The following is a 1,153,433-nucleotide window of genomic DNA, read 5'->3' as shown; positions in this document are numbered from 1 at the left end:
TCAACATACCGCGTTCCATTCAAAGTCTCTCCCAGGACAACTAGGAGGCCCATTCCATACCAGGAACATGCACCCCAGACCATAACAGAGACACCAGCACCCTGAACCACACCTTCGAGGCAGGCGGGATCCATCGCTTCATGTGGTCTGCGCCATACACGGTGCCTCCCATCCCATCGGCATGGTGCAGTTGAAATCGTGATTCGTCCGACCATATCACGTTACGCCATTGTTCCAGTGTCCATCCTGGTGACTGGCGGCAAATGCGCGTCGTTGTGCCCGATAACGTTGGGTTAACAGTGGCACCCGTGTGCGCAGCCGGCTCCCATACCCCATAGAACCCATGTTCCTACGGATTGTCCACTGGGAGACGTGTCTAGCACGGCCTGTGTTGAATTGAGCCGTGATTTGTTGCACGGTTGCCCGTATGTCACTATTGAAAATCCTTCACAAATGTCGCCGGTCATGGTCATCGAGGGGGGCTGGACGGCTGGTCATTCGTCTGTTGTGGACAGTGACACCCGCATTCAACCATTCACGATACACCCTGGACACGGTTGATCGTGTGAAGCCGAATTCCCGCACCACTTCCGAAATCGCACTTCCCATCCGTCGGGCACCGACCACCATACCCCGTTAGGACGGTGTCAGCTCACGACGACGTTCCATGTTACACCTGACACATGCACAGCCACTGCTCACAAGGTCTCCTATACAACTGCCGCTGGCACAGGGGCGTGTGGTGCGCAGACAACACACCTGCGCATCAGTGCTCCGCTATCCCATGACATTTTCTCAGTCAGTGTAGACTGTATTCTGCTCTCTTCGATTCGGATGGGAGCATTCCCGCGTGCCATAAAAAAGGTCAATCCATGTATCCTTCTTCTTTAATTGAAGTTCCGTGAACAGTTCTTGACAGGGAACAGTAGATGATAGTAACAAATGTAGTATTTGATGCTCGATAAGGTATGGTTCATTAGGAAGCTTATGCGTCAGAAAACAAAGCATGAGAATGGCAATTATAAGCAAAGTGATCAAGGTTGTGAAATGGTTGAGTTGCAATAACAATTTAAGAGAAGATGAGGAGATCGCCAGCCCCGTGGTGTGGGGGTGGCGTGCATGCAGGTCTGGTTCGAGGTCCACTCAGCCTACGTGATTACAATTGAGGAGCTATCTGACGGTGAGATAGCGGTCCCGGTCTAGAAAGCCAAGAATAACGGCCGAGAGGATTCGTCGTGCTGACCACATGGCACCTCGTAATCTGCAGGATTTCGGGCTGAGCAGCGGTCGCTTGGTAGGGCAAGGCCTTCAGGTCTTAGTTAGTTTTAATGAGATTAGAATAGAAGAAGGAGTTAATGAAGAGGATAATTTCCTTCCACTGAATTCATTATTTAATTTGTGAAAGAAAACATAACACATGTTACAATGGAGCTCTCTTTTAATTATAGTTGTCTCCGGTCACTGACAATCAAATTGTGTTTTGAAAAAAAAGTATCTCTGCATCGACAGACGAATATGGAACCCAAGTGGATTCTAATACCGCATTTGCAAAGATCGAATGCATTAAATTCAATTCTCGTAATGACTGAATAATTTGAAATAGATGACTGAAGTTTTTTCAGATTGTTTCAGGATTATGTACATTTTTTAAACCACGCTATCTAACAAAACTATCCGACTTTTCTAGCATTTTAAAGCTCGATATTATTTGTGCTTTTCCACTCATAACCGAAAAATTAGTTTTTTCCTATTGGTTTTACGTCACACCGACACAATGTCTTATGGCGACGATGGGGTAGAAAAGGGCTAGGAGTGGGAAAGGAGCGGTCGTGGCCTTAATTAAGGTACAGCCCCAGCATTTGCCTGGTGTGCAAATGGGAAACCACGGAAAACCATCTACAAGGCTGCCGACAGTGGGGTTCGAGCCCACTACCTCCCGGATGCAAGCTCACAGCTGCGCGACCCTAACCGCACGGCCAACTCGCCCGGTGAAAAATTAGTTACCTTACATCTTCTTCTTCTCCTTCTACCACATTTTCCTTACAGCTGTGGGATCACGAGTCCCAACTTCATAGCACATGTGGACTTGGCCCTGTTTCACGGCCGGATGCCCTTTCTGACGCCAACCACATGTGGAGGGATGTAATCACTATTGAGTGTTTCTGTAGTAGTTGGTAGTGTGGGGTGTTGTCTGAATATGAAGAGGAGCTTATTGGGACAAAACAAAAAATCCTAATCCCCGAACCAGAAGAATTAATCACTCGCGACTCGTTCGGGAATCGAAGCTGGGACTCTCTGATCGGAAGACCTCAACGCTGACCATTCAGCCGAAGAGTCGGACAGTTACATAAATCATTCGGAAGTCCACATAAGTTTACGATCAAGACATCAACATTTTTCAGGAGAAGTGTCACTTCATATTTTTCGAGGAATCACTGAATTCTTCAGAAATCTTACCGACTAGTTCACCAACATGTCCAGAAGCAATTATATACAATCTATTCTTCAGTTACCTTACTTTTCCAACCAACAAATTGGAATATGAATCCTCCAGATTCGAAAAACAACGCCTGTAATAAATGCATACTTTCCAAAAATAAATTCTGCTTTGAATTTTACCTGGTTTCAAAATTTGGTATCTTCCATTTATTCCAACCAGTTTGCCACTAAAACGGAATAATATGGTAATTTCGCTGGAGTTTCGTATTTATCGCAAAATTAGATCATTTCGCTTTAAGTTTATCTTGTCAATTTTATTAAGCAGTCTCTTATGTTTCGATAGAATATCGCAAAATCACTACGATACACGTTTATTGTTAGTGCAAAAGAAAGCGATAGTTTACAGTGAAGTGGGGAATGGGGATGGGTCGGTAGATGTAGAGTGGGTCTCGGCCCACAAGTGGCAACGACTCGTCCGTGGTCCAACAGCTCTGCATTCCGACCGACCAATAGAGCAGAGGAGGGGAGGCCATGGCTTTAAGCCTCCGCATTCGCGAGACGGGACAGGGCTGGACCTCCCGGCTGACCCCAAACGTTGGCTGTCCTGAAAATTGTCTTCCGTGGTTTTCCACTCTCCTGCACTAAGGCGAATGCCGGCACAGTTTCTAGTATAGGCCACGGCCGCCAACCCCCTCCCCTATTCCGAGCATCTCCTTCACCGTAACAAATCTTCCGGACTGCGAGACGGCATTACCGTTTAAGAGGCCCGCCTCCCGCTTCAGGGGAAAAATGAAAATAGTAGTAGTAGTAGTAGTAGTAGTCGTAGTAGTAGTAGTAGTAGTAGTAGTAGTAGTAGTAGTAGTAGTAATGAGGTTGTGTCACCGGCGGTGAAGCTGTAGCTAACAGTGATAGTCACTCTCCAGGCCGCCTCCTAGGTCAGTACCCTTACGTCATACTCGCCAGCTCATTTGGCATTCAGGAAGTCTACTGCACTGTGATGCGGGCGGTGTCACAAAGCATGTTTCCAAACTAACATCTCAGGTATACTCGAGGATCGCAGTCCTTGAATCCGGTTTGCAACTGCCTTCTAAGGTCATACACTTTGAGATTTACATATTACATAAATTATATGATGATTAGCGCCGAACTGTAGACTTTCCACCCAAAAGGCCATGATTCAAATATACAGAGTGACCCAAAAGTCCATTAACATTTGACGAGGCAATACTTGACGGAATATTCGAGGTAAAGAGGTAATAATTGACACACATCATTGGCATGACATGGGGTTTTATTTATAGAGTACACAATATGATCAGCAGATAGCGCTGGACAGCAACACGTCAGGTACAAATGGCCATATATGCTTGACATGACATGAAATTAGGTTTTATTGACACCAGCAACAAGTGCACAAACAAGCCAATAGATGGCGCTGGACAGCAACACCGTGTACGGTATAAAAGGAGCTGCCGTGAGAGAGGGCGTCAGATGCGACTGCAATCGCGACATGTTGACGTTACCAGAAAAGTCACTGTTAGTGAAGCTTTAGTACTTTATTTTGGTAGCAATAAAATCCCATTATTACCTCTCTACCTCCAATAATCCGTGAATTATTGCCTCGTCAAATGTTAACGGACTTTTGGGTCACTCTGTAGATAGACAAGAGACTGGAACTAGAGCTGGGAACGGTAGGAGCGGAGCGGAGCAGTTGTTTTCGCTCGTCCTCCGGAGACCTCCGGTAGTCCTCTGATTGAATTCACGGGCGGAAAATTCAAATGCTTTAATTTGGGCAATGTTGTAACGGTGATCTTAGGAGGAATTACAATTTAAATTTCATTACTAATTCCACAGATGCATGTGTTCCCCCATGTTTGTCATTCAAATGCTGTAGTCGTTTCAAGATAGCCGCATTATTTGTTACGCTATGAACAACAGATTTTGATCTGATGACATTCAGTTTGCAGTAGGTGCAGGTGGATAGAATACTGTAGATTGAATATTGGCACATACAATACCATTGCAAATGCATTTACAATATTATTAATAGTAAAACAGTTTAAGCAATAAGTATATTCCAGTGCATGTAAACATGTATTATATACGATGCTCTTACATTGTGTTATACGTGTAGCTCATTTATGACGGAAGAGTACGTCCGGCTCCATGACTAAATGGTTATCGTGCTGGCCTTTGGTCCCAGGGGTCCCAGGTTCGATTCCCGGCAGGATCGGGAATTTTAATTTTAATTGGTTAATTTCGCTGGTACTGAAGCTGGCTGTATGTGTCGTCTTCATAACCATTTCATCCTCATCATGACGCTAGGTCGCCCAAGGGTGTCAAATCAAAAGACCTGCATCTGGTGAGCCAAACTTGTCCTCGGACACTCCCGGCACTAAAAGCCATACGCCATTTCATTTTTTAATGAAGAGTACGAACTGATTGGTATTGGTTATATGCTGTACCGGGCTGAGTAGTTCAGACGGTAGAGCTCTGGCCTTCTGAGCTCAAGTCTGCGGTTTCAATTCCGACTTTGCTCGGCGGTACTTGAAGATGCTGACATACGAGAGTCGCATGTCGGCAGGTGTACCGGCACATGAAAGAACTCCTGTGGGACAAAATACCGGCACCTTAACGTCGCAGAAAACCACAGAAGTGGATATGGGAGTACAATAATAATAATAATAATAATAATAATAATAATAATAATAATAATAATAATAATAATAATAATAATAATCTTTCTATCAATTTACCTTCCAGGGTTGGGTGTTCCCTCGTTCGCAGAGAGGATTCCACCTATACCGCCTCAAGGACAGTGTCCTGGAGCGTGAGACTTTCGGTCGGGGATACTTTTCTGTTTTGTTTTACGTCGCACCAACACAGATAGGTCTTATGGCGACGATGGGATAGGGAAGGTCTGGGAATGGGAAGGAAGCGCCCGTGGCCTTAACTAAGGTACATCCCCAGCATATGCCTGGTGTGAAAATGGGAAAGCAGGGGAAACCAACTTCAGGGCTGCCGACAGTGGGATTCGAACCCACTACCTCCCGGTTGAAAGTGGGTTCGGACCCCACTGTCGGCAGCCCTGAAGATGGTTTTACGTCGTTTTCCATTTTCACGTCTAGAAATTGCCCTCCTTAATCGTTCCTATCACATCGTCGCCATAAGACGGCATGACGTAAAGCAAATTGTTACAAAAGTAATCGACAAATGAAACACGAACGATAAATGAGAATGTATTTCATATATTCGCCTTCGTCATACGTATAAAGCAGTATTTACCATGTCGCTACCACATCCGTTGCGCACCACGGATGGAACGGCAAGGAAGCACGCATTCAATACTGTTCCTCCGTCCTCCGCTCGCCCTCCGCTCGCCGACCGAACCAGCGATTGGTTTCCAAGCAACAGTTTACTACCAAAGAATACCGGAGGGAGCGCTGCACTCGCACTACCGATTGCAATCATAGGAGCAACTGCTCCGTTCCCAGCTCTACGTCCAATGACGAACCGATGCAATCTCAGATGAAACTGTGAAACATGACATAGCTAAGACGAAGACAGACTGCCTAGAGCTGAGAACGGTAGGAGCGGAGCGGAGCAATTGTTTTCGCTCTTCCTCTGGAGACCTCCGATAGTCCTCCGATTGAATTCACTGGCGGAAAATTCAAATACATTAATGTGAACAATGTAGTAATGGTGATCTTGGGTGGAATTACAATTTAGGCTTCAGTATCAATTCCACAGATGCATGTGTCTTTCTACGTTTGTCATTCGAATGCTGCAGTCGTTTCAAGATTGCCTCATTATTTTGTTACGCTGTGAATAACAGATTTTGATCTGTTGAAATTCAGTTTGCGTCCGCCTCTGTGGTGTAGTGGTTAGTGTGATTAGCTGCCAACCCCGGAGGCCCGGGTTCGATTCCCGGGTCTGCCACGAAATGTGAAAATTGGTACGAGGTCTGGAACGGGGTCCGCTCAGCCTCGGGAGGTCAACTGAGTAGAGGTGGGTTCGATTCCCACCTCAGCCATCCTGGACGTGGTTTCCCAGTTCGCCTCCAGGCAAATGCCGGGATGATACCTAAGTTAAGGCCACGGCCGCTTCCTTCCCTCTTCCTTGTCTATCCCTTCCGATCTTCCCATCCCCCCGTAAGGCCCCTGTTCAGCATAGCAGGTGAGGCCGCCTGGCGAGGTACTGGTCATCCTCCCCAGTTGTATCCCACGACCCAGAGTCTGAAGCTCCAGGACACTGCCCTTGAGGCGGTAGAGGTGGGATCCCTCGATGAGTCCGAGGGAAAAACCAACCCTGGAGGGCAAGCAGATTAAGAAAGAAAGAAAGATCATTTATTACTGAAGAGAATGAAGTGATTGGAATTGTTTATATGCTGTACCGGGCTGAGTAGTTCAGACGGTAGAGCGCTGGCTAGTGGCTGGGACGGAGCGGTGCAGTTGTTGTGACGTCATCATCCGGTTATACCGAGTAAACTACCGATTGAATGTACTGTAGCGGCATGACAACGTAAAGGTATTTCACCCGTATATTCAATGCCCGTCCGCCTCTGTGGTGTAGTGGTTAGCGTGATTAGCTGCCACCCCCGGAGGTCCGGGTTCGATTCCCGGCTCTGCCACGAATTTTGAAAAGTGGTACGAGGGCTGGAACGGGGTCCACTCAGCCTCGGGAGGTCAACTGAGTAGAGGTGGGTTCGATTCCCACTTCAGCCATCCTGGAAGTGGTTTTCCGTGGTTTCCCACTTCTCCTCCAGGCGAATGCCGGGATGGTACCTAACTTAAGGCCACGGCCGTTTCCTTCCCTCTTCCTTGCCTGTCCCTTCCAATCTTCCCATCCCTCCACAAGGCCCCTGTTCAGCATAGCAGGTGAGGCCGCCTGGGCGAGGTACTGGTCATTCTCCCCAGTTGTATCCCCCGACCAAGAATCTGAAGCTCCGGGACACTGCCCTTGAGCGGTAGAGGTGGGATCCCTCGCTGAGTCCGAGGGAAAAGCCGAACCTGGAGGGTAAACAGATGATGATGATGATGATGATATTCAATGCCCTTTTCTCACAACATAACTATTTCGCTTAATACAGCAATGTTGTTTTCTTCTGCTGAAGCCGACTACCACCCGTCGCGTAAATGCGGCCGCAAATTGTGCATTTTGCTGATGTTTATCATCGGTAATTTCAAAGAAATGCCATGCATCAGACGGCCTTCGTGGCATTTGTGGTACAAATTTCTGTACAAATTTATTAAATGCCTTTAAATATTCTAAAACACGAATACCATCTAAAAACGGGATTAAATATCAAACCAATACCACAATTATTTTCTAATATACTTTGCATTACCTACACAACACAACAAACAGAGGAAATATAGACGCAAATTTAATACACACAGACTGAATACAGGTACAATACACTTACAAGGGGAGACCATGACGTTCGGATCACGTTCTCGAGAAAATCGCAAGATAACCTTTCGCGTCGAATATGTACCGGTGCTTTGGGTTCACGAGCATGAAACGGCGGTGGTAGAGTGGTTAGCGTTCAAGCTCCGAAAGCGCTGGTTTACTGAATCGAGTCCCGCTTCTCGCGTTGTTTTTCAACACTGGTTATTTTCTTCAAAATGCTATTTGTTCGGGGCGTCGACCCATGCGGATCTTTTGCCCCTACAGGCACCATATTGTATGAACCTGCGTGTAATTGTAATGGCGGTAGTGTGCAATGTTGTGTGTGAGGAAATGAAGATTAAGGACGTCACAAACACCCAGTCCCCAGGACTGGGATAGTATTCATTACAATTTAAAAAATCCGGCCCGGCTGGGAATCGAACCCGGGGTCGCCGCGCGACAGGCGGGCGCGTTAGCCCCAACACCGCAGTGACGTACGAGAGCTCTTATAGTCTATCATATATATTACACTTCAAAGGTAATATAATGAAAAAGGTCTACTCTATTTGCATGGGCTTTTATCGGAAATATATATTACTAGCAAATGTACCCGTGCTTCGCTACGGTATTCTGCATTGTATACGAATATTGAAGTAAATACTGTACATGCAGTAAATAAGATTGTTTTAAAATAGCATGTCTCTTAGCGTTATCCGAGAAACAATATGCAGAGGTCCCCATACGTTGTTTCCAGTGTAAAGTGCTTGTTACGGATTTGTGATGATAACGACAGGCTCACTTCCCTACTGCGATTCACAATCGAGTTGGGAAGTTTACATTATAATTGCAGGCCCCATTGCCTACTGCGCGGTCACAATCTATTTGGGGAGTTTCCGTTACAATTGCAGGCCCCCTTTCCTACCTCCAGACATATTACAAATTGAAGAGTTTTTATTATAATGGCAGGAAACTTCCCTACAACCAGTCAAAATTGAGTTGTGCAGTTATCATTATAATGATAGGCCCCTTTTCCAACTGCCAGCCAGCTTCCTGCCAGTCACACCAAGTTGATGAGTTTCCATCAAAATAGCAGGCCAGTATGCATAATGCCAGTCACATTTTAGATGGGTACATCTGTTTATAACTGCGGGAACGCTTGCCTACAGCCAAAGACTGTATGCTGCATGCTCCCTTGCCTTCTGAAAGTCAAATCGAGAAGTGAATTATTCATTACAATGGTAGGCCTGCCTCATTAATGCCAGTTACACAGGAATTGGAGAAGGACTCCATTCCTACTGCCAGTCATAGTCGGTGTGCGGAGTACTGATTTCAATAGCAGACACACCCTTTCTCGATCGCTACAAAATCGACATCAGTGAATATATATAGTTCGACATACGAAAGTATGTGCTTGTTTACAATATTGCAGACCTTCATTTACAGATTAACTGCTTCTAAACGGTACATCATATCGAGAAAAGATTGTACCATAAGACGCCGGATTTAGCGGCCTAAATTGCTGGTCATATGATATCTCATCTATTCATGGGTCAGATTGAGTTAGAAACTTGGGTAAAATTTGTGTAAGATTATCTCACATTGCATTGCTTTTCGGATAATTAAGTGACAGCTACATACATAGCATTTGGCTCACATATGGCTACTGGGTGGACCAATTTTCGTGTAGAGTATGATGATTCTATCTTTCCTCTAAGTGATGGAAGGTATGAATTATGTATGTGAAAAGTACTACTTTACTTAAGATCGAGAAATAGAGAAAAGTCAAACGTAAAATGGATATAAATACGACAAAAAGTCGTACGACCAAGGTTGTAGATCACTCCAAATTGAACGGGGATTGTGCCATCCGTTATGTGATGATACTTCCCGAAGGTCTGCACCATCATTAAAATTACCTCCATATTTCGATATTCTTCGGGATAGAAAGGGAAAAATTTAAAGCTCTTGGAAGTTTTCCGCCCGTTACAGGCTAAGTCGTAAAATTTTGCCAAATTTCAGTTTTCTTTCTCGACTGGCAGATTATGCCGCAATCTGGGTTTTCAGTGAGAAGTGTAAAAAGTAGAACTTTCAAGATACTAAACCAAAAAATATGCAGATGATCATTATTACCCCTTAAGCGTGTAGCTGTACGAAAATTTCGACAAAATAGTCTATGTACAGGCACACAGTAGTTACGATTTTATTTACATAGATAAATAAGGAACCTGCTCCACGTACAACACCTTTTGGGCTATATCCGCTGGACTTAACCGGAAAAACGGACCGTTTATGATATCTCCCTTATTAATCCTCCTGTCGAAAAAATGCACATGAAAAAAAGTTTTAGAGATGGAATTCCATCATGTTTGGTCGATTTCCAGTCAGGTTGGTCTTGTACTGTATATATTCTGGAAGAGTAAAATCACCATTTCGGTTCCCTATAAACCGCCAGTCCATTCCGGGAACATGAAATGTTATTGACGATTAACACCTACCGTTGGACAGGTGGATGTTAATATAAAGTTTGACTCAAATATCTTCAGTAGTTTTCAAGTTGTAAAACATACGCTTTACACGCACCCGCTCTTGAGTTAAGTCCGGTGGGACTTGTACCGGAAAACGGTCCGTTAATGATATCTCCCTTATTAATCCTCGTATTGAAATGATGCACATGAGGAAAAAGGCCTAGAAATGAATTTCCATTACGGCAGCTAAATTTACATTAAGTTTGGTTGCAAAATGACGGTTTCGGTTTCGTATAATCCCCCAGTCAATTCAGGGATTCAGAAACAATACTTGCCCTAAAACCTACCAAAGGACAGATGGATTCTAAATATCAAGTTTGGTGGAAATATATCCAGTAGTTTCCAAGTTTTAGACAAACAAACAAACAGACAGACACCAAAACAGAATATATGCAGATGGTCATTATTACACCTGAAACGGATAACTGTACGGAAATTTCGCCAAAATTGTCAATGTACAGACATACTCTAGAAGTGTAGACCTTTATTTCGATAGTTACTGCTTTGCAACTGTACGACGTATCTACAAACGGACTTCACCATCAGACGCCCCTTTCAGTGCTCTACATGGTTGGTCCTATGACATCTTCTCGTATCTCCTTTATTTATGGGTTAGATTGAGTTAGAGTCATTGAATGGGGTGAAATCTTGTACAGTTTTTGAATGCTACTTTATATTTTTGATTCTCATGTGACAGCTAGAATCATAAAATTTGGCTATAACATTGCCAATGGTCATGTCAATGTGCGTGCCGAATGTCATGATTCTACCTTTCCTATAAGTGTGCCAAATGATAACATATACGTGTAAAAGTACAAAATCAACTTGTGTTTAATGAATTAGGGATAGAAATACGACGAAAAGTCACAGGACAAAAGTTGTAGATCTCTCCAAAATGAAACGCAATTTGCTTTGTGACTTTTGATACGACTTACTGATTAGCCACCAATTACCCCGAAACGAAGGTCTGCACCGCCGTTAAAATTGCATCCATATTTCGGAATTTTCCTGGGCCAGAAGTTATACATTTGCATAGCTTAGAATATTTCCTCAAAGGAAAGAGTGTACAGCATTCGGGATTAGCACTCGCATACATACGTGGTAATTAAGGAAGAAAGTAATACAGTTTAGTAAGTTGAAATTAATAGAAAATAGATTATAACAGAGGACATCCGGATGACGACAAATATATAAATACCAAGTGAATGTATTGGAAAATCAAATGCTCCTCAATAAATTATGCCGGAGTGAGTTATGGATATAAGAAAGCGGTAATCGGAGAGAAATTTAGGCGCAGGGATTCTTAGGTAATCAGATAAGAAGATGAATATTTGTGTTATTACTTATGCTATTCGAGGACGGTTATAACCTCCAATGATATTCTGCCAATATCCCGCAGAATGGCCGATTGACGACTCTCTTGCTTTCTACCCAAGGAACAACCACGAATTTAAAGGAATGATGAGGAAAATGACAATACGTTACTTCCCTGCTGGCAAGCAGTCAGAGACGTTGCCATGGTAACCCATATATTCGTTATCGCTCTGTCGGTCCCTCAATGCCGAGCATGGTATCGGCAGAAAATAGTAAATTTCTCCGTCATTTGAAGAGTAAGGTAAATTATGAACACAACGAAAGTTGTTTGTGATGAAGAGACCTTTCACATACGGTCCACAGAGTTTGCAGAAAATCAATAGTATAAGAGAAAATGGAGGAAGACCGTTGTGGTTTTCCTATAGACCCCCGTCTTTTCAAAGATTTTAAAATGATATGTATATCGAAACCTTCCCCGGGGTGAGTATACTCTAAATATGAAGTTTGGTTGAGATCTATCCAGCCCTTTCGACGTGATGGTGGAACAAACAAACATTTTTATTCTTTTTATTTTGCTAGTTGCTTTACGTCGCACCGACACAGATAGGTCTTATGGCGACGATGGGACAGGGAAGGGATAGGAGTTGGAAGGAATCGGCCGTGGCCTTAATTAAGGTACAGCCCCAGCATTTGCCTGGTGTGAAAATGGAAAACCACGGAAAACCATTTTCAGAGCTGCCGACAGTGGGGTTCGAACCTACTATCTCCCGAATACTGGATATTGGCCGCACTTAAGCCAAACAAACAAACAAACAAACAAACAAACAAACAAACAAACAAACAAACAAACAGACAAACAGAAACGAACAACTTTATTTATAAGATTATTTTTATACCACTCCCCTCGCCCCCTGCCAAAAGGGTGCTAGGGGTGTCTTACCCTCACGCGGTTTGTCTCCTGATACTAATTGATAAGTGTACCACGTTTGGTGAAATTGCTCCAGTGGTTTAGGAGGAGATGTGTCATATACACACCCACACACCCACGCACACACATACATCAATTTTTATATATAGTAAGAAGAAGAAGATAATATTTTTATATGTAGTTTTTCGATTAATTTTATATCTCACCCCCTTCGCTCCCCACTTGGATTTGCAAAAAATCCGGAGTAATACTATTCATCTCAGAGACCCTGAAATCTATGGATTCGAAACTGTTTTTAATTATTTCTATATCTCACCCCACCCCCCCACCCTTTGCTCTCAACCTAAAAGGGGGCTGGATTTTTAAAAAAATCTAGAGTATCACTTTTCAACTCAGCGACCCCGAAAACTATGAATTCGACACTATTCTCGATTATTATTGTAACTACCACCCCCCTGACCCTCTCCCTTAAGGGCGCTAGGGATGGCTTACCCCCCACAGTGATCGTCTCCCGATAGTAAGTGATTCGTGTACCAAGTTTGGTTGAAATTGCTCCAGTGGTTTAGTTGGAGATGTGTCATTTACACACACACTTCCATTTCTATATATAGTAAGATTTTTACACTCGTTCTTCACCCCCTTTCCATCCCCGCCCAAAGGAGTCCTATGAGTGCCTTACACAACAGTATATTTTTTTCCCAGATATTAAGTCTTATTTGTACCTATTTTGGTTGACAGCTATGCCCAAACGTACATGCATAATCTCACTGCTCTAGAATCCTGGAGCTGACGTTGCCATGGTTACGGCAGTTCATTTCTTTATCCGATTCCTAGAGCAGGGGTAGTGTGGTGCCAATATCTCCGTAACGGTTGGTTTTAGGGCCTTAAAACATGGTTTTCGGGCCCGTAGGGCTTACCGAGTTTTGTTCTTTGCGTCAAGAGGATTAAATTGAGCTTTGTCTCGTCCTTATACGACAAATTCGATATTTTGCCTATAATAGTATAAGAGAAAATGGAGGAAAACCGTTTTTCCTATAAAACCCCCGTCTTTTCAAAGATTTTAAAATGATATTCATATCGAAACCTTCCCCGGGGTCAGTATACTCTAAATATGAAGTTTGGTTGAGATCTATCCAGCCGTTTCGACGTGATGGTGGAACAGACAAACAGACAGACAAACAGACAAACAGAAACAATTTTATTTATATAGATTAAACGTTAACGATAAATGCGAATGTATTTATTTCATATATTAGTCTTCTTCATACTTATAAAGCAGTATTTACTACGTCGCTAATCCGCCCATGTGCAGGATGCTACAAAGTAGATTTAGAAGTAGTTAAGTAGTAAGTAGTTAGTGTCTAGCTATAAATAGTCTGTGAGTGTTTATTTTATTGGAACATTGTAACTGGGCGAAAGCCTGTTATGTTCAGTTCAATAAATTCATTCATTCATACTACGTCGCTACCACATCCGTTGCGCTCCACTACTGGAAGTGCAAGCGAGCACACATTCAGTACTGTTGCTCCGTCCTCCGCTCGCCCTCCGAAACCTCCGATTGCAATCATAGGAGCAACAGCTCCGTTCCCAGCTCTAACTGGAACTGGGCCTATTACCTGAACATTCACACTGCATCAGAAAACTAATTAGTCAAGACACAGTTACAACATTCTCTGACTTGTAACATTGGAGGAACGTTAGAGGAAACATTGATACATAATTAGCTTACAGTGGTTAAAACACGATCATCATTGTTAACTTTTCGTAATTCACAGTAGATAATCGATTATCCGAAACAATTGGAGACCGGGGGTGTTAGGATAAATGATTTTTTTCGGATTACTATCCATTTACGAAAATAAATTCTTGTTAAAAACAAAGCTGTATATAATGTGTATCATATGATTCGCAAATAATCTTACATAATGAGAATTTATTGCAGCCAAAGTGGCCATAAAATGCTCGTAATTTGTTCAAAATCTAAACTAAATATTGTCACTTATCTTCTGTAGAAATTTATCACTGATATCTTTCTATTTGTACAAGTTAAGATATGGTATATTCCGCAGATTACTCACAAAATACTGAACCCATGACCTTTGTGCCCTAAGAGTATTATGCAAAAATCGTCAATTTAATAAGAAGTTCGATTCTTGATAGCATGGATTTGACACGTGACAAGGGGGTGATTACCTTCAGTCCCACGCTCTGGGATACGTGACGTCAATCGCACGTGTCAACGGCGGAAGAATCTTAAGTCATTTTTGTGAACTATTTCAAAGCGCGTGTATATGGCGTGCCCCAAGCCAAGTCAAAAATATAGTGCCTATCAAAGGAGGTCATTTATCCCACAAATCGAACACGTTTACATTTTAAATGTCCATGAACACTACTGCAGGAAATGTAGCGAATATGTAGTCACCTTCAAAACTCTTGTAATTAAGTCAGAAAAGTTATAGAAATTTTCTTGGGGGTAAAGGGAGATGCCCGAAAAGAGGGGGTAACTGGTATAAATATGAAGGGACGCCATGACGATGTCTCCTCCTTCTGCATTTTGGGTTACGAAGCGGACGATAAAGTGTTGAGCTGCTCTGTGAAATCAAACAACAAAAGTAGACTAAGTTCCACCGCAGATTTTAGCCATTGCGGCTGGGGTCTTGACTCCATGTGGAGATAGTTTCTTGAGTGGAAATAATTGTACCAGATAGGACGGTCAAAGTACTGAATACATTCTCCTGTGATAATTAAAGTAATCCGTGTACGGAAGTAATTACAGTCCATCGTATGCGCTCAAAAAAAAAAGTGAAGGGCATTTCTTTTTTTTATGCTTTATTCCAGGAAACCTGAAGAAATATATTAATCTGTAAAGACAGAAATGTAAAAATGGCTAAATAAAAATGCCAGGGTCGCAGGTGAGCCCTATGACGAATACTGGCGTGACTACATAAGGTAGATGACTTTCCATCTTACTACCTATTATATCTCAATCAATCAATCAATCAATCAATCAATCAATCAATCAATCAATCAATACTGATCTGCATTTAGGGCAGTCGCCCAGGTGGCAGATTCCCTATCTGTTGCTTTCCTAGCCTTTTCCGAAATGATTTCAAAGAAATTGGAAATTTATTGAACATCTCCCTTGGTAAGTTATTCCAATCCCTAACTCCCCTTCCTATAAATGAATATTTGCCCCAGTTTGTCCTCTTGAATTCCAACTTTATCTTCATATTGTGATCTTTCCTACTTTTATAGACGCCATTCAAACCTATTCGTCTACTAATGTCATTCCACGCCATCTCTCCGCTGACAGCTCGGAACATACCACTTAGTCGAGCAGCTCTTCTTCTTTCTCTCAATTCTTCCCAACCCAAACATTGCAACATTTTTGTAACGCTACTCTTTTGTCGGAAATCACCCAGAACAAATCGAGCTGCTTTTCTTTGGATTTTTTCCAGTTCTTGAATCAGGTAATCCTGGTGAGGGTCCCAAACACTGGAACCATACTCTAGTTGGGGTCTTACCAGAGACTTATATGCACTCTCCTTTACATCCTTACTACAACCCCTAAACACCCTCATAACCATGTGTAGAGATCGGTACCCTTTATTTACAATCCCATTTATGTGATTACCCCAGTGAAGATCTTTCCTTATATTAACACCTAGATACTTACAATGATCCCCAAAAGGAACTTTCACCCCATCAACGCAGTAATTAAAACTGAGAGGACTTTTCCTATTTGTAAAACTCACAACCTGACTTTTAGCCCCGTTTATCAACATACCATTGCCTGCTGTCCATCTCACAATATTTTCGAGGTCACCTTGCAGTTGCTGACAATCTTGTAACTTATTTATCACTCTATGGAGAATAGCATCATCCGCCAAAAGCCTTACCTCCGATTCCACTCCTTTACTCATATCATTTATATATATAAGAAAACATAAAGGTCCAATAACACTGCCCTGAGGAACTCCCCTCTCAACTATTACAGGGTCAGACAAAGCTTCACCTACTCTAACTCTCTGAGATCTATTTTCTAGAAATATAGCAACCCATTCAGTCACTCTTTTGTCTAGTCCAATTGCACTCATTTTTGTCAGTAGTCTCCCATGATCCACCCTATCAAATGCTTTAGACATGTCAATCGCGATACAGTCCATTTGACCTCCAGAATCCAAGATATCTGCTATATCTTGCTGGAGTCCTACAAGTTGAGCTTCAGTGGAATAACCTTTCCTAAAACCGAATTGCCTTCTATCGAACCAGTTATTAATTTCACAAACATGTCTAATATAATCAGAAAGAATGCCTTCCCAAAGATTACATACAATGCATGTCAAACTTACTGGCCTGTAATTTTCAGCTTTATGTCTATCACCCTTTCCTTTATACACAGGGGCTACTATAGCAACTCTCCATTCATCTGGTATAGCTCCTTCGGCCAAACAATAATCAAATAAGTACTTCAGATATGGTACTATATCCCAACCCATTGTCTTTAGTATATCCCCAGAAATCTGATCAATTCCAGCCGCTTTTCTAGTTTTCAACTTTTGTATCCTATTGTAAATGTCATTGTTATCATACGTAAATTTTATTACTTCTTTGGCCTTAGTCTCTTCCTCTATCTCGACATTATCCTTCTAACCAACAATCTTTACATACTGCTGACTGAATACTTCTGCCTTTTGATGATCCTCACATACACACTCCCCTTGTTCATTAATTATTCCTGGAATGTCCTTGTTGGAACCTGTTTCTGCCTTAAAATACCCATGCATACCCTTCAATTTTTCACTAAAATTTGTATGACTGCCAATTATGCTTGCCATCATGTTATCCTTAGCTGCCTTCTTTGCTAGATTCAATTTTCTAGTAAGTTCCTTCAATTTCTCCTTACTTCCACAGCCATTTCTAACTCTATTTCTTTCCAGTCTGCACCTCCTTCTTAGTCTCTTTATTTCTCTATTATAATAAGGTGGGTCTTTACCATTCCTTACCACCCTTAAAGGTACAAACCTGTTTTCGCATTCCTCAACAATTTCTTTAAACCCATCCCAGAGTCTGTTTACATTTTTATTTACCGTTTTCCACCGATCATAGTTACTTTTTAGAAACTGCCTCATACCTGCTTTATCAGCCATATGGTACTGCCTAACAGTCCTACTTTTAAGACCTTCCTTTCTATCACATTTATTTTTAACTACCACAAAAACAGCTTTATGATCACTAATACCATCTATTACTTCAGTTTCCCTATAGAGCTTATCTGGTTTTATCAGCACCACATCCAAAATATTTTTCCCTCTGGTTGGTTCCATCACTTTCTGAATCAGCTGTCCTTCCCATATTAACTTATTTGCCATTTGTTGGTCATGCTTCCTGTCGTTCGCATTTCCTTCCCAATTGACATCTGGCAAATTCAGATCTCCCGCTACAATCACATTTCTTTCCATGTCGTTTCCCACATAGCTAACTATCCTATCAAATAATTCCGAATCCGCATCAGTGCTACCCTTTCCCGATCTGTACACTCCAAATATATCAGGTTGCCTATTATCTTTAGAAATGAGCCTTACACCTAGAATTTCATGTGTCTCATCTTTAACTTTTTCGTAGCTTACAAATTCTTCTTTCACCAGAATGAAAACTCCTCCTCCCACCTTTCCTATCCTATCTCTACGAAACACACTCCAGTGCCGTGAGAAAATTTCTGTATCCATTATATCATTTCTCAGCCATGATTCAACTCCTATTACAATATCTGGTAAATATATATATGTTACATCTCAATTCTATTCCTTTCTTTACAATACTTCTACAGTTCAACACTAACAATTTTATGTCATCCCTACTTGATTTCCAGTTCCCTGTTCCCTTATCACCGCTCCCTAGGCCATCCCGTTTCCCTGAATGTATCTCCCTATTACCCTTCCAAACAAATTTCGTAACTTATACGTACCACTGCGGTTTAAATGAAGGCCATCCGAGCGCAGATCCCTTTCTCCTACCCACCCATTAGGATCTAGAAATTTCACTCCCAGTTTCCCACATACCCAATCCATAGTCTCATTTAAATCCCCAATCACCCTCCAGTCAGTGTCCCTCCTACACAGTATTCCACTAATAACAATCTCCGCTTTCTTAAACTTCACCCGTGCTGCATTTACCAGATCCCACACATCTCCAACTATGTTGGTACTTATATCAGCTTGCCTTACGTTGTTGGTACCAACGTGAAACACTACCACCTTCTCCTTCCCCTCCTCCCTCTCTTCTACTTTCCTCAACATCTTCCTCAACCTAATTCCTGGATAACATTCTACCCTGGTTCCCTTTCCTCCACACACTTTCCCCACGTGTCTAACGATGGAATCCCCCATGACCAGAGCCTCAACCCTACCCACCTCATTTGATCCCCTCCCCTCCTGGTCAGCCCTATCTTTCCTGATAGCTGCAGAAGCTACTTCCTCCTCCCTTTTCTCCTTCCCATGACCCTGTTCCACCTGTCTTTTCCTATCCTCTACTCTACATTTCCCTTTCCTACCTTTTCCCTTCCTCCTACTTCCACGCATCTCAGCAACAGTTCCCTGTCCCTCATCTTCCCTCTGTTGTTCTACCTGGAGTGACTCGTACCGATTTCGCACAGACACCTGTCCTGAATTCTGATCCTGTATAGAGCCCTTGGCCTGCAATCTCCTTCCCCTTAGAACATTAGACCACCTGTCTTCTACAACTCCTCCCTTTCCTTCCCCTCCCTCTTGTACACCTACTGTAACCTGTACATTGTTTGAGGGAGTCCTATCTTCCTTCCCGTCTTCTGTGAGAATCCTAATTATCTCCCTCAAACTTTCCAACACCTCCCTCATACCCCTCAATGCCTCACCACACCCACAATAAGTACACTCGCGCTCCTTAGCCATTCTTTACGGGGGGAAAATTTTAAATTAAAAAAATAAAATAACTTATTTGCAAAAAAAAATGAACGGAGGGATATATTGTCTGGGATAGTACACAACAATAAGGTAATTAATATACGACTACACTACAATACTACTTAGTCGTGCTCTATTTTTTTTTATCCTACAACCCCTAACAGGATAAAAGCTGCTGTTAATTACTGAATATCGAAAGTAATACACAAGAACTACACAATTCCAAACTGCAATTAAGCCTATCCTAATTTCAACAATATTTTAGTAAGAGTTTCTACGGATACCTCTACCACACCAGTACTACACAAATATTTTACAATAATAAAATAAGCACACTAAATTCTAATAGGATATTACTCGTATACTACTGTACAGTACACTACAGTAATTTTTAAACTACTTTCAGACGTATCCTAATTACAATACCGGTACCGTACCGTATGTCACTACTAAGCACAACAGAAATGAAATTTGCAAGAACTACTGTACTCAAAGATTACCAACGAAGCTAAATGCTTAGACAAATTATTATTAGTATTACGGTCTAATAGATATACACGAAAGATAACACACGAATATAGCACGCAAGATACGGCACTATCTAAATGTACTGTATCTATACTACAATGTATCTACACTACACTACACTGCGTTTGTTTAAATGCTTAAGTATCAAAAGGATTGCCGTACACGAAGAAAAACACGAATATAACTGGCAAGATACTATCTAATATATTATACCTTATCTTCACTACAATTCTACTGAAATGTGGTTATGTGATTATTACAGCTGGTGGATTACTATTATTTTCCCTACTCCACGGGACGGAGAAAAAAAGTGTCCTTAATTAGGCCTACTGAAAAATACGAGGTTGTCTACAATAATTTCTCAAATATTTCTATCAAAACTACTACTACTACTACTACTACTACTACTCCAGGGACTTGAACTGCAATTACTGGGATATATGAACTTTATTATTATTAGCTAACCGCTCATAAATACTGAAAGATCGAGGGAGCGAAATATAAATTACGGATACTAACTACCTACTCAGGAGTACAAATGAATGGAATACAAGGTCAGCTGATTTTTATTTATATTTACTTGACTACACTACACCCTTTGTTCACGACTGTAGCCAACAATGCAATATTTGAATCTGAGGAGCGACAATAATCAATAACAATACGACTGTTAACTATTACCGTGTAATCTCTTTAACTTCTTTTTAAATGGAAGTTTACAGGCGTATCGTGTTTTTTAATGTAGTAAATTATTACCTTCGCGATAGTTTGAACGTATATCTATACGAAATACCGGAGAAGTTGCTGCAGAAGTTACGGTACTATTCCTTATGATAATCTGCCTTTGTAAGTACAACCAACGAATCTACAGATATTTACAAATATTTTTAAAGTTAATATTGTTACCTAAAGTATTACCTAAACCTAAATTCGAAACAAGGTGCACCTAGCTAGCCTACTTAACCTAGAAAACGTAATTTACTTAAGACCAACTGAATTACTTGTTACAAAATTTAAATAATTATTACTACTCCCAATTTCTACCAACAAGCACTAAGCACCACTATATAAACAGCACTAAATGAATCAGATATACACAAAATTAAGCTATTTCAATAGGTTTTCACTACTTTATCACTACAATAATGCAAGAGCTCTCTCAACAGCCAACCGTTTTCAAGCGCATCCAACAATGCAATGATCTCTAAATGTGTATTTGAATGGGGTATATACGACGCAGTGGTCACCCCTATATGGTTTTTGTAACTGTTAGAATATGACTAAAAGAGTCATTTGTTTTATTTTCCACTTGGATAAATTTTTGAAGTCTTGCGAGTGCCGTATGATGTTGTAAATGTTATTGAATAGGGTTTCGAAGTGATATCATGTCCAGTGCAGATCGTCATTTCCGTGTGTTTACTGCCTATATTTTGTGATGTCAAATTAAGATGTTCATAAGACGTAAAATTTTCCTGTCTGAAATTTTGACGTAAAGAATATAAGAAATCCATAGTGGAAGCGCTGTCGGGTGAGAGTCTAGTGTGATGAATTTGGTCACGGAGTGGAACGTTTTTCTAGGCCCATTTTTAACTGTGTCTGACTGATAATGAAAAGATCTAGTAGAAATTTTTCAGTCATTTTCGTGAAAATCCAGTTATTAAATACGATATCATTTTATGGGAAGTATTCATTATTAATGCATTGTGCGATGTTATACGTCGGGACTTCTAGTAAGGATTTTATTCCAGTTCTTTTGTCGGTGATAGTTGTGAAGGGGGAAACAGAGGTTAGTTTTGTCGTATGAGTCGAGATGAGATTTGTGAATCAGGGTGTAGACCTGCCAATGAAGCCGGGACTTATGGAAGCCCGAGGAAGATTTTATAATGTTGGAAATGAAGGTAGAAGTAAGGAATCCATGGCGATATTAATTTGCGACGTATATAATTATTGTGGGCATCTTGAAGTATAATCTATGTGCATTTTATTGGCCAGTAATACCGTATTTTGTAATTAGTCTTTTGCGAAGTTAAACGTTTCATTCATAGAGGTCAGTCCGGCATGATGAACAGATGTTCCATATCGAGATTGACAGAAAGGGAAGGGTCGTTTGTATCTGAGACCGCCAGCGGATCGAAAGGGAAACGGGTTGGAACGGGACATGTAGTGGTTTACGTGTAGGATTGAGATTTCATTCGTGGCGACGGAGATAAATAATTATGGAATCTAGTTGAAATGTCCATCCGGGAATAACGTGCGAGTTGTTGGATACTGTGAATTTGTTTAATTGGGGACGTAATGAACATTTGAAACCACGAACTTAGAGTATAATGAACAGTTTAGCCAAATTCAGGGTCGTCCAAAATATAGAGCGGTGGTAGTGATGATTGTTTGTCTGTGAGGGGTGCGCAAACTTTATAAATGTTATGACGAGATATGACATCGTAATTACATGGCGAGTTGCTTTTGGTTTGTACGTAGATTATTAGGATATCCAAGTGTTAATAATGGCTAGGATTAGATTAGATTTAAAGTGTGAGATCATGAGACAAGATATATAACTGGACATGAATTATGTAACAATTCTTTCCCAGCAGATAAGCATCACAGGATCGAATTTACATCACAGCTGCGTAGGAATTTGTGAAGAAACCAGAGTCCGCGAAGATAGAATTTGTTGTCCTTTAAGATTTCATTAAATCATTTAAATTTATTTAATTATTAAATTCAGTGAAACCGCGTTTTGAAATAACTTTAATCAAGCGAATAACTTGGAGATGCATTCCGGAAATCTTAGTTTGTTTTCTGGGGAATGTGTAAATGGTAACGTAACGATTAAGGGGACATATCCGAAGATAATGGATTTTACTGCCACAAAGTATTGTGAGCATTGCTATTGATGTATTATTTAACTTTGATTGATTGAGCAGTCAATGTGCTTGGGATAGTAAAGTGGAAACTTTGGTCATCAACCGATGTAACTTAATTGTGTTTAGCCTTCAGCCTAGAAACTTGGATGGTCAGGGGGTCATCAACTTCAGTGACTTAGATTAGGGCCATATGCCACTGTAACATCATTTTCCTTGCGGTCATCATCCACAATGACTTTAAAGTAACTTAGAAGTTTAGACGTCAGTCCATGACATAGACGCAGGTCACATCGATTCAATTAAGGGTCCATGCCGTAGAACCACTGTGTGGCACACACCGATTGGACTGCCTTAATTATACCCAGAGTCCAGAGTTCGTGTTACGAGGGTTGGACCATAACGAATCACTATGATGGTACATGTGGTCTCACATGGAAGCCGAATTTAAGGATTTCCAGACTTTCCTTTCTTTTAATAAAAATGAGACAATGGTTTCTAGTAAGAATGCCCATCAGGCAGTTACGTCAAAGGCTCACACCAGTGTTCTGACCCTTTATGTAAAAATGATTGTGGTGTCCAGTGGACACGATTGATTTCAATGATACCATTGACATATCAGAATGCTTCTAAATTTCCTGAATAAATAGGAATCTTTTAAACAGACCTTTCATTTAGTAGATAGATTAGAATTACTGAACCCTACCTTTACCTCAGCAAGTGACGAAGAACCCGATACGACCCAAGAGACAGATCTCATGAACTTTGCTGATAGGTAAGAAAGGTAGGTATCCCTAAATATGGACCTAAAGGGTTCAATACATGCCAGGTTGTCGTCCGGTGGAAGGATTGATTTCTGCACATCTTGCGGTGATATACATGAACCGCGAGCGACGTCACGGATTGGCGGAGCTCCTGGTTCGTGCCTGTCCAAGTCCGGTTCATCATTGCCTCCGTTGTATAAAATTTTTCCTATATATCTTTTCTTTTCTTTATTCTCGTGTCTAGTGACTTTTTCCGATTGGGAGTGTAGGGCAGATTAATGTCCAGTTTCTGGAACATGAGTTATCGGACCTATAGCGGTATCGAATGGTTAACTTGTGTTTTGGCGTTGCACGAACGTAAGATACATCTATCGGTTCGATAAATCGCCTGCTAACTTAGACGGCACTGAGCAGGAGCGTTGCCTACGAGATATACAAGGCCGGGACATAGCTACTAATTTGTCGCTGAAAAAGCGGCCCCACCGTGTTCACGGTTTGGCCGCTAGATGTCAGGTTCCGTTCTGTTCTTGGCAGACTTTAACGATGTGATATGCGGAGTAATTGTGATACTGTGTTGATTTCGTGCAATTTATTGTGAATATTGTTTCTGTCGGTGAGTGTCTGTGAAGTTGAGAAGAAGGTGCACTGTTGTGTACCTCTCTGTATTTCGGATGACACTAAAAAAGCATGAAAATTGACGCTCCATAGTTTCCCTTCCGAGTGCGGTTTAAGGGAGAAATGGAAGCAAACTATTTCTAGGCAAGGTGATATAGTAGGATCTCTTTAGGTACCTAGCAATTCTCATAAAAAAGATTTCAGTGTAAGCACATCAATCAAACTTCCTTCTGTTTTCATTGTGTATCCTGTTCACAAACAGGAAAATGTCAAACGCAGGAAGCGTCCAGCTCCCAAAAATGATGTATTGCCATCAAAATTCTTTTTTGCTAGTGGCTTTACGTCGCACCGACACAGATAGGTCTTGTGGCGACAATGGGATAGGAAAAGCCTAGGAGTGGGGAGGAAGCGGTCGTGGCCTTAATTAAGGTACAGCCCCAGCATTTGCCTGGTGTGAAAATGGGAAACCACGGAAAACCATCTTTAGGGCTGCCGACAGTGGGATTTAAACCCACTATCTCCCGGATGCAAGCTCACATCCGCGCGGCCCTAACCGCACGGCCAACTCGCCCGGTCCTTCAAAGTTCCGATTCAGATAACGATGAACATATCATATCTTCAAACGTCAGCCAAAAACGAAAAAGGAGTACAAGTCTCGTTTCTGTATCAAAGAAAGTCTACGAGTACCTCTGTTAAATCTAAAAAAAAGAAAAATACGGATGAGAAAATTAAATACCAGATTATAGAAAAGCAATCTGTAAATTGAGAAGTAGGATACGTAATGAAATCAGAAAAAAAAAAGTTTTACGGTATCTGAACTTGACCAAAAAAAAAAAGCAAACCAAATTGAAAAGCATGCTAAAATTGGTCATTTAGGAGCTTTATTCCTGTTAGAACGAATTTAACTTTATTCTTCTTTCTTCATCCGTTTACCCTCCAGCGTCGGTTTTTCCGTCGGACACAGCGAGGGATCCCACCTCTAACGCCTCAAGGGTAGGGTCCTGGAGCACCAGACTTCGGGTCGGGGGATACAGCTGGAGAGGATGACCAGTACCTCGCCCAGGCAGCCTCACCTGCTATGCTGAACAGGGGCCTTGTGGAGGGATGGGAAGATTGGAAAGGACAGGCAGGGAAGAGGGAAGGAAGCGCCCGTGGCCTTAAGTTAGGAACTATCGCGGCATTTGCCTGGAGGAGATGTGGGAAACCACGGAAAAAACACTTCCAGGATGGCTGAGCTGGGAATCAAATCCACCTCTACTCAGTTGACCTCCCGAGGCTGAGTGGACCCGTTCCAGCCCTCGTACCACTTTTCAAATTTCGTGGCAGGGCCGGGAATCAAACCCGGACCTCCGGGAGTGACAGCTAATCACACTAACCATTACACCACAGAGGCGAATACAAATTTAATTTTACGGGAAGAAAAAAAGAGAAATACGGGTAAACACCGCTAAATATAGCGTAACGGGCATAACATCGCTCATCAAACAGCGGCTTCAATACGAATGTCAAAATATCAGATGTGCGGAGGAAAGACTGGATCGCTGCTAATTGGTGAAAGGGTGATTAAACCCAAAGTTATTTATGACCGCAATCTCGATCCGCTTATTGGATACTCTGAGGCACAATTAAAGGAATCGGTAAGAAGTGACAAACTCGCTATCAGATTCCTCTGCTTCTTTCGTGAATTACTTATTTCGTTTAAGCATATTGTAAGAAATACGTTGTAGAAAATAAGTCAATCAATTGCTCTTGGTCTATCTTTGATCTCATATCTGTTTGCTGCCTTCTGAAATTACTAGTTTTAATGAATTTTTATAGTTTTTCATATTCGGACGTGTTGCAATGAGCGGGCGAGACAGAATAGTAAAGAGAACTCTAGCGGCGCTTGTCGGAAGTATCTCGAGGACAAGTTTAGTGTGCTGTATTTCCCGGCCTTGTGTATCTCGTAGGCAACGGCAGGATATATATATGTTAACTTGGCGGGCGCGTGCGCAGTACTTCAGTATCAGCAGCTAATATTGTGTTTGTTAAAATCTTCTATGGCTTTCTCATCTTCTTCCGACGAAGAAATTGTAGAAATGGTCAACATTCTAGAACGACCACGATTATATCATCGTCGGCAGTAGTATAATTGGATGGTTCTGCGGCACCTCCGCCACCGCACGCCTCCGCCCGCCTCCTCCTCCGCCGCCGCCTCCGCCTCCGCCGCCGCCGCCCGCGGGAAATTTGAATTTTGGCGGGAAATTTGAATTTTGGCGGGAAATTTGAATTTTGGCGGGAAATTTGAATTTTGGCGCGAGATTTGAATTTGTAAACAAAGCCACGTGCTTTTTGACAGCTGTCATCGACAACAACGCATCGCTAACCTCACTGCTGCCATCTTGACGGGCCTAAACCTCACTAGTGCCAACTTAACCTAACTAGCGCGAGGTAAACAAAGCCACGTGTTTTTTGACAGCCACGAGCTTTTTGACAGACAACAACGCATCGCTAACCTCAGTACTGCCATCTTGACGGACCTAAACCTCAGTAGTGCCAACTTAACCTCACTAGCGCGAGGTAAACAAAGCCACGTGCTTTTTGACAGCCACGTGCTTTTTGACAGATTTGTAAACAAAGCCACGTGCTTTTGACAGACAACAACGCATCGCTAACCTCAGTACTGCCATCTTGACGGGCCTAAACCTCAGTAGTACCAACTTAACCTAACTAGCGCGAGGTAAACAAAGCCACGTGTTTTTTGACAGCCACGTGCTTTTTTGACAGCTGTCATCCGCCATCTTTGAGCACTGTGCTGCCCTCTATATCGCAGTAGCTGCAAAATTCATCACCTGTCATCGGCAGTGCTGCCATCTTGACGGGTCTAAACCTTAGTGCTACCAACTTAACCTAACTAGCGCGAGGTAAACAAAGCCACGTGTTTTTTTGACAGCTGTCATCCACCATCTTTAATCTATAGAGCACAGTGCTACCCTCTTTGTGGTGGCGGATAATTTGAAAAATGCTTTTTGACAGCAGCCATCTTGCATCGCAAACCTCAGTGCTGCCCTCTTTAGCTAGATACCTGTGGTGGCAGACAATTCCACGTGACAGCAGCCATCTTTAATCAAGAGAGCACCATGCTGCCCTCTATGTGGTGGTGGTAAATTCCACGTGGTCTTGTTTGGAAACAAACTCACGTGCTTTTTTGACAGCCGTCATCCACCATCTTTAATCAACAGAGCACAGTGCTGCACTCTATGTGGTGGCGGCAATTTGAAAAATCTATGTGCTCTTGTTGGGAAACAAAGCCACGTGCTTTTTTGACAGCTGTCATTCGCCATCTTTGAGCACTGTGCTGCGGGCAATTTCGTCAGCTGTCATCCGCCATCTTTGAGAACAGTGCTGCACTCTATGTGGTGGTGGCAAATTCCAAGTGCTTTACAAACCTATGCGCTTTTCTGACAGCCGTCATCCGCCATCTTTGAGAACAGTGCTGCCCTCTATGTAGCGGTGGCAAATTCCAAGTGCTTTACAAACCTATGCGCTTTTCTGACAGCCGTCATCCGCCATCTTTGAGAACAGTGCTGCCCTCTATGTGGTGGTGGTAAATTCCACGTGCTTTACAAACCTATGCGCTTTTCTGACAGCTGTCATCCGCCATCTTTGACAACAGTGCTGCCCTCTATGTAGCGGTGGCAAATTCCAAGTGCTTTACAAACCTATGTGCTTTTCTGACAGCTGTCATCCGCCATCTTTGAGAACAGTGCTGCCCTCTATGTAGCGGTGGCAAATTCCAAGTGCTTTACAAACCTATGTGCTTTTCTGACAGCTGTCATCCGCCATCTTTAATCACCGTGCTGCCGGGTGACGGCAAATTCCACGTGCTCTTGTTTGGAAACAAAGCCATGTGCTTTTTTGACAGCTGTCATCCGCCATCTTTAATCACCGTGCTGCCCCGGTGACGGCAAATTCCACGTGCTCTTGTTTGGAAACAAAGCCATGTGCAGCTGTCATCCGCCATCTTTAATCACCGTGCTGCCCTCTATGTAGTGACGGCAAATTCCACGTGCTTTACAAACCCATGTGCTTTTCTGACAGCCGTCATCCGCCATCTTTAAGCTGTAAATCCCCGATTCTCGTGTTAGAAGTTGTAAAACAGATTCTTAATCCGAGTTGTCAGGAAGGGCAACCGGTCGAAAACAATAGTGTATGACGTGAGAGGCTAGATACTGCTAGTTTTGCGTCAGGAAGGGTAACCCAACAAATTCATGCGATTTAAAAATCTTAGTCAGGAAGGACATCCGGCGAGCATCTAGCTGTAAATCCTCTCCGATTCTCGACAGATTCTTAATCCGAGTTGTCAGGAAGGGCAACCGGTCGAAAACCATAGTGTATGAGGCTAGATACTGCCAGTTTTGCATCAGGAAGGGCGACTAGTCTTAAAACAAATTCTTGCGATTTAAAATCTTAGTCAGGAAGGGCATCCAGCCGTAAAACAATAGTTCGTGATTTAAAATCTAAGAAGTGCATCTAGCTGTAAATCCCCGATTCCCCGTGTTAGACGTTGTAAAACAGATTCTTAATCCGAGTTGTCAGGAAGGGCAACCGGTCGTAAAACTATGGTGTATGAGGTTAGATACTGCTAGTTTTGCATCAGGAAGGACAACTCAACACATTCATGTGATTTAAACACATTTTTATTCCCAAGAGAATCGAACCCGAGACTACCGGGTGAGAGGCATGCATACTGTAGGCTATAGATTTGTTCTACAGTCCTCGAAGTATCGGCACAGTCATTCTGAGCGAGTTGTGTGGAATGCGTGTGTTAGCTGAAATTGTACACGTATCTTCCGGCTCGACCTTGAACGAGGACACGGCATGCTTGTAACTCGCGAACGTCTTCTTAGCCGAGTAGCATGTAAGCTCTTAAAACACAGTACTAATTAAGGTTGTAAAATATTCTGAAATAGCCCTCCTCTGTAGTGCTGTAGTTAGTGTGATTAGCTGCTACCCTCGGAGGTCCGAGTTCGATTCCTGGCTCTGCCACGGAATGTGTAGCATTTAGCCTATGTAAGTTCCTAACGTAAAATATCATGATTGTACGGAGAGGTTAAAACACACACAGTGCCTACTCCTATCGAAAGAACCTGCACGGTACCGGCATGTAGGCTTCTCCTGGTGAAGGAGCTTGCACATAGTTTAACGCCTCCTATCAACAGCCCTTACTTAATGCTGGCTTTCTTGCACACCCCGCCTCACACCATAGTTTTACGACCGGCTGCCCTTCCTGACTAGGATTTTAAATCGCAGTATACGCGATAAATTTGTTGTAGCGGGTTTTATAACTAGATATCCCGGTACCGACACATAGCCTACTCCCGCTGAAGAAGCCTGCACAAAGCTTATTGCTTCCATCCGACAAATGAATCACCGTCAAGTCTTGTACTCAAAAAATCATTTTCGAAGGAGTCTGCACAAGGTTTAACGTCCCCATCAACAGCCCTTACTTATTGCTAGCTTTCTTGCACACCCGCCTCACACCATAGTTTTACGACCGGTTGCCCCTCCTGACTAGGACTTTAAATCGATATCCCGACATAGCCTACTCCTACCGAAGAAGCCAGCTTAACACCTCCATCCAACAAATGAATCACCCTCAACACTCTTCAATCATTCTCGCTACTTCGGATGATAGCGGGTTCGAACTGGAAGCCGTAAATGTTAGGCGAGGGACCTGCGCGATCGTCATTGCATGATCTAGCCGGATGCCCTTCCCGACGGTATAAGTTGCCAGGATTTGAATCGCGTACCCCGACTAGAAGAAGCCTGCACATAGCTTAACGCCTCCATCCGACGAATGAATCACCCTCAACATTCTTCAATCATTCTCGCTACTTCGATAGATAGCGGGTTCGAACTAGAATCCGTAAATGCTAGGCGAGGGGGCCCTGCGCGATCGTCATTACATGATCTAGCTTTAGCTCGATACCTACAGGTAAGGAATACCGCGGATGTACCCTCGAGAAGTCGAGGATCACACGCTAACTTTCCAAGGCTCGAACTCTTAAATTCTGACACCTCGGCATCAACAGGAGGTTCGAATACGTCAGCCTGCAGGTGGGAGCTCTTGTTGCATTCGTCGCGACTGTACCGCAGTTGTCAGCTCAGCGATTTTTTCACATCCGGTTGGTAACAAGCAGAATATTTAGCCGCTGCAGTCTGCGCGAAGTGCTCACAGTTCTCTGTATGCGTTTATTATGTACACACACACACACACATCTCCCGTCTGCAGTGAATATTATTCTTCAGCCTTTATCTTAAGGTAAGGTAGAACTGTTAGTTACTTTTTTTATTTGCAAAGCAACTTCTACGCTAGACATCTACATTCATATATGTTTGTTCTTTTTTAGGTACCGTTCGAAAGTACACAATTTTATTCATCCCAGTAACAGTCTGCTGCACGTGCATTTTTTTAAAAAGGTATGTTTTCGAACTTTGAGTTATAAAGATTACTAGGTTAGATGATGCACCCTACACTACATTCATATATGTTTCTTCTTTTTTTAGGTACGAGCAGAATATTATCATTCGAGTTTCAGGCTTGAACGCACGCATTTTATACATCCGAGTAACAGTTTGCAGCGCGAAGATTTTAAGGTATGTCTGACCTCTATTCGTTGAAACTTGGTTTCTTCTAAAACATCGTAACTTTAGTCTATTGATAAATAGTTGTTCTCTTTAATCCTCACGCGGGGTGCGTACATAGCTATGTCTGCCCTCAACAGGCTGAAACTTGGTTTCTTCTGTAACTTTAAGCTATTCATAAATAATTGTTCTCTTCAACCTACATACTATAGACGTGGTATAATTTCAAACACGCACACATAGCTATGTCCGTCCTCAACAGGCTTAAACTTGGTTTCTTCCGAACATCGTAACTTTAGTCTATTGATAAATAGTTGTTCTCTTTAATCTACATACTATAGACGTAGTATAATTTCAAACACGCACACATAGCTATGTCTGCCCTCAACAGGTTGAAAGTTGGTTTCTTCCGAACATCGTAACTTTAAGCTAATCATAAATAGTTGTTCTCTTTAATCAACATACTATAGACGTGGTATAATTTCAAACACGTACACATGGCTATGTCTGCCCTCAACGGGCTGAAACTTGGTTTCTTCTGTAACTTTAAGCTAATCATAAATAGTTGTTCTCTTTAATCTACATACTATAGACGTGGTATAATTTCAAACACGCACACATAGCTATGTCCGTCCTCAACAGGCTTAAACTTGGTTTCTTCCGAACATCGTAACTTTAGTCTATTGATAAATAGTTGTTCTCTTTAATCTACATACTATAGACGTAGTATAATTTCAAACACGCACACATAGCTATGTCTGCCCTCAACAGGTTGAAAGTTGGTTTCTTCCGAACATCGTAACTTTAAGCTAATCATAAATAGTTGTTCTCATTAATCAACATACTATAGACGTGGTATAATTTCAAACACGTACACATAGCTATGTCTGCCCTCAACAGGCTGAAACTTGGTTTCTTCTGTAACTTTAAGCTAATCATAAATAGTTGTTCTCTTTAATCTACATACTATAGACGTGGTATAATTTCAAACACGCACACATAGCTATGTCCGTCCTCAACAGGCTTAAACTTGGTTTCTTCCGAACATCGTAACTTTAGTCTATTGATAAATAGTTGTTCTCTTTAATCTACATACTATAGACGTAGTATAATTTCAAACACGCACACATAGCTATGTCTGCCCTCAACAGGTTGAAAGTTGGTTTCTTCCGAACATCGTAACTTTAAGCTAATCATAAATAGTTGTTCTCTTTAATCAACATACTATAGACGTGGTATAATTTCAAACACGTACACATAGCTATGTCCGCCCTCAACGGGCTGAAACTTGGTTTCTTCTGTAACTTTAAGCTAATCATAAATAGTTGTTCTCTTTAATCTACATACTATAGACGTGGTATAATTTCAAACACGCACACATAGCTATGTCCGTCCTCAACAGGCTTAAACTTGGTTTCTTCCGAACATCGTAACTTTAGTCGTTCTCTTCAATCCTCATGCTATAGGCCTAACTCACAGCCATGTCCAACCTCTATACGCTGAAACTTGGTTTCTTCCATAACTTTCACCTAATCTCTATCGGTCGTTCTCTTTTCAGATGTTCCCCTGCTGCGAGGAATGTAATGTAACGTTTGCAAGGCGTGATAACTTCATGCGCCATATGAAATCAAAACACCCTAGCATAACATCTGCTTTATGTAAAGTTTGTAGTGTGTATTTCGCTAACGTAGAGCGATATGAGGATCACTTAGCAGAGGAACATCAAATATCTACTCGCCCTCAGGTAGTAGTAGGGAAAAAGCGTGCAGCTACTGATGTAGCCGTAGAAAGTACTAGTAGTAAAAAACCTAGAAAAAATCATGAACAGATGTCCCCCTGCTGCGAGGAATGTAATGTAACGTTTGCAAGGCGTGATAACTTCACGCGCCATATGAAATCAAAACACCCTAGCATAACATCAGCTTTATGTAAAGTTTGTAGTGTGTATTTCGCTAACGTAGAACGATATGAGGATCACTTAGCAGAGGTACATCAAATATCTACTTGCCCTCAGGTAGTAGTAGGGGAAAAGCGTGCAGCTACTGATGTAACTGTAGAAAGTACTAGTAGTAAAAAACCTAGAAAAAATCATGAACTTCAAACTATTCACTGCGAGCACTGTAACACTGATGTACCATCTTCGCATTTTCAGGGGCACTTACGGAGTAATGCGCATAAAATAATGCGTGTAGAAGTGGTAGTAACGCAAACATCGAGGAAATTAATACAGCATTTAAAAGTAGGATTGCTAGTTACCGAATTCGCACCAGTCAAAAGTTTCAGAGCACTTCAAACTTTTTAAATTGCGTTCAACCGGATGTACAACAGCTTCTTGCTAAATCTTTGTCCAATCATAGTTTATTTAAAGTTAATTTTGAACTTTTCGCCTTGTACATTAAAAGCACGGATGAATCCGAAATAACGGACATTAAATCATTTAATACGAAGAATTTTGTCATAAGTCAGTCGACTAATTTTGGTGATGTACTTAGGGATGTCTCTAACATTATTTCAACTAAGAGCGAGGAATTTCAGGAAAAGGAATCAGGGTGGGCTTTAGTTGAGATAATGTATCTAGAAGTTAACATCAATAAGTACAATCCTATGCGTGGATCTTCGCACATTGAGCTGCCGACATGGATTCAGCAAAGAAAAGCTGTTGTAAACATCCGAAACAATGACGAAGCATGTTTTGCATGGGCGGTGATGTCGGCTTTAAATCCTGCGAAATCAGACGTAGCTAAGAGAACATCATCCTATCCACACTATTCAACGCAGCTAAATTTCGATAGTATAGAATTTCCCGTACAGTTAAAAGATACTAAGCGCTTTGAGGAACTAAATAACATTAGTATTAATGTGTATGGTGTAGAGAAAAAGTCTGTAGTAGGTCCTCTGTATTATACATGTCATAAGAAGAGTACTCACGTTAATTTACTCTATATTGAAAACAGTGAGAATAGCCACTTTTGCTGGATTAAAAATCTGAGTAGACTTGTTGGTAGTCAATTGTCAAACAGGTGTAACAAAAAGTGGCTATGTGATGGATGCTTGCAGTATTTCAGAAATGAAGATCAGTTAACGAAGCATTCCAAGAATGACTGCAATCATGTACGTACAGAGATACCTACTACAGGCAATAATGTTTTAAAATTTACAAATTTTCACAAGCAGATGTGGGTACCGTTCGTGATTTATGCAGACTTTGAAGCCATCCTCACGCCATGCAACACATGCTCACCTAATCCTGACAACTCTTTCACTAATACTACGCACATGCATGTCCCGTATAGCTTCGCGTATTACATCAAGTGTAGTTACGATAGTACGCTTAACAAGTTAGAGCTGTATCGAGGACATGATGCTGCTAAAGTATTTTTAGAAAGACTTGAAAGTGATGCAGTTCGTCTCGGTCGTATTCTGAATAGTAATATTCCTATGAAGCCACTCACCGAAATTCAGTTAAATGATCATGAACGTGCTACAAATTGTAGCATTTGTGATGGGGAATTTTCCGAAAATGACCCTAAAGTTTTTGATCATGATCATTTAACTGGTTTCTACAGATGTGCCGCTCATTATAGCTGTAATCTTAAGTATAGAGTTCCTAAATTCATCCCTGTAATTTTTCATAACTTATCTGGTTACGACTCTCATTTCATCATTTCACAATTTGGAGCTTCGGATGAAAAAGTAGATATAATCCCTCAGAATAAAGAGCGGTACATTGCGTTTGCAAAGTCTGTAAAAGTAGATGCTGAGCATTCTATAAAACTGAGATTCCTTGACTCGTTTCGCTTTATGGCGAGTAGCCTCGATAAACTTTCTAGTCATTTACAGCCTGACCAATTTACGGAAATTCGACGCGTTTTCCCCGAAGAAGCGCAGTTTAATTTACTTCGGCGTAAGGGTGTTTTTTGTTACGAATATCTCGACTGCTTAGACCGCCTCGAAGAACGTGCCTTACCATCGAAACAATCCTTTTACAGCTCGCTGAATTCAGCAGATATTAGTGATGATGACTATTTACATGCGCAACATATCTGGGAGCAGTTCCACATTCAAACGCTGGGTGAATACTCCGATTTATATTTAAAGACAGATGTACTTTTGTTAGCTGATGTTTTTGAAAATTTTCGCTGTGTTTGCATGAACACCTACAGCCTTGACCCATGTCAGTATTTTACTGCACCTGGGTTAAGTTGGGACGCGATGTTAAAATACACGCGTGTGAATTTGGAACTGCTGTCCGATATCGATATGGTGCACTTTATAAAAGCATCCATTCGAGGCGGTCTGAGTCAGTGCAGCGGCCGGTATTCGAGTGCTAATAATAAGTACATGCCGAGTTTCGATTCCAGTCAGGAATCTCGGTATATCGTTTACCTCGATGCTAATAATCAGTATGGGTGGGCGATGAGTCAGCATCTACCGGTGAGTGGTTTCCGCTGGCTGACGCAGTGCGAAATTGATGCTTTACAGCTACACGCCCTAGGTGATGAAGCTGATAAAGGTTATTTCCTCGAAGTTGACTTACAGTATCCTAAAGAGTTACACACTTCTCATAATGACCTACCGTTCTGCCCTGAAAATATGAAGTCCCCGTACATTGCATCAACGATGAAAATGCTCATTGCTAATTTATGCGATAAATCTAAGTATATCATTCATTACCGAAATTTAAAACAGTGTTTGCAGCATGGTTTGAAGTTATCCAAAATTCATCGCGTACTAGAATTTAATCAGTCACCGTGGCTAAAGCCATATATCGATCTGAACAATAATTTAAGAACGAATGCGGTTAACGAGTTTGAAAAAGATTTCTACAAGCTCATGAATAACAGTGTGTTTGGTAAGACTATGGAGAATGTTGACAAACGCGTTGATGTAAAATTGATTACAAACTGGGATAATATTAAGAAAAGGTATGGTGCTAACTATTTAATAAGTAAACCAAATTTCCACAGCTGCACCATCATACATGAGAATTTAGTTATTATACAGATGAATCGTGTCAAGGTTAAGTATGACAAACCTACCTACGTCGGCTTTGCAGTACTTGAATTGGCTAAAACACTCATGTATGAATTCCATTACGATTATATGATGAAGAAGTACGCGCATAATGCGCAATTGCTCTACACAGATACCGATTCGTTTATTTATCAAATCAAAACTGATGACTATTACAATGATATAAAGCCTGACTTGGGTAGGTTTGATACGAGTAACTATCCTGCAGATAATCAATATCATCTACCGCTAGTGAACAAAAAGGTTCTAGGTAAAATGAAAGATGAATGTGCTGGGAATATTATCGATTCATTTGTAGGTACTAAATCCAAGTCATATTGCATAAAACTCTTAAATGAATTACAAATAAAGAGATTGAAGGGGGTTAAAAAGAATGTCGTTCAGAATCAGCTAAGTTTTGAAAACTATAACAATTGCATTAAAAGTAATCCACCTGTTTTGCATAAGCAAATGTCTGTCATTAGAAGCAAGAAGCACCAGTTGTACACACATTTAATTAGTAAGGTAGCCCTTAATAGCGATGATTGTAAACGGTTTGTCATTCCAAATTCTACCAACACGCTAGCCTGGGGGCATAGTAGTATTGATAAGTACTACTTTACATAAACATTATGCTAGAGGTGTGTGTACTTACGTTACGCTGTCTTACATCACAAAGAGGTATGCTGAGAGTGTAGTACGGCAAGTTTAAACTTGTACATTCAAGAATTGCATCGAGAAGTACGCAAACATCACTGGGGTAAAATGATTCAAGATAAAACTTGTACATACAAGATGTAAATAAATAATGTAGAATTGGCATATTCTTTTATTTTAGGTTAGGTATTACCTTCCTCCCACTCCTTATTTGCAAGATAGAGTTTTTGTTTATTACTCATAGAAGAAGAAAGAAGGTGATGAGCAGTTTCGTAAGTATAGTTCGGTAAGTATCTCGAGAGCAGAATTTTTTTTTTGTCAAAAAAGCACATAGCTTTGTAAAGCACGTAGAATTTGCCGCTACCGGGGCAGCACTGTTCTCTCTGGATTAAAAGCTTTGTTTCCAAACAAGAGCACGTGGAATTTGCCGTCACCCGGCAGCACGGTGATTAAAGATGGCGGATGACAGCTGTCAGAAAAGCACATAGGTTTGTAAAGCACTTGGAATTTGCCACCGCTACATAGAGGGCAGCACTGTTCTCAAAGATGGCGGATGACAGCTGTCAGAAAAGCACATAGGTTTGTAAAGCACTTGGAATTTGCCACCGCTACATAGAGGGCAGCACTGTTGTCAAAGATGGCGGATGACAGCTGTCAGAAAAGCGCATAGGTTTGTAAAGCACGTGGAATTTACCACCACCACATAGAGGGCAGCACTGTTCTCAAAGATGGCGGATGACGGCTGTCAGAAAAGCGCATAGGTTTGTAAAGCACTTGGAATTTGCCACCGCTACATAGAGGGCAGCACTGTTCTCAAAGATGGCGGATGACGGCTGTCAGAAAAGCGCATAGGTTTGTAAAGCACTTGGAATTTGCCACCACCACATAGAGTGCAGCACTGTTCTCAAAGATGGCGGATGACAGCTGACGAAATTGCCCGCAGCACAGTGCTCAAAGATGGCGAATGACAGCTGTCAAAAAAGCACGTGGCTTTGTTTCCCAACAAGAGCACATAGATTTTTTCAAATTGCCGCCACCACATAGAGTGCAGCACTGTGCTCTGTTGATTAAAGATGGTGGATGACGGCTGTCAAAAAAGCACGTGAGTTTGTTTCCAAACAAGACCACGTGGAATTTACCACCACCACATAGAGGGCAGCATGGTGCTCTCTTGATTAAAGATGGCTGCTGTCACGTGGAATTGTCTGCCACCACAGGTATCTAGCTAAAGAGGGCAGCACTGAGGTTTGCGATGCAAGATGGCTGCTGTCAAAAAAGCATTTTTCAAATTATCCGCCACCACAAAGAGGGTAGCACTGTGCTCTATAGATTAAAGATGGTGGATGACAGCTGTCAAAAAAACACGTGGCTTTGTTTACCTCGCGCTAGTTAGGTTAAGTTGGTAGCACTAAGGTTTAGACCCGTCAAGATGGCAGCACTGCCGATGACAGGTGATGAATTTTGCAGCTACTGCGATATAGAGGGCAGCACAGTGCTCAAAGATGGCGGATGACAGCTGTCAAAAAAGCACGTGGCTGTCAAAAAACACGTGGCTTTGTTTACCTCGCGCTAGTTAGGTTAAGTTGGTACTACTGAGGTTTAGGCCCGTCAAGATGGCAGTACTGAGGTTAGCGATGCGTTGTTGTCTGTCAAAAGCACGTGGCTTTGTTTACAAATCTGTCAAAAAGCACGTGGCTGTCAAAAAGCACGTGGCTTTGTTTACCTCGCGCTAGTGAGGTTAAGTTGGCACTACTGAGGTTTAGGTCCGTCAAGATGGCAGTACTGAGGTTAGCGATGCGTTGTTGTCTGTCAAAAAGCACGTGGCTGTCAAAAAACACGTGGCTTTGTTTACCTCGCGCTAGTTAGGTTAAGTTGGCACTAGTGAGGTTTAGGCCCGTCAAGATGGCAGCAGTGAGGTTAGCGATGCGTTGTTGTCGATGACAGCTGTCAAAAAGCACGTGGCTTTGTTTACGAATTCAAATTTCCCGCCAAAATTCAAATTTCCCGCGGGCGGAGGCGGAGGCGGCGGCGGAGGAGGAGGCGGGCGGAGGCGTGCGGCGGCGGAGGTGCCGCAGAACCATCCAATTATACTACTGTCGGCCTAATGTTCTAATGAAGTAGCCTATAATGAAAGTGAATTCAAAGACAGATTCATACTGAACAAATATACTGTCATACTTTTGGTTGAGGTTATAGGAGACAATTTGCGTTCTGTAACAAATAATTTTCCATTGTTCCCTGTTGACCAAATATTAATTACAATACCCTTTAATACTACACAGTCTTATCACATTTGTATCTGTGACTGCATTCTTGGCCATAAGAGCACTGGTACCAGCAAATGAGTATAACAGATAATTACTTATTTATCATAGCAGGCCTACTTGCATTGACAGTGAGTATATACTTTTAGTGTGGGATTGTTTTTAATTAACGATGTTACATGCTGTACGTTAAAATATGTAGAACTGGTCACAAAATACCATTTGGCATACATCGCTCATTTGTAAAATTTTAGGCATAAAAATACACTGGTGTTGTTTGATTGTGCAAAGCTGCAACTTAGTATTACTTAAAATCTTGATGTGTTTAGTCTTGAGGGAAAAATTAATGTATCGCGATTTTAATAGAATCAGCCTTCAGTAAGAAAAAACAGGAACTTGAACGAATTGAAGGACGTGTAGAACTAAAAATTCCGACCACCAACCGGTTAAAAGCCAATGCTGGAAAGAGGTAGCAATCTGGAGGCATGCCAGGACAGGAATTTGTGTAGAGTTAATGCAAGTGTTACTGCAGCCTGACGTCCGACATTAGGCCCTGTAGCTGTGGCAATGTTGGGGCGACCCGGTCCGTCAATAACAGCTCAATGAGACTGCTAATTACACTAATGTTCCCGTCAGCAAAACGTGCTCCCGAATTACCATAACTTGTAACCCTACAAGCTCGTTAATGCGGGATTAAATTTAGATTTACAAACCACTTTCAAATAAATTCGCTTTAATTAGAGGCTTCCCTTTAGGGTTGTCATATCCAATGTTGCCAACTCTGCTCAATTACTCATAAAATGTAAATTCGGTTACGTCTCAAAACTCACGAGTTTCAAAACTCACGGGCTAAACTTAGTTACAAATAGTATCAAAACTCACGACTACAAACTGGTGGCTGAAGTAAACATTCTAATGAGTCTCAAAATTCACGACTCCGGACAGCAGGTGCTTGCGATGACCGCATGAGGGATAAGTTGCCCGGTGACTCACGCTTCCCTACCGACAGACAGGCGATAATGTGGATGTTATTGTGCCACCCCAACCCACACGGGAAACTTAATGGCTGGTGAATGAAAGAGACCGAGGTGTATTATTATTATTATTTATTATTATTATTAAAATATTTGCCGTTGTCTTAAAGGTAATAATATAGTGCATTTTTTTTCCCTTTCGCATAAATTTATAATAATGACACGAGGCCTCCGGGGAGGTCCGGTGCAGGTCTTTAGAGTTGACGTCGTATAGGTGACTTGCACGTCTGTGAGGATGAGGTCCTACCTAGGATGAATTCTGATGCTGAAGACGGCACGAACTCCCAGTCCCCGAGCCATAGGAATTAACTGATGAAAGTTTAAATCTCCGACTCGACCGGAAATCGAACCCGGGAACCCCTGGACCCCTTGGACCAAAGGTAAGCACGCTAACAATTTGTGCATGGAGCCGGACGACATAAAATTAAAGTAGGTATATTGCCCGCTGCTAGTTAAAAGAAACTGTCAATTGGTAGTACTGGGGCTTAATTCCATTATTCGGCAAGATACCGATACACTTAAAAAAAGAAAAAAAAATTTCATGATGCATCCGGTGAAAAAATGAAATGTCGTATGGCTTTTAGTGCCGGGATATCCCAGGACGGGTTCGGCTCGTCAGGTGCAGGTCTTTCTATTTGACCCCGTAGGTGACCTGCGCGTCTTGATGAGGATGAAATGATGATGAAGACAACACATAGGCTACACCCAGCCCCCGTGCCATTGGAATTAACCAATTAATGTTAAAATCCCCGACCCGGCCTGGAATCGAACCCGGGATCCTCTGAACCGAAGGCCAGTACGCTGACCGTTCAGCCAACGAGTCGGACACGCATCCGATTATTCTCCGCGATATAACTGAATGATATTTGAAACTCGTTCGATTATTTAAATTGTTTATTTATTCGATTATTTAATGGAAGTTATTCTACTATTAAAGGTATTCCATTATCCCATCACTAATAGGGTGGACATTTATCCATTCAAAGAAGAACTGGCACTGCTCATGGGTTTTGAGACTGGCCCAGGTAGCGAAACCTGTTCTTACTAATCCTCTTCCCCGAATTCGTGAGTTTTGAGATTCGTGAGTTTTGAGATGGCACGCGTAAATTCCCACCTAAGAGTAGCATAATTTAGTTGAATGATCTGAGTGAAGTTATAGTGCAAAATAGTCTAAAACAGGCAGCCTCCGATGTCAGGATCTGGAAGTAGTTCTCTTTCTTCTTCTTTTCTTCCCAGTCGAATCAGTCGGACGTTGGCAGTCAATATAAACATACTGTTCGATCTTGAGTAACACGATCCCGTTTTCGTGGCCTTAATTAAGGTACAGCCCCAGCATATTCCTGGTGTGAAAATGGGAAACCACGGAAAACCATCTTCAGGGGTGCCTACAGTGGGGTTCGAACCCACTACCTTCCGGATGCTAGCTCACAACTTCGCGACCTTAACCGCACGGCCAACTCGCCCGGTGCGAGGCTAGTAAAGCTAGGTTTAGCGCCAGGAAGGGTATACATAACTTCATCAGCAAATCTCAGAGATTAAATTTCCTCTCCTTGAATTGCGATTCCCTTTTCAAATTCTTGATTTCCTTCAGCGCTTGTTCTGCATAAACACTGAAAAGGAGCGGGGACAAACTGCGACCTTGTCTCACTCCTTCTTGGATTACTGCATCTGTTTTATAGCTCTCGATTCTTATCACTGCAGATTGTAGATACATCCTTTCTCAGTAGCATATCCCGATCTCCTTCAGAGTCTCAAATACACTACCTTGGTCCAATCAACATTATCGAATGCCTTTTCCAGATCTACGAATGACATGTACGTGGGCTTGTCCTTAATTCGATCAAACGTAAAGTCAGAATTGCGTCACGTGTTCCTTAATTTCTTCTGAAACCAAACTGATCTTTTCCCAATTTAGTTTAAACTTTTATTTCCATTCCTCAGTAAATAATACGTATTGACATTCTGTGGTCCGCCTCTGTGGTGTAGTGGTTAGTGTGATGAGCTGCCAACACCGGATGCCAGGGTTCGATTCTGGGCTCTGCCACCAAATTTGAGAAGTGGTACGAGGGCTGGTACGGGGTTCACGCAGCCTCGGGAGGTCAGCTGAGTCGAGGGGGTTCGATTCCTACCTCAGCCGTTCTCGGAGTGATTTTCCGTGGTTTCCCACTTCTCCTCCAGGCAAATACCGGGATGATACCTAACTTAAGGCCAAGACTGCTTCCTACCCTCTTCGTTGTCTATCTCTTCCGATCTTTCCATCCCCTACAAGCCCCTGTTCATCATAGGTAAGACCGCCTGTGCGAGGTACTGTTCCTGCAATGCAGTTGTATCCTCCGACTCAAAGTCTAATGCTCCAGGACACTGCCCTTGAGACGGTAGAGGTGGGATCCCTCGCTGAGTCCGAGGGTAAAACCAACCCTGGAGGGTAAACGGATTAAGAAAGAAAGAAAGAAAAGAAAGAGAACTTTGGCCGTGTCTTCAGAAGAAAATCTCGTCTATTTAAGAGCAAGACTTCTCTAATAATGAAGATTTGAATTCAATAATACTTCACCGTTGTTCTATAGTAAGTGGTACTCTCGTTCAACACCAGATGGCTCACCGTGCACTAGCCTTCTGAATGGGAGGTGACATCATTTTAGCTCCAAATAATATGCTCCTTGTTCCATCGTATGTGAGTGCGAAGTAAACAGCTAAGTCATCAGACGAATCAAGGACGAATGTGGTAGAAGAAATACATAAAAAGTATAGAAAAAGGAAAAAATAAAATCCTACAATAAGAAAAGGAAGTGTTTGTGCGTGTGTCAGCGATGCCACTGCCTTCGTGATGTCCAGGCCGTACTGTAACAAGCGCGGGAAAGCAATCAGCTGATCGTTAGGGGGGAAGTTTAGCATATGAGTTAGTAGAGTTAAACATAGATTTTCGCAGTTTTATTGAAATTTTTAACGATGGCCGCGTGTTCACTCAGATATATGTGAGAATGAGTCCTCATCGACTGCATTATTAAGTGGAAAGTCCTTAATTAGTGAAGAAAACTTAGTGTGAGCGTGTATTTATGTGAAGCTATAGGTTAAGAAGATCGTTCTTCAGTGTTTTAATTTTGTAGTTTATTTGTGTACAGTTATATTTATAATGTAAAATTAATTGAGTTAGTGCATTCTGTGTTTTATTATTAACAACGAATTGTATATATTTGAATTAAGATGATCAGTGAGGGAAATCTCCATGCCTAAGAGTTGCTGTGTGCCTGGCTGCAAAGCCAATTGTAAACAAGGAGAGTACACTGCGGTATTAGTGCTTCCTTCTGATGAAGAACGAGTTAAGTTATGGAAGAAGGCTATTCCCAGGGAGAATTTAATAGTTAATCACAACACAGTTGTGTGTATTAAGCACTTTCCTGAAAATCACATCCTGAGAGAAATAAGAGTGTCTCGTCCAGATGGTGAGTTAATTTTTTATGTCATAAACATGGGTAACATTAGGTAGTCCCTATATTTTTATGTAATCAGACCTACGGCTTATCTGAATTCGGTGTATTTGAAAATGCAAGTCTTATTTATGAGTATCACCGAGCACGATAGCTGCAGTCGCTAAAGTGCGGCCATATCCAGTATTCGGAGACAGTGGGTTCGAACCCCACTGTCTGCAGCCCTGAAGATGGTTTTCCGTGGTTTCTCATTTTCACGCCAGGAAAATGCTGGGGCTGTACCTTAATTAAGGCCACGGCCGCTTCCTTCCCATTCCTAGACCTTTCCTGTCCCATCGTCGCCGTAAGAACTATCTGTGTCGGTGCGACGAAAAGCAAATAGCAAAAATAAAAAAATAAAAAATGTATGAGTATGAAACAGCAGTGTGATTTATGTAAATCTTATCTTCTGACAGATTCAGATCTTATTTATGAATTACCTCCAGAAGTAAGATGTCTGGATTTCCTAAATCGAAGGGGCTTAAAGTATCCATCAGACATGTCAATAGAACTTAGAATTGAGGTGTACAAAGTATTTTGTGTGTTAGTGTCAGATACATATAAGATGGTATTTCTGAATTCAGACGATCCTAAGTGTGTCACAAAATCCTTGGCTTTGGAGTCAATGCAGTTGGCTGATTCCCTAGTCATTTGTGACTGCAGGAAGAAATTGGAAGACCTGGCCGGACAGTGTAGGCCTATATATATTTGGGTGAATATATTTTAAAATAACTTTTCCAAAATTCACACCGACTTGTGTATTCAACAAAGTGCTTCAAAGAGAGCAGACCTACTCCATACTGGTGTAACTTCCTGTAAGTGGTCCAGGAAAACTGCAGTGTTCATGGAGTGGAAACAGTGAGGTACAGAAATAATTTATATTTGTAATAAATAGTAATGGTAATTGGCTGCATGTGTCAGTGTACACGCATCACGAGAGAACGGCTGAAGAGAATTTAATGAAAATTGGAATGTAAAGTCGGGTGATGAGCCGCTACAATCTAGGCTGTAAATTCTTTTAATCACGCCGAGTGAAATGGTAGTTTAGGGGAAGGTCTGAAATTTAATTCTCAAATATTTATGTTATTAGTGGTCGTGTCTTAATGAAAATCGCTAGACAAAGATGGGAAATAATTCGCTACAATATAGGCTATACACGCTGAGAAAAATGGTACTTTAGGGGAAGGCCTAAAATTTAATTTTCAAATATTTATTTTATTAGTGGTCGTATCTTCACGTAAATTGGTATGCAAAGTCGGGGAATAGATCGCTATAATCTAGGCTATCAATAATGTTAATCGCACTGAGTGAAATGGTAGTTTAGGGGAAGGCCTGAAATGTAATCTATATATATAAAATAAGAGTTTTGTCTGTACATTGCTCAGAATTTAAAAAGAATGGTATTTCTGTATCGGTCATGTCCACAGTAACAAGAAAATGCATTTTTTACTTTTCCGTAATTTCTGTCTGTCTGTCTGTCTGTCTGTCTGTCTGTCTGTCTGTCTGTCTGTCTGTCTGTCTGTCTGTCTGTCTGTCTGTCTGTCTGTCTGTCTGTCTGTCTGTCTGTCTGTCTGTCTGTCTGTCTGTCTGTCTGTCTGTCTGTCTGTCTGTCTGTCTGTCTGTCTGTCTGTACATGCATCAATAGAAAACGGCTGAAGAGAATTTAATGAAAATCGGTATGTAATGTCGGGTGATGAACAACTGCAATCTAGGCTACAAATTATTTTATTCACGTTGAGTGAAATGGTAGTTTAGGGGAAGGCCTGAAATGTAATTCTCAAATAAGTTATTTATGTTATTAGTGGTCGTATCGATAAATACTACATAACTAACATAACTTTAGTTATGTCGTAAGTTAGTAGTAGTTATTAAATTTCCGATCACTTATGTCTTATACATTGTTACCGTACCGCATATAATCAGAGATATTCATGAATTTGGATTTTTGTTACTAAGTCCATATCAGCGCCGAGTCACGAGAAAATGGGTAAACAGAATTTAGTGAAAATCGGTATATAAAGTCTGAGAATAAGGAACTACAGTCTACGATATAAATAATTTTGTAAGACACCCTAATATCACAGAGTCGAAAGAAAACTAATGTGAAGGCCTGCAATATAGAAAGCTCATAAACTTTATCAACAATAACATTACATTGACCATTGTTTGTTGTGATGTGCTTTTTGTCTTCTGTTTCCTCTAAACCCCGATAGATAGGATTACTGCAGCGTACCGAGGTTTTTTTAAATTTGCTCGACGTCGCACCGACACAGGTAGGTCTTATGGCGACGGTGGGATAGGAAATGAATAGTGGTGTGAAGGAAGCGGCCTTGGCTTTAAGGTACAGCCTGGTGTGACTGGTGTGAAAATGGGAAACCACGGAATACCATCTTCAGGGTTGCCGGCAGTGGGGATCGAATCCACTATCTCCCGGATGCAAGCTCACAGCTGCGCGCCCCTAATCACACGGGCAACTCGCCTGGTCGTACCGACTGTAACAGCCTGCCTGTATATTGGCGGGAAGTAGCTGGGGAGTAAGATAACTTTCCTCTTTAGCATGCCATTCCTCTGGTTCATACATTTTCTGATAAATCTGGTACGTAACACACTGGTTCATCATAGTATTCGAGCTATTCAATCCCTACTATGAGGCACTGATTGGAATGAGTAGTGTGCATATTTAACGGCATAATGACAGAGGAGTGTTCACGGCAGTCTGCGACCTGGTTACTCCAGCTCTGAAACTTTGGACTCTTAGATCGGCACCATAGTACTGTTCGTTGAAAGTTAGAAAGTGTGCGGTTTTTCATTTGATCGACTATTGTATGTGATAACATTGCTTTCAATCGCTAAATTCCTACTGACGTTTTCGTAATGACCTATGTTGAATTCAGTTAGGAAAACCACCAAGTCAGTCTTTCTGAGAATTCCGTAGCGAAGCACGGGTACATCAGCTAGTTAAATATAAAAAATTGGTTTCCTTTAATGCTAGTTTTGAACTCCATGTTTATCTGCTCCACTCAAAGACACAAACACAAATTACTTGAAAATAGCCCTTATGTACCTGGTGGTAAGGCCATTAACTCTTCAAGGTCGCGTCGTACTATTATCAGTCGATCAAACCTCAGAACTGACAGCTGGGTTTTCCAGAGACATTCGGAACTAGTGGGACTCATTAGCTTATTTACTCAGGCGTGAATACGCGGTGGGAACTCATGGGACGTTTTTCCTAGCGCTGTTAACGGAGCGGTTGTTTACGGAGCGGAGGCTCCGGTCGCTTTCAATCGGTGCCTCCAGAGAACCTCCGATTGAATTACAAGCGCGTAGTTTAAACTTGGTACGGGAGAAATGAACGGGTATTTGTACAGGAATTTATGACTTGTCGCTATTAATGTGAGAAACTACGCCCTTCCGTTAATACTTTAGTTATTTGGCGATATTACAGATAGTGTTCTTACGTACAAACATAATAATTATGTAACAGAACCTCCGATTGAATTACAAGCGCGTAGTGTGAACTTGATACGGGAGAAGTGAACGAGCATTTTCTCAGGAACTTATAACTTGTCGCTACTATTGTGCGAAACTACGCCCCTCAGTTAATACCTTAATTATTTGGCGATATTACAGATAGGATTCTTACGTACAAACGTAATTATGTATCAGAACCTCCGATTGAATGTCAAGCGCGTAGTGTGAACTTTGTACGGGAGAAATGAACGAGCATTTCTGCAGGAATTTATAACTTGTCACTATTATCGTGAGAAACTAGGCCCTTCAGTTTATACCTTTATTATTGGACAATATTACAGATAGCATTCTTACGTACAAACAGTGAATGACAAGCGCGTAGTCTGAACTTCATACGGGAGGAATGAACGAGCATTTTCACAGGAATTTATAACTTGTCGCTATTATTGTGCGAAACTACGCTCCTCCTTTAACATTTTTTACTGCTATTTTTTCGGGGCGTCGACCTACGAAGCTCTTTTGCCCCTACTTGCACCATATGTGAGGAAACCTGCGTGTATAATGTAAATGGCAGAAGTGTAAAGTGTTGAATGTGAGGAAAGGAACGTTAAGGATGGCACAAATACCCAGTCCCCAGGCCAGGGATATTAATAATTTACAATAAAACTACCCCTGGCCCGGCCGGGAATCGAACCCGGGGCCGCCGGGTGACAGCCGGACGCGTTACTACCTACACTGCGGGTCCGGAGCTTACGAACCATTTGCACCATGTTTTACAACGCAGCACTTGCAGACTTGAACCGCTTGAACTCCTTCGTCAGCTCGTAAATAATCATCCCATACTTCTGCACGTCTTCCGCGTTTTTTACATATTATGTCCAGAAATTAAAAGCGAATTCAAATTTAACTTGAAACTACTGTATTCTAGCGCCAATATAATGGGAATATTTCCATAATAATAATAATAATAATAATAATAATAATAATAATAATAATAATAATAATAATAATAATAATAATAATAATAATAATGGGTTACGTGAATGATGTTGATCCACGAAATATCACTGTAATACTTGTCACAAATGGAAGATAGTAACTGTTTTTACTCAAATAAAGTCTCAAATCCCAGGTTGATTAAGAAATAATACTAAATATTTTATTTTAGAGAATACCTACTTTACTGCCTTACAACAACTATTTCTGCTACGTCGCAGCACTTCCGTAAGTGTTTTGTTTGTCCAACACTGTCGTCTGTGATGCTCACTGAAGTTCTTTGGTGTCGTTTTATTGATTTTTCTCATTCGATGTAATTTGATGGGCTGTCACTTCATGTGCATTAACTGATTCATTAAACGATTTATTGGTCCAGTAATCATGCTATTTTTCAACAAAATACCCGCACTCCCATTCGCTAGAAAGAGAGCTCTTGGGTGCCAGCCCTGGACCTCAAGAAAAAAAAAAAAAAAAAAACGACGGCGCGAGCAGCGGAATGCAACACCATGGACTCCTATTTACAGCCAGTAAATACGTATACATATTTCTTGCTAGTAACGGCGGTATTTCTTAATCGACCTGGGATTTGAGACTTTATTTGAGTAAATCAATGATTACCTTTCGTTTGTGACAAATATTACAGTGATATTTCGTGGATCAACATCGTTCACGTAACCTAATAATGAACGAAGTGTACTGTGTAAGTTCTGCACAGGTAGGGCCTGGACTTTTCTGAGAAACAACTGAACCTATTTAGATATATTGTTTACAGGGTTTATACCTACAGGTATATGGGGTATGAATTATATGTCGATATAATTACATTTTCTTGATAACGCATGAGAGGATGCATTAATTATTCTGAATGAGTATACGTTCTTTGTCTATGCATGTCTCAGTGCAAGCCAAATTAAGGTGAAACCGCGAATGGCTCATTAAATCAGTTATGGTTCCTTAGATCGTACCACTTTACTTGGATAACTGTGGTAATTCTAGAGCTAATACATCCAAACAGAGTCCCGACCAGAAGTGGAAGGGACGCTTTTATTAGATCAAAATCAATCGGTCGGCTCGTCCGGTCCGTTTGCCTTGGTGACTCTGAATAACTTTGGGCTGATCGCACGGTCCTCGTACCGGCGACGCATCTTTCAAATGTCTGCCTTATCAACTGTCGATGGTAGGTTCTGCGCCTACCATGGTTGTAACGGGTAACGGGGAATCAGGGTTCGATTCCGGAGAGGGAGCCTGAGAAACGGCTACCACATCCAAGGAAGGCAGCAGGCGCGCAAATTACCCACTCCCGGCACGGGGAGGTAGTGACGAAAAATAACGATACGGGACTCATCCAAGGCCCCGTAATCGGAATGAGTACACTTTAAATCCTTTAACGAGTATCCATTGGAGGGCAAGTCTGGTGCCAGCAGCCGCGGTAATTCCAGCTCCAATAGCGTATATTAAAGTTGTTGCGGTTAAAAAGCTCGTAGTTGGATTTGTGTCCCACGCTGTCGGTTCATCGCTCGTCGGTGTCTAACTGGCATGGTTCGTGGGACGTCCTGCCGGTGGTGGCGAGTCGAAAGCGCGCGGCCGCCGTGGTTATCCGCGTGCGGTTCCTGCCCGCCGTAGGCGGACCCCGATGAAATCCTACCGCGGTGCTCTTCATTGAGTGTCGAGGTGGGCCGGCACGTTTACTTTGAACAAATTAGAGTGCTTAAAGCAGGCCGGCTGCGCCTGAATACTGTGTGCATGGAATAATGGAATAGGACCTCGGTTCTATTTTGTTGCTTTTCGGAACCCGAGGTAATGATTAATAGGGACAGGCGGGGGCATTCGTATTGCGACGTTAGAGATGAAATTCTTGGATCGTCGCAAGACGGACCGAAGCAAAAGCATTTGCCAAGTATGTTTTCATTAATCAAGAACGAAAGTTAGAGGTTCGAAGGCGATCAGATACCGCCCTAGTTCTAACCATAAACGATGCCAGCTAGTGAGGTAATGATTAATAGGGACAGGCGGGGGCATTCGTATTGCGACGTTAGAGATGAAATTCTTGGATCGTCGCAAGACGGACCGAAGCGAAAGCATTTGCCAAGTATGTTTTCATTAATCAAGAACGAAAGTTAGAGGTTCGAAGGCGATCAGATACCGCCCTAGTTCTAACCATAAACGATGCCAGCTAGTGATCCGCCGAAGTTCCTCCGATGACTCGGCGGGCAGCTCCCGGGAAACCAAAGCTTTTGGGTTCCGGGGGAAGTATGGTTGCAAAGCTGAAACTTAAAGGAATTGACGGAAGGGCACCACCAGGAGTGGAACCTGCGGCTTAATTTGACTCAACACGGGAAACCTCACCAGGCCCGGACACCGGAAGGATTGACAGATTGAGAGCTCTTTCTTGATTCGGTGGGTGGTGGTGCATGGCCGTTCTTAGTTGGTGGAGCGATTTGTCTGGTTAATTCCGATAACGAACGACACTCTAGCCTGCTAAATAGTCGCATCCGGTATCCGTTCGTGCTACCGGCGACAACACATCTTCTTAGAGGGACAGGCGGCTTCAAGCCGCACGAGATTGAGCAATAACAGGTCTGTGATGCCCTTAGATGTTCTGGGCCGCACGCGCGCTACACTGAAGGAATCAGCGTGTCCTTCTAGTCCGAAAGGACCGGGCAACCCGTTGAACCTCCTTCGTGCTAGGGATTGGGGCTTGCAATTGTTCCCCATGAACGAGGAATTCCCAGTAAGCGCGAGTCATAAGCTCGCGTTGATTACGTCCCTGCCCTTTGCACACACCGCCCGTCGCTGCTACCGATTGAATGATTTATTGAGGTCTTCAGACCGGTGCGCGGGATCTATTTGTGATATAGATCAATTTTTGTGTAGGTAGGTAACGATTTTTATAGGGCGCCTACATTCATGGACGTAAGTTTGAAATTACAGCCCACTACGTCCTTACACTCGGAGCTACTGCTGCGAATAGGAGGCGGCCCACCGGTTAACCTCCGGAGCTCCGTTACTGCTTTGACTCCGTCGGTAGTACCGGAGATCACCGGAGGACCGCCTCCTCTTCACAGCGCTAGTGCATAAGATTACAATCAGCTGTCGCGTGCTGCTTTCTAATTTCTCTTTGCATAGTAACTGTGGTTAGTGGTGGTGTAGGTTAGGCCTGTCTGTGACAGTATGGAAGGCGTTAAATGTAGCCTGCATCGTAAGGTGTTAAACAGTCAGACTCGAGCAGCAATCTCCAACGTTATAGACTTTATGGAAAGGGAAGCAATGGAAGAAAAGTTCGTGATAGATTGTAAAAAAAGTGCAGGAAAGCAGCAGTTGTGGGAGTGTCAGAAAGTTCTGTGGCACGGATTAGGAGTGAAAAACGAAAAGCGATAGAACTAGAAAAACCCATGGATAGTCTGATTGAAACACCAAGAAAAAAAAAGGCGCACATAGAATGTTACTGGTCTGGACGACTTTGAGGTGGCTCAGGTTATGAAGCCTGCTGTTATACCAAACCATATTATACAATGTTAATTTACAGCGTCGTAAAGTTAATTTTACACGTAATTATAATTTAAAACAAAGGTTACGGAAATTGATACTTGAAAAAGATGTTGACAGCTACTAAAATAAGAGGTTAAATTATGTTCTAACTCCTTAAATCTCTCATCTGTAACACTTCTAAATAAATTCATTTCGGCTAGGTATGTTTGTAATTTACAGCTGGAAGGGAATTCAACTACCTGAAAATCTGTGGAGTGGTACATGTAAGTTATAACAAATATTTCGGGTCTACTCTACATCACCACAACACCGAGCGAGAAGGGGAAGTCAGCGTTCTCGCTCCCACGGCTCTGCTTTCTCACTCGCACACTTCCCCTCAGCAGCTGTCTTCCTAGCTGGCCGGATCACTACTACAGTATATGATTGCCGCATCAACAGCTAGATCATGTCAATAAACTGAGGCAAATATTCGTTTGCATATCGGGAGTTTGAACCCGCTTCAATCTTAAAGCCTTTTCCAAAGGTCACTTCAAGTAGAGATTGTGCAATCATAAGAATTCTGCGCAACTGCAATATCTGTGTAATACAGTAGTAATTACCACGTTAAACACGTTTCTGAATTGCTTAATGCACAACAAATTGCACACGTCACCTTCTGACAGCTGAGAATAACGGTTGTTATTTAATGTACCGTAACCTTGTCTCATAAATATAGAAATGTTCTGCTGCCTTCTTATATATATATATATATATTCATTTCCCGTAATCTTAACTTGTAGTGAATATTTATTTCCGTCATTATTTCTGTTACCTCCGAACTACATTATTTCTCATTTAGAGAACCTTTGTTATTCTATTGTAATCAAACTATCCTATGGCAATCTGCAGTGGTAGAAAGAAACGTTAATAAATAAATAAATAAATAAATAAATAAATAAATAAATAAATAAATAAATAAATAAATAAATAAATAAATAAATAAATTCCTTGAAAAGACAGCCAACATGACAGGCTTGAGAATCTCTGCCGAGAAAACAACATTTTTGACGAATATAGAAAGTGCCCTGAAGTTTTTAGTAACAGATATTGGTCAAATAGAAAAGGTAAAAAAATCAAATTGGCTGGATTGAACCTTGGAATTCGCGACTTAATGCAGTGGTTTTCTCCGCTTCTTTTAAGAGGGATGAAATTGGTTTTGATCAAAGAAAGATAGTGGTCTGAATCAATGTTTGCACTTCTCAATACTTTGACATTCAGCACTTCTTTGCTGTTGCTTCTACTGATGACTACGTGGTCCAGCTGGAATTCCCTAAGCATTGGGTTAGGGCATCTCCAAGTCATGGGTTTCCTAGGAAGGCGTTTGAAAGCTGTAGATTTGAGGACAAGTTGTAATTTCTGCACAGGTCAATCAGCCTTTCTCCATTCCTGTTTGTCCTCTTGTGGGCTGGGTAATCTCCGACTATATTATTATTATCATTGAACCCTTGGACTTACTATTCCATCGTTGGTCGGCCACAGCTGCTACAGTAGAGCAATATTGAACTCTTAAATCTTGGGTCGTTGCGGGAAGAAATTCGGTCACGATCTTAACCAAACGATGGGGTTCAGAAGAGAGCCTAACTACTTGAAATGAGGAGCAAATTTGTGCTTACTAACTTTTATTAAATTATAAATAAAATAAAATTATAAGTTATTTATTATTGAATGTTTCAACCGCAGTCACATTGCATAGCGTTGATTTATTTCTTACAATACCGAAGAGTTGCTTCGGGGAAAGTAATAAGTTAGTGGACAGCGAAACTGGAAACTGAAAGAATAAAAACCTGAAAAATCGGGCACCTGTTACTCCAAACAATAACTGAGAATTAATCCACACGATCCGTGGAAAATCTGACTTTCAACAAGTAGAACGCCTGATTTCCTCTCAATTCAGGTTATCCACCAGTCGAATACCCTTTCGGATACGGAACACCCGCCGAACGGACCCTTAATCGAACCAAATTGACTATCAGTTGCTTGGGATAGGTTGCGAAATATTATAGGAAACCATGGTGTTCACTACGAGTTAACAGCAGCATTCACAATTGAAACAAAATTCCACCATGTTCGCGGGTGAGAACTGTGTCGCACACATATGTATTTGGACCTGTTTTATAGCCGGATGCCCTTCCAGACGCCAACCCTGTATAGAGGGATGTGATTACTATTGCGTGTTTCCGTGGTGGTTTGTAGTGTAGTGTGTTGTCTGAATAAGAAGGGAAGTGTTGGGACAAACACAAACACCCAGTTCCCGAGCCAGAAGAATTGATCAGATGAATTTGAAATCCCTGACCCGGTCGGGAATCGAACCTGGAACCCTCTGATCTAAAGGCCTCAACGCTGACCATTCAACCAATGAGTCGGACACATAACATTATTATTATTATTATTATTATTATTATTGTTGTTCTTGTTCTTACGGGGATACCGTGGTGGACAGAGGTGAAAGAAGGTTCGGGTATGAATGGGTCTACCTAAGACAATCAAAAGATTAATAAAAAATGTTAAAAATAGAGTTATATTTCTTTTCTCGGTTAACTTTTGGTTTCTTTTCAAAGACAAACTTTATAGATCAGGTATAAAAATTCATAAGAAAGGGTAAAAAATTTAGAATGTCGAATAACAATTAATTAAACCATTGATTAACAACCTTGTGTTTGAAGCTCTCAAATTATACATTTTCCATGAACGCAGCGGCTCCTTTTAAAAAACAGACAAGGAGATGAACCTCCCAATTTCGTTTACAGAGTATTCAAAATATACAATATTTCAAGAGCACCTCTTGCTCCACAAAATTGTCTCGGAGACTACTTTCCAAACATTACAACATTACAGCCTTGCAAAGCCACCATTCAACATTTACACCGACACTTCTACATGTAATGAAAGAGCATCCCTGCTCTATAGAATTTACACTTAGGAGCCTATTTCCAGAAATATCTAGGCCTGTAAAAGGCTCAACCTAAATTTTATAAATTCAAAAATCAAAATGATATGAAGGCGGACATTTGCACTCCTTGAAATTTGCAATTAACAGATTAAAACCCCTATTTGGGCTTCTGGCCCGAAGTTACAGAGGCTAATCCCATGCTACTGAGGTGACTAGTTAAGTTACAAAGGTTACAAATATGAAACGGTTACAAAGTCATACTCACCTCAAAATCAATTTGAGAGGGAATACGAGAGGGTATCACACTCTCTGTTCCCTAATATCAGCTAAGTCCTTTTCGGCTTGTTTGAAACTTACATTAGAAGTAGAAATTTAAATTTTTGGAAATTTAAGGTTACACTATTAAAGATTAGAAACCTTCCCCTCTAGCTAGCTTTCAGAGGCTATCACTTCGTTATATAATGGCTGCCATTACCTTAAGCTGATGAAATATTCGATGATGGCCGAGACGTCCCTGCCACCTCTGTTAACACACACACACACACAGTAGACTGGACGATCAATAAGACAACCTGGTCGAAAAATGTGCCAGCTTTTATACCCGAGAGGAAGATTCTAGAGATCTTGGGATAAAGCCCGACATACCCCCAACTTTCATTGGGTAATTAAATAGTTTCAAGAAAGATCTTATCGATTAAAAACTAAGTATACAAACTTTTCTATTGGCCAGTAATAGTTTGGCGGAAAGAGATAGAAGTGATACAAACTTTCACAGACCCAAAACAAGGAATAAACAACTCAGTTTAGTAAACTTTAAAATAACAAATTACTTTGCAATCTTAATAGTTCCTCTTCACACCAGAGGGCATGACATAAGTTTTTTAGTAGAGACATCTGTAGAGAAAAGTCTAAACTTCTTGCACTAGCTATTGCAAACTTCGTATATCAGATGGCATTCTTCAAGGCGTTTCATTTGAATGAACGGCGTCGGGGTGGGTGTACTGCCCGGTACAATTATTATCAGTATTACCTTATTTATCATTATTATCATCCCCACCTAGCTCAATATCAGTGATAGTTGACTTAATATTAATATTATTTTTCGACTGTGTAAATTATTACTATTTTAGCCCGCCTGGTGGCCCATGATAGTTAAGGCGATGAAGCCTAAACGGTCTGACACCGATGTTAGCCAGTTCGAGTCCCCTTGGTCGAAAAACATTTCACTGCCAGAATGTTGGCCAGCAGGGTAGGGGAGGTGGTGGTATACAATTTCTAATTACTAGATTGCGGGCCAAAACCCTGCATTAAATTCCAAAACCTCTCCGCAGTGCTCATATGGAGTGAGGGCATATGGCGCTGTTGATGCTATTTCGTCCGTCGGATGGGGACGTTAAACCTTGAGCAGACCCCTTGGTGCTATTCGATAGGAGTAGGCTATGTGCCGTCACCGGATTTTCAGCCTCTCACGTCATTCATTTGATCTCATTAACTCCTCTGATGAGGATGACGTCGGGAAGGGCATCCGGTCGTAAAAACCCGCCACGACAGATTCATCTCACCTCATACCCGACCCCGTAGAGATATGGGACAAGAGTTGGACAAACACATTATTACTACTTATTAAATGTGTGTGCACGCTGGTGAAGTGGAAGACAGGAACAGTCCCAAAGTAAATCATCTATCTACGCATCAAGTTTCCAAGCCCATCAAAATTCACTCACGAGCAGACCTCTTTAATACCTAGTAGGAACATTTCCACACTATTCTTTACAGGGACTGGCTGCATAAGGAATGGCTTTACTAGCATCGCTCATGCCTCTGACGCTTCCATGTCTTCAAAGGCAAGGATGAGCCCGAGGCAGATCTATAAAAGTAACCAGAAGACATAGCGGGCATATAAATGGGAGACTGGACAGGTCGCCATCACTCTTGAGTGTCCCACGAGACCTTTCCCAGCTTGTAAGTTCCAAAGCTGAAGAATATCTCAAACATTTGGATATTATACTTTAGCCAATCTCTCTGTCATATCCCATTCTTGATCCTTTATGACATAAATTTCATGGAATGTTTTTAATTATCTATATAATTATATAAATGCAAGTCGGTTTTGAAAATATTCAGGAGGCACTTCTAGGCATCTTAAAAAGTTAAAACTCGCTACCAGAGTACCTGTTAACCTCAGGATCCCCAGAAATAAAAAAAATCCTTTTAAGTCAGCATTCCTTCACCTTTGGAGTATATTTTTCCAACACGATGACCTATATGCTTCATGGACTTAAAGGTTTCGTGAAAGCCCTCATTTTTACCTCCCTTCTCCCAAATCAAGATGGCGGCAGACGAGCTAGAAAATTGAAATTTGACAAAATTGTAGGTCTTATTCTGTAACCTACGGAAAAATTCCAAGGTTTTAAATTCTTCACTTTTTACCCCCGAAAATATCGAAATATCGAGGCAATTTTAATGACGGTGCAGACCTTTGTTTCGAGGTATTTGATGGCCACGGTAAGTCGTATCACAAAAGAGATAGTACATTCAAACTCAGCATGAAGAGATCTACAACACTGGTCCTGTGACATTTTGTCGTATCTCAAACCCTTATACGTGAGATAGAGCAGTATTTCTCGATTTTACGTAAATTTTGTACTTTGACACACTTATAGGAAACAGCGTATGAATAACGCTAATTTAAAAAAATGTATTCACTGCGTGTACTGTACAATAATTTACCTCGTAATCCTTATACAATGTAGAATACCGTAGCGAAGCACGGGTACATTTGCTAGTTTTAAATAAAGATATTGCATGGCAGGGAGAAAATAGCGTTAACAAATTTAAAAATTATATTGCACAGCTTTTTAAACGAATTTCAGTGTTTCCTACATTGTAACAGATTATTGTAAACGCTATGAATAACCCAGCATTTCATAGTACTTACCGGTACCTTGAAGCCGGATATGAGCTTGTTGGAATGAGGCCAGGCGCAATTATCACCGCAACCTTACAGAGAAAGGAAAGTAGGCGATTAGAAATTAATTGCAGTGATTGACAGTCATAAGAACAAGATAACTATTTAAAAAAAAACACATTAGGAACACTAGAATAAACTAGAAAAATTCAAAATCACAAAATGAAAAACGAACTACGTACAGTCAGTTTAAATAGCAATCAATGCCTAGCATTGTATAAGTTCCTCGCAGATACACCTTTCTTCCCCTTCCCCAAACTTGATACCAACGTCTCCCTTCTCTTTCAGAGATTCCCCGACAAGGCCCTAGATCCCGACAGCCCTGTTGCATCCCATTTCCTACAGATCACCCTAAAAGCCCCGCTATACCCCCTATCCTATCCCCACTTCACTACCGCCGCATCCTCACCCAACCCACAGATCGGCCGCCTCAACAAGAACAGACTGTACTGAAGTAAACCTTATTCCTAATCCTAACTCCCACCACCGCCCAGTAATGTACATCAGCTGATAACAGTTACGTACTCAGACAACTCACCATTAACCTCGCACCTTCTCCATACTGAATGCAGTTTTGTAATTCGTTATCGCTTCATCTATCATTATATATAACATACAGTCCTTTTCAAAGGTAGGTAGTAAGCCACAGTGTTCACGCAAGTTCAGCTCATCTATTTATTTATACCTGACATTGCTCCAGCTAATGTTTCTAATAGCGCAGAAATGTTCTCAAAATTCAGAAGTAACTCTTGTACTATGTCTCACCGTCATATATATGAAAAAGAAAGATAAATGGAAACCACCACCACCACTTGTCAGCAAACAAATAAATAAAATACAACCTGTGACAATAAAGTTCGGTGAATAGTCCTGTACTATCAACATAGATGAACAACGCACGACAGTGACCTTATTGTCCTTCGAAATAGTCCCCTCCCATAACTATGCACTGCTGATATCGGCGATACATGTCCTGGAAACTTTGCAGGAAGGCTTCCTTTGGGATGGTGTTCAAAAGCCTCGTCACGTTTCGTTGGATGTCAGGAATATCGTCAAATCTCTTTCCTTTCAAAGCGAGTTTGAATCGTTTTGATGCGTGACATTTCGGCTTTGACCTTTTTTCCGAGGAGGGGATCCCGGAGAACGCCATTTCATGCTTTGCCGCTTCGTTTCAGGCTCGTACCTGAGACACCAGGTTTCCTCCTCAGTGACAATACAGTTCAAGGAATTTGGTGCTGCATCCGCCGTTTCGACAACATCGTGTGGAGCCTCTAAACGTGGCTTCTTCTGATCGTAAAATAAATTGTATAAAAAAGCGATATTACAATAATCCCCTTCAGGGTGGGAAATGAATCATTAAAACATAAAAATGCAATTCTCAGAAACAACTGAATATAAAGGTACATTGTTTATCGACATGGGTGGAGTATTACAGTCGAAACCGTGTATTGTAATGTCGCTTTTTTATACAATTTATTTTACGTCGCACCGACACAGAAAAGGGATAGGTGTGAAAATGGGAAACCACGAAAAAGCATCTACGTTTTCCTCTTCCCTAACTTCTGGGTAACGATTTGTCGCACGGATTCACGGTGAATCTGCAGTTCATCCGCTATCATGCGCACAGTTAATCGCCGATCGTTCGTGATTAACGTCCTCACCTTCTCAATGTTTTCGTCACTGACGGCGGTCTTCCACTACGGGGGTTGTCAGAAACACTTTCCCGGCGTTCTGGAAAACGGGCGAACCACTCGTACACACACTTCAAGGACACGTAGCAGCATCGCATGCGTTTATTTCGGTGTCTTGCCAAGTTTAAAACAAAACTGTACATTGATCTTTTGGTCCTTCATGTTCCTGTTCGCAGTTTAGAACCAACGCACTAAACAGGCACTGTGTCAAACAGGTCTTACACGGCACACACAAGATGCTCAAGTGAACAACGTTGGGAGCAGGTGGTCAAAAATCGCTTACTACCACATGTGTATCGTATAAAACGGAGTACGTTTATTACATTTTCGGATAAATGTATCGACTATAACGTCCAAGACGTCCAAGGTGTTTAAATTCTTCACTTTTACCCCCGAAAATAGCGAAATATTGAGGCAATTTTAATGACGGTGCAGACCTTCGTTTCGAGGTATTTGATGGCCAGACGGTAAGTAGTATCGAAAAAGAGACTTTGTTTGTTATTCGTTTGGGGATTACTGACAACAATTAAAAGCTTATTTTCAAACTCTTGTTCTCAGTGGATTGTATAATATAATCAGTATATCTGTTGAATAGCCAAGGCACCGCTGTGATGTGACAAATTGATGAAAAATCGCAAATAATATGTGTGTATGTTGGGTACTCAGCCCAGAGGCTCGTTTGATCGTCCACAGCTCCACCAACAGCTGTCATAGATAGCCCAGGTGTCACTGAGAGGCATACTAGGGAAATAAGGACGGAGGTAGTTTCCCGTTGCTTTCCTCACCGGGCCGGGCCAGAAGTTATTACATATCAGTCTGCCACTGAAATGCATGCACCTACGAAACCTTTGAGCGATATTTTCACACCATACATGACAGGGACTGGCTGCATAAGAAATGGCATTACTAGCATCACTCATACCTCAGTGACTTTCATATTGTCAAAGCCAAGGATGAGACAGAGAGTTCAATGAAAGTGACAAATTTATTCCAGCCCATACCAGCACTGTAAACACTACAACTCGCCCGCAAATGCAAACGTCAGTGTCGTAAAGGAATTTGGAATATCACACTCAATGATTTGGAACAATCTGGAAGAACACACAGAACATCTCATTTATTAACCAACTCCGTGCGTGACAGCATTAATTAATTTACATTGTTGCTGCTTCTTTCCTCACTTATTATTCTATATTTTGCTGACATATTATTGCTTTACGAAGTGTGTAAACATCAGAAAGAAGATTCCCCTCAGTCCCACTCTGCAAATCGGCACTTATTTCACTTATGTTTTTTGAAGTTTTAACTTTATTCTGTTATCAAAACTGCCTCCGTGGCTCAGGCGGCAGCGCACCGGCCTCTCACCGCTGGATTCCGTGGTTCAAATCGCGGTCACTCCATGTGCGATTTGTGCTGGACAAAGCGGAGGCGGGATAGGTTTTTCTCCGGGAACTCCAGTTTTCCCTGTCATATTTCATTCCAGCAACACTCTCCAATATCGTTTCATTTCATCTGTCATTCATTAATCATTGCTCCAGAGGAGTGCGACAGGCTCCGGCAGCCGGCACAATTCCTATCCTCGCCGCTAGATGGGGCTTCATTCATTTTATTCCTGACCCGGTCGAATGACTGGAAACAGGCTGTGGATTTTCATTTCTGTTATTAACCATGTACATCGTGCAGCCTAAAACTTACTAATATGACATTTTTAGCAACAAAAATAAAACCGGTTTGTGGAACTATAGTCTATAACGAGCGTTAATAGGCGGTCCCATCGGAGTCGTTATAACCGGTTTGTGTGACAATCGCCTATAACGAGCATTAATAGGCGGTCCCATTGGAGTCGTTATAACCAGTTTCGACTCTATAGTATGATAATTAAAATTAAGTCCGACAAAATAAGCCTATATTTTTTTGAGTGACTATGCAAGTAAATGTCTAAGGATGATCGCAGAAAGGAAATTAAAAGTGAAGAGGGAAATGTTTATATGTTTCATTGATTGGGAAAAAGCGTTTAACAGAGTGAACTGGTTTATTCTGATGAAGATTCTGAAAGGCTGGAAAGACAGAAGACTGATAAAAGAGTTGTAGGCCTATAAGAATCATTTCATTTCATCTGTAATTCATTAATCATTGCCCCAGAGGAGTGCAACAGTGATGATGACAGTAAATATGAAACAGAAGAACTGGGTATCAGAAGAAGAGTGAGACAGGAATGTTGAATGTCACCGGCTATGTTCAACATCTACGCCGAAGAACTGTAACAGAAGGCCCTGGGAAAAGCAAGGGGCGTTGTAGTGGGTGGAGAACCAATGAAGACACAGATGAGGTAGCGGTATTAGCGGAATCAGAAAAAGATCAGCAAGTCATGTTGGAAAGTATTAGGAGAGTGGGCAAGGAGTTCGGAATGAAGATCAACATTAGTCTTCCCAATGAGAATAGGGAAGAAGGAGATCGCTATTATTATAACACTAGAGGTAAACAAATTGGAACAAATAGTCATTCAGATATTTGGGAAGTTTGTTAACATGGAATGGAAGCTGTACAGAAGAAGTAAGAAGTAGAATATCTATGGGAAAAGAAGGTTTCGGGAAGGTGAGAGGGCTTTTGACCTCTAAGGCAATCCATATTAATTTAGGAAAAAGATTCTCAAGGTGTTTTGTGTAGAGTGTGGTGTCATATAGAGCTGAAACATGGACATTAAGTAAGAAATAAACAACGCATCTGGAATGTTTTGAAATATGGTTGTGGAGAAGAATGGAAAAAGTGGACAGATAAAGTGAGAAATGATGAAGTACTAAGAAGAGTAGGAGAGAAGAGACACATGATGAAAACGGTAAGGAAGAGGAAATTATCCTAGTTAGGTCACATGCTACGTAGAAATTGTCTTCAGCAGAGGGAGATGGAAGGAAAAATACGAGAAGAAGGTTTTTAAATATTTTTATTTAGTTAAAATACACTGACTGACGGTGACAATGCAACACCAAGGAGGAGTGGTTCGAAAGGGATGAAAGTTGGGGAAAAAACAGAGACGGCACGGACGAATAATTGATGTTTATTTCAAACCGATATGCAGGTTACACAATGCGCACGGCATCGACTCAGTAGGATGTAGGACCACCGCGAGCGGCGATGCACGCAGAAACACGTCGAGGTACAGAGTCAATAAGAGTGCGGATAGTGTCCTGAGGGATCGTTCTCCATTCTCTGTCAACCATTTGCCACAGTTGGTCGTCCGTACGAGGCTGGGGCAGAGTTTGCAAACGGCGTCCAATGAGATCCCACACGTGTTCGATTGGTGAGAGATCCGGAGAGTACGCTGGCCACGGAAGCATCTGTACACCTCGTAGAGCCTGTTGGGAGATGCGAGCAACGTGTGGGCGGGCATTATCCTGCTGAAACAGAGCATTGGGCAGCCCCTGAAGGTACGGGAGTGCCACCGGCCGCAGCACATGCTGCACGTAGCGGTGGGCATTTAACGTGCCTTGAATACGCACTAGAGGTGACGTGGAATCATACGCAATAGCGCCTCAAACCATGATGCCGCGTTGTCTAGCGGTAGGGCGCTCCACAGTTACTGCCGGATTTGACCTTTCTCCACGCCGACGCCACACTCGTCTGTGGTGACTATCACTGACAGAACAGAAGCGTGACTCATCGGAGAACACGACGTTATGCCATTCCGTCATCCAAGTCGCTCTAGCCCGGCACTATGCCAGGTGTGCACGTCTATGCTGTGGAGTCAATGGTAGTCTTCTGAGCGGACGCCGGGAGTGCAGGCCTCCTTCAACCAATCGACGGGAAATTGTTCTGGTCGATATTGGAACAGCCAGGGTGTCTTGCACATGCTGAAGAATGGCGGTTGACGTGGCGTGCGGGGCTGCCACCGCTTGGCGGCGGATGCGCCGATCCTCGCGTGCTGACGTCACTCGGGCTGCGCCTGGACCCCTCGCACGTGCCACATGTCCCTGCGCCAACCATCTTCGCTACAGGCGCTGCACCGTGGACACATCCCTATGGGTATCGGCTGCGATTTGACGAAGCGACCAACCTGCCCTTCTCAGCCCGATCACCATACCCCTCGTAAAGTCGTCTGTCTGCTGGAAATGCCTCCGTTGACGGCGGCCTGGCATTCTTAGCTATACACGTGTCCTGTGGCACACGACAACATGTTCTACAATGACTGTCGGCTGAGAAATCACGGTACGAAGTGGGCCATTCGCCAACGCCATGTCCCATTTATCGTTCGCTACGTGCGCAGCACAGCGGCGCATTTCACATCATGAGCATACCTCAGTGACGTCAGTCTACCCTGCAATTGGCATAAAGTTCTGACCACTCCTTCTTGGTGTTGCATTTGCTCTGTCAGTCAGTGTATTTACAACCCGTGTTTTACCTACAGGTGAATCACGGGATATTTATAGTTATGATTACTATATATAGATATATTATTGAAGTGAATTGAAGATATTCTTCAAGAATTCTGTTACTTGGACAGTGTTCCAGTGGTATTTCACAATCGTTGGCAGGGGAGTTGATCGTAGCACAGCTGGTCGTTCTCTTGAGTACGTGGTGCATTCGGTCAACAGGTGTCGAGCAATCTGTGGAGAATTTTTTCGGGCAGCTGCAGAGTGGTGAATCCATTTTGTTCATTTTATGGAGATAGGATTTAAAGCGACTATGATTTTTTAATAAACTGGGTGGTTATGAAATTGGGCCAGATAGATGAGGACAGTCTGTGTGGTATATTAGGAATGAATAATTTTGTATGGAAGGAATCTATGGAGGTCCAAATTTTTGTATAGTATTCACTTAATACTTGTTTGGCTTGAATTAGAGGTGGTGATTTGTAGTCTATTGTAGTTCTATAGCAGGCAGCAATCTTGGCTAGACAGTCAGCTCTCTCGTTCCCCCGAAGTCCTGTGTGTTGGAATGTTAATAAATGTGAAGAAAGGTAGAAGCAAGATACTCAGGACAGACAATCATGGAGGATGTCCAGATGAGACCTGTCTCAAGACAGATTCACAGAAGAAGATGATTCATTCGTATCCCTCTTCGTAGCCATAATCGCTAAGGCGTGATTAGCCGGTTCGAGTATCTTTAGTGGAAACAGTTTTCATCATCAGGATGTTGGCCGGCATTGTAAGAGATGTCGTGGACCGAGCGAGTTGGCCGTGCAGTTAGGGTCGCGCAAGTGTAAGATTTAATTCGGAAGATGGTGAGTTTGAATCTCACGGTCGGCAATCTGCTATCTTCCTAAACCTAGCTCTTCCCTCTCCTCGCGTCGCCCAAATACCTTTCATATGTTAGTGCGATGTTCAACCACTTGAAGCTCGGCGGGAGTAGGCTATGTGCCGGCACCGGATTTCACCCTCTCCCTAGCTCACTATCATCATTTCCCCCCACATCCGGATGCGCAGGTCGCCCAGGGGTGTCAAAGAGAGACTAGTCGAACATGTCTTCGGACACTCCCACCACTAAAAGCCATACGATAAACACACAATCATAACTGCTGCGCCTTCAGTCCGCAAGCTTCTCTGAATTAACTAAACGCGTCCAGACACTGTGGTCTCGTTTATCTCAACCCGTCATTCACAATTGAGGATCAAAGATGGAAAAGGGTGAAAGTGCCAAAATATGAAAAATGTGTTTTTGTAATAAGGGTCATGTATTAGCCATGCCATATATGGTGATAACTTGCGCATGTGCCTGAGGTAATTAATTTAGTTGGTAGCAAGTTCAACAGGTAGCGCCACTGTCCAAAGTGCCTAGCTGAGTTTGGTGAGGAAGGGCGAATGTGCCAGCGTCTGTCGCTGCAATTCTTCTGTGCTGTCCATTGTGTCCGGGTACTATCACTCATGTCTTTTCTAATTACTGTGACACTTAATTAAATAAAAATACACAGAAGCTAAATATTGTTATGTAATTATATAAAATATATTAGATGTAGTATACGAGGCGTGTTTTTTAAAAGTAAGTACCGTTTTGATATAGAAAATAAAGTACCTAACGCAATGTTTTAAACAATATTTTTTTCATGTAAGCCAGTACCTTAAACTGCTTCTCAACAGTTGGCCGTGGGGTTAGGGCCGCGCAGCTGTGAGCCTGCATTCGGGAGATAGTGAGTTCGAACCCCACCGTCGACAGCTCTGAAGATGGTTTTCCGTGGTTTCCCATTTTCACACCAGGCAAATGCTGGGGCTGTACCTTAATTAAGGCCACGGCCGCTTCCTTACCACTCCTAGCCTTTTCCTATTCCATCGTCGCCATAAGACCTATCTGTGTCGGTGCGACGTAAAGCCAATTGTAAAAAAAAACACCTGTCGTATCGTGAAGCCAGCTTCTGAATTCCATCCTCAAGGAAATCTGTCTCCCGATGTGCCAGCGACTGCCGCGCGGTCGTTTTTAGGTCATCATCGTCGTCGTGGCGCTGATCTCCTAAGTGCTTTTTCAAGTGCAGGAACAAGTGACAGTCTCTAGGCGCTAAGCCAGATCTATATGGAGGGTGATGAAATTGTCCCCAACCAAATGAAGCGATGAGGTTTCGGGTTCGATTAGCCGTGTGAGGTAGCGCATTGTCATGAAGCAAAAGAACTCCCCTTGCGAGCATGACGTGCCATTTGTTTTGCATTGCGTGAGCACAACTTCCGATAATCTAAGGCGGTGGTGGTGGTGGTGATTATTGTTTTAAGAGGAAGTACAACTAGGCAACCATCCTCTATATAACACTAATCAGAGGGAAAATATGGAAGGGGTCCGACGCTTCGAAAAATGAAGATATCGGTCAAAGGAAGGCAAGGGCCACGAAGGGCATGAAAATGAAAGACTCCCTAGCCCTCGCAAACCTAATAGCGTCGGGGTCGGAAAAGAACAAGAGTTGGCCAAGAGAGGTCGGAAAGGATAGATAAAAGTGAAGAGCCTGGCACAAGTAAGTGGAAGCAATGTCAGGACTCAGCTAAGGGCCCCGTGGTCGCCAACCTACGCTTCAAAGTTCAGAGCCCCAGGGGACCCTTTGAGTCGCCTCTTACAACAGGCAGGGGATACCGTGGGTGTTATTCTACCGCCCCCATCCGCAGGGGCATCCGATAATCTAAGCGTTCTGACACAATTTCATAAAGAACACTCCTTGAAATTTCAGGAAACTCATAACTTAACGACGAAATGGTAAAGCGTTTGTTTTCTCGAACTTTTTGCACCGATGCTTCAGTAATGACAGACGGCCGCCCACTACGCTTCTCTCATTGGACATTATTATGGTCTTCTTTAAATGCTCTAACCCATTTTCTTACCATTCCTTCGCTCATAGTGTGTTCTCCATACACTTCACTAATTTGCCGATGAATTTCAACAGCTTTCACGCTTTTTTCCATTTAGAAAACAAGTTACAGCGCGCATTTCACACTCGGCGGGACCGTTAATTCTCAGAGGCATTTTCAGTACGCACATACAAACTTAAATACGGGTGAATGCTTCCATGATGACGTTTGTGGCTAGCCTACAGATGTACGTAGTGAGCGCGCATGCTCTGAACGACGAGCGAAGCGCTGCAGCGGCCATATTTAAAGACAGTACTTGCTTAAACACGGGAGCTCAGGGTTTCCCTCCAAAACGACAGAACTCTCTTCGTACGTCTCAGAATTCCACTTACTCCTTAATTTTTTCTGTCGGCCGGGTAGCTCAGCATCTCTATTCCAGCTACTTCGCAGACTTCAAAAAAGCAAATTGGCTGACGCCTTGTTGGAAGTTAGCCACTCCTATACCTATTCTTTTCTCCTCACCATGACGACCACTACTACTCCCACCACAACAACAACCACCACGACTTGCGCACTTCGCATTCCCTATCTTCCTGTCACTACGGTTACGTACTCCCATTGTTCCCCTATTCTGACTACAACCCTTCCTCTGCCGCCATACCCTGATCCGCCCAGTTACCTGTACATCCCTCCCCGCTACTTCAACCGTTCGAGCATCGCTGAAGAAACCTCTGCTACGACACCAGTCACACAGCCTTCACCTCCAGCAGACACCGTGTGCCATTCAACATCACCACCGCCAGATCTCACCACTATGCATAGTTGTGTTTTACGCGGCGTGGATCCTGACATCTCAGATCGAGAGGTTATCCAAGAACTTAATCTCGAAGGCATTCATGTCCGTCGTGCCTTCCGAATTTGGAATAACTCCGGACCAACCTATCTCGTCCGTCTCCACCTGCCTACGGAAGAAGCAGTCCAACGTCTTCTTATCAGCGGCGCACGTATCTACGGTCGTCAACATCAAGTAGAACCTTCACGCTCCCCTCCTCGAACTTCCAACAGCCCACGTCTTCGACCCCGGCCAGCCCCCTCATATCGAACTCCCCCACATGTTCGTCCACTAACTCAATTCTCCTTCTCACCACCCTTAACAGCCGACCTTCTCAGACTTCTCACCACCCCCTTGTACAATATCTGCGCAACCTTACACCTACTAACCTTTCATGGCAGCCCTAGTACTCTTCTCTGAATTTTCACTCGTTACACCCATCCCTGGTATTTAAATAACATCCGTGCACACCTCCTCAACCATTAATTCCACTTACCCTCCTCCTTACAATAATGGTCCTTCCCCAACTCTTTCAACATCTCCGGCCCGGGAGACGACACTGTCTAGGGGCCCGCCTCGCCCGCAATGCGGGGAATGAAACACGTTGCAGCAGCAGTTAAACACGGGCGATTTGATGCGTCGCTGGAGAGCAGCGAGGGATCCAGTCTGCCGTGTACTTAAACAACATGCTTCGGACTAGCATTTCAAAGGTCTTCTGGTCCCCTTTGGTAGAGAAGGATGAAAGTGCCATTGGGCTGGGGAACTCGGAAACATGTTTCTGGCACTTTCACCCTCTTCCATCTTTGGTCCTCAATTGAGTCTAATCATCGTTACCTTTGTTTCCCTCTCTTTCTCTTACCTTTCTTGGCAGATTATTGAAATGGAATGTCACATGGCTTTTAGTGCCGGGAGTGTCCGAGGACAAGTTCGGCCCACCAGGTGAAAGCCGTTATATTTGACATCCGTAGGTGACCTGCTCTTCGCGATGAGGATGAAATCATGATGAAGACGACACATACACTCAGCCCCCATGCCAGAGGAATTAACCAATTATGGTTCAAATTCCCGACACCACCGAGAAACGAACCGTGCAAGCACGCTACCCATTTAGCCATGGAGCCGGACGGCTCTTAGTTAACATATCCTCCTCCCTTCATGTCACATAATCCCGCCACCGAAACAGGTGTATAAGAGCAGCTCGATCCATCGTCTTCATTCTGATGGTGAATTATTTTTTCGTCCAACGGAACTCGAACTCGACCAAATAAGCTTGACACCTTTAAGATCACGGCCACCAGGTGGACATAGTCGTGGAAATACTGATTTATGATTTTAAAATGCACAGAAAAATAAACAGAAAGGAACTTACATAATTTCAGAGGGCACAAATGTATAATTTAATAAGGATGATTTAATAAAAGAAGAAGAACAATATTTACAGTTTGCCTTACCTGGCACAGACACAGATAGGTCTTATGGTGACGATGGTACAGGAAAGGGCTAGCAGTGGGAAGGAGACGACCGTGACCTTAATTAATGTACAGCCCCGTCATTTTCTTGGTGTAAAAATGTGAAACCACGGAAGAACATATTCAGGGTTGTCGACAGTGAGCTTCGAACCCACTATCTCGAAAGCAAGCTAATAGATCCTTGATCCAACCGCGCAGACGATTGCTCGGCAAAGAAGAACAGACAGAAAATGTGTAATAATAATAATAATAATAATAATAATAATAATATTAATAATAATAATCAGAGGATCAGTGCTGTAAATAGGTCAGATAACTCGTCTTGATATGCCTGTCATAGTCATGTTGTTTTTCCTGCACTTTTCAAAGGTTTCATGAACATTCAAAAAGAGGCGCGTTATGGTATGGCGCAGTTCGTATTCAGAATTCAACCATTCTGAAGTCATCATGCCGCCTGTTTCGTAAAAGGCTCTCCACATATTCGCTTTTTTATCCTACAGTTCTTGGTGTAAAGCTTTGTAGACCGAGCTCGATAGCTGCAGTCGCTTAAGTGCGGCCAGTATCCAGTAATCGGGAGATTGTGGGTTCGAGCCCCACTGTCGGCACCCCTGAAGATGGTTTTCCGTGGTTTCCCATTTTCACACCAGGCGAATGCCGGGGCTGTACCTTACTTAAGGCCACGGCCGCTTTCTTCCAATTCCTAGGCCTTTCCTATCCCATCGTCTATAAGACATATCTGTGTCGGTGCGACGTAAAGCAAATAGAAAGAAAAAGCTTTGTAGTGAGTCGTAGAAGGCAATGGTACTTTTTATCGCAGTTTTTTGCTATATAGAACGGTTGTCTTGTGAGCTGATAGGCCAGTCCCGAAGGAGCGGTTTTTGCCAGGCAGCGAACATGCCCTTCATTCTTTCTAGTGTAGTTGGTTATCCTTCGATAGGTGTTCCCAAGATAATGTCTAAGGCGTATGTCATGATGGGGTCTGTTTGTACGTAGACTTTTTTCTCTTAGCAGCAAGTAAGTTATTAGGAACGTTCTGTCAACTGTTGAGTATATTCAGAAGCTGGGGAAGATCGGAGAATCAAAGAGTATCTAACAGGGAATAGTATTCTTCTATGATCAGAGGAAGTGTATACTCTCTGGCTTGGCAGGTAGTAATAAAACATGGCTGCATGCAATGGCATTACTAAGGATGAAAATCACACGTATCAAGAATATTAATCACAAGTATTAGTCTGTTAGCAACCTGCTAAGCACGGAGTGTATTGCGGCCTAGGGCAAGCCTTCGCCTGCAATTATTGGAGTGATAATTTAATGATTTGATTTTAGGATTACTCAAAGTTGGCTGAACTTAGAGACCTATTAATGTCTCATGATTCACCGGCAGGTGATTCCGGAGAGAAAACAATTAAAATGAAGCAAATCTGTCCAATAGAACGAACGGGGGAATTCGCAAAAGGTGTTTTTAGTAAACTAATTTAATATATAGATAATTATATCAACAACAAGAATCCATCGGAAACAGGGAAGACTTTAAATCCAAACTTAACAAACGCCAAGTTGACCAAAGTGGAGAACCTAGCAAATCAACTGGAACATCTTGGACCAAAGATTAAATGAAGCCCAAAGAGAAGGTAAGGCGTCACGTTTCTCTTTGGAAAATCAAGTGAACATGAATACGTATATCAATAAAAGAAACTCAAATTAATAACGATTGATTCATTTGCATCTCACGAGTCGTTTCCGAGAGATATCTCTATGGAATGGGGAGTGGACAAGTGTAGGATTCAGAGCATCGACAGGCGAAAACTGACCCAGGGCCTATGAAACTGACACGAAGGAAATAATCAGTTCTCTAGAGCAGGGCCTCTCAGGGTGTATGCACCCGTGCGGTGCAAGGTGCAGGAGACGACTTCACTAGGTTGATCAGAGTGCAAACCCCCATTCCTCTTTCCCTACATCTGTCTCACACGTTCGGCCTGTCTCCGCCTTCTTCACCTTCCCCACTGATTTTCCCCTCACTGCGAAATGTTTATGTGCGGTGAGCGGAGACACTCAGTTATATGGGGCAATGTTACTTGTGTTAAAAACTAGTTTTTCAATATGGTTTGAGCAGACAATTTATCTTCTCTAGCTCTCCTTTTCATTTTCTTTGTAATTATTCCAGTAATATCTGGAACAAGGGATCGGCTGACAGCAATTCTGAGAGCGTTCTTCAAATTACGATCAGAAATACTCGCACGCAATCTACTTTTCGTACAACTCAAAACAGAAGAAAAATAAAACTGTTACATATGCATGTGGAACCAAACATAAAAATAAACTGAGCTGATTCTCGATACAGCTTAGGAAAACCTTCCTTCAACAAATGTTCGTAGAATTAGAGCAAAGCTTTTGTATTGAGAAATACATCGTTTTGAAGATCATTAATTATTGCCCCACAGATTAAGCATTGGGCTTTATCGTCACGACTGAGAAAAAATATGAAAGTTCCCAGTTCGATTGAAATAGATTTTTCGGGAGTGTTTGCTTCGTTCGAGACAGGTTGCTCCATGATTTTGTTGTTGTCTTGCACTTATCTATTTCGCTGATAAAATCAAGCCGTCTATCATCGAACGCTTCGTCGCTCTCAGCGCAAAACACCACGGAGGACCAATGCACAGTGCACGGAGCTCTTGCCCCTCTGTTTGCACGCTTGAGATTTTGGGCGCTTGAGAGGTCCTGCTCTAGAGTATGATGAGATGAGACCTCTTCGGTAACAGAGCCTTCTATATGCCTCCTAGCCATGGCCATCCATGAGCACGTCACATCACAGCCTGCACGGTTGCTAGGCAGCACCCTATCACACATTTTGTATCGCAAATTTCGCGACACAAATTTTCAGATGACTTCCAATCATAATACATATATCATGAGAATTAATTAACGTACACTAACTCCTCTAAGTACTTTGTGTAATCCTAAACGGACTTATTGAAAAATAAATTGAATAACTAAAATATGAGGGGCGATCAAAAAGTTTCCGTTCGACGGCCGCACAGTGCTCAGTCAGGATGCCAATCAGGAAAAATCGCCGTGAGCACTGAAGCACTCACCCCACCGACGCACCAGATTGAAAATCCCCGTGTGGTAAAACACGGTGTCCTGCTGCGTGAAGAAGTCCGTAACCGCCTGCTGCAAATCCTCGTCCGACAGGAAACGTCGGCCCTTCAAGGCCTTTTTGAGGGGACCGAATGCGTGATAATCGCATGGGGAAAAATCAGGACTACAGGCTTCATCCACAGCCCGATTGTTGTAATAGATGAGGCTGGCCTCCCAGATCGACCGGCGTCTTGTGCAGAAACGCGAGCCGCATGGAACTTTATACACCATTCCACAACGGTGGTTTTCGACGGATATGGTGCCCCACATACAGTCTACATTCACCGATGGATGTCCGCCGGTGTTTGCCCTTCGTCAGCCAAGAATAGTATAACAGCACGTTGGTCCTGTTTGGACGCATTTGGTAATAACGTCACCATAGTTCAAGTAGCCGCATTTAACATAGGCACCTCGGCACGATACGACTGCCACACTAATCCCTTGGCCTACATGTTCGTGCTTATATACCGGCATCGGAGTCGCGCTACTTTGCATGTCCGCTGCAGCAACGCTTTCAAGTGGAAACTTTTTGATCACGCCTCATAATAATTTGTCTGACGATCGCTAAAACTACGATATAATGACACTTGATCATAAGAATATCTCACTTGTCAATTTACACCCTGAGTGGATCAGTGGCAGAGAGGAAGGACAGAGCGAGTTGGCTACTCGGTTAGCTTCACGTAGCTTTTCCGTGGTTTCCCATTTTCACACCAACCAGCACCTTATTCAAGGCCACGGTCGCTTTTTCACACTTTTAGCCCTCTCCTAACCCACTGTCACCATAAGACCTGTCCGTGTCTGTGCGACGTGAAACAAATAGAAATAAAGAGATGAAGAAAGAAAAAGAGAGGAGAAACAACAGAAGGAATGAAGGAAGGAAGGAAGGAAAGTAGGTAGGTGGTAGTGAGAAGGAAAGGAAGGAGAAACGACGGATAAATAATAAGAGAGCAAAGATAATTGGAAAAGACAAGGGAAAGAGTTCAAGCCGTGGCCTTAATTAAGACACAGGCTCAGCATTTGCCTGGTGTGAAAATTGGAAGCCACGGAGAACCATCTTCAGGGCTACCGACAGTGGGATTCGAACCCACTATCTCCCGGAGTCGCGATCACAGCTGCGCGCCCCTAACCGCATGGCCATTTCGCCCGGTGAATGGAATGAAGCAAAGAATGATGGAAAAAGGAAAGAAAGAAATACAAAGACTAAGGCCGAACATAAAGAGAGGAGGAAGGTAGATAAGTGAGTCAATGAAGACAGAATTTAGAGACAACGTAGGAAGGAGGTAAGAAGGAAACAGAGAGAAAACGGAAGAAAACAGGATGGGTGTAAAAAATGAAAAGGTGCGTGGAGAGAAAAACGAATAACCAATTAAAGAGAGAAAAAAAGAAAAATAAGACATTACTGAAGTTGAACTTGAATACAGAATGGAAAGTGTAGGCCTACTCAACCGTAGAATGATGGAATATAAAATGAATACGACGGGCTATAGTTCAGTTGATATGATCACTTTGATTCATAGACGAGGATCATTGAAATATGATGATGATGATGATGATGATGATGCTTGTTGTTTTAAGGGGCCTAACATCAAGGTCATCGGCCCCTAATGGTACGAAATGAAATAACAAAAAATTCAAATTCATCCACTGACCAAAATTTAAAAAAATGTCATGAAGAATGAATGGATGGACATGAACCCTACCAACAAAAAAAACAACAGTGGATCAGACCCAAAAAGAAGGTAGTTAATTAGAGTATTACTGACCAAGGGACCATTTAAAAGCACAATGATGCTTGATGTCTGAAGGGGTGCTAAATTCACGTCTAAGGCCCCACAGAATGGTACATGTCGCGAGTAAAGTAGAACCTTGGTATTTGTCATTTTGGGGTACTGATCAAAAGTAGCGAAGACTCACGGTGGTCCACACAAGATGGTACTACTCACAAGTATTGCAATTCGTACAGGGAACGCAGACCTATGGTGTTTCTCACACAATGGCGCCACTCATAGCCAACGCAAACCGGTAAGGTGTACTAGTCACGGGCGCCGGTATTCCCGTGGGGCTCCTCACATAGTGGGTACCAATCACAGGCAACGCTGACCCACGGTGCCGCTCATACAGCAGTACAACTCACAGGCTACGCCCAGACCCGCGGTGTTGCTCACATGGGTACAACGCACGGGTACTGGAATCCACCAGGCCAGGCTTTTTACTGCAACTAATCACAAACCTATTTCGTACCAATTTAGTGGTGCTACTCGCAAGTACATGCAACCCATTGTGTTCCCCGCATGATGGTACGAATCAAGAGTAGTTTCATGGTTCTAATTCAATCATCCCTTGGTCGCCCCTTGTAGTCGCCTCTTACGACAGGCAGGGGATACCGCGGGTGTATTCTACATGTGCGTCCCCCAATCGCAGGGGGTAGTGTGTTTGGTCCGCGAGAGGTATTTTATTTCCCTGAAGTCCACCGGCAAGCCGGTTAGGACCCCCCTATCCGCCACCTGGGACGCGCCACGTGGGAGTATCACCTCTCCCCCTGCTACGCCAGCTAGTAGGTTCGTGGATTGACATGTATGAGCAGGAAAAACAGTAATTAGTATTCACACATTACCATATAAAATTACCACGATTCGTACATAACTTAAATTCATTTCAACATGTTATAAAATTAATTACTTTTTCAAGTGGCCATAAATATTGCAAGGAACGATTAATAAAAACTTTGTAATGGTAATTAAAAGGAAAAACGTTCAGTAACGAGAAGGCAGCGATACCAATTTCAATTATTCGGGAAATTGAAAATTAAACTACAGTGTATTAAAATTAAACTCCCACTCCTGCCGGGAACAAGTACAGACACTTCACCTACGGCAGCACTATCAATTAGACACTTCCTGCTGCACGATGTTTGCATGCTAAATTAACTAAAATTAGCCCAGCAAATATCCGTTTATCTGTCATCTGTTAGTAGTAGTAATAGTAGTAGTCGTAGTACAGTGAGTTCCTGTCATCGGTTGGCCGGCAGGTGCGCCCAGATTATCTGCCTCCCGTTGACTCATCACTTCCCGTTCCGCGACAAGGACAACACTTCGCTCACTTCATCCGTGCATGACGTGAGATAACAATTAAAGTTAAGAAAATGAGAATTAATAAAATAAGCTCGTACCTTATGACAGGAGATGTTGGAAATCTTCTTCTCCTGCATTCACTCATTTCTGGCATCGTCTTAGGAAACTCCGATTCACATGCATAAGTTCGTCTTCCGTAATTGAGGCTATTTCCCTTCGGATATGTTCTTTCCGGATATGTACAGTTTCAATTTTAATATTTCCCTATCCCGCCTTGCTGAGCTCTTCGAACCCCCAGCTTCTTGTTCAAGTCGTCTTAGGGATTTTGTAGGCGTATGTTCTAATCTTTCTGCGACTTCATTTACGTTTCCCTCAGCACGGTCTCACTGTGTAGAGGGCGTACATCTGGAAATCGTATTACAAATAGCCTGGCGAATTCCTTGCAAGACAAAAATACCCTTTCCTCTACTGTGTAGACATGTAGGGGCATTATGAGAATCATACCCCGAAGTAACACTTCATAACTCGAGAACATTTGGAGCGACAGATCAACACTTCATACACGTTGTAAGCACGGACCTGAACTGCGAAGTGCGGGCATTCCCGTGCTGTCACTGCGCTGTGTAGCGGGAAGTGATGAGTCAACGGGAGCCAGCCGATGAGAGAAACTCACTGTAGTAGGAGCAGTCACCACTGATCAATATTTAGGGCTATCACCCACGTGGTAGATTCCTTTCAAATGGTTACCTAGCCGTTTCTTAAACGACTTCGAACAGTTTGCAAAGAGTATCGAACATTTCCCTTGATAAATTATTACAATACCAAATTCCTCGGCCTATAAATGAATTTGCCAAAATTTGTCCTCCCGAATTTAAACTTCATCCTCATATCACGTAAATTCCGTCAACGTTTATGGATTGTCAGTGAGTGCAAGAGGTTCCATACTGGGAATGGTGGCTGAGTTGTGAAAGAAATTTTCCCTCAAGGAAAGCTATCAAGCTACGATTATTTATTTATTTATTTATTTATTTATTATAGATGCCTGTAAAGAAAAATAGATCCTACCCAGCTAATCAACAACAAAAATTACCAGAAAGCAACTGAAAAAATAAAAATCACAGACAAACTTGAAGACTTAGTACACAACCTTAAACAAATTGCAGAAGACCTAGCTCCAATTAAACCACGTAAAAAACACCAATGGTGGAACAGTGAATGTGATGAAACAGTGGAGAAAAGACATCAGGCATGGCTATTACATCAGTCCCAAAAGACAGAAATATCCTATCAAAAGCTAGTAAAACAGAGAAAAGAAACTACCCAAGTCTTAAGAAGAATAAAAAGACAACATCATAAGGACACCCTGCAGTTAATTGAAGAACAGTTCAGTAAAACTAAATCAAGGGACTACTACAAAACCTTCAGAAAGCAGCTCCAAAAATATGAACCCCCGACCCTACTGATGAAGGATGAAGATGGTAAGCTGGCCCATAACAATAAAGACAATGCAGAAATTCTGGCTAAACATTTCAACAAGCTTTTAAATTGTGAGGAACCTACAGAACTCCTTCATTTGGACACCAACACCCCGATAAAAACATCACCAGAAAACATCAATCCCCCCACAATAAAGGAAGTCTACCAAGCTCTGAATAAATTAAAAAACTACAAAGCGCCAGGAGAAGATCAGACCTTTGCGGAAATCTGGAAATTTGCAGGAACCTCAGCAAAAGTTGCCCTCCATCAACAACTTGTCTCTATCTGGATTAAAGAAGAACTACCAGAACACTGGACAACAGCCCTCATTCATCCTCTGCACAAAAAAGGGGACAAAACCGACCCTAATAACTACAGGGGAATCTCTCTCCTAGACATAACATACAAAATATTTTCAATAATCATCCTTAATAGGATAAGTTTACAACTTGAGAAAGAACTAGGAGAATATCAAGGAGGTTTCAGACCGTGGAGGAGCTGTCCTGATCAGGAGAAGAAACAGAGATATGGTGATAACATTTGTAGATTTCAAGAAAGCTTATGATTGCATCCATAGAGAATCTCTGTTTAAAATTTTAAGACACCTTGGACTACACCCCAAATTAATAAACATGATAAAATTGACTCTCACCAATACCAAGTCAAAAGTGAAGTTTAGGGGTGAAACATCAGAGACATTTGAAATTAAAACTGGACTACGGCAGGGAAATGGGCTCTCACCACTATTATTTAACTGTGCTCTAGAAATGGTAATGAGGGAATGGTTTAGAAAATGTCCCCCCAAAATAAAGATTGGCCGAAAAATCAAAACAAATTGCCTGGGTTTTGCTGACGATTTAGCATTACTAGCAGTGGACATAAAAGAAGCAAAAACCCAGATATCAGAACTTCAAAACATTGCAAATAAAATTGGCCTCAAAATATCATTTGAAAAAACAGAAATAATGCCCCAAAAACCAACACAGCTAAAAGAAGTCACCATAAATGGTAATAAAATCAAAATAGTAACTCAGTTTAAATATCTTGGAGAAGTAATAACACATAACTTAAATGGAAAAATCTCAATCCAAGTAAGAACAAATAGATTAGCTAAAGCACAAAAATTAACATGGGATATCTACAAAAAGAAATGTCTATCAATAAATACAAAAATAAAACACTACAACACAGTTATAAAACCGGAAGCTACATATGCAGCAGAAACACTCTTTTACCTGAATAAACAATCAAAGACTGACAGACTTCAGAAAATTGAAAGGAGGATTGGAAGAACCTGTATCAACAAAAAATATCAGAAAGATGGACAGTGGCGGTTAATACCTAACAAAGTCGTGTACAAAGAGCTAGAACCCATTACAGATACTATGTGTAAGAGGAGGCTGGGATTCTTTGGACATATCATGAGGATGCAGGACTCGAGACTTCTGAAACAACTAGTACAACACAATCTCGTCTCAAAAAATACCACAACAGGATGTAAATGGATCAGAGAAGTAAGAGAGGATCTGAAGGAAATAGGCCTTACAACAGAAGACACCAAAAATAAGATAAAATTGAATACAAAACTCAAGAATACAAACCTCCGCTTTACCCTTACACAAAACAAACCAACAACACGCACATTTTCAACTGATGAAAGGGCACGAAGATCGGAGCGTATGAAGAAGTACTGGGAAGACCGCAAAGCCCGAACAATCCCTTCAAAGAGACCTGAACGACGGACTGACTAAAGTGATCCTATGTGGTCATAAGAGAAGAAGAAGAAGAAGAAGAAGAAGAAGAAGAAGAAGAAGAAGAAGAAGAAGAAGAAGAAGATGCCTGTAACAGAGGTGTACTCCAATTACAACAAGCATTACATAGTTGATGTTGCAATAATACTATTTGGAAAAATAACACAAAAATCCACAGTTCTTCATCTTCAGGCAAGCAACTTAATGTTGAAAACATCCTAGGAATATGGGCTACGAATTTTAGGTAAATAAAATTTAATAAATAATGAGAACATATTCTTTATTTATTCCTAAAAATAACAATCCTTTCCTTAATCATCGTTATCTGATCGATTAGATTACTAGTTTGAATTTTTCTATTTGTAAATGTGTATGTTTTCGACTCGAGCATATTATAATAAATAATCATAAAGCTGACTGTATTTAATTATACATATGATTAAAATTAAAGTATTTACAGTGAAGGCACAGATTAGTTAAGTAATATTAAATGAAATCATTGATACAAAAACGTAAATTAAACAAAGTGTTCTGTTGCTGCTGCCACATGCCCCCATTGTGGCTCCTCATTGACTGTATGGATATGTTATGTTTTGATAAATTCATCTCGTGGGATTTTGTACTTGTTGGCAACAAACGTGATTTCTAACTCCCTGTTTGACATCGATTTAGGACATTTTGACTGTTTCCTTTTCTTTCGTATTATGGTGTTTTTTATCAACGTTTGTTTTTAGTCATCATATCAATTTTGACTTTTGGATTTGATGTTGATGATAATGATGATGATTGTTGTTTAACAGCTAGGTCATCGGCCCATAACAGTACGAGGTGAACGATAAAACCTTCAAAATATATCCACTGACTAGAATCTAAAACGAATGATGATGAAAAAATTATCGTGGAAAAAACATTTATTTATTTATTTATTTATTTATTTATTTATTTATTTATTTATTTATTTATTTATTGTCTTGTTTTATATGGCGGGACTCAGGCTATGAAACCTGCTATTCTGTCCGACAATACATACACCTACATGAAGAGTTAAATATACACTAAATTATCTACAGTTTAATATCAATCAGTGGATCCAATGCACAATGCTTTAATTACTGGGATGATACTCATTATCTAAATGAGTCCAAAAACCAGATCACCGGCCCCTCATAATGGTACTAATCACTAGTAAAGCAGAACACTCAGACACTAGTTGTGCCCCAAATGTCATTAATCAGCACCACCCATACCCCAGCAACTTCCATATTGTCACAGCCATGGATGAGACTGGGACTTCGGTGGAAGCTACACTTTGCTCTGGCCTGTTCCAAGAGATGGATACAAAAATACTGCATCCATCAAGAAAAGGCAACAGGCGTAATATAATATATAATAATATATTATTATTATTATTATTATTATTATTATTATTATTATTATTATTATTATGAGGAACACCATAGTTTTCTGTTGCCTGTGGGCGTTGCATAATGTGATACACTATGGGTTTGCATTGCCTATGATTAGTCCCACTATATGAGCAACACCATGAGTATACGTGGTCTGTGATTAGTACCACTCACAGGTAACGCAAACCTATGGTGTTTCACACAAAAGGGTACTAATCACAAGCCACATATAACCATGGTGTTGCTCACATAGTGGGACTAATCACAGGCCAGGTATTCTCATGGTGTCGCTCACATAGTGGTACTAATCACAGACCACGTATACTCATGGTGTTGCTCATGTGATGGAACTAATCACAGGCCACGTATACGCATGGTGTTGCTCACATAGTGGAACTAATCACAGACCACGTATACTCATGGTGTTGCTCACATAGTGGAACTAATCACAGGCCACGTATACTCATGGTGTTTCTCACATAGTGGAACTAATCACAGACCACGTATACTCATGGTGTTTCTCACGTAGTGGAACTAATCACAGACCACGTATACTCATGGTGTTGCTCACATAGTGGAACTAATCACAGGCCACGTATACTCATGGTGTTGCTCACATAGTGGAACTAATCACAGGCCACGTATACTCCTGGTGTTTCTCACATAGTGGAACTAATCACAGACCACGTATACTCATGGTGTTGCTCACATAGTGGAACTAATCACAGGCCACGTATACTCATGGTGTTTCTCACATAGTGGAACTAATCACAGACCACGTGTACTCATGGTGTTGCTCACATAGTGGAACTAATCACAGGCCACGTATACTCATGGTGTTGCTCACATTGTGGAGCTAATCACAGACCACGTATACGCATGGTGTTGCTCACATGGTGGGACTAATCACAGACCACGTATACTCATGGTGTTGCTCACATGGTGGGACTAATCACAGGCCACGTATACTCATGGTGTCGCTCACATGGTGGGACTAATCACAGGCCACGTATACTCATGGTGTTGCTCACATGGTGGGACTAATCACAGGCCACGTATACTCATGGTGTTGCTCACATAGTGGAACTAATCACAGACCACGTATACTCATGGTGTTGCTCACATGGTGGAGCTAATCACAGACCACGTATACTCATGGTCTTCCTCACATAGTGGTACTAATCACAGACCACGTATACTCATCGTGCTGCTCACATAGTGGAACTAATCACAGACCACGTATACTCATGGTGTTGCTCACATAGTGGAACTAATCACAGACCATGTATACTCATGGTGTTGCTCACATAGAGGCACTAATCATAGGCAAAGTATACTCATGGTGTTGCTCACATAGTGGAACTAATCACAGACCACGTATACTCATCGTGTTGCTCACATAGTGCAACTAATCACAGACCACGTATACTCATGGTGTTGCTCACATAGTGAAACTAATCACAGGCCACGTATACTCATGGTGTTGCTCACATAGTGGAGCTAATCACAGACCACGTGTACTCATGGTGTTGCTCACATCGTGGGACTAATCACAGGCCACGTATACTCATGGTGTTGCTCACTTAAAGGTACTAATCACAGGCAAAGTATACTCATGGTGTTGCTCACATAGAGGTGCTAATCACAGGCAATGTATACTCATGGTGTTGCTCACATAGTGGAACTAATCACAGACCACGTATACTCATCGTGTTGTTCACATAGTGGAACTAATCACAGACCAGGTATACTCATGGTGTTGCTCACATAGTGAAACTAATCACAGGCCACGTATACTCATGGTGTTGCTCACATAGTGGAGCTAATCACAGACCACGTATACTCATGGTATTCCTCACATAGTGGTACTAATCACAGACCACGTATACTCATCGTGCTGCTCACATAGTGGAACTAATCACAGACCACGTATACTCATGGTGTTGCTCACATAGTGGAACTAATCACAGACCATGTATACTCATGGTGTTGCTCACATAGAGGCACTAATCATAGGCAAAGTATACTCATGGTGTTGCTCACATAGTGGAACTAATCACAGACCACGTATACTCATCGTGTTGCTCACATAGTGGAACTAATCACAGACCACGTATACTCATGGTGTTGCTCACATAGTGGAAATAAACACATGCCACGTATACTCATGGTGTTGCTCACATAGTGGAGCTAATCACAGACCATGTATACGCATGGTCTTCCTCACATAGTGGTACTAAACACAGATCACGTATACTCATGGTGTTGCTCACATGGTGGGACTAATCACAGGCTACGTATACTCATGGTGTTGCTCACATAGTAGGACTAATCACAGGCCACGTATACTCATGGTGTTGCTCACATGGTGGTACTAATCACAGGCCACGTATACTCATGGTGTCGCTCATATAGTGGGACTAATCACAGACCACGTATACTCATGGTGTTGCTCACATTGTGGGACTAATCACAGGCCACGTATACTCATGGTGTTTCTCACATGGTGGGACTAATCACAGACCACGTATACTCATGGTGTTGCTCACATGGTGGGACTAATCACAGGCTAGGTATTCTCATGGTGTCGCTCACATAGTGGTACTAATCACAGACCACGTATACTCATGGTGTTTCTCACATGGTGGAACTAATCACAGGCCACGTATACACATGGTGTTGCTCACATAGTGGAACTAATCACAGACCACGTATACTCATGGTGTTGCTCACATGGTGGGACTAATCACAGACCACGTATACTCATGGTGTTGCTCACATGGTGGGACTAATCACAGGCCAGGTATACTCATGGTGTCGTTCACATGGTGGGACTAATCACATGCCACGTATACTCATGGTGTTGCTCACATAGTGGTACAAATCACAAGCCGGGTATACTCATGGTGTTGCTCACATATTGGTACGAATCACAGACCACGTATACTCATGGTGTTGCTCACATAGTGGGACTAATCACAGGCCACGTATACTCATGGTGTTGCTCACATAGAGGTACTAATGACAGGCAAAGTATACTCATGGTGTTGCTCAAATAGTGGAACTAATCACAGACCACGTATACTCATCGTGTTGTTCACATAGTGGAACTAATCACAGACCACGTATACTCATGGTGTTGCTCACATAGTGGAACTAATCACAGGCCACGTATACTCATGGTGTTGCCCACATATTGGTACGAATCACAGACCACGTATACTCATGGTGTTGCTCACATAGTGGAAATAATCACAGACCACGTATACTCATGGTGTTGCTCACATAGTGGAACTAATCACAGACCACGTATACTCATCGTGTTGCTCACATAGTGGAACTAATCACAGACCACGTATACTCATCGTGTTGTTCACATAGTGGAACTAATCACAGACCACGTATACTCATGGTGTTGCTCACATAGTGGAACTAATCACAGGCCACGTATACTCATGGTGTTGCCCACATATTGGTACGAATCACAGACCACGTATACTCATCGTGTTGCTCACATAGTGGAACTAATCACAGACCACGTATACTCATGGTGTTGCTCACATAGTGGAACTAATCACAGACCACGTATACTCATCGTGTTGCTCACATAGTGGAACTAATCACAGACCACGTATACTCATGGTGTTGCTCACATAGTGGAAATAAACACATGCCACGTATACTCATCGTGTTGCTCACATAGTGGAGCTAATCACAGACCACGTATACTCATGGTGTCGCTCACCTGGTGGGACTAATCACAGGCCACGTATACTCATGGTGTTGCTCACATAGTAGGACTAATCGTACGCCAGGTATACTCATGGTGTCGCTCGCATGGTGGGACTAATCACAGGCCACGTATACTCATGGTGTTGCTCACATAGTAGGACTAATCGTACGCCACGTATACTCATGGTGTTGCTCACATAGTGGAACTAATCACAGACCACGTATACTCATGGTGTCGCTCACCTGGTGGGGCTAATCACAGGCCACGTATACTCATGGTGTTGCTCACATGGTGGGACTAATCACAGGCCAGGTATACTCATGGTGTCGTTCACATGGTGGGACTAATCACATGCCACGTATACTCATGGTGTTGCTCACATAGTGGTACGAATCACATGCCACGTATACTCATGGTGTTTCTCACATAGTGGAACTAATCACAGACCACGTATACTCATGGTGTTGCTCACATAGTGGGACTAATCACAGACCACGTATACTCATGGTGTCGCTCACCTGGTGGGACTAATCACAGGCCACGTATACTCATGGTGTTGCTCACATAGTAGGACTAATCGTACGCCAGGTATACTCATGGTGTCGCTCGCATGGTGGGACTAATCACAGGCCACGTATACTCATGGTGTTGCTCACATAGTAGGACTAATCGTACGCCACGTATACTCATGGTGTCGCTCACATAGTAGGACTAGTCGCAAGCCACGTACACATGGTGTTGCTCACATAGTGGGACTAATCACAGACCACGTATACTCATGGTGTTGCTCACATAGTGGTACTAAACACAGATCACGTTTACTCATTGTGTTGCTCACATAGTGGAGCTAATCACAGACCACGTATACTCATGGTGTTGCTCACATAGTGGTACTAAACACAGATCACGTATACTCATTGTGTTGCTCACATAGTGGAGCTAATCACATATCACGTATACTCATCGTGTTGCTCACATAGTAGGACTAATCACAGGCTACGTATACTCATGGTGTTGCTCACATGGTGGGACTAATCGCAGGCCACGTATACTCATGGTGTCGCTCATATAGTGGGACTAATCACAGACCACGTATACTAATGGTGTTGCTCACATGGTGGGACTAATCACAGGCCACGTATACTCATGGTGTTACTCACATGGTGGGACTAATCACAGACCACGTATACTCATGGTGTTGCTCACATGGTGGGACTAATCGCAAGCCACGTATACTCATGCTGTCGCTCACATGGTGGGACTAATCACAGGCTACGTATACTCATTGTGTTGCTCACATAGTAGGACTAATCACAGGCTACGTATACTCATGGTGTTGCTCGCATGGTGGGACTAATCGCAGGCCACGTATACTCATGGTGTCGCTCATATAGTGGGACTAATCACAGACCACGTATACTAATGGTGTTGCTCACATGGTGGGACTAATCACAGGCCACGTATACTCATGGTGTTACTCACATGGTGGGACTAATCACAGACCACGTATACTCATGGTGTTGCTCACATAGTGGGACTAATCACAGACCACGTATACTCATCGTGTTACTCACATAGTGGTACTAATCACAGACCACGTATACTCATGGTGTCGCTCATATAGTGGGACTAATCACAGACCACGTATACTCATGGTTTTGCTCACATAGTGGGACTAATCACAGGCCACGTATACTCATGGTGTTACTCACATGGTGGGACTAATCACAGACCACGTATACTCATGGTGTTGCTCACATAGTGGAGCTAATCACAGACCACGTATACTCATGGTGTTACTCACATAGTGGTACTAATCACAGACCACGTATACTCATGGTGTTGCTCACATAGTGGGACTAATCACAGACCACGTATACTCATGGTGTTACTCACATAGTGGTACTAATCACAGACCACGTATACTCATGGTGTTGCTCACATAGTGGGACTAATCACAGACCACGTATACTCATCGTGTTACTCACATAGTGGTACTAATCGCAGACCACGTATACTCATGGTGTTGCTCACATAGTGGGACTAATCACAGACCACGTATACTCATCGTGTTACTCACATAGTGGTACTAATCACAAGCCACGTATACTCATGGTGTCGCTCACATAGTGGTACTAATCACAGACCACGTATACTCATGGTGTCGCTCACATAGTGGTACTAATCACAAGCCACGTATACTCATGGTGTCGCTCACATGGTGGGACTAATCACAGACCACGTATACTATGGTGTTGCTCACATAGTAGGACTAATCACAGGCCACGTATACTCATGGTGTTGCTCACATAGTAGGACTAATCACAAGCCACGTATACACATCGTGTTGCTCACATAGTGGAACTAATCACAAGCCACCTGTACTCATGGTGTTGCTCACATAGTAGGACTAATCACAGACCACGTATACTCATGGTGTTGCTGATATACCGGGATTAATCATAGGCAATGCAAACCCACAGTGTATCACATTATGCAACGCCCACAGGCAACAGAAAACTATGGTGTTCCTCATAATAATAATATATTATCATATATTATATTACGCCTGTTGCCATTTCTTGATGGATGCAGTAGTTTTGTATCCATCTCTTGGAACAGGCCAGAGCAAAGTGTAGCTTCCACCGAAGTCCCAGTCTCATCCATGGCTGTGACAATATGGAAGCTGCTGGGGTATGGGTGGTGCTGAGTAGTGACATTTGAAGCACAACTAGTGTGTCTGAGTGTGATGAAAGGTGTTGCTCATAGGGTTAGTTGTGCTACAATAGCATTGGCCCCGTGAGGAAAGCAATGGCAAACTACTTCACTCCTCGTCTTGCCTAGTACACTCAATTTTGGTACTGCCATTGGTTTCTGTGGTTTCTCAATAACTGCATAGCCTTTGGTGATGCTATTTGAGGATCCAACCAGCCTCTGGGCTGATGACCTAACATATTATATAATAATAATATTATATATTATATTATAATATATAATATATTATTATTATTATTATTATTCCTCACATAATGGTACTACTACTCTCTGGCAACGTAGACTCATGGTGTTTCTCATTAAATGGCACTACTCTCCGGTGGAATACACACGATGACACTTACCACAAACAACGCTCAGACCGTAGTGTTCCTCGGATAATTGTACCGCTCCTCTCTAACGTAGACCAATGGTTTTCCTCGCAAGGTGGTACTAGTCGCAAGTAATGTCGAACGATGGTGTTCCGCACGTAATGGAACTAATTACAAGTATTCTCATGGTTCTAATTTCATCATCCCTTGATCGCCCCTTTTAGTCGCCTCTGAAGACTGGCAGGGAATACCGTGGGCTTGTTCTTCGTCTGCCTCCCACCCACAGGGTTTTTTATGGTAGCATTTGGTAACAAACATCTCGAGTCTTACCGGTGACTTACACATCCTCTCATTTAATTCCTTACTACAATCCGTAAATGCCCTCATAATCATATCAAGCGATTTTTAACCCTCACTCATGATCTCGTTAATCAATGAAGATCTTTCCTTATACTGGCACCTAGGAAAGATCTTGTGGTTAAGTGTAAGAGAGGACCAACCGTCTATCTATTTGTCTATCTATATCAAGACTTGTATCTATAAGTAAGTGTTCGTATTAGTATGACATTGTAAATATGTTACTTCGATATTTTCTAGTTACGCGTAACAAAATTTTGTTACAAGTGGCTTTTACGTCACACCGATACAGATAAGTCTTATGGCAACGATGGGACAGGAAAGGGCTATTAGTAGGAAGGAAGCGGACGTGACCTTAGGGCGGATGCATATTTGCAGGCTGTATAATGGAAGATTACTTTGAAGTCCATAAAGATGAAAATACTTGGCAGATGATAGGTTTCACTGACTTTCAAATAATATAAATTCGGTGAACTTCAAACTGACACCCTCCTCCCCCCCACTCTCATATTTATTTATTTATTTATTTATTTACAAAGCACAAGACAGGCCTACAGCTACACTGTGCGCTTGTAATTTCAACAAAGTAATTAACAAATTAAAACTTTCCTAATAAAATATAACAAACGTAACCAATGGGTAACAAGATCAGGTACACAGCCTACTAATGATTGTATGATTCGAAGCAGTGTATTGATTCATTCAACCGTCCGAGTGAATCGAATCGCAGCAAGCGCGATCTCTGATCGCAACAGACAATGCTGAGTGGCGCATTTACGGATCAACGAGACACAACTGTTCATTATTGGAACACCGAATGTTGGAGGCGAGCCGAACTTCCGCTGCGGACGAGACATACAGAGAGCCATGGCACACTGAAAGAATCGGAATCTCGCTCTCAGCTCATTTGAAAATAATACTCACATGCATTCACTGTCCTCTTCTTAAGGGGAGGTTTAAATAATAGTTGGATTTTTTTTGCAGTGTTAAAAAGGTAGTCAAAACATAATTCTAAAGTGGCTAGTAAGTACAGTAGGTAGGCTATTAGGTTATTGTATATGTTAGTTTAATGAACTTAGCTGGCATTCGAAAATTAATACGACTCAGCTTTTTTATCCCTACCTTATGACTATGAGTCATGCTCATGACCACTCAAAGTTATCTGTTTTATATTGGGCAGAACCGCTCAGTATTCTCTCAGTTCCTACGTCGCATCATTGCACAAGAGTTCGAACAACGAATCATGAGACCACCGGTGTACGTGGACAGTGAGTAAGTGAGCCGACTGACGCAATCACTTAACGAAAAAAGACTCTGGGTCATAACACCGTGAATAAAGTGAAATTTTCAAGTTATTTGAAATCATTTAAGGAAAGACTAGGCAAACAGTTGATAGGTAATTTGCCACCTGGGCAATCTAATTCTATATCCTCATTTAATGGAGATGTCACTGTGTAACACGAAAACTTGAGGCGAAGACTGCAGGAGAAAGCTGGATTTGAAAGCTAGAGGACGCACAGCACCGCCGTCTCGACTCTCTTATGCGTCTGCCTGCTCTATGCCAAAATCACGGCCGACTTGATGCATCGCTCTAGCTAGCTCCTTACGGGGTTTCCAATTTTCACATCAGGCTGTACCTTAATTAAGACCATGGCCGATTCCTTCCCACTCCTAGCCTTTTCCTAGCCCACCGTTGTCATAAGATCTATCTGTGTCGGTGCGACGTAAAACAAAGAGAAAAAAGAATAATAAGAATTTTAAATAAAAATTCAGTGAGAGAAAAGTATTTTGAGTAAATACATTGTAAACTGTTCATTGCTCAGGTAACAACACTTCATACTTTGGCCTTACAGTAATGGTTCTTACTTGTCAGTGCTTTAATATTGAAGTTCAGTTTATCTTGGATAAAAATGTGTTGTGTTGCTGTCATATCGCAAATACGTCTCCGCCTAAAGGATTATTCAATGAAAGAAACTTTCGGGGTAAAAAATACCCGTTTAGCGTGATTAGCTGCTCCCTCCCCCCGGAGGCCCGGGTTCGATTCCTGGCCCTGCCCCGAAATTTCAAAAGTGGTACGAGGGCTGGAAGCGGATTCACTCAGCCTTGGGAGGTAGAGCAATATCGAACTCTTAAATCTTGGGGTCGTAGCGGGAATATTTCGGTCAAGATCTTAACCAAACGATGGGGTTTAGAAGAGAGTCTTAACTACTTGAAATGAGGAGCAAATATGTGCTTACTAACTTTTATTGAATTAATTAAATGAAAACATATATTTTTATAAAATCATTCATAAAAAATTAATTATTTAATGTTTCAAACATTCACATTGCACGCGTGAGTTTTATTAGTTACATTTATCGAAGAACTTTCTTTGGAGAAAAGTAGAAATATCACAAATTAGTGGACAGCAAAAACTAGAGAAATGAAAAGAAAACCTGAAAATCGGGCACCTAATGATCCAAACGGTAACTGAGAATTAATCCACATGATCCGTGGAAAATCTGACCTTCAACAAGTAGAATTCCAGATTTACTTTTAATTAAGGTTATCTACCAGTCAAATACCCTGTCGGATATGGGAACACCCGCCGAATGGACCTTTAATCGAACCAAACTATCAGTTACTTTGGATAAGTTGCGAAATACTACTGGAAAGCATGGTGTTCACTACAAATTAACGGCAGCAATCATAATTAAAAATAAAGTTCCACCATGTATTGTCATCTCGTGACACCCTTAAGTTATAGAATAATCCCGATGCTGCAACGTGCATCACCCAAACAGCCGTTCAGAAGGAACCAATAACAACTCGGTCCGAGAGGACCTTACGTTACGTCGTTCTGAAGAAACAAAACTGCGAAATGCAGGAAACACTTATTCATCATGCATTTAAAAGAAATGCTGAAACACTGAAGTTAAAGAAAAAGTGGTAAATCACTTGAAAAATATTCTTATGAAACCAACTTTCAGGTTATAAACAGGTACGTTAAGTTTAATAAAATTACAAGTCGACATGGTAAAATCAAATCAAAATAGCAAACACTCTAGGGAATTCTTTCCTTTACAACAGCGACTACCATTACAGATCCATCTACTTATTGTTTGTCCCAACAAACGAACTACAAAGTTATTGATCGACCACAGTCAACTATTATAAAAATGAAAGAACGAAAATTTTAAAAAAATATATTCCGGGCTGACAAATCGAATCCGCATTCGTAACTCAAGTCTCACATAAATAAGCTAAGTATCAACACACACACTAACAAAGCAATCGGACGTCTGAACGACAATTAAGTCCGTAACTAAAATAAAATACTGAAGTTAATTGAACTCAAACGCGTGTGGCAAACAGCAGTAAATTGCGTCGACACTTTGTCGGGGAGCAGAATTCCTCTCACAGTACTTACACTGTAATCTGTTTCGACAAAGAAAAAAAAATGAAATGGTGTATGGCTTTTGGTGCCGGGAGTGTCCGAGGACATGTTCGGCTCGCAAGATGCAGGTCTTTCGATGTGACTTCCGTAGACGACCTGCGCGTCGTGATGAGGATGAAATGATGATGAAGACGACACATACACCCAGCCCCTGTGCCAGCGAAATTAACCAATTAAGGTTAAAATTCCCGACCCTGCCGGGAATCGAACCCGGGACCCCTGTGACCAAAGGCCAGCAGACTAACCATTTAGCCATGGAGCCGGACATTCGACAAAGTGCAAGCTACATATTCTGGAGTTATCATCAGGAGCCAAATATATACTTTTCTGCTGCCCTGTTGAGAAATAGCAAGCCTCCATTTCTCCCGTAAACTCGGATATTTAGGAAAAAGATGAAAATGTATATTTGTGTATATTTCTTCACTGTGTCAGATGTGCAGGTAGGCACGCAACAATAAACCATCTTAACCTAGAGAATGGAAAGAGAAACTTGAAGGTAATTGGCCCCAGGGACTCTGAACTTTGGAGCGTGGGTTGGCGACTACGGGGCCCTGACCAGAATCCTGGCACTGCTTCCACTTATTCGTGCCAGATTCCTCACTTTCATCTGTCCTATCCGACCTTCCTTGGTCAACTCTAGTTCTTTTCCAACCCCGACGCTATTAGGTTTCCGAGGGCTAGGGAGTCTTTCATTTTCACGCCCTTCGTGTCCCTTGTCTTCCTTTGGCCGATACTTTCATTTTTCGAAGTGTCGGGTCCCTTCCAGTTTTCCTCTCTGATTAGTGTTATATAGAGTGTGGTTGCCTAGTTGTACTTCCTCTTAAATTAATAATCACCACCACCACCACCTTGACGGCAATTTGGAAGCACATAACTAAAAAAATGTTTAATGCATCTCAGCAAACATCCATATATTGCAAATCGTGAGACCAAATGAATTAAAAAACGACAAAACTCTTCGTATTTCATGTTAGACAAGACCTTACCTTATAAAATGAAGTTTAATATGTTGTTTCTTCTCATAAAACATGTTGCAGTAACACACATAATCATAGAATTCGTGCCAAACAACAGAACATAAACGCGAACCTAGCAGTGGAAAAAAGAAAAACTTTTACCCCGCTTTTAATGCAAGAACCTGGCTTTCTGTCCAGGCCTTCTAGTATCTAGTAGGCTTTGACTTTGTGCGTCTATGCCTGCCATCTAGCGGAGAACTTTGTCGCAGCCTATTCGCAAAAAGCCTCGCATAGAGCAGGCAGTATAGGAGGATCGAGCGAGACGGCGGTAACGCATAACACGGCCGATTTGATGCGTCGCTCTAGCTAGGAGTGCAGCGAGGGATCCAGTCGGCCGTGAGCATAAAAATGATAGAATGATTGCCAGATGGTAGCAACGAGACATCTACTATAATAGGAGCGGTGACTCTAAAGCGCCATGAATCGGACCAGTCGCAGTGTATCGATTCAGTAACGTCAACCAAGACCAACTACAATTACGTCAGACCGTAATCCATACAAAACATGGCGGACATCGGTGTGCGATATGAGAGGTTGAGGGGAAGGTTATGCATGTTTCTTCCGAGTCACCTAAAGAAAATATCACAAGTCGAACGTCATGAAATGCAACTCACTAACTCAAAATATGAATAATTAAACACCAAAAGTAGCGTTATCGCGTATTGTAAGTTTAAATGAAATTTCAGAGGGGAAAATAACGAAGGGAGAATTATTGTATCAACGTCAGGTAGAAACAGACACAGAGTATACAAATATTTCACATACGAATCTCCGGTCAGCAAATACGATATATAGACGTCAACAAAGAACATTATTAATCTTACATGAAATACTATGTAACACTACCATTAACCATAGCCCATTATGTAAAACACGCAAACATATTTCCCCAACAAAATTTCAACCCTCCAAAATCCACCTGTATTGTTGAATAGGTAAAAGTGATATTTGTATGATACACTTGACCATCTAAAGCACTTGTCACCTTCAAACTCACCAAAATTAATGGCATAATTGTATTTTATACAAAAAAGAACATAATCCTCATGTTCACTCACGGGAAATGCGGTTAGGTTTAGTTTACGCATCTTCATTGTGAAACGTTGAAAATTAATAACATCATTCTTGCTCCACCGTTTAAGATTAATTTAGTCTCTAAATCATAAATCTTGGTCATGATTTTCCGGATCTTTCTGGGACTGATTTAATTTTCTTTGTGGTTTCTGATTAGGACAAATGCTCGGATAGGCATCAATGGTTTCAACTTCGGAAGTTTGCGCGGCACTCGAATTAGATCACCACCTTCTAAGGGTACATAATGCGGTAGCGCCCTACCCTAGGCACTCCAGTATACAACACACAACTTCGCGAAGAAATATATATGAATTGTACCTTAAAATCCTTTCGGAAGAGAGATGTGTTCATTGCAAATGCCAGGGACCCACCTAACCCGCCCAAAAGAGTATGTTTATTTTTGTAACACAAGGAAAGTTCTCACGCGCTATCGACCATTAGCCGGCCAGCTACGAGCACGGCCATTGGCTGACATACGTCATTCCCATAATTCGTAACTCCCTTCGAGAGGCTCTTAACTACGGCCAAGGCGCATACTGCCCGCACGGCAAGAAAAAAAAAGTAATTTTGTGGTTGTAACCTAACATAAGATATGGTGGATTGGGATATTTCCTTAACAGTTGGCAACAGTTCGCAGATCGCTCCTATCGGCAATCCCGTGAACTAAAAATAAAAGAGCATCACCGGCCACCGAGCTTTCGTGTACAGGAAGCGGAGTGAGTGGAGTGCCTAGATTAGGGCTGTACCGGGTGGTACACCTCCACGCCGCTAATTTAAAATGTGCGCCTTTTGAAACTCCTCTGCTGGAGGAGGGCTGAACTTTATCTACGCTATTAATTCTCTACCTTCTCAGAAGATGTCACCACGTGGAAAATTTTGAGTTTTTGAACTGTGTCATTTTTGATGTGGTTTTGTTTCACTTGAAGTAAGAAGTGTGAACTTTCTCTTCTAGAGGACACTACTGAAGATCAACAATAGTGCAACCTAGTGAGGAGTCAAAGAACTATTTTTTTGGAGAAAATTTAATTTCAAGAGTTTGTTCCTTGTTAAATTTCTTTCTGTCATTGTTTAAGTTGGCAATATTTACCCCTTTCTTCCCCTTGTTATGAATGTAACCAATCCCGAATTTCTTTAATTAATTTCTGACCAATCAGGGGTATCTTCCCCCAACTTGAATCTGTTGCGGGGTCCTATCCAATAAAAACGTTGAGGGAGGGTGTTTTCATTCCCCTAACGCCTAGAACCTTCCGCGAGAGGATATAAACTGCTGATTTTAGGGTCTCCGGGCCTCTTCTGTTCGATCTTTCAGTGTATTAAGTACATAGCAGGAGGCGGGAAGCGCCTCTTTCTTCGGCAGCGGTCAACAATAAGGTAATGGCCGATTAATAAATTCATTCTTTTCTTGCTCAGCAGTTTAATTTTCGGGGCGGGTGCGAAGCGTTCCACCATGTAACCTTTTCCTAAAATGTAACTACTCTTTTCCTCTATTCTCTTGTAAAGCTACATACTGGGATAGAGAGTGCTAACCCTCTCGAGCTCCCACTCATATTGTTTTGAGGTGAACTTATTTTTCTCAACCTATTCTTCGATAACGTAAAACAAATTGTTCTTTTCTAAGTCACCTCTGTAGTATGGGATTAGCCCTTGCATCAGTGGCCTAAGAGCCAAAGTAGGTCTTAAAATCAAAGTGTATTAGGAGTGCAAGTTCGCCTCCTCTCAAATTGTTTTAGAGGTCATTTAAGTAAACCGCTTTTCATTTAATAGACCTCAGTAGATTGGGTATTTTACCCCTGTGTTTATGTCCGTTGAGGACAACTTGAAGGTGGAGTTTGGTGTGGCCTGGGAGAGGCTTAAATTAAAGAGCGAGTGGCTCTTTTGGAAACGGAGTGTTGTGTGCCTCGAGGAGGCTTTACTGTGTAATTTGGAGCAAGTGCTCCAGGGTTTGATTGGGGTCTTCTGCCCCTTTGTTAAAATTTGTATATCGGAAAGTTGGGCTAGTTGCTCAAGAATTGTCAACTCAAGGCTCGAAGCCCAAACTCTGTAACCCCTGTAATTGTACATTTCAAATTGTGTTTCGGCTACTAAGTACCTGTTCTTTGTTATTACTTAATCTTGAAAAGAAAATATAACCTTGTTAAATTTTACATTAACTTTGATTCCGTAGCTTGAGACCCATTCACGCCCGCACCTTCTTACACCTCTACCTACCACCAAAACACGGTAACAAGGGCTATGCCCATAATGTCTTCCCTAACAATACATTTGCTTTCAAAAATGATAAAATGATTAATGCACACAACATTATTAGTCCTATGATTCGGTTCGAAGTTTTCTTTACGAATGCTCTTAACCCAATTTTTCCTTAATGCTAGGTCTTTTGGAAACGGGAACACTGAAGCTCTTGCTTACATCCAGGCACACAGCACATTAAACTATAAACATATTGCATAGGTAACTAAAAATGAAGAAAATACTTTCAGGGAAGAATACGATAATCAACGTTAACCTAATCACCACCGATATTGTTGGAATAAATAAGCTCTTTGAGAACAAACAGCTTCTTACGGCACTGAAAGAGGATCTATAACCTTCTTAATGTACGATTAATAATATTAAAATTTACGTAAATATTTGGTAACAACACTGCTTACACAAATCAAAACAAACGCATGCTAGCACTTCAGCTGCCGCCATTATGGACAGTTTCGATAGGTCGGTTAAGGTCTGAGATATTGTAGTTGGTCTTGCGTCAACGGAATCAAATGCATCGATTCAGTAAAATGAATCGAACATGCTGTCATTATATACTAATAGTAACGAGCTAGTGTCTAGCTCGTTGCCTAATAGCTTGTCTTGTCTTGTCTTCGCTTGGGAGCGGTATACCCAACCACGGCCTAATAGCAACCGTCAAAATCGAAGACCTTGAGAATGTCCAGCCAAGTCGTCGTGGGTCAAGATGGCTGCATAGCCACTACACATCAACGTACTCTTAAGATATTGTTTACACCCCTCTGCAATATACTTTTACTTGATGCTATATGTAGCTCTTTCCTTTTATTAAAAGTGTTAAACAGAGTTGGGATGTGGATGAGAACAGATCTTTGAAGCATTGAGTGCTGAAGTGGGGAATGTCTTTGACTCTGGCGGAGTGGAAAGGAACGCGGAGCGTGGAGCGTGAGACAAAATGTTCCGAGAGGTAAGGCCCATTTACAATTCCTTGGAGGAATTTCACATATATGGTGAATTCTGCCATTGAAATATTCTTTGGAAAGGGCATTTATTAGGGAAACCTAATGAGGTCAGTTAGATGTGAACACGTGTGATCATTATTCCCAAACAAATTACATGGCAACATGTGCAGAACAACTGCTTGAAGTTTCAACTGATCCCTTTTTAATGACCTGGTCAGCAATGGCTCATTCTGCCTTGATGTTGTTTTTTTCAACTAGTTTACATTGCTTAAACCACACCAGCTGATTGATTGAGGAGACTGTCCTTCACATCTTTCACTTTAATAAGACCTGTTTTTCCTGAATCTTCGGGGCCAAGCCGACTTCCAAGACAACTGACACATTTACGTTTTGGTGACACCTAGTGTACAATACTTCCTGCCGTATACTGCATTGCTTACATAATTTCTTAATCTGTTTACCCTCCAGGGTTGGTTTTTCCCTCGGACTTAGCGAGGGATCCCACCTCTAGCGCCTCAAGAGCAGTGTCTTGGAGCTTCAGACTCTGGGTCGGGGATACAACTGGGGAGGATGACCAGTACCTCGCCCAGGCGGCTTCACCTGCAATGCTGAACAGGGGCCTTGGTAGGGGATGGGAAGATTGGAAGGGATAGACAAGGAAGAGGGAAGGAAGCGGCCGTAACCTTAAGTTAAGTACCATCCCAGCATTTGCCTGGAGGAGAAGTGGGAAACCATGGAAAACCACATCCAGGATGGCCGAGGGGGGAATCGAACCCACCTCTACTCAGGCTGAGTGGACCCCGTCCCAGCTCTCGTACCACATTTCAAATTTCGTAGCAGAGCCTGGAATCGGACCCGGGTCTCGCGGGGTGGCAGCTAATCACACTAACCACTACACCACAGAGGCGGACCTATCATAAATCCTTTTCTTTATAACTTGCTTTACGTCACACAGACACAGATAGGTCTTATAGCGACGATGGAATAGGAAATGGCTAGGAGTGGAAAGAAAGTGCCCGTGGCCTTAATTAAGGTCCAGCCTCAGCATTTGCCTGGTGTAAAAGTGGGAAACCACGGAAAACCATCTTCAGGGCTGCCGACAGTGTGATTCGAACCCACTATCTCACGAATACCACATACTGACCGCACTTACGCGACTGCAGCTATCGAGCTTGTACCATAAATCAAACTTGCTCTCACTAACTCTAACATTCATACAAGCTGTTCACATATTTAAGATGAAATCTCTACAAGACCGTTTAAATGAGACTATTGAAAAGCTGTTACGTATACTAACTAGGAGAATGTTCCATAGACTTGCCCCACACACCCGGGATGAGCGCGTGTATTCGGATGAGCGATTAACAGGTATCATAAGGGTAGAACTCGATCTGGCATTATATCCATGAATAGATGAGAGGAAGTTGAAATGTGAGGATAGGTATTCAGGTGTAGATTCGTTCAGAAGTCGAAAAATTAGTGTCGCAGTATGTGGATTTCTTAATTTATCGATTTTCAGCCAGGATAGCTTGTCAAAATAGGGGAAATATGTATCTTAAAGTTCAAAGAAAATATAAATCGTACGCAAGAGGTCATTGCCCTCAGAAGTTTCATTGTCATGATCATTTAAATTATGCTATGAATGGTGTCAGGAGTAAGGATGCCATTGTCACTAGCATACTGTTTGATTTACTCTGCGGCGGGCCCAGTGGCTCGGACGGTTGAGCGCTGGCCTTCTCACCCCAACTTGCCAGGTTCGATCCTGGCTCAGGACGTTGGTATTTGAAGGTGCTAAAATACGTCAGGGTCGTGTCGGTACATTTATTGGCACGTAAAATAACTCCTGCGGGACTAAATTCTGGCACCTCAGCGTCTACGAAAACTATCAAATGTAGTTAGCGAGACGCACAAAATATTATTATTATTATTATTATTATTATTATTATTATTATTATGATTGATTTATTGTATTCTGAAGTAGGTTCTATCTGGTCATTTAAACATTTCCTGTTTGCTGCTCTATATTGTAGCTCGTTGGGGTTATCTGTGCCCCCTGCAGGAGGGGGAAAAAGAGTTCAAGGTAATTTTTTGAAATGGTGAAAATATTCCTTTAGCAGACAAAGTATGGGTCCCCATACGACGAAAAACGTAAAATGAAGCAATTTCCTCAATTGTGCCGAAAGTTGAAGAGATTGAAGGTTTCAAACTGTGAGTCATGGATAGCTCTATCAAAATATAAAAACAGATTTCGAAAAACATTTCCAGTTTAAATAATGCAGTTCCGGAAAACGGCCTAAAATCATTTGTTTTTTATTTGTGTTTTTTTTTCTTGTTTCAATGAATGAAAACCTGCAACCTGTTTTCCAGTCATTGACCGGGTCAGGGATGTAATGAATGAAACTTATATAGGCTGTTATTACAGTGGGGTCGCCACTCCCAAGGTGATTTATTAATGAGTGTTAAATGCTATGAAGTGATAATGAAGAGTGTTGCCGGAATGAAAGATGACAGGGAAAACCGGAGTACCCGGAGAAAAACCTGTCCCGCCTGCGCTTTGTCCAGCTCAAATCTCACATGGAGACACCGGGATTTGAACCACGGTATCCAGCGGTGAGAGGCCGACGCGCTGCCGTCTGAGCCACGGAGGCTCCCTTCTTGTTTCAAATCCTAGCCAAATTAACTTATTCACATTATTATTTCTGTAATACGTTCCCTGCTTCAGTAACCCAGGGCACTTTTTTAATTTTTTGAAAATGTCCACACCGAATGTAGTAATAAGGGCTTAAGTGAAACTCTGCACTGACTCACATCAGCGCTCGTACGGGTAGAAAAAGGCAAACTGCTAATCTAATCGACCAAATAACGATGATTAAGAAAAGGACTGTCATATTTAGGAGTAAATAAAGAATATATTATCATACTTTATTACATTTAATACCTACAATTCGCAGCTCATATTCCTAGGATGTTTAGAACATTGAGTTGCCTGCCTGGATTTCTGGTTAACTTCGCAGTAACACATCGAAGCTATCTGGCGAGGCAAGGGTGTGGAAGGACTAGGGCTGCAAATTTAGTGGCCGTCCCTTTAATGAAGGTACCGCCCCAGTATTTGCCTGGTGTGAAAATGGAAAAAACCCTCTTCAGAGATACCGGCTCGAGGCTAACTTATCTGAGCACCTTCAAATACCACCGGAGTGAGCCAAGGTCGAACCTGCCAACTTAGGTTTAGAAGACCAGCGCAATACAATCTGAGTTACCCAGCCCGCCTCAATATTGGACATTCCTGACATACATACAGATCAGCAAACTGTAGCACTCCCGTCATATTTCTTATGAAGCAAGATACACCCATTTTTCTGGTTGATTCATAATTTTTTTAAATTTATCTAATCCGTTTACCCTCCAGGGTTGTTTTTTCCTGCTGATTCAGCGACGGATCCCACCTCTACCACCTCAAGTGAAGTGTACAACTGGGGTGAAGGACCAGTACCCCACCCAGGCGGCCTCACCTGAGATGCTGTACAGGTTTCTTGTGGGGGGATGGGAAGATCGGAAGGGAGAACAAGGTAGAGGGAAGGAATTGGCCGTGGCGTTAAGTTCATATTGGAATTTTCCTGAAGGAGAAGTGGGGAAACCACGGAAAACTACTTCGAGGATGGTTGAGATGGGAATCGAAACCCCCCTCCCCTCTACTCAGCCGACCTCCCGACGCTGAGTAAACCCTGTTCCAGTCCTTGTACCATTTTTTAAATTTCGTGGGGGAGACGGGAATCGAATCCGGTCCTTCGGGGGGTGACAGTTAATCACATTAACCACTACACCTTATAGGCGGACATGGTATACAGTCAAACTTTTATAAATCGAACGTCTATAACTCGATTTTTCGATATCTCGAAGGAATTTTAGTTCCTCGACGGAATCTTATATATTTCACCTGTTATATAAGAGTATTTCCTTTTCTATTTGCTTTACGTCGCACCGACACAGATAGGTCTTCTGGCGACGATGGGAGAGGGAAGGCTTAGGAATGGGAAGGAAAAGGCCGTGGCCGTAATTAAGCTACAGCCCCAGCATTTGCCTGGTGTGAAAATGGGAAACCGCGGAAAACCATCTTCAGGACTGCCAACAGTGGGGTTCGAACCCACTATCTCCCGGATGCAACCTCACAGCTGCGCGCAGCTAACCGCACGGCCAACTCGCCCGGTGAGTATTTTCTATAACTTGAAGTTCTATTACTTGAAATTTTCGATATCTCAAAGAATATTGCATACCCAGATATAACATATGTTTTTGTAACACGAAGTTATAAAACCAAACCGCTGCTCAGCCCGTAGGCCTGCTTATTACGAGGTGTCGTGTGATCAGCACGACGAATCCTCTCGGCCGTTGTTCTTGGCTTTCTAGACCGGGGCCGCTATCTCACCGTCAGATAGCTCTTCAATTCTAATCACGTAGGCTGAGTGGACCTCGAACCAGCACTCAGGTCCAGGTAAAAATCCCTGACCTGGCCGGGAATCGAACCCGGGGCCGGCACGCTACCCCTACACCACGGGGCCGGCTAACACGAAGTTATTACGCAACATTATTCTTATGCGTACGAATCATTCCCACATAAAACTCGTTCATACAGTAAAACGACGTCCCCTTATAGCGTTCGCATTCCCTAAATTTTAGTTAAAATGTATAGTTTCACTGGTCAAATGAAATAGCGCTTTGCAACCTTGAGTAGCCGCGAACCAGGACAGCTCATGACCTTATTTTAGTGTTCTTCGCAACCCTTAACAAGCTGTTTGCGGTACCAGTTGGAAGTTTCTGACGTGCTGGGCCGCTGAAGCACTGACCACATTTTGCAGCTTTGTTCAAGGACAGTCATCAGTAGAGCCCGGATTTTTAGGTACTGATGGGTTAAAATGCAAATTTACTTAAGCGAACAACAAGTTTATACTCACCCGTAAAGCGGTTATGCTATGAGATTTGCATAGATATTAGGGTTATGGCCTATATAACTCCTTGAATTTATGCTACTCTTGCTACATTATGGTACAACGGGTTGCATGACACTTCCTACAAACCAAATTGCTTTGCATTCTAACCTATTGCCACCTAAAATTCCGAGGTGCGAAATTGTTTGGTACTTTAAATCTTTCTTTCTTTCTTTCTTTCTTTCTTTCTTTCTTTCTTTCTTTCTTTCTTAATCCGTTTACCCTCCAATGTTGGATCTTTCGTCGGACTCGGGGAAGGCTTCCACCTCTACCACCTCAAGAACAGCGTCTTAGAGCGTGAGACTTTTTGTCGGGGGATACAACTGGAAAGGAGGAACAGAACCTCGCCTAGGTGGCGCCATCTGCTATACTGAACAGGGGCCTTGGGAGCGGGGAAGGGAATTGGAAAGGAAATACCAGGAAAAAGTGAATGAAGTGGCCGTAGCCTTAAGTTAAGTACCAGACCGGCATTTGCCCGTAGGAGAAATGGGAAACCACGGAAAAGTACTTCGAGGAAGGCTGAGGTGGGAATCAAATCTCCTATATTCAATCGACCTCCCGAGGCTGAGTGGACCCCGTTCCAGCTCTCGTACCGTTCTTATCATTGAAACTTTTAATGACTGATTTAAGAAAACCAGTCAAAACTGAAAACATACAAAAAATTCTTGTTGTACAGACCAATGCAGATCTACTTCATTGACTCGCCTAATTCTGAACATTTGTAAATGAACTTTTAAATGTAACTTTTATAAAAAGAACTTCTCATATATATACATAAAACTTGAATGCGAGTATATGGCAGTGTATCATACATAATACTGTCCGACTCGTTGGCTGAATGGTCAGCGTACTGGCCTTCGGTTTAGAGGGTCCCGGGTTCGATTCCAGTGGCCCTGGGGCTGGGTGTTTGTGCTGTCTCCAACATCCCTGCAACTCACACACCACACATAACACTGTCCTCCACCAGAATAACATGCAGTTACCTACACATGGCAGATGCCGCCCACCCTCATCGGAGGGTCTGCCTTACAAGGGCTGCACTCGGCTAGTAATAGCCACACGAAATTATTATTATTATTATTATACATAATATTAGAAAACCTCAAATACCCCCTAGTTTTAATTTGGTAAACGCAGAATAGATTTGTTAAATACCTCTAACAATTTCAAAATTCCCGGTACGGTGGTGCAATTACATTTCGTCGTTGAGCCTCAAAATATCGTTGTGACGATGTCGAGGGGAGAAATACCACTTGTCAAAGTTCGTGGCAGAATCGGAAATCGAACATGAGCCTTCACAGAGTGGGGGAGGGCGTTTGGCAGCTAATGACGCTAACCACGACACCGCAGAGGCGGATATGGTCTATTTGCAATCACAAAATTCTTCCAAACCTGTATGTTGCTACAGAAAACAATAACATTTACTACAGATTGACTATGAGTCTGTGCAGCTAAAGTTACTTTTATTTTCTGCAACTCAAATCCAATGTGTTGTATCGCAAGTTGTTTGTGCTTCCTTCTCTCGAAAGTTAATAACTTTACTAAGATATCCTCATTTCATTATAGGTAGGTAGGTAAGGGTTATTCTGCCCGAAGGCAGGTCCGAACCTCCGCAGAGGTGTTCCTGAGCCGGAGTTTACGTGCGGTGGGGTGGCCAGTTCCTTTCGGCTCCTCCATTCCCTTACCCCCCACCAACAGCGCGTGGCATCCCATCCAACTCCTGACCACGCCCAATGTTGCTTAACTTCGGAGATCTCACGGGATCCGGTGTTTCAACACGGCTACGGCCGTTGGCCATTTCATTTTTTAAAAATCTGTCCAATCCAGAAGAACTTTCTTTCCTCATAACGACTCCTAACAAGTTTCAGTATAAGGGCTGCATCGAACAAAATTCCTATTATTTTCCCAAGGATGAGGAAACGAGCAGCGAGAACTGTGTGTGGAAAACATTTTAATAGGAACTCATGTCCGGAAACTGTAGTACACCAGCACCCATATAACCGTGTTTAATATTAAGGTACAATGTGTTGCCTATTTTATTAATTATGCGTGAGGTCGAAATTGGTTCCCTTATATGATTCATATTAACACAGTGATTTTTTTTAATTTGCCGTACGCTGTCACTATTGTAACGCCTGCAGGGTTTTGAGGTTTCGTAGATTTACTTATTAGAAATAAAAAACTAAATATTATGTGGATAATAAATATTATGTAATAGAACGTGGTGCACTTGGAATGTGGGTAATAACTCGGTGTACCGAGCTGGATAGCTGCAGTCGCTTAAGTGCGGCCAGTATCCAGTATTCGGGAGATAGTAGGGTCGAACCCCACTGTCGGCAGCCCTGAAAATGGTTTTCCGTGGTTTCCTATTTTCACACCAGGCAAATGCTGGGGCTGTACCTTAATTAAAGGTCACGCCCGCTTCCTTCCCACTCCTAGCCCTTTCCTGTCCCATCGTCGCCGTAAGACCTATCTGTGTCGGTGCGACGTAAAACAACTAGCAAAAAAAGAAACTCGGTGTAGTATGGGTCTGTGATATGAGAAATATGGGACATATTTAAGAGTACGGAAGTACTATAATATTACGAGTAAAAGTAGGATCAATAAAGGAATTGCACCACGTACTGAATGATGTTTGAGAAAATCAAATGCCTTTTCATTTCTTTCGACGTCTATCGTGATGATTGGCACATCAATATCAAACGCTTCGTCAGTCATTAAACTTGATTCTGAGTATCAAGGTCATCAATCAATCAATCAATCAATCAATCAATCAATCAATCAATCAATCAATCAATCAATCAATCAATCAATCAATAATGATCTGCATTTAGGGCAGTCGCTCAGGTGGCAGATTCCCTATCTGTTGTCTTTTCTTAAATGATTGCGAGGAAACTGGGAATTTATTGAACATTCCTCTTGGTAAGTTATTCCAGTCCTTAACTCCCCTTCCTATAAACGAATATTTGCCCCAACTTCTCCTCTTGAATACCAACTTTATCTTCATACTGCGATCTTTCCTACTTTTAAAGATACCACTCAAATTTATTAGTCTACTGGTGTTCTCCCACGCCATCTCTCCACTGACAGCTCGGAACATACTACTTAGTCGAGCAGCTCGTCTTCTTTCTCCCAAGTCTTCCCAGCCCAAACTTTGCAACATTTCTGAACGCTACTCTTTTGTCGGAAATCACCCAGAACAAATCGAGCTGCTTTTCTTTGCATTTTTTCCAGTTCTTGAACAAGTAATCCTCATGAGGGTCCCATACATTGGAATCATACTCTAGTTGTGGTCTTACTTCAGGCTTATATGCCCTGTCTTTTACATCCTTACTACAACCCCTAAATATCCTCATAATCATGTGCAGAGATCTGTACCCTTTATTAACAATCATATTTATGTGATTACCCCAATAAAGATCTTTCCTTATATTCAGACCTAGGTATTTACAATGATCCCCAAAGGAAACTTTCACCCCATCACCGCAGTAATTAAAACTGAGAGGACTTTACCTATTTGTGAAATTCACAACCTGATTTTTAACCCCGTTTATCAACATACCATTGCCTACTGTTCATCTCACAACATTATCGAGGTCATTTTACAGTTGCTCACAATGTTGTAACTTATTTTTATAGGGCCCGGATTTTTATGCAGTAACTGCTTAGATTGCAAACTAATTTAGTTAGTAGGAAGTGTCGGCCACCCGCTCTTCCATAATGTAGCAACAGTAACATATATTATAGGGGTTTTGATGGGCCGTACCTCTATTGTTTATGCAAACCCTGTAGCATAGTCGTTGTGAAGGTAGACTATACTTGTTACTCGCTTCAGGAAGTTTGCATTCTAACCTATTACTGCATAAACATCCGGGCCCTACTTATTTATTACTCCGTACACCGGACGAGTTGGCCGTGCGGTCAGAGGCGCGCAGCTATGAGCTCGCATCCGGGAGATAGTGGGTAAACTGTCGACAGCCCTGAAGATGATTTTCCATGGTTTCCCATTTTCCATCCAGGCAAGTGCTTGGGCTGTACCTTAATTTAGGCCACGGCCGCTTCCTTCCTATTCCTAGGCCTTTCCTGTCCCATCGTCGCCATCAAGACCTATCTGTGTCGGTGCGACGTAAAGCAAATAGCAAAAAACGAAAGCAAAAACATTACTCTGTACAGAATAACATCGTCTGCCAAAAGCCTTGTCTCTAATTCCACTTCTTTACACATATCATTTATATATAAGAAAACATAGAGGTCCAATAATACTGCCTTGAGGAATTCCCCTCTTAATTATTTCAGGGACTGATAAAGCTTCGCCTACGCTAATTCTCTGAGTTCTATTTTCTAGAAACATAGCCACCCATTCAGACACTCTTTTGTAAAGTGCAATTGTACTATTTTTTGCCAGTAGTCTCCCATGATCTACGCTATACAATGCCTTAGATAAGTCAATTGCGATACAGTCCAATTGACCTCTTGAATCCAGGGTATCTGCTATATCTTGCTGTAATTCTACAAGTTGAGCTTCAGTAGAATAACCTTTCCTAAACCCAAACTGCCATCTATCAAACCATTTATTAATTTCGCAAACATGTCTTATATGATCAGAGGGAATGCTTTCCCAAAGCTTACATGCAATGCATGTCAAACTGACTGGCCTGTAATATTCAACTTTATGTCTATCACCCTTTCCTTTATACAAAAGGGCTACTATAGCAACTATAGTAACGCTTAGATGCTGTAAAGCAGGGCCTCTCAGGGTGCATGCGCGTGGTGCATGCACTGTGCACGGTGCAAAAGACGACTTGGCTTGGTTGACCAGAGTGCAGACCCCCCACTCCTCGATTTGGAGCAATAGCGCTTACTCTCTCTTTCCTCACACCTGTCTCGCTCGCTCTACCTGTCTCCCTCTGCCCCACTTGCGCCGTAGCGCTCCAAATCCGGGCTGACTTGAGCCGAGTATAGGCGAGTTGAGCCGAGCTTAGCCGAGTAGCCCAGAGACGAAGCGTTGATCCGAGCCATGCCGAGCGGCAGCGATGCACAGTGCACGGAGCTGTTGCGCCTCTGTCTGCACGCGTGAGATTTTGGGCGTTTGAAAGGCCCTGCTGTAAAGAGAAAGATTTTTAAATCGCCAGAACTGATGGAAGAATGAATATAAATCGATTACGTCCATTATTAAATTTGTCATTCAATACAACTGACTACGATGTATTCACAACGACAGAAAACCTCCAACTAAGGTTATCTTTAAAGCCAGGATTTTTATGCAGTGATAGGTTAGATTGCAAACTAATTTGGTTAGTAGGTAGTGTCGGCCACCCGCTCTTCCATAGCGTAGTAAGAGTAACATAAATTACAGGGGTTTTGATGGATCTTACCCGTAATGTCTAAGCAATCCCCATAGCACAACGGTTGTGAAGGTAGACTATACTTGCAACTCGCTTCAGTAAGTTTGCATTCTAACCTATTAATGCATAAAAATCCGGGCTCTAGTTATAACACAGTATTCCTGTGACGTCACGTATTTAAAACAAATTTTGCCTTACTGTGAAGCAATGTTTCATGAAAAGTACGTTACATATTTTCAATTTTGTTTTTGCAATAGGTAGCTTCCTTTTCTATTTGCCAATTGGGACATCAAAACGTAAATACCATCGGTGATATACGCTTTCTACCCAAACACTAAGCCCGCCTCCCCCCTAAACAGTGACGCCGTCTCTCAGGCCAGGGAGATTTGTTTCGGTGAACGAGATATGCGGAGAAGGTGAGAACGTTGGCGGCCGTGGCCTATACTAGGAACTGTCCCGGCATTCGCCTTAGTGCAGGGGGGGGGGGTGGAAAACCACGAAAAACCATTCTCAGGACAGCCGACGGTGGAGTCCAGCCCATCTCCGTCTCCCGAATGCAGAGGCATAGAGCCACGGTCACCGCTCCTCTGCTCGGTAGGCCGGGCGAAGTGCAGAGCTGTCTAACCACGGACCAGCCTTGCCCACTCTGCGCACATGTCTTACGTTAACATTTTTAAAGATATTCTTACGGTTCATCTCCTACTAGGATGAGAAGTTCATATAGTCACTTACTGAAAATGCTACGGTACAATCATGTCATTATGTTTATTTCAGTTCCATTACAGCCATGTGGAATGGGGGCGGCTCCATTTAGCAATCCTTTATGACTTGATCAATTATCGGCCAATTCAGTGGACAGGAATGCGCTCTATGTATTTGGCATTTGAAACAGAAGAAAGTGAACTGCATTATCACAGGCAGGTGTGGTTACTTGAGTATCAAGGTCTCCTGAGTCAGCAGGGAATACGTCACGGCCAAGGTTTTAGACTCCAGGTGGGTTTGGTCCGCACAGAGTGAAGGGGGCTTGTCTGACATAATACCACGCGTGCTGACCTTCGTAACATTGGCCCGAGAAATGCGCTTGGAACCGAAATCTGTGAGAAGGGCGGTGTAAATTCGTTCTCCGTGCTAATGCAGACCTGCCTGAGGCTATTATACTCGTGTAATGACTAGTAGAGGAACCAGGAAACTAAGGAGAATGGTTCGAAGTTTGACCATACTAACAGATATATTCAGCATAATATTTTAGTAATAATAATAACATTAATAATAATAATAACATTAATAATAATAATAATAATAATAATTTCGTGTGGCTATTTCTAGGCGGATGCAGCCCTTGTAAGGCAGACCCTCCGATGAGGGTGGGCGGCATCTGCCATGTGTAGGTAACTGCGTGTTATTGTGGTGGAGGATAGCGTTATGTGTGGTGTGTGAGTTGCAGGAATGTTGGAGATAGCACATACACCCAGTCCCCGAGCCATTGGAATTAACCAATGAAGGTTAAAATCCCCGACCCGGCCGGGAATCGAACCCGGGACCCTCTGAACCGAAGGCCAGTACGCTGGCCATTCAGCCAACGAGTCGGACTTAGTAGTAATACTACCGTAGAACTTAAATAATTTGAACGTTTTAAATTCAAACTGGCGAATAATTCGCGAATAATTCGAAGTATTCTCTAGTCTCCTTGACATTTATTTTCAACACAATGTTAAAATTTCGTGTTTAATTAAAATATTAAACTCGTGTCCTCATCCCGAGGTGGTGCAGCTCTTTTCAGGCACACCCCCATTGGAGGTGAGCTGCATGTACCATTCCAACCACATACCAGCCCTCCTGCCATTCTTAAATTCCTGGCAGTACCGGGAATCGAACCCGGGCCCCCGAGGACGGCAGCTAATAACACTAACCGTTACGCTACGGAGGCGGACATTAAAATATTAAAAATTTGTTTAATTATATTACAGTATTTCTTTGGATATTAGGTTGTTCTTTCTTTATTTCTTCATTTCTTAATTCTTTCTTTCTTAATCCTTTTACCCTCCAGGGTTGGTTTTTAGCTCGGACCCAGCGAGGGATCCCACCTCTATCGCCTGTAGAACAGTGTCCTGGAGCGTGAGACATTAGGTCGGGGGGATACAGCTGCGAAGGAAGACCAGTACCTCGCCCAGGCGGCCTCACGTGCTATGCTGAAGAGGGGCCTTGGGGGAGGATGTGATAGACAAGGAAGAGGGAAGGAAGCGGCCGTGGCCTTAAGTTCGGTACGATCCCGGCATTTTCCTGGAGAACAATTGGGAAACCACGGAAAACCACTTTGAGGATGGCTGAGGTGGGAATCGAACCCCTTCTATTCAGTTGACCTCCCGAGGCTGAGTGGACCCCGTTCCAGCCCCTGTACCACTTTTAACATTTCGTGGCAGAGCCGGGAATCGAACTCGGGCCTCCGGGGGTGGCAGCTAATCACGCCAATCACTGTACCATACAGGTGGACAGGTTGTTTTTCAATTATTGTAATGAAGAGTGAAACCAGTTAATGGCAAATTCCACTCTATATTAACTAGAGAGATCCCGTTAGAAATGTAGTTCGACCAGGCGAGTTGGCCGTGAGGTTAGGGGGTGCGCAGCTGTGAACTTGCATGTGGAAAATGTGGGTTCGAACCCCACTGTCGGCAGCCCTGAAGATGGTTTTCCGTGGTTTCCCATTTTCACACCAGGCAAATGCTGGGGCTGTACCTTAATTAAGGCCACGAACGCTTCCTTCCCACTCGTAGCCCTTTCCTGTTCCATGGTTGCAATAAGACCTATTTGTGTCGGTGCGATGTAAAACAACTTGTAGAAAAAAAGCAATGCGCTAAAAATAATAATGGCGCGTGGCCTCCTAAGAGTCCTGGTGCGGGTCTTTCGAGCTAACGCCGTATGGGCAACCTGCGTGTCTATGAGAATGGGGCCCTACCTGTGATGATTTCTAATTAAGATGACACACACACACACACACATACACACCCAGCCCCCGAGCTATCGGAATTAACTGATGAAGGTCTGAATCCCCGACCCGGCTGGGAATCGAACACGGGACCCTCTAGATCAGGGGTGCTCAGCTGGGCGCCCGTTGAGGCTGGCCCAGTGCAGCCGGGCTGGCGTGACAAATGCGGGCAGCATACGTCACAGGGAAGCGACAGAGCGAACACACTTTGCAGGGAAGGGACGGAGCCTTGACGTTCACTTCTGATTGTTGAATGCAACACCAAACGGTGCTCACGATAAAGCAGCGCATGTTCATTTTCGAGTGTCATGCGAAGTACGATTTGTGGAAAACCTGTGCGGAACTGTTTGCACAAGAGTTTAAGACTGAAGTGTTCTAACAAAACCTCCAGCAGAGTCTGCAATGTAAAACTTAGTGGCAAAGTCTCGTGAAACGGACTCTGTAGCGAATAAAATTCGTAACAATCAGAAAAGAGTTCCAACACCAGAAAACATTGCAAGAATGAAGAAAAGGCTGGAACGAAATCTCAACGCCGTTTATCTGTGCAAGTGAGAATTAAGAGAACGAGTGTAAGTCTTGTTGAGTAAACCTGGCCATAGCAAATTTGGATACTTCCAGTTTTTGTGTTTGTGTGGATAAGGTTTCGTTTTGGGTTAACATCTTCAGTTGCATCTATGTGTGTGAGCGGTAGAATACATCAACGTATCCCTTGCCAGTTTTAAAACTGCGACTAAAGGTGCTGCAGGGTCTCTTAACTAGGGAGTGTGGGTTAGCGACCACGGGGATCTTAGCTGAGTCCTGCCTTGGTCAGCTCTTGTTCTTTTCTGACCCAGACAGTATTAGGTTTGCGGATCATTTTCACGCCCTTCGTGGCCCTTGTCTTCCTTTGGTCGATACATTCATTTTTAGAACTGTTTGGACATCATCCATTGTTTCCCTCTTCTTCCTCTTTCTCTACTTTTTTCTAACGCTTTTCTCACACCTGTGGGGTCGGGGTGGAAACTGCGTCGCACATGTGGATTTGGCCTTGTTTCAGGGCGGGATACCCTTCCTGACACCAATCCTGTATGGAGGGATGTAATCAGTAGCATGTTTCTGTGGTGGTTGGCAGTGTGGTGTGTTGTCTGAATATGAATAGGAAAGTGTTGGGACATGCACGAACTCCCAGTCCCCGAGCCAGAATAATTAATCATACGCAATTAAAATCACCGTTCCGGCCGGGAATCGGATCCGGTACCCTTTGAACCAAAGGGCAGTACGCTGACCATTCAGTCAACGAATCGGACCCATTTTTCCCTCTAATGAGGATTAATAGAGGATGAGGAGAGAGATGAGTTAGAACAAGAAGCAGTATAAGCTTCTCCATGGGAAAATATGCCACAGTATTCCAGACTGGAAATGATGCAATCCTACAGTAAACATACATGAACATATGAAAAGCTGTTAAAAGCAAAAAGTTTGTTATATTTTCAGACAGACAAGCAGTACTTCTGGTTTTATTGAACTTGCAAGTGACTTCTTAACTGGCAGAATAATACCTTAATAGAGTTGAACCTTGCACAACATAATGATAACATTCTGTTGTGAAAAACAGGTCGCAGAGGCATTGAGGGAAATAAAAAAAAACCAGACGAATTTGCTAGAGTAGGATCAGCAGGATGCATAATAGGACCAGAGCCACCACTAGGGGATACCCAAGTCATTAGTAGCTGGTCCAGGACGAACACTTAAAAGGTGGAAAACAACAACCACCACCACCACCATGGGCATCAAATATGGTAGACAGTCTATTCAAAAACCGTCTAAAACCACCTGAAGCACACACAATCTTGCATCTGGTCTTCATTGCGCTCAAATTAAGACCTCGGTTTTCGATGGGATCTCCTGCAGGTTCTCCGCGCTAAACGAGCGTCGTTAGTATATCTCATGATACTGGTCGTCTTCTTATGAATATGTAATTTAGTAAACAGAACAGAGTTACTTGCTTTTAATAAAACATAAACCAGTCTTCATCGCAGACTGGTATGCCTTTCAGCGTTCAGAATACCGGTACACTAAATTTAACGAGATTACATCGTTGCGCTACAAATTACATAAAAAGAACACTTTTCAGGTCTTCAACAACTTTTGCATGATCCTCACCTTCGATTGAATCACGCGTATCAGAACGTATAGTTCTGTAGTCCAACTCTACATTTCATTCTTTACGACGATGGTATTATCACATATCTATACAGGGTGATCAGAAATGACGTGAACCAGCTATATGATCGTTAGAGGATTGGTAATACTGATAAATATGTTTTAAAAATTCGGTATCCCACGCCGTTTTCATAGTGCACAAGATTGTTTCGAGGAACATGTTGCACAAGGAATAAATGAAAGGAGTGAAGGAAACACAATAGAGGAAGAACGGACAGTCATGAAGAGTGAGATCAGCAGGGCTGTTGAAAAAAGGTTAGGAATAAAGGAAAGGTCAACTAAGAATCAATGGATAACTCAAGAGATACTAAACCTAACTGACGAACGGCGGAAGTACAAGAACGCAAAAGATATCGAGGGCAGAATTGAATATAGGCGATTAAAGAATGAAGTAGATAGAAAGTGAAGGACAGCTAAGGAAGAATGGCTGAAAGAGAAGTTCAAGGATGTTAAAGGTTGTATGGTCCTAGAAAAGGTAGGCGCTGCATACAGGAACACCAAAGAAACATTTGGAGAAAAGAAAACTAGGCGTATGAATATTAAGAGCTCAGATGGAAAAACACTTCTAGGGAAAGATGGCAGGTACTGATTTAAACAGCGGAGGACGTAGATGAAATGGTTCTGGAACAAGAAGAGGCTATTGATGCTGATGAAACGGGAGACACAATTTTGAGGTCACAATTTGACAGACCTTTGAGAGACATAAATAGAAACAAGGCATCTGGAATTGATGACATACCTTCAGAATTACCGACAGCCTTAAGATATTTTTTTCACAAGTTGCTTTACGTCGCACCGACGCAGATAGGTCTTATAGCGACGATATGATAAGAAATGGTTAGGAGTGGGAAGGAATTGGCCATGGCCTTAATTAAGGTACAGACTGGTGTGAAAATGGGAAACTACGGAAAACCATCTTCAGTGTTGCCGATAGTGGGGCTCGAATTTACTATCTCCCGGATGCAAGCTCACAGCTGCGCGCCCCTAATCGCACAGCCAACTCACTCGGTAGCCTAAGGAGAAACCGGCAAGGAGAGGTTATTTCATTTAGTATGTAAGGTGTATGATGCAGGAAAAGTCCTATCCGATTTTGGACACATTGTTGTTATACCTATTCCCAAGAAATCAAGTGCTGACAATTGCGAAAAATTCCACAACGTTACTTTAATATCTCACGCTAACAAAATTTTAACACGTGTATTTATAGAAGAGTGGAAGACAAGTTGAAGCCGAGTTGTGAGAAGATCAGTTTGGCTTTAGAAGAAATGTAGTAATACGTGAAGCAATCCTGACTTCAAGTCTCACTTTAGAGGATCGAGTTACGAAGGACCAGCCGACGAACATTGCATTCGTAAATCTAGAAAAGTCATTTGATAATGTAGTTTGACGAAGCTCTTTGTTTTCCTGGGGGTAATCGTGATCAGATACCGAAAAAGGATGTTTAGCTACAATCTGTACAAAAATCAGTGTGCCGTGATGAGAATCAAGGGATAGGAAAAAGAAACAGCCATCCAGAAAGGAGTGAGACATGGCTGTAGTTTGTTCCTTCTCCTTTTCAGTATTTGTAAAGGAAAGGGCGGTAAACGAAATCAAAGAGGAATTTGGAAAGCGAATCAAAATCTAAAGAGAGAAAATCAAAACTCTGAGATTTGCCGATGGTTATTTTAACTGAGTCTGCAGAAGATCTGTAGAAATTGATTAATGGTATGGATACAGTCTTGGAAAAGGCGTACGAGATAAAAAGAAATAAATCCGAAATAAAAGTAAGAGAATGCAGTTGAATGAAGGAAATATTAGATTAGGAAATGAAGCCTTAAAGTAAGTAGTAGTAGTAAAGCAGAAGTAACGAAGACATAAAATGAATACGACTACTTGAAGGGTATCGATATTCATGGGTACTATTCAGGAGGTACTGGTTGAAACGGGCCTCATTACTAATAGTGAATTATTCATTAAATTTGTGTTAGATTTTCATGGGTGGTACGGTCGCATTTGGCACCCAAAGTTGGGCATTTTTGGCGTGGGTGGAATGGTTGCAATAGGGGCATTAGACATATGTTTTTGAAGACGTTCATCTGGACTGTGCCATTGTACGGATGTGGAACACTGACAATAAGTAGTTCAGAAAGAATAACAGGTTTTAAAATGTGGTGTTACAGAAGAATGCTGTGGGTGAGATGGATTTGATTGAATTACGTATGAAGGCATACTGAATCGAACCGCTAAAATGAGAACAATGTGGGGAAATTTAACTATAAAATGAAACAGATTTATAGGAGATATCTGAAGACATCCTGAATTTGTTCGGTTAGCCTTTGAGGGAAGTGTAGACAGTAATAAAGGTAGAGGTGGACAAATGCATGATTATGACAAACAGATGAAGGATGCAATAGGTACGTAGAAAGGAAAATATTAGCACAGGGTAAGGTGGTATGGAGAGCTCCATCAAACCAGGATATGGACTGATGATTATTACAAAGAAAAGAAAGAAAGATATGTTTTCATCATTAACAATTCAACATCCTTGCCACTTATTGAAGTTAAAATAAATGGGCACCATACCCAATGTATTCGATTTACAGATGACATAGCAATTGTAGCAGACTCAGAGAAAGAGTTGTCCAAGATGATGAATGTATTGTCATCAGCATTGTCAGATTCTCGCTCAATAAAAGATTAATGTTAAGAATACCGAAGTATTAGTTGTGAGTAAACATCCTGAACGATTTCACACCAACATCAAGCTTACTGACAAGATAGTGAAACAAGTGGTTTCCCTTATCTAGGAAGTCTGATCACTAATGACAACAGGTGCATCAAAGAGATAAGAAGGCGAATAACGCATGAAAAAACAGGCGGTTAGTAATACGAGAAGTATTTTTAGATTTTGGAATTAGGAATAAATTTGTGATGTCTTTTGTATTGAGTGTGCTATTGTTTGGATGTGAATCTTGGGCTATCAGAGATCAGGAATGGAAACGAACTGAAGTGTTTGAGATGTGGGTCTGGAGACGATTGCTAGGGAATAAACACACGCATCCTCCAAGAAGTTTAAGGGAAGAAAGAACTGATGCTATCGGTACAGAAATGAAGAGCTAAATTCACTGCCCACATCTTGAGACATAATACCTTTCTTACAAATATCCTGTAAGGGAAAATCACGGGGAAGGAAGGTCTGGAACGAGCAAGGAAATAATTCCTTGAAGGCTTGGCACACAATTTTCATTACGGTTCTTGCAATGAAATGAAACGAAGAGTTGAGGACAAAGAACAGTGGCTGCATAGACAAGAAAATTGGTTATGTGTTACAGTATATGCTGGAGTCTGTACGCTAGGTTTCTACGGGAGGTCTACAATTAAATCCTATGAGACGTAACACCACAAATTCAAAACTTTCCCCTGAAGAGCTGGGCGGGACAGCAGTTAAAAGAAATATTACCTTCGATTTCGACATATTCGTCGACTTTGTGCTCACGAGAAACCATTAGCTCCGCTATACCTGCATACGCTACATCAGAATCCTCGGGAAGTGGAAATACAGTGGAGGAATTGGAAAAAGGCCCCGCAAGGGAACATACTGCCCATGTTCGTACAGAAGTACGTTGGATTAAATCGATATAAAATTCAACAGGCAATATATATACTTTCAATAGTGCAATAAAGGTAATGGCATCTGTGTAAGTATTTGTGACTCACATTCTTATCAATATAATAATCTTAACATCGCAGTTGAGTTGGTACTTAGCCGTAGAACTTGTGTCACCAGTACTTGTCATTCTGTCCTGTTTAGCAATTGCATTACACATTGTCGTCATTCCGCTATTATCTATGCAACTGTTCTTTGTAAATTGCCAACAGGAATGTGCACAAACGGTAATAGAAGGCTGTCGACATATGTCATACTCTTACGATAAACAAATGGCCTTGTTCCAACCATTACACAAATGCACTTAATTTCACTGTATTAATTAAAATGGTACATATGAGGCACAGCGAAGATAGTGAATCGAACTTCTTCTTCTTCTTCTTTTTCTACCGCTTTTCCCACACCTGTGGGGTCTCGGGTGCGAACTGTGTCGCACATGTGGATTTTCCCCTGTTTTACGGCCGGATGCCCTTCCTGACGCCAACCCTATATGAAGGGATGTAATCACTATTGCGTGTTTCTGTGGTGGTTATTAGTGTAGTGTGTTGTGTTGTGTGAATATGAAGAGGAAAGTGTTGGGACAAACACAAACACCCAGTCCCCGGACTAGAGAAATTAATCAGAGACGATTAAAATCCCCGACCCGGCCGGGAATCGAACCCGGGACCCTCTGAACCGAAGGCCAGTACGCTAACCGTTCATCCAACGAGTCGGACAAGATAGTGAATCGAACATGGGATTAATATTTTCTTATTTAATTTTACAGAAGGATGAAAAGATAACTTGAACCTGAGTTGGAAGAAAATTAGTGTGCCTTCAGAAGAAATGTAGGAACATGTGAAGCAATCCTGACTTTACTCATATTTAACGATCGAATTAAGAACATTCACAAGTGCATGGCATTTCTTTCTAGATCTAGGCGACGATGTTAATTGGAGCAAGCTATTTGAGACTCTGGTCGGGATCATATACCGAGAAAGAAGGCTTACCTACTCGGTACAAAAATCAGTATGCAGTGATAAGAATCGCGGGCTATGAAAAAAGAGCAGCAATTCGGAAGGGAGTGAGGCAAGAGTGCAGTTTTCCCTTTCCTTTTCAGTGTTTAAATAGAAAATGCAGTTAAGGAAATCAAAGAAGAATTCGGAAAGGGAATCACAATCCACGGAGAGGAAATCAAAACCCTGAGATTCGCCGATGATATTGTTACTTTATCTGATTCTGCGTAAGTTCTGGAGAAATTACTGAATGGTATGGACAGAGTCTTGGGAGGGAATACAAGATGCAAATAATTAAAATCCGAAACAAAAAGTGTTCCGGCCTAGCTATGGCTAGACCACCTAGTTACTCGCTACCACTTTAGGACAGATAGCAGCACCCTTCAGCACCCAGCCGGAAGTGGTGTGGACGGAAGGGGATGAGAGACGGTTATGCTTGGGTGCCTCGAGCGAGAGGACACGAGAACATGTGACTGACTATTACCGAGGGCATCAGCCCATTAGTACTCAGTATTATGTATTAATAATGTGTTATAAGTGTCGTAAGTGTAATAAATGTTGTTATTTAATCAAGTGAGTGATTTACGTTCAAAACAGGGTCCAATTACCGGGACGGATTATCTACACCACGAGGACCTCGTGAATGCAGCGTGGCGTGTAGTATGGATGACTAGTTTCAACAGTCACGTGGAAATACTTGGAAGTTCACTTTAATGACATCATCTGGCAGTCCCAGGTTCGATGTTCCAGCACCAGAGGTAAACTAAACTGAGAAGGCAGGTCATTACTATTCATTTAAGGCTCTCCTTTTCTCCTTGTTATTGTCTTACCCCCTCCATCATGGAATCTTCAACAAGGCAAAAGCTTCTTAAGCAGAGGTCGCGATTTAAAGCGCAACTTACCAGCTCGGAAACCTTCATTGAGAATTTCATCGCTAAACAACATTCGAATTCGCATGAAATTAAACTGCGATACGAAGACATGAGTGCATTAATGTCAAAGTTTGATGACGTGCAGTCAGAATTAGAATTAGGAGACGTTGAAGACGAGCAAGCTCATGATCAGGCGCGTGCCGAATTCGAAACCAAATACTACAAGGTAAAGGGCGAAATGAGTAAAATAATAGCGAAACTTGAAGAGTCATCACGCGACACGGTAGATTCAGGAAGACCTCAGGTCAGCAGTGTCGCGAGTTTAAAGTTACCGGCTATTAACATTCCACATTTCGATGGAAAATACGAAAACTGGCTCTCATTCTCAGACAGTTTTCATGTTATGATTCATAACAACAATAATCTGCCAAGTGTCCAGAAATTTCACTACTTAGCATCTGTTCTCAAGTGCCCAGCCAGCCAATTAATTCAAAATTTACCCATCACAGAGGCAAATTATGAGGTAGCGTGGAAAATGTTGAAGGACAGATTTGAGAACAAGAAACTAATAGCAGTTACTCATGTTAAGGCACTCTTAACTTTAAAATCAGTCTCCAGTGAGACAGCCACAGAACTGTTAAGGTACTCTAACACTTTTAATAGTCATTTGAATGCACTCAAGGCCCTAGAACTTAACATTATACTGCATGAAGTTATTTTGACTCAACTGTATGCTCAAGGACTTGATGCTTGTACTAGACGAAACTGGGAATTATCACAAGCAGACACTCGGGTTCCATCACTTGATGACTTGCTGTCATTTGTTGAGCACAAACGGCAAGCTCTGGAGAACTTCCCTAGCTCACAGCACACTGCACCATCGCACAGACAACAAGCTGACAGAAATAAGCCTAAACCTCAAGGGGATACTCAACCACGTTACACTTACACCACTACCAGTCTCATAAAGTGTCCCTGTTGTCATGGTAATCACCCGATATTTAAATGTGAAGGGTTTGCAGCTCTGAGTGTGGAAGATAGACAAAGAAGGGTTAAAGAAATGGACTTATGTTTTAACTGTTTGCGTACACAGCATTCTGCCAAACAGTGCAAATCACGTGGCTGTAAATTATGTAGTAGGAAGCATCACACCTCATTACATAATCCATCAGGTACAGAGGGAGGTACAGCCCATCAAACTGCATCCAACTCCCCTCACACATACTGCAATACAAGAGACCCTGTAGGGGTTCTGCTGTCCACTTCCATGGTCAAGGTACTGGATTCTAGGGGGCAAATGCAGGTCTGCCGGGCACTTCTTGACAGTGGCAGCCAGGTTAATCTTTGCACCGAAAGTCTAGCATAGCGATTAGGCCTTAAGCAAATGAAGAATCCCATACCAATCAGCGGCATAAATGATTCCATTTCTCAATCAAGGTACAGTGTTCATTTAGAATTGCAATCCACTGTAAGTAACTTCACTGTGAGTATGACTTGCTCTGTCTTTCCACGTATCACAGGTAACATGCCCAGTAGTTACATTCAGCATGAGCATTGGAACTTGCCCACTGATTTGAAGCTCGCTGACCCCAAGTTCTTCCAGCCAGGTGACAATGAATTGTTAATAGGCGCAGAACATTTCTTTACATTACTGAAACCTGGGCGCAGAACTCGATCACCAGATTATCCTATCCTTCAAGACACTGAACTAGGATGGATTATTGCTGGACACTACCATCGTAGGGAAGAGAAAAATCCTACTCTAACTACATGTTTCTTGAAGTCAGAGGTCAGGTTAGACACCCAACTACAACGGTTCTGGGAAATAGAAGAGCTTACGTCACGAGTCATGACAAGAGAAGAGAGAGCTACAGAAAAACATTTTACAGAGAATACTACTAGGGATGCTACAGGTAGATTCATAGTTCGCTTACCCCTCAAGCAGAAACCTGAGGTTCTGGGAAACTCCTTCAATCATGCCATGTCAAGACTAACTCAATTAGAACGGCGTTTCAGCAGGCAGCCCTCACTTAAGCACGAGTACTCTAACTTTCTTCACGAGTATGAGGCGATGGGGCATATGGTTAAGGTGGATACATCTACTCAGTCAGGGAATGAAAGTGGAAGCTATTATCTACCCCATCATCCAGTTTTTAAGCTTAGTAGCTCGACTACCAAAACTAGGGTAGTATTTGATGCATCTTCTAAAACTTCTAACAACATTTCATTGAATGACATATTAATGGTTGGAACGACAATACAACAGGATCTTTACTCTATCATTCTAAGATTCAGAATGCATACCTTTGCCTTCACCGCAGATATTGCTAAAATGTATCGGCAAGTCATGGTTCATGCGGATGATAGGAAACTTCAGCGGATTATCTGGAGGGAATCACCTAGAGACCCACCCTCTCACTATGAACTGACAACTGTAACATATGGTACAGCATCAGCACCCTTCCTAGCTACCAGATGCCAGCAGCAACTTGCTGAAGATGAAGAATCGAGGTTCCCCAGAGCAGCACAAGTTGTTCGCAGAGATTTTTAAGTTGATGATTTATTAAGCGGCTGTGACGATATCCAGGATGCTCTTCAGTTGCAGTCTGAAATTATTAATTTACTAGAGAGTGGAGGATTTCACCTCAGGAAATGGTGTTCAAACCACCCAGCATTACTAGAAGCAGTTTCAGAAGAGGACAGGGAAACCCAGCTGCCTTCAAGTTTTGATGAAGGCACTAGCGTGAAATCTTTAGGCCCGTTATGGCATCCAGTTACTGATCATTTTCTCATTTGTGGCAATCTGTATTCAGACAATCCCTATCATGCTGACTCTCATGTAACTAAACGAAAGGTCTTATCTGTTATTGCATCAATATTTGATCCACTTGGGTTGGTCAGCCCTTTGGTAATTTCTTACAAGGTTTTTATGCAGAAACTTTGGCTAGTCAATCTGAACTGGGATGACAGACTACCATCTCAACTAGTCAGAGAATGGGAAGAACTTCACTTTAAGCCACAGGCAGTAAGAGAATTTTATATTGAGCGGTTAGTCACATGTAAGGGACCCCCTGTTGATATACAAATTCATGGTTTTTCTGATGCTTCAGAACAAGCTTATGGAGCTTGTCTTTATGTACGGTCTGTCGACAAAGGGGGACAGACATGTGTCAGATTATTATGTTCTAAATCCAGAGTAGCACCGGTGAAGAAACTGACACTACCAAGACTTGAACTGTGTGGAGCGCTACTACTTGCCCGACTACTCCACAAGACCCTTCCAGCTTTGTCTCTGCCAGTCAGCAAGCTGTACCTATGGACGGACTCCACCATTGTATTAGCCTGGATCGCATCTCCTGCTACTCGCTGGAAAACATTTGTGGCCAACCAAGTCTCTTCAATTCAAGAATACACTCACAAGGCTGAATGGAGACATGTTCCTACCAGTTGTAATCCAGCAGATTTAATTTCCAGAGGTGTTGCTCCAGAACAACTACGAGGTATGAACCTGTGGTGGCACGGACCATCCTGGTTAACTGAGCCCACTGAATCATGGCCAGACACAAGCTCAGCCCATGCAGAAGAGGAGCTACCTGAGTCACGAAGCACACTTCCTGTAGTTATTTGATAGGTACAAACTGGGATGAACTTATGCTGAAGTACTCGTCACTGTCCCGACTGACTCGAGTTACTGCATATGTTGGCGATTTATTCACAATAGTGCCAATGCTCAAGACAAGAGGTTAGGGATATTAAGTACACAAGAGCTGCAGATGGCCTTGCACTCCTGTATCAAAATTGCACAGCAAGTGTGTTACGCTCAAGAGATAGCCAGTCTCAACTCTAAGTGTTGCATTTCAAGGAAAAGTAAAATTGCAGATTTACATCCTTTCTTAGATGATAAGGGAATGCTAAGGGTAGGAGGAAGACTAGTAAATTCAAAACTACCTTATGACAATAAGCACCAGCTTATCCTTCCTCCCCAGCATGCTCTCACAAACCTTGTTGTGATGGCAGAACACATTAGGCTTTTACATGCAGGTGCTCAATTAGTAATTGCATCATTAAGAGAAAGATTCTGGATTCCCACGGCTAGGGCAGTTGTTCGAAGAGTCATGCACAAGTGCCTGACCTGTTTTTAGATTCAAGGCGTCAACAGCTGAACAGCTGATGGGACAGCTCCCTGTTACCAGAGTGCAACAGAGTCGCCCATTTCTTAGTGTAGGAACTGATTATGCTGGTCCTTTCTTCGTCAAGAGGGGAAATGTGAGAAGCAAACAGACAACGAAGAGCTACATTGCATTGTTCATCTGTCTGGCTACCAAGGCTCTTCACCTGGAGGTGGTGAGTGACCTCTCTACTGATGCCTTTATGGCAGCCCTGAGGAGATTCATAGCTCGACGTGGGAAATGCTCCATCATCTATAGTGATAACGGGACTAACTTCATTGGTGCCAATAGAAGAATGCAAGATCTCCAAAAACTATTCCTTTCAACCAGCTTTTGTGAAGAGATAAGGAATTCATTAGCGATGGAAGGCATCACGTTGCACTTTATACCTCCCAGCTCTCCACACTTTGGCGGACTGTGGGAAGCAGCTGTCAAGTCCATGAAGTACCACTTGAGAAGAGTTGCGGGTAATGCGCTACTGACATTTGAGGAGCTATGTACCCTTACTGCACAGATAGAAGCCTGTCTTAATTCTCGTCCCCTATCTGCCTTATCTAATGACCCCAGTGACCTTAATTATTTATCACCTGCTCACTTCCTAATTGGTGCCCCCCTTACAACCATCCCTGAGCCTGACATTACTGACCTGCCCATCAACAGATTGTCTCGATGGCAGCGTATCCAGTCAATGCAGCAGCAGTTGTGGAAGAGGTGGTCTGCCGATTACCTGGAGACTGTTCACCCTGGGAAGGATGGACTTGCACGAGTGGCTACCATCAGAACAACCAGTGGTCTTTTTAAACGACCTGTTAACAAATTAATTCCATTACCTATTGAGAACTAAACAGGATCGTTGTGGCTAAAACATAATGTGTTTCATGTGAATATTTTTTCTTGTTCATTTCAGAGTGTAATTATGGTGTTGTGTGTGTGATTTGAACTGAGAACTTATAGTGTGCTTAATTCATACTGCATAATAATGGATGAGGACACAGTCAACCTACCTAGTACCTTCTGTTAACAGTGTGTAAATATTTTGTTGCTTATGTTTCTGTTTTGCCTATGTTTATATGTATATTTTGTTGAATGATCTACTAATTTTGGTTGCTGTACATGAACTCTGTATGTCAGTGCCTGTGTGATATTTGAACTGAACTCTCATGAGGGGATATCAGGCAATTTAATTCGGTTGAATCATGGTGATTCAACGGTGGGGAGCATGTTCCGGCCTAGCTATGGCTAGACCACCTAGTTACTCGCTACCACTTTAGGACAGATAGCAGCAGCCTTCAGCACCCAGCCGGAAGTGGTGTGGACGGAAGGGGATGAGAGACGGTTATGCTTTAGTGATGGGAAAAATAGTTCTTTCTTGCGATCAGTTCAATGTGAATTAGTTCACTGCCAGGAACAGTTCGAAAAACTAGTTCGTTTAGTTCACTAGTTCACCTCCATTTCCTCCAACTTCGCGCATGCGCATGTATATATAGACATGATAATTATAAGCTTTTGGGCTTTTGCCGTCTCATGTATATTCTTTGTTCGACTGTGCATCTTTATATATACAGCAGTTAAAATTTAACACGAAATCACTGATTAGGTCTAAATACATAATTGTTATTTCACAATATACATCGATGGCTTTCAATGCACATAATAAGATGAACATGTCCATCACGATTTTTCCAACAACCATGCCGGCATATTCTTATTTCTCTATTTCCTAGCTTTCTCGCCAGATAGTTGCACAACAGGGTTGCCAACTAATGTTAGACAAACTTCAGCAAATTCTAAATTAAAAGTCGGTAAGTCGAATTAACCTCCATAATCCAGTTACAGTTTATTTGTATGATATGTAATCATTTAAAAATATATATTCACATGCCTAGCAGAAAACAATCTTACTTTTACAGCTCCCTCAAATCAGGCGACGAAGGTTGCACAAGATCTGCACCGGGCCGTGTATACGCTGATATGTACCAATTTTACTACCGTAACTTACAAGAATAGACAGACAGACAGATATGACTCATAAATAAACAATACAATCAAAGTAATTTGTACATAACTTACGCAGTCTCATTAGTCGTCTTCGGGCAGTGGCTCGATTCCCTCCATATCCCTGTAAGAGTCGTCGCATTCACTTGATGATTCAGTTACATTTACCGGTCATCACAGAGTCCGTAATCCCGTCTAACTCCCATAGCTTTCCTTTCCCTTCACCACATGATTGAAATACTCCTGCGGTGCCTTTTTTCAGCTGCTACATAAGCAAGTCCCTTAACCTAAAAGTTGTGTGTGTTTTCCTACCTAACTTTAACAAGGCCCCAAACTGGTTCTATGGGATTCAACTCGCAGTGATAAGGCTGCAATCTTATGACATAATGTCTAGTCTTCTCTGCTAAGTCATCTATAACACATTTATCATCGTTTTTCAGTAATTTGGCTATTTGAAGAAGTACAACTTTGACTGCCCCAGGCGCTTTTCGTAATAAAAGAAAAATGACTATGCTCAGTTAGAGTTGGGTGCAATAATTGCCATACGAAACGATTTCTCATAACAAAATATGATAATTAAGTTTACAACAAAAATATACGTTAATATTCTTCATTGCATTTAAGTTAAAAGATGCCGGCAGTCAATCAGAATGCGACTTTACCACTTGTATTTTTCATAGTGTTAACTAACCTACTTCACTCACCAAATTTATCAAACCATAAATCATAATTCGTCAGAATTGTCTCTAATAAATGTTCCTAAAATCTCCAGAAAAGTCGTTTGTCTCTAACTTCGAAATCCTGTCGCTAAATGACTTCAAAGAGACTTGTCGCTGTTGCTGGAGTTGGCAACACTGATGTACAGGTCGACTATTCTTGCGCTTGTGCAGTTGTCAATTTTATAATAGTTCATTTCATAAACAAGTTCCTACAGTTCATTTAGTTCAACTAGTTGGTGTATTTCCGAGTTTGTGCGAGTATATGTTTCAAGTGATATTATAACTTCGAGAAGAAGCCAAGTGTGGAACCATTTCAGTGAAGTGGAAGGGGGTAAAAGAGCGAAGTGTGTGTATTGTTCAAAAATTATAAGTATTGTCTATGGTTCTTTAGGTAATTTACAGAGACACATAAAAGTAAAGCACCCGACCGTTTGTACCTCAAGATATGAACCATACCCACAACAACAAGTTAGTTCTGAAGCATCAGATGTATTTACAGACAATGCGACCTCCTGATAAGCCTTCCTCAAGCGGAAATGCTACTCGGTCAAGTATGGGTGACTATATTAGAGTAAATAAATCGGTTACTGTACATAAATCAAAAGTAATTGACGAACAATTAATGAAGCTGGTAGTTAAACGCTACCATCCTTTCAGTATGGTGGAGGAGCCCGAATTTAAAGATTTGTAAATTTACTGTGCCCAGGATATAATCTCCCAACTAGAAAAACTATTTCCTCCAGTTTATTACCACAATAGTACCGCAACACTGTTGAAAAGGTGCAGAAACTCCTAGAAGATGTACAAGCTGTTTGTCTTACAACCGATTCTTGAACATCCATAAATAATCAAAGTTTCTTGGCCGTCACAGCCCATTATATCAATGCTGATTGCCAGCTGAGTACCGTTTTATTAGGATGTGTTGAATTTCGGGACGGACACACTGCTGAAAATTTGTCAGGGCGCTTGAAAGAGACAGTGCGTGAGTGGGGGTTAGAGAATAAAGTTGTTGCTGTCGTCAGTGACAACGCCAGTAACATTGTTGCTGCAATAAGATTATGTAACTGGCGGCACTTGTCATGTTTCGCGCACTCAGTAAACCTTGTGGTGCAGACAGGACTGCGCAGCGGTGAAATAAATATTGTCATACAAAAAGTAAAGGCAATAGTAGAATATTTCAAAAGGAGCTCGCATGCCCTCGCTAAAATGCAGTCTGTTCAAAAACAAATGGGACTACCCGAACTAAAATTGAAGCAAGACGTAGTGACGAGGTGGAAGTCTACGCATGATATGTTGAAGCGGATTGTTCAAGCAAAAAATGCTGTAGTTTCCACATTAGCTATTTTACAAAACAGTGTGGAAGTGTTGACCCAACATGAGTGGAATATGCAACTGAAGTACTTCAGGTATTTGAAGAAATAACAGTTGAGGTAAGCTCGGAAAAGTCTGTATCCAGAGCTAAGGTGATACTGTTTGTTCGGGCAATGAACCGAAGACTTATTGCGTACGAACAGGATAAGAGATTTCCTGTTGAAGTAGTTTCTTTGGTAAAGACTTTAAAAGAACAATTGTTGAAGCGTTTCAAAGACGTTGAAGACAACGAATTGACTGCACATTCGACATTACTGGATCAAAAATTCAAAAAGTATGGCTTCAGCAATGTGTCTAAATTCACCGCAGCTAACGATTCGTTGAAGAAGAAAGTTAGTGCAGTAAATCTGCGGCTGGATCAAGAGCCAGCCATTACGTTATCTGTGGCAGGACCTGCATCTTCTAGCCTCACGTCGTCAACTTTGGGAAGATTTTGACCGCGAGGTAAAAGAAGTGATCGCCCCTCAAAACCCGACTTCACCAGGAATTGTTGAATTAAATAAATACTTGCAGGAACCTCTACTGGACAGAAGGGAAGATCCATTGAAGTGGTGGAAGGAAAGGAGAGCCGTCTATCCCCGCTTGTACGAGCTTGTAAAAAGAAGACTGTGCGTAGTAGCAACATCTGTCCCCTGTGAAAGGATCTTCTCCAAAATAGGGCAGATTATTACAGAGAAAAGAAATAGACTTACTACAGCAAAGGCATCCAAAATTGTATTTTTGCACCATAATTGGTAACTTTTAGAATGCAGTCAATATTCTCCAAATTAATGGTTCCGGTAATTTCAATTCTTTTTATGAGTATTTTTAAATAATTGAAGTTTCTAATCGCTTAACTTTAAATAAATGTGTATATTGTATATTTCTTTATCAATTTTTCTTAAGTTTATTCATATTTTGCAAACTTGGGCTATATGTGTTTGATTTATTTTTAAACTATAATTTTTGTTATATAAAATATAACAAAAAGTGTCTTATAATATTGTGTTCTACATACCGAAGTAAGCATGCTGTTTTGTCTTATAGAAACATACCAACGTATTAATGGTACTATACGTATGTGTTTTAATATTTCTTTGCCATGTTTATCATAAATTTAGTCATATTTTTAATACTTAGGCTTAATTTTGTAAATATTTTCTGTACGGTATGTAATTTTTTAAAACTCTTACAAAGTGAGCTTAATAAACTTTTCCAAGTATTTAAAAAAACATACTGTTTTATTTTATGGAAACCTATCCGCATGTTAATTGTACTGCATTATTTTATTTTATGAGCCAAAGTAAATAATTTAGGAAACAGGTTGGACGACCTAAACTGCAAACAAAATAGTTCTTTACGAATTCTCATTACAGTTCGTTTACTCTACAGAAGCATCCACATATATTTTTTGAAAAACCTGAACTGCAAACAAGTTCTTTACGAACTGTATCTTTACAGTTCGATTACGTCTCAACTCACGGAATAAACGACCTAAACTGCAGACAAAATAGTTCTTTACGAACTGTATCTTTACAGTTCGATTACGTCTCAACTCACGGAATGAACGACCTAAACTGAGGACAAAATAGTTCTTTACGAACTGTATCTTTACAGTTCGAGTATGTCTCAACTCACGGAATGAACGACCTAAACTGCAGACAAAATAGTTCTTTACGAACTGTTTCTTTACAGTTCGTATAGGTCTCAACTCATGGAATGTACCGACTGCAGAGCATCCACATGTATTGCAGGTCTTTAGAAAATATATGAGTTTCTGTGTATGTAGCAAACATAATTTGTGGATTCTGGCTTTATTTCCTCTTGTCAGGCTGTAGTTGTAGACGCCATATACAAAATAAGATGTAATACAGAATTGTACCATCTGTTATTCTCTTGTTTTTAGGAACGAATTATGTCACGGCCGACTTGATGCGTCGCTCTAGCTAGCTCCTTGAGCAAAGCGAGGGATCCAGTCGACCGTGATTATGTAGACCAAGTCCCGACATCAGCCGCTATTAGGCGCTGCAGTCGCAAAGTGGAATCTCGTTCGTTTATTATTTACACGGCCGACTGGATCCCTCGCTGCGCTCCTTATACCGGCCTTGACAATCGCTTGTGAAGCCCAGCATAAAGCTGTAATTGGAAAGTTTCACCGTAATGCCGCTGGAGCGCTGGCCTACTACCCACTGACAGGAAGCTGTATACCGCAAATTGCCGCATTTCCAGTTTTATTTATATGGTTTTGCTGTCGTAAATGTTGGCAATGTGTTCGCAATGAGGTGCTTGTTGGCTTGATATTAAGATCTGATAGTTATGCGCTAGTGAGTTTATTTTTTATTGTGTAGTGTGGTGATTATATTTTTAAATTGTGTTTACAAATCTTGGAATTTGTGACATTCTTGGGCACCTTTTCGTACTTAGAGCAGAAATTTTATGGAAACAAGAACAGTCAAACAACGATTTTAATTTATGCGCTAATTCGTTGTTTAATGGTGTGGTGATTTGCTCTTCTTTAACTGTGTTGGGAAATATTCGAATATATATTACTGTGTGTCTTTTTTGTCTTCCGAACAGGAAAATAAAAGAGCAAAGGGACATTATCATTTCACGAATTCTCTGTAGATCAGGACAAAACTACGGAGTGGCTAAAAGCAGGTAGCACTCTCATCTTAGTTTTCCGTTTCTATTTCGGGTATTTATCTTCTTTCTTTCTTTCTTTCTTTCTTTCTTTCTTTCTTTCTTTCTTTCTTTCTTACTCTGTTTACCCCTCCAGGGTTGGCTTTTCTCTCGAACTCAGTGAGGGATCCCACTTCTACCACCTCAAGGGTAGTGTCCTGGAGCGTGAGACTGCAGGTCGGGGGATACAACTGGGAAGGATGACCAGAACCTCGCCCAGGCGGCCGCAACTTCTGTGCTGAACAGGGGCCTTGTGTTGGGAATGGGAAGATTGGAAGGCATAGACAAGGAAGGAAGCAGCCATGGCATTAAGTTAGTTACCATTCCAGCATTTGTTTGGAGGAGAAGTGGGAAACTATGGAACATCACTTCGAGGATGTCTGGGGAGGGAATCGATACCCCCCTCTACACAGTTGACCTTCCAAGGCTGAGTGGACCGCGTTCCAGCCTTCGTAGCACTTTTAAAATTTCGTGGCAGGGCCAGGAACCTGGGCCTCCGGGAGTGGCAGCTAATCACGGTAATCAGGTATTTTTACCCATGCATTTTCTTTCATAGAATAATCCTTTAGGCGGTGTCGTATTTGCCATATAACAGCAACACAACACATTTTTATCCAAGATAATCTGAACTTTAACATTTAAACATTGACAAGTAAGAATCACTACTGCTATGATGGTAAGGCCAATATGAAGTGTTGTTACCTGAGCAATGGGGCCGATGACCTAGATGTTAGGCCCTTTAGACAACAAGCATCATCATCATCGATCAGAGATCAGTTTACAATTTATTTACTCAAAATACTTTTCTCTCACTGAATTTTTATTTAAAATTCTTCTTCTTCTTTTTTCGCTATTTGTTTTACATCGCACCGACACAGATAGGTGGAATAGGAAAGGGCTTGCAGTGGGAAGGAACCGGCCGTGGCCTTAATTAAGGTACAGCCTGATGTGAAAATGGGAAATCACGGAAAACCATATCCAGGGCTGCCGACAGTGGGGTTCGAACCCACTATATCCCGGATGCAAGCTCACAGCTGCACGCCGCGCGACCAACTTGTTCCACCCCACTGCATTTCAAGTAAAAATTATTGTCTGAATTTAGCTTGGCCAACTTGCCCGGTATTTAATATTCTAGTGAAAGGTATGAATGAAATGTGATCTGAAACTATATATATTGAAATTAAAATTTAAACATGTTTGAGTCAAAATATTTATGTTATGCATACAACGAATACGGTATGGAAAAAGTAAGACTTTTATGTTTTGTCCAGCCCCCTTTCTGAGAGCAGCGCTTGAAGAATTTTAAAACTCTAATTGAACGATGACTCTTAATCTCAATATTAACATCAGAAGACAAAAGTATTGTGGTAAGTTCTGTTATGTATCTAAATGCCATGATAATAAAAACGATTAGTATTATTCCTCACAATTAAGAAACGTCAGTTCGACTACTCCATCCTCCGCAGTTTCATTTCACGACGTTATTTTGGCACATATCAATGAAAGTAGCCTTTAGGATTAATCATTTTAACAATATTAGTCAATGTAACATACTATTTTATTCCATAAATTAAGATACATCGGCAATCAGAGTCAATATCAGAACGTCAGCTGGACCAAGTCATCTCCCCGCAGTTTCATTTCAGGACATCATTTTGGTAAATATCAACGAAAGTAACCTTTAGGGTTAATCATTTTAACAGTATTAACCTATGTAACATTCTCCATAACTCTAAATTACGATAAATTGGCAATCAAAGTCAATATATTTTCCATAAAGAAGTATGCATTTCTACCGCAAATAGGTCGGCCGCCAGCGCCACGTGTCGAGCTGTGTAACTACTCCGATTACAGTGCGTGGACCCGATTGTCAAGGCCGGTAAGGAGCTAGCTAGAGCGACGCATCAAGTCGGCCGTGATTATTTACAACGACATTAAAAATGTCGTTGATTATTTACGTTCGAGAGAACGAGCAGTCGGCAGGAACTTTAGTTCATTTCGAACTGCTGCCAAATATAATTGTGACCTAGTTCAATAGTTCACTTTAGCGACTAGTTCGATTTGAACTACTCGTTCACGAACTACCCATCTCTATTATGCTTGGGTGCCTCGAGCGAGAGGACACGAGAACATGTGACTGACTATTACCGAGGGCATCAGCCCATTAGTACTCAGTATTATGTATAAATAATGTGTTATAAGTGTCGTAAGTGTAATAAATGTTGTTATTTAATCAAGTGAGTGATTTACATTCAAAACAAAAGGATTGGAATGTAGTCCAAGTCAGGTGACGCAGGAAATGTTAGATTAGGAAATGAAGTCTTAAAGGAAGTGGATGAATATCGTTACTGACAATATCAGAAGTAAGGAGAACATAAAATGCAGTTTAGCACAAGCAAGGAAGGTCTTTCTTAAGGAAAGAAATTTGTTCACTTCGAACATTGATATAGGAATTAGAAAGAGGTTTTTGAAGACTTTCATCTGGAGCGTGGCATTGTATGGAAGTGAAACAAAGTACGATAACTAGCTCAGGAAGAAGGATAATACAATATTTTGAAATGTGGTATTACAGAGAATTGTTGAAAGTGAGATGGATAGATCGAATCACGAATGAAATACTGAATCGAATCGGTGAGAGGAGATCAATTTAGCTAAATTTGAGCAGAATAAAAGATGAAATGATAGAACACATCTTAAGACACCCAGAATTCGTTAAGTTTCTTTCTTTTTGGGGAAAGTGTAGAGAGTAAGAACGGTAGGGGTAGACCAAGGTATGAATACGACAAGCAGATTAGAAGAGATGTAGGATGTTGTAGTTGCGTAAAAATAAAAGATTAGCACAAGATAGGGTGGATTGGAGTGCTGTATCAAATCTGTCCGTGAAATGATGACCCAAATAATAATAATAATAATAATAATAATAATAATAATAATAATAATAATAATAATAATAATAATAATAATAATAATAAATCGTGGAGGTTAGTACATTTTTCTGACATGGGTCATAAGCAACTTCTTGTAGATGAATGTAGTACAGTACATCGGACATACAATTATAAGCATTAGGCCTTAACGGTTAGAGCTATAGTTTGAATTCTTCTCGATATTGCATTCCTTTCTTGCTACGATCAGTTAATCTACCGAGGCACAGGATTATAGTTTAATATAAAATAATTTTATCATAATAATTACAATAATAATAATAAGAAGAAGAAGAAGAATGAATGAAGTGGAAGAACTACAACATTATTCGGCCAAAAATGATAATAATTTTCTTCGAAAAAACAATATTCACACACTCAGATATAGTAGATGACAGGACAGAATTGTAACTAAATTTGAAGATATCCATCGCGTTTTAATATCTGGGAGAATCTCTCTCACAATGGAAATGAAAATGAGGAATTAGAAGAGAGGAAGATGAGGATGGACATGGCCTTACGACCATGCCATGACACCTACAGCTCCAAGTATCACTGAAGCTAAATTAAAACTAGTGCAAAGTGGTCATATGGAGCGCCTTTCTGGAGTGGAAACGGTGACAAGGGTGCCAGACTCAGACCACGACGAGAGGCTGTAACTGCAGCAAGTTGTTTTTTTTGTTTGTTTTACTTAGACTTACTTATTCAATTGTTTTCGCTGTTTCAATTTCTCATAGTAACGCTTATTACACTCTGTTCCTTTCATTTCTTTTATTCCTTCATCATTCACTTTTATCGTCTCAACTCTTACTTTTGCACGTTTTTGCTGAATCCTAATCAAATTTTTTCTTTTCCATTATTAAATTTGTTTTTCTGTAGAACTGACCATAATGTATTCAAAATGACAGTTAACCTCCAACTGAGCTCGCGAGTCAACACAGCGCCATCTTATAACAGAGTATGTGTGTGACGTCACATATTTAGCACAAATTTTGCCTTACTTGCTATTTCATGAAAACTACGTTTCAAATTTTCCTTTTTCTGTTTTGCTACAGGTAGCCTCCACTTTTCTCTGTCAATTGAGACATGAAACATAACCATAAGTTAGATACTCTTGTCGATATTTGCTTTCTACCCCAACACTTAAAGTGTTTTAAAATTTTCCTTCCCATGTACCCGTTGTCGAGGACCGTAAGTCTACGTTAAAAGAGAAAGATGATTCCTTCGGAAAATCTTGGATTCAAAAATGTCATGAAAGGGCCAGCGTATTTTTCAGTTGAGGTCAAACCAGGAACTAAATAAACCCACCGAAAAAATTGCGATGGCGATGAGGAGAAAGAGGTGGATACGTATAAGGTATGAAACAAGTAAGGCCGGCCAATAGAATACTACTACTTCAATAAAAGCGGTGGCTTACACAGGCATATGCAGGCTTGACTTGCTGGAACAGCCCACGAGCAACCACCAATGACCTTCGGACTGGCAATAACAACCCGTACGGTCACGGAAGACTTCCTTTTCAAGCCGTTTTATTTTTTTATTATTATTTTTTGTGTGTGTACTGTCTTAGCACTGCCATAACTGAAATAATAAGTTTATCAGTTTAATAAGGAAACAATATATTACGTACGTTTTCAATGGTGTAACTTTCCCAAATAAGGGGCAGGCGTACATACAAATTATAAGATAATATACTCAAGTCTGCCTCTGTGGTGTAGTGGTTAGTGTGTTTAGCTGCAACCCCTGGAGGCCCGGGTTCGTTTCACGGCTCTGCCACGAAATTTGAAAAGTGGTGCGAGAGCTGGAACATGTTCCTCTCAGCCTTGGGAAGTCAACCCAGTAGAGAAGGGTTCGATTCCCTCCTCGGCCATCCTCGTTGTGGTTTTCCGTGGTTTCCCATTTCTCCACCAGGCAAATGCCGAGATGGTTCCTAACTTAAGGCCAAGGCCGCTTCTTTCCCTCTTCCTTGTCCATTCCCTCCGATTTTCCTATTCCCCCCCGGTTCAGCATAGCAAGTGAGGCTGTCTGGGCGAGGTATTGGTCCTCCTCCTCAGTTGTATCCCTTAACCGAAGGTGTCACGCTTGAGGCGTAGAGGTGGGAACTATCGCTGAGTCCGAGGGAAAAACCAACCCTAGAGGGTAAACAGATTAAGAAAGAAAGAAGGAAATATAGATAATATACTCAAAACGTAAGGAAAAACTTGGCAAAATGATAAACAAGGAAAGGAAAATATCGTGGAAAATGTGGGGACCATTGAAAACGGAGGAAGACGAGTTTAGTCATAGGAGGAATAAATTCTATTTAAGGACGAAGAAACTGAAAGGTTGTCAGACAAGATCAGAAAGACGAGATTTAAATATTTTGGTCACATTTAATTTTAATTTCGTGTGGCTATTTTTAGCAAGGTGCAGCCCTTGTAATGTAGACCCTCCGATGAGGGTGGGCGGCATCGGCCAAGTGTAGGTAACTGCGTAGGTAGCTCGTGATAATTTAGGACACATAACAGTAATGTACTTATTTCCACAAAGTAAGCAGTGAACGGAAGACTTGCAGTTCTTAGCTAAGTGGTTAGGTTTTGTACACAAATAACTACAACCTTTTTTCTTTCATTTTTGATCTCCGCTCTTCTATACTCATTTTCCTAGTAAATCACCATTAAATTTCTTAATTTCAATCTTAGGAAGTTTATAAGTTCTCCTCCTATCCTAAATATGACATGAGGCCTCTTCATGTGCCTCACTTAAAGAACTATCTATTCTACGGTGCGTCAAAACATTATTCACCTGCACACGTATAACCACAAATTCGTCGCTATACTTCTCGGAAGTTTTTCTGATACAATTACAGTCATATAATCACTGCTATCTAAAAGCGCATCCATTATTTTGCTGTCTAATTCACGAAGCTCCGACATTAATGTCTCTAAACGATTGAAATTTGAAGTAAGTGCATCATTAAAATCGGGAGACGTACCTGTTGCGAGAATTCCCTTTATGTCGTTTTCTTTGTGAAGCATTTTCTCACAGGTATCTTACCTTTCGTCAGTTTCTCCATATTTATTCCTTATCGACGTGGAAGGAATATTAACTCGGAACAACGTGCTATTGTAACTTACTTCAAATTCCTTCTCTTCTAGGACAGGAATAAACTCACAGCATCTATCACGTCGGGGTCACCACCATGTTATAATAAACTCGATCTGACTCCATACATTCGACTTATTTACTGTTTAAACTCAATAACAGTACTTAATCGTGATAGAATACAGACTTGGTCAACAACTATTCACTTCATTGGTCCAAGAGTCGCCATGCTACACAACCCAAAAGAACGAGTAAAAGTACTACAACCGGGCGAGTTGGCCGTGCGCGTAGAGACGCGCGGCTGTGAGCTTGCATCCGGGAGATAGTAGGTTCGAATCCCGCTATCGCCAGCCCTGAAGATGGTTTTCCGTGGTTTCCCATTTTCACACCAGGCAAATGCTGGGGCTGTACCTTAATTAAGGCCACGGCCGCTTCCTACCAACTTCTAAGACTTTCCTATCCCATCGTCGCCATAAGACATATCTGTGTCGGTGCGACGTAAAGCCCCTAGCAAAAAAAAAAGTACTACACAATTCAAAACAATTTAAATTCTCAACACCTGCCTTTCTTCTGCGACCCTATCACTGCCCATAGCGCCATATTTTCGCCTGTTGGGAAGAGTTGGAACTAATAATTTTTGTGGCATAATTCGCGAACGCATTGCTTAGTTAGCATATCTACGAAATTTCGGACTCCTATGATCATTACAGTCCGTGCATTGTCGCGCTGAACACAGTCACTTTAATTATGGACACCCGGTATTTCTGCCTAAATTCCGGGCTCTATTTATCAGTAGAGGGGTTGTATCGAACCCGTCCGACGGTCAAAACATTCCAAAAATTATTTTCTTCCATAGCGAAAGGTCGCGGTTGAACTGGTCTGATGGGTAGTTGGCAGGTAGTGGAAGGAATTCTGGAATGGGTTACTAAGCTAACCTCCTACTCCTCAACAACTGCCTCATTTCACTAGACTCAATGTCAGTTCCCAGGCAGACTCAGTACAGAGTAGTACTAGCAGCAGATTCTAAGTCACAGGGGCTTGAAGTTGGTTGTTTTTGAGGGATTTAAATACTCAAAAGGTGACAAGACAATTAGGTCAAATGTGCCTAAACCTAACCTAACCTAACCTAACCCAACGATGTCCACTACATTAATACGTTATTAGACAAGGCCGCTATATATAGTCACTATTTTGTCCTGTGTCATTTTATTGGGACACTTGGTATAATATATGAGCGGACGATAAGGCTTCTCCGAGCCTTGGTTTTAATATTTTAGCGTCGGACCATTTCGATCCCATCCCTTGGCGTAATCGTCAGACCAGTTCGACCCACTAATTGGTTGATCTCCAAATTCCTATAGCCATCGGACCAATCCGATAACACCCGAATAGAGTCGGGATGTTTAGGCACTTGGAACGCAAAACTAATTTGGCTCGTGGGAAGAGTTGGCTACCCCGCTCTTCCGTATTGTAGTGAAAGTAGCATAACTTCCAGGGGTTCTAATACGACTGGGCCCCTAATATCCGCGCAAATATCATAGAAGATCTGTTGTACGGGCTGTATTTACGACTAATGCTAGTAATACGTCATATTGATTTGTGTTCCGTGGTGAAATTAATTTTGAAATCGAACAAGGTTATCAGCAGAAAACGAGAGTTTTATGAATAAACGAATGTCAACGCACCCGCTACTATCTGCAGCGACCTGTTTGTCAAGAGTCGGTAAAAAAAGTACTAGTCACGACATGTAAAACAGAGTCGTTATATCTCGCTGTCACAAGTTCATTGGTATTCTAAGTGTTTTACATATGCACATGACATTATACAATTCTATATACAACTAATTCCTCATATGAGCACAATAATATTGCAATCTAACTTCTTCCCAGTGTATCGCTGCAGGTGCATGGATTGACACACGACATTTATCTTGGTTAAATATAGTATCTTGATTCAACTGGATGACCTTCATATCCGTGGCTAGTATATCTTCCCAACCTGCTGAGCTGGGTGACTTACGGGATAGAATTCTGGCCTTTTGTGTGTGAGGTAAATGGTTCGATTCCAGTGCATGTGGTGATGATTACTGACTTTTAAACATTTTTACGTCGCACCGACACAGGTAGGTCTTATGGCGACGATGGGATACGAAAGGGCTAGGAGTGGGAAGGAAGCGGCCGTGGCCTTAATTAAGGTACACCCCCAGATTTGCCTGGTGTGAAAATGGGAAACCACGGTAAACCATCTTCACGGCTGCCGACAGCGGGGTTCGAACCCACTATCCCTCAGATACAAGCACACAGTTGCGCGCCCCTAACCGCACGGCCAACTCGCCCGGTATTGATATTTTAAGGGCTCGTGATTTAATGTTGCCGGAGCTTATGTCCGATGGACCCAACTTTTCTAACACAAAGTCACCTGTGTGGTTCGCTGTGCGGCAGGGATCTCGCCATCATTTCCTGTCAATGTCGGTGATCATCGGAATTCCTAAGGGATTTTAATTTCACGATTTTGCGTGTTTTGGTAACTACGCTTTGTATAGCATCAATAACCGTACGAAGACTAAGTTTATGTAATTAATGTAAACGTTTAATTAGTAATAAGTGTTTTATGAAAAGTAAACAATTTTTCCCTTTGCGAAAACATATGATCATACAGATGCCTCTCGGGCATGGTCACCCATCAACGGCTGCTAATTTCAAATGACCACCAACCATAAGACATAGCCTGCATGATTGCTTGGTAACATTGTCTAGCCATCAATCCATACCTTACATCACTGCCTGCACGGTTGCTAGGTAACTGTCTGGCCATCCGTCCATACCTTACATCACTGCCTGTACGGTTGCTAGGTAACTGTATGGCCATCCATCCGTCCCTTACATCACTGCCTGCACGGTTGCTAGGTAACTGTCTGGTCATCCGTCCATACCTTATATCGCTGCCTGCACGGTTGCTAGGTAACTGTCTGGCCATCCATCCATACCTTACGTCACAGCCTGCACGGTTGCTAGGTAACTATCTGGCCATCCATGCGTACCTTACATCACTGTCTGCACGGTTGCTAGATAACTGTCTGGCCATCTATCCGTACCTTACATCACTGCCTGTACGGTTGCTAGGTAACTGTATGGCCATCTATCCGTACCTTACATCACTGCCTGTACGGTTACTAAAGCTACACTTCCGTCACACATTAGACATATTTATGTTAACAACTTTAGTCTGCTAAGAAGGAAGCCATAGTTCCCAGTATCGACTTAGTAAAATGTAACAATAAAAATCTTTGCACTCTGTGAAACACACAAAATTTCAAACAACTTATAGTACTATAAACATAACTGAACAGCAATACACACTATCATACATATAGGCCTAATGACATATTTCGTTCTACAACAACATCCTCAGACTCTCTCAAATCACGTAAATCATGCGTATATACACTGACTGACAGATGAAATGCAACACCAAGAAGGAGTGGTCAGAACTTTATGCCAATTGCAGGGTAGACTGACGTCACTGAGGTATGCTCATGATGTGAAATGCGCCGCTGTGCTGCGCACGTAGCGAACGATAAATGGGACACGGCGTTGGCGAATGGCCCACTTCGTACCGTGATTTCTCAGCCGACAGTCATTGTAGAACGTGTTGTCGTGTGCCACAGGACACGTGTATAGCTAAGAATGCCAGGCCGCCGTCAACGGAGGCATTTCCAGCAGACAGACGACTTTACGAGGGGTATGGTGATCGGGCTGAGAAGGGCAGGTTGGTCGCTTCGTCAAATCGCAGCCGATACCCATAGGGATGTGTCCACGGTGCAGCGCCTGTGGCGAAGATGGTTGGCGCAGGGACATGTGGCACGTGCGAGGGGTCCAGGCGCAGCCCGAGTGACGTCAGCACGCGCGGATCGGCGCATCCGCCGCCAAGCGGTGGCAGCCCCGCACGCCACGTCAACCGCCATTCTTCAGCATGTGCAAGACACCCTGGCTGTTCTAATATCGACCAGAACAATTTCCCGTCGATTGGTTGAAGGAGGCCTGCACTCCCGGCGTCCGCTCAGAAGACTACCATTGACTCCACAGCATAGACGTGCACGCCTGGCATGGTGCCGGGCTAGAGCGACTTGGATGAGGGAATGGCGGAACGTCGTGTTCTCCGATGAGTCACGCTTCTGTTCTGTCAGTGATAGTCACCGCAGACGAGTGTGGCGTCGGCGTGGAGAAAGGTCAAATCCGGCAGTAACTGTGGAGCGCCCTACCGCTAGACAACGCGGCATCATGGTTTGGGGCGCGATTGCGTATGATTCCACGTCACCTCTGGTGCGTATTCAAGGCACGTTAAATGCCCACCGCTACGTGCAGCATGTGCTGCGGCCGGTGGCACTCCCGTAGCTTCAGGGGCTGCCCAATGCTCTGTTTCAGCAGGATAATGCCGCCCACACACTGCTCGCATCTCCCAACAGGCTCTACGAGGTGTACAGATGCTTCCGTGGCCAGCGTACTCTCCGGATCTCTCACCAATCGAACACGTGTGGGATCTCATTGGACGCCGTTTGCAAACTCTGCCCCAGCCTCGTACGGACGACCAACTGTGGCAAATGGTTGACAGAGAATGGAGAACCATCCCTCAGGACACCATCCGCACTCTTATTGACTCTGTACCTCGACGTGTTTCTGCGTGCATCGCCGCTCGCGGTGGTCCTACATCCTACTGAGTCGATGCCGTGCGCATTGTGTAACCTGCATATCGGTTTGAAATAAACATCAATTATTCGTCCGTGCCGTCTCTGTTTTTTCCCCAACTTTCATCCCTTTCGAACCACTCCTTCTTGGTGTTGCATTTGCTCTGTCAGTCAGTGTATTTCTCATTGTTTTGGTAACATATTCGAGTTGCAGCCGTGTGATTTCAAAGAAAGTTGCGTTTCTTATCAAGTTATTTCACTATTTCACTTCAGGTAACAATAAATTTGAACATTTTTTAAAAGAAGTGAACCCCGCTGATATTTTATCCACACATCGTTACTGATCACAATATTAACAGTCGTGTAAAATTGCAATGAATGGAATACAATACTCTAAGTGCATCAAGGGAACGATAACAAAGAAAAGACAAAACACTACACCACAGTTATCAAGCCAGAATGCCAGTTACGAATGACAGAAGATAGGTAATTAACATCATTTTGCAGCTTGATTTGGGAAAAATTCAAAACAATACAGCTCAGCTCCTATTCACAACAGACTATACAAATTTTCACCACATACATGTTTCAAACTGTTCTTAAAAATTTAAAAATTCCTAATATAATTTATTCAACTTCAATGGATTTTTCTTGAAAATATATATAATTTGGGTTTTCAGATATTCAGGTGCTCCGTTCTTAGCAACTATTTGAGGTAGAATCATGATTTTTTCCTATGTGAACTCTTGAAACCACCCTTAAAGTGGTGAACAAAATTATATTATTCAATATTGAATCCATTTCTATTATTTAAATTAATATTAGCAACATGTTATGCGAAGTAAATTCGGTAAATAGAAACAATATTTGCTAATAATAGGTTATTTAAACATATTTTTGCTTAGTAGATCACATATCTTAACAGGAAATGGAAGAACTGGAAAATATATAAATATATTTAAAGAAAGAAAGAAAGAAAGAAAGAAAGAAAGAAAGAAAGAAAATCTTAAGGAAGATCCTCGGACTGGAAAAACAACGAAAGGATAGAAGAAGAGAAGCAGTCAAGATGTATTCATACCCGTGTGTGGTCTTCTTACCGGGCAGCTCAGTCGAGGCGATGGATATTTACTAACTTCTGAATCTCGATGGGTACGAAAGTTACTTACCTGCTAACTTCGCTCGTTAATGAGACACGTCTTATTGCGATCCCGCGTATATGGTCTCAGCTGGTTCAAACATAACGTCTCGCCCATCTATACACAAACCGAACTTGTGTCAGATTCTCATAACTTCGCGAACTAAGGTTAGACATGCTTTAATACTTAGTTAATTTACAAAAAAGAGTTTGAGTTACCAAACTGCGACAAATATTGGAAGTTCCTCGCGTGTTCCATGAAATATAGGTTAAAATCACATCTGAACAACTGAAAAATAAACTAAGTCCTAAATATTAACTTTCAACTTTCGTTAGAGTTTATATAATTATACCAGCATATGTGAAAAACATCCTCTTGATTCCAAGAAAGTGTGTGTTTATTTCCCAGGATCTGTTCCTTCCTTTGCATTTTGCAAGCGAATCCGTGAGGTAGCTTGTAAACTATGAGAATTTTCAACTTCTCACAAAAAACCACTTCGCACTTCAACCAAACGGTCCCACAACTTCTCTTCGGCCATTTGATACTCGTAAAGAAAAGTTTCATGCATACTGCTAAAGAGTGTAATTGTAAGCGAAGTTTTAATAACTTATTTATGAAAAGCGCCATCAGCACTACATTCCCTCCCGATTGCTAGGTAACTTTGTCTGTTCCATCTGTACCTTACATCACTGCCTGCACGGTTGCTAGGTAACTGTCCGGCCATCCATCCGTACCTTACATCACTGCCTGCATACCCAGGTATGCAGCCCTGGCGTTGTAGGCGATAAGATAAGCGAATGTTTTATATATTTAGCTGGTGATTTACTTTAATGAATTCGTGAATTTTTGCTGTCCTAATTTTATTCAGTATCATAGCTGTTTCGTCTCAGGTTCATTCGCGAACAAATGAGCATCGACAATGTTGCCATTGGCTGTAATCCAGATAAAGTGAACATACAATTGAATCTTGATATCTCGGATCACCTCGGGAACTAAATTTTATTTCGAGTTATCAAAATATCGAGATATCGAGAATTCCGCTTTTGAGCAAATAAATTGATTCACATGTATGCACGGGCTAATACTAAATACGCTATTTTTATAGTATTTAATATTATACTAACAAACTCGTATTTTGCATTACTTTAATTATAAGGTAAAGGTAAGGGTTATTCTGCCCGAAGGCAGGTCCGAACCTCCGCAGAGCTGTTCCTGAGCCGGAGTTTACGTGCAGTAGGGTGACCAGTTCCTTTCCGCTCCTCCATTCCCTTATCCCCCACCAACAGCGCGTGGCAACCCATCCAACTCCTGACCACGCCCAATGTTGCTTAACTTCGGAGATCTCACGGGATCCGGTGTTTCAACACGGCTACGGCCGTTGGCACTTTAATTATGACTCTTATTAAAGTAACTTTTTAGAAGATAGAATACATTACATACAGAAGTGAAACAAGGAATATACCTCCGTTAACATCTTTGAAAAAAATCGTTACTCTCTTCTGTTTTTACTGTTCATTTTCAACTTTCTAACAACATTTATTGCTGTGAGAAACACTCCCATTTATATTCGACTGACTCTGTATGTAGATATGAAACCACGCAGCCAAGTTTCGGAAATGGAGCTTGTCATCCACGACTTCTGGGATTTGCTTTCGTGCGTGACCGGTAATGAATTCGCACCCAAAAAACACTGATTTTCCGATTACTAGAAGTTTGTTCCTGGGTTCCCGTCATATCAGCTCCCAACATCACTGTAACTCTTTCTTTACTTCTTAACCGTTCCTCACAAACCACAAATGCTGCACTGCACAGTCAATGTTGTACAAAATTCGAGTTACACAGTATTTTTTTTTATTCAAGGGAGGAAAAGTTTGCTTCTAGATGTCGAGAAATTCGTGTAACCGAATTTCGAGTAATAGAGAAATAAATACATGTGTAAAATAGGACAAACGGCCGGGAAATTGAAGTTACTTCGAGATACTGAAAATTCGCTGCTTGCTTGCTTAAGGCGCCTAACAACGAAGGTCATCGGCTCATGAAAATGCGAGTAATAAAGGTTGGAGATATTATTTTGTTAGTCCGAAGACAAGTAAAATTTTGCTCTCTCTCATTTACAATCCACATAGAGTTATGAAATGGGGTAATTGCTTCTTTCTAATGCTTGCACTCCATAGACAATGGGTGCAATGCAGATAGATACGATTACAGACACAATGCGCACGTTTTATGGGTACGTCACAAGAATAAGCGAGAACAGGCTAACGAAGATAATCTTCAATTACATCACGAATATAAAAGCAACCACAATATGGCTTGTTGAAACAAGAAAGGACGTGAAGGAATTTGGGTTTGATCGGAAAGTATTATGAAATACACAGTAAATATGTTTCGAAGTAAAGTTGCAGTTTCAAGGGCTTCCATGAAAAAGGCAAAAGATAAAATAATCTGGTAAGAGGAAAGGAGAAGGAATCTCAGCGAAAAAATGAAGGAATTCTGGGAAGTGAAAAAAGACTAACCAGCAAACCAGTTACTGGTTGTTTTCCTTGGTCCATAGTAGGCCAGACTTGAGGAGGAGGAGCAGCAGGGGAAGAAGAGTATGAATAATAGAAAGATTATGGTGTTCCAATTTCTTTTTCATTCTTTTCTTTGCCGCAGATATGTAGGTCGCGCCGTTAAACATTTTCCCAACCAAAGGGAATTACGTCCGTCAATCCGAAAAGCGAATCCTGCGCCTTCAGGGAAAGAACATCATCAGATTCTATCAGACCACATATAGTTTTAAATAAATGTAACTTGTCAACTGATTAATATTATTTGAATCAAGAATTTGTTGCTGCCAGTGGCCATATAACTGATAAGTGTAAATCCATTTTAATAATAGCAATCATAAGAAGGAGAAGGGAAAGAATATGGTGTAGCCTCTAGCTACTATTTCCAAGCATCTTACTTTGACGCCATCGGGCTGCTTGCTCGTCAATTTCGACCTTTCGTTTCACTTTTAGGTTGACCAGATTGCCGAGTAATCTCTCTTGGGCATCTATCGGTGAGTTTTAATGAATTTGATGGAGTAAAAACCAAATGTGTGCCTAGAGATCGTTTACATGCCGACATCGTACGACATAGAGTATCGAAAGGACTTTTTCCGCCCTTCAAAAATCCAACAACCTCTGCCGGGTTTGAACCCGATATTTTGGGATCGAGAGGCCAACACTCTACCAGTGATGTTCAGTGAGATCTACAATTTGTGTTAAGAGCTGTGTCCTCTCTTCTAATAATTGTTCAAAAATGTTATAACTTTTATTAGTGAAGTACTTCTCATGTGGTTCTCTTCACCTCACTGGACCACCTAGGTCCCGGAAGGCGCAGGATCTACTTTTATTTATTTATTTATTTATTTATTTATTAATACATCCATAAATTATAATTATAGACTGTTATGCCTTTCAGCGTTCAGTCTGCAAGCCTCTGTGAATTTACTAAACGTCGCCACAATCCTCGATTTGCAACTAGTGTTGTGGCCTTATTTAGTTCTATACCTCTTATCTTTAAATCGTTAGAAACCGAGTCTAACCATCGTCGTCTTTGTCTCCCTCTACTTCTCTTACCCTCCATAGCAGACTCCATTATTCTCCTAGGTACCTATCCTCCTCCATTCGCCTCACATGACCCCACCACCGAAGCCGGTTTATGCGTACAGCATCATCCATCGAGTTCATTCCTAAATTAGCCTTTATCTCCTCGTTCCGAGTACCCTGCTGCCATTGTTCCAACCTGTTTGTACCAGCAATCATTCTTGCTACGTTCATGTCTTACTTCTAACTTATGAATAAGATGTCCTGAGTCCACCCAGCTTTCGCTCCCGTAAAGCAAAGTTGGTCTGAAAACAGACCGATGTAAAGATAGTTTCGTCTGGGAGCTGACTTCCTTCTTACAGAATACTGCTGATCGCAACTGCGAGCTCACTGCATTAGCTTTACTACACCTTGATTCAATCTCACTTACTATTTTACCATCCTGGGAGAACATACAGTACAACCTAAATACTTGAAATTATCGACCTGTTCTAGCTTTGTATTACCAATCTGACATTCAATTCTGTTGAATTTCTTACCTACTGACATCAATTTAGTCTTCGAGAGGCTAATTTTCATACCATACTCACTGCACCTATTTTCAAGTTCCAAGATATTAAGACTGCAGGCTTTCGGCACAGTCTGCCATTAAGACCAGGTCGTCAGCATAGGCCAAACTGCTTACTACATTTCCACCTAAGTGAATCCCTCTCTGCCATTTTATACCTTTCAGCAGATGATCCATGTAAACTACGAACAGCAAAGGTGAAAGATTACAGCCTTGTCTAACCCCTGTAAGTACCCTGAACCAAGAACTCATTGTACCATCAATTCTCATTGAAGCCCAATTGTCAACATAAATGCTTTTGATTGATTTTAATTATTTTATTTATTTATTTATTTACTTTAGCAGTGGCGAAGTTAGGGCTCGTGGCCCTCTATTACACTTAACCACATAATTTACAGGTAGTACATATATAAAAGAAATATACTTTTCTATTATATAAACAAAGATAAGGTAAAAATTACAGATTTGGACAACATATAATGCAGGAAGAAAGAAAAGTTCAACAAATAAAGAAATAAAGAAAAGAAAAGAAAAGAAAAGAAAAGAAAAGAAAAGAAAAGGAAAGAAAAGAAATCCGGAGCGTGAAGATAAAAAGAAACAGACAAAGTCATAATGAAAAATTAAGATCCAAATGGAAAATATAAGCAGTGCATAAAGAGAGCACAATACGTAAGAAAGTAAATGGAAATATAAGTATGGCCATAAAAAGTGATCTGTGAACATGAGTAAGAAGCTAAATATTATGCACATTTACACAATATAATAATAATAATAATAATAATAATAATATGATCGACGTACGTAATTTTGGTTGGTTGGGAAAAGTATCTTGGTTTAATTGCGCAACCTTCATATCTGGTACTAAGAAAAGAACAAAAAGAAATTGGAACACCATAATCTTTTTTGTTATTCTTGTCCGGCTGCTGCTCATCTTCCTCAAGCCTGGCCTGCTGTGGACCACGGGAAACAACTGGTAACTGGTTTGATGGTTAGTCTTTTTTTCACTTCCAAGAATTTCTTCATTCTTTCGCTGAAATTCCCTCTCCTTTCCTCTGAGCAGATTACCTTGTCTTCTTCTTATTCCTCTTCTTTTGTTACGGCCTCTGTAGGACCACAGACAGCTTTTCATGGTTTGGGTTTCCTTCTACTCCTCCCAGAACCTCTTCATCATCTCTCTCCTTCTCTCCCGTTCTTCGGCTTCTCTTATCTCCCCTACTGGTACTTTCGTCTATCCTATTCCTGCACCTTTCTCTGTCATTGAACTCTGGCGTATTAGTTAGTGTATATTTATTTCTGTCCCTCCCTTCTTGATCCACAGCTCAGTCCAGACAACCCACTTAGTTCCCGTACCGGGCGAGTTGGCCGTGCGGTTAGGGGCGCACAGCTGTGTGCTTGCAGCCGGGAGATAGTGGGTTCGAATCCCACTGTCGGCAACCCTGAATATGGTTTTTCGTGGTTTCCCATTTTCACAGCAGACTCATGCTGGGGATGTACTTTAATTAAGGCCACGGCCGTTTCCTTCCCACTCCTAGCCCTTTTCTATCCCATCGTTGCCATAAGACCTGTCTGTGTCGGTGCGACGTAAAGCCATTAGCTTAGTTCCCGTCTTTCCTCTCATCCTACCCGTTGTATGGGAATACTCTTCATGTCATTCTCTCCATATCCATCCTCATCCCATAACATTTGAACAATTATTCGAAGAGTGGTCACAGGTTTTAATAATGGTTTTACACCTATCAATTGCCGGACTCAGTGGCTCAGACGGATGGGGTGCTGGTCTTCTAACCCTAGCTCTGCAGGTTCGATCCTGGCTCAGTCCGGTGATGTTTGAAGGTCCTCAAATATATCAGCCTGGTGTCGGTAGATTTACTGTCGCCTAAAAGAACTCCTGAGGGACAAAATTCCGGCACCTCGTAAAGGTAGTTAGTGGGACTTAAAGCAAGTAGCATTGTTAATAATACTAATCAATTCACGAGTTATACTATTTTAAGGGAACCGGAAACTGTGATAGGCTCAAAAATGTCAATTTTCGTTTTTATGCGCTTAAAAATGTCTCCAGTATTTTCTGAGGAATTTTATGTATTAATTATTGTACTGAAGTTATATATGAGACAATAAAATCAGATTTAAGCATAACTCTGAACGCTGAATATCATTAGACAACTCCTGTAGACAATAGGACAATAATTTTACTTAGTCAGGTCAAAAATGGTTTAAATATCATGCATGCAAAGTTTCTTGGGTCTGGTTTGAGTATTTTCTCAGAAAAAGGTACTTCAGTTAAGGGAATTTTTAACAGTATTCTTAAAAAATATTATTTTTGTAAAATCCTTTCTCTCACACCATATTAAAAATAGAAGCTTCATATTCTCCCCAAATAATGATGAATGTATTCTGAATATATCAAAAGAATATTCAAGGAAATACCTCTTTCAGTTTATGAGATACGTAACTAAACATAGGAAGTTACATTTTTCTATTGTTTCACACTTCCCGGTTCCCTCAAGGTGTGCGATTTGTAGAGTCCGAATTTTTAGGCAGTGATAGGTTAGAATGCAAACTTATTGAAGCAGGTAACAAGTATAGTCTACCCTGCACAATGCTTTTGTTACGAGGGTTGTATAAACTTTAGGCGTATGACCCATCAGAACCCCCAGAATTTATGTTACACTTGCTACATAACGGAAGAACGGGCTGGACGACACTTTCTAATAACCAAATTAGTTTGCATTCTAACCTATTACTCCCTTAAAATCTGGAGTCTAGTGATTCGGTAGAATCTGACGATGTCGTTTAGAGAACGAAACGTACCATTCTGTTTTAATAAATTTGTCTCTGTTTCAGATCATACGTTTCCTTTTACTGGCATTTTTTATTATTTTAAAACTCATACATTAGTTTCGGCAGAATGAAGAAAATTACCAGATGAAAGTTTAAATGAGTTGAAACTGAAAACATATTGTTTCCATTTTACAAAAGAATCTTACGCAATTGGAAGCGATATCAGACTAAGCACGACAGGCAGGGAAACTGTGGATGTTTCCAACTACCCCACCCCCTCACAGGGGGAAAATTGGACGACTTATTTCGCAACACTCGAGGAATGACAGTATCAGCAAAAAGAAATGGATGGATTATGAAGTGCCTCACACACCTAACACCACTCGGATAGGAAGAGAACATGTCTTTACTAAGTAAGGCATACTAGACTCAGCTAGTGGCTCCGAGTTCGTCAATCCACGCTCCCTGGTTGAGAGGGTAGGGGTACCGTGAAGGTATTCAACCGTGCCCACCCTCAAGCGGACCCGCCTCTCAGAGCCTGTACAGGGAAAGGCGACAAGGTTGGTGCTGAGTGATTTTAATCTTGGAATGGCGTGGCAATAATAATTGATAAACTGAAGGCTAGAAGAAATAAAAAAAAGCTTGACTATGTGCCATGTACAGTGGATAGTAGGGTTCACAAACTATAGCATATAGCGTGTATAATCCTTTATTCAGGAAATTGACCTTCAGCGGGTTTTCCGTAAGATACAGTGTTGTAAAAATGTTATGTCTTGGAATTTAAATAAATAATTCATTAAAAGCAGGGGCTGCCTGGCCGAGGCGGTAAAGGCGTGATCGGTTCGCCCGGAAGGACGTGGGTTCGAATCCCTGTCAGGAAGTCATAAAATTTAAGAAACGAGATTTCCACTTCGGGAGGTGCATATGGCCCTGAGGTTCACTCAGCCTACACCAAAAATGAGTACCAGGTTAATTCCTGGGGGCAAAGGCGGCCAGGCGTAGAGCTAACCACTCTACCCCATCACGTGCCGAGGTTAAAAATGGTGGAAGCCTTTACCTTACACTCCTCCAAGGGCCTTCATGGCCTGTACGGAGGTGACTTGACTTGGCCAATTCATTAAAAGCAGCATGGAACAAAGCACAGTCACCTCGGCAATCGTGGCTAGGTAGCTTTCCTTGAAGGCAAACCTCCTCCACAACTCGACCATCATCCCCTGTATGGTACCTCTTGCACCGTTAACGGTGACGGAGTTTACGTGGTATTTCTCCATGATGTAATTCCTTCGTATTTATTAATTATTTTTATTTTGTCTTCAATTTGCTTTACGTCGCACCAACACAGATTAATTTTATGGCGACGATGGGATAAGAAAGGACTTGGAGTGGGAAGATAGTAGCCGTGGCCTTAAGGAACAGCTCCATCATTTGCCTGGTGTGAAAATGGGAAACCACGGAAAATCATCTTAAGGGATGCCGACGGTGGGATTTGAACCCACCATCGCACGAAAGCACAGCTTCGTGATCCTAACCGCACGTCCAGCTCACTCAGCTTACTCGTATTTAATGGTATTATAATTATCAAGTGTTACACAGTTAAGTTCTTGCGCTGGTTAATGCACTATGCAGATTGTGAACGTTAGACAAGTTCTATGAAGAAATACTTGTAGAACCCAGTATTTTTTATACAGGGTGAACAAGAACGTCACCTCAGATCCATTAATAATAATAATAATAATAATAATAATAACAATAATAATAATAATAATAATAATAATAATAATAATAATAATAATAATAATAATAATAATACCGTCAAACGGAGCAACTCTGGACACTTAAAATTTAACTTACAGCAAATCTTTCAGTTTCGAAGATAAAATAAAAATATTAGCACCAAACTCTTAACAAGAGACTGTATTAAATATATGCCATGCTTCTTTCCGATAGGACTAAATTGTATATGCCTGAAAACATGAAAAATAAGCGTGTCCAAAGTTCCACCTTTGAGTTGGGTACCTCTGGAGATATTGATTAGTTTTACACTACTGACCATAGTTGTACGTGGTAAGTCAAAAAGCAAAAGCAACGGGAAACTACCTCACTCCTCATTTCCCTAGTACGCCTCTTCAGGCCATCTATGACAGCTGATGGCAGAGCTGTTGAGGATCCAATCAGCCTTAGGGCTGAAGACTGAACATACATACTACACATTCTCACATATATCTTACGACTGACATTTTGTTTACCTCCTTGTAGATGTTAATAAAACCAACAATCACCCCTTGACTTTACAAAAATCTGTCGTCAGCCATCAACTGTAAGGGATTCACAAATTCGAAATCAGGATCTGTCTTTCGTACCAACTTCATTTCGGGGGGAGAGAATACATAAAATATCTAAACCGAAATTTCAAAGGTATATTCGTTATTGTTAATAAAAGTGTCCTTTGTTACTGATATTGTGGTGGTGGTGGTTGTGGTGGTTTCAAGAAGAAGCACAACTAGGCAACCATCCTCTATATAACACTAATCAGAGAGAAAAAAATGAAGGGATACGACACGTCGAAAAATGAAGATGACTGACAAAGAAAAGCTAGGGCCACGAAGGGCATGGAAAAGAAAGACCCCCTAGCCCTCGAGGGCTCTAAGAACGTCAGGGTCGGAAATGAACAAGAGATGACCAAGGGAGGTCGGATAGGATAGATTAAATTAAGGAGTCTAGCACAAGTAAGTAGAAGCAATGACAGTACCCAGCTAAGGACCACGTGGTCGCCAAACCAAGTTGACAGTTCCTAGCGACGCTTTTAATCGCCTCTTAGGACAGACAAGGGATACCGTGGGTGATATTCTGCCGCCCCCACCCACAGTGGAAACTACTGCTATTGATTGGAGACCCGAAACCACCAGTTCTTGGGCAGAAATAATTTTGTTGACGACACACGCATATCTATACAGTATGCTCGGGGGTGTGTGAATGCTGGATTATCAAATATGCCGCAATATCAAGGTCATTTTAAAAGCCTGTTTTATACAACGGGATATAAATAAAAACTATAGTTTTAACGTAAAAAACGAATAATTGTTGTTTATTTATCACAACAGAAGATATTATAGCATTAAAGATTGAGAGGATTTAGTACTGAACTGTAACAGAAAAACTTCGGTGTCAATACTGAAATAAAAACACGAATAGCAAAGGAAGGCTTCAGAGCTAAACAGTTCCTTCTGTGTCAGAAAACAATGTCCCTCATCTTACGTAAAAGAATAATGATGATGCGGCTTGTTGTTTAAAGGGACCTAACATTGAGGTCATCGGCCCCTAATGGTATGGAACGAAATAACAAAAATTCAAGTTCATCCACTGACAAAAATAAAATAAAAAATGTCATGAAAAATGAATGGATGGACATGAACCCAACAAAAAAGAAAAAAACAGTGGATCAGACTCAAAAAAAGATCGTAAATAATAGTAGGCCTATTACTGACCAAGGGACCATTTATAAAGCACAATGATGCTTGATGTCTAAAGGGGTGCAAAATCCAAGTCTAAGGCCCCACAGAATGGTACATGTCGCAAGTAAAGTAGAACCATGGTATTTGTCATGGTGGGGTACTGATCAAAAGTAGCGAAGACTCACGGTGTTCCACACTAGATGGTACTACTCACAAGTATTACACTTGGTACAGAGAACGCAGACCTATGGTGTTCCTCACACAATGGCGCCACTCATAGCCAACGCAAACCGATAAGGTTCCTCACCTAGGTGTACTAACCACAGGGACTCGCACTATCCCGTGGTGTTCCTCACATTGTGGGTACTAATCATAGGCAACACAGACCCACGGTGCCGCTCATATAGTGGTACAACTCACAGGCTACGCTCAGACCTGCGGTGTTGCTCACACGGGTACTGGAAACCCCCAGGCCAGCCTCTTTACTCCTACTAATCACAAACGTATTTCGTACCTAATTTAGTGGTACTACTCGCAAGTACAGGCAACCCATGGTGTTCCCCGCATGATGGTACGAATCAAAAGTAGCTTCATGGTTCTAATTCAATCATCCCTTGGTCGCCCCTTTTAGTCGCCTCTCACGACAGGCAGGGGATACCGTGGGTGTATTATTCGTCTGCGTCCCCCACCCACAGGGGGTAAAGAGAGAGAGAGAAAAGAAGAAAGAAGGTATCCGTCACTTCGAAAAATGAAATAACGGACGAAGAAAGGCAAGGGCCACGAAGGGCGTGAAAATGAAAGACTCCCTAGGCCTCGAATGCTCTAATACCGTCGGGGTCGGAAAAGAACAAAAGTTGACCAAGGGAGGTCGAATAGGATAGACGAAAGTAAGGAGCCTGGCACAAGTAAGTGGAAGCAATGCCAAGACTCAGCTAAGGGCCCCGTGGTCGCCAATCCACACTCCCAAGTTGAGAGCCTCTTGGTCCCCTTTTAGCCGCCTCTTACGACAGGCAGAGGTTACCACGGGTGTATTCTACATGTGCGTCCCCCACCCGCAGGGGGTAAAGAAATCTTATGTTTGTTCTGTTGCGCTGTATTGTGTTAAGATCTGGAAGTTAACCAAGAGTGATATTACGAGGGTAGAAGCCTTTGAGATGTGGTGTTGGCTGCAACGGATGAGTTGGGTGGAGAAGAATACCAACACTGAGGTATTGAACATTGTTCAAGAGAAGAGACAGCTATTTGTTGAGTCAGATTAGAAAGAGACAACTTTCTTCGAAGGGACATGGGCTTCGACGTACGAATGTGTTGATGGAAATTTTGGAAGGTAAAATACCAGGAAAACATAATTTAATGAAAATTGGTATGTAGAGTCGGGGTATAAGAAACTACGATCTGGGCTTCATATAAGTATATTCACCCGGGATAGAAAGGTAGTTTAGAGGAAGGCGTCTAAAATTTAATTTTTAATTACCCTATGTTATTAGTCCTATCGAATAGCATTACATTACGAAAGCTATGGAGAATATCATTTCCGTTTATTTATGTTTTATTCAGTTTTGCTGTACCGAAAATAAGAGTGATATTTCAAAGTCGGAATAGAACAAAATCTGAAGGCCTACAATATCGATGGCTCATAAAATTGATCAACATAAACATTACATTGACCATTGTTATGATGCTATTTGTGTCTTATGGTGCCACTGAATCTCCGATAGATGTGATTCTGCTGTGAGGAGTGTTCTCGGCTGTCTGCGGCCTGATCATTCCAGTTCTGGAACTTTAAACTGTTAGATCAGCAGCGTAGTACTATTTGTTAAAAGTGGGGAAAATGTGTGGTTTTTATTTGATCGAGTATTTCATATGATAGCATTGATTTTAATCGCAGCATTCCCACTGTCGTCATTTTAATGGCCTATGTTGATTTCAGTTGGGAAAACCTCTGACACAGTCTTTTTGAGGATGTAAAACGGCAGGAGGAGAGTGAGTATCTGCCATTATAATGAAAACTCCCAAACTTAATTGTGACCGATGGTAGGCAAGAGGACCTACCATTACAATGAAAATTCCCTAACCTAGTCTTCACATGAGAAAAGACGTATGGTAACTTTCCCCGGCGCATTTCTGGGGTAACGTTAAGAGCTATGCAATTTAATGCAATCTTACTCCCAATGCGAACACTACCCAACCTAGAATTCTCTATACAATGAAGAGTCCCGTAGAGAAGCACAGGTACATCAGCTAGTAATAACTAAAAAAATGTAGCTTACTTTCCACATTCCATAGCATGGCCTCCTGCAAACATCGTGCATGGTTTTGCATCGTAATTCTTTGCAATGCAGCTGTGTTTCTCAACAGCCTTCAAGACTACTGTTGCCGTACGGGTCTAGAGGGAATGTTCTGATATGAAGGTAAGTGCAGTCATGAACACAAGACCGATCAGATAAAAATTTATGACCCAAAAACGAGAACAAAGCCAGGGAGTATGAAAAGTCCTCTAACAGCAACGTGAGCAATCCCTTTCCACTTCCTACCAGTAAAAATACTATAACATTGGCTTTGTTGTTGTAACTCAGTTATTATTATTATTATTATTATTATTATTATTATTATTATTATTATTATTATTATTATTATTATTATTCGTAATAGGAATGTGTTGATGGAAATTTTGGAAGGTAAAATACCAGAGAAACGCCCTCGTGGAAGATTAAGAAAGACATTCATGATTGCATTTCTTGTGAACTCAGGATGCAGGAGCTATGCAGACGATAAACGTATTGCACAGGATCAATCTGGTTGGAGAAGACTCATCGCAGGAGGGAAAAACCAGTCATTGGGCTGAATTGGACAAAATTTTAATTAAATAAAAGGTGTTAAATTCCAAGCGATCGCTGCTTAGCAAATTATGAGCGTACAGCGCAACGAATCCTCTCGGCCATTATTCTTGGCTCTCTAGACCGGGGCCGCCTTCTCGCCGTCAGATAGCTTCTCAATATTGTTAATCTATATATAAAATAAGAGTTTTGTCTGTACAGTGCTCAGATTTAACAAGGATTGTATTTCTGTTTCGGTCGTGTCCATAGTAGCAAGGAAATGCACTTTTTAATTTTCCGTAATTTCTGTCTGTCTGTATGTATGTATGTATGTATGTATGTATGTATGTATGTATGTATGTATGTATGTATGTATACACATCACGATAAAACGGCTGAAGACAATTTAATGAAAATCGGTATCTAAATTCAGGGAATAAGTCGCTACAATCTAGCCCATAAATAATCTTCTTCACGCTGAGAGAAATGGTAGTTTAGGGGAAGGGATAAAATTTAATTCTCAAATTTTTATGTTATTAGTTGTCCTATCTTAATGAAAATCGGTAAGAAAAGTCGGGAAGTAAGTCGCTACAATCTGAGCTATAAATACGTTTATTCACGCTGAGTGAAATGGTAGTTTGTGGGAAGGCCTAAAATTTAATTCTCAAATATTTGTGTTATTAATGGTCCTATCGACAAATACTACATACCTAAAGTTATATAATATTATATCTCCGATCATTTAAATCTTATGCATTTTTATCGTACCGGCTATGATATAACAGAGATATTCATGAATTTGGATTTTTGTTGCTAAGTCCATATCAGCGCCGAGTCACGAGAAAATGGGTAAACAGAGTTTAATGAAAATTGGTATGTAGAGTCGGGGAATAAGGAACTACAGTCTACGCTATAATTAATTTAGTAAGGCGCCCTAATATTACAGAGTCGAAAGAAAACTAAATGTGAAAGCCTACAGTACAGAAAGCTCATAACATTGATCAACAATAACATTACATTGTCTATTGTTTGTTGTGATGTGCTATGTGTGTCCGTTGCCAGTCATCTCCGATAGATCGGATTACTGCTGTATAGATATTTTTAAAAAATTTGCTTTACATCGCACCGACACACATGGGACCCATGGCGACGATGGGATAGGAAAAGGCTAGGAGTGAGAGGGAAACGGCTCTGGCCTAAATTACGGCACAGCGCCAGCATTTGATTGGTGTGAAAATGGGAGAACACGGAAAACCATCTTCAGGGCTGTCGACAGTGTGGTTCGAACTCACTATCTCCCGGATGCAAGCTCATAGCCGCACGCCCCTAACCGCACGGCCAATTCGTCTGGTCGTACCGAGTATAACAGCCTGCCTGAATATTGGCGGGAAGTAGCTGGAGAGTCGGATAACGTTCTTCTTTAGCATGGCGTTCCTCTGCATCATACATTTTCTGATATTACTGGTACGTAACAAACTGGTTCATCATAGCATCCGAGCTATTCAGTCCCTACTCTGAGGCACTGATTGGAATGAACAGTGTGCATATTTAACGGAATAATGGCAGAGGAGTGTTCACGGCTGTCTGTGACCTGGTTATTCCAGCTCTCGAACTTCGGACTGTTAGGTCGGCACCGTAGTACAGTTCGTTAAAAGTGAGAAAATGTGCGGTTTGTCATTTGATCGAGTATTTGATGTGATAACATTGCTTTTAATCGCTACATTCCTACTGACGTTTTTGTAATGGCCTAAGTTGACTTCAGTTATGAAAACCACAAAGTTAGTCTTTCTGAGAATCCCGTAGCGAAGCACGGATACATCACCTAGCCTTATAAATAAAGTTGTAGGTGTCCGCTGTCTCTAATGTCATTTATTTCTTCACATTTTGATATGTTTATCAGTTTTATGTAAACTCAAGATCGTATCAGTATTTTTTAGCTTTCGTGTTTGTTTATTTGTTTGTTTTTTCCACCATCACGGGTAAAAAGGCCGAATAGATTTCGACCAAAATTCATATTTTTGGTCTACTCATCCAGGATCAGATTCGATTTGCATATCATGAAAAAACCACGTAATAAACTGGTGGTTTACAGAAAGACCAGGATATATTTTTTCAAATTTCTCTTACTTTATTGATTATATCTCCACCAAACTTTATATTTAGCGTGTACCCATCTAGGATAAAGTATATACTGTATATCATGTAAAAATCATTGAATATACTCCGGGTTTATAGGAAGACCAGAAGAATGTTTTTCAGTTTTCTCTTACACTATTGATTATATGTAAAATCTGTAGACTATATGCGAAACGCCCCTTCATGTTCAATGATTTCTGTTATGTATATAATTTCGATGCCTTTGCTGGCAGGACCTAGTGTTTACAGTGCACTATGTCTTCTGGTATAGGCTAGAGCAATTTTGTTACTTTCATTGATCTGTCTCTGTCTTATCCTTGGCTTTGATAATATGAAAGTGACTGAGGTATGAGCGATGCTAGTAATGCCATTCCTTTTGCAACCAGTCCCTGCTATGAATGGTGTGAAATTGTTGCTCATAGGGTCGGTTGGTGTATGCATTTCAGTGGGCTTGGAAGACTGATATGTAATAGCAACTTCTGGCTCGGTGAGGAAAGCAACGGGAAACTACCTCACTCCTCATTTCCCTAGTACGCCTCTTCAGTGATGCCTAGGCAATCTATGACAGCTGTTGAGGATCCAACCTGCCTTAGGGCTGAAGACTGAACATACATACATACATACATACATACATACATACATACATACATACATACATACATACATATATATAATTTAGCTTACTCCTCAGATGACGGGGAAAATTACTATTTTCTACGAGCTTCATGCTTTTCAGCCAGTGACGGACACCCTCGCACACCTACAGTTGTTTGAAAGATTCATATCAGGAGAAAATCAGACGATGCATAATATTTCGTTCTGCTTGAAAATTAATCCCATCTATAGTAACTGAATACCGAGAAAACATGAGTTAGAACTTATCCTTTTGGTGTCTCCTTGTCTGTTTGCATATTCCTAAAAGTGAAAAACTGCTGGACTTATTCAACCAAACTACGTATTTGTAATCTACTCACTCAGGATTGTGTTATCAGGTGCATATGATGTCATGTATATGCTCATGGGGTTGGTATTTGTAGGAAGGTTATTAAATATTTTCGTTGATGTTAGGTCTATCAAAAGACAGTATCTAACAAACGTTTAAGAATATGTTACTTCTGTTCCTTTATGCCACGTACGTATTTATCGTACGACGGATAATGACGCAGATGGTTACGAAAAATTGATTTTTAGTCCAAGTCCCGTGGGACATACCGTACATATCACTTCAAGGTGGATAACGGTAAAACTAAAGAGCCATTGTACTCGTTTCGATAGTGCAGATTCTAAGGAAGGTATCATCAATGCCAGAGCGCCACGCCAGTGGTCAGAGATACATTATGCAACTTCGGACCAAGGGCTGCATCGTTCAATAAATTCGGAAATTGTCCTCATTCTCTCTCGACTTTGTCCAGCTTCATTATATTTCACATTTTCCTAAGAATATAACATTTTAACATGACACATTAAATGTGCGAATAGAGCCATGTCCCTTCACATAAAATTCTGAAGGGAACATGTAATCCACTGCAAATTCCCGTGCGAAGAACGGATAAAAGTGACAGTCTTAAATACAATATACTGTAGGAGTGCGTAAATACGTCATGCAGAGATACATTCCTACAGTACTACTTTTTATTTGCTATTTGTTTTACGTCGCACCGACACAGATAGGTCTTATGGCGACAATGGGACAGGAAAGGGCTAGGAATGGAAAGGAAGCGGCCGTGGACTTAATTAAGGTACAGCCCCAGCATTTGCCCGGTGTGAAAACGGGAAACCACGGGAAACCATCTTCAGGGCTGCCGACAGTGGGGTTCGAACCCACTATCCCCCGGATGCGAGCTCACAGCTACGCGCCACCAAACCGCACGGCGAACTCGCCCGGTCATTCCTACAGTACGGTAAGGTTCATTTTCCAAATAATAATAATAAGACAGTGTAATGCCTTTAGACAGCATACAGTTGCAATAGACAAAAGTCAAATACAATACATAAGTTACAGTTAAAATATACTGGGTGGTCGCTCTATGAGCGTTAGAGGTTTGATCATGCTGATGAAATAACTAATAATTTGATTCGTATGATGACTTAATGAAACGACTTGGCTATAAGTCCTTGGCAAAAAGACGAGTACTTGCAGTTCTTCTATTTGTCTACAAATTATATAACAATCTTATTGGTAGCTCTAACTTGCTCTCTCTGTTCAACTTGTCTGTTCCTAATCCATCTACACGCCCAAAACATGTTACTTTCTACTGCTCTAGATCAAGAATACAACAACATAGTAATTCACCAGTGTTAAACTCAATGAAAACATTTAATAAATATAGCAATGAGTACAGACTAGATATATTTGCAACTACATACACATCCATAGTAAAACAATGTAAACATATAATTTAATTGTTTTCTGTTCTAAGTTAAAATTCCACTTTGCTGACTCCTATTGTTAAGCTCATAACTTTAGTTATCTTTCTAGTTTCTAGTTATACCATCTACCACATCATCATTATTATCTTCGATAACATCACTACCATCATGTATAATTACAGTACTAATGCAGCTTAAAGCAGTTCGCAAATCATTTTAATTGTAATATTTTAAATACTTTGTTATACTATGTGCATATGTAACTGAATATTTGTAATATTATGTTACTGAAGAAAAGTGTATTTTCATTTCATTTATGACTACTTTACATGGACTTTCATAAGAGATATTATAATTTTAATTTAATATTTGTTTTTATCTAATGTAATAGTTTATGTGTATGTGTTTCACATCATTAGGTTTGTACCTGTCTGAAGCAAAATAAATAAATAAATAAATAAATAAATAAATAAATACATAAATAAATAAATAAATAAATAAATAAATAAATAAATAAATAAATAAATAAATAAATAAATGGAACATTTTTTGGATATATCCAGTACCGCTGTCATTTCATCAGCTGCTGAAGTCAGCCAGTCAGATCAGAGATTTTAGATGGGCTTTCGTGCGGCTTGAAAACACCAATAGAAGAAATAAACTTTCCAGGGCAGGGACTTGAACAAGGATCTCCATGCTGATAGGTTCGTATTGGCTGAAACCCACGGTGTGTAGTGTCTGATGCTATCAAGCCCAACCAGGCAACATCGCCTCGTAAAGCCTATTTGAAGCGATCTGATTGGCTGACTTCAGCAGCTGATAAAATGCAGCGGCGCGAGTTATCCACGTACCTTTGTCAAGTTACTTATCGGTTTAACAAAAGCTCTAAGCTCATAGAGCCGGTTCCTACCACCCTGTATAAATACATCTAATGCCATTAAACCGAGCACTACATATAGATTGAAAAAGACACAAGAAAATTATAGATATATTGCGATTCAATTGCTCAATACGATGCCTACCCAATTGAAAGATATTGCCTTAAGAAACTTCAAGAATTATCTCAAGAAAGGCTGTTACTAATCAGTATACCTCGGATTTTTAAGTGGCAATAGGTTAGAATGCAAAGCAATTTGCTTGTAGGAAGTGTCATGCAACCCGTTGTACCATAATGTAGCAAGAGTAACATAAATTCAAGGAGTTATATAGGCCATACCCCTAATATCTATGCAAATCTCATAGCATAACCGCTTTACGGGTGAGTATATACTTGTTTGCTTAAGTAAATTTGCATTTTAACCTATCAGTACCTAAAAATCCGGACTCTACTAATCAGTATTTATTCACTATCGGAATATGAAAGAAAAGTAACGCTATTGTTAAGCGGCGAATATGGAAAGTAAAATGAAAGGTTATCATGACACTTTCGGCTATTTGCCTATTGAACAGAAACCTTGGACCTGATCAAAACTACCAGTGTCATCTACCTATTAGGAAGGTGCTGAGTTTCATATTCGCCACTTGACAAAAGCGTTACTTTTCCTTCACATTCTTATAGTGAATAGAAACTGTTTAATAACAGCCATTTTTGAGACATGCCCTAAAGTAACTTCAAGACATATATTTCCATTGGGTTGGCAGCTTGTTGAACAATTTAATCCCATTATATCTATAATTTTATTGTGTATTTATCTAACGTGTGGTAAATCTAAATCATTCCTTCTCCGTGTATCGTATGAGTGAATATTTCTACGAGATGTCAGATTAACGAGATTTTCTTTGAAATTAAGAATGCAATGAAATGTGTGTAGTGATGGGACAGTCGTAACAGTAAGTTCTTGAAACATACGCCTGCATGAATCCCTATTCGCCTTTCCTTTTATACGCCTTATTGCCTTATTTTGCCACTTAAACGTACCTTATGCGTCTGTCGAATTTCCACATGATATGGTATCGTATGATAAATGTGAATGAAAGAAAGCATAGTATTCCTAGAACATCTGATTACTATTAACTGACCCTTTCAGTCTTCGAAGTAAAAATAACCCTCTAGACAGTCTTTTACATAACTTTCATGAGTATAGCAGCTTAACTTTTAATCCAAATGTATTCCCATTAACTTGACAGAACTATGTTCATTCTCATCTTAAGTTCATTTAATATTAAGTGAAAAGAAATTACTCCCTTCTTGTTACTATTTAAGAATATTTTATCAGCCTGCAACCGACTGAATGATTTGTGTAACATTTCTAACCTTTTATTTTCCACATTTGTTAACTCCTTACCACTTGTTATGACAGCGATATCATCTGCATAGAGGGCTGACCTGCAGGTTAAATTACTTACAATAGCATTTATATACACGAGGAAGAGGAAATGTCCTATAACTGAACCCTGAACTACGCCTGTTTTTACTTTGAGATTTGTGGTTCCTAACCTGTACAATTTAAAGGATTTCCACGAGTGCCGAGAAAAAGGAACACAACGAATATTGTTCTGATAGACTGCATAGCCATATATGGCTGGGAAGCGTGAACAGTTTTAAGAAAAATAATGAATAGGAAGTGCATTCTCAGATACGTGTTATTAGAAGTAGGCCATCGATATTCGTTCAAGGTATCAAAATTTGCACTTATATTCTGTGTCAGCAACCACGTTATTTAAACTGTAAATGTGATTTTCTCTATACGAATGAATTACAGATAAATCTGTTACGCACAAAATAAAAATACATTTTGTTAAAGTTATGAAATCAATTTTATTGTCACAATGTTGTAAAACATGTAAAAACAACATTAGATTTATTGAGAATATTACATTTCGTTGAAGTCTTCTAAGATCTGTGTGACAACTTATAGTTTCGTATAGCAGTAGATTGGCCTACGTTTTAAAATAGCAACAGATTTCCTTCAAATACAGATTGAAGTGTATCGTCAGCCATTACAATAAACACACACTGGATTGCTCGCTCTGCCTGTTCTATGTAGACATTTTCTGAAGTATCCGTGGCCTGTCAAGAGATGCATAAGGTAATAATTAACTTCACCGTGTGCTCGTGCTACCCAGTGGTATCAGCCGCTTAGTTCCTTTCCCTCGTGGATCTTCCTGCCATCGTTCCATTCGTCTGCCGTAAGCAAGCTTCTGTAATGCTTAAAGCTGATCTCCGCTGTACTGCAGCTATCCGTCGCTGGTATTCTTCATGATGATGATGATTATAATGGTTTAAAGGGGCCTAACATCTAGGTCATCATCCCCAAATAAATATATTTATTATATACCCTTCTACACTATTCGCCCTTGGAGCTCTGTACTGATTGTATAAAGCAGTACCTCAGTTATTTCATTCTGGGCTGTGTGAGTCCTGCAGAGCAGGCACCACCTTAGGCGAGAAGAACCCTGTAAAGGGCTCGAAACTGAACTCAGTACCACCCATACAACAGCCAGACACTCTAACCGATTAATGAATTCTCCCTTACCAAATATCCTGCAGTATGAAATTTGTTACATAATGACGTTCGTACATTACAACCGGTAAACCCCAGCACACACACACACACACACACACACACACACACACACACACACACACACACACACACACACACACACACACACACACACACACACACACACCTTAGCCTAATTCACAATCTTCTGATGGACAGCTGGCGACTCCAAAATCTTCTAATGTTCTGCTGGCGACTCCAAAATCTTCTGGTGACCGGCTGGCTACTCCGAAATCTTCTCATGTTCGTCTGGCGACTCCAAAACCTTCTGGTGACCGGCTGGCGACTCCAAAATCTTCTGATGATTGGCTGGCGACTCCAAAATCGTTTGATGATAAGCTGGCAACTTAAAATCTTGTGATGATCTGCTGGTGACTTCAATACCTTCTGATAAGCTGGCAACTCCAAAATCTTCTGATGGTCAGTTAGAGACTCCAAAATCTCCTTACTGAAAAACTGGCGACTACAAAATCTTCTGATGTCCAGGTGGTGACTTCAAAATCTGATGATGTCCATCGTCAGTCAACTTTACATCCGTCTTGGTAACAACTTGCGAGGATGTTGGTAACGTACGGCAGTCCTGCTACCGAAGGAGTTCGGTTATAGAAATGAAATTACCTAGCTGACATGGCTCTTCTCCTAACAGCGGTGTAACTTCCGGTATGGAGAAGGCCCGTAAGCACTTAATGTAGGTATAATACTTCGTATGTCATTATTGGCATGCTTGTTGAAAATCGTACTCCTTATAAAGCCAAGGTGCGGATTGTACAGTGAACAGAACCGCACGGCAGTAATAAGTTTATTATTTACTTTGGGCGTAAAATATTCCCAGAGAATAGTCTTTCAAGGGTTCGTTAATTTTGTGTGTCAGACATTTTTTTCATTTCTGAACAAATATATGCCACTATATAGCAAATACTATAAATAAATACAGAACACGGTGGACTTCTAATGAAACTGAATGTAAACCTATTCGGCATTTATTTGCATTTTACTGTTAAGTGTCATTTTTCTTATGTTACTATTTCTCATAGTATCATTGTCATATGTCCGACTCGTTGGCTGAACGGTCAGCGTCCTGGCCTTCGGTTCAGAGGGTCCCGGGTTCGATTCCCGGCCGGGTCGGGGATTTTAACCTTAATTGGTTAATTCCAATGGCACGGGAGCTGGGTGTATGTGTTGTCTTCATCATCATTTCATCCTCATCACGACGCGCAGGTCGCCTACGGGAGTCAAATAGAAAGACCTGCACCTGGCGAGCCGAACCCGTCCTGGGATATCCCGGCACTAAAAACCATACGACATTTCATTTCATTGTCATATATTCATACAATATTAAGTCCCACGAAGGGCTAAACAAATTTAATTAGTTCAGAATCTTCACAGTCGAAAAACAAACACGATATCAATATTACTCAAAGAATAAGAGCTGTTTCCGTGGAAACTACAGCTATTTCCTTCCCAATGCATTACGGAAACATTTTTAGTCAAATAAGCTACCTTGTATTCATACGTTTTTGTTGATACAGTGTTTGTACTTTCAAGTGGAATGTAAAGAGCAGGGGTGTGAGTCTTCAGTTCAAGAAAATCACACATAATATTGCTTCGAATTGACTGCTGGTTGCCGGCTGAGATGCCAAAGACGATGCTACCCAGTTATACGCCCCTAAAATTAGTAATTAATTGAAACTAAAATAGACCTATTGTCTGTACTTTTTAAAACTCAACCGGACGCTTGGTACTTATACCGTACTGGACAAATAATAACCTATAAGGGGTGATCAAAATGTTTCCGTTCGACCGCCGTACAGTCCTCAATTGGGATGCCAATCAGGTAAAATCGTCATGAGCATTGAGGAATTCATCCACCGACGCACCAGGTTGAAGATCCCCGTGTCCTGCTGCGTGAAGAAGTCCGTAGCCGCCTGCTGCACATTCTTGTTCGATAGTAAACTTAAACGTCGACCCTTCCAGGCCTTTTTAGGTAGAGATCAGGACTATAGGGCGTTCGAATGTCTCCCCTTGAGTTGGCGTAACGGATGAGGCTGGCCTGCCAGATCGACCAGCGTCTTGTGTCGAGACACGACCCATATGAAACTTGGTTCACCATTCCACAATGGTCATTTTCGGCAGACATGCTGCCCCATACACAGTCTTCATTCTCCGATGGATGTCCACCGGTGATTGTCCTTCGGCAGCCAAGAATAGATTAACAGCACTTTGGTCCTGTTTGGACGCATTTGGTTATAACGTCGCCATAGTTCACGTGGCCGTATTTAACGCATTCACCTCGGCACGACAGGACTGTCACATGAATCCCTTTGTCTACATGTCCATGCTTATATACCCGCATCGGAGTCGCACTACGCTGCATGTGTGCTGCAGCATCGCCCTCAAATGGAAACTTTTGGGTCAAGCCTGATATATTGGATTCATTTTAATTTTGGTATGCTAGTATTAATTAATAATAATAATAATATCATTATTCATTCATTGGTCTACTATGAACCAAGTAAGTAACTCCTCATGACTTTAGTTTGCTTTGAACCGGGCGAGTTGGCCGTGCGCGTAGAGGCCCGTGGCTGAAAGCTTGCATGCGGAAGATAGTGGGTTCGAATCCCACTGTTGGCACCCCTGAAGATGGTTTAGCGTGGTTTCCAATTTTCACACCAGGCAGATGCTGGGGCTGTACCTCAATTAAGGCCACGGGCGCTTCCTTCCAACTCGTAGGCCTATCCTATCCTATCCCATCATCGCTATAAGACTTACCTGTGTCGGTGCGACGTAAAGCCCCTAGCAAAAAAAGTTTGCTTTGGCACCGGTATTCCTTCAATCCTTCACTTACAGCTCCTTCCTTTTCAGCCGTTCATTGTCGTGTCTTCATGGTCGCTGTTTCTGGCTCAAGGGACCCATCAAATGTTTGTATGTTGTTCCTGAAAGTGGTTCTGGTGTGGATGTCTTGATCCGTGATGTCATTTCTTGCAGATCATTCTTGGTGTTAACATACGATTTGTCATACGAGTTGCCTTTCCTATTGCCACTATTGGGTTTGTTGAATTGGTTAACAAAATTCTTGTGAGCTGTCGCCGGTCATTCTTGAAATATATTCAAAGAATTTAACTCTTCGTTTGCGTACTGTATCTGAAATCCTACTGCATGTTTTATATACTACTTCGTTACTGCGTAATCGGTATGTGTCAGCACATTTTTTTTTGTCCGAGATGCTTTCCTTCTTTGCTTCTTCTGGATCTCTTCAATGTCTTTATTGGTTGTTAATTCTAGGCGTTCTGAAGCATACAGGCATTCTGGTTGGATTACTCTCTGATAGTGTCGGAGTTTAGTCCTAGTAGAAATCGCTTTCTTGCCGTATGTGATTTACGTAAGGTGGAATGCAAGCTCCATTCTTTTGGCTCTCTCGTGGTTGCCTACTTTATTGAGCCAGTTGGGCTAAAGTATCTCAGCAAAGTACTTGAATTTAACCGCTTTATTTATCTTATTCTCCTTTGTTGTCATTAAGTATCTCGCGGTTCTTTAATGTTGGTCATGAAATGGGTCTTTCAAACGATATTGAAGGCTAATTTTCACTGCTATCTCTTATAATAATAATAACAATAATAATAATAATAATAATAATAATAATAATAATAATAATACCGAGCTCGATAGCTGCAGTCGCTTAAGTGCGGCCAGTATCCAGTATTCGGGAGATCGTGGGTTCGAGCCGCACTGTCGGCAGCCCTGAAGATGGTTTTCCATGGTTTCCCATTTTCACACCAGGCAAATGCTGGGGCTGTACCTTAATTAAGGCCACGGCCGCTTCCTTCCCAGTCCTAACCCTTTCCCGACCCATCGTCGCCATAAGACCCATCTGTGTCGGTGCGACGTAATGCCAATAGAAAATAATAATAATAATAATAATAATAATAATAATAATAATAATAATAATAATAATAATAATAATAACTGTGCCCTTCCCGCGTTCAGGTACGACACAGCTATCAATTCCCGACAGTCAGATGTAATCTCAGGGTATCTCGTCAAATAAGAAAAATATTTAATTTTTCTTGTAGGTTAGGCTTTACGTGAATTCCGAGAAAGACGTAGCGACCATACGCGATAATCACCGATGAACGTCTCCATCTTACCGTATAAAACTCTAAATTCATCACCGACCACAATTTCTTAACGCAAATCACATAAAAATCACCTTACACACTAAGTCAATCTATTAACTACTACTAAAAAATTATCACTCACTGAATTGTGAAATAATGAAGAAACATATTTATTAAAGTAAGAAAAACTCAAAGAAATGAGAACTAGTATCATTATGAACTTCCACAATTGTTGTTCAAAATTAATACATCGAGAAATTCAATGTTTAAGTCAGCGCTGGCTTATTAATAAAATAACATGATATTATGAATTCAATATTTCTGAAATTAAATCAAATTATCCATAATCATCCTTGAAAAATTAAATTAGTAATTCACATGCATCAATGTGACACAATTACATTAGCATTAGGAAAATTTGGAATTCCTCCTAATAATTTATACACCTTTAATTCATGAAATCTGAATTCGTTAATGTAGAATATCATTCTGAAGAACTGTATTATGACGACTGACGTGCTAAGGTTTCCATCCCTACTGCCTCTTAAATTACGGCTCCTAATCTACTATCTTCTTATTTAAAATTCTAGCATGAATTATAAAACAACACGCAAAATATAAAATAATCTATCTCCCTATTCTATCTACATAATTCTTAATTCACTGCAATTCGGCTCGATATGCATTCATTCGTTAAGTTTTATCTCAAATATATCGCGTGTGCAAGTAATTCAACAAGTATCTGCGGTATGATATCTCGGTACTGTGTTTATACGTCAGCTCCACTATATATATCACCTTGAGTGCCACGTGAGACCAACGTTGACTCACAGAGCTTAATGCCATTCGGGCCGCGTGAGTCCGCCGTGGACTCACGCGCACTCTCAAAGTCTCAGGCCCCGTGGTGCCATACTGTCATCACATTTGACATGTAAACGTATGTTAAATGAAAGTAGGTGGCCAGTACGTCATGAATCTATTCTTGGCCTGTCCATTTGCGAGTCCGATGTGGCACCTCGTAGCCTGTACGTCACTGTAATATATCACCCACAATAAATGAATTATGACATTATTTATTGTTTTCTGATCGTGTCATGTGTACAAATAACAAAATATTGTACTGTATAGTGTACTCATTGTCTCATATCAGGGTCTATAGACAAATTGAAAACACAGGACAAAAAAAAAATTACATGAACTTTCTAGAAAAAGTATTTGTAACTTTGTCTCATTCGCAATCACATCACAAAATTGGTACACTTTTTGCATATGAATTTAAAGTATAAAGAATAAGACTTTCTAAAGAAATATGATTCAAACTGTGTTTTACAATCACAATCACACTACAAATCTGTGCACTTTGAAGAAACAGTCCAAACAGAAGAAATTTTCACAGGTTGGTCATTTGAACTTAGACTATAGAGTCTTCCTCATGGCATATGGCCTTCTTGATTCCTGATGGATCTCTTCATAACAATTACTGCATCTCTGTCTTCCCTGCCGGCCTACATCCTCCAGTCGGTGGGGTAATACCTGTTTCTTTGGTACTTGTGAGGGAATGTGAAAATTTTTGATACTGGTACCTGTTAACTGTTCAACAATGTCCTCTTTGAACTGGGTAACAGATATACTCTCATTCCCAGGTCGATTGGAAATATAGAAGGCATTTACTATACTTGTGCCGATCAATATCTCTATAGCTATTTTTTGTACTATTTTACTCGGTCTCAGGGAAGTACTATAGCTCTTTTTATGATCTGATAAATCAATGTACGGTTTGTATTTGTTATACTCTATAACACTCCGTGGTTTTTGCTCTTCACCATCCCTCCTCTGAATAGTGACCATCTCACCAGTGTGTTTAGTTGTCAAAATTAAGACGTCTCTTTTATCGTGCTATTTCTGAACCACCACATCAGTATTACTTTCCCGGGCTCTTGTTTTTCCTCTTGCTAACTTCCTTTTAGTAACATCGGTTGGATTATACTTCCGATTAGATTTCAGTGTTCGAAAGATAAGAGTTTTATTCTTTAGTAGTTCATGAGCTAATGAGACAGACGTATACCAGTGTGTCAGGAATGTGAGAACTGTGCTAGGATACGTGGTGACACATTGGTCTCACGCGGCCTATACAGCTGGAAGGTAGTGTCAGTGGCCGCGTGAGACCAATGTGTCACCACAATTTCAACAAAATGTTATGACTACAATTTTGGCCCAAGGTGACTAAAAGGTACATTTTTGTAATAAGGTGCACCATTTTATACTTTATAGTAAAAAAAGAAAGAATGGCCTGTATGGAAATTTTTTTTACTGCATACGTGGCACTTAAGGTGATATATATCATCTTGCCTACCTCACATTTCACCTATTTTGAGAATACGTCACAAAGCTCATATATCTATATATTAACAGCTGTATTTGTTACTACATCACCTCTAAAATCTCAACTATATACGAATATTCACCATCCATACCTTATTTCAAGTCACTCCCGCGGTGTATTTCTTTTCTAGTACTTGCATCGTCTAACTGATTCAATATCATTCATATTTAACGTCTATCATCCACATATATGTCTCATAATTACCACGACGCACATTATAATACTCAAATCAACTCATATAACTTCTTATTACCTTATACAACCTTCCAGTAATTCCATCTCAACTTTCTAAATATCTATTCTCAACACTCATAACCTTCTTCATATTATTTGCAACGACTGTGACATAACATTCTTCTACACGTAAATAATCCTTTACATTGATCAATTCTATTCCAAAAATTACGATTCATAACCTTAAATACCGTATTTGTGAATTTAACAATATTACTTTACAAGGAATAACTCGACTCTATCTATCACTCCTCAAGCACGATCCACCTGTGACGTAATCTTTGACTGAATGGCTTCGCGAGATTCATAGATATTGTTCATCATATGACAATCTTTGCAATCAGCTGTTATATTACTCTTCTTCCTACTTGTATTCTCAACTACCTCGTTGAATCACCTGTTCATACATAGACATACTTCACGAGATATCTAATTCTACACTGACTTAATATAGCATTAGGAGCTTCACTTCACTGTTTCACTTGCACACTTGAATATTTCACACATAGAATATTCTATTCTAACGCATATGCCTAAATAAATTAAGAATTATATTACTTATTATAAACACTTAGCTCGTCTTTAATCATATCAGCCCTCAGTTGCTCTCCTTCTGCTCGTCACATCGCTGGTTCATTGGCCATGGTTCGAGGTTCAGCTGGACTCCTCATCTCATCTTAGGTTGGTTCGGCTGGGTGAATTCCTCCTCTCATCTCGGGTAGGTTCAGCTGTTCGGATGATATCTTCCTCCAGGTTGGTCCATCTGGATGCTTAGCACATCATCTTCTTCTTGGAATAACTGCTAATAAAATCAAATATTTCCGAGAAGTAAATATTCGTTTTGGTTTCTAGTTAGAGTATATTTCTTTTAAACTGTTCTTTTAATTTTCTTTTGTGTTATAATCGACCAATTCTCTAAGTCCGCATAAGATTTTTGGTCTTGTTTTGCGAAAATCTTGTTATTTATATTATTTATTTTCTGAAATATTACTCCTCCCTCGACTTTTCTTTTAATGGAGTAGTTCTCTCCTATCCTTTCCTCTTCTTGCGGCTTCCAATTTCTGTTTTCCGTAGTATCGCTGATCTTGCGCCTCGGGTCTATCAGTATACGTATTTGAATAAATTCTCGTATATCTCGCTGTATTTTATATCCTCCACAGTGTTTTTACAGGTTGTTTTGCCGTCTTCTTCTAGATTATAGTCGTTTTTCCTCAGGATTTCTGCCACAATTTTGACAATCTCCTTATTTCTACAGAGCAACACCAATTCACTTCTTGTCCTCTCGAGTTCAGTTTTTCAAGTAAGTTTTTTCAACAATCTATTCTATTTTAATTGTTTTTTGAAACAATTCGCTTGACCTTGCTCTGTTCTGCACCGCCTTTAAAATGTAGCTGTTCCAAGTTACTCATGGCCTCCTATTGTATCTAAATATTAAGACTTCGTTGTATACTCTCTTTAGTTTGAGTGGTCTATACCTTTCCTGGGCACCATTTTGGAACACGTCCGAGAATGCAATGGTCACAACAACAACAATAATAATAATAATAATAATAATAATAATAATAATAATAATAATAATAATAATAATAATAATAATAATAACAGTGCTAGGAGAGGAATAGACAGTTGTGCTTATGCTTCGTAGATCTAGAGATGGCATATGACCGAGTAGCGAGGTGTTAGATGTACTTGGAATTTTTGGAATTAAAAACAAACCCCGTGACACTACAGCGCTGACGGACCTTGGGCTATAAAGCGACTCCTATTCAGCCGGAAGACCTGCAGCTTACGAGGTGACGCATGGTCTGTGAGACGAATCCTCTCGGCCGTTATTCTTGGTTTCCTAGATCGCTATCGCCATCTCACCGTCTAATAGTTCCTCACGTGTAATCACGTAGGCTGAACGAACCTCGAACCAGCCCTCACGTTCAGACAAAAATCCCTGACCTGTTTGGGAATCGAACTCGCGGGGCCGGCGGATGACAGAAGACTGCACAGAGTTATTATTATTATTATTTATTATTATTACTTCCTACATCGACGGCTGAGGTTAAAATGTCGAATCTGGCCTTAAAACACCGGTCAAAACCCGACATGCTGGCCGATTACCTCGATGTTTGGTCCGGTAAGGTACCAGTCGTCATCAAACCCAAACTGGGCCAAAAAGGTCCCCGTGATCCCCGAAATTATGTAATAGTAGTAGTAGTAGTAGTAGTAGTAGTAGTAGTAGTAGTAGTAGTTGTAGTATGCACCTCCGTGGTGTAGTGGTTAGTGTGATTAGCTGCCACCCTGGGATGCCGGAGTTCGATTCCCAGCTCTGCAACGGAATTTGATAAGTGGTTGAGGACTGGAACGGGGTCCATTCAGCTTCAGGATGTCAGATGGGAAGAGGGGGTCGATTTCCACCTCAGTCATCCTCGAAGTGGTTTTCCGTGGTTTCCCACTTCTCCTCCAGGCAAATGTCAGGATGGTACCTAACTTAAAGCACGGCTGCTTTATTCCCTTGCCTATCCCTTCCGATCCTCCCATCCCCGCACAAGGCCCCTGTTCAGCATAGCAGGCGAGGCCGCCCGGACGAGGTAGTGGTCCTCCTCTTCTGTTGTATCCCCTACTAAACATCTCACGTTCCAGGACACTGCACTTGAGGCGGTAAAGGTGGGATCTCTCGCTGAGTCCGAAAGAAAACCAAGACTGCAAGTTGAACGAGTAGTGAAATTAAAAATTAATTAATAATAATTCTGCTTCCCACTAACTATTTTTCGGTGTTCGGAAATGCCATAGGGAATCGAACTTCACACCTCTGTTAACTCATTTCACAGTCCTAGTGCGGAGCTGACCTAACATAGAGTCTACTACATTTGGTGCCTTCATGACTTTCGCAGACGTATGGCAACATTGTTGCTCCTTCCAATTAAGACGTTTTAATTCCGTCTAAGTCCGGCTCCATGGCTAAATGGTTAGCGTGCTGGCCTTTGGTCACAGGGGACCCGGGCTCCATTCCCGGTAGGGTCGGGTATTTTAAACATCATTGGTTAATTTCACTGGCATGGGGGCTGGGTGTATGTGTCGTCTTCATCATCATTTCATCCTCATCATGACGCGCAGGTCGCCTATGGGAGTCAAATCAAAAGACCTGCATCTGGCGAGCCAAACATCTCCTCGGACACTCCCGGCACTAAAAGCCATAAAGCCATACGCCATTTCATTTTTTCAACACCGTCCATGCCTTCAAGGTAATCCTTAGTAACTAATTTATATCTGTAGCTAGGCAATAACCTATGATTATCAACTGGTTTCTAATATCTCTGTTTATAGTTCACGGACAGCTTTATCGGATTCCTAATTACGTAATTTCTTAACTATCACATTGCCTATAAAGGTTTCTCTAGCCCCGAGGATAATTTCAATTTGCATTTTCTTCTCGTTCCACTTAATTATAAATAGAACGGCTAGAAGAACTAGATCCTGACAGTTCGGCGAATGCCTTTTTATCGGGATTGATATATCTGAGTGTCAAGTACAGGTCCTACGAAAAGTTTAAGGACACTTGCAAATTTTATGAACATGACTCCTGCCCGTAAACTTTTGGTAACAGGCGCACGGTGTTCTACAGAGAACTAGTATACAGGGTCTCTCACATAAACCCAGACCGAACGCCCGGTGTTTGTACTCTGAGTTACGGCAGATGCAGTATGGAAGACGCGCGCATAATTTTGAGATTGCACGCAGCCTACACGTGTTCGACCTCACAAGCATAAGTCGCCAGTCTGAATCTCAGCTGTTAACATTGAACCATATCATAATATGCTTCAATTTATTTATTATAACACTATGGCATAAGTTTATTTAGCGCGCCATATAGTCGCAGGGAATGAAGGAAGGAACCCTGGATGGTCGTGCCATAGGTTGTGAGAACCCCGCAGCGCTCCGACAGGAACGAATTCCCCTAGCTGGACTTAAGCCGCAAGCCGTGATTTCAATCATGTAGACCACTATATATGGGCGTATTCAATCGCAGCAAACGTGGAGGGGGTGAGATTTAAACGAGGGGATGTACCGAACAGTTCTAGCAGGTTGACGAACTTTTCTTTTCCAGGGCTGGAATCATCTGAATTTCAATCAATTAATTCGCCATTAAGCTAAATTCCACAGATCTGACATCACACATAATTAAGATTAGAATTATCCAGTAACAGGAGCCGATAATATTATTTATTGTGCTAAACTGAGATGTATGCGTATTTACGGGAGAGGCCGTTAACATCTGGCTAGCTCTTACAAAGGAAAAGGTACTGTTTGCCGGGAGTTACCCTCGAAGCTAGAGGCTATAAATCTGCGGTGAGAAAGGAAGGGCACTCATTTTCTCATTCACGCCCGCTCCTTTTGCTATGAAACCTCAAGTGCGAAGTGTCGTAATTCGAGAGCCAACAAGACATATTTCACCGGGCGAGTTGGTCGTGCGTGTAGAGGCGCGCGGCTGTGAGCTTGCATCCGGGAGATAGTAGGTTCGAATCCCACTATCGGCAGCCCTGAAAATGGTTTTCCGTGGTTTCCCATTTTCACACCAGGCAAATGCTGGGGCTGTACCTTAATTAAGGCCACGGCCGCTTCCTTCCCACTCCTAGCCCTTCCCTGTCCCATCGTCGCCATAAGACCTATCTGTGTCGGTGCGACGTAAAGCCCTTAGCAAAAAAAGACATATTTCTTTGTGAAATTTTTGTTAAACTGAAGTATAATCGCCGTGATTTACCTCACGAGAGCTAGTGACGATATAAAATTATAGGTATTATTTAACGCGTACACGAACTGAGTTATTAACGTGTGCGAGTCGTTTAAAACATAACCGCTGTCAAGGACTGATTGCAACCGAGCCAGTTCCCTTAATTTAGTGCCGCACGGATTGAACTTCTATCTGCGCGGAGGCTATAGTCAAATATTAGCCAATACTAAGGTTGCAATCGTGTGCTCGAGCACACTAAGCGGTGAAGTAAATGTTTATAAAGTAAAAAAACAGTTCCAGATACGACCGACATCAAGGAGACAGCCACCATGAAGTGTCCAGGAGTCGATAAGAGAATCTTCATCCTGTGCTGTGTACCGTCATCATGGGCTAAGCACACATGACATAGCGGTTATGTGATTCGTCGCTGATGGGGAATTTGCTGCCAAGTTATGTCTTTTTGTTCTATAATGACGTGAAGTGATATCTAATGCACTAGTTAGGGCAAACTTAAACAAGTAAATTAATCTTTAAATGTAAGCCAGAGTGGCATTTGTTCTACTCATTTTAAGTAATGTTAAATAATTTCAGGGCTGTATGCATGCCAAGTCCCTGAGCTATGTGTTGTATGTAATTTAGATGGGAGTAAGGGATAGAATAGGTTAGACATAGGTGTGTGTTATAGTTATTAGTATTTTATTCCAGTGTGTGTTCATTTTAGATAGAGTTACTTGGGCAGATTCTTCATAAAACCTAATGGGCTATAAGCCCTCGGCGTTGTAATATTAAATAGGATTAGACTAGGGACAGCACATGTTAGGATGTTTCTTTGCATGACGCATGATTTTCAGCTGTGAGGAGACACAACGGAAGATCTTACGACGTCGGAAGTACGATAGGGTCTTTGAGTATGATGGCAGGCAAATTCACGAATGTAGCGGTCATCGAACCGAGGATCATTTATACGCGAGGCTAGAGAATTGTCGATAGATATTTACGGGGCTGAGATGACAAGAGATAGGCGAGGCAAGCCACGATCATATATTTGGAGCTATGATTTATATGAGTTGGTAAGCCAGCCTCTTACGAGAATATGTGATGTTTTGAGTTATATTTTGCTGATGTGTATTGCATGCCATTCTGAAGCACTGAGAATGTTCTCACCCAAGTAGACAAGCTCCCTTGAATCAGATGTAGGCTGAGGCCAATGAGAAAAGTAAAAGTGATTTACAAATGATCCCTTTAGCTGCGTGAAGTGCCTGACCACAAACCCAGTTATTTTGATGTTCGTTGTTAACCAGCTAATCTCCTCTGTCGTGTCAAATAACGCTTATATGCTGTGTCTATGTGAGAGAGATGCAATGTTCCGTGCCCGGATATGTGGAGTTCTAGACCCGACACCTCTATCAACTTCAGTGTGTATATTCTGTGTGTGTCTTATTTTGCCGGTGTGGTTAATATATTTATCTTGTGCTTTGTATTGTTGTGTCCAATGTATTTATTTCTGTGTTGTGATATTATGTTTTGATGATTAACGGGGAGACTTAGGCCGATGGCTAATTTTGGGAAGAAAGGTGTTGATCTTATACGTGCTCATGGGTGCGGATCCATATGATTAGAATCTGTGTTTATTTTGGAAGGGTAATTTAGACGCAGTCCTGAACAAGTGTTTTATATATTTGTGTGCGAGTGATCGGAATGTATATATGCAAATTAGGCTAATTACTAGTGTATCGGATATTGCTATCGCATCTCATGGACGGTTAGATATCGAGTCTTCGAGCAAGGAACTAAGGACTTAACGAGACCGGCAGCATAACGACATATAATGTAATGCAAGCATATTCCATGTAAGCGATGTAATTCTAATGTCTCGGTTTCGTTACCCCTTTTTATTTGTAAACGTTTTGTTCATCACCATCATCATCATCACTGGCGCGACAGCCCTTGTGGGCCTTGGCCTTCTGAAGAAGTTTCCTCCATTCTTTCCTGTTAAGTGCAGGGCTCCTCCAATTCTTGATTCCAATTATCTTCACACCCTGTCTCACCCCTTCTTCCCACCGTAACTGTGGTCTGCCAACTTTCCTGATTCCTTCTGGCACTGCATTAAATATCTTCTTTATCGTTCCGTCATTAGCACGCAGCATATGTCCTGCCCACTCCAACCTTCTAATCTTTAGACAGTTAACAATGTTTGGTCCGTTATATAAAATTATACAGTTCATGATTATATCTTCTTCTCCAGACACCATTTTCTTCCACTGGCCCAAAAATTTGCCTCAAAATCCTTATTTCAAAAATGCCGAGCTGTCTTTCATCAGATTTTGAGAGTGTCCAGATCTCAGCACCATATGTTAATACGTTGTATTAATAATGTTAATTTATGTATATGTGCGTGTCACTTTTCTTTGATTAACCAGTAGTCGGTTATTCGTTCTGTTCTATATTTTTTTCTTTTCAGTAATATTATTTTAATCCAATTTTTAGTTTAATAAATCCATTTTACCCGATTACCTGCTTTATCATTCACTAGATTTGTATGTTCGTATTACCTGTCCATATACTTTGATATATTATATTAGTTAGAGATGTAAATTGCCCACATCCGGACACACCACACGCTTCTACCCTGAGCTAGGCCAAAATGTAAGACAGGGTACGGTACAACATGGTGAGACAGTTATCATTGCAACATCGTATTTTTATATGTAATAATAATAATAATAATAATAATAATAATAATAATAATAATAATAATAATAATAATAATAATAATCGTATGGCCTCAGCTACCGTTTGCAGACATTTCAATTTGACGCCATCTGGCTGTCTGCTCGTCAATTTCGACGTTCCGGTTTACTCTGTCTGCCATCTAGTGGATCTACAGTAAACCGGATCTCTCTTGGGCGTCTAAGGCTGAGATTGAATTAATTTTGTTGGGTAAATACCAAATACCAGAGATCTTTTACATGCCGACATCGTACGACATGGAGTGTCGAATGGACTTTTTTCCGCCCTTCAAAAATCCGACTACCTCTGCCGGGTTTGAACCCGCTATCTTGGGATCCGGAGGCCGACACTCTCGCTATTGGTGTGCAGAAAATCCTAATGGTGTTTATGAAGTCCTTCCTTATGACAAGAAGATTGGTGTCTGATGTGCTGCTTGCGCAATACGAGCAATTAGGCTTATTTTTTTCGAGACGACAGTAAATGAGAGAGGTAGCAAGATGACATTTTGTCGCCATTCTTCCATCAGTTGACGGAAGAAGAAGAATCGCGTGGGTGGTTTCAACAAGATTCAGCCACTGCTCATACAGCAAGTGTTTGCAGACAGAGTGATCAATGCTGGTCTATTTTCACCTCGTTCTCCAGATCTAACAGTGTCTGGTTTTAATTTTTGGGGTAAACTGAAAGAAAAAGCGTATCAGACAAATCCTCACACAATGGAGGAACTGAAAGAAAACATTATGGATGAAATCAGAAACATTACAGTGGTAGAATTCACTCGCATCAGCCAGAATGTGGTTACTAGATACAATGCCTGTATAACCCAGGAAGAACTGCCAGCATCTTTTATAATGTAAGATTTCATATAAGATTGTTTACACGCTTAAAGCAGGGCGGTCGCGCGCGACATAAGTTCGGCCCAGGCAGCTGCCGTAGCGCAGAGTACAAAGACCGTGCGTTCGATCTGAGTATATATGAAGAGGCTCTGTATATTTAGAGGAACAGTTGCTGCAATTTTAAGTAACACACAAACGATCATAGTAGCTTGAGAGGTCTTCTGTCCTGCCAGGGTCAAGGAATGTTTGTTTTATGACACCTTTCTGTGTTTCTGTTGCGGGCTATAAAAGGGGGGATTTTTTAAATGGAAATATATTATGTGCCTCATTTACAATTATAAATATTATATAGGTATCAGTGTTTCATAGTGACAAAAACTATTACTGTAATCCCCATATTGTACTATACAGATCTCCTCAATAGCAGTTTTCTTTCCAATTATTTAAACAAGAATGTAATAACTTCAAAAGAAAAAGTGATTTTTAAATGAAAACTACAGCAAATGTTTCTCTAAATATTTAATACTTCCCTGTAAAAATTAGTATGCCTGAGACCAAAAGTGCCGGCTCCGTGGTGTAGGGGTAGCGTGTCTGCCTCTTACCCGAAGGCCCCGGGTTCGATTCCCGGCCAGGTCAGGGATTTTTACCTGGACCTGAGGGCTGGTTCGAGGTGCACTCAGCCTACGTGATTAGAATTGAGGAGCTATCTGACGGTGAGATAGCGGCCCCGATCCAGAAAGCCAAGAATAACGGCCGAGAGGAATCGTCGTACTGACCACACGACACCTCGTAATCTGCAGGAGTTCGGGCTGAGCAGCGGTCGCTTGGTAGGCCAAGGCCCTTCAAGGGCTGTAGTGCCATGGGGTTTGGTTTGGTTTGGAGACCAAAAGTATCAGGGCATGAATCATATCCATGAAGTATAAAGCTCTCCTTAAACTAATGGTAGGACCTGTAGAAATAAACAATCATATTTCCGTACATTTAGGAGCTATAGGAACAGTTATTAGCTGAAAGTACGCTTTTAAAACCAGAGCAGAGAGTTAAAATTATCAATGAATTTATTTAGCCAGGACTAATATACCCACTATATTGCGCACCTTTAACTCTTAAGGATCTGGACAAAAATGTAAGAAGTTCGGGTAAAGAAATAATGATGCTACCTGATGATACACCAAACTCCATGTTATATGATCCAAAGAAATTCAGAGGTATGGGACTGCAATGCACTCGCTCATTCCCAATTAAAAACGTACAGCTGCATCATGTACGGAAATTTTTCCGATGAGCAAAACATCTCCATAAACAGACTTGCCATTTTGTAATAGCTTCTAGCTTGAAGCTGCTAAATAAACAGCCCCATAAAACACCCCGTTTTAACTGCTTCGGACGTAACAGCTTCGTCTTATTGAGCAGAAAGAAGCTTCTCCTGAATCTGCTCCGACTGCTACTACTTATCTGCTTTGCAGCTGAGAAACTTCTCACTACAATGCTCACCCACAAGTTGGTAGCCTTCGTATGGTCGTGATCTACGCGACATCTGCGCTAGTGATGGGCGAAGTGACACTGCTGACTGTTTCGAAACATTCGATATGGCACAGCGAATTGCTTCGAAGTAGTGTGCCAACGCACGGCATATTTCATTCTCGGACTGAAGACAAACAGTACCTGGAAAGTGTCTCGCGATGGCACAGTGAAGCAGTTTGTCGACACACGGTGCTCCTCCACCTCGGACTGCAAGAGAAACAGTGTTCTGTACACAGTACCTGGTCAATGTCTCGCGACGGCACAGTGAAGCAGTGTGTCGACACACGACACCCTTCCGCCTAGGACTGCAAGAGAAACAGTGTTCCTATACGGAGTACCTGGACAGTGTCTTGCGACGGCACAGTGAAGCATTGTGTCGACACACGGTACTCTTTCACCTCGGACTGCAAGAGAAGCAGTGTACCTATACACAGTACCTGGACAGTGTCTTGCGACGGCACAATGAAGCAGTGTGTCGGCACACGGCACATTTTTGTCACGGACTACAAGGAAGACAGTGTTTCGCGATGGCATGGTGAAACATGAACCACGCTTGATAGATAAGTTGAGTTCATTGAATAAACTCTTCGACGTTCTTATGACGATAAAATTTGAGGTTCATGGAAAATTTAATGGACAAATATACAAAATACAGGACGATAAATAGATGATGTACAGTATAATAGTACTAACTTAGTATACAGGGTGAAGCGTAATTCGCGCACTCGGGCGTCGCAGCGCGACTCCTCACATGCCAGCAATAAAAAAATATCCCTTACAAAATTTCGTCTTGCGAGTATATCCGGCAGAAAAACGACGTTGAAGAGTAGCAATCTGGCAACACTGTAACCACATGTAGGGTAACTACCTCTGTCAGCAGAAGTTAGTCGTACTGTACACTTGGTGCAGTGGATAGAGTTTTGGGTTAGCATGCAGGAGGTCGAGTGGTCGATCCTGGGTTGAGGCGTATGTTTTTTTATTTCGTAAATGTAGTCCAGGTGGTATGATATCTGGCATCTTAATCGTCAACAGCGATTGCAGTGGGTCCTCTAGAAACCATTTGCACTTACATACTACGATCCCAGAAATGGACGAACAATCGTTTTCATTGGTCGGCTTTGAAAGGCGCCCTTTCCACGTCGTGGGCGTGAATTTATTCGCACCACTTCATCTACTAGATGTAAAACCTGTTTGTTTCAGCTGTCTATTTCTTATTAATCTAACCAGGTATTTGTTGTTTCAGCGTTACAAAATGTTGTAAATGTAGGATACATGTGACCTCAGAAACGGTGTTTTACTGTATTACAGTAGGTAATGTCAGATGGAAATCTATATATATATATATATATTGTACCCTTTAGGTCCATATTGAGGGATACCTACCTTCCTTACCTATCAGCAAAGCTCATGAGATCTGTCTCTTGGGTCGTTTCGGGTTCTTCGTCACTTGCTGAGGTAAAGGTAGGGTTCATTAATTCTAATCTATCTACTGGAATGAAAGGTCTATTTTAAAGATTCCTATTTATTCAGGGAAATGAAGTAATTTACTGTGTCAACGATGTCATAGTCAATTGTGTCCCCTGGACACCACAATCATTTTTACATAAATGTCAGAACACTGGTGTGAGACTTTAACGTAACTGCCTGATGGGCAATCTTACTAGAAACCATTATCTCAATTATTAATCATTTAAGAAAGGAAAGTCTGGAAATCCTTAAATTCGGCTTCCATGTGAGACCACATGTACCATCATAGTGATTCGTTATGGTCCAGCCCTCGTAACACGAACTCTGGACTCTGAGTATAATTAAGGCCGTCCAATCGGTGTGTGCCACACAGTGGTTCTACGGCATGGACCCTTAATTGAATCGATGTGACCTGCGTCTATGTCATGGACCGACATCTAATCTTCTAAGTTACTTTAAAGTCATTGTGGATGATGACCGCAAGGAAATGATGCTACAATGGCATATGGCCCTAATCTAAGTCACTGAGGTTGATGACCCCCTGACCATCCAAGTTTCTAGGCTGAAGGCTAAACACAATTAAGTTACATCGGTTGATGACCAAAGTTCCACTTTACTATCCCCAGCACATTCACTGCTCAATCAATCAAAGTTCAATAATTACAACAATAGCAATGCTCACAAACTTTGTGGCAGTAAAATCCATTTCCTTCGGATATGTCCCTTTAATCTTCACTTTATTTTTTTAATATTCCCCAGACAACAAACTAAAATTTCCAGAATGCATCTCCAAGTTATTCGCTTGATTAAAGTTATTTCAAAATGCGGTTTCACTGAATTTAATAATTTAATAAATTTAAATGATTTAACGAAATATTAACAAACAACAAATTTTATCTCCGCGGACTCTGGTTTCCTCACAAATTTCTACGCAGCTGTGATGTAAAATTCAATATTGCGATGTTTACCAGGCTGGAAAAGAATTTGTTACATCATTCATGTCCAGCTATATATCTCATATCGTGATATCACACTTTAAAATCTAATCTAATCCTAACCGTTATTAACACTTGGATATCCTAATAATCTACGTACAAACCAAACAACTCGCCATATAATTACGATGTCATATCTCGTCATTACCATTATGAAATTTTGCACACCCCTCACAGACAAATCGATCATCATGACCATCGCTCTATATTTTGGACAACCCTGAAATCGGGTTACTCTGTTCCTTATACTCAAAGTTCGTGATTTCAAATGTTCATTACGTCCCCAATTACAGTACTTCACAATACTTAGATCATTACCGGCTATGAAATTTCAACTAAATCCAGCATTTTAACGTTTTCCTGGCCGAGAATACAGTACAATCTCGACTCCACTCCTATTCCCGTTATTATCCCCGCTGTCCGCTTAGGTCTCTCACCCCATGCTCGCTTGGCAGTTACATAAACCACCCGGTTCGTTCTACCTGACTGACTTCTCAAAATGCTCCCTTTAAACTCTGCCGACATGATTTAAACAAATACGATATTCTAACCATCAAAATGCACAGATATGCTTCAAGATGCCCACACTAATTATACGCGTCGCCAATTACACCGCTATGGATTTCTATGAATTTCTTTCCATTCTCAACATTATAAAATATTCCTCGGGCTATCATATCCCGGCTTCAATGACAGGACTCTAACCTGATTCGCACATCTCATCTCAACTCATATAAAACATTCCTCGGGCTTCAGTGTCCCGGCTTCAATGACAGGTCCAACCTGATTCACAAAACTAACCTCTGTTTCCCAGCTCCACAATTATCATCGACCAAGAACTGGAATAAAATCCCCACTAGAAATCCCAACATCTAATATCGCACAATGCATTACTCATGAATAACTTCGCATAAATGATATCGTATTTAATAACTTGATTTTTACGAGAAATGACTGAAACATTCTACTAGATCTTTTATTGTCAGTCAGACACAGTTTAACATGGGCATTAAAAAAAAGAACGTTTCTCTTCGTGACCAAATTCATCCCCTAGGTTCTCACCCGACAGCGCGCTTCCACTCGATTGAAAATGAGTAACCATGGATTATTATTATTAACGTCAAATTGCAGACAGAAGAATTTTACGTCGAATGAACATCTTACATTGACATCACAAAATACAGGCAGTACACTCACACGGATGACGATCTACATTGGACGTGATATCACTTCGGAATCCTATTCAATAACTTTTTACAACATTATACGGCCCTCGCAAGACTTCAAAATTTTATCCAAGTGGAAAATAAAACAAATGACTCTTTTAGTCGTACTCTCACATTTACAAAACTTAGTAGGGCGACCACTGCGTCGTATATCCCCATGCAAATACACTTTTAGAAATCACGAGATGAGATATAAGAGGTAGTAAGATGGAAAGTCACATTACCTTATGTAGTCACACCATTGTTCGTCATAGGGCTCACCTGCGACCCTGGCATTTTATTTAGCCATTTTTACATTCATGGCTGTACATATCATTGTGTTTCTTCAGGTTTCCTGGAATAAAGCATTAAAAAAAAAGAAAATACCCTTCACTTGATTGCTTGAACGCACACGATGGATTATAATTACTCCCGCACACGAATTACTTAATCACATTAGAATATTTCAGTACTTTGACCGTCCTATCTGATACACTTATTTCTCTCAAGAAAACTATCTCCCCATGGAGTCAAGACTTAGCCACACTGGCTAAAATCCGCAGTCGAACTCAGTCTACTTTCGTTGGTTTGATTTCGCAGAGCAGCTCAACAATTTTCGTCCGCTTTGTATCACAAATGCCGGAGAAGGAAGCTTCGTCATGGCGTCCCTTCATATTTATAGCAGTTACCCCCTCTCTTCGGATCTCTCCCTTTGCCGCCAAGAAAATTTCTCTAAATTTTCTGACTTACCTAAACTGTAATTTCAAGAGTTTTGAAAGTGACTACATGCTTGCTACATTTCTGACGGTAGTGTTCATGGACATTTAAAATTTTTACGGGTTCGATTTGTGAGATGATTGACCCCCTTTGATAGGCACTATATTTTTTTTGACTTGGCGTGGTCACGCCGTGTACACGCGCTTTGAAATAGTTCATAAAAATTACTTGAGATTCTTCCGCCGTCGACACGTGTGGTTGACGTCACGTACCCCAGAGCGTGGGACCGAAGGTAATCACCCCCTCGTCACGTGTCAAATCCATGCTATCAAGAATCCAACTTTTAATTTAATTGTTATATAATGCATAATGTTCTTAGGGCACAAAGGTCATGGGTTCAATATATATAAAAGTCATTGTATGTATGTGGGTGGGTGGGTTTGTACCACATCTCCTCCCAAACCATTGGAGCGATTTCAACCAAATTTGATACACTTATGACTTGGTATCAGGAAACAAACCGCGTGGGGGTAAGACATCCCAAACACCCCTAGGGGCGGGGGGGCGAGGGGGGTCATATATAAAAATAAACGAAAATAGTGTCGAATCCATACTTTTCGGGGTCGCTGAGATGAATAGCGACACTCCGATTTTTTTAAAAGTCCATGTTCATCCACCTTTGGGGTGGGGGCGAGGGGGGAGTGATATATACAAATAATCGAAAATAGTGTCAAATACATAGTTTTCGGGGTCGCCAAAGTGAATAGCGACACTCCGGATTTTTACTATCAGGAGACAAACCACGTGTGGGTAGGGCACCCCAGGAACCCATTGGGGCGGGGGGCGAAGGGGTGAGATATAAAAATAATCGAAAGTTGTGTCGAATGCATACTTTCGGGGTCGCTTAGGTGAATAGTGACACCCCGGGATTTTTTTAACTCCAAGTTCATCCCCCTTTGGGGCGGGGAGCAAGGGGGTGAGTTATAAAAGTAATCGTATTTAGTGTCAAATATATAGTTTTCGGGGTCGCCGAGGTGAATAGTAACACTCCGGAATTTTAATATCGGGAGACAAACCACGTGGGGATAGGACACCCCAGGAACCCTTAGGGAAAGGGGGCGGGGGGCTTGAGATATAAAAATCATCAAAGTTGTGTCGAATACATACTTTTCGGGGTTGCTGAGATGAATAGTGACACTCCAATTTTCTTAAAGTCCAAGTTCAGACCCTTTGGGTTGGGGGCGAGGTGGAAGTGATACATACATGTAATCGAAAATAGTGTCGAATATATAGTTTTCAGAGTCGCCAAAGTGAATAGCGACACTCCGGATTTTTAGTATCAGGAGACAAACCACGTAGGGGGGTAAGACACCCCAGGAACCATTAGGGGCGGGGGGCAAGGGGGGTCATATATAAAAATAAACGAAAATAGTGTCGAATCCATAGTTTTTGGGGTCACTGAGATGAATAGTGGCACTCTGGACTTTTAAAGTCCAAATTAAGGCCCCTTTTGTGGTGGGTAGTTAGGGAGTTAGATATAAAATAATCGAAAATAATGTCACATCCATGGTTTTAGGGGTCGCTTAAATGAGGAGTGTCACTCCGGTTGTCGTTTAAGTCCAAGTTGATCCCCAATTGCCAGGCGGGTGAGAAGGAGTCAAGAACAGAAAATATCCAAATGATCGAGATTAAGGATGTTTTTTGTACGTTCCAGTATAACTATCAGCAGAACTTTATACAAATATTACCTACTACCTTAAAAAATACTAAGGGGGAAAGACACCCCTAGAAGCCTTAGATAATGGGACGAAATATAATTAAGACTGAAAATGACCGATATTAGTGTTGAATCCATACGTTTCGGGACTACGGGAACAATTTCAAACAAACTTGGTCACTTATGACTTATTATCAGGAGACAAAGTGCGTGGAGGTATGACAACCCTAGCACACCTACGACGGGATGAGATGTAGAAATAATCGAAAATAGTGTCGAATCCATTCTTTTCGGGGTCGCTGAGATGAATAGTAACGCTCCAATTTTTTTTTAGAAGTCCAATTTCTGCCTCTTTTCGCATAGCGGTGAGAAAAAGTGAAAAACAACATTTCGAAAATGACCGAGAGAATGGACGCATGTGTGTATACTGGACCTACTGTCTGGGGTAAGAGACTCCTAGCCTCTAAAGTAGGGGCGAAATGTAAAAATTAACCGAAAATGACTGAAATGTGTGTCTAATCCATAGTTTTCGGGGTCGCTGAGATGAAGTGTAACACTCTGGATGCCGTTTAAGATAAAGCTCAGTCCTACTCGGCAGGCGGATGAGAACTGGCAAAAAATTGAAAACGTGCAAAGGGACAGAGTTTAAGGATGTATGTGTGTATGTTCTAGCATATCTCTCAATCAAACTTAACTTACTATATAGAAAACATTACTGTGGAGGTCAGATACACCTATCCCCCGCTGGTGTTGGGGAATGAGAGGGGCTGACGTGCAAAAATAAGGAAAATAACCAATATTAATGTCGAAATCCATTGTTTATGTGTCGCTGATACGAACTCTGACGCTGTGGATAGCGTTTAAGTCCACATTCAGCCTCAATCGAGGCAGGAGCTGAGAAGAGCTTAAAAGTAAGTAGTATAAAATGACCGAGATTAGTGTTTACTCGATAATTAAATAATCTAACACTTTAAGTCAGATACATCTAAATAACTCTAAAACTACATGATAAGTCGAAAAATCAACATCTCAAAAAGAATTCTATAAGCATTCACTTCACACTTATCTAACTGGTAATACAAATATTAAAGGTAAACATTCAAAAACTATCCGGGCAACGCCGGGTACTACAGCTAGTTAGCAAATAAAAAATGCGCCTCAACCCAGGATCGAACCATCGACTTCCTGCACGCCAACCAAAAACTCTATCCACTGCACCAAATGTACAGTACGAGTAACTTCTGCTGACAGAGGTAGTTACCCTACATGTGGTTACAGTGTTGCCAGATTGCTACTCTTCAACGTCCGTTTTCTACCGGATATACACGCAAGACGACAATTTGTAAGAGACATTTTTTTATTACTGGCATGTGAGGAGTCGCGCTGCGAAGCCCGGGTGCGCGAATTACGCTTCACCCTGTATAGAAATAGTATGCCTTCTTCACTAAGCGGCTAGAATTACACTAAAAGGTCAGTTTTGCAGCTAAAAGGGCAGTAAATCAGTAATAAATTTAAATAATAATAAAATGATTAATGACATTTTAGAAGATTTCAAAATGTGTATTATATGTACAATAAAAACTTAACCTAATTCAGTTACAAAAGCGTATTAAAATACCAGTCTAAGTAAATGAACTATCTTGAATAATTAAAATGAGTAATAAGATCGAAGAAGATTCGGATTTAACTTACATAACAAACAACATAAACTAGTTAGGAAAGCACAGTAAGATAGCTAATAAATTAAATGAACTAATTTGAATAATTATAACATGAGAAATTAAATCTAAGAAGAGTCCAAGATTGGTATAATATGTGAAGTAACAACTTGTCCTAATCTAGTTTAAAAATCTACTTCAAAATGAAGTTTAAAATCATAATTGTCGAAAATTTTCCATTTGACAAGCGGGGGCGCCTTTCTGTTATAGTATGACCCTGCTTTGAAAACAAGGTCCTTTTCTCTGTGTAAAACTAAGATATTACATCCCGGAATACATTGTTCTTTTAGTAATCTGAATTGCGGTTCAGAACATGAAGCGTCTATTAACGGCTCTTCTTCAGGGCAATGTCACGTGGAATGTTTCTGTTGAGGCGAGAGAAGATAGAGCACCGTCAGTGTTTCAAAGCATACACACACCAGCCAACTCTAAGCTATACCAATGTTGAAGACTCAATTTAGAAAGTGCGAAATTTGATTGTACGAATGGGACCACTTCTTTGATTTTGGGAAAGTAATTGATTGGCAACTGAACTTACAGTACCTACTTAATAGTTTCCATATTCTACACGTTTTAATACCGCAGATGGACATTACATGGATATTTTCTCCCTGTCAACATCATCAAGAATTTGGCACCGCCACTAAAATTGCTCACATACTGAGTAAACCCAAGGACAAATTGTCCCCACTTTTACATCCTGGGGTATACGAAATGCCCTGCACTTCCGGTAACATGCCGGTCGATTGGTAACCGTATCAAACTTAATATTCGTCTCAACCAGCCAGACAAATCGGCACGCTCTATCGTCAGGTCATGATGTTATGTTCCAAGATGCTCGAGCTCTTACCCATACAAGCCACTACAGGTCCAGGATTATACGGGAAGCTGTGGAAATACGTAGACATCCTAACAATTTCAACAGGACACTGGCTATCAATTAAGTAATACCTAGTTGCCAGCCATTAAGGATTTACGTAGGTAGTTCCCTTCCCTGTCCCTTCACTGTTGTTATTTCGTCTCGGTGTTTTACAAATTCGTACGTTCGTCATCGCCAGATGTTTCATTCCAGGCTTGTGTCAATGTCATACACCTGTCAATGTCATCTGTTTCGTACACAAGTTATGTGACCCTCCTAGACTGATTCTGATGGTTCGATCAGCTTCCGCTTCGAACGCTAGCGTTGTGCCACGCCCGGGGAGCCATCTGGTGACGAATAAACGTACCATTTCCACTTCTATTATAACGTCTAAATTTAAAAAAATCATTGTTTAAGAAGCCTTTCTCGTGGACAGTCGAGATTTTCTTCTGACGACGCAGAGCACAGTTCTCTGCGAAACGTAAAGAATTTCACCTTATTTTCTTGACACGACATAAGACCAAAAGCCTATACTATATCATGTCTATAAGAATTACGCATCAAATCAAATCAAAATCTCTTTATTTCCAAATGAGGTGTCTACCTCGGTGGCAAATGGTACACTAAAACACATTATTGTCAAGCACTAAATTTTAAATTAACAAGAGAAGAAGGAAATTTTTCTAGAATACAATAACATACTATTTACGCGAACAATGTTTTCTATAAAATAAACAGATCATTCTTAATAAATTATATTGTTTACAAAATTCTACTAATAATATCTCCTATACTTACAAACATAATCAACTCATATACAGTATCTGGAATTACTTCAAATAATACTATGCAACTGGTATAAGATTAATATTTACATTGCATTTATTACTTATTTATATTTTTTATACACGTTTTGGAACCTAAGTAGCTTAACGACCTGCTGCGTCTTAACCGGTTAATCTCAGTTTTTATTGATAACACTCAAGATAACACGTCTTATAATTATTATAAATGCGTTCAGCAAGTAGCCTATATATTAGTACCATCGATTAACAAGAGTGTACGTGTTAGATACAATATATGGAAATAATAAGGCGAAGGAGAAAATAACTGAAATGAAAAGCTTAATCTATCTGCAATGTTACTTATGAAATGGGGTCATTATTGTTGTTTGAGTCATCAATCCATAGACTGGTTTGATGTAGCTCTGCATGCCACACTATCCAGTGCTAATCTATTCATTTCTACATAATTGCTGCATCATACAACTGCTCTAATTTACTTGTCGTATTCATACCTTGGTCTATCCCTACTGTTATTAGCCCCTACACTTCGCACAAAAACCAACTGAACAAGTCCTGGATGTCTTAAGATGTGTCCTATCATTCTATCTCTTCTTCTCGTCACATTTAGCCACAACGATCTCCTCTCACCAATTTGATCAGTATCTCTTCATCCGTGATTCGATCTACCTACCTCACCTTCAGCATTCTTCTGTAACACCACATTTCAAAAGCTTCTATTTCCTTTCTTTCTGAGCGAGTTATCGTCCATGTTTCACTTCCATACAATGGCACGTTCCAGACAAAAGTCTTCAAGAACAGCTTTCTAATTCCTATCTCAATGTTTGAAGTGAGCAAATTTATTTTCTTAAGAAAGGCCTTCTTTGCTTGTGCTAGTCTGCATTTTATGTCCTCCTTACTTCTGCCATCGTTAGTTGTTTTACTACCAAAGTAACAATATTCATCTACTTCCTTTAAAACTTCATTTCCTCATCTAATATTTCCTGCATCACCTGACTTTGTACGACTGTACTCCATTACTTTTGTTTTGGACTTATTTATTTTCATCTTGTACTCCTTACCCAAGACTTCGTCCATACCATTCAGCAACTTCTTCAGATCTTCTGCACTTTCAGATAAAATAAGAATATTATCGGCAAATCTAACGGTTTTGATTTCTTCTCCTTGGATTGTGATTCCCTTTCCAAATTCCTCTTTTGATTTCCTTTACTGCCTGCTCTATATAAACCATGAAGAGGAGGAGGACAAACTGCAGCCTTGCACCACTCCTTTTTGGATTGCTGATTGTTTTTGATAGCCCTCGATTTCATCACTGCAGACTGATTTTTATATACATTGTAATCATTCTTCTTTCTAGGTACCTGACCCCGAACACCTTCAGAATTTCAAATAGCTTGGTCCAATCAACATTAGTTCTAGATCTACGAACGCCATGTATGTGGGCTTGCCCTTCTTAATTCGACCCTCTAAGATCAGACGTAAAGTCAAGATTGCTTCACGTGTTCCTACATTTGTTCTGAAGCCAAACTGATCTTTTCCAAACTCAGTTTCAACTTGTCTTTCCATTCTTCTGTACATAATACGTGTTAGAATTTTGCAGGCGTGAGATGATAAACTAATGTTGCAGTAGTTTTCATACTTGTCAACACCGGCTTTCTTGGGAATACGTATAACAACATTCTATTATATTTACAGTATTCTCACAGTAGGATTGGATAACATACGGTAATACATATATGGTAATTTTTTATAATCTTCCTGAGGATAAATTTAAATCAAGGGCTTATTTCTTTGCGTGGACTGATATTACTACCCCACATTTACCATGTATTGAAACATACTAATTTTATGCTACTGTGTACACCTATGGTATTTCTAAGAGGGAAAATAAATTTTGCTGTCCATAAGTTTTATTTATAGCAACAGCTTTTGCTAGTAGTATTTTAAATTTTCTTGCTTAATTTTCGTATGTAAAAGTATAAAAAAACCACTTTTACTGGTTTTTCTGTGTCACTTCTAAACTCATTTGTTTACTTCTTTGCAAATAGCACTTTTCACAAGCATTATAATGCAGTGTCAGTTCACAGAGCCGGCCCTGTGGTGTAGGGGTACCGTGCCTGCCTCTTACCCGGAGGCTCCAGGTTTGATTCCCGGCCAGGTCAGGGAATTTTACCCGGACCTGAGGGCTAGTTCGAGGTCCACTCAGCCTACGTGATTACAATTGAGGAGCTATCTGACAGTGAGATAGCGGCCCCGGTCTAGAAAGCCAAAAATAACGTCCGAGAGGATTCGTCGTGCTGACCACACGACACCTCGTAATCTGCAGGCCTTCGGGCTGAGCAGCGGTCGCTTGGTAGGCCAAGGCCCTTCAAGGGCTGTAGTGCCATGGGGTTTGGTGGTGGTGGGGGATGGTTAGTTCACAGAGATCACCCAGTTTATCTAATAATCCCATGTCATATAATACAAAGTAGGGGTCTTCATACAACGAAAAACATACAAGTAACCAATTTCCTCAATTGTGCCGAAAGTTGAAGAGCTAAAGGGCCCGGAAAATTTTCAAATTTTGAGTCTTGGACAGCTCTATCAAAATCAAAAAGCAAATTTTGAAAATCACTTCCTGCCTTAATGCAGTTCCTGAAAAACAGCCTAAAGTCGCTTGTACCTTTACACGTTTCCTTTTCGATTCAAATCCTAGCCAAATTAACTTCTTTACATGCTTCTTTCTGTAATATGTTCCTTGGTTCAACACCCTGAGAAATCGTTTTGATTTTTGAAAAATGTCTACACCGAATGTAGTTATAAGGGCTTAAGAGAAACTCTGCATTGACTCACATTAGCGCTCGTAGTGGTGCTTAAATGAAACAATGCATTGACCCACATTATCGCCTGTAGTGGTAGAAAAAAGCAAACTGATGATCTAATCGACCGGATAACGATGACTAAGAAAAGGATTGTAATTTTTAGGAATAAATAAAAAATATATTCTCATACTTTATTATATTTTATTTACCTAACATTCGTAGCTCATATCCCTAGGATGTTTTCAACATTGAGTTGCTTGCCTGAAGATTAGAACTGTGGGTTTTTTGTTTAGTATAAATCAAATCATATATCTTTTCGGATAAAATTGCATTGGGCATTTAATAAACAGGATGGTAATTAAACAACCTTAATTGCGAAGCACTCTCAATACTCTGCTTCTATCAGTTCACAAATATCAGAAAGAAGAAGCAGGTAGAACCTCAACCAAAAATTCTCAACTACTCTACCAACGAGGGAAGGAGACTGCTTCTATGAAGCTGCTATTTTGAAGCTGCTACATGAACGAAGCAAAAGCAGTTGAAACTGCTTCAAGAAAAAATCCCATCCTTAGGGCCGGTATTATAGTAAAGGTTTAAACTGTTGGTTCAGTTTAAACTTCGGTTTATCTGTCAGTCGTGTATTATAAAACTTAATCTAAAGTTTAGCTAGAGATTAATTTTACTGCCACTCATCGACCGTTTAAACTAAAGTTTAAGAATACATAACCTTACAACATGGCAGAACGAACGAATCTCGAAGATATTTTTGAGGTGTTCGAAGAAATACTAAGCGATGACGAAGAATTGGTTCAAATTATTGAACAACCACGGGCACTACGACTACGAGCAAGGGGACGTCACTTTCATATATGGAATGAAAGTTTTAAAATAGATTTAGGCTTACAAAACAAACTGTCATAACCCTATTTCAGCAAATTGGTGCTAGAATAAAACATACAACAGAAAGGTAAGAATGTAAAAATGACATTTTGAACTGTTTGAATGTAAAAAGTGTAAATTTAAGAAAATAAAATAACTTCCTTCTATTTCATAAATCATGCTGTAGAACCCTTAGTCAGCTACTAATAGCATCGTAGTTTTATGCCTCCCGTAGTATGTTTATTAAAATGCGAGGTTTCGGAGGAATTCGTAAGGCCACTGTTTCACGGACTGTATAAATATTTCTGTACTAATTGCACAAGCAATTCTATTTCCTTACAAGTAAAATTAGGACAACGTTTATTGCTTTTATCCGCCATTTTACCTACAAGAAGTAAACAAAACATTATCGACAGTCATCTTTTCTTGCAAGTCACTGCTAGCAAGATCGTATATTTCCTTCTTCACCTCAGTTTAACTTAGGCCGACCATTATAAGACTCAACATCGGTTTAAACTCAAGTTACAGTTTAACTCAATCTTCAGTTTAAACCCTCATTATAATCTGTTGCACACACGTTCACTGTCCCACTATCACACGATTTCCTCCGTCATCCCACTTCCTATCACAATTCGTCACCAGCACTGCTATCGTATTACTAACAGAACTGAATACATTATCAGGAAGTAATGAGTGTACCAGAGACTCATGAGCGTGCTGTAGATACCGGTGCTGCCAGGCTATCCTGTGCTATTTCTGCTTAACTACAGACAGCTTACAGAAATTCCAAGTACCAGTACAGACCCTCCTTTCATTTTATCATTTGGAATTCCCGGACCAAAGAATGAACCGGTGTATAAAACACGCATAGTACAAAATGTGCAGAAACTCTTTTTCAGAATTTTTTTTCATCTTATTATTCCACCCAACATCAGGATCGTGATATCCCAGAACATTTGTCTAATGGCTAGTCCACATCAAAGTTAATAAACAATGCTAACAAAACACACTTAATAAACAATGCTAACAAAACAAAGTTAATAAACAATGTTAACAAAACACAGTTAATAAACAATGCTAACAAAACACAGTTAATAAACAGTGCTAACAAAACAAAGTTAATAAACAATGTTAACAAAACACAGTTAATAAACAATGCTAACAAAACAAAGTTAATAAACAATGTTAACAAAACACAGTTAATAAACAATGCTAACAAAACAAAGTTAATAAACAATGTTAACAAAACAAAGTTAATAAACAATGCTAACAAAACACAGTTAATAAACAATGCTAACAAAACACAGTTAATAAACTTTTGTTAGCAAACTTCTTCAACACCAAAAAAGCTGTTTGTGAGGTTATGATGCATAGGGTCAGGAAGAAGAAAATACTTACATTTGCAGCTTTCATTATTTTAGTGACCACAATTAGACAAAAGCGCAGGCGCAAAGTGTGCCGAAGAAAAATATTGGTAAAGCGTTTAGAATTAAGTTTAGGGAAAACACTTATGTTAAAATTTTCTAAATTTTCTTGAGACATGACTTTCAGTTCTCCCTGACAGTAATTGTGCCTGAAATTGCAAGAAATTATACATATTATCGGAGAGCCGCTTCCAAAAATGACAGGCTATGTATAACTTCAAGATTCCTAGCAAATGGTGACTCGTGCATTTCACTTATATATTTGTCTAAGAGTATCAAAACCAGCAATTTCAGTTATTGTTCCTGAGCTGTGTGTAGCTTTATCTATTTGTAGGAATGTAGCTGACCGTTGATTCCTATATAACGCTGTTAACGGTTTATTTCATTCTCCTGAATCTGCATCCTTCTTTTCCCTGCATGTCCCAACACGAAAAAACCAGGATAAATCCACCACTTCATATTCCGTATTCCCACCTCTCCCTTGTTCAAAAAACAAATTTCCTTAACCCTTAATATTCTAACTGGAACTTGCGGACGGTTTTTCTTCGTATGTCTCCTTTAATAGTTTCTTCATTAACTCATTTCCATCATATTCCTTTCCTTTCTTCTCATTGCTGTCCCATATAATTTACATAATATATTATTTATTTTTTACAACATCAGGTCATCCATAGCACAGACGCTCCGTGAGAAAGGATTTCAGTTCCATGAGGAAGTACATGGCAGCACGAGAAGGATTGATATGATAGTAATTAAAGGGAAGAAAGGATATATATTAGACCGCACTGTAAGATTTGAAACACACTCCGACCAACCAGACGAACTGGACCAAGGAAAGAAGTCTATCTACCAGCCTACAGTGCCGTATTATAAGAACAAATACGAACTGGACGACGTAGACGTGAGGGGTCTCATGATCGGTGCGAGAGGGACAGTCCTTAAGGAGACGATAGAACTGATGGCAACCTTCAACATCAGTACCAAGGAGTTCACTGACTGGGGACTGAAAGCGCTCAGGGGTTCTCTCTTGATACTCAGACACCACTTATACTCGCCATATTGAGACATAATTTTCTTATTTTTCATTTTTGAATTGAATTGTTTGTCTATTCTCTGTCTTTGGTAGCCCCCCAAGTGGAGGAATATTTTTAAAATAAAAAAAAATACAGTCACTTGTGTGTCTTATCTGTATTTATTTACTGTGCCTAGCTCTAAGTTCTTTTCTTCGTTTTACTTTCAATCTTTAATTTTCCTCTTCCTGTTATCATTTGGAATTCCCGGACCAAAGGATGGACGGTGTACAAAACACGCACAACAAAGTTTTCAGAAACGATTTCTCCTGAGTATATTCATCTTATCATTCCACCAAACATCAGGATCGTGATATCCCAGAGCATTAATTCTAATGGCTATTTTAATGTTTTATTGTTAATTGTTGTGCCTCTACAGTCATTCTGTTAGTTTTTAATTTACTTACGCTACTTTTGTCATTAGAAAACTTTTCTTCATTGCTCTTGCATTGTGCTACTCCAATATAAATACACTAGTGTCCAAAAGTTAAGCATAAGTTACGAGTAAACAGGGCAACAGGAAATAGACCGCAAATCGCACGACATATGCACCTACCAACCTTACGTGTTCGCTCTTGTATAGGAAAGGAGTGTTCTCTGCTTTGACTAGCGGCGTAACCGCAAGCAGACGTACCCAGTCTCCCGATTTGAGCGGAAGACTCCCGATTTTTCATCGTTCCTCCCGATCTCCCGATCGCCGGGTCCGATCTCCCGATTCTCAGAGCAATATCCGTAATTTTCGTATTATTTTAAACTCCCGCGGATTTCCTCGTTCTATCGATATATGGCTGAGTATGGCTGGTCGATAGTAGTTGTAGTAATGATACCAGATGGCAGTACGGGGCACGGTGGCCAGTCATGTGCTGCTCTTTGGTCTATAACACAGTCATTCTCTTTGCAAGCGAGTCAAGCGAGTAACATTCTCTTTGGAGTAACCTAACCTCAGAAGTAGCACACCATAGTCGTTCTACCCGGGGCAAGACCTGCAGAAGTGCTCGTGTTGTGCCTTAATATTTGTTTTGGCAAAAAGTGTCAGAAAAGAAATATGATGCAGTGTTTAAAAGTGCTTATAGGGAAGAGTTTCCGTGTTTGAGTGGATCCAGAAAGGGACCAACGTTCACATTCTGTACTGTGATTTTTCAGTTGTACATGGCGGGAAATGCGATATACTCTAGCATATACAAACGAAAAACATAAGGAGAGTGTCCAATGTGTAGAAAGAAACCAAAAACTGAACTTTTCATGTAAAAACCAAGATGTAAATCCTGTGACGAATGCCGAGGCGTTATTTACATCATTTATAGTAGAACATAACCTCCCTGTAAATTGTGCCGATCACGCGGGACCTTTGTTTCGCAAAATGTTTCCTGATTCGGAAATCGCTAAACGATATGGGTGTGCTTGAACGAAAACAGCGGCTATCATTACAGAAATGTGCATGGAAGAAAGGGCGAAAATTGTATCACATTTGCAGGTGAATGCATTTTCTGTTGCTACTGATGGTAGCAATGAAAGCGACTTGAAGATATATCCCATTGTTGTAACATTTTTTTAGGTCTGAACTCAATGAAATTCAGAGTTGTCTACTCTCTGTGCCTAATTTAGAAGGGGATGCTACTGGAGCTAACATTGCCACTCTTTTGCTCTCAACTTTTCGGGAATTCTGCATTACATTAAAAAACTGCCTAGCTCTCAGTGCTGATAATGCTCCAGTAATGGTAGGATTAAAGAATGGTGTGGCAGGATGTTTGAAGCAGGAAAATAGTAACATAATCATCGTAGGCTGCTCTTGTCACGTAATTAATCTTGCTGCCGAGAAGAGTGCGGCGTGCTTGCGCGTAAATGTAGATGAAAGTATAATTGATATATTTTATTATCTGGAAAGGAGTGCAAAGAGGAAAGAAAAGTTCAGAGAATTTCAGACTTTACACAACACAGAGATCAAGAAAATTCTGAAGCATGTGCCTACTCGATGCTTATCACTAAGAAGGTGTTTAGATAGGATTTTGCTTCAGTGGGACCCTTTGGTTACATTATTCAGGAGCGAATTTGTGAGTAAGGATTCTCAGATGGGAACTTTGAAGACTTACAAAATTCCTAAGCAAAGTTTAAGTGCAGATGTGTCTTGTTTGTCTGAAAACATTAAGGATTGTCATAACATTTCACCTCACTCCTCAGTTAAAAGGAAAACCCAGTCATCAGTTTCACTAAAAAAAATGAAACTACTTATGACACTAAGAGCCATGCATTATCTCGTGAAGAACAACTTTTCATGTTCCTTTCATCAAATTTACATAAATCTTTTGCCTTTTTCTCTCAAGTTTTATGGATATCTTTGAGAATCCAAACGTAGCTCTTCAGTCAAGTATGCCGCACATCCACTTATTGAGGTCAGTTTTGGAGGAACTATTGAAGAATGCGATGGCAAGGTTTGTGAAACCAGACGTTATTAAAAGATTCTCCTCTCTCCTTGATATAGATTATCATACTCCAGCAAATCAAGAGGATGATTTTGATCTGCTGATAGGGAATTCTGCGTTTGTTTTAGTGAACACCTTGAAGTCTGAGGAAAAGTGCATATTCTTTAAGTTTGTTAGAAAGTGTTTCTCTTCATCGTGTGACTACATGGTAAACGAATTTCCATTCAAAGATGAAGTTTTAATTACTGCAGAAGTTGCAAATATTTCTGCTATAATTAGGGCATCATTTTCTAGCCTTAGATTTTTCATTAACAAGTATCCGAACATTTTGACTAGTGAAATGAAACATTTGGATAAAGAAACTGATATTCTGCACTCCCAGTTCTGTAACTTTCAGCTCGAAGAAACAGATCTGGCAAAATAAAAAATTGATGTTCAGTGGGCATTGCTAGGTCAGATCAAAACTCAGCTGATGGTGTACTTAAATATGACAGACTCTCTAAGGTGAGGCTTGCTATTTTATCAATTCCACATAGCAGTGCACAATGTGAAAGGATTTTTAGCAGAGTCACAAAGACAAAAACATAGTTCAGAACCTTGCTGTCTGAACAAACTTTGGAGAAACGTTTAACCTTGAAATCAGTTCAGCAAGGCAAGTGCTTTGAGCAAAAATTTAGTTCAGAGTTTCTGAAGAGGGCTAAGTCAGCTACTGGTGTGTTGAACAACAATTAGTCGTAATGTGATCACCATGTTGAAGGATGAGAAGTCACATGTTCCTACAGTTCAGGTATGTCCAGTATTTAGTATTCACATATACATGATGAAAAAAATATATATATGGGCAAATAGAATTGTTAATGTATTGAATTATAATGAATTTGTACATGTTCTGCCATCAGTGATGCGCCAGGAAGCAGGCCAGACACAGACCAAAGTCACCGGATCCTTGAATGTGCCGCAAAGTGTCATTTCCAGGCGTTGGAGACGATTTCGAGACACAAGAGATGTTAGTCGTAGGCCAGTACCAGGTCGACCAAGGGAAACCACCCCACAGCAGGACCGATATCTGGCCATAACCGCCCGACGAAATCGGTGTGCACCTGCAAGACATTGTCGGCGGACCTACAGCCGTCTCAGGGGTTGCCGTTTCCCGGCAAACTGTGTACCGGAGGCTCAGAACAGCAGGGCTGTTTGCCCGACGTCCAGCGGTGTGTGTCCCGCTCACTCCAGCACAGAGACGGGTCCGTTTACTGTGGAGCAGTCAACATCGAAACTGGACCATGAATGAATGGAGGCATGTGCTCTTCACAGATGAATCCCGCTTCAGTTTGCAGAACTATTCCTGTCGCACATTAACCTGGAGAGAACCGGGTAGCCGATACAACCACAGGAACATCGTGGAACCGGATCAGTATGGTGGTGGCCGTGTCATGGTGTTGGGCGGCATCATGTTGAATGGCCGTACGGACCTGCACATCTTCATGGGTGGTCCGAGGAACACAGTTAACGTTCGGAGGGATGAGGTACTGAGACCACATCTTCGACTCTTCAGAGGTGCGGCTGGTTCATACTTCCTCTTAATGGACGATAATGCCCGACCGCACCGCGCTGCTCTGGTGGATGAAATTCTGGCTGGGGAAGACATTCATCGCATGGACTGGGCAGCGAGGTCTGCGGATCTGAATCCTATATATCATGTCTGGGATGCATTGGGGAGGCGAATTGCATCCCGTCAGCCTCTACGAAGGACCCTCCAAGACCTTCATATTGCCCTTTCAGAGGAATGGGTTCGCCTGCCACAAGAGCTCTTGGACCATCTGATAGAGCGCTTGCCACGTCGCTGCGAAGCATATGTGGCCGTTAGGGTAACCATACACCCTATTAACAGCATATTTTGTTGTGGAGGACTTTGCCAAGTTTTGTTAGTTTATGTCAAATGTGTTCCTTAGCTATCAGAACTTTTCTGACACTGTTCTTTGGACAAGTTGTGTGACATATGGTGTGTGATTCAGCTTCCGTTTGTTCAGAAATCTGTCTGACATTCCTATCAGGCGGTATGGCCGCGTTCAGTGATTATGCTTAACTTTTGGACACTAGTGTATACTTTTTCATTGTAGAACTCTGTAATTATGCATATCGCTGTTTTGGTTTTCCAAGTAAATAAATAAACAAACAATCTCACGGAATTGGTAGAGGTAGGAAATAAAGAAAATTTTCATTTAACCTCGTTAGAATAATATTATTTTGATGATTTAGTGATTATGGAAGGTTAGATTATTCAGTGAGGAGCAAAGCTGGAACTGAAACTACATTAGAACATAGCTGAAAGAATATCATACAGAATTAAAAATACCACCTATTAGAACTTTCGCTTGGGATATGTTAGTCCATTTTTTTAAAGTAAGAAAGCATCGTATTCCGTCCTACGAATTTGCATGCTCCACTTGCGTTTTCGCGCATGTGCGAACCCAAATATTATCGAAAAATCGAAAAGTTAATGAAAAGTTTCATTCGCAAATGCTAAGGATACACTGGCGGAAAAAATTCCAACACCATAACATAAGGAATGTAGAATACGGAAATTTTGGCAATATATTTGTCGTGATAACATATTTAATTGATTAAAGGTGCAAGACTACAAGTTAATATGCTCGCGAGAAAAGCCATCGCAAATGTGCCATGCTGGTCTATTAATAACACTTGTGATCGCCTGACTGTTGAATGCAGGCATGCAAACGTGGATGCATTGTGTCGTACAGGTGCCGGATGTCAGCTGGTGGGATGGAGGTCCATGCCTGTTGCACTTGGTCGGTCAGTACAGGGACGGTTAATGCCGGTTGTGGATGACGCTGGATTTGTCGTCCGATGATGTTCCATACGTGCCCGATTGGGGCACAATGCCTCAAAAATTCGTTGAATTCTGCAAGATAGTTTCACCTACCAAACCCTGGATAGGTGACATTGCACTTTCTACCTTATAATCATCAATGAGTATTTGAAGAAATTATATTTGGCGATTTTTTTTAAATTCGATAGATTGTAATACATATAACTTATAACAGTTTTGTCTGTATATTGTTCAGAAGTTAAAAAGAATAGAATTTCTGTATCGGTCATGTCCACAGTAACAAGGAAATTCACTTTTTTTTAAAATTTTCCGTCTTCTTTGTCTTGTATGTATGTATGTATGTATATAGGAGCATCACGAGCAAATGGCTGAAGATAATTTAATGTATATGGTATGTATACTCTGGGAATGTAGCACTACAATCTAGGCTATAAATAATTTTTATTCATGTTGAGTGAAATGGTAGTTTTGGGGAAGGCTTACAATTAATTATCAAATATTTTTATTATTAGTAGTCCCATCGGTAAATACAACATAACTAAAGTTATACAGAATTATATTTACGATCATTTATGTCGTATACATTTTTATTTACCGTATATGATGACAGAGACACGCACTATTCACGAACTTGGATTGTTGTTGCTAAGTCCATATCAACGCCGAGCATTGCTCACATGGAAATATTGTACACAGTTCAAAAAATTTAGGGGAACATGTTTTTGAACGTATGCCATGCTCCACAAAGCAATACCTCACATCCAGGTACAATACCAACTAAACCTTTATTCTTTACCGTTTATGTATACAGAAAAGAACATCGATGGATTCGCGTTCATTTTCAGAACACAAACGGAAATGTCCAAATAGGGCGACAACAAACTGATAACAGTCCTCCAGGGTGGATTTTTTTGCGAGAGGCTTTACGTCGCACCGACACAGATAGGTCTTATGGCGACGATGGGATAGGAAAGGACAAGGAGTTGGAAGGAAGCGGCCGTGGCCTTAATTAAGGTACAGCCCCAGCATTTGCCTGGTGTGAAAATGGGAAACCACGGAAAACCATTTTCAGGGCTGCCGATAGTGGGATTCGGGGTGGATTTTTATCTAAGTTGGAGGGCTTCACTATGGTGTATGTGCTCCATGAGCGTTTATCACAGCTTGGCACCCAAGTCGACGGAAGTCTTCAATGAAAGCCCGTTCGAGGTCTTGGACAGTCTGTGGTAGAACAGGACGCCCACAAGCAGTTCTGTCGAGTCTATCCCACACATGCTCGATGGCATTAAGGTTTGGACTCACTGCTGGCCATTCCATCTCTTGAATGTCCAGTTCTCGCAAGACAGCTACATGTGCCCTGGCATTCTCGTGTATGAGTACGAATTCAGGGCCATCACCGTATGCAGCAACCAACACATGCTTTAGCAGTATCTGCTCGATGTATCCCACAGCGGTAAGATTATCAAGGACGACGACAAGATCCGTTCGGCCATCATTACCGTACTGATGCCACTCCACACTATCACAGAACCTTGTCCGAATCGGTCGCCTTCCTGGACAACATTTGGCATGTACTGCTCACCACGGCGTCTCAATACACGTTGACGCCCATCACGCTGTGTCATGGGAAATCTAGAAAGGTCTGTGAACAACACAGGTCTCCAAGGGCGAAGTTGCCTGTTGACGTGGGTACGGCCAAACAGAAGGCGAGCTGCGCGATGTAGTTGCGTTAAACGGGACACTCGAACAGGACGTCTGGGTCGTAATGACCCTTCTCTTAACCTGTTCCTTACTGTCTGGGTCAGACACCGTGACTCCAGTGACCCTCCCGAGGTCTTGCTGCAGTTCTCTAGCAGTTGCTGAACGACGCTGCAATGAACAGGTGGTCAGATATCGGTCATCCTGTGGGGTTGTCATGCGTCCACGACCTTGTCCAACCCTCCTTGTGAACTGACCCGTCTCATTGTAGCGATCCTACAAGCGGTGAATAACTGACGGAGAGACATTGAGATCCACAGCAACAAAACGAAAAGTTCACCCTTCTTGGATCAAACTGACGGCCCTGCGACTTGAACCTCGTTAAGATGTCTCCTAGGATGTGCTGGTTTACGTACCACGTACTCAAATACCCGCAGTAGTCCGTGTACCTCACAATGACACACGGACGCACCGCTATTCACTTTGTTTTGAGGGGTCACCTGACAGTACCATCCCGGCATTCGCCTGGAGAAGAAGTGGGAAACCACGAAAAACCACTTTCAGTATGGCTGAGGAGAGAATCGAACCCCCCTCTACTCAGTTGACCTCCCGAGGCTGAGTGGACCCCATTCCAGCCCTCTTACCACTTTTCAAATTTCGTGGCAGAGCCGGGAATCGAACCCGGGCCTCTGGGGGTGGCAGCTAATCACACTAACCACTACACCACAGAGGCGGACGTGTTGCTATGTAACAAATATATTCGTACGACAATACGGACACCTGTGTATTCAGGTTGTGAGTTTCACAAATAGGAAAAGTCCTCTCAGTTTTAATTACTGCATTAATGGGGTGAAAGTTCCTTCTGGGGATCTTTGTAAGTACCTAGCCAACGGCCATAGCCGTCTTGAAACACCGAATCCCGTGAGATCTCTGAAGTTAAGCGACATTGGGCGTGGTCAAATTTGGATGGGTTACCACGCGCTGTTGGTGGGGGTAAGGGAATGGAAGAGCGGAAACGAACTGGCCACCCTACTGTACGTAAACTCCGGCTCAAGCACACCTCTGCGGAGGTTCGGACCTGCCTTCGGGCAGAATACACCCTTGCCTTGCCTTGTAAGTACCTAGGTCTTAATATAATTAAATATCTTCATTGGGGTAATCACATGAATGTGATTATAAATAAAGGGTACAGATCACTGCACATCGTTATGAGGGTATTTCGGGGTTGTTGTAAGGATCTAAAGGTGAGGGCATATAAGTCTCTGGTGAGTCTCCAAATGCAGTAAGGTTGCAGTGTATGGGACCCTCACCAGGATTACTTGATTCAAGAATTGGAAAAAATCCAAAGAAATGCAGCTCGATTTGTTCTGTGTGATTTCCGAAAAATGAGTAGCGTTACAAAAATGTTGCAGATTTTGAGCTGGGAAAAGTTGGGGGAAAGGAAACGAGCTGCTCGACTAAGTGGTATGTTCCGAGCTGTCAGTGGAGAGATGGTGTGGAATGCCATCAGCAGACGAATAAGTTTGAGTGGTGTCTTTTGCTAGGGGCTTTACGTCGCACCAACACAGATAGGTCTTATGGCGACGATGGGATAGGAAAGGCCTAGGAGTTGGAAGGAAGCGTCCGTGGCCTTAATTAAGGTACAGCCCCAGCATTTGCCTGGTGTGAAAATGGGAAACCACGGAAAACCATCTTCAGGGCTGCCGATAGTGGGATTCGAACCTACTATCTCCCGGATGCAAGCTCACAGCCGCGCGCCTCTACGCGCACGGTCAACTCGCCCGGTAAGAGTGGTGTCTTTAAAAGTAGGAAAGATCACAATATGAAGATAAAGTTGGAATTCAAGAGGACAAATTGGGGTAAATATTCGTTTGTAGGAAGGGGAGTTAGGGATTAGAATAACTTATCAAGGGACATGTTCAATAAATTTCTAATTTCTTTGCAATCATTTAAGAAAAGTCTAGGAAGACAACAGATAGGGAATCTGCCACCTGGGCGACTGCCCTAAATGCAGATCAATAGTGATTGAAGTTAAAAAATTCAATGCGTGCTTTAGAATCCAGTGATTATCAAATCACTTGTTCATTTGTTCACGATAGTGTGCCCAGAAGAACAAATTTTAATTTCCACTGGTGAAGACAGGTTTATAATTATATAATCACGTAGATAAATTATGAAGTGCGGTAGACAGCGAAGGAGTTGAACAAGTTGTCTATGGATAACTATTGATTCCCGCGGCCGTAAACTGTCAGCTGGTAAACAGAGACATAACGATGTCCTGTTATACAGTGTGATTAAAAGCAACTGACTCATACTATTCCCTATACCCCTCATTAGAAGCAACGGAGAGTGGGTTATAGAACTAGTTGAGTCCGATCCTTCTCCTATAGCCCAATACTAAATTACCTGTGTATTCATTATACACGATGACCCAAAAGTCTATTAACATTTGACGATGCAATACTTTACGGAATATTGGACGGAGAGAGGTAATAAAGGACACACATAATTGGCGTAACATAGGGTTTTTTGACCCCAAAATAAAGTACACAAAATGACAAACAGGTGGCGCTTCATACGATACACAAGCAGTAATTACATAGCAATCAAGGTTTAGCAAAGAGGATGTTTTTATAACGCATGCTGAACATGGCGACCGTCATTCATCAACAATATCTGTAATCGAAGGACAATGTTGTGAACAGCACTGTACAGCACATCCGTAGGTATGGTGAAAACTTGCCTACTAACTAGCTATTAAATGTTTTCATTCCTCCCCTGAAGGGGGAGGCGGGCCTCCTAAACTGTGACGCCGTCTCTCAGGCCAGAAACTCTGTATCGGAGAAGGTGAGGGTTTGCCGGCCGTGGCTATACTAGGAACTGTCCCAGCATTCTCGTTACTGCAGAAAAATGGAAAACCACGGAAAATCATTCTCAAGACAGCCGACGATTGGGACCAGCCCCTCTCCGTCTCGCGAATACAGAGGCGGTTGGCCGGTCGCAGTGCAGCGCTGTCGGACCAGTCGTGACCACATGTGGACCAAAACCCATGCTACATCCGGGGTGCCGTCGGATGTTGTCTTTTAGCATCCCTAATGAGGTCGGACGATCGCGGCAGACTTGCGACTTTAGGTAACCCCAAAAGCAATAATCAGACGGATTGAGGTCGGGGAACCGAGGAGGCCAAGCAAAACATGGCACGATTGCAGGCGCATCTGACGCCCTCTCTCACGACAGCTCCTTTTGTACCGTACACAAGTCTCGTGCAGAATCACTGATGCAGGTTTGATGCATCCCCCCTGTGCTAACCTTTTCATCTCTGCCTAACTACTACATTCTAAATCTAATCTGTTTGTCATATACGTCCTTTGCTCTACCTCTACCGTTCTTACCGCCTACACTGGCTCCATGGCTACATGTTTAGCGTGCTGGCCTTTGGTCCAGAGGGTCCCGGGTTCGATTCCCGGCCCGGTCGGAGATTTTAATATTAAGTACGGAGATCGAGTCATAAGTCATGGCAAGTATCTTTTTTCTCGTGAAGAGAAGACAACACGGAAAATCTAAGATATGCGTTTGGAAACGTACGGTATGTACTTGCGTATGATGCCACAAATGGTGTATGTAAACAACAGTGTGGATCTAAGCATGCCCCCAAGTTCAGTGTGTGAGCGAGAGCGTCACAAAATGGAAGTCAACAAACAGGAGCAACGATCGTATATTAAAATAGCAGTTCTCCGCGGCAGAAATGCACGCCAATGCTATGCAGAGCTGCGGGAAGCATTAGGTGTGTGACTATGATCTAATCTCCGAAGTCAAGAAGCCATTACGTGTACAACGGTTTGCTAACAAAGAGGACATCGTAACAGCATTTCGGAGAGAGGTGTCACACGTTAGCGATACACATGCAGAGAATGGTATTCAGCGCCTGCCCCACCGCTGGCAACGCACAGTGGAAACCTTGGATGATTATTTCGAAGGTCTGTAACCAGTGGAGACCTGTCCTTTGTACGTAGTCTTGTGTATTTGCTGTCTATACCATAATAAAACAATGTTTACCAATGGCCTGTGTTCTGTCACTTTCCTACGAGAATCTCCTGAAATCAGAATTTGTCTTCAGGCACTGTGCATAAGTACATGCCCTATATTTCCAAATGCATATCTTAGATTTTCCGTGTTGTTCCTGTTCGTGAGAAAAAAATAGTTGCCATGGATTATGATTCGATCCTCATAGTTAATTCCCTTGGCTCGGGGACTGGGTATTTGTGCTGTCCCCAACATCCCTGCAACTCACACACCACACATAACACTATCCTCCACCACAATAACATGCAGTTACCTACACATGGCAGCTGCCGTCTACCCTCATCGGAGGGTCTGCCTTAGAAGGGCTGCACCCGGCTAGAAATAGCCACACGAAATTATTATTACCGGCCACACTTCCCTTGCTAAATAAATTTACAAATCCCGGGTATCTTGAGAAGTGTCCCATCATTCTACCCTTTCTTCTGGTCAAATTTCGCCAAATACAGGGTGGTCAGAAACAACGCGAACTGAGCATATGGGCGTTAGAGCTTTGGTCATGTTGTAAATAATTTCAAAAACTTACCTCGACACCTCCCGCCGTTTTCATTTTATCAGCAGCTGAAATTAGCCAATCAGATCGCTTCGCGGGTGATTTCAAATGGGCTTTAAAAGGCGGTGTTGCTAAATATGAAAATGGCTTTTTCATGCCTGAGGAAAATACCGAGAAATGAGCATCAAACTCTAACACACCGTGGGTTTCAGCTACTGCGACCGTAGGTGATTGCTGTGGGCCGAGCCTGTCCTTGTTCAACTCCCACCCCTGGAGAAGTTTATTTCTTCTATTAGCGCTCTCAAGTCAGTCAAGTGTATTCGAGTGGGCGACTGAAAATAAATTGTACTTAAATGTAGAAAAATGTGTATCGATGTCGTTCGTAGGAAGTAAAACTCCCGTCCACTACACTTACAAGCTAGGTGACAATGATTTAGGATCGGTTTGCGAGATCAAAGACCTCGGAGTTTTATTCGACCATGAGCTTACTTTCAATTCGCATACACTGAAAGTGCTGGCTGAGTCATATAAGATTCATTATCAGGAATATAAAACCCTTCAAACACCCAGAAACTTGCAGTAAGAGCAAAATTAGAATATGCCAGCAATGTATGGAGTGCTAGCTGTCAATCACATGTCTATCAGATTGAAGAATTGGAAAAATGTTTTTAGAATACCTACAATATAAAAAACTGGCTGCTATCTCCGTATGGTACCCTACAGTGATATCCTTTTAAATTTCGGAGTGGAGAGTTTAGAAATTCGCAGACAGAAGGATGCAGCAAAATTGCTTTGTAAAATTGTAAAGTATGCTATTGATAATCCAGTATTACTGTCTCCCTTAAATTTCAAAGTACCTTCAATTCCTGAAATAACATAAGATTTTCAAATGAAAAATCCAGGACGTGTGGCCATGATAACTCGCCGGTGAAAAGAATCTGTAGTATCTTCAACAGTGCCATTCAGAAAAATAATGGCCTTGACTTCAGTCTGCCATTGCGCGATTCTGTAACTGAACTTCATCGTGCAACCGTATGAAGTCCTAAAACTAGGAGAAATTGTAAGGCGAAGTTCTACAATATTATACTTGTACGTGTATTGCTTCATTTATTTTGTCATTTTACTTCGCCGAGTGTTGTTTCACCGTATTAATATAAGTTTCTTTAGTTTGTAGAAAATACTTTCATATTTTACATTAATATTATAGGATATTAGATAAAATTGTAGAATATAGTTTAGATATATACTGACTTAGCAAATGTCATGGGATAGTCACCTAACAGCGTGTGGGGCCCCCCTCTGGCCCTGCGAACTGCAGTGAGACGCCGTGGAAGTGAGTCGACAAGTCCCTGGTAGTCCTCTGGACGCAGCTGACATCAAATCGCTTGCAGAGCGGCCGCCAATGCTGGTCTGTTCGTGGGTGCAGGATCCATGGCACGGAGCCTGCGTTCCAGGACATCCCAGATATGCTCGATAGGGTTCATATCGGGACTCCTGGGTGGCCATGGCAGTCGTTGGACCTCCGCTGCATGTTCCTGGAACCATTCCCGGGTGACGTGGGAGCGATGTGGCGGCGCGTTATCATCTCGAAACACCGCAGAAACGTCTGGCGCTGGAAGGCCAAAATGGGTGGGGATGGTCTCCGAGCAGCTCAACATACCGCGTACCATTCAAAATCTCTTCCAGAACAACTAGGGGACCCATTCCATACCAGAAAAATGCAACCCAGACCATAACAGAGACACCGGCGCCCTGGACCACACCTTCGAGGCAGGCGGGATCCATTGCTTCATGTGGTCTGCGCCATACACGGTGCCTCCCATCGGCATGGTACAGTTGAAATCGTGATTCGTCCGACCGTATCACGTTACGCCATTGTTCCAGTGTCCATCCCTGGTGACTGGCGACAAATGCGCGTCGTTGTGCCCGATGACGTTGGGTTAACAATGGCACCCGTGGGCGGCGCCGGCTCCCATACCACATAGAACCCATGTTTCTACGGATTGTCCACTGGGAGACGTGTCTAGTACGGCCTGTGTTGAATTGAGCCGTGATTTGTTGCACGGTTGCCCGTCTGTCACTATTGACAATCCGTCTCAGATGTCGCCGGTCGCGGTCATCGAGGGTGGCTGGACGGCCGGTCGTTCGTCTGTTGTGGACGGTGACACCCGCATTCAACCATTCACGATACACCCTGGACACGGTTAATCGTGTGAAGCCGAATTCCCTCACCACTTCCGAAATCGCACTTCCCATCCGTCAGGCACCGACCGCCATACCCCGTTCGAACAGTGTCAGCTCACGTTACACCTGTCACATGTACAGCCACTGCTCACGAGGTCTCCTATACAACTGCCGCTGGTACAGGGGGCGTTTAGTGCGCAGACAACACACCTGCGCATCAGTGCTCCGCTATCCCATGACATTTGCTTAGTCAGTGTAAGTACCACCATGTTAACTGTAGCTTGTATGACGTAGTTGCCACTCTATTTGGGACACCAAATCCTGTAGTGTGAAATAAATAAATAAATAAATAAATAAATAAATAAATAAATAAATAAATAAATAAATAAATAAATAAATAAATAAATAAATAAATAAATAAATAAATAAATAAATAAATAAATAAATAAATAAATAAATAAATAAATAAATAAATAAATAAATAAATAAATAAATAAATAAATAAATAAATAAATAAATAAATAAATAAATAAATAAATAAATAAATAAATAAATAAACAAACAAATAAATAAATAAATAAATAAATAAATAAATAAATAATGCAGTGCATATTTAGCAACACCACCTCGTAAAGCCCATCTCAACTCGCCCGCGAACTTTCTGATTGGCTAACTTCATCATCTGATAAAATGACAGCGGCAGGTGATACCGACGTATTTTTTTCAAATTACGTATCAGTATGATCAACGCTCTAACACTCACATAGCCGATTCACATTGTTTCCGACAATCCTGTAGTTCTCATTATCTCTTCATTCGTGATTCGATCTACCCACCTCACCTTCAGCATCCTTCTGTAACACCACATTTCAAACGCTTCTATTCTCTTTCTTTCTGTGTTGGTTATTGTCTATGTTTCACTTCCACATAACGCCACGCTCCAGACGAAAGTCTTCAAAAACATCTTTATACTTTATAATTCCTATATCACTGTTCAAAGTGAGCAAATTACTTTTCCTTGCATCTGCTAGCCTTCATTCCATGCCTTCCTCACTTCTGAATCCTTACTTACCCTGCTGTAGCTCAGCCTTCGTGGCTCAGGCGGCAGCGCGTTGGCCTCTCACCGCTTTGTTCCGTGGTTCAAATCTCGGTGACTCCATGTGAGATATGTGCTGAACCAAGCGGAAGCGGGACAGGTTTTTTCCGGGTATTCCGGTTTTCCCTGTCATCTTTCACTCCAGCAACACTCTCCATTATCAATTCATTTCATCCGTCATTGATTAACCATTGCCCCAGACGAGTATGACACGCTTAGGCAACCGGCACAATGTCTATCCTCGCCACTAGATGGGACTTCATTCGTTCCATTCCAAGAAACAATATTCATCTACTTCCATTACTTTGTTTTTAATGTATTTATTTTGATCTTGTGCTCCTTCTCCGAGAGTGTGTCCATATCATTGAGCAATAATTTCTCAAGATATTCTGCAGACACGGATAAAATAATAATGCCATCGGCAAATCTCAAAGTTTTGATTCCTTCTCCTTGAATTTTGATTGCCTTTCCAAATTCCTTTTTGATTCTGAGCATATATTCTCTTTCTTTCTGAGATAGTTTTTGTCAATATTCCACTTCCATGCAATGTCACACTTCAGACAAAAGTCTTCAGAAACATTTTTCTCATGCATATTTCAATGTTCGAAGTAGTAAGACGTTTATTTCTCAAACCTCAATCATATGTTTATTCCATCCGTTAAATAAATACAGAAATTAGTATATATTCGTAGATCAGGGCCTGTTAAACGCCCAAAATCACATGCGTGCAAACCGAGGCGCAGAGGTTCTCTGCACCGTGCATTGGTTGTCTCAGGCCGATTCGCCTAAGCTCAACTCAACTGGGCTCGGGTGGTCTAGCGCTGCAGCGTGAGCGAGGAAGGGCGAAATACACGGAGCGCGAGAGAGGCGTAGGGAAATAAAGAAACAGAGCTATTGCTCAAAAATGAGGAGTGGGGAATCTGCACTCTGGTCAACCTAGCGAAGTCGTCTTATGCACCTTGCACCGGGCAATGCATGAGAACAAAGTATACTAAACACATTTATAGCCATATAAATGATTTCTCAGTATCGAAAATGAACCTTACAACCAGATGAACCACACTTTTCGTCAACGACTCTAGAAGGTTGAATCTTGAGCGGAATTCTTCGAAAAACTTAGGAATTGTTCCTTCCTCGTTGTTATCCAGTCCGTATTCACGTCAGTAGGAGATAGTTCACTCGTAAATGCTTTTCTTTCCCTCGTGCACTTCACTGGGTTGGTTACCGTGCGATTCAAACCGAACTGTCGGATCAGTAATATATATATCCATTGTTATAATTCTTGAAGGCTACCATATCAATCCTACGACAAACCACGGACCTCTTCGTGTACTCTGTAACCATCGCCTCGCAATAACTGAGTGAGGTAGCTTCGTATCGCATGGTGTCTAGTAAGTCGCAGGGTTTCGCCGTAGGGACATTATCCTAGGACATGAGAAAAGGCTGTCTCGTTGCAGCAATGCTGACAACGGTTGTTGTCCTGGGACCTGTCTGGCACGGCTCGAACGGCTGAAAGGCGATTAATAATTACATGGAATAAGAGCCAGAGACACGTAACATTTCTATTCACTTCAGATAAAAATATCTGACATGCCTTGGCTGGAGTTCGAACCTCGGTTACCTTGGTGAGAAGCTAGTAATAATATCACAGCCCACATCCATAGGTTAATGTCAAAAGGAGTGGCAAGCTTCTTGTTAACAACCTTCACCAGTATCAAACGTAACAAGCTTATGTTAGTGTTAAAAAACACTGCATGTGTAAAATTGAAATGGCGTATGGCTTTCAGTGCCGGGAGCGTTCGAGGACAAGTTCGGCTCGCCAGATGCAGGTCTTTTGATTTGGCTCCCGTAGGCGACCTGCGCGTCGTGATGAGGGTGAAATGATGAAGACGACACATACATCTACCCCCCAGTGGCAGCGGAATTAACCAATTATGGTTAAAATTCCAGACCCTTCTGGGAATCAAACCCAGGACTCCTGTGACCAAAGGCCAGCACGCTAATCATTTAGCCATGGAGCCGGACCTTTACGTGCAATTTGATACCTACATGGAGTTTATTTTCCATTTCAGATATGCCAGATTTAAACACTACTGCATTGTTGAGGAATTGTTGTTCGTATTACCGAACCATCACACCTTGTAGGAAGCAGAAATTAATCTTCTTATTCTTCTTCCCCTTAACGCTTATCCAGCATAATTTTTTTTTTCTATTTGTTTTACGTCGCACCGACACAGATAGGTCTTATGGCGACGATAGGAATAGGAAAGGCCTAGGAATGGGAAGGAAGCGGCCGTGGCCTTAATTAAGGTACAGCCCCAGCATTTGCCTGGTGTGAAAATGGGAAACCACGGAAAACCATCTTCAGGGCTGCCGACAGTGGGGTTCAAACCCACTATCTCCCGGATGCAAGCTCACAGCTGCGCGCTCCTAACCACACGGCCAACTCGTCCGGTTGCATAATTATAGGATCCGCTTTTCTGCGCTTCGCTTTTCATCGCTTCCGATGCTTGGAATTAATTGGAGCACATGTCCTCCCGTAGTGCATCAAGGCATCTCTTCCTCGACCGCCCCCATGGTCGACGGTCCTCGGGGTTCAAATCTAGTGACACATTCCTAACTGAGGTACTGTTGCTGCACAGTATGTAGAAACACCATTTCAGACGAGTCTTCCACATTTTGTCCGTAATTTGGAGCCACTCCAAATGCCGCTCTGACATCCTGGTTCTTCACGTGGTCCAATCTACTGAGTCCCAGACCATGAATCACATATATTATTCTGTTTAACTGAGCATTGCGTAGAAACAGATTGTATCAAAGTCTTCTATAACAGCTTCTCACCCTATGTAGACGTCTACGGAGCAATGGGGAAGTTCCCTATTGAATGAGGTGTGAAGCAAGGCGTTCCTATTTCACCCACATTATTCACGGCCCCGTTGGAAATGAATCGAGCTCGGATTTTGAGGCAGTAACAGAATAGAATGCAAACTTACTGAAGTGAATAACAAGTAAAGTCTATCCTGCATAACGGATATGCTATGAGTATTGCATAAGCATTAGGGGTTCGGCCTATCAGAAACTCCAGAATTATTTATGTTACTGTCGCTACATTACAAAAGAGTGGTCTAGGCTATTCTAACCTATTACTACCTAACAATTCGGGATGTAGAAATGATTATGACGAAAGTGAACAGGCACAAAAGGGGGAACCCGAATCAATGGAAAAAAATGTTTAACAAGCTGAGATTTGCGGATGACATCGTACTACTGGACATTCTGAACCATTCAGTAACGTTGCTATAAAAGATGTCTTCATACCGGGAGTGTCAGTGGTAGGACATTCAGACCGTATTCCCTGCTTGTCGTAAGGGGTGACTGAAAGACGAACCCAGGGTATCTCGACTTGACAGTGCAGATTCAAGAGCACGGGACCTGTAGCTTAGTCTGCTATTTCTTCCACTTACTTGTACCAGGCTCCTCACTTTCATCTTCCCAACATAATACTGAACCCATAAGTCTACGTTCAAGGGTTCAGTACTACACGCCTAAGACTGGGTACCAGAACCCATACAGTCACCGGTTTATGAAGGATTTCCTCTTACGACTACTACAGACAAATTGAGAGGTTCTCTTTCGAAACATTCGTTCCTTCCTTCCTTTAATTGCGAGCAGGAAACAATTAGTCTTAGGTCATATTTACGATTTTATGGTCACAAAGCTCTTGATATATATCATCCTGACATATCAGCATGAAGGGTCGTCTAACCACAGGCTAAAATAAGACTATATCTGAGCGAAAATCAAACTTCATTATTTAGAAATTATCCTTCAAAATTATCCGCATTACCATAAAGTTTGCATCCGGCAAGACACTAACTTTGCGGACGACTCTTCTTAGCCACGTTCGTGATCATTTCTGTGTAGTTACAGAGCTCCTGATTGTGTCGCCCCCTGTATTCACTCTATGTCTTCCATTCTTCGATCTCTGGTTTTTCAGCTAGACCTTTCCTATTAATGATCTGGCATTCGGAGGCATACCGGGCTTCCGGTCAGATGGCGACATATTAGTGTGGAATTCTATAAACAAAAGTATAAGCTCTCATCCATCTCTGTAATCGGTTTGATGTTAGGTGCTCGAGGAACCATACCTAAATGTTCTGTCAACGTCTGCGATACATTTGGGAAGAAAAGAGATTGTATCTATAACATCGCCATTACGACACTCGGGAAGTCCATCATGATCTTAAAGAACGGTGCTTGCGGACCTCAAATGTTTGATGTGCCTCACTCTTTTGCCTACACTTAACCCCATACGATCTCATTATCTACGGAATCAATATCCATTATTGTGGTTAAGGCACTCTTTGTCGTCGGGCAACCTGCAGCTGTGCAGGATGATTGTATAATAAATCATAATAATTTAATTTCAGTAGTACATTTTCCCTATCACCTACTCAACTTCACACATATACCAGTGATTCCTTGTTCTTTTATATACCAGGCGGCGAAACAGGACTACAACCACGGATACCCTTTCCACCTCGTCAACATTCACACGAACCAACCACCTTTTATTTTCCGTGGGACCTCCCCTTCTAGTTACTACAGGATTCAAGAATACGTCAGGCTCAACCTCAAAGATACTACTGAGCTACCATAACGAGATAGTATTAAGCCTAGGTACTTAAAGACTTTAACTTCGTTGATTGGAATACTATCAATATTGAACAGACAGTAAGGATACTGGGAAGTAAGATAAGGTTGAGGGTTGAAAATCAGTTTGGTTTCAGAAGTGGAAGGTCAACAACAGTATGAGACAACTACTGGAAAAGCAATTGGAGTAACTTATGGGAATGATATGGGAATGACATTCATTGACATTGAAAAAGCCATATGACAGTGTTCCCAGGACTAAAGTTTGGGATAGTCTCGTGCAAAAAGGAACTGGGCAGGGATTAATAAAAATTATCATGGCAATGTACAAGGAATGTTGTTGTTGCGTGCAAACATAAGATGGCAGGACAATTTGGTTCAAAATCTCTAATGGGCTGACACAGGCAAGTGTTCTATCGGAAATCCTGTTTACAATAGTAATGAATGCCATCATGAGAATAGCAAGAGCAGCGTATGGAGGAAGAGAAATGAACATGTTGTTATTTGCAAATGATATTCTGATTAGGGGAGAAGAGAACATGAAAGTTCAAGAAGAGTTGGATGTGCTGAATGGGAAGGTCGAAGAATATGGATTGAAAATAAGAGTAGAAAAGAGTAAAGCTCTTGTTATGACTAGAGGGGAGAAAGAAGGGAAAGGTCATATTAGACATGCAGACAAGCCCCTGGAAGTAGTGGAGACGTTCAAATACCTGGGGAGTGAATTAAAGGTGAATGCTTGACTGGATGCTGAAATTAGTAAGAGGACTCAAGCTGGAAACTGTTTTTATCATAGTATAAGAAGCATGTTATGGGACGAAGATATGCCAGTGGAAGCAAAAGAAACTACGCACAAGATGTATTACGTACCGATAACAACTTACGGAGCAGAAACTTGGACAATGAGGGTCGAATACAGGCAGCAGAAATGAAGTTCTTCAGGAGTATGATACGAAGGAGTAGAAGAGACAAAATAAAGAATGAGAAAATCTGGGAAGAAATTGGAGTATAAAAAAATGAATGATAGAATAGAGAAGAGCCGATTAAGATGGTTTGGCGAAAGGGTGATGAAGGAATGCCAAAGCAGGTGATGGAAATGCAAATGCAAGGAAGGAGAGGCCGCGGACGACCATTACTGGGAAGCACACAATCTACCGCGGTATTATAGAAAGAAAGCTGGACTGGGAAACAGTGTTGGGGGAGGAGTAGTGGAAGTACCGAAGAAAGAGAAGAGGGACCATGATGATGATGATGATGATGATGATGATGATGATGATGATGAGCAATTCAGAGTGGGTGAAATGAAGGAATTTACAATTGGGCTGCCTATTTATTTCATGTAGAGAAAGTCTTTGATAGTGTAAACTGGAATGTGCTGTTTGATTTCCTAAGAAAGGTGAAAATAGAATACAGGGATAGAAGAACACTCCACCATCTTTACAAGAAGCAGGCAGCATTGATAGGCAAACAAAGAATTGAAGCTAAAATAGGAAAATGTCTTAAGACAAGGTTGTGGATTATCACCATTATTATTTTATATCTATGTAGAAGAAGCCATTAAGGAATTTGAAGGTTGACAACCTTTCGTAGCAGACGAAGTAGGGCTCCCCATTATACGAAAAAAGTAAATTTAAGCGATCCACTCAATTGTACCGAAAGTTGAAGGGATAAAAGTCCAGAAAAGGTTTCAAATTGTGAGTTTTCTTCAGCTCTATGAAACTAAGAAAACAAATTTTGAAATTTACTTCCGAACTACAGTAAATGCATTTCCGGAAAAACAGCCTAAAATCGTTGTTTCTTTACTCTCCTTCTTTCTGATCCAAATCCTAGCCTATTTACATAATTCTTTCTGTAATGTGTTCCTTGGTTCAATAACCTTAGGCGTTTTTTTAGTTTTCTTGAGAAATGTCCACACCGTCTGTACTTATAAGGGCTTAAGTGAAACTCTGCATTGACTCACATTAGCGCTTGTAGTGATAGAAAAAGGCGAACTGCTAATCTAATCGACCGGATAACGATGATTAAGAAAAGTATTGTAATGTTTAGGACTAAATAAATAATGTATTCTTATACTGTAATTTAATTTATTTACCTAAAATTCCTAACTCGTATCCCTAGGATGTTTTCAACGCTTGCCTGGAGGGTAGAACTGTGGATTTTAGCTACCAACAAGCATGGCAAACGTGTTGATGGCAAACTGTACAGTATTGTACGATTTGTAGACGATACAGCACTGATGACGGAAATTAGAAAAGATATGGAAGCGGCATTAAATCACATGAACGAATTGCTAAAAGAGAGGTGCGGTATGAGAATAAAGAAAAAGAAGGAACGGTTACGGACTGCCAACGTGCTGATGGATAGAGAAAAATAGATCAAGTAAAGGAATTAAAATATCTAGGAAGTCTGATAACACATGCCGGAAAATGTAGGAGAGAAGTAAATGCTGGGATTTCACAAGCGAAGGGAGCCTTTTCAAAAAACGAAATCTTTACTAATATCTAAGATCATCGGCTTGGAGGTACGAAGACACTTCGTGATGAAACTCAGGGCCTTTGAGATGTGGTACTGGATTCGACTATTAAGAATACTCATACTGATTGAGAGGGGCTGCCTGGCCGAGGCGGTAAAGGCGTGCTCGGTTCGCCCGGAAGGACAGTGTCCTTGTTAGTGAGACTTTGGGTCGGAGGTTACAAGTGGGGAGAAGCACCAGTACCTCACCCAGGTGGCCTCACCTGCTATGCTGAACAAGGGCCTTGTGTGGGGAAGAAAGGAAGGGAAAGAAAAGGAAGAGGGGAGTAAGTGGCCGTGGCATTGTTAGGTACCATCCCAGCATTTGCCTGGAGAAGTAGGAAACTACGGAAAACCACTTCGAGAATGTCTGAGGTCGGAATAGAACCTCCCTTTATTCAGTTGACCTCCTGAGGCTGAGTGGACCCCTTTCCAGCCCTCGTACCACTTTTCAAATTTCGTGGCAGAACCAAGAATCGAACCCGTACCTCTGGGGGTGGCAGCTAATCACATTGAATCCTAGAGGCGACATAACATTATTATTATTATTATTATCATTATTATTATTATTATTATTATTATTATTATTATTATTATTCACGTTCGCTAATCGGCCAACTAGGAGCTGCCTGGCCGAGGCGCTAAAGACGTGCTCGGTTCGCCCGGAAGGACGTGGGTTCGAATCCCCGTCAGGAAGTTGTAAAATTTAAGAAACGAGATATCCACTTCCGGAGGTGCATATGGCCCTGAGGTTCACTCATCCTACACTAAAAATGAGTACCAGGTTAATTCCTGGAGGCAAAGGCGACCGAGCGTAGAGCTAACCACTCTACCCCATCACGCGCCGCGGTTAACAATAGTGGAAGCCTTTACCTTCCACTCCTCCATGGGCCTTCATGGCCTGTACGGAGGTGTCTGTCTTTGTCATACTGATAGAGTCGCAACAAATGAGACACGTAACTTTGTTGAAATTTTTAAAGAAAGAAGACATAGCTTAATTTGTCACTTGCTTTGTCATTCTGACTGGTGCACCAGCCTGTTTAAAGGTAAAATGACCGAGCTCGATAGCTGCAGTCGCTTAAGTGCGGCCAGTATCCAGTAATCGGGAATTAGTGGGTTCGAGCCCAACTGTCGGCAGCCCTAAAGATGGTTTTCCGTGGTTTCCCATTTTCACACCAGGCAAATGCCGGGGCTGCACGTTAATTAAGGCCACGGCCGCTTTCTTCCACTTCCTAGGCTTTACCTATCCCATCGTCGCCAGAAGACCTATCTGTGTCGGTGCGACGTAACGCAAATAACAAAAAAAAGGTAAAATGGAAGGTAGAAGAACCAAAGGAAGATCTAGAGTGCACTTTACATACAACATTAAAGGGGATCATGCAGTAGATTATAGTAAAAACGTCATTTTTAAAAATAAATCTCAGACAAAAGATTGAGGCTTTCTAAACACAGATATGAAGTTTTATGTAAAAAATTCCTCATAGTTTTAGAAATATTTGCATTTTAGTGACAGCTTGCACATTGTGATGGGCGTGGCTACGTAGCAATGGATGCAAATGTACAGCGCCAGACGGTTGTGTGGTTTCTCTTTTCGTCAATTTCTTATAGCACTGGCTGCATGGGTAGTGTATACGTAGGCCATGCCTGTATCCTTGGTTAGTGACTTATCTTTGAGAGTGGAAAGCTTTGAACTTCTGTTTCCAAGGTTTCTGTTGTGTACTCCTTGGCGGTAGTGGCAGATTGTTTTGAAACTGTCCACGTGCTGTGAATTGTGATCATAATACCAAAGAAAGGGAACGTTGCAAGACGGAAAAGAGTTGCTGTAAATCGCTTTTCTAATGAAGAGAGAGGTGATAATGGCAATGTTATTATTGACGTAACCAGTAGGCCTAGTGAATGGATCAGACAGGAAACTTAGGCAAGCGCGCCTTTTGCCACTTGAAGCTACTGGCCAAAGAACGGAAACGCTTGGAAGACATGCATGCAGTGATTTAGTTGGAACGAAATATTTACAGGAACTCACCTTAGCAGTTTACAAATGGACTCGTATTGGGTGTCAAAATCAGCGGCCTCATGTTTCCGACAAGCTGTTTCATCAGCTGAACGTCTCCCCTTTCGTAGCCATGACTTGACATATGGATGTGGGTTAAATATATGCACAGGAGGTCCAACGATGGTTATGAAAAAAAGTCCGCTTGATCTTGCATCCAGCAGCCTATTTCTCTTTTCGGTGAGGATCTCATTCATGGCACTGAAAGCTCCTTCAGCTTCTGTTGAAGAGATGGGAATGGTCTGTACAGTCTTGATCAAAGGCATCAGCTCCACTGGAATTTCCTTGGTCTCGACATACTTTCTAAAAGCATTAATGTACCTCGTCTTGTCTGACACGTGGAAAAAGTCACAAAGGTTGCCAACACTCTCATCACCATAGTAGATATCCAAAGTAGAAGTGGAGGGCAAGTTATTTTTGTATAGTACCTTTGAATCACTGATAACTTTTGTCATTCTCTCATGTCTCTGCTGACTAGAGCTGGAACCAAGATGAGGTGATGTGGACACATTTTCCATAAGAATGTTGTTTAAATTGTTCACAAGACTTCTGAAAAACTGCTTTCTGTCAATTTTTACAACTTTTTTTTTAGAATCATGTAATCCTATGTTTCTAAACATTTTGTTTTCTGCTGCTTTAAGAACTGTTCTGTAGTATTCTCCAGGAGCTGAGTTACACATAGATTCAAACACTTTTATAGTGTGCTTGATTGCATTTTGAGCCTCTGTCAGACTTGTCTCTTTTCTGCAACTCTAATGACAAATCAGCTAACTCAACAAGGGCATCATACATAATTGCTATATTTTCTAGGAATTCTACACATGTTAACATATTTTCTAGGCCTTGGAATTTTGCCCTTTCTTTGGAGTCTCTCTGGTGGTCATTTTTCGGTTCACAAAAATGTTTTACTAGTGCACTATAGTTTTCCCACAGAGCTTTTACAGTTCCCTGGTTCGATGCCACCCATCTTATTGTAAATATTTTGGATTCACTTGGATTCACACAAACATAACAAGTGGAAGAAGGTTGTGCTCACTTCCCGTTCTCCGAATCCAATAGCAGTGTAGCCAACATTAGAGAACCAGAAAACCACCCAGGAGTGTAAAATCGATCGTATCTTATGAACATAAAACCGTAAGATTCGATATTAGTCCGCTAGAGTACACCCATGACGTTTCAGTGCTATGTATAGATTATAAGATTTTCTTACTGAATGTAAAAATCTTACGTCATTGTAAAGCGGGAAAATATTTTCCGGAACGGCGTTCCGGCCCGTTCCGGTCCAACTAAACCACTGCATGCATGTTACCACCAACCTTAGTGTCGACGAGAATAAGAATTCAGAGTGAGTGCAAGTCAGATTGTCCTTGATGTTTCAATCAACATGCTCCGATACACGCACAAGAACCTCAGACTAGATAGTTCTCTACAAGGTCTCACTATTTGCATTAACATAGTCACTCCACTATCGTCCTTTTATGGCTGACCTTAGCAGGAGAGGTTACGTACTCATGTTTCAGAGCACATTAAGCTGATTACTGATACTAGAGCTCGCAATTCTTCACGATAGGAATTAGCGATTGCGAGACCGCAAGAACTGCATTTGAGACTCATGTGAGAGTAATTCTCCAACTTGTCTATCCACCACAAGGGCGACCTCAATAGAGAACAAGAGGAAGGCTCGGATTTCTGTCTTGGTCCTGTGGTTTGATTCATAAAAACAAAATATTCTCTACAGTATGTGCAAAAACTATAATATATAGGGTGACCCAAACGTTCGTTAACATTTGACGAGGCAATACTTCACGGAATAGAGGGATAATAATTGACACACATGATTGGCATGACAAGATGTTTATTGACACCAAAATAGAGTATCTACACAAAATCACCAACAGATGGCGCTGGACAGCAACACATCAGTGTTGCCGCATGAGACCCGTGTCGTGATAGAGGGCGCCAGGTGCGCTTCCAATCACGGCATGTCCATGCTTGGGCTCCCCGGTCCCCCGACCTCAGTTGGTATCATTATTGGTTGTGGGGTTACCTAAAGTCGCAAGTTTACTGCGATCGACCGACCTCATTAGCGATGCGAAAAGACAACATCTGACGGGAATATCATCATCATCATCATCATCAGCCAATTCTATCATTACATGATGTGGCCTCTTTAAGTCGTGAACTCAGGTAGGTCTTTAATAGAACTCTCCAGGTAGAACGGTCTCGAGGAGTTCTCTGCCAGGTAGCACCAGCTGTTCTTTTGATGTCTTTGTCCCATCTGTCTGGCGGTCATCCTCTAGGCCTTAGATGATCTCTTGGATTCCATTCGAACACTAGCTTCGTCCATCTGTCATCTTCCCTTCGAGCAATATGTCCAGCCCATTGCCATTTTAAGGTGGCTATTCTCTCAAGAATGTAATTAACTTTAGTGATTGATCTGATGCCATGCGCTCTCTTCTTATCTTTCCTTGTAAAACCCAGCATTGACCATTCCATGCCTCTCTGCAATGTCCTAAGTTTCCCTTTCGTAAATTCGTTCAGTGTCCAGGTCTCACAGCCGTAAGTCAGCACAGGTAGAATGCACTGATCATAAACTCTATTTTTCTTCAGATTTACTGGCAAATTTGATCTGAAGATAGTTGAGTTTCTTCCATACGCCTGCCATCCTAGCTTAATGCGTCGAAAAATTTCTGGTCTTATATTACCTTTCATATTCATCAACTGGCCCAGACATATATATTCATTGACCTTCTCTAACGGTGTGTTGTTGATGTTCACACTTCCTGTTGTGACCCACTTGTTGGACATGACTTTTGTTTCGGAAAGGTTCATCTTCGAGCCGACTGACTCACATTCCATGGAAAGATCAGTAACTAATGTCTGGAGTTCGTCATTGTCGTTTGCCAATAATGCAATGTCATCAGCAAATCTCAAGCTGTTAAGCCTTCTGCCATTGATCCTTATACCCTTTCCTTCCCAATTTAACTTCGACATTGCCATCTCCAAAACAGCTGAGTATAGCTTTGGAGAGATTGGATCACCTTGTTTAACACCTCTTCCGATAGGGAATTCTGGAGTTGCTTCACCGACATAAAGGCTGAAGAGGACTTGTAGATGTTGTTGAGAACTCTGATATAAGCCACCTCAACTCCCTGCTCATCTAAGGCTTGTAACATAGCTGAATGGCTGATTGAATCAAATGCCATTTCAAAATCAACAAAGGCTATGCACAGAGGCATCTGGTTTTTATTTGCTCTGCTAATCACTTCACGCAGAGCCAGAATGTGGTCCATTGTGCTAAAGCTGCTGTGGAATCCTACTTGTTCAACTGGCTGGGCTGAGTCAAGGGTAGAGCTGATTCTGTGTAACAAGATCTTCATAAAACGTTTGTACAAAACAGAGAGCAAGCTTATAAGGCGGTAGTTTTATTCCATGATACTGGGATTGAAGCATTATGTAAACAAGAAGTGAAGTTTTTAGCCAAGTGGTTTACTGTTTCATCACCTGTAATCTTCAGAATATCGACAGAAATATCATCATCACCGGCAACAGTTCCTTTCTTCATGTTGTCTATAGCATATCTGACTTCCGAAGGAAGTATATGTGGAACTATAGAAATTTCCTTTGTTTTACTATACAGACTGCTATAAAAGTATCTGATAAAATTCAAAATCTCCTCCTTTTCAGTAATTTGACCATTGTCTCCATTAATTGCTATGATCTTTTTTTTACCAACTGTGAGCTTACGTTCATCTGCCTTTAAACTTGTCTTGTTCTCTACACTTGTTCTTAAGGTTTCTTCATTGAACTTCTGTATATCAGCTTTCATTTCTCTTCTTAAGGTCTTACATAGCTCAGAATATTCTATTGTGTCCCGATCAGTTCTCTTCTCCTCTGTAGGTCTTTGGTTTTGTCACTGAATTTACTTGGTTGGTTGTTATTCTTACATAAGCCACCTACTTCTTGTGCACTTACAACTAACATTTGTAAGTTGAGAATGATTACGTTTCTCTTCCTTTTTAAAAGTTGTTTCTTTCATCTCTTACAATGATTTCAATTCTTGCTCTTACAAGTCGGTGATCAAGCCAGTACTGAATTTGTTTAAAACGGAGACGTCTTTCACAGTATGAGGCGTATTTGACAGAATAAAGTCTATCTCGTTTTTAGCACTGAAGTTGGGGCTCCTCCGTGTCCATTTTCGATTAGGATGCTTTTGAAGAACGTGTTCATTATTGGCATGTTGGTATATTCTGCAAATTGGACTAGTCTGTCCCCTCGGTCGCTCCTGTCATCAATCCCGTAGTTGCCCACCACTGAGTCGCCAAGTTTATAGGTGCCGACTTTTGCATTAAAATCACCAATGATCAGTTGGAAATGACAATCTCTTCCTTTTTCACAGATTTTTTCAAGGCTCTCATAAAAGGATTCAACTTCTTCCTCTGAATGGCTTGAAGTGGGAGCATAGACTTGTACAATCTGCACTTTGTACCTTTTTGACACATTCAGAACCAGTCGACCTATTCTGCTGGATACTCCTTCTAGTACCGATATCTTGTCAGCGATGTTCCTGTTTACTAGAAACCCAAACGGATTTTTGCCCTAAGAGGGAATCTTTAACGAGGCAACAATTCATTCTTTGGATCAATGCAGATTAACAGCCTTTCAGGTCTCAAGTTCGCGAGCCAAAGTTGACAGAGGTAGTTTGAGGTAAGATAATGATCCGCTCACCACAGTTAAGCCACACAGCGCGTAGTCATTACTTGGACGGATGACTGCTTGGAAACGCCACGTGCCGTTGCCTCAGTGCCTTTGTCTGCCTTTCTGATGTAGTGGTTAGTGTGATTACCTGTCACCCCAGGTTCGATTCCCGGCTCTCCCACGAATATTGAAACGTGGTACGAGGACTGGAACAGGGTCCACTCAGCCTCGGGAGGTCAACTGAGTAGAGTAGGGTTCGATTCTTACCTCAGTCATCTTCGAAGTGCTTTTACGTGGTTTGCTTCTTGTGATTATTTTCATATTGACCGTATTGAAGTTCAATTATTAAATATTAAACATTAATTTATTGAAACCACCTATTCAATACTGGTTGAGTCTTTATGACTAAAACAATGTCATTACATTAAGTATGAGTATGGTACATGTTTCGCCTGGCATTGCAGGCATCATCAGCCATTATTTCTATCTCCAAGTCAGAGCTCTGAGTGGATGCTATTTTAGGATTAATCATAGTCATTATTATTTATATAACAGTGCAAAGGAGTGATCAAGCCGTCCATATTTTAAAGTTCTAATGTGACATTCTACTCTTGTTCATATTTAATGGAAATGTATTGACTGTTAACTTTCATAATGTTGGTAATGAGAACGGCTTGATGCAATTGGGATTAAATCATCTGTACATTTTTACAACTTATTGGAGATTAACATGTGCTAGAACTATTCTTAAAAACTATTTTTACACAATTTACATAATATATTCAAACTTATGGTACATTTTGGAACTGAACTGGTCGAACTTGTCTTGAAGTTTCAATGGAATGTCTTACTCATATCCTGTTCAATGGAGAAAGTGCTGATACTGGGATGGCATTGTAGTCTATTGAAGTCATAGCATTTAAATATTCATTTTATATTTGTAGGATACTGAAACATGTTCAGCTTATATGGTTTTTTGGGGAGTTCTAAATATTCTTCTCCTCCAGCAAACGCCATGATGGTACCTAACTTAAGGCCACGGACGCTTCCTTTCCTCTTCCTTGCCTAATCAATTCCAATCTTCTCATCCCGCACAAATCCCTGTTCAGCATCGCGGGTGAGGCTCATGAAAATGAAAGACTCCCAAGGATTCGCAGGTGGTGACCGAGTGACGTCTGATAGGATATATCAAAGTTAGGACCCTTGCACAAGTAAGTGGAAGCTATGCCAGGACTCAACTAAGAGCCCCATGATCGCCAAACGCCGCTCCTAAGTTGAGAGCCCCTGGAGCAATTTTAGTTACCTCTTACGACAGGCAGGGGATACCGCCCCCACATACAGAGGATCACGTTGTGACAGATATTCGAGTTTTGATATCTCTCTCAGATGGAACTATTCTAGTTAAAACCGAGCATGTGGGAAAACTATGCTGTACTGCCTCAGAGAAGAAAAAGATGGCAGAGCAGGAATGTTCCAAAAGTGCCTGAAGCCTTGTATTCATCTGAGATACCAATTAATTTAACCAGTTGCTAATGGTGGATGTAATTGAAAAAGTTCACTATGTCTTTTGCGATAACCTTAAGTTCAACCCAGATAAGAAAAAGCAGTAAACCGGTTACTGGTCACTGAAGTGATTTATTGTTCTCGTCTGCATTTAATAAAGCTTGCAATGCATTATAAGGTAATGCGTATAATTAATGAACCTGTATCGGAACAAGAATGTGCTACTGAACAAAAAATGTAACACCTCCTATGTGGTGTAATTATATTGTATTACAGTAGAATTCCATTAGTCCGGCATGCAACAGTCCGGAACGTCCGATGGTCCAGCCCCATTCCAGGACTTTTTACGTACCTATGTGACAGTTAAAGCGCACGGCGCGGTTCGAAAGCACCCGGAAGTGTCCATTACGTGTCTGCTATTGTTAGACACAATCGGATTGTTGGCTGTCACCACACACAGGTTCAGTTCATTGGTTTGATTGCGAGCACATTTCGCTACACTATTTTTTCCTGCGATCTAGGATCCGAAAGTAGTGCAGTAGTGTAGTGAACATCTCTTTCTCTTATATGATCCTTGGTGAACATACATATCAAACTGCCCTGTGGAAGTTTTCTTGGTATTAAGCAGTGACAATGTTTTCGAAGTCGAGACCTTCTTCAAGTTCCAAATCAGGAGAGAAACGTAAACACGTAACTCTGACCATCAACCAGAAACTGGAAATCATCAAACGCCTGGAGAAAGGTGAAAATAGAAATATTGTGTTGAATGAATTTAATATTGGCTCGTCAACCATTTACGACATAAAAGAACAAAAGATGAACTAATGAAATTTGCTTTTCAATCGGTAACAACTGAAAAATTGGCTTCCAGACAAACATTCAAAAAAACAAAACTGAAACAATTAGATAGCTCATTGTACAAATGGCTCAGTGCAATACGCTCCGAAGGAAAACCGGTAACGGGGCCAATGGTTATTGAAAAGGCAAAAAAAAAAAAAAAAAAAAAAAAATAGGACAAGACTTAGGTGCTGCAGAAAGTGAATGCAATTTTTCTGATGGTTGGCTCAGAAACTTTAAGATTCGGCATGGAATTCGAAGACTTGATGCAATTGGAGAGACACTTTCAGCAAACCAAGATTTAGCAGATAAATACAAAGGCGAGTTTGAAGAAATAATCGTAGTTAGTAATGATTCAGCTGGTCAACATTTTATTGCAAAACGCCGTGTTACAGCTGTTTTCGCTGTACGCCTTAATCTATATCGTAGTACGAGGTATCGCCCGATAGTCCGGCATTTTCGGTAATCCGGCACCGGACCGGCCCCGAACGTGCCGGACTATCGGACTTCTACTGTAGATATTTTATGCAAACAACAACCAGAATTCGGAAGTGAAATTATCATAGTATAGTAAATGTTAATACGCCTATACCTTGTGCTATAAATCTTGAAAAAGAAGATGATGTTCCATGAATACTTGATCTTCCTTCTTAATGCTCCTGTAAAACTAGTTTTTGTCACGTTGCAGGTGGTCTGTAATCAACAACCATATGACACACTGGTGAGCAAACGAATAACAGGTACCTGGCTAATTGCGTGTAATACCTTTCTTCGCCATAATGAGGCGAGAGATTTACTTGGCGTTGGACACTACAAGATCCATACTGACCCCTTTAGGTCCATATAGAGGGATACCTACCTTTCTTACCTATCAGCAAAGTTCATGAGATCTGTCTCTTGGGTCGTATCGGGTTCTTCGTCACTTGCTGAGGTAAAGGTAGGGTTCAGTAATCTAATCTATCTACTGGAATGAAAGGTCTGTTTAAAAGATTCCTATTTATTCAGGAAAATTCTGAAGCAATCTGATATGTCAACGGTATCATAGAAGTCAATTGTGTCCACTGGACACCACAATCATTTTTACATAAACGTCAGAACACTGGTGTGAGACTTTAACGCAACTGCCTGACGGGCATTCATACTAGAAACCATTGTCTCAAATATTAATCATTTAAGAAAGGAAAGTCTGGAAATCCTTAAATTCGGCTTCCTTGTGAGACCACGTGTACCATCATAGTGATTCGTTATGGTCCAGCCCTCGTAACACGAACTCTGGACTCTGAGTATAATTAAGGCCGTCCAATCGGTGTGTGCCACACAGTGGTTCTACGGCATGGACCCTTAATTGAATCGATGTGACCTGCGTCTATGTCATGGACCGACATCTAATCTTCTAAGTTACTTTAAAGTCATTGTGGATGATGACCGCAAGGGAATGATGCTACAATGGCATATGGCCCTAATCCAAGTCACTGAGGTTGATGACCCCCTGACCATCCAAGTTTCTAGGCTGAAGGCTAAACACGATTAAGTTACATCGGTTGATGATCAAAGTTTCCACTTTACTATCCCCAGCACATTCACTGCTCAATCAATCAAAGTTCAATAATTACAACAATAGCAATGCTCACAAACTTTGTGGCAGTAAAATCCATTTCCTTCGGATATGTCCCCTTAATCGTTACTTTATATTTTAATATTCCCCCAGAAAAACAAACTAAAATTTCCAGAATGCATCTCCAAGTTATTCGCTTGATTAAAGTTATTTCAAAATGCGGTTTCACTGAATTTAATAATTAAATAAATTTGAATGATTTAACGAAATGTTAAAGAACAGTAAATTTTATCTCCGCGAATTCTGGTTTCTTCACAAATTCCTACGCAGCTGTGATGTGAATTCAATCTAGTGATATTTATCTGGCTGGAAAAGAATTGTTACATAATTCATGTCCACTTATATATCTTGTCTCCTGATCTCACCCTTTTAAAATCTAATCTAGTCCTAACCGTTATTAACACTTGGATATCCTAATAATCTACGTACAAACCAAACAACTCGCCATATAATTACGATGTCATATCTCGTCATACCATTTATGAATTTTGCACACCCCTCACAGACAAACCGATCATCACAACCATCGCTCTATATTTTGGACAACCCTGAATTTGGTTACACTGTTCCTTATACTCAAAGTTCGTGATTTCAAATGTTCATTACATCCCCAATTAAACAAATTTTACAGTATTTCACAATACTCAGATCATTACCGGCTATGAATTTCAACTAAATCCAGCATTTTAACGTTTTCCCCGGCCGAGAATACAGTACAATCTCAATTCCACGCCTGTCCCGTTATCACAGCTGAGGCCTCTCGTCCCCAAGTTCGCTTGGCAGTTACATGAAACACCTGGTTTATTCCAGTTGACTGGCTTCTCAAAATGCTCTCCTTTAAACTCTGCCGACATAATTAAACAAATACGATATTCTAACCAACAAAATGCACAGATTATGCTTCAAGATGCCCACACTAATTATACGCGTCGCCAATTAATACCGCTATGGATTTCTATGTATTTCTTTCCATTCCCAACATTATAAAACATTCCTCGGGCTTCCATGTCCCGGCTTCAATGACAGGTCCAACCTGGTTCACAAATCTCATATCAACAAAACTAACCCCTGTTTCCCAGCTCCACACTTATCATCGACAAAGAACTGGAATAAAATCCTCACTAGAAATCTCGACGTCTAATATCGCACAATGCATTAACTTCGCATAAAGGTTATCGTATTTAATAACTTGATTTTTACGAGAAAATGACTCAACCATTCTACTAGATCTTTTTATTGTCAGTCAGACACAGTTTAAAATGAGCTTAGAAAAACGTTTCTCTCCGTGACCAAATTCATCACCCTAGGTTCTCACTCGACAGCGCGCTTCCACTCGATTGAAAATGAGTGACCGTGGATTATTATTATTAACGTCAAATTGCAGATAGGAAAAATTTACGTCGACTGAACATCTTAATTTGGCATCACAAAATATAGGCAGTACACTCACACGGATGACGATCTACATTGGACGTGATATCACTTCGGACTCTATTCAATAACTTTTTACAGCATTATACGGCACTCGCAAGACTTCAAAATTTTATCCAAGTGGAAAATAAAACAAATGACTCTTTTAGTCGTACTCTTACATTTACAAAACTTAGTAGGGGTGACCACTGCGTCGTATATCCCCATTCAAATACACTTTTAGAGATCACGAGACAAGATATAAGAGGTAGTAAGATGGAAAGTCACCTACCTCATGTCGTCACGCCAGTGTTCGTCATAGGGCTCACCTACGACCCTGGCACTTTATTTAGCCATTTTTACATTCATGGCTTCACAGTTTATTATTATTTTCTTCAGGTTTCCTGGAATAAAGCATAAAAAAAGAAAATACCCTTCACTTGTTTGTTGAGCGCACACGATGGACTATAATGGTTTCCGCACACGAATTCATTAATCACATTAGAATTTATTCAGTACTTTGACCGTCCTATCTGGTACAATTATTTCACTCAAGAAAACTATCTCCTCATGGAGACAAGACGCAGAGCAGCTCAACAATTTTTCGTCCGCTTTGTATCACAAATGCCGGAGAAGGGGACTTCGTCATGGCGTCCGTTCATATTTATAGCAGTTACCCCCTCTCTTCGGATATCTCCCTTTGCCGCCAAGAAAATTTCTATAAATTTTCTGACTTAACTAAACTGTAATTTCAAGAGTTTTGAAAGTGACTACATGCTTGCTACATTTCTGGCGGTAGTGTTCATGGACATTTAAAATTTTTACGGGTTCGATTTGTGAGATGATTGACCCCCTTTGATAGGCACTATATTTTTTTTGACTTGGCTTGGGTCACGCCATGTACACGCGCTTTGAAATAGTTCACAAAAATGACTTGAGATTCTTCCGCCATCGACACCTGTGTCTGACGTCATGTATCCCAGAGCGTTGGACCGAAGGTAATCACCCCCTCGTCACGTGTCAAATCCATGCTATCAAGAATCCAACTTTTAAATGATTGTCGATTTATGCATAATGTTCTTAGGGCACAAAGGTCATGGGTTCAATACAAATCCCTGGTAACTGCACAGTCTCCCATAACGCACAGAGATTGGTTGTATCAGGGTTCAGGGACCGACTTCCCTATCAACAGCATCCGAAATGTGCTTAACAGGATTGAGGTCAGGTGACGTTGAAGGCCAGGAAAGTATATTTGTTTTGCTATTTTGCTTTACGTTGCACCAACACAGATAGGTCTTATGGCGACGATGGGATAGGAAAGGCCTAGGAATGGGAAGGAAGCGACCGTGGCTTTAGTTAATGAACAGCACCAGCATTTGACTAAAGTGAAAATGGAAAACCACAGTAAACCATTCTCAGGGTTGTCGACAGTGGGTTTCGAACTCCCGAACGCAAACTGACAGTCACGTGACCCGAAACGTGAAGTTACTTGCTCGGTAGTGAACTGACACTAGGAACACGACGAAGACCCAGTGCGGTGGATTTGGTCAAAACTAGCAAAAAACTGCCAGGAACTGGACCCGGGCATCCTACAGACAACAAACTTATAAGAGGCGCAAAGAAATGAAAATATACCAGTAATAAGGGCAAGAACTTAAATTTATTATAGAGAGGAAATAAAAAAAGTTGCATAGGTAAAACAAGGGGGCCAAAAATCAAATAGCTAAAATTAATAATATGTGTCCCATAATCAAAATGCACCGCACTGGGTCTTCTTCGTGTTCCTAGTGTCAGTTCAATTGGTAGCAGAGCGTGGTTTATTATAACATATTTTAGGATATATATTAGGTTTATTAAACTACAAATTTAGAACAAAAGACGACAAACGAAGTGTAAAATTATTAGGAGTAGTGCAGTAGGATACTTTGACGGTTTAAATGAGGACGGGAAGTTAACTTTTGATGACCTAACAACGTTATTCGTTTCACTTGCCACCAACAACCTTTATGGTCGGTTGCAGAAAATCCAATTAAAGTTTGACCGGAGTTTGAATGACAATCAGTATGGGTTTGATTGGCAATCATCGTATTTGAGTTTCAGAAACAGCAATCAGTGTTTGATCGACGATCAGTCTCTCATCAGATTTGACCAGCAAATTCATGCTGATCAAGCATTGATTCTCCTATCAGTGCTCGCAGTCCTTAAACTCAAGGATGTTTTTCTTTCATTCAATACATCTGATTGAACGTTTCAATGATAAATAAATTCAAGTTCATGTAGAAAGTGCGATTTTAATGACGTACGGTACTATTTTGTTTTCCGCAATCATTATTCTCACCTCAATCTTGAACATGCAACGAGTTAATTTATGTCAACCAAATCTTGAAATAAATACTTCTCTCTTGCAATTAATATCCATGCAAATCGAGAATTTTTTGAATGCATAGTCTAAGCCAGGGCTTCTCAAACGCCCAAAATCTCACGCGTGCAAATGGAGGCGCAAGAGCTCCGTGCACTGTGCATCGCTCCCGCTCGGCACGGCTCGGACCAACGCTTCGTCTCTGGGCTACTCGGCTAAGCTCGGCTCAACTCGGCTCAATTCGGCTCGGATTTGGAGCGCTAAGGAGCAAGTGAGGAAGAGGGAGACAGGGGGAGTGAGCGAGACAGGCGTGGGGAAAGAGAGAGACAGCGCTATTGCTCCAGATCGAGGAGTGGGGGCCTGCACTCTGGTCAACCAAGCGAAGTCGTCTTTTGCACCGTGCACAGTGCCTGCACCAAACGCATGCACCCTGAGAGGTCCTGGTCTAAGCCAACGTGGCAAAACTTCAACCTATCCGCAGCAAGCTTGTTTACACTTTTGTAATTTTTCGTACCGTGCCGTACTCCGGTCGTGCAGTGTATCGTGGTGGCCTGTTCGCCAGTCATTTACGTCAAAAGCAATTTCCTTCCAAGCTGTCTTTGTTTTGCTCACATAGCATCCGGATATTTTTTTTTTTCAATTATATTTGCAAGTAACCTTCAACTATACTAAGTAAGAGGGCTCTACCATTCAATGAAAAATATGTCTCACTCACTTTCTTAGTGGGGATATCACTCATATTGTTGAAAATTAATTCAATCAAACGAAAGCTTCATAATCCGCTCTTTTTCACCTTTCTCAAACACGATCAGGTTCAGCTGTTCCTTGATTCACTGCCACTTTGATGTCTTTTCTAGACACCAAAGAGGATAAAATGGACCTCATCCTTGAGGAATTGACATGGCAGTGGTCACTAATTGCGCTGTGGCCAGACTTATTTCCTTCTAAGATATTCAGTCAGTAAAGTGGAGAAAGTTTATCGGGGTTTAGGTTTCCTGCAAGGCACTCTGAAATTAAAGTTGATTGGCAATCAGCTGATCTGCCATCAAGGAATGATTTGATGGACCTTTCTGCAACCGGGAGTTAGAGTTTTAAGAGACACCGATTTTCCGGATTTACTATGGCAGGAGTTCCTTTAAGTGCTGATAAATCGTCAGACATGAACCTTGTAAATTTGAGTACCTTAAATATAACAGCGATCTGGCCGAGGATCGAATCCGTCAACATAGACTCAGAAGAAACCTCTCTACAGTCTGAGCCTCTCAGTTCAGCGATGAAGACCTGGTTCACACAAATACTGTACTAAATATACTACTGAAAAGATACGTATCAGAATGGATTCATCGACTGAAGATTAGCTCTTGAACAGAGAGTGCATATCGCATAAGATATTAGTGGATTAAGTATTTTTCACAATAGTTGTTTGTCCTGTTTAGTACCTATTCTCACAATCAGATTGTTTGATGTGATTATACCTAGTGGTATCAATAAATAAATAAATAAATAAATAAATAAATAAATAAATAAATAAATAAATAAACAAATTAAAATTAAAAAATATAAAAATATAAAAATTAAAAAATATAAAATATAAAATATAAAATATAAAATAAAATATAAAATATAAAATATAAAATATAAAATATAAAATATAAAATATGAAATATAAAAAATTAAAAATTAAAAATGAAAAGTAAAATAAAATAAAATAAAATAAATAAACGTGACCCGGAAAGGACAACTCAGAAAACTAGAACTGAAAGAGCGAAAGATCCTCAGAAGGATTATGGGTCCCATTAAAGAAGGAGATGGCTACAGAATCAGGCACAACAAGGAACTGTACAGTAAAATAGAGAGCATTACAACAGCTATGAGGAAGAGAAGACTAATCTTCTATGGTCAGGATGGACAGCCAGAGACTCACTTCAAGAATCTTCAACACTGTATCTAGAGGGAAAGCAACAAATGCCAAATGGACGAATTTAGTACGGAAAGACCTACAATACCTAAACATTGATCACATTGACATTTACAACCGAGATAAATTCAGAAAGTTAGTCAAGACATCTGACTCTCTCTCCAGTCACTAACAACTAAATCACTGCGTCCAGGAGTAGGAGTGAAATGGACTCAAGAAAGAAAAGACATCCATAGAGCTAGAATGAAAGAATACTGGGCTAAGAGGAAGAAAAGAGCTCACCAGAGTTAAGAACCACGTGGTCCATCGTAGGCCTAAACGAAGAAGAAGAAGAAGAAGAAGAAATAAGCCAACCAATGATCTGCATTTAGGGCTTTCGCCCAAATGGCAGATTGCCTATCAGTTTCTTACCTACTTTTATTTTAAATGATTTTAAAAGTTGGAAATTTTATCAAATATATCATCTCCGTTGATAAATTATTCCAATCCCTGATTCCTCTTTTTATTAACGAATAATTGCCCCAATTTGTCCTCTTGAATTCCAGCTTCATATTATGATCCTCCACTCAAGCTTACTTGTGTACTAATGTCATTCCACGCCATCTCTCCACTGACATTTTCGAACATACCGCTTAGTCGAGCAGCTCGTCTCCTTACCCCGCAAATCTTCCCAACAACATTTCCCTACTCTTCCGAAAATCGCCCAGAAAAAATCATGATGCTTTCATTTGAATATTTTTAATTTCTCGAATCAAGTAATGCTGGTGAGCATTTACTCAGCTTTAAGGAAACAAACTACTATGATAAATGCATATTAACAGTGCAATAGACCGTGTTACATGATGGTATTAACAAACAGGTGAATGAGATTCGTCGTATTACTGAAATTATAGGGGAAAAACACATTTAAGGAGATAGATTTTCAAATTATTTCTTACCGGGCGAGTTGGCAGTACATGCCAAATGCTGTGAGCTTGCATCCGGAGATAGTGGGTTCGAGTCCTGAACATGGTTTTCCGTGTTTTCCTAATTTCACTTCAGGCAAATGCTGGACTGTAACTTCATTAAGGCCACGGCCGCTTCCCTCCCATTCCTAAGCCTTTCCTATCTCATCTGTGTCGGTGCGACGTAAATCACATAGAAAAAAGTATATATAGATTTCTTTTCTACACATTTATTAGATATGTCCTTTACTTTAAATGTCAATACACGAGTTCTGTTGCTAAGCACACGTTTTCAATGCTGCTTACACCAGGTACATCAATTATTTAAATTAATACTGACATTTACAGATCAGGTTAAAAATGACCCTGAATGAATCCATATTAGTGATGTCGGACACCGTGCTGTACTTGTAGCATGCCAAGTCGCCTACTGTCAACCAGCGGGGTCACTTCAAATGAGTTCACACTTGAGAGAACTGGACATTGCTTGCAAGTAATAAACTATGTAGTTCTAGTTTTCTGAGTTGTCCTTTCCGGGTCATGTTTATTTATTTATTTATTTATTTATTTATTTATTTATTTTACTTTTAATTTTTACTTTTAATTTTTATTTTTTAATTATTTATTTATTTATTTATTTATTTATTTATTTATTTATTTATTTATTTATTTATTTATTTATTTATTTGTTTATTTGTTTATACCACTAGGTATAATCACATCAAACAATCTGATTGTGAGAATAGGTACAAGTGTACCTCGAATCTTTTTCTTCTTCAAGTGTCAGAAGGTCGGCTACCATGATTCTTGCAGCCCGAAGCAGCTCAATAGTGGAACAGTTGAACCAAGTTTTCATATTATCAATCCAAGAATTGCGCCATCTACCTGGTCTTCTTTTGCCTTGTATCTTCCCTTGAACGACCAGATGCAGTAGAGATATCATCTAGGCCCGAATTCATAGACAGCACTTAAAGAGCACACTCATTGGTACAGTAAGTAACACTGGAGATGTGGCAATGCTGTATGTTATGCCCATGTTTCCTGGATAATGTAGTTCTGGCTACCGAATAGTGGGATGATCTATTGTGTTTTGTTTATCGAAGGACATCGCGCGACCGTGCGCGAAATTTTTGAGGTTAAAAAAAGTCTATATTGTTTTTGGTTATCAGAATGGATAACAAAACAGCGAGCTGAGACACCACCTGAGAGAACTTGTGTCGACTTACATGCACATAATATAGAACAAGTAGACCGACGCAGTTTCTCATCAGAATATGAATGACGTGGGATAAACTTGTATTGGACAATGCAAACAACGAAAATGCCCACAGTCTAATTTTCTTCTTAATATAATATTTTGATAGGTATCCAGGTACTCGAACCTATACAAATATTCATCCAAATGTAGAATATTTAGCCTTACAATGCTCTTAATGATTTTACAAACATATCCGTAGCCGTAGGCCTAATTACTTCCCCAATAAAATGTAAATAGTATATTTTGACGTGAGATGCCATAATTTCAGAAACTTCTGATATATTCCGGCAAACGATTGGTTGACTAACGTGATATAATTAACACAAATCAACCTTAAAATAAATGGTAGTAGTGTAACACGTTCATTTTTCTTATTACTCAGTATAGTTCTTTAATATTCCATAAGCCTACAGTCTTGATAACTTAACTTGTTATACGTTTCCAATTAATTAAGCGAAATGCCAGTAATGATGATGGTGATGATAATAATAACAATAATAACCTGAAATTAAGAGATGGCATAAAATCTCAAAACAATATCTTCATTAATGGTGAGATATGGAGTCCTCTAGAGGTTATGTTCACTCTCTCAATCAAAGGAACAGGAATATTCATAAAAGTAGGAAAGATCACAATATGAAGATAAAGTTGGAATTCAAGAGAACAAATTGGGGCAAATATTCATTTATAGGAAGGGGAGTTAGAGATTGGAAATTTATTGAACATCTCCCTTGGTAAGTTATTCCAATTTCTTTGAAATCATTTAGGAAAAGGCTAGGAAAACAACAGATAGGGAATCTGCCACCTGGGCGACTGCCCTAAATGCAGATCAGTATTGATTGATTTGATTGAACTCTCACTTTACTACAACGAAACCACCTTTAAATTGTTGGTCAGATTACATTTCGACGAGTTTTTTCATCTCTACTGTGTGCACGGAAAGTATTCTGTGAATGAAATGCAACGTATTGAGTAAAATCATCCTTGGTGTTGTATTTGGGATACTACCATAAAAAGTGGCTTACGTACATTAAGAGTTAAACTCCAGTTACCGACACAAATACAGAAGGATTGGGGAGGGTGTGGTCTTTATGTAGAAATTGCCAAGCAGCTCTGGGGCCCTAGAGAGATATTAATATAATGTATTAAAACCATCAAATTCCCGTATATACGGGTTCCCAACACTGGACAAAATGTATAGGGAAATTAAAAAATTAAAGTTATAAAGCTGGGAACCAACATGCATAGGCTTAGTGGGGGCAGACTGAAGAACAAAAATCCACAGTTGTAGCCCTTCGGGCAAGCAACTCAGTGATGAAAACATCCTAGGGATGTAAGCTACGAATTTTATATAAAGAAGCTATATAAATAAAGTTGTACGGTGTCCGCTGTCTGTAATTTCGTTTGTTTTACCAAATTTTCAGATATTTACCCGTTTTATGTCAACTGACGACTGCATCGGTGGTTTTTATTTTTCGTGTCTGTTTGTCTGTTCCACCCTCACGGCGAAACGGCTGCATAGATCTCGACCAAGGCCTACTCATCCCGGGGAAGGTTTTGATATGCATATTGAACCCTTTAACTTACCATTCCATCGTTGGTCGTCCACAGCTGCTACAGTAGAGCAATATCTAACTCTTAAATCTTGGGGTCGCAGCGGGGATATTTCGGTCACGATCTTGACCAACGATGGGGTTCAGAAGAGAGCCTAATTTCTTGAAATGAGAAGAAAATATGTGCTTACTAACCTTTATTGAATTATGAAAATGCAAAAAAGTATGTTATAAAATCATTCATAAAAATAATTAGATCATTTAACGTTTCAACGCAGTCACATTGCATTGCGTGAGTTTTATCTGTTACATTCATCGAAGAACTTTCTTCGGAGGATATTAGAAAATATCACAAATTAGTAGACAGCGAAAACTCGAAAAATGAAAATAAAACCTGAAAATCGGGCACCTGTTGATACAAACGATAACTGAGAATTAATCCACACGATCCGTGGAAAATCTGACTTTCAACAAGTAGAATTCCAGATTTACATTTAATTAAGGTTATCCACCAGTCAAATACGCTGTCGGATACGGGAACACCCGCCGAATGGACCCTTAGTCGAACCAAACTGACTATCAGTTGCTTTGGACAGGCTGCGAAATACTACTGGAAAGCATGGTGTTCACTACAAGTTAACAGCAGCAGTCATAATAAAAAATAAAATTCCACCATCTATTGTCATCTCGTGACACCCTTAATTATGGAATGATCCCGATGCTGAAACATGCATCATCCAAACAGCTGTTCGGAAGGAACCAACAACAACTCGATCCGAGAGGATCTTACGTTACGTCGTTCTGAAGAAACAAAAGTGCGAAATGCAGGAAACACTATGCATCATGCATTTAGAAGAAATGCCAAACACTGAAGTTTAAAAAAAATGGTAAATCACTTGAAAAAATTCTTATAATACCAACTTTCAGGTTATAAATGGTTACGTTAAGTTTAATAAACTTAAAAGTCCACATGATAAAATGAAATCAAAAATACCAAAACAATCTAAGGGAGTCTTTCCATATTACAAATGATGACTACCATTTTACAAATCCATCTACTTATGTTTGTCCTAATAAACTAACTACAAGTTATTGATAGATCACAGTCAACTATTATAAAAAATGAAGGAACGAAAATTGAAAATAAAATATATTCCCAGGTGAAGAACCGAAACCGCATTCGTAACTCAAGTCTCACGTAAATAAGCTAAGTGTCAACACACACACTATCAAAGCAATCGGACGTCTGAACGACAAAACAATTAAGAAATAATTAAAATATTAAAGTTCAATGAACTCAAACGCGCGTGGCAAACAGCAGTAATAATCAATCACCGTTAGCTCAGTATCCAATGCTGGACAACCCTCACGTTCATGCCACTAGTGGTTCCATAATCTTATGTAAACACCTTCCAGCTGGTAAGCGTTGTGTCGAAACAATGGCCTCAATATTACTTCTCAATATTACACTCTTCGCATTGCATACACTACCATCGTTCAAGTCACTTCGCAAAAACACCTAAGCTAAGACTTCAATATACACAGACGACAACCTAAATCTATCGTCGAGCGTACATAGTGTCTACACGCCCTAACAATAACATCTATACACACACACACACCTTCCTAAAACTATCGTCGATCGTAAAATGGGGATGTCTACTCATCAGTATACTCCTATGATAACGCGTAACGTCCTAAATCTATTGTCGAGCGGAAACTGTGATGCCTACTCATCCTCGACAATGTCAGGCGAAATCGTAACTTCAAGCATAATTACTGTTATTTAGCTGGAAACCTTATCGAAGCTATAGCACACCATGTCACGAAATCTTGCCACAAAATGAACGCAAGTCTGGAAATGCAACTAAGTCCGTATCTCGTCAATATAACGTGGAATTGAAAATAAATAACGCGCGGCTACTCAATCAGCGGATTAAACCCGATCTCAACATACACAGTGAAATTTGGAAAAATAAAAATAAATTCAGCACACGTCTAACATTACGTGAATATCGCCAAACAATAATCATCACCACCGCAAAAATCAACACTGTAATTCTAGGGTGAGGCCCAAAACAGAAAATCGCCTACCATCTCACTATTCCAAACATTCATATCCATAAACAATCCAGTGAAGCGAAATTCAATGAATCTACACAGCCAAACTATCACTTTAATAACGTCCAATATCTCATCCCACAATGTTTCCGATTTAATGATAATTTATCGTTTCGTAATATATGAAAATTTTTGCTGAATGGAAATTTGTTATGACAGATAAATAACACCAACCGCGCATTCAGAATGCCCTTCTATTCTTGAGGTCACGCACTATAATGTTCACTATGCTGACTTTACATAAGTTGTCCTTTTGGACTTAACTGTCAAGAGCTACAATCTTCTACAGAAATTGTTTTTCACGGGGAGTTCTTGACTTTAAATCATAATATGCGTCACAAACCACTCACTTCGACTTTGACCATCATTCAACCGGTCAGCTGTTTCGGATTGCTAACGGAATCTCAATACAGCCTGCCTCAGAAATATCACATTTAATATACAGCCTATCTCAAAAAAATTTCACCATCGACAAATATAGCCTGTCTCAAAAATTCATCTTCATTACTCATGAAATACAGGCTTCCTATGCCTTCAACATCTACACAACTATTATCTCAACATATCATTCCGGCACAATCCCTTTCTTCCTGTTTAAAAACCTTTCACACCTCAATACTCCCGTGACGAGCAATTTTATAAGGATCTTCTCATTCATTTTTATTACAACTTTCAGACCTCAAGAACACAATAACACACCGCGATTTCCTATATCACCAACATGCACGGTGTTACAAAAATTACCTCCCCACGAATAAATATATCTTTATCAGACTTCACTGAATTTCGACACGAACGCAAATCTTACTCAATATTACTGTTAAATACAAATTTAACATCGAAAATTTTATCCGGCTGTAAATATTATTATTATTATTATTATTATTATTATTATTATTATTATTATTATTATTATTATTATTATTACAAAAAATTTTTAGAACACAAGGATATTCGAAATTATTGCAATCACCACGACTACGTTATCGTTATCACCTTCCTAACTTCACTCAGTTTGAACACTATCTCAAGGAATTTTAACACATTATTAAGACTTCGCATTTTACAGTTTCTCAACATGAATTTTTACTGCCCTAAAGAGTTTCACACGACGACCAGAAATACAACACTTTCGCGTGATCATTATTAAATATTAATTCGACACACGCACTGAAAATTTTATTGGGACAAACAAATTCTATCTACAACATTAATACAAATTATAGACCGACCTGTAAGTAGTCATCTTGGAAATTCCAGCTACATTTAGCCACTTATGGCTACAGGATACATCATCTTCTTATAGATAACTTAAAAATACACAGATTTTACACACGCTGTTGATTAACAACGCAAATGTCGCACTTCCTTCGCTTCTTAGCATGCGACGAACCTCCCTCTCTACTGGTGACTGCAACTGTTTCCCAGGACGCTGCTTTTGCTCACCCTAATAATAACAGGTGTTCCAAAGATAACGAAACCAGACCTTCTCTGACTAGCCTCCAAACTCCCTTTGACAATATCAAACACACACAATGTAATAAGATGAAGTCAGCTATGTATTTTAAGCAGATATCTATGCCTTCAGTTTTCGTCGGTGGAAGCTCAGGAAAATTTCTATCACCTTCATTTAAATACTCTCGCAGTCTAACCTAGTCAGCGTTCGGTGACAGAGATGCTGAGTGAGGTGCCGGTAAAGTCGGTGTGGAGTGTGACCGGTGAGTGGAAAAGTAAGACGGGAGGGAAGAGGAAGATGATTGGTGTAGATCAATATCGTGCAGCTATTGGAAGATGGCAGGGGAGATGGAAAAAGGAAATAGAAATAAAGGAGGTAAAATGGAAACAAGAATGATGGGCGAGATGATACTGGTGGCAGCGGTGATTATGGTACTGTTAGCCATAGGAGGTATGGAGGTGAACCCCGGCCCAACTTCCAGTGGCAACATGAACTGGGAAGACGTGGAGGCAATAAGAAGAGTGGTGAAAGAAGTTGTGGAAGAAATATGTCCGCTTGAGCAGATTAAAAATATGATTAAAGAACAAATGAAGGAATTTGAACATATGAGGCGTTGGATACAGGGAAAAACAGACGAGACAATGAACAAAGTGGAAAACAGCGAGAGAGAAATGATATCACTAAAGGCAAAAATAAAGGAGATGGAGGAAGAGGTGGTGAAACTGAAAGCAGAAATTGAAGACAGCAACCGAGAACGCAGGAAGAAATGCTTGTTTATATATGGAGTGCCGGAAGACAAAGGGGAAGACAAAGTGCTGACAACCTACAAAGTTGTGGAAGTTATTCAGAAAATGATGAAAATTAACTTTAGTGAAGTTGATATTGATTATGTGGAAAGGATAGGTAAAAAACGGGGTGATAGGCCGATAAAACTGAAGTTGTTTTCCACCCTGATGGCGGAAGTAGTGATAAGAGGCGCAGATAATATACGTAGCACAAAAATTTGGATGAAAAGAGACATGGGAAGAGAAGGGGTAAATAATATAATCACACTGAAAAAACATTTAGTCAGGGCTAAAATACAAAGGTTAAGAGCCTACATTAAGGGTCAACAACTAGTAGTATCCAATGGAATATGGACCAGAGTGTGGACAGCGAAGAAATTACAGGAAATGGAAGAGAATAGGAAGGACGAAGAGGTAGTGGGGACGAGAGTGGAAGAAAGGCAAGTCAGAGACAGTAAAGTGGGTGAAGACGGACCTGGAGATAAAGAAAGAACCAAAGAAAATAAGACACTGGACCCAAGTTCGCAGCAAGAAGAAATTAACTTGACAGAAGAAGACATGAATGCTATTTACAAATCGATCGAAGAAGGAGTCAGAGAGGTAACAGCTGAGATGAGGAGGGAAATAAGGAAGGAAACCAACGAGACCAGGGCATTAATTAAGGAGCTGAGGACGAAGGCCTGTGTGAGAGAAGAAAAGAAGATACAGGAAGTGACTGTGGGGGCGGAAACACAAGATGTGACAAGAGCACACAAAGGAAGTAAAAATACGGCTGGGAGGCAGGAAGAAGAAGCAAGAGGTACCCTGACGAAAGGGAGAAGTTTGAGCCTAAGGGAGATATGGGGTAAGAAGAACAAATTGGACGAAGGCATAGTGTCAAGAAGCAAAAAAGGCAATTTGCAGTAGAAAGTAAATTGGTGTATACATGAGAATAGCGGAGTTTGTGTGTTATTCGTAACTATGACAAGAGTGATTAAATAGTTAAATTCGTAGGCGGAAAGTGTGCACTGAATGAGGAAGAGCGTAATTGTAAATTGGATAGGTGTTAAGGATAAAGCTAATATGTGGAGATGATTGGTATATGAGCTGAGGGGCCAAGTTAATGATGAGTGAATATGGTTTCAGTTAAGGTGGTGATTTGTCTGGATTCTAAAGATAATAAATATAGTGAGACAATAGAGTTCAAATAGTGGTCAACTGTAACGAAACGTAAGGTGAAAAATTGCACACCGGCACGACAGTGGAGGAAATACGAAGCCAGGTTTGCAACTTAAATAGAAAACCAGAGAGGTCAGTGTCCAAGAAAGAATATGCTGAGTGCGAACCCGGCCGGAAGTGATATACTCTTTGTTTAAAGTGCAGATGCAAATCTGACACAACATCGTACTCTACATAGCAATATGTTACCAGTTTAGTTTTTCATTGCCATACTGCCATACTGTCTTATACTAGGGACAACAGACCATTCTGCCTCGTTGCCATTTGATTATTATTATTATTTATATCAATATGGCTTTTATTCCTTGCTTTGGTGTCAGATATGTATATTTTACAGGAATTATTATATGTGTATGTTAGATTAAGCTCCCTAGGTTGGGCATTATTATTTTTCTCCTTAGTAGATCAATAAGGCTTCAATGCTGTAGATCGGAGGAAAATAAATGCATTTACTTACTATTTAAATACTTTACTTAAATCATTCCCATGAATAGACAGCATAAGTTAATTTTAAGACACAAATCCCGCACTTTTACGTAGACGAGCGACGTGGGTTCCATCGTCCAGACCTTCAAATAGAATGTGTAAATGTAGGTGGAAGGGATTTCTTTTATACCCTCTAAGAGGACGCTACCCTCACTATGAAGCTCGGCGGTGCAATCTTCTAATTCCACATCCAATGGGCCAATTTTCTTGAACTTTATTCCACAAATTCAGGCAGAATTATAATTCATTATGGTGTTAATTTTATATTTTTCTCATACTCGCAACGGGCATAATAAATTTATTTCTGACATGCAGTTCACGGGCTTTCTTCATAGATGACCTCGACACGCGTCGCAAATCCGTGAGTAGGGACGCCAACTTCCCTCCAGGCTTAGTTTCATTTAAATTCATCCTGAGGATTCTGTTTTCATGTAATGTTTATTCATAATTTCGATCCTTTAATCCTGGATTAACCATGTCATCAAAATCTCTCGTTGTGAAGGATTTTCCAAAATTGCTAAATTAGTCAGTACTCGATATCAACCGAAGTGTCCCGGCATTTCACGAGAGGATGGCTCGCTCGGCACGGTGAGTTCTGTTCCCATGGGGGAGCGAGACTCTCGAAATAAAACATGCCTACTCTCAAAAAAGTTATTTGTAGCTGAAATAAATATCTGGAATTGTTTTTCATCGTAGAATTATGGTTTCAATATGACTTTAAAATCTTTGAATTGACGGGGGGGTTTATAGCAAAACCAGAACAGTTTTCTTCAATTTTCTCTTATACTATTGATTTTCTATAAAATCCGTTGACTGTGTATGTGAAACGTCTCTTCTCCTTCTTCTTCTTCTTCTTCTTCTTCTTCTTGTTTCCTAATTTGGTCACCTATGTACCACATTGAACGTAAGGCTTTCTCTTCTTCTTCTTCTTCTTCTTTTTTGTGCTATTTTGCTTTACGTCGTACTGACACAGATAGGTCTTATGGCGACGATGGGATAGAAGAGGCCTGGGAATGGGAAGGAAGCGTCCTTGGCCTTAATTAAGGTACAGCCCCAGCATTTGCCTGGTGTGAAATGGAAACCACGGAAAACCTCCTTCAGGGCTGCCGACAGTGGGATTCGAATCCACTATATCCCGGATGTAAGCTCACAGCTGCGCGCTCCTAACCGCACGACCAACTCGCCTGATCTTCTTCTTCTTTTTCTTCATCGTCTTCTTCTTCTTCTTCTCCTTTCAGAACCTCTTCATCCTTTCATTTCTAATTTTCCTTTCCTTCCCAGATATGAACAATTTGTATGTACATTTTGGTGGTCTCTCCTGGAATGTTTTGATGCTGTCCACTCGGCTTCTAAATTCTTTTCTTTTGTGAATCATATCCATTGTAAGACCAGTTTCTATTGCATCTCTTTTCACCTCCTCCACCCACTTCATCGAAACTTTCAGTCCAGTGATGTGCTTGAATATTTTCTGAGTTAGCCGTTTCTTATCCATTCTTTCTAGATGCCAAGAGAATTTTAGCCTTCGCTTTCGCATGGTGACAGTGATTTTTTCGGTGTATTTGTAGAGATTATAAGTTTTTCTATTCCTCCACACCCCATCAGCATTTTTCTGTGGTCCTAAAATTTTCCTTAAGATTCTCCTCTCCTTTTCGAGTTTCACCATTTTTTGTCCATTGTCAGGCTCGCTGAAGCGTAGAGACCGTCTAGCTTTACCACTGTACTGTAGTGTCTAAGTTTCGCCTTGTAAAATATTGCTCTTTTGTTGTATCTGTTCTGGGTCAACCTGTAAGCTAATTCTAGTTTTCTAATTTTTGCCCTATTCGCCTTTTTATCCAATCCGTTAGGTTATATCTATTCCCCAAGATATTTAAATTTCTCAGTTCATTTTACAGTCCCATGCCTCACTTCTAAGTGTCTCTCCCCCTGATGTCCATATTCCATGTATTCCGTCTTCTCATATGAGACTTTGAGACCCGTTTTCTCAGCGATCTCATGTAGAGAATTCAACATAATTTGCGCATTTTCTCGGTTGTGAGGCAAGAGGGCAAGATCATCTGCGAAAGCCAAACATTTAATTTCTAAGTTCTGTCCTTTCCCCCCTAAATGTATTCCCCTTATTCCTTTCACTTCCAAGGCTTTTTTCCCGGGTTCTAATGATTTTTCTATAGAAAAATGTTAAAGAGAATTAGTGATAGGCAGTCCCCTTGTCTGACTCTCGTTTTTCTTTCAAATGGTTCAGGAATTTCACCGAAGAATTTAACTTTAGAGAAAGTTTCTGTCAGGGTTTGTTTTATTAACATTCTTGTTTCCCTGTCAATTCCGAATTCCTCTATGACCTCTTCCTGTCAATTGAATCATACGCTGTCTTAAAATCAACAAATATTACCGCGGTATTCTGGGTTCTCAAAGCTCTTATACTGAGAATGAATTTCAGGTTAAATATTTGTTCTGTGCATGATCTTCCTTTCCGAAAACCAGCTTGGTACTCACCAATGAGATGGTCTGCTTGTTCTTCAACCCTTCTCATTAGTACTTAGAGAATAGCTTATATGATATTGGCAGTAAAGAGATGCCTCTATAGTTACTGATGTTCATCTGGAGACATTTCTCGTGAAGTAGGTGTATAAGAGCACATTTCCAATCATTGTGGATCTTTTCATCTCTCTAGCTTTCTCCCATGACGGCGTGGATTGCTTTTGCTGCAGTTTCTCCTTCGAGCATCCATATTTCTGCAAGAATTCCATCTTCACCTGGTGCTTTGTTGTTTCTAGGCTCATTTATTATTTCCTTGATCTCATCTAGACTCAGTGGCTTGGAATCTTGGTTACCCTGAGACAGATTTTTCGTATCCAATCTTTCCACTGGTTCTGCACAATTCAGCAACATTTTGAAGTAATCTGCGAGAAATTTACAATTTTCTTTGTTGTTCGTTACTACACTAACATCCTCCCGCTTGAAACACAAACTTCATGACTGGTATCCCTGTACTTCCTCTCTGAAGGTTTTGTAAAATGCTCGAGTGTTGTTCTTTCTAAAATCATCTTCTATTTTATTCAACTTACTTCTATCATAATTTATTTTCTCTGATCGTGTGATCTTAAATGTTTTCTTCCTCTGTTCTATGAAAGTTTCCCATCTATCCTCGGTTTTGATGGAATGCCACCTCGTCCATGCTTGTAGTCTTCTGTGCAAAGCTTCATCACACTTTTCATTCCACCACCTGTGTTTTCGTTTCCTTTTTGGATTCCCCAAACCTTCAGCTGATTTAAACATTGACTTATTCACCTCCTCCCAGCTGTTCATATTCTGCATCGACAATTTTTCACAATATATCTCTTTGTTTTGTTTCAGAGTATCTGTATCATTTCTAAGCTTCCTCTTGGTTCTTTGTTTGGGTTTGTTTGGTTGGAATCTTACTTTAATCTACGAGAGGTAATGGTCCAAATTTATGTTGAAGCTTTTTCTTACCTAGACGTTCATTGCTGAAGAACATCGTAGGGGAGGTTTTAACGCTCATGGCGGAGTTCCTAATTACATCGCTGAACGGACAAGATCCAAGGGCGTGAGCCAGTGTTTCCTTCTCCCTGAGGCATCGCCGACAGAGGTTACCGTCCAAAGATCGGCCCGGAACAGTCCTAAATACAGTAACGTTAGCAGTCATGTTAATAGCTTTGTGCCTTCGTGATGTTTCATCCACACCACTCCGATGCCTTTACGAGGTAATGAAGAGTAAAGTACAATTTTACGTCTCTAAGTTCTTACAGATGCTGAAAGATTTTTCAATAACTTAAGTATAATTTAATTGTGATAGGAGAAAATGAATGACAGATCAGAATGGTTAGATAAGTCACCACAGTGCGCATGCACAGATGGATCGTTACGCCTGTTCAGTTGTCGCAGCAAAGGAGTCAAGTGCTCACCCGCACGCTATGCGTCTACGTGAGCATACGGCAGTGAGACATTGATGTTTCAAGTGGAGAGTGTGCGTCAATATGGGTAGATGCAAGGATGTGACAAAGTGGCAAACAGGGGCAATCAAATTTGGCCGTGCCCATGGCCATACGGTGCGCGAAGTTGCTGAATTTGTTGGTGTTTCGCAGTGAACTGTTCAACGTGTCTACAAGCAGTGGTATATTACATGTGGCCACGAAACATGACGTCAGAATTGTGGTCGAAAGAAAATCCTGCCTGAGAGGGATGGGAGACGCGTTTCACGGCTTGTGAATCAAAATTGGCTCCAAAACCCGACAGGAATTGCTGTACTCAGTCAATGAACATCCATTCCAACCTGTTGCCGAGAGAACATTGTGACAGGAACTGCTGCAGTCAGTGAAGGAACATCCATTCCAACCTGTTACCGAGAGAACATTGTGACAGGAATTCCTGCAGTCAGTGAATGAACATCCATTCCAACCTGTTATCGAGGGAACATTGTGACAGGAACTGCTGCAGTCAGTGAATCAACATCCATTCCAACCTGTTATCGAGAGAACATTGTGACAGGAACTGCTGCAGTCAGTGAATCAACATCCATTCCAACCTGTTATCGAGAGAACATTGCGACAGGAACTGCTGCAGTCAGTGAATCAACATCCATTCCAACCTGTTATCGAGAGAACATTGTGACAGGAATTCCTGCAGTCAGTGAATGAACATCCATTCCAACCTGTTACCGAGAGAACATTGTGACAGGAACTGCTGCAGTCAGTGAATCAACATCCATTCCAACCTGTTATCGAGAGAACATTGTGACAGGAACTGCTGCAGTCAGTCAATGAACATCCATTCCAACCTGTTACCGAGAGAACATTGTGACAGGAACTGCTACAGTCAATGAATCAACATCCATTCCAACCTGTTACCGAGAGAACATTGTGACAGGAACTGCTGCAGTCAGTGAATCAACATCCATTCCAACCTGTTATCGAGAGAACATTGCGACAGGAACTGCTGCAGTCAGTGAATCAACATCCATTCCAACCTGTTATCGAGAGAACATTGTGACAGGAACTGCTGCAGTCAGTGAATCAACATCCATTCCAACCTGTTATCGAGAGAACATTGCGACAGGAACTGCTGCAGTCAGTGAATCAACATCCATTCCAACCTGTTACCGAGAGAACATTGTGACAGGAACTGCTGCAGTCAGTGAATCAACATCCATTCCAACCTGTTACCGAGAGAACATTGTGACAGGAACTGCTGCAGTCAGTGAATCAACATCCATTCCAACCTGTTATCGAGAGAACATTGCGACAGGAATTGCTGCAGTCAGTGAATCAACATCCATTCCAACCTGTTATCGAGAGAACATTGTGACAGGAACTGCTGCAGTCAGTGAATCAACATCCATTCCAACCTGTTATCGAGAGAACATTGCGACAGGAACTGCTGCAGTCAGTGAATCAACATCCATTCCAACCTGTTACCGAGAGAACATTGCGACAGGAACTGCTGCAGTCAGTGAATCAACATCCATTCCAACCTGTTACCGAGAGAACATTGTGACAGGAACTGCTGCAGTCAGTGAATCAACATCCATTCCAACCTGTTACCGAGAGAACATTGTGACAGGAACTGCTGCAGTCAGTGAATCAACATCCATTCCAACCTGTTATCGAGAGAACATTGCGACAGGAACTGCTGCAGTCAGTGAATCAACATCCATTCCAGCCTGTTATCGAGAGAACATTGCGACAGGAACTGCTGCAGTCAGTCAATGAACATCCATTCCAACCTGTTATCGAGAGAACATTGTGACAGGAACTGCTGCAGTCAGTGAATCAACATCCATTCCAACCTGTTATCGAGAGAACATTGCGACAGGAACTGCTGCAGTCAGTGAATCAACATCCATTCCAACCTGTTATCGAGGGAACATTGTGACAGGAACTGCTGCAGTCAGTGAATCAACATCCATTTCAACCTGTTATCGAGAGAACATTGCGACAGGAACTGCTGCAGTCAGTGAATCAACATCCATTCCAACCTGTTATCGAGGGAACATTGTGACAGGAACTGCTGCAGTCAGTGAATGAACATCCATTTCAACCTGTTATCGAGAGAACATTGTGACAGGAACTGCTGCAGTCAGTGAATCAACATCCATTCCAACCTGTTATCGAGAGAACATTGTGACAGGAACTGCTGCAGTCAGTGAATCAACATCCATTCCAACCTGTTATCGAGAGAACATTGCGAAAGGAGCACCTGCAGGCAGTGAAGGAACATCCATTCCAACCTGTTACCGAGAGAACATTGCGACAGGAACTGCTGCAGTCAGTGAATGAACATCCATTCCAACCTGTTATCGAGAGAACATTGCGACAGGAACTGCTGCAGTCAGTCAATGAACATCCATTCCAACCTGTTATCGAGAGAACATTGTGACAGGAACTGCTGCAGTCAGTGAATGAACATCCATTCCAAACTGTTACCGAGGGAACATTGTGACAGGAACTGCTGCAGTCAGTCAATGAACATCCATTCCAACCTGTTACCGAGGGAACATTGTGACAGGAACTGCTGCAGTCAGTCAATGAACATCCATTCCAAACTGTTACCGAGGGAACATTGTGACAGGAACTGCTGCAGTCAGTGAAGGAACATCCATTCCAACCTGTTACCGAGGGAACATTGTGACAGGAACTGCTGCAGTCAGTGAAGGAACATCCATTCCAACCTGTTACCGAGAGAACATTGTGACAGGAACTGCTGCAGTCAGTCAATGAACATCCATTCCAACCTGTTATCGAGAGAACATTGCGAAAGGAGCACCTGCAGTCAGTGAAGGAACATCCATTCCAACCTGTTACCGAGAGAACATTGTGACAGGAACTGCTGCAGTCAGTCAATGAACATCCATTCCAACCTGTTATCGAGAGAACATTGCGAAAGGAGCACCTGCAGTCAGTGAATGAACATCCATTCCAACCTGTTATCGAGAGAACATTGCGAAAGGAGCACCTGCAGTCAGTGAATGAACATCCATTCCAACCTGTTACCGAGGGAACATTGTGACAGGAACTGCTGCAGGCAGTCAATGAACATCCATTCCAACCTGTTATCGAGAGAACATTGCGACAGGAACTGCTGCAGGCAGTGAATGAACATCCATTCCAACCTGTTATCGAGAGAACATTGCGAAAGGAGCACCTGCAGTCAGTGAATGAACATCCATTCCAACCTGTTATCGAGAGAACATTGCGAAAGGAGCACCTGCAGTCAGTGAAGGAACATCCATTCCAACCTGTTATCGAGAGAACATTGCGAAAGGAGCACCTGCAGTCAGTGAAGGAACATCCATTCCAACCTGTTACCGAGAGAACATTGTGACAGGAACTGCTGCAGGCAGTCAATGAACATCCATTCCAACCTGTTATCGAGAGAACATTGCGACAGGAACTGCTGCAGTCAGTCAATGAACATCCATTCCAACCTGTTATCGAGAGAACATTGCGACAGGAACTGCTGCAGTCAGTCAATGAACATCCATTCCAACCTGTTATCGAGAGAACATTGCGAAAGGAGCACCTGCAGTCAGTGAAGGAACATCCATTCCAACCTGTTATCGAGAGAACATTGCGAAAGGAGCACCTGCAGTCAGTGAAGGAACATCCATTCCAACCTGTTACCGAGAGAACATTGTGACAGGAACTGCTGCAGGCAGTCAATGAACATCCATTCCAACCTGTTATCGAGAGAACATTGCGACAGGAACTGCTGCAGGCAGTGAATGAACATCCATTCCAAACTGTTACCGAGAGAACATTTTAACAGGAACTGTCTGGCGGAACGTAATGTGGTATGATGAATCACGTTTTTTGCCTGGATTCCAATGACATTCGTCATCGAGTGCTCCGATGTTCAAATGAAGCATTTCATCCTGGATGTTGTCGCAGGTGTACCTGTGATATTTTGAGGGTGTTTTCATATCGTGTATTGGTCCCGCTCGCTGACGTGACCACTAACATGAACCAGCGTGTTTATTTAAACGTTCTGTATGATCAGGTGTTGCCTTTCAGTCAACATCTGCATGATGAGTATGCTATTGATACGCCGATTATTTCAAGATGACAACAGCAAAATTCATCGGGCTGGACGCATATATGTGACTGGTTTTATGAACACTCCCCCACCCTTTGACATTTCGATTGTCCTGCAAACATCAACTGACTTGAACCCCATTGAAAATCTGTGCGATATATTGGAACAGAGGATAAAATGCCGACATCAGCATTTCCACAGTTTGGTGGAATTATGCGATCAAATTCTCAGCCAGTGGCTTAACCTGGGTGCGACGTACCTGCAAAACCTTGTAGACTCACTTCTTAACCGAATCTAGGCGGTTGTCAAGTCCAGAGGTGGAGTTACATGATTTTGATGATGATGATGATGATGATGATGATGATGTTTGTTGTTTAAAGGGGCCTAACATCGCGATCATCGGCTCCTAATTGTACGAAATGAGAGGAAATGTTATGAAAAATTAAAATTCCAAAATCCTCCACTGACCATAATTCAAAACGTGAGGACGAAGAATGAAAGGATGGATGGATACGAATTTAAAACGATCAGTGGAACCGACCCCTCACATGCACAGAAGCTGGCACAAAACAACAGTATTACTGACCAAGGGACTGCTTCTATAGCACAATGCTGAATCGATTATGCTTGTAGTCGAAGCGGGTCCACAATCCAGGTCATCGGCCCCTCATAATGGTACTTATCGCCAGGAAAGTAGAACCATGCTATTTGTCTTTTGGCGGTACTAATCAAAAGTAGCGTAGACTCGCGGTATTCCACACATTATGGTACTATTCACAGGTAGAGTAATGCGCACATGGAATACACACGTATGGTGTTCCACACATTGCGGCGGTATTTACAGGCAACGCAAACCTATGGCGTTCCTCACATAAGTGGACTAACTACAGGGACCCGAACTATCCCGCGGTATTCCTTTCATATTGGGAACTAATCTTAGGCAAGGCAGAACCATGGTGTCGCACATTCCATGGTGTTGCTCATATAGGGGTACGAATCACAGGTACTGTAGGACCCACCTCCTGTTTCACGCACTGTCGCTACTAATCACAAACCTATTGCGTACCTAACATAGTTGTACTACGCGCAAGTAAATGTGACCCATGGTGTTCCCTGCGTGATGGTACTAATTACAAGTAGTCTCATGGTTCTAATTTGATCATCCCTTGATCGCCCCTTTTAGTCGCCTCTTACGACAGGGAGGGGATTCCGCGGGTGTATTCTACATGTGCGTCCCCCACCCCGCAGGGGCTACATGGTACTGAATGATGCTTGTAATGATATCTCCAGCGGCGACTAATTTTTGTCTGGTAAATTTATGTCCTATGATTCCCTTCGACTGTGTCATGATTCATGAAGATAACGTGTTAATTTTGTACATTTTCTTTTTATTATGCTGATTTACTTCACCGTAAATTCATTCTCTTTTTCTATATTATGCTCTGTTTACATCACTTTCATAATTGTTTTACTATTTTAAGCTCAGTCTTTTACTTTACGTTTCTTGCGCTTTACCCACAACTTCCGCAAGGGAAGCTGAAAAGTGTGGTAGGCTCAAAAACATAAATTTTCATTCCTGAAATTAAAAAATCTTAATTTTCCTGAATAATTTGGTGCATCTATTAATGTGCTGAAGTTATATTTGAGGCAATAACTTAAAATGAAAACCTACAACCTGTTTTTCCAGTCATTGACCGGGTCAGGGATGGAATGAGTGAAGCAGATATAGGCTATTAGTACAATGGGGTCGCCACTCCCAAAGTCATTTTATTATTGACTTATAGATGCTATGAAATGAGAATGGAGAGTGTTGCAGGAATGAAAGATGACAGGGAAAACCAGAGTACCCGGAGGAAAACCTGTCCCGCCTCCGCTTTGTCCAGCACAAATCTCACATGGAGTGACCGGGATTTGAACCACGGTATCCAGCGGTGAGAGGCCGACGCGCTGCCGTCTGAGCCACGGAGGCTCTTTGAGGCAATAAAATTAGGTTTAAATATTACTATGCACGCTGAATATCATTAGATGCCCGCTACCAGTCAAATATTATTTTTAAATTTTCCAAAAGTCATATTTTTGGGAATTTTGTGTACCTTCTTCTCAGAAACTATCAAATAAATGTATTTGAAACTTGATAGTCTCTTAGACACTATACAGATCTGCTTGTGGAAGTAAATTTAATCAGATATCTTGATTAGTTCATGGTGACCAGCTTGAAGAGCACTGACAATTTTACAGAAAATTTCACTTTTCAACTAGGATATACAAAACTAATAATTTCCCAACTCCTGTAAAAAAATATGCTAATAATTTTACTTCAGCAGCTCAAAAATGTTTTAAATATTTTTCATGCAACGTTTCTTTGGTCTGGTTTGAGTATTTTCTCAGAAAAAGATACCTCACTTAAGGGAAGTTTTAACAATATTTTACAAAAAATATTTTTCTGACACAAAATAATAAACATAGAAACTTCATATTCTACCCAAATAATTATGAATATATTCTGAATATATCAAAATAACATTCCAAGAGTCCGACTCGTTGGCTGAACTGTCAGCGTACTGGCCTTCGGTTCAGAGAGTCCCGGGTTCGATTCCCGGCCGGGTCGGGGATTTTAACCTTAATTGGTTAATTTCATTGGCACGGGGGCTGGGTATATGTGTTGTCCTCATCATCATTTCATCCTCATCACGACGTGCAGGTCGCCTACAGGCGTCAAATAGAAAGACCTGCAGCTGGCGAGCCGAACTCGTCCTGGGATATCCCGGCACTAAAAGCCATACGACATTTCATTTTTCACATTCCAAGAAATACCTCTTTTAGTTCCCGAGATACATAACTAAACATCGGAAGTTATATTTTTTCTATCATTTCACACTTCCCGGTTCCGTTAAGGCGGAAATAGCACGTTTTGAACAGACATTTCTCAAATGCGAATCTAGTCTCACATTCATACAGCTTTATCAAAATTAATCATTAAAAATAGTTTTCAGAATTAATTCACATTATATGTTTTCAAAACAATACAAATGCTAAATGTACAAACCAGAATTCAAAAATTCTGATTTCAAGCCGACACAGACAGTTCTTACTGCGACGATGGAATATGAAAGGGCTAGGAGTGCGAAGGAAGCAGCCGCGCCTTTAATTAAGTTTGCCTAGTGTGAAAGTGTCTGCCTCCGTACCGTAACGGTTAGCATTATTAGCTGCCGTTGTCGAGAGCTCGGGTTCGACTCCCGATACTGGTAGAAATATAAGATTGGCAGTAGGGCTGGTATGTGGTTGAAATGGTACACACAGCTCACCTCCACTGGGGGTGTGTCTGAAAAAAGCTGCATCACCTCGGGATGAGGACACGAGTTTGCTTTGTCCGGCTCCATGGCTAAATGGTTAGCGTGCTGTCCTTTGGTCCAGAAGTTCCCGGGTTCGATTCCCGGCCGGGTCGGAGATTTTAAATGTTTAATTCCCTTAGCTCGGGGACTGGATTTTTATGCTGTCCCCAACATCCCTGCAACCCACACATCACACATAACACTATCCTCCACCACAACAACACGCATGGCAGGTGCCGGTCACCCTCATCGGAGGGTCTGCCTTATAAGGGCTGCACCCGACTTGAAATAGCCACACGAATTTTAGTGTGAAATTGGGAAACCACGGAAAACCATCTTCAGGGCTGCCGAGAGTGTGGTTCGAACCCACTGTCTCACAAATGCAGCTAAAGATAACTTGCGATACTATCATATAAGTAACATTTTCACGCTTGAAGTCACCCGTGTACATTTTTCGCACCTCTGAAAAATATCGAAACACAAAATATTTTACTCCCCACCTTAAAGGGGTGCAGCAGACTACCTGATATCGACCAACAATGCCTTAAATATGCCGCATAGTTGAAACATGTCTAAAAAAGGCCACTTTTGCGTTCCACCTGCGATCAAAAATATTAAAATATAAATTAAAAATTCGAAATTTCCATGACTTCACGTGAAATAGAACGATAACATTAATGGTGTTATTGTATTCTCTGTAGGCCTATTGATTATTTCATTAACAACCTCGATGCTATGATACACATACTGCATATTTTGGTCGACAGTTACTGATGACAACATTGATTAAAACTGGCAGGTAAGGGCTCCCCGACAGTGACAGGTAGTTTGTTCCACTGTCGTGCTGAGGAGATGACAAATGTGTTCGCGAACCTGTTTTTAACCATGAGAGGTGGTGAAGCTGACAAAACCAGTAGCTGCCTAGCCAGGAGGTACGGGGGTTGTAAGGCTGTAATAGTAGATGATGGAAACCACAACACAGACTCCACAGTCGCCTTTCATAGCAGCAGTGGCGGTCGTCGTGTGGGTATCTCATATAGACTAAGGCGGCGTTTTTACTCTTCGATACATAAGCTGCTGAAGAAATTGCTGAATGGTAAGAACGAAGTCTTGGGTAAGGAGTGCAAGATGAAAATAAATAAATCCAAAAAAAAATAAGTGCAGTCTAACAAAGGCAGGTGATGGATGTAATATCAGATAAGGAAATTAAGTCTTAAAGGAAGTAGATGAATATTGTTACTTGGATAGTAAAATAACTAACGATGGCAGAAGTAAAGAGCACATAAAAAACAGACTAGCACAAGCATGATGGAAGGCCTTTCGTAAGAAAAGAAATTTTCACACTTCGAAACTGATTACAGGAATAAGACAGATGTTTCTGAAGACTTTCGTCTGGAGCCTGACATTGTATGGAAGTGAAACATGTAAGACAACTAGCTCAGAACGAAAGAGAATAGAAGCTTTTGAAATATGGTGTTACAGAAGAATGCTGAAGGTGAGATGGATAGATCGAATCACGAATGAAGAGATACTGAGCTGAGTTGGTGAGAGGAAGTAGATTTGGCTAAATTTGACGAGAAGAAGGTCTAGAATGATAGGACACATCTTAAGACACCCAGGACTTGTTCAGTTAGTTTTTGAAGTGTACGCGGTAAGAACGGTAAAGGTAGACCAAGGTATGAATATGGATAGAACAGATGTAGGATGCAAAAGTTATGTAGAAATGGAAAGGTTAGCACAGGATAGGGTGGCTTGCAGAGCTGCTTTAAACCAGTCTATGGATTGATTATTCAAATACAAAACGTAAGCTGAAGTATGATGATGATGAAGAAGCTTGTTCTTTAAAAAGGGGCTTAACATCTAAGATCATCGGTCACTAATGGTACGAGATGGACGACATAGCATGATATTTAAATTTTTAAAACAAATGAAGGTGAAAAATGATTATTAATTTAAAATAATCAGTGGACGTAATTCGCAATGCCTTATTTTCGGTAAAATGATACATGATCGATTATGGTAGAATAAGATATTGCCTTAAAATGCAATAACATATCATGCAAATTAATATTTAAAAACACATTAAAATATACAAATACAACTAAAACAGAGTCAAATTAATAAAACATAGTGAATAATAATACAAAGGATAATACGAAACACTACGTTTATATGTGATAAAACAAACCACTATCCCTCATAAAACGGATGACGAGGTCTGCTGACTGCTCGTCACCTCGCAGGATAAGGGAGATGGTACTGGGAAGTCTTAGACTCCAGAGCATATTGACCAGTTCCACGCACTCTGTAAGGATGTGTACCACGGTAAGATGATCGCTGCAAGTACTCACCGGAGGGGTTCTGTTTTCAGTAGACAGCAGTGCGTTAGTATACCGTGGCCGATCCGAAGACGACATGATACCACTGCTTCCCTCCGAGAATCCCGAAGGAAAGTCCTTCATACCTTAGTTGTACCTTTATCGCCCTCAGTGTATTTGGAAACAAAGTAGTCTGCTACTCCGTCTCCCAATGGAACATAAACAAATGTCTCATCTGAGGACAAATATCACTTGCTGGAACCTTGTAAGGCAACGGGGGCAGTGTAACCGCCTCCTTCGCGGCCTTATCACCTAAGTCGTTTCCCTCTACACCCACGTGGCTGGGGAGCCACATAAACGTGATTCTGGTGCCGGCTTCCGAAAACCCGGCCAGCAGGTCCTGGATCCGCTGCACCAAACAGGTGCCGAGGAAAACATGTATCAATAGACTCTAGCGAGCTCAAGGTGTCGATACACAGCAGAAAGTGTCGGCACTCATCGGACAGTGCGTACCGCAGAGCTTCACAGACAGCATAGACTCTGCTATGTACACACAACAGGTTTCTGGGAGTACAAAAAGAAACCTATCATTGTCGACAACGAACACAGCCCGCTTTCGTTTCTGCCCTCGAACCACCCGTGTAAACGACGTAATTGGGCCTATATTTTTCGAGACGACAGTAAATTCAGAGAGGTACCAAGATGACGTTTTGACGCCGTTCTTCCATCAGTTAACGGACGAAGAAAGGTCACATGGGTGGTTTCAGCAAGATTCAGCCCCTACTCACACAGCAGATGATTCCCCTCTTACAATCTCCAAAGTGTTTGCAGACAGTGATCGGTGCTGGTCTGTTTTCCCCTCGTTCTCCAGTTCTAACAGTGTATGGTTTGAAAACAGATCACATGTAAAGCTTTTCAGGCGTTTGCTCTATTTTTTTTGCTAGGGGCTTTACGTCGCGCCGACACAGATAGGTCTTATGGCGACGATGGGATACGAAAGGCCTAGGAGTTGGAAGGAAGCGGCTGTGACCTTAATTAAGGTACAGCCCCAGCATTTGCCTGGTGTGAAAATGGGAAACCACGGAAAACCATTTTCAGGGCTGCTGATAGTGGGATTCGAACCTACTATCTCCCGGATACAAGGTCACAGCCGCGCGCCTCTACGCGCACGGCCAACTCGCCCGGTCGTTTGCTCCATTAACCAGCGTTTCGTCTGTAGGTCTGACACTACACTCATCAGAGTGGGATGTGTCAGACCCTACCCACTGACGCTGGGGTGTATGCAGGTGATCTTATCAGAAGCACTATATAAGAGGCACAGTCTGATAACTGCATACGGGAGATAAAACTCCACAATGGAATTATTGCCCGCCTAGCAATTCCGAATGGAAATTCTAAGTTCCCAAGGAGGGAATTAGATATTTTTCCACCAATAGAGCATGTACTTGTTGGATAAACTGAAAGAAAAAGTGTATCGAACAAATCCTCACACAATGGAGGAACTGAAAGGAAACATTACGGATGAAATCTGGAACATTACAGTGGCAGAACTCAGTCATGTCAGCCAGAATGTGGTTGCCAGATACTATGCCTGTATAACCCAGGAAGGACGACACACCTTTAGAAGGTAAGATTTCATATAAGATTGTATACACGCTTAAAGCAGGGCGGCCGCGCGATGAGGCAGCTGCCGGAGTGCGGGGTACAAACACGGCGCGTTCAATCTTAGATTATAGTCCTCTCCGTGTAAGGACGTACCCTAAGGGTGCAACCTTACCCTTTCTCCCCTGTAATATTAAGATATTGATTTATGGTTACTTTTCTTGCTGTTGGGTCTTTTTCAGTGTCGGTAACCATACAGTTTAGGGACCCTACTTGCCGATACGACGTCTTACATTTACCGTTAATCTGGCACGTTGGCAACGTTCAATCACTGCTCTAGCGTGAAGTGCGTGTTGCCACCGCATTGCCGTTAAAGTCACTAGTGATACATTTGCGAGAATATTTAAAGCATATTTTCTTTTTCTGTGGGATTGTAAATCTATTTGGCTAATACCAGGTAAGTAGGATTGTGGCATGTTCGGATAATGCATTTAATAACATAGTTTGTGTGAAATGATGAAAGTGCTCAAATACGTCAGTCTCATGTCTAGATCTACCGTACATGAAATAACTCTTGCGGGACGAAATTTTGGCAGTAGAACTTATAACATTATTATTTTCAAATCCTCAGTGAACTTGAAAGCTGACCTAAATTCCGTTCACGGAGCTTGGCACATTAGTATTCCTATATGTTTCCTGATAAGCTTGAAGATATAACCAGCCTGCAGGCTGAAAATATGCCCAACAATCTCTCTCCTTACTGGTTACCGGTATTGAAGAGAGAAGGAAATATTCGCGCAAAAGAAAGGGAAGTCATTGGATGTCTGGAACTTTCGAAAATCACACTGCAAAGACTTATTAAATAAATTGCATCGTTTAACACGCCCCTCTTTTCAAGAATATGGTTATAGTACGCCTACTGTATGTCAAAATAAAGACAGATAATTTAAGTGAGAAAGTGTGTTTATTTCCTTAATTCCTCATTGAGGAGATATTCATAATTATCTTGATTTATTTCATCTTATCTTTTATCATTTACTAGGGTAGGGAAACATTCATTATCGGTGTTTACATTGAGGTTAGTTTGTTATGGTTATGTCTGATGATTTTAATATGTAACCAGGCAGGTTGGCAGCAGTGATCAGCCATTACAAAAAAGAGAAAAGAAGAGCATCGGGCGGCGATATTTACTTTCTGGGGTATTTCCTTACGTGGCAATTACTATACATGAGAGACTCTGTATTTTACGTGTACAGATGGATGCAGATAGTGTTTGTACAGCTTATTTATCTTCCTAATATCCCAAAACTTCCAACGCTTTCTGAGAATCTGGTTGTAAACTTTAATTTGAACTTCTACGAAACACACAGTATGCCTGACTCCAAATCTACTCCTAAAAACGAACTGTTTCTCCATTCCGGCTAATAATTAAAACAGGCATAGATCGCAAACCATAAAGCTCAACAGAAGGTCAGGAGGAATTGCTAAATGGTATGGACCCAGTCTTAGAGGAGAATGTTACAAGGTGAAAATTAATCCAAAATAGAAGTAATGGAGTGCATTCGAACGAATTCAGGTGATGCAAGAAATATTAGATTAGGAGATGGACTGTTAAAGGAAATAGATGAAGTAAGGAGAAAATAAAATGCAGATTAGCACAAGCTAGTGCATAATTTGGACTTGCTCACTTCGAACATCGATACAGGAATTAGAAAGTTGGTTTTGAAGACTTTCGTCTGGAGCGTTGAATTGTATGGAAGTGAAACATGGCCGATAACTAGCTCAAAAGAAAAGAGAATAGAAGATTTTGAAATAAGGTGTTACAGAATAATACTGAAGGTGAAAAGGATAATTCGAATCACGAATGAAGTGGGATTGAATCAAACTGTTGAGAGGAGAATGATTTGGGTAAAAACAATTGACCAGAAGAAGAGATAGGGCACAGTTAGTTTCCAAGAGAAGTGTAGGTTGTAGGAACGTATGGGTAGACGAGGTATAATAAGGCAAGCAAATAAGAGTAGATATAGGATCCAGTAGTTACGTAGAAAAGAAACTTTTATCCCAGAACAGGGTGGCATCGAGCGCTGCATCAAACCAGTCTATGCACTGTTGACACAAACAACAACAATAGTTGCTATTTACATTCACTGTGCAATACATATCTCAGCATAAGAATATGTGGATACGGATGTACATTTGTTTTCGAATGTTTGTGATAGGTTTTTCCTCGCCTGCCGTCTATCTTTTTCTCTCCGCACGTCACGTACTTTAAGTACTGGAGATTTCTTATTGCTGTACGCATTTTGATGCTACTTAAAGAGCTTTCAGTCCTTCACCACCTTAGTCAACCTCTTCTTCCTCTGTTTCCTTTTCCCCGTTGTCGACAAATCCGACAATATCTTCATCAGGCACTTCAAGCTGGCCATTAAGGGCAAAATACTGAGGTCTTGAATATGCACGTCCAGGATCTTGTTTCAGCAAAAGAAACACATAACTCATGTTTTCCGCGCTCATTTCTTCACTTTTAGAATTTTTCTCTGACTGACTTAACATAATTTTCAACGATTTTAAAGTTGTGTCGGATAAAAGGGAACATCACGTAAGCGAAAGTCGGTTAAATGGGATTCTTCTGTGTCTAAGGAACGTGTATTTATGTCACGGCAGCGCTGGCTATCATGGGAGGAGGTACTTAACCCAGACAGGCGTATTTAAGACGCTGAATGGCGATTCCTATTAGGATCAACATCAAATACTAGTAGTAATTTATTGAACATTACAGGCTTTCTGCCCAGATACATGTTCACAATGCCAGATTACATGCCAGAACAATTAAAACTAACGAAACCGAACAATTATAAACAGAACTAAAAGCACACCAACTAAATCTACTAAGCTGCCACTAACATGGTTGAATGACCAGTCCACATGGTAGGGCACTCCCTACACCTAAATTGACCCTATAATCCTAAAATTAACTTGTTGGCCCCTACACGGGTAATAAACCAGTCCAAGTACAAGGCGCCACTCCTACAACTACTGTCCGTCCGTGTCATACCCCTGGTGAGAAAAAGAGCCGCCCTCCCAGGGATGACACGCCCTTTCCTACTCAAGGGAAGACCCACACATCCCCTACCAGCTGACAGTGCAAATTTCTCACCATTCCTTTTGCGGCCCGTCACATGTGGCGGAAATCCATCTCCTGATGTGCCCCGCCTCCCTCACTCCTCTTTCGACATATGTCTCTGTCATTCTTTTCCAGACTCTCTGCATACATTTGGGATAGGCCCGTCCTATCTCGTCCTCTTACGGTTATTTCTTGCCCTCCCCCTTCCCATTTCTCCCTACCATCTCTTACCATACATAAGATTCTAAATAGTTAGAAATGAGCACATGTCAAATTTTTGAAAGTGAAAGAAATGCTACGAAACCTGTACCCATTAGGTTACGTAACACAAGAAATAAATAAAATCAACATCAAGTACTTTACTGACAAGGGAAGCTTCAGCGAAATTACATCGCAACGTACCTGAAATGTCTTTGACAGAATGGATAACGGGTGAGATCATCTTGCGTTCAGAATCAGCTGTGAATTTTAACCGGAAGGTACCGAAAACGAGGCTGGAAATATCCATGAGATCACAGCTTGCCAGTAGCAATGAACATCCCTATAAGCTTGGTGACTGTAGAAGGTGCGGTGGAGACGAATGTTAGCAGTCAGCTGAGGCCTGATGTTCGCAATCCGTTGTTTCCTGGAGGGTGAAAGGGCAGAGATCAGCCGAATACTGTGATTCATCCTACTTATCTGTTGTATGCGCATGATCTATTGCACACCATCCGTCCCCAACAAGGGCCGTCCGAAACCAATTGGTACAAATGATATTCCTTTACCTGTGCTTTTGGACATATTTCAATGGAAAGTTCAATTTAAAACTAATAGCTAACTTTAAGTAGATGAACATTTCACGGTTCGTAAATTATATAATCCATATTTCAGGTAAGTTGCGATGTGATTTCACTGAAGCTTCTTCTCTTGTCAGATATCTAGACTAACATATTCGGTGCAACCTTTGAACTGATGGCGAGTAGCAAGGAGTTTCCTTAATAAAAATCCCCCGTGCGAGGAAAGGATAACTTGTTTATGTTTTCGTATCTGTATAGCAGAATGTTTTCACCAAAAAATGCTGAGTTGATTGTCGAAGAAGGTGAATCGCTCATCTACTGATCTCAAGTTAAGAGTTTCGTTCCTGCCTCAGTCCGCTGGTATGTTCAAGGTGCTCAAATACGTCAGCCTCGAGTCGGTAGGTTATAGGCACGTAAAACAAACCGTGCGGAACACAATCCCGGCTCCGGAACGTGTAAAAGTAGTTAGAGGAACAATATCCAACAACAGATAGATAGATAAATGTCTTTTATTGGCGTAGTTAAGACCATTAGGCCTTCTCTTACACTAAGCAAATTATTATTCATTAGATTCATAATTAACACGATATAATTAATACTAAATAGAGCACAGTTAGTCAGAATCAAGGCCACGGCCGCTTCCTTTCCACTCCTAGCCTTTTTCTATCACATTGTCGCCATAAGACCTATCTGTGTCGGTACAACGTAAGGAAACTTGTAAAAAAACACAATCAAAGTAGTTCTATATGCAGCCGAAACCCTGTCTCTAAATGCCAACAAAGGACTCCTTGAAGAACTGGAGAAAAGAGAACGCAAAATTGTGAGAGGAATCTTGGGATCAAGGTACAGAAATGGAATCCATCAAAAGAGATCCAACAAGGAAGTCTACAGCAAAATAGAGAAAATTACCGACACAATCAGAAAAAGACGGGCACGATTTTACGGTCATCTGAAAAGAATGGACGGAAGAAAGTTAACTAAAGAAATCTTTCACTTTTTTGATTCAAACCCCAAAACCAAAATTCCCTGGTTTAGAAATACCAAAGAAGACCTGCAAATGCTACATATCTCAGCTGAAGACGCCCTTAACAGAGATCTCTTCCGCAAGAAAATATGGACGAACGGGCTAAACCGAGACGAGCAACCGAAGAGAAGACACGGTGCCCCTTGGACAGAGGAACGTAAGCAGGCCCACTCACAAAGAATGAGGGAAATTTGTGCTCTAAAGAAGGCCAAGTTCAGTGTCAAATGCAACAAGACTTAACGTGGTCCTTGATGGCCCCACCAAATAATAATAATAATAATAATAATAATAATAATAATAATAATAATAATAATAATAATAATAATAATAATAATAGCACGATCAATGAAAGACAAGAAATGCACAGTTCACTCGTATCCTCCTGTACCTCATAACGCTCATTTAAATGACACTGTGGTTGGTAATCCTCTTAGATAATCCGGTAAACGGTTCCGTTCTCGTGCGGCAAACACAGAAAATGAGTTGTTACATGCGGCAGTACGATGGTGAGGAATCACAAGCCAGTTCCATGTTTGGGCCCTTGTATCTCTGTTATGAACATTTAAGAAGTAATGGAAACGCGATGTAAGGTAAGATGGGAAGAATGTATTAAGACCTCGGTGGAGAAGAGACAAAATATGATGATTACGACGAAGATGGATTCGCGACAACTCTATTTCTAGGAAAAATGATGACACGTGGTCAAATTTGCTTAAATCTCACACATTCATTTTGAGCGGGCTGTTGCCGTAGGGACAATTGTGGCCTCACATCATTGAAAACAACATCACAATTGTCAAAAAGTGGCATTACAAGAGCTTCGTTTAATTTCTTCATTTTTTTCCTTTAATTTACGTCGCACCGACACAGATAGGTCTTATGACGACGATCGGATAGGGAAGGCCTTGGAGTGGGAAGGAAGCGGCCGTGGCCTTAATTAAGGTACAGCCCCAGCATTTGCCTGGTGTGAAAATGGGAAGCCACGGAAAACCATCTTCAGGGCTGCCGACAGTGAGATTCGAACCCACTATCTCCCGGATGCAAGCTGACAGCTGCGCGACTCTAACCGCATGGCCAACTCGCCCGGTAATTTCTTTTTAAGCTTTATTGGTAATATATGGTTATATTTGTATAAAGAATGTAGAGCTGAGAAAACGTTCTGGCAGATAGGTAACACCTGTGCATACCAAGTCATGCGATCGTGCATGATAACGTCAAGATGCCTCACTTATTTACTTGTCATCCGATTTCATGGTCAAGAAGGAGTACTTGCGACTTTGTAGGGTTCAATTTCAGACCGTGCGCAACAGACCAGTCACTAACAGCCTGTAAGTCAATGTTTAGTGAGGCAATATTTTCCTGAAGGTCTCGGGCTGTAAAGTTTGTGTAGAGTTGAAGGTCGACAACGTACACATGGTATTTGCAATGACTTACATTCGATGACATGTCATTCACAAAGAGTGCGATTCAAGAGGTCCAAGTACAGAGCCTTGAGGCACTCATCTGTTCACATTGCACCACCAGGAAACGATTCCATTATTACCTTACACATATTAGTGACGTCCGTGAATGCAGGAATGCATCCAAGGAATCGTACTCTGAGAAAAATGTAGAGCCTTCAGTTTTACAAGTAATATGTCAATGTCTAGGCTGACGAAAGCTTGACAGTAATATAGTAGTACCAGAACAGTAAATCGCCCTCTGTCTATTGTTTGTCATCAGTCACTTTGAGTAAGGCTGTAATTGTGCAATGCCGTTGTCGGAAACCGGAGTGGAAAGGAATAGGGAGGTTATGCGTTTGAAGGTACTCAGACATTTGTGTATGGACTATATATTCTCAGAAATAAATCTGATAAACTACCGACTGGACGATAATCCCCGCTTCCGAAGGCGTTTGATATTTCGTAAGAGGTAGCGCAATCCTCTCGGATTTAAATCAAAGGCAATAATAATAATAATAATAATAATAATAATAATAATAATAATAATAATAATAATAATAATAATAATAAAGCGGTTCCAGTTACTGAATGATGGCATTTTGACTGCTTGCACGTCAGTTTCGACGTTCTGTTTTACTTTACTGAATGGCAGAGAAACTGGAACTCTAAACTCTGTTGGGCGACTTGTAGCTGGGTTGTATTTTTATGTAGAAAACATTTCTTAGGAGACAAATTAGGAGTCAGCATACCACGAAAAACGTAAAATGGAACAATTTTCTGAATTGTGCCGAAAGTTCAAGAGCTAAAGGAGCCGGAAAAGATTTCGAAACGTGAGTCATGAATAGCTCTATCAAACTTTAAAAAATCTAAAATTACTTCCGGCCTAAATGCTTTTCCGGAAAAACAACCTAAACTCGCTTGTTTCTTTGCTCGTTTTCTTTTTGATTCAAATCCTAGACAAATTAACTTATTTACATAATTCTTTCTGTAATGTGTTCCTTGGTTCAATACCCGCAGGCCGCCCCTCTTTTTTTTTTTTAAATGTCCACATTGAATGCAGTTATAAGAGCTTAAGTGAAACTTTGTATTGACTCACATTAGCGTTCGAAGTGGCAGAAAGAGAAAACAGCTAATCTAATCGACCGGATAACGATGATTAAGAAAAGTATTGTAACTTCAGGAATAAATAAAAATATATTCTCATACATTATTATATTTTATTTGCGTGCAGTTCGTAGCTCATATGCCTAGGATGTTTTCAACACTGAGCTGCTTGCCTGACGGGCGAGAATGGATATTTTTTAACATCTTTTGCTATTTCACTTTCACTTAAGCCCTTATATCTACATTCGGTGTGGACATTTTACAAAAATCAAAAACCTCCTGAGGATATTGAACCAAGAAACACATTACATAAATAATTATGCCAACGAGTAAAGTAAGTTAAGAAGGAATGACGAAGCTGCAAGCATAAACCGGCTTCAGTGGTGGGGTCATGTGAGGCGAATGGGGGAGTTACCTAGGAAAATAATGTACTCTGCTACGGAGGGAAAGAGGGGTAGAGGGAGACCAAGACGACGATGGTTAGACTCAGTTTCCAATTATTTAAAGATAAGAGATATGGAAATAAACAGGCCCATAGAACTAGTTACAAATAGGTGATTGTGGCGGCAATTAGTAAGTTCAGTGAGGCTTGCAGATGGAACGCTGAAAGGCATAACAGTCTATAATAATAATAATAATAATAATAATAATAATAATAATAATAATAATAATGATAAATTAAAAATGAAAATCCACAGCCTGTTTCCAGTCATTTGATCGGGTCAGGAATGGAATGAATGAAGGCTCCTTCTAACGGCGAGGATGGAAATTGTGCCGGCTGCCGAAGCCTTTCGCACTCCTCCGGGGCAATGATTAATTATTGACAAACGAAATGAAATGACATTGGAGAGTGTTGCTGGAATTAAATATGACAGGGAAAACCGGTGTACCCGGAGAAAAACCTGTTGCGCCTCGGCTTTGTCCAGCACAAATCTCACATGGAGTAACCGGGATTTGAACCACAGAACCCAGCGGTGAGAGGCCGGCGCGCTGCCGTCTAAGCCACGCAGGCTATATATATATATATATATATATATATATATATATATAAAATTACAAAAAGTGAAAATTGTGTCAGCTCGTTTAATTTTCAACTCCAACCGAAAATATCTATCCTATCGCAGGAATCGCCCCTCCTCACATACATAGCAGCGGAAATTGAACGTCGTAAGCAATCAACCGATCCACGTCACCCACTTTATGGCCATCAAATGCAGCCTGTTAGACTCAGGTCAAGGAAGATTTTTTAAATTTTTATTCTAAGAACAACCATATTGTTGGCACGCCATGGAAACGAAGGCGTGAACTGCAGCAAGAACAAGTATGTAATTCATCCCTGAGTTTAAAGGAAGAACTATCTGCAGGTTTGCGCCTCCCGTATCCCGTCTGGAAGAACCTCAATCGACTGCGCACAGGTGTTTCTAAATGCAAGACTAATCTAGTTAAGTGGGGATATGTACAAGGAGACATGGCCTGTGATTGTGGAGTATTAGAGGATGAAGAACACCTTCTAGTTTGTCAGCATTTACCATCACGGTGTACGAAGGAAGATGTTTTGCAGGCCAATGATAAGGTATTATTGTAGCCGAATTCCAGAAACACATTATTATCATATTATGGAATATACTTCAATTCCTAAAGTTGGCTTTAAAATTCCCTTAATATTCGAATTTCTAACACTTTGTCTGTGAAATACAGTAGGTCTGAGTGTCTCAACAGTAATCCTTTCTCAGTATTTGGGATGGCTAGGAACCTTTCTTTGGTCAGAGTTTCTAACAAGCTCAATACATGTTTCAAACGAAATCTAGGTTATTCACGCTCACCATGTATTTGCAAGGTCATTAGTGGCGAGCAAGAAGAGCCCCCTGAAGATACTTTACCCAATTAGTTTTATCTTTTCGAACTGAGTGGCTCAGCTGGTTGAAGTGCTAGCATTCTGACTCCAATTTGACAGGTTCCTTCCTGACTCATCCCGTCAAATACATTAGCCTCGTGTCGGTAGATTTAGTGACATGTAAAAGAACACCTGCGGGACAAAATTCCGGCACCTCGGCGTCTCCAAAAAACCGTCAAAGAGTAGTTAAGCGACATAAAAACAATATTATTATTAATATTATTACTTTATTATTATCATTATTATTAAAACATGCACCAGTGACATCCCGCGATGTTGAATGGTCATACTCAACCTACAAGATAATTTTATCGGATCATTGCCAAAACATCACAATGGAAAACACTGAGAAGTAAGCATACTTAGCAACACACTGCGGATCACCATGAAAAGTGACCGTAGTATTTGTGTTACTTAATAGGGGTTTAAAGACAGATTCTATATTAACTTTATTTAGTAACATTTACTTGTTTAATTTTCGGGGCAAGACGGCAACAAGAAATTAGTTACAACAATACATCGTGTAATAGCCTATACAGCACATAACTTTTTTAAAAAACATATTTGCATTACTTTGATTATGCCTTTAATTCGATTACTTAATATTTTCAAAATTAGAAACTAGTGGACTACATAAATAAAGCAACAACGATGACTGTCATAAAATACGGAGTGTTTAAAAGAATTTTATTGTCTCATAATATCATAATCATAATTCATAATAAAAGGAATATACGAACTTTCTTTTCAAATTTAGTGCAATATAATATAATGGCGTATGGCCTCCAGAGAGGCCTGGTGCGGGTCGTTTTCTCATATACGACCGGGCGAGTTGGCCATGCGGTTAGATGCGCGCGGCTGTAAGCTTGCATCCGGGAGATAGTGGGTTCAAATCCCACTTTCGGCAGCCCTGAAGATAGTTTTCCATGGTTTCCCGTTTTCACACCAGGCCAATGTTGGGTCTGAATTAAGGCCACGGCCGCTTCATTCCAACTCCTAGGCCTTTCCTATCCCATCGTCGCCATAAGACCTATCTGTGTCGGTGCGGCGTAAAGCCACTAGCAAAAAAATAATATTAGGCGACCTGCATGTCTGTGAAGATGAGGGCCTTACCTGGGATGATTTCTAATGCTGAATACGCCACACACAGCCAGCCCCCGAGCTATTATAAGTAACGAATTAAGGTTAAAATACCCGAACCGGCCAGCAATCGAACCCGGGACCCTCTGAACCCAAGGCTAGTACGCTGACCATTCAGCCAACGAGCCCGACAGTGCATTAATACTATTGAATATTTTATGGTCCGCCTCTGTGGTGTAGTTGGTAGTGTGATTAGCTGCCACCCTCGGAGGCCCGAGTTCGATTCTCGCCTCTGCCGCGAAGTTCTAAAAGTGGTACGAGGGTTAGGGAGGTCAAATGAGTAGCGGGGGTTCGATTCCAACCTCAGCCATCATTGAAGTGGTTTTCCGAGGTTTCCCACTTCTCCTCCAGGCAAACCTGCGTAGCAGCAGGATTTGACCACCTGCTCCCAACGTTGTTCAGTTACGGCCACGGCCGCTTTCTTCTCTCTTCCTTGTCTATCCCTTGGAACCTTCCCATCCTCCCCCCCCCAAAGCCCTTGTTCAGCATAGCAGGTGAGCCCGCCTGGCAAGGTAGTGCTCCTCCTCACCAGTTGCATCCCCCGACCCAAAGATACACGCTCCAGGACACTTTAATATTACATAAACATTCGAGACAGATCGGAAGGACTCATTGTAATGAACAGAGAGGCACAAAATTAATTTATGTTAAACTTAAACCTCACATGTAAAAGTAAGAGGGGTTTGCGGTGTTATATTTCACATCGAGTTTCTGTTCCAGGGTTAAATCGCTATTCACTTCAGTCTAAGTACTATTTTTTCAACCTCCTGCTCCAAGGATAGGAATATATCTACCAGTTTCAGCGGTACAATTTGAGAAGTTTTGACCTTAAACCGTGAATGTTCTGTACAGCGAGGGAGTGGATCAGAAGGACAACTCCCTCGTGTGTTCCCGGAAGTGTAACCTTGATCAAAGTAAGAGTAAGGGAAATCGAAACAAAAAAATGAAAAGACCACAGCTACTGTATCAATGTAAGAATGAGCTACATACGCAATGTAATGAATATGCATGGCTGTCGACTGTCCACACCTCTCAGCGACCTTGTGGTGTGGTAATACTATCTCAGGGCGTGGTACTGAAGTCTCTATCACTTTCTCAAGAAGGGGTTCCTCGGCCTTCGAGGGTGCTGCAATGGAACAACAGAGCTGGGAAGGTAGCTGCTTGTTTGTACAGGGTGGGCGAAAAGTCCCCGTACCCCTATAACTGCTTCTGTTCTTTGCTTTACCTCGCACCGACACAGTAAGGTCTTATGGCGACGATGGGATAATAAAGGGCTAGGAGTGGAAAGGAAGCGGCCGTGGCCTTAATAAATGTACAGCCCCAGCATTTGCCTGGTGTGAAAATTCGAAATCACGGAAAACACATCTTCAGGGTTGCCGACAGTGGGGTTTGAACCCAATATCTCCCGGATGCAAGCTCACAGCTGCGCGCCCCTAACTGCACAGTCAACTCGCCCTGTCCTATAACGTTTAGTATCAAATGTTATTTAGGTTATATTACTCACGTATTAAGTGTCCAATACATCTGTATGTTCCCCATCACGCTGTAAACACAGTTCTATACGCCTCCAGGTTCTTGATGATGATGATGATGCTTGTTGTTTAAAGCGGCCTAACATCGAGGTCATCGGCCCCTAATGGTACGAAATGAGACGAAATGGAATGACAAATTAAAAGTCCAAAATTCTCCACTGACCAGAACTCAAAGCGTGAGAACGAAGAATGAATGGATGGATACAAATTTAAAACAATCAGTGGATGCGACCCACAATGCCTTACATTCACAGAAACTGACGTAAAACAACAGTATTACTGACCAAGACACTGCTGCTAGAGCTTAACACTGAATCGATGATGCTTGCAGTCTAAAAGGGGTCCAAAATCCAAGTTATCGGCCCCTCATAACGGTACTTATCGCTAAAGTAGAACCATGTTATTTGTCATGGCGCGGTACAAATCAAAAGTAGCGTAGACTCGCGGTATTCCGCACATTATGGTACTACTCACAGGTTATAAAATGCGACATATAATACAGACCTATGTTTTTCTCACATTGCGGTGCCATTTACGGGCAACGCAAACCTATGGTGTTCATCACATAAGAGTACTAACCACAGGAACCTCCACTATCCCGTGGTGTTCTTCATATAGTGGGTACTAGACAGGGCAGAACCATGGTAGCTATCATGCCATGGTCCTGCTCATATGGTAGTGTTAATCACAAACCTAGTTTGTACCTAAAATAGTGGTACTACGCGCTAGTAAAAGCGACCCATGATGTTCTCCGCGTGGTGGTACTAATCACAAGTAGTTTCATGGTTCCAAGACAATCATTCCTTGGTCGCCCCTTTTAGTCGCCTCTTACGACAAGCATGGGATACCGTGGGTGTATTCTTCGTCTGCGTCCCCCACCCACAGGGGGTTGTGTGTTTGGTCCACGAGAGGTATTTTATTTCCCTCAAGTCCGCCGACAAGCCGGTTCGGACCCCCCCTATCCGCCACCTGGGACACGGCACGTGGGAGTATCACCTCTCCCCCTGCTACGCCAGCGTAGTAAGGATCGTGGCCTCCAGGTTCTTCTTGAGATATTTCTGAGCATGTCCGGTGTTATAGTGCGAAATGCATCCTCAACAGCATTGCTCAGTTCTTCGTCTGTAGCATAACGGCATGCAGATACATGACTTTAATGACTTGTCAGGTGTGGCGAGGTCGGAACTTCTTGGTGGCCATTTGAAGACAGCTGGTGTTGCTAGTGAACCACGACCTATCCACTATCCCAAGAAACTCGCGCACTGCAAGAGCGTAGTGACCAGGCTCTCCGTCTTGCTGTAACTTATTTGTAGGGCCCGAATTTTCTTTTAATGCATATGCGCTTTTGTAAATGCATATTTTGAAGGTTAGTGCATATTTTGAGCATTAGTGCATATATGGACATATTTTTCTCTTATGTGTGCTCGATTGTCTAAGATTTCTGAACGAAATGAAAAATGTAATGAACTTTGTATGTTGTACATACTTTGGCAACATGGGAAGCCTTCCCTGATCAAGGAAAAAGCTTTCAGTATCGCAATACAAGCAGGTAAACGGATACTGACGCTTTTCAAAATAGCTATTTCCTTCTCTCTGATATTAATATTTTCTTCTCCTTACAGTAGCCTCCCGAGATTTGCTTAAACAAGTGCGTCCATCTGTTAACTTGTTCTGCGTCTGTTGCCGTGTTTCACCTGATTAAATTGTAAAAATGCCTAAATTTTTACCAGAAGAATGTTCCGAGCATTCAGTGCCAGTGTTCAAGTATTACCCATTTACCTCCGTGGACGTACAACGATAATTTTCATTTTCAGCGTATAAATTAATTCTGGCCGACAACAGAAAGTTCTGTGGCTTGGTTCTAAAAGTCAATTTTTACCAAAATTGAGATATTAACTGATACAAACGCGTTTTATCCTGGCTTGCAACATGTTAAATGGGCCAATGTCTCAATTAAATACTAAACGAACAGTTAACGTTTAATTAAATAAGCCCTTGGCAATAATGTTAGATTACCAATAAAGATGTCCGACTCGTTGGCCGAACGGTCAGCGTACTGGCCTTCGGTTCAGAGGGTCCCGGGTTCGATTCCCGGCCGGGTCGGGGATTTTAACCTTAATTGGTTAATTCCAATGGTTCGGGGGCTGGGTGTTTGTGCTGTCCCCAACATCCCTGCAACTCACACACCACACATAACACTATCCTCCACCACAATAACACGCAGTTACCTACAAATGGCAGATGCCGCCCACCCTCATCGGAGGGTCTGCCTTACAAGGGCTGCACTCGGCTAGAAATAGCCACACGAAATTATTATTATACCAATAAAGATTAGAGACTTGGCAAATTTAAAGAATACGATAGAAAAGATTAGCGTTTAATAAGGGGACTTCCACAAAGAAAGTACAAATTTATTTAAAGTTACTTGTTGAAAAAAAATAATTGGAAAACTATAAGCAAAACTTCAAATGCTCATAGCTCAAAAACAGGTTTTTGACATTGGCCCTTTTAGAACCAAGCCACAATGTTATTGACTATTGAAAACATTGAAAAACTGTTGGAACTTACTGACATGCGTAATTTTGCAAGGAATTAAACATGTTTGTCAATTTAACACTGAGTTAAAATTAAATAATGCGTCAGGTAATTGCATTTTATTTTATTTTTCGTGCATATTTACAACATTTTTAATGCATATGAGCATGCATATTTTCGGAGTTTTTAGTGCATATGAATCCTCAAGCTGGGGTAAATAATCTTCGCCATTCACAGTCCCTTCAAAGAAATACGGCCCAAGCAGATGTTGTGATGTCATAGCTGCCCGTATCATTACGTGAGGCTGGTTCCTTTCCAACTCAACTCGGTAATGAGGATTCTCTTTGGCCCATTCGACAACATTTCTAGCATGTGATCTGCGATAAATAGCACATTCATCTGAAAACATAACCTTGGCACGGCTCATTGCACTTGGGAATGTAGTTAACATGTTACGGCAAGCTGAAACGTGCTCATTCCGGTCTCTATCCGATAACTCGTTTACGAACGTCGGTCGAAGTGGTCTGAACGTACGGCCTTTTTATAATGTTCTCGCTTTCTTGTCCTCAGTATACAGAGTTTCGAAACATGTTTACGCGTCGACTTCATAGAAGATTGTTCAATCGAAGCACAGACTCCAGCACATGTTTTTTCTCGTAATCTTCTTCCTTCCATTCCACGGTCTGTCTTTAACACTGCCCCAATCGATAAAAGACATTGCTTTTCGCGGTGGAGCCTTATTAAATCTTCATGGAATGTTCCCATAACCTATCTCATTGTCTGCCCTGTGTGTTACCGTTCGAGTACTCATACACTTGCTACTAACCACTCCTTAGTAGTGTAACCCTTACCCGTCACATCTACCATGGCTTTACACTAGCACTCGACTGTAACAATATGTATTCCAACACTCGATTCCAACAATTAATAACAAGTAATATAGCTACTAACCTGCATAAATAACATATGATACCAAACAGTTACAGGGGTACGGGAAATTCTCGTCCACCTATAAGTACAGTCCCCAGAGCCTGGCTAGGTCCTGAATAGCTCCATCATCACATGTTATAGAAAGCCAGGGGCCACGGAAGGGCCTTACTACGGCAATGAGGAGTGAGTTATTTTTCTGTTGATTTTTTTCTGCGTCAAAAGGTGCTACTACATAACAGTCTGTCAAGCCCACTGAAATGCACGTATTTATCGACAAGAGCTCTGCATGACACAGCACTGTATGAAGATATAGATGCAATTGACGCCTGGCTATATCGGCAACCCTTTAAACGTTTATGTAAAGCAGTATTGTATACTACAGCTGAGTCCCAAGTGACCCAACGAGTCCGTGTTCGGACCTTTCCCTCTGTGTTAATTGTATCCCTTGAGATAAATTCTTTGCTTGCCGTAGAATCGTACAACCACCTTCACCACCACCACGAACATAGTCATGCGGTAAGGTATTTTATTTTTCGTTTTAAAATCGTTATTTCCGTAATATACGCTAGCCATTACAATAAACCTGTCCTAAGCGGACCCTCTATTAAATGGAAACTGTTATTCAACGGAAAATTACGTCAGTCCACTGTTCGGGAGTAAACTTTATTGCAGATCAATGTGGATTAAGCGGAAACTGAATTCAAAATATGCCCTTCAATCGAAAAATTTCCAGCCCTACTAGTATATTAGTTAGCAATATTTTCCTTCATATTCTAGCACAGAGTTGCTGAGCTGGGCGCCCATTGAGGCTAGACTAGTGCGGCCGGACTCGCGTGTCTGAAATGCGGGCAGCGTACTTCACAGGCAAGCGAGAGAGCGGCACAATCGGCTCGGGACAGAAGCAGTGAAGTTCGGTTGTGACTACGAACCTCCCCTCAAAGAAATATTTGAGTACAGTATAATAATGACACTATAATCACAAGAAAAACCTATCTTTAAAAACATTCGGGTTTTATTTATACTGCGCTCGAAATTAATAGACATGGTTTAAAATTCCCTATATTTAAACATTCAAAGAAAACGGGCACGTTACAAGTTCCGTGTTATACTGCACAAATATACGGGACCAAAGCTTGGAAGCTACAATTTAAAATTTCTTGGACGGGAATGAGTTAATTTGTGTTAAGAAAAGTAAAATTCCTGTTATTTATTCAGTATAATAATAATAATAATAATAATAATAATAATAATAATAATAATAATAATAATACAACCTATGACAAAGTACGGCGAATGCAGTCAGAACGGTCGATCCGGCAACACTGGCGACACACAACGCTACACCTGCGTAGCAGCAGGTTTTGACCACCTGCTCCCAACGTTGTTCAGTTGAGCATCGTGTGTGTGTGCCGTGTAAGACCTGTTTGTCACAGTGCGTGTTTAGTGCGTCGGTTCTGAACTGCGAACAGGAACAAGAACGACCAAAAGATCAATGTACAGTGTTGTTTTCAGCTTGGCAAGACACCGAAAGAAACACATGCGATGCTGGTACGTGTTTATGAAGATCAAGCACTGCCCTTGAAGTGTGTGTACGAGTGGTTCGCCCGTTTTCGAGGAGGCCGGGAAAGTGTTTCTGACAACTCCCGTAGCGGAAGACCGGCGACCGCCTTCATTGACGAAAACATTGAGAAGTTGAGATCATTAATCACGAACGATCGGCAATTAACTGTGCGCATGATAGTGGATGAACTGCAGATTAACCATGAATCCGTGCGACAAATTGTTACCCAGAAGTTAGGGAAGACGGAAACGTGTTCTCGTCTTGTGCCACGTCACTTGACTGACGATCAGAAGTAGGTACGTTTAGAGGCTTCACAAGATTTTGTCGAAACGGCGGATGCGACACCAAATTTCTCGAACCGTATTGTCACTGAGGATGAAACATGGTGTCTCAGTTACGACCCTAAAACGAAACGGCAAAGCATGGAATGGCGTTCTGCGGGATTCCCTTGCCGGAAAAAGGTCAGAATCGAAAAGTCACGCACCAAAACGATGCTCATCACCTTTTTCGATAGCCAAGGCATTACACTAGCCAACATGATTTTGCGGTAAAATAGAAAATATATAATTCTTATGGAAATCGCTGCCCTGATTCCGAAAATGATGCTATTTTTTTCTATCACGTCTAGTTTTGACGCAATTTGGTATTTTAGTATCTGCATGAATTCGTAAGATGTAATGTTGAGAGATGTTCTCGTGCAACTTTTTTAGAATACAATTATGTGGTTTGATTTGTTGTTGTTTGCATATTATTGTAGGTTTATTGTTGTCTAAATGTTCATTTTGTAGTTGGTGGTTTCCTGGTAAATTCATAACAAACTCCCCCAGATACGCAACAGACCGCGAGGTATGTAGGATTGAAGACAGGACAGTTGAGCGTTTGTCTTTCACCTTAGACCACTTAAATAAACAGACGTGTTAAAGGCCCCAGCCCTTATGCAATGTTTACGATGGACTGATAAAGCAGTTTCCTTGCGCACTCCACAAAAATGTCTGAAACCTAAGAGACCTTAAAATTGGTGCTTGAAAAAATTAAATATCACGAGCATGGGTAGCAAATTTGCGGTGATTTGAAGATCATTGGATTGCTGCTGGGACAACAAAAAGACTATACAAAATTTCCCTGTTTCCTATGCGAATGGGATAGCGGGGCACAGAATAAACATTGAAATACAGTGAATTGGCCAGAAAGGAAACAACTACAACCAGGATCCAAACATGTTTTGAATGTAAGTCTTATTGACCGTGAAAAAATTCTACTTCCACCCTTGCACATCAAATTAGGATTGATGAAACAGTATGTCAAAGCATTAGATAAAAATAGCCTATGCTTCCAATATTTATCCAGTAAATTTCCCTCATTATCAGATGCAAAAATCAAAGAAGGCGTATTTGATGGACCACACATTCGTAAACTGATGAAGGATAAAAATTTCACAGACATGATGACCAAAATTGAGAAAGAGGCATGGAACGCAATCAAAGATGTAGTGGCTAAATTCCTTGGCAACATTAAGGACCCTCAATACAAATAAATTGTAAGAAAAATGTTGTTAAAGTTTAAGGAACTCGGTTGTAATATGAGCCTTAAACTTCATTTCTTAGCTTCGCATCCCTCCAAATTTAGGAGCTGTCAGTGAAGAACAAGGTGAAAGGTTTCACCAAGATCTCAAAGATGCAGAACGACGCTACCAGGGACGTTGGGATGCGAATATGATGGCCGATTACTGCTGGTCGATTGCACGAGACGACCCTTCTAGAGATCATTCAAGAACTTCAAAAACCCGGAAATTCCACGGAAAACGGGAAAAGACGTAGGTGTGAATCTAACCTGCACATAATGTAAGTAACAAAACTATGTATGTTTAACCACGTCATTTTTATTCAAGGTATGGTTATATTAATTTAAAAGGAACTGTACAGCCGAAACTAAATAGGCGTTTTATGCTTTAGTTTCACGAATGTCAGTATACATTAAAAATATAATGCAAACCATCTACTTGCTTACAAGGCAAAATTTATGTGTATTTAATGCATGCAAAATATGATTACGTTTTGCAAGCTGAAGTTTACATTAATATATCAAATTTAATCAATACTAAGTATCAACAATTTTACGTAAGAACAAAATAACATTTTGTAAAATTGGCATTAAACCAGACGTGATACGGCAAAATTAATTTTTTCCCCAAATTCTGTGTTAAGAAATTCATAAAACCCACCTATTTTCCTTTCTACCGCACAAAAAACGTTGTTTTTTTCAGGCTAGTGTTATCCACAAGGAATTTCTACCTGAGGGAACGACGTTGAATGCTGTACGGTACATTGAAATTTTGACCCGTTTCATGAAACGTCTACGCGAGGTACGACCGCAGTACGCACAACAAGGTTCATGTTTTTTTCATGAAAACGCTCGCCCACACCCAGCAAATATCGTCAAACAGTTCATGGCCAAAAAAAGGGGGTGGTGCAACTTGAACATCCCCATACTCGCCAGATCTCAATCCTTCAGACTTCTTCCTATTCCCACGACTCAAGCTCGCTTTGAAAGGAAAGAGATTTGACGATATTCCTGACATCCAACGAAACGTGACGAGGCTTTTAACACCATCCCAAAGGAAACCTTCTTGCAAAGTTTCCAGGACATGTATCGCCGATCTCAGCAGTGCATAGTTATGGGAGGGGACTATTTCGAAGGACAGTAAGGTCACTGTCGTGCGTTGTTCATGTATGTTGACATTACAGGACTATTCACCGAACTTTATTGTCACAAATTGTAATAATAATAATAATAATAATAATAATAATAATAATAATAATAATAATAATAATAATAATAATAATAATAATAATAATAATAATAATAATAATAATAATAATAATAATTGTTCCGGGAGGTACACCTCTATGCCGTACATTTAAATCTTGCGCCTAAAAGAACTCCTCTACTGGAGGAACAGTGAACTTGAAAACTTTACTCACAAGATGTCACCACTAAAATCTGATGGAATTTTGTTATTGTGAAGTTTCCTGTACTGTGTGAATTTCTACTTGTTTTGTTTGCCTTTCATCAAGAAGTTTGGACATTCTTCCATAGATGTCACTGCTGAAAAACTATGATCATGCACCCTGGTGCGAAGTGAATGAACTTTTGATTTAAAGAAGTTTTGCATCCATAAGTTTTTTTACTAATTGATGCTCATTTATTTTTGGGTTGGCAATATTTATCCTTTCTTTCCGCCAGTTTTGAATCTAGCCAATCCCAAATTTCTGTAGTTAATTTTCAACCTATCACAACCTTCTTCGAATTTGAGTGTAACCTTTAAATCAACCAATAAATTGAGAGGGTGTGGCTGGTTTATTCGAGAAAGGTCTCTAACTTTCCCCGAGGGTTTATAAACTGCGGATTTTCACGTCTCTTGGCCAATTGATCGTCAGCTTACTAAGTGTGTGTGTCAAAGCAGGAGGCGGGTGGCGCCTCTTTCATCAGGCAGCAGTACACCGACAAGGTAATGGCCACATAACATCTATATTTCTTGGTAGCTCCGCAGTTTAACCTGAGGGAAAGGTCCGAATCATTAACTATGTAACCTAGTTTTCCTAAAAAATGTAACTTTCTGCCGGCTAATGTAAAAACTTCATAAAATCTTTGACTGTAAATCGGGGATAGAGAGTGATGTACCCTCTCCCCTTCATATTGGTTTGAGGTGACTACGTTTTGGACTGGTTTTCTTCCTTTCCGTAATGTTCTAATTTATTCTTATACGAGTCACCTCCATAGTTGGGGAATAGCCCCCGTTTCATCGGCCTAGTGCCCCTTAGGTTTTAAGTGTTCATATCTACAAGTGCAAGCATTCGTCTCCTTTCATTTTGTGTTCGGGCCATTTATTTAACTGGTATTCCTTTTTACACGAAGGCCCTATAGGTTGGGTACGAGAAACCCCTGTTTCAACTTGGTAGTTGGGCCATGGAAGGCCAAAAGTTGTAAGAAATTTTTGGTGTTGCCTTGAGTAGGCTTGAGAAGTGGGGGCACGTTAGCTCTTTTTCAAGCGTTGTAAAAGTGCCTCTGGGAGGCCTAATATTTTAATAGCTACAGCAAGTGCTCCATGTATTAGGGGATTTCTGCCCTTGTGTAAATTTGTGCTCTTTTGAAAATTTGAGCTGAGTGCTCAAGAATTGTAAAGCGAGGGGCTTAAAGCCCAGATTTTTTAAACAGTCACTAAATTTTGGATTTTCTTGTCTTGTCTAAAATTTGTCAGTGCACCTGACGTTTCATTGTTATAAAAATTTGTTAAGGTGGAATTTAAGAAAATATAACCTTCAGTTTTAAATTCTTTTCTTGACATTGTAGTTAGACCCATTCATCCCGGCACTTCTTTCACCTCTGCGTTCCACGGGAAACCCCGTAATAATAATAATAATAATAATAATAATAATAATAATAATAATAATAATAATCATAATCATAATAAATTATTGTGGCTTTACCTACTGTATTTAATTTTAAAAGCCTCTGTTAATATAATATTGTACGTGTAGGAACCAGTATTATTAACTTAATCAAAATTAATTCCTTTAACTGAAAATCCACACCCTGTTTCCATTCATTCTTCCAAGTCAGGAATGGAATTAATGAAACCCCCATCCTGCGATGACGATAGGAACTGTGCCGGCTGCCAAAGCCTGTCGCATTCCTCTGAGGCAATTATTAATGACTGACAGATGAAATAAAATTATATTGGTGAGTTTTGCTGGAATTAAAGATGACGGAAAAAACGGAGTACCCGGAGAAAAACCTGTCCCACCTCCGCTTTGTCCAGCACAACTCTCACATGGAGTGACCGAGTTTTGAACCATTGAACCCAGCGGTGAGAGGCCTGTGCGATGCCATCTGAGCCACGGAGCCTAATTTTCCTTAACTGTGATTTGTTAATACACAGTTCAAAAATAAGGGGAACATTTTTTTGAACGTATGCCATGCTAAATAAAACAATGCCTCAAACCCAGGTATACTACCAACTAAACCCGTATTCTTTACCGTTGAAATAAACAAACGGAAATGTCCAAATAGGGGCAAAAAAGTGGTAACAGTCCTCCAGGGTGGATTTTTATAAGAGTTGGAGAGCTCCAGTATGGTGTATGTCCTTCACGAGCATTTATCACAGCTTGGCACGCTCCATATAAGTCGACGGAGATCACGTTTCGGTATCAGGTCCCATTCTACAATGAGCGCCTGTTCTACGTCTAGGAGAGTCTGCGGGGGAACAGGGCACCCACGAACACTTTTGTCAAGCCTATCCCACACATTCTCTATGGTATTAAGGTCGGGACTCACTGCTGACCATTCCATCTCTTGAATGTCCAGTTCTCGCAGGACGGCTCTGGTGCTGTGCACTACATGAGCCCTGGCATTGTCGTGCATGAGTACGAATTCAGGGCCAACACCGTATGCAGCAACCAACATATGCTGTAGCAGTATCTGCTCGATGTACCCCGCAGCGGTAAGATTACCACGGACGACGACAAGATCCCTGCGGCCATCAATACTGATGCCAACCCACACCATCACAGAAACTTGTCCGAATCGGTCGCCTTCCTGTACACCATTTGGCATGTGCTGCACACCATGGGCACTAGACAGGACGTGTGGGTCGTAGGGACACTTCTCTTAACCTGTTCCTTACTGTCTGTTCAGATATCGTGACTCCAGTGACCCTCGTGAGGTCTTCTTGCAGTTCTCTGGCAGTTCTGTACGACGTCGCAACGCACAGACAGTCAGATATCGGTCATCCTGTGGGGTTGTCATGCGTCCACGACCTTGTCCAACACTCCTTTTGAACTGGCCTGTCTCACTTAGTGATTCCGCAAGCATTGAATAACTGACGGAGAGACATTGAGATCCACAGGAATACGACGAAAAGTCCATCCTTCCTGGATCAAAGTGACGGCCCTTGTGACTTGAACCTCGTCAAGATGTCTCATGGGATGTGCTGGTTTACGTACAGCGTGCTCAAATGGCGGCAGTAGTCTGTGTATCTCACAACGACCCACGGCCGCACCGCTATTCACTGTTTTGAGGAATCACCTGACAGTTTAGTGCATGGCTACGCCTACAGATGGCGTATGACTTCAATTTAACCTACCCTGGGTAGCTAAGGTTTCAAGGTATGCTGTACGACCATTGTGACCCAATCTACCAAATTAACGTTCACATACCGAACGTTACAAAACATGTTCCTCTAATTTTTTGAACTGTGTATTTACGTGCCTGTTGATGAACTAAAGGTGATAATGCAAATATAGGCTCATAGACAGGTGTAAGGAGCATCAAATGAAAACCGAATACCAGCCACTACTTGACCATGGAATGGTTTTTCTCAAAAGTAATTACCAACAGCTTTAATATATTTATCTCACTGGGAGACGAGACGATCATTTCCAGTTTTATAGAAAGAGGTAGCTCGCTTACGGATCCACAACCACACCCATTCTTGCGCTTCCTCGTCCGAATGAAACGTCCACGAATGCCTTTCTTCAGGTCGCCAATATGTGAAAATCACTAGGTGAAAGATCCGGATTGTACATCCGAGAATGTTGAACTGTTTCCCAACCAAACCTCGAGAAGTATGCGGGCAGCAGGATGTCTGCGTTCGACAGCATTCCAGAGCATTTTGACTTTATGGCAGTTTCTGCAAAGTGTCTTCATAGCGCTACGCATTGATTGTGGTTCCACACTCGAGAGCCCATGCAGTCAAAGAAGGATGTCATCGTGACTTTGCCGGAACTTGTGTGAACGGCTGTGGATTTTTTTTTTTTTTTTTTTTTTTTTTTTTTTTTTTGCGGACGAACACACTGGATCAGTCCGCGCAACAACGCAGATAGAACCCAACAACTGCGTACACCTTTTATTTTATTGATTTATCGTATGGAAAGTATACAAAAGAAAAAGGAAATTTACACTATATACAAGGACAAGAATGTTGGTAGCATTCACATTTACAAATCAATGTCCAGTTGCTGTAGCCATTCTAAGAAGGGAGGTGTAGCACTGATGGCATCTTGGGCTGGTCCATCACACTTCCTCAGAGGGCACTCCTCAATAATGTGCTGCACTGACTGGAAAGGGGCTCCGCAATCACAGGCAGGGGATTCTCGAAGTCCCCACTTATGCAGCATGGCATTACATCTAGCGTGGCCTGTTCTTAAACGGTTGGGTTTAGACAATTGGTGTCTCATCAGGTGAAATCCTGGGAGTCCAGTTGTGGGGTCTTGGATGCCTTGGTGTTTCACACATGCAGAGCTCCAGCTTTGACGCCATTTTTCCTCGATATTGAAGCTAGTTATGTCATGCCATATTGGGTTCCTGAGAAGGAGGTAGGTCAGTAAGGACCTCATGGATTGGGAGATTCTGTGGATGACCAAGATGGTGTACCTTTTTCCACTCGCGTATAGTTGCTTCCTGTCGTCTCAGTTCCGGAGGTGGTATGATACTGATAGTATGTAGCCACGCGATTGGGGTGGATTTTAGTGTGCCTGTTATGGTTCTCATACGTTCGTTCAATTCGTTCCTAGTATGAGCGCTACGTTGCCACACCGGGGCACAATATTCAGCCACTGGATAAACCATGGTGAGGGCAGTAGTGCGAAGTGTGGATGCATCAGCTCCCCATGTCGTACCAGCTAGTTTCTTCACGATGTTGTTTCTTGACTTAAGTGCGTACACCTGTGAGTTGTCACAATGCATTTCTACCACAGCGTTGGCAGTATCGATACGTAACAACAGTGTTACCACCTTTCGTGGTGAATATGTGTTATGGCGGATGTTCGAATTTCATTTCACTGCCCCTGATTGATAGATAGATAGATAGATAGATAGATAGATAAATAGATAAATAGATAGATAGATACATTGCTGTTGAAAGTACTAAAGGAGATAGATGCACATATAAACTCACAGACAGATACATAGATTATATAATAGATAAACACATATAAAACTAGATACGTAGATATACAGCTAGCTAGATAGATAGATAAATAGATGTATAGATACCGAGCAAGTTGGCCGCGCGGTTAGGGGCGCGCAGCTGTGAGCTTGCATTCTGTCGATAGTGAGTTTGAACCCCACTGTCGGCAGCCCTGAAGGGGAGTTTCCGTGGTTTCCCATTTTCACACCACACAAATGTTGGAGTTGTTCCTTAATTAAGGCCACGGCTGCCACCTTTCCAACTCTACAGTAACTCTATCCCATCCCATCGCCGTCGCAAGATCTATCTGTGTCGGCACTACATTAAAAGTTAATATAGATATACAACATAGATAAAAAGACGGGTAGACAGACAGATAGTTGATATTAAGCATTATTTTGCCCTAGTTGATGTTGAAAAATGTGAACAAGGTTTCGCTATTCTTGTAACTAATAGTTTATTAGATATGAATCCATAGTGGGGCTTCAAATATACAGGTTAGACATCGAGATGCCCTTGAAAACGGTCATCGCCACAACCAAATAAATATTCCGCTGCCACTTGACTGCGCAAGATAGAAATACTGCTTCAGTTGTGCAAAAAAATCTAATCAACGACGGCTTTGAGTGCTCATATGAAAGAGCAGATGAGGTGGTAATCGAGTACAAATATTACCTCAGAGTAGAGTTGAGAACAAGTCGTGGGTGGAGAATGTTACACAATGCCATACATCTGTCTTGTACTTGGCGGCCACTAGTCACTACAATGTAGCATACAGGTTGCGCCAAGTGAATCATAGGCAGGTGAATATTATATCAGTGGCAAAATGCCATCAAAACTTCGCCCTATCCTTCTTCCTCTTATACAAGATTGGCGACCAAGTCAAAGCTAGAGCCATCTTCATATAGGTTGCCCGCCTTACCTCTTCAGGGTAATAAAATTTATTAGCAAGTATGCAAGCAAGGCCATGAGGCCTTTGGAAGAGTGAAAGGTAAAGTCTTGCTGTACATCAGCCGTTACAAAGGAACTGTTTCGTTTTGACGAGACAGGTTGTAATGAGACTAGGTAGGACCATTAATAATCCCCAGATTAGAGTTGGCTAGTGTGTGTATGCATCATGCGTCGTGCCGCGTGAACAAAAACAACATTTGCCCCGTACGTGTCAGCTATATCGATGCTTCAAAACAGAGACGGTGCCCCGCGTGACATTACCCTGAAGATGAACCGGCACTCGTTAATAGACGCTTCATATTCCGAACCGCAATTCAAGTTACTAAAAGAACAATGTTTGCTAATTGCTTTACGTCGCACCGACACAGATAGGTCTTATGGCGATGATGGGATAGGAAAGACCTAGGAATAGGAAGGAAGAGGCCGTGGCCTTAATTAAGGTACAGCCCCAGCATTTGCCTGATGTGAAAATGGGAAACTATGGAAAACCATCTTCAGGGCTGCCGACGGTAGGATTCCGACCCACTGTCACCCGGATGCAAACTCACAGCTGCGCGCCCCTAACCGCACGGCCAACTCGCCCGGTTAAAGAACAATGTACTCTGGAATGTAAGATCACACAAAAAAGCACACTATTGTTTTCAAAGCATGGTCATACTATAACAGAAAAACGCTCCCGTTTGTGAAGTACAATATTTTCGACTATTATGTTTTTGAACTTCAATTGAAGTAAATTTCTAAACTGGATTAGATCAAATCTGTTACATTACATACACTGACTGACAGAGCAAATGCAACACACCAAGAAGGAGTGGTTCGAAAGGGGTGAGAGTTGGGGAAAAAACAGAGACGGCACGGACGAATAATTGATGTTTATTTCAAACCGATATGCAGGTTACACAATGCGCACGGCATCGACTCATTAGGATGTAGGACCACCGCGAGCGGCGATGCACGCAGAAACACGTCGAGGTACAGAGTCAATAAGAGTGCGGATGGTGTCCTGAAGGATGGTTCTCCATTCTCTGTCAACCATTTGCCACAGTTGGTCGTCCGTACGAGGCTGGGGCAGAGTTTGCAAACGGCGTCCAATGAGATCCCACACGTGTTCGATTGGTGAGAGATCCGGAGAGTACGCTGGCCACGGAAGCATCTGTACACCTCGTAGAGCCTGTTGGGAGATGCGAGCAGTGTGTGGGCGGGCATTATCCTGCTGAAACAGAGCATTGGGCAGCCCCTGAAGGTACGGGAGTGCCACCTGCCGCAGCACATGCTGCACGTAGCGGTGGGCATTTAACGTGCCTTGAATACGCACTAGAGGTGACGTGGAATCATACGCAATAGCGCCCCAAACCATGATGCCGCGTTGTCTAGCGGTAGGGCGCTCCACAGTTACTGCCGGATTTGACCTTTCTCCACGCCGACGCCACACTCGTCTGCGGTGACTATCACTGACAGAACAGAAGCGTGACTCATCGGAGAACACGACGTTCCGCCATTCCCTCATCCAAGTCGCTCTAGCCCGGCACCATGCCAGGCGTGCACGTCTATGCTGTGGAGTCAATGGTAGTCTTCTGAGCGGACGCCGGGAGTGCAGGCCTCCTTCAACCAATCGACGGGAAATTGTTCTGGTCGATATTGGAACAGCCAGGGTGTCTTGCACATGCTGAAGAATGGCGGTTGACGTGGCGTGCGGGGCTGCCACCGCTTGGCGGCGGATGCGCCGATCCTCGCGTGCTGACGTCACTCGGGTTGCGCCTGGACCCCTCGCACGTGCCACATGTCCCTGCGCCAACCATCTTCGCCACAGGCGCTGCACCGTGGACACATCCCTATGGGTATCGGCTACGATTTGATGAAGCGACCAACCTGCCCTTCTCAGCACGATCACCATACCCCTCGTAAAGTCGTCTGTCTGTTGGAAATGCCTCCGTTGACGGCGGCCTGGCATTCTTAGCTATACACGTGTCCTGTGGCACACGACAACACGTTCTACAATGACTGTCGGCTGAGAAATCACGGTACGAAGTGGGCCATTCGCCAACGCCGTGTCCCATTTATCGTTCGCTACGTGCGCAGCACAGCGGCGCATTTCACATCATGAGCATACCTCAGTGACGTCAGTCTACCCTGCAATTGGCATAAAGTTCTGACCACTTCTTCTTGGTGTTGCATTTGCTCTGTCAGTCAGTGTATTTTCTAAGAAGCCTCGAAAGTTGTATTTTACGTAGGCTGATCAACAAAGACTGAGACTGTCTTTTCCTGTAGCTTCCGTGATAGTTTCCTATCTGAAACATAAATATTTGAAAACAGCTGGTTTTTATGTAAAATGTCCGCAGACGGCAGCACTCTCATATATCGGTAGGTTTGTTGTAATGCTCGATTTTGTAGACGCTACGTGCATTTCGCATACCAGACGATGGAGGTTCCCCCTCACACTACTCTTACTACACGTCAGTATTGGCTACACTGAGGAAGCACATTGCAAAGAAACTACCAGAGCTTTCTCGGACTGGGTGGCGGCTTCATCATGACAACGCATGGCCTCACGTCGCAAATCAAGTCGTGCAGTTTCTGGCTCGATTCAACATTACCTGTGTACCGCATCTACCTTATCGCCCTGATCTTGCACCCTGTCATTTTTTTATCCCATCCTCAAGAAGAGTGAGGTGATTCTCAAGGACCTGACAAAGAATGGTCTGCAGCATGTGTTCAAGGACTGACAAAAACGCTATAAAATGTGCATTGAAGTAGGACGGGACTTTGAAAAAGATCATGTAAACATTGAAATGGAGTAATAAGCATCTGTGAAAAAATCTGTCTCAGTCTTTGTTGATATGACCTCGTAGATTGTAAACTGAATATACCATTCGCTGTAAAACTGTTGATCTTGACCGTATTGTCCTTGTTCTGAATTTTAACGTAATATTTTATAGTGTACTGCAATCTGAATAGCAATATAATTCACTTGTACTAGTGTCCTTATAATGACCCCACACACGCACAAGTACCTTTATTGTGTTCTATAATAATTTTGTAACTATAACCTCCTCCCCCCAACATCAGCCGATCCTGGCTACGATACTGGACTCTTCTTAGATTTAATTTCTCATTTGTGAAGCTTATTTCCAAAAGATACCAACTCCAAAAAAATCGAAATTGAGATTATGATGGAAAACGTACGTTGGTAGGTAGCTCCATCGTATGAAAGAAAAAGAAATAGCCAAAACGACCTAAATCCATATCAAAAAGGGCATTAAAAATCTCGTTTGACGCCAATAAGTACCAAATCCTGTGGCCTGAATATGCCAATACGTACCGTATCCATGGAGCCAATAGAAGGCCATTTCTGGGTCACGTGAACAGCAGCAAAATGGCCGCGCTATGTTTACATGGCGGGAAGTGACAGTTTTCTTACGAAGTTGATTTTGTTACTGTGTGCTATTGGTTTTTCAAAAGTATGGAATCAGATATCTCAGATGAGTACGTGATACTCCTGAAGAAGTAAATAAAGCAAGGAAGAGGGTATTAGCTCCAGATAAATGGACGAAGACGAGTGCTAAAGTGCAAAAATACGAGAGTAAAGCGAGTGTTAAACCAAATATGCTTGTTTCCACAATGTCGGTGAGTTTTGTAGAGCCCGTGTTTTAACAGAATAAGAAATAGTAGCGTTTCATGGTGCTTTCTGGGAGAATAAAGATGCTGTTTCTAAAAAAAAATATTGTTTCGTATATTGATGTTGTATCACCAGAAAGGCACAGGCCTAATCGAAAGACACAATGTACGCGTGTTTCGAAGAAAATGACGATTAAATATAAAGCTAGAGGTGATAATGTTGTCAGTGTGTGTAGGGATACATTTTTAAGCTTCCTGAATGTCAGTTGAAGGAAAATTGAGAATGCTGCTAAGGAGAAGAAAGAGAATTCCTTTAGTTCAATATCGTACTGGTACTTTGCATTATTTTCATTGTTTTGTTCAATTTTATTTAACATTATTTAAATATCTATGCCTTCACTGTAAATACCTTAAATCTGACTATTTCATAACTAAATACAGTCAGTTTTATCAAAAATTCCGATGACTGCAGTGAAATTTATGTCTTTCAGGTAAAGATATTTAGAGTTTCAGTGCCAAAACGTACCAAATCCATCATTTTCTTTGAATATTTCCTAAACCGAAAAAGCTTCAACAGAAATAATTTGTATAACAATGCATTTATTCTATCTGAACATAATAAAAGTGCTCAAATGAATTTTCAGTTGAAATTTTACGCTCTGAGCGTTTTTCCTCTCTCCTGTAAAATATTACTTTTTGGATTTGGTACCTTTTGGAAATAAGCTTCTCATTTTATAATCATTCAAATTTGTTAATTTAGCATATTAACTCTTACTATGTTTTTGTAACTAGTTTAAGTTGTTTGTTGATGTACGTAAAATTCCGATTTCGGACTCTTCTTGGATTTCATTACTTATTTTATTTTATAATTATTCAAGTTAGTTTATTTCATTATACTAAGGTTCTAATGTGTGAAGCCGTAAGAACGAGTGTGAGGACTCAGCCATTATAGCATGGTAGTTTGTGGTCCCGCCACTGCAAGCACTACAAGCGATTATATCAACACGTGCTCCAGTAGTTCCGGAAAGCCGGGTATAGAAAAGTGCGGGAGACGTTACTGTGCGAGACATTTCAGTGAATAAGTTGAATTTTCTTTGCTTTCAGTTCCTAAACTCAATTCATTGTGTGTTGTGTACTTCAAGTATGTACATTATGTGGCTTGATTAATTTAATAGTTCAGCATGCCGTACTGTCTTGTGCCTGGCTGTAAGTCAGGCTATGGTAGAGTAGTTGATGACTGCAATTTTTTTCACCACCGAAGTATAGAAATCTATTTGAAAAATGGGGCAGAGCTATTCCACGGAAGGATACTGAGTTAACGCGTAATAGCAGAATTTGTCATATTCACTTCTCTGATGATTTGAAAATAAAATCAGATAATTTTATAGTGAATGATGTAAAAGTGAATCTCTCTTGTGTGAGATGGAAATTACGTCCAGGAGCAGTGCCTCACATTTTCCCAAATTTGCCGAAATAACTTTCAAGTGAGATTAAGTCCCGTGAAACTCCCAACAGGAAAAGGAACCTAGACACTATCAGGAAAAGAACAAAGAAGATTGAAGACGGAAGTGCAGCAGCGAATGGGGAATTCAAAGGTCAGTCTATGGCCCGCACGGCCTTACTTCTAAATTGAAGTTTCGCAAAACAAATGAGCATCGCCTTTCCTCTGTTGCCAGCGCGCTACGGCAGTAAGAACAGCTGACGCAATACGAGCGCAGTAAACAGCCCTTGTAAAATGTAATACCCTACTCAGAAAAACTAATGAATATGGATTGAAAACAAATTCACAAAAACTACACTTACTAACAACATCTGACACTAATAAGAGGATACATTATTAAGAATAAAAGAGAATGAGGAAATAAAACATCACTCACCACCAATGGCTGACACAGGAAGGAGTTTATGGCCTAAATAAGGGAACACTCCACCGATCTCAGAGTCACTAGAACCCTCCAGCAATATGAAAAACACACTAATTACTGAAGGAAAATGCAAAAGATCGCAAAGCGTACCGAATACCATACACGCTGAGCGAGATAGGTTAACCACGTGGCGAATTTAAATATTAGAGTTGGCAACTGGGTTTCGAGATCTGCCGATATAAATCGATATGAATGGCAGGTCGGGATTGGTTGGATGTCTATGCTTCAACACATAACCACCAGACAGAGCCAAAATCTGACAAAACGACAATTTAGAAGTAGAGCCGTGCGGAGTATAATGTTGATAAAAATTTGGGTCAGTCTAGTGTACTTGCTGGTACCGAAAAGACAATATTATCGCTCAAAAGGCGCCTAAAATTCGCTAATCGAAATTTAATTCGAGCTGGATCCAGTCTCAACTCAGCAAAATCGAGAATTAGTTTGTTAGAGAAGCAGGTTAGAGATAGATGGCCACTTAATTATAGAGATAACAAACATCTTAGCAAGAAGGAAAAGATGACAATCGACACCATGCTTAAGAAATGCCAGGTGAAATCTTCTAATGGAATGAGGTACAGCAATGCATTTATTTTAGGGAGTTTATTGTTCAGAATAAAATCACCGAAAGGATTCCGTCACTGTCGGCGACATAACCTCTTGCTTCTGCCTTCAGAAAGTTACTTGATAAAACTTTGTAAAGTGTATGTGACATTCTTTTCCAGGTCGAGAAAGTAATTAATGGAAAACTGAACTCAAAATCGATGTGGGGTGAAATATTTTCTTGATTGTATCGATTCCATAGAAAATATTTCAGTTGATCCTTCAGGAGCTATAATCCCCAGACTTGTTTATTATTATCTGAAGTGCTGATTTTTCTTCAGAAGGAGAGAAATCCGACGAGATATTAACAATTTGAAACATCCGCCAAATCTTTACTCAAGCTTTTGAAAGTCCAATAACTAACAAATTGAGTTGGCAAGTACAGTATTACCTTAAAATAGTTCATGGGTGTTTGTTTTAATATGCTGGGAGTTATGTGCTATTTATATGTACACTCCAGGAACCTGTGCTTTCCGCAACATGTGATGAAGGCCGTGGCTCGTATTTCCATGAGTGATTTTTTTTCCATTGTACCCTGCCGTGGTATTTTAATTGTAATCTCTCATTTCTTAAAAGACGGTGTGTATACTGATCAGTTACGGAGTATTAAGTTTCCTATGGCATCATTCCTAAGACCAGCTGATCGGTACTGTAGAACTTGCAAATTCTAGAGCTTCCTGGCGGGGCGCGCTTGAACTTGAGGAGTCCTTACACCTGTTCTTATATTCGACATGGTCATACTGGTGAAGATTGCCTAAAGGAACGGAAGTGCCGAAATTTTGTTCAAGAATACATTTTTTTTTAAATAAACGAGGTCCCTTTAAGGTTACGTGCATGCCGCACGTAATTATCAGAAAAAAAACTTGTTCCTTTATCATGTGTCTTCCGTCCTCTGACCTTGTAAGTGCTGTACCAAATATACGGACCAAATAAAAAACAGTTTGTTCGCGGTCAGCACTTAACTGGCTGACGGCCGCACCCATGAAGGTCTCGCTAAACTGACCTACGGTACTGAATGTGTGAAATATCATTTTATGTATAAAATGTTCTACAGCGCACACTACATCATCTGTTAAATGTTTCGACCATACAAGATATTTTACACCAGTTGATTGTAACACTGTCCGGCTCCATGGCTAAATGGTTAGCGTGCTGGTCTTTGGTCACAGGGGTCACGGGTTCGATTCCCGACAGGGTCGGGAAGTTTAACCTTAATTGGTTAATTTCGCTGACACGGGGGCTGGGTGTATGTGTCGTCTTCATCATCATTTCATTTTCATCACGACGCGCAGGTCGCCTACGGGAGTCAAATCAAAAGACCTGCATCTGGCGAGCCAAACTTGTCCTCGGACACTCCCGGCACTAAAAGCCATACGCCATTTCATTTTTTTTTTCATTGTAACACTACTGATGATTTTACTACAAATTATTACGACTACATTATTATGTTTCTTCTTCTTCTTCAGAATAACCCATTTGGAGGTAACTTTGGTTACTTTTCATTGTGTTCGATTTCCTTTGGTTCCAGACTTGTTTCATCCTTCGAGAGTGTCGTTCCTTCTCTTCTTGAGTCCACTTTCTTCTAGTTGTTGGTTTCTTCCACTCCTGAAACGCTGCCTCTTGAACTGCTTCTCTAAAATGTATTCTGTTTTTTTATTTCATCTGTTTTATTTCCAGCATTTTTCATGTCTTTCTCAATTTCAATGAACCATGTGGGTTTAGATTTGTAACTATTCAGAAGGTTGAAGATGCGCTTGGTTAGTCTGTTGTCATCCATTCTGTAAACGCGTCCAAAAAATTGCAGTCTTCTTTTCCTCATTAAGTCAGTTAGTTTTTCAATTTTCAAATATAGCTCTCTGTTTGGTCTTAACCTATATTCTGCAATATTATTTCGTTTGCTTGATGATGATGATGCTTGTTGTTTAAAGGGGCCTAAAGGTACGAAATGAAATGACAACAAAAAGTTTAAAAATCCACTGACCAAAATTTAAAAAAAATGTCATGAAGAACGAATGGATGGACATGAAACCCCCCCAAAAAAAACAGTGGATCCGACTCAAAAGTCATAATAACAGTATTACTGACCAAGCGACCACTTATAAAGCACAATCCTGAATCGAGGATGCTTGATGTCTAAAGGAGTCCAAAATTCAGGTCTAAGGACCCTCAGAATGGTACATGTCGCGAGTTAAGTAGAACCATGGTATTTGTCATGTTGGGGTACTAATCAAAAGTAGCGAAGACTCACGGTGTTCCACACAAGATGGTACTACTCACAAGTATTGTACTTCGTACAGGTAATTCAGATATATGGTGTTTCTCACAGAATGGCGCCACTCATAGCCAACGCAAACCGATGAGGTTCCCCACCTAGGTGTACTGTTTACGGGTGCCGGTATTCCCGTGGTGTTCCTCACATAGTGGGTTCTAATCACAGGAAACGCAGACCCACGGTGTCGCTCACACGGGTACGACTCACGGGTACTGGAAACCCACACGAGAACCTTCTCTTCTGGTAGTAATGACAAACCTATTTCGTACCTAATATAGTGGTACTACTCGCAAGTACAGACAACCCATGGTGTTCCCCACGTGATGGTACGAATCAAAAGTAGTTTCATGGTTCTAATTCAATCATCCCTTGGTCGCCCCTTTTAGTCGCCTCTCACGACAGGCAGGGGATACCGTGGGTGTATTTTCCGTCTGCGTCCCCCACCCACAGTGGGTAAAGAGAGAGAGAAAAGAAGAAGAAAGAAGGGATCCGTCACTGCGAAAGATGAAGTAACGGACGAAGGAAGGCAATGGCCACGAAGGGCGTGAAAATGAAGGACTCCCTAGGCCTCGAATGCTCTAATACCGTCGGGGTCGGAAAAGAACAAGAGTTGACCAAGGGAGGTCGGATAGGATAGACGAAAGTGAGGAACCTGGCACAAGTAAGTGGAAGCAATGCCAAGACTCAGCTAAGGGCTCCGTGGTAGCCAATCCAAGTTGAGAGCCTCTTACGACAGCCAGGGGATACCGCGGGTGTATTCTACATGTGCGTCCCCCACCCGCAGGGGGTAGTGTGTTTGGTCACCGAGAGGTATTTTATTTCGTTTCGTTTAGCTCCCAGAATTTTTCTCAAAATTCTTCTTTCAACCTTCTCTAGTTTCTCGAGATCTCTAGTTCTTGTTAGTTTAAGTGTTTCTGTTGCATATAAATTTTCAGGTCTGAATACTGTTTGGTAGTGTCTCAATTTTGTGTTCCGTGATAAGGATGTTTTGTTATATACAATTTTTGTCATGTGAAACATCCATTCCATTTTGTGAACTCTAGTTTCTATAGCTGTTTTTTTCTTCTGTGTCATTCGTTATACACTCTCCTAAGTATTTAAAGCAATGTGTTTTACACATTGTGTTGTCATGAATTGTCATACTTTGTGGGGCATCACTGATGCTTTATTGATCACTCAGCAAAATTCCATTGAAATTTATCTGCTCCAATGCAATAGTTCCCTTGTAAATGAGATAGGGTGACTATCTCTATACCCGGCCGGGTTTAACATCCAGGAATTAACCTGGTATTCATTTCTGGTGTAGGATGAGTGAACCCCGAACCCATGCATCCCTCTACAGGTGCACAAAAAGTATGCTTCGTAAATTAATCCTCAAATGATGAGGTGAAATTTTACATGCGTAAATGATGAGATTGTGTCAAAACAGGCACCAACACAAATACTCATCAAATTCTAAATGAATGTGAAAAACGAAAGAAATATTAATTCACAGCAACACTCTCAGAAGATATTATATAGCCCATGTTAAGGTGTTAACAAATTTGGTGTAATTAATGGACAGAATAATACTCTTCGTCAAACTCAAGAATTGATTGCAAGATCCTAAAAGATACTACTACCGTGCTCGATAGCTGCAGTTGCTTAAGGGAGGCTAGTATCCAATCCCGGGAGATAACGGGTTCGAACCCCACTGTCCGCAGCCCTGAAGATGGTTTTCCGTGGTTTCCCATTTTCACACCAGGGAAATGCTGGGGCTGTACCTTAATTAATACCACGGCCACTTCCTTCCTACTCCTATCCCTTTCCTGTCTCATCGTTGCCATAAGACCTGTACTTGTACAACACTGCTTTAATTCATGGAACAAAATTTATCTGAACCCTGTATAAGTAAAAAATCGCATCTCCATGTTTATTGAATTCAAGGCGGATAATCGAATATAATTCCTTCCTGGTGAACAACCAAGCCCGCCTTTACCGTGTGGCAATGAAGCCCCTCGGTTGACGACCGTGATGGAGTAATTATTTATATTACTAGCCTAACCTTTGATCTTCCCTTAGGGTTAAACTTGCACGGGGACACCATAAGCACTCTTATTTCAATTTGCCTCACGTCGCACCAACACAGATAGGTCTTATGGCGTCGATGGGATAGAAAAGGATAGGAGTGTAAAGGAAGCAACCGTGGCCTTAATTAAGGTCTGAAAGTGCCTGATGTGAATATGGGAAAGAATTGAAAACATTTTTCAGGGCTGCCGACAGTAGGCTTCGAACCCACTATCTTGAGAATGCAAGCTCACAGCGCAAAAAGCTCTTCAGTTTAATCTTTCTTTTCCGGTCTTCCTTACGTAACTCTCACGCCCAATACCGACATCAGATTTTCAAGGTCTTGCGATTAATAATAATAATAATAATAATAATAATAATAATAATAATAATAATAATTTTCTTTCTACTTTTTTAATCAGCTTATCGTCCAGGATTGCTTTTCCCCTCGGACTCAGTGAGGGATCTCAACTCTACCGCCTCAAGGGCAGTGTCGAGGAGCGTGAGACTTTGGGTCGGGGATACAACTGGAATGAGGACCAATACCTCGCCCAGGTGACCTAACATTGTATGCTGTAGAGGGTCCTTGTGAGGGGGATGGGAATATTGGGAGGGATGGGCAATAAAGAGGGAAGAACCGGCTGTGGACTTACGTTATGTAGCATCCCGGCGTTTGCCTGGAGAAGAATTGGGAAACCACTTCGAGGATGGCTGAGGTGGAATCGAACCCCCCGTCTACTCAGTTGACCTTCCGAGGGTGAGTGGCCGCCGTTACAGCCCTCGTTCCACTTTTAAAAATTCTACGCAGAGCCGGGAATCGAACCCGGGCCTCCTGGGATGGCAGCTAATAACACTAACCGCTACACCACAGCGGTAGAAATAATAATAATAATAATAATAATAATAATAATAATAATAATAATAATAATAATAATAATAATAATAATAATACTTTAACATCACCCAACAACTTCTTGCGAGAATTTCAGATAGACCCTGTAGCTCTCTCAAGGAAGTAACACAGAGAGATCCAGAATGTAAGTGTATTAAGAGATGCAAATTTGATGTCTCCAAAATTAAGCTAAGATTCCTACCTAGGATCACTGAGAAAACGAGGTCACTCAAGCTTACTAAGTTTGATTTAGAGAAACTTTCAACTTATAACCAGTTCACAGAGAAATTGGAAGCAGTCAAATATAGCAACTGGGATGGATTGAGGGACAATCTAGTGATAGTTGCCACCGAGGTCGTTCCATTGCTAAAACAGAAGAGGTATGCCTGGTGGACAAATACCTGCGAGGAAGCGGTGAGTCGGAGATAGAAAGCCTAGCTCAAGTGGAACTCACAGAAGACACAGTGCAATAGAAATAAGTTCATAGAGCAACAGAAGTTAACTACCAGAACCTCAGACAAGGCAAGAAAAAAGTCGGTTCACAAAACACCAAACCGGCACAGTTGGATGGAGACTTCAAGAACAACAATTGCAGAAAATTCTACAGAGTTTTTAAACGGAACCTCTGTCACTATAACCCATCCAGCCTCCACTTCAGAAAGACCAGATGGGAAGATATCTTACAATGATTCAGAGTACTGCCACCTTCTGGCAAAGTACTTTGAGAATCTCCTTAACTGTGAATCGCCTGATGCATTCTTCACTTATCAAGACAGCATCAAGCAACCAAACTCTTAACCACCGACTAAAGGAGACGTGGTAAAAATCATTCAGTCCTTGAAAATCAACATAGAATCTGGAGAAGACTCAATAGTAGCCTAACTGTGGAAGCACGCTGGAGATAGTACTGTAAACAATTTGACGGAGATCCTCGAAAACATTTCGGAGAGTGAAATATTACCTAGTAACTGTACTTCTGCTTTGATTCATCCCTTGCACAAGAAAGTAGACTTGGCCGACACGAATAATTATCGAGGATTACCTTTGGTTCCTGTCCCATACAAGATTTTCTTCAAGGTCTTATTCAACAGAGCAGAACCCCAACTAGATCCACAATAGGAGAATACCAAGGGGTTTTCAGAAAAGGGAGCTCTTGTACTGAACAGATATTCAACCTGAAGTCAGTGTTCAGTCAGAAAAAAATGGCCGGTTGAAAAACCATCATCGTCTTTATCGACTTTAAGAAAGCATAAGACCCAGTTGACAGACCTACTCTAAGGAAAATCCTTCAGGAATTAGAACCCTACCAGAAGAATCATAACCTTATCCAGCAGACTATAAATAACAAGAGGTCACCGGTGAAGCTCAGAGGAACAATCTCAGAATGTTTTGAAATCAAGGCAGGGGTAAGGCAAGGAGACGGCCTCTCCCCACTCCACTGCACTGGAAAAGGTAATAAGAGAGTGGCGGAAGGAGTTAACTAGACAAGGGATCCATGTGTTATCTCTCTGGGACACAAGCGCAATGGACTAAGCGTTGATTGTCCGGCATTCGCCAACGACCTGCCACTCCTATCTAATTCAATACCAATAACAGCGGAACAACTCAATGTTCTCAGACAACAAGCAGCAAAGTTCGGTCTACACATTTCACTTGAGAAAAGACAATACATCACGAACATCAGTGAATCTCCTTGTACACTGCACCTGGAGGAAGGAACGATCAAGGCAACCAATAGGTTTAAGTACCTGGAAGAATGGCTGGAACCCAAAATCTTCGAAAGTGTAGCATTATCAACTCGAGTTAATAAGCTAGAACTGGCATTCCAACTGACAAAGAACACCAACAATAAAACGTGTCTCTCCCGAAACACTAAAATGAAACACTACCAGACGTTAATCCAGCCGGAAGCCTTACATGCTTCAGAATGTATAATGTTCAAATGGATAGGACTCAAGGACAAGCTTAAAATCCAGCAGAGAAAAATAATGAGGAAGATATTCGGACCAGTCACGGAAAGGAATGTATACAAAAAGCGACCCAACCAAGAGCTCTAAAAAAGCTGTTAAAAAATCGCGGACGTAGCCAGGAAGAGACACCTAGCGTTTTATGAACACGTCTACAGGTTGCATCCTGCCAAATTGACCAACCGGCTTCTTGTTTACTGGCAAAAGATAAAGACAAAGTCGCCATGCTTGATGAAAGAAAACAAAGATCTGCAGGAACTGGGAGGAACAGAAAGAGAGTTAAAGACCGGATATCTCTCAGAAAGATGTTTAAACAAAGGAGGTCCCAGAACAAACCACCGAGAAGAAAGATTAGGTACCCTCTAGACAAAGCAGAGGAAAGAACAACACAGTCAGAGGATTCGCAAATACTGGGCAAACATCAAAACCCAATCCAAAAGCAATGGCTTAATATTGTGGTCCTTAGTCGGCCAATAATAATAATAATAATAATAATAATAATAATAATAATAATAATAATACCATGGCTAATTGAAGTATGCCAGCCCAGTGGTGTCTACTGCCACATACGGTGTCCTAGTGTTGTTCAAGCTCTCTTATCTACTGCCACATACGGTGTCCTATTGTTGTTCAGGCTCTCTTATGTACTGCCACATCCGGTGTCCTAGTGTTGTTCAAGCTCTCTTATCTACTGCCACATACGGTGTCCTATTGTTGTTCAGGCTCTCTTATCTACTGCCACATCCGGTGTCCTAGTGTTGTTCAGGCTCTCTTATCTACTGCCACATACGGTGTCCTATTGTTGTTCAGGCTCTCTTATGTACTGCCACATCCGGTGTCCTAGTGTTGTTCAGGCTCTCTTATCTACTGCCACATACGGTGTCCTATTGTTGTTCAGGCTCTCTTATCTACTGCCACATACGGTGTCCTATTGTTGTTCAGGCTCTCTTATCTACTGCCACATACGGTGTCCTAGTGTTGTTCAGGCTCTCTTATCTACTGCCACATACGGTGTCCTATTGTTGTTCAGGCTCTCTTATCTACTGCCACATCCGGTGTCCTAGTGTTGTTCAAGCTCCACATACGGTGTCCTATTGTTGTTCAGGCTCTCTTATCTACTGCCACATCCGGTGTCCTAGTGTTGTTCAAGCTCCACATACGGTGTCCTATTGTTGTTCAGGCTCTCTTATCTACTGCCACATACGGTGTCCTAGTATTGTTCAGGCTCCACATACGGTGTCCTATTGTTGTTCAGGCTCTCTTATCTACTGCCACATACGGTGTCCTATTGTTGTTCAAGCTCTCTTATCTACTGCCACATCCGGTGTCCTAGTGTTGTTCAGGCTCTCTTATCTACTGCCACATACGGTGTCCTATTGTTGTTCAGGCTCTCTTATCTACTGCCACATACGGTGTCCTATTGTTGTTCAGGCTCTGTTATCTACTGCCACATACGGTGTCCTAGTGTTGTTCAAGCTCCACATACGGTGTCCTAGTGTTGTTCAAGCTCCACATACGGTGTCCTAGTGTTGTTCAAGCTCCACATACGGTGTCCTAGTGTTGTTCAAGCTCCACATACGGTGTCCTATTGTTGTTCAGGCTCTCTTATCTACTGCCACATACGGTGTCCTATTGTTGTTCAAGCTCTCTTATCTACTGCCACATACGGTGTCCTATTGTTGTTCAGGCTCTCTTATCTACTGCCACATACGGTGTCCTATTGTTGTTCAGGCTCTCTTATCTACTGCCACATACGGTGTCCTATTGTTGTTCAGGCTCTCTTATCTACTGCCACATACGGTGTCCTATTGTTGTTCAGGCTCTCTTATCTACTGCCACATCCGGTGTCCTAGTGTTGTTCAAGCTCCACATACGGTGTCCTAGTATTGTTCAGGCTCTGTTATCTACTGCCACATACGGTGTCCTAGTGTTGTTCAGGCTCTGTTATTTACTGCCACATCCGGTGTCCTAGTGTTGTTCAGGCTCTGTTATTTACTGCCACATACGGTGTCCTAGTGTTGTTCAGGCTCTGTTATCTACTGCCACATACGTTGTCCTGATGTTGTTCAGGCTCTGTTATTTACTGCCACATACGGTGTCCTAGTGTTGTTCAGGCTCTGTTATTTACTGCCACATACGGTGTCCTAGTGTTGTTCAGGCTCTGTTATTTACTGCCACATACGGTGTCCTGATGTTGTTCAGGCTCTGTTATCTACTGCCACATACGTTGTCTTAGTGTTGTTCAGGCTCTGTTGTTTACTGCCACATACGGTGTCCTATTGTTGTTCAGGCTCTGTTATTTACTGCCACATACAGTGTCCTAGCGTTGTTCAGGCTCTGTTATTTACTGCCACATACGGTGTCCTGATGTTGTTCAGGCTCTGTTATCTACTGCCACATACGGTGTCCTAGTGTTTTCCTGGCTCTGTCATTTACTACCATATACTGTACGTTGTCCTAGCGTTGTTCAAGCCCCTTACTTACTGTTACATACGGTGTCCTAGCAGATCTCGGCCTTGGTTTCCATCACGTGCTATATGTACCTCCCTGTCTCTTCTTGTAAGCATGAATGGTAGCGTTACAGTTCTTCATACTGTTGCTAGCTGTGACCACTCACCCTTGCCGGATAGAATACGAACCCTTGTTTTGAACAGTAGCAAGCATGTATTCTGCGCGATTTGTTTCCCCGCTCGTTCCTACAATGGCGTCACGATGTGTTGGTTGTCTGAGTTATGGCTCGGTAGGAACTGTGATAAACATAACATAAGGCAAAGCCTACAAGACTATGCAAAGTCTGCTAAAATAAAAGTCATTAATAGAGACTGGATGACGATGAAGGAAAGGGAAGTGATGGTCCTGAGAAATCTGCAATATGCCTCTTTGCTTAACCAACTGTTTTGAACATTATCACGCGAAGTAATTTCGTAACTGGGATTTAAAAGAAAGCATTACCTTTACAAATAACATTTTTCTTCTTATAGACAGCATGTTATCAGTAATAAAACAATGTTAGATGTGAATATGAAAAAAATATTTGAATTAATGAAAAAACAAGAGCTCAAAACGTGACATTGTGATTATTTATTCCTCGTCAAATTTATCAGTTTTACAAAATGACAAAGAATATCCTACGATATAAATTAATAATCTAATTACAATATTGATAATATAGAGAAAACAATCCTTAGTGACTATGAAGAAGCAGATAAAATACTTTAATTGATTTAATTATGTGAGTGGAGCGTAGAGATGTTGCCTCAAGTTTGATATCCAGGTTTTCAATGTTTTATGCCCCAACTCACAATGGTCTCATTCGGTACACCAAAGCGTCGTAAGTAGGTGAGTAATAGCTTAGGAATGGTGTCCCTTGCACCCAGCATGAGTCCTATTATCTCGACATCCTCAATGCTGTACTTACTGAGGTAATAGGGAATAGTTAGTGAATATATCCTCTTTTTCCCTTCCTCGACTTCAACGGGCTATAACTATCGTATTATCGGATCAAGAATGAAACTTGAAGGTTTGAAGGCGATCATGTTAATTCGTCTTTTTTTTTTTTTTTTTTTTGCTAGTTGCTTTACGTCGCACCGACACAGATACGTCTTATGGCGACGATGGGATAGGAGTTGGAAGGAAGCGGCCCCGTGGCCTTAATTAAGGTAAAGCTCCAGCACTTGCCTGGTGTGAAAATGGGAAACCACGGAAAACCATCTTCAGGGCTGCCGACAATGGGATTCGAACCCACTATCTCCCGGATGCAAGCTCACCGCCGCGTGCCCCTGACCGCACGGCCAACTCACCCGGTGAGTCTTGTTTCATCGTCAAATGTGAGACCATGGACCTCTTCGTGTACTAGACACTATATACTGTCCCTCTTTTATATTTCATTGTCTAGAATAAAAGAAACAATTAAGTTGAATGTTGAGACAGATAATTATAGTTTCGGTTACAAAACGAGCTGGAACGGGGTCCACTCAGCCTCGGGAGGTCAACTTAGTAGAGGTGGGTTCGATTCCCACCTCAGCCATCCTCGAAGTGTTTTCCCGTGGTTTTCCACTTCACCTCCAGGCAAATGCCGGGATGGTACCTAACTTAAGGCCACGGCCGCTTCCTTCCCTCTTCCTTGTCTATCCCAGCCAATCTTCCCATCCCTCCACAAGACCCCTCTTCAGCATAGCAGGTGAGGCCGCCTGGGCGAGGTACTGGTCATTCTCCCGAGTTGTGTCCCCCGACCCAAAGTCTGAAGCTCCAGGACACTGCCCTTGAGGCGGTGGAGGTGGGATCCCTCGCTGAGTCCGAGGGAAGAAACGACCCTGGAGGGTAAATAGATTAAGAAAGAAAGAAAGAAAGAAATATACCGTCAAGTACCACTAATCCAGTAAGTAACGAGCTAGTCGCTCTGTCAAAAGAGGAGTTGATCATAACACTAGAAAGTTGTTATAATTATCGTATTTGAATTATAATATCGTGGCCTGAAATATTGTGCATGATGGCGCTAGTCATTTGCTTCACTTCGGGGAGAAACTATGACATAATTACAATGCCGAAGATTTCACATTTATATCACGGTTGTTTCGGAATTGCAGCAGATATTTTTAAGTTCCACAAATCATAAAATCAAAACAATATTGTACCTAATAATAATAATAATAATAATAATAATAATAATAATAAAACAAAAATGATATCCCAATGTCTTCCCGATCGAGCAGAACAACAATCACATCACAATGCTTTGTGATAGAATAACTCCTGCGATTGGTACACTCAGCCCATTAAAATACAAAGTTTCTCGTGGACTGTTGAAAAACATTTACCATGTTGTAATTGAAAGCCACCTGAATTACATGATCCATATATGGGCACGTTGCAATAAAAAACCATTTGAAAAGGTCAGTCTCTTGCAGAAAAAGAGCACTGAAAGTACTCTTCAACTTACCCACCTTAACAACGACCATACTGCTCTACAAGGGGCTTCCTGACCGAGGCGGTCAAGGCGTGCTCGGTTCGCCCGGAAGGACGTGGGTTCGAATCCCCATCAGGAAGTCGTAAAATTTAAGAAACGGGATTTCCACTTCCGGAGGTGCACATGGCCCTGAGGTTCACTCACCCTACACCAAAAATGAGTACCAGGTTAATTCCTGGGGGCAAAGACGGCCGGGCGTACAGTTAACCACTATACCCCATCAAGTGCCGCGGTTACGGATAGTGGAAGTCTTTACCTCCCACTCCTCCAAGGGCCTTCATGGCCTGTACGGAGGTGACTTTGCTTTACTTTTATACTGGTCTACCAGTATTGTAATGTGCTATCATTAGATGGTCTTCGTAAAAAAAAATCTTCAGGTATTATGTTGTATAAATTGAAAAAATGATAAACTCATTTCAACACGCTATGAAACTTACATTCTTATATACATTCATATAGTACAAGAGGATCTAGCAATATTCACTGCAAATCATTAAAGTTTACTAAGTATGGCACTAATTCTTTGTGGCATTACTCTGTAAAGTTTTTCACTACCCTTCCTGAGCATATTCGAGAAGCCACTACATTGCCAATGTTGATTTTCTAAAAGTAAAAAATGTCTAGCTTATACAAATTTTTAGTATACTATATTAATAATATTATATGTGGATTTGGCCCTATTTTACGACCGGATGCCCTTTCTGGCGCCAACCTTATAGGAGGGATGGAATTACTATTGAGTGTTTCTGTGGTGGTTGGTGGTGTGGTGTGTTGCCTAACTACTTCTTACGGTTTTCTGTGACGCCAAGGTACCGGAAGTTTGTCCCGCAGGAGTTCTTTTACGTGCCAATAAATCTAGCGACACGAAGATGACGTATTCCAGCACCTTCAAATACCACCGACTGAGTCAGGATCCAACCTGCCAAGTTGGGGTCAGAAGGCCAGCGCCTGAATCGTCTGGGCGACTCAGCGCGGCTAAACTATTATTGGCTAAAAATCCGGGGTTTAAATTTTAACTTGTACGTGTTAACCTTGTTCACAGGAGAACGATAGAAATGCCACCTTTGAATAGGGGTTAAAACATTTACCTCTTTCAAGATTATAGCTGTTAACTGAAAAAAAAAAAGAATCAGTCACCTATTTGCAGACTTCCATGCTCTAAACACTTTGTTTTAAGTTGAAAAGAAAGGAAACATTTAGAATAAGTTGCCTGGAGTGTGTGAGACTGATTCTCAGCGTATTCTCTGCTGGTGAAGTGTTGTGTAACGAGACCTTAGTTCAACGGAGATAAGAGCACTTCACTGACCTACTCCACAGAGATAACTAGTCTACTGTCGGGTAAATATCAACAAGGTGGTCATTTCCGTGATATTTCAAGGACTGAAGGAAACTCTACTTTGTTCGAATTGCAGGACACCTTGTTATTCCACATTTCAGCATATCGACTGGCAGTACCGCCGGACTGTGTCTTGATTGAAGGTTGTATGAACAAACAGGATCCAGTTATAACTCGCTTCAGAATGAGTAACAGGAAGTAGAATACAAAGTACTCATTTCAGGAATACGTGTGACGATGCTAAGAGTCCAGCATTATGGTTAATGTGGCGTGCGGTAGTAATGGTGGTTTGTGGTGATTATTGTTTTAAGTAGAACAGCAAATGGGCAACCATCCTCTATTATCACTAGACTCCAGATTTTTAGGCAATACATTCATCATCATCATCATCATTAGTCGTTTTGCTCATTGTGGAGTGACGAGTCCTCATATGTCTCTCATTTCTGCGCTGCAACCTTGACAGGATGCCTCAATCCAGAGCAGATTTCAGCTTTTCTTAACATGATCTGAAGAGGCAGGTCAGTGAATTTCTTCGCCTGATATCACCATCTACGTGCTGTTCTTCTCCGTGGTCTGCTGTCTTCAACTTTGCCTTGCAAAATGGTCTTTTCCAAGTTCTCTTCTGAAAATGTGACCGAGGAACTGGAGGTAACACTCACTCACACGGGAAGATAAACGTTTCTTGATGCTCAGTTCGTTCAGAATGGAAACATTGGTTCTTCTTTCCGTACAGAGTACACGCAGCATTCTCCGCCAACACCACATCTCAAAGGCATCAATTAAAAAATGATTACTAGGGATTCCAACAAGTGCAATTTCGTAGCTTTTGATGTTGTTCGGTTTTGCCAGATCTTAGTGAGTTTATCCATTGCAGCACGACCTAGAACAATACGTCGTTTGATCTCAATTTCACAGCTTTCCGGGTCATTAGTGACTGAAAGCAGTAGAGTAGGTCCGCGGTAATCCGGCATGCTCGGGGATCTGCCAATGCCGAATGATCAAATATGCCGGAATATCAAGGTTTTTTTTTTTAAAAAAAAAGCTGGTTTAAACAACGGGATATAAAATACCAAGTGTGTGCAAAAGTTTTTGTCGTAAAGAAAATACGTAATTTTCTAGGGAAATTCATTTCTTGATTATTCAAAATATTGGCCATCGGCTTCCACACACTTCACGAATACCATGCCAGAAAAACTGCTTGTCTTTTGCGGCAAATCAATTCGAGGAGCCTTTTTCCAACTTCCTCGAAATTGCTGAAGTGCTGCTGTGCGAGCGCGTGCCCCATTGATGCGAGGAGGTGATAGTCAGATGGTGCCAGATCGGGGCAGTACGGCGGGTGCGGAAGGATGTCCCATCCAAGCGATTTCAAGGTGTCTTTTACTGGTTTAACTGTGTGAGACAGTGCATTGTCGTGTAACAAAATCACTTTGCTATGTCTTCTGGCCCATTCCGATCGTTTTCTGATCAATGCGTGATTTAAATTAATAATTTGTTGGCGATAGCGTTGTGCATTAACGGTTTCGCCGGGCTTCAAGTGTTCATCATACACAATGCCGCTACCAGGGCGCGCACTGACTTTCACATTGAAATCACCATATTTAAATTGTAGAAACCATGTCTCACTCGTTCGAATCGACGGAACGTGTTCAACACATGTTTCTACCATCAAACGATGACTTTGCACGAAATTTTTCTTTCGATTAAATAAGAAAAGCAGTGTGTGCCGCAAATGTTCTTTTTCACGCACAAACGTCGACATGATCACTGAACGATACAACACAGACATTAGAACTTGTGTGTGTTGGTAAGTCAATGTCAGACGAACAAGCTGGCGTATGTGTCAAATTCATACCTTGCATAATGTTCGCTGGCGCCATCTCGTAGTGAAACCGGAAAGGACATATGCATGTCTGTCTGCTAGGTCATCACCCTAGAGGCTGGTTGGATCCTCAAATAGCACCACCGAAGTTAATGGGGTTACAAGGAAACCCCAAAAACCAATGGCAGCACCAAAATGTGGCGTACTAGGCGAGATGAGGAATGAGGTAGTTTGCCATTGCTTTCCTCACTGGGTCAGAAATTGCTATTGCAGCACGACTCACCCTATGAGCAACACCTTTCATAACTCTCATACGCACTGATCTTGCTCTGAATATCATTACTCAGCACCACCCATACCCCAGCAGCTACCATATTGTCACAGCCATGGATGAGACTGGGACTTCGGTGCTATCTACACTTTACTCTGGCCTGTGCCAAGAGATGGATGCAAAAGTACTGTATCCATCTAGAAATGACAGCAGGCATAGGCTACGCCTGGTAAATACTACAGTTGTACAAAAACGAATAATTATAATTTATTTAATACAACAGAAGACATCATAAAATCCAAACCAAACTTTATGGCGTAACAGCCCCGAACGGCCACGGCCTACAAAGCGACCGCTTCACAGCCCGAAGACCTGCAGATTATGAGGTGCCGTGTGGTCAGCACGACGAATCCTCTCGGCCGTTATTCTTGGCTTTCTACACCGCGGCCGCCATCTCACCGTCAGATAGCTCCTCAGTTGTAATCACATACGCTGAGTGGACCTCAAATCAGCCCCCAGATCCAGCTAAAAATCCCTGACCTGGCCGGGAATCAAACCCGGGTCCTTCGCATAAGAGGCAGACACGCTACCCCTATATCGCGGGGCCGGAAGAAGATATTATAGCATTAAAAAGTTAAAAGTCTTTAATACTGAACTGTATAAATAATATTGAATTAAAAATCAAATAATGTCCTGTACTGTTAAATCGTTTAATGCTCATTTTTTTAGCACAATTCAATATAAATAATTTGTGTAGGTCTATCATGAAACAAAAAACCACGGCTGTGAAAAGGCAAGAACAAGATGTTAATAAAATAAAAGGTTGTAAATGCCAAGAATGCTTTACATTTCAGTCTGAATCACACCCTAGCATAGGTGTCTGATGATGTCTAGGGCGTGCGACATGGCGGAGTGGTTTCCTGGATTGAGCTCTTTTTCGACAAAAATTATTTTGTATAATGAGGAGATTCGTAACTTGAGCAACGTCGCATTGTTGGCTCCTCTCTGCAAATTTCACAAAGGTGTTTAAGGTTTGCGAAGCGTCAGCCCATGATGTTATATGAGTGGTACGGGAAAATTACGGGGGAAATTGATCTCTGACGTGTGCCGGACTACCGAGTGCCGTCCTACAGTAATAGGTTAGAATGCAAACTTATTCAAGCCGGTAACAAGTATAGTCCACCTTACACAACGGTTATGTTATGAGTCTTACATAAACTTTAGGGGTACGGCCCATCATCACCCCTAGAGTTATGTTACTCTTGCTACATAACGGCAGTACGGGCTAGCTGACACTCCCTAATAAAATTGGTATGCATTGTAACCTACTGCTGCCTAAAAATCCGGAGTCAAATTTTCAGTCGTTAGTGATACATTTAGTATTTGCGATAACCGTGAAATTTTGTTTTATGGGTTAAAAATCAGATTTTTATAGTTGAAAGGTGTGGTGAAGCGTCGTGTTACCAAAATGTAAAATGCGGCAAAATACGAATTTCAACTCCAAGTGTGAAGTCAACAAATACATTTGATTTTGAAGCTAATTCATTATAAATGCGCTATATTATTTGACAGAGAAATGTTGATCGATTGGTATCGATTGGTATTAACTGAATTAATTCATTAATAATAGATTTATACAACGATCATACAACTTTCTTATCGATTATTACCAAGAAACGATACCTACAAGACGCGAGATGTGTCTTGTTTAATCTTAATTTATGTTTTCATACGACTTCTTTTCACAGAAATACGAGATCGGCACGAGCTGAGACGCGAGGTGTGTGTTTTCTTTTCATTCTTGACCGAGCTCGATAGCTCAGTCGCTTAAGTGCGGCCAGTATCCAGTATTCGGGAGATAGTAGGTTCGAACCCCACTGTCGGCAGCCCTGAAGATGGATTTCCGTGGTTTCCCAGTTTCACACCAGGCAAATGCTGGGGCTGTACCTTAATTAACGCCACGGCCGCTTCCTTCCCATCGTCCCGTCGTCGCCATAAGACCTATCTGTGTCGGTGCGACGTAAAGCAACTAGCAAAAAAAAAAAAAAATTAATTCCTGTCTGAACTCCAATCAGCGCAAGGTGAAAATAATATATTTGCATTAATTGTTGAGGTTTTTCCTTAGCTTTACCTTTCCTGCCAGAGATCCTTCAGCCTTTGATTTCTTATTAGCCACTTTTCTGCAGAAATCTCAAGACTTTTCTCTGGGGGAGATCCTTCCCTTTTAACTTTCGTCTTAAAACTCTCTCTGTTTCAGACATGATGTTCGCCCTTCTCAAGTGCTAGTGGACTTCTTTGGAGCTAGACATGTTGTCTTTCTACTTCTCTCGATGGATGATAATTTTGTTCGCCAACTTGCTGGTCCCCATTCTTTCGATGTCTCAGTCCTCTATTCCCCATGTTCATTGACATGAATCTATTAGTTGTAAGCAAATCCTTTCATTGTCAAAAATGGACTGGATATTCTTGTGGCTATTTTCTCCACGTGGCTGACCTAACTGTCACGAGCTTCCTTCAATGATTGAGTAATTTCCTCCAATAGTTTCTTTCTTAGATTTTGTGATACGGTCCTCCTTTTTATCTTGGTCCACACCACCTCACTGGGATTTAAAATGCAGTGTTATGCTGGTATGTGCAAGACTGTGTGTCCAGAATTGGATGCTAATTCGTCTACAACACGCGTTTTCTTTCTCCAATAGGCGTGGTCTCCGCAATAATTTCCAGAAGTACTTGAATTATAGGAACAGGACGAGGGCAGGAATATTTTTATCGATTATATATTGAAGGATTCGATCTTTTTTCCAGGGTTGGTTGGGTGTAGGGATAAATACTCGGCTGTTGTAAGAGTCATTGTCCATAACTATCACAGATGGTCCTAAGCTTTGTAGTGTCCCTTCTTCAAACCAGTTTTCAAATATTTCCAATTTCATACTTCAGTAATCCACGCGACCATCCGCCGCAGTATGTGTGACTAGAAGAGCAACACTAATGAAACCAACTGTCCACCGCAATGAACAATAACAATTCTATCACCCTCGTTGAATGGGGTTGAAACAGTACAATTGTCAGAATCGTCTGTCCAGTTCTTCATTCTACAACATTTAGGACCTACTGTCGAACCATATTTCATCAAGGTATAGGTCAGCATAACCTTGGGCCCCAATATACTGAATATCTGGAAGATATCCCTACCCTCAAGCAAATATTTCAGGTGTTTCAGCTTTTTAATACCTTTTAGGTACAGAAGACGACAAAAAAAACTCCCCATACGGAAACGTATATTCTGTCCCAGCGGTCTTCTGTTGTATTGATTCTATTAGGTCACCTATCGTTGGTGATTTACCGTACCTATAATACTCAAACTGTTCGAAATAGCAAGTTCCGAGTGAAACTGTCTATTTTATCAAATTTAAATTTCTGTTTCTGTTTCTGAATTTTCTTTTTAGTGGGGCTTTCATAGGTATTGGAATTAATAATTTTAACTATTTTTCTCGCTGTAGTAATACAGATTCTTGTCACTTCCGATGCTAAATTATTTAATTTTTACCAATTACAGGCCTACCTAACCCCGCCATTACCTAAAACACCTCGTAATAATTTGTTAGTGTTCCTCACCACCATCATGGTTTGTTTTCGTAATTTAACACCTCTGCCAATCACATTTTTATCACTTTTTGTTCGCGTTCTTGGTGAATCAGGAGAAATGGATTGAAAAGAGAACAAACAAAAAAGTTCTGCAAGAAATTCGAGGGAAGAGAGAATTGATATTAAGGATACAAAGAATAACGGCTACAATCACTGCCCACGCATGCGACATAATACCTTTTTTACCAATGTGCTGGAAGGGAAAATCACGGGGAAGGAAGGCCGAGAAAAAAATCCTTCAAGTCTTGTCACAGAGTCTCCATTACGATTCTCATCATGAAATTAAGCGAGGAGCTGACGACAGGAATTGCCTTTAGACATTAAAGATGATAATTTTTTTTATAAATCGTTATGTCCTACTCAGGAGCACGGTTGAACTTGCTTAGCTGATGTGTTGGCCTTCTTTTCCTCCCAAAATCTCTTCATCCTCTCGCTGAGCTTCTTCCTTCGTTCTTCTCTCCAATTTATAGCTCTGGTGTTGGGTTTGTCCTCAAAGTGGTGATTGTCGATTGTTCTTAATTAGCGTCGACCTCTAAGGTCTTTTGCTACCATGATTTTCCTTCATTCCCACCTAGATATACCTGCTCCTTTCACAAAGCTGCAGCTTTAGTGTAAGTATATTTCCGCTAGATAGTACCACAAATATAAATATTATTGAATGTATTTGTTTGATCCGACATTTCGTAACTATTACAAATGATCAAGGAAATACGCGATGCATATAAAACTACTATCATTATCGAGAATTATAATTCTCAGGGTTTGTCACTCATGTCGCACATCATATAATGAATCTGAGTATAAATGTTGAGAAATGTATTCAAGTCATGGGCGCACCATCTTAACACTTGTGTACAAAAGCTTATGGGTGCAATATAGGTTGTTTTCATAGTTACAATGAACGTAAAAATGGTCCAAAATATCGGCACTAATAACATCTGTGATCCTACTACTCCATGATTTGATAGAAAATAGTTTAAACTATAGGTAACAGACTTCGCAAAATGTTGAAACCTAAGCCAGTACGTAAAAACGGAGGCCCGTCGGCAACCGCTGGTCGCTGTACTACGGAGATCTCCGGGGCTATTATTTTTATACTTCACTCCCTATCCACCCCCGCCCAAAGGAATGCTATGAGCGTCTTACCCAACAGTTTACTTTTCCCAGATAGTAAGTCATATGTGTATCAATTTTGGCTGGCAGCTATGCCCAAACGTACATGCATAATCTAGCTGGTGTAGAAGCCTGGAGCTGACGTTGCCATGGTTACGGCCGTTCGTTCCTTTATCCAATTCCTAGAGCAGGGGTAGTGTGGTTCCAATATCTCCATAACGGTTGGTTTTAGGGCCTTAAAACATGGTTTTCGGGTCCGAAGTGTTTGCCGAGTTTTGTTCTTTGCGTCAAGGGGCTTAAAATGTGCTTTGTTTCGTCCTTGTATGACAAATTCGATTTCGCTTATATTAACCTATTAATATTTTTATATCTCCCCCCCCTCACTCCCCCCCTCGAATTGTTTTGAAAACACAGCCCATGTTACTCACTGGCAATGTAACTTTCTATAGGTGAAGTAATTTTTAAAATCGGTTTAGTAGTTTTTGAGTCTATCCGTTACAAACAAATATACAAATTTTTCCTCTTTATACTATTAGTATAGAAGTATAGGTTACATCCCTACACAAACGATTGCCTTCAGGAAGGGCATCCGGCAGTAAACAGGGTCAAATCCACATGTGCGACACAGTTCGCACCCGCAACACCACAGGTGTGGGTAAAGCGATAGAAGAAGAAGATACTGTTTTTAAAAATTTACTCGCTTTTTTAATTCTGTTTCTCCCCCCCCCCCCCCTCCCTTAAGTGGATTTTCCACAAAGAGTGTGTTCATTTTTAAAGGAGATTCCAAATACCAATTTTAAAGTCTGTAACGTCTTCATTTTTTGAGATATATGCATCCTCATATAAATAATTCAACTCCTTCCTCACTTCCTTTCACCCCCCTTAAGTGGATTTTCTGACAACGAATATTTGTGTTCTTTTATTTTTACATTCCAAATATCAATTTTCATATCTGTAACATTATGTTTTTGTGATTTATTGTAGATAATTTCGCTGCTGTAGAATCCTAGAGCTGACGTTGCCATGGTTACGGCAGTTCATTACTTTATCCGATTCCTAGAGCAGGGGTAGTGTGGTGCCAATATCTCCGTAAGGGTTGGTTTAGGGCCTTAAAACATGGTTTTCAGGCCCGTAGGGCTTACCGAGTTTTGTCCCCTGCCTCAAGAGGATTAAATTGAGCTTTGCCTCGTCCTTATACGACAAATTCGATATTATGCCTATATTAGCCTATTATTTTTATATCAACCCCCCGTGCCCCCCACCTCGAATTGTTTTGAAAATAAAATACAGTCCATGTTACTCACTGGCAATTTAGCTTTCAATAGGTGAAGTAATTTTTAAAATCGGTTCAATAGTTTTATGTCTATTCGTTACAAACAATTATTTCCTCTTTATACTATTATTATAGTATAGAAGAAGTATACACTAAGTGCTGGTATTTCACTCCCGTTTACTTCTACATCCTTGTAGGAAGACAATGCAGGCCTGCTGTTATAGGAGTAATACAGTTTTCATTTTTATAGGTAGATCTTCTAAAATGAAATGCGTTATTTCAGGTTTTGTGTTCCCTTTTGTTGGTTGGAATCAAACCCGTGATCATGGGTCGGACACCACCACGATCCCCTGAGGAAGCCAATAAACCTTGGAAGATGGGTACGACCACTGGCAATGCTGTAAAATTCGAAATTTTCTTTTAATAATAATAATAATAATAATAATAATAATAATAATAATAATGGTGCATGGCATTTGTAGGCCTATAGACTTGGTGGTGACCTAATGAGGATTAAATGAATGGCGAATATGTCAAACACCCAGTCCCCAAGCCAGGGAAATTAAAAGTACGGTAGGATTAATTTTGAGAATTGAACCGGGACCATCGGACCAAATGCAAGCATTCTATCCACTTAGCCACAAAGTCGGGCCTTAATTTGCTAAACCTTAGGCTACCATCTCCACTAATGAGGTGTTGAATACTGACAGTAGCAGAGTCCAGGGCAGTAGCTTATAAGTAGGGCTCGGATGTTTAGGAAAAGTCACATTTTTTCTTTGCCTCTATTTTCTTGCCTGATTGGATGTTGGTGCAAATCAGATGGTTATCGTCACAATTAAGTGATTTTTATTTGTCATATAAATGCATATTTTGGCTATTTTCGTAGGAGCGTCATATTTCGGTCATATTTTGGCGGCTTGACGACAGCTGTAGCTGTGCAAAATTATCTTCAACTTAACGAATGCGAACTAGTGTTCACAAAACTGCTTCTCGGTATCACATCTGCAGTTAATACAAGTGGAATACTCCGCCTCTTCTAACCAAGATTGGACAGGAATTGTTTTCCAACAGTTTGTTAGAAAGTCTGGCATATATACGGTATATAGTCGAACTTTGGAATTATATCGAGCGCAATTACTCGCTTAGAAATTGCTAGCTTAGAAATTCATGCAAGTATTGAAATCCAGTACAACAATCACATGGAATAGTTGGCGTGAGTGTAAAACGGAATCTTCAAAACACTCTCGCCAATTATTTTCGAGTCATATTTTGTAATTTTTAAGTCATATTTCGTCATTTTTGAGGTCATATTTGCTTGCTTATTTGGGCTATTTTTAGGTCTTAAACATCCGAGCCCTGCTTATAAGTATAATGGTAGCTCACATCTTGCTCCCAGTGACCGCCACTGCTGCCTTATACCCCGCGCTCGCCGCTAGCAGTTTTGGTTCCACAAACTCTCAGAACCGCTGGCAAGGTCTCGATATTACGATTCCGCTCGTGAGAGGTGACAACAGCGCTTGCAAATTGGAAACATGATAGGAACTTTGTATTTTCTTTATTGTGAATGTCATGCATTCGGCTGTGCACTTGCGAATAACCAGGACCAGACACTGATCGTAATGAAGATTACTTGAATGCCAACTGCAGTCTAGAACAAGTTTCCTTAATAGCTGTGCTAAGAATAAAAGTGGATGGACGAAGCTTTTTTTTTTCTCTAGATCGCTGGTAATTTCAGTTTCATGTGAAGCTGAATTGCTTCACATACAGCGTGCAAGAACACCTACCGAGCTCGATAGCTGCAGTCGCTTAAGTGCGGCCAATATCCAGTATTCGGGAGATCGTGGGTTCGAACCCCACTGTCGGCAGCCCTGAAGATGGTTTTCCGTGGTTTCCCATTTTCACACCAGGCAAATGCTGGGGCTGTACCTTAATTAAGGCCACGGCCGCTTCCTTCCCACTCCTAGCCCCTTCCTCCCTCATCGTCGACAAAAGACCTATCCGTGTCGGTGCGACTTAAAGGAAATAACAAAAAATATATATATAAAAACAATAACACCTGCCCGCTTCTTCTTTGTCTAGCACTTAACAGAGCAAATTTACTCCTTGTTAATTTGAAGTTTTACGCCTCGGCACTTCGAGTTCCACAAGGACGTAATAATATTAATAATAATAAGGTACGTATCTCAAAAATGGAGAGAGCTTATGGACTAACTAAAAAAAATCTACAACAAGAAATGCATCTCATGGAATGACAAAATAAGGCGTTACAACAGTGTACCAAAAACAGAATGCCTGTATGTCAGCGAATGCCTCTCCATGAATTACAACCCAAAACATGTTACTATCTACTGCTCTAGATCAAGAACCCAACACCATAGTAATTCACCAGCGTTAAATTCAATGAAAATATTTAAAAATATAGCAATGAGTACAAACTAGATATATTTGCAACTACATACACGTCCATAGTAAAACGATGTAAACAAATAACTTAATTGTTTTCTGTTCTAAGTTAAAATCCCACTTTGCTGACTCCTATTGTCAAGCTCATAACTTCCGTTATCTTTTTAGTTTCTAGTTATACCATCTACCTCATCATCATTATTATCTTCGATAATATCACTACCATCATGTATAATTACAGTACTAATGCAGCTTAAAGCAGTTCGCAAATCATTTTAATTGTAATATTTTAAATACCTTGTTATAATATGTGCATATGTAACTGAATATTTGTAATATTATGTTACTGATGGAAAGTGTACTTTTATTTAATTGATGACTTTATTTTACATGGAATTTCATAAGATATATTATAATTTTAATTTAATATTTGTTCTTATCTAATGTAATAGTACACTGACTGACAGTGACAATGCAACACCAAGGAGGAGTGGTTCGAAAGGGATGAAAGTTGGGGAAAAAACAGAGACGGCACGGACGAATAATTGATATTTATTTCAAACCGATATGCAGGTTACACAATGCGCACGGCATCGACTCAGTAGGATGTAGGACCACCGCGAGCGGCGATGCACGCAGAAACACGTCGAGGTACAGAGTCAATAAGAGTGCGGATGGTGTCCTGAGGGATGGTTCTCCATTCTCTGTTAACCATTTGCCACAGTTGGTCGTCCGTACGAGGCTGGGGCAGAGTTTGCAAACGGCGTCCAATGAGATCCCACACGTGTTCGATTGGTGAGAGATCCGGAGAGTACGCTGGCCACGGAAGCATCTGTACACCTCGTAGAGCCTGTTGGGAGATGCGATCAGTGTGTGGGCGGGCATTATCCTGCTGAAACAGAGCATTGGGCAGCCCCTGAAGGTACGGGAGTGCCACCGGCCGCAGCACATGCTGCACGTAGCGGTGGGCATTTAACGTGCCTTGAATACGCACTAGAGGTGACGTGGAATCATACGCAATAGCGCCCCAAACCATGATGCCGCGTTGTCTAGCGGTAGGGCGCTCCACAGTTACTGCCGGATTTGACCTTTCTCCACGCCGACGCCACACTCGTCTGCGGTGACTATCACTGACAGAACAGAAGCGTGACTCATCGGAGAACACGACGTTCCGCCATTCCCTCATCCAAGTGGCTCTAGCCCGGCACCATGCCAGGCGTGCACGTCTATGCTGTGGAGTCAATGGTAGTCTTCTGAGCGGACGCCGGGAGTGCAGGCCTCCTTCAACCAATCGACGGGAAATTGTTCTGGTCGATATTGGAACAGCCAGGGTGTCTTGCACATGCTGAAGAATGGCGGTTGACGTGGCGTGCGGGGCTGCCACCGCTTGGCGGCGGATGCGCCGATCCTCGCGTGCTGACGTCACTCGGGCTGCGCCTGGACCCCTCGCACGTGCCATATGTCCCTGCGCCAACCATCTTCGCCACAGGCGCTGCACCGTGGACACATCCCTATGGGTATCGGCTGCGATTTGACGAAGCGACCAACCTGCCCTTCTCAGCCCGATCACCATACCCCTCGTAAAGTCGTCTGTCTGCTGGAAATGCCTCCGTTGACGGCGGCCTGGCATTCTTAGCTATACACGTGTCCTGTGGCACACGACAACACGTTCTACAATGACTGTCGGCTGAGAAATCACGGTACGAAGTGGGCCATTCGCCAACGCCATGTCCCATTTATCGTTCGCTACGTGCGCAGCACAGCGGCGCATTTCATATCATGAGCATACCTCAGTGACGTCAGTCTACCCTGCAATTGGCATAAAGTTCTGACCACTCCTTCTTGGTGCTGCATTTGCTCTGTCAGTCAGTGTATATGTGTTTCACATCATTAGGTTTGTACCTGTCTGAAGCACAATAAATTAAATAAATAAATAAATAAATAAATATTAGAAACAAGAATACTGCGGAAAATCTTGGGCCCAATTTAAACTGATACCGACTGGAAACTTCGGAACAACAATGAAATCTACAAAAATGTGGAAAAAATTTCAGAGACCATGAAAAAGAGGAGGTTGTCGTTTCTCGGACTTTTGTACAGAACTGACAAAACCAGACTAACATGTGGAACAAAAAGACAATGACGGCACGGATAAGAAAATTTGTAAAGATCTAGAGAATTCCAAGATTCAGGAAGTCTAGATGTTAGACAGGAAAACATTTAGGACCATGATTCAAAATTTGGAAGTGTTTCAAGTTGAAAGAACTGCAAATACGGGAAGAGCCTGGACGGATGAAGAGAAGAAAGAGCAAGCGCCCATATGGAAGAGTATTGGAGGAAGAGGAAACTTCAGACAAAGAAAAAGTGAAATTGTAGCGTGATCCTAAGTGCTCAATTCTCAAATAAATCAATAGAATAATAATAATAATAATAATAATAATAATAATACTAATAATAATAATAATAATATTATATCAAATCCCTAATTCTGTCTGACATTCACAGTGATATTGAGAAATAGAGAAAGTTTGAACAACTGAAATTATGCATTCTTATGTCTTATTTACAAGAAAAATACAATTAACCACTCACGACAACAACGACTCGTATACGTTTCTTAAAGAAATATACCTTTCTTGTCATTAGGCATTGCCCCAGAGGAGTGCGACAGGCTTCGGTAGCCGGCACAATTCCTATCGTCTCTATTCCATCCCTGACGCGGTCACTGACTGGAAAACAGGTTGTAGGTTTTTATTTTTTTTAATCAGCGAAGTCGTCGTCGCATATTCGCCATGATGTGTGTACACAGCTATATCTACCGGCATGATGTTAAACTTGTACATCCTGGCTTCTGCTGCCTCCTAGAGATATTTGAGAGACTTAAGCTGGTACCACTTATGGGTTACAAGAACAGTGCAATGATGGCCGTCATACTTGAACTGTTCTGTAAAAAATACTTTCAGTGAAATGAATTAATGATATTCTTTTTTTCCATTCTGGGGATTATCTCTATCGATAAGCACGAGGCAGAGCATCCTAGCATCTTGTCTATATGGTCTGAGACCGTGGTTAACCGGTTCGAGTCCCGTTCGTTGAGAATTCTTTTACCATAGAATGTTGGCCGGCAGGATTGAGGAAGTGGTGTTATACAATTTATAATCAATAGAATGCGTACCAAAAGCGTGATTTCAATTCCTGACCTTTCCGCAGTGCTCATGTGGGTGAGGGCATATGGCGCTGTTGATAGTGATTCGTTCTGGACAGTTGTGTGCAGCTTTCTCAAGAGTAAGCAAAGTACAACTCGAGCTACAACTTTATGGTTTGTAAGGAAATACTACTATACCTGTTCGGATTCCATTCGAACGTCGTATAAAACCGGTAAAGTGCAACGTTTATTGATAAGATATATTATTATTAGGGGCTGCCTGGTCGAGGTGATAAAGGCGTGCTCGGTTCGCCCGGAAGGACGTGGGTTCGAATTTCCGTCAGGAAGTCGTAAACTTTAAGAAATAAGATTTCCACTTCCGGAGGTGCATATGGCCCTGAGGTTCACTCAACCAACACCAAAAATGAGTACCAGGTTAATTCCTGGGGGCAAAGGCAGCCGGGCGTAGAGCTAACCACTCAACCCCATCAAGTGCCGAGGTTACGGATAGTAGAAGCCTTTACCTTCCACCCCTCCAAGGGCCTTCATGGCCTCTACGGAGTAGACTTTCCTTTTGCTTCTATATATCATCAGTTCATTTAGAATTTCCAATTACTTTATAGATAATAATTTCGACTGTCGAAGGCAGGATTATGTACTAATTTCCATATAAATAACTCTAACATGGAGATGTTTTTGGACTTTCTGGAATTCTTTCATCAATTTTGCGACACCATTGTATCCATGACAAGCAGCGTTCCTCTATTTATACTAGGTCAGGAGCGTCATCGTCTCACTGTGCGCTTTCTCCTGTAACTAAGAGCTTCAGCAAAATCTCGTAGCAAGTGAACCCCCATTCTACTTCTCAGAGTGCAGAATTTCCTTGAAGTGGCCAGAAAACGAACCCAGGCCTTTGTAATAAGAGACCTCTACTCAACGGGGTTGGTTAATAATAATAATAATAATAATAATAATAATAATAATAATAATAATAATAACACGAACACAAACCCCAAGCTCAGAAATCAGTGTAATAAATCTGTCACCGATGAAGATCAGGCGACAGACAGCTGACCTGACTTTCTTAAATGGGCATTACTACTTGGAACATCTTGTCTCACTCTTCTCTCTTCGCGTTCCTTCCCGCTCCACCAGAGTCAAAGAGCTTCTCCACATTCCCCACACTCAGCACTCAATACTTCAACGTTCGTTTCTCATCCGCTTGATATATCATCAATAAAAAGTATATTCCAGAGGTTTGTAAATAATCTCTTACGGAAAAGTTGATGTGTAGTGGTATCTTGACCCACGGTGACTTGGCTATGAACATGGACATTCTCAAGGTTTTTTTCGATTTGGACAGTTTTTTGTTACTAGTATTCTGTGTACCCGATCTTGTTAACTTTTGTCCGGCTCCATGGCTAAATGGTTAGCGTGCTGGCCTTTGGTCACAAGGGTCCCGGGTTCGATTCCCGGCAGGGTCGGGAATTTTAACCTTAATTGGTTAATTTCGCTGGCACAGGGGCTGGGTGTACGCGTCGTCTACATCATCATTTCATCCTCATCACGACGCGCAGGTCGCATACGGGAGTCACATCGAAAGACCTGCATCTGGCGAGCCGAACTTGTCCTCGGACACTCCCGGCACTAAAAGCCATACGCCATTTCATTGTTATCTTTTGTTACATTTGTTACATACATCAGTATGAAAGTTTAAATTTGTTAATTAGTCCGTTGATAGTACAAGTGAAATTTGCTCAGTGCTTCGTGAATAAATAAATAAATAAATAAATAAATAAATAAATAAATTAATTAATTAATTAATTAATTAATTAATGTTGTATTTACGAGGTCTACAATAGAATCATAAAAGACAGAGAAAATCAACAATTCAAAAGAGGATTTCACGTAATAATTATCAGATTGTCCAGTCACAGGTCCGGAAAATGCCCTTCTTTCACACGCACTGACAATGTGAAACACTGTGGGCTTCACCTCATCACAATCGCAGCTAGAATAACATCAAGGCTGTTTGCGGATGATGTTATTCTGTACAGAGTAATAAATAAGTTACAAGATTGTGAGCGGCTGCAGGGTGACCTCGATATGCTGTGAGATGGACAGTAGGCAATGGTATGATGATAAACGGGGTTAAAAGTCAGGTTAAGTTTCACAACTGCGATGATGGGGTGAAAATTCTCTTTGGTTATCATTGGAAGTACCTAGGTGTTAATATAAGGAAAGATATTCATTGGGGCGATCACATAAATATGATTGTTAATAAAGGGTACAGATCTCTGCACATGGTTATGAGGGTATTTAGGGTTTGTACTAAGGATGTAAAGGAGAGGGCATATAAGTCTCTGGTAAGACACCAACTAGAGTATGGTTCCAGTGAATGGGACACTCCCCAGGATTACTTAATTCAAGAACTGGAAAACATCCAAAGAAAAGCAGCTCGATTTTTTCTGGGTGATTTTCGACAAAATAGTAGCGTTGCAAAAATGTTGCAAAGTTTGGGCCGGGAAGATTTGGGAGAAACGAGACGATCTAATCAACTATAGAGGTATGTTCCAAGCTGTCAGAGGAGCGGTGGCCTGGAATGACATCAGTATAAGAATACGTTTGAGTGATGTCTTTAAAAGTAGGAAAGATCAAAATATGAAGATAAAGCTGAAATTCAAGAGGTCAAATTGGGGCAAATATTCGTTTATGGGAAGGGTAGTTAGGTAATGGCATAACTTAGCAAGGGAGATGTTCAATAAATTTCCAAATTCTTTCCGATCATATAAGAAAAGGCCAGGAAAACAACAAATAGGTAATCTGCCACCTGGGCTACTGCTCTAAATACAGATCAGGATGAATTGAATTGAATTGAATTGAATTGAATTGAATTGAATTGAATTGAATTGAATTGAATTGAATTGAATTGAATTGAATTGAATTGAATTGAATTGAATTGAATTGAATTGAATTGAATTGAATTGAATTGAATTGAATTGAATTGAATTGAATTGAATTGAATTGAATTGAATTGAATTGAATTGAATTGAATTGAATTGAATTGGATTGATTGATTGATTGATTGATTGATTGATTGATTGATTGATTGATTGATTGATTGATTGATTGGTTGGGGAAGATAGCAAGTCCCCACATTGTTCATGGCCCGTAAGAACCCTGTTGATAGCAACCCAAAAACAAGACCAGGCTGTCACTCACGAGCAGATTTTTAGGCAGTAGAACGTTAGAATGCAAACTTATTGAAGCGGTTATGGCGACACTCCGGAAATAAATAGATATTTTTGCTTTGTGGAAATGTCACCTACACAAACATTTCTTTCATATACAATTAATAGTTTTTCCAAAATAAATTATTTTGGAATTTTTTAAATTCCTTTTTTCATGAAATTTAAATAACATGTTAAAGTAAATTCTTAACTAGGTAGATAAAACTTCTTTGAATAACACTACGTATCGATTTTTCTGCACATAATTTGTATAAGGATATATATCGTACTAAAGTTTGTGTAATTTTTACGTTCTAAAATTTTGGACTTAAAAATCCCTACTCGCTTGAAAATAATCTGCAATCAAAAATTCCATACGCAGGTTTCTTAATATAGCTATGATACATATACCATGCAAATTTTGTTACATTTGGCAGAATATTGTGTGAGAAAAATGGGCTTTAAATGTAAAATTACAATTGGCAAACAAAGCATTATTACAGTGATAAATTGTTTGAATTCAGCGGAATAATTTCGCGGGAAGAAAAAGAAAGAAACTCAATCGTTTCAATTTCTGTCATTAAACAAATTTCACCGAAATGAATAAAATGTTGATTTTTATCTCCTGAGTGTCGCCTTAAATATAGTCTACCCTGCACAACGGGTATGTTGTAAGTAGGGCTCAAAAGTTGAAGAAATATAAATTAACCAAAAAAGAAAAGACGTACCAAGAGATCTAAACATATCCAAGAAAAGAGACTAAAAAATGGCCAAAAAAGGACGTAAATAAGCGATCCAAATTTACGTATTTAACGAAGGAATTTAATGTTTAAAAGTGCAACATACACTGCAGTGAAAAGATATTTTTCTTTCAGCCGTTATAAATTTTTAGATTAGCATAATTAAAAAAGAATTCCGTCTTTGTTAAAAAATTACTTCCAGAATTTATAATGATATATTCTTTTTACAGCTAGAAGGCTTTAAAGAGTATCATAATAATCATCTCCAGGTTCTTAGTTGTAAAGGATCGTCAGTTTTCAGACAGCACGTTGCGTAACATCGAGAAATTTCTCTCCACATCAGCGGATGTTTAAGATGCATACCTGAAGCAAGTGAGATTTTACTCTTAAAAAACACTCCCATCAAATTTTTCTCCTTTCAGTATTTCACTTATCTTGCACATAATTTGATACCCCCTGGTTTTCTTAAGCACTGGCTTCATTTTTCATTCCATTTCATTTTCTCAATATACCGTATGTATTTACTACAGAAAGGGTTCTTGAGAGGCGATGGTTGAACTAATGTAAACATTTGGTCGAAAGAAGGTAGAGTTGCAACAAAAATCCGCCAAGACCTAAAAATGCTAAGAAAAAGGACCTATAAGCCAAGAACGCCGAAAGTGCAAAAAGGGACAAATATTTTTGTTTGCAATCTGATTTACATCACACCGGCACAGAGAGGTCTTATGGCGATGATGGGATTGTAAAGGGCTATGATTGGGAAGGTGTCGTCCGTGGCCTTAATTAAGGTACAGCCCCAGCATTTTCCTGATGTAAAAATGGGAAACCACAAAAAACCACCTTCAAGGGCTGTATCTCCCGGATGCAAGCTCACAGCTGCACGCCCCTAACCGCACGGCCAACTCGCCCGGTAACATGGGCAAATAAAACCCATTCCCTGACCTACAGTGGTCCAGAATGAACATAAATTGTATTGGGTCTCGTCTTCGAACACTCGAGAAAAAAGTATTTTTCGACAAGTTACGATCTTTACTCACGAGCCTTGCATAAACTTAACGATACGGCCCATCATAACCCCTAGAATTTATGTTACTCTTGCTGCATAACGGAAGAACGGGCTAGACGACTCTTCCTAATAAATAAATAAATAAATAAATAAATAAATAAATAAATAAATAAATAAATAAATAAATAAATGACTTTGCATTGTAACCAAGTACTGCCTCATCATCATCATCATCATCATTATCACACCGAGATGTGCAGGTCACCAGACCAGGCGATCATGTCCTCGGACACTCCAGGTACTAAAAGCCATACGCTAAAATAACCTGTGCAGTTGGACCGCTAGACCTTTCCGAGACGCAGGGGACTAACACCATTGTAAACCTCCTCCGAAGGACATACGATGGAGTAGTTTCGTGACTGAAAACCCCTAAAGAGCTTGACGAATTGCATAATATAATTATCCTTCAACATTGTATACATGTATGAGAATGCTGGGTGTCCGTTGGGTGGGACAACACATACTCAAGGTCACTATGTAGGACTGTTTTCTTCTGGCCGATCTTATCACCATTGTTCACACAATAACATTAGAAAGGAAACTGGTGAACGGTACTTCAAGGTTCGTAATAAAATATTCTCAATCAGGATGTCACTTGTGTGCAGTGTGTGGTGTAGTTAGTTATGCTGTCACCACACTCGCTATGTGCCTGCTAACACTTACACTATCGGCCTTGAGAATGATCATATCTCTAGTTAATTCGACAAGCGATATGTGTATAGCATGTAGGGTTGCCATATTAGACGTTTTAAACATATTCTTACATTCTTTCTTCTTTCTAGAAAATATGTCTTCTGTAATATTTGAGGGTTCTTTACGTCTTTTGATACACAATGTAATATTTCGTGAATTCTGTACATTCTAACACCTTAATAACTTAATCTAGTGGCTTGTCTCTGAAGATGGCAGTAGTGACTTAGTTATCATCATCATCATCATTTCCCAACTCCAGTTTCCCAGATGTGCTGTATAAGCGTTCGCCATCTTCTCTCGTCTTTATATATGTTCCAGGACATCATCCCATCTGAGACCTCTCCCTTCCACACCTCATTTGACTGCGTCTATCCAGCGTTTCTTTGACCTTCTCTTTGATTTTTGTTTAGAGACAAAATTCAAAAAGTGATCTTCAGAAATGAATATGAAAGGAAAAAGAAGCAGCTACACAACAATGAACAGCTCCGGAAACAGAGATCTGAACGAATGATACAGATTTGGGTGGACAGGAAGAAAGAACATAGCAAGAATTGAAGTATAAATTTCACATGCTATGTAAAAGTGATATTCGATTAATTAAATCTATTAAATCTATCTATCTATATAAATAAAATTGTTTCTGTTTGTCTGTTTGTCTGTCTGTTTGTCTGTTCCACCATCACGTCGAAACGGCTGGATAGATCTCAACCAAACTTCATATTTAGAGTATACTGACCCCGGGGAAGGTTTCGATATGCATATCATTTTAAAATCTTTGAAAAGACGGGGGTTTTATAGGAAAAACGGTTTTCCTCCATTTTCTCTTATACTATTATAGGCAAAATATCGAATTTGTCGTATAAGGACGAGACAAAGCTCAATTTAATCCTCTTGACGCAAAGAACAAAACTCGGTAAGCCCTACGGGCCCGAAAACCATGTTTTAAGGCCCTAAAACCAACCGTTACGGAGATATTGGCACCACACTACCCCTGCTCTAGGAATCGGATAAAGAAATGAACTGCCGTAACCATGGCAACGTCAGCTCCAGGATTCTAGAGCAGTGAGATTATGCATGTACGTTTGGGCATAGCTGTCAACCAAAATAGGTACAAATAAGACTTAATATCTGGGAAAAAAATATACTGTTGTGTAAGGCACTCATAGGACTCCTTTGGGCGGGGATGGAAAGGGGGTGAAGAACGAGTGTAAAAATCTATATAAATAAAATTGTTTCTGTTTGTCTGTCTGTTTGTCTGTTCCACCATCACGTCGAAACGGCTGGATAGATCTCAACCAAACTTCATATTTAGGGTATACTCATCCCGGAGAAGGTTTTGATATGCATATCATTTTAAAATCCTTCAATAGACAGGGGGTTTATAGGAAAACCAGAATGGTTTTTCCACCATCACGTCGAAACGGCTGGATAGATCTCAACCAAACTTCATATTTAGAGGATACTCATCGCGGGGAAGTTTTCCATATGCATATCATTTTAAAATATTTGAATATATGGGGGGTTTATAGGAAAATCAGAATGGTTTTTCCACCATCACGTCGAAACGGCTGGATGGATCTCAACCAAACATTGTATTTAGAGTATACCAATCCCGGGGAAGGTTTAGATATGCATATCATTTTAAAATCCTTGAATAGACGGGGGGTTTATAGGAAAACCAGAGTGGTTTTCCCACCATCACGTCGAAACGGCTGGATAGATCTCAGCCAAACTTCATATTTAGAGCATACTCATCCCAGGAAAGGTTCCGATATGCATATAATTTTAAAATCTTTGAATAGACGGGGTGTTTATAGGAAAACCACAGTGGTTTTCCTCTATTTTCTCTTATACTATTGATTTTCTGTAAACTTCGTTTACCGTACGTGAAACGTCTCTTCATTATAAACAACTTTCGTTATGTTCATAATTTACCTTACTCTTCACATGACGGAGAAATTTACAATTTTCTGCTGGTATCATGCTCTGCATTTAGTGACCGACAGACCGACAACGAACCTACAGGTTACCATGGCAACGTCTCTGACTGCATGCCAGTAGGGAAGTAACGTATTGCCATTTTCCTCATCATGCTTTTAAATTCGTGGTTGTTCCTTGGGTAGATGGCAAGAGAGGCATCAATCGGCTCATCTGCGGGATATTGGCGGAATATCGTTGGAGGTTATAACCGCCCTCGAATAGATTAAGTAATAACACCATTAGTCATCTTCATATTTGTTTACCTAAGAATCACTGAACCTAAATTTCTCCTCTGTTAGCGCTTTATTATATCCATAACTCACGGCATTTATTTATTTGTCGTTATCCGGCTGTCCTCAGTTATAATCCATTTTCTATTAGTTTCAACATTCTTAACTGTATTATTTTCTTCCTTAATTACGCCGTATGTACGTGAATGCTAGAAACTACTGGATGCATTTCCACCAAGATTCGTATTTAGAATACACCTGTCCTTGATAGGTTTCAGGGCAAATATTGTTTCTAAATCCCTGAACTAACTGGGGGTTTATACGAAACCGAAACAGTGATTTTGCACTTCCAAAAAATATACACAACAAAAGTTTATGGAAGTCTACCTACCTTGGTAGAAATTAATGTCTAAACCTTTTTTTCTCATGTGCATCATTTCGATACGAGGATCAATAAGGGAGATATCATTAAAGGACCGTTTTTCTGTACAAGTCCCATCGGACTTAACTCACGAGCGGGTGCGTGTAAAGCGTATTCCTTACAACTTGAAAACTACTGAAGACATTCGAAACAAAATTTATATTTAGCATCCACCTGTCCAAAGGTAGGTTTTAAACGTAAATAACATTTCATGTTCCGGAATGGACTGGCGGTTTATAAGGAACCGAAATGGTGATTTTACTCTTCCACAATATATACAGAACAAGACCAACCTGACTGGAAATCGACCAAACCTGATGGAATTCCACCTCTAAACCTTTTTTTTCATGTGCATTTTTTCGTCAGGAGGATTAATAAGGGAGATATCATGAATGGTCAGTTTTGCAGGTTAAGTCCAGCGGACATAGCCCAAAAGGTGTTTTACATGGAGCAGATTCCTTATCTATATAAATCAAATCGTAACGACTGTGTACCTCTACACTGACTATTTTGGCGAAATTTTCGTACAGCTTTCCGTTTAAGGGGTAATAATAACAATCTCCATAATTTTTGATTTCCTGAAAGTCCTAATTTTTACCCGCCTCGCCCAAAATCCACATTGTGGCATAATCTGCCAGAAGAATAAGAAGATAATTGAAATTTGACAAAATTATACGTTTTAGCCTGTAACGAATGAAAAATCCTATATCATTAAATTTTTCATTTTTTATCCCCGAAGAATATCGAAATATGCAGGCAATTTTAATGATGGTGCAGACCTTCGGAAATTCCTATCACGTAACGGATTGCACAATCTCCGTTCAATTTGGAATGATCTACAACCTTGGTCTTATGACTTTATGCCGTATCTGTATCCCTTTTACGTTTGATTTTTCTCTATTAATCGATGTTAAGTCAATTTGGAATTTTCACATGCATTATTCATACTTTCAATTACTTATATGAAATACAGAATCATCAAACTCTTCACGAAAATTGGCCCACTCAGTAGCCATATGTGAGCCAAATGCTACGTATGTAGCTGTCACATTATTATCCGAAAAGTAATGTAATGTGAAATGATCTTACAAAACCTTTACCCTGTTCCACGTTTCTAAATCTGACCCAAGAATAGATGACATATCATTGGACCAGCCATTTAGGCCACTAAATCCGGCGTGTCTTATGGTATAATCCTTTGTCGATATGACCTACGTTTAGTAGCAGTTAATCTGTAAATGAAGGTCTTCAATATTGTAAACACGCATATACTTTCGTATGTCGATCTATATATATTCACTGATGTCGATTTAGCGATCGAGAAAGGGTCGGTCTGCTATTGTAATCAGTACTCCCCACACCGACTTTGACTGGCAGTAGGAAAGGGTTCCTTCTCCAACTCCTGTGTAACTGTCATTAGTAAGGAAGGCCTACAATTGTAATGAATAGTTCCCTTCTCGATTTGACTTGCAGAAGGTAAGTGAGCATGCAGTTTTGTTTAAAACTCCCCTACCCGATTGTGTTTGGCAATAGGCAAGGGTGCCCGCCATTATAAAGAAATGTACTCATCTAAAATGTGAGTAGTATAATTGGATGGTTCTGGCGCCACCGCCACCTCCGGCTCCCAGTGGCCACCTCCACCTCAGCCAGTGGCCTCTTCCAGTACTGCCAACTTAACCTAACTAGCGCGACAGTACTGCCAACTTAACCTAACTAGCGCGAAATTTGAATTTGTAAACAAAGCCACGTGCTTTTTGACAGCTGTCATCGACAACAACGCATCGCTAACCTCAGTACTGCCATCTTGACGGGCCTAAACCTCAGTAGTGCCAACGTAACCTAACTAGCTCGAGATAAACAAAGCCACGTGCTTTTTGACAACCACGTGCTTTTTGACAGATTTGTAAACAAAGCCACGTGCTTTTTGACAGACAACAACGCATCGCTAACCTCAGTACTGCCATCTTGACGGACCTAAACCTTAGTGATACCAACTTAACCTAACTAGCGCGAGGTAAACAAAGCCACGTGCTTTTTGACAGCTGTCATCCGCCATCTTTAAACCACAAAGCACTGTGCTTCCCTCTATATCGCAGTAGCTGCAAAATTCGTCACCTGTCATCGGCAGTGCTGCCATCTTGACGGGTCTAAACCTTAGTGCTACCAACTTAACCTCACTAGCGTGAGATAAACAAAGCCACGTGCAGCTGTCATCCACCATCTTTGAGCATCGTGCTGCCCTCTTTAGCTACTTACCTTTGAAATGTGGTACGTTATCCGCCATCTTGCATCCGAAACCTCAGTGCTGCGCTCTATGTAGTGGCGGCAAATTCCATGTGCTCTTGTTTGGAAACAAAGCCACGTGCAGCTGTCATCCACCATCTTTAATCACCGTGCTGCCCTCTTTAGCTACTTACCTTTGACAGTTGTCATCCGCCATCTTGCATCGCCAACCTCAGTGCCGCACTCTATGTAGTGGCGGCAAATTCCACGTGCTCTTGTTTGGAAACAAATTCACGTGCTTTTTTGACAGCTGTCATCCGCCATCTTTGAGCACCGTGCTGCTATCATGCGGGCAATTTCGTTAGCTGTCATCCGCCATCTTTAATCCAGAGAGAACAGTGCTGCACTCTATGTGGTGGCGGTAAATTCCATGTGCTTTACAAACCTATGTGCTTTTCTGACAGCTGTCATCCACCATCTTTAATCACCGTGCTGCCATCTATGTGGTGGCGGTAAATTCCACATGCTTTACAAACCTATATGCTTTTCTGACAGCTGTCATCCGCCATCTTTAATCCAGAGAGAACAGTGCTGCCCTCTATGTGGTGGCGGCAAATTCCACGTGCTCTTGTTTGGAAACAAAGCCATGTGCAGCTGTCATCCGCCATCTTTGAGCACCGTGCTGCGAGCAATTTCGTCAGTTGTCATCCGCCATCTTTAATCTACAGAACACCGTGCTGCCCTCTTTATGGCTACTACCTTAAGCACGTAGTAGCGGGCAATTTGAAAAGTTCTGTTAGCTATCATCCGCCATCTTTAATCACCGTGCTGCCATCTTTAGCTAGATACCTTTGAAATGTGGCGGCGGATAATTTGAAAAATGCTTTTTGACAGCAGCTATCTTTGAGCACCGTGCTACCCTCTATGTGGTGGCAGCAAATTCTACATGCTTTACAAACCCACGCGCTTTTTTTTTTTTTTGACAGCCATCTTTAAGCAACAGAGTACAGTGCTGCCCTCTTTGTTGTGGCGGCAAATTCCACGTGCTCTTGTTTGGAAACAAAGCCACATGCTCTTTTTGACGGCTGTCACCCGCCATCTTTAACCAACAGAGCACTATGCTGCGGGCAATTTCGTTAGCTGTCATCCGACATCTTTAATCAACAGAGCACCGTGCTGCCCTCATGCGGGGTAATTTCGTTAGCTGCCATCCGCCATCTTTAAACACCGTGCTGCCCTCTTTATGACTACTACCTTAAGCACGTAGTAGCGGGCAATTTCGTTAGCTGTCATCCGCTATCTTTGAGCACCGTGCTGCTCTCTGTAGTAGCGGGTAATTTGAAAAGTTCTGTTAGCTGTCATCCGCCATCTTTGAGCACCGTGCTGCCATCTATGTGGTGGCGGTAAATTCCACATGCTTTACAAACTCACGCGCAGCTGTCATCCACCATCTTACATCGCAAACCTCAGTGCTACACTCTATGTGGTAGCGGATAATTTTAAAAAGAAAAATTCTACAGCAGCCATCTCTCGACGCTAATTGCACAAGATGGTAGCTATACATGACTCCTTAAAGGTGCTCATGCAAGATGATCGCTATACATAGACGCCCTTGGGATGCTTGCGCAAGATGGCGGTTATACAAGGCTCCTTATGAGGGATGCTTGCGCGAGATGGTGGTTGCTCTTATGAGGCGGCTCAAGGATCCATGGCTAGAGACGCCCTAAGGATGCTTGCGCAAGATGGCGGATGCAAGATGGCGGCTATACATAGCTCCTTATGAGACAGCCAGTACAACATGTGATCAGAACATTGATTGATGTGTTCAGAACACAAAATAAGTAGAATCGAACACTGTACTCGATACAACATGTGATTAAAACATTGTGTGGTGTGTTCAGAACACTAATCGAACGCTGTATTAGGGGATACCTTTGTTTAGATTGAAACATAACAAGACTAGAATTGAACACTGCACATTGATTGATGTGTTCAGAACACAAAATAAGTAGAATCGAACACTGTACTCGATGTCGTTAACTTCAACATGTGATTAAAACATTGGCTGGTGTGTTCAGAACACTACATAAGTAGAATCGAACGCTGTATTAGGGGATACCTTTGTTTAGAATGAAACATAACAAGACTAGAATTGAACACTGCACTCGATGTCGGAAGATCAGATTGAAAACATAACAAGACTAGAATTGAACACTGTACATTGATTGATGTGTTCAGAACACAAAATAAGTAGAATCGAACACTGTACTCGATGTCGTTAACTTCAACATGTGATTAAAACATTGTCTGGTGTGTTCAGAACACTACATAAGTAGAATCGAACGCTGTACTCGATGTCGTTACATGTGACCCGATACAACATGTTAGGGGATACCTTTATCCTAAGAACCGAACACTGTACAACATGTTAGGGGATACCTTTGTTTAGATTGAAACTAACAAGACTAGAATCGAACACTGCACTCGATGTCGTTACATGTGATCCGATACAACATGTTAGGGGATACCTTTGTTTAGATTGAAACATAGCAAGCCTAGAATCGAACATTGTTTGATGTGTTCAGTACAACTTCAATGATTAACATACACACTGTGCACATATCGCATAGCTAAAAACACACTGTGCACATATCGCATACCTAACACTTCAAATGATTTGCTTAGTACGAAAATAAAAATAAAAAATCTATACCGCGTAGCTAACTCGTTCATCACACTGCTAAGACGCTTAGTAATTGTGAATACACTCATACGAAAATCAAGAAAGCACACTGCGTAGCCAACTCGCTCGGCACGAAAAAAATCTATACCGCGTAGCTAACTCGTTCATCACACTGCTAAGACGCTTAGTAATTGTGAATACACTCATACGAAAATCAAGAAAGCACACTGCGTAGCCAACTCGCTCGGCTCACTCGCTTAGTAATTGCAACACACACGGATAAGAATGTTCCGAGATACTTACATGTTTTTTAAGGGGGGTGAAAGATCATAAATTATATGTACACACATGTTGTCTCCTCCAAGTTGTAAGATGAAATAGACGCAGTACTGCGAGTTTCCACTCTCGCTGGCGAACGGAAGTAGCATGATATCTCAGCAAAAAATAAAAATACGCGTGAGCTTGCAAGCCAGACACAATGATGGATACCGCGATTCAAATCCTGGTAACTTATGCCGTCGGGAAGGGCATCCGGCTAGATCATGTAATGATGATCGCACAGGTCCCACGCCTAGCATTTACAGCTTCCAGTTCGAACCCGCTATCATCCGAAGTAGCGAGAATGATTGAAGAGTGTTTTAGTGTGATTCATTTGTTGGATGGAGGCGTTAAGCTGCTTTCTTCGGTAGGAGTAGGCTATGTCGGGATATCGATTTAAAATCCTAGTCAGGAAGGGCAGCCGGTCGTAAAACTATGGTGTGTGGCGGGGTGTGCAAAAAAGCTAGCAATAAGTAAGGGCTGTTGATGGGGACGTTAAACCTTGTGCAGACTCCTTCGAAAATTATTTTTTGAGTACAAGTGTGTTGATGCTGATTCATTTGTCGGATGGAGGCAATAAGCCTTGTGCAGGCTTCTTCAGTGGAGTAGGCTATGTATCGGTACCGGGATATCTAGTTATAAAACCCGCTACAACAAATTTATCGCGTATACTGCGATTTAAAATCCTAGTCAGGAAGGGCAGCCGGTCGTATAAAACTATGGTGTGAGGCGGGGTGTGCAAAAAAGCCAGCATTAAGTAAGGGCTGTCGATAGGAGGCGTTAAACTATGTGCAAGCTCCTTCACCAGGAGAAGCCTACATGCCGGTACCGTGCAGGTTCTTTCGATAGGAGTAGGCACTGTGTGTGTTTTAACCTCTCCGTACAATCATGATAGTTTACGTTAGGAACTTACATAGGCTAAATGCTACACATTCCGTGGCAGAGCCGGGAATCGAACTCGGTCGAAAATTATTTTTTGAGTACAAGAGTGTTGATGCTGATTCATTTGTCGGATGGAGGCAATAAGCCTTGTGCAGGCTTCTTCAGTGGAGTAGGCTATGTATCGGTACCGGGATATCTAGTTATAAAACCCGCTACAACAAATTTATCGCGTATACTGCGATTTAAAATCCTAGTCAGGGAGGGCAGCCGGTCGTATAAAACTATGGTGTGAGGCGGGGTGTGCAAAAAAGCCAGCATTAAGTAAGGGCTGTTGATAGGAGGCGTTAAACCATGTGCAAGCTCCTTCACCAGGAGAAGCCTACATGCCGGTACCGTGCAGGTTCTTTCGATAGGAGTAGGCACTGTGTGTGTTTTAACCTCTCCGTACAATCATGATATTTTACGTTAGGAACTTACATAGGCTAAATGCTACACATTCCGTGTAAGAGGTTAGATACTACCAGTTTTGCGTCAGGAAGGGCAACTCAACAAATTCTTGCGATTTAAAATCCTAGTCAGGAAGGGTAGCCGGTCGTATAAAACTATGGTGTGAGGCGGGGTGTGCAAAAAAGCCAGCATTAAGTAAGGGCTGTTGATAGGAGGCGTTAAACTATGTGCAGGCTCCTTCACCAGGAGAAGCCTACATGCCGGTACCGTGCAGGTTCTTTCGATAGGAGTAGGCACTGTGTGTGTTTTAACCTCTCCGTACAATCATGATAGTTTACGTTAGGAACTTACATAGGCTAAATGCTACACATTCCGTGGCAGAGCCGGGAATCGAACTCGGACCTCCGGGGGTAGCAGCTAATCACACCACAGAGGAGGACAATTTCAGAATATTTTACAACCTTAATTGGTACTGTGTTTTAAGAGCTTACACTCAGCTAAGAAGACGTTCGCGAGTTACAAGTCGCTTATCAGTGTCCTCGCTCAAGGTTGAGCCGGAAGATACGTGTACAATTTCAGCTAACACACGCATTCCGCTGCTCGCTCAGAATGACTGTGCCGATACTTCAAGGACTGTAGAACAAACCCATAGCCTACAGTATGCATGCCTCTCACCCGGTAGTCTCGGGTTCGATTCTCTTGGGAATAAAATGTGTTTAAATCGCATGAATTTGTTGAGTTGTCCTTCCTAACGTAAAACTAGCAGTATCTAACCTCATACACTATAGTTTTTTAACCGGTTGCCCTTCCTGACAACTCGGATTAAGAATCTGTTTTGTTTTAAGACTAGTTGTCCTTCCTGACGCAAAACTGGTAGTATCTAAGCTCTTACATCATACGCTATTGTTGTTAACCGGCTGCCCTTCCTGACGTCAAAGAACTCGGATTAAGAATCTGTCGAGAATCGGGGGGTTTTTCAGCTAGATGCTCTTCTTAGATTTTAAATCACGAACTATTGTTTTACTGCCGGATGCCCTTCCCGACTAAGATTTTAAATCGCAAGAATTTTGTTTTAAGACTCAAGTCTTGTTATGTTTCTTTCGTAATCTGCAAGTCTAAACATGCATATCGCTGCACACTCCTGCCTTCGCGATGCGTGTTCGATAATTGTTGTTAACCGGCTGCCCTTCCAAACGTCAAAGAACTCGGATTAAGAATCTGTCGAGAATCGGGGGGTTTTTCAGCTAGATGCTCTTCTTAGATTTTAAATCACGAACTATTGTTTTACTGCCGGATGCCCTTCCCGACTAAGATTTTAAATCGCAAGAATTTGTTTTAAGACTCAAGTCTTGTTATGTTTCTTTCGTAATCTGCAAGTCTAAACATGTATATCGCTGCACACTCCTACCTTCGCGATGCGTGTTCGATAATTGTTGTTAACCGGCTGCCCTTCCTGACGTCAAAGAACTCGGATTAAGAATCTGTCGAGAATCGGGGGGTTTTTCAGCTAGATGCTCTTCTTAGATTTTAAATCACGAACTATTGTTTTACTGCCGGATGCCCTTCCCGACTAAGATTTTAAATCGCAAGAATTTTGTTTTAAGACTCAAGTCTTGTTATGTTTCTTTCGTAATCTGCAAGTCTAAACATGCATATCGCTGCACACTCCTACCTTCGCGATGCGTGTTTGATAATTGTTGTTAACCGGCTGCCCTTCCTGACGTCAAAGAACTCGGATTAAGAATCTGTCGAGAATCGGGGGGTTTTCAGCTAGATGCTCTTCTTAGATTTTAAATCACGAACTATTGTTTTACTGCCGGATGCCCTTCCCGACTAAGATTTTAAATCGCAAGAATTTTGTTTTAAGACTCAAGTCTTGTTATGTTTCTTTCGTAATCTGCAAGTCTAAACATGCATATCGCTGCTGCACACTCCTGCCTTCGCGATGCGTGTTCGATAATTGTTGTTAACCGGCTGCCCTTCCTGACGTCAAAGAACTCGGATTAAGAATCTGTCGAGAATCGGGGGGTTTTTCAGCTAGATGCTCTTCTTAGATTTTAAATCACGAACTATTGTTTTACTGCCGGATGCCCTTCCCGACTAAGATTTTAAATCGCAAGAATTTTGTTTTAAGACTCAAGTCTTGTTATGTTTCTTTCGTAATCTGCAAGTCTAAACATGCATATCGCTGCACACTCCTGCCTTCGCGATGCGTGTTCGATAATTGTTGTTAACCGGCTGCCCTTCCTGACGTCAAAGAACTCGGATTAAGAATCTGTCGAGAATCGGGGGGTTTTTCAGCTAGATGCTCTTCTTAGATTTTAAATCACGAACTATTGTTTTACTGCCGGATGCCCTTCCCGACTAAGATTTTAAATCGCAAGAATTTTGTTTTAAGACTCAAGTCTTGTTATGTTTCTTTCGTAATCTGCAAGTCTAAACATGCATATCGCTGCACACTCCTACCTTCGCGATGCGTGTTTGATAATTGTTGTTAACCGGCTGCCCTTCCTGACGTCAAAGAACTCGGATTAAGAATCTGTCGAGAATCGGGGATTTACAGCTAGATGCTCACCGGATGCCCTTCCCGACGGCATAAGTTACCAGGATTTGAATCGCGGTATCCATCATTGTGTCTGACTTGCAAGCTCACGCGTATTTTTATTTTTTGCTGAGATATCATGCTACTTCCGTTCGCCAGCTAGAGTGGAAACTCGCAGTACTGCGTCTATTTCATCTTACAACTTGGAGGAGACAACATGTGTGTACATATAATTTATGATCTTTCACCCCCCTTAAAAAACATGTAAGTATCTCGGAACATTCTTATCCGCGTGTGTTGCAATTACTAAGCGAGTGAGCCGAGCGAGTTGGCTACGCAGTGTGCTTTCTTGATTTTCGTATGAGTGTATTCACAATTACTAAGCGTCTTAGCAGTGTGATGAACGAGTTAGCTACGCGGTATAGATTTTTTATTTTTATTTTCGTACTAAGCAAATCATTTGAAGTGTTAGGTATGCGATATGTGCACAGTGTGTTTTTAGCTATGCGATATGTGCACAGTGTGTATGTTAATCATTGAAGTTGTACTGAACACATCAAACAATGTTCGATTCTAGGCTTGCTATGTTTCAATCTAAACAAAGGTATCCCCTAACATGTTGTATCGGATCACATGTAACGACATCGAGTGCAGTGTTCGATTCTAGTCTTGTTAGGTTCAATCTAAACAAAGGTATCCCCTAACATGTTGTACAGTGTTCGGTTCTTAGGATAAAGGTATCCCCTAACATGTTGTATCGGGTCACATGTAACGACATCGAGTACAGCGTTCGATTCTACTTATGTAGTGTTCTGAACACACCAGACAATGTTTTAATCACATGTTGAAGTTAACGACATCGAGTACAGTGTTCGATTCTACTTATTTTGTGTTCTGAACACATCAATCAATGTACAGTGTTCAATTCTAGTCTTGTTATGTTTTCAATCTGATCTTCCGACATCGAGTGCAGTGTTCAATTCTAGTCTTGTTATGTTTCAATCTAAACAAAGGTATCCCCTAATACAGCGTTCGATTCTACTTATGTAGTGTTCTGAACACACCAGCCAATGTTTTAATCACATGTTGAAGTTAACGACATCGAGTACAGTGTTCGATTCTACTTATTTTGTGTTCTGAACACATCAATCAATGTGCAGTGTTCAATTCTAGTCTTGTTATGTTTCAATCTAAACAAAGGTATCCCCTAATACAGCGTTCGATTAGTGTTCTGAACACACCACACAATGTTTTAATCACATGTTGTATCGAGTACAGTGTTCGATTCTACTTATTTTGTGTTCTGAACACATCAATCAATGTTCTGATCACATGTTGTACTGGCTGTCTCATAAGGAGCTATGTATAGCCGCCATCTTGCATCCGCCATCTTGCGCAAGCATCCTTAGGGCGTCTCTAGCCATGGATCCTTGAGCCGCCTCATAAGAGCAACCACCATCTCGCGCAAGCATCCCTCATAAGGAGCCTTGTATAACCGCCATCTTGCGCAAGCATCCCAAGGGCGTCTATGTATAGCGATCATCTTGCATGAGCACCTTTAAGAAGTCATGTATAGCTACCATCTTGTGCAATTAGCGTCGAGAGATGGCTGCTGTAGAATTTTTCTTTTTAAAATTATCCGCTACCACATAGAGTGTAGCACTGAGGTTTGCGATGTAAGATGGTGGATGACAGCTGCGCGTGAGTTTGTAAAGCATGTGGAATTTACCGCCACCACATAGATGGCAGCACGGTGCTCAAAGATGGCGGATGACAGCTAACAGAACTTTTCAAATTACCCGCTACTACAGAGAGCAGCACGGTGCTCAAAGATAGCGGATGACAGCTAACGAAATTGCCCGCTACTACGTGCTTAAGGTAGTAGTCATAAAGAGGGCAGCACGGTGTTTAAAGATGGCGGATGGCAGCTAACGAAATTACCCCGCATGAGGGCAGCACGGTGCTCTGTTGATTAAAGATGTCGGATGACAGCTAACGAAATTGCCCGCAGCATAGTGCTCTGTTGGTTAAAGATGGCGGGTGACAGCCGTCAAAAAGAGCATGTGGCTTTGTTTCCAAACAAGAGCACGTGGAATTTGCCGCCACAACAAAGAGGGCAGCACTGTACTCTGTTGCTTAAAGATGGCTGTCAAAAAAAAAAGCGCGTGGGTTTGTAAAGCATGTAGAATTTGCTGCCACCACATAGAGGGTAGCACGGTGCTCAAAGATAGCTGCTGTCAAAAAGCATTTTTCAAATTATCCGCCGCCACATTTCAAAGGTATCTAGCTAAAGATGGCAGCACGGTGATTAAAGATGGCGGATGATAGCTAACAGAACTTTTCAAATTGCCCGCTACTACGTGCTTAAGGTAGTAGCCATAAAGAGGGCAGCACGGTGTTCTGTAGATTAAAGATGGCGGATGACAACTGACGAAATTGCTCGCAGCACGGTGCTCAAAGATGGCGGATGACAGCTGCACATGGCTTTGTTTCCAAACAAGAGCACGTGGAATTTGCCGCCACCACATAGAGGGCAGCACTGTTCTCTCTGGATTAAAGATGGCGGATGACAGCTGTCAGAAAAGCATATAGGTTTGTAAAGCATGTGGAATTTACCGCCACCACATAGATGGCAGCACGGTGATTAAAGATGGTGGATGACAGCTGTCAGAAAAGCACATAGGTTTGTAAAGCACATGGTATTTACCGCCACCACATAGAGTGCAGCACTGTTCTCTCTGGATTAAAGATGGCGGATGACAGCTAACGAAATTGCCCGCATGATAGCAGCACGGTGCTCAAAGATGGCGGATGACAGCTGTCAAAAAAGCACGTGAATTTGTTTCCAAACAAGAGCACGTGGAATTTGCCGCCACTACATAGAGTGCGGCACTGAGGTTGGCGATGCAAGATGGCGGATGACAACTGTCAAAGGTAAGTAGCTAAAGAGGGCAGCACGGTGATTAAAGATGGTGGATGACAGCTGCACGTGGCTTTGTTTCCAAACAAGAGCACATGGAATTTGCCGCCACTACATAGAGCGCAGCACTGAGGTTTCGGATGCAAGATGGCGGATAACGTACCACATTTCAAAGGTAAGTAGCTAAAGAGGGCAGCACGATGCTCAAAGATGGTGGATGACAGCTGCACGTGGCTTTGTTTCCAAACAAGAGCACATGGAATTTGCCGCCACTACATAGAGCGCAGCACTGAGGTTTCGGATGCAAGATGGCGGATAACGTACCACATTTCAAAGGTAAGTAGCTAAAGAGGGCAGCACGATGCTCAAAGATGGTGGATGACAGCTGCACGTGGCTTTGTTTATCTCACGCTAGTGAGGTTAAGTTGGTAGCACTAAGGTTTAGACCCGTCAAGATGGCAGCACTGCCGATGACAGGTGACGAATTTTGCAGCTACTGCGATATAGAGGGCAGCACAGTGCTTTGTGGTTTAAAGATGGCGGATGACAGCTGTCAAAAAAGCACGTGGCTGTCAAAAAGCACGTGGCTTTGTTTACCTCGCGCTAGTTAGGTTAAGTTGGTATCACTAAGGTTTAGGTCCGTCAAGATGGCAGTACTGAGGTTAGCGATGCGTTGTTGTCTGTCAAAAAGCACGTGGCTTTGTTTACAAATCTGTCAAAAAGCACGTGGTTGTCAAAAGCACGTGGCTTTGTTTATCTCGAGCTAGTTAGGTTAAGTTGGCACTACTGAGGTTTAGGCCCGTCAAGATGGCAGTACTGAGGTTAGCGATGCGTTGTTGTCGATGACAGCTGTCAAAAAGCACGTGGCTTTGTTTACAAATTCAAATTTCGCGCTAGTTAGGTTAAGTTGGCAGTACTGTCGCGCTAGTTAGGTTAAGTTGGCAGTACTGGAAGAGGCCACTGGCTGAGGTGGAGGTGGCCACTGGGAGCCGGAGGTGGCGGTGGCGCCAGAACCATCCAATTATACTACTAATGTGACTGGCATTAGGCATAGTGGCCTGCTATTTTGATGGAAACTCACCAACTTGGTGTGACTGGCAGTACGCTGGCTGGCAGTAGGAAAAGGGGCCTGTCATTATAATGATAACTGCACAACTCAATTTCGAGTGATAGTAGGGTAATTGCCTGCCATTATAATAAAAACTGTAATCTGTCTGGAGGTAGGAAAGGGGGGCTGCCATTTTAACGAAAACTCCCCAAATCGATTCTGTCCGCATAGTAGGCAATGGGGCCTGCAATTATAATGTAAACTTCCCAACCTGATTGTGAATGCCAGTAGGCAAGTGAGCCTGCCGTTATATCACAAATCCGTAACAAACACTTTACATTGGAAACGTACGGGGACCTCCCCATGCTCTTTCTCGGATAACGCTAAGAGACATGCAATTTTAAAACTATCTTATTTACTACATGTACACTATTTACTTCGATATTCGAATACAATGTAGAATACCGTAGCGAAGCACGGGTACATTCGCTAGTAAATAAATAAATACATTATCATTATAGACTGTTATGCCTTTCAGCGTTCAGTCTGCAAGCCTCTATCAACATTCAACGGAAAAATGAAAGGTCCGAGAACTTGGGTTCAGAAAAAGCATAATTGGAGAGTTATTCGACCTTTTAGATGGTTCATAATCAACAGCACTCAAATACACGACAGACTATACGTGTCATCAAAGGAAGTCCAGGGGGATTAAGTCAGGACAATGTGGTGGCCAAGCAATAATGCTCCACCTCTACCTATAATAATTGCATAATTGGAGAGTTATTCGAGCTTTTATACGGCTCACAATCAACAGCATTCGAATACACGACAGACTATATGGGTCCCCAAAGGAAGTCCAGGGGATTTAAGTCAGGAGAATGTGGTGGCTAAGCAATAACTGCTCCCCCTCTATCTATCCAGGGCCCAGAAAAGTACGCATTATGGTACCTGCGTGCAAAAAAAGGACTTAAATGTGCGGGAGCACCATCATGCATGAAGCACAGCTATCGACGGGGTACTATATCTCATTCCATGTTAAGAAAACAGTATTGCTCTTATGACAACAGGGTTGCCATATCGAACGACTCTGCTCAACACCATCACGGGAAAACATAAATTTGTGAAATACACTATTTAAGTTCAAGAAAAAATCGGAAGAAACTAAGCTAAAAAATATTTTTATGAACTAAAGGGGACCCGGGTGGGGGTGGGGGGTGTTACAGCGACTGTTTTTGGTTTGTATAGAATCAGAGGTGAACTACGGCACATAAATGTCCTCAGCATTAAAGTGTAAGGCAAATTGGGGGAGAAAATAGACAAATAATTTTTATAGGCTCGAGGGGTGAGGGATGCATTTAATTGCATTTAATGAATTTTTCCAGGCAACTAAGGCTAGAAAACAGACGCAAGACATACATACTGTAGATGACTCTACAAAAGACCACCGTATTAATGTTAAAGAAAGAAATCACACACGTAGGCTTATCGCATACCTCTCACACTGCACAAGACAATTACGCACTGATTTAAAGCCAAAAAATACACACGCAACAAATAAATACTGTAGATGACTTCACTACAGAAGTGAGCTGCCGGGGGTTCACAGAGTGAGGGACTACACGAGGCTTGTACCAGACCAACACAGAAGGGAAATGAAGGCGACGAAGCGATGGCTGTTCCCGCCATTGCGCTTCCTCCCTACAAATGTATTTATGAAAAAGAAAGTGTTGCGTAGTTATTTTAATAACTCTCGGACAAAAATGCCTCATCCTTTTTATCTATCTTTCATAATACATTATAAAGTACAGTATAACATCCCTTGATCACCAGGCATTATGGGTGTCTCAGAGGGGGTGTGGTCACTCTTTTCAGGTCCATAAGAGCAATCTTGTAAATAAATAAAAAAGTCAACGTGCTGGGCTCATGCGCCAAACATGAACTGCTGGTGAATGCAAGATATCACAAAGTGAAAAGTGCTTTAACCTCATCGTTGAGGTCGTTAGTATGGGAAACCCATGAAGAAGTACAATGTGAGTCTTCCATCGGTTATTTTAAAAGAGCTGATATTATGACAATAAACCAGCGCACCGGAAAATCTGTTGTATTAGATTGAACAAACGATTCGTTTTGAAATGGATCAACATCAGGCATTCGACCAGGAGAAGAGGTCCATCTACGAAATTTGTCTACCGTAACTCTAGCACCTCTATCGTGTTCCACTGAAACATTGGTGTATTATAGGACTACTGTTTGGCGGCAGGGGTGTTGTGTCACTGTTGACCTGAAAACATAATTATGAAAAACGTCGGATTGTCTTTAACTTGGCGAAGTGACATAGCCTTAAACGTTACTGAGGATTTGTACTTTACAGGATAGGCAGTCAGTCCTCTAAAGAGAGAGAGAATCCACAAGGGATACCTGCCCTAGAACAAGGGGTACCGTACGGTAACAGCATCAAATAAATAATCATTTTCGCACTATTTATCTTAGGATAAAATGAGATATATATTTTTTTTAATTTTGAATTTCCCTTGTTGTAGCCCTACAGCTATCCCCGATCAGGAAAACTTTATTTTCTTCTTTACACATACCGTACAAATGATGATTTACCATTGCTAATGAATCTCGTAAAACATCTAAACAAATATCTTTTAGATACGAAACAGGAATACCAAAACGAAGGGAGAAGTTCATTGAAAATTTTGTGACAGATCCTCGCGCACCGAAGAGTAACCCAATAACTTCCCAGCCACTGGCGGGTAAGTGATACTTTTCTTCAAAGTACTTAAAACAGGGTTCGTAGTCTCTCTTCTTTTCAGAATCAAATGCTTTAGCCTGTGAACTGTTACTCTCAGTCCGGCTCCATGGCTAAATGGTTAGCGTGCTGGCCTTTGGTCACAGGGGTCCCGGGTTCGATTCCCGGCAGGGTCGGGAATTTTAACCTTAATTGGTTAATTTCGCTGGCACGGGGGCTGGGTGTATGTGTCGTCTTCATCATCATTTCATCCTCATCACGACGCGCAGGTCACCTACGGGTGTCAAATCAAAAGACCTGCATCTGGCGAGCCGAACATGTCCTCGGACACTCCTGGCACTAAAAGCCATACGCCATTTCATTTTTTGTTACTCTCAAACCTTATTGTTGGATCAATAACAACGCCAATGTTTCTCTTCCTGTCAATCGCGACAATGTCTGCACGTTTACTGGATCCATCGCTAGAGATACAGTGCACTTCCTCAAAGACTTCAAATCTGCCAGATTTTTTTTAGAAGTTCTGCAATACTGCTCCTGACCCTAGGGTGCCTGTTATTTCTCAATAGTTCCCAGCCGCTGGGGCATTGGAATTACCCAATGAAGGTTAAAATCCCAGACCCGGCCGGGAATCGAACCCGGGAACCTCTGAACCGAAGGCCAGTACGCTGACCATTCACTTTTAAGTGATTAATATGCCTTCCTGATGGGTACAGTGTAGTCAGATTTTTCACTACTTGTTTCAACATTTCGTTTGTAAGCAACACTTTCAGCTTTTTGTTCTTCTTTGGCCTCCTAGATTATTTTCGGAAAATATGAACTTCTGTCCATGACTCTGAATGTGAGTATGAGAACTTACGGAGCAGGAAACCTGGCTTGTCTTTTGTTACTTTTAATGTTGTTATTTCTCTACTCAGTACTTTTCTAACCTCAACACTTAGTTTGTACTTCACTACAATATTGAACAGTGCTTTTAAATCCTCACATTAAAACCACTGTTGTTTGTGCCACCACAAGACATTTTCTGGTTAGAAAATTAACTACATATCACTCTCATCCTCCGCTTCACTTGGCTGAGGCATGTGGGTTAACCCCTTCTCTTTTTAACTGTACAGCTGATTCCCGAGGTCCTCAGATTTCTGTATTTCGACAGACAAGGAACTATCCCACAACCACACTATGAAAAAACACGAGAAAACGTATTTCTAAACTTTTGTGGGTTAGCCCCTTCTCTTACTCGGACACTCAATTATATTCAACAATGCAAGAAATTTTGTTCCTTTTTCAGGACCCCCCGGTGGTCACTTAGTATTTGTAAGATGATATCTCTCCTAGGAAATAAATAAAAAATCCCCAGTTTTAACCCTTCAGGCAAGCAACTCAATGTTGAAAACATCCTAGGGATATACGTTGACGTTTCCTAGCAGGCTCCTGTTCGTTCGTAGCACTGTCTTTTCGTTGTCTATCGATTACTATTACATTTTCGTCTGATTGCCGAATGGAATACGGTTGTTTACTCCACTTTTCCAGATGCAAAGGACACACTAAAATTTTCTTATGATTTGCCGGTCGAGCAGTTTGCTCTTTTTTTTCTACCTAAACGAGCACTAATGTGAGTCAAAACAGTGTTTCACTTAAGCCCTTACATCTACATTAGGTGCAGATGTTTAAAAAATTAAAAAAGCCTGAGGGTATTGAATCAAACAACACATTACCAAAAAGAATGATGCAAATATATTAATTTAGCTCGGATTTGAATAGAAAAGAGAACGAGTAAAGAAACAAGAGATTTTAGACAGATTTAACGGAACTGCATTTAGGCCAGAAGTGATTTTCGGTATTTGTTTCTTTTGTTGTTTTTTGTTTTATAGAACTATCCAAGACTCACAACTTGAAACATTTCTGGGCCCTTTATGCTTTCAACTTTCGGCACAAATGAGGAAAATGCTTAATTTTACGTTTTACATAGTGTGAGGATCCCTACTTTGTCTGCTGAGAAATGTTTCCAACATTTAAACTGGTAGGTTTTTCGCTCTTAATTCTCATTATGTGTCCATACCACAGAAGTCTGTGTTTTATCATTACACTCGTAATAAGGAATTCATTTCCGACTGCCTTCCTATTTACTACATTCCTGATTTTGTCATTTCTAGTAGTTTGATTCATAGTTCTAATGAATTTCATTTCTGTTGCCTGAATTATGTTGTTGTCATTGCTTAGTAGCCTCCATGGCTCAGGTGGCAGCGCATAGGCTTCTCACCGCTGGATTCCGTGGTTCAAATCCCGGTCAATCCAAGTGAGATTTGTGCTGGACAAAGTGGAGGCGGAACAGGTTTGTCTCCGGGTATTCCGGTTTTCCCTGCCATTCCAGCAACACTCTCCAATATCATGTCATTGGATCTGTCATTCATTAATTATTGCCCCAGAGGATTGCGACAGGCTTCGGCAGCCGATACAATTCCTATGCTCACCGCTAGATGGGGCTTCATTAATTTCATTCCTGACTCGGTCGAATGACTGGAAACAGGCTGTGGATTTTCATTTCATTGCTTAATCTAGGACATGCCTCTAACCCATATGTGAGAACTGGTACGAAGTAAGTGTAATAGATAGTTACTATTGTCCTTTGTGATATTTCGCAGACCCAGAGTAGGTTTCTGACTTGTTTTTAAAAGCTTTATATATCTTGTTGATTTCTTTAGAGATTGTGTTCACGGGGTACTTGAAGTCAGAAACTGATTCTAATTTGGTTACTACCACATAAATAGGATTTTTTAGATTTGGCTTAACGTCGCACCGACACAGATAGGTCTCATGGAGACGATGGTATACGAATGAGAAGGAAGCGACCGTGGCCTTAATTAAAGTACAGTACTATTTTCAGGGCTGCCGACAGTGAGGTTCGAACCCACTACCTCCCGAATACAAGCTCACAGCCGCGCGCCACTAACCGCTCGGTAATAAAGAGTTTTGAGTCCGTTCCTTTCCTGTTGTTGGTAATCTATCGATTTTTCTCTTGCTCATCTTCAGCTCAAAATTATTGAGTATGGGAAGACAATTCCTATGCTCACCGCTAGATGGAGCTTCATTAATTTCATTCCTGACTCGGTCGAATGACTGGAAACAGGCTGTGGATTTTCATTTCATTGCTTAGTCTAGGACATGTCTCTAACCCATATGTGAGAACTGGTACGAAGACATGTGATGTTAATACCAGTAACGAGTTGCGCCCCCGCGATCCCTCAAAACCGGCAGCAGTAGGGTGAGGTATCTAGTCTAGAAGGTGTTGTAATCGTTCTGGAGGGATGTGGACCCACGCATCTTGCACTGCTACCCACAATGGGTCTTGTGTAGTTGGTGCGAGGTTCATGGAGCGTACACTAGCATCGACAGCATCACATAAATGCTCGACTGGACTAAGATTGGTGGATCTGGAGGGACAATCCATGGTCGTAACATCACTGGAGTGCTCCTCCAACCACCTGCATGCCACCACAGAGCGGTGACATGGCGCACTTTTTTGTTGAAACATGGCTTCTCCGTCAGCGTACTCTAGGACCAGAAAGAGATGCAGATGGTCCGCAAGAATGTCCACATAACGTGCACCATTCAGCGCTCCCTGTAGCCGGACAATGGGGCCTAACTGCGACCATGCCATGAGAACGCGCCCAGTCCAGAACAGAACCACCTCCCGCCTGGACACAACCTTGTTGGCACGCAGGATCCATAGCTTCATGTGGCATACGCCACACACTCAACTCGATACAACTGGAAGCGGGAATCATCGGACCATACCACACGCCCCCACTGGTCCATGGTTCATTGCCGATGATCGCGGGCTCATGCACGTTGTTGAGCTCTGTGTCGAGGTGTCAGCAAAGCGACACGAGTTGGTTGTCGGTTGATGAAACCTATGCGATGCAGCTGCCTCCTTACTCTCCTGGTAGAAATGGGCTCCTGACTCTCAACATTCAATTGGGCGGTGATCTGACTCACAGTAGCCCGTCGAGCGTCTAGTATGGTTCTGCAGGGGCAACGTGATGTCCGTTCTTTAAACACCTGTGGTCTTCCCATGGCGGCGGTTTTACGCGGGTGGTAACATCCTCGACACTGTTGACCTTGGAAACCCGAATCCGCGTGTCATCGCCGTGCGCCGATTATCATGCGACGTTCAAAGTCAGTTCACTCGCGACGTGTTGCCATCTTCACGACACTAGTGTCTGTGACAGACTGCTCAGCTACACCGCACCTAACCGTAACGCTCAGCGGTCATACACGGCACATTTTCTAATGGGACACCCCTTCCTGTGACCTTGGTCACTCAGTGTATTGTTTATATGTAAAAAGCAACAGAAATGTAGTGTGCGCAAACAATGTAACGTTAACGACTTACTTCGTGAGTAGAACTTTCTTGGTAAATACCACTTTACATCAGGCTATTAAATCATCGACTAAGTATGCGTGATGTCAGCAATACACACGGTCACATGCACTTCAGGTGTTGTAATGTTAAAACAATCCACAGCCTGTTTCCAGTTTCAATCGGGCCAGGAATGGAATGAATGAAGCCCCCATCCACCGGCGAGGATAAGAAATGGGCCGGCTGCCGAAGCCTGTCCCACTCCTCTGGGGCAATGATTAATGCGTGACAGATGAAATGATAATGGAGTGTATCGCAGGAATGAAGGATGACGAGGAAAACCGGAGTACCTGGAGAAAAACCTGCCTCACCTCCGACTTGTCCAGCACATATCTCACATGGAGTGACCGGGATTTGAACCACGGAACTCAGCGGTGAGAGGCCGACGCGCTTCCATCTGAGCCACGGAGGTTCTTGTTTTGTAATTTTAATTATCTATAAATATAAAATAGCATGTCCTGACTGACTGACTGACTGACTGACTGACTGACTGACTGACTGACTGACTGACTGACTGATTCATCGTCGCCGAGCTGAAACTACTGGACATAAAGAAATGATATTTTGGGGATACATTTATATTAGAGTGTAGGTACTCACTAAGGGAGGATTTTCAGACATTCCTTCGCTAAGGGGTGAAAATGGGGGATGATATTTTTAAATTTTTAAACTTAAAGGTTTACAGACGTAAAAGTTGGTATTTGGAACCTCCTTTAAAAATAAAGAAACATGTATTTTATTGTTTCCGGAAAATCCCATTAATGGGGTGAAAAAAGGTGAAAAAATATTTGAGTATCCTTTATGAGAAAAACTGAAGATGTCACAGTCATGAAAATTGGTATTTGAAATCTCCCTTAAAAATAAAGAAACATTTTTTCCGACTTGAGAGAAGACTGTTTCTCACATGTACAGTTCTATGTCGCATGGTCATCTTAGCCCCAAAATGCAATACTACAAACGTGGTTTACATAGAGTTTCTGCGGTAATTGAAACTCAATTTTTCGGCGAGTTTTATACTCCCGTAGAGATTTTGTGATAATGTCTTAATAGAGGACCGAGGAACGATTACTTTTATCAAATTACGAAATCCACGCGATCGAAGCCGTGGGTAACAGCTAGTCTGAAATATAAACAAATCTGATAACTACTACATTCCTTTCAAGTTCAAGAATGTCTTCCCTATCATTGCGAAAATGTTCCTTGCTTTGGGGAGAGAAATCTCGGAAACTACTGGCATGGTCGCTGTTTGATTCTGTCAGGCTTCTCACTTTCATTCTTACTATCTAACCTCCCATGACAACTTTGATTTTCTCCTGATCCCAATGGCTTAGAGACTTTAATTTTCTTCCAGTTCGTAGTCGATGGTGGTGGTGATTATTATTTTAAGAAGGAAAACAACTGGGCACCTGTCCTCTCCTAACAGTTATCATAGCAAAATATTGGTTTCAACTTTTCGAAGAATGTGCTTATCGCGAAAAGAAAGGGAAGGGTCACTAAGGGTATGGAGTCCACGAGTCCACTGACCGTGATGATGTGGAGCATGCAGTCTGTATTTACCATGTTTGGTCAAGGAATTAGTTACTGCTTATCTCAGAGGCGAAGATCATTATCAAGTGTACGCGTTTCTGTGTCCAGTGTGCTGATTACATGTCATGTGTTGTATACTCTGAAATAATGATTTGTAGAGTCCTGAATTTTAGGCAGTTATAGGATAGAATGCAATCGTATTGAAGCCGGTAACAAGTATAGTCCACCCCACACAACGGTTATGTTACGAGTGTTGTATAAACTATAGGGGATACGCTCCATCAGAACTCCTTGAATTGATGTTACTCTTGCTATATAACGAAAGAACGACCTCGGTCCATCAGAACCCCTTGAATTTATGTTACTCTTGCTACATAACGGAAGAACGGCCTAGGCTATAATCAAATCAGTTTGCACACTAACCTGTTACTGCCTAAACATCCGGAGTCTAATGATGACGTCGCGACAGGGTGAAACCCGGTGCGGGCACGCAGCCTAATCGTGTCCAGTAACACCCAGCGTATCTCCTCAACTTTTAACGTCTCCATTCGACGGAGCAATCACAATTAAGAGTGTCATATACCCTCACTCCATATTAAAATTGCCGAGAGGTTTAGAAGTGAATCCATTCTTGTGGCACGCAATCTAGTCTTTAATAATTGTATACCATCACCTCTCCTACCCTTCCGGTTAACATTTGGATAGAGATTCTTTCATTCGCCATCGGGACGCCAATTGGCTAACCCCAAAAGACATTGACACCTTAATGATCATGGCCACCAGGCGGGCAAAAGCAGCATTCATTCATTCATTGCTTGCCTGCTTGCTTGCTTGCTTGTTTACTTCCTTGCCACCACGATAAGTTCCATTATACATTATATTTTCGTGTGGTAGAGTAGGTTTTCATTAGCTCGCTGTTTCATCCGACCACTTTACACCAGTTGTCCATTTCACATACCGGGAAATCCCAAAAGCCAAGATGCTTGTCCTGGAAAGTTCTCGTTTGTGTGTGTCTTCTGGTCATAGGCCCATTTCTTCCAAATCTTTCTTGGCTTTAATGTACCAAATAATTATTTTTGGTTTTGAGTCTAAATTGTTGGAAGCGCGTTTTGTCCATTGAGTAGAAGTAGGCGACCGTAGAAGTAAGCCCTGGATTTGCGCACTGAGTCCGTGATTTCCTCTATCTTAAAGTAGATTTCTTCTCTGTATTTGTGGTCTGGGCGAAATATGTTGTGGAGAATAATACTCTCTTTTCGCTCTATTTCTGAGAGAGGATAAGGCACTCTGACACATAGAAAGATACCGTTTGATATCAGTGTTGTAATAATGAATTTTGGTATTTATAGAAAAGCATACAAATCCTCCGTGGCTCGGGCGGCAGTGCTCCGGCCTCTCACCGCTGGGTTCCGTGGTTCAAATCCCCGTCATTCTATGTGAGATTTGTGCTAGATAAAGTGGAGGTGCGGCAGGTTTATCTCCAGGTACTCCGGTTTTCCCTGCCATATTTCATTAGCAACACTCTCTCATATCAATTAATTCCATCTCTCTGTCCATTAATCATTCCGACAGGTTTCGACAGCCGGCACATTTCCTATCCTCGCCGCTAGATGAGAGCTTCCTTCATTCTATTCCTGGCCCGACCAAATGACTGGAAACAGGCTATGGATTTACATTTTTAGAGAAAAGCATCCTGTGTTATATATGTCCCGGATGATTTGGAAAGCTACGCCCAACGCCTTTACCGAGCAGCTGTTAGGGCAGCGCAGCTGTGAGCTTGCATTCGGGTGCGAACCCCACTGTCGGCAGCCTCAAAGATGGTTTTCCGTGGTTTCCCACCTTCACACTGGGGCTATACCTTACTTAAGATCACGACGACTTCCTTCCCCCTTATATCCCTTTCCCATCCTATCGTCACCATAATACGTATCATCTGTCTCTGTGCGACAAAGAGCAAAATTGTAAGTGTGTAATAATCCAATGTTTCTTTGCTCTGACCACTAACGCTTCCATATTATTACTAATATCATTATTCACTACGTCCTATTTTATTTTTTGGACGGGTCACCAATGCCCTAACTGTCGCATGGAACGTTGCTTGCCAGGTCTATTGAAGCAGTTCGTCTCACACGGAGGCGTTCAGTAACGAATATGCACCATTCCAAGGGTTTCCCAGCAGTTTGTGGCTAACCACGAGTTTAGAAAGTCCATGACAGTCACAAATGTATTTCAAGTGGGACCTTTACCTTGAATGTCTGTTCGGCCATGACGAAGTCTGTCAATATTAATACGGGCTATTACCTTACAAATTGTTCCAGGATCCAGGCCCTATGAAAACAATGCATCAATATGTAGCCGGGCTTCAAGTGATCGAGTCTAATCTCGTTGACCGAATTAAACAGTCTATTTTTCCAACCTTAACTTCTTACATTACTAGGCTGATGGCCACAATGTCCAAAATATACTTTTAGATGGCCCTGAACAAGAGATACCTGTTCACCACACTGTATATCGGCAGCTAATATATTGTGGTTGTGAATTGCCATCAATAATCTTCCAACGTCCGGCTTCATGGCTAAATGGTTAGCGTGCTGGCCTTTGGTCACAGGGGTCCCGGGTTTGATTCCCGGCAGTGTCGAGAATTTTAACCTTAATTAGTTAATTTCGCTGGCGCGGGGGCTGGGTGTATGTGTCGTCTTCAACATCATTTCATCCTCATCACGACGCGCAGGTCACCTACGGGCGTAAAATCTAAAGACCTGCATCTGGCGAGCCGAACTTGTCCTCGGACACTCCCGGCACTAAAAGCCTTTTCCTATCCCATCGTTGCTATAAGACCTATCTATGTCGTGGCGTGACGTAAAGCAAGTAGTAAAAAGGATGCTTGCCCGGGTTCGATTCCCGGCTCTGCCACCAAATTTGAAAAGTGGTATGAGGGCTGGAACAGGGTCCACTCAGCCACGGGAGGTAAACTGAGTAGAGGTGGGTTCGATTCCCACCTCAGCCATCCTGGAAGTGGTTTTCCGTGGTTTCCCACTTCTCCTCAAGCCAAATGCCGGGATGGTACCTAACTTAAGGCCACGGCCGCTTCCTTCCCTCTTCCTTGTCTATCCCTTCCAATTACCCCATCCCCTATCAAGGCCCCTGTTCAACATAGCAGGTGAGGCCGCCTGGGAGAGCTACAGGTCATTCTCCCTAGTTGTATCCCCCAACCCAGAGTCTGAAGCTCCAGGACACTGCCCTTGAGGCGGTAGAGGCGGGATCCCTTGCTGAGTCCGAGAGAAAACCGACCATGGAGGGTAAACAGATTACGAACGAACGAACTATCCTATTTATTAGATTTGCCCCTCTAAATTGAATAATAAAATTAACAATCCTCCGCCGCATCCATCCCAGACTACTAATGGTATGCTGGTTTTCCTACTTATTTAAACAAAGATTACGAAGATAAACTTTTCTTTCGCCGGAACGTGCATCCTCTTAATTACTATTACAGAAAAACAAAATTATATCGTGTGGTCGGAATTATTTGACAAGAAGCTTAACTTGTGTCTTACCTTTTGCGTCTACGTACTATTATTGATTTTTCTACATTTTTTTTTTTTGTATTTCGCTACATATTAAAATAATTTGAAAGTAACCTTGTAAGTGGCTGCACTGTGAGAGTCACGTAAATAAGAGCTTGCCTTCGGGAGATAGAGGGTTCAAACTCCTCTTTTTTTTCTTTTTTTTTCTTGTTTTTTTGCTTTACGTCGCACCGACACAGATGGATCTTATGGCGACGATGGGATAGGAAGGGCCTAGGAGTGGGAAGGAAGCGGCCGTGGCCTTAATTAAGGCCCTGATTCGATTCCCCGCCAGGTCTGGAGTTTTAATTGTAAATGATTAATATCCCTGGCCTGGGGACTGAGTGTTTGTGTCGTCCTTAACGTTCCTTTCCTCACATTCAACACTTTACACTTCCGCCATTTACAAAATACACGCAGATTCCTCACATATGGTGCAAGTAGGGGCAAAATATATTTCTAGGTCGTCGCCCCGAACAAATAACATTTTTTTAAATACCACTGCCAGTGCAATAAAAATGTTACTACATCTTCCACAAAACTATACCTTAGTTAACATTCGTCGGTAATACGCAAGTTAACATCTTCCAGATTGAAAACGGCAGGCTACATATCGGAATGTTTGTCTGACTGTCGCAATACAAGCCCTTAATGTTATCGATTGTTTTTATCGGTGACCATACGTGTACATAAAAGCACCGGTACCAGTAATTGAGCATAATTTATGGCAACTTACGTTGGCAATGGGCATATTCCTTTATCGTAGGATTGTTGTCAATTAACGATATTACATGTAACGACTTAACAGGTAATGTATGCTAATTGCCTGCTTCGTACCGCTATATCGCTGTCAGACACAGTTTATATCCTGGAATGACAGGAGATATACGTGGTATGTTGGTAAGTCTCGGTGCATGTTGGATCACGCGTGACAGGCGCTGTTAGTACACAAGTTACATTAGTACTCTCCACATTTTTAGGCGGTAATATGTTTGAGTGCAAACTCATTTTGTTATTGGAAAGTGTCGGCTGGCCCGCTCTTTCGTAATGTAACGAGAGTAACATAAATCCTAGGAGTTGTAATGGGGCGTACCCCTACTGCTTATGCAAAATTCATAGTATAACCGTTGCGCAGGATAGAGTATACTTGTTACTCCCTTCAGTAAGTTTGCATTCTAACCGGTTACTGTCCGAAAATCTGGGTCCTTTTCATCAGAAATTGTAGCGGGTGATCTCAATTTACCAAATGTCAATTGGGGGTGGTAATGCGAACGACAGGAAACATGACCAACAAGTGGCAAATACGTTAATATGAGAATGAGAGCTGGTTCAAAAAGTGATAAAACCAACTAGAGGGAAGAATATTCTGGACGTGGTGCTGGTAAAACCTAATGAGCTCTATGTAGAGAAACCGAAGTAATAGATGGTATTAGTGATCACGAAGCTCTTTTTGTCGTAGTTAAAAATAAATGTGACAGAATGGAAGGTCTTAAAAGTAGAACTATTACGCAGTACGGTATGGCTGATAAAATAGACATGAGGGTTTTTTTAATATAAAAATATGATCGGTGGAAAACGGTAAATAAAAATGTAAACAGACTCTGGGATGGGTTTTAAGCAATTGTTGAGGATTGTGAAAACAGTTTTGTACCTTTAAAACTGATAATAAACGGTAAAGACCCATTATATTATAACAGAAGTAAAAAGACCTAAGAAGGATGTGCATGTTGGAAAGAAATAGACTTTTTTGCAAGCTGCTTTACATCGCATCGACACCGATACGTCTTATGGCGACGATGGGATAGGAAAGGTCTAGAAGTGAGAAGCGTCAGTGGCCTTAATGAAGTTACAGCCCCAGCATTTGCCTGGTGTAAAAACCATCTTCAGGGCTGCCGACAGTGGAGTTCGAACCCACTATCTTCCGAATTCTGGATACTGGTGGCACTTAAGTGCCTGCAGCTATCGAGATTGGTAGAAACAGAGTAAGAAATGGCCGTGTAAGTAAGGAGAAATTGAAGGAACTTACTAGGAAATTCAAGCTAGCAAAGAAGTCAGCTAAGGATAACATGATGGCAAGCATAATCGGCAGTCATACAAAGTTTACTGAAAAATACTTTAAGGCAGAAACAGGTTCCAAGAAAGACATTCCAGGAAACATTAATGTACAAGGGGAGTGTGTATGCGATGATCTTCAAACGGAAGAAGTGTTCAGTTTACAGTATGTAAAGATTGTTGGTTACAAGGATAATGTCCAGACAAGGAAGGTGACTAATACTAAAGTAGTATTAAAATTTACGGATGATAATAACGACATTTACAATAAGATTCAAAAGTTGAAAACTAGAAAAGCAGCTGGAATAGGTAAGATTTCGGGGATATACTAAAGACAATGGGTTGGGATATAGTACCATAATATCTGAAGTACTTATTTGATTATTGTTTGCATGAGGGAGCTGTATCAAATGAATGGAGCGTTGCTATAGTGAAATGGCGTATGGCTTTTAGTGCTGGGAGTGTCCGAGGACAAGTTCGGCTCAGCAGATGCAGGTCTTTTGATTTGACTCCCGTAGGCGACCTGCGCGTTGTGATGAGGATGAAATGATGATGAAGACGACACATACACCCAGCCCCCGTGCCAGCAAAATTAACAAATTAAGGTTAAAATTCCCGACCCTGCCGGGAATCGAACCAGGGACCCCTGTGACCAGAGGCCAACACACTAACCATTTAGCCACGGAGCGGACGTTGCTATAGTAGCGTATGTGTATAAAGGAAAGGGAGATAGACATAAAGCTGAAAAGTACAGATCAGTCAGTTTGACACGCATTGCATATAAGCTTTGGGAAAGCATTCCTTATGATTATATTAGACATGTTTGCGAAATTAATAACTGGTTCGATAGAAGGGAGTTCGGGTGTAGGAGAGGTTATTCCACCGAAGCTCAACTTGTAGGATTCCGGCAAGATATAGCAGATATCTTGGATTCAGGAGGTCAAATGGCCTGCATTGCTATTGGCCCAAAGACTACAAAAAACGGATTACGGAACTCTGTTCTTCCTTGGTGCAAACAGAGAGTGGCACGGTCACCTTTACGTCACAATAATGCAAGGTGTACTGATCTGATAACACTCACACCTACCACAGACGTAGACAATGGTGCCATCTAGCGGCTGGTGAGCACACAACGCTATAGGACCAACCTAAAGACAATTAGAGCAAAATTGCTGTTACTTATTGACTTGTCCTCGTATATTTATTATTTTACCTTGTAAGCTACTAATGGAGATGAGATCTTCCATATTTTAAGCGGAATGTAAGTGGCGTTGTTGTATTTTCACAATGCAACGAAAGTTAGCGTAATGGTTACCTGTGGTACTGTAAACAATAGGTCAAAGAAACATGCAGCGCAAATCCTAGGTTAATAGGAAAATTAATTAATGAGAAAGAGGGCGTGAACTTTCGCGTGTTTCAACGTCTATTACTTCGTCGTGCGCACCATCCACTCTCACTTCGCGCAGCTAAGTCTGGTTTCATGCTGTTATCGTTTGATTTATTGGAATGTAATTAATTCACTTCACTTCGAAGTGCACCGGGCCACGCAATGTCGTATCTCAAACTGACAGCTAGCCAAGCAATGAAATGAAATGGCGTATATCTTTTAGTGCCGGGAGTGGCCCAGTAGAAGTTCGGCTCGGCAGATGCAGGTCTTTTGTTTTGACGGCCGTAGGCGATCTGCGCGTGTGATGATGATGATGAAATCATGATGCAGACGCCACATACACCCTTCCCCGTGCCAGCGAAACAAACAAATTTTGGTTTAAATTCCTGTCCCTGATGAGAATCGAACCCGGCACCCCTGCGGCCAAACTCCGGCACGCAAACCATTTATCCATGGAGCCGGACAGCGAAGCAATTACGAGTCCGTAAGAGATTCCAAGGCGTTGAAAGATTTATATGAATCCTCACCATAGCATAGCATGCCAACATATACATCAGTGGAAAGGTGGTGACTTACACTATCATTATTAGAGCCCGGATTTTTATGCATTAATAGGTTAGAATGCAAACTTACTGAAGCGAGTAGCAAGTATAGCCTACCTTCACAACGATTATGTTATGGGGATTGCATAAAACTTAGGGGTAGGGCCATCAGAACCCCTATAATTTATGTTATTCTTGCTACATTACGGAAGAGCGGGTGGCTGACACTTCCTACTAACCAAATTAGTTTGCAATCTAACCTGTTACTGCATAAAAATCCGGGCTTTAATCATTATCAATGGTGTCTGCTGGGATCAAGAGGTGGGCTATCACTAGAGTTAGGTTACTCCCCTTTTTGATTGTTGGTTTAATGAACGTCAAATCTTACGCGTTTTGCTGTGTTGTCAAGGCCGTTTCAGGGGCTACTGCTCTGGCCTCTGCCACTGCCAATACTCAACACCTCATCAGAGGAAATGGTAGCCTAGGGTGTAGCAAATTAAATCCCGGCTTTGTGGCTAAATGGTCCGATGGCTCCGGTTCAATTCTTGGAATCAACCGACTCCCCTGGCTTGGTGACTGGGTGCTTATGACGTCTTCGCCATTCATTACGTCCTCATTAGATCACCACCAAACCTTTCCAGAGACTAATATTGTTTTATTATTATATGAAAATACAGATTTTTACAGTATTACGAGTGATCGTACCCGTCGTTCACAGGTTTATTTGTTTTCTCGGTGGATCGGTGGTGGTACCGGACCATTGATCACGGGTTCGATTCCAAACAACAATCTTAAAGAGTGCATTTTATTTTAGCAGATCTACCTATGAAAAGAAAATTATATTACTCCTATAACAGCAGCCCTGCAGTGTTTTCCAACAAGGATGCAGAAGTAGACGGGAGTGAAGTAGGCCTACCAGCACTCTGTTATCTATATAATTAGGTCAGAAGAATGAGGTCAGAGAGTTTATACGATGAGGAACTCATGGTTGTCAATGGTGTCCGTTCGGAGGCTTCCGGAGAACTTCTAATGTTTAAGCTATCTCTCATGGCGAACTGACGGAGCGACACCTTGCACACCTATCCCATCGGTCCCCGCACCTATTTTTTAAAAGTATTTTTTATTGACAATGTCAAACTCTACTTACATACTAAACGAGATACACAAACTTCTTTTTTTTAAAAACAAAAATATTAGAACAAATTTAGGATAACTCCGCAAAACAGAACGTTGATAAGTTGCATCTAAACAAATTAAAATTTAAGACAGGAGAACATCAAGTCGTTCACAGCAGAATTTGTTTTTCCTTTTGCACACTAGGAGCAAACTAAATTATTCCTGTCATTCATTATCCAAATCCTTGAACAGTACACAGTTATACCACCACAAAACACTCTGCAGTTAAAATAAAATTGGCAGATATTACACAAGGGACATAACAGGAAGGGACCCAGAATTTAAAAAGATGTTTTCCAAAAGCTTCTTGAAGACACTTCTGTCTGAGCATCTTCCATCGTTCTTTCCTGAGATGATCCAGAAATCCAGGTAAAGTCACACTTGTATACTGAGCGTACGCCTTGATATTGTAGTGAATGGCTGCGGCTTTATCGGACATTCAGCAGCAAGCCGCGCCGAGTGTGTCGAGGGGAGACGGAAGCAGTGCTTGGGTTGCAATGTCGTTCCCCGATGCCGTGCACTCAGAAATACGAGCGACGTCTTTTCTCATTGCTTTCAAGTTTTTAAAGGGAACAACTGTCAAATGCTTACATTATAATGTGCTTTAGATTTCCATCGTTCTCATATGAGGTTTGGGCTTCACCGATAGCCTTGGTAGCCCTGAGTATACGTCACCGAATGAGCAAAGGTTTTGTAATGATTCATCCATCCGCTGGAATTTAGCAGAAAATATGCTCTCGAGCGGAAAGAGATCAGACTATTTCAAACTCTATAGAAAGAAACAAAAGAAAGTGATTTGGGTGATTAAAAATATAGAACAAAAAAGGCAGAGAACTTCAGCTACAAAAATATGCCACTTCCATCTCGACAACTTTAAAACTTTACGAACTAGAATAAAGTAAAGTTAGCCCCCGCCGCTCCCCCAGGGGTCCATGCCACGCATGGAGGCTAGCTGCATGTGAAGTAAAGGAGATCTATACGACGTCAGAACGCTAGGCAATGATAATGAAATATATTTATTGTATCTACCGTATGGCTACACATTACAATTAGACATATAAAATTGACAATACTTTCATAAATACTACACTAAGATATGCAAATTGGTGACCTATTATGGCATCATCAGTTGCCATCAGGAAGGCGGTGAAGTCGCCATTATAACACCTGGTCTTGCAGTTCTGTATAATGTGGCGAATGATCTGCCCGTCAGGTCCACAGTCACATTTTGAAGATTGTAATTTATCCTACATAAAGAGAGCATCTGCGCATCTGCCAAGGTTGGTCCGTATTCTGTTTAAGGCAGGCCAAATTCTGAGAGGCTGTTAAAATGCAGGAGGTTTATTCGTGATGCAGGGTAGAGTTTGACAGTTTGGAGGGCAGTTTTATTGCCAGTTTTGCGTCCAGGAACTAATAAGTTTGAAGATTGCCATAGTTAATTCCCTAACAGTGATCACTAATGGATGCCTAGATACTAGGCGGTGTCTTCGTAAATCCTCTATGTCATTACGTATCAGAAGCTGAAGGTGACCTAAAATGTTCATGTACTTCTGAAAAAGAGTGTTCTTCCGCCGAAGATCTGGAGAAGATACATGACTCAAGTATGGTAAGCAGAAGATGGGTGTTTTCCTTACAGTTCCACTGATAATTAAAATTCGGGTTCTGCTGTTTACCTGAATGTTAACCTTTCTTGCGTGAGCGCTGTTTAGCCGCACTGGAGAACAACATTATGGAAAATTCTAAATCCCCATGGAGGAAATTAGATATTTTTCACCAATAGAGCATGTCAAAAATGTCAAAAACTTATCAGATGTAAGGCTTTTCAAGCATTTGCTCTATTAACCAGCGTTTCGTCTTAGGTCTGACACTAGACTCATCAGAGTGGATTGTGTCAAACCCTACCCACTGACGCTGGGGTGTATGCAGGTGAACTTATCAGAAACCCTTATAAGAGGCACAGTCTGATAACTGCATACGCGAGATAAATCTCCACAATGGAATAATTGCCTGTCTAGCAATTCCGAATGGAAAATTCTAAAATGATATGATATGATATATGTTTTTGACATTTTTGACACTCTCTATTGGTGAAAAATATCTAATTCCCTCCATGGGAATTTAGAATTTTCCATTCGGAATTGCTAGGCAGGCAATTATTCCATTGTGGAGATTTATCTCGCGTATGCAGTTATCAGACTGTGCCTCTTATAAGGGCTTCTGATAAGTTCACCTGCATACACCCCAGCGTCAGTGGGTAGGGTTTGACACAACCCACTCTGATGAGTCTAGTATCAGACCTAAGACGAAACGCTGGTTAATAGAGCAAATGCCTGAAAAGCCTTACATCTGATATGTTTTGACATTTTTGAACAACATTATGCCACTGAATATATCAGTCCAAGGAGATGCGCAGTGCGTCGGCGGAGGAACCCCATGTAGTGCCACATACCTTATGCAGCTTGAGAGAATAAAATTCTGTCTGAAGTTAGGAGACGCAGCAACGCAAATCTAGCACATTATCCTCCAGATTATGGTGAGCAGTAGTCATCACGAGTGCGAGTGTTTCAGTGGCACGCGAGACTCGTGGATGGTAGAGAGTCGACTCTGGACAAGTCGTGGTCCGGACGGCAATCCACAACACTTTCAGATGACGACGTGGAGCGTATAAGAAACAGGTTACGTGTGGGGAGGGTACTGGTTAAGAGTCCGACGCTATCTCTCCTAAATTCACAAGAAGTTTACTACTCTTATGCTGCTTCATTTCACGATCTCAAGCACTATATCACCCAGACTAGACAACAGTACGAAGGTCAATCAAATATACACGGGATTTTTGTTCCTGAACATCAACAGTTGGTAGGAGTGGCCCCCGCGCTTCTTCTATGCGTAGGCGGGAACGTCAGGAGTGAGGAGAGCGTGCTGTAAGATATTTCCCGCCGTTTCGTCACTAACGCTCACGATGTCGGAGCAACAGGTGCACCCCTCCACTGCGCAACGCATAAGTATAAAACTTCTCGCTCGTGAAGGAGTTACAGCGGCGAAAATTTGCCAGAGATTGACAGCACAGTTCGGTGATCGAACCTTGTCAAGGACGCGTGTGTGTAAGGAATGGCGGAGGAAAGGGGAGGCAGCACCAGTGAAAGCCAAGACTCTACTGTCAACTGGCAAGGTTCTTGCAACTGATTTTACTGATCGACGAGACATTTTGCCGATTGACTTTTTGCATAAGCGACACACAATCAATGCTGCTGTTGAACAAGGCGAAGGTTGCATATCGCCACAAAAGGTGAGACCAACCGATTCAACAATGCGCGGCCCCATACTGCAGCTCTAACTGACTCCAAGCTACAGAAAATGCACTGAACTACACTTGATCATCCTCCTTACAGCCCGGACTTATCACCCTGCGATTTACATTTGTTCGGACTGCTTAGAGAAGTTCTAGGAGGGCAACGATTTGAAGATGATGAGAGTGTAGAAGACTTCGTGCGCAACTGGCTGGTGACACGATCCTGTTCTTTTTATGGTGAGGGTATCCAAAAGCTGCTCATACGCTGAGACAATTGCATTTCCGAAGCAGGAAACTATGTGGAAAAATAAATTGTAATTGCCTTGGTTTTTCAATAAATTAATTTAAGTAAAAAATAAAATCCCGTTCATATTTAATCGCCCTTTATATCACCGCAATGTAGACAGCACTGTTACTAAGTGCCATCCTACCACCCGGGGGAGTTGCATTGAATCAAAGCCAAAATGGTGGTGTTGATTTGTATTTTAAGAGTAAGTACAGCTGGGAAACCATCCTCAATTAACACTAATCAGAAGGGAGATGGAAGAGGTTCGACACTTCTAAGATTGACGGTATCGGCAAAAAAGGAAGGGCCACAAAGGATGTAAAAATGAAAGAATCCCTAGGCAAATCGAACAACGTCGGGGCCGGAATTCAGGCTTTTTGCCGCAATCTAGTGATTGAACATTGTATACCACCACCCTGTCAGCCGACATTCTGATGGTGAAAACTAAAGCCCGGATTTTTATGCAGTGATAGGTTAGATTGCAAACTAATTTGGTTAGTAGGAAGTGTCGGCCACCCGCTCTTCCATAGCGTAGTAAGAGTAACATAAATTAGAGGGGTTTTGATGGATCTTACCCCTAATGTCTATGCAATCCCCATAGCACAACTGTTGTGAAGGCAGACTATACTTGCAACTCGCTTCAGTAAGTTTGCATTCTAACCTATTACTGCATAAAAATCCGGGCTCTAGTGAAAACATTTAAGATTTTTTTTTTTTTTTTGCGAGTGGCTTTACGTCGCATCGACACAGATAAGTCTTACGGTGACGATGGGATAGGAAAGGCCTAGGAGTTGGAAGGAAGCGGCCGTGGCCTTCATTAAGGTACAGCCCCTGCATTTGCCTGGTGTGAAAATGGGCAACCACGGAAAACCATCTTCAGGGCTGCCGACAGTGGGATTCGAACCCACTATCTCCCGGATACAAGCTCACAGCTGCGCGCCCCTAACCGCACGGCCAACTCGCCCGGTATTTAAGAAATTGATAGGTAAAAAAAATGATACGGAATCTGCCACCGGGGCGATAGCCATAAACGTACATCATTGATGACTGATTGGTGACTCAAGAGAACAAGAGTTGACCAACGGAAGAGACGAACCTGGTACTAGTAGGTGGAAGGAATGCCAGACTCAATTAGGGGAACCCACGCTCCCAAGTTGAGAGCCTCTGGTCCTCATTTTAGTCCCCTTATGTCTTCACAGATGAATACTTGCGTATGCAATTGGTTCCAGTAGTGCATACCATGATATAAACCTTCCTCTCTCGTGAAAAATTCCTAATTTACATTCTTATTGCAGGGGTCATCAATTCGTGACAGAAGAGACCGAAAATAAATAAATAAATAAATAAATAAATAAATAATTGCTTGCTTGCTTGCTTGCTTGCTTGCTTGCTTGCTTGCTTGCTTGCTTGCTTGCTTGCTTGCTTGCTTGCTTGCTTGCTTGCTTGCTTGCTTGCTTGCTTGCTTGCTTGCTTGCTTGCTTATTTATTTATTTATTTATTTATTTATTTATTTATTTATTTAATTGCCGGTTTAAAGCAGGGTAGTAAACTACAATTTTAATTACATTGATACAAGTACCTTAGATCTTAATCATTAAAAATAAACTTCCCATCAACTAAATTATTCAGTACCTAAAGTAACTTTTGATGGCTTTCAGTGTGATGTTAATTTTTAGCATTGTGGCAGTGTAGCTGCTAAATGACCAAGTTATTGTCTATGCTAACAGCTTCATTCTTTATTATAGTCGCGAATGGTTGTGGGCTGTTGTTAGAGCTCCTTGAGTCCTAAACGTGCTGCATTCTCTTGAGTGCAAGCGAGATACGCGAAAATTCAATAGGAACAGAAAATACACATTATCTATTTTAATGTTTAATGATTTATGCAGGTACTTGACATCAATTATTTTACTCTTATTTTCAAGGCTGGTCATTCCGACACTGGTTATTAAATCTTTGTATGGTACAAGCTATGTATTTGTTGATATAAGAATCTTACAAAGCGTTTCTGCACCCTTTCGATGTATTTATCTAGCCTTGGATTCTATACAACGCCAGCATATGCGTCCTTGTACCATTCTCTGTGATAAGATGATAAGACTGAAGGCCACCATGAAGCTGGTCCACGTATAAAATGCTGGCTCAATAACATTCTCCATTAAGCAGGCGTCAGAACCAAAACACTCTGCAAATGAACACTTAAATAAATAAATAAATAAATAAATAAATAAATAAATAAATAAATACATAAATACATAAATAAATATAAAATTGCAACTCATTAACAATTTCTAACGTTTCGGGATAAAAACAGATTCGTCATGTTGGCTGTCAAAGTCAAGGATATATTGGCCATAACCAGACTCAGGACGTTTTGGTAGAAATATGGTAGAGTGCAAAGTACAGTAATTTTGTTATTAGGAAATGTCGTCTAGCCCGTTCCTTCGTAATGTAGCGAGAGTAACATAATTTCTGAGGGTTCTGACGGACCGTACCCCTAATGTTTATGCAAAACTCGTAACATAACCTTTGTGCAGACTATACTAGTAAAAATCCGAGCTGTAGTCTCACAAAACACAAGTCCATTACACGTACCTAAATCTAGGCTCCCTGTTGCCCAACTCTGGTGGTTTCACAGATGAAATCGGATCGAAATGGCAAACGTAGCTACCAAAAATAGCGGGGTGCAGGGAAAGAAAGAAATGTGAGATGGCAATCTTTGAGAATGAGCTCCCAGAGTTCCATTACTGAAATTACGGTATGGCGCATAACCCCGAATTTTTGATCCTCCTCGTTCTTCCTCATTATTATTATTATTATTATTATTATTATTATTATTATTATTATTATTATTATTATTATTATTATTCTGTGTCTTATTTCTATCTATTGAGGTCAGCTCTTAAGTCGGTTTGTCACAGTTTTACAACCGAATGCCCTTCCTGACGCCAACCGTATGTCGAAGGATCTATTCATTATTGTTTGCTTCGTGGTGATCCCCCTGTGTGTGGGGGCAGTAGAATAACACACACGGTATCCCCTGCCTGTCGTAAGAGGCGACTAAAAGGGGCCTCAGAGGCTCTGCACTTTGGAGCGTGGGTTGGCGACCACGGAGCCCTCAGCTGAGTCCTGGCATTGCTTCCACTTACTTGTGCCAGGCTCCTCACTTTCATCTATCCTATCCGACCTACCTTGGTCAACTCTTATTCTTTTCCGACCCCGACGCTATTAGGTTTGTGAGGGCTAGGGAGTCTTTCATTTTCACGCCCTTCGTGGCCCTTGTCTTCCTTTGGCCGATATCTTCATTTTTCGAAGTGTCGGATCCCTTCCATTTTTCCTTCTGATCAGTGTTATATAGAGGATGGTTGCCTAGTTGTACTTCCTCTTAAAACAATAATCACCACCACCACCACTTTGTGGTGATCGGTAAAGTGGAGTGTTGATGCTGCAAGATGTACTAAGAACATAAACACACACAGTGCCAGAGCTACATATTATTATTCTTTTTCTTCTTCTAGTCATTCTCCTTTCCGGGTGACGGCAACCACCTTGGCCGTGCTTTTTTTTTTTTCAGAATTCCTTGCAATAACTCTGCCGATGCTTTGCAAGTCCAGTGTCCGAGGCTTTTTAGCCAGGAGATTCGCTCCTGCCATCACCTGTCTTTCAGGGTACATTTCCTTGCAGAATTCTTTGCAGTAGATGGTACATGCTTCTACGTCTCATGATGTGACTGTGGTATTGAAACTTTATTTTTTTCTTTCTTTTTACAGTGGTCAGAACTTCTTTACTCTTTCTTCATAATATTCTTAACATCCTTCGATAAAGCCACATTTCAAAGGCCTCCAATTCTTTACTGAGTGACTTTGTCACAGCCCACATTTCAGCACCTTGATAAACCAAAACCCCCACCTCATGATGTTACTTCTACACTCTTCGCTTGGTATGACTTCGTCAGTTCGTCTCGAATACAGTCATCGCCTTTCCCAAGAAATAAAACTCTTTTGCAGTCATTCTATTAAACTGAAATTGTTGAAGGGGTCATAGAAGACAAAACCATTATGTCTTTTTCCAGAGAAACAATAACAGGTCTACAAACAATAAAATACTTAGAAGAACAACAAATCCACGTGAACAGAAACGTGTGATGCTGCATACACCAAAGCTACCATAGAGTACGGGAGGAAAGCTCGGCACACTAACGTCATGAAGCATTCACGGATGGTATCAACATAAAATTATAGCGAAAAGAACTGTTTCCTCGTTACTGTATGCTCCATGTTTCCATTCCAGAGTTAAAGAAAACACATAGCAACGAAGAAGTCTCATATTTTACGCGAATGTCAACACAAGATTTTTTTAAGGTTTTTCATCTTTTCAACACAGTCCTCGCTTCATACTCCAGGCTAGGGATCGAACCTTGGGCCCTGTGAACCGAAGGCCAGTAACGTTACCATTCAGCCAAGGAGAAAGAGCCAACAATAATCGTCAAAGGACGAACGGTTTGTTTTGCGATAGGCGTTCGGATGTTTTAAGACCCCTGGTATCCATGCTAATTGTTGTACAGGCCCGTTCTGCGGGTTACGTAAGCCTGAGAGATCTTTCAAGAAGTCGCGTTTAGACCGTGCATCTTTTCGTGTCTCTCTGCAAACAACACTGATGCTTCAAGTTGCGTGCATCTTGCCCTTTACATGACCTAGCGAGAGGCACATTCATTGGAAAGAAAGCTACTCTAAATAATTTCAATATGCAGGTATCGCTCTTGCTTCTATGATGGTTTTCCCCGAATTTGGCCAACTATGGGTCACATACAACTTTAGGTTAGGTTCCCTTCCTCTTATCTTTATCTTTCTCTGCTCTTTATCTTCATTCTTTCGCTTCTTATCTTCGTCTCCTCCGTTTTAGTAGTTTCTCTTCAACTGATTTTAGACTATCAACTCTTCTGAACTCTCTTCTATTGTAGATCATCTGTAGTGTAATCTCAACTTCTTCCACAACCTTTTTGACCTGTTCAACCCACTTGGAAAGTGCCCTCATTCCCATGATGCATTTGAAAATATTTTTCTTCAGACATTTGTCATCCAGTCTTCCTAAGAGAGCGTAGAATTTCACCCTTCGTTTCCGCATTATGTCCGTGTACTCGTAGAGCTCACTTCTCCTTTTCTTCCAAGTCCCATCAGTAGTCTTCTGCGGTCCCAGAATTTTCCTCAGAATCTTCCTTTCCTTCTCCTCGAGTTCTTGCAGCTCACTTTTCATCTTTAAAATAAGGCACTCTGAAGCGTACAATCCTCCCGGTTTTCCTATCATAATTATTGAAAGCAAACAAAATCCTAACCGAAAACGATGGATAAAAGACTTCTTGATATCTCGGAATAAAATACGGGGTATCCTTGACGAGATAAGAATTGAGAGCACTTACTCACTCAGAAACTTTACGAGAATGTCAGCAACGTATTTTGAGCTACTACTACAATTTATTAGAGCATACAGAAAGAAACAAGATACTAATATGAGATAAGAGAGCTGGCGTTTCGCTGTGGCTTCAAGGTTTTTATTCACTGGTGATTCCTATCATAATCCATAAAATCTTATCATTTACTCCATTTGAAGGTAAAATAAACGTCGAAGGAAATTTTATAGTTCCTTTGTATCTAAACTTCTGTCACAAATAAAGAACTTATATCTAACCTCAATCACAAATAAAGAACGTGCTACACAAAATGAGGCATGGAAGTCCCCACTCAGTGGAGCAGAGCATTAGCAACTACTTGCGCCTAACCATGCGTACAAGATTGATGGATGCGATGCTGCGTGCCCACTGACTAAACACATCTTAACAATACCATAAACATGGCCTAGTACCTGTTTCCACCAATACTCAGTCACGTAGCTTCAAATTGCAATCCGGAGATAGTGGGTTCGAACCCCACACTAGCCAGCTCTGAAGATGGTTTTCAGTTGTTTCCCATTTTCACGCCAAACTAAAATGATGGAGCTGAACCTTAGTTAATGCCACGGCCCTTGCTTTCATCCTTCCTTCCCTTTCCGATCCCATCGTCGCCATAAGGCCTATCTGTGTCGTTGCGTCCTAAAGCAAATTGAAGAAGAAAACATTTAAAGAAATATAATAAATGTAAATATTAAATTTAAAATTACTGCATGTTTCCGTCCTAAATATATGTCAGCCACAATTCTAAAGTGAAGTGCTGTCCAGTGGAGATGTGTGTATACTCTTTACATATATGGTTTAAGTATTGTTGTTAAATCTTAATATCTTTTTAAAAATCTCGTTATATTTTAATGCATGCCTTTGCTGGCGAGATGTAGTGTTTACAGTGCACTATGTCTTCTGGTATGGGCTATATCAAATTTGTTACTTTCATTGACCTGTCTCAGTCTCATCCTTGGCTTTGACAATATGAAAGTGACTGAGGTATGAGTGATGCTAGTAATACCATCCCTTATGCAGCCAGTCCCTTTTATGAATGGTGTGAAAATATCGCTCATAGGGTCGGTTGTTGCATGCATTTCAGTGGGATTGGCAGACTGATATGTAATAGCAACGGCTGGCTCGGTGAGGAAAGCAACGGGAAATTACCTCACTCCTCATTTCCCTAGTACGCCTGTTCAGTGACGCCTAGGCTATTTATGACAGCTGTTGGCGGAGCTGCAGAGGATCAAACCAGCCTTCGGGCTGAATATCCAACATATTTTAATGTTAGTGTAAGTTCACAGAAATATTCTTGGCATTCCTCACCACAGTGCTGTGGCCGCTGAAGTTGCCATCGATATTCAGCATCTTCCTATAGTAGCAGATTCTTTTGGTACTTCCTCTTGTTTTTTGGCAAGTTATTTTACGTCATACCAACACAGATAGGTCTTGTGGTAACGATGGGATAGGAAAGGCCTAGGAGTGGGAAGGAAGCGGTCGTGGCCTTAATTAAGGGTCAGCCCCAACATTTTCCTGGTGCCAAAATGAAAAACCATGGAAAAACATCCTCAGGGCTGCTGCCAGTGGGGTTCGAATTCACTATCTCCCGGAGGCAAGCTCACAGCTTCGCGCCCCTAACCGCACGGCCAACTCGCCCGGTCCCTTGTGAATTAGTGATATACTAAGTAGATACACGAAAAAATCTAAAACTTTAAACATATCATTCTGAATTCCAACGAGTCAAAAAAATTATCGAAATATTGCCTCACACCTCATCATTATCTTGGATTACGATACGATACGGTACATTTATTTCATTTCGTTTCGTTTCGTTTCGTTTCGTTTCGAAATCATGGGAAAACGGATCAACAAAAATTCATGGAATGCCATATTTAAGTCTATGATCATGATCATGCTATGATCATTGCATAACTCTAAGGGGTACGGTCCATCAGAACTCTAGAATTTGTTACTCTCGCTACATTCGAAAGAGCGGGCTAGTCTACACGTCCTAAGTCGGAGTGTGCACCAAGGCTTCATATTACTTCATTAGTGCACAATGGTGGAGAAATATTAAGGGTACCAAGACAAGTAATGTCAGATTACTCCGTCAATATTAGGGGTATATCAAAACTATACGTAAGGAATGTTGTACAAAGTACCGGTACCGCATAATTTCCGATCTTTATATTTTTCATGATTTCTTACCGCGATTATAAATTTTTTCACAAATCTTCTAATATCCAAAGTAATATCAGTTCAATGTATACAAATTTAAATATATATAGTTACATTATCTTATATATGTGTACTCTACGAGCTGTCATAATGAATATATTCATTAATTTAGATTTCTATTGAAAAATTGATGCGGAAATATTATTCAAATATTATTGTACTGGTTTGCTGCCTTCGGTTGTGACCCTGTACTTATTCAAAGTAGTAGAAGTTTATACGGACTTCCCAGTATTTTGAATTGTGTTTTATTTAAGAAATCCACTTGAATGTCTTAATAGTCTTGCTGAAATAATTTAAATATGATGACCTCTTTCAAGAATAACATATTTCTTCTCTCTTTTCAGGTACGTGCAGGAAAGAACGTAGTCCTGAATAGAAGGTATGATGACCATGACAGTGGTGGTGGTGATGGTGGTGTTTCTTACGCCGTAATAGTATAGAATGCAAATTTATTGAGTAGAATAACAAATAAATGCTAATCAGCACAACGGTTATGCTATGATCATTGCATAACTCTAAGGGGTACGGTCCATCAGAACCCTAGAATTTGTTACTCTCGCTACATTCGAAAGAGCGGGCTAGTCTACACGTCCTAATAACCAAATTAGTTTGCACTCTGGCTATTGCTGCATTCAAATCTGCGGTCCAAGAAGAACAACCACGATCTTGACATTAAAAGAGCCATGAATTAAGTTTGCGTAGTGATATTTTTACGAGTGTTCATTTTGTCAATCTGAGGCTCATTCACATCATATAATATGGTTCCAGAAAAGGGTCCGGGTTCAGCCACTGCCCATATTTCCAGTCCCACGCTGCATTTCACAATTAGGTTAACACGAAGCGCTCTCAAAGCGTACGTCGCGATGCACTGGGGCGTCGAATCTGTATGTAATATGAGGTGATGTACAGAATACACAGACCTGCCTCATCAATTCCCTCTTATTCATTTCTCTAACTTCATTGCCATCTCTTACGGCTGGGGTTCATATGAAAAGTTTCGTCAAGAAATTAGCGATACAAAATGTATTACGTGATAGCAAACGTGCAAGTTGTGATGTGAAGTACTGATGGATGGGCATGGCTAAGAGACATACAGAAGGCTCTTTTATCAAAGAGGCTTTATCATACTCTAGATAACTAGACTTGTAGTCCCTTTTTAAGATAGTTGCACACTGAAAGCTTGTTGGTTATGGAGATAGTAAAATAAATATTCAAAAAATGCCGCTTTACAGGAGAGCGATTTAAAGAAAAAAATCATAGATATCTCAGTAACAACGCCAATGAAATTTGGCTCACTGTTTTAATGTGAAGTATCCTAAGTGTCAACTATGATCGTGATAATGATGATGATAATGATGATGCTTGTTCTTTAAAGGGCCTAACATCTAGGTGATCGGCCTCTAATGATACGAAATGAGACGAAATGGTATGACAATTTAAATCCATAATCCTCCACCGACTATAATTCGAAAACGTGAGGACGAAGAATGAATGGATGGATATGAAGTTAAAACAATCAGTGTATCCAACCCGCAATGCCCCACATTCCCTGAAACTTGCCGTTAAACTATAGTATTACTGACCAAGGGACAGCTTCTAAAGCACAATACTGACTCGATGATGCTTGTATTCGAAACGGGTCCAAAATTCAGGTCTTCGGCAGCTCATAATGGTACTTATCGCTAGGAAAAGAGAACCATGTTATTTGTCATGTTGCGGTACTAATCAAAAGTGGCATAGACTCACGGTATCCCACACAGTATGGGACTACTCACAGGTAATGAAATTCGCACATGTAACACAGATCTATGATGTTTCGCACACTGCGGCGCTACTTACAAGCAACGCAAACCTATGGTGTTCCTCACATAAGTGGACTAAACACAGGGACCCGCACTATCCCGTGGTGTTCCTCACAGAGTGGGTACTAAGCACATGCATGGTGTCGCTAATCCCATGGTGTTGCTCATATAGGGGTAAGAATCACAGGTACTGTAAAAGCCGCCAACACACTCCATTGCTACTAATCACAAACCTATTGTGTACCTAACATTATGGTACTACGCGTAAGTATAAGCGACCCATGCTGTTCCCCAAGTGGTGGTACTAATGACAAGTAGTATTATGGTTCTAATTTTATCATCCCTTGGTCGCCCCTTTTAGTCGCCTCGTACGACAAGCAGGGGATACCGTTGGTGTATTCTTCGTCTGCGTCCCCCACCCACAGGGGCTTGTGTGTTTGGTCCGCGAGAGGTATTTCATTTCTCTCAAGTCCGCCGGCAAACAGGGTAGGACCCCCTATCTGCCACCTGGGACGCGCCACGTGGGAGTATCACCTCTCCCCCTGCTACGCCAGCGTAGTAGGTTCGTGGAACTATGACTGTGAATGTAGCTCTTTATTTATGAAGAATAGTCCATTAGACATTCGACAGATTTCATGAAAATGTTAATATCAATGTTTGAAATTTTCCTGCAAAAAAAAAAAAAAAAAAAGGTATTTTACCAAATATCACGATTGTAGTTTACTTCCTAACTCAGCGGTGTTCAGCTGGGCGCCCGTTTAGGCTAGCCCAGTGCGGCCGAGCTGGCGCGATGTAGCAAGCATACGTCACAGTGAAGAGAGAGAGAGCGAGCACACTTGCCAGGGAAGTGGAGCAGTGACATTCCATAGTGCCCATGAAGCTCTCCTCCACGACTCAGGAAAATGCTCATTGGGTTCAGTATTTTTAAAGGCGCTATGATCGCGAACTTTTGAAGACATTCCGGTTTGATTTATACCGCACTCGATATAAACAGTGAGTTTTTATTTTCTGATATTTATACATTCAAAGAAATCTAACACGTTACAATTTTTGTGTTACAATTTATAAAGGTACAGGGTTTAAGAGTACAAGCTAAGATTTACAATCTCATGGATGGGAATAACAGTATTTACTTTTTTTGAAAAGTGAGATTCTAGTTATTGCTTAACCAAATAGTAAAATATTTTCATAATTCAACAATTTTACTGCTTGATTGTGCACAGTGTTGTAGTGTTGTGTGACATTCCCCGTTCACTGAATTTCTGAAACTAGTATTTGAAACTTATTAGGCGTCCGATGATAACAGCTATCCTTTTAATGGCAAGGGAGTTTCATTACGAGAGAAGACGTATATATTTACTACCCAAGTTTAAAGTACAACAATGTTATTGTATCTTTTTTTTTGCTATTTGCTTTATGTCGCACCGACACAGATAGGTCTTATGGCGCGATGGGATAGGAAAGGCCTAGGAGTTGGAAGGAAGCGGCCAGGGCCTTAATTAAGGTACAGCCCCAGCATTTGCCTGGTGTGAAAATGGGAAACCACGAAAAACCATATTCAGGGCTGGCGACAGTGGGATTCGAACACACTATCTCCCGGATGCAAGCTCAAAGCCGCGCGCCCCTAACCGCACAGGCAGCTCGCCCGGTATAAATGTATCTGCCAGATACATGTACAGTATGCCATCAAATAAATAACCCCACTGATTTTATTCTCCGTAAACATCGTTGGATTGTTGGTGAGTTAATCGGATAATTTAAATCTAAGCAACCACAATCTACAGCTTATCCACTTTGCTCCGCATTATATTAGAAATGTTTCCATAGTACCTCTTAAAATTTAATTGTGAAGATTGTCATTTATTACATACGCTACAAAATATTAACGTTGTAGGTCTAAGTCTTTATTGTATCCGGTCACAATATATAAACAACAATTAACATAAATTATTTCTTATAACAGAAATTGAAAATGGCGTGGATTTCTGCCCTCTTCCTTCTATTACCTTCTGCCTCCATTTCAAACTCGGGTATTGCCGCAGTGAACGAGAATGACTGGGAGAACTTCGCCCGAACTTCACGGCCTGTGACGTAACCAGAACGTCACTGTGGTTGAATAGCATACGCCTTACAGTGCTGTGCGCCCGCGAGACGAAACGCGCAGCGTGAGCACCTCTGTTGTACGTACATGCTGTGGGCAGTAGCTGTAAAACTATCATTCATGATACATGAGTAGTTTCCGAGTTTACCCTTCCAACAGCCTGAAGCGAACGTGTAGTCTACAAAAACATCGCAAGTATTAAACTGTCATAAAAAAATTAACCATGAACTAATAAGCTAATAACTAAATCTTGGATTTCAGGCAGAAATCCCCCTGTGGGTGGGGGTGGTAGAATAACACCCACGGTATCCCCTGCCTGTCGTAAGAGGCGACTAAAAGGGGCCCCAGGGGCTCTGAACTTTGGAGCCTGGGTTGACTACCAAGGGACCCTCAGCTGAGTCCTGGCATTGCTTCCACTTACTTGTGCCAGACTCCTCACTTTCATCCATCCTATCCGACCTCCCTTGGTCAACTTTTGTTATTTTCCGCCCCGACGCCATTCGGTTTGCGAGGGCTACGGAGTCTTTCATTTTCACGCCCTTCGTGGCCCTTGTCTTCCTTTGGCCTTCAATTTTCGAAGTGTCGTACCCTTTACATTTTTCTCTCTGATTAGTGTTATATAGAGGATGCTTGCCTAGTTGTACCACCACCACCACCACCACCACCACCACCACCACATCAGGCAAAAATCTGTTTTGCTCCTGAACAGATAACTTAAAATCAAGTTGTATTTACACGTTTCATGTATTTTCAACGTTGAAAACTGCGATCCTATAGTGCCTAAAAATGCCTAAAATGGACGCTAGAACCTATATTTGACTTATTCGTACAATTCCTATTTTTATCCCTAAATCGATTAAAATTCGTTTAATTTATTTCTAGAAACTAAAATATTTGCCGACTCGTTTTCAGTATCTTGAAGAGTATACTTTTGAAACAAAATCTTAAAAAGCGATAAGCTGGCAACCATACTCTCTGGAAATCTCTTTAATTTACAGGAGTTTCCCATTTCACAAATTATATTCTCTGACGTCTGGAACAAAGAGTTGGTTGAAATATGTTTTATATTTCTCCGAAAAGATTTTTTATCAATTTGGCAAAATAACAAAAAGTATGTAAAATTGAAGTTGTCCAAAATATATATTCTAGTACGTATTTATTAAATTTGAAAGCCTATTTTGGACACCTGAAATACTTTATAGAACCTATTTATTCATATGTGAGAGCCTATTTTGCGCACCTAAAATAATATTTTAGGACCTATTCTTTCGCTATTTTTAGAACCGATTTATTCAAATATATGAGCCTATTTTAGGCATCTCAAATAAGAATATTTTAGAACCTATTCATATATGAAAGCCTATTTTAGGCACGCGAAATAATATTTTTAGAAATTATTTATTAAAATATGAGAGCCTATTTAAGGCACCTAAAATAATAGTATTAGATCCTTCCGTATATTAGAGTCTAGTTTAGATTCCAAAATAATATTTTAGAACCTATTTATCCATATATGAGAGACTATTCTAGGCACATAGAATGTGAGTGCCTATTTCAGGCACCTAAAATAATATTTAAAACCTATTTATTCATAAATGGGAGCCTATTTTAGCCAAATATGATAACATTCTTAGCACCTAAAAAACCGACGTCAACTAATAACAATCTACAATATTCATTTAATGAACATAACAAATTTGTGTCCACCTACAATAAGTATATCTGTCCACATTTTGATTGCACTTTACAGTGGTCTTCATAGATATGTGCCTTGCTTGCTTACATGATATAAACATACAATTTTTTCCTGAAATATTGCGACTTTTGACACAAAAAATCAAATTTTCGATTTTAACCTTAAAAATCCCTCAATCCCCCCCTCCTTTTTTTTCAAATCCTGTCATCACTCTTGCCCTAACGCCATTTTTAAAGTTCTAAAATCCGAATTTAAGGGGTAGTGGTATGCTTATGTACAGTAGAGCTATACGCACCTTTCTCTCGTGTTGCCTGACGATATTAGCTTCAGAGTTATTTAGGACTACCATTAAAACAATACGGCTGGAATATATTTAACTTGCAGTAGCCCTAGGATGTGCATATGAGGAGACAGAAGTCTGATCGTGTAACTTCCAGTCCAGAGCACTTTGAATGCAAGTACGCTTCTTAAAACTATCAATTACATTTTTCTGACGTAAAATATGATCTACTAACTGCCATGTGTAAAATGCTCGTTGCGACAGAGTTCTTATCAGATTCACCTGAAATTTTCCTGATAAGATTTCTGCATGTCATTTATTTTTGCTTATTTTTTATTTACATATTTTAAAATATAATTATTGTTGTTTACATATTTTTATTTTATGTATTTATTTTTGTTCCTAAAACAGCACCAAACTAGAGTTTTTCCTAATATATGAATAATAAAAAATTCAAAACTTTATACCTCCAGTAGTTTATATCTGACTTTAAAACCCAGAGTTATTATAACGTATGTTTCCTTTTTTTTTTTTTTGCTAGTGGTTTTACGTCGCAATGACACATATAGGTCTTACAGCGACGATGGGATAGGAAAGACCTAGGAGTGGGAAGGAGGCGGCCATGGCCTTAATTAAGGTACAGCCCCAGCATGTGCCTGGTGTGAAAATTGGAAACCACGGAAAACCATCTTCAGGACTGCCAACAGTGGGATGAGTATTTTCATGTTAAAAATATTTCTTAGCAGATACTACTAAGCAGTTTCCTCACTTGTACCGAAAGTTGAAGGGCTACAGAGCCCGGAAAGGTTTCAAACTAAAAGAAAACAAATTTCGAAAAACACTTCTGGCGTAAATGCAGTTCCGGATAAACAGCTTAAAATCGCTTGTTTCTTTTCTAGTTTCCGTTTTTTATTGAAATCCTAGTCAAAATATCATATTTGCATAATTTTTTCTTCAATGTGTTCCTTGGTTCAATAGTCTCAGACGTATTTTTTTTTAAATTTCCACACCGAATGTAATTGTAAGGGCTTAAGTGAAACTCTGCATAAACTCACACTAGCGCCCGTAGTGGTAGAAAAAGGCAAACTGCTAATCTTATCGACCAGATAACGAGGATTAAGAAAAGGATTATAATTTTCAGGAATAAATAAAGAATTATATTTTATTTACCTAAAATTCTTAGCTCATATTCTTAGAATGTTCTCAACATTTAGTTGCTTGCCTGAACGACTGGAACTGTGGATTGTTCACAAATCTGTCAAATTTGTCAAATTTTAACCCACAAATATTGAAAATTATGCCGGAAGGAGCATTTTCCATACAACATAAAATATACTATTACTTGTTAATAGCTTTGCATTAAATTAACTAATCAGCTTTAAATTTTGTGTGGTGCTCCATCTTATTAATATATGCTAGTGTTTCTCAAATTTGGTTTCGATAAGTCGTAAATTGAAGTTCCAAATCTCAGTCATGACTACCCAAAAGATTTATCTATACCGTATATGTAATGTCTGCCTGCTGTCATTTCTTGATGGATACAGTACTTTTTCATCCATTTCTTGGCACAGACCAGAGTAAAGTGTAGCTTCCACCGAAGTCCCAGTCTCATCCATGGCTGTGACAATATGGAAGCTGCTGGGGTATGGGTGGTGCTGAGTAATGACATTCAGAGCACAACCAGTGCATCTGAGTGTTATGAAAGGTGCTGCGCATAGGGTCAGTTGTGCTGCAATAGTACTTTCTGATCCAGTGAGGAAAGCAATGGCAAACTACCTCACTCCTCACCTTGCATAGTACGCCTCATTTTGGTGCTAACATTGCTTTTTGGGGTTTTCTTATAACCGCATAACCTTTGGTGGTGCTATCTGAGGATCCAACCAGCCTCTGGGCTGATGACCTAACAGACAAATATGTAATGTTTACTTTGTCGGACTGGCAACCCGTTCATTCGGGAAGTTGTTGGCATCATCAGTAAATTAATTTTTTTAATCGATATATTTTCACATCCGTCATGTCCTCAGTTCTGACACCTTACGGATAATCTAGCTTTCACTGTGAGCAGTCTCTCCGTTCATTATACCAGCCTCTACTCAGCTGTCATCCCACTACAAAAGCCAACCTATAACACACTCGGCTTGATCGAACACGTCCAGTCCTTCTTGTTCTTGTTGACGTGATAACAACACACAGGTGCTCTAGAAAAAGACGAGATTTATCGCAGCGCATTAGAGAAAGGAAGCGCTAACATGTTCTCCTCGTGGAGCAGAATAATGAAATAGTCGTTCACAACATGTAAATAACTGTAATAGCTCCGAGCCCCTGCGGTCCCTAGTGAATGATTTATGAGACAGAATGTTGTCTTCTACATAGGCGTCATGGGTTCGGGGTCTTTCTCTCGTTTCGTAGCACATCATGGCGGAGTTCCTGACAGCGCTTATTACATGAAGCATGATTTACGGTCAATGATTACAGGAAGTGTCACCGTTAAACAAGGAGTAGACAAGAATTGATAAACAGTGGAACCTCGATATATCGAATCACCTCGGGAGGTAAATTTTATTTCGAGTTATCGAAATTTCGAGATACAGAGAATAGCGTTTTTGAGCATTTATAGCACATAACTGAACCGTATGTATCTACGGGCTTATACTGAATACATTATTTTTAACAGTATTTAAAAATACACAGACAAACTCTACGGTATCACTTTGATTATAACCCTTATTATAATAACTTTTTAGAAGATAGGTATCAGTACATTATAACGGTTCAAATCCCGTCACAAGATTATATCTGCATTATTATTATTATTATTATTATTATTATTATTATTATTATTATTATTATTATTATTACGGGGATACCCGTGGAATGCAGAGGTGAAAGAAGGTGCGGGCTGGAATGGGTCTATCCACAAAGCTGATATATGGATTAAAATTGCATTAAAGGTTATATTTTCGGAAATAACAAAACTTAACAGTTTCCACATAGAATTTGAACATTCAACAAATAACAACAAGTCAACAAATAATCAGGTACAAGACCAGGAAAGCCAAAATTTAGAGATAAATTAAAGATCTGGGCTTCAAGCCCCACCTTTTACAATTTCTGAGCTCTCAGCTCACAACTACATATTTAACAAAGGGCAGAAAACCCCTAATAACATGGAGCACTTGCTCCCATCTAGCAATGTCAGGCCTCCTAGAGGCACATATCCAAATACTAGAAAGAGCTAACCCGCTCTCAATTTTTCAAGCCTATTAAAGGCAATACCAGAATTTTACACTAAATTGCCATCAAGGCACAGCTTACGTCAAATGAAACGGGGGTATCTCGTACCCAACCTACTGGGCCTCAGTGGAAAAAGAACAGATTAAGTAAATGGCCCAAAATACCAAGATGAATGGAGGCGTTGCTTGCACTCCTGCATAAAGCCTTTTAAAACCTAAGAGGCACTAGGCCGATGAAACAGGGGCTAATCCCAAACTATGGAGGTGGCTCGTATACAGACTAAATTTAACACATTAAGGAAGAGTAGAAGAACGGTTATGAAAACGTAGTCACCTCAAATTCAAAATGAAGGGGAGCTTGAGAAGGTAAAGCACTCTCTATCCCCGATTTACAGTTAAAGATATAGGAAGTTTTTCAAAAGTGACGGCAATTTACATCTTTGGTGTAGGTTACATAATAAAGGCTTCGGAACTTCCCCGTGGGTTAAACTGCTGAGCTAGCAAGAAATAAAGATGTTAAGTGGCCATTGCCTTGTTGAAGAGCTGCTGCCGGATGACAGAGGCGCTTCCCGCCTCCTGCTACACTTCCATACACTATGCTAGATGTAGTTCGAGTGGCCAAGAGACAAGAAAATCAGCAGTTTTATACCCTCGTGGAAGATTCGAGACCTTTCATGAATAATCAAGCCACACCCTCTTTCCTTATTGGTCCGTCTTGAAAATACACTCAAAGTTGAAGAAGAAGTACATGATTGGTCAAAAATTAATTACAGAAATTGTGGATTCGCTCGATTCAAAACTGTCGGAAAGAAAAGATTAATATTGCCAACCCACAAATGAAAAAAACGAAATTTAGTAAAGATAAAACTTATGAATACAAAATTTCTTCCAAAAGTTCCTTAACTTCGCACCAGGGTGCATGATCATAGTTTTTTTGTAGAGACATCTATCAGAGAATGTCCACACTTCTTGATCGATAGAAAACAAAACAAGTTGAACTCCACACAGTACTGACAACTTCGTAATCACAAAATTTACGGTAGTGACATCTTCTGAGAAAACTTATGAATTGATACAGTTGTTAAAGTTCAGAGTTTCTCCTGTAGAGGAGTACTTTAAGGCGGAAAATTCAAATGTGCGGCGTAGAGGTGTACCCGCCGGTACAATTATAATAATAATAATAATAATAATAATAATAATAATAATAATAATAATTATTATTATTATTATTATTATTATTATTATTATTATTATTATTATTATTATTATTATTATTATTATTATTATTATTATTGTTGTTACGGAGTTGTCCGTGCTAGGTAGAGGTGAAAGAAGGCGCGGGGTGAACAGGTCTCAAAATACGAAATTAAAGTTAAGATAAAATTTAACAAGGTTATATTTCCTTAGCAAAATCAAGAAATAACAAGAATGGCAGGTACAGAGTAGCAAGGCAACAAATGTACAATTACAGTATTCACAGGATTTGGGCTTCGAGCCCCGGACTCACAATTTTTGAGCAATTAGCCCAACTTAAGCCAAAAAACAAGATTCGACAAAGGGGCAGAAGACCCCAATCATGTTCAGGAGCACTTGCTCCCAATTACAAAATAAAGCCTCCTCGAGGCACCCAAAATCAATTTCAAAAGCGCAATCCGCTCTCAAAGTTTAAGCCTATCAAAGGCCACACCAAACTCGACTTTCAAGCTGTCCTCCAAGGACACAGACACAGGGGTAAAAAGATACCCAACCTACTGAGGCCTATTAAGTGAAGAAACAGAAATATTACATGGCCTCCACAATACCAATTTGAGAGGAGGCGAAGCTGCACTCCTAATACATTTTGTTTAAAACCTACTTGGCACTAGGCCGTTAATGCAAGGGCTAATCCCATACTAAAGAGGTGACTTATATGAGAAGACAATTTACATTACGCTAGACTGGAAGAAACGGTTGAGAAAATAAGTTCACCTCAATGCAATATGAGTGGGAGATCGAGAGGGTTAAGCACTCTCTATCCCAATTTATAGTTTAAACAGATAGAATTGATACCGAGTGTCTTTACATTTTAAGGGAAAGTTACATGGTAAAAGGCTTCGGACCTGCCCCGAGAGTTAAACTGCTGAGCTAGCAAGAAAAGAATTTATTAAACGGCCATTACCTTGTGGATGAACTGCTGCCCGAAGAAAGAGGCGCTTCCCGCCCCCTGCTACGTACTTTACACACTGAAAGATGTTACTGAAGTGGCGCGGAGACCCGAAAATTAGCAGTTTATATACTCTCGCGGAAAATTCGAGGCGTTTCAAGAATGAGAACACCCTCCCACAAGAATTTTATTGGCTAACCAAGAAAACCCCTGCACAAGATGAAGAAGAAACACATTATTGGTGGAAAATTAATTCGAGAAATTCGGGATTGGTAAATTCAAAACAAGGGGAAAGAAAGGGTTAATATTGCCAATTTAAACAATGACTGAAAGAAATTTAACAAAGAACAAACTTATGAATTCAAAATTTCTCCAAAACATAGTTCTTTCACTTCGCACTAGGGTGCACAATTGTAGTTCTTCAGTAGTGCCATCTGGAAGAGAATGTCCACACTTCTTACTACAGGCAAAACAGAAATACATCGAAAACGACCCACTTCAGAAACTTCAAAATTTCCAAGTAGTGACATCTTCTGAGAAACTTGAAAATTAACACAGTAGATAAAGTTCAGGCTTCCTCCAGTAGGGGAGTTTCAACTGGCGCAAAGTTTGAATTAGCGACGTGGAGGTGTACCACCCGGTACAATTATTATTATTATATCTGTATTATTATTATTTAATTCAATTCTGTAATCTGATTTCGCTATGTAGTAATTGATTATCGCTTGCATGATTGTAGTTAATTTGTTATGTATATATGTGTGTGTGTGTGTGTGTGTGTGTGTGTGTGTGTGTGTGTAGATTAACATTAAAGACATGTAAAGTGAGGCTTGCTACCTAATATCATATATGGATAAGCTTTGTGAAACATTTTGACATTGCAAGACATGGTGCAATACTGCTACCATAACTGTCGATTCATCGCTCTGTCATTGTGTGCATTTAGCGATAACATCATTTTTAGGAAACACCTACAGCCGCCTTAGGCATTTTCACAACAACATGCAACACTGAGTTGGGTCGGCGTGACATCATCACTATTTTTAGAGATTACGTATGGCTGTCAACTAATGGCTATATATACCAGTACCAGTGTCTTATAGAGTCAGTCATTTGGAGAGAGAGGCCACAGATGGTCAGTGAAGGAGATGAATGGAGAGACTTGCCGTGAAGTCACTTAGAAGGAGACTAACGAGGAGCAGTGGTCCGGATACATAATCATCAGTGACCAAATGGATTATATGTTCGAAGTGTGTTACGTATATGTGTTCGGTTGATTTCAATGGCAGCCGAATATTAAATCGTCGGCATTCAGGCTAACAGTTATCAGTGAATTACTTGTAAAGTTGAAAGTGTAAATATAATTTCAAGTCATACTATGTCTCGTCTGTGAAACAAAAAGGATACATCATCAAATTAGGCTTGATATACCTATATCTGATACCAACTCAAAGGAATACGTCGTAATAACACTCAAAGTGTTCGAGGTACTGTAAAGTGAACCAGTGAGGGATAAATTTCTTGTACAACTTTTAAATGTCCGGTCAAGAGGAATTCAAATTTAATGCCTATTTTCTTTTAGTTGTATTGTCATAATTTTGTATTCTCATCTGTTTCATCGCAGCAAGTCTCATTATTTTTTGACATAATTTAAAGAATATATTTTATTCAATATCAAATTAATTTATCGTTTTATTTCAATGGTAGAATTAGATAACCTCAAATTTAACGGGGAAAAACGACAATCTCCTTTTCCTAGAACCTATGTGTTATGCTGTCTAAGTAAGCTTATTACCTCACACCCTAGAGATATTCAAGACTCTCATTCTATTATTGCTGCAATGAGCTGTAGCTAGCGCCCATCAAATATTGTGTGTGTAAGTAATCAGGTAAGAACTAAGTGTGAGTATATAGTCCGACGATTGAGTATGGTGTTTCATGAATATGTTAATATTTTTTTCTATTTAAATTTAATTTCACATTTTAAAGAAGTGAATGGAAGTCGCAACATATAGTTGTCAAACGAGAAACATACCCTGGTTAACACCTTTTGAAAAAAAACCTTTAGTCTCTTCTGTTTTTTACTGTTAACCTGTCCGACTCGTTGCTAAATAGAGTCATTCTAAAATTGCAGATAGTAAAAAAAGAACGTAAATTTCTTAGGAAAATGTTCCACCCCATACAACAAAATGGAATTTGGATCAGAAGCGAACTGCAGACCTCTCTAGTCACTCATATAGTTTCATCAATACTGTTCGGAGGAGACGTTTGAAAATTTTTGGACACATTTCTTAGGATGGATAATAACAGACGCACAAAGAAATTACTCAACGTAATAAATTCCCGAAACAGAAGAATAAATTGGCTGGAGGAAACAAGATGGAACCTGAATGAATTGAACATCGGTGAAGGCATCACGAAAAATGGCGAAGTCTTCAGGACCTCAGTAAATAAACACACATTTGTGATGAAAACTAGCAGCAGGGCTGGTACAAAGTGGTCAGAGGAACGGAACAGGCAACACAGTGAGTTCATGAAGAGATTTTGGAAGAATAGGAAGGCAAAAGTCATCAATCCAATGAACAAGTTCCTACGCGCTCTATGATTGGGCATAACGAAACAAGAAATAATAATAATAATAATAATAATAATAATAATAATAATAATAATAATAATAATAATAGGACGGATCGAAATGGTCAAGAAGTTTAAGTACCTTGGTGATACCATACAGGAGAATGCACTAGGAAAAGCCGCAGTGGAAGGTCGAATCTCAAAAATGAAAAATATGGCAGTGGTGAATCATGGGTTCTTGTGATCGCGGGTAATAAAATTAAATGCACGTACGGAAGAGTTGTATCAAATTAGACTTTTTCTTTTTTGCTTGACGTAGCACCGACACAGATAGATCTTATGGCGACGATGGGACAGGGAAAGGCTGGGAGTGGGAAGGAAGCGACCGTGGCCTTAATTAAGGTACAGCCCCAGCATTTGCCTGGTGTGAAAATGGGAAACCACGGAAAACAATCTTCAGGGCTGCCGACAGTGGGGTTCGAACCTACTATCTCCCGAATACTGGATACTGGACGCACTTAAGCGACTGCATCTATCGAGCTCGGTAGTTATTAGATTTTTTTTTTTTGCTAGGGGCTTTACGTCGCACCGACACAGATAGGTCTTATGGCGACGATGGGATAGGAAAGGCCTAGGAGTTGGAAGGAAGCGGGCGTGGCCTTAATTAAGGTACAGCCCCAGCATTTGCCTGATGTGAAAATGGGAAACCACGGAAAACCATCTTCAGGGCTGCCGATAGTGGGATTCGAACCTACTATCTCCCGGATACAAGCTCACAGCCGCGCGCCTCTACGCGCACGGCCAACTCGCCCGGTATATTAGATTTTTAAGTGCAGGGTAACAACTACTAATAAAGCCACAGTTTCCCGTACGAACTTCCGTGCTTACGCTTTGAAGGAGTCATACACGCAGCTCTAGGCACACATGCATCCCACGAATTGCGAGGCCACAATGATAGCGGCCTCTGCTGAATTTGCATGCCAGCATACTGGTTATCATGGCGTATCATCTCGGGCGACCTGGGTCATGCCTGGCCACACGCCTACACCGTCAACAAGCGAAACGTGCCAACCTGCATACTACGTTAAATGACATCACATAATCATTCCCATATGATTCATTCTCGAACATCTCGCATTCTACATCTCAAAATATTACTTTATTATTAGCTATGTGGGAGGAATCCAAACCAAGGATTATGGAATTTGGCCGTGGACTTCTCATAGGAAATAAATGAGGTCTTCGGATAGTCGACAGTAAAATCTGAATGCTTCTGAAATAAAAAGTAAAGAAAACCTGGCCTTCACCCAAAACCGCCCTGACTTAACAAAAAACATCTACAATAAGAAGTACATATCCTGGAATGTTAAAATAAAACACTACAACACCGTGGTCAAAGCATAATGCCTCTACGTCGGTGAAAAATCATCTCCATGAACTACAATTTGGAGAAGCTAGAGATCTTAGAAAGAAGAATCCCCAGAGAAATAATAGGCCCTGTAAAGACTGAAGGTGGATGGATACTTCGGAGCAACAAGGATCATGAAGAGGAGGAGGGTGGCATTTCAAGGAATTTTATACAGATGAATGAAGATAGAATTAACAAGCAGATATCCACATTATTCAGTCTGCTCTTCCTTTGTCTACCTGTGTTTCCTCTTCTTTCAGGTTTACCAACGTATATCTCCTTCACAGGATTGCCATCCTCCATGCGTTCCACATGGGTCGGCCATCAGTCTACGTCTCTTAATATCTGTTACTAGGTATGGCTCTCCATACAGTTCCCGAAGCTCTGCATTGTTTCGAATCCTCCATTCTCTATGATCATTTACTGCGCCGAAGATCTTGCGCAATATCCTTCTCTCCCACACTCCTAATAGCTCATGATATCACTTCACAATGGAAGCTCAGGGAGGCAGGTGCTCCACAGGGTTCTGAAGTTAGCCCTCTTCTGTTTGCCCTCTATATTAATAACATCTCCTCTATAATAAAATATAGCAGATATGACCTTTCATCCGATGACCTCCAAATAAATAAATAAATAAATAAATAAATTAAATAAATAATTAAATTAATTAATAATTCTCATCTGTCGTGGTCAGGGTTCGAGCTTTTGTCCCATACATAATCACAGGTCGAATTAATAACCTGTAAACGTTGAGTTTCAGTTTCTTGGGGAACAGAGGTAAGGTGAGGGTTATTCTGCCCGTAGGCAGGTCCGAACCTCCGCACAGGTGTTCCTGAGCCGGAGTTTACGTACGGTAGGGTGGCCAGTTCTTTTCCGTTTCCTGGGGAACAGACATGATCGCTTTTATTTGCGCTTATAGATTTTATTTTCTGAGGTCTCCCTCATACGAAAAATCCTAAAGCCCTCCCCTGCCGAAGAAAATCTATCGCACAATCAACTTTAAACGGCTACTCTTTCCAGAATATAAATTCACGGATTAATTACACGTGGTCCCTGTTTTGTATTTAACCAAAGCTGCAAAAAGATACGGGCATTTCACCAGTTCACATTCGATTAACAGCGAAAAAATTCCTCAACCTGCTAGATCAAGTCTCCAGCGCCGTATCTATATATACAGTATATAAAAGTCATTGTATGTATGTGGGTGGGTGGGTGGGTGGGTGGGTGGGTTTGTACCACATCTCCTCCCAAACCATTGGAGCGATTTCAACCAAATTTGATACACTTATGACTTGGTATCAGGAGACAAACCGCGTAGGGGTAAGACATCCCAAACACCCCTGGGGGCGGGGGGCGGGGGGCGAAGGGGTCATATATAAAAATAAATGAAAATAGTGTCGAATCCATACTTTCCGGGGTCGCTGAGATGAATAGTGACACTCCAATTTTTTTAAAGTCCAAGTTCAGCCCCCCTTTGTGGTGGGGGCGAGGGGGGAGTGATATATACAAATAATCGAAAATAATGTCGAATACATAGTTTTCGGGGTCGCCAAAGTGAATAGCGACACTCCGGATTTTCAGTATCAGGAGACAAACCACGTGGGGGTAAGACACGCCAGGAACCCTTAGGGGCGGGGGGCGAGGGGGGTCATAAATAAAAATAAACGAAAATAGTGTCGAATCCATACTTTTCGGGGTCGCTGAGATGAATAGTGACACTCCGATATTTTTAAAAGTTCCAAGTTCAGCCCCCTTTGGGGTGGGGGCGAGGGGGGAGTGATATATACAAATAATCGAAAATAGTGTCAAATACATAGTTTTCGGGGTCGCCAAAGTGAATAGCGACACTCCGGATTTTTGGTATCAGGAGACAAACCACGTGGGGGTAAGACACCCCAGGAAACCTTAGGGGCGGGGGTGAGGGGGGTTATATATAAAAATAAATGAAAATAGTGTCGAATCCATACTTTTCTGGGTCGCTGAGATGAATAGTGACACTCCAATTTTTTTTAAAGTCCAAGTTCAGCCCCTTTGGGGTGGGGGCGAGGGGGGAGCGATATATATAAATAATCGGAAGTAGTGTCGAATACATAGTTTTCCGGGTCTCCAAAGTGAATAGCGACAATCCGGATTTTCAGTATCAGGAGACAAACCACGTGGGGGTAAGACACGCCAGGAACCCTTATGGGCGGGGGGCGAGGGGGTCATAAATAAAAATAAACGAAAATAGTGTCGAATCCACACTTTTCGGGGTCGCTGAGATGAATAGTGACACTCCGATTTTTTTAAAGTCCAAGTTCAGCCCCCTTTAAGGGTGGGGCGAGGGGGGAGTGATATATACAAATAATCGAAAATAGTGTCAAATACATAGTTTTCCTGGTCGCCAAAGTGAATAGCGACGCTCCGGATTTTTGGTATCAGGAGACAAACCACGTGGGGGTAAGACACCCCAGGAACCCTTAGGGGCGGGGGTGAGGGGGGTTATATATAAAAATACGAAAATAGTGTCGAATCCATACTTTTCGGGGTCGCTGAGATGAATAGTTCTACTCCGAATTTTTAAAAGTCCAAGTTCAGCCCCCTTTGTGGTGGGGGCGAGGGGGGGAGTGATATATACACATAATCGAAAATAGTGTCGAGTCCATACTTTTCGTGGTCACTTAGGTGAATAGTGACAACCCGGGAATTTTTAAATTCCAAGTTCAGCCCCCTTTAGGGTGGGGGACAAGGGGGGAGTGATGTATAAAAATAATCGAAAAGAATGTCAAGTACTCTTCGGGGTCGCTGAGATGAATACTGACACTCCGGATTTTTACTATCAGGAGACAAACCACGTGGGGGTAGGGCACCCCTGGAACCCATAGGGGCGGGAGGCGAAGGGGAGCGATATAAAAATCATCGAAAGTAGTGTCGAATGCATCTTTTTGGGGTCGGTTAGATGAATAGTGACACCCCGGGATTTTTTAAAGTCCAAGTTCATCCCCCTTTGGGGCGGGGAGTAAGGGGGGTGAGATATAAAAATAATAGTATTTAGTGTCAAATATACAGTTTTCGGGGTCACCGAGGTGAATAGTAACACTCCGGAATTTTAATATCGGGAGACAAACCACGTGGGAATAAGACACCCCAGGAACCATTAGGGGTGGGGGCGGGGGGCTTGAGATATGAAAATCATCAAAGTAGTGTGGAATACATACTTTTTGGGGTTGCTGAGATGAATAGTGACACTCCAATTTTTTAAAGTCCAAGTTCAGACCCTTTGGCGTTGGGGCAAGGGGGAAGTGATATATACATGTAATCGAAAATTGTGTCGAATACGTAGTTTTCGGTGTCGCCAAAGTGAATAGCGACACTCCGGATTTTTAGTATCAGCAGACAAACCACGTGGGGATAAGACACCCCAGGAACCATTAGGGGCGGGGGACAAGGGGGTCATATATAAAAATAAACGAAAATAGAGTCGAATCCATACTTTTCAGGGTCGCTTAGATGAACAGTGACATCCCGGGAAATTCTTAATTTCAAGTTCAGCCCACTTTAGGGTGGGGGGGAAGGGGGGTGATATATACAAATAATCGTAATTAGTGTCGAATCCACAGTTTTTAGGGTCGCTGAGGTGAATTGTGGCACTCTGGACTTTTAAAGTCCAAATTAAGGCCCCTTTTGTAGTGAGTGGTTAGGAAGGGAGTTAGATATAAAATAATCGAAAATAATGTCACATCCATGGTTTTAGGTGTCGATTAAATGAGGAGTGACACTCCGGTTGTCGTTTAAGTCCAAGTTGATCCCCAATTGCCAGGCGGGTGAGGAGGAGTCAAGAACAGAAAATATCCAAATGACGGAGATTAAGGATGTTTTTGTACGTTCCAGTATAACTGTCAGCAGAACTTAATGCAAATATTACCTAATACCTGAAAAAAATACTAAGGGGGAAAGACACCCCTTGAAGCCTTAGATAAGGGTACGAAATGTAATTAAGACTGAAAATGCCCGATATTAGTGTTGAATCCATAGGTTTCGGGACTACGGGAACAATTTCAAACAAACTTGGTCACTTATGACTTATTATCAGGAGACAAAGTGCGTGGAGGTATGACAACCCTAGCACACCTACGACGGGATGAGATGTAGAAATAATCGAAAATAGTGTCGAATCCATTCTTTTCGGGGTCGCTGAGATGAATAGTAATGCTCAAATTATTTTAGAAGTCAAAATTCTGCCTCCTTTCGCATAGCGGTGAGAAAAAGTGAAAAACAAAATTTCGAAAATGACCGAGAGAATGGACGCATGTGTGTATACTGGACCTACTGTCTGGAGAAATATACCCTAGGGGTAAGAGACTCCTAGCCTCTAAAGTAGGGGCGAAATGTAAATATTAACCAAAATGACCGAAATTTGTGTCTAATCCATAGTTTTCGGGGTCGCTGAGATGAACTGTAACACTCTGGATGCCGTTTAAGATAAAGCTCAGTCCTACTCGGCAGGCGGATGAGAACTGGCAAAAAATTGAAAACGTCCAAAGGGACAGAGTTTAAGGATGTGTGTATGTTTTAGCATATCTCTCAATCAAACTTGGTATACACGTGACTTACTATATAGAAAACATTACTGTGGAGGTCAGATACACCTAGCCCCCGCTGGTGTTGGGGAATGAGAGGGGCTGACGTGCAAAAATAAGGAAAATAACCAATATTAATGTCGAAATCCATTGTTTATGTGTCGCTGATACGACCTGTGACGCTGTGGATAGTGTTTAAGTCCACGTTCAGCCTCCATCGAGGCAGGAGCTGAGAAGGGCTTAAAAGTAAATAGTATAAAATGACCGAGATTAGTGTTTACTTGATAATTAAATAATCTAAAACTTGAAGTCAGATACATCTAAATAACTATAAAACTACATGATAAGTCGTAAAATCAACATCTCAAAAAGAATTCTATAAGCATTCACTTCACACTCAACTAACTGGTAATACAAATATTAAAAGTAAACATTCAAAAACTATCCGGGCAACGCCGGGTACTACAGCTAGTATTTTAATATTGGCGTTAAATCTCGCCATAGTACACGTCCGAGATGAATATCTCAAGACCTTCTACTTAATGAAGTGATGAAAATTCTGTTTTATACCGGTACCAGTTAATTTAAGTGTGGCATGCTTTTGCACTATGTAACTTATTACTTCAACGTGAAGTGATTATATATTATCCACAGTTTTTTTGCGCCTCTTACTGAATGTGGTAATGCGAGAAGCCTCCCAGCTAAACTCAACGTCGTATTGAGTCGTCTTTCAGTTCTCTTGTACATTTTGCTTAAATTACTTAAGTAAACTTTTATTTATATTTGGTTTAAATCAAGTTCACCCTGATCCGTGTAGCATACCGCTGTTCGATCGTAAATAAAAACAGCTGATCAAGGTGAATAATGCTGCCTTTTAGAGGCAAGCTATTGAGCTAAAATTTGGTGGACATAATGAACGAAGACATGACGACCAAAGTAAGATCCACAGTTCTAGCCCGTCAGGCAAGCAACTCAATGATGAAATATCCTAGGAACATGAGCTATGAATTTTAGGTAAATAAAACACCTAGTATAATAAACCATGAGAATATATTATTTATTTCTAAAAATTAGAATCATTTTCTTAATCATCGTTATCCGGTCGATTAGATTAGTAGTTTGCTTTTTCTACCACTACGAGCGCTAATGTGAGTCAATACACAGTTTCACTTAAGCCCTTATAACTGCATTCGGTGTGGACCTTTTCGAAAAGTCCTGAGGGTATTGAACCAAGGAATATATTAAAGAAATAATTACGTAATTAAGTTAATTCGGCTAGGATTTGAATAAAAAATAAAGCGGGTAAAGAAACAAGCGATTTTAGGCAGTTTTCCGAAACTGCATTTAGACCGCAAGTAATTTTCGATTTTTTTAAGTTTGATACAGCTATCCAAAGCTCACAACTTGAAACCTTTCCGGGTCCTTTATCCCTTCAATTTTAGGCACAGCGGAGAAAATTGATTAATTTTACGTCTTCCGTAGTATGGAACCCTACTTTGTCTGCTAAGACATGTTTTCAGCATTACAACATTCTTGGAGAAATGGGGCTGTAGGGCCATGGGCCCATTTTCCCCAGAACTCTTCAATACTACATTTTATGTTTATTATGTATCTAAAAGAAACTGTTAAGTTAGATATGCTGTACTTCTTACTAGGTGTAAAGGTGTACATTGTTTTAAGAGAAAGTAGAATTAGGCAACCATCCTCTATATAACACTAATCAGAGAGGAAAAAATTGAAGGGATCTGACACTTCGAAAAATGAAGGTATCGGCCAAAGAAATACAAGGGCCACGAAGGGCGTGAAAATGAAAGACTCCCGAGTGCACTAATACCGTCGAAGTCGGAAAAGAATTAGAGTTGACCAAGGGAGGTCAGATAGGATAGATGAAAGTGAGGAGCCTGGCACAAGTAAGTGGAAGCAATGCCAGGACTCAGCTAAGGGCCCCGTGATTGCCAACCCACACTCCAAAGTTCACAGCCCCTGGGGCCCCTATTAGTCGCTTCTTACCGAGCTCGATAGCTGCAGTCGCTTAAGTGCGGCCAGTATCAAGTATCCGGGAGATAGTGGGTTCGAACCGCACTGTCGGCAACCCTGATGATGGTTTTCCGTGGTTTCCCATTTACACACCAGACAAATGCTGGGGCTGTACCTTAATTAAGGCCACGGCCGCTTGCTTACAACTTCTAGCCCCTTCCTGTCCCATCGTCACCGTAAGACCTACCTATGGCGGTGCGACGTAAAGCAACTTGTATACTAAGTCGCCTCTTACGACAGGCAGGGAATACCGTGGCTGTTATTTTACCACCCCCGCTCACAGGGAGAAATACAACAAGACAATATGCCCAAGAAGCGTTAAAATCAGTTAATATTAACAGAGCATTTTATTATTATTATTATTATTATTATTATTATTATTATTATTATTATTATTATTATTATTATTATTATTATTATTATTATTATTATTATTATTATTATTACAGAGAATAAGGGCATTCTGGGCTCAAAAGGAAGTGAAGCAAACTACCAAATGTAACAAGACTTGACGTGGTCCTAGATGACTCCAACGAATAATATAATATATAAAAACTGTTATAATAATAATAATTGTACCGGGCGGTACACCTCCACGCCGCGAATTCAAATATTGCGCCAGTTGAAACCTCTCTACAGGAGAAACTCTGAACTTTAAAATCGGTATTAAATCGAAGGTTTCTCGGAAGATGTCTCTACTGTAAACTTTGAAGTGTTCTGAACGATGTCTATTTCGATTTGTATTTGTTTGCTCTGTAGCAAGAAGTCTCGACATTCTCTTCTAGATGGCATTACTTAAGAACTATAATTGTGCACCCTAGTGCAAAGTGAAGGAACTTTTTTTTTGTTTTGTTTTTAATTTTTTTTTGTTTTTTGTTTTTTGAGGAAATTTGGTATTCATAAGTTTGTTCTTTGTTGAATTTCTTTCAGTCATTTTTTGGGTTGGCAGTATAACCCTTATCTTTCCGCTTGTTTGGAATTTAGCCAATCCCGAATTTCTCTAATTTTTGACCAATAACGTATGTTTTCTCCGATATGGAGATGTTGCTTTAAGCTATCCAATAAAGTTGAGGGGGGTGTGGGTACTCATTCTTGAAAGGTCTCGAATGATCCACGAGGGTATTTAAAATGCTGATTTTCTTGTCTCGGTGCCACTTCAACGACATCTTGCTTAGTGTGTGATTATGTAGCAGGGGGCGGGAAGCGCCTCTTTCTTCGGGCAGCAGTTCATCCTGAAGGTAATGGCCGTTTAATAACTTTATTTCTTGCTAGCTCAGCAGTTTAACCCTCGGGGCAGGTTCGAAACTTTTCTCATGTAACCTATCTTTAAAATGTAATAGACATTTGGTAAAATTTCGTCTCTTTAACCATAAATTGGGATAGAGAGTGCCTAACCCTCTCGAGCTCCCACTCATATTGTTTTGAGGTGACTACGTTTTCATAACCGTTTTTCTTCTCTTCGTAATGTAATAAAGTTTTCTTATCGTGTCACCTCCTTAGTATGGGATTAGCCCTTGCGTAAGCGACCTAGTGCCAAGTAGGATTTAAAAGTGTATTAGGAGTGCAAGCTTCGCCTCCATTCTATTTTGTATTATGGGCCAGTAACTTAACCTGATGTTTTATTTTCCTCATGTAAAGGCCCTGTAGGTTGGGTATCAAATACCCCTGTTTCTTGGTGTGCCTTAAGGGCAGATAGAAAAGAAGTTTGTTGTAGCCTTTGATAGGCTTGTCAAATTGAGAGCGGGTCTGCTCTTTTTCTTAACACTGTAATTAGGAGCAAGTGCTCCTTGTACTTAGGAGTTTTATGCCCTTCAGCAATAGTAGCTGTGAGCTGAGAGCTCAGGAATTATACTTGGGGCTTGAAGCCCAGATTTTGGTAATAACCCCCGAAATCTTGTAATTTCTTTGTACCTGATTTTGGCTTGTTGCTGACTTGTTATTTGTTGAGTTTTGAAAGTCTATATGAAAATTGTTAAACCTTGTTGTCTGTTGAAAATATAACCTTTGTCAAAGTTTTAAATTAACTTTAATTCTGTAGTTGAGACCTATTCCAGCCAGCACATTCTTTCACCTCTGCTAATCCACAAAACATCGTAACAATAATCAACATACAGTGATAATTCAAACGTGATTTAATAAAATAAATAACACGAACAAACTCTCGCCTTTTAGCAGCATCAGACGTAGGGTCTGTCAGAACCAGTTGTACCGTAGTAAAGATGTGTGCGAGATGTACGGACGAACGGATAACTTACTCTGACAGGACTGCTTTCAGAATCAGCTTTTCTGCTTATGAGGTACAAAACTGTTAACATTTAAAACAAAAATTGTACTCTGTTTGTGATTAGTTGCCACCCCGGGAGGCCCGAGTTCGATTCCCGCTTCTGCCACGAAATTTGAAAAGTGGTACGAGGTGTGGAACGGGGTCCACTCAGCCTCGGGAGGTCAACTGAATAGAGGTGGGTTCGATTCCCATCTCAGCCATCCTGGAAGTGGTTTTCCGTGGTTTCCCACTTCTCATCCAGGTAAATACCGGGATGGTACCTAAATTAAGGCCACGGCTGCTTCCTTCCCCCTTCCTTGTCTAGCCCTTCAAATCTTCCCCATTCCCCACCATGGCCCCTGTTCAGCATAGCAGGTGAGGCCGCCTGGGCAAAGTACTGGTCATCCTCCCCAGTTGTATCCCCCGACCCAGAGTCTGAAGCTCCAGGACACTGCCCTTGAGGCGGTAAGAGGTGGGATCCCTTGCTGAGACCGAGGGAGAAAAAGACCCTGGAGGGTAAACAGATAAAGAAGGAGAAGAAGAAGAAGAGCAAGTACTCTGTTGATGTTGTGAAAGTACCTCCAGGGAGTGGGGTAAGGGCGCACTCTACTCTGGTCCAGTCTCCTTCCGAACGGCGCGCCAGAACTGGATTACTGTAAGTACCTTGGTATTAATAAAAGGTAAGATCTCCATTGAGGTAATCATATAAACGAGGTTATAAATAAACATTACAGACCTCTTCATATGGTTACAAGAGTATTTAAGAGTTGTGGTAAGGATGTAAGGGCTGGCCCCGTGGTGTAGGGGTAGCGTGCCTGCCTCTTACCTGGAGGCCCCGGGTTCGATTCCCGGCCAGGTCAGGGATTTTTATCTGGACCTGAGGGCTGGTTCGAGGTCCACTCAGCCTACGTGATTATAATTGGGGAGCTATGTGACGGTGAGATAGCGGCCCCGGTCTAGAAAGCCAAGAATAACGGCCGAGGTGACCACACGACACCTCGTAATCTGCAGGCCTTCGGGCTGGGCAGCGGTCGCTTGGTAGGTCAAGGCCCTTCAAGGGCTGTAGAGCCATGGGGGGGGGTAAGGATGTAAGGGCGTATAAGTCTATGACAAAACCCCAATTAGAGTATGGTCCCAATGTATGAGACCTCACCAGGAGTAATTATTCGAGGAATGGATATAATAAAGAAGGAAAGCAGTACGATTTGTTTCGGGTGATTTGCGACGGAGATCTATCCCCGCGGTGTAGGGGCAGCGTGCCTTACTCTTACCCGGAGACCCCGGGTTCGATTCCCGACCAGGTCATGGATTTTTACCTGAATGTGAGGGCTGGTTCGAGACGCGCAACAACGTTCTCTCTGCAAACCGTAAAGAGTTTCACCTTGTTTTCTCATGTCTACAAGTACGGGCCGTAAAAGTATCATTGTTTTCATTACTTTTATTGTAGGTTTATTTATTTTCATCTTGTACTCCTTCTCCAAGACTGTGTCCACACCATTCAGTTAGATTCGCTCAGCTGTGAGCTTGCATTCAGGGAATTGTGGGTTCGAATCCCACTGTTGGCAGTCCTGAAGTTGGTTTCCCGTGGTTTGCTATTTCCACACCGAGAAAATTCTGGGGCTGTACCTTAATTAAGGCCACGGCCGATATCTTTCCCATCCTTTTGTTGCCTAAAACCTTTCATTTACCGTTTTTTTTTTTACTTGCTTTACGTCGCACCGACACAGACAAGGCTTATAGCGACAATGGGATAGGAAAGTCTTAGGGGAGAGAAAGAATCGGCCGTGGCCTTACTTAAGGTGCGAAAATGGTAGCCACGGAAAACCACCTTCAGGGCTGCCGACAGTGGGGTTCAAAGTCCGACTCGTTGGCTGAACGGTCAGCGTACTGGCCTTCGGTTCAGAGGGTCCCGGGTTCGATTCCCGGCCGGGTCGGGGATTTTAACCTTCATTGGTTAATTCCAGTGGCTCAGGGGCTGGGTGTTAGTGCTGTCCCCAACATTCCTGCAACTCGCACACCACACATAACACTATCATCCACCACAATAACACGCAGTTACCTACACATGGCAGATGCCGCCCACCATCATCGGAGGGTCTGCCTTACAAGGGCTGCACCCGGCTAGAAATAGCCACAAGAAATTATTAAAGTGGGGTTCAAACCCACTATCACAAGGATGCAAGCTCACAGCTGCGTACCCTTAACCACACGGCCAACTCGCCCGGTCCGGAAACCTTAGTACAACGTTAGATCACTAGTGAAAATTAAATATTCAGATGTTCTGCAGACTCAGATAAAAGAACAATATCATCGGCGGATAGTGAGGTATTCTTTTAAAAAAAAAAAAAAAAGCACACACGTATTCTGTATCAGCTTCGGCCTGGCCCGGATCTCGTACAAATTATACTGTATGTTTCAAATTGGCTCCGTATTTTGAAACGTTGAAAATGTTTCTTAGCGGATGAAGTAGGGGTCCCCATCCTACGAAAAACGTAAAATTAAGCAATTTCCTCAATTGTCAATTGTGTCGAAAGTTGAAGGACTAAAGGGTCCGAAAAGATTTCATATTGTGAGTCTTTGATAGCTCCATCAAACTTAAAAAAAACAAATTTCTTAAAATCACTTGCGGCCTAAATGCAGTTTCGGAAAAGTGGCCTGCAATCGCTTGTTCCTTTACACGTTTTCTTTTTTATTCTAATCCTATCCAGATTAACCTATTTACAAAATTATCTCTGTAATGTGTTCCTTAGTTCAATACGCTCAGGTATTTTCTGATTTTTTGAAAAATTCCCACACCGAATGGCTCAAGTGGAACATTAGCGCTCGTAGTGGTAGAAAGGGGCAAGCTGCTAATCTAATCGACCGGATAACGATGATTAACAAATTGCAATATTTAGGAAAAAATGAAGAATTTATTCTCATACTTTATTATGGTATATTTACCTAAAATTCATCCCCAGAATGTTTCCAACATTGAGTTGCTTGCCTGATATTTTTGTGGATTGCTTTACAATTCTGCTTTACGTCGCACCGGCCCAGATACATCTTCGGGCGACGATAGGATTGTAAAGAAGCGACCATGAGCTTAATTACGGTACTTCCCCAGCATTTGCCTAGTGTGAAAATGGGAAACCACCGATAACCATTTTCACGGCTGCCGACAGTGACATTCGAAAGCACTCAAATTTTTAAAATCAGAAATCCTGAGCTTCTACACGATCCAGCGATCCCCTTCTGTACCTCGAGAGTGAGTATGTCTAATAATAGTCCGAGATCTTCCATGACCTACTCTCAACGCTCACAGGTCTGGAGTATCCCATCGTGAAGATAAGAAAAAAAGAGGACAATTGCCCTCAACTTATTTGGAGGTTGAATAAGCTACCCACTAGATCCTAGTTCAGGGAAGGTGTTAAGTGCAAGAATGTAAATTCAATTAAAACACAGCAGTACACGCGGGAGCTTTTAAGTGAAGTCACGTGCACTAAAACTGGATCACTCGTGACAGTGATTAAAAACAGGCTCATTTCCCAGAACATGAGAGGGGTAGGCCTTCAACCTCATAATGTATTCATAATATAATGCAATTTTCAGTATAAATGAAGAAGTTATTTGCAAAATTGCAGAAAAACGCCCTCATTAGGTGACAAAATGTTTTAATATTCCACCCGACAACCTGTCGCTGCGCATTGTACCAATTACGAGGCGCATTCACAAGGTTACTCCCTAACACGCTGTCATTACTATGAAACGCGTGTGAGGAAGAAAAATGTCTAGGAAAACCTGATCATAAATCTTGGAGCAAGGACGACGTACTTCATTTGCAATAAGTAAGTATACTACAAGGCAGAGTGTTCAACAATATTTTGTAAGTTTGCAGGTAATTAAATGACGCATTAAATCACCCACATTCTCAGTGCATAGGGCTTATCGCATCCGGGTCCGAGAACAAGTCCAGTGTAGTCATGCACGAAAATTCATTTCTTCTAAATTGTCTGTAACTCGGACACTATTTGAGTTAGAATCATGAAACTTTGCACACTGGTTTAAAATACATTGCTTCTGGCTATAAACATTAATCAGTTAAGATAAAATCATTTTGAAAACTTTTGTTTTCAATTTGAATTTTGGTCATATTGATGTACCTTTATCTCAGCAACGCTGAGGTCCTGGAACTTGTAATTTAATTTAATGATTTTTAAGAACTTGGTGCTTTAATGCCTGCAGGCGTTTTTAATTTGATGCCTATTTTGCTTTCTTAAATAAATGAACTTTTCAATTTGAAATCTGTACAAAATAATACGTACGTAGGTAAGTCAATTTTGCTCTTATTGTCTTTAGGTTGGCTTTATGGCGTTGTGTGCTCACCAACCGCTAGAAGGTATCGTTGTCTACATCTTTGGTAGGCTTCAGGATTATCAGATCAGTACAGCTTGCGCTGTCGCGATGTAAAGATGGCCGCGTCACTCTCTGTTTGCATGAAGGAAGAGCACCGTTTCGTAATCAGTTTTTAGTGGCCTGAGGAGCAGAAATTCATAGAAGACTTTCAGCACAATACGGGCACAATGTTTCACCACAGCGAAGTGTTTACCAGTGGATTGAATAGTTCAAAAAGGGAGCGTGAAGGATGAAGAAAAATCCGGACGACCATCTGCAGCCGTAACTGATGCAAATATTGAACAACTGCGTCACATGATCCTGAACAACAGACGAATGACTGCTGATGACGTGCCAAAACGTATGCACATTAGCCATGGTTCTGCACATTAAATCATGCATAAGAGGCTAAATTTTCACATAGTCTGTTCGAGATAGGTTTCAAAAGAACTCAATGAAGAGCAGATACTAATTGATTTGCCCTCGTATATATTCTAGCAACCTTGACTAACACCCATTCCAAGATTACATTTAGAGGCGAGGTCTCGCAAAGCTTCGTGATAAACGCAGGGGTGACACAAGGGGATGGACTTTCCCCACTTCTCTCCAAGTGTGTCTTTGAAAAGGTTGTGAGAGAATGGCGCAAAGAACTGTCCAACTTGAGTGTGCAAAGTGGGATATGCCTGGATCATAAGAAGTAAGGGCTTGTTCTGGCCTTTGCTGACAACATGACACTGATTGCTGATCCACTGGATACAGAAACATTGCAGGTTAATTGCCTCAGAAGACAGGCAGCCAAAGTGGTCTTCAACGTCGTTGGAAAAATAGAGTTTTTCACCAACATCAAAGAAGCTAGCAGAGAGATACTAAGAGAACGGGAAAATATTAAGAAGACTGAGAAATTTAGGTATCTCGGCGAATGGATTGAACCCAACTTATCAGAAAAAGCATCATTATTCATGAGAGTCAGCAAGATGGAACTGGCCTGTCGACTGTCAAAGAACACATATAACAAAAAATGCATGTCACGCAACCTGAACGAACAGAAACTCTCTATACCATGGAGTGTCTTCTATTGAACCGAAGAGGTCTGATGGAGAAACTCGAAATCACAGAGAGGAGAATTCTCAGAGAAATCTTAGCCCCGGTAAATGAAGATGAAGAATTTCGTAGACGGCACAATTCCCAGCTCTGTGAAAATATAGAGAGGCTCTCTGATTGTGCTAGGGAAAGGAAAATAGTTTTCTATGGCCATATAGTAAGACTGCCTTCCAAAAATCCGACCAATCGCCTGTTCACCTTCTGGCAGAACAAGAACTTGGCTCACAGACACTGAGTAGGACTTTGAAGAACTGAGAATATCAGATCTTAAAGATAGACGGTCTGTACGACGTACCTTGAAGGAAGTCCATGTGTTTCAGGGGAAAAAAAAAACGGAAGAAAAGTACCCCCCTGGACAGATGGAAGAGAGGAGTAACACCGCAGAAAATGCAAGAATACTGGGCAAAGATCAAAACCCAGCAGTTGAACAAGCGTGGTCCAAAGTATGTCCATTCGAACCAAGAAGAAGAAGAAACTCGTAAGTCCATAAAATGGCCTAAAGTGCGTAGAATAAATATTCATACATATACGGTTTCAAACGTTACACAAATGGGAATTAACGATAAGTGATTTAAACTAACACTACATATGCACTGCAGTTTTATGTAATTAACTGTGACGTACGGTGCGTGCATGTACTATATTCCCTAGTTTATGACAAAATATTGTTTAACGGCACAAAATAAGTTTTCATACAATTAGATTAGTAGAAATATTGTACTAATAATTGATCATGATAAGATATTTGATCAATTTATAATAATGATAACAGGAAGAAGTAAGGCAATTTCTACATCAAAAATAAGGAAAATTACAGCAATTAAAAAGAATCGTAAGGAGAAAGGGAGCCGGGCTGAACTTTTAGGGTCAAACCCGCACTCAAAGGGGGAAGCTTTTTCTCGGTCATTAATGGTTTTTTTGGAGAGAATTGAGGCCAATACTATAACAATTGATGTGTGAATGATTGTGAATGATGAGACGATAAATATAATCCAGATTATTTATTTTGAATTCATCAATCTTTTTGATTGTAAGTCAAATGTACTTATATACTAAATAAATAATGAATTATCTTCCTCATCAATAAATAGAAATATATAAAAATAATCATACTACATCAACAAAGTGTCAGTATCATGCAGCAGCTTCAAATCCAAAGTGGTGATTGATTGAGAAGTGACATATTAGATGTCGTAATAAGCAAATTAATAGGAAAGTAGTTCCAATACGTAAATGTCACCGACTGACGGTTCAAAAGTCATTCATTCATCGAGAGCCTGGAACTACGGGTGTACAGTAAAAGGACGTCAATCGTGTGAATTGAAGACAGTTGTGAAAAAAAATGTAGTATCCTTATGGCCGGGGGTACTTGGTTACCGAAACATTGCTTAAAAAACTGAACCTCTCGCATGCTACTGTCCAATGAGTTGTGAACAAATACACACGAAGGAGATGAACGGCAAATGTGCGAAGGTCTGGACGTCCTATAGTCTGAGAGTCGCGATATGTAGCACAAGAACTCAGGTGTGAGCTCCCGAATGCTTGCAGAAGACGTCGCAAGAGCAACAGGCTCGCGCATATCTCGACAAATCCATGGAATACTGAAAAAGGGTTGTAATCTCGGATGAGAGCAAGCTTAATCATGTTGGATCTGATGGGCGAATGTATGTGTGGCGTAAACCAAATCAAGAAATTGACTCTTAAGGACATTGCACCAACTGTCAAGCATGGCGGTGGTTATGAGCTACGCTGGAGCGGGAGAACTGGTTGTTGTTGAGGGTAATATGACGGCCACAACATATGTGAACATAATCCATTATAATTTGCTGGCCAGTGCTGCGAAATTAAACCTTGAGGACTCGTTTGTTTTTAACAAGACAACGCTCCCAAGTAAACGGCACGTATAACTAACTAATGGCTGCTGTATAATGTTCGTGATTAACTTCCAACGCCTCCACATTCGCCAGACTTCATTCCCATAGAAAATTTGTGGGCATTGTTGGAGTGGAGAGTAAGGAAACAGACATGATCAAAAAAGAAGATTGCATTGATCATCTGAGGAAGGAATGGTTGAAAATTGATGCCAAAACCATATCAAACCTTGTCAGCTCCATGTAACGAAGGCGTCAAACAGTTATAAATACCCAGGGAATGCATACGAAGTACTGATTGTCAAACTTTGGGTGATTGAGCACAGTGTTTCAACAAGTATGAATATTAACTTTGCGAATAGAAAATTATATTCGTTTTGTTTTGTTGTAAAGACTTCATTTGTTTTGTTCTAAAGGCAGCATAATTTCTATCCATAGGTGGTCCTTCACTCATCATTAAGAAATGTAATTCATGTGCTAGGACACGAAGTATTTGTGTTTTTATTAAAGACAAGTATCCTCATAAAAATAATTCACCCCCCTTTTTAATTCCTTTTTTACAACCCGCTTAAATGAATTTTCCGGAAACAGAAATACATGTTTTTTTATTTTTAAAGGAGATTCCAAATACGAGCTTTCACGTCTCTAATATCTTCAGTTTTGGAAATAGCACTATCCTAATAAGAAAAACAATTCAACCCCCTTTTTCAGTCATTTTTACCCAACCCCATAAGTGCTTTTTCCGAAAAAAATATACCAGTTACCGTACTTAATTTTTAAAAGAGATTAAAAATACAAATTATCACGTCTATAATATATTAAGTTTTTAAAATATACCGTAGATATGCTCATTTTAAAAATGCACCCCATTTAACACTTCTCCTTAAGTGAATTTTCGGAAAAAATTATGTGTGTTCCTTTACTTTTACAGGGGATTCCAAATACCAATTTTGACGTCTATAACATGTTACGTTTTTGAGATATATTGTAGATATTCATGTTTTTAAAATTCACCCATTTTGTCACTCCTAAGTAGATTTTCCAAAAACAAAAAATACGTGTCCCTTTATTTTTAAAGGCGATTACAAATACCAATTTCCATGACTGTAACATCTTCAGTTTTTGAGATATAAGTAGCCTCACAAAAGGTATTCAACCCGTTTTTCGCCTTTTCACCCCCCCCCCCTTAAGAAAATTTTCTAAAAACAAAAATATACATGTTTCCTTACTTTTAAAGAAGATTCAAAATACCAATTTTCACGTCTTTAAACTGTTAAGTTTTTGAGATATAGGTACACTCATTTTAATATTCACCCTCCCTTTTCCCCCGCTTAGCGACGGAATATCCAAAAATCATCCCTTAGTGAGCACCTACATTGTAACATAATTGTATCCTCAAAATTTCATTCCTTTATGTCCAGTAGTTTTGGCTCGGCGATGATGAATCGGTCAGTCAGTCAGGGCATGTTATTTTGTATATCTAGTTATGTGGCAAGCCGCACCTGCAGTGTCTGAATACTTATTTTAACCACTGGTTATTTTGTAATTCCCTTGCAGAAAAATGTGTAACAGTGTTTATCCTGCCTGTCCATCAAGTTTCAGATTGATATCTTTAGTAGTTCCAGAGATAAACGTACCCTTGTCATGGAAAAAGGAAGTCTAGGAAATGGCAATTGAATTTCACAACACGAAAGCTCGCACTCTCTCTAATTAAAACAAACCTTCCGCGGTGATCGCCATGGTTGACCAACCGGAAATGACGCTTCAGAGCCTTCTTCATACTCCCAAGTGTGATATGGTCAACTGTCTGACAAATCAGACTCAGAGAGTTCAGTGAAAATGAAAAAAGAAAGGGCATGTCTTAAGAATTTAGTGCACAGTAGCGGCGCTAAGAAGCTCGCAACCCCCCCCCCCCCCACCGCAGTAATTGAAAATAGGCCCACTCTTTGCCTGATAAGGAACATTACAAGTGTGTTTCCCAGTACACAGTTGTATATTGTTACAATGAACAGCACCAACAATAATACTGATAATAATAATAATAATAATAATAATAATAATAATAATAATAATAATAATAATAATAATAATTACACAATTTTGTTTTCAAATCCAAAGGAATAAAAATTATGCACTTATACGGTACGAACATACACAGACAGACACACACCCACACACAACAAATGCATATTCCAATTATAGTAACCAAAACACGCTGACCGTCACAATATTAGGACCAAACATTTGACAATTCAACCGTCCATCGTAAGCCTACTTAGCTACAGTAACTGCCGGGAGTTATAAACAGGCTCGAAATTTCATTATTTACAGTTTAGATAAGGAGGTTGTCTTTGTTATCGCATCTTCGCCGACTACTGGGTTCTCAGAACTGGTTAATTACTTGAAAAGCCTTGTTGATTGTTGTGAGTGGCAGCAAGGGATGGTTATTATTGGAACAGGTTGGGAAACCCACATTCTTTTAGAAATAACTACCGCCGGGCTGAGTGGCTCAGACGGTTAAGGCACTGGCCTTCTAACCCGAACTTGGCAGGTTCGATCCTGGCTCAGTCCGGTGGTATTTGAAGGTGCTCAAATACGACAGCCTCGTGTCGGTAGATTTGCGGGCACGTAAAAGAACTCCTGCGGGACTAAATTCCGGCACCTCGGCGTCTCCGAAGACCGTAAAAGTAGTTAGTGGGACGTAAAGCAAATAACATTATTAACATTAGAAATAACTACCGTACTCCTATTGACGAAAGAAGCTCTGCACTGCGACGGCCAAGTTTGGAATAACCCTGTGTGATACTGTTTATACTGTGTTGTGTGCTGTAGCTTTATCAATGTATAAAATCGCTCTTCAGCTGCTGAAGTATGAAACAGTCTGGAGGCCCTCACAAGCCATGCCCCTCCCCCCCCCCTCCACGTTCCGCGGTGTCAGCGGGGTCCTTATCGCCGCCAAATCTCAGCTAAAATTAAAGGCATAGGCAATCCGAGGCTATTTAATGTGGTACTCAGATATGTATTATGAATTAGATCTCACGAACTTATCAAAACTAATATTTAGTTCTTAATTATCAATAAGGATACAAAATTATAGAGGTTAATTAAATGAATTTTAGTTATATTTGGAATTATGATGTTTAATTAATGATTATAAGTATATTATTCACATTATTCTATAAACTGTATAACGGTGTTGTATACTGTGGTTTGGAATAATATCAGGCCTGAGGTCCGCCACATCAGAAAGGCAATAAACTAAACTGAACCAAATACAGTAGAGATAATAAGCGACACTGAGCGAGATATCGAGGGACAGCTACTGGAGCTCACTCTAGCGGATAGACCTGAACAGTACTGATTGTGTCATAAGAGCACGTGTATTTTTGTGTGAAGTTTTTGGTGTTATTTATGCGTTTTCAGTGAGTTGACATAATTAAATAGTAGCGTGTGTCATTCCTTGATATGTCCTCTCAACATGAGGGGAAAGATATGTGCTGTGTTTGGTTACAGTAATTACGAAGTAGACAAAAATGCGCGGTCGTTCTTCAGGTTCCCTCGTGACAAGAACATGTAAGTAGTATTGTGTTTGCATATATATTCTTCCAGTGACAGAGAATTTTATAGTACTTCATAATCTTCTGACCTGCTCGACCCATGTTTTTTTTTTTTTTTTTTTAGCTAAGGGCTTTACGTCGCACCGACACAGATAGGTCTTACGGCGACGATGGGCTAGGAAAGGCCTAGGAGTTGGAAGGGAGCGGCCGTGGCCTTAATTAAGGTACAGCCCCAGCATTTGCCTGGTGTGAAAATGGAAAACCACGGAAAACCATCTTCAGGGCTGCCGTTAGTGGGATTCGAACCTACTATCTCCCGGATGCAAGCTCACAGCCGCACGCCTCTACGCGCACGGCCAACTCGCCCGGTGACCCATGGCATAAAATGTAATACGCATATTTTATTGTATAGTACAGCAGTTAACCTTCAATAATGATGTGTTGTTGTAGGTGTGATCTGTGGGGTTTGAAATGACACAGAAGTGATTTGGATAAAGGTGTACAAGAAAGAAGGGACGTTACGCTTATATAAGAATTATAAGATTTGTTCAGATCACTTCCAGGCCAGCGACTTTAGAAATCCTCGACAATACAGCCAAGGGTATGTTACATTCTTGCTCTAATTGTACGTAAATATTCCTTAAAGCATCACTATCGACAACATTTTCATACTTTTCTTTCTTTATCCCTCTTCTCTTCTCAGATTAAAGCCGGGATTTTATAGATTATCTTTCTGTTAGTAGGCTTCATGTTAGGAGGAAAATTCTCCAGCTATTAAATGTTAATTCATTGCATCATATGTGTAAGGAATGTGCCGATATTTTTATTGCCAAGTGTCTTAATGTGATGATACAATGTTTTTAAATGAGAAAAAAGACAAATCCAACCGTAAGAGTTCAGGCAGAAATGCTAAAGCTAAAAAAGTAATGCATAAATGAAAGTTCAAGCCATTTCACACCAGTCCATTTCACTTCTTGTTTATATGTCTAATTTCAGTCTTTGAATAATAACCTTTTAAATAATTCTTCATTCATTTATCCAGAATTACTTTAGCAACTTCGAAGTTAATATCTCAATAACACTTTCTTTCTAGACGTAATTTATTTATCTATTTCCGTATAAGTTGTACATTTCCATTGATATTTGAATTTAGCGCGATTTGTTCGGGTCAAGTCACTAGGAGCGCCACCGTCGAATTGTCTCCCATTTTAGCAAGGCGAAATCTGTAAGTGTCGCGTATTATCTCTACTGTATTTGACTGAACTAAGTTACGTATTTACGCGACGATTCCAACCGTTTCGATTATGACACCGCACGCATATCGACTAACCACGTGTTCGAAATGTCAAAGCATAAATATTTGAAAAAGTGAAAAACGGACATGCGTAAAACAGTATCGAGAGTAGTACGAACAGTATTCAACAACTCGCCACCTGTTTTCGTGGTATTTCAGTTATTTTTAACAGAGAGCATGTTGGTGACTGTGTTTATGACGCAAACACACACAAATTGCCAACTGCTGAGTTTAAAAACATATGTAAAATGCTTGTAACTTCATGAAAGACATATTGTTTCTAATAACAAAACTCATAAATAATCCAATTTACAGCGCATGCGGGATAGAAAAAGTTCTGACAGTCTCTGGATATTAATTCCTTATCATTTTACAATTTGCTTTACGTCGCATCAACACAGATGGGTCATATGGCGACAATGGAATAGGAAAGGGCTAGGAGTGGAAAGGAAGCGGCCATGACCTTAATTAAGGTAAAACCCCAGCATTTTCCTGGTTTGAAAATAGGAAATCACGGAAAACCAGCTTCAGAGCTACTGACCGTGGGATTCTAACCCACTATCTCCCGAAAACAAACTCACAGCTGCGCGCCCCAAACCGCACGGCCAACTCGCTCGCATATTAATTCCATCTAACATTCTATGATGTCAGGTTTGACATCATGCCGTAATTGTCCTGCAAAACATGGTTGACATGAGCTCTCATCGTCAAACTGTACAGTGCATTAGACTATTCAATGTTGTATATCTTGAGCAATAATACAAGAACGCAATAGGCTATTTTCCCACCTTATCTCGCTTCTCATACCTAAGTGAATATATCTAATAGAATTTACGAGTGAACCGGGAATGGGGGTAATCTTTTATTAAGCACGGATATTTAAAAAACTTTTGAACGCTCTTTCCTTAAATATTTTGCATTTTATCAATTTTATTTGCAATTGCTAGATAGATTCTCGCTTGTCTCCTAGGGGACACGGCATAACTAAACACCAGAGATCTTTTGTATTCAGGTGCAACTGCACAATAGATCGGTAAAAACCGTAGTTTATACGGAATATTCTTTTGATGAGTCTCTGCATTTACTTTCAAAATTCTATTTCCATGTGCAATACCTGTATATAAAAATTAATTTTTCATTGATCTCTTTAACTCCGGGACTCAGCAAGTGATCCCACCTCTACCGCCTGAAGGACAGTGTCTTGGAGCGTGAGAATTGGGGACGGGATACAAGTGGGAAGGAGGACCAGTACTTCTCCCAGTCGAGCTCACCAGTCATACTGAACAGGGGCCTTGTGGGGGGATGGGCAGTTTGGAAGGGATAGGCAAGGAATAGCGAAGGAGGCGGCCGTGGCCTTAAGTTAAGTAGGAGGAGAAATGGAAAATTACGCAAAACCACTTCGAAGATGGCTAAGGTGGGAATCGAGTCCCCCTCTACTAAATTCACCTCCACAGGCTGAAATGACCAATTTCCAGTCCTCGTACCATTTTTCAAATTTCATGGGTGAGTTGGGAATCGAACCCGTGCCTCCCACGTTGGCAGCTACACATTAACCACTACCCACAGAGGCGGGCAGGTATGTGATCTACTAAAAGAAACGATTTTTAAAATGACCTGTTATTTAGCAAAATAATATTTCTATTTGTCTAATTTATATCGCAAAATCTTTTCCTAATATTAATGTAAATACTCCAAATAGATTCAATTTCAATAGCATAAAATATTATTTGGCACCTTGAGGGTGATTTTAAGAATTCACATAAGAAAAAGATCATAATTCTGTCTCAAATAGTTACTGAAAAAAATTCACCTGAATATCTGAAAAGCCAAATTTTATGTATTTTCAAAATAGTCCTTGCAGGTGAAGTAATTGTGTTACCTAGTATTTTTTTATTAGTTGTTTTACGTCGCACTGTCACAGATAGGTCTTACGGCGACGATGGGACAGGAAAGGGCTAGGAGTGGGAAGGAAGCGGCCGTGGCCTTAATTAAGGTACAGCCCCAGCATTTGCCTGGTGTGAAAATGGGAAACTACCGAGCTCGATAACTGCAGTCGCTTAAATGCGGCCAGTATCCAGTATTCGGGAGATAGTAGGTTCGAACCCCACTGGCGGCAGCCCTGAAGATGGTTTTCCGTTGTTTCCCATTTTCACACCAGGCAAATGCTGGGGCTGTACCTTAATTAAGGCCACGGCCGCTTCCTTCCCACTCCTAGCCCTTCCCTGTCCCATCGTCGCCATAAGACCTATCTGTGTCGGTGCGACGTAAAGCAACTAGCAAAAAAATGGGAAACCACGGAAAACCACAGGAATAGAACCAGCTTTTGGGTGGTTAGGCCGTGTGCATTTTGCAGAGTTTCGCCCAGACGTGCCAGTTGGGCTCATCAGCTGGATTGGCACGCCCCTCGAGGACTCTGCTTAGCAGTGGCAGACCAAGCGCATGGTCCCGCCGTGTTAGCAAATAGGGATTGCTAACCTGCTAAAGGAGAAGTGAATTCTCCGTTTCCAAAAATATTACTCCCCATGGAGTTAGAAAAATTGATATTCTTAATACAAACATTTATTAAAACCCAGCATATCCTACTACTAATTATCAGAGAAATACGCGACAGTGAACACATTTCTCCAAGTAGGTCAGGAAGGGCTCGCGGCCGTAAAACTAAGGTTAATGTATATTAGTGCCAGCAGAGATAACTGGTTAAAGTCAGAGACAAGACTTGTGTAGCCATGAAACACCTCGCTGGAGGAGCCATAGAACCGCCGAGCTGGAGGAATTAACTAAATGATGTTAAATTAGCCTACCCCCGAGAACGAACCCAGGGCCCTTGGAACTACACTGAGCATTCATCCAAGGAAACTGACTTTATTATTACTATTACTATTATTTGTATTACTATAGACGGAGAGCTTTTGTAGAAGTGAGTGATGACAGTGTACAGGATAATTCTAGTCTGTACTCAACTCTATGCACTATGCACAATTTGTGCACTGTATCTTCAAATAAAAATTATTATTATTATTATTATTATTATTATTATTATTATTATTATTATTATTATTATTATATATATAATTCGCTGGGGCCATCAAGGACCACGTTAAGTCTTGTTGCATTTGACACTGAACTTGGCCTTCTTTAGAGCCCAAATTTCCCTCATTCTTTGCGAGTGGGCCTGCTTACGCTCCACTGTCCAAGGGGCACCATGTCTTCTCTTCGGCTGCTCGTCTCGGTTTAGCCCGTTCGTCAATATTTTCTTGCGGAAGAGATTTCTGTTAAGGTCGTCTTCAGCTGAGATATGTAGCATTTGCAGGTCTTCTTTGGTATTTCTAAACCAGGGAATTGTGGTTTTGGGGTTTGAATCAAAAAATTGAAAGATTTCTTTAGTTAACTTTCTTCCGTCCATTCTTTTCAGATGACCGTAAAATCGTGCCCGTCTTTTTCTGATCGTGTCGGTAATTTTCTCTATTTTGCTGTAGACTTCCTTGTTGGATCTCTTTTGATGGATTCCATTTCTGTACTTTGATCCCAAGATTCCTCTCACAATTTTGCGTTATCTTTTCTCCAGTTCTTCAAGGAGTCCTTTGTTGGCATTTAGAGACAGGGTTTCGGCTGCATATAGAACTACTGGCTTCAGAACTGTTTCATAGTGACGTATCTTGGTGTTTTGGGAAAGGCATTTTTTGTTGTAGATTGTGCGGGATGTTTGGTAGGCTATTTCCAGTTTGCGTTCTCGCTCCTGAAGTGCTTCTTTGTCCAGTCCATTTTTCATGATGATCTCACCCAGGTATTTGAATTTGTCTACTCGGGTGATGTCCCCGTATTTTGTATGGAGTTTTGGTGGAGCCTCTTTGATGTTAGTCATTACTTCTGTTTTCTCAAACGATATCTGCAAACCAGTTTGTTCGGCAATTTCCTTTAAAATTTCAACTTGAGCTCTAGCGGTTTCTATGTCGTTTGAGAGAACAGCAATATCATCGGCAAATGCTAAGCAGTATGTTGCGATCCCCTTGGATTTGGTTCCTATTCTCAATGGACTGTAGTTGGTTTCCTGTAATCTCACCCGCCAGGTTCTGATGATCTTTTCAAGAACACAGTTGAAGAGTATCGGGGATAGCCCATCACCTTGTCGAACTCCTGTTTTGATGTCAAAGGAATGCGAGAGACATCCGTGAAACTTCACCTTGGATTTTGTATCGGTCAGGGTAGCTCTAATTAAAGCCAGCAGTTTCAAATCAACTCCAAATTCATTTAAGATGTTTAGCAGGACTTCCCGGTCAAAGGAGTCGTTATTATTATTATTATTATTATTATTATTATTATTATTATTATTATTACCTTATGCCAAATCATAGCGTGCGTAGGAACGTGTTCATTGCCTTGATGACTTTCACCTTTCTACTCTTCCAAAATCTCTTCAGGAACTCACTGTATTGCCTTTGACCACTTGGTACCAGTCCTGCTATTAGTTTTCACCATACTGTGTGATTACTAACTGAGGTCCTGATGTCTTCCCAGATCCTAAATTTCTTCAGGTCCTCTCCTGTTTACTCCAGCCAATTCTTTCTCCAATTTTGGGAATATATTACACTGAATAATCTTCTTGTGACTGTATTGCCATCCATCCTAAAAATGTGTCCAAAAAATTCAAGCGTGTCCTCCGTACAGCACCCAAGAAACTACTTATGTAACTATAGAGGTTTGCAGTTCGCCTCTTGATACAAATTCCATTGTTCAATGTTGAAAACATTTCTTAGCCGACGAACAGGGGTCCCCATACCACGAAAAAACGTAAAATTAAGCCATTTCTCCAATTTCTACAAAAGTTGAAGGGCTAAAGGGCAGGGAAAGTTTTAAAACTGTGAGTCTCGAATAACACTATCAAACTAAAATAAAATATTTCGAAAAATTACTTCCGGCCTAAATGCAGTTCCGAAAAATCTTCCTAAAATCGCTTGTTTTTTTCTCGTTTCCTTTCTGATTCAAATCCTAACGAAATTAACTTATTTACATCTTCTTCCTCTTCCTCTCCTTCTTATTTTCTTCATGGGGCCTCTAAATACAGGTAAACCCCGTTATACGCGGATTCGTTATCCGCGATTTTCGTTTCAAATCTAGTCCTGTCATCTGTTAACAGTATGTGGAAACTGTAATGCCCTAAGGTGGGTACAAACATGCGTTTCACCGGGCGAGTTGGCCGTGCGCGCAGAGGCGCGCGGCTGTGAGCTTGCATCCGGCAGATAGTAGGTTCGAATCCCACTATCGGCAGCCCTGAAAATGGTTTTCCGTGGTTTCCCATTTTCACACCAGGCAAATGCTGGGGCTGTACCTTAATTAAGGCCACGGCCGCTTCCTTCCAACTCCTAGGCCTTTCCTATCCCATCGTCGCCATAAGACCTATCTGTGTCGGTGCGACGTAAAGCCCCTAGCAAAAAAAGAAAAACTTGCGTTTCGAACTCTGTTACGTACGTGCGCCAGGTTAAACGGTGCAAGCGCATCTCTACGCGCATCTTCTGTTTGTCGAGACGTGAATCGTCAATTCCGATCAGTAGAGCTGTGAAGTTGCGCTTGACAGGTTTCGTATTTAAAATGCTGGGTAAAAAAAAAAGAAGTGTGTACGAAAGTCGTATTCGTTAGAAACAAAGTTAGAAGTTTTGGATCACCATGAGAAAGGTGAGCGTATTGTAGACATTCGGCGTGCTTTGGAACTTAGTGAATTCACTGCAAGAAGTATTCGTAACAATGCGCAATCCATTCGAAAAACTACTCAATCTTCTGCCAGCATAAATGTGACTAGAGTGACCAAATCTCGCTGGAAAGCGATGGAAAGAACGGAAAAATGCTAAGCCAATTGATTGAGCATCACAACCAACCAACAACAGATACCTCCTCTCTGGAGCTGCTATTCAAGCCATTCATGCTAAACCAAGAGTTTGAATGCAGAGTTTAGTTTATTATTGTGTGTTTGTGTTAAATTTTTAAGTGTGTCAATTTTGCATTAAAATGCGTTTCAGGAACATGATAATGCTCATTTTTTTTGTAAAATACTAAGAATCTCTGCTATTTTAAACTTGATATATGAGTAAATGGAAACCTAACCCTATATTTTACATACGAAATGACCCTCGATTTACGCCAATTCGGTATGCGCGGCAATTCCGCGGAACATAACTATCGCGTATAACGAGGTCTACGTGTATTAGTTCCTAATTCGCGTCCACCTCTATGATCTTTCGCTACCATGTTTGTCCTTCATTCCCACCTAGATATACCTACTCCCTTCACAAAGCTGCAGGTTGTTCTTATTGGGTCTTCTTGGAGTTTCTCTCTCTCTCTCTCTCTCTCTTTCTCTCTCTTCACCTGGTAGTCCTAGAGTGGAGAGTGTGATTCTACCCAGCGCCTCACACTCGAAAAGTATGTTTTTTTTTTTTTTTTTGCTAGTTGCTTTACGTCGCACCGACACAGATAGGTCTTATAGCGACGAGGGGACAGGATAGGGCTAGGAGTGTGAATTAAGCGGCCGTGGCCTTAATTAAGGTACAGCCCCAGCATTTGCCTGGTGTGAAAATGGGAAACCACGGAAAACCATTTTCAGGGCTGCCGACAGTGGGGTTCGAACCTACTATCTCCCGAATACTGGATACTGGTCGCACTTAAGCGACTGCAGCTATCGAGCTCGGTAAGTATGTATTCAGGTGATTCTTCTGCTTCATTTCATTTCCTACATATGTTGTCCCTTATTACTCCAATTCTATGTAGGTGTTTTTTTTTCAGATGGCAGTGTCCTGTCAACAGTCCTACTACCCATCTTATATTTTCTCTGCTAAGTTTCAACAGTTCTTTAGTATGCTTCTTGTTCGGTCCTTTAATCAGTTCCTTTGCAAGCCTGCATCCTGGAGTATTTTTTCCAGTTCTCCATTTGTTTCCCTTGTATCCATTTTCCTATTTAGTGTCGGGCTTATTCATAGGAAATCCCGCATACAGGTTCTGGGCCTACAAAATCTGTTTCTGGCGCTTTTCTGGCCAGTTTATCTGCCTTTTCATTTCCTTCTATACCTGCATGCCCTGGTACTCATGCTATGTTGACAATGTTGTACTTTGAGAGCTTCAAGAGAAGTGAGTGGCAAAACTTACTTATTTACACAATTCTTTCTGTAATGTGTTCCTTTTTTCAATACCCTCAGGTGCATTTGTTTATTTTTTGAGAAATGTCCACACCAAATGTAGTTATAAGGGCTTAAGTGAAACTCTACTTTAGCTCATATTAGCGCTCGTGGTGGTAGAAAAAGGCATACTGCTAATATAATCGACCGGAAAACGATGATTAAGGACACGATTTTAATTCTCATATTTTATTTACCTTAAATTCGTAGCTCGTATCCCTAGGATGTTTTCAATATGGAGTTGCTTGTCTAGGGCTAGAACTGTGCATTTTTGTTAAGGGCCGAAAATTTTCCTGATAATTTGTGTTATGTTTTAATATCTTAAATTGTCAAGAGACCTTCTAAAGTTAGGGTTTTTGATGCATATAGAGATTGCGATAGGACAACTCTTACGTAATGTTTCAATTTAGCATCAAGTGACATTACTCGTTTATGGTAATGATCTCATGTTAGTCTAAATGCCTTTCTGTATTGAACAAACTGTCTAATTCCGAAGGAAAAATTATTTCTCCAAGGTATTATTATTATTTTTTATTATTATTATTATTATTTCGTATAGGCAGACTAAGGAACACAATATTCTACTATTACGTTTGGGTTGAATTTTGATGCTTGTCGAATAATTACGCATCCTCTGGCAGTGTAATTCCTTCCTCTACTTTGCCCAGTGGGTACCTGTCTTCCTTCTTGCTGGTTTGTCCTGAAACCTGATTTATTTTTAAGCACCCTCCTGAGGGACATGAGAGATGTCCCGTCTTTAAAACGTTTTTCTGCTCTTCCCAGTTCCTGCAGATCTTTGCTTACCTCCATCAACCATGGTTACTTTGTCTTCATCTTTTCCCAGTAAACCAGAATCTGGTTGGTTAACCTGGCGTGATGCTTCCTTTAGACGTGTCTGTAATACGCTAGGTGTCTCTTCTTGGCCACGTCCGTGATTTTTCACAGTATTTGTAGAGCTCCTGGTTCGGTCGCCTTTTTCATTCGTCCCTTCCTTGACTGGTTCTAATATCTTCATCAATAGTTTTCTCTCGTGGATTTCGAGCTTGTCCGCGAGTCACTTCCTGTTCAATATTAGACATTCTGAAGCATATAAAGTTTCAGGGCGCATGACTGTCCGGTTGTGCTTCATTTTACTGTAGGTGTACTTGTTCAGTTGGAATGCCAATTCTAGCTTATTAATTCGAGCTGATAATGCTGCTCCTTAGCATAGATTGGGTTCCAGCCATTCTCCCAGGTACTTACCTCTTGATTTTCTTGATCGTTCCTTGCTCCAGATGCAGTTTACAAGGTTGTTCGTGTTGTTCTCTAGTGCTGCTTGTTGTACTCCGTGGGGGGGGGCCTCACAAAAATGTGTTAATTCGACCCTGGTTAGAATGTCTAGACGATAAATACATTAGATAAACTCAAATCTCTGTCATGATAAAGCTTGAAAGTGAAATCCAGCCTTTGCATTTCCCGACTCTTAATTACCGTGACCTGATGCGTAACTACTTCAGCATTGAGCTGCCAGAATTCCGTGAGCATCAGATATGTTGGTGGTTTATTGTTCCTACGCATGTCTCCACTTTCCATCCGGAGCGACGTGACCTCCCTGTCGTCCCAGCCTTCGGCAATTTTGAGGGTGAGAAAACCACCAATAAAAGCTGTGTTTCCCAGCCTCTTCTGTTTCAGATAACCCTAAAAATATTCATCTAAACCAGTGTAAAGTGACATCAGCTCACTCAGCTGTTCATGCTCGCTGTAAAGACGAGTTCAACTGTGTGACGTCACCACGCTCTGCACTGCATTCTCTCAGCCATAGGCGAAGAGCAAATGATTTGAGGCGTGTGGGATGCAGCGATTTAGGAGAAAGAGGAAACAAATTATTTGTTAATAACTAAAGTCAAGATTTTTGTGCACTACTAGGTTAGAATGCTAACTTACTGAAGCGGGTAACAAGTATAGCCCACCTTACATAACGGTCATGTTATGAGTCTTGCATAACATTTAGGGGTACGGCGCATCAGAACCCCTAGAATTCATGTTATTCTTCTTGCACAATAGATTTTTTATTTATATCGTGTCAGAAGCATACATAAGTTTAAAATTAAAGATAAGGAAAAACATAAAATATAATATAAATACTCCAATGGCGAAGAGCCACATTAAACTATGTGAACCTTGCAACATCAAGTGCATTTGGCTTCGCTTTAACCAGGTCTTCTGTTGTGCAGCTGAATGGGCATGAACTGCATTGCAGCAAATGGGCTGTGGTCTGCTCTTCTCCACATACACACAAGGTACTGTCCACTTCGAAACCCCAATTCTTCTGGTTTACCCTGCACCGCGTAACACCAGAGCGCAGTCTGTTCAGTGCTCTCCAATTCACCCAATCTGTGACATGGCCAGGAGGGAGTTCCTCTTTTAGGGTCATCCATTGACTGATCCTCGTATGTTGACTCCTGACGCGCCATTCTTGAATTCTTGCTTGCTGCGCTGTTCCTGCAAGTGTTTCGGTTACTCTCAAGAAGCTTTTCCTAGACTTAAGTCGCTGGCGTGGTGGCTCATATCCAAACAAAGGGTGGGCTTTCGATGTCAACACCTTTCTCTTTTCTTTCTTGGCTGCCACTTCACGGCGAATATCGGGAGGTGCTATCCCTGCAAGGCAATACACTTTTTCCAAAGGTGTAGGTCTCAAACATCCAGTAATAATGCGGCAGGTTTCGTTGAGTGCTACATCAACTGCTTTGGTATGGCAAGATTTGTACCACACCGGGCATGCGTATTCAGCTGCGGAATAGCAGAGCGAAAGGGCAGATGTCCTCACTGTGTCTGGTTGTGCTCCCCAGGATGTTCCAGTTAGCTTCCGCACAATTGCACAATAGATGAACGGGCTAGACGTTTCTTAATAACCAAATGAGTTATCATTCTAAACTATTACTCTATAAATATCCAACGCGTGACATCTTCGATATCGTAATGTCAATGCTGACTGTCTGAATGGCACAGCTGGTCACAGATTATAAACAATTACATTTCATCTTTATCTTATAATAAAGCGCTGTCTGGCTGAGCCAGTAAAGGCGTGCTCGGTTCACCGAAAGGACGTACATTCGATTCCCCGTCAGGAAGTGGAAAAATTAAGAAACGAGATTTTCACTGCCCGAGGTGCACATGACTCTGAGGTTCACTCAGCCTGCACCAAAAATGAGTACGAGGTTAATTCCTGGGGCAAAGGCGACCGGGTAGAGAGCTAACCACTCTACCCCACCATGTGACGAGGTTACGGATAGTGGAAGCCTTTACGTTCCATCCGTCCAAGGACCATCACGGCCTTGCATTTTTGCTTTCTATGTTATGAGAAAAAACAATTCTAGTTTTCGTGAACGACAACCATGTTAAAACGTAAAATGAACACAACATAACAACATTTTCTCTGCAATTTAGAGTAGATACATACATGAAAATTATGTGGGCATTTTCCTGTATTTTCTGTTTCGTGTTCTTTTTTATCAACGTTTGGACGCAATGTCTGGGTATTTTGTAATCCAAGATTGCATGTTACGTTGTGACCTGACAAGGTACTTCGGATTTGGAAAAGTGGTAGACAGAGTTCACAGTCGCTTAAGTGAGTCCAGTATTCTGGAGATAGTGGGTTCGAACACCACTGTCAGCAGCCCTGAAGATGGTTTCCCGTGGTTTCCTATTTTCACACCAGGAAAATGCTGGGGTTGTACCTTAATTAAGGCCATGGCTGATTCCTTCCAACTCCTAGCCACTTCCTGCCCCAGCATCGCCGTAAGGCCTATCTGTGCCGGTGCGTCGTAAACCAACTTGCAAAAAAAAAAAAAAAAAAAAAGCGGTACCAGAAGAATGTTTAATGTACAATTTCTTTGACCATATACAAGTGCGGCGATGTAAATGCTGTTTGATTTCATTTATATCGAGGTTAGTGAAAGAAATAGGTCGGTCACTCCTGAGTATAACGTGTAGGAGAAAATATTTTAGTAATATCAGGGATATGGGGAATCACTGCATATTAAATGGGGTTAGGAACAACCTTCAAACTCAAAGTTCTCATCCAGACTCAAGTGATGCCTCTGAGGAACAAATAAAGAAACTGCAGAAGAAAATTAACACCTGCATTCGTTTTATTTCAAGGGATTTGGACGCCATTATAGGAAAAAGTGTCATAAAAATAGATAAGATTTGAACTAGAATATCTTACTCCATTTTTGCAATATAAATTCAAAACTCTCAGAACAGGTAAACTTGTACTATTTCTTTAATGTTAGCATCCTCAAAGTTTTCAGTGTTACAAGTAAATAGTGAAAATGAAAATGAAAATGAAAACCTGCAACCTGTTTTCCAGTCATTGACCGGGTCAGGGATGGAATGAATGAAGCAGATATAGGCTATTAGTACGATGGGGTCGCCACTCCCAAAGTGAATTATTAACGACTGATAGATGCTATTAAATGAGAATGGAGAGTGTTGCTGGAATGAGAGATGACAGGGAAAACCGGAGTACCCGGAGAAAAACCTGTCCCGCTTCCGCTTTGTCCAGCACAAATCTCACATGGAACGACCGGGATTTGAACCACGGTATCCAGCTGTGAGAGGCCGACGCGCTGCCGTCTGAGCCACGGAGGCTTTAGACAAGTAAATAGTGTTATTCTATATTTTTAATTATAGTAAAATTTAATTTTTAGCATGCATCCCAAATTTCAAGTACACTTTTCTAGGTAATGTCTGTAGGCTACTTCAGCAAGTAAAATTTCATATCTTGCCTACTAGGCTTGGTGTGTGATAATAGACTTTGGTTAGAACAAAAATTATACTTTTTATTTTCCGACACTTTAAATTTCTGATCTTGAAAACATAAAAATATTTTTTTTTTCAAAAAGTAAGCCCTGTGGGACATCTATATAAATAAAGTTGTAGCGGGTCCGCTGTCTGTAATTTCGTTTATTTTCTTTCAATTTCTCAGATATTTATCCGTTTTAGGTCAACTGAAGACGGAATCGGTTGCTTCTATATTTTGTGTCTGTCTGTTTGTTTGTTTGTTCCACCATCACGGCGAAACGGCTGGATAGATCTCAACCAAACTTCATATTTAGATTATACCCATCCGGAGGAAGGTTTCGATATACATGTCGTTTAAAAATCTTTGAATAAACGGGGAGTTTACAGGAAAACCAGAACGGTTTTCCTCCATTTTCTCTTATATTATTGACTTTCTGTAAACTCCGTGGACCGTATGTGAAACGCATCTTCATTATAAACAACTTTTGTTATGTTCACAATTTACCTTACTCTTCAAATGACGGAGAAATTTATTATTTTCTGCGGGTATCATGCTGCATTGAGTGACCGACAGACCGACAACAAACATACAGGTTACCGTGGCAACGTCTCTGCATGCCAGCAGGGAAGTAACGTATTACCATTTTCGTCATAACTCCTGTAAATTCATGGTTGTTCCTTGAGTAGAGAGCAAGAGAGGGATCAATGGGACATTCTGCGGGATATTGGCGGAATGTCGTTATAACCGTCCTCGAATAGCTTAAGTAATAACACCATTTGTCATTTTCTTATCTGTTTACCTAAGAATCCCTGCGCCTAAATTTCTCCTCTATTACGGCTTTCTTATATCCATAACTCATACCTGCATAATTTATTGAGGGGCATTTGATTTTCCAACACATTCACTTGGAATTTACATATTTGTACTCATCCCGATGTCCTCAGTTATACTCCTATTTTCCATCAAATTCAACTTTCTCAACTGTGTTACTTTCTTCCTTAATTACTCTGTATGTATGTAAGTGCTAATCCCGAAACCTGGACAATCTTTTCTTTGAGGAAATACAACTTCCAGGCTATGCAAATTTATAACTTTTGGCCCCGGAAAATATCGGAATATGGATGCAATTTTAATGACGGTGCAGACCTTCCTTTCGGTTTAATTGGTAGCTAAACCGTAAGTCGTATCACAAGAGATCGCATTTCAATTTGGAGAGATCTACAACTTTGGGCCTATGACATTTTGTCGTATCTCTATCCCCTACTCGTTAAATAGTACTGCATTTCTCGAGTTCAAGATAATTTTATACTTCTTACACGTGTATGTTATTGTTTAGCACACTTATAGGAAAGATGCATCATGGCATTGGGCACGCACATTGACATGACCAGTTGCCATATGTTCGCAAAATGTTTTGATTCCAGGTCACATCATCATCATCATTATCATTATCTAAAGGCTTCGCCTTGTCGCTGCAACCATTGATCTCTTCTCTCTGCGATCCTTTTCATCTCTCCATAACCTTGGCATCCCATCATCTCAACTACCTCTTCAATGATCTTCTTCCTTGGTTTCCCTCTGCCTTTCTTTCCCATCACCTTGCCTTCGAACAAGTTCTTTATGAAGTTATTATGCCGGAGAATGTGACCGAAAACTGACGCTTTTCTCCTTTTTATCGTTGTTATTAAATGTCTCTGGGTGTTTATTTCTCTAAGCACATGAGTATAAAAAAAATAAAGTAGTATGTGAAAACTGTACCAAATTTTCACCCCCGTTCAATGACTAACTGAATCTAACCCATAAATATAGGAGATACGAGAAAATATCATAGGACCAACCATGTAGAACACTGAACGAGTCGTCTGATGGTGAAGTCCGTTTGTAGGTGCAATTTAATATAGTCTTACTCACTGCCTTTACAGTAACTTACAGAGAAATCCGTATACAGTGTAGAATACCGTAGCGAAGCACGGGTACATTTGCTAGTTAAGGAATAAATTTGTTGTTTTTTTATTGTATCTTACATATGACAGTACACATGAATAGAATATTTAACAATGTTATTTGCTTTACGTCCCACTAACTACTTTTATGGTCTTCGGAGATGCTGAGGTGCCGGAATGTAGTCCCGCAGGAGTTCATTTACGTGTCAGTAAATCTACAGAAACGAGGCTGACGTATTTGAGCACTTTTAAATACCACCGGACTGAGCCAGGATCGCAGCTGCCAAATTGGAGTCAGAAGGCCAGCGCCTCAACTGTCTGCGCCACTCATCCCGGCAATATAATATTTAATTTGAACTCTGTATATTTAATAGTTCCTCCGTAAAGTGTACCCGAAATTTAGAATGAATACAAAAAATGATATTGTACTGTATTTAAAAATATTGAATAATTGTTTCCTAGTAATATTAAAAACTATGAGGATGCTGGAATTCAAGATATAACTGGATGAAAAAATGTTTACACATTCATGTTGTTATGCTCTCTGCCCTTCGCCTATCATTTCTCTCACCTTACATTTACCTTCATTAATATCTCGAACATTTTCCTCAACACTTTCGCGGGGTTTGATGTTAAAAATTAATTTGGACTTTCACGAAACTTTTAAGCCCACAAAAAATATAGATCACCGCTTTGGAATTCAAGATATAACTGGATGAAAAAAATGTTTACACATACATGCTGTTATGAGTAGCCACCATTGACATCACCGCACCTTATACTTATGTCTCTCTCTGCACAACGAAACCGCCTACCGGGCTGCGTTCTACTCTAACAGTTAAGAAAAAGTACAGATTTGCCTCTTCTTTATATTGCAAAAGTGGAGTAAGAAATTCTAGTTCAAATTTTACCTATTTTTATGTTGTCCACCTCCCCAATTGCGATATACTCGACTGATTAAATATTAAGCAAATAAGAGTTTTACACATTGTTACACTCATTTTACAACTTCTGACTGAAGCAACAGCGACGTATCTTCCCTCAGACAGTACCTACCTATCAAACACTCATCAGCGTTACACCCGATCCACCCTGTCGCTTAATACGCCGTACCTATAAATCGTATATCAGTGTACAACCGATCATTTCTCGCATCCGGTCTTGGCTATGGAGTTCTACCCTAATGAGAGTAAGAAACTGCACCAGGTTAGCCTCTTTTAAAAGATCTTGCTGGGATTTCTAAGTGCGAAGACATTTTGTATGAATGCACGGATGAATATGAAAATGAATGATGTGGTATTTACGATCCACTGCCAACGGCCGTAGCCGCGTTAAAACACCGGATCCCGTGAGATCTCCGAAGTTAAGCAACATTGGGCGTGGTCAGGAGTTGGATGGGTTGCCACGCGCTGTTGGTGGGGGTAAGGGAATGGAGGAGCGGAAAGGAACTGGCCACCCTACCGCACGTAAACTCCGGCTCATAAACACCTCTGCGGAGGTTCGGACCTGCCTTCGGGCAGAATAACCCTTACCTTACTGCCAACGGCCGTAGCCGTGTTGAAACACCGGATCTCGTCAGATTTCCGAAGTTAAGCAACATTGGGCGTGGTCAGGAGTTGGATGGGTTGCTACGCGCTGTTGGTGGGGGGTAAGGGAATGGAGGAGCGGAAAGGAACTAGCCACCCTACCGCACGTAAACTCCGGCTCAGGAACACCTCTGCGGAGGTTCGGACCTCCCTTCGGGCAGAATAACCCTTACCTACCTTACGATCCACTAAGACAGATAGACCATCAGTCCGCTAGGAATGGTACATGTTATGTTATAAGCAGAGCTCGGAAGCTGAGGAAAAATCCTTTTTTCTCCCGAGTGTACGCTATTTTTAATTTTGCTAGTGGCTTTATGTCGCACCGATACAAATAGGTATTATGGCGACGATGGGATATGAAAGGCTAGGAGTTTGAAGAAAGTGCCCGTGGCCTTAATTAAGGTACAGCCCCAGCATTTGCCTGGTGTGAAAATGGGAAACCACGGAAAACCATCTTCAGGGCTACCGACAGTGAGATTCGAACCCACTATCTCCCGAATGCAAGCTCACAGGCGCGCACGCCTAACCGCACGGCCAACTTGCCTGGTGATGTAGCATTTCAAAAGAGGACAACGCCATAGGAAACAAGCAGAAGTATGACAATAGGGCATGGGACTGTTCGAGTGTACGAAGACGAGGAATTCATTCTGGGTCATTACAAGCCAGAAAATGGTGGGTTTTACGGGTATTTGTCCCTTTTTGCCTTTTTGGAGGGTTTTTTTGCTAGGGGATTTACGTCGCACCGACACAGATAGGTCTTATGGCGACGATGGGATAGGAAAGGCCTAGGAGTTGGAAGGAAGCGGCCGTGGCCTTAATTAAGGTACAGCCCCAGCATTTGCCTGGTGTGAAAATGGGAAACCACGGAAAACCATCTTCAGGGCTGCCGATAGTGGGATTCGAACCTACTGTCTCCCGGATGCAAGCTCACAGCCACGCGCCTCTACGCGCACGGCCAACTCGCCCGGTGGCGTTTTTTTTCTTTTTTGGCTTATTTGTCCTTTCTAGCCTTCTGGCGTTTTTTGGCTTATTTGTCCTTTCTAGCCTTTTGATCGTTTTTTGGTTTATTGGTCCTTTTTATCCTTTTGATCTTTTTGGCTTATTGGTCCTTTTTAGCCTTTTGATCGTTTTTTTTTTTTTGGCTTATTGGTCCTTTTTAGCCTTTTGATCGTTTTTTGGCTTATTGGTCCTTTTTAGTCTTTTTGCGTTTTCTTGGCTTATTGGTCCTTTTTAGCCTTTTGGCGTTTTTTGGCTTATTGGTCCCTTTTAGCCTTTTGGCGTTTTGTGGCTTATTGGTCCTTTTTAGCCATTTAAGCACTTAACGGATTTTTTGCAACTTCACCTCTTTGGGACTATATTTTTACTGCCCTTCTCAATTCGAATCATCATTAGTTCGTCCGGCTCCGTGGCTTAATGGCCCCGGGTTCGCTTCCCGCCGAGTCGGAGATTTTAACCTTAAATGGTCAATTCCCTTGGCTCGGGGAGTGGGTGTTTGCGCTGTCCCCGACAGCCCTGCGACTCACACAACACACATAACACTATCCTCCACCACAATAACACGCAGTGACCTACACATGGCAGACGCCGCCCACCTTCATCGGATGGTCTGCCATACAACGGCTACACCCGGCTAGAAATAGCCACACGAAATCATTATTATTATTATTATCAATAGTTCATCCATCATATCTTTATCATCTCTCTATTAAATACATACAGTATATTTGAACCACATCCGAAAAGAGAAAAAAGGAAAATGAAATGAAATAATAAATGAAACTAGTGCTAAAATTCAGGGGTATCAAATTATGTGCAAGGCAAATGAAATATTCAAAGGAGAACATTTTGATATGAGTGTTTTTGCTTCATGTATGAACCCTTAACATCCCTTGATGGAGAGAGAAGTTTCTCGATGTTACGCAACGTGCTGTCTGAAAACGGACGATCCTTCACACCCAAGAACCTGGAAATGACCACTGTGATATACTGAAAGACCAACTGTTAAGAGGTTTAACATAGAACTGCTGCCATGTTAATTTAACACAAGTATTAACAATTTACACTGACTGACAGAGCAAATGCAACACCAAGAAGGAGTGGTCAAAACTTTATGCCAATTGCAGGGTAGACTGACGTCACTGAGGTATGCTCATGATGTGAAATGCGCCGCTGTGCTGCGCACGTAGCGAACGATAAATGGGACACGGCGTTGGCGAATGGCCCACTTCGTACCGTGATTTCTCAGCCGACAGTCATTGTAGAACTTGTTGTCGTGTGCCACAGGACACGTGTATAGCTGAATGCCAGGCCGCCGTCAACGGAGGCATTTCCAGCAGACAGACGACTTTACGAGGGGTATGGTGATCGGGCTGAGAAGGGCAGGTTGGTCGCTTCGTCAAATCGCAGCCGATACCCATAGGGATGTGTCCACGGTGCAGCGCCTGTGGCGAAGATGGTTGGCGCAGGGACATGTGGCACGTGCGAGGGGTCCAGGCGCAGCCCGAGTGACGTCAGCACGCGAGGATCGGCGCATCCGCCGCCAAGCGGTGGCAGCCCCGCACGCCACGTCAACCGCCATTCTTCAGCATGTGCAAGACACCCTGGCTGTTCCAATATCGACCTGAACAATTTCCCGTCGATTGGTTGAAGGAGGCCTGCACTCCCGGCGTCCCCTCAGAAGACTACCATTGACTCCACAGCATAGACGTGCACGCCTGGCATGGTGCCGGGCTAGAGCGACTTGGATGAGGGAATGGCGGAACGTCGTGTTCTCCGATGAGTCACGCTTCTGTTCTGTCAGTGATAGTCACCGCAGACGAATGTGGCGTCGGCGTGGAGAAAGGTCAAATCCGGCAGTAACTGTGGAGCACCCTACCGCTAGACAACGCGGCATCATGGTTTGGGGCGCTATTGCGTATGATTCCACGTCACCTCTAGTGCGTATTCAAGGCACGTTAAATGCCCGCCGCTACGTGCAGCATGTGCTGCGGCCGGTGGCACTCCCGTACCTTCAGGGGCTGCCCAATGCTCTGTTTCAGCAGGATAATGCCCGCCCACACACTGCTCGCATCTCCCAACAGGCTCTACGAGGTGTGCAGATGCTTCCGTGGCCAGCGTACTCTCCGGATCTCTCACCAATCGAACACGTGTGGGATCTCATTGGACGCCGTTTGCAAACTCTGCCCCAGCCTCGTACGGACGACCAACTGTGGCAAATGGTTGACAGAGAATGGAGAACCATCCCTCAGGACACCATCCGCACTCTTATTGACTCTGTACCTCGACGTGTTTCTGCGTGCATCGCCGCTCGCGCTGGTCCTACATCCTACTGAGTCGATGCCGTGCGCATTGTGTAACCTGCATATCGGTTTGAAATAAACATCAATTATTCGTCCGTGCCGTCTCTGTTTTTTCCCCAACTTTCATCCCTTTCGAACCACTCCTTCTTGGTGTTGCATTTGCTCTGTCAGTCAGTGTATATTCAGAAAATATTTTTCGAGATGCTCTTTATGGAAATACTCAAGGAGTATTGGTTAATGGTTTCATCATAAACAATATCCCGTATGCCGATGACAACGTGCTACTTGCAACCAATCTCCAGGATGTACAGGAACTATTTAATGCTGTCACTGAAGCCAGCAGCGCAATGGGCTTGAGGCTTAACGTAAAGAAGACCGAGTGGATGGTTATAAGCAGGAAGGAAGATGGCATTCGAGGTAAACTTACAGAAGCAAACATTTAAATACCTGAGATGTCACATCAGTTATGACTGGGACCTTGCTCATGAGATCCGGTGTAGAATTGAGCAGGTCAGAACTTATTTTCAGAGACTTAGAAAACTTTTGACCTTTCCATTACACTACGGACACGACTACTCCGGTGCTATGCTTTCAGCATTCTGTTATACGGCGTTGAGGCATGGACACTAACTGAGACCATGTGCAATAATTTGCAAGCATTTGAAATGTGGACGTACCGAAGGATGCTGAAGACATCTTGGGCAGCTAAAATGACCAATATGGAAGTTTTGCACCGTATGAACAAAGAACTAGAAATTCTCACTGCCATCAAGAGAAGGAAGCTAGAATACTTTTGTCATACGATGCGGAACATTAAATACCACTTCTGCAAGTAATACCCCAAGGGGAAATTAATGGAAACGTGGTCCGGGGAGAAGTAGGACATCGCGGCTCGACAACTTGAGCCAGTGGTTTGGGGTGACAAAGCTTACTCTGTTCAGAACAGCTATGAACAAACAACAGATCGTGCTGCTGATCGCCAACGTGCTGCGAGGACGTGGAACATTAAGAAGATGAATAACTTGTTAGAATCCGACTCATTGGCTGAATGATCAGCGTTAAGGCCTTCGGTTCAGAGGGTCCAGGGTTCGATTCCTGACCGGGTCGGGGATTTCAATCGCCTCTGATTAATCCTTCTAGCCCGGGGACCGGGTGTTTGTGTTTGTCCCAACACTTTCCTCTTCATACTCAGACAACACACTACACTACCAACCACCACAGAAACACGCAATAGTGATTACATCTTTCCATAGGGTAAACCTACCTAACTTCGTGATATTAAGGATTGTAAGTAATATATCATGACAAATACTCGATCTAAAAATTTTATATTTTACAAGCTGAGTACCAATACATTATTCTACAAACACATGATAAAGAACGTTCAAAAAATGCAAAACATTTGGAGTTATAACATGTAAGAAGCGAAGTAGGCGTGCTACTTAATTTCGTGATAGCATACCTAATTCCGTGACACAGTATACTTAACTCCGTGATAACTTTTCTGAGCATTGTTACAGTTCAGTTCACGCACTTTTCACTCATTGTTAGTATCGGTATCGTTGTCACTGATATATTCACAAATACTACACATAAATACAATAGCATCAGATGAACCAATTTAAGAAAAGTTCACTGTTAATCCATTCACTCCGTGACAGGACTACTGAGGCGTTAGGAAGGCACCATTCGTCAATGAATCTGACATTCTCACTCGTTTAAAAATGATTAGAAGTGGACCGAATTCACCTGCAGGATTTCCAGCTTGCACAATTTTTCACTTCACTGAATGGGAACTTTGTCATTGTTTGCATATTGTTTTTTGGCCATAGCATACGCAACATCTCTTATTCGGTAAACGTTCAGACCGATCCCTGTTTCCTGCATTTTTACTATGAAATTAACGAACTTAAACTCCAGTTCACTCGTAAGGGCAAACGGTCTACCCATTTTTCCAATTGTCATATTTTCTTTTAGAGTACTCCACGGAACGGTGAAATGTTTAGCAGCCGTGTGTATAGACCACTTTTCCTCCAAAACTTTCTGAAGCGCTTCCCGAAGGTCAACTGATGAATAGGTTTGTCTTCTTAGGTCACAAGACCCGTTTTTTTTGAGCTTGTTGGTGTTTTCCTTCTTCACACATTTGCTTAACGCTGGAGCCATTATGTCTGAAATGGACACAAAACGTAAGAGTCGTAGTCATTTTCTTAAGCAATTATATCATTAATAACGCACTTAAATCCATCTCTGGCTACTGATATTATAAGTGAGTTCCTTAGAGAATATAAGTGCATAAACTTGTCTGAATAATTACTTGACCAACTAATCTTACTAACGTTTCACTACAGGGACAGACCAACAAGTAGCGTGTTTCCATCCACACAACATACAATCAACTGCCTGTCCTTCACCCAGCTGAAATTCCCGCTCAAAATAGTTTCCCCGTGTAAAAGCACTCCTGAGGACTGTTGGAACTCAGTGTAAAACGCCTACCTTATTTCAGGATCAACAATATGTCGTGTATCACGAAATAAAGTATGTCACGAAATAAGGTAGGTTTACCCTATAGCGTTGGCATCAGGAAGGGCATCCGGCCGTAAAACAGGGCCACATGTGCGCCGCCGTTGGCACCCGCAACCCCACAGATGTGGGAAAAGCCGTTTTTTTTGCTATGGGCTTTACGTCGCACCGACACAGATAGGTCTTATGGCGACGATGGGATAGGAAACGCCTAGGAGTTGGAAGGAAGCGGCCGTGGCCTTAATTAAGGTACAGCCCCAGCATTTGCCTGGTGTGAAAATGGGAAACCACGGAAAACCATTTTCAGGGCTGCCGATAGTGGGATTCGAACCTACTATCTCCCGGATGCAAGCTCACAGCCGCACGCCTCTACGCGCACGGCCAACTCGCCCGGTGGGAAAAGCCGTATAAAAAGAAGAAAAAGAAGATTAACAATTTGTTAGAATTAACAATTCTTGATGAGACGGCCATTTTGTACAATTATGTGTTAAGTCTTCTTAACAGTAGTTCTAACACTTAACATTCGTTGAAGAAACTGGGCTACAGACTCGTGCGATCATTACGGCCAGTGCTGTGCCGAGCTGAACGCCGTCGGTTAAATTGCGGACATCCGGTATAGACGTTGGGTGGTAGGCAGTTAACGTTACATTAACATAACAACCAAATAAATTTTGCATATTTTCGTCATATTTTACTCTATAACACTGTGTTAATCACTATGGTTAACAAAAATTGATTTATAAAATAAATACTTAATTACTTAGGAGTAAGAAGACTAGATACTTGACTAAGCGGTATGTTCCTAGCTGTTAGTAATGTTCACATTATATAAACATAGTATGTAGACCTGTGTTTAAATTAAAAAATTACTCTAATAAACAAATACAACGTAAAATAACAAAAAAAATCCAAATAGGGTTGAAAACAAAATGCTATGAAATATATTATCAGACATGTCAAGAATGAAATGGCGTATTGTTTTTAGAGTCCGAGAACAAGTTAGGCTCGCCAGATGCAAGTCTTTTGTTTTGACGCCTGTAAGCGACCTGGCGAGGATGAAATGAAGACGAAGGCGACGCATACACCCATCCCACATGCCAGCGGGATTAACCAATGATGGTTAAAATTTCCGACCCTGCCAAATATCGAACACGGATGCCTAGTGACCAAACGCCAGCACGCTAACCATTTAGCCATGGAGAAGGACGGACATGTCACATTTCCATATTGTTGTTAAGAAACAAAATCTCGTATCTCACGATGTTCTTCCTATCCATTATTTTCCTTAAGACTGGTCACGCCTCCCAGTCACATATCCATTTTCGTTGAAATCATTTTACTAGGCAGAAGTTTAAAGGAAAATAAGTATCACAATGTTTGCATGACATATTTGCACACTCCTAGAGTATACCGTATTTAAGGTTCAATTTGCTTTACATCTTCAGATAGGAAGATGAACAGAACGGACATTGTTCGGATGTGGCTGGCAGGCGTGACCAGTCTTATGCAAAATAGTGGATAGGAAGAAAATTGTGATATACGAGGTTTTAGTTTCTTCACTGTTTATTTGCTGGTTGCACATTTTGTTCTTATATTTTACGCATCTTTTGTTTCATATTATGTTATCAACATCTGCAATCATTCAATATTAATTCTACTCAAATCTGAATCTGTAAGTTTGTTACGGTAACATAATTCAGTCTGTTTCGGCTTTGAAAACAATTGCTCACACATTTATTTGGAATGAAATATTGGCGTGGACTTAGCGGCAACTTCATGAAGCCTCGGACAACGTGACTGAGGAAATTCTTGGTAAGCCTGCCTTACGCTACGTCTAGTATGTAAAATGGTTCACATGTGATTCTCGATCAAACGCCTCTTCACGCTGCCTACAACTACCTTCTTCATCCATAATTGACCTGCCGCTCTCAGAGTTAACAATACAAATGTGTACGTGCATTGACGGACCGTCACGTGTAAGGTAAAACTGTTTGACACTGCTGACTCAATCATTCCATTGCGTAGGATTCGTGTGGGTAAATACCCATATCCTCCACCATCACCACAGGAAATTCGGTCCAAAACCTGTGCTATCCCCGTCACAGCTCCTTCGTTCTCACATACAGGGTGGCCAAAATGTACCTGGCCTGGATAATATACATGGTGATTCACCTAAGCTCTCCGCCTAAAATATCTTCCGTCACTCACTCACTCACTCACTCACTCACTCACTCACTCACTCACTCACTCACTCACTCACTCACTCACTCACTCACTCACTCACTCACTCACTCACTCACTCACTCACTCACTCACTCACTCACTCACTCACTCACTCACTCACTCACTCACTCACTCACTCACTCACTCACTCACTCACTCACTCACTCACTCACTCACTCACTCACTCACTCACTCACTCACTCACTCACTCACTCACTCACTCACTCACTCACTCACTCACTCACTCACTCACTCACTCACTCACTCACTCACTCACTCACTCACTCACTCACTCACTCACTCACTCACTCACTCACTCACTCACTCACTCACTCACTCACTCACTCACTCACTCACTCACTCACTCACTCACTCACTCACTCACTCACTCACTCACTCACTCACTCACTCACTCACTCACTCACTCACTCACTCACTCACTCACTCACTCACTCACTCACTCACTCACTCACTCACTCACTCACTCACTCACTCACTCACTCACTCACTCACTCACTCACTCACTCACTCACTCACTCACTCACTCACTCACTCACTCACTCACTCACTCACTCACTCACTCACTCACTCACTCACTCACTCACTCACTCACTCACTCACTCACTCACTCACTCACTCACTCACTCACTCACTCACTCACTCACTCACTCACTCACTCACTCACTCACTCACTCACTCACTCACTCACTCACTCACTCACTCACTCACTCACTCACTCACTCACTCACTCACTCACTCACTCACTCACTCACTCACTCACTCACTCACTCACTCACTCACTCACTCACTCACTCACTCACTCACTCACTCACTCACTCACTCACTCACTCACTCACTCACTCACTCACTCACTCACTCACTCACTCACTCACTCACTCACTCACTCACTCACTCACTCACTCACTCACTCACTCACTCACTCACTCACTCACTCACTCACTCACTCACTCACTCACTCACTCACTCACTCACTCACTCACTCACTCACTCACTCACTCACTCACTCACTCACTCACTCACTCACTCACTCACTCACTCACTCACTCACTCACTCACTCACTCACTCACTCACTCACTCACTCACTCACTCACTCACTCACTCACTCACTCACTCACTCACTCACTCACTCACTCACTCACTCACTCACTCACTCACTCACTCACTCACTCACTCACTCACTCACTCACTCACTCACTCACTCACTCACTCACTCACTCACTCACTCACTCACTCACTCACTCACTCACTCACTCACTCACTCACTCACTCACTCACTCACTCACTCACTCACTCACTCACTCACTCACTCACTCACTCACTCACTCACTCACTCACTCACTCACTCACTCACTCACTCACTCACTCACTCACTCACTCACTCACTCACTCACTCACTCACTCACTCACTCACTCGATAATCCGTATAAAACTAAAAACACAAATACAGTACATGTTATACAATCTATTAACATAAGTTATACAGTAATACCATTTTTTCAATTGTACAAAAAAGTATAAGAACACTTTTCTTACATTTACGGTTTTATGCCCTAAAATAATATGTGAGCTTTTTCTGTTTTACATTATTTTGTACAGCGTCTGTGCGCAGCAAGATCACGAACATCAGTTTTGCCGATGTGGTTTCAAGGCCATCAGTTTGTCCAGCTGCATTGTTGCCTCTCCTGATGGAGCGCCAGTTTCATTTTCGAATTCACCATCACTCTCGTCATTACCTGCCGAGGAACAAGAGGCAATAATTAATGCATCTCTCATTATGCCGTACCCTGTATTACAGTCATTTTTCAACCCGTCATTTAAGTCGTTCACATCTACGTGCGAACATCCGGGAATGCGTGCAAATGTGTCAAGAAAATCAGAAGAGTCCACAGTTTCCCATTCTCAATTCCAGGCGAATGCCGGGATGGTATATTTGATATACCGTGGCCGAATTACTTCCATTTCCTGTCCTTAGCTATCCTTGGCGGAAAAGACATTCATGAAGAGTCGACTCCGTAAAAAAGAATACTGTACAAGTAAAATTACGTTTTTATTATTTTCAATCCGGATAAACTAGAGATCCGGATTAACGAGGGCCGGATAAACGAGGTTCTTGTGTAATTACGTATGGGATCGAAAGAAATAAGACAGTATTTTAGAAGACAAAAGCAAAGCAAAGCAAAGTCACCTCCGTACAGGCCATAAAGGCCCTTGAGGAGTGGAAGGTAAAGGCTTCCACCATCGTTAACCTCGGCACGTGATGGGGTAGAGTTGGTAGCTCTACGCCCGGCCGCCTTTGCCCCCAGGAATTAACCTGATACTCATTTTTGGTGTAGGCTGAGTGAACCTCAGGGCCATATGCCCCTCCGGAAGTGGAAATCTCGTTTCTAAAATTTTACGACTTCCTGACGGGGATTCGAACCCACGTCCTTCCGCGCGAACCGAGCACGCCTTTACCGCCTTGGCCAAGCAGCCCGTTATTTTAGGAGACCCTTAATACAATTTCAGAATTTGAAAATATAATATCTTTAACGAATCAGAAGAAATTTGAGGTGGACAACTTCGCTGAATCACCCTGTATGTAAGAGTGACGTGGAAATGACCTTTGCTAATGAACAGGAGAACTGCTCATCACAGGAAATGCTGGAAACGGTGATTTCGACGCACCAATGCGTTGCTGTCAGATATCTGCGCGTGCGCACCTCGCGAGTACGTCGCTGTGTCATTACGTGTAAGTTAGTGAAAGGAGCAGGCGTGTTTAGTGATCAGTTGAATGCAACACCACGCCCGAAGTTGTAAAATTTCTCACTTGTGCACTAGATATTCTAAAACATTTTTAAATGTTTACGAGTAGCGCATCTTAATAAATCATACAGCATTTCATTCAGCAGAGTCCAAATAATTGTATGAGACAGCGTTTGAAAAAAAGTAATTTTTTGAAAATTGCTTTCCCACTCCCGTTAAACAAGGAAACTAAACCAATCCCTTGAAACAACCTCAAAATAGGTCATTGAACAACAATCTTATCCTCTTCACCACCAAAACATACCAAAAGTCAGGATAAATCAGCGCGTGTTCATTGTCGAGTGTTACGAAGCAAGGTACATGGAAAACCTGTGCAGAACTGTTTGCGCAAGCTTTCAAGACTGGAAGTGTTTTGGGAAAACTTCCAGCAAAGTCTCCAATGGCAAAATGCCGTGAAACGGGCTCTATAGCGAATAAAAATCGACCACCAGAAAACATTGCTAGAGTGAAAGAAAACTACGAACGAAGTCCGACGAAATCTCAACGCCGTTTAACTGTGCAAATGGGAATGAAGAGATCGTCGTGTCAAAACATTGTCAAAATGGACTGCATCTTGTATCTTTACTAACATATTGTTGTGCATGCGTCAAAGTGTCCAGACAAACCTTCGCGTGTTGACTTCTCCCGGTGGTTTCTGAATGAAGTAGTGTCAGGACTTTTGTATTCTCTCTTTTTCATTTCTTCAGATGAGACCTGGTTCAGCCTTTCAGCGTATGTGAACTCACAGAATGCGCGTCATTGTACATCAGAAAATCCCCATAAATACGTCGAAAAGCCGTTGGATAATCTCAAGACTGGTGTGTGGTGCGCAAGGTCTGGTGTCCGCATCGTAACACGATTCTTTTACCAAATTGTTAATGTTAGCCGGCATATTCAGACACTGTTTAATCCATAAGTGCATCAACTTACAGAAGCTGAACGACTGTATGGGTATTTTCAGCAAGACGGAGTAACAGGTGTACTCCAGGAATACTACAGCTATTGGTACGCGTGTCTCACATTTTGATAAATCAAGCACAGGGCTGCGGCGATAATAACCCATTATAAGAAGCAGATCTCAGAACCAACCAATATAATAGCGCCCTCCACCAGTTAGCACCAGCACTTACCATGCCACAAACACTTTCGAACCCACTACCACTTACCTATCGCAAACTCATTAAGACCAAAATCTCCTAGAAGCAATCCTATTAACTTTGCTAGTCAAGTTCGGCCCCCACTACGAACCAAGTCACTACAAGTCCAATCGACCACCACCTCATCTCAAGCCAGTCGTGAAATACTTTTTTCTAGTTCACTAGCAACATTAAGGCATAAAATAACTCGCTGAAAAAAATGATCACTTTATCTTGTATACTCCATGAGATAATGGGTCAGACATGTGCAAAAAATATCAATTTTCAGAAACTGAGTTCAAAGTAAGACACAATATTCACTCACACATTTACCCATGTCAGCATCTAAAAACAGCCTGGTTCATAGTCAGCATTATCTGAGTGTTTGTTATGACAGTACCGGCAACTTCTCACGCATAATTCTGGAACAGATTAGTGAAAACCACAGCCTTCTAGATCAAACGGTTACGAAAGTAGGTAACTTCAAAGAGAAGCATGCCCGAAGTTGCAACATTTCACACTTGTGCACTAGATAATCTAAAACATTTTTTCTATGTTTACGCGTAGCGTATCACAATAAATTATACACCATTTCATTCAGCGGAGTGCAAACAATTTTATGAGACAATATTTAGAAAAGGTCTTGTTTGGAAATTACTTTTCCACTTTCCTTAAACCAACAAATCAAACCAATCCCTTCAAACAACCTCAAAATTAGTCATCAAACAACAATCTCATCCTCCTCACTACCGAAAACATACCAAACGTCAACGCTCTACGAGCCCCATGTAAAAATGGATGTTGTACATTATCCAAATCCTAACAGAAATATATAAAAAATCCCAAATTCACACGGGGTTTCGAGGAAGAGGAGAAGACTGTACAACATACATAGTCAGAGCAACGAAAATAGATCCAATCGTTGCGCATGAAGGCCTACTTGGCCAAGAGGAAGGCTAGAAAGTGTTGATTTCGCGAGGTCCTAATTGACCCATTCGCGAAGAAGAAGAAGAAGAAGAAGAAGAAGAAGAAGAAGAAAATAAGAAGAAGGAGAATAAGAAGAAGAACTACTTCCTGTCATGCAGAAGCTGCCTTGCGACAAAGTATACTTTTGTATTCAATTTTAGAAGATAAAAATATATTCTTGAGAAATGTTGATGGCAACCTAATTGTAACAATGATTTCTTAGAATTATCAAAGAACCCCTTAAGGCTATGAGACAATCTCCACTAACGTTGTAATTGGCAGAGACATCTGCTTCCAAACATTGGCGACAAAAACAGGAATTGTTCCCCTCGCTCCAATCATCAGACCCACTATGTCGATTTCCTCTAGGTGGTATTTCTCCCTGTAGTAAGGAATTGTTGGTAGGTAAATATTCCCCTCCTCGAGGTTGACATCTGAGGCTGTGACTTATGGCTTTCAAAGCGAACAGTGAAGTCGATGATGTAATCACTCTTCTTATTTTTGAAGGCAATGATGTCGATCCTTCTTTGGCTTCCGTTGCCCGCTAAGGCATGAACCTCTTCAAATACCTGGAAACCATGGTCTTTCAGCGTTGTCGCAATTAACGAGCGGATGTTATGATGACGCGTATTCCTTAAAAGTCCACCATGAGGAGAAGATCTCAGAACATGCGCAAGAGTTTCAATCTCCTCGAGGCAGTGCCTAAAAGGGAATCGTTCTGAGATCTTCCTGATACCGATCGGACTGCTGAAATATTTTCTATTATTTTAATTGCCTCACGCCATTCACTACATGACAAGTCTTGATGGTCTCGAATCCAGGAGTTGGCAGGACTACATTCATTGTATAAACATACAATTCTTCCTTTCTGCTGCAACTTACACCATTCAGTGAATGCCCTTTCTCTCAGAACTCTTCTCACTTTTCTGGCATCTGTTATTTTTAAGCGAGGATGTAGCAAATTGTCAGATCGAGGGACATTGAGGGATTGTAGTGAGAGAGTTATTTCTTCTTTCAGATTTCTTGTAGTATGGATGTGTTCGTCACCTGAGCTTAATAGTACCTTTACAGATATTAATGTGCTGAAGATGCGCTTCCGAAGTAGCGCAGAAGAGACCCAACCCTTTATATTTTTTTATCAGTGTAGACCATTCCATTAGGAATATCTGCAGGTATTTGAAGAATTTCATTAAGACCGCTTCGTATTAGTATGTCTGTATCAGCAAGGAACTTTTTCCGAATTTTCTCTGACTTGATAATTTGAAATGGGTGTATGAGAGATGGGCATAGCCTATAACGGTGAATATTACTTCAAATTTCTGATCAACATGTAGTAGTGGATAAGAAATCAATTTCTCCAATTTTTTGTAATTTTTAAGTTCCTGTGTACGTTGAAAATGATATTCGAAAAGTTAACTCCCAGATAGCGGATTGTTTCTCCACGCTCTTAAATTGTGCTGGGTCTTCGATTAACTTTCCGCGTTCGATGCAGATTCCCTTAGATTTCATTGGGTGGTTATAAAGCCCTATTTAATGAAGTCTCCTCGTAACTACTTTCGAGAGCTCAAGTGCTGCTGTTCGACAATTCTCTGTGACAACCAAGTCATCAGCGAAACCCATGATCGTTAAAGGTAGAAGGTGTGGTGGCTTATGAGAGAGTCTTCAGTTAGTTCGTCTAAAATATGATCTGTTGCTGTATTGTAGAGACAGGGAGAAAGAGGTGAGCCCTGCATAACACCGCTTTTTAGACTTAAGGTGGTTGTCTTTCCAGTTACAGTGTCTACCTTTTTAGCGTTTCCTGTCTGGAGACTATTAATTCCTTTAACTTCTAGGAATTCCTAATGTTCTAAAGGTCTCGTGTAAATGATGGTGCCCAACATTGCCAAAAGCCTTTCTGACGTCTAGAAAAATCACTGTTATATCAGTTTTGTTCAGTTTCGCAGAGTTTAAAACCGAATCGAGAGCAGAAGCATTGATATGAAGATATACATCCATCCCCGTTGTTGTGGATTAAAGGCAAAGTATTGTCTTAGGCGTTTATCAAGAGCTCGCTAGATTACTCTCCTAACAATGGAAAATTTTGTGATTGATCTCCAGTTTGCAGTGCCATAAACAGCACCTCCGTTGTGTATAAGACCAAATAGGTCGGGAATTTCAATTTCGCTACGCGAGGTACAGGCTCATCGATGTCAACAGTGGCCATTTCCAGCATATTCTGTGATGTTAATCAACACGGATCAATCTATATTGTAAACATTTTTCGGGACAGTTTTATTTTGCCCACAAGTACCTTTTTCCTTCCTATTTGCTTTTCGTCGCACCGACACAGATAGGTCTTATGGCGACGATGGGATAGGAAAGGCCTAGAAGTGGGAAGGAAGCGGCCGTAGCCTAGCATTTGCCTGATTAGAAAATGAGAAACAACGAAAAACCTTCAGGGTTTCCGACATCAGAGATCGAACCACCTATCTCGAATGCAAGCTCTTAGCTGCGCGCCTCTTTCCGCACGGCCAACTCGCTTGGTCATGGCAATTTTTTCCACAGCTCTTTGATAATGATTTCTTCGTTTTGATGCCGTATCCATACACCAGGTTTCATCACCGGTTATGACTCTCTTTATGACAATCACGATGGCTAGCTCCTTACCGGAAAGTGTTAAAATTTCTCATTTAATTGACAGTTTCTAAGTTCAGATATTTCTGATGAAAAAATCATCATTCCGTATAATATAAGGGGCAGTCAAATGGAAACCGAACACGCGACAAAACACACAATCCCCGCGAAAGATGGCAACACTGTTGTTAGTGGCATCGCTGTGATAGGAGAACTGAGAGTGACAACTCACAGGCGCACGCACTTGTTGGGTTATGTCTTTGTTGATGCGCGGACTGGTCTAGTGTGTTCGTCCAGCTGTAGACATGGAGGGTAGCAAAGACGAGCAGAGAAGTGTGGTTCGTTTTCTGGTGCCTGAGGATGCTGAAGTACGCGAAACTCATCAATGTTTATGCAGTAATAGGTTAGAATGCAAACTTCCTGAAGCGAGTAACAAGTATAGTCTACCTTCACAACGACTATGCTACAGGGTTTGCATAAACAATAGGGGTACGGCCCATCAAAACCCCTATAATTTATGTTACTGTTGCTACATTATGGAAGAGCGGGTGGCCGACACTTCCTACTAACCAAATTAGTTTGCAATCTAAGCGGTTACTGCATAAAAATCCGGGCCCTACTGAGTCATCGTCGCATGTCTATCGTGTGTGGCGAACACTGCAAGTCCGTGACGAGTGTGCATGAGTGGCGTAGGAGATTCCGAGAAGGGCGCGCATCACTGCAAAACGAAGCGCGCTTAGGACAGACCCATGGATCCATTACTTTTGATGTGAGAGGGCGGATTGATGGCCTTATCGGGGAAAGCGACGGAGGAAGAAAGACATTCGTGGACTTCTGTTTCATTCGGACGAGCAAGTGCAAGAGTGGATCGGTAAGCAACCTACTTCTTTCTACAAAACTGGAATTGATCGTCTCATCTCCCAGTCGGATAATGGTATACCGCGTTTGATGATTACTTTTGAATAAAACCATTCCATAGTCACGTTATAGCGGTTGTTGATTTTCATGTGACTGCCCCGGGTAGAGTAGTTTTGAGGCAAGGACACGTGAGACATATAAAAAGCAGGAAAGATATAATGAATTGAAATGAAGATACGAACAGAGAAGGTAGGGAAATATAAGCAAATAAGAACTGTGATGTAGCAGTTTTTTTGCTAGTGCCTTTAAGTCGCACCGAAACAGATAAGTCTTATGGCGACGATGGGATAGGACAGGCCTAGAAGCTGGAAGGAAGCGGCCGTGGCCTTAATTGAAGTACAGCCCCAGCATTTGCCTGGTATGAAAATAAGAAACCATGGAAAACCATCTTCAGGACTGCCGAAGGTGGGATTCGAACCCACTATCAATAGCGCATGGGACTGTCTTATGAATTAAATAAATAACTAGGAAAACAAGTGGACATTTGGCTGAGCGGGTTGCAGTTGTAAGGCTAGAATCGGGAGATATGGTTTTGCGTAGTTTTCCATTTTCACACCAGGAGAGGGCCAGGGCTCTATTTTATCGGTCACTACTTTTCCATTTCAGAAATTTTCCTACCACATCGTAACCGAAAACCTGTCTGAATTAGTGCGACGTTTAAATAAATAACGCCGGGCTGAGTGGCTTAGACGGTTGAGGCGCTGGCCTTCTGATCGCAACTTGACAGGTTTGATCTTGACTCAGTCGGGTGGTCAAATACGTCAGCCTCTTGTCGGTAGATTTACCGGCACGTAAAAGAACTCCTGCGGGACTAAATTCCGGCACCCCGGCGTCTCCGAAAACCGTGAAAGTAGTTAGTGGGACTTAAAGCAAATAGCATTAACATTATTAAATAAATAACAGAGAAAAACCTGATGAGAGCGTGATTACATCAGTGGCTTACCAGCAGGCCTGTCACCCGCAAGGCTGATGTTCCAATCACAGTCGATAGTGGAATGAGATTTTAATCTAGAAGATGCCGTAACGTCACGAAGTGCACCCGAGTTTAACCCCCCCCCCCCGGCTGAATGTAAAATGAATCTACGTCTCGCAACCCCAGGAAGAACAGAAATAAGCTAAAGAAAGTTCACAATAATAATAATAATAATAATAATAATAATAATAATAATAATAATAATAATAATAATAACTGACCAACTAGGGTGTTCAGGGTGGGATAAGCCTGGGTCATAAGAAGGAACGGCCGGTTGTAGATTGTCTGGCCTTGGCTGACGACATGACGCTGATTGCCGATTCGCTGTATACAGCAACAATACAAGTTAATTGCCTCAGAAGACAGGCAGCCAAAGTGAGTCTTCAAGTGTCAGTGGAGAAAACAGAGTTTTTCACCAATATCAAAGAAGCTGGCAAAAAGATACTACTAGAACGGGGAAGAAATCAAGACTGAGAAATGTAAGTATCTCGGCGAATCGATTGAACCAATCTTATCAGAAAAAGCATCATTATCCATGAGAGTCAACAAGTTGGAAGTGGCCTATCGAGTGTCAAAGAACATTTATAACGTAAAACTGAAGCACTAGACGTCCGTCATACGACCAGGAGCTCTGTATGCTATGGAGTGTATTTCACTGAACCGAAGAGGTCTGATGGAGAAACTGGATGTCACAGAGAGGAGAATTCTCAGGGAAAACTTAGGTCCGATAAAGGAAGATGAAGAATTCCGTAGGCGGCACAATTCCGAGCTCTGGGAACATATAGAGAGGCTCTCTGATTGTACTATAGAGCATCCAGAGTTAAGAAAAGACTACAGGCCCTATGGGCCTGCTGCCTTCCACTGTTGCCATACTCGCTCACTCACCGCGGCTCGGACACTGCTTGTGAAATACAGCGATGACATAAAATTATACATCGCTTGGTACAGCTGTTGCAAGACTAATAATAATATAAATGCCAGATTATCTCCAGTCATTAATGAAATTACAGTCATGAAATTTCGTTTTGCCATAACATTTCTAAGGATAATAGCCCACTGACTGTACCATTCGAAATAGAGTAAGAGTTTGAACATGCAGGGATACGGACAACATGTCCAGAAACCGAAATGATTGTCTTGTTTCTTATATCTGAGAAAGTTTCATGATCGTTGTTGCTTTACGGGAGCGCAGTGCTGAGTCTATTAGCCCCCAGAAACATTTCATTATTAAGGCATATACTGTGTGGTTACAACACAGGAAGCTGACGGCGAGATATCTCTATCTCGGTGATGTATCCTTCAGGTCATTTCAGATAAATTTACTCGTAAGTGACAACAGCTGCAAGGGCTTCATGTTTATCACCAAATACGATAACTTTAATATTCTTCCGCAACATAAAATACAGAATGCTGAATGACCTATTCGTATGATTTCTTAAAATCAGGTAGTTCGGGGTTGCTGTTTACGGAAGTGAGGATTGTGTTCAGAGTTGGCGGTTCATCTCTAAAATAGAATTCATGAACAGTGCGCCGTATTCCACTTCTGACAAAATCATCGTATTTAATGAGTCTGGAATTACTGCGAATTGACTTTTTCCTTTCCCGCTTCTTGCTGGGAATCTGGAGTGGCTCTTCGCTGGCTTCCTTCCTTATTTTGAAGACGGAAGACCTCGAAATTCCTGAAAAACTTCGCGGCTGTATCTACTACCCAGTTTACACTTCGTCCTGGATGCTTTGTTTTCAAATATGAAAATGAATTAAGCACCATTTGCCGTTCCTTTCTCCTGACAACTTCACTATTTCTCCTTTTCACATGTTCAGCTATAATTTAAATGTATTACTCGCTGATCGATTATATAAAATACTAAACAGACAAAAATAATACACGATACACACAGCCAAAAGCAATGCAATACACGAAAAATGAAACACAATATACTGTATTTATAACAAAACACTATGCGCCCCAGGAAGACGATCACTTCACTCTGCCGAATATCCCCCTTACATAAGCAATCACTGTAATGAGTGACACACACAAAAAGGGAAACATGCCGCACTGACCTCACCAATGATGATTCGCAGTGGTTAAGCTGAGTTATTACACGTGTTGACTACTGTACACACTTCCGCACTACACGCTGAAATATGGCGCGCAATGAGACAAGCATGGCCGGCTGTTTCGTGTACTGAACCGCATATACGATATTTAAAAGGATAAACTCAAAGATATCAAAATGATTTTACGTCTTCTTCAGTATTGTATGGCACAATCAATGCTTGTTTCATAAGAAAAATTATACATTTTGATAGGAATTCATTATAATTTTTATATACATATAGAACTAAAGTGGGTGACACCAATAGAAGTGAAAGCCCATAAGGCCTGTAGTCTTTTCTTAACGCTGGATGCTCTATAGGAAAAGGAGAGTAGTTTTCTATTTCCATATAGTAAGACTGCCTCGCAAAATACTGTCTGTTCATCTTCTGGCAGAACAAGAAGATTCGTACCACTTGGCTGACAGAAGCTGAGAAGGATATTAAAGAACTGGGAATATCAGGTCTCCAAGATAAACGGTCTGTATCCTACGACATAAAAACTAAACCCCATGGCACTACAGCCCTTGAAGGGTCTTGGCCTACCAAGCGACCGCTGCTCAACCCGAAGCCCTGTAGATGTCGTGTGGTCAGCACGACGAATCCTCGCGGCCGTTATAATTGGCTTTCTAGACCGGGGCAGCCATCTCACCGTCAGATAGCTCCTCTATTCTAATCACATAGGCTGAGTGGACCTCGAACCAGCCCTCATGTCCAGGTAAAAATCACTGACCTGGCCGGGAATTGAACCAGGGGCCTCCGGGTAAGAGGCAGGCACGCTACCCCTACACCACGGGGCCGGCATCCTACGCCATACCCTGAAATAAATCCGTGGATTTCAGGAAAACCCCGGAAGAAAGTTACTCCCTGGACAGATGAAAGAAAGGAGTTACACCGACAGAAAATGAGCAAAGGTCAAAGCCCAACAGTTCAACAAACGTGGTCCAAAGTAGGCCCATTCGAACCACATAATAATAATATGGCTTCAACTACCGTCTGTAGATATTTTTAACTTGACGGTAACACATCAATTTTGACGTTTCATTTTACTCTACCCGATTACAGATCTCCTAAACGATCTAGTGTATGGGTCTGAGTTTTAATTAATTTCGTCGGGTAAACGCCAAATGTGTCACCAGAGATCTTTTACTTGCCGACATCGTACGACATGGAGTGCCAAATGGACTTTCTTCTGCCCTTCAAAGTTCCGACTACCTCTGCCGGGTTTGACCCCTCTGTCTTGGGATACGGAGGTCGAAACTCTACCCCTGACCTACAGAGGTCGCCAAACAACTGACAGACAGCCACAGGAATTAACCTCGATGGCAAATGTCGCGATCGTCGGTTCAGGGAGTTCAAGGCTCTATTCTCGGTCAAGTCGAGGATTTCAACTCGCTCTGTTGGTGAACAGTGGAGTTTTAGTCTGTGAGTCCCAAGATCATGGGTTCAAGCCCGAAAGTTGTACTCCATGCAGCACAGTGGAGACATGTCTTGATCTCCGGTGACACATTTGGTGTTCACCTGAGAAGGTTAAGTAAAAATTCAGCAACATATTTCCGATTTATTTTGCCATCTGGTGAAGCAAAAATGGAACGTCACAACTATCACAGACCGGTAGTCACTCAAGAAAGTTTTCCACTTTTTGCAAAACTTACTTTTTAATGCTAAAGAAAAAGTATTGGTCTCCGTACTACGAAAAACGTAAAATTAAGCAGTTTCCTCAATTGTGCCGAAAAATGAACGGTTTCAAATTGTCCGTTTTGGATAGCTCTATCAAACTAAAAAAAATCAAATTTCGAAAATCACTTCGGGCCTAAATTCAGTTCCGGAAAAAAAGCCTCAACTACAAGTTTCTTTAGTCATTTTCTTTTTTATTCAAATACTAGCCAAATGAACTTATTTACATAATTCTTTCTGTGATGTTTCCTTTGGTTCAACACCCTCAGAGTATTTTTATTTTTTGAAAAAGTCCTCACCGAATGTAGTTATAAGGGCTTGTGTGAAACTCTGCATTGACTCACATTAGTTTTTTTTTCCTAGTAGCTTTACGTCGCATCGACACAGATAGGTTTTATGGCGACGATAGGATAGCAAAAGGCCTAGGAGTGGGAAGGAAGCGGTCGTGGCCTTAATTAAGGTACAGCCTCAGCATTTGTCTAGTGTGAAAATTAAAAACCACAGAAAACCATCTTCAGGGCTGTCGACAGTGGAATTCAAACCCACTACCTCCCGGATGCAAGCTCACAGCCGCGCGCCTCTAACCGCACGGCCAACTCGCCCGCTTCTCCCATTAGTGCTCGTAGTGGTAGAAAAAGGCTAACTGCGAATCTAATCGACCGGATAAGGATGATTAATAAAAGGATTGTAATTTTTAGGAATAAAGAATATATTCTCATATTTTATTATATTTATTTACCTCAGATTCGTAGCTCATATCCCTGGGATATTTTCAACGTTGAGTTGCTTACCTGAAGGGCCAGAACTGTGGATTATTTTGGTCTTCGGAGAACCCTGGTACAGGTCTTTCGAACTGATGACCTCCGCGTCTGTGAGAGGGGGGGCCCAACTTAGATGAATTAAAATGCTGAAGGCCAGTGCGCTAACCATTTAACCATGGAGCCGGACAAACTCGTATGCTCATCCCGAGGTAGTTCAGCTCTTTTCAGGCACATCCCCAAAAGAGGTGAGCTGCAGGGACCATTTTAAACACATACCTGCCATTCTCAAATTTCTCGCAGTACCGGGAATCGTAGGCGGACCTCCGAAGACAGCAGGCAATAGTTACACTACAGAGGTGACACAATCATAGCGATCTCCTACCTATAACACATTGTCTTGGATGTCAGGAGTTGTGGACATATAAGCAAAAAATACATCAAAACAAAATTGGGAATAGGAATGAATATAAAGCAAAATGTCTGCCCGCCCATCCGTTCCTTACAAAAATCCACACCGTTCCACCGATCTGGTGATGATGGTAATGCTTGTTATTTAAAGGCGCCTAATATCGAGGTCATCGACCCCCAATGGTGCGAAATGAGACGAAATGAAATGACAAATTAAAAGCCCCAAAACATCCACTGACCACAATTCAAAACGTGAGGACGGAGAATGAATGAATGGATGGATATGAATTTAAAACGATCACTGGAACCGACCCACAGTGCCTCACATGCACAGAAGCTGGCGTAGAACAATAGTATTACTGACCAAGGGACTGCTTGTATAACACAATACTGAATCGATGATACTTGTAGTCGAAAGGGGTCCAAAATCCGAGTCAGCAGCCCGTCACGATGGTACATATCGCTACTAAAGTAGAACCATGCTATTTGTCATGTTGCGGTACTAATCAAGAGTAGCGTAGACTCGCGGTATTCCACACATTATGGTACTACTCACAGGTAATGAAATTCGCACATATATTACAGGCCTACGCTGTTTCACACATTGCGGCGCCATTTACAGGCAATACAAACCTATGGTGTTCATCACATAAGGGTGCTAACCACCATCCCGTGGTGTTCCTCATATAGTGGGTACTAATCATAGGCAAGCTACTAATCACAAACCTATTTGGTACCCAACATAGTGGCACTACGCGCAAGTAAAAGCGACCCATGGCGTTCCCCGCGTGTTCTACCGATCTGAACCAAATTTTGTATACTTGATTTTTAGGACCCTGCGGGTGACGACCCCATTGTTTAAGAAATTTTGACAGCCCTCTGCGTTCTCTACGTTTAAGCTCTTTGACACATTAACATAGGCGAAATATCGAATTTGTCGTACAAGAACGAGACAAATCTCATTTAAGCCTCAAGACGCGAAGAACAAAACTCGGTAAGGCTCTACGGGTCCCGTAAACCATGTTTTAAGGGCCTAAAACCAACCGTTATGGAGATACTGGCATCACTAACCCACTCTAGGAATCGCATGAAGAAATGACTAGCCTTAACCATGGCAACGTCAGCTCAAGAATTCTACAGTAGAATACAGGCTTGGTGTTCGAAGTAGGCAGGTGCGTAAATGTACGCTAGGCCAAGGAGAGATTCTGCTACACATATGATTGTCCGAAAAAAAATCACTGTCGGGGTTAAGGGACTCCTAGGGTTGGAGTTGGGGAGGGGGTGGCATATAAAAATAATCTAAAATAGTGTGGGGTCGCTGAGATGAACAGTGACACTCCACATGTCATTTAAGTCCGTAAACAATCAAAGTGCCAGAGCAGCGCCAGGCAATATTGCTAGTCAAAGATAAAATAAGAAAATGACACACAATGTAAATTGAAAACACGAACCAAAGTGATGTAGAACACAGCAGGAGAAAGCCGAACCCGTACGGATTAGAATATAAGAAAATATGAAACAAAATGGGTCTGTACTCTGCAACAAGTTACAAAACAAAAAAGAAACACGAAATAAATCAACATCACAAAATGCAAAGCTACAAAAAAGAAAAGAAACAGGAGAACGGAGCAAGACAACACAACCATTCATAACAAGAAAATACCATGATGAAGCAGAATAACATAGGAAACGAAAATAACGCAGTAAGACAAAACAAGGAGAGAAGGGAACAAAACAAAGTCAGAGTACATACATAATATTCAGCCAAACAAATCAAATTAAATAGAGAGCTAGCTGTCTCCGATTATGATGATTGATCGATGTTGGTTGACATGACAGAGTCTATCTAACCTCTAAACTATCAAGAACATTGTATTGCTAATCTTGTAAATGCAAATAAGGACCCCATAACGTAATCTGCTTTGTTTTAGTCGTATCAACCTGTCTGTTATGAACGATTATACTGTCTTGCTCTGCAAATGAATAATTTATATTCTTCAACTTTTTGTGTTCGTTTTCATAGCTTTGTAATTTGTGGGCAATAAATTGCTGAGATTACAGGGGTCAGACATCTTGGTTGTTCATAGTATACATGGAATATTTACTTAAATTATCAGGGAGGATTCAGGTGGATGGATATGTAGCAATCAGCTTGGTTTGTGCCGATGAAGAATTTACTACAAAACCGCTAAATTGTACACGTAGAAAAAGGTTTTTCCTAAAATGATTATACTTTTTAGTAGCGTTGGGACTAGGAATTCGTTTTTATGAATTGACTGCATTAATATCCTGCAATTTAATATCTTACACATTATTATTATTATTATTATTACTTTTTTCCATAAATTGTAGATACAATATTCAGATATGGTGAGTGGAGAAATGACATAGCCCCACGTACACGAAGTTTCCTCCATCCCTCCTTAAAAATTACAACATTAAATAATTACAAGCACAATGTCGGCCAAATCTGAATTGAAAGTAGGCACAATAGCAGGTTGCTCGTAGTAAAGGTACAATCCTTCGGGTTTCCATGACAGTAAATTATAACACGGAGGATCGACTCACTTTCCTAACTACGGGAGTGGAAGAAGTTCACAATCTTAGTGATAAAATTAAGACAAGGAGAAAAGGACATTTTACATTTCTCCGATATCACTTCAAGCTAGCAAGTGTAGGGAGAGCTACAAGGAGACAGTAACATGGAGCTGAATAGCTTGTTCTCCGTGAAATATACCACAGAGACCAGGAAGACGTCCAACTGTGCATACGTGCTTACCTCCTTACACCTCATCTCTCGCATCGTATGCCACAGCGCTTCCACAGTCCAGGTGGCCTTGAAGTACTAGCGACCACTTTGGCCAATCAGAATGCTGGATTTTAATAAACATACGGTACGAGGTGTGTTCAAAAAAAGACCGAACTTTGTAAATTGCGCGCAAACCGCAACATTGAGCGAATTGTGACTGTGGCGGCGCCTAGCGGCAACTTCTGACAACAGACCGCTGCTTTCCGCATTCCATTGCCTGCATTATCAGTTGAGTTACAGCATCTGAAGTGATTGCGTGTGTCACATGTTCGTCGAATTCTATAATGAAACAGCTTGAGGAACAACGCGTGTGCGTGAAGTTCTGCTTCAAAGTTGGGAAAACGTTTGTGGAAACACTGGAGATGAGACGTGGGTGTACGGTTACGATGTCGAAACCAAAAGGCAATCATCACAGTGGGTGGGGAAAGGTTCTCCTCGACCGAAAAAAGCACGAATGAGTCGTTCAAACATCAAGGTGATGCTGATTGTGTTTTTTGATTGGAAAGGCATTGTCCATCACGACATTTGAGAGATGCTGTGCGCAGGAAGAGGCCTGAACTGTGGGAAAACAAATCCTGGATGTTGCACCATGACAATGCGCCAGCACATGCCTCTCTCTCGGTCCGCAGTTATCTGGCAAAATACCAAATTCCTGTTGTGCCCCATCCGCCCTATTCTCCCGACTTGGCTCCAGCAGACTTTTTCTTATTCCCCAAATTGAAAACCACCTTGAAAGGACATCGTTTCCAAGACATTGAAGAGATCAAGGAGAATGCGACGAGGCAACCTCGCGCCATCAAAGAAAGTGCATTCCAGGAAGCATTCCAAAAGTGGACGAAACGTTGGCAACACGCTGTTGATAGTGCAGGGGACTATTTTGAAGGGGACAGCCTGTGAAATGACGTAAGCTACATAATAAAGTTTTTCTAGCCACAGTTCGGTCTTTTTTTGAACACACCTCGTATATGGCAAGAATGTTTTATGCTTTTGAAAACACTCTGAAAATCTACAGGCCAAGAGCTTTCGTCAGAATGCTTTACGATGTCAATCGATTCAGCAGTTCTCTCAAACTCGTAACAAAAATCAGCCTAATGTTTTAAATATATAGACAGTTATATGGTACAGAATGTGCTTATTTGCACTTACTGTATTTACATACAAGGGGCACTAGGAAAGTTTTGCAATACGCAAAAACGGTTGGCTGGACACCACTGTTATAGTGAGGGATGAAAAGAGAGGTGAAAACCGGTCTACAAGACAGCAAGGTGCGAACTTCACACCACTTGTTACCTAGCAATGGGATTGAAAGCAAGTTAAGATGTCAGTTTAGTCTAAAGGTGAATATCGCGCAATTATCCGCTACAATTTTGCGCGTGAATTAACTGTTGACCAGTACCTGGAGGAAATGACTCCTGTGCTGGAGAAAGACTGTCCACATCGGACAACAATTTTCCGCTGGTACAAAGAGTTCCAGAGGGGAAATTTTGGGGTTGACGACGATCCTCATTCTGGGCGACCATCTGAATCACTGACTGAGGAAAACATTGAAGCTGTGAGGAAAATGTTGCAGCAAGAGAGGGAGTTAACATATCGGCAAGTAGAAGAGACCCTCCACATCCCTGCACCAAATATTCATTCAGTTCTACACGACCATCTCCATGTTAGAAAGGTTTGTTTCCTTTGGGTGCCCCATTCACTTTCAGAGGAGCAAAGGGCACATCGAGTGAAATGGTGCCGAAAAATGCTAAAACAATTTGAAAATGGAACTTCGCGTAACGTCAATAGCATCGTTACAGGTGACGAAACTTGGCTTTATTATTACGATGTCCCAACAAAATCCCAGAATAAGGTGCGGCTGTTTGAAGATGAAGGTACTACTGTGACTGTGCGAAAGTCAAGGTCAGTGAAGAAAAGAATGATTGCAGTATTCTTCACTAAACGGGGCATCCTGACTCCGGTTATGCTAGAAACAAAAAGGACAGTTACTGCGAAGTTGTACAGTGAGACTTGTCTGCCTCAGGTCATGCAGGCTCTCAAGCAGCTCCGTCCAAGTTCACGGCTCAACGCTTGGCTCTTGTATCACGACAATGCTCCAGCACATCGTGCTAATGTAACAACGGACGTTCTTGCCAGATCAGGGTTGACTGTGCTTAATCACCCTCCATACAGTCCTGATCTTGCCCCATGTGACTTCGCACTCTTCCCAGAAGTGAAGATGAAGCTGAGAGGGCGGCGTTTTGCATCCGACGAGGAGCTTCTGGCAGCATGGGATCAAGAGTGTGAAAATGTAACAGAAGAAAAGTGGCAGAGTTGGTTCAGTGACTGGTTTCGACGTATGGAGAAGTGTATTGAGTGTGGTGGAAACTATTTTGAAAAAGTCTAGAGCGTTCACTCACATTTCAAAACTTTCATAGTGCCCTTTGTAGAAGTATTATTTACATTATATTCATAGGACCTGTTCAACGTTCAGATAATTCTACTCAAACACACACACACACACTTGAATTCCCACATATACTTCAGCTTGGCCGGCTCATCCATACGAGCACACAGTCTCACTCACTTGCGATCACATATACTTTCAAACGTCCTCCAGGCATACTGAACATTCACACATTAGAAATATCCTGTAGATCAATGGTTCTCAACCTGACGGGCGCACTCCCTCCCCTGGGGAGGCGTTGGAGAATTTCAGGTGAGGCGTGGTGAGCAAAGAAAAACACACAGAATTTGCTAAATAGTAAAAAATTGTGACAAAGAAAAGAATTTACTACAAAATTTAATCTTCGTCACCGCTAAATCGTACACGTAGAAAAAGGTTTTTCATAACATTATTATATTTTATAGTAGCATTGGGAAAAGGAATTCGTGTTTATGAATTGTGTGATAAATGTATAAAAAATTAGAAAAATACGAGAATTTTTATCATGAAGTACAGTTAAAATTATTGCACTTTTATAACTTTTTACACAAACATTTTCTACGTGGATAAAGAAATGTGATAAAACAAGAAATTAAAATTAAATAATAAATCAACTGAACAATATGAATGTATTACAAATTTACAGGAAATAATTTTAACATTCTAATTTTATTAAGATATTAACTCTAACAGAAAAGTACAACATTTCTTTTTGCTATTTTGTTTTACGTCGCACCAACACAGATAGGTCTTATGGCAACGATGGGAAAGGAAAGGCTTAGGAATGGGAGGGAAGCGGCCGTGGCCTTAATTAAGGTACAGCCCTAGCATTTGCCTGGTGTGAAAATAAGAAACCACGGAAAACCATCTTCAGGGCTGCCAACAGTGGGGTTCGAACCCACTATCTCCCGGATGCGAGCTCACAGCTGCGCGCTCCTAATCGCACAGCCGACTCGCCCGGTAGTAGAACTTTTTAAATCAATAATTCATTAGGGGACGTGGATGAAAAGGGGGCGCAGGTCCACAAATGCTGAGAATCACTGCTATAGATTGTAAATAACTTATCTCTTTCATATTTGTAGATGCGCAGTGAAAGAAAATGGATATACAGGGTGGTCGAAAACAACGTGAACCATATATAAAAGCGTTAGAGGGTTGGTCATACTGATAAATAATTTGAAAACAATAATTCGATATCTCACCCCGTCGTCATTTTATCAGCTGCTGAAGTTAGCCAATCAGATCGCTTCCCGCGCGAATTCAAATGGGCTTCGCCAGTCGATGTTGCTAAATAAGGACTAGCTTACGCCCGGCTTGGGTAACATTCCGCGAAATCAGCATCAAACACACCGTAGCATACTTGCTATGTTGCCATCTTGTCAGCAATGTTGCCAGGTCTCCCGAAATTTCAGGAGAACTCCCGATTTTTTTGCAACACACCAGAAAACCCGAAAAAATAAAAAGATCTCCCGAAATTTCTTCCAGTCCAAATTTGAGAAAAATGAATAATAATTATAAATGGTACATAATATATTTGTGCTGAACAACTCTTTCTTCGTCTCACTGTGTGAAGTTTTATCGATGACATCATTCGTTAGGTACTTTACCGCAGTCATTTTAGGCTCAAATTACGTAATCTCTCCCCTCTTATTGAACTCAAAACTCACCCTTCACTGCATCATTCGAAGGGAAATTCCCGACCCGCATATAGTTAGATCAGGATGTTAAGTGAGTGAGTCCAGTCACTTGATCAGACCATTTCTAGCTGCGTGTTAAAAATCATATTCAGAAGCTTGACACTGAGTGGCCGATATTATGAAACACGGAGGTGGATGTTGACAGTACAGATCCAATAGAACTTTGGAATGCAGTATGTAAAGTCAAAAAGGGAGATGGATCACAAATGTTTCCTAAGCTATCAAACCTGATGTTGTCACTCTTGGGTTTGCCCCATTCATCTGCTAGTGTTGAAAGGATTTTTTCTGCTATCATTCGAATGAAAACAAAAACCAGAAATTGACTGAGCACTCAAACGATCTCCGGATTTCTTCATTCAAAAAGGAATACACAATTTGCACCCTGCTACTACTTCAAAATTGCCACGCTAGATGAATAACGACATCTACGGGAAGAGTGGGGAGAAAGAAGAAGAATCATAGATTGGCTAGAGGGTAAGGGTGAGTTAAATTGTACAATTTTCTCATAATAACTTCGCATTCTTGAATTTAGTTATATTATAACATTTCAGTGCTCGAGAAACTACCGAAATTTTCAGTAAAATTCCCGAAATTTTACGTACGATCTACGGAATTTTTGTAGATCTGGCAACACTGCTTGTCAGCACGGACTATTGCATTCTTGAATGTAGTTATATTATAAAATTTCAGTGCTCGAGAAACTACCAAAATTTTCATTAAAATTCCCAAAATGTTTATGTTTAATCAACAGAATTTTTATTTATAGATCTGGCAACACTGATTGTCAGCACGAAGGTTCGTGTTCAAATCTCTGGCCTGCAGAAGATTATTTCCTCGACTGGTGCTCTCACGCCCGTCTTAAGCTATGTGCAGATTTAGCAACACCGCCTCGCAAAGTGCATTTGAATTCGACCGCAAACAACACTCCACGCAAGCTATATCTTGGGATCGAGTTCATTTAGCCTGCTGTGATCTCTTATACTTCTCAAAGTAACCTCGAACTTGAAGTTTTGAGCGAGTGCTTATAATCAGAACTGCTGTGACATGCGTTAGCGCTCTTTCTTTACACGTGAGTTGTAGTCATGACCACGCGCGCGACCACTGTCGTAAGGCTCCTTTTACACTGCAACGGTTTCGACCTACGGCTCTTTGCCGCGGAGATGTTGCTTTCACACTGCAACGGTTTCGACCGTACGACTCTTTGCCGTGGAGATGTTGCTTTCACACTGCAACGGTTTCGACCGTACGGCTCTTTGCCGTGGAGATGTTGCTTTCACACTGCAACGGTTTCGACCGTACGGCTCTTTGCCGTGGAGATGTTGCTTTCACACTGCAACGGTTTCGACCGTACGACTCTTTGCCGTGGAGATGTTGCTTTCACACTGCAACGGTTTCGACCGTACGGCTCTTTGCCGCGGAGATGTTGCTTTCACACTGCAACGGTTTCGACCGTACGGCTCTTTGCCGTGGAGAAGTTGCTTTCACAGTGCAACGGTTTCGACCGTACGGCTCTTTGCCGCGGAGATGTTGCTTTCACACTGCAACGGTTTCGACCGTACGGCTCTTTGCCGCGGAGATGTTGCTTTCACACTGCAACGGTTTCGACCGTACGGCTCTTTGCCGCGGAGATGTTGCTTTCACACTGCAACGGTTTCGACCGTACGGCTCTTTGCCGCGGAGATGTTGCTTTCACACTGCAACGGTTTCGACCGTACGGCTCTTTGCCGCGGAGATGTTGCTTTCACACTGCAACGGTTTCGACCGTACGGCTCTTTGCCGCGGAGATGTCGCTTTCACACTGCAACGGTTTCGACCGTACGGCTCTTTGCCGCGGAGATGTTGCTTTCACACTGCAACGGTTTCGACCGTACGGCTCTTTGCCGTGGAGATGTTGCTTTCACACTGCAACGGTTTCGACCGTACGGCTCTTTGCCGCGGAGATGTTGCTTTCACACTGCAACGGTTTCGACCGTACGGCTCTTTGCCGCGGAGATGTTGCTTTCACACTGCAACGGTTTCGACCGTACGGCTCTTTGCCGCGCAGAAGTTGCTTTCACACTGCAACGATTGGAAGCTCAATGGTAGTTATGCAAGGGAGTCTTCGAATAGATCGTGAACAAATTATTGCGTTAGGAGAGAAGACGTGGGATTATTTTACACAATGTTTGAAGATCTCAAGAAGATGAACATAAATTTTTAACCTCTTCCGTATGACAATTGCCACAGCACAGGCCTGGTTTGGACTAGAGTACTCAAAACTTCAGAATCAACATCAGCCATTTCGCAAAATTCAACAATAAATTCAACAAAACAATGAACTGAACATTTGACTAACAAACCAGAACACTGCAATATTTGTATAATATGCCTACAAACTAAACTAAACTATACTCAAGTTATCTCTCGTGTGCGACCTCCTAGCCGGCATACGATTGAAAACCGTACAGTGTGAAAGCATCCATTTAATTATTTTCTGATAGATCCTTGGTCATGCCGTCCTTCATATCGTTAATTTGTTGAAACTGTGCTTCGAAAATTTCTTTGGTCTGGTCAGCCTGAGAAGCATCGCGGACAACTTCCTTGACTATCTCCATGTCCTCCAATGTCAATGGGCCTGCGTTCATCTCGACGCCTCCGATGACTAATAAAATAGCCACTATAGCTGCCACCATCAACAGTTCTGTCAGTCCTATTTCTTTATTAACTCCTAATTTACGCTCCGTCTTGATCCACTTAACCCGGTTGTGCCATCGCCCTATCACACTCCTATACTGCTGCACTGTTACGCCCATACTGCTTTTCCTGCACTTCCGGATCGTTACCACGCACGTCTGCTCACTAGCTCAGCTCAGCAAAGACTGCGCATTTAATTACGTGCGCCACTGAGTCAACGGCAGCCGTCTCTTCCAGTGGCAATAAACTGCTGCTACACTGAACGGCAACGGCACCGCACCGTAACCGTGTAATGCTCTTCTTCACGCCACTAAAATAATGTGGTCGTACGGCGAGAACCATGTAGTGTGAAAGGAGCCTAACATTCCCGGCATTTTCTCGCTTGAGTGGTGAAAGTCTCATTTTCTATGAAAATGTGTAGCTATGAAAGCAAGGAGGCTACAATAGGGGATCTTTTAGATTACAATATTGTGAGGAAGATTTCGATGAGTCAGATCCAGAAGAAAGTGACAATTGTGAGGAACTTATCCAAGACAGTGATACAGAGTCTGATAGTGAAAAAGATAATGACGGACAGAATAATAACGATTCAGTTCACAATGAAGGTGGAAGTCATTACTTGGATAAAGGTAAATAAACTAAGTAGAAGAAGGATCCCCCTCCAAGGAACGTTAGTGAATCTCACAATACGTAAAAAAAAAAGTATGTACTACAGATGGGCACTATCGACTGATAACTATCGAACTAGTCGATAGTTTAAACTATCGTAACAGTCGACTACTTTAAAAAACAAGTCGACTGAATTCAGTCGCATTCCCGCCACGCATCTCTCCACGTTTCACTGTCCAGTCAGCACAAAACAAGTCGACTGAATTCAGTCGCACTCAAGTCACAGCGACATGGAAGCGAATGGAACTATCGGTTTATGGTCACTTTGGATATGTAATATATAATTATGTTAACTTCATATGTACCTACGATAAATATCGATTTTCTCCTGTCGTTTATATACTCTTTATTTCGTTGCATATTTGTTTATGTTAATTACGTTAAGCCCTATTCATACATAAGGTACCGGGCGAGTTGGCCGTGCGCGTAGAGGCGCGCGGCTGTGCGCTTGCATCCGGGAGATAATAGGTTCGAATCCCACTATCGGCAGCCCTGAAGATGGTTTTCCATGGTTTCCCATTTTCACACCAGGCAAAGGAACAATTACAGGTTAAAGAAAGGAAAATCATGAGAAAAATCTTAGGGCCAAGAATTAAAAATGGAATACATTACCCCAAACCCAATTCATAAATATACAGGTACAATGTGACTGCGACGAATTCAATTTATAAGCCATTTGTAAAGAATGAATAACAACAGACTTACTTATCAAATACACTTTTTTTTGAAAATCAAACGCATGATATCAAAATGGTATAAGCAAGTAGAGAAAAACCTCACTGAATTATGATCACCAAATCTGCAGGATAGAAACGTTGAGCCAATAATTCTACATTGCAGAAGAACCGCCGCACGGCTATGTAGAGCAAGCTGTGAGAGGGGAAAAAGGGCATCCATCTTTGCAAATAGCTATCCTGATTTCCTTGCTTGTACTCACAGTAGGAGGTGACACAAAACATCGCGCAAGAACGGAACATTTCGGAAGACCTCGGGAAATTAATAATACAATTTTGGCTAATAACCCCTACTGGGGGAGATTTCGGCAATGTCATTAGCAAGGAAATAATTAAGAATTTTGGAATCATTTGATGAAGCTCACTTCACAGGGAGAAATATATTTAATTATACCCAGACAGAAGTTCGCCTGTCAATCGGCAGAGTGGGAATGACATAAGGCAAGGTCATCCAGTCAGAATATGCGGGAAAGTCACACAAGAAATCAATTAATTAGTCCGTGAAAGAAGCAGGAGAAATCAACGAATAACACCATTTTGATCGGGAAAAAAGGCGGAATCTCTAGTCTGAGTTTCAAGAAAATCGGTCTGGTGGTATAGAAGATGGGATGATTGCGCAACAAAGGGGACGCGTAGTACCGCATCCCTAGATTCCGTATAAATATCCACTCTGACCACGAGAGAAGCACTCAGCATTCATCGGTCCGAGAGGGTGAACCCGCGACAGTCGAATCCAAGAAGAGAACTTACAAAAATTTAAAGCGTTGGCTTGAGATATATCAAATTTTTAATGTATTGAGGAGGAATACAGACAACTTTGATATTAAAACATTTTATTTACGGCATTTATCCTGGTTGGTGGGAATATATTAGTGGCTATTTGTAGGATTCATGACCTTCTGCGAGGGAGGCAGGGAAGTCCCAGACAGTTCATTTAAATTATTATTAACACGGTACCTTTGACAATCTGTAAGGGAGAACAGTTGGTTTCTTATGAGAGATAGTATCACCGTCCAGCGGCTACATTTGACAAACACCTGGCGAAGGGTAGGAGCTTTCTACGATTTTCATCAGTTGACTGGTCGAGAATGGAGCGGTGTGGTCCATTTTGTGTTATGTGCATAATAAAGGTTGTTATTGTGCTAGCTCAGGCTCAAGAAAATTAATTTTTGTTGCATCAAGACAAGTGCAGAGTCAGTGTAATTGATAAGTTAGTATTTAAGTGAAGAATTCCACCTATCATTATAAGGCACTAAGTCGCAGGATGCTGGCTTGCTAAATGCATCCAAAATGAGGCACATCAATCAGCACATCTGCAGGTCTGTCTAATTCCAATGTTATGTCTTTCTAGTTAAACATGTAAATGCTTGTCCTTTTAAATTAGTAAATCATGACACAGCGAGGTATATGTGGCGTATGAAGAATTACGTGTGTTGCGATGATAAATGAGTTGGACTGCATTCCGAAAACTAAGATTCATCCTCACCAACAAGGATGTTCCAATTAACCTGAAGACCAAGGTTTATAATACGTGCGTGCTGCCAGTTACAACTTACGGTCTGGAAACGATGACTCTGACGAAGGAAAGTGCTCGCAAGCTTCAGCGAACACAACGAGCCACGGAGCGACAGATGCTAGGTATCAGCCTTAGGGATAAGATCCGTTCAGAGGACATCAGGAGAAGAACTAATGTAACAGACATCCTAGAGATAGTAGCAAGACTAAAATGGCAATGGGTAGGACACGTAGCTCGACAAGACTACAACAGGTGGACCTCTAGGATTGTTCACTGGAGACCATGGGGACACAAGAGAGGCATTGGAAGACCCCTGAAGAGATGGCTCGACGACATAAAGCTGTTGGCTGGAACACGCTGGTTCCAAGTGGCTCAAGACCGAAGACGATGGAAGCACATGGAAGAGGCCTATATCCAGCAGTGGATTGAAATAGGCTAGAAAAGAAGAAGAAGAAGAAGTCCACAGAAAGTACCAGGAAACACTGTACGTGCGAATGTCGGTCATTTCTGCAGCCGCGACGCATAAAATTGTGTTAATTTTCTAAACATATGAAATTAAATATTACAATAAAAATCAGTTAAACGTGTTCACGCCGGTAAAAGTTGTAATGATGATAAAGTAAAGATAACAATTTTAAGTGTGATAAAGACGAATAATAACAATAATATTCGCATTAGGAGTAAATGGAGATAATAATAGTGAGTTCAGTACTTGTGTGAGCGAGATTTACAGTTCCACATGGAAATCCAGTGAAGTGAGATCATTTTGGCATTTGGAAATTTAATTTTGTGACACCGTGTATTGGAGAGATAGAACCACGGCATGCTATTTTGCTCCTGAGGTCTGGGAAAATTTAGAGAAGCTACTTTGAGATCATTATGAAGCTGTCTGGTTATGGGAAAACTTGTACTTAAAATTTGATCAAGCAAGAAGAAATGGATCGAAATGAGGAAGGAAATGTTTATGAGAATAATTAAGAAGGCAGTTTATGAGTGAGAAGTTCTAAGCAGGGTGCCGAAGAGAAAAGTCCTTATAGTCTGATGGAGAGGAATTTTTGTGACAGGCTGTGTAAGAGGAGCGACATCCTGTAGCGATCTCATATTATGTTAAATAGAACTATGAATGCAAGTATGAAGAATGAGATTTCCACCTAATCAATACTTTATTACAAAATGTTTAAAGTTATCTACATTAAAACAGTACCGGTTTCGACCTGTAAAAAGGTCATCATCAGCTGTTGGTGAACCTGCTTAAGCGATAGTACGTAAAACATTACTAAAACTAATTTAACAAGAATGCGTCATTCTAATATAATATTACTTAAGATATATACATATGGTACAATATGGGGCTCAGACTTATTGGAGTTCCATTCAAAAATCTGTGCTGTTGCCAACATTATGTCAAACAATATACATATATACATATGGTGCAATAAAGGGCTTTGGCTTGCTGGAGTCCCTTGAATGCCACACACTCCAAAAATTGTATAACAGAGGTTGAAAATACAGTTCCTTTAGAATAGAGGATCACTGAGGTTTCGGTGTCAAGTTGAAACGTCTATGCAGCACGTCGGCACTGAGACCAATCGTTGTGAATACACAATCAAGGTGCTTTGTTGGGCCGCAATTTTGCGGGGAGCGTAATCGACTGAGTTTCTGTTGCTTGTTCATTCTTAGTGTATGATGTTGCTGATAAATACACTGACTGACAGAGCAAATGCAACACCAAGGAGGAGTGGTTCGAAAGGGATGAAAGTTGGGGAAAAAACAGAGTCGGCACGGAAGAATAATTGATGTTTATTTCAAACCGATATGCAGGTTACACCCATGCGCACGGCATCGACTCAGTAGGATGTAGGACCACCGCGAGCGGCGATGCACGCAGAAACACGTCGAGGTACAGAGTCAATAAGAGAGCGGATGGTGTCCTGAGGGATGGTTCTCCATTCTCTGTCAACCATTTGCCACAGTTGGTCGTCCGTACGAGGCTGGGGCAGAGTTTGCAAACGGCGTCCAATGAGATCCCACACGTGTTCGATTGGTGAGAGATCCGGATAGTACGCTGGCCACGGAAGCATCTGTACACCTCGTAGAGCCTGTTGGGAGATGCGAGCAGTGTGTGGGCGGGCATTATCCTGCTGAAACAGAGCATTGGGCAGCCCCTGAAGGTACGGGAGTGCCACCGGCCGCAGCACATGCTGCACGTAGCGGTGGGCATTTAACGTGCCTTGAATACGCACTAGAGGTGACGTGGAATCATACGCAATAGCGCCCCAAACCATGAAGCCGCGTTGTCTAGCGGTAGGGCGCTCCACAGTTACTGCCGGATTTGACCTTTCTCCACGCCGACGCCACACTCGTCTGCGGTGACTATCACTGACAGAACAGAAGGGTGACTCATCGGAGAACACGACGTTCCGCCATTCCCTCATCCAAGTCGCTCTAGCCCGGCACCATGCCAGGCGTGCACGTCTATGCTGTGGAGTCAATGGTAGTCTTCTGAGCGGACGCCGGGAGTGCAGGCCTCCTTCAACCAATCGACGGGAAATTGTTCTGGTCGATATTGGAACAGCCAGGGTGTCTTGCACATGCTGAAGAATGGCGGTTGACGTGGCGTGCGGGGCTGCCACCGCTTGGCGGCGGATGCACCGATCCTCGCGTGCTGACGTCACTCGGGCTGCGCCTGGACCCCTCGCACGTGCCACATGTCACTGCGCCAACCATCTTCGCCACAGGCGCTGCACCGTGGACACATCCCTATGGATATCGGCTGCGATTTGACGAAGCGACCAACCTGCCCTTCTCAGCCGGATCACCATACCCCTCGTAAAGTCGTCTGTCTGCTGGAAATGCCTCCGTTGACGGCGGCCTGGCATTCTTAGCTATACACGTGTCCTGTGGCACACGAAAACACGTTCTACAATGACTGTCGGCTGAGAAATCACGGTACGAAGTGGGCCATTCGCCAACGCTGTGTCCCATTTATCGTTCGCTACGTGCGCAGCACAGCGGCGCATTTCACATCATGAGCATACCTCAGTGACGTCAGTCTACCCTGCAATTGGCATATAGTTCTGACCACTCCTTCTTGGTGTTGCATTTGCTCTGTCAGTCAGTGTACTAGTTTCCAGGTTCCTTGTTGAGGCATGTCATGCTATAGATGAAATTTTGAAATTAAAGAAAGGTTGATAGGGTTCTCCCCTTCACACTTGCATTTGTGCTCAGGTAAATTCAAAAATCTGAGAAAGAAAAAGGAAGTAGGATTAGAATAACTGATAGAGAGTGCCTGCTAAATGGAAGTAGGAATTAGAATAACTGATAGAGAGTGCCTGCTAAATGGTTTGTGTGCTATAGGGTGTGTGTTACTTACGTGTGGGCTGGATATGTCTTCAAGTGTAGTCGGGAGTGTGCTGGGTGGGGAGGGGGAAGCAGCTTCTGGAGGGGGTGGGGTGGAGTGGGTTGTGTCCATTTAGCAGGCACTCTCTATCAGTTATTCTAATTCCACTTCCTTTTTCTTTCTCAGATTTTTGAATTTACCTGAGCACAAATGCAAGTGTGAAGAGGGAAACCCTATCAACCTTTCTTTAATTTCAAAATTTCATCCATAGCATGACATGCCTCAACAAGGAACCTGGAAACTAGTATTTATCAGCAACATCATACACTAAGAATGAACAAGCTACAGAACCTCAGTCGATTACGCTCCCCACAAAATTGCGGCCCAACAAAGCACCTTGATTGTGTATTCACAACGGTTGGTCTCAGTGCCGACGTGCTGCATAGACGTTTCAACTTGACACCGAAACCTCTGTGATCCTCTATTCTAAAGGAACTGTATTTTCAACCTCTGTTATACAATTTTTGGAGTGTGTGGCATTCAAGGGACTCCAGCAAGCCAAAGCCCTTTATTGCACCATATGTACACTCATGCTCATAAATTAAGGATAATTGCAGATTGTGGTGCCACACAACGTGACACTACACAAAACTGGCGCTAATAGCATAGGCAAATAGTGAACACAAATTAAACATATCTGTAAGTCCACGGTATTGGTGATAAGTTGAGAAAACCGCCCCAAAACATATGTGCTACAAAACGCCACTGTTTCCTGCGCATGTACCCCGACATCAATATGGGATATTATCACCTTGCACACCTACATAGGCCGCACAACGGGTTGGCATACTCTGGATCAGGTGGTCGAGCAGCTGCTGGGGTATAGCCTCCCATTCTTGCACCAGTGCCTGTCGGAGCTCCTGAAGTGTCCTAGGCGTTTGAAGACGTGCAGCGATACGTCGAACGAGAGCAACCCAGACGTGCTCGATGGGGTTTAGGTCTGAAGAACAGGCAGGCCACTCCATTCGCCTGATATCTTCTGTTTCACGGTACTCCTGCACGATGGCAGCTCGGTGGGGTCGTGCGTTATCATCCATCAGGAGGAAGGTGGGACCCACTGCACCCCTGAAAAGGCGGACATACTGGTGCAAAATGACGTCCCGATACACCTGACCTGTTACAGTTCCTCTGTCAAAGACATGCAGGGGTGTACGTGCACCAATCATAATCCCACCCCACACCATCAAACCACTACCTCCATACAGGTCCCTTTCAAGGACATTACGGGGTTGGTATCTGGTTCCTGGTTCACGCCAGATGAGACCCCGCGAGAATCACTGTTCAGACTATACCAGGACTCGTCCCTGAACATAACCTGGGTCCACTGTTCCAATGACCATGTGCTGTGTTCTTGACACCAGGCTTTACGGGCTCTCCTGTGAACAGGGGTCAATGGAATGCACCTTGCAGGTCTCCGGGCGAATAAACCATGTCTGTTCAGTCGTCTGTAGACTGTGTATCTGGAGACAACTGTTTCAGTGGCTGTGACAAGGTCCCGAGCAAGGCTACCTGCAGTACACCGTGACCGTCTGCGGGCACTGATGGTGAGATATCGGTCTTCTTGTGGTGTTGTACACTGCGGACGTCCCGTAATGTAGCTCCTGGACACGTTTCCTGTTTGCTGGAATTATTGCCATAATCTTGAGATCACACTTGTGGAACACTGAGGGCCCGTGCTATGACCTGCTGTGTTTGACCAGCCTCCAGTCGCCCCATTATTCTACCCTTCATAACGTCATCTATATGTGTTCGTTGAGCCATTTTCACCACACAGTAACCATTAGCACGTCTGAAAACATCTGCACACTTACTCGCCGCACCGTACTCTGACATGCACCAAAACACCTCTGCGTATTTGGACTGCTGCCAGCGCCACCGTGCGACGACCGCAGGTCAAATGCACCACATGATCATACCCCGAGGTGATTTAAAACCGAAAACCGCCCACCATAGCGTTGTTTCACCATGTATCAGCATTATCCTTAATTTCTGAGTATGAGTGTATATATGTATATTGTTTGACATAATGTTGGCAACAGCACAGATTTTTGAATGGAACTCCAACGAGTCCAAGCCCCATATTGTACCATATGTATATATCTTAATAGTAATATTATATTAGAATAAGGCATTCTTGTTAAATTAGTTTTAGTAATGTTTTATGTACAATCGCTATTAAGCAGGTTCACCAACAGCTGATGATGACCTTTTTACAGGTCGAAACCGGTACTGTTTCAATGTAGATAACTTTAAACATTTTGTAATAAAGTATTGATTAGGTGGAAATCTCATTCTTCATACTTGCATTCTTAATTCATCAATACGGATAATAATAATTTCGTGTGGCTATTTCTAGCCGAGTGCAGCCCTTGTAAGGCAGACCCTCCGATGAGGGTGGGCGGCATCTGCCATGTGTAGGTAACTGCGTGTTATTGTGGTGGAGGATAGTGTTATGTGTGGTGTGTGAGTTGCAGGGATGTTGGGGACAGCACAAACACCCAGCCCCCGGGCCATTGGAATTAACCAATGAAGGTTAAAATCCCCGACCCGGCCGGGAATCGAACCCGGGACCCTCTGAACCGAAGGCCAGTACGCTGACAATTCAGCCAACCAGTCGGACAATACGGATAATGAAGCTGATTGATTATAATAAATAGAACTATTGAAAAATGTAAGGGATGTCAAATCCAAGTGAGTGCGTTTTAACGCACATTTGAAGTACAAGTGATTATTATTTTACGTAAGACTGTGGATAATGTCAGTTAAGTGAAGTTGACGATTCTATTTGATAGCAGCCAAGTGCATTTTGTTATAATCGACCTTACGAAAAAAAAAATACATTCTTGCACACGGTCGAGGTAATACTTGGTTATTGGAAAATGAATTTTATTCTGTATATTTACAAGGCGAAAAACATCGCGAATTGATGAAAGTTTACTTTACTGGAGAGTTTACAATGACAGGTGTTTGGAGTGCTGACATTGCAGGTTATTTGGAGCCTCACACTCTAGGCTATGCCGCGAATATCGTGGTGATTGCGATTATTGTTTTCATTAATATCACATAATATCAGGCGAGATTTGAGTTTACTTTTATTTAACGAACTTCACTTCATGTGTTTGAATTTTAATGAGTGATGGATTGAACTATTCAAGCCCGTTATTTAATTTCCATTTCACACTTTATCGTAGGAAATGGACATAGTTAATATTATTCCAGATTCGAGTTCATTTCTGTAGCGGATTTCACTTCATGTGTTTGAATTTCAATGAGAAGTAGATTGAAACTGAGACATTGTTTTAAATTTTCGCTTGTGCCCGACAGTATCAGTAATGTGTAGATACCATAGTGTTGGCTCAATGATAGGTTCGGGATGCCACCTGTACATGATTATTGTTAGTAATGTGTATACACTTTAGCGCTGGCTCACCGGTAGGATCAGGACGCCGTTTGTGCATAACCAAGTCATTTTCATAACATTTTCATGAATCGATTTGAACGATGATAGTGTCTGCAGTAGGGGATGCAGGTGTGGAAGATATTAGCTGGCACAATTTAGGCCACGTTTCGTTATAACCATTACTAGCTGGAAAGTGCTCTCATAAAAGCGTTGCATCGGTATAGGCTTAAATGTAAGAGTTGTCCCACGAGGAAACCTGGCTAATGGAGACTGGTCCCTACTACTTAGTCGTTTGCGTTTAAGCTCAATGACCTTTAATTTTCTATTTTACATTGTTTTTCTTTTACTTCGAGATTTATTTTTCAGCGGTACGGTATGTTACGATAGTGCAGTGTGTTGACACTCAGTTAATATTTTTGTACTGAGGAATTTACACAACGAATGCAGTTTCGATTCGTCAGCTGTTATAATATTTTGTTTCATTTTGCGTTATTTACATTACTTAGGTGAGACGTTGGTCTACCGATCACTTGTAGTTTTGTTTAAGGGGACAAGTGGAGGTAGACAGATTTGTAATTGTAGTTTTAGTTACGTAGAATTGGAAAGATTTCATGTTGGTACTTTTTATATTGTGGACTTGTACTTTAACTAATTTAACAACGTAACTGTTTCATAACCTGAAAGTTAGTTTTCGAGTGATTTTTCACTTGTATTTAACTTCAATATTTGGCGTTTCTTCTGAATGCATAATGAGTTCATGTTTCCCTGCATTTCGCAGTTTGGTTCCTTCAGAACGATGCAACGTAAGGTCCTCTCGGATCAAGTGTTGTTGGCATATTCTGAAGATCTGTTTAGGGTGATGCATATTTCGGCATTGGATTCATCTATAACTTAAGAGTGTCACGAGATGACAACACACCGCGTTATTTTATTTCAGATTGTGATAATTGCTGTTAACTTGTAATAAACACCATGTTTTCAAATCATATTTCGCAACCTATCCGGAGCAACTGATAGTTAATTTGGTTTGATTAAGGATCCATTCGGGGATGTTCCCATATTCGAGAGGATATTCGACTGGTGAATAACCTTAATTAAATGTAAGTCTCGAATTCTATTTGTTAAAGGTCATATTTTCCACAAATCATGTGGGTTAACTCTCAGTTATCGTTTGGATCAATGTTTTCTGTTCTTTTTCTGGTTTTCCTGTCCGCAAATTTCATATTGCGTTTTTTAAACTTGGGAAGACAGTAATGTTAATAATTTCAAGATACTTTCGCCATTCATGTTATGCGATGTGACTGATTTGTGATAAATTTAATTTGCTCTTTTTGGTTATTCAGTAAATATGATTGTGGTGATTTCGTTCAATAACATTTTAGTAAGAATATGTCTGCTCGTAATTTGAAGAAGTTATGCTCTACTATGAACCCTGTCAATCGGTCATGAAGTGACAGAAAAGAATCCTACACGACCCCAAGATCTAAGAATCAATATTGTTCTACCGAAGCAACCGAGACAGACGAGCGACGATGGAATGGTAGATTCAAGGGTTATATGTAATCAGGAAAATTGTTCACACAAGGGGATTTGAGGAAGATAAGAAGAAACAAACACGGCGTACCTGGTCGGAGGAACAATAATTACAATAATCGCTGAAAATGAACAACTAGGCCAAGAAGGAAAGCTCAACAAATGTTGATTCCGCGCGGTCCTAAGTGACCCATTCGCGCAGAAGACGACTTGGCACTTTTGTGGATCTATATTTCACATTTCATGATTTTCATATGCTATTCTCTATTGTAAATTTGTATGTATGTATGTATGTATGTTTAGTCATCAGCCCGAAGGCTGGTTGGATCCTCAACAGCTCCACAATGAGCTGTCATAAATGGCCTAGGCATCACTGAAGAGGCGTACTAGGGAAATGAGGAGTGAGGTAGTTTCCCGTTGCTTTCCTCACCGAGCCAGAAGTTGCTATTACATATCAGTCTGCCAAGCCCACTGAAATGCATGCACCAACCGACCCTATGAGCAACATTTTCACACCATTCATAGCAGGGACTGGCTGCGTAAGGAATGGCATTACTAGCATCGGTCATACCTCAGTCACGTTCATATCGTCAAAGCCAAGGATAAGACAGAGACAGATCAATGAAAGTAACAAAATTGCTCTAGCCCATACCAGAAGACATAGTGCAGTGTAAACACTAGGTCCCGCCAGCAAAGGCATATTGTAAATCTATATTACACATAACAAACACTTCCTTGAGAAAATACTTCCTCTACATAGATAATGCTTAAGAAATGAGTGTTGGGGTGATATCAGAATCTCGCGCGACTACTAACGTTACAAATGAGTGAGTGACTCCGTGTGGGTTAAAACGATAATCACCATTGGCGTAGATAAGACTTCCCTTGGGGGCGTATGGATGATAATAATAATAATAATAATAATAATAATAATAATAATAATAATAATAATAATAATAATAATAATAATCTATATATTGAAGCAGTTTATGAAAAACAGCTTTTTCAAATCTGTCCGTGCATTCTACAAGACCGAATTGCTTCATTTTTGTTCTATTCTCTCCGAAATGACTTGCCGGTGGATTATGAGTCATTGACATGTCTCTAAATTCAGCCAACTTTGAGTAATCATAAAATCAAGTCATTAAATGATCAGGCCAATAACTGTAGGCAAAGGCTTACCTTAACCTGCAATGCTGTACATTCTGTACTTAGCAGGTTCCTAGGCGACTAACAATTCCATTAATATTCTGATATATGTGATTTTTAATTATTAGTAATGTCACTGAATGTAGCCATGTTTGATTACTACCTTATACACTTCCTCTGATCACGAAAGCATACTATCCCCTGCTAGATACTCTTTGATTCTCTAACCTTTCCCAGCTTCCAAATATATTCAACAGATGGCAGAGTGTTCCTAATAACTTACATGCTGTTAAAACAAACAAAAAAAAGTCTACGTACAAACAGACCCCATCGTAACATACGCCTTAGATAATATCTGGGAACACCTATCGGAGGATAACCTAACTACACTAGAAATACATGAAGGCCATATATCTTAAAAAAGTTCTGTCTAGAAAAAAACGTTCCTTCGAGAGTAACTTATGAACCCACAAGACAACCGTTCCAAATAGAAGAACTGCGATTTAGAAATACCTTTGCCTTCTACAACAACACAACACCAAACTTTACATCAAGAACGGCAGGATTAACAAGCGAATATATTGATAGATTTTTACCAAACAAACAGCATATGACGACAGAATGGATGAATTCTGACTACAAACTACGGCATACCATAACGTGCTTCCTATTAAATGTTCATAAAACCATTGAAAATGCCAATCAAAACACTATGACTATGACAGACATATCAAGACGAGTTCTCTGACCTATTTATAACGAGTGCTGCGGACTAACACGGGTCTTGTAGTAATAATAAACACATTTCAAATGGGTAGGGGTTCATTTAAATACAATGTGCGGGTGAATTAAAATGAAAATCCACAGCCTCTTTTCAATTTCAACCGAGTCAGGAATGGAATGAATGAAGCTTTGACCTAGCGATGAGGATACGAACTATGCCGGCTGCCGAAGCCTGTCCCACTCTTCTGATGCAATTATTAATGACTGAGAGATGAAATTACTGTATATTGGAGAGAGTTGCTGGAAGTAAAAATGACAGGGAAAACCGGAGTACCCGGAGAAAATCCTGCCCTGCCTCCGCTTTGTCCAGCACGAATCTCACTTGTAGTGACCGAGATTTGATCCACGGAACCCAGTAGCGAGAGGCCGGCGCACCGCCGCCTAAACCAGTGGATATGAATAGTAATCATAATACAAATAATTAATAAGTAATTTCGTGTGGCTATTTCTAGCCGAGTGCAGCCCTTGTAAGGCAGACCCTCCGATGAGGGTGGGCGGCATCTGCCATGTGTAGGTAACTGCGTGTTGTTGTGGTGGAGGATAGTGTTATGTGTGGTATGTGAGTTGCAGGGATGTTGGGGACAGCACAAACACCCAGCCCCCGGGCCATTGGAATTAACCAATGAAGGTTAAAATCCCCGACCCGGCCGGGGATCGAACCCGGGACCCTCTGAACCATTCAGCCAACGAGTCGGACATACAAATAATAAGACGCAGCTAAAAACGGATGATTTTTTTTCAAATTGATGCTTTTATTATTTTATTATCTATTGGTATCTGTTTATAAGATCACATTAGGTAAGAGAATTGGTCATTTTAATGGATACTACATTGTCCTTCAAACGATGCATTGAAGAAAATTATAAATGAAGCCTACAGATCCATAGGTTTTGTGGTTCGAAATTCGAGGAACCAAAAAATGTTGGTACATTAATTACTGTGCTCTCTATAATACATTAGTGCGTAGTAAACTTGAATAGGGGCTGCCTGGCCGAGGCGGTAAAGGCGTGCTCGGTTCGCCCGGAAGGATGTGGGTTCGAACCCCCGTCAGGAAGTCGTAAAATTTAAGAATCGAGATTTCCACTTCCAAAAATGAGTACCAGGTTAATTCCTGCGGGCAAAGGCGGCCGGGCGTAGAGCTAACGTGCCGCGGTTAACAATGGTGGAAGCCTTTACCTTCCACTCCTCCAAGGGCCTTCATGGCCTGTACGGAGGTGACTTTACTTTTTTTTAACTTGAATATGGTATGCATATATTGTTTGGATACCTCATTATCAGTCTCATATAAATAACATCGAAAATGTTCAGAAAACATTTCTTCGCATTCTGCATTACAAAACGCATCATACTTCAACACTGACAGAAAGGGTTTCAAACAATAACACTTGCTAAATGAATTTAAACTTTTCATCATTATGTAATAGAAGGGATATTCTGCAACAACAATTTTATTTTATACGAACTCGTAAATAATGTGCGTGATGACTGTGAGCTACTTGCTAGAGTAAACTTCAATATGAACATTACGAATTTACTGACAAGACAAAACATTTTACTGTGAACACTCTAAAATAGTGAGCCACAAAAATTCTCTCGTAGTTAGAATGTCCCATATTTAACCAAATTGCTGCATGTAATCAAAGAATTGATTTTACAATGACTTTTCGAGACTTCATGCGTCATGTGGAAACTGTAGTTTGACACAGATAACATCTGTAATACAGCGGTAATTGTAGCTATATATGCTGCACTTCCTTTTTGTCAAAACAAGCGATTCGATTCCGCTCTCATCATTACGGACTCTCAAAGTGTTATGAAGAAATTACAAAATCTTCAGTGGAATTTCCAAACGCATGGTTACTTGTATTGAAAGTATTGAAAGTATTGAAAGTACAAATAAAGTACAAATAATTCGCTCTCTTATACTACCTATATTTGACTACTGTGACACTGTGTTGACTGGAATAACCTGGGACAGTAACAAGAAACTGGACCGGAGCCTGAACAGCTGCATAAGATATATCTTTAATCTGCGATATGATGCTCATATATCACCTTATTATAAGGAGCTGTCGTGGCTTCGAGTGCACCAGCGCCGTGAACTTCACATGCTATCGCTTCTGCACAAAGTTCTTTCCACTAATACTCCCGACTATCTGTCTTCATCTTTTTCTTACCTCTCGTCCTATCATGACCACAATACAAGATCTGGTTCCTCTCTTGCCTTACCTATAAACCGTACTGCTGTGTACAACCACTCCTTCATAATCTCTGTGTCTAGGTCATGGAATTCGCTACCTGCGAACATTAGAGAAAATCCTTCTCATCGCAAGTTTAAAGTGGCTTGCCGGGAGCATTTGCTGGGTAGATCCCGCTGACTTGCTGGATAATTGTTGAGTGAATGAAGGAATGAATGGGATGAATGAATGGATTACTGCAGTTAAATAATTTAAGTGTACGTTATTTTGTGTATTTTAAAATTAAGGATTCTTTCATTATTATTATTATTATTATTATTATTATTATTATTATTAGTATTATTTGTTTTATTTGTATTCGAAATTATAAGTTATGTATATGTATACTCATCTAGTGGTTAAGTGTAAGAGAGGGCCTTGAGCCCTAACTTCGCCACCAATAAAGGCATTATCTATCTATCTATCATGATTTTAACGTCTACTCTTCAGGTTGCTCCGTAGCACTTCCTTGGGTCAAAGGACACAGTAGATTTCTTTGCAATGAAAAGGCTGTCGTACACTACATAGCCAAACATGGTGCATCCGAAAGTCTACTTACAACGCTGCAAATCCCATGGATGTACTTTATTCCCACTATTCGAGAACACAAGTGGTCTACGGAATGGGAAACATGTCAACTTCACAAAGGTAGAGCTTATGTCTCAGACAATGCAACATCCCTCCTAACCCATGGTACTATAAGTTTCATCGATCACGAGGTCTAACGGTTTCAGTAATCCGAATGAGCCTAAATCACGGATCATTCCCTTGACATCTACATCGCATATGATTCTGGATTCACCACGCTGTCGATGTCGGTATATGTAGAATGGCAATCGCAACCACATTGTATTTAAGTGTGGCCTTTATGATTCTTCTCGAAGAATGAACTATGTAATCTACAAATGCCTTTCCCGACCAGCGCTGAATTGGTGTTGCAAGGTGAAAACAATTCAGTCATCAATGCTGTGATGGGCTTTTTTAGAACCACGGATATAAGAATTAGACTTTGTGCTCATCGCATTGTTGCCAGTTCTTCTCCACTTCTCCTCCCAAAAAGGAGATTCAGTGTCGTTTCATGTACTTGATGAATGTGGACGATTTGGCTTCTTAGTTCTTATATGTATTTTGCGCTGACAATTCATATGTTTGTATGTGTGCCGTGAGTGTTCATCATCGCAACACACACACAACACAACACAGATTCGCAGTCCAGCGCTCGCACTGTGCAGACGCTCCCAGCACCAAGCTCCAGAGACTAGCACCCTGAAAGCTAGCCCTCTCACATTTACTGCGATAACTACGGTACCCAGTACCAACCAAGCAACGAAGGCCAGCCACCAGACAGCCCCTAGCTCGCAGAGAACAGGCCACCTGCCATACAGCCTGTTCGAACCAACAATCACCAACTGCCAGTCAAGAATAGGCAGAACCACGTCACCCAGCACAGAGCAATTTGTCAGAGCCCTCAGTGTGGTCACTGGTTCGGAACTCGTCCCGTTGCGACACGGTAAAACTACACTTGTTCCGACCGTGCCCACTGAGCGTGCACCTAACAGCGCGCCGGTCCTCTTATTGGAGTTTGACCGTTCCAGTGTTTTATCATAAACACCCCAGTCTCCCCAGCCCATACCAGCCGTCAGGACCACCTTGGTGGATTGAGTAGCCAAGACACTGACGTTCCCATCTCAAACCATGTCCAGGAAACCCCCAACCACCCCCAATTTCGATCAACGTCTAGAAATTCGCACCAATAACCGAAATACCTGGTATGATCCCTTCATCTTTCCCATACCTTATGAAGTCAACCTATCCACCGTCCGGCCCTACCACCGCGAACGCATATACACAGCCATACAGCCAGTCATACAACATGTCCAGCTCTTACAGGAGCTCTCTAACGGATGCATAATTTTATTCCCTATGGATATCGAGGGCAGCTATAGCGCCATACTTGAACATCTCAAAACTCAGGCCATCCGTTACAGAGTGTGTACTGGGTATGCGCCAGACGCCGAAGCAGCTACCCAACCTGAGCTGGATGTAACACATGCAGAAACTCAAACCAACCCTACACCACTAACATTCACCAAACACTCACAAACTCACTCAAACCACGCACACCAGACAGTACAGACAGACGACCCACCAACCATCACCGACTCACCCCTCTCTCCCCCACCAGCATCCGAACCCGGGACTGAGACCCCTTTAGTCTCACAACCGAGTACGGAAACACACTCCAGATACACTCAGACTAGGAGCAGGCGTAAAAAACCTGTCCCTAAGTCAAAGAAATCACCAACATCTAACACCTCCCCCACAGAGACTCGAACCCGCACACCCTCCCACACAACACTCATTACACAGTGTTTCAATTGCCTTCGTCTGGGCCACTCTGCAGCCTCGTGCTCAGAGGCTCAGCGGTGTAACCGGTGTGGCGGTCCCCATCGTCACACTGAGTGCACTGTACCACGCAGCCAGCCGAGGTGCGCGAACTGCCAAGGTAGTCACGCCGCCTCATTCCCTGGCTGCCCGTTCTTGAAGAGGGCAATTCGAGACCATTACAGACGCGCCAGGCACTTACAGGCTCACCACTACACACCACAGACACCACTCAGCCTTAATACACTGCATCACTCGAACCCAGGACCTTCTACCAACGCCCATACGACCCAGCCCTGCCAAGCTTCCCACGCCCTGATCAGTCTTCTTACCAAGCTAATATCAACTCCGGATCAGCCTCTACTTCCCATGCCTGCCAAGCAACTGATCCTCAATTAAATTAAATCCCGCCCTGACTACCGCCCCCGCCCAGTAAAGCAAAGACCTCACTCCTCACTTCCTTAAAGCACTGGAACTCACGGAATCCGAGGCGGGAGCACTACATAAATGCTGCTACTTAACAATGCTGTACTTTCAAACTCAACACCTATAGATGCTGTAAAATTATTATTTAACATCCGCAGATACTTGCACTTTTAGAGTAAAAGTGCAAGTTGCGAACTGTCGACACGATGAAGCGTTACAGACTTCCAAACGTAACATATGCTAGGCAAACCCTGCTCCAACAGGGTGAGCCACATCGTCCACAAAAACAGCTGTGCTAGCCATGATTACTGAATGTAAATTCTCCTTAGGTATCAACACACATAAACACTACTTGCACAAACAGTTAAGCAACATCGGGCGTGGCCACCCACTGGATGGGTAACCGCAACAAGTACACTCACACATACATTTAACAAAACACGTCACCACCTACATACATTAATAATACCAATTTACTGAAAATCAACACACAACAAATAAATTAAACATACGAGCTTTCACACAACTGCAAAATAACATTAAAGGCCGACAGAGGAGTCTCGAAGAGACACCGGTATCGGCACAACACTAACACCTATCTCTCGAGATAGGTGTACCATACTGAAACCTAGGGAAGTGTTCATCATCGCTCTTCCAAACTCGGAATACGATCTATGCCAGTTTTTACTACGGCTAGGGAACACTCCAGTCTCCACTTCGTACCCTAGCCGTGACAACAAAGCACAATCAGGCCAAGACACCAAACTGGAAGTCGGCCTCCCACTACTATGCCCAACTGCATCCTACCTGGCGTAGATCTTGCCTACACAGACGATGTTCTGTTCCGATACCTGAAAAATGAAGGAATCCCGATTATAAACCTCCGGAGAATACATCAAAACTACATGCCTACTGACCGGGTACTCCTCCAACTTTCTTCAGAACGAGCTGTCCAGACTGCAATAAGATATGGAATCTTCATCAACGCTAAGCCGCACTACGCCGAGCCCTGCCCACCCCAACTGGAAAACGAGTTCGGATCGGACCCGGGAACCAAGCCACCTTGCCGGCCACCTCCAATAAGGACACCCCCATACATCCCACCACCCCAGCCAACACCCATCCCCTCACTACCCTAGTCACTACCATCACCACCACCATGGCTACTACTCCTGCCCGCAGCTCTCCCTACACCCCTACAACCACTACCACCATGACCCACTCCTCCCCTATTATGATGTCCCCCGTTTCCCTACCCAACCCAATCCGACCAGCGACAGAAGAAGCAGCCCACAATACCACCATGGACACAGAAAGACCACCGTCACCGCCACCAGCTCCCGAGTCCGAGTCCGAGCCCAATAGAACAACCCTGCATCCACCAGCTCCAGAACTTCATACCAGCTGTGTCATTAGAGGAGTGAATCCAGCCATCCCACCGGAACTAATAAACCAAGAACTTCAACGAGCAGGACTACAACAGAAGAAAGTAAGCAGAATCTACAACGCAACAGGACCCACCTACATGATAAGAGTTCAACTCCAGCTCCCCGAAGAAACCCACCGCCTGACCGAAAACGGAATCCAGCTCTTCGGGAAGCACCATCGGGTGGAAGCATCACGTTCCCCTCCGCAAAAACCCACCCACCCCAATCGCAACCCTTCCCAGAACCATACCCGTCTAGCTCCCCCTACCAACTCACACAACAACTCCCAGCTCCTTCTACTACTCCTAACCTCCCTAGCAAACATCACCTCCTTCTACCACCAAATCATCCCACTATTCCTCCCAAACAATCGCAACCTCATTAGAATTTAAGTCTATCTATGTAACCAGCCACTGTATGTAAACCGTAAAATAATTCCAATTAATGTATGTAACCACAAAGATATCAATAAAAAGCAAAAGAACGGATACTGCACCTCAGCCAAGAGGCCAATCCCTCACTTCAACAAATCCAAAGCTCCTTCCCTTTAACTTAAAACCTCTCCAAATCCCCGAACCCCGCCAAATCTCCTGGCCAGAGAGAAGGCGTAACCTTCTAGGTGGCCCGCCCCTTCCCTTCGGGAAGGGGAATGAAAACTTCCCCCTTGGTCCTTGGAGTGTTCATTCCGGGACAGTTCGTAGTATAGGCCACGGCCGCCTACCCCCTCACCTTCTCCGCACATCTCCTTCACCGTAACAAATCTGCCGGCCTGAGAGACGGCGTCACCGTCTAGGAGGCCCGCCTCCCCCTTCAGGGGAAGAATGAAAACGTTTAGTAGTAGTAGTAGTAGTAGTAGTAGTAGAATGTTCATTGTACGTGGAGGATGACCATGGATGTTGTCACAACAAAGGTCAATTAATTACAAAAACACAGATAACATACTCTGATAAAAAATCAAATATTGTATCATTTAGTAGTTAGTGTAAATAGAAAATCGGGTATAACAGGCGTTTGTTAAAACATTACGTTAGAGAAAATGTCTTTCTGTACAACAAATATTCTGGTGCAAACAGCAGGCATACCGGATACTGAATTGATTGTATTCTCATGTTTGTATTTTTTTCTCTTTCTCTTATTTTTTCACATTTTGAATACTATTTCATGTTTGTTTGTTTTTGGTACAAATTATGTTCTTTATAATGTGCATAATGTTGTATGAAATACACATGTAAATGGAGAATGTCTCTGTTGGTTGTATTTTTTTAAATAAATAATAATGAGTATAAGTGTCTCCTGATGGGGTGATATCCCCCTTTCATGTCCCCCTCACACACCCCACTGATAATCATCACCACAACCACGTCGACGTCAGACCAAGAAATATCGGAAGGAAGGGGGGGGGGTGTGAAATGCAATCAAATTATGCCAGAATCAGCTCAGGGCTGTGTTAATGTTGTAAAGCTAATGAGCGATGAATGTGTCACCAAACAAGACACGTTTGCTCCTAATTTCAAGTTCGCACGTGGCCAGTGACTGTATTCCGTATGAGAAAGACCTGGCTCGCTTTTGAATACAATGGACTTGTTAGCCTTGCTAAGGTCCCTTAATATTGAGGAGCTACTTTTCACGACTCATTTTTAATCTAAAGTGATCTAGATCTGTTCTGCGATAGTCAAGTCAAGTCGTGCCGTTATAAAAGCAACTTGACCAGACAAATTACCTTCTTCATTTGCTTCCTTCTTTTGTTTTGTTACCTAAATGCCTCACACTCGTGTAATACTTTTAATGGGGGGACCAACACCTTGAACTACTTAAAAAGCACACTTAATAACACATGTTATTTCTCAGAAGCAGAAAGGGTGGCTAAAATGAAATTTGATGAGGAAAATATACAGTTCTTTCCCAACAGGACCATATACGTCAATGTCACATAATGCATGTCATTACAGAAAATCAGGTACTCAAAATAGTGGCTGCATAATGTACACACATCTGCCACTTTCATTATAATATTTATGAATATCAATATTTTTTCAATTATTAAAATGTTATATCTACAAGCTTTGGTAGAATAAGCGAATTATTTCAAGTATTAATATACTTCAATGTTGAAAACTACGAAAAACGTACAATTATGCAATTTCCTGAATTGTGCCGAAAGTTGAAGGGCTAAAGGGACCGAAAAGGTTTTAAATTGGGAGTCTTGGATAGCTGTATCGAACTTTAAAAAAATCGAAAATCACTTCCGTCCTAAGTGGGGCTCCGGAAAACAGCCTAAATCGCTTATTTCTTTACTTCTTTTCTTTTTTGTTCAAATCACAGCCAAATTAACTTATTTAAATTATTTTTTCTGTAATGTGTTCCTTGCTTCAATACCCCCAGGCGTTTATTAAATTTTTGATAAATGTCCTCACCGAATGTTCTTACAAGGGTTTACATGAAATACTGCATTGACTCATGTAGGCGCCCGTAGTGGTAGAAAAAAGCAAACTGCTAATCTAATCGACAGGATAACGATGATCAAGAAAAGGATTGTAATTTTTAGGAATAAATGAAGAATATATTCTCATACTTTATTATATTTTATTTTCCTAAAATTCGTAGCTCATATCCCTAGGATGTTTTCAGCATTGAGTTGCTTGCCTGCCTGCAGAGCTAGAACAGTGGATTTTTAAACTCTGCTTTTCAATGTTGTATCTACAAGCTCTAGAAGAATAAGTGAATTATTTAAAGTATTTATATATTTTTATGAAGTTGCATTTTTTTTTGCTAGGGGCTTTACGTCGCACCGACACAGATAGGTCTTATGGCGACGATGGGACAGGAAAGGCCTAGGAGTTGGAAGGAAGCGGCCGTGGCCTTAATTAAGGTACAGCCCCAGCATTTGCCTGGTGTGAAAATGGGAAACCACGGAAAATCATTTTCAGGGCTGCCGATAGTGGGATTCGAACCTACTATCTCCCGGATGCAAGCTCACAGCCGCGCGCCTCTACGCGCATGGCCAACTCGCCTGTTCAAGTTGCTTTTAAGCACAAAAATGTCGAACAGAAATGTTGTTTTTAATTTAAAATTTAAAAGACAGAACTTCATTTCTACTACGGGTTGCTCGTCTTTACACACTGAAGAATATTTTTTTTAAAAATTGATATTGAATTTCGATATTTCTACCAATCTGTTGACAAGGAGTAAAATAAGCTGTCAGTTTTGCCCTTAAATACAATTAAACAACGTAAAGTGTTCCTCTGAGACAGCTTTTTATTAATAAATTACTGTTCAAAATTTGGTGCCTTACACCCTTGTAATGTTAGATATCACAAAACGAAGGTAGTTTCTTAAGTAAAATTCTGGAACGATTTGTACCAATCAAACGGGGACACAATGCCATATCTGTCCTTGGTCGAACTCATGGCAAGGAGCATGAAAAGTAAGGTTCTATCTGAGTATTGACACAATCTAATAGTTACAAATTTACTTCACTATAAACTACTTTCATTCTTTAAAGGAAGCAATGACTAACGCGACACGTTCGCTCACCCAATAATGCAAGGCTAACCGGACCGTTATCTTCAAGAGCTTCGCCCGTACCTAGACACGTGCAGAACCACTGTACGCCTGCATGAGGTGATAATTTTCACTTCAATTCAGGTTTCCGCTACTGTGTCACTCCACAACTGATATTTTGGTTTATTTGTATGTCCACAGTATCTCCAACCTGTCCTAAAAGGTGACCTGAAGCCCTGAAGGGCACTCCAGAGACTTGCAACTTCAGAGCGTGAGGGAGGAAGGGAGGCGCGGAGAGAGGAACTTCTCTTGTATGTGCTCCTACCTATCGGAAGCGTGCCTCGTCATTTGGGTAGCTGATAGTCCAAACCTGTCCGTCAGTTGTGTGTGAAGCGTTGGCTCACATGGATCACATTGAAGATCCTGAAAGGCAAAATCGGAGATTTTAAGTTCTCAGCATTAATTTATCTAGACATTTAAGTGGTGAATTTTCCACATTATTTCAATCGTTGTTTCGCCCTAAAGATACATTCAAAGTGTGAATGAAAATCCACAGCCTGTTTCCAGTCAGGAATGGAATGAATGAAGCCCCTATCTAGCGGCGAGGATAGGAAACGTGCCGGCTGCCGAAGCCTGTCGCACTCCTCTGGGGCAATGATTAATGAATGACAGATGAAATGAAATGATATTGGAGAGTGTTGCTGGAATGAAATATGACAGGGAAAACCGGAGCACTCGGAGAAAAACCTGTCTCGCCTCCGCTTTGTCCAGCACAAATCTCACATGGAGTGACCGGGATTTGAACCACGGAACCCAGCGGTGAGAGGCCGGCGCGCTGCCGCCTGAGCCACGGAGGCTTCACATTCAAAGTGTATTTTCGAATAATTATTGTGAAATTTCAACTGCTATTTCAATGGTATTGCTATATAACGTATTATATTTCTCACATGTAAAAGTGTAATTTTTCAATGTAGTAAGTTTTTCGCATGCCATTTTTAAAAAACTCAGTTGAAATGTCTTTCAGAAACGTAAATATCCGCAGAGGAAGCTATCACCATGTACGGCATGGACTCAACGCCATTTTTAAACACCCAAATACTCTACGGACGTTACCGAAATTAAATTCTGGCTGGAGAAGCGGAAAGAATATTCTTCCGTCAGGTGTGAGCGGGCCTTTACTGTCGACTAGCATTCCAGAGATAGTCGGTTCGAACCCATTTTCCTTATAGGAATTTCTTCAGTACTTAATATTATACACAACCAACTATATGTATTAGTAAAGACTGATTACCATCTCATCATTTTTCCAATCATCTGTGACAGGAAGAAAAGAATATTCTATTCATTCTGAAAATGAAAATGAAAACCTACAACCTGTTTTCCAGTCATTGACCGGGTCAGGGATGTAATGAAAGAAACATATATAGGCTGTTATTACAATGGGGTTCCATAGCTAAATGGTTAGCGTGCTGGCGTTTGGTCACAGGGGTCCCGGGTTCGATTCCCGGCAGGGTCGGGAATTTTAACCATCATTGGTTAATTTCTCTGGCACGGGGACTGGGTGTATGTGTCGTCTTCATCATCATTTCATCCTCATCATGACGCGCAGGTCGCCTACGGGAGTCAAATCAAAAGACCTGCACCTGGCGAGCCGAACATGTCCTCGGACACTCCCGGCACCAAAAGCCATACGCCATTTCATTTCATTACAATGGGGTTGCCACTGCCAAGGTGATTGATTAATGAGTGATAAATGCTATGAAATGATAATGGAGAGTGTTGCTGGAATGAAAGATGACAGGGAAAACCGGAGTACGCGGAGAAAAACTTGTCCCATCTCCGCTTTGTCCAGCACAAATCTCGCATGGAGTGACCGGGATTTGAACCATGGTATCCAGCGGTGAGAGGCCGACGCGCTGCCGTCTGAGCCACGGAGGCTTCTATTCTTTCTATCCATTCATTTTATTTCAAATTCCCTGCTTGTCATTTCATATTTTAAATGTTATTTAAGGGGAGACGTAGGCAGATTTACAGTCACGTTTGACTGCACATATATTCCACAATTTTCATCGTATCTAAATGAAATGTGGACACTCATTTAATATGACCAAAAAGGTTCCTGAGGATGTGATAATTTTACAGTATTTAAGTTAGTGAAATATTAATTTTTCATACGCCACTGCTGTTTTTCAGTACACACTTTAAGTAAGTTATTGCATAAAATGTAAACTTTATTAACAATCTACCTAAGTACGGAGACTTTAAAGTGAAGTAAGTTTTCCTAAATATACCGTACTTCTTGATTTTCTGTAATATTTTGCACTTGATGGTAATTTTTCCACAATATCTTTTCAATATTTTAATGTAAAATATTGTTCTTATTCCTCACTAAAAACTACTCCACTTCAAGCTTTATATTTTGACATGAAAATGTCTTATGGCTGGGGGCCACGCGACACTTCCGGATTTAGCCTTGTTAAAATGGGAGACAATTCGCAAGTGGCGCTCCTAGTGGCGTGACCTGGAAATTCACGCTAAATTCAAATATCAATGGAAATGGATAAATAAATTACGTCTAGAAAGAAAGTATTATTAAGATATTAACTTCAACGTTGGACGTAAAGCAAATTGTAAGAAAATATAATAAAAATCCATTGAAGTCAACATCACCTTCATTTTGATGATGTCCCACTAACTACCTTGGTAGTTTTCAGAGACAGCAAGGTGCCGAAATTTTGTCCAGAAGGGATTCTTTTACGTGCCGGCGAATGTACCACAACGAGGCTGACGAATACGAGGGTAATTCTATTTTTTTAATAGATATATATAAATAGAGACATCTGTTCGTGTGGCTGTTGGTCACAATATTGTGAAGAGTGCTCTCCTGCGCTCGCATATAACCATGCGCACGCCGCGCTGAGGCAATCAAGTCTTGCTTGACAGCCGTTGAGAATGGAGCTCCCGTTGAATGTTACCGCCAAGTGCGAAGTGCGCGCAGTTATTCGGTTTTTGAACGCAAAAGGTACTGAACCGATTGAAATCCATCGCCAATTGACGGAAGTGTATGGTGAGTCGTGTATGGATGTCAAGAATGTTCGTAAGTGGTGTAGAGAGTTTGCAGCCGGTCGGACTTAAATTCGCGACGAACGAACAAAGGAGCGGGAGACCGTCAATTTCGGTCATGAAGGTTGGTCAAATCATGCGTGAAGATCGGCGGATCACCCTGGATGATCTCTGCAGTTTGGTTCCTGAGGTTTCCCGAAGCGCCGCTCACAACTTCCTAAATAGTATGGCGGCGAGCTTGTATGACATGGGCACACAAAAATTGCCACAGCGTCTACAAAAATGCATCGACCGAAATTGTGATTATGTAGAAAAATAGCTAAATTTTCAAGCTGTAAAATGATTTAAACCATTGTAGAAATAAACAGGTAGATAGATAGATAGATAGATAGATAGATAGATAGATAGATAGATAGATAGATAGATAGATAGATAGATAAAGCCTTTATTTTCTGTGGCGAAGTTAGGGCTCTTGGCCCTTTCTTACACTTAACCACACACATATTGTTATTATTCCGTACAATGACATTGATTAACTTAAAATACCAAGAACTACAAATAACACTAATTTTTAAGACAAAAATATGAATATAGACTATACACGCAAAGAAGAAAGAAAGAAAAAGCAACTGCCTACATAATACAGGTTTGAAAAAAAATTCAATACACAACGAAAGAAATACGAATGTAAAATACTAGTAAGCTTAATAAAAATATTAAATGAAATTTAACTAATTGTATCCTTGCAAGACTAGATCTAAGTTAAATACTGTACTTACTACTAGCTATTTTTAGGCTACTCTACTTCGTAAATACAATATGGATGTTTTTAATTTAATTTAAACCGGGCGAGTTGGCCGTGCGCGTAGAGGCGCGCGGCTGTTAGCTTGCATCCGGGAGATAGTAGGTTCGAATCCCACTATCGGCAACCCTGAAGATGGTTTTCCGTGGTTTCCCATTTTCACACCAGGCAAATGCTGGGGCTGTACCTTAATTAAGGCCACGGCCGCTTCCTTCCAACTCCTAGGCCTTTCCTATCCCATCGTCGCCATAAGACCTATCTGTGTCGGTGCGACGTAAAGCCCCTAGAAAAAGAAAATTAATTTAAATTATCATATTAAACCAATATTTAATTTATTGTGCAATAATCTCATATCATTTTCACACACAATCACTCGTTCCACTCATACAGGTACTGTACCTTGCTGGAAGCACTTAACGAGGAACTGCCGGTAGGAGGTTTTAAATATACTTTTTGATGCAGCATCCTTGATGCCTTTGGGAAGAGCATTCCACCATCCCGAAGCGGTGACAGTAAATGATCGAAGGTATGTGGTTGTTCGGTGGACAGGTATTTCTAGGTGGGACACTGAATGAGTAACATGGAGATGTAAAGAACCAAGGTGACGAAAATTGCTGGAGAGATAAGCAGGGATGTCTTCCGAAAGTACCTGGTACACAAGAGTATTTGCATGTAGTTTACGCCTGTCGTCTAGTCGTAACCAAGATAATTGTTTATAGTAGGGAGAAACTCGAGCGTCATACCGTAAATCCATAGCATATCTAAGACAAGCATTTTGAGTGCGTTGTAGTTTCAAGCTTAATTCTTTTGTTATATCCGTAAGAATTACATCACAGTAGTCAAAAATGGGAAATAATAATGACCGAACAAGTTGAATTTTTAGTGATCGAGGGAATACATTTCTGAACCGTTTTAAGGGGTGCAAGCCACAATAAACCTTTTTGCAGATATTCTATGTATTTATTAAAAAATTGGAAACCTTATATTTGGGATTACCTTTGTATGAGCACCTTCAAGTACCATAGAACATGTGAAATTCGCTCTGCACCGTCTGAGCCCCTCAGTCCGGAATGACTTTAGTTTTGAGATTACTGTTTTAGCACGAACATGTTTTGGGCTGGGGGTCTGTCTGGAAACAGTGTAAGCAATTCAGCGCGGACAAAAACTGACACCGTCCTAAGCAGGCAACGAGTGGACGTCGTATGGATGGAAGAACGACGCCATTTTGGTGGACGGAAAGACGACTGTGATGGTGGACGTATTTGATCCATCAAGAGACGGTGTAAGCGAATAATGTTAACGAGAAATCATTAATTAAATTTCTGAATACTGCGGAAAGAAGAGAAAATTATTTATTGGACATAAAATCATGCGCCCTGGACCAACAGCAGGTCATACTTTATTTTATTCTCATCTCCTTTGCAGTACTACCGTGACTTCGTGATTCCGTCCACCAAAATGGCGTCCTTCTGTCGTCCATTGTCTATCATTGTTTATGATTTCTTTTTTGTGTCTTAGTTGATAACGCCAAGACTTTAGAACAAGATACCAAAGCGCAGTGATAGAGGTAGGTAATGGTTTCCGAGCAGTACACTACAGTAGGTCATATTATACGCTATAGCAGGGCCTCTCAGGGTGCATGCGCGTGGTGCATGCACTGTGCACGGTGCAAGAGACGACTTGGCTTGGTTGACCAGAGTGCAGACCCCCCACTCCTCGATTTGGAGCAATAGCGCTTACTCTCTCTTTCCTCACGCCTGTCTCGCTCGCTCCGCCTGTCTCCCTCTTCCCCACTTGCGCCGTAGCGCTCCAAATCCAAGCTGACTCGAGCCGAGCATAGGCGAGTTGAGCCGAGCTTAGCCGAGTAGTCCAGAGACGAAGCGTTGATCCGAGCCATGCCGAGCGGCAGCGATGCACAGTGCACGGAGCTCTTGCGCCTCTATCTGCACGCGTGAGATTTTGGGCGTTTGAGAGGCCCTGCGCTATAGTATAAATATTTCTCGAAGAATAGTGCCAAGTGAAGTGGTGTACAGATAGATGGAGCCCATCACAGATACTATACGGAAGAAGAGTATATCTTTCCTTGTTCACATTGTGAGGACACTAGAAACCAGATTACGAAGAAAAATTATAGAGAAACTCTTGGATGCAAAGCAACAGGTAGGATGGATTAAGGAAATTAGAGAGGATATGAAAGAACTAGAAATAACTCTGCATGATTTGTAAAACCAAACATAACATTTAAAGAAACTGAAAAACATGAAACTAAGATTTAAACCAAAAATAGACAAACGGCATACAATGAAAAAGTTATTTACAGATGAGGAACGACAGGAAAGATCAGAGGCTACTGAGCAATTCGGAAAGAAAACTATCAAAGAAGATGACAAGAAAAGGATTGACTGAAATGGTCCAATTAGGACGTAAAAGTGGAACAATAATAATTGTTGTTGTTGTTGTTGTTGTTGTTGTTGTTGTTGTCGTTGTCGTTGTTGTTGTTGTTATTTATTGAAGAACGACACAAGAATTTATAGGAAGGCGATATTAAAGCGCAGTGTTAGAGCTAGGTAATGGTCTCATAAATAACAATATTTCATCATCTATGTATATTACGTCAATAGCATCATCTATACGTTGCTATAATAGAAGGCAAGCTCTTAGTAACGTGTTGTTTGTTTCCTTATAATGTTCCTTTCGATCTATTGGAACTACTTTCAATCACTGTTGTGGTGATGGTTTCTACATTCTGATTCCTTTCCTGAATTAAGAAATGGCCTATCCCACTAATGTTAAATTTGCTAACTTCATGACCCATTCTCTCAACAACTACTTAATGCAACTTAATAAAACTTTTGCAGTATACTTCTCTAGGTTGACATATTCTATGAGTTAGAACAGATTTTTTTCTGTTTTTTTATTTACATTTGTCCTTATTTATTTTTTTGTGCATTTTACTGAAAAATGACAGTCTATCTCTGCCATTCTAGAAGTATAATATTCCTGAAAACAACGTGCTATTTGTCTGAAAAAGATATGTTAAGACACAAGATCGATAGTACTGTACATTAGCACAACAGAAAAAGTAATCACACACGTTATATCAAGAATATCGCATGCACAATGTAAACAAGAATCACAACTGTTTTTTTGAGTCCTACCAACTTACTATAATTTCCACTAGAATTTAAGTCAAGCCAGAGCCTTGTAGACCTCATGGTTCTTGATATATTAATTTTTAACTGACCAATGATTTATGAAATCCTAAAAATGCCCTGTGCAGTTAATTAAAATTTAAAACATTGAAAATACTTCCACTTAAAAGAATGTAATAAATCGTATACCAAATTAATCAACAAATTCCAAATAATATTTATGGATTCAAGAATTAAACATTTTCAACAATAGGAACTTGGTTTGTGATACCCTTTCAGCGTCTTTTCTGTCGAATATGTTAAGACCGCTGATGCTTTTTAGCTTACGGATTATCTAGAAATTTAGTTTTCTAAATATTTATTTGTCACACTCTCCAGGAAACCATACCTAAAGCAAATACAGTAGAAACAATACGCGACACTTCCAGATTTAGCCTTGTTAAAATGGGAGACTAGTCGCAAGTGGCGCTCCTAGTGGCTTGACCTGAAAATTCGCGCTCAATTCAAATATCAATGGAAATGTATATACGGAAATGGATAAATAAATTACGTCTAGAAAGAATGTGTTACTAATATATTAACTTCAAAGTTGCTAAAGCAATTCTGGATAAATGGATGAAGAAATATTTAACAGGTTATTATTTAAAGACTGAAATTAGACATATAATCAAGATGTGAAATGGACTGCTGTGAAATGGCTTGATCTTTCATTTATGCATTACTTCTTTTGCTTTACCATTCATGCCTGAACGTTTACGGCTAGATTTGTCTTTTTCCTCATTTAAAGGCATTGTATCATCACATTAAAACACTTGTCAACAAAAAAATCGGCACATTCCTTACACATATGATTCAATGAATTTACATTTAAGAGCTGGACAATTTTCCTTTGAACTTGAAGCCTACTTGCCATAATGCCATTACATTAGGGTAAAGCAAATTTGCATCATCATATTGTTTCAACAAATTATATACATTTCTTAAATCACACTTATTTTCTTCAGTGATTGACAACGCATTACGGCCTTCCAAATGGGGTAACTTGAAACACAACGAGCCACACACGTATGCATATCTATTTTCCTGAATTAAATCAAACCCACAGATCACACCTACAACAACGCATCGGTATTGAAGGTTAACTGCTGCACTATACTATAAGCTTATTATATTTTAACCCAACTAGTGGGTCGCGCAAGTCAGAAGTTTAGGAAGTACTATAAAAATCTCTTTGTAACTGGAAGAATATATATGCAAACACAATATTTACTTACATTTTCTTGTCACGAGGGAAACGGAAGAAAGACCGCGAATCATTCTGCACTTCATAGTTACTGCAGCCAAACACAGCGCATATCATTCCACTCATATTGAGAGGGGATATAAAGGAATGACACAGGCTACTATTTACTTATGTCAACTTAACGCAAACGCATAAATAACGCCAAAAATTTCCCAAACAAATACGCGTGCTCTTATGAAAGAATCAGTAACTCTCAGGTCACTCCGCTACAAAGAGCCCTAATCACTGTCCCTCGATATCTCGCAGAGTGTCGCGAATTGTCTCCACTGTATTTGCCTAAAGTCGCGCGACAACATCTTACGCTACGAAGGAAAAAGGCGGGAAGGGCGAGAAATATCGATTTTTAGATTGAGCGCCAACTGTTAGCCTGATTCTTGAACTACGTGATGAAAGGAGTGGCAGAGATGTGACTATACGGAGAAGTATTCAAAATAATCTTGGAAGAAAGCTGTGTAGTCTAACAAAACCATACCTTAAATTGCAATGGGAATTTAACGTTGGCGACTTAAAGTATGGTTTCTTAAATGAAGTGTCGAATCCATGGATTTTGGAGTCCCTGAAATGAATTGTGACACTCTGGATGCCGTTTAAAACTCCTTCGCTGCGCTGTTTTTAAACAGAATCGGCCTACTTACAATAAAATGGCATTTTCTCATATTTTCGAAATGAACTGAAACTTTTCTTTTAAAGGTTCGTAACATTCAACACTAGTGTAGCTACTTTTAATTGACCTTTGGCAATCAAGAAGTGAAATTTGACCTTGAAACACATATTACTGTGGTACACCTCGAAACATGGAACTGGGCACATTGCAGGCTAATCTCGGCATTTCTTACAACAAAAAATACTGTCTGTTTTCTTTTGTATATCCTCTTTCCTTTCTTTGAACATTTCACTGGTAAAATGAAACAAACAAAACGATTAAGTTTCTGACTCTTGTCGTGCTGCTCCCCAAGAAAGTGACTCTCCGTCAGGCGCGCTTGAGGTATGTAATCAGATCTTCCTCGTTTCGCCGACGGACTTCGCTAGTACTCTCGTAGAAGTCTCACTTTTCACCATTACATAAAAATTAGCCCTGTCACCTAATTTCAATGTTTAAATTCTTAAGTCATCTCTAATATCCTGACAATCCGATACAAAAGTCGACTTCCGCAGCCTCCATCGGCATGGGGGTTGAGAAGAGGTGAAGAAGAATATGTCAACTCGGTACTTTCCCGTTACAGTTTCCACGTGCTTCTTTAATAAAGGGGCATTTAATAATGCAAACACCTTTAGTCATGTATTCACTCTATTCTAAGCATTGTTTGAAATAGTTGCCACCAATACTGCGCCATTGTTTATTTGTTGTCTTTCATCCGCCTGCCTGCGAACATTCCAGTCAGCTGTCTGTTCGGCAGCAGGCTTCAGTCAGCAGCCACGAGCGCTAGGAACAACATAAGTAGTAGAGCCCGGATTTTTAGGTGCTGATTGGTTAGACTGCAAACTTATTTAAGCCATTATGAAGTGTACCCTACGTGTACAACAGTTATGCTCTGAGGTTTGCATAGACATTAGGAGTACGGCCTATAGAACTCCGAGAATTTATGTTACTCTTGCTACGGTATGGAAGAGCGGGTTGTGCGACACTTCCTATTAACCAAATCAGTTTGTATTCTAACCTATTACAACCTAGAAATCCGAAGTCTAGACTAATGACAGTGAAGAAATCTTCCATCTCTTAGGTCCCTTTCACACGATCCACTGCTTTTCACGCTACTCCCCGCCACTCCACTCCGCTTCTCATACACTCTGCTTTTCTTTGCCGTCCACTTCCGGAAACTTGCTGGCAACTTCTATTTATGTTATTAGTGGTCCTATCGATAAATACTGCATAACTTAGGTTATATAGAATTAAATTTCCGATCATTTATGTCTTATACATTTTTACCGTACCGGCTATCATAAGAGAGGTATTCATGAATTTGTATTTTTGTTGCTAAGTCCATATCAACTCCGAGCCACGAGAAAATTGGTAAACAGAATTTGATGAAAATCGGTATATAGAGTCTGGGAATAAGAAACTACAGTCTAAGCTATAAACAACTGTATTCACCCCGAGTGAAATGGTAGTTTAGGGGAAGGCGCCAAAACATTTAATTTTTAAATACATATATTATTGGTCCTATAAAAAAGTACGACTAACAGAATTTATAGAGAACACAATTTCCGATCATTTATGTTTTATTCCGTTCTTCCGTACGGACTATTATGAGAGTGGTATTTCAGAGTCAGAAGAAAACTAAATGTGAAGGCCTACATTATCGAAAGCTCATAAAATTGATCAACAATTACATTACGTTGACCATTGTTTATTGGGTGATGTTCTTCGTCTCAATCAATCAATCAATCAATCAATCAGTCAATCAATCAATCAGTCACTACTGATCTGCATTTAGGGCAGTCGCCCAGGAGGCAGATTCCCTATCTGTTGTTTTCCTAGCATTTTCTGAAATGGTTGCAAAGAAATTGGAAATTTATTGAATATCTCCCTTGGTAAGTTATTCCAATCCCTGACTCCCCTTTCTATAAGTCAATATTTGCCACAATTTGTCTTCTTGAATGCCAACTTTATCTTCATATTGTGATTTTTCCTACTTTTAAAGATACCACTGGTATCTCCCCACTGACAGCTCGGAACATATCACTTAGTCGAGCAGCTCACCTCCTTTCTCCCAAGTCTTCCCAGCCCAAACTTTGCAACAGTTTTGTAACGATACTCTTGTCTCGGAAATCACCCAGAACAAATCGAGCTGTTTTCTTTGGATTTTTTCCAGTTCTTGAATCAAGTAATTCTGGTGAGGGTCCCATACAATGGAACCATACTCTGGTTGTGGTCTTACCAGAGACTTATATGCACTCTCCTTTACATCCTCACTACAACCCCTAAATACCCTCATAACCATGAGCAGAGATCTGCACCCTTTATTTACAATCATAATGCTGCAACGCATCTCCGTTAGATAGGATTTCTGCTGCGTACCGAGTATAACAGCCTGGGAATAGCAGGGGAGTTAGATAAATTTCTTCTCTAACATACCATTTCCCTGGTTCATACATTTTCTGATACTCCTGGTACGTAACACACTGCTTTATTATAGTACTTCAGCTGTTCGATTCCTGATCTGACGCGCTGATCGAATTGATCAGTGTGCACAATTAATGGAATGATAGAGGCTCACTTATGACCTGGTCTAGAATTACAGTTTTGGTCTATTCCAAATTATAACACCACAATACACTAAATAACTCGAAATTCATCTTTGAAATGAGCCGTTTCTTACGAAAAGCTTCCTCCTCTTCACTTTTATTAAATTCCATATTCATTTAATTCCGCCTGCCATAAATCCAACCCCTCGTCCACGTCGTGGGAGGTGGGCAACGGCATGAAGTAGGGGATTGCCTGTAGGGGTGATGTACAGCGGGGACTACGTGTGCCCCAGGACCGCTACGGTAGCTGTGAAGGCCTTTCAGGAACCCTGAAAAGTGATGGCTAACGGGGCTCTGGTGAAGTCCTCAATGGGAGGTGAGGTGGAGAAGGAGACCTTTGGAACGGCAAATCTGGCAGACGAGGCAACCCTTTTCCCTCGGAGTTGAAGAAAAGGGGGAAACCACTGCCCTGTGGTGAAGAGGGATCTTCAGAGGCTAAGGGAGACAACACCTACAGAAAACGGCAGGCTTGTAGGCTCAGGTGGCAGCCCCACCACCAAGCTCCGGTGCTGTGGGCTAATAACTCGCACATCTTAAATCCACTTATTAAAGAAACTGAAGTGAAATGAAACTGGATGGATACCTCGATGACAAACTTTGGCCCAAAACGGAAAATGAGAATTGGTTGTTGAAATGTTAGAACTTTGACAGAAGAAGGTAAACTAAAGCAGGTTGAGAAAGAGATGCAAAATTATGGCTTGGAAATTCTTGGTTTCAGCGAAGTGAGGTGGTGCGATTTTGGAGAGATCATGACGCAAAGTGGGAATACATTTATTTATTCTGGACAGTCTGGGGAGGATGCTGAACGGAGAAATGGAGTGGGTATGTTGCTAAATAGGACATCCAAGAACGCTTTAATTGAATGGAGACCCATTTCAGACAGAATGATGACAGCTAGATTCCAAGGTAAAATTCGAAATGTAACAACAGTAGTTTGTTATGCACCAACAGAAGTATCTGATGCCAACATGAAGGATCAATTTTATCATCAGTTGAATGAAACTATGAACAATATAAATAAAAGAGATATTGCTATTATTATGGGTGATATGAATGCGAAGATTGGATCAATTAATGAGGGACTAGAGCATGTGATAGGGAAACATGGATTAGATGAAATGAATGATAATGGAGAGAGATTTGTAAATGTGTGTGTCAGCCAGGAAATGGTGATTTCCTCACAAAAGGTGTCATAAGGTTACATGGGTATCGCCAGATCACAAAATAGGAAAACAGATCGACCCTGTAGCTATTACCAAGAAATTTAGAAGATCATTGACAGATGTGAGGAATAGAAGAGGAGCTGATGTTTGTAGTGATCATCATCTAGTAGTAGCTGAGTTTAAATTGAAAATAAAGGCTGCATCGAAGAAGTTTGCAACAAGAAAAAAGAGGTTCAGCATACAAATGTTAAACAGTGAAAAGAAGAGAAAAGAATTTAGTCTGGAGTTGAAAAATCGGTTTGATGTCCTTTCAAGTCTTGAAAAAGAGGAAGGGTGGAAATAACTTGGGAAAATGTTAAGAACACTTATATACAAACGAGTGAAAAAGTAATTGGCCATAGGAGCTATCAACAGAAGGACTGGATGTCTGAGGAAACATAATTGAAAAACGAACAGAGGCAAAAGCTATAGTAAACCAAAGCAGAACAAGACAGCAGAAGTCGAAAGCCCAAAGGAAATTGACAAAATGGTTAAAAGGAGTGTGAAAAACGACGAAAGAAGTTGGATTGACCAGCAAGCACAAATTGCAGAGGAAGCTGAGAAGAAGGGTGATATGAAACAGCTCTACAATATTACAAGGAAGTCGTCAAGAAGAGGTTATAGGAAGAGTAAACCAGTGAGGGACAAGCAAGGAAATAGGTTGTTATCACAAGAAGAACAATTGAGAAGATAGCAAGAGTATTTTTCAGAAATTTTAAATAAAGGCGATGGAAATGAGCAGGAAATGCAAGAAGAAGTAAATGAAGGCTTAGATAGTGAAGACTTCAAGAATAAAGCTAGATCCCCCAACAAGGCATGAAGTTAAGTTAGCATTGAAACAATTAAGCAATGGTAAAGCAGCAGGTATAGATAATATAGATCCAGAAATACTAAAAGTGGATGAAGAGGCCACCATTAATTTACTGCTACCATTACTGGGAAAATATGGAAAGAAGAGAAAATTTCAGCCAATTGGAAAGGGGGCTTGATCGTGAAACTCCCTAAAAAAAAGTAACACCACAGTGTGTAAGAATTCGAGAGGTTTAACACTACTGAGCATACCAAGTAAAATTCTCTCTAGAATAATTCTAAACAGAGTAAAGGACTCAATTGAGCAGCGTCTGGTTTCTGTAGACAACGCAGCTGCGTTGATCTAACAAATACGCTAAGAATAATTCTAGAGCAAAGTAATGAATGGCAGGCCACATTGTACTTGACATTCATAGACTTTGAGAGAGCATTTAATTCAGTAAATAGGACCGTAATGTGGAAAATCTTGGTAAAATATGGAGTACCGGATAAGATGTTGAATCTCATGAAGGCAATGTATGAAGGGTATAGATGTAAAGTAGTATATGAGGGAACGTCTCAGATTATGTGAATGTCACAAGTGGAGCTCACCAGGGATGCGTTCTTTCACCAACAATCCTTTTAGTGGTGCTCTTTGCCCTGGGACTCTCCGCCCAATGGGGAATGGGCGAAAGACTGGAAGATTTAGAATTTGCAGAAGATATTTGTCTTTTGTCTTCCAGAATTAGTGATATGAAACACAAGTTAGAAGGATTACGGAAGGAAGCTGAGGCTGCAGGACTCAATGTAAATGGTGTTAAGACCAAGGAAATGAGAGTAAATGCTAAAATTGATAAAAGATTGTTTGTGGCAGGAGAAGAGATTGAAGAGGTTAAAACATTTACCTACTTGTGAAGTGTAGCGACAAGAGAAGGGGGGTCGGAAGAGGATGTGAGAAACAGAATAAGGAAAGCAAATGGAGCCTTCATGCAGCAGTATACAGTAAGGAAGAATAACAACATTTCAAGGAAAACGAAAATAATTTTCAATACAAATGTTAAATCAGTCATTTTATATGCTTGTGAAACTTAGAAGGTTACACGAACTATCACTACTCTCTTGCGCATCATGAACATCAGATGGCCTGAAATTAAATCCAATGACGAGCTATGGAGAACAACAAACCAGGTTCCATTCGCAGCGGAAATCAAGAGGAGAAAATGGAAATGGATAGGTCATACTTTGAGGAAGCCAGCGGGATCTATAGAACGTACAGCATTGGAATGGAATCCGCAAGGTGCACAGAGGAGAGGTCGTCCTAGGAAGACCTGGAAGGAAGTTAAAGCATTGGCAAGTCGACGACCACAGTGGAGACGTTTCACGGATGCCCTATGTTCCAGTGGGAACGAGAGGATTTAAGTCAAGTCATTTTATTCCAAATTAGCAACTAAGAGGAAGTTTCTCCTCTGGCTTGGAGGAAAAACTTGCTTCCAAGTCAGATTTTTCCGCCGCCAGTGTAGTGAATTGAGATTTTCCAAATCATCGGGTACTCCTAGGAAACAGATGAGCAAAAGGGCATACTCTTTGCCCTGGGACTCTCCACCCACCCCCTCGCCCCGCTCCGAAACTAAAAGTGTTCACGGCTCACGGCTGTCTGCGGCCTGGTCATTCCAGCTTTGGAACTTCGGGCTGTTAGATCGGCAGCGTACTACTGTTCGTTAAAAGTGAGAAAATGTGTGATTTTTCATATGATCGAGTATTTTATATGATAGCATTGCTTTAAATCGCGACATTCCTACTGGCGTTATTGTAATGACCTATGTTAATATAAGTTGGGAAAACCACTAACGCAGTCTTTCTGAGGATTTAAAAAGGCAGGCGGAGAGTGAGAGCCTGCCATTATAATGACCTTTCCCCAACTTTATTGTGATTGATGATAGACAAGAGGGCCTACCATTGCAATGAAAATACCCTAACCCAGTCTTTACCAAAAAAAAAAGACGTTTGATGATTTCCCCGTCGCGTTTCTAGGTTAACGTTAAGAGCTATGCAATCTAATACAATCTCACTCACAACGTGTACAGTACCTAAACTAGAATTCTGTACACAGTGTAGAATTTCGTAGCGAAGCACGTGTACATCAGCTAATAAATAAATAAATAAATAAATAAATAAATAAATAAATAAATAAATAAATAAATAAATAAATAAAGGAGTACGGCAAGGTTGCGTACTTTTACCACTCCTATTCAACCTCTATGCCGAGCGCATCTTCAAAAGAGCCTTGCATATTGAGCTAAGTGTGAAAGTAAATGGAGTCGTCAGAAACAATATTAGATATGCAGACGACAGCTATATTATATGCTACACCATTGATGGTCTTCAAGAACTGCTCAGTAGAAATCATCTCAGTGGATTAAGATATGGTCTAAACATCAATACCACAAGTTCATGGTATTTATCAGAATCAACCATGAAGGTGCTTCCATTCCATTAAATAATCAAAACATTGAACGAGTAAGTCAGTGCACATACCTTGGGAGCACCATAACAGAAAATCTGGACCCTGAAAAATAGATCAGACATCGCATTATTATCATTATTATTATCATCATCATTGAATATCCAGTTACAAACCCTTTTAAAAGTAGTATATTAGGGCTATGGTGTAACGGTTCAAATCCCGTTACAAGATGATATCTGTATTTTTATTATTGTATGATTTTATCTGTATTTTATTATTATTATTATTATTATTATTATTATTATTATTATTATTATTATTATTATTATTATTATTATTATTATGTCAGTATTATTATTATGTTATCTGTGATATTGTTACTATTATTGTAATTATCAGTCTTATTTAATTCAATTTTCCAATGCCTGTTGCTTGCAAGATTGTACTTAGATGTATGCGTATATACGTATGTGTAGAATAACACTCAATACCTGTACAGTGAGAATTGTTGTATATATAAGAGATTGGATGTGACGTTGTTATATTGCGATACCAGTGGCGATTCTGCCAAGTCATCGCCGCGCCATGGCTACGGCATTGTATTTATTTAGATATGCGCTCACGGAGTTAGCCGCCTCCGGGCTATTTCACCACTGTATGTAATATCTGTCGCGTAGGTGGGAGTATGTCATTGTTATTTCTGGAGATTACGTAGCGGTGTCAACCAACGTCTATATAAGGTGGGTGCATATTGTAGCGTCAGTCATTAGTTATACGGATGCAGTACAGTGAAGAAGTCTACTAGATCAAGAGGCCTTAGTTGGTCAGTCAACCAGTGTGAACGAGAGATGGTGAAGACTCAGTGAGCCATTAATTATTGGTCATTGAGAGAGTGAGACCAAATGGTTGGTCCGTCACTTAGTGGAAGACACGGACGCAAGGGCTTACCATGAAGTCAGAGAGGGCAACCCTGGACCTACCAAGAGGTAATACCATATTGACTTACAAAGAAGTCAGATGATATGGAGAAGAAGCAGTCACAAGGATGTATCACCAAGTTAGGCGTGACACATCTACAGTAAACACCAGAGCAATGGATTACGTCGTAATTACACTCAAAGTGTTGAAGGTACAGTCAAGTGAATCAGTGAGGGAAATATTTCGTATAAATTGTTAAATGTCCGGTCAAGAAGAATTCAAATTCATGCCTAGTTTCTTTCTGTTGCAAATGTCAATTTCATATTCTCATCTGTTTTATCGCAACAAGACTCACTATTTTTTTGATATATTATTTTAAGAATATATATTGTTCTATCAAACGAATTCATAGTTTCATTTCATTGACAGTAAAATATCTTAACCTCAAAATTAATGGGGAAACCGAACGCCAATCTCCTTTTCCCAGAACTTATATGGTATGTTGTCAAAAGTAAGCTTATTACCCCACACCCTAGAGATAATCAAGAGTCTCATTGTATTATTGCTGCACTGAGTGGCAGCTGGCGCCCTTCAAATAACGTATGTGTAAGTAAGCAGGTAACAAGTAAGTGTGAGTACAAGGTCCAACAAGTGTGTATTTTATTTAATGAATGTTAATTTTCATAATTTCCATTTTAAATGCAGATATTTAATATTTTTCAAGTAAAATCCAGATTTATATATGTTTTTAAAGTTAGTCAGCAAGTTAGGAAGTTCACAATGGATAGTAAGACTAAGTTAATACACGACTATTGCATTTAAAATGGAGATGACTTATAAATGAGGTGGAGGAATTTAACAAACACTTCATAATAGCATCTTCTCTGAAATACCATAGTGAGAGGTGCTTGGTATTCAATATTACACATGTTTAAATGGATTAATAATTCATATCTAAGAGCCTCCGTGGCTCAGACGGCAGCGCGTCAGCCTCTCACCGGTTACACAGGGGATTGCTCAGAATAGCCTGGACAGATTTTGTAACCAATAATGAAGTGTTAAGGAGAGCTAGAGCTGAGCGTCAGCTGGCAAACATCATCAAAGCCAAGGAAACAGCTTATTTAGGCCATGTTCTACGAGGTAGAAAGTACAAGCTTCTACACCTCATATTCAAGGAAAAAGGAGCTGGTAGACCACCGACGTCATGGATCCAAAACATCAACCCCACCGAACAACTCATCGAGTTAGCTAAAGAAAGGGAGCTTTCTCCAGAGTGGTCGCTAACGTCTGGGGAGCCGGATGTAGCACTTGAAGAATAAGAATAAGAAGCAATATTTCAAAAGCGGATTCTGGTACGTCTATGAAATGTGGAAATCAAATTCTCCTCTATGGATAATATATATATATATATATATTATTTTTTATTTTTTATCTTTAACCGTGTTACTCAAGTCGGTATGACGCTTCTCAAAAAAGTTTTAACTCTTGTTTTAGCTTTCGTTTAAATTCTAATATTGTGGGTTTCATGATTAAGCAATAAATCCTTATCTTTATTCTTTATACATGGTGTCCTTGAAAAAGGTTCCAATATTTACAGAGGAGGCAACACACAACAAACGAAGAAATAAAAGTCCTATAAATATTGGTCGCAAACCCAATATTTTCGGAGTTACGGTCCGCTATCACCTGAAGAAAGTGACTGCGAGAACAATACGGTCTGTAGTACGCAGTTGACTCTAGCTCATTCCACGTAAAGAAAACAGTATTGCTCTTATGGACCTACAAGGAGTGAGCACAATGGCGGGAACGGCCATCACTTTGTTGCCTTTCTTCATTTTCCTTGTGTGTCGCTCTGGAACAAGTAACGCGCAATATATTGCTCTGTAAATCCTGCTGTAGAGAAGTTGTCTATTTACGTGTAGTGCAGTAGTGCCCCCTTGTCCTGTGTTGAGTTGGTGTAACGTGATTAATTAGCCTTAGTGTGGGATTTCTTTCTTTAGCAATAATACGGCGATTTATTTACTTTATGGATGAGGCTGAGGAAGAAATAACAGTAGACTGTTCTTTCTTTCTCTTTCTTTGAGTCCAACCCTTCGTAAGGGTGCAGTGGCATCACGCGACAAGCCTCTTGGTGATCTTCCTCCAGGAGTCTCTGCTTTCGGCATGGTGGCTGTAAGCTCATCCTGGTCAAGCTCTTGATCTGGTCCATGCATCGTAACAGTGCACGTCCTCTAGGTCTTCGGGCGTCGTCTTTTCCCCTCTATATAAAGTATTTCAATTGCCTCCTGTCTTCTGCCAATATGACGAAAATGTCTAAGTTGCTTTTGGTTGATAAGGATCGACAGTCTTTTCCTGATGCCGAGCTGCTGCAGGATCGATTCATTAGTACGGCGTGCTGTCCATGGTATTCGCAGTAATCTCCTATAGCACCAAATTTCTAGAGCATCAATCCTGCGTCGATCCGCCATCTTCATTGTCCAAGTTTCTGCTGCATAGGTCACGATTAGGGAAGATCAGAGTTCGAATGAGGGCGAGCTTTGTCTTAGAAGTAATGAATGTGCCCTTCCAGATGCGAGTAAGTTTTGCTGTTGAATTTCTGGCAATCGCAATGCGCTTACGGATCTCAGGTTCGCTGTGTCCGGTATTTGTGACAATAGATCCCAGATACTCGAAGCAACTGACAACCTCATAATCAGCAATTCCTGTTATGGCAGTTCTGTTGTTATTAAAACGATCTACAATCATCACTTTGGTATTTTTATTGTTGATTTCAAGACCATATTCTCTGCTTCGCTCGTTCAACCTCCGTCATTAACTACAGCCTTACTCCTTGTTTCTCCATCAACGACTTGAATGACAAATATCTTCCTTGTCCTGTCTTCATTTGCCTTGTCTTGTCTTTATTTGCAGCTCGCTTTCTTCCCCTCTTTATCTTGAACTTGAAAACAGAGTTTTGATAAATTTATGTACCACCGTTTTTCCTTTATGCCGTGAAAACCAAAATGAGCTCCCTATAAACCTTGGGTCTCCTTGAGTTCATAACAGTAATTTTCAGCTTAGTTTCTTACCTCTTCTATCTTGAACTAAACTACCGCGTTTCACACATTTACGTGCCAAAGTTTTCCCGTGATGCTGTTCGATGTGACAACCTCGTTGTCATAAGAACAATACTGTTTTCTTAACATGGAATGATCTATAGCAGGTTCACGACCAATGTATAGCCAGGAACGTATTTCCGTCTTTTGTTACACACGACCCTCCGTACATAATTGTAACATCGTGATCATTAACGATAGTGTTAGCGGAGCGTAACTCATAAGAAATTGGGTTTGTGACCAATGTTTACAGGAACTTGTCTTCTCTGTAAATATTGGAACCTTTTTCAAGGACACGCTGTATAGGTATGAACTTTTAATAACACATATATTCTATACATTACTGTGCCTCATTTATATTTATATATCTTGGTAAGTTATTACGATCCCTAATTCCCCTTCCTATAACGAATATTAGCCCCAATTTGCCCTCTTGAAGTCCAACTTTATCTTCATATTGTGATCTTTCCTACCTTTAAGCCAACGGCCGTAGCCGTGTTGAAACACCGGATCCCGTGAGATCTCCGAAGTTAAGCAACATTGGGCGTGGTCAAGATTTGGATGGGTTGCCACGCGCTGTTGGTGGGAGGTAAGGGAATGGAGGAGCGGAAAGGAACTGGCCAACCTACCGTACGTAAACTCCGGCTCAAGCACACCTCTGCGGAGGTTCGGACCTGCCTTCGGGCAGAATACACCCTTACCTCACCTACTTTTAAAGACACCACTCAAAACTTACTCGTCTACTAATGTCACTCCACGTCATCTGTCCACTGACAGCTCGGAACATAACCACCTAGTCGAGCAGCTCGTCTCCTTCCTCCCAAGTCTGCCCAGCCCAAACTTTGCAATAATTTTGTAGCGCTACTCTCTTGTCACAAATCACCCAGAATATATTTATATTTATATGTATATGTATATGTATATGTATATTTATATTTATATTTATATTTATATTTATATTTATATTTATATTTATATTTATATTTATATTTATATTTATATTTATATTTATATTTATATTTATATTTATATTTATATTAATTACATCATCTGTGGTGAACTTCAGGCTCATGGCCCTCTCTTACGCCTAACCCCATAATATATACAATAAACATCAGAAAACGTCCGACTCGTTGGCTGAATGGTCAGCGTACTGGCCTTCGGTTCAGAAAGTCCCGGGTTCGATTCCCGGCCGGGTCGGGGATTTTAACCTTCATTGGTTAATTCCAATGGCCCGGGGGCTGGGTGTTAATGCTGTCCCCAACATTCCTGCAACTCACACACAACACATAACACTATCCTCCACCACAATAACACGCAGTTACCTACACATGGCAGATGCCGCCCACCCTCATCGGAGGGTCTGCCTTACAAGAGCTGCACTCGGCTAGAAATAGCCACACGGAATTATTATGATTATAACATCAGAAAAGAGAATAATGTAATAATAAAATAAAATAAAATCCCAACCTCATTCGTTCTTCCATTCATACTGGCATTCACACCAGCTGCTTATATATTTAATAGGTAATCTCGGCAAGACCGCTTGAAATATGATACAGTATGTGCATTGTTAATACTTACAGATCCTAACCTGATGATTGCCAACGTTCGAGGAGCCGGCCACGACACTTGAAGAATAATTATAAAAGCATTTTTTTCTGGGACAAGTCCGTATACAGTAAGGGACCGTAGGGCTGTTGACTATGATAGTCCAACCTTCTTAGAGGACGCAACAACTAGAAGGACAAAGTCGTTCTAACTCAAATTGAACTACATACCTCTGCAGTAAGTTATCATGTGTTACGATCTCGTAGTTCTTGTTAAAATTCACTTACGTTCTCACGGCCTCTTACAGTAACTGCATGCCTAATGAATCTAAAAATCCTTTCACTTCGTGTTCGCGTCACGATTGAAGCGTTATTCTTCGACATGTGTCATTAATTACAGGCTTACTCCTTGTTTCTCCATCAACGACTTGAATGACAACAATCTTCCTTGCCCTGTCCGTAATCCTCATGACATACAAGTACCAAATGACCAGACATGGTCATAATAAATAACATCCTTTATTGGTTCCTATTGGAAATGATCCTCCTGACCCTACTTGAAAAATCAAATAAATAAATAAATAAATAAATAAATAAATAAATAAATAAATAAATAAATAAATAAATAAATAAATAAATAAATAAATAAATCATATGAGTGCTAGTGGTGTCTTACCCTCACAGGATTTTTTCCAGATAGTAAGTGATGTGTGTACCAGCTTTGGTTCAGAGATGTGCTGGAACATACATACATTTATTCATTTTGGATATTTTCTTTTTCACTCTTTCTAACCTCCCATTCCGACTGGGGCTGAACTTCCCCTTTCACGGCATCCAGAGTGTCACATTTCATCTTAGCGATCCCGAAAACTATAGTGTCTATGCTATTATCGGTCGTTTTCGAATTTTTGGGCATTTTATTCTAACCCCCCCCCCCTCCCGCCAATCCCACTATGCCGATAGGGACTGAAATTTGAACCAGACGGCACCTAGAGTTTCACTGTTCATCTCAGCGACCCGAAAGCTATCGATTCCACACTATTTTCGATTATTTTTATACACCCCTTTCCTACTCCCACTCCTACGAGTATTAGGCGTGGCTTACCACCACAGTGTTCGTCTCTAGATAGTAAGTCATAAATGTACCACATTTGGTTGAAATTGCTCCAGTGGTTTAGGAGGAGATGTGGAAAGGTTCTTCGTAAAACATGGCGGCATGTTTCTATCCTCCTGTGTACAGCCACGGCCATGAACTCCTAGCAAGAGAGGTACTCTTCATAAAACATGGCGGTATGTTCCCATCCGCCTATATACAGCCACGGTCACGGACCTTCTAGCAAGAAACGTACTTCATGAAACACGGTGGCATGTTTCCATCCTCCTATATACAGCCACGGCCATGAACCCCTAGCAAGAAAGGTACTCTTCATAAAACAGGGCGACGTGTTCTCGTCCTCCTATATACAGCATTTCTGAACGGGCTATCATGACACAGAGTAAGTCACTGTCACCTAGCGATAAGGCCGATCCAAATCTTAATGTGGCTTTGTAATTAAATTAATCATCATAAAAAGCTACCTATCGGATTTCGTTCAATCCATTTCCTAAACCCTCTCAGGAGTAATAATAACAAATTTTGAAATATTCAGCCTAGTCGGTCCAATACTTTTTGGGTATATTCGAGACGAAAAAACAATTTATTTATATATATATAATGCCTTATATATCTCTCGGTCATGGCCATCCATCAACGGCTAGTAATTTCAGATGACCTCCAGCCATAAGACACAGATTGCACGGTTGCTAGGTAACATTTTCTGGCCATCCATCCTTACTTTACATCACAGTCTGCACGGTTGCTAGATAACATTGTATGGCCATCCATCCATACTTTACATCACAGCCTGCACGGTTGCTAGATATTATTGTCTGGCCATCCATCCATACTTCACATCATAGCCTGCATGGTTGCTAGATAACACTGTCTGACCATCCATCCATACCTTACATCACAGCCTGCGCGGTTGCTAGGTAACATTGTCTGGCCATCCATCCATACCTTACATCACAGCCTGCACAGTTGCTAGGTAACATTGTCTGGCCATCCATCCATATCTTACAGCACAGCCCGCGCGGTTGCTACGTAACATTGTCTGGCCATCCATCCATACCTTACATCATAGCCTGCACGGTTGCTAGATATCATTGTCTGGCCATCCATACCTAAATCACCGCCCGCGCGGTTGCTAGGTAACATTGTCTGGCCATCCATCCATACTTTACATCACAGCCTGTACGGTTGCTAGGTAACATTGTCTGATACTTCACATCACAGATTGCACGCTTGCTAGATAACATTGTCTGACTATCCATCCATACATTACATCACAGCCTGCGCGGTTGCTATGTAACATTGTCTGGCCATCCATCCATACCTTACAGCACAGCCTGCACAGTTGCTAGGTAACAGGGTCTGGCCATCAATCCATACCTTACATCACAGCCTGCGCGGCTGCTAGGTGACGTTGTCTGGCCATCCATTCATACCTTACATCAGACATCATCACGTAGTTGCTCTAGGGAGCCGGTGTTACTTGCTCCGCTCGGGACAGGTGTTTGTCACGTGACAAGAGATCAGCAGTCAGGCGGGTTGCATACCGTGGCCGTACTGTACTTGCGCCACTGGCCTTCAGTACATACAGTACTACGTCGTGCACTTCCCCTACTTCTTCCCCTACTTGCTCGCTAAGCCGCTCTCGTTCCTCGAGAGCGGGGAGCAAACTGGCTCCGAAGGCATTTCGCTCTCGATTGACGATGCATGCCTTACATCACAGCCTGCACGGCTGCTATGGTTACACTCCTGCCACATATTTTGTTACATACATTATTTCCGTCAAAGACTTTAATATTACTTATCTAGACTCACAGAGTGCGCTGATGCTATGCGGAATATTGAACATTTTCGCGCATCGCCATGTTGCGGGCGCTTCAGCTTCGAATGCATGGGTGGCACGTGATAATGTTTACAGTCCCGTGCATGTTTTCGATTTTAATCATGTCTGTTAGTGGATCTGTTGTAGTATTATATGTGACGGAGTGATAATATATTGTCAAATATTTTCAAGAAATGTGGGAGCTGATACATTACGGTAGTTAAACTGATCGGCAATATTAGGCATAAAGTTAGGCCTTACTTGTGGAATAGAAAGGTATTCACGAATGTGAATTCGTGTGCAGCCTTCATTTGTACAGACTGTTATCAGAAGTGATCTGATATTTCTTTTCAAATGCGAGTAGAAATTGAACTGTCATAAAATAACTTTCAGTTACCATAATCGAGAACTAAACAGGTTATAGGGTGGATGATTCAGAGAGCAGGACGACATGAAATTTAGAATTTTTAGGCTTCTTTTTCTTGTTTGCCCTTTTCCAGTTCATCGAGGAACTAAACAGCTGTTCTGAAAAATACTACGTGATTTTCATACAGACTGTGTAGACCTACCGTTATTGCAAATTTGATAAACCTGGGCCTAGAATCCGTAAGACATGATTGATAAAGCTTGATATAACGCTTTTAATATTAGGGTAAAGTACTGCTTCAAATTATTATCAATTATCTGAAAAATGATTTATTAGTATCGTATGTCTTAGGTTCTCAAATTTTACACTTGGTTTATAACAAAAGAATACAATTTTTAATACGCTATTCCATAAAATTTGACAATGAAAATAAAAATAAAAATCCACAGCCTGTTTCCAGTCATTCGACCGGGTCAGGAATGGAATGACAATATGAAGTCTAAATAAAGCTCATTATAAACTTGTCAATCCTAGTCTGTATTAGCCACGAACCTGCTACGCTGGCGTAGCAGGGGGAGAGGTGATACTCCCACGTGGCGCAACCCAGGTGGCGGATAGGGGGGTCCTAACCAGCTTGCCGGCGGACTTGAGGGAAATAAAATACCTCTCGCGGACCGAACACACTACCCCCTCCGGGTGGAGGACGCACATGTAGAATACACCCGCGGTATCCCCTGCCTGTCGTAAGAGGCGACTACAAGGGGCGACCAAGGGATGATTGAATTAGAACCATGAACCTACTCTTGATTCGTACCATCATGCGGGGAACACCATGGGTTGCATGTACTTGCGAGTAGTATCACTAAATTGGTACGAAATAGGTTTGTGATTAGTTGCAGTAAAAAAGCCTGGCCTGGTGATTCTAGTACCCGTGCGTTGTACCCATGTGAGCAACACCGCGGGTCTGCGCTTAGCCTGTGAGTTGTACCGTGGGTCAGCGTTGCCTGTGATTGGTGCCCACTATGTGAGGAACACCACGGGAATACCGGCGCCCGTGACTAGTACACCTAGGTGAGGAACCTTACGGGTTTGCGTTGGCTATGAGTGGCGCCATTGTGTGAGAAACACCATAAGTCTGCGTTCCCTGTACGAATTGCAATACTTTTGAGTAGTACCATCTTGTGTGGACCACCGTGAGTCTTCGCTACTTTTGATCAGTACCCCAAAATGACAAATACCATGGTTCTATTTTACTCGCGACATGTACCAATCTGTGGGGCCTTAGACGTGAATTTAGCACCCCTTCAGCCATCAAGCAACATTGGGCTTTATAAATGGTCCCTTGGTCAGTAATACTCTAACTACCTTCTTTTTGAGTCTGATCCACTGTTTTTGTTTTGTTTGTTTGTTTGTTTTTTTGTACGGTTCATGTCCATCCATTCATTCTTCATGACATTTTTTATTTTATTTTGGTCAGTGGATGAATTTGAATTTTTTGTTATTTCATTTCGTACCATCAGGGGCCGATGACCTCGATGTTAGGCCCCTTTAAACAACAAGCATCATCATCATCATCAGTCTGTATTAGAAAACGCTCATCAAAATAACTGTTTAACTATGATTTTAATCTTCTTGCAGGTGTTTTACCTTCAACTTCATTTTTTTCTGGTGTAAATCATGCTGCCCATATTCGAGAAAAATTAGAATGCACTTTCAAGTTTTATTTGTGCTCAGATAATGTTAATTCAGATTGAGTTTGTAAAAGCAGTAATACGGGTATTTAAAAAGATAATATTATGAGGAGGGTTTCACATCTTAAATTGTAACTTTCTTACTTAAGCGTAAACGACTCAGAGAAACTCAGACTATAGACATTTATTTAATTTTAAGAAATACGCAATAGGGGCAGACTAGCGCCGGTGTAATGAATGTCAGGCAGCATTTACCTAAGTCTAAATCACATAGAAATGACAATTTAACTTCTACTAATCAAATTACGTTATTTCATATCCGAACCAAACAAAACCCCATGGCCTACGAAGCGATCGCTGCTCAGCCTGAAGGCCTGCACGAGGTGTCGAGTGGTCAGCACGACGAATCCTCTCGGCCGTTATCTCACCGTCAGATAGTTCCGCAATTGTAATCACGTAGGCTGAGTGGAATTCGAAGCAGCTCTCAGATCCAGGTAAACTTCTCTGACCTGACCGGGGATTGAATCCCGGGCCACAGGGTAAGAGGTAGACACGTTACCCCTATACAGCGGAGCCGGCATTTCATATTCAGAAAATGACAAAAAAATGTATCTGATCGTTTTAGAGAGATTTCTGCAGTTATGTACTTTTTAAACAATGTGTTCAGAGAATTGAGTAAAACTTGCTGTAATGACTTATAGAAGAGGAATCATAAGCTATATACCTTTCATAGAAAGATTTTATTTCACAGGTTTCCTTTTTGTTGATATTGAAGATTATTGCTATCGGTACCGGAGTTTGTAAATATATTTTTTTTTTGCTAGGGGCTTTACGTCGCACCGACACAGATAGGGATAGGAAAGGCCTAGGAGTTGGAAGGAATCGGCCGTGGCCTTAATTAAGGTACAGCCCCAGCATTTGCCTGGTGTGAAAATGGAAAACCACGGAAAACCATATTCAGGGCTGCCGATAGTGGGATTCGAACCTACTATCTCCCGGATGCAAGCTCACAGCCGCACGCCTCTACGCGCACGGCCAACTCGCCCGGTTGTAAATATTTAATGTGCCCTCCAGTCTGCTAAGCGACAGGCAATTTTTATCTCACGATATGTAATCGCACTTAAGTTGTAGACTGCTGTCATTTGAACATGTCTTCGTATTTTCAATAAATCAAAAGTGTAGAGCCTAGGTTTCAATTACATGTATCTGTTCCGAATGTCCAAACAAAACAGTTACAACATGACCCTTATATTAAAATGAGCGACATTATCATTTATGAGGTATCCGTAGGCCTGTAGACTGTTTTTTCTGTTTTCAGGGACTAAAATTCAAATATGTGTTTATTTATATATATTTATTTTTGTCGTAGTGTATTTTTCAGTCTCCTAAAGTTTTTTCTTTAATTTTTACTGTGCGCCACCTATGGGCTATCCAAAGAATTTGTATAGATTGTTCAGTTTTTTATACAGAAGTACCTTTTAATATTACCACAGTCCTGAAATTATGTATATTTATTGCGTGTGTACACGGTAGTCGGTATAGGCTGTCATTAGTTTACCAGGGCGGGTGTTTTCATATGTGCGAAATGTAAGTTCATGCATGAATTCCATACGATCTCCTCGTCAAGCTGAGGAGCGCCCGCAACATGGCGGTACACGCATGGACATGCGCAGCCAGCGGTATGGGGCCTTGATTTCCGTTACAGAAATTTTCGGATGACTCCCAGCTCTAAGACATATTTATGCTATAATCGAACATTACTGTATTTCTATTTATATGTGAGAAATCGATAATGCTTTGCCATGTTAATTTACTACTTTTTCAACGAACTCTACTAAACAATATTTTTATAAGGGGCAGTCAAATGAAAACCGAACACCCGCCATAACACACATTCAGCGCGAAAGGTGGCAACACTGTCGTTACGTATCGATACTGTCATCGCTGTGATAGAACTGCACAGTGACAACTCACAGGTGCACGCAGTTGTTGGGTTATGTCTTTCTTGGTGCGCGGACTGGTCTAGTGTTCGTCCAACTGTAGAAATGGAGGCAAGTAAAGAAGAGGAGAGAAATGTTTTCTGGTGGCTGAGGGTTCTGGAGTACACGAAACTCATTGTCGCATGTCTGGTGTGTATAGCGAAAACTGCACGTGCATTCTCCCCCCCCCCCCCCCCAAAGATCCGAAACCGTCCACACAAGTTCCGGTAAGTCATGATGTCCTCCTTTTTTGACTGCAGGGGCCCTCTGCTTGTCGACTTCCTCAAGCGTGGAACCACAATCAATGCGCAGCGCTATGAAGACACTGCGACGCGCCATAAAGTCAAAAAAAACCGGAATGCTGTCGGATGGAGTCATCCTATTACATGAATAATACTCGCTCCCATGTTTCCAATCTGGCGAAGACTACGCTTCGGCGATTTGGTTGGGAAACACTTCAACATCCTCCGTACAGCCCAGACCTTTCACCTTGTGATTTTCACATTTTTGTCGACCTGGAGAAAGACATTCGTAGACGTCAGTTTCATTCGGAGGAGGAAGTGCAAGAGTGGGTGCGGTTGTGGATCCGTCAGCGACCTACCTCTTTCTATAAAACTGGAATTGATCGTCTCGTCTCCCATTGAGATAAATGCATTAATGCTTTTGTTAGCGGGTGTTCGGATTTAATCTGATTGCCCCTTATAACGATTGACATTCTTACGGTCACATATACAAATATTACTGCTGGGGCTATGTAAGGTCCGGTTCACTAGGTTTTCGTCACAGCGCTGTCTGGCGCAGGACTGATTTAGAGATGAAATGAAGAACGGGAAGAAGACAGCTGGGGTATTCTGTGATAGGAGGGTGCCGGCCAGGCTTAAAGGAGAAGTGTACTAGACAGTGATTTATAGCATCGATATCTTGGTTTTGAATAAAGGACAATTCAACAGACAGAATTGGAGTGGCAGAAATGAAGATGTGCGGAGTAAGCAGATTGGACCGTATCCGAAACGAAGACATCAGAGAGACAATGAAATTTGCTGAAATATCGAGTAAAAATTCAAGAGCCTCCATTATAATAATAATAATAATAATAATAATAATAATAATAATAATAATAATAATAATAATAATAATAATAATAATAAAAACGACATAGAAACCGCTAGAGCTCAAGTTGAAATTTTAAAGGAAATTGCCGAACAAACTGGTTTGCAGATATCGTTTGAGAAAACACAAGTAATGACTAACATCAAAGAGGCTCCACCAAAACTCCATACAAAATACGGAGACATCACCCGAGGAGTAGACAAATTCAAATACCTGGGTGAGATCATCATGAAAATTGGACTGGACAAAGAAGCACTTCAGGAGCGAGTAAGCAAACTGGAAATAGCCTACCAAACATCCCGCACAATCTACAACAAAAAATGCCTTTCCCAAAACACCAAGATATGTCACTATGAAACAGTTCTGAAGCCAGTAGTTCTATATGCAGCCGAAACCCTGTCTCTAAATGCCAACAAAGGACTCCTTGAAGAACTGGAGAAAAGAGAACGCAAAATTGTGAGAGGAATCTTGGGATCAAAGTACAAAAATGGAATCCATCAAAAGAGATCCAACAAGGAAGTCTACAGCAAAATAGAGAAAATTACCGACACAATCAGAAAAGGACGGGCCGATTTTACGGTCATCTGAAAAGAATGGACGGAAGAAAGTTAACTAAAGAAATCTTTCACTTTTTTATTCAAACCCCAAAACCACAATTCCCTGGTTTAGAAATACCAAAGAAGACCTGCAAATGCTACATATCTCAGCTGAAGACGCCCTTAACAGAGATCTCTTCCGCAAGAAAATATTGACGAACGGGCTAAACCGAGACGAGCAATCGAAGAGAAGACACGGTGCCCCTTGGACAGAGGAGCGTAAGCAGGCCCACTCACAAAGAATGAGGGAAATTTGGGCTCTAAAGAAGGCCAAGTTCAGTGTCAAATGCAACAAGACTTAACGTGGTCCTTGATGGCCCCAGCGAATTATATATATAACAAAGTATATGAAAGAGACTAGATCATGTTTCGACAGTCAACCATTAATCACCAAATATTTATTTTATTTCTTTATGAAATGAAAAATGAAATGTCGTATGGCTTTTAATGCCGGGATATCCCAGGACGGGTTCGGCTCGCCAGGTGCAGGTCTTTCTATTTGACACCCGTAGGCGATCTACGCGCCGTGATGAGGATGAAATGATGATGAAGACAACACATAAACCCAGCCCCCGTGCCATTGGAATTAACCAATTAAGGTTAAAATCCCCGACCCGACCGGGAATCGAACCCGGGACCCTTTGAACCGAAGGCCAGTACGCTAACCGTTCAGCCAACAAGTCGGACTATTTATTTATGACATGTCTGTAACAGAGTTGCATTTCAATTACAACAGACATTACAAAATATAGTACAATGATATCTGTTTCAAAACAGAAAAAGATCACGAAAAATTGACAACAGATTTTGAAAAAGTATAATAAACAAATTTATAAGAAAAATGACAAAAACAACAATAGGTTATATACAGATCAGGATTAGATAGTGCTGCAATTACTGGCTCCTAATTACATAAGTAGGAAGAACTAGAAATTTATGTGCCTGCACATACATATGCGAACAGGTCAGGTGCATGATTAACAGTGTAAAAATAATATCTCGAAGTTTTTAGACAGTTAGGTGCTGCTTGGCCGAGGCGGTAAAGGCGTGCTCGGTTCACTCGGAAGGACGTGGGTTGGAATCCCAGTCAGGAAGTCGTAAAATTTAAGAAACGAGATTTCCACTTCCGGAGGTGCATATGGCTCTGAGGTTCACTCAGCCTACACCAAAAAGGTGGCCGGGCGTGTAGCTAACCACTCTACCCCATGACGTGCCGAGGTTAACAACGGTGGAAGCCTTTACTTCCACTCCTCCAAGGGCCTTTGCTTTGCTTTGCTTGCTTTGTAGAGAGTTGAATTCCATTTGGATTATTGACAAAGAGATAGTGTAATGAATTCTACTTTCTTTTAATGAGATGCGGTTTGTTAAGATTTTTTGAAGTCTGTTAGGGACATTGAGAGATCTATGTCGTATGCAAATATCGCTCAAGTAGACAAATGTAAGTATTCGGGTGAAATTATTGAACCAGCGGGGTTAAATCAACAAGCTAGCAAAGAATTCCAAAACTTCAAAGAGGATACAAAATTCCTTGGAACAGGTACAATAAAAGAATTATATTTAAAAAGGCAAAATTACGACGTTATAACACAATAGTTAAAGGAGAAGCACTTTATGTGTCTGAAACTATTACAATTGCTGGAAGATCTCGAAAAAATATGATCGAAATACAGGAAAGAAGAATACTGAAGAAAATCTTAGGACCAAAATGTGAAAATGGAATTTGGATGAAAAAGAAATCACATGAAATTTATCGTTATCGTTACAGTAAAAATCACAGATACAATCAAGAAACGGCGATTACAATTGTATGGTCCTTTATATAGAATGGACAATAACAAGATCACAAAGAAAATTTTAAACATAGCCTTATCAATGAAAAATCACAATAACTGGCTAAAGGAAATCAGTGAAGAACTAAATGAAATTGACATTAATGAAGAAACCGTTCAAGATAGAATAAACTTCAATTCACAAACACAAATTTTCTGTAAAGCCCACCCTACTAAATACAGTTTGGACTGAACAACGTAAAAAGGAACACAGCGAGAGGATGAACAGATATTGGGAAGAGAAGAAGAAAAGCAAAATGTTCTAATTACTTCAAACGCGCTCCTTAGTTGGACTTAACGAATTAATAATAATAATAATAATAATAATAATAATAATAATAATAATAATAATAATAATAATAAACCAAACTCCATGGCACTACAGCTCTTGAGGGGCCTTGGCCTACCAAGCGACCGCTGCTCAGCCCGAAGGCTTGCAGATTACAAGGTGTCGTGATCAACACGACGAATCCTCTCGGCCGTTATTCTTGGCTTTCTCGACCGGAGCTGCCATCTCACCGTCAGATAGCTCCTCAATTTTAATCACGTAGGCTGAGTGGACCTCGAACCAGCCCTCAGGTCCAGGTAAAATTCCCTGACCTGGCCGGGAATCGAACCCGGGACCTCCGGGTAAGAGGCAGGCACGCTACCCCTACACCGCGGGGCCGGCTAATAATAATAATAATAATAATAATAATAATAATAATAATAATAATAATAATAATAATAATAATAATATATTATAATAATTGCTTAACGTCTCACTAACTACTTTTACGGTTTTCGGAAACGCCGGGGTGCCGGAATGTAGTCCCGCAGGAGTTTTTTCACGTGCCAGTATATCTACCGACACGCGGCTGACCACCGGACTGAGCCAGGATCGAACGTGCCAAGTTGGGCTCAAGCGTCTGAGCCACTCAGCCCGGCGCACGATTGTGATGGTTTGGCCAAGTCATGAGGAGACATTAGGATGAAAATGGGGTCTGGGGGTAAACGAAAGTGAGGGTGAGAAAGAAAAGGTGAGACAGAAGAAAGTGGGGGGAAGTAATCTCTGAAAACATGAAGGAGAAGAGCCTAAGTGAGCAGTGGACACTGGACAGAGAGAAATAGAGGAAACTCATCAAAAACAGCAACCATGTATAAAGACGGGAAAAGCTGAAACAAGAAAAGGAAGAAAGAAAGTAAAAGTAATACGTTACAAAGTCTATTCAGTACAATTTTTATATGTGTCCGTTCATAGCTATGGGGAGAGACGAATGCCATCTTAATGGACAATTGTCTCTCCAATAAATAATTGCAAATACATAAATAAATAGGTAAATAAATAAATAAATAAATAAATAAATAAATTCTTCTTTTTTATCTGTTTACCCTCCAGGGTCGGTTTTTTCCTCGGACTCAGTGAAGGATCCCACCTCCACCACCACAAGGGCAGTGTCCTGGAGTTTCAGACTCTGGGTCGGGGAATACAACTGGGGAGGATAACCAATACCTCGCCCAGGTGGCCTCACCTGCTATGCTGAACAGGGGCCTTGTGGGGGGGGGGGGAGATTGGAAGGGATAGACAAGGAAGAGGGAAGGAAACGGCCGTGGCCTTAAGTTAGGTAGCATCCCGGCATTTGCCTGGAGGAGAAGTGGGAACCACGAAAAACCACTTCCAGGATGGCTGAGGTGGGAATCGAACCCACCTCTACTCAGTTGACCTCCCGAGGCTGAGAGGAGTCCGCTCTAGCCCACGTACCACTTTTCAAATTTCGTGGCAGGGAATCGAACCCGGGCCTCCGGGGGTTGCAGCTAATCACACTAACCACTACACCACAGAGGCAGAGAAAAATAAATGAATTCAATGGAATAAGTAAGTGAAACTATTGTTCACCATATAACTGCTGCCCTCCTAAGGCTACGGCAATGATAGCTTTATGTTGAACGCAAGATTTGCTATTCAATGTGTACGTATATTCACAGCACGGGATGGAATAATTCGTAAATTCAGAAGTCGAGTTCTCACATTTTCGGTCTTACATTACCCTGTCTCTAACGGCTAAAGGGTAAGCATTACGACAACACCCTGTCAGGCTCGGAAATAGCTCACTAACTGTACGCTACATGTGCAGTTGGAACTGATCTATAGACAGTCAAATATTGAAGACTTTCCCAATTAATTGTTGCAATTTTTCTAAGTTCACAATCGCTTATTCACGAACTGTACTTCTGTTGAGTATAATATTGCTTATATTTGTTAGCCTGCCTCTTTGAAAGGAGATCATAATATTTTAAATCGCTTGAGGCGTTCACTTTCTACACGATTCGATGACAGCTCAGAGCACGAAGCCGCGCGGGGAGGGGTTTCATCATCGAGCTAAATTTATTGTTGTGGTACTTAGCTGAGACCTTGGGTTACCTAGCGATATCCGAATATCTCCCTCTTGATCTTTCTTGGCATTTTCCAGGCAATATGCCGGATGCGTCAGATATCAGAATATGTTGTGATCAGTCCATAGACTGATTTGATGTATCCCCCCATGCCATCCTATCCTGTACTAATCTTTTAATGACCGAGCTCGATAGCTGCAGTCGCTTAAGTGCGGCCAGTATCCAGTATTCGGGAGATATTAGGTTCGAATCCCACTGTCGGCAGCCCTGAAAATGGTTTTCCGTGGTTTCCCATTTTTACACCAGGCAAATGCTGGGGCTGTACCTTAATTAAGGCCACGGCCGCTTCCTTCCCACTCCTAGCCCTTTTCTGTCCCATCGTCGCCATAAAACCTATCTGTGTCGGTGCGAAATAGCAAAAAAAATTGCTTCTATTATCTTTCTGAATTAATTATCGTTCATATTTCACTACCGCACAGCGCCACGCTACAGACGAAAGTCTTCAAATACATCTAATTCCTATATTATTGTTCGAAGTAATTTCTTTTCTTAAGAAAGGCTTTCTAGTTTGTGCTACGTCACGATTTTATGTCCTTCTCACTTTTGCCATCGTTGGTTATAAAAACCAAACCAAATCCCATGGCGCAAGAGCCCCGAAGGGCCTTGACCTACCAAGCGACCGCTGCTCAGCCCCAAGACCTACAGATTACGAGGTGTCATGTGGTTAGCACGACGAGTCTTCTCGGCCGTTATTCTTGGCTTTCTAGACCGGGGCCTCTATCTCACCGTCAGAGAGCTCCTCAATTGCACGAAAGGTGAGTGAACCTCGACTTAGCCCTCAGATTCAGGTAATAATCCCTGACCTGCCCGGGAATCTGACCTGCCCGGGAATCTGACCGGGGCATCCAGGTAAGAGTCCTACATCGTTAGTTATACTTTCTAGAATTCTAAATGCTGATGAAATTATCGGAATCGGCAAAGAATTGGAGGAAAAATAAACATGGAGAAATCCTATCGTAATGTACCATTGACATATTCACCCACAAAGCCCACCCCATCAGGTATGACACCAACGAAGACAGTAGTGAAGAGAATGGGGGAGGAAGTTTTGATAATATCTCCGAGGAACTGAAGGCATTCACTGGCATATTGCTTGGCCTTATCATAGTTTCTTCGGCTTGGTTTCCCACCTAGAAGTGTAATTTTGTGTACAAAATTATTATATTTCTTTGATAACATGTTGGTTTTATTAATACGAAGGTTGGAACTTAAATAGTGGCAACTACTTATTTACAAGAGATACAAAAGAGTTACATGTTAGAAACTTTTACTGTCCTTCATTGTAGTCATCAGCGATGTGTATAAACCGTTGCCAGCGATGTGGAAGTCGTAGTATACCTATAGCAGAGCCTGTTCTGTTGATGGTGCGAATAGAGTGGTCTACTGCCTGTCGAATCTCTGCTACAGTTCTGAAGCGAATCATCTTCGGAATCAAATAGAAGTCACAAGTACGTCTTAGCAGCGTCGTAACGCAACCATTTGTGCATTTCCGTCAACTCATGCGGAACCTATCGTGATGCAATTTTTCGCATGTCCAGGCGTTCCTTCAGGATGTGAAGCACAGTCGTATGCGCTAATCCGGTTTTTTTGGGCGACCTCACGAATCGTCTGGTTTCGATCACTGTCCAGTAACGCGGCAAGAGCATGCACTTCTTCACTGACGCTCATACGACAACCTGCCCGATGAATGTCCGCCACAGTTTGCTGACCATCGTTGAAGGCTTTTGCCCAACGTGCCACTGTTCTGTAAGGCAGATTCCCCGCAAGCCTCTTGAAGACCTTGATGACACTGTCGTGCTGTACGACCTCTGGCACATTCAATCTTGATCCAACTCCGTTGTTCCTGTTTGGAAAACATAGTGACAACGTTACGTTAGACCGCTAGCTCACATGTGACTGTGCGCACGCAGGTGATGTGGGAAGGGCGAGTCCATTTGGTCTGAGGTAAGGTAGGTATGTAACCAACGTGTGCTATCAGCGACAATATTAGATTCCGTTGCATAGCGTCTCCACAGCAGTGTTGCCACTATTTAAGTTCCAACCCTCGTACAACCAATAGAAAAAAGATAGACAAATTTTAATATTCTTAATTAAGCCTAAAATAATACTGGATTTGCCCATTGTTATCTTTTCACAACAGGCATTTACCCCCCAAGGAGCCCAAATCACGGAATTGTAACATTTCAGTCTCTATTAAGTCTTAATGAAGTCATTACAAAAGTTTAATTTTTCTTTGGAACCACTGATAATTCTGGGCATGTATGGGTTAAGTTGTTGGAAATGGTGCGCTGAAAAGTCAGAGACTGTCTATTGTGAAATACCTGTTTAACCATAGCTACATGACCATTGACAATATTTTCACACCAAAGATCTTCACTCAATATATTTTGTCCGAGGTACCTGTGCTGTTTAACTTGTTGAATTTATTTTTTATAATTGTAACGTGGAGTACTTTAGGGTGTTGAATATTTATGAGAATTTTCATAGTTTTCAATTTGTTTTGCTATTTTTTTTACGTCACACTAACACATTGAAGGTTTCCGGCGACGTAGGAATAGGAAGGACTAGGATTGGGGGAGGTAGTGGGCGTTGCCTCAATTAAGGTACAGTTCCAACATTTGCCTGGCGTGAAAATGGGAAACCATGGAAAACCATCTTCAGGGCTGCCAACGGTGGGATTCAAGCCCATTATCTCCCGTGTACAATCTCACAGCTGTGCGCGACCCTAACCGCACGGCCAACTCGCTCCATTCAAGTGTATTTAAAGGCTAATCGAAACCGACTTTCAACCTATTAGGTCGTGTTACGTACATTTAGTACGTGTTGAAGAGGTTAAGTATCCCGCTGGTGTCTGGTTGGCCATTTTTGTTCTGTACTTAACATCTCTTCAATACGTACTAAATGTACGTAACACGACCTAATAGGTTGAAAGTCGGTTTCGATTACATTGCGGTCGTGAAAATTCAATATTCATTGACTTGGCCCTCAACGGGCAACTTAAACGCACCCTACAGTGTGATGGTAGTAGTACCAGACCTGTAGCTCAGACCTTTCCAACAGAACAAAGATGGCCTAGGCCAGCATAGCTCAATTGGTAGAGCAACCGACGCGAAATCGGGAGGTTGTGGGTTCGGATCCCACTGGTGCCTGGTTGGCCATTTTTGTTCTGTACTTAACATCTCTTCAAAACGTACTAAATGTACGTAACACGACCTAATAGGTTGAAAGTCGGTTTCGATTACATTGCGGTCGTGAAAATTCAATATTCATTGTATTTAAAAGCTGCTGTAGACATATACAATGATTAATACTAGGCCTTCATCATTCTGTCCTTGGCTAATATAGAAATACCTAGTTTCATCTCTCTCTTTTCAGGAGTTTCATGACTAGTCACTCTGTTATTCAAAGGGATATTGTCCGCAGGATTGGCGTCAATCAGGGAAAAATATATTTGTTCATAACGCGTACAGTATTTTTGCTAGCTTCCTTCTTCGGCTAAATGCCAACCCTCACTTCGCCGGGTTTATAAATTTTAATTGATTTAACACTGGAATATTTTCTAAACTTTTCCAAAAGTTAAATTTTTTGCGGGTATATGTTCAAGGTAAAGTTTGAAATCCACAGAGTTGTATCCAAATTAATCCGCTAACCAGAAAGAGCAGAATTAAAAATGTATGATGTGGAGAAAACTGAGTGTGTGCATTATGAATTATTCCGTCCTATGAATATTTCAACAACCTCCCCAGGTACATGCGTATCACGTTTTTAACAGTTCTCAAACGGATGGGGAAACTTTCAGTGAGTCCTATTTCTGTTTCTCCGATGAGGGTGGGTGGCATCTGCCATGTGTAGGTAACTGCGTGTTATTGTGAGGGAAGATAGTGTTGTGTGGTGTGTGAGTTGCAGGGATGTTGGGGACAGCACAAACACCCAGCTCCCGGGCCATTGGAATTAACCAATGAAAGTTAAAATCCCCAGCCCGGCCGGGAATCGAACCCGGGACCCTCTGGACCGAAGATAAGGCTATTTACGGATGTTGTTATACTGTATAGAGTAGCAAATGAGCGACTGCAGGAAGACTTAAACAATGTAGTGAGATGGACAGCAAACAATGGTATCAATGTAAATGGGATGATTTTTTTTTTTTTTTTTTTTTTTTGCTAGGGGCTTTACGTCGCACCGACACAGATAGGTCTTATGGCGACGAAAATGGGATGAAAAGTCAACTTGTAAGTTTCAAGAAGAGTTTTAATTACTATGTTTATGAGGTTAACTACCTCATGGGGAACAATGTAAGAATGTAATCATATTAATGAGGTTGTTAAGAAAGGTTACAGATCTCTTCACTCGATTATGAAAGTATTTAGGGCTTATAGTAAGGCTGTAAAGAGGAGGGCGTGTAAGTCTCTGGTAAGACCGCAGTTAGAGTATGGCTCCAGTCCACACTAGGACTACTTAATACGAGAACTGGAAAATATTCAAAGGATAGCAGCACGATTTGTTCTGGGTGTAGTGGTTAGTGTGATTAGCTGCCAACCCCCGGAGGCCCGGGTTCGATTCCCGGCTCTGCCACGAAATTTGAAAAGTGGTACGAGGGCTGGAACCGGGTCCACTCAGCCTCGGGAGGTCAACTGAGTAGAGGTGAGTTCGATTCTCACCACAGCCATCCTGGAAGTGGTTTTCCGTGGTTTCCCACCTCCAGGCTAATGCCGAGATTGTACCTAATTTAAGGCTACGGCCGTTTCCTTCCCTCTTCCTTGTCTATCCCTTCCAATCTTCCCATACCCCCGCAAGGTCCCTGTTCAGCATAGCAGGTGAAATCGCCTGGGAGAGGTACTGGTCATCCTCGCCAGTTGTATCCCCCGACCCAGAGTCTGAAACTCCAGGACACTGCCCTTGAGGCGGTAGAAGTGGGATCCCTCGCTAAGTCCAAGGGAAAAACCGACCCTAGAGGGTAAACAGATAAAGAAGAGGAAGAAGAAGAAGATTTCCGACAAACGAGTAGTGTTATACGAAAACGTTGCAAACTTTGGACTGGAAAGACTTGGGAGTAAGGAGACGAGATTCTCGACTATGTGGTATGTTTACAGCTGTCAGTGGTGAGTTGGCCTGGAATGAGAATAAGCTTGAGTGGAGCTTTTAAATGCCGGCCTCGTTGTGTAGGGGTAGCGTGCCTACCTCTTACCCGGAGGCCCCGGGTTCGATTCCCAGCCAGATCAGGGATTTTTACTTGGACCTGAGGGCTGTTTCGAGGTCCACTCAGCCTACGTGATTAGAATTGAGGAGCTATCTGACAGCCAAGAGAACAGATCGGGGCAAATATTCATTTGTAGCACAAGGAGTAAGGGATTGAAATAAATTATCAAAGGAAATGTTCGATAAGTTTGCAAGTTCGTTGAAAATATTTGAGAGAAAGCCAAGTAAACAACTGATAGGGAATCTGCCACCTGGGCGACAGCCCTAAATACAGATCAGTGATGACTGATTTGATTTGACCGGGCGAGTTGGACCTGCGGTTAGGGGCGTGTAGTTGTTAGCTTGCATCCATGAGATAGTGGGTTCGAACCCCACTGTCGGGGCAGCCCTGAAGATGGTTTTCCGTGGTTTCCCATTTTCACACTAAGCAAATGCTGAGACTGTACCTTAATTAAGGCCATGGCCGCATCCTTCCCACTCCTAGACCTTTCCTATCCCACCGTCGCCATAAGACCTACCTGTGTCGATGCGACGTAAAACGAGTAGAAAAAAAATTGAATTGAATTGATTTGATTTGATTTGATTTGATTTGATTTGATTTGATTTGATTTGATTTGATTTGATTTGATTTGATTTGCTTTGCTTTGCTTTGCTTTGATTTGATTGGATTTGATTTGATTTGATATTTTGCCGTCGCCATTGTTAGTGCTAACGATTTCGATCGGCCCTAACTGGACATCACACTTTCCACCTCGTTCTCAGCTGTGTTCCATTGTTAGTGTCCAGTGAATGTGCGGTACAGAGTAGCAAAAGAACACCGGTGACTATTGCAACATCACAGCACTAACAGAAGTTCGACCTTATCTGTCAAAAAAAATGTGGATATATGAGTCAGGTGAGACATACGTTAGCGTAATCCACTCACAATGCCAGGGCTGACCAAAATTTGAACTCCTGCCATAGGAAGAGCGAGTTGATGTACAGAAGGGTATTAAATGTATTGATTTAAGTGATCATTTGAATGTATCAATAAATCGTGACCAAATAAACAGTAAAAAACATGAACGTTTGACGCCAAGAAGCAATATTTTCAAATTGAATACACTGTCCGGCAAAAAATTTGAGGCACCCAGAAGAAATGGTCGGATGTCAATGTAAGTTCGTACATGTACTCACCATCGGCAGGGATGTAAATGACTGAGTTGCAATTCTCTCTGACAGGTGGAACGACCACGATAGAGCATTAGTGTTGTTCGTGTTTAGTGTTTTTACCAGGCTTGGTAGGGTGTGTAAGGGACATGAACAGCGTTAGATGTTGAGTGATCACTGAAGGACACTGAAATGCCGCGTAGATCTCCTCCTTGTGTGAGACAGCACGTGACAGAATTTGAAAGGGGCCTGATTGAGCGTCTTCACTTGGCCGGCTGGTCAAATCGTGCATGATAAATATTTATGGGGCATTCGTATGTCACAAGGACCCCCGATGTTAGACTGCGTGGGAACGTGATGATGATGATGATGATGCTTGTTGTTTAAAGTGGCCTAACGTCTAGGTCATCGGCCCCTAATGGTACGAAATGAGACGAAATGTAATGACAATTCAAAAGGTCATCATTTAAAAATCATCCACTGACCAGAATATAAAACGTGATGATGAATGGATGGATATGAATTTAAAACAATCAGTAAATTTTTTTTTCGCTATTTGCTTTACGTCGCACCGACACAGATAGGTCTTATGGCGACGATGGGACAGGAAAGGGCTAGGAGTGGGAAGGAAGCGGCCGTGGCCTTAGTTAAGTTACAGCCCCAGCATTTGCCTGGTGTGAAAATGGGAAACCAAGGAAAACCATTTTCAGGGCTGCCGACAGTGGGATTCTAACCTACTATCTCCCGAATACTGGATACTGGCCGCACTTAAGCGACTGCAGCTGTCGAGCTTGGTAACAATCAGTAAATCCGACCCAAAACTATCATAAAAAATAGCATACCTGACAAAGGAACTGCTTCTAAAGCACAATCCTGAAACGAGGGTGCTTGTTGTCTAAAGAGATCCAAAATCCAGGGGAAAGACTAACGGTGTCCGACCTTCGGACTATTGAAAATGTACAGGCCAGATTTCTGAAACGAACACTGGGCATCTCCAAAATGTCACCATCACGACTTGCGTATGAATTATCCAAAGAAACTTTTTTACTTGAAGATTTGAAAATGAGAATGCAGCTTCCACATACGCAGCAAGAAGAGGAAGTTCTCCAAGAGAGAAAGAGGAAACAAGCAGAAATCAGCCTGGACTTTTACTCAACTGATGCTATGATTGACCGCAGCTGGACCGGTCCAAATAATGGCATGAGAAGTGCTTTGAATAGGCTGGCGGTTCATGGGTTTCACCATCGTCTATGCCGGCGATCAGGCTTCCACGAACCGTCTCTACATTGTGTGTGTATGTTGTGTGACAAACATTGCGATCGCTATCATTTCAGCAAGTGCAACAAGAGAACAAAATCTTTACTAGAATATGCGAATGATTAATGTATTTTAATGCATATTTGTGCGCTATTAAATAAATAAATAAATAAATAAATAAATAAAATCCAGTTCACCGCTCCTCATCGTTAGTAAAGTAGAACCATGGCATTTGTCATGTTGCGGTATTGATCAAACGTAGCGTAGACTCACGCTGTTCCACACATGATGGTACTACTCACACGAATTGTACTTCGCACAGGTAACGCAGACGTATCGTGTTTTCCACATAATGGTGCCACTCATAGGTAAGGCAAACCCATGGTATTCCTCACCTAGGTGTACTAATTACGGGCGCCGATATTCCCGTGGTGTTCCTCATATAGTGGGTACTAATCACAGGCAACCCAGATCCACGGTGTCGCTGATACAGTGGTACTAATCACTGACAACCGGACCCGTGGTGTTTCTGACAATGGTACTGTTCACGCGTACTGGAAAACTCACACAGACTCACCTTCTGTTGCTACTAATCATAAACCTCTTGTGTACCTAACATAGTGGTAGCCTACTACTCGCAAGTAAAGACGATCCATGGTGTTCCCCGCATCCCAAGTAGTTTCATGGTTCTAATACAATCATCCCTTGGTCGCCCCTTTTATTTGCATCTTACAATAGGCAGGGGATAACGTGGGTGTATTGTTCGTCTGCGTCCCCCACGCTTCGGAACGTGAGGGCAGGCATACTCGTAGTCAAGATTCCGCTTGACCACGTCTTATCACCAGAAGGGATGATCGCCGTCTTATGCAACCAAGCACATCGCAACCGCTCCACATCTGCACCTCCCTTCCGAGAACAAGTAATGGACTCCCTGCAACATTGTGTGTCATCCTGCACCATGGGTCGGAGACTAGCAGCAGACCGTCCCATGCGTAGGCCACCGTTAGCACCACAAAACAAACGGCTGCGTTTGGAGTGGTGCCGTGACCGGGAAGCATGGACTGCTGACGAAAGGCGTCGCACTGTGTTCCGCGGATGACCGGCTGCAAGTTTGGCGGCGATCTGGGGAGACGTCCCATTCTTTCCAATGTTTTGGAGAGGCACAGCAGTATTACTCCTGGCGTCATGGTATGGAGAGCCCTCAGGTATGACTTCAGGGCACGGCTCGTAGTGATTGAGGGAACTCTGACAGAACAATGGTACGTCACGGTCACCCTGCGTCACTTCTCATGCGACAGTATCGTGGTGCCATTTTTCAACAGGGCAATGCTAGTCCGCTCACGGCACGTATGTCTATCAACCGTCTGCGTGATGTTGAGATACTCCCGTTCCTTAAGTTCCTTAAGTTCATTCGCCACATCTTCAATAATTTAGTTTCCTAATTTTGTGTCGAGGACCAAAAATTTAAAAAAAAACTGATCAAACCTATAGACCTACTATACTCATGTACAATAGGGTTCAAACTTTCAGGACATTCAACAAATAACGATATTAACCTGACTGAATGCACGCTCGACATCTGCATTTGAATGAAGCAAAGTTAAAACCGGAAGAACAAACAAGAACAATTCTATACCTAATTCTCTACTGGAGCATCTTTAGTACCGGAAGACCTGTTTACCCACTTCTGAAATCGTATATCCCTCCTTTGATTTTCAATATTGTCAATACTCCCTTTAAATACTTCAGTTATGTTATGGGCTCTTTAACTGCTTTTTTATTTATTTTTTTCAGATTTCATTCACACCTACAGTAGTTGTGCCATTTTTAAAAAAATAATTTTGATGTTGTCAAGCAGCCGATTGTGAATTTCTTTAATATGTTTTGTTTTTGTAACACACGCTTAGCTCTTAGATTATACTTGGTTCCATGTGATCAGTTGGGATTTTTCATTCCCTTCTCAACTTATTGACCAAGATATGCTATACTGACGAGAGAAACGAAAATAAGGGAAGTCAAATCAGAATTTTCGACTGCTTTTTATGAAACGGGGATGTTGAATTATTTTATCACGATACTATTGATCCTTCTCTGCTTAGTTCTCTGCTTAGATCACTGCAGTGTGAACTATAATATAACTAGTTTAGTACTCAGGTCACTTCGTTGCTATAGTTGGACCCACGAGAGTTGAAGCGGCGATTTATTATCACCTTTCCTCTTTTCCTACAAATCGACTTCAATGAATACGAAGTATATGCATGTTTACAATACTGCGAACCATCACTTATAGATTAATTGCTGCTAAACGGTACATCGTATCGGCAAACGGATTGTACTATAAGAAGCCTCATTTAGCGGTCGAAATGGCTGGTCTTAAGATATTTTCTCCTGTCTCATCTATTTATGGATGAAATTGAGTTACAAACGTTGAATAGGGTGAAATCTGGGTAAGGTTTTTATCACAGTGCATTACTTTTGGGTACGAATATGACAGCTACAAACATAGAATTTGGCTCACGTATGGATACTACGTTCAGCACTCAAGTCACTCTGATATGAACTATAAAATAACTAGTTCAGTACTCAGGCCACCGTGATATAAGTTATTCGAACTACTAATTATACGTGTTCAAAGAGCAAAATGTAGGTATAATCGAGAAATAGAGACAAATCTAACACATATGAAATAGAGATACGACGAAACGTCATAGGACCAAAGTTGTAGATCACTCCAAATTGAACTGAGATTGTGCCATCCGTTTTGTGATACGACTTACGGTTTAGCTGCGAAATACCTCGAAATAAAGATCTGCGCCATCATTAAAATTGCCTCAATATTCCGATATTTTTCGGGGGTAAAATAAGAAATATTTAAAGATCTTGGAAGCTTTCCGTCGATTTCAATTTTCTAGCTCGTCTGGCAGATTGTGCCTCAATCGTGATTTGGAGGGGGGGGGGTTAAAAATGAGGACTATCAGGAAACTAACAAAAATATGCAGATTGTCTTTATTGCACTTGAAACAGATAGCTGTACGAAAATTTAGCCACAAAGGTCAATGTACAGACACACGGTCGTTACAAATTTATTTATATAGATAAGGAATCTGCTATACGCAAAACACATTTTGGGCTTTGTCCGCTAGACTTATGCTGCAAAAACAGACCGTTCATGATATCTCCATTATTAATCCTCCTACCGAAAAAATGCACATGAGAAAAATATTAGAAATGGATTTCCATCAAGGTTGGTTGATTTCCAGTCAGATTGGTCTTGTATATATTGTGGGAGAGTAAAATCACTGTTTCGGTTCCCCATAAACCCTAAGTCCATTCCGGGATTTTGACATGGTATGGACCTAGAAACTTACATTTCGACAGGTGGAAGCTAAATATGAAGTTTGGTTGAAATATCTCCAGTAGTTTTCAAGTTATAAGAAATACGCTTTACACGCACCCGCTCTTGAGTTAAGTTCGGTGGGGCTTCTATCGAAAATCGATCCGTTAATGATATCTCCCTTATTAATCCTCATATCGAAATGATGCACATGAGAAAAAAGGTTTAGAAATCGATTTCCATTAAGGCAGATAGATCTTCATTAAGTGTGTATGTGTATATTCTGTGCGAGTGCAAAATCACGGTTTCGGTTTCGTATAAACCCCCGTCAGTTCAGGGATTTAGAAACAATATTGGCCCTAAAACCTACCCAAGGACAGGTGGATTCTAAATATGAATTTTGGTGGAAATATGTCCAGTAGTTTTCAAGTTATAGACAAACGGACAGACAGACAGACAAAGAGGCACCAAATCTAAAAATTATGCAGATGGTCATTATTACACCTGAAACGGATAACTGTACGGCAATTTCGCCAAAATAGTCAATGTACAGACACACAATCCTTACGATTTTATTTTTATAGAAGCACGGTAACTAAGTTTGAGGTGTTAAGTGTAAGAGAGGGCCGTGAGCCCTAACTTCGCCACAAATATAGGTCAGAAATAAATAAATTAATTCATTAATTAATTAATTAATTAAAACCACAATAAAAACTTCGAAAATAAAATGACAAATTGCCAAGTCAAGAAAAGAAAGTGGCAACGCCACTAGGGGCTTTTCTTCGAAAATGCGTGGCCTTACAGTGGCCAAATTAGCAACCCTGTTCATGACCTTCAATGTATCAGTGCTCCACAGAGGAGCGTTTATCTCCCCGGTTCGTTCCGTCGAGTAGAGTGAAAGCTAGTGAAGACCTCCCTTGTCATCCTAACAGAACAATGTGATGTGATGCTGTCATGTTCGATGATATGACGGCGAGCGGTATGTCAGCATGAACTACCAGAGAGTGGTCTTATCATATGTGGGATATACGAACACAAGTTGTTGTAGATTGTGTTTTGATGAACAGATCTGATTGATCAACTGATCTTTATGATGAAATAAATTACGTTACGAGTGACGTATATAAGTTAATGTGTTCTTTAGGAGATTTGTATTCGTCTCTGTAGCGTAATGGTTAGCACTGTTAGCTGTTAGGCCAGAGTTCGTTTCCCGGTGCTTCCAGAGATGCAATATTAATTTGACTGCATTAAATGTTTCTAAACCGTTGAAATGAAATGTCGTATGGCTTTTAGTGCCGGGATATCCCAGGACGGGTTCGGATCGCCAGGTGCAGGTCTTTCTATTTGACTCCCGTAGGCAACCTGCACGTCGTAATGAGGATGAAATGATGATGAAGACAATACATACACCCAGCCCCCGTGTCATTGGAGTTAACCAATTACGGTTAAAATCCCAGACCCGGCCTGGAATCGAACCCGGGACCCTCTGAACCGAAGGCCAGTACGCTGACCGTTCAGCCAGCGAGTCGGACTCTAAACCGTTTATTTAAAAGCAAAGGAAAATATATTTATTAACACACACCGTTTTTACACGAATTACACGAAATACATTATTTTATTTGTAATTATATTGTTATTATTAATGCCTAAGATGCCGGGTTGTTGAATGGAACAACTGATATTAAAGCTGCCTCTGTGGATCAGCGGTAGAGTGTCGGCCTCCGAATCCCAAGATAGCGGGTTCAAACCCGGCAGAGGTAGTCGGATTTTTGAAGGGCGGAAAAAAGTCCATTCGACACTCCATGTCGTACGATGTCGGCATGTTAAAGATCTCCGGTGACACATTTGGTGTTTACCCGACAAAATTCATTAAATCTCAGCCATAGACGCCCAAGAGAGTTTCGGTTTACTCGGCCTGCCATCTAGTGGGGGCCTAGAGTAAAACGGAACGTCGAAATTGACGAACAGACAGTCAGATGGCGTCAAATTGAAATGTCTGCACACGGTAGCTGAGGCCATACGATTATTATTATTATTATTATTATTATTATTATTATTATTATTATTATTATTATTATTATTATTATTATTATTACTGATATTAAAACAATACAAAAGAAAATAGGGATCAGTTTATTGACTGAGAAGGACAATCTGCCACAATCATCGGCTCAAAGATGTTCCGAGATACTCTAGGTGACTTGACTCCAAGTTGTTGAAAAGCTCTGTCACCAGGCGAGTTGGCCGTGCGGTTGGGGGGCGCGCGGCTATGAGCTTGCATCCGGGAGATAGTGGGTTCGAATCCCACTGTCGGCAGCCCTGAAAATGGTTTTCCATGGTTTCCTATTTTCACACCAGGCAAATGCTGGGGCTGTACCTTAATTAAAGCCACGGCCGCTTCCTTCCAACTCCTAGGCATTTCCTATCCCATCGTCGCCATAAGACCTACCTGTGTCGGTGCGACGTAAAGCCACTAGACAAAAAAAAAGCTCTGTCTTGTAGTCGACAGCATCACCTGAATTACATGTCGTTTCGATAGGCTTATATACATTTGTAGAACACCGGGTAATTATGTAAACGTTTCTCATCGCACGCATACACACAGACAAACACTGACAGAACGAAAATAGCTTCGACATTAGGATGGGGAAAGGGCTAGGAGTTCGAAGTAAGCGGCTGTGGCCTTAATTAAGATACAGCCCCAACATTTTCCCGGTCAGAAAATGGGAAACCATCTTCTGGGCTGCCGACAGTGGGGTTCGAACCCACTATCTCCCGAATGCAAGCTCACAGCTGCACACCCATAACCTCATGGCCAACTCCCCGGTAAATAAATTATTAAAACGATTAAAATTAATATAAATAATTAATAAAAACGGGTATTTACATGTATAAATATTCATCCAACATTACAAAAAGTAATAATAAGTAATGTTATTTGATTTACGTCCCACTAACTACGTTTACGGTTTTCGGAGACGCCGAGGCGCCGGAATTTAGCCCCGCAGGATTTCCTTTACGTGCCAGTAAATCTACCGACACGAGGCTGACGTAATTGAGTACCTTCAAATACCACCGGACTGAGCCGGGATCGAACCTGCCTGGTTGGGATCAGAAGGACAGCGCCTCAACCATCTGAGCCACTCAGCCCGGCAAATTAAGCAAAGTCATCTACGTACAGGCCATGAAGGCCCCTGGAGGGGTGGAAGGTAAAGACTTCCAATATACGTAACATCAGCACTCGGTGGGGTAGAGTTGAAAGTTCTAAGCCCGACCATCTGTGCCCCCACCCCCAGGAATTAACTTCGTACTCATTTTTGGTGTAGGCTGAGTGAACCTCAAGATCATACGCACCTCCGGAAGTGGAAATCCACTTTCTTAAATTTTTCGACTTCCTGGTGGGGAATCGAACCCACGTCTTTCCGGGTGAACTGAGCACGCCTTTACCTCCGTGGGCAGGCAGACCCTCATCGAATAGTACCGGTACGCCTATGTTGAAAATTTCTGATGTCTGCGTGCCGTAATTAGACTGGGTTTTTCGGTCATAACTCTCCAAAGAAAGCGAAAATGAAAAATCCGGCTTCGAGGTGCATTCGGACCCCCTTCCATCTACCTATGTTCAAAATTTCAGATCTCTGCGTCCTGTAGATTTGTCTGGGCATCGCACACACACATACACTTCATTTTATTATTATTATTATTATTATTATTATTATTATTATTATTATTATTATTATTATTATTGTATAACACCCCTACTTCCCTCCCTATACTAACATACGGGCTCTACAAATGCAATAGAATTGTGCCCACTACTGTTCTAGAACTATCAAGGAATGTGCGCTGTAGAGAAGTTAAACAATACAGTAACTCTACGGCACGACCTCAGTCTGACAGGAACAACACCCAGAAATGTCCCCTTTCTTTGTGAAGGCTGGCTTACTGCAACTCGTGCCTAGTTCACGGTCTGCAGTTATCAGGAGTTACTCAACTCTACTAGTTGCAGCTAGTGGTACGTCGTAAATAACGTCACAGTCATGGACAAGTAGGTAACTATCTAGTCGATAGAAAACCAATACTAGACTCGACCTACACAAGCATTCTCATATTAAATAGGGCAGAACTTGGTTAATTCGAAGCTGAAGTGTCCTGAAAGAAAACTAAGAATATTATACATTACATTTAAAATTTCGAATTCAGAACGACCCCTACTTTTTTAGTGTTTTCTCGCGTTGCAAGACCCCGGACTTAGGCAGTTGGAGCAGAGCCTCCATGACTTCATGACGGCCCATGAGAACTCCTAGAATTTATGTTACTCTCGCTGCATTACGAAAGAGCGAGTAAGGGGACATTTCCTAATATCCAAAGTAGTTTGCACTCTAGCCTATCGAACATCCACAGCCTGTTTCCAGCACAAATATCTCATGAAATGACTGGGGTTTGAACTACGGAACTGAGACTCCAATTGAGCTTATTCGTCTACTAATGTCATCGCAAGCTTTCTCTCTCCACTGACATCTGGAACGTACCACTTAGTCGAGCAGCGAGTCTCGTTACTCCCAAGTCTTCCCAGCCCGAAGTTTGTAACATTTTCCCCAAAACTACTCGTTTGTCGGAAATCGTCCATAACAAATCTTGCCGTCTTCATTTGGATCTTTTTCCTTTCGGATCAATTAATTATAGTGATGGTTCCACACTGGAATCATACTCTAATTGGGGTCTTACCACTGAATTATATGCCCTCTTCGTTAGTCTTACTTTTTACCCCGTTATCAGCACATCATCGTCTGCTGGCCATCTCACAACTTCGTCGAAGTTTTTATTTTTTTGTTGTCCTTCACAATCCTCTAACATATTTATTACTTTATGCTGTATAACATCATCAACAAAAAGCTTTAACTGTGATTCCAATTATTTCCTCATATCATTTATATAAGTAATGAAATATAACCGAGCTCGATAGCTGCAGTCGCTTAACTGCGGCCAGTATCCAGTAATCGGGAGATAGTGGGTTCGAGCCCCACTGTCGGCAGCCCTGAAGATGGTTTTCCGTGGTTTCCCATTTCCACACCAGGCAAATGCCGGGTCTGTACCTTAATTAAGGCCACGGCCGCTTCCTTCCAATTCCTAGGCCTTTCCTATCCCATCGTCGCCGTAAGACATATCTGTGTCGGTGCGACGTAAAGCAAAATAGCAAATATATATATAAAGGTCCAATAACTGGCCCTTGCGGGACACCCCGCTCTTAATCATTACTGGATCAGATAATACTTCACATACTCTAATTCTCTGAGTTCTGTTTTCTAGATATGTAGTCACTCAATAACTCAGTCCTTTGTCCAGTCCAATTACCTTCATTCCCATCAGTAGTCCCCCATGATCTAACCTATCAAAAGCCTCGGATGGGGCAATAGCAATACAGTATATTTAACATACTGACCTAAAATATGTGCTACATCTTGCTGGAATCATGTGTGTTGAGCCGCACTGGATTAACCTTTCCTAAGCTCGAACTTCCTCGTAATATATTCTCAACCAGTGGAAAGGTATTTGAGAATGCAGGCCTATGATAAAATAAAGAAGGAAAGAAATAACGAAAAAAGAATAGAAACCACTTTCTCCTTTGCGAAAATCAAATGACTATAAATATGTCTCTCAGCCATGGACATCCATCGACGGCTGCTAATTTCAGTTGGCCATCACCCATAAGACATGGACTGCACGGTTGCTAGGTAACACTATCTGGCCATCCATCCATACTTCACAACACAGTCTGTACGATTGCTAGGGTTACACTTCCATCACGCGAAGTTTCGAAACGCAAATTTTCTCATGACAGCCAGCCATAAGGCGTATTTATTGCAAACCCAGAAGTTGTGTGCAAGTGGGTTGAGGTATGTCCAAATGGTTTGAAACAAAGAGAGGAGTACAGAAAGGCAGTGCTTTGTCATGCCTCCCTTTTATTACGGTGATGGATGCCATAACCAAGGCACTTAAAAGGAAAGGGGTAGCAGGACTTACAAGCTTTCGTGTTGACAGACTGCGTGGTGATCTGCGGTGAGACCGGAAATGATGTGGAGGAAAGGCTGAAGAAATGGAGTCAAGGGTTTCACCGCCATGATTTAAATATCAGCAAGGCTAAGACGGTAGTAATGAAGATACAGAGGGGAGACGATGTACTGTGCCATATCATATATGCCCCAAAACATCAATTATATAATATGTTGTAATATTTTGCAGTTCATATTCGAAGGGAGTCATGATGCGACCTAGAAGTTGCGTAATGCAGTATTCCGTCATCGGGTGACATCAGTAATAGCTTCTTATCTAAGCATAGCAACAGTGAAAATGTCGAGTACTCCGTATGAGTCACTCGGGGATGCACGAGAGTGTTTGAGAGCGGCCGATTATAAAAGAACCAATTACAGCCCTGGAAGCGATATGGCAGAATGAAGGGATTTACAAAACAAATTAAGTCAGTCTTACCAACTTCTAAATTTACAGTGCTGTACTACTCTTTATTTTATCAGGCAATTTGTTATAAAGCTAGACTCCACGGTTTAAATATAAAATAGAAGCCAGTTAAACATTAAAAGAACTACCTGTAGACAGTTGCAATACTTAATTTGAATTAATAAAGTAATCAACATATTTTTATTGAATCAGCGCTTTGCAGAGTAGTGGGTGAGCAGCAACGTCATCGCGTCAGTGGAATCCCCTAAGACATGACTAATACCGGGAGCTTGGTGTATATAGTAGCCTCTGGAAATGGAAAGTCACTCTGCTTTTGAAGTGTGAACCGCGCGGGTCGGTGTTTTTGATATTAAGCCAGTGGTATAGGAAAGTAACTTTTTTTTAAGTGACCAGTGTGAACATATGAGTAGTAGATTTGTGAAGCTGAAACGTTTTTCTTTCTGAAAATATGCATTACATGAATGCAAGTGTTAGATTGCAGTTACGAGTGTGCATAGTATATTAACAGAGCAATTACCTTTGCTATATAAAATATATCAGGTGTCACGTATGTCAAAGTGCGGTGGTGACACGGGATTATATCAATAAAACGATAGTTACTGTCGAAATTTCCGTACCCGTGTATGTGTAATTTGCATATGATTTGTGCAAATACCGTGTCCGGTACGCGTTCGGTTTCGCGAAGAACTGGTACGAACCGTCGTTATCGTATCGGTACAATTAAATGGTGTGTGCGAAGCACTATTTCTACATAATGAAGAGAGAAGAAAAGACTTGCAGAGTATTTGATAACGCCATGCAGTTTGGTGCAATAATGGCGTAATTTGCTGGACGCTGTGGCCTGAAATCATGAAGAAACTGAGACGCTACCAGTTAAGTTCATTTTTAATTATAGGCATGCTTAGATAGAAGGAATTAGGCTAATTCGATCCCAGTGTAATGTAATGTAAATGTAAATGTCAGTCTTGTTGTGACTGAGCTATGTTGTATTTTTATAGATTAGTGTCATGTTTCAGGGAAATGCATGTTTGGAACCCTGATTTTTATATTTTACTTTATTACCTTTTTATAAGATGGGAAAGAGGGAAATGATTAGGTGTAGATGAGGATATATATGTCTAAAGGTAACTGTGTATTCCATTTTGGTATAAGATGTAGACTCTTTTAGTATGAAGGCTACACAGCCTAAAGTTTGGTCTGGGAATAAAATTTAGCAAGGTATTTTTTTCCTGCATGTAGCACGTTTATAGGAATACATGGCAGTGATGACCAACGTATACGTGCACCGTCGAACTAATATCTTCTAGATCCGCAGAGAGAACTAGCTAATTGGTATTGAGTTATGTTTTTACGAGAAAAAGGCAAGATTAGCCTGTAACTGAGATTACTATATGTGAATATCGGAAAGATATAATGGTGTCAGCTGCATGGAAAAAGAGAGGTTTGATTTGCCTCAAGTGTTCATTATGATTGTGAGAATCGAACTCACGGACCCCAAAGTGTTAGGCCAGATGTGTTGAGTATCATATCTGCAAGCCGTGTTATATTGGAATATGTAGTTAAGGCCATAGGAATGTGTATGGGTCCCATTGTTTGAGTTTGAGGCCTTGTATTAATTAAATGAACAGAGAAGTGAATGGCAGCGTAATTTATGTTTTCAAACATATTAGAATTTCTCAGGCAAGATTTACCAAACCAATTAGTTAGAGTCTTTTCTGGCGAAGTAAGATGTTTCATAGCAGGCGCATAGAAGTGTTCCGTGATTTATATTACAGCGTGCTAGTTAAAGATCAACAGACGGAAGGCTGAGCCTGGAGTTCGACGTTCTTTTTATATGAAGGAGTCTAGTATCTTATTGTTTATATTTCAGATATTGAATACACAGATGATATTATTTTTTTTATTGCATGTCATTACAGGTTTCTCCGAGAGTGTTTTTTTTGTATTAATTTGTGTTACTTGGATTGTTGTTGATTATGTCATGGCCAGCGTTGAAAAAGATTTGTTCTTAAATATGAGTCCGAAACTCATTCTATTGGGAAGCAGGCTTCTAAGCCATCCAATTTATAACAGAACGGTCTGTTAAGTAAATTCAGTGTAGATGTAAGCTAAGGTCCCTGAAATATTGATTTGATGAAAAGTGATGTATATATATAGTTTTATTATGGATCGGATTTAGCATAATTTTATTCTGTCGCGGTATGTCCTGTAATTATAATTTAAATGATATCCGTCAGGATGCGTTAAAATGAATTTAACTGCGTAGGTCGAAGCGAAGTGTGAATTTCTTCCCCAGGTCGTTGCGTTGATTTTGTAAATGTTTTCATTTTGAAACGGGACATTGCCCGTCCTTTATATTTGTTGTAAATTTATGTTAATTATGTGCTCGGCACATATTAAATTTTTTTTGGCATTTATTTGAGCCATATTTTAATTATTTTTTGTTTATCTCGAATTTCAATAATGTTTAATAGTCAATAAATCCATCTTACCCCTTTATTTTGTATTTTATTTCGGAAATATGATACTGTTTCCCGTTCATATACCCATGGTATTTATTTTATCCTGAGATTTTTAATTTATTTTAGCCCGATCAACTTTTAAGAACCGAACACGCAGCTCTCCGATTGGCGCCGGTGGACTGTATTTCAGACGGGAACGGTACATATTTATCTTATGGCTTCCGCATGTGGGGCGGATTATCATGTTGATTGGGTAAGCTCCATAGCCAGGATAGCGCATTGTTGTCGCCCATTATCATTGCTATGTCCGGATATTATTATTCAGGAACGGAGTAGTATATTATTTAAATTTGTGTTGTTAACCCTGAATGTGCGATTTAATATTTAATGTAGGCAGACGTTATATATTTTTGTTAAGGCTATTATATGGATATTGAAACCATGAATAGTGAAAAACGTCGCACCTATTTGGAGCCAACAGAATGATGCTCTTCGCACACATAGCAAGTTGTTATATAGGCCTTTATAGGATTTTGGAATTCGAAATTTTGGGAATGTCCATAATGGATACCTGAGCTTTTATATTTATAAATTTAGAGAGGTAGAGATAATTTCGAATGGGCGCATGATAGATGATGAAGTCTGAGATTCTTATTCGATACCCAGACGGAGTCATGTGAACTGGCAACCTAACGTAGTAGACAGTTGAGTCTAAGGTCCTGTGTTCAATATTACTAGTTGGTATGAGAATACAAGAAGTCAAAATATATTTAGAAAAAAATTAGTAATTACTGAATATATTAAATTACGTTGGGAAAATATCGGCATTTATATTTTTTATATGGTAGATATCGTGCATAGAATATGATAGCCGATGAGAAAGGCATGTCAAATATTGAATGATTCCATTGGAATTCGTGAACAATAAAATGATTTCACGTGAGGCAGATGCTGTTATATCCTTCAGATATAATTGATCGTAGACATAGCTTGAATAATTTGTTTGTATAGCAAATTTTAAATAGCCAGTGCGTTGGTAGTTTTGTTATTTAGATTCAGTCAGGGACACGAGATAGCCTCAATCTCGGATGGAAAGGATAACTATAGTGGCATTGTTATTGAAGGTTGAAGGTGTATGGACCATTGTAACGGGAAATATCATCCTTTTGCTGGAGATAATATGCAAATATAGTTAGGCATTGTTGTCTAATGCATAGTTTTGAGCCCATATTAGGAAAAGCCTATATTTATTTAAAATATTTCGGGCTATGGATTAAATTATTTTTTTTAATACTTGAATACGCGTGGATTTTATTTTGATGACGCGTGATGAAAACATTATTGACATTCGGTAGGTAGTTTCTGCATGGCGTATTGTGAAGCCATATTGTTTGTTTTCCTTGAGTAACGTAAATCGCAGAAACTGATGAAATTAATTTATAAAACCTGGGGAACGCACTTAAAGTTTTCGGAAGTGATTCTAGGCCGCGTAGTCGTATTTGATTTGGTATTATGGCAGTAACCTTAGCTGACCTGTTGGCTAAGATGGACTTGGCGGAGAAAGAGGCGAAGGAGCGTGAGCAAGCAGCTGAACAGCGTGAACAAGAGGCGCAGAAACGCGAACAGGAGCGTATGCAACAAATTAAGGAGAAAATAGACTTTGTGAATGCGGAAGTAGATAGAAGCATGACAGGGATCATGGAGGCAATGGAGTTAGCAGCGGTTGAAGGTGAGAAACGTGAACAGGAGCGTATGCGGCAGATTACGGAGAAAATAGACTTGGTGACTGCAGAAGCAGAAAAACGTGAGCAGGAGGCGATAAATCGTGAACTGAAAAACATTAATGAACTTACTGATAAAATATCAGAGGGGAATTGTAAACTGGAGGAAAAGATTGATCATGTTCAAAAGTGCTGTCAGGAAGGGATGATACGTTTAGAGAAGCGTATGGATGATATAGAGAATAGAAATGAGGAACAGGTAGATCGGATTAGAAAAACCGTTGAGGAGTTAACTGGCAAAATAACAGATGGAGCCGTAAAGACTGAAAAGCAATTGGAGGAAATGACAAATAGCTTAGAGGAGGCGCGAACTGAGATAGGCAAGAATCGAAGCGCGATCGACCACTTAAGCGAGGCTACAGAAGAAAGATTTTCTAATATTACGGAGGAAATTAGTGCCCAGATAGCCGAAGTACAACGGAAGAATGCGGATCAGTTGGAAGCGAAGTTAGGTGAAAAACAACGGGAAACTGAGTCGAAGATGAGGACGATGGAAAAGGAATTGAGAAAAGAGGTTGTAGATCAAATTGCAGGCAAGGGTGAAGAGATCAAGAAGATGATTTTGGTAGATAGAGAGAATGCTAGAGTCAATATACAAGAAGTAGGTGCAAATATTGAGGCATGGGCTGATCTTCGCAGAAGAATGCGAATAAGTTGATATCTGTGGAAAAGGAAGTACAGTATTTGAAGGATAAAATAGAATTACTTGATCTAAGAACAAATAAGGAGATGGATAAACTGAAGTGTTCAATGCAGAATGATAGTATTGAAAGAGAAGCGAGTCAAGCTAGTGAACCAGCTCTACTTAGCGATCTGTTGAATTTACCAAGACCGGAAGAAAAATCATCTACGCCAAGAGAGACGAATGGAGGCCAAATTTATGACATATTTCGTACATCTTCAGAAGATAAACCCCGTAAATTTAGTGGACTAGATGATAGAACACCAAGGGCATTTCTTCGAGAGATAGAAGATTATATGACAGATGCGAAGGTACCAGCTGATAGAAGATTACGTACAATTAGCAAATTCTTATCTGATTCGGCTTTAGAATGGATGATGGCATTCCAATATACATTCAGTACGTATGAGGAATTTAAGGTAGCATTCTTAAAAAAATTCTGGGATGTATCTATACAGCAGTCATTACGTATGGAGCTTTATTCAAAAAAATATCCTGCTACTATTCCAACAAGGTTTGCGAATTATTTTATTTCCCAAATTATCAAATTCAGAGATTTGGACACACCACCTTCCGAATCCGAGATGATCGTAGCGATATCTAGACAATTACCGTTGGAAGTGCAGAGAACTCTAATAGCAGCAAATGTTAGAACAGCGACTGAGGCGGAATTGACTTTACGTCAGTTGGATTTAACTTCTACACAAAATCAACCAAGGATCAGACATTCGGAGGCTTTACATACGATTGATTTAACGGAAGATAGAAGTCCACCACCTAAGATGAGGAAGGGAGGTCGAGTGCAAAGTTCAGGAACGCAGACGATATCACAGCAAGCTAGACCAGTTGAAAATGAGCAATCACGGAGAGGTGAATGGAATTTCAATAATTATCCAGATGATAGAAGAGGACAAGGATATACCCACGATAGGAATGATAATAGAGGAAATAATTATTCATATGGAAGGAATGGACGAACATTTAGATATCGGCATAGAGGTTATGCAGGTCAGCGGCGACCTTACAATAGATGGGAGAATAGAAGGAATGTGGATTTTCGGAATGATTTCAGACAAAGATCTGATTATCAACAAAGGAATGCTGAGTCGCAGAGATACGTGACGGAGTTGAGAAGTAAACGACAGGACGGAGATCAATGGCAACAGGCCATACAGGGAAACACGAGTGGCCAAAACCATGGTGCAGAGAGCAATGCTTACCGCGAATTCCGGGAAGCAGAACAAATTAAAGGATTGAATCCACATGCATCAGATTTCAATACGAGGGACAATGGGGCTAAAAAAAAGCTCAATACTAGTATGCGGAGATAGTCTGAAGAAAGCAAGTAATACGGATGATGGCAGATGGGTAATAGTTTCGGTGGATAGTTGGGTGATTCAGCCTGAGGATTTGTTAGAAGAAAATGAAAAATTAAGTCAAAATTGCTTAAGGAAATTACCAGTGATTTATGTCAGAGTAGGAGGAATGAGAGTTCGAGTTTTGGTGGATACCGGCGCTACTATCAGTGTTGTTTCTCAAACGCTGATAAACGAATTAAAGACCAGGGTAAAAGTTCCTACAATACCCATTTCAAGATTAAAAGTTCGTGGAATTGTACCCGACAAAACTACTATTTGTAAAGAACAAGCCTTATTAGATCTAGAAATTGGGAATTCAACAGTATCACATCCTTGCGTTATCCTACCGCGCATGGAATATAACTTAATTTTGGGTGCTGACTTTTTAGGAACTTACAATGCTGTGATTGACATGGGGTCAAATACGTTAATTTTTCGGATGGAAGATCAAAATGAAAATTTGCAGTTAAATCAAGCAGAGGAAGAGTTTGGCGAAGAGCAGATATGGACAACAGTTGTGGACGAAGGAAAGGAAGTGGATGATTTCCCGGTAAATTGGATTTCAAATTGTGAAGAACTTAAGGAAAACTTTGAAATTATGTTAGCTAATTTAGAAGAGGATGATGAAGAAGCAAAATTTAATCAATTATTACCGACTAAAGTAGCGGAATCACCAGTAGATGATGAGCATCGGGGAAAGCTACGGGAAATACTAGTTAAACATAAGACAGTTTTTGGTTCAAAACCCGGTAGAATACCAAATTTTGAGTATAAGATTGTAGTAAATAACTGGGAACCTTTTAAACAACGCCCATATCCTGTACCGGAAAAGCTTTTTCCTCAGGTGAAAGAAATTATTGATGCAATGGAAAGGAACGGCATTATAACCAAAGCACCTAGTCCGTTTCTCAATCCAATTTTGGCAGTACCAAAGGCAAATGGGTCTATTAGGGTGTGTCTTGATGCACGAGCCATCAATAAACGCTTAGTCCCAGAGTACGTGCAGGCTCCACCGATTAAAGACTTGTTGAAGAAGTTTGGAGGAATGGAGTATTTCGGAACCGTAGATCTGACGTCATCATTTCATCATATTGTTTTAGATCCGAGTACGAGTATGCTGACTGGTTTTATGTTTGACAATCAGACATATATTTTCCAGAGATTACCCTTTGGTCTGGCTAATTCAAGTTCAGTATTGATCAGAGCTTTAGAGAATAATTTAAGTCCAGCAGTTAAAGAATTTACAGTAAAATACATAGATGATATCATATTTTGCTCCAAGACATTAGAAGAACATTTGAAGAAAATTGATTTGTTACTTGAAGATTTGAATAGAAGTAATTTTAAAGTGAATTTTGAAAAATCTCACTTTTGTCAAAGAAGTACTTTGTTTCTTGGCCATGTCATTGATGGAGAAGGGGTTAGGCCAAATCCTGTCAAAGTTTCAGCAGTACAAAATTTTCCTAAGCCAACTCGAATCAAACATATTCGTCAGTTCTTAGGCCTATGCCAATTCTTTGCAGATCATTGTATATCATATACAGATACAGTTGCTCCATTGCAAGAATTATTAAAGACCAATAATCGTTGGAAATGGACTGAGATTCATGATGAAGCTTTTCGTAAAACCAAAGAGATGCTAGCTAATGCTGTCAAATTAGGATATCCACAATACGACAGGCGGTTTATTATCCAGACAGATGCGTCAAGTGTAGGTATTGGAGCGATTTTATACCAGGAGACACCGGAAAAGGAACAGAAGACGACGTATCTTGCATTTATGAGCCGAAAACTCAGATCTCATGAGTTGAAATGGACGACCACGGAGTTAGAGATGTTATCCATTGTTGTAGCTTTAACTCAATGGCGTAAATATATGTACGGATTCCCGATTACTATCCGTACTGATCATAAGGCTCTGACGTTCATACAGAAAGCAAATGTGGGTAGCGATCGAATTTGTAGATGGTCATTATTTATTCAACAGTTTGACCTAACATTTGAGCATTGTCCTGGTAAGCTCAATGTTGTGGCGGATGCACTCAGTAGGAACCCGAACCCAGATAAAATCACAATTAATCTTACAGTTTTGGATGATGGAGATCAAGCCGTTATTAATCGTTTACGAGAAATGAGGCAAGAACAGGAGAATTATCCACCTACACGTCTTATGTTGGATTATTTTAGTAAGCAGATTGAACCCGGTACCGCGAGATTCAAGGAAGCTGAGAAGAAAGCAACATCATTTCATTTATTCAATAATCTTCTACATAAATTTATTGATGAAGATCATACAAAATTTAGAATTGTAATTCCACCAATACTTCAGGTTGATTTAATATGGTTGTCACATCATATGACTGGTCACGCAGGGATTGAGAAGGTGACGGCAGTTCTTCAGGAGACATTCATATGGCCAAGAATGAGACGAATGGTACAACAGGTCATTCGTACTTGCGATAAATGTCAGCGAGTAAAACCAAATACATTTTTACTGAAGCAGTCACCGAAGCCCATTTTGCCTAACGAACCCCGACAGCTGTTCGCAATTGATTATTTCGGTCCCCTTCCAACTAGTCGTCGTGGAGTTAAACATATATTAGTATGTCTTGATGTGTTTACAAAATTTGTAACTCTGTGTCCTGTACAGAAGGCAAACACGAGATCAGCCTTGTACCAGATTAAAAACAAAATTATAACTAAGATGGGTACTCCTCAGAAGATATTAAGTGACCATGGGCCACAGTTTACTTCGCCTGCATTCAAGCGTGAACTTGAGAAATTAGGGATTCAGCATGTACTTAGTTCAGTACGACATCCAGAATCCAATCCTAGTGAAAGAATCATGAGGGAGATTTCAAAATATTGTAGATTGTTCATATCTAAGGAGCATTGGAAATGGTTGGATGTAATACCGATTATTACTGATAGTATTAATTCGACACGTCATGAATCTACAGGCCAAATTCCTATGGTTTTGCATTTGAATGAATACCCAAATAGACCGTGGCATAATGTTATTCCGTGTCCGGTAGATCCAAAGCCATCACTTGAATTATGTGTAAGAGAGACAGCAGAAAAAATGAAAAGTCAGGCAGAGAAGAGGGCGCGCAGAACCAGAGGGAAACGTTTTCATCGTCCTTTGCGCATAGGAGAATTGGTATTGGTAAAGCGACCTGCTAGTTCTGATGCCCCGGCACGCTTTTACCATAAGTTTGCAGAGCTCTGTGTTGGACCTTTTCGTATTGTTCATGATTATGGCAATAACTCTTATCGTGTACGTAACATGGATGGAACAATGGAGAAGACATTCAACGCTTCTAATTTAAAACTTTATTACCCACCTGGTCAGATCCGTATTGATGAAGTACAAGAAGATGATGACTTAGGAGATGACGAAGATGATGATGACATTGACGAAGAAGATGACCCAGTAGAAGAAGATGTGGACCAAGAAGACGAAGAAGAAGCTACAGAGAATGTAAACATGGCAAATATAGAAGACACAGACCCATTACCAGCAGAAAATTGTCATCAATGTGACGGAAATGAACGCAAGTTTCAAGCTCTTTTGGAAATATTTTTTGAAGCTCAGAAAGAGAAGGAGAGATTGCTAGCTGAACGTGAAATATCATTATCCGGGAGAATAACTGAAATGGAGCCATAGTAGTGAATCATAAAAATAAAAAAAATACGTTTTCACATATTTTTTTACGGGGTATGGGGTGAATGTGCCATATCATATATGCCCCAAAACATCAATTATATAATATGTTGTAATATTTTGCAGTTCATATTCGAAGGGAGTCATGATGCGACCTAGAAGTTGCGTAATGCAGTATTCCGTCATCGGGTGACATCAGTAATAGCTTCTTATCTAAGCATAGCAACAGTGAAAATGTCGAGTACTCCGTATGAGTCACTCGGGGATGCACGAGAGTGTTTGAGAGCGGCCGATTATAAAAGAACCAATTACAGCCCTGGAAGCGATATGGCAGAATGAAGGGATTTACAAAACAAATTAAGTCAGTCTTACCAACTTCTAAATTTACAGTGCTGTACTACTCTTTATTTTATCAGGCAATTTGTTATAAAGCTAGACTCCACGGTTTAAATATAAAATAGAAGCCAGTTAAACATTAAAAGAACTACCTGTAGACAGTTGCAATACTTAATTTGAATTAATAAAGTAATCAACATATTTTTATTGAATCAGCGCTTTGCAGAGTAGTGGGTGAGCAGCAACGTCATCGCGTCAGTGGAATCCCCTAAGACATGACTAATACCGGGAGCTTGGTGTATATAGTAGCCTCTGGAAATGGAAAGTCACTCTGCTTTTGAAGTGTGAACCGCGCGGGTCGGTGTTTTTGATATTAAGCCAGTGGTATAGGAAAGTAACTTTTTTTTAAGTGACCAGTGTGAACATATGAGTAGTAGATTTGTGAAGCTGAAACGTTTTTCTTTCTGAAAATATGCATTACATGAATGCAAGTGTTAGATTGCAGTTACGAGTGTGCATAGTATATTAACAGAGCAATTACCTTTGCTATATAAAATATATCAGGTGTCACGTATGTCAAAGTGCGGTGGTGACACGGGATTATATCAATAAAACGATAGTTACTGTCGAAATTTCCGTACCCGTGTATGTGTAATTTGCATATGATTTGTGCAAATACCGTGTCCGGTACGCGTTCGGTTTCGCGAAGAACTGGTACGAACCGTCGTTATCGTATCGGTACAATTAAATGGTGTGTGCGAAGCACTATTTCTACATAATGAAGAGAGAAGAAAAGACTTGCAGAGTATTTGATAACGCCATGCAGTTTGGTGCAATAATGGCGTAATTTGCTGGACGCTGTGGCCTGAAATCATGAAGAAACTGAGACGCTACCAGTTAAGTTCATTTTTAATTATAGGCATGCTTAGATAGAAGGAATTAGGCTAATTCGATCCCAGTGTAATGTAATGTAAATGTAAATGTCAGTCTTGTTGTGACTGAGCTATGTTGTATTTTTATAGATTAGTGTCATGTTTCAGGGAAATGCATGTTTGGAACCCTGATTTTTATATTTTACTTTATTACCTTTTTATAAGATGGGAAAGAGGGAAATGATTAGGTGTAGATGAGGATATATATGTCTAAAGGTAACTGTGTATTCCATTTTGGTATAAGATGTAGACTCTTTTAGTATGAAGGCTACACAGCCTAAAGTTTGGTCTGGGAATAAAATTTAGCAAGGTATTTTTTTTCCTGCATGTAGCACGTTTATAGGAATACATGGCAGTGATGACCAACGTATACGTGCACCGTCGAACTAATATCTTCTAGATCCGCAGAGAGAACTAGCTAATTGGTATTGAGTTATGTTTTTACGAGAAAAAGGCAAGATTAGCCTGTAACTGAGATTACTATATGTGAATATCGGAAAGATATAATGGTGTCAGCTGCATGGAAAAAGAGAGGTTTGATTTGCCTCAAGTGTTCATTATGATTGTGAGAATCGAACTCACGGACCCCAAAGTGTTAGGCCAGATGTGTTGAGTATCATATCTGCAAGCCGTGTTATATTGGAATATGTAGTTAAGGCCATAGGAATGTGTATGGGTCCCATTGTTTGAGTTTGAGGCCTTGTATTAATTAAATGAACAGAGAAGTGAATGGCAGCGTAATTTATGTTTTCAAACATATTAGAATTTCTCAGGCAAGATTTACCAAACCAATTAGTTAGAGTCTTTTCTGGCGAAGTAAGATGTTTCATAGCAGGCGCATAGAAGTGTTCCGTGATTTATATTACAGCGTGCTAGTTAAAGATCAACAGACGGAAGGCTGAGCCTGGAGTTCGGCGTTCTTTTTATATGAAGGAGTCTAGTATCTTATTGTTTATATTTCAGATATTGAATACACAGATGATATTATTTTTTTTATTGCATGTCATTACAGGTTTCTCCGAGAGTGTTTTTTTTGTATTAATTTGTGTTACTTGGATTGTTGTTGATTATGTCATGGCCAGCGTTGAAAAAGATTTGTTCTTAAATATGAGTCCGAAACTCATTCTATTGGGAAGCAGGCTTCTAAGCCATCCAATTTATAACAGAACGGTCTGTTAAGTAAATTCAGTGTAGATGTAAGCTAAGGTCCCTGAAATATTGATTTGATGAAAAGTGATGTATATATATAGTTTTATTATGGATCGGATTTAGCATAATTTTATTCTGTCGCGGTATGTCCTGTAATTATAATTTAAATGATATCCGTCAGGATGCGTTAAAATGAATTTAACTGCGTAGGTCGAAGCGAAGTGTGAATTTCTTCCCCAGGTCGTTGCGTTGATTTTGTAAATGTTTTCATTTTGAAACGGGACATTGCCCGTCCTTTATATTTGTTGTAAATTTATGTTAATTATGTGCTCGGCACATATTAAATTTTTTTTGGCATTTATTTGAGCCATATTTTAATTATTTTTTGTTTATCTCGAATTTCAATAATGTTTAATAGTCAATAAATCCATCTTACCCCTTTATTTTGTATTTTATTTCGGAAATATGATACTGTTTCCCGTTCATATACCCATGGTATTTATTTTATCCTGAGATTTTTAATTTATTTTAGCCCGATCAACTTTTAAGAACCGAACACGCAGCTCTCCGATTGGCGCCGGTGGACTGTATTTCAGACGGGAACGGTACAGTACCACGAATTATTCTAAATGTCACCAACCTCAGCAGTGTTCCAAAGTTCAAGTAATTGGATAGTTTCGTAGTACCAAAAGACAACGAGGTGGGCAATCGAATTAGCAAGGCAAAACAATTGCACAACCAAGTAAGACGATTTGCTTTACGTCGCACTGATACAGATAGATTTTATGGCGATGATGGCATAGGAAAGGGCTAGGAGTGGGAAGGAAGCGGCCGTGACCTTAATTAAGGTGTCATGCAAAAATTTAAAATACGGAAAATCATCATCAGAGCTGCTGACAGTGCGGTTCTGATGATGATGATGATGATTTGTTGTTTAAAGGGGCCTAACATCGAGGTCATCGGCCCCTAATGGTACGAAATGAGACGAAATGAGATGACAAATTAAAAGTCCAAAATCCTTCACTGACCATAATTCAAGGCGTGAGGACGAAGAATGAATGGACGGATTGATATGAAGTTAAAACAATCAGTGGACCCGACCCACAGTACCTCACATGCACGGAAGCTGGCACAAAACTATAGTAGTACGGACCAAGGGACTGCTTCTATAGCACGATTCTGAATCGATTAGAATACGCTCGCTCTCGAAACAGGTCCAAAATCCTGGTCATCGGCCCTCATAATGGTGTTTATCGCTAGAAAAGTAGAACCATGGTATTTACCATATTGCGGTACTAATCAAGAGTAGCGTAGACTCGCGGTATTCCATACATTATGGTACGACTCACAGGTAATGAAATTCGCACATGTATTACAGACCAAATGTGTTTCGCACATTGCGGCGCCCTTGACAGGCAACGCAAAACCTATGGTGTCCATCACCTAAGTGTACTAACCACAGGGACTCGTACCATCCCGTGATGTTCCTTATACAGTGGGTACTAATCATAGGCAAGCCAGAACCATGGGTTCCTTCATCCCATGGGGTCGCTCATATAGTGCTACCAATCACAGGTACTGTAAAAGCCGCCGTGCCCACGTTAGCTACTAATCACAAAACTATTTGGTACCCAACATAGTGGTACTACTCGCAAGTAAAGGCGACCTATGGTGTTCCCCGCGTGTTGGTACTAATCACAAGTAGTTTCATGGTTCTAATTTTATCATCCCTTAGTCGCCCCTTTTAGTTGCCTCTTACGACAGACAGAGGATACCGTGGGTGTATTCTTCGTCTGCGTCTCCAACCCACAAGGGGTAGATAAAAAGAAAAGAGAAAAAAATAGTGATCCGTCACTTCGAAAAATGAAGAAACGGACAAAGAAAGGCAAGGGCCACGAAGGGCGTGAAAATGAAAGACTCCCCAGGCCTCGGATACTCTAATACCACCCGTGTCGGAAAAGAACAAGAGTTGACCAAGGGAGGTCGGACAGGATAGACGAAAGTGAAGAGCCTGGCACAAGTAAGTAGAAGCAGTATCAGGACTCAGCTAAGAGCCCCGTGGTCGCCAATTCACACTGCCAAGTTGAGAGCATCTTGGACCCCTTTTAGTCGCCTATTACGACAGGCAGGGGATACTGTGGGTGTATTCTTCATCTGGGCACCCCACCCACAGGAAGTAAGTGTGTTACAGTGACACCTGTTGAATCTCACGGTGTGCTGCTGATTTCTCGGCATGGTTCTCAAGCCTGTCTTATGCTACGTACAGATTTAGCGATCTGATTGGTAAACTTTAGTAGCTGATAAAATTATAACGGCGTGAGGTATCCATTTTTTCTAATTATTAATCAGTATGTCCAACCCTCTTACATTCATACGAAGGGCGTACTATATTGTTTTACACTTTATTTGTCCTACCCAAATGAAGTACAGTACACAACAGTAGTTACGTCCACCTTCTCAAAATAATCTCCTTGTAACTGTTTGCACTTTCGCTATCGATGTGTCAGTCTCTCCAGACCTTCCTGAAACCATTTCTTTCGGAATGCTGCGTACCTATGCCTTGACAGCTGTGTCCAGTTCTGCAAAATCCGCAAAACGGCGATCACGCAGAGGTTTCTTCATGCTCCCGAACAGGTGATAATCACTTGGTGCCAAGTCGGGAGAGTATGGTGGGTGTGGCAGCACCGTGAATCCCATTTGATCAATGGCAGCGGTGGCCTCTCGGATCATCACCATTCACAAGCCTAGCCGTGAAGTCGACTGGATCTTGATCATGGCGTTGCAAAAGTTCTCTGCACACGTCCACACGCCTCTGATTTTCGTCTGCAGTCAAGACAGGTGCGTATGCTGCTACCAAACGGGAGAACTAGTTACACGTCACCACCTTCAAAAGCGATATGTGAACCAATATAGTAGCCCCTCGTATGCCCAGTTCAAGTTGCTCTCGACATCTCTGTAGGATCTATCAATCCGAATGAAGAGGAGTCAACTCATTGTTACTACGACAAAAAATACCTCAACCGACGTGTGGCTCCACCTGTCGCCAAGGGCTGCCAGGGTTTCTTGAGGCCGCCCCGAACATGGGGAACAGACGCCTTCTGCAGCCGCTCCTAACATGGAGTACAGACGCTGCACGGTGGTTTTCAGTGGCATTTCCTCCAATTGAGGGACCACCACCCTCCCAAAGGAGCTCCTCCGCCCAAAGCCGTTGGCTCCTTCAGGGTGTTAGGTTAATTCACGCCGCCAAACACTTGGCGTAGAGACGCTGGCTGCACTTAATTACTGTGGCAGGACGAAACCTGGCCAGCCAGACACTGGGCATGCACTCCGTAGTAGTGAAACCTCAGTTGCAAAGACTGCCCTTCACATGAACGTAGAGGGTCGCCGACCTTGAGGGCGACCTCAAACACACTGACTGGATAGGGTGAGAGACGTCATGCGCTTTACCAAACTCGGCCCTCGGGACGCTATCGATCGATTGGAGTGGAGGAAACATAGCAAGAAGGCAGACCCCAATGGTAACGGAGGGCATTTTGTGCATTTAATTTCAGAAAGAGTTTCATTTGGTACGATGATACGTTCTGCCCACGTGTGTTTCCCATGATTAATGTAAAAGTTGTATAAAATGAGTTCTATTCTATATTAATAAAGCAAAACGGTTTGGAGCGATCTATATATAAAGCGCTAACGCGTATGTTTCACAAAACGCAAGCTCTTAAACCAGAGGGAGTTAAAAGGTGCGGTTTGTACCACGATCTTCCAAATCATCTCAATAGTACAGCAAAAATATTTCAGTTCTTGAAAAGTCAACGGAAATATATTTATTTTCTGTAATTCACTTAACTACAAAGCCGCACCAAGATGATTTTTTTTTTTTTTTTTTTTTTGCTAGCTGCTTTACGTCGCACCGACACAGATAGGTCTTATGGCGACGATGGAACAGGAAAGTGCTAGGAGTGGGAAGGAAGCGGCCGTGGCCTTAATAAACGCACAGCTCCAACATTTGCCTGGTGTGAAAATGGGAAACCACGGAAAACCATTTTCAGCGCTGCTGACAGTGGGGTTCGAACCTACTATCTCCCGAATACTGGATACTAGCCGCACTTAAGCGACTGCAGCTATCGAGCTCGGTGCACCAAGATTTGGTTCGACCTTGATGATAGATTGTCGCTAGGTGACAGTGACTTTCTCTATATCATGACAGTCCGGTAAGAAATGCTGTACAGAATATAGGAGGATAGGGAAGCCTCCGTGGCTCAGGCGCCAGCACGCCGGCCTCTCACCTCTGGATACCGTGGTTCAAATCTCGGTCACTCCATGTGAGACTTGTGCTGGGAAAAGCGGAGGCAGGACAGGTTTCTTCCGGGTACTCCGCTTGTCCCTGTCATCTTTCATTCCAGCAACTCTCTCCATTAATATTTCATTCCATCTGTCAGTCATTTATCCCTGCCCCAGAGAAGTAAGACAGGCTTCGTCACCCGGCACATCTCCTATCCTCGCCGCTGGAAACATGCTGTGGATTTTCATTTTCCTATAGGAGGATGGGAACACGCCGCCATATTTTATGAAGTACCTTTCTTGCTAGGAGGTTCATGTAACTAGGCAACTCACTGTCTGTTACTTGGAAATAACAATCCAACATGCCGTGCTCGACATGTACTTCCATATAACTAGAAAACTCACTGCCGAGGAATCTGTTCATTTTCGCACCAGATGGAAAATCAAAGAATGTCACATATCCACTCGCGTTGCAGTGAACGCCATTTATCTAAGCCTATAGAAATAGCTTGATCAAATTAATAGACATGAGAATCTAAAAAATATAACATATTTACAGTAATTATAAGTAAATGTAATAAGAAATATATAAATAACAATACCAAAAGTAATGAATAAACATGTTAATAAAAGTAGAATTAATTTTTAGAAAAATTATTTATTGAGGTGTAGTAGCGCACGCCGGTTATCAACTAGTATATATATATAAAGGTGTAAAAAATAGACGTGAATGAATGAGACACTTCCAGGCATCTCTGGAACTTGTAACTTGGTACCAGAGAAGCTGATGACCTCAAGATCTCTAGAAAAATCAATTCGCAAAATTCCCTGAGGGGGCACGCTGGGGTTTGAAATTTGAGGAAGAGCATAAGAACGTAGTCGGTTATAATCCAAAGTGATAGCCTGTAGGTCTCGTGGGATTAAAATTTTCAGTAAAATCTTAATTTTAACCCACCCTCTCCCCCAAATTAATATGGCGGAACAATCTGCCAGATGAGCTAGAAAATTTAAATATGGAAACATTATAGCTTTTAGTCTCTAACCAACGGAAAAATTCCAAAATGTTTAAATTTTTCACTGTTTACCCCCGAAAAATATCGAAATATGGAGGCAATTTTAATGACGATTCAGACCTTCATTTCGAGGTATTTGATGGTTAAACGGTAAGTCGTATCACAAAACGGAGGGCACAATCGAAATCAGCATGAAGAGATCTAAAACATTTGTCGTGTGACATTTTGTCGTATCTCAGTCCCTTATATGTTATACGATTTTACATAAGTTTTCTCCTTTTTACACGTATATTTTATACTTTGGCACACTTATAGGAAAGATAGAGTCATCAAATTTTGCACGCACATTGACGCAACTGATGTCCATATTCGAGCCAAATTTCATGATTCTAGCTTCTCCATCTCCTGTGCAACTGGCATTAGTAGGGAGGGTCTACCATGTTAATGAATAATTCTCTTCCCGATTTGACTAGCAGAAGGCAAAGAAGCATGCAATTTTGTTCAAAACTCTCCTACCAATTGCGTCTGGCAGTAGGCAAGGGTGCCCCACATTATAAATAAATTTTCCTATTTAAAATATGACTGGCATTAGGCAAAGTGGCCTGCTATTTTAATCGAAACTCACCAACTCGAGTGTGACTGGCAGTAATCCGACTGGCTTTAGGAAACGGGGCCTGTCATAAATATAACAGAAAAATTCAATTTTGACTGGCAGTAGGGAAGGTGCCTGCCATTATAATGAAACCTCCTCAACTGGAATGTATCTGGAAGTAGGAGAGGGTGCCAGCCACTGTAAAGAAAACCCCCCACATCGATTGCAACCGGCAGTAGGCAAGGGGTCCTGCTGTTATCATCACGAATCCACATCTCGCACCTTACACGGAAAAGAACGTATGAAGACCTCCCCATGGAGTTTCTTGGATAACGTTAAGAGACATGCAATTTAACAAAATCTCACTCACCGCGTGTACAGTAATTTATGTAGAAATCCGTAAGCAATGTAGAATACCATTGCGAAGCACGGGTACGTTTCGCTAGTATGGAAATAAAGCGTTTCCGGACCCATCTCCATATAACATTTTTTTCATCTTACTCATGTGAGGAATGTGCCCTCAAAGTTTGGCCGTACCTTAATCTTAAAGTTACTGTTACAGACAAGTATATACATGCTCTTGCCTGTTCAATCCGGGACTTAATTTCAACAGCAATGTTCCAATTGTGATCAACTACGGCTGCCGAGATACTTAAAGCGTTGGACTTGCTCCAGCGATGTGTCAGCTACTGGCAAGGTAAAACAGGTTGAATGGCATGTTTGCTTATGGCCATTACTAAACGTAGTCTTGCTGCAGCACTGTGTTCGACCACACAGTTTGTACATCTTCAGCACTTGTTGCAAGCAGAACAGTATCATATGCATATCACAGATTATTTATGATGATTCCATTAACAACGATGCCCTCCTTTTTGCCTTCCAGCGCTTCAGAAAAAACCCGTTCAGAGTAAATACAGAAGGGGAGTGGAGATAGAAGAAGTTCTCACTCTCGGTAATAACGTGAGGAAGAAGACGACAAAGACTAATGCCTATTGCTCACGGTAAAATGTTTCGTAAAATTTGTTGTACAATTAATTTTATAAAAATTTGATGAAAATAAGTTATGTTGCTCACGGTAAAATTATTTTATAAAATCCGTCGATGCATCAGGATGGCCATCTATGAATTCACTTCTGAACTAAGATGTGTATGTGCTGCCATCTATCGATAAACTTTTGAACCAAGAATCAGCTGTTCAACGTACAGTGTGTTTGAGAGTATGGCTCCAACAAACAAAGCAAAACTTGCTGCTTTAGCTGCAATTATATGTTGTACAGTGGTAAAAAGGAAGAAAAGAAATGCCAGCAAATGCTGGACTCGTTATTGGATCAAAAGAAGAGAAGAAGGTAGAGGATTGCTGTCCTTGGTCGAAAATTAGTTGAGGTTAGAAGACCAGCATTCATATAGGAATTCGGCGATTGTGTTTACTGCCTCTCTTCTTGCATTTCTGTTGTGGTAAAGTGGTGTTTTAACTTCGTAAAAAACAAGGATATTTCTTGTATTCGTCAGTAAAACACTAACAGCTTCCTTAGTCCACCCGAATCATGCCATTTAGAAAGAAGTGTTTGCTTACAATGGAGCTTCACAATCTTCTCACGACGTAGCGCCAACATCATCATGATATCAGCTTCGCTGATTGGTTCGTTTCGTAAAATTAATTTTACGGAATAGAACATGTCCTATTTTATGAAACGTTTTATCAAAGGTTTTATAAAACTTGAATTTGACCGTGAGCAACAGAAATTTTATAAAATGAAATTATTTTACAATAAATTTGACAGAAAATTTTACCGTGAGAAACAAGCATTAGTATAGCTAGATGACGAACGCTGGTTGCCTGTCAATTCTCTGTCCACGCAAAGTTGTCTGAGTTGGTTCCAGAAAGCCCCACCACCACCACCACCACAAAAACATAACCATGTTAAAATAAGCATTTGTTATTGAATGTATCTTATATAATCCCTAAAAGTTTGAGTACTGAATGTTTATACACCCTGTAGATATATCTCTTCGTCCCGGCTCTTTTATTGCAAGTGAGCGAGTTGGCCGTGCGGTTAGGGGCGCGCAGCTGTGAGCTTGCATCAGGGACATATTAATGATGATGTTTATTGTTTAAAGAGGCCTAACAGCTAGGCCATCGGCCCCTAATGTCCAACCGGTTGGCTGAATGGTCGGCGTACTGGCCTTCGGTTCAGAGGGTCCCGGGTTCGATTCGCGGCCGTGTCGGGGTTCTAACCTCCAATAATTAATTCCAATGGCCTGGGGACTGGGTGTTTGTGCTGTCCCCAACAGTCCTGCAACTCACACACCACACACAACACTATCCTCTAACACAATAACACGCAGTTACCTACACATGGCAGATGCCGCCCACCCTCAACGGAGTATCTGCCTTACAAGGGCTGCACTCGGCTTGAAAAATCTACACGAAATTTTTATTATCGGCCCCTAATGGTACGAGGTGCAACGACATTAAAAATAAAACTTCAGAATGTCTCCATTGACTAGAATTTAAAAAACGAATGGTGATGAAAAATGATCCTGAAATAAAAACAATCAGTGGATCCAATTCACAATGTCTCAGTTACTGGGATGATATGCATTATCTAAATCCAGGTCACTGCACCCTCATACTTGTACTAGTCACTGGTAAAGCAGAACCATTGTGTGGTTCCTATAGTGATACTAAGTAGATTCATGGTGTTTCTCGCATGGTGGTACTAATTACAGGAAATGTAGACCCATGGTATGTACACACAATAGCACCACTCACGGGTAACACAAACCTATGGTGTTTCGTACATAAGGGTAGTACTCACGAGCAACGCAAACCCATGGCGTTCCTTACATAGTGAGACTAATCACTGGCTACGATATTTTCGTGGTGTTCTTTACTTAATGGCACTAATCACAGGCCACGTATACTCATGGTGTTGCTTACACAGTGGTACTAATCATAGGCAATTTAGACCCAGGTGTATCACACATTATGGCAACGCCCACAGACAACACAAACCCATGGTGTTCCTCACATAATGGTACTACTATTCTCAGTCAACGCAGACCCATGGTTTTACTTCCACAGTGGTACTAATCACGGGTGCCACCCAAACCCGTGATGTTTCTCACTTATTGACACTAATTACAGGCAACGTAGTACACTCATAGGTAACGCAGACCCATTCTGAACATGTTGGACCCGACCGGTAGAATGCACACGATGACACCTATCACAAACAACGCCCAGACCTGTAGCGTTTAGTGCATAATGGTACTGCTCCAATATAACGTAGACCCATAGTTTTCTTTCGAGCTGGTACTAGTCGCAAGTAATATCGACCCCTTGTATTCCGAACGTAATAGTACTAATCACAAGTATTCTCATGGTTCTAATGGCATCATCCCTTCGGTCACACCTTTTAGTCGCCTCTTTCGACTGGCAGGGATACCTTGGGTGTATTCTTCGTCTGCGTCCCCCATTCACAGGGAGTTGGGAGAGAGTGGGTTCGAAAATTAAGATGGTTTTCCGTGGTGCTAATGACGTCTGCTCAGAATATCATGGGTTGACGGAATACGTAAGACTGAGGTACTCCAGCATGCACAACATAAAAAAATAAGAAACTTTAGTACTTTGGCCATATCATTCGAAATGATAAGTGTACCGGGCGGTACACCTCCACTCCGCTAATTTAAAATGTGCGCCAGTTGAAACTCCTCTGCTGGAGGAAGTCTGAACTTTATCTACGCTATTAATTCTTTACCTTCTCAGAAGATGTCACCACGTGGAAAATTTTGAGTTTTTGAACTGTGTCATTTTTGATGTGTTTTTGTTTCGCTTGAAGTAAGAAGTGTGAACTTTCTCTTCTAGAGGACACTACTGAAGATCAACAATAGTGCACCCTAGTGCGGAGTCAAAGAACTATTTTGTTGGAGAAATTTTTATTTCAAATGTTTGTTTCTTGCTAAATTTCTTTCTGTTATTGTTTAAGTTGGCTGTATACCCCTCTTTTCCCCCTTGTTTTAGATTTATCCGATCCCGAATTTCTTTTAGTAATTTCCGACCAATCCGATGTATCTTCCCCCATCTTGGATATGTTTCTGTACCCTAGCCAATAAAGTAATTGTGGGCGGGTGTTTTCATTCCCCTAACGCCTAGAAACTTCCGCGAGAGGATTTAAACTGCTGATTTTAGGGTCTCCGGGCCACTTCTGTTCCATCTTTCAGTGTATAAAGTACATAGCAGGAGGCGGGAAGCGCCTCTTTCCTCGGCAGCGGTCATCAATAAGGTAATGGCCGATTAATAAATTCTTTCTTTGCTAGCTCAGCAGTTTAACTCTCGGGGCGGGTGCGAAGCGTTCCACCATGTAACCTTTTCCTAAAATGTAACAATCTTTCTCCTATTCTCTTTTAAGCTACCTTCTGGGATAGAGAGTGCTAACCCTCTCGAGCTCCCACTCTTATTGTTTTGAGGTGAACTTATTTTCTCAACCTATTCTTCGTTAATGTAAAACAAATTGCTCTTTTCTAAAGTCACCTCGGTAGTATGGGATTAGCCCTTGCATTAGTGGCCTAGAGCCAGATTAGGTTTTTTTAAAAACAAGTGTATTAGGAGTGCAGATTGCCTCCTCTCAAATTGTTATTTTAGAGGTCATGTAATTGCCCCTTTTCATTTAATAGACCTCAGTAGGTTGGGTATTGTACCCCTGTGTCTATGTCCAGTGAGGACAACTTGAAGGTGGAGTTTGGTGTGGCCTTTGAGAGGCTTAAAGTTGAGAGCGAGTGGCTCTTTTGAAAATTAAGTGTTGTATGCCTCGTGGAGGCTTTTCTGTGTAATTTGGAGCAAGGGCTCCTAGGTATGAATGGGGTTTTCTGCCCCTCTGTTAAAACTCGTGTTTGGGGTAAAACTGAGCTGATTGCCCAAGCTGTGTAAAATCAGGGCGCGAAGCCCAATTCCTGTAAATATTGTAACTACCCTTTTTTGACTTGCTACTTTGTACCTGCCATGCTTGTTATTTCTTGTTTTTGAAAAGAAAATATAACCTTGTTAAATTTTAAATTAATTTTGCTTTCGTAGCTGGAGACCTATTCACACCCGCACCTTCTTTCACCTCTACCTACCACGGAAAAACTCCGTAACAATAAGTATAGATTCCTTAAGCTTAAGGTAAAATTGAATAAAGGAGAAACTCTTGGCTGCGGAATCTACGAGAATAGTATGGCTCAGGCGGCACCGCACCGGCCTCTCACCGCTGTGTTCCGTGGTTCAAATTCCGGTCACTCCATGTGAGATTTGTGCTGGACAAAGCGGAGGCGGGACAGGTTGTTCTCCGGGTATTCCGGTTTTCCCTGTCATATTTCATTCCAGCAACACTCTCCAATATTTTATTTTCCATCTGCCATTCATTTATCATTGCCCCAGAGGAGTGCGATAGGCTTCGGCAGCCGGCACACTTCCTATTCTCGCCGCTAGATGGGGCTTCATTCATTCCATTACTGACCAGGTCGAATGACAAGAAACAGGATGTGGATTATCATTTCGATTATCATTTTCATACAAATGGCGTCGTGTTTTAAGCGAGTTTCCACTGTCTTTAAATGGCGTTTCGTCTCGGTCACAGCAAAGTCCTTCACACGCGGTAACGTCACTGAAGGCGGATATCTATGGCCATAAAATTGTGTGCTAAATCAGTGACCATTTTACTCGACGTATATCTTGTGACATGGCATGGAGTGATTTGTGCTGGATCAGGTGACATATTGTTGGACATAGGTCATGATGCTACACATTTCTTTTGATTTATTGGAACTTTTTATGTCCCCTATGAGTGAAATATACTGCCCTGCATGTCTTAAGGAGCTACTACGAGGGGAAAGAAGCAAAGGATATGTACTCCCTCTCTGGTCTGCGCAGCCCAAAAAAAATTCTGCGTTTTCTGTGTAGTGGATAAATTTACAATATATATTTTAAGCAGAGGTCGGAAAATAATAGGTGCAGCTCATTTAGAGGTCGTTGAGAATGAAAGTATTGCATGTTAATTTAATTGTAATATTTTAGAAGAACCTTTCTTTTTCTTTTTTTTTTTTTTTTTTTTTTGCTAGTTGCTTTACGTCGCACCGACATAGATAGGTCTTATGGCGACGATGGGACAGGGAAGGGCTAGGAGTGGGAAGGAAGCGGCCGTGGCCTTAAGGTACAGCCCCAGCATTTGCCTGGTGTGAAAATGGGAAACCACGGAAAACCATTTTCAGGGCTGCCGACATTGTTTAGAAGAACTGTCGGACTCGTTGGCTGAATGGTCAGCGTTGAGGCCGTCGGTTCAGACGGTCCCGCATTCGATTCCTGGTCGGGTTGGGGATTTTAATCGCTTCTGATTAATTCTTCCGGCTCAGGGACTAGGTGTTTGTGTCCGTCCCAACATTCTCCTCTTCATATTCAGACAACATACAACACTAACTACCAACCACCTCAGAAACACGCAATAGTGATTATATCCCTCCATATAGGGTTGGGTCAGGAGGGGCATCCGGCCGTAAAACAGGGCCAAATCCACATGTACGATGCCGTTCGTACCCGCGACCCCACAGGTGTGGGAAAAGCGGTAGTAAAACAAGAACGTTTTACAAGAACTATTCAAAAGTGAGAATACACCCTCTGCCCGATGTGCCATTTCCTGTCGTACATGTTCAAAGACCCCAAGTCCGGCTCCAATGCTAAATGGTTAGCGTGCTGGCATTTGGTCTCCGTGCTCCCGGGTACGATTCCCGGCAGAGTCGTCTTCATTATTGTTTCGTACTCATGACTACAGGGAATTTGAGCCGTAATTGGTTAATTCCGTTGGCACGGGGCTGGGTGTATGAGCCTGAAGATGGTTTTCAGTGGTTTCTCATTTTTTACACCAGGACTGTGTCTTACTTAAGGCCACGGCCAAATCCATCCCACTCCTAACCCTTTCCTGTCCCATCGTCGCCGTAAGACCTATCTATGTCGGTGCGACTTAAAGCCAATTGTAAAAATGTCTTGTTAAATGGTCAGCGTGCGGTTCAGATTGACCCGGGTCCGAATTCCGGCTGGGTCGGGTGTGGTTCACTTCTCTTGCTCAGTGACTGGATGTTGTAATGCTCAAAACATTTCTTAACAAAGTCCCCATACTATGAAAAACGTAAAATTAAGCAACTTCCTCAATTGCACCGAAAGTTGAAGGAATAAAGAGCCCGGAGAGGTTTCAAATTTTGAATCTTGGATAGCTCTATCGAACTAACAAAAATTTCTAAAATCACTTCCGACCTAAATGCAGTTCCGAAAAAACAGCCTAAAATCACTTGTTTCTTTACATTTTTTTCCTTATTCAAATCCTAGCCAAGTAAACTTACTTACGTAATTATTTCTGTGATGTGTTCCTTGGTTCAATACCCTCAGGCACCTTTTTAAATTTTTTAGATGTCCACACCGAATGTAGTTATAAGGGCTTAAGTGAATCTCTGCATTGACTCACATTAGCGCTCGTAGTGGTAGAAAAAGGCAAACTGGTAATCTAATCGACCGGATAACGATGATTAAGAACAGGATTGTAATTTTTAGGAATAAATCTAGAATATATTATCATACTTTATTACATGTTATGTACCTAAAATTCGTTGCTCATATCACTAGGATATTTTCAACATTAATTTGATTGCCCTAAGGGCTAGAATTGTGGTTTTTTTCTTCGTTTCTTCATCTGTATACCACACACCACACTACCAACCACTAAAGAAACATGCAATAGTGGATATAAGCCTTCACATAGGACTAGCTTCAAAAAGTGCATCCGGCCGTAAAAACTAGATCAAATTCGCATCAACTCCGACCACTAGTGGTTAAAAAGTCCGGCTCAATGGCTAAATGGTTAGCGTGCTGGTCTTTGGTCACAGGAGTCCCGGGTTCGATTCTCGTCAGGGTCAGGAATTTTAACCTTAATTAGTTAATTTCGCTGGTACAGGGGCTGGGTGTATGTGTCGCTTTCATCATCATTTCAACCTCATCACGACGCGCAGGTCGTCTATGGGAGTCAAATCAAAAGACCTGCATCCGGCGAGCCGAACTTGTCCTCGGATACTCCCGGCACTAAAATCCATGCGCCATTTCATTTTTTCAGTGGTTGGAAAAAAGACTCTGAAGATGAAGAAGAAGAATTGGTGTTGTACTGGACGTATTTATAATTCAGTCCTTCTGAACATGAACTGCATGTATCACCGGTAGAATGGTGGCTTACCTACTCTGTTCATAAATAATGTGAAGGTCACTCTTCAGTAACCTGGTTAGCGAGCAGAATTGTTTTCCTGTTTCACTCACACACCCACGTGGCGTAGACGTGGGAACCTGCCCTGGCAGCTGATTTGGCAATCATTACCCCCAAGTGGAAGTACGTCAGATTTGCAGCTTCAAGGTCGCCAAGATTTATTTCGCGTAATTTGATAGGTTGTAGACCAGACATGCCCACTTCATAACGGGTTACCTGACCGCCAGGAAACTAGATATACCAACTCATTCAACAGATTAACCTTGTATCCCTCTTCAGAGATCAGGCACGCTACGTCCTGATGCAAGTGGGGAGAGCACTTTATACACACATGCAATTTAACTGCAGATGTCGCTGCCTATGGTCTGTGTTGAGCCTCGGGTGATCTATGCAATTCCACGTGAAGATTGGTAGTACAGTGGTGGAAATTAGTATAAAGGCACGTGGTTTTGTGTGGGGGAAAAAGTGTATTTATTTAGTATTGCACGAATTTTTTCCTGTACAGTTTTCAATCACATCATACAAAATACATACTCATTTTATGTTTAGCATTTATACTTAAAAGAAAAAGTCCACAGTTCTAGCCCTTCAAGTATGCAACTCGTTGTTGAAAACATCCTAGGGATATGAGCTACGAATTTTAGGTAAATAAAAAATAAGAAAGTATGAGAATATATTCTTTATTTATTCCTTAAAATGCCCGTCTCTGTGGTGCAGTGGTTAGCGTGATTAGCTGCCACCCCCAAAGGCCCGGGTTCGAATCCCTGTTCTGCCGCGAAATTTGAAAAAGTGATATGAGGGCTGGAACGGGATCCACTCAGCCTCGGGAGGTCGACTGAGGAGAGGAGGATTCTATTTCCACCTCAGCCATCCTCGAAATGGTTTTCTGTGGTTTCTCACTTCTCCTCCAGGCAAATGCCGCGATGGTACCTAACTTAAGGCCACGGCCGCTTCCTTCTCTCTCCACATCTTCCCATCCCTCAAAAGGCCCCTGTTCAGCATAGCAGGTGAGGCCACTTCAGCGAGATACTGGTCCTCCCCCAGTTGTATACCATGACCCAAGTTCCCACGCTCCAGTACACTGCCCTTAAGGAGGCAGAGATCGAATCCTTCGCTGAGTACGAGGGAAGAAACCAACCCTGTAGGGTAAATAGATTAAGTAAGAAAGAATTAATTCGGTAAAATTACAATCTGGTCGATTCGATTAGCAGTTTAACTTTTTCTACCACTACGAGCGCTAATGTGAGTCAATGTAGAGTTTCACTTAAGCTCTTATAGCTACATTCGGTGTGGAGGTTTTTCAAAAAATCTAAAAATGACTGAGGGTATTGCATGAAGAAACACATTACAGAAAGAACTATGTACATAAGTTCATTTGGCTAGGATTTGAATAAAAACGAAAAAGAGTAAAGAAATAAGCGATTTTAGGTTGTTTTTACGGAACTGCATTTAACCCGGAAGTTATTTTCGAAATTTGTTTTTGAGTTTGATAGAGCTATCCAAGACACAATTTGAAACCTTTCCGGGCCCTTTAGCCCTTTAACTTTCGGAACAATTAAAGAAACTGCTGAAGAAGTTTGAACATTTACCGTCAGATGTCTATACCGTCGACTTATGTGCGCCCTCCGGTGCGAAGATGAACAATCAATTTTCAAAGAAATTTTGTGTTTCAAGGTTTCCTAAACTGAATTGTTTGTAGATTGTTTTTGTGTTCTAATGTTTCTAGAACTTTTAACTCTTCCTGCCGGCTTTAAAAGTTAACCGATAAGGAATTTTTTAAATTTATTTCATTTACCAATAAGAATTATGGATGTGTCCAGAGCTTCGGCCCAGAGATCTATGGAACCTTCCTCTCCGCTATAAAAGCTGGGACCTTTTGGGCCATGTTGTCTTTTGATCGGTACAGTCCAGCAGTAGGGTGTGTTCGTAGAGGAGGCAGCGGGAGGGCTTGCCTCGTCCATTTTCGGAAGGTACACCAGCTCAAGGTAATGGCAGACATTTTTAATCACGTACTAGTCTCAGAAAATTAGTTTGAAGGGAAGGTTTCAAGATCTGTTCTTAATGTAATTCTGTCCATGTAAAACTTTAAACATCGTATAAAGATCTTAGTCTGACTTAGGAAATAAAGAGTGGGACCCCTCTTTTATTCCTCTTCAACTTGGTATTGAGGTGACTATGATTTCGTAAACTTTAAAATGCATTCTCTTCCTTTTTTAATTTAAAATTTCTCTCCATCTAGTCACCTCCGTAGTACAGGCTTAGCCTCTGTAACGTCGGGCCATAACCCCACATAGAGTTTCTAATTATGTTCTGGTGAATTTCAAACGAGTGCAAGTGTTCGACTGCTAACATTTTAATTTCCAGCCAATAACGTTAAACTTTTCTATCTTTTCACAAAGGCCATGTAGAATGGGTAATTATTACCTCTCGGAAAGTTAACCACTATTATTCTATTTAATATGTAAATTCGACTGTTGAGAAGATAAGACAGTCAATATGGTTTTCTTTTGTAAAAGTTAGGTTGTGCCTTGGAGAGGCTGGAAACTTGTAATTTTCTGAGAATAGTCTCTTACTTCATTACGTGATGCAAAAGCGCTCCGTGTGAATGTAGTAGATTTTGGGAGCCCAGTCTCCTTGTGGATTTACTAAAGGGAGCAATGGTGCTCTTGTAAAATTATAACTTGAGAACAACAAGCTCATTTCTTAAATCGTTGTTGTCTGATTGTTTTTGTAAAATTGTTTCTGAAGCTCATGAGCTAATCTGATCTAGTCCATTTCTATTTGTTTAAAATCTGAAAAAAAAAAGAAAAAGTGAAGAAATAAAATTCCAAAATTTAAAGTTTTAAATTAAAATTTGATCTTCTCTCTATCCATCCATCCATGCCCGCACCGTCTTACAACTCTATGCTTCACGGTATCCCTGTAAAAATTATTGTTATTATCATTATTATTATTATTATTATTATTATTATTATTATTTCACATACAAAAGTGTTACATGAACAAAAGGCATTCTGAAACGCTGTGACGTTGTAGAATTCATAGTCGTAATGTAGCAAAGTATGAGCGTATTTCTTTAATAATAATAATTGTATTTCTCACTAGCATTTCCCCAGTCTCCTGGAAACCGCGTAACGTTTTTGTGAGTTATCTAAATTGATTTATGTCCATGATATTATCTTCAGGAACTCCCATATTCGTAAAGTCTAACCTCACTTCTCGAAACCATTTCTCCTCTGTCTTCCTCTTCCTGAAGAATTCAAAATTCTCCTCGGTAGTCTGTTATTGTCCACCCTCAACAAATGTCCATAGAACTGTAACCTTCTCTTCATCATCAGTTCAAACATTCATTATTATTATGACAATGATGATAGTTGTAGGCTTTTTGCATACATGTAATAGTTACTGTAGTTACGCCTAACCTCACGGAAACAAAATCGAAAGTAGAAAAGTCCTCTTACAGATCCTTGTGGTACATCACACTCATACTGTTTCCACAAAATAGTCTTATAACGAAATATATTGTGGTATTTTGAGAAGTTATGGTACAGTGGACTTACCTCAGCCGTCAGAAATAGCTTTACTAGTTCAAAAGTGTAGATGTACCATACTTACAGGAGCATAGATATGACAAGATAAGGCATTCCAACTCCCCTGAAGAGGATGAAAGAATATAGCTGAGGAAGGCGTCACGTTGATTACGGACCATTTGGAGAGGTATAGTCGTCATAATGGCCCAAGGTCCTTATTGCACTGTCACATGGTAGTCGTGGTTTAAACAGGCCGAGGCAATTAATTATCTGGCCTATATGCATCACAGCTCTTCTTCTAAAATATGACCATCCTTACGATGAAACTTCAACAACGATTTTTAGGCGAGTTCATACTTAGATTGTCCTCTTTTCTACAACAACCCTGCCTGACACAACTTGACACATATAGTCCTATTTCAAAACACATGTAGCAGACTCGTCCGTTGATACATGTAGCAGTGTCCAAAACATCTTGTAGCAGACAGTCTATCCCCCCAAGTGAGCATAGCTTTCCCTTTTTCACCGTCTTCCTTGAGCGATTACAAGTGAATAAGGCGCGGCTGGATAATTGGCCATAGCCGATTACTGCCATTAAAGATCAGAAACCAATTTATTACGAGTAAATAGTCAATGAAGAGCATCAACACGTTCTTCTGCACCTTCTCGCATTAGTAACTGTCACTTTCTTACTCGTACTATGAAGATCTAACCTGGAAAATAATTGCATACTAGTGTTCGCAATACTTCTATGTTTTCTATGGTTTCCATTCACTAAGAAATTTTAAGGAATCACTTTGTTCTTTAGGTTCATATGATGATGAAGATAACAATAACTATGATGGTAGTTGTAGGACTTTTGCATATATTTGATAGTTAGTGTGTTTTATTACACGCCATAACCTCACGAAAACAAAATATAAATTAGAAGGGGTCCTATAACAGATCCTTGTGGTACCCCGACTAAATCATTGCAATGAAATATTGTTCAAGTGAAATGTACTGTGGTGACCTGAGAAGAATAAATTCGTCCGAGACAGCTTGCAGCTAAGGGATTCTAAATTGCTTTAACAGGTTTCAGACAGTAAGAGAACTTCACCAATCCATTAATAGAATACATATTACTTCTTCTCTTTACCAATGCCTCTGTGGATTACTAGCGGTGTGTAGGCCTCTGGATCTCAATACCGTAAGTTGAAACGCCGCAGAAGTTATAAAATAGTCGACGGACGGAAAAATTTTAATTGATAAATCATGCTGTATGATTTCGTCTTGTAAATGATCTATTGTTACTCGTTTGGTGGTAACCTGGGAAGATCGATTAATACTCGATCATAGATCACACAGAAGACATCTGTTTATTTGGATGTCTGCAACACAGTGGATGTATTCCCTACTAGGGAGTGAGTGAATTTCAGCGCACTATTCCTTCTTTTGTTCCCAGTATCTCGTAACCCGTTTGCTGAGTCTCTTTTTGCATTTTTCTGCCCATCCTTTATCTTTTAGTAAACTTGTCATTTTCAATGGTTACGAATTTGTTTCTTCTATCTTGAACGGTTCCTTCATTAATATAAATTTCTTGTAAGTGTTTGTTTACTTCAACTAGCCAATTGTTTAAGGGTTATTTTAAGGGATAATGCCAGGTTTAAAATTTTCTTTATTAGCCTATTATTATCCATTTTGGATATGGGATCGTGAAATTTTAATGATATTATTCTGATTGAATTTGTGATTTTCTCTGTGATTTGGAAGATTTTCTGCGGATTTTTCTTCCAAATTCCATTCTCGTATTTTATTCCTAGCAATTTTATGACTCTTGTTTTTCGACGTTTATTTGTGATCTGCTACGGATTATTAGAGTTTCAATTGACTAAAGCGCTTGTAGTTTGATGACTGTGTTGAAGGGTAGTACTTCTGTGCTTTGCAATAGACATCTATTCTTGTGTCGTTCCTGGTGATTTTGTACGCTTTATTGCAATTCGCTGAGGTTTTTCTTCAATTCGTGTTTGCTTTCTAGAGTTCTGACTTTTTTTTCTTGAATGCTAATACCAATTCCTGGCTGAATAATTTCGCCTAGGTACTTCAATTTCTCTACTTGGGAGATTTTCCGAATTTGATTATTAAAGGCAGGTTGTTTAGTTCCTTCCATGTGTTGTACATTTTCATAATTACTAAAGTCGTGTAACTCCTTGGCTGAATGTTCAGCGTTGAGGCTTTCGGTTCAGAGAATCCCGGGTTCGATTCACAGCCAGCTAGGATATTTTAATCGCGTCTGATTAAACCTACTGTCTCAGGGACTTGGTGGTTGTGTTTATCCCAACACTCTTCTCTTCATATTCAGACAACACAACCCCACTACCAACCACCACAAAAACGCGCAATAGTGATTGCATCCCTCTACATAGGGTTGGCGTCAGGAAGGGCACCAGGCCGCAAAACATGGTTCGGTAACTGCGCTTAAGCCGAAAGTGAATTTTCGCAATTTGTTTCTTTAGTATGATAGAGCTATCCAAGACTCAGAATTTGAAACCTATTCGAATCTTTAGCGCTTCCACTTTCGGCATAATTGACGAAATACTCAATATTACGTTTTTCCTAGTATGGGGACCACTACTATACACACACAGTTCGCACACGCGACCCCGCAGGTGTGGGAAAAGCCGTAGAAGAACTAAAGACCGCAACACAGTACAAACTGTAGAAAGTTTGATGATAAGTGTTAGGAACTGTACATGTATTTGTTATCAATTGTTTTACTTCTCCAAGAAATGAATATACATGCATGAATGGATTAAACCAAACGGACTGGATAAAGAGGCAAAATAAGGTAGGAGTCAGAAATCTGGAACTAGACTGCAGGCAAACCGGGAACAGGTACAATAAATGGACAATATCTTACAAGGCCAAAATCAAACACACTGTAACTGGGTAATAAAACCAGATTTTTTCTTTATTGCCTTTAGATGCCAGGCTGAATAGCCAGCTACAAATGCACTGGAATACAAAACATAAGCAGTAAATATACACTTAGAATTCATATACATGTATGAATCTTCCATAATATTGTACTTGGATTTCGTAGTTTTAATAGTTCTAAGTCCTTACAAAATATTCACACAAATTACAATTATTTTTTTAATCATCGTTATTTGCTTGATTAGATTAGGAGTTTTAAGTTTTTCTACCACTATGAGCGCTAATGTGATTCAATGCATTGTTTCACTTAAGCACCACTACGAGCGCTAATGTGAGTCAATACAGAGTTTCGCATAAGCCCTTATAACTACATTCGGTGTGGAGATTTTTCAAAAAAATCAGAAAATTCCTGAGGGTATTAAATCGAGGAACACATTATGTAAGTAAGTTTACTTGGCTAGGATTTGAATAATTAAAAAACGAGTAAAGAAACAAGTGATTTTAGGCTGTTCTTCCGAAACTGCATTTAGGCCGGAAGTGACATTCGAATTTTTTTTAGTTTGATAGAGCTACCCAAGACTCACAGCTTGAAACATTTTCGGATCCTGTAGCCCTTGAACTTTCGGCACATTTCTTCCGATGTTGTAGCACGTGGAACTTTATAGTCTTAAATCGGTGTCTTTTAAGAATTTGGCGATTACTTTATACACCTCTAGTTGTTGGGATGATAAAATGCACTCTCTGTTGAGTGGTAGTTGAAAGTTGATTGAAAGTAAAGTTATTCATTTTAATGGTAGCACAAGAAGAAGGTGTGGTTGAGGACAGCTATTGCTTGGCGGTCACAGATAAAATCAGACAGTCAAGTGGTGGTGGTGGTGGTGGATGGGTGCAGCCAATTCCCTCCCGAAAGTCAGGTCTGATTTCCTCCACAAAAAGCGTACAGTCATTTTACCTTCCAATTTGACGTTATTTCTCTTATTTCTCTCTGTAGCTGGCTGTTTGTTTAAATACATGCATGAATGGATTCAACCAAACGTACTGGATAAAGAGGCAAAATAAGGTAGGAGCCAGAAATCTGGAACTAGCCTACGAGCAAACCGAGAACAGGTACAATAAACAGACAATATTTTACAAGGCCAAAATCAAACACACTGTAACTCGATAATAAAACCAGATTTTTCTTGATTGCCTTTAGATACCAGATTCCCCCCGTAACAAATCTTACTTTATAGGTGAAATCTGGTGAAAATGCTCCATTTTTGGCTTTTTACTATGTTCAAACATTGTACTTTCTTTTTGCGCTGTTTTATTTTAAACATCAGCCATATAAAGCCCTCAACGACATTTAAATGACCCTGCACAAGTGGGCGTTGCCTCCCATTGTCACTATTTCCATAAATGATAAAACAAACTTGATGATCATCAGTAAGAAGAACATCCGATGCGTGAATCTGTTCCTCAATGGAGTAAGTATAGAGAGAGTTTCACAGTATCCGTACCTGGGTACCATCATTAACGAAGCATGGAAAAATTCGCAAGAGATAAAGTGTCACATTGGAAAAGCGAGAAGTGTTTTCAACTCAATGAGCTCAACCTTCAAGAAGCACGACCTTACCATGGATGCCAAAATGCGGCTCCTTAGGTGCTATGTGTTTTCAGTTCTCTTTTACGGTGTGGAAACATAGACTCTTACAAGAGCCACCACTGCTAGACTGGAAGCATTTGAACTCTGGCTATACAGAAGAATTTCGAAAATATCATGGACTCAGAAAGTTATCAACATGGAGGTTCTACGCCGAGCTAACAAGAGACCAGAGCTGATCAACACCATCAAGTGTCGTAAACTGCAATATTTTGGTCACATTATGAGGAATCAGAAAATATTTTAGCTGCTTCAACTTATCCTGCAACGAAAAATAGAAGAAAAAATATCTCCTGGTCGAAGAAGAATTTCCTGGCTCGACAACCTGAAAACCTGGTTCAACAAAACATCTGCAGAAAACCATCTTCAGGGCTGCCGACAGTGGGGTTCGAACCCACTATCCCCCGGATGCGAGCTGCGTGCTCCTAACCGCATGGCCAACTCGCCCGGTCAATCAAGAAATAATAGGAGGCTTGGGCCTTAAACTATTGCAACTATTTTTATTGGTACAGATTCAGGATCTACCAGACAAATGGAAATATACAGATGGGAGTGGGAAGCGTAAGGTACAGGGCAAGGTATGAAAAGTGCCGTGCAGGTTCACCAGATGTAGGATATAAAGCGACGAAATTGTCAGTCAGGAAATCCTTGTGCTCAGAGAGTACAGTAACCCATACGGTAAACCCTCAAAGTAGTCATCTACATTGTCCACAACACGTCGCCAGTGGGGCGGGGACGTTGGATACAAATCGCCTCGTCATGTGTGAATTTTGCATTCTCGTGTTTCGCAGCGTTGTCAATGTCCTCTCACGTCCCAGACCGTCTCCCACGTAATGGTTCCTTCACTTTGGGGATGAGATCAAAATCTCACGGAGACAAGTCCGGTGAGCATGGCGGATGTTCCAGTACTCCCCACGCTGTTCTTGCCTCGCCCTACATCCATTCTGCACGGAGCCTGACTCACTATTGCTGTCCCATCGCCCTGTGCGAGGTACCTGCCCAATTAATAATTAATTTCGTGTGGCTATTTCTAGCCGAGTGCAGCCATTGTAAGGCAGACCCTCCGATGAGAGTGGGCGGCATCTGCCATGTGTATGTAACTACGTGTTATTGTGGTGGAGGATAGTGTTATGTGTGGTGTGTGAGTTTCAGGGATGTTGGGGACAGCACAAACACCCAGCACCCGGGCCATTGGAATTAACCAATGAAGGTTAAAATACCCGACCCAGCCGGGAATCGAACCCGGGACCCTCTGAACCGAAGGTCAGTACGCTGACCATTCGGCCAACGAGTCTGACACCTGCCCAATACACCGCTATCTCGTGCTGTGTCCATGTACTATGAGTGTCGTGCTTTCCAGGACATATCACCATTGTATGGTACCACCGTGAAAATGTGAGGAAAAATTCACAGGCAAGCAATTCAATGTTGTTATGTTACAAGTTGCTTTACGTCGCACCGACACAGATATGCACGCTTACTAGACTAGACGGTAACGGTCATCAGTTGGGTGCGCAGTAGCAAGCCACGCCTCCTGACGTCACGCGTTCCCCATCTTCGCTAAACGAAGCAGAACACCATTAGTCTAGTGATGGTGTTTACCTTCTCAACAGTGTAAGAGTTTAATTTTTCTGTGCTGTGCTGTGCCATGGTGTGTTGTGCTACCGCTGGTTGCTCTAACCACGATAGACATCAGATGGACTTAGACATTAAATTGCATCATTTTCCAAAGAACAGTAAAACTTTAAAATTTGACGTGATTTACGGCCTGACATTTAAATTTGCCACTGAGTAGTAATGATTTAGCGAGTCAGTTCTGTAAAGATCGTGAAATAAGGGCACAAAAGCGAAATCATCGTAAGGAGATATGGCAAATTTTACAATCGCAGGCGCCAATTGAAGAAGAAAATGTTAATAATGCAATCTTGAGGAAGGAATTAGATAACAAAAGTAAACATCAGTCCGCCTCTGTAGTGTAGTGGTTAGTGTGATTAGCTGCCACTCCCAGAGGCCCGGGCTCGATTCCCGGCTCTGCCACGAAATTTGAAAAGTGATACGAGGGATGGAACAGGGTCCACTCAGCCTCCGTACGCCAAATGAGTAGAGGTGTGTTCTATTCCCACCTGAGTCATCCTAGAAGTGGTTTTCAGTGGTTTCCCGCTTCTCCTCCAGGCAAATGCCGGGATGGTACCTAACTTAAGGCCACGGCCAATTCCTTCCCTCTTCCTTGTCAATCCCTTGCAATCTTCCCATCCCCCCCCCCCACAAGGCCCCTGTTCTAACAGGTGAGGCCGCCTGGGCGAGGTACTGGTAATTCTCCCCAGTTGTATCCCCGACCCAATGTCTCACGTTCCAGGACACTGCCCTTGAGGTGGTAGAAGTGGGATCCCTCGCTGAGTCCGAGGGAAAAACCAATCCTGGAGGATAAACAAAATTAAGAAAATGGAAAATGAATTTAGTGTCTTCCATGGAAACTACGTTAAGAAATGTCCAGGAGATTTTATGTTTTTAAAGGAAAAGAAAGGAAAGAAAAACATCCTGATCTTGAAGATTTCGTTGTTTTATGTTTCGTTAGAACCACAAAGTTCATAAGGATGAAAAACATAAACAAACGTAGGCACACGAATTCTTGCAAGAGGTGTAACCGAACTCCTAATGAAAAAAGAAGTGTGAAAAAATTAAGAGTTGTTTGATAGACTGATTTTGAAGTAATGTAAAACAACCAAGGAAAAATCTGATGTAAATATTTTATGTGGAACCTATATAATGTAAATATGGTTTTCTCCGCACCACATTTCTATATGGCCTAAGCCTGTGGAAACCTCTTTCCCCACCAAAAAATTGTGACCCCTAATACGGTGGAAGAGGTTGACGTTTCTTCAGAGGATTTTTACCAACATTCCATCGGCCAATACACATTTATAAATAATAACTTATACATAAATATAATATTAGATGTTTTAATACTACTTAACACCAACAATCCACCAAAACAACGGTAAAAAGCATCCCGCGCGATTGGTCATATTTCTTTAATTTTTGTAACTAGTTTTAGAAATAAAACTACCAATAAAATCGTTCTAAAATCACTGGATGGATAGAAAATACGAAAACCGAACCGTAAATACTTTATTTGCGAGGCGAAAGATAATTTATTCGTGAGAAAGCTACTGGAATAGTTCGTGTTAAGCACAGTGTTATTATATTACTTGTAATGTTCTGAAAAATACTGAAATAAATTACAATATAATTACCTACACATAACAACTGGCAATTATATTTGACAAAATTGAAAAATATTTAGCAAGTGGTTAAATAAAAACAAGCAAATCATTAATAGAAACGCACAATTACAATGGGTCGTGTTCACTGCAAGCCCAGCAGTGGGGATCAGATGACGTCACCAGCCAAAGCGAGCCTGCGCGTGACCCCTACCGTCTAGTCTAGTAACCGTGCAGATATGTATCATGGCGAAGATGGGATAGGAAACAACTAGAAGTGGGAAAGAAGCAGCCGTGGCCATAATTAAGGTACATTCCTAGCATTTTCCTGGTGTGAAACGAAGGGAAACCATTTTCAGTGTTGCTGACAGTGGGGTTCGAACCTACTATCTCTCGAATACTGGATACTGGTTGCACGTAAGCGACTGCAGCTATCGAGCTCGGTCAACTCAATGCTGAATATATCCCAGGGATATGAGCTACGAATTTTAGGTAAATAAAAGATAATAAAGTATGAGAATATATTATTCTTTATTTATTCCTAAAAATTAAAATCCTTTTCTTAACCATCTTATCCGGTCGATTAGATTAGATAAGCAGTTTGCGTTTCTCTACCACTACGACCGATAATGTGAGTCAGTGCAGAGTTTCACTTAGGCCCATTTAAAAAAAAAACGCCCGAGGGTATTAAACCAAGGAACAGATTACAGAAAAAATTATGTAAATAAATTAATTTGGCTATGATTTGAATCAAAAGGAAAACGAGGAAAGAAACAGGCGAGTTTAGGCTGTTTTTCCGTAACTGCGCTTAAGCCAGAAGTGAATTTTCGCAATTTGTTTTTTTAGTATGATAGAGCTATCCGAGACTCAGAATTTGAAACCTATTCGAATCTTTAGCGCTTCCACTTTCGGCACAATTGACGAAATACTCAATATTACATTTTTCTTAGTATGGGGATCACTACTTTGCTGATAAATGTTTTTCAGCATTAAAAAACAAAAAATAACGCCTTTCAACATTGCATGGAATGAACGTGAAAGAAAGTGAGATGTCGAAACTCACTGAAACATTATGATTTGAACAAAATGACAAACGATTGGGCATTAAGCCCTAAAAAAACATTAAAATAAAGAACCCTAAATACGTATTTAGTTAATGAGACGGCTAGGTGCCACACTACCGAAGGTCAAGGACATGGCACACTTAACTTACAGTAGAAAAGATATGAAACCATTTTCCTTCAAACAATAAGCATATAATTAAGTTCCCGGTACAACGAATATTTTCTTTGAAACTGCCGAAAATGGAAATAAAATGAGCGAACCGAAAATTTACGTTACGATAGACGAATAAAACAAAAAAAGAAGGGCTGCAAGCGAGCAAGGTGGTGATACAAACTCTTAGCTCGCGTACAGCAGGACGGCCTTTTTTAACGGACATTACAAAATTATGCATCAGCAAAATTTGGCAGAAAGCCAATAAGCGTAAAGATTACAAATCAGGTCATTCTTCTTACAACTAATGACAAATTGTCATGACTGCATATTGGTGCTTTAGATATTAAAATTGTTACGCTACTCCCTGAAACCCGCACGTGGAAAGCACAGGCAATCTCGAAAGTTTGAATCCTAATACGAAACATTGCACAACGTTATTTTCACCCGTAATAATAATTATGAGCGTTAACATTTTGAAAGTATCGTGGTACCATATTTAGTCTCACTTGGTGATGATAGCCACTGAACGTCTCTAGTTGTCCGACTCTTTGGTTGAATGGTCAGCGCAGTGGCCTTTGTTTCGGACGGTCCCGGGTTCGATTCCCGGGCGGGTCGGGGATTTTAACCTTCATTGGTTAATTCCAGTGGCTAATCACCAATCACTAATTTCTGTAATTAATTTTCCTCCAATCATTGCTTTCTTCTTCGAATTTCCATCTGTAATTATTTGTCTACCAATAAAATTGGGGGGGGGGGGTGTCTACTCATTCCTGAAAGGTCTTGAATTTTCCACGAGAGTATAAAACTGCTGATTTTCTTGTCTCGGTGCCACTTCAGTAACATCTAGATTAGTGTGTGGATATGTAGCAGGAGGCGGGAAGCGCCTCGTTCTTCAGACAGCAGTTCTTCTATAAGGTAATGGCCTTTTAACATCTTTATTTCTTGCTAGCTCAGCAGTCTAACTCTCGGGCAGGGTTCGAATTCTTTAATATGTAACCCATCTTTTTAAAATGTAAATTCCTTTTCTGTCTATGTAAAATCTACAAATCTCTTTTACTGTAAAGCGGGGATAGAGAGTGCTTTACCCTCCCGAGCTCCCCTTCATTTTGAAATTGAGGTGACTACGTTTTCATAACCGTTTCTTCTCTTCCTTAATGTATTAAAGTTTTCTCATACGAGTCACCTCCCTAGCTTGGGATTAGCCCCTGTATTATCGGCCTAGCGCCACATAGGTTTTAAAAAAAACTTTAGTGTAGGAGTGCAAGTAATCGCCTCCATTCAATTTTGTATTTTGGGCCATTTATTTAACTCGTTTTGTTTTCCTTCCTGAGAAGGCCCAGTAGATTGGGTACAAGGTACCCCTGTACCATTATATGTGTGCCTTGAGGGCAGTTAGTGTGAAGTCTGCTTATGGCCTCCTGATAGGCTTGAACTTTGAGAGCGGGTCTACTCTTTCCTAAATTTGATCTCTGTGTGCCTCTAGGAGGCTTAACATTGTAATTAGGAGCAAGTGCTCCTTGGCATGATGGGGCTTCTGCCCCTTTGTTCAATTTTGTACCTTGGTAAAGTTGGGCTAATAGCTCAAGGATTGTGATTGTGGGGCTCGAAGCCCAGACCTTGTAATAATCCCCTAACACTTGTAATTTCTTTGTATCTGATTTTGCCTTGTTGTTGACTTATTAAGTTTTCAAATTCTATGTCACCATTGTTAAGTTTCGAAAATATAACCTTTGTTGAAATTTTAATTCATCTTTCGAACTTGTAGTTAGACCCATTCCAGCCCGCACCTTCTTTCACCTCTGCCTTCCACGGATAACTCCGTACCAATAACCACTGAATATCAAAAGTATATTTAATATAATTTAATGTTGACGTAAAATGTAATTTAACTGAAATTTAAATTGTCATAAATTTTCATTTTAAAATTAATAAATTAATGTAAAGTGTTTACTATGATTAAAACTAAATCTTGAAAAATTAAACTATATTGTTACTAACCTTACATTTACATAATATTTACTTAATAATCTGACCTTTGAGAATACTTCTTTAGTGTCCTTAATTTCAATGTAGATATAAATTCCAGCACTTCCCTTTCAATAACTTTAGGTTACTTATGTCTCTAATTTCAGCCGGACCGAGCTCGATAGCTGCAGTCGCTTAAGTGCAGCCAGTATTCAGTATTCGGGAGATATTCGGTTCGAACCCCACCGTCGGTAGCCCTGAAGATGGTTTTCCGTGGTTTCCCATTTTCACACCAGGCTGTACCTTAATTAAGGCCACGGCCGCTCCCTTCCTATTCTAGCCCTTTCCTGTCCCTTCGTCGCCATAAGACCTATCTGCGTCGTTGGGAAGTAAAGCAAATTGCAAAAAAAGTCAGCCGGGATAGAATTCCAGAATCGTATGTTCCCCGGTACAAATTAGTTGTAATACAACGAGTGTCCCGGCAGGCACACCCAGCTTATCCGCTTCCCGTTGACTCATCACTCCCCGCTCCGCGGCATGGCAACAAGGACTGCACATCGCTCACTTTATCCGTCCATGACATAACAATGAAAATTAAGAAAATAAGCTCGTACCTTATGACTAGGGCCCGGATGTTTATGCAGTAATAGGTTAGAATGCAAACTTACTGAAGCGAGTAATAAGTAGAATCTGCCTGCACGTCGGTAATGCTAGAAGGTTTGCATAAACATTAGGGGTTCAGCCCATTAGAACCCCTAAAGTTATGCAAACCTCATAGCAGTACCGTCGTGCAGGTAGACTCTACTTGTTACTCCCTTCAGGAAGTTTGCGCTCTAACCTATTACTGCATAAACATCCGGGCCCTAGAAGATGAGATGTTGGAAATGTTTTCCTCCTGCATCTACATATTTCTGGCATCGCCTTAGGAAACTCCGATTCCGCAATTTAACATTCAGCATTTTCGTAGCCCACTTTGCTGAGCTCTTCAAAACCCCGGCTTCTTGTACAAGTCGTATGTTTTAATCTTTCTGCCATTTCATTTACTTTTTCCTTGTTAAGTACACGTTTTTTTTAGCACTTCGCTTTTTATCGAGTAAAGAACCACTTCCTCTCAATTGTGTTAAAAATCGCCTAAAGACTTCACTGCAAGACTCTGTTTTCACATAATTATCGTACATAAATACCCTTTCTTCTGCCGTATACACATGTGGAGGCATTATAAGAATTATGCCCCGAAGTAACACTTCACAACTCGAGAACAGTTGGAGCGACAGATCAACACTTAACACACGTTCTAAGCACGGACCTGAACTGCGAAGTGCCACTGCCTTCGTAATGTCCAGGCCGTACTGTACCTCTGATGACGTCACGCTTTGAAGGCGATACGCATACGCTCCGCTTGAATAACACACTCGTTTAAATTACTTAAAGAACTGTTAACACCTAATAAAACCAAAACCTATCCTCAAATATTTGTTCATTCTGACATACAATGCATATCCTTCTCCGTAACGTTCTATTTCTCGCGTATATACGTTCGTTTGCGTGAGTACAGCCTAACACTTTGAGACATATTCTTGCGATTTTATCCATTTTCTGGTCAACTGGAATATTCACATCATACACACTGACAGAAAACATACAGCCAATTGCCATTACTATTTATTACAAATATAAATTATTTCTGTACCTCACTGATGAACACTGCAGCTTTCCTAGACCTCTTACAGGAAGTTACACCAGTATGGAGTAGGTCTGCTCTCTTTGAAGCACTTTGTTGAATACACAAGTCGGTGTGAATTTTGGAAAAGTTACTTAAAAATATATTCACCCAAATATATATAGGCCTACACTGTCCGGCCAGGTCTTCCAATTTCTTCCTGCAGTCACAAATGACTAGGGAATCAGTCAACTGCATTGACTCCAAAGCCAAGGATTTTGTGACACACTTAGGATCGTCTGAATTTAGAAATACCATCTTATATATATCTGACACCAACACACAAAATACTTTGTACACCTCAATTCCAAGTTCTATTGACATGTCTGATGGATACTTTAAGCCCCCTCGATTTAGAAAATTCAGATATCTTACTTCTGGAGGTAATTCTTAAATAAGATCTGAATCTGTCAGAAGATAAGATTTACATAAATCACACTGCTGTTTGATACTCGTATTTTTTTTTCTATTTGCTTTTCGTCGCACCGACACAGATAGGTCTTACGGTGAGGATGGGACAGGAAGGGTCTAGGAATGGGAAGGAAGCGGCCGTGGCCTTAATTAAGATAGAACCCCAGCATTTGCCGGGCGTGAAAATGGGAAACCATCTTCAGGGCTGCCGACAGTGGGGTTCGAACCCACTGTCTCCCGAATACTGGATACTGGCCGCAGTTAAGCGACTGCAGCTATCGAACTCGGTGATACTCATAAATAAGACTTGCATTTTCAAATACACGGAATTCAGATAAGCCGGAGGTCTGATTACATAAAAATATAGGGCCTACCTAATGTTACCCATGTTTATGACATAATAGAAAAAATTAACTCACCATCTGGACGGGACACTCTTATTTCTCTCAGGATGTGATTTTCAGGAAATTGCTTGATACACACAACTGTGTTGTGATTAACTATTAAATTCTCCCTGGGAATAGCCTTCTTCCATAACTTAACTCGTTCTTCATCAGAAGGAAACACTAATACCGGAGTGTACTCTTCTTGTTTATGATTGGCACACAGCAACTCTTAGGCATGGTGATTTCCCTCACTGATCATCTTAATTCAAGTACCGTATATAAAATTCGTGGTTAATAATAAAACACAGAACGCACTAACTCAATTAATTTTACACTATAAATATAACTTTACACAAATAAACAACAACATTAAAACACTGAAGAACGATCTTCTTAACCTATAGCTTCACATAAATACACGCTCACACTAAGTTTTCTTCACTAATTAACGACTTTCCACTTAATAATGCAGTCGACGACGACTCATTCTCACATATATCTGAGGGAACACGCGGCCATCGTTAAAAATCTCAATGAAACTGCGAAAATCTATGTTTAACTATACTAACTCATGTGCTAAACTTCCCCCCTAACGATCAGCTGATTGCTTTCCCGCGCTCGTTACAGTACGGCCTAGACATCACGAAGGCAGTGGAAGTGCGGGCATTGATGAACTGTCGCTGCGCTGTGTAACGGGAAGTGATGAGTCAACGGGAGGCAACCAATGAGAGAAACTCACTGTACATACTGCTGTGATGAGTGGGGATGAACAGCAGGGATCCTGTTGATGACCTTGAAGGTGTTCTACCTGAGTTTAAATGTATTCTGAGGTAATCTGGTTTAACCTGTTTGCAGTATTTTATGCAAGAGAAAAGCAGCATGGTACATACGTCTATCAACTAATCTTAACAAGGACTGCTTTTGGAGGAACGGGCTGATGTGGAAATAGAGTGGAACATTTGGAACGAACCGAGTGCGGGCATTATGCGTCCTTTGAAGTTTAGAACCAAGTGAGAAACTTATGTTATTGTAGACTACAGTATTAGTCCTTGATCGAGTAATTTCCTGGTATTGACAGGTAGGAAGTGCCTCGTTGTGTATAGTGAGTGTAAAGAACCGAATATACGTTGATAATTTTTTGACGTGGTCTGACCAACTTATATACTTATCAAAAATTACTCCAAGGTTCTTATCAGAGTCTTTCAGAGTTATAGCTGTTTCATTGATCTTGGTAACAGGTATATTGATGCTTTCTAATTTGGCATGCACTCTTTTAGATCCTGTTGTTATGGTTTGTGATTTTAATGGGTTTACTTTCAGGCACTGGCTACTAGTCCATTCGTATATGTTCGACAGGTCTTCGTTTAATTTCATGGTTACTTCTTGTATGTCATGCGGTTTGGTATGAATATGCATTTGGATGTCGTCTGCGTATAAGTGATATTTACAGTTCGTCAGTTGTCCTGATAAGTCATTCAGGTACAGAGAGAACAGAAGGGGTGATAAAAACCCAACCCTGTGCTACCCATTCTCAATAACATTTTTTTCATAAGATATAGGCCCTATTGTTATTTATAATGTTCAATGTTGTGTTAAAATGTTTATTATGTTACCAGCTACGTTTGTTATTTACATGAGTTTTTCCCTGAATTCAACCTGAATGAATTGTAATTTATTACGTTACAATCCAGTATTCTAATTCACAAGCATAAATTATCTTTATTTGTCCGCTCTTTCCAGGTTTAAGTACGGTAAATTATTTTTTTCTCATGATCAAAGTTTGAAATCTGCTAGTTCATAATACCCTATCACTGATTAAGTCGACCAGCCATTCTACTGTTCCACAATGTTTTAAAATTTTCCGAGTAAATTGCATCCAGTCCTGTTGCTTTCCCAGTCTGTTTTCTTTTAGAGGGATTGAGATTTCTCCAGCTGTGATTGGTTGTGAGAATTGTGAATTTGTTTCAGCCTGGGATAATTTAATTTTCAGTGTCTTCTGGATTTTTCCAGTTTTAGGTAGGCTATGTTAGTTCCTTCTACCATCCTAGTTAGAGCAATAATTCTTGTTTTTTTGTCAGGATTTAGCTTGAACTCTGATTAGCATAGCTTGGGTAGTTACTGCCCAGTTTCCTTAAAAGTTGCCACGCTTTCCTGCTAGCGTGTTGGGAGTTCACGTTCGTTCTATTTCTATTTCCTTGAACTGTCTAGACTTTGTAGTCGCTCTTCAGCAACATGTAAAATTCCAAGGAATAATTGAGGTTTTTGTTAATCCATCGAACGTTATCGGCGACGGAAGGGTAGGAAAAGATGATGATTGGAAAGGAAGCAGCCGTCGCCTTAATTAAAGTACACTCCCAGCATTTGACTAGTGTTAAAATAGGAAACCAGAGATAAACATATTAAGGACCACCGACGGTAGGATACGAAACCCCCATCTCCCAAATGTAAGTTCACAAGATGAGTGACCGTACCCGCACGAACAACTCGCTCGGTAATTGCTTTATTGCAGTCATTGTTTTGGAGTTAGAATGGTCTAATAATTCATATTCCCATTAGCTGATTTCAGTCTAGGTTACAATGAAAGTAACTGCTGGTGCTCCACATTGAAAACGTTGAGGTCTTGATTGTAAACAATCCTGAAAAGCGCGTGTCTCCAAAGGATGTCAACAATTTCTGAATGATCTTTTTTATCAAACTAATGTACAGTAATTCAGTTTAGTTACAAAAATGTTTCAGTTAGGATTAGACTATCGATTTTAGGCAGGAATAATTTAGAGTGCGAACTTATTTGGTTATTAGGAAGTGTCGTCTAGCCCGTTCCTCTGTTATGTAGTAGAAGTAACAAATTGCAATGGTTCTGATGGGCTGTGCCCCTGAAGTTCATGCAAGCCTCATAACACAACCGTTGTGTAGCGTAGCCTATATTTGTTGCCCACTTAAGATTGCATTCTAACCTACAGTAGTACTGACTTAAAATCCGGGCTCTGATTATGAGTGAAAAAGCGCAACACCGTTTCGGTTCCTTGTTCATCCGTTTATTCAAAGTACAATCTGATTGTCAATGACCGGATACGACAAATGAATGAGAGTTCCATTCTGACATCTGCTATGTTATCTTTCACAAAATAAAGAATGAACATAAGGGTGTTTACACGTATTTATAACGTACTGTGGTACATTTATTTTCCAATTTCTTTTACGTCGCACCGACACAGATAGGTCTTATGGCGGAGATGGGATGCGACAGTGCTAGGAGAGCGAAAGAAGTGACTACGGCTGAAAGAGGAGTCATAAATGAAAAGTTGAGATTTATTTTCAAAAAATCGAATTTTCATTTTGAATCCTAAAAATCCCCCGACCTTCCTCTTTCAAATCCCGTTTCATTTGAATGGACTGTGAGTCCCAACCGAAAAACATTCTGTAAACAAATTACCGAGGTTTCTGAAAGATTTGGTAAGTAGATAAAAATTGTTCCTAAGACATTATCTGAAAATCCCTGAAGTATAAAAACTCACCGAAAAACTGCATTTCATTTACTCCAGAACATCTTTGTAAACCACGTTTGTGGCATTGCCTTTTGGGGCTAAAATGACCAGGCTACTGGCAGAGCTAAATCTGGAACGTGCAACATGGAATTCTACTTGTAAGAAACAGTCCTCTTTTAAGTCGAAGAAAAAATGTTTCTTTATTTCTATAGGAGATTACAAATACCGATTTTCACGTCTGTAACATCTTAAGTTTTTTATATATAAGTATCCTCATAAAGAGAATTCAACTCCTTCTTCACTTATTTTCGATCTCCAACTTAAGTTGATTTTCCGAAAAGTATGTGTTTCTTTATTTTTAAAAGGGATTACAAATACCAATTTTTATGTCTATAAAATGTTAAGTTTATGTGATATACTGTAGATATCCTCATTTTAAAAATTGTCCCACTCCTTGGCTGAGTGGTAAGCGCTGAGGCCTTAGGTTCACAGGGTTCCATACCTTACATCACAGCCTGCGTGGTTGCTTGGTAACATTATCTGACCATCCATCCGTACGTTACATCACTGCCTGCACGGTTGCTAGCCAACATTGTCTGACCATCCATCTATACTTTATATCACTGCCTGCACGGCTGCTAGGCAACATTGTCTGACCATCCATCGATATTTTACATCACTGCCTGCACGGTTACTAGGTACATTGTCTGACCATCCATCTTTATTTTACATCCCTGCCTGCACGGTTGCTAGGTAAATTTGTCTGGCCATCTATCCGTTCCTTACATCACTGCCTGCACGGTTGCTAAGTAACATTGTCTGACCATCCATCTGTACTTTATATCACTGCCTGCACGGTTGCTAGGTAACATTGTCTGACCATCCATCTGTACTTTATATCACAGCCTGCGTGGTTGCTAGGTAACATTGTCTGGCCATCCACCCATACGTTACATCACTGCCTGCACGGTTGCTAGGTAACATTGTCTGACCATCCATCTGTACTTTATATCACAGCCTGCGTGGTTGCTAGGTAACATTGTCTGACCATCCATCTGTACTTTATATCACAGCCTGCGTGGTTGCTAGGTAACATTGTCTGGCCATCCACCCATACGTTACATCACTGCCTGCACGGTTGCTAGGTAACATTGTCTGACCATCCATCCATACGTTACATCACTGCCTGCATGGTTGCTAGGTAATATTGTCTGACCATCCATCTGTACTTTATGTCACTGCCTGCACGGTTGCTAGGTAATATTGTCTGACCATCCATCTGTACTTTATATCACTGCCTGCACGGTTACTAGGTAACATTGTCTGGCCATCCATCCATACGTTACATCACTGCCTACACGGTTGCTAGGTAATATTGTCTGACCATCTATCCGTACCTTATATCACTACCTGCACGTTTGCTGTGGTTACACTTTCCTCACACATCTTGTCGCGCCACGTTACACAAATTTTCGGATGACCCACAGCCATGGCAAATGATAATGTACTTAAAATCCAAGGATAGTAGGTTTTCCTCCCGCAGGTGGGGGCGGTAGATAACATTCACGGTATCCCCTGCCTGTCGTAAAAGGCGACTAAAAGGGGCCCCAAGGGATCTGAACATTGGAGCGTGGGTTGACGACCAAGGGGCCATTAGCTGAGTCCTGGCATTGCTTCCATTTACTTGTGCCAGGCTCCTCACTTTCGTCTATCCTATCCGACCTCACTTGGTCAACTCTTGTTCTTTCCGACCCCGACGCTATTAGGTTTCTGAGGGCTTGGGAGTCTTGTATTTTCACGCCCTTCGTGGCCCTTGTATTTCTTTGGCCGATAGCTTCATTTTTCGAAGTGTAGGATCTCTTCCATTAGTGTTCCATTAGTGGGTTGGAGATTTTAATCGCGTGTGATTAATTCATCTGGCTCGGGGACAGGTTGTTTGTGTTTGTCCCAACATTCTCCTCTTCAAATTCATTCAACACACATTACCAACCACAATAGGAACACGCAATAATAATTACATACCTACTCACGGGATTGGCTTCGGGAAGGGCATCCAGTCGCAAAACAGGGTCAACTCCACATGTGCGACACAGTTCGCACCAGCTACCCAACAAGTGTGGGAAAAGCGGCAGAAGGAGAAGATACTATTTTAAAAATACACCCGCTTTTTTATTATTTCACCGCCTCGAGTGGATTTTCCAAACAAAGTGTGTTCATTTATTTTTTAAAGAGATTCCAAGTACCAGTTTTAACGTCTGTATCATCTTCAGTTTCTGAGATATATGCATACTCATATAAAGAATCCAACTCCTTCCTCACTTCTTTTCACCGCCCCCCCCCCCCCCTCACCGCTTACGTGGATTTTCTGAAAACCATAATTTGTGGGTTTTTTATTTTCATGTCTGTATCATGTGACGGTTTGGTGATATATCTATACTAATATATAAAGAGGTCACGTTTGTTTGTATGTAATTGCTAATTTCAGGAACTACTGGAAACATTCTAAAAGTTATTTTCTTTCTTTCTTCTTAATCTGTTTATTGTCCAGGGTTGGCTTTTCCCTCGGACTTAGCGAGGGATCCCACCTCTACCGCCTCAAGGGCAGTGTCCTGGAGCTTCAGACATCGGATCGGGGGATACAACTGGGGAGAATGATCAGTACCTCGCCCAGGCGGCCTCACCTGCTATACTGAACAGGGGCCTTGGTGGGGGATGGGAAGATTGGAAGGGATAGACAAGGAAGAGGGAAGGAAGCGACCGTGGCCTTAAGTTAGGTACCATCCCGGCATTTGCCTGGAGGAGAAGTGGGAAACCACGGAAAACCACTTCCAGGATGGCTGACGTGGGAATCGAACCCACCTCTACTCAGTTGACCTCCCGAGGCTGAGTGGACCCCGTTCCAGCCCTCGTACCACTTTTCAAATTTCGTGGCAGAGCCGGGAATCGAACCCGGGCCTCCGGGGGTGGCAGCTAATCACACTAACCACTACACCACAGAGGCGGACAAAAGTTATTTTACTAATGTAAATACAGTATTCATTATCCCTGAGGGACATGGGCTGTATTTTATTTTCAAAACAATTCGAGGGTGGCACGGGGGGAGGTATAAAAATTCTAGGCTAATATAGGCGAAATAGCGAATTTGTCATACAAGGACGAGACAAAGCTGAAATTAATCATCATCATCATCATCATCATCATCATCATCATCATCATTTTCCGACTCGTTGGCTGAATGGTCAGCGTTCGGTTCAGAGGGTCCCGGGTTCGATTCCCGGCTGAGTCGAGGATTTTAACCTTAATTGGTTAATTCCAATGGTTCGGGGGCTGTGTGTGTGTGGCGTATTCAACATTAGAAATCATCATATGTAGGGCTCTCATCTTCACAGACATGCAGGTCGCCTAATAGGCCGTCTACTAGGAAAAGACCTGCACCAGGCCTCTCCGGAGGCCATGCGCCATTATTATTATTATTATTATTATTATCATCATCATCATCATCATCATCAATCTTTCAGAAACCTCGGTATTTATTTTCGGGTGGGACTCACAGTCCAGTCAAATGAAGCATGTTTGTATCAACTCAGTACATGAAAAATATTCATCATACATACATAACTGTTATGCCGGGCTGACTAGCTAAGGCGCTTGAGGCACTGGCCTTCTGACCCCAACTTGGCAGGTTCGATTCTGGCTCAATCCGATGGTATTTGAAGGTGCTCGTGTCGGTAGATATACTAGCACGTAAAAGAACTTCTGCGGGACTAAATTCCGGCACCTCGGCGTCTCCGAGAACCGTAAAAGTAGTTAGTGGTACGTAGCCAATACAATTATTATTATTATTATTATTATTATTATTATTATTATTATTATTATTATTATTATTATTATTATTATTGTAACTATTATATCTTTCTTGCCTCTGCCTTGCCTCATACTATCACAATTTATTGAGGGGCATTTTATTTTCCAATACATGCACTTGGTATTTACCTGTTTGTCCTATCTTACTGTCCTCAGTTGTAGTCCCATTTCCTATTAATTTCAACTTTCTTAACTGCATTACTTTTTCCGTATGTAAGCAATCGCTAATCCCAAAACCTGGACACACTGTTCTTTGAGGAAAACTTCCATGCTGTTCAAGTGTATAACTTTTGGCCCCGGAAAATATCGAAATTTGGATGCTTTTTAAGGACGGTGCAGACCTACGTTTCGGGGTATTTTTTAATAATAATAATAATAATAATAATAATAATAATAATAATAATAATGTTATTTGCTTTGCGTCCCACTAACTACTTTTACGGTCTTCGGAGACGCCGAGGTGCTGGAATTTAGTCCCGCAGGAGTTCTTTTACGTGCCAGTAAATCTACCGACACGAGGCTGTCGTATTTGAGCACCTTCAAATATCACCGGACTGAGCCAGGATCGAACCTGCCAAGTTGGGGTTAGAAGGCCAGCGCCTTAACCGTCTGAGCCACTCAGCCCGACAGTTTTGTTTTTTCTGAACGGTAAGTCGTATTACAAAACTGATAGCACAATTGCAGTTCTATATGGAGAGATCTTCAGCTATGGTCCTATGATTCATTGTCGTGTTTCAATTGTTAATACGTTAGATAGCGCTGCACTTCTGGATTATAATCAAATATCTCTAACTCGATTGTGACTGGCATTAGGAATAAGGGCCTGTCTTTATAATTAAAACTCCATCTCTACTGTGAACGGTGGTTGCGAAGTGATCCTGCCGTTACAGTACAAACTCCCGAACTCGATTGTGATGGCAGTAGGGAATGTGGCCTGCCATTATTGTCAAAACTTCCCCAATGCCTACCTTTCATCGGAAACAATGTATGGCGCCTTCCCTGTTTTGTTTTTCGGATAGCGCTAAGAGACATACAATTTAATATAATCGTAATCGCTGCCTTTACAGTAATTTATGGAGATATCCGTATACAACGTAGAATGCCGTAGCGAAGCACGGGTACATTTGCTAGTGGTAGATAATCTCGCTGCTGTAAGAACACTGGAGCTGACGTTGCCATGGTTACGGCAGTTCGTTTCTTTATCCGATTCCTAGAGCAAGGGTAGTGTGGTACCAATATCTCCATAACGGTTGGTTTTAGGGCCTTAAAACATGGTTTACTGGCCCGTAAGGCTTACCGAGTTTTGTTCTTTGCGTCAAAGGGCTTAAGGTGGCCATATACACTAGGAATGATTTTGTTAAAGAATAATCTCTAGCAATGTTAAATTTTTCTGTTCTTTTATCATGATCAAACTAAGAAATTTGAAGTTCATTTTACACAAATTTTATGTTAATTGTTTATAAAAAATAATGTGTTGCTATTTACACTGGGATACTTAAAGTCTTCTATCTCTCACATTGTTTAACCAAAATCCATGAAACTTGAACAAAAACAATCTAACTTACGTGGGGAATGTTCCCTACCACTTTTTTTTGAATTAGTCACAATTAAGGGTTTCAAAATTATATTACAATTTAAGTTTCTTGAATTTTTGTTTAACAAAATTGTTTAAAGTGTTGTTAAAATTACATTTTTATTAATAGCATCCTTTCAGTGCTAGGGAACATAGATACGTGTATTAGCTTTAATTTGACATAAAAATCAAGCAGTTACCATTTCTTTGACAAAAGTTAAAGCAATTTGAATGACTTCAAATGTCAGAAAACGAATTAATGAGTAAATCGCATTTAAAGTTTACTTAGTATGTTTTCACTCACATTCTGTTTTGGTCACATCAGAGACATACACAGGTCGTTCCTTGGAAGCTATATGGTCTTCCTTCATCTTTTTCCGGCCTCTGAGGTACCTCCTTCTTGTCTTCCCTTCTGGAGTAGACTTTCTGGCACATGTAGAAATACGAAGTTGGTCTGAACATTTCACTGAGTCTACCATGTACTTTCCAGGAATTATGTTTATTCTTTTCATTACATGAAGCTCTATTCGTCTTCCACAATTAAAATGGCATACATCATCCGTTACTGATAGTTTTAATGTGGTGAGGAAGTTTTCGGACACCGCAGCCAAATGGTGCCATTGAACGACTTATTATTATTATTATTATTATTATTATTATTATTATTATTATTATTATTATTTGCTAGTTGTTTTACGTCGCACCGACACAGATAGGTCTTACGGCGACGATGGGACAGGAAAGGGGTAGGAGTGGGAAGGAAGCGGCCGTGGCCTTAATTAAGGTACAACCCCTGCATTTGCCTGGTGTGAAAATGGGAAACCACGGAAAACCATTTTCAGGGCTGCCGACAGTGGAGTTCGAACCTACTATCTCCCGAATACTGGATACTGGCCTCACTTAAGCGACTGCAGCTATCGAGCTCGGTATTATTATTATTATTATTATTATTATTATTATTATTATTATTATTATTATTATTATTATTATTATTATTATGTGTCTTGCCATGCAAACACTTAGCAAGAATATCAGGAGCACATGCACTAATATGGAAGAATTAAAGAACGTTATGCTACTTGACGGAAACCAGTGGGAAAGCTGATACGCCGGACATGACATGACAGCTGTCTGTCAGAACGGTTGCGCCCTCTTACAGTAAATAATTTATTTCGACATGAAAGGTTAATGGTATATTTATTAACCATACATTTTCTAAAACTAGAAGAAATTTACTACAAAACTGATTTTTTTTAAGTGAAATTTCTGAAAAATAGTGTATATGGCCACCTTAAATTGAGCTTTGTCTCGTCTTTGTATGACAAATTCGATATTTAGCTTATTTTTGCCTATTATTTTTATATCTCCCCCCTGACCCCCTCGAATTCTTTTGAAAATAAAATACAACCCATGTCCCTCAGAGATAATGAATGTCTACATTAGTAAAATAATTTTTAGAATTGGTCCAGTAGTTCCTGAGATTAGCCCTTACATAACAAACGAACTTTACCTCTTTATACATTCTATATTAGTATAGATAATGCTTTTATTAGATATGCAGATCGCCCGCCTCTGTGGTGTAGTGGTTAGTGTGATTAGTTGCCACCCCTGGAGGCCCTGGTTCGATTTCAGTTCTGCCACGAAATTTGAAACGTGGTACGAGGACTGGAACGGGGTCCATTCAGCCTCGGGAGATCAACTGAGTAGACGAGGGTTCGATTCAACTCAGCCATCCTCGAAGTGGTTTGCCGTGGTTTCCCACTTCTCCTCCAGGCAAATACCTGGGTGATACCTAACTTAAGGCCACGGCCGCATAGAAGGTCAAGCCGCCTAGGCAAAGTACTGGTCCTTCTCCCAGTTGTATCCCCCCTACCCAAAGACTGAGGCTCCAGGATACTGCCCTTGAGGCGGTAGAGATGGAATCCCTCGATGAGTCCGAAGGAGAAAACAACCCTGGATGATAAATGGATTAAGAAAGAAAGGAAGATATGCAGATCACGTTGGCTGAATGGTCAGCGTACTGGCCTTCGGTTCAGAGGGTCCCGGGTTCGATTCCTAGCCGGGTAGGGAATTTTAACCTTTATTGGTTAATTCCAGTGGCTCGGGGGCTGGATGTTTGTCCTGTCCCCAACATCCCTGCAACTCACACACCACACATAACACTATCCTCCACCACAATAACACGCAGTTACCTACACCCGGCAGATGCAGCCCACCCTCATCGGAGGGTCTGCCTTACAAGGGCTGCACTCGGCTAGAAATAGATTTTTTTTTTACAAGTTGCTTTACGTTACACCGACACAAATAGGTCTTTTGGCAACGATGGGACAGGAAAGGCCTAGGAGTGAGGTGGAAGTGACCGTGGACTTAATTAAGGTACAGCCCCAGCATTTGCCTGGTATGAAAATGGGAAATCACGGAAAACCATCTTCAGGGCTGCCGACAGTGAGGTTCGAACCCACTATCTCCCGGATGCAAGCTCACAGCTGTGAGCCCCTAACCGCACGGCCAACTCGCCCGGTCGTCATTTCAGTAAGGGATAGTCTAAGGAAGAGAATCACTGGAAGAGAATCAAACACTTGGTCCTTCACTTCGAAGGCTAGCGCCTTTCAGCTTCTTAATAATGATCCGTTGTTTCCTTCGAAAACCGCGAAGGGTTCTAGGAATGAGAACAGCACAACGAGGAGATTCATCGCTTCGATCTGACCTTGAGCACTCACGAAACAGTAGTGTGGACTTTCTCTTCAACGTGGTTAATGTATTCCCGTTAATAAAACACACTGAACAGAATATCTGGTCGAATGTCACACACAGCAGTGGAGGGGGGGGGGGGGGGGGGAATAAGAAGAAATGAAACAAAACACGTTATCTGTCCTTTTATCTTTCACTCTCAATTCAGTTAACATCTACCCTTTCACACTTCCCACCTCAGCGTGCCACCTCCACTACCATTGGCCCCGTGCCTCAAAATAAACAAATCTCCGAAACGGTATTGGCTTAACTCCCACTACCGAGCCACACACGGCTGTAGCAGCCCGCCCGCCTTTATAAAACCAGCCAAGTCGTTTCGAAACAAGAGAGGAACGACACACGCGTTGGCTGTACTTTTCTTATCGTTGCTTGGTTACCCGCACTCCGCTGTATTTCCGCTACGAGAAAACAAAAAGCGAACATCTGAAGGTCGTAACAGTAAAAGCATATGCGTACAAAGTGTTTTTTGTACTTCTTGCTCTCTCCTGTGTAGTATAAAAGTGTTCGACTGCAAGTTAGTACAGAACAAGTGAACCCTTTTTAAAAGTTATTCAAGCTATCGAACTCAAGACTCCGAGATGGCGACACAGATTGAACAACACATCATGAAGACAGAAACCTTCAGCCAGCGGCAATGGAAATCTATGGTAAATACATCATTTTATTACTAATAATATTGATAAACACCTGTTAAAATGTTTACTTTTTAATGTGATGTCTCTTAAGGTAATGAATTTCTAAAATATAATAACAAAACATTTTTACTCTGATGCTTGTTGTTTTAAGGGGCCTAACATCGAAGGTCATCGGCCCAAAAAAAAATTTTATTGAGCACGATATTTTTAAGGATATCATTCAATGGTTGTTTCTTATTTAAGCAGTTTCGGGTTCCAATAACTCATATTTTCGGCGATTATGAGATAGGAACGTGGACTTTTTAAGGTACAGACGCGAGAATCGAACTCGGAGCCCTTTGAACCGAAGGTCACTAGACTAACCATGCTGCCAAGAAGTCGGACTCAAATATTAATGATTATGTGAAGTGAATTCTGCCAAATCGAGATAGCGTTCTCAATTATGCGCTAACTGGTTATGATGAAGATTGCGGGTTCGAATACTGGCTCAGGTCTTAATAATGAGAGACCCCTTACCAATAGACGCACTGCCTCGTTGTTTGAGGAAGCCCTATTCCGGCCAAATTCCAACATTCTGATGTTTAATAAAACTGGTAACAACTGAAACACATACCGTATGTATTATTATTAATTCATTATCCAAGTATCGAGAGCTTTTGAACTTATTTAGAGAAATATTTCTCCTTTTCTTCCCACCATATCTTCATTCGTTGACCGATTTCCTTTTTGCGCTCTCCTTTCGATCCTGTATATTTTCTTTAAGGTTTCGCTGCAAATTAATATTTGCTTGTTAAGTTCCTAAATGTTGTTCTATCTTGAAAGTTTACCTCGGTAATGCCAATTTCTTATAAATCTACTATCTAATATATGCAGTTTTCTCAGGGATATTGCTAGGTTTAGAAGTTTATTTGTCAGCCTGTTGTTATCCATTCTGTGTAGGTGTCCGTAGATTTTTAACGGTCTATTTCTAATTGTATCTGTGATTTATTCTGTGACATGATGAACTCCCTGTGGTTTCCTTTTCATCCTAAGTACATTATTATTCTTCTTCCGCTTTTCCCACACTTGTAGTGTCGCGGGTGCGACTGTGTCGCACATGTGGATTTGACCCTATTTTATGCACTTCCTGACGCCAACCCTCTGTGGAAGGATGTTATCACTATTGTGTGTTTCTGTGGTGGTTTGTAATGTACTGTGGAGTGTTGTCTGAATATGAAAAGGAGAGTGTTGGAACAAACACAGACACCCAGTCTCTAAGCCAGAAGAATTAATCAGACGCGAATAAAATCCCGGAGCCGGCTGGGAATCGAACCTGGGACCCTTTGAATAGAAGGCCCGAACGCTGACCATTCAGCCAAGAAGTCGGACATCCAAATATTGTTATTATTATTATTATTATTATTATTATTATTATTATTATTATTATTATTATTATTAAACAGACACAAATATAATTTCCCAAGGACTCTGAACTTGGGATCGTTGGTTGGCGACCACAAGGTCCTTTACAGGGTCTGGTATTGCTTCGATTTACTTGTAAAAAGGCAAATCAAAGTCATCTCCGCATAGGCATGTAGGCCCTTGGAGAGGTGGAAGGTAAAGGCTTCCACTATACGTAACCTCGGCACTTGGTTGGGTAGAGTGGTTAGTTCCACGCCCGGCCGCCTTTACCCCCAGAAAGTAATCTGGTACTAATTTTTTTAAAGCTGGATGAATCTCAGGGCCATTTGGAAATATGTTTTCTTAAAATTTTCGACTTCCAGACCGAGAATCGAACCCACGTCCTTCCGGGTGGACCAAGCACGATTTTTTCGCATGGGCCAGGCAGCCCCTTTCGATTTACTTGTGCACCTTCATTATTCCTACCCGAACCCCTTGGTCAACTTTTGTACAGTACTCTTCATACCCTCGTGGTGTTAGATCTGCGAGTCCTAGGGAGTCCTTCCTTTAATCGCCTTCGTAACCCTTCCCTTTCTCTTGCCGATATCTTCATTTTTAAGGAATCGAACCTGTTTCCTATTCTGAGACGATCCTTGCCCAGTTGTACATCCATCATCATAACCTGGGTGTAACCACAATTCTCTTCTTTCTGCTGTTCTATATAGTAGTTTCACCCTGTTTTGTGTGTTATTTCGTCCACCATCGTTTTTCTTTGTCCCCTATTGTTCTCTTCCCCCAAAATCTTGCCTTCAATCAGGCCTATGTGTGCGATAAATGCATTGTTTGTTAGCAGATGACCAGAAAGCGATATCTTCTTCCTTTGCGTTCTGGGACAATGTTTAGTAGACTGTCGTTACTTTCCTTTTCCGTCCGCGGAAGTTCTGGCCTTTTTTCTTCAGATCTACAACTCCATTACTTCCAGATGTTCGTTATCTTTCTGTAACAACTTCCAGCTCTCCGAGCCGTATAGAAGAACACTCCAGATGAAAGTGTTAACATCAGCTTAAAAGTATTATCATTATTATTATTATTATTATTATTGAAGCCTCCGCGGCTCAGGCGGCAAGGCAGGTCTCTCACCACTAGATTCCGTGGTTCAAATCCCGGTCACTCCATGTGAGATTTGTGCTGGACAAAGCGGAGGCGGGACAGGTTTTTCTCCGGGTAGCCTACTCAGGTTTTCCCTGTCATCTTTCATTCCAGCAACACTCTCCAATGTCATTTCATCTGTCACTCATTAATCATTGCCCCAGAAGAGTGAGAGAGTCTTCGGTAGCCGGCACAATTCCTGTCCACGCCGCTAGATGGGGCCTTCATTCATTCCTTTCCTGATCCGGTCGAATGACTGGAAACAGACTGTGGATTTTCATTTTCATTATTATTATTATTATTATTATTATTATTATTATTATTATTACTTCGTTATGCCCGGCTAAGGAACGCGATTGAACTCATTTAGCTCACGTCGTTACCTTTTTCTTCTCCCAAAATCTCTTCATCTTCTCGCTGTGGCTTTTCTTACGATCTTCTGACCAGGTTTCGTTGGTGGCACTGGTTGGATGGTCTGCAAAGCGGTGATTGTCGACCGATTTTCTGAACTTAGAACAGTCGAATACAATGTCAACTGTGATGCCTGTTTCCGGAACATCTTTTCCAACTTCAAGCAGCCAGTTGTTTTTTACTTTCATTGATAGGGCAAGGTTCAGAATTCTTTTGGTCAATCTCTGATTAATTCATTCTGAGAGCAAGTCTGTAAAATTTCAAACATATTTTCCTAAATACCGTATTTACGCGAATAATACCCGCATATTTTTTAAAAAGTTTGGGGCACAAAATTGGGGTGCGGGTTTTATTTGAGTCAATGTTGGCACTTTTTTCTCAAAAGCAGCCTTCCTAAAGTTAGGGTGCGGGCATTTTTCGGTGACGGGGATTATTCGCGTAAAAACGGTATCTGTGACATTTCCTCTAAGTGTTGGATTAAATAACGATATTTTATTATCTTCCAGATTCATCCAAGTGAGTCTGTACGCTTATGCTTATAGCCCCTGAAACGGTTCGCTAATGTATTCTCTGTTCGACATAAAGTACAAATAATTCGCTCTCTGATACTACCTATATTTGACTACTGTGACACTGTTGACTGAGATAACCTGCGACAGTAACAAGAAACTGGACCGGAGCCTGAACAGCTGCGTAAGATGTATCTTTAATCTGCGTTATAATGCTCATATAACACCTCATTATAAGGAGCCGTCGTGGCTTCGAGTGCACCAGCGCCATGAACTTCATATGCTATCACGTCTACACAAAGTACTTTCCACTAATACTCCCGACTATCTGTCTTCATATTTTTCTTACCTCTCGACCTATCATGAACACAATACAAGATCTGGCTCCTCTCTTGCCATACCTGTAAACCGCACTGCTGTGTACAACCGCTCCTTCATAATGTCTGTGTCTAGGTCATGGAATTCGCTACCTGCGAAGATTAGAGACAATCCTTCACATCGCAAGTTTAAAGTGACTTGCCGCGAGCATTTGCTGGGTAGATCCCACTGGCTTGCTGGATAATTGTTGAGTTAATGAAGGAATTGAATGAGATGAATGAATGGATTACTGTAGTTACATCATTTAAGTGTTCTTTATTTTGTGTAGCCTATTTTAAAGTTAAGGATTCTTTCATTATTATTATTATTATTATTATTATTATTATTATTATTGCTATTGATATTATTTGTTTTATTTGTATTCGAAATTATAAGTTATGTAAATGTATGCTCGTCTAGTGATTAAGTGTAAGAGAGGCCCTTGAGCCCTAACTTCGCCACCAATAAAGGCATTATCTATCTATCTATCTATCTATCTATCTATCTATCTATGCTATTTGTAATTTAGAGATCCTAGTCCTGAAGGTTGGTTGACACTTGGGATACTTTGCCATATTGGGTTTTCATTCATTGTCATTCTAGGTACCGAAGAGACCCCTCCATGTAATGGATTTTCTGGTATGAGATCTGGAGTCCTGTTATTATTATTATTATTATTATTATTATTATTATTATTATTATTGTCGGGCTAGGTAGCTCAGGGGTTAGAACTCTGGCCATCTAAGTACAAATTAGCGAGCTCCATCCTGGCTCAGTCAGGTGGTATTTGAAGGTGAAATTAAAATCCTTAGCCTGTTTCCAGTCATTTGACGGGGTCAGGAATTTAATGAATGAAGCCCCCATCTAGCGGCGAGGATAGGAATTGAGCTGGCTGCCGCAGCCTGTCGCACTCCTCTGGTGCAATTATTAATTAATGAAAGATGAAATGAATCGATATTCGAGAGTGTTGCTGGAATGAAAGATGACAGGGAAAACCGGAGTACCCGGAGTAAAACCTGTCCTGCCTCCGCTTCGTCCAGCACAAATCTCATATGGAGTGACCGGGATTTGAACCACGGAACCCAGCAGTGAGAGGCTGGCGCGCTGCCGCCTGAGCCACGAAGGCTCAATTTGTATTTGAAGGTATTGCTCAAATAAATCAACTCTGCATCCGTAGATTTACTGGCACATAGAAAGAACTCATGTGGGACAAACTTCCGGCAACTCGGTGTCCCCGAAAACCATAAAACGATAGGTAGTGGGACGTAAAACCAATAACATTATCACTTTTTTATGTTTTGTCACTTGTTTAACGTCGCACTAACACACCGAAGGTTGTCGTCGGTAGTTGGGAGAAGGCCAGGAACGAAAAATCTCTGCAAATAAAGTTATGTGCAAACGGACAGATGTTTGTGTCATTTCATACCACTTAAGTACACAGTTTGCTAAATAGCGACGTCATACCCTACTGCACGTCAGTGACTAACTTACGAGTAGATGTTTTTACAACATCCAGCAGATGTATTCATTGAAACAACACTCAACTATTTTCCCAATCAAATACAACCTGTTCGCTCCGTCACATCACCTATTCCTGATTACTGGTATACTTCATTCATGGACATAACTCAAGAACGTCGACTAGACTTTCAACATTTACAACATTAGACTTATTGTACTCTGCGTTATAAAAAAATTATACTTGTATAATACTATATGAAGGAACCTGTTTTTCTTACGTCACACCGACACAGATACGTCTTATGATGATGATTGTATAGCGCAGGTCTAGGACTGGAAAGGCAGCGACCGTAACCTTGATTAAGATACAGCTCCAGCAATTTCCTGACGTGAAAATAGGAAAACCACAAAAAACCCTGTTCAGGACTGGGTGCGTGTTTCAACCGACTATCTCTAGAATGCAGGCTCACTGCTACGTGACCCAGATCGCGTAGCCACCTTGCTTGGTTTATAAGGAACTGTTAAGACTTCACAGCAGGGCCGTCTTCAACTGCACTCGTTCAATTATTACTTCAGAGAAGTAGAATTACCTTTCTTCTTTAAATTCCTCGAATCAAATAACCACCACAGCACATGATTCGATTCCTCTCTCACTATACATTTTATTATCTACAATCTCTGCCACCAGATCATGGAATTTTCTCCCTGCGAACATTAGGAACCAGGTTTCTCTTAAGAAATTTAAGATGGTTTTCCGAAAACACTCGCTTGTTTCATCAAACTGATTTCTGAAGGATTCAGATCCTGAATGCTTCGCTATTTTTCGTGATGTCTTCTCTGATGTTCAATCCATTCAGGTACCCCCTTGTTTCCTCCAGACAATTTATTCTCCTGTTTTGGGGATTTATTACATTGAATAATATTTCTGAGAGTCTCTTATTATCCATTCTAAAAATGTGTCCAAAATTTATTTCGTTATGACCAAATAACGAGTGTGTTTGAACTTTTTAGCGTGTTCTGATGGTTTCTTCTTATTATTATTATTATTATTTGTTGTTGTTAATAATAATAATAATAATAATAATAATATAGCTTAATTTGTAGTATTATAATGAACAACTCTAATAGTGAATAAGTGTAAGAAAGAGTCCTAACTTCAAAAACAAAAACAAACCGCATGGTGCTACAGCCCTGATTAGCCTTGGCCTACCGAGCGAGCGCTGCCCAACCCGACGGCCTGCAGATTGCTAGGTGACGCATGATCGGTGTGACGAATTCTCTCTGCGCGTATTCTTGACTTTATACACTGGGGCTATTATCACACTGTAATCACGTAAGCTGAGTGGATCTCGAACCAGCCCTCAGATCCAGGTAGAAACAGTTGACTTCGCCACGAATCGAACCTGGGACCTCCGCGTGAGAGACGGGCATGCTACCCCTAGAATATGGTATTGGCATTGAGCCGTAATATAGCTAGGTATAAATAAAGACGGTATTCATTTATCTAGCTAGCTACTTAAACGCCTTCAACTAGGATGCTAGAAGTGTGATCTACCTATCAGGCGCACTCCTACACTGTTGGAATTAGAATTTTAGCCGTTGAAACTCGCGCTCGCTCATATCCCCAGACGTTACGGTGTCTTATGCATTCCGCTAGGAGAGACACACACATACTCGATTCTCTGACGTTGAAATAACTTGTTATTTTGTTAAGAAGAAAGCCATACTTTCAATAAATATAATATAATATTTAATTTGTGTTCGACAAACTGAAAAACTTTTATGTTACATTACGTTGAATGAGTTGTCCTTATAGAAATCTACTGAGCAACGACTGGATCACCATAAAACCACTTGACGAAATCCAGACTGTTTTCTGTCAGCTAATGCCATAAATCGATTATTTTAACTAAGAAACACACCTCACTACTTCAAATTGTCACTTTTCTCAGTATGGGTTCTCCTAGTACTCCGTAGCGAACTTAAACGCATATCTCTTTCAAGTCAGCATTCACTTAATCTAGCTTGAAGGATTCATTAGTTACCTCGGTATCTCATCTTAATTGAATACACTTTTAATGTATATTTCATATAAAAGCTTGATAGAAGAGTTTTATTGCAGCCGATCTCAATGCGCAGACAGTTATGTGGTTTCCGGTTTTACTATTCCCAAAATAATGAGTTCGATCCCTTTAATTTTTATCACAAGTTCATTTTCTGTTACTTGGTGTCTGCTTATTAAATCGCCCCTCATACTGTTTTTTAACGTGAAGCAAATTCGGCCCATTCTGACGCCCCATCATATGACTGGAAATAATGTTCCACGTTATGAGAACCGTAATTGCAGAAATCAACACAACACTGAATTCACAATATATATTATAAAAGAAATATTTCGTTTCTAGGGAAACAAGGAGAGCAGATAAGCAACAATTGCAGTCTTGCAGCAGCAGCAGCCTTCTCTCATTGGCGCAGGCTGTACCGCATACCGTATTTATACAAGAGCGGGCATTACGGACTTTTTTCGAGTCGTCGTCCTCCTTGTGTGGTGGTGATTATTGTTTTAAGAGGAAGTACAACTGGGCAACCATCCTCTATATAACACTAATCAGAGAGTAAAATGGAAGGGGTCCAACACTTCGAAAAATGAAGGTATCGGCCAAAGGAAGACAAGGGCCACGAAGGGCGTGAAAATGAAAGACTCCCTAGCCCTCGCAAACCTAATAGCGTCTGGGTTGGAAAAGAACAAGAGTTGACCAAGAGAGGTCGGAAAGGATAGATGAAAGTGAGGAGCCTGGCGCAAGTAAGTGGAAGCAATGCCAGGACTCAGCTAAGGTCCCCGTGGTCGCCACCCACGCTCCAAAGTTCAGAGCCCCTGGGGCCCCTTTTAGTCGCCTCTTACGACAGGCAGAGGGTACCATGGGTGTTATTCTACCGCCCCCACCCACAGGGGGATCCTCCTTGTGTTAGTTTTTTCTTTTATACAATTTTTTATTATGCTTCTTGTTTAAATGGGCTTAACATCTAAGTCATCGGCCCCTAACGGTATGAGATGAGACAAAAATATTGTAACGATTTACATTTCCAAAATTGACCCACTAATCAGAATTCAAAACATGATGATGAAGAATGAATGAATATAAATTTAAAATAATCGTCGGCTCTAACTCACAATACTGAAAGTTAAAATAATTTTTAAAAGCATCCACTCACTAGAATTTTTAAAAATATGATGAACAATTATTATGAACTTTTAAAAGAACAATCAGTGGAAGATGGTTTTCAGAGGTTTTCCATTTTCTTACCAGGTAATTACTGGGGGATGTACCTTAATAAAAGCCACGGCCGCTTCCTTCCCACTACTGGCCCTCTCCTAATCCATCGTCGCTATAAGACCTATCTGTGTCGGTGCGACGTAAAGCAAATAGAAAAACAAGTAAAGTTAAAATGCTTAGTCTGCAATAAGGAAGTTCATGATACTTATTCAAAGAACTTACGAACTTACTGTATCACGAATACCCTTTAACCCTATAAGCCACATACCATACAAATATATATGTGATATTGTGATAAAATAATAATCATAATTATGGGAGTAAAATAACAATCTTTACTAACCTACGTAGGATACTAGTACAATCATACATCCTACCATGCGACACCGGAAACTCAAGATATTCAGCGATACTCAGGAGGTAATGTCTGCGCTAATCTTCTATTTTCAGCTTGCTATGAAATAGGGGCGGACGTCTGGAACGTATTCTAAGCACAGCTAGCATTGACAGATAACGATTATGATAAAACACTGTACGAACAGCATATCGTCGCTGCCGGGACGAAACCTCCTATGTGAAATATTTTAGCTTAGAACTTTGGCCGGTAAGGTTCTGTCATCTAAGGTGCAATATTGTACGAATATTGTCAAGGCATTCTCGCTCTTCATGATGTAGGTGCTACGCGTCAATATATCTCCAAAAATATTATCACATAGGAGGTTTTGTCCGGGCAGCAACAATATTAAACTATATTGGAACAATTACTTGTAAACCCAACCCCATAATAACAGGATAGACTGGATTATATTAGAGTACATTTAATTACGTTAGGCTAGGTAATATGTCCCTGTCTGTGGTGTAGTGATTAGTGTGATTAGCTGCCACCCCCGGAGGCCCGGGTTGGATTCCTGGCTCTGCCGCGAAATTTTTGAAAAGTGGTACGAGGGCTGGAATGGAATCCACTCATCCTCGGGAGGTCAACTGAGTAGAGGTGGGTTCTATTCCCACCTCAGCCATCCTGGAAGTGGTTTTCCGTGGTTTCCTACTTCCCCTCCAGGTAAATGCCCAGATTTACGTAACTTAAGGCCACGGCCTTCCTTCCCTCTTCCTTGTCTATCCCTTCCAATCTTACAATTCCCCCTCAAGGCCCCTGTTCAGCATAGGAGGTGAGGCCACCTGGGCGAGGTACTGCTCATCCTCCCCAGTTGTATCCCCGGGCCCAGAGTCTGAAGCTCCAGCACACTACCCTTGAGGCGGTAGAGGTGGGATCCCCCTCGCTGAGACCGAGGGAAAACAAATAAAAAAGAAGATGAAGAAGGCTAGATAATATAAGTAATAATTACTTATTTTGTACCACAAATAATGCTGCTGTAATTGGAATGAAAGTACAGTAACAATTAAGCAAACAATAAATTAAATTAACCCCTCGTAATTGTCAGGCGACAATGGATCGTCTTACCCTAACACATTAGAGTTAAATATCACACTGGAAATACGTATGCGTAGGACCAACCCGTATTTTGTGCTTACTGCGAAATGTGAACAAGACTGGCCGAGTATGGATGTTGCAATGTTCCAGTTTTTAAGTTATTAACAGTACCCATTACTGTAATTGGTACAGCCAGAGACCAGTTCTGACATTTGATAGCGGAGATGCCAAGTGCAAGCACTGGTAAGGGGTAAACAAGCCTGGCAATTAAGCGGGATGTACCCACAAGGCGAACCTTCCATTGAACATCTGAATTAGATATCGAACTAGCGTTGTTTAAAGACCGGGTTTTTAGGCAATAATAGGTTAGAACATGGGTCATCAGCTCGTTGCTCTACTTGTTCCGCTCGTGACGGCTGGCTGTCGAGGGAGAACAGGCTTCATACATATAGCGGTGGTACAAAGAGATAATGCTCCCATAAAAATTAGTTTGTGATTTTTTTACATCGTTATGCCCTACTCAGGAGCACGGTTGAACTTGCTTAGCTGATGTGTTGGCCTTCTTTTCCTCCCAAAATCTCTTCATCCTCTCGCTGAGCTTCTTCCTTCGTTCTTCTGTCCAAGTTATAGTAGCTCTGGTGTTGGGTTGGTCTTCAAAGTGGTGATTGTCGATTTTGGTTCTGAATTTACATCTGTCTTGTACAATGTCTTCTGTGATGTTTATTTCCTGGAGATCTGTTTCAGTTTCACGAAGCCAGCTGTTCTTGGTTTTTAATGAAAGGGCCAGGTTGAGAATTCTTTTAGTTAGCATGTTAGTGTTCATTCTGATAATGTGTCGATAAAATTTCAATCGTCTTTTCCGTCCCTGAAAAGTTGTAACATCATGGTTACACCCTGTATAAACAAATTGCATAACTTATATTTTCTTCATACACCGAGCACAGGCTGAAAAAATTTCTCACACTTTTCAGAAAAGACGATTGAAATTTTATCGACACATTATCAGTTGATGGAGCACCGCTCATGGATAAATTCGAGATAAGGAAGCGTAGTCCGGAAACGTTCGAGTCAAAAGTTATTAGTTCCTGAACGTCCGTCCGTTCTTGGGGTTGTCAAACCTTTAAAAGCCACCAGCCTCAGTCGAGTTTGAACCCGCTAACTTGGGATTAGTAGACCAACGCCGTATTCACTACACCACTGCGGCCTGTAGTCAAACGTTAAAGCAAAAATCGGCCTGATACCTCCAACTGTACTGTACCCTACATGTGCTAATAGTACAATAGGGGAGAGAATCTCGATGAGCAGAAGAGGCTTAAATTAGTAAAATTTTGCTTAAATTTTGACCCGAACGTTTCCGGACTACGGTTCCTTATCTCAAATTGATCCATTTGCCATGCTCCATGATCCCTGAAAGTTTGTAACATCATCACTAGAGCCCGGATTTTTATGCAGTAATAGGTTAAAATGCAAACTTACCGGAGCAAGTCTACCTTCACAACCGTTGTGCTATGGGGATTGCATAGACATTAGGGATAAGATCCATCAAAACTCCTGTAATTTATGTTGCTCTTACTACGCTATGGCAGACACTTCCTACTAACCAATTTTTTCTTTTTTGCTATTTGCTTTACGTCGCACCGACACAGACAGGTCTTAGAAGAACATACATTTCAAAATAATTTTGGTATCGTGAATATGAACTCAAAGAAATAAGCAAACTAAACAAAAACATTAAAATTCATCTTTGGTGTATGTCTACTTCTTAGGATCTTCGGGCTCTTTCAGATTGCATAATATGAATCTTCGGTACTATTCTTTGCATACTGGTAAGTCGCAATGCATTATTATTTTAGCTTTAGATCGGTGAGCTTACTTCTGTCCCTAGATGTACAAATATTCATTAAGAACAGCTGTTTGCAAAAATATATGGATCCGATCATGTTTAACATATTTGCATGATGTCTATGCAATCTAGGGATTTTCAGTATAAAAATTAGCGTATTATACTTATAAAACTATCGTAGTGTCACTCAAACAGCTATAGCTTCGGCACGCAGGACTTGACGAACTTCCCCTCCGTTCCTCACTCAGCTGCTCCTACCCTCCCAAGCACTGAGCAGACTGGCTCCGAAGGCATTTATTTCGCTCTGTGTTGAAGATTCCTGGACTACAATGCCAACTCATTGAAGCGAGTAACAAGTATAGGCTAGCCTGCACAATGGCTATGCTATGAGCTTTGCATATTCATTAGGGGTACGGCCCATCAGAAACCCTGGAATGTATGTTTCTCTCGTTACATTACAGAACAACGGGCTAGACGAAACTTCCTAATAACCAAATTATTTTGCATTCTAACCTCTCACTGCCTAAAAATCCGAATTCTAGCGGTGATATACTGGACTGAGCACCGGACCAAGCTTAAAACTGCATTTCGAACTTCAGTTATTCAAAGCAAATTATTTTGAAACTTCATATTTGTTTACCTAGTAATATTTTGAAATTAAAATTTCGTTTTTTCTGAGTTCTGATGGATGTCGACTTACCAGATATTTTCCCCCTGGCCCTTCATATGTATAACCTACACTTCCTGGCATAAAAACAGCGGACTCTTATACGAAAAAGAGGGGATTTTAAAGAAGGAAGCGATACTTTCCATTGTCGGCTCAGTTAAATTTCAATTTGTCGAACACACACATATTACACTCTAACACACATGTAAAAAAGGAATACAAATACACACTATTAATAGTGTTATTTCATTAGAATAGAATATTCCTGTGGAGCCTCCGTGGCTCAGACGGCAGCGCGTCGGCCTCTCACCACTGGATACCGTGGTTCAAATCCCGGTCACTCCATGTGAGATTTGTGCTGGACAAAGCGGAGGCGGGACAGGTTTTTCTCCGGGTACTCCGGTTTTCCCTGTCATCTTTCATTCCAGCAACACTCTCCATTCTCATTTCATAGCATCTATCATTCATTAATAAATCACTTTGGGAGTAGCGACCCCATCGTACTAACAGCCTATATCTGCATCATTCATTACATCCCTGACCCGGTCAATGACTGGAAAACAGGTTGTAGGTTTTCATTTTCAGAATATACCTATTCCCTAGTTCAGGATCTCTGGAACTGGGAAGAGAGTAATTAATTATTGGAATCCAAATTATGTTGTTAAAATTAGTTTATCTATTACTACCTTACATTTTGATTACAATTCCTCCTACTCGCTATTTTCACCCGATCTCTGAGTTGTAGTAGAATATTCCATATGGATGAATGCATGACTGAATGAATGAATGATTAATGAATGAATTAACTGAATTCACCATACATGAAAAAAGATATCTCTACCAGTCACGGATAACCACCAACTGGGGTGAGAGCTCTTGTTTAATAGTGTGGATTTCTATATAGGTATGTTATAGTGTAGTTTTTATGTTGAACTTGTGTGTTGGACAGACTGTGAAGCTTTTTAATTTCATTTCATTTTTGGGGGGGGTGTCTTAGCCCAGGGATGGAAAATATTTTCCGACTACGTGTCAGTTAAGGTCATGTTTGTTACTTTTCACTGTCTAGTGTGCAATCAGTCACTTTTCTTTAAAATTACCGTGAAACCCACTCTTTTGACTTCGTTTGAGTATTAGATTGCATTACATATAAATTCATTCGACTGAACGTTTCCTCATTTAATTTTGCAAACATCACTGATAAGTATATTTTAAAAACTGGTATATTTTATGAATATACGCATATTTCTTTAATAAAGCTTAATGTTCAAATATGCTACGTTTTAAGAGTTTCTACCTAATGTTGAAAACATAAAAGTAAGTTTGTATGTTGTATGGTGTGGCACAAGTGTCGTATTCACTTGTCATAGGTTCGTCATCCCTGGCCTAGGCGTTAACATTGTTGTGTAGTCTAGGAGAACATGTATCTTATCCCCATTAATTTGTGTTAGTGCAAGGATTTATTTGTTTACATTGCACCGACACAGATAGGACTTGTGGTGTGGGAGAGGAAAGGGCTAGGAATGGAAAGGAAGCGACCGGGGCCTTAATTAAGGTACAGCCCCAGCATTTGCCTGGTGTGAAAATGGGGAACGACGGAAAACTATCTTATGGACTGGTCGCAGTGAGGTTCGAACCTACTATCCCCCCGAATACTGGATACCGGCAGCACTTATGCAACTGCAGCTATCGAGCACGGTTATTTATTTGTGTCACGAGTCTGAAGAGTGATATCCTTGGCTTACGGTAGACATTATGAATGAATGAATGAATGAATGGTCTGATTGTATTGTATGCATGCATGCATGCATGAGTGGAAGAACACTCCCTTCTCACAATCACGGATAGCCACCAACCGGGGAGAGAGAATTCATTATCGAATGAGGGATTGAATGAATTTAATGAATAAGTAATTGAATGATTGAATAAATTGGATGCTCTCAGCCTATATGTACGGAACTCTAGCAGATAAGGTGAGAACATTCCATGTTGATGAATGAATGAATTAATGAATGAATGAATTAATAAATGAATCAGTAGGCCTAATTGAATGATCGAATGAACTGAATACTCTCAGCCTACATGTATGGAACTCTAGCACATAAGGTGAGAATATTCCATATGGATGAATGCATGACTGAATGAATGAATGATTAATGAATGAATTAACTGAATTCACCATACATGAAAAAAGATCTCTCTACCAGTCACGGATAACCACCAACTGGGGTGAGAGCTCTTGTTTAATAGTGTGGATTTCTATATAGGTGTGTTATAGTGTAGTTTTATGTTGAACTTGTGTGTTGGACAGACTGTGAAGCTTTTTAATTTCATTTAAAGGAATGAGTGTCAAAATTCGCATAAAAACCACATTCAAATATCAAGAACTTAAACATCTATCCTAGAAAGTCAATGACTTTTTTTTCTGAATACTTGGATCTCTATTTCGCAGGCTTCAATTGAGTTTGATCAGGTATTCTAAGAGTTATTAATGTCTTCTCTTTTCTTTTTTATTTGATTTTTAGATATACTGCCTTCCAACGAAGGTAGCCGACTAGACTCAGTATACACTCATAATTTTGTTACAGACTAATGTAGAGTACATAAATGCACAATTTATAACAATGTTACAGTTAGACTAGAATATCAGTCCAAAATTTGGCATGACTTTTTCAGTATATACTGTATAATTTCATCTCTTTCCAGCCGATCTCAGACGGTTGAGGCGTTGGGCTTCTGACCCCAATGTGGTAGGTTTGATCCTGACTCAGTCCGGTTGTATTTGAAGGTGCCAAAATACGTCAGCCTCGTTTAGATAGAGTTACTGACAAGTAAAGGAACTACTGTGGGACAAAATTCCGACAACTCGGCGTTTCCGAAAACCGACACAGTAGTTAGCGGGAAGTAAAAAATAACAATATTATTATTAATCTCTTTCCTCAAAGAATTTTGAAGTAGTTACCCGCGCGCACACTAGGATACCCAACACTCGATTTTAGCCATATTTAACTTCTCCTTGAAGTAAGGAATGGCTGTATTATAAATCATCTTACTGTCGGAAGCCCTGAAGATGGTTTCCCGTTGGTTCCCATTTTCATACCAGGCAAATGCTGGGGCTGCAGCTTCAATAAGGCCACGGTCGCTTCCTTCTGAATCCTAGCCCATTCCTGTCCCATCGTCGCCATAAGACTTCTCTGTGTCGGTGCGACGTAAAGCATATTCTAACAAAAAGTCATCTTTTCATTGTCCGCATCAGAAGGTTCATCACCACCCACTCCAACTACTCCAGAATATCACCACTTTTAGGACAGAGTGACCCGAAAGTACGTTAACATTTGACGAGGCAATACTTCACGTAATATTGGAGGTAGATAGGTAATAATTGACACAACTGGTTGCCATGACAGGGGGTTTAATGACATCTAAATAAAGAAAATAAAGCTTCACTAACAGTGTCTTTTCTGGTAACGCCAACATGCCGCGATTGGAGGCGCCATCCGGCACCCTCTCTCATGACAGCTCCTGTTATACCGTGCACGGGTCTAATGCGGCATCACTGACGTGTTGCGGTCCAGCGCCGTCTGTTGGTCTGTTTGTGCACTCGTTGTTGGCATCAATAAAACCTCATGCCATGTTGAGCATGTGTGACTATTTGTACCTGACGTGCTGCTGTCCAGCGCCATCTGTTGGCCTGTTTGTGCACTCGTTGTTGGTGTCAATAAAACCTCATGCCATGTTGAGCATGTGTGACTATTTGTACCTGACGTGCTGCTGTCCAGCGCCATCTGTTGGCCTGTTTGTGCACTCGTTGTTGGTGTCAATAAAACCTCATGCAATGTTGAGCATGTGTGACTATTTGTACCTGACGTACTGCCGCCCAGCGCCATCCGTTGGCATGTTTGTGCACTCGTTGTTGGTGCCAATAATACCCCATGCCATGTCAAGCATGTGTGGTTATTTGTACCTGACGTGCTGCTGTCCAGCGCCGTCTGTTAGCCTGTTTGTGCACTCGTTGTTGGTGCCAATAATACCCCATGCCATGTCAAGCATGTGTGGTTATTTGTACCTGACGTGTTGCTGTCCAGCGCCGTCTGTTAGCTTGTTTGTGCACTCGTGTTGGTGTCAATGAAACCCCATGTCATGACAAGCATGTGTGGTTATTTGTACCTGACGTGCTGCTGTTTAGTGCCATCTGTTGGTTATTTCGTGTACTTTATATTGGTTTCAATAAAACCCCATGTCATGCCAATCATTTTTGTCAATTACTACCTCTCTACCCCCACTATTCCCTGAAGTATTGCCTCGTCAAATGTTAAAGGACTTTCGAGTCACCCTGTATTTTGTGCAGTAAATCATTGTATGTATTATCATCTAGATTATATTAATTTTTCGGATGAGGAATTAAATAAGGAGGTGGATATGATCCTGAGGTTCACTCAGCCTACACCGAAACTGAGTACCAGGTTAATTCCTGAGAGCAAAGGCGGCCGGACGTAAACCTAATCACCCTATCACATTACTCGATCAGGCGCCTGGGTTACGGATAGTGGAAGCCTTTACCTTCCACCCCTGCAACGGCCTTCATGGCCTGTAAGGAGATGACTTTGCTTTTGGATTTGGATAAGCCTCTCTCTGAGATAAAATGTCGTTATTTTATATACTTTAAAGCTTACCTGAAATGGGATACTTTCCCTCACCTTTATCACTTTAACCACCACGTCGATCAGCAAGCTGTCGTCATCTCTTCCGCATGGGAAATTCTTATTGTTGGCGATAATACAGTAAACTCAGTTCCATAGCTCAGTCGATTGGAATCTTGCAAGCGAAGTGGACGTGTGTCTGTGTGAAACTTGAGTGTACGCAATGGGAACAGATCTTGGATTGTACAGAATGGTCTTCTGCCGATGGAATAACCACTTAAAATACCAGGTATGTGGAATGAAAATGGTATTAATTATCTCGAATTGTTATTCCTTGCGATAGTGATCGCAGTGTTAGTGGTGATTGGAGGGGTAGAGATTAATCCTAGGCCTCTGAGTTGAGAAGATATTGAAAAAATGAAGGATGTGGTTAAGGAGATGAGTCATGCAGAAATGACTAGAGAGTTGATTATGAACCGGAATAAGGATATCCAGGACATGAAGAATAGCCTGACAGGGATTAGGGAAGGACTTGTTGTTGGAACAGCGTATAGTGTTCCTCACGAAAAAGGCTATACACTAAAAAGCGAATATCGCCGCGCCATTCTCCTTTTTAAATGGCTCATCCCTGGTGCCAACTTGACTAGTCACATAATGAAATCACGAAACATAAAAATCAACAAACTAACCTCAATTTAACTGTTAATCTTTCAGTTTGGCTCTATATAGTCATGTTGTTTTCATGATCTGCGAGATTTACGTACTGCCATTGCTGTGTTGTTACATTTCTTACCAGTGTTACATCTGCGGGTATAAGTAAAGCATGTTTTCTTTTTATACAGGATTATATATCTGTTTGGGTAATGCCAGGTAAGTAGAATTTTGGCATGTTTGAATAATGCACCAATGCGCGTCTAAACGCTAGGAAAGAAGAAGAATAGACAATCAGTAACGGATGTAAAAAAAAAAACACACAACTCTTAAAAATGTGTCTCAACATGTCTTAACAATGAAATCATGAACTGTGTTGTATTTTCCTACTTTACCATCCATCTAGCGACATAAAATTTCACCCACTCCTCATTCATAACCGAACAGGTATTAAAAAGTAAAGGAAACCACTTTTCCCTTTGCGAAAAACAAATGATCATAAATATGTCTCCCGGTTATGGCCCTCCGTCCATCCATCAATTACAGATGACCACCAGCTATAAGACATAGGTTGCACGGTTGCTAGGTAATATTTTCTGATCATCCATCCATACCTTACATCACAGCATGCACGGTTGCTAGGTAACATTATCTGGCCATCAATCCATACCTTACATCACAGCATGCACGGTTGCTAGGTAACATTATCTGGCCATCAATCCATACCTTACATCACAGCATGCGCGGTTGCTAGGTAGCATTATCTGGCTATCAATCCATACCTTACATCACAGCATGCACGGTTGCTAGGTAACATTTTCTGGCCATTAATCCATACCTTACATCACAGCCTGCACAGTTGCTAGGTAACATTATCTGGCCATCAATCCATACCTTACATCACAGCATGCACAGTTGCTAGGTAACATTATCTGGCCTTCCATCCATACCTTACATCACAGCCTGCACAGTTGCTAGGTAACATTATCTGGCCATCAATCCATACCTTCCATCACAGCATGCACGGTTGCTAGGTAACATTTTCTGGCCATTCATTCACACCTTACAAAAATGAAATGGCGTATGGCCTTTAGTGCCGGGAGTGTCCGAGGGCACGTTCGTCTCGCCAGATTTTGGTCTTTTCATTTGTCTTCCGTAGGCGACCTGCGCGTCGTGATGAGGATGAAATGATGATGAAGACGACACATATACCCAGCCCCAGTGTCAGCGGAATTAACGAATTATGGTTAAAATTCCCGACCCTGTCGGGAATCGAACCCAGGACCCCTGTGACCAAAGGCCAGCACGCCGGACCGTACCTTACATCACGGCCTGTACGGTTGCTAGGTAATATTTTCTGACCATCCATCCATACCTTACATCACGGCCTGCACGGTTGCTACTGTAGGTAATATTTTCTGACCATCCATCCATACCTTACGTCACAGCCTTCACGGTTGCTGGGTAACATCGTCTGACCATTCATCCATACCTTACATCACGGCCTGTACGGTTGCTAGGTAATATTTTCTAACCATCCATCCATACCTTACATCACAGCCTTCACGGTTGCTAGGTAACGTAACGTAATGTCAAACTCTTGAATATCAACTCATAATTGGGCATTAGCAAATAAATATTTCATTGAGAATATGGAAAGTTTATCCGTTTACTGTGTCTATGTCTCCACTATGTTATGTCAGGTAGTGAAAGCATAGAATAACTATTTTTTCTTTCCTACTCCAGACTAAGAAACTGCGCTTTCCCAGTTTTCATTAGAAAATGTGTCATATCCTCACATTAAGATTGATTTTAACTGTTATAATAATCGTTACTTTTTTGTACGTGAGACACGGGTAACGGTTAAATGAAAATAACGTCTTCGCCCATTGTTACTTCTCGAGCAACTCCTCTGTACAGGGGAATGTTTCCCGTTTTCGAAGAACATCGATTCTGAAGTCGTTCAGTTTGAGATGTTGTATGTTTGCAGGGACCATTGTACTGTAGAAGCGAATGTACGCTTCCCCTCGCTCGCGCACCCCGCCGCACGTTTTCTTGGAGCGAGTTCTAACGAGCAAACTGTTTTGTCTTCAAAGCCCCCTATGATGTGAGCAGCTCAGGTAACAGCGACGGGTTGCTATAGCAACGTAAACAGAAGCCAGTCCAGGTAGCAGTAAAGGGTTACCATAGAAACGTACTCAAGAAAACTGACAGAGAAGGTGGATATAATGCCTTGGGATTCTTTTCTCTCGATGAACATATTATAAACCCAAAAAGAAAGTGAAAACGTTCGTTATGTAGCCATGGGACCTCTTGTTTTATGTGGCTGTTGAAATCGTGATGATAGCCATGGGACCTCTAGTTTTATGTGACTGTTGATATCGTGATGATAGCCATGGGACCTCTAGTTTTATGTGACTGTTGATATCGTGATGATAGCCATGGGACCTCTAGTTTTATGTGACTGTTGATATCGTGCTGATAGCCGTGGGAACTCCAGTTTTATGTGACTGTTGATATCGTGATGATAGCCATGGGACCTCTAGTTTTATGTGACTGTTGATATCGTGATGATAGCCATGGGACGTTCAGTTTTATGTGACTGTTGATATCGTGCTGATAGCCGTGGGAACTCCAGTTTTATGTGACTGTTGATATCGTTATGTAGCCACGGGACCTCTAGTTTTATGTGACTGGTGATATCATGATGATAGCCATGGAACCTCTAGTTTTATGTGACTGCTGATATCATGATAATAGGCATGGGACCTCTAGTTTTATGTGACTGTTGATATCATGATGATAGCCATGGGACCTCTAGTTTTATGTGACTGTTGATATCATGATAATAGCTATGGGACCTCTAGTTTTATGTGATTGCTGATATCATAATGATAGCCATGGGACCTCTAGTTTTATGTGACTGTTGATATCATGATGATAGCCATGGGACCTCTAGTTTTATGTGACTGCTGATATCATGATAATAGCCTTGGGACCTCTAGTTTTATGTGACTGTTGATATCATGATGATAGGCATGAGACCTCTATTTTTTTTTTTTTTTTTGCTAGGTGCTTTACGTCGCACCGACACAGATAGGTCTTATGGCGACGATAGGACTGGAAAGGGCTAGGAGTGGGAAGGAAGCGGCCGTGGCCTTAATTAAGGTACAACCCCAGCATTTGCCTGGTGTGAAAATGGGAAACCACGGAAAACCATTTTCAGGGCTGCCGACGGTGGGGTTCGAACCCACTATCTCCCGATTACTGGATACTGGCCGCACTTAAGCGACTGCAGCTATCGAGCTCGGTACCTCTAGTTTTATGCGACTGTTGATATTGTTATGTAGCCCTTGGGACCTCTAGTTTTATGTGACTGCTGATATCCTGATGATGGCCATGGGATCTCTAGGTCGATTCGCAGCTCTGCCACGAAATTTGAAAAGTGGCCCGAGGGCTGGAACAGAGTCCATTCAGTCTCGGGAGGTGAACTGAGTAGAGGAGGGTTCGATTCCCACCTCAGCCATCTTCGAAGTGGTATTCCGTAGTTTCCCACATCTCCTCCAGGCAATTGCTGCGATGGTACCGAACTAACGGCCTCGGCCGCTTCCTTCCCTCTTCCCATCACCCCCACGAGGCCCCTGTTCAGCATAGCAGGTGAAGCCACCTGGGCGAGGTACCGTTCTTCCTCCCCAGTTGTATCCCAACCTAAATCTCATGCTCCAGGGCACTGCCCTTGAGGCGGTAGAGGTGGGATCCTTCGCTGAATACTTAAAAGCATAATATAACAGCTTACATTTGAATATCGCCAAAAATTAAGTTGAGATTAATTAAAAACTTGGGAGTTACTGTCATGCCATCGTAAACCAAGTACAACACTGTACAACGTGCGCTGTACAAAAAGAAAAACACATTGAAATTATCTGCCTACCTGATCCTTAGAACCCTTACAATAATGCGAGGCCGATCGCAGTTCCATAGCAGCTAAACTCTAACGTAAAATAATCTATAAAAGATACAAAGAACGTAAGCGCCTTGTCTGTAAGGGATAAGGGAAGTGACTGAGTAATATTAATCTACTAATAGACGATGATTTGGACAAATATTTATGAACAAACGATAAGAAAAATAGTGAGATTTACGATCGAAATTCTTGATCATTGATAACATTTTTCGTCTTTCTTTATTTAATATGAATGCAGAATTCTAATCAATATTGTGCTTACAGGCTGATAAGTCTAATGAGTCACTCTGAAGGTGTTTAAACAACTCTACACTCCAGATTGTAGAGAAAAACAGAAAAAAAAAATATTGAAACTCATTTTAGATTGAGAAACGATCTTCGTGAGTAGATGTTTTTTGGGCGTCCGAGCACCTCCCGCCTCCTCCTCTTCCTCACCAGACTGCCCTTCCCACCTGTTTGGAGTCGAAACGAAACATTGCTTTTTTTACACCTAATCAACCCGAAAAATTGTTTCATTTTTAATAGTAGTAGGGGGCGGTAATCATCATCATCATCATCATCATCATCACCTGTTTACCCTCCAGGTTCGGTTTTTCCCTCGGACTTAGCGAGGTATCCCACCTCTACCGCCTCAAGGGCAGTGTCCTGGAGCTTCAGACTCTTGGTCGGGGGATACAACTGGGGAGTATAACCAGTACCTCGCCCAGGCGGCCTCACCTGCTATGCTGAACAGGGGCCTTGTAGAGGGATGGGAAGATTGGAAGGGATAGGCAAGGAAGAGGAAGGAAGCGGCCGTGGCCTTAAGTTAGGTACCATCCCGGCATTCGCCTGGAGGAGAAGTGGGAAACCACGGAAAACCACTTCCAGGATGGCTGAGGTGGGAATCGAACCCACCTCTACTCAGTTGACCGCCCGAGGCTGAGTGAACCCCGTTCCAGCCCTCGTACCACTTTTCAAATTTCGTGGCAGAGCCGGGAATCGAACCCGGGCCTCCGGGGGTGGCAGCTAATCACGCTAACCACTACACCACAGAGGCGGACAGGGGGCGGTAAATGGAGTGCAAAATGAGCAGCAATGTGCACTTTGTAATTTTGGGGCGTATATTTGACTTTTTGGTATCGTTTTTGCTCTTTCCGATGCATTTCGAATCATTTGACATTTTAGGGTTTAGCAGGCATAAAAACAGAAAAAAATCGACGCAGGTTATAAAATGGAGGTGTAAACTGTAAAACTGGGGAAATTCGGAAAATGTTGAATATCTCGAAGGTGGCCGAGTCTGTCGTAAAAATTAGACGGATCTCGTGGGGACGTTTTGGTGGGTTTTTTTTTTTTTTTTTTTTTTTTTTGCTAGGGGCTTTACGTCGCGCCGACACAGATAGGTCTTATGGCGACGATGGGATAGGAAAGGCCTAGGAGTTGGAAGGAAGCGGCCGTGGCCTTAATTAAGGTACAGCCCCAGCATTTGCCTGGAGTGAAAATGGGAAACCACGGAAAACCATTTTCAGGGCTGCCGATAGTGGGATTCGAACCTACTATCTCCCGGATGCAAGCTCACAGCCGCGCGCCTCTACGCGCACGGCCAACTCGCCCGGTCGTTTTGGTGTTTATCCAAGTTTTAGTTCAAAAATATATTTACCGGCAACAAACTGCATTTGTTTACTTCATTAATATTATGACAAATACTTTGTCAATGTTAAATATCAGCTTGCATTCGGTAGGTAGTGAGTTCGAAACCCGGTGTAGCATTGACGAAGGTTTTCCGTGGTTTCCCATGTTCACATCAGGCAAATGCCGTCGAACGACAACGCAGATAAAGAGAGTCTTCATTTCGAGAGGCAGACTCTGATGAGAGTCGCTTTTATATCAGGTCTCCTGGCGGAAGGGAAAGAGTGTGGAGGTCTGGAGAGAGGTACAGTGCCATTCCTTTCTCCTCGAGGATTCCGTTTTGGAGGCGGCTCGCTGGTGTGTAGTGGCATCAACAATGAGGCCTGCACTGACAAGGAAAGGTCACCATATAGTTTTCTAGAAAAGTGTTCAAATTTTGAGGATTTGCCCTTCATTAAAAAGTATGTTAGCCCTATTCGAACGTTTTAGTCAATGGGCCTTATTTTGTTCAAAATTGAACGTTTCTTTCCTCAAACTTTTGTATTCTCAATCCAGGAGATATCTCCAAACTGTCTCCGTAGCGTAGTCGCTAGCGCATTGAAGTTTGGACCTGAATGTTTCGAGTTCGAGTCCGAGCGTGGCCAGTACTTTTATATTTTACTGATGCATCCGTATTTTCTTTTTTTTTAATAATTCATTTGCTGTGGCCTCTTTTGTTTTAGAGCTATTTGCAAAATTCAAAATAATTTTTCGTTCTTGTCGCTTGAACATGTCGTAAGTGTTTTACGTTAGTAAAATTCAAGCGATTCATTGTCAGACGAACAGTGAAATGTGACAAATATTGTAAATAATGTAAACAATAATGAAAAAAATAGTAATACTGTAAATGTCCGCCTCTATGGTGTAGTGGTTAGTGTGATTAGCTGCCATCCCCGGAGGCCCGGGTTCGATTCCCGGCTCTGTCACGAAATTTGAAAAGTGGTACGAGGGCTGGAACGGGGTCCACTCAGCCTCGGGACGTCAACTGTGTAGAGGTGGGGGGGGGTGATGTTGAATCCCACCTCAGCCATCATGGAAGTGGTTTTCCGTGGTTTCCCATTTCTCCTCCAGGCAAATGCCGCGATGGTACCTAACTTAAGGCCACGGCCGCTTCCTTCCCACTTCCTTGCCTACCCTATCCAATCTTCCCATCCCCCACCAACGTCCCTGTTCAGCATAGCAGGTGAGGCCGCCTGGGCGAGGTACTGGTCATTCTCCCCAATGTCTCACGCTCCAGGATACTGCCCTTGAGGCGGTAGAGGTGGGATCCCTCGCTGAGTCCGGGGGAAAAACCAACCCTGGAGGGTAAACAGATTAAGAAAGAATACTGTAAATAGAAAAAAACAAGTAATAAAATATTTCATGTAATCTAAAAATAAAATATTGTAACAGGACATAAAATTTAAAGAAAAATGAAAAATAAATGAAAATCAAGGTCGGATTCGAACTCGGGAACTTTAATTCCCAATGCCAACGCGGGAATAAGATTACTAATGTTTGAGAATATATTTTAAACGTTAAATTTTGAACAAAATAAGGCCCATTGGCAAAAAACGCTCGAACAGAGGTAAAATAATTTTTAATGAAGGGGGAATTCTCAAAATTTAAACACTTTTCTAGATAACCACATGGCGACCTCCCCTTTTGAGTGTTCATCGAGCACGGGACCTCCAATGTCCTAAGGTACATCGAAGAGATACTGATGGACTATGCACTGCCCTTTGCACCTTTCACTGGTCAGAATTTTACGCTGATGCATGATAATGCCCGCTCCCATACTGCTCGTTGTGTTGTGCAGTATCTGCAGGAAGTTGGGGTTCGAACTCTGGACTGGCCAGCACGTAGCCCTGACATAAACCCCATTGAATATCCATGGGATACTCTTGGAAGGAACGACAGACGACGTGAATACACCACCATCTTAACATAATTGAGACCATCATTGTTGGAGGAGTGGGACCAGATCCCGGCAAAGGCAACTTAACAAGTTGTGAACAATACCTGAGTGTTTATAGGACATCTTATGCGCTAGTGTGGACATTTTTAGTGACCAGTGCCCTCATGAAGTGCAGGTACCAATATTAATTTTGTTTTACCATAAATTTAATAAGAGTTGATAAAACTAACTGGAAAAAAATGTCAAGCATTGCAAAAAGTAAGGGAAATTGTGAGTTGACGCGTGTTGTAAAACATGTTTTGGTATTCTTGTAGCCAAATATCCAGCTTTTGTAAAACTTCAATAAAAATTGGAAAACCGATAGACTACATTTTAGTGGAATATATTAAGATTTTACATAAGAAATTGAAGTGTTCCACTTTTGTGCCGATCAATCTACATTACAAGCTTGAGGTTGGGCAACCAGGTGGGTAGTTGGCGGTGACATCACAGACAGTGAATGACAACCAGGATATCTATCGTAACTGTTGCAGTTTCGCAACCTCGACAGACATTTCCAGCTAATATGGAGGTTTCCCTTTGAGAGTGCACGACTGATGACCTTCGACGTCACTTCCTATCACCTCCAGTTCAATCGCCATTAATGTAAATTGATAGTAATCACATCATATCGTCACAGCAAATTAGCACATTGCAGCAGCTACCAGTCTTATGTATCCATTTATTTATTTATTTTTTATTTATTTATTTATTTATTTATTTATTTATTTATTTATTTATTCATTTATTTATTTATTAATATGTCCGGCTCCATGGCTAAATGGTTAGCGTGCTAGCCTTTGATCACAGGGGTCCCGGGTTCGATTTTAACCTTAATTGGTTAATTTCGCTGGCACGGAGGCTGGGTGTATGTGCCGTCTTCATCATCATTTCATCCTCATCACGACGCGCAGGTTGCCTACGGGAGTCAAATCAATAGACCTGCATCTGGCGAGCCGAACTTGTCCGCGGACACTCCCGGCACTAAAAGCCATACGCCATTACATAATTTCATAATCTGTTTATCCTCCAGGGTTAGATTTTCCCTCGGACTCAGCGAGGGATCCCACCTCTACCGCCTCAAGGGCAGTGTCCTGGAGCGTCAGCCATCAGGTCGGGGATACAACTGGGGAGGAGGACCTGTAGCTCGCCCAGGCTGCCTCACCTGCTATGCTGAACAGGGGCCTTGTGGGTTGGGGGAAGATTGGAAGGGATAGACAAGGAAGAGGGAAGGAAGCGGCCGTGGGAAACCACGGAAAACCACTTCGGTGATGGCTGAGGTGGGACCACTTGTCAGCTCTGTTCATTAAGATATAAGGAAATGCTACGTGTTTAGTCTTATTTTCACACTGATGAGTTGACTTCTTCGTAGTGATTTATAAACACAGGTTTTAAACTACCAGAGAGAAAATTAGCTTCCCTGCTGTGCTCCAAGCAGGATTTAAAGACCAGTTCGCTGTGAGGTACTTAACTTGTGCTTTCATCCCGGTCAGTTCGAACCGGTTATTCATGCCAGGTTCCTCATATGAATCTTAAATTATGATATAATAACATACCATTGATCGCACTTTGGCAAGCAAAGAGAGAAAATGATCTAAGGAATGTGTACAGTGTTGTGAATCCTAGCAGACTGGGTCAAGATCCGATCCCACAGGCAACCTGAAGGTCAACCTGTAACAAATTACAACTGCATTACTCAGTCACCCTGCGGATGAATTGGTTGGTATTGTATTAACAACACTCCACAGATGTACTCTGTTTAGAATCAGATACAAACATTTTGGGACTTTTTTTTTTACTATTTGCTTTACGTCGCACCGACACAGATAGGTCTTATGGCGACGATGGGACAGGAAAGGCCTAGGAGTGGGAAGGAAGTGACAGTGGCCTTCATTAAAGTACAGACCCAGAATTTGCCTGGTGTGAAAATGGGAAACCAGAGAAAACCAACTTCAGGGCTGCCGACAGTGGGGTTCGAACCCACTGTGTCCCGGATGCAAGCTCACAGCTGCGCGACCCTTACCGCGCGGCCAACTCGTCCGATCGTCTTGGGATGTGACTTTTCTGTACATTATGCAACGATCTGCTTGCCAAAATGTGCGGAATGAGAGAGGGGAGATCGGCAATTTTAACAGAGAAAAAAGTTGAACAGAACTGGACCTATCCCTGAACCCTGAAGTACGTTCTTCTCCATAGCCTTGGCCCAGATACTGTGTGTGTGTGTGTGTGTGTGTGTGTGTGTGTGTGTGTGTGTGTGTGTGTGTGTGTGTGTGTGTGTGTGTGTGTGTGTGTGTGTGTGTGTGTGTGTGTGTGTGTGTGTGTGTGTGTGTGTGTGTGTGTGTGTGTGTGTGTGTGTGTGTGTGTGTGTGTGTGTGTGTGTGTGTGTGTGTGTGTGTGTGTGTGTGTGTGTGTGTGTGTGTGTGTGTGTGTGTGTGTGTGTGTGTGTGGAAAGATATATTTGATATTCCGTATTTCTGTGGTGGTTAGGAATGTGATATGTCGCGTGTAAATGAAGATTTGTATTAAGACGAATATAGTTTAAGTTAAATTACAGTCCCTCTCGAGACACTTAACGAGTATGTTGCTGCTGATTCCTCCGCAGTACACCATATGCCAAGCAGAGGCTCATTAATCATTACATTACACACCCTACCCCTGACAGAGAGAACTTCTATTCCAGTCACGTGACGCCCCTTCAAGTCAGAAATTCGGTCCTCAGGATAACCACAAATGCGAAAGAAACTGATGACGTTGGGACTGACATTGTCAAACTCATTCTTCAGTTTTTAAATTATCAATCTTAACTCATAGAATCAATTTCTATCTTCTATACTCCATACATACATCTCTCTGGAAGAAGGCTATTGTGCTACCTGGTCCTATAACTCAAACGCTTTCAAATGGGAGAGGCTATCGTCCAATCTGTATTTTATCAGCTCTAATTAAAATCTCAGAATGTATAGTCCATACACAAATGTTTGAGTAACTTCAAACCCATAATTCCCTTAATCCTTCCCAGTCCGGTTTCCGACAAGCAGCACATAGTGCAACTACAGCCCTGCTCAATGTGACTGAGGAATTTCGACAAGCAATAGACAGGACGATTCACAGTTCTGGTACTACTAGATTACAGTAAAGCTTTTGACAGCGTAAACAAACTAGAGTCTCCACATTTCTATCATAGTACGGTTGCTTGGATGCATTCCTATCTTCACGGGCGTCACCATTGTGTGAAGGGTAATAATGAACTCGTTTCCTCGTGGCGCCACGTGAACAAAGGAGTTCCTTAAGGCTCTGTACTCGGACCTTTTCTTTTCGCATCTTCTGTGAATGACATTTCATCGAATCGAAGACACTACAAATACCATACGTAGGCTGACGACCTTCAGCTCTACAGAGACTCCACAGTACGAGACCTTCACGAAAATATAGACTTATACATAGACGTACAGGGTGTTAGTGAATGGTCTGCTGCTCACCGCCTGAAATTGGACCCTGTAAAGACGCAAGTACTACTTCTTGGTCATAAAAATCAAATAACAACTATAAGTAAATGTCAGTTCCTAAGAGTGATCATTCACGACGTTCCAGTTCCTTTTGAATCACAAGTGAAGAATCTCGGCGTTATCATCGGCAAACGCAAAACTTTGTCTGCACATGTCACACATATCTGCCAAAAGCTTTTCTCAGTTCTACATTTACATAAATATAAACATATATTTCCAATTCAAAAAGAATTAATTGAAGCTCCTGCAATGCCACATTTTGATTATTGTGATGTTGTTTTCAATGATGTTAGGCCAGAATTGTGCCTGACGCTGCAGCGCGTTCAAAATGCATGTGTGAGATATGCATGTAGTTTAAGAAAATACGACCCTGTGTCGACAGAATTAGAGTGGTCGCTACTCCGCATTTGTCGAAACCGTCATAGTTTGTCTCTCCTCTACCGAGTTCTTACTACATCTTCGCCATCATACCTTAGCGTTTCCATTACTTTTCGAAAGTTCTTAACAGAAATCGAATGGCTCAAACATCAAACCTGCTCGTCGTTCCTCACCATCGAACTGTCGCATATAATAACTCATTTTCTGTGTCTGCCGCACGAGAATTGTACCGTTTACCAGGCGTCGTCAGAGGAATACTACCCACAATGTTACTTAAAAGAGCGTTAAGAGGTACAGCAGGATGCGAGTGAACTGCAGTTCTAGTCTTTCATTGGTCGTGCCATTACAATATCATTACTACATATTATATATGTAATTCGCTGGGGCCATCAAGGACCACGTTAAGTCTTGTTGCATTTGACACTGAACTTGAGCTTCTTTAGAACCCAAATTTCCCTCATTCTTTGTGAGCGGGCCTGCTTACGCTCCTCTGTCCAAGGGGCACCGTGTCTTCTCTTCGGTTGCTCGTCTCGGTTTAGCCCGTTCGTCAATATTTTCTTGCGGAAGAGATCTCTGTTAAGGGTGTCTTCAGCTGAGATATGTAGCATTTGCAGGTCTTCATTGGTATTTCTAAACCAGGGAATTGTGGTTTTGGGGTTTGAATCAAAAAATTGAAAGATTTCTTTAGTTAACTTTCTTCCGTCCATTCTTTTCAGATGACCGAAAAATCGTGCCCGTCTTTTTCTGATTGTGTCGGTAATTTTCTCTGTTTTGCTGTAGACTTCCTCGTTGGATCTCTTTTGATGGATTCCATTTCTGTACTTTGATCCAAAGATTCCTCTCACAATTTTGCGTTCTTTTTTCTCCAGTTCTTCAAGGAGTCCTTTGTTGGCATTTAGAGACATATTATTATTATCATTATTAATTTTACAATCGTGGAAATATGTATGTCTCACTGGGGTAGAATTTTATTTCAGTTATAACATATTTTGATTGTGTAAGAGTTACTTTACTTTAAATAAATAAATAGTCTTGTTAATCCCCTAAGGGCTATGGCCTCCTGCAATGCAGGGACTTTGCTCACTTTAACTCATCAGGTGAGCAGGTCCGGAAGGGAAGTATTATATTGGTTAATTATACGGGTTATGAAAACGTATTACTGCATATTGTACATTTGTGTAGTCTCACCCCCGAGTGGATTCAATTGTTTTTTTCGGCATCAACTATTCGCGAAAACGCATTGTTACGTTATTGACACGTCTACACTTTTTCCCAGGGAGGGTTTAGGTTCTTTCTTGGTGAAAGCGTAAACTTGTACTCTTCGTTCTTCCATAGCTACTTTATCTAGTATTAATTACGATAGCATTTGTCATGATTCTAATGTACAATAATTCGTTTAGTGTAAGAGAAGACGTAATGGCCTTACATACTCCATTAAAGACATTTATCTATCTATCTATCTTCGTTCGAAATTCCTGCAATCCATGCTCCTAACTGTTTTCGATCTTTTCCATTTGGATGTTTGTTTTTGCAAACACTTCAATTGTTCTTTTTGAGAAGTGGTCTTCGGAAACTTCCGGCGTTTGCAGCTGTCACTCGCTCCGTAATTGAATTCCGTTTTGTTAGAAATTGAGATGAACCATCGCCAGCGGTAGAATTTTCGCGTCGCTTCGTCACGTGTTTTTCGCTCTTAATACCGTTCTTGTTTTCCAACGCAGTACAATTACAAAATTCGCAAAACGCTGTCAGTGAACCTGTGGAATGTTATCCTTCATTTGAATAATGCCGGACCCTCTCATGGGCATCTATATCCATGCGTTCCATAACCTCTATGATGAATGCAGATTTATTCTCTTCGCCTTGCACACTAAAACGTCCAAACAGGAAAGAAGAGAAAAGGAAATGCACATCTCGCGTCTTGTCACTTGACATCTCATTTTTCAGTACAATCGATTAAAAAACGTCGTATGAAAACAGAAATGAACGGGGGAAAAACAACATGCATCTGGCGTCTTGTAAATATAGTTTTCTCGTAATAATCGACAAAAAAGAGTCGCATGAGCGTTGTATAAATCGATTATTAATTGTTTAATTAATTTGACACCAATCGATAAAAATTGTCGATAATGGAATTTTCGACATTTTTCTGTCCAAAACACGGTTTTTCTCAAATAGAATAGCGTATTTATAATGAAATAGCTACAAAACTACCGAGCAAGTTGCTGTACGACTTGGGTCATGTATCTATCAGCTTGCATTCGGGAGATAGTGGGTTCGAACCACACTGTCGGCAGCCCTGAAGATGGTTTTCCATAGTTCCCATTTTCACACCAGCCAAATACTGTGGATGTAAATTAAGGCCACGGTCACTTCATTTCACTTCTAGAACTTTCTTATCCCATCGTCACCATAAGACATATTTGTGTCGATGCGACATAAAGCAGTGCAATCTCGATATCTCGAATCATTTCGAGAGCTAAATTTTATTTCGAGTTATCGAAATTTCAAGGTGTAGAGAATACTGTTTTTGAGCATGTATAGCCTTTTTTTTTTTTTTTTTTTTTTTTTTTTGCTAGTTGCTTTACGTCGCACCGACACAGATAGGTCTTACGGCGGCGATGGGACAGAAAAAGGCTAGGAGTTGGAAGGAAGCGGCCGTGGCCTTAAATAAGGTACAGCCCCAGCATTTGCCTGGTGTGAAAATGGGAAACCACGGAAAACCATTTTCAGGGCTGCCGACAGTGGGGTTCGAACCTACTATCTACCGAATACTGGATACTGGCCGCACTTAAGTGACTGCAGCTATCGAGGTCGGTCATGTATAGCCTAGCACATAATTGAATCATATGTATCTGCGGGATTATACTGAATACATTATTTTTAACAGTTTTTAAAAATATACAAACTCTATTTTACGGCATCACTTTAATTATGACCCTTATTAAAGTAACTTTTTAGAAGTAGTGAAACAAGAAAAATACCTCCGTGAACACATTTGGAAAAAATCCGTTAGTCTCTTCTGTTTCTTACTGTTAATCTTTCCTCCCTTCAGGTCAAAACTTCTCGTCAATACCACGCAGCCAAGAGATTGTTTTTGCCATTTGCTTTACGTCGCACCGACACAGATATGTCTTATGGCGACGATGGGAGAGGAAAGGCCTAGGAAGTGGAAGGAAGCGGCCGTGGCCTTAATCAAGGTACAGCCCCGGCATTTGCCTGGTGTGAAAATGGGAAACCACGGAAAACCATCCTCAGGGCTGCCGACAGTGGGGCTCGAACCCACTATCTTCCGATTACTGGATACTGCAGCCGAGATTCGTAACTGGAGGTTGTCATCCGCGACTTCTGGGCTTACTTTCGTACGTGACCGGTAATTCATTTACACCCGAGAAACAGCGAGGCTTCGCCGATTTTCCGTTACCTGCAAGTTTTTCTGTTCCCGTCATATTAGCTTCCAGCATCGTTGTAACCCTGTATTTACTTGTTAACTGTTCGTGACAAACCACAAATGCCGTATTGCAAGTTAATGTTGCACAAAATTCGAGTTACAGTGTCTTTTTTGTTTCAAGGGAGGAAATGAATACTTCGAGAAATCAAGAAATTCGTGTAGGCCCTAACCGAGTTTCGAGTAGTACAGAAATACAGTCGTTTAAGTCGTTTAAGTGCGGCCAGTATCCAGTATTCGGGAGATAGTAGGTTCCAACCCCACTTTCGGCAGCCCTGAAGATGGTTTTCCGTGGTTTCCCATTTTCACACCAGGCAAATGCTGCGGCTGTACTTTAATTAAGGCCACGGCCGCTTCCTTCCCAGTCCTAGCCCTTTCCTGTCCCATCGTCGCTATAAGGCCTATCTGTGTCGTTGCGACGTAAAGCCAATAGCTAAAGTACAAAAATAAATTCACGTGAAGAATTCACAAACGGCCGGGAAATTTAAGTTACTTCGAGATATTGAAAATTCGACTAATGGAATTTCGAGATATCGAGATTCGACTGTATTTGCTTAATTCTCAGTTTGTCGCATTTCAAATTTTGCTGACCTCACGTTACAACCACAAAAAAATGATTCTAACTCATAAAACAAAAATGCGCGGTTATCGCAAATGTTAAATTTTTCAGTCTCTACTCATCAGTAACTTATATACACCGCATTCACAGAGCTTATCAGATAGAGTCTGCAATACAATTTTTAAGGTATGAGACATCTACATTCTGTCTCACCATGTCTGAGAGAGTCCAAGAAAGCAATCGCTAGCACGTGTAGCCTATTCGGAAGTACTACCTGTTCCAAAACATTTCGCTTTTATTCATTAGACTGTTTCACCTGAGCGAACTGTTTTCATTTCCTATGTTGAGAACAAGAAGCCGTTTACCCTTGCCGGAGGGAGATTACAACGCACTTGATAATCCCCTAAGAAGTTCATGTTGACTAGATTATATAGTTTCTTTCTTTCTTTCTTTCTTTCTTTCTTTCTGTCTTTCTGTCTTTATTAGTCTCTTTCCCCTCCAGGGTTGGTTTTCCCCTCGGACACAGCGAGGGATCCCACCTCTACTGCCTCAAGGGCAGTGCCCTGGAGCTTGAGACTTTGGGTCGGGGGATACAGCAGGGGAGGAGAACCAGTACCTCATCAAGGCGGCCTCACCTCCTATGGTGAATAGGGGCCTTGTAGGGGAATGGGAAGATTGGATAGGACAGACAAGGAAGAGGGAAGGAAGCGGCCGTGGCTTTAAGTTAGGTACCATCCCGGCATTTGCTTGGAGAAGTGGAAAACCACGGAAAACCACTTCCAGGATGGCTGAGGTGGGAATCGAACACACACTCCCCCCCCCCTACTCAGTTGACCTCCCGAGGCTGAGTGGACGCCGTTCCAGCCCTCGTACCACTTTTCAAATTTCGTGGCAGAGCCGGAAATCGAACTCTGGCCTCCGAGGATGACAGCTAATCACGCTAACCACTACACCACACAGGCAGACGTATATAGTTTCATCTTTCCAAATTTTCGTAGTAGATATTAGATTCACCCTCTTTACAAAAATGTCTTAATCTGACGTAAATACTTCGTCGGAATTTTTCCCGAAGAATTCTTAAAATTCTAATGAATTTACTGTTATGAGACTAATATGTAAACACTTGAACCGTCAAAACGAATGACATGGTTTAATCTTGAAATAATGTCCGGCTCCATGGCTAAGTGGTTAGCGTGCTGGCCTTTGGTCACAGGGGTCCCGGGTTCGATTCCCGGCAGGATCGGGAATTTTAACCGTAATTGGTTAATTCCTCTGGCAGGGTGACTTGGTGTGTGTGTGCCGTCTTCATCATTTGATCCTGATCAGGACGCGCAGGTGGCCTATGGACGTCAAATCAAAAGACCTACACCAGACCTCTCCGGAGGCCACACGCCATTTTTATTTATTATCTTGAAATATTGAGCCCATGAGAAGAAAACCTAACGAGTTACGCTATGTACTTGAGCAGCCGCGCAATAAGTGCGTGGAGCCATTGACCACGGTACTCCAAGCCTCTGCTGACTGTATCGAAGGACAGAACCGTTTTGATGGCGTGATTAAAGCCGTGTCCGTGAAATATAACTTTTTCTTAAACAACGGGTTACTGAGGTATAATTATGACCCAGATACTTATTTGGATTGAGAGCATACGTAACTGGTTTAGTCTAGATTTTCGACAACAGCTACTGAACACAACATAAGAAATAAATCACCTTACAAGGAGCTTTTTATAATAAGCCATACCTACAGGTGCGATATGAGACGTCAAAATATTGAGATGTCTAATATCGGGCACTTTTACTATTGTCGCGGCCACCAAATTAGGCGGGTCAGAGAAATTACGCTCTTGCCAAGGTTATGTAGCAACTGGCGAAGAAATGTCTAACTGAACACATCATTTCGGAGCGCGAGGCAAGTTGTTCTCTCTCAAGCTCCTGATGTTACTTCATATAATGTTTCGAAACAAATTATACTACAAGTTTCAGAAAAGACTGCTGATTCCAGTGGTATAACTATTTTCCATATAAACTACTTTAAATAATTATGAAAAATAAAATCTTGAACGAGTAAGTTTAAATCCGTAGAATCATGTATTGAAAATTTCAGTAAGCGGCCAAGTTTTTATTTCTTCAGCCAATAAAATTTTGTCTGCGGGAAAAAATGTAAAAAAATCGCCTGACTTATATTTTTTATCTGAAACATATTTCCGTGAGTCTTTTAATTTTCCTGGAAAATGCCCCGGAAAGCGATCCTGTAAATGTCGCAAGCTGAGGCAGTTCGGGGCGCGTGCACCAGCACAGGCTGCAGGACCCCGTAAATACTTTCGGATTACATATTAATCCGTATCAGTTTTATTACATTATAACTTTAGATATTTGAATACGGTATATTGTACTGAGTAATATAGAAAAAGAACTACTTTAAAGAATAGGTTTACATTAATTTACAATGAAGTAAGAATCGGTTTCTGGCTTCAAGGTAGCCTTAGTCACTGTCATCACTCATCTCACTATCTGTCGAGTCGTCTTTTACACTGATGATAAATGGCTCCATTCTTTTGTCCCTTACGATTTCCTTGGCCCAATCGTCTGTTTGAACATTTTCCGCGCGATTGAAGCATTTTTCCCAATCTGCAGCAGTCACACGGTCGATGGCTTCTGACGTGAGTTTTTCTACGCCCTTTATTTTGAATGTCTTGTTCCTCTCTGCCACTTCTCTCTTGACTTGAGCCCAAATCAATTCACATTCACTATCCATCTTTAACTGCACTTACGATGCGAGCTCAACAGCTGCATGACAGGGATTGACTCGGGTAAGGTGGCCTGGAGCGGATGGGCTTCAGTTTGACAGCACTGCACGATCAGCGTTGCCAATCCGTGCCGGGGGGTAAGCGACTCTCGACCATCTGTCGCTTCGCCGTTCCCATATCTGACGACAGCGCAGTTTTCCTCACCCGCCTAACTTGGTGGCCGTGACAATAGTCTAAATACAGTACAACTTTCTTCCACGACTATGCGTGCACTCCAATTGGTTCCTCCCCACTCCTAAACTAGCTAGTCATTTCCTGTGCCATCGGTGCGACGTAAATCGAATTGTTTAACATCGTACTAACACAATTAGTATGTTTACATGGGGATTGAGATCGATTTCAATACACTTACCGTATTGAATACGATCCCCGTTTACATGTAGTAGGCTATTTGAGTATCGTATTCAATCCGCCAGGCAACATCGACGTATACGAACGATGCAGAATTGTAGTAAAATCGATACCACCTCTTAGAATTTAGAAAAAAAATGCAGTAGAAGCCCACGAGATAACTTTCAGTTTTGAAAGTATGTGTGGTATTCCAAAATAATGTAATTGGTGCAATAGATGGAACGCACATTCCAATTTTACCCCCAACAGAAGGTTATCGTAATTTTGTTAATCGCAAGGGCTGGCCGTCTTATAATATGATTGCAGTTGTTGATCTTTTATACAGGTAAATATATTTACTGGTTTTTAATATTTGTTATTTCGACAGAACTTTGATGATGATGATGATGATGATGATGATGATGATTTCTCAGTACGATCCGCGTTTACATGGAACTCAATTCGAACCGAGTACGATACGATCCCAGATTTTACCGTATCGACCTTGAGACTCAATCCGAACTGAGTCCCAGTTTACATGGCGTTTCCAATACGGGAAGTGTACCCAGATCGATTTGAATCCTGCTTGTCAACGTACTGAATGAAGATTTTCAGCGACGCAGGGATTGGGAAGGCCTTAAGGCACAACCTGGTGTGAAAATGGGAAACAACGGGAAACCATCCTCAGTGCTACCACTATCTCCCGAATGCAAGCTCACAGTTACGCCACTCTAACCGCACTGACAACTCGGTATAAGTGTTAATTAATTAATTAATCAATCAAATAGTACGTAAAAGACAGATGTGTTCTGTTTATGGTCATTGAACTCAGGGAATGTTTTGAACAAAACTAACAAAACAAAGAACATGATACTGTATAGGCTTTTGGGCTTATGCCGTGTCAAGAAAATAAGGTGAAAATCTTTACGTTTCGCAGAGAACTGTGCTCTGCGTCATCAGAAGAAAATCTCGACTCTCCACGAGAAAGGCTTCTTAAACAATTACTTTTTGAAATTTAGATGTTATAATAGAAGTTGAAATGGTAGGTACATTCGTCACCAGATGGCTCCCCGGACGTGGCACAGCGCTAGCGAAGCGGAAGCTGACCGAACCATCAGAATCAGTCAAAGAGTGTCATCGCCAGATGTTTTATCCCAGACTTGTGTCAATGCCATACACCTGTCAATGTTATATGTTATGTACACATGTTATCTGATGGTTCGGTGAGCTTCCACTACGAACGCTAGCGCTGTGCCACGTCCAGGGAGCCATCTGGTGACGAACGAACGTACCATTCCCACTTCTATTATAACGTCTGAATTTCAAAAAGTCATTGTTTAATAAGCCTTTGGACAGTCGAGATTTTCTTCTGATGACGCAGAGCAAAGTTCTCTGCGAAACTTAAAGATTTTCACCTTATTTTCTTGACACGGCATGAGTCCAAAAGCCTATACAGTACCATGTCTGTAAGTACGGGCCGTGAAAGCATCAATAGCAACAAAACAAAGAACACCTTGTCTCAGCACATCAATCAAGCAGAGGAACGAAGCTCACTTTGGTAACAAATACCTGCAAGTATCACAGTTCTCAGTCAACGTTCTCTTCTAATCAATATGGAGGGAAGCTTCCTCGTGTTTCCTGTATAAAGAACAGGCAGACATTGTTCCTTCCGCCACAGCAAGGTGAAGTAAAATAAACCACTTTCCCCTTTGCGAAAATTAAATGATCATAAATATGTTTCTCGGTCATGGCCATCCATGATAATTTCAGATGACCGCCAGGCATAAGACGGTTGCTAGGTAACATTGTCTGGCCATCCATCCACACCTTACATCACAGCCTCCACGGTTGCTAGGGTTACACTTCCGTCGCACTAACTTCCGTGACCCCAGCCATAAGACATATTTATATCAAAAACAAAAATGGCTTAATTTCTACAATGACCGATGAACAGGGGAAAAAACAAACTGGGTATGTTATTGTTCCGATTAATTCACACAGCACTGTACATCCATTCAATCGTAGGTCATGCTCTCGACTGAAGTAGTAGGCGGTGTGAAGACAAGAGGCTTTCAACAGCAGAACAGGTTTTTAGTGCACTCGTCTCCTTTACACCCATATAACAGCTGTAGCTGAACTTGTAATCAGTTCACGAAACCTGATCGCAGACGAAACACGCTCAAGGTGAACTGGCCGCGCTCAATGCACGTGCCGAGTGGATTATGAAACTGTGGCGAAGGACGGGATGCCGCACACTCCTCTCACCTGGAGGTGCAGCTTATGGCTGCTTTCTTCTAAACTCTCTCTAGCGCAACAGGAGTATCCAAGACCTTTCTACTCATACTCCGTAGTGAACCGCAACGATTGTTCTAATAATTATATTTCTCTTTCACACAGCGTAAGTCCAAAGTCTTATTTCTTCTAGGGCGTAGAAGTATCAGTATAGACATATGTATGTATGAGGTTAATATATTTAATCGATCTTTACTAACACAAGACTTAAGTTGTTCCATGGGTGTCCCGACAAAAGAAAAGATCTTGGTTTGTTCAGAGCCGAATGGGAAGCTGTTCTACAACAACTTGTGGCGAAACCACGTCATCCCTCCGCCACAGGAAGCTAGAGGGCAGCCGGTGAAAGCGTGTAGACTGCCGGTCTTCTTTATGATATCTATGGCAGCACGGCTGACACTTATAGTAAACAAATACATCGAGTGCCTTACTACGTGATGTTATCAATGGATGGTATTGTAGAAAACAACCATGTAAAGTTCCGTGCAGAATAAATATGCAGTTCTATTTGATTTTGTGTTTACTGTAGCTGGCAAGTCAGTAAGTGTAATGTTCCCCACAAACTCAATGGATTGAGGACTCTTAAAAATATCTGCAAATCCATACATTACTAACTCCCGCAATTTGGATGAGGAAAGTGGCGTCTGTCTACGTCAATTGAAATTAGTGGGATCTGGATTGTTTTTTTAAATACCAGAGACAATTGTATACTGTAGATGCTCGTAAAGTTAGGACTGAAGTCCGCGACAAGGAATGTGAAGCGCGGTGTAAACTACCCCCTAAGGATAAAGGATTTATTCTTTATTAAGACTACACTCCTGCTAATAAATGGATCTGGCACTACAACGGACTCCCCTGCTCCGAATGGAAGGATGCCCTCAAAATGACGTGTAATGTTGCTGTAGTCCGAGCTGTGCCGGGGAGAAGTCTGGACGGTAACCGCTGTCGGCGTTGTCACAGTGCGATCGAAACCCTTTATCACACGTCCTTGGCTTTTGCCCTCGCAGTGAAACTCTTTGCGATACCCGTCACTATACCGTTAGTTACATGCAAGCCGACTCTTTAAAAAGGAGAGGATATATCACTCTAGGAAGTCTCTGGAATCTCTACACAAGAGAGCACGAGGCGAATAGGCATCAGAGCATTTAAAGCCGACTGGAAAAACTGGCTATATACTTGATCCATCCGTGGGGTTTGAACTGAGTTCAGACCAGTCACAGAGGTAGACAATGGGAAGAAGGCTATCTACGAACCTACAGGGCCCTACTATAAAAACAAATACAACGTCGATTTTTTTTTTTTTTTTTTTTTTTGCTAGTTGCTTTACGTCGCACCGACACAGATAGGTCTTATGACGACGATGGGACAGGAAAGGGCTAGGAGTGGGAAGGAAGTGGCCGTGGCCTTAATTAAGGTACAGCCCCAGCATTTGCCTGGTGTGAAAATGGGAAACCACGGAAAACCATTTTCAGGGCTGTCGACAGTGGGGTTCGAACCTACTATCTCCCGAATACTGGATACTGGCCGCACTTAAGCGACTGCAGCTATCGAGTTCGGTCAACGTTGAATGTATTGAGGTCATTGGTTTGATGGTGGGTGTTCGTGGAACGATACCAGAGACTTTTTGTAAAGACCTACTAAATGCTAGACATCCCTAATAATACCATGAAAGATATCGCAATCTCTGTAGTTAAGGGAACAGTCGCGATTTTATGAAATCACTTATATGCCACATAACAATGTGTTATTGTCCTTAAACTCTTCCATTATTTTCTTATCTTTTATAAATAATAATTGTATAACCGTACTTTGTGCCTTTGTTATGTTTGTCCCTATGGCAGTCTTGATAATATTTTGGGAAGCTAATAAAATAAAAATATAGATAGTTAATGCCTTTATTTCTGGCGAAGTTGGATTAGTGATTCAGTGTCGTTTAGAAATATGAAAAAAAGAATAGGCCCGAGAACAGAGCCCTGAAGGTCACTAATGATTATCAGTAATGTACATCCTGCTTTATTGCTGGAAACAAATCCTTGCAGTTAATAAGTTATCCTCTGTCCTTTAACACAATCTCCATGCTCATATCCAATAGTCTCACTTAAGCAATTTCAGAAACACGCATTCAGAGTGATGTACTTTCTTGACGCATATAATCAACAGAACACATAGCACTGAAAGACATTTAACTACTTTAAAAAAATATGTGTTAAAGAAATGCCTCACGTGATAAAGTAATTTATACTGAAATGTTTATATTTTATATTTCACGAACTGAACCCTAGGGACTTCCTATTTGCGAGCACGGGTTCATAACCACGGAGCCCAAACTGAGTCTGGCATCGTTTCCATTTACTTCTGTCAGGCTTCTCGCCTTAATCTTTCCTGTCCGACCTTCCTTGATCAACTCTTGTTCTCTTCCGATCCCGACGGTATTGTAGCATTCGAGAGCTAGGAATTCTTTCATTTTCACGCCTTTCGTGCCACTTGTCTCTCTTTTGCCGATATCTTCATTTTTCGAAGTGTCGAATCCCGTCCATTTGTTTCCCCTCTGATTAGTGTTAACCACCACCACTTCAGTGAATTATCAATGAATTCAACATTTTACATTACTTTAACTTTATATTCTATATGGTTTATTTGTATTTTCCATTTCAGTTCGAAGCCCCCTTCTTTTCCATCGCATATTAGTACAGAGAGAAAAAAATAAATTCGTCCGACATGTTTTTATAATCTTCACTAACTTAACTGCTGTCGAAAAATGTAGAGTCGGTACATTTTGGTAACAAAGATATCACAGTTCCCAAAAACATCATCAGAAGAAGAAGAAGAAGAAGAAGAAGAAGAAGAAGAAGAAGAAGAAACAGGTCTGTGTGTAGGATACCTGTATTATCCCCAAGGTCTAAACTATTGCTAGGATAGCACTAAATTCAGGTACCAGGATGATGAATTTAGGTTGCTCTTATGTTGCATTTTACATGTAAATACAAAAGTCGATCAAAAAAATAAATGCCGTTGACATGCTGAGAATGTCAACTACTCTACGTATGTCTTGTGTACCTCGCCAGAAACCTTGTGGAACCCTCGCAAAACGGGTTTCACGGTGACGTAGCTCGCCATCTTGTGAAGGTCGGTGCCAGCCTTGACATAAGTAGACAATACCCCCACGAGTTTATCATTGCATCACGCTCATGGTTGTCTCACGCACAAATACTATCAGTCCATTAGTTGGGTTGAAGGACCCAGAACGCGCTTCTACAAAAATCGCGCGTCATGCATTGTAATACTTAAGCGCACCTTACAAAGATGTACGGTACAGGGCCCTTTGTCTGTTATGAAAAACATAATACATACGCATTCAGTGACATAGCACGCCATTACGTCTCTTATTTAGTGTTCAAATTTGGGCAATTATTTAACGAAGGGCGTGAAAATGAAAGACTCCCTAGCCCTCGGAAACCTAATAGCGTCAAGGTCGGAAAAGAACAAGAATTGACTAAGAGAGGTCAGATAGGATAGATGAAAGTGAGGAGTCGGGAACAAGTAAGTGGAAGCAATGCCAGGACTCAGCTAAGGGCCCCGTGGTTAACATCTCCTTATGAGGTGCTGTTAAACCCGTTGCTTTTTGCCTTTTAAAAAACATTCTTCGCCATCAATGGAACTTGTCTATGTTTCGGTATGCCAAGAATGCCTTATACAATGTTTCTTCTAAGACAATGTGTCTACACATCGTGTACAGTACTATTTTTAACACTCCCCCTTCTCTCAGACGACGGAAGTTGTGAAAGGCGGAGCCGTCGTAACCACATAACTCACGTAACATGTTCCACACGTAGTGGGGAAGATCGTGAGCTAACACCCTGTCGAACACACATACGGTACGGTACATAAAATAGTGATACCGTCAGAATTTAGTCCAAACCATACGAATAATAATAACAATTCTCACATACTCATTTGGAGTCATAAAGTTGAGTTGAAGTTAATGTGTTGCTGACAAAACACCACATGTATCATCCAAAATCAGCCTCGGAAAGACTCCCTCTGCCTCGTTCTGATGGTGGTCGTGGACTGATAAACCTTGGGAAATTACACCATGAACAAATTGTATCATTAAAGTGCTACTTCAAACATAAATCAGAAACCTCTACCCTACATAGTGCAATGGTTGTAGCAGATAACGGTTTTACACCCCTCAACTAAGCACCCCGGCTTCACTTAGTATTTCAGTCTCCACAAATGAGGAAAAGGTCGTTCTATGGAAAACGAAACCTCTTCACGGACAGTATCCAAATGAGTTAGATCAGCCATATATCGACAAACAAGAGTCGCATAAGTGGCTGACACACTCAGACATCTACCCAGGAACAGGGGGCTTTATGTTCGCCATACAAGATCAAGTCATTGCCACAAGGAACTACAGAAAGCATATACTGCATGATCCATCTGTCTATTCAGGTCAGTGCCGACGATGTAATACATCTCCAGAAACCATTCAGCACATAACCTCAGGTTGTCGATTAATGGCAAATACAGACTACAAGTACAGACATGACCAAATAGCAAAAATCATTCACCAGTAATTATCCCGACAAAATAACCTAATCCAATCTACTACAGCATATTGGAAGTAGAAACCCCAATCACTCTTGGAAAGTGAAAATTACAACATTTACTGGGATAGAAGTACCATCACTGTTAAAACTATTACCTGCAATAGACCAGAGATAACTTTTATAGATAAAAACAAGAAAATCTGCTTCATAATTGGCATAGCCTGCCCTAATCTTCATAACCTTCAACAACACGTACAGAGAAGATTTCCAAGTGCGCAGATCTGGCCACAGAAATAAAAACAATGTGGAAACTCAACAATATCGCCATCATTCCAGTAGTGATTGGATGTAATGGTATTATATAAAATACACTGCACAGAAGCACTGAAGCAATTAATCTCCAACTCACCTACAGAGAATTACAAAACGCAGCAATGCTGGCCGCTTGCCATATAGTAAGGAAGTTTATTGGCATGAACCATCCACTATATACTGTACAGAAGATTAATGAAAATCGGCCACTAAGAATTTTTATTATTTACGTACAGTAAATATCTGTCAACAATGTAAGTATATACCGGTATGTATGGAGCATATATGCGTATGTACTAAATAGTACTTCTTCCATGTACATTGTACCGAAGAAGCTCATAAACCCAATTGTAAAACTGTGAATTAAATAATAATAATAATAATAATAATAATTATTATTATTATTATTATTATTATTATTATTATTATTATTATTATTATTACTATTATTTATTATCGTTCCGGCCATCTATGGACCACGTTTTACAGTCTTTACGTTATTTTTCAACAGTCCTGACTTCACATTCTGCCAGTACTTCATCCTTGCACTGACTTCTTTCTTCGGTTCTTCTGTGTAGGTTATCTTCTTCTTCTTTCTTCTTCTTTCTTCTTCTTCTTCTTCTTCTTCTTCTTCACACGTTCTTCCCCGGTCTCCTGGAAACCCTTGAACTCCTTCACTTTTTGTCTAAATTTGTTTCTGTCCAGTACGTCCTCTTTTTCTACTCCTATCATGGCCAGGTCGGTCCTTACTTCTCGAAACCATTTTGGTTCCGTCTTCCTTAGGCTGAAGAAGCTGAAAATCCTTTTTGTCAGTCGGTTGGTGTCCATTCTCTGTAGAAGTCCATAAAATTGAAGCCTTCGCTTTTTCATCAATACGACGACTTCCTCTGTCTTCTGGTATAGTTCTTTGTTGGGTCTAAGTCTCCTCTCCCCACCTTTCAATAATAATAATCGTTTGGGTGATCAATCCATAGACGGGCTTGATTCAACTCTCCATGCCTCCGTATCCTGTGCTAACCTTTTCATTTATAAGCAACTACTACATCTTCTGTCTACGCTAATCTGTTTCTCATATTCACACCTTGGTCTACCCCCTGCTGCTCGTATATCCTATACTTCCATCAAAATCCAACTGATCAGATCCTGAGTGTCTTAAGATGTGTCATATCATTCTACCCCTTCTTCTCGTCAAATTTAGCCAAATCGATCTCCTCTCACCAATTCGATTCAGTATCTCTTCATTCGTGATTTGATCCACCCATCTCACCTTCAGCATTCTTTTGTAACACCACATTTCAAAAGCTGCTATTCTCTTTCTTTCTGAGCTAATTATCGTTCATGTTTCACTTCCATACAATGCCACGCTCCAGAATAAAGTCTTCAAAAACATATTTCTAATTCCTATATCATTGTTCGAAGTGAGCACATTTCTTTTCTTAAAAAAGGCCTTCCTTGCTTGTGTTTGTTAGTCTGCATTTTATGTCCTTCTTACCTCTGCCATCGCCGGACTGAATAGCTCAGACGGTAGAGCAGGTTCGATCCTGACTCAGTCCGGTGGTATTTGAGAAAGCTCAAATACGTCAGCCTCGTGTCAGTAGATTTTTTTGGAAGTTGCTTTACGTCGCACCGACACAGATAGCTTTTATGGCGACGATGGGAGAGGAAAGGGCTAGGAGTGGGAAGAAAGCATCCGTAGCCTTAATTAAGGTACAGCCTTTGCATGGTGTGAAAATGGGAAACCACGGAAAACCTTTTTTCTTTTTGCTATTTGATTAACGTCACACCGACACAGATAGGTATAATGGCGACGAAGGGATAGAAAAGGCCTAGGAATTGGAAGAAAGCGCCCGTGGCCTTAATTAACGTACAGCCCCAGCATTTGCCTGGTGTGAAAATGGGCAACCACGGAAAACCTTTCTTTTTCTTTTTGCTATTTGCTTAACGTCACACCGACACAGATATGTATAATGGCGACGAAGGGATAGAAAAGGCCTAGGAATGGGAAGAAAGCGGCCGTGGCCTTAATTAAGGTACAGCCCCAGCATTTGCCTGGTGTAAAAATGTGAAACTACGGAAAACCATCTTGAAGGCTGGTGACAGCGGGGTTCGAACCCACTATGTCCCAAATGCAAGCTGATAACAGCATTATTTATTATTACTTCTGCTATCATTAAGTAGTGAGGAAAGAAATGGGGAAACCACCTAACTCCTCATTTCCCTAGTACGCCTCTTCAGTGACGCCTGGCCCTCCTATGATGGCTGATGGTGGAGCTATTGAGGTCCAAACCAGCCTCCGGGCTGTACCCTCAACAACAATATCATTAGGTGCTCTGCTACCCTAGTAACAATATTCATCTACTTCCTTTAACAATTCATTTCCTAATCTAATATTTCCTGCATCATATGACTTCATTTGACTGCACTACATAACTAATATTTATTTATTTATTTATTTATTTATTTATTTATTTATTTATTTATTTATTTATTTATTTATTTATTTATTTATTTATTTATTTATTTATTTATTTATTCCCATCTTTTACTCCTTCTCCAAGGCCGTGTCCGTACCATTCAACAATTTCTCCAGATCTTCTGCAATAATAATGATGTATCTTAACATTCTTCAAATTGCTTAAGTTTTAAGCGATACAAGAGTGCCGAAGGTTATTAACGCAAGAGTCCGTTAGCGTTTCAAGAGTGAACAACAAGTATTTCAACACACCTTAATTCCATCGATCTCAACTGGAATCAGAAATAGATGTAATGAGCTATTAGCTAATATCGACATGTGTCAATAAGAACCATAACATTGTGCATAAAATCTAGTTTACTCGGCTGAGGTTAGTCAGATTTTTATGTAAACGAAATAAATAAGAGGGTCGACTCATAAGTCATGGCAACTATTTTTTTTTTCTCGCGAACAGGAGACAACACGGAAAATCTAAGATATGCATTTGGAAATATAGGGCACATACTTATGCATAGTGCCTGAAGACAAATTCTGACTTCAGGAGATTCTCGTAGGAAAGTGACAGAACACAGGCCATTGGTAAACACTGTTTTATTATGGTATAGACAACAAATACACAAGACTACGTACAAAGGACAGGTCTCCACTGGTTACAGACCTTCGAAATAATCACCCAAGGTTTCCACTGTGCGTTGCCAGCGGTGGGGCAGGCGCTGAATACCATTCGCTGCATGTGTATCGCTAACGTGTGACACCTCTCTCCGAAATGCTATCACGATGTCCTCTTTTTTTAGCAAACCGTTGTCCACGTAATGGCTTCTTTGGAGATTAGATCATAGTCACACAACTAATGCTTCCCGCAGCTCTGCATGCCATTGGCGTGCATTTCTGCCGCGGAGAGCTGCTATTTTAATACACGATCGTTGCTCCTGCTTGTTGACTTCCATTTTGTGACGCTCTCGCTCACACACTGAACTTGGGGGCATGCTTAGACCCACACTGTTGTTTACATACACCATCTAAAGGCATCATACGCAAGTACCTAACTTCGCCACAAATAAAGACATCAATAAATAAATAAATAAATAAATAAATAAATACATTTCCAAATGCATATCTTAGATTTTCCGTGTTGTCTCGTGTTCGCGAGAAAAAGAAAGTTGCCATGACGTATGACTCGACCTCCGTATTTTTTTCGACCTATCAATCAGCTGTTCTTTAAAGAAATTTATCTGAAATCAGAGCTGTAAATTCAAGCAATAAACTTCGTTTTCCATCTTATCGACATCTGCGCTTTCAGTATCATTCTGAAGAGTTTGATAAACTTCCTCATTCATGAACTCGTGCCGTGTTGAGGATAAGGAATGGTAGATAGCAGTAGTAGCAGCGATTAGGAATTAGAAGTGGGGATGCAAAAAAAAAAAATCCTGTACAGACAGCAAAAAGGAGCCGGATTTGTGGGATATAGCGGGCGGAAGGCGGGATGGGGTGTACACATCAGAACTGAAAAAAGAAAAAGAAAAAAAACTACACAATGGAAATTTTTTTGATGTTCTCTCAGCGAATTTCGACAGATAGGTAAATGTTCACATTTTACCAACTTAAGTGCGGTAAAGTCCGTCTCAATGGCTAAATGGAGCACTACATCACTTTTTTTTTTTCATCTTGTGCGCTTTCACCAAGACCGTGTCCGTACCATTCAGCAATTTCTCCAGATCTTTTGCAATAATAATAATAATAATAATAATAATAATAATAATAATAATAATAATAATGTATCGTGCTGACCTTTGGTCACAGGAGTCCCGGGTTCGATTCCCGGCAGGGTCGGGAATTTTAACTATCATTGGTTAATTCCGCTGGCACGGGGGAGAGGTGTATGAGTCGTCTTCATCATCATCATTTCATCCTCATCACGACGCACAGTTCACCTACGGGCGTCAAAACAAAAGACCTGCACCTGGCGAGCCGAAGTCCTTGGACACCTCCTGGCACTAAAAACCGTACGCCATTTCCTTTCGGTGTGGTAAAAACAGATTCTTGAGATTTTTAATTCAAAACTACACAATAAAACGTTCACCAAAGGAACAATATTACACACGTATTACAATTACATAGAAGTACGGCGTGTTTTTACAATTAAATTCATTTAGTATTTGACTACACACTAGGGCTGGGACAGATACAACGCAACCGTTTCCGAAACACAACCGTTGTCGAATGAAACCGTTGCGAGAAAATAACAGTTGCAGTTGCAGTGGCGCTCTGCTGTTGCGTTCTTCGCCGGCACCGATCAAGAGGCGTTTTAAGTTTCACAACCGGTACCAATACAAAACTGCCTTCCGCAATCGTTGCGTTTCTTGACACTGGGGTTTTCCAGTGTAACTCACAGGTCAGATAGGCCGTTCTGGAGGGCTGCCCTGCTACTGAATGAAGCGCCCGACGTCACCGACAGCCATAATAGACAGTGCTACCCCAGATTCAAAGGCCTGAGTGATGTGAGGTGCAGTTAGTCGAGTATTTTTAGAGTTAATCTTGTTAGTTATTCTAATTAGCCTCCATTCAGTCATGAAATACAGAACTAGTGGATCTTTAGATGCCGTGACATTTAACATTTAAAACTAATACGAAAACATAACATGACTTCAAATCCGACTCTGTAATAACAGGCACACTCACAAAGGCGATCGTGAGTTGAGAATCAACCTTTTACGAACAACTACAAACATAGTTATTAATCAAGGTTTAATACTGCCCCAGTTTAAAGAAGGACGAGAACTACGAGCATTATTCCACTTCTAGGTCACAGAAAGTACAGTCATTTAAGATTATTTCGTTACGGATTTGTAAATTATGTTGATATTCAGATATAAATATTTTGTAATTTCTGTGTTATGTACGGTAGTAGATTTTTAAAACTTTCCATCGGGGAGTAGGTACGATTCAAGCACACGGTAATTTTAAATTCCTTTAACCCACATTTCCAGTAGTCTGAATAGGCAACAATGTATAATAGGTTAGAAAAAAAGTTATATTACTTATGTCGACCAAACTATTATGCTCATTCGAATTGAGGTTGTTCCTGATATAACCAATAGGCCTATAAAAATCCAATTACACCATACTTTTCCTCGTTTTATTTCACGTTAGTCTCGAACGTTTAGAATTTTAAATTTGTACTTTAATATTTTTTTATGGCAAATGGAACGCAGGAAGTGCCAGTTTCTTAAACGTGTTTCAACCATACGTCAATTTTAAGAAATTATTTCTCAAAACACGTCATCAGATCAAATCCAAATTTTAACACAATATACAATGTAATGTTTTATACATTATTTATAAATTTAAGAATTTTATATTCCCAAGAAAAAAAGCTGTTATCAATTTTGTAAGACAACTTTTCCTCGGCTCAGGTTGGTTGGAAAACTGCATTCCTGGTCGCGTTGTTATCTTTATATATCCAATGGTTATGCTGTATGACTGTGAAATTCGTAAATGAATTCAATTCCTTTATATCAGTTTGTATTTATATTGGATAGAATGATATACTGTACATCACTGACTGGCCGGTACAAGGAAAACGTGAGGCGTTACCGCGCACTCCCTCATTTGTTCTGTAGGAGTATGTTATTTTGCAACCGTTTTATACAACGGTTGTCTGCGCGCAACAGTTTTGCCCAGCACTACCACACACTAAGAAACAGACACTCACCCCTGTTATACCCTTCCTCGCATCACACGCAAAGTCTCCACTACTTACTGTGATGCTATACAAATCGGTTAGTCGCGACGAACGACAATTTATGCGTATTTCCGCTAGTAATGTCGTTAATAATTAAAGATAATAAATTAAATAATTAGCTGATAAGACAACAGGGTTTGTACAAACTGCTTGTTTTAATAATTCCTAGTTGAACCGACTAAAATTGAATAAAAGAGTAATGTTTCCTCCACAGAGTTTGGGTGGGGGTGGGGGTGGGGGTGGGGGGAGGGTGCGACTGCCATCTCTCGCTCCCCTAATCGCCGTTACCGGATATCAGGGTTCAGCCTTGATCTACTCTACGAGATCAACTAATACGAGGAAAACCGTTACGTCTGCCTCATTAACTTGGAAAAGCTAATTATTTGCTGCATTCTATTAACCGTAGCTTTTGTTTCTGGAAGTAGAGCATAGTCAAAAATTCCGACTCCTTGGCTGATTGCAGCACACTGGCCTTCGGTTCAGATGGCCCGAGGTTCGATTCTCGGGCGGGCCGAGGATTTCAACTTCATTTTGTTTATTCCTTTGGCTTCGGGTATAAGTGTTTACGTTAGTCTGAATACAATTTTTTCAACCGACAAACTTTTGGAGGTTGTTCAGGGATACCTTCTCAGTATATTGATATAAAGAACCCAGGTGAACTTCTTACAGAGTAATTGCATTCCCCAGTTAGCTTTGTACCTATACTGCACTGAAAATAATAAATGCTAGTTCTTGACAAACGCCGGGGTGTCGGAATGTTGTCCCGCAGGAGTTCTTTAACGTACCGGAAAATAACGATGTCGTGAATATGATGATAGACATTTTATCAATAATACCCTAGATGGTAAATGGATTAAGAAAGGACATTTATTTATTTATTTATTTATTTATTTATTTATTTATTTATTTATTTATTTATTTATTTATTTATTTATTTATTTATTTATTTATTTAATCCGTTTGCCGTATGCTTTTTTCCCCCGGAATCAGCGAGGGATCACACCTCTACCACCTCAACAGCAGTGCCCTGGAGCGTGGGACATTTGGTCGGGGTAAAACTAGGGAGTAGGACCAGTACCTCGCCCAAGCTGCCTCACCTGCTATGGTGAACAGCGGGCTTGTGCGGGATGGCAAGATTGGAAGAGATAGGCAAGGAAGAGGGAAGGAAGTGGCTGTGGCCTTAAGTTAGGAACCATCCCTGCATTTCCCTGGAGAAGTAGTGGGAAACCATGGAAAACAACTTCGAGGATGGCTGAGATGGGAATTGAACTCCACTCTACTCATTTGACGTCCCGAGGATGAGTGGACCCTGTTCCAGTCCGCGTACCACATTTCAAATTCCGTGGCAGGGCCGAGAATCCAACTCTGGCCTCCGGGGTTGGCACCTAATCACGCTAGCGGACGATGAAATAATAATAATAATAATAATAATAATAATAATAATAATAATAATAATAATAATAATAATAATAATAATAATATCCATTTAGACAATATAAAACTCTTTCGTGATCCAACCAGACTGCCTCTATGTTGCAGAATTCGTACGATTAAAAACAAGAAAACACGTCGAAGAAATCCGGAAGAAGGAAAAATCCTTCGAAAAATCATCGGGCCCAGAAAATGCGCTGGCACCGACTACGCAGCAACAAGGAACTGTACAAAACATGTGGCAGGATATCAGACGTCATTCGAAAACGAAAGATGAAATTTTTCGAGCACATTTCGAGAGCGTAAGACGACAAGCTCACTAAAGGGAATCAACAATTTTAACAAGTCCACCAGAAGAGGCAAGGTATATGAAAAATAGTTTATTAACACGCACACGCAAAGAAAAATGAAGAACTGCAAGAATTTAACATCTTGGAGCAAACAAGATGTCCACGATAGAACCATATTCAGAAACAAGATACGTACAAACACTAGAGGGGTTCCAGCAACCAGAAACAGCGACCAAGAATAAACAACACTGGACGGATGGAAAGAAAGCACCCGCAAGCAAGAGAATGAAGCAATACTGGCGCCAATTAAAAGTGAAACCATAAGGAGATATTTACGTGGTCGATAGTTAGCCGAAATCGATTAATAATAGTAAAGATCAATCAATCAATCAATCAATCAATCAATCAATCAATCAATCATTACTGATCTGCATTTAGGGCAGTCGCCCAGGTGGCAGATTCCCTATCTGTTGTTTTCCTAGAACATAGAATGAAGATAAAGTTGGAATTCAAGAGGACAAATTGGGGCAAATATTCGTTTATAGGAAGGGGAGTTAGGAATTGGAATAATTTATCTTGGGAGATGTTTGACAAAATTTCAGCTTCTTTGAAATCCTTTAAGGACACACTAGGTAAATAATAATAATAATAATAATAATAATAATAATAATAATAATAATAATAATAATAATAATAATAATAATAATAATAATAATAAAAAGAAATCGCTGAACAAACTGGCTTGCAGATATCTTTTGAAAAATGACTAACATCAAAGATGCCCCAGCAAAACTCCAGACAAAATACAGGAAGATCAACCGAGCAGAAAATTTTAAGTATCTGGGTGAGATCATAATGAAAAATGGACTGGACAAAGAAGCACTTAAGGAACGAGTACACAAATTTTAAATAGCCTATCAAACGTCGCGCTCAATCTACAACAAAAATTACCTGGCCGAAAATACTAAACTACCGTACATCGTTATGAAACTGTTCTGAAGCCAGTAGTTATGTATGCAGCCGAAATCCTATCCCTAAATGCAAATAGAGAACCCTCGAAGAACTGGAGAAATAAGAGCGGAAAATCATCGTAAGTATCATGGGATCCAATTACAAGAATGGCACTAATTATAAAAAGTCCAAGAAAGAAGTGTACAGTAAAATAGAGAAAATTACAAAAACAAACCGATCTTTCACTTTTTTGACTCCAACCCGAAAACCACAATGCCCTGATTTATGCACACCAAAGAAGGCCTACAAATGCTGCATATAAAACCCGAAGACGCCTTCAATAGAGATATCTTTCGCAAAAAGATACTGACGAATGGGTAAACCGAGACAAGCAACCGAAAAGAAGACGAGGTACCACCTGGACAAGCTGGCCCACTCACAGAGAATTCTGGGCTCAAAAGAAAGCGAAGCAAATTGCCAAATGTAACAAGACTTAACGTAGTCCTAGATGGCCCCAACGAATAATAATAATAATAATAATAATAATAATAATAATAATAATAATAATAATAATAATAATAATAATAATCTATGATCCTTGGCTGAATGATTAAAGTTGAAGCCTTCGGTTCAGAAGGTCCCAGGCATCGATTCCCGGTCACGTCGGGGATTTCAATCGCGTCTTCCGCACACTTTCTTCAGCATATTCAGACAACACTGCCAACCTCTACAGAAAAACGTAAGCTAATACTGATTATATCCCTCCACATAGGGTTGGCATCAGGAAGAGTATCAGCCGTAAAACAGGGACTAATCCACACGTGCTACACACTTTGCATTCGCGACCCCACAGGTGTGGAAGAAAGAGGTAGAAGAAGAATACGAGGAAAAACCGTATGACCGCACTTACTGTGCGCATAAACTACAATTTGATGCCGTTCTACACTACGTTGCTTTCTACAGCTATGAGATTGCATTCGAGAGGTAGTGGGTTTGAACCCCACTGTCGCCAGCCCTGAAGGTGGTTTTCCGTGGTTTCCCATTTTCACACCAGGCACATTATGGGGCGGTACCATAATTAAGGCCACGGCCACTTCCCTGCCCCACCTAGCCCTTTCCTATCCCATCGTCGCCATAAGACCTGTCTGTGTCGATGCGACGTAAAGTGAATAGTAAAAACATTATGTTATATCTTGCCAGATGATAGAGAGACCAACAACTTCTCCGATTTTTAACTAATTTTGTTGAGTAACCACTGAATCCGTCACCTGAGGTCGTAAAGATCGTCTACATGCTGATATCAAACGCTGTATGGACTTCTTTATTTCAGAATACACTTAGTTGTAATTATAATAGTATCGTGTTGTTTGATCTGTAGAAACAGGAGCTGTTTCCTCCATCATTAGTAGGTTGTTTTCCTTATAACACGAAAGGGAAATTATACCGGAAAAGGTCCCGTAATCAAAATAGTCTAAGAAAACCCAGAGCGGTTTAATATCCGGGAAGGTTAAGTGAAAAAGTATTAAGGTTTATTTTCCTTGTCTGACAAAAATTAAGAACACATTTCCCCGCCGACGACATGTGAGTCGTCTTCTTTTTAGGCTTATGTAGGATCGCCGGACATCCATTCTCAGTCTAAGATTTGACCGGGGTGTTGAGGCCGAATGCCCTTACTGTTGTTATGGTACTGGTTTTATCGCGAGTCACACTTGAAATCTCCGGGATTCGAGTCCAGCACACTCGGACTGGGAGCTGAGAATCCATACTTATGCTAGGGGCTTTACGTCGCACCGACACAGATAGGTCTTATGGCGACGATGGGATAGGAAAGGCCTAGGAGTTGGAAGGAAGCGGCCGTGGCCTTAATTAAGGTACAGCCCCAGCATTTGCCTGGTGTGAAAATGGGAAACCACGGAAAACCATCTTCAGGGCTGCCGATAGTAGAATTCGAACCTACTATCACCCGGATGCAAACTCAGCCGTGCGCCTCTACGCGCACACCCAACTCGCCCGGTAAGAGTCCATACTACTGCACCATGATTAATGTGTCAAATTACACTTCATAACGGACAACACTGCCTGCTGTCATTTCTTGATGGATACAGTACTTTTTCATTCATGTCTTGGCGCAGGCCAGAGCAAAGTGTAGCTTCCACTGAAGTCCCAGTCTCATCCATGGCTGTGACAATATGGAAGCCGCTGGGGTATGGGTGGTGCTGAGTAATGGCATTCAGAGCACAACCAGTGCGTCTGAGTGTCATGAAAGGTGTTGCTCATAGGGTCAGTTGTGCTACAATAGCACTGTCTGGCCCAGTGAGGAAAGCAATGGCAAACGACCTCACTCCTCGTCTTGCCTAGTACGCCTCATTTTGGTGCTGTCATTGTTTTTTGTGGTTTTCCTATAACTGCATAGCCTTTGGTGGTGCTGTCTGAGGATCCAACCAGTCTCAGGGCTCATGACCAGAAACAGACAGACAACAGACATCTTCCAAAACTTTAGGCCTAGTATCTTTCACCCTTGAGCCACCGTGGCTCAGGTGGCAGCGCACCGGTCTCTCACCGCTGGGTTCCATGGTTCAAATCCTGCTCACTCCATGTGAGATTTGTGCTGGACAAAGCGGAGGAGGGACAGGTTTTTCTCCGGGTACACCGGTTTTCCCTGCCATCTTTCATTCTAACAACACTCTCCAATATCATTTCATTTCATCTGTCAGTCATTTATCATTGCCCCAGAGGAGTGCGACAGGATTCGGCACCCGGCACAATTCCTATCCTCGCCGCAAGATGGGGCTTCATTTATTCCATCCCTGACCCGGTCGAATGACTGGAAAACAGGCTGTGGATTTTCATTTCATCTCTCACCCTTGAATCCCAACAACATACAGTACTTGCGATTCTTAGAATCAACAGTTAACCTTCAGCAACTTAAGTGCTGTCCACAGGTCTGCAACAGTTTAGAAACCAAACCTTAGGGCCGGTTTCATCAGACTCTGTTAAGAATTTAACACCACGTTAAGTTGATTTAAGGGGAATGCTAACAGAACGGTTATTTCATCAACCTTCGTTAACGCTAAACGCGCCGTTAAACTCTGCGTTAATTGAACGTAGCATTCTCGTCCCGTTAAGTTGCTTAATGTCGTGTTAAATATATATATATATATATATATCGAGCGGCCAGTATCCAGTATTCGGGAGATAGTAGGTTCGAACCCCACTGTCGGCAGCCCTGAAAATGGTTTTCCTTGGTTTCCCATTTTCACACCAGGCAAATGCTGGGGCTGTACCTCAATTAAGGCCACGGCCGCTTCCTTCCCACTCCTAGCCCTTTCCTGTCCCATCGTCGCCATAAGACCTATCTCTGTCGGTGCGACGTAAAGCAACTAGCAAAAAAAATGGCTCGAAGAGAAAATTTGTTTTTCGTGCTCAGTTGATCTATTTAGACTATTTTCACAATGCCGACAGACAATAAATTTTACGCAGAATTAATGGTACGCTTGACCTCACAGAAAAGTAGTTCTTGAAGTAATAAGTTATCGAAGTAATCGTGACAAATTACTTGAAGAAATGACAGAGAGGTTAGAATACCGTACAGGAAGATATTCGTTTCTATCTCCAATGCAGCAACTGCTGATTGCACTAAGATATTATGCAATGGGGTCTTTCAGATCATTACGGGAGATATAGTACCGATGTTGTAAACTAATATTCTATTAACGTGTTAATATGTAACAAAATATAAATTCAAAGGAAAGATCAACACATTTCTTTAATTGGAAATAAATTTCAATAATATTATTAAGATCATAATCACGTGTAGACTACATGATGGTAGGCCTAATTTGTAATTTGTTTTCTTGCTGGTGGCTTTACGTCGCACCGGCATAGATGGGAAAGATGGGATAGGAAAGGCCTAGGAGTTGGAAGGAAGCGGCCGTGGCCTTAATTAAGGTACAGTCTGGTGTGAAAATGGGAAACCACGGAAAACCATCTTCAGGGCTTCCGACAGTGGGATTCGAACCCACTATCTCCCGGATGCAAGCTCACATCCGCGCGCCTCTAACCGCACGGCCAACTCACCCGGTAATTTGTAATCGTAGTCATTAACAGTCTATCCAGTTAATAAAACGTCTGAATGGCAATATGAAAGAGATAACTCACACAATAATAAGAATGCTTTAAAACCACATCATCATTTCATATAACGACATTAATATCTCGTGCTAAAGAATTATGATGGCTTGCCGTGATACTCCACATCACAGTCGTCATTAGGAAGAAGCTCAACGTGTCGCCGATTAATGCAATAACCTTCGAAGTCGTCTAATAACATGGTAGAATAAATGACCACCTCCGCTCCAACGTGTCCTTGGAATTATCGCTTTTTGCGCTTCTTTTCAGGTTGTTCATGTATTTTATTTCTTTTGCTGATCACGTGGTCACATTCAAGTGACCATTGAATTAATCTGCTGTCTCATTGCACGCCTTTTCTTTTGCTTTCTTTTAGAGATGTACCATGTGCCTCATTACATTCTTTTTCTCCAGTGAAGTAAAAATTACTGTCCCAAAGGTATTAATGTTGAAAATATTTCTTAGTAGACAAAGTATGGTCCCCATACTACGAAATAGAGGCGTGCGGCTGTGAGCTTGCATCCGGGAGATAGTAGCTTCGAATCCCACTATCGGCAGCCCTGAAGATGGTTTTCCGTGGTTTCCCATTTTCACACCAGGCAAATGCTGGGTCTGTACCTTAATTAAGGCCACGGCCGATTCCTTCCAACGCCTAGGCCTTTCCTATCCCATCGTTGCCATAAGACCTATCTGTGTCGGTGCGACGTAAAGCCCCTAGCAAAAAAAAAAACATACTGCGAAACACGTAAAATTAAGCCATTTCCTCAATTATGCCCAAATCTGAAGGGCTAAAGGCCCGGAAATGTTTCAAATTTTGAGTCTTGGGTATCTCTATCAAACTTAAAGAAAAACAAGTTTCGAAAATATCTTCCGGCCTAAATGCAGTTCCGGAAAAACAGCCTAAAATCACTTGTTTCTTTACTGGTTTCGTTTTTTATTCAAATCCTAGCCAAATTAATTTATTTACATAATTCTTTCTGTAGTGTGTTCCTTGTTCCAATACAGATCAAAAATTAGATGTATGGCTTTTCAGGCGTTTGCTCTATTAACCAGCGTTTCGTCTTATTAGAAGTCTATTTAACAGGCACAGTCTGATAACTGCATACGGGAGATAAAACTCCACAATGGAATTAATGCCCGCCTAGCAATTCCGAATGGAAATTCTAAGTTCCCATGGAGGGAATTAGATATTTTTCCACCAATAGAGCATATCAAAAATCAGATCAAAAATTAGATGTATGGCTTTTCAGGCTTTGCTCTATTTTGTTCCAATACCCTAAGGCACTTTTTGATTTTTCTGTAGTGTGTTCCTTGGTTCAATACCCTCAGGCTTTTTTTTTTTCAAAATGTCTACACCAAAAATAGAGATGTAAGGGCTTGAGTGAAACTGTTGCCTACGCTATAATACAAAGCCTTGAAATGCACTCATGGAAACGGGTAGCATCCTAGTTCACCATTCAACCGCTAGGATCGCGTTCTTGCCCCCCTTGTATTCGCATGGCCGTATATGTCAATAAGTAAATTATATCCTAAATAAAAAGAGCTGAATGTTTTTGCGAGTATTGACAGTACTTTATTTATTGAACGGTGCTGCATTGGCTTGGATATGTCATTGAAGTTTCAAAACTTTCCTTTTGAGGGGCTTCTTATCAAGTTTCAAAACTTCCCCTCTTCTACTTGAGTGGCTCGAAGCAATGTTGTCTAATAGAGGTCTCAGAAATTGTCATTGTAGAAAAACAGCTGGTTTGTCGTGTTTACACTTTCTACACTTAATTTCACTGTTGAAAATGTCTTTCGAAAAAAAAAAAGTATACTTTTTAGTAACTCTCTTCGGGGCAAGTATTGTGTAGCGGAGGTGACAAATTCCGTCGTTCACTACAGAAGTGCCACAGACGATGATTTTCGGTATCTGAGGGCTCCTCGATCTTGAAAACGAATAAGACCCAATGATGGACTTTGAATAGCTGGAGAAGAGATATGTTCTAAACAGCCTGTACAGTCTGTTTGTTCTTTCGCCTCACGAACCATAATGTCATTGTATTCCGCTTGACGGCTTAGGTAGCTGAAGAAGAGCTCGATGTCATCGCTTGTTAGGTTCCTCGTCAATGCATAATGCAAATGTATACTTATGAGGTATTTTACGCAGGCCACAGTGGATTGGTTAGTCAAGATCTATGCCTGATACATTTCTCTCATGAATCTTTTTTACTTCTCTGAATGCATTTGAATTTTCTTAATATAATGACAAACCAAAAGAACAAACCCCATGGCACTACAGCCTTTGAAGGGCCTTGGCCTACCAAGCGACCGGTGCTCAGCCCGGAGGCCTGCAGATTACGAGGTGTCGCGTGGTCAAAACGACGAATCCTCTCTGCCGTTATTCTGGGCTTTCTAGACGGGGGCCGGCATCTCACCGTCAGATAGCTCCTCAATCCATATCACGTAGGATGAGTAGACCTCGAACCAGCCCTCAGGTCCAAGTAAAAATCCCAGACCTGGCCGGGAATCGAACCCGGGTCCTCCGGGTAAGAGGCAGGCACGCTATCCCTACACCACGAGGCCGGGTCCTTAATATAAGACAGGAAATCATTAATTAACCAACTGAGGCGTTCATCTTCAGTACTAAAAGAAGTTCGTTTGTTCTCATTCCTGGAATATGTTCCATGTGAGGTGTTGCAGACGTCATGCGCATCGAACATTTTCGTAAAATGCTCCATAAAACAAATGATTTATTTTAAACTGTATTTAATGCTCTCGGGACAAACTACCTCCATACTTTTCAAATCAGATAATGTTCCGGGGGGAAATACAATACGGTATTTTTAGCTCTTGCTACATTCATTTTCTCCAAATTTGTTGGGCAAATTATTTTTCTGGTTGGTTTCCTAATTTAAAATTTCTAAGTTTGAAGAGGCCTCTCAAATGATCGCCGGTCACGGTAGCAATGTTTGCAAAGAAGTCCAGTGACAAATTTTGGGATCGCCCGATTCTTATGACGTAACTCGGATCAAAACTTAGGAATCTAATTTCATCAGGAGGAAGTCGTATCTCATGCGTAATACTTCCTCTGTATAATGTTTCGAACATTGAACATACACTGGAAACTTGTGAAACGAAATTCCACTACCTTTAATTTCTCGTGAATAAACCATGACTGGAACTGCGAATACTTAACATCAGACGAATCCATAATACATTCACAACCACGTTTAAAGGCGGGAACCTGGTAGACAGTGGGCAAGAAAGCGACCCTAGCAGCCCGGCACTGAACTTCAGTGTGACCACTTCGATAGCGTTTTACGGGCTCTATTTCTAGGCCTTGTATTATAACGTAGGCAACGAGTGAAACAATGCATTGACTCACATTAGCGCTCGTAGTGGTAGAAAAAGGCAAACTGCTAATCTAGTCGACCGGATAACGATGATTAAGAAAAGGGTTGTAATTTTTAGGATTAAATAAAGAATATAATCTCACACTTCATTATATTTTATTTAACCTAAAATTCGTAGCTCATATCCGTAGGATGTTTTCAACACTAAGTTGCTTGGCTGAAGGGCTGGAACTGTGGAGTTTTTCCCATCACCTTCCGTTGCAATCATCTTCTGTGCGTGGTCTAATTTACTATCAGGCCATATCATCAAAGTAAGTTCAATTTCAGATGAGACATCTTAATCCGCGCCAACAGAGCGCAGATGAAAGATGACAAATGAATAACATTATGCCCGGCACCGTTCAGAAGAGCGAAATAATGTTAATACTACCCACTGCTGACTTGATCGTTAACGTTAACGCCACGTCATTTATTTAACGGGCTTGTTATAGTGTTCTGTGAAACACGATCTCCATAACGCCACGTTAAACTCTTCAAAATATATTTAAGCTATAGTGAAATGATTTTTTAAAAATTGGCTTTACGTTACACCGATACAGACAGGTCTTATGGCGACGATGGGACAGGAAAGGATTAGAAGTGGGAAGGAAACGACCGTGGCCTTAATTAAGGTACAACCGAGCTCGATAGCTGCAGTCGCTTAAGTGCGGCCAGTATCCAGTAATCGGGAGATAGTGGGTTCGAGCCCCATTGTCGGCAGCCCTGAAGATGGTTTTCCGTGGTTTCCCATTTGCGCACCAGGCAAATGCCGGGGCTGTACCTTAATTAAGGCTACGGCCGCTTCCTTCCAACTCCTAAGCCTTTCCAATCCCATCGTCGCCATAAGACGTATCTGTGTCGGTGCGACGTAAAGCAAATAGCAAAAAAAAAAAAAAAAAATTAAGGTACAGCCCATGCATTCGTCTGGTGTGGAAGAGGGAAATCACGAACTGCGAAGTTTTAACCCGTTACCTCCCAATTACAAGCTTACTGCTACACGACTTTTACCGCGTAACCAAACCTGCTCAGTTTCTGTATTTTAGTCCAAATAATAGACTAATAATAATAATAATAGTAATAATAATTATAATAATAATTAATATTATAATTATGTCATCCGTTCAGTCGAATCCGACCATCGGCGATTCTATGAATTAGCGCTCTCCAAGTTGTCCTGTTCCACACTGCCTGCTTTAGTTGTTCCAAGGTGAGGGTGGTGTCTGTTTTAAATGGTGTCTAACCAACAAGTCCTCTGGTGTCCTGATCTTCTTGTTCCGCTGACCATTTCTAGCATGATTGCTTTTTTTCTTTACGTCGCACCGACACAGATAGGTCTTATGGCGACGATGGGATAGGAAAGGCTTAGGAGTTGGAAGGAAGCGGCCGTGGCCTTAATTAAGGTACAGCCCCAACATTTGCCTGGTGTGAAAATGGGAAACCACGGAAAACCATTTTCAGGGCTGCCGACAGTGGGGTTCGAACCTACTATCTCCCGAATACTGGATACGATTGCTTTTTCCAATGCACCTGGTCGCATAACGTGGCCAAAGTATGTTAGTCTCAGCATCATACCGAGCAATGACATATGGGGCTTGATGCGTTCTAAAACTGCCTTATAATCGGTAGCGGTGATAAGGCAGTGCGAGAGAGGCACTTTGTTGAGAAAACCTTCCATTTTTATTCCATTTTAACCGGTTAAAACTAGAAATGACAAGAATTATTATAAAAGCTATTTGTACAAGCCCTGCTATCTTATCAGGTAATTCTTTCGTTTAATTTATTTAACTGTTTACAAAACGATTAGCGAAAATACGCACAAAATATCGCCCGTTGCGGCTAACCGATCTCCATAACACTTCAGCAAGTAGCAGCGTATAACATGTGCTGTGAGGAAGGGTAGCAGGGGTTGCTTTTATGCAAAGATCATGGACACTGAGGTATGATTCACCCACCTGCAGCACGCATTCGTCAGTCTGGCAGTCTCTTTAGTGTCTGTTAGTTTCTTAGTGTGTAGTCTAATACTACATAAATTATTTTTAATTGTATAATACCGCACTTAAGTTGGTAAACTGCTAATCTTTACCTCTCTGTAGAAATTCGCTCAGAGAGCATCGGAAAACTTTTAATTTTGTAGCTTTTTTTAAAGTTTTGATGTATACACCCCACCCCCACCTGCAAACCCGGGTACTTTTCGTTGTCTGTAAATTGTTTGCCTCTCCCACTGCTTCTAATTTCCAATAATAATAATAATAATAATAATAATAATAATAATAATAATAATAATACATAAACACAAACTGGCAAGCTGAAAACCCTCACCAAAGCTCTTCACGAAAATCAGATATCCATAATGGCCCTACAGGAAACAAGGTACCCAGATGAAGAGATTTTTGAATCCGAAAGCTACCGATTTTTTCAAGAGCAAAGCGCAAAGGGGAATCCTCAATGGAGCTGTGATGCTTGGAACCGCGTTTGCTGTTAGTACCAAGATCCTTAAATCGGTTGCAAATTTCGAACCTGTGAATGACAGATTGTCTATACTCACAATTAAATGCGCGAACAAAACCTACGCCCTAGTTAACGCACATGCTCCTACAAACGATAAGAACAAGTCTGATCCAGACGAAGTTGATAATTTCTGGGACCTACTGGATGAAAAATTAAACAAAATCCCCAAACTCCATGTAAAGCTTCTTTTGGGTGACTTCAAATCCCAACTAGGTCGTGAACAGAAGTACAAGAAAGTTATAGGAAATTACCCTGCTCACAAAAGAACCAATCCCAACGGCAAAAGACTGGTGTCCATTTGCGAAAATCACAACCTGCAGGTCATGTCGACCCACTTTCGCCATGTACCCAGAAAGCAAATGACTTGGCGTTCTCCCGTCCAAGCTCTCGCAGAGTTCCAAATTGATCATGTTGCAATCTCCATGAGAAACAGCCCTGAGATTATGAATGTCAAGGTAAAGAAAGGCATCAATGTGGCCTCAGATCATTATATGTCTCTTATCAAATTCAAACCAATTCCCGCAAACACAAGGAAGACAACCAAACAGATCACACGCTTCGACAATGATAAACTTCGGCAAAGGGTCGAGGAGTTCCAGGAGAAGGCTAGACCAAATGACTGTGACTTTAACAACGCCAAAAGTCTGCTTGTTGAGGCCGCCAAGACGTTGCAGAAATCAAGAGAAGCAAAAAAGCATGCCTGGTGGATTAGTACCTGCGAATCAGTCCTCCAAGAAAGACTCAATGCGTGGAAACAGTACTACTCTACGAAATCAGAAAATGATTGGGAAACCTAGAAAACCCAACGTGCCCAAGCAGCTAGAGTGTTCAGAACTGAGAAACGTAAATACGAAAAATCTCTCATTGAAAAGATAGAACAAAACTTTAGGAAGAATGAAAGCAGAGAGTACTACAGAGCCTTCAAACGCAAACTCACTGGCTATAAACCACCATCTCTATGCTTTGAGCGAAAGGACGGCTCACTGGCGACGTCAAATGAAGAAAATTGCAGCATTCTGGCAGATTACGTCAAGAATTTACTTAATTGCTCTAAACCGCAAAGCGCCATTGAGACCAAGGAACCCTTACTCAGGTACCCAGATTCCAGACCACCCGACAGAGATGAAATCAAGCGCCACATTGCCCGTCTCAAAAATAACAAAGCGCCGGGGGAAGACTCAGTAGTAGCAGAACTATGGAAATATGCCCCAGAGGAATCACTTGACATCTTGCAAAAGCAAATAGAAGAAATTTGGAACAAGGAGACCCTACCCGAAGATTGGCAAATAGCTTTGATCCATCCATTACACAAAAAAGGCAGCATGAAGAACATCAACAACTACAGAGGAATATCTTTGCTACACGTGACTTACAAAATTCTATCACTTGCCATCCTGGAGCGTTTGGAAGCACAAGTCGTACATCAAATAGGTGAATACCAAGGAGGGTTTAGAAAAGGTCGCTCAACAGCTGAACAGATCCAAAATCTCAAAACGATCATCAGATATTGTATACACTAAGGTCCAAGCAGTATGTGTCTGTCTTTGTGGACTTTAAGAAAGCGTATGACTCCATTGACCGGGAAGTCCTGCTAAACATCTTAAATGAATTTGGAGTTGATTTGAAACTGCTGGCATTAATGAGAGCCACCCTGACCGATACAAAATCCAAGGTGAAGTTCCACGGATGTCTCTCGCATTCCTTTGACATCAAAACAGGAGTCCATCAAGGTGATGGGCTATCCCCGATACTCTTCAACTGTGTTCTTGAAAAGATCATCAGAACCTGGCGGGTGAGATTACAGGAAACCAACTACAGTCCATTGAGAATAGGAATCAAATCCAAGGGGATCGCAACAGACTGCTTAGCATTTGCCGATGATATTGCTGTTCTCTCAAACGACATAGAAACTGCTAGAGCTCAAGTTGAAATTTTAAAGGAAATTGCCGAACAAACTGGTTTGCAGATATCGTCTGAGAAAACAGAAGTAATGACTAACATCAAAGAGGCTCCACCAAAACTCCATACAAAATACGGGGACATCACCCGAGTAGACAAATTCAAATACCTGGGTGAGATCATCATGAAAAATGGACTGGACAAAGAAGCACTTCAGGAGCGAGTACGCAAACTGGAAATAGCTTACCAAACATCCCGCACAATCTACAACAAAAAATGCATTTCCCAAAACACCAAGATACGTCACTATGAAACAGTTCTGAAGCCAGTAGTTCTATATGCAGCCGAAACCCTGTCTCTAAATGCCAACAAAGGACTCCTTGAAGAACTGGAGAAAAGAGAACGCAAAATTGTGAGAGGAATCTTGGAATCAAAGTACAGAAATGGAATCCATCAAAAGAGATCCAACAAGGAAGTCTACAGCAAAATAGAGAAAATTACCGACACAATCAGAAAAAGACGGGCACGATTTTATGGTCATCTGAAAAGAATGGACGGAAGAAAGTTAACTAAAAAATCTCTCACTTTTATGATTCAAACCCCCAAACCACAATTCCCTGGTTTAGAAATACCAAAGAAGACCTGCAAATGCTACATATCTCAGCTGAAGACGCCCTTAACGGAGATCTCTTCCGCAAGAAAATATTGACGAACGGGCTAAACCGAGACGAGCAACCGAAGAGAAGACACGGTGCCCCTTGGACAGAGGAGCATAAGCAGGCCCACTCACAAAGAATGAGGGAAATTTGGGCTCTAAAGAAGGCCAAGTTCAGTGTCAAATGCAACAAGACTTAACGTGGTCCTTGATGGCCCCAGCGAATTATATATATATATATATATATATAATAATAATTCCACTAACTACACTATAACTATTTTTACGGTACTCTGAGAGGACGAGGCGTCGGAGATTGTCCCGCACGTTTATAATATTTATATATTTTCTAGAAAGATGTGATAGGTTCATATTTCTTATTATAAGACAGTTCTGTAAGATTCTTAAATTGTATCATATGTATTTATGCTGATATGTTGCAATAACAGCATTTGTGTTGTGTTATATATGTTAGGATAGAACAATAATACTTTTAAGATGTATTTTCTTATTGTTCAAGAAGCTAAAATGTATTTTCGGTTATTTGTATAAAGAAATAATGAAACCGTTATAATACTTTATACATCAAAATCGTGAAATGAAAATGAAATTCCACAGCCTGTTTCCAGTCATTCGACCGGGTCAGAATAGCGGCGAGGATATGAATCGTGCCAGCTGCCGAAGCCAGTCGCACTTCTCTGGGGCAATGATTAATGACTGACAGATGAAATAAAATGATACTGGAGAGTGTTGTTGGAATGAAAGATGACAGGGAAAACCAGAGAAGCCGGAGAAAGACCTGTCCCTCCTCCTCTTTGTCCAGCACAAATCTCATGTGGAGTGACCGGAATTTGAACCAAGGAACCCAGCGATGAGAGGCCGGTGCGCTGCCTTCTGAGCCACGGAGGCTCTTAACATCAAAATCTTAGTTTAGCATATTAATTTTCTCTTAATAGAATGTATCGTAATTCTATATCCGAGTTGGTAAATTATGATGTTATAACTTCAGTAAAATTTAGAACCAAGTACGATCTTTTTTTATTAGCGGGGCTGAGTGGCTCAGACTGTTGAGGCGCTGGCCTTCTGACCCCAATTTGGCAGGTTCGATTTTAGCTCAGTAGATTTACTGGCACGTAAAAGAACTCCTACGAGACTAAATCCCGGCACCTCGACGTCCCCGAATCTGTGAAAGTAGTTAGTGGGACGTAAAGCAATTAACATTATTTATTATTATAGTTTGTAAATTATGACCCGAAATAGCGCAACTACAAATTATTCCTAATTAGTATGAGATACTTTTCGGTTAAAAACCGCCTTTACCTCTTAATCAGAATGGGTTTCCTACTACTGTACTCAATGCATTCGCCACTGTGCCCATTTCAATCACAACAAAGTCTTGTAGTGGGCTGTCTGCCTGCAGTAATGCGTTAAGAGGCATGCTTTGTTTATATCAGAACACAATATTACTGTGCGCACGTGAACATCTGGGCTCCTTTGTACTATTATTAAAAGTGAAAACAGAACGTCGAAATCTTTCAACATTCAAGGTTATTTCGGGTGATATCATAGCTGAATAACCCTGTACAATATACATGTGATTTCTGTACGTTGTGTGCGTTTAAGATAGATGAAAAATTAGTGAAAGTTCCATAAGAAGCTGCTTACTTGACGCGTCACATTCATCGAAACAACACTGGAATATTGCGAAAGCAGCATCTGTAGATCTAAAGAAGATGCGTTCCTGGTCTCTGGTCTTGGAACGTACAGTAAGTAATGCTTCTTCTTCTTCTTCTTCTTGATATTTGGTTGGGTAAGTAATGCTTACTGCTGAACAAACCGCGGAGAGCTACGAGCCACGTTTTACTGGAGTGTTCGCGATGACGAGTAAGGTGTGCGCGTTTGACATTGAGTCACCTTGTTTACATACCCATAGCGCACTCTATACAACTTGACCTTGAGGAACGCGCAAGAAGGAGCGAATCACCTGGCCTTAGCGATTATCTCAGGTTCATAAACACGTGAATGTTCCGCGCGAATGCAATCCTGAAAAGTCTTGTTATTTTCTTTTTTGCTTATTATAAGAAAAGGCTTACAACATCATGATTATGAACCAGGTGTACTTCATACGTGCGTCACGTCCCAACAGCTTTCGTAGTGTTCATAGTTGGATTTATTTATTTATTTATTTATTTATTTATTTATTTATTTATTTATTTATTTATTTTTCTCCGCTGAGAGATTCTATACTACTCCAGTTACAGTTAATAATAATAATAATAATAATAATAATAATAATAATAATAATAATAATAATAATAATAAATATTTCGTCTTCTTAATCTGCTTACCCTCCAGGGTTGGTTTTTACCCTCGGACTCAGCGAGAGATCCCACCTCTACCGACTCAAGGGCAGTGTCCTGGAGCTTCAGACACTGGGTTGGGGGATACAACTGGGGAGAATGACCAGTGCCTCGTCAAGACGGCCTCACCTGCTATGTTGAACAGGGGCCTTGCGGGGGATGGGAAGGTTGGAAGGGATAGACAAGGAAGAGGGAAGGAAGCGGCCGTGGCCTTAAGTTAGGTACCATCCCGGCATTTGCCTGGAGGAGAAGTGAGAAACCACGGAAAACCATTTCCAGAATGGCTGAGGTGGGAATCGAACCCACCTCTACTCATTTGACCTCTCGAGGCTGAGTAGACCCTGTTTCAGCCCTCGTACCACTTTTCAAACTTCGTGGCAGAGCCGGGAATCGAACCCGGGCCTCCGGGGGTGCCAGCTAATCACACTAACCACTACACCACAGAGGCGGACGTTCTTCTTGCTTTCTAAATTAAAAGTGTAACACATTTTATTCTTTTAATCGTCTGCAATTGCCATTAAAATAACTACTGGTGAACACGGATCACGCGGCAACTTCCTGGTTTGTGCACCCCTGTTTGTCACTAATCCCCCAGTCGTCTCCGGCAGACTGCTGGAGAAGCCTTCCAGAGCTGACTGTAATTTCACTCCGGCTTTGAGGTCGGGTCTCCTAGGATTAAGAAACTGTCCTGCTTCCAAGGGAGCTTAAGTGGATCGCCAGATGTAACAGTATCCGCGCAAACAGACAGAAGATACATATATCAGTCACGTAGCCCCCAGACTGCTATATATAGATTGAGGGCATCTATTATTATTATTATTATTATTATTATTATTATTATTATTACAGACGCAGTCAGTATAAATAACATTATGCCATTACCCTTTCATTCCCCTCCTCCTCCTCCTCCTCCTCCTCCCGGTCTAGGAGAGGAGTATGAAATGGCGTATGGCTTTTAGTGCCGGGAGTGTCTGAGGACATGTTCGGCTCGCCAGGTGCAGGTCTTTTGATTTGATGATGATGAAGGCAACACATACACCCAGCCCCCTGGCCACAGGAATTAATCAATTATGGTTAAAATTCCCGACCCGGCCGGGAATCGAACCCGGGACCCCTGTGACCAAAACTAAGCACTAACAATTTATTCATGGAGCCGGACAGGATAAGAGTAGCGAGGCTGAGTCTTACCCAGTGGCCCACAGTTCGATTCTCGGCTAGGTCAGGAATTTTTATCCAGATTTGAGGGTTGTTTCAAGGTTCACCGAGCCTGCGTGAGAATAAATCAGGAGCTATCTGACGGTGAGATAGTGGCACCGGTCTAGAAAGCCAAAAATAACGGCTGAGAGGATTCGTCGCGCTGACCATGCTTCACTTCATAATCTGCAGACCTTCGAGTTTAGCGGCGATTGCTTGGTAGGCCAAGGCATATCAGGATTGTAGCGCAAGGAGCTTTGTTTGTTTTTATAACCCTCTCAGCCCTTAGGGTACGAATTTACCAAAAAAGACTGAGTTCATTATTTTTCAAGTTGGAAAAGAACGACAAATTACAGGTACAACTTTTCTGTTTCTTTTTACAATTTGGCCGCCTCTGTGGCGTAGTGGTTAGTGTGATCAGCTGCGACCCTCGGAGGCTCGGGTTCGATTCCCGGCTCTTCCACGAAATTTGAAAAGTGATACGAGGACGATGTCAACTTAGTAGAGGGGTTCGATTCCCTCCTCAGTCATCCTAGAAGTAGTTTTCAGTGGTTTTCCACTTCTCCAGGCAAATGTCGGGTTGGTAGCAAACTTAACGCAACGGCTGCTTCCTTTCCTTTTCATTGTCTATCTCTTCCGATCTTCCCACCCCCACGATGTAGCCTACCTGTTAAGCATAGCAGCTGAGTGAGGTACTGGTCATCCTTCCCAGTTATATCCCTCTGACCCAAAGTCTCACGCTTCAGGTCATTGCCCTTGAGGCGGTAGAGGTGGGGTCCTTCGCTGAATCCGAGGGAGAAACCAAACCTGGACGGTGAACTAACCTAATTTTTAGAGATAAAAAATACAATTTTTCTTTGCGTTCCTCCGACACATATAACTCTTCTGGCGACGATGGTACAGAAAAGAGCTAGGAGTGGGAACGAAGTGACCATGGCCTTAATTAAGGTATCGCTGCAGCATTTGGCTGGTGTGAAAATGGGAAACTTCGGAAAACCATCTTCAGGGCTGCCGACAGTGAGATTCGAACCCATTATCTCCCGAATGCAAGCTGAGAGCTACGTAACCCGAATCTCGCAGCTACTTGTTCGATAAATAAGTCAGGAAACGTTTCGAAGGTTTCGAAATATGGATCTGGAGACGAATGCTGAGGATTTGCCGGAAGGAAAAGAGGTCCAACGGAACTTCCTGAAGGAATTAAAAAGTGAGAGAGAGCTACTCACGGTTATGAGGAAAAGAACGGCCGAATTCCTCGGGCACACTTCACAATATAACAACTTTCTGAGCAACCTTATTGAGGGGAAGGTTTTGGGAAAAGAAGGGCAAAGGAAACAAAGGAACAAATGGTAGCTTCAGGATCTGATCCTAAATACTATTACTTATACAAAATGTTTTCAATCCTCCCTTAAAGGAGTAGGACTGGCCTCCTAGAAGGTGGCGCCTTTTCTCAGCCCAAAGGGACTTGGAGCGGTGAAGGTGATGTATAGAGAAGATGAGGGGGTTGGGGGCCGTGGCCTATACTACCTGTTCTGGCATTCGCGGTAGTGCAGGAGAAGGGAAATCCACGGAAAACCATTCTCAGGACAGCCGACCGTGGGGAACAGCCCCGAATTGCAGAGCTGTCGAGTCGCGGTAGAGCCGTGGCCATCGATACGGCCGAAAGCGACTCTGCATCCGCCGATCGATAATAAATACTACTACTACTACTACTAATACTACTACTACTACTACTACTAAAACGTTTTCATCCCGTCCCTGAAGGGGACGGCGGGCCTCCTAGACGGTGACGCCGTCTCTCAGGCCAGGGGATTTGTATCAGAGAAGAAGATGTGCGGAGAAGGTGAGGGGGTTAGCGGCCGTGGTCTATACTAGGAACTATCCCGGCATTCGCCTTAGTGCAGGAGAATAGAAAACCACGAACCGCAATGCCCCACATTCACAGAAAGTAACGTTAAACAATAGACTGCTTATAAAGCACAATACCGAATCAATGATGCTTGCAGTCTAAAGGGGTCCAAAATCCAAGTCATCGGCCCTTCATAATGGTACTTATCGCTAGGAAAGGTGAACCATTGTATTTGACATGTTGCGGTACTAATCAAAAGTAGAGTATAGGCCCTACTCGCGGTATTCCACACATGATGGTACAACTCACAGGTAACGTAATGCGCACATGTAACACAGACCTATGGTGTTTCTCACATTGCGGCGCCATTTTCTTTTTTTTATTTGCTTTACGTCGCACCGACACGGATAGTTCCTTTGGCGACGATGAGGGAAGAAGGGACTAGGAGTGGGAAGGAAGCGGCCGTGGCCTTAATTAAGGTACAGCCCCAGCATTTGCCTGGTGTGAAAATGGGAAACCACGAAAAAATATCTTCAGGGCTGCCGACAGTGGGGTTCGAACCCACGATCTCCCGAATACTGGATACTGGCCACACTTAAGTGACTACAGCTATCGAGCTCTGTGCGGCGCCATTTACAGGCAAGGCAAACCTATGGTGTTCATCACATAAGTGTACTAACCGCAGGGACTCTTACTATCCTGTGGTGTTCCTCACATAGTGGGTACTAATCACAGGCAAGGCAGAACCATGGTGTCTCTCATATAGTGGTACTAATCACAGGTACCGTAAAAACCGAAAGCACGCATTGTAGCTACTAATCACAAACCTATTATGTACCTAACACAGTGGTACTACGCGCAAGTAAAAGCGACCCATGGTGTTCCCCACGTGGTGGTACTAATTACAAGTAGTCTCATGGTTCTAATTCGATCATCCCTTGGTCGCCTCTTACGACAGGCAGGGGATACTGTGGGTGTATTCTTCGTCTGCGTCCCCCACCCACAGGCATAATGGTATTACTCTCAGGCAACGTAGACCCATGGTTTTCATCACAGTGGTATTTATCACAGGCACCAGTCAAACCCGTGGTTTTTCTCACAAAGTGGTGCCAACCACAGGCAACGCAGACTCATGGTGTTCCTTATAAAGTGGTACTACTCATAGGTAACGCAGACCCAGATGCGTTTCCGCCTTTATCACAAACAACGCCCTGACCCGTAGTTTTTCTCACATAGTGGTACTAGTCGCAAGTAACGTAGACCCATGCTGTTCCATACGTATTGGTACTAATCACAAGTAATCACATGGTTCTTATGAGGTGCATTATTCGTCTGCGTCCCCCACCCACAGGGGGTAATCGTAGAGACCACACTTATACAGTATATGGTTGAGATCGTCGTCTTCCGCATACTGACATCGACAGCTCAGTGAATCCAAAATACAGTGGAACCTCGGATTGCGAGTAACTTGGTTTACGAGTGTTTTGCAAGACGAGCAAATATTGTAAATAAATTGTGACTTGATAAGCTAGTGAGATTTCGCAATACGAGCGTCACCGGGCGAGTTGGCCGTGCGCGTAGAGGCGCGCGGCTGCGAGCTTGCATCCGGGAGATAGTAGGTTCGAATCCCACTATCGGCAGCCCTGAAGATGGTTTTCCGTGGTTTCCCATTTTCACACCAGGCAAATGCTGGGGCTGTACCTTAATTAAGGCCACGGCCGCTTCCTTCCAACTCCTAGGCCTTTCCTATCCCATCGTCGCCATAAGACCTATCTGTGTCGGTGCGACGTAAAGCCCCTAGCAAAAAAAAAAATACGAGCGTCACGTGTACTTACGTTTCCACCTCCCCTGTGCCTTTGTTTTCCCCTCCCCCTGCCACTCTCTTTCCTGGGAAAGTGTGTGTAATCATTTCCCGCGCTGGACTTCAGTTGGCGTGCCTCGCTCGCATAGTAAACACCGTACGAGTGTACATGTTTTGTTTCTGTTATTTGTGATATAACTGTTCTGCAACGATGGGCCCTGTGAACGAAAAGAAGGCTAAAAAGGAATTCGGTCGGACGAAGGAGATGATTACAATGGAATTTAAGAAGGAAATGATCGTAAAACACGAACGAGGTATGCGAGTGACTGATATCGCGAGATTTTATAACAAGTCTACGTCTACAACAGGAGGAGGTTATGGAGATCTCGTCCGAGGATGAGGAAGAAAAGTCAACGGAATCTCTCATTTCAACTGAGATTCCCTCACACCAACAATGATTCTATTGTAAGGTAAAGTGCAGTTTAATTTGTTTTACGTTATATTTTGTTTTAGAAATCTTATGCGAATAAATGTTTTTGTGGGCTTGTGTTGTGGACGAATCATCCGAGTTTCAATAGTTTCTTATGGGAAAATTTGCTTTGATATACGAGCGATTTGGATTACGAGCATGTTGCCGGAACGAATTATGCTCGCAATCCAAGGTTCCACTGTATCTACTTTGCGTTGAGGAGACGTGACACACCCACAGCTCGATCAATCTTCGGCCGGTTACCTAAGCGGTTACAACAAACTTGTTTACATTGATCGTTCAACTCGTAGTGAGCAGACTGCAACCTTCACGTCTTGAGCTGCTAGAACAGGTGCTCTCTCACTAAAACTGTCATCACTGTGGGTGTCCGTGCGGAACGGTTCCCGCAAGTTTCCTTTATTAACACAGTCCAATTACCACCTTGCCGGGCAAGATAGTTAACAAATTAGTGCTAACTCCCTTTTTTGACACATTCAACAATTCAAGCAGGAAGTGACGGCTCGCTAGCACTTCAAAGAAATCTAGACAACACTTTCACTCGGCATCGGGCAGACGTTAAGGCCACTTGGACGGGATTTTTCTCGTCTCTCCATGGAGTAAGCTTTCTTGAATGGAAAAATACATAATACTATCTGGTGTACCCGTGATTCATTATGAAATTCTACATCCATGCAGAATTTTAGATGGAGTCGTATTCGTCGTGAATAAGATGTTATTATCGAAATCGACTTTCAACCTATTAGGTCGTGTTACGGCTGGTGTCCAGTTGGCCATTTTTGTTCTGTACTTGACATCTCTTCAACACGTACTAAAATGTAATGAAATGTCGTATGGCTTTTAGTGCCGGGATATCCCAGGACGGGTTCGGCTCGCCAGGTGCAGGTCTTTCTATTTGACACCCTTAGGTGACCTGCGCGTCGTGATGAGGATGAAATAATGATGAAGACAACACATACACCCAGCCCCCGTGCCATTGGAATTAACCAATTAAGGTTAAGATCACCGACCCGGCTGGAAATCGAACCCGGGACCCTCTGAACCGAAGGCCAGTACGCTGACCGTTCAGCCAACGAGTCGGACACGTACTAAATGTACGTAACACGACGATTTCGATTACAATGCGGTCGTAAAAATTCAATATTCAAGATGTTATTACATTGTGTATTAACATTGATACCGTACTTACAAATTAAATTTTAGGCACCTTCCCCTGAACTACCATTTCATCCAGCGTTAATAAAGTTAGTTATAGACCTATACTGTATTTCGTTTTTCCCCGAATTTACATACCGATTTTCATTAAATTCTGTTTATCTATTTTCTCTTCGCTTGGCATTGAAATGAACATAGTAACAAAAATCGAAATTCATGAAATCTCTGTTATTATACACGGTGTGGTAAAAATGTGCAAACCGAGCTCGATAGCTGCAGTCGCTTAAGTGCGACCACTATCCAGTATTCGGGAGATAGTGAGTTCGAACCCCACTGTCGGTATCCCTGAAGGTGGTTTTCCGTGATTTCCCATTTTCATACCTGGCAAATGCTGGGGCTGTACCTTAATTAAGGCCACGGCTGCTTCCTTCCCACTCCCAGCCCTTTCCTATCCCATCGTCGCCATAAGACCTATCTGTGTCGGTGCGACGTAAAGCAAATTGTAAAATAAATGTCATATGCCTGTTGCTCACGGTAAAATTTTCTGTCAAATTTATTGTACAATAATTTAATTTTATAAAATTTCTGTTGCTCACGGTCAAATTCAAGTTTTATAAAACATTTGATAAAACTTTTCATAAAATAGGACATGTTCTATCCCGTAAAATTAATTTTACGAAACGAACCAATCAGCGAAGTTGACATCACGATGATGTTGGCGCTACGTCGTGAGAAGATTGTGAAGCTCGATTGTAAACAAACACTTCTTTCTAAAATGGCAGGATCCGGGTGGACTAAGGAAGCTGTTAGTGTTTTATTGACGAATACCAGAAATGTCCTTGTTTGTACGAAAGTTAAAACACCACTTTACCATAACAGAAATGCAAGAAGAGAGGCAGAAAAGACAATCGCCATATCCCTATATGCATGCTGGTCTTCTAACCTCAACTAATTTTCGACCAAAGACAACAATCCTCTACCTTCTTTTTTTTTTCTTTTGATTTAATCCTGAGTCCAGCATTTTCTGGCATTTTTTTCTTCATTTTTACCACTGTACAACATATAAGTGCAGCTAAAGCAGCAAGTTTTGCTTTGTTTGTTGGAGCCATACTCTCAAACACACCGTAAGTTGAATGTATCGTGTATCGATAGATGCCAGCACATACAAATCTTAGTTCAGAAGTGAGTTCATAGATGGCCATCCTGATGCTACGACGGATTTTTAAAAATAATTTTACCGTGAGCAACACAACTTGTTTTTACCAAAATTTTATAAAATTAATTGTACAACAAATTTTACGAAACATTTTATCGTGAAAATAGGCATAAGATATAAATTATAAGAAATTTAATTCTATATCACTTTAGTTATAGTAGCACTTATCGATAGGATCACTAATAAAATAGGTATTTGAGAATTAAATTTTAGGCCTTCCCCTAAACCACCATTCCACTCAGCGTGAGCAAAATTATTTATAGCCTAGAGCGTAGTGCCTCATTCCCAGACTTTAGATACCGAATTTTATTAAATTCCATTGTCCGATTCGTTGGCTGAATGGTCAGCGTACTGGCCTTCGGTTCAGAGGGTCCCGGGTTCGATTCCCGGCCGGGTCGGGGATTTTAACCTTCATTGGTTAATTCCAGTGGCTCGGAACCTGGGTGTTTGTACTGTCCCCAACATCCCTACAACTCACACACGTCACATAACACTATCCTCCACCACAATAACACGCAGTTACCTACATATGGCAGATGCCGCCCACCCTCATCGGAGGGTCTGCCTTACAAGGGCTGCACTCGGCTAGAAATAGCCACACGAAATTATTATTATTATATTGAATTCTATTCAGCCATTGTCTCTTGATGCGCATACATTAGATGATGGAAAATGAGAAAGAGAGTTCAAACGCCGTGGCGACATACAGGCAATACCGTTCTCCCGTGAAGTTGATGGTTATTGTGGCTTACAACGTCAGAGGCGCGAATATTTTGAAGCGATTTTGAGATATCTTAACGAATATGATTCTGGTTAAGAAATTAGTGAGTTTACTTTCGCGAATTACAGCGATTTAAAGCGATAATACCAGTTTAAATAGAAATTTATTTATTTTGCGATAAGTGCGAAACTACTGCGAGATTCGTGGAAAATAACTAGCTTGAAGTTGTGTTCCATAATTACGTATGTGAAGGGGGAAAAAGCAGAATAACAATTTATCAATTGGATAGAAATACCGGTTCATTTTTATATTGTAGGAAGTCCGTGAATGGTATGGCCATATGGGACCATGTACGATGAAAGGGTAATTTGTTATGTAATCTTGATTGAGGCTATATATTACCAGTAGGTGTGGAAGCGACTTGCGCCCTCGTGCACCGTGCGCTGCGCCTGATACCCGTGCCTCAGCGGGGGTAAATCACTACGACCAGATATGAGTGATTCATTAAAATGATACGGTGCTGAATCTTTGGTTTGTTAGGGACATTTTAATGCAAGAGATAAACTACAAGCTATCCCATGATCACCCACCGCATCCTGTGTTATTTACTACTTATCATATGGTGACAAATCAGGCTAGATAAAGAAGGCAAAGTATCGTGGCCACATGTACGCATGCCGTCAAGTGTGGCTAAGTCCAGTTAACGAATGCACATCCGGGGAGGAGAATAATTCAAAGCCCCCTGACGTTGATCACCAGAGAGCCAAAGCACGCGTCCGCATTGACGCAGATTTATGAATAAGACGGACTGACCAAAGCCCACTGTGAATGTTCACACTGTGACCAATATCCAGAAAAGGCAACCCATCGACAGGAGGATGACCATAGGCCTCGGAGATTGATCTCGTTCGAGGCAGTAAAGCATGACCGTAGACTATACGGCCTAGTAAACTTATCACAAAGCCTTAGCTACAATACCGGTCAAGAATAGTTAAACTACCATATAAAATGACAGAAATTATAATTATGTACATGAGATCGCAATTTCCCAGAAATGTAGACTAAATAAATACATAAATAAATACATCATATATACATCATCATTATAGACCGTTATGCCTTTCAGCGTCCGGCTCCATGGCTAAATGGTTAGCGTGCTGGCCTTTGGTCACAGGGGTCCCGCGTTCGATTCCCGGCAGGGTCGGGAATTTTAACCATAATTGGTTATTTCGCTGGCACGGGGGCTGGGTGTATGTGGCGTTTTCATCATCATTTCATCCTCATCACGACGCGCAGGTCGCCTACGGGAGTCAATTCAAAGACCTGCACCTGGCGAGCCGAAGTCCTTGGACACCTCCCGGTACTAAAAGCCATACGCCATGTCATTTCATGCCTTTCAGCGTTCAGTCTGCAAGCCTCTGTGAATTTACTAAATATCGCCACAATCCTATATTTGCAACTATACTGAAATTCAAGTCAAGAGCTTAGGAAAAGTATCCTTCCGCATGTGAGCATGTCCCCTGTTCCCCCTTCCCGTCTCGTCAACGATCTCCATCTCCCAACAACCAGCTTATCATTAACGCCGTGCGTCTATCTGACAAGTACTTCATTCTGAAATAGTGAAGCATCAAACGAAATCACATCCTTTCACATGGCTGCACTTTGATTACGTACCATACCTATTTATTCCTTTATTGACCATGTAAAACCTACAGATTACTGACGAATACCGAGGCAAGAGAAGCAAGGTTTATTTTTATTTCATAATGCAATTTGTGTGAGGCACATGGAGACTTACAACAGAAGTATACGATTCCGTTCTCGTGCAACGACTGTCAGTGGCAGTTTCTCGCAGTTAAAGCTGAAAAACCCACCCGTGAGTGGGATTGCAAAATACAATGCTTCCAGGAATGTTATAAATATTGTAGTCTCGTCATTCGGAAGGTAAAAACGAACTCATGATCCTCTCATGACAACATTTCTGCAGGTAGAGGGCGGTTAATAATATAAAGTAAGTACACATTATTATTATTATTATTATTATTATTATTATTATTATTATTATCGAATACGCCAAGGATCCTATTCCCATACCGTGTTAAGGCCCTTCCTGTTTTATTTACGGCGAGTGCTGAGCTGACACATCGATCTTTCGCTGGAGACTTGGATTTTCCGTGGAGATTAAATTCCACGCGAGCGGCGTAAACACTGTACACAGAAACGCCGATCAGCTGCGCGGACTTTTTTACGTCTTCCACAGTCCACAGTGGATTCTAATCTCGTAGGCTACTGTAAACGTTTAAAACAATTGGGTTTAGATTTTCTACTTTATTTTTCTCCACTTTTGTTAGCTTTAAAGTATTTCACAGGGGACTCAAGCGTCACGGCATCACACACGTCTTGCTCACAGCTGGCAGCCATTATGAATACTGAACACGCTGTTGCAGCCAGTATTGCCAACAGTTTTCTTGGATCCATCTTCAACGTCGCACATATTATGCGATCTTATCAGCAGTGGAATGAACTCGAACAAACTTACTAAGTATACAGTGCAATAAGATATCAATATCATATTAAATAATTATTATTTTGCTACATACACCACTGAAAACAATAACTATTCATAGCCATCTACGTATGAAATATAAGAGTTGGTAACGAACCCGAATAACATACAACCTGTGATATATTTCCCATATTTATACAGGGCAAAAATTTTAATTCATCAAGTCAGTTCACCAGAATATCTAATCAAACTGAAGAAAGCTCCTGACTTCAGGAACAAGTAACAAACCTAGGGAACTATTTGGCGCTGCGGAAGCCTTTTCACCGACCAGAAGTCTGACTAACATCAAAGGGACCGCTAAGGTCTTGAGTTGACTCTCAGTATAGTGCTGTGGCCTCATTTAGTTCTATACCTCTTATGTTTAAATCGTTAGAAACAGAGTCTAACCATCGTCGCCTTGGTCTCCCTCTACTTCTCTTACCCTCCATAACAGAGTACATTATTATCCTAGGTAACCTATCCTCCTCCATTCGCCTCACATGACCCCACCATCGAAGCTGGTTTATGCGTACAGCTTCACCCATAGAGTTAATTCCTAACTTAGCCTTAATCTCCTCATTCCGAGTACCCTCTTGCCATTGTTCCCACCTGTTTGTACCAGCAATCATTCTCGCTACCTTCATGTCTGTACTACTTCTAACTTATGAATAAGATATCCCGATTCCACTCAGCTTTCACTCCTGTAAAGCAAATTTGGTCTGAAAACAGACCTATGTAAATATAGTTTCATCCGGGAGCTGACTTCCTTCTTACAAAATACTGTTGATCGCAAGTGCGAGCTCACTGCATTAGCTTTACTACACCTTGATTCAACCTCACTTACTATATTACCATCCTGGGAGAACCTAAATACTTGAAATTATCTACCTGTTCCAGCTTTGTATCACCAATCTGACATTCAATTCTGTTGAATTTCTTACCTATTGACATCAATTTAGTCTTCGAACGGCTAATTTTCATATCATACTCATTGCACCTATTTTCAAGTTCCAAGATATTAGACTGCAGGCTTTCGGCACAATTTGCCATTAAGACCAAGTCATGAGCATAGGCCAAACTGCTTACTACATTTCCACCTAACGGAATCCCTCGCTGCCACTTTATACCTTTCAGCAGACGATCCATGTAAACTACGAACAAACAAAGATGACATATTACAGTCTTGCCTAACCCCTGTAAGTACCCTAAACCAAGAACTCATTCTAGCCCAATTGTCAACATAGGCCTAAATGCCTTTGATTGAATTTAATAATCTACCATTGATCCCATATAAATAAATAAATAAATAAATAAATAAATAAATAAATAAATAAATAAATAAATATCTGGTAATCTGTTCAAGAACGTCAATGGTTCAATCTTAGCCATTGGGAGTCCCATACGGGCCTTCTTAAGTTAAAAAAATAGTGTCTGATTTTCTTTTGGAAAAATCAAATTATAAAAAATACGTATTTTAATAAATGAAACTCAAATTGATGTATTTGCATTCTAACGAATCGCTTTCGAGAGTCATCTCTATGGAATGGGGAGTGGACAAGTGTAGGATTCAGAACATCATGGATCATGGGAGACTACTGGCAAAAATGAGTGCAATTGGACTAGACAAAAGAGTGACTGAATGGGTTGCTATATTTCTAAAAAATACATCTCAGAGAATTAGAGTAGATGGAGCTTTATCTGACCTTGTAATAATTAAGAGGGGAATTCCTCAAGGCAGTATTATCGGACCTTTATGTTTTCTTATATATATATATGATATGAGTAAAGAAGTGGAATAAGAGGTAACGCTTCTTGCGGATGATGTTATTCTCTATAGAGTAATAAATAAGTTACAAGATTGTGAGCAACTGCAACGGGACCTCGATAATGTTGTAAGATGGACAGCAGGCAATGGTATGTTGATAAACGGGGTTAAAAGTCAGGTTGTGAGTTTCACAAATAGGAAAAGTCCTCTCAGTTTTAATTACTGCGTTGATGGGGTGAATGTTCCTTTTGGGGATCATTGTAAGTATCTGGGTGTTAATATAAGGAAAGATCTTCATTGGGGTAATCATATAAATGGGATTGTAAATAAAGGGTACAGATCTCTGCACATGGTTATGAGGGTGTTTTGGGGTTGTAGTAAGGATGCAAAGGAGAGGGCATATAAGTTTCTGGTAAGACCCCAACTAGAGTATGGTTCCAGTGTATGGACCGTCAGCAGGACTACCTGATTCAAGAACTGGAAAAAATCCAAAGAAAAGCAGCTCGATTTGTTCTGAGCGATTTCCGACAAAAGAGTAGCGTTACAAAAATGTTGCAAATTTTGGGCTGGGAAGAATTGGGAGAAAGAAGAAGAGCTGCTCGACTAAGTGGTATGTTCCGAGCTGTCAGCGGAGAGATGGCGTGGAATGACGTTAGTAGACGAATAAGTTTGAGTGGCGTTTATAAAAGTAGGAAAGAACACAATATGAAGACAAAGTTGGAATTCAAGAGGACAAACTGGGGCAAATATTCATTTATAGAAAGGGGAGTTAGGGATTAGAATAACTTACCAAGGGAGATGTTCAATAAATTTCCAGTTTCTTTGAAATCATTTAGGAAAAGGCTAGAGAAACAACAGATAGGGAATTTGCTACCTGGGCGACTGCCCTAAATGCAGATCAGTATTGATTGATATTGATTGATTGAAAGGAGGGAACTGACACAGGGCCTATGAAACTTCTACTACCGAGCTCGATAGCTGCAGTCGCTTAAGTGCGGCCAGTATCCAGTATTCGGGAGATAGTAGGTTCGAATCCCACTGTCGGCAGCCCTGAAAATGGTTTTCCGTGGTTTCCCATTTTCACACCAGGCAAATGCTGGGGCTGTACCTTAATTAAGGCCACGGCCGCTTCCTTCCCACTCCTAGCCCTTTCCTGTCCCATCGTCGCCGTAAGACCTATCTGTGTCGGTGCGACGTAAAACAACTAGCAAAAAAAAAAAAACCTTCTACGAATGAAATAATCCGTTCTCTAGATTTCTAGAATATGATGAGACGAGGCCTCCTTGATGAAAGAGCTATATGTGTCTCAGTCATGGCCATCCATCAGTACTTCACATCACAGCCTGCACGTCACACATTTTGTATCGCTAATTTCGTGGAGCAAATTTTCAAATGACACCCTAGGCATGAGATACATTTATGTCAATAGCGCTGTACTTTCTTACTGTGTTCCTAATACAAGAATGGTAACAGGGATATGTTTTTGAGCTGAGGATCTATCTGGAATTAGGTTCATCGATTTAGCGTGGACAGAAAACCGATGGCATAGTAACCAGTCAACCAGTGTTCGTCATCTGCCTGTACTACGTCTCCGTCCTCACGTTGTTACCGTGTGCGAGAATTCTGCCTTCTATAGCGAGAGTAGATTCAAATGGCGCCGTGTTTAAAACGAGTTTCCACTGTCTTTGACTGGTGTTTCGTCTATAGTTGGACCCACGAGAGTTGAAGTCTGACGTTTAGCGCCACCGGCGAGAAAAAGTTGACTAACACTGCTCGAAAATGGTCTGTTGCTATGGCAACGAAAACAGAGATGCCACATTTAAGGAAGCTATTGCCACGTAGATTGGCTTGCTCTCAGTCGCTTTTGTGATATTATTCGGACTAGTACGGTGTTAGCTGTGTTAGTTCTTGCTGGTTTATGTACTAATTTAAGTGTTTGTTTCCCGAATATTATTTTTTGTTCGTTTTTTTTTGTGTGTGTGTGTGTAAGTTAATCAGTGGCTAATTGTAGAGTTCTATTTTCTATTTAACATGTGCATTTGTTGAGGTTATTGTCAGTTTAGTGAATATGAAATATCATATTTATCAGCAATGACGTGTTCTGTCTTAAATGCCGGAACTATTAGCACGAGCTTAGGAACGGGTCAATTGCATAGTTGATTAAATATCCAGCCTGTGATATGCTGCAGATTGAGGTAACTACGACAACGCAGAGTACTTCGTAGTTACTGCTTTAGCCGCTCAAATGTCAGACTTTAGGTCACAGCAAAGCCCCTTACACACGGTAATGTCACCAAGCCAGCTGAATTGTTCTCATAATACGTATCTTGCGAATATTTATGGCCATAAAATTGTGTGCTAAATCAGCGACAATTTGGTTGAACGTAGATCTTGATAGGTGGCGCTATCTTGTGACATGACATGGGAATGTTGTGTGCGGAATCAGTTGCCATATTGTTGGACGTATATTGTTGTATATTTCCTTCGATTTATCGGAACTCTTTATCTCCCCTGTGGGTGGAGTTGAAGGATCTCTACCCCTTGCATGTCGTAAGAGCCTACTAATCAAGAAATATGTACTCGCTTTCTCGTCTTCTAAGCCCAAACCATATCTGTAATTCTATGCTTTTCCGTGTAGCGGCGAAATTTGCACATTTTTTTTAAACTATTGCTTTTACGTCACACACACAGGTATTATGAGGGACCATGTGATAAGACAGAACTCGAAAGGAAGCGACCGTGGCCAGTAGCGGCGCTAAGAAGCTCCAGGCCCCCCCAGCAATAATTGAAAATGGGCCCCTCGTTTCCCGATAAGGAAAGTTACAAGGTTATATATATTTAAAATTAACAGCAATGACAATAAATAATAATAATAATAATAATAATAATAATAATAATAACTTACACAATTTAGTTTTCGAATCCGAAGGGATTAAAATAATGCACTTATATGGTAGTAACACACACACACGCACATACACACAATAAATGCATATTCCAATTATAGTAACCAAAACACGCTAACTCGCAGAATATTAAGAAAGAATCTCGTTCCTAGGACCAAACAATTTACTACTATTTACAATTCAACCGTCCATCGTAGGCCTACTTAGCTACACTGACTGCTGAGAGTTATATACAGGCTCGAAACTTTAGTATTTAGAGTTTGGATAAGGAGGATGCCTTTGTTAAAGCAGCCTCGCTGACTACTGGACTGTCAGAAGTGACTAATTACTTCAAAAGCCTTGTTGATTGTTGTGAGTGGCAGCAAGGAATGGCTATTTTTGGAACAGGTTGGGAAACCCACATTCTTTCAGAAATAACTACCGTACTTCTATTGACAAAAGAAGCTCTGCACTGCGACGGCCAAGTTTGGAATAACCCTCTGTAATACAAATAATACTGTGTTGTGTGCTGTAGCTTTATCAATATGTAAAATGACTCTTCATCTACTGAATTAAGAAACAGTCATGTGCCCCTCACAAGCCATCCCCCCCCCCCTACCCCTGCAGGGTCAGCGGGGTCCTTATCGCCGCCACTGACCGTGGCCTTAATTAAGGTATAGTCCCAACATTTGCTTGGTATAAAAACGAGAAACTACCAAAACCATTCTCAGAGCTGCCGACAGTGGAGTTCGAACTCATCATCTCCCGAATGCAGGCTAACAACTACACGGTCTGAATCGCGCAGTCAACTCTCTCAGTTCTAACATGTGACTTCTTTTTTTAACAGTTCACTGTTGTGTTATCACTCTATGAGACCACTGTATTTCTTGGTCCCGGCAAGTACAGTATTTGCCACTTGACTTTACTGTTAGTTGCTGGAATCTTTAGCCGCGCGGAAAGATAAACAGTTGGTGAAGAGTTCGGCATGCTGTGGTGACAGTGTGGTACTGTCCAAACGTAAAATATAGCTCCAGTGTTCACACGCAACGCACCGTACACCTGACCGCACTCCAACACGATGACCTGGAAGACAGGCCGGCGCGAGCAGGGAGACGGCTGCAGAACCCAGCTACTAACAATACTTTTCCAAGAGTGTCTATATTTTGGAATAACTTCGATTACACTTTACTGGCAGGAATGCATGTGTAGGAAGTAGAAAATAAATTAAACATGAAGCTAAACTATATCTTAAGTAGCAGAGATGAGGGACCCTTCCTTTATGCTTGCCAGGGTCCTACAACCCACCCTTAAAATACGTTTACTTAAATAGAAAAATCCACTGTTTCTAGTCCTTCAGGCAAGCAACTTCATGTTGAAAACATCCTAGAGATATGAGTTACGAATTTTAGGCAAAGAAAATATAATAAAGTATGAGAATATATTCTTTATTTATTCCTAAAAATTACAATATTTTTCATAATCGTCGTTATCGGGTCGATTAGATTAGCAGTTTGTCTTTTTCTACTATTACAAGCGCTAATGTGAGTCAACGCATTGTTTCACTTAAGCACCACTACGAACGCTAGTGTGAGTCAATGCAGTTTCACTTAAGCCCTTATAACTATATTCGGTGGGGACATTTTTCAAAAAAATCAAAAGGCATCTGAGAGTATTGAATCAAGGAACACATTACAGGAGAGATTATGTAAAGAAGTTAATTTGGCTAGGATTTGAATCAAAAAGAAAACAAGTAGTCCGTCTCTGTGGTGTAGTGGTTAGTGTGATTAGCTGGCACCAGGCTCGGGTTCGATTCCCGGCTCTGCCACGAAATTTGAAAAGTAGTACGAGGGCTGGAACGGGGTCCACTCAGCCTCGGGAGGTCAACTGAGTAGAGGTGGGTTCGATTCCCACCTCAGCCATCCTGGAAGTGGTTTTCCGTGGTTTCCTACTTCTCCTCCAGGCAAATGCCGGGATGGTACCTAACTTAAGGCCACGGCCGCTTACTTCCCTCTTCCTTGCCTATCCGTTCCAATCTTCCCATCCCCCACCAAGGCCCCTGTTCAGCATAGCAGGTGAGGCCGCCTGGGCAAGATACTGGTCATTCAACCCAGTTGTATCCCCAGGCCACTGTCTGACGCTCCAGGTCACTGCCCTTGAGGCGGTAGAGGTGGGATCCCTCGCTGAGTCCGAGAGAAAAACCAACCCTGGAGGGTAAACAGATTAACCCTCTTAGTGCCAGGCTCGGTTGCTCACAGTACGTCAAGAGTGCCAGACAGTTTTAGAGAATTTTGCAGGTTCTCACTCTCTGGACTAAATAGTTCACAAATGTTATAACTATGACTTGAAATTTGTATTGAATGTTAATAAGAATACACTCTTACTGCTGAACTAAATTCAAATACTAAAATGCCCTTGGGTATTTTGAAAAAAAAAATTTCCAAACAATTTTCAAACACCAAAATTAATAAAAGAAACAAAACAGAAAAAACAGAAAATTTAAGTCAACGATATATATTGATGACTTCTTTGCAATGTCCTATTTCATGTGAATAAACATGTAAAGTTTCACATTTTTATCTTGAGTATTTTAAGAGTTATGTACAGTGGTATCGTAATATACAATTGACATGGCCAACAATGGGATCGAACCTGGCACATGGGTTGTAGTCAGGGTGACCAGATGGTGATATATTATCATTGTTCACAAGATGAAAGAATCTCAAGGTCAATTGAAATCTGTTTCTTGAGAACATATTTCCAAACCATGGAATATATCGGGAGATTTTTACTCAATAAGAAAATATGCTCTGCCTTCTAGCTGTACCCATTTCCAACAAAACAGCAATGAAAGCCTTCATTTCAATCAAAGTATTAGGGCGCCACTGCTGTGCTCTGGCATGTGGTGACAAGACATGATTTCTCATATCTGTTTGTCTCTGTAGTTATGAGGTTCCATAACTGAGCCGTGAAAAATAAAATAAAAATACGCTATAGGTTTGCGTCTGACGAAGGGGCGTGTCTCGGGCCAGAAGTATCATAATAATCACGTGAGGGTTGGTATTTTACATCTTGACCTAATTGAATTTCACGGAAAACATGAATTTTTTGCTGTTGGGTATTGTTACAGCCGTCATCATCAGTACTGTCACTCAGACGGTCATTACCACTTTCTATGTTTACACTCGGACAATGAGCACGTGGTTGGGTGTTTACAGAAAACTCGCCGTTATCACTCCAAATAACACTTTCACTTTCCCGTTCCTCACTTGTTGGAGTGAATTCCTTAACTGAGTCTTCATCATCCCCTTCTTTACTAAAAATTATTAAGATATACAGTCAGTTCGTCATCGTTAACAAAAATAACTTCTCCCGCTAGTCGCCATTTTTCTCACGTGGCATGGAGATCATACGTCGTAGATGAACACGGACTTTAGAAATTCAATACATGATAACGAATGAATTTACGCACTATCTAGCGACGTAGTTAAAATCTAATGGCAATTCTCTATGGACTGGACACATAAACTGTTGCAATCTGACGGCCCAAGTTGTACAAACTCGTATAGAATTGCGCGCTATCCAAACAACGATATATCGTTGTCTGGCTCTCTACGGGTTAAGAAGATTAAGAAGAAAACAAGTAAAGAAACAAGCGATTTTAGACTGGGCTTTTTTTTAGTTTGATAGAGCTATCCAAGACTTACAATTTAACATCTTTCCGGAGCCTTTATCTTTTCAATTTTAAGCGCAATAGAGGAAATTGCGTAATTTTATATTTTTCGGAGAAAGGGGGCACCTACTTTGCAAAGAAATGTTTGCAACATTAACATTAAAACGGAGACTATGTCAATATGGGAATCTATGTTCCTGTTGGCCAGATCAGTTTGCTATTGTCTCTAATAGAGCTCGCATCATCTGTGGCCACACGGCTGCCACATTCTGTGAAAATAACGAAATCGCAAAGTTTGAAAGTCTCATGATGTGTGGTGGATGTATCCACAACGTGAATGTATTAAGTAAAGAAGGAATTAAATTCACCTATTTTCTTAGCCAGTCCGGTGGTCTTGTCACGAGTCAATGGTTTATCCAATCCATACCAATGGTCTTGTCGCTAACAAATATTGTCGCAAGACCTGTGGACCTCTTCGTGTAAAATGGAGGCTTACGCCTTCATACCGCCACCCCCCCCCCCCCCACCTTTTTGCTTGCCCCCAAACCAATGGTTTTATCACTAGCCAATGGTCTGCAGCTTCTGAAGCAGATGTTTGGTTTTTTAGGTGACAGTTCATGGTATTTCTTAAATGTTTCACCGATACTGTACGAAAAATGACGGCAAAACTGAAAACCTCCTAACATCACTTGTGGAAATTACACTATAGTTTGCACTTCTGCAAACACAATACACAATTAAGATTCTTTAATATACGCTTGCTACGCTGCACACTTCACTGCATTTGAATGGAAGGAAAAAAAAACGAGAAACCACACTTTAAATAAAGATGATTGATTATTGTACTTTGTAAAAGTACTTTCTTTCAGTCCGACTAGCTAGAGCACATTCGTTGAGGGGAGGCTGACCAAAGCCCTCTGAGATTGATCTTGTCAACGGTAATAAAGCATAGGCCTAATTGTATACGGCCCACAAAATTTTTCACAAAGCCTCAGCTACGAAAAATGATGAAATGACATCCATCAACATAACAAAGATTTTCATTTGTACAAAATGACGCTATTAACTCATTTGTCCCATTTATTTTCTAATTTTGCAACAAATATAAGTCTATTGCTACCATAAATTATAATTTTTAAGATACGCTTACCTCTGAAGATTAGCTACGATGTGCACTTCATTTACAGTTGAATGGGAGAAAAAACCTAATAACCACACTTTAAATAAAGTTGATTAATTAATTACACTCTACAAGAAGCACTATTTCTCACTTTCTTCAATATTATGTAGGAACAGCATCACATAATTATTATTATTATTATTATTATTATTCACTGCACAAATTCACTATGCTTATTTCATGCTTGTTTTTATATTATAGTGGTTATAACGTCACGGTTGTTAACTGTGTTAATATATATTCATTTTCAGAATAACGTGCCACGAACTTAAAACCAACTAATGGAGTAATAATTGCTCGCTTACGTATTTCACGGTGATATAAACACGATCACAAACCTAGCACATTTGACGCGAGGTCGCTGTGCAAGACGATACGACCCACCCTGCACTGAAACATTCAAGCGTCAAGCAACAGCTCGCCAATTATATTTTCTTTTGTTTCCCTCGTTGTCCACTTAGGGACATCTGAGGCGTTCAGAATAGAAGTGGCGTAAGTCCAGATAAATTGCTTTTGTGATATTGGGAAATAAAGATGTATGGGAAAAAAAAACTCAGCATATATTTCACAAATCTAAATGTGGTCTATTTGCAAGAAAAAAATAAGACTTCACTCGTTCCATGTGAATTTCAGCACAGAGAATAAATACTTGAAATGATAATAATTTTCAAAATAGATTTTCATTTTAAGTTTGTAGTTGACAAAAGGCATCTTAAAACTTAAATGTTTCCATTCGCAGTTCTTGCATTGATGACATTTCTTTACACATTCACACACAGAACAATGCATCATAGTCTTCAGCATCTACGTCTTTTTTAGCAAGCATAACATTCATCAGAAAAAATTAGTTGCACCTTTTTTATTCTCCCTAGCCTGAGCAGTTCTTATTAAGTGCACTTCCCTTTCCTGCTTTAGGGACATCAGTTTAGCTTCATTCTGTTCCATGTTAATGGAGATGAAATTTTGTCGCGGAAACATTGGAATAGAATTCTTCTTTACATTCCTCCATGTACATATTGTCCATTTTGCAGATAGACAGGTTTAATTTTTTCAGGATTTTTGTTTCTGGTGTAATGACTTTGATAGGCAGGAAATGATTTCATATGATTTTTTTTTTGCTACTTGATTTAAGTCGCACCGACACAGGTCTTATGGCGACGATGGGACAAGAAAGGGATAGGAGTGGAAAGGAAGTGGCCGTGGCCTTAATTAAGGTACAGCCCCAGCATTTGCCTGGTGTGAAAATGGGAAACCAGGGAAAAACATCTTCAGGGCTGCCGATAGTGGGATTCGAACCTACTATCTCCCAGATGCAAGCTCACAGCCGCGTGCCTCTAGGCGCACGGCCAACTCGCCCGGTAATAAGATGTTTTAAAGCATACCTTCATTTTCTTCCGACACTCTTCTCTGTCTATAGTGGTGGTGCAGTTCTTTTCAGGCACAACCCCAATGGAGGTGAGCTGCATGTACCATTTTAACCACACACCAGCCCTCCTACCATTCTTAAATTTCTGGCAGTACCGGCCGGGAATCGAACCCGGGCCTCCGAGGACTGCAGCTATTAAACGTTACGCTACGGAGGCGGACGGCCATTGTAATGATTAACTGGTGTTATAGAAACAAAACATCAAAACACAACATGGAGTGTGTACTTGCTTCACTTGTATTCTGAAATAATAAACACCTGATTCAGTGGTCATGTAAAGTGCTGCCGCCTGGGGACAAACAGCTTAACTATGGACTCCATTCACTAGTCCTCTAAAAAAGCCCCATACTGGAGAGTATGATACGCCTCCGTTCTAAAGGACAATACTTTTTGGACTTATACCACTTGTATTCTGAGCGCTTCATTTCACATCTTGTAAAACGTTAATGCGTTTGCTTCCGTCTAACTTCTAACCGTTTTAATAGATCTATCTGCAGAAAGGATTTATCTTCTTTCAAGGAGACTTTTTGTACACATGCCATGAACAGAAATGTAGTGATGTAAATATTTCTCGAGAAAATGAAGTGGTATATGTTTCCACTGTGTTTGTTCCCATACCAGGCGTATCGAGAACAGAGGAGGCGTGTAACTTGTGTTTGTAACAGAATATATGAGTAGCTGGTTGTCTCTCTATAAATATGGAACTTAACCAACAGACAGGTAGTAACTGGCTTTTATGTGACAATCGAGGATTTTAATGAGTCGTTTCTGGCAATTTCCTTTTAAACTGTTCTTAAGAACACGGTGAGATTTTGACGCAATGTCATGATAATAATTGGTAAATTTCCCTCTAAATCAGTGATTTCGTAATGTGTTCACTTTGAGAAATTGTTGTTGTTTAGGATGGAGAGTCTTCGGTTTTATTAGCAATAAATGGGAATTGTGCCGTAAAGATGAACGAAGAACGTACAATAGCACTCAAAAGTATTTTGTAGCAAGGTATTATCTGTTATCAGCACTGTTTAAGTGTAGCCTTCAGCCTTCAGCCTTTAGCAGAGTCACGCAGTGTATAGTGGTGTCGTCGCATGCCGAACTTCCAGGTACGTTTAATTAGAAACACTTTTTACGTTAGTTCATAAGTATTTTGTGAAATATTTTGTGAAGTATTCTCTATGTCTTAATTTCCCTAAAAGAAAGGAAACCCCAATCTAGAGTTGATAGGGAGTTTTGGGTATCCTGATATCTGGCGAATCGACGTCAACAATAAGAAGTGTACACAATAAACCCTTGTCGGATCAGCCTCGGGAAACAACCAGGTGGGAGGAGAGAACAATTCGATAGGAGTCAGCTGTTGATCCCTAAAAACATGTTAGGGAAATCATCGCTCTATAGACTAGATCTTTACTTTCCGCCAAAAAAAAAAAAAAAAAAAGCCCTTTAGCGGCTGTTGATTTGAATGGTACACGACCTGCAAGAAAACCACTGATCAGTCCAAGAAATAGAAACCAGATTGGAGTTTAACAAGTGGGATGTTATATGGAAGAGTAAAAATTGGTTAATGGGCTTACAGAGGGACGAAAGTAAGACCAACCTTATGTCGTCTGACGGTACCAGGTATATTCGTCAACCAATAAACAAAAACAATGCATAATACCAAACACCAACCATTAAACATGAAGGTGACAACATCATTGCGTAGAGTGGTATTTCTAGACATGGAGTTGGTCACCTCATACGAATAGAAGGCATAATGGATCGTTTCATGTACCGGACATCAGAGCCTCCGTGGTTCCGGCGGCAGCGCACCGGCCTCTCACTGCTAGGTTTCGTAATTCAAATCCCGGTCAAACTATGTGAGATTTGTGCTGGACAAAGCGGAGGCGGGACGGGTTTTTCTCCGGGCACTCCCGTTTTCCCTGTCGTCTTTCATTCCAGCAACACTCTCCAATACCATTGCATCTGTCAGTCATTAATCATTGCCCCAGAGGAGTGTGACAGGTTTCGGTAACTGGGACAATTCCTTACCTCGCCGCTACATGGAGGCTTCATTCATTCCATTCCTGACCCTGTCGAATGAAAGGAAACAGGCTGTGGATTTTCGTTTATGTGCCGTGACGTTCTAGTCACATGAAAGAGAACCACCTATCTCACGAATGCAAGCTCACAGCTATGCAATACTAACCGCACGGCCAACTAGCTCGGTAAAGTTAGAATTAGAGTAGAATTGGAGCACCGTCCCATCACTTTATTTTGAAACACAAGGATGTTGAATCTTATAAATCTAACTTCGTATGGCTCACTATACACCCCTAAATAGTTACTTTACTTTAATAGTCTTCTTCTTCTCCCCGGATTTTAATCCAATTTCTCGGAGTAGGTACGTGTGTGGATTTGATCCAGTTTTATGACTGCATGCCCTTCCTGACGCCAACCCTATATGGAAGGATGTAATCACTATTGCGTGTTTCTGTGGTGGTTGGTAGTGTGGTGTGTGGTGTTGTGTGAAAATGAAGAGGAAAGTGTTGGGACAAACACAAACACCCACTCTCCAGGTCAGAAGAATTAATCAAAGGCGATTAAAATCCCCGGCCCGGCCGGGAATCGAAACCGAGACCCTCTTAATTGAAGGCCTCAACGCTGATCATTCAACCAATGACTCGGACCCTGATAACCTTATATGGAAGGATATAATCACTATTGGGTGTTTCTGTGGTAGTTGGTAGTGTAGTGTGTTGTCTGAATATGAAGAGGAAAGCGTTGAATCAAACACAAACACTTAGTCCCCGAGCCAGAAGAATTAATCAAACACGATTACAATCCCCGACCAGGCCGAGAATCGAACCCGGGACCCTCTGAACCGAAGGCCTCAACGCTGACCACTCAGCCAATGAGTCGGACTTTACGTTTATACCGTATTAAAATATAATACAACTATGGCATTTTGTAAAGTAGGCTAATGGTTGACTGAATCCTTCGGTATGACGTAATTCCCATCATTTAATACAGGTACTCAAATAGATGGATGTCATTGCCAAGTATGCCACAATAAAAACTCCTAAACGAATGATGAGAGGGATTGTGCTCCCAGGGGAATACCAGAGGCTTGGACACCGCTTCGCGGCCTAATCAATCCAGACCAATGGGCTTGTCACTGTCACTTTGTAGGAGGGTCCAGGCCAACGCTGCTAGTGTTCTCATCACTAATCGAATTATTCACTTCTGAGTGTCGCGACCCCACCGGTTTTGTCTTTGCTGGTCACATCTCTGCTGTAGCGTGTCGCCATCCCGGAAGATCCTCGGTTTTTCTCAGGGCACATTCGAAAGATAAATTGGCAATAGTCTTCATTTGTCCAGTCCTTCCCCATGGTCTACTGCCCTCAAACTTCCCTTCCATGATTAACTTCTGTAGATTTTCTCCAGGTCGTCTCGCAATGTGTCCAAAGAACTGAAGTATTTTTTCATTGAGCTGGTGGCTTTACGTTGCACCGACACAGACAGGTCCTATGGTGGCGATGGGTTAGGAAAGGACTAGGAGTGAGAAGGAAGTGGCCGTGGCCTTAATTAAGGTACAGCCCCAGCATTTGCCTGGTGTGAAAATGGGAAACCACGGAAATTCTTTCATTGATACCAGAAGAAAGGTGTTTTAAAATCTTCACCTCCTGAAGATTGGATGCATTGGTTCTTCTTGCGGTCCAAGGCAGACGTAGCATTCTACACCAACACCACATTTCACAGACATCGATGCGTTTTCTCTCCAAAGCCTTCACGGTCCAGATCTCACAGCCAAATGAGAAAACAGGGAATACAAGTGTTCAACGAGACTGATCTTTGTATTATTAGTGATACCCCTGTTCTTCCAGATCTTAGTAATGTCATCATAGCTACTCGTTTGCCAACGGCCGTAGCCGTGTTGAAACACCGGATCCCGTGAGATCTCGGAAGTTAAGCAACATTGGGCGTGGTCAGGAGTTGGATGGGTTGCCACGCGCTGTTGGTGGGGGGTAAGGGAATGGAGGAGCGGAAAGGAACTGGCCACCCTACCGCACGTAAATTCCGGCTCAGGAACACCTCTGCGGAGGTTCGGACATGCCTTCGGGCAGAATAACCCTTACCTACCTAGCTACTCGTTTATCAAAATCCTTCTTCTCATCTCTTTCTCGGAACTTCCCGTATCACTGATAGTTGACCCAAGGTATTCGAAGACGTGCACTACATCCAACTCTTTCAAACGACCTGTGAACTCGACCAATGCTGCTGTATCTAGTGTTCTATGCGGGCAAAAAGTTCATTCAAGTTTTGTACACTCTCGAAAATAGAATGCGCTGCTATGCTCTATCGCTTAATCCACCGACCTTTTTTCTCTTGTTGGGGCGAAGAAATGGAGAGTCCCAGGGCGAAAACTATGCCCTTTTACTCATCTCAATTCATGCACTGGCGAGGTAAAAAGCGATCTGTCTTGGAGGCAAAAAACCTTCAAGTCAGAAAACAAACCCCTTCTTCCGTAATTAATTTATATTTTAATAATAAGTACACTGACTGACAGAGCAAATGCAACACCAAGAAGGAGTGGTTCGAAATGGATGAAAGTTGGGGACGAATAATTGATGTTTATTTCAAACCGATATGCAGGTTACACAATGCGCACGGCATCGACTCAGTAGGATGTAGGACCACCGCGAGCGGCGATGCACGCAGAAACACGTCGAGGTACAGAGTCAATAAGAGTGCGGATGGTGTCCTGAGGGATGGTTCTCCATTCTCTGTCAACCATTTGCCACAGTTGGTCGTCCGTACGAGGCTGGGGCAGAGTTTGCAAACGGCGTCCTATGAGATCCCACACGTGTTCGATTGGTGAGAGATCCGGAGAGTACGCTGGCCACGGAAGCATCTGTACACCTTGTAAAGCCTGTTGGGAGATGCGAGCAGTGTGTGGGCGGGCATTATCCTGCTGAAACAGAGCACTGGGCAGCCCCTGAAGGTACGGGAGTGCCACCGGCCGCAGCACATGCTGCACGTAGCGGTAGGCATTTAACGTGCCTTGAATACGCACTAGAGGTGACGTGGAATCATACGCAATAGCGCCCCAAACCATGATGCCGCGTTGTGTAGCGGTAGGGCGCTCCACAATTACTGCCGGATTTGACCTTTCTCCACGCCGACGCCACACTCGTCTGCGGTGACTATCACTGACAGAACAGAAGCGTGACTCATCGGAGAACACGACGTTCCGCAATTCCCTCATCCAAGTCGCTCTAGCCCGGCACCATGCCAGGCGTGCACGTCTATGCTGTGGAGTCAATGTTAGTCTTCTGAGCGGACGCCGGGAGTGCAGGCCTCCTTCAACCAATCGACGGGAAATTGTTCTGGTCGATATTGGAACAGCCAGGGTGTCTTGCACATGCTGAAGAATGGCGGTTGACGTGGCGTGCGGGGCTGCCACCGCTTGGCGGCGGATACGCCGATCCTCGCGTGCTGACGTCACTCGGGCTGCGCCTGGACCCCTCGCACGTGCCAATGTCCCTGCGCCAACCATCTTCGCCACAGGCGCTGCACCGTAGACACATCCCTACGGGTATCGGCTGCGATTTGACGAAGCGACCAACCTGCCCTTCTCAGCCCGATCACCATACGCCTCGTAAAGTCGTCTGTCTGCTGGAAATGCCTCCGTTGATGGCGGCCTGGCATTCTTAGCTATACATGTGTCCTGTGGCACACGACAACACGTTCTACAATGACTGTCGGCTGAGAAATCATGGTACGAAGTGGGCCATTCGCCAACGCCGTGTCCCATTTATCGTTCGCTACGTGCGCAGCAGAGCGGCGCATTTCACATCATGAGCATACCTCAGTGACGTCAGTCTACCCTGCAATTGGCATAAAGTTCTGACCACTCCTTCTTGGTGTTGAATTTGCTCTGTCAGTCAGTGTACATTAGTGAAGGTGGAGAGGAAGGAGTCTTCTTAACAAACGGTGCTTTTCAGGGTATAATTTAGATGTATTTAGTGGAATGTGGTGCTAGAATTTTGTTTGTTTGTTCTAAACTAGGTCATAAGTGAGCCAAGGGCCGCGTTGTTTATAACGGGTGTTAGGTGTCTTGGTCCTTATGACCTGTTTAACAATTAAGATGCCCTGATGGGTAGACTGGGCTTCGAGAATTCTAGCCTTGGTCATCTTGGCTATTTTGTTTATCTGAGTTTTAATAGTCGGAATACGGGCTTCAGAGATCTCAGAATGGGGGCTCGTGTCATCTTTCTAAGTATTTTGTTTTGGAAAACTTTTAATTTAGAAAGTGGAGTTTTGGGAATATAGCCCCTGGCATCGCAACCATAAAGCAGTATGGGCCTGATACGTGCTAAATAAAATTTTCTCTTGATGGAAATACGAGATATACTCGTATATTTATTGTACAGCAGAGATTTCTGATTTGCCACACGCGCCCGTGCTCGCTGCAGGGCCTGTTCTATATTCCCGCTCCAGGTAAGATATTTGTCCATTGTTAGGCCGAGATATAATGCACCGACCATCCAGGCTTGGAATTTACCTGAACAGGCAGTATACCATTGTCCGAGCAAATGACGTAGTTACAAAGAATAAAACACATCGTTTTCCGTGTCTAGTAGAGCGTGCTCTGGCGTGGTACTTGACGGGGCAGTGCTCTAGCTCTGCCGCTACCAGGACCGTAGACAGCCTCGTAGCGCAGAGCTACAGTGTCCGCCTCTATACGCTCCTTTCACTCTTCACGGCTTCGACAGTACGGCTCTTTTCCGTGGAGATCTTTTCACACTGCTGTTTCTTGCCGTTGAAAGCTCAGTACATGTCATGATGCTAGTCATACAAGAGAGTCTGGAATGGATCGTGACCAAATTATTGCGTTGTGGCTATTTCATCGTCATTGAAGTCCGACTCGTTGGCTGAATGGTCAGCGTACTGGCCTTCGGTTCAGAGGGTCCCGGGTTCGATTCCCGTCCGGGTCGGGGATTTTAACCTTAATTGGTTAATTCCAATGGCCCGGGGGCTGGGGGTTTGTGCTGTCCCCAACATCCCTACAACTCACACACCACACATAACACTATCCTCCACCACAATAACACGCAGTTACCTACATATGGCAGATGCCGCCCACCCTCATCGGAGGGTCTGCCTTACAAGGGCTGCACTCGGTTAGAAATAGCCACACGAAATTATAATTATTATTATCGTCATTGAAAGAGACCAAGACGAAACCCCGTCTTTGGGTGCATCCTATCAATCAGAGGAGAGAGGAAGTGGAATTATTTTACACAATGTTTGAAGATCTCAGGGAGGATGAACATAGATGTTTAACTACTTCCGTATGTCAACCAGCGTTGCCAACCGTACGATCTGGATCGTACATGAACGATAATTCGATGCTGTGTAATATCGTACGATCCGCGGGTTGCGCGATCCTATGACGTGTCGTAAATTTTGTCTTGTTTTCCCTTTAAAATGCGTAGATTATTGTTCCTTCTTTTACTCGTGCAAGTTATGTTCTATCATAGATGACAAGTTGGAAAGAGAGGGAGAGGCTTTTCGAATAATGAGATTCCCTAAGGGAATTTGCCGAAAATGGGCTCTTCTCTTTCTGAGTTACTTCACAGTCTCGCACCTCTACTGTAATCAGTGGATCATAGCATTCGCCTTCAGCAGACTGGCGATGACTGGAGGAAATCACCCTTTGTCAACGTCAACGGTGATATTAAAGCCTGCTCTGATGTACATTAATTATGGGCTAAGTTACAGGAGACAAAAACACGTTTGGTGAATGCGAGTTTCCCGCACTTCCATAATTTGCACTCTGTTTTGTCACGCCCTCAGTGGAATGCTTATTGTGAAATAATATTCAGCAAAATTAATCTCATTAAAGTAAAACACAGGAATAGGCTAATTATTTCTACTTCTATGGATGCTTACCGGCCACTCAGCGATACGAGTAAAGATTTCAAACCGTCGGAGAACATCTTCAGAAGGCTGACTAAAGCAAAGTGATATAATCAACCAGCAAGCTCAAGTACCGGTACTTCAGAACCTTCTGCTGTGAATGTATCTAGAGGTTCCATAGAAGAAGATCATGATGACGATTTCCAGCTATGATGTAAGTCACCTCGATCGCGAGCTACTAGTAGTACGCGGGGACATTTTTGGTAGATCGCGATAACACTCAGGTTGGCTAACCTGGAGTTGCTCCACTTGTTGCCTTAGAAATTTTTTTGAAAGAACGGGACTCATCCTTCCGTGAACTAGAATATCCAGTTTGGCTACAGGATGCTGCTTTTCTCGCAGACATAACCGAAAAGTTAAATATCCTTAACTTGCAGATTCAAGGTAAGGATAAAGATACTGGCGAAACAATTTCAGATGTTGCTTCATTCTCAAAAAATGCTGGAACTTTGGGGGGGGGGGGGGGAATCTCATCCAGGGGGAATACAAAGACTTCGCCTGTTTGAAACAAACCCTTGAAAAGCAAGGCTCTTCAACGCCTCCTTACAACAACAAACAATACGTTGAAATTCTTTCAGATTTGATAAGTCAGTTCAACAAACGCCTCCAAGATTTCAAAAGAATTTCAATTGTTGCATAGTTTGTCCAATCGCCTTTTATAGAGATTTTTTTTTTTTGCTTTACATCGCACCGACACAGACAGGTCTTATGGCAACGATGAGACAGGGAAGGGCTAGGAGTTGGAATGAAGCCTTAATTAAGGTACAGCCCCAGCATTTGCCTGGTGTGAAAATGGGAAACCACGCAAAACCATTTTCAAGGCTGCCGACAGTGGGGTTCGAACCTACTATCTCCCGAATACTGGATACTGGCCGCACTTAAGCGACTGCAGCTATCGAGCTCGGTTTATAGAGACTGATGCTATAGAGTTCTCTAAGTTGTGTCATGGAACATTTTTATTTTCAAAAAGACAATGCTGCAGTGGAGTTGGAACTGACTGATTTTCAAAATCATTTATCTCCAAAATCGCTTTCTTCAAGCTCTGAAAATATTTCGTCTCTTGTTCCTAAAGAAAAGTACCCAATTTTGGTCCAGGTTGCTCTCGAAGTGAAAGCAATATTCAGTTCTACATAACTGTGTGAGGCTTCTTTTTCCAGTATAAAATTTATAGAAAACAAGTACAGAAATAGATTGACTGATCAACTGTATTCGAATGGCATCCACTGCCTACTCTCCCAACATTAAAAAATCTTGTTGATGACAAAAAAAAAGCGTGCCATCCTTCTTATTAAAGTTATTAAATCTGATTTAAAAAATCTGTTCTTACATTAAATTTGTAATGAATTACTAACTACAATTTCTTTCTTATGTACAACTCATTGTAAATTTCTTTATCTTACATACAGTTTAATTAAAATTAATTTCATATTTACTAGAAATGTAAGTTTATAGGCAATAAATCAATTTGAAAAACCAAACCCCATGGCGCAACAGCCCCGAAGGGCCTTGGCGTACCACGCGACCGCTGCTCAGCCCGGAGGCCTGCAGATTATGAGGTGTCGTGTGGTCAACACGACGAATCCTCTCGGTCGTTATTCTTAGCTTTCTTGACAGTGAAACACTATCCTAATTACTTTTGGTATTCACAGTAAGATTTAAAAACACTTTTGCTGGCAAGATGTAGTGTTTACAGTGCACTATGTCTACTGGAATGGGATAGAATAAATTTGTTACTTTCACTGACCTGACTCAGTCTTATCCTGGGCTTTGACAATATGAAAGTGGCTGAGGTATGAGCGATGCTAGTAATGCCATTCCTTACGCAGCCAGCCCCTGCTATGAAAGGTGTGAAAATGTCGCTCATAGGGTCGGTTGGTGCACACATTTCAGTGGGCTTGGCAGACTGATATGCAATAGCAACTTCTTGCTCAGTGAGGAAAGCAACGGGAAACTACCTCACTCCTCACTTCCCTAGTCCGCCTCTTCAGTGACACCTAGGCCATCTATGACAGCTAATGGTGGACCTGATGAGGATTCAACCAGCCTTCGGGCTGACTGCCCAACATACAGCACACGGTAGCTCAGAAGCTTCATAAGTTTGGCGACCTCTGGACTAGAGTAATCAAAACTTCAGAATCAACATCAGCTATTTCACAAAGTCCAATATTAAATTCAACAAAACAATGAACTGAACATTTTACCAACAAAACAAAACACTGCAGTATTTATATATGCCTACAAACTAATTGGTGGTGGTGGTGATTATTGTTTTAAGGGGAAGTACAACTAGGCAACCATCCTCCATATAGCACTAATCAGAGGGAAAAAATGGAAGGGATCCGACACTTCGAAAAATGAAAGTATCGGCCTAAGAAAGACAAGGGCCACGAGGGGCGTGAAAATTAAAGACTACCTAGGCCTCGAGTGCTCTAATACCGTCCGGGTTGGAAAAAAACAAGAGTTGACCAAGGGAGGTCGGATATGTTAGATGAAAGTGGAAGCAATGCCAGGACTCAGAGCCCCATGGTCGCAAATCCGCGCTCCGAAGTCCAGAGCCCCTGGGGCCCTTTCAGTCGCCTCTTAGGACAGGCAGGGGATACCGTGGGTGTTAGTCTACCGCTCCCACCCATAGAGGGAAAACTAAACTAAACACAAGTTATATCTGGCATGCAACCTCCTCATACGATTATGAACTGTACAGTGTGAAAGCATGCATTTAATTACGTGGGCCACTGAGTCAACGGCAGCCGTCCATTCCAGTAGCAATGAACTGCTGGTACACGGTATGGCTACGGCACCGTACCGTGACCCCGTGTAATCTGAAAGGTGCAATACTCTTCTTGACGCCACTAAAAGAATGTGGCCGTATGGGTTTTTTGCCATGGGGCGAAAACCGTGTAGTGTGAACGGAGCCTTTACACCGACTCCCCAGGATCAATTTCCGGCCAGAGGCAGTAAACCCGATCAAGAAAGTCAAGCACTGAGGATCCTGGCTCGTTGACCTCGTCAAACTCCAATACCTGCTGTTCAGCAGTTGACTTGACAAGGCATTACCAACCCTAATAGGCTGTTCCGCCAAGGATTTTTTTTGCTTATTTTTATGTCCGTAAAAAATAGTGGTATATACCTTGTCAGAATGCTTATATGTGAATTTCATAAAGCGTTATCTTTCTCATCCAAAATACTTGTTTCTTGATTTAAAAAATTAGTAACGACGCATTGAATTTCGTCATTTATACTGCTTTCAAACTGGAATATAGCTGTAAATATACAGTAGGTTATCACAAAAGCATTTCACGACAAATTATATGTATTTTCATAGGCGTAATTATTTTGTCTTGTCTTAGTATCGTACGAGCCGGCCCCGCGGTGTAGGGGTAGCGTGCCTGCCTTTTACCCGGAGGCCTCTGGTTCGATTACCGGCCAGGTCAGTGATGTGTACCTGGATCTGAGGACTGGTTCGAGGTCCACTCAGCTTACGTGATTACAATTGAGAAGCCCCGGTCTAGAAAGCCAAGAAAAACAGCCGTGAGGATTCGTCGTGCTGACCACACGACACCTCGTAATGTGCTGGCCTTCGTACTGAGCAGCGGTCGCTTGGTAGGCTATGGCCCTTAGGGGCTGTTGCGCCATGGGGTTTGGGTTTTTATTATCGTATTAGAATTGGAACTTATTTCCTGTAAGTGTACCTTACACGTTGGCAGAAAACAATACTTACACTTGACGTAGGACGGAATATTTACCGGATTTTTAATGCGCTTTCGAACATATTAATGGCCATCAACTGCAGTAAATAGTGAAGTGTAGTAAGCCTACTATTTCAACCACTTCGAAGTAGAGAATATGTTTCAAGGAACTATAAAGCTAGTCGATGGGTGTGAAGGTAAAATTACGGCATGGCTCTAGATTCCCTTTCAGGACAAAATATATTTGGTACTGTACATCTAATAATGTTCCACCTCCGGAGGTGCACATGACCCTGAGGTTCACTCAGCCTACACCAAAAATAAGTACCAGGTTAATTCCTGGGGGCAAAAGCCGCTGGCCGTAGAACTAACCACTCTACACCACTCAGTGCCGAAGTTACGGGTAGTGGAAGCCTTTACTTTCTACCCTTCCAAGGGCGTACATAGATTGTACAGAGAAGAATTTGTTTTGCTTTCACATATAACAATGTAATTATCCATTAAGGACACTCTAGAGAAACTAGTCACAGGCTCCTAATGATGATATTCAACTTACGTAATATATTGAACCTGTAAATGGCTCAACATGGACCTTTAACAGTTTTGACCGGGCGAGTTGGCCGTCCGCGTAGAGGCGCGTGGCTGTGAGCTTGCATCCGGGAGATAGTAGGTTCGAATCCCACTATCGGCAGCCCTGAAGATGGTTTTCCGTGGTTTCCCATTTTCACACCAGGAAGATGCTGGGGCTGTACCATAATTAAGGCCACGGCCGCTTCCTTCCAACTCCTAGGCCTTTCCTATCCCATCGTCGCCATAAGACCTATCTGTGTCGGTGCGACGTAAAGCCCCTAGCAAGAAAAAAAAAAGAACAGTTTTGCTGCGACTGCCGCGTGTATAGCCTAATGTAGAAAGCTTATTCTTTCTTTCTTAATCCGTTTACACTCCAGGCTTCTATCGCCTCAAGGGCAGTGTGGAGCGTGAGACTTTGGGTCGGGGATACAAATGGGAAGGAGGACCAGTACCTCTTTCAGGAAGCCTCACTTGCTATACTGTGAGGGAATGGGAAGATTGGAAGGGATAGGCAAGGAAGAGGGAAGGAAGCGGCCGTGGCCTCAATACCTCCCGGCATTTGCCTGCAGGTTAACTCGAAACAACGGAAAACCACTTCGAGGATGGTTGAGGAGGGAATCGAACACTTCTCTACTCAGATAACCTCCCGAAGCTTAGTGGACTCCATTCCAGCCCTCGTATCACTTTTCAAATTTCGTGTCAGAGCCGGGAATCGAACCCGGGCCTCCGGGGATGGCAGCTAATGATACTAACCACTATACCACAGAGGCGGACAAACAGGATTTTAAAGAAATAAACGCTACAGACGATACCGTAAAGTCTTCGGAATTCTGGTTGCAAATTAACACATTCATGGAAAAAGCTGAAAAGACCACTGGAAAACAGTGGACAGAAGAACGGAAAACACACCACTGCGAATTAATGAAGAGATTTCGGGAAGGAGAAGAAGAAGAAGAATAATAAGAAGAAGACGGGGAAGTCATCAGACCAAGCTAACCAGTTTAATGGGCATAACGAAGAAAGATGATGATAATAATAATAATAATAATAATAATAATAATAATAATAATGTTGATATTCTTAATGATAACGACCAAACTGTCACATTATATCTGGATCTCCATTATATTGGTAGGGAAGTTTAGAGCTGAATTTCTATGATCCTTGTTTCTTTGTATTCTTTCCTTGTGAATCCACTTTATCCTGTTCGTTATGATAGAGTGAAAATGAAAACCTGCAACCTGTTTTCCAGTCTTTGACCGGGTCGGGGATGTAATGAATGAATCATATACTGTATAGGCTATTAGTACGATGGGGTCGCCACTCCCAAAGTGATTTATTAATGACTGATAGATGCTATGAAATGATAATGGAGAGTTTTGCTGGAATGAAAGATAACAGGGAAAACCGAAGTACCCGGAGAAAAACCTGTCCCGCCTCCGCTTTGTCCAGCACAAATCTCACATTGAGTAACCAGAATTTGAACCACGGTATCCAGCGGTGAGAGGCCGACGCGCTGCCGTCTGAGCCACGGAGGTTCTCGTAATGATAGAGTAATATACTTAAAACAATTTCGGATTTATGTCTGTTCGTCGCTTACTTCGGCTAAAAATATTGATTGGTTTCCACTTCATTTGACAAATTAATGATAACACGGCCTTTTAGATTTTGCATTTTGTTGCGACTGGATAACTGGATATATCTTAACTAAAATTTACATTTACATCTCCGACGTTTTAGTAATAGTTTGTTATTATTAGCTGACCTCATTGGCACACCCGTCGTCCTTCGCCGGGCTGACTAGCTCAGATGGTGAGCCTAAGTTGGCAGTTTTGATCCTGGCTCGGTCCGATGGTGTTTTAATGTGCTCAAATACGCTAACCTCTGTTGGTAGAATTAGCGCCACGTAAAATAATTCCTGTGGGATAACATTCCCGCACCTAGGCGTCTCTGAAATTCGTAAACATAGTGAGACATGAATCTATTATTATTATTATCCTTCTTAATTCGTTTACCATTCAAGGTTGGTTTTTCCCTCGCACTCGGCGAGGGATCCCACCTCTACCGCCTCAAGGGCAGTGTCTTGAAGCACGAGTCTTTGGTTCGGGGAAATTCAACTGGTGAGGACCAGCACCTCGCCCAGGCGGCCTCGCCTGCTATGCTGAACGGGGGACTTGTGAGGCGGATGGAAAGATCGGAAGAGATAAACAAGGAAGAGAACGTGACCGTGGCCTTAAATTGGGTACCATCACGGCATTTGCATTGGGAAACTCCACCAACTCGAGTATGGACTCGAGTCGACGAGTGGATCAGACAAGAGAGAGAGAGAGAGAGAGAGAGAGAGAGAGATCATTGCAATGTCTCGTGAAACAGATGAGTGACAAAATTCGAATGCTTTTTATATCACAGAGTTGACTCGAATCCGTGTTACGAATATGAAAGTACAGAGTAGTCGAACACAACGTGAACGGTTAAATAATTTGGAAGAAATAGAGCGGGACCTCGGCATCTCGAATCTCCTCGGGAGCTAAATTTTATTTCGAGTAATCGAAATTTCGAAATATAGAGAATACCGTTTGTGAGCATGTATAGCGTATAATTGAATCATATGTATCTACGGGCTTATAATGAATACATTATTTTTAACAGTATTTAAAAATATACAAACTCTATTTTACAGCATCACTTTAATTATAACCCTTATTATAGTAACTTAACTTTTTATATGACAGGATACAGTACATACAGTAGGTATGTATTCTTGTCAGTACCACGCAGCCGAGATTCGTACACCGAGCTCGATAGCTGCAGTCGCTTAAGTGCGGCCAGTATCCAGTAATAGGGAAATAGTGGGTTCGAGCCTCACTGTCGGCAGCCCTGAAGATGGTTTCCCGTGGTTTCCCATTTTCACACCAGGCAAATGCCGGGGCTGCACCGTAATTAAGGCCACGGCCACTTCCATCCAAATCCTAGGCTTTTCCTATCCCACCGTCGCCATAAGACCTATCTGTGTCGGTGCGACGTAAAGCAAATAGCAAAAAAACAAAAGAAGAGAGAGATTCGTACATGGAGTTTGTCATCCGTGACTTTGGGGGTTGCTTTCGTACGTGACCACTAATTAATTCACACCCGAGAAACAGCGAGGCTTCGCCGATTTTCCGATCATTAGAAGTTATAGTTTTCCGGTTCCTGTCATATTAGCTCCCAGCTTTACAGTAACCCTTTCTTTACTTGTTAACTGTTCCTCACAAACTACAAATGTCGTATTGCACAGTTAATGTTGCACAAAATACGAGTTACAGAGGAGGAAATGTTTGCTTCGAGAAATTCGTGTAACCGAATTTCGAGTTAAAGGAATAAATACACGTGAGGAATAGGACAAATGGCGGGGAAATTTAATTTAGTTCGAAATACTGAAAATTCGAGTAATCAAGGGTCGAGATATCGAAGTTCGACTGTAATTCGATATCTCGCACCGTTGTCATTTTTTCAGCTGCTGAATTTATCAATCAGATTGCTTCGCGTGTAAATTCAAATGGGCTTTACGTGGCAGTGTTGCTAAATCTGTACGTGACTTAAAAACGCTCAGCATCAAACCAGAGATTGGTAAGAGTAGTTCACCAGAAGGACTGGTGTCAGAACTGTTCAGTCCCTGAAATGAATAGTTCTTTTAATTCCTACTCTTCTCCCTCAGTAACTTCGCTCGCAAGAGTCCCAGGCGGCTGGGCTGCGGGCAGTGGCCCGTGACCAACACATGGGTATGTTAAACCTGCTCAAGCTTCACGCCACAGCAGACGAATGTACTTTAAAAATTAACTATCATGATTGTTTTAAAGGGCACAGCAATGAGGTTCGGTGACTCCACATTATTAATATTTGGATTATGACAATTGGGCTATGATTTCAAACCCTCTAAATATCGCATAACGTGCGTTTAATTACCTCTGGGTACTTTACATCACGAACACAAAAACGTAAAATAAAAAGTGTCAAAAATTACATAAATATACGCCAAGTATTATGGTTTCGCAATACAATCAATCTACACAAGTAAATTTACATTTCACTAATCACTGGCCAACCTTCTGCTCTGATTAGTCTTACTCCTACTCTTAGTTCCACCATGTCCAACTCATATCGCATGCAAGCGTCTCATTGGTCGGTTGGGACTTAAAGAACTACAACTCCGTAGTTAGTCCTTCTTTGAAGAGTTACTCATCCCGAGGAGCAGTTCTTTAGGAGCAGTTCAGTCAGGAACGACACACACTACATCAAACACGAACACAATGTTGGTTTCAGCCAGTGTCATTGTAGCTTACTTGCTTTGGCACGATGCTGTCAGCTCGGAGGTCTGTACTCATATCTCTCCCCTGGCGAAGTCTTATTCTCGACTGTGATCTCAAGCCTGTCTTAATAAAACGACAACGGTGCGAGATGGTGGTGGTGATTATTGTTTTAAGAGGAACAACTAGGCAACCATCCTCTATATAACACTAATCAGAGAGAAAAATGAAAGGGATCCGACACTTCAAAGATGAAGGTATCGGCTAAAAGAAGATAAGGGCCACAAAGGGCGTAAAAATGAAAAACTCCCTAACCCTCGGAAACCTAATAGCGTCGGGAAAGAACAATAGTTGACTAAGGAAGGTCTGATAGGATACATGAAAGTGAGGAGCCTAGCACAAGTAAGTGGAAGCTTTTCCAGGACTCAGCTAAGGGCCCCGTGGTCGCCAACACACTCCAAAGTTCAGAGCCCCTGGGGCCCTTTTAATCGCCTCTTACGATAGGCAGGGAATGCCGTGGGTGTTATTCTACCGCCCCCAAACACAGGGGGAACGGTGCGAGATATCGAATTGAATGAAAACCTACAACCTGTTTTCCAGTCAATGAACTGGTCAGGGATGGAATGAGTAAGGTTTCCTGTATATGTGGTGGTTTTGAACGTGGTGAACAAATCTTTGGTCAAACGGATACGCATAATTTTCATCGCCACGTAGAGGACATGCTCAGGCTTCACTCCGCGTCTGTATCGTCTACGAAGTTCACTCGTAGTGATCATAAACTGAGTGACATGCTCCATCTTGAATGTACGCGGTTCACTGAGGTAGACAGGCCTACTTTGTATCGAAATCTCTTCGGCATGTTCGTCGTACAACGAACTTATCAGTTTCTGTGCCATGCCCGATGCGCGATCTAATTACTATTCCTCCGTCCACATTAGAGTGAATTGCTTGTCGAGAAGCAACTCGTGTAGAAATTCGTTATTGCCTGTAATCGAACTACAAGCTTGCGTTCTTATAGCAACGTATGGATTTGAAGGTACTGACCTAGGCCCGAGTTCACCAGCCGGAGTAAAAGCTTTTATCTTGGTTAAAGTTAAGAAAACCGACATAACAGTTACATTTGTATTCACCAACAACATTATCTCGGTTTAAAATTCTACCAAAGAAAAGATGGCCGTTAACACAGGAAAGCTAAGATAATAGACTTTCAAAATGGCAGCTCGTAGACGGCTGGAATATTTAACTCAAAGAGAAAATCAGAACGACGTGAAATATAACCAGAGTTATGCAATAAAACTTCCTAGGGGGATAAAAAGAACGCGCTACATACTTTGAGGACTACGATGATACTGATTTTGAAACACACAATAGGTTATCTAAATCTTCGACACTGTCATTGTTTTCCATGATCGGACATAACCTGGAATTCCCAACACATAAGTAGCCGTAAAATGAATTCTCGATTGTAGCTTATATCTTGTAAGGTACACGACATTTTAATAACGAATTAAGGAATACTGCCTTATATTTTGAGTGAAATATACAATGTGTAGGCTATAGGATGTTAAATGCTTTCCGACATCAAATTCAATAACAATTCGCTCTTTGGAAAGTCATATTAGGCTTCTTTCTTCGTTTCTGCTCGATAGCGGACATAATTTATGACAAAATATTTGCAAACCGTCCGCCACTGTGGTGTAGTGGTTAGTGTGATTAGCTGCCACCCACGGAGGCCCGGGTTGGATTCCCGGCTCTGCCACGAAATTTGAAAAGTGGTATGAGGGCTGGAACGGGGTCCACTCAGCCTCGGGAGGTCAACTGAGTAGAGGTGTGTTCGATTCCTGCCTCAGCCATCCTGGAAGTGGTTTTCCGTGGTTTCCCACGTCTCCTCCAGGCAAATGCCGGGATGGTACCTAACTGAAGGCGACGACCGCTTCCTTTCCTTCCTTCCTATCCCTTTGCAAGGCCCCTGTTCAGCATAGCAGGTGAGGCCGCCTAAGCGAGGTACTGGTCATCCTCCCCAGTTGTATCTTCCGACCCAATGTCTCACACTCCAGGATACTGCCCGTGAAGCGGTAGACGTGGGATCCCTCGCTGAGTCCGAGGGAAAAACCAACCCTGGAGGGTAAGCAGATTAAGAAGAAGAATATTTGCAAACCACCGAATGGAGTCGAAAACTTGTTTACATTTCGATAGTGGCGGCAGCGCGTAGTTATTTGTTTTCCGTGCGTCAGTATGAACAAATTTAGGTTCAAATTCAGATTGAAACGAAAGCTTAGTTTTGATAAACGGAGGTAATAAATTATATGTGGTGTAGTGGTAGCCTGCCTGCCTTTTACCCGGAGGCCCCGGGTTCGATTCCCGACCATGTCAGAGATTTTTACCTGGACTCGAGTGCTGATTTGAGGTCCACTCAGCCTACGTGATTAGAATTAAGGAGCTCTCTGACGGTGAGATAGCGGCCCTGGTCTAGAAAGTCAAGAATAACGGCCAATAGGATTCGTCGTGCTGACCACACGAAACCTCGTAATCTGCAGGCCTTCGGACTGAGCGGCGGTAACTTGGTAGGCCAAGGCCCTTCAATGACTGTAGTGCCATGGGGTTAGTTAGTTTAATAAATGATGCGGTGAATACAAAAGTGAGCGTTATCCGAGATAATGACATTATCCGAGTTTTGGAAATCTAAGATAACAGCAAAGTGTGAATACGGGCCCTAGTATACATACACAAACACTGGTTGCGATGGTTACAATGGTGTTGGAAAATTGATGATGCTATTTGCAGATAGAGTGGTGGTGGTGATTATTGTTTTAAGAGGAGGTACAACTAGGCAACCATCCTCTATATAACACTAATCAGAGAGAAGAGATGGAAGGGACCCGACACTTCGAAAAATGAAGGTATCGGCGAAAGGAACACAAGGACCACAAAGTGCGTGAAAATGAAGGACTCCCTAGGCCTCGCGTGTCGTCGGGGTCGGAAAATAACAAGAGTTGAGCAAATGAGCTCGAATATGATAGATGAAAGCGAGGAGCCTGGCAAAAGTAAGTGCAAGCAATGCCAGGACTCAGCAAATGGCCCCGTGGTCGCCAACCCACGCTCCAAAGTTCAGAGCCCCTCGGGCTCCTTTTAGTCGCCCCTAACGACAGGCAGGGGATACCGTGGGTGTTATTCTACCTCCTCCACCCACAGGGGGATTTCCAGATAGATCCCACCCTAAAAACATATCCATGCTCCAGGTTCATTTCGGTTTTGGCTGGGGATTTACGGCCCTATGCCCTTCCTGACGCTACATGACTTTCAAGATGGGAAGCCATCAGCTAAGACTCTGAGCTAATCACTTCCAGCAAAGAAAAATGTCTCTATAATTTATTTTTAAAAAACGAGCGTTACTAACTGGTTTCTTGTTCAGGTTACGAATCAATCAAACGGCCGCACTCGGAGCTATTCGGGCCATTTCGCACCTGACCTCATGCTCGAGAGGAAAAGCGAATTCTTTACCCGAGTTTCAGCAAAACGTAACCCAATAGGACTCCAACACGTTTGACGCTAAGTTGAAATATTTGACCCGTGACATCAGTGAAATAAGGTCAAATGATCCGTGCCATAGGATTTCTTCATTGTTGGCAGAGAAATATCAGAATGGTCATCCTACTCAACTCCAGTCGGCCATGACCGATGAACACGAAATAAAGTCGTGCTGTCTCACCTTCTATCTGAGATTGAGGCAGCGCAGCGCATTCGCGTGCGTTCTTATCTGCCACGACCAATATTGTAACGCTCATTTTAAAATGGCGGCCTAGGGGGTTTTGAATGAAAGAAGGCTGATTTTTGTAAGAGGCTTTTTAAATCTTAGTTCACATGGTTTTTGGGCTTGTATATTATGTAAAAAAAAAAGCAACTTGATAAATGCTAACCAGGGCCAAGTATTATTACTATCTGACTTACAGATGAACCAAGAAGTTTGTGCAGGTTTTATCTTCTGTACACTTCAATTTTAATGCTGAAAACATTTCTTAGCAAACAAAGTAGGGGTCCCCATACTACGAAAAACGTAAAATTGCTTAAATTGTGAATCTTGGATAGCTCTATCAAACTAAAAAAACGAATTTCGAAAATCACTTCCGGCCTAAATGCAGTTTCGGAAAACAGTCTGAATCTGTCGTTTCTTTACTCGTTTTCTTTTTTATTCAAATCCTAGCCAAATTAACGTATTTACATAATTCTTGAATGTGTTCCTTGGTTCACTACCCTCAAGTATTTTTTTTTATGTTTTGAAAAATGTCTTCATCGAATGTAGTTATAAGGGCTTAAGTGAAACTCTGCATTGACTCACATTGGCGCTCGTAGTAGTGCTTAAGCGACACAATGCGTTTACTCAAATAAGCACTCGTAGTGGTAGAAAAAGGTAAACTGCTACCGGATAACGATGATTAAGAAAAGGATTGGGATTTTTACGAATAAATAATATATTCTCTGGCGGTGTAATCGAAAAACTTTCAATACTTTTGTTACATTTACAAGAAAGCAAATAAATATATATGAAAAATGAGCTCTTGAAACTTATTGCAATGGCTGAGGAAAATTATTATTTAAATTGGCATTATGCCGGACCGACACACCCTTACGGCGATGATGGTATAGGAATGGGAAGGAACCGACAGTGATCTGAATTCAGGCATAGGCCCAGCAGAAAAATAACAGAAGTCAGTAAGTTGATTGAACGATCTGCCGCGTATACGAGCAAATCTGTTTCCACAATTAAGATAATTAAAACCGGGCGAGTTGGCGGTGCGATTAGAGGCGTGCGGCTGTGAGCTTGCATCCGGGAGATAGTGGGTTCGAATCCCACTGTCGGCAGCCCTGAAGATGGTTTTCCGTGGTTTCCCATTTTCACACCAGGCAAATGCTGGGGCTGTACCTTAATTAAGGCCACGGCCGCTTCCTTCCAACTCCTAGGCCTTTCCTATCCTATCGTCGCCATAAGGCCTATCTGTGTCGGTGCAACGTAAAGCAACTAGAAAAAAAAAATTAAAACATTCCCTGCCTCTCTTCGCACCCCTAGTAAAAAAAGCTAGGCCACTCTATTTCATTATGGTTGATCTTAGTACGGATAATAAAGAAAAATGTCACAACGAGCCATGATACATACATGTGTGCGTGTGTGACGCAATTGTGGGGTTTAGATAATAAAGGTTTCGTAAACTCATACCGATCACACTATCGATTCAATTCAGATTTCAATTCCCTTCAGTTGGCAGTTCTACTGGAAGAGTTGAGTTCCCTCCTTCCCCCTTAACCCCGTAAAACGAGGTGTCACTAAATGTTTCGCGGATAGTATTGGCTATTGCATAGGTTATTTCCGACAGATAGATATCGCACACATCGTAATGTTCGTATTAACATCATTAATTCAAGACCGGAGCGCCATATTTACGGCTCTGGTAGCTTAGTGGACTGTTCGCTGCTTCATATAACATTAATATTTATGTTTTATTACAACTTAACACGATGTAGATACCTCTTATATCTTTCATAGCAAGATACGAACAACAAAATAAGAAAATGTCAATTTATGGATCAAACATGAACGATTTGTGTTGTGACAGATCAAAATTATTAATAGTCTGTTATTTTTGTTGTTATTATTATTGTCCGACTCGTTGGCTGAACGGTCAGCATACTGGCCTTAGGTTCTGAATGTCCCAGGTTCGATTCCCAGCCGGGTCGGGTTTTTTAACCTTAATTGGTTAATTCCAATGGCACGGGGGCTGGGTGTATGTGTTGTCTTCATCATAATTTCATCCTCATCACGACGCGCAGGTCGCCTGCGGGAGTCAAATAGAAAGACCTGCCATTGGCGAGCCGAACCCGTCCTGGGATATCCCGGCACTAAAAGCCATACGACATTTCATCATTATTATTATTATTATTATTATTATTATTATTATTATTATTATTATTATTATTTAGTTGGCTTTAGGTCGCACCGACACAGATAGGTCTTATGGCGACGATTGTATAGGAATGGGCTAGGAATGTGAAGGAAGCGACCATGACTTTAAAAATGGGGAAATCACGGAAAACCATCTTCAGGGCTGCCGACAGTGGGGTTCGACTCCACTATCTCCCGAATGCAAACTCACTACTGCGCTACCCTAATCGCACGGTCAACTCGCTTGCTGTGTATAGATTTAACATTTGCTAGAAACATTCATATCGTCACTAAAACTCGTAGCACTACTGTGTATATAATAAATGTTTGTTGAAATAATATAAGTCTGTCTCTGTGGTATAGGCCTAGTGGTTAGTGTGATTAGATGCCACCCCCGGTGGTGGTGGTGGTGGTGGTGGTGGTGGTGATTATTGTTTTAAGAGGAAGTACAACTAGGCAACCATCCTCTATATAACACTAATCAGAGGGAAAAATGGAAGGGATCCGACACTTCGAAAAATGAATGTATCGGCCAAAGGAAGACAAGGGCCACGAAGGGCGTGAAAATGATAGACTCCCTAGGCCTCCCTACGTAATACCGTCGGGGTCTGAAAAGAACAAGAGTTGACCAAGGGAGGTCGGATAGGATAGATGAAAGTGAGGAGCCTGGCACAAGTAAGTGGAAGCAATGCCAGGACTCAGCTAAGGGCCCCGTGGTCGCCAACCCACGCTCCAAAGTTCAGAGCCCCTGGGCCCCTTTTAGTCGCCTCTTACGACAGGCAGGGGATACCGTGGGTGTTACTCTACCGCCCCCACCCACAAGGGGAACCCCCGGAGGCCCGCGTTCGATTTCCGGCTCTGCCACTAAATTAGGAAAGTGGTACGAGGGCTAGAACGGAGTCCACTCTGCCTCGGGAGGTCAACTGAGTAGCCGGGGTTCGATTCTCACCTCAGCCATCCTCGAAGTGATTTTCCGTGGTTCCCCACTTCTCCTCCAGGCAAATGCCGGGATGGTGGTAGTGGTGGTGATTATTGTTTTAAGAGGAAGTACAACTAGGCAACCATCCTCTACATAACACTAATCAGAGAGAAAGAAAGGAAGTGGTCCGACACTTCGAAAAATGAAGGTATCGACCAAAGAAAGACAAGGGCCATGAAGGGAATGAAAATGAAAGACTCCTAGCCCTCGCAAACCTAACAGCGTCGGGGTCAGAAAAGAACAAGATTGACCAAGGGAGGTCGGATAGGATAGATGAAAGTGAGGAGCCTGGCACAAGTAAGTGGAAGCAATGCCAGGACTCAGCTAAGGGCCCCGCAGTCGCCAACCCACGCTCCAAAGTTCAGAGCCCCTGGAGCAAATGCCGGGATGGTGCCTAACTTAAGGCCAAGGTCATTTCCTTTCCTCTTCCTTGTCTGTCCCTTCCAAACTTCCCATTCCCCACAAGGCCCTTGTTCAGCACAGCAGATGAGGCCGCCTAGGCAAGGTACTGGTTCCCCTCCACCCCAGTGATATCCCCGATCCAAAAGTCTCGCACTCCACGACACCGCCTTTGAGGCGCTAGAGGTGGGATCCCTCGCTGAGTCCTAGCGGATTAAGAAAGAAGAGAAGTAATGTAAGATATGTTAAAGTAAAGAAGGAATAATGTGTGTAGAAATTAATAGAATATAAATGCACGATGAAATAAGAAGTAATAGAAATGACGAAATAAGAACAGTTTAACTTGGACGTTTTCAAACCTTTAAAGTTGACGGACTTCCACCGAACTTTTAAGTTTTTACCTGAAAAGCATCAAATTTTTTGTTTTCGCCGGACTCCCCTGACCCCCATTTGAACTACGTTTCACGTAAAAATAATAACCCGTCAACAGCGGATACATATTGCATATTACACAATACTGTTTCCTTCGACTAGCCCAAACTAGGAGAGCTATGAACGGGCACGCCTATTCTTATCGTGTCGTAGGTGGCCTTGCTTGCATTGTAACGATCAGCGTGATATTGTACAGAAAGGTATAAAACTTGCTTGCGAGATGTCTGTCATTGCTAAATAGAATTTTACGATTACCACGAAATCATAAATCAAGACAAACAACGTACCCATTAAATAAAGTGGCAGCAATATATTTTCTGACTGAGAAATATTCATAATCTGTTACAGCGAAATAGCCTACGTAATTACTCCAAGATATTGTCTGAAGTCATTTCTATTCAAGCATCATCAATGCTTTTGTAAACAAAAGCGAATATTAATGTTATAGAGGGTGTCCTTGAAAAATGTTCCAAAATATACAGAGGAGGCAACACGCACACAACGAAGGAAGGTCCTACAAACATTGAACGACCCGTTCAATTGCCTAAGGCGACTTGATGTAAATTTCGATATTGATCAGTGGAGGTGTGTAGATTTGTGTAACGAACTAACAAACTGACGTTTGCTTTTATAGATTATTATTATTATTATTATTATTATTATTATTATTATTATTATTATTATCATCATCATCATCTGTTTACCCTCCAGGTTCGGTTTTTCCCTCGGACACAGTGAGGGATCCCACCTCTACCGCCTCAAGGGCAGTGTCCTGGAGCTTCAGACTCTTGGTCGGGGGATACAACTGGGGAGTATGACCAGTACCTCGCCCAGGCTGCCTCACCCGCTATGCTGAACAGGGGCCTTGTGGAGGGATGGGAAGATTGGAAGGGATAGGCAAGGAAGAGGGAAGGAAGCGGCCGTGGCCTTAAGTTAGGTACCATCCCGGCATTCGCCTGGAGGAGAAGTGGGAAACCACGGATAACCACTTCCAGGATGGCTGAGGTGGGAATCGAACCCACCTCTACTCAGTTGACCTCCCGAGGCTGAGTGGACCCCGTTCCAGCCCTCGTACCACTTTTCAAATTTCGTGGCAGAGCCGGGAATCGAACCCGGACCTCCGGGGGTGGCAGCTAATCACGCTAACCACTACACCACAGAGGCGGCTTTTTATTATTATTATTATTATTATTATTATTATTATTATTATTATTATTATTATTATTTTATCATCTGTTTACCCTCCAGGTTCGGTTTTTCCCTCGGACTTAGCGAGGGATCCCACCTCTACCGCCTCAAGGGCAGTGTCCTGGAGCTTCAGACTCTTGGTCGGGGGATACAACTGGGGAGTATGACCAGTACCTCGCCCAGGCTGCCTCACCCGCTATGCTGAACAGGGGCCTTGTGGAGGGATGGGAAGATTGGAAGGGATAGGCAAGGAAGAGGGAAGGAAGCGGCCGTGGCCTTAAGTTAGGTACCATCCCGGCATTCGCCTGGAGGAGAAGTGGGAAACCACGGATAACCACTTCCAGGATGGCTGAGGTGGGAATCGAACCCACCTCTACTCAGTTGACCTCCCGAGGCTGAGTGGACCCCGTTCCAGCCCTCGTACCACTTTTCAAATTTCGTGGCAGAGCCGGGAATCGAACCCGGACCTCCGGGGGTGGCAGCTAATCACGCTAACCACTACACCACAGAGGCGGCTTTTTATTATTATTATTATTATTATTATTATTATTATTATTATTATTTTATCATCTGTTTACCCTCCAGGTTCGGTTTTTCCCTCGGACTTAGCGAGGGATCCCACCTCTACCGCCTCAAGGGCAGTGTCCTGGAGCTTCAGACTCTTGGTCGGGGGATACAACTGGGGAGTATGACCAGTACCTCGCCCAGGCTGCCTCACCCGCTATGCTGAACAGGGGCCTTGTGGAGGGATGGGAAGATTGGAAGGGATAGGCAAGGAAGAGGGAAGGAAGCGGCCGTGGCCTTAAGTTAGGTACCATCCCGGCATTCGCCTGGAGGAGAAGTGGGAAACCACGGATAACCACTTCCAGGATGGCTGAGGTGGGAATCGAACCCACCTCTACTCAGTTGACCTCCCGAGGCTGAGTGGACCCCGTTCCAGCCCTCGTACCACTTTTCAAATTTCGTGGCAGAGCCGGGAATCGAACCCGGGCCTCCGGGGGTGGTAGCTAATCACGCTAACCACTACACCACAGAGGCGGACATTATTATTATTATTATTAATGCATATTTCATTTTACACTTTCAGCTGTCCGAGGTATGAACGATTGTGCTAAACGGACACGCCTCCGCTTATCGTGTTCTAGATGGCCTTGGTTACGGCTGACTGCTTTGTGTTTTAGCCTCCAGCGTATTGATAATAGGGCTGCAATACTAATGGCAGACTGTCTAAAGCTACTGCCGTAGGAAATGTTGTTAATTAGTACCAGAATTAATTCCCCAGTTTCAAAGAAAAATAAAATTATAATTTATATTAAATGAACTGATCGAGCCTCCGTGGCTCAGACGGCAGCGCGTCGGCCTCTCACCGCTGGATACCGTGGTTCAAATCCCGGCGACTCCATGTGAGATTTGTGGTGGACAAAGTGGAGGCGAGACAGGTTTTTCTCCGGGTACTCCGATTTTCCCTGTCATCATTCATTCCAGCAACACTCCATTATCATTTCATAGCATTTATCACTCATTAATAAATCACCTTGGGAATGGCGACCCCATTGTAATAACAGCCTATATATGCTTCATTCATCCCATCCCTGACCCAATCAATGACTGGAAAACATGTTCTAGGTTTTCATTTTCATTTTCATTAAATGAACTGAAGTTTAAAATTATGTTTAAGTCGTGGATGGCAAAAATGAAAAACAGACGCCGTCCAAGAATTGATGTTTATACCGTCTTCTTCTACCATTTCAAAACATTTCTGCATATATTACCATATATTTGAAATTGTCTTTTAGGTCTGGCATCTTCTCCCCTTAATCCGATGTAAATGTAACTCTAAACTTCCTTGAGGATTTCTGTCATTTATAATGTAATGGGATATAAAACGTAAAACTAGTCATCCAGTTTGCTGTGGAAAGACTCACAGCAATTATTGGTACGTTCAATCAATCAATCAATCAATCAATCAATCAATCAATCAATCAATCAATCAATCAATCACCACTCGCTTCCATTTGGGGATATCGTCCAGATGGCAGATTTCCTATCAGTTGTTTACCTAATCTTTTCTTAAATGATTTCAGTGGTGGTGGTTATTGTTTTAAGAGGAAGTACAAATTGGCAACCATCCTCTATATAACACTAATCAGAGAGAAAAAATGAAGGGATCCGACATTTCGAAAAATTAAGGTATCAGCCAAAGAAAGACAAGGGCCACGAAGGGCGGGAAAGTGAAAGGCTCCCTAGGCCTCGAATGCTCTAATACCGTCGGGGTCGGAAAAGAACAAGAATTGACCAAGGGAGGTTGGATATGATAGATCAAAGTGAGGAGCCTGGCACAAGTAAGTGGAAGCAATGGAGGACTCAGCTGAGGGCCCCGTGGTCGCCAAACCACGCTCCCAAGTTAAGAACCCCTGGGGCCTTAAATGATTTCAAACAAGTCAGAAATTTATTGAGCACCTCCCTTGATAAATAATTCCAATCCTCAATTCCTCTTTCTGTAAACGAACATTTGCTCTAATTTGTCCTCTTGAATTCCAACTTTATCTTCATATTGTGATCTTTCCTACTTTTAAAAACACCACTCAAACTTATTCATCTACTAATTCCACGCAATATCTCCATTGGTAGCTTGGAACATACCACTTAGTCGAGCATTTTATTTCCCCTCAAGAACTTGAAAATTCCATCCAAATTGCAGATGGTTATTGGCTGTCTGCTGCAATATAATATTGTCAAGGAGATAATTAGACATTTCATCTAACCGTATCTCGACATAACATGATCAAAATTTCTTGTGGTGGAAAAAGAGAAAATCTAAATAAAGATTTAATAATGTTAATCATTCAAGGCACAAAACTTACGAGAACCAAGCTGAGCTCCAGAAGTTCGGCTTTGGAACCAACGCGAGAACTCGGAAATCAGTAACAGGACTCTGTAGTTTATTTTAGTTATAATCAAAACTCTGAAATTTACTGATGATATTCTTTGAGTCCGCAGAAGATACGGAGAAATTGTTGAATGGTATCGACACAGTCGTAGAGAAGGGGTATCTATCTAGTCCAGCACAGGGGCTGGTTGGATACTGAAACTGATTTACCAAAGGTGGTACAGTTAAAAAGAAACCGAAAAAATCGAGGGCGGGGCCATAATGGCGAGGAGCGAGGTGGTTTGCCATTGCTTTCTTCACGGAGGAGGAGTATAAGATGTAAATTAATAATTCCAAAACAAAAGCGGGTGGATATGGGGGGGGGGGGGCTGTGGCGAAACCATGACCGCATGCCATGCGGGTTGTTAAAAAAAACTGAATGAGCAGAATTTTGGGTTGGAAAGATTTCTTTTCCTTGCTCTGGTATCTCCTTTTACAAATGCAAACCTCGTCGGAATAGGGACGTAGCGAACAAATCCGTTGTTTTTCAGGAAAGAGAAAAATTATTTTGGAGGTTTATTTCATGCTATATACTACTTGAACGAATTGTATATTCAAGTGCGCAAATAAGTTCATGTATTAAAACAACATTTTGTTTTTACAGGAGCCTCCGTGGCTCAGACGGCAGCACGTCGGCCTATCACCGCTGGGTTCCGTGGTTCAAATCCCGGTCACTCCATGTGAGATTTGCGCTGGTCAAAGCGGAGGCGGGACAGATTTTTTCCGGGTACTCCGGTTTTCTCTGTCATCTTTCATTCCAGAAACACTCTTCACTATCATTTCATTTCATCTGTCAGTCATTAATCATTGCCCCAGAGGAGTGCGACAGGCTTCGGCAGCCGGCACAATTCCTATCCTCGCCGCAAGATGGGTGCTTCCTTCATTACATCCCTGACACGGTCATTGATTGGAAAACAGGTTGTAGGTTCTCGTTTTCATCTTATTGTTATAACTTAAGGCTTTAAAAATAATTTATGAATTGGAAGTAATACAATGGAAAATAATCTGTAAGTATGTCTTACATAATTATGTGTATAACAGAAGAGAAATCCTGTACATGCACTTGGAACACAAATGATAGAAAATAACATTAGTGTAATAGGCTAATAAAATTAACAACAATAACAATAAAAATGTCAAGAAAACATCTGAAAATATAGATGTTATTTCGTCTATGACCTTTGTTTGAATGATCTATTATACCTGGTGATGAAGCAATACAAACTCTATACACCATTTTGACTGATGTTCCATCCTTAAACCACGGAGGACACAGTTCTGTTGGCTCTAAACCAGCTTGAAGTTCAAATGTAAGACATAAGATGACACCACAGCTTAGAGGCGTGTTGATATACCCTATTTCTACTGAAATCTCACTTTTCAAAAATCTGTTGGTTACATCCTTATTCCGGACAGGTCTTCAAATGTAGTCAAATGTCACTATTTCCAATCTCCTTCTATTTGAATACGTTTTCTTGAATGTCTTGGGGCCTAGACAAGAGCATCAGGCATAGGCCTACTCTAATGCGGCTTGCGGCGCTGAGTTACTTTGACTTCCTCACCTTATTGCCCGTCCTGGATTCCGACTTGTTGTGCCGGTGCCCTTACGCCAGATTCATTCATTCTTTTCCCCTTCTGGTGTGTACAACACACACCCCATACATTTTCTATTTTCTGTAATACATTTTCCCTCCACACGGCCGAAGAGCTCCTTAGTTGAGCTGATGGCCCGCCCCTCCTCGTCTGAGGTGAGGGAATGAAATAACTTGTTTTCGCTTTGCTTCGCTTGCCCGCTCCCATAAGGTATGTCTTAGCGTCCATCTTGCCTGTGTAGTTCTGAGATGACAGGTGGTAGAATTTTCGCCTCTGTGTTGTCATAGGCTTGGTTCGAAGTAAATATGTCGGCGGCTGATTTTTCTGTTTTCTCGGCCTTTTAATTATTTATTTCTTTTCAAGGACATATCTACTAACTTTGTTAATTGACACGGAAGTCGCAAAGTCATAGCCAATTAATATAACATGATTAAACGACGCGATACAGACTTACTTTACATATTTCTTAATGGCCCAAAATCGATTTACATTCTTGGGAGAGGTGACCTACCGTACGTGTGCCTTGAATTCTGACCCGGATGAATATTAATTATATTTCAAGTTTTACCTCCACTACTTATTGCCGTCAATAAACTTCCTGACTTCGACACACACACTTCCCATTGCGCTGTTCCTTCAGACGTAGATGGAATATATTTGCCTTGCATTACGAGTGTAATATAAACAGTACTAAGCCTTGACCTTCAAGTGTAAGAACAGGAGACGACTGCGAAAGAATATTCAGTGTGAGAGATCTGTCAGTATTTGAACATGGATATGTTTTTAGGCTGCGGGTCTGTCTGGAATTTATCCCCTACCGATGGGGACGGTAGAACAATACCCACGGTATCCCCTGCCTGTCGTAAGAGGCGACTAAGAAGGGCCCCGGGGGCTCTTAACTAGGGAGCGTGGGTTAGTGAGCTCTGAGATGAGTCCTAGCATTGTTTCCACTTACTTGTACCAGACTCCCCTCTTTCATCTATTCTATCCGACTCCCTTGATCAACTCTTGTCCTTTTCCGACCCCGAGATTAAGTATCGAGGCCTAGGGAATCTTTCATTTTCACTCCCTTCGTGGCCCTTGTCTTCCTTTTGACCGATACCTTGATTTTTTGAAGCGTCGGATCCCTTCCATTTTTTCTCTCTGATTAGTGTTAATAGAGGATAGTTGCCCAGTTGTACTTCCTCTTAAAACAATAATCACCACCACCAACTGGCTGGAATTAGCGTCATCAATTTTCCGTCACCATCATAACCATGGCAACCAATGTTCGTCATCTATGTGCAGTGTAGTAGGTCAGTAGCTGTGCGCTTAATCGAGCAGCTCCTCTCCTCTCATGAACTTCCACCCAAATTACAGATGGATATTGGCTGTCTGCTGCAATTAACTGTCAAGGAGATAATAAGACATTCCATCTAACCGTATATCGACAAAACTTGATCAAATTTCTTCTGGTGATAAGAGACAAAGTCTAAATAAGGATTTCAATAATGTTCTCCGTTTAAGGCCAAAAACTTAAGGGAACCAAATTGAGCTCCGAAAGTTCGGCTTCGGAACCAGTTCAAGAGAACCCCGCTCTACTCCTCAGACCAAATTAAAATCCTTGAACTGGCCAGAAATCGAACCCAGGGTCTTGGAATTCTCACTGTGCGCTTTCTTCCTGTAACTAAGAGCTTGAGAAAATCTCGTGTCAAGCGAACCCCATTCTACTCCTTATTCCACAATTTGTTAACATTGAACCGGACGGACCGAGCTCGATAGCTGCAGTTGCTTAAGTGCGGCCAGTATCCAGTAATCGGGAGATAGTGGGTTCGAGCCCCACTGTCGGCAGCCCTGAAGATGGTTTTCCGTGGTTGCCCATTTTCACACCAGGCAAATGCCGGGGCTGTACCTTAATGAAGGCCACGGCCGCTTCCTTCAACTTCCTAGGCCTTTCCTATCGTCGCCATAAGACATACCTGTGTCGGTACGACGTAAAGCAAAATAGCAAATAAAAAAAAATTAAAAAAATGAACTGGCCGGAAAACGAATCCTTGGAATAAGAGACAAGCACGCCACCTCTACACCACAGGGCTGGCCAATAATAATAATAATAATAATAATAAGAAGAAGAAGAAGAAGAAGAAGAAGAAGAAGAAGAAGAAGATTAGTACTATATTTACGAGGTCTAGTATGTCTTTCATTTTCTCACAATTCATGACCCTCATGATTCTTTTGTGGATACATTCACTTTTATTTCGATTTATCCGTTTCGGATCTAGTATGTCTTTCATTTTCATTTCATTTAACTATTGTGAACTTAGAATTCATTTTACTTCCTACCCTACATCTCCTCTAACTGTAAGCATAAATAAGGCCTTCGATTTATGTTGAATGTCAAGCAGTAGCGACAGCTTTTATCATCATCATCATCATCATCATCATCATCATCATTAAAATCACTTCCACTCTGCCGTGTGAAGATGGACAAAGCAACCTATTGTCAACTAGGCATAGCGATTCCTACTCCCAGCTGTATCCTCTTGTCACTTCCTATATTTACGCTGTCAAACTATGGGCGTGTGCCCTGTAGCAACGTTCTGACTTCCGACAGGGAAATGACATTTAACATGGGATTCACTTGCTAAGATTGTTTGTCACTTTATCTTTTGCTGTGGTTTTGAAGTGGACCAAGTATCCTCTAGCTCCCAACATCCGTGGCTGAGTACGATAGGGCCCATCGTTCAGAGATCAGAAGTTCGAATTCTGACACTGACAGACATGTCAAGTAACATTAGACACAGCCGTGACCAGACTGTTCTACTGTAGCTTGTTTAATAGTCAGTTGTCCTATACCTCGCACAACGCAATGAACAGAGAATTTCTGCTATGAAGAGACTGGAAATCAAACCTTTGAGATTTGCCGATGATATTGTTTTTTATCTGAGACTGCAGAAGATGTGGAGAAATTGGTGAATGGTATGGACAGTCTTAGTGAAGGAGTACAAGATGAAAACAAATAAGTCCAAAACAAAAGTAATGAAATGCAGTCGAACGAAGTCAGGTGATGCAGGAAACATTAGATTAGGACATGAAGTAGAAAAGGACGTAGGTTAATATTGTTACTTGTGTAGTAAAATAACTAACGATGGCAGAAATAAGGATGACATAAAATGTAGACTAGCACCAGTCAGGAAGGCCTTTGTTAAGAAAACAAATTTTCTCACTTCGAACATTGATAAAGGAATTAGAAAAATGTTTTTTAAGACTTTCGTATGGAGCATCACATTGCATTGTAGTGAAACATGGACGATAAGTAGCTCAGGAAAAAATGAAAGAGAATAGTAGCTTTGGAAATGCTGAAGGTGAGATGGACAGATCGAATCACGAATGAAGACATGCTGAATCGGATTGGTGAGAGGAGATCGATTTGGCTAAATTTGACGAAAAGAAGAGACAGAACGATAGGACACATCTTAAAACAACCAACGACTTATTTATTTGATTTTTGAGGGAAGCCTCGACGGTAAGAACGGTGGGGGTATACCAAGGTTTGAATATGGCAAGCAGATTATAGCAGATCTTGCATGTAGTAGTTACGTAGAAATTTAAAAAAATCAGCACATGATAGGGTGACACGGAGAGCTGCATCAAACCAGTCTATGAACTGATGACTCAAACAACAAGAAGACACTGGCTGACACGGTACAAGTATACTTGGATCATGGCTCGGACCGTGTACACTTGGCCCAAGTTGATTTTCACGGCTAGTGACGTGGGCAGTCAGTAAGATGGAGAATTTGGTTTTGGAAGGTATGGAAGTGGTCGCGGATATGTTTATACAGGAGCTTAGAATTCATAAGGAAACCCCGATAAAAGAGAAGAAAGGAAATTTGGACCCGGAACTGGCTCCTTCGGCTTGAGTTCCGTGCATAGTCTACTAACCTCACATTCCACAACATCTCTTCTTCCTCGTATAGCTCCACTAATCTTACGTTTTCCTTATCCGTCCACTTTCTAGCTCATTTCGTTTCCTTTTACAGGTTCTCCTGAGCTGACGCCTTTTTAATCAAAAGAAACTTCCACTTGGTTCAAAGTTAGTTGGCCGCCGTCCTATTCAACTTGGATATAATCTCCTTATCTAAATGGGATTTGATACACGCTAATAAACATTTAAGGATGAGTCTTAGAATTTGAATTTCCTTCGTTATAAACTTATATATTCGAAGAATTGCAGAGTCCAGATAATCGAACCCAAATAAGTATAATACGATATATGCAGGGTAAGAGAAATAATCCACCTGATAGCCGAACCTATTAGAGAACTGAAGTGATCGACCTCCTAATCAGTTCATACGAGCAATATTTCTTGTATCTTGTTTATATATAAGCGAAATTCGAGTTATGACTCAAAACTAAACTTGTCAATCATCAGGCGGACTTTCTCTTTCTGATTTTGCTGGGAAAAGAAGATTCGATACATGGTATTTCAGGTCAGAGAGTACAAATAGTGTCTAAAAATCGCCGACGGATTTTCAGCTATGGTCTGAATGTCAGGATTTTCTTTTATTTTTAGGAAGTTCAGCGTCTCCTTAGGAATTGTCCCTCTTGTCTCTTGTGCCAATCATAAACCCAATGACTTCCCACTTTTTAATCCCATACTTCCTTCCGAGATCCTCAGTGCATGGTTCATATGTGTGACCTTTTCCTCCTCGCACATTATTTGTTTGAGGTTGCTGTTCATTTTCCTCGAATCTTGTTGAAGGATCAATCACCAGACCCGTACGACCGTATCTTTTACACGGTCAGCGACAACAACACGAGCTCTTCTTGTGCATCTATTTGTGAAAAGACATCCTATTTCTTTATAGGCTCTTTTTGTTGAGACCAAGTACATGAAAAGTCCCGGGGCGAAAACTACGCCCTTTATCTCATCTGTTTCCGAGAAATACCCGATGAGTCGGATTTTTTAAAAAAAACCCTTATCGCTAATAATTTATTTTGAAATTCAAATGACGTAGAATGAATTTGGTGGGCGAAGGGAGGGGGTGGGGAGCTAACTTTCGTAACAAACAGGCCTTTTTGAGATTGAATTTTGAGTTTGATTAGGGAAAAGTATGTCTTAACTTTGGCATAGGCCGAAAAATGGAGAGGTAACCAGTTTAAACAAGTCGTAAGTTAACCAAGGGCCGTGATGTTTGAAACGAGTGTTCGGCTTCTAGCAATCGACGTGCGAACTGTATGGTGTCGATTGATTTCATAATATCTCCCTTACTGCAGAACTCTTAACACAGATAAGGTTTCGAACTCATCGCAACTTCTTTTACGGGATGTACGAGTATTAAGGCTCCTTCCAGGGAGATATCGAACTGGGATGACATTACAGTTCAGTTTAATTGCTTCTATCCATTGTCCTGTCCGGCTCCATGGCTAAATGGTTAGCGTGCTGGCCTTTGGTCACAGGGGTCCCGGGTTTGATTCCCAGCAGGGTCGGGAATTTTAACCATTATTGGTTAATTTCTCTGACACGGGGGTTGGGTGTATGTGTCGTCTTCATCACCTGGCGAGCCGAACATGTCCTCGGACACTCCCGGCACTAAAAGCCATACGCCATTTCATTTTTTTTCATTGTCAGCATTGCATACCTTTCTTATTATTGATCAAGGCATTTACACTTTATTTTTATTGATTCTGTCCTGTGTCCGCATGGCATTCCTCTCTTATTACCGATCCAAGCGTTTCCTTACTTCCAGTGGGAAAATAATATTACTCCGTTACCCTTGAATGATAATGTCAACTTCTAAAGGAATCTTCACGGAGGACTTTTCGAATGAGCTTAGGAAAAGGATGTTCGAGATATTCAACTTGCTCCTTGCTAAGTGGCAAGCGTTCAAGGAAATTGGCGATTTCAGTACAGAGCTCTCTAGTCGCTTCGATGTATGGGCTTCTCACAGCATCAGTCTCTTGCGAATATTTATATGCTGAATGAAAGCCTCCCATTGAGCTTTGAAAACTGCCAGTCCTCTAAGACTGCGTGGTGCGTAGATCATTGCATCTGGGGCGTCAGCGGGTTACGCAGTAATTTCTTTAACGGAACTCATTATGTTATCATTGTTACCAAGAAATTTAATTGTAAGGTTTTTAAGAGGTGCACACTGGAATAGGTAGATCAGCTGTGGCCAAATATATTGGTTGAGTAATATTTAGCTTCTGATCCGGAATGAGAAGGGGCGAATTAACCAACTGGTTCAAATTTCTTGTGATCTGATTGATTACTGCAGAAGGATTAAATTTAATATTGTCTTTAAATGTTAACCTCAAAGTACCGTATTGTTTTATCCGGTGAAATGCACTCGATTTTATTGCCATCCGGAGCTGTGAGAGCAGATGTGATCAGCTGACCTTTAATATCAATATGACCTCACTTTTCTTAGTATTTATTTGGAGTCCGATCTCGGCTATAGATGTTACTAGATCTGTAAGCTGTTCAACTGCTGCTTTGTTGTTACAGAGAAGCACCAATTCATTGGCGAAAGAAAGCACCGTCAGATTTTCCACACCCAGGCTTAATTTGTACCCATATTCCTCAGCTATTTCTCTTTCACCTAGTTCTCTCGGAACATGATAGACTGCTAAAGTGAATAGTATAGGAGAGAGAGAGAGAGAAGCACCTTGAGATACGCCTTTCTTGGTAGGGATTTGACTTGTTCTAGTTGTTCCGTTGATTTTTATGCTGACTGAATTTTCCTTAAGGAGAATTATAATTATTAGCGTTCTAAGTTTTGATGAAACAGGAATGGAGCTGAGGGTTCGTTCTATGTGCTCATGGGATACATTATCTAACGCTTTAAAGACATCTAGGACTGCAATATAGCAATCCCCCCTTTTAAGTTTTGAGTCTTTCATGGAGCCATCTACCACATATGAATTAATGAAAGTTCTCGCCCATGATACAGAATCATTCTGATTAGGACTGAGTTCGACTTTTTTCGTGAGCATTTTTTCTATGGCCCTTTCAACAGTTCTCCATAAAATGGAGTAGACTGCTATAGGTCGCTGGTTCTGGACATTGTCCACCTTTATGTATTAATATTATTCTCCCATGCCTGAAACATGATGGGACATATCGCCAACGAACCATGTAAGTTGCAATGAAACAGATGGTTTGGTATGCATTGAGGTTTTTAATTACTTTTAACCTTACTCCATCTTTCCCAGAGACGCTGTCTATTCGAAACCCCCGACATGCATTAAAAATGGCATCTCTAGTTATGACACATTGCTCCGTTTCGAGAGTATTGGTCTCGCGCACCTCATCATATTTATCAAGCAAGTGTGCACTGCTAGAACCAATCAGACTGATATAGGAGTAATGCTCAGAAACAGTCGTAACACTCAGTTTACAATCCACTAAGGATGGGGAAGAGATAATCTTCCAAGGAGCAAGTTGGCCGGGCGGTTAGGGTCGAACAGCTATGAGCTTGTATTCGGGAGACAGTGGGTTTGAACCCCACTGTCGGCAGCCCTGAAGATGGTTCCCGCAGTTTCTTTTCACAGCAGACAAATGCTGGGGCTGTACCTTAATTAAGATCACGGCCGATTCTTTCCCACCCCTAGCCCTTTCCTATTCCATTGTCGTCATAAGACCTATCTGTGTCGATGTGACGTAAATCAAATTGTAAATAAATAAATAACTTAATCACCACCACCAACTATCTGTGTCGGTCCGACGTAAAGCGAATTGTAAAAAAAAAAAGAAAAAAAGAAAAAAGAAAGAAAAGAAAAACATAATCTTCCTTACCACATTTCTCCGGTCATAACGATATTGAAACTGCGCATGCTCAAATATCTACTTTCTTGTCGTTCAGCATTCCTTTTACTCGCCTGTCTAGGATTTTAAAATGTTTTGCAAGTTAGTCATCAGGATTATGTTTCCTGGCCTGCCTTGTTCTTACAGTACCTACTCCAACGACATGAAAGATATAGACTGCTAAACATACTCGTTACAGCGCCCCTGGTTGAAGCACAGCGAACTAACTTTTGCCTGCAACTGTCATGGCGGTTGCCACTTCTTGGTCTTGACAGTTAGCCCTTATCAGTTCAATGAATTGATGAGATTATACGTTATTGCAAATTAAAGATATATTTAAGAATAAACACGACATTTTCAAACATGCTTAATGTTGCATTGATGTTATAATGAAATAAGCGCAGTGAATATGGTGAGCATTTGCTTGGTTAAAACGAGAATTACGTATATAGAAGAATGGATAATTCGGCGTCATGCACTAACAATAAAGTCATTCACTACAGAAAGACATGTTATTCGTACAGCAGTTCATTGAGGAATTCACACGCGTAGAGAAAGATACCACTGCCTTTTCATGACTTACCTTCGGTGTCATTTTGGTATCATTTTTTAATTTTGCTTCTTTGTCTGGTCTGTTATGTTTTATGCTTTTTGCTACTTATGGCTACTTTCTAAGAACTGCTGTGCGACATACAGCACATACGTCCGTTGGTTGCGGTATAGAATATCTCTACGGCACCCTCTGCCTGTCGAAAGGGGCCACTAAATGGGGAAACCCCAGATTCAAAAGTTGAGAACACCTGACCCCTGGTTGAGTGTAGCATTCCTTCCTCATACGGTATCCTACCAGCTTTACCACTTTGATATTTCTACCGGACCTCTCTTAGTCAAACCTCGCCTGACTTCATTCGACTGAATTCATAGCCTACATTTATTTATTTATTTATTTAGTTTAACCTTGCACACCTTCTCAAAGACCGTACTCCATCACACAACAACTTCTGCAGATCCTTTCTATGGCAGATTCAGAGGAAATAAGCTATGTTTTGCCTGCAAGTGCCATGGCTGCCAGTGGTTCAAGTAGATTCAAAGATGGCCATCAGATTAGCAGTCTATATTTTTAATGTCGTTGACCTACTCTACTTTACTGACGGATGCTGTGGCCTTTTACGGCTATTCACAGCTTCCTTGAGAATCCAAAGAGAAAGCCCTTCAAACGTACTTTCCCATTCTTTACATTCATTGTGACGTCATGTGAGAGATCTAAATTATTTTTACTAGAGATGGGCACTATCGACTGAAAACCGCTATCGACTAGTCGGGCGATAGTCCCTTCGAACTATCGACTAAATAGTCGAATGTTTTCAGTCGAACAAAAGTATTCATTACTTCCTGTCGAGAAGACTGAACAGTCGAATGAAAGTATTCATATAACGCAAGTAGTCAGTCTATGAAAAACATTCGAATGTTTCCAGTCGAAAATCTCCATATCAAAAGTGTAGAGCCGTACTTTTACGCATTCGACTCATTTTAACGTAATTTAGCAATAATTAGAAATCACTTGTATAGACACCCATTAAAATCCGATTTACGCACTCGTTCGTACACGGGGCTAATAGATAGAGAGATGCCCTTAATACGAACCGACATCATACGAATGGCCTTTCTTGGTGCTAAATGGACAATGAAACGTAGAGAGATGACAATGAGGCTCTATTCCCGAACAATGCTAACAATAATAATATGTACGGTACACAATCAAGATATACTGTATATGAGAACAGCCAAACACAATACTACCGTATTTTCTAGATTATTATTATAGTAATTCAAATTATTATTATTATGCCGTATGTATGAATAGTGCTTAACGTGATTAACATAAACAAATATGCAACGAAATAAAGAGCATATAAACGACAAGAGAAAATCGCCATATATAGTAGGTACGTACATATGAAGTTAACATAATTATATTACATATCCGAAGTGATCATAAACCGATAGTTCCATTCGCTTCCATGCTGCTGTGACTTGAGTGCGACTGAATTCAGTCGACTTGTTTTGTGCTGACTGGACAGCGAAACGTGGAGAGATCCGTGGCGGGAATGCGACTGAATTCAGTCGACTTGTTTTGTGCTGACTGGACAGTGAAACGTGGAAAGATGCGTGGCGGGAATGCGACTGAATTCAGTCGACTTGTTTTTTAAAGTAGTCGACTATTACGATAGTTTAAACTATCGACTAGTTCGATAGTTATCAGTCGATAGTGCCCATCTCTAATTTTTACTATTACGCGGAGCCCATCAAATTATCAAGACAAGACAAGACAAGAATTATTTTGACATGGCTGGTTTGGATGTGGAGCTGACTGAGGTAAACTGTTCAGGTTTTTAGCTGTTACCATGCATTCCGTGATGATTTGTGTTTCGCCAGGTTAATTTTGTGTGCCGTTTATGCCTTCATTGTAACAACAACTAATGTGAATATTCATACTTCACGTGGTAAAATTCTTGTGATCGAATTTGCGTTCTACGAGTGTTCGATAATTTCCCGTTATAACTGAGATTTCGTTTCCCATTTTCAGACGTTAAATTAAGTTACAGTAGTGTTGACAACACAAAGGTAAGTCTGCTTTAATTTTAGTGTAATGAAATTAATAAGATATGTGTGATGAACGAACCGAAACAATAACTGGCTTAGGAATGTAATGCTAAAACTACTCTGAAGTGAAAATGTTTTTATAAGATGATTAAATAATATTACAGACATAACCCGGTATAAAAGCGTTGAAAATATGACAGGTAAGGAAAACGCAGACAAAAGCATGAAGATACCTAACCTAGTTCAATACCAGTACTGGAGAATTAGATATGACACATCGATGTATAGAAATGTGATCGAATTTGAGGGTTGGTTCGATTACCACCTAGGTGGAGTTGTCGTATCATATACTGTATCTCTTTGGAGATTTTGCAAATGTACAATCAAGGCTAAACAATTAAGAAATGAACAAGATGCCGCAATAAGGACGCAAATTTCACCCAAATATTACGGAAAGGATTTCCGTAATATAGATAACACTATCAGATATTCAAAAGACATCACAACGACAATCAACGATCACGCACAAAATCACAGAACAAAACAAATTATTATTAACCTATTACCTGACTCTGAATAAAAGTAAAACCCTAGACTGTTTATTTTTGTTTACTGAGCGCCATTTAGTAAGGATTATTAATGTCTTATTAAGAAAAACATGATAAATAGCAAATATTTTCTTGTGAGTGTACGGTCACTCAAATCAATCAATCAATCAATCAATCAATCAATCAATCAATCAATCAATCAATCAATCAATCAATCAATCAATCAATCAATCATTCAATCAATCAACCAATCAATCAATCACCACTGATCTGCATTTAGGGCAGTCGCCCAGGTGGCTGATTCACTATCTGTTGTTTTCCTAGCCTTTTACTAAATGATTGCAAAGAAATTGGAAAATTATTGAACATCTCCCTTGGTAAGTTATTCCAATCCCTAACTCCCCTTCCTATTAACGAATATTTACCCCCAATTTGTCCTCTTGAATTCCAACTTTATCTTCATATTGTGTGATCTTTCCTACTTTTAAAGACACCACTCAAACTTATTCATCTACTGATGTCATTCCACACCATCTCTCCACTGACAGCTCGGAACATACCACTTAGTCGAGCAGCTCGTCTCCTTTCTCCCAAGTCTCCCCAGCCCAAACTTTGCAACATCTTTTTGCTTTTCTTTGTTTTTTTTTTTTTTTCAGTTCTTGAATCACGTAATCCTGGTGAGGATCCCATACACTGGAACCATACTCTAGTTGTGGTCTTACCAGAGACTTATATGCCCTCTCCTTTACATCCTTACTACAACCCCTAACCACCCTCATAACCATGTGCAGAGATCTGTACTCTTTATTTACAATCATATTTATGTGATTACCCCAATGAATATATTTCCTTATATTAACACCTGGGTACTTACAATGATCCCCACTCTACCCCATGAAGTGCCGAGGTTTCGGATAGTGGAAGTCTTTACCTTTCACCACTCCAAGGGCCTTCATGGCCTGTACGGAGAAGACTTGACTTTACTTTTTTACTGTTTTAAGAGGAAGTACAACTGGGCAACCATCCTCTCTTAACATAAATCAGAGAGAAAATTGAAGAGATCCGTCCCTTCGCAGAATGAAATTATTGATAAAAGAAAGGAAAAGGCCACAAAGGGCGTGAAGTGGAAGACTCACAAGGCTTCGCAAATCTAACACGGTCGGGGTCGGAAGAGAACAAGAGTGGGTCATGGAAGGTCAGATAGGAAAGAAGACCGACATAAGGAGAAACAATGCCAGGCTCAACTAGACGCGCCGTGGTCGCCAACTTACGCTCCCAGATTAGAGGCCCTCCTTTTCAGTTACCATTCATGCCAGACAGGGGATACCGCCTCCACCAACAGGGGAATACGTCATTTATTAAACCTCATGCAATTGTTATGGATATTAAGAGACACAAGCGTGTTGGAATGTTTCTCCACCATGAGATCTTTAGCTTACTGGAAAGCCAAAGACACGCAATTGTAACATTTTAATACCCTCAATTACTGTACACTGATCTCATCATCATCATCATCATCATCTGTTTACCCTCCAGGTTCGGTTTTTCCCTCGGACTTAGCGAGGGATCCCACCTCTACCGCCTCAAGGGCAGTGTCCTGGAGCTTCAGACTCTTGGTCGGGGGATACAACTGGGGAGTATGACCAGTACCTCGCCCAGGCGGCCTCACCTGCTATGCTGAACAGGGGCCTTGGGCAGGGATGGGAAGACTGGATGGGATAGGCAAGGAAGAGGGAAGGAAGCGGCCGTGGCCTTAAGTTAGGTACCATCCCGGCATTCGCCTGGAGGAGAAGTGGGAAACCACGGAAAACCACTTCCAGGATGGTTGAGGTGGGAATCGAACCCACCTCTACTCAGTTGACCTCCCGAGGCTGAGTGGACCCCGTTCCAGCCCTCGTACCACTTTTCAAATTTCGTGGCAGAGCCGGGAATCGAACCCGGACCTCCGGGGGTGGCAGCTAAACACGCTAACCACTACACCACAGAGGCACACTGATCTCAACCAAAATGAAAACCATCATCTGATGTGGATCGAACTCCACGTAAAATTGGTTATCTCGTGGTTTATGATCACGCGCAACTGGCAGCCTGTTTACTAACAACATCTCAGGAGCACCGTCACTTGTCTTGACATTCTTACATTCACTGACTTGGCAGCGGTCTCTCGGCAGTGTGCTAATTTCTTTCCGAACACAAGAATGTGGATGCGAAATGAATTTTAATTGCCCTCGCAAAGGAGTTGAGAGGGTCGTAACCAGCCCAATTAGATTCATTTATGACAAAGCGCCAGGATTGTTCCGTATTCCAGACTCTGAAATTCTTAATTAACGTAAGTGTAATGGCTATATTGTTTCTCTGCTACTTGAGCTGCCCCATTAATTGGACAGTTTTACTTCCAGTACTTCGTGCAATACTACGTAATGGCCTGTCTAAAGGGGCTCACAACTGATGAGAGTAAGCGACAGGTTGTTGTTCCTGGTCGTGGTGATTACTATCCTCTCAACACTAATCAGAGGGTAAAAGTCAAACCATTCCAACCTTTTGAAAATGAGGTTATCGGCACAAGAAAGTAAAGGGACAAGTAGGGTTGGAAAATGAAAGGTACCCTTGGCCTTCCAAACCTAATATAGTTGACGTCGGAAGAAAACAACAGTTGATAAAGAGAGTTCATATAGGAAATGTGACTGCGGGAGCCTGGCGAAAGTAAGTGGAAGCAATATAGGACTTAGGAGTATCGTGATTGCCAGTCCGGCTCCATGGCTAAATGGTTAGCGTGCTGGCCTTTGGTCACAGGGATCCCAGGTTCGATTCCCGGCAGGGTCGGGAATTTTAACCATTATTGGTCAATTTCGCTGGCACGGGAGCTGGGTGTATGCGTCGTCTTCATCATCCGTTTCATCCTCATCAAGACGCGCAGGTTGCCTACGGGAGTCAAATCAAAAAGACCTGCACCTGGCGAGCCGAACATGTCCTCGGACACTCCCGGTACTAAAAGCCATACGCCATTTCATTTCATTTCATTTCATCGTGGTTGCCAACTCTCAGACAAGAAGTTGATAGCCTCTTGGATTCCTCTTTCGATTACCTAGATATACGCTTGCTTTCTACTGCTCCCATCCACTGGGGGGACAAAAGCATACTAAATGACAGTAAAATTAATTGCAATACGCTTTATTCTGAATAAAGTTTATAAAATATAAGTTAATAATATAAGGATAGATTTTCATGGGAAATAATCGCATTAACGAAGTTGTAAATAAAGATGACAGGCCTCTTAATATGATTAAGAGGGTATTTAGGGTATTTAAGGATTGTAGTAAGGATGTAAAGGAGAGGGCGTATAAGTCTTTGGTATGACACCAGTTATAGTATGATTGCAGTGTATCGGACCGTCGCCAGAATTACTTGATTCGAGAACCGGGAAAGATCCAAAGGAAAGCAGCTCGATTTGTTCTGGGTGATTTCCGACAAAGGAGTATGTTCAGTCCTCAGCCCGAAGGCTGGTTCGATCCTCAACAGCTCCGCCATCTGCTATCACAGATGGCCTAGGCATCACTGAAAAGGCGTACTAGGGAAATGAGTGAGGTAGTTTCCCGTTGCTTTCCTAACCGAGCCAGAAGTTGCTATTACATATCAGTCTGCCAAGCCCATGCACCTATGAGCAACATTTTCACACCATTCATAGCAGGGACTGGCTGCATAAGGAATGGCACTACTAGCATCGCTCATACCTGTCACATTCATTTTGTCAAAGCCAACGATAAGACAGAGAGAGATGAAATGTCGTATGGCTTTTAGTGCCGGAATATCCCAGGACGGGTTCGGCTCGCCAGGTGCAGGTCTTTCTATTTGACTCCCGTAGGTGACCTGCGCGTCGAGATGAGGATGAAATGATGATGAAGACAACACATACACCCGGCCTCCGTGCCATTGGAATTAACCAATTAAGGTTAAAATCCCCGACCCGGCCGGGAATCGAACCCGGGACCCTCTGAACCGAAGACCAGTACGCTGACCGTTCAGCCAACAAGTCGGACATAGAGAGAGATCAATGAAAGTAACAAAAGTGCTCTAGCCTATACCAGAAGACATAGTGCACTGTGAACACTAGATCCTGCCAGCAAAGGCATGACAAAGAAGTAGTGTTACAAAAATATTGAACATTTTCGGCTAAGAAGACTTGGGAGAAAGGAAGCGAGCTGCACGACTAAGCGGTATGTTTCGAGCTGTGAGTGGAGAGCTGGCGCGGAATGACATCAGTAGACGAATAAGCTTGAAGTGAATTCTTCAAAACAGAAAAAAAAAGTGGAGTTCAAGAGGGCAAATATTCCTGTTAGGGATTGGAATAATTTACCAAGGGAGATCTTCGATAAAATGGAGATTAAAATACCGCCCAACGGAGTTTGTCTGTCTGCCAACTGGTAAGTTTTAAAAGATGTGTCGAAACTGATATGCAGTCAGTCTGAATGACATCAAATCAGAGGATATACACAGTAATTGAGGCCATATTATTATTATTATTATTATTATTATTATTATTATTATTATTATTATTATTATTATTATAGCGCTTTTCCTACACTTGTGGGGTCGCGGGTGCGAACTGTGTCGCACATGTGGATTTGGACCTGTTTTACGGCCAGATGCCCTTCCTGACGCCAACCCTATATGAAGGAATGTAATCACGATTGCGTGTTTCTGCGGTGTTTGGTAGTGTAGTATGTTGTATGAAGAGGAAAGTATTGAAACAATCACAAACACCCAGTCCCCGAGCCAGAAGAATTAATTCCCGGCCGGGAATCGAACCCGGGACACTGTGAACCGAAGGCCTCAGCGCTGACCTATCAGCCAAGGAGTCGGATTATTATTGTTATTATTATTATTGTTATTATTATTATTACTATTATTATTATTATTATTATTATTATTTAGCGTTTGTCCCGCCTTGTGGCAGGGTCCGCTGTGTGGATTCGTTGTCTCCATTTAATTATTTATTATTATTATTTCCAAATGTATTGTAATCAAATAATTAAATGAGGTTCTAAACATGTTAACGGACAAATAGTTATGGAGATTTTACCTAGAAGATAATTGACTGGCAGATAGTTAAAAAATTAAAATACATGGTAACAGAGATCGTTCAAGTCTCTTTAAAAACGCACATTCACCAAAACCATTTATGTATTTATGTTTTTATCTCTCTTTTGTACTTCTGATCCACTTTTCTATCGTTTCCATTTTTATCTGTGGGAAATTATATTGTGGCCCCCTTTGCACAACTCTGCACCACGCTGTTTGAGAGCGGACGAAAGTAATTTAATGGGCCTATGTTGTTTCCTGTTGCAGTTGTCACAGAAGCCCGTGCAGTCCACCATGAGTACACAGGACTACTCCATCGTGCAGCTGACTAAGGCCGACAGCACCAAAACACTGACGTTCCTCAGAAAGTTCTTCTTCAGGGACGAGCCTCTCAACATCGCCGTCAAGTTGCTGGGAGAGGACGGCAAGGACATGTGCCCAGAACTGGACAGCTTCTGTCTGAAATCTCTTGAAGAACGTAAGTAGCTGAATGTACACTAACTGGCAAGTAGTTAAACTCATGTTAACTTAACAAGCAGTTAAAAGTGTGCTTAAATAAAATAGTTAAAAGAGACACTAAGTCCGCGTAAACTGGCATATAATTAAATCAGGTTCAAAACATATTAACGGACAAATAGATTTAACCTAGAAGATAAACTAAGTGGCGAATTATTCTTCTTCTTATTCTTCTTCTTCTTCTTCTTCTTCTTCTTCTTCTTCTTCTTCTTCTTCTTCTTCTTGGCATTTGTTCCACTTATTGCAGGGTCTGATGCTCCTTTTTCACTTGATGCGGTCTTGTGCATCTTCAGGAGAGACTTTCACCACATGAATGTCCTCCCGCAGTATCGAGCCAGCGTTTCTTTGGTCACCCTCGTGATCTGTGGCACTCAGGGCTTAAGTTTAATTACCTTCTCACAACTGGAGAACCGTTTTTGTGTAGCACGTAGCCAAACCATCGCAGACAATTCTCTCGCATTTTCTCGGGGAACCGGGCCACAACAAATATTATCCGAACATCCTTATTCCTGATATGGTCCAATCTAGTGAGTCCCAGTGGCTAGCGAATCATCTTCATCTCCATAACATGCAGTTGTTGTTCTTGTCTCCTGGTGACTAGCCAACACTCAGTTCCATACAGTGCCTCTGGTCTAATGATGGTTGTATAGATTTTGGATTTCAGATACATTGGCACTCTGCGATCAAAAATGACTCCCGTAACATGGCGCTACTTCATCCAGGAAGATAGTTAAAAAATTAAAATACACGATAACTGAGAGATAGTTCAAGTCTCGTTAAATACGCACACTAAATGATAAGTAACTAAACGGAGGTTAAATAAACGGTAACTGATAGATAAAGGAATATTATACATTTTAGTTTTTTTTTTTTTTTTTTTTTTTTTTTACAATTTGCCTTATGTCACACCGACACAGATAGGGCTTACAGCGACAATGGGTTAGAAAAGGGCTAGGAGTGGGAAGGAATCGACTGTGGTCTTGATTAAGGTTCAGCCCCAGACTATTGTGAAAATAGGAAAGCACTGTAAACCATCTTAATACGTAGACTTTCACGACCACTAAATGTCATTATGATGATTATTTGGGGATATTAGGTCGTGTAATAATAAATAAATACCAGCTGACGCGTTTCGATCCTGCGACCAGGATCGTCTTCAGAGCAACAACAAAGCAAAATTGCTACGGTCACTCTATAGTAACCAGACTCAAGATAGAGAGACCCTGTTAGAAATATAGTTCATTCCAGGGCCTCCAGAGTCACGGAGAAAGATGTTGACGAGTTAACTACGGAGGGTAGCCATGATCTACTCAGTATATAGCCGTCACCTTTGTTAAAATTATTCGGGCATTTAGCAATTTCTATCGCCTCACGAATGATTCTGGGAATAAAATGTTTCTCTTTACAAATGACAGAAGTTGCATCAAAAATTATTTGATGGTCATTATGTATGGCATGTTCTGCCACAGCAGACTTCTCTGGCTGGCAAAGACGTAAGTGCCTACGATGTTCTTTAACCCTTGTTGCTACTTTCCTACATGTTTGGCCAACATAAACCGATCCACAGGAGCAAGGAATCATATATATTCCAGCACAGTTTAAACCAATAGGATCTTTGACAGATCGCAAACAATTGCCTATGGTGATATTAGGCTTAAAAATGGTCTTGATATTGTGCTTTCTGAGAATATTGCCAATCCTATCCGTGACAGATTGTACGTATGGCAAGAAGGCCAGACTCAAAGGACGAGGATCACAGCATTTCATCAATCTGTTTCCTTGAATAGCCATTGCTCAGAAATGTTCTGGTTAGAAACTCAAGTTCACCGTTTAATTTATCCTCCTCACACACCTCCCTTACCGACAGTGGGGTTCGACCCCACTATATTCCGAATGCAAGCTGACAGACAGCGCACACTAACCGACAATTCGTTAAAGAGAGATATTTAAAGGGACGTTAAATACACACGCCAACCGAGTTTTATTGAATGGAGATTACACAAACGCTACCTGGCAGATAATTAAAGGGACTTCAGATACAAATACTAACTGGCAATTAGTCAGCTGGATCTATATACACCGGGCGAGTTGGCCGTGCGCGTAGAGGCGCGCGGCTGTGAGCTTGCATCCGGGAGATAGTAGGTTCGAATCCCACTATCGGCAGCCCTGAAAATGGTTTTCCGTGGTTTCCCATTTTCACACCAGGCAAATGCTGGGGCTGTACCTTAATTAAGGCCACGGCCGCTTCCTTCCAACTCCTAAGCCTTTCCTATCCCATCGTCGCCATAAGACCTATCTGTGTCGGTGCGACGTAAAGCCCCTAGCAAAAAAAAAAAAAAAAAAGGATCTATATACACGCTAACTCACACTCTCTCATAAGACTGACAAGGACATTTCTCGCGTTAGTTTATACAAGAGAAGACCAGTATAAGGACGATGATCTCGATATTTTCCCCCTAAAAAACAACATTCATCATCATCATCATCATCATCATCATCATCATACTAAAAGATACAATAATTTTTCAATGTTATTGTTTTTACATCCCACTAACTACTTTGACGGTTTTCGGTGACAGCGGTGTCCCAAAATTTTGTGCCGCAGGAGTTCTTTTACGGGCCAGTAAATCTACCGACAGGTATTTGAGCTCCTTCAAATACCACCAGACTGAGCCAGGATCGAACCTGCCAAGTTAGGATCAGAAGGCCAGCGTCTCAACCATCTGAGCCACTCAGCCCAGAAACAAACAGACCATTGCAGGGCATGCCACTTTTCACTGTTCTTAACAGAAATAGTAATTGTTCAAAAGGTTTCGATATCTGTAAAAAAAATAATATCATCGGCTTTACGTCCCACTAACTACAGTATTATGGTTTTCTTAGACTCCGAGGTGCCAGAATTTTGGCCCGTAAGATTTCCTTTACGTGCCGGTAAATCTACCCTTCGTGGATTAGAGTATCGCCCACAAGAAAGGAAAGGGGCATGAAGAGTGTGAAAATGAAAAACTCCCTAGGCCTCGCAAACTTAATACCGTGGGGATCGGAAAAGAACACGAGTTGACCAAGGGAGGTCGGATGGGATAGATGAAAGTAAGGAGCCTGGCACAAGTAAGTGGAAGCAATGCCAGACTCAGCAAAGGGCCCCGTAGTCGCCAACCAACACTTCCACTGAGGCCTCCTTTAGTCGCCTCTTACGACAGGCAGGAGATACCGTGTGTGTTATTCTACGGCCCTGACCCCCAGGGGGAAATTTAGCTGTTATTGAAACCGCGTGCCACAAAGCAACTAGGAACAGCTGAACAAGAACAGGATATAATTTGTTGCTTAAGAGGATTTCATTGTGTCGACACGGATATGAGCTGACTCCTCTTCCATTTTTGGTGAAGTAACGGTGTTGCTTAAATTAATAGCGAGCGAGTTGGCTGCGCGGTTCGCGCTGTGCAGCTGTAAGCTTGCATTTGGGAGATGGCGGGTTCGCACCCTACCATCGGCGGTCCTGAAGACAGTTATTCGTGGTTTCACATTTTCACACTAGGCAAATGTAAGTTAGAGACCATACATAAATACGTACATATATCTTTACAGACTGTTCATCTTTAAGCGTTCAGTTTGCAAGGTTTGACGTCCTCGCCCTATTCGCCCCAATCTGTCCTCTTGAATTCCAACTTTATCTTCTTGTTATTATCATTCCTACTTTTGAAACCTCCTTCCAAGCTTATTTGTCTGCTAATGTCATTCCACGCCATTTCTCAAGTAACAGTTCGGAACATACCACTTAGTCGAGCAGCTCGTCTTCTTATTCGCAAAATGCTTCCCAGCCTAAAGTTTGCAGCCGGACTCTGTGGCTCAGACGGTTAAGGCGCTGGCCTTCTAACCCCAACTTGGCAGATTCGATCCTGGCTCAGTCCGGTGGTATTTGAAGGTGCTCAAATGCGTCAGCCTCGTGTCGGTAGATTTACTGGCACGTAAAAGAACTCCTGCGGGACTAAATTCCGGCACCTCGGCGTCTGCGAAGACCGTAAAAGTAGCCAGTGGGACGTAAAGCAAATAACATTATTATATTATTATTAAAGTTTGCAACATTTTCGAAACAATACTCTTTCGTCGGAAATCACCCAGAACAAATCATGCTGCTTTCCTTTGGATCTTTTCCAGTTATCGTATCAAGTAGTCCTGGTGTAGATTCGGGTCTTACCAGAGACTTATATGCCCTCTCCTTTACATCCTTATAACTCCTAAATACTCTCATAATCATGCGAAGAGGTCTGTATCCTTTCTTTACAACAGAGGAAGTGGCTGTGCGGTTGCGAAGGCTTGGATTCGGGAGACAGTGGGTTCGAACCCCATTGTCGCCATTCCGTGGTTTCCCATTTTCACACCAGGAAAATGTTGGAGCTGTACCTTAATTAAGATCACGGTCGCTTTCTTCCCACTCCTAGCCCTTTCCTATCGCATCGTCGCCATAAGACCTGTGACGTAAAGCAGATTGTATAATAATACTAATAATAAGAAGAAGTAGAAGAATAATTCTTTACAACCTCGTTAATGTTATTACCTCATGTAAGATCATTACTCATATTAACACCCAGGTACCTACAATGATCCCCCTCCATGTTCATTCTTCTCCTGGGTATCCTATCCTTCTAGTGATGAGACAATCGAATACTTTCAATAATCGAATAACCATAAAAATAATCGAATAAAATAATCGAATGAGTTTCAAAAACCGTTCAGTTGTAGTGATGGCATAATCGAATACTGTTAGTAATGGAATAACCTTCATTCGAATGGAGTTTCGAATGAATAATCGAAACAATGATCGTATGGAAAAATATACACTTTTCGACTGTCTCATTAATTCGAGTGGAGTTTCGAAAGAATAATAATAAAAATTGGATGGAAAAAAAAAATTATTCACTCTTCGATTGCCTCGTTCATTCGAATGAATAATCTATAAATACTGGAATGGGAAATATAATCGAGTAATCGAATAATGAAATAATCGATGATGATGCTTGTTGTTTTAAGGGGCCTAACATCGAAGGTCATCGGCCCCGATGAAAATGAAATAATCGAATAAGCTGTTATTTTGTATTCGATTACCCCATCACTACCTCCTTCACTTATTTCACATGAATCCTCCACCAAAGCTGGTTTATCCATCGAGTTTATTCGTAACCTAGCCGGCATTTCTTCATTTCCAGTACCCACACTCCTGTCTTTGTTCCAACCGGTTTGTACTAGCAATCTTTCTCGCTACTTTCATGCGCTATGGCTATGGATTCGGGAGAGGCGTGGGGTCGAGCCCCAACATCGACTGTCATGAGAATGGTTTTCTGTGGTTTCCCATTTTCACATCCGGACAAATGCCGAGACAGATCCTACTCAGAGGCCACAGCTAAGTCCTTCCACCGGCTTACCCAATTTCAACTTCATCAGCTCCTCAAGTGTGGTTGGCATCGCGAAGGGCACCTGGCCGTAAAAACATAGCAACTAAATGAATCGGACATTTGGAAAAGGGCACATGGCCACAAAAGTAAATTTTATAGGAGAAACGTGAAACTGAATAAATTGTGAATGAGTGGAACTGTCAAAGCTGCATTTTGGCAAAGCGTATAACTAGTAAGGGGCCTTTTATTCCCATAATACGGATTTCAGATTCCATCCCCAGAGAGAGAAAAAAAAAAATCAAATTTTGTTTTCTGGATATGTACCCTTCTCCAAGTGAATTGAATTTTCTCACATGCCGGACTGAATGGCTCAGGCGGTTGAGGTGCTGGCCTTCTGACCCCAACTTGGCAGGCTCGATCCTGGCTCAGTCCGGTGGTATTTCAAGGTGCTCAAATGCGTCAGCCTCGTGTTGGTAGATTTACTGGCACGTAAAAGAACTCCTGCGGGAATACATTCCGGCACTTCGGTGTCACCGAAAACCGCAAGAGTAGTCAGTGGGACGTAAAGCCAGTACTATTGAACTTGTCTTAGAAATTAAACACACATTTTTCATCCCTGTCTTTTTAATTTTGTTTTTAATTATATTTTATCATTACAACGTCTCTTTCAGTCAACCTGTAGGATTTAGAAATCATATAATTACGAAAAGATCTCAGGAAATGAACATAAGTCGTTTTGATAAACAAAATCAGTAATACTGTTCATTACATCTTATAAGATATGACATTTTTCAACTACGTTTTATATTACTTCTTTGAGAACTAACCGTATAACCAATTTAATGAATATCTTATAGTCACTAACTGCACATTAAGAATAAAAACCGAGAACTTTTAATAGCTTCTCTGTAAGAGGATCAGAATGTTTCGTCTTGTAGCGCTTCCTGCTCAGTAGTTGGCCAGTTGTTCACAATGTCATGGTAGATTCTGATACTGTATATTCATCACCAATATACTGTATCAATTTTCTTATCTTAATATTCATCATCATCATCATCTGTTTACCCTCCAGGGTCGGCTTTTCCCTCGGACACAGCGAGGGATCCCACCTCTACCGCCTCAAGGGCAGTGTCCTGGAGCTTCAGACTCTTGGTCGGGGATACAACTGGGGAGAATGACAAGTACCTCGCCCAGGCGGCCTCACCTGCTATGCTGAACAGGGGGCTTGTGGAGGGATGGGAAGATTGGAAGGGATAGGCAAGGAAGAGGGAAGGAAGCGGCCGTGGCCTTATGTTAGGTACCATCCCGGCATTCGCCTGGAGGAGAAGTGGGAAACCACGGAAAACCACTTCCAGGATGGCTGAGGTGGGAATCGAACCCACCTCTACTCAGTTGACCTCCCGAGGCTGAGTGGACCCCGTTCCAGCCCTCATACCACTTTTCAAATTTCGTGGCAGAGCCGGGAATCGAACCCGGGCCTCCGGGGGTGGCAGCTAATCACGCTAACCACTACACCACAGAGGCGGACCCTTATCTTAATATTAATGGGAAGTTTTCCATTATAGGAGGGGCTGCCTGGCCGAGGCGGTAAAGGCGTGCTCGGTTCGCCCGGAAGGATGTGGGTTCGAATCCCCGTCAGGAAGTCGAAAAATTTAAGAAATGAGATTTCCACTTCCGGAGGTGCGTATGGCCCTGAGGTTCACTCAGCCTACACCAAAAGTGAGTACCAGGTCAATTCCTGGGAGCAAAGGCGGCCGGGCTTATAGCTAACCACTCTGCCCCATCACGTGCTGAGGTTAACAATGGTGGAAACATTTAACTTCCACTCCTCCAAAGGCCTTCATAGCCTGTACGGCTATTTTTCCATTATAGGATTGAAAGTCGAGTAGTGTCGGTGAAGCGGGACGAAGCAAATGATTCTAACATTTCTGAGAGGTTGGCAATCCACTTAGACACTGTTAGGACTCCGGGTGCTGCACGTAAAATTCATTTTACACAGAAATCTGGAAATATATTTTGTCCTTTCTAGCTATGTTTTTCTTCCAAAATAATTAGTTGATAACGCTGATTATTTCGTTTGGATCAACGCGCCTACATTTCAACTACAGGAATATGAGAAAACATGCATTTGGAGACAAGTGTACTTGTGGACTTTTCCAAAAAATGACCAATTCAAATTCATCTCATCCCCTACCCCGAATTAAGAAATGGGGCTAAGGTGTAGACATTTAACGAAAGGATCTGTTGTAGATCTTGCGGAGTTCCAGTGAACTCGACAACACTGACTACTTTAAAGAGAAGGCGTATTTCATTATGATGCCACCAGACCAGTCGTACACAGAGCATTCAATAACAGGAAGTGCCATATCCTGGTAAATGGACTGATAGGCGTAGAAGGTGGATGGAAGTGGTACTTATCTTTGAATGCTACCGGATACAGAGGGAGACCAGAAAGCGCACTGACCCGCCTATGATCTGAAGAGCATATTTCCAAAGTGTCTTCAATCCAAAATTGTTATTTTCGATTTTTATACAAGGTATTTTTTATATTCATATGGAATACTGTCGTCCCCTAGTTTTTAAATTACCATGAACTGAGGAGATATTATTAGTTTATTATAACTAATCTGAGGACATTTATGGGTTAAAAATCCTGCTTTGAGCGGCGTAGGCTAAATAGTCGTATAAGGTTAATGTACCTCATTGGGACCTTCTGAAATTAAATAAATAAATAACAAAATACGCACAGATAAAGCGGGCTCCACACCTTAAATGCCTTGGTGAAATTGTAGAAACCAGAGGGGTTAAAAAAGGAAGCACAGAAAGTTCGTAAAGTTCGAGAGTGTACTGGAGAACATACGACATTTACAACAAAAAATGCATGTACACACACACACACACACACACACACACACACACACACACACAGATCAGGCACTACAATACTCTGACCAAACATAAAGTTCAATACGCGAGTGAAACTCTGGTACTCAATAGAAAAGAGGATCTAGGGAATATTCTGAAGGAAGGACGAAAGATCATGAGGAAAATTCTTGGTCCAGAAAAAACCGAAGACGGATACAGAATGGAATCCCGTAGAGCAACAGAGAAACTGTCCAACCTGACAGCAGATGTTAGAAAACGAAGATTGAAATTTTATGGACACGTTCAAAGACTCCTAATAACAAGGCTTGCACACAGGATCATGACATACAGCAGAAAATTGAAGAGTCTACCATGGATCCAAGAAGTCAAATATTAGGCAGAAATCTGTTCTGTAAAAAAAGTAAATAGATGGGTAGTACAGCTAGGGAATGAAATTCCAAGGAGACCAGAAACCAAATGGACTGAAGAAAGAAAGAAAGAGAGCCCTCAGAGAAAAAATGAAAACCATATGAAGACCCAAAAGGTGAATCATAAAAGCACTGCGTCATCCGACAGGGTCCATTGGCAAATAATTTCTCGGGTATTTGTACAGAATAGACAAAACCAGAATAACCAAAAAGTAATTCGACTACCAGAAGGAACAAGAAGACAACGACGGCTTGGATTACGGAAGTTCGTAAAGATCTAGAGAAGTCCAACATCCAGAACGGTCAAATGTTGAACAGAAAAACATTTCGAACCATGATTCAAAATTTGGAATGGTTTCATGTCGAAAAAACTGCAAAGTCGGGAAGAGCCTCGACGGATGAACAGAAGAAACAGCATAGCGCCCATATGAATGAGGATTGGAGGAAGAGGAAACTTCAAACAAAGAAAAAGTGAATTGTAACGTGATCCTAAGTGGTCAGTTCGCAAATATATAATAATAATAATAATAATAATAATAATAATAATAATAATAATAATAATAATAATAATAATAATAATAATAATAATAGGCGCTGTCAGAATATGTACAAACTTGTATTAATTTTTTCTTATCCGTCTCCATGGCTAAATGGTTGGCATGCTGGCCTTTGGTCACAGGGGTCCCGGGTTCGATTCCCGGCAGGATCGGGAATTTTAACAAAAAATGGTTAATTCCCCTGGTACAGGGCTGGGTGTATATGTCGCCTTCATCATCATTTCATCCTCATCCCGACGCGCAGGTCACCTACGGGCGTCAAATCAAAAGACCTGCAGCTGGCGAGCCGAAGTCCTCGGTCACATCCCGGCACTAAAAGCCATACGCCATTTCATTTCATTTCGTAAGTGGCATTCGCTACATTTGAAACTGTCGTACATGTGTTCCAAACAAATAATAATAATAATAATAATAATAATAATAATAATAATAATAATAATAATAATAATAATAATAATAATAGCGTGGGGCTTGGTGCAGGTCTTTCGAGTTGACGCCGTATAGGCGACCTGCGAGTCTATGAGGATGCCTCCCTATCTATGATGACTTCTAATGATGAATACGGCATACACACCCAGCCCTCGAGCCATTGGAATTAACCAATGAAGGTTAAAATCGCCGACCAGGCCGGGAATTGAACCCGGGACCGTATGTACCAAAGGCCAGCACGCTAACCATTTAGCCATGGAGCCGGACCCAACAAACTGCTCTGCTGTGGACAATAAATACACTTGACAGCTTTTAATTAATGTTGAGGCTACCTCGATTAATGATTTCCTTCAGCCATGGTACGCAACCTATTGCATTAAAGTAGATTTAAACTGATCACGGACTCCGATTGCATCTGAAGTAGCATTTCCTCCTGTGAAGTTGAACTGTTCTGATAAATTCTACTGTCTGAAATAGTAGTTGCTGAAATTTCAATACATTAACTCTGAAGTACTGCCGAGACTTAGCTTCATCACGCATTGAACATTCAAATAAGCTTGGATACTCTCCTTTCGGCTCTCTTCATTTGTTATAAATCGTAACTACTGAATTATAAGAGGACTTCACCGTCGTGTTCACAATATCACGTTTTATTATTATCAACACACATACGTCACAGAGTAAAAAAGGCAACTATACAAATACAAAGAATACATAGATATTTCGATGTTGACGTAACCAATGTCAATCCGCGACATCCTCCCCACCCTGGTCTATCTCCAAAGGGATGACCAGCTGTACTGGCCGAGTAATATGAGCGTGTTGTCAGGCTGCCGCAGAACGACCGTTCTTGCATGTCCGTCTCTTCCTGGGCGCATCTCTTCTATCCTCGCTTTCTTCCACATGTGGCGAGGTCTGACGTCTTCTTGGAGGAGGACGATGTCTCCGATCTTGGGCAAATGTGTATTGGTCTTTTGATTTTTGACCTCATGGTGACTTCTCAGTTGAAGCAGATACTCCTTTTTCCAGCGTCGTGAAAAGTCCCCCAAGACCTTTTGTTGTAATCTGTATTCCTTTACGAGATTTTTCCTCGTGATCGGTTCTGGCCCTTCTGGGATGGACGTTAGTTTTCTTCCAACTAAAAAATGGGATGGTGTCAGGAGATCTCCCGTGTCTGTGGCCTGGGTGATTGGCCTGCTATTGAGGGTGGCTTCAACACTTGTCAATACTGTATTGAGACTTTCTTCATTCACCTGGGAATGGCCGAGTACCTTTCTTAGACATCTTTTTACAGAGCCAACCATTCTCTCCCAAAAGCCTCCCCACCAAGCCGCCCTTGGTGCGATAAACTTCCAACGAATACCATTGTGAGCACAGTGGTGGTGCACCTTGGTGTCTGTCATAATCTTATTGAGTTCTATAAGTTCGTTATGAGCAGTGAGGAAGGTCTGAGCGTTGTCAGAATATATGGTGTGCGGCACACCTCGTCTGCTGACAAACCTCTGCATGGCCATCAAGAATCTATCCGTAGACATATCCGTAGATAGCTCGAGATGGATAGCACGGGTGGTGGCACAAGTGAAAAGAATGATGTACGATTTGTTAACATTGCTGCCACATCTAACGTACAGGGGTCCAGAGAAGTCGATCCCAATCACAGAGAAGGGTTGTGTCAACTGTAGGCGGTCTGCTGGTAATGGCGCCTCAATCACCACTGGTCTGCTGTTGTGCGCTAATTTGCACGGTAGACAAGAATGCAGAATCTTCTTAGTTATTTGTCGAGCTCGCAGAATCCAGAATTCTTCACGTAGTTCAGCCAGTACTATGCGTACTCCAAGATGGTAAAGTTTGATGTGGGTCTCTTGAATGATAAACTCGGTGAACCTGTGACGGCCGTCCAGAATTGTTGGGTGTTTCTCAGTTTGAGACAAATTTGAGAATTGTAGTCTACCACCAAGTCGGATTATACCTTCATGTAGAAATGGGTTAAATCTAGCAATCTGTGAAGTGCCTGGTAATCGTTCACCATTTCCCAATGCAGCTAGTTCAACAGTGAACCGTTCCTCTTGAACCCCTTTGATCCAGTATGTGCGTGACGCACGTAGCTCTTCAGCCATTAGTGCATTGGGGTATTTTGTGTTCTTGCTCAACATACTGACGAAACGAAGTACCCAAGCTATGGCATGTAGCATTTTCCAGTACGAGCTATACCTCGAGATATCCAGTAAGGGTTCCGCTATAGTGATCGTGAGAACTTGTTGCGTCTTCCTGGCTTCTGGCAACTGCGTGCAGGTGGGTGTTGGGTCACGTGGCCATGCGCCTCTGTCTTTGATGAGCCAGCGAGGACCATGCCACCATGTTTCTAAGGAGGCTAGCTGATCTGCGTATACTCCTCGAGTGAGGTGATCTGCAGGGTTCTGATCTCCAGGACAGTGTCTCCATTAACTGGGGTTTACGTGATTATGTATTTCTGTCACGCGGTTGCAGACAAAGGTCTTCCACTTATTCGGATCGTTGCGAATCCACCCAAGTGCAACAGTAGAATCGCTCCACAGCTGAGCATTCTTGATGTCACAGCTAGTCTCTTGACAAAAGTAGTGAAGAAAGCGTGTACCAGCAAGTGCGGCTAGCAGCTCTAGTCTTGGTAGAGTTAACTTCTTCACGGGTGCTAGTCTGTTTTTGCTGCAGACGGGTTTTGTGACCGGAGTGTTTTTAAGCGTTGACTTCGTGTAAACGACAGCTCCGTATGCTCTCTCCGAAGCATCGCAGAAGGCGTGCAGCTCCGGTTCATGTCCTGGTCCCGTAATGCCCACCCACCTGGGAACGGATATGGTTGATAGGTGCTGAAGTTTAGAAGTCCACAAATACCAGTTACGTGCAAGATCTGATGGAAGAACTTCATCCCATGATAGACCTCGGAGCCACGTGTCTTGGAATATAAGTTTTGCTACGATCCCCACAGGTGCGAAAAGTCCGAGAGGGTCATAGAATCTGGCAGTGGCGCTTATAATGTTCCTCTTCGTCCCTGGTTTGTCCACCAGGTCTCTTGCTATTTCCCCCTTGTCGGTCGAAATGATGTCTTCAGATATATCCCAATCGATACCCATCACACTCGTTACGGATCTCATTTCCACCCCCTCGTTGCGCAAGACTTCCTTCAAGGTCAGTGAATTGGTAGCCCACTTACGGATTGGGAGTTTGATCTCCATCAAAAGGTCGGTGAGTTCGTGATATAACCTCATCGCGAGGATGTCGTCTGCAACACTTGTTATAAAGTCATCCATAAATGTTGATTTATCGAGATGACCCGATGCAAATTGATAATTATCTTGACGCAGTGTTGCCAGTTCCCAAAGACTAGCGGACAGAAGAAATGGGCTCGAAGCAAGTCCAAATGGCAAACGTTTTAAACGGTAGGCTATGACCTCGTCAGTGAAATTGCACGCATCATCTCCTGTATTCTCGGTGCGATACCACAGGAACCGCGTGAGGTCTCCGTCGTATTCGTCTAATGCTAACTGCAAAAATGCTTGGTGACCATCACACGCGATAGCCTTCGGGTGGCTCCTGAAACGTAGCAGGGTTCCCAATATTTCAGGGAGCAAGTTAGGACCTATTTCCAATGTGTCGTTCAGTGAAGGCAAGTCTGGTTCATGTGACGACGCGTCGAAGACAATTCTGTACTTTGTGATGTCTCCCCTTTGTTTCTTTACAATGTGGTGTGGCATATAGTATACATTATAAGGAGTGACGTCCTCGGGTGCAACTTCCACGTGCTCTTGCCTTATGTAGTCCCACATGTGATTGTAGTAGATGTGTTTCAAATCCCTGTTTCTCTGCAGTTTAGCCTCTAACAGGGAGAATCGTTTTTCAGCGGTGGTGCGATTGTCAGTTAAGGGAATGCCCACCTTCCGAGGTAATGGTACAACTCTCCGTCCATGTTCGATGCGGTAAGATTCGCGAAACTCTTGAAAAATGGTGTTTCCTTTAATGGATAGTTTTCGCTCTTGGTTATCCACAATTCCAATAGTTTCTAAGTCCCAGAACCGTCGCACGCTTTCATCAGTTATCTGATCCGTTGTGAGTGAGACATGATGGACCATTATTTGGTTGATCGTAGTGCCAGATCTACTTCCGCTGAGAACGTAACCGAAGATAGTAGGAAGAAGAACCAGTGATGTTGTTACTCGGATAGGTTCCTTCATTGTTACTATCTTCCAATATGAATCCGCACCTATGAGTACCTCGATCGGAAGATCTTTGTCGAGGTCGTCACTCGGATCAGCTAGCTTCATCTTCCTTAGCGATGCTAGCGCGGTTGTGTTTTGGGGTGCAGTTGGTTGAAAAGTGTAGGAGCTGTGACTTTCAAAGGCGGTAATCGATACTTGAGCTCTGGTTGAGTAGCCCATAATATCGAAACAAACCTTCCGTCTAATATCATACATAGTGGAGGGTGATTCAAACGTGCTTATCTCAAGAGTCTTGCGATCAGTAACATTAAGCTGCAGCGCATCAATCAGAGAATTGTGGATGAAGCTCGATTGACTCCCTGCATCCAGGATACAACGAGTTAGCTTGTTTCGGCCTGTCGGCCCCTTGATCCACACACGGGCCGTTTGCAGGTGTGTGAAATCGGACGTGATGACCCCTATCTTGCAAACGGAAGTGTGTTGACTGCTGCCCTCGGTACAAATGGATACATGGTGTGACCCTCGACATTTGTTGCAGGATGCCTTCCCCTTCTTAAAACACCGTGTCGTGTTGTGCCCACGGCGTAGGCAAAGAAAGCACCGGTTTGTGGCTTTCAGTCTCTCGACTCTCACCTGGGGATCCTTCATCTGTTGACAATCCTGACCCCAGTGACCTCGATTTTCGCAGTACACACAGAACGGGTCTGGTCGAGGTGTCTGCTTACCCTTTTGTTTGTTTGGTTTTGTGTTTACGTGAAGAGTGGCTGCTGTGGGTATTGAAGAGGTCGTTAATGGGGCGTCACCCCGTATCTTTTGAGCGTTAAGAGCTCCTTCCACTTCTTCGTTAAAAAACGCCATTAGTCGGGTCGTGTCCCCTTCTTGTATGCCTAGTCTTTTAGCGTGGACGAGCCAACGGCGACAGATGTCCTCTGGAAAGGCTCGTAATAGTTTGGGTGCTAAAATTCGACCATATGCGTCGACGTCTTCCCCTAGTGCTCTCAATGCTTGTATCCGGCGATGGCATTCAATGTAGGTCGTGTTTAATACTTCAGGGGCCTCCGAAACTGCAACTTCGAGATTTTCCAAGTAATCGAGGTGAGACTGAATAATCCTGTTCTTATCACCATATCGTGCTATCAGAATTTGTTTAGTTTGTTCGTATGTGTCTGCCATTATAGATATACCGTCTACAAGACGCCTTGGTTCTCCCTCTAAGTACCCACGGAGAAATACGTGTTTGTTTACGACGGACACCGACGAATTTTTGTCAATGGAGGACTCGAACTGCTCCCAGAATCCCGGCCATTCTTCTACGTTCTCTGAGAATGACTGCAGTTTAATGGTAGGAAGCTTTATCTCCGCTGTAGTCGTGGGTTGAACAAGGACACTCGGATACGTAGTGGTAGAGTCGGCCTCATTCCTCGCGCTTTTCTGTTGTATGAGGCCCGTGGCCTTTCTAATCGCCCGTTTGGAGTTGTCCAGATATTCTTCACAGGCTGCCACGTCGTCTTCGTACTCCGCGTCATCGAGTAAATCTTGGATACTGTCATTTAACGCATTTAAGGACGCTAACGTTTCCTGTAGACGCTCGCGGATATGCTCTATTTCATCTAAGTCCGTGGATTGATTGAACGAATGAATCTGATTAATAAAACGCGTAGTGTTCGAACGTTGAGTTACTCGTCTACGTTTCAATTTCGTGAGCTGATTCGCTATACTGCCTTCCATAATGTCTCCTACTAGTAAATTAATTATTCACTGATCTGAAAAGTATTACTCCTTGAAATATTCAGACAAAAAAAATAAACATGTGAAATGATTGCGAGGCTCAACGTTACGTCATACACTATTGTCAATGAATGGTTGCCAGAGATGTCTTATTAAAAGTTAAAGATCATAGCTTAGTTACTCCCTTTTTACAACAGACGGTGCTAGTGTTCTACTCGAGTGTTGCATGCATAGATCTCTTTGGAATGGAAGCCATTACGGATATTTTGACGTAGGTGGGGTTGTATTTCTTGTTACGAGTAATATTGAAATTCCTTCGAACTTCTATGCATTAAATGTTCAGAAAAAAATTCCCAATCTACGGTCAACACTACGTATACTGTAATTGTGTTTCGTCTTATCTGTTGGTTTGAACTTGTAGCTAGTTCTGCGTTGGGGATCCTTTCTTCTCCTCAGAGATGCGTAGATATGTCGAGATTTAAGTCGCTCAACATACGTGTCCGTGGTGTGAAAATCCTCTTCTGTTCTCTCGTGTCGCGTTGAACTCGTAATATTCCCGGAGGTTTCGGCACCAAGATTTTGTGTTATAAATCGTAACTACTGAATTATAAGAGGACTTCACCGTCGTGTTCACAATATCACGTTTTATTATTATCAACACACATACGTCACAGAGTAAAAAAGGTAACTATACAAATACAAAGAATACATAGATATTTCGATGTTGACGTAACCAATGTCAAACCGCGACATCATTATCTGCCTCCTTACGCTATCAGACCGTCCATTGGCGTGTTTTAAGTTTTCCGTAAAACCCCGTTCGATTCTATTCCTTTAGATGTGAACCAAGACCAACTACAATATCAGACCTTAATCCATATTAGCTAAAATGGCGCCGCATTCGGTTTATTCAAATGTAAATATGAGCATGTGCGAAGCATCAGTTTAGTCTTTTCTGTTGGTTTGGTTTGATTAGGAAACGTTAGTGTAGTGAAGTATTTATTGAAATTTGGTTTTAAAACATTTTGATGTATTAGGACGTATCGATCGTATTGTGTGCATGGACGTAATTCATACTGCATTCAGATCAAGTGTACTTAATGCATTGTGATGATTTCGTAGTTACAAATAATTTATTAGGGTGCATTAAACATTCGAGGATCAATTTGTGAATAGAGAGGATGTTTTCCGTGTACTTGATGAGCTATTTTTTCCGGATAAGGCCGAAACTTTGTGTTGGTGCCTATCCAGGTACATTTCTCAGTTACTATATCTTTTGATGTTTTTAAAAGCGAGGTTATAAAAAGTGATAAAGCTATTTATTTTATCTTAAATTGAAGATAATATTCACTTTTTTAAATTAGAGGGCAAGGTGTCAACTGATATACTGTCACTTACAGTACGTATTTACGTTGCCAACGATTTGGGTGTTTAAGTGTTTTATTCGAAAATGCATATGCCACCAGAGAACTAGTGAAATCGATGTAGTATAGCAGTTTGGTGAATCATTATCAGAATCATTGTTATGAGAGCATTGAAATTTGTGACAAGGCTATTCTATTTAAAAGCGTATGGTAATAGAAATGTCATTCAAATGAATGCATTTCTAAACCAAGTATTTATTTATAGGAAGAAATACGGTCTGGAATAATTTACCAAGGATGCCCCCTACTATTTATCTACACCAATTGGATAAATTTCCAACTTCTTTGAAATCATTTAAGAAAAGACTAGGTAAACAATAATTGAGACGTAATCTACCATTTGGACGATAGCCGTAAATTCATATCATTGGTGATTGATTTATTGACTGACTGAATTGAAACTGATACACTTTGAAACACATCAGATATTCCCCCAGGATTGTTATTTTAGAATTTAATCCTATTTTACCTATTTCCTGCACCATACTAATTCATACAAAATATATTTTGAATTTTCCATATATTGCTTATCTAAATATAGACTAGTTCTAGATAGTATTGGTTCTAATACCCAAAGTAAAGTATTTTGTTCTTTATTACTGACCACTTAGCAGTTCAATACGATAATCAGAAGGTTATGTTTATATATCACAGGCTTGTTTACATTCAACCGATGCGTCGGCCATGTTGATTCTGTGTAAATGTCTGATAGTACTGTAGATGTATTGTCAAGACCGACTCCAATCCTCAGACTGTAATATAAAAAAACATGGCGGCCGAAGTAGCCGGATTGCTGGTATTGGCTAACACGAAAATATCACGTACATAATATATAAACGGCGGTAATTTAACATGATAAATGTAACATCATAGGGAAAGTTACTTTTACACTTATGAAAACGCTTCGTCAACAAGTACGCATCACATATAATCAACTAGAATTACATATATTCTACTAGAAAAGAGCCCAACAAGGTGATTATTTAGAAATTTCAATGCGTCAATAAACGTTTTCTCTTAGATTTCACTTCGCTGGATAGATGAAAATACATGACAAAACTGTTAAAATGATATTTCTAACATCATTTTGAATGTTTCAAAATAAATTAAGGTGCGGAATTGCTCGATTTATTCGCTGTCATGAGAACTGTGAAACATAATTTGTTACCTTAGTTTTGAAGTGGTGGACAGTTTCTTAAATTCGGCACCCAATGAATGGGAAGTACACCCGAAATAATAATGTTATTGGCTTTACGTCCCACTAACTACATTTTTTACGGTTTTCGGAGACGTCGAAGTGCCGAGATTTAGTCCTGCAGTAGTTCTTTTACGTACCAGTAAATCTACCGACACAAGGCTGACGTATTTGAGCGCCTTCAAATACCACCGGACTGAGCCAGGATCGAATCTACCAACTTGGGATCAGAAGGCCAGCGCCTTAACCGTCTGAGTCACTCAGATCCAGTACACCCGAAATGATTATGTTAACCCAATGAACGGCCCTGGTAACGCTAACATAATGTTGACATATGACATAGCAGCACTTCACACAATGATAGTAACCTTAGTAATGAAACGTTCAGACACTAACGATATAATAGGTTTTTACCTATTAAAGAAATGAGTACCGAGCTCGATAGCTGCAGTCGCTTAAGTGCGGGCAGTATCCAGTATTCGGGAGATAGTAGGTTCGAACCCCACTGTCGGCAGCCCTGAAAATGGTTTTCCGTGGTTTCCCATTTTCACACCAGGCAAATGCTGGGGCTGTACCTTAATTAAGGCCACGGCCGCTTCCTTCCAACTCCTAGCCCTTCCCTGTCCTATCGTCGCCAAAAGACCTATCTGTGTCGGTGCGACGTAAAGCAACTAGCAAAAAAAGAAATGAGTGCAAAATCTCTATTGACTAAACATTGATATTTAACCACATGGACGAGCTTCTGTTCGGCGCAGTCTGCTTGATAACAGATAACCACAGCATGAATCTGAAGGTGTTGGTAGTGTAAAACCCTACGTTACAAACCCAGCTAATCCCTCAAGTCACTATATCTTCTGTGTAACAGTATACAGATTGCTCCATCTGTCACACTTATAAGTTTTGTTATACTCCAAGATCCAGCCAAACATTTCCGCAGGCAAAGCACAGATTATTGTAAAATACACTTGCATCTAAATCACTCGACATTTTGAAGCACATAGACACTGACGGAATAACACAATACCAGTTATATTCTATCTAAATTAATATTTTTCGAGAAACACGAATAGTTTAGAAGTAGAAAAATGGCTTCCCTAACCTTCACACAATGATAGTAACCTTAATAATGAAACGTTCAGACACTAACGATATAATAGGTTTTTACCTATTAAAGAAATGAGTACCGAGCTCGATAGCTGCAGTCGCTTAAGTGCGGGCAGTATCCAGTATTCGGGAGATAGTAGGTTCGAATCCCACTATCGGCAGCCCTGAAGATGGTTTTCCGTGGTTTCCCATTTTTACACCAGGCAAATGCTGGGGCTGTACCTTAATTAAGGCCACGACCGCTTCCTTCCAACTCCTAGGCCTTTCCTATCCCATCGTCGCCATAAGACCTATCTGTGTCGGTGCGACGTAAAGCCCCTAGCAAAATATATATAGACCCCTATATATTATTATTATTATTATTATTATTATTATTATTATTATTATTATTATTATTATTATTATTATTATTATTATTATTATTATTATACCATTTGTTTTACGTCGCACCGACACAAATAGCACAGATTGGTTTTACGGCGACGATGGGATAGGAAAGGGCTAGGAGTGGAAAGGAAGCGGCCATGCTCTTAATTAAGGTACAGCCCCAGCATTTTCCTGGTGTAAATATAGGAAACCACGGAAAACCATCTTCAGGGCTGCCTACAGCGGGGTTCAAACCCACTATCTGCCGGATGCAAGCTCACAGCTGCGCGCCCCTAAGCGCACCGCCAACCCGCCAGGTGACTAATAATAATAATAATAATTAACGACACAATTTCACACGAGTCTCCCTTCAAATATCTTGGATAAATCATACTACCATCGGGACTAAACAGTAGGGCCAACGTAGAAAGAGCCACCAAACTCCATAAGGTGTTCAGACTAACGTGGAATTACTACAACAAAAGAGCCAAAAAATTACGACACAGCAAGATAGTTATTTCGCCGCAAGCTTTATACTCCTCAGAAACCATATCCCTTGGAGGTCACTCTAAAGAAATTGAAAAGCAAGAAAGGAAATTATCCTGTAAATGTATGGTCCCACGAAAAAAAAATGGAATATGGATTAAGAGAAGAACAGCGGAACTCTACTCATTAACTGAAAGGTTCACTGATGTCGTACGCAAGAGACGCCTGAAATTCTATGGTCATATCTATAGAATGGACATCGACAGACTCGCCAAAAGATTATTTAAAGTAATCAACTCAAAGAAGGTCAAAATAAACTGGCTAGAAAAAACTAAGACGGACCTCCAAGAAATGAATATCACGGATGACGTCATAGAAGATCGTGGAGACTTTAGTACAATATTAGCCAAGCACAAATTCGAGGAGAAACCTGAAAAGAAAACTGGTAGGAAGTGGTCCACGGAATGCATGGTTCAACACAGTGCATTCATGAAAAGATTTTGGGAGGATAAGAAGGCAAAAACCATCAGGCTAACGAACAAATTCAAATGCGCTCTTTGAATGGGCATAGCGAATACACAATAATAATCTTCTTCTTTTCCTGCCGCTTTTTCCCACACCTGTGGGTCGCGGGTGCGAACTGCGTCGCACATGTGGATGCCCTTCCTGACGCCAACCCTCTATGGAGGGATGTAAGCACTATTGCGTGTTTCTGTGGTGGTTGGTAGTGTAGTATGTTGTCTGAATATGATGAGGAGAGTGTTGGGACGGACATATACACCCAGTCCCCGAGCCAGAAGAATTAATCAGAAGCGATTAAAATCCCCGACCCGGCCGGGAATCGAACCCGGGACCCTCTGAACCGAAGGCCAGTACGCTGACCATTCAGCCAACGAGTCGGACGAATACACAATAATAATAATAATAATAATAATAATAATAATAATAATAATAATAATAATAATAATAATAATAGTAGTATTATATTGACGAGGTCTACAACGTCTTTCATTTTTTCACAATTCATGAGCTTTACCATTCCTTTGTAAATGTATGCAGTTTTCCATCGATTTGCCACAACTCTTAATCTCTCATTTGGATGGAGTCATGTCGTAGGGGGTTTACTACAAGGGGAACAACCGAATAATCTGTACTCTCTCTCGTCTTCCAAGCCCAAACACATATCCATGATTCCATACTTTTCCGTGTAGCGGAGAAAAGGTTCTAGTGCGAACTTTTTCTTTCCTGTTTTAACTTTAAAGTCACTTATCAAGTCATTTCATTCTGTACAGAACAAAGAATTATTTTCGTCATCTTTCTTTCTTTGATCTTTATTCTTCAACAAACCTCTTACTTTTCCGTTCGCAAATCTTTCTTTCTTTCTTTCTTTCTTTCTTTCTTTCTTTCTTTCTTTCTTTCTTTCTTTCTTTCTTTGGTTATGAGGGTATTTAAGGGTTGTAGTAAGGATATAAAGGCGAGGGCTTATAAATTACTGGTAAGACCCCAATTAGAGTATGGTTCCAAAGTATGGGACACAGCAGGTTTACTTGATTCGAGACCTGGAAAAGATCCAAAGGAAAGCAGCACGATTTTTTTCGAGTGATATCCGGCAAAAGAGTAGTGTTACGAAAATGTGACTTTAGGCTGTGGGAATACTTGGGAATAAGGAGACGAGCTGCTCAGCTAAGTGGTATGATCTGAACTGTGAGTACTGAGATGGCGTGGAGTGACATTAGTTGACGAATAAGCTTGAGGGGAGTCTTCAAAAGTAGGAAATATTATAATATGAAGATGAAGTTGGAAACGGAGAGGAGAAATTGGGATAAATGTTCGTTTTGGTTCGAGGGAACAATTTCCAAATCTTTCATGACATGACGACAGGAATATCAACAAGATGAGATAGTCGTCTCAATAATGAAATACTCCGTCTCGAATCTTCGACATCGTTTATATGGAGTTCGTGGAGTTTATGGAGTTCATTATTAATTATAACCTACCGTATATTACTTTTTAAGATTATTCTGATGTACCATCTTTCATTTAAAAAATTACTGTGTATTATTCTATGTCATTTGGCAAACCCAATTGTTGGAAACATCCTAGAGATATGAGCTACGAATTGTAGGTAAATATAATAAAGTACCACAATATATTCTTTATTTATTCCTAAAAATGACAATCCTGTTCTTAATCCTTGTTATCCGGTCGATTAGATTAGCAGTTTTTTTTTGTTTTTTACCACTACGAGCGCTAATGTGAGTCAATGCAGAGTTTCACTTAAGCTCTTATAACTACATTTGGTGTGAAAAATTTTCAAAAAATCTAAAAATGCCTGAGGGTATTGAACCAAGGGACACATTACAGAAAAAAAACATTTAAATAAGTTAATTTGGCTAGGATTTGAATCAAACAGAAAAGAAACAAGCGATTTAGGCTCTTTTTCCGAAACTGCATTTAGGCCGGAAGTGATTTTCGATATTTTTTTTTTTAGTTTGATAGAGCTATCCAAGACTCAGAATGTATTTGAAACCTTTCCGGGCCTTTTAGTCCTTCAACTTTCGGCACAATTGCAGAAATTGCTTAGTTTCACGTTTTTCGTTGTATGAGGACCCCTACTTTGTCTGCTAAGATTTTTTTTTTTTTTTTTTTTACAATTGGCTTTATGTCTCACCGACACAGATAGATCTTACGGCGACGATGGGATAGGAAATGGCTAGGATTGGGAAGGAAGCGGCCGTGGCCTTAATTAAGGTACAGTCCCAGCATTTGCCTGGTGTGAAAATGGGAAACCACGGAAAACCATCTTCAGGACTGCCGACAGTGGGGTTCCAACCCACTATCTCTCGAATACTGGATACTGGCCGCACTTAAGCGACTGCAGCTATCGAGCTCGGTGCTAAATCAATCATTTAAAGAAAGAGTGGGTAAACAACTGATAGGTAATCTGCAACCTCAATTTAGATTAGTGTGATTGACTGATTTCTAGTGGATCTTGTATTTCCTGAGTACTTCATATTCTGTTCCCTATTTCTTACCCACTGTCTAGTTTGTACGTTCAGAAATTTTATATCTGACCCACAGCCTACTCGCTGGCAGCAGTATCGCCGTCTGGGGAGCTGATCGGGGTGTGTCTGAACGGAGTCCACGAACCGGGCCACATGGACCAGATAGAGGCTAATGCCGACGCTTGTCCGAACTCCAAGTTCCGCAAGATCCTCAAGCTCCTGGCTACCGTGGAGAAGCGCGCGGACCTCTTCAACCGGTTCCCAGACGTTGACAAGCTGATGGAGGTGCGAGTGTTATCCGTGGACGGCGCGCACAGAGGCCGGGGAATAGCGACGGCACTGCTCAACAAGACGAGGTGAGTGGTTCAGTGGTTACTAGGTGACAGTTGTTTACAGTGTTCCCAAATTAGAGTTAATAAAATTTCAGCCGGCCAACACCCAATACATTTCTTTATCAATACACGCTGATGATCAGTTTCAAACAAGTAAAAATTGCGGAGCTAGTGAAAGAGTGTTGTGCCTAAGGTGACCAACTGTTGAAGGAAAGAATGAGGGACAAGACAGTGAAAAGAAAAATGGGGGGACATTCCGCAATTTTGGCGAATAGCTAAGCTTTTTATTACTAATTTTAAAACGACAAAAATGTTAACGTCTTCAAAAGTATTGTGTTGCCACATTCTCTCTTTCTTTACCAAGAGCTGATTACTTGAAGTAATAACATAGAAAAATACATTTCACTCATTGTTATTGTACAATTTCTTTTCCGGTCTGTGGGTTAAAGACCCTTAAATGAAGACATATAAAAGTCAGGAAATTCTTAAATAAAAAATAAATATTGAATTTTTTTATAGTCTAAAATGTTATCACAAGTAACAATATTCATCTACTTCCTTTAAGACTTCATTTCCTAATCTGAAATTTCCTGCATCACCTGACTTCATTCGACTGCAAGCCATTACTTTTGTTTTTGACTTATTTGTTTTCATCTTGGACTCCTTCCCCAAGACTCTGTCCATACTATTCATCAATTTCTTCAGTTCTTCTACAGTCTCAGATAAAACAGGAATATCATCAGCAGATCTCAGGGTTTTGGTTTCCTCTTCTTGGACTGTGATTACCTTTCCAAATTCCTCCTTGATTTCCTTTACAGCCTGTTCTATCACTTTATGGTAATAAATAAAATTATGCATAAAAACTCATGCATAAACTGTTGTGCTCTAGTGTAAAAAAAAAGGGTCATATTATGTACAAGTTGCGTAAATATTTTGGAATTAAGATAAATAGTCACTTTCATCCATGCCAACAACGGCTGATATGTGAACAGACAGCCGCTTATCGCTTAGCGTATAAAATATACTCCATGTCGGGGGTCAATACGTGATGTACACGCATGCACAGAAATGGTGTCCCGACATAAACAACCAGCACTGAAAAGGAGGGGAGGGAGTGAAAGGGTAGTGTTGAAGGCCACTCCAGTGTTGCAAAGGAGGGAAAGGGAGTGAACGGGTAATACTGAAGGCACAGTGTATGTATTGCTATACATCACCACTGTGCCCATTTCAATCACAACAGTCTTCTAGTGGGCTGTCTACCTGCAGCAATGAGGTGGGGGGGGGGGGGAGCGCCATGCTTTGTGTATATCGGGACACCATTTCTGTGCATGTATGTACTTCATGCCGCCGATATGTGTAGGGGATTAACACTGTAACAAGACATAAGGCACAGAGGATATAAAATGTTCGCTGTGCCAAGAGTTAATTGTTGAAGGTTGTAGTGACGGTGATGGTGATGGTACTGGTTGTGGTTGTGGTGGCACTGGTGGTGGTGGTGGTGATTGTTAAAAAACGCTCATAGCTGTACATGGCCATTGCTATTGTTGTTATAGCCTGATGACCTCTAATTGTACGTGGTCTACAAACCACAGGAACGTAACTTTATATTCTAAATAGAAATCCGACCTGCATATACCGGGATTCGAAACCCCGCCGTCTTAGGGAGGAGTTGACAACAATATAACTCGGCTATCACTCCTGTACAAGATTAAAATAAATAGAAATGAAATGGCGTATGGCGTTTAGTGCCAGGAGTGTCTGAGGACATGTTCGGCTCGCCATGTGCAGGTCTTTCGATTTGACACCCATAGGCGACCTGCGCGTCATGATGAGGATGAAATTATGATGAAGATGACACATATACCCAACCCCCGTGCCTATGGTGGTTAAAATTCCCGACCCTACCGTGAATCGAACCCGGGACCCTGTGACTCAAGGCCAGCACGCTAAGCATTTAGCCATGGAGCCGGACTAAAATAAATAAATCCAAAACAATAATAATGTTATTGGTTTTACGTCCCACTACCCACTAACTACATTTTGACGGTTTTCGGAGACGCCGAGGTGCCGGAATTTTGTCCCGCAGGAGTTCTTCTATGTGCCAGTAAATCTACCGACACAAGGCTGACGTATTTGAGCACCTTCAAATACCACTGGACTGGGCCAGAATCAAAACTGCCAAGTTGAGGTCAGAAGACCAGCGATTCAACCGTCTGAGTCACTCAGCCTGGCAAATCCAAAACAAAAGTAATGAGGTGCAGTTGAACAAGCTCAGATGATGCAGGAAATATTAGATTAGGAAATGAAGTCTTAAAGGAAGTAGATGAATATTGTTGCTTGGATAGTAAAATAACGAAGAGAGACGTAAGGACACAAAATGCAGACTAGCACAAGCAAGGAAGGCCTTTCTTAAGAACAGAAATTTGCTCACTTCGAACACTGATATAGGAATTAGAAAGACTTTTTGAAGACTTTCGTCTGGAGCATGACACTGTATGGAAGTGAAACTCGGACGATAACTACTTCAGGAAGAAAGAGAATAGAAGCTTTTGAAATGTGGTGTTACAGAAGAATGCTGAAGGTGAGATGGGTAGATCGAATCACGAATGAAGAGGTGCTGAATCGATTTGGTGAGAGGAGATCGATTTGGCGAAATTTGACCGGGAGACAGAATGATAGGACACATTTTAAGAGAGCCAGGACTTATTCAGTTGGTTGTTTGAGAGAATTGTAAGCGGTAAAAACGACAGGGGTGCACATGGCTCTGAGGTTCACTCAGCCTACACCAAAAATGAGTACCAGGTTAATTCCTGGGGGCAAAGGCGGCCGAGCGTAGAACTAACCGCTCTACCCCCATCAAGTGCTGAGGTTATGGATAGTGGAAGCCTTTACCTTCCACCCCTCCAAGGGCCTTCATGGAATGTACGGAGTGACTTTGCTTTCTTTTTTCTTTCTTTGCTAAAAACGTCAGTGGTAGACCAAGGTATTAACATGACAAGTAGATTAGAGCAGATGTAGGATGTAGTAATGTAAAATAGAAAGGATTAGCACGGGATATGGTGGCATGGAGAGCTGCATCAATCCAGTCTATATACTGATCACCCAACAAAACATCACTCCTAATTATTGTTTTAAGGGGCAATACATCTGAAAAAAAACATCCCTTCTTAACACTATTCAGAAATTAAAAAGAAAGAGAATGAAGTTATCGGCATAAGAAAGGAAGGGCTACGAAGAGTGTGGAAATGAAATATTCCTTAGGCCTCGTAAATCTAATCTCTTTGGAGTGGGAAACGAACAACAGTTGAAAGAAGGTCGGAGAAGAAAGATGAAGGCGAAGGTGTTGGTACAAGTAAGCGGAAGCAATGCAGTCACAGCTAATGGCCCCGTGGTCACCAACCCACGTTACCAAGTCAAGAGACCCTGTTTCCCCCCTTTTAGTCACCTCCTGCGCCAGACAAGGGATAATGTGGATGAACAACAGGCAATGATATGATAAACGGGATTAAAAGTCAGGGTGTGTATTTCACTAATAGGAAAAGACCTCTTTGTTCCAATAATAATAATAATAATAATAATAATAATAATAATAATAATAATAATAATAATAATAATGTTATTTTCTTTACATTCCACTAACTACTTTTACAGTTTTCGGAGACGTCGAGGTGGCGGAATTTAGTTCCGCAGGAGTTCTTTTACGTGCCGGTAAATCTACCGACACGCACTTTCAAATACCACCGGACTGAGCCAGGATCGAACCTGCCAATTTGAGGTCAGAAGGCCAGCGCCTCAACCGTCTGAGCAACTCAGCCCGGCCCTCTTTGTTTTAATTACTACGTTGATGGGGGTGAAAGTTCCTCATAGGGATCACTGTAAACTGTAGGTGTTAATATAAGTAAAGATTTTCACATACACAGGGTTGTAATAAAAGGTACAGATCTCTGCACATGGTTGGTTAAGGGTGGAATGGAGAGAGCATATAGGTCTCTTATAAGACCCCAACTAGAGTATGGTCCCAGTGTATGGGACCCTAACCAGGATTACTTGATTCGAGAAGTGGAAAAAAAATCCAAAAGAAAGGCAGTTCTATTTCTTCTGGGTGGTTTCCGACAAAAGAGTAGCGTTACGAAAATGTTGTTAAGTTTGAACTGGGAATACTTGGGAAAAAGGATACGAGCTGTTCGACTAAGTGGTATATTCCGAGCTGTCAGTGGAGAGATGACGTGGAATCACATTAGTAGACGAATAAGTTTGAGTGGTGGTTTTTAAAAGTAGGACATATTACAGTGTTAAGATAAAGTTGGAATTCAACAGGAAAAATTGGGGCAAATGTTTGTTTATTGGAACAGGAGTTAGGGATTGGAATAATTTACCAAGGGAGATGTTCAATAAATTTCCAAATTCTTTGCAATTATTTAAGGAAAGACCTGGGCGACTGCCGTAAATGCAGATCAGTGGTGATTGATATGATATTCTATCGCCACTACCCACAAGAGGGCACCAGGGGCTCTGAACTTTTGGAGCATGGATTGACCACCACGGGGCCCTTAGCCCTGGCATTGCTTCCGTTTTACTTGTGCCAGGCTCCTCCTTTCATCTGTCCTTTCCGACCACCCTTGATCAACTCGTGTTCTTTTCTGACTCCGACGCTGTTAGGTTCCGAGGGCTAGGGAGTCTTTCATTTTCACGCCCTTCGTGGCCCTTGTCTTTCTTTAGCCGATACCTTCATCTTTCGAAGTTTAGGATCCCTTCCATATTTTCTCTTCTGATTAGTGTTATATAGAGGATAGTTGCCTAGTTGCACTTCATCTTAAAACAGTAAGCACCACCACCACTACCCATAGGAGGACGAAGATCTCTGAGAATCCTCCTTTTAGTCGCCTCTTGCACGAGGCAGGAATGCCGTGGATGTATTCTGTGTTTACACTGAATTATTATTCATTGAGAATGAAAATTCCTTTGTTTCTCTCCATGAAGCAACGACTGCCACGAACATCTATCCTTTGTGACGTGATCGCAATCAACCTTGACGCAGAACTCAAGAACGTACCAAAAAACAATCCATTCCTATAGTCTAGTCCATGACCGCCACTGCTGTAGCCAAGGCGACGGCCAACTGTGGGCCTTGACTTCAGAAGGTGTCGGATTAAAGGCAGCCACGTTGAAAAAAAAACTGAATGGAGAATTTTTTGAAAGCTCTTGCATAATGGTGCATGAAATGACTCTCATTATTCCGCGCTATTCAAGCTCGCCCTTGCGGCGCGACCTCTACTACCACATTCTGCCTCGTGGGATTGTTTACTGTGACCAACAAGGCGATCTTTTTATATAGATGAAAGAACGCTGTCGTCACGTTTAGCTGTGGAGGCTTCAATGGTTCAGAGTGCAGCGCCATTTTATGCATAAGCAGAATACCAGAGTTAATGGGCTAGAAAGCACGTGACTTGGAAGAAAATGGAAATGTATGATCAATGATGAACAGAAATTCAATTTGGATGGTCCCGACGGTTGGGACTGTCCAACGTTATAGTCAGAGTTTACTGAATCTAATCGCAACTTATACAGTGTGTTGTCAAGATGTATCTGTCTAAGTATCGTAAGTGGATATGTCTTGAAAGTAGTAATGCGGCTAAATATTAGACTATTAAAGCAGGCGGCTCGCGAGCGCCGTACTTCTACTTATAATTGTCCCCCATGCACTAGTGATGCATGGGATGCATAATCACTTGTTTTCGAAGGAGTGCTACAACGTGCTGTATTGTGGATGTTGTGAAACGAATAGCAGTCATTTTACTGAACACGTTCCATAATAGGGTGCATTCGTAAATTCCGTACGCCAAAAGTGCAGAAAAGATTCATTTATACACGTGTAGACTTTCCACTCCATAAAAGAGTTGTTTGTATGAAACAAAAACTAACACTCAAGCTCTTATGTCTTTAGGTTTTTCATTCGTGAAATTACCAGCGTTTCGCCCTAGTGCAGCAGCGGGCTCATCAGTTGAAATGCTGCACCTTTCCAAGACGCTGGCGCTAGTACGCCATTGAGATACCAATGTAAGCCTCCTATGTAGGACAATGCAGTGACGGTGCGCTAGGGGAAGCATGTGCCTCCACTTGTATAAATGCCTGCCTTTGGCCTGTATCAAAAAATAAGGTACATCGGGAAGTGCGGACGTGTGAATGAGCTGAGGTGCGCAATATGGGAATAACGATACAGCAATACAGGCTAAGAATTGGAAGATGGCATGGTGCAAGGCAGTGTTGGAAGGAAGGTGGAGTTGAGAGAGGAAGAGAAATTAGTGGTTATAAAGGACTGTTGGAGATTATGTTGTGTGCGACGGTTATTGCGACGCTGCTGGTGGTAGGAGGTATAGAAAAAAATCCGGGTCCAAACCAGGGACCGTTCGGCTGGGAGGAGCTTGAAGAGATCAAGAGAGTGGTGAAGGAAGCAAGCAAAGAAGAAGAAATTAAGGAAATGATGCAGGAACACCAGGTAACCCAAATGAAGGAGATGAAGGACTTAAAAAGTTTTATAAAAGAAGAAATTGGAGGTGTAAATGACAAGTTAGCGGAGATAGAAGATGAGGTAGGGAGCTTGAAAAAGAAGGTGGTGGTACTGGAAGAGGAATTAACAGCAATGAAGAGAGAAGTGAGGTTAGCGAGGAACGAATCAGCAAGAAAAAATGTGTTTGTGTATGGTGTACCTGAGGAAGGAACAGAATCAAAAGTGGAATTAGTATTGAAAGTGGTGGACATAGTTTCGAACAAAATGAAGATAAACTTTTCTGAAGTTGATATAGATGATATATATAGAGTGGGAAGGAACAAGGGACATAGGCCGGTGAAGTTAAGATTAATATCAACCCTGATGGCTGATATACTTCTGAGGAATGCTGGAAATTTGAAAGGATCGAACATTTATTTGAAGGCTGAGATAGAGAAAGAAGACAGGATGCGGTCGGATGTCTATAAGCGGCATATGTGTCGTGCTAGAGCGCAGGGATTGCGAGTCAAGATAGTGGGGAGGTGTCTGGTTACTTCAGGCAGAAATTGGTCGCGATCGTGGACACAGGAGGAACTGCTGAGGATGGAAAAATGTGAGGAGGAAATGAGTTGCAGAAATCGAGAGCAGGGCGACATCAGTACGGAGAAGGAAGAGAGAAGAGGGGACTGCGGTGTCAGCGGGCAGGTAGCGAAGACAGCAGAGTCCTTGGTGAGTCAGAACAGCCCAGGAAGGAGTGAATCAACAAGTAGGACACCAAAAAATAAGGTGCCTGGAAGGAAACACTGTTCGGCGAAATACGTGTGTAGAAGGCAGAGACCTTCGGCTGCATTCTCACCAGATTCTCCACAGATTAAAATGATGTCTGTGTATCTGTCGTTGCTGAACACAATAGTCATTGCCGATATGCAGACAGTAAATGTAGCACTGATGTACACTAGTACATACACCAGCCTGTACAGCTCCATGGCTAAATGGTGCTAGCTTTTGGTCACGGGAGTTCCGGGTGCGATTCCAGGCAGGGTTGGGAATTTTAACCATCATTGGTTAATTTTGCTGGCACGGGGACTGGTTGTGTGTGTCGTCTTCATCATCATTTCATCCTCAATACGACGCGCAGGTCGCCTACGGGAGTCAAATCAAAACAACTGCACCTGGCGAGCCGAACATGTCCCCGGACACTCCCGGCACTAAAAGCCATACGCCATTTCATTTACCAGCGTAGTACTGTGCGGCCGTAAACGAGGTTTACTAATCCGAGGATTTGCATTAGTCGCGTAGCGCTGAGGAACATGCTGCGAGCGACCGTAACCTGCCCGCTGGCAGTAGTACCCCTGTGAAAATCAGTTAGTAGACATCCCATTCCTCACTTATGCATGCAGGACATTTATAAGTAGAAAGTACGGCACTCGCGAGCCGCCTGGTAGAGATATTCAGCCAGAAATCCAAGGCGACGGAACGTTTATCTTATTAATATGGATAGGACAAAAAACGGAGAATTCAGTCATTTATACGAGAAGTTGCGTTTACATCCAGATACATTTCGGGAGTATTTTAGGATGTCTATTCCAACGTTCGATTATATCATACAGTTTGTCAGTCAGAGACCACATTTTAAAGAAGTGAACAAACACACTTGGTCTACGCTATACACATAGCTACACTACGAAGAAGAAAATCGCGATTCCACCGAAAATGAAAACGGCCGAGGGTTGCCGAACTTACCCGACAGCGCTGGTCACCGCTAAGTGAAACAAATAATTTTGTTTCGCTCTGTACCGCTGTTAAACACATCCTTCCTCGCATCTTTCTTCTCGTCTCCGCTATAATTCTACACATGCTGTTACATTATTTTGATTCCTCTGCTCTCGTCCTCTTTGCTCTCCTCGCTCCTTGCCTCCCCACTAGAATCCCACTCTTATGGTGACGATGGCGTGGGAAAGGGCTACGAGTGGGAAGGAAGCGACCGCGGCCTTAAACAAGGTACAGCAGCAGCATTTGCCTAGTGTGAAAATGGGTAACCACGGAAAACCATCTTCAGCAACAACCACCTCCAACACCTATTCTTTGTCACTTGATCTCAATCAAGCTTGATGCAGAACCTAAGTACTTTCCACAAAAATAATCCAGGAAAGAAGAGCAGATATTTTCTAAGAGACAGAAAGGGGAAAAGTCTCTGATGGTGTGGGATAGATTCGGTTATCGAAGAAAAACAAGTCGGTCTTTCCCCTGCGGCCGTACGAAACCTACAGACTATCGGAAACTGCTTGAAGACCATCTTTTACAAGTTGCAGAGGAGATTAGCACAGAGTCCTGTGTATTCCTGCAAGGCAGAATATCAATCCATCGTCTATATTCACCAAGAAATTATTTCAGTGCAAATATCTTAATGGAATGGCCAGCCATATCTCCAGAATTCAACCCTATTTACAATTTAACTTCAGCTGAACAGTGCACTGGATTCTTCAAAGACAGTACGGTGGTAGTATAAATACTGTAATTCTTAACTGACTCGAAATTTCAATCCATTACCGCAAGAGTGAGAATACATCTGTATGAAAACAAAACTGCAGAATCTTGCTAAATCATTGCAATGAAATGTTTTACCTTATAATTAAATTTCATGTACTTACGGTAACTTAAGTACATATTACAGTTAACAGTAGAAGCGTTCTTAAATTTAAGAGTGCAAAACTACTGTGAACATAATGTTTTGATCAAAACTGCTACATTTTTTATACTTTGAAACTTAAAAACATGCAATGTTTTTTCTTTAATTTTGATTATTTCACACAGTATGCAAACTGAACTGCACACTACTGTGTCCATGCATGTTTGCAATAATACGATTCCACTGCTAGCTCAGTCACACTCTTTCTACCTGGCTGGCTCTTACGTCATAACTTCGCTGCTGTTGAGCATGTAACCTTAATTAAAAATATATATATATTAATCCTTTTAGAAAATTATTTCAATTGTGCTGGTAGATTGCAAATCTTAACACTACTGCCTAACCTTGTACATTATAAAATGCATTTTTGTTTGTACTTTAACCCGTATCAATTCCCTTCTCTTGCTTCTGCATGCCCTGTCTTTGCAAATAACAGCATGGTGGTTTTGGGTCTTGTCTTCTGCAGGGACGTTGCCAAGAAGGAAGGCTTCCCCATGGTGAGGGTGGACTGCTCCAGCCACTTCACTGCACTCGCCGTGCTTCGACTCGGTTTCGAATGCGTCTTGAGGATGCCTTACAAGGAGTACCAGGGAGAAGATGGCAAGCCAGTGATGGTACCAGCGATGCCGCACGAAGCTGTTACAACTTACATCTACAGGCTATAACCACGCGTCATCTGTTCGTCAATAAACTGTTGAAATGGGAAATTAGAACAGGGCATCTTTCAGCGTATAGTTGAGTCCCAAGTATCCGTACAGAATAAGCGAGATATCGAATAATACTAAACCAAAATTCATTTTGTTTTAGAAATATTGAGTTGAATAAGAAGGCAGTGATGTAGCAGTTAGTTATTCCTCCATTGGATGTTGGAATTGTATTAGATAAATTTGTTCTACAGGACCCATCACTTTTCTTTTAATTGGTAATTTGCAGTTAAAATAATAATAATAATAATAATAATAATAATAATAATAATAATAATAATAATAATAATAATAATAATAATAATAATAATAATCGTATGGCCTCAGCTACCGTGTGCAGACATTTCAATCTGACGCCATCTGGCTGTCTGCTCGTCAATTTTGACGTTCCGTTTTACTCTAGGCCCACTAGATGGCAGACCGAGTAAACCGAAACTCTCTTGGGCGTCTATGGCTGAGCTTTAATTGATTTTGTCAGATTAACACCAAATGTGTCACCAGAGATCTTTTACATGCCGACATCGTACGACATGGAGGGCCAGTTAGACTTTTTCCGCCCTTCAAAAATCCGACTACCTCTGCCGGGTTTGAACCCGGAGGCCGACACTCTACCACTGATCCACAGAGGTAGTTAATTTGCAGTTAAACTGTTAACATATGTTTTTAAGAGTATGAATTTTCATCTATGGTAAAGAAATGTTTTTCTCAAAAATAATTAGAACCCAATTTTAGAAAGTTTTTAAATGGTCTTATTGTTCATCTGTGATGAAGGGATTTTCTCAACAAATCAATAATTTGAACATTTCGGTCCTTTCAGAATGTGTTATGTTGTATTTACGGAACATAAACTTATGGCAAATAAAATTAAATGAAACATAACTCTGGAATAAGTCGGTCCGATTCGTTGACTGAATGGTCAGCGTGCTGGCCTTCGGTTCAGAGGGTCCCAGGTTAGATTCCCGGCTGGGTCGGGATTTTAATCCCTTCTGATTAATTCTTCTGTCTCGGGGACTGGGTGTTTGTGTCCGTCCCAACACTCTCCTCTTCATATTCAGACAACACATCATACTACCAACCACCACAGAAACATGCAATAGTGATTACATCCCTCCATATAGGGTTGGCGTCAAGAAGGGCATCCGGCCGTGAAACAGGGCCAAATCCACAAGTGCGACGCAGTTCGCACCCGCGACCCCACAAATGTGGGGAAAAGCGGCAAGAAAAGAAGAAGAACACTGGAATAAGTCGGAGTAAATTTTAATATAAATTAGATGAATTCCTTTCTTGAAGAGAGTCGAAAGTCCAGCATGCCATAAAATAAAATGTTATCAATGAAATAAAACAATTTAAAAAAACAATGAAATAGTGTATTGTGATGTTAAACTTTCATCATATGCAGTGTTATCAACAAGCCTTATTAATCTTACTTTTCTTGCTTCTTCGCATTAAGGAAGTGAATAGCAAACTTAGTACAGCCTGAAAGCGTTTATAACGACCACGAAGTGATCGCCAATTAACGGTCATTATAACCGATAGTCGCACAAACCAGTTTTCTTCTTTTGTTTTGCTAAAAAAATGTCATATCTGTAAGTTTTAGACTGTACACTTACATTATTAATTAACAGAATTTAAACTTCAAGAAACACAACCGAAATTAGTACCGTATTTACAGAACAGTATTTGTGGAGTGGAACCAGGGTTGTCAGATACCTGAAAAATCAAAATAGTTTTGTTTAGTTTAGTTTAGTAATGTCCCCCCAAAATAAAGATTGGCCGAAAAATCAAAACAAATTGCCTGGGTTTTGCTGACGATTTAGCATTACTAGCAGTGGACATAAAAGAAGCAAAAACCCAGATATCAGAACTTCAAAACATTGCAAATAAAATTGGCCTCAAAATATCATTTGAAAAAACAGAAATTATGCCCCAAAAACCAACACAGCTAAAAGAAGTCACCATAAATGGTAATAAAATCAAAATAGTAACTCAGTTTAAATATCTTGGAGAAGTAATAACACATAACTTAAATGAAAAAATCTCAATCCAAGTAAGAACAAATAGATTAGCTAAAGCACAAAAATTAACATGGGATATCTACAAAAAGAAATGTCTATCAATAAATTCAAAAATAAAACACTACAACACAGTTATAAAACCGGAAGCTACATATGCAGCAGAAACACTCTTTTACCTGAATAAACAATCAAAGACTGACAGACTTCAGAAAATTGAAAGGAGGATTGGAAGAACCTGTATCAACAAAAAATATCAGAAAGATGGACAGTGGCGGTTAATACCTAACAAAGTCGTGTACAAAGAGCTAGAACCCATTACAGATACTATGCGTAAGAGGAGACTGGGATTCTTTGGACATATCATGAGGATGCAGGACTCAAGACTTCTGAAACAACTAGTACAACACAATCTCGTCTCAAAAAATACCACAACAGGATGTAAATGGATCAGAGAAGTAAGAGAGGATCTGAAGGAAATAGGCCTTACAACAGAAGACACCAAAAATAAGATAAAATTGAATACAAAACTCAAGAATACAAACCTCCGCTTTACCCTTACACAAAACAAACCAACAACACGCACATTTTCAACTGAGGAAAGGGCACGAAGATCGGAGCGTCTGAAGAAGTACTGGGAGGACCGCAAAGCCCGAACAATCCCTTCAAAGAGACCTGAACGACGGACTGACTAAAGTGATCCTATGTGGTCATAAAAGAAGAAGAAGAAGAAGAAGAAGAAGAAGAATGTTTTATTTTACCTGGCAAGATTAAGGGACAGATGTGCTATCGAGGAAATCAACGGGCTCGTATTCTACTAGTTATAAACTTCGTTTCACTTTGTGATGTTGACATCATAGTGCAGTTTGTTAATGCATGCCTTAACATTTATACACAGACTGAAAATGTACAGTATCGAGGAAGACGGCCAATTCGCTCAGTAATTAATTTGTCAATGACGCAGTCGTACTATATACGGTAATTACTTGTAATGCCTCAAGATATTAGTAATACCTCCGCCGATCACAATTATTATTGTAGGATCCTTTTATAGCGTTTAATGTTTAATACGCTAATAAATAATTAACCCATCGATTATCCTAATTATTGGTTTTATTTCCTTGTATCCAAAAAGCGTATGTGCGAATCGGTACTTTCAACAAATAAAAGAACTTTATCCTAATATAATTTGCCCGAAAAGATAATTATTCCATCATCACTGAAACATTAAACAACCGTCACCGCCGTAGTAAAGGTAAAATAATTAAACTGTGCTCAAATAGGGTACGGTATCGAAAACTCCTTCATTTTTCATCTCTGCCCCGGAAGATTCATTCCAATATCGACAGACATGTAAACATACTTCTCCCCGAAGTTTTCATTTTATGCTGTGATCACTATATTCTTTGAGTTCTTTATTTTAAAGAGCTTGTGTTTTCCAATCTCCATTATCAATCTTTCGGCATCGAACATACTACTGTATTTATAATGTTCTTGGTTCGTTGTCAGATATTCCTGTCACTATTCTAAAAATTCATGCAGTCAGACAGTGAAGGCAATTGCTTGAACTGCGACTGAATTGTCGCGTGTGCGCGCAGATTTATTCCTTTCTACGTGGCTCATTCTGGGACAGCGACAATCGCGTCGCCAAAAGGAAATAGGTCTGGTTGCAACTCTTTTAGTCGCTGCGATTATACGGTCGCATGTACGTGCATTATTATTTCTCTCAGCGAGTTTCTTTTTGCCGCTAAACAATCGTGTGATTATAAATCGCAAGTGCGTGTCTAGCCTTATTCATGATAAAATATATAGGCTTATATGTTCCTGTACAACAACTTATCATTGATGTCTTTTAAAATGGAGTGCTTGATAATCCATTCACGGATAATTGGAACTCACTATACTTTACAAACTAGAACTTAAGTTCAAGGGCTGAAATTGTGGGGATAAAACGTATATAAATGTTTTTGAAAAGCATTAAAATGGGGTGTATTATAAGTCTAATGATGGAAGTTCCCATCAGCTCAAGTGGTGTAATATGGTGTAAATATTCCTATATAAGTGTTCCAGGTTCTTCTTCATGGAAGGAGGTAACATTTCTTAAAATAAGAACTTCTTGTGATAAAGCATTGTTGTTATTGTAAATCTTTGTTTATCTAATGGAAATAAAGTCATTGTTATGCAGCTAGAAAGTGGACGTATTTTTAATCTACTTAATGTAGAACTTTCAAATGTGCTAACATTAGACTGTAGGGCTGCAAGATCTACGCTTGTAAGAAAAAAGAGGAAACATGGTAATTCCTTAAAGGAAATTATATGTAGGCCTACGGTACTGAAAGAAAGTGCCAATACATAATATCCTAACTCCTGTAAGACATTGTATTTAATCGTAATTCTTCATTTCCACACAAATAGTACCTATCGTTACCGGTACTAATATCTTCTACTAGAACTTATTGAATTTACTCTTTTGTTTTGGCATATCTATCATACAGAAAAAAATCAGGCAAGCAACTCAGTGTTGAAAACATCCTAAGGATATGAGCTACGAATTTTAGGTAAATGGAACATAATTATGAGGAATATAATTTTATTTATTCCTAAAAAAAGACATCCTTTTCTTGATCATCGTTATCCGGTCGATTAGATTTGCAGTTTGCCTTTTTCTACCACTACGAGCACTAATATAAGTTAACGCATTGTTTCACTTAAGCACCACTACGAGCGCTAATGTGAGTCAATGCAGAGTTTCACTTAAGCCCTTATAACTAAATTCGGTGTGGACATTTTTCAAAAAATAAAAAAAGCGCCTGAGGATATTGAACTAAGGAACACATTATAGAAAGAATTATGTAAACAAGTTACTTTGGCTAGGACTTTAACAAAAAAAAAACGACTAAGCAAATAAGCGATTTTAGGCTGTTTTTCCGGAACTCCATTTAAGTCGAAAGTGATTTTCGAACTTTTTTTTAGTTTGATAGAGATTCACAATTTGAAATCATTCCGGGCCCTTTACCCTTCAACTTTCGAATAAAAAATAATACATCTTTGAACAAGCTATGAAATATTTTTTGTAAATTTTCTTCACATTTCTTAAAATATATTTTGGAAATTGAGGAAATAGCTTAATTTTACATTTTTCGTATTATGGGGACCCGTACTTTGCTAAGAAATGTTTTCAATATTAAAAACAAAAATTACTTAGACATGATCGCAGGCCGCACTTTAATAACTGGCCAATTTTCGTAAAATTCCGCAAATAGAACAGAGGTACCAGGGCCTATAGTTCAATTGAAACGAAGGTTTGATCATTTTAATTACTTAAAATGCTATTTTACAAGTGAAGAAAAGAGTGAAATTAGAAATAAACACACATACCCTAGACAATTGAATTTTGAAGAAGAGCACGAAAAATTGTCAGTTCAGTTGAATTAATATTTGACAAATGACAAGAAAGAAAAACAATACCTAAAGACAACTGAAATTATTGAAGTAGTGAAAACAAAACTTAAAGAACAATTTAGTGGGAGTAGTGTGAAGGGAACAATGATATACCGGTACAGTTGTAAGAGCCTAAAATACTGGCAATGTACTTCCAGGAGTACTTCCCTGAAAATGTCTTCGAGTGTGCAGCCCTGTGCACCAGTCAGTACTACCAATGAGAGAAGAGTGAAGAATGAAACCGCTTCTTACACCAATGACAGTTAAAGTATTTCTTGGTACTCATTGCATGTTACGCTGCATAAAATGTCCAAGTGAGGTTGGAATAGATCCCATAGCCATTTTTAAAATGATTAAGACCTAGCGCTGGCATTTGCGAGGGCTCCTTTTCTGCCGAAGTTTGGATTTTAAATTTTTAAAATAAAAAATAATCTATTCAGATCAAGTGAATACTTAAAAAACAGAAAATAATATTAAAGAATGAATTAGTTCTGACTTGGGTCTAAAAAGGGAATAAAAAATAATACATTTTTGAACAAGCTGTGAAATATTTTTTGTAAAGCCCTTGCAGGCTGCAAAATCTGGCTTTGTGGGCTGCCATTTGGAAAACTTTGAAATATATAATTAATCTAAGATAAGAATACTTGTTGACAACTAAATGTTAAACCTAATGTGATGCTTTTTTTTTGTTTGCTAGTTGCTTTGTGGTCACACCGATACAGATAGGTCTTATGGCGGTGATGGGATAGGAGTGGGAAGGAAGCGGCCATGGCCTTAATTAAGGTACAGCCCCAGCATTTTCCTGATGTGAAAAACCACGGAAAATCATCTTCAGGGCTGCCGACAGTGCGGTTTGAACCCAATATCTCCCGGATGCAAGCTCACAGCTGTACGCCCCTAACCACATGGCCACCTCGCCCGGTTAATGTGATGTGTACACTAATATTTTATAACACTGGAATTTATATACACTGTTTTGTCTCGAGGAAAGCGGAAGAAGGATTTCAATAGCTTCACAAGTTCTAAGTTATTGCAGCTAAAAGCAGCACAAACCTTACCAGACATGGCTCAATGCTTGCCTGATTGTAACAAAATTTCAAACTATATTAGCTTATCAATATCACTTCTCCACTCAGTTTTCAAGGCCAGGCCGCTAGGTACGCTGGCATTCAACATCTTGCGGTATCGTGCAAAGTGGCACGAATTCCCTACAGTGTATTCAATTATACTTCTTAACTATCAATATTCTACTGCTCTTAACACTGTCAATTTTGTGGATGAAATGTAAGTTTGACGTTAGGTCCTTTTTTAAAAAGAGGTCAGTAGAGGATTTAGTTGAAAGAAAAAACCTGGACAAAATACTGGGACCTAAAAATAAGGACATGACTGGAAAAAAGAGTACGTTTGGCAGCAATAACATAACGAGGCTATTCACAGGAGCTTAGCGAGTAGTGAAGCCTGATAGCTTACTCAACAGACACTTCTCCTCATGAGCCCATCCAAAAGACCGAGCATATTTCTTACATCATGCTGTATCACAAACCAATTTTTTTACAGACTTTGCTTTACTGACTTGTAAGACAGAGAATGTTCTAGTAAATTCTTCCTTGAAAATCAAATGCACAATGTAAAGACGTCACTCTAACAAATTTCTGGCATCTTGTTGTGATGAATGCTGGTCGTGATATGATTGGAAGCATTGGACTTTTAGAACCTCGACAAGTTGTCTGTGGCACTCATTTTATTGCAAAATCAACGTGTAGTTTTAATTTGTTTGTTTTTTTATATGGATCTTTGTAATGACATTTCACTTTTTTAAACCATTTAGAACCATTTTGATTACAGCTAAAGATGGCCAAATATGATAGGCCAAAACATGTTCTAATGTTTTAAAGAACTTTTATTATAATCTACACAATAAATATCAAACAGGTGAACCCTTTAAGTTAATAAAATTATTTTATAAGAACTGAATCTCTGTACATTAGATTGTCAATAAGGAACCAACATGAAATTCATAAGTTGTAATAATTTAACCTTTTGAACTCCATTACCCTTAGCGTTTGCTTTCTGCTCCACTCCTAATTAATGTCTGCACTATGAACAGCTGCAGGGAGTGAACACTGCAAAACTATATAACACAAAATATAATTACATTACATGAAGTGTATTTACAGTTAGAACACAAAATACATTAATCCTTGTAGGTTTTCATTGTGTGGTACTTTTTGAAACAGTTTTCTGAGTGGAAACTGGGTTTTCTCGAACACATTTTGCAGTAGTAAACTGTTTCCTTTCTACCACCTTTCTTGTTCCTGTTTGAACAGACAGCACAGTCTGTGTTGTTTTCCAGGTAACTTAATGATAATGTGCAGTTTACCATTCAAATGTTCTTCAACATCAGAAGTACATGGTTTTCCTCGCTTCTGACTTTTGTTGCATATTTTGCCAACCAACTCATTGATCACCTGTTTCCTGAAGGTTTTGTGCGATGAAATGTCTATGCGATTCACGGTGCAGTAAGCTTTATAGAGCAAAAAGCTGTTGACTATTGCCACTTCCAATAGTCAGAATACAATTTATGGCACCATTTCAAGTTTTTCACAACAAAAGCATAGCTTGATATGTAGTGGTCCGAGCAATCAATGCCGCCCACCTTTGACGTATAGTCAATAATTACGTTTAGTTTCTCAAATAGTTCAACACAGTTTCTCTTCTTTCTGTCAATAACTGAGGTTGAATTGTTTCCAGATACTGAAAGCATCAATATTGTCCACTAACTGTTCTAAAATACCCAATTCCATGAGCAAAGATGAAGCAGAAGCCATGTTTACATTCAATCTGTATAATCAATATACTGTCATAAACATTTGAGAATAACAGAGGTTACAAAGTCATTGCAATTCCCGCAAACTACAGTAAATAGGGAACGGTGTTCTCTCAAAGAACATTAGATAGCTGTACAATACTGGAACACAGCACAGTCATCATACAGGTGCTGAAAGTAGACGCTATTGTCATGTTCAGTGGGAATCAATATCAGAGAGTAAGTCTAACATTTTAATTTCGAACCCTACTTGACATAGGAGTGCAAAAGGTTAATCATGCTGAGTTGTATTCATTTGGTTGCAATCATTAACAACAGATATTGCTTCAACTATTTCCTCTTCTTAGCAGATGCATGTCTCAGACTGATCATGTTCAGAGTTGTTACTAGAGTACGCGAAACTTTTAGTGATACTTCTTCTCCTTAGTGCTGAATCGGTAGACCTCAGTTATCTTCAAAGTTTGTATTGGCAACCTTTGATACACAAACTATGACTTAATTTTGCATCGTCGTGTGACATGTGGAGTACACTTCATGTACCAATACTGTTATTGTTTACACAGCAAAGAATTCATGCTAGGAACAAGATTTGCATCGAGAAATGTTATATAATGTGTGTGAGACACAGTTGTTGGCTAAAGATAATAGAGGTTTAGAAAATTCATACTGATCGATCATACTATTGATTCAATTCAGATTTTATTTCCATTCAGTTGGCAGTATTACTGGAACCGGGGTAGCTCCCTCCTTCCTCCTCATCCCCGTAAAACCAAGTATCACTAAAAGTTTTGTGAACTATACAAACACTAAACCATACACCATGCAATGCTGCCACCTCTTCACTTGCAGAGTTACCATCTTTGTCCATGTTTCATCTGAATAACCCTTATTCACGTTAACATTATATATGTGCATGAGATACAATACCTATAACAATATACAGACAAAGAATTCTGAAACATTTCTAATTTTGCTCTTCTATTCACAGAGAGATGGCAGAAGAAAACAGCTTGAAGATGCTGCGAGCTGATTGCACCAGCAAGTTCTCGGCACGGGCCATGATCCGTCTGGGAGCACATTGCGCCTTCGAGATGCCCTACGTCACGTACTGTGATGAGTCAGGCAAGCCTATCTTCACACCAGACTCGCCCCACATAGCTGTGGGAACTTACATTCTCAGACTGCCATGATGGCATCCACGATTTCAGAGCCAACAGTGTACATTCATAAAATATTCTAATCCAGAGGTTACTACAATATGTGACAGGACTGGAGAAAATCAATCATAAGAATTGAAACATATCAAAAGTCTAGCAATCAGTAGCAGCTGCTTGCCATTAATCTAGGGGGGTTACATGCTTCCTATCCAGGTCAAAATCCATGTGGTTATGAGGTGAAATGGCTGAAATAGGAGGAAGTAACCATACTAAAGACATAGCTGAATTATTAGAATCAATAATATTTAAAGATTTCTTCAGATTTTTTAGATTTCTGGAATATTATAATGTATTAGACCAGTAGAAAGATTCATTCCAGTTCTTCTTGGTATACAACCTAGTACAATGATACGCACTGCTATTTCTGACAAGTTATCATGAAAGCCAGTTTTCTTCAATTGCAACTAAGTTAATTTATAACTGTAAGGTTTTTCAGGCAGTCAAAACTAATTCAGTCTAATATAAATTTTGAAAAGATCTGAAAAAGATAACATTTATTAACTGATGACACCATTAATTAAATACAGAATTTAATTTGATAGATAGATGCACTTTGTTTTAAGTCGTGCCGACACAGATAGGTCTGCGACAATGGTACAGGAAAGGGCTGGGAGTGGGAACGAAGCAGCCATGACCTTAATTAAGGTACAGCCCAGCATTTGCCTGGTGTGAAAATGGGAAACCAAAGAAAACCATTTTCAGGGCAGCAGACAGTGGGGTTCGAACCCACTATCTCTCGGATGCAAGCTCACAGCTGCGCGACCCTAACAGCACAGCCACTTGCTCGGTCATAATTTAATTAATGGTATCTTTTTCAGGTATAATCAGTTAATAAAGTTTAATTTTTCAGGTATTTTTTAAATTTATCTTGTACTGAATTAGTTTTGACTGAATAAAAAACCTCACAGTTAATTTTTTAAATTCAAATACTTCATGAACATTTTTGTCCTATATCGATATTCCCAGGGATTATCAAAGCATTTTAATAAAGAATACATTTCTCTCATAGTACAATTTGTCTAAAAGTGATACATTTTGAAAATGTATTGCAAAAATACCCTTAGCCATTTTTGACCTTGTGGTATTAGCCAACCCAGTTGAAGGTATCATAATACTGGTAAACCATCGTTAAGTACAGTATCACTTCAAAGTGGGAAAAATAAGTCTCTTTATATTACATGTTTACCTATTTGTGCATTTTAAACACTAACAGAACAAATAGTAATACTCTTTTGGAATAAAATAATTATAATTATGAACACTTTGTAAATAGTTAACTCTCTTAGCGCCATGCTCTCATGCTGAGAGCCAAGAATGCCAGGCTGATTAGTAGCATTTTGCAAGTCCATATTTAAAGCAGATTACAATACCATTAAGTTTCAAAATATATTTTAAAAATGAATTTTGTGAATAATTCGAAAATAAAAAGAATCAAATTTCAAAAATATTGATAAAAATAATTTAAAATTAACATTACAGATAAAATGTGATAATCCCTCTGCAATGCTGCCATTCAAGTGAATAAACACAGAAATTTGTTAAATAACCATTCGAAAGTTCAGTAGGTATTTACTGTTACGTAACTCCCAATCGTCACATGACCAGAGAAATACATGAAATTTAGAAATCCAATCTGTATAAATAAATGAACAAATGAGCCACATAGTGATAAAATTAGAAAGTATGTTCTTTACTCCATGGAAACAAAACATAAGCCGTTCATTATTGTGCCAAATGCAGATAGTAAGACACACTGTTCGAACGACGATACATCGTTGCTGGCACTTCACGGACAAGTATCAAACAATGATATATCGTTGTCTGGCATTTTAAAGGTTAAATTATCTGTGTCGGTGTGACGTAAAGCAACTAGCAAAAAAAATAAATAAAAAAAAAATAGAGGTTAAATATTAATAAGACAATAACATCCGAGTTTAATCCCGCGATAATTCAAATAAGTGAAAGTTCCTCTAAGAAGTAGTGAGTGAAGCCAGATAATAAAATATTATAATGAAAATTTTGCATGAAACCTGTCTTAAAAAAAAGTGTTTTTCTCCACAAAATGGAGCGTCTGTTCTTGTTCCTTTGACACCAATCCATATAATGCAACTGGTCGCTAAAAGAGAAACCTTACCACTATTTTACTTTTCATAACAAGAACCCTTTAGCATTGCTGCAGATCCACTGCAGCCTACGCTTATTGCACTACTTTGACTAGAGTTAATACCAGTTAATACAACTCCTCTTTGGTTACGTTAGCTCCCAGAACTGCACTGCAAACAAAGCAGCATTAGGTAACACTGACTGTACTCATGGAAAGACCAAGTCACGACCAGACCTTTAAGGATAATGTGACCATCGAGACAGTTGAAAGACAAACTTTAAGCTAATAATTTGGCTATGTCTACAAAACACTTGTTGAAATTTCATAACAAATTACAACTTGTATATGTCGAGCAATTAATTGCCCATCCCTGGCAAGCAGCTGTTTCATTTCCACCAGTTTCACCAATAATAGTGAAGAATTAATTTGTAGAAACACGCAAATACCTCAGTCAAAGCTCTGACAAAATAAAGTCATTCTAAGAATTAAATGCTATGCAGAGAAATTTCAAACTCTCTTGTGTTCTCTGGAAATCACAGAACATAGTAGTGTTCAACAGTTGGTTTACGAGGACAAAATTGACAGGACTATAATAAAAATGTAATTCCATTCCAATGCACAAGTTTTCTAAGTTTCACTCTCTTTCCTTCTTTTACACATCTTCAGTCTGAGTCACGTAATCAACATTCCCACTGCTTTAGTTCCCTTACCTGAAAAACTCGTTCAAAATATATGAGGATATATTTTGTGGTGATCTTTTCCATAGCCAGCTTCAATTTCAGTCTGCACCGGTGGTCGAGCAGTTAACAACCTAGCTTCTTGCAATAGATTTTAAACCCACATCAATGAAGGATTTTTAAAGATGAATGAATGGCAACATTCCATCCATATACGTGTGCAATTGAACCCCAGGGTACATACTAGGTTTCCAACTGGCAAAATTCATTTCTTCGTATTGTAATCCTTCTACAAAAACTTTCCATTAGGAGCACTGAAAGGGGTGTGAACAAGTGGTGCGAGAGAGAGAACATTAAAATGGACACAGATATTTCCTAAGACAACTCAAAAGTTTTGCAATTGGCCACTGAAGCTTTGTTGTTGCTAACGTAAGAGGTCATTGTTGCTTGCATGTAAAAAATCTCTCGAGATGCAAACAGCATCACGATAAAAATAACTACTCAAACTTCTACACCTTATGGGAATTTTATTTTTGATCAAAATTGTACAAATTTCAGGTGTGTTCTACTTTCACAATACAATTAATACTTCAAAACTAGCAGGTAAGCTGCCTAAATATTTCAGGCCTAAGTAGCAGAGTTCAGATTATTATTATTATTATTATTATTATTATTATTATTATTATTATTATTATTATTAGCAGGCTTGATTCAATAGAATTCTTGATATCTTGAATAAGATTATTAATGGTAAAACATGTTGTCAAGCAGAATTATGTGCATTCTTTTATCTATTTACATACAAAACACACAGAGTAGGCTAGTTATAATGGGTTTCTTTATCTAAAACCCAGCAACTTTAACTGAGGACTCTTAAAATATGTGAAACTGGTTACCTCCCATCGCCCCTCAGCCATACATGTTACAAGATCCACTGTTATTTGTTCCTGTGATGGGTGTGTCTTTCACACCACTGCGCAGCACAAACCAATAGGAGTTAATTTCATGCAGATATTGCACTATTACATAAAATCAGTTTCAAACTATATTAGCTTATCAATATCACTTCTCCACTCAGTTTTCAAGGCCAGGCCGCTAGGTACGCTGGCATTCAACATCTTGCGGTATCGTGCAAAGTGGCACGAATTCCCTGCAGTGTATTCAATTATACTTCTTAACTATCAATATTCTACTGCTCTTAACACTGTCAATTTTGTGGTTGAAATGTAAGTTTGCGCATTCCACAACAACCAAGCATTCTGGTTCATCTGCTGTACGCTCTTGTGTTAAGAATGGGGAATAGTTTCCTTAGGTACTCTGTGAACCCCCCCCCCAGCACCTCACAGGTTTCTGGGGCCATGAGACTTGCAAGTAATACACTAAAATTGCAACACTGAATTACTCTGGTGCACACATGGGAATACAGTATTAGTACCGCCGTCTCTCTCCAAAGTCGCAGTGCTCTCTCTCATATGCGGCGGAATCAGCACTCACAACGCCAGTGGTCCAGAGCTTTGCTTGTATTTGCCGGGCAGTATGTGATAAATGTTTGCTCATTTGCAGATGGAGCAAAGAGCGTAAAGTTTACACATATATTTTATAGGCCTATGTACAATAAGATAACTAAGAAAATCCTTGACAATAATTTTGTAAAAGAACGTATTATTACAATAGCCAGGCCACTCGAGCAACAAGAGTAAGGGCCCTTTTAGTCTCAAATGAATGAGCCAAGGGTATGAAAATTCTAGAAATTAACTTTCTTTGGCTTATCCCTGCTATTTCTGCGGTCGCTGGAGCCACTTAGGCTCGTTTTGGTTTTAGTCAGAGTTTTTTAAGACCAGATGTCCTTCCTGATGCTGTGATTTCTGAGATGAAAATCTTGACTAAAAGACTGGGATTCAAACCTCAGCCTTCCGGGTGAAAAGGCAACAGCTAGGCCACTGAGTTAATTATGCCCCACGCCCCTGCCACCCAAGAAAATTCTAGAAAGAAATTCCTGTATGTAGAGTGCTTTGACTCACTGGACCTTACGTGTTCAGAGTCATAGCACGTAAATGCCTCTTCTTATATTTATTTGGCATCTCTAACTCCTATTTTCTTATCCCTATTACGAGCCGGTCTAATGTTTTGCCCCAGAGTCAAGTTGGAGAAAATGTGTCCAGCATCATGCTCTATTACCCCTGTCGCAACTACTTACTTTGACAAATATTGCTCAGCTCATGGCATGTTCTCAATTTTAGAGAGGAAATGTGGAATATTCTGTAATACCTCATCTTGTACCACCACATTGTGGAGATCCTTTAAATGGGGGAGAGTTTCCTGAAGTACTTTGTGAAATATCCCCCTCACTGGTTTCTGGGCCTATGAGACTTGCGAGTAATACACTAAAAATGCATTTGATGTGCCAGCTGGGACCAGAAATAATGTCTGGACTTTACCATAACAAGCCCTTATCTTCCTAAGTTGCTGGGTGTATCGGTAGTAGTGTGTACGACTCATTACCCAAGTTCGTGGGTCCGTTACTTACATTTTAAAATTCTCTGGTGGTACAGTGTAATCAGTGTAATCTGTCAAAATTAACTCAGCTACAGGAACCATCCAGTAGAATTTGCTTTTATTGCTAGATAGCAGTAGATAGTAGTACAAATTAAAATTGGCCAGCAGGCCACCTAGACTGCTCCACTTCCAACAGTTTGCTATTCAGAAGCATGGAATTTCAGGGCATTTTACACTGCCTCCAATTACTTTAATAATAACTTTATTGCAACCATACAAAATGCAATATTTGGAACTACATGGACTCCAATGTGTCCTTAATCTAGCATTTTGACAGCAACACATTTCTTCTCTTGCACTAGATGACTCGATATCTGTCTCTTGCCATGTCACACACAGAACACATGGTACACGAAAGCATTCGGTACAACAGATCTTATGGTGAAAACCATGCACTGCAAGCCTACATTATAGTTATGTTCCTTCCATTCTTCTCAAACTATAGCATCTGACGTGTAGAAGTTGACCTGTACTTTATTATTCTTTTCCTGATGTTCTTGTACCACTTCATCATACACTGGCATAGATTGTAGGTGATGTCACAAATGGAGGTCTTCCAGCAATATTGTTTCCCTGCTAAGCTCGTAATAAAAAGAGCTTGTTTCATGAAAGTAGCTTTTACATTTTCAATGTCTGTTCAAGTCGCTTTTGGTTAGATGTTGCCACATGAGCGAGTCCATCAGTGACGCCTCGAACAATTTTAACTTGGAACTGTTTCATTGTTGTCTAAAGGGAAATCAAGGGAAGATGCTGAATGTCATTCGAAGCCAACATCATTGTTCCTCGCGGCTGTGGAGTGATACCTAAGTATTTTAATTTGCTCACATTGGTCAGTGGTTCAAACTACTTTGTACCTTCAGAAATGTTAAAACATTTAACACTGCAACTTTCATGACGGTTCACAACACTCTATGGTGCTCTACATACCATGGTCAGATTGTCAACGCCAGTAAGACGACTTTGTTTCTTTAATAAGAAAAACCAACAAATTAATATCAACCATCCATTTATATCTGAATTTATACAGCAATTGCTAGAAAAGACAAACTATTTTGTATGGACAAGATATGTGATTAATGAATGTAGATTTTTGTAGCTCAATGTCATTTATTAAAATAAAGTAAGAACTATTATATCTGAATTAAAGCCATTTTATATTAATGAATTTTGTTAATATAAACTGGCTTTCAGATAAAATATTTATTTATAAAAGATATTTAATTATAAAGAGAGATGGTACATTGTGTATATAAGAGATAATGATTTCATTATTTAAAACAATAAATGTTCTGAATTTATATTCTGCATGTAATTATATGCTATTTTAAACTTGAAAAATATTTGTAAATAAATGTACATATGAACTCTTTTAAGCAAAGTGTATTTTTCATTTCCCTTTGTCTAATCCCTTTCCAATTTTAAGAGCAAGTAGTTTTACTGGGGAGTTAACTCATTGGAACCTGAATAATTGTTCCACCTCCAGGGACAGAAACTATATTTATTTTTGAGAATTATGCAGTAACTTGATTTATTGAGAATTAAAAAAAAAAATACAGATGGCTAAATGGTTAGTGTGTTGGCCTTTGGTCATAGGGGTCCCAGGTTCAATGCCTGGCAAGGTTGGGAAATTTAACCATCATTGGTTAATTCCGTTGGCACAGGGGCCAGATGTATGTGTCGTCTTCATCATTTCATCATCATGATGCGCAAGTCACCTACGAGCGTCAAGTCAAAAGACCTACACCTGGTGAGACGAACATGTCCTTGGACACTCCCAGCACTAAAAGTCACATGCCATTTAATTTGTTCATCACAGATCGATACTTATAAATGTTCCATAACTGTTTTTCAGTCTTCAGTAATGAATCACTGACTGATATTTTTTTAAAAAGCTCTCCAGATTAAATGGCACACCACACTTTGTACATAGCCACCTAACTTTTGATCTGAATTTACAAGCCTTGCAAACTTTGCAGAACCTGCAAGGAGGCTTTTTCCTTTCCATTGGAGGGATATGATCTGAAAAATGGCACCGTACTTGTCCCTGATGAAAAATCATCATCATTATCACTTTCCAACCACTTCATGATATCTACATCAATCCCAGCTATGATTCTTTACTACGAGCACAGGAAGATCGCATTTTGTCTTTTTATACAGCACCCTGGGAACTTAGTGGTGTGCGTTTTATTTAGAAGATTCCCTGAACTTCAAGGAGTAATCTTGAACTGCTAGTGTTTATAAGTTAGAACAGAACAGTTCCATATGATTGCTTTCAATCCAAAGTGGCGGTGTACGGAACGGTACTCTAGAATATAAGACTTGAGGATTTCCACCTTTTCAATACAATTCTAACCACACTTGGCGATTAAATTACATTATCAAAATTAGCAGTATATGTTTCGTCTCATGAAAGACATCTTCAGCTGCTTGTTAATAGTTTAGAAGTAGACATGACAGACATTAACAGAAAATACAGAATAGTCAAAAACATTTAAAATTCCTAAAACTTAACAAGCATGTACTGAGTACACTTGAAATAAAAATTGGTGCTTAGAACTAATGATCAGAGTCTTAAGAACAGAAAAACAGATCCATTCCTTCATGTTACATTTAAAATACACTTTAAAAAATCATTCCTTAAGGTAAAATTGTTCTTGCATTTGGTTAATATGAACCCATTTTTCATGATATTCTTGTTGACAACACATATACTTGTGGAAACAACAATTCAACCTATTTGAAGAGGGGGACTCCTCAAAGTTGAAGGAAAAACAACCGCATTGGATTATTACAGGTAACTTAAAGACTGCTGTGGAATGCATAAAATGCAGTATTCGAAATGGGTGTTCTCTTGCTGCTGCCCCTCAAGTGATGTGGCCGATGCACGTTCCTGCTCTTTCGAAATTGAGGATTGCCTTAAGATGTTCACAGTGGCGTTTGACACACGAGTGGTAGTGTCACGTAAGCTCAGTCTGTAAAAGGGCTCTGACAAAATAGCCGAGATCTTGAATTCTTATACTCGTCAGTGTCCATAACCCGTATCAGCTGAGAGAATGGTCAGTTCAGGGTCATTTTTATTTTCTTCAGAGCTCTCCTCTTGCCAGTAGTTAAATTTGGCATGGGTACAGCAGCAGGCCTTACAAGTCTCACACATTTCTGCCATACTTCATCAGCCTTATTCGTAGGTAGTTTTTGGATGGCTGCCGCAATCAATCAATCAATGATCTGCATTTAGGACTGTCGCCCAGGTGGCAGATTCCCTATCAGTTGTTTACCTAACCTTTTCTTAAATGTTTTCAAAGCACTTGGAAATTTATTGAATATTTCCCTTGTTAAATTATTCCAGTCCCTTATTCCCCATCCTATGAGTAAATATTTGCCACAATTTCTCCTCTTGAATTCCAATTTTATCTTTATATCTTTCCTACCTTTTAAAAGCTCATTCAAAAGCTGTTCTTGCAGGCTTCAACTATCCGGTCGACAGTGGTAGCAGCCTCTGTTTGGAGCCTGTCACGAATGTGTTAATATAATGAGAATGCAAGAATTGCTTTATTTATATTTAAATCATTTAAAACAAGAATAGACACACCTCCCGCCATTAATCTTAGGCCCGGTTTATTCTACCTCAGTTAATATTTAACTGCATGTTTAATTTACAGTGAACATAACCAACTTAGCATTTAATCAACACTGGTTAAGACTAACAATCTGTTAAACTCTCAGTTAACTTAACTGTCTGTCCAGGTTCAAGCAGTTCAATTCTCTGTTAGCTCAAAATATGGCAGGTGCATTAGATGCAGAACTTCTATATCTTGAATATTTGGAATATAATAGGCCTTCTCCAGAAAGAGTTAGAAACAGAAAAAATTATTTTTAATGGAAGTAATTTCCTCTTCTGTGGGAATTTTAGAGTGAGCGACAGCAAAATTAATTCCCTTAGCTATAACTGCTGTTTGGTTCTCATCCACGGATTTCTTGGAAAGATTAATATCAATTTTGCTAGCATCCAGATTCGTGCGAAAGCCAATCAGAGAAACTTTGATTTCTGTATGAATGACACCTGGTTGAATTTTCATGCAACCTGTATAGCAGTAATACGATCGAAAAACAACCACAATTACTGCGAGAGAGTGTTGCTTAAAAGCAGGTGTAAGTGAAACAACTCTCGGGAGACCGAGTCCAGTTCCTTAACAAGTGTGATGCGCACTCTCGATAACAAGAGCCTTGCCAGCGCGCCGATATATTCTGGGACCATAACATCATTCCCAACTGTGCGAAGCTCAAGCACACATTAAATACTCCTAAGACCAAGACCACGAGATCTGAAGTCATTAACGGTCAGGTACGAAAGCAACCAGAAGTCATGGATACCAAGCTCCATTTATGAACCTTGGCTGCATGGTATTGACAAGAAGATTCAACGTGAAAAGTGTTTCAGGGAAAAAAGAAGTAAAGAAAGGGTTATAGTGATGCAGGGTGCTGACATGACGGAAACCGAAGAACTAAAACTTCTAGTGACCGGAAAATCAGCGCAGTCACTCGTGTTCCTGAAGAATGGGCGGAGTATCAGCAGCTTGTTAACTGTGAAGCTGACTTTGAGTCTGCATAAATGTGGACTCTCTGACATTATAGCGGCTGAGCATCCAGCGAATACCATCAAAGCTGCTGCCAAGCAATAATAATAATAAGATGAATCCAAACAAGAAGAGTTGAAGATACATTCTCCTGTACCGTCAGCAGATCTGGCATTAAGTGCAGGGGCTATTCTTCGATCCTACATACAGAGTGAGGCGAATGTAAATGGCAGTGTTTTCACAGCAATAAATGTTAAAAGGTATATATGTGGAAGAAAAGAAGGTTAACAGTATTTAAAAAAAAACAGAACAGACTAATGGAATTGTTCCAGAAGTGTCGACGGAGGTATGTTTCTTGTTTCACTATGGTACATACTGTTTTGTGTCTTCTGATGCCATAAAATACGAGTTTTTAAATATTTTTAGATACTATTAGAAATACTGTATTCAGTAAAAAGCCGTAGATACATATAGGATTCAATTATGTGCTATACATGTTCAAAAATAGTGTTCTCTATATCTTGAGATTTCAATAACTAAATAAAATTTACCTCCCAAGGTGATTCGAGATATCAAGGTTCCACTGTATTTTGAAAGCCGGTGATGAATAAAATTGACATCAAGGAACTGAGGAGAGAAAGAGGAAAACCAAAGACAACTTGGAATAGATCTATTGAAAGAAGGGCTACCAAAAGATCTGATGGTAAAAAGAAAAATATACAATCTCAGCATAGACATGCCAACCCCAAATAAATTTGGAAGTGTCTAACGATATGCGTATATACAGCCAGCCAAGAAGAAAAAGGAATAAGAGGTTCCCTTAATGGTTACATAAAGCAGGCGGCAAAGGAAATTAGAAATTTGAAAAAAAGGAGAGAATATAAAAACTTTGCTGATGATAAATTTTATTTTGAGTTTGCAACAGACCTGGAGAAGTTGCTGCATGGTATGGACATGGACAGTCTAGGAGAAGGTGTATAACAAACAAATACAAACCCCGTGGTACTACAGCCCTGATGGACTTTGGCCTAATCAAGCGACTGTTGTTCAGCCCAAAGGCCTACAGTTTACGAGGCGTAGCATCTCCCTAACGCAAGCTCACAGCTGCACGCCCCTAGCCGCATGGCCAACTCACTCGGTAAGAGGGAGATTAATGGAATGCATCTCATTCTGTTGGTGTTTGAGGGAAGTCAGGGGATAAGAATAGTGATGCAAAATCTCGTACCTTTACCGGCACCGGTTCACATCGTGACAGTGCCACCTTCAACACCGTACCAATGCACTGGTGCCGTGGCACTACCAGTACCTATGACTTGGTATGTCCTATTGCATAGTTAATTTAGCACATGCTGACAAGTATGGGGCTACAATGTATGGTCATATATCCTGATTAGAGCATTATAAAGTGCATCAATATCGTTCCATTTCCTAACCTAGAGGAGATCTTTCTTATTAAATATCTCCACATGGGACTAGTTTTAAGTTTACCCACCATCATATAAAGTTAAAAGTAAATACAATACAGCTCAGTCTTTATACGAATACTCGAGAACATTCATCTCAACATTATATGAAAGAAACAGGGGGAAAACGTAGCCTCATGTACGCCCTCAACACTTGTTCACTAGCAGTACTGCCAAGATGGAACTGAATGCCTAAATGAGTAAGAGAGCACTGTTTCGTGCCAGTTACCACGCCAACCGTGATTCGCATCGCCTGCTATTCGTTCTCTGCCATGCCATGTCATCTGAGCCAATGCGAGTGGGTATTTCTGCTCATACACAGTAACAGTCTGGCTGCTCCTTCAGGACCGTTGCACACTGGCACTGTTGAGAAAAGCTCTGTTTTTTTGGTGTGTTCTTTCCTCTCACTTACGTTCCAAGTAAAGTCTGCGGTGTCTGTATCCCTCGTGAGCCTCATTAACACTATGTTCGTAGAATGGATTTTGTTATTAATAGAAAATAAGGACTGTAAATATCCAATCTGTTCATATGATTATAGTGCCACTGCTGGCACCATGTTGTTTGAAAAGTTGGCAGTGTTCCTTCCGTGCCACTGCTGGCACTGATGCCAAAGGACGGTACTAGTGCATTTTTTTTCAATCACTAGTTAAAAAAAAAAAGATGAGGGTGCAGGGAGCCAAGACATGAATATGACAAAGTAGGTGCAGGGTGGAATAATTATGTAGATATGAAGAGGTTAGTACAGGATACAGTTGCACGGAGCACTACATCAAACCAGTCTATGGACTGATGAGCCACATAAAAACACTAAGACCAAACAAGTGGAATACACAACTGGTCTTCCCCTTCACAGATTGGCAATGAAAGGTAGTAAATAAACATACTCAAGTAAATAAAAATAATTTTAATAATCTGATATACAGAATAAATGTTTTCAGTATAACACTAGAAAAAAAACCTTGTCATTTTCTTGTTTCAAAGGTATTCAACAATATTTTACTGCAAGTCCAGCTTGCAAATAGGCCAATCACAAAAAAAAAACGTATTCACAAACATGCTTTATTCCTGCTCTGACAAAATGCAGATAAATTTAAAACACTTCCATGATTTGAATCAAATATGAGAAATATGAGAAATTTTCACAGATCTTCAGAAACTTGACCATGTAATGTAAACTCAACATGCATATGTTGAGAGAACGTTTGTGTTCCCTCCATGGTTTGTTGAGAAAGAAGCCATGTTTTCCAGTGTTGGCTTAGTTAAATGTAACAAAGGCTTTTCAGTCTGTCAAACACGCAGCAAATACAATGTAAATTATAACACTATAAATGTTGTGTGTGTCCTCCGCGCTAAGCTCCGCGCCTACAAGCTCCGCAACCCGCCGCATCACCGATGTTTCCAGAGCCTACGAGAGGAGTGCACTGTTCCTGGCATGCTCGTCTGTGACGTCAGCCAGCGCTATATAAAGAGCGACGTTCCTCGCCTTACCGAGGACTACCCCAGTGTCCAACAGCCAGCCCACACCGCAAGTCAAACACGGAGGCATTCCTCTTAAAAATGTGTCTTGAACAGGTGGACAGATTGCTGGTTTTGAGGTCTCACCTCTGGACATTGCCTCATCTTCCCTGATTCCCGTAGCCACGTCGAGCCCCGAGCCAAGCATTCTGCTACACTCCCAAGTCCACACCAGTGCTCCGACGACTGCAAATTAAGATATTGATGCAAGTTCCTTGCAAGTCTAAGTCCAATACTAGCATTATACTAACGCGACTCTCTCTACAAGTTACACTTGTTATCCCAGAGCAGATAGTTTTCGACTATCCAAGGACATTTCCCAGTGAAATAGACTATCTCCCAAGATAGGTGTAAATGTGTATATAGGACTCTCTCTGTAAATATATATTTGTGCCACAGACTTTCAGTCTATCATTTAATAACAGCATTAACTGCGTGCAATCAATCAAGCTTCAAGACAAGTTTCATTATATTTCTTGTAAATACTGTATAAAACTATTGAAGCAATAAACTTTATGTTGTGTTACTGTATACCAAGTTCCTTGTATACAACAATAAACATACCTGTAAAAAGCATACTAACATACAAAGAATGACATGTTTCGTTCTACAAGAACATAACGAAACGTCATTCTTTGTATGTTAACAAGGTTTTTGCAGGTATGTTTATAGTGTTATAATTTACATTGTATTTGCTGTGTGTTTGACAGACTGAAAAGCCTTTGTTACATTTCCCTCCATGGCTAAACGGTTAGCGTGCCGGCCTTTGGTCACAGGGGTCCCGGGTTCGATTCCTGGCAGGGTCGAGAATTTTAACCATAATTGGTTAATTTCGCTGGCACGGGAGCTGGGTGTATGTGTCGTCTTCATCATCATTTCATCCTCATCGCGACGCGGTCACCTACGGGAGTCAAATCATAAGACCTGCATCTGGCGAGCCGAACTTGTTCTTGGACACTCCCGGCACTAAAAGCCATACGCCATTTCAGTATTTTTTTTAATACTTTTTGTTTAGATTGATTGTTTCACCCCCAGAACAATGGATTTAATATTCTTTTGGGACTGTGTGCTGTGGAACATAGCACAAACCCAAAAGAATATGCTATCTAGTTTTTATTTAACTTCATAAATATTTTCATAGATCAAGGTCATTTTGCTTATAGAGAGGAACTTGATCTATTAGACTCCTTTATTCATAGACATTACCTTACGCATGGCAAATGAGTATGGATACATGTATTTTAAATTTTTGGTTATTTTTCCCAAGGACTTTGTAACAGCTGTTAGAAAACGGCTGAACAGATTTCAACGAGCGACCCATCATTTTAGAAGATATAATCTGAAGTCCTTGGGAAAAATAGCAGTTTTTCCTAAAAAATTCTCCTATTTTTCTTATTTTCTTCACACAGATCCAAGGTCTTCCCCTAAGCACTGTAGTGTGAAGTTAGGTGCTGTGTGGCAGCTGGTATAATCACTACAAGTGTTACAGTAGGCAAAATGACAGTTTCAAGAATGAGCCCACCAGCGTACTGTTAATAAAGTTCCTACAAGCTCTGGCTTGAAGCTTTGCATTCATGAACTTACAGAGTTACCTTTGCAGGGTAAAATTTAATATAAAAATCAATATTTTGACTGATCTGGTAGGGGATGTCCCCATAGATATGGCCGTCTTTCTTCTGTTTGTTACCTTTATGCACTAGTTATTTTATAAGTTTCACTTCCATACACTGCACAAAAATATCTTCAAAAACCTCCGGCTTCTATGCACACCGTCGTTGTTACTCCGAAACATAATTCCAGCAACTATCAAAATCGAGGTTTTTATTTACTGAATGAAAAACATCGATCCTGAGATGCTTACAAAGACTTATAATGTAATAAGTATTGATTGTTGTGCTCCTGGCAAAAAAAAAATCTTGTTTAGTGCTTATTTCTGTTAACCCGTCAACTGGGTTTGACGCCTAAAGGCATGTTAGCCACCGCCTATAGCATCAGCCTATTCTGAATCATTTTGCCATCTACTAGTGGATTTTAAAACCAACTTACTTTATACTAGATGTGATTATTGTTGTCCTTCCATTTGTATTCTGTACCATGCCAGCCATGTAGTTCGCGCTTGAGCAGCAGCCAAACAGCTGTCTCATGTTGCTTCATGCGGTCCACGCCAATTTTTTTGTAAAGTATTTATTTGGATTCACTTTGAGATTATTACAATCTGCAAGCTGTTGTTGTTGCGATACAGTTGATCCGCAGACTGCATTATCTATATTCTGATAACTTTCTGTAAATTGGTTTGTGTATATTGATAAATTGTTGCATCGCTTCAAATCTGAGAAATTGCCGACCAGAAGTAGGTTGACTATGATGATGATGATGCTTGTTGTTTAAAGGGGCCTAACATCTAGATCATCGGCCCCTAATGGTATGAAATGAGACAAAATGTAATGACAATTTAAAAGTCCAAAATCATCCACTGACCAGAGTTCAAAACGTGATGACGAGGAATGAATGGGTGAATATAAATTTAAAACAATCAGTGGATCCGACCCGCAATGCCCCACATTCCCAGAAACTATCGTAAAACAATAGTATTACTGACCAAGGGACTGCTTCTAAAGCACAATCCTGAATCAGTGATGCTTGTTGTCTAAAGGGGTCCAAAATCCAGGTCATCAGCCCCTCATAATGGTACTTATCGCTAGTAAAGTAGAACATGGAATTTGTCATGTTGCGGTACTAATCAAAAGCAGCGTAGACTCACGGTATTCCACGCATTATGGTATTACTCACAGATAATGTAATACACGCATGTAATGCAAACCTACGGTATTTTTCACATTGCGGCGCCACTTACAGGCAAAGCAAACCTATGGTGTTCCTCACATAGGTGTACTAATCACAGGGACTCGAACTATCCCGTGGTGTTCCTCACATAGTGGGTACTAATTATAGGCAACCCGGACCCACAGTGTCGCTCATATAGTGGTACTATTCACAGGCAACACCCAGACCCGTGGTATTTATCACATAATAGTACTAATTACAGGCAACGTAAGCCTGTGGTGTTCCGCATGTAGTGATACTAATCACGGGTACTGAAAATCCCTCCCTGATTCATACTCTGTCGTTACTAATCACAAACCTATTGTGTACCTAACATAGTGGTACTAGTTGCAAGTAAGGGCGAGCCATGGTGTTCCCCACGTGATTGTACTAATTACAAGTAGTAATCAGAGTTTTAATTCAATCATCCCTTGGTCGCCCCTTTCAGTTGCCTCTTACGACAGACGGGGGATACCGTGGGTGTATTCTTCGTCTGCGTCCCCCACCCACAGGGGGTACCAGAAGTAGGAATCACTAAAGAAAACATTTTGTTAAGTGCCTGTCAAACCAAAGGCGATGGGAAACTGCCTAGCGTTGTGAGGAACGTGATGTAGCTATTTGTCTTGCCCATGCTCCCGAATTTACCGCACTATGCACAATTTCTGAATGACCTATGAACCACAAAGTATTTATAATCTATTGATGCATATCTGAAGACTAGAAAAAGTCGAAATAATGCAAGGAACACTTTTTATATTCACTTTTGTATGAACACACACTGTATATACTTATATATTAATGGTTTACAAGAACAAGAGTAAAAATATAATGCTATTGAATTCCTACTATGTCGCTTATAATTTAAATAAATCAAGTAAAATATATTTTTTGTCGAGTATTTACATCTGCTGCACTCTACTGTAAAATGTAAAAGTGCATGTTGCGCTGAATAATTACCCTGTGGCTGGCCGACATTGTGGAACAATTCCCCAGTTAAGGGGTTAATAAAAACCTTGTATCCCCAAATGATCTGACAATGCTGATGGCGGATTTGTCTACACGATAGGGACGATAAGCCTTGAGCAGACCACTTAGTGTTTTTCGAACGGAGTAGGCTGTGCCAACACCAGGTTTCACCCTCTCCCTACCTCATTATCATGTAATCAGATGTGCAAGTCACGCATGGACATCAACTGGAAAGACTTCCAACAGTTCTCTGCGATGGCAAAATCAATCAATCAATCAATCAATCAATCAATCAATCAATCAATCAATCAATCAATCTCTTGTTTGTTCCTTTCCAATGCAGGTCGCCTACGGCGTCAAATCAAAAGACCTGCACCCGGTGAGCCGAACATGCCTCGGACAATCCCAGCACTAAAAGCCATACGCCATTTCATTTTTTTTTCCAATGCAAATATTAAAAAAAAAAATTCTGGTATGCATATAACTACGTGTGATGTGAAGAAAGCTATTTTCTTAAAATAAAACCTTTCTTGCTTGCATCAGTCAACACTTTAGGCTCTAATGTTGAGACAGTTTGTCCCTTAATAGAGAATGGTTTATTTTCTCTTAAAACAATCTCCACTACTACTACTACTACTACTACTACTACCACTAATAGACTTCCCCCCATCCCCTGCCACTATACATACACACACATAAACGAGGTTCATCCTGTAACAGCAAATTCAAAATTATTGAAGCCCTATATCGAACATCAAATGAGTGATCACCCATATATGCAGCAAATTAATGACCAGTACCAAAATAAAGATATAAACATTTTGATTTTCTCTCCCTAATTTCTCAAAGCCAGCTCCCCTTGGAACAACATCACCAACACCACATCTCTAACCCCCCTTAAGTGTGACATCAGAGTGGTTGGCTCAAAGAAATTAGGAAGGAGAAATATGTGACTGGAAGGAAGTCACTACTGTTACAGACTAAATACTGTATTCAGTTTGGTACAAGACAGATATTGCTTTCAAGTGACATGATTCTTACACCCACAATAAATCTAGATTTAGTTTCTAGTCAAAGTAATTAAAATACTTAAATTTAGTAAAGAGACAAAACATGATGCTGATGATTGATGCTTGTTGAGGGGCCTAACATCTAGGTCATCGGCCTGCGAGACAAAACAAGAGATGAACTTGACACTATTCACTTTGTGTATTAATTCTTTTCATTGGTTGGTTAAAACATGGAGATTCCAATTCCTCTGTAAAATGAATCACAAATTAACCATTCAAAAAGTGTGCCTTGTAGACTTCTGCAAGCTGCCTGTTTCAAATCAAACCTACTTCCGAAACTAATGATAAAATGTGGTTCAGTTCCCAATTTCAAGCTGGTGCATTTGACGCATGGTAAAAACTAAGAATTATCTCACTGACACAGCAGCCACCTTTCAAACTAAGGAAACTAAATTGAAACAAGGATATTTAAGGAGTCTACTGCCTCTTGAATACTTGATATTTTAGAAACTGTTTGTTATAGATAGATTTATACTTTATTCACCAATAGCGTCATACTGAAAAGAAGAGGCTACAAGAACACTAAATTAGATAGCAGATAAGTTTTAAATAGTTACTATTAAAGCTTGTGTAAGTTTGAGTGAAGAGTAAGACTCTTAAAACTGTATTTTAATGTGTTTAATGTGTTTTTCATAAAAGTGTAGAACAAAAATCAAAAGTTTATGCAGTGTAGAAAATGGACATTGAAATGGTATTCCTAATTCAGAAAGACTAACACCTAAAAAGTTAGCACTGCAAATTTATAATACAGAGCTTTTATCATTTATACCATTTTTAGTGATACATAGCTTTTAAGGTTATTCATTGTAGCTGAGGATAATGTTAGTAAGAGACCGAAACTGGTACTACTGTAAAAATGAGTTAGAATAAAATTCTACATAAATTTTAAAAGTACTGATTAGGTGGAAGTGTCCTAATTTAAAATTAAAGCTACTGAAACTGGGGAATCACCACGGAAATTATGAAAATCATAAATTATGACAACCCAGGATGTGGCGCCACAGCCCAAAGTATCAAAGACAACAGTAGAAAGTAATATCTTTAGCTGTTACAACATTGGGGGTAACACAATGAGAACACAAAATCTGCGATAGCAAATTTTGAAAAGAAATTTCCTGGAGTTCAACCTCTAATGCATCAAGTAATATGAAATTTGAGCAATCACGTTGAGTCACAGATCTACCATGGAGCAGTCTACCACAAATGGTTCAAACAGGTGCAAAAAATGGTGTCCTTGAGCAAGATTTAAGTTGTTCAAAAAATGATCCCTTGAAATGAGATCAAATCCTTACATTTCAAGAACCCTGTTATATACCTGAAACAGAGACTGTATCAATCAAAACTTTTGCAAGCTAGAGCTAGAGGATGTGGACTGTTGGTGAAGGATGAATGGATATTTGGTGGGCCTCTTCTAAGCTCAATCCACAATAACACTAGCTTTTGATTTTAGTCAAAGCAAAAGATATCTTGGAGAAAGCATCTTTTACCTTGCCTTATATTCTAAAAAATAATGTTTACTCTAGTTTTAAAATACCGTATTTCTCTGAATCCATGACAATGTTTTTTCTCGGAATCTTGGGTGAAAAAACAAGGGTCGTCTTGCATTCGCGGCCTAACAGTAATGAATACCATTGGCAGTGACCACAGAATCACACTGCTTCCCTTTAATACCCCTCCCCCCACTCCCCGTGCACAAAACTTATTGACCATCAACGTTCGCATCTTTATTAAGCATCGCTAGTCGCGGCAGTCTTTTTTACAGTGCCTCTCTGTGTAACGTCATTTGTTCTAAAAAAATAGTGCAGAGAGAATGAGATTCTACTAGCGTCCACAAAAATGTTTCTCAAACCCGCCAAATGGCATCAAAACACGCAAGACTTCAAGGTCTTGGAAAGGCTATGGCTACTCAGTGGCAGAGTTATAACGCATCTACTGTACCTGACGCTTAGTAAAATTAGGCCTAACAGTTCTTTAGACAGCAGGAATATTTTCGTGATGGATCGTCATATTGTAAAGATACGTAGAACAGGCATTGCTGGCAAATTTTGAATGGATTTTCATCTATATTATGATGCCAATTTTAAGTTAATGGTTATTAAACACATGGAAATAAAGAATAATTGTGCAGCTGCAAGAAAATATGGCATAACTAAATTCAATGTTCCGTGATAGCGTGAAGACAAAGATAGCTAAAAGAATGCGTACTGTACAAAAATGAATGCTTTCAGTGGCCCACAACCAGGACGCTTTAAAGAAGTCAAAGATGAAATTGTGAGGTTAAACTGATGCTTAGTAAAGGTAACACTTTTAAAGACAGCCCAAATATTTTCCTGATGGTTCGTCGTATTGTAGACACACATGGAACAAGTATGTCAGAAAATTTTCAAGGGCTCTCTTCGATATTATGGTGACAATTTTAAGTTAATGGTTATTAAACTCATGGAAATAAAGAATAATTGGGCAGCCGTAAGAAAATACGGCATAACTAAACCTGATATTCGGACAAAGATAGTCTAGAAGTGCGTACTCTACAAGAAAGGCATTTGTATGATTTCACAAAGTAATTTTTAAGCTTGATTTAATTTTTTGAAAGGAAAAAGTGGGGGTCGTCTTGCATTCAGGGTCATCTTGGATTCGGAGAAATACAGTAAGTGTCTAAGACTGATGATTCAAATAGTTTGCCCCTTAAAATAACAATCCAAATGATCACCACTAAAAAAAACCCATACTATATTGAATGAAAACTCATCAAGATATTCGAACTTCATAGAAGGAGATCACCTGATTGTCCAAAAAAGAGATGGCTAAAGATGGCAATCACCAGATAGGTATCCTGAAGACTAGTGACAAAAAACGGTCACTTTGGAGGAATTGTACAGTCCTTTGGAACTCTTCTTGTATTATTATTGTTGATGATGCCTCAATTTGTCTTCTGTACATCCCAACATGTTCTTGGATGAATCATAATTCCTTATATAGTCTGTATTTACATTTCTGTCAGTTTGCATGTTACATCAATGTTTTAATTTACAGAATCTTGGATGTCTTCCAGTTAACTCTTCAAAACTTTCCCTCTCTCAACAAGTTAAAAAATATTAACAAGAATAAAATATATTTACTAAATAACAACTGAATAATGTGAACAGATCTTCATTATGTTTCAAGAAAAGCTGTGTACTGATGAGGTTGCTTCTGGCGCAGCAGGCAAATTCTTCACCACAGCTGTTCTGAAAAAAAAAAGAAGAAGAAACTCAAATGGATTGACATAAAAAAAACACTGTCTTCAGAGTTAAAAAATAAACAAGGAAAGAATATTTGTGATAACAAGGAAGAAGAATATACCCTAATGGTTTGGACATATAAAATGGAAGAATGCCAAAACAAAGTGTACGGCTGGTAAAGTTTGGATGTTAAGGAAAAGTCATATTTCTTTCTTGAGCTCATTTTACCTGAAAACTGAAAAATAAGTGTGAACGACAGGTCCCTGACTCTGTTTAAAGCAAGTTTATGTTGCACATAAATGCATATTTCCACCATTTTTATTGTTTTGGTCATATTTTGCTCATTTTAGTGATATAAGGTCATATTTGTTTATCTTATGAGCATTTTTATTTAAAGTGAGGCATCGTTTTTAACAAGGTTCAAGTTATCTGCATTGAGTTTCAAACATAGGATTTCAAAATACTGTAGTATATATGTATTTTTCTTTCTTTTCACGAAACAAATAAGTAGCAGGTTCAAAAGATATGCTTCCGAGAAAGAGATGGTGTACGAATGTACACTAACAAATACAAACAATCTGGCTCCACGGCTAAATGGTTAGTGTGCTGGCCTTTGGTCATGGGGGTCCTGAGTTCAATTCCCGGCGTGATCGAGAATTTTAACCATCATTGGTTAATCCACTGGCATGGGGGCTGGGTGTATGTTTCATCTTCATCATCATTTCATCCTCATCAGGACGCGCAGGTCGCCTACGAGCATCAAATCAAAAGACCTGCACTTCGGGGGCCGAACATGTCCTCGGGCACTCCCAGCATTAAAAGCCCCACGCCATTTCATTTAACAAAAATTATTCTAATACTCCACATTTTTGGTGTTTTTATTGCTTTTTAAAGAAAAACAGAGTGTAAACTGCACCTCAGGACTATGATCTATCTATATAAAATGCTAATGTGTATGTTTCACAAAACTCAAACATTTTTTTGCTTTACGTCGCACCGACATAGATAGGTCTTATGGCGACAATGGGATAGGAAAAGCCTGGGAATGGGCAGGAAGCGGCCGTGGCCTTAAGATACAGCCCCAGCATTTTCCTGGTGTGAAAATGGGAAACCACGGAAAACCATCTTCAGGGCTGCTGACAGTGGTATTCGTACCCACTATCTCCCGGATGCAAGCTCACAGATGAGCGCCCCTAACCATACGGCTAACTCGCTCGGTAAAACTTAAGCTCATAAACCAGGAGGAGTTAAATGGTGCAATTTGTACCAAAATCTTCCAAATTGTCTCAATAGTGCAGGAAAAATCTTGCATTTCTTGAAAAGTCAATGGAAATATATTTATTATATGTATTTCATTTAATTATGAAGCCGCACGATAATTTGGACTGACCTTGATGGATAGACTGTCGCTAAGCGACAGCAACTTACTCACTATCATGATAGTCCAGTAGGAAATGCTCTATATAGGATGGGAACATGCCGCCATGTTTTAAGAAGTACCTTTCTTGATAGAAGGTTCGTGAAACTACGCAACTCATTGCCTGTTATCTGGAAATAGCAATCCAACATGCCATGTTCAAGATTTACTTTCATCTAACTAGGCAACTCATTGCCGAGGAATCTGTTCATTTTCGCACCAGATGGGAAAACAAAGAATGTCATGTATCCACTTGCGTTGCAATGAACATGGTGCAACTAAATCGCAATTTATGTAAGCTTACAAAAATAGTTTGATCGAATGAATAGACATAGGAATCTAAAAAAAAGAGAACATATTTAAAGTAATTACTTGTTGAAATTATAAGTAAATGTAATAAGAAATACATAAATAACAAAACAACCAAAATAATGAAGAAAAACTGCATAAAGTAGAAGTGAGGCGTAGCAGCGCACGCCGAGTATCAATTAGTATTGAATAAATGTATAAAGGTTTGACGTACCTATTGTAGCTCTGTTTACATGATTAAATGCGTCTACTGTTTTATTGCTTATCACTTTCTTTGGCATGTTTAATGTTAGTAGTACTCTTAACACTTGCTGCCTATCCCTAAAGTGCTTAGGTCATATTTAATAGCTTTTATGACAAATCTGCTTGCATATATTGTGCTTCTTTAGGTCATAAACTTCCAAACTTTAATGATTAGTAACTAATATGAACAAACAAGTGACAACAGCCAAATAAAAATCCACAGTTCTAGCACTTCAGGCGAGTAACTCAATGTTGAAAACATCCTAGGGGTATGAGCTACGAATTTTAGGTAAATAAAATAGAATTTTGTATGGGAATATATTCTTTATTTATTCTTCAAAATTACAATCCTTTTCTTAATTATCATTATCTGGTCGATTAGATCAGCAGTTTGCCCTTTTCTACCACTACTCGCGCTAATATGAGTCAATGCATTGTTTCACTTAAGCACCACTACGAGCGTTACTATGAGTCAATGCAGAGTTTCACTTAAGTCCTTATAACTACATTCGGTGTGGACATTTAAAAAAAAAAAATCAAAAAACGCCTGAGGGTATTGAACCAAGGAACACATTCAAGAAAGAATAACGTACAGCCACACTACAGTTGGAAGACTGTTTCAAAGATTCAAAACCTTAGAGGATGTCGAAGATGCAACCTAATCAGGATGAACCAGCACATCTGCAGAAGTGGTGGAAATAGCCTTGGCAAGCCTCCCAACCCCCACCCCCCTTATAAAAAAAACCAACAAACTTAATGTACCTATTATGAAGAACAAGTTTCACCCATAAAAGATGCTGTTACCACACCACATGGTTGTGGACGAGCCAGCCAAATGTGTGAACGGTTTCTGAGAAAACCGGAGGATAAGAAATTTTTGTCCAAAATTATGTTGTCAGATGGAGCAAATTGTTATGTTAATGGAGAAGTAAACCAAAAAATATGTACTACTGGTCTGACTACAATTCTCGTTGATTTACAGATGCCAAGGAACAAGGACCTGACCACATAATGATTTGTTGTGATCTGTGGGGAGACCAAGTCATCTGAGTTGTCGGCCCCTAGATTTGGAAGAAAGTATAACCAGTCAAACAAATCTGTCTACGATGGCTAACTCATTAATTCCTCACCAGGACGTAATTGGTTTTCACCCACCATGGTTTATATAAGATGGAACGTCCCCTCTCCATTAAAACAATCAGATATATCAGTAACTCTATGCGAAATTAACTCACTGAACTGGACAAAGAGGTTTGGGGGAATAGGCTCCTTGGTCATCAAATCGAATGAATTTTGCTGAATGGGACCACCTAAAGTCAAGGGTATACAGTGTGAAGAGCAGAGACGAAAAATGTCTTTGTGAGTGAATTGCTGCAGGTCCCGAGGTCTAGCAGTAATGAGCCTGCCTCTCACCTACAAGATACGGGTTTGATTCCAGGCCAGGTGAGGGAATTTTATCTGGATCTGAGGGCTGGTTCAAAGTCCACCCAATCTATGTGAGAACAACCAAGGTGCTATCCACAGGTGAGACAGAGGTTCCAGTCTAGACAGCAAAAAATAACGGCCAAGAGGCTTCATAGCGTTGACCATGCACCACCTCGTAATCTGCAGGCTTGAAGGCTGAGCAGCTGTTACGTGGTAGGCCAAGGCCCATTAGGGCTGTTGCATCATGCGGTTGGTTAGTTTGTTTCAGCAAAATCCTGTAGAGTACTCTGGTACGACATCGACCCGAGTGTCTTGCAACCTCTAAAAGATGGATCCACGTCTACAATTATATTTTGACAGTGGTGTAAATCATATTGAACAGATATTGTAATCCAGCCTGTACTGCAGCACTTCAGGTCCACCATGTGTATGTATACAAACTAGTAATAATGAAAGAATAAAAAAATTCTGTTCAATCTTGGAATTTTTAAATAATAATAATAATAATAATAATAATAATAATAATAATAATGTTATTTGCTTTACATCCCACTAACTACTTTTTCGGTCTTCGGAGACGCCGAGGTGCCGGAATTTAGTCCAGCGGGAATTGTTTTACGTGCGAGTAAATCTACCGACACGAGGCTGACGTATCTGAGCACCTTCAAATACCACCGGACTGAGCCAGGATCGAACCTACCACGTTGGGATCAGAAGGCCAGCACCTTAATCGCCTGAGCCACTCAGCCCGGCTTTCAAATATTTATAACAGTAAACTTTTCTTGAACAATATAAATTTTAGATCAATATTAACTGAACAATGGATACTACAATACAAGCTTTATACAGGATCTCCGCCAAAGTTCTAATGTGTATGTTTCACAAAACTCAAACATTTTTTTTTTTTGCTTTACGTCGCACCGACACAGATAGGTCTTATGGCGACGATGGGATAGGAAAGGCCTAGGAGTTGGAAGGAAACAGCCGTGGCCTTAATTAAGGTACAGCCCCAGCATTTGCCTGGTGTGAAAATCGGAAACCACGGAAAACCATTTTCAGGGCTGCCGATAGTGGGATTCGAACCTACTATCTCCCGGATGCAAGCTCACAGCCGCGCGCCTCTACGCGCACGGCCAACTCGCCCGGTACCAAAGTTCTTGGTCAGTTAGAGCCATTCCCTGGAAATCAAATGAGACAGCCCATTAGTCCCAAACTTGCATCCCGATGTGTCGGTAGGACTGGCGCAGCCTTACATCTGTGGGGATGGGTAGATTCTCCCTGCTGTAACTGTGGTGCTCAAGTGCAGTCTATCAAGCACATAGTTCAAGAGTGCCCCCTACATGCATTTCCTGGCTCTGTGGAGGAATTTTTTGAAGTAACACCAGAAGTGATTACATGGATAAAAAATTTGGACATTAAAATATAAAAGTGAAGTCCTGATGCTGTCACCAACTTGTATATTTGTATATTTTGTATTATGTTTGTATATTTTGATTGTCATGTACACATCATACGCTAATAATAATAATAATAATAATAATAATAATAATAATAATAATAATAATAATAAATTTAAAATGGGAAAAGATCTGAGGAGAAAGCAGAAAAGTCTGGGAAAAAAATAAATAAAATAATAATGCATTAATTCATCCACTACACAAGAAGGGAGACAGAACAGTTGTAAACAGTAAACAACTACAGAGGAATCTCACTAGTATCTGTTGCATATAAAATTCTATCCCAATGTCTTCTTGATAGAGAACAACAACTAGAACCACAAATTTGAGAATATCAGACAGGATGCAGACCAGGCCAATCATGTCCAGAGCAAATCTTGAACCTAAAACTAATCCTAAGACATCAGAGAATTTGTAGTGCAAACTGAGTCTGCACATTTGTTGATTTCAAGAAAGCCTATGATTCATTTCATCACAATTTACTCACCCAAATATTGAAAGAACAAGGTTAGACATGAAAACACTTGCAATCATAAAAGACACTGACAGACACAAAGTCCAAGGTTAAATTCATGGGGGGAAACCTCCAATCCCTTTGAAATCAAAACAGGAGTAAGGCAAGGAGATGGACTCTCACCTTTTCTCTTCAACGGCATCCTTAAAAAAGTGATACAAGAATGGCGCAAACAGAAATAGGTCCTCAAAATTCACCAACCAATCATTTTAGGCAGAGGAAAACTAGTGATAGATTGCCTAGCATTTGAGGATGACCTAGCAATATTAACTCGCGACGTTTCAACAGCCCAAAATCAGACTGAACTCCTGAAGGAAATTGAAGTCAGCCTTCAAGTATCTTTTGAAAAGACAGAATACATGATATGCAACAAACATGCACCAAAATTCATGGAGAAAAAATATGGCAAAATTAAACAAGTAACATAATTTAAGTATCTTGGTGAAACAATTCAGGAAATTGTGCTCTAAACAATCGCCAATGAAATTAGATGCCAAAAGATGGAAACTGCATATCAACTAACCCAAAGTATCTATAACAAAAAAATGTATTTCCAAGTACACAAAATTAAGACATTACAATAGAGTCATTAAACCAGAATGTCTTTATGGATCAAAGACGCTAATGTTGAACAGGAAAGCAGACACTGAAAACACTGAAAAAATGAACGTAAAATTCATAAGGAAAATTCTAGGCCTAAAACTCACCGACGGACAATACCAACTTAGACGCGACAGGAAATCAAACAATACACAAATATTCACACTGACATTAGAAAACGCAAGTTTAGATTCTATTGACATATTAAAAGAATGCATACAGACAGACTGACCAAACTAATAGTCGAATTCTATGAAAACAGGAGTAAAGCTAAAACAGACACAATGAAATGGATTGGCGAAATCAAAACCAATTTGAAACAGTCAGGAATTACGCCAGCAGATGTCCAAAACAGGGGGATCTTCAGATCCAAAATTTACAAATGGCAAGTTGACCAAAAGGAAACACCAAGAGAAGAACTGAGTTGACAGTTCTTCTTTTGGTGTTTCCTTTCTACTAGAACCTGTTTTGAACACAGAAAGGAAGCCCACAGTAAAAGAATGAAAGAAACATGGACACAGAGGAAGGCTAATGCACGCGTCTAAGTACGTTGTGTAGTCCTAATGGTCTTATTTGCATATATATATAATAATCATTTATTGGTTTCATGTCCCATTGCCATTGGTTATGCTTATGGTTTTTGCAGATGCTAAGTTGCTGGAGTTTTGTCCTGCACAAGTTCTTTTAAGGCCAACAAATCTACTGAGATGAAGCTGCTTTAGCTGAGCACTTTTAAAATCTATACATTTCATTTCTGTTCTGTACTGAAGTGCAATTTATTTCTTATTATCTGAGCACCTTTGAATACCATTAGTCTGAGCCGCAATCGAACCATCTAGGGTTCAGAAGGTCAGCACTCCACTGTCTGAGCTGTAATGCCTGGTGCACAGAAGTTGTACAATTGGTGAGAAACATTAACCAGTAGGGTTTGATATACAGGGGTGTTACAATGCTAAAAAGAAAGATGTTCCACCTATTCAATACAACAATAATGAAAAAACCTACAACCTGTTTTCCAGTCTTTGACCGGGTCAGGGATGTAATGAATGAATCATATATAGGCTGTTATTACGATGGGGTCGCCACTCCCAAAGTGATATATTAATGAATGATAGATGCTACGAAATGAGAATGGAGAGTGTTGCTGGAATGAAAGATGACAGGGAAAACTGGAGTACCCGAAGAAAACAATACAACAATAAACTACACATAAAATAAATCCAAAATTTTTAATCCACCTTCTCAATGCGATGTTTACAAAAACATTACAATGTGCTATTACAAGGTACTAGTTTCGGTCCTATAAGAACCATCATCAGCCTAGCCAAGATACATAAGTGTATACCATAATCCTAAAACAGAGTTATGCAATGAGATGAGAGATGAAAGAATGGACTGCGGATGTGGTGGAATGATATACATATAAAATGGTGAAACTATGAACTGTTGTAGACGTAGTAAAGTTATGTTGAACAGTGACGAATAAAATCTTTTGGTATATGACTCGTAAAATTACAATATTAAACAACAATAATCTCAAAATTGAATAAAATAATCTCTAGTTGACGAAAAGTCCAAGGTTGCACATTTAAAAATTGGTTTATGTCGGATTTTAAACAATGTCCAATGTTTCTATTAAGTTCTAGAAGATATGAAGTTCAACACTGGCGCAGAGGGAATTATTTTGTCCAATAAATCCACAACAGAGGTTAAATGTTGACAAAACTGTTGGACATATCTTGTGGTAGATTGAAATCTTGCTGTGTTACAAAGGAGCAATCCCAATTCAATAGGAACCAAATGAACCTTGCACAATGTGAAACAACCTTGAATTATTACATAACTCCAACTCCTTAAATAAAACAAGTGTCTTTTTTAAATCAGGCGTATACCGTTTTAAGTGCAACAACTGTAACTCTTCTTACATAGGTCAAACTGAACGTAACTTCAAAATTAGGTACTTTGAACACGTTAATGCAATAAATTACAACAGATTTTCGGCAGTGGGACAACACATACATGACACAAAACATATTTTCACTACAATAAACCAGGATATTGAAATTCTCAGCACTCTAAATAAAGGCCCTCTCCTAGACATCACTGAAAACTGTTTTATACACCTCGACCAGTTTTTCAATCCAAATCTTAACCTGAATGATATTTCTGAAAAACCCAATGCCCTTTTCGATTTTCTCATCTCCATTTTAAATAACTTAAAGTCAGCAAGTAAACGATCAATCTTTCACAATTTACACAATACCCTCTCATGCCACTTCCCCCTTCTGCAACACCCCCATGATCCTCCTTAGATACCCCCCGCCCCATTTTCCTTTTCCTCCCACTCTCATTATTACCCACCCTTTTCTCTATTTATCATCTCCCATTCATTTATCAATCACCACGGCAAGCTGTTTCGAGTTGAGCCTCACATTGTAATTTCTTTTAAAATTTCTTCCTAATTTTTATATATTTTATTTGGTTTTATTCTTTTTAAAGATTTAAATTATTTTCTAATTTATATATGTGCTTCGAATTGTCGAAATTAAGTCCTACACTGTTTTCCTAAGACTTCAATTACGTCACCTTTTACTCTTCGGCCGGAGAAACAAATGCCTACAAGACCTACCTAGCAACAACTATACATAACTGCATATCATAAGTTCAGTTTAATAACGAGTTATCCTTCAAGTCTGCATATTAGAACAAATCCTTTAACTCGTTATCAATCTCAAATACAACATCTTCATACGTCTTCATATGTGAATGCAGCATAACAGGATTGTACTAGACATGCTTATGAACTTCAACTAGATTTGTTTCAGCACGAAATAGTGGTGTTCTTTTTACTCTTTTGACTGTGATCGTTGTGTTATGAACATCAACTCAAATTGCTTCGACATGAAATATTGGTTTTTTTTTTTTTTTGCTATTGGCTTTACGTCGCACCGACACAGATGGGTCTTATGGCGACGATGGGACAGGAAAGGGCTAGGACTGGGAAGGAAGCGGCCGTGGCCTTAATTAAGGTACATCCCCAGCATTTGCCTGGTGTGAAAATGGGAAACCACGGAAAACCATCTTCAGGGCTGCCGACAGTGGGGCTCGAACCCACGATCTCCCGAATACTGGATACTGGCCGCACTTAAGCGACTGCAGCTATCGAGCTAGGGTGAAATATTGTTTTCTTTTTTTTTTTTTTGTCTGTGATCATTGTGTTAGTTGTTTTTTGGATCTTTATGTCTTAATTTTTGCACTGCTTTGCTAATTGTTGGCTGATGATGACACTTCAAATGTGTTGAAACCGGTCCCAAATGAACAGGTTGTAACTTCTATTTGGTTCAACTTAACAATGGAGTATTGAAAGGTGGATCCTTCCTACTATATAATATTGTATATATCTATCCCATGGTGTTCCTCACATACTGGGTACTAATCACAGGCAACACAGACCCACGGTGTCGCTCATATAGAGGTACAACTCACAGGCAACGCCCAGACCCACGGTGTTGCTCACATGGGTACGACGCACGGGTACTGGAAACCCACAGGAGAACCCCCTCTTGCTGGTACTAATCACAAACCTATTTCTTACCTAATGTAGTGGTACTATTCGCAAGTACAGGCAACCCATGGTGTTCTCCGCATGATGATACGAATCAAAAGTAGTTTCATGGTCCTAATTCAATCATCCCTTGGTCGCCTCTTACGACAGGCAGGGGATACTGCGGGTGTATTCTACATGTGCGTCCCCCACCCGCAGGGGGTAGTGTGTTTGGTCCGCGAGACGTATTTTATTTCCCTCAAATCCGCTGGCAAGCCGGTGAGGACCCCCCTATCCACCACCTGGGACGCACCACATGGGAGTATCACCTCTCCCCCTGCTACGCCAGCATAGTAGGTTTGTGGTTGGCATTAAATTAAAAATGCAGTTTCATCGGCATTAGCAATATTGTTTGGTGCGTATGAATTGATTATATGAGCCACGCATTTTCACCAACTGTTTGCATTGCTAGTGTTCGCGGATTCTGTTTCTCCGCAAACTGCCTGCCACGTGATACTGTGGCATTCCTTAAAACGCCGAATGCAAAAGAATTATGATTTCACTGGATCTTAGCAAATATGAAGCACACTGTAGACACACCGAAGTGAGTGAAAGTGCAGAAAGCTACCCCTGGACGTTCAAGAAGACGCGTTCTTTCATGGCATGGATAAATTTTTAATTTAAATTACTTTGTAAAACAGTGCATTTTTCAAAATCTAAAGCCAGTTTTGAATTTAAAGTCTGAATTTCGGTAATGGAACTGACATTGTTCTTTGAATTATGAATTATCCGCATTTTGAATTAAACAATTTAAATTACATGCAGAACCATACCTCATATTTCAGGGAATGAGAGCTGCTTCAAATTAGGTGAGATTTTGAATTAACTGATTTCAAATTACCAAGGTTCTACTGTACTACCAAAGCTAAAATCTTCCCTTTGTTCTTGTTGTTGTTAGAACACTTCTTAAAATGAACTGATACACCATCAAATTATTAGACCTCTTAAGATCTATATGTGTAATTGATTATATCTGGTCAAATGGAATCGTGCCATGTTGGTATTGGGCTGGAATTTCAGCATTGTGTCAAGATTTTTGACCATCCTTTAAAAACAGGCTACCGGTACCTCAGCCAATACTGAACCTATGAATGCGGGATCATGAGTTGAACATTTTTACCACTTATCCACCAAGGCAGCTGCCGTACAGACATTAAGTTAAAAACAAAATTGGCCGACCAGACACTGATGGAAACCAAACCCACAACCACTAGATTTCAAATCAAATGCTCTCCCAACTGAGCTATAGTGGCCTCATTCTGAAAATTATTCAGTTCTATAATCGTATGTACTATTGCTAGTTGCTTTACGTCGTACCGACACAGATAGGTGTTACGGCGATGATGGGACAAGAAAGGCCTAGAAATGGGAAGGAAGCGGCCGTGGCCTTAATTAAAGTACAGCCCCAGCATTTGCCTTGTGTGAAAATGGGAAACCACAGAAAACCCTCTTCAGGACTGCAGACAGTGGGGTTCGAACCCACTACCTCCCGGATGCGAGCTCACAGCTGCGCGCTCCTAACCGCACGGCCAACTCGCCCGGTCGTATGTACTTTAGATACTGAAGTTGACCTAGAAAGCTGAAAGTCTATTTCAAAATCCCACACACTGTTCTGACAAGCAGTCAAAAGTAGAAAGATTTGTTAAACCATTAGGATAATGTACGAACAGAACTTACCATTATCATACAAAGTTGATCAAATGAAGATGAGTTCTGCTGTTCAAAGTGTCTGAAGACATTCTGGTGGAAGTTAATTCTCCTTTTTAGCAACTGCTTGCTCTCTATTCATAAACTTGTCAGCATTCAACTCCATACGCCTGAACACATTCGCATCCCCTTCTCGAAGTGCCTTTTCTCGCACCTTCGCGTAGGTGAGGGCGTTCTGTTGACTTTGCTCATCCAAGCTCTTGCGTGAGAAAGAGACTGACCGCCTGAAACAGCACAGAACAAAGGACATTAGGACAGAACTAGACCAGCTTAATCCACAATCAATCATACATACATACATACATACATACATACATACATACATACATACATACTTCATTATAGACTGTTTGCCTTTAAGTATTCAGTCTGCAAGCTACTGTGAATTTACTTAACACCTCCACAATCCTCTGTTTGTAATTAGCTCTGTGGCCTTGTTTAGTTCCATACCTCTTTATCTTTAAGTCATTGGAAACTTGTCTTCATCTCCCTCTACTTCTCTTATCCTCCATGACTGAGTCCATTAGTCTCCTGCGAAATCTATCCTCCTCCATTCGCCCCACATGATCTCACCACCGAAGCGTGTTTATGTATACAGCTTCATCCATAGAGTTCATTCCCAACGTAGCCTTTATTTCCTCATTCCAAGTACACTTATACCATTGTTCCCACCTGTTTGTACCAGTGATCATTCTTACTACTTTCATGTCTGTTAATCCTAACTTATGAATAAGATACCCTGAGTCCACCTGGCTTTCTCTCTCATACAGCAAGATAGTTTTGTCCAGGAATTGACTTCTTTCTTACAGAATACTGTTTATTACAACTGCAAGCTCACTGTATTAACTTTGGTATCCCGATTTAATCTCACTATATTGGCATCCTGGGAGGATGCACATCCTACATATTTGAAATGATCTACCTGTTCCAGTATTGCTTTCCCAACCTGACATTTATTCCTCTTAGTTTTCTCCCCTACTGACATCACGTTAGTCTTGGAAATGCTAATTGTCATATCATACTCAATGCACCTATTTTCAAGGCCCAAGATATTAGATATCAGGCTTTCAGCACAATTTGCCATAAAGACCAAGTTGTAAGCATAGGCCAGACTACTTACTATATTTTCACCTGACTGAATCCCTCCCTGCCACTTTATACCTTTAAGTAAACTATGAAAAACAAAGGTGAACATTATCTACCCCTGTCAGTACATTGAAACAACAACCTCATTCTACCATCAATTCTCACTGTAGCCCAATTGTCAACATTAATGCATTTGATTGCACAATCCCTCAGTATTGTGAACAATTCTTCTCACAGTACTTTGTCATATGTCTTTTCCAGATTTACGAATCACAAATGTAACCGTCTATTCCTCTCGCAGCATTTTTCATTTACAGTACATGGTGCATATTGAAAATCTGACCCTTGCAATCTCTCTGTGCTCTGAAACCACATTGGTTTTCATCAAACTTACTCCCAACCATTCCCTTCCAAAATGCCAGAGAACACCTTGCATGGTATACTGACTGATGAAATACCTTGACAGTTGTTCCAATCCTCCCTGTTCTCCTGCTTTAGATAGATGCAATTACTGCTCTTATCGAATCAAAAGGTATGTTCCTAACATTCCATGTTAATCTTACAACTCTGTGAGGCCATTTCATCCCTGCCTTCCACTATATTTTGCCATTTCAGCTCTAATTTCATCTATTCCTCCTCCTTTATGACAGATAAGTTTCTTTACCATCCTTTCCACTTCCTCAAGAGTAATATCACTAACATAAATGTGCTCGTCCCCATGAACTCGGTTGTTCGTGATGTCAACAGGAAGATTTTTTTTGCGCTGAGATGATTTTCAAAATGTTCCTTCTAACTGTTCAGTGATTCTGTGGGATCTACTATGAGTTCACCTGGTTTACCCAAAACACTATTCATTTCCTTTTATACCTCCCTTTTCATGACTCTTTATTACTGTCCAGAAAGGTTTCCCTGCTCCCCGACCAAGACTTCCCTGGTTCCCTATCTGCGTCAGTCCCTGTTTGGAGCCATTTCTGATATGGCTTAGTTTTATGTTTACGAGCTCTCCTAACTTCATTAAGATGTTTGCTTTTTCCCATTTTTTTCTCTCTTAGCTCCCCTCCCGCTCGACAGCGCTAGCATTAGAAATAGGAAAGGATTTCCACCTATCAATACTTATTTATTGCACTTATTATGCTACAGTACCGGTTTCGACCCCCTACAAGGGGTCATCTTCAGCTGAACAATAAGTTCACTTATATGTCATGAAGCTATGATTAAGATTACATAGTCTGGGGAATGCCATATGATAACAAATATATGGTCACGTCCAAATGGGGCATGTCGAAACGGGAACTGGCGTGTATGTCACTATGTGTGACAATGCAATTGTATGTCTATAATGATATGCTTTAGGCCTTAAAATTAGTTTATAAAACACTATCTCTACTTAAAATTAACTTATAAGTATATAAGATAAAAACAATATACAGTAGAAGTCCGTTATAGCGAGAATTTACAACAGCGGAAAATTTGCTCGCTATAGTGGATTGTCGTTATATCCGATGTTTGTATAAAAGTCGGAAAACCCCCATACACATTAAAATCGGTATGAAACGGTAATCAGTTTGTTCAAAACTTACGTTTCCGCGGATGATATCCACACTACGGCTTAGTTTGTTAATTTTCGAAATCCGATACTACGTGAACGTGTATGTTTAATTTTATTCTGAAAAAATTACAGTACCATATTTCTCCGTATCCAAGACGAAACCCACTTTTTCCTTCAAAAATATTAAATCAGGCTCAAAAAGTGCTTTGTAAAATCATATGAATGCTTTTGTTGTACATACACATTTTAGAATATTTTTAGACGCCGAACATTGGCTTTCGTTATGCCGCATTTTTTCTGGCAACTGCACAATTATTATTTATTTCCGCGGGTTTAGTGACCATTAACTTAAAATTGGCATCATAATACCGAAGAGAACCCGTTGAAAATTTGCCGGCAATACCTATTCCATGTGTCTCTACAATACAATGATTCGTTAGGAAAATATTCTTACTGTCTATAAAACTGTCACTCTACTTTTACTCAGTGTCAGATATAACCAGCTACCACTACATGCACGTCTCGCTTGCCGTGTTCGGTCAACTTCAGCGGCTAGCGATGTATAGGCCTAATCGCAGACGTTGAAGGTCAACGAACGAGTTTATTGCATTACTGTAACCCCCTTCCACCCTTGCGTTTTTCGTGCACATACCTCACAATTCCATCTTTGACTTCTTTAAAGCATCCTTGTTGCGGACCACTGAATGCATTTTTTGTACAGTAGACTACACATTTCTTTAGCTATCTTGGTCTTCACACTGATGCCAAATATTGACTTTAGTTAGGCCTATGCCATATTTTCTTGCGGCTGCACAAATATTCTACAATTCCGAGTGTTTAACAACCATTAACTTAAAATTGGCATTATAATATCGACGAGAACCCGTTGAAAATTTGCCGGCAATACCTGTTCCACATATCTTCACTACCATCCATCACAAAAATATCCTTGCTGTCTATAAAACTTAATTTTACTAAGAGTCAGGTACAGTAGACATATTATACGTAACTCTGCCACTGAGTAGCCGTGAGAGGCTCGTATGTTTTGATGCCATTCTGCAGATTTGAGGAACGTTTTTATAGACGCTAACAAAATGTCATTCTATCTTCACTATTTCTTGAAGATCCAGTGACGTTACACACAGGAACTGAACAACCGGCTGTCACGGCTAGCGATGTATAATAAATAAATAAATAAATAAATAAATAAATATTGTCAACGAATTTTGTGTGTGCGTGTGTGTGGGCGTGTGATGAAAAGAAGCAGTGTGGTTACCGCGAGAGTTGCCAGTGGTATTCTTTATTGTTAGGCCGCGAATGCAAGACGACCCTTGATTTTTCGCATGAGATTCTGAGGAAAAAAACGTCGTCTTGGGTTCGGAGAAATATGGTATCACTCCAGAGTTTTCTTCTTCAAACAGCGTCACCTAACCTAACCGTATATGTATAACAAAAACATTTTTGAAACGCATGTAGAGAAATGAGTTATTTACGCTAAAAACTGACATGTGAATAGCCTTTCCGAAATTTAACACCAACCCACCCCCCCATGGCACTACAGCCCTTGAACAGCCTTGGCCTACCAAGTGGCCGCTGCTCAGCCCAAAGGCCTGCAGATTACGAAGTGTCGTGTGGTCAGCACGACGAATCCTCTTGGCCGTTATTCTTGGCTTTCTAGACCGGGGCCGCTATCTCACCGTCAGATAGCTCCTTAATTCTAATCACATAGGCTGAGTAGACCTGAACCAACCCTCAGGTCCAGGTAAGATTCCCTGACCTGGTGGGGAATCGAACCCGGGGCCTCCGGGTAAGAGGCAGGCACGCTACCCCTACACCACGGGGCCGGCGAAATTTAACTAGACACGAGAAAATATGAACTATCCTCTGAAATCAGTGATGTACTCTGCCTTATCTTGAGTTGTATGACATTCTTACCTAATTTCGGTAGGTAACTTATATAACATTAAAATTAAGAGATCTGTTCAGTTCATCGGTTGACTTCTGTGTTCAAGTCTTATTTACAGAGTTATACACTGTCCGACTCGTTGGCTGAATGGTCAGCATACTGGCCTTCGGTTCAGAGGGTCCCGGGTTCGATTCCCGGCTGGTTTGGGTATTTTAACCTTCACTGGTTAATTCCAATGGCCCGGGGGCTGGGTGTTTGTGCTGTCCCGAACATCCCTGCAACTCACACGTCACACATAACACTATCCTCCACCACAATAACACACAGTTACATGGCAGATGCCACCCACCTTCATCGGAGGGTCTGCCTTACAAGGGCTGCACTCGACTAGAAATGGCCACACAAAATTATTATTATAGTTATACACTTCATGATATATAAGTGAATGTATTGTTCAACTGAAGATGACCCTATGTGGGGGGTTGAAACTGGTACTGTAGCATAATAAGTGCAATAAATAAGTATTGGTAGGTGGAAATCCTTTCCTATTTCTAACTGTGTAGTTCGTCAATACAGATATGAAGATCATAGATTACGAAGCGCTAGCGTTCTTTAGTGATCAACTGACCTGCTATTTAGTGTCAGCTAGGCTGGCAGGCAGTGACTGAGGCCAATGGGGAGTGAGTACATAACTGTTTTCTACCCTTGTTTCTTTTACTTCCTTTCTACCTTTTTGTAATAGCTTTTATTTCTTTTCTAGACATTTTCACACTCATATAAAAATATCACACCTTTCACTGCCAGCATTTGAATCCTACTTAACATTCCATATAAACAAGAAGCTTTTCAAGACTTTTAATAATAATTATTAATTTTATTCATTTTACGTCCCACTAACTACTTCTGATGGTTCTCGGAGACACAGAGATGCCAGAATTTTGTCCTGCAGGAGTTCTTTTAGGTGCCTGTAAATCTACAGACACAAGGCTGATGTATTCGAGCAACTTCAAATAACACCAGACTGAGCTAGGATCGAAGCTGCCGAGTTGGGATCACAAGGCCAGCCCCTCAACTGTCTGAGCCACTTCAGCCTAGCTTCAAGGCTTTTCTGCATAAGGAGATTTCAACAAATCTGTTATATATAAGATTGTTTAACATGTTCTCGGCCAATGATGACTCGTGCATCGTGACTCCACTTTCACTCAGTGCTCATGACGACACATGCGTCACATTCCGAGCCAAATATTAAAGCTTATATTTCCGCCAGTACCAATATAAACAAGTGGACCTCTCGCTTGTGCATTGTTAATCTGTTGTTAAACATATTCTACATCTGGGCATCATATTAATTGTTAGTTATTATCTCTGTAGTCGTTACAATTCGGCATAATTTTCTGCAATGTCAATAGAGAGTTGTGAGGTTGCAGGGCCCTCTGAGGGGAAGAAACACCATCTTGTAGGCTCCCAAAATCTATCACTACAATTATAGGAATACATTTTGCTGGTAAATGTGTGGCTAAGGAGAAAGGGTGTAGATTGAAGAAGCCAAGCAGACATTGCTACGAAGAGGGGTGGCGCCGGACAGCATGCTCTATTGCAGCAAGTGTCCAGGATAGTCATGCTTGTGTCTGGAGCAACATTTCACAGAATTCCTCAAAAGACAGAAGTAACTGGCTCCAAACAATGCCATATCTAACTGTTTTTGTTGCAGTGCACAATTATATATATATTTTTTATGCTATTTGCTTTACGTCGCACCGAAACAGACAGGTCTTATGGCGACGATGGGACAGGAAAGGCCTAGGAATGGGAAGGAAGCGGCCATGGCCTTAATTAAGGTACAGCCCCAGCATTTTCCTGGTGTGAAAATAGGAAACCACAGAAAACCATCTTTGGAAATGTAGAGCTTCAGTGAGTCTGTTGATAATGGATATTGATATTTGTGATGGATTATGTGCAGACTGGTTATCATATGTACCGAGTGACAGTGAATTAGATATTTCTATTGATGTAATGATGATGCTTTTGTTTAAAGGGGCCTAACATCTAAGTCATCAGCCCCTAATGGTACGGAATGTGGCGAAATTTTATCAGAATTTAAAAGTCCATAATCCTCCCATGACCAGATTCGAGAACATGAGGACGAAGAAAGGAAGGATGGATATAAATTTAAAACAATCAGCGGATCCGACCCGCAATGCGCCACATTCCCAGAAACTAGCATTAAATAATAGTATTACTGACCAAGGGACTGCTTCTAAAGCACAATACTGAATCGATGATGCTTGTGGTCAAAATGGATCCAAAATATAGGTCATTGGCCCTTCATAATGGTACTTATCGCTAGGAAAACAGAACCATGCTACTTGTCATGTTGCGGTACTAATCAAAAGTAGCGTAGACTCACGGTATTCCACACATTATAGTATTATTCACAGGTAATGAAATTCGCACATGTAACACAGACCTAGGGTGTTTCGCACACTGCGGCACTATTTACAGGCAACACAAACCTATACAGGCAACGCAAACCTATGGCATTCCTCACATAAGTGGACTAACCACAGGGACCCCGCACTATCCCGTGGTGTTCCTCACATAGTGAGTACTAAGCGCAGGGAAGGCAGAACTATGGTGTCGCTCATCCCATGGTGTTGCTCATAAAGGGGTATGAATCACAGGTACCGGTACTGTAAAATGCATCCTGAGCCACAAACTATCGCTACTAATCACAAACCTATTTTGTAGCTAACATAGTGGTACTACGCGCAAGTAAAAGTGACCCATGGTGTTCCCCGTGTGGTGGTACCAATCCTAAGTAGTTCCATGGTTCTAATAAAATCATCCCTTGGTTGCCCCTTTTAGATGCCTCTTACGACAGGCAGGGGATACCGTGGGTGTATTCTTCGTCTGCGCCCCCCACACACAGGGGGTTCTATTGATGTAAATGGTTCGGAAAGTAATCTCAGTCCTTCTATTTCAAATTGTGAGCAACAATCTCGTGTGTTGGAATACAGCAGTGACTCGGATACAGCTGATGAAGACGTAAACATACGTTATGTAGTAGACATAGTAGTGTATTACACCGTACAGAAATACTAAGCAACCTGGCGAGTACACGGCCCAAGTTTGAGGTTGAAATCTTGAATACTTTTCGAGTTATAGTAGTTTGAGTGCAGCAGTGTACTGGAACAATGAATCAATCATCAATGATCTGCATTTAGGACTGTCGCCCAGGTGGCAGATTACCTATCAATTGTTTACCTAGCGTCGTCTTAAATGTTTTCGAAGCACTTGGAAATTATTGAATATTTCCCTTGATAGATTATTCCAATTCCTTACTCCTCATCCTATTGTCACAATTTGTCCTCTTGAATTTCAATTTTATCTTCACATCTTTCCTACCTTTTAAAAGCTCATTCAAAAGCTGTTCTTGCAGGCTTCAACTATCTGGTCGACAGCGGAAGCAGCCTCTGTTCAGAGCCTGTCATGAATGTGTTAATATAATGAGAAAGCAAGAATTGCATTATTTATATTTAAATCATTTAAAACAAGAACAGAGTCCCCGCCCCGTTAATCTTAGGCCCAGTTTATTCAACCTCAGTTAACATTTAACTGCGTGTTAAAAATAGTTTAACAGTGAACTTAGCATTTAATCAACACTGGTTAGGACTAACAATCTATTAAACTCGCAGTTAACTTAACTGTCCAGGTCCAAGCAGTTCAATTCTCTGTTAGCTCAAAATATGGCAGGTGCATTAGATGCAGAACTTCTGTATCTTGAATATTTGGAATATAATAGGCCTTTTCCAGAAAGAGTTAAAAACAGAAAAAATTATTTTCATACAGTTGTTTCAGTTGCTTGATCATACATTAGCTAACATCAGTATGCACACTGAATTAATTACTAATTTTCTGCCAAGTGTCACTTTTAGCTTTGAGCATGGATCCATTCGTTTGCTTACTTTCTATAATGGGTATATACTTGAAAATAATTTCCAAAAGGAGAGAAATTTGAACCACACATTCTCTTCTCTGCTTTCTTCATATTTCATATTAGCCTATTGAGCAACAGAAAATTCACGGTCAAGACAAAAATTTGCATGGTTCTGCCACCACCTTAGATTTCTCACTGATCGTAACTCTTGATAGAGAGAGAACACCGTGTTACCTAACACTTCCCAGGAAATGTTTGGATAAACGCAAGAATCTTAACATGCTGCTAAATTTTTAACGCTATGTTAACAAACAGTATGTTGGTGTTCTTTTAACTGAGATTGAATAAATCGGGTCTTACGAGTAACAAATTAGGATTGGCAAATTCCTATGGATACAATTTACATCATCGCTTAAAAACCAGTACTACGTAAGGACAAAACTCTACATCTATGCCAGAAGGCAAGAAACATATAAAACTATAAAAATAATCCAGAAGTCTTAGAAATTAGTCACTTACAATAAAATAGCTCAACTAAGTTTTAAAAGTAAGAGAAAAATCATCCTTTGTGTGCGTATTTGTCCATGTTAGTTATGCGATATCCACCTGCTACACTTGGCTGTATTTGGTAGCTACGCAGTGTTGTTTCTTAAACGGTGGTATACTCAAGGGTAAGGTCAGTCTGCTATGAAATATTTGGTCGAGTAGCCGTCCCAATATGTTCACTGACCGATCAAAGTCAAACCGACCTCTAATCCAAATGTTATGAGAGCAGTGTGCAAATGGGAAACGGTAGGTTCAAAAGGTTTTGAACAAAGAGAGCAACAAAGAGAGGAGTTCAATGTCTGCAAAACTCATCACACTCATGGATGTCATTAACAAGGAAATTAAAGCAGAGGATGCTGGTGATTTGAACGCATTTGTTAGTGCTAATATATAAGTAATAATAATAACAACGTAAACGTTTCCACCTTTTCAATACTAAAATATATTCACAAAATTATAAATTACACGGTACTAGTTTCGACCCATCTAGGGGTCATCATCAGCCGTATTGGAGCAAAGATCACTTTTGGCGAAATCCTAAGAAACATAACATCTCATTTCACTTGTTATTCTTTGAAATAACATTTTCTTAGGATTTCGCCAAAAGTGATCTTTGCTCCAATACGGCTGATGATGACCCCTAGATGGGTCGAAACTAGTACCGTGTAATTTATAATTTTGTGAATATATTTTAGTATTGAAAAGGTGGAAATGTTTACGTTGTTATTATTATTACTTATATATTATTCTCAGTTCAATACGGACCAAAAACATGAAATTCATAACCATTTGTTACTGCTGACGATGGTGCCATCTGGGGACAGATAATACAGGTGGTACAGATGACGTTGGATTGTTGGAGTGGCAAATTTAAAGAATGTAAGTTAACTTTGAGCAAGCAAAAGACAGTGGCAATGTAAATGACCAGAACATCCACGCTTCATGTAACCTTGAATCTGAGGGAGAGAGAATTGAATGTGTGAAAAACTTTAGCTATTTTGGAAATCTTGTCTCCAGTAATGGGAGTGATAAACTAGAAGAACAAAATAGTAGGTCCAAAGGATCCAACTTCTTCTAACAAGTGGAGAATCTAGTTTGAGAGAAGGTAATTCTTTTAAGAGAAAAGTGTTCAAATCACACTGTCTACCAAGCATGACGTATAACTTGGAGAGCTGTGTATTAAATGCAAGAGATATTAATAAATGACAAGCTCAGTTATGGAAAGGTTTGGACACGTAAAGCAAATGCAAGACATGTGGATTACCAGCAAGTACTTAGAAAGGACGGTGCTTCGTAAAAGACCAGACAGATGTCCGAGGAGGAGGTGGGTGAACCAAAATACGAATCAAATAAAATAAAGGGAGAGACATTGGAAGATGTTTACAAAGATAGAATGAGATGGAAATATATCATTCACACAAATTCTACCCAGTCCAATGGAAGGATTCACAGATGATGATGATCAAGAGGTATAACTCTGCCGCTAGGAGTACCGTATTTACGTGAATAATCCCCGCACGCCAACTTTAGGAAGGCTGATTTTGAAAAAAATAAAATGCCAAAATTGACTCAAATAAAACCCGCACCCCAATTTTTTTTTAATATGCAGGTATTATTTGTGTAAATACGGTATAGCCCACACATCATAACACCAGTCCCAAGCCTGAATAAAGGAGGAGGGTAGGTGTCAAACTAGTCAGCCGAGATTACAACACACCATCATGATTACAAGATATTAGAATCATTCCGTATTGACGGTTTTCACTTTACAATGGTGAAAAATGAGAGTATCCTCCTATTCAATACATCTATATTCCGTCATTAGACGGAGCAAACAAATTCAAACATGTTTCGGCTCGCTTGAGCCATCTTCAGCGAAAAAATTAGGGGGGGTTGGAATAATTTACATAATATAAGTTGAAAAAATGCTAAAAAACATAATGAAAGAGCAAATGAAAAAACAAACAAAAGAGAGCCTAGACGGAAAACAAAATTAGCACAAATATATAATATTTACATCAATATGCAGAGCAAAAAGCGACTTATTGCGATAAAATTCAGTGAAACAGGTGTTAATTTAAAATAATAATTGAAACTAAAAACTGCGTTAACCTAAGAAACAAGGGAATGAGAAAACAAATGATGCAGATGGAAATGAATAATAGTAGCACATGGTGAGGTTGTGGACCTCATAGTTTACAAATTATTGGTTTAGTAAAAATGACAAAACAGTTTGAAATTGCTGTCAAAATCATCCTAGTAGAAACCCATCACATCAAATTGGTCAGGAGGAGAGCGGGAACAAACATCTTTGAGAAACCAAGCCTGATATAACCTGCAGGCGAAAAGCCTGTGACAAGGAGAAAAAAACACCAATGAAATTTAAGGCTTTAGAAATAGCAGCATTCTCAATATCTTTTCAATCTAGCGGCCCCTTTCTTCATTATTGTTTCATAATGTTGGCTGGTGTCTTGCCTTATTATAAAGGGGTCGGAAGGGCCGCATATAAAAATTGAGAAGCTGTGTTAGGTAGAAGACTGATGCATAGTAAACTGTAAGTAATCTAGTGGAAACCATCAATGAAGTTCTAATCTGTAATGGAAAAAAATGAAGTTGTATGAGAAACATGGGTTGATAAGTAAAAAGTGTGGAATGGTTGTGAAGAAAGCTTAAACTTACGGTGTGCAGTAGGTGGTTGTCCTCTCTAATGGCCTGGCCTTCTCAAAGTAACAGTCTCGTTCGCGTGATCGAGTCTATTGTTGGTTCGGCTGTGTTTGCTAGGATGGAAGGAGCGGAGGGGGAAGGGGAGGTGCAGGGCTGGTTTGAGGAAGGGAGGGGTGGTGAGTTGGAGGGATGGAAGTGGGGTTTGTTTGGCAAATATAAGGAATGAATGTTTCAAGAGGATGTTAGTTTACTCGCTGACTTCTAAAGCTTGAATGGCGTGGCCTTCTCAATGTGATGGTCTCGGTCGCGTGATCGAGTCTATTGTTGGTTTGGCTGTGTTTGCTAGGATGGAAGGAGCGAAGGGGGAAGGGGTGGTGCAGGGCTGGTGTGAGGAGGGGGGAGTGGTGGTGAGTCAGGGAGATGGAGGTCCGATATGAAGTCAAACACAAGCTATCTTCCATCCTTAATCAACAACAAACCATTAAACCCAACACAGTGCACGTAGCTAAAGTAAACAAACTAAAGAAGAAAGTGAAACAAAACGACTTGATTATAACAAAAGCCGACAAAGGAAATGCTACCGTAATCATGGACAAAAGTGACTATGTTAATAAAGCACACACGTTTTTTGCATACAACAACTTCATAACCTCTAAAAAAGATCCAACTAATAAAATACAAAGAGACCTATAAACCATCATCAAGAACATTTCATTTCTGTTTAATGACCTTGAAAAATCCAAAATGATTATCATGAATCCAAAACTTCCCACAGCCAAAGCGCTACCCAAGAAAAAATAAAGCAGACATCCCCATATGACCCATTAACAATTTCAGAAACAGTCCGACCTATGAAGTATCTCGATTCATTCACAAATTCCTCAAGTCACACTATCGTTTTCAAGCCAAGACATCAGTAAAGAACTCCTTAGAATTCTGCAATAAGATCAAACACTTTAATTTATCCAAACACCACACTCTTCATTCTTTTGATATTACTAACATGTATGCTAATGTTCCCGTTAACAGCACCGTACAATTGATCAAGAACAATCTCTCCAAATTCAGCAATTTAAGTATAGGCGAAATAGATGAATTTATTCGAATTCTGGAATTTACTTTGAACAACAATTTCTTCACTTTCAATAATGTCATTTACCAACAGATAGGTCTTCCCATGGGGTCACCAGCTTCAGGAATCCTTGCAGATATCTACATTGATCATTTAGAGCATTCTCACATCATTGGCAAGATCAATGGCATTCAACACTGGACACGCTTTGTAGATGACACCTTTGTTATTTTAGACTCCCACGTTACTAACAGTAACACAGTACTTGGATTTCTCAACTCCATTGACCCACATATAAAATTCACCATAGAGTCAGAAAACAATAAAGCCCTTAATTACCTGGACTTAACCATTATGCGCAACAGCAACAACACTTTATCCTTCAATATATACAGGAAACCCACCCACACCATCAATACCATCCATCAGACCTCTGTGCACCCAGACATACATAAAAAAGCAGCTTACAATAGCATGGTCCTCAGAGCATTAACTATCCCTTTATCTCGCAAGAATTACAAAAAAGAAATTAATACCATCTACAACATTGCAGAACACAATGGCTTCAAGAGAACCTTCATCAACAGAATCATCAATAGATACAAAAGCAGACCCAAGACTACCCTAGTAAAAGATTCCGCTCCTAAAGAAAAATTTTCCACATTCACTTTCAATAATAGTAGCATTTACCAAATTTCTAATATTTTCAAGAAACACAACATCAAAATAGCTTACAGAACCTCTCACACCAACTCCAAACTCATTTTCAATCCACACACTGTCAACAATAACAATAGCAACATCTATCTATTTAGGTATTCTGCCTTATGGCAGGTCTTGTCATGGGATGAACCTCTTCCACTGTTGCCTGTCCTACGCCAAGTTTTTCATGTCCGAATATTTATTTCCTTGGATATTGTCCAACATTTGATATTTTTTCCTTCCTCTTCCTCGTTTGCCTTTCACCATTCCTTCTATTCCTTCTTTCAGTTAACAGTCCCTCCTCAATGTCCGATCCAGTTCATTTTTCTCCTTCTAATGGTTTGTAACATACTTCGTTCTTCTCCAACTCTTTGTAATACCTCCTCATTCCTTACCCGGTCTTCCCATTTCACTCATTCTATTCTCCTCCATACCCACATCTCTAGTGCCTCCAATCTTCTCTCATCTTTCTTTCTCAATGTCCAAGTCTCTGCGCCATACAGCAACAAATATTTGAACTCTGGAGTTTACAAATTAAAGTGCCAATCCTGTAATTCCAGCTACATAGGTCAAACAGGCCGCAATTTTGTCACAAGATACGCTGAACATCGCAACGCTCTCAAATATAATCGTTTTTCAGCTATGAGTGATCATCATAAAGCATCCAGCCACGAATACACTTCAATAGATAGACCTGAAGATCTTGCATTATGAGCGAAAAGGCACCTTGCTCAACGTTCTCGAGAGCATCCACATCGATTTAGATCAGTTTATGAACAAACTCACAATTTAAATGAAGTCAGCGAGAAAAAGAACATTCTACTTGAAACATTCATTCCATACATTTGTCAGAATTTCCATAACACAAACAAACCCCACCTCCATCTCTCCGACTCACCACCACTCCCCCCTCCTCACACCAGCCCTGCACCACCCCTTCCCCCTTCGCTCCTTCCATCCTAGCAAACACAGCCAAACCAACAATAGACTCGATCATGCGACCGAGACCATCACTTTGAGAAGGCCACGCCATTCAAGCTTTAGAAGTCAGCGAGTAAACTAACATCCTCTTGAAACATTCATTCCTTATATTTGCCAAACAAACCCCACTTCCATCTCTCCAACTCACCACCCCTCCCTTCCTCAAACCAGCCCTGCACCTCCCCTTCCCCCTCCGCTCCTTCCATCCTAGCAAACACAGCCGAACCAACAATAGACTCGATCATGCGAACGAGACTGTTACTTTGAGAAGGCCAGGCCATTAGAGAGGACAACCACCTACTGCACACCGTAAGTTTAAGCTTTCTTCACAACCATTCCACACTTTTTACTTATCAACCCATGTTTCTCATACAACTTCATTTTTTTCCATTACAGATTAGAACTTCATTCATGGTTTCCACTAGATTACTTACAGTTTACTATGCATCTGTCTTCTACCTAACACAGCTTCTCAATTTTTATATGTGGCCCTTCCGACCCCTTTATAATAAGGCAAGACACCAGCCAACATTATGAAACAATAATGAAGAAAGGGGCTGCTAGATTGAAAAGATATTGGGAATGCTGCTATTTCTAAAGCCTTAAATTTCATTGGTGTTTTTTCTCCTGTCACAGGCTTTTCGCCTGCAGGTTATATCAGGCTTGGTTTCTCAAAAATGTTTGCTCCCGCTCTCCTCCTGACCAATTTGATGTGATGGGTTTCTACTAGGATGATTTTGACAGCAGTTTCAAACTGTTTTGTCATTTTTACTAAACCAATAATTTGTAAACTTTGAGGTCCACAACCTTACCATGTGCTACTATTATTCATTTCCATCTGCATCATTTGTTTTCTCATTCCCTTGTTTCTTAGGTTAACGCAGGTTTTAGTTTCAATTATTATTTTAAATTAACACCTGTTTCACTGAATTTTGTCGCAATAAGTCGTTTTTTGCTCTGCATATTGATGTAAATATTGTATATTTGTGCTAATTTTGTTTTCCGTCTAGGCTATCTTTTGTTTGTTTTTTCATTTGCTCTTTCATGTTTTTTTAGCATTTTTTCAACTTATATTATGTAAATTATTTCAACCCCCTAATTTTTTCACTGAAGATAGCTCAAGCGAGCCGAAACATGTTTGAATTTGTTTGCTCCGTCTAATGACGGAATATAGATGTATTGAATAGGAGGATACTCTCATTTTTTGCCATTGTAAAGTAAAAACATCATCATGATAATATGCCTTTTCAAAACTCACCTGAGACAAATGCTAAGGTGTCCTCTGTAGAGATGCACACTGATATTGCCCGAACAAAATGAGAAAAATACAAGGGCTAGCTACTCAAGGACACAGGACTTAGTCCAACGTTTAAGACTAGTGACCATCAATGTCAGCACACTCACTAGTTGCAACCGTGAACTCGTTTCACTCCTGAAAAGCCAATGTATTGGCAATACCTGCATCCAGGAGACAGGAGCTAAAGTGAAGGAGAACGGCAAAGGACACAAGATATACATCTATGGTTGCAAATCAAACCAGAACGGTGTCACAATGACAGCACGAGACGCTTTGTAATGTCACTGAAGTTAACCAAATAACTGACTGGCTGCTCTCAGCTAAGATTTAGGATGGTTCCTCAGCTGTACTTCCTCTTACAATGATAGTCACTACCACCATGTCAGTCAAAATTGAGACCAACAATACAACCATTTGTATAGTCTCTGCCTATGCACCTCAAGGAAGCTGTCTGGATGATGAGAAAGAGGAATTCTGGGAGAGCATCCATGACCATTTAAGATTGACTGGCCTGGGTGAGCATCCGTTCATTGGCGGAGACCTGAACGGCCATGTAGGATCAATGCAGGAAGGACACCCATGTCGTGGTGACCAAGGATTTGGCACTCGTAACAACAAAGGCACCAAATCCTTGACTGAACAGTTGCCCATAATTTTCTTGTGACCAACACTTCTTCAAAAGGTGAACAGCCTACCCGATTATCTATTACAGTGGCAGATTAGTGGCTACGTCGGTTCAATGACCTAAAACTGGTATTGAATAAAAGTAATTCCAACAGACAATATCATCCCCCCCCCAATACCAACTCCTCATCCTGGACCACAAGCTTGGCCTTGGACAACAGATACCCAACATCACAGGTCTGGAATGAACCAAGTGATGGAAGCTGCCACAACATACCAGTGAGTTGCTGGCTGCCAATAGAAGACATATATGGAATGACATTCTGGGGTTACCACATGTGAAATATTACAAAAAACAAAGCCTGGACAACATTTCATCAATAAAGTGCTGGACTGGAACGGTATAGCCCGTGATAAAGAAGAACAAATTGGTCTACAAGACCTGGAAGGCATCACATTTCAATGACAATCTTGAACACCTTATAAAACCACATAGTCTGCAACAAAACAAGCTGTTTCATGAACCATGGCCCAGTGCTATGAACAGCCGGACATACCTCATGAAGTAAGGAAGGTATTCCACTATGCCAAATCACACAATCGCTCCATGGAAGAGACAGGCTACGTCATTCATATCAAAGATGAAACTTGCTGGGAGTCTACTGTCATCAATCAATAGAGCAGTTAGTTCAGAAAGATCAGTTCTAACAAGTTTCCCCGTGCACCATTTAATAGTGCTGAATGCATCCATCAACCAACTCCAGCCATCCCAATGGAAGAAGTCCAGCTGGCATTCAACAGGAAGAAGAATGAGGAGGCAACCAGCCCAGACGAAATTCCACCTGAAATCTGGAAGATGCTTGGTCAGCAAAGTGCTGAACTCGAGGCATCCTTGTTCAATCAAATTGTGGAGGAATACATAGTGCTGTAGGCCTCGACCTCAAGCACAATAACTATATGGATGGGCAAGGGACACATCAGTGAATGTACTAACTACTGCCCTATTCATTTGATGAGCTACAACAACACAAAGATTTTTGACAAGGTTCTTGATAATTGACTCCATAGCATATATGTAACACCTGATCAATGTGGTTTTACAAAGAAATATGTCACATCAGGTGCCATTCATGCCCCCAGATTGCTCCTGGAGAGGCATCGAGAGAAGAACAAGCAAGTTCACAGTACCTTCTTAGACCTAATTGGGTTCCTCATGAACTCATTTGGCATGCCCTCCGGTCTCACGATGTGCGAAAGTACATGTTCGTTGGACACAACTCCTTTACTGCAACTCCACTAGTGTGGTACGATGTCTCGCTGACTCTCACTTCCTTCCCTCATCGATGTTGGTGTCCATCAGAGCTCTGCTTTCTCGCCACTGCTCTTCATCTTCTGTATAGACATGGTGACAGGAGATACTCCTGTGCTGCATTCATTGACGTTTCGGTATGCCGAAGATTCTTTCCTGGCTAAAGAAGAATGGTAGCCTTGAGAAACAGGTCCAGGATTGGCTGAAAATTAATTCAGATTAAATGTTCAGAAAACACAATATATGGAGCACAGAATACAGATGTGTGGATCCCTCAAGGTCAACGACTGAAATTTATACAGAGCCGATCAATTCAAATATCCTGACTCAATCCTCTCTGCAGATGGTGACACACTTCCTGACGCCCAAGCACACATTAATGCAGCCACTGAAATGGAGGCAAATCACTGGAGTCCTGTAGACTGTCCACCAGAAGGCCAAGATCTACAAGAATGTCATATGTCCAGATGTCCTTTACAGAAGTGAATAATGGCCAGCTTCCATGAAACCACCCTGCATGTCATGGAGATGCTACCAAAGGGCACTTGGCCTCATGCACCAGGACCACATCAGAAGAGTCATGGGAATGTCAGCCACAAAGGACAAGATGCAAGAAGCTTGTCTGCATTGGTACATTTATGTTATGCACAGTGATGATCAGTCTGTGGCTGAAATGTACTTATACCTTCAACTGAAAAGAAACTGTCCCCATGGGAGAACTAAGATACAGTGACTGGACCAGCTGAGAGAGGACATGACTTCAAACAATGTGGTACCTAACAACGCCTAGGTTTGGAAAATATGGAGAACAGCATGTAGAAAAATGACTTTGCAGAGAGGGAAAAACGCTACAGAGGAGGAGCAGGACGAATGTACAGATAGTGTTTACCGTTATCCAGTGCACTGGTAAAAATTAACCGCAGTGCTTGCCGGTTAAACCAGCAGCTGTTCTAGGGTTAACGTATTTCATTGTATTTTCATGGTTTGTTTAAATAATTATTAACCATATTTACTCATGTATATCTTGACATCACATACATCTCACATCCTAATTTTTTATATGGAGCTAAGGGGGGAGGGAATAATTCCCGCTTATATCTCGAATAGGTTTTTCTTCTTGTGTCAGTATAAATACAACAAGGAACACCCTACGGCATGCATGCCTGCTCTCAGCTCAAGGTTGAACTGTCTCCCATAATCCTTCCCTTATCTTAGTCACAGCAGCACTCCCCTTTTTTGGTAAAAGGCAGTTAGGGAATTTCAGATCCTGGGGTATTTCCTAGCCTAATGAGCTAGATGAAATGTGACACTGTTGAATTGGCTGCAATGGAAATATACCAGCATACGATGCGTGCACGACATAAGGTACAAGATAGAATCCAGCGTACACTATTACGATACCGTAATTTGCTTTCCGGCATGACTTTGCATACAGATGAATTATGGAAAAGTGTTCAAGTTTTACGGCAAATTTAAAATTTCAAATGATTCAATTTTCAGAGAAACGCGGGAATCGTGCTGCAGGCCGAGAATGTAATGTGACAGAGTTGAATGTATACTTCTGGCAAAAACAGAAAATTTGTTTTTGAAAACACTAAATCAAGAAAAGCATTCTGGAGGCCAAAAAGTGGGAAATTTCCTAAGAGGATAAACGACAAGCACGGAAGCTCCGTGAAGCTCAGCCCTGCCCTCCTCCAGCCGTTCCATGTGATCCGTGTGTTTCATGCCAAGATTGGGTTACTAAGTCATATGAAACATATTCACAAACCATTGTGAGTGTGAAAATGTAAATAGCTGAAGAATATGTTTACTTGGATAAGAGTTGCAGCCGACAATGACAATGAATCCTTTCCAGTACTTATATTATCCTGTTGGGGTCCTTTTTTCCTTTTGTGTTTGTCCTGTGTTCCTATCTTTTACCACTTGCATTTATCCAGCTTTCTTCTTATACTACACTTTCCGCATCAACATTGAAGATCTATCATGATGGCCCCTCAATGAGTGTTCATACCTGCCCCTTGTCACACTGACCTGCCATTACAGGTATACTGTCCTATCTCTGTACATATGACTTGAACCCTTTACCAGAGTGTGCAAAAACTTGATCTCGAAGTGGTGGTGATGATAATTGTTTTAAAAGGAAGTACAACTAGGCAATCTGATCTGGAAGAAGAAGTGCCAAGGAAGTGTAAAGAGGTAATGTATGAGATGTATTATTATCCCATAATGACATATGGAAACTGACGAAAAGTCAGGAGAGTAAAATCTAGGCCAGTAAGATGAGATTTTTAATAATTATGAGAGGGGCAAACAAGAAAGGAAGGGAAGAGGATGTCAGGAAGAAAATTAGAATAGAAAAGCTTTCAGACACCATGGAGAGAAATAAACTAAGTGAGATGGTTAGGACATGTTAAGAGGATGACAGGGGGAAGGATAACATAGCAGATGAGGCGGCAAAGGGTGAAGAAAGGTATGGTAGTTGGACTCGCTCAAGAACAGCATAATGTTACAAATAAAACACTGTCCATTTTATTGATGGAATTTAATGTAGCATGACCTGATTAGTACATGTACATTAGGATATCCCTTATTTTCCGACTTCAACATTTTTGAATGCTCACCCTCCAATTTTGTTTGAATGATGCTAAAACATGCCTATACAAAATTTTGTTGAGATCGGAGCATTCTATCCCATGCCGACTTCAGCGCAAAGTCACATGAAGAACAAGTCCGGACCTGCTACCCAGCGCTGAGTCAAGCCTGAGCCTATCAGTACGTGCATTGTTATCCATCGTGTCACATGGTTTTTCGGGTCGCTAATCTAACATAATGTCACATCAATTACCCAGTGCCAGGGAATGTATATTTTTAATAGGAGATATAAAACACCAAATACCTGGACACAAATTACCACCAAACAGACAAGTAATTGGAGTTTTATTTTATAACATACCAGAGGTAAAATTAACTGCCAGTGTAAGTGCTGATCTTGTGGTTTGTGAGTGCATGATATTTTGTGAGAAAGTAAGAATTCCGACAAGAGCTAATCAGCATTGTTCACTAAAACTTATTAACTTGTATTCAGAGAGGAGGAAATTGCAAAAAAACTCAAACAATTGTGAAGATATTTTTAAGCATCGAGAAGAGGAGTTTGGAAATAGTTTGGACAATCTACTTGATACTGCACATGCGAATGCTCTTCAAATGATGAAGTTGGAAAAAGACAGGACATTTTTACTTTGGCAGAGAGAGCCAGGACGTAAGAGCTACCTCACAGGAGTAGACCAAAAATCCTGTGGTAAAGAAGAAAGGCTGAGGCAAAAAAATAACAAAATTACATCTCCTAATTCAATCTTATCTTCATTTCAGTGAAAACAATAGACAACTTTGTGTCAACGAAAAGCAGAGATCTGTTCTCTTGCCTGAAGATGGACATTAGTTTTATCCAAGACTGTCTTTCGATATGGATGAGCAACACTTCATACGTAGAAGCTCAAAGGATAGTTATGGACATGAAAGCTGTGAATGACTGTGCTGAGTGGGGTGTTAAATTAATGCAAGATTTTCATGGACTACTGACTGTAAATGAGGAGCAAAAGCAATTTGTATTGTATAAGTACCCAGATTGCAAGAAAGAAACACTGAACAGAAAGTATCCACAAGCATACTAAACACCATAATACAGTCTAAATAGTGAAAATGTATTAAACTGTAATACACAATTAGATATTAAACATGTATCAAAAGCTTTTCCACAAAACCTATAATTCCTAACATTCAAATTTCGTGCTCAAGTCGGAAAAATAAGGGACACACTAATGTACATACATGAACACAATTATATCTGAGAATGAATTATAACAGTTCCTTAATTACTGGCTATTTACAAAGTCTCAGTCCTCCTCACAGCTGGTAGTCCAGCTTGCTGGTAATGCCTGAGATGGATGATAATTCTGACTGACAGGCCTCACTTTCACTTGGCTCTACGCTCTCGGTTGCTTCACACGGCAGTTGCATGCAGACTGGTTCAAACACACAATCTGTTAGCGATCACGAGGCACGACGACTGTACCTTGATTCGACTCCAGACGACTCCAAAGACCAGCACAGTCAATTCAAATAACACACAGTCACTGTGACTGCTCCACACAGTGAACTACTTAACATGTATCACTAAACGACAGTGCTGGGCTGAGTGGCTCAGACGGTTGAGACGCTGGCCTTCTGACCCCAATTTGGCAGGTTCGATCCTGGATTAACCCGGTGGTATTTGAAGGTGTATAAATACGGCAGCCGTATGTCGGTAGATTTACTGGCATGTAAAAGAACTCCTGTGACTAATTTCAGGCACCTCGGCATCTCCAAAATACGTAAAAGTAGTTGGTGGGATGTAAAGCAAATAACGTTATTTATTATTAAACGGCATGGTGCAAACCAGTACTTCTCTCCAACATTACGACACTCACTATTCAAAACCCTGCCAACAATGACCACTAAACTGCAACCGCACAACAACTCCGACGACAGCCAGCACTACTGCTGTCCCACTCTAACTCCACTACTTACAGCTAGTCTCCTTTATATCGCTAGTGATGAAGTTCCAGACCTTTCAGAGTGCAACCAGAATGGGAATATTCTGGTTTACACCCTCCAGAAGATCAAAGAGAAACAAGATGAAGACAGCAATAGATGAGAGGTCATCACTATGCCCTCTGGCTAGTCCCTTCCAGGAAATTCTGAAGGGGGCTACAGACAGATGGCTGACATATAATAATAATAATTATTAGAAGGAACCTGATTGGATCAAAGTTGTGGAGCAGCAACAGATTGGACAGGGGAAGATGGAAAGGTGCCATCCAGACCTGGAAGAGGTGGATAAGCAAAACTTAATAATAATAATATTAATAAAATGCAATCCACGAAGGAGCTGTCCGTGGTCCTACAGAGGCCGTAACGCAAGAATAATAATAATAATAATAATAATAATAATAATAATAATAATAATAATAATAATAATAATAATAATAATATTTTTTACAAGGGATTGTGGAAAATTTTCAAAAGACACTTGTGAAGGGTCCGCACTCCACAAGTGTGTGGGATTCTTACCCACTAAAAACCACACACCCTTTTGCCACGATGTGTATCATCACCCCGGAACCGCTCTCGCATTACTTCAGGGTGATATCGTGCTTTGTCTTTCAGACATCTTCTTTCTTCATTTCTCCTTTACGAACGTTCGTATGCTTCCAAATCCTTCTTCTTCTGACGAAGGACGTTCTCCACGTACACTGCCACGCGATCCCAGGATTCCTGGTTTCGCAGCATCACCGAAATAATATTATCTGTTGTCAATTCTCCTAGTTCAGTTTCCACACATCTTCTCTGAATCGTCCAATGGCCGCATACAAAAAAGGTGTGAAATACGTCGTCAATGACATCACAGTATATGCATGCTGCGTCACTCGCTCTGCCCACTTTATGCAGGAATTTCCGGAAATATCCATGCCCTGTTAGAAGCTGCGTGAGGTAGTAATTTACTTCACCACGGGCCCTTTCAACCCAGATATCCAAGCATGGTATCAGTAGCTTGGTCCATTTGCCTCGAGGGTCACTTTCCCATCTGAGTTGCCATCGCCTCATCCGTTGACTGAAGGCACGCATCTTTGCACATTTCTTTCTCAGCTCTCCTTGGGTACGCCAGATTTCATGTAGCTCCAATGCAAGTAGGTCTATTGGGGCTATTGCTGCCACCGTGAGGATTGCAGGTTTGGAAACCGTGCGGTATGCACATGCAATACGTAAAGCCACTCTCCGTTGTACAGCTGCTATCCTTCTCCAATACCAAGCAAATCTCAAGGAATCAGCCCAGATTTCAGAGCCATATAGGAGCACTGACTGAACCGTCGACATGAGAAGACGTCGTTTACTGGATTTCGGACCTTTAATATTTCCCATTAGTCTGCTAAGTGCAGTCATATATTTTACTGCCTTGTCTGTCGCTCTCTGAATATGATTCCAGAATGTGAGCTTGGAGTCAAGTGTCACTCCTAGATATTTTGTGCTCGCAGATGTTTCAATCACTAACTCTCCAACAGTCATTGGTACAAGAGTTTCGATCCTTTTCCTCGTCAGAAGAACTATCTCCATTTTGTATTCGGCTAATGTTAGACTGTGGCTCATCATCCATTCTTTTATGCGCCGCATCACCTGGTTCAGTTTGATTTGAGCCATTTCAACATTACGAGCTACTATCAAGGCAGCCACATCATCAGCGTAGCCCACAAGCTTCGTGTCCTCTGGCATCTCCAAACGTAACAAGCCATCATACATTATGTTCCAAAGATCTGGACCAAGGATTGATCCCTGCGCTGCACCAGCCGTCAAGCGTTTTGTCTTTTCTCCATCTTCCGTATCATACAACAGAGTGCGATCTTTGAAGTAATCTCTCATTATGCGCGTAAGATATTGTGGTAGCTCAAGAGCTACCAACATGTCGCTTCATCTTGCCGAATAATAATAATAATAATAATAATAATAATAATAATAATAATAATAATAATAATAATAATAATAACAACAACAACAACAACAACAACAACACCACAGCCTTAGCTACCCTGTGTGCAGACATCTTGAAGAGATGGCATTCAGAAGCCTACATGTCAATTTGAACAATCCGATTTACACTACAAGATTATGGCAGAGAAACAAACTCTCCTCAGTGACCTAATGCTGAGTTTTTAAATAACATTTTATTAGATAAACGCACTGAATATTTCCTGGGCAGGGGCCCTGTCAGGTTATAGAATTGGAAGTATCTCCTTTTCTAGCTGCCATGATCACAATCAGACGACGCCTTTATGAAACAGCCCATTAACAAGGCCATAAGAAAATACAGTCCAAACATGTCTCTCATTGGTTATGCCAATCTAGAATAATGTGAGGTAGATTCTTTTCCAATTCCTGCAAGAAATTAGGACTGTCCTCAGCTCAAATACATTACTAGAATTTTTTAAATTTTGGTAAATTGTTCACATGTTACTGCAATTACGTTCCAAACAAAATCTTCATAGAAGTCGACTGGTCTCATATTATCAAGCAAAAGAATCCATTATCCAAATTCCTATAAGGTCAGGATCAGTGCCGGATTAAGGTGTTTGGGGGCCCTGGGCTATTTAAAAATGTGGGGCCCCTTCTTCGTAACAATACATAAGACTAGCATACTGAAGTCGTTATAGAACTACTTCCACTTAAATTGATGAACAGGGAAGTGTTGAAATAGACGACAATTTTTCTCTATTTTTCATGTTGAAATTTCATAAAGCCAAAACATCTTTTACATTTGTCTCATCATCACTATCAAATCAACATACAAAACAGAACTTACGTGTTTTGGCATCTCTAGGATATTTTCTATCCATTTTACAAGAACATTACAGTTGTAACTTATGAATGGTTCAATAATCAGAGGTGAACTGGAAGTTCTCTTCCTGATGCAAAGGTATAGTATAGCATGCGCATTCCACCGTGCTTTCCCTGTCCCCTCCCGCTCACTTCCTAGACCTCTTACCCCTTCCCCCTCTGCCCGTACTCGCAAGCTGCCAGATTTAAATTTTCATCAGCCATAACCTTTACAATAATTACAGTGCGTAAGTAGCGAGGATTTGTCTCTCCGGATGGTAATTGATTCTAGCAGTGATGAAATACTAACGCGGACAGCTGATAGGAAGGAAGGAAGGAAGGAAGAGTGCATGTTCGATATTTTGCGAGCGTAAATATTCATATACATGCACGAAGGTGGAGTAGCAGGCCTTTTTGTACAATTTTAGGTTCGGCCAAGGGCCGGGGCCCCTTAGCACGCGGGGCCCGGGGCTGCAGCCCCTTTAGCCCCCTGTTAATCCGGCCCTGGTCAGGATGACAATGTGCCTTGTGCATAACCTTCAGTATGGGATGCAAATTTCTTGGCTGACTTTGTGCATTTGCAGAACAAACTTCATTACAGCATCGTAAAAACACAAAATATCATTGTATTTTTCTATGCCTTCCACCTCACTTTCTTAAACATTAACACAGGCGAGTCATAAAATATTCAGTAACTCAAATTCAGTGGATCAGTAGTAGAGTGCCCAATTCACAAAGCTGACACCAGTTGAATTAGATGATTTCTGAACAGTGGTCAAAAATCTTGGCACTCCCTTGTCATTATTGCTGGCATGTTCAAGATCTCATGGCATACCCAGTGTCACCAGACAAACTAAAAATAATTAAATCATCCACAGGAACCATCCAGTTGAATTCCATTTTCATTGCTAGACAGCAGCACAATCATAATGTAAAAATACTGGTGGGCAGTCCGCCTAGATGACACCATCCTTACAGACGGTCAGTGTGTCTGTAGGTGGGGCCATAGATGTAGATGATAATGATTATGATGATGATGATGATGATGATTATTATTATTATTTATATACTAAAAGGGTTTACTGAAAACTGCTTTGGCAAATCCATCCATCCGTTCTAATGGACCAATTTGTTTCATTTTTGTTTTATTCTCTCCAGAATTACCTGCCGGTGAATCATGAGACATTGATAGGTCTGTAAGTTCAGCCAACTTTGAGTAATCATAAAATCAAATCACTCCAATAATTGCAGGTGAGGGATTACCCTAATCTGCAATACATTCCGTACTTAGCACGTTGCTAAGAGACTATGATATATGATTTTCATCCTTAGTAATGTCACTGCATGCAGTCATGTTTGATTACTACCTGTCAAGCCAGAGAGTATACACTTCCGCTGATCACGGAGGAATACTCCTACTCTTTGATTCTCTATCCTTTCCCACTTTCCCAGCTTCCAAATACATTCAACAGCCGGCAAAGCGGTTACATGCTGCTAAGAGAAAAAAGTCTACGTACAAACAGACCTCATCATAACATATGCCTTAGTTATCATCTGGGAATACCTATCGAAGGATAACCTAGTTACACTGAAAAGAGTAAAGGCCATGTATCTTAAAATCGTTCTCTGACTGGCAAGAAATGCTCTTTCGAGACTAACCTACGAACTAACAAAACAACTGTTCTATATAGAAGAACTGTGATTAAAAATACTATTGACACAATATCAAGTTTACATCAAGAACTGAAGGATAAAAAAGCGAATATATGGATAGATTTTTACCAAACAGACGGTGTGATGATGTTAGAATGGATAAATTCTGACTATGAACTGCAGCTTCTTATGAAGTGTTCATAAAACCACTGAAATGGGCAGCCAAAAAAGAATGATGAGACAGGCATATCAAGACGAGTTATCTGATCTATTAATAACGAATGCTGCGGAGCAGCTCGGTCCTCTAGTTATTACTATTATTCATGGATACTCCAGATAACTTATATTGACAGAATCAGGGAAAAACAATCTGGTAATACACAGGACACTATACACGACAGGACCGCATACAGAAACAATATCCAGAAACGGGTGATTGCTACAGTAAACATTTAAGAAATGGAGAAGAGAAAGTTCTCTGCTGAACAAAGATAGCAGATAAACCAGCGCATGACAACTTACTGGCAAAAATAAAGTCTGGTCCTAAGTAGGCTAAGAACTTATATACACACTGACATGCCGAAAGTCATGGGAGAGGGGGGTTTAGTATAGTGTAGGCCCTCCTCTAGCTCAACCAAAACCAGTAACTCATCATAGCATTGATTCCACAAGTGGAAGAAACACCTTTGGAGAGATTCTAACCCATGCCATTTGGATAGCTACCCACAGCTTCCTGCTATTTGTATGTGCAGGGTGTACAGTATGAATGGACCTCATCACCATGTCCCATAAGGGGTCGACAAAGTTCATATCAGGCGAACAAGGTGACTACAGCAGTCGTTAAAAACTCCAGAATGTTTCTCGAACCAGTTCTGAACAATTTGGGTCCAATGACATGGTACATTATCCTGCTGGAATATCTTATCGTTCAATGTAGCAGTCACTGGTTAACGGGTTCGGTTCCTGCCAGGGTCGGGAAATTTAACCATCTTTGGTTAATTTTGCTAACATGGGGACTGGGTGTATGTGTAGTCTTCATCACCATTTCATCCTCATCATGGGGCGCAGGTCACTTACGGGAGTCAAATCAAAAGACCTGCATCTGGCGAGTAGAACATGTCCTCGGACACTCCCGGCACTAAAAGCCATACGCCGTTTCATTTTTCAGCGACTTGTTCAGGGGGAAAAGCGGCCCATGCCACGTGAACACACCTCGTACCATTATGGAGCTACCACCAGTCTGTATGATGCCTTGTTCACAACCAGGGTCCATAGCTTCATGGGGCCTGCACCATGTCCAAACCCTACCATCAGCTCAAAAGAAGTGGAGCAGGGATTCATCAAACCAAGCTATATGTTGCCAGTCCTCCAGAGTCCAATTAGCAACATCCTGTACCCAGGTCGTCAGGCCCTGTGTCGTGGTGTTAAGGACACTCTGGTAGGGCTTCTGCTCCCATATCGCACCACCATTAAAGAAAGCTGCACTGACCTGCTGGATAGGCATCTGGTACCTCTTGCATGGAAAGTGGATATGTTAACATGGCTTTCATGGCCCATACTTGTAGACATGATATGGGCTATTTGGCTTATGCCGTGTCAAGAAAACAAGGTGAAACTCTTCACGTTTCACAGAGAACTTTGCACTGCGTCTTCAGAAGAAAACTCGACTGTTCACGAGGAAGTCTTCTACAATAATGAGGGTTTGAATTTAGGAATGCTTTACCATTGAGAACTGTAGTGGTACACTCTTTTGTCACCAGATGGCTCGCTGTATGCTGGCACAGCGCTCCAATTAAGATGTTCTACCACACCATGTGTGCTTGAGAAGCATCAGAGAAGACATCAGGCAAATCAGGGACGAATGTGGTAGAAGAAGATAGAAAATAATAAAATAAAATAAATGCAACGAAAGACACCAGGATTGAATAGAACAGAGCTGAAGAATGGAAAGAAAGTATTTGGGAAAACCAGAGCAGATTTTCTTCTGAAGATGCGAAGCAAAGTTCTCTGGGAAACGTAAAGAGTTTCACCTTGTGTTCTTGACATGGCAAAAGCCCAAAAGCCCACAATGTGGATATGATTTGAGCCAGTGTGGCTTATCTGTTGCCACAGACAATTCTAGCCAGATACTGCTAACTGTGATCATTAAGCATCCATAGTCAGCCACTGTGCTGTTCACTGTAGGTGGTAATGCCTTCCATGAGGTTTTCCCAATGCACACGTGACACCGTCGATTGATGAATGTTAAACCTAGCTCCCACTATCACACCCTGTCTGAAATAATTCACACTGCCTTGCCACTTGCCACGAGCAACACAGAAGGCGTCTACATTCACTCTCCAAATGTCAGATCACAGATGATACAAGGTTGGGTACCTACAAGACACCACGGTACGGAGGTGCTATCCCATGAATTTTGGCATGGCAGTGTAATCTTCATTATTAGTATTATTCAATCACATATTTACCTAAGCTAAGATGTTAAATATGTCTTGGACAACAGTTGCATGCTGATAAACTTACTTGATCAGTAATACCTGCAGTCCAACACCGATGGCAGTGAAGATGAAACAGAGGAACACAATCCATGTGTTTGACATCTTCTGAACACCTTTGATCCCATAATAAGGCCTATCATAGTATATGTTACTCTTGTCACGATTCTCCCAAAAGGATGGATCCCTGAAAGGTCTGTGAAGAGAGAGAGAGAGATTTTATCATCTTACAGTTTGTAACACTTATTTACCACAATATTAATAAAAAGACAACAAAAGCAAGTGGGTACCATTATTGTCTATGAGTTTGTTCCACTGCAACTCAGAAACTGCTGGAAATATTTCAATGAAGTTTGGTGTAAGTTTAAGCAGGGTGATCAGATGTCCAGTTTTTGGAGGACATATCCTCATATTTAGACCTTGTTTCCCTGTCTTCCAGGCGTTTAAAAATATAATATTACTATTGAAAACTGAACTTTTCGTTACATGCTATTCCTTAACCTCTGTGGGGAAAAAAATTGTCATTATTTTATATTTAGGTTGGTATGCTTGCCCCTGGACCCTTTTTATAGCAAATGTTGGCTGCCCTGTTAAACCTAGTTTCCTACTTAGAAGCCACTGGCAGTTTCATTCTTTTTGTCTCATGCACTGGTAGTGTCTTGTATTTGGTATAAGTCATTTATGTGTACGATAAAATCAAAAGGAATAAGTAAATTCACTGATAATAATTTGACATCTATGGATTCAAGCTTTGTTAAAGGACAATTTGAGCAAAAAGTATAAGTCAATGAAAAACAGATACATACCTTGTTCTCTTTTTGTACTGAAGTTGTTTGAAAATTAAACAATACCACAATAAAATGAAGACCTCTCCAGAATAAGGACCACAAATCAGAAATTTTTCTGGAGAGAGGAAAATTATTTTTGTTGTTTATTTTATGGTATACACTACTTGAACCAACTGCATATGCAGGTATGCAAATAGGTTCATCTATTATAAACAATATTTTATTGTTATAACTTAAAAGTTGTAAAAGTTATGTATAAATTGAAAGTGATACAGTGGAAAATAATCTACATGTATGTCTTACGTTTGTGTATAACAGAAGAGAAATCCTGTACATACACTCAGAACAAAAATTATGGCAAATAATATTAGTGTAATTGTAAAAATAACAATAAAAGGTCAAGAGGAAGATATTGGGATCCCAAAGAGCAGAGGATGGATCATACAGAAAGAAAGGAAACAAGAATTATATCTCAAGATGGAAAAGATCTCGAATATTATCCGGAAGAGGAGAGCAATGTTCTTCGGACATACGAAGCGTGTTTTTTAAGTAAGGGCCGTTTTGTTGTAGGCACTAGTATTTCGCGCGCGCACACGCGTTGCAATGAGCGCATGTCGTGTGCCGGCAAGCCTCGGGAATAACTGTCCTCAGTTGCAGCTATGTTGCTAACCTGTACGGTTCTGTTCTGTACTTGTTCAAATGCTCAAGATTATCAACTCGCCCGCACCGTGCGAGGTTCGGTCAGTGATACAGTTTTATCGGCAAAGAACCTGTCTGCTGCAGACATTCACCGACAGATTTGCAAAGTGTACGGTGCTGAGAAAGTCAGCCATAACATTATCTTTCCCTTTAATGTGACGTATCTTAAAATCATACTCACTTATGGCTAAAATCTGAGTCATACGATTACTAGTTAGTTTGTAAGTATTTAAGAAACCAAGGCCTGATGGTCAGTCCATATCTCGAATTTGTTACCTAAGACATACATTCTAAACTTACTTAATGAATACATGATTACAAGAAATTCAATCTCTGTAATCGTATATCTCTTTTCTGCCATACCGAGCTCACGACTCGCAGCTGTTTATTTACAACATACATTTACACTTGGAACTATAACATTTATTGTATTGAAAAGGTGGACCCTTTTAAGTTTCCTATCTTCCATTCTTAGATATGGGTTAGTTACAGAAAATTAATACATATTTGAGTCATTGGGTGCTCCAAATTAAAATGTAAATATTATAAAATGGTTTGTTTAAATGATATATCATACTTATGGTCAGTTATATGTGGCATTTAGTAGAGTTAATGGGATGTCAAAATTAAAATTGTAACTACACCATATCAGGATCAGTTCCCCGAAGTTGAAAAATATTTCACAAAAACCATAGTTTACAATGAAATACTAAAATCAGTCAATGAGTAGGACAGTCAAATGCAAATGAATATCCGTTCCTGGTACACCCTCAGACCATAAAAAACAGCTGTTCTTCCTCGGTGCAAACAGAGAGTGGTGCGGCCATCTTTACATCACAACAATGCAAGCTGTAATGATCTGATAACGCTGAAATCTACCAGAGATTTAGACAACGGTGCCATCTAGCAACTGGTGAGAATACAGCGCCATAGAAGCAACTTAAAGACAATTAGAGCAAAATTGCAGATACACACTGACTTTACACTGAATTTACAAGCAAAACAAGGCATATTGGTTGATTATAGTAAACTCCCCCATGCCAATTAAGCATAAGATCAGTCAACTGCAGAGATGGGTGAGGTTACACTTTACTGGAGAAAATCCTGCAAAAAATAATGTAAAACGATACCTTAAGTAGCAGAGAAGGGAGATCCTTCCTTATGCTTGCCAGGGACCCACCAACCCACCCCTAAAACTATTTTGACTCATATAAAAATATTAAAATAGAGAAGCGACTCTAACCTCGACACTTACATCCAATGGTCTTGTCACAAGCCAGTCCTAAGTCGGCAGCTTTGTCTGGTGTGTTATTATATTGTGTGAGTCGCACCATGTTGAATTCCTAACTTCCCTTTTGCATCCCCGTTAGTAACGCTTGGTGATAACATTGATGAGACATCCATCATTTCAGAGTTTTAAACCAAAATATAAAATGAAAGTACCAACAGATTAAACAGAACGCAGCTTTGTCCTTACCTCCGTGCTGTACTCAACACCATCTATATAAATAAAAATGAATCGCTAAATGTGTTGCTAAGCGCAAAACTCGGGAATGGCTGGACCAATTCGGCTAATTCTTTTCTTCAAATATTCGTTGCAGTCCGAGTAAGGCTTTTATGAAGAGAAAAATTGGAAAAAATGCCAGGAAAAACGTAAAACCCCATTTCTCTTTTTCCGTTCAAACTGTTCGTCTCTCTTTCCTTGTCCCACGTTTGCGCTTAGCGCTGTTCTCCTCTAATCCAGCGTGTTTGCCAAATGTCCGTAAATTTCAATGTTATCGGTCAAAATGGGTGAAAATCGGATTATGTACAAAATTTCAAGCCGCATTTGATGCCGTTAACAAAAAAAAAAAAAAAAGGTTACAAAATAATTGAGTGTGAAAATGTTAATATAAGGGAATGTTACCTCAAATGCAAAATCTTTATTGCATAGAACTTATCACGGCATAATTCCTATTTTATGTTCACTATATTTGTAATTTTTTCACTGCTGGTAAAGGAACATTTCAGCTTGACGTACATAAGTTTGTTTTTAAATTTAAATGATAAGAACATGCACTGTTTGTGTTTCTTTTCAGTCTTGTTCAGAGACTTTTATGTGCAGGCACGTAAATATCAGTCGCTGGCCAACTTCTTTGCTATTGAATTTGCATGGCAGGTCAGGGCGAGGCAAATGGTCTTCAGATATGGAAGTTGTTTTTAAAACAAACCCCAAGTTCTTATCTCGCTTCGTTCTTAGTTTGTGACAAGAAGAATGTCTCCTTGGGTTTTGGTTTCACGCGTACGCTCTCCAGACAGTCGCATGCAGTGTCGTGTTTTGTGATAGTTGGAGACCTTTGTCTACCCTGATTGTTTTTAAATAGTCGCTTCTCAACAAACAAGTTCATCAATTTCTTTGGTTGATTGGTTTATTTTGTGTGTGCTTCCATATACATTATACTCATTTCAAGATTCATGCCGCCTATAAGACGCGGGCAGAGCAACTTATAGAATCTTGCCATTCCGTCAAATCTATCAAATACATTTGTAAATATGTAACCAAAGGAAGTGACAAAGCTGTGATTGGACTTAGTGCAAATAATTCCAATGATGAAGTTAACAAATAGGCTGCTATGTTAGCAGTAATGAAGCAATTTGGCACAATTTTCCTTTTCCCATTCATGAAAGACACCCCACTGTTTTTCATTTAGCCATACATTTAGAAAATGGTCAAAGAGTATATTTCATGGCTCAGAGCACATTACGACAAGCTGTTGAACCACCATCTACAACCTTGGCAAGTTTTTTGAAATGTGTCAGAATGATGACTTCACCCGAACACTGCTATACTCCGAAATGCCAAAATATTATACTTGGAATCAATCGTCAAAGAAATTTCAATGACAGAAACAAGGAAAACCAGTTCCAGGTTACCCAAATGTATATTCCACCGATGCAATAGGCCGAATTTATTCAGTCCATCCAAGAAACGATGAATGCTTTTATTTGTGATTGCTGTTAGTCAATGTCGAGGCCCAACATCATTTCATCATTTACGAACTGTTAATGGTGAATTGTGTGGCCCTTACAGAGAAGCCTGTCTACATTTGCAACTGTTAGAAAATGACGCTCATTGGGATCAAACTCTCAACGATGCTGTAATTTCTTCACCTCATCAAATACGAACACTGTTTTTTATAATTATATCAACATGCTGCCCATCAAAACCAATTGATTTATGGATCAAATACAAAGATGATATGTGTGATGATATCTTGCATCAAATGCGCATCACAACAGGAAATCCAAATTTACAAATCAGTGAAGAAATGTACAATGAGGCATTGATATCAATTGAGAACATGTGCTTGATGATGTCAAACAAAGTATTATCTCAATTAGGCACGGCCGCGCCCAATCGCCCGATGCACAACGCTTTTAATCAAGAGTTGCAACGCGAGAAACTGTACGATCTTGATGCTTTAAATGAATCAGTTTGAATAAATCTTCCGCTGTTGAACCAACAACAAAAGTATGTATTTGATACTCTAATGAAAGTTGTAAATGATGGAGCTGGGGGAATTTACTTCTTGGATGCTCCCGGGAATACAGGAAAAACTTTCCTAATTTCATTGATTTTAGCAACAATTCGCTCACACAATGAAATTGCACTCGCACTTGCTTCACCAAGCATTGCAGCTACATTGTTGGAAGGCTGTTGAACAGCCTATTCAGCACTAAAATTGCCGCTGAATATGCAAAGCAACGAAACTCCGATCTGCAGCATATCGAAGAACTCTGCAATGTGAAAGGTGTTGCAGCAATGTTAATTGATAGTGTGGGATGAATGCACCATGGCACATAAAAAGTCTTTGGAGGCATTAGACCGAACCATGCAAGGTCTGCGGAACAATCAAAACCGATTTGGTGGAGCGATGATTTTTTTAGCAGGAGATTTTCATCAAACATTGCCAGTGATTCCACGGACAACGCCAGTTGATGAACTTAATGCATGTTTAAAGTCATCAGTTTTGTGGAAACACGTCAAGATACTAACTTTAAGCCAGAATATGCGTGTCGAGCTGGAGAGATATTGGCTGCCAAAAACATGGATGTAAATGAATTAAATTTCAAAATTCAAAACGAAATTGCCGGTGAATTGAGAACATACAAATAAGTTGATTCCACTACTAACCAAGATGACGTTGTCAACTATCTATCCGAATTTTTGAACTCGCTGGATTTGCCAGGAATTCCGCTTCACATTCTTCAATTAAAGGTCAGATCAATGGTCATAATGTTGCGAAATATCAACCAATCGCGTCTTTGTAATGACACATGCCTAGTGGTGAAAACATTACTGAAAAACGTGATCGAAGCAACCATTCTAACGGGGAAGTATAAAGGAGAAGACGGTTTTGATACCACGCATCCCTATGATTCCGACTGACATATCATTTGAATTTAAACAACTGCAGTTTCCAGTGCGGCTCGCTTTTGCTATGACTATAAATAAATCCCAGGGGCAGTCATTCAATGTTTGCGGCATCAATCTTGAAATCCCATGTTTCTCGCATGGCCAATTGTACTGTATGTTGCCTGTTACCATGTTGGAAAATCATCAACTTTGTTTGTTTATGCTCCAGTAATCAAACAAAAAATATCGTGTACCTTAAAGCTTTACAATGAAAAATATCTTCATAGTGTTCATTGGATCAGTGATTTCTATGATAGTTATTCCCTACGGAGAAATTACTTGATTTGCAATGGGGGATAATTATGGCTTGTGAGGGATTTGAAGACCTGTTGAACAGTTCCCATCTACGTTACAGTCAATCAGGGTAATTTCTGGGTAGTGATATGCTGTGAGCTATTTGAGCATTTCCTTATTCACAATCAAGATATTAATATTGCAGGTAATGAAAACACATTTTTCCAGTAGTTTGTTAGTAACTTTTGGTAGCAGTAGAAAGTTAACTCATTTGATGTTGATGATGTACTCATTTGCACTATTCTGATTTTTGCGTGCAGTACAACTGAATTTGAGTTCGTTCCATTGTCATTTATTTTAGACAGAACGACGTCTGTCAGGTCAGCTAGTTAATACTAAAATCAAATAAATACAGAATTGGTCAAAATCTGATCCTCAGTGTTCTTCCTAGGAACTTTTTAATGGGCGCACCACCCTGCCGTTTTTACAAACAACCCAACTAACGTAACCTAGATGTGTTTTAGTTTCATAATAATAATACAAATTTGAGACATTGAGTGTTCCAAATTAAAATGAAAATACTGTAAAACTGTTTATTTAAATTATAAACCTTCAATACTGTCAGTATAATTGTATCAATTACATCCGAGTTCAAATGTTTAGCTTGACTATCACGTAATATTGTGCGCAGCGGTGTCTGGATTAGCATGGAATCGCATGTGAGCACTAATTCCACATGACATCATAAACCCATATGACACTCCACAGCAACCAAGCGGTAAGTCCTGGTGTTACATTATTATGAACGAGCAGTAGAACACTAGAAGTTCAAAATATGCTGTTATGTCTTGTTCATAATAACTCTAAAATAGTAAAATTTTGCAGTAAATGTTTACCTGTCTGATATTCTTTTTAACGCCCTGGAGGGAATAAAATGTTGTCATATTAATTTTCCATGTAGTATTTCCCACCCGGCTACTCATTCCTGTTACCTGGCTGATGAAACTTTCTGGAGAGAACACTGGATTCCGATATTGAAAACCAAAAAACGAACAATATCAGAGAATTTCATTTAGCCTCCAGCAATATTACGTAAAATGGGCACATCTGGGATTCACCACAAGCTATTCATTTTGACCAACAGAGATATTTAAGTGATCACATACATACACCAAGTCTAACACCTTAATCTGAAGACCAATAATTTGAGATTTGCCATAAATTCACTGCCATATAGGTTTGATGACAGTGGTACCTAGCATTCATTTCAGCAATGAACTGGCGTACACAGTCCAAGAATTTACCAATAAATTATTTTGTGTTAAAAAAATATTTGCATGTCACTGCAGGTTATGCAAGGTTTATCCTGTAGGCCTACATGCAGTATTAGCATTTCACAAGATAACTCTCAATGTAGATCTCATTCATTTGTAATTATTCTTGGAACAAGGCCAGATTCTGCCAGCACAGCTATGATGACATACTTACAGGATCTCCTGGTTAGCAGTTGTTTTGGGTGGGGAGAAACTAAAAGTTACTGAAGAATTTTCCCCTTTTACTTTCCATCACTTTCCTTCTCCTCCCGCCTTTATCTCTACTTTACAAAGTATTTAAGCTACCATAGATAACATGCAATAAGTTAACATATACTTTTCAGTTCAAGTAGCAGTGGTACCTCCGTTGCCTACGCTATAATAGAAGGCCTTGAAATGCACTCATGGAAATGGGTGGCATCCTAGTTCACCATTCAGTCACTAGGATCGCATTCTTGCCCTCTTGTATTTGCATGGGCGTATATGTCAATACTTAAATTATATCCTAAATAAAAGGAACAATGTTTTTGCGAGTATTGACAGTATTTTATTTATACAGCGGTGCCTTTTTGGCTTGGATATGTCATTGAAGTTTCAACTTTCCTTTTGAGGGGCTTCTTATCAATTTTCAAAACTTTCTCTACCGGGCGAGTTGGCCGTGCGCGTAGAGGCGCGCGGCTGTGAGCTTGCATCCGGGAGATAGTAGGTTCGAATCCCACTATCGGCAGCCCTGAAAATGGTTTTCCGTGGTTTCCCATTTTCACACCAGGCAAATGCTGGGGCTGTACCTTAATTAAGGCCACGGCCGCTTCCTTCTTCCAACTCCTTGTCCTTTCCTATCCCATCGTCGCCATAAGACCTATCTGTGTCGGTGCGACGTAAAGCCCCTAGCAAAAAAAAAAAAAAAAAAAGAAAAAGAAAAAAAAAAAACAAAACTTTCTCTCTTCTACTTGAGTGGCTCGAAGCAATGTCGTCTAATAGAGGCCTCAAAAATGTTCATAGTAGAAAAAGAGGTGGTTTATCGGCTTTACACTTTCTAAACTTAATTTCACTGATGAACATGTCTTTCGGAAAAAAAAGTACACCTTTTAGTAACTCTCTTCGGGGCAACTACTGAGTAGCAAAGGTGATAAATTCCATCGTTCACTGCAGAAGTGCCACAGACTATGATTTTCTGTATCTGAGGGCTCCTCGATCTTGAAAAGACACAATGTTGGACTTTGAGTAGCTGGAGAAGAGATATGTTCTAAACAGCCTTCACAGTTCGTTTGTTCTGCCACACAAACCATAATGTCATTGTATTCCGCTTGGCGTCTTAGGTAGCTGAAGAAGAGCTCGATGTCATCACTTGTTAGGTTCCTCGTCAATGCATAATGCAAATGTATACTTATGATGTATTTTACACAGGCCACAGTGGATTGGGTAGTCAAGACCTAAGCCTGATATATTTCCCTCATAAATCTTTTTACTTTCTCTGAATGCAATTGAATTTTCTTAATATATGACAGGTAATCATTAATTAACCAACTGAGGCATTCATCTTCAGAACGGTACTAAAAGATGCTAGTTTGTTCTCATTCCTGGAATATGTTCCATGTGAGGTGTTGCACACGTCATGTGCATCAAACAATTTCATAAAATGCTCCATGAAACAAATGGTTTAATTTAAACTGTATTTAATGCTCTCGGGACAAACCACCTCCATACTTTATAAACCAGAGATTGTTTCAGGGGAAAATACAATACTTTTAGCTCTTGCTCATTCATTTTATCCAAATTTGTTGCACAAATTATTTTTCTGGTTGGTTCCCTAATTTAAGATTTCTGAGTTTGAAGAGGCCTCTCAAATGATTGCTGGTCACGGTAGCATTGTTTACAAAATTGTTTACAAAAAAGTACAGTGACAAATTTTGGGATCGCCCAATTCTTATAATGTAACTCGGATCAAAACTTAGGAACAGAGGCTTAATTTCATCAGCTGGAAGTTGCATCTCATGCGTAATACTTCCTCTGCATCATGTTTCAAACATTGAACATTCACTGGAAACTTGTGAAACGAAATTACACTACCTTTAATTTCTCGTGAATAAACCATATCTGGAACTGCGAATGTTTAACATCAGACAAATACATACATTCACAACCAACTCAATTAACAAACATGTTTAAAGGCGTGAAACTGGTAGACAGGGGGCAAGAAAGCAATCCTAACGGCCCGGCATTGAACTTCAGTGTGACCACTTCGATAGTCTTACGGGCTCTATTTCAAGGCCTTGTATTATAACGTACGCAACGGGTACCTCATAGTACTCTAATTAGATTTTTAAACATGCTTCTGAGTACGACTTACCAAGTGCTCATTAAATTGATACCAACCTTACTCTATGCGTAGCATACGTTGCGGTCGTCAAGACAGACGTGGCCCTATTAGGAATAAGGCTTAGATCATATTCTTTCCTTGATTCAGGGCGGCTTAGAACCGAGTAGGCTTCGTTCAAACGTACGAACAAAGCGTGCCTGTTGTCATCTTTTGTGTTCTTATCTGGGTGGTACTGAAGATACAATGAATAAAATTAAAATTAGAAAGTATAATTTCAATAAAATATATAGTTATGTGAACTTACTTCTTTCGAAAGCTTAATAAACGAGCTTCGGATTTCCTGCGGTGTGCAACTCCGTGGCAATTTTAAGACATCATAATGTGTTTGAAACAAACATCTGGAAGACAATAAAAAGAAACAATTAATTGTGAATAAGATATGGAGTTGAAAAACACCCTGCTTCACAAGTCTGTCTTTTAAGTACGTGTTACCTTCCAGTGTGAATGTTCCGTGAGAAAACATTTCTAATACTTGTTGACAGAAGGTTATAAATTAGACTTTGCATTACTAAATATATTTCAATGTAAATAAATTGTTACGTAAACAAGAATTTTGACATGCCAAATACGGAAGAGAATTCTGTGGAAAATGTTATGAGTAACTTAAATTTACAGGTTATTAATACAGATAACAATTTGAAAAATAAAAAGCCGGATAATTTTGAGTATTCCTAAACTTCAAAGGGCTCCATCGTTACTGCCGCCATATTCTCTTCACTATTATTCTAATAGACGAAATGATCAAATACCAATACAGCACTCTTGATGACATACACAATGAGCAGCATAGTCTGTGATATACAGTAAGAATATGATATATTTTATTACTTATTGAGTTTTAAAGACGTATAAAATTAACATTTTCTTCAACATCTGTTTGTAATGCAGAATAAAAGTAATTTGTGCTATTTACGTTTTGATGCTAGTTTTGGCTAACCTGATTTTTCGATTTTCAGTTGATTTTAACTTCCGTTTGTCAGCTGAACTGCTCTATAAAAATCAGATGTTCAATGACGTTTATGCACGCGAGGTACGAACTGTTTGTTGTTGTGTATACCGTAGAAATTTTTCTTTCATGCTCTAAGCAGCTGAGTGTTGTTATTACAGAAGACGAATATATACGTTGTCATCTCGTTGTTCCGGTCTTTCAGAGTAGTTTTGAAGATGACTGCCTTCGGGATAAAGAAGCCGTCATTGATAGTATTTGATTTAGATTTAACGTTGTGGTCCTTTAGACTTGACAAACATACCAAAAGCCCATTTAAGAGAAATGAACTTGGTCACATAGTTGATGCAAAACGTAGAAGGGTAGCTTGCTTTCCTGGAATACCGGAAATGTTGGCCGATTTGAAAGGAAAAGGTATGAAATTAGCAATTGCTTCTAGCATAGAAGACGTTGCTGGTGCATACCAATTATTAATTTTTTTCAATCTGAATTCATTTTTCGACTATAAAGAAATATATCCTGGTGCTAAAACAGCCCATTTTCAGCAGTTGAAGAGAAAAACAGGACTTGAATTTAGTGAAATGATTTTCTTTGACGACATGAAAACGAATATTCGTGATGTAGAAAAACTTGGTGTAGCATCATTTTTAGTTCCTGAAGGCGGCGTCAACTATGATTTTGTAAAAAAATCTGTGGCACTTTTTCAAGAAAGACAAAATAAGCCATAGTACTATTCAAAACGTGTGCACAAAGGAAAAAAATAGCGATGTATGAATTTTGTTTTATTTATTGTTTTGTATCATGAGTCCGACTCGTTGGCTGAATGGTCAGTGTACAGGCCTTCGGTTCAGAGGGTCCCGGGTTCGAGGTGTATGTGTCCGTCCCAACACTCATCATATTCAGACAACATACCACACTACCAACCTCCACAGAAACATGCAATAGTGATTACATCCCTGCATATAGGGTTGGCGTCAGGGCCAAATCCACATGTGCGACGCAGTTCGCACCCGCGACCCCGCAGGTGTGGGAAAAGCAGTAGCAAAAGAAGATTGCTTTGTATCATGAATTTGTAAATTATGACTTTTACCCATGTCACAGTCTTTTGGACTTGGTGCATACATTCTTTATTCTTTCTAAATAGGCTCACTGTGTAAAGCTTTCTCCTTTCCTGTACGTTTCAACGGACTCATCCACTAGACGTGTTTACTTTTGCTGTTTCCCCTTCCATCACCAATCAGTCAGTGGAAAGCTTTGTCTGTAAGCCTGTTCGTTCGCACTGTGCGCGACTCCTGGCATTGCCTTATGTATTACCCGGTCCTTTACACCGTGTGTGACTCCTGACAGTCGCCATCTGCGGTCTTTGTTTACAGTGTAGATGTATTTTTTAAGTTTCATGGATATATTTCTCATCAATAATACAATGCATTTTGCTACAAAAAATGGTATTTAGTTTCATGGATATGCTTTTCTTTAATGATACAGTGTGTTTTGCTACAAAAACTAGTATTTTATTTCATGCATATGCTTGTCCTTAATAATACCACGGGTTGTGCTGTGTATTTTGTTTCGGGGATATATATTTCATTAATAATACAATGTGTTTTGCCACAGAAACTGGTATTTTGTTCGCTCCGGTCAAATCGATCGAGCGTGACCCATCCCACAACTCTTTTGACGCGACCCCTCGCAGGTTAACAGAGCTCAGAAAGATCGCAGACAGATCTCTAGGTTGCTAATATACTGTTGTTTTGTTGTTTTGCTGTACCAGATCTGTATTTTAGCAGCAGTGTGATTACTGTATTCTTTTTTGGTTTCTTCACAGCAGTTCTTAAACTAATTGCAGACTGCTTCAACTTGCCTAGCTTCCATCGATCTGCAATACTAGATTTTTATTTTAGCAGCTGCAAGATTCTTCTTTCTAGTTTCTAGAGTTTGCAGACTGTCTTGAGTTTCTGGAAGAATAACCTTCAGTTCACTGAAGGCTGTACAAGCTGACTGAAAGTAAATATGTCAAGAACAGCATTTATATCTGGCATTCCAGAATTATGTAGTCTGCTGGAATCCTCCGCAGTTTGTGTGTATTTTGTTGAAGACGGACCAGATCTCTCCGTGTTCCTTTCTTCTTTGATGAATTTTGTAATTAAAAGGACAAAATCAGCATAGGGCCAAGAAATTCATAATAGCTGAAGTAACTGCATAGTTACAGGCTTCACACCGAGATGGTTGTGGTTCGAATCCCAGCAAATGCATGTGGGATTTTTTAAATGAGGAGTTGCATCCCTGTGCTTCAGATTCCCAAATAAAACTAGAAATTCCTGTGGCTGTGATCATTATATCGAGAGTCGCACAGAACTACAAGCTTGCTTGCCTTTATACTTTTTGTTTTTTATAACTGTTCAGTTCTTCAGTCTGCCAAAACTAATTTTGAATAATAAATTTATAAACTACCTGAAAAAGAAACAACTAACAACAACTAATACATATAAAGTAGAATTTGGATAATGAACTGGAACTGGTAAAAATGTTGTCAATTTGGTATCTTATATAGAAAGGGCTGTACAAGTCTGAGATATTTTATTTCTAATGATAGGAAGGATCTAAACGTCTGAAAATGAAAAGTCTCATTAGATTCTGTAGATCTAATGCAGTGGGAGTTTGACAAGAAGGAAATGGTTAATTTGATTTAGTAATCAAGACTTTCTGTGATATGATAATTTAATTTCAAAATTTTGTGGCTTGATGTAGAATTGGCTAGATATATAGGAAGATATTTTATCATTATTAAGAACGTTCTAAAGATTTTAGATTTTTGATATTCTCTTTGATATTGTTGATATAAATGTAAAACCAGTGTATGATAGTGTGTAATTAATGAGGGTGGAACATGTACCTATGATTAGCAGTTTAATAAATTCATATGAAAAGTATTGCGTGATTGATTAATTTAGCTTCCTAGAAATTTGTTAAGAAGGAAGCCATACTTAAATTTAACTCCAAAGCTTTTCAGTCTGTTGGACCGTTAAGTTAATATAAATATTCCACTTTAACATACCTGTAAAAAACAAAAAACACCACATTATTTAACAAGGAATACAGTAGATTATATATATATTTTTTTACAAGTATGTTATAGTGTAATATTTATATTGACTTGTGTGTTCAACAGATTGAAAATCTTTTAAGTTAAATTTATCCTTTAAATTTAACATTTTGTGCACAGATAAACCTCTAATTTGTTTTATTACTATTGTATAAATATGATAATACAATACCCTTATGTCTATGGGTTCGAGTATGAAGCGAGACGAATCTTCGTAGCAAGTTTTTATGACCATATACCCTTCCTGACGTCATCAGAGGAATTAACGAGATGGAACAAATGAGGTGATATGAGTAACTAAAACTGACTATATTTACTTTAATGTAGGCCTAAAAGTTGTGTTTGCCATTTATTGTCTTTTTACGTTTAGAAATGCTGCCTTCCTACGAAAATAGCCAGTATAACTCAAATACATTTTCATAAGTTTGCTAAAGAAGGTTTAGAATGTTACATGTATAATTTATAGTTCTTTATAACCTAGAAGCCGTGTTCACTGCACAAAATTTGAGGTTATCGCATATTGGACCCCACTTAATTTTTTTGGCTGTAAAAGTGAAAAAAGAAAAAAGGGGTCAAATTCACGAGTAAATATGGTATTTAAATTAGTCTCATTTTAAGCTTTACTGAAATGGAGCGATCCTTCCAAATATGAGACAGTTGAGTTATGATGTTCTTGACCATGGCATAGTGATGGTCAGTGCTCTCACTAGAGACCGTTTCTCCTGTGCTGCAATCTGTGCAACCTCCCAGTTACCACAAGTGTAAGCTTCATAGTGTATCATCATCAGTTATTGTGTGAAATGACGTTCTCGTATGGAAACCTGTGTGCCGATAAATTTTATCAAAAGCCTGGAAGAGTACTGCATATTCATCTGTGAGCCCCTTAATACTATTAACGAAAGTGAAAATAGAATTTCAGTATCTTAAACGGTTGATGAGGTTTTCGAAATGGACATTTTAGCTGAATAACCCTGTATAATTTAATAACTGTATGTAGGATATACACCTGCCTGGATACCTCACAGTTGTTTTCGACAGGGTAGCTTCTTGTGATACAGACCGGGCCAGAGGTGTTCTCTGCAATGACTCCCCTTAAATAATATTGTGTGCTTTTAAGTACCAGATCATCCCAGAAGTATTTCTGCTGATGTAGGCTACTTTACTTCTTTTGAACAAACAACACAGCGGGCTGTGCTGTGTTGCGTTTTGGACATCGTCTTAAAGTTGTCACGTACAATTGGAAACAATTACACATTGCACTGTCATATACCTAAGTACACAGTTATGACAAGAATACTCTAAACAGGGGTGCTCAATGTGCGGCTTTCGGGCCGAGTGCGGCATTTTATGTGGCCCTGGCAGAGTTTATATAATTTGTTTTTCGTAGATACTGGAAAAACTAGGTAATAAAAACTTCATTGTAATTTACGGTGAAAGGGGATAAAACCATAAGAAAAATCTCTGAATTATTCGTAGATTTTTCTTGACGTGTCTCTTACTGGGTTGTAGAAAAGTTCAGAGATGCATAAATATTCCTACTTAAACGCAGGTAAGGGTTAAACTTCATCCGTTCATTTCTTGGAATTACAGCTGCAGACTTGCCTGGAGAGTGAAAGGCCACCTGCATTCCAAGGGGGATTAAATAGATACAGTTTTCTTGGGACATCGACAGGAAACGGCCAGTTTATACCCAGAAAGTGCTTTGAGAGGTTCATTGTGGTTTACTGCTTTACTGTGAACTAGCTTTCTTACGAAATGTTGTCAATCAAAATAGTTCTAATAATTTATTTGTGAACAAAAATGTCCCTTTTGAAACTTAGAAAAATGGATAGTGAGTGCCGTGTTTTTAAAGAAAAATGGACTGACAACTATTTTTGTATTGAGAATAGTGGGAAAGTAATGTGTCTGATATGCAAGGAAAATATCTCAGTTTTTAAAGAATACATCAGGCATCATTATGATTCGAAGCACAAATCTGTATATAATAAATACAATGTGGTATTACGGAAGAAAAATATTTCAAATTTAGTGAAAGGGCTCACCACTCAAAAACAGATGTTCACAAAACAGATAGAGGAAACTATAGCTGCAGTCCGCGCTAGTTATAAAGTTGCACATTTGTTAGCCGTGAAAGGGAAACCATTTTCTGATGGAGATTTTGTGAAAAACTGTATACTTCCTGTAATAGAAGGAATGTGTCCTGAAAACAAACAACTGATAAATTCAGTCAGCTTATCACGGAGCATAATGACAAGAAGAACTCGGGCTAATTTGTGCTCACAACTATGCGAAAAATCTAAATCATTCGAGTGCTTTTTGTTGACTTTGGATGAAAGTAATGGTGTCCATGATACAGCACTACTTTTAATTTTTATTCGTGAATTGACATAGCATGTGAAATAAATGAGAAGGTGGCATCTTTAAGAAGCATCCATGGAACTACAACAGGCGAGGATTTGTTTCTCTAACTGAGTGAAACATTGAAGGATCTCGATTTAGGATGGGATGGATTGGCAGCTATAACAACAGATTGAGCAAGGAATATGAGTGATACAAAAACTGGATTGATTGGAAGAATAAGAAACAAATTTATTAACAGAAATACTGATATGCCTCTTGAATTACACTGCGTTTTTCATCAACAAGTGCTATGTGGAAAAGTATTAAATTTACAACATGTGATGAACACAGTGACATCTACAATTAATTATATCAGATTACATGGACTAAATCATTGGCAGTTCCAGTACTTTCTGGCTGAAATTGATTGTGATTATGGCAATGTAATTTATCATAGCAAGGTACGCTGGCTTAGTTGTGGTAATATATTGAAACGCTTAAGTCAGATCAGAATATATTCTGCTACCGTATGCGACAGTAGACTGAGACTGTCTGGAGACCGATAATAACCAGGCAAACTAAGGGAAACCAATAGCTGCGAGCAGAGGAGTTTTCCCTCAGAAGGTTGGATAAGATGAGACCTTTGTGCGGGAAATAGCACAAATTCATCAGCTGCTGCCTTGCAGTGAGGCAGGGGACTGCCGAAGGCTAAGGGAGACCACCCTGAAAGAAAATCCTCTAGTACGTTAGGCCTAGCAAGTCAGTACAGGAGTACAATGCAGTTGCTTTCAAAACGAAAACGAGCCTCGGAAAGAAACATATTCCGAATGTCGACGATGCTTCAAGTACTCTCGGAACTAATGACGACGTTATGTCTGATGTTCATTCAAGATGCACGAGAAGAACCGATCATTGAAACAAGCTTCGGAATGGAACCTTAAACGTTATGACTCCAACAGGAAAATGCAATGAAATCACGGATTTAATGAACTGCAGACATATTCACATCATAGGGCTTAGTGAAACCAGATGGAAAGGTTGCAACACAAGAATGTTACAGGACGGATATAAATTATACTGGAGTGGTAATCCTGCAGTGGCGAGGAATGGAATTGGTTTTATACTCCATAAAAACATTGATAGTGTAACAGATGTCTCATTCATCAATGAGAGATTGATCAAAGCTAAAATATGCCTAAATGGAGAAACTCAAACTGTGATCCAAGTTTATGCTCCCCAGCAGGGTTGTAGCGATGACCAAAAAGCAAGCTTCCTAGAAAAACTAGAGGACATCATTGATGAAGAGAACGTAATGGTAATTGGGGATTTTAATGCCCAGGTAGGAACTGATAAGTCAAGTTATGAAGGAATTATTGGTCCGTATGGATTTGCTAATAGGAATGAGGAGGGTGGCTTGATCTATGTACATAAAACCAACTTCTGGTGAAGAACTCATGGTTTCAGAAACGGGATAACCACGAGATAAAGCTGGGATGGTCAGTAGAGATCAGTGATGGACCTTATCACAGATAGGTCAAGTGGAGGAAGAGTGCATGAATAAAAATTGATACCTAGTGAGAGCCTTGATAGTGACCATAGACTCCTCATTGCAGACGTAAGAGTCACCAAACCTATTATTAAAGTAAGCAATCAGAGCTAAAATACCAATAACAGACACAAAGAAAGGTAATGAAGAATGGAATGATTTTAAGGCAAGTCTGGTTGGTAATATAGATAAAATATGTGAAAGAACAAGCAGAAGAGTTAGAGAGAAAAGAACATCTTGGTGGAATGATAAAGTGAAAGAAGCCATAATGAAAACAAATAAAGCCAAAAAAGTTCTTGATGTGGCTACGTCTGACAGAAGAATCAACAGCAATCAAATAGACAACAATAAATTGGAAGAGATGGCAAAAGAATATAGATACAGGAAGTTGGAAGTCAAGAGAATTGTACGGGAAGAAAAAGAGAAAATTTGGAAAGAATTTACAACTAAACTGGAAGAAGACAGTAAAGGGAATATGAAATGATATATGGAATAGTAAAAAGTAAAAGATCAGAAAGAAGCAATTACAGCCCTGGAGACAGCAGATGGGAATATAGTTCGCAGTATGAAAGATATCATGGATACAATGGGACAGTATTTTAACAAGCTCCTAAAATGCCCTGAGGATGTAGGACAGAAAACAATAGAGGAAGATATCCCAATTACATGGACAGAAGTAGAGCAAGTTCTTCATAGGATGTGAAGTGGTAAGTCAGCAGGAGCTGATGAAATTACAGCTGATATGATTAAAGCTGCTGGTCTGCCAGGAATACAGTGGCTGTACAGAGTTCTCAGAACAATATGGAAGGATAACAAAATACCTGAAGATTGGACAAAAGGGGTGATAGTTCCTATCTTTAAGAAAGGGAGTAGAAGGAAAAGTGAAAATTACACACGGCCTTAAAATTATGGAGAAGATAATTGAAGCCAGAGTAAGGGATATACTAGAGCCTATCTTGGAAGAGGAACAACATGGCTTTAGGGCTGGGAGAAGCACAACAGATCTGATCTTTGCTTTGAGGATGTTGGCAGAGAAACACTGGGAGAGAGGAAAAGACCTAATTATTGTGTTTATGGACCTTGAAAATGTTTGATAACGTTCCTAGATTGACTATTCTTCGAAAACTTGGTGTACCGGAGTACCTTATTAGGAAGATCCAAATGCTATATACTAATTGCAAAAGCTGTGTCAGTATTGGAGATGGTCACTCTGAATGGTTCAATACAACCAAAGGAGTACAACAGAAGTGCCTTATCACCTCTTCTATTCATAGCAGTTATGGATACCATTTTTTTTTTTTTTTTTTTTTGCTAGGGGCTTTACGTCGCACCGACACAGATAGGTCTTATGGCGACGATGGGATAGGAAAGGCCTAGGAGTTGGAAGGAAGCGGCCGTGGCCTTAATTAAGGTACAGCCCCAGCATTTGCCTGGCGTGAAAATGGGAAACCACGGAAAACCATCTTCAGGGCTGCCGATAGTGGGATTCGAACCTACTATCTCCCGGATGCAAGCTCAGGATACCATTTTAAAGGAATGAAAAGGTAATGAAGATCTTCAGGCTCTGGTGTTTGCAGATGATGTGGCAATATGGGATGAAACAGAGGAGGGAGTGCAAAATAATCTGAATTTATGTTGTAAGAAGTTTGATGATTATGGAATGAAATTGAATCCATCAAAAACAGTAGCATTGAAAATCAGCAGACATAATACAGAATGCAACATAAAAATACAGGACCACCAAGGTGAAATAGTACACCAATTCAGATATTTAGGAAGCGTAATGGCTAGTAATAACAGAGCTGAGATAGAAATAATAAGCAGAGTAACCAAAGGCTGTAACTTTTACAGTATTGTTAAGACACCTACTATGGGATAAGGTCTCACAGTGAACAAAAATGACCCTGTACAAGTCATATTTCATTCCCATCCTTACATATTCTCTGGAAACCTGCACACTAACATCAAAGGATTGTAGTAGGATTCAAGCCTGTGAAATGAAATTTCTTAGAACTGCCCTCCAAAAGACACTACTTGATCATGTGATGAGATCTGATCTAACCTAGGTCTAAATGAATTGATGGAGGAAAGACTTAGGTCATCTAGACTTAAATGGTTTGGGCATGTTAAACGAATAGCACAAGGTTACCATATGCTTATTTGGAAAAGAGAATAACAGATAGAAAACCAGCTGGAAGACCAAGAAGAAGATGGATGGACGAACTGAGGGAAGATGTGGAGAGAAGAGGATGGAATTGGGAGTCTGTCATCGACGACAATCTTTCTGAATAGGCAACTTTGGAAGATGCTCGTTTTCAAACACCCTACCCAGCTTGCTGGAAGGGCAAACCGATGATGATGAATATATTGAAATGCTAAATGATTCTTTCATCTTCATGAGTAAATAAACACATTTATGAACATGAAACAGAAGTGACAGAATTTGGGGACGAAAACTGGATGTGGGATTTAGCAATACTCGCAGATTTAATGCAACATTTAAATGTTTTGCAATAAGGGATTACAAGAGAAAGGCGTGCTTTTAAATGAAGTGTATAGTTACGTGTTAGCGTTCCAAAATAAATTGAAATTATTTCGACAGGAATTAGAGAAGGGCATGTTCCCACACTTTTCATTTTGTACTGAGCTTCCAGAAGCAAACTCAAACGGTTCAGTACCATATGATTGGTTTATTAAGTTGATTGATGTACTGAAGAATGAGTTTGAAACCAGATTTAAAGAACTTTTTGTGAAAGTGGAGGAAATTAATTTGTTCAAAAATCCATTTACAGCTGATCTCTGTGATGCACCTCTGCAACTACAGATTGAATTAATTGAACTTCAGTGTTGTTCCCAATTAAGGGACAAGTTCGCGGAAAGAAATCTTATTAACTTTTACAGGGCGCTTTGTAATAAATAATTTCCGGCTTTCTTAAAATTTGTGAGAAAATTCTTGTGTGCATTTGTGAGTACTTACATTTGTGAAGAAACATTTTCAAAAATGAAGTTTATAAAATCAAAACTACATCGCCGGATCAGTGATGAACACCTACACTCCATTCTGAGGGTGGCTGTGTCAAATCTATTTGCAGACATTTCAACACTGTCACTTCAAGCAATGGCCCAGGCCTCTTATTAATTGGTAAGTTTATCCCAAGTTACAGAGTATTGTTTACTTTTCTCAGTTTGTTTTGTATTGTGGTTCAGGTTATTGTTTATGTTGCCAAACAGTCGTGTGAGAGCTTGGTTGGTGATTGAAGGAGGGGGCATATGGGTGTGTGGATATATTTGTGTTAGGGAAGGTCGGGGGAGAGAAGGAGGACAATATGGCCCTCCCGGTATGTTTAGGAATCTGCCATTCGGCCTGACCGCAAATTAAGTTGAGCACCCCTTCTCTATAATATTGTAAGGAATTATTTCCTTCTTCGCCATAATGTCGGTAAACACGAGCATTGGTCAAATGGATATTGAATGTAGGGTCTGATAAAGTACGCTAACAATGTACACCTACAGCAGCCATCAGTTTCTGTACTTAATCTGCTCAGTGTACTAACTGCTGCATACAATTATTGATGGGCAACGCTCTCGCTCAAGACTCTCGAGACTGATGTCGCAAATCTCGAGACTCTCGCGAGAATTTAGCGACCGATCCTCCTATAGTGCAAGCTGTGCGACGTACCAGTAACTACGACTGTAAACTTGATAGTATATCATTGGCAGTTATTGCGTGAAGTAATGTTCTCATATGAAAACGTGTGAGGCAATACCTTTTTTCAAAAGCCTAGGAAAGCACTGCCTGTTGAACTATGAACTCCTTAATACCATTAACAAAAGTGAATACAGAATGCCAGTATCTTAAACTCTTCACGAGTTATGCCAGGTGGACTTCTTAGCTGAATAACCTGTATAATTTGTTATTAGGATGTAAACCTACCAGGATGCCTTACAATCATTGTCGGCAGGGTAGTTTCTTGTGATTCAGACCAGGCCGGAGGTGTTCTGTGGCGATTCCTCTTCATTGATAGGCCTATGCGTTTGTAAGTGACGGATCATCCCATAAGAATTTCCGCCAATGTATTTTACTTCTTTTGAATAACACAATGGGCTGTGCTATGTGACATCTCTTAAAAATAACCGACATCCACGACTTACGTTGCGTTTCGGACATCATCTTAAAGTTGTTGCGAACAACTAGACACATTTTTACATGGCACCGCCATATATCGAAGTACCTAATTATGACGTGAATATTCTAGGGCATTATAAGGAATTTTTCCCTTCATCACCAAAATATCGGTAAACACAAGCAGTGGTCATATGTTATTGAATCCGGGGTCTGATAACGATGTACACCTGTCTGTCGAAAGAATTGGAGCAAACTGAAGCATTTTAGATTACACATTCCACTCATGCGTAATGGTGGTTGCATATGCAACAAGGTGCATCTTACCTCGTCTCGAGTTCGAATAATGCATGCCTCTAGTATCCAGGTACGTGTACCTACAGTAGCCGTCAGGTTCTGTACTTAAACCACTCATTCGTGTACCTACCAGTGCATACAGTGCCAGAATGTGTATCCTTTATAATTATGTTATACTGCGTCAAAATAGACCTCAGTAGAAGTGAACACCCTAGTCGCTTGCTGACACGTATTTACGAAATTGAGAAGGCCCGTGGTTGGCTATTCACATACTCGGCACAAACATCATTCAGCTCCGACTACTTGTAAGCCCGAGAACATCTTCAGCTGTTGTTAAGCTTAGGTGAATCGCTAAGTTTCTGAATACATTATTTTCAGGTACATTGTTCCTCTTGAAGACTATTTGAATATAAACTAAATTAAAATGATGTTAAAACAATGTAGGGGGTTAACATCATTTTAATTTAGTTTATATTCAAATAGTCTTTAAGAGGAACAATGTACCTGATAATAATGTATTCAGAAACTTAGCGATTCACCTAAGCTTAACAATAGCTGAAGATGTTCTCAAGTGAGAATGAAACATGTACTGTTTATAATTAATAATTTGCTAAAAAGCAAATAAAAAGTATCAAGAAGGTGGAAGATTTTCAATTATTGTAAGTCTCTTTGATTAGAATTTGATACGGAAAATGAAGCCGATTACTTGCAATACTTGTAGGCCTACGACACGCTGCTCGCCGCATAATGCGGGGACAACGCTCTCGAGATCTCTCGAAATTTCTCGCGAGAAATAGTGCCTGCGCTAGTCCCGAGAAATCCCGAGAAATATTGAGACCTCGTCTCAGACTGCCCATCACTACATACAATGTTAGAATGCATATCCTTTATAATTATGTTGTACTGTGTCAAAATAGCTCAATACGTATGAAAGTAGTTGCTTGTTGATACGTATTTACGGAATGGAGAAGGCCCGTGGTTGGCTATTCACGTACTCGACACAAATAACATTCGGCTCCGTCTACCTGCAGGCCTAGGACACGCTTCTTAAAATTTCCTGTGAGAAACAGGTGGTTGTGGTAGTCTTGAGAAATCTCAAGACCCTGTCTCAGAGTGCCCTTCACTACCATGGCAATCCTCTTCCTGATTTCTGTATCACAACTGCTAGTTAAAGATACGCAACTGGAATTTAAACACCGATCATGAAAAATTTGTATTCGTCTCAGTGTATATCTTGCTGGAATGTGGGTGGAGTTTGGAGTTAGTGCTTGGATGTTTAATTGATACTCTCCAACATACAACAAAAAATACACCATTTATTTACTATACAAATATTTTATTCATAATTCAATAACAATAATAGCTATTTTACATCTGTAGACTGTACAAGAAGCATATACTTTATTTAATTAAGCGTATGTGTGAATATATATTTATACATCAGAGATATAATCTTTGAACAGAACTGTTATCAAGGCTGCTTAGAATGTAAAGACGATGTGCAGCTGAAAAAAAAAAAGCACTGTACAATAAACAGCAAACTGCTGTGAACATTTTGGTAGTTCTCTGATATCGCTCACAATCTGTTAAGCTGTACACAACCATATCAGTGCTCTTCTCAGCATTTCCTGTTTACTTGTGTTCATATTATCCCATATTAGAAGTGGTTTGTATTTTCTGCCTCAAAGCTCCGAGAAACATGCCATTAATATAAACGAGTGAATGTAATCTGCTGAATTAGGCCAAAACAGAGTGGCAAGTGGTAGGTATATATGTATAATTCTTAAACTGAAGTACAATCTCATCTGTACATAGTCTGCCTGTGTAGTATATCGGTTAGTATTGTTAGCTGCCGTCCTCGGGGGGACCCCAGTTCAATTCCCAATACTGTCAGAAATGTAAGAATGGCAGGAAGGCTGATATGTGGTTGAAATGTAGCTCACCTCCATTGGGGGTATGGTGACCAAGCATCCCGCATTACATAAGGTATTTTGTAAATCTCCCACAATTGTTTCGTTTTCTATCTGAATGAATTTTGTGTGTTATTGTCATCTGTATGAATTTTCACAATGCACAACTGCCCTATCATCTAGCTTCAATATGCATAGTGTAACCGTTGCTAACAGAAAGTGTGAAGGAACAAAGCCTTTCAACATCCGAGTTACCGTTAGCTCATGGCGTGGTGTGTGTGGCCATTCTGATTTTTTTTGCTTAAGGTCTCATGGCGATGATGGAATAGGGAAGGCCTAGGAGTGGAAAGAAAGTGGCCATGGACTTAATTAAGGTACAGCCCCAGCATTTGCCTGGTGTGAAAATGGGAAACTACAGAAAACTATCTTCAGGACTGGGATTCGAACCCACTATCTCCCAGATGCAAGCTCACAGCTGCGCGATTTTAACTGCATGGCCAACTCGCCCGGTGGCCATTCTGTAGCATGAAGCGCATCAACATAGATGTGTTGTGTTAACTTGCATTTTTCTTTTAAGTTTTTGTGATTTTTGAAATGGATTCGGCGTCAGATAGTGATGACTGTACTTCTACTTCATCATAAAAGGAAAAAAAGGAAGCCATAATTTAAACCCAAGAAGACAAAAGGGAAAAATAAATGCATCTGCATATAATGCAAATTGGGAAACTAACACGCCACACTTATCTCCTGATTGAAGTAATGTCCACAAGCCATTCTATAAACTTTACAAGATGATGTTCAGTTCTCATGAAAGATTCGACGACATGACAGGCCACAACAAAGGCAAAGAGCAATAAAGATGAGTGAAATCTATTTTTCTAGATTATCAATTCAACAAGAGTACTCTTGGTCAAAAGAGAGGGAAACTAGCGACACAGTGCTTTTGAAAATGTTAATGTTTTTGTTATTTTAAAATTACTGCTAAAAATGTAGCTGTGCTCCAAAATTGTGGAATGTCCCCCCTTTTTTGACCGTCTTGTCCCTTATTCCTACCTCCAACAGTCGGTTTCCGTAATTGGGATTGTGCCTGAAAAAGAGCTCTGGATGAAGAGAAGAGTTAGTTGATCTGAATATAGTGAAACAGGCTTGAGGTGGTGGAGTTTCGATGAGTAGTGTGTTAATATTATGCGGGTAGTGAACTTTTACGTACCAAGCTCACATAGTTGCCTAGCACTGGGTAAGGCAAGGAAAAACCGTGATGCAAACAGTAACATAATTATCATATTAACGCGAATAATACACGCATATTAAACCAAAAAAAAAGGCACGAAATTGGGGTGCGGATTTTATTTGCATCAATGTTGGCATTTTTTTTTTTCAAAATCAGCCTTCCTAAAGTTAGGATGCGGGGATTATTAATGTAAATACAGTATAGTGATTCATAGAGTAAGTTTAAGTCATATAGCATATTTAAAATATTTCCTGCTGAAATACAGCATTGTTATCGATGGCGAGTGTTTCAAGAGGAAAATATCATTATGTTGTCAGCTTTCCGTAACACTGAGGATATAATTTAAAGAAAGAGAACGGCCTTAGGCGTTGCAAACAAAATACTATCAGAATTGTTAAAGATTAAGAGGTGAGTACAGGAAGATGGACAAAAAGGATGAAGGTTAGGAGAAAGCAAGCCTGTTAAATGGGATGGACAGTGCTTTTGCATTTAGGGGATAGCAGGTTTGAACCTTGCTAACAGCAATCCAGAAGATGGTTTTTGGTGGTTTCATAATTTTCATACCAGGCAAAAGCTGATGCTACTGTAAACCTTAAAGCCAGTCTATGGCCTCTGCTACAGTGTGCAGGGATTTTAACTAGTCATTTAGGCTGTCTGCATGTCAATTTCAGTGATCCATTCTACTCAACTACATTGTAGACAAACCCAAACTATTCAATGGCCTACTGCTGAGTTTTGATTAATTTTGTTCGGTAAACACCAAGTGTATCACCAAAAATATTTCTTTACTTGGCTACAGTATAATATAAGACTTGAGTAACCAAATGGACCTTTTCTACACTCTTAGAAACCCCCACAGTAAACTCCTGATTATTTGTGCGTAGCTTAGTTGGTTTTCAGGTAATTCGTACGTATGTATAATAGGTATCCACAGCCTGTTTCCAGTCATCTAGTGGCGAGGATAGGAATTGTGCCAGCTGCCAAAGGCTGTTGCACTCTTCTTTTTTTTTTTTTTTTTTTTTTTTTTTTTTTTTTAATAGTTGTCGCACCGACACAGATAGGTCTTACGGCGACGATGGGACAGGAAAGGGCTAGGAGTGGGAAGGAAGCGGCCGTGGCCTTAATTAAGGTACAGCCCCAGCATTTGCCTGGTGTGAGAATGGGAAACCACGGAAAACCATTTTCAGGGCTGCCGACAGTGAGGTTCGAACCTACTATCTCCCGAATACTGGATACTGGCCGCACTTAAGCGACTGCAGCCATCGAGCTCGGTTTGCACTCTTCTGCGGCAATGATTAATGACTGGCAAATGAAATGATATTGGAGTGTGTTGCTGGAATCAAATATGACGGGAAAAAACGGAGTACCTGGAGAAAACTCAGGTAATTCATGCATATTAAAAATGTTCTTTTTAATAAATGTTATTATTTTTCCTGCTTTTGAACTAAGCTTTCTCAGAGTTTAGTTCTCAAGAAATATTGCTTTTGACAGCAATATATCCTTGTAACATAACCTTAGCAATATATCCTGTGCCATGTGACAATAGAGTAAAGTACATATTATCAGTCTAACATCTCTATTAAATTTGAACATTTCTGTTGTTAATCAGTATATATGGTCTTCAAGTTTATATCATCATGGCAGAAAAACTGTTTACACAAAAAGAAAAATGACAAGTGTGTTGGATGCTAGGGAGTAAAACACTGTTGGTGATTTTAAGAAAAGCTGGACAATTTTGGGGAGAACAGTGCTAGTGGAGGACCTTCAAAACAAAGGTTTAAAAGAATACACATGAAGAGTTAGATGTCTTGCTTCTACATTTGTTCGATAAAGAAAAAAAGCCACTTATCATCGCTGGACAACAAGTACAGAGAAACTCTTGTTATTCCATGAATGTTCACTGAACTGGATGATCCATGGTGTTAGATTTATTGTGCATGTTTCCCCTTCACCCCGCTCCCCCCTCTTCATTAGCTATATTCAGGCAAATGCTGGGGCTGCACCTAAATTAAGGACATTGCCGCTTCCTTCCCACTCCTAGGCCTTTCCTATTCCATCGTCGCCATAGGAACTATCTGTGTCGGTGCGACTTGAAGCCAAATTTAAAAGAAACAAACAAAAAAAAAAAAAAAATACTCAATTAACCAACATCTCTATGAAACTTGAACATTTCTGTTGTTAATCAGTATGTATAGTCTTCAAGTTTACATTGTCATAGCAGAAAAACTGTTTACATACTGTTCACACAATAAGGTCTGTCTCATGTGAACTTGTCAAGGATAGCATCTGAACTTTATCAGATGTATAAGAACATGGGCTGACAATCTATTTTATTCTTCAAACCAATAGCCACTGCCACAACTATCAGTTCATATGAAGTCCATCTACTCACATACTTGATGACAATCCGATATTACTTAATATGAACTCTAAAATAGAGTTTCAATTTTTTTTTCATTCGTTCACATCTGTCCACATAACTTAACAGGAAACATTCATATTAATTTTTCCACTGAATATATTACACAACTACTTCAATATGGGAATTGATCAACATAAGTGCAATATTATATTAAATAAATTGAGCAGATTTTTATTCTCTAAATAACCATGTTACCAGGAGATAAAAGAGGGAAACTAATCTTAACAAGAAATCAATCACACATTCCATGTTGTACCATACCACATACCACTTACATCTATTTACATACATTAAGAGATTCTGTGATTTGACTACCATCTCCTCTATAAAGTTTACTATACACACAATCATACAAAGAACAAAGAAATCAATCACAGTCTCACAAATCTATCAGTCTATATTTATAAATCTTTAAAATTCAACAAAAAACAAGATATCTTTATAAAAATTAAATATTTTACTAGTTCCAAATCAAAAGATACTCCATTGAAATTTTGTTGTAATAATTTAGATTTGCTGGGAAGATTCTGGAAATATCATGCTTTGCCACATCTTCCACAACCTCCCCAAACCACCCAGTTTAAACTTCCCTTAAAATTCCAAGTATCTTCGATTTGAAACTGTCATGAATCCATCAACAACATAAAAAAATAATGCCACCTTTGGAGCCAACATCTTGTAGTAACAATCATAGAGCAGAACCATCCATGATCAACAACCTGCACACATCATTGTGATGCTGATAGAGTGAAAAAAATTATCATGATATTCAACAAGAAATATTGAATTGTCATGTTACTTCTTCCACTCAATGTGATGCATTTGCCACAAAAATGGACTTTTACAATAAATGTCAATGCAATTGAATACATCCAGTGACTTCCTGTTCTTATACTTTAAGAGCTTGACTTTATAGGCTAATACGATACATTGAGAAGACCTGTCGACAAACTGGTTGGGTAGAAAATAGTAATAATGTTATTGGCTTTACATCTCACTAACTACTTTTACAGTTTTTGGAGACCCCGAGGTGCCAGAATTTAGTCCCACGGGAGTTCTGTTACGTGCCAGTAAATCTACCGTCATGAGGATGACGTATTTGAGCACCTTCAAATACCACCAGACTGAGCCAGGATCGAACCTGCCAAGTTGGGGTCAGAAAGCCAGCGCCTCAAATGTCTTAGCCACTCAGCCCAGCGGTAGAAAATAGAACGAGATCTACTTCTCAAAGTTGCCAATTTTTTAGGACAAGATACCACCAGTTCTTTTTAAATCATTGAAAATTATTTTTATAGTCATTTGAAAGGTATCCAAGAAACTAGTGTTAGGATCTGTATCAGTCCTTGAAATAAAGTAATATGTCAATGTTAGTGTCAAACTTTCATCCTATGTGATTTTACCATCTCACAATTTCATCTCATTATTACAAATAATGTGGGATTACTTCAAATTTGGCATTTTCTAGAGGTCGATAAGTACATACTTGCACAATAACTCGTATATCTCTGCCGTTTCAATAGATTTAACACTTGAATTCTTGTCACATGGCTACAAGAGGAGTAATAGTGTATGAAGCCACTACTGGTTACACCTAGCGGCAATATCATTGGATGTTCAATAACGAGAAATAAATCCTGAAACCATCAATAATGGAGCAAAAATTTGATGAGCATGCAAACTGTGTTAATGATTACTGAAAGAAATAATGTTTCTAAAGAGAATTGAGGTAGTTTTTTGAGGTAGCCTTGTAAAAAAAAACACCACACAGATCATGTGTGTACCACTGGTAGTACATACTCTGCTTTCCTGTAAGCTGTTTTATTCCACAGGCGGTTCACAATAAAAGCACGGAAAATACAATGTGAACGCTGTTAGGATGTATCTTTCTTGTTTCTTCCACAATATGGAAGAGAGAAAAATTCTATGTACTTCAGAGAGGAAGAAGAGTAATTTGGAACTCCCATCACGAATGTGTTAATTTAGTGTAGATGTACTCTTGACTCCTTTGTTTAATTCAATTTACCACTATTTATTCACTAATTATTCCTGAATTTGCTATTAAATCTTTTCCTTTACATTGGAGAAATTCTTCTAGATTCATTTCTGATAAGACCCCATTGAAACAAGTCATGAAAGTGTATTTTTACATATATGTCATGTAAAATAATGCCAACTGCTGGTAAACTAGACCTAGCTGAATTCAGAAAAGAGACTGCACTCAATAATGAAAATATTTTCACATACAGTATAATAATATTTTTGTTTTAACATCATTTAAGTTGCTTACATGTCAATTTCAACATTGTTGGGCAACGTATCCCCAAGTTTTCATTAATTTTGAGGAGAAAACACCAAATGTGTCATCAAGAAATCTTTTAATTCAGGCATCGCATGATGTGGGGTGTAAAAAGGACTTTTTTCTGCCCATCAAAAATCTGACATCTGCCAGGTTTGCATTTGCGATCTTGGGTTCCAGAGGCTGACACACTACCAGTGATAGGGAGAGCTTTTATATGCAATATAATGTACATCTGTGATATATCCGTCTATTGTATTAGTGACTATAAGTAGGTACAAAGCTCTATAAATTACATATTCTTATGTACAACAACTCTTCCATTAAGAAATGTTATTTCTGTGCACCAACACGAGACATGACAAGAAGATTAGAGGAAAATCAATCTGCACTGACAAAAATATATACCAATCTGTGCCAACATAACAATTAAGTGTAGAAAAATTACATTTATATACTTATATATCACATCTCTTTTAGAGGAAGCATAACGAGGAAGACTATTATGAACATGTTCAAATAATCAGGAAAAAACCTGCCATAGACTGCAACACAAACTAGACTGTATGAAATTAAATCAAGGAATAAAACTCCACTGAAATGGAGTCTTATACCCAGGGAAAAGAAAACTGATAAATGTCAGAAAGGTTTAGAGGAATTAAAATTAAATTTACTATTGAACAAAAATAAAGAAAATATTTTAAGAATTTCTGTACCTTAGAGGACAAGAATTGATTCTAACTCAAGTTTTAGTGATTTTGAGGTTCTGGTGTCATAAGGATTGTTAGATGAAAATTTACTTGAAGATATAGAGCCGTACCTCCCAGTTTTGTTCATTTCACTACAGCTTGTAAAAGTGAAGGCATTGCAAGTCCATTTTAAGATACAGTATAAGCAATATTGTAATTATACAAATATTATGTTGAGTAAAGTAACTAAAATATATTAGCCAGTGACTTATTCAAGTGCATTATTTGAATAATGTAAATGCACTTGTTGGATACATTTCGAAAATAGCTTTTACCGTGGCTTTTGAGAGATTTAAACTGATTGCATGCAGTAATGGGTCTTAGAATATTTTTTTGATGCGGAAAGGGTTGGCATTTCTGAATTACGAGTTGGCAATTAATTTGAAATCACGTAAATCTGAAGTCCGATTATTGCGTCCCAACGACTTTGAATTAACAAGGTTTTGCTGTAGCTACATGTAAACAATTCCTAACTATGCACCAGTAATAAGAACGCAGTGGTGCATTCAGATAGTTTTCCTCCTCCCCTGAAAAGTATGGGAATTTTTAGTTACTACTCTTGACTTCTCAGGTACAAATATATGAATATATTTAAGGTAACAAAATAATTACACCTAGGAGATATATATAATTTTTTAAATACATTTTTTGTATTGTGTTGACATCTCTTACCCTTTTCAACAGAAGCTCAGGAAATTCTTTCACTCACAATATTCTTCACTTTCTTAACTTAGAAAATATCCTGTACAAAACTGTTACTTATTTTGAAATGGAATCTTTGACAATGTCTAACTTATGTTCAAGTGGCAACATAAAATATTTGCTTTCTTTCCTTATAACCTTTATGGGATTTGCAAGGATAAAGAAAGAGCAAATACCGTTGTACTTGTACTTCCATTTTGTACGAGATTGTAGAAAATGTGCTTTGAGTTATGAGGAGATTCCAAGAGTATTCAGCTTGTTAGGCGATTGTTATCTACTGTATCCAAGACTGCATGATGGGATAACTAGACAACACTGAACACAAGAGTAGATTTATGGACATGTATTATTCAAAGTAATTTTTTTTTAAATAACTGTTGGGTTTTTCTGTCAGCCAAAACTAATTTTGATCAATATATTTATAAACTACAGTAAAACTTTGATGTATTCTTTTTTAAGGGGGAGGGGGAAAATGACGATGGATGCGGGAAAACGATAAATGTGAGAGGCATATATAGAGGGAAATCAAAATAATAAGATATGGGTAACGTATTTGGGCATTTTTCATTGTGTAAATAATAATTATAATAGTGCCATTAATGTTGCCATTAATGCTTTCACGGCCTGTACTTATAGACATTATATTGTATAGGCTTTTGAGCTTGTGCTATGTCATTAATAAATAATGATGGCGTGTGGTCTCCGAAACCGGGTGCAGATTTTTCGAGTTGTTGCGTGATAGACAATCTATGCGCTTATGAAAATGCGGGTCTACCTAAGATCAATTTTAATGCGTAATGAAAGTTAAAATCCCCGACCCAATCATGACCCCTTGAACGGAAGGCCAACACGTGCTAACCATTTAGCCATGGAGCCGGACATGCTCATACTATACATCAAAATATTGCTATCATGATATACATGATGAAAATAAAAACCGTGAGTTTACGCCGTTTCGTTTCATTTTTCCTTACATCTCGTAGAAATTGGAACACCTTTAAGGTCAGTTCTCTTATTCCAAATTAATGATATACGTGGCTATTAAGCCGATAACCTGTATTTTGGTAAAGATTCCGTAGACCCTTTGTGAACGACAGGTTAGAGATCTCACATGGCGCAGCTCAGACGATGTCACATCGGGCTAGGCGATGCTGCCAACTTACGAATTTGTTTCAAGACCAGGCTTGGTTAGGTCCGGCTTGTAACAAGACAACTGGGCAGGCGGCAACAAAATGGTCAACAGGCCTCTAGCATCCCACACACGTCTGAAAGTACGACGCGATTAATAACTGACTAATTAAAACGTACCCGGCGCACGCCGTGACTATTTTAAACTGCACGAATTTCTCATTTTCAACTAAGCTGGCAGCCCTAGCCAGCCAATAGCAACACAGAAAATGGTATCAAATTTGAGTTTTATGGTGCCTGCATTTTAACTCTTGTAAATAAGAATACTTCTAGGGCCAGTTAGCGGGTCGAGGAGAAGCGTTGGCACCAGAAGGCTCATAGTGAGGTTGCGCGTGAATAACCTGCACACAGCACTCCAGCCTAAGAGATCCTTGCTCAAGACTAGCAACTCGTAATTGCTCGTACATTCTCACGTAACAGATTGCCGCTATTATATGCTAGAGTATTCAGCCCTCTCTTTAAATTCAAAAAAACTTTTGCATGTATTTTTGTAGCATACAATTGATCCATGCAGGAAATTTCTGGCCGAGGACAAAAAAAATTTTACGATCGATGCGATAAAATGATAGTTCGAGGAAAGATAGATGCAGGGAAATTTAACATTGGTTTATATGGAACATTTTTGGGATCGAATAAATTGAACGACGGATACGGGAAAACGACAGTTCTGGGAACAATGCATCAAGGTTCTACTGTACATGAAAAAGAAAACATATGGTAACCATATTATACTTGAAAAAAAGAAACTATTGAAATTCAATTCTATTTTAATTAAGTTGTTTCCTTCTGCAAGTACAATTACTGTTACCTCTTTCAGGTAGTTAAGTTTATTAATCAAAATTAGTTTCAGCAGACTGAAGAACCTAACAGTTGTAAAATGAGTCGAAACTGAAAAGAGATGGCTTCAGATATTACAAATTATTCAAAGTAGCTCGGCATTTCTAAAGATCCTATCCCGTGCTTGATAACCTTTATCAAATTTTAATAATAAAAAACACAAGCTTGTGATTTTACCTGACTGTTGATATTGTCAGGCCTGTATTTATGCATAAATGAGGAAATTTTAACATTGATGAGAAAGAGAATAAGGTAGGAAAGGGTCCATCTTCCCTATCTTATTATGGTTAGTGTGATTAGCTGCCATCCCTGGAGGCCCAGGTTTGATTTCCGACTCTGCCACGAAGTTTAAAAAGCGATATGAGGACTGGAACAGGATCCATTCAGCCACAGGACATCAGCTGAGTAGAGGGGATTCGATTCCCACCTCAGCCATCCTCAAAGTGGTTTTCCGTGGTTTCCCCACTTTTTCTTCAGGTAAATGCAGGGATGGTAGCTAACTTAATGCCATTACTGCTTCCTTCCCTCTCCCCTCACCTATCCTTCCAGTCCTCTTATCCCCCACAAGGCCCCTGTTCAGTATAGCAGGCGAGGCTGCCTGGGCAAGGTACTAGTATTTTGCCACAATTGTATCCCCAACCAAATGTGTCACACTCCAAGACACTGCCCTTGAGGCGGTAGAGGAGGGATTCCTTGCTGAGTCCAAGGAAAAAACCAACCCTGTACAGTAAACTGACTAAGAAAGAAAGAGAATTCAAACTACTCTTAGAAGTTGTTGCAAAGTTCTGGAATTCAGCACCAAAACGTGGTTCTTTATTGTCTGTCATATTTAAGGTTTCTTAAACAATAAATTGCACCACAACAGCAACCTGCAAGCGAGTTGTCTACGCAGTATGGGCCGTGTACCTGTAAGTTACATTCCGATGATGGTGGGTTCAAAACCTACCATCTTATTTATTTATTTATTTATTTATTTATTTATTTATTTATTTATTTATTTATTTATTTATTTATTTACTTAGCATATGACCTGTTTTAGTCCTGGAAGTGTCCGAGGACATGTTCGTCTCACCTGGGGTATGACGCCCCATGGATGACCTGAACATCTGGGTGCAAGGAGATGATGTAGGGAGATGGTGAAACCTGGTGTTGGCATCTACTCCTGTGTAATAACACCAAAGGATGCGACAGAAGAATCACCACTCCCACTCTATATGAACACTGCAAAGAAGTTTGGAATTGAATCCAGGCTTATGGCACACAATTTAATGATTAAAATCTGCATACCACCACCTCTTCTCCTACCCTGCCGCCAACATTCTGATTATGAACATTTTTTCCACCATCAGAAGTGAAATTGGCGAACAGACAATACAGACTCAAGCCTTAATGATCATGGCCACCAGGCAAATGCTGGAGCTGTAGTTTAAGGCTATAGATGCTTCCTTCCCAGTGGCAGCCCTTTCCTAACTCCATCATTGCTGAAAACTTTCTCAATTTCATACAACATTTCAGTAGAAGACAGTAAAACTTCAATCTTGAACATGGAAGACAAGCAACTCGCTAACAAACCAACCATACTTCCCAAACATTCAAATACATGTCACAGAGTTCTGTACGTAGGATTGATTTAGATTACAGTACACCTGAACGGCAACTGAAAAAAAAAAGCAGCCCAACAAAGGCTGAAATACAATGCTTTCTAGACATTCAAAAGATTATGCAAATTTTTATCACTTTCTCATCTAGGTAAATCTTTACTGGTTTTTCAATTCTCTGAGCTAGACATTACAATGAATCATATTTCTAACAGAATGAAAAAATATTTTTACATCCTTGATTGGCATTAGCTGGAAGTTTGTATGTTACATGCAAGCTAAGCTTGATCAAATAGTGGCACAGAAATATTAATGATCTTATATTAACTCTGTATCCAGTAGAACCCTGGCCAGATCACCAATGGAAGAGTAACCGAGCTATTTCTTCTGTTTTGTTATTATTCTGGTCCAGATTTGTATTAATCCACTGAAAGATTCAGCACCAAATTTACTTTTTTAAGTGCTGGAACCTTCCTTTCCACAAATACACAGCACTGTGGCTTATCAACGGATATGGAACGGCCATATTTTTCTGTTCTACACTTCTGTAAGTTTCACATCCCTCAACAGCTAGTCAACTACAAGAGAATTCGTCTTATTTTTTCGTGGACGCTTCATTTCATACTTAATGGGTTTGCTGTGCAAGCATTAGAAGGTCTGCTTTCAGGATTCGCGATGTTGGGGCAGATACCGCCTGCCATATTCAATCTGAAAACCAGGACAATGCATTCAAAAATTATAGTAATAATAAGAACAATGTAAAGACAAAGCAAAAGTATGGAAAGTAATGAAACAGAAAGGATTTGGATAACAAATGACAGAATATGTGCAAGCAATGTACCAAAATTATTGCAGCAGTATCCAGGCACACATGGGTAGAACAGAATGGTTTTGGCACGAAAGTGGTCTACGACAAGGAAGTGTGCTGTCACCACTGTTATTCACAATAGCTATGAATGGAATTGTGAAAGGAACAATGTTTGTTTTGTTTTACGTCCTAACTACTATCTTTACCATTTTTTAAGGTGAAAGGGACAAAGGTAAAATACCCTGAAGGGGCAGGCAGGCTTCTTAGATGATAACGTCGTCTCTCAGGCCGGGAGATTTGTTATGGTAAAGGAGATGCACGGAGAAGATGAGGGGGTTAGTGGCCGTGGCCTATACTAGGAACTGTCCTGGCATTCACTTTAGTGCAAGAAAATGGAAAATCACGGAAAAATATTCTCAGGACAGCCGACAGTTGGGGCGAGCCGTGAGGCCCAGCCCTGTCCCGTCTCCTGAAAGCAAAGACGTAGAGCCACAGTAGAGCCGTGACCTCACCTCTGCTCGGTTGGCCGGTTGGAGTGTAGAGCTGTTGGACCACGGACCAGCTGTGGCCACTTGTGGGCTGAGTTTCACCCTGCATCCACCGACCCAGGTAAAATATGGGGACAGGGAGCAGAAAGTAATGCTGTTTGCAGATGATATTTTGGTGTGCAGAGCCAACAGAGAGGAACTACAAGGGTAACTCAATATATCGAGTAACACAGTAAAATATGCTTGAATTTCTTTGGTTTTATGACCTCTGCATAAGTTGTTACCATTTTCAATAAATACTAAATGTGAAATAGGCTAAAAGTGCAAAAAAATAAAATCCTTATAATTCCATAATCCTATAAGGACAAACTGCTGTTTTCTTATTGATAGAAAGAATGAAGCATATTCAATTAGGTTATTACAGATATTCCTATTTTCAATCGATTTCCAACAAAATGCAAAACTGAAAAGCTTAAATTCCAAATTGTCACAAGATTAAAAAAACAAAGTTTTGCATTTTAAAATGTTATAAACCACAAACTCTGATCACTAATATGCACATGAACTAAGAGTAATCCTGTAACTGTATTTAGTCTATATGGAATTACCGTATTTCACGGCATAATCGTCGCACTTTTTATACCAAAATTTTCGAAAAAATTGTAGGGTGCGACCATTATACGATGTATATTTAATACCAGTATTTGTATTACTCAAAAAAATGTATTTATAACTAAATTGTATTTGATACAAATTTAAGATGCATGTAATACTCGCGTTTATACATCAAAATAATTAAAATAGTCTAAAACAAAATTCATAATTTTTCGCAACAATTCGGCGAACGTTTTTCCAACCTGAAAATAAAAATGAACGTATTAAGTTAATTGTCATTAATTTGAGTATTAAAGTTAAAATATTACACTTGCAAACAGTTGTCGCTTTGTTGTGAAATGCGGACTTACCGGTACGCAATTTATTCCAAATCTTCGGTGTCGCTATCGCAGGTTTCGCTATCTGATGCGCCATCCTCGCCTCTGTTAATACCAGTATCAGATTCTTCGTCTCCCTGCCACACTGCGTCATCTTCGGAACCGTCTAGTGCATTGGAAATCCCAGTCCTTTTGAAGCTCTTGGAGACTAGTTCAGGTGGTATAAGATCCCAACTCTTCTTCACCCACGAGTATAACAAGTCCAAGGGTGGACGCCTGATATTTCCGGCGGGCGTCAATTGCTGATCGCCGCTCATCATCCACTCGTTGTAAAATCGACGTAAGTGGTCTTTAAAGGGTTTATTAACACATACGTCTAGTGGCTGCAAAGCAGATGTTAGGCCACCAGGAATGACTATCTGTCGTGTCTTATTTGTAGTGAGAATTTGCTTCACTTCGTTCACGAGGTGACCTCGGAAACTATCTAAAACAAGCAGAGCTGGTTGTTTTAGTAGTGCACCAGGTCTTCTATTCCACACAGTTTTAACCCAGTCCAGCATGACTTCTACGTCCATCCAACCCTTTGGTTGCACTCGTACATGAATTCCACGGGGAAACTGTATATTCTTAGGCATCGTTTTCCTCTAGAAAATGATGTAAGGCGGCAACTTTCTCCCGTCAGCTGTAATGGCTAGCATTGCCGTGCATCGCAACTTCTCACTACCGCTGGTTTTCAATTATACACTCCGTGATCCTTTTAGCGCAATAGTACTGTTGCGAGGCATATCAAAAAAGATTGGAGTCTGATCGGCATTACCGATTTGAGAAAGCAAGTACGAAGTTTCCTTGCGCAAACGTATGACAAATCGGTGAAAATTTACAATCTTGTCCGTGTAATCAGCAGGCAACTTTTGGCTTAGTGTTGTTCTCCTTCGCACTGACAGATTGTGTCGTCGCATGAACCCCTTAATACACCCACGAGTCGCCTTAAACTGAGTTACCGGTATGTTGTGTTTGCTCGCTACCTCCTGTCCCTTAATTTGTAACATTTCATACGATACACTGCAGCCATTGTTACGTATTTCACTAATGTACCTAAACACTTCTTCGTCAATTATAGGAAACTTCCCTGTTTTAGGACCTCTAAACGCGCGTCTAGAAGGGTTTGTGCTTTTTAGCTTGTTTTTTTACTTTCCGCCAGTCACGCACCAACTTTTCACTCGCTGAAAATTTTCTTTCTGCAGCTCTGTTCCCGTGCTGTTCAGCGAAGGCAATTAGACTTAGCTTGAAGCCCGCGGAATAGTTTCTATATTTACCCATAATCGCTTATAAATGCTTCACACGTTAATGTTTTGCGATATAAATGACTTTCCGTAATTGTTCACTATTAAAACAAATTCTTTCTGCAAACACCCCAAACACAAATTAAAAACTTAAATTCTCACGCACACATGTCTACAGTAATCATGTAAATCTGAAACAAATAAATGCATCTGTGATCTGTCCATTCCAGAGCAGCCAATACTGTTAGGCAGCAAGGAAGCATGCAGCAATTTATCAGTTTAGCTCGCTGGTTGCAACACTCTACTGCGCTTGCGCAAAGCTCGCAAATCGGAGCTCTAGCTAGCGCGGTGTAGATCTACTGTATAGTTGACTGTATTCCGAGAAGTCAGTAACAAACATTCATTTTTTTCAATTTCTTTTAAACATACGGTAATTAGGTTAATATTTCTTCCCAGTTATTGATGATTTTACATTACAGTACTGACAAGTTTATAAAATAAAACTTTAATAGCATTGGATAATAATTATCTTGACTGCTTGGATAAAAGTTTTCATCCCATGCCCGGACACTTATGACGTAGTAGTAAGATAAGAGTCTAGCGATGACAACTGAGACATCGTAAATAATTCGGCTGACCGTGAGCTGAATAATTCCGTGGAAATCTGCGTTATCATCTTGGATTTCACTTCGTGCGCAATAACACAGGAGCCGGCCCCATGGTGTAGGGGTAGCGTGCTTGCCTCTTACACGGAGGCCTCGTGTTCAATTCACGGCCGGGTCAGGGAATTTTACCTGTATCTGAGGGCTGGTTCGAGGTCCACTCAACCTACCTACCCGGTATTTCCTGGCGACGTTGCCGATAAGCGATAACTTACAGCCTTACGTATTTCAAATGGGAACTCATAATATGTAGGTGGTGAATAAATAGTACACTGTCTCGCGACCACGTTGTCAAACTGCCGATAGCCAACCGCTAAGCCATGCGTCGTACATATACCGGTATTATTTATTTATATTCTGTGCAACATGTCGCAAACGTGACTGTGTTGCCAAATTGCCCATAAACCATACACGTATTTAAATTGCGCATTCATGTGCAACTTACGTTGCAGTTCCATTTACCTTTTAACCAGATTAGTGAACAAAATTTGGACGTGCGACGATTATGTAATTAAAGGTTTAAAGTCCGATTTTTATATTGAAAATAAAGGATGCGACGATTACGCGGTGGCGACGATTATGCCGTGAAATACGGTACTTTCCTTTTCGTCAAACAACTTACTGTATTTCTCCGACCAAGACTAACCCCACTTTTTCCTTCAAAAAAGTTAAATCAAGATTAAAAAGTGCCTTGTGAAATCATATGAATGCCTTTCTTGTACAGTATACATTTTTAGACTATCTTTGTCTTCACACCAACGCTGAACTTAAGTTACACTGTATTTTCTTGCAGCTGCACAATTATTCTTTATTTCTGCGAGTTTAATAACCATTAACTTAAAATTGGCATCATAATATCGACGTGAACCTGTTGAAAATTTGCTGGCAATACCTGTTCTACGTGTCTTTACAATACGACTATCCATCACGAAAATATTCCTGGTGTCTGTAAAACTGTTAATTTTACGAAGTGTCGGGTACTCTGAGAAATATAGTAATAAACATTTTGAGATTACAGTAAACCCTGCCATCATGATACCTACCAGAACATTACTTTTCCCCTTCCTCTTCCTCAATGACCATCAGGAGGTCATCACCCTCAAGTTTCATCTTCGGTGCTATTTCCATAGACTTGACGACGCCCGATACTGGTGCCTGGACCACCATCTCCATCTTCATTGCCGAAAGTACCACAAGAGCTGCTCCCTTGTCGACCTTGTCTCCGACAGCCACTCGGATGTCGATCACTTCTCCGGGCATTGGTGCACCAACCTCACCTTTCACTCCCTTCTGGGCTTTGGGATGAATGTGGATCTCCTAGGAAAAATATATAAATGATCTCGGTAATGGCCAGTTGCATCTGCAATATCTACAAAACTTTGATGTGAATGCATATAGAGTAAACACAATGATATGTCAAGTCATTTATAGAAGGGGGAGATGAAAATCAATCAAATCATCACTGAGGTAGCAGATTACCTACCAATTGTTTACCTAGCTTTTTCTTAAAGGATTTCGAAGAACTTCAAAATTTATCAAACATTTCCCTTGCTAAATTATTCTATTCCCTTATTCCTCTCCCTATAAATGGATATTTGCCCCAATTTGTCCTTCAAGGTGCACATAATAAGATGAACCAAATGTCAAGACAGTTTGGAAAGAGGGGGTAACTGAAAGAGGACACAAGGGTAAAGGTGAAAACACAAAAGAAGAAGATATTCTCACCTTCACAGCCTCCTTGTCCTTAATGAACACCGATCGCAGCTGACCATTGAGCTCAAAGAACACTTCCCGCTCTCCACTAGGTGTCAGATCTTCTGCCATAGCTAATGTCTTAATACCTAGCGTCTTGCCTCGTTCAATGGTGACCTAAACAGACACACACATAAATTGCAAAGTTAGTTAATTAATTATTTAATTAACTTATTTATTTGTGTCAACAACATCGCAACTAATATAACTTCATAAAATAATGATTACACACAATGCAGAGTTTATGGTATTTTTTCATTCACTGAAGTGCAGATAATATGGATCTTGAATTAGTTCATCTTAACAAGTTTTCACTCATGCCTTTCTACCAGTGTGTATCAGTGCTATAAAAGAAGACCTTGTATTCATCTTATTTTGTACCAATATTAACTTATAGACTTTGACAGAGACAAACAAAATTATAATTAAAGTACCTAAGGAGCATACAAGGAAAGAGCCATCGTCATCAGGTGATCCTCATATCAAGAGTATTCATATTTCTCCTGAAATTCTTTCAATAGTTTAATTCAAGGATGCAGATGCCTTTGATGGCTAAGGAAACCAATCCTGGGATGAAACACACAACCTCATTAGAGAATGGATGTTATGGTTGAGCCTGGCGTTTTTTATGCCTCTGACATTTTTCGGCCTCCTGGCTATGATGATCACACTGAAATCGTGCAACGGCAGCTGCAGCATTTGCGTGTCAGCGAGTGTGGTCCTCTGCAATGACACACCAAGCAGTCAGTGCTCTTGAAGGTCGCCTTAATCTGATCTTTATAGCGCTTCAGAAGGGCACCATGGGGTCTCCTGCCTGTACTGATTTCACTATACAGAATTTTTCGAGTCTCATCTCATCTATAATATAATGGTACTTGAAGCCACCAGCAGTGCCAATGCACTATGAGAGCTATGTCTCATTTTCAAAAATTGATGCTTGGCCATCAAATGATATAGATGCAGCCTATGCAGTGGCCTCCACGGTATGCACTAGCCTTGCGTCTTGGGAGGTTTGCTAAGTCCCAACTGATGAGCCCAACTTAGCACCCGAGGGCGAAACGCAGGCAACCAAGAATGAGTTAGCTGGAAAATTTATAATGTCCAATAACGGACCATTATATTGGTATTATAAATTTACTCATTCAGGACAAATATTTTAAGTTCCCTATGGGAATCAACATCTATATCATCAAAGTCTCATCTTTCATGCGCTGGACATGTCCAGTCCATCTGAATTGGTGACCAATGATGGTGGTCTTTATACTGTTCATCTTTGCCCTCCCTAGAACTGTCCTGTTTGGAATGCAGTCATCCTGTTTGATGTTCATTTTATATTATATATTGTAACAGTAACGCCCGTACTTCAGTTTATCGGAGAGCATGAGGAACGACAAGGCGTGTACGGCCCATGCTAAGAGAGTAAGAGAGAAGGGTAGTGAAAGAAAAATTCATGATTAAGTGGATCTTTCAGTTTATTCGATAAATAGGCAAATAATTATGTCACCTTTTATAGCTGAATTGTAGATTTGTCCCTGAGGGCGTGAAGAGGACGCTGTCCAGCGGCGGCTGCGTCGTCTTGCGGTCGGCGTCGGCGTTGTCTTCCGTCGTTGGTGTTTGTATTAGTGTTGATGACTCGAACCAGAGGCAGGAACGGGGAAATGTGGAGCTTCCACATTTGACGTCATGGGGTACTGGTGTGACACTTCCCTATGGCGAAGCACGCCGAAATAGTTCCCACAGTAGCAAGGATAAAGTTAGAGTCACAGTTCGTATTTGGAATAATACGCAAATGAAACAATCTAGAACCTTCCGAGGTGCGGTGATCAAGCACTTCATAAAGAAAATTACATTTATCGAGTACAGTCTCTGCACTGTACTCCACCAGCATAATACATTTGTTGAAATAAATGACAGTCCAAATTCCCGTGCGTCGTGATTTTCAGATTAACACTGGCACTTAAGATCATAATGCAACACAGTTCAACGGATAGACATAGTCTTTAAATGAAATTGAGGCTGGCTAGAAATACTACCGCTGCTTTCACACAGTCTTTGAACGAAATCAATGCTGGCACAGTTAATGCAAGAACACAGTCTTTAAATGAAATAAAGCTGACACAATTAATGCGAGAACACAGTTTTTAAACGAATTCAAAGCTGACACCGTTTATGTGAGAACACAGTCTTTAAATGAATTCAAGCTGGCAAGAACACAGTCTTTAAACGAATTCAAAGCTGACACAATTAATGCAAGGACACAGTCTTTAAACGAATTCAAAGCTGGCACAATTAATGCAAGAACACAGTCTTTAAACGAATTCAAAGCTGGCACAGTTTATGTGAGAACACAGTCTTTAAATGAATTCAAATATACAGCCGGATCGAGAGACGAATTATGCCGCGACGGCTTACTTGCACACACTCGCTGATTCACGGCTTACTGCCGACTCACTCCACTCTCTGCCTTCAACACACTGCCGTCGCATACCGCGCACTCCCTCTGCTTTACTGCAGGCTCTCTGCTTACATTCTGCCTTACCCCAGGCTGGCGACTCGCTTATATTTCGTTCATGCAGCAATGGAACACGAAGGAACCTTCTGCGTGACGTCGCTTGTCCTTGGCCGGTGTTCTGGAACGTCGCGAACTTGCTCGCAGTTCCCATTATGCCTGTGCGCTCGGCGCAAGTTTTAAAGGCTTACGGCCGGGTGTTAGCGAGCTTCTCTTAATAAAAGAATGAAACGTGAATGCTCGTAGGGTGTTACCGTTTCATCTCCCCCCCTGCTCGGGAAAAAGAAAATTGCTGAGCGATTTTCTTTCACTCATCTCCTAGTAAAGTATTTCAAAAACTCCAACAGTCTTCTCACTATAGCCAGAGGATTAATGTAAAGTGTGACGCATTTTGATATGATTCCATCATTCTCCATCTGTTTAATGATGACCCGTGCTTCTTCCAAGTACTTCATGGGTATCGGATAAGGCCGTTTCTTATAAGGTGATGTGTCAGTAACATCTAAGTGGTGCTTGAAACCCTTTATGACTCCAGGTTTCTCGGAAAATACATCTGGAAACTTCTTGAAAAGCTCTTGGATTGCCTTTATTACTTCATCATCATCGTAATCTGGGCTTTCAGCTACATTGGCGTAAAGCGTGAAGTTGTAGTGGTCCTCGTTAAACTCATCATCGATAATGGACGCCATCTGGTCCTCTACGGGTCCCACTTCCTCGGGTCGCCCCTCTTCGTGGACGCTTTCTTCGACAGGCGGAGCCTCGCTCATCTTGCCTTCTACTATGTCCACCGGGGTCTCACATTCCGGATTCTTCACGTCATTATAAGTAACCAACTGTAGCCCTACAGATTCGACGTGAAAAAATTTAATCACATTAGCGGGATAATCAATGATTCCCCCATGTTGAATGAGAAAGTCTGATCCAAGAATTAAGTCAAATTTCATTTGCGTCAAAATCAAAAATAGATGTTGGAACTTAACACCACCAATTTCTAACTCAAGAAACGCCTGGAATTTGCATTTAATAGCTTTGTCAGGAACTATGCCTTTAACCTTAACTTGAGCAACCAGCAAGATGGAGATGTAGGACGTCTCCTGCGCCACATCTATTCATTTCTGCGAAATTAGTGAGGCTTGCGATCCCGAGTCTACTAGAGAGTGGACAATCATATTGCCTAACTTAGTAATAATGATCGGTAAGCCGCGTTGTATCTGAGGCTGTCGTGGTGTTGAATCCTCATATAGTAAATCTGCATCCTCTAAATACCAATGGTTAATGAGTGCGCTACATACTACTTCTCCTCCCTCCGGGTTTTCAGGCAGTCTCTTTATTGCTTCGACAAAGTTTTTTTTTTGGTACCCGTAGCTCTTGGATCCATTTCCGTTCTCTCATTTCTTCTCTGCATCTCTGCCTGGTATTCCAAAGAAGCTGCTCCAGGTAAGCCCTCTTCCCTGTTCTTATTCCTTACATATTCCGTAGTCTCTCTCCAACGTTTCTCTAATTCTTCCCGCTGGGAGTTCCTATTATCATTGGGTTGGTTAGCTGCCTGCCTCCATGAAGGTCCAGGTTGAAACTTAGCCCTCCCTTCATAGGGACGATTCCTAGATCTTCTGTACCGAAACGGAATATCTCGGCGAGTTTCTCTTTCTTCTCGCGGTTCTGAATTTACTTGAACCGGAGTCTTCATTTCCGTAAAGTTGGTTGTAGTTTCTTTGGTTCGACCTGCTTTTGCTGCGCTCTGAGTGTGCGCAGTATCGAGTTTCCTCAGGACATCATCGAGCTGCTCCAAGTCCTGGACGTTTGCTGCCACCAATATTTCCTGAACATTTGGTGGAAATTGCAGCGTTATGACCTGAATAAGTTCTTGCTCCGGTAAAGGAGGATCGAAAAACTGCATCTTTTTAAGCTGAGATATAAGATAATCCGAATATCGCGAGGAATTGACGGACGTGTTATACTTTCTAGAGTATAATTGAAGTTTTATCAGGTGCTGAGCCTCAGCACTCCAAAATCGTCTAAGTAAGGCCTCCTTAAATTCTTCGTAAGTGTTAATACTGAATTTAAAAGCGGTAAACCACATTAACGCCTTGCCTTCTAACAATCGAGATGCTATTCGTAAACGACGGTCGGTCTTAACGTGATTTTCTTGAAAGAATTCTTCGAGGTTGAGGAGAAACTCCTTAGCAGTATACTCCTCTTTCCCCGAAAATTTGGCTGGTTTTTCCTCAGTTATTTTAAAAATTGTGGAAACATTCATGGATTCTCCACTAGTGTTGTGAAGGCTAGATAATGAAACATCCTGTTCGATTTGCGATACTTTGCTGTTGAGAGCTTCTATACCCCCTTGGAGTTCAAGTTTTAGGGTTTTAATTTTCCCCTGTACGGAATTCTCAATTTCCTTGACCTCCTTCTCTATGTCGGTCTTGACTTCTGCTACATCGCGACAGATACGAGTAATCTGCGTGTGAGCATTATCTAACTGAGTCTTGACACGTTTATCGGCCTCCTCTTGCTGACTTTTCAGAAGAGTAATTTCGTTTCCCAACTTCATGAAATTATTTTTAACAGATTCATGAAGTTTGTCTTGAATAGACGCGATTTTAGTTTGCGCAAGAGATAATTGAGCATGGGACTCTTGAAATTCTTCCTTTAAGCTTTCTACTTCCTTAAGGACTTCCTGAGAAGAAGACGGGAAAGCAAGTTTTAAGTCCTCCGCCACTTGTGATTTTATATCTTGCTTAATGGTTTCTAAGTCACGTGTTAATCTTTCATTTATTTCCGTAAACTTAGAATCCATCCTTTTGTTAGATTCTTTAAATCTTTTTTCAATTTCGGCACCTGCACTATTGAGCCTACGTTCCAAATTATTATTAACTTCTGCAAATTTTTGATCAACAGATTCTGTCAATTTTACAATGTTGGCATCATTAGCCTCCCTAAGTTGACCTATACTAGCCTTAGTGGCTTCCATACGACTTTCCAAGGCCGCGTTAGATTCTTTAAGTTGAGCTCCTAAAGTATTATTAGATTCAGCAATCCTACGCCCGAGATTAGTGTTACTTTCCGTAATCCTGTCATTTAGACTGATTTTTAAAGCCTCAATGGCAGCTAGTATATTTTCCATATTAATGTAGTTATTTTCACAAAATGCAGAAAATACAATCATTCACCTCATACGTAAAATCACCATTATTGTCCAACGGTAAAGTTCAAAATTTCACCAACACAAAATATCAAACACTTGTACATAAAATCAAATATCACCATTATTGTCCAATGGTAAAGTTCAAAATTTCACCAACATAAATATATAAGCCTGTGCATGAACATTATGCCTGAAATGTTTTACATAGCAAAAGAGAAAAAAAAAAAAATCACTTGTGCCATAAATTTGATCAGAGTTCTGTGCCAAAAGTTGAAAATTTCGTCAAAGTCATTGAATTGAACTTCGTAAAATTTTAACACATTCACTGAACTGGAATTAACGTACGTACTATGCACTTTTATTTGAATTGGTAAGTTAAGATATCACTGATTTCAAAGTTAATTTTTATCACTTTACTCTCTTTAATCTGGCCCCAACGTCACGGGTGCCACTATTCACTCTCTTTAATCGGGCCCCAACGTCATGGGTGCCACTATTCACTACCTTCTCTCTGTAACAGTAACGCCCGTACTTCAGTTTATCGGAGAGCATGAGGAACGACAAGGCGTGTACGGCCCATGCTAAGAGAGTAAGAGAGAAGGGTAGTGAAAGAAAAATTCATGATTAAGTGGATCTTTCAGTTTATTCGATAAATAGGCAAATAATTATGTCACCTTTTATAGCTGAATTGTAGATTTGTCCCTGAGGGCGTGAAGAGGACGTTGTCCCGCGGCGGCTGCGTCGTCTTGCGGTCGGCGTCGGCGTTGTCTTCCGTCGTTGGTGTTTGTATTAGTGTTGATGACTCGAACCAGAGGCAGGAACGGGGAAATGTGGAGCTTCCACATTTGACGTCATGGGGTACTGGTGTGACACTTCCCTATGGCGAAGCACACCGAAATAGTTCCCACAGTAGCAAGGATAAAGTTAGAGTCACAGTTCGTATTTGGAATAATACGCAAATGAAACAATCTAGAACCTTCCGAGGTGCGGTGATCAAGTACTTCATAAAGAAAATTACATTTATCGAGTACAGTCTCTGCACTGTACTCCACCAGCATAATACATTTGTTGAAATAAATGACAGTCCAAATTCCCGTGCGTCGTGATTTTCAGATTAACACTGGCACTTAAGATCATAATGCAACACAGTTCAACGGATAGACATAGTCTTTAAATGAAATTGAGGCTGGCTAGAAATACTACCGCTGCTTTCACACAGTCTTTGAACGAAATCAATGCTGGCACAGTTAATGCAAGAACACAGTCTTTAAATGAAATAAAGCTGACACAATTAATGCGAGAACACAGTTTTTAAACGAATTCAAAGCTGACACCGTTTATGTGAGAACACAGTCTTTAAACGAATTCAAGCTGGCGAGAACACAGTCTTTAAACGAATTCAAAGCTGACACAATTAATGCAAGGACACAGTCTTTAAACGAATTCAAAGCTGGCACAATTAATGCAAGAACACAGTCTTTAAACGAATTCAAAGCTGGCACAGTTTATGTGAGAACACAGTCTTTAAATGAATTCAAGCTGGCGAGAACACAGTCTTTAAACGAATTCAAAGCTGACACAATTAATGCAAGAACACAGTCTTTAAACGAATTCAAAGCTGGCACAGTTTATGTGAGAACACAGTCTTTAAATGAATTCAAATATACAGCCGGATCGAGAGACGAATTATGCCGCGACGGCTTACTTGCACACACTCGCTGATTCACGGCTTACTGCCGACTCACTCCACTCTCTGCCTTCAACACACTGCCGTCGCATACCGCGCACTCCCTCTGCTTTACTGCAGGCTCTCTGCTTACATTCTGCCTTACCCCAGGCTGGCGACTCGCTTATATTTCGTTCATGCAGCAATGGAACACGAAGGAACCTTCTGCGTGACGTCGCTTGTCCTTGGCCGGTGTTCTGGAACGTCGCGAACTTGCTCGCAGTTCCCATTATGCCTGTGCGCTCGGCGCAAGTTTTAAAGGCTTACGGCCGGGTGTTAGCGAGCTTCTCTTAATAAAAGAATGAAACGTGAATGCTCGTAGGGTGTTACCGTTTCAATATATATATATATATATATATATATATATATATATTATATATGGAAGCGTTCTAGTTTCTTCATATTATGGTGATATAATAGAGTCCAGGTTTCACATCCATAAAGCAGGGCGGAGATGACAACTGCTCGATATATCATCAATTTTGTATATATTCTTAGATCTTTATTCCAGAGGACCCAATGTGTAAGACGTCTGAAAGCTGTGTGGGCAGCACATATTCTGTTCTTCATGTCCTTCTCTGTTAAAGCAGTTACTACAGCGAATACTTCCTAGATAGGGGAAGTGATCTACTTGTTAAAGAGTCATACTGGAGATAGATGATATAATGTCCAATAATGGACCATTTATATTGGTTCTGGAGAGAAACACTGAAATATGGAATGGCAATCACAGGAGCTGGCTGTGCAAGTATCTTTGTTTTAGGGGTGTTGATGATTAAGCAAAATCATTGGAGAAGTGGTGTTGTCTGAATATTGCAGTTCAGTTACATGGGTGAGACTAGTGAGGTTTTCTGATCAGAGTCTGGCCTGATTGAATAGCCCTCCATCAAGCCTATACGTAAGTCCCACACCTGTGTTGTTCTTAGACAACTAGGAAAGAGTACATGGGAGATAATATAAAACGAAGAGGTAAGGAAAAGAGTAGGTGTTCTTACATTGCAAGAAAGAACTGACAGAGTAAAAATAAGATGGTACGGACACCCAATACAAATGTCAAATGAGAGGATTGTGACAAAAACTTTCTAGGAAACGATCACTAGAAAGAGAGTTACAGGACGACATCGTATGAGATGGAGGGACTCTGTAGCAGAATGTATCGAAACAAGAGGTGTACACAGCAGCACAGTGATCAAAGAAGAATGGTGGAAAGATAAAATAAAGAGGAGGGCTTTGGTACATAACCCCACTCGGTATGTGTGTCTAAAAATGGAAATGAAGAAGAATGCGGGCCACGTCCGTGAAAGCATCTTCCACAGCTGTGGCAGAATAACACTCACGATATTCCCTGCCTGTCATAATAGGTGACTAAAAGGAGCCCTGGGTGCTCTGAAATTGGGAGCGTGGGTTGGCAACCATGAGACCCTTAGCTGAGTGGTAGCATTGCTTTCACTTACTTGAGCCAGGCTCCTCACTTTCATCTACCTTATGTGACCTACCTTGGTCAACTCTTGTTCTTTTATGACCCTGATGGTATTAGGTTGCAAGGCCTAGGGAGCATTACATGCCGTTCGTGGCCCTTGTTTTTCTTTGACTGATACCTTCATGTTTCTAAGTGGCGGATCCATTCCATTTTCTCTCCCTCATTAGTGTTATATAGAAGATGGTTTCCCAGTTGTACTTCCTCTTAAAACAGTAAACACCACCACCACCCTTCCACAGCTGCTTGCAACTCTTGCAACTTCTTTGGGAATCTCTCTGTGACAAATCTCCAGGTGTTCCAAGGTCAGGCTAAGGGAGCTGGATAATCTTCAGAACTTCTTCCAATCCACTGATCAGGGAAGTTCATATTCAGGTAAGGCACTAAGCATATCCTGGTAGACAGGTCCAGTAATGAAGCTCTAAAAAAAAAAAAAAAAAAAGGCCAAAATGTGTGTTGTGAGTTTCTTTTGTGTTCTTCATAAAAATGCAGATTTTTCTTTAGCCCAAAGAATGTTGTTTTGAGAGCATGTGTTACAATATATAGCACACTCATCTGTGAAGAGCTGCTTATATTCAGAACGTTGAGAATGGAACGCTATTAAGAAGTGCTTTTCCACAACAACTTCTTCTTCTTCTTCTTCTTCTTCTTCTTCTTCTTCTTCTTCTTCTTCTTCTTCTTCTTCTTCTTCTTCTTCTTCTTCTTCTTCTTCTTCTTCTTCTTCTTCTTCTTCTTCTTCTTCTTCTTCTTCTTCTTCTTCTTCTTCTTCTTCTTCTTCTTCTTCTTCTTCTTCTTCTTCTTCTTCTTCTTCTTCTTCTTCTTCTTCTTCTTCTTCTTCTTCTTCTTCTTCTTCTTCTTCTTCTTCTTCTTCTTCTTCTTCTTCTTCTTCTTCTTCTTCTTCTTCTTCTTCTTCTTCTTCTTCTTCTTCTTCTTCTTCTTCTTCTTCTTCTTCTTCTTCTTCTTCTTCTTCTTCTTCTTCTTCTTCTTCTTCTTCTTCTTCTTCTTCTTCTTCTTCTTCTTCTTCTTCTTCTTCTTCTTCTTCTTCTTCTTCTTCTTCTTCTTCTTCTTCTTCTTCTTCTTCCAAAGGTGGGCAATCCAATTCATTATGATAACTCTCGAAACCGCAGCTCGAAAGATTTTGATGGAAGATCGTCCGTACCAATGGCGTAGGTCTTTAAGTCACTAATCTCTGCTCAATGGTAAACATATTCTGATCAGGCAGGTTTGTTTCTTACTCCCTCATGCTAACTTACTGCACACTGCATGGTTACCAACACTTCAGCACAAATCAATGTGAAATAAAAGGGCATATTCCTACTTTGTGGGCACCCTGTAAATTCCATCTACAGCGATATCATTAAGGATACTCACCTCAAACTCCTCACCAACTTTGGGTCCGATGAGGAAAATTCTGGTATCCAACTTATCTACTGGACCAAACTCATCACGGAATGTCAAGAAGTCCTCTGTTACTTGTGGGTAGAGAGCTGCACTCATTACATCACGGTCCGTAACATCTGGATGTCGTCCCTCAAGATCCTCCTTCAGAAGGGCAAAATCGAATGGTGGTAGGCTGGCACCAGGTCTACCAGACACTCTAGGCATAGCCTTGAGGACCTGAAAAGAACACAACAGTAGACATTAAGAGTAGCTACACGAGAAGGATAGCTCATTATTAAGTTAAGAATATTTCTGTTTCCAAAAATGCCTATTTTTGTAACTGATAATCATGCAGGGTGAAGTTAAAAATATGTTTTAGGTTAAACTATGATGAATAAAAATTTATTAGAGTTTATAAATTTCTGTTTTGACCATTATCGCATTATCATCATCATCATCATCATCATCATCATCATACGGGCTGGAATTTCTATGCAAATACGTACAGAGGGGTCGGAAACAACGTCAACCAGGTATATGAGCATTAGAGGGTTGGTCATACTGATAAATAATATTTTTAATATAATTTGATACCTTTCGCCATTGTCATTTTATTAGCTGCTGAAGTTAGCCAATCGGATCATTTCATGGGCGAATTCAAATGGGCTTTACGAGGTGGTGTTGCTAAATCTGCACATCCGTAAGACCAGCTCGAGATATATTCTGAGAAATCGGCATCATACACAAACACGCCATGGGTTTCAGCTGGTGTCACGGTAATGTACTTGCTACGGCACGATCGTGTGAGCTCAGAGGTCTGTGTACAAATCCCTTCCAGGGCAAAGATTTTTTCTTCGATTGGTGCTCTCAAGTCAGTCTTAAGCCACGTACATATTTAGCAACACAGTCTCGTAAAGCCCATATGAATTTGCTCGCAAAACAATCTCATAGGCTAACTTCAGCAGTGGATGAAGTGACAACGGCACGAGATATCAAATTATTTTTATCAAGTTATTTATCAGTATGACCAACACTCTAACGCTCATATACTCAGTTCGCGTTGTTTCTGACTACCCTGTATTTGATTTTCCATTAGCTACAGTGAAAATGTCATATTTTTATGAATTAGGATATTTGGTGCAATTTATACATATTTCAATTTGCACATTTCTCCATATTTCCACCTTTAGTATATGTTTTTACGTATTTGAGGAAAACTGACACAATTTCACGTCTTATTTTAAATATCTTCCATGTTTTATGGTTCCAAAGTTGTTCTTTCCCAAAATTAATTTTATTAGCATCATTAATTCTACAGAGACTGGTACAGTATTTCTATGAAATATGGAAAGAGAGAGTTCTGTTCTATGCACATTCTTTCTTGTTGACTTTGACCTTGTCACCCAATCTGATTCTTTATGACCCTGTGGAATGATTTAGCTGGAATCGTGGATTTACTCCTTTGGGAGAAATATTTCAAGTTCTCTATGGGAATCAAAATCCAAGTAATTATGCAATACTCGCAAATAAAAACAAATATTTTGTTCATAATTAGGTAATGTACTTGTGTGTGTTAAGATCATCTGCTTTTTCCACATTCTGCTGGGATTGCAGGTGTAAATAATGTGTTGCACATGGGGTCTTGGACCTTTGGGTGCCCTTCCTGTAGCTAACCTTATGTGGAAGGATATATGCATTATTACGTGTTTCTCTAGTGACTTTTAGTGTGATTTGTTATGGTTATATGGACAGGAGTGTACTGAGGCAAACACAGAAGCCCAGTTGCTGGGTTAGAAAAATAAATCAGATGCAGCCAAAATCCCTGATCTGGCCAGAAATCAACTGAAAGCCTTGACACTGACTTCATTTTGGTGGGGGGATAATATTTAAAGCCACTTCTTTTCAGTTTTGAGTCAGTTAATTTTTAACTGTTAGGTTCCTCAGTCTGTCAAAACTAATTTATGTATTTATTTACATTTTATGACCTTCATTGGACCACTCTAGCCAACTTTATAGAAAGAATTCTTCAGTTTCCTGTCAGCCCAGTACTTCTTCATTCTCTCGGATCTTATCTTTCTTTCTTCAACGTAAATTACCCTTCCTATTGTCTCTTTGTTGATTCTGGTTTGCAGTCTAGTTTGTCTGTGAATTTCCTGATTTTATCAGTTCTGTTTCTTAGGTCTTCCACTGTTCTTTGTACTTCATCCATATCTTCCTTGATTTCTGTAATCCACTTAATGCTGCACTTAGTATTCCATAATTTTTCTATTATTTACCTCATGATCCTTTTCTCTGCTGTCCTAATTAGATGTCTAAAAAATGAAATGCATTTCCTCCTGATTGTGCTCATTACCAGTTCTATTTCCTTGTAGACTGTTTCATTAGAAGCTACTCTCCAGTGTCCATCTTTTTGGTATGATTTGTTGATGCACGTTCTAATGATTCTTCCCTCTATCTTGAGTATTTTGTCTATTTGTGCAGTGTTAGTTGTTTTGAAGATAGTTTCACTTGCGTATGTTATTTTTGGTAGAGTGAGTGTTTTATAAATAAATTTATAAATAAATAAAATTTAGGAATGACCAAAAAAAATTATAAACTGACCGTTCAGCCATGGAGCTAGACTAAGGTATGTACTAACATACACAGCAATATAATATTTACAGACTGGAACAATACAAACCACATTCTAACACTAACAATCCCATAAACCCCACCTACCAACTTCTATTTACTGTAAGTAACAAACCCTACATCAAATTAATAATACATTTTTCTGTTGCTTTACAGCAAGATGGAAACAAGACCTTAAGGTCAGTGCAGACAGTGTTGCAGCTATAATAAAGGTTAATATAATGTTACTGGTTTCACGTTCCACTAATTAATTTGACAGTTATTGAAGATACCAAGGTTCCTGAATTGTGTTACACAGCAGTTTTTTTTTTAATTTTTTAATATCAGTAAATCTACTGACACAAGGCTGATGTGCTTGAGCAACTTCAAATACCGCTGTCTGAGTTAGGATCAAACTCAGTACCTTGAGATCAGAAGGCAAATGCTTTACTGTCTGAGCTACTCAATCCACCTTAAGGTTAATGTCTGCATAGCATTTTGCTTCTTGAGAAGTTAGCAGGATTGCCAAGTGTCCCTTATTTTGCGATTTATCAGGATGAAATAAATTATAACAAAATATCAGAGGAGAACTGTCTGTTAAGAGTTCCATCATGAGAAACAATTGAATTGTAGATCCCTACAACAATGACTGCAGATGACTTAAAATTATCTAAATAAATTTCTCTAAATGCCATTAAGACTAAATTCAACAATCATATTTACGTACTTACCTTGGAACGGAAGGGTTCTGGGAATCCTCCGTAGGGTTCACCGATTGAACCTTGAAGGAACTCTACCACAGACTTGGGGAAACTCAGTTCCTCGGCCTTAGCTTCCACTTCAGCAGCAGTGAGCTTGTTCTGCACCATGAACTGCGCAAGGTCTCCAACCACCTTCGACGAAGGGGTCACCTGAGGGACACAACAAGGAGATACTTTAGAAGTACAAAATTTCCAGTGTTTTATGAGTACTAGAAATTTCTATGTCAACCCTAAGGGAACAATATGAAATGAAATAAGCAATGGAAAAAAAAAAACAACACACACACAATTGACTGTATTCATTTTCTTGCGTTTAACTTTTCAACAATTCTCACATTTAGTCTGGAGATCTGCAAACAAGCTCCTGAAAAATGTGTTGATGCCTGCCCTCCCAATGAAGCTGGAAGTAGAAATGGATGTTAAAGAAAATGTCACTGGTGAGGAGAGAGCAAACCTTTGCAAAGATGGCAGTGAACAGGGCGCCATATGCACTATGTTTTGCTTGATGAATAGCACATGCAAACTAAGTTGCAAGCTTAGGTGTTTTTTTTTTTTTTTTTTTTTTTTACTATTTGTTTTATGTCACACCGACACAGATAGGTGTTGTGATGACGATGGGATGGGAAAGGCCTAGGAGTGGGAAGGAAGCAGCCGTGGTCTTAATTAAGGTGCTGTGCCTGGTGTGAAAATGGGAAACCACAGAAAACCATCTTCAAGGCTACCGACAGTGGGATTGGAACCCACTATCTACGGGATGCAAGCTCACAGCTGCCCACCCCTAACTGCACAGCCAACTCGCCTGGTTTAGACAGAATATGAAGACTGGCATACATCATTCGATTTTTACCACAGTCTCATTTGTTCTGTAGGCTTGAATGGAAACATGTCAACGATCTTTTGTACAGTTGCTCAAAAAATAAATGAGTGCATTGCATTGTATAAATTCACAGATTTCCTTTGAAAAACGAGAAAAAATAAAAAATTCAATTGTTAGTTTCTTAAAAATTCCTCTTTTTCAAAAGAATTTTGCTTATAATATACCATCAATATGGGCCATTGTGAACATGAGATTCATAAACTGTAGTTGTATAAGTACGTCACAGTTTCACTTTTCTCAGAAACTGAACCTAAATGTTTGTTGTGGGTATTCACAGGGTTTGTATCTACATGTGAGGTGATAAAATATTAAATGCAAGGAACATACAACACCAAGCGCTCATTCTTGTTTGATTGGATTTTTTTTTTTTTGGTTTTTTTTGTTTGTTTTTTTAACATGGATATGTTTTTGGGCTGGTCTGGGGGTTCCATCTAAAATTAGCGTGGACAGTTTTGCATCAACAATTTTCCGACACTACGGTAACTATGGCAACCACTGTACATCATCTTTGTATTTAAAAAAAATTATTTTACACCCACATTTTAATCAATCGTATTTCTTAAAATACGTGAAATAATTTATGAAGTGTTAGAGAGTGTATTTTCAGCACTAAGAATGACAAAGTCTTGCAGGACCGAGTAGTCAACCTGCCGCAATGCTACCTTGTTCATTGCACAGCCAGCACGGGGTCAAGGACAGGTTGCATCATACGCTATGGAAACATCCATGCAAGAAATTTGTTATCTTCTAAAGCAACTGGGGTATTAATTCAGAAACAACGGCAACCTATAGAACACATTTTGAACGTGTCCTCGTGTTAATTTTTCCAAAATCGATCCAGGGATTACTTCAGTTCACACCGTCAACACAATGATGTTGGTTCACCACATGGTACAGAGTTGGTCTGCAGGGCGAGATTATGTCCAAGTGACGTGAGAATTGAGGAAAATTGAATAATTCTGGCATTACGGTACTTATAAACTTTCAGTAAGTAGAATTCCATTGAGGAACTTATAAATATTGAAGAGTGCAATTCTAAGACTTGTATAACCAACATTTACATGTGTGCTAGAAGTTAGAATAGTTTCCAAGTGAACTTGACTTAACTTTAACATTACAATGTGAATAGCAGAATACTCAGATATTCAGATACTTTAATTTTTGTCCTACAAGTGTTAAATAATTCACTTAGACATTATATCAAATATGATAGCTGAAAGTGATATGTTTTTTCTGCAAACAGGCTTTTCATAACAACAATAAATGCTTCACACTGAATGCAGTAGTTAAGAATGCTAGTGATTTTTCCAAGTGATTTACACTTCATAAATAGACACAAGTGCATTCATAGACATTAGTGTAAAATGCAAGTGAAATTTCCAAGTGAACTGTGCTTTTAGTAGGTCGCTACCAACATTCAGTTTCTTTAGAATTACAAATACAGTAGACTTCTGATATAAGAAATACAGCTTATAACGAGAACTCCGTTATAATGGCAATTTTTGTCTGTTCCTTCAAAATTCCTATATTAAACTCTGTATTATCCTTCGGTTACAGCGAGAGTCCTATCACTGACGCATCGGTTATTATGAGCAATTAAGCGCGTGCAATTTTTTCTTTACTGTTATTTATGCACCCGAACGATTATGTTGCATGTGATCGATCACCTTCGGTATAGTTTCCTCGCTATATCCTCTAGCGAGTTCTCTAGTCGATATTTGAAGGCGACTTCAGAGTCGATTAGTATTAACCGTCGACTGTTGTAATAAATGAGTGGCCGATAGCAGTTGTTACAAAACCCAAACAAAGACCCATGGCACAGCAGCCCCAAAGGGCCATAGCCTACCAAGCGACCGCTGCTCAGCCGGGAGGCCTGCAGATTATGAGGTGTCGTGTGGTCAGCAAAACAAATCCTCTTGGCGGTTATTCTTTGCTTCCTAGACTGGGGCCGCCATCTCACCGTCAGACAGCTCCTCAATTGCAATCACGTAGGCTGAGTGGACCTCGAACCAGCCCTCAGATCTGGGTAAAAATCCCTGGCATGGCTGGGAATCAAACCTGGGGCCTCCAAGAAAGAGGCAGGCACGCTACCCCTACACCGCAAGGCCGGCGATAGCAGCTGTTAACTCGTTAAAAATAAAGGTTGAAGTAAACGATCTCTCAATTTTAATGTTATATACTGAAATTAAGTAAGAATGTGATACACCTCAACATTTCGCAGAGTACATCATTGATTTCGCGTCTAGTTAAATTTCGGAAAGGAGGTCATCATTTCCCTACATGCATCTGAAATATGTTTTCATGATACATATATGGTTAGGTTAGATAACATCGTTTGAAGAAGAAAACTGAAATGTTTGCCAGGAGCCTCGTGAGTGATACCATTCGTTGACAATAAACAACCACCTCTTTATTATATATCGCTAGCCATGGCAACCGGTTGTACAGTGCCTCTGTGTAATGTCACTGGATCTCTAAAAATAGTGAAAAGAGAATGACGTTCTATTAGCCTCTTCAAAAACATTTCTCAAATCTGCAGAACGGCATCAAAACATGCGAACCTTTGAATAATTAGAAAGCCCGTGGATACTCGGTGGCAGAGTTATAACGCGTCTAGTGTACCTAACGCTTAGTAAAATTAAGTTTTATAGACAGCAAGAATATTTTCGTGTTGGATAGTCTATTGTGAAGAAAGATACGTGGAACAGGTATAGCCGGCAAATTTTCAGCGGGTTCTCGTCGATATTATTGTGCAAATTTTAAGTTAATGGTTATTAAACATTCGGAAATTTAGAATAATTGTGCAGCCGCAAGAAAATATGGCACAGGCCTAACTAAAGCCAATATTTGGCATTAGCATGAAGACAAAGATAGCCAATAAATGCGCACTGTACAAAAAATGCATTCAGTGGTTCGCAACAAGGACGCTTTAAAGAAGTGGAAGATGAAACTGTGAGGTATGTGCACGAAAAGCGCAAGGGTGGAATGGGCATACCATGACACGATAAACTTGTTCGTTGACCATCAACGTCCGCGATTAGGCCTATACTTCGCTAGCTGCTGAAGTTGGCCGAACACGGCAAGCGAGACGTGAGTGTAGCGGTAGCCGGTTATATCTAATGCTGAGTAAAAGTAACAGTTTTATAAACGCAAGAATATTTTCCTGATGGATCATCGCACTGTAGAGATGCATGGAATAGATGTTGCCGTCAAATTTTCAACAGGTTCTCTTCGGTATTATGGTGCCAATTTTAAGTTAATGGTCATTAAACCAACAGAAATAAAGAAAAATTGTGCAGCTGCAAAAAATATGGCATAACGAAAGCTAATGATTGGAGTCTAAAAATGGTCTTTAAAATGCACACTGACAACAAAGGCATTCATATGATTTTACAAAGCACATTTAAAAACTGATTTAAATTTTTTGAAGGAAAAAGTGGGGATCGTCTTGGGTCCAGAGAAATAAGGTAGTATATTTTTTCAGAATGTAATTAAATATACACTTTCATGTAGTATCGGATTTCGAAAAATAACAAACAAGTAAACCGCAATGTGGAAATCATCCATGGAAATGCAAGTTTTGAGCAAACTGGTTGCTGTTTCATATCGATTTAATGTGTATGGGGGTTTTCCCGACTTTTATACAAAAATCAGATATAACGACAATCCGCTACAGCAAGTAAAATTTTTGCTGTTATGAATTCTCACTGTAATGGACTTTTACTGTAATTCTAAGATTGCAGTTATTCCATCAGATGTTTTATTTCTCAACGCAAATAAGAATAAACTGATGAGTTTCAATGAACAGTGAAAATTTTAATTTGGTAGAAAGATTCTACACAAGTGATAGAATTGTTTTTTTTTTTTTTTTTAACCTGTGGAAAGCCACCACAAATCTCACAAGTGGAACTTATTTTTCAAATCTTATGTTTTGGGCTCTAAGTCAGAACAGAGTCAACGATTGCAGTTCACAAAGGGCTGTGGTTCATGTGAATCATTGTAGAGACGCGTGGAATGTGTATTGCTGGCAAACTTTCAACGAGTTCCCTTTGATATTATGGGGGGGCAGTTAAATGTGGACACTCATGTAAAAAACAGCGAGTGGTTACCCCATGCTGAGACCTTCAAGAATCGACAACCCATTGCTCCCTACAAGGGATCATGGTTCCATGGTTGGTAGCTGCCCAGAAGAGATCGTGTTTCCATGGTTGGGTCGCTGTCCATCAAGGAGGATCTATGGAAACAACCTCACTATAACTAGCACAATTGTAAGGTAAACCTTATTTGAATAAATAGAGTTGAAAGAATTTGGAACTCATTGTAGTTAGGACCTCTCTCTGTACCCACTTCCAGGTGTACACCCAGAGCGCCCTGCGATAAGATATCATTACTCTCCAAAATATCTAGCCGTGCCTTATTATCAAATAATTTCCAGGTAATATATATACAGTAGAAGTCCGTTATAGCGAGAATTCATAACGGCGAAAAATTTACTCGCTATAGCGGATTGTCGTTTATATCCGATTTTTTTGTAAAAGTCGGAAAAACCCCCATGAACATTAAAATCAGTATGAAATAGCAATCAGTTTGCTCAAAACTTGCGTTTTCGCGGATAATATCGTCCCCCCCTGGCAAACTAGCGAAAGTGACAAACTAGGGAATCTGTACTTCTGAAGTTTTGGTGTAGATTTTATTCGTTAAATATTGTCTACCCTCTGACAAAGTCTCACATCTGCAACTCGTTCTTTATGCCTAACACATGAAACCAATCATTAAATATAAAAATTGATTTGACATGAGTAATCACAACTTCTTTCAGCTCCTCTAAACTTTTGACAATTTGCAGATTCGCTAGTTTGCCAGTGTAGGGACGATATCCACACTACGGCTTACTTGTGTGTTTTTCGAAATCTGATACTACGTGAAAGCGTGTGTTTAATTTCATTCTGAAAAATATATATTACCGCATTTCTCCAAATCTAAGATGACCCCCACTTTTTCCTTCAAAAAATTTTAATCAGGCTTAAAAAGTGCTTTGTAAAATCATATAAATGTCTTTCTTATACAGTACGCATTTTAGACTATTTGTAAACGCCAAGCATTGGCTTTAGTTATGCCGTATTTTGTTGTGGCCGTACAATTATGCTTTATTTCAGCGGGTTTAATAACCGTTAACTTAAAATTGGCATCATAATATCAAAGGGAACTCGTTGAAAGTTTGCCTGCAATACACATTCCACGCGTCTCTACAATACCACGATCCATCAGGAGAATATTCTTGCTTACTATAAAACTGTTACTTTCACTCTGGCGCTACATGCACGTCTTGCTTGCCGGTTTCGGCCAACTTCAGCAGCTAACGATGTACAAATAGGTCTTAATCGCAGACTTTGAAAGTCAACGAACGAGTTTATTGCGCCGCGGTATGACAATTCTGCCCTTGCATTTTTGTGCGCATACCTCACAATTTTATTTTCGACTTCTTTAAAGCGTCCTTGTTGCGGGCCACTGAATACATTTTTTATGCAGTATGCATTTTTAAGCTATCTTTGTCTTCACAGCAATGCCGAATATTGGCTTTAGTTAGGCCTATGCTGTATTTTCTTGCGGCTGCACAATTATTATACATTTCCAAGTGTTTAATAGCCATTAACTTAAAATTGGCATCATAAATATCAACGAGAACCCGTTGAAAATTTGCCGGCAATACCTGTTCCACGTATCTTCACAATATGACAATTCATCACGAAAATATTCCTGCTGTCTATAAAAATTTTAGTAAGCGTCAGGTACAGCAGATGCGTTATAACTCTGCTAGTGAGTAGCCGTGGCCTTTCTAAGAATTCGAAGTCTCGCATGTTTTGATGCCATTCTGCAGATTTGAGAAACCTTTTTTTTTTTTTTTTTTTTAGGACAATAGAATGTCATTCTCTCTTCACTATTTCGTTACACAAAGGCATTGTACAACCGGTCGCCACGGCTAGCGATGTGATGTATGATAAAGAGGTGGTCGTTTATTGTCAACGAGTTTTTGGTGCGCGCGGGGGGGTGAAGAAAAAACAGCATGGTTACTGCGGTATCATAGTTGCCAGTGGTGTTCATTACTATCAGGCCGTGAATGCAAAGCAAACCTTGCTTGATTTTTCACCCGAGATTCTGAGAAAAAAAGTCGTCTTGGATTCGGAGAAATACGGTATCACTCCAGAGGCTTCTGTGGCAAACATTTCAGTTTACTTCTTCAAACGGCATCACGTAACTTAAACGTATATGTATCATGAAAACCTATTAGAAACGCATATACAGAAATGATAATCTCCTCGCTAAAAATTGACATGCGAATAGCTTTCTGAAATTTAATTAGACGCGAAGAAATATAAATTATCCTCTGAAATCAGTGATGTACCCTGCCATATCTTGAGGTGTATCACATTCTTACTTAATTTCAGTATACGGTATACCATTAAAATTAAGCGATCGTTTGCTTCAGACTTTATTTTTAACAACAACTGCTATCGGCCGCGTTATTTACGCATTTATTACGAAAACGTGTTATCCTCTTTCATTTCGAATTTTCTTTAGAGAACAGCAGTCGACGGGTATTACTAATCGAGTCTAATATCGCCTTCGAATGTTGACGAGAGAGCTCGCAAATTATACCGTACCGAAGATGATGCAATTGCATTTTGTGGCAAATGTTTCAGTTTTGTTATTTAAATATCGTCACCTGTCCTAACTTATCTGTACTGTATGTATGATGAAAACATACTTCAAGCACCAGTAGAGAAACTATAACCTTCTCGCTATAAATTGACATGATGATAGCCTTTCTGTAATTTATGGGACGCGAGAAAATATAAACTAACCTCGTAATCAACGACGCACTCTGCCATATCTTTAGGTGTAGGCCTATCACATTCTTACGTAATTGCAGTATTTAGCATTAAAATTAAGCGATCGTTTATACAGCGTTTATCTTTAACGAGTTAACAGCGGTTACCAGACACGTTATTTACGCATTTATACGAAAACATGTTCTCTTCTATCACTTTCTTTGCGTAAGAGCAGTCGACGGGTATTACTAATAGACTCCGACGTTGCCTTCGAATGTCAACGAGAGAGCTCGCTGGTGGGCATAGCGAGAAAACGATTTGGTATCGAAGATGATCGATTGCATGCAGTACAATGACTGTGTGCATAAATATCGGCAACGGAAAATATCGAGCGCACAAAATCGCTCGTAATAACGGATGCGTCAACGATTGGGCTCTCGCTGTAACCGAAGGATAATACACAGTTTCATATAGGAATTTTGAAGGGACGGACAAAAGTTACCATTATAATGGGGTTCTCGTTATATGCCGTACTCGCTATAGCGGACTTCTACTGTATATATCTTCATTTTCACTTATTCCTATTCAATGCTCAAATGAACGTGCATGTGTGCTTACCTTGATAATGTCACCTAGTAGCATATTAGCCTCCCTGTAGGCCTTCTTGACATCTTCAAAGTGATCACCAAGTCCCAGAGAGTACGCTTGGAATTGTAGGTTGGTGTACTGACCACCAGGGATTTCATTCAGGTACACATCAGCATTACCAGATTTCATGGTTGTGGCGCATTCGAACGGAGCATAGAGGGTGCGAGTTTGCTCCCAATAGGCTGAGTACTCGCTGACATTGCTCAATTGGAAACCTGTTAAACAAAGATTAAAGAAGTAAGTAAACCCTTCTCCAACTATTCCAGACAGACTGGATTCTGCTTGAGATTTTACTTTCAAGATTGCCTTTGTCATTTACGTAGAGCCAAGGTATTTAATCACCTCGCTGGTATCCTTGCTACTTTTAAGGTTATAAATTAACAAAAATTTTCCTTCCTTTAATGGAAAATCATTGCTTTCCCACCAATTCAATACTTAACAATTTTACTCTAATTAATGAGGAGTCATAAATGTAGCACATGCATCAGTCTATGCAACCTTCATCAGTTACAAAACACATAATTAGCATTGAATAAGTTACACATTCCAATTGGAATGTTGTGGCTGTGTAGAATAATGAAAATAGATATGGACTGACGGAGAGATCTCAGATGATTGAAACAAGGCCAATTATTGTACCTTGTTTTAATAAAAAGGTAACAATTCAATTTGTGAGAACTAGAGAGGAATAGCATTACTGTGCCACTCCATGAAGATTTATGAAAAATCAAGAACAAGAATTTATACCTGGAAGATCAACTACAGCTAGACAAGTAGCAGAAAAGAAATCAGAATTTGGGAAAGACATCACAGTTGCATTCATGAGATATACAAAAGGCATATGACATGGTTGGAAGAGAGAAGAGGTCTGTATAGAATGGGATTGTCAAGAGAAATGTCTGAACTGTGGCAAAAAATCAGAATGGTTTAGAACAGACAAAGGAATTTAACAAGGAAGTGTACTTTAACCAGTGATCTTTAATATCGTGATGGACAATATCAAATCAAATCAAAATCTCTATTTGCAAATGAGGTGTCTACCTCTGTGGCAAATGATACACTAAAATACATTACTGTCAAGCACTAAATTTTAAATTAACAAGAGAAGAAGAAAATTTTCCTAGAATACAATATTATACAATTTACGCTAACATTTTTTTCTATTAAACACACAGCTCATCCGTAATAAATTTATATTGTTTACAAAATTCCACTTATAATAATATCTCCTGTACTTACATAAAACCAAACCAAACCAAATCCCATGGCACTACAGCCCTTAAAGGGCCTTGGCCTACCAAGCGACCGCTGCTCAGCACGAAGGCCTGCAGATTACGAGGTGTCGTGTGGTCAGCACGATGAATCCTCTCGGCCGTTATTCTTGGCTTTCTAGACCGGGGCTGCCATCTCACCGTCAGATAGCTCTTCAATTCTAATCACGTAGGCTGAGTGGACCTCGAACCAGCCCTCAGGTCCAGGTAAAAATCCCCGACCTGGCCGGGAATCGAACCCGGGGCCTCCGGGTAAGAGGCAGGCACGCTACCCCTACACCACGGGGCCGGCCCTGTACTTACATAGTCAACTCATATACAGTATGTGGAATTACTTCAAATAATACTATACAACTGGTATAAGATTAAAATTTACATTGCATTTATTTACTGATTTATTTTTTTACCCATTTTGGAACCTAAGTAGGAAAGTTCACCAAGGGTCAACAGCAAATGATATGAAAGTCATAGCATATGCAGATGATGTGACAATACGGGAAGAAAATGAACAAAAATTGGGAGAACAACTAAATACCTGGCAGAAGGCAATTGTAAAGGTAGGCATGAAATTTTAACGGAAAGTGAGATAATGAAAATCAGTAGAGAGAACAGAAAAATGAAGGATGTTAGGTGTAATGGAAAAATTCTTAAAGAAGTAGATGCTTTTAAATACCTAGGAAGTAAGCTAACTGGGAAAGGAAACATCAAGGAAGAAATTTCAGAGAGGATAGGAAATTGCTCAAAATTTTACTACTGTGTATCAGACATTATTAGAAATTGGAACTTAACCTACCAAAGCAAAAATCATGATATATAAATCATATTATTTGTCAATACTGACCTATGAATCAGAATGTCTGACTTGGACAAAAAAAAAGACCTGAGTAGATTACATGCGACAGGTGCGCTTTCTGCGAGGGATCTTGAGTAAAACGAGGACGGACAAGACAAGAAATGAAACATTATGAAACACACATAGATCAACCCCCTAAAAGAAGCTATGGAGAAAAATAGGTTGAAATGGTTTGGCCGTGTCAAAAGAAGGGGTAAAGAAAGATTACCAAGAAGAGCTCTGGAATCTGGAAGAACATCAATTGGAAGACCACGAAGATGGAGGGACCAGGTGGAGGATGACGTAAATCAGAGAGGACTACAATGGGAGACAGTGATGAACGATAGACTGTGGGGAAAAAAAGAGAAGATTGGAAGAGGATCTGTGAACGACCTGCATAAGCAGAAACGTGTCTAGAAGAAAAAGAGAAGAAGTTACACAAAATAGTCATGAGCACTGAAGTTTTAAAAAAATTGTTTAACAAAGTTCAAAGATATGAAAACCATGTTTTACAAGTCATAAAGGAATTGAATAATCAGTCTTAAGAAACATGTATAAATTTTGGGAAGTTCTTTGGTACTATTTAACTGTTAGTATTACTCTTGATAACGGCCAAATGGAATGTACGAGTTATACAAAAATACTATTTTACAAGTCATATGAAATTTAACTGTCCAACTTTGAGCAACATATATAAAATTCAGAAAGTTCATTGGTGGCTATTTGACTGTTTGCATCCCTCTTAGTGATGGATGACTAAAATATGTTGATAAATTACACGGGAAAATTATATTTTGCAAGTCATTTAAAATGAATCATCAATCTACAGTAGCATATAGGTATAAAAAATCTAGAGGGCTCTTTAGTATTGTTGAATGTTTGAAATCACTCTTGAATAATGGTTGAATAAAATATATGACCAAGTTCCACTTTTGAATTAACATTATTAATTAAATTTATTAATTGTAGGTTATACGTCGGCAGTAACTTTCTACATTCTGTGAAGAATGGAAATGGGAAGTAACAGCAGATCAACAACTTAAAGTAGGTAATAAAGATGTGCTGTTCTGTTTAACTCACCAGTGTCATGAGCAGATCCCTGCAGAGAAGCAACGATTGCACCCATGCTTGGCTGCGATGTCATACCGGACATGGAGTCTACCGCTACATCTACAACATCGGCTCCAGCTTCAGCGCAGGCCAGCATGGCTGCTACACCAGCCCCAGCAGTATCGTGAGTGTGAATGTGGATGGGGATGTCAGGGTGCTTGTCTCTTAGAGCCGTCACCAGGAGACGGGCAGCAGTGGGCTTAAGGAGACCAGCCATGTCCTAGAGTAATGATTAAACGTGTGAAAGAAATTTAATACAGTTAAATCTTTCCCATATTCTTCCCAGTGAGTTTCTGAAGCTCAGTTTTCTAACGTTTAGTAATCATTACTAAAATAGATAGGAAGTAAGTAAAGGGGATAATAACAAATGCTAGGATAAACATGATAAATAAAATAAATAAATAAATCTGTATACAGTATATAAAAGAACATGTCCTGACTGACTGACTCATTCATTATTGCCGAGCCAAAACTACTGGACTAAAAGAAATGAAATTTTTAGGATACATTTATATTACACTGTTGGTGCTCGCTAAAGGATTTTTGGATATTCCGTCGCTAAGGGGGTAAAAAGGAGGGTGAATTTTTAAAAAGAGTGTATCTATATCTCAAAACTTTAAAAGTTTACAGATGTAAAAGTTTGCATTTAGATTCTCCTTTAAAAATAAAGAAACACAAATTTTTTGTTGTTTTCGGAAAATCCTACTAGGGGTTAAAAAGGTGTTGAATGCCTTTAATATACTTATAATCTCAGAAACTGAAGATATTACAGACCTGAAAATTGGTATTTGGAATCTCCTTTAAAAATAAAGAAATACGTATTTTTTGTTTTCGGAAATCCACTTGGGGGGGGGGGGGGGGAATTAAAAATTAGTTGAATTTATTGTATGAAGATACTATTATCTCAGAAATGAAAGATGTTGCAGGCATGAAAATTGGTATTTGGAATCTGCTTTAAAAGTAAAGAAACATGTATCGCTTTGATTTTGGAAAATCCAATAAAGAAGGCGGGGGGGGGGGGGGAAGGGGTGAAAGAATTGAAAAATTAATGTAATTAATTGTGAGGATACTTGCATCTAATAAAAACTGAAGTTTTTACAGACTTGAAAATTGGTATTTGGATCTCCTTTATAAACAAAGAAAAATGCATTTTGGTGGGAAAATCATCTTGGGGAGCAGGGGTGAAAAGGAGTTGAATTCCTTTTATGAGGACACATATCTCAAAAACTTAAGATGTTACAGTCATGATAATTGGCATTTAGAAGGTCCCTTACTAAAAAAGAAACAAGTATTTTTTCCCGAAAAATTCACTTAACGGGGGGGGGGGAGTGTGAAAGGAAGTGAAAAAAAAGTGAATCCTTTTTATGGGGATACTTGTATCTCAAAACTGAAGGTTACAGGCGTGAACATTGGTATTTGGAATCTGCTTTAAACATAAAGAAACATGCCTTTTGGGGGGCGGGCACTTAACAGCAGTGGGGTGAAAAAGGAGTTGAGACCAATTTATATTACTGTTCAGTTTATGATCAGAATCAAGTACATTATGATCATTTTTAATCTTTCCTGGGTTCGTTTTCAAGAGCCATCTTTTCCTTTGGAGATGACAGTAGATTCTCCTGGTATATAAATAAAAATTTAAACACATTTGAAATAAACTATAGGAATGATATTGACCGTGCAATTGTTCACCTCTATAATAAGGTCAATAACGCACGGAAGTATATCATTCGTATCGCCAGAAATCCTGCGTACTTGCCTACACGGGACAATGGTGCTGGTCACATTGTCAGCAATGACAATGGTAGCAGATGTAATTTACCGCCAAGTAGCATCTTGCATCTTGCGGCGGGGTCGAGAACATTAATAATAATAATAATAATAATAATAATAATAATAATAATAATAATAATAATAATAATAATAATAATAACCTAAATTCAACTAATATCACCCACCCTAATAATAATGATGTTCTGGACAGTCGTCAAAATGTGCGGACCGCGCTGGAAATGGATCCTGGCCGGGTAATGACTACGAATGCAGTCTGGCCGCGGGTTCAGTACCGCCAAGGCACCCAAGACGACACCATGCTGGATCTCCTCAACGATTTGATCCATATTTAAAATGTTTATGGAAAAGATGGCAAAGATTTAGGGACCCAACTGACTGGGCAGAATACCTGGACCTAGCCCGGGAAGTACAAAATTGATTGCTGTAAAGAAAGATTGAAAAATGGGAGGAACTTTGCCGTAAACTTTCAGAAAATGAGTCAGATTGCAAATTTCGGCAATTATATATAAAACGTTACGCATTCAATTATAAATTTCAGTATAATACCGTAGTAAAGCATGGGTATCTTGCTAGTAAATAAATAAATAACTCATCTAAGTGATACCAAGTAATACAAAACAGAAACTGAAAAACTGGAAATTAAAATCACAAGAATTAAAAGCAAGAACGGAGAATTTTCAGAAAAATATATGGCCCGACACAAGAAAATGGAATCTAAATCAGCAGGAGAATTGTAGGTTCAACTTGGTCTTATTCTCCTTTATACAGGATTATCAGAACTATACAGAAAAAAAAGTAAGTAAGTAAGTACCCACGAGGTATAGCCGAGAACTCTATATTATGTTAAGGACAATGGTGCTATCTGATTGGTGGAGAAAATTTTTGTTTTCGAGGAAATTAGGTTACTCTGTTACTTCCGGGCGTGCGATTCAAATTGACGAACTTGCCGTATCTGCTAAGCCAGAGAGCCAGCCGCTGGCTGTTGCTGTGCGTCAGAGAAGGGCAAGGAAGGGAGGGGAAGTGGGAAATGGGAGACAGAGATAATACTGTGCGAATGCACAAGTTTCTCGTTTGTTTTGTACAGTCACTTCCCATCCCCAGTAGACAGTGTACAGTTTGTTCTGCACAAACTGACTACTATGCGAAGCCCATAGAAAGAGAAGATGAACTTCTACCAATAATTCAGGCAGCTTTTCCGGTTGTTCACGACACACCACACATCCTGAACAGAGTTCAAAGGTCACTACTACACCGTAGTGAACTGTGCATCGAATTAGGAGGGGGGGGGCATATTTAACATCTACTGTAATGAAACCATTGGGCATATTGTTCTCTTTGTTCAGTATTTCACTCCAATGTTGTGAATGAAGGAATATACAACTGTGGAGCGGCAGCATTGTATCTTCGAGCATGTTAAATAATAAAGAATGTTCTGTGTCCAACAGACGAGAGAGAAATGATCTGGTGCATTCCTTGACAGAGAAGTGTCTCTTAATTACACTGTATTCTTGTACTGTGTGTGCAGTTACAGCTGTTTAATGAGTAAATTGTGGATATTGCCTATAAGAGACAAGGACAATCCCACACCAGTCGAAAGAGGAAACTTGTGCCTACATGCAGAGCATTATCTCTGTCTCCATCAAACACCCCACTTCTTCTCCCTCCCTTTCTCTTCCCTGGAGCACGGCAGCAGCTTGTGCCCTGGCATAGGAAATACAGCAAGTTTTTCTATTTGAATCACGCAACCGGAAGTAACATAGTAACCTCATTTTCTCGAAAACAAAAATTTTCTCCGCCAATCCGACTGCACCATCGTTCTTAACATAGCATTAAGAGCAACACTGACTTTTTTTGGTCAGTGTAGTTCTTATACACCATGTACAGACCAAATATCTTCATATCAGTCTTCCTTTTCTCCTCTTACTAGGCACAGCCATGTCTATTATCCTGTACCTCTCCTTGATCTACCTGTGACCTTGATCTTTATTACAGGTTAACAGACAAGTTCAATAATATCCAATGCAAGAGATGCTCTAACCTATGGACATGTCCATTATGGACCACAACAGACTTATTATATGTAAAATTATAAACTCAGAGAATACTGGCTAGAATAAATAACCAAAGACCTACACAAACTGAACATCATAGAAGACATTAAAATACATTGTGGAACCTTGGAAACATGACAAATTTACACAGAAACCTAAATTAAGAAAACTTGTAAGAAATAGTCAGAAGAACACAAGAAACAACAAAGAAAATTTGTGAAAGAGATTTTGAGAGGACAAGAAGGTAAAAGCCACCAAGTCAAGTAACAGGTTCCAATACTTCCTTTGAATTGATAAACCAAATGAAACCAGATGGTGCAACAGTCCCAAAGTGCCTTGGCCTACCAAGCAACTGCTGCTTAGACAGACAGCCTGCAGATTACGAGGTGTCGTATGACCGGCACAAAGAATCCTCTTGGCTTTACCGAGCTCGATAGCTCCAGTCGCTTAAGTGCGGCCAGTATCCAGTAATCTCGAGATAGTAGGTTCGAACCCCACTCTCGGCAGCCCTTAAAATGGTTTCCCATGGTTTCCCATTTTCACACCAGGCAAATGCTGGGGCTGTACCACGGCCGGTTCCTTCCCACTCCTAGCCCTTTCCTGTCCCTTCGTAGCCATAAGACTTATCTGTGTCAGAGTGATGTAAAGCAAGAAAAAAAACAACTTGGCTTTCTAGACCGGTTGAATGGGCAAAACCAATAATAATATTAGCCTTTTCACTTTGGCGTACTGAGAGGGGAAGTGCAGCCTTGACAATGAGCCTGGTGCACCTGGCTTTGCCCGTTGTATTGGATACTTCCTGCTCTCCGCTTTCTCGATCACATCCTTTTGTTTAAACAATATCTGTATTTTCCAGGCTTGTAGGCCGTTGTCCAGGTTCTGACATTTCACCAAAAACTGCGTTCAACATTTTCAGGTGTTCTGAATGATTCTGATGGCTTCGAAACTCTCAGTGAAATGGAGCAGTCTCTAATTAGTTGCCGTCTCCCAGCTCCAGTCAAGACTTTTGGCGTGTTCCATGACGGACCACTATTTACACCAACTGCGACCGCAGATGTTATTAAAAGAGCACTGGCAAAGCCGCAAGTGGAGCCAAAAGCAGACAAAGCTTCACCTTTCGAAAGAAGGGTTCCACCTCCATATTTTATTAAATACAGTTACATTCATCAGCTCTCCGTGCTGACGGGAAGGGTATCAAAGGTATACAACAAATAGTGCAAATAGTTTTTTTTTTTTTTTTTAAAGCAAGGAAAATGTCCATTCGGCACTCTATGCTGTATTATGTTGACATGTAAGAGATCTTTGGTGTACCATTTAGTGTTTGCCCAACAAGATTAATTAAAACTTGGTCAAAGCTTGCTGGACAGATCAGTTTCTCTGCTAACTGGTAGGTAAAGTGGAATTCTTAAAAAGATACAAAAGCAGCTCATAGAGTGCCAAATTAAGATACCTATACAGGATGTCTTTGAAAAAGGTTTCAGTACTTACAGAAGAGGCAGCACGCAATAAACCAAGGAAAAAAGGTTCCAATAATTTTTGGAAGGTCGTATGCAACAAAAGACAGAAATACGCTCCTACCTTTAAAAATTATCGTAAACCTACTAGCGTGTTTTGATATGGTCTTATTATGTAGAAGGGGCATATCTTGCACTCCCGAGCACTGTCATGAAACAAATTTGAAACCATTGTAAATAGACAACTGATGCAGTACATTGTGCGTGTGCGATGTAGGGTGGAAGGCTGCATTGCAATGGACGCCGGTCACATCGAGTACGTATTGTGAAGAGTAGATCAAAGACATGGTAGTGGACGGACCATAACTCTGTGAAGATATTGGGTCTGCGACCAATGTTTATAGGACATTATTTGTTGACCTCCTCTGTACATTTTGGAACCTTTTACATGGACACACTGTATATGGTAGCTAATTCTATACATTTTTTATTATTATTATTACTATGTAAATGTATTTGGTTTCCATCAGAGTACTTCTTACCTTGATGCTGAGAATGTGTGTTCCTGCCCTAACTAGTTCGTCGGCAAGTTTTGTGTAATACTTGAGGTCATATTTTGTTCGTGTTGGATCGGACACATCTCCGGTGTACGAGATGGCTGCCTCTACGACACCACCAGCTTTTCCTGCTGCCTCCATACCGAGGATCAGGTTTGGCAGGTAGTTGAGCGAGTCGAACACTCTGAAGATGTCCATTCCGCACTGTACCGACAGATCACAGAACCTGTTGCAAAACATAGAAACACAGTCAAACTCCAGTCAAAATAGCTATTTCATATCATTTAGAAGTCATACTGTGGCAGAATTAATCAATGATACAAACATACATACATCTTCATTACAGACTATTACTAGGGTGACCAACCGTCCGGCAAAATGTCCTTTTATAATACTTGCCCTCTGTCCGGCAGGCATTTATTATTTGCTAGTAAACATCTGGCTTTTTGTATTTCGTGTTCTTAGTTATTCAGTTTCCTATCGTTTTCTCTGTTGCAGAGCTATTTTTTTTTTTAATTCCTCTATTTCAGTCCATATTCTGGATACCTCTGTCAGAATAAGTAATTTACTTGCTTGGTTATTTGACTGAAAAGAAAGAAGCTGTAAGCAAGAAAATGAAGGTATTCTGGCGCCAAAGAAAACTGAAATCGTGATGAATGAAACTATGATTTCGTCAGTCATAAATCTTACAATGCAATCACAAATTGCACCAATCCATTCATGTTCTCCCTCCCTACCCCAGTTTTCAGATGAACTTAGATGGGTATTCACCAAAATAAGCTTTTATGATATGATGGAAAATAAATTTATGCCTCTTAAAGTCAAACTGTTCCTGGTTTTTATGAAATGTGCATTTAATATCTATTAAAGTAGAGTAACCCTATGATGGAAGAATTGAAGTGTTTCCAATGGATGAAGCTTCATAGTATGAAAAACATTCAGTTTGAAGATGTTCTACCTTGTCTCAAGTATTTGCAATCTAAAGGTGCAATAACCTAAACTTTTTGACCAATTTTGCAATGTTCAGAATTAAACTAGGAGTTCCAAAACTGATAAACATACATTAGATAAGCAGCGATGTGAGTTTTCCAAATGTAGCCCTGACATTGAAACATTTATTGAGCTGGTTAAAATTTGACAGTAGCAGAGCAATTGTTAAAAGAGTATTTTCCCTGATCAATACTCTGTGGTCAGAAGAAAGAAACCGTTTGCGGACTGAGTTGGTTAAGGGTATTTTAATCGTAAAGTACAACTTTAAGATCATGCCATGTGGAGAGTTTTACTATTATTTATTACAAGAAAACAATTCATCTTTGCTGTTGAAAGTGGGTGCAGATTATAAGTATCAGCAAAAAATAGCTACAACTTCAGCTCTTCATCAACATAACAATAATAATGTATGTAATACTAAACTTTGTATTTAATATTTAAAATTCCATTTGTCCTCCATTCCTATGAAAAGTCCTTTTATTAAGAGTCTGTCTTCCATTTGAAAATTTCGAGTTGGTCACCCTAACTATTACGGTATGCCTTTTCACATCCACTCTGCAAGCCTCTGTGAATTAACTACATGTCTCCACAATCCTCTATGGCCTTCTTTAGTTCCTCACCTCTTATCTTTCAATTGTTAAAAACGAAGTCTATGCTTTGGTGTTCCTTTGCTTTTCTTACCCTCCATGACAGAGTTCCTAATTTTCCTAGGTAACCTATCCTCTTCCATTCGGCACACAAGACTCCACCACCAAAGTCAGTTGATACACACAGGTTCATCCATCTAGGTCATTCCTAATTTAGCCTGTACTTGGCCGTAGCGACTATCCTTGTCCTTGTTCACATTCTTGCTTGTTTTATTCCTTCAAGCTTATGAATAAGATATCCTGGGTCAACCCAGCTTTTGCTCCCATGCAGCAGAGTTGGTTTGATTTTTCTATTTTAACGAGTTGCTTTACTTTATAATTGTTAGGCTCCTCAGTCTGCCGAAACTCAACACGACTCGACTCTACTTCATCCATTCACTTTTCCAGATTCTCTCTGGGTAGGGTAGTGTACCAAAGCCCTCCACCTTACTCGATCCTTCCACCATTCCTTCTCTAGTACTTCAATGCCATCGACTCCTCTATTTGCAATACAGTCCACAACGAAAGCTTCTCCACATCATTCTAGGCCATCCCCTAGACCTCTTTCCAGTCACTGCATCCATGAATATTCTCTTTGGTACTCTCTCTCCAGGCATTCTCATCATGTGTCCAAACCATTTTAGCTTTGCTATATCAATCTCTTCTTGAAGTTTACACATTCCCACGCTTCTCTTTATTTCCTCATTTCGTATTCTATCTTGTCTTGTCTTTCCCTGTATGCTCCTCAAGAACCTCATTTCAGCTGCTTTTATCTTACTTTGATTCCACTTAGTCAACGTCCAAATTGCTGAAGCATAGGTCAGTATAGGTTTATAATAGGACGAGTATAAAACCTTCTTGCACTTCAATGGCACATCCTTGATCCATACAATGTCTTTCACACACTGGTAGAAACTTGCAGACCATTATATTCTTAAATCGATTTCTCCATCCAAATTTCCATCTTTTGACATCACGCTGCCCAAATATTAAAATTTTTTCACAACTTCAAGAGGTTCATTTCTTATTTTTATCACTCCCCTGGATTTTCTTTTATTTCTCGTCATGATCAAGGACTTGGTTTCCGCAGTACTAATCTTCATTCCAAAATTTCTTATCTCTTCATTCCATAAATCAACTTGTGTCTGAATTTCCTCTTCATTATCTTCCCAAATTACAATGTCATCAGCAAAGAGCATAGACTTTACTTGCTCACCCATAATCTTCTCCTTGATATTATGTAGAATTCTATCCATGATGATAATGAAGAGTAAGGGAGATAATACACTCCCCTGTCTTAAGCCTGTCTCAACTCTGAACCATTCAGTTTGACGCACTTTGGTTCTAACACAGCTTTTGCAATTTTGATACAATGCTATTACCATCTGCATTGTTTCATTCCCAATCTGTGCCTCTGTCAATGTTTTCCATACCAAATTCCTTTTCAATATCTATAAACGTTACTACCAATGTCCTTTCCATGACAAGTGTACTGAAGCCTGCAGAAACTAACTTTGATTAAATGAATTTATAAACTACCTTAAAGAGAAAACATATGGTAACAATATTACACCTGAAAAAGCCATCCAAAGCTCTTTACAGAGTTGCAGCTCTGTCTGTGTTTCAATATTATTTTTCACTGGATTCTTCAAAATTATTATATTAGTTATAAAACCATCTACTTACTTGTGAACCACATTGTCCGGGTAATTGGTGTACCCCACGGCATTCGCACCACGGAGCAACATCTGGAATGGTATGTTAGGGATGAGCTTGCGCATGTCTTCTAGCCGCTCCCAGGGGCACTCATGGAGGAAGCGCAGTGCGACATCGAAGGTCGCTCCACCCCAGTTCTCCAGAGCAAACAGCTGGTTGAAGTTATGCGCTACATACGGGGAGATACGGAGTAGGTCGTGGGATCGAACTCGAGTGGCCAAGAGGGACTGGTGAGCATCACGGAACGTCGTATCCATGAGCAGCAGTCCCTTGTGGTTTCTGACGGCTTTTGCAAAACCAGAAGGTCCTTCGGTTTTCAGTATATGCCGCAAGCCTTGAGGTGGTTCCAGGCCTGGAAACAAAAACAGAATGAAGGAAATATGGCAACACTAGACAATCTAAATGGAATTTAGTAATGAAGAAAGAACAACTCAAGAACAGATTATAACCTAATAATACAAACATACTTAATGTTAATTTTCAATTTGAATACAACAGGCCCTGTTTATCCAAATTTCTTTAATCTGGATATCTGGTTTACCCCAACCAAGTATGCAGGTAATACTGTATTTTTACATTAAACTTGCTCTACAAAATAACTGTTTTAAATCCAAGATGAATGATCTTTTACATGTTTAAGAAGAGTTCATTGACAAAACAAAATTTCTGTTAATTCTAAGATTAGTATGAAATACTATGAAATACTTTGAAAAGATTTTCAGTTGAAATTAAAATTATTTTGTTGTTGTTTGTCAAATTCTTTTCATGTGAATCATTCTGAGAGTGTTACTTTGTTATGCTTGTTTATGAAAAATAAGCCTGGGTTTGTAACCCTGAATTTACTTTCAAACAAAATAACATTTTCTCTTTTTGGAAAACCTTTGGACCGAATAAGTTTTTGTCAGGGCAGAGGTTCCATTGGTGTAGACAAGGGTTCCCCTTGTCCACTGTTTTATTGACTGAAATGATGTACAGCACTCTATAAATATACAGGTGTAGAAAAACTTTCTTTCATAAATAAAAATTAATTTATGAAAAGTTTTTCCGCACCCTGCACTGCATGGACCGTATGTACATCAATTGTTAAATTAAGATAAGCTCTTTGCTTTGTGCTGTTAATAGCATTCTAAAAATATAATAAAATGTGTATACAGTGTTATTTTAGCTGTTAGCCAAAAAATCAATCAATCAATCAATCAATCAATCAATCAATCAAAACTGATATGGATTTAGGGCAGTTGCCAAGGTGGCATTTTCCCTATCTGTTGTTTACCTAGATTTTTCTTAAAAAATTGCAAAGAATTTGAAAATTTATCGAACACTTCCCTTGGTAAATTATTCCAATCCTCTTCAATTCCAGCTTTATCTTCATATTGTGATCTTTCCTATTTTTAAAGACACCATTCAAACTTATTCATCTACTAATGTCATTCCACGCCATCTCTCCACCTCGTCTTCTTTCTCGCAAGTCTTCCCAGCCCAAACTTTGCAATATTTTCATAACGCTACTCTTTTGTCAGAAATCACCCAGAACAAATAGAGCTGTTTTCCTTTGGAATTTTTCCAGTTTTTGAATCAAGTAATCTTGGTGAGGGTCCCATCCACCATAACCATGCTCTAGTTGGGGTCTTACTAGAGAATTATATGCCCTTTCCTTTACATCCTTACTACAAATCCTAAACATCCTCATAACCATGTCCAGATATGTACCCTTTATTTACAATACCATTTATGTGACAAACCCAATGAAGATCTTTTGTTATGTTAACACCTAGGACTTATGGTGATTCCCATGAGGAACTTTCATCCTATCAATGCTGTAAATAAAATGGAGAGGACTTTTCCTATTCGTGACAGTCACAACCTGACTTTTGACCCTCTTTATCATCATACCATTCATTGCCTGCCGTCAATCCCACAACTTTGTCGAGGTCTTTTTGCAGTCTTTTTCTGGAGATCTTTTCCGAGGCCTTATTCCGGATTAGCCTGATTTTTGGCCTTCCAGATCACTGTCCTATTTGAGCTGGATAAATAGGACTCTATTGTGCCACAACAAAATCATGCATTAATTGGTGCAGTTTTTATAAATTAAGAAAACTGAGGAATTTGGTGAGTTGAATATAAAAAGAGAGAAAAAATGGATAAAATAAACAAAGAATTCAATTACCGTAGTTTCCACAATCTGATTTTTGTGTCTTTCCTCTGACATTCTTGAAAAGTGTGTATTTCTCCTCATGAGACAATTTCATACAGGGTTAACCACAATGTGGCTCAGAATAGTGCTGATAGAGACGTGCATGGACTGTTTTACGGATTGTCTAATTTCCTTCTTCTAAAAAAAACTTTGAAACCAATACATAACAAATTGGATGGTAATTTGAATAGCTCGTAACTACTAAGAGCGAGAATGCAAAGCTTCCATCTTTCTCTATCATGCTCAGCTCTTTCATACTTAATTTCTGCAGAAAGTGAATGTGCTGGACAAAATTTAGGAGATAAAAAGATTCATCACAGTAAAACAAAGCACCACTACAATGTTTGAACTTTTTTTTTTAAGTGCCAGGGCGTGAACACACAACTCTACAACTGGTTTCACTACCTTACAACATGCCTCTATTCTAGATATTAACATTCAACATTGCAGTCCATAACAACAGACAGGCAAAACATATTCATACCTGTAAATGAATGGCTCAGAGAGGAGCTGGCTGAATAGAGGAGCTTTGCTTCTATGCTTAAGGCTGTGGAATTGAAACCCAGCATGGCCAGTTGGCATTTAAATGTACTTAAATTTGAGAGGCTTATGTTCAGTAGGTTTATTAGGATATTAAAGAAACCTGACCAGGGTAACTTGGGCTTATATTAAGACTGAAGGAATTTGAAGAAACATTAAACACTGATATTCATTCATAATCGATTCTGGCAAACTGTGGACCACGTAAATAATTCGTCATGATTTCAGTTTTCTTTGGCGCCAGAATACCTTTTTCTCTTGCTTACAGCTTCTTTATTTTCAGTCGTCCAGTGTTGTTTCTCCCTGGTCTCTATTTCTGGCTCTAGAAACCTCTCAAATGTGTGTATTTTGTTTCTGAAAGTGGTTCTGTTGTGGATGTCTTAATCCATGATGTTCATTTCTTGCAGGTCCTTCTTGCTGTTAACAAACCATTTGTGATAAGAATTGCCTTTCTTATTGGACTTGTTGAAATGGTTAAAAATGTTCTTAGCAAGTCTGTCATCTGGCATGTTTGAAATACGTCCAAAGAATTTAACCCTTCGTTTGCATACTGTATCTGGAATCTTGTTCCATGTTTTGTATACTTCTTTGTTACTGCATAGTCAGTATGTATCAGCACATTTATTATTATTATTATTATTATTATTATTATTCATCATTTTACAGTTCCAGTTTCCCGGGTACTGTTGGCGAGCCTCTTCCACTCTGTCTTATTGAGATACGTTCTGTTGTTAATGACGCCCTCCAGTGTCCTTCCCCGATCTGCATTGTCCAACTTTACTGTGTCCATCTAGTGGGTTCTTGGTCATCCCACCAACCGTTTTCCTGCCACACGTCTCTCCAGTCCTTGTTGGCTCCATCCTCATTACATCCCTAAAGCACCTCAATCTGGACATGCTGACCCGACCTAAGAATGATGCCTCAATCCCAGCTTCCTTTCTAACCATGTCATTCCTTAACTTTTCCAGTTTTGTATTTTTGAATTGTGGATCTCAGGAACTTCATCTCAGATGCCTGCAACCTTGATGGGTCATTCTTAGTAAGGTTGCAGGTTTTGATACCATAGATTAATATCTGAATGAAGTACTGACCGAACATCACCAGCTTTTGATTTTGATGGTACTTTGGGATCCCAGACGAGTGTTTGTACTTGCTAGTAAAGTGGGAGCTCTTCTGCCCTCTATTTGCTACCTCCTTTGTGGCTAGTGTGTCTCCAGATACCAGTACCAGTATTTGTAAAGTTTTCCACACTTTCCAGTAGATGGTTTCCTAGCATAATGTTCACTGGTCTTCCCTCTCTGTTCATTGCCATCTCTATTGTTTTGGGTTCGCTTATCTTGAAATTGAATTCTTGGAACTTAACCTTCCATTCATTGAGTCTCAACTGTACTTGTACATCAGTTTCTCCCAAATCATATATCATCATCATATATCATCATCATCATCATCATCATCATCATCATGTCTCTCGAGTCCTTATTGGCTCCATCCTCATTAAATGCCCAAACCACCTCAATCTGAACATGCTGACCCAATCTAACAACAATGTCTCAATCCCTCCTACATGAACTTCTATCTTGTTACCACTTATCTTCCATTTCTTCTCCCATTTTGAACTCTCCCTATTCAAGTCTTTTTCTATCTGCTTTATCCAGCGATCTCTAGGTCTGCCTTGATGTTTTTTCCTTCATCATTCTTTCAAGACAAGTCTTGGGGTTTCTTATGAATTCCATTCTCATCATTCTCATAATGTGGTCAAATATTTCAGTCTTGATTCTTCAAGAACATCAAGCACACTCTGTTGTAGCCCTGGCTGGAGGTGGCCTGATTTGTTTTAGATTGTTCCCCTTCTGGTCTTCTACAGGATGTATCAAAATTATACTGACCAAAAAGAAAAACTCTGGGATACCCTTCGTGTTATACAAAGAACAATGGCACAATCAAATTGGCAGAGAAAGTTTTTCTTTTCCCAGAAAATAAGGTTATATTGTTACTTCTGGGTGCGCAGTTCACATTGACGAACTCGCCATATTTGCTGTGCCAGAGTGCAAATTGCTGCCCACTGCTGTGCTTTAGGGATGTATGATAGGCTGATAGAGATAGAATGCTCTGCACGAATGCACAAGTTTGTTCGTACGACTCATACAAGCAACATCCACAGTTTGTTCATTAAGCAGCCATAATTGCACACACAGTACAAGAAAACACAGTAATTAAGACACACATGTCAGTCAAGGAATACACCCGATCATTTCTCGTCTCACCTGCTGGTCTCTGTAACGTTTTTTTAAATTATTTAATATGTGCAAAAATGCACGACTGCCACCACATGATCGTACATTCCATTACTCACAGTATTGCAAAAAGAATTAAATACTGAACAAAAGAAACAATATGCCCAATGGTCTGATTACAATAAATCTTCAATACTGTTGCCCTCCAGCCTTCTACTTCAATCTTCACATAACAAGTGAAGTCCATGGTAGTTAAATCGGCTAAGCATGGAGGCCATTTAACTGGTCCACCACGGCATACCCAAATAGTGATCATTTAAGTGCTGTGTGTCACAGCGAGTGAAATGCGGTGGAGCTCCACTATGACACAGCCATATTCGCTGCCGAATACCCAGAGGAACATCTTTGAATAATCCAGGCAGTGCAGTGATTCAACCGAGAAATGGTAGGATTCCTCAACATTCCGGCGAGGAGGAAGGACATGCGGCCCAAGTAAATAGTCGCCAACAATGCCAACCCAAATATGGAATGTTGGAATGTGAGCGCTGCTGTCACATGAGGGTTTTCTTCCACCCTCTTTCATGCAGTTGCCTGACAATGGACACGAAGGTTGAATGATGAGGTTGGCAGTGATTAAGATGCCGGATGCCGGCTTCTCTCCCGTTGCCATTTGCTGCACCATAGAAGAAATGGCTTTTCTTTTTTTTTTTTTTTTTTCTTTTTTTTTTTTGTATAATTAAGATACAGCCTCTATATGGTTGACCTACAGAACTTCATTTCTGTTTCTTTTTGCTGACTTGCTCCTACTGGTCAGGGTTACAGCTTCTAGACCACATGCCAGAATGAGTAGCAACTAGATTTTATAAAGTTTCACTCTTTTTTTCGGGGGGGGGGGAGCTTTTGTCTCATACTAACGGGAAAATAGAACTGTAGAAGGTTACAGCTGCTTTAATCCTGCTGCTAATTTAATTTATAACTCTACTGTCAAATGACAGAACATATCCAAGGTATCTGAAGTGCTGAGCAATTTTAAGCTCATACTGTCCAAGTCTTGTCAGTCGTTCTGCTTGGTCTCAGTTTTTTTTTTTTTTTTAATGAGAGAAAAGAGTAGTATATTTGTGCAAAAATGTTATATCTTGATTACATGCCAAGAAAGTGTAATTTTCAACACTACTGTGATTTAAGACATCATGAAGGCTTCTTTCGAGGCATTTGGGCTACAGACCATCTCAAAAACAAAATTACATTACTTTCCTCATTTGAATCTCAATGAAAATTGCAAGTTAGAGTGTTGATTCCTATCTTTATTGTAACTGTCCTCATTCCCTTTATTACAGTCTGTTGTGATAGAATAGTATTCTTTATGCACCTATATATGCACAGCAGTGAACCTTTTTACTGACAATGAGTATTACCAGGTGGGTTGGCTGTGCGGTTAGGGACGCGCAGCTGTGAGCTCACATCCGGGAGATAGTGGGTTCGAATCCCACTGTCCACAGCCCTGAAGATGGTTTTCCGTGGTTTCCCATTTTCACACCAGGCAAATGCTGCGGCTGTACCTTAATTAAGGGCACGGCCGCTTCCTTCCCATTCCTAGGCCTTTCCTGTCCCATTGTCGCCAAAAGACCTATCTGTGTCGGTGCGACGTAAAGCAAAAAAAAAAAAAAAAAAAAGACAATGAGTAGATAAACTGGTGTGTGTTAACTAGCTAAGAAACATCTACGTTAATGTGCTCCTTCCTTTTGGATGTCCTTGAATTTGGGAGATTTAGAAAAAAATTTAGTCAGGCTTGACCTTGATGCGTGATCCTTTAAAACAACAATCATAGTTAACAAAGTTTCAAGCAATCTCTTTTTAGGGTCAGGAAGTGCATCTTCTCCATGACAACATTCTTAAGCATCGGTGCCTGCTGGTCTCAAAGTTAAGCAACAAGCACGGAACTTCTGTAATCCAACATCCTCCTCATTTACCTGACATAGCTCCTGTATTTTTTACCTCTTTCAAAATATGAAAGGAAATTTCTGAAGAAGAATTTTGCAGAGGCAATTATGGAGAGTTACAAAATAGGACTTCCAACAGCATTTCTGGAAGCTGACGAACTGTGTTGTCACCCAGGGAATAACTTTGAATGTGATTATGTATTGGTGTTTTAAACTACGGTACCCATTGTAACGAACTGTGTGCCAAGTCCATAAACTTCTGGATACTACCTCCTATGCTAACCTATTCTGAAAATATAATATGAGGTACATTATCTAAAGTATTATTTTTAAATTTTAATGTGTCAGGCAATGCTGCTCAAAGGATCTATTCTACACTATTACTACTATAACAGTAATTATCATAGCAGTCAATCCAAAAGCCTTATGCCAAATTCTATTCAAGGAGACTTGCTTAGAGTACTACAGTGTAAGCATTTTCTTTAAAAAGAAAAAAGAAAAAAAAAAAAACAGCTACAGGTACCATGAACAGAAATAATATAGTTATTATATAATAATATACATACTGCATATCATTCCATTCTTCTCCATGAAACAGAAGAAGGTATGAACACAATATAACCATTAATAACATAAAATTATGAGCAAGGATAATTTAAAACATAGTCCATGAACTTAAATGTATAAATGAGGAAACAAAACAAAAACTTTATCACTATATACAAGAGGGAAAAGTGGACAGGAAAGCCACTTCATCTTCCAATAGCACACAAATACCACAACAAAAAAGGCAATTATCTCAATTTTAAAATTTCTTTAAAAGTATTAATTTGCAGAGTTAGATTAAAAAATGTCTTGTGTTTCTCATTCATTGAAGTCATTTATAAAATTCCGGTTCCCTATAACTTTGAGTTGGGAATCAAACTGATAAAAATAAATTCACTTAAGAAAATCTACTTCAGTTACATTTTTATAAAAAAATAACACAAAAATCTATATAAAAAATTGTAAAATTATGATACTACACCACAAGTCATCAAACCAAAGGTGCTTTATGCCTCCAAAACCCTGATAATTGGCAGCAGGTCACAAATTAAAAAATATCAAGAAACAAGCGAGAAAATTCTTAGAAAAATCCTAGGTCCGAAACATAAAAAACCACTTGAAGTTTATCTAATCACAAAAAAAAAAAAATCACAGTAAGAAAAAGAATAGAATGGAAAATAACAGGCTGACAAAAAGAAACTTCTATACCCTAAAAAACTGCAATATTTGTTTAGTGGAAATAAACAAAGATCTAAAAGAAATTGGTATTACTGAAGAAATAATTCAAGACAGAACAACATTTAGAAGCTTAGTAAACAAATATAAATTTGCAGAGAAAGAAAATAAACAGGATGGACAGAAGAATGTAGAACAGAACTCATAATACCAATATAGTTGGTCCATTATTGCACATTAAAATTTTCCAGCTAACTCACTCCTGGTTGCCACTTATTTACCAACTGATGAGCCCAACTTAACACACTGGGACAAAACACTGCCAACCAGCAATGAGTTAGCTGGAAAATGTTGATGTCCAGTAATGGACCAACTATATTAGTATTATAAATTTTCTCATTCAGGACAAATATTTCAAGTTTCCTATGGAAATCAACATTTATATCGAACGGAACTCAGTCAACAAATGAAGAGATATTGAGAAGAATAGAAGAAACAATGTACTAAATAAGTTTAAAAGTGCTCCTTAGTTGGGCGTCAACAGCTTCAGGCAGAGGAACTGCCCCCAGGGAGGGTGATGGCCCTTCAGTGGAGGAAATGTCTCTGGAACCCATTTTGTTGGAGGGCTGCAGCTTCAACAGAACTGACTTGAGGCCGAAGAGGACTTCACGAGCCAAAAGGGCTCAAGGTCAGATAGTCGCATGCAGAGCTGGACCAGCGGTACGGATGCGATACTGCGATGCAGAACGCAATGGAAAACCACCGCATTATGAATTATTCCTAGTACAATCAACATGGCTGAAAACACAAAAAACACGGCCCTCAGTCCCGGCAGACCTTAGATGGTCAGAGGGTGCTTAGGATCTCCGGGTCAGCTATCAAGATTGCGGCATGGAATGCAAGAAGTATGTTTGAAATAGGAAAGATTGGTAATACCATCCACGAAATGAAGAGGATGCACTTAAGACATCCTGGGAAATCAGCGAGATGCGTTGGCCAGGTTCAGGACAGTGTACTATAGGCAAGCACACTGTATACTATGCTGGAAATGACGACACCAATCACCGTCAAGGGGTGGCTGTTATTGTGTCGCAAGCTGTAAACCGTGCCGCACGAAACTTTGTACCATACTCAGACAGAATAGCCCTACTGCAGCTCCAGGCCAGTCCAGTCAATGTCAACATCATACAAGTGTACGCACCCACAGCTGACAAAGATGATGTTGAGGTGGAGGAATTCTACAATCAGGTCAAAAGTGTGCTGGACATCACAAAAAAACAGGAGATGAACATCATTCTCGGAGACTTCAATGCGAAGATCGGAAAAGGCAGAGTCAGTAACATGGTCGGACCATTTGGTTTGGGCTTTAGAAACGAGAGGGGCAGTTGGCTAGTGCAGTTCAGCCAGGAAGAACATCTTGTCATGCTTAATACTTGGTTCAAACTACCAGCCAGGCGACTCTACACCTGGAAGTCACCTCAAAATACCACAGAACACATCGTCCAAAACCAGACTGATTTCATTCTGGTGAACCAGTGCTTCCACAACAGTTTCAAATCGTTTAAAACCTACCCTGGAGCAGTCATCAGATCAGACCATAACCCTGTGGTGGCATGTATCCAACTGCGCTTCAAGACAGTTTGTAATACCATGAAACCTGCGAGGATAGACATCAGCAAGATCAAGAATGAAGAGATTCGTAAGAGGATTAAGCATGACCTATCTAAAGGTTTCGATAAAATGAACGTTGATACAGGCATAGGTCTTGTGGACAGAAATGAAAGATTCTAACAGGCATGGGGAAACAACATTTAACACGTGATAAAAAGATCAAGAAACAACCGTGAATGACCGATGCGATACTGGAACTCATAGATGAGCGGCGGAAATGGAAAATCCGAGAGATAAATAAATACAACCAAGTGCATAAAGAAATTAAGAGGAAGATTGTGGCTGCAAAAGAACAGTGGATGACAGAAAGATGTCAAGAGGTAGAAATCCTGCAGCAAAAGAATGACACTTTTAATCTACACAAAAAAATAGAAGGAGTGCCTTGGGTTATATCGCAATAGAGGTTATCATGTTCTGGTGGATAAGAACAACCGCATTGTGACTGACATCACTGACAAACTCAGGGTCTGGAAGTCATATATAGAAGAACTGTTCAATGATGATAGACCACACAAACATGGTGTGAACGAGGCGAACACAGGTCCTGCCATTTTGAAGGACGAGGTGTCATCTGCCAAACGAAGAATGGAAAGGCCCCTGGACCTGATGAAGTGCATGCAGAACAACTCTCACTCCTGGACGACAATACACAATACACCTAATACACAAAATAGTTTAAGAGTATGGTTCAATTTGTATATACATGTATTTTAAAATGATGTTAATATAGATTTGTATAACCCCTTGTAACAGTTTTCCCTTTGGCTGATGATGGCAAATACAGTTACCGAAACTGGTCCCTATGTTGAAATCTAATAAATATGTGATGTATAAATGACTTCACACTGTTGTAGTATTGAATAGGTGGAAACAATTACCCTCACTCCTTAATGTAAATGGTGTCGGTATTCTGACAGAGCTATTCAACAAAATCCACTCAACTGGAATAATTCCAGAAGACTGGCTTAGGTTCACTTTTATCACTCTCCCCAAAAAGGCAAATGCCAGACGATGCAAAGAGCACAGAACCATCAGTCTGATGAGCCATATCCTAAAGATATTCTTAAAGATCATTCATTGCAGAATCCATGCTAAGTGTGAAAAAGTGATAACTGAAACACAGTTCGGATTCAGGAATGGTCTTGGGACTAGAGATGCACTTTTCTGTATTCAAGTACTTGTCCAGCGTTGCTTGGAAATGAACAAGGATGTCAATGCATGTTTCATAGACTACGAAAAGGCATTTGATAAAGTCCAGCACAGGTAGTTGATGGAAATTCTGCAGAACATCGGACTTCACAACCAAGATTTTTGGATTATTGCCAACTTGCACTGGGGTCAGAAATCAGCAATCAAGATTGAGAAAAACCTGTCAGAAGAAATAGACATCCACCGTGGCGTTCGACAAGGTTGCATATTATCACCTCTACTCTTCAACATTTACTCAGAGGCTATCCTTGCTGAAGTTCTCGAATAACCGTCTACCATAGGCATCATTATCAACGGGGAACGTCTAAACAATCTCCGTTATGCTGACGACACAGTATTGATAGACAATGCAGAAGACCGTCAAGTATTATTAGAGAAAGTGAATGTTGCTTGCAACAACAGAGGACTGAAGATAAACATTAAGAAAACCCAGTTCATGGTCGTCCGTAAACGGCAAGACGTCCACGTGCAGCTCACTCTCGACAATGAACCCATCACTAGGATTCACCAATACCCGTATCTAGGATGTTACCCCAACCAGAAATGGGACTGCAGCCAAGAAATACATGCGAGAAGCATCTTCATGCAGATGATGAAACGGCTCAACAACCGCAACCTACAACTAAACCTAAGGCTCTGTCTGGTCCGTGCCTACATCTTTCCCACATTACTTTATGTAATGGAAGGCTAGACACTTACTCAAGCCCTCTGTACAAGACTGGAAGCATTCTAAATATGACTGTACAGATGGATGCTTCGCATTTTGTGGACAGACAGAATCCGGAATTCTGAGGTGTTGGATCGACTTGGAAAGAAGACTGAAGTCATGCTGACCATTGAAAGGCGGAAGCTGGAATACTTCGGCCATATAATGCGGAATGATAAGTACAGAATCCTGCAGCTTGTTATCCAAGGAAGAATAGAAGGACGTAGGAGTCCTGGTAGACAACGAACTCTATGGATGAAGAACCTTGTAGACTGGTATGGGTTGGACACAATGTCTCTGTTCCATGTCGCTGCATCCAAATTCAAGATCGCCATGTTGAACGCCAACCTTCGCTAGAAGGTGGCACATTAAGAAGAAGAACATAGTAGAGTCCCGGTAATCTGAAAGTTTGGTTAATCTATAAGGGGCAGTCAAATGAAAACCGAATACCAGTCATAACACACGTTCTGCGCTAAAGGTGGTAACAATGTTGTTACGTATCGCTACCGCCATCGCTATGGTAGGAGAACTGCATAGTGACAACTCACAGGTGCACACAGTTAGGTTATGTCTTTGCTGGTGCGCGGGCTGGTCTAGTGTGTTTGTCCAGCTGTAGAAATGGAGGCAAGCAAAGAAGAGCAGAAAAGTGTGTTGTTTTCTGGTAGCTGAGTGCGCTGGAGTACACCAAACTCATCATTGCATGTCTGCTGTGTATGACGAACACTGCATGACCATGACGAGTGTGCATGAGTGGCATAGGAGATTCCGAGAAGGGCGGATGTTGTTCTTATTGTAATTTAATATGAATAATCATTCCTATTCATCATAAATATCAGTGACTGATGACTTATTTAGTAAGTGTCTTTTGCCATAATGTTTGGAACTTGCTGGATGATTCAATACTAAGCCAGCGTCTCGTTAAGCATCACATCAGAAGGGTAGCTGTTGAGTGTTGCTCGGTGTGGCACATGGCATGTTCGAAGGCAGCCACAGCATCTGAACTTGAAACAAGTTGCTCACTTTAGTCATCTGCTTTGTCATTGTTTTCTTCCTCATGAACCCCAGAATCTAGCTGCAACCATAGCCACAAGGCATAAAATAGGAGAGGGCCTATTAGAGTGAAGGGACTGCCTGGCCGAGGCAGTAAAGGCGTGCTCGGTTCGCCCGGAAGGACGTGGGTTCGAATTCCCATCAGGAAGTCATAACATTTAAGAAACAAGATTTCCACTTCCAGAGGTGCACATGGCCCTGAGGTTCACTCAGCCTACACCAAAAATGAGTACCAGGTTAATTCCTGGGGGCAAAGGCGGCCAGGTGTAGAGCTAACCACTCCACCCCATCAAGTGCCGAGGTTACGGATAGTGGAAGCCTTTACCTTCCACCCCTCCAAGGGCCTTCATGGCCTGTACGGAGATGATTTTGCTTTGCTTTGCTTTCCTATTAGAGTGAAGTACAGAGACAACTTTCTATGCCCCAAGACCGCTACAGAAGCTGCGAAGGCCCTACAGAAATCCTGGAAAACGACAGCTAACAGAGCTGTGCTAAAGACATTAAAGGCAGCTGTGACAAAGTAGTGATGGGACATTCGATTCATTTTACTGAATCGATTCATTTGATTCCGTTCACGTTACTGAATCGATACAGTGTTCCGATTCACGGCTCATTGGTCACCGCTCCTACTGCATCTGTGTAGTATGTGCTGGTAAGACAGCAGCAACAGCATTCAGTGCTCGCAGCTGCCATCTGGTCTTCATACTATGAACTCCTTTCTCAGAAAAAATGCTAGTTACTCTAATACATCGAAGGTTTCCAGTGACGCAGGGTGGGAAAGGTTAGGATTAGGAAGGTAGCAGCCATGACCTGAATTAAGGTACAGTCCCAGCATTTCCTGGTGTGAAAATGGGAAAACTACGGAAAAACCATCTTAACGGCTGCCGACGGTGGGACTCGAACTCACCATCCCCCGAATGCAAGCGCATAGCCACGCGATATTAACCGCACGACAACTCGCTCAGTCATTTAAAAAAAAAAATATTTTTCTATCAGCTGAGGATTTTTTTTAATAGTCATATTTTGTATAGGCCACCCGAGATGTACTGTAGCCCGCTGGTTTTCTGATTCAACATACTGTTATTGCGTCTGTCCACATATGATTGAAGTCTTGTGCAACGATGTGACATATGAACTGAGAGAATACTGAGCCGTTCTTCCCAATATAAAACAGGTACTTTTGAGTGGTCATAAGCATGACTCATAGTCATAGGGCAGACTAGAGTCGAGTTTAATTGTCAAATGTCAACTAAGTTATAATACTAAGATCCATTAAACTAATAAATAGTATAACCTAATAGCCTACCTACTTACTAGCTACTTCAGAATTATGTTGTGACTACCTTTTTAACACTGCAAATAAATCCATCTATTATTTAAACCTCCCTGTAAGAAGAGGACAGTGAATGCAAATGGGTATTATTTTCAAATGAGCTGAGCTCGAGAGTCCATTATAGCATACGATTCTTTCAGTGTAGCATGGCTCACTGTATGTCTCGCTGCAGTGAGCCGATAAGGAGCCGTGTGTATCTTGTGTCTCACTCAGCTGCGCTCGTTCACGATTCTTTCGATGTGCCATGGCTCACTGTATGTCTCGCTGCAGCGGAAGCTCGGCTCTCCGTGTGTCCAGTGAGCCGATAAGGAGCCGTGTGTATCATGTGTCTCACTGAGCCGCGCTCGTTCACGATTCTTTCGATGTGCCATGATTCACTGATTCTCTGTCTCGCTGCAGCGGAAGCTCGGCTCCCCGTCAACGTCCAGTGAGTGCGCCACTCAGCACTGTCCGCTGGGAGTAAGCTGAATCATGTGCCGTGAGCTCGCCGTTCCTGTGAATTGATTCACTCGGACACTTGAATGAATCGATACACTGCTTCGAATCATACATTCAGTAGCCAACACTATGACAAAGAACAATATTTGGTATGGCAAAACAGGTGGGTGGAGCACCCATTTTTTATTTTTTTCTTAGGAATAAGTGAAAATAGAAACCACTGCCCTGTGACAAAGGAGGGCTTTAAGGACTATGGGGGTAAACCCCAAAGAGAAAATCTGGTCCTCGAGGTTGAAGGCTGGGCTTTAGAGTTGACGACCCTATCCTGGAAAACAACCGCTGTTGCAAGACCTGCGGAGGCCAAGGCTATAAGACTATAGTAACACAGCAGAATAACAACTTCTTATTAATGGCGTATGGCCTTCGGAGAAGCTTGGTGCAGGTCTATTGAGTTGACTCCCTTGGGCGACCTGCACATCTGTGAGGGTGAAGATAACACAACATCCAGTCTGCAGGGCAGAGGAAATGATCACTGAAGGGTAATTCCCGACCCAGCTGAGAATCAAACCCTGACCAAAGGCCAGCTGGATCTTCTGCAAGTTAAAAGTCTGCTTCAGTTATTTTGTACACTCTGATGATGACCAATTTCTGAAACATAACTTCTATAATAACATTTCTATTCAAAGACATATTTTTTTTTGCACCACCGAAAGATAAACTTTCCATTGTTTTCCTCTGGACAAGGTTTTCCATTAGCAAATGACACTGTGCATGCAAAACTGACATTGTATGGTGCTTTCAATGACATCAACAGCATTGTATTCCCTCGACCTTGAAGTGAGGAGGGTTCATTACAGGTTAACTTCCTTTCCCTCGAGCCATGTTTTATTGAAATTGGAGCGATTTTACTACAAGGTAAAGTGAATTGACAAAATGTAACTGAAGTATGGATACTCTGCCTACGAAACCTGCATTGAGATGGTGGTAGTGGTGATTTTTTTTTTTTTTTTTTTTTTTAAGAGAAAAGACAACTAGGTAACCACCCTCTCTGAACAAATTACGTGGAAAAGAAATTTAAAATAAACTATATATTCAAAGGAGGATTTTGAAAATGAATTGAAAAATAAAATGAAAGATATTTTATTTAGCCCAAACACTAATGTGTCAAAAGGAAATATAAGTTCTCTGAGTGACAGAACACTTGAAATTTATCTGCCCTTTGTTAATCCAGTCTCTCACAAAAAGTGAATGATGAGATAAGCAGTACTCACATCATCAGGGTAGGAGTTCATATTTGTGGAGTAAATAATATTCACTCAAAAATGGTGATAGAGTCTAATTAAATATTGAAAAATAAGTGTTAATATTCTCTGAAAAAAATAAATTACACAAACCTGGAAAAGGAATATAAAAAGTCTGAAAAAGAAAGCATCATAAAAACTGCCATTTTGTTAGTGAACTGAACATATTATCAGCCAAATACAAGAATAAAAAATGCCAACATTTGAAACAGCTTACACTAATAAACAGTTATTGAAGCAGCAAGTAGCAAGTGCAAGAGTGCAAATTGACACACAATATTTAGAGGCCCACTAAAAAATCTACAGGCCCACTTCCCTTACCTGATTTGCTGCTAATAGTGAGGCTGATGTGATTTCGTGAGAAACTAATTTTGAATGATTTTTTTTTTCAAGCCAATCAATTTTCTCAAAGAAGTCTCTTGCACCTGTCCAGACCTAAAATTTCTTTCATCCTTTATAAGGCCTACCTGCATTACTGGTGACGTACTTTCGACTGGAGTCACCTTTATACTTTCCATCTGTTCACTGACGATCCGTGTGCTCAACTTACAGGAAACACTAGCACGAAAAAAGTTGCATGGAACAATTACTTTTGATGCACTACTACAGTCAATGCTTTCTATATTATTGGAAATATTTTGTCTCTTCCCAAAGATGGACAAAATATTTTTTTGATGTGATGCAACGCTGGTTACTGCAGCAAACTCATTAAATGTAATTTCTTAAACAAAACTCAGAAATGAGAAATAACGTACAACTGCGTACAAAGGACACAATGCCACCTGCTTGCTTACTCCAGTACGCACTCGTTGGTGAACCAAGATTTTTGGCGGAAATGTATCTGGTCACACATACCTATCAGAAAGTTCAGGTCTAACTAACTAATAGTCGTCACAAGATAACACAAAGTGCAGCAATAATCACCAACAAGACAAAGACCGTTAACTATCTCGTCAGTGAAATACCGTATATTCTCTTGAACTGTGTACTAACAAAATTTACAAGGCTATCGTATTACTTATATCAAGATTACCACCTTCGTTACAGGTGCTATGGATCTTGAAGTGCTAGGTATTGTTTACAAAATACCATATCTAGTACGAACATAAAAACTGCATGTAATAAACTGTCTATACAAGTATTCTACCAACGAACAACTACAGATTTAAAAAAAAAAAAAAAATAATAATAAGGAATATTATTTCCTGGTTCCGCCAACCCAAATAAGAAACAAAGTAAAATCTGACTTACAATACATAATCTAAGAAACACCACCAATGGTACTACTAAATGTAAAATTTAAATAAATATCACTAAATCTTGATTAGTACAAACACAAATATTTACTTCACTAAATGGATCACACACACAAAACTAACCAATTTTTAAGAAGTATTAACTGCTTTACTACTATAATAAGAGAGGCACTTTTGATGGCCAACTGTCCACCAGCGCATCCAACAATCATTTCCATCTTGAATAATGTATCCTCCCTTATGGCCAAGAAACAGTTGCGCTGATTTAACGCAGTGTTAATATGAGCCACAGAAAAGATATGTTTAAGATCTTGCTTTGACACAAAATACTGAAGAAGGAGATCTGAAGAAGAATCGGGTTGACTGACTTCATTTAGTGCATAAGTGTACACTAGTCGAGATGAGCAGCACATGCTGAGAGATAGGATATAAGCCACAACAAAATGTTGAGATGGCATAGCCAGACATCAAGATGCAATGTCAGAAGTCCAAAACTTTGATGGACCGAAAGAACAGAGGGAAAAACTGGTTCCAGTCTCATGAAGAAAAATACCGTATTTATGGGAATAATCCCCGCCACCGAAAAATCCCCACACCCTAACTTTAGGTAGCCTTATTTTGAAAAAAATAATGCCAACGTTGATGCAAATAAAACCCGCTCCCCAATTTCGTGCCCCAATTTTTTTTTTTTTAATGTGCAGGTATTATTCGCATAAATACGGTAATAAGAAGAAAGTGGTGGATCATTTAAATATTCTTATAGAACCTCATATCTCCAAATTATCATAATCATCATCATGGATTCAACAGTTGCCAAACTTTAACAATATTGTTTTAAAATTAGTTAATTCAGTCAATATATAGCAGTGTGAAAACCTGTTATATATATACAAAGCAGTGTAATAGTATTTCAAATGTTGGTACATGAAATATATTAAATTTGTAGTACTGACCTGGATGAAAGGTAAAACATAAAGGAACAAAATCAGAAATGAGGAGTTGAGAAGGAAGCTGATATTTAATGATTAGAAGATCAGATAGGAAGGCTCATTTTACTTGGTTTGGGCATGTAAAAAGAATGAAAGGAGATAGAATTCCAACAAGAAGTCAGGAGCCGAGATGAGAGGGAAAGAGAGAAAGAGGGATACCAAGAAAGAGAGAGATCAGATTAAGGAGGATATGGGAAGATGACACAAGTGAAGTGGAGTGGAAGGAATGTACATAGAAGAATGATAGAGGGAGAGGATGAAATGGAGGTCAGAGATCCACTGCCCAACCCGCAAGGTCCCTGGACAAGTGTGACGGAAGAAAAAGAAGTAGTACTGACCTGGATAGTCTCCTTCAGAGTCGCTGTCGATGCTTGAAGATTGGGCCGAGAAATCTGAAAGTTCACAGAGCGTGTCCAGTTGTGGGGAAAAGTAAAGAGTGCAGTGCAAAAAGAAAAAGTCCAAAACACAAAAAAACCATTACAAAAGACAGTGAAATGAAACAAAGTGCAACTCCAAGGCAACAATAAGGTTTCCTTTTAGTTCAGTACAAAGGCATGTACTGCATCAGTATATTTCAAACGTAACATTCCTACTAACAAGTAGATTCTCTATTCACTGATAAGCATATCATGGGCCAGAATGTATGTATATTCCAAGGTTGATATGAAGAAAATTAAGAAATTTCCACATCATCAACTCAATATAACTTTGTAACTAAGAGTTGTAGGGCAACTTTTGCGATACCATGATCTCAGGCTCAGAGAGGAGTACCCCCTGTGGCTGGAAGTGGTAGAATACATCCACAGTATCTCCTGCCTATTGTGAGAGACAACTAAATGGGGAAGCAGCGGTTCTGAAATTGGAAGCATGGGTTGACTGCCACGGTTCCTCTGGCATTGTTTCCAGGCACTTGTGTCAGGCTACTCACTGTCATCTGTCTTATCCAACCTCCCTTGGTTGACTTTTGTTCTGGTATGAGGTTTGGGAGGCCTAGGGAGTCTTTCATTTTCATGCCCTTCATGGGCCTTGTCTTTCTTTTATTGATATCTTCATTTTCTGAAGTGCCGAACCTCTTCAAATTTTCTCTCTGATTGGTATTAATAGAGGATGATTGTCCAGTGGTACTTCCTTTTAAAACAATAATCACTGCCATCAGAGAGAGATTTCTAACAGTACACGTCATGAGGAATTTATATTTAGACAGGTAAAGTGCTGAAGTTTCAAACCTCTGGGGCAAATTTTCAAAGTTCACAAACAAAATGAGACCAGAATCTTTTAAATCAGTCGATGTGTTCACTCATAATGACAATCTGAAGTGTACCAAAAGTGTGTAACAAGAGTGCTCAAAGCAGGAGACCCCTACTGAGAGAGGTCACAACACTGCTTAAATTTACTGTTGTGGCATTTTGCAGAATACTCGAGGTTATGTAGCAATATAAAAATACTGAAAGTAACCCTTGGGTGGTTTACCACAAATAGCCATGATAGGCAGACAGTCTGCTTCTGAATCCCAAGATAGCAGGTTTCAAACTAGGCAGAGGTAATCACAGCTTTAAAGGGTAGGAAAAAAAATAGTCCATTCGACACTGTAAAGTATGTAAAGTATCTCTGGTGATACTTTTGGTTTATACCTAATAATATTTATTAAAACTCAGATATGGATAACCCAACAGAGATCCGGATTACTCTGACACCTGGTGGAGTAAAATGGAATACTGAAACTGATGTGCAGGTAGCCTAGATGGCATCAAATTAAAACACCTGCACACAGTAGTTGAGGTATTACTGTTATCATCACCATTAATAATAGCCAGCCTGGTGGCCATGATTATTAAATCTCTATGGTCTAATACCATGATTAACCAGTTCGAGTCCCATTGGTCGGAAAAATTTCACCATCAGAATGTTGGCCAGCAGGATAGAAGAGGTGGTGTTATACAATTTCTTATCACTATCACGTGACAAAAGCCTGTATTCAATTCCAAACTTCTCTGCGGTGTTCATGTGAAGTGTGGGCATATCACGCTGCTGATGGCGATTCATCCATTGGATGGGGACATAATGTTATTTGCTTTACGTCGCACTAACTACTCTTTTACGATTTTCGGAGATGCCCAGGTGCCGGAATTTATTCACGCAGGAGTTCTTTTACGTGCCAGTAAATCTACCGACACGAGGCTGACGTATATGAGCACCTTCAAATACCACTGGACCGAACAGACCCGTTCGGATTTGTTCTACAGATATAGGCTATGTGCTGGCACCAGGTTTTACCCTCTCTCTTCCTACTATCATAAATCAATAATAATGTTATTTGTTTTATGTCCCACGAACTACTATTTTATGATTTTTGGAGACGCCGAGGTGCCGGAATTCATTCACGCAGGAGTTCTTTTATGTGCTAGTGAATTTACCGACACGAGGCCAACGTATTTGAACACCTTCAAATACCACCGGACTGAGCCAGGATCAAACCTGCCAAGTTAAGGTCAGAAGGCCAGGGCCTCAACTGTCTGAGCCACCCAGCCCGGCTATCATAAATCACGTCAGTCATTTCGTCTCATTAACTCCTCTAATGAGGCCCACGTCATAAAAACTCACTCACAGCCGACACCATAAAGAAACAGGACAAGGATTGGACACAGCCTATACTACAGTATTAATCTTTGTAACTTAAAAATATATCTAATGCAAATCAAATGGGTGTATGATGTAGCCTGCAATGTACATAAAATTGCAAGCAACAATTGGAATAACAATATACAGCAAGCATGAACTTCATATTTTAAAATAACACACAGTATCACAGACAAACGGAATTATTTTCAACAAAATAGACAATGGTGAATATAATTCAAACAGTTATGAAAGAAATATGCTCATGCAATACATACCAAGAACTACAGGAAACCAATCATTAAACTACATAACTACACAAGCAACCAATGCAAACAATTACAGTTGGTTATTATGCAAATACTACAGCATGCAAATGCAGGAAGGAAAAAAAGAGTCTCTCAGAGTGTAGTTCCAGACATACTTCTTATGTTACCTTCCTTGGCTCAAGATATGATCCTTACTTCAACAGATTCTGCACGATTTAAGGTTTACAGCACTTCTTTTGTTTTTAAGAAAATTTTAAAGAAATATTTTATGGAAGAATGAACTTTAAATCATTTCCTTAAAGAACCATAACCACACTGTAACAGATCTGCAATACCTTGAGGGTATTTGGTGATGACTTTATTTTATTTTTCTTATAAAAATATTTATACCATCTTGTAGATTAACTTCTTCGGTTTTTAACTTTACTTTCTCACAGTAGAAATTGGCCTGGGGTTTAAGGCTGGATGAAAATCCCACTGGAAATCACTTGGATTTGAACACTGAACATTCGGTTAGGGAGCAAAGCAGTTCAACCACTATGCCACCATGTTATAAATGACATACATATTACAGATTGTTAAGTCTACGAATTAACTAAATACCCACACAATCCTCTATTTCCAACTATTTCTGTGACCTCGTTTAATTCCACACCTCTTATCATTAAATCATTTTGGTCTACCTCTGCTTCTCTTACTTTCCATGACAGTTCATTATTCTCCTATGTAACCTATCCTCCTTCACTCATCTCACATTACCCCACCACTGAAGCCTGTTTAAACACACAGCTTCATCTTTTAGTTTATTCCTAACTTTGCATTTATCCCCTCATTCTGAGTACCCACCCTTCTGCCATTCTTCTCACCTCTTTGTACCAGCAATTATTCTCGCTACCTTCATGTCTGAATGAATGAAAACCTACAACCTGTTTTCCAGTCAATGACTGGGTCACGAATGGGATGAATGAAGCCCCCAACTTGTGGCGAGGATAGGAATTGTGCCGGCTGCCGAGGCCTGTTGCACTCCTTTGGGGCAATGATTAAGGACTAACAGATGAAATGAAATTATAGTGGAGAGTGTTGGTGAAATTAAGCATGACAGGGAAAACCGGAGTACCCGGAGAAAAACCTGTCCTGTCTCCACTTTGTCCAGCACAAATCCCACATGGAGTAACCGGGATTTGAACCACTGTATCCAGCAGTGAGAGGCCGGCGCGCTGCTGCCTGAGCCACGGAGGATTTTTCCTGCTACCTTCATGTCTATTATTTCTAAATTATGAATACGGTATTATGAGGGTTGTAAGAGAGTCACAAAGTTCCCACGTATACAAGTTTCAACATTGATTAGTACACGTTTCTTCCTAGAATATTGGAAATCATCAGCTGAAACTTTCATAAGATTTAAAACTAAAACCAAAGGTTCATAGAGCAAAACGTTAAGCTAAAACTATGCTGAGACTTAAATGACACGTTCACGTCAATTGAAAATGTCTTCTAAAAGTCATATGATGCAGCGCTAACGACCTTTGTAGTGTAACAGTTAGCACTAGCCACCATCCTCATAGCCCTGGGTTTGATTCCTGGCAATGCCAGAGATTAAAGAATGTCAGGAGGGCTCGTATGTGTTTAAAATGGTACATGCAGCTCACCTTAACTGGGGGTGTGCATGAAAAGAGCTGCACCACCTCGGGACGAGTTTCCTTACTTTTCATTTTCCAAAAACTAACACACATACTCTGTGTGTGTGTTTTTTTTACTTTCAGAAGTTACTGTACTTATATAAAACACATGGTAAATCCCATACTTGATTTTTAAAAACTTGAATTTTTCATGCTTGCGATTTCTTTAGGAATGGGTATGGTTCTCTAGGAAATTTTTGAACAGTCAATTTAATATGAGAAAATTGGGATCTCCCCAAAACATGCTGATAGAATTATTATACCACATTATAGAACAATCTTTCACTATTTGGATAAGCAGCAAGTTTTAAAACCAATTAGTATATTATTTTCAACATTCTTGTTTGTAAACTGTCATTAATTTTTCACTGAACAAACTTCAAGTTGTGTAGAGCATAATTATGCATAGGAAACAGACGGAACAGGTAAGCACCCATGAAATAAAACACATGTTCAGAAGTTTCAGCTGCAGCCTTCATCACAGGAGGATGGAAATAAAATGGTGGTGATTGTTGTTTAGAACTAGACATTGACTACTGGGGACAGTAGAGAAAATAAGGCATTGTTATACCAGGTGTCTACAATTAAACTGACATGGGCTGTAATGATCGTAGGCATCTGAAATTTTGTAGTTATGCTAACTAAGCAATGCGCTCATGAAGTATGCCACAAAACCTTTTAGTTCCAAGTCTTGCCACCAGGAAAAACATGGTACTGTAAGCAGTGGTAGTATAGCAGAAAAAGGCAAGAAAGGTCAAATGAATGATAACAGTCGTTATGGCACATTTATTAGGATTTATGGTTTCAAAACTGTTCGATCTGGCTTCCTAATTACAAGTTGTCCATTTCATGACCGTATCGATGAATATAATCAAGAAGTTAGTAAAATAACCACCTAATCTATACTTTATTATTGCCTCAGACAAAACTGAATATAAATTAGCACTTACAGGACATGTTTCGACCACTTAGTGGTCCTCTTCAGCTGTATAAAGAAAGAATTGAGAAGAAAAAACATTAGGACAATAAGCACAAATAATAAAAGTTCTTTGGAGACTCCTTTGTTAAAAAATGGAGGTCATCAGAACAGGACATCTTGCCTCTCGTTCTTGTTTGGAAAAGATGTTTATTCTGCGGCTGGGTCAGGGATTTTAACCTTCATTGGTTATTTCCGGTGGCCCGGGGGCTGAGTGTTTGTACTGTCCCCAACATCCCTGCAACTCACACACCACACATAACACTATCCTCCACCACAATAACACGCAGTTACCTACTCATGGCAGATGCCGCCCACCCTCATCTGAGGGTCTCGGTTACAAGGGCTGCACTCGGTTAGAAATAGCAACATGAAATTATTATTATTATTATTATTATTATTATTATTATTATTATTATTATTATTATTATTATTATTATTATTATTATTATTATTATTATTATACCTCGTAGCAGCATCTACTGTTCCTCGCTAGTCAACATTGTTCTTTCCCTATCCTCCTCTGATGAACATGGACTTGTGATGGATGTTTCTCTCCATGGGGGTTACATCTGCATCTGTTCAGATGCGGCACCCTTTCTGATTTCTATGCATGTATATTTCATTCTTTTTAGCTTTCTTGCCTGAACATTTACAGTAATAACTCATTACTAGGTGAATCTCCATAAATAAATAAATAAATAAATAAATAAATAAATACAAATCAATCACACAATCCACTAATTGTAATATACTGTCAATCTGGTTTAGTCTTTCACTATTATCGTAATCATACAGAGGAGAAGGCAATAAAAAAGTTAGTTGCAAATATTCAAACACAACCTCCGTTTTAATTTGTTCTATCGTCCCCTCTTATGTTTATTAAAGATAATTCCAAAACCACTAAACTGAAGTGACAGAATGTTTAAATTTAGTGGATAATATAACTGGTTCTATTTATATCAAAGTTCTCATTTATGTTGATGAATAGGAAAAGTATAATTCTACAGAGAAGGATGTTAGGTGATTAGCAAAATCTAAATGAGAAAGACTGTAGAAAGAAGATGGAAAATACAGTACAAAAAGCAAAGAGAAAAAGATCATACCAGTCGACAGGTTCCAAAATATCTACACAATAGGAAAAGAAGAAGAAGAAAAAAAGGTGTTAGTACCTTGGAGATGTTACAATTTTTTAAGTAGCTGTTTTCATTGCAGTAATGGAAATGAATCAGTAACAAAGAAGTCAGATAAAATGTAGAAAGATACGGAACTTGGAACATGTTCGGCTCGCCAGGTGCAGGTCTATTACAAGTGATGAAATTCATTTTTTGTCCGTATTGAAAGTGTCATAAAATGTATATAGGAAAATATTTAATATTTATTTCCACCTATTCAGTACAACACAAGATGTTGGCATTTAAGTTAAAACATTTTTTAAATGTGAGACATGTTTCGCCTCTTACTGTGAGGCATCTTCAGTCACTATCCCGATAACGCTTCACACAACAAGTCAAACGGGCCAACAACGCCATAGAACCAACCAATCACAACAATAATTCAACAGCCCCATCAAACTTCCACAATATCTTCAATAATATAAATTTCCACTATCAATGTTTTGAAAATATATTGTCATTCAGATGAAGAAAACAACAGCCATTCAACCTTCGCGTCAAAATCAAACCAACGTAGAGAATAACAGCTCATCAATCAGCTCTACAAACTTACTTGGATGACTTAAAATAAATTTAAGCTAACTATAAACTTTGTGTCAACACAATCTCGCCAAACAAATCTATATATAACCTATGAACTGTTGACCATTAAATATCACGGGCAAATTTATGCTAACATTAAATAATATTTGCCCAGCAAATTGGAATATTTTTCCTCTACATTTCATATTCAACAATGTACTTTATTTCATATTTATTCACTATTATTAGCATGTTACTTGACTTATACTTCAAACATTGACTACGGTTTTAAGCCACCAACTGTCGCTTATAATTATATGACACCTCCATCTTTAAGTGTACTACCTAAGAATACACTAGTTTTTAAATATCATTTGAATGTATTGTATATCCTCACTGAAATGTTTTTTTATATGCCTTCCACTATGTGTTAGATATCTAGTATTGACTAAGGCTTCAAGCCATCATCTATGCTACTGTACCATCAAATGATGTACTATTCATCAAGTGAACCACACATGAGTTTATCATTATATTCGATTTTTAGTCATTCATGAACATTTTTTCAATAACTGTAAAATTTTTATCTCACCTATAATCATCATCAAACACATTTTAGAATAATTTTAACCTGATGCCTGACAAAAATAATAAGGTTTTGATAGTGACTGAAAATGCCTCACAGTAAGAGGCGAAACATGTCTCACATTTAAAAAATGTTTTAACTTAAATGCCAACATCTTGTGTTGTATTGAACAGGTGGAAATAAATATTAAATATTTTCCTATATACATTTTAGGTGCAGGTCTTTCGATTTGACTTCCGTACGCGACCTGCGCATCGTGATGAGGATGAAATGATAATGAAGACTACACATACACCCAGCCCCCGTGCCAAAGAAATTAACCAATGATGGTTAAAATTCATGACCCTGCCGGGAATCAAACCCAGGACCCCTGTGACCAAAGGCCAGCACGCTAACCATGTAGCTATGGAGCCGGACTCATACAGCATTATATGAAGGTGATGAGATTTTCTTTCATCTTCTTGTTGCTCCTTCTTCCTGCATAAACCAGTCATTGTGTTCAATATGTTCTTTATTTTATATCTCTCTTCTTCTTTTGAGTAATTCAGTCTAATGACTTGTTTGCCTCTGCGATGAGTCTTCTCCAACTGGGTCGATCCTGTGCAGTAAGTTTTTGCGTCTGCATAGCTCCTGCATCCTGAGTTCACAAGAAATGTCATCATGAATGTCTTCCATGAGGGCATTTTTCTGGTATTTTACCTTCCAAAATTTCCATCAACATATTCCTATGTCTAAGCCTATGTCCGATCCAAGAAATCATAGGATATAAACTTCATGGTTTTGATCCGTATTTAATTGTGATCACAATAATAATTATCAAATTAATGTCATAATGGTTCACCTTTTGAATACTACATTATTGAATTACATAACTAAACTAGGGATAGTTTCAGCCTTGGATGGTCATCTTCAGCCTTAATGTAATACATCTAATAACTAAACAAATGTAGAAACACATAATTGTCATTTAAAAAAATGTGCAAACACACAACTGACATTAATATCTGGGATGAACTATGTGTAAAATTTGAAAAATAAATTAGGCTCTAAATTCTTACCATCTGGAGTAAGATCATCGTCGAGACTCCTTCTTGCATTAATATTCATAGAATTGTTAGTTCTATCACTAATAATCATTACAATTTCAATTGCAGAATAGGAACTGGTAAATGTTGATTCTGTAGTCAGATTATCAATCACCAAATCTGCTTGAATGGTGTTAGCAGTATGCAAGCCACTGGACGCCACTGTAAATAATCACCAGCTGACATAGAATTGCTAGATGGTGTTTCCACATCAACCAACGTAAATAAAATGAAATGATCCCGTAGTGCTTGTTAAAATCATGCTCAAATGCTGTTGGACACTGTCCGGACGACACATGAAAATATGGTTAAAATTGACACATTCTTAATTTGTGGCTGGTATAAATTCGCAATTCATTGTGGTGTCCATGAAATTAACCTGAATAAATGATAGATTAAAATTACATAAAATTAATGAATTGAAGGAGAGAGCATGTCAGTCAAATGGCATAGGTTATATGAGACTTTCCTCTCACTGCGGCATGTGGTGTATGGCCTATTGTTGTGGGCCTCATACTAACGGTTGCGAGATTTAAAGGAAAAGGAAGGGGCGGAGCAAGGAGAGAGAGGCGGGGCAATGGGTGAGGGGGTGGCGCAAGGGGAGAGGTCGTGGAAAGGAGAGGGGGTGGAGGGGAAGGGGGGGAATTAGGGCGGGGCCGAAGGATGTGCTTAAAGAGATGGCTGCTGAGGAAAGGTGCTGTGAAAATTATGAAAAACTGAATAATGACTTGTTGGTTTGATGTTTCTAAAAATGGGAATTAGAAGTTCAAATAGGATATTTGGCTTTTCTGAAATGTCATTAAGATTATGATTTCAGAAAAACCAAATATCCTATTTGACTTCCCATTTTTAGAAATGTCAAACCAACAAGTCATAATTCAGTTTTTCATAATTTTCACAGCACCTTTCCTTAGCAGCCATCTCTTTTCCCACATCCTTCAACCCCACCTTAATTCCCCCCTTCCCCTCCACCCCATCTCCTTTCCATGACCTCTCCTCTTGCCCCACCCCCTCACCCCTTGCCCCGCCCCTTCCCTTTCCTTTGAATCTCACAACCGTTAGTATAAGGCACACAAGAATAGGCCACCCGCCACATCCCATAACAAGAGGTAAGTCTCGTATAACCTATGCCATTTGACTAACACGCTCTCTCCTTCAATTCATTAATTTTATCTATCATTTATTCAGGTTAACTTCATGGACACCGCAATGAATTGCAAATTTATACCAGCCACAAATTAAGAATGTGTCAATTTTAACCATATTTTCATGTGCTGTCCTGACAATGTCCAACAGCATTTGAGCACGATTTTAACAAGCACTACGGGAACATTTCATTTTATTTATGTTGGTTGATGTGGAAACACCATCTAGCAGTTCTGTGTCAGCTGGTGGTTATTTACAGTGGCGTCCAGTGGCTTGCATACTGCGAACACCACTCATGTAGATTTGGTGATAGCTGATCTGACTACAGAAACAACATTTACCAGTTCCTGTTTTGCAATTGAAATTGTAATGATTATTAGTGATAGAACTAACAATTCTATGATTATTAATGCAGAAAGAGTGTGGATGGTGAATATACTCCAGATGCTAAGAATTTAGAGCCTAATTTATTTTTCAAATTTAACACATAGTTCATCCCAGATTTTAATGTCAATTGTGTGTTTGTACATTTGTTTAGTTATTAGATGTATTACATTAAGGCTGAAGATGGCCAGCCAAGGCTGAAACTAGTCCCTAGTTTAGTTATGTAATTCAATAATATTGCATAATATAGTATTGAAAAGGTGAACATGACATTAATTTGATAATTATTATTGCCATCCAAGAAAGTTGTCTCTTCCTAATCTGACTCAACAGCTGTCTCTTTTCTTCAACAGTGTTCAATACCTCAGTATTGGTCGTCTTCTCCACCCAACTCATCCGTTTCAGTGGATGCCAAAACCACATCTCAAAGGCTTCTTAACCTCTTAATATCACTCTTGCTCAACATCCAAGTCTAAGCATAATACTCTCACTAATACTTTAGTTTTGGAGATACTGAGAGACTGGGAATTTTGACCCACAAGAGTTTCTTCAGTAGCTAATAAATCTACCGATACAAGGTTGATATTTCTGAGCACCTTCAAATACCATCGGAGTGAGCCTGGATTGAACATGGCATCTCTGGTTTGGAAAGTCAGTGCTCTAAGATCTCAGCCACTCAACACAGTTCCTATCAGCCTGTAATTGTGTTTATCAAATAATATGTTACTTTTCATTCCCTTCTTCCTATATATTTGACCTGACTCATTTGTTTGTTCCCGACCTACCTTTGTGTTAATTCTGATGTTTTTCATTTTTATCCACAACATATTGGTCACAAATATCTCCCTCTTCATACCATGATTACAATTACTGGTAGTCCAAAAGTCGGACTTCACCAAACCTGAGGTAAAAACTCCAACAATTTCTGTTCTTGTTTATCAGCCAAACCTCAGCATGCAAAGAGATTTTTATAATGATTCCTTAATAAATTTAACTGCCTAGAAGAAAGAAACAAACTTATGGACTGGATTTTCTGTCCCATATTTTAATGAGAATTTATTGTTTAAATACTGGGATGGTCCTGTTTCAGTTTTCACATTTCTAACTCCACAACTGAACAATTACACACTCTTAGGGGCAACACTCAACATGCTTCACACACATGGCTCACCCTCTTGAGGGCTTAACTCGGCTGCTGAACCCTCGGGGGAATTCACTGTAACATAAGCCATAAGATATTAAAGGTTTAGATAATGTACTAGCAAGCAGATTTGCTAATTTCACACCTGTACTTTACAGTTATTTTACCTGAACCCACCCAACTCTCATTTCCTTTTTTTTTTTTTTACAGATTGCGAGGTGATGCGTGATCGATGCAACAAATCCTCTTGGCTGTTATTCCTGGCTATCTAGGCTGAGGCCACTAACTCGCTGTCGGACAGCTCCTCCGTTATTCTTATGTGTGCTGAGTGGAACTCTAACTAGCCTTCAGATCCAGGTAAAAATTCTTGACCTGGCTGAGAATCGAACCTGGGGCCTCCCGGTAATATGAGAGTATGCAGTCAAAAGCATTTTTATAATCTATGAACCCCATGTAAGAGAATTATTGAAAGTGAAAACCTTTAAAAATTTACAGGTTATCTCACGCAAACATCTTAGTGGACTTGCCCTGTATGTAATACACATGGAGGTGAAATAAGTCTTCCAGACAACCATGTTATATCAAGCTTCTGCTTTATTTTTTGAATGCTTTAATACCTTTTCAAATGTTTCTTTAAATGAAATTCAGACTGCGAATTTGAAGACATTTAAAGCCAAGATAAAATCAATACAAGACTCCACCAAATAAACAGTTAAGCGATAGAAACCAAGATGCTGGTAGATGTACCCATGTTCTGAAATGAGCATGGCAGGATATTAACTTGGCATGTACCACCTCTGTTGATATACTTATAGTTTGTTGATGTATGTCCAGCGAAGAGAGGTAAGTACCGACAATTGGGAGTGTTACATACAATTTACAAAATGTACATTTAATGTTAACCTAGTCAATACTTACAATAACACATTTTGTGGTTAAATATTTATAAATGATAGAAAGGTTGTGAACATGTTTTGCCCTTCTTAATGGGCATCATCAGCACTATGGTCATATAAAATTGGAATGAGATGTTGTGATGTTAAAAGTTGTTTTCGATATCATGATTAGAAAGTTTGACGTGAATGTTACAAACACAAGTTAAAACTATAGTAGTATATTTTTACAATATTGTCTAAAAAATATATACCGGCATTCATCTGGAATTGAAATGGATTCTCTTCTTTTAATTTTTGGTGAAAGTCAATGTTATTGTCGTGTTCACCACTAAGCAGATTTGAAAAAAAAAAAAAAAAAAAAAAATGTAAAAAACATATGTTCTTATTGTAGAAATTAGGTCAGGAATGAACAATTGGTGTTATTTCTTGAGTTAAATTGGTTAAAACACTTTCAGGTGAGAATACGTTGAAATGGAATGTACGTTGAAAATTTATCCGATGTACAAGTTGGAATGGTTAACGCTATAACAGTAGTCTTCCAGATTGTTGTGTAAATCTCAATGGTTAGAATCGAATGCCGTGGAGTGTCTATCCTGTTCTGTTATTAGCTGGCCAGTCAGACTAACGCTAATAATAGAACAAGACAGACACTCCACGGCATTCGATTCTAACCATTGAGATTTACACAACAATCTGGAAGACTACTGTTATAGCGTTAACCTTTCCAACTTGTACATCGGATAAATTTTCAACGTACATTCCATTTCAACGTATTCTCACCTGAAAGTGTTTTAACCAATTTAACTCAAGAAATAACACCAACTGTTCATTCCTGACCTAATTTCTACAATAAGAACAGATGTTTTTTACATATTTTTTTCTTCAAATCTGCTTGGTGGTGAACACGACAATAACATTGACTTTCACCAAAAATTAAAAGAAGAGGATCCATTTCAATTCCAGACGAATGCCGATATATATTTTTTCGACAATATTGTAAAAATATACTACTATAGTTTTAACTTGTGTTTGTAACATTCGCGTCAAACTTTCTAATCATGATATCGAAAATAACTTTTAACATCACAACATCTCATTCCAATTTTATATGACCAATAATTGTAAACGTTCTTAATTGTAATTATTTGTTTTAAGGTTATTCATAGTGCTGATGATGCCCATTAAGAAGGGCAAAACATGTTCACAACCTTTCTATCATTTATAAATATTTAACCACAAAATGTGGTATTGTAAGTATTGACTAGGTTAACATTAAATGTATATTTTGTAAATTGTATGTAATCACTATTGTCAATACGGACCAAAAATGAGATTAATGACTTGTAATTGGGAGTATGACTGAAATTCCTCACAGGTACATTTCAGTTCATCCAACATTGACCTGTATGTCACCTAGGTGGCAGATTCCCTATCAATTGTATACCTAGGCTTTTCTTATATGATTTCAAGAACTAGGAAATTTACAACATAAATATCATTGTTTTTATTCCGTATTGGCATTAACTCAATTAACCGTATTGGCATTAACTCAATATTTAATGTTTCCAAAAGTTTCCTAAAAGGGTTCGGATACACATTTCATATGTCACCCTCCCTTTATTCCACTTTATTCCACCCTGTCAATACTTAACAGTTTATTTTACTACCATCCATACATGTTTTGAGAGCTCCAAACGCTCTCTTCTTCAACGGTGCAAAACATCTAAATACTTAGGACTTGTTACATCTACAACTAATTAACTAACCCCATAGCACTACAGCCCTTGGAGAGCCTTGGCCTACCAAGCGACTGCTGCTCATCCTGATGGCCTGCAGATTACGAGGTGCGTGTGGTCAGCACGACAAATCCTCTCGGTCATTATTCTTGGTTTTCTAGACCGGGGCTGCTATTTCACTGTCAGATAGCTCCTCAATGGAGTTTTTTTTTACAGCTGTATATACGATTACATGGGTGAGATTTTTAAATATTTACAAAGTATTACCGAAAGATATTTACAATACCTCAAGTAACCGCAACATATGGTCAGTGCAATGAATCCTCTCGGTCATTACTCTTGGCTTTCCAGACCAGGGCCGCTGTTTTAGTCAGTGGCTCCTCAATTGTAATCATGTAAGCTGAGTGGACCTTGAACCAATCCTCAAATCCAGGGGAAAATCCTTAACCTGGCCAGAAAATGAACCTGAAGCCTCCAGGTAAGAGGGCCTCAAAAGATTAATGGATGTGAATTTCATAAGTAGAAACACCTGGCCTACTCCCCTAATCCTAATGAAAGGATGAGCTAATTTCACGTCCCAGGCAATATCCTCGGGGTACTGCAACAAAACTTCAAAATGCTAGATTTATCTTGGTAAAACCAAGATGTTTCTTCTGCTTGCCTGAACTCTACACACAGTTTCTTCCCACCAAACTGTTTCCTGAGCTAAGTCAATGCCACTCATATAAATAGTACAATTTTAACTCATTATTTTTGAGCTCTTATTAAAAAATATTCATTGTATTAATACTATATCACATAAAATAATAAGTTGCTAACTCATTTTTTAGAGATTGTTTTTATTTAGTTTTAGTTCTGATAATTCTGTAAAATGAACAAATATTACCATAAAAGTGATATTATTATTATTATTGTTATTGTTATTATTATTATTATTATTATTATTATTATTATTATTATTATTATTATTATTATTATTATTATTATTATTATTATTCCCTATGAAGAATGATCATCATGCTCCCAATTACATGAAGAGATGGAATGGATGTGATGACAAAACTTACTGCTGGAAACATTTTGAAACATAATTATTTAAACGTAAGACTTGATGAAAAGTACAGTAATTAGAAGAAAAAGATGTTTTAGATAATTTACAACTTGCTTAGTTAACAATACAGTACCTGCACAAATTCTAATAAACACAACAAATGCAATTATTTATGAACTGTTATATTAGAAATGGAAAGTAAATCTATAAATAATGGTTAGCAGATAAGTATTTCCATATCAAAGACTTAATATATTTACAAGTTCTGAAAGTAAGGACAGAAATTAAAATGACAATTTACTTCTGAGCAATAGAAAGCCTTTCTGATTAGGTATTTTATAATTTTTTTAAACTAGAAGTTATCTTAGTTGAGACCACTGTCCTAACCCTCTTCATCCCAATACTAGAAAAACTGAAAGCGATTTTCCAGATCTCGGGTCTTAGATTTGTAATCACAGAAAAACAGTTTGAAGGTAGAAATACTTGGGAGGTGTTTTATATTCATTTAAAAAACTTCTCTGTTGCTTACAAATTCACACCTAGATTGCCTTGCCAAATACTGTTATTATTTGTTTAAAAATATTTATGTTTGGTTTCATGTCCCATTAATTATTTTGTGGTTTTTGGAGACATCAGGGTGCTGGAATTTTGACCCACAGGAGATGATCTTTAATGTACCAGTAAATATACCTAAATGAGGTTAGTTAATCTGAGCCCCTTCAAATGCCACTGGACTGAGCCAGGATTGAACCCTTCAACTAGGGCTCATAATAAACACTAGCCTGAGTAGCTGACATTAAAGTGATACATAATGGTATTTAGAGATCAAACTTAAAAATCTTGGCAAAATGTCTTAAGGCCCATAACATGGTTCCTAAATACACAAATTGAATCTTTTTAAGCATTCTTGTGGCAAGATTGTTTATGAAGGCTTTAGAGAGTCCAAAAACGAAATCACACCAAACCCTATGGCAGAACAGGCCCAGAGGGGCATGGCCTACCAAGAGACCGCTTGCTCAGCCAAAGGTCCTGCAGATTACGAGGTGTCGTGTGATCGGCATGACGAATCCTCTCTGCCGTTATTCTTGGCTTTCTAGACCGGGACTGCCATCTTACCATTAAATAGCTCCTTATTTGTAATCACGTAGGCTGAGTGGACCTTGAGCCAGCCCTCAGATCCAGGTAGAAGTTCCTGACCTGGCTGGGAATCAAACCTGGGAACTCCGATCAAGAGGCAGGCATGCTGTCCCTACACCAAAGGACCAGCACTTAAACAGTCCACACTATTTATAAAAGTTGGCAAAAGATTTTGGGAATACACCCCCCCCCCCCCCCCTTCCCCCACTCTTGCTCCTATCATTAAGCCAATCTGAATCATAGATTTGACTAATTTGGAGATAAAAAATAATATTACATTTATTCAACAAAACAAACACTTCAGCATTTTGAATTTGCTCAAGAGCTAACAGCTAAACATATCCTTCAGTAACCATACAACAGAAAGAGGGAGAGAATATTTTTTTAATTTTTTTTTTTTTTTTGCAATGATGCTTTATGTTGCACCCACACAGATAGGTGTTATGGCAACAATAGGATAGTAAAGGGCTAGGAGTGGAAAGGAGCATCCATGGCCTTAATTAAGGTACAGCCCCAGCATTTACTTGGTTTGAAAATGGGAAACCACGGAAAAAAATCTTCAGAGCTCCCAAATGAAAGAACACACAATTATAGATCATTATTTTTGTTTAAATTGTTCTGTCTACATTTTTTGTTTATTGAAAATGCTAAAAGCCACATAAATTAATCACTAAAATTAAGAGGATATCCATAGTAAAAAAAAAAATTCAAAAAATGTTTTCCAGAATAATGAGGAATTCCTTCATGAATTCTTTAAAGAATAAATAACATTCCATCTATTATTCCTGTCCTGTGTGCTCAGAATGACTTTCTATGGCTTTGTTAGTGTACTTACAGCTGTAGGCAGTAAATCTCTTCACTTGTGGATGTAAAGATCATTGTTACCTATTGGTATTTCTGGAACATGTGGAGTTATTTCGGCAGGTTTCAGAGACGTAGCCAGTGGTGTCGACGGGCCATTGACAAGGACGGTGCCAATGTAATTCAATAGTTTCTGTGCACGGTTGCGAGCCTTTCGGAACTGGAAGAGCTGAGGATTCTCGTCAATGAAATGAGTGTCTACTGTACCACTGAGGAACTTCTGGTTCTCCAAAACGTTCAATAGGAATGGAATGTTTGTCTGTAAACAAGAACAAACACATAATATCAGTGTTCCATTTGCCAGTCAGTTGAATAAATATCGGTAATCTCAAATTCATAAGTCAAATTTCGAGCGATAGGCATTTTATACCTCCTGCCAGGTTCAAAATTAGGCAGACCCTAACATGGAGACAGGCGCCTTTTGTAGCTGCTGAACCTGGACTGGGACACAGTGTTTGAGGAGGAGTGGTGGAAAGACCGAAGAAAGTGGAGAGGAACCATATTTGCCCCTACCCGGCTGTAGCTGGATAAAGGGAAATGATGATGATGATGATGATGGACAGAAGGGACAAAAACAAATCTATTTTATTAATTAACAATAGGTTGTACATTAATAATTGAGGTAGATTTTTGTGTGATTGAGAAAGAAAATTTTACATTTCAGTGTAATATTGTAATCCCTAACAAATACTGTTCAAAAGCACAGTATTCTTCTGTAATACAAGCTCATTCTCCTGACTTCACCCTACTGGACATTTTTGTGTGGGAACACTGAACAGGGTGATTAGTGGTAAAATTGGAAGAAGTTTTAGATTAAGGAATTGCCCATATGTGTAGCTATTTTAAGTCTGGGTTGAGAATAAATTGGTGGATGTTCCCTCAGTTCCGTGTGGGTCTGTTCCCAGCTGTCCACTCAATTTTACTACTAATCGTAATAGCAGCTAAGGATGTTCCATCAGGTCACCTTTATTATATAATGCAGTAAAACACACCTGCCAATGCTCGTTCTACAGCACTGCAAAATATTACATCTCTTGTATAGTCTGAGCATGCTCATATAATTTGTGAAGAAACATAATCTGGTACACAACATGTTCAAATCCTTTTTAACTACCAAATGGACATTTCAAGGACAGCAAGAACTGTGATACAAACTTTTAACAAATTACAGTGAAACCTCGTTAGTGCATTCCTCATAAACACGTTTTCCCACTTAGCACGTCGTAAATTTGAAGTCCTGATTCTCATCGTATTAAATCTACATAAAAATACCTCACTTATCGCGTCACAAATTTTCACTTTCTACGAGTACGATCACATATTTCCTAGCCTCAAAAACGTTATTTCTCATCCCTTGCGAAAGAAATGCGGTTTCTAACTTGGGTAAAAGCCATCGCTACGGTTGCATGATTAAAGAAAAAGACCTTCAATACCTGAACTTCATAGGATAAGTTGCACCTTCGGGAAGCAAGCGTTAGCCTAAGGAATGTTCAGTTTTGCTTGCCTGTTTAGCAGCAAGATTGCTGAATAACACAGTGAGCGTATTTGTGCTTGAATTTTGCATTTCCATTCAGAAGTTAGAAATTTATTTTGTGTTGAGTGGTACAGTGAAGTTCTGTCGTGAGATACGGTAGCCTGTATCTGGATTAGGAACATAATCGAGTGAAACTGACTAGTATGGTGCATATTTGTCTTGTGAGAGCCTAGTTAAGCATAAGGAAAAAGTCACAAAATTCCTTACTAATGAAGACAAAATTAAAATCTGTCAGAAAGTGGACTGGCATCCGCATCTTAAAGCGCGCAGAGGTCATGAATGTTGAACTCACACCTTTGAGTTTTGACTCAATCACTCAAGTTGGTCGAAGTTTTTCAAAATGGCGGGCAAAGATTCCTGATTCCTCCCAGTCGCACATTGTCGAGTGTAACCTCCAATTCATTGTCTAAGTGTGTGACCAGAAAATAATGTTTAACAATTCAAAAAGAACCAAACTGGACAAGTTAAGGAATGACGTAGTTAGGAAGGAAGCTGGGATTGTTACATCATTGTTAGATCGGGTCAGCATGTCCAGACTGAGGTGGATTGGGCATGTAATGAGGATGGAGCCAACAGGGACAGCATATGTTAACTTGGAGAGACATGTGGCAGGGAAACTGATGGTGGGAAGACCAAGAACCCACTGCATGGACATCGTAAAGATGGACATTGCAGATCGGGGAAGGACGCTGAAGGACGGTCATTAACAACAGAATGTATTTCAATAAGACAGAATGGAATAGGCTTGCCAACAGTACCCGGGAAACTGGAACTGTAAAACGATGGTGATGATGATGATTCAGTAGTACATGTTCTTGTTTAACACTTTCATTTTTGTTGTCCCCTGCAGAAACGTCTTAATGAGGTTTTACTGTTTTTTGCAGAGTGCTATTTAAGTCTTTAAAAATTATTAATGTATCTTGCTGAGGCTGATACAATCAAAGGGTCAAAACTAGTTGTAGTGTTTTAATATACAATATAAGTGAACTTTGAATTCTTGTACTGATCAGACGAAACATCCCCTCTTTTGAATTATAGTTTGAATTAAGGAAACATTGATATGGAAAACATAAAGCTTATATCATATAAAAGAAAGTAGTAGCATTACCAATATGTTACGAACTTGGTGCTGAGAAGACTTGGGAGTAAGGAGATGAGCTGCTTGACTAAGCGATTTCTTCCGATCTGCCATTGGAGAGACAGCACTGAATGACATTGGTAGATGAATAAGTTTGAATGGAGTTTTCTGGAGAAAACAGAAGTCCTCCCAGCAATGATCGGTACCATCGCTTATGATTCCTGTAAATTTGTCAAGGGCAAGCACCCCATGGGAAGACCAAGACAACAGTGGCCAGACACACTAGTTACAAATATGCAGATCACTTGGCTTGAACTGAACACTGTGTACCATCATGTGAATTAGAGCTCACTGATTTGAAGAGCTGACTAAATGGCAGGAAAAAATGCCAAGTCTAAGATGAAGAAGAAGAAAATGAAATATATGCAGGACATGTTGAGATACAGATAATAGATACTTATAAGCATGAGGAAAATCGTGTGAAGACCACGATCATAGCTGGAAGAATGGAAAAGAAATGCCTAAGAGAGAATCAAAATGGGGTAAAATCTGAGAAAGAGGTTAAGACACTTCTCGACTGGAAGAGTCAAAGAGTGAGGAAGTCGCCAAGCAAGAAAGATCTACAGTAGAACCTCGATAAATCGAAATCAGTTAATTCAAAATCCCACCTAATTTGAAGAAGCTTTCGTTTCCGGAAACATGAGGTACGGTTCTGCATGTCATTTAAATTGTTTAATTCGAAATACGGATAATTCGTCATTCGAAGAACAATGTCGGTCCCATTACTGAAATTCAGACTTCTAATTCAAAACTGCCTTTATGTTTTCAAAAATCATATTTTACGGAATAATTTAAATTCAAAATTTATCTGCATCATGATAGAATCCATCTTCTGGATCGTGCAGGGATATCTTTCCAAACGTTCACTCACTTTAGTGTGTCAACAATGTGCTTCATATTTGCCAAGTTCAAGTGAAATCGTAATTATTTTGTATTCAGAGTTTTATGGAACGCCACAATATCACGAAACCGGCAATATGCAGAAAAGCAGAATCCGCTAAGACTGGCGATGCTGACAGTTGGGAAAAAGTCTGGCTCGTATAATCAATTTGTACACACCGAACAATATTGTCAATGCCGATGAAACTGCATGGTTTTTTTAATGCTGAGCCCAAACGACTTACAGTCTTAAAGAAGTGCCAGCCGGGAAATCATACAAGGATGGGGATCATTGTAGTGTGTTACAATGCACATGGAAGTGAGAGACTACTTCCCCTCATCATAGGAAAGTTCGATAAACCACAACGTTTTAAGGGCATCGGGTACTTTCCGTGCAAGTACAGGGCATCTAAAATGCATACAGTACATTAATCCAATGAATAAAACACTTGCAAAGAGGAGCCAGCAATAGACTTCTCATAGTCTTTGAATCATGCTTCTTTTTCTTTCGTTGCATGAGGTTATGTCTGTCAGCGAGTTATCCAAGTGCATTATTTGAATAATGTAAATACACCTTCACTTACCTTGACACCTCTGACTCGGAATTCACGAAGTGCTCTGCTCATCTTGGCGGCTGAAGACTGGAGATCACTGGCGTGCGAGATGATTTTTACAAGCAAAGAGTCATAGTACGGAGAGATGATAGCTCCAGCAAATGCCGAAGCACCGTCCAGACGAATGCCCATACCTTCACCACTACGGAACACCTGTCAAAGTAAAAGAGTGAATACACTGAGATGAATATTACAAAGGTCTAGAATTTGACAACAGACACTGTATTATTGCACAACCTAGTAGATTATGCTCCAAAAATTAGTAATAATTTCTTTAAACACTGGAGCCACTAAGCCACTTTTACTATGAAAGCCTTTGCCCTACTTTAGTATGAGCTTGTAACTTCTATTATGATAGTCTTCTGTTACATCAGTCGAACCCCTTGAACTGTGTCACATGTCAATCATATGATTAAGTCATTTCTCAGTGCCAAAGGTTGAAATTTCTATACAGAAATATAATAGAGCCCTGACTGAACTCTTACTCTGTGATTCTATGATTCTGACTGTGCAGAACTAGTCATAGAAATGGGTCTATCAACCATAAAATTTGCCTGTTTTAGAAGTGGTCATGCTGATATGTTTATATTTAGCATGTGTTATTGTCATGCTCTATACATCCGTATCCTCAGATTAAACAAGTATCTGTGACGAATGTAGCAGCAGCAGGAAATCTATTGTTTTTAAGTACTCTAATCGAAGGTGGAATGAAATATTAACATTGATGCTTTCACAGCCCGTACTTATAGACATAATAAAGGCGTTTTAGGGCTTATGCCGTGCCAAGAAAATAAGGTGAAACTCTTTACGTTTTGCAGAGAACTTTGTTCCGCATATTCAGAAGGAAATCTCGACTGTTCACGAGGAAGTCTTCCCCAAGATACTTCTTTAATCAGGGGATACGGATTTATAGAGCATGACACAATACTAATGCAAGTTAAATATAAACACGAACGCTTCTAAAAAAAAACCAAATTTTTATGTTTGATAAACCTATTTCTATGAGTAGTTCTGCACAGAGTCAGAATTGTAGAATCACCAAGTAAGAGTCCAGTCAGAGCTCTATCTTATTTCTGTGTAGAAATTTCAACCTTTGGTACCGGGAAATAACTTAATCATAATCATATGATTATGGCATGCGACGACCTTCAAGGAGTTAGACTGATGTAATAAGACTTCTTGGAGAAGTCTTCCTTGTGAACAGTCGAGATTTTCTTCTGAAGACAAAGAGCGAAGTTCTCTGTGAAATGTAAAGAATTTCACCTTATTTTATTGACATGGCATAAGCCCAAAAAGCCTATATCATGGAATGAAATGGTTTGGTCACTTGAAGAGAATGGATCCAAAGAGAGTAGCAAGGGAATTGTTTCAAAGGGACTTGAAGAGCAAGCAACGTAGAGGTAGGCCAAGTACAAGGTAGATATACCAAATACAAGAAGATCTACGAGGAAGAGGCGTAGAATGGTGTAAGATTGAAGAGGACAGAATGAACCTGTGCATACATAATTGGAGAGTACTCTTACACCACACCCGGGAAACTGGAGATGGTTAAATGATGATGAAGATGACGATGATTACAAAAGCTACGATGCAGTTCACTCTGGATGAAGAGAGTATATTCAGTTTAACAGATTACAGAAGGTTGAATATGAAAATTCTCCAACAAGATATTTAAAAAACAAACATGTTAGATACGAGAACCAAAATTCATTTATCATCCACAACCAGTCAGTAATGACCACACATAGTGGAAGTAATACCTCTAATCTGCCTGTATCTGGCTGGAAGTTTTTGGCTGGGTCTTCAGTAGTTACTCGGCACTGAATGGCACAACCCTGAGAATGAATGTTCTCCTGAGTCATCCCTAACTCAGGAAGAGTCATGCCTTCTGCAATACGTATTTGTGACTGCACCAGGTCAATTCTGAAAGAAAGGGGGGAAAAAAAGAAGAAGTCAGTGTATTGACATAAATGTTAATTCATCAAAATGTTTATTACAAGCAAACATAAGGCAAATGACATTCATTCTGAGCTGTGGTTGTTTTAAACATCTATTCAGTTTCTCTTCATCACACCATATAGTACTGCATTATTCCAATTCAAAGATGAACATGAACTAGACAGTGCTGCACAATGAAATGAAGACCGGAGCAGATTGTATGGACTCTAAATCACAGTGGCGGCTGGTGGTATACAAAGCTGGGTGTTGCACCAAACTTTTCAGCGTCACCTTTTTATTTGAGAAGTTTCCAGAAATAACAAGAAACTCCATTATTTTTAAGTAATGAACTACATTCCTATTAACACTGAAATATATCCAGCAATTAAAACAGGAAATAAAAAGGTCATTATACAGTATAACAACAGTTACTTTACCTCACTTGAATTGAAAATTTGCCCACCTGTTTTTCATTGATGCAGAATGTTGGTAATAAAGAATTTACTGTTGCAAGAGGAGAGAAAGCAGGAATGAAGTCATCTCCGTAGAGTGGTACAATCTAACGGGGACATTTGGAACTTTCTCGATAGGGTGCTTGCTGGTCTCGTGCAACTCTCAAAGACCAATACTGCCAAGCATGCTACCTGATGCTACGTACAGGCTTAGGCTCGTCCTTGGGGAAACTACATTGTGCCACGCTGTCTGCTTGGGAGTTGCCATAAGAAAATGAACTCCCTGAGTTTGATTTGAAGCTGGCAGCATTTATTGGTCCATTACAAAGCATTAGTACATTGAATGACCAAACATGGTGGAGGTTAACATATTTTTGAATACTGTATATGTTAGGTTCATTGAACTAAAAAATTAGAAAAGATGGCAAATAAAGTGTAAAATTATTAGGAGTAGTGCAACTATTGCAACAATACCATGCAGCATCCCTGCTAAATCAACAATTCAAAGAACAAAGTGATGAAAACAGACCACCCCAACAACGACCACCTAGATATAACAAGGTAATTTTTGATAATGAGACAAAGTCTCTCATTGTGCATTGGCACTGCCGGTGGCTCCTAGTAGCCTACGCAGTGGCCTCCATGATATGCATTAGGCATGCGTCCTGGTGGGTGTGCTATTTACCAACTGATGACCCAACTTAGTACACTGGGGCGAAACACTGGCAACCAGGAATGAGTTAGCTGGAAAATTTATAATGTCCATTAACGAAACATTTATATTGGTATTATAATGTGTATGTCAATAAATGTTATCGAAAACATCCTGTCCGAGTTTTGAATTGCCATTCAGCGATAACCATGCGCAATATTCAGAACTGCTGACTAAATATCACAAAACATGACTGTACCAGTACCTCAGTGTGTTACATAAAACAAAGTACCTATACCAAACAAATTCTATAGCTCAATTCATGTAAATTATTTCAGCAGATCAGCTGTTTTTCACCATTACAATGCTAACATTGTTAAGTACTTTCAGTGGTGGCTGGTGCAGAAAATCAGTTGTGTGCTGTAGCCTATCCTCCCTTTAAAAATTAAAAATATTTAGAAACTTATAAGGTTTTTAAGAGGCGCTCCGTTGAGTTTTCAATACTGAACAAACATGCAAACAACCCCAACACATATACACATTCTTTATACAAAACGAATTACCGGTAAACACGCAATAATACCTGCAATGACAAAACCTTCACAAACTCAGAAATACTTGGTGTGAGTCCGCAGAAACAGATCTTCTAAATGTTACCAAAATCACTGAAATAATACCAGCAGCGTCGTAATGCAAATGTTGTTATATTGAAATTTATAAACAAGACATTTTGTAATTAAATAAAATCACAATAACATGTCCTTATTTTGACAACATAAAAAGTACAATTTGTATACTTCGTCAATTTACAAATATGGCTATGGAATAGGCAAGTTGGGAAATATTAAAGGACCTGGCGGGAACAGCCGATGGCTTCTTCTACAATATTTTATTTTCCCGTTTGCTTGGAGCGATCCCGTCGTAAATACTACCGCTGAGTCAAGAGAGTGCTACCTGCCAAGTTCTCATGTCTGTTGAAATGCAAGTGTGACCAATGCTGACTCTCTGTGGTTGAACGAATCGCTGTGAAGTGATGTCTTGGCTGTTGTTTCCACAGCACATCGGGAAAGTTGGGCACGCATGCACAAAAGGCACAGCGCCCGGCGTGGAGCGCACGATTAGTTTCTGTTTGTGAAGGGAGTTGAATGACTTCCTGTTCTTTGGCCGACGTCTTTTTCAATGCACTGTATTTGATTGTAGATAATGTTATTAAATTAACTTATTTTTCAAACAGACAATGTGCTGCAGCACTTCAGCACATAACGTACGGCCGCCCCTGCATACTTTGTAAAATGTGTTTTTAATGCTCTATTTCACTATGGTAATCTCATTTTGCTGTATCAATGAACCAAAAAATTCATGTACCATAAATAAAAAACTAAGGCTAAACTATGTATCACGTATGGTTTTAAAAAAAACAAATCATGGATATCATTATTACCACTAAACATGGCCTCTAGTCATGACTTAATTAGTTCGACATCTATAGTCCAAGAGATTTAAGACACAAAACACTAGTTGTTTACTAAGTAACCTGGAGTAAGAGTGTTATCGCTGCATACTCTGGCACAATGAGATATGTTTATAAGATGTGTAATAGTAGCGCATCAATAATAGAAGCACGCTAGAATTTACAGAGTAGAGAAGCCCCTCGGTTGCCTCCTTGCGTACTCGGCACGTAGTCATAGGTGTACAACACGCTGTTTGCTGAATAATGTGGGGACAATGGTTTCGACATCTCTCGCAAGTGACAGTACATTGCACTAGTCTTCAGATCTCATCTCGACTGCCTATCACTATCAGTAACATCCTAATCCAGCTGGAGCTCGAAAATGGGGGATGATGATGATGATGATATTGAAGGTTACAAGACAGTGCCACAGGTGTTTCTCCCAAATGCAATGTACAGGGTAGGCAAAATATTTATAAGACTGACATGGAATTGACCCTTGTTAATGAACAGGAATGTCCGACTCGTTGGCTGAACGGTCAGCGTACTGGCCTTCGGTTCAGAGGGTCCCGGGTTCGATTCCCGGCCGGGTCGGGGATTTTAACCTTAATTGGTTAATTCCAATGGCACGGGGGCTGGGTGTGTGTGCTGTCTTCATCATCATTTCATCCTCATCACGACGCGCAGGTCACCTACGGGTGTCAAATAGAAAGACCTGCACCTGGCGAGCCGAACCCGTCTGGGATATCCCGGCACTAAAAGCCATACGACATTTCAATGAACAGGAAAACTGCCTATCACAGGAAACACTGGAAACCATAATTTCGATGCACCAGTCAATTACTATCACATGTCTACGCATGCGCATCTCCCGAGTACGCCACTGTGTCATTACATGCGAGTGAATGAGCGAGTAAGATGAGCAGATGTGTTTAGTGACCAGTTGAATGCAGCACAAACTGGTGCTCATAATAAAACAGTGCGTGTTCATTTTTAAGTGTTATGCGAAGCACTATTCATGGCAAACCTGTGCGGAACTGTTTGCACAAGACTGGAAGTGTTTTGGCAAAACCAGCAAAGTCTGCAATACAAAACTTCGTGGCAAAACAGTGTGGAACAAGTTCTGTAGCAAATAAAAATCTTAACTATTCGAAAAGAGTTCAAATACCAGAAAACATTGCTTGAGTGAAGAAAAACCTGCAATGAAGTCCAACGAAATCTCAGTGCTGTTTATCTGTGCAAGTGGAAGTTAAGAGATCATCATCATCATCATCATCATCATCATCATCATCATCGTACAGTTCCAGTTTCCCGGGTACAGTTAATGAGCCTCTTCCTCTTCTTCCTGTCCATATACAACTTGTCATAGAGAACATCATCCACTGTCCATCCTCTGGTAACTAGATCAAACTTGATCATGTCCATCCAATGGGTTTCAGGTCTTCTTGCAGATCTTTTCCCCCCTCCAGCTGTCTTTTCCAAATTCATTCTGGCTGTTCTTGTAGGCTCCATTCTCATCACATGCCCATACCACTGTAGTGTGGATGTGTCGATTCTGTCTAATAGGGGTGTCTTTATACCGGCTTCTTTCCTCACCTCCTCATTTAACTCGTCCATCTTGGTCTTCTGGATGGTGGATCTAAGAAATTGCATCTCTGATGCTTGCAGTCTTGATGAATCTCTTTTTGAGAGGGTGCACGCTTCAATACCATAGGTCAATAGTGGTATGAAATAGCTGTTAAACATCACCAGTTTGGCCGGTTTTGGAATCATGTCATCCCATAAAAGTGTTCTTACTTCTTGGTAGAGAGAGATCATTGTGCTGAAACCTTATCAAAAAGGACCTGCGTCTGTATCCTTACAAATTTACAGTTGTGCACATGATAAAGTGCCCAGACTATCCTTCACGTGTTGAGTTCTGCCGGTGGTTTCTGAGTGAAGTGGAGTCAGGATTTTTGGACTGTCAGTTTTTTATTTCTTCAAATAAGGCCATTTCCAGCATCTTCTGGGATGTTCATTATCAAGGGTCAATCCCGCACCAGTCCTATTGTAAATATCTGTGGGCTAGTTTTATTTTTCCCATCCTGCATGTGTATTAATATTTTTAATTTAAAGACCGGTACAACATGAGTCTTCATAATCAGGAGGTGAATGCTTCATCCATCAAATCACTGTGGCAAGATCAATCTTGACAGAAAATTAGAATAAAAGTATACAGTTTCTTACCCAGTAATCTCCTCCGTGACCGTGTGTTCCACTTGTAGCCTTGCATTCACTTCAATGAAGTAGAAGTTGCCTGTTTCGTCGACAAGGTACTCCACTGTACCTGCATTCTCGTAACCGACGTGTCTGGCCAGTCGTACGGCCTGTTCTGTCATTTTGTCTCGTACCTGGTTGAAAGAAACACAGCAAATATTTGACAGAGTAATTATAACAACAATAACAATATGCATAGAAGAAGAAATGTATTCTCTACTTATATACAATTTGTGTATCATATGTTATTCCAGTAATTCGGTGGAATAGGAACCAAGTAATCTGAGGGACAAGCCAGTTTGATCATAGACCCAACTGTGCGCATGATGCTGAGAAGAAGCAGCACTATGAACCATGCATTAAACATCTTCAGGATAAATAAATAAATAAATAAATAAATAAATAAAATAAATAAATATAAATAAAAATCAATCAATCAATCAATCAATCAATCAATCAATCAATCAATCAATCAATCAATCAATCAATCAATCAATCACTACTGATCTGCATTTAGGGCAGTCGCCCAGGTGGCAGATTCCCTACCTGTTGTTTTCCTAGCCTTTTCTTAAATGATCGCAAAGAAATTGGAAAATTATTGAACATTTCCCTTGGTAAGTTATTCCAATCCCTAACTCCCCTTCCTATAAGCGAAAATTTGCCCCAATTTGTCCTCTTGAATTCCATCTTTATGTTTATATTATGATCTTTCCTACTTTTAAAGACACCACTCAAACTTATTCGTCTCGGAACATACCATTTAATAACATCCCCCTTCGAAACTGGGACATACAATAACCTCAAAAAGAAATGATTTCGGTTTCACCTTCTTTGATATTTAAAATCATAATTCCAATATAAATGGTCTGTTATTGGACATTAAAATTCATTTCCTTTAGAGGTTATTGTATGTCGTTGGTGTCAATAAGGAACACTGAAACCGAGATTTATAAACTGCAGTTGAACTTAGGAGATACTGTTCAGTGCTCGAGCAATAGTATTTGAATTCCGATTTAACTTCTTTTCAGAGTTTTAGCATTTATGTTTTGGTACTAGAAGACCCTGTCATCAATATTCTGAGGAGTCTCTCAAAACTGTCAATCACCATTTGTATTGCATGACAAATATGAAATGAAATAATTGTCTCTATTCAGAGATAGCCACTTCTTTAGGGAACCATAAAAATAATGAAACAATGTCTGTTATTCATTTCTGATTCAAAATGTTATTTAAATATTGTTTGAAAAACCTAATTATGAGGCTAATTATGAGAGGTGCACATGACCCCGAGGTTCTTTGTGTTTCTTAATCCGCCTTTCACTGTTCACTGTCCTTGACTTCTGTCTTTAATGAAATATTTCCCCGCCAGCCCTATGGTGTAGGAGTAACGTGCCTGCCTGTTACCCAGAGGCCCTGGGTTTGAATCCTGGCCAGGTTAGGGATTTTTAGCCAGATCTGAGGGCTGGTTCGGGGTCCACTCTGCCTACAGCATTACGAGGAGCTATCTGACAGCATGGTGGTAGCCCTGGATTGGTTTGGAAATATTTCTCCTTGTTTTTTAGTGTGATTATCTTGTTATCTTTTCTTTACCAGCTCTGCTGACACTGTTATACAGTAGTAGCTAATCGTTTAATATTAATGTAATTATACTTTTGTCATCCCAGCTATGAAATCCTTCAAGAGAAACTTGGCCAACCCTTCAGAAGTCCATTTAGCACTCCACAGTCCATTTAGTCATCAATTTATTTCAGGCAGAGAATACCACAGACATATGTTAAACCAAACTCTATGCATACCTTGGGATCGAGATTTGGGGCTGGTGCAATCTCTACAACTTTCTGGTGCCGCCTTTGTACTGAACAATCTCTCTCGTAAAGATGGACCACGTTACCCGCACGATCGCCAAGCAACTGAACCTCAATGTGACGAGGTCGTTCTATGAACTTTTCGATGAACATGGCTCCATTACCAAATGCTGCCGCAGCTTCTGAAGAAGCTCTCTGGAACATCTCTTCTACTTCCTGCAATGAGAAATCAAGATGACAGAATGTACATAGAGAATCAGGTGGGATACAGTGCTAGGTATTTTCTTTCAGGGAGGGATGTAACTGATCACAGTAAAAAATATTAAAGTTCAAATATTTTTTTGAATTAATGACATTTCCCTTACATCATGTGAAAATGTTAACCTTGTAATTCAATAGGAAGTATTTTTAAAACTGCCTTATGTTTGTTGCTGCATTAATAGGACCACAACATCAGCAACTTTAAGGAGCATTTTCTAAACTTTCAATTTCTCTCCACTGAGGTACATTTACTGTATCTCTGAAGCTATTAGTGCTAATGCTTTGAAATTTTTAGTGATTGTAAATACAATAATGAGACAATAGATATTTCCGTGAAGAATTATGTATTTATTCAAACATTCATAGACTTTATGGGACATTTGTTTTGATATTTTACTAATGTTTTCCTATTTCCAAAATGTAAAATCACCATATTCCATTTACGACATCGACAAGCCAACAGAAAACTCGTTGTGACATGGAATGGAGCTACGCTAGACCACTGCTTCCATCCCAAATACTTGGGCGTCACACTCGATCGCAGTCTCACCTTCAAGGTGCACTGTATGAATGTAAAACAAAAGGTCTCTTCCAGGAACACACTACTAAGGAAACTTGTTGGATCTACTTGGGGCACACATCCACAAACTCTTAGAACTACTGCACCAGCCTTATGTTACTCCGCCGGTGAATATGCCTGCCCAGCTTGGTACAAATCTGCCCACGCAAAACAGATTGATGTGGCACTCAATGAAACTTGTAGAATAATTACTGGTGTCCTGAAGCCAACTCCTCTCGAGAAAATCAATTACCTTGCTGGTATTGCTCCTTGTGATGTCAGGAGAAAGGTTGCTGCTAATAACAAAAGGCTTAAAACAAATCTAATGCCTTCACAGCCACTCTTTGGATACCAACCTGCCCAATGAAGACTGAAGTCGAGGAAAGCTTTTTTAACATCTTCAGAACACCTGGAAGGATCATCGGACAAAGTCAGGATTACCAAATGGAAACAAAAGACCCCTGGCCTCTTGAAATGGATGGAACCACGGGAAGTGTTGCCTCGTGGTCACACCGAGGACTGGTTGACTTGGAGGTCCTTAAACAGACTTAGATCTGGAGTGGGTAGAACCAGAGTGAATCTACTTAAATGGAACTTCCCCATCGATACGGCCTTTTGTGACTGTGGTGAACTTCAGACTACCGAACACCTGCTATGCTGCCCACTGTGCCCATCAAACTGCACAATGGAAGACTTGGTGCTGGCCAATACAAATGCCCTTGAAGTAGCCAAATTTTGGGCCGAATTGGTGTGAGATCTGGATGACATATATTGTTGAAGACCTTTTACTTGTATATATCTGTGTATATAGTTTGTTTCTTTTAAACGTAGTATTATTCTGTTGTACTTCTGATTCGAATTTTAAAAAACCATATAAATATTATTTTTGTTTGATTGCCATAACTCTACACAACTTTTAAGCTAAATATGCATAATTTAAGCTTACAAAATATCAGTCTGATACAATCAGTAGCTTTGTGCTGTATTGGTACCTATTTCAGGACATGCAATGAACTTTTGTTCATAATGAACTGCTACCTTTTTGTGAAATGAGGTGGCTGTACTCTTCATTAGAAATCATCCTAGGTAGGGCGCTCATCTTCACAGACATGCAGGTCGCCTAATAGGCTGTCTACTAGAAAAAGACCTGCACCAGGCCTCTCTGGAGGCCGTACACCATTATTATTATCTAAGTCATCGGCCCCTAATGGCACCAAATGAGACAAAATGCAATGACAATTTAAAAGCCCAAAAACATCCACTGACCAGAATTCAAAACTTGAAGACAAAGAATGAATGGATGGATATGAAGATAAAACAATCAGTGGATCCAACCCGCAATGCCCCTCATTCCCCGAAACTAGTGTTAAACAGTAGTATTACTGACCAAGGGACTGCTTCTAAAGCACAATCCTGAATCGATGATGCTTGTAGTCTAAAGGGGTCCAAATTCCAGGTCATCGGCCCCTCATAAGGAAAGAAGAACCATGGTATTTGTCATGTTGCGGTACTAATCAAAAGTAGCGTAGACTCGCAGTACTCCACACATTATGGTATTACTCATAGGTAACGCAGACTACGGCGTTTCTCACATTGCGGTGTTATTTAGAGGCAACACAAAACCTATGGTGTTCCTCACATAGGTGTACTAATCACAGAAACTCATACTATCCCATGGTGTTCCTCACATAATGGGTACTAATCACAGGCAACACAGACCCATGGTGTCACTCACATAGAGGTACTAATCATACTGATTCACACACTGTTGCTACTAATCACAAACCTATTGTGTACCTAACATAGTGGTACTACTCGCAAGTAAAGGCGATCCATGGTGTTCCCTACATGGTGATACTACAGTAATTACAAGTAGTCTCATGGCTCTAATTTGGTCAACTCTTAGTCGCCTCTTACAACAAGCAGGGGATACTGCGGGTTTGTTCTTCGCCTGCATCCCCCACCCACAGGGAGATGTGTATTTGGTCTGCGAGAGCTATTTTATTTCGCTCTTGTTTGCCGGCAACCAAGTTTGGACCCCCCTATCCGCCAACTGGGACGCACCATGTGGGAGTATTACCTCTCCCCCTGCTACGTCACTGTAGTACGTTCGTGGCACTATGAAACATTTTCTTATCAAAAGCTCTGCACATATCGAAAACCATAACCTTAAGAGGTTAAAACTGAAAGGCAGGAATGGAAAATTTTCAGGAAAATATATTGCACAATGCAAGAGGATGTAAGGATGTAATCTGGATAAAAAGGAGAAGTGATGACCTCTCGACAGTCTAAGGCAGATTTGCTAATATATGCAAGAGATGCTTCAAATTATTTATTACTATAAACTAACTGAATACCAAGGTAAATTGGCTAGAAGAAACAATGGAAGATTTACAAGAAATGAACATAGCACACCTTTCAAAGTTTTTTTTTTTTTTTTTTTGTTCAGCGTCGTAACTCATACAGCAACATAAACCTACACCTTGACCTGGCAACTGATGAAATTTTTGGGAAATACAGAATTATAAACACACTGTAAATTCTTAGTTAGACTTAGGTTTGAAATCATTTTTGTTGTACTGTACATAGTATATATATTCTTTGAAGTGTTTTTGTGATGTTAATATAGAGTTGTAGATATATATAGCTTGGTAGACTGATGAAATATAAAATATAAGAAACCCTCTAAAAACCGGTGATAGTGATTGTAACAATAATAGACTGACATAGACTACCAATAATAGATTAGCTGCAGAACCACATAGGGAACTCTATCAATAGGAGGGCCAAACACTGAACATGGAAAAGAGAGATTACCCTGATAATTTAATAAAATCTGGTTAAGCTTTTGAAATATTAATCCCAAGGTGACATGTAGAGTATCAGTATTAAGAAACGTAAGTTTAGAAAGTCTCATATCTTAACTGATGGCCGATAGATACTTACATCCATTTTACGCACAACTCTCATTCCACGACCACCTCCTCCATATGCAGCCTTGAATATTACAGGAAGTCCATGATTCAGACAGAATTCCATAGCTTCTTCAGAAGTAGTAACTGGACCAGGGGTTCCAGGGACAACAGCCACTCCTAGAATTCAACAAAATAAAAACGATCTCATGAGAAAACAAGAAGTAAAGCTGAAAGTTTAAGAGTTACTACTTGCTTTACGTCGCACCGACACAGATAGGTCTTATGGCGACGATGGGACAGCGAAGGACTAGGAGTGGGAAGGAAGCAGCCATGGCCTTAATTAAGGTACAGCCCCAGCATTTGCCTGGTGTGAAATTGGGAAACCACGGAAAACCATCTTCAGGGCTGCGGACAGTGGGGTTCGAACCTACTATCTCCCAAATACTGGATAATGGCCAAACTTAAGCGACTGCAGCTATCGAGCTCGGTGTTTAAGAGTTAGGGGGAAGATTTTCTTCTTCTGAGAAGTTTATACATACATACATACATACATACATACATACATACATACATACATACATACATACATACATACATACATACATACATAATCAGTATAGACTGTTATACCTTTCAGCATTCATCTGCAAGCCTCTGAATTTATTAAACGTTGCCACAATCGTCTATTTGCAACTAGTGCTGTGACCTCATTTAGTTCTATATCTCTTATCTTTAAATCATTAGAAATTGGGTCTAACCATTGTTGTCTTGGTCTCCCTCTACTTCTCTTACCCTCCATAACAGAGTCCATTATTCTCCTAGGTAACCTATTCTCTTCCATTCGCTTCACATAACCCTACCACCGTAGCCGGTTTATGTGTACAGCTGCATCCATCGAGTTCATTCGTAACTTAGCCTTTATCTCTTCATTTAAAAACAAAACAAAAGAAAGGTAAGTCATGACTGTACAGGCCATGGAAGACATTGGAGGGGTGGAAGGTAAAGGCTTTCACAATCTGTAACCTCGACACTTAATGGGCAGTGTGGTTAGCCCAACACCCAGCTGCCTTTTCTCCCAGGAATAAATCTAGTACTCATTTATGGTGTAGGCTGAGAAGCTCAGAACCATGCGCATCTCCAAAATTATATTTAAAAATAAAGTTTAATAATTTTGCCAAGCTGTAGATGATACAGGAAGTATCAGATGGACTCAATGCAGTTGTCTTTGATGATGACATCGTTATTTGAGAAGAAACAGAAGCTGAGGTGCAGGTAAGACTCTTACACATGGAAGGCCATCTTCCCGGAGTTCAACCTCAAGATCAACAAGACAGACAGTGAACTGAGATGGCCGACCAGCAAGCATCAAACTAACAGACCACCAGTTGGAGAGTGTGGATAGTTCCACCTACCCTAGCAGCGTATTTTTCTCCAGAGGTATTTTATCCACAAGCAAGCAAACTTCTGTTACAATGTCATCACCAGAAGCAGAGTATATTGTAGCATCTCGAGCTAGTCAGGAATGATTGTGGGTAAAGCAGTTAATCAAAGATTTTAGTACCATATACAGACTGTTGAGCCAATCAACTTGTCCGAACATAATGAGGGTTGCATTCGACTGATTGAATCGAGTGTTTCTGGCGGTCAAACTAAACATTCTATGTCTGTCATCTGTTAAGGGATCTGCATGAGAAGGGAGTTATAAATGTTCAATACTGTCCTAATATGATGTTGGCGGATTATTAACAAAACCATCAGAACAGGAATCCTTCAATCTGTTTTTGCAAGAATTAGGTTTCTCGAGCACTGAACTTTTGAATCTGTGTCAAAGAGAAGGGATGAAGAAAATGCTTCTCTTACATGCCAAAAGTGGCCACCACCTTTGACTACGTCAACTTATACAGCAGTGCTGGACTCAACTTCACATTTCTATGTTCTATGTGTAATCTCTGTGTATGTTTTGAACTTATTAAAAACAATAGCTTAATTGTTTTATGCTGGAAGTAAATGTGTAGTTTTGCCATTTCATTTTCATCATGTCACATTGTACTAAGGTACATGGTTTAAGCATGCAATTTCTTGGATAGGAATGATAGAATTTCCGCTACGAAAAGTGAAATGTCTTATTCATTCAGTAAAACATAATATATTTACATACTTCACTCCAATTTTTGTTGAAATCTGTACACACAGATTCATGGTTAGTATTTCCAAGTTACATAATACGTATCACATACCTGCATCTATGGCCGCTTGTCTGGCAGCTACTTTGTCGCCCATCTGCTGTACTACTCGCGGTGAAGGACCGATAAAACGAAGCCCAGCATCGATGCAGGCTTGTGCAAAATCTGAACGTTCTGACAGGAAACCGTATCCTGGATGAATGGCATCCACATCGTATTCCTGCAAATCAGACATTGGATTATAATAATAATAATAATAATAATAATAATAATAATAATAATAATAATAATAATAATAATAATAATAATAATAATTTAGAATGTAAATCTCCCACCATGAGTAGGATCTGCACCTTCTCTTGGCACAAAGCATCACAAAATTCTCTTTTATTACTTTTTTTTCCTTTTTTTAAGTCAGTCAACATGGGGTAAAATTGAAAATTACAAAAAATAGAACTGAACTGAGTAAAATAACTAAATAAATAAATAACTAACTAAATAACTAAATAAATTAATTTAGAAAAATCAACAATGCACTGCAGAAATTCAAATATTCGAAGAACAAAATAAATACTTCAAGTGATAACAGTAACAACACTAGAGAAGAAGAGCATGAAGGCACTAATTCACAAAATGGAAAAAGCTTATCATGCAACAATGAATGTATGCAACAAAAAGTCAGTATTCAGGAATGCTAAATTGAGACACTATAAAACTAATACTTCCAGCAGTTTTATATGCAACAAAGTCTTAGAATATCTTCTCAGATAGAAGGACAAGCAAAACAGTAAAATGAATCCTAAGGGAAATTATGGGACCTATTTGGCAGAATGGCATACACTGTACAAACTGAGACCAGAACAAGATTTATACAAAGCATCAGGAAAAACTGTCATGCTTTCAAGAAAAAAAAAAGAAAATTAATATTCTTTGGTAACCTGTACAGAATGAACAAACACAGATTAACAAAACAAATTTTTGAATACTATGCAAATAAAAAAACCAAACCAGCATTTTTCAAAGAATCCAGAGAACATTTGGAACTACTCAACATTTAAAAAGAACAAATTGAAAACAAAAGAATTTAGGAAATTTCCAGGGAAAGCCAAGAAGAATCAGGCAGTAAGTTGATGGAAGAAAGAAAACAACACCGACAAAGGGTGAAGAAGTTTGGGGAATAATAATAATAATAATAATAATAATAATAATAATAATAATAATAATAATAATAATAATAATAATAATAATAAGTGTTTCATGTGGTCCTAAGATGGCCTGATCAAATGAATGAATGAATGAATGAATGAATTAATTAATTAATTAATTAATAATAACAAACCTCAGCAACTGGGTTGAACTGAACTTGACCGAAAGGGTAGGCCTTGTACAATATGTGAACAGCTTGATATATTCATTTTTATGAAAACTGACACACCATAGAAGAAGGTAGAAAAGCATGTGAATCTTACAGTTAATGCTAATAAGACCACAACAGTCAAGTGATTATAACTGCAGAGTGATTTTGTACTTCTGGACCCAGCTGTGCCCAATGGACTGAGCAGCTAAGATGAAATTTATCCGAGTCAAACGCCTCTACTTAAATGTTTCTCCTTAAGTCACCAAGTCCTGTTGCGCTAAAAAGGCGCTGTATAAACAAAGTTTGAACGATCGGCCTGCATGAAGATGGATTTTCGTAATAACACGACATTATTGTATGTCCTGTACGAGCAGCAATGCTAGAACGGTGAAGAGAATGTGAAGCAGAGGCCCAAAGATAACCAGACGCACAGAAAATACTTACAGTATATCACGAAGTGAGACGACACCACGGGATGACGCCTTGTCTATACGGCATTAGGCTCCAATCACAAGTCTTGGCACAACGGTGAAGCACTGTAACAGGCGTGACGTTTGTATCTATTGTTCAACAACGTCTTCATCTGGTGAATTCGCTTGACCCTGGATCAACGACGTCTCACGTTACAATGGGATCGTGAATACGCACAGTGTCGTTCAGATTGGCAACATGTCGTGCTTTCAGAGGAGTCCCTCTTTAACTTGGAAAAACAATGATTGACATATACGCATTACACGATATCATGGTGAGCGATATCCAGCAAACAAATTCCAGCGTCATACTGGCCGAACACCAGGCATGTTGGTGTGGGACGCCACTGGGTATCATTCGTCATCTCTGCTGCTACGTGTTGAGGGTAATCTTACCATCAATCGCCAATCGGCAAAGCGACGTTGTAGAGGCAGAAGGTATGCCCTTCTTTCAGCCCACTCCTGATGTTATATTCCAGCAAAACAATGCCCGACAACAGTAATGTTCAAGCTTTCTTCAAAGCACAGGGAATTCGGCTTCTTCCATGGCCTGCCAATTTGCCAGACATGTTGCCTATTAAACACGTATGGGATGTAATCGGTCCATAACTAGGCTGTGAAAAGTTCTCTTGCAGCCAGCATCAATGAAATGTAGACTCTCATAAAAGCAGCCTGGCAGACAATTCACCAGGAAGACAGCTAAGAGCTCCGTAATTCAATGCCATGTGGTAGGGCAGCTCGCGGAGGTTTCACCAAGTACTGATGGTTTTAAGTATTTGTCTGAAACTTTGATATGTAGAATAGGTATGATTCTGTTCTCCTGACACTTCCAGGTATTAGATTTTCATACACAAGTGTATTTGAAAAATTTTGTTCTGGATTGCATATTTTCAGTTCTGAATCTTCTTCTGAACTTAGCCTACAAGGAATACAAAGCCTGTTCACTCGCAGTGTTCTCTTCAGAAACAGTGTCCGCCTGGCAGTGCGCGTCTTGACCACTGCAGCGCTAGTATACCACCTCATATCAGCACTCAATAGCATTGCTAACGGGAGTTAAAACCTGCACAAATTTACCTCTACACTATGCTTCCTGTATATTATATATGTTACTGAGCAGAATGAAGTAGAAAATAATAAATGTTCACCTTTTACCCCTAGGAGTTCAATTCAGCTGTGGATTTTCATTTCAGATAACATACATAACTGTCGAAATGTATGTGTCATTTAAAAGGATATAAGGTCTGCACTAGATATTTTTACTACCGCGCCGTAGATTTTCATTGAAAAGGAATGACTTTAACAATTTTTCTTGATATTTTCTTATCATAAATTGTTTTTCTTCTCGAGAATTATTTTCGGCAATACTCATCTGTCATGCCATTAGCGTAGTTAGTGACAGAGGGGCGCAGAAACTTCTGCAGTAGGCCTATTATTCCGCTTAGTTCCTCAGGATAATCACTTTTCCCACACTGTAGAACAGGATTTTTAGCAACACGTGGCAGTATTTCGGTTAATGTTTGTGCTATTTTTGGACTGCACAGTATTACCGATAACATCTCGTCCCTTACTTGCCCCAGTTTCATTAGCAGTGAAACAAAACTTGGCTTTGGATACCTGAGACGTGAGACCACCTCTGTCTTTGATTTTTATTAACGACGTTAGTTGAGATGGACTCTGAATACTACTGTACTAATTTGATCAACACACTCTTGGCTTGGCATGTGGTCTTCGACAACTCTTACCAAATACCCTCCAATATATGCCATTGCAGCACTCGACGGACCGGTCACTAGGGTTCCATAACTTATCTTTGGTACCACCTACACAACAGAATAAGGACATTATTATCATCAGAACAGGAGCAATAATAATAAGTGATTTAATTTTTGCCGTCACATGGTTTGCGTATTTTCTGTACCATACCTTGCCTGCTTATTGCTTTAATCCATAACTCCCTAGTTGACTCTTGGCAAGGAAATTCATGGAAACTACTTCCAGGAACTTTATTTCTAGAGCCTTGTTTACAAAACGGTACGCAGCAATCCACCAGTGTAATATAATTGACGTATTTTAACAATACCGTTTTCCCGTTTTGTCAGTGTGTGAGTTAAGCCGAAAGTGTCAGGTTCCAAATTATCCTCAATTTACAAGAGTTTACCCATTTCACATCTGATGGTAAAATTATATTCTGTGACGTTTGCAGCAAAGAGGTGAGTGAAACTTGTTTTATATGCCCCCTAACGAATTATAATGAATTTAGCAAAGTCAACATGGTATTTTCAATAATGCATATTAAGATAAGTAAAACTGCAGCTGCCTAAAAGTATTGTAGAGCCTATTTGAGAATCTGTTTTAGGCAGTTAAAATAACATTTTAGCACCTAAAAATCCGAGGTCTAGTAATCACTATATCAAGTTCCTGTGGTGGTTGGAAGTGTAGTGTGTTGTCTGAATATGAAAGGAAAAGTGTTGGAACAAGCACAAACACCAGTCCCCGAGCCAGAAGAATTAAGTAGACGTGATTATAATCACCAATTCGGCCGGTAATCGAATCCGGGGACTTCTGAATAGAAGGCCTCAACACTGACGATTCAGCCAAGGATTCGGACAAAATAAAATCATTATTGAGCTTCATTATTTCTACCAGTATTAACATTCAACTTTCGTAGTAGACGTCATCAGTAAGCATACAACGTGTAGAAATACCGCCAACCGAGGTGTTCATGTGAGGTTGAATTGCAGCGCCTCTAGCGGCAAATATAGCATCCATAGGGCGGACAGCTATGAGTGGCTATTGGGCAGGCTTTGTATTCCTTGTAGGCTAAGTTCTGAAGGACAATAAAATTGTGTTGGTGGTTGTTTTTTTTTCAGGAAGGGCAAAAGTAAACTTATCAACTCCACATTATATCAGATGTAGAAGAAAGAACTCCGACTTACAGGAAAATGAGAATAGCAGAAAAAATGGGAAGGGCCGAAAAGGGAGTACAGTATAAGTGAGACTCCCTAGACCTTACAAATTCAATACTATCGGAGTCGGAAGAGAAGAAAACTTCATCAAGAGAGATCGGACAAGTAAGACGAAGGGAAGGAACCTGGCACAAGTAAGATTACAGCATCTGGAGGTACTTTTTTTTTTTTTTTTTTGCTATTTGTTTTAAGTCGCACCGACACATATGTCTTACGGCGACGATGGGATAGGAAAGGGCTAGGAATTGGAAGGAAGCGGCCGTGGCCTTAAGGTACAGCCCCGGCATTTGCCTGGTGTGAACATGGGAAACCACGGAAAACCATCTTCAGGACTGCCGACAGTGGGGCTCGAACCCACTATCTCCCGATTACTGGATACTGGCCGCACTTAAGCGACTGCAGCTATCGAGCTCGGTGGTACTCCTTTTAGTCGCCACTTACAACAGAGGCAACCGTAAGGGAGAAATCAAAAACTATTTTTACTTAAATCCACTAATTGTAAGTTTTCATACCTTGGCGATGCGGATGATTTCTGGAATGTTGAGGTAAGCCTGCACCGGTGGCAAGCCTTTACCGACGAGATACGACTCGTCAGCCTTTTGACGATGCATGTGCATCTTATCCTGCTCCGAGTAGATTGCCACAGAACGGATGCCAAGCTCTGTGCAAGCCCGGAACACTCGGATGGCAATTTCCCCTGAAAACAATTACAAAATTATACGTAAGTATAATATAATGGACTCAGAATTCTGTTCAAGGCAACGTACTGATCATTCTTGAATTTCTTTCCTGTGATGGCAGCAGTACGTTTACTTCAGGATGGCAGATGGATGCCATTCAGAAAGTAATAAAATAATATGCATACATTTCTGAATGGCAAACAGAGTTGCTCGAAACAATTTAAACGTTTTCTTATGTGGAATTGAAACAAGTTTTCATTGAAAAGATGATTGTTGTTTACAGGGGCCTAACATCGAGGTTATCGGCCCCTAATGGTACGAAATGAGACTAAAAGTAATGACAATTAAAATTCCAAAATTCATCCACCGACCAGAATTCAAAACATGATAGCCTAATTGAAGAATGAGTGAATAAATATGAATGTAAAATAATCACCGGATTCAACTCACAATACTGAAAGTTAAAATAATTCCAGAATCCATCCACTGCCTACAATTCAAAAAGAGAACCGATGAGCAATGATTACAAACCTGAAACACTCAGTGGATACGACCAGAAATGCCCCACCTTCCCATAAAATAACTTAAAAGAGTGTATAAACTGAACAAGGGACTGCTTCCAAAGCAAAATCCTAAATCGATGTTGCTTGTTGTCTGAAGGGGTCTAAAATCCAGGTCACCAGCCGCTCATAATGATACTGATTGCTGGTACAGTAAAACATGGCGTTCCTCTCACAGTGGTACTAATCACAGGTAATGTATTACTCACAGGTAACGCAGACCCATGGTGTTCCTCACATACTGGTACTAATCACAGGAGCCACCCAGAACCATGTTGTTCTTCACATAGTGGTACTCTTCACTGGCAACGTAGACCCACGGCGTTGCTGATTTAGTGCTACTAATCACAGGCAACGCCCAGACCCGTAGTGTTTCTCATGTAATGGTACTGATCACAGGCAACGCTCACACTCGTGGTGTTCCTCACATGGTGGAACTAAACACAGGCAACGCCCACACCTGTGGTGTTTCTCACATAGTGGTACTAATCACAGGTACTGTAAACCTACAGTGATCCAGCCACGATGAATATTAATCACAGTCCCATGGTGTTCCTCGCGAAATTGTACTAATCACAAGTAACCTCATGGTTCTAATTCCATCATCCCTTGGTCGCCACCTTTAGTCACCTCTTACCGTGGGTGTGTTCATTGCGTCCGCCACCCACAAGGCGTTTACTGAAAATATCGATGTCAAATTTAATTGGTATTGACCAGGGATCTGCTGAGCTAAGGATAGGAAAATGTTCCACATTGTGCGGGGTATCGCCATTGACCATGGCCGAAGAAGCCGTCTCGTTGGGAGTTTCGTAGTGATTGGTAAAAAACTTGTGTTTTATTAAGTGCTAAACCAATACTACTATATGCTTGTTGAAATTATTTCAAAATAGATTGTAATTCTTCCTTTTTATTGGCTAGAACAGCACCGTAGCCTGCGAATTCGAGTTCGATAACTGAGGTTTACGGTATTTTGGGCTTGGATCGTGGTTTGTTAAAATAAATCCAATCTATACACTATTTCCACACCAGGAGGATGCCTCCCCTCAACAAGGTACAGTATGGATGCCATAAATATAGAGAATAAAGCTGCAGCGATTACATATTCCTGCTTGACACCCATTGTAATCTGAAGCAGCTCTTCACGCCGGTCGCTGTGTCGCGTACTAGTTGAAGAATATTGATGTAATTTCAATCAATCAATATCAATCAATACTGATCTGCATTTAGGGCAGTCGCCCAGGTGGCAGATTTTCTTAAATAATTTCAAGGAAATTAGAAATTTATTGATCACCTCCCTTGGTAAGTTATTCCAATCCCTAACCCCTTCCTATAAGCGAATAATTGCCCCAATTTGTCTTCTTCAATTCCAACTTTATCCTCATATTGTGATCTTTCCTACTTTTAAAGACACCACTCAAACTTATTCGTCTATTAATGTCATTTCCACACCATCGCTCCTCTGACAGCTCGGAACATACCAGTTAGTCGAGCAGCTCGTCTTCTTTCTCCCAAGTCTTCCCTGCCCAAACTTTGCAACATTTTTGTAACGTTACTCTTTTGTCGGAAATCAGCCAGAACAAATCGATTGGATTTTTTTCCAGTTCTTGATTCAAGTAATCCTGGTGAGTATCCCATACACTGGAAACACTCTAGTTGGGGTCTTACCAGAGACTTATATGCCCTTTCCTTACATCCTTACTACAACCCCTAAATACCCTCATAACCATGTGCAGAGATCTGTACCCTTTATTTACAATCCCATTTATGTGATTACCCCAATGAAGATCTTTCCTTATATTCACACAAAGATACTTACAACGATTCCCCAAAAGGAACTTCCACCCCATCAACGCAGTAATTAAACAGAGAGGACTTTTCCTATTTGTGAAACTCACAACCTGACTTTTAACCCCGTTTGTCATCATACCATTGTCTGCTGTCCATCTCACAACATTATCGAGGCCATTTTGCAGTTGCTCACAATGTTGTAACTTATTTATTACTTAATACAAAATAACATCATCCGCAAAAAGCCTTATCTCTCATTTCACTTCTGTACTCTATTGTTTTTGCTATTATGATGCACATTTAGTGTAATATCGTTACTGTTTCTTTGTCAGGCACGTTACTTTTGCAGTAGAAACTTCTCACTGAAGCAATTGCGATAGAAAATTGAGAACAAATGTTAAATATTTAAAATATAAATACCGGTACCTTCTTAATTCGTCTGGCTCCTTCATGGCTGAATGATCATCAGAGTAGCCTTTGGTTGAAAGGTCTTGTTCAAAATCTATGACTCACTGAAAAGTCTCTCGGTTTACGAAGTCTAACACTTTCACATATTCTACAAATGCCCTTTTTTCTCATAGTAGCTTAACATCGCACTAACACATCGAATGATTTCGACGACGCAAGGACGGGAAAGGGCTAGGATTTGCAAGGTAGCTGCCGTGGCCTTTAAGGTACAACCCAGAATTTTCTGGATGTGAAAAGGGAAAGCCACAGAAAACCACCTTCACGGGTGACGACTGTGGGATTCGAACCCACCATCTCCCGAATACAAGCTCACAGCTACAAGATTCCAACCACACGGTTAACTCACTCGATAGATGACAGATAAAGGCCTGCCTTTGTATTTAAATTCCTTTTGCATTTGTCTGGCAGTGAAGACTATATCAACTAGGTTTCAGAAAGGGACTCTTCAGTGAGTGGTAGCTAGGGTTGCCATACCGTCCTGAAAAAGCGGGACTGTCCTGAATTTGAGCATGTGTCCCGAAGTCCTGACTGAATTATTTAAAAAATCCCTAAATGTCCTGAATGTTAAAAATCAGAGCAAGCTATTTAACATTTCGCTGAATTCACAACGGACAGATGACAAATAGACTGAAAGTAGAATCTGTTAAATCAATATTATTGTTGCATAAATTTTAAAGAAATATATTGTCAGGAATTTCATTATTACATTTAAAAAATGAGTTGCTCAAAAGTGTGTCAAATTCAGAAAAGTATGATTGGTGTCAGCATCACGACAGTTCTGTGTCATAAATAGCTTTAAATCAAATACATGTTATTTTTAGTTTTCGTTTACTCGTGTTATTGAGAAATGAGTAATTCCCCGTGAGCTGTCCCATCTTACTTAAAAATGTACGCAGATAACATTCAATATGATATATTTTTGCAATGGTCTGTAAAGTAGGTATTTTACTTTAATTATGATTTCTTATTATTTCTGTATTTGATTTTAAATATCACTATCGTGTAACAAGTGTGTCTTTTGGTAACGGACGGGGCAGTTCACATGAAATTACCCAAATACTCTCGTTGGAACCATAGGCGCCAACTTTTGGTCTTGAGCACGGGGGCAAGTGCTCTCGTTGAGTCGGCGCCTATGGTTGGAACTTGTAGATGTTGGTGTCCTGAATTTCATCCTGATCCTTATGGCAACCATAGTGGTAGCACACGGCTAGAAGGCACCTAAAAATATAAAAGGATCTCCCACGCAAACACTTTTCTGTTCCTCATTTTTTGATCTTTCGATCTATACATCTGCAAATTGTCTCAGTGTTATATTCGGTCAAATGCTTTTTGTTTGTTAAAGCTTCTAAAGGCGGGTACTCACTAGGAGGCTGCAACATGCAACGCAACGGTTGCTGCAACCTTGTAAATTGTGTACGTTCGTCAAACCTCAATGCGAACACCAGTAGCTTCGTTGTGACACATGCAACAATGTCGTCCAGTATACTCGTCATAAGTGCTGTGTATATTCTGCTGCATTACCTAATCGAGGACTATAAACATTCCCGACGTTGGTAAGATGACTTTTACAAAGGTAAAGCTAATTCCAATTTACTTCTGGATTTGAAATCGCAAGAAATAAGTGGATATTTTAAGAATTTCACTCGTATATCACCGACCGATTTCGAATATTTATTAAATTTGGTTGAACCGAAAATAAAAACAAGGGACACGAAATTTAGGAAAGGTATATCTGTTCAAGATAAATAGGCACTTACTTTGAGATTTAGCCACTGGTGACAGCTTCACCAGCTTACAGTATCTCTTCAGAATACCAAGCAAGTCATAAGTAATTTTCTTTTTGCTATTTGCTTTACGTCGCACCGACACAGATAGGTCTTGTGGCGACGATGAGATAGGAAAGGGCTACGACCGGGAAGGAAGCGGCCGTAGCCTTAATTGAGGTACAGCCCCAGCATGTGCCTGGTGTGAAAATGGGAAACCACGGAAAACCATCTTCAGGGCTGCCGACAGTGGGGTTCGAACCCACCATCTCCCAGATGCAAGTATACAGCTGCGCCCCCCTAACCGCACGGCCAACTTGCCCGGTAGTTATAAGTAAATTTGTACCACAAGTGTGTCAAGCAATCATCAGCGAATTAAAAGATCATATAGAGGTAAGGTTCATTTTATTTTGTTTCATTTCATTAAACATTTTTTTGGTATGAGACGTCATGGATATTGAAATAATTTGGCACTTCACTGAAGGATCCCACAATAATGTAGAATTGCGATATAATTCTATTTAATTTAGACAGGATTCCTCAGTCCACTCCATGACCTCTGCGCGTCCTGACTACGAAATGTGCCTAGAACACCTCAACGAACACACTGCGCGCCGCTTTGTGTTCGCCGGAATACCGACAACCAGATGGATCACAGCGCGCCTCACTGCGAACGGTTGTAGCCCCCTAGTGAGTACCCGCTTTAATGAGGTACCCGAATGCATCTTTACACGAATCACCGGACGAGTGGCTGCTCTGTTTGGGTCACATAGCTGTCGGATTCCATTCGGGAGCTAATGGGCTGCCCTGAAGATGGTTTTCCGTGGTTTCCCATTTTCACATCAGGCAAATGTTGGAGCTATACCTTAATCAAGGCTATGGCCGTTTCCTTCCTACTCCTGGCCCTTTCCTGTCCTATCGTAGCCATAGAACCACTGCCTGCTCGATCTGCATCCGATGGCTGCCATAGAACATATCTGTGCCGGTGCGACGTAAAGCAAATTGCCGTTGCTGATGAAGAATATCTCTGACAAACAACACCTTGAGGATTCCAAAACCACATCTGAAACAATCTGTACTTGAATGTTCAGCACACCATCTCAGCATGCGAGCGGATGTGCAGAGCGTAAGAACACCCCATGGGCGTCGGGTGGCTATGGGGAAAAACATCATCAGAATTTTGCAAGGTTAAGAAATGATAAAAGCAGCAATGCAAACAAAATGACAGATTCGAAAGTAGTACCGCTACACTGGGATTCGTTAACTAGCGACTGCTGTGACAAATTCATCCCTGCCATTGATGAAATGAATGTAAGTAGTAGTTCCCAGTACCATTTATATTTACTAAGATTGAAGGATACTTTATATCATCTGGCTTGTGGGACGTAAAGCAATTATTATTATTATTATTATTATTATTATTATTATTATTAAATGCATTGTAATTGGGAGATATCCTGATGGCAACGCTCGCATATAATAGTAATAACACAGAAAAGAAATTAAATTAAAACACAATACATACTGTAAGAACAAAAAATACAACAAATCTTAGGCTACATGGAAACACGATATTTAAAAGAAACCATGCTAAAACAAGAAGTTACTCCAGAAAGAAAGAAAGAAAGGAGAGTACTATAAAATACATCACAAATACAAAAAGATTGCCTTAAAATTAAAAGGTTACTTACGTGTTTTGTCAATAATAATATTGCTGAATATAGTGACATAATTCTTTTTAATTTTTGCTGATTATTTGGAATTATGTAATAGCGTGTATTTTCTGATTACATCTGCAACCTTCAAATCGACCTTGATCGACTGCCACACAACTCGCGAAAATTTCACCTATAATCCAAAAATACTACAAAAATCCCTACAACCATTACAGGCAAACTTCGCGCTTGGCTCCGTGTTCATTCGGGACAACCTAAATATTTTCTATGATTATTTAAATACATCTTCTACACGAGCTATCAATGAATACATCCCCAAAACTTTATACATGCCGAAATCAAAAATTAAATACTTTCAATTACACTAAAATTAGTTTCATAAAGTGGCTCTCCTTTTATTAAGAAGACGGTGTGCAGGGGGATTGATTAACATATTAATCTTTTTCTTAGATGTGAAGCTTCCACGACATGTAAAGTTATTTAATAGTTCTTTCGGGTTGAACCGTGTCGTTTTCTGTACATTCCGTACAGTTTGCCGACATCTGAATACATTAGAGCAGGGCCTCTCAGGGTGTATGCACCAGTGCATTGCACTGTGCACGGTGCAAAAGACAACTTCGCTTGGTTGACCAGAGTGCAGACCCCCACTCCTCGATTTGGAGCAATAGCACTGTCTCTCTCTTTCCCTACATCTGTCTCGCTCGCTCCGTCTGTCTCCCTCTTTCTCACTTGTTCCGTAGCGCTCGAAATCCGAGCAGTGTTGAGCCAAGTCGCCCCGAGACGATGCGCTTGTCCGAGCCGAGCCGAATGGGACCGATGCACTGTGCACGAGAACTCTGCGCCTCAGTTTGCACGCATGAGATTTTGGGCGTTTGAGAGGCCCTGCATTCGAGTATTCTTTGTCATGGCGACTGAAATACCCCTACCTGATGCGAGTCGCCTTGACAATACTGTAGCACGACCCTACCTTCCCTAGCTAGTTAGTTTAAAACGCTGTGAACTTCCACTCCAGACAGGCACACAGCCCCGTCAGGACAAGGTAGCTTAAAGCGCATGCGTCAACTCAGTAACTTTAATTCCACTGGAGTATCTCCCTTTCCCGCCTAAACGGAAACCCAGCTCGCTGATGAAAGCCAGACTGCCGTAGAGCGAGCGGATAGTCGAAACAACTGTACTTAGTTTGACTTACAGTCTTAATATTAAAAGTAGGGTTTTAACAGCTAGCGCAAGAGCAAGGAGCTGCTGTAGTGCCGTTGCTCATTAGTAAAAGGTCTGGCATCTCCAAGTGAACAGCAGGCTCGTCTCAATGGCAACAGCCGTGGGTTCGACCACGTTTTCATGGCAACCATACCCCTACTCCCGTCCGTCCAGCCAGGCAGTCGGTATAGGGGCCCACCCTGCGCTAGTATAGCTGTGTCGATTTTTTTTAAAACTTTATTAAATACATTCTAAGGGATATGAAAATGTAAATGCAAAATTCTTTTTCCCAGTAGCGGTGGGGTAGATGGGGTTCATTGCACGCCACTGCACTTTATTGCAAATGAATTATTCCTTGTGGGTGTTGCAGTTCCCATAATAATCAGTGTACTACAGGGAGAAACTCTCCAATTAACCCGTACCTCATGCAACAAACACTCACCTCTGTTAGCACAAAGAACGCTTCTTATGGGTCGGTACTCCACTTCGGTGGAGTAGTTCTGTCTCCTGGCCTGCAGGGACCATATCAAGAAGCGTTGTTTGTGGGTGATAGAGGACGAGAAGGCTCCACGGCCTGCTTCACGGGCTGCACACGCGGCTAACATGACGATTGTTCTCTTTGGCACCAGAACACACTACAGCATCTGTAACAGAAAAGGCAACATCACAATCACTCACTGATATCCTTCCGAGATCGTACAAGAATGGAAAGTAAATATCGACCACCTATCCAAGCAGTAGCGGTGATTGGGAATTAAAAGTGCGGGGGCAAAAAATATAGATAAACAATACTCGGGTTCGTGGGATATAGTGGACGAGGGGTGATATACATCAAAACCGGAAAGGAGAAGCTACAAAATAGTATTTTTTTATGCTCTCTGAGCATAGCTGACAGTTTAGCAATGTAAGTGCGGTAATAATAGTTTTTTTTTTGTCGAGATGTTAATTCAATACTATACGATAAAACTTCTATCAAAGGAACAATATTACACATTTATTACAATTTGAAAGAAGTACGGTGTAATTATACAATGAAAATCATTTAGTATTTGACTACACATTAAGAAACTAACACACTAAAGAGAATGCCGGACGGACGAATGCGCGTGGCAAGCTGAACCATACCTGTGTCCATGACCTTGGCAAAATATATAATATATACCCCTGCTACCCTTCCTCATAGCACATGCAAACTTTCCACTACTTGCTGTGGTGCTATACTACAAATCGGTTAGCCGCCACGAGCGACATTTTTTTGCGTATTTCTCCTAGTAATTTTGTTAATAATTAAAGAAGATAAAGGAAATAATTAGCTAATAGGAGGACAGGGCTTGTAAAGATTGCTTGTTTTAATAATTCTTAGAATTCCTAGTTTCCGCTGGCTAAAATGGAATACAAATGTAATGTTTTCTCCACAAAGTGGAGTGGGGGGGGGGGGGCCCGTCCCCGCTAATCGCCGCTACTGTATCCAAGGCCTTTGACAGAGTAGAGCATGGGAGATCTTAAAAAATTAGGGCTATTGGAATAGACAAAAAAATTACCGAATGGGTGACTAAATTTCTCGAAAAACATAACTCAGGGAATTAGAGTAGATGAAGCGTTATCTGACACTGTAGCGATTAAGATGAAGGGGGTTGGGATCTCGCAAGGCAGTGTTATCAGACCTCTGTATTTTCTTATATATACTCCCTGCCATGTAAGCGTATAAACTACGGGTACATCTTTATTCTTACTCCTCTGTTAATACTGAACGTAGTGATTTATAGTTATTTTCTAACTGTTCGGTTCGATTCAGTCTCGCTACTCATACACTTTATGGATCCTACTGGCCAATACAACGTCTTACAGTTACTGTTAATCTTGCCCGTTAGCACTATGTAGTCATAGAGATTTTTTTTTTAATGACTTGCAAGATTTACGTATTGCCACTACCGTATTGTGGAAAAAACTAGTGTTACATTTGCGGGTCTAAGTAAAGCATATTTTCTTTTTCTGTAGGACTGTAAATCTGTTTAGGTAATACTAGGCAAGTAGAATTGCGGCATTTTTTAATAATGCATTTAATAACGTGGTAGGTGTTAAATGACGAACGCAGCATTTTATTAATTACGGTCTTATTTCATCCAATTCCTATGTACAGAATTCGATTAGAATGTCTAAGCAGCAAGAAAAATCTGCAATAATTCGTCCGAAAAGGAAAGTAACGTTACCTCCTCTATAAAGAACAATTTAGTTGAAATGGACGGAAACTTCGTTATGAACCTAACCTAACCTAGCGGCATATATCTGACCCTGTAATAATTAAGAGGGGAATTCCTCAAGGCAGTATTATCGGACCTTTATGTTTTCTTATATATATAAATGATATGAGTAAAGGGGTGGAATCGGAAGTAAGGCTTTTTGCGGATGATGTTATTCTCTATAGAGTAATAAATAAGTTACAAGATTGTGAGCAACTGCAACGTGACCTCGAAAATGTTGTGAGATGGACAGCAGGCAATGGTATGTTGATAAACGGGGTTAAATGTCAGGTTGTGGGTTTCACAAATAGGAAAAGTCCTCTCAGTTTTAATTACTACGTTGATGGGGTGAAAGTTCCTTTTGGGGATCACTGTAAGTATCTAGGTGTTAATATAAGGAAAGATCTTCATTGGGGTAATCACATAAATATGATTGTAAATAAAGGATACAGATTTCTGCACATGGTTATGAGGGTGTTTAGGGGTTGTAGTAAGGATGTCCAACTAGAGTATGGTTCCAGTGTATGGGACCCTCACCAGGATTACCTGATTCAAGAACTGGAAAAAATCCACAGAAAAGCAGCTCGATTTGTTCTGGGTGATTTCCGACAAAAGAGTAGCGTTACAAAAATGTTACAAAGTTTGGGTTGGGAAGAATTGAGAGAAAGAAGAAGAGCTGCTCGACTAAGTGGTATGTTCCGAGCTGTCAGCGGAGAGATGGCGTGGAATGACATTAGTATACGAATAGGTTTGAATGGCGTCTATAAAAGTAGGAAAGATCACAATATGAAGATAAAGTTGGAATTCAAGAGGACAAACTGGGGCAAATATTCATTTATAGGAAGGGGAGTTAGGGATTGGAATAACTTACCAAGGGAGACGTTCAATAAATTTCCAATTTCTTTGAAATCATTTAGGAAAAGGATAGGAAAGCAACAGATAGGGAATCTGCCACCTGGGCGACTGCATTAAATGCAGATCAGTATTGATTGATTGATGTTTTTTATGATATGTACACGTCATATATTTCCTTGTGTGTATTATTACAGCGTGGTTTCACTTCAGTCCGACAAGTAATAGCAAGAAGGGAGCTGAATTATTTATAGTGAACACCGAAGAATGCGTATATCAAAATAAAGGTAGAAATATATAATTTAAATTGAGTGAGGGCGAAAGAGAGCGTTTATTTCCATGATTACTCATTGAGTTAGAAAACCGACTTATTTATAAATTCAGTATCTTGATTGGTTAATTTACTGTACTGTACAAATTATATAAATGATATAAGTAAGGAAATGGAATCAGAGGTAAGGCTCTTTACGGATTGTGAGCAACTGCAAAAAAGATCTCGAAAAAGTTGTGAAATTGACAGAAGGTTAATGTCTGTTGATGGGATGGTAGTAAGACATGGGGATCACTTTAAAGTGTTAACACAAGGAAAGATCTTCACTGGGGTAGTCACACTAACGGAATTGTAGATAAGAGTTACATATCTCTTTAATTGGTTATAAGGGTATTTAGGGGTTGTAGTAAGGATGTAAAGGAGAGGGCGCATAAGTCACTGGTAAGAACCCAATTAGAGTATGTTCTAGTGTGTAGAACCCTCAACAGGATCACTTGATACGAAAAGTGGAAAAGATCCAAAGGAAAGAACACGATTTGTTCTGGGTAAAAAGGAACAAAATGAAGATACAGTTGGAATTTAAGAGGAAAATTTTTGGGTAAATATTTGTTTATAGGAAGGTTAGTTAGGGATTGGAATAGTTTATCAAGGGAGGTGTTTGATAATTTCCAACTTCTTTGCAATCATTTAAGAACAGAATAGGTAAGTAACTGTTAAGGAATCTGCCACTTGGGCGACAGTCCTAAATGCAGATCAGTGGTGACTGACTGACTGACGATATATTTCGAAATAACGCAAATGAAATTAAATATGCTGACGTGTCAAAAATACGAGGCCGGTGCGATGGCTCAAGATTCTAATTCCCGTCTTAGTACTTACCTCGTAGGGTCTACAGGCCAACACTTTTAAATGTGGTTTCGAGAATAGGATAAACGTTTCACTGCTCTAATAAAAACAAGTTATCAATAATTTAGAAAATAATGTTCTATTTGCTGGATTAAAATGCGGTAAACCTGGGGACAAAACGTGACAGCCTCAGTTCCTGGAAGCGAGCTGGAAGCCAGCTGTCAATTACACGAGTTCTAAGTGATCCTTATTTGGTGTGGAGAGGTTGCCAAACCACTTTCTTCACACTTTCTTCAGTCTTTAACCTTTCTTCGTGCCGAGTGCAGTAGACAATTTGGCAACTCCGGCTACACTAGACGTAGTAAATTCTATTAGTCGCTAACAGACACCAGGTTGCCGCTGGAGAGGCGAGGTCGTCATGTTTTATTCCTAAGTATAACTTTTGTGTCATTAGAATAACTGTGTTTTGATAGTTTTTACTTTTTTTATCCTCGACGATGCCGAATTATAAATATTATATGCCAGAAAACTGAATCTTAATGAGGGTCATTATAGTTCAAGTGTCCGACTCGTTGGCTGAATGGTCAGCGTATTGGCCTTCGGTTCAGAGGGTCGCGGGTTCGATTCCCGGCCGGGTCAGGGATTTTAACCTTAATTGGTTAATTCCAATGGCTCGGGGGCTGGGTGTGTGTGGCGTATTCAACATTAAAAATCATCCTAGATAGGGCACTCATCTTCATCTTCACAGACATAGCTCCTGATAAGAAATACGGAATAGCTCGGTGACAGACTGGAGTACAAATTTTTTTAAAACGTAGGACTGGGAAGATTGGATGGGACAGACAAGGAAGAGGGAAGGAAGCGGCCGTGGTCTTAAGTGAGGTACCATCCCGGCATTTGCCTGGAGGAGAAGTGGGAAACCACGGAAAACAACTTCGAGGATGGCTGAGGTGGGAATCGAACCTAACCTCTACTCAGTTGACCTCCCCAAGCTGGGTGGACCCCGTTACAGCCCTCGTACCATTTTTCAAATTTCGTGGCAGAGCCGGGAATCGAACCCGGACCTCCGGGGGTGGCAGCTAATCACGCTAACCACTACACCACAGAGGCGGACTATAGAAGTATTATGACATATTATTATTATTATTATTATTATTATTATTATTATCATCATCATCATCAATATACAGTATATATAATTTATTATTCACTATTATTATCTAAATATATGGCCTGATTTCTGATTGTAATGAGTTGCTACTCACGAGCGATTTATGAAAAAAGGGAGAGAAGTGAGGATTATATATGGGCCTACTCGTACTGGAATTAACTTGGAACTGACTGATGAAGTTGGGGATCCAGGCAAAAACCTGTCCCACCTCCGCTTTGTCCAGTACAATTTCAATAAATTAGTTATTACAAATATATTTTTATAAAAATATTATTACATATTATTATTATTATTATTATTATTATTATTATTATTATTATTATTATTATTATTATTATCATGCAGGAGGTTTCAGCGTTAGCTTACCTTGTGCCGCAGTAATTAATCTGTGTCACTATCGAGTGGCTGCACACCCAAGTCAGAATCAGAACCGGGGTCAGCACACGAGGTAAACTAATCCCGCCGTCAATACTATTCGCTCGGAAATGCTTATAAACAGACAGAATCATATTTCTCTCGCCGGAAGTAAAAATCTTGCGTTTCTTCTTCAACTGATAACAGTCTGGTGAATTTTTGTTCGGATCCATCGCGCAATAATATCCAATAACGAGTAAGAAGAAACCTACTAACGTACAAGAGACTACAAGAATTATGAATTAGCACACAATACGCACATGCACTGTTTTTGTAAAAGCGAAGCACACGTGTTCAGGACATCCACTGAGTGAGTAAGTATGGCAGCTCCGCATTGACTGCACCGTTGTCAAAACTCTATCTGAGTAGCGCACCCCTCTTACCCCCTCACCTACCGTGTGACAACACCGAAGGCGCTGCCCCTGTCGCCCGCGCCAACCCCTGGTCTATAGACTCACTTCCGCTTTAGTCTGCTCAAAAGGTGGTCCGGAGAATAGGTAATTCCAAACCTCTTGGCGGTGTTCATATGAAGCGAGGAAATGTGACGCTGTTGACAATGATTTGTCCGTCGGATGGGGACGTTAAATCTTGAGGAGACCTCTTGGAGTTATTCGATAGGAGTAGGCTATGTGCCCACACAGAAGTTCGTCCTCTCCCTACCTCACCATCATTATCTACCCGCCCCCACTTCTATCTCTCTCTCTCACACACAGATATATATATATATATATATATATATATATATATAGAGAGAGAGAGAGAGAGAGAGAGAGAGAGAGGCGCGCAGGTCTCCCATGGGTGACAACTACAAGTAGAAAGACCTGCATCTCGGCTCTCGGGAGGCCATGCGTCGCATCAAATGGTGTTGGGTCGGAAGATAACAAGAGTTGACGAAAGAAGGTCGCACAGGTAAGATGAAAGTGACCAGCTAGGGTACATGTGATCAACTCGCGCTTCCAAAATGAAAGCCAGTAGAGAGTAAAAAATGGCAGCGTTTGTTGGATTTTACAGGACGGAAAGAAGTCAATTTTGTTGTTACAATAAATTTGAAGAAATCCTGCTCTCAATAAATAATCATTTAAATAATCATTTAGGAAAAGGCTAATCATTTAGGAAAAGGCTAGGAAAGCAACAGATAGGGAATCTGCCACCTGGGCGACTGCCCTAAATGCAGATCAGTATTGATTGATTGATTGATTGATTGATTTGATCCATGTATGAAATAAACCTAACAATTTTGCAGCAAATATTAGTCATCGTCCAACAAATTCCAATACTGTTAAGCGGCCGTAAATAAAGCCGTTGATATCTCAATGGATACTATGCCAATAATAATAATAATAATAATAATAATAATAATAATAATAATAATAATAATAATAATAATAATGAAACACTGACCACTGGGGTCCATAACTGCTTAAACATCTTAAGGAACATTGTTGAACCAGTCTGTACAAGTGGATCTGGATGATAAGGAATTCTCATGATTTATACAAACACTCAGAGACAATCTCAGACATGTTCAGGACATTTGAAATGTTATCGACATGTTCTCAGAATGAGTAACCAGAGACTGACCAAAAGAATTCTGAACGTTGCCTTATCAATGAAAGTAAAAAACTCGCTATTTGAACTTGGAAAAGATCTTCAGGAAATAGGCACCACAGATAGCATTGTGTTAGACAGATCTAAGTTTAGAAAATTAGTCGATAATCACAGCTTTACACATCAACCAAGCACTGCCACCAACAAAACCTGATCAGAAGATCGCAAGAAATGTCACAGCGAGAAGATGAAGATTTTGGGAGAAGAAAAAAATAAGCAATGACGTCAGCTAAATACGTTCAATGGCGCTCCTGAGTCGGACATAATGGATAATAATAATAATAATAATAATAATAATAATAATAATAATAATATAATGGAGTTAGGCGGTAGGCCTATGAGTCATCTAGCTGTAAGCTGTAAGACAGCAAGTTCGGACCCTAATATCGGCAATATGAATAAGATTTGACTGATATGGCCTTTTAATAATACTCAACATGGCTTAGCTGTGTTGATACTGCTACACGGCTGAAAGCAACGGGAAACTACAGCCGTAACTACCTCCCGAGGACATGCAGCTCTCTCTGTATGAATGATGTACTGATGATGGCTTCCTCCCGGGTAAAATATTCCGGAGGTAAACTAGTCCCCCATTCGGATCTCCGGGTGGGGACTACACGAGAGGGGGCGATCATCAGGAAGATGGATACCAACATTCTGCGAGTCGGAGCGTGGAATGTTAGAAGTTTGAATCGTTGTGGTAGGTTAGAGAACCTGAAAAGGGAGATGGATAGGCTAAAGTTAGATGTAGTTGGTATAAGTGAAGTACGTTGGCAGGAAGAACAAGATTTTTGGTCAGGCGACTACCGAATTATCAACACAAAATCAAACAGGGGAAATGCAGGAGTTGGTTTAATAATGAATAAGAAAATAGGGCAGCGGGTAAGCTACTACGACCAGCATAGTGAAAGAATTATTGTCGTCAAGATAGACACCAAACCAATGCCCACCACAATAGTGCAGGTCTATATGCCTACTAGTTCAGCGGATGATGTTGAAATCGAAAGAATATATGAGGAGATAGAAGATTTAATACAATATGTAAAAGGTGACGAGAATCTAATGGTGATGGGAGACTGGAATGCAGTGGTAGGCCAAGGAAGAGAAGGTAATACAGTAGGAGAATTTGGATTGGGACAAAGGAACGAAAGAGGAAGTCGGCTGGTTGAATTCTGCACTGATCATAATTTAGTCCTTGCCAATACTTGGTTCAAACACCACAAACGACGGCTGTATACGTGGACGAGACCTGGTGACACTGGAAGGTATCAAATAGACTTCATTATGATTAGGCAGAGATTCAGAAACCAGGTGTTGGATTGCAAAACTTTCCCAGGAGCAGACGTGGACTCTGACCACAACTTGTTGGTCATGAAATGCCATCTGAAGTTGAAGAAATTGAAGAAAGGAAAGAATGCAAAAAGATGGGATCTAGACAAGTTGAAAGAAAAGAGTGAGGGATTGTTTCAAGGAACATGTTGCACAAGGACTAAATGAAAAGGCTGAAGGAAACACTATAGAGGAAGAGTGGAGAGTCATGAAGAATGAAGTCAGTAGGGCTGCTGAAGAAATGTTAGGAAGGAAGAAAAGATCAACTAAGAATCAGTGGATAACTCAGGAGATACTAGACCTGATTGATGAACGACGAAAATACAAGAATGCTAGAAATGAAGAGGGCAGAAAAGAATACAGGCGATTAAAGAATCAAGTGGATAGAAAGTGCAAGGTAGCTAAGGAAGAATGGCTGAAGGAGAAGTGCAAGGATGTCGAAGGCTGTATGGTCCTGGGTAAGGTAGATGCTGCATACATGAAAATCAAGGAAACCTTTGGAGAAAGGAAATCTAGGTGTATGAATATTAAGAGCTCAGATGGAAAGCCACTTCTAGGGAAAGAAGACAAAGCAGAAAGATGGCAGGAGCATATCCAACAGTTGTATGAAGGTAAAGATGTAGATAATTTGGTTCTGGAACATGAAGAGGCTGTTGATGCTGATGAAATGGGAGACCCAATTTTGAGGTCAGAGTATGACAGAGCTGTGAGTGACCTCAATAGGAACAAGGCACCCGGAATTGATGACATTCCCTCTGAATTACTGACTGCCTTAGGAGAAACCAGCATGGTAAGGTTATTTCATTTAGTGTGCAAGATGTATGAGACAGGAGGAGTCCCATCCGATTTTCGGAAGAATGTTGTTATACCTATTCCCAAGAAAGCCGGTGCTGACAGGTGTGAAAACTACCGCACCATTAGTTTAGTATCTCATGCCTGCAAAATTTTAACACGTATTATTTACAGAAGAATGGAAAAACAAGTAGAAGCTGAGTTGGGAGAAGATCAATTTGGCTTCAGAAGAAATGTAGGCACACGTGAAGCAATACTGACTTTACGTCTGATCTTAGAGGATCGAATCAAGAAGGACAAGCCCACATACATGGCATTCGTAGATCTAGAAAAGGCATTCGATAATATTGATTGGACCCAGCTATTTATGATTCTGAAGATGATAGGGATCAGATACCGAGAACGAAGAATTATCTACAATCTGTATAAAAATCAATCTGCAGTGATAAGAATCGAGGGCTTTGAAAAAGAAGCAGCAATCCAGAAAGGAGTGAGGCAAGGCTGCAGTTTGTCCCTCTCCTTTTCAATGTTTACATAGAGCAGGCAGTAAAGGAAATAAAAGAGAAATTTGGAAATGGAATCACAGTCCAAGGAGAGGAAATCAAAACCTTGAGATTTGCCGATGATATTATTTTATCTGAGACTGCAGATGATCTCGAGAAGTTGCTGAATGGTATGGATGAAGTCTTGGGTAAGGAGTACAAGATGAAAATAAATAAGTCCAAAACAAAAGTAATGGAGTGCAGTCGAACGAAGGCAGGTGATGTAGGAAATATTAGATTAGGAAATGAAGTCTTAAAAGGAAGTAGATGAATATTGTTACTTGGGTAGTAAAATAACTAACGATGGCAGAAGTAAGGAGGACATAAAATGCAGACTAGCACAAGCAAGGAAGAGCTTTCTTAAGAAAAGAAATTTGCTCACTTCAAACATTGATATCGGAATTAGAAAGATGTTTTTGAAGACTTTCGTGTGGAGCGTGGCATTGTATGGAAGTGAAACATGGACGATAACTAGCTCAGAAAGAAAGAGAATAGAAGCTTTTGAAATGTGGTGTTACAGAAGAATGCTGAAGGTGAGATGGATAGATCGAATCACGAATGAAGAGATACTGAATCGAATTGGAGAGAGGGGATCGATTTGGCGAAATTTGACGAAAAGAAGAGATAGAATTATAGGACACATCTTAAGACACCCAGGACTTGTTCAGTTGGTTTTTGAAGGAAGTGTAGGTGGTAAGAACGGTAGGGGTAGACCAAGGTATGAATATGACAAGCAGATTAGAGCAGATGTAGGATGCAATAGTTACGTAGAAATGAAAAGGTTAGCGCAGGATAGAGTGGCATGGAGGGCTGCATCAAACCAGTCTATGGACTGATGACTCAAACAACATGAATAAGATTTTCCGTGGTTTCCAATTTTCAAGCAAAGTTGTATATCAATAATGATGTTATTGATGTTGCGTCCCACTAACTACTCTAGCGATTTTCAGAGGCGCCGCAGTGCCGGAATTGTGTCCCACAGGAGTTCTTTAACGTGCCATTAAATCTACAGACACGAGGCTGACTTAAATATACTTCAAATACCACCGGACTGAGCCACGATTAAACCTGCGAAGTTGTGCTGTATTGTCTGAGCTACTCAGCCCGGCAAAACTCTATATTATTATTATTATTATTATTATTATTATTATTATTATTATTTTGCTAGTTGCTTTACGTCGCACCGACACAGATAGGTCTTATGGCGACGATGGAACAGGGAAGGGCTAGGAGTGGGAAGGAAGCGGCCGTGGCCTTAATTAAGGTACAGCCCCAGCATTTTCCTGGTGTGAAAATGGGAAACCACGGAAAACCATTTTCAGGGCTGCCGACAGTGGGGTTCGAACCTACTATCTCCCGAATACTGAATACTGACCGCACTTAAGCGACTGCAGCTATCGAGCTCGGTAAACTCTATATTAAAGCCATGACCACTACCTTCTCAAACCTGTCCCTTTCCTATCAGAGCGTTGACAAACTATGTTAGTGCGACGTTCAAGAAAACACTCACTCCATTTCAGTTAGTCTATTCAACGGTTATCGTTTTGCTGAGGTACAAAATTGCATTAATTCCGGGGGGGAAGAAGTCTTCAGTACATTCATGCATTCAGTACAAGCAAAGAATTTCGCAACTGTTCTCATATGATGTTTAAATAACAGAAGTAAATATTATTCGTATGGTCGTGATTCGGAAATGACATCTCATAAAAGTCATTATCTGAAAAAATTTGGGGCCCATCCAGGAGGGACAGTCGGATGGTCAAATGGGAGGCCCTTGCAACCTATAAAAACTTGTTTCACTTGCTCTTTACGATGCACGTGCTGATATCGAAAACAGATGTGGATAAATTCCTATCACGTTTATATTTCTGAAGAACCTACGCGCTTCATGTGTATAGAATGTCTTTACGCGATACTTTCTTCGTGCGAGATTGCATTTAAGAGATGGCGGGTTCGAGCCCGGCTGACGGCAGCCCTGAGGATTTTCTGCGGTTTACCCGTTTTCACACCCAGAAAATGCTGGGCTGTACCTTAATAAACGCCACAGTCCCTTAATTCCCAATCTTAGCCCTGTCCTACCTGTTCCATCGCCGCCATATGACCTGTTGAGTTGATGCGAAGTAAAACTAACATCAGCAATAGCAGCAGCAATAATAATAATAATAATAATAATAATAATAATAATAATAATAATAATAATAATAATAATAATAATAATAATAATAATAATAATTACATCACACACCAGTCTCCATGAGTAGGCTTCTGTTTTGAAGTTAGAAAAGTGGCCAAATGATTATCCTCAAGGCATCTCATTTTTATTCCCTGCATACTTGTTGAAATCTACATATTTTGCAAGGACCTATGAACCGATGAATGCTTTTTACTCGGTAATCTGTGTCTTTTGAGGACGTATTATTATAATGCTGTATCATTGCACTGAAGTTGGCAATTTGTAGAATGCTTAGTTGATCATTGTCAGTTGTTTCTAATCTAATTCACAGAACGCAGTGCGCACTTCGTTTTCCTGATTTTGAATTAACATAATCAGTAATATTTACCGTATGGCTTTTAGTGCCGGAAATGTCCGAGGACATGTCCGGCTCGCCTGCTAGACGTCTTTCTATTTGACTCCCATAGGGGACCTGCATATCTGGATGTTGTATGATGATGATGATGATGGAGGTAGGGAGAGGGTCAAGCCCGGTGTCGGCACGTCGAATAACATCAAGGATTCTGATGGAAGCTTTATGTCCCCATCCGACCGACGAATCACCAACAGTGTCATATGCTCTCAGTCCATTTGAGCACTGGGGAGAAGTTTGGAATTGAATCCAGGCTCGCAATCTAGTGATTAGAAATTGTATACCAACATTCAGTTGGCGATATTTTTTTTCCGACCGACGGGACTCGAACCGACTAAGCATGCTGTGAGATCGTACTCACTCCAATGCCTTAACGATCATGGCCACTAGGCAGGCAACGTATTCAGTGTGCGTGTATTTGCGGCGGTCGGACGCCTCCATGAAGAAGCACAACAGCCCTTCTTCTTCTTCTTCTTCTTCTTCTTCTTCTTCTTCTTCTTCTTCTTCCCCTCCAGGGTCGGTTTTTCCCTCTGACTGAGCGAGGGATCCCACCTCTACCGCCTCAAGGGCAGTGTCCTGGAGATTCAGACTTTGGGTCGAGGGATACAACTGGGGAGTACCTCGTCCAGGCGGCCTCACCTGCTATGCTGAACAAGGGCCTTGTGGGTGGATGGGAAGAGTGGATGGGACAGGCAAGGAAGAGGGAAGGAAGCGGCCGTGACCTTAAGTTAGGTACCATCCCGGCATTTGCCTGGAGGAGAAGTGGGAAACCACGGAAAACCACTTCTGGGATGACTGAGGTGGGAATCGAACCCATCTCTACTCATTTGACCTCCCGAGGCTGAGTGGACCTCGTTCCAGCCCTCGTACCACTTTTCAAATTTCGTGGCAGAGCCGGGAATCGAACCCGGACCTCTGGGGGTGGCAGGTAATGACACTAACGACTACACCACAGAAACAGCCTTTTTTAACTAATATAAACCTTGAGTGAGGCAAGCAACGGGAAACTACCTCACTCCTCATTTCCCTAGTACGCCTCTTCAGTGACGCCTAGGCTATTTATGACAGCTGTTGGCCGAGCTGCCGAGGATCAAACCAGCCTTCGGGCTGAATACCCAACACACCTTGGGAAAACACCAGTCGATACGTTTAGTTTCAAAACTTGAACCTTCCTAGTCTGATGACGAGCAGTCTCCACTGATGTTTAAATGTGAATCTTGTGGCTGAGTAGATCGCAGAAAACTATGGTAAATATTCATTTGTAAATCAAGGAATTTATTATTGGAATGCATTACCTGCAGCTGTCTTCGAGCCTTTTCCCAGAAATGTACGATGCTTCAAGAATAGACACCAGCCTTCTGTAAATTGTGGATAAATTTCTATGTGATAGTGTCATTTTAATGCAACGCTCAACTCACTGTACTGTAATATTAAGGGATCTGAATTATTTAAGGTATGTGTGAATTTGTATATGATGGTGTTGTAATGTTAAGTAAGCTCAAGCTATAGTATTGTAAGTCGTAGTGTTAAGCACTGGAAATACTTAAGATACTTAAAATGTGTGTAGAATGTTAAACTAGTGGTATTTCTTATATTATTTTCTTTCCATGGAATTGCTTGTTGTACTCTTGTTGGTGTTGTTATAGGGTAGTTTAACTTTACTTTAATACCACACTACTGTAAGCGATCATTGCCACCGGATTTTTTTTTCTAATTGCTTTACGTCGCACCGACACAGATAGGTCTTACGGCGACGATGGGACAGGAAAGGGCTAGGAATGGGAAGGAAGCGGTCGTGGCCTTAATTAAGGTACAACCCCAGCATTTGCCTGGTGTGAAAATGGGAAACTACTGAAAACCATCTTCAGGGCTGCCGACAGTGGGTTTCGAACCCACTATCTCCCGGATGCGAGCTCACAGCTGCGCGCCTCTAAACGCACGGCCAACTCGCCCGGTGAAGGAAGGTTCAGTCAGCACTTATAGCTTATTGGTTGTAACTACAATGCTACTGCACTTCAAGTCCTAGGAAGTGAGATGAAAATTAGGATTAAGGGTGTTCTAGGGTTGTGGTGGTGGTGGTGATGGTATGGAAAAGTGAGGGCTGGCTGTAGCCAATTAGAGACGTCTGATTCCATTAAGACAGGTGTTACTGGGCTCAATATGGAAGTAATAAACAAGTTAGACTCACTTTTATCATGTGAATTTTTTTGTTTTGCATTTTGAGATGTCCGGGGTAATATGCTGTACATTTCTGGGTATACAATAAGGACAATATCCAGAAGGATGAACTGTGACACTTGCTTAGGTCTCCTGCAGAGTAATGAAACAGGTGATCCCTATTTTGAAGAACTTCCGAGAGGTGGGTTAGTGGTGCCATCACATTGTGTTGCGTGTGTCTGCAGAACAGTGGTATACGAAGACTACCTGGATTGTGAAAATTATAAAAGTTCTGTTCTCTCTATCTTCAGCTGCTTTAGGAAGAGATGAGAATCAACAGTTCTGGTTTGAACGCCGTTATTTTGGGCGTGACAATAATGGTGCGATAGATTGTTTATTGCCTACATTTTCCATTGTCGTGTTAAATAAGTGGTGAAAGCAGATGAAGAACATGAGTTATGTCAGCAGTGAGCATAAAAACACTAAGCGGAGGAAGCTGTCAACGCTCCACAATAACTGAGCTTGTGAGTACTGTTCTTAAAGTGTTTCGTTTTTATTCATGTACACTGACTGACAGAGCAAATGCAACACCAAGGAGGAGTGGTTCGAAAGGGATGAACGTTGGGGAAAAAACAGAGACGGCACGGACGAATAATTGATGTTTATTTCAAACCGATATGCAGGTTACACAATGCGCACGGCATCGACTCAGTAGGATGTAGGACCACCGCGAGCGGCGATGCACGCAGAAACACGTCGAGGTACAGAGTCAATAAGAGTGCGGATGGTGTCCTGAGGGATGGTTCTCCATTCTCTGTCAACCATTTGCCACAGTTGGTCGTCCGTACGAGGCTGGGGCAGAGTTTGCAAACGGCGTCCAATGAGATCCCACACGTGTTCGATTGGTGAGAGATCCGGAGAGTACGCTGGCCACGGAAGCATCTGTACACCTCGTAGAGCCTGTTGGGAGATGCGAGCAGTGTGTGGGCGGGCATTATCCTGCTGAAACAGAGCATTGGGCAGCCCCTGAAGGTACGGGAGTGCCACCGGCCGCAGCACATGCTGCACGTAGCGGTGGGCATTTAACGTGCCTTGAACCTTTCTCCACGCCGACGCCACACTCGTCTGCGGTGACTATCACTGACAGAACAGAAGCGTGACTCATCGGAGAACACGACGTTCCGCCATTCCCTCATCCAAGTCGCTCTAGCCCGGCACCATGCCAGGCGTGCACGTCTATGCTGTGGAGTCAATGGTAGTCGTCTGAGCGGACGCCGGGAGTGCAGGCCTCCTTCAACCAATCGACGGGAAATTGTTCTGGTCGATATTGGAACAGCCAGGGTGTCTTGCACATGCTGAAGAATGGCGGTTGACGTGGCGTGCGGGGCTGCCACCGCTTGGCGGCGGATGCGCCGATCCTCGCGTGCTGACGTCACTCGGGCTGCGCCTGGACCCCTCGCACGTGCCACATGTCCCTGCGCCAACCATCTTCGCCACAGGCGCTGCACCGTGGACACATCCCTATGGGTATCGGCTGCGATTTGACGAAGCGATCAACCTGCCCTTCTCAGCCCGATCACCATACCCCCCGTAAAGTCGTCTGTCTGCTGGAAATGCCTCCGTTGACGGCGGCCTGGCATTCTTAGCTATACACGTGTCCTGTGGCACACGACAACACGTTCTACAATGACTGTCGGCTGAGAAATCACGGTACGAAGTGGGCCATTCGCCAACGCCGTGTCCCATTTATCGTTCGCTACGTGCGCGGTACAGCGGCGCATTTCACATCATGAGCATACCTCAGTGACGTCAGTCTACCCTGCAATTGGCATAAAGTTCTGACCACTCCTTCTTGGTGTTGCATTTGCTCTGTCAGTCAGTGTAAAATGTGTATTTCTAACTTCAGTGAATGCTTTTACTGTTGTGTATGTTTCTTAGTAGCATTTTACGAAGAGTGTGCTTTTATCATAATCACCGTGTCGGTCTAAATGTAGTGAATATGGGTGAAGTCATTCAAAATCGGACACGCCACCTTTTCTCTCGGCCTCCGCTTGACAGATACAGCGATGCCAAGCGTACCTTCCGGCTTTAACTGTGGATGGCTCTGGATCAAACTCATAAAAGCAAAATTTCTTCACGTTAGTTAAAGTCCTTGTCTACTAGACGGCGTTAGTGCAGCACCCTTAGAGACATCTGTTCCTTAAAGTTGAAACTTCTTCCATCAGATCACGGCCGACTAGATGCGTCGCTCTAGCTAGCTCCTTACGGAGCGCAGCGAGGGATCCAGTCGGCCGTGATCGGATAGTTGATGAATTTTGAAGTAGGGAACTCTACAGTGGAGCCGGTGGATGATAGAATAGCAGGGCTAAGTGGCTCAGACGGTTGAGGCGCTGGCCTTCTGACCCCAACTTGGCAGTCTCGATCCTGGCTCAGTCCGGTGGTATTTTAAGGTGCTCAAATACGTCAGCGTTGTGTCGGTAGATTTGGCATGCAAAGGAACTCCTACGGGACTAATTCTGGCACTTAGATTTATCCGAAAACCGTTAAAGTAGTTAATGGACGTAGAGCGATTAACATTATTTAAAAATATAGCCGGAAAGGCCTAACTCATGGTTCAATAACATAATACTGTAGCTCCTCAATTCTAATCACGTAGGCTGAGAGAACCTCGAGCGAGCCCTCAAATCCAGGTAAAAATCGCTGACCTGGCCGGGAATCGAACCCGGGGCCTCCGGGTAAGAGGCAGGCACGCTACCCTTACAGGCCGGCCCAGTGGCAATATCTAATACATAATTGTTATTATAGGGGAACAGGGTGGTGTAGCGGCTTAGCTGCTTGCTTGTAAGCCCCGGCGACCTTTGATTCCTTCCGTGGTGTCACGAAGGGCATGTGACCTTAAACTTTTTGATGCCTCAATGCGTGGAGGGACCCTGAGCAAGGGGGATAAGCTGCGGATGATGATGATGATGATGATGATGATTGTTAATACTGTTTGTCATACAGCAACAATAATTTGTCATTTCTGGTATAATCTCAATATACTCGTACTTCGGGGATACGAAGGTAAAACATTAGGATTTTGGAGGTACGCCAAGCAAAAAAGAATGAATACCACTGATCTAGACTGCGACTGGACCGTCAAACTTGAGGTCACAAGTTGGACAGACTACGTCTCATCTACAGAAACAACTAACACGACACGACAAAATTTCACACATAATATTTTAAATCTAGCACGCACAATTCAGTATAAAATTTACTTACGTTAATCGAAAACGGAACCAAATTACACAACCTGAAGTACCCTGCAACCGGCAAACAAGCCAACAGTCAACAAACTGACGCACAGCACAAACAACGAAAGATAAACAGATAATATTTAACACTTGTCCAAAGGGCAGCGTGTACTGTGAAGCTATGTTCATTGAAACACAAGACACTCCCAATGTGCACCGTAAAATATTTGACCCTTACACTTTAAACTTGACCGTGACAACACGTTTAGCTCCAACTCGAGGCGCCAAATATAAAGTTCACGGCTGTCTGACTAAACTCTCCGACAATCAAGCCTAAAGCATGATAGTAAGAAGGCCAAGAACAAAGTTCGAGCTAAGGCTGTGTATTTAATTGTTTATTTTATTTGAACTTCTATCATAATCTTCATGACCCTGACTGCAGAGAGACCTGTGGTCAAAATGCTATCGGTGTTAAGTAGCCTAACGGAAATTCCCCCATCAGCCCACTCGTCTGACAGTCTTTTCCTAAATGACTGCAAAGAAATAGGAAATTTATTGAACATCTCCCTTGGCAAGTTATTCTAATCTCTAACTCCCCTTCCTTCAAATAAATATTTGAATTCAGAGGGGCCTTGGAATATATCAAGCCCTGGCCACGGACGTAAGCTATTAAAAATTCAGATCATCTTTGTAGCCGAGTGATAGTCACCGTCTCCTCTTCACGGCTACCGCGCAGCATTGCCAACTTGACGGAATTTCAATCACAGCTGACAATTTTTAAAGTAGGCTGCAGGAAAGTATGGTTTTGATGAACGACGGATGTGATGATGGTGGTGATTATTGTTTTTAAAGAGGAAGTACAAGGCAACCATGCTCTATATAACACTAATCAAAGAGAAAAAATGGAAGGAATCCCACACTTCGAAAAATGAAGATATCGGACAAAGATAAGGGCCACGAAAAGCGTGAAAATGAAAGACTCCCTAGGCCTCGAGTGCTCTTATACCGTCGGGATCGGAAAAGAACAAGAGTTGACCAAGGGAGGTCGGATAGGATAGATTATAGTGATGAGCCTGGTACAAGTAAGTGGAAGCAATGCCAGACGTTTTTGCAAAAGTGATTACGAATTTCATCGCCTTCGGAATACTCAACAATGTGAAAACATTCCTGAGAAATAGACTTAAAACCAGCATGGTGAATACAATACTTACTGTGCGTGCCAGTCTTAAGCGTGTGAAATTTATGGATTGGTTTGACATCCAATTAACTACTTTTACGGATTTTCAGAGACGCCGAGGCGACTGAATTTAGTCCCGCACAGGAGTTCTTGTATGTGTCAATAAATCTACAAACACAAGCACCTTCAAATACCACCGGACTGAGCCACTCAGCCCAGCAAACGTATGAAAACTCATTGTCTTGATTGTACCCAACCAAGAAAGGTTCTCACTCCAATTGCCCCGATGGCAGCGTAGCCCAGCAATTGAACTGAAGAATTCGAGGCTGATTATCATGATAATGTGGATTGTTTTAAACAGCATTGGTAAGTAAAGATGTCTGAATTTCCTTCTGACATAAATATGTCTTAGAGCTGGGGGACATCCGAACATCTGTGTAACGAAATAGAGGTTATGTAACAAAATGTGTGACGGAAGCGTAACCTAGCAACCGTGCAGACTGTGATGTGAAGTATGAATGGACGACCAGAAAATGTTAACTAGCAACCGTGCAGGCTAGTGGTAATCTGAAATTAGCAGCCGTTGATGGATGGCCAATCCTTCGAATATGCTGGGTAGAAAGGAAGACCAATGAGGAAGTCCTCAACTTGTTAAATAAGAAAAAAGAACTAACAGCCATGAAGGAACGAAAGCTCACGTGCATCATGACAGGTGAGCGATATGAACTTCAACTCATTATCGAAGGGGATCTTGAAGCGGAGACTGCGAAATTCCTAGCTTAAAGACTGTTCCACGAGTTATCACAATCGATTGGATCACCATCCTTCGTAAGAAGACGGCGTCCAAAGAAGAAGGAAAATTGGATGGATGGATGGATGGATGGATGGATGGATGGATGGATGGATGGATGGATGGATGGATGGATGTGACCGAGCGACATATAAGACATACCTCGGGATATAGAGAATACCGTTTTTGAGCATGTATAGCACCTAACTAGTGGACCCGTGCGCTGCTCCACAGTATTCCTTATAAACAGGTCAGACAACTCGCCTTGATATGCTTGTCGTAGTCATGTTTATCCTGCCCATTTCAATAATTTTATGAACATTTAATACCGATAAAATAGTTTATGGATTTTCCAAAAATAAAAATAAAAAAGTGTTCATTTTTAAAGAAGATTCCAAATACTAATTTTAACGTCTGTAACATCTTCAGTTGTACGATCCCGCCCGTATGTGTGTCTTATGCCTATTGCTCACGGTAAAATGTTTCATAAAATTTGTTGTACAATTAATTTGATAAAAATTTGATGAAAATAAGTTGTTGTTCATGGTAAAATTATTTTATAAAATCGGTGGAAGCATCAGGATGGCCATCTAAGAACTCACTTATGAACTAAGATGTGTATGTGCTGCCATCTATCGATAAACTTTTAAACCAAGAATCAGCTGTTCAACTTACAGTGTGTTTGAGAGTATGGCTCCAACAAACAAAGCAAAACTTGCTGCTTTAGCTGCAATTATATGTTGTACAGTGGTAAAAGGGAAGAAAAGGAATGCCAGGAAAAGGCTGGACACGGGATTGGATAAAAAGAAGAGAAGAAGGTAGAGGATTGCTGTCCTTGGTCGGAAATTAGTTGAGGTTAGAAGATCAGCATTCATATAGGAATTCGGCGATTGTGTTTTCTGCCTCTCTTCTTGCATTTCTGTTATGGTAAAGTGTTGTTTTAACTTCGTACAAACAAGGATATTTCTGGTATTCGTCAGTAAAACACTAACAGCTTCCTTAGTCCACCCGGATCCTGCCATTTTAGAAAGAAGTGTTTGTTTACAATCGAGCTTCTCAATCTTCTCACGACGTAGCGCCAGCATCATCGTGATGTCAGCTTCGCTGATTGGTTCGTTTCGTAAAATTAATTTTACGGAATAGAACATGTCCTATTTTATGAAACGTTTTATCAAAAATTTTATAAAACTTGAATTTGACCGTGAGCAACATAAATTTTATAAAATTAAATTATTGTACAATAAATTCGACAGAAAATTTTACCGTGAGCAACAGGCATTACCCTATAGTTTTATTTCTCGAACAGTAAGTCCTAATATGTTTACCATACCGATTGGGAATGAACTTTCACTTAAACGGCATTCAGAGTGTCACAGTTCATCTCAGCTACCCCAAAGACTGAATTCGTTACTAATATCGTCATTTTCGGTTTTTTAAGTTTCACCCCCTTCCTTTAGGGGTGCTAGGGGTTTCTTGCCCCTAGAGTATTTTTTCCAGATAAAAGCACAAATAAGTTTTAAGGAACACATCATAATCTTCACATACTGTTGGGTAGGCAACCCGCTGATCGGACTTGTCTTGCGGTTTGCTTATCTTCCCTATTTTATTTTTCACCCCTTAGTGCCGAACCACCAATCAGATTTCGTTCAAACCACTTCATAATCCCTCTCAGATGTAATAAGAACAAACTGTGAAAATTTCAGCGAAATCGGTCCAGTAGTTTTTGAGTCTATTAACTTCAAACATACCAACATCCAATTTTTTATATATATATTGAATCATATGTATCCACGGGCTTGCACTAAATACGTTATTTTCAACAGTATTTAAACATATACAAAAAAACTACAGCATCACGTTAATTATAACCCTTATTATAGGAACTATTTTGAAGAAAGAATACGGTACATAGGGTAGTGAAACAAGAAGCATACCTCCTTTAACACCTTTGAAAATAATCCGTTAGTCTCTACAATTTTTCAGTTACCCCTTGATCCATGGGCTGCAGTCTGGATGTTTAAGTTCAGTGGCAAGAAGACCACGCGCTGAACGAGCACCTTGGGATGAGCAGGGCAGTTGTCTACGAAACGGAGGATTTTCCTCCCTTCACGTTGAGATTTCTCGTCAATTCCACGCAACCAAGATTCGTAAAGAGAGCTCTTCATCCACGACTTCCGGGATTGCTTTCGTACCTGACCGGTAATTAATTCACACCCGAGAAACAACGAGGCTTCGCCGATTTTCCGATCGCTAGAAGATTTAGGTTTTCGGATCCTGTCATATTAGCTCCCAGCATCACTGTAACCCTTCCTTTACTTGTTTTTGTTCCTCACAAACCACAAATGCTGTATTGCACAGTTACTGTTGTACAAAATTCGAGTTACAGAGAATTTATTGCTTCAAGGGAGGAAACGTTTGCTTCGAGAAATCGAGAAATTCGTGTAACCGAATTTCGAGTAATAGAGAAATAAATACAAGTGAAGAATAGGACAAACAGCCGGGAAGTTTAAGTTATTTCGAGTTACTGAAAATTCGAGCAATGGAGGTTCGAGATATCGAGGTTCGACTCTATTTATAATCATTTGAGTTTTCCCATAGGGGATTTGACACCATTTTAAATTTTTGTGTTCGCCTAGAATTACCGTGAAGGGATAGACCTTATTATTTAAATGTTGACGGATTTTCGGTTGTTGGTATGACGGGGAAACAAAACAAATTTCTAGTTTGCAACACTGCATGGTTCGAATCCATGCCAATCCATGTGGGATTATCTACATAAATAGTCACGTCCCTACAGTTCGGATTCCACGTACAATTTTCAGGATCGGTGCATGGTACTGTTGCACTGTTGAATAACTTCCAATAATTTTAAGCTTCATTTATCACCTTTTTTAAATTTCTAGTTTAATAAACGTAACATATATTCTAAAATATATTAATGTCAACCATCTTTGGTCGTTCGATGTACTAAATAAATAAATAATCGTATGGCCTCAGCTACCGTGTGCAGACATTTCGATTTGACGCCATCTGGCTGTCTGCTCGTCAATTTCGACGTTCCGTTTTACTCTAGGTTCGCTAGATGGCAGACAGAGTAAACCGGATCTCTCTTGGGCGCCTATGGCTGAGATTTAATTAATTTTGTCGGGCAAATACCAAATGTATCACCAGAGATCTTTTACATACCGACATCGTACGACATGGAGTGTCGAATGGATTTTTTTCCGCCCTTCAAAAATCCGACTACCTCTGCCGGGTTTGAACCCGCTATCTTGGGATTCGGAGGCCGACACTCTACCAAGGATCCACAGAGGTAGCTAAGTAAACTCGTGTCCTCATCCTGAGGTGGTGCACCTCTTTTCAGGCACACCCCCATTGGAGGTGAGCTGCATGTACCATTTCACCAGCCCTCCTGCCATTCTTAAATTCCTGGCAGTACCGGGAATCGAACCCGGGCCCCTGAGGACGGCAGCTAATAACACTAACCGTTACGCTACGGAGGTGGACGTTCGATGTACTAATGCTTCGTAACGGACCAATAAACGCTGCCGGCTTCGAATCAAACTCAGGGGGTTTGCTTTCCTATGGTAACTCCCAAGCTGACAGGGCGGCGCAATGTAGTTTCACCAAACACGAACCTAAGCGTTGCCTGTATCTCGTAGGCAGTGATTTAGTTGGAACAAAATATTTACAGGAACTCACCTTATTAATTCAGCAATTTCCAAATGGACTGGTATTGGGTGTCAACATCAGCGGCCTCATGTTTCCGACAAGTTGTTTCATCAGCCGAACGTCTCCCCACATACGGTTGTGGGTTAAATATATGCACAGGAGGTCCAACGCTTCTTATGAAAATAAGTCCGCTTGATCTTGCACCAGGAACCTATTTCTCTTTTCGGTGTGGATCTCATTCACTGTACTTAAAGCTCAGTGTTCTCCCTAGGACCTTTTTGATGGGCGCACCGCCCTCCCGTTTTTACAGGCCGCCCGGCTAACATAACCTAGGTAATTGCTAATTACATAATATTTATACATATTTGAATCACTGATTGCTCCAAATTAAATTGTACATACTGTAAAACTGTTTATTTACATGATATATCACTTTTTATCAGCATAATTGCTTCAATTACATCGGAGGTTAAATGTTTAGCTTGACTATCATGTAGTGTAGTACTCGAGCAGTTGTCTGGATTAACGTGGAATCGCATGCGTGCATTCGATTCCGCATGACGTCACAAAACCCGTATGGCACTCCACAGCAACGGAGTGGTAAGCCCCGGTCTCAGGCCTATATGATAATGAACGAGCAGTAGTCGAACCCCACTTTCGGCGGCCCTGAAAATGGTTTTCCGTGGTTTCCCTTTTTCACACCAGGCAAATGTTGGGGCTGTACCTCAATTAAGGCCACGGTCACTTCTTTCCCACTCCTAGCGCCTTACTATCCCATCGTCGCCATAAGACGTATCTGAGTCGGTGTGACGTAAAGCAACTTGTAAATCAAATATGAAAATAGCGAGCTGTAGAACGCTAGAAGTTCGAAATACTCTTATATCTTGTTCGTGATAATAACACTAAAATAGTTATATTTTGCAGTTAATGTATACCTGTCTGATATTATTGTCAATACCTGGGAGGAATAAACTGAAATTTTAGCATGTTCATTTTTTACGTAGTATTCTCCGCCCGGCTGCTCATTCCTGCCACCCAGCTGACGAAAATTTCTGGGGAGAACACTGAAGCTATTTCAGCTTCTGCTGAAGAGATGGAAATAGACTCTACAGTCTTGATTAAAGGCATCAGCTCCACTGGAATTTCCTTTCTAAATGCATTAATGTACCTCCTCTTGTATGACATGTGGAAAAAGTCACAAAGGTTGCCAACACTCTCATCACCATAGCAGATATCCAAAGTAGAAGTGGAGGGCCAGTTATTTTTGTATAGTACCTTTGAATCACTGATATTGTCATTCTCTCATGTTTCTGCTGACTAGAGCTGGAACGAAGATGAGATGATGTGGACACACTTTTCCATACGCCTGTTATTTAAACTGTCCACAAGACTTCTAAAAAACTGCTTTCTGTTAATTTTTACAACATTTTTAGAATCATGTAATCCATATTTCTAAACATTTTTGTTTTCTGCTGCACCCATGACGTTTCAGCGCTATGTATAGATTATAAGATTTTCTTACTGAATTTAAAAATGTTACGTCATTCTAAAGCGGGTAAATATTTTCCGGAACGGCGTTCTGGTCCGTTCCGGTCCAACTAAACCACTGCTCGTAGGCAACGGCCTAAGCCTGTACGTAGCAGTAGGTAGTACGGTCGCCATTATAGGTCCTTTGGTGTTGCACAGAACAGGCAAACTCCCTATCGAGAAACAGTTCCAAATATCCCCGTTAGATTGCACCACTCTGTGGAGATGATTCGTTCCTACTTTCTCTCCTCTCGCAATGGTAAGTTCTTTTACCCGCTACTAGGGTACGCCTACCGGACCACCCACATTATTACCAACATTTTGAATCAATGAAAAACAGGAGGGAAAATTTTCAATTCAAGTGAGGTAAGAGTGACTGTAGCTATACTGTATAATTAGCCTCTTATTTCATGTGTTTTAATTGCCGGATATATTTCAATTGTAATATGAATGTATTTCATTGTCCGACTCGTTGGCTGAATGGTCAGCGTACTGGCCTTCGGTTCAGAGGGTCCCGGGTTAGATTCCCGGCCGGGTCGGGGATTTTAACCTTCATTGGTTAATTCCAATGGCCCGGGGGCTGGGTGTTTGTGCTGTTCCCAACATCCCTGCCACTCACACACCACACATAACACTATCCTCCACCACAATAACACGCAGTTACCTACACATGGCGGATGCCGCCCACCCTCATCGGAGGGCTCATACAAGAGCTGCACTCTGCTAGAAATAGCCATACGAAATTATTATTATTAATGTATTTCATTACTTAACGATAATAGAGTTCATTGTTATTTCTGTAAGCTTGTCATTTAAACATGTGACGTGGAAAATTCTGGGGCAAGACCCACTTTCACATACCACCAACTACCAGTGAAAACTTTTGAGGTAAGCGAGGCTTTGAACACATTCGTGTAAAACTACAGGCTTGCTTTTCCTTTAACTTCATTCATGCACAATATAAACGGCGAGTCACCACAATGTCTGTCTGATCTTCAGACCGGAGGCTGACTGGATCCTCAAATGGCGCACCGCAATAGAAAAACCGCAAAAATCGATGGTGGCACCATTATATGCAGGCTGTGTCAGAACTATCCGACAAAAATGAGGGATGCTCTTCGTGTTGTGTTAAGGACGATGGTGCAAGCGGATTGGCGGAGACAAATTTTCTTTTCGAGGAAATGATGTTACTTTGTTACTTCCGGGAGTGCGATTCAAATTGACGAACTTGTCGCATTTGCTATGCCAGAGAGCCAGCCACTGCCTGTTGCAGTGCGGCAGAGGAGCGAAGGGAAGGGAGGGGAAGTGGGAAGTGGGAGAGAGAGGTAATGCTCTGTACGAATGCACAAATTTCTCGTTACTTTCGCATAGTCTCTTCCCAGTCCCAGTTGGCAGTGTACAGTGTGTTCTGCACAAATTGACTACTATGCGAACCCCCTAGAAAGAGAAGATGAACTTGTACCAATAATACAGGCAGCTTTCCAGGTCGTTCGCGACAAACCACACATCCTGAACAGAATCCAAAGGTTACTACTACACCGTTGTGAACAGTGCATCGAAGCAGGAGGAGGGGTGGGGGGCATATTGAACATCTAATGTAATCAAACCATAGAGCGTATTATTTCTTTCGTTCATTATTTTATTCCATTTACAATGTTGTGAGAGATGGAATACACAACCGGGAGGCGGCAGTGATGCATCTCGAGCATGTTAAATAATAAACGTTCCAGCGACCAACAGACGGGAGGAGAAACGATCAGATACATTCCTTGACTGACAAGTGTGTCTTAATTACTGTGCATTCTTGTACTGTGTGTGCAGTTACCGCTGTTTAATAAACGAACTGTGGATATTGCTTGTAAGAAACAAGAACAATCCTGGACGAGTCCAACTAGGAAACAGCAAAACACGCATTCCTATTTGCTATAAAGTTCACAAGAGGCAGATAACGGATGAAATGAGAAGACAACATAGCGCCTTTTCCTGAAATCTAGGAGTGAGTTTGACAATGTCCCTATCAAGGATGGAAGACAAGAAAACATGATGATCTGTCTGCCAAACCTCGACACAAACCGGTAAAAGAGCATCGATTTAGTAAAATGAAGTAATGTTATGTTATCTGTATTATCAATATGGAAAGTTAGCAAACTAATTTATTCATGGTACAAGAAAAATTGAAGACTGGACATCAATAACGGGCTAAGTGCCAAAAAATTGAAAAATTGTTTAGACCCGAAAAAGCGAGCTTTGTGCCAATGCCAACAACCTATAAAGAGGGCTAACTGCCATGACCATGACTGTAGTGCATACAAGGCCCGAAAGATGGCATGAGAGGTATGTGCCGGGCCGCTAGTGAAGCTATTACGGGCTATGTGCCACCGAGATTTTACTGTTGAGAGAGCAAGAGAAGTAATGAAACAAGATACTATATCATCTCAGCTTCCTACGAGTGACGAATGTACGTGTTCGATAGATCTTCAACAAGTTCTATCACTGCCTTCTCTAACCCATGGTCAGATGTTTTATTCCCGTCAGCTTTCATGCTACAACCTGTGTGTCCATGTTGGTGACAATAACAAGGGGTTCATGTATTTGTGGCACGAGGGTATGAGTGGCCGAGGTGGTAATGAAGTTGCTTCATGTCCGTTTAAAGCACTCAGTAGTCCTGAATTTGTGAGAAAACGAAAACTTAATATCTGGTCGGATAACTGTATTGGCCAGAACAAGAACAAAATGATGATGTTTCTTTGGATTTACTTGACGATTGGTCTCTGGTCATTCATTTTTATCTTGTGACAGAGATTTTGCACAGATCGAGAAACGTAAAAGGGTTGAAAAGTGTCAAGTTCCTAAGGACCTGGTCAAACTTATGCTGAATGCAACACCGAACAATCCTTTTACGGTTTCTATGCTTCAACCTAATGACTTCTTTGATTTCAAAAGAGCAGCTGATTCATACATCAATACGACAAAACTAAATATTTCGAAATGCAGTTGGATTAGAGTTCAGAAAGTCGCACCCGGAGTCGTCAAGACGAGAAAAATGTTTAATGAATTTGAAGCATGGAGCACTTGCAAGGTTCTCAAGAAAGGGATTACCACTAATACAATCAAGAACTTTGTCAAAACAACTTGTCAGCTAAGAAGAGAGATCTGCAACAGATGCTGCCGTATTTGAAGGAAGAGAATCGAGCATTCTTCGAAGAATTAATCAATTAAAATTGTTTTGTATTCTTAGAAAGACTATACTAGGACCTAGGACGTTCTAACAAGACGTAAAGTAAAAGTAATTAAATGCATGTACTAGAACTGAAATAAACAGTTAAAATTAATAAAAACTTGAGATTTTTCATTTGCATTTAACTCGTTTTTGCTGAAAACAAATGTGGCACTTAACACGTTCTACGTTCCATCGATAAGAGAAAGGAAATTAAGAAAAACCTCATTAGGAATATGAATCTTACCCTACATAATAAATTAAAAAATTGATTAAGGTTTTTTATCAAAAGATCTTTGACAAAAACAAAAAAATTGAAAAACTCAGAATCAACTTTTTGGCACTTAGCCCATTATTGATGTCCAGTCTTCAATTATACGTGCGAAACTTATAATAGTATTATAATGAAGGTAGCCCTTCGCGATGTCTGAGTCAACGATTACCCCTGAGCCGTTGAATATGTCGTAACACTTTAAACTTTAGTTGCCAGTTGAGAGCAGCAATGTAAACAAATACACTACAGAGTATATTATTCACTATAGTTTACTTAAAGCAATCCCCTACGAAAGCGTTCTCACTTCGAAGACATACGGACTATCTGAACTCTGAAGGTCATATTCTGTTGCGGTAAGCTGCTACTAGTGACAGTAACCACTTGCCAGTAACTGTTTTTAATAGTACGTTATTCTGTTGTCGTAACCTGTTATTTTTGTCCTGTTACATTTGTAACAGTGACAGACATGTAACTGTGACAAAGTAACTGCTGCGTTATTTTTCAGCCATATCTGTTTTCAACGAATGTAACTGTGACAAAGTAACTGCTACGTTTATTTTTCAGCCATCTCTGTTTTCAACGAATGTCTATCAAAGAAGGAAGTAGAATTCAGGACAGCTGTAATTCAGATTACACCTTGTGAACAACATTTCAAAACTGAGAACACATTTGCCTTTAACTTTCGCATTCGCGATTGCTACCCAAATTACATCATATTTACTCCCTTCCCGGTCGTCGCCAGCAAACTGGCGATTTTAAGGAAAATCGGAACAGTACTCCATCTTCCCCGTAAGGAATTTAAAAACTAGAAAGGTTTTTGAAATATTATTTGTTTAATTTCATAGAAAGTAAACAAGACAGAACTCAGAATGATATTTCGCAGGACTTTCAGAATAATCTTTAAAAAGCAGGATGACATTACATTTTTCCGATCGCAGGATAGGGGATTAAAAAGGGCTTTTTTAACAATTTCCTTTACGTCCCACCGACACAGATAGGATTTATGACGACGATGGGATGGGAAAGGGCTAGGAGGGGAACGAAGCGGTCATGGCCTCAATTAAGGTATAAAAAGCAAAGTCACCTCCGTACAGGCCATGGAGGCCCTTGGAGGAGTGGAAGGTAAAGGCTTCCACCATTGTTAACCACGGCACGTGATGGGGTAGAGTGGTTAGCTCTACGCCCGGCCGCCTTTGCCCCCCAGGAATTAACCTGGTACTCATTTTTGGTGTAGGCTGAGTGAACCTCAGGGCCATATGCACCTCCGGAAGTGGAAATCTCGTTTCTTAAATTTTACGACTTCCTGACGGGGATTCGAACCCACGTCCTTCCGGGCGAACCGAGCACGCCTTTACCGCCTCGGCCAGGCAGCCCCTTAAATTAAGGTATAGCCCCAGCATTTGTCTGGAGTGAAAATAGGAACCCACAGTAAACCATCTTCAAGGCAGCCAAGAGTGGGGTTCGAACCCACTATCTCCCACCCCTATGTGGGTGGGGGCGGTAGAATAACACCCACGGTATCCCTTGTCTGTCGTAAAAGACGACTTAAGGGGTCCCAGGGACTTAACTTGGGAGTATGGATTGGCGACCACGGGCCCCTTAACTGGGTCCTGGCATTGCTTCCACTTGTGTCAGGCTGCTCACTTTCATCTACCCTATGCGACCTCCCTTGATCAACTCTTGCTCTTTTCCGACCTCCATGGTACTACGTATAGAGGCCTTTCATTTTCACGCCCTTGGTGGCCCTTGTCTTCCTTTGGCCAATACCTTCACTTTTCGAAGTGTTGGATCCCTTCCATTTTTCCCCTCTGATTAGAGTTGATAGAGGATGGTTGCCTAATTGTAAATTAGGCAAAGTCATCTCTGTACAGACACTGAAGGCCCCTGGTGGGGTAGAGTAGTTAGCTCTACGCCCGGCAGGCCTTTGACCCCCTGGTACTCATTTTTGGTGTAGGCTTAGAACCTCAGGACCTCCTGACGGGGAATCGAACCCGCGTCCTTCCGGATGAACCGAGCACGCCTTTACCACCTCAGCCAGGCAGCCCCTTTTGCCTAAGTGTACTCCTCTTATAACAATAATCACCACCATCAGCAATATCTCCCGAATTCAAGCTCATAGTCACGCGACCCTTACCGCATAGCCATCTCGCTCGGTTTAAAAAATAGTGGTATCCTGCGAAAAGCAGGACATCTGGTCGCCTTATCCATGGAAGGTGGATAGAATAAATCAAGGGCTTAGGGTATCTACTAAGGGAACAAGATGATGATGATGATGATGCTGCTTGTTGTTTAAAGGGGCCTAACATCCAGGTATCGGCCCCGAATGGTCCGAAATGAGACGAAATTAAATGGCAAAGTAAAAAACCCCAAATCCTCCACTGACCACAATTCAAAACGTGAGGACTAAAAATGGATGGATGGATGGATGGATGGATGGATGGATGGATGGATGGATGGATGGATGGATATGAATTTAAAACGATTAGTGGAATCGACCCACAGTGCCTCACATGCACAGAAGCTGGCGTAAAACAATAGTAGGCCTATTACTGACCAAGGGACTGCTGCTATAGCACGATACTGAATCGATGATGCTTGTAGTCGAAAGAAGTCCAAAATCCAAGTCATCGGCCCCTCATAATGGTACTTATCGCTAGAAAAGTAGAACCACGGTATTTATCATGTTGCGGTACTAATCAAGAGTAGCGTAGACTCGCAGTATTCCACACATTATGGTTCTACTCGCAGGTAATGAAATTCGCACATGTATTACAGACCTATGGTGTTTCGTACATTGCGGCGCCATTGACAGGCAACGCAAACCTATGGTGTTCATCACCTAAGTGTACTAACCACAGAAACTCGTACTATCCCGTAGTGTTCCTCATATAGTGGGTACTAATCATAGGCAAGCCAGAACCATGGGTTCCGTCATGCCATGGTGTCGCTCATATAGTGCTACTAACCACAGGCACTGTAAAAGCCGTCGCGCTCTCGTTTGCTACTAATCACACACCTATTTGGTACCTATAATGCCGAGCTGAGTGGCTCAGACAGTTGAGGGGCTGGCCTTCTGACCCCACCCAACTTGGCAGGTTCGATCCTGGCTCAGTCCGGTGGTATTTGAAGGTACTCAAATACGTCAGTCTCGTGTCGGTAGATTTACTGGCACGTAAAAGAACTCCCGCGGGACTAAATTCCGGCACCTCGGCGTCTGCGAAAACCGTAAAAGAGTAATTAATGGGACGTAAAGCAAATAACATTATTATTGGTACCTAACATAGTGGCACTACGCGCAAGGAAAAGCGACCCATGGTGTTCCCCGCGTGGTGGTACTAATCACAAGTAGTTTCATGGTTCGAATACAATCATCCCTTGGTCGCCCCTTTTAGTCGCCTCTTACGACAGGCAGCGGATATCGTGGGTTTATTCTTCGTCTGCTTCCCTCACCCATAGGGGGTTGTATGTTAGGTCCGCGAGAGGTATTTTATTTCCGTCAAGTCCGCCGGCAAGCCGGTTAGGACCCCTCCTTATCAGCCACCTAGGACGCGCTACGTGGGAGTATCACATCTCCCCCTGCTACGCTAGCGTAGTAGGTTCGTGGACTCAAGGAACAGTCTCGATGGTGTACAGGAGATATGCGCAAAATACAGTTACTTTTAAGGCACATCTTATATTCAACCTGGCGCACTGTATTCGCATTTCTGAACGTAACCTTCCCTGGGTTGCACCGATGGAATTTAAGTGCTCAACACTGATGTAACAGTGAGAGAAGTATTTTAAAGAGCGAGGGCCGTGTGTCAAGTTTAAATGTCATCCTGGCTCATCCTGGCTTTCACTCATCTGGTCTACGTGTGTTGGCATCCACAACAGATGGGCTGGAAATATCCTCAAGTCTTTCGGTTATGTCACTGAGAGGAATTCTCTCCTCTACAGTGGAAGTTGTCCCTCCCCTAGACTTTACTCCTCTTTTTTTAAAGTCCGTCTCAGATTATCTTTGGCACACCTCACATCTCAACAGAGCTACCAACTCTGTTCTCCGAAATGAACTCGTAGCATGAGACACTACGACTGATCTCCAGGATAGGATAGCGTAACATGCATCACCGTCCCAATTTCTCTCCGGCCGAGCAATTAAAACGGGCACCCCTATGGGCTCTCAACTTGGGAAGTGTGTTGGCAACTGTGGGGCCCCATGCTGAGTGTGACATTGTTTCTAATTGTGCTTCTTCTTCTTTGCCATTTGCTTTACGTCGCACTGACACAGATAGGTCTTATGGCGACGATGGGATAGGAGAGGCCTAGGAAGTGTAAGGAAGCGGCCGTGGCCTTAAGGTACAGCCCCGGCATTTGCCTGGTGTGAAAATGGGAAACCACGGATCTATTTGTGCAAGCTTCCTCTGTGGATCAGTGGAAGGTCGGCCTCCGGATCCCAAGACAGCGGGTTCATACCCGGCAGAGGTAGTCAGATGTTTGAAAGGCGGAAGAAAAGTACACTCGACACTCCCTGTCGTACGATGTCGGCATGTAAAAGAACTACGACGACACGTTTGATGTTCACCCGACAATGATTTTTTTTTTAAACTCAGCCATATACGCCCAAGATAGATTCCGTTTAATCTGCCATCTAGTAAGCCTAGAGTAAAACGGAACGCCGAAATTGACGAACACACGGTACCTGAGACCATATTATTATTATTATTATTATTATTATTATTATTATTATTATTATTATTATTATTATACCGGGCGGTACACCTCCACGCCGCTAATTCAAACATTGCGCCAGTTGAAACTCCTCTACTGGAGAAAGCCTGAACTTTTACAACCACATTAATTCTAAGGTTTCTCAGAACATGTCTTTACTGTAAATTTTGAAGTGTTCTGAACTATGTCGGTTTCGATTTGTTTTTGTTTTCTCTGTAGTAAGAAGTGTGAACATTCTCTTCTAGATGGCACTACTTAAGAACTACAATTGTGCACCCTAGTGCGAAGTGAAGGAACTTTTTTTTTTTTTTTTTGGAAGAAATTTGCTATTCGTAAGTTTGTTCTTTGTTAAATTTCTTTCAGTCATTGTTTGGGTTGGCAGTATAACCCTTCTCTTTCCGCCAGTTTTGAATTTGACCAATGAGGAATTTCTGTAATTAATTTTCCACCAATAAGGTGTTTCTTCTTCGTCTGGTGTATTAGTTTTTGCTGTTATCCAATACAATTTTGTGGGCGGGTTGTAATCATTCATGAAACGTCTCGAATTTTCCACGAGGGTATATAAACTGCTGATTTCCTGGTCTCCGGGCCACTTCAGTAACATCTCTCCTAGTGTGATTATGTAGCAGGAGGCGGGAAGCGCCTCTTTCTTCGGGCAGCAGTTCATCCACAAGGTAATGGCCGTTTAATAACTTTATTTCTTGCTAGCTCAGCAGTTTAACCCTTTTCTCATGTAACCTATCCTTAAAATGTAATAGACATTTGGTAAAATTTTGGCTTTTTAACTATAAATTGGGATAAAGAGTGCCTAACCCTCTCGAGCTCCCACTCATATTGTTCTGAGGTGACTACGTTTTCATTTCCATTTTTTTCTCCCTTCGTAATGTAAATAAGCTTTCTTATCGTGTCACCTCCGTAGTATGGGATTAGCCCTTGCATAAGCGGCCTAGTGCCAAATGGGTTTTAAAAATGTATTAGGAGTGCAAGTTACGCCTCCATTCAACTCAGAATTTTGGGCCATGTAATTGACCTGTTTCTTTACTGAATAGGCCTCAGTAGATTGGGTATTATTACCCCTGTTCTTGTGCGTCTGGAGGGCAGATTGAAGGTGGAGTTTGGTGTGGCCTTTGAATAGGCTTGATCTTTGAGAGCGGGCTTGCTCTTTCTTAAAAGTGGATTTTCTGTGTCCCTCGAGGAGGCTTTACTGGGTAATTGGGAGCAAGTGCTCCTTGGCATGATTGGGGTTTTCTTCCCCTTTGTTGTACCTTGTATAGAGGTAAAGTTGGGCTTATAGCTCAAGGATTGTGAGTCTGGGGCTCGAAGCCCAAATCCAGTAACAAACTGTAATTGTACTTTCTTAATTCGTTGATCTGCTACTTGGTACCTGTTATATTCTGTTATTTATTTATCTTGAAAAGAAAATATAACCTTTGTTAAAGTTTTAAATTAACTTTAATTTCGTAAGTTGAGACCTATTCCACCCAGCACCTTCTTTCACCTCTGCTGTTCCACAGATACCTCGGAACAATTATTATTATTATTATTATTATTATTATTATTATCATTATTATTATTATTTCGAATGGGCCACCAGAGGACCACGTGCCAATTTCAATTCCTTCTTCTTTGTTCTTTCCTTTTCTTCCAGTACGCTTTCATCTGTTCACTGTGTTTCTTCTTTCTGTCTTCAGACCACTTTGAACCAGTCTTTTTTACTTTCCTACCTTGGAATCCTATTTTCAATACTTTTTCCCGAAAGCCTTCTCTATTATTTATTTCTTCTGTTATATTGTTTTTCTAAATCCTTTCTTACTTCATTGACCCAGCTTGTCGTTGATTTCTTACCCCACAAATATCTGAAAATCTTACTGGTTAATCTACTATCTTGCATTCGATATAAATGTCCAAAAAACATAAGTCTCCTTTTCCTCATTACATCTGATATATTTTCTATTTTTTTTATATATTTCAGCATTACTTCGTAATTTCCAACCTTCTGCTGTGTTTTGTGGGCCTAATATTTTCCTCATGATTCGCCTTTCTAGTATTTCTAGTTTATGTAAATTATAGTTTAATGCCAGACATTCGCTTGCATATGGGCATTCTGGCTTCACTACTGTGTTGTAATGCCTTATTTTTGCATTTTTGGATAGGCATCTTTTATTGTAGATATCTTTGGTGACACCATAAGCTCTCTCCATTTTATGTACCCTCTCCTCTACTGCAGATTTTTCTAAACCATTTTCTTGGATTATTTCCCCTAGATATTTGAATTTTTTTTACCCTCTCTATTTGGCCAATATCTGTTTTCAGAAATGTTGGTGCATCCCAAATATTTGTTAAAAATTTTGTTTTTTCTGCAGAAATTCTTAAGCCAGTTCTGCTGGCGATTCTTTCCAAGACATTTACTTGGGTTATAGCAGATGTCACATTTTCGGAAAGTATTGCAAAGTCATCTGCAAATGCAAGACAATTTATTTCGATCCTTTTGTTTCCTCTTCCTAATCTTATCGGTGAAATGTTGAGTTCAATAAGTTTTTCGTTCCAAATTCTCACCATTTTCTCTAGGACACAATTAAAAAGAATTGGGGATAGTCCGTCGCCTTGTCGTACACCAGTTTTTATTTTGAAAGGCTGTGATATCATTATTATTATTATTATTATTATTATTATTATTATTTATATTAAAATAGTTTACTAAACAGCTTTGGCAAATCGATCCGTCCGTTCTACTGGACCAATCTGCTTCATTTTTGTTTTATTACCACCGGAATTACCTACCGGTAAATCATGAGACATTGATGGCTCTCTAAGTTCAGCCAACTTTGCTAAGCAACTAACACTTTCATTAATATTCTGATCCTTAGTGATGGCACTGTATGCAGCCATGTTTCAATACTACCCATCAAGCCAGAGAGTGTAGCTTGCTGTAAAATCATAAATAAGCCGCCCTCCTCCCCACACCCCATTTACAACCTCTGTGCCTTAGATAAAAAACATTGTAGCTTACTGATGATGATGATGACGATGATGCTTGTTGTTTAAAGGGGCCTAACATCGAGGTCATCGGCCCCTAATGGTACGAAATGAAATAACAAACAATCAAATTCATCCACTGACTAAAATAAAATAAAAAAAGTCATGAAGAATGAATGGATGGACATGAACACTACAAAAAAAAACAGTGGATCAGACTCAAAAAGAAGGTAGTTAATTAGGGTATTACTGACCAAGGGCCCATTTATAAAGCACAATGATGCTTGATGTCTGAAGGGGTGCTAAATTCACGTCTAAGGCCCCACAGAATGGTACATGTTGCGAGTAAAGTAGAACCATGGTATTTGTCATTTTGGGGGTACTGATCAATAGTAGAGAATACTCACGGTGGTCCACACAAAATGGTACTACTCACAAGTATTGCAATTCGTACAAGGAACGCAGACATATGGTGTTTCTCACACAATAGTGCCACTCATAGCCAACGCAAACCGGTAAGGTTCCTCACCTAGGTGTACTAGTCACGGGCGCCGGTATTCCCGCGGAGTTCCTTACACAGTGGGTACCAATCACAGGCAACGCTGACCCACGGTGCTGCTCATATAGCGGTACAACTCACAGGCTACGCCCAGACCCGCGGTGTTGCTCACATGGGTACAACGCACAGGTACTGGAATCCACTAGGCCAGGCTTTTTACTGCAACTAATCACAAACCTATTCGTACCAATTTAGTGATACTACTCGCAAGTACATGCAACCCATGGTGTTCCCCGCATGATGGTACGAATCAAGAGTAGTTTCATGGTTCTAATTCAATCATCCCTTGGTCGCCCCTTGTAGTCGCCTCTTACGACAGGCAGGGGATACCGCGGGTGTATTCTACATGTTCGTCCCCCACCCGCAGGGGATAGTGTGTTTGGTCCGCGAGAGGTATTTTATTTCCCTCAAGTCCGCCAGCAAGCCGGTTAGGACACCGCCTATCCGCCACCTGGGACGCGCCACGTTTGTAGCTTACTTATCAAACGGTTCTGCTCGAAAGCATCACGGGAAAACCATGGCATATATATTGGTGAAACTCAGTACTTAAGTTCAAAATAAAGGAAGGAAGAAACTGCTAAGTACAGAATGTATTGCGGGTTAGCCTTCTTAACATGGAATTACCTGAACGCTCTGCCATCTGTTGAATATATTTGGAAGCTGGGAAAGGTTAGAGAATCAAACAGTATCTAGCAGGGAATAGTATTCTTCCGTGATCAGAGGAATTGTACACTCTCTGGCTTGATGGGTAGTATTGAAATATGGCTGCATACAGTGCCATTACTGAGGATCAGAATATTAATGAAATGTTACCGTACCATAACGTGCTTCTTATCAAATGTGCATAGAACCACTGAAAAGGACATTCAAGGTCAACCGTTTTACAGCGGAATAGTATGTTTATTTTACAGTCTGAAAATCCAACATCCGAGGCTTCTTAGAAAATAGATTCGACAGATCTTTTGGTTCTACAATTATGTCTCTGAATGTTTATTTTTATTTTATTTTTGAAAAATTTTCATGGTGGAGGGGTCCTACCCGCCAGTGCCCCCCCCACACACACACCTTTGGTTTCGGCCCTGTCATAACCACTGACAAGTTTGCGTAACATAAACAATACTACACATATATGCGCGTGATTTAAAGTGATGTGATTCGATATCATCTGAGGATGCTGTTATAGAAGGAATCATGTCATTATTTAATAGTACGTATTTTTTACAGGTATATTATAATATATATCTTATAATTAGTTTTTCCAGACTGAAAGGCTTTGAAGTTACATTTTAAAAAATCCCATCCAACTGTAATATTTATCGATTACAAAGTCACATAGCTTCCTCTGGGGGTTGCCCGAAAGTAATCTTTTATTCCCCCTACCGTACGTCTCACCGGGCTTACGACTCCTTGAAATAAGACCGACTTTAGCAAGAATTACTTCTTGGACTGGTCTTCCCAAGAGGGCGCTGAAGAAAAGGCTGCGGCGATAATAAATCGTTACCTGAAAGCGGCTCCAAGATGCTGCAGCTCTTACCCATGTTCAACAAACAGGGCGGGATGTACTTTTGCTTTTCAGAGAGTGAAGTCTTGAGAATAAAGCACTTTTTTTAAACTTTATTTTTGTTCTGGCTTCACTTCAGTCTGCCTTTCCTGGCGAGACTTGTGTTTATACAGTACACTATGCTTTCCGGAGTGGACTAGAACAAATACTGTACTTTTACTAAACTGTCTTAGTTCCATTCTTGGCTTTGACAATACGAAAGTGACTGCAACCAGTCCCTGTTATGAATGGTGTGAATATGTCGCTCATAGGGTCGGTTGGTGCATGAATTTCAGCGAGCTTGGCAGACTGATAATGTAATAGCAACTTCTGGCTCGGTGAGGAAAGCAACGGGAAACTCCCTCACACCTCATTTCCTTTACATGCATCTTCACCAGGCCTTTTATGACAGCTGATTTCAGTGCTGTTGAGGACCCATCAAGCTTTCGGGCTGCGTAGTCAACACACATACCCTTTAGCATTGAGAGGATGCGAGACTAAATGAAGTACTTGCCTACTTGGAAGTAATAATCATGTTGGTAAACTGACCCAAACCTCCACCTCCATCGCCACCGCCAAAAAGCTTTCAAGCAGCGTTCTATACCTTGATTGTGAAGGGTGACCAAGAAGGATCAAATTTAATAATAATAATAATAATAATAATAATAATAATAATAATAATAATAATAATAATTGTACCGGTCGGTACACCTCTACGCCGCACATTTGAATTTTTCGCCTTAAAGTACTCCTCTACAGGAGAAACTCTGAATTTTAACAACTGTATCAATTTATAAGTTTCTCAGAAGGTGTCACTACCGGAAATTTTGTGACTACGAAGTTGTCAGTACTGTGTAGATTTCAAAGTATTTTGTTTTCTATTGATCAAGAAGTGTGGACATTCTCTCATAGATGTCTACTGTAAAACTGGGATCATGCACCCTGGTGCGAAGTGAATGAACTTTCTTGAAGAAATTTGGTATTCAGAAGTTTTTGTCTTGACTAAATTTTGTTCTTTCATTTGTGGGTTGGCAATATTAATCTTTCTTTCCGCCAGTTTTGAACTTAGCCAATCAGTAATTTCTGCAATTATTTCCAACCAATCCTAGGTTTCATCTTCTATTTGGATGTGTAACTTTTAGCCAGCCAATAAAGTTGAGTGGGTGTGTCTTAATTATTCATGAAAGGTCTCAAATTTTCCCTGAGTGTATAAAAACTGCTGATTTTCACGGCTCCTGGTCACTCGAACAACATCTAGCCTAGTGTATGGAAGTGTAGCAGGAGGCGGGAAGCGCCTCTTTCATCCGACAGCAGCTCTTCACCAAGGTAATGGCCACTTAACTTCTTTATTTCTCGCTAGCTCAGCAGTCTAAACCGCGGGGAAGGTCCGAAACCTTTACTATGTAACCTATCTTGTAACATGTAATTTGCCGTCGCTTTTGAAAACCTTTATCTGTCTTTAACTGTAAATCGGGGATAGAGAGTGCTTTACCCTCTTGAGCTTCCCTTCATTTTTGGTTTGAGGTGACTACGTTTTGTAACTGTTTCTTCCCTTCTGTAATCTCTTAAAGTTTTCTCATACCAGTCACTTCCCTAGCTTGGGAATAGCCCTTGTGTCATCGGCCTAGTGCCTCTTAGGTTTTAAAATGTGTATTTAGGAGTGCTAATTCACGCCTCCTTTCCTTTCTTGCATTTAGGGCCATTTAAATTAACCTATTATTTTTCTTTTTCTTTTAAGGCCTGTAGGCTGGGTACAAGATACCCCTGTTTAATTGTTGTAAGTTGTGCCTTAATGCAGGTGATTGTAAACTCTGGTATTACCCTTATAAGCTTGAAAAATTGAGAGCGGGTCAGCTCTTTCTTGTGTTTGAAAAGTGCCTCTGGGAGGTTTGAGGTTAAAAGTTGGGAGCAAGTGCTCCTTGAATGAAGGTGTTTTCTGCCCTTTGAACAAATGGGTGTACCTTGGGAAAGTTGGGCTAATAGCTCAAGGATTGGGTAATTGGGGCTGGAAGCCCAGAACTTTTAAGGGCACCGAAACTCGGGCTTTCGTTTGTAAAAATTATACCTTGTACCTGATTAGTGGATAGTGGTTGAGTTGTTGTTATCTGTTTAAATTCTATGTAAAATTTGTTAAGTTTTTCTACTTATGAAAATATAACCTTTATTGAAATTTTAATTCATCTTTCGACCTTGCAGTTAGACCCATTCCAGCCCGCCTTCTTTCACCTCTGGCTTCCACGGGTAACTCCGTAATAATAATAATAATAATAATAATAATAATAATAATAATAATAATAATAATAATAACACCAAACTAAGACATGGCAATACAGTCATTAAACCAGAACGTCTTTATGGGTGAGAAACACTAATTTAGAACATGAACGCAAAGGTTTAGTTCTTTTTCCGGGTTGAACCGAGTTGTTTTTTTCTGTACATTACGTACAGTTTGCCGACGTTCCGAATACATTACAGCATTCTTTGTCAAGGAGACTGAAATACCCTTGCTCGATCCGATGTAACTAGTCTCCCAGGCTGCCTGGTATTCAAATTGCAATATAGGCCAAAATCTTGCATCAAAATACAGACCAACAACAAAAATGATCGGGGTCAACAGTTTTACAGCGAATACTATGTTTAGATTGTAAACTGAAGTCCATTCTAAAATTCTATCCCGCCTCCGCTTTGTCCACAACAAATCTCACATAGCTTGAACAGGATATGAACTGCAGAACTCAGTGGTGAGAGGCCGGCGCGCTGCCGCCTGAGCCACGGAAGCTCTTCCAGCCAAGATATAACAAGTTGCTTTACGTCGCACCGACACGAATACGGCGACGATGGGACAGGAAGGGGCTAAGAGTGGGAAGGAAACGGTTAAGGTACAGCCCCAGCATTTGCTTGGTGTGAAAATGGGAAACCATGGAAAACCATCTTCAGGGCTGCCGACAGTGGGGTTCGAACTCACAATCTCCCGAATACAGGATACTGGCCGCACTTAAGAGACTGTAGCTATCGAGCTCGGTAGCCAAGATTTATAACATTCATGTTTAGGTTAGTAGAACCTTCGCTTCCTTCCAGATTTCTCAATCCAGCTCTAGAGATGTGTTATTCAGACAATTGGTGCAAATTACGACAAGGTCCAGGTCGAACAATAAAGTAATTCAGCAAATATTCGATCTTGACCTGAATACGAGAATCAATTCTCTCTTTAATTAGGAACTGAATTCTTCATCCAGGACTCTGTTCTCTGCTACTTTTAGATCGTAAATCCCTTGTAAGTCTGACTATAAAACAGCAGCGGTCCAAGTATGGGTCGATTCGGAAGAAATACCGAGGAAATGGAGCACAGCTAAGCCCATCGAAATTATGTTGAACAAAACTACACAGCAACTTTTTATTGTGTGATCTACTTCAAACAGTGACGATCGTTCACGTACTACCATAGTTCGCTTAAGAATATCGAAAGATTAATTTTTATCAATAAGTACAAATTTCATCCCAAATAATTACGCGAGTATCTGCTATGAACGTGCGTATAAATAAATAAATAAATAAATAAATAAATAAATAAATAAATAAATAAATAAATAAATAAATATTTGCACTTCACAAGGTGACTGAGTTAACACATGCGAATCGTATACAAAGACACGCTGCATCGTTGAAAACCCCAGTGACGGCAGGTGTATCTAAAACTGGGTGTTGCAGCAAAATTTTCAGCATCACATTTTTATATAAGAAGCTTACAGAAATAACAACAAACGGTATCATTGTTTAAGTAATGAACTATATTTCTAATAAAACTGAAATATATCTGGCAATTACAATACGGAAAATAAGGGGTTAATTATACACTCTAACTATACTCTTAATAATGTTATTAGCTTTACGTTCCGCTAACTACTTTTTTACGGTTTTCGGATACGCAGAGGTGCCAGAATTTAGTCCCGCAGGAGTTCTTTTACATGCCAGTAAATCTACTGACAAGGCTGACGTGTTTGAGCAACTTCAAATACCACCTAAAGACCAGCGGCTCAACCCTCTGAGCCACTCAGCCTGGCGCAGTTACTCTTGTCTCACTTGAATTGAAAATTTGCCGTCCCGTTTTTCATCGAATCAAGATGTTAATATTTGTGGGTGGTCTGGTATAGCGTAACTAAGAAATTACCGAGCGACTTGGCCGTGCGGTTAGGGTCGCGTGGCTGAGAGCTTGAGTTCGAAAACCACTGTCGGAAGCCTTGAAAATGGTTTTCCGCGGTTTTCCATTTTCACACAGGCAAATGCTGTGGCTGTGCCTTAATTACAGCTATGGCTGCTTCCTTCCCACTCCTAGCCCTTTCCTATCCCATCGTCGCCGAAAGACCTATCTGCGTCCGTGCAACGTAAAGCGAAAATTGTAAATTAAAAAAAATTGAAATTAATTACCTTTACTAGAGGAGAGAAGTAGGAATAAAGTAATCTCCGCAAAGTGGCACAATCTAGCGGGGATATTTGGAACTGTTTCTCGATAGGGGATTTGCTAGTCTTGTGCAACTCCCTGAGACCGATATTGGCGAGCATGCTACCTGATGCTACGCAGGCTTAGGCTCGTCTCTGCCGAGGTACATTGCGCCGCGCTGTCCGCTAGGGAGTTGCCGTAGGGGAGCAAACCCCCTGAGTTTGATTCGAAGCCGGCAGCATTTACTGGTCCGTTACGAAGCATTAGTAGAGCGAACGACCAAAGATAGTTGATTTTAATATGTTTTAGAATATTAATTAGGTTTATTAAATTAAAACATTAGAAGAAAAGACGAGAAATGAAGTGTAAAATTATTGGGAGTTGTGCAACACTGCAACAATACCACGCACCGCCCCTGGAAAACCCACGAGTCTTAATACAACTTATTGACTAATTACAGAATTAAGAAAAGAACCACCACATACACACTTGGGAAGAACTGAAATAATACTGCTACATCGGACACATATACAATATCAGCTAACAAGGATGCGTCCGCACATAAAACAAAGACCGGAATCAGAGAATAGCACACCATGTGATGGCTAGAGTCCCGAGGCAGTACTAGGTTAGGATGCAAACTTACTGTAGCGGATAACAAGTATAGTCCACCCTACACAACGGTTATGTTCCGAACCTTGCATAAACTTTAGGGGTACGGCCCATTGGGACCCCTATAATTTATGTTACTCTTGCTACATAACGGAAGAACTGGCTAGACGACACTTCCAAATAACCAAATTAGTTCGCATTCTAACTTATTACTGCCTAAAAATCCGGAGCCTAGTGATGGCATACCACGTCATCCCCTTCCTGCGAACAAGCGGGGAATTCACCCGTAGGACAAACACTTGACGCCCGGAGTAAATCATAACTGATCATTCTGTATAAAATGTATGCACGATACGTTCAAATTATAACTTACTTTTAATTTCAACACTGTATGTGCAAAATACAAGAGGAAAGTTGAAAACAGACATGAAGAAAGTTATTAGTTGTCACTAAGAAGGTCAGAGGAATGCGTCTGCCTACTTCGTATTATTTACTCGAGCCGACTAAACAAATACCTTGCCTGCTACACTAGAAGAGCATTCTGCCAAGATACCGAATAACAAAACTGTGAAACCATCTCAGAACGAAAACGTGAATGAAGCGATGTTTTTATGGTTCACACTACAGGAAAAGGCAATAATGTCAGGACCAATAATTCATATAAAAAAATAATCTGATGGAGCTGGGCTTCACAGGGAGGAGTTCTCCTTACAAAACGATAGCATGACACTTCTGCCAGAAGAAGGATACGAATTTAAAAAATCGGACTCTTCCTTACAGAAATAGTGAGTAATTAGAATTTAGATTTGGTAATACTGTATTGTAAACACTGTATCCCTTGTACCAACAGCTTCTGATATAAATAAGCCTTAGAGCTGGCGGTCATGCGAAAATTTGTGTAACGAAATACTGTCTCTAACAGAACGTGCGACGGAAGTTTTATCAGACAACCATGGATGGATGGATGGATGGATGGACCGGCCGGGCAATGTTACCTAGCAACTGTGCTGGCTGTGATGTATGGTATGGATGGCCAGGCAATGTTACCTACCAACCGTCTAGGCTGTGATACAAGGTATTGATGGGTAGTCAGACAATGTTACCTAGCAACTGTGCAGGCTGTGATACAAGGTATTGATGGATGGCAAGAAAATGTTACCTAGCAACTGTGCAGACTGTGATACAAGGCATTGATGGATGGCCAGACAATGTTACCTACCAACCGTGTAGGCTGTGATACAAGGTATTGATGGATGGCCAGACAATGTTACCTGCCAACCGTGTAGGCTGTGATACAAGGTATTGGTGGATGGCCAGACAATGTTACCTAGCAACTGTGCAGGCTGTGATGCAAGGTATGGATGGATGGCCAGACAATGTTATCTAGCAACTGTGCTGGCTGTGATGCAAGGTATGGATGGATGGCCAGACAATGTTACCTAGCAACCGTGCTGGCTGTGATGCAAGATATTGATGGATGATCAGACAATGTTACCTAGCAAGCGTGCTGGCTGTGATGCAATGTATGGATGGATGGCCAGACAATGTTACCTAGCAACCGTGCTGGCTGTGATGTAAGGTATTGATGGATGGCCAGACAACGTTACCTACCAACCGTGTAGGCTGTGATACAAGGTATTGATGGATGGCCAGACAAAGTTACCTACCAACCGTGTAGGCTGTGATACAAGGTATTGATGGATGGCCAGACAAAGTTACCTACCAACCGTGTAGGCTGTGATACAAGGTATTGATGGATGGCCAGACAAAGTTACCTACCAACCGTGTAGGCTGTGATACAAGGTATTGATGGATGGCCAGACAATGTTACCTGCCTACCGTGTAGGCTGTGATACAAGGTATTGATGGATGGCCAGACAATGTTACCTACCAACCGTGTAGGCTGTGATACAAGGTATTGATGGGTGGTCAGACGATGTTACCTAGCAACTGTGCAGGCTGTGATACAAGGTATTGATGGATGGCAAGAAAATGTTACCTAGCAACTGTGCAGACTGTGATACAAGGCATTGATGGATGGCCAGACAATGTTACCTACCAACCGTGTAGGCTGTGATACAAGGTATTGATGGATGGCCAGACAATGTTACCTGCCAACCGTGTAGGCTGTGATACAAGGTATTGGTGGATGGCCAGACAATGTTACCTAGCAACTGTGCAGGCTGTGATGCAAGGTATGGATGGATGGCCAGACAATGTTATCTAGCAACTGTGCTGGCTGTGATGCAAGGTATGGATGGATGGCCAGACAATGTTACCTAGCAACCGTGCTGGCTGTGATGCAATGTATGGATGGATGGCCAGACAATGTTACCTAGCAACCGTGCTGGCTGTGATGTAAGGTATTGATGGATGGCCAGACAATGTTACCTACCAACCGTGTAGGCTGTGATACAAGGTATTGATGGATGGCCAGACAAAGTTACCTACCAACCGTGTAGGCTGTGATACAAGGTATTGATGGATGGCCAGACAAAGTTACCTACCAACCGTGTAGGCTGTGATACAAGGTATTGATGGATGGCCAGACAAAGTTACCTACCAACCGTGTAGGCTGTGATACAAGGTATTGATGGATGGCCAGACAATGTTACCTAGCAACCGTGCGGGCTATGTCTTATGCCTGGCGGCCATTTCAAATTAGCAGTCGTTAACGGATGGCCATGACCGAGAGACTATAAGGCATATTTCTGATCATTTGATTTTCTGAACAGGAAATTTGACATTTTTTTAAATACGCATAATACTTTCATGTAACAGTACCAAAATTTTGAGGTTCGGATGTTAATGAAGGAAAAGTCGTATTTCATTCCTCAGGTCATTTTACACGAAGTCTGAGAAATAATTGAATGCTGGGTCCCTGACACCGTTCAAACCAATTTTATGTTTCGGCTCTTTTTATTGCTTTGGTCATATTTTGCTCATTTTGGTGATATCAGGTCATATTTGGTTATTTTGAGAACTTTTTTTAGAACTGAGGCGTCGTTCTTAACAAGGCACATGCTATCTGTGTCGATTTTCAAACACAGGATTTCAAAATACTGTAGTAGATGTACTTTTCTTTCCCTCCTCCCCCCCCCCCCCCAACCGAAACAGTGAGGTAGCAGGTTTAGAAGACAAGATTCAGAGAAAGAGATGTTGTACGAACGTACGCTGTCAGATACCAAAAAAACATACCGGTACTAATACTTCATTTTTGAGCCGGGCTGAGTGGCTCAGAAGGTTGAGGCGCGGCCTTCTGACTGCAACTAGGCAGATTCGATCCTGGTTCAGTCCGGTGGTATTTGAAGGTGCTCAAATACGTCAGCCTGTGTCGGTAGATTTACTGGCACGTAAAATCTCCTGTGGGACAAACTTTCGGCACCTCGGCGTCTCCAGAAACCATCAAAAGTAATTAGTGAGGCGTAAAAACAATAACATTATTATTCATTTTTTTGTTATTTTTAGGAGAAAAACAAGGCGAATTGCGCCTCAGAGCTATGATACGGAATAAATGTATGAAGTTTCCATTTATACTTTGGGACAAAACATGACGGCCTCAGTTCCTGGAAGCAAGCTGGAAGCCAGCTGTCAATCACACCCTGCACCCTTGTTTGATGTGGAGAGGTTGCCAAACCATTTTTTTCCACACTCTCTTCAGTCCTTACCCTGTCTTCGTGTCGAGTGCAGTAGACGATTTGGCAACTCCGACTACAGTAGATGTATGTAGTAAATCCTATAAGCCGCTAATAGTGATGATTATGCTTGTTGTTCAAAGGGGTCTAACATCTAGGTCATCGGCCCCTAATGATACGAATTCATGACAAATTAAAAGTCCAAAATCCTCCACTGTCCAGAATTCAGAACGTGAGGACGAAGAATGAATGGGTGATACGAATTTAAAACAGTCTGTGGATCCGACCTGCAGTGCCTCACATTCACAGAAACAATAGTATTACTGACCAACGGAATGCTTCCAAAGCACAGTACTGAATCGATGAAGCCTGCAGTCTTTTTTTATTTATTATTTTTATTATTTGTTTTACGTCGCACCGACACAGATAGGTCTTATGGCGACGATGCGATAGGAAAGGACTAGGAGTGGGAAGGAAGCAGCCGTGGCCTTAATTAAGGTACAGCCCCAGGATTTGTCTTGTGTGAAAATGGGAAACTACGGAAAACCATCTTCAGGGCTGCCGACAGTGGGGTTGGAACCCACTATCTCCTGGTTGCAAGCTCACAGGTGCGCGACCCTAACCTCACAGCCAACTCGCCCGGTTGCTTGCAGTCTAAAGGGGTCAAAAATCCAAGTCATCGACCGCTCATAATGGTACTTATCGCCAGGAGAGCAAAACCATGGTGTTCGTCATGGTGCAGTACTAATTAAAAGTAGCGTAGACTTCGCGGTATTCTACACATTATGGTACTAATCATAGGTGATGAAATTCGCACATGTAAGACAGACCTATGGTGTTTCGCACATTGTGGCGCCATTGACAGGTAACGCAAACCTATGATGTTCATTACATAAGTGTACTAACCACAGGGACTCGTACTATCCCGTGGTGTTCCTCATATAGTGGGTACTAATCACAGGTAAGCCAGAATCATGGTGTCGCTCATATAGTGGTACTAATCACAGGCAGGCCTACTGTAAAAGCCGACAGTGCACTCTTAAGTGGGAGGCTGACCGCATGGTGCCCCTGCGTGCTACTAATCACAAACCTATTTGGTACCTAACATAGTGGGACTACGCGCAAGTAAAAGCGACCCATGGTGTTCCCCGCGTGGTGGTACTAATCACAGGTAGTTTCATGGTTCTAAGACAATCATCCTTTGGTCGCCCCTTTCAGTCACCTCTTACGACAGGCAGGGGAGACCGTGGGTGTAGTCTATGTCTGCGTCCCCCAGCCACAGGGGGTTGTGTGTGTGTCCGCGAGAGGTATTTTCTTTCCCTCAAGTCCAACGGCAAGCCAGTTAGGACCCCCCTATCCGCCACCTGGGACGCGCCACGTGGGAGTATCACCTCTCGCACCTGCTACGCCGGCGTAGTAGGTTCGTGGAGCCGCTAATAGATACCGGTGTGCCGCTGGAGGGTAGTGGTGTGAGGTCGTCATATTTTGTCCCCATTTACACCTACTGTAGTTCTGTCAGTTTGCATGATTAAAAGTGTATGCTGTATTATCACTTGTCGATACATTTAATGTTAGTATAATCCTTGCTATTTATCCCTGAAATGTTTAAGTCATATTTTATCTTTCTTAGGTCATATTTTACCTTATTTTCGGTCATATTTAGCTAGTTTTATGGCATATTTGCATGCATATTTTGTACTTCTTTAGGTCAAACTTCCGAACCCTACTTATGACTTCGTTTCTAAAATTTTAACTCTAAAAATGAGCATACATTCATTATCCGAAATGTTGCTTGTCCGAAATGGGGTCAACCCCTTTTATTTCGGTCAACGGAGGTTTTGCTGTGCCTGTGTTACTTCAAAGTAAAACTACGATCTGGCAATCTGAGCCTTTAATTGTGCTGTCCACTATAGCACAGTCACAACAACTAGTAGTGAATGTGATTCACTCCACTAATCAAGTAGTTCGCCGAACGAACAAGAAGATAAATTATTACAAACATGTTTTTAGTTTGAACCGATTGAGTTGCTGGCCTAGACCTTAGCTCCACTTCTTGGCGACTCGCCATTGTTTCTCAACATGAAACGGCTTTAGTTTTATGTAGGTTGTTCACTCATTCTCTCGAGAAACTGGACGCAGCAAAAACAAATCAAAATTAACAGCGTTCATTTACCGGAGACAAAATATGCACTTAAGACGACTTCATTAAGAGACTAATGTTTAAGGAGAGTGTTGAGTTCTTCCCGGTCTAGAAAGCCAAGAATAACGGCCGAGAGGATCCGTTGTGCTGACCACACGACACCTCGTAATCTGCAGGCCTTCGGGCTGAGCAGCGGTCGCTTGGTAGGCCAAGGCCCTTCAAGGGCTGTAGTGCCATGGGGTTTGGTTTGGTTTTGGTTGAGTTCTTACTCCCACTGTCTGTCAAATTTGGCAAGATATCAGAGTGCTCACAGAATCCAGAAGATTGTTCTTTTAAATTCCACTTGTACATTTTGATTTACATTAACATTTCTTCGAGGCTCTCACAAATATTACGGACTGAAGAAAACACTTCCTTTAAATTTAAATGAAATTCCGAACTACAAGTCAGCTAGGATACAGTTGAAAATAAATAACCAAATGATAAATACGTATATTTTATTTATGTATATTTTTTATGAATAGTGCTGATTCATTGTTCATAATAATAATAATAATAATAATAATAATAATAATAATAATAATAATAATAATAATAATAATAATAATTGTACCGGGCGGTACACCTCCACGCCGCTAATTTAAAATTTGCGCCAGTTGAAACTCCTCTGCTGGAGGAAGTCTGAACTTTATATACGCTATTAATTCTCTACTTTCTCAGAAGATGTCACCATGTGGAAAATTTTGAGTTTTTGAACTGTGTCATTTTTGATGTGTTTTTGTTTCGCTTGAAGTAAGAAGTGTGAACTTTCTCTTCTAGAGGACACTACTGAAGATCAACAATAGTGCACCCTAGTGCGGAGTCAAAGAACTATTTTGTTGGAGAAATTTTTATTTCAAATGTTCGTTCTTTGCTAAATTTCTTTCAGTCATTGGTTAAGTTGGCAATATTAACCCCTTCTTTCCCCTTGTTTTAAATCTAGCCTATCCCGAATTTCTTAAATTAATTTTCCACCAATTATGTGTTTCATCTTAGTATTGTGTAGGGGGTTTATGGATGAACCAATAAAATCCTCGTGGGAGGGTGTTCTCATTCCCCTAACGCCTAGAAACTTCCGCGAGAGTATATAAACTGCTAATTTTAGGGTCTCCGGGCCACTTCAGTTCCATCTTTCAGTGTATTAAGTACATAGCAGGAGGCGGGAAGCGCCTCTTTCCTCGGCAGCGGTCAACAACAAGGTAATGGCCGATTAATAACTTCTTTCTTTGCTTGCTCAGCAGTTTAACTCTCGGGCGGGTTCTAAGCGTTCCACCATGTAACCTTTTCCTAAATGTAACTTCTCCTTTTATATATTATCTTTTAAAGCTACATACTGGGATAGAGAGTGCTAACCCTCTCGAGCTCCCACTCATATTGTTTTGAGGTGAACTTATTTTTCTCAACCTATTCTTCGTTAACAAATTGTTCTCTTCTTAAGTCACCTCTTTAGTATGGGATTAGCCCTTGTATTAACGGCCTAGTGCCAAGTAGGTCTTGATCAAGTGTATTAGGAGTGCAAGTTCGCCTCCTCTCAAATTGTTACCTTAGAGGTCATTTAATTAACCTTCTTTTCATTTTATAGACCTCAGTAGATTGGGTATTTTACCCCTGTGTTTATGTCCCTTGGGGACAACTTGAAGGGGGAGTTTGGTGTGGCCTGGGAGAGGCTTAAATTTGAGAGCGAGTGGCTCTTTTGAAAATTGAGTGTTGTATGCCTCGTGGAGGCTTTTCAGTGTAATTTGGAGCTAGGGCTCCTAGGCATGAATGGGGTTTTCTGCCCCTCTGTTGAAACTTGTGTTTGGAGGTAAAACTGCGCTGATTGCCCAAGCATTGTGTTTTTAGGGCTCGAAGCCCAAATCCTGTAAATATTGTAACTACCCTTTGACTTGCTACTTTGTACCTGCCATGCTTGTTATTTCTTTGTTTTTGAAAAGAAAATATAACCTGGTTAAATTTTAATTAATTTTACTTTAGTAGCTTAGACCCGTTCACCACCCCGCACCTTCTTTCACGCATAACTACCACAAAAACACGGTAATAATAATAATCATAATCATAATTGTACCGGGCGGTACATCTCTACGACGCAAGTTCAAATCTTGCGCCAATTGAAACTTCTCTACTGCAGAAACCCGGAACTTTACCACCGAACTAACTCTACTAGTTATCAGAAGATGTCACTGAGTGTATTTGATTTGCTTTTGTTTTTCATTGATCAAGAAGTGTGGACGTTCTCTACCAGATGTCTCTACAAAAAACTATGATCATGCACTCTGGTGCAAAGGAATGAACCTTCCTGAAGAAATTTTGTATTCAAAAGTTGTCTTTATTAAATTTTGTTATTTTATTTTTGGGTTGGCAATATTTATCCTTCCTTCCGCCAGGTTTGAACTTAGCCAATCCCGAATTTCTTTAATTAATTCTCAGCCAATCATGTATGTCTTCTTCGATATGGATATGTAGCTCTAAGCTATCCAGTAAAATTAAGAGGGCGGGTCATAATTACCCCTGAAAGGTCTCGAATTTTCCGCGAGAGTATAAAAACTGCTGATTTTCTTGTCTCCGGTCCACTAGTATAACATCTAACTCAGTGTGTGAATATGTAGCAGGGGTCTGGAAGCGCCTCGTTCTTCAGACAGCAGTTCTTCTACAAGGTAATGGCCACTTAACATCTTTATTTCTTGCTAGCTCAGCAGTTTAACTCCCGGGGAAGGTTTGAAACCTTTAATATGTAAACTATTAAACATGTAAAACCTGTTCCTGGTAAACTTCAGTTTTCTTGAACTTTAATTCGGGGATAGAGAGTGCTTTACCCTCTCGAGCTCCCCTTCATTTGAAAGTGAGGTGACTATGTTTTCGTAACCGTTTCTTCTCTTCCTTAATGTATTGAAGTTTTTTCATACGAGTCACCTTCCTAGCTTGGGATTAGCCCCTGTGTATCGGCCTAGAGAGACTTAGGTTTTAAAATGTAGATTTAGGAGTGCAAATTTACGCCTCCATCATTTTTTTGGGCCATTTAAATTAACCTGGGTTTGCACACTAAGGCCCAGTAATTTGGGCACGAGATACCCCTGTTTCTTTATTATGCCTTGATGGCAGTTTGTGTAAAGGTTTGTTATTGCCTTTATAGGCTTGAAAGATCGAGAGCGGGTCAGGTCTTTATGGAGTTGTGGTAAAAGTGCCTTAGAGAGGCTTGAAATGTAAGGTTGGGAGCTAATGCTCCATGTAATTAAGGGTTTTCTGCCCTTTGGTGTTTTGTGATTGTGAGCTGAGAGCTCAAGGATTCATGAATTTGGGCCCGTAGCCCAGAATTTATACAGACCACTTAACTGGTGCCTTCTTGTAAAGCGGCATTGTACCTGATTTTCCTTGTTATTTCCCCCTAGTGGAAACTGTTTAAATTTTTCTCTTGGTTGTGTACCTGATTTAACTTCTTGTTATTTGTTGTACGCTCAAAATTCTATGTCACCATTGTTAAGTTTCCGAACTTGTAGTTAGACCCATTCCAGCCCGCACCTTCTTTCACCTCTGACTTCCACGGATAACTCCGTAACAACAATAATAATAATAATAATAATAATAATAATAATACTCCGGAGAAAACCTATCCTGCCTCCTGTTTGTCCAGCACAAGTCTCACATGGAGTGACCGGGATTTGAACCCCGATATCCAGCGGTGAGAGGCCGGCGCGCTTCCGTCTGAACCACGGAGGCTTCTATAGCTTACATAAATAATTTTAATAATTAAAATGTACTGATTATCAATGTACAAAGACCAAATTTATGGTATTCAGTAAACAAATAGGCTTACATCTAGTCTAGTCCCTTGAATGAATTGTCAGAATCGTGGGCTTCAGTTCTGAGGGTCGCGAGTTCGACTTCCGGCCGGGTCGGGGATTTTAGCTGCGTCCTGACCAGTCCATCCGACTCAAGGACTGGAGTCGGAGTTTGTCTTAACACACATCTCTCGATGTACACATAATGCATCACAGTATACGCAACAGTGAATAATCTACATCCTTTCACAAGGGTAGACGTCCGGAAGGGCATCCGGTCTTACAACAGAGCCAAATCGAAATGTGCGGCTAAGTTCTTATCGGCGACCCCGCCAGGGAATGGGAAAAGTGGTGGCAGAAGTAGGGGAAGAAGCAAATACATCGCGACGATAGCTTATATTACGGGTACTCATGAAGCTATATTGTAAGATTAATGAAGACCTAGAGCGTATCGAACAATGGACTAGACTAAATTAATTAATTAATTAATTAATTAATTAAACCTGTAATTAATTAATGGCGTCTGGCCTCCGAAGAGGCCTGGTGCAGGTATTTCTAGTTGACGCTGTACAGGCGACCTGCACGTCTATGGAGATTAGACCCTACCTATGATGAAGACGGTACAAACACAGCCTCCAAGCCACCGGAATTAACCTATGAGGGTTGAAATCCCCGACCCAACCGGGAATCGAACCCGGCACCTCCTGGACCAAATCCCATCATAAAGGGGACATTTGTGTCCTCCTCCCAAGGTAGTGCAGCTCTTGTCAGGCACACATCCAATGGAGGTGAGCTTTAAGTACAATTTTAACCACATACCACACCTCCTGCCATTCGTAAGTATCTGGCAATACCGGGAATCGAGCCCGGGGCCTCGAATACGGCAGGTATTAGTGCTAACCGTTACATTACGCAAGCCGACAACCTAGGTAATCCAAAACCCATGATCACGTAACGAGCGTAAATGTCCCTTCAGTAACGTTGAATGAAACAATTACTCCTTTTGAAAAGAAAGTAAAAGACTTAGGACTAATGCTGGACAAAAGCACTAACTGGACAGAACATGTAACAGCTGTATGCCAACAAGTAATTGTCTCTCTTCTCTCACTTAAATGCATGAAAGATTTACTTCTGTTCAAGGTCAGAAAACTGTTGGTTCTACAGCTAATTCTGCTGGAGTATTTGGGACGTTGTGTATAGCAGACTACAATGAGTCGCCATAATTTATGGAAAGACACTGAATGTGATGTTAATAACGAGTTGCTCCACCTAGACTCCTCAAATCGGCAGCAGTACGGCGAGGCATCGACTCTACAAAGTGTTGGAATCGTTCTGGAGGGATGTGGGCCCACGCATCTTGCAGTGCCACCAACAATTGGTCTTGTATAGTTTGTACGGAGTTTATGGAGCGTACACCAGCATCGACAGCTCGACTGGATTAAGATCGGGGGATCTGGAGGGCCAATACATGGTCGTAACTTCACTGGCGTGCTCTTCCAACCAACTGCGTGCCACCGCAGAGCAGTGGTGCACTGTCTTGTTGAAACATGGTATTTCCATCAGGGCCAGAAAGGGATGCAGATGGTCTGAAAGAATGTCTACATAACGTGCACCTGTCAGTGCCCACTGTAGCTGGACAATGGGGCCTAACTGTGACCATGAGAACGCCACCAAGAACAGAACTGAGCCACCTCCCGACTGGACAAAACCTTGTTGTCACGCAGGATCCATAGCTTAATGGGGCATAGGAGACACACTCACGCGCCCATCAGCTCGATACAACTGGAACCGGAATTCATCATACCATACCATACGCCACCACTGTTCCACGGTCAATTGCCGATGTTCGCGGGCCCCTGCACATCACTGAGCTCTGTGTCGAGGCGGCAGCAAAGGGACACGAGTTGGTCGTCGGCTGGTGAAGACTATGCGGTGCAGTTGCCTCCTTACAGTCCTGGTAGAAATGGGTTCCCGACTCCCAACATTCAACTGGGCGCGGATCTGACTCACAGTAGCCCGTCGAGCGCCCAGTATGGTTCTGTGCAGGTGACGTGATGTCCATTCGTTAAATAGCAGTGGTCTTCCCGTGCTGCGGTTTACGCGGGTGGTAACAGCCTCGACACTGCTGACCTCGGAAACCCGAATTCGCGTGTGATCTCCGCAATGCACCGTGCGCCGATTATCATCGCACGTTCAAATTAGGTTAACTCGTGACATGTTGCCATCTTCACAACACTGGTGTCTGTGACAGACTGCTCAGCTACGCCGCAGCTAGCCGCAACCCTCAGGGGCCATACACGGCACATCTTCTAATGGGACACCCCTTCCCGTCATTTTTGGCCACTCAGTGTGTATATAAGTGGCCGCCTCTCCAATAGACTTCAGAGAGCTTGTGGCCGCTTTAAAGTGATTAATCCGAAATTTCAACTGATACCTTCTTCATACCATGAGCTAAATTGGCTTAAACTAAACCAGCGTCGGAGCTATCACTCTTTGCTTCTACTTCAAAGAATAACATACAAGCGATCCCCCTCTTATTTAACAGACTTTGTATAGTTTCTCTCAACCATTTATAACATCCCGACTAGAGCTGCAGCTAACTCAATCCTCAAAATACCAAATCATATATTCACCCTCTAAAATATTCCTTTGTTCTAAGTACAGTTCAAACATGGAATTTGTAGCCCAATGATCTCAAGGACACCATATCTGAATCCGTATTTAAAAAAGAAATGTTGGCAGCGGTACTTGGACGGATTACGTGGAGTGTAAATATATGTGTTCCGGGGTTACCCGTGGACCAGCAGAGGTGAAAGAAGGTGCCGGGATGAATGGGTCTAACTACAAAGTCAAAGTTAATTTAAAATTTCAACAAAGGTTATTTCTTTTTTTTAGAATTTCAAAATCAACACATAACAATGTAACAGGTACCAGTAGCAATAAACAGGTCTAGTAAAGACAAGATTGGTGGTATAGACAGGTCTTGGGCTTCAAGCCCTTACTACACAATTCCTGAGCTACACGCTCAAAATTACACAGGTCACCATTTATGCAAGGGCAGAACACCCCTCAATACATGGAGCACTTGCTCCCAATTTTTAACCTGAAGCCTCCCAGAGGAACTTTTACAACACTTGAAAAGAGCTGATACACTCTCAGTTTTTCAAGCCTATCCAAGGCAATATCAAAACCTTACAATTACTTGCCATCAAGGCACAACTTACAAAAATGAAACAGGAGTATCTTGTACCCAACCTACTGGGCCTTCATGGAACACGAATAATGGTTAAGTAAATGGCCCGAAACATCAAATAGAATGGAGGCGAGTACTTGCACTCCCAGAACTGAATTCTGAAAACCTAAGGCGCACTAGGCCGATGACACAGGGGCTATTCCCAACCTATGGAGGTGACTTGTATAAGAATTTTAAGGCATTACGGAAAGGTTAAAAACCAGTTACAAAACGTAGTCACCTCAAACCAATATGCAGGGGAGCTCGAGAGGGTACGTTACTCTCTATCCTAGATTTACAGTTAAAGGTTGATGAACATTTACATTAGCCGGCAGAACTTACATTTTAGAGAAGCTAGTTACATAGTAAAGGTCTCGGACCTTTCCCTCAGGTTAAACTGCGGAGCTAGAAAAGAAATAAAGATGTTAATTGGCCATTACCTTGCTGAAGACCTGCTGCCTGAAGAAAGAGGCACCTCCCGCCTCCTGCTTGACACACACATTAGGTTAGATGTTGATCAAATGGCGAAGAGCCGCGAGAACCCGCAGTTTATAGACCCTCGGGGAAGGTTCGAGACCTTTCATGAATAATCAAGACACACCCACATAATTTTATTGGTTAAATTTAAGTTACACACCAAATCGAAGAAGAAGCCTGTGATAGGCTGAAAATTAATTACAGAAATTAGGGATTGGCTGAATTCAAAACTGGCGGAAAGAAAAGATCAATATTGCCAACCCAAAAATGAATGAACGAAATTTAGTAAAGAAAAACTTATAAATACAAAATTTCTTCAAAAATGTTTCTTCACTTCGCACCAGGGTGCATGATCATAGTTTTGTAGCAGAGACATCTATGAGAGAATGTTCAAACTTCTCGATGAATGAAGAACAAAAACAAGTAGAAATTCGCACAGTTCACAATAACAAATTTTAGTGGTGCCATCTTCACAGAAAATTTATAAGTTGGTCCAGTTCCAAGGTCAGTGTTTCTCCTGTAGAGAAGTTCTACTGGCGCAAGATTTTAATATACGGCGTAGAGGTGTACCTCCCGGTACAATATGAATTGTTTCTGTTTCGTAATTTCATTCCACGTGTTACTAAGTTTCGTGCTATTTTTTTAATTAACAAACTAGGGCAACTTTTTACATTCGGAGCTATTTTATATGTTTATTTTTTCCCTTTCCTTTAATATGACTTTTAGAACTACGATATGAATAGTTTAATATTAAAGTGTATATATATTTTAAAGTGTATATACAAAGTAATATTCCTTGTCATTCCTGGCAGCCTCACTGGTTTGGGAAAGAACAATGTGATGTTAGGGCTTGGATGTTTGCGACATGTCATATTTTTTTTCCTTATATTATTTTCGTGGAAAATACAACTTAAGCATGATTTTATTTACGGTGACTAAAATATTGCAATTTTCATGGGTCATATAAAGTTATATTTTTTGACTGTTAACGTTTTTCGTCATTTCGGGTAATTTTTTTTATATTATGGTCCTATTATCCCTCTGCTGGCAGGGCGTAGTGTTTACAGTGCACTATGTCTTCTGGTATAGGCTAGAGCAATTTTGTTACTTTCATTGATCTGTCTCTGTCTTATCCTTGGCTTTGACAATATGAAAGTGACCGAGGTATGAGCGATGCTAGTAATGCCAATTCCTTATGCAGCCAGTCCCTGTTATGAATGTGTGAAAATGTTGCTCATAGGGTCGGTTGATGCATTTCAGTGGGTTTGGCACACTGATATGTAATAGCAACTCTGGCTCAGTGAGGAAAGCAACGGGAAACTACTTCACACCTCATTTCCCTAGTACACCTCTTCAGTGATGCCTAGGCCATCTATGACAGCTGATGGCAGAGCTGTTGAGGATCCCACCAGCGGAAGCGCTGACGGACTGAACATACATACATACATACATACATACATACATACATACACACACATGGTCATATTTCCTCGTGAGTTTTCGTGTTTTTGGTCATGTTTTTTTATCTTTTTATTACATTTCGCATATCTACATTCAGCCATCTCTCAGACAGATTTTTCACGTCTCTTAATTGTTGTCTGTAATATCTTACAATTATATTTCGTATAAATACATATTTTTTGCGAATTAGGAGGATAAGCTGTATAGAAAGAGACATACGTATAAAGCGACATTATAGTGAGCCTCAATTGAACTCTAATGATCTGACGTATTTCAAACATGGCCCAGTAACATCCTGCGATATTGAGCGGTCTCTTTCTCTGTTACAAGTCAATGCTGCGTGAAAATAGAAGTTCGTTCCTATCTGAAAACTTTAAAATATAGGTAATTTTAATTCTTTTTGATCGCCCATTAAAATGTGACATTTATTTCATTCTGTGCAGAGTAGAGAGTTACCTCTGGATTGAGTAATTAAATAAATTACTTTATTATTATTATTATTATTATTATTATTATTATTATTATTATTATTATTATTATTATTATTATTATTATTATTATTATTATTATTATTACCGTGATTTGGTGGATCAGCAGAGGTGAAAGAAGGTGCCGGGGTGAATGGGTCTAACTAATTTGTCAAGAAAGAATTTAAACTGAAATGGAAGGTTATATTTTCAAAAAAGCAACAATTTCTCACTTAGTGAGATAACAATAACACAGTAATTAAAAAAAAGATTTAGAAGAAAAAATCCAAGATTTCGGATCTTTAACACACTTCGGCAACAAGCACTTAGTTTTAAAATTTTTGAGCTTCCAGATCAAACATTACAGAGGAGCGTAATTTTACGAAGGGCAGAAATCCCCAAATACCTGGAGCGCTTGCTCCTTAATTTACCATGTCAAGCCTCCTAGAGGCACTTTTACAATACTGAAAAGAGCTGACACGCTCTCAGTTTTTCAAGCCTATTCAAGGCAATATCAGACTTTACAATTACTTGCCATAAAGGCACAACTTACAACAATGACACGGGGGTATCTTGTACCCAATCTACTGGGCCTTAGCAGAAAAAGAACAGGTTAAGTAAATGGCCCGAAATACAAAAAATGAATGGAGGCGTGTACTTGCACTCCTAAATACTCATTTTAAAACCTAAAAGGCACTAGGCCGATGAAACAGGGGCTATTACCAAACTATGGAGGTGACCCGTATAAGAATAATTTAAGACATTACAGAAAGCAAGAAAACGCAGTCAACTCAGACCAATATGAAGGGGAGCTCGTGAGGGTAAATCACTCTCTATCGCCGAATTACAGATGCAGATTTTATGAAGTCTTTACATAAGCCGGCAGAAAATTACATGTTTAGAAAAGTAGGTTACATATTAAGGTTTCGGACCTTTCCCGCGGGTTAAACTGCTGAGCTAGCAAGAAATAAGATGTTAAACGGCCATTACCTTACTGAAGAGCTGCTGCCTGATGAAAGAGGCACCTCCGCCTCCTGCTACACGTTCACACACTACGTTAGATGTTGATCAAGTGGCCGAGAGACGAGAAAATCAACAGTTTATAAACCCACGGGGAAAGTTCGAGACCTTTCATGAATAATTAAGCCACACCCTCTATCTTTTATTGGGTTGCTTAAAGTTACACATCAAATCGAAGAAGAAACCTGTGATTGGTAGGAAATTAATTACAGACATTCTTGATTGGTTAAAATCAAAACAGGCGGAAATACAGGATAAATATTGCCAACCCAAAAAGGAATGAACGAAATTTAGTAAAGGAAAAACTTATGAAAACAAAATTTCTTCTGAAAGGTTCTTTCACTTCGCACCAGGGTGCATGATCATAGTTTTTGTAGTGACCTCTATGAGAGACTGTCCAAACTTCTTGCTGAATGGAAAACAAAACAAGTAGAATTTCACACAGTTCAGGAAACTACACCAAAAAAAAAATTACGGTAGTGACATCTTCTGAGAAAATTTATAAGTTGGTCTAGTTTTAAGTTCCGAGTTTCTCCTGTAGAGGAGGTTTTATTGGCGCAAGATTTAAAAGTGCGGCGTAGAGGTGTACCTCCCGGTACAATTATTATTATTATTATTATTATTATTATTATTATTATTATTATTATTATTATTAATATTATTATTATATGTTCTAGATTTTAACAGTATATTTTCATTTTAATGTTAATTTAAACAGCGGAAGATTTCGAAAATGTGACCAAAAACTTTTAAGTCGTATTTATTATCATATTTCTAACATTTTTACGTCATAAACATGTGGGCCCTAGTGATGATGCTACCACTGCACTGGGCCACTGCAGGAAGTACTACTGCTTGTTTAAACACCGTGCTCTTGTTATCTCGCTCTGCCGCCAGGTACGGACATCGATAGCCATAGTCGAAGTACACAAAGACTAAGTTCGCCTGCTTGCTTTGAGGGCGTGGTAGACTAACTACGCTTCCTTGTTCAGTGGTGATCAAACTCGCATAGTTTTTCAGGTTCAGTTGCAGTAGCGGCAATTGGGAACTAGAAAGCGCGGGGGGGGGGGGGGAGGGGAGAAAATTTATAGACGACAACAAGTACCGAAGTTCTGTCGGATAATATAGTAGGGGTGGGCAACAAAATATTTATGCCAAACAGATAAGAGTAAATTAGATCAGCTTGGCTTCAGAAGAAGTGTAGGAACACGTGAAGCAATCCTGACTTTACATCAGATATTACAGGATCGAATCAAGAAGGTCAAGCCCACGTAGATTCGCAGATCTAGAAAACGCACTGAAAAATCTGTAAAAAAAAAATCAGTATCCAGTAATAAGAATCGGGGTTAAGAAGAAGAAGAAATAATCCAGAAAGGACTGATTCAACGCTGCAGTTTTGCCCCCCCCCTCTCCCACACTCTCTCTCTCTCTCTCTCTCTCTCTCTCTCTCTCTCTCTCTCTCTCTCCTCAATGTTTATATAGAACAGACGGTAAAGGAAATCGAAGAGCAAATGGAACTTCAGGCTAATAAACATTTTCTTAAGAGGATACATCAAATATGACGTTCACGGCGCAAAACCCACAGATGTCAATGCGTTGAAAGAGGAAATTGCAAGACAATGTCCTGCAGTTCCAAACGCATGGCTCGTAATGTTAGCGACTCCATTGGTCCACGTTATTCTGCCGTCACCGAGAGAACCGAACCTGATGTAAACAAAGAAAAATGTGTATCCGTATGTATCCATCCGCGGTCTAAACGCTGATTGGAGAATCACTGTGCTACTCTCGGGCACATGGCAGGAACCACGTGGGCAGTCTTAAACTGTCGTTACTTCGCTTGATTGCGGCGATTACATCAGGATTAGCTCTACATAGACTGTTGCCGGATACCACTGACGTCAACATGTACAGTAGTTGACAGGCAATTGTATTGCGGATTACGGTACAAATTATACTCACTGTCCGCGAAAAATAAACAACAATGAATGATAAATGGCATCTCGATATTTAATTCTAGTGAGGAACTTAGAAGAGGCAATATTAAAACAATAACATGTACAGTACCGGTACTTTACCTAATCAGAATATGATAAAGGACGAACGCCTTCCAAGTAAGCGCTTCTTCGATTTCCCAGGTGTTCTTACCAATCCTTGGTGCAGTCGTTCGCTGCGCGCGGCAGGGTTGCCACCGTTAGTACTTTAGTACTAGATCTAGTACTTCGTGGAAATTTTTAGTACGTTAGTTCCTTTTATGGAAATCTAGTACTTTTTACGGAGGTAGAGTAGACGTTCTTCCACTGCAGCAGAAGAACAAGAAAGAAATTGATGATAAGTTTCAGAGCCAAGTGTCTTTTCATGTTGAATTCTGTGAAAAAGTTTTTTTTTAGAGGGTAGATTTTAGTGATCCTATTTTAAGAAATCTCTACATGTCGAACTAGAAAATTGCAAAAGAGATGGCAGTTTCATCAGTATAATCCCATTAGCTATATATTTCCCTAATGTAATTACAGAAAGTGCTTATGAAGTTAGATAGGAAATGGTGGGTAGCAAAGTCCACAGAAACTTAACAAGCTTTTCAGTCTCTCGAACATACAGGCTCAATATAAATATTACAATATAACATACCTGCAAAACAACACACTATTAAACAATAGGCTCTATTTATATTGAACTTGTGTGTTCGACAGAATGAACGGCTTTTAAGTGACATTTAACCGAGTCGACACTGGAAGGTGTTGTTTCCTTCATTAACAAACAAGTCCACAGAATCGCTGAAAGAGTACTAATAATTTATGGAAATTTTGGAACTCTTTTTAATCGAACTGAAAAATCCTGTAGGTGACTACACCTTTTCAAATTTGATAAACAATTTTGAAGGCATTGCTCTGTTTACCACATTCTCCTGCTGAAACAGAACAGTTTCTTTTCCTGCTTTTTCTGTTAATAAGACCAGATTGAGAAACAAACTACTATTCCGTAGCGTATGCGAATGGGCTCCTTCTAAAGTACTAGTCTGCCCAAAATGTTCACATTTCAAAACAATTTATTGCTTTGGCAATATTTTCCAAGGAATAAGAGAAGAGCAACATGTGAAATGCATGTTAATACACTCTAAAATACAGCCAAAGTTTGGGTAGTGTATGAAGTCAAAATGAATGTGTGTGTGTGTGCGCGCGCGCGCGCGCTATTCATTGTGTTCATATTCTAAACATAAATAAAGGACTCTCATCTGGTAGTCAGCTTGGAACTGGAAGTGTTAGGATAGTGGGTATTGAAACTGCAACATTGCTTCTTCCCATCATAGATATCAAAACCGTTAACTGATAATTACGATTTTCTCATTTAATAAAGGTGTATTTTTATAAGTATACTTTTTTCTATACTGCCTTTATGAATAATCCTACTCCATTGTAAAAAATGATTTAGTACTTTTTTCCATAATCTAGTACCTTTTCACGGGAAAATTTAGTACGAAAATTTTTTGCCCGGTGGCAAGCCTGGCGCGCGGTATTATTGCTCCACTCCGAAACACAAGTGAACTCGCATGTCAGCTTCGCAAATCCTTTAAAGCTAAAGTCGGGTATTTCTTACAAAAATTATGAAACACATTCATTGCAATTGCCTTCTCGCCACTTTTCAAAGGTTTCCTTTTGAGATGCTTAACGAACTCAACTCGATGATCCACATTGCACAAGAACAAGTAATGTCTCACTCACTCACTCACGCACTGTACTGCTTACTTCCCAAGCTCATGGCGGGTCAAGCATGAGGGAATGCGTCCCTTGTGCTCTTCAATTTGAAATGCTTGTTTATATTAAATAACATTTAATACAAATAGTTTTTTGTATATTTCTCTGACTTAAATTATTTGAGGAATTATATTTCGGACATTTTGCATCTAGGATCGCATTAGCCATGATGTGGCTAACGAACTAGTTTCATGTCTCCGCGTAGGTGTCCCGCGGCAGCACTAACCAATAAACGTTAACCCAAGCACGTGCTTATGTTTACATCACGACTGGTTCTCTGAGTAAAATCTGTATACCAGCCTTCATCAGTCTGGATACTGTACTTGCGAACCTGCAGCGGGCACTAGACTAGTTTTCTTTTTTTTTTTTCTGGACCTGTTTACTTTAATTTCCTACATTTAAAGTCTTTAATTTAAATTAAACTATTAACCTTTAACTATTCAATATCAACCGTTAACTATTAACAAACACTGAATTTATCGTCATTCCAGGAGCGAGTCCAATTCTTGAGATACGCTATAGACTGGGATGATTTTCATCGTTCAGTCTTCAAGTTTCTGTAAATGAACTAAGCGCCTTCAGGATCCTCTATTTGCAACTAGCTCTGTAGGACCTAATCGATAAGAAAACATAGTAGCATACTAAGGGAGAGGAAGGTCTTGTAACAGGAATCTCCAGCAATCCATCACAATACTTCCCATTCTGCAGCAACGTTCAATACTTGACATAACAAGAACTTGATTTTTTGAAGGAATGAAATGATTATCCTCCGGCTGAATTTCGTAAATGAATCTGTTTGCCTTGTACTGTGTCTTAATAGGCCGAGGACCGATTGAGAAACGCCAAGGAAGCAGCTAATATATTGAAAGCACGTCAAATGTATCTGCCTTTCACCAGACCATTCTCGTCACTAAAAGAGTCAACATTAGTGTCATATTCCAACAGTCTGGCACATTTCTACTCTACTGTCCGCCTCCGTAGTGTAACGGTTAGCACCATTAGCTGCCGTCCTCGGGGGGCCCGGGTTCGATTCCCAGTACTGCCAAAGATTTAAGAATGAAGGGAGAGCTGGTATGTGGTTAAAACAATGCGTGCTGCTTAGCTCCATTGGGGATGTGCCTGAAATGAGCTGCATTACCGCGGTACGATGACAAGAGTTTACTTACTACTCTAGTATCATCAACATCATCATCATTATCATCAAAAGGAATGAGTAGCTGTAACATACCATTTGACAACTACGGTATGTCGCCGATTCTGTTCCAATACAAACTTTTCGACTTTGCAGTAATAATCGAAACTCCTGACTAGTTAGCGCAGTCGTTTCGCGTCATTCTCTTCGGTAAGTTAAAGAATTCCTTCGAGGGTTTGATACCCCATCGAGTTTTAAAATCTATAGGAAGTGAAGGGATACAGAATGAGAAGACGACGGTGAGTATTAAAAGTTAATATTATTATTATGAAATTACTGATGGTGCGTTTGATAATTCTCGCAAGGTAAATTCTACTAGATAAGATATACTATCATCGCTAATCATAGAAGAAAATAGAAAAAGCCGGACTTTTCGAGGAATGAATGTAGCGGTAAAAGGAAGAAAGAAAGAAAGAAAGAAAGAAAGAAAGAAAGAAAAAAAGAAAGAAAAGAAAGAAAGAAAGAAAGAAAGAAAGAAAGAAAGAAAGAAAGAAAGAAAGAAAGAAAGAAAGGCTGGGCTGAGTGGCTCAGACGGTTAAGGCGCTGGCCTTCTCATCCCAACTTGACAGGTTCGATCCTGGCTCAGTCCGGTGGTATTTGAAGGTGCTCAAATACGACAGTCTCGTGTCGGTAGATTTACTGGCACGTAAAAGAACTCCTGCGGGACCAAATTCCGGCATCTCGCCGTCTCCGACAACCATAAAAAAGTAGTTAGTGGGACGTAAAACTAATAAGATTAGAATTAAGGAAGGAAGGACAAATAGGAAAGTGAGAAACCTGGTGCAAGTGATTGGGAGCAAGGCTATATTCAGCTAAGTACCCCGTGGTCCCCGCTCATAGGAGTATGATGTTATTATTATTATTATTATTATTATTATTATTATTATTATTATTATTAAATATCCAAAGAAATGCAAGGCCATTCCGGTACACGCCATAAAGACCCTTGAGCACTAAGTGGGTACAGTGGTCAACTCTATGCCCGGCCTCATTTGCCCCACGGAATTAACCTGGTACCCATTTTCCCGATTGGAGAATCGAACCAACGTCCTTCTGGGTGATCCAACCTTCAGTGGCTCGGCCAGGCACCACTCACTAGATACTTAACTCCACAAAAATGGCGCATTACTTAAGAAAAATAAACTTTTGCAATCGAAATGGAAATGAAAATCCACAGCCTGTTTCCAGTCATTCGACCGGATCACGAATGGAATGAATAAAGCCTCCATCTAGCGGCGAGAATAGGAACTGTGCCGGCTGCCGAAGCCTGTCGCACTCCTCTGGGGCAATATTCAGTGACTGACAGGTGAAATGAAATTATATTGGCGAGTGTTGCTGGAGAGGAAGATGACAGGAAAACCCGGAGTACCCGAAGAAAACCCTGTCCCACCTCCGCTTTAATGATGATGATGATGATGATTATGCTTGTTGTTTAAAGGTCTCTAACATCTAGGTCATCGACCCCTAATGGTGTGAAATGCAATGACAATTTAAAAGTCCAAAATTCATCCACTGACCAGAATTCAAAACGTGATGATGAAGAATGAAGGGATGAATATGAATTTAAAACAATCAGTGGATCCGACCCGCAATGTCTCACCTTCCCAGAAACTATATTACTGACCAAGGGACTGCTTTCAAAACACAATCCTGAATCAATGCTGCTTGTTGTCTATAGGGGTTTAAAATCCAGTTCAACGGCCCCTCATAACGGTACTTATCGCTAGTAAAGTAGAACCATGGTATTTCTCAAGTTGCGGTACTAATCAAAAGTAGCGTAAACTCACGGTGTTCCAAACATTATGGCACTCCTCACAAGTACTGTACGTTTCACAGGTAACGCAAACCTATAGTGTTCCTCACATAGGTGTACTAATCACAGGAACTCTTACTATCCCGTGGTGTTCCTCACATAGTGGGTAGAAATCACAGGCAACGCAGACCAACGGTGTCGCCCATATAGTGGTTCTAATCACAGGTACTGGAAACCATAGTGAATCGCTCTCTGCTGCTACTAATCACAAACGTGTTGCGTACCTAACATAGTGGTACTACTCGCAAGTAAAGGCGACCCATGGTGTTCCCCGCATGATGGTACTAATCACAAGTAGTTTCATGGTTCTAATTCAATCATCCCTTGGTCGCCCCTTTTAGTCACCTCTAACGACAGACAGGGGATACCGTGGATGTTTTCTTGGTTTGCGTCCCCCACCCACAGGGGGTGCCTCCGCTTTGTCCAGCACAAATCTCAGATGGAATGACCGGGATTTAAACCACAGAACCAGCGGTGAGAGGCTGACGGGCTGCCGCCTGAGCCACAGTGACTTAATCGAAATGGAATAGAAATTAAAGTTTCTCTCATTGTTGTGTAAAGCTAAGCCATTGTTTACGGGCTCCTTATAAGATTATTGTCTCTGTTGTAGATCTAGTTATCAGTGGCTTACAAGCGGCGCCCTATGCCCTGTTACAAGAGGCCGAAATAACCTGCTCTACTCACGTGGCGTTCAGTGGGGCAAGGACGCGTCATAGCTTCGCTACCTTGTTGATCCTCTCACATCACTGACTGTATTTATACACGGGACGGGTAGCACCAGACTGCGATCAGTCTGCCTGGCAGCGAGCGTGCTCAATACAATAGGCCTGGATCTCAGATGAAGTAAGAGGTTCACACGCTATCCAATGTCTCCTTATCTCGAGCAAACTCTAAAGCCAGTAAGACAGAAAAGGCGATAGCGGAACGGCTAGTACAGACAGTGAATTATGCAATGGATATTTTTTATCTGATGTTTTTTTTTTCGGGATGCAGGAGAGATGGATTCAATTTTACCACTGGTACACACGTATTTCTTTGCTAGTGGTTAACGTCGTGGTAACACATCGAAGGTTTTCGACGACGCAAAGATTGGAATCGGCTAGGATTGGGAAGGTAAAGCCGTACCATTATTTAAGGTACAGGTACATTTGTCTGGTATGAAAATGAGAAACCGACGGTTGGATTTAAACCCACTATCTCCCGAAAGAAAGCTCACAAACTTGAGAGTGGTTTTTCTTTCACGTGTTTCGCTTCATTTCGACAGTCATGCTGATTTAGAGTCCGATAAGTTAGACTGCAAACTTACTGAAGGGAGTAAGTAACATGTATGTTATGCGTTTTGCAGAACCATTCATTCGGGAGATAGTGAGTTCGTACCCCACTGTCGGCAGCCCTGAAGATTATTTTCCATGCTTCCCATTTTCACTAAATCCTAGGGCTGTTAATTAAGGCCACGGCCGCTTCATTCCCACTCCTAGCCCTTTCCTATTCCATCGTCGGCATAAAACCTATCTATGTCGGTGCGACGTAAAGGAAATGCATAAATATCAGGGGTACGGCCCATCAGAACCCCTAGAATTTATGTTACTCTCGGTACATTACGGAAGAAGGGGCTAGGGGGCACTTTCTAATAAGCAAGTTAGTTTCCACTCTAACCCATTACTGCTGAACAATACGGGGTCTAATAATAATAATAATAATAATAATAATAATAATAATAATAATAATAATAATAATAATAATAATAATAATAATAATTGTACCGGGCGGTACACCTCCACGCCGCTAATTCAAAAGGTGCGCCAGTTGAAACTCCTCTGCTGGAGGAAACCTGAACTTTATTGACGGTATTAATTTTCTACTTTCTCAGAAGATGTCACTACCTGTAAATTTCGGAGTTTTAGAACTGTGTCATTTTTTATGTGTTTTTGTTTTGCTTGAAGTAAGAAGTGTGAACTTTCTCTTCTAGAGGACACTACTGAAGAACTACAATAGTGCACCCTAGTGCGAAGAAAAAGAACTGTTCTTTGGAGACATTTTTATTTCAAAAGTTTGTTTCTTGTTAAATTTCCTTCTGTTATGGTTTAAGTTGGCTGTATACCCCTCTCTTTCTCCTTGTTTTGTATTCAACCAATCCCGAATTTCTTAACTTAATTTTCCACCAATAATGTGTTTCTTCTTCATCTTGTGTAGGGGTTTCTCTTTATTCTCCAATAAAGTGATTGTGGGCGGGTGTTCTCATTCCCCTAACGCCTAGAACCTTCCGCGAGAGTATATAAACTGCTGATTTTAGGGTCTCTGCGCCACTTCTGTTCCATCTTTCAGTGTGTAAAGTACATAGCAGGGGGCGGGAAGCGCCTCTTTCTTCGGCAGCGGTCAACAACAAGGTAATGGCCAATTAATAACTTCTTTCTTTGCTAGCTCAGCAGTTTAACTCTCGGGGCGGGTCCGAAGTTTTTCCGTTATGTAACCTTCCTTAAAAATGTAAAGAATCTGGTATCTATTTTACCTTTTAAACTACGTATTGGGATAGAGAGTGCTTAACCCTCTCGATCTCCCACTCATATTGTTTTGAGGTGAACTTTTTTCTCAACCTATTCTTCCTTAACATTATGTAAATTTGTTTCTTTTCTAAAGTCACCTCCGTAGCCCTTAGCCCTTGCATCAGTGGCCTAAGAGCCAAATTAGGTTTTAAAAACAAAGTGTATTAGGAGTGCCGATCGCCTCCTCTCAAATTGTTATTTTGGAGGTCATGTAATCAACCTTCTTTTCATTTAATAGACCTCATTAGGTTGGGTATTTTACCCCTGTGTCTATGTCCAGTGAGGACAACTCGAAGGTGGAGTTTGGTGTGGCCTTTGAGAGGCTTAAAGTTGAGAGCGAGTGGCTCTTTTTGAAAATTGAGTGTTGTATGCCTCGTGGAGGCTTTTCAGTGTAATTTGGAGCAAGGGCTCCTAGGCATGAATGGGGTTTTCTGCCCCTCTGTTGAAACTTGTGTTTGGGGTAAAACTGAGCTGATTGCCCAAGCATTGTGAAGTCAGGGCGCGAAGCCCAAATCCTGTAAATATTGTAACTACCCTTTTGACTTGCTACTTTGTACCTGCCATGCTTGTTATTTCCTTATTTTGAAAAGAAAATATAACCTTGTTAAATTTTAAATTAATTTTACTTTCGTAGCATGAGACCCGTTCACACCCGCACCTTCTTTCACCTCTACCTACCACGGAAAGCTCCGTAACAACAACAATAATAATAATAATAATAATAATAATAATAATAATAATAATAATAATAATAATAATAATAACATTCTCGACGTTGTTGGACTTAACAATAAACAACTATAGTTCGGTAGTGTGCATCATCTTTGTTATAGCTCGCACGGTAAAACTGTGGGATTGAGAAATGGGTATTTAAAAAAAATCAATTTTGTTGTTTACACTATTAAGATAAAAGTGATATTTCTGATGATACTTGGAAGTTTTTGAAGATAATGATTAATACGCGAATATTTCCATCATCATGCCTGGTCATTTAAAAATCCATGAAACATAAAATGGAGGACTGTTGTAAGTCCGCTATTTGCTTTACGTCGCACCGACACAGATAGGTCTTATGGCGACGAAGGGGAAGGAAAGGCCTATGAATTAATTAAGGTACAGCCCCAGCATTTGCCTGGTGTGAAAATGGAAAACCACGGTAAACCATTTTCAGGGCTGCCGACAGTGAGGTTCGAACCCACTATCTCCCGGATACGAGCTCACAGCTGCACGCCCCCAACAGCACGACCAACTCTAGTCTTATTTTCACTAAGTCTATTTTTCGTGGAAGTTCTTGTGGTATTGACACCAATATCTCCACACAGAACATACAATCTTCGAACACCGAGTCTGCCTGTTAGAAGCTGAGCGAAAGAGATTTTATGGCTAAATAGCACGATACCGAACGAATTGGCCTAATCACTGGTAAAGCGGAACCACGGTGTTCCTCCTATAGTGTTACTAATCACAGGTAACGTAGACTCATGGTGTTCCTCGCATGGTGGTACTAATCGTAGGTTATGCAGACCCACGGTATGTCACATATAACAGCACCACGCACAGGTAACACAGACCCATGTTGTTCTTCAAATAAGTGTACTACTCACAAGCAACGTAGACCCATGAAGTTCTTCACATTGTGGGACTAACCACGGGCGATCCACAAACCCGTGGTTAGAGGCATGACTTTTTCGCATTAACGATGAGCGCGAACAGAAATATTTTGAAGCGATTTTGAGATATCTTAACGAATCATATGATTCTGGTTAAGAAATTAGTGATTTCGTTTTCGCGAATTACAGCGAATTAAAGCGACAAGGCCAGTTTAAAGCGAAATTTACTTATTTTGCGATAAGTGCGAAAATGCAGCGAAATTCATGGAAAATAAAGATCTTGAAATTGTATTCCAAAATTATGTGTGTAAAGAGAAACAGAAGACAGAATAACGATTTCTCATTTCGAAAGAAGTATCTCTTCGTACTAATATTCTGTTAAATCCCTTAATGGTATGGTCATAAAGGGTGAATGCTACGGCCATGTAGGGTGAAAGGGTAATTTGTTATGTAGTCTTGATTAGGGTTATATTATAGTTCTAATCAAGATTACATTTGGAATAATGAATGATTATCAATATTGATTCTGTTTATTTATCTCATCTTTCAACTAAATAATTCACAAATCTCACGAATTAAACTTTTTTGAATAATTTAGGAAATGATTAACGAGAAATTAAAGCGATGTGGTAAGCCCTATTTCGCGAAATAACGCGAAACAGTGTTTCCTTTTCGCGAAATCGAACATAAATTAATGCGAAAAAGTCATGCCCCTACCCGCGATGTTCCTCACATAGAGGTACGAATCACGGGCGATGCACAAACCCGTGGTGTTCCTCACATAGAGGTACGAATCACGGGCGATGCACAAACCCGCGGTGTTCCTCACATAGAGGTAATAGTCTTGTTGTTTGTTTGCTTCTTGTTTAAAGGGTCGTAACATCTGAGGTCATCGGCCAGGTACTAATCACAGGCAACATAGACCAGTGGTGTTATAATGGTGCTACTCGTAGGTAGCGCAGACCCACTCTGAACACAGTGGAACCAACCCATTCGAGTGCAGTGCTCGGCACCTACTCTCGCTAGACGCTAGTCTATGCAACCGAGCGCCCACTGCCCCGCCACGGTGGAATACACACGATGGTACTAATCCTCATGGTGTTCTTCACATGGTAGTAAAGATCGCAAGTAACGTCGACTCATGGTGTTCTTCACATGGTGGTAATGATCGCGAGTAACGTCGACTCATGGTGTTCTTCACGTGGTGGTAATGATCGCAAGTAACGTCGAATCATGGTGTTCTTCACGTGGTGGTAATGATCGCAAGTAACGTCGAATCATGGTGTTCTTCACGTGGTGGTAATGATCGCAAGTAACGTCGAATCATGGTGTTCTTCACGTGGTGGTAATGATCGCAAGTAACGTCGACTCATGGTGTTCTTCACGTGGTGGTAATGATCGCAAGTAACGTCGAATCATGGTGTTCTTCACGTGGTGGTAATGATCGCAAGTAACGTCGACTCATGGTGTTCTTCACGTGGTGGTAATGATCGCAAGTAACGTCGACTCATGGTGTTCTTCACGTGGTGGTAATGATCGCGAGTAACGTCGACTCATGGTGTTCCTCACGTGGTGGTACTGATCGCGAGTAACGTCGACTCATGGTGTTCTTCACATGGTGGTACTGATGGCAAGTAACGACGACTCATGGTGTTCCTCACATGGTGGTACTGATCGCGAGTAACGTCGACTCATGGTGTTCTTCACATGGTGGTACTGATCGCAAGTAACGTCGACTCATGGTGTTCGTCACGTAATGGCACTAGTCACAAGTGGTCTCATGGTTCTAATTTCATCATCCCTTGGTCTCCCCTTTTAGTCGCCTCTTCTGACAGGCAGGCGATACCGTGGGTGTCTATTTTTCGTCTGCGTTCCCCACCCACAGGGGGAAACACTTAAAAAAGAAACAATCATGCCCTCACCTCAGAAAAGTCCTGTTATGGCTGTTATTAGAATTATCGATGTCGGATTGGATACTAATTTATTATTTTCTGGTACAGCAATGCCTGGGCTAATTAAATACGCAAGAAATAATAATTGACATTTTTCGCCAAAATCCTCCAAATTTCTTTCACACCTCCCCTTGACTTTCATTGATATCCTCCTCTGGCTCGGGGGTTGGATGTCTGCCCCTTCTTCAACATTACAGTTTAACTTAGGTAGGGCCGCATTCTCACAGACACGCAGGTCGCCTATAGGGTGTCAACTCCAGAAACCTGCACCAGGCCTCTCCGGATGCCACAGGCTGCTATTATTAGCTAAGCGAAGGAGAGAGTGAGGTTGTGACATCTGTGCGCAGGAAAGACCGCTGATCTAACCCATTGAACTTTCCACGGCTACTGATCCTGAAAAATCCAGTAAATATAATATCGCACATGACGGAATGAGCAAAGTGATAACCCTGACCTACCCACGAGGGTTACTTTGAGGTCAGGCAGACAGAACACTAAGATGCAGTGCAGTGTGTTTTAACATGACGCACATGTTGCCCCAGGTTCATGTCTACACACGTAAATGCATTTCTTTCTCCGAAAATCAGTTTCTAAATATGATGATGATTGTTCTTTAAAAGGGCCTAACAGCTAGGTCATCGGCCCCTAAGGGTACGAGGTTCAACGAAATGGAACCATAACGATAATTAAAACTTCAAAATGTATCCACTGAGTAGAATTTAAAACGAATGTTTATGAAAAATGACCGTGAATCCAAAACAATCCGTGGATCCATTTCACAACGCCTTATTTTCTGAGATGATGCTTGTTGTCCAAAAGGGTCCAAAATCCAGGTCACCGGTCCCTCATAATGGTACTAATCACTGGTTAAGTAGACCTGCGGTGTTCCTAAAACAGTAGTACTATAATTCATTTCACGTTAAGAAAACAGTATTGCACTTATGACAACAGGGTTGCCATATCGAACGGCTCTGCTCAACACCATCACGGAAAAACGGCGCCACATAAATTTGTGAAATTCAGTATTTAAGTTCAAGATAAAAAGTGGAAGAAACTAAGTTGCAAATTATTTTTTTTAAACTAAAGGGGACGGGGAATTTACAGGGGCTATTTTTCGTTTGTACGGAATCAGAGGTACACTACAGCACAAAACCTCAGCATTGAAGTGTAAGGCAAATTGTGGCAGAAAATAGAAAAAAATAGTATTTTTCATGGGCTTGAGGCGTGAGGGATGCATTTAATAAATTTCCCCAAGCAACGCGGGGTACTACTGTGCTGTCGTATCGCTCATAAAAACTGTACCGGGAGGTACACCTCAACGCCGCGCATTTAAATTCAGCGCCTAAAGAACTCATCTATTGGTAAAACAGTGAAACTGAAACTACACCTACTTAGAAAATTAATCAGAAGATGTCACCACTAAAATATCGAGTAATTTTGTTATTGTGCAGTTGCCTACACTGACTGAATTTATCAGTGTTTTGGTTGCCAGTCATCAAGAAGTTTGGACATTTTCCCCACAGATGACACTGCAAAAACTATGATCATGCACCCTGGTGCGAAGTGAAAGAACTTTTGATTTAAAGAAGTTTTGTATTCATAAGTTTTTTTACTGATTGATGTTCATTTATTTTAGGGTTGGCAATATTTACCTTTTCTTTCCGCCAGTTTTGAGTCCAAACAATCACTAATTTCTCTAATTAATTTTCCACCTATCACACGCTTCTTCTCCTATTCTGAATGTTACTTTTGAAATCTACCAATAAAACTCTGTTGGAGTGTCTTGATTATTCATGAATGATGTCGAATCTTCCCTGAGGGTTTATAAACTGCGGCTTTTCACGTCTCTTGGCCGATTGATCGTCATCTTACTAAGTGTATGTGTCAAAGCAGGAAGTGGGCGGCCTCTTTCATCAAGCAGCAGTACATCTACCAGGTAATGGCCACATAACATCTTTCTTTCTTGCTACCTCCGCAGTTTAACCCGAGGGAAAGGTCCGAATCTTTAACTATGTAACCAACTTTTCTAAAATGTAAATCTTCTATCGGCTAATGTAAAAACTTCGTAAGCTCTTTAACTGTAAATCGGTGATAGAGAGTGAATTACCCTCTCGAGCTCCCCTTCATGTTGGTTTGAGGTGACTACGTTTATAACTGTTTTTCATTCTGTAATGTGGTAAATTACTTCCTATACGAGTCACCTCAGTAGTTTGGGAATGGCCCCTGATTCAACAGCCTACTGTCCTTTAGGTTTTTAAGTTTTCACTATCTTGGAGCACTGTACGCCTCCATTCAATTTGTGTTTCGGGCCATTTACTTAACCTGTTCTTTTCCGCAAAGGCCCTGTAGGTTGGGTACTAGATACCCCTGTATGACATTACCTTTCAATTTGTAAGTTGTGCCTTGATGGCGAGTGATGGTAATTTTCTGATATTCCCTTGAATAGGCAAGAAGAAACTGAGAGCCTGTTAACTCTTTTTCAATTTTGTGATTGTAACGAGTGCCTCTGGAAGGCTAGACATTGTATTTTGGGAGCAAGTGCTCCATGAATTAGGGGGATTTCTGCCCTGGAGTAAATTTGTGCTCTTTGTAAATTTGAGCTTGTAGCTCAGGAAATGTAAAGCTATGGGCTTAAAGCCCAAGAGGTTAAGGCTCTAAATCTTGGATTTTTTCCCAATCTTGTTTAATGTTTGCAACTTGTACCTGTAAAAATTGTAAATTTTGAGTTCTGAAAATATAACCTTCAGTTTAGGTTTTTAATTAATTTTGACACTGTAGTTAGACCCATTCACCCCAGCACCTTCTTTAACCTCTTTCTGCTCCCCGGGTAACCCCGTAACAAAAACAATAGTAAAAATTAAATGTCGTCGTAAAAATGTAGCAAAATTAAAATGCGCTTCAGAAAGAACAGCTAAGTAACAAAACCAAGCACAAATAAATCACACAGCAATTTTTTTTTATCAGTACAAGTTATGCCATGATGTATCGCTGCACACCACAATACCAACATCTTCAGTAACAACTTCCGTACTGCACGAAAATAATAGAACATACGCAAATATTGTGCAATATGCAACCAGCTCTCATTCAACACAAGACAAGTACGCACTGATTTGTAGCACACACGCAACAAATAAATACTGTAGATGACTTCACAACAGAAGTGAGCTGCCGGCGGTTCACAGAGTGAGGGACTACACGATGCTTGTACAAGAACAATACAAAAGAAGGAAAATGCGGGAAGGCAACGAAGCGATGGCTGTTCCTGCCATTGTGCTTCCTCCCTACGAATATATTTATGAAAAAGAAAAATGTTATGTACTTATCTTAATAACTCAAGGGCAAAAATGACTCATCCTCATTATCTCTCTTTCATAATGCATTACAAAGTACAGTATAATATCCTTTAATCACTAGGAATTATAGGTGTCTCAGAGGTGGTGGTGGGGGGGGGGGGTATCACTACTTGTAAGTCCGTAAGAGCAATACTGTTTTTTAAAGGTGGAATGAGCTATAATCACAGGTAACGTAGACTTCTGGTGTTCCTCACATAGTGGTACTAATCAGAGGTAATGTAGACCCATGGTATTTCTCATATAATGATACTACTCGCAGGTAATGTAAACCCATGGTGTTTCTCACATAGTGGTACTAATGACCCATAGTGTTTCCCATATAATGGTACTACTTACAGGTAACTCAGACCAATGCTGTTCCTCACATAATGGTACTACTACTACTACTACTACTACTACTACTACTACTACTAATAATAATAATAATCGTATGGCCTCAGCTACCGTGTGCAGACATTTCACTTTGACGCCATCTGGATATCTGCTCGTCAATTTCGACGTTCCGTTTTACTCTAGGCCCATTAGATGGCAGACCGAGTAAACCGAAACTCTCTTGGGCGTCTGTGGCTCAGATTTAATGAATTTTGTCGGGTAAACACCAAATGTGTCACCAGAGATCTTTTACATGCCGACATCGTACGACATGGAGTGTCGAATGGACTTTTTTTCCGCCCTTCAAAAATCCGACTACCTCTGCCGGGTTCGAACCCGCTATCTTGGGATCCGGAGGCCGACACTCTACCGCTGATCCACAGAGGCAGCTACATAGTGGTACTACTTACAGGTAACGCAGATCAATGGTGTTCCTCAAACAGTGGTACTTATTGCAGGTAGCGTCGACCCATGGTGTTCCTCAGGTAATGGTATAAATCACAGGTAATCTCATGGTTTCAAATCCACCTTTTAGTCGGCTCTTACTACAGGCAGGGGGTACCGAGGGCGTATTCTTCGTCTGCGTCCCCCATCCACAGTTTTTTTTTTTTTTTTTTGCTAGGGGCTTTACGTCGCACCGACACAGATAGATCTTATGGCGACGATGGGATAGGCAAGGTCTAGGAGTTGGAAGGAAGCGGCCGTGGCCTTAATTAAGGTACAGCCCCAGCATTTGTCTGGTGTGAAAATGGGAAACCACGGAAACTATCTTCAGGGCTGCCGATAGTGGGATTCGAACCTACTATCTCCCGGATGCAAGCTCACAGCCGCGCGCCTCTACGCGCACGGCCAACTCGCCCGGTCCCACCCACAGTACGTAAATACGAAGTCGTCATATAATCCTTTCACTGTCAACCACAGACTCTTTTAAACTTACTTTACGAAAGAGTTTAGGATTACTTAACCGCTCCTGCTGCTACACCGTCGAAAGGGAAGAGAAACCAAGATGTTTTTTATCAATTGTGCTCACTATCTCAAGAACACGCGGTCTTTTTTGCAGTCACTCATATTTCAGTAGCGGAGGTACTTGTACCGACTCAGCAAAATAAAACGGACCAGGAAAATATTTGTAGGACTGACGCCGAACTGATACTTGTTAATGAACAAGAGAACTGTCCGTCACAGGAAAGGCTGGAAACCGTGAATTCGATGCACCAATCGGCTGACGTCACATGTCCGCCCGTGCGCATCTTCCGCATGCTCTGTCCTGAATACGTCGCTGTGAGCAAGTGAGTGAGAGGAACAGACGTGTTTAGTGACCAGTTGAATGGTGCTCACGATAAAACAGCGCGTGTTCATTGTCGAATAGTTATGCGAAACACTGTTCGTGGAAAACCTGTGCGAAACCGTTTGCGCAAGAGTTTTTAAGACTGGAAGTGTTTTGGCAAGCGGGCATGGCAATGATGCAGTAAAATTTATAGCATGGATATCGCAAGAAGATACCTTAATATTTGATCCACCGTTCTGAATTTTACAAATCATATCACATTCAAAATAAGAGACATCGAAAACTCGTGTCTATATATAGTTTCATGCGAATCCACTATTTTAAAAAATATCTGATCCACTATATTGAATGCAATTTTGACATCAAATTCATAATCAGAGACCCCAAAAACAGTAAGGTAAATGTTTTGGTAGGTTTCTATACGCATCAAAAAAAGTTATGCATCACCCGCCAAACAAACTTTCTAAGGAATTCTGGACAATGTTGAAAGAGTACTTCAAAAGAATTGCATCTTCCAGTTTATTGACAATCAAAACCAAACAAATCACTTCGACTATAAGCTAACAGAAATAAAAATAACTTTTCTTAATGTAAGCCCATCATGTGGCAAACTCATTCAATACAGAGTAACATGTCACTTTGCATGAATGCAAGCCTGCGCACTACGTGATCTCCTGCCCACGAGTTCATTTAACCACTAGTGGTCTAATTTCTCCCATTTTTCAGTGGCAATCCTGCGTAACTCCCATAGAGTTCGAGGTGGGCGAGGACGTGTTCGCACAGCTCTTTTCACGTTGCATGGCATTCATATCGGGGGAACATGAAGGCCAATCCAGTTAAGCAATACCGGCACGATTGATGAAGAAATCATTGACGATGCCTGCACGATGGACGCGGTATTTGTCATCCATAAACTTAAATTCTTCCCCGAAATGCTAATGAAACGCTTCAACGATGGGTTGGAGAATGTTGTCTTTGTATTAGGGAGCGTTGTGTCTGTCCTGGATGGATAACAACGGCGTTCGACGCTCTCATATGACGCCATCCCGGAACATCACTTATCTACCACCTTACTGTACCTATTCGATGGACGGGATGTCTCTGGCGTGCAGCATTACTAGGTGCCCTGCACACACACGGTCATCCGGTATCAGACATATGCGGCAATTTTCCATAGCCCATTTTTCGTGATTTTGTGCCTATCTGTACCGTTCAGCAGGGCTGGGCCCCTTCATGGCCGTCTAGAATACAGCGAGGCGTTCTGGAGTCTGTTTCGTACAGTTTGGTTGGACACCTGTCTCCCGATGGCCCCATAAACTTATTGTTAATCATAGTGGCAGTTGGGTCGGGGTTCTTGTGGGCTAATAATCGCAGATGCCGGCCATCTTCCGCAGTTGTTGCCCTACGGCGACCAGTACGGTGCAAGTCATGAACACTACCTGTGTCCATACCACATCATTCTGGCTCACTGCTTTTCGCATCGCAACGTCTCTTGTTGACATAAAGCAACAATTCGTGTGCGATTAAATGTTGATATCCGTCGTTTTGACGTCGCTGAACGTCCATACACTGATTACAAAAGCCGTACACTGTTGTCTGAACGATGGTACACATGTAAGTAGCTCACCGACATTCGACGAAATGGGTATGCTTGCGACAGGTTGGGTAAGTTTGTTTACATATTTAGACAGTGCAAAGGATAAAGTGTTTCGCATCATGCCAAGGTAGGTCGAAGGGGGATGCTTTCATGGCATACACAGGTGATGCGTAACTGTTTTGTGTTTGTATGTACATCTTCGTATTATGACCCGCTTTTTCAGTCATTTAGACCACTGTGCGGTGATGACCATCGTGCACAAAAACCTCTCGCCATCGCAGAACCAAGGATAGTTTAGTTCGATGACATACAAGAGCAAATGAAGAAGAGACACATCCCAGTAGCCCATACACAAAACGGGAGGGAATGCCGAGTGTACACTATGCTAACACATATTCGTAGACTGAGAATGATAATTCAGGAGCGTTAGATTTTTTAACTTAAGCGTCCATTGAGGAAACTTTTTAATGCATCCCCAGTTACAGGTGATTTATTATTACTTGAGACGACGGATGCTTCTCTTTGAAGATAACGCTTAATCTCTTGGTTGGCCAGAAATACATAGATTTATCGTGGTCAAAGTACATGAACTCAGTGAATGGACTTTATATTTTGTAATATGTGTAGCCGCATTATCACACTCGTTTATTACACAACTTAACAAAGAGAACAGGACATTTTGTTACTAGGATACTTGGATCCCATGACTGACTGATGATCTAGTGTGGTAGAGTTGTCGCCCTCCGGATCCCAAGACAGCGCGGCTTCAAACCCGACAGAGGTAGTCGGGTACTTGAAGGATGGAAAAAAGTTCATGTCGGTATTTAGAAGGATCTTTAGTGACACATTTAGGGGCTGCCTAGCCGAGGCGGTAAAGGCGTGCTCGGTTCACCCGGAAGGACGTGGGTTCGAATCCCCGTCAGGAAGTCGTGAAAGTTAAGAAACGAGATTTCCACTTTCGGAGATGCATATGGCCCTGAGGTTCACTCAGCCTACACCAAAAATGAGTACCAGGTTAATTCCTGGGGGCAAAGGCGGCCGGGCGTAGAGCTAACCACTCTACCCCATCACGTGCCAAGGTTAACAATGGTGGAAGCCTTTATCCTCCACTCCTCCAAGGGCCTTCATGGCCTGTACGGAGGTGACTTTGCTTTTGCTTTGCTTTTTAGTGACACATTTGGTGTCTAACAGACAAGTTTCTGCCGTAAGAGGTGATTGAAATGGGACCCAAGGGGCTTTCAACTTAAGAGCGTGGGATAAAAACTACGGAGACCCTAGCTGAGCCTGGCATTGTAACCACTTGTGTCAGGCTCCTGTGATCTACACTACTCCTCTTCTGACCCCGGCGGTCTGCAAGGCATACGGAGTATTTTATTTTCACGACGTCTGTGGTCCTTGGGCGGCCCCGCCGCGTAGGGATAGCGTATCTGACTCTTACCCGGAGGCACCGGGTTATATTCCCGGAGAGGTCAGGGATTTTTAACTTATCTGAGGTCTGGTTCCAGGTCCACTCAGCCTCCGTGATTACAATTGAGGAGCTATCTGACGGTGAGATGGCGGCCCCGGTCTAGACAGCCAAGAATAGCGGTCAAGAGGATTAATCGTGCTGACCACACGACATCATCTGCAGGCCTTCGGGCTGAGCAGCGGTCGCTTGGTAGGCCATGGCCCTCATGGGCTATTGCGCCATGGGGTTTGGTTTGGTTTCTGTGGTACATTCCTTTCTTTTGTTGATAACCTTCACACTAGGAAGAATCGTCCAACTTCCATATTCATTGATGGTTAGTGTTAACAGGTGATGGTTACCCAGTTCAAACCAATCAACACCACTTTTCATTGTGTCAAAAGCTTTGTTACTCATCAACAGAAAGAACTACAAAAAATAGATGAATAAAAACATCCTATCTATAAAGTTGTATTTTTTCGGAATTTTCAGCTAATATTTTATTTTTGTCTCTGATAAGATATATATATATAATATGTTATTCTTCTTTAAAAGTCCCGTAACTAAATTTTTCGGTTTCTCGGAGACCCCGAGGTGCCGGAATTTAGTATCGCGGGAGTTCTTTTACGTGCCAGTAAATCTATCCACACGAGGCTGACGTATTTGAGCACCGTCAAATACCACTGGACTGAGCCAGGATTGAATCTAGTAAGTTGAGCTCAGAAGACCTGCGCTCTACCGTCTGCGCTATTCAGCCCCGCTTGGACAAGATATGATCTTTTGCTGAATGGTCAGCGTATTGCCCTCATATTCAGAGGGCGCTGGATTCGATTCCTGACCTGGTCGAAGACTCCATAGTCTTGCTCGGGAGGCTGGCTGTTAGTGTTCATCATAACACATATCTTCACTTACATTAAACTACACATCACCACAGAAGTGCGCAATAGTGAATATTTGTCCCCATATAGGGTTGGCATCTGGAAGGACAGCCAGCCCTAAAACTGTGCTTAATCCATCATATTGCCGATCCCAAATCCATGAGAATTTTTTTTTACAAGCTGCTTTACGTCGCACCGACACAGGTAGGTCTTATGGCGATGGTGAGATGGGAAAGGGATTAGGAGTGGGAAGGAAGCGGCCGAGGCCTTATTTAAGGTACAGTCCCAAAATTTGCTTGGTGTGAAAATAGGATACCACGGAAAACCATGTTCAGGGTTGGCAACAGTGGGGATCAAACCCACTGTCTCCCGAATGCAAGCTCACAGTTTCGCGTCCCTAAACGCTTCAGTCAACTCAATCGGTAGAAGACGAAGAAGAAGAAGTAAATATATGTTTCTGGGATTTGAGGGCGAAAGAGGGAGTACCGATTCTTTGGTTATTCCCCTATTAGTTGCAGGGGGTATAGATAACGCATCCTTTCACTACACCCACAGGGGAGATAAATCTAAAGAAAAAAGTAGCTTCGTGATCTACGTCCAACAATATGGCAGCTGATTAACACACAGTTTTATGGCCACAAATGTATTCGCAAGATACGTATTATGAGAAAAATTCTGCTGCATTCGGTGACATTACAGGGTGTAGGGGGCTTTGCCGTGACCTGGACGAAACGCCAGTCAAAGACAGTGGAAACTCGTTTAAAGCATCGCGCCATTTGTACCTACTGTATATAGCAGGCAGAGCACACGCTAATAGCTTAATGAAGAAGATGACGAACACTGGTTACCTGGTTACGACGGGGTCGGTTTTCTGTCCACGCAAAATTGTCTACGCTAAACAGATAACGCTAATTCCAGATAGACCCGCTGCCACCCCTTACAACCCAAAAACATTGATATTAAAAATGCACGAAACATAAATTGTAAGAGGAAATATTTTGAACTTCGTTTGCTCAATTCGTTTTATGGTAAGACGGGTCATTACAAGATGTACCGTACCTGCGGAGAAAGGTTTACAAAAATTGTTCATACTAAAAAGTGCAAATACCGGACGAGTTGGCTGTGCCGTTAACGTCACGTGAGCTTGCATCCGGGAGATAGCGGGTTTGAATCTCACTGTCGGCAGCCCTGAAGATGGTTTTCCGTAATTTCCCATTTTCCCACCAGACAAATGCTAGCTGGGGCTGTACCTTAATTAAGTCCCACAGCCGTTTCCTTCCCACTGCTAGGCCTTCCCTATTCCATCGTCACCATAAGACTCATCTGTGTCTCTATAGCATCTAATATCAATATCACATCCTCCGACATCCTAAGATGATGCTAATGCAATATGGTTCCAATGCATTTCGTTATTGATTATACAGTAGTAGGAACTGGTAGGTAATGTATTTTTAGTTATATTGTCTTGCTCTATTTCACAGACCATTATTTTAAGAAGGTAGTTAATCTGGCAGTCAAGGTTTCTGGCACTGACAAGTGTATGACGTCGGTAACCGCACAGGGAGTTCGCAACATTCATAAGAGTTTATTTAACGTGACGTAGCATTCTCGTTGAAAGGTCTCATTCTTCTCCTGTAACACCGACAGTTTCATTCAGGGTTTTATAGTAAACTTCCATTCATCATCAGACATCTCAATTCTTCTAGGAGCGGTAGATATTGGTTTTGTTATTGTAAACGTGTTAAGTACTACCTATGCGTGTGGGTAGTAGAATACATCCCATTCTATATCACATCTCTCCACCACCTCTTCGCACATGCAATGCTGTTGTTGGTTATTCATTATTTTTGATATTTTATTAATATGGTTTTATTCCGTCCAAATCGTATGTACAAAATTCAATTGATGTATAAGTAGCAAGACAAATCTGCAAGAACTCCTCCGAAAAGGAAAGCAACGTTACCTCCTCTATAAAGATCAATTCAGTTGAAATGGAAGGGAATTTCGTTATCAACCTAATCTAACATAACCTTGTGTTATTTAGTTCTCTTTCCGGGTTGAATCATAAGATCAATGGTTGCTGCCTGAAAGACTACTAGAGCCCGGATTGTTATGCATTAATAGGTTAGTATGCAAACTTACTGAAGCGAGCAGCAAGTATAGTCTACCTTCACAACGATTATGCTATGGGGTTTGCATAGACATTAGGGGTACGGCCCATCAGAACCCCTATAATTTATCTTACTCTTGCTACATTATTGAAGAGCGGATGGCCGACATTTTTTACTAACCAAATTATAATAGTTTGCAATCCAACCTGTTACTGCATAAAAATATGGGCTTTACTGATTACCTCGGAGCGAGTAGGAGTATTTCAGTCGCCATGACACAGAATACTGCAATGTATTCGAAACGTCGGCAAACTGTACGGAATGTACAGAAAATAACAACACGGTTCAAATCGGAAGAAAAACGAAATAACTGCACAGTTAAAAAAAAATTAGGGGAACATGTTTTTGAACTATGCCATGCTCCACAAAACAATACATCATACCCAGATATATTACCAACTAAACCTTTACTCTTTACCGTTGAAGTATACAAAAGAACTTCGATGGATTAGCGTTCATTTTCAGAACACAAACGGAAATGTCCAAATAGTGATAACAGTCCTCCAGGGTGGAATTTTATCACAGTTGGAGAGCTTCAGTATGGTGTATGTCCTCCACGAGCATTTATACAGATTGGCACCGTTTAAGTCGACGGAGGTCACCTTGCGGTATCAGGTCCAATTCTTCAATGAGAGCCTGTTCGAGGTCTTGGAGAGTCTGTGGTGGAACAGGACGCCCACGAACACTTCTGTCAAGCCTATCCCACACATGCTCGAAGGGATTAAGGTCGGGACTCACTGCTGGCCATTCCATCTCTTGAATATCCAGTTCTCGCAAGACAGCTCTGGTGATGCGCGCTACATGAGTCCTGGCATTGTCGTGCACGAGTACGAATTCAGGGCCAACACCGTATGCAGCAACCAACACATGCTGCAGCAGTATCTGCTCGACGTACCCCGCAGCGGTAAGATTACCATGGGCGACAAGATCCGTACGCCCATCAATACTGACCCCACCCCACACCATCACAGAACCTTGTACGAATCGGTCGCCTTCCTGCACAACATTTGGCAAGCACTGCTCACCACGGCGTCTCCGTACACGTTGACGTCCATTATGTGTGTGTCAGGGGAAATCTGGACTCTTCTGTGAACAACAGGTCTCCATTGACGAAGTTGCCAGTTGGCGTGGATACCGGCAAACAGAAGGCGAGCTGCGCGATGTTGCTGCGTTAAACGGGGCACTCGAACAGGACGTCTGGGTTGTAAGGACACTTCTCTTAACCTGTTCCTTACTGTCTAGTCAGACAGCGTGACTCCAGTGACCCTCCTGAGGTCTTGTTGCAGTTCTCTGGCAGATGCTGAACGACGCCGCAACGCAAAGATGGGCAGATATCGGTCATCCTGTGGGTTTGTCAGGCATCCCCGACCTTGTCCAACACTCCTTGTGAACTGGCCTGTCTCACTGTAGCTATTCGACAAGCGTTGAATAACTGACGGAGAGACATTGAGATCCAAAGCAACACGACGAAAAGTCCATCCTTCCTGGATCAAAGTGACGGCCCTTGCGAATTGAACCTCGTTAAGATGTCTCATGGAATGTGCTGGTTTACGTACAACGTTCTCAAATGACCGCAGTAGCCTGTGTACCTCACAACAACCCACGGAAGCACCGCAATTCACTTTGTTTTGAGGGGTCACTTGACAGTTTAATGCATGGCTACGGCTACAGATGAAGTATAACTTCGATTTAGCATACCCTGAGTAGCTAAGATCTCAAGGTATGCTGTACGACCATTGGAACACCAACTTCCAAATTAACGTTCATATACCAGACGTTACAAAAAATGTTCCAGTAATGTTTTTGAGCTGTTTTTGGTTTTTGTTTTTGGTCTGCCACTGCTAAGCAGAGTCCTGGAGGGGCGTGCCAATCCAGCTGATGAGCCCAAATGGCACGTCTGGGCGAAACTCTGCAAATGCACACGGCCTAACCACCCAAAAGCTGGTTCTATTCCTGTGACTAAGATCTGCGGCCGTGAAAGCCATTTTTGATATTCTAACTCCATGGGGAGTAATATTTTTTGGAAACTGAGAATTCACTTCTCCTTTAGCAGGTTAGCAATCCCTATTTGCTAACACGGCGGGACCATGCGCTTGGTCTGCCACTGCTAAGCAGAGTCCTGGAGGGGCGTGCCAATCCAGCTGATGAGCCCAAATGGCACGTCTGGGCGAAACTCTGCAAATGCACACGCCCTAACTACCCAAAAGCTGGTTCTATTCCTGTGATTGTAAGATCTACGGCCGTGAAAGCCATTTTTGATATAACCTTGTCTTGTCACGACTTGGTACAGTTTGCAGACTTAGCCTTATTGTAATCTTATTGACTTACGACAAACGTGTGCGTAATACATTTGCTTGTGTGTATTATTATAGCGTCGTTTCACTTCACTCCGACAAGTATTAAGAAATTTCAAGAAGGGAGGTGAATTATTTACATCAGAAAAAAAACCAAAGAATACGGTTATAGTAATACGTACAGGCAGAAATATATAACATTAAACTGAGTGAGGGTGAGAGAGAGTGTATTTCCTTAATTCCTCATTGTATTGTATTACCGGAAGAGTTGGCCGTGCGGTTAGGGGCGCGCCGCTGTGAGCTTGCATCCGAGAGATAGTGGGTTAGAATCCCACTGTCGGAAGCTCTGTGGATGGTTTTCCGTGGTTTCCTATTTTCACACCAGGCAAATGCTGGGGCTGTACCTTAACACTTTCAGCCCCAGAGATATGGAAGGCACATTTCCTCCCAGCCCACGATGTTTTAATTAACACGCGCTCAGCCCCATGTGAATCATTCTGATACACACCAAGTAAGGCGCTCAGCCCCATGTGCATCATATTGACACACATGACAGGGCCTTGTTCTTCAAAGTGTGAGGCTTTCAGATTCACACGTACATTGAAATAGCATAGTGTCTTCTTCTCCCTGGGGCTGTGGGACCACAGGACGGTGCTGGGTCGTATATTGGTCAAGTAAGAACAATGTGCTTTGGTTGCCCAGAATTCAAGTACATGTGTATGGACTGTATTTTCAAGAAACATAGATATGTAGCGAAGTAACAGAAAGTAAAATGTTGCTCTTAGTAAAATGTAAAAGAAATCAGTTGAAGGAATCTACTGAGTTTTGTATGTATTTACGCCTAATGCTGATTCCTGTGTCCATTTTTTAAATTTCAAATTCTTGTCACCTAATCTAACCTCGCCTATTCTAACGTAACTTAACCTAACCCTGGTAACATAAAACAATATCCAAATCTGTATGGAAGTGTTTGAAGTAAAAATAAATTAATAAATAATATTTTTAAACTATTTTTGTGCGTGTATTAAAATGACGCACACGAAAAGTGCATACATAACTTACTCAGAGCCCATGTGCATCTTATTGACTCACGCCTTATTTAGGAGAGTTCAAGATGAGAAAATGTTTTTATTTGTTTTAAAACACCTGTAGGCCACCAGAATAACGAGTTCATGCAATAGTAAGCCTTGGGCTGTGGGTGAATTTATCAACTTTCTGGCTGGGTTTAACGGTGTATCAATTTGATACACATGGGGCTGAGCTCATAACTTACCATGTATCAAATTGATACACATGGGGCTGAAAGTGTTAAGGCCACGGCCGCTTCCTTCCACCTCCTGGGCTTTTCCTATCCCATCGTCGCCATAAGACCAATTTGTGTCGGTACGACGTAAAGCCAATAGCAAACAGAACAAAATTCCTCATTGAGCTTTAAGGGAACCTCCTTTACTGATACCATGCTGATACTTATACTGAGGTTAGTTTGTTGATAGTTATGTCTCGATTTCAGCATGTAACTAATTAAGTTGGCAGCAGTGATGGGCCATGAAAAAAAGACAATAGGGCGGCGATATTTGCTTTTTAGTGTATAGCTGCAAGTGCAGAATACTACACAATCGAAATGAACTTTGGTCTGGACACTGCTCATTTTAGTCGTCACAGAAAAGCATTTTACAGTGTATTAGGTTTGGTGACTGTCTACACGCAGACAGACGAAAGAATAAACTTTCTCCAATAAGAGTTTTTGGAACTGGTAAATTCTAATTTTCTGAAATGTACTGAGCTTGAGCCGGCCCCGCGGTGTAGGGGTAGCGTGCCTGTTTCTTACCCGGAGGCCCCGGGTTTGATTCCCAGCCAGGTCAGGGATTTTTACCTGCATCTGAGGGCTGGTTCGAGGTTCACTTAGCCTACGTGATTACAATTGACGAGCTATCTGACGGTGAGACGGCGGCCCCAGTCTCGAAAGCCAAGAATAATGGCCCAGAGGATCCGTCGTGCTAACCACACGACACCTCGTAATCTGCAGGCCTTCGGGCAGAGCAACGGTCGCTTGGTAGTCCATGGCCCTTCGGGGCTGTTGTGCCATGGGGTTTGGTTCGGTTTGGTTTGGTATTGAACTTAGTCTATATACTGTAATAGATGAGATATCATTGTTTTGAGCCCGGTGCTCCTTCAACATGTTCAAAAAGGACAAACCAGGAAAATACGGCATCTTTATTCATAAGAGATGCACATACATGATATGTTTTGAACTCAGAAGTATACTATGGTAAAATAGTACTGGGTCCAATACAGGTAGCTCTGCTGCTGAAGTAGTAAAGTGACTGGTTGAGACTATAAAAACACATCCAAAAATGCGATTATATGTCGATAGTATACTTCAGCAGATTTAGCAGAGACTATCTACAGCCATTATAGTCAGTGGCGTACGCAGGATTTCCATCTGTGAGGTGGGTGCCGGGTATCTATTCATATTCTTGTATCTCATCATAAAATTGTTATTTTGATTATTATTCATGAAAAAATGTCGCCTCTGTGGTGTAGTGGTTAGCGTGATTAGCTGCCACCCCCGGAGGTCCGGGTTCGATTCCCGGCTCTACCACGAAATTTGAAAAGTGGTACGAGGGCTGGAACGGGGTCCACTCAGCCTCGGGAGGTCAACTGAGTAGAGGTGGGTTCGATTCCCACCTCAGCCATCCTGGAAGTGGTTTTCCGTGGTTTCCCACTTCTCCAGGCAAATGCCGAGATGGTACCTCACTTAAGGCCACGGCCGCTTCCTTCCCTCTTCCTTGCCTGTCCCATCCAATCTCCCCATCCCTGTACAAGGCCCCTGTTCAGCATAGCAGGTGAGGCCGCCTGGGCGAGGTACTGGTCATTCTCCCCAGTTGTATCCCCCGGCCCAAAGTCTGAAGCTCCAGGGCACTGCCGTTGAGGCGGTAGAGGTGGGATCCCTCGCTGAGTCCGAGGGAAAAGCCAACCCTGGAGGGTAAACAGATTAAGATAAGAAGAAGATTCATGAAAAAATACAGTCAAAATCGTTCATTGCGAAATCGGTTTTGAACGGCATATTGCTTCAGGAGAAGTAATTCGTCCTATTCAGCGGTTGTATCGGTTGGAGGTTCCTACCCCAGTGTCCGGCTCCATGGCTAAATGGTTAGCGTGCTCGTCTTTGGTCACAGGGACTGAGTGTATGTGTCGTCTTCATCATCGTTTTGTTCTTATCACGACGCATAACAGACATACGCCATTTCACTTCCTACCCCAGTGATTGACGGACTGGACACCCATTTCTCACCTCCACCTTGTGGACAGCCTGAGGAACCAATGTCAACGAGGGACCAGTGATCGCTAAAAGTAGAAGAAGAGTGAAAGTAACAGTAAACTTTCATTGTAAAAGGCTTTTTTTGCTTAATGATGTTTCTTCATTTTTTCAGTTAATATGTATTTCTTATAGTACAACTAACACTGCTTTTTTTCTCTTCTGCATAAGCTACAAGCATAGAATTTATTCCAGAAACTGCGAAGCGCCATAAAGTCAAAGCGCCCTGGAATGCTGTCGGACGGAGTTATTCTGTTCCATGATAATGTTCGCCCCTTTTATTTCCAATCTGGCTAAGGCCACGTTTCAGCGATTTGGTTGGGAAACACTTAGACATCCTCCGTACAGCCCGGATCTTTCACCTCGCGATTTTCACATTTTTGGCGACCTGAAGAAAGACATTGGTGCACGTCGGTTTCATTCGGGCGAGGAATTTCAAGAGTGAGTGAGGTTGTGGATCCGTCAGCGACCTACCTCTTTCTACAAAATTGGAATTGATCGTCTCGTATTCCAGTGGAATAAATGTATTAACGATTTTGGTAATTATTTTTTAATGAAACCATTCCATGGTCACGTTGTAGCGGGTGTTCGGTTTTTAATTGACCGCCCTTATAAATTTTTCAGCACAATAAACAAAATCCTAAAGTAAATTATGGGAAACTGTAAATAAACATAAACACTGAAATGAGCGGTATCGACATGTCTATAAGAGACTGCCTACGATGTGAATATAATGTATGAGGATAAAACACAGTTTTCACATGTTCCTACTGTTATTACTGTTGACTCTTGCAACATTTCAGTCTTGATGAAGTATTTGCTATGGCAGTGTTGAAGGGTTCATATACTCTAGGCTTTTAAAATATATTTGTTTTTGGGCTTGGCGTCTATCTGGAAATAGTGTAAGCAGTGCTGTATTCCCAAAATTCTCACAGGGTATACTTTGAAACAAATCCCGGATGCAAGACCACTCATCGTTTAAAATTAGCGGGCTGCAGCTAGATACAACACACTTTTCTATATGCCTGATTTGTGCCAAATTGAGACATTTTTATGATGAATAGACTAGTTTGAAAAATCTTAATGTGCTTACACAGCAGTTTTCTACTGAACCTACTTCCAGCTATTAAAAAACAATCCAAGATGCCTCTTTTCATATGCGATCACACGCTTCACTGGACTGAACTTTTTTTTTTTACAACCTGTTTTATGTCACACCGACACAGGTCTTACGGCGACGATGGGATAGGAAAGGGCTAAGAGTGGGAAGGAAGGACGGAAGTAAGTTTGCAACATTCTCGTAACACTAGTCCTTTGTTGGAAATCACCCAGGACAAACCGTACTGCTTTCCCTTGAATTTTTTCCCAGTTCTCGTATCAAGTAGGCATACTCTGGAACCATTCTCTAACTGCGAACTTACAAGAGATTTATACGTCCTCTAATTTACATCGTTTTCTTTGCAACACTACCGAACACTACCGTGACTTCGTGATTCCGACCACCAAAATGGTGTTATTATTATTCTTCGTACGTTTTGGCCGACTATGGACCACGTTAATTCGAATTCCGCTTCATCTGCTTCTGGGCTTGTCCTTCATCCTTCCACTGTGCAATATCCTCCTTCCTTCCTACCTTCCGTACATGGCGCTTGGGTATGTGATCTAACTTTTTCTTGAAACCTTGATTTTCGACTTGTAAGCATCCCCGTTCTGATTTCCGTTCCTTGTATTCTCATTTCTTCCAGATCCTTCTTCACCTTCTGGCACCAGCGCAAAAAATCGTATTATCTGATTGGTCAGTCTTCCCGGGTAGATATATCAGATATATCTCCGACGAACATGGCATTCCTCTTCCGGAGGTATCCGAGATCTTTTCCATCTTTAGATATAATTCTTGGTTTCCTTTCTTTCTGTATGATCCATCCTCTGTTCTTTGTGTTCCCAGTATCTTCCTCATAATCCTTCTCTCCATCAGTTCCAACTTCTTGACCAATCCTGTTTATATCAGGTTCAAACATTCAGCTGCATACAAAGCCTCCGGGCGGATCACCGAGACATTTTTATGATGAATAGACTAGTTTGAAAAATCTTAATTTTCCTGCACAGTAGTTTTCTACTGAACCTACTTCCAGCTATTAAAAAAAAAATCCAAGATGCCTCTTTTCATTTGCGATTGATCGAATTCATCATCTTGTTGTAAATGTTCATAGTTGTTTATATGCCATGTTCATCTTTTGGATTCTCGATAACAGTGCCTCTCTTTCTGACAGGTTATTGTCTATCATCTATATATTAGAATAATTTACTAAAACATTTTTGGCAAATCCGTTCGTTCGATCTACCAGGCCTACTTGCTTCCTATTTGTTTTCTTCTCTCCGAAATTACCGGTCGGTATATCGTGAAATATTGATAGGTCTCTTACGCTCAGCCAACTTCGTGTAATCATGTTAAAAAAATCATCAAACGATCACTCCAATAACTACAGGCGAAAGCTTGCACTAACCCGCAATACATTCTGTAGTTAGAAGGTTGCTAAGTGACTAACATTAATTAACATTCTGATATATATGATTTCAATCCTTAGTGATGTCACTGCATGGAGCCATGTTTGACTACTACCTGTCAAGCCAGAGAGTGTACACTTTCTCTGATGATGGAGGAATACTATTCCCTGCTAGATACTCTTTGATTCTCTAACCTTCCAAGCTTCAAAATATATTCAACAGATGGCAGAGCATTCCTAATAACTTACATGCTGCCAAGAGAAAAAAGTCTACGTACAAACAGACCCCATCATGACACATGCCTTAGACACTGTCTGGGAACAGTATGGGTTCTCTAGTTATTTATGATGTTAAAAAATTGAAGATGCCGGATGTATTGTGAAAATAATTTCGTCTTCTTTCTAAGTCTAAAAACATATCCATGATTCGAAGTTTCAGTACATTTTTAAAATAAGAATTCGATCCATCATACGTTATAAATACACTCCGAAAGAAACCAGTATTTGGGAAAGAGTGAAACTTGATATGAAGTGGCGAACATAAACCAAATCCGGTGCTATGCTTTGCTATATGCTATATTTGCTTTAAGTCGCACAGACACAGATATGTCTTATGGCGACGATGCGATAGGAAAGGCCTAGGAATTGGAAGGAAGCGGCCGTGGCCTTAAAGTACAGCCCCAGCATTTGCCTGGTGTGAAAATAGGAAACCACGGAAAACGATCTTCAGGGCTGCCGACAGTGGGGCTCGAATCCACTATCTCCCGATTACTGGATACTGGCCGCACTTAAGCGACTGCAGCTATCGAGCTCGGTGGTGTTATGCTTTGTCCCTAGTCAATGTTCCTGCTGCTGTTGCTTCATCTGCTCTGAACTGTGTGCGTTCTGGTGGCATTTGAGCTTGCCGTAACTGTTCGAGACAGTTCGTAATATTCTGTTTGACCACGAGGTGAATTATTTCCTAGAAGTCAACAACAGAAGGAAACGATTCCAACTGTGACGTTAACGGGTTTCTTAGATCACTCCGATGACATTCCAGTAATTAATTTTGTACGGCATCTGCCTACGAAGGGGACGTAAGCCTTTCAGAAGAAATAATTTACAACATATATTACGCAATCCCGAAAGCCTTGAAATACTGAAGAAAGAGAAATTGAGTATTACGTATCGTCACGTATGTGTTCCCTTGTGGGTGGGAGCGGTGGAATACATTCACAGCGACAGAACGGCGGACCGTGGGTTCTCAACTTGGGAGAGAGGATTGGCGACCATGAGTCCCCTAGCTGAGTCTGGCACTACTTATGGCAGGCCCCTCACTTCTAACTTTCCTATCCAGCTTTCCGCGGTCAACTTTTCTGTTGGCGGTGGAGTCATGTGAGGCGATTGGAGGATAATAACGAACTCTTATCATAGAGGGTAAGAGGAGTACGGGGAGATCAAGACGCCGATGGTTAGACTCTTTTTCTGATGATTTAAAGAGTGAGACCACGAGCAGTCAGTAGACTTTGTCAGTAGTGGTGATTGGGAATCAGCAGGTGGGGGGCAAAAGACTGTGCAGACAAGAAAAATGAAGAAAATAAAGGAACGAATTAGCTGACAAGACAACAGGGCTTGTACACATTGCTTTTTAGTAATAATTCCTATAATTCCTTGTTACAGGTGGCTGAAATGGAATAAAAATGTAATGTTTTCTCCACCACAAGGTGGGGGAGGGAGCACCTAATCGCTTATAACTTATTTACAAGTCATTGTTCTATTTGTTTTTAATTTTTATTATATTGTTAACTACTTTTCTTATTCTATTAGTTTTCATTTAGTCTGACTTTGTGCATTTTAATGTATTTTTTAAACTTTGAATTTGAATTAAATACATTATTTCATTTGAAAGACAATGCCTTATTCCTTTTAATCTATTTTAAATCATTTCAAACGAAAATAAGGCATTGCGAATCCACTGATTATTTTAAATTCATAATCATTTTCTTAATCATCTTTTAAATTCTAGTTAGTGGGTAAATTTTAAATTTTGGTTTTCTGTGGTTTACCATTTTCACACCAGGCAAATGCTGGGACTGTACCTTAATTAAGGCCACGGCCGCTTCCTTCCCATTCCTATGCCTTTCCTGTCCCATCGTCGCCGTAAGACCTATCTGTGTCGGTGCGACGTAAAAACAAATAGCAAAAATTATTATTATTATTATTATTATTATTATTATTATTATTATTATTACATTTCGTTTCATCTCGTGCCATTAGAGGCCGAGAATCTAGATGTTAGGCCCCTTTAAACAACAGGCTAGAGAACTAGTTGTGGTGGCGTTTATTAAATTCACAGAAGCTTGCAGACTGAATGCTGAAAGGCATAACAGTCTATAATATTTATTTATTTATTTATTTATTTATTTATTTATTTATTTATTTATTTATTTATTTATTTATTTATTTATTTATTTATTGCGTCACACCGACTCAAACCGGTCTTATGGCGCCGATGGGAACGGACAGAGCTACGTCTGGGAAGGAAGTAACTAAGACATTTGGCTCGTGTGAAAGTAGGAACTACGGAAAATGATCTACAGGGCTGGGATTCGAACCCACCATCTCCTGAACGCAGGCTAACAGCTACACGGCCCGAACCGCGCAACCGCTCGTTCGGTAACAGACAGAATTTTGCCCCACTTGTAACCTAAAGGAATTCAGCAGAAATTCCCATGTTGGTCCGAATTCTGTTAAGAGCTGTCCAGCCGGGCTGAGTAGCTCAGGCAGTAGGGTGCTGACCTTCCGAGTTCAAATTGGCGGGTTCGATCCCGACTCAGTTCGGAGGTAATTGAAGATGCTCAAATACGTCAGTTTCATGTCTGCAGATTTACTGGCATAGTAAGGAACTCCTGCGGGACACAATTCCGGTACCTTGATGTGTCTGAAAATAGCAGAAGTAGTTATTAAAACCAATTATTTAAGCACAGTTTTCCTTGGTCCACGACTGTTTCTCTGTAAATAGAACGAAAGCTGACGGCTGATGTTCAAGCTCCATTTTTCTTTCTATTGTGCGTGAAAATGGTCTCAGAAAGGGAGCACGCACGTATTCTGTTCCTCGCCCAAACGAGAGCAAAATGATACCATGACATTTCTGTACAAAATTATAAATTGTAGAAGAAATAACTGAAATCCTGGCAATTTTAAAATTTCATGTTCCCAGGGTCAACAATGGAAGGAACTTAACATTTCTGAACGAGAAATGTTATCTTTTATTTGCTTTACGTCGCACCGACACAGATAAGTCTTACGGCGAAGATGGGTTATGAAAGGCCTAAGGAATGGGAAGGAACCGTCTGTGACTTCAATTAAGGTACAGCCTGGTGTGAAAATGGGAAACCAAGGAAAACCATCTTCAGGGCTGCCGACAGTGGGGTTCGAACCCACTATCTGCCGAATGCAAGCTCAAAGCTGCGCGCCCCTAACCGCACGCCCAACTCGCTGGGCTAAGTGCGACACAGATCGCACCCACGACCCGAAAGATGTGGGGACTTGGACCCGCATTGCAACACAAGCCTAGTCAGCGTCATCACGGCTGATCAACCTAAATGACCGATCGCCCAGCAGCTACAGATGCCAAGATATCAGCAACAAGCACAAACGCATCGTGGGTTTCAGCCGGAGTCACCGTACTGTACTTGCCATGGTGCGATTCTATCCGCTCGGAAATCTATGTTCAAATCCCTCCCCTGGAGATGTTTTTATCCTTCTTCGCGTCGTGCTCTCATGCCAGTTTCGTACAGATTTAGCAACACTGCCTCGCAAAGCCCATTTGAATTCGCCCGCGAAGCGATTAGTTTGCATAACTTCAACAGCTGATAAAATTATAAGGGTGCGAGATATATATTTTTTAAATTACTTATCAGTATGACCAACTCTCTAATGCGCAAATACACGGTCCACGTTGCTTCCGGCCATCCTGTATTCATGGTATATTGTTACTTAATATATATTTGTTATTATATTCATTGAAAAAAAAAGAAATGGCGTATGGCTTTTGGTGCCGGGAGTGTCCGAGGACAAGTTCGGCTCGCCAGATGCAGGTCTTTTGATTTGATCCCCGTGGGCGACCTTCGTGTCGTAATGAGGATGAAATGATGATGAAGACCACACACACACACACACACACACACACACACACACACACACACACACACACAGAGAGAGAGAGCCCCCGTTCCAGCGAAATTAACCAATTACGGTTAAAATTCCCGACCCTGCCGGGAATCGAACCCGGGACCCCTGTGACCAAAGGCCAGCACGCTAATCATTTAGTCATGGAGCCGGACATTATATTCATTAACTTTAAAAATCTAAATGTATATATATTCAACCGTAAAACATACAGTGTCCGCCCCTGTAGTGTAGTGGTTAGTGTGATTAGCTGCCATCCCCGGAGGCCTGGGTTCGATTCCCGGCTCTGCCACGAAATTTGAAAAGTGGTACGAGGGCTGGAACAGGGTCCACTCAGCCTCGGGAGGTCAACTGAGTGGAGGTGGGTTCGATTCCCACCTCAGCCATCCTGAAAGTGCTTGTCCGTGGTTTCCTACTTTTCCTCAAGGCCTCAATGCCGGGATGGTACCTAACTTAAGGCCACGGCGGCTTCCTTCCCACTTCCTTCTCTATCCCTTCCAATCTCCCCATCTCCCACCAAGGCCCCTGTTCAGCATAGCAGGTGAGGCCCCCTGGGTGAGGTACTGGTCATCCTCCCCAGTCGTATCCCCCGACCCAACGTCTCACGCTCCAGGACACTGCCCTTGAGGCGGTAGAGGTGGGATCACTCGCTGAGTCCGACAGAAAAGCCACCGCTGGAGGGTAAGCAGATTAAGAAAGAAAGAACACAGAGTAATTATTATTACTCATTTAATGTATAAGCCGTCTAGTATATTATTCACATTAATATAATGTTTCATTATTAGTTTACAATATTATCATAGCATAACATATTACTGATATTAATAAAATGTAATGATGTACACTCAGCGACACGCTGTAAGTATGGGTAAGGAAACCCTGTAGTGAGAAATAAATAAATAAATAAATAAATAAATAAATAAATAAATAAATAAATAAATAACTGCGTATATGGACTCAGGTAAAACACATCTCGCAGACAGAAAAATAATTGGTGAAATCCACGTTGTTCAGAAATTGCAGTACTTGAGAGAAATTCTCACCCCGATTGGAAATGAGAAAGAAACTATAAATAGAAGGGTGGGAAAGATGGAAATGGCTTTCAGGCTGTCATGGAACTTATTAATCCAAGTCCATGCCCATCCATGCAAATTTGAAACATTATTGTACTCTGGTCATAGCACAATGTCTATATACAGTGGAAACCATGACGAGAGTAACCGACGCAGTCGTTGAAAAAAAAAACGGAATTCGCTTTTCGGAGACCCGAGGTGCCGGAATTTTGTCCCGTAGGAGTTCTTTTACGTGCCAGTAAATCTACAGACACGAAACCGACGTGTCTGAGCACCTTCAAATACCACCGGACTGAGCCAGGATCGAACCTGCCAAGTTGGGGTCAGAAGGCCAACGCCTCAAACGTCTGAGCCGCTCAGCCCAGCAGGGAAAATCTTAGGTCCAAAGAAGTCACTAAATTCACAACCTATGTTCGTACTGAGACAGAATCGAGAACTTCGTGAGAAAGTTGAGAAAACAACTACTATGAGGAAAACAACATTATCATTTTATGGGCACATGAAGAGGATGAATCCGAAGAGACTGGCACACAAGAAAAAACTTGATAACTTATTAAGGCTCACAAGGAATCGGAAGAAGTGGGGATCCAGGAGGAAGATACACAGGAAAGAACAACCTTTAGGAAGAAAACTGCGGGAATGAGGGATGCATCGGATAATATCGTCAAGTCATGCACAACAACTCTGTTTTTTGTTGCTAGTGGCTTTGCGTCGCACCGACACAGATAGGTCTTATGGCGACGATGGGATAGGAAAGGCCTAGGAGTTGGAAGGAAGCGGACGTGGCCTTAATTAAGGTACAGCCCCAGCATTTGCCTGGTATGAAAATGGGAAACCACGGAAAACCAGGGCTGCCGACAGTGGGATTCGAACCGACTATCTCCCGGATGCAAGCTCTCAGCCGCGCGTCAACAACTCAGTTGAAGAGCGACAAAGGAGAAGTCGAGGACTTCAGAACGTCTGGAAGGAGTGCAAGGAAAAGGGAATAAGTTTGAGAGAAAGAAGATCTGGTGGATCGTTTAAACTTGGTCCATAGTGACCTTAACGAATGTTAACGAATAAATGAATTAATTAAATAAATAAATAACATTTAAATCAGATTACACAGATATTCAGCAGCGTCCATTCCACCACAAGTTCCATCTGCCTAAGTTAGCCAATGTTTGGTCGAATTCTACAACAGCTGGCAACATTGTTCATTAGTGAAAGTAAGGAATTGTGGGAAACAAACGAGCGGGTCACTTCAGAAAGATTGCAGTGTCGGTCGCTGGGAAACGCAGAATCCTTTTCAATGAAACTAGCCCGCGTCTCGATCTGGCTTCCCGCTCTGCTGCCTGCAGAGCGTCCCGACGCCGTGTTACATCGATCCGTGACCTGGCAGGCGCCTGTGCCGTTGTGGTAGGGCCAGCTGACTGTCTGTGCGAACTCCTCCCACTAAAAGTGAACTTCTTCCAGCAGACGCTGAACAGTAGGTCATCCATTTACAGAACTTCCAAGGTCAGAACAGCACATTCTTCATGGCTGTACTGGAGCAGCAAGAGTGAGATGCAGTCCCCTCAAACATGTCCGAGTACTCACTTGTTAACAAATATGTTTTAAGGCTGTTCTTTTCTTACAATTTGGTTTACGTCGCACCGACACAGATAGGTCTTATGGCGACGGTGGGATAGAAAAGGGCTGGGAGTGGGAAGTAAGCGGCCGTGGCCTTCATTAAGGTACAGCCCCAGCATTTGCCTGGTGTGAAAGTGGGGAAACCACGGAAAACAAGCTTCAGGGCTGCGGACAGTGGGTTTCAAACCCATTATCTTCCGAAAGCAAGCTGACAGCTACGTGGCCCAAACTGTGTGGCCAATTAGCCTACTTGGTACAGCTGAGGGTCATCAAATTTCTTCGTTACGGATGTGTAACCCTAGCAACCGTGCAGGCTCTGATTTAAGGTATGGATGGATGGCTACACAATGTTAACTAGTAGAAGTACAACTGGGTAGTGGAAGTACAACTGGGTATCCTTCCTCACTAATGAGTGGTGGTGGTGGTGGTCGAGGGGGGGGGGGGGCATGGAAGGTGTCCGACACTTCGAAAAAATAGATATCCGCCAAAGGAAGACAAGAGCCACGAAGGGCGTGAAAGGGAACGACTCCCTGGGATTCGGAACCTAATACCGTCGGGGTCTAAAATAACAAGAGATGTACATGGAAGGTTGGATAGGATAGATGAATGTGAGGAGCCTGGCGCAAGTAATTGGAAGCAATGACAAGACTCAGCCCCGTGGTCCCCAACCCATGCTTCCAAGTTAAGAACCCGTGGGGCCCTTTTTGTCACCTCTTACGACAGGCAGGGGATACCGTAGGTGTTATTCTACCGCTCCCAACCACAGGAGATAGCAATCGTGATGTAAATTATGAATGGATGACCAGACAATGTTACCTAGCAACCGTGCAGGCTATGTCTTATGGCGGGCGGTCATCTGGAATTAGCAGCCGTTGATAGATGGCCATGACCGAGAGACATATTTACGCTCATTTGATTTTCGCAAAGGGAAAAGTGGTTTCTTCTTCTTTTTTAATAGCGCTATGTTCGGTACAGTATTGTGAGCTACGTAGAAGCTTACACACTAGGGTCGTTACCAGCCAGATCAGGGGTCAAACTCATGCTAACGCGGCCCACATCATGAGATCCAATCCGACGTTTTAAATATCTTTGCTACGATTTGTTGGCAATTCCTTTTCAATAAATGTCCTCCTTAAAACGCCTCATCCAATTCTTTGAGCGTGCGTGATGTATTTAGGAATACTTGTGGGCCCCAACCTTATTCCTTCCATTTGCCGATATACTTATATTTCGAAAACCGTTGAAGATATCAAAAATTTGTTTTCATTTTCGATTAATATTTTATTTATTTATTTATTTATTTATTTATTACAAGTTGCCTGCTGGCCATGATCGTTAAGGCGTTAAGTCTATATGGTCTGACACCGTGGTTAGCGGACTCGAATCCTTTTGGTCGAATAAATGTTCACCATCAGAATGTTGAACGGGAGGATAGGAGAGGCGGTGGTATACAATTTCTAATCATTAGACTGCATGCCAAAAGTTTGAATTCAATCCTAAACTTCTCCACAGTGTTCATGATGATTCGTCTGTCAGATGAGGACGTAAAGCTTCGAGCAGACCGCTTGGATGTTTTTCGACAGTAGACTATAAACCAACAATGGCTTTCAGCCTCTCCCTACCTCATTACCATCATCCCATATCCATATGCGCAGGTCGCCCATGGGAATCAAATAGAAAGGCCTGCACCAGGCGAGCCGAACATTTTCTCGGACACTCCCAGCACTAAAAGCCACACGATAAGTAAGTATTTATTTAAGTGTATCATCGTTATAGACATTACTTCAACACGGAGGAAACACCTGGCAGTGTAAATAAATCGATGAGGACCCCAACACAAGAAGCATTAGATAAATAGTATCTTACTTGATTATGAGACACGGAGAATATAATTTCTCTGCGAGCATACTCACCTGCAAAAGAAGAAAAGAACAGAATATTAGAATAACGTATGTAATAATCATTTCCCGAGATGTAATCTGGAAAATTAAAGACAACAATAATAATAATTGAGCCATGGAGCCGGAATAATAATAATAATAATAATAATAATAATAATAATAATAATAATAATAATAATAATAAAAAATTGCGCAGGTCGCCCATGGGAGTCAACTAGAAAGGCCTGCACCAGGCGAGCCGAACATTTATTATATTATTTATGTATGTACGTATGTATGTTCAGTCATCAGCCCTAAGGCTGGTTGGATCCTCAACAGCTCTGCCATCAGCTGTCATAGATGGCCTAGGCATCATTGAAGAGGCGTACTAGAGAAATGAAGAGTGAGGTAGTTTCCGGTTGCTTTCCTTACCGAGCCAGAGGTTGCTATTACATATGTCTGCCAAGCCCACTGAAGTGCATGCACTAACCGACCCTCTGGGCAACGTTTTCACACCATTCATAGCAGGGACTGGCTGCATAAGGAATGGCATTACTAGCATCGCTCATACCTCAGTCACTTTCATATTGTCAAAGCCAAGGATAAGACAGAAACAGATCAATGAAAGTAACAAAATTGCTCTAGTCTACACCAGAAGACATAGTGCACTGTAAACACTAGGTCGCGCCAACAAAGGCAATTATTATATTACATTATTATTATTATTATTATTATTATTATTTCAATGTGAGAATTGTTCTATTCTGTATTATAACACAAGTTCCTTATGGCCGATGGATATAAATCATACACTGCAATTTTTATAAGTTATGAATTTGTTGATGTTAATTATTAGCAGCTGCTCATTTTTGTTATCTTATATTTATCGGCAATGGCGTGCTCTGCCTTGAATACTCAAATTACTAGCACGAGCTTAGAAACGGATCAAAGTTTATTGAATTTTATTAGGCCTACATGTTTTATTAAACACTCAGCCCGCATTCACGGATGATCTATCGCAGACGGAAGTAATTCTGGCAAAGCAGCGCACGTCGTATTTACTGCCTTCGCCGTTTATAAGATGTGTTCTGACAGGTCTTAGAGGGAGGTCCGTTTACTGCCTGGAGTAGTGGATATGGTATGGTTGCCATGGAAACGAGGGCGGGCCCACCGCTGTTGCCATGGAGATGAACCTGCTGACCGGCTCGTATTGCTTGGAGTTACCAAACCTCTCACTTCTGAGTTGCAAATAACAGAACACAGCGGCCTGAACGAACGAACAAGTGAGTCGGAATCGAGGGGAAGGAGAAAGAAATATAGGAATGCGGCAACACTGTGCAATGCTCCTCCCTCTAGCACTATTGCCCAGTTTACCCGATGCCAGTTGATGAGACAGTTGTTAGCGACAGTTGTCCTGTAATTATTGCGCGACAGTCGCTGACCAGTCCAGTTGAACGAGAACCCGTTCACACGAGAAAGCTATTGCCACGCCAGTTGATGACTAGAAATGGCTAAGTGCGCAGCGTCTGTAGTACCTATCCCGTGAGGAATTAAATTCATTTTGTAACTACATGTGCCGGGACTTATTGCTGAGTCATGCACAGTTTTCACCTCAATCACACCTAATCTTTGAAGGTTAATTTTATTCGTAATCTCAGGAAGTGTCACTTAACGAGCATTTTGTCTTTGTACAAGCCATAATTACGCGAACTTAATTATTGTGATATTGTAATGATAGGCTAGATGCCACCATGAAACAGACATTAAAATTACAGAGGGCAATGAACTCATGCATTAGGTTTATATTTTCAATTAAATTTTCAACTCATATCCCCCCCTATTATGAAATTCTCTCCTGGTTTAAAAATTGATAAACTACGACATCTTCATATTACAACCCTCGTATTTCGTCTGTTGAATGAATCTAAACCCCAGTATTTATCCTCAAAGTTTAATTTACTCTCCTCCTCTCATGAACATAACACACGATCGACTACTACTCTCAATTCCTCTGCATCGCTCAATTTCATTTAACCGCTCCTTTCACGTGTCTGGTGCAAGGCTATGGAATTCCCTTCCAGTCAGTGTTAGGAATTGCACTTCTTTAGCTTCTTTCAAGCGGTCTTGCCGAGATTACCTATTAAATATATAACCAGCTTGTATGGATGGAAGAATGAATGAGGTTAGGATTTATATTTTGTTATATTATTTCATTATTCTGTTTTATGACGTTATTAGATAATATGTGGATACGTGTAAGAGAGGGCCGTGAGCCTTAACTTCGCCACAAATGAAGGCATGAATAAATAAATAAGTAAAATAATTTGAACATTAAAGTATTTAAATTATCATGACCACGCAGGCGGCTGCACCTGTCGGTTGATACAAGTGAACTGGAACAAAATAAATATACAGCTGCTGGCTTGTCACGTTCACACGGCGCCGGCGCCAACTGTCCCGACAATACTGAGCTGCGGGTGGCGGTAGGGACAGCTGGGCCCAGTTGGTTGTCCTCAGCCTACTCCTGGAGACAATCGACAACAGGACAGAAGTGTTAACACGTAGACAACAATTGTAAGGCAGTCAATTGCCTTCTGACAATTTTCTCATCAACTGGCATCATGTAAATTATATCTGTCAAAATGCTTCATTTAATATTGCGGGCATAGTAACTGCTAAGCTCAGCAACTGCTACCCTTAGCTCTTGCTAGGTTTTTCCGGATGCGCCTTACCTGTTAAGTCAATCAATCACTACTAATCTGCATTTAGGGCAATGGTCCAGGTAGCAGGTTACCTGTCTTGTTTTCCTAGCCTTTTCTTAAACGATTGCAAAAAAATTGTGAATTTATTGAACATCTCCCTTGGTAAGTTATTCCAATCCCTAACTCCCCTTCCTAAAAACGAATATTTGCCCCAATTTATCCATTTAAATTCCAGCTTTATCTTCATATTGTGATCTTTCCTACTTTTAAAGACACCACTCAAACGTATTCGTCTACTGATGTCATTCCACGCCATCTCTGCACCGACAGCTCGGAACATACCACTTAGTCGAGAAGCTCGTCTCCTTTCTCCCAAGTCTTCCAAGCCCAAACTTTGCAACATGTTTGTAACGCTCCTCTTTTGTCGGAAATCACTCAGAACATCGAGAAGCTTTTCTTTGGATATATTTTCCCAGTTCTTGAATCAAGTGATCTTGGTGAGGGTCCAATACACTGGAACCATACTCTAGTTGGGGTCTTGCCAGAGACTTAAATACCCTCTCGTTTACATCATTACTACAACCCCTAAATATCGTCATAACCATGTGGAGAGATCTGTACCCTTTATCTTTATCTCCTCGCCAGTGTGTATTAGGCTTAAAGGTTTACGTTCTTGAATTCTGGTGAACTTTTCAAATAGCTGACTCAATTTATGTACACCTGACGGCTAGTTTCAAAAGACAAAGCTCTGCAGGTCAAAGGTGTTAACCGGCCTCCGTCCGATACACCCTTGAGAAGGTGAAATCTTCAAGTCCCTAAACTACTCTTTTGATCCAAGACCAATTAAAAGGTATACACACCATAAGGCGATGATTTGGTTTGCTAATGTAATGTAAGTGAACTGTATAATCATTTCTCGTCAGGTCACGCTCGTAGAGTTCACTGCATTTATGAATTATGTAAAGAAAGCTGTTTACTTTTATCCCTCTGTCAGCACGGCAACAGTTTCCTCCCATGACGGAACCAACAGTCACGAACATATAACCACCATAGTAACCTTGAAAATAACATTGCTGCACATGGAGGGATGACTTCCCTTATCTCAGCCTCACCGAGCAAGTGGCTGCCGGATTGCATTCGGGAGATGGTGGGTTCAAGCCCTGATATCGGTAGACCTCAAAATGGTTTTCCGAGGTTTTCCATTTTCACACCACGCAAATTTTGGGGCTGTACCTTCATTAAGGTTACGGCTGCTTCCTTCCTACTCCTAACCCTTTCCTAATCCATTGTAACCATTAGAATTGTTTTTGTACAAGTTCCTTTACGTCACACCGACACAGATGGCAAACGACGGAAAAGTATTTTCAGGGCTGCCGACATTGAGGTTCGAACCCACAACTCCCGAATGCAAGCTCACAGCTGCGCGCCCCTAACCATACGACTAGCTCGGTCGGTGTCAACAGACTTATCTGTGTCTGAACGACAAAGCAATTTGTAAACGAAAACGTTTTTTAAAAAATTGCGTTAATAATAATAATAATAATAATAATAATAATAATAATAATCGTATGGCCTCAGCTACCATGTGCAAACATTTCAATTTGACGCCATCTGGCTGTCTGCTCGTCAATTTTGACGTTCCGTTTTACTCTAGGCCCACTATATGGCAGACCGAGTAAACCGGATCTCTCCTGGGCGTCTATGGCTGAGATTTAATGAATTTTGTCGGGTAAACACCAAATGTGTCACCAGAGACTTTTTACATGCCGACATCGTACGACATGGAGTGCCGAATAGACTTTTTTCCGCCCTTCAAAAATCCGACTACCTCTGCCGGGTTCGAACTCGCTATCTTGGGATCCGGAGGCTGACACTCTGCCACTGATCCACAGAGGCATCTAAATATTGCGTTTACCCCTCCGGACGCTCTCAAACTAAGAGCGTGAGATGATGACCATGGGGACTATCTGATTCTGGCATTGCTTCCACTTGTGTCAGGATCCTTTGTTGTGGCTGGCCCGTGGTCCGACAGCTCTGCACTCCGACCGGCCAACCGAGCAGAGGAGGAGTGGCCACGGCTCTACCGTGGCTCTACGCCTCTGTATTCGGGAGACGGAGAGGGGCTTGTCCTCACCGTCGGCTGTCCTGAGAATGGTTTTTCCGTGGTTTTCCATGGGGCACGGCCGCCAACCCTCTCACCTTCTCCCCACATGCTCCGATACAAATCTCGCAGCCTGAGAGACGGCGTCACCGTCTAGGAGGCCCGCCTCCCCTTCACGTGAGGAATGAAAACTTGTTTAGAAGTAGAAGTCGTCCTTTGTTGTAGCTTTTCAACACTTGTTCTTTTCCAACCCCAACAGTATTAGGTACGTGAGGCCTGAAGTTCACTTTCAAGCCCTTCGTGCCCTTACCTTCGCTTCCTCCTGCTAATTTCCTCATTTTTCGAAGGGTCGAACCTCTTCCGTTACTTCTTCTGAATCTACTAACTTCTGATTAAAACAATAACCACCACCACTTTTAAAATGGGGGGTAAGGGAATGGAGGAGCGGAAAGGAACTGGCCACCCTACCGCACGTAAACTCCGGCTCAGGAACACCTCTGCGGAGGTTCGGACCTGCCTTCGGGCAGAATAACCCATACCTACTTTTAAAATGCTACCGTCATAGAAGGGAAAGCTCCGTGACTGAATGGCTAGCGTGATGGCCTTTGGTCCAAAGGGCCCGGAGTTCGATTTCCGGCCGGCTCCAAGGTTTTAACATTCATTGGTTAATTCCGATGGTTCGGGGCCTGGGTATACGGGCCGTTTTGAGTATTAGAATTCATTATAGATATGGCCCTTTTTTCACAGACATGCAGGTAGGCTATCAGGCGTCAACTCGTAAGACGTCCATCAGACCTCTCCGGAGGCCACACTCAATTATTATTATTATTATTATTATTATTATTATTATTATTATTATTATTATTATTATTATTATTATTAGCCCACCTGGTAACCATGATCGCAAAGGCACTGAAGTCTAAACGATCTGACACCGTGGTAAGCCGGTTCGAGTCCCGTTGGTCGAAAATATTTTCACCATCAAAATGTTGGCCGGCAGGGAAGGGGAAGTGATGGTATACAATGTCTAATCACTAGACTGCGTGCCAAAAGACTGGATTAAATTCCAAACCTGCCCGCAGTGCTCATATGGAGTGAGGGCATATGGCGCTGTTGATGGTGATTCGTCCATCGGATGGAGACGTTAAGCCTTGAGCAGACCCCTTGGTGCTATTCGACAGGAGTAGGATATGTGCCGGCACCATGTTTCACCCTCTTCCTCCCTACTGTCATATATCATGTCATTCGTTTCATCTCGTTAACTCCTCTGATGAGGCTGACGTCACGAAGGGCATCACGACACGACAGATTCATCTCACCTCAAACCCGACCCCGTAGAGAAACGGGACAAGGGTTGGACAAATTATTATTATTATTATTATTATTATTATTATTATTATTATTATTATTATTATTATTATTATTATTATTATTATTATTATTATGCGTCCGCCTCTGTGGTGTAGTAGTTAGTGTGATTAGCTGCCAGCCCCGGAAGCCCAGGTTCGATTCCCGGCTCTGCCACGAAATTTGAAAAGTGGTACGAGGGGTGGGACGGGGTCCACTCAGCCTCTGAAAGTCAACTGAGTAGAGGTGGGTGCGATTCCCACCTCAGCCATCCTGGAAGTGGTTTTCCGTGGCTTCTCACTTCTCCTCCAGGAAAATGCCGGGATGGTACCTAACTTAAGGCCACGGCCGCTTCATTCCCTCTTCCTTCTCTATCCCTTCCAATCTGCCCATCCCCCACCAAGGCCCCTGTTCAGCATAGCAGGTGAGGCCGCCTGGACGAGGTACTGGTCATTCTGCCCAGGTATCCCGAACCAGAATCTGAAGCTCCAGGACACTGCCCTTGAGGCGGTAGAGGTGGATCCCTCTCTGAGTATGAGGGAAAAACCAACCCCGGAGGGTAAACAGATAAGAAGAAGAAGATCATTATTTTGCGACATCGAGGTTCTGGCAGGGGTTAACTGTACTTTCTCCGCTCCTTTCTGGGGTATAAAAAGCTATGTCCTACACGGAATAACATGGGAACTAGCCGGTTCGAGATGAAAGGCACCAAGTCCAGTATACTTCCAAAATGAATGAAATATTTGAAATTTAAGAAGTCGGTGCTAAAAAGTTGTGACAATATGTTTGTGTAAAAGCACTTTACGTAACGTTTTATTAAACGGGCAAGTGAATTAAACACTGAAAATAATCGGTGTAAAATTTCCCTTTCGGAAAATCAGGTGATCATAAATATGTCTTTCATTAAATAACATTAAACTGATAACAAATAATGTATTTGCATCAAACGAATTGTTTTCGAGACACATACGTATGGAATATGGAGTCGAGAAGTGCAGGTTTTAGTGCATGGAGAAGGAGAGACCAACTTAGGGCTGATGAAGCTACCACAAATGAAATAACTCGTTATCTAGGGTATGATAAGATGAGGTCTCTTTGATAAAAGAGCCTTCTACAAAGTACATGTCTCTCATTCATGGCCATCCATCAATACTTCACATCACAGCCTGCACGGTTGCCAGGTAACACTACGTCACACATTTTGTAGCGCTAATTTCAGATGAAACCCCAGCTATAAGTCAAAAAATGACAGATGTATATACTGCAACAGGTATCGGGTTGCATTGTCTCGATTCGATTTTGTAATCTTGGAAACACAGTAGGCAAACTCATTAATTGCGGTATATATTCTATTAAGCGTGAATCATTGTGCCGGACTTTGTCGCTCTCTCTTTTTCCCTCTCATCGATTTATTAACCTGAGCGACCCCGGACTGAAATTATGACATAATATCTAGCACAGAGTGATTTATTTGAATGTTGCCATTTTACGACGTCGTTAGATTCTATCGGCTTCTGACTGGAACACGTTCGTTAAAGGGAATCCCTCAATATACCTATGTACTCAAGGACAGATACTATTGATAAAGGGGCGAGTTTATTTTCTTTCTTTCGCCTTGGCAGATTCTCTCTCTCTCTCTCTCTCTCTCTCTCTCTCTCTCTCTCTCTCTCTCTCTCTCTCTGCTGAGAATCTTTATGTTCCCGGATATTTTTTGTGTGACGATTCTCCGTGTATCTTTTCCCGAGCTTTTCCGCGTGCGCCAACAAATAGCCTATACGCGTATACAAAAATAACGGATAAACCTTACTTACAGGCACAAACCTATTTTGGATTCAGCAACTTTTGAGCTACGCATGCATACCTTGATTTTCAAAATTGGAGCAAAACCATTAACTTGTAAAAATACATTTTTAAAACTTCTTTCTATTTTCAATGGTTTTTTTTAATTTTCGCAATGCATATTAAAACATGAAAAGTTACGTATTCATACATACCATGATACATTTATGTATGAACATGCTTACTAATCATTGAGAAATGAAAACAATTGCATTAATTGTGTAAACTGGCTCTAGTCGTCGGTCGCGCGATATGAAGCTGCTTCGGTAGTACCAACTTGGTATAATAATAGAATTAGGTTCCGAAGATGTGCTGCCACCTGGTATTTTTTAATGAACTGCAAGTACTGCAGAATGAATTCCAGCACTCTGTTAACGTTTGTAGTACGTTGAAGCGGACATATAAGTACTAGAACTCAACACCGTACGGCGCACGGCACTCGTTTTTAAAGTGTTGAGAGACCATCGTAGTGACGCTCTCCCACGTGCTCTTCCATCAGGTACTTGGCTGAACATTACCCCCTTTTACAGAGATTCTCCTCCTCTTGGTAAAAAATGGCCCAAAAACTGCAACTTTCGCTTGAGACAAAAAGTGGACAACTACTACTAGATTTTCAATTCGTTTACATTTGAGTCGTCGGTTTTATGTTCTGTCCAAGAAATATGGAGTGTTCTTCTCTAACACCATACCTGGTTTTCATTTTTTAAATTTGCCTTACGTCGCACTGACACAGGTAAAGTAAGTCTTAAGGCGACGATGGGATAGAAAAGGGATCGGAATGGGAAGGAAGCGGTAATGGCTTTAATTAAGGCACAGATCCAGAATTTGCATGGTGTGAAAATGGAAAACCACGGAAAACCACTTTCTGGGCTGCCGACAGCGGAATTCGAACCCGCTATCTCCCGAATACAAGCTCACAGCTACGCGCCTCTAACCGGAAGGCCAACTCCCTTAGTAACACCACATCTGAAAAGCATAAAGCATCTATTTTCTTTCTATCTGATGCACTAACAGCCCACAGCTCAAAAACATAATGGAAGATAGAGAATATGATTGTGCGAACTGATTGGATCCTCATTCACTTAGAAAGTGAACGATCAATGGGATTAAGTTCTGACATTGCCTTCTTCGCCATTACGATCCTGCCCTTGATATCCTGGCTGCACTTTCTATTGCTGGTAATATCTGAGCCGAGGTATATGAATTCGGACACAATTTCAAGACTCCCAGAAATATATCTTCCAGGAAGTCTGTTATTTCTGTCCATTTTCGTTTTCATATACTCGAAAGAGTTTTGCATATTCCGCTCTCTCTCTCTCTCTCTCTCTCTCTCTCTCTCTCTCTCTCTCTCTCTCTCATTGTGATCTCCAAGGAGGCTATTGGTCAGTTGTCTTCATCCATTGCGGTGCTCGGGCAGACGTGCTGATCCAATGAGGTTCAACCCAGTTATAATCTTGATAACGTTCAACCATCGATTGAGAACTCGTTCACGATCTCTTTTGCCGGGAACATTTCCGAAAACGATCACTTTATCTATGCTGTCACTCCCGCGTCACAGTGTGTGTCCAAAGAATCGTCAAACTCTTTGTTTACATATTGATGATAATCTGATTATGGTGCTGAGCTGATTTATAATGGCATCATTGGTACGAAATGCTGTACAAGGTATGAGTAACATTTTTCGCCATCACCATATTTCAAAAGGATCTATTTTCTTCAGATCCGTAGCATGAAGAATCTCCATAGAGCAAAACTGAAAATACCAGACTGCACACTACTCTCATTTTCAGTCGTAACGAAATATAGGCCCGCGTTTGTGGTGTAGTGGTTAGTGTGTGATCAGCTGCCACCCCCGGATGCCCGGGTTCAATTCCCGGCTCTGTCACGAAATTTGAAAAGTGGTATGAGGGCTGGAACGGGGTCCACTCAGCCTCGGGAGGTCAAATGAGTAGAGGTGGGTTCGATTCCCACCTCAGCCATCCTCGAAGTGGTTTTCCGTGGTTTCCCACTTCTCCAGACAAATGCCGGGGTGGTACCTAACTTAAGGCCACGGCCGCTTCCTTCCCACTTCCTTGTCTATCCCTTCCAATCTTCCCATCCCCCACCAAGGCCCCTGTTCAGCATAGCAGGTGAGGCCGCCTGGGCGAGGTACTGGTCATTCTCCCCAACCCGACCCAATGTCTCACGCTCCAGGACACTGCCCTTGAGACGGTAGAGGTGGGATCCCTCGCTGAGTCCGAGGGAAAAACCGACCCTGGAGGGTAAGCAGATTAAGAAGAAGAACGAAATATAGATTTTACGAGTACATCATAAATAGGAAAGTTACATAAAAAAAGAAATATATATATGCAAATGTCTCTGCTACACGGAATAGCATAGAATCATGGAATGGTTTTGGGCTTAGATAGAAGAGAGATAGAGAGAATACACATTCTTTGTTTGTTCCCCTCTTAGTAGTCTCTTACGACACGCAGCGGGTGCAAATAATGCATCCTTTCACTCCACCCACAGGGAACATAAGAGTTCTGATAAATGGAAAGGAAAATGTAGCATCATAATCTACGTTCAACAAAACGGTCGCTGATTTTACACACAATTTTATGGCCGTAAATACGCGGAAGATAACGTATTATATGAGAAAAATTATGCTGTCTTCGGTTACGTTACCGTGTGAAAGGGGCATCGCTGTGAACTAGACGAAACGCCAGTCAAAGAGTGAAAACTCGTTTCAAACGCGACACTTACTAATAAGGCAATAAAAGGTTAGAGTGCAAATTATTATTTTTTAATTAGGAATTGTTGCCTAACCCGTTCTTTCGTAATGTAGCAACATTAACAAATTCTAGGGATTCTGATGGGCCTAACCCCTAATGTTTATGCAAAATTCGCGTTCCAGAGTGAAGAGCTGGTTGCATTCCCCACCGGACCGACTCCAGTCTCTCATACTCCTGCTGTATGGGTGCAAGCTTAACACATTGGCGACAGGCCCCGAGAATTGTCGTAGTTTCTCGGCCGACCGTACGTGACGGGTTACGATCATTCCCGTGTTTATGGACCTCATATTTCCTTGACCGCTGCTACAATCTGGTGGCAAAATTATAAGTTTTAAACGATGTAGTCGTGGAATAAATAGTATAAAGCAACTATTGCTCCATCATCTTCTTTTCTTTAAGGCTGATGACACACGGAGCGGTTTTTGCCGAGTCGGCCGCCGCCTGTGATTGATACACAGAGCGGTTTTTGCCGACTGTGACGAAACCACTGCCTGCTTGATCTGCACCTAAAATGAGTGCTTATAAGCAGTCATCGGGTGCGTATCGAGCTTGCAGTGGACAAAACACATTAGCGAGCGCGACGTTAGGTGAGGAAGTTAGCTAACATTATATAAAAATAAATTATTGTTCTTATTCCAACAGTCTACTTACTCTATATGTCCTTTTACGTGTATATTATTGAATTCCAAAGATACTTCATGATATCTAATACAGGAATACCTACGAACGGTGCAATCGCCGCGTAAATGCAGCCACGGCCGACTGGATCTATCGCTACAGCGACGCATCAAGTCGGCCGTGATTCAGCTGAATGTATTACATCAATGGCGCTAGAGCGCGCACAAATTATTCAAAACGCTCGCTGCACCGCCAGCTAAACGACAGGCCGAGTCGGCAAATCTGCCGCCTGTCGGCGAGCACCGCGGTGTCTGTTTCATCCCATCTGATACAATAGAAACATGCGCTGACTCGGCGGCCGACTCGGCGAAAACCGCTCCGTGTGTCATCAGCCTAAACCTTCGTAACAAAATAATATCGGAAATATCGAGCTATTCCTTGGAGCTGTCAATACGGCGCGGCGCATGCAGATGCTAACACATATGGATATTTGTGGTGAATTATGTGCAGACCGGTTATCAGATATATCTATGGTTATTACATGTGACTAGAGACAATGAATTACATATTTCTAATTATGTGAGTGATTCTGACAGTGTTTTTGGTCCTTCTATGTCAAATCGAGGACAACAATCTCGTGTTTTGGAATACAGCAGAGACTCAGATGCACAGAAGTCGATTATATATAGCAGTTGTAGTATGTAGTAGGTATAGATACAGTCAGCGGCTTCTCAAAATACGTATAATCTAGTTCGAAGTTGAAAAGTTTGACATCGTTATGTAGAATAAGTTTTTGCGTTACATGAGTTTGTGTGCAGCAGTACAAATTTGTTCTTGCAGGCTTGAACTATCCTGTCAACAGCCTCCTTTCGGACCGATGTGTTAAGGTGACCTCATCAGCAAAGAGTATATGCTTCCACTGATCCCACTACCATGGGCTATGAGTTGTTGCCCACTTCACACGAACTGTCCTACAATGTGGTTTAAGAGGAGAGTTTGGCACAGGGCTCCACGATATTAGTCTTCCGTCGTGCAACCGATTTCGCACTCCTTGATCTGACACATTCACTCCGGTGGTCCTCCGAAGACCTTGGCGGAACGAGATGGCAGTAACAGTAGTCCTCAAATACCGATCGTCCCTTCGAGTTGTTTCGCGTGAACGGCCCGCATCCGTTGTCGATCAACAACCGTTTATGTTCTCGCTTAACTTTTTTCGAACTCGGGAAACATCAATGACTCATCCCAACACATCCACCTGTCGCCATAATCCTTGCAGCAGTGTCACAATTCGAATGTAGTCAGTAGCTGAAATGGGTCTTCTTGCAATGTTTACCTCAATCCTATATCCTATCTGTAACCACCGATCTTAAAAGGGATGCAAAACTGACCGACAAGACAAGTGCCTCTTATAAGACAAATTATGTCACATAGACTGGTGTGATCAGCCATGCCACTGTACCCAGTGCCAACCTTTTCATTTTTAGGTAACTACCACCGGTACATCGTAAATCTGCTCTGATCTGCTTGTCATATTCATACCTTGGTCTACACCAGGGCCTCTCAAACGCCCAAAATCTCACGCGTGCAAACTGGTGCGCAGAGTTCCTGTGCACAGTGCATCGGTCCCGCTCGGCTCGGCTCGGACAATGCTTCGTCTCTGGGCTACTCGGCTAAGCTGGGCTCGGATTTGGAGCGCTACGGAGCAAGTGAGGAAGAGGGAGACAGGGGGAGCGAGAGAGACAGGCGTGGGGAAAGAGAGAGACAGCGCTATTGCTCCAAATCGAGGAGTGAGGGTCTGCACTCTGAGAGGCCCTGTTCTACACCTACCGTTCTTACCGCCTACATTTCCCTCAAGAACTATTCTATATCTCCTTCTGGTCAAATTTCGCGAAATCGTTCTCCTTTCACCAGTTCGATTCAGTATCTCTTCATTCGTGATTCGATCTACCCATCTCACCCTCAGCATTCTTCTCTAACACCACATTTCAAAAGCTTCTATTCTCTTTCTTTCTGCGCTAGCTATGGTCCATGTTTCACTTCCATACAATGCTACGCTCCAGACGAAAGTCCTATAAAGCATCTTTCTCATTACTATATCAATGTTCGAAGTGAGCAAATTTATTTTCTTAAGAAAGGCCTTCCTTCCTTATGCCAGTCTGCATTTCGTGTCCTTACTTCTGCGATCGTTAGTTATTTCACTACCCAAGTAACAATTCAAACACAGTGGCTGGTGTCCGAATGTAGGAGCAGAGTGACCCTCTTAGGATTCAGCAGGGTAAGTGAGGGAATGAACATAACTATTGTAAATGTAAGTAGAAGAGAAACAAGAGGTCTAATTTGGTGGACGACGAGAATTTATTATTTCTCTGTGGAGAAAGTAGAAAAAAAAACCACTTTCTGTGATTTTGTAAAGAAACACTAGCGGGCAGAAGTAAACTCATTAATAGCAATTAACATGTCTTGAGTCAGTATGAGAATGATAGACAAAGAATGGGCTAAGCCTAACAATCTCAACAAGTTGTTACCACAGTCTGTGTTGTTACTAGCAAAAATAAATGTGTAGAAGAAAATTGCAAGATCGCTATAAGGTTGGATCATCATCATCTTTTTTTCTTTTTCTACCGCTTTTCCCACACCTGTCGAGTCGCGGGTGCGAACTATGTTGCACATGTGGATTTTTTTTTTTTTTTTTGCTAGTTGCTTTACGTCGCACCGACACAGATAGGTTTTATGGCGACGATGGGATAGGAAAGGCCCAGGACTTGGAAGGAAGTGGCCGTGGCCTTAATTAAGGTACAGCCCCAGCATTTGCCTGGTGTGAAAATGGGAAACCACGGAAAACAATCTTCACGGCTGCCGACTGTGGGGCTCGAACCCACGATCTCCCGGATGCAAGCTCACAGCCGCGCGCCGCTACGCACACGGCCAACTCGCCCGGTACACATGAGGATTTGGCCCTGTTTCACGGCCGGATGCCCTTCCTGACACAACACTTAAGCCGGTCGGGAATCGAATTCGGGACCCCCTACTGCGGTGAGGATAGGAATTGTGTCGGCTGCCGAAGTCTTTCGCACTCCTCTGGGGCAATGATTAATGACTGACAGATGAAATTAAATGATATTGGAGAGTGTTGCTGGAGTGAAAGATGACAGGGAAAACCGCCGAGTACCCCGGAGAAAAACCTGTCCCGCCTCCGCTTTGTCCAGCACAAATCTCACATCGAGTAACCGGGATTTGAAGCGCGGAACCCAGCAGTGAGAGGCTGACGCGCTGCCGCCTGAGCCACGGAGGCACAATATCATTCCTTATATTGACACCTAAATACTTACAGTGTTGCCGTGAGGTACTGTCACCCCCATCAACACATAATTAAATCTGAGAGGACTTTTCCTCTTGGTGAAACTCACAACTTATCTTGTTATCCCATTTAGCATATCATTGTCTGCTGTCCATCTCACAGGATTGTCTAGGTCTCCCTGTAGTCGCCCACAGTTCTGCAACTCGTTTACTACAGCATCATCCGCAAATAGCCTTATCTATGGTTATCCGTTTTCATTCATTCATTCCTTAACTCATTCATAATGTATGTGCATTTGGAGGATATCTCTGTTATAGCCCTCTGTCAACAAATTTTTTTTTTGCTAGGGGCTTTACGTCGCACCGACACAGATAGGTCTTATGGCGACGATGGGATAGGAAAGGCCTAGGAGTTGGAAGGAAGCGGCCGTGGCCTTAATTAAGGTACAGCCCCAGCATTTGCCTGGTGTGAAAATGGGAAACCACGGAAAACCATTTTCAGGGCTGCCGATAGTGGGATTCGAACCTACTATCTCCCGGATGCAAGCTCACAGCCGCGCGCCTCTACGCGCACGGCCAACTCGCCCGGTGTCAACAAATTAGCGTATATTCTACTGCCCATTCGTACAAAGGTTCTAGTGTCGTTAACTCTACTAAACATAGTATTTTGAACAATAATAGGATGATGCTTGTTGTTTAAAGGGGTCTAACATCGAGGTCATCGGCCCCTAATGGTACGAAATGAGACGAAATGAAATGACAACTTAAAAGTTCAAAATCCTCCACTGACCAGAATTAATTCAAAACGTGAGGACGAAGAATGAATGAATGGACGGATATGAATTTAAAACGATCAGTGGATCCGACCCACAGTGCCTCACATGTACAGAAGCTGGCAAAATAGCATTACTGACCAAGGGACTGCTTCTATAGCACGATGCTGAATCAATTATGCTTATAGTCGAAACGGGTCCAAAATCCAGGTCATCGGCCCCTCATAATGGTATTTATCGCTAGGAAAGTAGAACCATGCTATGTGTAATGTTGCGGTACTTACCAAAAGTAGCGGAGACTCGCTGTATGCCACACATTATGGTACTATTCACAGGTAGTGTAATGCGCACATGTAACACAGACCTATGGTGTTTCGCACATTGCGGCGCTATTTACAGGCAACGCAAACCTATAAAGGCAACGCAAACCTATGGCGTTCCTCACATAAGTGGGCTAACCGCAGGGACTCGTACTATCCCGTGGAATTCCTCACATAGTGGGAACTGAGCATAGGTAAGGCAGAACCATGGTGTCGCTAATCCCAAGGTGTCTCTCATATAGGGGTACGAATCACAGGTACTGTAGGACCCACCTCCTCGTTCACACACTGTCGCTACTAATCACAAACCTATTGCGTACCTAACTTAGGCCTAGTGGTACTAAGCGCAAGTAAAAGCGACCCATGGTGTTCCCTGCGTGGTGGTACTAATTACAAGTAGTCTCATGGTTATAATTGGATCATCCCTTGGTCACCCCTTTTAGTCGCCTCTTACGACAAGCAGGGGATACCGTGGGTGTATTCTTCCTCTGCGTCCCCCACACACAGGGGGGGGGAATTGTGTTTGGTTCGAGAGAGGTATTTTATTTCCCTCAAGTCCGCCGGCAAGTGAACAATAATAATCATAGGATAGTTATGTAGTAAGAAGATGGAACTCGTCACGGAGAAGCAGACAGGGCGCATGATGAATAGTTGCTAAGGCAGTAACAAAGTCTAAAGTCTCTCATTTCACCTTTAACCCCTCGTCTGTTGCGATAGCTACAGTTCCGGCTATGCCCCGTTTCATGATCCCTCGACGGACCAGGAGGAACAAAGCATAAAGAGGGATTATTCATAAATAGATAGATAGGTAGACAGATAGATAGATAGATCATGTATTTTAAATGTCAAAATATTAGGACCTCGTGTCCCTGTCGTAAACTTAACTAGGGAATATATGAGTAACATAAAATAAAAAAGCATAGAAATTAGTATGCTACTGTGCTATCATACTGTATATAAAATATCTAATATACTACACAATATGAAATGAATGGACATTTTGCTTCCTAAGTACAATAAGAAGAAGAAACAGCAGAATACACTTACAAGGGGGCATTCCCTACTCGTCACCACCGATTTCGCTCAAATTTATAGGACATGCAGGGGTTGGCTAGAAATGAAAGTACCCGAAGTGGGAACTCCAGATGGCCAAGCGTACAGAAAATAAAAATAAAAATGTTGACGCAGCTCTCGCAACGTATAAGCCACTTACGTTAGTGCGCACGCCGAGCGTTGGCGTAGCGGTAAGAGCTCGGACTGGTAATTCGATGGTCGTGGGTTTGACTTCTCGTGTGGATTGGTTTCTTCCGTCAAATTTTATATTATTCATTTTTCCAAGTACGCAAAGAGGTGAATAATTCATTTTATTTATTTATTTATTTATTTATTTATTTATTTATTTAATTTATTTATACGCAAAAGACATAGAAAAGGTATAAAAAATTGGGATTTCATTGTCATTGTCTATCTGCGCCAAGAATCTATTGTTTGTGTACAGTCGCCAGGAGCAACCTGCACGTGCCAGGTGAAAATCAGGTGAAAACGAATCTTACAGTGAAACTACTGTTCACATTTATGGCACATTCCCCAAGGAGGGGAGATAGCCAGTAAAGGAGAAAAAAGAAGAATTTCTGTTTGAACACGTCGGGAATGTTCGCAACTCCAAATTTTCTACAATTGTGCGCTCATTAAAAAAATGGCGTCCTATATGCCTTTTGCCTCTGAGGTGTAGTGGTTAGTGTGATTAGCTGCCATCCCCGGAGGCCCGGGTTCCATTCCCGGCTCTACCACGAAATTTGAAAAGTGGTACGAGGGCTGGAACGGGGTTCGCTCAGCCTCGCTCAGCCTCGGGAGGTCAACTGAGCAGAGGTGGGTTCGATTCCCACCTCAGCCAACCACTCCGTGGTTTCCCACTTCTCCTCCAGGCAAATGCCGGGATGGTACCTAACTTAAGGCCTTCCTATCTTCCCCGGCAATACCCCTGTTCAGCATAGCAGGCGAGGCAGCCTGGGCGAGGTACTGGTCATCCTCCCCAGTTGTATCCCCGACCCAATGTCTCAAGTTACAGGACACTGCCCTTGAGGCGGTAGAGGTGGGATCCCTCCCTGAGTTCGAGGTAAAAACCAACCCTGGAGGGTAAGCAGATTAAGAAAGAAAGAAAGAAAGGAAGAAAATAAATTAAAATAAATGAATATAAAAATTGAGAAAAATATTCTCCACGCGGTGAGTCGAACCCACGACCATCGAATTACTAGTCCAAGCTCTTATCGCTACGCCAACTACCGCTCGGCGTGCGCACTAACGTAGGTGGCTTATACGGTGCGTGAGCCGCGTCAACATTTTTATTTTTATTTCCTATACGTTTGGCCATCTGGAGTTCCCACTTCGGGTACTTTCATTTCTAGCCAAGCTCTGCATGTTCTATAAATTTGAGCGAAATCGGTGGTGACGAGGAGGGAATGCCCCCTTGTTAGATTAGTTCCCTTTTCCAGAATTTTTTTTTAATAGAAATAATTATTTTCAAGTAGGAAAGGGGGGATATTAGATGAAGTACAGTAAGTCAAAATAATTCTATAGTCCCTCAGCATCATGCAAGCCTTACAAATGAGAGAAAAAATGGATCAGTAGTTACTTTAGCTGGACTTAAGACTGGTTACAATACCACAAGCAGGCTTTCAAAATGTCCTGACAAAGGGTTACATCTCCTGTCAATTAATACTGTTTCGTTAGATGAAGTAGCTATTTGTTTTACGTCGCACCGACACAGATAGGTCTTACGGCGACGATGGCATAGGAAAGGCCTAGGAAGTGGAAGGAAGCGGCCGTGCCCTTTATTAAGGTACAGCCCCGGCATTTACCTGGTGTGAAAATGGGAAACCACGGAAAACCATCTTCAGGGTTGCCAACACTGGGGCTCGAACCCAGTATCTCCCGGTTACTGGATACTGGCCGCACTTAAGCGACTGCAGCTATCGAGCTCGGTAAGATGAAGTAGATGGCACAGATATGAGCCACTTTTAGCAGGCGTACAGTCAAGCTGGTGTTGTCAAATTTTGCCCAATTTCTATATCCAACGAAAACTGGAGTTGTTAGGCCATCTTGCTCATAGAAAGTGGTGGTATTCGGACAGATATCTGGTAAAAGACAAAGTGTGCTACTACGACAGTCTCATAAAATTACAAGTAGTGCTGGTTATACAGTTGTCAGAGCGAACATGAAAACTCTGGAGAGAACAGCATGGAGAACACTTACTAAGAATTATCAAGGAAGATCACGATCCTCAGCAACGAGGGGTGCCCAAAAGAAGAGAAGAATTTGCCAGACTGTTTTTGGAAAGAGTGGCTTGGGCTTTTTACACGTGGTCGCTGGACAATTCCTTCCATACAATATCTGATGATACCGGTTCACTACTAACAGGATATTAATGGACGGAGAAAAAAATCTTGCAACATACGAAGGAAAAAGGCGAAAATATGTCAATGTTATAAAATACGTTTTTTTTTTTTTTTTTTTTTTTTTTTTTTGCTAGTTGCTTTACGTCACACCGACACAGATAGGTCTTCTGGCGACGATGGGATAGGAAACGCCTAGGAATGGGAAGGAAGCGGCCGTGGCCTTGATTAAGGTACAGCCTCAGCATTTGCCTGGTGTGAAAATAGGAAAATACGGAAAACCATATTCAGGGCTGCCGACAGTGGGGTTCGAACCCACTATCTCCCAGATGCGAGCTCACAGCTGCGCGCTCCTAACCGCACGGCCAACTCGCCCGGTAAAATACGAATAATATGAAGATGTTTCGTAAAATGGAAAAATTTTACAAAAACATAATGAAATATGAAAGAAAAATCACGCGAAGTTAGTTTTACATAGGTATTGCAAATCTTAAGAATCATTTCCACTGTGCTAGCAGCCACGCTTTAGAATATGATATGAAATGTCATTTTTCCTGCCACATCTAACATCATTATTAATAATGCAGGGGGAAGACAGCATTGCGTCGGCTCGCGATGTGGGGGTAGCGTGCCTATCTCTCACCTATAGACACCGGGTTAGATTCCCGGCCAGATCATGATTTTTACCTTTATCTGAGGGCTGGTTCGGGGTCCACTCGGCCTACGTGATTACAACTGAGGAGCTGTTGCCGATGAGATAGCGGTCCCGGTCTAGAAAGCCAAGAATCTGCAGGCCTTCGGGCTGAGCAGCGGTCGCTTGATAGGCCATGGCCATGGCCCTTCGGAGTAGTTGCACCATGGGGTTTTGGTTTGGGTAAGTGTCACAATGTGATCTGTGAGTCAACCTGCATCGTTATGCAAGGGACAAGTTTGTGCATGTCACTGCGGACAAGCGCTCGGAATCAGCTTAATAAAGCAAAGACGAGTTACCAGATTCAGATTAGCTTTGTTCGTAGTGCAGTCAGTAACTCTTGCCATCTACCAGGCGCATGCGCTATTTCAAATTCTCGTTCGTAGTAGCGATCATCAGAGTTACTGACTAACTAATGTGTTGCTCGTACAAGATTTTCAGACTGTTGGAAACCATCAGCAAACCTTTGGAACAGTTTCTAATCCTGGACGAAAACACAGTTCCATCGATGTTCGTTTCATTACTGATCTGAGAATTACTTCCAGGCCGTGATTAGTTTCTCAAGTCACCTACAAAATAAGTAAAATTTACCAAATATAAATATAACCTCACTTGTCCGACTCGTTGGCTTAATGGTCAGCGTACTGGCCTTCGGTTCAGAGGGTCCCGGGTTCGATTCCCGGCCGGATCAGGGATTTTAATCGCTTCTGATTAATTCTCCTGGCTCGGGGACTGGGTGTTTGTGTCCGCCACAACACTCTCCTCTTCATATTCAGACAACATACCACACTACCAACTACCACAGAAACACGCAATAGTGATTACATCCCTCAATATAGGGTTGACGTCAGGAAGGGCATCCGGCCAAATCCACGTGTACGACACAGTTTGCACCCGCGACCCCACAGGTGTGGGAACAAGCGGTAGGAAAATAAGAGGAAGGAGAAGAAATATAACCCCAGACTTTCAACCAATATTATTTAGTCATTGTCTTTGTTATCTGACCGTGTTCATCCATTTTTAAACATGAAGCTACAAATAAAATCCTAATTAATTTCTGAACCTCAGAGTACACATCACGTTGGTTCTAAACAGCTGAAGTCTCCAACCACTTCCGTTCGTGGTGGAAATTAGCTCATCGTGTTTCGAACTTGTTGCCAACCGTGCATGCGCATAAGGAAACTAAAACGAACACGCACGGATTCGTTCTCCGAACAAACTTATTGGAGATACCTCGTTAGCTTCACGTATTCTGTGACTGTAAAGGCTTACCGTGTATCTGCCTACCACAAGTAAGAACATGGGGCTTCCGTAATTAAAAAAAAGTGCCAAGGATGAATCTGATATCTATGCAGTGTATTGTATAATCTATATGAATCCCAGACGGTGCCCCTTGCCGAGGAATCACGCAGTCTCAGATTACGAGGGGAACTCGCCAGGTGAAACAACCCTATTTCCCAAAAACTTCACTCAGTGATAGAGGAGCCGAAATAAGTGACATATTTCGGCTTATCCGCAGACACTCGAGTTTCCGACGTATATTACGTACCTATTAGCGCGTAGCAAGTTCAACCGACGCGGTGGCGCAGTGGGTTTCGCCACGACTTCACACTTTTCGCGCCCTTCGTGGCCCTTGCTTTCTTTGACCGATACCTTCATATCTCGAAGTGCCGGGCCCCTCCCATTTCTTACCTCAGATTATTGTTAATAGAGAATGGTTCCCTAGTTGTACTTCCTCTTAAAACAATAATCACCACCACCACCATCACTCTTCAGCTCAGTGAATTAAATGAGGACTCCTACTCGAGTATAACACGTAGCAGCAGTAGCGGCGATTGGAATTTAAACGTGCGGGGGCAAAAAAATAGTACCCGGGTTTGTGGGAAACAGTGGACGGGGGTGGGGGTGGGAGTTATATACACCAAAACCGAGAAAGCAAGCTACAAAATGGTAAGTTTTTTGGTTCTCTTCTTCTGCATCTGTTTACCCTTCGGTTTTTCCCTCGGACTCAGCGAGGGATCCCACCTACCGCATCAAGGGCAGTGTCCTGGAGCTTCACACCCTGCGTCGGGTATACAACTGGGAAGGATGACCAGTACCTCGCCCACGCTGCCTCACCTGCTATGCTGAACAGGGGCCTAGTGAGGGGGGGGGGGGGGAGAAGATTGGAAGGAACAGACAAGGAAGAAGGAAGGAAGCGGCCGTGGCCTTAAGTTAGATACCATCCCGGCATTTGCCTGGAGGAGAAGTGGGAAATGTTAGGCCCCTTAAAACAACAAGCATCATCAGCAGCAGCGAAGTGGGAAACCACGGAAAACCACTTCCAGAATGGCTGAGGTGGGAATCAACTCATCTCTACTCAGTTGACCTCCCGAGACTGAATGGACCCCGTTCGAGACCTCATACCACTTTTCAAATTTCGTGGCAGAGCCGGGAATCGAGCCCGAGCCGCTGGGGGTGGCAGCTAATAACACTAAACATACACTACACCATAGAGGCGAACTTTTTGGTTCTCTCTAAACGAATTTAGACATAGAGGTAAAGGTTGGCAGTTTACCCATTTAAGTGCGGTAATAACAGATGTTTTAAAAGATTTTGATTTAATACGACACAAAACTTTCACCAAAGGAACAATATTATGCATTTATTACAATTAAATAGATGTACGGCGTGACTATACAATTAAAATCATTTAGTATTTGACTACACACTAAGAAATTGTATGTATGTATGTATGTACACTGACTGACAGAGCAAATGCAACACCAAGAAGGAGTGGTTCGAAAGGGATGAAAGTTGGGGAAAAAACAGAGACGGCACGGACGAATAATTGATGTTTATTTCAAACCGATATGCAGATTACACAATGCGCACGGCATCGACTCAGTAGGATGTAGGACCACCGCGAGCGGCGATGCACGCAGAAACACGTCGAGGTACAGAGTCAATAAGAGTGCGGATGGTGTCCTGAGGGATGGTTCTCCATTCTCTGTCAACCATTTGCCACAGTTGGTCGTCCGTACGAGGCTTGGGCAGAGTTTGCAAACGGCGTCCAATGAGATCCCACACGTGTTCGATTGGTGAGAGATTCGGAGAGTACGCTGGCCACGGAAGCATCTGTACACCTCGTAGAGCCTGTTGGGAGATGCGAGCAGTGTGTGGGCGGGCATTATCCTGCTGAAACAGAGCATTGGGCAGCCCCTGAAGGTACGGGAGTGCCACCGGCCGCAGCACATGCTGCACGTAGCGGTGGGCATTTAACGTGCCTTGAATACGCACTAGAGGTGACGTGGAATCATACGCAATAGCGCCCCAAACCATGATGCCGCGTTGTCTAGCGGTAGGGCGTTCCACAGTTACGGCCGTATTTGACCTTTCTCCACGCCGACGTCACACTCGTCTGCGGTGACTATCACTGACAGAACAGAGGCGTGACTCATCGGAGAACACGACGTTCCGCCATTCCCTCATCCAAGTCGCTCTAGCCCGGCACCATGCCAGGCGTGCACGTCTATGCTGTGGAGTCAATGGTAGTCTTCTGAGCGGACGCCGGGAGTGCAGGCCTCCTTCAACCAATCGACGGGAAATTGTTCTGGTCGATATTGGAACAGCCAGGGTGTCTTGCACATGCTGAAGAATGGCGGCTGACGTGGCGTGCGGGGCTGCCACCGCTTGGCGGCGGATGCGCCGATCCTCGCGTGCTGACGTCACTCGGGCTGCGCCTGGACCCCTCGCACGTGCCACATGTCCCTGCGCCAACCATCTTCGCCACAGGCGCTGCACCGTGGACACATCCCTATGGGTATCGGCTGCGATTTGACGAAGCGACCAACCTGCCCTTCTCAGCCCGATCACCATACCCCTCGTAAAGTCGTCTGTCTGCTGGAAATGCCTCCGTTGACGGCGGCCTGGCATTCTTAGCTATACACGTGTCCTGTGGCACACGACAACACGTTCTACAATGACTGTCGGCTGAGAAATCACGGTACGAAGTGGGCCATTCGCCAACGCCGTGTCCCATTTATCGTTCGCTACGTGCGCAGCACAGCGGCGCATTTCACATCATGAGCATACCTCAGTGACGTCAGTCTACCCTGCAATTGGCATAAAGTTCTGACCACTCCTTCTTGGCGTTGCATTTGCTCTGTCAGTCAGTGTATGTATGTATGTATGTATGTATGTATGTATGTATGTATGTATGTATGTATGTATGTATGTATGTATGTATGTATGTAAAGTCTTCAGCCCTAAGGCTGGTTGGATCCTCAACAGCTCTGCCACCAGCTGTCATAGATGGCGTAGGCATCACTGAAGAGGCGTACTAGGGAAATGAGGAGTGAGATAGTTTCCCGTTGCTTTCCTTACCGGGCCAGAAGTTGCTATTACATTCAGTCTGCCAAGCCCATTGAAATGCATGCACCAACCGAGCCTACGAGCAACATTTTCACATCATCCATAGCAGGGACTGGCTGCATAAGGAATGGCATTACTAGCATCACTCATACCTCAGTCACTTTTATACTGTCAAAGCCAAGGATAAGACAGACAGATCAATGAAAGTAACAAAAGTGCTCTAGCCCATAACAGAAGACATAGTGCACTGTAAACAGTAGGTCCTGCCAGCAAAGGCATACTAAGAAATTAAGAGACACTAAAGAGACTGCCAGACTGACGAATGCGCGCAGCAAGCGTGTGAATCATACCTCAGCGTCCATGACCTAGGCAATATACCCCTGCTTCTTTGACTTTTCGTAACCGCAAAAAAAAAAAAAAAAAAAAAAAAAAAAAAAAAAAAAAAAAAAAAAAACAACTGGTTTAAAGAAACTGAAAAAGACCGAGTAGAATTAAAAGTTGCAGAAAAGTTACGAACAGCTAATGTACTAACTAAAGATAAAAATATAATGTTCCAGACAAATCTACCTTAAAAACCAAGTCTCGGAAGATGAGAGGAAATTAGGATCAGAATGAATGAATGAAGGAAGAAATACTGGGCACTAAGAAAAGAACACTCAGAGAAATGATCGATTCAACGTATCCCAAAGATGATGATACGAAAGAAGAAAATACCCCTGCTACCCTTCCTCACAGCACGTGCAAGGTATCCACTACTTGCTGTGGCACTTTACAAATCGGTTAGCTCGGAAGAACGACATTTTGTTGCTATTTCCGTTAATCATTTTGTTAATAATTAAAGGAAATAAAGGAAAGTATTAGCTGATAAGGCAAAAAGGCTTGTACAAATTGCTTTTTAAAATAATTCCTATAATTCCTAGTTCCAACCGACTAAAATGCGAATAAAAATGTAATATTTTCTCCAAAATGTGGGAGGGGGTGACTGACCTCCCTCGCTCCCCCTAATCGCCTGTACTGCGTAGCAGATTTAAAAAAAGGGACCGACACTCCTGTAGACTGATCCATTACCGTATGTGAAGACTTGAAGACGTTCAGCAGACGATCCAAATCCTGGAAGGCAAAAATAGCAACACAACCTCGCCCCTGAGAATGCATGTGGAGAATTCTGAAACGCTAAGCGAGTGCCGGTAGTTGATATTTTTCCAACTAAAGCCCTGCTCATAATTATGTCGGCGCTTGTGGTAATGAGAAGTAACTATGAAGAATTCCCCGTAACGAACTCCGTTCTCTGTCAGACACAAGAACAGACACTCATCTCCATACGGCCTTGAGTCACAATGAGGAAGATGAGAACCAGACGAGCTGAGCTCATCAAAACAGGTTGCACTGACTGCTAATCAATAAATTTCCATCCAGAGCACGAAGATGGCGTGACTCTGTACAGCAGCGATTAGCGAAGTTCGAGGTGCGACTACATTGTAAAGTTTATATCATGTTATTGTAAGGCATTACCAAGCTAAGCACAGTGACGTACTAACACTTCTATAACTATTTACTTAGCTGCCTCTGTGTATTAGTGGCTGAGTGTTGGCCTCCGAATCCCAAACCCGGCAGAGGTAGTCGAATTTTTGGAAGGGCGGAAAAAGGTCCATTCGACACTCCATGTCGTACGATGTCTGCATGTAAAAGATCTCCGGTCTACCCGACAAAATTCATTTGAAACTCAGCCATAGACGCCAAATAGATTAAAACGGAACGTCGAAATGTACGAGCAGACAGCCAGATTGCGTCGAATTAAAATGTCTGCACACAATAGCTGAGACCATACGATGACGAGTAGTAGTAGTAGTAGTAGTAGTAGTAGTAGTAGTAGTAGTAGTAATATTTAATTGAGAAAAGCACTGTCATTGACCCTTGATATGAGGTCTTTTTTTTTCTTTGCTAGTGGTTTTACGTCGCACCGACACAGATAGGTCTTATGGCGACGATGGGACAGGGAAGGGCTAGGAGTGGGAAGGAAGCGGCCATGGCCTTAATTAAGGTACAGCCCTAGCATTTACCTGGTGTGAAAATGGGAAACCACGGAAAACCATTTTCAGAGCTGCCGACAGTGGGGTTCGAACCTACTATCTCCCGAATACTGGATACTGGCCGCACTTAAGCGACTGCAGCTATCGAGCTCGGTATTGGGGTCTTTTAGCACGGCTCGGCTCCGAATTTTCCGGCCTTCGCTTATATCACTGGCTTGGAAATCTCTTTCTCTGCCTAAAATCCAGTCGTCTTAGTGTTCCTGTTGTGATCAAAGCTGCAAGTGTTTCCTGGAAGTATTTCAGAATAGTATAGGAGTGATTATACTGGTGAAATATGTCCCGAAATCACTCGCTCTCTAGGCTGGCTTTAGCTATAATTCAGGTTAAAGCACAGCCTTGGTACGAAACACGTATTGCTCCAGTTCTGCAAGTAATAGCTCATTAATGGTCACTGCTCCCAACGTGAAGGTAATTTCAGCAAGTCACGGTGATTGCAACACAGTACGACCTCAACACGATTACAAACTACAGTATGTAGCAGAATTCTACCGTGACACCGATGTTTATGTTCCTTTCCAAATTGGTGATCTAGTCCCGAGTGGGGGAAGAAAATGTGCGACGGACTGCGCTGGACGCACACCGGAAGAGAAAAAAATCTGCCAGCAACAAAACGTTCCGAGAAGAAATCTTTTGCTTTAGACTGTCTCAGAGTCTGTGACGAACCTAGGTTTTATCTTTTATTGTGAGTCCTTATGGCATGCGACGAAGAAGTAGCTGTTATTTATGTTTAGAGGAGGAAAGGGCAGTTTGTCGAAACTTGTAGGTGCATCCTGTTAACAAAAAACCGAACATAACTATGTTTTTGGATGAATTACGAATGAACGGTAAAAAAATCACGTTCATTAAACTGTTAAGATAGGTATGATTGTCATCATTGATTATGATGCTTGTTGTTTAAAGGGGCCTATCATCTAGGTCATCGGCCCCTAATAGGACGAAATGTAATGACAAATTAAAAGTTCAAAATCCTCCACTGACTAGAATTCAAAACGTGAGGACGAAGAATGAATGGATGGATACGAATTTAAAACAATGAGTGGATCCGACCCGCAGTGCCTCACATTCACAGAAACTGACGTAAAACAAGAGTATTACTGGCCAAGGGACTGCTTCTAAAGCACAATAATGAATCGATGATGCTGGCAGTCTAAATTGGTCCAAAATCCAAGTCATCGGCCTCTCATAATGGTACTTATCGCCAGGAAAGTAGAACCGTGGTATTTGTCATGTTGAACTTCTAATCAAAAATAGCGTAGACTCGCGGCATTCCAGACATTATGGTACTACTTAACAGGTAATGAAATTCGCTCATGTGATACAGACCTATTGTGTTGCGTACATTGCGGCGCCATTTACAGGCAACGCAAACCTATGGTGTTCATCACGTAAGTGTACTAACCACAGGAAACTCGTACTATCCCGTGGTGCTCCTCATATAGTGGATACTAATCATAGGCAAGCCAGAATCATGGTGTCGCTAATCACAGGTACTGTAAAAGCCGACAGTACACTCTAAGTGGGCGGGGGGGCTGACTGCACGAAGCTCCTCCTGCGTGCTACTAATCACAAACCTATTTGGTACCTAACATTGTGGTACTACGCGCAAGTAAAAGCGACCCATGGTGCTCCCCGCGTGGTGGTACTAATCACAAGTAGTTTCATGGTTCTAATACAATCATCCCTTGGTCGCCCCTTTTAGTCGCCTCTTACTACAGGCAGGGGATACTGTGGGTGTATTCTTCGTCTGCGTCCCCCACCCTCAGGGGGTTGTGCAAGGCCGCACTATCTAGTGGGGCTTGTTAGGACCCCCCTATCCGCCACCTGGGACGCGCCACGTGGGAGTATCACCTCTCCCCCATGCTACGCCAGCGTAGTAGGTTCGTAGGATGGTCATCATTACATTGTGTATGTATGCAACCCATATCTGGTGCCAATTTCAGCCTTCTATTTTTCAGCCTACGTCGCGCATGCGCAACGCGAAATCTCTCTAGCACCCATGAGAACAGATGTAATTCAAAGTTTCTTCACAGGTTTGTCTCAAATGATCTCTGACAGCCAGAAATGAGCATCTCAATCGGTGCACGGCTGATACATAATAAACCACGTTAATTTCATCCTCGAGTCAGTCTTTGACAAAAATGACTCGTCTGAAGCCGTCTCTTCTCTTCCGGTGTGTTTGGATGGTGTAGACGAGATTACAAGATGGATGAGAGTCCCTATACTACTGTTTCAATATACGTTACACTAAAAACCGAGCGAGATGGCTGTGCGCTTAGGGGGCGCGCAGCTGAGAGCTTACATCTGGTTGTTGGGAAAATGCTGGAGCAGTACCTTTTAAGGCCATGGTCGCTTCCTTCCCACTCCTCAGCCTTTCCTATCGTACTTCACCATAAGACCTATCTGCGCCGGTGCACGGCGTAAAAAAAAAAAGGTTCACCTACTCTGATCCTCTTGAGTTTTATTTTCTAGAAACATAGCCTCCACTCAGTCAGTCTCTTGTCTACTCGAAATGCACCTTCCACACGTTTTGGAACACGCTGCTTAAAAATCCGTTCTTGAAATTTACCCCCGTATTTTGTTATATCCTGTAGTTCTTGAGAAAGGAACCTCCTCCACCCCCCCCCCCCTCCAACTTTCACTAACTCAAATATGTTTTCGGCGACGAGGAAGGATATGATGAAAGCGAGGAGTTTTCCACAAGCAAGTGGATGCAATACTAGGGGCCGCGTAGTTACCGACACATGTTCCTAGGTCGAAAGCGCTTGGGGATTACCCCCCATTTAGTCACTTCTTACGACAGGCAGGATATAGAGGGTTGTCATAAGCAGTACAAAACCAGGACAATGTCGCAATTTAACCCCCAAATGGCGAGGTAAATTTTTATGAATGTATATGGTGAGGTAGATCAAACCTGGTCCAAAACATAAAAATACTCATTAATGGTGTACATTTCTGACCCGGTTAAAACTATAAATGCCGGGCTGAGTGGCTCAGACGGTTAAGGCGCTGGCCTTCTAACCCCAACTTGGCAGGTTCGATCCTGGCTCAGTCCGGTGGTATTTGAAGGTGCTCAAAATACGACAGCCTCGTGTCGGTAGATTTACTGGTACGTAAAAGAACTCCTGCGGGACTAAATTCCGGCACCTCGGCGTCTCCGAAGACTGTAAAAGTAGTTAGTGGGACGTAAAGCAAATAGCATTATTATTATTATTATTATTATTATTATTATTATTATTATTATTATTATTATTATTATTATTATTAACTGCAAACAGACTGGATTATCATTTTTCAATGGTGTACATATTCTTAATTGTGCGATACGACCAAATAAACATTCACAGCGACCCACTCTGAAAGTTAGAGCAATCAGAAAGCCCATGTGAATGCATTAACAACTTCGGTGTGATGAATGGACAGAATGATACCCTTCCACCAATCTCGAGAAGGACTTGCAAGGTACAAATTTTTTTGCAAGCTGCTTTACGTCGTATGGCGACGATGGGACAGGAAAGGGTTAGGAGTGGGAAGGAAGCGTCCGTGGCCTTAATTAAGGTACAGCCCCAGCATTTGCCTGGTGTAAAAATGGAAAACCACGGAAAACCATCTTCAGGGCTGCCGACAGTGGGGTTCGAAACCACTATCTCCATAATATTGGATACTGGTCGCATTTAAGCGACTGCAGCTATCGAGCTCGGTAGGTACTAATTGAGAGGTACATAAGCAAAACTCACATTTCGAGGTCTTGTAAAGGCAATCGAGAAAACGGAAGTGTTAAGACGCAAAATTCACATGTATTTATGGAATATTGTGTTTGAAACATTGGTTTGATAGCAAACCTCTCACTGTTTTTAATGGACAGCGAAACTCACACTTCTCCCAACGACCAATCAGATTGCGAGAACCAACGCTCGATTATCGACCTGTGAGATCGCGAAAAACAGAAATGGAAATCAATGTTTAGAAAAAAATCGAACCTATTTCAGTGTTTTGATTCATTTTACGAGACATTAAAACAATGGAATAGAAAGTTACACCTTGTGAAGTTGGGGAAAGGAAGAGGAAAGTGGGAAGAACTGCATAGATCTGGAGGAAAGAGCAAAAAAGCAGGAAAGGTTACTTTATATCCATTTTGTATGTAACGTCTTAATCTTTAAAGAGACAGGACATTCCAGCAATTATACTGAGAAATCAATATGAAACCCTATCAGAGTGTACGAATACTTAAATGAGAAACATTTTTCCGACTTTCCTTTCATTTCATTTCGCAAGCGGTGAAATACATCACAGTAAGTTTTTTCTGGACACTCGCGTCAAGGAACGGAAGGACAATTTTGGCACACTGGTCGGCTGAAAGCGACACAGTACAGCATTACTTGTCCGGTTCTCCTTCAGAACTTCCCAACTGAAATTCAGGATCGTATTCTTTTCATCTCTTCCCGTTGTAATAATCATTTAGTACAATGTTTACAAAGTGTGGAAAATCGGGGTCAGTGATAGAATCCTTTCCTGGAGAGATAAAGATGTATAGAAACGAGTGAACTTCAATATTTGCACGAAGATTTGAAGTTTATGGCATCAAATTTGTAAAAGTCAAATATATTTTACTTACGCAATCTGTGAAGGTCTATAATGACACCCCTGTTATTTCAACACTGGATAGAACGAAGACTCACAACACTAGTGAACAGCCGCTGCAGACAAGATTTAAACTTCGGCTGAGAGCAAGGTACAAGGAAAAGGGAGTAAAGCGAGCAACACTGTAGAGGTGTAAAGTCTGACTGATACTATAAATAACCCCATCTCGTAATATAAGTGGAGTCCAAATCCAGGACATAATTTACAGATTACTATGTTCTTACACGCATCCCTCCTAAGAAAAGAACGTTATCATCTCTGAATCAACTTTATTTAATAATTAGTATTACAAAAGTTTGTACTAAGAATTCACTCCTTTTTCTCCTTCTTCTGACGCTTTTCTCCACACCAGTCGGGTCGCGGGCCCAAAATGTGTTGCACGTGTGGATTCAATCCTGTTTTAAGGCGCGATGCCCTTCCTGACGCCAGAATTATATCTTCAGGCTCGGGGGGCAATAACTAGTTGCTGGTGCGGTTAGTATCGCATAGCTGTGAGCTTGCATTCGGGAGATAGCGAGTTCGAATCCCACCATCGGCAGGCCTGAAGATGGTTTTCCGTGGCTTGCCGTTTTCACACCAGGCAAATGCTGGCGCTGTACCTTAATTAAGACTACGACTGCTACCTTCCCAACCCTAGCCCTTTTGCCATCCTTCAGTAGCCGAAAACCTTTCATGTATTAGTGGGACACTAGAAAAACAGGCGTGTTTTAAAAACATCGAAAAACTTCTACTGCCCGAAGTAGAGGACGGTCCAAATTTTCCCAGCCCTTTCGAGAATCAAGTCCTGGACTATTTAAACCGAAGCAGACAGGAGCCGGTCAGCATGGGAAACAAATCAGAAATTTAGGTGTTACGTGGGAGCCCTGTAGTAGCCCATGCCGGTATTTCCTAGAAGGAGCAAGGAAGTAACTCGACCGGGGATCTGTCAGCCGGCCTTCCCGTGTACTGTACTCTTCGTCTGGTTTCCCCATGCACTTGAGGTGCAGCGAGAATACTCCGTCTCTAGCCACATCCCCAATATTCCGGTACATATCCCCCGAGCTATAAAAAGGAGGCTAGCCGCGAACAGTCAGAAAGTGTTGGACTCTGTGCGTTGGGGTTCGGTGGCTGGGATGAGGGCGACAGCGGTGCTGCCTGCCGCTAGTGTCCCACCGAAGTCAGGGTATCGTTGGAAAGTTATGACACTTGAACGGAGATGGAATGTGTTTACATATGCACGGAACGCCAAACATTCCTGGAAATTTCTAAGCGTGGGTATGTCAGTGACACTTGCACGGAGGCCAAACGAGAGTAGGAAAGCTGAAGTAGGGCATGGGAATACTCGCGCGATAGATAGATAGATAGATAGATAGATAGATAGATAGATAGAGTTGATACCTGTTCAGTGTTGAACTTGTGATGATTGTACTACAGTTATGGAGTTCACCAAGATCACCAAGGACATCAGTACATTGTGGACTATACCAATAAAATTCAACTAACTTACTACCGCGTAGATGAAAAACATAAAGGAATAATAATAATAATAATAATAATAATAATAATAATAATAATAATAATAATAATAATAATAATGGTATTTTATCCCTCAGGAGTTCTTTTACGTGCCAGTAAATCTCCCGACACGGGGCTGACGTATTTGAGCACCATCAAATTCCACCTGATTGAGCCAGAGTCGAACCTGCCAACTTAGCCTCAGAAAGCCAGTGCCTTAACCGTCTGAGCCGCTCAGCTCGGCTGTAAAGGAAGAATAACAAGAAAAAGTAATATAGTTTTTGGCGAGGCAACCCATGTTTACAATCCGGATGAAGCTATGAATGAAGTGAGAAAAAGTGTAGCAAAAAAAGTGATGTAAACAGAGGGTATTTTTTTTTTTCGCTAGTTGCTTTACGTCGCACCGACACGGATAGGTCTTATGGCGACGGTGGGACAGGAAGGGGCTAGGAATGGGAAGGAAGCGCCCGTGGCCTTAATTAAGGTACAGCCCCAGTATTTGCCTGATGTGAAAATGGGAAATCACGGAAAACCATCTTCAGGGCTGCCGACAGTGGGGGTTCAAACCGACTATCTCCCGAATATTGGACACTGGTCGCACTTAAGCGTCTGCAGCCATAGAGATCGGTAAACAGAGAGTACGATTTCAACAATGTATACCGAGGAGGTAGGCCAGCTCCTCAATCGATGCTATAAGAAGTACTGTACGTGTCTATTAATACCGTAGTATTTGAAAATCGAGGTTCCGTGCAAGTGTTCCAACACCATCGTCACGTACGGAACGGAGTACTGTGTGTGTGTGTGTGTGTGTGTGTGTGTGTGTTTCTGCGGACTGAGGGCCGTGACAGAATCAGCGATTGGAGTAGCTATCGTGAGTGTGAGTGGAACAGTGTTAATGATCATTGTTGTGAAGAGTATTGTCCCGTTGTTTAACATTGTTGAGTTGTTGCTGTTTAGTTGTTCACTGTGTTTGACTGTATGTATTACTGGACTGTCTCTGGAGTAGAATCAAGGAACTGTGTGGCCTGTAGCCCTGTGTTCAAAACTAGCGGTCTGCACGCAGCTGCTGTGTGCGGCGACTGGACTTGCGAGCCAATCAGGATTACCGTCTCTCAGGTAGTACCAACAAACCGGACTACCCGCTTTGTATAAAGAACAGAGACTTTTAAATAGCCAGCAATTAGTGAGTCATGGTTGAATAGAATTTCAGGAGGAATGGTCAATATTCAGGGATATGCCAGGAACAATCATTTGAAGCAAAAATTTCATATGGACATAATGCCCCATTCCGAGACAGAACACATTTAATACATATTTATTTCTGGACTAGTGGCGTGACGTATGTGTCTCAACCACCCAACCTCTTTGAGGTTTTGAAATTGATACACATTTCCCGCATGTAATGTTCCCCATACACGTGTTCATGGGACATTCATACCTGCAGAAAGTTTTCGTGGGTTGGTAATAGGACTACGTTACACCATTTCAACAATGCGATTTTCCTGTACAGGTTGTTGAACTACACGATCAAAGGAAAAGTGGGAACTTGGAAGAATACGTGTTTCACGCAATGTGCTGAAATCTCTGAAAAACATTTTACGATCAGGAATTCGACGTGTCGGAAAACAGGACAGCAGCAGGAGCACTACCATCACAGATGCCGTAGACGTAAATATACAACATATCTGCATACTCTTCATGAGTGTATGTGTGTGGCATTTTAGCCAGCTCGTGTACAAACGCAGTTAACCGATACTTCTCGCTGATACACTCTCAATCCCTCACACTACTACTTAAAAACTTTCATTCCCCTTCCTGAAGGGGAGGGGCGGGCCACCTATAGTCCGCGCACCTTTTTGCGATATTAATTTGTACGGGGCTGAGGAGTAAGGAGGGAGCTACCCCGGCTCCGGTTATACTGCCAACTGAATGGAAATGAAATCTGAATTGAATCGATAATATGATGGATCGATATGAATTTTCAAAACATTTATTATCTTACGCCAACAGCTGTGTCACACATACATTATTTAACATTATATAACATTTCTCGATGCGAATCTTGTTCCTAGCATGAATTCTATAGTTTGGCTTTGCTGTGTAAAAAACATCAGTACTAGTACGTAAAGTGTACGCCAGATGTCGCACAGCGATGCATAAGCGATTCAGAATTTGTGTTTCAAAGGTTTGCTAATACGAATCTCGAAGATAACCGAGGTCGATCGATTTACCACTCGGGTGTGCATGCATCACTAAAAGGTGCGCGTACGGTAGTAGGTTACGCCTACTCTCCGGCCAGGAGGGTCTCACTACTTCACTCACAACACTCCATGGACAACTGCGCGTTTAATGGGCTGGTTTACAGGCAGAAAGACATCCCGAGCAAAGAGGTCGAAAGCAACCAGGTAGGTTGGACTAGAATAAAATGTCAAAGAGGTTGGGTGGGTCAGAGACATACGTGCGCACCACTAGCCTCAAAAGAAATGTACATTAAATGTGTTCTATCTGGGAATCCATTAGCAATAGGGCATGTGATCACATGAAGTTTTTTTACTTCAAATTATCGTTCCCGTCATATCCCAAAATATTGACCATTCCTCCTGGGAACCCCCCCCCCCCTCTCTCTCTGTCTGTGTGTGTGTGTGTGTGTGTGTGTCCGTGTGTACAATTGTTGGGTCATATTGAAAAAAATTAGAGGGATTTAACAAACTGTGTTTCATTCGTAACAATAGTATCGAAATATAGTTATGAAATTATGTATGATTTGCAGATGTTACTACCAAGTTTCTCAACAATTTGATAGTCGAGATGACACAGATGAGATAACTTAAACTGAAGCTTTACTTACGGATATGTTGGGTAATCCCTGTCTGATAAGATAACTGATGGAAAGGATACGATGAACTGTGAATCAATTTGATTGCGTAGTGCTGGTGTGTTGAAACATCCCGCGAACATTGTAACAATGAACACTGTAACCGCGACCTCTGATCAGAAACTTGTTGGCGGGTCGTGAAGTGTTGTGTGTTTACCGGCGTTGCCTTTACGGCGTGTCGAAGATTTCTTCAATGGATCAAGTCATGTTGGCATTTTAAGTAGTGAAATGGTGGATGAGTTAGCAAAGGAAGGACAATTCCACGGTCTGTTTCAAGGAATAAAATTGCCTTATACAGGCTTACACCCAGTGGCGTATCCTGCAATCTCCACTGAGGCATGCAACTAGTAACCATGCAGTTAACACAATGTATTAAGTAAATTTCAATTCTACTCACCCTAATTACATGTAGGTGAACTCGAGCCAAAAAGTTTTACTGTAAGTGTTTTTAAATTTACGAGGGTCCGCCTCTGTCGTGTAGTGTTTAGTGTGATTAGCTGCCACCCCCGGAGGTCCGGGTTCGATTCCCGGCTCTGCCACGAAATTTGAAAAGTGGTACGAGGGGTGGAACGGGGTCCACTCAGCCTCGGGAGGTCAACTGAGTAGAGGTGGGTTCGATTCCCACTTCAGCCATCCTGGAAGTAGTTTTCCGTGGTTTCCCACTTCTCCTCCAGGCAAATGACGGGATTGTACCTAATGTCAGGCCACAGCCGCTTCCTTCCCTTTTCCTTGTCTATCCCTTCCAATCTTCCCATCCCCCGCAAGGCCCCTGTTCAGCATAGCAGGTGAGGCCACCTGGGCGAGGTACTGGTCATCCTCCCCAGTTGTATCCCCGACCCAGAGTCTGAAGCTCCAGGACACTGCCCTTGAGGCGGTAGAGGTGGGATCCCTCGCTGAGTCCGAGGGAATAACCGACCCTGGTGGGTTAACAGATTAAGAAGAAGAATAAGAATAAGAAGAAATTTACAAGGGAAGGTAGAGGTCTCCCGGCTTTAACTATGTGAATCTTTTCATCAAACGAATGGCCAGTAAATGGCTTTTCAAACTGATTTACAATTATATCCGTTTTAGACTCATCCATCGTTAATACCACATGTGCGCAAAATATAATAAAACACCGAAAACGACGAATAGCACAGGAACAGCACACACAGAATGAACTCACTAATCAGCAAAACACACAATGAATTAACTCACTAGTTAGCCACAACTCAAGCACTGGAGGTAAGTCACCCCAGTGGCATTGGACAGTTTCGTCACGCTGGGTTCTCGCTAGGGCGTAATTGTGGGTCCCGTTCGCTGTAAACATGCCGACTTTCTCCAAGTTGCTAACAGATGGCAGAGGGTAGCACGGGTATGGGGTGACAAATTTTGACCAAGTTTCAATTGCAGCGACATCGTTCGGAGGGTTTCAGAACTACGTCTGCCACCGAATGCAATTTTAAGATTGAATGCCTTACATCCTTAACTCCTCCATTTGCTGTCTCTTTCTTCCTAGAGTGGAGTAAACGGCGCGACTACTCGAGCACCACACATAGTCAAGCAACGAAACTAGTACAGCTGCGCGGAACTTTTGAACTTCTGAGAGATACAATCGTTAATATTTGACTTGAAACAACCTAAAATCGTACATCAGACAGTTCTTTGTGTTATCATAACGCATGCAATGAGTGCCTTGCATTCAAGGAGAATACGCCCCTGCTTACACCGTAGAAAGGCAAATGAAGCACAGGCCTACGAGGAGTCGACAAACTAGTGAACTATCTCCTAACGTACGAAAGGTTAACACTACCTATATTCCCACATCAGGAACGGTTTCAGTCTTTATCTCTTAACCGAAGACACATCACTTCCATCCTAATGTTGGCTTGTAGAAAATACAACAGCAAGAAAATTTGTACAAAGCGCTCTCGAATCTGCACATACCCCTAACAACTTCAGTCCCTTGCCTTTCAAGTGAAAATGAAAATCCACAGCTTGTTTCCAGTCATTTGACCGGGTCAGGAATGGAATGAATGAAGCCCCCACTAGCGGCAAAGATGGGAATCGTGCCGGCTGCCGAAACCTGTCCAACTCCTCTGGGGCAATGGTTAATGGCTGACAGATGAAATTATATTGGAGTGTGTTGCTGGAATCAAAGTTGACAAGGAAAACCGGAGTACCCGGAGAAAAACCTGTCCCGCCTCTGCTTTGTCCAGCGCAAATCTCACATGGAGTGACGGGGATTTGAACCACCGAACCCAGAGGTGAGAGTCCGGCGCACTGCCGCGTTGGCCACGGAGGCTCTGCCTTTCAAGTCCTGATACGAAAATATACACAGTTCAGTCTCCCAGTCAAAACTATCATCAATCATCAGTGTCTCGCCGATACAGATAGGTCTTATGACGACGATGGGATAGGAAAGTGCTAGGAGTGGGAAAGAAGATTTGATGATTATGCAGCTTGTTTAAAGGGACCTAACATCTCGGATAGAGTGAAATGTGGAGTGATTATTTCGTACGCATTCTTAATGGGAAGTACCAAAGGCCGCACTGAATAAGGTGTAATACCGCGCATGAGCTTAACACTACCTTCAATATGCACACCTTACTTGACTTCCTCTCCTAGATTTGTTTTTCCTATATCGAATTATCATCACTTATGCCAATTCAAGGCGAACAGTAGTTTCGTTGTTCATCAAAAGCGACGCTAGCGGGCAGTCTCCTTGATAAGAGTAGCCGACACCGACAGTGAATGTCAAGGAACAGTAAACAGGCCATCAAGCGGGTAAATATTTACATTCATCGTCAGAAGCTACTCTTGTTGATAAACGGGCAACATAAAAACATGCCATCAAATGAAATCAACTCCACGCAATCTGGGCTTTAGAGGTTTTTTTTTTTTTAAATAGCCACAGATCCAGACTTATTTGACTGTTTCAACTTACTGTCAGAACATAGTGGTTAGAACCGGGCAAGTTACTGCCTTATTGAATACCATCTACCATAGCACATGGAAGTTCTCACTACACTGCCATGGTAAGACCAAGGTGCCTGGCAATGTGGTTCGCAGCAACAGATACAGTATTACACCTAACCTACGATTTCATTTCGATTTTATCGTAAATGAAGTGTCATTATGGAAACATTCTGCTGACAGATGTTACATGTCCTGTTGCGTAATGATATTTTACAGATCGTTTACAGAGGTATTGTACAAGGCATTACTAACCCCTTAAGCGGGGAGCTCGGTACACACCGGCTCATTCCCAGGTGGGGAATTTTCCTTGATGGAAGAAAATATTTAATTACTTGATTAAAAACAATCTTAGACTAAAATGAACTAATGAAGGGCCCTAAAATAAATATTTACTTGAATACAATGTAATTAATGGCTGAAAAATCCTATTATTTTAATTTTTCAATATTTTGTGCAAGAACGTACCAAGTGCTTTCACACTGTGATATCGAGGTTGCTTCTTCCTAATAGCAAAGCTCTGGTTTTCATTTATACAGTAACATTTACCTGAATATTTTAGGCAGTTTACTAACAATCTCTTCCTGGAAATAAATATTTCTGTATATGTAAATTGTAGCTTTACAAAGTTTACATGTACATAAAAGATTTAGTATGGAATAAATGATAATACTCACGAAATTTTCTGTTATGTTGTCTAGCGCTTTTGAGGGATCAAATTTATATACCTACAATTCATAAGTGACACACACAGATTATATTACTCTACACTACAGGTAATATTTACAGTATTTGAAGTCTGCACCGTGTTATGCCTTTTACAGCTGTTCGTTATGACACACACGGTAACAGATCATGTTATATAAACTGTCTCGGCTTCGCATAATTTGTTTTTAATTCCATTGCGAAACGCGATCGTTTTCTTGGTATGTATGGATGGTTCACATCAACTGACACTTTACCATGTGATGTGGATTGCCATAATGATTTTTCACGAATTTACGCTAAGCTTTTAACATTCAAAGACCGGACATTACTGCCTACTGGCCATGGATACGTATTGCAACACGCAAGTATACTTGCACGACCGTAGGTCGGTAATGTCTTTGAGGTTGAGCCAGAGGTACTCCTGAAGCCTGTGGTAATGTGATGGGGAGCGCCCACGTAAAATAAACGGTGGTTGGTACGCGTGGATGTTGACGGGGTGGAAGGAGTACCTTTGGTTGTAGGGCTGCTTTGTCATATGTTATGTAAAAAAAAAAAAAAAAAAAAAAAAAACAAGGCATCACTGGTATGTGTGTTCAATTGACTGTAGAGTTGAAGGTGTACCGTAAAACTACCGTTGTCCACAATCTGTATCCATTTATACAGGTGAAATATTATATGTTGCCTGAGGGCAACAGCATGCAGTAAAGGGTTAAATAAACAAATCGAACCTTTGACCACCGTTATGGAAACTTTGTTTATAAAGTATTTAGTAAGACCAAGTTGTTTAGATAAATCAGCAACGAAAAATTAGTGATGGCCCCTCTGACTCTTGTCACTGTCATTGAATCGGGGTGGTACTTTCCTCGAAAGAAATTAATGGTTCGCTCGTAGACGTTCCTTTTGGTGGCATTGACTTCCTCAGGCTGGTTTTAGTGGGTTTCTAACTTCATCAGGAGGATCTGACTTAAATGCGGTGAAATCTGACCGTCGATATTTTGCGCTTGTCAAAAAGACAAATAATTCATAGAAAATATGTAAACTAAATTTTGTTTTCAGAAATCTTTCTTTAATAGAGTTTGATTAAAATCAAGCTCCAGTGACATGTGTTTTGTCCCATAAGCATTGTTCTTAACCCTTTACTGCATGAATTATTTTTCGTTTTCGTTTGGTGAAGAAAATTTCAAGCTTTAAAAAAAGAAAGCGAGATATTTTTTACACTTTACTGGAGCTGCTGCAAGATGCATTCAAATATAAACTTTGTTCTAGCAGCGCGAGTGATCAGATGAAATGAAATGAAATGAAATGAAATGAAATGAAATGAAATGAAATGGCGTATGGCTTTTAGTGCCGGGATGTGTACGAGAACTTCGGCTCGCCAGGTGCAGGTCTTGATTTGACTCCCGTAGGCGACCTGCGCGTCGTTGAGGACGAAATGATGATGAAGACGACACATACACCCAGCCCCCGTGCCAGCAGAATTAACCAATTATGGTTAAATTCCCCGACACTGCCGGGAATCGAAACCGCACGCTAACGATTTAGCCATGGAGCCGGGCCGTCTGATCAATGTAGAACTTTTATGATGTGTGTATATGAGCGTGTTTATTATACAAAAAAAAGTACAGAAAACGAAAATATTTATTCACATTGAGAATTGTCCTTAGATATTTCCACTTATGACCTATGAACAGGGGCCGTTGACTGGTCACGAAGTTCACCGGCCATCTCATACGGCGATCAGAGCATATACACGGTGCATGACATGGAGTCAACACTCAGAAGAACGAAAAATATTAACGCGCCCTAGTGTACGCATAATAAATTACGGAAACTTACACAAGCAATGGTAATGAGGAAATGAATAATTCTGTACAATATCAGAGCATTGTGACTTACATCTAGCGGAATGACAGTACTTCAAGAATGCAGCGTTAAGTACGCAAAACAATTACAATGAATATCAGAAGAGGAATATCTGTTAAGATGGAGCCGATTACCGAAGTCATTGGTTTCCCACCAGGGCGGCTGTGGTACCAAATCCGGCCAATATGATTGAAATCAACCGTGCGGTCGTCCCAAGAAACAGAGGCTTGATCGTCTGAAGAAAGACATGAAGATCCTGAGTGTCAGACTTGATAATGCCCTTAACAGGACGAAATAAAGAATGGCGTGCAAACTAGCGGGCCCTGAACTGTCGCGGCAGCAGGAATAATAATAATAATAATAATAATAATAATAATAATAATAATAATAATGAAATGGCGTATGGCTTTTGGCACCGGGAGTGTCCGAGGACATGTTCGGCTCGCCAGGTGCAGGTCTTTCGATTTGACTCCCGTAGGTGACCTGCGCGTCGTGATGAGGATGAAATTATTACGAAGACAAAATATACACCCAGCCCCCGTGCCAGCGGAATTAACCAAATTATGGTTAAAATTCCCGACCCTGCCCAGAATCGAAAAGTGGAGGCGGGACAGGTTTTTCTCCGGGTACTCCGGATTTCCCTATCATCTTTCATTCCAGCAACACTCTCCACTATCATTTCATTTTATCTTGTCAGTCATTAATCATTGCCCCCAGAGGAGTGCGACAGGCCTCGGCAGCCGGCACACTCGCCGCAAGCTGCGGGCTTCTTTCATCCCATCCCTGACGCGGTCACTGACTGGAAAATAGGTTGTAACTAATTAATTAACTAACTAACTAACTAACTAACTAACTAACTAACTAATCTCAGAAATACGTAAAAGTAGATAAACTGACAGTTTTTGTAGATTAAAAAAAACATAATTCCTCAGACAGCCTCTGTGACTCAGGCGGCTGCGCGCCGGCCTCTCACCGCTGGGTTCCGTTATTCAAATCCCGGCCACTCCATGTGAGATTTGTGTTGGACAAAGCGGAGACGGGATAGCTTTTTCTGCTGGTACTCCGGTTTTCCATGTCAACTTTAATTCTAGCAACACTCTCCAGTATCATTTCATGTCATCTGTCAGTCATTAATTATTGAATCAGATGCGTGCGACAGGTTTTCGGCAGCCGGTGCAATTCCTATTCTCGCCGCTAGATGGGGGCTTCAATTATTCCATTCCTGATCTAGTCAACTCAAAACACCTCCTCAGTCGGCGTATTTAAATCCAATTTAATATTTATGATCCATTTAGAAAAGGAGGGTCAGAAACTGCAAGAGTAGATCCACACCTGAGCTCCTACGTGTTATTACAGAGCAATGGAAGAATATCAGTTACATCAATGCAAGAAACTAGTGACTTCTATGAAAAGACGACGCAAGGAAGTCATTAAGGCAAAAGGATATTCCCCACGTTACTAATTTTGTGGAAGTTTTGATCTTTTTTGCGTTTATAAAAATTCCTGGAATGAAGTGTACGAATACACAAGTTGTAAAGAAAGTTAAGTTTATTTGTTTTCTGAGAATCTTCAAACATTTTCTGAAAGTGATATTTAAAATGCGAGTATTAAAAGTAGACGTTATACCTTATGTTCTTACCAGAAAAGTGCAAACAAATATGTATTTATTACACAAAATAACCAACTTGTATTCACATTCTAGCTGTACAAACAAATCTGTTACCGACTGTGTGTACATTACGACGACACAGTTCTTCTTGGAATTAATCAGCAAAAACACTTCCTTTCGCAGGGTAACTCGCCGACGAATGATTACTAGTGATTACTGTAATTAGGATGTAATCTTCATAGTATAATTCTGGAGAACTGTGTTTGGGATATACAAATTATTTTCTTAATGAAGAATCATGCAATAAAATTGTTCCAATTTTCCTCTTCCTTCGCCGAAAAATTGCATGGGTGGTTATTACCTCAGGGTCAAAGGAATTATGGACGTCTGTTACATCATTTACCGAGATAAGTGGCAGGTGTGTCGCCGATAATTTTTTATCACTACTCCAATTTGTCTTATCTCTTCATTGCGCATTGACAACGGAAGGATCTCTGATAGTGGTTATAAAATGTGTTATTAATAGGGCACAAATTTTTATGTAATCAAAGAGCGAAATAAGTACATAAAAATGTGTAGTCAAAAATGTAACATTTCTAAAATTTGTAATAGTATTAATGCACTAAATTTACAAAATGTTCGTATACTCCTTTTATTGTGACATGGTTATGATACGAGACAAAAATGTTTTAAATACCTCCATGTTTTTTGACAAAGTCTTCGTCGTTGTTTTAGATAATTTATATGGTACACTATTTTCTAATTTTGACAGTATTAAATAGTCAAGTTGGCCGTGCGGTTAGGGGCGCGCAGCTGTTAGCTTGCATCCCGGAGACGGGCTCCAACCCCACTGTCGCCAGCCGTGGTTTTCCGTGGTTTCCCATTTTCACACCAAGGAAATGCTGGGGCTGTACCTTAATTAAGGCCACGGCCGATTCCTTCACATTATTAGGCCTTTCCTGTCCTATCGTCGCCATAACACCTATCTGTGCCGGTGCGACGTAAAGCAAATAGAAGAAAACGCTTGATCAAAATACTTCAAATATTTAAAAATAATGTTATGCAGTGTAAATCACGAAGTATATTACACAATGTATTCTTGTAACTAATTTTCTGTTGTCCTCATGCCCCGAAAATGAAACAAATATAATTAAAAAAAGTTACTACAGAATCGATCTTTTTTGTGACACCAAGTTCTTCCTCCATGTTTTCCATTGTGATGTTTTGGCGGTGATCCGCTAAAATTGTCTTGTAGAGTGAGAAGGACCGTTCAACATCGCAGGAGTCACCGGTGAATATTTTGATTATGATGATGATGATGCTTGTTTAAGGGGCCTAACATCTAGGTCATCGGCCCCTAATGGTACGAAATGTAATTACAACTGAAAAGTTCAAAATCATCCACTGACCAGAATAAAAAATGTGATGAAAAATGAATGGATATGAATTTAAAACAATCATTGGATCCGACATAGAAACTATCATAAACAATAGAGCTGCTGACCAAGGGACTGCTTCTAAAGCACAATCCTGAATCGAGGATGCTTGTTGGCTAAATGGGGCTAAAATCTAGGTAAACGGCCCCTCATAATGGTACGTATCGCTAGTAAAGTAGAACCATGGTATTTGTCATGTAGCGGCACTAATCTAAAGTAACGTAGGGCCACGGTGTTCCACATATTATGGTACTACTCACAAGTATTGTACGTCGCACAGATAACGCAGACCTATGGGGTTTCTCACATAAAGGCACCACTCATAGGAACTCAAACCCATGGTGGGCCTATTCCTCACCTAGGTGTACTAATCACAGGCAACGCACAGATCCGTGGTGTTTTTCACAATAGGACTAATCACGGGTACTGTAAACCCATAGTGAACCACACTCTGCTGCTACTAATCACAAAACTATTGTGTACCTAACATAGTGGCACTACTCGCAAGTAACGACCCATGGTGTTCCCCGCGTGATGGTACTAGTCACAAGTAGTTTCATTGTTCTAATACATCATCCCTTGGTCGCCCCTTTTAGTCGCCTCTTACGACAGGCAGGGGATACCGTGGGTGTATTCTTCGTCTGCGTCCCCAACCCACAGGGGGTGTGAGTATTTTTAAAATCGAAATTAACCTGAGAAAAATATCTTTCCGGGGGGGGGGGGGGGCTCTTCTTGTTCGCCACTAATGATATTGGAAACAGATACAGAGTTTGAATAACCTGGAGTTCGTTCGAAGAGTGCATGTAACTTTTTTTAGAAACTCTGACCAATGCAAGGCACATATCCATTCCAGATTCTGGGAAAGAATTAGTGTTGTATGCAGTAGACACACTCGCACCTACCGTAATTTCACAGGCAAAGGGCTAGAAATCCCAATTTAAAGGAATTTTAAAACCACGAGGGCAGATCAGAAAATAACTTGCACTTGCCAGTTATGGCCATTTATTACACCACCTATACAACAGCAACACGACTATAACGACATACACTGTAACGTCACTTTTCCACATAGTTTCTAAGAGACTCCAAACATTTCTGCGAACGCACAACCAACTTGTCGATGCCGCACCAACACATAGAAGGTTTCGACGACGGAAGGATGGGAAAGGACTAGGATTGGGATTGGGAACGGAGCGGCCGTGGCCTTAATTAAGATACAGCCCCAGTATTTGCCTGGTGAGAAAATGGGAAACCACGGAAAAATCTTCAGGGCTGTCAAACGCCAGCTCACAGCTGCGCGACCATAACCCCACGGACAACTCCCATCTGTTTTGAAAGAATATTGCGCTCTCTGCCGCACCAAGAAATCATAGTGAGGCAACATAAGTTTTTGAAATTAGGCCTACAGATACATAGAAAGAAATTTCAGAAATTGATTTTCTATATAGCCTATGACTTAACAAATGAGTAGGTTCTTAACCTCTTTATTTACAATTGGCTCCACGTTGCACCGACACAGATAGGTCTCATGACGACGATGGGATAGAAAAGGCCTAGGAGTGGAAAGGAAGCCGCCATGGCCTTAATTAAAGTACAGCCTGGCGTGAAATTGGGAAACTACCAAAAACTATCTTCAGGGTTACCGACAGTGAGGTTCGAACCCATTATTTCCCGAATACAAGTCACAGCTACGCGACCCTAACCGCAGGCCAGCTCGCTTCGTTTTACATTATTATTATTATTATTATTATTATTATTATTATTATTATTATTATTATTATTATTATTATTTGATATCCACAATCTATTATATATTATCTATTAATCTATTATTGCGTTTGAGAGACGTCGGATTGCTAGAAATTTACCCTGAAAGAAGCAGGCAGTAAATCTAATGACAATGCCATAATATTTCGCATTTAAGCAAACTTTAATGCCCATTGCCCGCTCCAAGAATCAATCACGAAACCCTAACATAGGCAACGGGTGTCAACTAACTACGTAACCCAGCAAGTCCCTAACAAAAAAGGCGTTGGAGACAAGGTGACAGGTAGAGAGGAGAGGTGGAGAGGAGTATAATCCTGTAACTCAAACGCAGTTGGGTTTTCCACTCAGGTGATAATGAAAGATCAATATTTGGATTCTTCTCCAATATTATCATTCATCACCTAAGCTACCGTCTGCTCTCTGCGCAGATAACACAGTTTTAAAAGCTAGCGTCAAAAAGCACTGGCGTTAAGAATTTCTAGAAGATACTTAAGATGACGGAGGTCAATAATCTGAATGCAATCTTATCGAATTTTATTTGAAGTGCCGATGTCAACAATATCTTCTTTGGCGCCAGTTTCTTATCTTATGATTCACTTCGCGCTGTCCAGAAGCATAACAATGTTATTGTTTTTAACTTTCCTTCCACTGCTTGTAAGGGAAGACGAACGTTTGTTCTGCAGAAACTATTTTACGTCTAGAAATTTTAGAGTTTTCCTCCACTAGAGACACCATACGTACGCCAATGTTTCGATTTTGCTATAAACCATGTTTATAAATGTATTAGTCTCCTAAATTTAGATATAGAAAAACTATGTCAATATACACCATTCCATAATTTGTTATGAAATGAGAACTAAACCTTAGCTATAATTTTAAAATAACGAAAAATATTATGAAACAGGGACACCACAGCACGCAACGTATTTTCAGTTAGGCACGTGCATGGGCGAACAATGCAGGCTGACTTAGCAATTGGAGGTATTAGGACGAGGATACTGTGTCACAAGGAGAGGGCGCCATGTGATTTTCTAGAAAAGAGTTCTAACTTTTGAGGATTTGCCCTTCATTAAAAAATATTTTAGTCCTGTTCGAGCGTTTTTTTTTTTGTCTTCTTTCTTTCTTTCTTTCTTTCTTAATCCGTTTATCCTTCAGGGTTGGTTTTTCCTCGGACTCAGCGAGGGATCCCACCTGTACCGCCTATTCTCCCAACTGGGGAGAACGACCAGTACCTCGCCCAGGCGGCCTCACCTGCTATGCTGAGCAGGGGCCTTGTAGGGGGATGGGAAGATTGAAAGGGATAGACAATGACGAGGGAAGGAAGCGGCCGTGGCCTTTAGGTACCATCCCGGCATTTGCCTGGAAGAGAAGAGGGAACCATGGAAAAGCATTTAGAAGATGGCTGAGGTGTGAATCGAACCCCCTCTATTCAGTTGACCTCCTGGGGCTGAGTGGACCCCGTTCCAGCCCTCGTACCACCTTTCAAATTTCATTGGATAGCCGAGAATCGAACCCGGGCCGCCGGGGGTGGCAGCTAATCACACTAACCACTGCACCACAGAGGCGGCGCGTTTAAAATCGATCCTCAAACTTTTGTAGGCTTATTGCCGCAGGTATTTGCCACTTGCGTCCGTGGCGTAGTCGCTAGCGTATTGGCACTGGGAACTGAAGATTCCCAGTTGGAGTCCGAAGTTCGTCAGCACCTTTTTTATTCTTTTACTGATACATCCCCTACACCTTTAAAATATCTACCGTCGTATTTCAGAGAAACATAGTACGAAGCTCTAGTGAGTTCAGAATGTCTGGGTATGTTTCACATTTAATATTCGTAAAGATTATCAAGTGTGAGTCAAGTGCATGATCGGGACAATATGTTTATAGTCCTTCAAGTTCCTCAACATCGTACAGTAAATCATTTGCTGAAACTGCCTCTGGACCTTGAACCAAATGAAATGCAGCAAGTACGTGTCAAGGCTAGGAATAAAATGCCTAGAATACTATCACCTTTCACTATATTAAGCCAGGTAGTGAATGTCACACCGCCTCTGTGGTGTAGTGGTTAGTGTGATTAACTGTCATCCCCCCGGAGGCCCGGGTTCAATTCCCGCCTCTGCCACGAAATCTGAAAAGTGGTCCGAGGGCTGGAACAGGGTCCATTCAACCTCGGGAGGTCAACTGAGTAGAGGGGATTTTCGTTTCCCACCTCAGTCATCGTCGAAGTGGTTTCCCGTGGTTTCCCACTTCTCCATGCAAATGTCGAGATGGTACCTAAGTTAAGCCCGATCTTCCCTTCCCCTGACAAGGCCCTTGTTCAGCATAACAGGTGAGGCCGCCTGGACGAGGTACTGGTCTTTCTTCCCAGTTGTATCCCCAGCCCAAAGTCTCACGCTCCAGGATACTACCCTTGAGGCGGTAGAGGTGAAATCCCTCTCCGAATAAGAGGGGAAAAACCAACCCTGGAGTGTAAACGGATTAAGAAAGAAAGAAAGAAAGAAAGAAAGAAAGAAAGAAAGAAAGAAAGAAGTGAATTTCACTTAGCTAACGTTCAAATATTGTTAACTCCTTGGTATACAGTGCATGTAAATATTAACTTTCAATCGGCATTATTTACCTACTGGACAGGTCTTGCAATGCATCAGACGTCTGGAAAGGACAATGACAATAGCAATCCTCTACCCTATTATCACACCACTAAGAATCCGTGTGAGCGCCTAGACGGATTTCTCCTCCCCAGACGACAGTGGAGGACGCTAAACAGAGTAGGTAGATGTGGAGCTACTCTGTTCATAACGGGGATGGAAGACGTTCACTGCTATGTGATAGCAGAGAAGAGGAACAAACAATCAACCGTATTACATATGAGTGTTCTTTACGTGGTTACAGAGGCTCTATAGAGGACTTGCACCGAAGGTCAAGAGCTGACCGACAGCTCTGCGTGCACGAGAAACAACAGTTACGAGCGCTAGTCCAGGACATTATCAGATAGCGCAAGCCTGGAGAGGAGTACATTACACGTTCATGACTACGGTACTCCTTACAATGTATGTATGTATGTATGTTTAGTCCTCAGCCCGAAGGCTGGTTGGATCCTCAACAGTTCCGCCATCAGCTGTCATAGATGGCCTAGGCATCACTGAAGAGGCGTACTAGGGAAATGAGAAGTGAGGTAGTTTCCCGTTGCTTTCCCCACTGAGCCAGAAGTTGCTATTACATATCCGTCTGCCAAGCCCACTGAAATGCATGCAACAACTGACCCTATGAGCAATATTTTCACACCATTCATAGCAGGGACTGGCTGCAGAAGGAATGGCATTACTAGCATCACTCATACCTCAGTCACTTTCATTTTGTCAAAGACAAGGATAAAGCTGAGACAGATCAATGAAAGTAACAAAATTGCTCTAGCCCATACCAGAAGACATAGTGCACTGTAAACACTAGGTCCCGCCAGCAAAGGCACACTCCTTACAATACGTTTATATATTCTTTCATATAAGGAACAACATGCCTTGCAATCATCGTGCAACAGGAAAATAAGTAAATTGAAAGGTTGCCGTAAGATTTTTTTTTTTTTTTTTTTTTGCTCTTAACACGCTCAACTCTTATGAAGAATTACGACGCAGAACAATACCGAATACTATTGCGCTACCATATCGCTTCTGTAGCAAAACGTCATATTTTATTGTACTTAAAAGAAAATATGATATGACAAAAGTAGCATGTTACTTCAAGTAATCGTGTTGATACACAAGTACATAAATACACACTAGCAAATTACTGTGTCAATCCTTGTGCCACAGATTATGTGGCTGAATGTTTCAACCATTACTTGTAGACTAAGTCTTCCTCTGTGGTATAGTGGTTAGTGTGATTAGCTGCCACCCCTGGAGGCCCGGGTTCGATTGCCGGCTCTGGCACGAAATTTGAAAAGTGGTACGAGGGCCGGAACGGGGTCCACTCGGCCTCGGGAGGTCTCCTGAGTAGAAGGGTGGTTCGATTCCCACCTCCGAAGTGGTTTTCCATTGCCCGCGACCCGAAGTCTCACGCTCCACGATATCGCCCTTGAGGTGGTAGAGATGGGATCCCTGGCTGAGTCCGAGGGAAAGCTCAACCCTAGACGGTGAACGGATTAAGAATGAAGAAAAAAATACTTTTAGACCGAAACAGGTAACTGGAACCTGTCACCGGTAGGCGTGCACAGCCTTGAGTCGGCAACGTGGGAAAGTACAAGCTTTCAGAGGAGAAACTACTTGCGCCCTCCTGCACAGGTATCTCTAGCAAAGGAACTCTGCTTACGGCGGGCAAGCTTTGACAACCGTGACTTTCACTGTGCCTCAAGGGAAGCCCTTCTCTGGCTCTTCAACAGTGATATGGAACTTTATTGTGAACTTGAGGTGGTTCTTATACATACTGTGCATATAGTGCTGTATTCAACAATAAAGATATAAATAAATATATAAAGAAAGTTGTAGGGGGTCAGCTGTTTGTAATTTCGTTTGTTTTGCCAATTTTTCAGATATTTATCCATTTTAGGTCAACTCAAGACCGAATCTGTGGTTTTTATTTTTCGTGACTGTCTGTTCCATCATCACAGCGAAACGGCTGAATAGATTTCGACCAAACGTCACATTTAGAGTATACTCATCCAGGGAAAGGTTTTGATATGCATATGATTTAAAAATCTTTAAATAAACGGGGGGTTTATAAGAAAACCAGAAAAGTTTTCCTCTATTTTCTCTTATACTATTGATTTTCTGTAAAATCCGTGTACTGCATATGACATCTCTTCATTATAAACAACTTTTGTTATGTTCATAATTTAGCTTACTCTTCAAATAACGGAGAAAAATACTATTTTCTGCGGGTATCATGCTCTGCATTGGGTGACCAGCAGACCGACAACGAACCTAGAGGTTACCATGGCAACGTCTCTGCTTGCCAGCATGGAAGTATCGTATTGCCATTTTCGTCATCATTCCTATAACTCGTGGTTGTTCCTTGCGCAGAAAGCAAGAGAGTCGTCAATCGGCCATTCTGCGGGATATTGGAGGAATATCGTTCGAGGTTATAACCGTCCTCGAATAGCTTAAATAATAATATCATAAGTCATCTTCTTATCCGTTTACCTAAGAATCCCTGTGCCTAATTTTCTCCTCTGTTACCGCTTTCTTATATCCGTAACTCATACCTTCATAATTTATTGAGGGACATTTGATGTCCTATCCGGCTGTCCTCAGATATAATCATATTTTCTATTAATTTCAACTTCCTTAACTGTATTACTTTCTTCCTTAATCACTCCGTTTGTATGCGAGTGCTAAACCTGGAAACTCTTTTCTCTGAGGAAAAAATCCAAGCTATACAAATATATAATTTTCGACCCCGGAAAATATCGAAATACGGATGCAATTTGAATGACTGTGCAGACCTTCGTTTCGGGATAATTGCTGGCTAAACGGTAAGTCGTATCAAAAAACAGAAAGCACAATCGCGTTTCAATTTGGAGAGATATACAATTTTACCTCTGGTCGCACTTGTAATTAACTCTGAAGAGAAGAATAAGTTTTATTTCGTCTGCCTGGAATTTTTGACGTCTCACTATTATTGCTACTAGTTTTAGGTGGAGTGGCAAAGGGCAGTGACTGCGGAGGGGGCTGCTTTAGCCTGAATGAGGACACACCTCCGACATTTGTCGGTTAAGAAAATCGGGAGCCACGGATAATCATCTTCAAATCCGCCGGATGAAAGCTTACAGCTACCCTCTTAGTCAACTCGTTCATTATTATTAGCATCGTCACCACCACCACCACCACCACCACCACCACCACCACCACCACCACCACCAGCAGCAGCAGCAGCAACATCACTCTCTTCCTCCTACTACCACTACATTTGAAGAGACATACCTTGTACTAGGTTATTGATGTGAAGCAGTTGGTAAGTCGCAGTCCTCAAAACTAATGGCAGAGTCTTCGTTTAGGTGGTTGTATAGGCCTATAACTTGGAATTGCATTTTTTAAAATCTAATGTTGTAGTCTTGGAAGAGAACTCGAGAGAGAAGTGTCTGGTTCAAGTTCTGAAAGGGACCTTATATTGAATATTCCACACACTACCTCGGATTTCCAGCCTTGCAGAGCAGTCAAATGCAGATTATGCAAACTTTATCACCCAAAAAGTACTTCTGTAGTGTTTGTGATAATGGTCAAAGAGATAAAAACACACGCTTGCATAACTACAGGAACTGGTAGTCTATCTACTGTATGTTACGTCACACCATTTGAGACTATCGCTCCATGCAGGTGTGGGGGAGAGATCCGACAGTGCCACCAAAAGATCGCACGAGACTTGAAACGGAAGTACACGCCAGTTTCAAACAATTGCAAAACAACACGCTATATTCTATCTTTAAAGATAGATGGGACTCTGGATACGCTATCTGAAAACAAGGTCAGCTGGCTGTGCATAACTAGGACGTGGCAGTGAAAAACCTCTTCTTTATTGTTTACTGGTAATATTGGTTGAGCTTCCGTCCGACTCATTGGCGGAATGGTCAGCGTTGAGGCCTTCGGTTCAGAGGGTCCCGGGTTAGCCTTTGATTTTAATTCTTCTAACCCGGGGACTGGGTGCTTATGTTTGTCCAACAATTTCCTCTTCATATTCAGACAACACGCTACACTACCAACCACCACAGAAATACGCAATAATTTTTACATCCCTCCATATAGGGTTGGCACCGGGAAGGGCATGCGGCCGTAAAACAAGGCCAAATCCACATGTGCGACATAGGTCGCACCCGCGACCCCACAGGTGTGGGAAAAGCGGTAGAAAAATAAGAGGAGGATGACTGGTTGAGCTTACGTCTAAACCGGAACTACCAGTGACCAGAAAAATGTTTCCGTCTCAGATTTACGTTCCAGGCAGGTTTTTGCGTTGCGGGTCTACCTCGAATTAAGTCATCAAATTCCCGACAAGCAGACACTACACGGTCAATAAAACTGTCAGCACCAAAAAGTATTGACAGTAATACTGATCGTCTGTGGACTGGAATGATGGAATGAAGGCCAGTACTGAAGCAGATCCGGATTTCCTGATCTGCGAACGTCAGTACTGTACTACGGTGGGGATACTGACAGTGTGAGTGCGCTCGTCATTATTTCTGTCAGTACAGTGCCTGAAAAAAGTTTAAGAACACCCCTAAGAATCAATGAATGTGCTTTCGGTCTTAAATTTGTTACTTTTTCACCTTTCCTTTAATATGGCATAAACTACGTTAAAAATAGAATATTTTGGTCAAATGGGACATATTGTAGCTGAAACAGTTCAAAAGTTACAATTTTTAGGTGTTATGCAATAACAAAAAATTATCTATTTCATGAAGAAAACTTCACAGTTCACAATTGGGGTAAGACAGGGGTACGATTTTTGTTATCCAAGGAGAACATAGGTAGGGTACTTCAATGCTAGCCTTGGAAAAAAATTACAAAAAAGAAATCATACAAAAACTCGGGGTTTTGTCTCGCTGAATTTAGGACTAAAAAGTGTCAATTTTTGCACTTTCCATTTATTGCAGATTAAAATCTCCACCTTCCCTTTCAGTTTTGCAATGTGTGTTCATTCTGATATAGACTATGCAACTCAGTTGGCACTCCTGGTTCGTAGTTCCCACCATTTAGCTGTTGTTTTGTTTCAACATTTGGAGTTTAACTCTTGTGCTGGAGATAATATGGGGGAAAAGTCTGTGTCTGAAGCCACCAAGTGGCAAATTATTGGTTTAAATAAGGGTGGAAAGTCACAGAGAGAGATTGCTGAGATTTTGGAAGTGTCTACGACGTGTGTGCAACAAACAATTCATCCATACTGTGAGTTTGGAACAGTTGTTGACAGGCCAAGGCCAGGCTGCCCAAGGAAGACATCACCAAGGCAAGGCAGTAAGTCACTGCAACTTTGTAAGAGGAACAGAAATGCTAGTTCTAGTGATCTGAGAGATCTAAAGAACTCGTGTGGCGATATTGCCATAACATACCACACGGTAAGCACAGATTGAATGAAGCAGGCCCAGGATCATTTTTTGCACTGAGGAAACCACTTTTGAACGACAGTCACAAAAATAAGCGACTTCTGTTTTGTAAGGAGCGTTTGCGATGGAGCAAGGAAGCTTGGGAGAGAGTAATGTTCTCGGATAAATGCCGTTTCGAGCTAATTCCACAACGCAAGATTCTAGTTCGTAGAACAAACACCGAAAAGTTTCTGCCAGCTTGTGTCGCGCCAGCAGTACAACAAGGACGCGATGCAATAATGATCTGGGGATGCATCACCTCAGAGGGCCCAGGAGAGTGTAAAGTGGTAACAGGTTCCATGATTAGTGCCAGATACTGCGAGACTATGGATGAAGTCATGATTCCGTCAGCACAGAGGCTACTGGGGTAAAATTTCATCTATCATCAGGACAACGTTCCATGCCACCGATCCAGGGAATCGACGCGATGGATTGGAGCCAAAGACATTGAGCTGCTTCCCTGGCCTCCTCGTAGTCCAGATCTCAACCCCATAGAAAACTTATGGAACACAATGGGATACCGGTTGGCAAAACACAAGCCCAGGAATGCAGAAGAAATGAGACTGGCAGTCCTCACACTATGGCAACAAGTGTCGCGCGAGGAGCGTAGGAAGCTATCCACTCTATGCCTGACAGGATCAAAGCATGCTACAAGTCCAGATGGAGTCCAATAAAGTGTAACTTTTATTTTTATGTATCTTTGTTTCAAGTGAATAGATGACTAATAGGTTGAATTATGAAAAATAACATGTTTTATTGAGTGGTCTTAAACTTTTTCCGGCACTATATTAACGAAGCAGCGATGTAAGACAAATGCGTTTCTCACCAAGGCCAAGTAGAGGTGCTTGTGGAACCGCCAAGTAGGCCTATTGCAAAGTTTATCGAGCTATATGAAACGCTGCCAGAATAAACGTAAGACAATACTTCACTTGTTTCCACAACTGCTGTACTGATGGATACAGCTCTGCGCGGATATACAAAATATCATCCGCGGATGTTTTAAATATTTAAGTACAGTATATTACACCCAAGGTGCTGAAACGGATAAATCTGTTAACATAATACAATCGGCCTGACACCTGGCACCAGAAACCCTAGTCACATGTTTGAGGGATTTTCTCTTTTTTTGTTTTTTGTTTTTTTGTTTTTTGCTAGTTGTTTTACGTCACACCGACACAGATAGGTCTTACGGCGACGATGGGACAGGAAAGGGCTAGGAGTGGGAAGGAAGTGACCGTGGCCTTAATTAAGGTACAGCCCCAGCATTTGCCTGGTGTGAAAATGGGAAACCACGGAAAACCATTTTCAGGGCTGCCGACAGTGGGGTTCGAACCTACTATCTCCCGAATACTGGATACTGGCCGCACTTAAGCGACTGCAGCTATCGAGCTCGGTGGATTTTCTCTTGCGACAACTACCGACGAATTGACCTTTTTTTTCCTTTTTTTCTACTAATTGTGGGCAGAAGCCAGTTGAGCTTAGGTCAGATTTACGGCTTGATGATCTCAAGGCTCTTTATATATCACTGTTCTCCCATGCCAATGTCAAGGGTCGCCTAACCTCGAGCAAAAACAAGAGTAAACCTAAGTGAAAATCAATAAATGTCATTATTTAGAAATTATCAGCAAAATTATCAGCACTGCGATATAGTTTGTATCCGCCTAGACACCAACTTCCCCGATATCTGTGCTGGGCTCTACTGATGGAAACTGGTGATATTATTGCGGAAAACTTTAAACCTTCAAAATTTCTACCAGTTGCAAGATATCTCAATGTCGCCGCTAATCTCTCTGCCACCGATAAACAGGTCCGCATGTTTGTATTTTGCCTTATTAGAAAAGGCTCTACCATTCCTAGTAATTTTGCAAAAGTCCCTCACTCATTCGAAGATAGTTCTGATAATCTTCTGCTTCGGCATATTGTACGAGGGTTGGAACTTGAATAGTGCCAACTACTTAATTACAGCTGATACGAAAGAGATACATGTTGCAAAGTTTTACCGTCCTTCAGAGTAGTCACCAGCAATGTATACAACCCCTTGACAGCGATGTGGAAGTCGTAGAATACCTTTAGCAGCGCCTGTTGTGTTGATAGTTCGAATTGAACGGTCTACTGCCCGACGAATCACTGGAACAATTCTGAAGTGAATGACACGAAGTGGTTCCTTCATCTTAGGAATCAAGTCAAAGTCACAAGGGCTGAAGTCCGGAAAGTATGGTGGATGGTACAGAAATTCCCAGCCCCATCGAAGGAACAAATTAGCCACAGCTTGTGTTGTATTCAGCCGAGCATTGTCGTGCAAAATTATGGGTGGGTTGTGCAGAAAGTGCCGCCGCTTCTTTCTCAAAGCTGGTCACAGATTGCGTTTCAATAATGAACAGTAATACTGCGAAATGACGGAGGAACGTAATACGTTAGGATAACACCATCACAGTCGTACACGAGAATAACATAACTTTCACATTGCTGGGGTTCTGACGAACTTTCGAACTTCGTGGTAGCCCGAAATGACGCCATTCTTCCGATTGGCGTTTCAGTTGTGGCTCGTACGATTTGACCAGAGTCGTATCGCAACCATTTCTGCATTTCCGTCCACTCACGCAGAACCCATCGTGGTGCAATTTTTCTCAGGCCGAGGTGTTAGTTCCTTCAGAATGTGAAGCACAATCGTACGCGCTAATCCAGTACCTCAGGCCAGTTACGTGCCAGATGCGACCAGGCCATTATCGTGCCAACAGCGACCGAGTGCATAAGCATCGTGCCGCATGCGACCCATCAATCACTTACAACTGATCTGCATTAAGGGCTGTCACCAAGTGGCTGATTGCTTATCAGTTGCTAAAGGTCTGCCACCGTGGTTAGCAGGTTCGAGTGCCTTTGGTCGAAAGAAAAATATAAAAATGTTGCTGGCTTTACGTCCCAGTAACTACTTTTATGGTTTAAGGAGATGCCTAGGTGCCGGAATTTAGTCCCGCACGTGCCAGTAAATCCACCGACACAAAGCTGACGTTTTTGAGCACGTTCAAGTAGTACCGGACTGAGGCAGGATCGAACCTGCCAAGTTGCAGTCGGAAGACCAGCATCTCAACCGTCTGAGCCACTTAGCCTGGATGAAAAAAGAATTCACCATCAGAATGTTGGCCGGCAAGGTAGGAAAGTTGGTGGTAGACAGTTTCTAATCACTAGATTGTATGCCAAAAGCCTGGATTCAAATCCAAACCTTTTCGCAGTGTTCAAATGGAGTGAGGGGTTATGATGCTGTTGATGGCGATTCGGCCGTCGGATGGCAACGTAAAGCATTGAGCAGACCCTTTGGTATTATTCGAGAGGAGTAGGCTACGTGCCGAAACCGGGTTTCATCTCTCCCTACTTCATTATTATAATCCCACATCCAGACCCGCAGGCCGCCCACAGGTGTCAGGTAGAAAGACCTGCACCAGGCAAGCCGAACACGTCCTCGGACACTCCTGGTACTAATAGGACACGATAAGTAAATAGGCCTAAGTCGTAAATCATTACAGAGAATTGGGAATTTTTTTTGCTAGTGGCATTACGTCGCACCGACACAGACAGGTCTTAAGGCGACGATGGGATAGGAAAGGGCTAGGAATGGGAAGGAAGCGGCCCTGGTCTTAATTAAAGCACAGTCCCAGCATTTGCCTGGTGTGAGAATGGGAAACCACGGAAAACCATTTTCAGGGCTGCCGACAGTGGGATTCGAACCCACCATCTCCCGGATGCAAGCTCAGGGCCGCGCGCCTCTAACCGCATGGCCAACTCGCCCGGTAAAAACGTAAATGCATCACCATGTTTCGTGTTGTAAAACGAGTTTCCCCCAGAAGTGTTATGTAAAGTAGGGGCAGTAGGTGCTTATAGGACTTATTGAAATGGCATTGCAATTCGTTTAGCTTACTTTATCTTGGGTGATGACACAACTTATCAAATGACAATTTGCTTGTCAACGCCGGTCGCATCCGGCACGGTTACAGATTATGCGGTCGCTAGTGGCACGGGTCGCATGCGGCACGCCACCCTCGGGCCAGCTCACAAATCGTATGGCGTCGATCACTGTCCAGTAACGCGGCAAGAACATGCACTTCTTCTTCACTAACAATAGGACGACCTGGCCGACGCATATCTGCCACATTTTGATGTCTGCCATTGAAGGTTTTAACCCACAGTGTCACTGTTCTAAAGCAATGCAGATTCCCCTAAGCCTCTTGAAGATCTTGATGGACACTCGTGCTCTACGACCTCTGGCACATTCAAACTTTATCCAAGTCCTTTGTTCCTGTTTCGAGAACATCGTGACAACACTACCTTTGACCGCCAGCTAACATGAGATTCTGTTCCGCTCGCCATTTCGCATACCCGTGGTGTGGGAAAGGAAAGTCCATTTGCTCTGAGGTAAGGTAGGTACAGACATGGACAAAAGTATTCATACCCCTACCCATCCAATACAAAATGCTTTATTGCTGGACCAATACGGAGTACAGGTCAAAATTACAAAACCAAACGTATACTTTGTACAGCAGTGGTCATTACAAAGCACAAAATAAACTGGAAGTAAATAACAAAGCAACAAATGCGTACTCCATGACACTACTTGTCTGGACATAAGTATTCATACCTTAGGAGTAAAAATGGGGTTTGAACGAATAAACAGAAGCCTTGGTTGTTTCGTGGCATTAGTTGTGTAGTAGATGCAGAGAGAGACTGACTGATCAGCTGGTCATAGACGGCACTAGTCCAATGGCGAGAAAAGCTAGGAAAAAGTCTGTTGAAGAGAGACGACTTATTCTACGCCTTCACCACCAAGGAAAATCGTATTCCGAGATAGGAAACATCATTGGAAGAAGAAAGCCAACTGTGAAAAGCATCATACATAGGCTAAAAGGACAAAATGTTCTTATAAGCAAGAAAAGAAGTGGACGTCCGAAGAAACTGACCGCACAAGAAGAAAGGTTCATAGTAACCACAATTTAAAAACAACCACACACTACATCTTCGGCAATAGCATCGTAGCTGGCAGAATATTTCCATCATGCAGTGTCACACAAAACAGCAAGGATCTTCCTTCATCGTGCTGGGTATGGATCTACGGTCCCAAGAAAGAAACCACACATAACAAAAAGTGAATCGACGGAAGATACTACAATTTGCAAAAGAATATGTGACTAAAGATAATGCGTTTTGGTCGACAGTGATGTTTACAGATGAGAGTAAATTTAATATTTTCCGAAGTGATGGACGCATTTTAGTGTGGAGACGCCCTAACACAGAGCTCGATGAGCAGAACCTCGTTACCACTGTGAAGCGCGGCGGGGGTAGGGTTGTGGTGTGGGGCTCAATGGCCGCATCAGGTGTCGGGGAGTTGCTATTTATGAGCAGATTTCAATATTTGAACATCCTGAAAGAAAACGTTCGCAAAAGCGCCGAAGAGCTTGGGATTGCTAATGAGTTTTACTTCCAACACGACAATGACCCCAAATATACGGCGGAAATTGTTCGTTTGTGGGTACGCCGCACACATTAACAACAACTTTCCAATCGCCGGATACCAACCCCATCGAACATCTATGGAATGAATTGGAATCCAGACTAAGAAAACAGGTAAACCACACTTGAAACCGTTATTACAACAAGAATAGGGGAACATTTCATCTGAACTAACACGGAAATTGGTGTTCTCAATGCCCAGCAGGTTAAAAGAAATAATATCGTCGCTTCACCAGTAAAAGTTTGTATCCCACAATAATCTTCCTATCCATTATTCTCCTAAAGACTGGTCACGCCTCCCAGCCACATATGGATACGCAGTCCATCAGAACAATGTCCGTTGTGTTCGTTTTCCTATCTTCTTCTTCATGTGCCATGTCCTCGCAGAACGTTGGCGATCAGTAGCATGATCTGTTGTTTGTTCATAGCTGTTCTGAACAGAGTAAGCTTTGTCACCCCAAACCACTGGCTCAAGTTGCCAAGCCATGATGTCCTACTTCTCCCCGGACCACGTTTTCCATTAATTTTCCCTTGGAGTATTACTTGCAGAAGGTGGTATTTAGAGTTCCGCATCATATGACCAAAGTATTCTAGTTTCCTTCTCTTGATGGTAGTGATTAAACGAAAATGAACCTTACATGCATTGTACACTAGGAGTGCGTAAATACGTAATGCAAACGTACATTCCTACAGTACGGTACTGTAAGGTTCATTTTCCTTTACACATGGGCATAGGAAAATGAACACAACAAAATTTGTACTGATGGACTGCATATCCATACGTGGCTGGGAGGCGTGACCAGTCTTAAGGAGAATAATTGATAGGAAGAGCTTTGTGGAATACAACCTTTTACCGGTCGAGCGACGATATACAGGAAAGACAAACAAACGCGCTACTGATCGAGTTGGTAATAATCTGTTTCTTCATTGAGTTGTGAACTCTTCTGGAATACGGTATGAATACTTATGTCCAGAAAAGTAGTGTCATGGAGTACGAATTTGTTGCTTTGTTATGTACTGCTATTTACTTCCAGTTTATTTTGTGCTTTTTAATGTACACTGCTGTACAAGGTAGCCTATATGTTTGGGTTTGTAATTTTGACCTGTACTCCGCACTGGTCCAGCAATAAAGCATTTTGTTTTGTCCATGTCCATGTCTGTATGTAACTAAGGTGTGCTATCAGCGGCATTATTAGGTTCCGTTGAATGGCGTCTCTACAGCAGTGTTGCTATTATTAAAGTTCAACCGCCGTATTTCCTTCAACAACTTCATTTGAGAATGCTCTTCTCTTTTCCTAAGACAATCTTTAACCCATCGTTTACGTTGAACACTGCGTTTCGTGCAGAGTGTTAATATAATAGCTACACTTGCCCGTTATTTACGATCCATTTTCATAGAATACTGCAACTGCATGTTATAAATCTCACTCCGTAATGACAGTTATTGACTTTTTATTTGTAAAGTGAGAATACCGCAATGGTAAGCAAGTGCACTAGTACTTTTTTTTTCCAGTGGCTTTACATCGCACCGATACAGATAGGTCTTATGGCGACGATGGGATAGGAAAGGGCTAGGAGTGGGAAGGAAGCGGCCGTGGGCTTAATTAAAGTACAGCCCCAGCATTCGCCCGGTGTGAAAATGGGAAACCACGGAAAACCATCTTCAAGGCTGCCGACAATGGGATTCGAACCCACTATCTCCCAGATGCAAGCTCACAGCTGCGCGCCCCTAACCGCACGGCCAACTCGCCCGGTGCACTAGTACTGACCAAAATATTGACAGTAATAATGATCATGTAATGTCGCTATAACGATGGCAACCAGTGTTATTATCCATTATCCTAGGTCAGTAGAGTCCTCTATACGTTGATAAAAGAATGCAAGCTCTCAGTTAGGTTACATGTTGGTATCGATTCCAGACGGTAAGTAATTCCTACACGAGTTGCTTCTCGCGAAGCAACACACACTTAATGTGGACGAAGGAAAAGTAGTTAGATCTCGCAACGGGCATGGCACAGAAACCGATCAGTTTGTTGTTGTTCCCATCTGTTGGTACCTGCAAACATTCCAACTACTTTTACATCTGTTACTAGGAGTGGGACCCACGGAACTGAAATCCCTTTATGACGGCCTGTGATTATCGGACGGTATTTTACGCACAATCTTCATATAACATCGAAGTACAAATTCGAAATCTAGACAAAATATCGCTGGAAAGAATGTAGCACACACCATTCCATTCAGCTCTATAACTACAGTCGAACCCCGATATCTCGATCACATCGGGAGCTGAATTTTATTTCGGGTTATCGAAATGTCGACACATAGAGGATTGCACGAAATCGAATCATGTGTAACTACGTGTTGACACTGTAAGCAAAGCAAAGTCACCTCCGTACAGGCCATGAAGGCCCTAGGAGGAGTGGAAGGTAAAGGCTTCCACCATTGTTAACCTCGGCACGTGACTGGGTAGAGTGGTTAGCTCTACGCCCGGCCGCCTTTGCCCTTAGGAATTAACCTGGTACTCATTTTTGGTGTAGGTTGAGTGAACCTCAGGGCCATATGCACCTCTGGAAGTTTCTTAAATGTTACGACTTCCTGACGGGGATTCGAACCCACGTAGTTCCGGGCGAACCGAGCACGCCTTTACCGCCTCGGCCAGGCAGCCCCTGTTGATACTGCAGTAAGTGTCATTTACCCTTATAAAAGCAAACTCGAAGAATGTTATCATTTTAATTACAACATTACATCAAGTTGTTCAATACAGAATGCGCACAGTAGAGGAACATGAAATATACCTCCGGTAACACCTTGAGTAAAATCCGCTAGTTTTTTCTGGTTTTAACTCTTAAGCTTCTTTTCTTCAACATAGGTAACTTTCAAAAACAGTTATTACTGTAAAAAACATCTACATCTGTATCTAGGATCGAAGAGTAGTCACTGCATTTAACGCCTGGTCTACTGACGATCTATACCCGTAATATTGAAAGAAGCATACTGACAGTTACGGCTGGAGGGAGGAACATTGCACGTGCCATTGCACGATGTTGCCACATTCCTGCGTTCCGTTCTCCTTCCCGGCTCACTTGTTCGTTCGTTCAGACCGCTCAGGAGTGAAAGGTTTGGCAACGTCTAGCAACTCGACCCGGGCAGCAGGCTTATCTCCATGGCGACCGCAGTGGGCACGCCCACGTTTCCATGGCAACCATACCCCTTACTCCCTTCTTCCCACCCAGGTAGGCAGTAAACGGACCTCCCTCTAAGAACTGTCTGAACGCATCTTTCAATATTACGACCATAGGTAAGTGTTCATGCAGCTCCAACTGCCTATGGTCAATGCACAACGGGTGGAATGTTAACAGATGTCAAGTAAAGTAGAAGCTATGAGCAACAAACAAGATGCTCAGGACCGAAAATCATGGAGGATGTCCAGTTAAAACCTCCAGTTGAACAATTCACAGAAGAAGAAACATACCGAGGACTGATGGGAAGATATACTGTAGTACGTGAAAGAACAATAACACACACACACACACCTTAAAATGTTGTATAGCATAGTTCATACCGTATAAAATTAGAGTTAATATTTTCAGCTTCTATGGAGCGTAACCATCGAGAAATGGAGAAATTCGTGTACTCGAACGAACTTCGAGTAATAGAGAAATAAAAACACGCGAAGAATAGAACAGACGGCAGGGAAACAAATTATTTCGAGATGCTGAAAATTTGAGTAATGGAGGTTTCGAGATATCGAGGTTCGACTGTATGTATTCCTGGAGGCCTAACACAAAAACACAATATGGTTACAACATAACAGATTTCAGAATATTACCTTGTATAATTGCAGCAGACTCGTTCAGAATACAAATGAAAAATTATTCCACTTTTCCCTTTGCGAAAATCAAATGATCATACATGTCTCTCAGTCATGGCCATCCATCAACAGCTGCTAATTTCAGATGGCAACCAGGCATAAGACATAGCCTGCACGGTTGCTAGGTAACATTGTCTGACCATCCATCGATACCTTACGTCACTGCCTGCACGGTTGCTATGGTTACACTTCCGTCACACATTTTCTCGCGTCACGTCACACACATTTTCGAATGACCCCCAGCCATTTGTAATATTTATGTCAAAATAAGTCAACGAAAGAAACGGGGCAATACTTGTGTAACTTGCGTCAATTGTAATCTACATATTTAGCAACAATAGTGCATAATCTTAGGATGTTTCAACAGGTCAAGATCTCTGACTCGTGGAATAACTTCATTAACAATATCTGAAGTACTGGTTTAGCAACGAGCATTTATTTTGTAATAACTGAGATGGCAACATATATTTAAATAACACAGTAATACATTGGTTCAAGATGCTCCTTGGACAACAAAGAGACTAATACACTAATAATAACAATAACAATAATAATAATAACAATAATACAGTACTGTTTTTACCGAGCGAGTTGACCGTGCGGTTACAGCGTAGCTGAGAGCTTGCATTCCGGAGATGCTGGCTTCGAATCCCACCGTCAGCAGCCCTTAGAAGGATTCCCATTTTCACACCACGCAATGGAGGGACTGTACCTTAACACGCGGATTTGGTGTGGTTTGCCATAAACGAATGTATATACCTTTTTTTTTTTTTTTTTTTGTGTGATTACTATGCTAAGCTTTAACATTCAAATGGTTACTGCCTAGTGGCCACGGGTACATATTGCAAGCGCAAGTAGGCCTATACTTGCACGACCATAGGTCGGTAATGTCTTTGAGGTTGAACTAGAAGTACTCCTAAAGCCTGTGTTAACCATGCGGGGAGGGTTCAGAGAAAATAACCGGTGGTTGGTACACGTTGACGGAGTGGAAGAAGTGCCTTTAGTTGTAGGGCTATTTTGTCGTCTGATATGTAAAGAAAAAAGTAACCAATTTTCCCTTTGCAAAATCAAGTGATCGTAAATATGTATCACGGTCATGGCCATCCACAAGCCGTTGCTAATTTCAGATGGCATCCATACCTTACATCACAGCCTGCACGGTTGCTATGGTTACACTTCCATCACACATTTTGGTATGACCCCCAGACAAAAGACATATTTATGTAGAAAAACCTAAGGCCTCACTGTATATGGATTTGATTGTATAGTTGAAGATGTGCGCTAAAACTACCTCTGCCCACAATCTGTCTCTCCCATACAGTACATAGGTGAAAAGTGAAATTTTGCCTCATGGCAACGCTATGCAGTGACGGGCTAATGCAAGATGATCAAATTAGTACGTACACACACACACACACACACACAAGAGAGAGAGGAAGAGATATTTTTATTTGAGAAAGAATGACAATAGTTCCTAGTGGCTATTTACAAAGTCTATGTCTTCCTCACAGCAGGTAGTCCGTCTCTCTGGTATTACCTGAAAGGGGTGATAATCTTGAATGACAGGGCTCACTTTGACTCGGCTCCGCACGCTCAGTCACTCCACACAACAGCTGCACGCAGAAAGGTTCGAACACACACTCTTAACAATCACGACGTACGACGACTGTTCTTTGGCTCGACTCCAGACGAATCCGGTAAAACTTACACAATCAACACAGTCAACTCAATTAACTCAGACATTTCACGTGGCCGCTGACGACTAAAAGACAGTCACCTAACAGCAACAATAACTCAACAATGTTAAGCAGCGCTACAATAAACACTGCTCCAACTCTACTTATACCTTCTGCTCCACTCAGTGACTCCACGGCAGTACACATACAGTCACTCCACTCCGTACTCCAACACACCAATACGACGATACTCTGACACTGACTCCGATGGGACCCCCACCCCACCAAGAACTCCGATGATAGCCAGCACTAGATTCACGTCGGGCCTGCTTTATATCTAAACTCCGGATTTTTTGGCAGTAATAAGTTAGAATGCAAACTAATTGAAGGGAGCAACAAGTATACGCTAGCCCGCCCAACGGTTATACTATGCGTTTTGAATAAACTTTAGGGGTACGGACCATCAAAATCCCTAGAATTTATGTTACCTTCGCTACTTCACGTTAGAACGGGCTAGGCGCCACTTTCTAATAACCAAATTAGTTTGCATTCTAACCTATTACTGTCTAACAATCCGGAGTCCATTTATATCCCTGGCGATGAAGTTCCAGACTTTTCGGTGTGCGGCCAGCATGAGAACATTCTGGTTTATTAAGAAGGTGTAAGAAGAAAAATCTCTCTCTGTTAGTTTAGCATTAGTAAACGGCAAAAATCCGTCATAGCTGACCGTTGCAGAGTTCTCAACAAATTTTAACACGTAACTCTGCTTCCGAAATGTTGGGAATTGGTCCTCTTTATGTTGTTGTATAGTTTCTTTTAATTTTCGTGGATTTGATCTGTTGATTTCGTCTCTTTCCGCCATAACTGGTAATTTCCGGTGAACCCTTCAACGATCCAGTGTGTACCCTCCAGCGGTACGTATGCCACCGACAGAGAAACAAAGAACACACCTACATCTACGTCATCGAAAGTAACTGTGTCTTCACTCACCAGAAAATATGATAAGAAGAAGAGGAAGAAAACAACTATTGTAATAAGTGTAACCTCAAGGAAGTTGATAAGATCCTGCGACCTTCACAAGCTAGGTTACAAAAGAGATAATACAACCGCAAGAATTTTTCACCGGACACGGTAGCATGTGTAGGATGGCAAGGATAAGAAATACAGCGAGACAAATGTGGTCAATAAATTTTCAGCTTCAGCGCAATTGGGAAGTTTGGAGGTCAAGAACTGCTTCTCACATTTCTAGTAGGTATGAGACTAGACATACCTCCCAACTAATCGCAGGTCAATCCTTGAAAATCCACTGTCTGTTTCCATTCATTCGACCGGGTCAGGAATGGAATGGACGAAGCCCCCATCTAGCGGCGAGGATAGGAACTGCGCCGGCTGCCGAAGCCTGTCGCACACCACTGGGACAATGATTAATGAATGGCAGATGAAATGAAATGGTATTGGATAGTGTTGCTGAATTGAAAGATGACAGGGAACACCGGAGTACCCGAAGAAAAACCTGTCCCGCCTCCGCTTTGTCCAGCACAAACCTCACATGGAGTAACCGGGATTTGAACCACGGAACCCAGCGGTGAGAGGCCGGCGTGTTGCCACCTGTGCCACGGAGGCTTACAGGTCACACCTTATTAAGATTAAAAAGTCGCTGCTCTCCTGCCTCGCGCGAGGTGTCTAGTGGAGAGGGAAGGCTAGCAACACAGCCGGTTTGTTATCGAAGAGGTTTCAATACTTCCAAGGGCACAAGAATGACTTCGATTTATCTATCAGGCTTTTTTTTTCTAAGAATATTCCCTCAGCGCAACAACCGTCTCAACATGCAGCTCCGAAATAAGCACAAAGGAAATACTTCGTGTCCCACTCCCAGCCGGGCCGTGAGACAACATGCATGTTCCGAGCCTATATGCATATCCTTCAGCGTATTTTGTTACCGATATTACTACATTTGTTGCTTATTTATGCACCCAATAGCCTTTATCATGAGGCTAAACTTTTTAGAGACGGTATTGAAAGTGGCATTCCTGGCATCTTCTAATGAAATTGCTATTCACACGCATAAGTTCCTGCTGCGTAATTGCCCTAATTACTGTTGTTATATTGTTATTCAAGTCTATCTATGGTATGAGGATTATTTCTGTAAACTTTATTTTTTTTAAAGCCGTTCGATATTATCCTATCATCCTATCATGCCTTGCAAAGAATTATGTGCAGTATGAGCTGTGGCAGAATCCTGTTGGGAATAGCCACATCTTATCTCATTATCAGTCAACATTTGAAAAGTGGTGCGAAAATCTCTCGGAATTCATGTTATAGTTAACAAATATGGGGCCTAATATCCGTTCTGCAGTTACAGCAGAACATACTCCAATTTTCTGATCATGTAAAGGGACTTCGTGAATTAATCGAGTAACTGACCGCCTCGTGGCTATGCAGTGAATCAGCATGAGGTTATGAATACACCGCTCAGAGCATGGAAGTGCATGTCGACTGCCGGTCCCGTTGGGAGTGGGACACACTGTAGTTAGTATTTTTCTCTGTGAGGTTGCTGTATGACAGTGTTTCTACTGTCTAAGAAACAATAGCCCGGGTTTGTTAGTTTGTACCATTTTCACTTTGAATTTTGTACCAAAACCACAAGCCCGCCTGATAGCCATAATCTTTAAGGCGTCAAGTCTATGGTCTAACACCGAAGTTAGCCGGTTTGAATCCCGTTTGTCAAAAACAAAAATCAACCATCCAAGTGTTGGCCGGCAGGGTAGGAGAGGGTGGTCTACAATAATTTCTAATCACTAGATTTCGTGCCAAAAGCCTGGATAAAATCTCAAACCTCTTCGCAGCGTTCATATCGATGGAGTGAGGGTATATGACGCTGTTGATGGTGATTCGTCCGTCGGATGGCGACGTAAAGCCTTGAGCAGGCTCCATTGTGTTATTCGACAGGAGTAGGCTACGTGCCGAAACCAGGTTTCACACTCTCTCTCTACATCATCATCATCATCATCATCATCATCCAGACCCGCAGTTAATCCAAGGACGTCAAATAGAAGGACCCGCGCCGGACGAGCCGAACATGTCCTCGGACACTCCCGGCACCAAAAGCCGTAAGATACTTCCTTGTTTTTTTTTTTCACAAATCGCTTTACGTCGTAGCCTTAAGGCAGAGCCCCCGCATTGGCCTGTTGTGAACATCGGAAACCACAGGAAATCTTCAGAGCTAACGACAGTGGGGTTTGAACCAATATCTCCCGAATACAAGCTCACAGTTGCGCGCTCCTAACCACACAGCCAACTCACTCGGTGATTAATAAATTCGCACCATAATATGAAAATGGTGAAATGCATTCAGACTGTCTAGTCGGAAATTACGGCAATCTGACGTCAGGTAATCATAAGAAAATAAATCCAATGTAACCTTCACTTTGGACGTGTCGCCCTCACATTGCGTAAGTCTATTATTGTTCACACTAAACATACACGTTGTCAAGGTTACGCATATGTTTAGAGCATTATACTATTATTTTGTTATTGCAGTAGGAGCTAATGAACTCTCTTTGTGCCACAACCTCGACCGCTAAACACAAGCGCGTAATATTCTCTGCCTTCAAACAATATCTCCAATGATGTAATCAAGATGGGAGGGGGAAGTCATTCGTTCGTCGTACTGAGAAACAACAGAGGTGGACTGGGAACGCTGTCTCTACCACCAGTGTTCACAAAAAAGAAATAATGAGAGAAAGAAGGAATGAAAAAATGAAAATTTGCTTAGCATTAGACCTCATTGTTCATTTAATTTCTTGTTTTTCATTTGATTGTCTATTTGAAACATTGTCTCATTGCATCTTACATCTTACCTCACTAGGGTTTCAATATTAGTGTACCGGGTGAGTTGGCCGTACGGTTAGGGGCGCGCAGCTGTGAGCTCGCATCCGGGAGATAGTGGGTTCGAACCCCAACGTCGGCAGCCCTGAAAATGGTTTTCCGTGGTTTCCCATTTTCACACCAGGCAAATGCTGGGGATGTACCTTAATTAAGACCGCGGCCGCTTCCTTCCCATTTCTAGGCCTTTCCTGTCCCATCGTCGTCTTAAGACCTATCTGTGTCGGTGCGACGAAAAGCAATTGGCAAATATATATATTAGACTTCCTACCTCATTTACATCTATAAAATCAAAAGTAAATTTATTTGTTCTTTATACCAGGTGTCCCGCCAGCGCCGCACTCGCTACTTGTAAGTGTCCCGCATGCACTGATGATGAATGGGATGTCTAATAACTTATTTTCACAGGGGTATTACTGCCTGCAGTTTAGTTACGTCAGAATGAAAATGAAAACCTAAAACCTGTTTCCCAGTCAGTGACCGGGTCAGGGATGGAATGAATGACGCCCCTATCTTGCGGCGAGGATAGGAACTGTGCCGGCTGCCGAAGCTTGTCGCACTCCTCTGGGGCAATGATTAATGACTGACAGATGAAATGAAATGGTAGTGGAGAGTGTTGCTGGAATGAAAGATGACAGGGAAAGCCGGAGTATCCGGAGAAAAACCTGTCCCGCCTCCGCTTTGTCCAGCATAAATCTCACATGGAGTGACCGGAATTTGAACCACGGAACCCAGCGGTGAGAGACCGCCGCCTGAACCAGCGAGACTTACCAGTTACGTCAGAATATGAATAGATAATAACCGGACGGACTCTCGTTGCATGTTACTCAGTTCTACCCGTCTAATTCGACCCTTTGCGTTAGAAAGCCTCGTTTTCAAAAACAGAGTAGTAGGCTGATATTTGGTACAGTAGTACACGCATGCACAGAAATGGTCTCTCGACATACGGTCGAGCCGCAGTGGGGGCCACTCACGTTTCCACGGCAACCGTACCCCCTCTCCCTTCTCCACACCCAAGCAGGCTCTAAACGGATTTCCCTCTAAGAACTTTCAGAACGCATCTTTCAATAGTACGACTGTAATTACTTAAAAAACGCTTCTTTAGGTCTTCAAGGCCTGCTTACTTTACAGATGAATTCCACGAATGGGTTTGCTTTGTGGTGCAAATTACATGTTCCAATATTATGTACCATATTTTTGCATTCCTCTCCGTTTCTTAGTTCTAAGACGATGCATTTATTACAAAAAAAAACTTAAGTCCATTTAATACTGGAAGAAGTGACACTTCCTCAAAGCTTCGATATCTGGAAGCCTTTATAGAAAATGTATTATTTGTTAACGGACAAATTGACAAGTGAAACAGTCCATTATTAAGTGATTTTTTTAAAGAGAAAATTGTAAAAACACCAAATTAACACCAAAATACTTTTGAAATCCATCAGAATTCTCATTATTTGCTAGATACAAAAAATCATGCCAGGCATCCAAAACCACTCAATGTGATGGGAAAAACCACTAAAATGGCAACACTGACTGGACGACAAGAGCGGCCAATTTCCCCTCAAGACATTTTTATATAAATTCAAACGGTGGCGTGCCAGATGCGACCGTACCGCATGCGACCCGTGCCACTAGCGACCGCATAATCTGTAACCGTGCCGGATGCGACCGGCGTTGACAAGCAAATTGTCATTTGATAAGTTGTGTCATCACCCAAGATAAGGTAAGCTAAACGAAGTGCAATGCCATTTCAATAAAGTCCTATAAGCACCTACTGACCCTATTTTACGTAACACTTCTGGGGGAAACTCGTTTTACAATACGAAACATGGTGATGCGTTTACGTTTTTACCGGGCGAATTGGCCATGCGGTTAGAGACGCGCGGCCCTGAGCTTGCATCCGGGAGATAGTGGGTTTGAATCCCACTGTCGGCAGCCATCAAGATGGTTTTCCGTAGTTTCCCCATTTTCACACCAGGCAAATGCTGGGGCTGTACTTTAATTAAGACCAGGGCCACTTCCTTCCCATTCCTAGCTCTTTCCTATCCCATCGTCGCCTTAAGACCTGTCTGTGTCGGTGTGACGTAATGCCTCTGGCAATAAAAATATCCTAATTCTCTGAAATTATTTACGACTTAGGCCTACTTATTTATCGTGTCCTATTAATACCAGGAGTGTCCGAGGACGTGTTCGGCTTGCCTGGTGCAGGCCTTTCTACCTGACCCCTTGGGCGGCCTGCGCGTCTGGATGTGGGGTTATGATAATGAAGTAGGGAGAGATGAAACCAGGTTTCGGCACGTAGCCTACTCCTCTCCAATAATACCAAGGGGTCTGCTCAACGCTTTACGTCTCCATCCGACGGCCGAATCACCATCAACAGCATCATATCCCCTCACTCCATTTGAACACTGCGAAAAGGTTTGTATTTGAATCCAGGCTTTTGGCATGCAATCTAGTGATTAGAAACTGTCTACCACCAACTTTCCTACCCTGCCGGCCAACATTCTGATGGTGATTTTTTTTTTCATCCAGGCTAAGTGGCTCAGACGGTTGAGATGCTGGTCTTCCGAATCGAACTTGGCAGGTTCGATCCTGGCTCAGTCCGGTGGTATTTGAACGTGCTCAAATACGTCAGCTTTGTGTCGGTGGATTTACTGGCACGTAAAATAAGTACCGCGGGACTAAATTCCGGCACCTCGGCGTCTCCTTAAACCATAAAAGTAGTTACTGGGACGTAGAGCCAGCAACATTATTATATTTTTATTTCGACCAATGGCACTCGAACCTGCTAACAACGGTGTCAGACCTTTATTTTAGAAAAGACCAAGTTAGCTACTTATAAGCAATCTGCCACTTGGTGACAGCCCTTAATGCAGATCAATTGTAAGTGATTGATGGGTCGCATGCGGCACGGTGCTTATCCGCTCGGTCGCTATTGGCACGATAATGACGGGTCGCATCCGGCACGTAACCATTCAAACTATAGTGGAGGGAGTCAGAAACTGCAACTGGTGTCAGATGAGGCATACGTCCAGCAAAATGGCTGCTTCATATTCTTGCTGAAAAATAATGTTTATTAGATTTACGATCTTCATCTATTTACTTTGTACAATAACAGTAATACTCTGTACGAATCGTGTCATTGCTCATGAAATGTCGGATTTGGTAAAGAAACTTCAATCGGCAAAGTGCTTTAACTGATCAAAATAGACACAAATACAATACCAATGAGATACATGTACATTCATGCCAGTTTACTCGAAGTTCAACCGCCTGGACACAAGAAGTTTTTGATAGCTGTTCTATTGTTGAACTAGGTGACCCCTTTGGTCACCAACCCATACCGCACAAGTTGGAGCCCTCCGTTTTAGTCGTCTCTTGGAAGGGGGATACTGTATAGAAGTATTCCCCGTCTCCACTCATAGGGAGATTGTAAAGATGTTTGGTGCAAACATCTAAGTAGAATTGGCAGAATAATGAGAAAAAAATGAGAAGCTACTTTCGTAATTTTCCTACTAATGCTCTTGGATAACAACGGGGCTTTTAAATTCAGCCTACTGTGGAACAGTTCGGGATCTGTCTATCATCGGACTCTGAGCTGAACATTCACATCGTAGATAAAGCAATACCTTTTGTTTTTACAATTGGCTTTTCATCGCACCGACACAGAGAGCTCTTACGGCGACGATGGCACAGGAAGGGGCTAGGAGTGGGAAGGAAGTGGCCGTGGTCTTAATTGAGGTACAGCCCCAGCATTTGCCTGGTGCGAAAATGGGAAGCCACGGAAACAGTCTTCAGGGCTGCCGACAATGGTGTTCAAGCCCACACTCACCCGAATACTGGATAATGGCCGCACTTCAGTGACTGCAGCTATCGAGCTCTTATTTCTACCAGTTTTTTTTCTATTGGCTTTACGTCGCACCGACACAGATAGATCTTATGGCGACGATGGGACAGGAAAGGGCTTGGAGTGGAAGGAAGTGGCCGTGGTCTAGCCCCAGCATTTGCCTGGTGTGAAAATGGGAAACCACGGAAAACCATTTTCAGGGCTGCCGACAGTGGGGTTCGAGCCCACTATCTCCCGAATACTGGATACTGGCCGCATTAAAGCAACAGCAGCTAACGAGCTCTTATTACTACTTGTATTCCTTTCTTTTTCTCTTTATTCCTTCCTTTATCCCTCTGTGGAAGGGGACAATACAATACGTGAAATTCTGTCTACATATTTCCTTTGGGATCAAAAATGACTTCACGCTTCGAGCTGAAGGCTAATAAAAATAGGTTTTAATATATTTTGTTAAAGCTGCGGACATAAGCTAGCTGACAATAATAACGATGATGTAGTTGGTTTTACGGTTTTCATGAGAAGCCGAAGTGCCAGAATTTTGTCCCTCAAGTTTGTTTTTAACATTCAAATTCCACCGGACTGTCCGACTCCTTAGCTGAGTAGTCAGCGTTGAGGCCTTCGGTTCAGATGTTCCCGGATTCGATTCCCGGCCGGGCCGGGCATTTTAATCGCGTTTGATTAAGTCTTCTGGCTCCAGGATTGGGTGTTTGAGTTTGTCCCAACACTCTCCTCTTCATATTCAGACAAGACATCACAATACAAACTACCACAGAAACACGCTATAGTGACATCCCTCCGCACACGGTTGGCGTCAGGAAGAGCATCCGGCCGTGAAACAGGGCCAGATCCATATAACCAAAACAGTTCGCGAGTCCACAGGTGTGGGGAAAACGGTAGAAAAAGAATATGTTTTGTTACTTACAGGGGATTCCTTCCGGTACCAACAGCTTCTAATTTATTTCATTTTGTAACCCTTCGTTAAGAATTTTGAGACTTCTGCCTCTCGCTAATTGGCAATACTGACTCTGGGAACTAGAAGTAGCACACTAATTCGAACACATGACTAATACAGCTCGTTGGTTGTCGAGAGACGTATAATCTCCCTCTTCAACGTGGCGATTACTGCCTTTTAAAGAGATTGACAGACGTGCGCGTGAGTAGAATCCTTGTGCCATTCTGTCCGACGTAAATTATCCGCGTCTAACTGAGGAATTTCATTTAGTTCTACTGCGTAATAATGTCATGTTGCCAAACACGCGATAGTTTAACACAACATGCAATAATTTACAAGTGAAGTAATTTTATCATTTAAAGCAAAGTCCTCTACGATACGAACCACTCAAGGCTCCTGAAGGAGAACTGGAGGACTTCAGCTATTGGTAAACAGTGCTGCCAACTTATATTTTCAAGATCCACTAAATACTACTAAAAATCCGCTAAAATTCCGCCAAGAAATCCGGTATCAAATAGTGAGCAATAATAATAATAATAATTCACGCATGAATAAAATGGAAATGGCTTACCATCTGACTAAACATGTCTATAACGAAAGATCTATATCTCTGAATGCAAAAATCAAACACTATTGCACTGTTATCCGGCCAGAGGCTCTATATGCAGCGGAATGTCTCGCCATGAACAAAAAAGGCATGATGGAGAAATTGGAGGTCAAGGAAAGAAAGATTTTGAGAAACATCTTAGGTCCAGTCAAAGACAACGGCGAGTTTAGGAGACGGCACAACCAGGAGTTGTACTTGCATGTGGAGAAAATAACTGATGAGATGCGAAAAAGGAGGATTACTTTTTATGGACACATGGCCCGAATGAATTCAACACGGTTAACCAACCGCATTTTCACTTTCCTCCAAGAGAAAAAGGCAAAGGGGGCATGGTTCAGTGAGGTACAAAAAGATCTGCAGGAGATTGGGATCTCATTTGAAGATATCCAGGAGCGTGTCCCACTTAAGAAAAAACTCCAAGAACATCACAGTTTCCTACCAAAGCCGAAGATGAAAACTGGAAAGGCATGGACGGAAGAACGAAAGGAGCAACACCGTATACGAATGAAGGAGTACTGGACCAACATTAAAGCTCAAGGGAAAGAGTTTAAATGACGTGGTCCTTAGTTGGCCGAAACGAAATAATAATAATAATAACAATAACAATAACAATAATAATAATAATAATAATAATAATAATAATACTAATAATAATAGTAAATGTCTGCACTCACCTGATCTGTGAGTTTCACTGGGATTAACCCCCTGCCTACTAGCCGGCGAGCTAAAACTTGTAGGCGTTTTAGTGCCGGTTGCAAACTAGGTGAATCCCCTACCTCAAAGACCACACACAGAACAGGCGAGTTCATTAAACAGTCTTCCTTCATAGCATAAATATAAAAACTACACTCTCACAATTTCATTATCTGTCGTCATTCGTCAACTAAGAGATATGTACAATTTCACGACGCGTTAGAAATTTATGATACCATGATCTCATAACATCAAATCCAAGTAACATGTTTTCCTCATGTGACTGCTAGCTTCTGACAAGAAATACGGAATAGCTCGGAGACAGACTGGAGTACAAATTAAAAAAGAAAATGGATAAAACACTAAAATCCGCTATAATAAATTTAGAATTCCGATAAAAATTCCGCTGTCCGCTAAATGATATATTTATCCACCGACAGTCTTCTAATTCCGCAAAATTTAGCGGAAAACCGCCAAGATGGCAACACTGTTGGTAAACTCTGTATTAAGTGGAATGAAATGATAAGCTCTACAAACGGCCAGCTTTGAATATTAATAATAATGGCATATGGCCTCCGGAGAGGCCTGGTGCAAGTCTTTTCCTAGTAGACCGCCTATTAGGCGATCTGCATGTCTGTGAAGATGAAGATGAGGGCCCTACCTAGGATGATTTCTAATGTTGAATACGCCACACACACCCAGCCCCCGAGCCATTGAAATTAACCAATTAAGGTTAAAATCACCGACCCGGCCGGAAATCGAACCCGGGACCCTCTGAACCGAAGGCCAGTACGCTGACCATTCAGCTAACGAGTCGGACCACTCTGAATATTACTATGGTTAGAGACTAGGAATACAGCCACTTTACCTCTTATCTGTCGCAAGAGTTGACTAAAACGGGGACCCCAAGGGTTCTCAGTCTGAGCGAGTAGGCTGGTAACCATCGGATCCCTAGCTGAGTGCGACATTGCTTCCACTTATGTGTTCCAGACTCATTTTCATTTTTCCTAAAAGACCACATTGGGTCAAATCCTATTCTCAGGCCGTGAGAGAATTACGTTTGTGAGGCCTACGGAGTTTTATTTTGACGTCCTTCGTAGACCTTTCTGACGATGTTGATGCTTATTGTTTAAAGAGGCCTAAAATCTAGGTCATCGGCTTCTAATGGTACGAAATGAAACGAAATGTACAATTTAAAATTCCAAAATCAATTCAAAACTTGATGATGTAGAGTGAATGGATGAATAAGAATTTGAAATAATAAGCGGATGCAACTCACAATATTAAAAGTTAAAAAAATTCCAAAATCAATCCACTGACTAGAACTCAAAAAGACGATGATGAGCAATGATTATGAACTTAAAACAATCACTATAATAGATCCGACCCGTAACGTCCCACCTTCCCAGAAACTAACTTAAAACAGTGGTATATACTGACCAAGGGGCTCCTTCCAAAGCACAGTTCTGAATCGATTATGCTTGCTGTCTGAAGGGGTCCAAAATCCAGGTCACCAGTCTCTCAAAATAGCACTTACCACTAGTTAAGTAGAACCATGGTATTTCTCATGTATCTGTATGGCTCCATGGCTAAATGGTTAGCGTGCTGGCCTTTGGTCACAGGGGTCCTGGGTTCGATTCCCGACAGAGTCGAGAATTTTAACCTTAATTGGTTAATTTCGCTGGCACGGGGGCTGGGTGTATGTGTCGTCTTCATCATCATTTAATCCTCATCACGACGCGCAGGTCACCTACGGGTGTCAAATCAAAAGACCTGCATCTGGCGAGCCGAACATGTCCTCGGACACTCCCGGCACTAAAAGCCATTTCATTTCATTTCTCATGTATCTGTACTGATCACGAGTAACGTCGACTCGCCGTGTTCCTCACATTGTGCTACTACTTACTACTACTCGGACCTATGGTGTTCTTCACACAGTGGTACAAATCACAGGCACCCATTCAATCCCGTGGTGTTCTTCACATAGTGGGTACTAACCAGAGGCAATGCACACCCATAATGTCCATAACCAGATACTGAAACACCCCAGTGAGAATGGTTATGTGCCAGATGCGACCCATCAGTCACTTGCAATTGAACTGCATTTAGGGCTGTCACCAAGTGGCAGATTGCTTATAAGTAGCTAACTTGGTCTTTTCTAAAATAAAGGTCTGACACCGTGGTTAGCAGGTTCGAGTGCCGTTGGTCGAAAGAAAAATATAATAATGTTGCTGGCTTTACGTCCCAGTAACTACTTTTATGGTTTAAGGAGACGCCGAGGTGCCGGAATTTAGTCCCGCGGTACTTATTTTACGTGCCAGTAAATCCACCGACACAAAGCTGACGTATTTCAGCACGTTCAAATACCACCGAACTGAGCCAGGATCGAACCTGCCAAGTTGGAGTCGGAAGACCAGCATCTCAAACGTCTGAGCCACTTAGTCTGGATGAAAAAAAAAAAAACCCTTAAATTTTGGCCGGCAGGGTAGGAAAGTTGGTGATAGACAGTTTCTAATAACTAGATTGCATGCCAAAAGCCGGGATTCAAATCCAAACCTTTTCGCAGTGTTCAAATGGAGTGAGGGGATATGATGCTGTTGATGGTGATTCGGCCGTCGGATTGCGACGTAAAGCATTGAGCAGACCCATTGGTATTATTCGAGAGGAGTAGACTACGTGCCGAAACCGGGTTTCATCGCTCCCTACTTCATTATCATAATCCCACATCCAGATGCGCAGGCTGCCGACGGGCGTCAGGTAGAAAGCCGAACACGTCCTCCGACACTCCTGGTACTAATAGGAAACGATAAGTAAGTAGGCCTAAGTCGTAAATAATTTCAGAGAATTAGGATCTTTTTTTTTTTTCTGCTAGTGGCATTACGTCGACACGGACAGGTCTTCTTAAGGCGACGATGGGATAGGAAAGGGCTAGGAATGGGAAGGAAGTGGCCCTGGTCTTAATTAAAGTACAGCCCCAGCATTTGCCTGGTGTGAAAATGGGAAACCACGGCAAACCACCTTCAGGGCTGCCGACAGTGGGATTCGAACCCACTATCTCCCGGATGCAAGCTCACGGCCGCGCGCCTCTAACCGCATGGCCAACTCGCCCGGTGGGAAAAGACGTAAACGCATCACCATGTTTCGTGTTGTAAAACGAGTTTCCCCAAGAAGTGTTATGTAAAGTAGGGGCAGTAGGTGCTTATAGGACTTTATTGAAATGGCATTGCAGTTCGTTATCTTGCCTTATCTTGGGTGATGACACAACTTATCAAATGGCAATTTGCTTGTCAACGCTGGTCGCATCCGGCACGGTTACAGATTATGTGATCGTTAGTGGCACGGGTCGCATGCGGCACGGTCGCATCTGGCACGCCTCCTATACGTTTACCAAGTAAATCTCATAAAGTTGAGGTCAATGAATCAGCTGGTCATTCATAACATGGGTATTCTAATAAAAATTCAATCATGTTATTTCCGCCGATTAACCGGGGGTCTGTCCGACGAACACGCCTTGCGACGCGGACGAACAGGCTACACACCCAGGCCTTAGACCGACACCCAACGGGTCGCGACGTCCAACGAGGGGAGAAGTGCGGCCCACCGACCTCCCCACCACTACCCGGCCGAGTAGAAACCCGTTACCACCCTGACGCCGGATTGCTCCGTGCAGGGGGACGGACCCATCTGGCCAAAGCAGGGGAAGAGGCGCGGATAAGGCTTGAATCTCCCCGGTTGAGGTATTTTCGGGTTTCTCACGTTTACCCCCGAACGGTTTCACGTACTCTTGAACTCTCTCTTCAAAGTTCTTTTCAACTTTCCCTCACGGTACTTGTTCGCTATCGGTCTCGTGGTCATATTTAGCCTTAGATGGAGTTTACCACCCACTTAGGGCTGCACTCTCAAGCAACCCGACTCTAAGGAGAGATCCTCCCGGAAGCCGCAGCGGTCTCTACGGGCCTGGCACCCTCTGCGGAGCGTGGCCCCATTCAAGAAGGACTTGAACTCGCCGCAGGTTCCCGGGATAAGTGGACCCTCCCAAACACCACATTTCTCGGCAGGGTGAACCTGCGAGATTCGGTGCTGGGCTCTTCCCTGTTCGCTCGCCGCTACTAAGGGAATCCTTGTTAGTTTCTTTTCCTCCGCTTAATAATATGCTTAAATTCAGCGGGTAGTCTCGCCTGCTCTGAGGTCGTGTTTGGTTTGTGCGTGTCGCACAAAATGTTCGGTCGCTGCACACACACAGCACACACTTTCGAGCTTGGTCGCGGAGCAAGGGCGGCGAACCGGCGCCAGCAGACACAAAGACGCTGCGCGGACCAACCCTCCCGTCTCACACACTCTCAGTGGTGGTGTCGACCGGTCCAGCTCCACCGGGGTGAAGCTCTTTTCAGGAGACGCGGCGGCGGCCGTGGCCGCACGAACCGCGACGCTCCCACCCTCCGAACGCAATGTCGCGTTCAGTTTTAGCAACCGACCCTCAGCCAGGCGTGGTCCGGGAACGGAATCCATGGACCGCAATGTGCGTTCGAAATGTCGATGTTCATGTATCCTGCAGTTCACATGTCGACGCGCAATTTAAATTAAAATTGGCACAGTAGGCCTACCTATTATTCCTGTTTTAAAAGAAAATATCCCCTTCTTTATTTAATGCATAACGCCCTTCTTTGTCAACAACTAGAAAATAATTTGAATTCATTGCCATGTCAATATACTCGCAGTTAATATTTTTGACCGCCACCAATGAATGCATTACTGCGCTTCTCGAGTTAAATCTACCCACCTATTTACGCACAGTCAAAAGAGTACACTCTGAGTTAACTCGAATGCATTTTCTGAAACACCTTGTAGAGTTAACTCTTTACTTTTGTGAACGAATAGATTTAACTCCCAGTTGGAGAGTAGTATTTTGTGAACGCAACCTAGGAGGACACTGCAGGGCTGCTGTCATAGGAGTAACATAGGTTTCTTTTTATAGGTAGATCTGCTAAAATGAAATGCAATCTTTCAGGTGTAGTGTTCTCTTTTGTTGGTTAGAATCGAACCCGTGATCATGGGTCGGACATCACCCCTGATCTCCCGAGGTCGCTAATACCCCAGTGAACGATGCGAACGACCTCCGGCAATGTTGTAAAATTCAAAATTTGTATTTAATAATAATAATAACTTTTTTGCTAGTTGTTTTACGTCGCACCGACACATAAATCTTACGGCGACGATGGGACAGGAAAGGGCTAGGAGTGGGAAGGAAGCGGCCGTGGCCTTAATTAAGGTACCGCCCCAGCATTTGCCTGGTGTGAAAATGGGAAACCACGGAAAACCATTTTCAGGGCTGCCGACAGTGGGGTTCGAACCTACTATCTCCCGAATACTGGATACTGGCCGCACTTAAGCGACTGCAGCTATCGAGCTCGGTAATAATAATAATAATAATAATAATAATAATAATAATAATAATAATAATAGTGCATGGCATCTATATAAGTTTGATGGTGACCTATTGAGGATGAAATGAACGGCGAAGACGTCATAAACACCTAGTCCCCAAGCCAGGAGAATTAGCACTACGAGGGGATTGATTCTGAGAATTGAACCGGGGCCATCGGACCAAAGGCAAGCATTCTATCCATTTAGCCAGAAAGTCGGACTTTAATTTGCTAAACCTTAGGCTACCATCTCCATTTTTAAATTGTCATACCATTTCGTCACATTTCGTACCATTAGGGGCCGATGACCTAGATGTTAGGCCCCTTTAAACATTATCATCATCATCCTTCCCTATCCTAGCTATTCCTTTTCCGTCTTTGCGTCGCCGAAACTCTTCAATGTGCGAGTGCGACGTTAAACCATTAGCAAAAAACCCTGACAGCTGGGCGCATTGTTGCCAGGTCTCCCGAAATTTCAAGGAGATCTCCCGATTTTTTTTGCAACACACCAGAAAACAAAATTAAAAAAAACCCTCCCGATATATCTTCCAATCCAAATTTAAGGAAAATGAATACTAATTATTAATGGGGCATAATATATTTACCGAGCGAGTTGGCCGTGCGCGTAGAGGCGCGCGGCTGTGAGCTTGGATCCGGGAGATCGTGGGTTCGAGCCCCACTGTCGGCAGCCCTGAAGATGGTTTTCCGTGGTTTCCCATTTTCACACCAGGCAAATGATGGGGCTGTACATTAATTAAGCCCACGGCCGCTTCCTTCCAACTCCTAGGCCTTTCCTATCCCATCGTCGCCATAAGACCTATCTGTGTCGGTGCGACGTAAAGCAACTAGCAATAATAATAATAATAATAATAATAAATTTGTGCCGAAACACTCTCTTCGTCTCACTTCATTTTAGGCTCGAATTACGTAATCTCTCCCTTCTTATTGAACTCAAAACTCACGTTTGACTGGATCATTCGAGCCGCATACAGAATACGAAATCTGCATCCTCTTACTTCAAAACTGGCATAATTTCTACGCCTGATTAATAACATCTACAAGAAAATTGAAGAGGAGGAGGAAGAAGAAGAAGAAGAAGAAGAAGAAGAAGAAGAAGAAGAAGAAGAAGAAGAAGAAGAAGAAGCATCCAGTGGCCAGAGAGTACGGCTGAGTGAAATTGTATATTTTTCTCATAATAACTTCACATGACTATTGCATTCTTTAATTTAGTTATATTATAACATGTCAGTGCTCGAAAAAACTACAGAAATTTTCATTAAAACTCCCAAAATTTTAATGTTAATGTACCGAATTTTTATTTGTAGACCTGGCAACACTGGCTGGGCTAACTAGCTCAGTCGGTAGAGCGCGGTGCTAAGCCCAAGGTGGCGGGTTCGGTCCTTGTTCAGTCACATTGTATTTGAAAGTGCTCATGCCGATAATTTTATTGATGCCTGTCTGTTAGGTCATCAGCCCAGAGGCTGGTTGGATCCTCAAATAGCACCACCAAAGGCTATGCAGCTATAGGGAAACTGCAAAAACCAATGGCAGAGCCCAAATGAGGCGTACTAGGCAAGATGAGGAGTGAGGTAGTTTGCCATTGCTTTCCTCACTGGACCAGAAGGTGTTACTGCAGCACGACTGATCCTATGAGCAACACCTTTCATAACACTCGGACACTAGTTGTGCTCCAAATGTCATTACTCAGCACCACCCATACCCCAGCAGCTTCCATATTGTCACAGCCGTGGATGAGACTAGGACTTTGGTGGAAGCTACACTTTGCTCTGGCCTGTGCCAAGAGACGGATACAAAAATACTGCATCCATCAAGAAATGGCAACAGGCGACATTTTATTGATAGGCCTACCTAAAGGGACTCCCCTCTCTAAAGAACCAGAGAAACAAGGAAATGCCATTTGGTTCTTGTTTCAATGACGGTGAAATCCTGACATTCACCTCCCGCGGTAGAGAGGGGGCAACGACTGCATATAAAAATTATATTTTATATGCAGGCGGCTAACGAATGAAGGGACCGATTATCTCCCGGTATAAGGAGATCCCCTATACCAAATGCCAACAGTCTCTTTGAGAGTGGATGTGTGGGAATGGGTAAGGGCACTCTATTGTCCTGGGGACAAGAAATTGTTCCCAAAGGCTGAGGAACCAGTTTGGTCAACGGGATTAGGATGCAGAAGGTAAGCCACTGCATTAAAGCTCCTGAGAGATGAAATGAAAATGAAAACCTACACCTGTTTTCCAGTCATTGACCGGGTCAGGGATGTAATGAATGAAGCAGATATAGGCTGTTATTACGATGGGGTCGCCACTCCCAAAGTGATTTGTTAATGAATGATAGATGCTATGAAATGAGAATGGAGAGTGTTGCTGGAATGAAAGATGACAGGGAAAACCGGAGCACCCGGAGAAAAACCTGTCCCGCCTCCGCTTTGTCCAGCACAAGTCTCACATGGAGTGACCGGGATTTGAACCACGGTATCCAGCGGTGAGAGGCCGACGCGCTGCCATCTGAGCCACGGAGGCTCATCTCCTGAGAGATATTCCAATAAATTTACATGGCATGGCTGCAACGTCAAGATCGGAGCTGGCCGTGTGGATCGTCAACCTCCGTTTGGAGACGACGTCGTAAGAAGAAGAAAGGGGCTCCAAGGGGACAAAAATCCGACATCCCGGCGTCTCCGAAAATCGTAAAAGTAGTTCGTGAGATGTAAGAACAATGGTTGTTTGTTTGTTCGACCCTTGTCCCGTTTCTCTACGGGGTCTGGTATGAGGTGAGGTGAATCTGTCGTGGCAGGTTTTTATGACCGGATGCCCTTCCTGACGTCAACCTCATCAGAGGAGTTAATGAAATGAAGTGAATGATGTGATATATGATAGTAGGGAGAGGGTGAAACCCAGTGCCGGTACATAGCCTACTCTTGTCGAATAGCACAAGGCTTAATGCCGCCATCCGACGGAGGAATCACCGTCAACACCGTCATATGCCCTCACTCCATATGAGCACTGCGGAGAGGTTTGGAATTTAATCCAGGCTTTTCGCGCGCAATCTAGCGATTAGAAATGTATACCACCATCTCCCCTACCCTGCCGGCCAACATTTTTATGGGTAAATTTTTTTCGACCAGCGGGACTCGAATCGGCTAACCACGCTGTCAGACCGTTTAGACTTCAACACCTTACCGATCATAGCCACCAGGCGGGCTGGATGTAAGAACAATAAACAATAAGAAATAAATGTGTAACTGGACTCAAGCCACTAAATATATTTAGGCCTATCTAATAAAGCCGAGCTTTCCGCCAAATAGCATTGGCCTTTATTAGGGCATGTGAAGTTCTGCCTCCGACAGTGAGCAAAGAAATTCTTCGAAGGAACATGGAAGTCATGATCATCGCGCTATTGTGGTGGTTGGAAGGGATAGTACGGTCATGACTATTTCTTTGCTCACTGTCGGAGGCAGAACTTCACATGCCCTGAAGAGCCATTGCAATTTGGCGGAAAGCCAGGTTTTATTAAATAAAATATATATAGTGGCTTTATATCCAGTTACACATTCGTTTCTTTATGTTAATACAATGAGCCACGAAAGCCGACGTTCATTAACAATAAAATAAATTATTAAAACCCTAGCAAATAAAATAACACAACTCCGTCTACGGACCTCGACCGTATTAAATTTCCGAAGTCTAAAATGGCCTTCATTCACAGTCTTCCGTGGCCCTCCTTTTATTTAATTGACACTCCATTCTTCGATTTTTTAACCTCTTCTTTTTCACATATCTCTACAAGTTGTTTTACGTCGCACGGACACAGATAGGTCGTATGGCGACGATAGGATAGGTAAGGGCTAGGAGTGGTGAAGAAGCGGCCGTGGTGAAAATGGGTAACCACGGAAAACCATCTTCGGGGCTGCCGACAGTGGGGTTCGAACCCACTATCTCCCGATACTGGATGATACTGGCCGCACTTACGCGACTGCAGGCAGCTATCGAGCTCGGTTATTTTCACACTTCCTTTAAAATAATATTCGCCTAATGGCTATTTATATTTAGTCAACTACCACCACTATTCGAAAATCTGACCTCTTCCCTTTTTTTATTTATGATCACTGTTATGAGAAACTGACAGTACCATTCCCCAGCTCCACAAAACAATCACCACTACTGCTAAATAACTCTACATAACAGCAATAGACGTTAAAACCATACAAATTACTGATGACCTTGAATTAAAGGTCAATGTAGGCCTCTTCGTAGCTTCCTTAGAAAGTCTCGTACGCCTATTATACGGTATGTCGAAAATAAACTGTATGCACAGAAGCATTATGAATACAACTACGGCATTTTAATGCATTATTCACAACAGACAGCACTTGACGGAGCAAGAAGTTAATAAGACGCAAATATAACCACGTGACAACACGTGTGTTTAGTCTTCAGTGTATTAAGCAGGCCTAACTCGCCGAGCAGGCTAGTTCTATACATATGTGTTATGCAATGTTCATGCTTGAAATAGATCAAGCGAATGAAATAAGTAATAACACGAGAACACGTCTCCTCACAAGATTCACAGCCAGGTCAAATACGTAATACATTAGTAAATTACTGTCATTTACCACCAACAAGGCTCGAACCTGATAACCAGTCAGTTTATATCTTGGCACATGCAATATTCAGCTATTTACGTAATAATAAATCGGTGAAGCATTTTGAATATGTTGTATTTACAGGTGGGTTGTCGAACCCTACTTGGTAGGCTAATTCATGTTCTATAAAGACTTCACCGCACAGCATTACAGGTCACGGTCTCCAAATGAAATGTAGGTCAGGTTTCCAGCAGCTCACACTGCCAATCAAAACAAGAGTTCACCTGCACCAAAACCACACCTTCTTCAGAGGTACCACAATCCGCCGCGTATAACTATACCTTCCATTCAGAAAGAATGTGTTATGTTGGTAAATAATAATATAACTTTCTAATATTACCTACATTAAAAAAGGGTTAAAAATCACAGCATAATACACCTTAATCACACAGGATTCACGATGGCTCCATGTAAGTTGACATTATTCATACACGTTCCAATTTGTAACTTGTTTTACTCACCAAATTTCGAAGCTTGGCGATGAACAGGGCGCTTCGTGTATTCCAATGCTCGCACAATCGCTTACTACTTTGCACTTAATCTCGGCACATTTTCTTCCCTAGTATACAAGGCAGACAAACATGTTCAATGATTCCATTCATTGAAGATACGTTCATGCATGTGAAGTTATACTTGCACAAAATAACAGTATTTATTGTTTATATCAGGACAATATGACACAGATAACATTTGACAACGTATTATTAGTTATACGTTTAATTTCTTACTGATAAACCGTCAATTATGCCTAATATCGTGTCTCAGTCGTAACTGAGGGAGGTCGAGTGGTATATCTTTCGTGTATAACAGAGCGCGCACTTTGCCGATGGTATTGCCATCTAGCGACATTCTGTGAACTATTTCTCCAGTCGCGACGGCTCAGTCAATATCACAGAGTGCTTGGCACGCCGATACGCGAACGTATGATTCACAGGGGTAACCATTACGTAAACCATACAATTAGAGTGAACGTTTCGAATATTGAACTTGAAATGAACCACCATTTCCCTATCGTTTATAATGAAATGTTAACCAGTGATGGTAGAATACATGACAAAAACAACTGGGCTGAGTCCAGGGGCATAACGTTAAGGTCTGCAGGGCCTGAATTGCAGGTGGACCCGGGCCTTTAAGGGGCGTCACAAACACCTCAAGAAAAAAGAAATATATATATATATTTAGCCTAATATCACTCTGCACGGAAATAATGAGGGAAATTTTGTAGGATCAGTCGAAATAGTTTCTTCTTCTTTACGTGACTGGGAGAGAGGAATTTTCTTAGTTGTTTTTTAATTAATTAAATTAATGAACTAATTAATTTATTAATTCATTCATACATTCATTCAAGTCATTCATGAAACTCTCTTCCAAGTTGGTAGTTATCCATGACTGGAAGAGAGGATTTTACTCAGTTATTTTATTGATCGATTGATTGATTAATTAAATTAAGTGACTAATTAGTTCAAGACATTCATTAAACTCTTTTCCAAGTTGGTGGTTATCCGTGACTGGAAGATAGAATATTTCTTAGTTATTTTATTGATTGATTGATTGATTGATTGATTGATTAAATTAAGTGACTGCTTAATTAATTAATTCATTCATTCATTCAAGTAATTCATGAAACTCTCTCCCAAGTTGATGCGTTATCCGTGACTGGAAGAGATTATATTTCTTCGTTATTTTATTAATTGATTAATTCATTTAATTATGTAGCTAATTAATTAATTAATTCAAGACATTAATGAAACTCTCTCCCAAGTTGGTGGTTAACCGTGACTGGAAGAGGGGATTTTTTCTTAGTTGTTTTATTAATTCATCGATTGATTAAATTAAGTAATTACTGCGCGAGTTACCCGTGTGGTTAGGGGCGCGTAGCTGTGAGCTTGCACCCGGGAGATAGTGGGTTCGAATGCCACTGTCGGTAGCCCTGAAGATGGCTTTCCGTAATTTCCCATTGTCATTAAGGCCACGGCCGTTTCCTTCGAACTCCTAGCCCTTTCCTATCCCATCGTCGCTATAAGACCCATCTGTGTCGGTGCGACGTAAAGCCAATAGCAAAAAAAAAGTAATTAGTTAATTCATTCATTCAAGTCATTCAAATGGATGTTGTAATTGTAGAATTACGTTAAAGTATATGTAACAATACATGGAATATTCTTTAAAAAAATCTTTACGATTTACACGCATAGGAATTGCCACTTGATTGCATCTAGCAGCAGTTATTACAGCACAACTGTAAACAAATGCTTGCCCTTGACGTCTCTCGCAATACTGCGAAACGTTCTTCAGATAAGACCTGCGCCAAATTATTTAAAAATAATTACAACAATGAAAATTGATACCAAAATATTATCTTTTAGTGAGAAAATGATACTTTCTTGTTGTGTGGTGCGCCTGAGATCGTATGATGCACAAATATTGTAGAACATTTAACTGTTTTCACGCATTTATTAGACAACAGTGAATAATGCCAATAAAAGTTGGTGTAGTAACATTCAGTCAAATCATTTTCGAAGGAGTTCTCTTTGCGAAGTTAACAATAGGCTTATCAGTTATCCGGTTTGAGATTTTTTAAACTTTATTTGAACCGTTTTTTTTATTTAAGTTTGATGGTAGAACTATATTTTTCTGTTTTGTTCTTTCTTTCTTAATTCGTTCACCCTCCAGGGTTGGTTTGTCCCTCGGACTCAGCGAGGAATCCCACCTTTAACGCCTCAAGGGCAGTGTCCTGGAGCGTGAGACTTTTGGGTCGGGAGATGATACTGGGGAGGAAGGCCAGGCGGCCTCACCTGCTATGCTAAACAGGGACCTTGTGGGAGGGGGGGGGGGGGGGAGATTGGAAGGGATAGACAAGGAAGAGGGAAGGAAGCGGCCGTGGCCTTAAGTTAGGTACCATCCCGGCATTTCCCTGGAGAAGAAGTGGGAAACCACGGAAAACCACTTCGAGGATGGCTGAGGAGGGAATCGAACCTGGCCCTCCACTATATCATACAGGCGGACTTTCTGTGTTGTAATCGAATAAATTATTATAACTGAGACTTCGGTATCGGTTACGAAGAATAATTCTGTAGTTTCTGAAACATGAAACCAATTAAATTTAAGGACGACCGGGAGAGTTGGCCGTGCAGTTAGGAGCGCACAGATGTGAGCTTGCATCCGGGAGACAGTGGGTTCGAATCCCACTGTAGGTAGCCCTGAAGATAGTTTTCCGTGTTTTCCCATTTTCACACCAGGCAAATGCTGGGACTGTGCCTTAATTAAGGCCACGGCCGCTTCCTTCCCACTCCTAGCCCTTTCCTCTCTCATCGTCGCCGTAAGACCTGTCTGTGTCGGTGCGACGTAAAGCAAAAAAAAAAAAAAAAGTTAAGTACGAACATCTAAGTGGTTCATGGTTGGCAGTTCAACAGCTTAGCCGATAACCAGGGAGGCAGTCAAAAGAAAACAATTAAATATTATTATTTTTAATCTTACAGTAAAGAATAATCCCTATATTCATATAACGTGACGATATAGCCATTTTAATACCAGGAAAATGCTGGGGCTCTACCTTAATTGAGGCCACGGTCGCTTCCTTCCCATTCTTTTCCCTTTCCTGTCCCATCATCGCCATATGACCCATTTGTGTCAGTGCGACATAAAATAGATTGTAAAAAAAAGTCAGCAATCGTTTCCGCATTATGTCCGTGATCTTTTCAGTGTACTTGTAGAGCTCCTCATATCTTATTTTCTGCCAAGTCCCATGATTAGTCTTTGCAGTCCCAGACTTTTCCTCAGAATCTTCCTTTCATTCTTCTCTAGTTCTTGCAGCTCTCCTTTCTTTAAAATTTAAAATAAGACAATCTGAAGCGCACAACCTTTTTGGTCTTATTACTGATAGTGAGTTATAATGTCAGATTTTGGCCTTGTACGATATTGCCCGATGGATATCGACCTATTCTGTGTTAGCTTGTAGGCCAGATGTAATTTTCTGGCTCTCCTTGTTTACTTCTTTATCCAGTCCGTTGGGTTGGTTTCATTCACCCATATCTTTGAACTTCTCTGTCTTTTTAATCTTCCCATGGTTTACCTCTCACTTTGATGCTTGTACCCCACATATCCGTCTTTTCATAAGACCTACTTTTTCGGCGATTTCATGCAAGCTCCCCGGCATTTGTCGAACGTCTTCTCGGTATTTGGCTAAGACGGCAAAACGTAACACTTGATTTCTAGGTTATTTATTTATTTATTTATTTATTTATTTATTTATTTATTTATTTATTTATTTATTTATTTCTCCTTTCTTAATCCGTTTACCCTCCAGGGTTGGTTTTTCCCTCGGACTCAGCGAGAGATCCCACCTTTACTGCCCCGAGGGCAGTGTCCTGGAGCTGAGACATTGGGTCGGGTGATACAACTGGGGAGAATGACCAATACCTCGCCCAGGCGGCCTCACCTGCTATGCTGAACAGGGCCTTGCGGGAAGATGGGAAGATTGGAAGGGATAGACAAGGAAGAGTGAAGGAAGTGGTCGCGGCCTTAAGTTAGGTACCATCCCGGCATTTGCCTGGAGGATAAGTGGGAAACTACGGAAAACCACTTCCAGGATGGCTGAGGTGGGAATCGAACCCACCTCTACTCAGTTGACCTCCCGAGGCTGAGTGGATCCCGTTCCAGCCCTCGTACCACTTTTCAAATTGCGTGGCGGAGTCGGGAATCGAACCTGGGCCTCCGGGGGTGGCAACTAATCACACTAACCAATCTTTCAGGTTCAGTGTTCTCTTCTGTTGGTTGGAATCGAATCCGTGATCATAGGTCGGACACCACCACTGATCTCCCGAGGAAGCTAATAAACCAGTTAACAATGGGTACGGGCGAGTTGGCCGTGCGCGTAGAGGCGCTCGGCTGTGAGCTTGCATCCGGGAGCCTATCTGTGTCGGTGCGACGTAAAGCCCCTAGCAAAAAAAAAAAAAAAAAAAAAAATGGGTACGAACGCTGGTAAAGCTGTAAAATTCAAAATGTGTATTTAATACTACTACTACTACTACTACTACTACTACTAATAATAATAATAATAATAATAATAATAATGGTGCATGGCATCTGTATAGGTTTGGTGGTGATCTAATGAGGATGAAATGAATGGCGAAGACGTCAAATACACCCAGCCTCCAAGCCAGGGAAATTAAGAGTAGGAAGATGTTGATTTTGATAATTGAACCGGGGCCATCGGACCAAAGGAAAGCAATCTATCCGTTTAGCCACAAAGCCGGACTTTAATTTGCTAAACCTTAGGCTACCATCTCCAGTGATCAGGTGTTACGTATTGACAGTTGCAGAGACCAGGGCAGTAGCTTGTGGAACAGCCTTGACAACACAGCAGGCTACTCCATTGGCTTAAACGCTTAAAAGGGTTGACGTTCACTAAACCATCCATCGAAAAGGGGTAACCTAAGTCTATTGGTAGTCCACGTCTTGATCCCAGCATCATACGCCACTGGTATGGATGGATGGCCAGACAATGTTACCTAGCAACCGTGCAGGCTGTATCTTATGGCTGCTTGCCATTTGAAATCAGCAGTCGTTGATGGATGGCCATGACTGTAGTACAGTAGGTACAAATACATATTTCAGACAGATTTTTGAAGTGCCCGAGTACTACCATACATATGCTGTACGTGCTTGTTGGTTTCGTTTTACACATTGCGAAATTTTGTTTATTCCTGCGTGATTCACTACAAGTGTAAAATTCCCAAGATGCAGGAAAGT

At 41.1% G+C, this 1,153,433-nt stretch overlaps 3 protein-coding genes and 1 long non-coding RNA gene across 7 annotated transcripts; 2 read left to right on the top strand and 2 right to left on the bottom strand.

Annotated features, from left to right (window-relative positions):
* Positions 1–579,541: 579,541 nt before the first annotated feature.
* LOC136883247 (arylalkylamine N-acetyltransferase 1) lies at positions 579,542–768,085 on the top strand. Of its 2 annotated transcripts, none has more exons than XM_067155454.2 (4): positions 579,542–579,907; positions 715,329–715,539; positions 738,821–739,100; positions 758,225–768,085. In XM_067155454.2, exons 1-4 carry the CDS (start codon positions 579,839–579,841, stop codon positions 758,424–758,426), a joined length of 762 nt encoding a protein of 253 aa, XP_067011555.2. In that variant the 5' UTR covers positions 579,542–579,838; the 3' UTR covers positions 758,427–768,085. The 2 variants fall into 2 exon arrangements, with proteins under 2 accessions (XP_067011555.2, XP_067011556.2); XM_067155455.2 differs by lacking the exon at positions 758,225–768,085 and adding an exon at positions 748,719–753,160 and having other exon boundaries at positions 579,559–579,907.
* A 2,634-nt stretch (positions 768,086–770,719) lies between these two features.
* Positions 770,720–830,518, bottom strand: LOC136883244 (dnaJ homolog subfamily C member 4). Of its 3 annotated transcripts, none has more exons than XM_067155452.2 (6): positions 830,229–830,515; positions 830,041–830,134; positions 829,793–829,968; positions 819,955–820,122; positions 790,672–790,925; positions 770,720–779,426 (listed from the first exon to the last, which is right to left on the bottom strand). In XM_067155452.2, the coding sequence occupies exons 1-5, from the start codon at positions 830,300–830,302 to the stop codon at positions 790,745–790,747; spliced, it is 693 nt and encodes a 230-aa protein (XP_067011553.2). In that variant the 5' UTR covers positions 830,303–830,515; the 3' UTR covers positions 770,720–779,426; positions 790,672–790,744. The 3 variants fall into 3 exon arrangements, with proteins under 3 accessions (XP_067011553.2, XP_067011552.2, XP_067011554.2); XM_067155451.2 differs by having other exon boundaries at positions 770,720–779,431; positions 830,229–830,514; XM_067155453.2 differs by lacking the exon at positions 770,720–779,426 and adding an exon at positions 808,254–808,576 and having other exon boundaries at positions 790,788–790,925; positions 830,229–830,518.
* Positions 830,519–830,769: 251 nt separating this feature from the next.
* On the top strand, positions 830,770–833,672 carry LOC136883246 (uncharacterized). The gene is made up of 2 exons (XR_010861226.2): positions 830,770–831,156; positions 832,568–833,672. It is a non-coding gene; the product is annotated as an uncharacterized lncRNA (long non-coding RNA).
* A 20,802-nt stretch (positions 833,673–854,474) lies between these two features.
* PCB (Pyruvate carboxylase) lies at positions 854,475–1,148,279 on the bottom strand. Its single transcript, XM_068229657.1, has 20 exons — positions 1,148,147–1,148,279; positions 962,716–962,917; positions 954,654–954,838; positions 949,403–949,568; positions 947,197–947,342; positions 943,422–943,646; positions 941,596–941,759; positions 936,638–936,800; positions 934,848–935,030; positions 930,737–930,971; positions 913,791–913,844; positions 895,341–895,722; positions 892,024–892,264; positions 886,156–886,405; positions 882,943–883,187; positions 874,588–874,767; positions 871,238–871,483; positions 860,983–861,126; positions 860,301–860,574; positions 854,475–855,792 (listed from the first exon to the last, which is right to left on the bottom strand). The coding sequence occupies exons 2-19, from the start codon at positions 962,876–962,878 to the stop codon at positions 860,308–860,310; spliced, it is 3,639 nt and encodes a 1,212-aa protein (XP_068085758.1). The 5' UTR covers positions 962,879–962,917; positions 1,148,147–1,148,279; the 3' UTR covers positions 854,475–855,792; positions 860,301–860,307.
* Positions 1,148,280–1,153,433: the final 5,154 nt, after the last annotated feature.

The sequence above is a fragment of the Anabrus simplex genome, chromosome 11 (assembly GCF_040414725.1).
Source record: "Anabrus simplex isolate iqAnaSimp1 chromosome 11, ASM4041472v1, whole genome shotgun sequence".
Taxonomy (NCBI): domain Eukaryota; kingdom Metazoa; phylum Arthropoda; class Insecta; order Orthoptera; family Tettigoniidae; genus Anabrus; species Anabrus simplex.
Note: the sequence above shows the minus strand (reverse complement) of the source record. Positions and strands in the feature narration are given on the sequence as shown.

Excerpts from the sequence above, each read along its gene's own strand:
- LOC136883247 (XM_067155454.2), top strand. The coding sequence starts at position 579,839 with ATGGCGACACAGATTGAACAACACATCATGAAGACAGAAACCTTCAGC. Across the intron at positions 579,908-715,328 it reads AGCGGCAATGGAAATCTATG|TTGTCACAGAAGCCCGTGCA; the intron begins GTAAATACATCA and ends TTCCTGTTGCAG. Across the intron at positions 739,101-758,224 it reads GCACTGCTCAACAAGACGAG|AGAGATGGCAGAAGAAAACA; the intron begins GTGAGTGGTTCA and ends TTCTATTCACAG.
- LOC136883244 (XM_067155452.2), bottom strand. The coding sequence starts at position 830,302 with ATGCAAAGTCTAATTTATAACCTTCTGTCAACAAGTATTAGAAATGTT. Across the intron at positions 829,969-830,040 it reads TTATTAAGCTTTCGAAAGAA|TACCACCCAGATAAGAACAC; the intron begins GTAAGTTCACAT and ends TTGTATCTTCAG. Across the intron at positions 820,123-829,792 it reads TATGCTACGCATAGAGTAAG|ACCTTTCAGGGATCCATCCT; the intron begins GTTGGTATCAAT and ends CTCTCTTCACAG.
- PCB (XM_068229657.1), bottom strand. The coding sequence starts at position 962,878 with ATGTTAGCCGCGTGTGCAGCCCGTGAAGCAGGCCGTGGAGCCTTCTCG. Across the intron at positions 954,839-962,715 it reads CGTTCTTTGTGCTAACAGAG|GGGAAATTGCCATCCGAGTG; the intron begins GTGAGTGTTTGT and ends AATTGTTTTCAG. Across the intron at positions 936,801-941,595 it reads GTCACGGAGGAGATTACTGG|AATTGACCTGGTGCAGTCAC; the intron begins GTAAGAAACTGT and ends CCTTTCTTTCAG.